A 1,153,433-nucleotide genomic window follows, 5' to 3' on the forward strand; every position below is an offset into this window, starting at 1 on the left:
GCTCTTACTTGGCTCTATGTCCTCTGGAAATCGAGAGCCGAAAAAGAGCAGAGCAGGGTATTTGGGGCTCTGCCTCTCTTTTCTCTTGGGCCCTTTCATGCCAAGCAGTGGAGCTCTCTGGCAGAGCATTTCCACTGCCCTGATTGGTTGCTTTAAAGTTGGTAGTAATCGCAGAGCAGAGGACTCGAGTATGCTCTGTCTGCCTGCAGGAATCTCCATTGTTTCCTTGTCTGCAGCGAGTACATGTGTACCACTGGGATGCTCATATGAGGAGGTAGGCATTTGACAAGGTGGGGCTCTGGGCTGGCTGTCCAGATAACTTCACTCTGCCTCCTCCTTGGGACTTCCAGGTATGAATCATGCTTTTAAAATGTCACTTCAGTTATTTACTGGATATCAGGCAGCCTAATTTAAACGCCTAATCTAAACTTAAATCTAAGATGGAAGCAAGCTACGACTATCAAATGATAATACAGTCCTAGTGGGTTCTTATTTGCCAGTTTACCAGTTCAATCAGTTTTCTTCCCAGGCTTTCTCTAAAGCCCCCAGTCAGGATTTCTCGAAGCGCATTCAACACACTGTTCTCACGACTTTCCCCTCGTCCTGGTGCAAACGCCAGTTTCACAATTTCCTGTTTTTCAAATGTTTTCAACTGTGCGAAGATTTTACTTCTACATTTTACCCCTGTATGATCACTTTCACTTGTAATGCCAGTTACACCAGCCTTTTTTCAGGGCCTCCTGGTAATCTTAGTTCACAGCACTTTCATTTGTTTCTTCTTACTATGGCCCCTCTCTAGGCCCCTTTGTTTCACACAGGTTACAGAGGCTTTAGACAAGGTAATTTCCCATTACCAAACCACTCCACTACCGTTCACTACATCACCATATTGAAATATCCTGAGGGATAGGTTGCTTAAAATCTCCATACATAATACAAACGATTTTATCATGTGGAACATCAAATTAATGTCATTAACGTCCAGTAAACAATGCCACTTAACTATTATATTTTCTTCCCAAAACACAATATGCTAATTTCTGAGGTTATTTGCACTGAGTCATAATGTGTTCAGTTTTTATTTCCATCTCGCTGCATAATCTGTACAGGCAATCAACACGAGATATGCATGCCGAGCTTAGCACCCTTGATAGCTAATACTTCAGAGGCATTGAACTTAAGAATAAGGTATGCTCTGATTGTGGCACATTGTGGAGAGGTACTAATGTACCTAGGAATCTTGGTTTGTGCACAGACTGTTGGAATGACAGTTGCATGATCATACATTCAATACAATGGCTATTAATCTTTGTTTTTAGCCATCTTTTTTGTGACATGGCAGATGAAGGAGAATTTGAGGTTGCATATACCTGCAGCCACCTTTTGGTGGATGGTCTGTAAATTTATTCTGCCAAACGTTACACTGTAAATGTTTTTATAGGCAGTCATCACCTCTTCCATTATGGTCTGGTTATCTAAATGTATTAAGGTCTCAAAATTTGAAGCTAATTTATACTGCTGTGATCCTCATGATGTTAAAGTCTAATAGCAGATAATCAATTGGCATAGTTTTGGGCATTCGAAATGAAATGCGCAATATCTTGGCCTCAAACCTTGCTAGCTCAGAGATGAGTCTGGCTCCCCATACTTCAATCCTGTAAGACAATCACGGAACAATCTTAGCAGAATATAGGAATAGTATAGTCTTAATAGAACATCCTCCTTGTATGGTAATGAAGAGGCTTGGAGCATGGCACATCTGCATGCATTTGATTTTAATTTCATATAATTGGGTCTGCCAATTTAATTTATTGTCCAGGTAAATTAAACCTTTTGGTCAAGGCTGAAGGTACAGCTGCACCTGGCTCTTTCCAACTCCTTTGTTCACCCGAAAGAGGCGCCTGTTAACCTTGTGCCTGGCAAAGGAGTGTCTTGTCTCTGGAGTCAAGGACGGAACAACAGTGGTAAGCGCTTATCCCCGTGTTCACTGTCAGTGCGGGCGGGCCCCATGTGCTGTTGACACCTGTCACACCACACGCCAGCTGGACGTCCCGGTCTTATGCTTTCCCATTCAGGGGCTTTGCGGATCTGAGTTGTAAAGGGCAAAGGCAATTCCCTCTTGATCGTCCCTCCAGGTCTCTTTGCCTTTTTCCTCTGCTTGAACTGCTGGTCTGGAATAACTGCTTCCTTGTGCGTTCGGCCTTGCTCGAAGTGTGCTTTCGTGCTCCGACTTTTATCCGTGTGTGGAAGGGAAAGGGCCGTCAGGTGTGCGTAGTTGTTAATTGCCTGACTTTGCCTGACCCTTGTATTGGGACATGTCAGGTAAATGGCACTGGTGTTGGTCTGTCATAGTGTAGGAAAGTGTTTGTTGGAAAAGGGGTGGTGGGTAGAACTTCTGAGTATCCAACGAGGTAGGATGTGGAAAAGGTGTTGTAAGAAAGGGGGTACTGCATCTCACCCATTGGTGTCCCACTTCCACTCCCCGAGGACCCCTCATCCAGGTGATTCTCCCGCACTGATCCACCCTCTCCCCCTCCCCCCCCGCCAGAAACTCGATGGCCTTGTCCTGGCCACCTGGAAGAGAAGACAGATCCCTGGGGACTAGCAAGTGAGGCACTGTCAGGTTTCTCTCACCTAATATACAGGCGCAGTTTTCACATCCAGTCTCTAACAGGATTATGAAGCTGCAAAGATGCACCAAAAGCAGAAATTCAATAATTCAACAGGTGCATGCTTAGGAACTTTAGGTACTCCAGAGAAAATTGCATCTGTTCTTGTGAACCAGAGATTTTCCCAAAATCCTTGAGGCCGTCTGTTCCAGAGCCATGGGTGAGTTTTGTGATGGTTATTGTTATGCTACTTTTGCTGTATGATCACATTTAAACACTCCACCATAAGTGCACATGCCACACCATGTATTGAGCAGAGTTCATCAAGAAAGTGTCTGGTAGGCTTGAAGCCTTTTTTTAATATAAGTGGTTCATGGTAATGATGTGAGATAACTAGCAGGTCCCCCAAGACTGGTAAAGTTTTGCTTGTAGATAAGGAAATGTAACTTTTATTTCTGGAGTTGTGAATCTGCTTAAGTTCACAGGCTTTGTATAGTCTGCCATCTAGTGGTTGACTCGGAGTATAAAATTTTTTCGAAGTCTGGAAAAAATGGGCGTGGCCATGGGGTGTTCGTGTCATACTACCCCTATCCTACATGTACAGGTGCCCATGATCCCTCGCACGTTGGCGTCCTCCGGTTGTTTTTTATTCTGCCATCAGTTGGCAACAAAGCCAGTTGCAGAAAAAAACATTTTTAGACAGCATTACACGCGAATTGTCCACTTCTACACCGAAGTGGAGGTGGACCAAGAACATTCGAGCCGACTGCACCATCATGAGGTGTACAGCTGGGAGGGTGAGGGGAATTAAACTAGCTGTACATTATCTATTTTCACCAGAAGCTTAGAGAATGTTTTGGACACCCCTACATTTCTCAAACAAATTGGTGTTGATTCCCTTATGCACATATGGAGAATACACCCTTTAAATTCTGCCCAAGTTGCAATCTAAATTTACTTACAGAGAGATGGGTAAGAACGGTCTCCCAACAGGCAACACCAAAGACTGCTGCCAGGCAGCCGAAGACCCTTTGAGAATTGCGTTGAAAGTGCTGGGCATACCACACCATGAACGTGGAATCTGACATTGCCGAGTCCGGTGTCCAGGCTACAGAACTCTAGCTCGGGGTTTCAGAACCAGGGTTCGAAGCTGACCCCAACAGCTGAGCAAGGAGGTGCCTTTGAAAAAAGCCCTGTGGCCCGATCTCCCAGCTCTGACAGCTCGACTTCACGGCGAGTTATGGAGAAGTCCCCTTGCAAATTAAAACCCGCAAAATCTCACAAAAATGAGGGTAGTAAAACAGTCGATTGTCATTGAAATGAAAATCAAGGCAAACTGTACCCTCGATGTCAGGCGGTACCACAGCTGACAAGCAGACACATATAGCTAGGGGAACTGTTAAAAAAAACACCACCCTTATCAACACTTTCAAGTGTCAACTTGAAGCCGGATGAGAAAACACTTTGGGAAACAAATGAAGCGCAAAATGCTCCTTGATATTTCGGACTCTGAAGAGGAGGAGGAGGAGGAGGAGCAGCAGCAGGAGGAAGACAATCTGGCTGATGACCAGGGTGTTGACACTAACATTTTAGCCTTAACACTGAGAAATAGTTCTACTGCTTCGGAACAAACACAGAAGCACCAACAGGAGTAGTCTAAGTGGGAATTCAAAGAGACAATTTCCAAAGTTGGTGTCTTTTAAGGAAAGACATAACTCACTCGAAAAGAAAGTTAAACACTGCAGAGGGAGATTCCCCCCACCCACTAGTCCTGCGTCAAAGAGATCAAGAACACATGTCCATATAGAAACTCGGACCCTTTGACAAATCGGGAAGATTTTGGGAACACTGGTGACAATGATTTTGCATCAAGAGTACCAAGGCATAGACCCAGAGGACTTCATGGCATCCCCAGACAAGGTTACCCCTCCAGTTTCCTCTTCCCCAACAGAGGATAATTGTAAATGTTCAGACCTTTACAGAGAGCAGCTGAATGATTTGGTATCTTCACAGAAGAAACAGATGAGAATAATTACTTTATAAAGTACATCTTGGTAGAGATGCTTCACATTGTATCCTTCGATTGTCAGCAATTAAAGTATTACTCCATTTTTAGCTAAAACCACCTCCACAAAGCCTGTAAATCCTAGGGTGGAGAAAAGTCACAAACTCTTATTCTGACCCAGTATACATCCAAGGGAACTCCTCCCAGATAGTTGTACCAGCTAGTGGTGACAACAACCAAAACGAGGGCAAAAGCACCCGTGACCAATTCTGCATACGAACTTAGTATTGTAAACGCAACTGCTTTGATGTCTAGGCACAATAGAGCACAGTGGGACAACATGGAGGAATTACTTAAACATTTCCCAGCGGACGTGCAGGCAAAATTCTGGAAGACTATAATCTGAGGGGAAAAAGATGGCGAACGCTATCCTCACAAACACTCTTGATACAGCAGATACTGCAGGAATCCAGCTAGAAGGGGACAGTCATAAAGCATGAAGCATGAGACACCCAGGCCTCCTTACTAGACAGGCCTACAGAGGAGGCATGTCTTTTTTCCAAAGGGGTAGATGAGACTAGAAAGAGCTGAGGACCATGACACAATAAAAACACTTGGTCAAATGTCAGGCAGCTCTTTGCATTCTAGAGGGTTCAGGGAGACTGTGTTCCTTTTGGCCAAACACTTTCTCTCAACCAGCAACACAGTTCATGCAAAATCAGGGTAGTATCTGGCTTACATGGGGACTTACAGTGCACCTACTCATCTCCCTCTAGGCAGCAGTGTAGAGGAAAACCCAGGGGAAGAGGATAAAAGGCACGTCCTCTGCCCCCAAGCAATGACTGCAGCATTCACATGTGACCCCCCCTCCTCCTGTCGGGTGCGGGGGGAGTGCATAACATAATTCGCCCTCACATGGTAGAGGATTACATCAGACTAGTGGGTGCTAGACACAGTCGCGAAAGGTTATTGCATAGAACTAATGGGGACTCCCAAGAAACCTGCCATCATGCAACAGAAAGCTGCCACATAACATCAGAAGCTCCTAGAAAAAGAAATTGAGGGTCTTCTACAGAAAGATGCCATTGAGAAAGTCAATCCAAACCATGCAAACAGGTGATTTTACTCACTTTATTTCTTGGTACCCAAAATGGACAAAGTCAGCAAGGACAGAATTGGATCCGAGGTCAGCAAACAAATGCATAAATCCCCAGAAATTCAGAATGACATTACAGCAAGTCATACCACGTCTAAAAAAAGGAATTTGTATGATCCCACTGAAATATGAAAGTATGCGTCTTTAATGATTAATGCCCGCTCACAGAAAATACAAATTCAAGGTGGGAAAGGACCACTGCAAGTTCAAGGTATTACCTTATGGAACAGTATTGGCACCTCACGTATTAACAAAAGTGCTTGCGGTGGTAGTGGTTAACCGATGCAGGGAAAATGTCCCCGTCTACCCTTATCTGGACGCGGGAGTTACAGGCAGAATGCCTGAAAAGCACACAAAGAACAGTGCAGCTACTTAACAAATTGGGTTTCACCATAAGCGAGACAGTCGAGCTTTGTTCCAACCCAAAAGAAATAATTCCTGGGAGCAATGATGGATTCGGAACCAGCAATTGCATACCCATCCACCCAAAATGGTGCAAGCCTTCCTGCACTTGATCCCTTGCTTCCAAACAGGTGCCCAGGTAACGGTACGATTGCTCATAAAGTGCTGGGTTTGATGGTATTGTGCATCTACATAGTACCAAATGCAAGGCTAAACATGAGGAAAATACAACAATGGTTGTCGGGACAATGGTCCCAGGTGTCAGGGCAATAGGATTATCTAGTGATGGTTTCAAAAGAGATAGTAAATGCGAAGCACTGGTTGACAAATGAACCCTATTTAAAAGGAAGCCCCCTCAATCTCAGCAATTCAGGCAACAATTACAACAGCCTCCTCAACGCATATTTGTGGGGTGGGGGCATTGGAAACATAGCAGTGCCATTTTCAGAAGTTCTGTGCATGTGACAAATGGGGTTGCTCAGCAAGAGTGTTGCTCAACACAGACAACACCACGACTATGGCATAGATAAGCAAACAAGGAGGAATTCATTCTCAAACATTGTAGACTCCAGCAGAGGAAACATGGCAGTGGTGCTGGTGCATCAAGATGGGAATTCATATACAGGCCCAGCATGTCCCAGCGAAATACAATCGTCTGCCAGATTTTTTAAGGAGGGGTTTCCAAGAACACCATGCATTTGAAGTAATCGTATCCACACACACATGTTCAGGATGTGGGCATCGCCAACAGTGGATCTGTTTACAAAAGCACAAAACAATAATGCCAAATCTACTCATCCAGGTACCCACACGAGGGGTCACTGGGAAATACTCTATGGATGAACTGGTCAGAGATATTTAATTTCGCTCTTCCCAGATTCCCTTGCTCTGCAGGGTGATCCACAAACAGTAATACTAAATGCACCAATGTGCGCCAGACACACACGTAACCCTTACTTTCTAAAGGTTGTTAGTCAATCACAGGTCAAACTTGGCCCGGTACACAATCTTACGTTTACGCAGCAACACGGCAAACTGACGCATCCCTCCCACATATATTGAACTTGGCAGCATGGCTCTTGACGTCCTAGAGTTCGACCATTTGCAGTTGCCTCCAATATGTATGGAGTATCTTAAGGAGGCACGAAAAACAGATAGAAGACCTTGTTATTACAACAAGTGGAAATGTTTTGTAATCTAGTAGAAACAGAATAACATAAATCCCATTCAATGTGCAGCCAAACCCAGTGTAACTTACCTGCCTTACCTACTAGACATGGGCTTATATACAACTTACGCAAGGTACACCTAGCTGCCCTAAGAGCGCATACTACATCTGGACTGAAGGTGTCCTGGAGGAGAGAAACAGTGGTTAAAGCCTTCGTGGAAGGAGTCCAGAGGATACATCCTCCTATTGCACACCCACCCAAGGGTGGGATTTAAACATTGTGCTACAAGGACTCATGTGTTTGAGCCTATGCACAAGGCCACATTAAGGGACCTTTCTTACAAGATGGCTTTTCTTCTAGCAGTTACATGTATAAGGAGAGTTGGTGAACTATGGGCATTATCAGTGTCAAAGCATTTTGTATCCATTCACAAACACAAGGTAGTAACCCAAGTTTCTCCACAAAATTCAGCTAAAAATGTCATGTTAACCACTCAATAGAACACCAATCTTTTTTCTGAATACCACATAATAGAAGGGAATATGCACTACAAACATTAGATGTTCTTTCTACACAAGACAAATTGTATAAAACAAGACAATTCTTTGTGCATTTTGGTACTTGTAGGGATGGTGACCTTGTTACCAAGGCCACAATCTCTAGATATATTTGAAAGTGTATGCACATTTGCTACTCATTTGCAAATAAAACATAACCTTTCAAACCTAGAGCACATTCCACATTCCAAATGCACGGAAGACACCCTTGCTTTTATAGCCAATGTGCTACTAGAGGAGATTTGCAAATCAGCAACTTGGAGTTCAGTACACACCTTCACACAACACTACTGTGTTGATGCACAGTCCAGATCAGACTTGCAGGTGGGACAGTATTTTTCTTCAACTGTCCTAAGCTGCCCACCACCTTTTTCTGGTACTGCTTGCTAATGTATGCAAGGCATGTGAATCTGTCAGGATTAGTCAGGCGAGTACAAAGGCAGCGAATATGGCAAGGGAAATGTGCACTAAATAACAGTGATTAGCTTCGAATTAAACTACGTGCACACAGGAACAACGACTCATGTATGCTAGAACCCAGGAGTGCAAATAAAGTGTGACAACAAAACCAATATATGAAAAGGGATGTGGGGTAAGCACCTGACCGCGAGGAAAGTCGGCAAGCGCCTTACCCCCAATTGCTGTTACAGGTACTGACAGCGCTAAACCCACGTGGAGGGCAAGCAATGACAGGATCTGTGGACTAACACTCTTGATGGTATTAAATAAGGGAACTAAAGAACAGTACTCACGAGGACGAGATAAACCTCTTGAATGTCAGCTAGCCCACGAATCCTGTTGATGAAACTGGGACCCAGAAAGGCTATAACAGCAATGGGAGGAAAACTAAATACCTAAGTTGGAATAGTGATTACAAATTAGTGAGGAAAACATAAGCATTCACACAGGAGCTAGCTACAACCGCACACCACACCTAATAATCAAATGGGAAATAAATGCAGAAGTGCAATGGAAAAACATGGAATGGATCCCAATAGAAAGTAAGGATCAGGAGCAGGGAAAAACGAAATAACCAATGAAAACTTCTCCCTACCCTTCCAAGGAAAAGACAGGAAACTAATCTAAGAGGAAGGCTAAGGCATACGGGTTTACAGCAGCAAAGGGCAGAGTCAAAGAAATATAGAACACAGACAAACTGGGCTGCATCTAAAAAGGGAAAGCACTGAGAAATGCTGCCTGCAAGCAGAGGAAGACAAAAAGGGAATCAAGGGAGCAGAAATCAATTAGCGCATGAATCCGAGATTCAGGGCGGAGGAACAAGAAAACAGGAACTAGGTACAAAGGCAAGGAACAAGTGACTAGTCACAACAGGAACACTGCAAACGATGACCAGCGCTGGACTGAAGTAAGACTGAGGCTTTTAAAGCTGCTTAACGAGCACACGCCTCAGGTGTGCTGACTGCTGCACCTGCAGCCACAGGTGTTGCCTATCCTCCACCCAACCTTGTCCTGCAAGGGTGGAGGTGAAGCAGTGGGCCAGGCATTCTGGGAAGCATAGTCATTTGGTTAAAGAAGCATGCTGGCTGCCAAAAACCTGGAATGGATCCGGAAGGGAAGTAGTTTGGAAAATAGGGATTTAGCGCTCCCAATTCATTACAGCACTGTAGCATAAGGTTCGGAGGAAAAGTCCAGTAGGGAATAAACCCCAAATCATGCCCCCAAGTGGTGGGAACGGGAGCGAAGGGAGCGAGTCGTGACAGTATACTCCCTCCCACGGCCGTCTTCGGGTGCCCGCCACCCGCACGAGACATCTTCTTTCCATGATGGGAGTGCTTTTTCTTTGGAGATGGCACTGATGGAAATGGTGGCCTGTGGGCAAAGGCAGATGGACTTCCATGATAGGAGCGCTTTGTCTTTGGAGGTGGTACTGATGGAAACAGTGGCTTCAGGTGAGGAAGAGACTCATGGTTCGAAGAAAGCCATGACGGACTTGCAGGACCTGAAGCAGAGTTGGAAGGTCCAGGAAGCTCAGTAACTGGGAGTGGACCCTTATAAGTTTTTGAGGAGGGAGGCAGGCTGGTGCAACATGCCTTACACAATGGTAGAAGCTCTGCTAGCCTTTCTGCCGAGAGTGGACATGCGGGAGGTGAGGAAATTGCTGGCTTCAGGAAAGATTTATGTTCAGCCATTAGAGAAGGTGGCGGCTGAGGTAGAGGTTCAGATTTTCTTCTGTCATTCATCTGGGAAAAGGCTTGTGGTTGAAAGTGACTAAGGTTTGACTACACATGTTCTACGCCTTGGAGACCTGAAAGTCCAATGGGTTGTACAAGGCTGGTACTCCTGGTGACAGTCGTGTAACCACCTTGTTGCACGTGGGATACAACAGCAGGGACGTTTGGCATACTGATAGGAGTGATAGACGCAGTACTTGGTATTTCAGGCACACTCGCAGAAGGAGCAATAACAGACACATCTTGAACTGCAGCAGTCATTCCCTTCCTTTGGCTACTAGCACCCAACTGGTGCTTCTTGGCGGAATTCTGTTGCACAAGTCCTGTAGATAATACGCCGGTCTGCACCACCCCCTGTGCACACCCAGGTGAGTGGTTCTGACTCACCACTTGGTCCAGCTTGATGACTCTGAAGCGGGAGCTGGCAAAAGTCTCAAACTCTGATGCTGCATTTTTAGGAGGCTCTGATGCTAAAGTGAAGCAGTTGGGAGAATCGTCTTGTGGAAAAGGCAGGCATTCTGGTGCTCCTCCTGAAGCAACAGAAAGGCAAGCTAGACGTTCATCGACAGTAAATGGTTGGGATTCAGAAGGAATCGCTGGAGCAGAAGAAAATACAGCAGGATCTGATGGTGTAGACAGGTATACCTCTGATATTGGCAGCGAGGCTAAGCAGGATACAGGCGTCTCGTGAACTGAAGGCAAATACTCAGTATACTCCGGGACTGAAGACATGCACTTTTGATGGACTACCGGAGGCTCTAAAGCTGAAGGATGATCTGCAGGATGAGTCACTGTAGCTGAAGACAGGCAGGCCAGGGGAAACCTTGAAGCTGAAGGCATGCAAGCTGAAGCAATCTCGGTTGCTGGATCCAAACATGTCCAGGTCTTTGGGACTGGCTCTTGAGTAAATGGCAGACATGGCAGCCGTTCATTGGTTGAAGACACGTGTGCCAAAGATGACTGCAGGGCTGTGGATTGGATCATAGAAGAGTCAATGGTTGTAGGAGGACAGACAGAAGTCTCAGAAGTTGACGGACACATTGGTGGCTCAGGAATGGAGGGCACCTTTAGGGCAGTAGACTCCTTGGCACCAGTAACCAAAGACTGAGCTGTACCCTTGCAGTCCCTTTCTTTAATGGGTGACACAGAGTCTCTTTCTTTGTAGAAGTCAAAATCAACCAGTGGAATCACCATAGTAAAGTCTCTGTTAATCAGGATTTCGTCAATTGTCCATTCCTCTGTTTTAACTTCTGAAAGAGGCAGATTAACAATCAACAGTTCAGGAATCGCCTGCCGGTGTTTTGATTCTGTATACTGTGGAATGAGTACATCAGAACATGAAATCTGTACTGTCTCTGACTGTTCGTATTGATCAGAATTGGCAGAAGGAAGAGTGAACCCAGAGGTAACATTGTTTTCCACATCAGCTTTAACATCTACTTCAGTCTCAGCAGCTGTATCAAGAGCAGGGCCTAAGCCTACTGTAGTGACTGAATCTGTGTATGCCACCATTGTGGATTGTGTTTGGAAATCAGAAGCTTGCATGTGTGCTAGCTCAGAATTATGACAAACTGCTACACAGGAAATTTTAGGTAAAGGAGTGGCTTGTAAATCTTCAGCTAACTGAAATCCCTGACAAACAGCAGAACAATTGTTAGAAACTGTGCCCAGATTAAGCGCTGTGCTAGACGAAAGACCTTCACTCCCAATAGATCTAACATATTGACAAATATCATGGTTTACCAAAGTTTCTGTACTCAGGGGCTGAACAGTGTTCACTTCCTCAACATTAACAGATAAAGTCTGAGGTGTATTCAGTAAAGAGTGCAAGGTTTTATTCTCCTCTTGTAAAGAAATGAATTCTTGTCTTAACTCCTCAAGCTTAGCTCTTAGCATGCCCTGCATTAACTGTACATCACTATCAGTAGGCACAGGGGGAGGCATAGTGGCATCAGGGCTGGATCCTGCACTAGCAATCTGGATGTGCACCGATTGTACATTGTCCTCTACTGCTTGCAGGTTCTGTGATTTATAGTTTCTCTTACCAACTTGGTCTGTGTTTCCCTTAAGCAAACTATTGACATTAGACCTCTTGGCATTAGGGACTACAGTATGTACCTGTGCAAAGGAGTATGCTTTAGACTGAGGGTAGAAAACAGAAGTTATGCAAGGAACGCCTCCATTCTTTGTTTGTACCATGAAACTGTTCTATCTGAGGTGAAGCGCAACTGGAATCATGGGGTTCAACAACAGAGGTACTCTTGTATAATAAGTCTAACAGTGTGTTGTTTTCTGCGGCTAAGGCTTGCGCTGACATAGAATCGGGATCAAAACAAAAGATCGAACTAGGATCAGGCAATGTAGGATGTGCCATCCTATGGGAAAAATACTTTGCACGTAAATGCCCATTCGTGACAAGGAGTTCATTTAAGTCAGGACTAGTGATTTGATTGTCACAGGTAAATGTAGGGGAAGCTTTCTGTACAAACTTGTTAGAGGCCTTGCTGCCTTTCTTTCTTAAACTTGCCATATTCAATGGGAATTTTGGGCTGGTCATTCTGTCAGGATTAGTCAGGCAAGTACAAAGGCAGCGAATATGGCAAGGGAAATGTGCACTAAATAACAGTGATTAGCTTCGAATTAAACTACGTGCACACAGGAACAACGACTCATGTATGCTAGAACCCAGGAGTGCAAATAGAGTGTGACAACAAAACCAATATATGAAAAGGGATGTGGGGTAAGCACCTGACCGCGAGGAAAGTCTGCAAGCGCCTTACCCCCAATTGCTGTTACAGGTACTGACAGCGCTAAACCCACGTGGAGGGCAAGCAATGACAGGATCTGTGGACTAACACTCTTGATGGTATTAAATAAGGGAACTAAAGAATAGTACTCACGAGGACGAGATAAACCTCTTGAATGTCAGCTAGCCCACGAATCCTGTTGATGAAACTGGGACCCAGAAAGGCTATAACAGCAATGGGAGGAAAACTAAATACCTAAGTTGGAATAGTGATTACAAATTAGTGAGGAAAACATAAGCATTCACACAGGAGCTAGCTACAACCGCACACCACACCTAATAATCAAATGGGAAATAAATGCAAAAGTGCAATGGAAAACATGGAATGGATCCCAATAGAAAGTAAGGATCAGGAGCAGGAAAAAAACGAAATAACCAATGAAAACTTCTCCCTACCCTTCCAAGGAAAAGACAGGAAGCTAATCTAAGAGGAAGGCTAAGGCATACGGGTTTACAGCAGCAAAGGGCAGAGTCAAAGAAATATAGAACACAGACAAACTGGGCTGCATCTAAAAAAGGGAAAGCACTGAGAAATGCTGCCTGCAAACAGAGGAAGACAAAAAGGGAATCAAGGGAGCAGAAATCAATTAGCGCATGAATCCGAGATTCAGGGCGGAGGAACAAGAAAACAGGAACTAGGTACAAAGGCAAGGAACAAGGGACTAGTCACAACAGGAACACTGCAAACGATGACCAGCGCTGGACTGAAGTAAGACTGAGGCTTTTAAAGCTGCTTAACGAGCACACGCCTCCGGTGTGCTGACTGCTGCACCTGCAGCCACAGGTGTTGCCTATCCTCCACCCAACCTTGTCCTGCAAGGGTGGAGGTGAAGCAGTGGGCCAGGCATTCTGGGAAGCATAGTCATTTGGTTAAAGAAGCATGCTGGCTGCCAAAAACCTGGAATGGATCCGGAAGGGAAGTAGTTTGGAAAATAGGGATTTAGCGCTCCCAATTCATTACAGCACTGTAGCATAAGGTTTGGAGGAAAAGTCCAGTAGGGAATAAACCCCAAATCATGCCCCCAAGTGGTGGGAACGGGAGCGAAGGGAGCGAGTCGTGACAGAATCTAAGCAGATTCACAAGCTTCAGATGACCGATCTTACTTACCAGTAATGGTCTTTCGAGGGGATTGTGTCCTCCGACGTAGTACACATCTATGACAGTAATCAACACAGGGTCGAAGTCACCGGATGGTATATCTAGGACGCATGGCGCCCGTAGCCTCAGTTCTGTTTTTTCCGCGAAAGTGTTCGCCTCGGAATCTCAGCGCGCTTGATTCTTCTACTCCATTTGTGAAAGTTTGAGAATATGTCTTCGTCGTCTTCTACCCCGAAGTCGGGCTTCAAAAAGTGTCGGACTGCAGTGCTAGAATGTCCATTACGGACCTGCACAACGTCTGCCTCTGGTGTCTTGGCGAGAGCCACGCCACCGACGACTGCGATGACTGCCAGTCCCTGACTTCGAAGGCCTTGCGGGAGCGGAAGAAGTTGTTAACGGTAGGTAGGGTTTCTAAACCCCATAAGTCGAAATCCGCTGGACTTTCGACTGACGACTCGAGGAGCGACTCTCCGCGTCGGCATAAGTCGAGGGGGTCTCGGTCACGGAGTAGGTCCCGCTATTCCTTTTCCTCTTCTAGGCACTCTAGGAAGCGCCGTCACCGGTCGCCTTCCCCGTCCTCGTCGGAGGACTCCGCCAGACGGCGGGTGGCTTGTCCCAACAAGCATTCATCACCGGCGGAATGGGACGCGTTCTGCAAGGAGATGATGGCGATTGTTGAATCGCAGGGCACCGTTCCGTCCGTGCCTTCGAGAGAAGCCGGCAAGGAACGAGCTAGGGCCACCGCTCGCACGCCTTCAGGCTCAGGCGGTCAGCGCGATCATCGGGAGCCGTCGAGGTCCCAATCGGACAATGTTGATCACAATAGCGGTGCCAGGTCCAGGTCCTGTTCCTCAACGCCCTCGAGACCGTCTGAGCCTGTGAGGCATTCTAAGAAGGTATCGATGCAGTCGGCGCCATGTCCGTCGAGGGACTCTCTCGAAGCTCCGGCTCTGAGGAAGTCATCGGCGCCGAGTCAGTCGAAGGACACGCTCGGGGCACTGGCCTCAAAGCCGTTGTCGAAGCCATCGGCGCCTCGCTCAACGTCGACGCCGATTCCATCGGTGCCCTCAACGCCTTTCAAGGAGAATTTGCCAGAAGTGCCCCGGAGAGCGGTGGAAACTCAGAGGAAGGCCCTCTGCAAGTCAGTGAGGGCTATATTTGAGCCTTTTTCTGTACCCTCAGCCAGAGATTTATTCCATCCTTTGAATTACATTCGAGAGGTGGAAGAAGGGTCAGATGAGGAGGGGTTTGTATCTCCTGAGGTTCCTGATGACCTGTTATCTGGTCACAGCCAGATGGAAGACCTGCGTCAGTTCTTACATGACGCCAGTGGTCTGGACACCTCTCCGGAGGTTGGTTTGACAGGCCTGAGCCTGGTAGACATGCAGAGTCCTCGTACAGGCGTCTGATGTCGAGGGTGACTGAGTACTTGGGGTGGTCTGCTCCACCTGTGGATTTTCTGCAGGATGACCTGACAGATATATTGGACCAAGGTCCACCCACTGACCTTTGTAAAGCCATATGAAATGGCAGCACCGGAAGGGTGGCAGCTTGGACTGCTCCGGAGAGTCTCCCGGCAGTGAATAAGTCGCTACCGAAAAAATACCGTCCAGCCAGTGGCGACCCCTGCTACTTGTCTACGCACTCCACTCCGGAGAGTTTGGTGGTGCAGGCGGTTATGGCCCCAGCGAAGCAGGCTGCGTACCCTACCATCCCTCCGGATAGAGACGATAAGCGCTTTGATGGTTGGGCGAAGAAAGTATTTTCATCTCGGGGTATGGCTTTAAAGGCAGCCAACTCCGTTTGTGCCTTGGCAAGATTCACTTACACTCTGTGGAATTGTCTCTTTGGCGGCTGAACATATCCCTGAAGGGGAGGAACGGAATGGCTTTCTTGCCATCGTTCAGGGTGGGCAAGGATGCCATGTGTGAATCCGTTCAGTCTGGTTTGGACGTGGCAGACTGTGTCAGCTGGTCCATGGCGGTGAGCACTGTGATGCGCAGGTTTGCGTGGTTGCGGAACTCGGGCTTTGCTCCTGATGTGCAGTTCCGGCTTCTCAACATGCCCTTTGATGGTGTCCATCTTTTTGGCAGCAAGGCTGACGAGAGCCTTGAGAGGTTGCAGACCTCCAAAGCTGCAGCAAAGTCGTTGAGCGCTGCAGGACCTCAACCTCCGCCTTTTCGTTCTAGGGGACAGCAATGGAGGGGAGGTTCCTTTCCATACTTCGATAGATCGAGGGGAGCTGCCAGTCAAAGTGGCCAACGTAGGAGTACCAGAGGTGGAAAACAAGGTACTCAAGGTGCCAAAGCCGCTTGGGCAGTTGCCTCTTTGCCCTCGGGCACTGCCGCAGCCGCTTCCGCTCAGTCATGAGGCCATGTCCCGTGGTTCGCCAGTTGGGGGAAGGCTGGCGCAGTATCTGGTAGAATGGCGTGCCATTACTTCAGATGTGTTGGTTCTGGAGATCATAGCCCACGGCTACTGTCTTCCTTTCTGGCAGAGGCCTCACAACAATCCACCGCGGAAGCTCTCTTTGAAGAGTCCGGATCCGCTCCTTGCGCAGGAAATCCTATCCCTGCTGGAGAAAGGCGCCATATAACTGGTGCCTGTAGCGAAGAGGAACAAGGGATGGTATTCCCCATATTTTTTGATCCCGAAAAAAGACGGGGGATTGAGACCCATCATGGACTTGCATGGTTTGAACAAGCTCCTCAGGAAGGACAGGTTCAAGATGTTACTCGTTCTCAAGTCCTCCAGGCCCTTCACCTTCAGTCCTGGTTGGTGTCTCTCGACCTCAAGGATGCGTACTTTCATGTGCCGATTCATCCCAAGTACAGGAAGTACATGAGGTTCGCGGTTGGCGACTCGCATTTTCAGTTTCGGGTCCTGCCGTTAGGATTGACCTCCGCCCGAAGGTCTTCACCAAGCTAATGGGGGTGGTGGCAGCGTATCTCAGGAAAGGGGGGATTCACGTCTACCCCTACCTGGACGATTGGTTGATCAGGGCACGCTCTCGCGAGCAAGTCCTGGATCATCTGTCCATCACCTGCCACTCCCTTCACAAGCTGGGCTTCTCCCTCAACTAGTCCCACTTGACACCTACCCAGCAGCTCCCATCGGAGCAGTGCTAGACACATCCGTGGGGCAGTGTTCGCATCCCCAGGTGAGGGCTCATCACATTCTGCAGATGGTGGACAAGTTTCAACATGCCTAGAGTCTCCCGGCGTTCAAGTTCTTGAGGTTGCTCGGCCTCATGGCATCCTGCATTCTATTTGTGCCAGAGGCCAGGCTGCAGGTGAGATCTCTTCAGTGGGCTCTCAAGATGCAGTGGTAGCAGTCCTCCGGTAGGATGTCTGATCCCGTTCAGGTCTCCCATCGGTTGCCCAGGATTTTCTGTGGTGGGCCGACAAAGGCAATCTGTTGAAGGGAGCGCCATTTTGGCTACCCTGGCCGGAGGTGATGATCGTGATGGACGCATCTCTCGCGGGATGGGGAGCTCATGCCAACGAGTTGACAGTCGGTGGTCGTTGGTCTCCGTCGGAGTCCAGACTCCACATCAATCAATTAGAGCTGCGGGCTGTCAGGCTAGCCCTGAAGGCTTTTCTGCTGTCTGTGCAGGGGAAAAATGTCCTGATCATGACGGACAATACAGTGGCAATGCACTACCTTAACAAAAAGGTGGGGGGCAGGGTCATTCCCACTGTGCGGAGAGGTGATGCAGCTCTGGTTCTGGGCCATCCAGCAGGAAATTTCAATCTCGCCAGTTCATCTGGCTGGCGCCGAAAACGCGGCGGCGGACGCTCTGAGCAGGCAGAACACGGTCTCTCACGAGTGGGAGCTGGCTCAGGAAGTTCTCTTGGAGATCTTCGCCCTTTGGGGGACCCCTCAAGTGGATCTCTTCGCCCCCAGTGTCAACCGGAAGTGCGAAAGGTTCTGCTTGCAGGAATTTCCTCTAAGAGGAGCTTTAGGGGAGGCATTCGTAGAGTGGTCCTTCCCACTGCTGTACGCGTTTTCTCCAGTCCCCGTCATTCCGCAAGTGTTGCAGAGGTTATGGAGGTTCGGTTCCCAAATTATCCTCATTGCTCCGGCATGGGCATATCATATCATATATATGGGCCAGGAGAGCGTGGTACCCAGATCTTCTTAACTTGTCCATCTGCTCTCCATGCCGTCTTCCAAATCGAGACGATCTGCTCTTACGGGAGGGGGGTCGGGTTCTCAATCCAGAGGTCAAGTCTCTCAACCGTCATGCTTGGTATCTGAAAGGTTGAGGTACAAGGATTGGGACCTCCCTGAAGACGTGATGGAGGTGTTGCTTTCAGCCAGAAGGCCAGCAACTAAATCCCTGTACCGTTTCATTGGAGAAAGTTCTGCGACTGGTGCAGGGTTCAGAATGTGGTTCCTTTTCAGTGTTCAATTCCGGTGGTTCTGTCTTTGTTGCTTTCATTAGCTCAAAAGGGCCTGCAAGTGGGTACCATTAAGGGTTACATGGCGGCACTGTCAATATTTAAGCGCTCGTCTGAGGAGTGTTCTTATTTTAAGATTCCTTTGATTTCTCAGTTTCTAAAAGGGCTAACTGTTTTTCCACCGTCGCCTTTCCAGGTGCCGGGATGGGATTTGAACTTGGTTCTAAAATTCCTAATGAGAGCTCCGTTTGAGCCCTTAAATTCTTGTCCTTTGAGACTGTTGACCTTTAAAACTGTATTTTTAGTTAGGGTTACTTCCGCTCGCAGAGTGAGTGAGTTGCAGCGACTTTCCGCCAAGCCACCTTTCACGGTGTTCCATAAGGACAGGGTTGTCCTTAGGGTTCGTCGTCCTTTTCTTCGGAAGGTTGTGTCGGAATTTCATTTGAGCCAGAAGGTAATTCTTCTGGCATTCTATCCTCCTCCGCATCCTGGTAAGGAAGAGGAGAGGCTACATAGGTTGGATCCGAGGAGAGCTTTGAGCTTCTATCTCTCATGGATGTCCCGGGTCAGAGTGGACGATCAGCTATTTGTAGGATATGCTGGAAGGCGTTTAGGTCAAGCTGTTTCCAAGCAGACGATCTGAATGTTACCGTTTGTTTGTTTTATTCGTATTCATATAGCGCACAACAGCCCGAGGACATTGTGGCACTTGTTGGAGTACAAAGCTTAGTTACATGGTCATTAGCAATATATATACAGGTTACAATATAGTTATATTACATTTGTGTTCTATTACAATATACATGGCAGAGGTGGAGGAGGCAGTCCTCCACTTGCTAGTTGAGGAGAGTGGCCTTGAGGTTGTTGCGGAAGACAGAGATGGAAGTTTCAGCTCTAAGGGTGGCAGGGAGTGAGTTCGAGTTTCGGTGCAATATAGGAGAAGCCTAAACCTTCCGCTGTGGCTCTTTATGCGTGGTATGTGTAGCTCGTTGGTGTACTGAGCTCTGGTGGGGCGAGTGGATGTGGTCCTGGATATTGCTTCAGATAGGTATGCTGGAGCAGTTTTGTTGATGCATCTGTGAGTGATGGTGAGGATTTTCAGAGTAATGCGGTCCTTGACCTGGAGCCACCAGGCTTCTTGTCTGGCGTGGGATATATGGTCTCTTCTAGGGATGCTCATGGCAGCTCTGAGGGCATTGTTTTTTGTGGTTTGCAGTCTGTGAATGTTTTTGGCGGAGGTACCAGTTTCAATAATAGAGTTTGGCTCCTATAGTTACTCTAGCTATGGCCAAGCGGTTGGGGGTGGATAAGTAGGGTTTAATGGAATTGACGAGTTTGGTGCTGAATGCTGATGCAGAGGCTATGGTGCTGGCTTGTTTGGTCATCGATAGATTTGCATCAATGTGAACCCCTAGTCTTGACAGAGGATGATACGGAGATGGTTGAGTTGTCTATATTGAAGTTGTTGTATTGGGGGCTTAGTTTCGATAATGTGTTTGTCTGGCCCAGGATGAGAATTTCAGTTTCTCCCCGTTCAGACAGAGGCCATTGATTGCCATCCAAGCTTGGACAGTGGCATAGATGTTGTGAAGGGCCGTGGCGTCTTGGTGATAGAGTCCAGATAGGGGTAAAAGTACTTGAGTGTCGTCTGCTTAGTTTGTATATGCAACACCCATGGACTCAAGTAGGTCGAAGAAGGGTTTTGTGAAGAGGTTATAGAGGGTGGGGGATCCTTGGGGCACACCGCAGTTTATAGTGGTAGGAACTGCGTTAGCTCTGTCGGAGTAGACCTTCATGGCTCTTCCTTCAAGGAAGGAAGTGATCCAGGATGCTACTTGATTAGAGAAATGGGCTGCATGGGTGAGGTGGGTGGTGAGTGTTTGGTGATCTACCAGGTCGTAAGCAGCTGATAGATCGAGAAGGAGGAGCATGGCAGGTTTGCCTTTGTCAATGATCTGTGAGATTTGATTTCTTAGGTCTAATAAAGTGGATTCTGTTCCATGCCCGACACGGAAGCCAGATTGTCTTTTGCCTAGTATGGTGTTAGCTTCTATGTATGATGGATCTGGCTGTGAGCTGCTTTGTCCAGGATTTTTAGAAGGAACGGGACTGTCGTTATCGGTCTGTAGTTGTTGGGTTGTGCTGGGTCCAGTGTGGGCTTTTTTAGAAGTGGCCGCAACCAGGCTTTGAGATTGTTTGAGACAGTTCCTGTTTGGAAAGATGCATTAATGAAGGCAGTAATCGGGGGTGCTAGGTCATTGGCGCATTCCCTGATGATTTTGGGTGGGCAAATGTCTGCTTGGCAGAGGGATGGTTTGAGGTTTTTGATGAGATTAAGGACCTCCGGTTCCGCGACGTCTCTGAAGGAGAATTGAGCGTGATTGAGATTACTATGCTTGTCTTGTGTAGGGCGGTTGTTTTTTTGGTTTGGCAGGGCTTTGCAGTGGTTTTTGATTTTGTTCTGTAGGAGTTTTATTTTGTTGAGCATGGCAGACTGAATGCTGGCACACCGGGCTTTGTCTTCAGTTATCTCGTCAGGGGTAGCCGGAGGAGTGACTCATTCATTAAAGATTGCGAATAGTTCTTTAGCTTGGGAGTTGGCCTTTGAGATCCTATCAATGAAGGAGTTGGATTTTGCTGCTAAAATGGCTTTTTTATATTGGAGGGCTATTTGTTTGAAGAGGCTCTTATTTAGATCACTCGGATCCATTTGCCAGTTTTTAAGCGACTGATGCTTTTGAGCTCAGAGGGTTTGGAGTTCTTCTGAGAACCAAGAGTTGCAGTGAAATGATTTTTTTTCCTTCTTGCTTTCAAGTGGGGCTATAGAGTTTATGGCATTGGTGAGAGTATCATTGAAGATAGCTGATGGTATATTTGGGTCCTGAGAGAAAGGTGGTGCTAGGCAGGGGCTTTTAAGGTGGGGACGCAAGTTGTCTGTGTTGAGTTTTTTAGAACTTCTTATTGTGGCAGGTGGTGCGTGGGTGAGAGTCTTAGGTTTAGGGTTGGTGGGGACGAGGAATTCGATGCATGTGTGGTCTGTCCATGGAAGGGCGGTGTTTGAGATAATGTTGGATGCACAGTTGTGATCCATGATCCAGTCAAGGGTGCAGCCTTTGGAGTGAGTGGGGGTGAGGACTCCTTGGAAGAAACCTAAGTCTACAAGTTCTTTAGCTAGTGTTGCGGCAGATTTATCCTTAGGATCATTATATTCTAAATGTAAGTCTCCTAATAGAAGGATTTTTGAGGACTTTTTAATGTTGTTGCTGAGTCGATGGGAGAGGTGCTCTGTGAAGTCAGCTGGGAGTCCGGGAGGTCTGTATAGGATGTGGATGTTGATTAGATTATTGGGGGAGAGCGTGAGCTTGGCTGATAGATATCAGCATTACCACCCCATTTCCTATGGTCTGCTAATCTAATGGATAGTGAGTCTTTGTGTATAAGGGCGACTTCCCCTCCAATCTCATCACATCTATCTTGCCTAAGGATGGTGTAGCCTGTGGGTAGGGCTAGTGCAATGGCTGGGCAGGTGGCATCATTGAGCCAGGATTCGGTGATGCAAAGTAAGTGTGGATAGTAGATCATTTATCTCGAGGGCATGTGCAGGTAGGGAGCGTACGTTCAGTAGTGCACGTTTAAGGGGTAGGTGTTGTGTGCCTTTGATGTTTTTGTTTGTACTAGTATGGGGTGAAGTGTGCTTGGTGTGGTGTGTGGTAGTGAGGGGCTTAGTGCGAAGTAGTGTAGAGGCATGTTGGGGTGGTGAGGGGAGAGGGGCAGTGCCTATGCTCGTTTTAGTATAGCGTAGTGCGGGTGCCTAATCTGGTGTTTCTAGTCGTGATGGGTGTGGGTGAGCAGAGTAAATACCTAGGAAGTGATCGATTTCTGAGATTGCGGAGTCTGGAGGCTATGCTAGGTGGCTGAGACTGTGTGATGTTGTAGTCTGGTGCTGCGGCATGTGAATTTAGTGCCAGGCGCTGGGTGAGGTGTGCTGGGTATATGTGGGGATGCATAGAGGCCATTATAGTGAGGGCTATAAGGATGGCTGTTAGGCTGGCTGAGCGGAGTGTGGCAGGGAGAGTGTGGTAGAGTGAAACTATGCTATGATTAGGAGGTGCACTCTTGGGCATCATGATAGTGGAAAGTGGTTGTGTATGTGTGTGCAGCTAGTGTGTGCCGCTGGTATGTGACAGAAATGACAGGGGGATCGTGCGACTAGTGCTAGGTAGTTCAGAGGCAGGTCACAAGTGGGTCACAATTCAACAAAATACTTTGGTGGGTAAAGACCCTCCGGTAGGCTTACAGGCTCATTCTACTAGGGGTGTGGCTGCCTCTACTGCTCTGCAGAGGGGTGTTCCCATTCGTAATATTTGTGAAACAGCCACATGGGCCTCTGTCCATACTTTTGTAAAACAGTATTCCCTGGACTCTATCCATGGGCAAGATTTGGCCTTTGGTAAGGTGGTCCTCTATTCTGCAATTTGATTGGGCATTCTAAAATTCGAAATTCTTTTTCCCACCTCCAGACTTTGGTACTGCTTTGGGAGTCTGTCCTAGATGTGGAATACGTCGAAGGACACAAACTCCTCGAAGAACAAGTTACTTTCTTACCTGGTAACGTTCTTTCGATGGGATGTTCCTCCGACGTATTCCACATCGAACCCTCCCAGCTTGCCCTTCTACAGAATTTCTTATGCAATTGCAGCTCACGTTTCTGCAAGGCTTTCTGCAGTCATACTGGCAGGAGATTGGTGCCACACGTTCTGGGAAAAAAAACTACAACTGAGGCTACGGGCGCCGTGCGACCTAGAGATAACATCCGGTGACGTCGACCCTCGGCAGCACAGCTGTGGTGATTACTGTCATAGAGGTGGAATACATCGGAGGAACATTCCATCGAAAGAACGTTACCAGGTAAGAAAGTAACTTGTTCTTCTCTTCTGAAGCTTGTATCTTCCTAGAATCACATCCGCCTGCCTTACCTCCCTGCAAGAGAGCAATGGGACAGTACAAAAGATATCTATGAAAAATAGCATTTCAGACTCAACCCTCACAAATGACTGGCCAGAAAAAACCAGAAACAGTCTGAGGACCTCGACACTTGAGGGATCATGGGTTCCTGTACATGTCGAATAGGGATAGTGTGACAGGAACACCCTTGTCCATGACCCTTTTTTCAACTTCGAAAAAGCAAATGTTCTACTCTGTGGCAACCACCAGATGGCGGACTATGCCATGCATGTGATTTTAAGCAGATGAAGCTTAAGAGAGCCAATTACTGGTAAGTAATGTTTGTCTTTTAGTATATTATGCTGATGATAAATATAGCATGTTTTATTATGTCACTTGTTAGTTACTTAATGTTTTGGATGCCTAATATACACCCTTTTATTCAATGGGTCGGCTGGTGGTTTGACTCTTAGGGCCACGCCAGACCTCTGGCTTGGCTCTCCTTACACATTTCTCCCACCTCTATGAAAACCTAAACATCCTTTTAAGTTGTATGCAATTTCTTGTTGTCCCCACTTTAGGAAATGGGCCCGGACGATGATGTGAAGAAGCATTCCAGATTTGTATTTAAAACTGCACACTTTCAGCTTCAACCGCAGCCTTTTTCCCTGAAAAAACCATGCAGCAGTAACAGTTGAGCACCTGTTTTACTTTTCTTGGGGTCCACATTTTTTGGTAGGTCTTTTCCCTCCCTTTGGCTTCGTATTGGGGAGTGAGGTTTACATGCTATGCATCCTTTAACAAAGCTTCTACAGCATTGGATCTTTCATGGATTTTGAATCTTCCCTTTGTTATCTCTGTGAGAAACCTGAAGGTGTCTCACCTGCTAGTCGCTGGGATCTGTCATCCAGTTGGTCAGGACACGGCCATCGCTTTTGGATCCAGTTCTTGGGGATGGACCAGAGCGGGAGTATCACCTGGATGAGGGAGTCTTTGGGGAGTGAAAGTGGGACACTTGACGGCGAGACGTGGTAGCCTTTCCCCATCCTAGGAACTCAACACCCCCCACCCTCTTTCCCGACAGACCCTTTCTCACAAACAACTTACTGTGAGAGAAAATGGACTAACTCCTGAGCCGTATACCTGACACATCCCAATACAATGGTCAGACAGGGTTAAGCAATTACTGATCATTACGCACACCTGACCTCCATCACACTTAGCCACGGGAATAAATGGCGGAGCACGAAAGCACACTCTGAGCAAGGCAAAGCACACAAGGAAGCAGCGGTTCCAAGAGGGCAGTCTAATACAAGGAGAAAGATGGCAAGCCCGTTGAGTATTGCAATAATGGAAGTGCCCTTGACCTTTGACCTTTTCAGAGAAAGACCGTTCGTTCGTTTCATGAGCCTTCGAGAAAACAAACATTAATATCCTGAATCGAAGCTGAAGAAACCTGCATTGTATGTCGGAGGTACCCGGGGTTCTCTGCATTGATAGCCAAGGTGGGGAGGATCTTTTGCTGCTGTGGTATTGTCCTTGCCTCCTACAACAAATCAGCACCAGTAAGGTCAGCACAGCCGGTGAGTTGGGGAGACCGATACCAGACCGGTTTCTGTTAAAGCTAAGGTTGCAAGCAGCAACATTGCATAGAGAAAACTGAAGAGAACAGTGTGTTAAGCGTATGAGACAAGAGATGCAAATATAATTAAACAGCAGATGAGTGACTAAACTTTTGAAGCCAAGACAGATACCGTAAACAGAGTGGTCTGGCACCACGTGGGTGCTCATTCGAAGGTCTCTGTTGGGTATCCAACTGAAAAGTGGCAAAGGTAAAGAGGAATTGTGAAATTGAAGTGGTCCTGCAATGGGTCAAGCCAAACCCTATGCACATTCGAAATTCTTAGCTAGTTGATGCTAACTGAAATTGGTCTGAACTTGGCTGAGGTAGACTAATTGTATTAAGAAGCTGATCTGAGCCTGCCTGAGGAGGATCCGGGGTGAACCGTGAGTCACCAGAGGAAGAATATCCTATGAACATTGTGAAAGAGGATCTCAGCCCGGCTGAGGGTGGTCCACGGGGTATAGTCAATCACCTGAATAGAGTACTTGGAATAGGAAAAAAGTATTGTTTGTTTTTTCGTATCAGGCCCTCTGCATGTAGAGACTTTGATAGGCAAAGAGACTTGGGCACAGAGGGCCCTGATGCTAATGATTGAACTGTATCCTCACGCTAAAGAAGCCAGAGATTGTTCTACGCTCGAGTGCACTGCCTTGTCCAATGCTGAATACGTGGGGAAGGGAGACCAATGGACTGAACATCCTGACATATCACTTTGTAAACACTTCTTTCTTTTTCATAAACACTACCCCCACATCATTTGTGTTTAGAGGTAAAGATTGACAATAGGTTTTCTGGTATAGGCCATTTTATTTTGACAAGACAGCACTAGGACTGCGTTACTATTATTTGATGGTCATAGCTTGTTTCCATCTGTAGATTTAGGATTAGATAGGCGTTTATCATACCCTTGTTGAAGTTCTATAAACACCCTTGAACTGGTCACTTGTCTGTTTTACTGTTGATACCATGCCTTCCTTTAATCTCCTCCTCCTCCACTTGTGGTGGCCCCAGGGTTCTAGCCTCTCCACTTGGCTCTTTAACAGCTACCTTGCTCTGCTTGCACGCCTCATCTACTCCTTCTCCAACTTGCAGTATTTTGCATGACGACACACTGCTCTTTTTCAAACTTCCTGCTGACCCTCTTGCACCCTCCATCTTCCCTGAATACCTATCTGTCAGCCAATCCTGGTGCACCTCCAACGATCTCTGCCTCAATGCCTGTAAAACAGATCCGTCTCATCGGGACCCCTGCTCCCTCCTTCCCTTCACTCTGGCCTTCCTCCTTGGACGCTTTCCCCCTGCTCCTTCTTCTGAAGCCAGAAACCTTGGAGTCATCTTCGACTCCGCTCTCCTTCCTCCTCACACTCTTGACATTGCTAAGAAGTCCCACTTTCAGCTCTTCCTTCTCAAATGAATCCTCCCTTTTCACACTCCCCCCAGAGGCTCAATGTTACCCAAGCCCTGGTTCTCTCTAGGCTTGACTATTGCAATAGCCTCCTCCTGAACCTTCTTCCACTCTGCGACCCCGTCCAGCTAATCCAGAATAGGGCAGTGAGACTTATTCTTGGCCTTAAAGCCAGGGACCGAATATCTCCTGCCCTAAAAAGTCTTCATTGGCTTCCGGTTGCTGCACAGATTAAATTCAAATCTCTCTGCATCATCCACAAAGCTATCTGGCCCCAGGGACAAAACCATCTTTAACTTTATCTTACTAAATACTCTCCCTCTAGACCACTTAGTTCCTCTGGCACCAACTCTTTGTGTGTAAAGCATTTTGCTAAACAGAGGGTAGGTGGTAGATCGCTTTTCTCAGCTGGTTCCCTCCTGTGGAACAGCCTCCGTCTGCGCCTTGAGCAGGACTTTCTTAAATTCCGTAAGCTCCTCAAGACCTTACTCTTCACCACCTCCTTCCCTTCCCTTCTCGTCTCTGCTAATCCCACAGTTGCTGTGATTGGTGTCCGGGGCCCTTATGCATCCTCGGGGCCCCTGACCTCACACACCCAATCGGCCTAGCTCCTGTCTACCCTTAGCACTTGCCTTGGCACATCCTCCGCCATGGAGGTTCACACTTACTCTTAAAAAGGCCTTTGGCCATGTACCACTCAACAACCCAAGCACGTCATGTGTGGCTCACCCATGAGCCCGAACTCCCTAGCACTTAGTCCTCTGCCCTTTTCCTTGCTGTGTTTGCATGTTCTGAATACTCACAAGACATAGTCGGTTCGTCCTTCGTCCTTTTCCCCTCCACTGCTCTTATTAAATATTGTGTTTTGTAATGTATTTCACTCCCTTGTCCTGTGGGCGTTTTGAAACAGTATTTTACTTGCTATATAAGCGCGTAACAAGCAAACAAAAATAAAATTCGATGTGCTGCCCATTGTAAGGAAGGCATGGTATTAAACAGTGAAGACTGACACAAGTGATCACAGGTGTTTATTGAACTTCAATGGGTGGGTTGAACACTTATCTAATCCTAAATCTGAGGATGGGAGCAAGCTACGACCATCAAATAATAACACGGTCCTAGTGGAGTCTGTCAAAATGAAAGGACCTATACCAATAAACATATTGCCAATCCTTCCTTCTAAATACAAATGGTGTGGGACACCAATGTTTACAAAAAGAAAAGTGTTCAAGAAATTATATGTCAGGATAGTTGAGCTGTTGGCTTCCCTTCCCCATGTTTTCAGCATGGGACAAGTCGGCACTCTCAAGCTTTGCACACACTCTGGCTTCTCTGCCACAAGGATATAGTTCAAAACATAGGTATCGGGGCCTTCTGTGCCAAAATGGTTTTCCCAATTAAAGTCTTTTATTGCTGAAGGCTTGACATAACGAACAAGCACCAAAGTTTCTTTCTTATAAGGATTGTCACATTCGTACGTTTCCGGGTCCACTGTTCAGCTGGGTTGCCCTCTTCAGGCTCAGACTCCTTTTAATGCAATGTTCACAATTGGTCTCCCTCAGACCACGGATCTCCCTCGTTCGAGCTCAGACCCCTTACGCACAATGTGCACAATTGGTCTCCCTCGTTCGGGCTCGGGCCATGTAATCTCATTTTCAAAGCTTTCCTCTTTCTATCATAAATCGAAAACATTTGATGGTGCAATGGATTTTGCTTAAACCGTTGCAGTACCACTTCGATTCACTTCTTTTCTCATTCTCATTGTTTACTTTCACTTCTGCCACTACTTGGCTGGATACCTCACATAGACCTTCAATTGAGCTCACTCTCGGTGCCAGACCACTCTGTCACTGGTATTGTATCTTTCTCTGTTTCAGGTTCAAACATTCATCATCAATTAAGTTTTCCTTGCGTCTTTCATCACATGCGTTGCTAATCTTTGTTCTTGCGCACTTTATACAATGTTGCCGCTTGCAACCTTAACTTCAACATAGACCGGTCTTGCATCAGTCTCCCCAACTCACCGGCTGTGTTGATCTGTCTGGTGCTGCTTTGATCCTGGAACCAAAGACGGTACCGCAGCGGCTGCTGCTCCTCCCCGACGCAGTCACCATGCACGAGGGCTCTGGGTATCTCCGACACACAATGCAAGTTTCTTCAGTCTGGTTTCCTGGCCTTATGCTTTTCAATATGAAGGATTCTGGAAAGTAATGTTTTCTCGCCGGAAAGGGCAAGGTTATCTCCCTCCTTGTACACCCTTCTTGGCTTTCCGGCTTTCTTCCCTCGTTCAGCTGCCATCTCAAAAATGCTCTTCCTTCGCGTGCTTTGCCTCGCTCAGTGTGTGCTCTTGTGCACCACCTTTTATACGTTTGGGTAGCTTAATGGAAGTCAGGTGTGAGTGGTTACCAGTAATTGCCTGACCACAGTAGTGGGACATGCCAGATAGAATGCTCGGGCGTGAGTTTGTTTTCTCCCAGAGCTGGCTGTTCGTGTGAAAGTGTTGGTGAAGGGAAAGGGGCGAGGGGAAGAGTTCCCAAATATCGTACCGGGATGGATGGGGTAAAGGTGTTACAGGGAGGAGAATACTATGTCTCGCCATAAGGTCTCCCATTCTCTAAAGACCCCTCAAGCAGGTGATCCTCGCGCACTAGTCCACCCCTAGGCACTGGATCCAAAAGCAATGGCTGTGTCATCACCTGGATGACAGATCCCCGGGGACTAGCGGGTGAGACTCTTCTTGTGGAGCTTGTATCCTTTTTTCACTTCACATATTTTACACATCCTGCCATGTAGTGGTTTGGTGCAGAATTGTTGCTTATTTTCACTTACACTTTTAGAATGCGTTTCGACTATGGGCTGTCTGCAATGGGAGATTGTTACATATCCATTCACATGACTGGCCTTCCAAAGCAGGCCCATTAGCCTATTACATTGTTTTTGTAGCTTTCACGGCCCGGCTGGTGGGTGGACATTGAGTTTTACGGCCCGCAAGCCCCTCAGGGGCCTCCGCTCAGGCTGTTAAATGCCATGTCCGCCCCACAGCCGGGGTGTGAAAGCTATTTGCACCCTAGGATATCCCGGGGTGTGGATAGTTTGTATTTTTTTTCCCTTCCAACGGGAGATGCGCTCAGCGCAAACAGATCTCCCGTCGGAGAATAAAAATGGCAAAGAAATGTCTGTTGCCATTAAAATAGAAAAGGGACTGTGCCCCTTTTTGGATGATGGCGGCCATGTAAAACAGGTTCCAAAATGGGCGCTGTCATCGCAAAAGGGACCTAGTCTCTTTTCTATTTTATTGGTGGCAGCCATTTTCATTGATGATTTTTTTTTTTTTTTGCACAATCGTGCCCGGGAAAGGCGGATTTTGATTGGACAACTGTTAGGGGAGTTATCCTGAAGTCCCACTTGGAGGTAAAACTTTAGTAAGCTATCCCAGTGGCTTGTAGATCCCCAACTCTTCATATCAGTCTGTACTACTCAAGGACCTTGGTAGGGTGTCAGGCTAATCTTAAGAGGAAGATATGAGCTGTAGAAGTACACTGAGCCCAGTCAGTAATGCACAGCAAAGAAACACACATAAATGTATATTAAAATATAGATTTATTGTATATACACAAGTCACTGTTAAATACTTAGCACGATAAACCAACGCACAGGTATACTTTTCAATACTTTCAAAGGGTCACTGCTTAGTTGGTAGTTGCTGAACGTATACAATTGTTACAGGAGTTAGACAGTTCTATCGGTAATACCGCGCACCCACAAAGTAATACGGTCATTGTGTTTAGTCTGCATACACATACAAGATGATTTTTGGGAATGAAAACAATTAGTTAGTGTTATCCTAGTGGAGCTTTAGGTTCCAGAGGCAGTTTTCGCAGCACAGCAAGTCTTTCAAAGTCAAAAACGCAACCCTAGCTTAAAGGCAGTTCGTAGCGGCTTAAAGTCTTGCAAAGCAGTAAAAATCAAAAGTTCCTGTGGATACTTTCTAGTCTCTAGGAAGGAAGATACAAGAAACCTTAACCAACGTTGAAGACCCTGTTCAAGGACTCTAAAGGGACACAAGCAATGGCTTGGGTCGGAGGTAAGAGGGGGTTACCCTGGGCACCTCGGTGTGCACCCCAGTGCTCTGGAGCCTCTTTCTGGAATCAGGTAAGCAATACCCGCCCTCCCCCCACAGTCCCTTAGGTTAGAGGAAAATGTTCATGGTAGGTGCTCTGCAATGTTGCCGCTCTGGACCCGACCTCTGGATTCCTGGGTCTGATAAGGCAGGACAATGCACAGGATCTCTCGGCAGCAGTCTCGAAGGAGAATGTTTGGCACGACTTTCAGCAACTTCTCTGGTTTTGGTGCCTTTTCTTCAGTACCAACAAAGGACGTGGTTCTCCTGTCAATCTTCTTCACTTCTTACAGTCCTACACTGTGCTGAGGGGGTCTGTGTGAGTTGGATCACATCGCTGGAGTGCCCTTGAGGGCTCAGCAAAGAATTGGATGAATTCAGCCTTTCCACAACGATGTACTCAAAATGGGCAGCAGGTCTCCTGGTATTGGGGTTCTGCAGCTCTGTAAACTCACAGGACCTCGAAAGATGGATCCAAAACAACCTTTGTCTTGTACTGGTTGTTTCCACCAGCCAAAGGGAAGGAGTCTTCTTCGGAGCTCCTCTGTCGCACAGAAAACTGGGCCAGGACAGCAGTGGTCTCTTGATGGTGTTGCAAAGGGTCAGCTTCCAGTGGTCGACTTGCTTTTCACTCCAGGAGCCTTACCTTTTATACGCTTCCAGCACACACTCCTCTGCGATCTCTCTCTGCAATTTAGAGAAAGGGCCTTTTGGCTGTCCAATCAGGACAGTGAGACCCCCAGTGGGAGCTGGTTCTATTCAGGCACTCGGGCAGACAAAGGACAGGGGGGGGTGGAAAGCTCCTCCCCCACTTCCTGCCTGCCCAGACTTTACAGCCTAGGCAGGCACACTCAAGGATTCTGCCAAAGGTAAAACATACACACCAGCCTCCCCCTCCCATAATGGTAGAAGGGCTACCAAAGAACTACCACGCTAGTAATGGTGAAAAAAGAAGGTAGGTGCGAATTTGGTACTTGGGTGCCCCTATTGTGCATTGCCGAGTCTACGGACATAGCCTGTGGTACAGAAATTACGTTGGTAGAAAATGTCCACTGCCACCAGCCATAAATGGGAGATGTCAATGACTAAAAAGTCACAGTAGCAGAGAGCAGGGGGCTACTAGTTATCCCCTGGCACTCCACATAAGGTGGTGTTTGCCAATCTCTCAGACTATAAAGCTTTTGGAGAGATATTACGTATCTCCCTTTCCTTAAGAACTGTAGTTACTCTAGGATAAAGAAAATCTCAAAGGAGGGCGGTGTGCTGCAATAGTCAAATCCAGTTTCCTTGGAGCAAAATAGACTCCATAGTACAGGTAAAATACAAAGAATAGAGTGCCAAAAGACAAAACCCATAAGAATGAATGAGTGGAATGAGGCGCCACTCATTCAGGATTAAAGAAAAACGTCCAGAAGTCAAGAAAAAAGTGCTGTGGGTCTCGCTAGGAGAGGGGACGAATCATAGAAGCGATAAATCCCCATAACAATCTGCCTTTCCCGTGTATGAATCCATCATATGGTTCGGTCATTAGAATAGTTGTGGAAGCTGTTACTGAGTAACCATCTTTTTCATAAGGAAAAGCTAGTGGTTGCTTAGCAAAGATGACACAGGGATGAAAAAATGTTTTTGGTTGCCTACTTCCTGTACAGATCTCTTAAAAATGGATTTAAATATTTTAATACATTTTGGGGCATCGCATTTTTGTCTGTATTTTTCTAGTGATAGGGAAACTCCTTAAGTTTTGCCTGGGGTGTAATGAAAGGGTTTCCGGAATTTATAAACTGACTGTAATGAGTGTTAACCCAGAAACCCCCTTGATACCTTATGCTTGGCTTGTGGGAGGTTTTTAGGGTAAAAGCCCAAGACTGTACCTCTGGCGAGGCTCCTTAATTTGTACTTTTTCCTGACTGATTTACCAATCCCCCATCCCCTCAACGAATCCTATTCTGGGGTGCAACTATTTGATGTTTCCCTGAGGAGACCCATCGTCTCCCAGTGATAGGGTGTCCCTAAGCAAAGTGTATGAGAACAATGCCAAACTGAAGATGATCTTGAGGAAGCCTTGCTCATGGATTTTGCCAAGACCCTCTGACGGCAAAGAGCTTCTGGGTGTTTGTGGATGGCTTCTCAGGGGATAAGGAAATTGATGGATGAGTGCTTCCTTCCCCTAGTCCAGAAGGAATCTGCTGGACTTGAACACCTGAAAGGACCTCTGCTCCCTGTGCAGCTTTCCTGCTCATTCCTGGGTTAATTTAGGAAGAGGTGGGAGCATCAGAAAACTCTTAGTGCCAGTAATGGATGGCACCCAAAGCACTGGTGTAGTGGGGGCTTCAGTAGCCACCTACAGAGCGGGGGGGCTACAAAAAAAACACTATCCAGCCACTCTGACCCCCTAAGTGTCACTAGAGGCATTTCTTCTGGGCTGCAAGGGAAAAGAGAATTGTTCTTTTTCTCTGGTAGAGCAGCCCAAGCCCCACACCCGAAGGGAATCCTATCCACATATGTGTATGACTTGTAGTTTGCATTTTATTGTTGGGATGAGTATAGTGAGAAATCAAGTCATCCTGAAGCCCAGTGTGCACTGTGTGCTCAATAGCGGTGCATGTTTGTATCATTTTCACAGGCATATGTGTTAGAAATAAACATCTATGGCCATTTTCATATTCCTAAAAACAAGCTTTGATGTTATGCAAAGCAGCCAGGAACCTTTATACTTTATATCCCCATACTCTTTCTTGACAGAGATGTATTTACTTAGCGAGGGAGTTTTTCTCATGGATTGAATTGTTTATATACTGAGATATTCTATTTTATAAACTGTGATTTAATTACAAACTGTGCCAAACAAATGACTTTACAATATTCTGACTGAATGCATACAAGACCACCTGAGACCGTGTTGTGTTGGAGTTGTGGTCTACAAGGTGTTTTATGGCAGCGGGCTACATCATTAATTTTGATAGTGACAATGCTGGCTTATTGGGTTTGTGCAACATCATCCAATGTGCTATATTGGGAATTATGGTATGGTCTGTGGATGTAGCTTCATGAAAGTGATTTACAATAATCACATTGGCATAGATATGTGTCTGCAAAATCAGTGATTTACACTGGAAATGCCAGCATTTATTATAGACTCTGCTTCATGAAATTAATGCGGGCGTATATTGTGCATGCAGTGGCATACAATGACATATGGCAATGCTGGCAAATGTTGATGACGAAAGCATCATCAAAAGCTGTGAAATGCTCCTCTGTATTGTTGGTGACATGGCATGTACTGGACTTTATTTTTTTATTCATTGCACTAGAGAACCAGTTGTAAATTGTATGGCTTTTTGAGCAGAAATTGGGCTGTAAAATGCCCCATTTCAGCAGATTATTTTAAAAATGTTCTTGGGTAGAGAAACCAGATTCCTCGATACATTACTTAATGCTCACTTACAATGCTTGTTTGCTCATGCAAATTTGTGGGAGATGTAAATGCCCCTGCACTGAAGATATTCATTGGCCACTACAGTCTTTGAATAGTTTGATGCCAAAGCTCCCTCTGGAGCCATCCACCCCTTTGGCACCAAAAGCTGCTTTTGCTACTGGCATGCACTTTGATTTGAACCCTGGTGCAGCGGATTCGGATTCTCTGGCATGCTTGGACACTGGAATAGAGAATTTGATTCCCAAATAATCCATTGGACACAGTTGGTTGTGTTAGCAGGCAAGGTTATGACCTTGGAACTCTTAAAAGACTCCTCCCAGTCTTTTTGTGGATCAGCCGAACACCCTCCACCCCTGGACACAGGGTAGAGAGAAACAATTTTAACATCTGGTGGCAGCAGCAGGATGTTGGCGAAACATTGCAGGAAACCTTTATAGCTGCCGAGGAAGTGTTTAACAAGCCTGTAGGTGTCTGATAAGAAGCTAAGGAACATGAGTAGAAGAAGCCCTTCTTAAGCAAGAAAGCTGATGACCAATGTCTAGAACAAGGTGGAATTTCGGGCAGAAATTGATAATTTCCAAGGTGGTGAACTTCAGTAGATTCAGAGGATCAAGAAATTGACACCGGATGCGATGGCCATCACAACATCTTAAACTTTGGTATCTGCAAAAACCAGTGTGTGCACTAAACTGGAAGCCGCCAAGATGACCAATAAACGCACCACTCTGAAGGCAAGTGATGGAGTAGATCTCATTTCCCCTACCCATCTCTCGAAAGATTTGTTTGCAGTTTGTTTGTTATAACAATTTGTCTTGGGTAGTATCGTTTGACTTGGACTGCACTATGCCCAGAGTGAAAGAAGGACAAAACGGTTAGTGTATTTAGTGGTTTGCCTTGGGGGTAAAAGTGATGTGATTCTAAAACTGAACAAGCATTAGTAGAAATATATAACTGTAGTAAAGTGTTTCTTGTACAACGATTTGGGAGATCTCTGACTCCGTGTCTTAAGAAGTTGGGGAAACCTGGGTGAATGGTGTCATGAGAATCCTGAATAGATGTATAGATAGATGGATGGGTTGGAGTGAATAAAGTAGGTTCGTATGATGGTCTTTTTGATCCCATCCGGTTAGACATATTTTGGACACTTGTTCCACACAGTTGCTTGAGTAACTGCTGACCCAGTGTAGGTCTCTGCGCTGCAGATCAGTGGGAATAAGCAGATCTAGATAAGAAGGGTCTGGGCACTCCTCGGATGTCGGAGGAGCAATGCAAGCAGCATCCCATTCAGCCCCAGAAGAATAGGTAACCTTGCAGTGGGAGGTGGTGGGATCAATGTCTACCAGGGTTCTGAAGGGTTTTGGAACTGTGGGATACTATCCAATTAATAGGGGGTGGTGTTTGTAATTCTGAAGCCCCTTTTGGGTTTTAGCCAGTCTGATCTTCAATGCTGAATTGGCACCTGTAGGCATTAATTCAGAGATAGTTTGTGTCTGTGTGCCTGGAAACATCATCAGGAAGACTTAAAGTCCTGTGAATGCACTGTTATCTGAGAAATATGTTTATTAATGGCTAGAATACCTCTGCACTAAGTGACACTGGAGTTAGTTTCCTGATAGAAGACCAGACACTGCTCAACCCAGAGGACCTGCTAAAAGGGTCCCACAATGTTTTCTAGGCTACCCAGTGGTCCACTCCAAACATTTCTTTGCGCCCAAGTGATCATTCAAATTGAAGAGAGGATATCCACTATTCCAGTTCGTGTCCATGAAATCATGGCTGCAAAGAGTTTGCTTGGAAAAGAATTGGTAGACCTGTGCTTGGTCGTCAGAGACCCAAATCCGGCATGTGCTGTCTATGAGCACCTGGCTAATGTTCAGAAAGGGGCAGCTTGCTCATGATTGTGCTCCTGCAAAAGAGGTGAAGGTTGGTATCCTACACAGCACTCGAGGGTTGTCTGACACCCAGTAGCCTGAGTTTGGTGCTGCAAAAAGTCACTCTCTTATGGGAGAGCAAGCTGAGGAGCATGTACATTTTGGAATGCCGGAGATGGAGGCCAGCCTTAGATTCTAGCTTTGCTTGCTGAATGAGGCCCTGAAAAAGTGAAGACTTCTGTAAACGAGAGAGTGAGAGACTATCAAGGGTCTGCAAAAGAAGTCCTATTTGAAAGGTGAAACCCTTCAGGAGCATGGACTGTATTAATAGGTCAAGCCTCTTTCCGGTGAGCCCATGGAGCCCGGGTGTGGTGCCTTGCCGATGCTGGGGGTGCCCATAGCAAGTGCCCCTTCCTGTGCAGTTAGTTCTCAAGATGCCTTTAGCAGGGCTCCTTGGATTGCAGTAAACCACTGAGAGGTAGTCCCTTCATTACTACTGGAGCTGTTTGACAAGTCCACAGGCAGGCAAAAGGGCCTATAGGGCATCTTCCAGTGGAGGGAGAACCCTTTTAGGGGGTTAGAATTGATGTTGATCTTGTCTCTCCCTAGCGCCCCCCACATAACCAGATGTCTGGAGGCCCTGCTTCTAAGGACCATCACTGCCCCTGCTGTGCAAAGAGGCCACATAGGGATATCCCCAAGGAAGGTTATTTAGATGGGGGTTATAACTCGTTGATGACAATCTATGATCCAGTTTGGCAGCCTTGTTTCTGGAATGTTATGTGGGATATAGGGGACTGTATGCTATCACCACAACAGAAGGCTGTCCCATTCCTGGGGCTGTTGTCCTAGATAGGTTCCAAAATGTTTTAGAGCACTTTTGATTTGACCTATGGTTACTGACAGATTGCCTTAACCCTCCATGCAAGGGAGAAAACAGCATTTGCTTCCAAAGACGGTATGTGCCAATCCCAGACAATGCCTTTAGTTTGGCAAATGTGAATTCCACTGTTCAAAGGCCAGTGTACCAGGAATGTGAGAAGGGGGCACTAGATTAAGAATGAACTTCGCGCAGCACTGTTCTGATCAGGGTGGACGCAAACAATTTGCATCATTCTCAAAATGAACCTGCAGCAAGAGCACAGGCGGGGGAGGCGTTGCCCAATGCCTTATGCATGCAACTCTATGCTAATAATGCCTGGAAGCTCTTGCGATGGTTCTAAAAAATCTATTGACGACAATATTGGAGCTAAGTGTAATTGATTATCAATTTTTTTTTTTTTTATTTAAATTTCACTTTTATTGGTTTTTGAAAGCTTTACAATCACATAAATGCAGCTTACATCTCTTGTTTACAAAGAAAGCGAGCATGTAAGTAGAGTTACAATCTCTTATTTCGCATAACAAGAAAACCGAACCTTTGTTTCTAATTATATCCCACCCCTCAACTCCCACCCCGCGCACATGATATCAGACCTGGAACTAAAGAGAGCGTTAAACAAAACCATTAAACCGCCATTTTAGTCATGGCATTGGGCATAGAAGTCACGTATTGATTCAGCTGACACGCACTCGAGTCATTTCAGGCACTAAACCATAATAACCTTAGGTAAAGCGTAATTCAGGCACGTTTCACGAAGCATATGCGGAGCGAAACTCCAACCAGGTGTTCTCTACAGTGGCACGGTCCCCGTGCAATGCTGCAGTCAAGCATTCCATTCTGTATATGCTCAATGCGACTGCTCGCCATTCACTCTTGCTGGGGAGCGTGGGCCTTTTCCATGTCATGGTAAGGCATGCTCGAGCAGCCATCAGTAGGCCCTGCACCATTTTGCACGCCACCACCATCCTATCCCCAGTTTCAGTTAAGGAAAACAAAACGAGTAGTGGGTGCTTCTCTCTTTCCTCTCCGTCAAGGTCCCTGATCCAGCTAAGGACTTCTGACCAGTAGATCTGGACCTGTGCGCACCCCCACCACATATGCCAGTAATCGGCCCGCCTCCCACATCCCCTCCAACAATTCGGGCTTACTCCCTGGTACATTTTGGCCAGCCGGGCAGGGTCGTATTGCCACCTGTATAGTAGTTTGATAGCATGTAATTTGTATTGACACGATAGGGATGATTTCGCCGTTCGTCTGCACATTTGTAACCATAGCTTTGGGGAGATTTGCCTGCCCATATCTACTTCCCATTTGCCCTTGAGTGTCAAGGAGGGTTGAATATCAATTTCAATGAGTGCAAGGTACATAGCACTGATCAGACCTTTGGAGCTTGTGCATAAATCAAGGATCTTTTCAAACGGTGTGAGGTCTCTCTGTAACTGTTGTTTCCATATTGATCTAGTCATTACCCCCTTGAGTCTAAGATACAGGAAGACCGAGAGGTTACCTATGCCGAGGGCTTCCTGCAACTCCTGAATGGTAATGAAGGAGTCATTTCGGCGCAATTGGCCTGCCCTTTCTAGCCCCGTCTGGTACCATGCTTCAAAACCTCCTGGCTCGGGAATTGCGTCGCGGATCCCAGGTGACCAGAGATGCCCCAGTGGGGCGGGCCATGTTGTGACACCCACCATTTTCCTCCCTGGTTTCCATATTGACCATATCGTGCCTATGATGGGGTGAGATTTGACAGTATTACGTAGTTGTGGTCCGGGCACCCATAGCCATTCACACATGATGAAGGGGCGAAGGTGATAATTATCAAGTGCTATCCATTGGGGCTCAGACTGCTGCCTGAAATGTGGGACAAGGACTCTAAGCTGAGTGGCTCTATAATATGTCTCAATATCTGGAAGACCCATCCCAGCGTTATCTTTTCTGAGTTGAAGGAGGGATCTCGGGATTCTTGGCTTTTGGCCGTGCCATAGAAAGTTTAATATCAATTTCCTCGTATCTGTAAAGTATTCTGGGGGCATTTTAATAGGGAGCAGGACCATTTTTATAGCATTTAAACGCCCTAGCCATGAAATGGGAAGTTTGGACCACCTTTGGACATCTTTCTGAAGAGCAAGGGACATTGGGGGAAAGTTGGCCCCATATAAGGATCCAAGGTCACGGGTGACATTAATGCCCAGGTATCGGAGCGTAGTGAGGCTGACTTTTACTCCCAAAGGGGCGAAGCGCTTGGCATCCGAGTCTCTGCGTTTATCTATTGGAAGGAGGACAGATTTCCCTGTATTGATTTTCAGTCCCGCAAGCTCTCCATATTCCTCAATAATACTAAATGCTGCCGGGATCGAGTCTAAGGGGTCAGTCACATGTAGCAAAATATCATCAGCGTATAGGCCCAATTTATATTCCCGGTCGCCCACTGTGATACCCCTAACTCTGGTGTCATTTCTCAGCTTTTGTGCCAGTGGCTCCAGAGACATCACAAACAGGATTGCTGACAGTGGGCAACCTTGCCTTGTGCCTCTCTCAAGGGGAAACCAACGAGAGTATCCCCCGTTCACCGCCACTGACGTCATGGGGGAGCTATAGAGTGCTTTAATGGCACGGGAGAGCTGTGGTCCTAGCCCATATGAACTCCGTACCCTCTCCAGGAATTCCCATGAGACCCGATCAAAGGCCTTCTCGGCATCCAGAGACAGAAGGGACGGGTCTCCTTCCATCTCCTGCGCTTCATGGATTAAATGCAGCGTTTTCCTCATCGTATCCGCGCCTTGTCTGCCAAGGACGAATCCAACTTGGTCGGAATTTATCAATCTAGGGAGGAATGTTTCTAACCGGGCTGCAATCACTCTAGCGTATATCTTCGCATCGATGTTAAGTAAGGAGATGGGGCGGTATGAGCTACAGTGCCTGGGGTCACGGCCTTCTTTTGGAATGACAGCAAGGAGGGCTTGTGAGAAGGATGGAGGTGCTTGGCCTGGGACAAAGATGTGGTTAAACAATGATGTAAGGAAAGGGGCAATAAAGGGGGAAAACGTTTTGTAAAACCCAGGTGTGAATCCATCTTCCCCCGGGGCTTTCCCCATCTTCAACCTCTTGATGGCCTCTATGACTTCCTCTTCAAGGACAGGCATGTCTAAGGAATCTGCTTCAGTGGGTGTTAGTGTGGGGATCCGCAAATCCTTCAGATATGTGTCTATGTTCCCTACGGGGGGGGCCGGGTCGCACATATATAAGTCTTCATAGAAGTTGGCAAATGCTTCCTGTATATCTTCGGGGGCTGTGACTACCGTGTCCGTGAGAGTGCCATCCAGTCTCTCGATCGTTTCAACCCATCTCTCCGCTTTTTGTGCGCGAAGGCGGGCAGCCAAGAGAGCATCGGCCCTGTCGCCCTTCTCATAGTATTTTTGCTTGAGATATTGCAGGGTCTGGGCCGTTTTACCGGCAATGAGTATTTTCAACTCTTCCCTGAGACGGCGGACTTCAGCAATATATACAGACCTCTCGGATGGAGATGACTGTGCCATATCCTGGGCCTTCCCAATCCTTCCCCTCATATCTGCCTCTACCAGGGCACGTTCACGTTTTTTATCGGCTCCCTCCTTTATTAGTATTCCCCTCAGCGTTGCTTTGGCGGCCTCCCAAACGTATGTCTTCCCCACCTCCCCTGTATCATTGATAAGGAAAAACTGCTTGATTTCAGTCTCGAGGTTTTCCCTGAAGACCGAGTCAGCCCATAAGGAATCATTACATCTCCATTTGGAGTTTCGTGGGGCTAGATCGTGCCAGGGTATATCCACCATCACCATGTCGTGGTCCGTCCATGCGGAGATTTGTATACTAGCTGCCTGCAAGATGTGCTCTGAGAGGAAAATGTAATCAATGCGCGTAAGTGTGTCATGGGGGAGGGAATGGAAAGTGAAGCCTCTCTCCAACGGGTGTAAGTGGCGCCAGGAATCGGTGAGGCCAAAGAGGTCAAGGGACAGTTTGATGCTTGCCTCGTTTTTGGTACCGGGCGGGTCTACTGTATCTGCTTTAGATTGTCTGTCTAAGGAGCTGTCCATCCATGTGTTAAAATCCCCGCCGAGGACCGTGTGTCCTCTGGCCATTCCAAAGACCTTCTCACTGATTATATGCAGAAATCTGTTTTGCCCCTGGTTAGGTGCGTAAAGTGTAGCAAGGGTGACTATCGTGCCCCTTATGTTAGCAATGACTATGAGAGCCCTCCCCTCCTGATCTATCCATGTCTCCATGATTGTGCTCCGCAGGCTTTTGCGGATTATGATCCCCACTCCCGCTTTCTTCAAAGTGCCCGAGCTCCAAAAGGTGGGTCCAACTTCCCGGGATGGGATCGTTCTCTCCTCACCCTTTCGATATCGCGTTTCCTGAAGGAAAAGAATGTCAATTTTCGATCTCCTAAATTCCCTGGCCACCATGGATCTTTTGGTAGGGGAGTTCAGTCCCTTGACATTAAGTGTGCAGATACGTATCGTGTCCGTGCAGAGTGTGTGTGCCATTTTAAGTTATGTACGTGTATGTGCACCTCGAGTACGCCTGTCTCCATGCCATTTTCGTGTGTGGAGCCCTCACATTTACGCGTATTGTGCTGTTCCTCTCTTCAAGTCTGAGTTGTGCTCGATGAAATATTCCCCACCCGCCCCCCCCCCTCCCCACCCACCCTATCCTCTTTATGATCGGCGCCCGATCCGTCTGGGTTAACCTCACCCAGTCGAACTCGGACCATCAGTGGTGAACGCAAGAACAAGCGGTCCCATCTTACTACAAGCATATATAACAGTGAGCCCCCAACAGACAACTCATACAGAAACTTTAACAATCCGCAGATTCGGGATAGTACTATCAACTCCCCCCAGGGTGTCTTTACTGCGTGGATATTACTTCATATCCTTCACCAAGTTTCTCATGCATACAGAATCGAGTGCTCCATGCGCACGGGCAGGTTAACATATTGCAGTCGAGGAGCGCCTCGAGGGAGACCTGTGCAACAATGATCTTCAGTATGCGAGTACCATCCCAGTCGACACTGCGACCTGGTTACGCGCCACCCGGGCGGGGTCCTAAGTGGCATGATCGGGCAAAAGTGCCCATCAGAAGAAGCTATTATCCTCAGCAATTGTGCACACAAGTCCTCTGTCCAAGTTAATGTTCCATGTCTTGCGAGTTATTCATCCTCCGAAATTTCCTGGACCCTTGGATCCGCCTCCGACGGGGACCCTTGATATGCCATTCAGCTCCCTTTTTGTTTGGATCTCCCTGGGAGGAGTCCTCTGCTTGGTCGCCCAGGAGATCAGCTGTGCAGTCTGTAATTTCCTTTTCCGAAGCGAGCTTTATTGTCGAGCCTTGCCACTCAAAGGTGAGAGAGAACGGGTAACCCCAGCGATATCTGTTTCCCTTGTCCTTCAACATATTTGTAATTGGGATACATTTCCTCCTCAGGGCAAGCGTGAGTGATAAGTCCTGATAAAGAGAGACAGTTGTGTCACCCATGGTGAGTGGCGGGGCATTTCTAGCTTTTTCCAAGATGCGGGTCCTATCAGCGTAGTTATGGAATCTGACTAGGACCGAACGTGGGCCCCCTGCCCTGCCTCCTGCTCTGTGAATGCGATCAATTTTGGGTTTGTCTATCAGATCGTCTTTAAAGAGGAGTTTTAAGATGCTGTGAATGGTTTGTTTCAAATCAAGGTCAGTTTCTCCTTTTTCAGGAATACCGTGGACACGTATGTTGTTACGTCGTTCTCTGTTTTCAAGATCGTCCACTTTCAGCTTTATTTCTTCTTCCCTGTGCTCTAACTGTGCAATACGAAGGTCCATCTGGGCTTCCAGCGTGTTTAAGGAGGTCTGATTGTGTTCGAGCTGCTCCACTCTGTCATCCATTTTATCCATCCTTTGCGTAATCTTGTCAATCGGACCCCCTATGTCTGCCCTCATACTTCTTATTTCTTTGAGTAGGTCAGCTACGTCCCCTTTAGTTGCTGCGGCCTCAGACCCTTGGGAAGCCATTGTTTGCTCGTCGGGGCCCTGGGGGTCTTCCTGCGATGGGGCAAACTTATACTTTGCCAGTTTGTCCTTAGGGTCCATGAGTAGTGGGGTCACAACCATACAGTGGGGTGCTCTCAGGTCAACGTCTGCACAGAGTTCCAGTAGTGCAGTGCGTCTTGCGGTCCAGATAGATTCAGTTGAGACCTGTTGAGGTAGGTCAAATCTCTTATATGTCCAATAGATGGTGTATTGGAATGCTGTATGAGGGCGGGGGCCTCTGTAAAGGAGCCACCTCCAAGGGGTACCTGCAGCTGTGTCCGGAGATCCCTGCAGGAAAAGTCCTGGCCAGGCGGGGTGTTAGTTCAATGGGACCAGCAGGTGCTAATGTCGCGATGGGGGCCGAGGAGGGCACACGCCCTGGACACCAGGGGCCCAACCCTCAGCCCACGGAAGCCTGGGGAAAGTGGAAATATGAAGCGCCGTGCTGCGCAACGCGCGTAGTCCCAGTACCCCGGAATGGGGCTGTGTTTGCCCCACGTTGAGTGTGTCTTTCCTCAGTTGAGCCCACAGAAGAGCTGAAAGTTCGGGGGAGGGTTTGGTAGATCCACGTAGAAAGGGCCTTCCTCCGCCGCCGCCCTGGCGGGAACCCGCGCACCGGTCACCAGGGCTCGGCGCGCAAGACGCGGCCCGGAGTCCGGGGGAGGTCCACTATGGGCGCGTATGTGGTCTCCACCTGCGTGAGGCCACCGCGACGTGGGGGTTGCTGCGGTCTGGCCACTGATTCTGAGGTGGGTCGCGTGGCTCAGGAGGGGCCACAGCCTAGAGTCGGGGACCGAGTCTCCCGCGTTCTAGCCCGTGGCTGGCTCACTCCCTGTAAACCTCCTGCAGGTCCGTGCGTCTTTTTGATTGCACGTACCTTCTCGTGGGGTTCAGCCGAACCGGGAGTCCGCGTCGCAGCAGGCTCCGTGGAATCGTGTCGATGCGACGTGTGCTGGAAGCCTCCAGGCCTCATCTGTCCCCCTTCGATGTGACGCGGGAGAGTATTTCTCCTGAATGCAAGGTCCGATTTCGATCTGAGTTGGAACCTGACGGTGCCTGGGTGGTTCCGACACCAGGTTCCGACGCTATTTCAGCCGGCGGGGGGGGTCTCGTGGTGGGGGCTCAACCCACTTTCCGGGACCCTTGCGCAGAGCTCACACGGGGAACGTCTCCATCCGTGCGCCCCCTGGTGGCCGACCCTCATCAATTTTGTTTTAATGTCTTGGAATTAAATCAGCCAACACGCATTTTGTCCCCATTTTTTTCAAGGCTGTAAAGCAATTATGAACTTGTGAGCACCCCAAACAAGAACTGGAATCATTATATTAAATCCTAGGTCAACCCAATGTATGCAACAGAGTGAAATGTAAAATCCATGTGATAAATCATAAGAAAATAATTCAAACCATCATTGATGGAGATCTATATTGAAATTACATCAGAAACCATATATTGAAACGAAAAAGAAGAACCAAGGGAAAAGGGGTAGGTAAAGAGAAGAAAAAAGAGGTGAATTTAGTATTTGTGTAATGAGTCATTACGTTTTCACAAAATAAATTGGTTTAGAATCTAGGGCATGAAGGGCTTTATCAGAATATCAGTGTGTCCAAAATGGGACAGAATATATAAGTGAGTGCAGTGATAACAATCTATGTAAAAGAAATGCACAGTTAAATGTTTGCATGAAGGGCCGTGCAAATATCCTAAAATGGAAAGAAGGAAGGAGGGTGTTGCCTACTAGAAAGTAATGGATTCCACGTATGAGTTGAAAATACAGGTAAAATACTGATCTCTGCGTAACAACATATGATCCTCATGGGGCTTGTAGAAAATCATCTGGAGTGAATTAACAAGAGTAGAGAGTGGTCATATATCGGCAAGGAAATAAAAATATTCATGTAGAAGAAGGGAATTAGATCAAGTCTTACCAGGAGGGAATATAATCTGTCCCGCTCCTGCCTTACGGCATGTACAGAATATATGGTGCCTTTCGCCATATTGGCGTTCTCCGTTGCTTGCAGGCACCATGTTTAAAAGCAGTAATGGCACGTGTATGACTTTGCATGTGCAGGGTGCAATGTCGGAAAGTGGACAACAGGGATAGCATGGCGCGCCCTTATTGAGGGCTAATTAGAATGAAAATAGCATTGGTACACAAAGAAGTGGCACCTGCGATCAAGGTGCCTGCCGCGCTGGATTCTTGTTGGGATATGCCTATGGAATATTGCAAAGACCAATCATAGTGAACTTGTAGGAATACTAACAGGTTCCAGCAAGTAATTGTATATTGGGTTGATAATGCTCATTGGGGTGATAGTTAATCTGCCAAAAATGAAAATAATTGGACCAATGGAAGATGCATGAGGTGTCTCAGGCAAAATAAGCAGCTATGTCAAAAAGGTACAGTTGGGAATAGTAACTGTTAATGGATGACACCATTATTCTAGTAGAGTGAGACTATGCCGTGGCATTAACACCTTCCTGTACATAAATAGAAGCAAAATCTCTTGAACATAGTTGATAAAAAACATAAAGTTCATGTTCAGTATTCAGTCCTTTGGGAACCCTCCTGAAATGACAAGTTTGGCTTCTTGTTGCCTGAGCATACATTCTTGGTTTTCCCTTCTTAGTACCTGGTGAGAGTCAATGAGCTTGTAACAAGCAAGCTCATGGTTCTTCGCCTGGTCTTTACCAGCCCGACAAAGCCTTTGTCGGGCGGTCATGTCCACGTCCTGGCCACCATGGGAAGGTAGAAGGGACTCTGTGTAGTCTCTTTTCCCCCTTTCATGGTGGCCATCTTTTTTGTCTACTTTTTTTATTCATTTTTCAATGGCTGCCATGGAAAGGGATTAGGGACTATCTACAGCCCATTCTCCCCATTCCATGGTGGCAATTTTTTATTTTATGTTGCACAATGCCAAAGGGGCATCACACAACTTTAAGAAAGTAACTATTAGTACCCTGTCTAATGGGCAGGGGTAGTAATAGCAATAAGCCCCCTGCCAGGGTGGGGGGTTTTCCCCATCTGGTAATGTCCCAGGCCCTTCATTAACTAACTGGAACTATGCGCCCCTGGGGCATAACCTGGCACAGAAATGGAACCCCCCCCTGCCCCCAGCTTGGGGCTTATTGCTTAATTGTTACCTTTTTGACATGGCTGCTTATTTTGTTTGTGACACCTCCTGTGTCTTCCATTGGTCCCTCATTTATTTTTCATTTTCGGCAGATTAAGAATCACCCCAATGAGAATTATCAAGCTAATATACACCTGCTGGAACCTTTTAGTATTCCTGCAAGTTCACTAGGATTGGTCTTTATAATATTCCATGGGTATATCCCAACAAGAACTCTGGCACCTTGATCTCGGATGCCGCCACTTTGTGTACCAATCCTGCTTTCCTTCTAATTGAGCACTCAATATTGGTGCTCCATGCATACATCCCTGCTTTCCACATTCCGATGTTGCACGCTCCACGTGTGATGTCTTACGCACGTTATGGGATGTAGACCAAAAGTGACTACCCTACTTCCCCCCTCAGAGGATGGACAGATGGGCATGACACTTGGGGCTCTTGCCCTTCCCCCGGTCAAATACTGCAAATATGAGAAGTTATTATTCACTAAAACAACTGTATCATTCATACCCTAAGCAGAAACAGTGAGGATAAACAGTGTCAAACAAGGATGACAAAAGCAAGTGATATCATCTCACTTATGACACACATAGCAGCATAAGACACGAGGCAAATATGTATTTATCACAAAGTTACACAGACATTAGGTCAAACTGCGTTTAGACGTAAAGAATGTTATCCACACTGAATGGACACTAGAAAAACATAGCATAAATAATGTATCAGCAAATTGTAATGCTGAAATATATGCAGAATATAGCCCATGACATGGAAATGCTACAGCAAACAGTATCCATTCCTTCCAAAATGGGCACCCCAGCATGCATGGCAAAGTTAATTGTAAACCAAGTTCGGCAAAATGTCATGTATAAAACAGAATCAACTACGAGAGAAAAACATGATCCCAACAGTGTTTCGCAAGAGCCTTTTTTTAAAAAAAAAATTGGTAGTTAAGTAAGAACTAGAAAAGCTAGATCATTAGGGATGCAACGGCGGCTTTCTGTTCTTGGCAGAGTTTTGCTGCAGCCTGCGTCATTTAAAACTTTTTCTGACCAGCTTTAAGTTTGCAACTCAAGTTCCATGATTCATTTGAAAATGGGAAAAAAGGTTTTATGCTGATCAGCAGAAATATGAGGTCACTGGGAGTGGAAATAATGATGTATTTCAGGAAGCATATGTGTCCAAAAAGAAAGGGCAATGCATTTTACTCATAGAACCCTGACCAATTACATTGTAAGGTTCATGTTGGAACAGAGCTGGTGCGTTATATATTTTCTTTCTATAAATGTATGCTGGATGTAAAAAAGCAACTGTGACTTATGCCAGTTTGAATCATCCTGTTGTCATGTGAAATGCGCCCGGCTGGCTGTAACAAAATACATGTTTTTGTTCTTTACACAATTGTGTGCCTCTATTCATGAATGACTTTATTGGGTTAGGTCACAGAAATGACCTCCCCTACACACGCCATTACTGCTTTAAAACATGGTGCTCGCAAGCACCGCCACATATGCTGAAATGCTCCACAAAATATTATGTACGTGTCGCAAGGCAGGATCAGGAAATATTACAGTCCAACCTGGTAAGACATATTCTAGTTCTACATTAACATTTTGATTTCCTTTTGAGATATATGGTCACTCTCTAATCTCATTGATTCACTCCCCCGTCAGGCCCATACGTTGCTACGCTGGGATTGGTATTTTACCTGTATTTTCAACTTGTCTGTGGAATCCATAGCTTTCTTGTAGGTAACGCCCTCCTTCCTTCTTTCCATTTTAGGATATTTGCATGGCCCTTTGTGCAAACATTTAACTAATGGAAGGATAGCTCAGGGGCAACGCGTTTGTCTTTGAAGCAGCACAGGTTTGAATCCCGATCTAGTGCTTAGGAACCACTCTCTGGTATTAAGTGTGTTATGAAAGAACAATTATAGATTCTTATCACTACACTTACCTATATATATGGACCCCATTTTGGACACACTGACATTCTTGTAAGGCTCTTCATGACCTGGTTTCTCTAACAACTTATTTTGGGAAAACGTAATGACTCAATACACATAAATACAGTTTTCCCCTCTCTTCTCTTTCCCTACCCCTTTTCCCTGGATTTCTTCTTTTCCATTTCGATGTATGGCTTATGATGTAATTCCAATGTGCATCTCCATTGCATTTCACTCAGTTCCATACATTGGTTGACCTGTTATTATATATAATTCCAATTCTTGTTCGGGGTGCTCACAATTTCATAATGGTTTTACCTCCTTGAAAAAGACCCAGGAGGTGCTGAAACACGTGTTGGCTGTTTTAATTCCAAGACATTAAAACAAAATTGAGGTTCAATGCTGCCTATCTTCAGTATTGTCAATAATTTAGTTTTTAGAACTAGCACGAGATCTTCTGGGCATTATTGGCAGCTTGTGAACCATGCCCTCACTATTTTGGAAGGTGTTCGTCTCTCCTTTCTGCTAGGTTGACCAAGTGGTTGACTTTAATTCTGTCAGGGTACGATGTGAGGACATCTTTACCACCAAAATACCAGGCTCACTATCAAGGTTTTTAGTGCCCCATAGGTCAGAACTCTGTGCTCTACCTTTGGTTGAAGTAGGTGGGGGAATGGTACAGCCTCTCCAGAGGACATTGAGTGGTTGTTGGCACAAAACCTTCGACATGGGTTTCACTGGATACTGTCAAAACTTTGTGACTGGCTATGGGAACCTAACCGAGCCCTTAATGTCACCTCCAAAAAACGAACCAAAATTATTGTTTGGCAGGGACAGTGCCACATGATATGTAAAATGCCAAATAAACCCCTTTATATAATAAAGCCCAGTGTTGCACGAATGATAAAAGCTCTGCGGCCCGATAGGGACGGACCCAAAGGAAGTGCACCAGACTTGTCTCAAATGCGCAAAAAAGGCGTTCACTGCATTGAAGAGGAGTGCTCCTTAACAGTTTTGTCTGTAAGGTGCTTTAGACTCTATCTGACAATCTACCTTCACTATCCATACCACTGGAACCGTTTAAGGTGCCTTATGGTCACGAAGCTTAGACATGCCCCTGAGAGACCCGCAACCACTTGGGGTTAGTTTATCTCGAAGACTAGGGTGACCAGACGTTCTGGTTTTGCCGCAACTGTTCTGGAATTGGGTGCTCTGTCCCCCTTTCTCAAGATTATTTACCCATTAGAAAGTGCAGTGGTCCTGGTTTTTGGTAGTAGGTCTTCATAGTTGGCAGGCAGGAATGCACAATCTCACACAGAAGAAATATTGCATTTTACGAATTAAGATAGTGGTAGTTTGTGATTAATTATATGTGTTTATTCCACCAGTAACACTTAAACCTCTTTCTCCTCCAACCGCTATTGAAGTGTAGTGCCTTAACAGTCACTTTCAAGAGTTCGTCCTAAGTTTATGTTAGTTGTACTGTCTCGTTTTTTTTATTTACTTTTTAAATCTGGTCACCCTACCAAAGACACGCTTTCTCTGAGGAACGCTTCTCGTGTTGATTGGTGGCAGGTATTACCCTAAAAAGCGCTAGATGGCGCACGTGTGTTAAAAATCGTATTTCAATTTTATATGTGAAGCTAACCTTTTTGCGTGAATGGAAACTGATTAATCCTTCTAGTCATTGCCTTTGCCGGCCTCTGAGGACTAAGGCAGAGTAGCTACAGCCGGAGCGGGTTGGATACCGGTGTAGTGGAGTCCTGCACGGGATCCACATCGTCGATGGTTTCCTGTGAAATTGCCCTGGGAAAGTTTGAATGTAGCTATAAACAAGCGCTTGGGTAGCCTCCGAATGTTTGAATGGATGGACCCTCTTTAATGGAAACTGAGTTTGCACTCCGCTCCAAATATTCTCATTTAATCTGCGAGACTACTTCATTATGAAGTCTAGTCTTCGGATGCGTGCAGAAGCACAATAAGAATGCCAAACTGTAGCAAATTGCGAGGATTCCTTCCCGCTACAATTTACCCTGACTCTTCTGCTCCTCGAAGCCTCACTGCTTAGTCATGGACAGATTAGTCTTTAAGAGGCGGGAACAACGCAACGCCTTGTTCTCCCGTCGCAGATATTTCCCAAAGCCCAGTGCTGTCACTAGAAATCAGTATTTAAGGGGGGAACCAGGGAGCAGAAATACAAGGCGGGGCAAGATGGTGACACATTGAATAAGGCCGTTGGTTTAGCCAAGACTGTCCCCGAATTAGGCCCTCTGCCTAGTTTTCTTTTTGTTACTTTAAAAAAAACCGTCCCAGTTTTGGGGAAAAGGAAGGTGACAGTCCCGAGTTTTGGGTAAAGGGAGGTTGGCAACTTCACGGGTAACAATTATAAACTAATGTAACATAATACTATCAGAATTCTGCCATCGCTTGATAAGCTGCACCCCCACCCCCCCCTTTTCGTGTGCCAGCCACACGCATTTACTAATTGTGCCACAGAAACCGGCTTAGAAATAAATGAACAGCAAGGTCTGTAATTTATAGGCACAAGCTCCTTTTTGATTAACATGTTGACATGCATGCATAAACCGGACAAATGACATTCTATATTGTACTAGTTAGTTGCACCTCCTAGTCTTTGCATGGTAATTAATACAACAAAAAAATTAGACAAAGGTATATTTATATGTCATACTTTTTACATTGTCTACACTATGAAACCTACCCACAAGCCAAATTTCAGGGCATGTTGGCAAGTATGCTGAGCATCTCTCTCTCTCTTTCTCCCTCTTTCTTTCTCTCTCTCTCTCTCTCTCTCTCTCTTTCTCTTTCTCTCTCTCCCTCCTTCTTTCTTTCTCTCTTCTTTCTCCTCTCTCTCTCTCTTCCCTCTCTCTCTTTCTCTCGCCCCCCACCCCCGCCAGGGGACCACTCAAGTGGTCATAGAACATATAGAGGGACTGTACTGGAAATTCTGTGGGCTGGGAGTGTATTGGGGAGGGGCTGTCAAGGGTGAGTGAGGAGCGGGTGAAGTCCTTTTTGTATTGTTGCCCGTCTCGATTTTACGTCTTGAAAATCTGGTCACCTTAAATAAGGGCCAACGGGACAACTATATTTTTCCAAACTGATTAAATAAAATGACATTAAGCATATTCAGAGTATACAGTTAAGACAAAGTTGTGCTGCAAATTAATAAACATTTTAATTTTTGGGGTATTTATAATGCACCTAAAGAGCAAAAGGTTTTTCAATGCGCAAAAAAAATCCTAAAACACATTTTCAACAGTTGTAAACATGCCCTGTGCACTCAGCAAGAGACTGCATTCTTTTAACTCGTGCAGACCACGCTCCCAGCACAGCTTCAAATAATGTGTAGTTAGAGGTGATATTTAACAGAAGAGACCTTATCTAACCATGTAATAACACTTATCATGCTTGCTTTATCAAAGAGGGGCAATACAAAATGTTTGTCTGTAGAGGGGAATCACTTCTTCTCTCCCCTATTTGGATGGCCAGCCTGGGCAAGTGCGGCTTTGTCCATAACTTACTTAAATACATTTGTTTTGTTTTTCAGGTGAGCACAAGCATAGCTAGCCGCTCCATGCCTTGCAATGAGTTGGCAGAGATCGGTACCACCTGGCCGGGTGCCCAGACTCTTTCCTCCACACAATGTGCACCCACGACATACGCGATGGTATTCTGGCTGCGTGTCCCAAAATACCACCAAGTTGTTTTAGGCCCGGTGTGGCTTCGGACCAAACGCACACAACACACAGAGGGTGGTGTTGTAACTGCCCGCCTCTGTAAGAGGTGGGCCTGTGTATTCAGGGCTTCACGTCACGTCTGCCCTACTTTGCAGCTCGTATGGGTGTGTGATATTACATGCCTTAGAGTAGAAGGCTACCAGGGTAGATCAGCAGGTGAAGTGACTGTTGCTGAGATGTTACATATTTAAAACCGGCTGTAAATCTAATGACTTTTTGCAATGCCGGACGAAAATGTTTTAAGAAGCATTTTTCAGTTTGGAAATGTCTTTTTTTGTTTTTTCTATGCAAGTGTAAGCTGCACATTTATAAGCAATAGTTTGCCCAGCATGTAGGAAGCCTGCTTTTAGCAGCGATGCCTCCACCCCAGTGATATTCAAGGTCCATTAATTCCCATGGTATTCCTTTCAGACCAGAAGAAAGGACACATGCTAAGCAACTAGGGCTTGCAAACGTGCAAATTACGGCTGGCAAAGGAGCACCTTCAAGACTCCTGGAACGACTTAATTGCCAGAGGGGTTAGGCGACCAATTAGGGGTGGGGCGTGTAAAGCAGCAGATGGGGTGGGGGGGGGGGTTGAATTACCCCTGCCAGGGATTTCTACGCCAAAGCCCCTTATCCTCATCACACAACCTAAGAGCTACCTAGAAATTGATCATTTTCATTGGCACTCTGAGCATTCCACTGATTTCCTGAACTCTGACCACTGGAACATACATGCATCTGCATGCTACTGGAACCTGAACGCCCTGTGAACAGTACAGCTGCTTAATTCCAAAGCTTCAAGGGTTCATTTTTTCCTCTGGCTTGATATCTTGTGCAGTGGCCTGCTCCCCTGCCTGTCATCGCTACTTGCCCAAGGCATATCGTCGCTACTGAGACCATTGTGGACTATGTGGAAACCAGCGCTGCTGTTGGTGAACTTTGACATTGCAAACCAGCGAAATTTGAGCCCCATGCTTTATATTAGGTCTTTAACAATCAGACTGTACCACAAAATCAGGATCGCATTAAGTCGAACCATTCAAAAGTCTGACGGCATCCCCCATTGATTCATGAGTGCCTCTTCGCCCATGTGGGCGGATTCAGATTCCTGGGTATCCTTTAGGCCTGGACTAGTGATTTCATTCTTGAATAACCCTTCAGACATTGGACTTTGTGGGTGACTCCAAATGGCAGATTATGTCAGAACCCTAAATGACTCTTCATAGTAAAGTTTACTTACCTGTATCTTGTGAAGGTAAGTAGTATCGGTTAGCCCCAATTAGTTTGGCAATCATTTTTTAAAACCTATTTTAACTACTTCCAAACTCTAATACCACTACTGCGGCATGGACGGGCAGAATAAAAGCTGGATTAGAAGTGGTGGTAACGGCAGTGTGAATTCCCATACTGTCCTGTCCCCTTTTCTCCATACTTTTGGGATGTCCCACAGAATGGAGACGGGACCGGAGCCTGTTGCCAAGCAACAGAATGAAGAACTTTCCAGCACATCCCTAGCATGGTTGTGCATATGGGCTGGCCTACATACAGCCCCCCGTCCTTCCCCTTGTGTACATAGCCCAGCCACTAGTCCCATTCTGTGTGTCTGATGGGAACAGGTGGCTGCCTTGCAGCTGCACCGCGTTGTACCTACATTTTGATATTTGTTCCCATGTCTCATGCCCAACTGGTTCAAACATTGTGAGGGTTGTTCATGGGGCTACTTCTGTGTCAGCCTACACAGCCTTTGCTTTCCCCCCTCACCCCCTTGGGATCCTGACATGCATGGCTTTTTTGCCATAAGTGCAACTTGTTTTGATACCTTTCATTGAGGGCTTCAGGGCCATTCGGCGAGAGGACATCAAAGATGTTGAAGACTAAGGTATCTTTTTTCACCAGGTCACCTTGCACAGGGGTCTCCCTCTTGAACCTTCCCCCATGTCGAGAGGGGTCCTTCAGTTCTCCAACATTGGATCTTTCATAGATTCACATGCTATGACTATTCCCCAGCGTCAAGCGGGGAATCCTCGGTTACCTTTTGGATATTACTTTTTTTTTTTTTAAAGAACATGTAGGTGCATTTTGCCTGCTGTCACCCTTGTTATGGGTGATTTAGGCCCATCCAATGGGACATAGAGTAGTAAGCTCCTCCTCCCCAGCCCTTCCTCAGATTCTAACCGTGTGTCACGCTGGAAGGAGTCCTTGAGTTCTTTCTCCTCAAGAGAAATACGTTTTGTTCATGAAAAAAACTACTTTCCTGTCAAGAAACCAACTTTCAACAGTCTTTTCTCCAGTACTAGGAGACATCTCAGGATTGGAAAGGAAAGGATAAGGACAAGGCAAAACGGTAGTTGTACAAGGCCTGCAGATCCTGCAGCCTAAAGAATGTCTTTGAAGGTGACAGGCAGTGTGAGTGCATGTATTGCCTTCACCCCAACCACTCAGCTGAGGATTGTGAGCTCTGTAGAGGATTTAGCACCCAAACCCTCAAAGATTGGCACTGATGACTAGTGTGTTGGCACTAGGAGGGCCGTTGCCCACCTTCAGAGTCAGAATCCACTAAAAGTATGGCTGTGCCTAGGGGGAAGAGGTCCCCATCCAAAGAAGGGGCCAAATCTGAAGAAAGGCCTCCAAAAAGGCATAAATGCTGTCATGGACATGAACCGTCGATGACAAGTGCAGGAAATACGAGGGCCTCGTCGCTGACAATCAGGGGATGAGAGGGTCTAGGAAAGAGCCCGTCAAGGCCTTCATCATCAGGGAAATGCACCCTTCCCCCGTTGACCACGAAAACAGCGCCCATGTGCACGGCCCAATCTTTGTCAACACGAGCCCGTTGACCGCACACTCGTGGTCCAGGAACATCTCATCCACGAGCCGGTTAATGGCATGCTCGATGATCACCACACACTCATCGACCAGGAACGCCTTGTCCACGGCGCAGTCATCAGCCACAAGCTCAACCAAGCCAAGGGAAAACATCAGACCAACAACCTTATGCAAGAGAAAGGCCCCACAGGCGGGTTCCAATGTGAATGTCTGAACCAACACAGTTCCGAACCCTACCTGCACTGTCACACCTAGGGCCTCATTACAAGTGTGCTGGTCCAGTAACAATGGTGCTGGTAAGCCTACCGGCACTGTTATTACCGGACAGACACACTACGAGTCTGCGGGCAGGTGCCATCCCGCCTGTCAGGGTCAGATCTGGCAGGCAGAACGGCACCCGCCCGCCGACTTTCACAGAAGAGTGCTTCTGTTATCCCCATTACCATTTGAGTCCTGTCGGACTCAAATGGGAATGGGGATTAGCAATTTACTGGCGCCTGACTTCCCGGATCGCTTGGGTCGTAAACCCCAGTGATTCAGGCAAGCCAGGTGCCGGTAAATAGTGCAAGTCCGCCAGACTTGTAATGAGGCCCCTAGTGTGAATCCAAGATGCTACTAGTTTCAGTTCAATTTCAAATTGTGTATAACCAAAAAAAGTTTCAGGTCAATAGTTAATCAAAACATGCCCTTACACAACTAAATTTTTACTTATTTGCATTGCACGCATTTACAGGGGAAAAAAAGGTTTACAAATATTTTTTGGGAAAAAATTCTATTTTTTCCAAAATGAAATGACAATTAACCTTAGTAACAAGCCATCCGGTTCCAATTGAAACACTTCCTATTGTTATGCCCTCCAGGAGAGAAGGGAATATATAGTGCTTCACAAAAGAAAATAACTGATCACTCTTCTGTCTCCCAATCCACTTTAGAAGTATATTCACATGTAGTACAAATTCAAAAAAAAAGGGATACTGTTGAAATAAATCCTAAACGTTTCGGACCACAAGTCCCATAGGGAAAATGCCGTCATCTGCCTCGTTAGTGTAAGATGCAGGAATGTTGCTCAGCCAGACCCAGGGAGATGAATCTTGGGGCGCCAACACAAGACTGTGATGCATCTCTTGAACCCATTACAGTCCTACAATATACCAGTTCTGACTGGTAGTAGCCGCAAGGCGTGCTCACACCGCCGCTTCAATATTGTGGAAGTTGTCACGTAAATTCACTGCCCACAGTCTGTCGTCTATGTATCAGACTACTCGCGTCATGTCCTCGCTGCCTAACTGTGCCAAGTCAGCCATTGACTAAGGCAAAACCCAAGCAGGTAGACTCGTTGACGGGTGTAAAAACCTCACGCATGTCATCGTCCAGTGCAAGGGAGGAGTCCTCGGCGGCGCCAGCATCGTCGGTGGACACATCAGCTAGGCAGTTGGAGGTGGGGGGGGGGAAGGGAGAACACGACAACAGGGGAACAATAACCAGATGCCCGAGATGACCCCACAGATGCACAGAACACAGCCAAGCAGGCAGAAGGCCACCCCAAACATCAGCAGGCGGCTAATCTGGTGCAGGGTACACAAGTACAGGTATTTACCTCACCAATCGTCTACGCTGGCGTAATGCCAGAAGACATTCTGCAGCGTGGGATTGATTCGGATTTTAAGGCCCAGCAGGTAGCTCCACTACAATTTTCATACTCAGAAGAGTCAGTGGGCAGCCACCCACACTCTGCTCAACTTCCCCCTAGGCCAGAACAGGGTCAATGATATGATATGATAGGTTATTTATAACGCGCTTAATACCAAGAGGCTTCTAAGCGCAAACCCAGGGATCAAACCGGTGTTGGTCCGTGTCGTTTTTCTTCCAAGGCGAGCACGTTGCCACTGAGCTATCCTCCGGTATAACGCCTCTAAACCCGACCACATCAGTGGTGCTCAGTCGCCCTTGGGGTGCTGCACAAATGTCAGGCCATGGGCCAAGTTGTACACTCACGGGCCAACTAACCCAGCTGTTCATAAACCCACAAGCTTTACTGTCGCTTCAAATTCTCTCATCCTTACAAGCAGTGCTGTCACAGTTGCAGACTAGACTACCACCTGCTCAGTCAGGGCAGCAGTATGCACAGCAACCAACTGAAGAATGTCGACCAGTCTCACCAGTTAGGTCGCTAGCCATGTCATCTACATGGTTAATACCACAGTCCACACGTACATCACTGTCGGGGTCCAGGCAGATGTTGCCAACCGGGTCCAGATCCCCCATCCGTGCAACGTCACCTATAGAGTAACAGTCATGGCACAGATTGGGGGGGCCCTGCCAACACCAGAAGGCTAAGTTTAAGCGGGGAGCAACCGTGCAGAATAGGCCTCCCCGCTCCATACTTAAAGGTGAGTGATTGTGCATTTACCCTTGCCCGGTATCTGGGACAAGGAAGAGGAACTCTCTGGTACGGAAACAAACAACCCACAAGATGCCAACTCTACCACAACGGCGTCCCCCGTGAACACAGATTGGGCTACTGACACCCCAGTGGATGATCCGCTGGAGGAAACTCCCAACCCTTTGCCGCTGGTCAACATAGGAGCATTTCATGTCACCATCTCTAAAACCTGCCAGAAATGTATCCTGATCCCAACAGAGGACCAAAAAAAAAGAATGCTTCTTATTCGACCATACGGGTAAGAAGAGAAAGTCTGTGGAGTCCATCCCAATATTGGACCACGTGTAGAAAATAGGGTTACGTGCCCAGAAGCTTCAGTTTAAGGAACCTGCCGTTAAAGGAAGCTTAATGCAGCAAACTCCACACCTAAATGCCTTACTTCCCAACCCACTCCGCAATCTGTGGTCTCAACGGCAGCAAGTAGGAAAGCCCATTCGCAAGCACAAAAATGCACTGTGCCGCCAGAGAACGAAGGCTGCGAATTGGATGCCTTTGGGAAGAAAGTCATAACAATTGGGGCAACAACTGTGAAAGCAGCTAACTGTTTGGTGATAATGTAACTCTACGACTGTGAAATATGGCACAGAATTTCCCCTGTGCTGGAGCACCTACCAGAAGAAAAAAAGAAAGAGGCAATGGCAATATTACGGGAGGGGGAGAAGTGACCAACCAAAACATTGATATAGTGGTAAAACTGACCAAAACCAGTTTTAAACAAATCAGAAATGGAGTTGCGATGAGTAGACAGGGCTGGTTGCAGTGTACAGATTTCAGGCCTGATGTGCAGCACAAGGTAATAGACATTCCCTTTGAGGGGGATGCTCTGTTTGGCCCAAAGATAGATGACACACTAAAGGCAATAAAAACTGACACCAGTACTGCCTGATTACTCACCAGCCTGCAAAGTAGGGGCACGTTTCGTCCCTTTAAAGGGGCCTCAGGAAAACACCACTCCACCTTCTCATAAAGGGGTAGTTGTCCTTACTCTAGGGGGACATAATACTCCGAAGGATACAAAAAGTCAAAGGAATTTCTCCAAGCACAACAGTGCAAACAAACAACAAACCCTCAAAAGGGAAGACCGAGGAAACGGTTGCCTTGACTATGCCCTAAAAACAGGGCAAGTGCAGGGAAATGTGTCCAATTATGTTCGTCAATGGCACTGCATAACTACAGACAGTGGGTCCTGCAAACAGTCACCTACCGGCACCTTCGAGAAGTCACAGAACAACCCCCCAACATACTGCCCATTCCACACACACAAGGACACCTAACGCTCCTACTCCAAGAAGTCAGACAAATGGTACAGAAAAAGGCAATCGAAAAGGTGCCAAAATAACACATAGGGTGGGGAGAGTACTCGCAGTACTTTGTAGTAAGAAACCGGGTGGCAAGTGACGTCCGATACTGGACCTGGCAGTCTCAACAATTCATAAGGCAAAAGTTCCAAATGGTAACGCTACAGCAAGTAACCAAGGCCATTCAACAACACAACTTCTTAGGGGCACCTAGACCTATTAGATGCGTACGTCTACATCCAAATTCACCTTAAACAAAGGAAGTATCTAAGATTCTTAGTTCACAACGTCCATTACCAGTTCTGGGTGCTGCCGTTCGGCCTTCAGTCAGCCCTGCAAACCTTTACCAAATGTCTAGCACCCATCATGGCAAGCCTTTGCAGAAAAGGTCACCACGTCTATCCGTAATAAAATGACTGGCTTGTGAGAGCATCAACACTCTCCAAGGCCCAACACACCATGTCGGAAACAGTACGGAAACTCCAAAACTTAGGATTCTCAATAAACTACAAAAAATCTTCTCAGCAGCCGTCCAAGAACTTAGTGTTTATGGGTGAGCACTTTCCCACGGAGGAAGAGAGCGTGTGTCCCCCCAATACAGCGGATAAACACGTTAACCTCACTAATTCCAACATTCAAACCAACGGAAGAACAGGATCAATCCTACAAAGGTAAACCTGTTCCAGGAACCAAGTCGCCACAAAAAGCTGGTCACCGATGCCTCAATGACAGGCTGGGGATGCACACCTATCACTTGCACGTAGGGGGACTGTGGACAGCTCATGTCAATGTGCTACAGCTGAAAGCCGTGCAGTGAGCCCTCGGATCCTTTTTGCTAGTGCTACAGGGACGCGCAGTAAAAATACTCAGACAACACAATAACCTTATTTCATATCGGGAAGCAAGGGGGAACAACGTCACCAACTTTGTCTCAGTAGCCAGATGCTCCTACAGGCGTTCCACCTGCAACGGGGCCAGAACAACATAGCGCACAGTCTTAGCTGGCAATCGCATGAGTGGGAAATCAACTAACAGCAACTAGAGAAAGTGTTCAGGCGGTGGGGTCAACCGTCCATAGACCGGTTTGCCTCAGCCAGCAACAAAAAGTGCCCCGGCTTTGCAAGCAGAAGTCAGCAGCCGGGGTCCAAATGGAATGCATTCTTGTTCCCATGAACAAACCTGTTTGCCTACGCCTTTCCCCCCACGCCGGTTTTACATCAAATGACCATGAAACACCCTTGCAAAATCATTCTCATTGCCCAAACTGGTCACAACAAACTTGGTACTCGCACCTACTCCAGCGGCTACCCAGGCAACCAGACATCATTTTGCAGGACCACGGAAGGGTCCTACATCATGACCCACAATCCCTGCAGTTAACAGGGTGGCACCTAATTTCATAGAATTTAGCCAGCTAGCAATCCCACCGACTGTAAGGACGTCCGAGATGCGTCTAGGGCACCAGCCACAAATCGATCGTATTGCTTTAAGTGGGAAAAGTTCTGTTACTGGTGTCAAGGGCATCAAACGCTAGAATCACTCAAGGTGACCCTGGAGCAACTTCTCCCTTACCTGCTCTTGTTGGCAATACAAGATCTCAGTTACTCATCCATCAAGGTACACTTGCCAGCCATCTCCAGGTATACAAGGAAAAGGAGTTGCACGTCCTTGTTCAGCAACAGGCTGGTGAAGCATTTCCTTAAAGGGCTTTTTAGAGTCTTTCCGCCAATGAAGGTGACTCTGCCAGACTGAAGCCTCAATACAGTCCTCACAGAACTGAGGAAAAAGCCATTCGAACCAATGGCAATGGCCAACATAAAGCACATGTCCTGGAAGGTGGGCTTCCTAATGGCAATCACGTCAGCCTGAAGGCATTGGCGTTCAACTAACCCTACCTGTGATTCCGCAGAGATATTATGACCAATCCAAAATTCATTCCAAAGGTTCCCATGGAAGTTTTACAAAAATGTAAAAAAAGATAGTGCTACATGTATTTTTCCCCAAAGCCTCTACGCCCGCGGAAGTGGCGTTACACTCTTTGGACGTTAAAAGAGTCATCAAGTACCACTTAGACAGAACAAAGTCATTCAGGGCGTCCACACAACTCTTCATAGCTTTCGGCCATGTGAATAAGGGTAAAGCTTTATCCAAACAGGGCTTGTCCAGATGGATCATGTCTGCTATTTCATTCTGCCACACAAAAGCAGGCATAGCATTCAAATGTATGCCACGGGCACATTCCACAAGAAACACAGCAGCATCTGCGGCCCTATGGGCAAGGGTACAACTCATTTTACCACAAATAAAAGATCATATCATATTGACATTTGCCAGCTGGCAACCTGGAGAGTACTCGACACATTTACCAAGCACTACTGCTTGGAGAAACAGCATGCAGCAGGTGTTCAGACAGGGAGAGCAGTTCTGTAGCGTCTGTTCCAATAAAGTATGAGTTCCTTTTACCTGACTAAACCCACCTAATACAATACTGCTGTGTGATCTATTCACAGCATGTGAATCTATTAAAGAACCAATGCTGGAGAAGGAGTAAGTTGCTGACCTGTAAATCCTGTTCTCTGGCATTGGTGTCTTTCATAGATTCACATATGCTCTCCATCCGTCCCGGGCAGGTCAAGGCCCTCAGATACCAAAACAAGGTCCAGCATGACTGGTCAGAATCTGTGGAAGGGCTGGGGAGGAGGAGCTTGTTACTCCGTGTCCCATTGGATGGGCCTAAAACACCCATAATGAGGGTGACAGCATGCAAAATGCAGCTAACATTTCTTTATAACATAATATCCAAAGGGTAACCGAGGATTCCCAGCTTGACACCAGGGAATATTCACAGCATGTGAATCTTTGAAAGATACCAATGCTGGAAAACAGGAGCTACAGGTAAGCAACTCACTCCATCCTAGCCCTCCCTGGCCAGTGGAATCCACTGGTCCAGTAGCCTGCTCTTGTACCACCAAGAGTCACCAGCCTCGGAAGGAAGAGTTTCCTAACCCTGCAAGCCCTGCTGAACCCATCTCTGGTGCATGGTGCGGAACTGGGAGGTGTGCAAGCCCTTTTGTGTAAAGTAAAATAAACTTAGCCTATGCATGCATGGGTGGGTGACAACACCCACCCTACGAAGTGTCGGACATACCGGAGACCTTTCAGGCTCAGAGCCCAGTTGCCAGGCTAAGCACACAAGCCACTTTACCCAGATCCTACCACAGGCCACAAAGGAGAGAACAGATCATGGGACAGACACTGCACTGGTCACGGGACATCTGACGAGGCCATCTTCTCCAGAGCACGGCACAAGACAACATACAGTGAAGGGTCAGGCTGAATAGCTTGACATCTTTACTCCGGCCCCGAGTTTACACGTGCAAATTGCATGTAAGGCTGAACCTCGGAAAAACAACTGCACCAGACACATTTCTGCTGCACAGGCACAACCTCTTCACAGGATCGGTGGAAAAGTGATCCGCCGATCCTGCCTGTTTGCAAACAGGCACCTCACGTCCCGCCTTTACGGACTAGCTCCGATCATGCACACATTTGTATTGCACTTTCAATGGACGACGCCCATGCAGGAACCTTTGAGTTTGCCTGGCCCACTACTCTCAGACCGCAGAAGGACTGGTTTCTGCCTGGGACTTCAGACCTACGCACACAGGCACCACCCCAGCAGCCAATCTGCTCTACTGGGTTAGCTCAAGGACTCTATGCCTAAGGAGATGAGTCACTCGTTTGCACCATTTTTAAAATGGAGCGGGAAACAAGATCCTTTAAAAAAAATATTATCATCAAAGTTCCACCCCATCTTGTAATAACCAAAGCGACAGTAACAGTGACATGTCCTGCTCAGGCAGTTGGCCCTGCATGTATGCCGGCTCCGCAAGTGGCATATGAACCCGCCCATTGCATGGAGACAATGGTGGAGAGCAACGATACATGCCCTTCAAGTTCCTTTTTAGACAAGGAAGATAATGAGGTGAGATCTGTAAATCGATTCATTCATTATTCGATTAAAACTTCCACGAAAGCATCACTGATGTGATGGAGATCCTGGAACTTCCCTCACTGAATACACCTGTGGTGAAAACAGGAAGCTGGCTGACCTCTTGTGGTGAAAGCCAAACGAAAGTGGGATCACGCTTCAGGCTGCAATAATTATAAAGAGGCAAAGAAATCTGGGATAAGCCACATAATGTGCGACCATCTAACAAATAGCTGGATGCTTGCTGTGGTCTGCTGACCTCGTATAACTGTGTGGGTACCAATCCCTCTGTACAACCAGTAGGTGTTTGGCACAGGCAAAACAACCCTCATTGTCTACTTCAGATTCTGGTGTAAATAGCCTCAGCCGCTCCAGCAGAGAGAAGGCTCTAGACTCCATCGGTAAAAAGATTTCTAGAAATAATGCTCTGCATTGGTGCCAAGCTAACTCGGACGCCATCCTCGCTGCATGCAATAACAAATTCTTGCGAGAAATTGACGTCTTTGCATCAGATATGACTGAAAGGAGCAATTTCTCGCTGACCTACGAGAGGCATCGGTCATTGCATTCGACATCCTGGTCTCAGGGGTGGGCTTGTGGACACGGCAACTAGGGCGAGATGTACCTCAGCCAGTACCCTAGACGGGTTGCTCTCCAAGAAACACCAAACTCTTCCAAGAATCACAGGACTAAGCAAGGGCGCTCTCTTTTCATGGAATTGCCCTTTTCCATCCCACTATGGGCGAGCAACAAGAAGACTCATCCATCAACCTCAAAATGCCTCTCTGCCATAACCAGACCAGGTTTGAAATCCACTGCCTCCTCTCAAAAGAAGAGTCAGCGTATAGGCACCAGTGACTGTTGCCGTGGCCTTTCCCGCGGAAGGAAAAGACTGTGTACAACAAATGTTTTCTCTGGCACTGCGACTACCCCAGCTGGGGGTGGGTATCTCTATAATTACCATCTTGGAAGGAGCTATCCTTGGAGGCTTCCTGCTGCGACGAACAGCTAGAGGCTGTGAGGAGAAAAGGAAAGGGCACTACCCTAAATATTCCTGGATGCACACCAGTGAACCATATATGCAGAATATGGAGTCACCCAAACAGAAAAGCACCAAGGAAAACTTTCCTTGGTACTAAGCAGTATAAATGACCACATTATGTTCATAAATATTGGCAAGCGCGTCTTGATATAGAATCCGCAATGTTCAAGTAGGTGTCCAGCGCTATCTTTTTACAAAAGCAGCAGCCTTACTAAACGGGGAATGCCTAGGAGATGCGGCCAAAGCATTTTCATAGAGAAATCTGTGAAGGACTTCAACAGAAATTGTCTTAGTGAACTCTCTGATACATTGTGCACAAGAAATTCTGTGGTAACCGTTACATACCTGTCTTCAGGATGTGTTAAATAAGAAATCAAAAATAAGTATGGTAATCTCTTCCAACTCCTATAGAACAATCTACCCAGACACCACATTACACCAAATTACAGAACGAAATGCCTGTACATCCAGGTACCAGAGTCCACTCAATGGCGCTATGTTAGAATATTGTAAAAAGGGGAAAGGAAAAAAAAAGACGGGATATTTAATCAGTACACATCTCTCAGTCTGAGTCTAACTAAATACAAAGTTTGAAATGTCAAAGATAACAAGAATTCTAGACACACCATGTCGCCAAGTTTTGTCACAAAAGTTCCAAATGTAACCTTTAACTCGCATCAGAGTCCTGAAAAACATACGAACTCGGCGCAAAAGTAAGGGCGCCTCTGTACCGGAAAGACAGATTGATTTTCGAAGTAACTTTGGCGCGTACGTAGCAATGTAATGACGACATGGCATGAATAGATTAGGTGACACAGTGGCTACGAGGCAATTGCAAAAAATAATCGTGAAATAAGTGAACTGTACAAAACCATGGAAGGTCAAAAGTACGCAAGACTATCCTCAACCTTTCCAACGTCAAAGACTTTCAAGATGGCCGCCCAAGGCCAAATTCGGTGGGCCATTATGGCAGGGGATTGGCTGTATGAACATACTGATCTGGGAGCCACACAAAATTCATAGGCTTCTCAATGTTGAAGGCTCATTACCAATGGAAGGTACTGCCCTTTGGGCTGAAGGCGGCCCAAGTGTCTACACCAAGGTGATGGCATCCTCAAGGTTTTCTATGTTTACCTGTACCTCAACAGCTGGCATCAAAGGCTCCACACTCCTGCATCAGGGAATGGATCGACTAAGTCCTCCATCTGGCTAATGCACTGGGCCTTATGATAAACCAGGACACATAAACCCTCACAACTAACCATAGATTTCAATACATTGCCTCGATTTGGGACTGTGTGGAGAGGGTGCGCCTGTGTCGGAAGCATACAGGATTTTCATTCAGTTTGCAAAATGTTACTGAAGAGTGTGTGGCTTCCTGTGGTCAAGTTCGAATGGCTGCTTTGCCTGATGGCTTCTTGTATCGTACTGGTTCTCCATGCCAGGCTGCACTTGGGGTGGATTCGAGTCCAGCGTGCTCTTGTTGGTGACAATGCTGTTAGCCTCAAACCGAACGCATTTTGATATCCTTGACTGTGCACCCCAACCTCTTGCGGATGGATGACTCCAACCTCGCTGGCAGTGTCGCTTCTCTTCACCTCACCATAATGAGCAAATCTTCTTATTACTCTAAAGCGCATCTCGAGTCCATCACACAACTGTGCACTGACTAAATCTACTACTACGAGTCACTGTACTAGAAAACGCCTTCACAAAAATCAGCTCAACATCACAGGCAAGTTTATTCCTCTTCTTTACAATCAGCATTCCTTTGATCTACTATTAAGGATTTGACACACACTCCTTATGCCACAAGCACATGCTTGGCATTCACCCACCCAACTTTCCACCTGTAGATTCATTTAATTCCTATTCCCCGCTTGCTGCTGTTATCCTGTCGCCCATGTTTCCGCTCCCCCCCCAGTCTGGCTCTCCTTGGGTGGGTGCACAATAGGTCACTATGTGGGCAAGCCTCTGTGCCGTAAAACTGCCAGGGTGGTGATGGGCTCAGAATAAAACCTTTAAAACCGTGTTAAATGCCATGCTAAAACCAATCAAGCATATGTTTTGCATAGTCCTTGTTACTTTTAACACTTGCTCGATGGTATAGAGTAAAATTGGGGACAGTGCTGAGCCTTGTGGGCACCTGTTTCGCAGGTTGGAACAAAATTATGCTATTGTAACCACACCCGCATTCATCCACCTAATTTACTGCCCCCGAACACACTATTAGGACTTCACCACTGACTGGTCTGACTTCACTTCCAACAACCGCAGCTTCCCAGTTAATAGTCATAGGTTCGAAGGAATTGGGATAATATTGTGGTTGTCAATTCAACTGAAGAGCATATAACATACAAAATGCATACCTAGAGTTACAGGTGATCAGAACATTGATTGCATCACTCTTGGAATGGGGTGCCCATTTGGTACCATGACTGCTCAGGCCATCTCGATGCTAGAACAGAAGATCTGTCGCCATATTGGAATTACTAATGATGGAAGGAGCACTGAAGATATTTCAAACAGATTTCAAGCAAACGTGTTGATCATAATGTACAACACACAAACAAGTCTTTTACATAAAGGGACTCAAAAAAGCTCAATTTCAACCATGGCAATTTCAGCTCAGGGAGTTCCCAGCCAGACAACCCCATTCTGAACAGTATCCTTACTCCACTATCCCTCTACCACCTAGATCAGCGCATCATCTACCACACACATGTAGCTGGCAACACTCTTGGCCTGATTTCTTGCAAAAATGCTGTTTCTGCAGAAAATTGAATTTGAGGATCGTGGTCAGACCACTTTGCCATCTCTTTCACACTCACCACCCTACAAAATCTCCTCACACCAGCCACACATTCCTTTCACCCCCTGTCAGATAAATCAAACACAGCTCTCGCACCACTCATACCATCCCCCTCGCCTCACACCCACCCCACCTTTTCAACAATTACAACACAAAAGTCATGCAGACTCAACCAAATACCCCTCCCTACCCCTGAAACACAGAAATCCCACGACCACCATTAACCATGGTTCAACAATTCACTCCTCGACTTGGTCATTGGTTCTTTTGCCAGGATGTTTTCAGGCATCCAAATTGGATGCCTGCAAAGAGCGTGTCAAAAGAACCAACTCCCCCTGTCCAGGACACCACTCAGACTACTGCTCAAATACAAGATGACTATATACAACTCCAAAGCTACCCACTATCTCTAAGAGATTCAATCCACCCGAAATCACATGTAGAAACTTTGTTAAGTTATCAAGCCCCTCTCCAACCCACTATCAACTCCTAGCACAACCCCAGCTACTTCAGTATGCAGCTCCCTTGTGGACTGCTTCGACTCCAAAATGCACATCATCTGATAAGCCCTCCCCTACATCCTCCAACAGATAGGAGATATTCCACCCCATCAAACAAGACACCCTCATCACTCTCCAAGCCAAAACAAAACCAGCACACTTCCTGCACAGTGCATTCCCGGCTTAGGCCGCTTCAATCTGCATCACCACCCTGGCATCAAAATGGGTGAACATCAACAACTCCTGTCTCTCACACAGTACAATCCCCTCCGATATCAAAACAGGATTAATTTCACCCTTCCTCAAGAAGTCCTCCCTCAACCCTGCACTCCCTAAAAAATAACAAGCCATCACAATGCTGTCCATCCTCCTGGAATATTTTGTTGCAAGTCAACTCCAACTGTATATCACCACGAACAACATCCTCAACCCCCTTCAATCATGCTTCAGCCCTGCCCACAGCACACAGACTGCAACACTTCAAAAGCTAAATGACCCCCACAACATCACTGACAACTGACAGACAGCCCTTCTAGTCCTCCCAAACCTCCCTCCAGCGTTCAACACCATCAATTGCACTGCCCTCCTAAACATCCTGTCCCACAGGATGAAAATCTTAGCGACTGTTCTTGACTGGGTCACCTCCTTCCTCACCACATGACATTTTCATGCCCCCCCCTTATCAAATTCCAACACAGTCAAGTAGCCATGGATCTTCCCTCCTGGTCAGTCATTATATTGAATCCCTCTGACAGACTCTTTCACATCCAACTTCACCAATACGTAGATAACACACCAACCTCCAAATATTCTCCCCCTCAGGGCCTCACACCCTCAGGAACTGTTTCTACACATCACCACCTGGATAGTGACCCACTTTCTAAAACTCAACCCATCCTAAAAGGAGTACCTCCTCATCTGCCCCCTGTGTCATAAACTTGAGTCTTAAACTTAACCTTTTCCCCCTAGATCAAATAACTCAACATCGACAATTCGCACATATCCCTATTCGCACCAGTCAAGTCCCTAGGCTGAACGATCTACCCCTTCCCTGCACCTATCCTTCACATACTACATAGATGCCATCACCAGAACATGCAACCTAAGCAAGTTCAGATACATTTGTATATTTTCTATTTGTATTTATTTGAAGAACAGGAATGTTCATTTCGATCAGACACAACTTACAATAACAGATTTACAGAAGGTGGAAGTATTCCCATGAAGGGTGCCTGTACAATAGCATAAAGATGAGAACAAGTAGTGAGCAAGTTTAAGATGATGTAAACAATTAGGACATTTGCCAGGAACAAAACGAAGTAAACGGAAACAAAATGTATGTAAGAAAATGGCTGTCTTGCACGTCCACTCCTTTGACAACTTCCGTACTGCAGTCCAGGCACTAGTTCTGTACAAGTTGTACTACAGAAATGCAATCCTTACTGGGCTCCCCAGCAACACTCTAACCCCCTGCACACCATACAGAATGCTGCAACAAGTCTCCTTTTACATCAACTCAAGCACTCCGACATCACTCAAGCTCCACAATTGCTTTCAAAGTACTCTGCATCATAAACTTGGCCATCCACCTCAAAACCCCATCCTAGCGTCCCATCAAACTGAAACCCATCCGCCACTTAAACACTAGACAAGCCAACCAAGATATCCTACGCATTCCCCTCTTCAGGCTAACCTGACACAAAAAGTCGGAATCCAAAGGGCACCCACTGCCTGGAACACCCTCCATCCGACGTCCGTACCATACTGTCCAACATCACCATCTGCAAAAGCCTAAAGGCGCAGCTAATTCCCCACACGTAATCCAGACAGACCAACTCCCCTGCTAACCATGCTCTATCAGTATCTTCTGTTCTTGTTCGGCAAACATAACTTTAGACCCTATGTTTAAATAACATATCAGTCCAGCCTTGCAACTACTGTGAAATAATCTTGGCTAATAGCTCCTGCCCCTTACCACCCCCATGTCTAGTCATGTAATTAGACAATTTTATGGAGGTCTGCTTTCTTTTCCTTTTTTATATCCAAGAACCAGACTGGATAACTACGTAATAACCAAATATTTTAATATTGTTGGTGGTGCTGCTGCACCATCGCCAGGATAATGTTGTAAGACTATGGCTGGCAAGCCATTTGATCCTGGGGCATGTGAGGGGTATGATATGATAGGTTATTTATAACGCACTTAATACCCAGAGGTTTCTAAGCGCAGACCCAGGATTCGAACCTGTGTTGCTCCCTGTCGTCTTGCTTTCAAGACGAGGATGTTGCCGCTGAGCTATCCTCCCGGGTGCAGGTCTTTAATCACTACTACTACTACTGTAGTTTGTGTACCTTTTGTCTCCCCGCCCCCCCACCTCCAACTGGTTGAATATTAAACTGCACTGGATTATGTCCATTTGAGGAATCTATAAAATATCCATAATGAATTCCTTGCACTCCTGAGTTGATGCGTGCAGTAGTGTTGATGGATGCAGTAGTGTTGATGCGTGCAGACTAGAAGTACTGCAAACTGTGGGTGCATGTCTGTTACTGGGTGTTCTGTTTTGTGAGCACTAGAGAGACCCGTGTCCAGAGAGAGAAGCCTTGTGTGTCCGCAGTGTGAAGGTTGGTTGGTCGAAACTGTGATATGTAATTTAGAGAGCTGTATTATTTTGATGTTTGATGTCTATTGGGAGGGTCCCCCATTTGTCATTGCGAGAAGAACTATCTTAAGGTAAGGTGTGCCGCAACAACACTTCAAGATAAGAGATCTGATCAATTTCTATGGCGTGTAACTGCATATCATTTGCTGCATGTGTGCGCTGTATGTAGCTCTCCATCCTCTCTTGTCAGTCCAGAAAAACCAGACACCCCTTGAGGGTCCGGAAATTAATGATAATTGGTTGGCCGAAGACCAACCGCCACATTTACAGTGTTAAGAATATATATTCATTAGTTATTACGTAGCTATTAGTTCAACTAGAGTGAGGCCATTTTAAGATGACCAGAATCGCCATTTTGTTCACTCTCTCTAACGTTGCCACTTTGCCTCATGTAAAACTGCTTTGCTGTTGATATTATTTCGCTTCAATGGTCCAAGGCTAAGAAACATGTTGAAACATTACACTGGAGAGCCAGACAGAAATGCCGATTCTCTCCCTCACATATCCTTGAAGACAGGGAGCAAGGCATTTAATCAGTACACGAATGCCAGCGAGTCTCCTGAAAGAATAGCAATGTACAAAACTAGCATTTAAAGAGTTGAATTATGCTCTTCTTTATGGCCCCCCTTTCTGGGCCCAGTGAGGCCCCGGAGAGCGGGCTGACCTCTAGAGCGAGAATCGAAACTAGGAGATAGTGAGGTCTGGTATGTGCCAGTCTCCTACGCAGAGCTTGCCCATGAAAAACAGAAACGCTGTGTTCTCGCAAATAAAGAATGGTGTCTGTAAAATTGAAGATTGCAGACCGTTACTAAATATGGTGGTCTAAGGTGTCATATTTGTCACACTGGTCAATCATCACCTCTAATTCAAAGGGAAATGAATTGGGGGCGGCATCAAATGTGTCATACTTTGTCAGTGCTGATTGTAAGGTGCTCGGTTTGTATATATGTAACTGATGTACGTTGCACTTCTCTTGCGTCCTCCGAGGTGTGTTAGACACACGTTGCAGGGCTTGGGACCATTTGGCCAACTGGGACTTCTTTGTATTGCAATAAACCCTAGATTTTGGGAGCGGAACCTCATGTCTGGCGTATCTATTCTAGTGTGGTGACTGTGCCTTGTCTCCACATCCGAGGGTCCCTCAGGGGCCCCTTCAAGATGGCACCCGAATAGGGACCCTCCCCCACTTGTTTCATCGTGTATGTTGCAAAATAAGGAAGGCGGTAAGAACGGCGAGGACGGGAGCAATCGAGCCGGGATCAAGAGGTGTACGGGGCGCCCCTGCGAAAAGCGATGAGAGACTCCTTTGCAGATCTGCACACCGCTGATCCCTGATCGACGTCCCTGGCCAGCGAACAAGGAGGCGAGGGTCCCGAAACGATGCAGAGCAGAGATACGCAGACACGACGTCATTGGTTTAGTCAGTATACGGACGAATTGTGTCTTGAAAAGACAAATTGACTAATCAGGTGAGTCGTGCCCCGATTCGTAAGTGATCCTGATATTGGTTGAGAGTTGATTTTGCAAAATCAAACACCCAGAGTAAGTTTGATTAGCCAAGGGAAAGGTTAAAACATGCCTGGCGAACAATCTTTAGAAACTGGCCAGGAAGCACCACCGGGAGGAACGCCGGCTTATGATATGTACCTAAAGTATGGTATGGGAGCGATAATGTTTTGTGAAACTTGGCATAAGCAAACCAGAAAACAGGAACATCTTCAGTGGCTGAGGGATGGGAGTTTTGAGATGGAACGTATAGATAACATGGAAAAGGTGTTGATAAGTAAGAGAGCACGCCTTGGGGCACTTGATATCCTTAGGGACTGGAGGAGGGAAGCAATGCTCGATTTAGAAGTAGAGAGAAACATGCGCGCGGGCATAAGTCAAAGGCGGAGAAAGCTGAGGAGGAGAAGGAGGAGGAGGAGTGGAGTAATAGCTTGAGAAAGACAAGACGGCGCGATGAATTAAACATAGAAAAAATATATCCACAAAGAGAGCTACACTCATCGGACGAATTAATAAACAAAATCTTAACTGAAACAAAACAGGGCCCGCGGAGTGAAACTAAAAAGACTACGTCAATAGCTGCCGCTCAACCCCCTCCCGTTGCTCAGCCCCTCCCAATGCCAGCACAGCCTGCATCAGACACTGCACTGCCCACTAGCCAGCCAGCCCCGAGTGTTTCGCAATTACCAGAGCCCCAGCAGACGTATCCCACTCTCACTGCCCCCTCCGCACCTCTCGATCAAGAGGGTGCCACTGTTCCGACCGCCCCTCCCATGAGTGCAATTGAGCAGAATGAATGTACGAGAGTAACTCGCAGCGTGATCAGTAAGGAGAGACAGCGTGAGCTGCAAGAACAGGCGGAAATGTATATAGACGAGAATGATGAGGCATCCACGCTAGCGTCCCTATATGACTTCAGAAGGAACAACGAAAGACGGGTATTGTTGGAATGCATGGGGGAATATTTGTCAGGAAAATGGAAAAAGTTAATTGGGAAGTTACCACCGCAATGATTGTTGGATTTGAATGCATTAGCACGTTGTAGAGGGAGAGATGAAGAAATAGAAGAGCATGTGAAGCGACTGTTTGAAATAAAGAATGAATTGGATGAAGAGTATTCTGAAGTACTCGCTACACCGAGGAATAGGAGAAAGAATATTGAGAGAGGCAGGAAGAAAGCGTCAGGACTGTATATGCAGAAATCTTTGCCACCACGGGACAGATAAGTCGTAGACAAAGATTGCAGGTGTGTGTGCGGGAAACAATGATATGGATGTCAAGCGCTAGGACTTCGGTGGGGTAGATAAATGAGATATGTAATGAGTACCCTTTGCAAATAATAATAGAAGCTCTGCGGACGATATTAGGGGTGTTACTCCAGCAGGTAGCAGGACACAACAGGGGAAGGGGAAATGCACAGAGTAGGGGAAATTCGAATATGCATGGAGGGCCTTTTGGATTAAACCAATGTGCATACTGCAGAGAGGAAGGACACTGGCGGGCACAATGTCCGCATTTGCAAAATAGAGGCGGATATAGTCAGAGAAGGCCTCACAGAGGGCACATGGGAACAAATGGTCACAACAGAAATCATATGCAGCAGTACCAAAATAATTATGGGAATGGTGCACAGAATCAAGGCCAGGCTCGGAATCAAACTACTCAAAGTCAAAATCAGCAGGGTGTACAAACGGGAAGTAGAGGGAGAGGGGGGAACATTTTTGATAATCAGACAGGTGCATACTATAATAACAGTGGAGACTACACATCGGATGATGTGTTGTTATCCCAATAGGACAGCCCTGGACATGGGTCGGAACCAGTGTCAATTCCCGTGAATCAGACAGGACCCTACATAGAGATGAAAATCGGAATGAAGAGCATAGATTCCTCGTAGACATGGGGGCACAAAAGTGCTCGATAGATCATCACTTGGTTCCAGACATACCTCTGTCAGGGCGACAGAATATTTCAGTAGGGTTCGCAGGTACCCCAGTAATAAACCCTGAGTCCAAATCAGTAACAGTGACAATAGGGCCTTTTACTGAACATTGTCCATTTCTTTTAACAGAGCATTGTGGGGAAAATCTTTTAGGATTGAATCTATTGAAAAAACTAAGCGCAGTACATTGTACACCAGATGGGGTATTTTTGACTATTTCTCCCCAGACTATGCCGACTTCTGAATTTGTGACAGAACCTTTATCAGGGGGATGGAGTAAGGTACGAACTTGCATTTGGGCCATGAATGACAATGATGTGGGATGCTTGAAAATAGAGCCAGTAAAAATGACATTAAAAGAAGGAATAACGCTACCACGTATTCCGCAGTATACAATTACAGCAGAAGGAGAAAAAGGATTGAAAAGCATTGTTTCTGATTTGGTGAAATTTGGAGTGATTGAAAAGATTACAGGTAGTGTATGTAACAGTCCCATTCTTCCCGTGTACAAGAAAGGGGGTAATGAGGTACCGTACCGTTTCATAATTGATCTCCGTGCATTGAACAAAGTGGTAGACCCCCAATTCCCGTTAGTGCCAGATGTCACCGCGATTTTGACAATGATCCCTGCGTCAGCAGAATATTTTAGTGTTATCAATTTAAAAAACGCTTTCTTCAGCATTCCAGTACACAAAGAAAGCAGGTATTTATTCGCTTTCACTCTAGGAGGACGATCCTTTGCATTTACACGCATTCCACAAGGCTATACTGAAAGTCCGAGTATATACAGTAGAGGATTGAAAGAACAGCTAGACGTGTTAGAATTACCAGCAGACTGTGTGTTGCTACAATACATTGACGATTTATTAATTGCTGCTGACACAGAGGAGATATGTAAAGAAGGTACTGTTCTATTATTGACTCATCTAGCTACGCATGGCCATAAAGCGAGCTTAAAGAAATTCCATTACTATCAGAAAGAAGTAGCTTATTTGGGTTACCTACTTTCAAAGGAAGGGAGAAGATTAACGCCAGAGAGGATAAAGAGTATTTCTGGTATGCCTAGTCCAACAACACAGAAAGGTGTGAGAGCGATAATAGGGATGGCTTCTTATTGCCATCAATGGATTATAAACTTCGCTTTAATTGTGAAACCAATGGTGGAATTGACAAAAAAGGATGCTGTGATGCCTTTGCAGTGGAATGAAGAATGTCAGAAAGCATTTGATTCGCTAAAAACCATTTTGAGTTCTGCTCCAGTTTTGGGCACACCGAATTATGAAAAGGTTTTTAGGCTATTTGTGCAAGAGAACGAAAGATGCGCGTTGTCTGTCTTAACACAGGAACAAGGTGGAAGAAATAGGCTGTGCGGCTATTTTTCTTCTGCGCTGGACCCTGTAGCGCGCGCACTACCACGATGTTTGCGAGCTGTTGCAGCGGCTGCTGCGTCAGTGAAACAAACAGAAGGGATGGTTTTGGGGCACACCTTAATTTTGATGGTGCCACATGCCATAGATGTTCTACTCGATAGAACGCAGACACAACACCTCACCTCTGCTAGATTGACTAGATATGAAATTGTATTGTTCGCGCCCCACATCCAAATTATGAGGTGTAGCACTTTGAATCCAGCAGAATTAATGCCAATGCCCGGGGAAAACAGTGGTGGGACTGAATTGCCTCCCCATGATTGCCTAATGGTTACTGAGGAAGAAACAAAAGGGAGAATTGATCTGAGTGACACACCACTAAAAGAACCAGAAGGGGAACTGTTTTTTGACGGCTCCTGTTTTAAACTACCTGACGGCACATCAACTGCCGCATACGCTGTTACGACATTAAAAAGCGTTGTGGAGAGTAAAATAATTCCTTATAACTCTGCCCAGGCAGCAGAGATAATTGCCTTAACAAGAGCTTGTGAAATTTCAGAGAACTTGAGCGTAAATATCTATACTGATAGCCAGTACGCCTTTGGCGTAGTCCATAACTTTGGCCGATTATGGGCCGAGAGAGGTTTTTTAACATCCCATGGGGCTAGAATTCAACATGGTCCTCTGATTGTATGATTACTGTCTGCACTTACGTGTCCAAAGCACCTGGCAATAGTGAAATGCGAGGCGCATAAAAAGGTGACATGTAAAGTGGGAGAAGGAAACGCATTTGCAGACAAGATTGCGAAACAGACTGCCACTGATTTGAATACAAAAATGTTGACAGTACAATCGGAGGAAGTGCCCTGCATGATAGAAAATGGAATTGTGACTGTTAAAGAAATGCAGACGGAAGCTACCGCCGACGAAATACAGGGATGGGCCAAGGGCTCTGCAGAATTGGATTTGGAGGGTTGCTGGGTGGACAAGAAAAGCAGGAATTGGATGTTGCCGAATGCTTATGTAAACGCAATGCGAAGAAGATAGTCCAAAATTTAGCCACAGTCTGGGAAAATCCCCTCATAAAAAAGAATGCCGAAAGGCTGGTACAAAACTGAATTACATGTCTACAGCACAATGTGGGAAAGGGAACGGTGACTCCAACAGGAAGTTTTGGACCTCCCTCTATGCCATTCGAAGTGATTCACTTTGACTTCATAGAAATGGAGACATGCCAAAATCTGAAGTATGTTTTGGTGATCATATGTGCATTCAGCAAATGGGTGGAAGCATATCCATTGAAAGACTGCACAGCCATGAGCACGGCGAAAGTAATGCTAAAAGAGTATTTCTCTTGCTTTGATCTGCCCCGTTTCGTATGGTCGGACAATGGTCCGCACTTTGTAGGTGCAGTGATACTGCAGATTTGTGCAGGATTGCAGATCGATAAAAGATTCCATTGTTCGAGACATGCGAGTTCGGCCGGTCTTATTGAACGGCATAACGGAGTCTTGAAGTATGCGAACATCAGTCCAGGCCAGAACTGGGCTCTCCCCCTATAAAATCATAAGGGGGAGACCGGCGAATGTTTGGTGCGCACCCCAGCCTAGGAGAATGAGAGAGGTTGAATACCCTGTAGTCAGCATTTACTGTAATCTGTTAGTAAAAAAACTACGTTTGATTCATCAGCAGGTGCAGGAGGAATTATTGGTGCGGTATACTGGCCCAGGACATGCATTGGAGCCAGGAACCTGGGTACTAGTCAGAAACTACGAACGGAAAACATCACTGGCACCCAGGTGGCGTGGGCCCTATCAGGTACTTTTAACCACGCAGACAGCGACACGCGTGGATGGACGCAAGGCGTGGATTCATGCCACGCACGCCAAGAAAGTCCCATCGCCATTCGACACGTCAACTGATCGGGACAAAGACCAGAAGGAGACAGCAGCGGTTCCAGAAACGAAAAAGGTCGTTGCCAGTCCTTTGCCACAGAAGTTGCCTGATCGTGAAACAGAGCCTGATGAGATTGCCATAAAAACGGAAGAGCAAAGAGTGCCTCAACGTTGTCCAGCAGATTCTGCATCTCTGCTGACCGACATCAAGCGCATACCTCTGTGGCGCCCACTATCTTCTGTTACGCCACAGCCTGCATTGTCGCCTGGGCACCCATCATCATCTGCCATTGTGCCCCAGGCTGACTCCAAGCCCGAGACCGGAAGTGCACCCACACTATTTGTTGATCACACGGTACCAGGAGCAAATCGGTACAACCTGCGGAGCAGAAAGAAGGAGTGATCACATTTTCATCTCTTGGTGAATTTCTTGCCTCTGTCTCCTATTTTCGACTGAAGTGGGAACCGGAGGCCTAGAGGAGGGTGGCTTAAGAGTTGTGAAAATTAGACAGCTCCCGAAACGCAACTCCTCGGTGCTAAATCCATGTGTCAGGAACCCGAGTGAACAAGCGGAGCGCACGTGGTACAAAGGCAGCTGCTCTGAAACTATAGGGCAATGTGAAAATGCACGGAGGCCTTGCCAAATGAATGAGCAATCCAGGCGGATAGCAAACTGGCATAAAAAGATTGTAGACATTGATTGAACTCTGTCAACATCCTGGGAAGCACATGAACAAGAGATATTCACGACGAGCACAGCAGAAGAAGAAGGAAGAGAAGAATGATGGAACTACCAAATGCCCCCTCCTGCACCACTTCTGATAGAGAATTAAATGTAGTACATAGAAAGGTGGAAAAAGGACATGGTAAAAAGAATTGTATGCTGGGGCTAACCATAGTAATGTGCATAATGAGTATATTAGCCTCAATGCTGACCATATCAGTATTATGGTACCTAGAGGAAATGCACCCTCTTGAAGTACTCTTGCCCATTATGAACATTTCCACAACAGAAAGCCCAGTCCATGTGATTTCCTATACCTTGTCCCCAATGGAAGAAAGACATAGGGAAGGATATGGGAACAACACATTGCTATTACTAATGAATATGACACACTCAATCCTAAGAAAAAACAATTGCTGGGTTTGTGCCCATTTGCCTCAACATGGTGGCAAAGGAATAGGATGGTATGTACAGCCCCTGCCATTGACTTCCGCATGTTATGCCTCTCTGAGTGCCCTATATTATGGGAAATGGAACGAAAGTGAAACTGGTCAACTAGATAAAACAAATATGAATGAATTCGAGGAAGTGATTATGAAACCGGTGGGTTGCTCCATGTTCCATAAAAGACGATTAATTACACCAGCAATAATGCCGCAGGATAGATTGTCTGTACCTTATAAAACGTCTGTGATCACGTTCCACATGAACCCTCAGGGGAATAAGGATGCGGAAACCCCTTCATATACATTGAATTATAGCCCTCATTCTGTCCCATTCTGTATGAAGAAAAAGGGTTCTTTCCAGGTAGGAACATTTACCAGATGCAGGAACATAGGATTCCTTGATAAAGAAGTGGAACCAATATATGTGGGAGATCCTGTGTACTTTGTATGTGGAGAAAAGCATATCCTTGGTTACCTAGGAACTGGGGAGGCACATTTGGGATTTCTGTTTCCTGGGGTGTTCCTTTCAAATACAACGGATATAGCCAAGCTGACCAGGTCACGACCTCGCCGGAATAGTGGGGACGGGTTGATTGCAGAAGACATAGCGAAATCATTTGTACCATTTTGGGGCCAGGCGATAAACTTTTATAACATACGACTGTCTAGGATATTAGAAGAAACAATAAATGGGACAACTGACATATTATATAATATGACTCTCGAGGAAAAAGGAATTAGATTAATGTCACTGCAAAATAGAATGGCCCTTGATATAATCTTAGTTGATCGCGGCGGTGTTTGCAAAATCGTGGGATCAGCGTGTTGCGTGTTTGTAAGTGACTCCTCCCCCACGATTTTTGAGGCGATAAGTAAATTGCATGTGTTAAGCTCTGATCTCCACCCCCTGAAGGTGGCTGGGAATTGAACATAAGCTCCTGCTTCTGGGAAGTGTTGCGGTACTGGGGATGGAAGATATTTGCAATTCTAGTAGCAATCCTAGGAATATTCATGACATGTTGCTGTTGCATACATTGTCTCCCCATAGTATGTACTGAAATTAGCGAAGAGTGTGTACAAATGATGAAACGAAAAAACATTACTAAATCAAGCACTCGCCATAGTAACGAATCTGAAACCATTAAAGAATTCATGGCAATTGATATTGATAATAATGAGGAGACAACAAGTGTACATGAGTCAGAATTTGAATCAGATTCCGAATCTAATCCAAATACTTGGTCGGAGGAGGATGCAATGTATGGATAAGACGTTTGGCATACGGCCAAGAGGAGGGTTTGTCAGTCCAGAAAAACCAGACACCCCTTGAAGGTCCGGAAATGAATGATAATTGGTTGGCCGAAGACCAACCGCCTCATTTACAGTGTTAAGAATATATATTCATTAGTTATTACGTAGCTATTAGTTCAACTAGAGTCAGGCCATTTTACGATGACCAGAATCACCATTTTGTTTTCTCTCTCTGTTCTCTCTAACGTTGCCACTTTGCCTCATGTAAAACTGCTTTGCTGTAGATATTATTTCGCTTCAATGGTCCAAGGCTAAGAAACATGTTGAAACATTACACTGGAGAGCCAGACAGAAATGCCCGATTCCCTCCCTCATATATCCTTGAAGACAGGGAGCAAGGCATTTAATCAGTACACGAATGCCAGCGAGTCTCCTGAAAGAATAGCAATGTACGAAACTAGCATTTAAAGAGTTGAATTATGCTCTTCTTTATGGCCCACCTTTCTGAGCCGCGTGAGGCCCCGGAGAGCGGGCTGACCTCTAGAGCAAGAATCGAAACTAAGAGATAGTAAGGTCTGGTATGTGCCAGTCTCCTACGTGCAGCTTGCCCATGAAAAACAGAAACACTGTGTTCTCGCAAATAAAGAATGGTGTCTGTAAAATTGAAGATTGCAAACAGTTACTACATATGGTGGTTTAAAGTGTCATATTTGTCACACTGGTCAATCATCGCCTCTAATTCAAAGGGAAATTAATTGGGGGTGGTATCAAATGTGTCATACTGTGTCATTGCTGATAGTAAGGTGCTCGGTATGTATATATGTAACTGATGTATGTTGCACTTCTCTTGCGTCCCCCGAGGTCTGTTAGAAACTCGTCGCAGGGCTTGGGACCATTTGGCCAACTGGGACTTCTTTGTTTTGCAATAAACCCTAGATTTTGGGAACAGAACCTTGTGTCTGGCGTATCTATTCGAGTGTGGTGATTGTGCCTTGTTTCCACATCCGAGGGTCCCTCAGGGGCCCCTTCAGGATTATAGATTCTTACTAGTCTTCTATGCTTTCTGTAGAGTGCCCCTCTTGCTCCCCTCTCCCGTCTTCCCTCCTCCTGTATAATGTAACTCTCTGAAGGTTTTTGGGGTGGTAAGTGACTGCTGAGAGATCCACGACCTCCAGGGGTTGTAAGAATTATGGCAACACACCAATGACTTGGAACTGAAAGCCATCTTATTATGGGGGAAACCCTCTCATTCACTCGTGCATGCTTCACCAAGAATGCCAGGAGCCATGTCTTGCATCAACCTTCTTTATTCACTTACATATTTCGACTGACTTTTCCTTCCCTTGTCCCCCCCCTTCCACCCTCCTCCCGCCCGGTGTGTGTGCCTTCCCTCAAAGAGGCTGCGTCCCTTTCTTCAAGTACAACACCTCCCCTGTGCTTAGCATGAAAGCCGGGGTCACATCTGTTCAATGAGTCTCACAGTCTCCTCGCTGTCCTGTGGGGTCTGCCTGGAGCCTCTCGGCATTCGCCAATCACTTCAACTGGGGGGTCCACGTCGTCTTCATCCCCTGGGTTCTCAGCAGCTGCTTCTGGTGCATCGTGATCATCGAGCTATAGTCTTTTGAAGAACAACGCATTCCTGGTGATCTCTCCTGGTTCTCCGGTTGCAGTTATCATGGGTCCTTTTATGCCCGTGATGATTCGAGGTTCTGGATTGTAACGGGTGTCCGTTTTCCTCCTCTGGTTTTGTCGTACTAGGACAGATTGTCCTACTTCTAGCTGGGGGTCTTTTGCATTCCTATTTTTGTCGGCCCATTCTTTGGCTTTCCTCTTCTTTTCAGCATCCCGTTCCCCTATGGCCGCGTCTTCTTCTGGTGTGTAGTCTTCCCACTGGGTGTGGGGACGGTACCTCACCATTAGTTCAGCTGGTGTTTTCCCCATCGCATCGTGCTGGGTGTTCCTGTAGCTTCTGAGCATGCTGCAGATGGCTTGCGCTTGTGGCACTTGCTCAGCTAGGGCTTTCTGTCTGGTTAGTTGTATAGTGGCCATGAACCGTTCCACCATCCCGTTGGCTTGGGGCCAGAGTGGTGTAACCTTCTGGTGATGGAAGCCGAGGTGGTCTGCGAATTTGGCAAATTTGCGTCCTTGGAACGGGGATCCATTGTCTGTCTTGACGATGTTAGGGATGCCCCATTCAGTGAATAGTTCATCTATGATGGGCGCCGTTTTAAAGAATGATGTCGACGGTTTTTGCTTGATGAAAAGAAATCTGGAGTATTCGTCAATGACTACAAGTAGGTATCCGCCTTCTTCCAGGGGTCCATAGAGCTCCATTGCGACTTTTTGCCAGGGCCTCACTGGAAGTGTCGTTGGTTGTAGGGGGGTTGGGGGTGATTTCTTTGCTGCTAATTGGCAGGGTCTGCAATGTGCCAGCATATCTTCCACTACTGTGTCCATGTAGGGGAACCAGTTGTGATTTCTTAGGATCTTTTTTGTATTGTCAATCCCTCTGTGGCCCTCATGGGCTAGCGTTACTAGCGTCTTCCGTAGGTCTTTTGGGGCCACTAGCCTGTTTCCACGTAGCAATACGTCTTGGTCCGTGGCCACCAGTTCCCTGTGTATTTTGGCTAGGCGGTCTAGGTCCTTCTTGTCCGCCCCCTCCCCTCCGTTACTTCTTTCTTGGCACCCTCTCTATTTGTATTCTTCGGCCTCATGTGCTAGGGTGTCATCACCTCTCATCGATGGGTGTCTTGACAGGTAGTCTGCCGGGTTGGCCTCTCCTCCAGGCTTGTGGATGATCACATAGTCATATTCTTGTAGCCTTATCCCCCAGCGCTCTATTCGGGGAGGCATTTTTGTCTTGGGGTTCCCAAATATAGAGAGGAGCGCTTGGTGATCCGTTACGAGGGTGAACTTTCGGCCAATTACGAAGTGGTGGAATTTTTCGCAGGCCCATACCACTGCAAGGCTTTCTCGTTCAGCTTGGGAGTAAGCCCTCTCAGTGTGAGATAGGGCACGGCTGGCGTAGGCTACAACTGCGTGTCGTGCGTTGTCCTTGGTGTCTGTTTGAGCTAGGATGGCTCGAGGCCAACTTGGCTGGCATCCACCGTGATTATGGTGTGCCACTCCGAGTGAAAGTATGCCAGCTGGCGGTGGGTTGGCAAGGTTCTCTTTGATGGTTGAGAATGCAGTCTGGCAGTGTAGGTCCCAGAGGAATGGTTGGTCCTTTTTCAGGAGAGTACGAAGTTGGTCGGTGATTGTGGCATAATTTGGGAGGTAGCGCGCGCAGTATCCTGCTATCCCCAGGAAGGATCGTAGTTCTGCAGTTGTCGTGGGGGCTTGGAGATCAGTGATTGCTTTTATCTTGTCCGGGTCAGCTTTTAATATGTGTCCAAAAAATATGAGGCTGGTTTTGTTGATGTCACATTTGGGTCCATTCAGCGTCAAACCTGCCTCTTGGAGGATCTTGCAGACAGCTGTGAGGTTCCTGTAATTTTGTTCTTGGTCCCTCCTGAAGATCAGGATATCATCGCTGTAGTTAAGGGCGTTCACCTCGAATGATATTAGGCGTCTGATTGTCTCTTGAAAGATTTCTGTGGTGGAAGATATGCCGTAATTGAGCCGTTTATATCTAAAAAGCCCTTTGTGTGTCGCAAAGGTGGTGATTGCTCTTGAAACAGGGTCTATAACGAGCTGGTGTGTTACTCACCACTCCGAATAGGCTGAAAATGCAGAGATAATGACCTTGGAGATGTTGGTGGTATAGGATTCCGAATTCAGCCTTCCATCCCAGCTCCCCGGAGTACAAGACTCAGGCTTCCTCAAAGAGGGGCTCTTTTCCACAATGTACCTCTCTGCTGTTTCAGTTAGAACAGACAGAGATGTCAATTGAATAAAAGAGCGGGGAGAACACACACCGCCAATACCAATGCTGCAAAAAGAATACCAAGATATTAGACAGGGTTGATATTATACAGGTGATTAGAACAGTTGAAATGATTGGACAACTACCTATATAGATATTGGAGTGGAGTTGCGTTTCCCCGGGATAATCTACAAAGAATAACACAAATGAGTGGAATTGAACTAAATCAGTATCGGTTCCCACTATAGTTATAGAACTGATAACAACTGACCTGAGTAAAGATAAATGGAGTAAGAGGAGACCAGGATTCTGAAGACAACGACAGGAGAAAATAACAAACAGGGAAGTTAGTATAGGTAAGTAACCCCGAACGGCACGAGGGACGCACTAGTGCCGGGTTGGTGCAGATCAGGAGAGCGTTCATGCACTAAAGAGCAATCTCACAGGAAAGTCACTCAATGTCCCAGAATCCAACAGAAGACAAAATCCATGGAAGACAATAGGTATGTACCTGAGTACACAAGTATAGTTGAGTAGCTGTAGAGATGATCCGGATGTAGACAGCAAAATGATGTGCAGAGCGGCAACCAGGAAAGAACCGCAAGACACAGAAGAGAGCCGTATCCCGTAGCGTTCCGAGTCCAATAACCAGACGATCACGACAAGAATAAGGGAGGAGACGAGGCAATCCAAAAGTCAGGCAAAAGGTCAAAACCAGGAGTTCAGATAAGGATTCGTGTAGGGAGACACGAAGAGGAAACGGATGAAACCGCGTGTAGCTGGTAACGCTAATTAGCAGCAACGAGCCCCTTGGAAGACGGTGGTTTTATAGTCGTAAGAGGGGCGTGGCTTGCTGTACGTCTTCCACGTACAAGACGTGTCAGGTGACCTGGAGTGCGTCGACGTTTGTACAGACGCCATGGTAGCTTGTACCTGGACCATAGAGGAGCCTGTAAAGAAGTTGTATTTTGCAAGGATGCCCGCGGGGAAGTCTGAAGTGTAACAGCATCCTCCCCCAAAGACACCGGCAACCCCCTGGCAGAATGGAAGCTCCTCAGAAGAACTGGACAATGCAAATTGGAGAGTGGCTCCCAAGTACGATCTCAGGCCCATACCCCTTCCAATCCACGAGGTAGAACAACGTACCCCTAGACACCCTGCAATCCAGGATACGCGAGACCTCATATTCCTCCTCACCATCCACCAAGACCGGCGAAGGACGAGTAGGCAGACGGGTCCCAGGGATGAAAGGCTTGATCAAGGAGACGTGAAAGACTGGATGTATGCGCCAAGATCGCGGCAGAGAAAGCTTAACTGCCACAGGATTGATGACATCAGTAATGACATAGGGTCCCACAAATTTGGGCAGAAGCAAGCGTTTGCCTCCAATTCGCAAATTGCGGGACGATGACCACACCTTCATGCCACTGCGATAGACTGGAGCAGGTGATCGATGCACATCAGCATACTTCTTGGGACGATCTTGAGCTTGGAGTAAATGGCAACGTACGTCCCGATGAATCTTATCGAGATCTCTGATGCAATCTTTTGCTGCAGGATTAATGGCCGGTAATACCGGATCAAGTGGAAGTGCCCTAGGATGACCACCATACAGTGCAAAAAAGGGAGAAACTCCAGTTGATGTATGCATAGAGTTGTTATATGCAAATTCTGCATAAGGTAAAGAAGTAAACCAAGACTGTTGGTACTGAAGGCATAAACAGCGTAGATACTGTTCGATGGTAGCATTAGTTCTCTCAGTCTGCCCATCCGTTTGAGGATGGTAAGCCGAGGAATACCTGTCCTCAATACCCAAAGAAGCTGTAAGAGCCTTCCAGAATCGTGACGTAAATTGCGTGCCACGATCAGAAACAATAACCGAGGGTAAACCAAAGAAACGAAACACATTCGTCAAGAACAGTTTTGCCAATTCTGGAGCTGCAGGCAAACCAGAACAAGGTATGAACAATGCATATTTAGTGAAGTAATCAACGATTACCCAAATAGTGTCATAACCCTGAACGTCAGGAAGTTCCACAATGAAATCCATTGACCGCATCTGCCAAGGTTTGTACGGCACAGGAAGAGGTTGCAACAATCCAACTGGTTTGGCTCTAGAAGTTTTACACTGAGTGCATATGGAACAAGTCAAAATGTAATCCTTTACATCACGAACCATGGAAGGCCACCAAGCCCAACGCCCTAAGGCTTCAAGAGTTTTTTGACTTCCTGGATGTGCAGCAATCAAGGAATCGTGAGACCACTGAAGAGCTAAATCTCTAGCTTGACCTGAGGGTATATAGACGCGCCCTTGAATGAATGGCATACCCTGAATGATTTCCAGATTGAGGTCAATGATCTCTTTTGGATGTTTTGAAACCCAATCAAGGATGATTGAACGCAAAGAGGGCTGAACCGAACAACCACAAACAACCTTGTTTGGTAGAAGAGGAAGAGCTTCGATCTGTTGAGACTGACCATCCGCATGTAAGCGCGAGAGAGTATCAGCCAGAACTTGAGCTTTATCAGGACGGTAGGTGATAATGAATTGGTATTGTGAAAAGAATAAATGCCACCGCGCCTGTCTAGCCGTAAGACATTTCATAGATTTGAAGGCTAACAGACTGCAGTGATCAGAGTATACAGTTACAAGGTGTTTGGCCCCCAAATGATGATGCCTCCATTCCAAGAATGCGTCTCTGGTGGCTAAAAGTTCGCGTTCTGTGATGGAATAATTCTTTTCGTAAGCTGTCAATTTACGAGAGAAATGAAGCTCGGGATCAGGATGTTTGAGGACAGGAGCGGAAGTGAAGGCTGATTTTAATTGATCTAAGGCTCCCTGAGCTTCTGAAGAGCACACAAATGGTACTTTGGCACTTGTCAGAGAGGTAAGTGGTGCAGATATTTCAGAAAACCCATTGATGAAGCGTCTATAAAAGTTTGCAAATCCCAGGAATGATTGTAATGATTTGACTGAATTGGGCACAGGCCATTCCAGGATCGCACTAATTTTGGATTGACTCATGCGCACACCATTGTTAGTAAGGTCATATCCCAGAAATTCCACCTCTGAGGCATGAAATATGCACTTTCCGGCTTTAACAAACAATCTATGTTCCCTCAGACGTTGGAGTACTGTCTTGACATGTTTTTCGTGGTCTTCCTGGTTTTGAGAGTAAATCAAAATGTCATCCAGGTAGACAACAACAAATTGATCAAGAATGTCGTAAAACAGATCGTTCATGAAAGCTTGAAAGGTGGCCGGGGCATTACATAACCCAAAAGGCATGACAAGATATTCAAATAGACCGTAACGTGTTTTAAATGCGGTCTTCCATTCGTCCCCCTCTCTCATGCGGACAAGATTGTAAGCTCCTCTGAGATCAAGCTTAGTGAATATTGTGGACCCAATTGATCAAGAAGGACAGAAATCAGAGGAAGAGGATACTGGTTTTTTATGGTTGCTGCATTCAAAGCACGATAATCTATACAAGGACGTAGATCCCCTTCCTTCTTAGGGACAAAAAAAAGTGGTGATGAAATAGGTGATTTGGAAGAACGAATAAATCCCATGGTCAAAGCCTTGTCTATGTAATCTTTAAGAACTTCGTCTTCTTTGAGAGTGAGGGAGTACACTCTGCCGGATGGTATTTTTACTCCCGGAATCAGGTCTATTGGACAATCATAAGCTCTATGTGGGGGTAGAGTCTCCGCCATCCCTTTGTCAAAAACATCTGTATAATCTGCATATTGAGAAGGTATCACAGAGGTTACGTTTTTAGAGACAGCTCCGATATGCATCATAGGTGAAACTAGCGCCCTGACTGGACTATCATGGGTAATACCGAGTAATGTAGTACATCGAGTATTGCACATATTGGAAGGGAACTGAATCTGAGATGTCGACCAGTCGATGGCAGGATTATGAAGTTTCAACCATGGAATGCCCAGAATGACTTTGTAAGCTGGTGCTTTAATGATATCAAATGATATGTCTTCAGTATGGCCTTCATCAGTACTCATATGGAGTGGAACTGTTTGGTGAGTTACCATTCCTGAGACAAGAAGTGAACCATCCACTGCATTCACTGTTTCAGGTATAGTTTTGCGAACCAGTGGTATTCTTGACATGGTGGCAAAACATTGATCAACATAATTACCTGTTGCACCTGAATCAATCACAGCTGTTGTCTGCAATGAAACACCATGATCTAAAGAAAATGTAACAGGTAGGTGGACTAAATGACTCGGATTCTGTAATGTAGAGTCCAAGGGTGAGTTTCCCGACATAGGGACTCTGTCTACTATCGGGATTTGGCGTTTCCCGCCTTTCTTTTAGGTTTTTTGGTACACTCAGGTAACAAGTGATCAGAGGCCCCACAATACATGCAGAGATTGTGTGATCGACAATATTCTCATTGAGCAGAGGTAAGTGGTCCCCTAACCACCCCAATCTGCATAGGTTCAGGCGCAGGAGATGACGAAGATGAGGCCTCTGCTGAAACCGTGCTGAACAATGCTGTTTTCTTTTCGCCGCGTCTTTCGGACTTACGAGCATTAATCTGAAGGACTAAATCTAGCAGTTCCCCGAATGCCGCGGGAACTACAGGAACAGTGGAGAGGATGTCCTTTAGTTCATCTGAGAGACCTTGATAGAAGACAGCTGTCTTCTTTTCTTCAGGCCAGTCAGTTTCTGCTGCCAACTGATTGAATTGTGCCAAATAAACCAATAAAGAATTGTTTCCTTGTCGATGTTTTAAGAGTTCCAGATCAGTAGCTTGATTAGTATAACGTGTATCAAATACTTTACTCATCATAGCAAGAAGAGCATCACAATTGTAAAGAACATTACTATAAGATTCCAACAATGGATTAGCCCATGCGGCTGCAGTGCCTCCCAAATGAGACAAAACAAAAGCCGCTTTGGTTGTAGATGTGGGAAATGAGGCGGGGCGACACAGAAAATGCAATTTGCATTGATTGATGAAGGTTCGGTATTGTTTAGGGTCGCCTAGGAAGCGTTCAGGAGGAGCTAGCGGGAACTGGGTTGTAAGCATGATCGGGTTTGGTTCCTGCTGTGGAGGTGGAAACCCTGAACCGGATTCTGTAGCTCCGGCACCAGCCATCTGTGATGCTGGTGTGGTAACCAAAGACTGAATGGCGTCCATGCGTTGGCGCAGTGCTTCTTGTGCATTGGTCAAGTCGGTACGTAGATCCGTGACCATTTGCACGATTTGATTCAAAGCATCACTGGCCTCTGTGGACATTTTTTAAGGCTGCTAATTCTGTTACTCACCACTCCGAATAGGCCAAAAATGCAGCCATAATGACCTTGGAGATGTTGGTGGTATAGGATTCCGAATTCAGCCTTCCATCCCAGCTCCCCTGAGTACAAGACTCAGGCTTCCTCATAGAGGGGCTCTATTCCACAATGTACCTCTCTGCTGTTTCAGTTAGAACAGACAGAGATGTCAATTGAATAAAAGAGCGGGGAGAACACACACCGCCAATACCAATGCTGCAAAAAGAATACCAAGATATTAGACAGGGTTGATATTATACAGGTGATTAGAGCAGTTGAAATGATTGGACAACTACCTATATAGATATTGGAGTGGAGTTGTGTTTCCCCGGGATAATCTACAAAGAATAACACAAATGAGTGGAATTGAACTAAATCAGTATCGGTTCCCACTATAGTTATAGAACTGATAACAACTGACCTGAGTAAAGATAAATGGAGTAAGAGGAGTCCAGGATTCTGAAGACAACGACAGGAGAAAATAACAAACAGGGAAGTTGGTATAGGTAAGTAACCCCGAACGGCACGAGGGACGCACTAGTGCCGGGTTGGTGCAGATCAGGAGAGCGTTCATGCACTAAAGAGCAATCTCACAGGAAAATCACTCAATGTCCCAGAATCCAACAGAAGACAAAATCCATGGAAGACAATAGGTATGTACCTGAGTACACGAGTATAGTTGAGTAGCTGTAGAGATGATCCGGATGTAGACAGCAAAATGATGTGCAGAGCGGCAACCAGGAAAGAAACGCAAGACACAGAAGAGAGCCGTATCCAGTAGCGTTCCGAGTCCAATAACCAGACGATCACGACAAGAATAAGGGAGGAGACGAGGCAATCCAAAAGTCAGGCAAAAGGTCAAAACCAGGAGTTCAAATAAGGATTTGTGTAGGGAGACACGAAGAGGAAACGGATGAAACCGCGTGTAGCTGGTAACGCTAATTAGCAGCAACAAGCCCCTTGGAAGACAGTGGTTTTATAGTCGTAAGAGGGGCATGGCTTGCTGTACGTCTTCCACGTACAAGACATGTCAGGTGACCTGGAGTGCGTCGACGTTTGTACAGATGCCATGGTAGCTTGTACCTGGACCATAGAGGAGCCTGTAAAGAAGTTGTATTCTGCAAGGATGCCCGTGGGGAAGTCTGAAGTGTAACATAGTGATAGCCCTGATTAAGCTCTAGTTTTGAAAAATGCGTCGCTTGATTCAGCCTGATAAGCATGTCCTCTAGGATTGGGCCTGGGTGCCGCTCCCTTTGGATGGCGATGTTGGGGATGCGAATATCGACGCATATGCGTAGGCGTCCATTGTCCTTAGGCACTATTACTATGGGTGATACCCAGGTTGTTGGTCCTTCTGCTTTTTCAATGATGTCGTTGAGGAGGAGGAGTTGGATTTCTTTTGATACTTGGGCCTGGAGATGGAAGCCTACCTTGCGGGGGTGTTGTGGTACTGGCTTGATCTCGGGGTCAATGTGCAGTTTGACAACAGAGTCTTTGAGCATGCCTACTCCTTCAAACAATTTGGGGAATTGGCGATGAGATCCTCTTTGGTGAGGGGCCGGCATGTTATTGACATGATGGCATCGCCTTGTGATGGTGTCCCTTTATTACTTCAGATTGGTCGTATTGTAGGTCGACGAGTGCTAGGGCCCTGGCCGTTCGGTAGCTGAGAAGGCAGCGTCCTACAGAGGGACTCTTTATGACGTGAATTGTGGAGGTTACTGTGAGGCCACGATGTGTCAGGTCACATTGAAATTGTCCTTTGGACGTCATGGGCAGGGCCGCTCCCCACTGGAAGATGTGTGTTTTGGACTTCCGGAGAGGGTAGAGGTTAGCGATGTCATGGTATAGTACTTCGTTCATGACATTTATTGTTGCTCCAGTGTCAACGACAAATTGGTTCCTCGTGTCTCCAATTTGTATCATGACTCTGGGGGCTGGCATGTGCACGATGTCGTTGCTTAGGAGTCGGACGTATTCCCGGTCATATCCATCCTGTAGGTATTGGAATTGTTCCATTTCCTCCTGATGATATCTTGGTGGGGAGTTGGCATATGGGTCTATGGCCAGGGGGAAGGGTAGAACATGACTGTCCTGTTCGTGAGCTGGCGGGAGGTCTCTCGTATACGTTCTCTCTTGTGCAGGCACTTGCACTGGGTCATGGTGACAGAGATCGTAGAGCTCATGATCTTTCCTGTCGGGTTCAATTTGTAATCCTTCTAGCACTCTCACTGTGTTCAGGCGTTGGTAGATGTTAGTGGGGTAGGTCACCCCTCTTTCAACGGGGTGCTGGTCCTGTTGTTCTCTGTGAGTCTCCAGTGTGCGACCGGCAGTCTGTTGGCGGATTGGGTTCGCCTCAGGGAGCTGTTCCTTGCACATATCTTGAAAGTGGTTTTCTTGTTCACATCGCATGCATCGCTGGCCGATTGCGGGGCATGGTCCTCTGTGTAGGTACTCAAACCCGCAGCGGTAGCATTGTTGATCACTTTGTGCGCGTTGTGAGGAGTACCTGGGAGTTGGTCTGCTCTGAGCATTCGGGTATCGGGTGTAGGGGGTTATGTGTTACGCTCACCTGGTATCCACAGGGAGGCCACCCAGCCGGGTTACTCGCTTGTATGCTTCTCAGCTTTGCCCTGATGTGGTCTGCGGGGAAGGTTCTGCCTGAAAATACAGGAGGACTGTGTTCAAGACTGACCGACTGGGGTAAGTATCCTCCCTCCACCCCCGTATGATTTCAGTCCCTCTGGCACCCTCTCCTCACCTTGTGGTAGAATTAGGCGTGTTCTCCGTCCTGCCTTCTTTGCAGGCGCGCGTTGTCTTTCATGGGCGAGTGCGGTCCAGTTACTTCACTGACGCCAGCCCGTTTGATATTGTTCAGGTAGGTCTTATTGCTGTTCTTTAGTTTTGTTGCTATCCTGCATGCCTTTCTTCATTTAAAATGTCTCTTTTTTCTCCCTTAGGTATGCCGAGCTTCAGCGCAGCGAACTGGCTTGGTTGAGCGCCGCTGGTAAATGATGGTGCATTAAGAGCACTATGATGCGGTAAGTAAGCGCTATGCGCAGCGTTGCGAAGTCTTGCCTTTGCTAACCTGTGTTTTCCTTCCTTGTAGGTCACGGTGTTCTTCGGCGCAAGTGGAATGTCTGGAGTGGTGCCAGCCGAGAGGCGACCAGCCAGGTAAGCCTTTTGAGCAGTTCGTAATTTGTAAATGTCTCTACTGCTTTCTTTAATGTTTCCTCTATCTTCCTCTTTCAGGTCGTTCTGTCCGGGAGGCGTGCTGATTCGAGGAAGCTGTTCTCACTAGCTGCGAGTGTTTAAAGATGAAGACTGCAGGTAAGATGCTGCTGCTAATGATGTTCCTTTTGTCTCCTTGCAGGTTCTGCTTCTCCGAGGTTCGAGGGAATAGCTGGACACAGTGAGTGTCACGTTGCAAGCTGCAAAGTAACACGAAGCGTGTTGTCTTGCTCGGGTGTGGTTTAAATAGCCCCAACAAAATAGTCCAGGTAAAGTAGTCCCTAGGCTGCCACACCCAAAACACTAGACCGCATAGCTTGGTTCTTAGGAACCAAGCTATGTGGATGCCTCCATGTTGGCCGACAATACAATAAAGTAGTTCCCAAGCACATTGTTTTTCATGGTTTATGAGGACTGGCCCCATGAGGGCTTTTGAAGAGGATGCCAGGCTCTAGAGGCCCGAGTCCTGACTCCACCTGGCCAATGGGTTTGCCAGAGGGGGTTTTGGGCGAGGGTCATGACAGCACTCCCCCCTAAGGCCCCTCCCATGGTGTTCCTTCTGTCTGGCCCAGGTTTGGTTGGGAAGTTCCGATGGAATTTCCTGATTAGACGTGGTGCATGGATATTCTCACTGGGCTCCCAGGATCTATCTTGTGCTCCAAATCCTTTCCAATCGACGAGATAATATAGCTTGGTCCTAGAGTATTTAGAATCCAAGATATCTTTGACTTCGAAATCTGGTTCTCCGTCAACAAGTATGGGCTTAGGTGATGTCCCAATCCGTGTGCCGGGTTGCATTGGTTTCAGGAGGGACACATGGAATACCGGGTGGATGTGTAGATTAGGTGGTAAATCCATTTTCACGGCTGCTGGGTTGATAATTAATGGTATAGGGTCCTAAGAATCTGGGATGAAAGGTCCGGGTTTCCTTGATGGGTACGAATTTAGCGGCTAACCAAACTTTGGCCCTCATTACAACCTTGGCGGAGGACCAGCGTGCTATTAGCACCATGGTCCATGCCGCTAAGGTTACGATTCCGCCATGGTGGATGGCGGAATTACCGCCCCATTCCAAGGTGAGTGGGGCGGTAATTCCCCATTCACCATTTGCCCTTCCCCATTCCCATTTTTGCCCCCATAGGGCATAATGGGAATGGGGAAGGCGCTAATTATGGCACCGTAAATTACGGTGCCGTAATTAGCTCCAAAGTCCCTTTGCGGGTTGGATTTTTAACGCCTGCTAAAAGCAGGCGTTAAACACCAACCTGCAAAGGGACACTTGTAATCCCTTAACGCCTGACTTGTAATGAGGGCCTTTGTCTCCTACTTGATAATCAGGGGCCTTTTTCCGGTGTTGGTCGGCGAATCTCTTTTGTTTTTCTTTGGCATGAATAAGGTGTTCCTTGTGTGTAGAGTCTTTACCGCTTGAATTTCCAAGCTGGCTGGAAGGTCTAGTTCAGAGGTACGTGGATGTCTGCCATAAAGGGTATAGAAGGGCGTTTGTCCCGTGCTTGAATGCAAAGAATTGTTATATGCATATTCGGCTATCCATAGTGGGTCTTTCCAATTCCTTTGTTCGTGGTGCAGCATGCACCGTAAATATTGCTCGAGTGTGTGATTGGTTCTCTCAGTTTGGCCGTCCGTTTGGGGATGGTGACTGGTAGATAGCCGAACGTCGATCTGCGCCATTGCACAACATTTCTTCCAGAAGTTTGAAACAAACTGGCTGCCTCGATCAGAGACCAGAACCGAAGGGAAGCCATGTAGCTTAACCACGCCCTCCAGGAACGTTTTTGCTAAAGTGGCTGCGTCTGGGAGGCCTTTGAGAGGAATAAAATGGGCCATCTTCGAGAATACGTCCACAACTATAAGGATGGTGTTGAACCCTTGGCTTGGATGGAGATCAGTGATGAAGTCAAGGGAAAGAGTGTGCCATGGAACTGGAGGAATGTCCAATGGCTGTAGGAGACCAGATGGTTTTTGTTTCTGTGATTTATTTTGTGCGCAGACACCGCAGGACTGAATATACTGAATGATGTCCTTATGCCAGGTAGGCCACCAAAAGTTCTCTTTCACCTTAGCTAGGGTTTTGGCGATCCCAGGATGCCCTTCGATCAGTGAATTGTGATCGTTTGAAATAATATGCTGTTGTAATTCCTTCTTGGGTACATATAGGCGATCCCTAAAAAAGGGTAGATGGTCCTTGATGGTATATTGTTCTCCTTGAGTTTGCCATGCGAGGTAGGCATCAGGATTCATTGTCCGTTGGATTTCTTTTCATAGTTCTGCTTGTGTTAAGGCTGTCGTGATAGCTAAGAGTTTGACTTCAGGTATAATAGGTACTGGGTCTGGCGCTGTACATACTATTTCATCTATGCCAATGCGACATAAGGCATCCGCCTTTCCGTTTCTGACTCCTGGTCGAAATGTGATTACATAATCATATTCGGCAAAGAAAAGGGCCCACCGTAATTGGCGCGAGGACTGGGCCTTGGGTGTTTTGAGATATTACAGGTTTCGGTGTTCTGTGATGACTGTAATGGTGTGTCTGGCGCCCAGAAGGTAGTGCCTCCAGGTTTTAAAGGCAGACTTGATAGCCAGGAGTTCCTTGTCCATGATGGCATAATTAATCTCTGGAGGTGAGAACTTTTTTGACCATTAGGCCACAGGATGTAGCTGGCTGGTTTCCGGGTCTCTCTGTGAAAGGACAGCCCCCATTGCGAGACTGGATGCATCAGTTTCAACGACACAAGGGTGGTCTGGACAAGGATGTTGCAGGATTGGAGCGGAGGTAAACCATTGTTTAAGTTCCTGAAAGGCTTCTTCTGCTTCTTCGGTCCAAGCAAACTTTTTATTTTTTTTTCGTAATAGTACTGTGATTGGGTGCACAACCTGAGAGAAGTCTGGGATGAACCGGCGGTAGAAGTTCGCAAAGCCCAGCATGCTTTGTACCCCTTTCAGAGACGTTGGTGAAGGCCATTTCAGAATGGCATCTACCTTGTGCACGTCCATTCTGATGTCTCCTGTAGTAAGTATAAAACCAAGAAATTCTACTTCGGTGACATGAAAAAAGCATTTTTCAAGCTTTGCAAACAAGCGATGTTGACGGAGCTTGGTGAGGACTGAACGAACGTGCCTTACATGATCTTGTTCCGAGGCTGAGTATACTAAGATGTTGTCTATGTACACTAAGGCGCACACATCAATGAACTCCCTTAAGACGTCATTCATGAAATACTGGAATGCCGCAGGAGTGTTGCTTAACCCGAAGGGCATGACTTGATATTCAAACAAGCCGTACTTAGTACGGAAGGCGGTTTTCCATTCATCTCCTTTTCTGACTCGGACCAGGGGGTACGCTCCTCGAAGGTCCAATTTGGTATAAATCTGGGCATCTTTAACTTGGTCTAGCATCTCAGGGATAAGTGGCAAGGGGTAGCGGTTCTTTACAGTGATCTGGTTCAATGCGCGGTAGTCAATACAAGTTCTCAAGTCTCCTTCCTTTTTTGGTACGAAGAACAAAGGACTGGCTACGGGGGACTTTGAAGGATGATAAATCCGTTTGCAAGGTACTGGTCTAAATAGGATTTCAAATGAAGGTGTTCTGGTTCTGTGAGAGCGTAGATCCTGCCGCAAGGGATTTGTGCACCAGGAACAAGGTCGATCTGACATTCATAGGGCCTGTGAAGCGGCAATGTATTGGCTTGGTCCTTTCGGAAAACATCCTGGAAATCATGGTATTCACTTGGCAAGGTATTAGTTCCTCCCAGGGTTGATACTGTCGCTCTGGGAGTCATGGGGATACAGACATCGGGTTTCTCCTCTTGGTAATAGCAGGCAGGGGAGCAGTCACCGGGGAAGGTTCATTTTCGTGCCCGCCAGTCTATCAAAGGGTTGTGAGCAACCAACCATGGCATCCCTAGTATTAGCCTGAACTGAGGTGCCTTGATGAGATCGAATGAAATAGACTCCCGATGTCCGTCCTGGCACAGCAAGGTTACCCTGGTTGTGCACTGTGTTACTGGTCCAGAAGCGATTTCTGTCCCATCCATGGTGGTTACCTTGTCCATAGTTGGCATAGAACACAAAGGAAGCCCCATCTCTGCTGCCAGTTCTTGATCAATATAATTTCCAACTGCTCCGCTATCGATGTATGCTTCAACGGCATGCATTATTGACGACTGTTGGTGGTTAATTAAGATCACTGGTATTGCAAGGTGCAAGGTCAGCAACTCTTTCTTCTCATTCGACAAACTGATCTCTATGTTTGTTGAGCTTGGTAGTTTTCCGATTCCTTAGCTTCATCCTTCTCTGTGGCCCCGACTGTTCTTCTTGGGAGTTTTACTGGACAGTCCTTCAGGAAATGTCCTGGTTTCCCACGATACAAACAGAGCTGTTGTTGTCTTCTTTTGTCCCGCTCTTGTTTTGTTAACGATGTCCGTATCCCTCCAATCTGCATGGGTTCTATAGCATTTTCAGGTACACAGGGTGTGTTTTCCCTTGGTCGAACATACATGGTCCGAGGGTCCGTCTTAGACCAGTCTGCCTCTCGGTCCTGCAACCAGTGGTCTAGCTGCACAACCAGATTTATGAATTCTGCACAGTCTCTGGGTGGATTAACCACCTGGGCTAAAACGTCCTTTAATTCGCCTCGTAAGCCTCGATGGAATAACGTGGTTCTTTTGTTTTCTGGCCACCTAGCTTCGGCAACCAGTCTGTTGAAGGTAGCAATGTACGTTAACAAGTCCTGATTCCCCTGTCGGAGGGACAAGAGTTCATTGTCTACTGCTTGTTCCTGGGTATGGCGAGCAAAAGTTTTTCCATTTCTCTTTGGAATCCCCCCAAAGTCATGTAATAGAGGATCACCATGGTTTACCAATGGCACCGACCAATCTGCTGCACTACCACTGATGAGACAAAAGCTACCCGAGCTTGGTCGTTTGGAAATGCTCCAGGGCTACAAAGAAAATGAAGGCGGCACTGATTGATGAATGCCACATACTTCCGTGGGTTGCCTGAGAACCTTTCTGGTGGTGCCAGGGCCACAGTTCCAGGTAACGTGATCTGTACCGGAGTGGGTGGTATGGCGGGGTTTTGCATCGTTGGATTGCTTCCAGGTAGAGGCGTCTGTCCTGCCTGTGATTGCAAGTATTGCCTGCTAATCTCTTCAATGCGTTCTTTGGTTACTATTCGGTCTCTCGGGAGGGCATTAGTCTCATGTCGGACAGAATGAACCTCAGCACGAAGCTCTCCTAGTAATTGGGCCAATTGGTCCATTTCTGATGTCTCCATGGCGCCCAGGTGGATTTGTTATGGTAGGCTTCGCGTTCTGTTACGCTCACCTGGTATCCACAGGGATGCCACCCAGCTGGGTTACTCGCTGGTATGCTTCTCAGCTTTGCCCTGATGTGGTCTGCGGGGAAGGTTCTGCCTGAAAATACAGGAGGACTGTGTTCGACTGGGGTAAGTATCCTCCCTCCACCGCCATATGATTTTTGTCCCTCTGGCACCCTCTCCTCACCTTGTGGTAGAATTAGGCGTGCTCTCCGTCCTACCTTCTTTGCAGGGGCGCGTTGTCTTTCATGGCGAGTGCGGTCCAGTTACTTCACTGACGCCGGCCCATTTGATATTGTTCAGGTAGGTTTTATTGCTGTTCTTTAGTTTTGTTGCTATTCTGCATGCCTTTCTTTGTTTAAAATGTCTCTTTTTTCTCCCTTAGGTATGCGGAGTTTCAGTGCGGCGAACTGGCTTGGTTGAGCCCCGCTGGTAAATGATGGTGCATTAAGAGCGCTATGATGTAGTAAGTAAGCGCTATGCGCAGCGCTGCAAAGTCTTGCCTTTGCTAACCTGTGTTTTCCTTCCTTGTAGGTCGCAGTGTTCTTCAGCGCGAGTGGAATGTCCAGAGTGGTGCCAGCCGAGTAGCGACCAGCCAGGTAAGCCTTTTGAGCAGTTCGTAATTTGTAAATGTCTCTACTGCTTTCTATATTGTTGCCTCTATCTTCCTCTTTCGGGTCGTTCTGTCCGGGAGGCGCGCAGATTCAAGGAAGCTGTTCTCAGTAGCTGTTCTCAGTAACTGAGAGTGTTTAAAGATGAAGACTGCAGGTAAGATGCTGCTGCTAATGATGTTCCTTTTGTGGATGCCTCCATGTTGGCTGACAATACAATAAAGTAGTTCCCAAGCACATTGTTTTTCATGGTGTATGAGCCTGGCGCCATAGGCGCCAGGACTGGCCCCATGAGGGCTTTTGAAGAGGATGCTAGGCTCTAGAGGCCTGAGTCCTGACTCCACCTGGCCAATGGGTTTGCCAGAGGGGGTTTTGGGTGAGGGTCATGACATTATGGCGGCGATGATGTCACCCTTTATAGGGTTTTATATGGCAGCGGCTTGAATGTTGATCCTTTCGTACACCCTGGCCGAGTCCAGTACTTCTTTGAGGGACAAGGGTTTTTTTAGAAGATGTTTCCTGAACATAGAAGATATACATCCCTCTATTATGCGCAGCCTGATCGCTTAATCGTCATTGAAATTGGCGAAATCGCACTTTATGATCTTCCTTTGGAGGCGGATGACAAACTCCCCTCTCAATTTGTGGGGAAGTTGGGCACATTGATTGAAGGTATAGCGTTCATAGTCGCGATTGGGTGTTATGACAAGTTTTTCGTTAATGGCTTCCAGAAGGCGAGGATAGGTGGCGCGGTCTTGTGGGGGAATTGTGCGTGTAATATTTTTGATCTCTCTTCCCGCAACATTGGTGAAGATACTGATTTTGTAGGGTGGGGTCTTGTGTACCAATGGCACCTACAAAGTCCTCAAATTCCTCAACCCATTCTTCCCACCGCTGACCCTGGTCATGGTGTGCGTTGAGCGTGAATGGGCTTGGTCTCCTCATGAGGCTGGCATGCAAGGTAAGGTTGGCATTGGAAGTGCGGGGGGTTCCCGCATCTGCAGCTGCCTGGGCTGGATCAGTCATGGTTGCACTTTGTGGTGTGTTGGCTTTGGTGGGTTAGGGCAGTGCGTGGTGCTCAAACAGAGCTTTTGACTCTGTGTCGCACGTAGGGGCACTTGTGGTACCACAGGATGTGGTGGCGATGAAGTGGGTCCCGGCCTCGTAATGGGGGAGGTTCGTGTGCTCCTCCGGTTTCCTTTTGTGGGTTTGGACCATTTGTTTTTATTATTTTTTGGTGTTTGGTGTTTAACACTCTCTGGTGTGAATGTTGTCTTCTTCCCTGGTGCCTTGGCGTGGTGGGGGTTTCCGCTGTGGCTTATTTATTATTTTTGTGTGCTGTTGTTTCACTACATGTGGCTGAAGAACGTAGTGATACAGGGCTGGGAGCGTGGTGATGTGCTCTGGGGTTTCCCCCCCGCTTTCCTCCCCCACGTCGCGCTCCTTACTTGTGGCTGGTCCCGTGAGCTAGTGCAGTTCTGTGCATTTGCTGGGCTCCGCGCTGTTCCAGTCCTCCGATCCCCCTGCAGGTCGCTGGGTCACGGTCCAGAAGCAGCTCCACTTCTTGTTGCTGGCGTCGGTTCTCCACGGTTGCTGGGATGCGCAACGTTCTGGTCCTCCAGTTCTCCTGCAGGGTCGCTGGGTCACAGGAGCAGCTCTGCTTCTTGTTGTTGGCCATGGTCACGCAGCGTTGCTCTATTGCTGCTGGGCACGTCGCTGTGGGCGGCAGTTCTTCTCTGCTGGGCTTCTCCTTTGTTGGGCGCACAGGCCTTCGCTCTTTGTTGGGCTCACGGGCCCTTCTCCTGGATTGCTCCTCTGTTGGGCACACAGACCCTCGTTTCTGTTGGGCTCTCTGCTGAGCTCACGGGCCCTCCTCCTGGGCTTCTCCTTCGTTGGGCGCACAGGCCCTCGCTCTCTGCTGGGCTCACGGGCCCTCTTCCTGGGCTCCTCCTCTGCCTGGCACATGGGCCCTATGTCACTGCTGCGGAGCGTGGGCTCTTCCTTCGTCGCCAGTTGTTATGGGAGACACCCTCTCAATCATTTGTGCATGCTTCACCAAGAATGCCAGGAGCCATGTCTTGCATCAACCTTCTTTATTCACTTACATATTTCGACTGACTTTTCCTTCCCTTGTCCCTCCCCTTCCGCCCTCCTCCCGCCCTGGTGTGTGTGCCTTTCCTTAATGGGGCTGTGTCCCTTTCTTCAAGTGCAACTCATCTAGCTGGAAATTGAAGCTTTTCGTACTTTGCTAGAGGGTCATCAGGTGTTTATCCAGCTATTGACTTTAAGCTCTCCAGATGTTTTGGCCTACTACTCTGCTCAGCCTGAGCCATCATAGTCTATGGTGAGGGATTATAGGAGCCGTAGTCCAACACGTGTGGAAAGCCACAGGTTGCAGACCCCTGATCTATACGGATAACACTACTGCAATGTTTTATGTGAAACAGCATTGTGGAGGCCATTCTTACTCCCCTTACCTGCTGGCTGGCTCTAGATTACAGGAATCTGCATGTTCAGCACTCCACCTTGCCCATTAGCTCCCATTTAGCATGATGGTGGACACCTTGAGTTATGGTCTCACACTCCACGTGAATGGGACGCCCCAAGACTGCATTGACCCCAATCTTCGAAGCTTGAAGGACTCCAGTTCTAGACAGGTTTGTGCAAAACCACAAGAAAAAGTAGTTTGTGTGACGTCTTGGAAGTAAGAGGGACAAGCTTGCAAGGGGAATGCCTTTCTCCTGCCCTGCTTTCCGACCTCTTCCCCTACTAACAAAGGTTCTGCACAAGCTGAGGCAGAGGGCAGGCTGTAACCTCATTAAAACGGTGCTGAACTGGCTGAAAAGAATGCAGTTCTCAGACCTCTGGAACTTGAAGTGCCGGTCGCCCAGGCTACTCCCAAATCACCCAGACCCACATCAAGTGGTGGATGGTCCTTCACTCTCCTCCTCTCGATCACTCTTTAGCAGTATGGCCCCTGAGGACCTGCTCTATGGTGACTTGGGTCTCTCTCTCAAAGTTCCATGGAGATCATCAGCGCTGAACCAGATCCCAGCATACTACTAAATAGTCTCGATTTTGTTACCGGTGCTTTCGGAATAATGCCAATCTCTTACACTCATCGCTCATTTGGCCGAACCAATGGTATCTGCAGACTCCTGCAGAACCTACTTTGCAATCTCCCATTTAAATAGGTACAGATGCCCACCGACAGTATTGCTTGTGAGCCTGGTCATTAAAAGCCGCTTTAATTGGCTTTTATAACTGTTTCTGCCCAAAAGACATAGCGTTCTTGGGAACTCACCATGGTTTAGCACTAATACAAACACCTTTTGAGCCTATGAACACCACGGATCTACAGTGGGTGACCTCCAAAAGAGACTTTCCGGTCGGGTTTTACTTCATTCTGCAGAGTTAGTGAATTCCTGTCCCTTTGCTGTGCGGCGCCTTTTATTCTCTTTCATAGAGAAAAAAGTTCTCAAGACTCATCTCTCCTCCCTGCCTAAAATGTTGTCAAATTTGTATCTCATTCTCGAATTCTCTCTGCCTGTGTTATTTCTGAACCCCACCTTTGGGCCAAACTGGACCCTGCCTTGGCTGTAATTGGTGACTCCCCTGGTATTCTACTTTGAGAGAACGGAAGGAATAAAAAGGACCACTCTGCTTTTCATGGCATTTGGCAGGGCCCACTCCAGGGTCAGTGGCCTCTAAAGTTACTCTAGCCCGCCGGGCAGGTTCCACGATCTCAGAAGCCCACAAGGTTAGAGGCAGAACCCCTCCTTGGAGACTTCATGCACATCTATTACTAGGAAAATCTGCTTTGGTTTCCGACCACAGTCCTATCCCTTTAGAAGATTTCTGAAAGGCGTTCACCTGGGCGAACCCTCGTGCTTTCTGCAAACATGCTTCTTTGGACTCTGGATGTAGATGCGATTCTGCCTTTTGACAGTACGTATTAAGAAATATCTTTGCAGCAGATCAATAACCTTCCATCCACCATCATTCTTTCATTAAGAGATGCTTAGGAATCTCCCAAAAGTATGGAAGAAAGGGGATGGCAGTGAGTGTATGAAAATCGCACTCTTAGTCAATAATCCTATTTCTTACTTGCGCCCTCTCGCTTACCTAGCTTAAGAAGTTACCAGGTCTGACTGAATAAAGGGACTGGAGTTTGGTAGGATATGCAGGGTAGGAAGCCTACGAGGACGTCATCATGCGCGCATGCTCTGTAAAGTTCTTTCGTCTGCTTGGCAACAGCCTATGACCTCATTTCGTGGGTAGTCCAAAATGTATGGAGGAACAGCGAATATGGATTAAGAGTACTGTTGTCAGTAACATTTGGGCTCGATGGACTTACTGTGCAACTAGCAACTTTGGACTGTGTGTGGAGTTTGGCAGATTTACTGTGATTTTCCATTAAAGATAAATCTCCTTCTTCAGAGGCGTTGCTAGAGAGGTTTGGGGGGAGGTTTATAACCCCAGATCTTTTGGTTTTAGGCCTAGATAGAAGCTCAGGGGCTTCAACCAAAAGGCTAGCTAGCCCCAAGTCCCAACAGTCCCGACATTAGTGTAGCCCCAGATCTTTTCCAGACCTAGCAACACTCCTGCCCTGCTCACCTCCGAACCAAGCCTTAGGTGCTGCAGTAAACATGGTGGTAGTTCAGTTATCACCCAGAAAAGTCAGTAATGGAAATGCAGCACTTTTTCTATTTACCACAGTACTGTCCTTCGAACGAGGTGGTTTCTTTCTAAAAATGTTTGTGTGGCCAATCTCTCATTCAACATTATATTTGTGTAACAACTCTTTCATGAATGTTTAACCTTTCCACTCCTTTACCTGCCTTTGATGTCCTTTTCTGTTTTCTTGTGGGCCAGTGTCTAGGTACCCCTGGCAGGGGCACAAAGTGCCACAGTCCAGGCTAGCCTCAGCGCTGTTAGACCACTAGAGTGGTAACGGGCACAGTATAAACATCTTCGCGTAATACTGTGTCACAATCGCCCCATTGTTCAGCCAGGTCTAGATCTAGGTGTGCTGAGGAAAGCTCCCATGAATCCTTGCTGCTGGGATGACGGAAATGATACTAATGGAGGCTCAGACTGTAAACATGGGCATTGTGCTAGGAAAACGACTGAGCAGCATTCTCCCTGCAGTCGAGTTTGGAGCATTCCATGCCATTAGAGGTGGCTCGGAGACAGTAATTGTAAGAGGACAGTAAACAATAACTCATTGTATTTTCCTGACGATAACCACTCTAATGAGCACGATGTTGATCAGTAAGGCTTGGTCTTCCACTAAAACTCTTGAGTGCACGCTACCCTCTAAACTTAACACACATCATTTTAAGGTTTGCAAGGAGACCCCTTATTAAAAATACACTTGACTGTGTAGAGTCTGTGTCCCAAAGGCATTTGACTTCTGCCTCAATGTCAAATGCCTTTGGGACACAGAACCTTTAATGACCAATAATAACCAGACATCGAGTTATCTAGTATGTTTGTTTTCAACGCTGACCTGTGAGCATTAGAATTTATGACATTAAAGATTTCAGCACTTAAACCTTGACCCATGTGTAAAGAAGGTTCTTGCTTCAGCGAATGAGTTAAGAGGTCAGGCTAGAATAGAATGCAATGTCAACTATCTTGTCTAGCTTTTAAAGGTTTCAATTACTTGACCCTGTAATCTTAAACATCAATGGTTTATCACTGTATCCAATGTTTGGCCTCTGAGAAGCTCTCCTCTGTTGCCCTTAGATGTTCCCTTGTTCAAACTTCCCTCTAAAGGGGGTCGTTGGTTGCGGTTCAGGCTGCAAAATCCTGGAACGGGCAGCTCCTTCACTAGTATTCCAGCAAGACACTCGCCTCCTTCCAGCCCCAACTTAAATCTGTCCTGTTTCACAAGGAGTTGGGATGACCAGCGCCGAGAGACCTTCGTGGTATTGAAGTACAATAAAAGTGTTGCTATTCAGGAAACATTGGAGGAAGTTTTTGGAATGAACATGGCTTGACGGCAGGAGAGGCCAGAAAGAGAAGAGCGAAGGAGGCAGTAAAGAATATAGTGCATTAAGTGCCGGGCCAAGTGGCAATGAAAGTGCCTCACTTCTTGAGAACAGAGTAGAAATCTCCATCGAGAGGGTCTGCAATAGATTGACATGCAAGCATACTATCAGGAGAAGCATCCTGACAGCAAAGACTAGAAAAACGTGTTGGGACACTCAAAACCCAAGAAAAGTGAGTGACTCGTTTTCATACTACCTGAAAGGCGGAAATACAGAAGCCCAGGGGACTGGCTTAAGCTAAAGTCCTTCCAGAAGAATTCATCCTGCATCGTTGGTTGTGTGCTTGCAATTTTCTACCCATTCGTCCTCAGTTATTTCTAAACTGATGAAGAGGCCATTTTAACCTTTTGTAATGACTTGTCTGTTGACCTTCCTCGTCTCCTTGACGGTGCCCACCCAGGGGGGGATTTGTGTTATGGCTGTTGGTTATTTGAAAAGCCAGGTCAATAATGTCTACAGCAACGTTAAGTGACCCTGGGTTGTGTGAATTCCCCTTATGATATGATATGATGTGGCATTTATAGTTCGCCTCTACACAAGTGTTTCTAGGCGTGACAAGGGAGGACAAAATAACAATCTTACTAGGCCCCGTGTCATTCAGATCGCGCAAGTGCGTGGAAGAGGGAAGTGGAGAAGTGCCAGGGGGCAGGGGAAGAGGGAAGTGCAGTTAATTCACAAGTGCAGCCAGTGGGTGGCTCATAAGTGCAGAGAGAAGGGACTGTAGGGTTGCAGATATAGACCCTTAAGTGCTGGGGAGCCCAGAGGCAGTACGAGGGCAACTGGACATGCAGGAGCCTGGCCCAAGTTCAGAGGGTGAGCAGGTGGCCAGTGCACAGAACAGTCGGTGCATTAGCAAGGAAGAGGAAGAGAGAACACGGAAGCAAAGAGGAAGGTCTTGAGTAGCTTCCAGAACCAGAAGTGGTTCTGCTCAAGTTTGAGAGAGGCAGGGAGGCTGTTCCAGAGGGAGGCCTCAGACGAGGAGATAGATCTGCCCACAACTCTCTGCTTGGAGAAGCGTCTGACCCTCAGAGAGTTGGAGGTGAATGAGCGGAGAGCTTGAGAAGGAAGATGTTTTGGAAGAGAAAGTTGGAGGTATTGATATTGATATTGACAAGGCAAGGGAAGGGGAACAGAGGAGAAACAAAAACAATGATCTTACTAGGCCCAGTGACATTGAGAACGCGCAAGTGCATGGGAGAGGGGGAAAGGGAGAAGTAAATGGAAGGGGGAACAAAAGGAGAGTGCGGAGCAAGGAGGAAGAAAAAAAAGAAAAACATAAATAATAATAAAATTCATAAATAAAAAGGCAACAAACAGAGGGAGTGCAGCCAGCAAGTGGCAAGTGCTGGGTTTAAGGCTGCAGGCTGGGTAGGTCTGATAAGTGCAGGAAGAACAAAAAGGGGGTGGGGGCTGTATGGGTACAGGTAGTGCGGTCCCAGGCCCCAGAAAGCATTGCGGGCAATGCAACGGGTCTTGAACTTGATCCTTATAGCCACAGGGAGCCAGTGCAGAGATTTCAGAGCTGGAGAGATCCGATCCCTGGACTTCAGGCCAAGGACAAGTCTTGCAGTCCTGTTCTGGATAAGTTGTAAAGGTCAAAGAGTAGAGGCAGGAAGATTTAGAAAGAGGCTGTTGCAATAGTCCATCGTAGAGAGGACCAGAGTTCTGGAGACAGTGAGCTTCTGGGGGAAAGTGAGAAAAGGAAGACTACCTCTGAGGAGGTGCAGCTGATAGTTTGACTTCTTAGAGATGTCAGATATCTGAGGAGAGAAGGAGAGGCTGGAGTTGAAGATGACACCAATGTTCTTGGCCTCACAGGAAGGAGCAGGAAGAGGGCCCAGAGTGGGTGGCCAGAAAGAGAGAGGAAAGGAGCAAGCAGGTGTCACAATGAGGAGGATCAGGCAGAGATAATTGGTAGCGCACCATTCCTGAATTGCAGCAAGACAGTCTAGTATGAGAGAAGAAGCAGAGGTGGTTGAGGGGAGCCTGAAAGAGAGCTGAGTGTCATAACATTGAAAATTGGAGCAGAAAGTAGCGATGTGGTGGGCAAGAGGTGCCAGGTAGTGGTTGAAGAGCCAAGGAGAGAGGTTAGACCCCTGGGGAAGACCACAAGTAGAGAGATAGAGATAGATAGACAAGAGGAAAGACCCCAGTTGGACCTGAGAGGGAGGGTCGGTGAGAAAGGTGGTCAACCAGGCCAGGGCCTGATCAGTAATACCAAGGTTGTCTCGGGGACGATTGAGCAGGATGACATGGTTGACGATGTTAAAAGCAGAGGATAGATCAAGGAGAATGAAGATAGAAGGGAGATTAAAAAAAAGATTAAACAAATACATGGGTGATGCTGTATTGCGCCGAGATCCAATCTTTACAAAAGACACTGTGAATACAGGATTGTCACAAAAATGAATGTCCACAAATTGTGTTCAAGTCCATTGGTAGATTCAATTTAATTAGTGCAGCCGACACGTGTTTCGACCCATGGTTCGTCCTCAAGGCCAAACTGTTCTGTTTAAAATTATAGACAATGTAGAGTTGATCATCCAAATTGATTCAGGTAATATGTTATTGTTGTCAAATCGATAACAGATACATTGCCTTCCCCAACCTTATTCAAACACAAAGCCAAGCTTTGGCTATCTGCCACATCTGACCCACAGCTGTCTCTCACCATCTGACCCTGTCCCGCCGTGTACTCTACCGCCTTTGTTATGAATGCTGTCTCCTAATAACAAATTGATTGTCTGATTGTAACTCTACTTTACCATTCATGTATGTACCTGCCATAAGATATGCACCCGGTTGCCCTCGGGCCAGGTGCGCTCTACAAATAAATAAAATACAAAATACAAATCCATTCCGTGGGTCCAAATATCCTATTAAGTGAATAAATGGGACAAATCCCCTGCATCAATTTGGATGATTAACTCTACATTGTCTATAATTTTAAACAGAACAGTTTGGCCTTGAGGACGACCCATAGGTCGAAAAACATGTCAGCTGCACTAATTAAATTGAATCTACCAATGGACTTGAACACCATTTGTGGACATTAATTTTTGTGACAATCCTGTATTCACAGTGTCTTTTGTAAAGATTGGGTCTCGGGGCAATACATCATCACACATGTATTTTTGTATCTCAACGGTGTGTGTTTAAGGGGACCACACATGCTGTCATTTGCAGCACGGAGACCACGCAACTATTAATATTAGGACTAGCGCACCTCACAGTGTTATTCCCATTCCTTTGTATTACTATTAGAAGGGAGATTAGAGTTAAGATTGGAGAGCAAGTCTTCACAGGTGTTCAGGAGAGCAGTTTCCATGCTTCTGGCAGCTCTGAAGCCAGACTGGTGGTCATGGAGGCAACCAACAGATTCAGTATGTAGATGAAGCTGTGAGATGGCCAGCTTATCCAAGAGTTTGCCCAGGAAAGGAGTGATGGAGATCGGGCGATAGTTAGCCAGAGAGGAAGGCTTGGCCGATGGCTTCTTTAGAAGGGGGTGCACAAGAGAGTGCTTAAGGGAGGAGGGGAAAGTTACAGTGGCAAAGGAGGGATTGCAGAAATCGGCCAAGGCTGGAGTAAGGGTGTCGATGTGGTCCTTGATTTTTCTGGATGAGCAGGGGAGAACCTGCTTTGATGAGACTTTTATGGATCAGACTTGTCTAGAAACAAGTCTTAGCAATGACTTTCGAAGTTCGGCTGTGATATTAGAAAAGGCTCAGCCACTCTGCCTCTTTCTGGCATCAGCAGTATGTTGCTCTTAGATCGTAAACGCCTTCTTGGGTGATATGGGACGATTTTTCTTCAGGTGACTTCGTGTCATTGGCTCTGTAGGGTGTGCCGGTGATGCAGAGCGCAAAGTGAATTATTTTATTGGCAGGTAGCCAGTGGCGCGAATTTGGTGCTAGTTTGATATCTCACTTGTTATATGATATGATATTTTATTTCATAGCGTACCTATACACAAGTGTTTCAAGGCACGACAAGGCAAGGGGGAGGAACATGGGAGGAAAAGACAGCAATCTTACTAGGCCAAGTGACATTGAGATTGCACAAGTGCAGGGCAGAGGGAAGGGGGAAAAGTGCAATGGGAGGGGTGGAGTAGAAGTGTGAGACATAGGAGAAACAAGCAAGTAGTGCGGCTGGCAAGTGGCAGTGCAAGGGGGGGTTAAGTGCGGGCAGCAACGGTTGGGTAAGTGCAAGTAGGACCTCTGTAGGATTGCAGATTCAGCTCCAGTGCAGAGGTGCCAGAGGCAGTGCTGTGTGCAACTGGGAGGGCAGGGACATGGGCCAGTGATTCAGACGGTTTCCAGGTAGACCAGTGCAATATCAGGCAGGAGATCAGCGGGGAAGTTGAAGATGGAAGGCAGAAGCAAAGAGGAAAGTCTTGAGCTGCTTCTGGCACCGGAGATGGTTCTGCTCAGGTTTAAGAGAGGCAGGGAGGCTGCTCCAGAGGGGGGCACCACCAGAAGAGGGAAATCTGCCATCAGCTCACTTCTTAGAATAGCACCGGACTCTCAGGGTGTTAGAGGTGGAGAAAAGAAGAACTCGCGATGGAAGATACTTCTGAAGAGAAAGCTGGAAATATATTGGTCCCAGGCGGCCTTGTGGACAATGCAAAGGGTCTTAAATGTGATCCTTGCAGCAACGGAGAGCCAATGGAGAGATTTCAGTGCTGGAGAGATATGATCCTTGGGTTTAGGGCCAAGGACAAGTCTCGCAAGTCCTGTTCTGGATGAGTTTCAGAGGGCGGAGAGTAAAGGAGAGTAGATTTAAAAAGAGGCTGTTGCAGTAGTCAACCCTAGAGAGAACCAGGGGCTCTGGCGACAGTGAGCTTCTGGGGGAAGGAGAGGAGAGGAAAGGAAGAATACCTCTGAGGAGGTGCAGTTGGGAGGTTGACTTCTTAGAGACGTTGGAAATGTGAGGAGAGAAGGAGAGTGTGAAGTCAAAGATAACTCCAAAGTTCTTGGCCTCACATGTGGGAGGGGGAAGAGTGCCAAGGGAGGCCGGACAGAGAGTGCAGGGAAAGAGGGGTGCAGGTGTGCCGTTGAGGAGGATCTCTGTCTTAATGGCATTCAGGCAGAGATCATTGGTGGCACACCACTCCTGGATTGCAGACAGTCTGGGATGAGAGAAGGAGAAAAGGCGGCAGAAGGGAGCCTGGAGGTGAGCTCGGTATCATCCACATAGCACTGGAAGGTGGGGCAGAGAGCAGCAATGCGTTGGGCGAGACGTGCCAGGTATTGGTTGAACAACCATGGAGAAAGGTTAGACCCCTGGGGAACACCACAGGTGGGGAGAGAGATAGAGGAGAGGAAGGACCCAAGTTGGACCTGGGATGATCGGTCAGAGAGGAAGGAGGTCAGCCAGGCCAGAGCCTGATCAGTGATACCCAGGTTATCACAGAGTCTGTTGAGCAGGATGGCGTGGTTGACCAAGTCAACGGCAGAGGAGAGGTCAAGTAGGATGAGGACAGAGGGGAGATTAGAATCATGGTTGGAGAGCAGGTCTTCACGGATGATCAGGAGACCAGTTTCCGTGCTTCTGGCTGCTCTGAAGCCAGTCTGATGATCATGGAGACAACCAACAGCTTCAGTGTGACGATTTAGCTGGAAGAAGGAGTGATGGAGATTAGGTGATAATTAGCCAGAAGTGAGGGGTCGGCTGAGGGTTTCTTGAGAAAAGGGTGCACAGGAGAGTACTTCAGGAGGGAACTGAAGTTTCCAGAGGCAAAAGAGTGGTTGCAGAAGTCAGTCAAGGCTGGAGCAAGTGTGTCAATATGGTCCTTGATGATTTTAGAAGAACAGGGAGGAACCTGTTTAGATGAGGTTTTTATAGATCAGACTTGTCTAGAAACCTTGTATGGGAAGAAAAGAGGAAAGGCAGAGAAGGGCGGGGTGTGGCTGTAGTGGGGCCGGAGGAGGAGAGATTGGAGGGAGACGCAGGAGAAGCTGAGAGGGTAGACAGGATATCATGGGTTTTAGAGATGAAGTGAGAGGACAGGGCCGTTCATAGGGCTTGGGAAGGGACAGGAGAGGTAGAGACTGTGGAAGGATTTGCAAGCTCCTTGCTGAATTATTGAGTCTTGGTAGCAGTCTTGTGGCTGTTTTCTAAATTTGTTGTGATTTTTTCAGTGGCCTGGAATGCCATGATATATATTGCTTACATAACCGAGCCTTGATGGATCTAGTGATATGACCGCATAGGTTCTATGTAGGAAGGTGAGGAGTGCATCTTCTGTCTTCCTACCCAAAGGGTTGACGTATGCTTCCAGGGTTTGTCGCTGTCCATCAGAATCACTACGTCGTTCACTACTTTTGGTCCCTATGGGCAAATGCGCATCTGTAGGCCATAGGAGAGTTGCGTGAGGTGCAGGGAGATCTTGATTTCGAGTGATTGGGTCCTCCGACGTATTCCATATCTTTGACAGAAATCACCACAGCTGTACTGCTTCAGAAAATTTTCGCCGTCTGCATCCTACGTCGATGACGTCGATGCGCCTTCCCCGAGGACCTCCTCCGACGGCCGACGTCACCCGATGTGATAAGTAGGACACACGACACCCGTAGCCTCAGTTCCGTTTTTTCCGCGAACGTGTTCGCTTCGTGAATCTCGGTACGACTCGACTCTTTGGAGTTTCTGTTGTAATCTTCTCAGTTCTTTGAACCTGTTTGGTTTTGAGAAAAAGCCTGTTCGTGACAATCTCTACCTAGTCTTCAACCCCACGTCCGGTCTTCAAAAAATGCGGGGACTGTGGGTCCAAGATGTCGGTAACGGACTCGCACGACGCCTGCCTCTGATGCCTCGGGGAGTCCCACGACACGGACGACTGTGTCGACTGTCGACTCCCCCAGCTCACAGCCAAGGCTTTGCAGGAGTGCAAGAAGAAGTTAGGTAGGGTGTCTAAGCCTCGGAAGTCGAGGTCTGCGGGGCTTTCGACGAATGATTCGAGAGGCGACTCTCCGCGTCATTGTCAGAGGTCCAGTGGGTCTCCTTACAGGAGTCGGTCTCGCCACTCCTCTGCCTCTTCGAGGCATTCCCGGAAGCGTCGGCATCGGTCGCCTTCCCCGTCCTCTTCCGAGGACTCCGCCCGTCGGCGGGTCGCTTATCCCACCATGCAAGCGACACCAGAGGAATGGGCTTCCTTCAGGAAGAAGATGTTAGCGATTCTCGAATCGCAGGGCACCGGTCCGTCCGCGCCTCCGAGTGGGGTCGGTCGTGATCGGTCGAGAGACACCGCTCGCACGCCTTCGGCTCGGGTGGTCAGCACAGTTCGCGGGAGATGTCCCGCTCGGACAAGGGTAACTGTTCTCGCCATGCCCGTTCCAGGTCCCGGTCCTCGACGTGCTCAAGACCGCGTGATCCTGTGCAGTCTTCGAGTAAGACATCGACGCCCTCTCTCGAGGCTCCGCCTCCGAGGGGGTCATCGACACTGTCGGCGCGTAGGTCGAAGGACACGCTCGGAGCTCTGGCTTCGAGGCCTGTGTTGACGCCGTCGATGCTGGCGGCGCTGCGGCTGACGTCGATGCCGATTCACTCGACGTCGACGCCGATTCTCTCGACGCCGACGCCGATTCTCTCGACGCCGGCGCCGATTCGTTCGGCACCCTTGACGCCTTTCGAGGCGGTGGTGTCGGAGGGGCCCCGTGGCACGGGGGGAGCCCCTAGAAAGGCTCTGGCTAAGGTCAGGCACAGCTTTGGTCCCCAGCTGCCTTCCTCTCACCGTCTGGAGTACATTTCAGAGGTTGATGAGGGCTCTGATGAGGGCTTGGTTCCGGGTACGGTGCCAGATGAGCTTCTCTTGGGCCACAGCCAATTTGAAGACCTGAGACAGTCACTGCATGATGCCAGTGGACTGGACACCTCTCCGGAGGTGGAGTTTTGTAAGCCTCAGCCTGGCACTCATGCCGATTCTTCGTACCGGCCCCTTACGTCTCGGGTCACCGAGTACTTGGGATGGTCGACTCCCCCAGGGGAGTTTTTCAGGATGATCTTACGGACATCCTCGATCTTGGTCCCCCCACTGACCCGGTACTGCCGGTTCATATGTAGGAGTACCAGAGGTGGAAAACAGGGTACTCGAGGTGCCAAAGCCGCTCGGGCAGTTGCCTCGTTGCCCTCAGGCAACGCCGCAGCCGCTACCACTCAGTCATGAGGCCATGTCCCATGGTTCGCCAGTTGGGGGAAGGCTGGCGCAGCATCTTGTAGAGTGGCGTGCCATTACTTCAGATGTGTGGGTTCTGGAGATCATGACCCACGGCTACTGTCTTCCCTTTTGGCAGAGGCCTCACGACAATCCACCTGGGAACCTCTCTTTGAAGAGTCCGGATCCGCTCCTTGCGCAGGAAATTCAATCCCTGCTGGAGAAAGGCGCCATAGAACTGGTGCCTGTAGTGGAGAGGAACAAGGGATGGTATTCCCCTTATTTTTTGATTTCGATGAAAGACGGGGGATTGAGACCCATCATGGACTTGCGCGGTTTGAACAAACTCCTCCGGAAGGACAAGTTCAAGATGGTTACTCTCTCTCAAGTCCTCCAGGCCCTTCAACTTCAGGACTGGTTGGTGTCTCCCGACCTCAAGGATGCTTACTTCCATGGGTATTACCCAAATTGTTCGTTTACAATTGTTCGAATGAACAATTGACCGAATTTAAAGGGTCACAATTGACCTTTTCACCCACCATTGACCGCACACATATATATATATATATATATATATATATGGGGTTTTGGGCGGGTTTGGGTTGGGTGCAGGGTTGCGGGGGGTTTTCCCCCGCATATATGTTACAATTGACCTTCACAATTCGGTCAATTGTGAAAAGGTCAATTGTCATTCGAACAGTTGTAATACGAACAACTCGTATACAACCCTTCCATGTGCTGATCCATCCCAAGCACAAGAAGTACCTGAGGTTCGCGGTTGGCGACTCGCACTTTCAGTTTCGGGTCCTGCCGTTCGGATTGACCTCCGCCCCGAGGGTTTTCACCAAGCTCATGGTGGTGGTGGCAGCGCATCTCAGGAAAGGGGGGATTCACGTCTCCCCCTACCTGGACGATTGGTTGATCAGGGGGAGCTCTCCCGAGCAAGTCCTGGATCATCTGTCCGTCACTCCCTTCACAAGCTGGGCTTCTCCCTCAATTTAAAGAAGTCCCATTTGACGCCAACAGAGCGGCTCCAGTACATCGGATCAGTGCTCGACACATCCCTGGGGCTGCGTTTTCTTCCCCAGGTGAGGGCTCTTCACATTCAGCAGATGGTGCACAAGTTTCGACTTGCCCAGACGCTCCCGGCGTTCGAGTTCTTGAGGTTGCTCGGCCTCATGGCATCCTGCATTCTTCTGGTGCCAGAGGCTCGTCTGTGGATGAGATCTTTGCAGTGGGCCCTCAAGATGCAGTGGTCGCAATCTTCCGGCAGGATGTCAGACCCTGTTCAGGTGCCGCCCTCGGTCGCCCAGGACCTTCTGTGGTGGGCCGTCGAAGGCAATCTGATGAAGGGGGCTCTGTTTTGGCTTCACTGGCCAGAGGTGACGAACGTGACGGATGCATCCCTCACGGGATGGGGAGCTCATGCCAACGAGTTGACAGTCAGCGGTCATTGGTCTCCGTCGGACTCCAGACTCCATATCAATCTGTTGGAGCTGAGGGCCATCAGGCTAGCCCTGAAGGCTTTTCTGCCGACTGTGCGAGGAAAGAGTGTCCTGATCCTGACAGACAACACGGTGGCCATGCACTACCTCAACAAAAAGGGGGGCAGGATCACTTCCTCTGTGCAGGGAGGCGATGCAGCTCGAGTTCTGGGCCATCCAGCAGGAAGTTTCGATCTCGGCTGTTCATCTGGCCGGAGACGACAATGAGACGGCGGACACTCTGAGCAGGCAGAGCACGATCTCTCACGAGTGGGAGCTGGCTCAGGAGATTCTCCTGGAGATCTTTGCCCAACCCCTCAAGTGGATCTCTTCGCCTCCAGTGTCAACCGGAAGTGTGAAAGGTTCTGCTTGCAGGAATTTCCTCCAAAAGGAGTCTTAGGAGACGCGTTTGTGATGGAGTGGTCATTCCCACTGCTGTACGCGTTTCCTCTAGTCCCCGTCATCCCGCAAGTACTGCAGAGGTTACGGAGGTTCGGTTCCCGGATGATCCTCATTGCTCTGGCGTGGGCCCGGAGGACATGGTACCCGGACCTTCTCGACTTGTCCATCTGCCCTCCACATCGTCTTCCCTACCGAGACGATCTGCTCTCATGGGAGGGGGGGTCAGGCTCTCCATCCAGAGGTCAGATCCCTCAACCTTCACGCTTGGCTTCTGAAAGGTTGAGGTATAAGGATTGGGACCTCCCTGAAGACGTGTTGGAGGTGTTGCTCTCGGCCAGATTACCGGCAACAAAGTCTCTGTACCGTTGCCGTTGGTGTAAATTCTGCGACTGGTGCAGAGTTAAGAATGTGGATCCTTTTGAATGTGACATTCCCATGGTTCTGTCTTTTTTGCTTTCTTTGGCCCACATGGGCTTGCAAGAGTGTACCATTAAAGGTTACCTGGCAGCGCTGTCCATATTTAAGCTCTCGTCTGAAGAATGTTCCTATTTTAAGATTCCTTTAATTTCTCAGTTTTTAAAAGGGCTCACTAATGTGTTCCCTCCGTCACCTTTTCTGGTGCCCGGTTGGGATTTGAACCTTGTTCTTAATTTTCATATGTGTGCTCTGTTTGAGCCTTTGCATTCTTGCCCTTTGAGACTGTTGACTCTTAAAACTGTGTTTTTGGTTGCGCTCGCAGAGTGAGTGAGTTCCAGGCACTTTCAGTTAAGCCACCCTTCACTGTGTTTCATAAGGACAGGGTTGTCCTTCGAGTTCGTCCTTCCTTTCTTCCAAAGGTGGTTTCGGAATTTCATTTGGGCCAGAAGGTTGTTCTTCCGGCACTCTATCCTCCTCCGCATCCTGGTAAGGAAGAGGAGAGGCTCCATAGGATTGATCCTAGGAGAGCGTTGAGCTTTTATATTTCACGCATGTCCCGGGTCAGAGTGGATGATCAACTCTTCATTGGTTACGCTGGAAAGCGTTTGGGACAAGCTGTGACGAAACAGACTTTGTCTCGTTGGAGTATTTTGGCTATCTCCGAGTGTTACCGCTTGGTGGGTAAGGATCCACCGGCTGGCTTGCGGGCCCATTCTACCAGGGGTATGGCTGCATCTACTGCCCTACAGAGGGGTGTTCCTATTCGTAACATCTGTGATGCAGCCACCTGGGCTTCTGTACACACTTTTGTACGTCACTACTCCCTCGATTCCATCCGAGGACAGGATCTGGCCTTTGGCAAGGCAGTCCTTTATTCCGCAATTTGATTGGGCATGCTAAATTTGTGTTCTAAATTCTTTTCCCACCTCCTGCTTTGGGAGTCTGTCAAAGATATGGAATACGTCGGAGGACCCAAAGCCCTCGAAGAACAAGTTACTCTCTTAATTGGTAACGTTCTTTTGATGGGATGGTCCGACGACGTATTCCATATCGCTCCCTCCCTACCTTCCCGCTGCAGAATTTCTTATGCGATTGCAGTTTACGTTTCCGCAAGGCCATGTGTGTCTGACTGGCAGAAGACTGGTGTCACATGTTCTGGGGAAAAAACTGAGGCTGCGGGCGTTGTGCGTCCTACTTATCACATCGGGTGAGGTCGGCCGTCGGAGGAGGTCCTCGGGGACAGCGCATCGACGTCATCGACGTAGGACGCAGACGCCGAAAGTTTTCCGAAGCAGCACAACTGTGGTGATTACTGTCAAAGATATGGAATACGTCGTCGGACCATACCATCGAAAGAACGTTACCAGGTAAGGGAGTAACTTGTTCTTCTATCTGGTCAGGGTTGCGTTGCAGGTTCCTCCAATGGTTTGGTTGAGCGAGGCAACTTGTGAGGTTAGCTTCTGTGTCTTTGTTGGCTGTGAGTTTGAAGAAACTTTCAGCGGCGTAGCTGTAGTATGCAAGGCAGTGTCTCGTCTTGATGAATCCCATGAGTTGACACATGTATCAGTGGAAGACCAGGGCTGATGGGCTTGATCTTTGCAGTAGTCCATGGGTTATTTTGTCTGTGTTAAATCTGTGTGCAGGTAGCTGGCTCGCTTCAGATCTATTACCTGGCGTAGTACTGTCTAGTCATGTGCCCTGGAGTCGTTGAGGAGCAACAAATACTTTACTGCTTTAGTTATGTTGGAGTTTGAGGGTTGAGGTGATTCTAGTGTCTGTGTCAGTCTGCTTGGCATGTGAGCATTGCATGATGTGTCTTTGTGATATTCCAAGTAAGTCACACTACACAGGTCTTGGTAACATGGAGAGCAAGTTTATTCGCAAGGAGAGACAACCTTGAGCCGCTGCCTCTGCGGCTCGGTTCCACTGTCCTGCCACGTTTCTGCCCCACCATGGGTAATGGCAGACGCACGAGAGCCATATTATACAACATTCTTCTTTATATATGATATGATATAGCATTTATAACGAGCCTATACACAAGTGTTTTAAGGTGCGAGATGTTTGTTCATGATGCATCTATTGCTTATTGGATGGCCTTTACTTTTTTCCGGAAGTGGATAGTGATCTTGTTGCGTGCATCTTAAAATGGAGTCCGGGTTTCGTTGCACGAGGTTGAATTTCTCATTCTGTTCAAATTTCAGACCATCCCTTTTTGTGCATCCCTTTTTGACATTGTAATGCGTTCGGCGTAGTCGCTTCTGCGAGTTTGTATTGTTGTATCTGTGTTTTTTCTGCCTTTTTTGTCCTGCTTCTGAATGCTTTACCCCCCATATGTGTTCCAGTTTCCAGTTTTTGTTTGTTTAGGGTGCGCAGTTCTGGCACACACACGTTTTGCCAGATGTGTTTTTTGTCTGATGGGGTGAATTATTGCAAGGGCGCTATTTTGCCCATTGCGTCTGTATTCCATTTGTAAATCTCTGTGCTTCTTCCTTAGTACGTATGTGGTGTTGTGCTGCATCGCGCTCTGACGTCATTGGTTGTTTTGCCGAGAACCTAAAGTGGAGCGGTTTCTACGCTCTACATGTGCTTGGTGCGGCTCTGAAGTGTGTAGTGCGAGTGCCAGTGGGCTTATCCATCCTGAAAGTTGCTGTCAGGTGGTTACTTCACAGTGGGGATGTACTAGCTGGGTTGCCCTTGCAGAAATGTGTGTCCGGGTTGTGTCTGGCCGAGTGTCTCTCCTTTTACTATTCGTTTGAGGCATAGGTTACCCATTTAAGAGCTCATCAACCTTGTGCAGGTTTTCTTCTTTGAACCAACTGTTGAAATCTCTTAGCCCATTTAGGTATTTTTGGTTAACCATCTGGTTGGCGATGGCGTCTGAATTGCTCCACAAAAGTGGAGTTGTGGATCGTGGTCGGTATATTATCAAGAAAGATGGATCTGCTTGCGGGTTGATATTGAGATGGACAAGGAGCCATAGGCAGTCAGAGATGTTGGTTGGTTTCAATGTTCTTAAGCTGAGGTGGTGTTTGTGCAAGACAGTAATAAAAAGAGACCCCTGTGCGGCAAGAAAAACAGACACAGCTATAGTGTGCATCAGGCACGGACGAGGGATGCTGTTTGGTGTTTCCCAAAAGTGGCGATGAGCGGGGCCCTGCCGGGGCCCGGTCCCACCAAAACATTGGCGGGATGCATTATCCCTTCGCAGAGCCACAGTGATGCTGTCACTGGCTGGCACTCTGTCAGTCACTGTAACTTCCTATGGTGACCTCTTGCGCAAGGGGTCACCAGAGGAAGTTACTGGGCCTTTGTTTCCCCAGGTCGCAGAGGCGTCTTTAACCCTCGGCGAACCTGGGGACTTCTCGACATATTTTGATGTTTATAAAAGATGGCTTGAAAAGTGCACAATTCAAGCCATCTTTTATAAAGCTTTGCAGAGGGACAAAGACGCCTCGGGCTTTGTCCGTCGGCAAAGCTTTATAAAAGATGGATTGAATTGTGCACTTTTCAAGCAATCTTTTATAAACATAGAAATGTTTAACAAAGATGGCTTGGAAAGCACACAAACCATAAGGTACGCACCTTACTATGTGTGCGTACCTTACTATTGATTATTTTGCTGAGAACCTAAAGTGGAGCGTACCTTCCTATGGGTTGTGTTCTTTGCAAGCCATCTTTTATAAACATAGAAATATGTTGCATATTTCTATGTTTATAAAAGATGCTTTGCATATTACACAAACCATAGTAAGGTATGCATACAAATATATAAAATCTTTGTGTACCTTACTATGGTTTGTGTATGTTTTTAAGGCCACGCCCATCCCACAAGCCATGCCCCCAAATGAGGGCCTCCCCTCGATTTCTTACCCCACTTAAAGCCCTGCCCTTGATGTTTATTAAATGCACAAAAGAACAAACTAAAGATGGCGCTGGCTTAGAAGTGTATTATGCACAGCCATGCTATTGGGTGATGGGGGTGGCAGAGAGAGTGGTGGTATTATCAGTGGTAGAAGTGTACCAAAAAAAGTAGTGGAACTGTGGTCTCGCCGGGGCAGAGGGTAGGCGGAAGAATAGCGCAACATGTGACCAGGTGTTGGGCCAGGGCATTGCAATAGTCTTAAGTGACTAGTAACTGAGGCTCCTATTACAACTTGCACAGGGACATGTATGGACAAATCCGCTCTATAGAATGGTGAATATGGTTGTAAAAAAATAAAAGTAGTGGAACACTGCACCATTCCACTGGACCGTAGCATAGACTACCCCCACTAGATGGCAGAACACGCAAAGGACATTAATCGTCAGCAGCAGAGTTACAGTTACTGCTAAGGAACAGTTGGTGGACAACAGTTCCAGAGGGTAAAGCAATAGCTAAATCTATATTAAAGCCCCATTTGATGTTGCACCCGTTTTCAGTAGATGGGTCACCAGTGAATTAGTGGTGGAAAGACCCAAGTAACCTGATTTTGTTTCAGGATTTAGACCGGATGCAATATCAGACTATTAGCATGTTATGTTATTTGGCATTTATATAGTGCCCTATATATCAATGGTATGATTTCAAGGTGCTTGTGGGTTGAACGCCTTTAGGGACCGTGCTTTAGGTCAGTCGAGAGAGTAGGGTACAATACAGTGCTTGGGTGCACTCAATATGTGTGCAGCCAGTGTGATTCTCCTGATGGATGCTACATCCTACCGCTAGGTGTGGTGGTAGTGAGAGATCAGTCGAATGTGTGCAGTCAGGTGGTTGGTCTCCGAGACTGAATTCTGGTGGCATTAGGCCTGTATAGGACGTTTATGTGTGCAGCTAGGCCGATTGTTTTCATGGGATATAGGTGCATTCTAACAGGTTGTTTAGGTGTTCACAGATAATTTTTCATATGTGTGCAGCTAGGCCGAAATTGATCAAGGGGAATAGCTGTGCTCTATTGTTTGTTGGTGTAAAGTGGAGAGTGAGCATAGAGGTAGGTGAGGTTTCTGGAGTGGATGATTTACTCTTACCAGCAACGTAGTCATACTGAGGCAGTGGTGCTAAAGGACAGGCTGGACAGAGGTATTGTAGAGCCGATAGTTTTAATGCCTTGGGTGGGTTTGTATCTTAGGTATGTAGTCAGGCAAGGTAGGAAGTGAATGTATATGACCAACTTGATGGCAACTTGATGGCAACTTGATGGCACGAGAGGCTGCTAGACCTGTGTAGTAGTATCGGGAAGCGTAAAGTCAGCAGATGCATATCCTAGTGCCTGCAGGACACCAAGGCTGCCAACTGTGGCCTCACAGTTCCTAATTCTGCCTTGATGTCTTATTGGTCGGTTTCTGTGATCACTTCCCTCAGTATGCCTAGGAATACTTGTTGGCCGGCTGTAATTACTTTCCAATTTAATGTAATTGAACTCATGATCCTAGAATTTTGTTGAGTTCTGGAGGACTAAGATGGTCCTAATCATAGTTTACAGAAAAAGCCAGGTTTTTAGAGCTTTACGGAGGGCCATGTAGTCTTGGGTGTGTCGAATGTGAGGAGGGAGCGACTTTCAGAGTTGGAGCAAAGTTTGAGTAGGTGGACCCTCCAATCCTGGTTGAATTGGAGGCTGGAATCACTAGTAAGAGGGTAGTGCTTGACCTTAGGTTGTGTGATGGGTTGCAGGGTGTAATCTTCTCTTGTAGGTATGCAGGGCCGGTCTTGTGCACTGCTTGATGGGTAATGCATAGGATTTTGAAAGTGGCCCTTAATGGAACAGGGAGCCAGTAAAGGGTGCGGAGGGCGGGGGAGATGTGATCCCTGTATCCCAGTGCAAAAAGGAGTCTGACGGCAGCGTGTTGGGCTTTTTGGAGTTTGTTATGTTGGTATGCCGGTGTACCCAGATTAAAGGAGTGGGAGTGGGCATAGTCCAGTCTCGACATAACATTGGACATAATAGCGGTGAGTCTGTTGGGGTTGGTGAGGTAAGGGAAAATGCGTTTTAGGAGCTTGAGGTGGTAGTGACAGGATTATTGATCTGATGGGAGAGGGTGAAGGCCGAGTCCATACTGCAGCCAAGGTTTTTGACTATTTCAGAAGTGGTGGGTGGGGGGGTGCCAAGGGATGTTGGCCATGGTAGTGGTTGCGGGAGAAGGGTAGTGTTGCCGCACACCATGATCTCAGTTTTAGCAGGGTTCAGAAAAAGGTGGTTTCTTGTCATCCATCGGTCAATATCTCTGAGGCAGGCTTCAAGGTATGGTTGTGGGTTGGAGCTTGTTTTTGGAATTTTCAGGATAATTTGGGTATCGTCAGCATAGTTGTAACAGGTGAGGCTGGGCATGCGCATGATCCCTGGTAGAGTGGTCAGATAGAGGTTGAAAAGGAGAGCAGAGAGGCAGGTGCCTTGTGGTACTCCAGTGTTCAAGATGCGGGCGGTTGAAAGAAAAGGGGGGAGAAAGTAATGAGTTTCCTGTTGTTGTGGAATGAAGCAATCCATTTGAGTGACAAATCTCGGATTCATAGTGAGTGGAGTCTACAAGGAGGATAGCATGGTTAACAGTGTCAAAGGCGGCTGACAAGTCAAGGAGAACCAGCGCTGCACAGCCCTCCGAGTCTGCCGAGATTATGAGATCATCCCAGATCGAGATCAGAGTGGTTTCTGTTCTATGGTGTGGCCTGAAGCCTGATTGAGCGAGGTTGAGTAGGTTCTTGGATTCTACGAAACGGTTGAGCTGAGAGTATGCAGCACGGTCAATGAGTTCCGCCAAGAATCGGGTGTTGGAAATCTGCCTGTAATTCTTAGGCTCAAGGGGGTCAAGGGATGCCTTTTTCAGAAGAAGTTTGACATGCGCTATTTTAAAGCCCTTGGTAAAGATGCCAGAGGTGAGGGGGTCATTTTGTATGGACTTTGCTTGTTCTCCTGCGTATGTGGAGGAAAATATTTCTTTAAGAAGGGAGGCTGGACAGAAGTCAAGGGGGGATCCAGAGGGTCTGCTGCCGGATAGTAGGTTAAGGAACACGTCTCTGGAGATGGGGTTGAAAGAGTCAAAGATGGCATTGCAGCGGTCAGAGCAGTAGGGTTAGGAGAGGCAGGTGTGGGGCAGCGGATGTGTGTAGAAAGTTTGGTATTAAGGGTTGCCATCCTGTCTAGTGATGTGTTGTAGAAATGCAGAGAGAGGGAGTCGCAGAGTGTTCACGTGAGTGTGGTCAGGGCAGAGGTGCAGGAGGGTTTCACGAATTCGGAGATGATCCTGTGGAACTCTTTGCTGCTGTTGCAACAGTTCAGGATTTGTTTATTGTAATATGTCTTTTTGGCCTTTTGGATCTCGGATTTGTAATTACAGTGGTGATGGGCGCACATAGGTCTGCTGAGAGGGGTTTAAGATGTTTGCCATTTGCGCTCAAGGGAGTTATTTTGGCTTTTGAAGGTCTTCAGGTGGAGTGTGAACCATTTGGGGGATGGTCCTTTGTGAGAGGCTGCCGGGCGTGATGGGGTGAGAGGAAGTAGTGATTCTTTAAGCCAGTAGTCAAAGGATTCAATGGTCAATGGTCTATCTGAAGTCGGTGGTGCTGGAAGACTGTGTAGCAGGGCTTCAGCTAGATCAGGGAGTACCTTGACTTTGTTCCAGCATTTGTTATCATGTGTATGGTTAGGGTGAGCCATGGGTGGAGGGGGTGCAGTGTGGACACAGAAAGGGATGGCAGAGTGGTCTGTCCAGATGAGCGGTCTGGCACTAGATATAGAGACAAGGTCATAGGAGCTGAAGATCGCATCCAGGGTGTGACCACCAGAGGGGGTTGGATCTGTGTTATGTCGGGAAAGGTTGAGTGCCTCTAGACTGTCGACCAGGGGTTGGGTCATGGAGTTGTTCGGCGCATCAAACCAGATATTGAAGTCCCCCACTAGTGCGAGTGTTGGGTGGTTTACTTGAATGGTAGTTATCAAGTCACTGAGATTGTTGGCAAAATGTCTGTCCTATCCGGGGGGTCTGTATATGAGTAGGAAGCTGCGAGTGAGTGCTGACAGTAGAGAGAGTTTCACTAGAAGGGATTCAGTTAGCATTGCACGGCTAGCCATCTGTGAGTGAGATGGAGAAATGTGGTTTATAGAGGATCGCTGCTCCGCCACCTCTGGAGGGTCTGTTGTGGGAGATAAGCGAGTATCATGAGGGGAAAGCCTTGTGTGCCACTGGTGCTAAATCGTCAGAGAACCAAGATTCAGTGATGAAAATGAGGTCAGGATTGTCACAGGATAGGAGGTCAAAGATGCTGTGTCTGTTACTCGCCACAGAGCGGGCATTGAAAAGTGGCATGTTACTTCATGAGGCATGGCGTTTTTCCTGACGCTCGTGGCTGGGAGGACTCAGTTGGATTGAGAGGCGGTGGATAAGGTGTCAGTCATTGTGATGCAAGGTGTGGTTGGAACAGTCTGGGTGTCTGAGGCAGACCGAGGGGTGGTAGTGGGGGTTTGGGGCACAAGTCCTCTTTGGGGTGGGGGGTGAGTGGGTGAGGTCGTTGGGGAGTGGAAGAGTATGAGGTGGTGGTAGGTATTCATGAGATGTGGTGGGGTGAATCAGGGGAGGGAAGGTGGGGGGTGAGTGGTGCACGTTGGGGTCAGGCGAGTTGTTGAGTGTGGTTCGTGTCTGGAGGGAGCTAGGGGTTTAGGTGTACTGGGTGAGAGGTCGTGTTGAAAGAGGTGGAGACAGGGAGTGGCCGGTGGGGTGGGCCTGGCGGCAGGGCGGGGAAAGGATGGGAGGTTGGACTGATGAAGAAATGGCGAGGTTTGGAGACTCGCTGGACAGGCCCGGTGACCCATTCCGTGGTTTGTGTATTTGTCTGCAAGAGGAGTGTGAGAGAGTGTCAGGGGGTCAGAGGAGAAAGGGGAATGAAGCAACAGTTTTAGAAAGGGTAAGATGTGCTACTTTGAGAGAAGTGAAAGGGGTTGAAGTGGGAGGTCTGTGGGTGGGGGTGGAGGAGGAGCTGAGGGTGGGGGCAGAGGGTGAGGGTATAGGGTGAGAGGGATTCAGAGGTGAAGCCGGGGAGTTGCCGAGCTGTGCAAAGTTTGGGGGGTGTGGAGGTCCTAGTGGGTCTGTACTGTTAAGAAGACACTGGGATTTTGAAGGAGTAGTGTTGGAGGTGAGGAGGTGTGGGATTGAGGTGGGAAGGTGGATGGAAGGCGTGCTGGTGGAGGGTTGACGATGATGGTGCGACGTGGAGCTCTGGACGAGTGGGTGACTGCTTTTGCAGGAGTGAAGGGGGTTTGGCAGAGGCGGGGAGGACTGAGGTGGGGGCAGGTCTGGGGGGGAGTTAATGCATGACCACACCAATGCCGTGGTAGGGTGGGGGGGATTTGTCTTGTTAGGAGCACCAGAGAGCTACTCTGGCTTGTGAGTTGGAAATTGCATGGGGTGTAGGAATAGGGGGTTGTTCTCAATGGATGTCCAGGGGGTGAGTGAGGGTTGGAGGGGGGGTGGGCTGAGGTATGTGGGAAGTGGGTGGGCGCAGGTGATATTTGGTGTGCCAGAGCGCTCCTCTGATCTTAGATTTATAGGGGGTATGGTGATTGGGGGAAGGACGAGAGGGTCAGAGTGTATGGGTGTTTGAGTGCAGAGGTCAGAGATGGCAGGGTGAAATGCCATGCAGTGGGGTTTGTGAATGAAGGCGCTATTACAGAAGGCATGAGCTGGGTGGGTGCATTGTTTGGCAGGGGGTGGCAGCGGTGTGGAGGGGGCAGGGTTGTGGGGGTGGAGAGGTGGTCCTTGTTCTCGTGGTATCTCCGTCAGGTTGGGCAAGTTAGTCATGTTTGTGGGGTGGAGTAGTGCAGCAGATGAGGGATCTGGGGGTCAGAGAGTAGCTGCAGATACAGAGAGTTAGGACAGAAGCTATCCGGGTCTATGCACCTAAGACTAAGATGGCAGCAGATGTAGTGAGAGTTAATGCAATAGCAGCAGCTAGATTTGGGACACCTGTATAGAGGGAGAAAGGACCTAACACGGGGGCGCAATAGTAAATGCAGTAACAGTGAATTCAATGGCAATAAATGCAAAAGCAGCACCTGGATAGGGGGAGAAGGGCCTAACACGGGGGCACTACAGAGCATGCAATAGCAGCACCTAGATTTGGGACACCAGGGCGGAGGGAGAAGGGCCTAACATGGGGGCACAGCAGTAAATGCAATAACAGTGAATGCACAATTGTAAATACCAATACAGGGGTGTAAGAAGGCCTCACCTCAGCACCTTGGGATCCAAAGTCTATAATCCCAATCTGCACAGTCTTAGATGTGACACAAGCTAGTATGCAACAATTCTAACTAGATGTGATGCAGGCTTATATTCACAGTTCTTTCTAGATATGATGCAAGGTGGAATGCACAATTCTACCTAGCTGTGACACAAGCTAACATTCAGAACTCTAACTAAATGTGACGCAAGCTAGTATGCGACAATTCTACCTGGCTGTGACGTATTTTAGTATTCACTATTCTGTCTGAGTGTGGCACAGGCTAAGTATTCACAGTTCTTGCTAGATGCGAGGCAAGCTAATATTCACAATTCTGTCTGGGTGTGAGACAAGCTAAATATTCACAGTGCGACCTAGATGCTACGCAAACCAACAATTCTGTCATGCAACAATTATGTCAGGGTGTGGCACAGGAAAAATATTCACAGTTCGAGCCAGATGCGACGCAAGCCACTATTCACAACTATGTCTGGGTGTGACACAAGAGATTTAGAAAAAATGGCTCCTGGTTAGGACCCTATTCTGCCCAGGAAGGCTCTTAAGAAAACAAGGATACACTTGAATAGGTTGGGGGTGGGGGGTGGGTTGCTCAGGCACTCTCCTTTTCCCAGTCACCATAGGAGTTTGTGAACAAAAACTCTCAATCAGTTGTACCCAGGTATGCAAAATTCTTGATTTTATATAAAGTTGCATGGATCAACATAAAAATGGGGTACAATGTTACAACATCACTGGGTGTTTTATACCGGACACACATGAAAAAACACAAGGGCATACAAACTCAGAGATACAATTGCTTGTGTATTAGAAAAGGTGTGAGTCCTTTACTGTCATTGTCTGGAAGACAGTATTGTATGGGGAACAAGTGAACATTTGTGAGTGACAAACAAATCTTCTTTCGGAGAACAGCAATGATACACTCTAGGTAAAAGGTGCGTCTACACCGAGGTGTTTCAGCCCTCTATGTGGGCTTGATGTGCCTCATATCTGACGTGGCCTTCTTCAGGATGGGGTACTGTATGGATAGGATGTTCGTTGAGTGCTATGGGGGTAAATGGCCATTGGCACTCTTATGGGGACCCAATCTCATCTGTGGGGGTCCCACTGGGCTCCTCTTAATTGGGGCTTCGGTCTCTGGAGTATGAAAGTATGCTCACCTCGCCAGGCGATGGTGTCCTCTGTGGCTCAGACACTTGCGGGTGGCGTGCGGCAAGGAGAAATGCTCCGTATGGAATGCTGAGTCACTCTGTGGGCGCGAATACCTGAAAGCACAGTGTTCTAAAGGTTAGATGCACCTTTTAACTACAGTGTATCATCGCTGTTCCCCGAATGAAGATTCTTTGTCACTCATTGTGTTGTTCTTTGTCACAAATGTTCACTTGCTCCCCATACAATACTGTCTTTCAGACAATTACAGTAAAGGACTCACACCTTTTCTAATACACAAGCAACTGTATCTCTGAGTTTGTATGCCCTTGTGTTTTTTCCTGTATGTCCGGTATAAAACACCCAATGATGTTGTAATATTGTACCCTATTTTTATGTTGATCCATGCAACTTTATATAAAATCAAGAATTTTTCATACCTGAGTACAACTGATTGAGAGTTTTTTTTCACAAACTCCTATGGTGACTGGGAAAAGGAGAGTGCCTGAGCAACCCCTCCCCCCCGACCTATTCAAGTGTATCCTTGTTTTCTTATAGGTGTGAAACAAGCCAAATATTCACAGTTCTAGCTATATGTGGCACAGTCCGATATGAACAAATCTCATCTAGGGTTGACATAGGTTGACAGAGGCGTTGCTGGGGGGGGGGTGCTAAATGGGCAATAGCTTTTGGTTGTGTCGGTCTTTTGGTTGTAGCCCTGGATAGAAGCTCAGGAGCTACAACCAAAAGGCTAGCTAGCCCCGAGTCACACCAGTCCTGATAATAGCTTAGCCCCTGATGTTTTCCAGTCCTAGCAACACCCCTGCAGGTTGATATCTACAGTCCTAACGGGGTGGTTAGCACAGATAGGGTACAGTTCACCCGGGTGTGCGAGAAGGCTAGACAGTGCAGTTGACAGCTCAGTGGCTAGGTATGTGATTATTGATTGCAAATAGGGATTGGTGTAGTATGCAGGCTTACCGTTAATGTGTGGTGGGGAGCACATGTGCTGGGTGGAGTGACGAAATACTCCTTTCTGAGAAAGAAAAATGAAATTGGCAGGGTCTGCTCAATGGTATCAATGGACATATTTCCATCCCCTCCCCCCTCCCCCATCCTCCTAACATCTTCAAAGGAACAGGCAAACCCCTGGACTTGCCCCTATGTTCCAAATGATCTAAGTCATCAATAAAACAAGAAGTCATCCTGTGGGCCTTGAGCATTGCTTGTGTTAATTGAAGCCTCTATTTAAGAAAGCCACAGCTGATCCGGTGAGTTACCGCCCCATCTACAACACCCGCAGACTCTTCGTGGACAGCGCCCACACACTTAAACCCCACTCCCAGGATGTCAGCTGTTTAAAGGTTCCTTACAAACGAAGGGAAGGGCCACATAATACACCTGTGAACAATGTATTCTTTAAGATTACGTTGTGCATAGGAAATAACTACAACACATTTAAAGGTAAGTAAATCGTTCACGGCTTTTAAAAATACAGTAAAATCACAGAGCAGTGATCTCACAGCATCATGAAATGTTCACACAATCCCACAAAGTTCAACTGGGGTTTTAGTGAGGCTGACAGCCCTCCGAGCTAATAAATACTCCCAATGCCCAGGGTTGGGTCTATGGGCCCATCTGAACCAATGGGCCAGGGTTGGGTCGAGTTCTGCATGTCACTTTTAGCGAATGCCCTTTCATGCAGCATGGTGTGTGCGCTGTGCCTGCCTCATTTGCCACTCGCCCTGCATTGCTGTGGGAATGCTGCTCCTGACTCCCTAAGCCCTTTCATCATGGCATGTCGATAGCACCACCCCCACCCCCCTGCTTCCTCGCACAGTGCTTCGGGACCCCAAGCCCTTCACTCTGTGTGGTAGCTGAAGGAGACCCCTGTAACGCCAGCATCTCTCAAATGTGGCGAAGGACCCCTGCCCCCGCTAAACGTATTTCACTGCAAGGCCCTGGCACCACTCATGATACAAAGGGGGGTGTGCCCTGACGTCTGTAGTTCTGGGGTCTACTTTTCGAATGCAGTAGGCCTACATTTATTCTGTCATGTCACATACATGCAAATACATTCTGAATGTAGTAGTACTCATGAAATTTGAGAGTGCAGACAAAAATAGATACAGAGGGTACAGCTTTTATTTTATTTCGCTGTTGAAGCATTTCTTAGTTATGCATTTTTTAAATTTTTTGTAAAAGTCCAATACATTAAGGATAGTTTGTCACCACTCACCCAGCCCCTTCCCTGTCTTGCCGCCTCACAGCCTTGCACACTTGGGAGAGGCCGTGCACCCCGCTCTTCACACCGACTGCACCTAATGGAGACTCGGGATTCTTGAAAAAGCGCAGGTAGAATTTGAATTTCGTTGAAGTGGGGCAGTTACTTCACCAATAGTTGTAAGTAGGTCTTCTGCACATGGGGCACTAGAACAAACAAGGACCCAAAGAAAACCTCCAGAGTGATAAGTGGAGCTACCAGAGGAAGCTCTTTCAAAGAGTTTCACCGTCCACTCTCAAGGGCATAAGATTGTGGAAGTGAGCCGCCATGCCATTTGCAGGGGCTGTTTTGGTTTGCTTCTGGGTGGGCAGCTCATCCTTCCTTTATGGGACGTGTCTCAGCGCTGTTAGTCCGACTTGATTTGTTTCCATTTTAAAGCTGCCTGAGTAGTGTGTGTGTGCCATTTTATGGAAAGCATTTGAAATTACTATTGTTAATAGAAACGCCAGCTTTCTTTTATTTCATCCCATTTTTTAGTCATTTAATGTTAAAGGTATTTGTACCGCGCACCGTCACCACTTCTGTGGTCCCCAGGCGCACCCGCGGATCTGAAAAGGAGGCTATGAAGAGGGTGGCAAGGGAGGTAGTAGGGTGTAGTGGGAATAGGAAAGTGAGAGTTGTGATGTCCTGTTGGCCGCTTCAGTTCGGTTTGCACCGTTCGCTGAGCTTAAGTGCGGTTTTCATTCGGTTCCAGAATTCCCATGTGCTGTTGTGTTAGGTTATGTGTTGTTAGTCTGTTCCTGCTATGTGGTGAAGTGCATGCAGATTTCTGGGCAGAGAGGTGGTTGTGTGAGTTTCTGTATGTTGGGTATGCGGAAAATTGAAATTTCAAGGTACGGTTATAACTGTTTTCAAGTATTTGTTGATTTCTTACCACTTTCTCTTCGCGTTTCTACGCTCAACCTCTATGGTTCTCCTGTGTGTTTGGTGCTCTAGTTTGACTGCCTATTTGGCAGGCATGTTGCAGAGTGGTCCCAGTGGCTTCTGTATCTGGCTCATTTCCGCTACTTCACCTGCCCTGCGGCAGGTGTAGTTTTGGTCACAAGACTTGTTCCTCATTGTCCATCCTGTTGGTTGTCCCTACCTATCCATGTACCCTTTAGGATTGGCGGTGTGTGGGCCTGGGTGGGCAGTGCATACCCACCCAAGCTTTTAAAATGGAGGGTGCAGGTTAGAGATTGTTTTTTCCGGGGTGTTCACGGTTTCCTTATGGTCCTTTCTTCTTAGTTGATTCCTCCTAAAACCGGAGCAAAGAGCCAAGTTTTGAGTAGTTTTCTGAACTCCAAATGACCCCTTGCATTGCATATGTTTTTTAGTAGGTATTTCCAGGTTAAGGTTGCCAGGTGAGTGAAGGATGATCCTCCGAGTTTACTTTTGTTGCAAGGTTTAGGTACTAGGTGAATGTTGTTGCTTGATCTGAGCGATCACGTTGGATGGTAGACGGTTATTGATTTCTTTAGGAACTCTGCTCCTTGGCCATGGACTGCTCTGTGTATTATGCACATCATTTTCAACTTTATTCTCTCTTTTATTGGCAGCCAGTGTAGCATTTGCAGCTCTAGGGTAATGTGTTCTCTTCTTGGTACTCTGAGCAGGAGTCTTGCTGCAGTGTTTTGAATGCGTTGACGTTTTCTTAACAGTCGTTCTGGTATTCAATGGTAGGATCCTTTTTACTGCGTGTAGCAGGAAGAAACATTTCTTCATTATGGTGTTTACTTGTGGTTCAAGAGTTAGTTTGTTGTCCATCAAGACTCCCATTGTTTTTTTTCCTATCGTTGATGGAGTCGTGCTGTACCCAGTTCCGTTGGCCATGGGATGTAGTGGTGGTTTTCCTCGCTTTTAGCTATGATCATTATTTCAGTTTTGCCCGAGTTGAGTTTGAGGCTATTTGAGTTCATCCAGCTGTAGAGCTCTTGTATGCAGTTGTTCAGCGTTTTATTTTCTTCCTGTGTTTCTTGTATTTTGTAGACGGTCTGTGTGTCATCTGCGTAGTTGTAGCATGTGAGGCCATGTTTTTTGAGGAGTTTAATTAGTGGCATCAGGTATATATTGAAGAGCAATGGGGAGAAGGATGGTCCTTGTGGTACTCTGCAGTTGGATTCCCTTGTAGTTGATTTTAAAGGTTTGATCCAAAGGGTTTCTGTCCTGTTTGTTAGGAAGGATTTAATCCATAGTAGGGCTGTGTCAGTGATTCTTCTAGTCTCCCAATGAGGATTTCATGGTTGACTGTGTCAAATGCTGCAGAGTGGTCCAGAAGGATTAGAGCTGTGCTGTGTCTGAGTCTGCATTAGTGTTTAGATCATCCCAGATTGGGAGCAATACCGTTTCCATTCCTCTCATCGGTCCGAAGCCTATTTGTGCTTGGTCCAACAGTTGGTGCTCTTCTATGAATTCTTGTGTTATTCTATAGACTCATGTCTCGAGTAGTTTAGCTGGGAAGGGGAAGTTGGATATGGGTCTGTAGTTGGAGAGGTCATCCACGTTTCCTGCTGTGTCCTTAAGGAGCGGCTTCATGTATGCCGCTTTGAATGATTGCAGTACTTTCCCTGTTGAAAGTGATTGGTTGAAAAGGTTTCGGTAGTATTCCATGGGGGCGTTCCTTGTGTAAGGATTGATTTGTGTATGTCTGGGGGGCACAGATCCATGAGGGAGCCTGCTTTGTTGCTTTCCAGCTTGACAAATCTTTCCGCTGATAATTAGGGGAAGCTTCAGAGTTTGTCCTGGTGATCCTCGTATGGCTGGGTAGATTGCATGTTGTAGTTGATTGGTCTGCTTTGTATGATCTGTTGGATGGTGGTGATGTTGTCTTTGAAGTAGTCTGCAAGCTCATTGCATAGCTACAGTGAAGGAATCGGAGCATTGTTACAGTCAGTAGGGTTTCTTATTTTGTTTATGATTTTAGAAAATTACCTTTGGGTGTTGGTGGCTTTGGTGATTCTGTTGTTGTAGTATTTCTTTTCGGCCTTATGGGTTTCCTTCTTGTATGAGTGGATTTGTCGCTGGAGTTGTAATTTCTTCACCTGACCGTTTTATTTTCTCCATTCTAATTCAAGTTTCCTGTTTTTCCTTTTCATGGCGCTGAGTAGCGGGGTAAACCGTTTTGCTGTCGCTCTTTTGCATGATGGGGTGAAAGGTTTTTCCTATGAGCTCCCGTTGATCATTCCAGCAATCCATTTGTGAAGTATACTTTTTTTTTTCGATGTCTGGAACATCCAGGGTGGTTGTTGGTGGTTTGCTGATTTCTAATTGTTCCACTAGGTTGCTTGCTCTGCTGGCTCTCCAATTTCTGTTCATGATAGTCTGCCATTTGTCTGGTTGTTCGGCTGTTGTCGTGGGGAGTGTGATCACAAATGGAATGACGAAGTGGCCACTCCAGAGGATCTGTAGTGGTGGAAACGTGTTGATGAGACTTTTGCTGGTAAAGATTGCTTCTAGCGTATGTCCCGCAGTGTGGGTGCTTCTTTGACTAGCGGATGTAGTTTCATTGTCTTCTGTTGTTTGGGTAGTGATTTCTTTGATTTAGCAGATTCTTCATCAAACCAGATGTTAAAGTCTCAGAGGATTACCAGGTGTTCCTGCTCAATAGCTGGGTTGGTGATGTCTTCAGCGAATACGTTGGTGAAGGTTGCATCGTATGTTGGTGGCCCGTATACCAGTACGTATTTGAGGTTTGTTTTGGGATTTGCTGTTAGGTGAAGGATCATGGATTCACAGTTTTTGATGTTTAGTGGTTCATCCATTTCAATTTTGAGGTGATCCTTGTATGCTATTGTCAGTCCTCCTCCTCTTTTGTTTTTCCTGTTTACTTGTGAACACTTGAAGTTTTCAGGGGTGCAGTTATGCAATGTGGTTTCGTAGTTGTCATCTAGCCATGTTTGGGTTATGAATAGGATGTCGATACTACCTTTGCATAGGAGGTCGTAAATCTCGGTGGCATGTTTGGACATTGATCTGGCGTGGATGAGGTTGCAGTGGATCTTTTTGACGCGGTTAGGATTTTTTTCCAATTTTTGATTAGTCTTGTGATTGTTCTGTTGGGCTTCTTCTCTGTTTACGTCACAATTTGGTTGGTGCTCCATGTATTCTGCTTCCTTGCATAAGAGATCTGGTAGGTTGATTGTCAGTTGATGATAAAAACTTCTGCTTCTTCATCTTCTATGTTTTGCTATGGTTGCTCGTGGTGCCCTTGTGTTTTTGTGATGTAAGGGGTGAGGGTGTTAGTTTCATTCCTTCCCCTTCTTGGGTCATGTCTTCTTTCCATGTGGGGTTCCGGTCAGTTCTCAGCATGCCTGGATGTATTAGCGCTGTTGCGTTGTCGAGGCGGTGAGGTGGTTGCAAGATAGAGTGTTAGATATATGGATTTATCTCTTCTCCTGATGTTTGTTTCATTGGCTGTGGTGTTTTTCGGCACGTGTTCTGTATTTGTGGCAGTTTCTGCTGGAGTCGGGCGCGTATCCGGTTGGTTTGTTCTTTTTTCTGTTTCTCTTTGGCAGCGTCCTGCTCTTTGACAGGGCATCGTAGGGTCTTTGGTGGTGCGATAGCTCAGACTTTAGGTTACAGTGACTGTAGCCTACCTGTAGGACCTTGTGTGGTTTGAATGTTGTCAAGTTTTGTCCTCTTCCGCTGTGATAATGGGGTGTACCCTGTTGGCTTGTGTCTTTGTAGGTTGTTTATGATCCAGTGGTGAAGGTTCTCTTAAGCGCTACTCTTGTAGGTTGGCTGGAGTTCCTCCGTAAGGTTGAGTTGTAGATGTTGTGGGGCTCCTGGTTTGGTTGTTCTATGGTGTGGGATGTATAGCTCAAGGTTTTCAACAGTGGTTGGCCGGGTAGTGATTTATGGTTCCGTACTTCTATCTTCCGATTGCCGATTGTCTAAGCAGGGCAAGGTCCGGTTACGAAGGCTTTTCAACGGGGGGGGGGTCACAGCGTTCGACTAACTAGTTCCGGAAATTAGACTGCGGGATTTTGTTTAACTGGGGCAATGATCTGGCTCTAAGCAATTGCCTTATGTGGCTAGCTCGGTGTTCCCGGGAAGTGGTGAGGTCCTGGGGTTAGGCAAATGGCATGCAATGGGGAAATACCAAGGTTCGATGTTCCTGTCTACTGGGACGGTTGCTAGGTCTCACAATACAATAGACAGATATCAGAGGTAGACCTAGCTTGGTATACATGTCTAGTGGGAGAAGGCATAGGTTTCACAATAAATAGGCAGATAGAAGAACACACCTAGATTTGGTATTCCTGTATATTGGTATAAAGGCCTAAGTTTCATGATACTATAGGCAGAAATGGGTGAGTCATACGCAGATGTGAGATTCCTGAATAATGGGAGAGAGGCCTAGGTTTCACACTACAATTAGCGGTACGGGAGAACACACCTAGATTTGGGAATCCTGTGCAGTGGGAGAGAGGCCTAAGTTTCACGATACAATTAGCGGTATGGGAGAACACACCTAGATTTGGGAATCCTGTATAGTGGGAGAGAGGCCTAGGTTTCAAAATACAATTAGTGGTACGGCAGAACACACCTAGATTTGGTAATCCTGTATAGTGAGCGAGAAGCCTGGGTTTCACAATACAATGGGGGTCATTACAACCTGGGCGCAAAGGGATACCGGGCACCGGTAATGACACCGGTGCCGGTAATCCCTTTGTGCCCTATTCCGAGGTCCCTTTGCGGGTCCCTCCCTTAATGCCTGGTTTTACCAGGCGTTATGGACGGGACCCGCAAAGGGATACCGGGGTCAATAACGGTACAGCAATTTGCGGTACCGTTATTGACGCCTTCCCCCTTCCCATTGAGCCCTATGGGGGCTCAAATGGGAATGGGGAATGGCTTTTCAAATGGGGATTTACCGGTCCCGAAATGGTCTGAATAGATCAGTAAGTCCCCATACCACCAAGTCGGTGGCGGTAACGGTATTGGTGCTAGACATGGCGCTAATAACGCCATGACTAGCACCAACCTCGGAATGAGAGCCAATGGGTTTTACAATACAATAGGCAGAAATGGGAGAATCTCACCTAGATTTGAGATTCCTGTACAGTGGGGGAGAGGCCTAGGTTTCACACTACAATTATCAGGTACAGGACAACACACCTAGATGTGTGATTCCTGTATAGTGGGAGAGAGGCCTAGGTTTCAAAATACAATTAGCGGTACGGGAGAACACACCTAGATTTGAGATTTCTGTATAGTGGGAGAGAAGCCTAGGTTTCACAATACAACTAGCGGTACGGAAGAACACACAGAGATTTGGTAATCCTGTATAGTGGGAGAGAGGCCTAGGTTTTGCAATACAATTAGCGGTACGGGAGAACACACCTAGATTTGGGAATCCTGTATAGTGTGAGAGAGGCCTAGGTTTCACAATACAATAGGTTTCACAATACAGTAGGCAGATACGGGGGAATCACACCTAGATTTGAGATTCCTGTACAGTGGGGGAGAGGCCTAGGTTTCACAATAAGATAGATTTTAAAAACAGTTTGTGTTCACAATGGATTTTCCAGTTAGTGTGACGGATGTGCGTGGTTGGTCCACTTCTTTCCAGTGGTGGTGTTGTATGGTGTGGTGAATGCTAATGTGGTTATTGGTACCAGTGAAATTGTGCCTACCTTATGTGTTGACGCTGGTTGATGGCAGTCTGTTCCTCGTTTGGCACGCCTGAGCACTGCAGCCAGCTGCTACTGCTGGTTTGTGGGTGTAATTATGTTTTGCAACCACCTTGTAGAGTGTGGTTGCAGCAGGGATGTGTTGGCTGTTGTCAGAGGGGGTAGTCTCTGCTTGACACTGCACCTGGGGACTCAGGTTGAAGCACTGCTGTTCCTTTTCATTGAGCTCAGTGCAGTGAATGAGGTAGTTGATGGGGCTCAGCGGGACTGATATGTTATATATGTCACTGAGGGATTGAGGGGTTACTTGGCAGTTTAGGCTTGGTTTTATGTTAGTGGGTGCCTACTTCCCCTGCTGACACCTGCACAGTCTGGAGCCGCTACTCTGGGAGCTGCCCTTTGCCTTGGGGCCCTTAGCCGGCGGCTGCCCTAGAGTGCTGACTAATATGTGTCAAAGGACCAACCAGGAAGCAGAGGCGGGCTTGGGAGGCAGGATCTGAATGAAGCAGGGAACAGGCAGCGGGCTGGGGACTACAGTGCATGTCATGCTACTCGGGACGCTTAAAAATGAGGTTGAGCCAATGTCTCTTGGCTCTAGCAGCCGGGGTTGCAGTGCTTACCTGATGCCTGGAAGCTAAATGGTGAAGCTAAATGGCACAGGTAAGCAGAATGCAGAGGGTTAGACCCTCATTGTTGTGGAGGTTATGGATGGGCCAATCAGAGCCCGGGGCCGGCGCGGGAGGCGGGAAAAAGGTCAGGAAGCGGAAAAGAGTCAGGGGGGGGCACGAGGGTTGTGCTGGCCTGCAAGTGGGCTTAAGGCCCAAAAAGGCTCCGAGGGCACCGGGGCTGCAACGCTTACCTGATGCCTAGAAGCTAACTGGCACTGGTAAGCGACATGCAGAGGGTTAGGCCCTCGTTGTTGTGGAGGTTATGGATGGGCAAATCAGAGTCCGGAGCCGGCACAGGATGCGAGACAAAGGCCGGGTAGCAGAAAGGAGTCGGGACAGGGGGAGTGCAAGGGTCATGCTGGCCTGCAAGTGGGTTTACGGCCCAAAGAGGCTCTGGGAGCACCGGGGCTGCAGCGCTTACCTGATGCCTGGAAGCTAAATGGCACAGGTAAGCGGCATGCAGAGGGTTAGCCTCTCGTTGTTGTGGAGGTTATGGATGGGCCAAACAGAGCATGGGGGCTGGCACGGGAGGTGGGACAAATGAAATGAAATGAAATTATATTTTATTTATATCGCGCTCATACACAAGTGTTTCAGAGCGTGGGCAGGCAAAGGGAGGGGGAACAGGGGAGAACAAAACAACAATCTTACTAAGCCCAGTGACATTAAGAGAACGCAAGTGCATGGGAAAGGGAAAAGGGGGAAAGTGCATGGAAGGGGAGAGAAGTGGAAAGTGCGGAACAGAGGAGAGAAATAGAATAAATATTAATAAGTAAAATAAATAAATAAATAAAAGGCAATAAACAGTGGAAGTGCAGCCAGCAAAGTGCTAAATTAGTCAGATACAGTGTATCTGATAAGTTCAGAAGAAGAGTGGGTCGGGGACTGTATGGGTACAGATATAGACCCCAGTGCAAGGGGTGGCCTACAGGCAGTGCAGGGGGGAGGCAGGGTGAGCAGGTACCTGCGCCCGAAGAACAGAGGGAGGCCCGGTGCATGGTGCCGAGGAGCAAGCAGGTCAGCAGGGGAGAAGAGGGGCAAAGGCAGAAGCGAAAAGGAAGGTCTTGAGATGCTTCCGGAACCGGAGATGGTTCTCCTCAAGTTTCAAGGTGGCAGGGAATCTGTTCCAAAGGAAGGCCCCAACCGAAGACAGAGATCTAGGAAGCGGAAGACAAAGGCCAGGAAGCTGAAAGGAGTCGGGGGTGAGCGGAAGCGCGAGGGTCGCGCTTGCCAGCAGCTAAGTGGCACAGGTAAGCGGCATGCAGAGGGTTAGGCCCTTGTTGTTCTGGAGGTTATGGATGGGCCAATCGGATTCCGGTGGCGGCATGGGAGGCGGGACAAAGACCGGGAAGCAGAAAGGAGTCAGGGGGGGGCAGGGTCGCGCTGTCCTGCAAGTGGGTTTAAGGCCCAAAAAGGCTCTGCTTTTAAATTACTTTCTTGTTGAGTGATCCGCGCTCTGCACAATTAGGAGGATGCTGATGCCGCTGCTTTGGAAACTCACGGGCACTTTTCACCCGTTCTGAGTCTGGAGTTTTTGTTTTTCCCTCATGATACTGCCACGTAGGGCTGGAGCCATAGTATGTTTTTCATTTCGATGCCATAGACATCCAGGGATTGAACTAGAGCAAAAATGCAGCATTAAATCATGTGCAGTTCCCACCGAATGCACAGTGGGCGTGTGCAAAAGTTGCACCTAAATTAAGCCCGTCTTTGCCCGTTGGTGCCTCGGCTGGCCTTTGGTCGTTTGGGTAAACCTTTCTGCATCTCTTATATAAATCTGCTCTCTGTGCATTAGCACCCTGCACCACAATATGGCCCGCGTCCCGGGCCTTCCCTTCCATCGCTCAACTGGTCCCACACTCTAACGCATTATTTACTATATGGCCTTCTCTGCAATACACATTCTTTAGTCAAACATCAGTATGATGTGTTTGATTTATTATCTATACACGAATCTGATTGTATGGCAATTTCAGAAACTTGGATTACTGACGCCTCTATCCTGGATCTGACCCAGACTCTCCCATCTTCTTGTGCGATCCTACATGCTGATCGCAAAGCACCTCGCCCTGGTGGTTGGTTGCGTGCATTTATAATCATCAGCTGCAATGCTCAGAGATTATCCCTTCACATAGCACAAATATGGAGCATCTTTTAGTATGTATGTCCTTATCGCCAACTTCCACATTTTATTTTCTCATTAGATACCGCCCCCCTGGATATGATTTCTCTTTTGCAGAAGAATTTACAGATCTTAAACTGAAGTATCCCTCTTTAGCGATCTTGGGCGATATTAATATCTGGTCTGATTATACCTTCAGATGCTCAGACCACTAAATGTCTATCTCTACTTGCTGATCTTCACTTAGTTCAGTAGGTCAACTGCTCTACACATACAAAAGGCAATACATGGGGCCTCATTACGACCCTGGCGGTCCCGGTACGGGACCGCTCATTACGGGATGCCCTATTACGAAGGTCCCTTGCGGGACCCGCTCAGAACGTCTGGTCAGACCACACATCCTTTGCGGGACCCGCTAAGGGAACTCGGAATTGAGCGGTAAAGGTTTACCGGCACCGGGTTCCTTACCGGTGACTGTTAACCCTTATCGCCCAACTCGGAATGAGGCCCTAAGTCCCTTAAAGGATTCTGGACTGTTTGAGAGAAAGGGGCTAGAAAATGGTCTGGCAAAGGGAGAGCCGGAAAGACTTTAATTAGGCCAACATCCGCAAAAATAAGATCTAATGGGCCTCATTCCGTGTTGGCCGGTAAGGGTTAACGGTCGCCGGTAAGGCATTCCCATTGAGCCCTATGGGGACTGAATGGGAATGGGGAATGGTTGGTTGAATGGGGACTTACCGAGTCTGCACAGGTCGGAATGTCCCGGTAAATCACCATTCACCCAGACCGGACACGGACCCGGGTTTGGAGGCAGCCATGGCGCAAATAGCACCATGGCTACCTCCAAACTCAGAATGAATGTCTGTCCTCTTGCCAGTTGGGTTCATACTCATGGCTGCCGGTTCTATTCATACGCCGATGATACCCAACTCATCCTGAGAGTAGACCAACATCCTCAGGAGACATCTGAGCACTTGAAAATCCATCTGACAGAAATTGGCAAGTGGACGAATGCTAATGGTTTTAAGTTAAATGGCGATAGGACCAAGGTTTTAGTTGTCAGTATACCATCTGTATATCATCTGTGGACCCTGGACCTTTGGCCTTCTAACCTAGGGACTTTTCCCTCACAAGTGGACTGAGTGTCAAAATCCCAGCTTCTTTATCTCCTGAGAAAGAAGCCAGTTCTAGTTGTAAGACAGGCTTCTTTAAGCTGAAAATCTTCTAGAAAATATTACCACTCTGTCGCCTCAACAATCTCAGGTATGTTGGATTACTGCAATGCTGTCCTTTTGGCCCAACCGAAATATCTTATAAAAATATGACAAGTTCTTCAAAACATTGCTGCTCGCCTGGCTGTCTCACCCATGTGCAACTTGCCAAAATGTGCCCATATTTCACCTGTCCTGACCCAGCTCCATTGTCCTCTGGTAGATTGTAGAATTAAGTTTAAGGCCCTCTGTCTTACCCATTGAGCTTGACATAAGCTGGGTGCCTTATTTTTGCAGGAGAATTTTGTTTTGTACTAGTCCTCAAGAAATCTTGGTATGCTAATCTTGGTGTCCTGATGGTACCAAGGTTTCAGAAGAAATCAATTTGTGGGAAAGCTTTTTCTGCGGCGGCCCCTTTGCACTGGCATACTCTTCCTGTAGTATTAAGGCTGATAGAAGATCATGGATAGTTTAGGAAACACCTTAAGACGATTCTCTTCCCCTGCTGATTTGTTCTCCTGTCTGTAGGCTCGTCCTTAAAGGTCTCTTTGTGTGCCAGGATACCTTAGGGTGGCAGTGCACTATATAAGTGACATAACATCAACATTATTAGAATCCAACAGCAACTGGAAAATGGAACCCCTGCCCTGAGGTGAGAAAGTGGACCACCAACGACAGGTCCCAGGCAAGAAATGCAATTGGACTTGTACTGTTGATGAACTTGCAGAGTAGGGTCCTTTGATCAGCATCAGGGATGGATTGCAGCTTTCAGCTACAATGCGAATCATCAGTAAGACCCTGGCCCTGGAGGAACAGACCAGTGAGCCCAGCTCAGGTCAAAGGGACTCCTTTCAAGATGTGCAGAAGAAGAAATGTAGGCTCAGCAACATTATAAAAAAGATCAAGCAAAAGAGGCCCTAGTCAGGGGCATGGTTGAATTAAAGAATAGCAGGACCCACCACTCAAGGTCTTTGTGTTGGGTAACAGAGGCCGCTACAGTCAATGTGTTTAGCAGAGGCAATAGCTCCACTGGAAAGCCAGAAGAATGTGGGTGCTTCTTTCAATGGGTCAAGCCACATGGGTGAACACTAGGTTTTGGAGAGACACAAAGCTGTATCAAGGAGAAGAAGCACCAAACATTGTTCCTTCTCGTAGTCCGAGAGGCAAAACTTCATTGTCCGATGCCATGATGTCCAAAAGATGCTGGTGCAGAGCAATTGTCTCCCTTGAGTCATTCATCTCTCCAGATGCTTCAGGATTACATCCCAGCAGATGACAACGTTCTTGGTCTAAACTGTCCATTTTTATGGCAACCAATAGACCGGCGGATGATATTAACCTCTAATTGAATATTCATTCACAATTCAAAGATTTGGCAGCTAGCCAATCGGTGGTGGCCAGCACACATCAGCTTTTGAGGGCATGCTACCGAGCAAAGTCAGGGGATGTGGATTTTAGAGGAATCCCAACCAGCCATCCTCTTCAGGCACTGTCCTTTGTGAGCTCCTAACTGGACCTTCTTTCAGAAGATGACCTTACGTGATCATTCCCAGTCTCCACCCAATATCAAAAAAGGTACAGTGGCCTGGCTACTTCATGTCACAAAACAAAGTCTCAATTTTTAGAGCTGGCAGAAAAAGGTTTCATGTAAGTGAAAATGTCTACATCTACAATTTGTGCAGCCGCTATATTAATGCGCTGCTACAACAAAGGCTGATAAAACTGTCTGGGTCCACCTTTGGAGCAAAACAGATCCCCAAAGGCCACAAACCTGAGTTGTATCTGCCGTGAAATCGTCAGAGCTTTACCTTCTGGATTCCTGATATCCAAAAGATACTGGTGCAGAACCCCTGTCTTCTTCCTGGGGCCAATCAACTCCCTGGATGCTTCAGGGGCAGATCCCAGCTGTTGTCAAAGTTCCTGGTGCAAATGGTCTACTCTTACAGAAATCAGAGCAGAGGCATACCAGAACCTCCAGTTATGCACCATTCAAACATGTGACTGCTGTCCAATCACTGCTAGCCACCACACACGCACCAACATTTGCTGCCATTCTCCAGGGCAAACTCAGGATATATGGATTCCAAAGGAATGCAAGAGATCAACCACCCCTCAGACAGACACACAGTCTCTTGTGATCGTCTGGACAGAACTCATGTTTGTATGTGACCCAACATAGTCATTTCCAGTCACCAACCATTCTGACAGAAAGTCAATAAAGACAGTTGCTTGGCTGCTGGATTTCACAAGACTAGAGATTCCATAATAGCATTCTTCCGGGACCAGCAGAGTACATGTTTGCTGGTGAGGTTTACCTGATATCTGATATACCTCCACCCAAGAGCTGAAGATAAATTGGGCCCCCACCGGCAAAAAACAGCCAGTATTTCAGGTGACGGAAATTCCAGCAGTTCCCCCCATGGAATTCTATGGGACTTCAGGGCACAGGGCATTGCTGGGGAGTTCTATGGGACTCCATGGAATGGGGAATTACCAGTATTACCGCTGCCTGTAATATCCCGGGATATCGGGTGGCAGAAATGGTAATACCGTTTGGTGGTATCCTACCAGAATTACTGACGGGATACCACCAAACTTCTGATGACCCCCTATGTGTTCTGACTTCCTTTTTCCCTTTCGGGCCATGCCCTGCCATAGCTGTGCTGGAACAAATAAAATCGTACATTAGCATAGACCTTCTGCAGTGCCTGCCACCAGCACTTACAGGTGTGAAGGGTTTGCTGGGCACATGTTCTCTATAGCTACACGGCTCATGCTCACTGGCAGCATAGGTGGCTTGCTGTGCTGGGTGCTTGCTGCCGCGTTAGGTGCTTGCCCGGGGGCTAGCATAGCATGTTCGGCTCCCTTAGCGGCCAAATCGGTTTTTCTTGCAGAAGTTGATAAGATGTTTACTAATGCAATATATGAAATTAACACCAATTCTGACCAGGTAAATGCTGACAGAGCAATTTTGGCAATGAGTCCTGCGGTCTTACCTTTTGTGGCAATGCTTCTGAGCACGGAGGCGCTCATGGTGGCGTGTGTGGAGTGGAATGTTCTGAACATTTTTTACCTAGACTGGAGATCCAGGCTACTGGCGGCCTTCCAGTCCCCCCAAGGATGGAACAATAGCCAAGCTGAATCCTCTGCAAATGCTGCCAAGTTAGCTTCAGGAGCGGGGTAATGCCCTCCATTTCAAGTTCCATACAATGGATGAAACCAGACCAAGACAGCATAGCTGGGAGCACAGTCTGCCTGGTAGGCAATGGATAAATCTGGACCAAGACACCAGGGCAATTTCTAGTCAACTTGGTGCCTAGGGTAAAACACTAGAAGGCCCCCACTTGATTGGCACCCGTTACTCCCAAACTACACTTATGTGTCGCGCGACAACACCTCAGTATCAATAAATCATTGCCCTACAAGTGAAGCTGGTTTCATTTAATTGTAATTCAAGTATTTTACAGAAGAAATCTAATATGAAAACACAGCTGTTGCTGCCCAAGTAAGTGGCTCTTCTGTCCCCTGCTCTTAGGGAAGGCCTTGCCTGAATGCAGTTTCAAACTGTCTGTATTGGCACACTGTAGTATGGCCAGTCGTTTGGGGTCTGAGGGCCCACTGACCACAGGCACTGTGTTGCAGGTGGTCTGTTCATACCACCTCACTTGTATTTCGCACGGGGCAACACTAGACTAACCATGTGAATCATTTTCTGATAGTAGGTTGTCATTCCAAAATGAACAGTCTGGTACACTCCTATTGTACTTTTTCAAAATACCCTATGAGAGTGGGAAAGGGGACAAATAGCAGTAAATGAGTGTCCCTGTCTGCTTTGCAATAAATCACACAGCATTTCAGGAATATAACAATGATCCGCGATCTCTATATTTGAAAACACATGGGTCGATCCATACATACTCTTTTGGACATCTTAGGTTTTTGGATGAGAGGATAATATAGCTGAAACATCATCCACTCAAATGGGGTACAAGGGCTCTTTTGCTTCTTGTTTCTATAGACATGAAATGATACCCCACAAGAGGCACCCAATAAACAAGGCACAGAAAGGATTGTCCCTCTTACAAACTTTAGCCTGACCAGTAATAAGCTGATGAAGTGTTTTAAACAAAACTGGCTCTTCTGATACGTGGTAAAGGGTCCACAGTTTCTCAGTCACTACCTCCTCACCATTACGCAGGCCTTCAGGGTTATTTCTGCAAAAATGAGCAGGCCCATGTTTTATCTAACAGCTGGCATTAGCACCTCTAATGGGCTCAGCAGCCGCCAGCGCGCAAAGGCAGAAGTATGCATAACAACCATTTTTGGAAATTTTTTACGCCCACATTTTTATTCCTTACACAGCAGAAAAATAAAACCCTCAAATGTGACTCGTCAATATTACACAAACACAAGTTGTAAAACAACACTGTCACCTTAATTTCATTCTATCATTCTGACAGGTGGTCCACTCCATCCTCCTGGGCGGTGCATGGCATAAGACCCCCCCTGCCATGCCCTCTTTGAACGTGGTACCAGGTGTCCCCATCCTTGGTACTTATTTGCCCGCCTCCTGACCCCACACCCTTCCCCCCGCCAGACCACTGCCAGCCCGAAACCTTCCAGCCGAGAGTCAGTCTGCCCACACTGCTGACCTATCCTGGGCACTGGGGCCCCCGTAAGGGGAATATCATTGTCCATATGGTCCTCCACTACCTGCCTCTCAGCTCCCCACCCCTGATCTTGTTGTGTGGGTGGGATGGAAACAGTGCTGTGGGAGCGGTGGGCATGGAGCAGAACCAGGGGCGAGACACTGAGGAGGAGGAGGAAGCCAATGCTCTTCCCCTTCTTGGGCCGCCCTTAAATGGCAGTTTTCCCATCGTTGACCAAGCACCCTGCCCTGCCAAACCCGCAAAAGCTGTCTGGCCCACTCCCTCCACCAGCCATGACCCACTCCACCCCCTTCCCGGCACGACCCACCACTTCCTGCCTCCGTCTGTGCCACAGAGGTGCATTGGGAGTTGGGTGGCTGGAAGGGCCACAGGATCTGGACTTGGGGTGTGCCTGCTCCTTCAGGCCACCCCTCACTTTCTGCCGTTGCTGCTCCCTCAAGCCAGCTGCCCCTCCAGTCGGAGGGTTCTTGCCTCTGTTAGTGTTGGCCTGCAGCTAGTGAAAACCATTGTGTGGCAGTGGAGAAAGGGAGTTTGACCTAGTGGATGTGCAATCTTAGGCAACTTCTTTGATGGCTTTATGTGTTTAAGTGTGGGCACAGTATGGCACACTCGTCAGAGCCACATACACAGCATGTTCCAGTGTGCTATTGTGTGGACATGGGACACATCAGACAAAAACAGTCATATGTGTTGTTACAGAGAGGAGCACCATATAGATGCCATTAACCAACAGGGTAGTGACTTGGGCAGCGCACAAATCATCACGGCGCACATATCACTGCACTGATTTGCCATGGACTACTGTCTTCATGCTGACACAAAATGAACCCTGCTTTCCAAATCAAGGTGCCAAGTCACATTGAGGAGCCATCTGGTGTGTGTTAGGCAGTGGTTGGCTTGTTAAGAAAATCAAAAGATGTTTGATGCTGAGCTGATGCATCTAGTGCATGTCCCAAAGCAGCCACTAGAATACTCAGGCAAGTAAATGTCAGTCAACCTTCCCAGCCATGCGCCATATATAACTAAAAAGTAATATGAAAATAAAAACGATTTGATGCGTCAAATAAAAAGACATGAAGATAAAGAACATAGTTTAAAACTTTTTCTGTGTTGCACGCTAATTCTCTTGGAAGAATGCATAGATTTAGTCAGCTAACCGAGGCTTTGTGCTGGCCTTTATAATCAAAATGCCCCATGTTCAGTTCCTAACATTAAAACGTTAAGGATTTACATTTTAAAAATAATGGCTTAGAGCCATCACTTACAAATGGCATCCGCTTTAAAGGCTCTGTCACCGCAAATGGCATAAGCCGGAGAGGGGGGCAAAGGGTGTGTGTTGCCAGAGCATCGCAGAACCTCTGCATGAAATATGCATTCCTTTGTATGGAACAAAGGAATGCTTAACTGTTTCTCCCGTGGCAAACTCAGAGGCAGCTGTCTGGGTGGGCCTCTTCCTGCACCCCCCACTGAGCACCTTAGCTCTGCTCCCCTGGCAGCCGCCCGCTTCAACAACAGGGCTGAAAGACACCATGGCTGGGAGCACAGTCTACCTGGTAGGCAACAGATGAATTTGGACCAAGACACCATGGCTAGGTGCACAGGCTGCCCTGTTAGCAGTTGTGTATCTACCGTAGTGGCAGGGGGGCAGCTTGCCCTCCCCACAGGGCACCACAGAGAAGAAAATCAGAACTTCTTAGAGCGGTCTGGGGATTTTTCCTCAGCTGCTGCCATGACAGGAGGGCCCAGCAGCTGGAAGAAAGTCTTGCATCCGTGCACTCTCTGCCGTCCTGGTTTTTCCCACATCTTTGTTTTTAGCAGCGCCCAGCTAATGGGCAACAGTTTACTTAATGACTGCAGCCGCCCATCCCATATTGGGCCTGCTCATCTTAATGGTCACCATTAGCTGGACCAAATACAGATGACAAAAGTCACCTTACCTTAAGAACAGCATTTCAATTACTAATTTAAAACGTTTGTTTAGTTAGCAGGGTCTTTCTTAGGCATGAGTGTTTAGTCAATTAGCAAAGTGATGGTATATTTCCAAAGTTAAGAGACCCACTCCCCCTCCAGTCGCCTACGAGATCTCTGTCTGCTACCAACATAATTAAAGTGAGGTTACAATAGAACTCCTTTTAAAGATTAATGATGGTGTCTACTAGCTTGACATGCAGAAAAGGGTTTGCTTTCATGTGGATAGTCCAATGTTCCTAACATCATATATAACAGCAAGTTGGCAATTTGCATGTCTGTGCCAAAGGTTCAGTTCGTGAGCACTGCGACTGACATGATGGAGGACTATGGTCTGCATGGGTGTATATTACGAACAGCTGCTTGATTTGGGCACTAGCAGACTGAAAGTTGTGTGGTGCAAGCATATATTGTTCACACAGGCCATTTTGTTGGGCACTAGCAGCATAAACTTAGTTTTACAGGTGCAATGCTGGCCTGTATGGTGGAGACCAGTCTCCTTGCTTTATTCAGATGCAAAAGGCACGAAAGGGGGACAGACCTGGTTTGGGCTAACCTGGATGAAAGTGGGGAAATGCTGGCATTTATTGGGGAGAGAGACCCCCTGATTTTACTTTTGGGGACCAACAGCATCTTCAGCATCTCAGAAAACAATATGTGGTGTCCCACAGGGCTCATCGCTATCTCTGTTACTCTTTAACATCTATAGATTTATATTTGCTAGATTTGCCATACACAATTGAACAAGTTGCTTTACCCTCCTCTTGAGGTTACTGAATTTGAAATCTTAAGGATAACATACCTTTGTATATGTATGACCCGATCTATATTCCTGGCTATTCCATTTTTATAGGGTTCGCAGGACTATAGACCCACGTAACACAGCTTTGGCATCTAGGTTCCCTAGGAGTGCATATGGGGCTATCGTGTGACGACACACAATTCCGTTTCTCACTCTTTAACATCTACATGAACCATGACCTCGCTGGCTGCTAGGCAGAACACACTCAAATCGTCTATACAATCAACACCAGCAAAGAACAAAACCCAACACTAGCAGACTGCCTCACTGGGCTAAACCAGTGCATGTGCCCCAACAGCCTTAAACTCAACCTGCTTTACTATTTGTACTAGCACTATCAAGGGTTTCCCTACATCTTACTGGGCAAGCTCAGAGGAAGTCAAGAAGACTTTATCCATTGGTACCATCAGGAGATTGTCAGAAATTGGGATGGAACCATTTGGTGCAGATGCGGGGTAGACCTCTGAGAAAAAGGCAATGCTAATTGTTTGTGAATTTCCATTAGATGCCCTCCTCAGTCGACTACAATTTGTATCTTGATTTTCTTGAAGAACCTTAGGTTTGCCAATTTGTGGGTACACCTTCACATCCGTATGGTGCAGTCATAGGTGAAAGTATTGGTGATCTACATGTTTGCATTGCCTTTGGTGCTCAGTTTCCTTTCTCTGACCAGGGTGACACAATGGCCCACGTAGGTCATGAGGTTTGCGCTGTTCTGCTGAAACACAGAGAACAACACTTCTCATGCTCTCAATAAGGCCATGACGAAAGCGTTGTGGAGACACATGATGCCCCCTTGAGGCTGCAAAACAGTTTCCATATCCAGTCTACAACGAGGGCTAGTTCTAAACATGATTAATCTTTGGGAGAACTATTATAACCAACAGAAAGAACATTCCTGAAGAGAAGCCATTTTTTCATCAGTGTCTGTCTTGTGGCCTGTCCGCATCTCTGCATTATGCAAGGCAGCCGCATGGGCAGCACATTTCTTGTTTGTAAACCCTACTCCTCAGATGCTTCCCACAGAAGAGACTCATCTTTTGGCAATAGGTTCGACTCAATATTTTTGCTTGAACCCTACGGGCATATGCTGTAAGCCATTACTGGCTGCTAACCAGTTTCCTCAGGTTACTCACCTGGATGGGAAGGAAGGAGAGCAGGAGTGGGAATAAATAAATACCTTTGTGCTGGGTCGTGTTCTCTTGGTTCATGCTCTCCTTCCTTCAGCGCATCCATCCTTCAATATCCACAAGAATCTGCTGTGCTCCAACCCTGCCAGTATGGGTTAAAACACTGAAGGGAGGATGGACTGTTAATAGGAGTCGGATTTAGGACCATGGAGGACAGCACGCTGGGCCCGTTGTTAAAGCGAGAGAGCAATCTTTTGAAGATTCTTTCCGGGCCTGGCAGGCGCGTGTGTGTTTCTCAACCAAGATTTCAAGCAGGGAGAGCAAGGACTACCAGCTCTCCTCAACCAAGGTGTCAAGCAGGGAGCGTAAGGACAACCAGCGCTCCTCAACCAAGGTGTCAAGCAGTGACAGCAAGGACTGCCAGCGCTCCTCAACCAAGGTGTCAAGCAGGGAGGGTAAGGACTACCAGAGCTCCTCAACCAATATGTCAAGCAGGGAGAGCAAGGACTGCCAGCTCTTCTCAACCAAGGTGTCAAGCAGGGAGTGTAAGGTCTACCAGCGCTCCTCAACCAAGGTGTCAAGCAGGGAGATAAGGACTACCAGCGCTCCTCAACCAAGGTGTCAAGCAGGGAGAGCAAGGACTACAAGCGCTCCTCAACCAAGGTGTCAAGCAGGGAGAGCAAGGACTACCAGATCTCCTCAACCAAGGTGTCAAGCAGTGACAGCAAGGACTACCAGCGCTCCTCAACCAAGGTGTCAAGCAGGGAGGGTAAGGACTACCCGCGCTCCCCCACCAAGGTGTCAAGCAGGGAGAGCAAGGACTAGCAGCTCTTCTCAACCAAGGAGTCAAGCAGGGAGTGTAAGGGCTACCAGCGCTCCTCAACCAAGGTGTCAAGCAGGGAGAGCAAGGACTACCAGCACTCCTCAACCAAGGTGTCAAGCAGGGAGAGTAAGGACTAAGATAACCGAAACAGCAATAATAGATAAACATTCATTATGTTAATCTAACGGATTCAAGATGCAAAGGGAAAGCATTGCGCACCTACACCAGTTGTTTCATATCTGGATTACATTCACATGTCGCCCACCCGCCTCTCTGTGAGTTTACATCTAATCAACTCAAAATACCGGCCTGTAAATTGATGCAGGTGAAGAAATGTGCTTTCTCTCTAGCTGCCCCCAGAGCCTGGAATGCCTTCCCTCTAGATCTTAGGGAAATAAGTTCTACTTCAATATTTAGGAAGAAGCTGAAGACCCGGCTGTTTAGATGATGCTGATTTGGCTGATTCTTTAAGCGCAGGTTCCTGTCATTTCCCTGTTTCTACTGGAAGTGGTTATTGTATGCAGTGTTTGTTATATGCTGTCTGCGCCAGTAAGCCTCCTAGTCATTTGGTGCGCTATACAAATACATTAAAGTAAAGTAAATAGTGATTACATGGATTGCACATGAGCAAACAATGTAATACAGTCTGAAAAAAGAACAATGTGGCCATGGTATTTATTTGTGTGGAAGTTGGGGCTTTGGGCAGATATCGTAGAGCAGGAATCTGTAACCTGCGGCTCTCCTGATGTTTTGGACTAGGAATCCCATGATCCCTCACCATTGAATATGCTGGCTAGGACTGGTGAGTTTGTAGTCCAAAACATGTAGAGAGCCTCAGGTCGCAGAGAATAATCCCAGATGCTAGCGACCTGATCATTTATAACTTTAAGGAAAATGGGATACAATTTGAAAACCCAACCACAACATGGCAGGAGCGCACACAGGATGCCGATCCACGCTGGATTTAAGTTGCACAACTTTAGTTACAAATACCCGGGCTTTTAGGCGACGATTTAATTGAAGGTGTTGTGGGCTGTACTTAAGTGCATACTGTATTCAGCCACGTCTCGTCTAAATAACTGGATTGCGTCCTCAGAATAAGAACAGACTGCAGTCTCTTTGTTGGGTTCTGAAACCAGGCGATTCAGCACAGGGGACAGACATTTCCTTCGAAGCAGGGAGGGCAGGCTGTAGAACGAGCTTCCGAGTCACCCCTCAAAGAAGCACCCACCCCTTCCTTCTCCAGAAACGCCCTTATGGGTCACAAGCCACCTTTTCGATGCCATTTGCTATGGGTCCAAGGTACGGCAATTAGAATACATTAAATCACTTTGATTGCATGATTGATTGCAATGTCATGTGGGTGTTTATTTGAATAATGATGCGGATTTCTTATTGCCGTTTGCATTTCAATCCCTGCCCCTCGGCCCCCAAAACATGCTCACGGGGGTGAAATGAATACACTATTTTTCACCGAGGACAGATTTAGTAATGTGTGCACTCATACTAAAAATGAGCCCAATGCAGTTAGCACAAGTTTTGCTCTCGAGAAGAGGTGTTCCTTTCCTCGTGCGATAAAGACACTGGGCCTCATTACGACCCTGCCGGTCTGGAAACAAGGGCGCCGGTAAGCTTACCGGCGCTCTTGTTTCCAGATCGGCAAATTACAAGTTCAGCTGCGGGGCCGCTGCGCCCGACAGGTCTGACCGTGCCGGGCACAGCGGTCACAGTAAGCAGACTGATCACGGAAACACTGGTACCATTAGCAATGAACCCATTCCCGTGGAGTCCAATGGGAATCCACGGGAATGGGGAAAAATATTTACTGGCACCTAGTTTGCCGGTCCGACGGGACTTGTAATGTCCCGGTGGCATCAGCAAGCTAGGTGCCGGGAAAATGTCCCGAGTCCGGCGGCAACCCGCCGGTAGCACCGGCAGGGTTACTGCCAGACTCGAAATGAGGCCCAGTGTGTCTGTGTATACAAGCATCTTAGTTATTAAACATGACAGCGTAGGGCCTGAGCGGGCAAGGCCCACCCAAAATCTTTAAATTCCCACTCTGCAGCCCTGTATGGGCATTTCCAGATGTTAATTTCCATGCAGTGGGCCCATCTACATTAGCCTCAGGCCCCACTTGTCAGAGAATCCTGGCTACGCCTCTTCTCGCTACTATCCAAAACCCCGATGTCAAATGCCTACCTCAAACTGAACCCTACTATGACCGAATTCATCTTCATCGGTGCCCCCACCAAACCACAACTCGTGCAACAATGGCTAGGTGACATGCACCTGGAAGTATTCACCCCTCAGCTGTCAAACTCAGCCAAATCCCTGGAATTCATTGTTGACAGTGGCTTTCCTTCCAAAAGTACATAGCCAAAAATGTGCAAACTAAATGCCTACAGATATCCACACTCCACAAAATCAAACCCTTCATCACCTGCGCGACTTACACACGGTGCTCCAAACCCTCATGATCTCACACTTTGAGGGGGGAAACGCCCTTTTTATCAGCCTTACAGCTGTGCACTTAGTCACCTCAAGGTAGCCCGCTATGCTGCAACCCACCTCATTAAGGCACCCAAAAATTCGACTGTATTTCACCAACATTGCGTGAGCTTCACTGCTCCCCCTCCCTGACAGGATCATATTCAAATCTGCATGTATCATCTACAAAGCTGTGGTGGCAGTTGCATACTTGGCGGCTAAACTGAACACCTCTGGAGGCACTCGAAACCTCACATAACTTAACTATCAAAAGGTTGCAGTCTAATCTAGCCAGCAAAGAGAAGATTCTGAAGCAGTTCTTATTCTGCCATGTCCCTAACTCTTTTTCGGCAGAAGCTCGAAACGCCACGATTCTCCAGTTCCGCAAAACACTAAAAACGAGGCTCTTTCAACAATACCTGGCGGACAAATAAAAATCCTTCACTTCCTCCTCCAACAGTACTGGCCTACTATATAAAATGCCAAGCCCAATGCTGGCACCCTCCTGTTGTAAAACACTCTGCTGCTCTCGAGCAAGGTGGGTGCTATACGCAATACAAATAAAAAAGTGTGTTATAACTTTGATTTTTTTTTAGGTCTGGTGGGAGAAAGCTTTAGCTCTCTGACAGAGCTCTTGAAGATACATAATAAGGTGTCCCTAGTGTCATGCAGCTTGTTTGTTTGTTTATTCACCTGATTACGCGCACCAGACCCGGAGGTAATAGGGCACAACAACAATAGGCAAATGCGAGGCTTACATAGTAATACAATATATAACAATATTTACAAATAGAGACGTTACAGAACTACAGATCACAATTCAAAGTTCAGAGATAGGCAACTACGTATTTACAATAATATACATGGATAGGTATACATTTGGAGAAACTAAGAGAAACTCACAAACTCGACATGTAGCAAAGAGGCAGATCATGCCTGTGAGTTTCAGCAGTGGATAGTTGTCAGGATGTGGGCCATTCCACTCATAGGCTACCGACAGATACTATGGGTCGGTCTGGATGATGTGTTTGGTAACATTCCTCTTAGCTGCTTTTGTAGTGGTAGCAATTTTGTAGAAGTGCATGGAACTATTTATATTTAGAAAGGGTGCTGTGAAATGTTCTTTTATGACCAGTTTTGTGTCCTTGCTACTTGGTGCATTGATGCGTTTCCCACTATTTTGCTGCCTTACATTGTATTCACTTTATTAGAATTTTTTTTAAAGTTGTGATCATTATTATTGCTACCATCTTTGGCTACCACCACTCTATCAATAGTTAAATAATGTTGCCTTCTATATAAGCCTCTATGAGGATCCCTATCCATCATGGCCATATCGGGGCCAGCTTGTCCTGAGTTGCCGTCGTGTTAGGAGGGCTACTTTCCTGTTTGATCCCTGGTTTTGCTGCTTACGTGATAGAGCAAATAGCTTTTGCTCCAATCCAATTACATACATATATTTTCACTGGTTAAAAAATTAAGCAATCTGATTTTTGCACACTGTTTTCAGCGTGGCATAAAAAGAAGCCACTTGTGCTACAAACAAAGACCCATGTGGAGCAAAGTTTTCTCCTGTGTTCCTTAATGCATAAAATGAAAAGTCAGTTTGCTGGTTCAGTCTTCTCACCTCTGTTCAAAATGACATGCAACGGTCATCGCTGAATTTGGAACCAGCCACATTTTTCTTTTCGCTCTCGAACTGGCAGAAGAAAATTGGCAAAACGAGTCCATTCCATATTATCAAAGCAGCCATTCTGGTGCAATGCGCATTTGTGGTGGTTGTTGGGTGCCCTCACACCGAGTACACAATGCAACCTGCTGGCCTCGGCCCTCGCTTTATCTTGTGATTGTTATTTGTTGCAGAAACCATTTGTTTCTTTTAAATAAGTGCAATCGTAAAAAAAAAACAACACAACGCTTTAATGTTTTCAAACCTGAATGGCAACTATTTGCAATCGGAGTTAGCTAATGAGTGCTGCGGTGCGAGTGGCATTCGACATTAGCTGGTGTAAGTGACGTGAGGGGAAGGAGTTCTGGTGAGACTAGGGTGACCAGATTTCCTAAACGAAAAACAAAAACCGGGACGACCAACAACATAAAAGAGGGACTACCACATTGCAGCCCACCAATTACCACCCCTCCACCAACACGCCCCCACAACCACCACCCAATCATATTTGCAGCACTTCACCTTTCTATAAACTGTATATGATCTCATTTGTGCAGTTTTGTTTCTGAATCTTGGCATGTTAATTGAAAACAGGCGTTTTCTCTAATTGATATAACATGGCTTGCTGTACACTTATTTCATAGCCAGTCTCTGTGGCACAGTCAGTAAGTGTTGTGACTTGTACCTGAAAGGTGGGGGGGGGGTTCGAGCCAATACTTAAACATTCTGAAAGTGTTGTGTAAAAAACATAACAATTTTAATTACTGTAGCCACCCAACCATGCAAACCCTGGACGGAAAAGCATGGGGAGCCCACACAGGGATTTGACGCCTGGGGCGAGGTCAGCAGGTCAATGTGAAAGAAAGTAGAAACTGAGGACTAAACAGCTCCAGTGTTTGTATTGTTAATTAGAACACTGACTGTCGTGATTGGTCAATCTGTGGGCTATACGAACTGGTACAGCCCGCAGATTGATTACAACGCAGAAATATTTAAGCAAAGGTTACCTACCAGGCGGCAGTTGATTTCAACACGGCACACAGCTGCCACATCAACGAAGCAAACTTCCTTTCGCCCCTCCGAGCGCTTTATCCCAGTGTTCCCCGACCAGCATTGTATGGCTGCACTGAAACAGCCACATTGGAAGGAAAGACTTGTTGGGCTGCAGAAGATTGCTAGGATAGCACTGGAGAAATGTAAGTACCTCACAGTTAGTAATAAAAGCTACATAGTAAATATGTGTAAAATAGATGTATTACACAGTTTAGATTTTTAAATGACATGTGAGTGATTTGTAAGTAGTTCAACCCTATATATGCATAGATTACAAGATATGTATCATTTTGCATTTTTTTCTACTTTAAACGTTTCTCATTTCTTGTAAACACTGAGGGTGTTCTAATAGCTTTATAGAACTGCAGCTTGGGCCGTACCGGGCGTTATGGTCCCTCAGACCTCGTTAAAGGCCCTCGCTTCGTTCGAGCCATTAACTCGGTCTTCAGGGCCCATAACGCTGGTACGGCCCTCGCTGCAGGTATATAAAGCTATGTGAAAACATTGCGGGGAAGATTGAATGCCAGCCTGCAGACAAGGAAGCATTCAATGCATGCATCATGACAGAGGGACCATTCATGCAGACAGCAGCAGTAGCATGGGTCCAGTGGATGCACACCTTTGAGCCATCATGGAGGCAATAGCAGATGGTCAAGTGTCAGTCGGCAGAAAAGCATCCCCATTGATGGATGCATTGAGGACCGATGCGCTCCAACCTAAAAGGAGCACCAATATTTCCAGACCGATCGCTATGATAGCATGTGATAGCTACGAGAAAGCCTTCAATATGACAGCAAAGGAAAACATCCTGAAGTATAGACGTAGGTTTAACAACATGAAAAAGCGGCAAATTGAAATCAGCGATGAATATCTGCCTGATCTGGCTGATATGGCCATAGCATCACATTTTGGGACAAATATAGATGAAATCCTCTGCGACATGATGTTGACTGGAAGCAGGCTCACGTGTACGAAAAATGTGTGCAGTGTAAGGACCCCATGCTGGCAAACGCAATAGCAAACAAGCATGGAGGAGGCCCGAGCGCACATTAAACAGTCGAACAGCTCAAGGTCTATGACGTGTACAGGAGCAGGAGGGACGACAGGAACAATCAGTGAAAACCTATGGCATAAATTGGGTAAAGAAATCATTGTGTGACACCCAGGTTGTCCAGAAAAGGAGGAAAGGCACACTGAATGTTGCAAGATTTAACACTATGCCATGGTCTGCAGGGCTCGTGATATTAGAGTGGTCATGGACCAAGATTCTGACTTGAGCATATCCTTGCCCCTGGATGCGAGCGCCAGGGAAATGGGGCTGCATTGACTGGAGAATCCCGGCGGAAGAAGTTTTAACACTTGCAAAGTAAAGTGGAGGGACAAGAAGATGCTAATGTTGGCAGATTCAGGTGCTCATTTCAAAATTATCTCAGACGTAAATTATGCAGACCTGAGGAAGGAAGGACCCCTATGACTTACCCACAACTAACAAATGTTAGATCAACTTCAAAAAGGGCTAAATCATGCTCATGCTTTTCGGCTATGTAATGTGTGGCGTTCAATTTGGCGGTCAAAGATTCTGATTTTAGGTATCATTTACACGTTTGGCTCTTTGAGCTTCTCGCGACAGCATAATAAAATACAAACAGTAAAAACGCATGATATAAACAATTCAGTACAATAAGAATACCAGGGAACCTCGTAATAGGGCAGAATGGGTATACCGGCACCAGCTCCATTACCGGTGCCTGTAAACCCATTCCACCAGCCTCGTAATGAGGCCCTGTATCTCAAATACTCTAAACACAGGGGCAAATAAACTTCTTTGCCCCGAGTCTCCAAGCTCCACAGCTAAAACTTGCAGATACTTTGGTGAAAAGACAAGACAGCATTGGGATTATCCAGGAGTCCTTAGCTTCTTTGAAAGGGGGGGATTTCATTGTGCCCTAAATGAATCATAAGCAGGACATACTTATGAAAGCGCTACCAAAAAGGCCCATAGGCATACGAGTGCCTGGGACTAGAGTTCCTACAGAGATGGTTGTAGACAATACAAACAAGAAGTCTAAAAGGAAGGATAGCTCGGGGGCAACACGTTTGTCTTGGAAGCAAGACAACGCAGCGGAACACCGGTTCGAATCCTGATTCCGCGCTTAGAAACCTCTCCCTAGTATTAAGCGCGTTATAAATGAACAATAAAAAAAAGCTGTCTATGCTACTGGAAGGAACTTATCAAAACAGACAGTTTTTCTGTTTTTTCTTTAAATTCTGCAATGACTCACATCTTTTAAGATCAAGGGGCATTGCATTCCAGTTCATCGGTGCTGCCACCGAGAATGCACTTCTTTTCATACAAGCAGATCTTCTTTCTCTGCTGTACACATAGTAGAATTTGTGTTCGACTCACCCCTCCATTTATTGGTGATGGAAGCTAGAGGTAGAATATCTGCTCGAGCAAGAGCGCAGAGGCGTCTGATCTGCGGGTTGAGAAATGTTAACAGATACGGTTGATGTATCACAAATATGTCAGCCCAGCATATGTTGGCTAAGCCTGCCAACTGCTCCATCATCCTCCTTAGTCTTATCTGTTGGGCTTCTTATGGTATGAGGGGTTTGCGAGGCTGGTCAGTGTGGCACCGCTGGCATCACTTATCCTCTGTTCGTTCGTTTACCCCCAAGATGGCGTCCTACTCTCCAGTGCTGCGGTGAGGAACGTGTGGAACTACTCCCCCATACCCGGAAACAGTACATCAGATGCTACTGATATTGGTGGTCACGCTTCGTAAATTACCGATTAATCTGTGCTTACTATGCTGTTGGGATTCATGCCTCTGATTCCCTTTCTACAGACCTTTTTCCTTCGTTACCTCTTGTTTCCAGGGGATCTCCATACTCTCGCCGCAGTACCTTCGGCGCGAACATTGAAGCGTTTCATTGACAGTTGACTGCAACCCGCGGCGTATGTTTCCCGTTCCCTCGTTTAATTTCTAATCTTTCCCGAAACTTCTTTGTTTATGATACTTGTTCACAGTATTTCTACTTCTCTTTGTAGAAAGTAGTTTCCACTACCGAGACTACATTACCCAGCATTCCATTTCCTCTCATCGCGGACTCCTCCGCTAGTTTTCCTGGTAGGTGGGGCTTAGGGTTAGACTACCTTACTTTACCAATCTCCCTCCTCATACAACCCTAACACATACGTCTTTATTTTTAAGGACCTCATCGGTTATCTTACCTACAAGGGTCCGACTCTCATTTCCTTACCTCCGGCTACGTCCGCTAACAGGAAAGGTATACTTGCTATCCTACAGTTAGATACACCCAAAGATAATTTTGTCAAAACTAATCCTCCTTTCTGTTATAGAACCTATTCAGTGATTTAGACGAACACCTAGCGCTCCACTTCTCAGCCCCGGAGGGATTCAGACTACGCTCTCAAGCTACGATCCCGATTCATCCAGACCTTCGCTCACAAACAACACAGGGTTTTATTGCCCACAAAGGTTTCCCTGACGCATTCTCTTGTTGCCACTGGAGTAGGCGTAGAGAGAGTGTTTCAGGTGAATACCTCACATCTTCAAGCTGTGTCTGAAGACAAGGTAGGCGACTATTCTAATTCCATTGCCTATTGGTTAAACACTGGGGTGGAAGTCTTTAGCTTCGTTCCAAATAATCAGGTATAACATCTTAACGTTTATGCAATAACGGCATATATTGTTCTATTACATGGTAATCTTGGTCCAGAATATGACTGAAACCCAATTCAGTGAGGTCCTTTGACAATTTCTTCCTGTACAGGGAAATGGAGGATTAAGAAAAATGTTCGTGCCATGCTGAATCAACTCGCTCTCTTGCATGGGAGGCTGCTTTCTTCTGGTCGGACTATCCATGACCCTTCTCTCCTGCCTCTTAAAATCAACATCTAAATGCAAAGCAGCCGATGGAAAACATTTGGGTAAATACAGAAGGTTCTTCCAAAAAAGTCGTTTGCAGGTACCTGCTTGGTTTTCAGACTTCTCAAAACCCCATAGCTCAGAGCCATAAGCAATGGTGCCTCCGAACTTTGCACAGTATGCCTTCTCTATTTCAGGGGCAAAACTATCCCTCTGTTTGCGTACCAACTTTGTGATGCTTGCCTGCAATAGAAGCTTTTCTAGAGGCTATCTCTATTTGAGCTTTCCAGGAGAGATTTGGAGTAAATAATATACCCAAATAAAAGAAACTGTCCACCACATCAATTGTTTCCCTATCTAACCTGAACCTGGGCTCTGATCTGCCCCTTTTCGCATTGTTGACGATCATTACTTTTAACTTAGCTTTGTTCAAGATTAGATGATTATGGGAACAATAAGAGGAAACTGCATGTAATTGGGCTCTGGGGGCATTAGATGTCCTAGTAAAACGAACCTGAGTCATCTGCATATAAGAACATAGGTACAGGCCTACCCTGTACAGACAGAAAAGAACTGGTGCAAGTAGGCAGCCTTGTTTAATGTCTCTCATGGTTGGAATCTTCGGTGTCAGTTGGCCATAAGAGGCAAATGTTATATGTACTGTGGTGTTGTTATATAGGGCCCTGATAATGTTGAGCAGTGTTTTGATCCATTCCCATGGTTGCCACCTTCATTCAACACCTTCCTCCAGCCACCAGGTCGAAAGCAGAGGAGAAATCTAAAAATGCTACACAGAGGGACATTTTCTTGACCATGTCATCTTTGTATGACAGATGCCAAAGGACAAAGGCCTGATCTACAGCTGATAGGCCTGATCTAAAACCACCTTGGGCCCAGTCCAGGATTTAATCCTCGTCAATTCACCTGCTCAATTCCTGGACGATTCTATCAGAAAAGATTTTACAATCTATATCAATCTAACTGATTGGACGATAGGCCTTGACCTCGTTTATGGGACCTTTCTTATACAGTGGGATAATAGTTGATTTTGGCCAAGATGATGGATATATGCCACCGCTGACAAAAAGGGGGACGACAACACTAAAAACTGAGCCCACCGGTCCTGTAAGAATGTGAAGGCTTCAGCAGGAATCTCATTAGGAACTGGATTTGTGCCACATGCCACGTGGTCAATGGATTTGTGAATCATCGCTTCTTTAAAGAGTGATCTTTCAAATGGACCAATTTGCTCTGCTCGGGGGCTTCCCATCCCAATGGATAAGGAAGAGGATCCCCTGCTCAAAACAACAAAGATATCAGATCAAACGCAGCCCAAATGATCAGTTTGGCCATAGGAGTTCAGACATTCCAGCAGACTCCCATTTTCAATGGTCTGTTCAAACCACTCTGACAAGTACTCCTCCAGTCTGGGGCCCCACCCAAGTCTTCTTTTGTCTGGAACGCCCGCCTCTACCTCTACCTCCATAGGTTCGTCCCTATCACTTTGGTCTGCAAGGTGACAGACAGACAAAGAGCATTATGATCACTTTCCACCCTAAGGCACATTTCAAAATCACCATAGGATGCCCAATATGAAGACGAAAATAACAGATTAGAGAGCTTGCCCCCTTTGCTTCATAGGTGGGCTCGAGGGTCGAGACTGAAGCAGCCATAATTTGGGCAGAGACTAGATCCAGGTCCATACACAAGTTTCCAAGCAACCTTCCTTTAGCATCAGTCTTGGGTTGACTATGGCTCAGGATTGGGATTCCTTGTGCAACAAGTCTTTCACTGTGGACTTCATCAATCCCTCTCACGGTCCCATTTTGGCATTCACGTCCCCACATATGATATAACTTCATGTTGATCCGATAAGGAAACACTAACCTCCTCCTCAACTATGGATACAAATTCCACAACATTTTTACAATGTGTGTAAACATTAATAACTCTGAACTTTTTCCTGTATACAGGACCATATCGACCGACATTACAGATTTAGAAGTCAGTTGGCATTCCAACGTGTAACTACAGCGTAACTTCATGATATCTGAAGACCCCCCATATGTCTTGATGCAGATCCTCTTTGCTCCCCAATGCCCATTGTTCCAAGGACCAGGTTTCTTGCAGTATGATGAGATCAAAGATTTTGACAAATGGCCTCATCACAAGTAGGGTGGAGTGGTAGAAATGAGATGGTAACCCTATTACCGCTGTATTACTGCTCCACCCAACTATGAGTTGCTTTGAGCTGGATGTAAATCTGGCCACTTTCCACCCATTTCAGGCACTATTAGCACTGCAGTAATAGCGACGAAAATGCCCCATTGGGTCTAATGGACCCAATGTGAATGGGGATTTACCACCCCACCGCAACTCAGTTTCTGGCGCTAATAGCACCAACCTGAGTTGCAATAATGCTATTTGCATTGGGCGATATCCCAGCGGATTTACCGCCGGGATATCACCCCCTTGTGATGAGGCCCAAAGGCCATAAAGTCTGGATTACCCAGTTTCTGTGGCCAACCGGCCATGTTCCAGCTTACTAGTTTGACAGAGAGCCTTGGGGCAAAGTCCTTCTCCCTGTTGGTGTTGCCTTGTACACGGCAGAAATCCCTCGTTGATAGTTACCTGGAGTCAGATGTAGAAGAAAAGTATACTTTGTGGGCTCCGTGACTGTCTTCCTCGAGCGTCAAACAACCCGAAGCAGGTTTCTAACCATGGGATACAGAAGTTCAGCAAAGTACATTGGTCACGGTTTGGATTGGGGCAATTGCATTGAAGCTTGAAGGGTTAAAGCAATTCCTTTGGTCAAAGTTACTTCTGTTATCCCACTAGAAATGCTGCTGGAGACACGTGTGGGGGATAGAAAATATTTGAAATACGTCTCATCTCATTTCTTGGCTGTTCCAAAGACGCTATTAATGGAGCATTCGTAGAGTACCTTTGGGTAGTGCTGGTGTGCATTGCATGTAACATCAGCTGTATTTTGGAGAAGGGGAATTAACGAGAGGATCTGCTTTTCTTATAAAGTAATCAGGCTGGAGTTTCCACAACCAATGAGGACTGCGTTACTTGAAAAGCCATTTGTGGAAGTATTTAGACTCAGCCTCTTTACCAGTTTCAAGTCTGATCACATGATTGTGCCCGCTCCGAATTTCCTACTTAGCCACCTATACATCTTATTGTGTAGACCAGTCCAATTTTCCAGTTCAGTAGGGTCAGGGACATCGGTCATTATAATATTCCTTTTACCGGCTAGGTGCTTACAAAAGAGAGATTCCTTGGAAAGATACCCTGAATCTTCCAAATGCCTACATAGTTTTGTTTCTTATAACACATCCAGAACAGGCATAGGTTGCCATTCCGTAGAGCCCTCTGAATCCATGAATAAATTAGACCCACAGCCATGCCCTGTGTTTTTCCTGGCCTCTGTCAAACCACCTACTCCGCGGGGAATGGGAGGAGAAAACGGACCAGTTAGGGCAATCCCAGCAGAGGGGCCAGTGACATAGGGCTGCCACCTCTCGACTGGAGGGCAATATTCAGGCATGTGAGAACAGCTGGGTATGGAACAGCTTCTAAGGCTAGGCCTAATAGAATTATTGTGGCTTCACTCAAAACGTCCCTTAGATTTCTCACCATTTCGGCTCCTCGCCCGAGTCCCATATAAAGAGAGACTTGTGATGCAGATCGATCCTTCGATCGATTGAAGATTTCAGCACTAGTATGGATTTATTCAGAGTGTCGAACTGTAAGGAGCGTAAGTGCGCCTCAGGAGTTACAGTCGGACATTGGGACAATGTAGATTTAGCAGAATTACTTGCCCCAAGGAAAGGGAACCGAGTGGCACCATTGCTCCGGACACTAAAAGGGATTGTTAGAGGTTTGGTGCTGGTCAAGTGTCCATCGGATATCCCTGCCGACATCTGCCCAGGCTGCCCCATTTCACGAGAACAAACTGCTCTATAGAGCTGGCACTTTTGCGTACTCATACAGATTGCTCATCTTCATTACTAATTGTGCACAAGGGGATGTTTTTTGTGCAAGACTGTAAAGCCTTAGCGGGTCCCGCGAGCAGACCAGGGTGCTAACAACGGGCCTGTTGTTAGCACCCTCCCCATTCCCATTGAGCCCTATGGGGGCTCGAATGGGGATGGGTTCCCTGAATGAGGAATTACCGGGCCCTCCAAGGTCGGAATGGCCCGGTAATTCCTCATTCAAGGAACCCGGACCCGGTAAGGGGGAGCCATGCCGCTAATAGCGGCATGGTTACCCCCTAACTTCTAATGACCTTCTTAGGGTTTAAACACCTAAGGCCAGTTATTGCTAGTAATGAATTATGTTTCAATACCAATATTTAACCATGTCCTGCATCATGACCTACTACGGATGAATCCTTAGAAGAGGTGGGTTATGAATATGATCTGAAGATGACTATTAAGATAAAACTGGTCAATGAAAATGTAGGAATTGGGAAAAGAGAGGATTTCTTTGAAGAGGGTTTTGTCCATTTATGTTTGGGGGTGGATTGCAATAAAGTATTTGGGGGTGTATTAACTGTAGCAAAACTGTATAAAAGATGTAAACTCATGTGGTTTGTTGGTTTGTTGAGACTTGGGTTAGTTTAGTCCTGCAACACCATCTAACTGCTCCCTGAGAATTGTACAATAAACTTGCTTAAGTGGTGGGACTGTTTGGGTAAGGTGATTAAAGGCCCACCTGACCTGCAACCCGCACACTGCAGATAACTTTACTTCTTGTGTGGAAACCTTGTTTTCAATGCCGCAGGCACGCCTTGACTTTAACGTTCCATTAAACATAGTGTCCACTCCATGCCCACTCGAGTTTTCTGGATCATAGGAGCGCCTGGAGTTACTCCAGCTTTAGCATGGTTTATGAATTTGTGCATGTTTCTTATTCTGGCTTAACATTTGGCTATTGCTTCATTGAAGGGGTCAACACGTGTCAAGGTTAAAGGGCAATTGGTTGGGAGGTCCATTTTAACATTCACTGGTGCAACATGATGCTCTTGGAACCTCCCAAGCCCCGGGTCCTGCTCTAAATCATCTGGGGAAATAATAGAGTGTGAGACACAATGAGTGATTGGCTAAAACTCAATTTTCTTGCCGGACCAAAAATACAGATTAGATTGAGGGGTGAGGACAGCTCATGGTCTCTTCCATGGGCACTTGGAATCCCAAAACTGAGCCATCCTTCAGATATGTAAAACCTAGAGAGATGTCAGGGGAGTTTGTGAGATCTGGATCCAATACATTTTTAATCTTTCATCTATCAGTGCTAGAACGCAGTCAGAGAACTTTATTTGGATAAAATATCCATCAAAGTAAACGATATTGCATAACATCTCAATGTATTATGCAGCGTGGCATTCAATTTAAAGATTGAACCTCGAGTGAATTAACATTTTGAAGCAAAGTGGCTGCTCACTCCTAGGGTGGCCATAAAGTGCATGGTTGAATAGCAAGCTACACCCTAGAGCAAAAGAACAAGTCATGAAACTATTCTGCTTGGACATTGGAACTTTAGAAAGCCAGGTGGAGTAAGTGCACCCAAAACACTCTGGCCATCCCATTAAAACACAAGGTTCGAACAATAACAATGATGGTATGGTCTGAGCACAGCACCAACAATAACTTCTCAAAGAGGAGTCATTGAACCAGTGGAGTCCACAGAGTGGCTCAGCCCTATCCTATTGTGGTCTTAAGAAATGTCAGCTTGAATAGACATAGTTGGTGGTTGGATCTCCCAAGAGTAATCATCTGCACCAACTTCCCTCTGCCTGACGTTTCTGAGATAGCGTTTTGCTTGGTGGCATCATCGTTTCTTCCAAAATGGTCATGAAAAGTGCCTCCCCCAGATTAAACTTCACAGTGGCTCAAAGCATTCATCGCCCATTTCATGGATTTCCAGCCTACAAGGTAACCTTGTGAACTCTATTTCTCAACATCTGTTCTCTCCTCCCCTCTCTCTTTTCCTTTCTCCTCCCCTCCTCCCCTTACTTTCCTCTATGCACTTACTCTATCAGGATTATCCCTGGACCTAGTATGATAGCAACCTCGTCTGTCGCTCCCCCATCCCCTTAGTGCCCCCCTCCCTCCAGCACTATCTGCAACGTTGTCAGGCCTAGTACGATAGTCGCTTGTTTTGTTCCTCCCCTCCCTTTCTGCACCCCTCTCCCTCACCTTTTGCTTTCCTCTGGCTCTACCAGAAATGTCGTCAGGCCTAGTACGGTAGTCACCTGTCTGTTTCCATTTCCTTCCCACTCTCCCCCTCCCTTCCTTATCTATGTATTAGCACTTGCACTGTCTGAAATGTCATCAGGCCGAGTATGATAGTTATTTTCACATCCTTACTGTTCATGGCCTGTAAGAATGTCGTTGTATTTTCCCTTGATCCCTCCCTTGCCTTGAAGCACTTTGAAACACATTGTGTACAGGCGCTATATACATAAACTATCATATCATATCATACATATCATATTGAAAGTCTTCCGACTGTTGCACTGAAGGTGTTTGATGGTTTTAGCTACTTTCAAAGTGACAACTAGTCCATGGATGCACAGATGTCGACCACAATGCTATTCTAGACCAGGCCTTGACCAGGGTGCAGAGGGTAGGCAATGGCTTCATGGGAACACGTTTTCATTACTACAGACCCAACTTGACTACCCGTGTTACTTAGTCACGAGTGCATCCAAAGGACAGTTTGGTCAAGAGCATATCCAAAGCCCTGTGACGGGTCATTCGTCATCAACTAAAGAAATTCATGGGAATGACAGGATAAAATTTGAAATTCATATGATATTTCTGAATCACTACTGGATGCTGGAGGCCGCTCTTATGGAACGGGTTAGGCTACACATGGTTGGATAACTATTTATTTATTTTTATATTTATTGCAGCGCACAAAACCATGAGGCATCTAGGTGCTAGTTACAGTAAGTGTGATATGACAGTCTACAAGGTGCAAGACCACGCATAAGGGTTACAACATACGGGTAGGTCTTGAGGAGGCTTTCAACACAATCAAAGTTGCTTTCGTCATTGGGCCATACTTATGCCCTCTTGGTTAAAATTGGGAAATTATAGTGCGTCTATGCAAGTGTATATGAATTATGGGCTCTCTCGTGTAGAGGCAGATACAGGCCAAGAACAATCGTATTCCCTGTTAAATGAAACTGAGAGGCACTACTCGGTGATGGAGCATGACGTGCTGGCCTGCATGTTTCCTGCAACCTATTTCTGCAGGTAAATCTTGGAACTGCCACCATACAGACCACAAACCACCGGCCAACATATTGGGACCAGGAAACTCTGGAAACCCCACACTCATTAGCCAGATTGGCTTTGAAAATGCAGCAAATACATTTCACTGTAGAGTATATATTATATCCAGATGCCAGGAAACACAGGCAGACTGCGTGTCCCGATTGCCCATCGCAGGCAGCTGTAAAACAAAACCCTATACCTTCAGGTGGAGAGTGTCTTTGGAGCGTGTGTGATGTGAGCAAACAAACTGGAGGAGCCATTACAAGAAGTGCCTGGAAGGTACACATGAAGGAGGTCCATACCTTGGCAGCAGTGCTGGGATTTGTAAGCAAAGAAGGGCCCAGCAAGAGGAACGTTGCCCAGGGCCTGCAAGTATAGTCTAAGGTACAATTGAATTGCATTCATCCGAGTGTTTTCTTTTGAAAACAAACCAGGTGATAGACCAGTGGTAGTACATAGAATCCTGAGACAATTAGTGCAAGTAGGACGCCTTCCTTAAGAAGAAACTCGGGAGTACTACCTGTGAGCAAGCATGGATTAAGAGGTGGACACCACCATGGAGCGCTGTCATGCATGGCATCAAGCAGACAAGTGCATGAGCACAAGACCTGTACCACTCCATAATGTTGAATGGGATGGTGAAGCGTGCAAAAACGTGACAGTTAACCTCATTGGCCCAATGAATTGCATGAATCGCTGCTGGGGTTTGCCATGGTGCCGAATGACTCTTTACAAATGGACTGAAATGTTTGGAGGTACTCACAGCTGCCGAGCCATAAGGGTTTTTCAGAGTTATTTCACAGAGACTGGACAGATCATGACAGATATGGATTCAGCCTTTAGAGGCGGTAACACAAGGACCCTACCGAGTTTCTCTAGTCCCCCCTCAGCACACAGTCAAGCGCAGGCCTGCTAAAGATATCTAGAGAGGGCAAATGGCCGCCAGTTCAGGGGAGGAACCAGGATAGTTGGGAGAGTTGGGGGGCAAAAGAAACCTCAGAGAAACAAACACATTGACATGTACAGACAGCTGGTGAGATAACAAAACACTTGCTGAATATTTGGGCTATGTTTGCGGGTCTAGGCACGAAATGGGGTTCCCAGCTTAGAGAGGGACAGCTGAGCAATACCCAGCATTAATTCCAACATGGCAGAAAGAGAAAATCATTGGAGAGTGAGGACGGGATCAGAGAGCTCTTGCTCGGTCTGAGAATGCAGACATCTTCTTACAGTTGCCTGCGCAAGCCAACATGCAGGACAGCTGATTCCCATCAAACTTTGCAAGTGGAATGCAGGCTCAATGCACTGCCATGATAACCCTGCCTGACCTTGACCTGGAGGACCCAAACAGTGACTGGACAAAAACACAACACAACTCCCTACACCTGTAGGTAAAAGGTAGGCCATGCACACACGAGGAGCTGGTGGGTCAATGGGGCCAAGGCCAATTGCAGCCTAAGTGGCCAAGGAAGGAACAGGCTAGTGAGTAAAAGAACACATTGACACAATTGCACAATGATCCACAATATTTAAAAGGATACACAAATCTCCCGACTTTTGGGGAGGGTGGAGAGGACAGAATTCCATGGCAGTGAAATTGTGAGAGGAGCAGGAAGAAGAGGGAAGAATGCAGGGGGTTGTCTTGAAAAACCGGGCTCTCTATGCACTCCACCATGGCTGCTCTTCGCACTAATCTCATATCCCGTCATGTATGTGCATAGCTACATTAATGTCTCCCACCAATGCCCTAAACTATTCTCATGCCATTTAGCTTTGCCATGGTCCATACTTCCTTCACTGCTATTTCTTTTAAGAAGTGCACACAAGGGAATATGGTCCTTCTTACCATTGTTGGTACGCTCTAGCACTTCCACACTGCCTGGGCTTCTTGACCAATTCATTTGCAACAGGTTAAAAAACAATATTTCACTGCAATTTTCTACTGTTCTGTTTTTACCATGGTTTCTTGTGTACCTCCTCTCTTTTTGTATACCTTTTTTGTTTTCTAGCCTCCATTCCACCAATTTTACAGGGAATGACAAACATTTTTGAATCCCACAATCAACTTTCAATTCATTATTCACTATTGATTTTGATTGCAGTCTCTAGACCCCGCCCCATAGATACCAACGTACATAAGGCTGCATAAAGAAGGCTGCATCCCGCACATCTGTCTTTAGGGGTTGCAGCTTCGACAGAAGCTGGAAGTCTTCAATGGAGCCGGGTGAGTCAATGTAGCCGGGTGAGGTAATTGAGGGGTGGGGGAATGTTTGTGAGTTTCAGACCCCGACCATTGACATAAGTGTTCATTGCCTTAGGATATATTTTGGGATGCTAGTCGTCCTGCATATATCCAGGTCCTGTGTCCAACCCCAGCAGACAATTGAGAGATGCACCTGTATATCCATGGTATCTCCAACTCCTCGGGTCAGGCTGTATCCACTATGTGTTCACTCTGTCAAATGTACAATAATGTGGGCACGCTTTACAAGATGTCTCCTTATATCGGTCCTTTCCACACTTCTCACATTTCGCCCACCCCTTTAGACATCCACATGGCCACCAAATCAGCCCCTGTAATTGAATATATATATATATATACACAACACATGGTCTGAAACATATCAGGGTCAAATCATGCACGATACATGATAATCAATTTCCATTACTATGATGGATCTGTTCACTCGAGCTTTGTTACAGAATGTGTTAACTGTGTGCAACTGAAACATTTTCACATGGGTGATTTATATAATCAGTTAAACCGTTTTGGATTTTTTTTCTGTCTTCCTTTTGCACCCTGATGTTAGTTTTCTTTTCTTTGTTTTGTTTTTGTTTTTTACTTTTCACAATACACTGATGGCCTCGGATGTCTTTTCCCGCCTTATGAAGAAGAGACATTTAAAAATGATATCTAAGGACATTTTATCTGACCAACTTTTTTAAAGTCACCATATGAAGGCTTCATTGCATGGCCATATGTTCCTGTTTTCAACCTTTATTGACCGCTCTGGCAAAGGCCCTTTGTGTTTAAATTCTGCCCAATTCTGGTATGCCCTTGTCTGTTGCTTTTTCTCACCAAGCTTCCCTGCATGTGTTTTGAGTTCCGCTGATTGTTCCCCATCCATACAACATATGCACTCCTTGAAGAACTCCACGTATTCCTTCACATGGTACGTCTGCTTGCCCAATTCTAATGTCGACTCAGTCGAGTCCTCAGGCTATGAACAGATTGTTGGTGATGGTAGTAAGTGTTGTGATAGTAGGACAAGATTTATATAGGTTCCCTGCAATTAACCGCAATGAGCACTTGATTGCCCCTGGGTAGTGTTTTGCCACTTCTCATGATCCAGCATTAAAAGGACGATTTCGAGTAAAATAGTTCTGCTTCGTTGGTTATTTTTGTGGTGTTTTTTGGAGGATTGTCACTCCTTCTCTTCCTCTATTTGGCATATATTTCTGTGCTTATGTTGCTGATTTAACTGGAGCTTTATTAGCTTTACAGCTTTGTGTGATGAATCCTGTGGAGTCATCACTGACTCCCTGACAAAGATCACCTTTCATGTGGCCAGGGGATGGCAGCTGCTACCAGATCCTGACCTTGGGGGTGGTATTATGAGGGAGGATCCCATGGGAGGAGAAGGCTTTCAGGGAAAGGTGGTGACCCCATCAGGAGAGATGCAGTATTCTTCCCTTTCTAGAGAAGAAGACCATATCATTCCTAAGTAATTGATGGCCTGTTGTCACCGTAAAACCCACTCATTTTTTTTATTTTTTATTTTTTATTGGTGTATAATGGTTTTTCAGAAGAAAAGACAAAAAACCTTTCACCAAAAAAAGAAACTTTTCATACACATCATTTAAAAAGAAATAGAAAAAGAAAAAAGAAACAGTTGAACTCATATTTTAAATATTGTGATATCAAGATAATGCAAAAGAGAAGAAAGAAGTTTGATCAAGCTCTATGACATTCAATCAACTCTTTTTTTTTGTCCCTACTATTTTCCTGCAATCTTGCTTGAATCAGTGTCACGAGTTTTGCTACTGCCAATGTTGAGCGATTATATTCGCCGTCAATCATCGTAGTCCACCAATCATCAACTGATCTAACTTGATATTGGCTGAGAAGCTTTCCCAACTCCTGTTCTCTTTCAACCATTAGTTCAGGGCACCTCAGTAGCAGATGTTGAAATGTTTATATTTAATTCTTTTGATGGCATAGTCTACAGTTTGTAATGATCTTTGTGTTCTTTCTTTCGCTCAACAACAGGTTGGAAGGAAGTAGGTTCAGTCATAGCCGTGAAAATTGCAGCCTGAAGAATGGATTAGGGAACATGGCTATGTACCGTGGCAGTTGATTTAATGTACGTGGCCTCGCCCAGAATTCTTCATAGTTTTTGTAATTGTACAGTGATTCTTGAGTGTCTATCCAGTCCATTCTGTACAATTTCAATTTAATTCGGTCTGGGTTTAAGACAAGGGAGTCAACCGTTTCGTTCAGTGTTGCTAATGAATCAAGGCAGATTTTTTTCCAATCTTGTAGTAGATTTTCATTTGGGTCTTCCAAGGCACCTTGAAGAATAGAGAATCCCCCCTTGGCAGGAGATTCTACACATTTACGGAAGAAGGAAAGTGATTTCCACATGAATGTAGCTTTGAGTGAAGTTGTCGCCAATTCTCTTCTGATAATTGCTACCGGTAAACCTTTTGGTAGTCTCAAAACATTTCTCCAAAACAGCCCCTCCAACTGGGGCCAAATGCTTTCAGGTAGGAGAAAGGATGTGTCGGCCCCGTAGGTCAAAATTGGGCCACCTTCATCCTAAAGAATTGCACCATTGGTATCAAGGAGTAACAACAGTACTTTTTCATTAAAATTGTGCCTTGAGCCGCCAGATTTTTTGCTTTCTTCTTCAGGACTTCAACTCGTGGTATTTCACCAAGTGTTGTATTAATATTTACTCCTAGGTAGGTGAATTCTTTAACCTGTTCGACTCTCTTGCCCGTAAGGAACCAAAAGTACTTTTGATTTTTTCTTCCTGTTGTTCCAGTGCCAAAGTTCATAATTCTCGATTTCCCTGGGTTTACTTTCAGATCATTTTCCTCCAGATATTTTTGGAATGCGTCAAATTGCCGTTGAAGTCCAATTGGTGTTTGGTCCATGACTACTATATGATCGGCATAAAGAAGTCTATTGACCTCATTTTCACCAATCCTCGGGGGAAATATACGGATCCAGCTGAAGGCTTCATGTATATCGGACAGAAAAAAATAAAAAAGTTCTGGAGCCAATGAGCAGCCTTAATTTAATCCTGTCGTCTCTATAGCAATTGAATCGGTTAGATTTCCCAGTACTGTATTAACTCCTTCTTCCTCTTCCTCGTCTCAGTACTCAGTACTCAGAACCAGGGGTGGACTGACCTATGGGAACTCAGGAGATTTCCCGGTAGGCCTCTGCATCCTGGTCCTCTTTTGTGTGGTATTTCCAAATTTCACCATCGGAAAATTGTTGGTCTTGCTGAAAATATGTACTATAGGGCCACTTTGAAAATTATTTCCAGGGCCTCTTTTGGTTCCCAGTCCACCCCTATGAAGAACAGGGCACATCAACTCTTCCTCCCTTACTCACAGACACCACATTCACAATCCACACTCTGTCAGTGCTCAGTCACCGACCCAACAATCCTCTCATGCACACACGCAACACACATCGCTCATGGAACCACACAACACAGACCTCTCCTAGCAACCATGAATCCCAAGTGGGAATCACAGGACAGCTCTAACATCACACAACACCAGAACCGGGGGGGGGTGCAGGCACAGAACGCCAAAACACAGTGCAGAGGGACCTCCATGCACATATCATACAACATGCAAAGATGATGGATACACAAATAAAAATTGCATTCAATGCCGAATACCATGACAACACTAAGATATGTGCATCTAACCAGTCACGTTCACACATTTATACCTGTTCAACTAAGGGCTACGATCCCCTCAGAGATCAGCCCCATAAGAGGCAAGGACATCACACCACGCTCAGAAGGAAGAAACGTGCCCACCTTTTGACGCAACGCATTTGCCAACCTAACATGCTCACAAGCAGGAGCCACAAACTGCCTCGAAGGAAAAACATGGCTAAACAACAGGTGCCAGACCTGACACACCTGGGAACCAACCATGACCTATCACCTAGGTCTGTCATGAACCATCGGATACGTCCCTTTTGGACTTCCTGGTCCTTGACACATCAGGGCTTACACTCTGCAGTACTGCCAACATGGCCATTAAAAACAGAACGCTGTTTACCAGCTTTCACGTCAGACGTAGCACATTCTACAAAGAAGCCATGCCCCCGCGGGCCCATGCGTCTCAACGCTACTGATCGCTGTGGCTAGACGTGTGCTCCGTAGTTCACCTTCGCTGTACTCTGTAGTTTCCTGGTTCCCGGACCCTCGCTTCCTCCTTCTGTCTTCCCTTCCTCCTTATCCTGTCTTACATCACGGATTCTGTGTACCCGCCTCCAAGTACACCTCCTTCGTTTCCTGGACTTCCTGGAGATTCCTAGCGATCCTGGACGTAGAACGCTGAACGCACGCTGGAATCCGAAGACGCCCGTACAGGGTTGTACAAAACCCGAACCGTACGCAAGAAGACCCCATTCCAGAATCCCAACAAACATCGAACGCAGGTCAGAAAGGGGGAAACCTGTGACAGATTGAGACGCCACCTAACTGAAGTCAATACAGACATGGAGGCGGCCATTCAAGATCTTAAGCGCGGCATGCAAGAACTAACGACCGAAGTACAAAACCTAAAAGCGGAGAATGCCGCATTAAAACAATTAGTCTTGTCCCGTGACTCCGCTATGAAAGAAAGCGTACTATTGGGCGGCATTGTTGACAAATACGATGGGTCTGCAAAAGACCTTCGTGGATTCCTTGACTCCTGTTTAGTCCACTTTACTTTTAAGCCCTATTATTTCTCTACTCCCAGGGCTAAGGTGGGCTTTATTATTTCGCACCTTTCCGGGAATGCATTAACCTGGGCCACACCTTTAGTTAATGCCAGAGATGCCCTCCTGGATGACTATGACGGATTCATTCAGGCTCTTAAGACCATGTTTGACCACCCAGAACAGGTCTATAGTGCTCAGGAACGCCTACTCAATTTCCAACAAGGCTCCCAGGACATGCTCACGTATGTAACATGCTTTAAACAATTGGATCAAGATGCGGATTGGTCCTCGGAAGCTTGTTTCACTCTTTTTCAAAGAGGGCTAAATGGAGACATCAAGGATGAACTAGCCAGAGTGGCTCGCCCAAGTTCATTCCAAGCCCTTATGAATCTCGCTCTGCTGATAGACTTCTGCTCCTAGTAATGAACCTGAACCCATGCAACTAGGGGCTTTCCATGGACCCATATCCCCCCAAGAAAGGATGCGGAGGATCCACACGGGGTTATGTATGTATTGTGCCTCGGACAAACATCTAGTGAGAGAGTGTCCTTTAGCCCCTCCACGGCATTCAGGAAACGCCAGCTCCCGATCCTAGATGGAGCACAGTTTCGGGAGAGAGATGTTTGCTTCACATCTATTCCATCCTTGAACTCTCCTGGACAAAACATCCTGGTAATATTACAGGCCTTTCTATCGCCATCCAAGAAGGAAATCTACCCCATTTTGGCTCTGGTGGATTGTGGAGCCATGGGGATATTCATAGATCAAGATTGGGTCTTCAAACACCATATTCCATATGAAACCCGTGTTATCATGCAACCTGTAGAAGCAATCGATGGAAGACCCCTTTCTTCAGGACCCATAACCCTTCAAACCAAGGAAATTGAGCTCTCAACAAACCACCATCGAGAGAAGATAAAGTTTGACATCATAAAGTCTGCCCATTTCCCAATGGTTTTGAGTATGCCCTGGCTTACAAAAACACAACCCATACATCAATTGGGCAGCAGGTTCCTTGTTCCTGGGTTCCGAACATTGCATGTCTCATTGCTTACTCCTGGATTCCGCGCCGACACCTTCGGAAGGAACTTCGGCAGACCAGCAAGGCCCGCTCACAGTCTCAAATATCATCCAGGTTCCTAAAGTCTATCAGGAATACGCTGATGTATTCTCTTCTGCCATAGTTCAAGCCTTACCTCCTCATAGACCTGAAGACTGTGCTATTGATACTGAACCTTCAGCTGTGATTCCCTTTGGGAGGATGTTCATCTTATCCAAACCAGAGAAAAGGACCCTCCGTGAATACTTAGATACTAACCTTGAAAATGGCACCATACGACCATCCAAATCTCCAGCCGGAGCCTCACTGTTTTTTGTTCCAAAAAAGGATACCAATGAGCTTAGACCTTGTCTTGATTATCGTGGTCTAAGTGCACCCTGAAAGATCGCTATCCATTGCCCTTGATCTCAGATATCCTGGAAGCAGTAAGAGGAGCTGTAATCTTCACTAAATTGGATCTCAGAGGTGCCTACCATCTGATCCGTATAAGAGAAGGAGACGAATGGAAAACCGCCTTTAGAACACCCTTTGGTCACTTTGAGTACTTGGTCATGCCCTTCGGACTTGCAAATGCCCCAGCGGTCTTCAAACACTTCATGGATCGGGTGTTTTCAGATATGTTGTTCCTCTTCGTCATAGTGTATCTGGACGATATCTTAATATTTTCTAAGGACCATCTTAAGCATGAGGAGCATGTTAAGGCAGTGTTACAATGGCTACATTAACACAAACTCCTGGCTAAACCCGAGCAGTGCCTTTTCCATGTCTCTACTGTTCACTATCTAGGATTTGTCCTTAGCCCAGAAGGTATTGGAATGGATCACTCCAAGGTAAAAGCCATACTATCCTGGCCTGCTCCGACTACAGTGAAACAAATCCAATCCTTCCTGGGGCTTGCTAACTTTTACCGGAAATTCCTACCTTCCTTTTCCGAGATAGTGCAACCGATCATTGCCTTGTTGAAAAAAGATATTCCCTTTCTTTGGACAACAGCCCAAAAAGAGGCATTCCAACGGTTAAAGACAGAGTTTACACAAGCTCCCATCTTGGCTCAACCTGACATCAATCGACCTTTCCTAGTGGAAACAGACGCTTCTAACTACGCCATTGGAGCAGTTCTAAAACAGGAATTCGAGGATAACCTGGAACATCCCATTGCTTATCTTTCACGGACACTAACTCCCAGTGAAACCCATTATTCTGTTTTGGAAAAGGAACTACTAGCCATCCGTCAAGCCTTCACAGAGTGGCGTCATCTACTTCTAGGAGCAAAACATCCTGTCCAGGTCCGCACGGACCATCGGAATCTGCAAGTTTTACAGGCTCTGGAATGTAGAAATAGCCGTCAAGCCCGTTGGGCCTTCTTTTTTGCCCAGTACCAGTTCCAGATCCATCATGTCCCTGGAACACAGAATATAATTGCTGACGCCTTATCTCGACGTCCCGACTATGAAACTCTTGAAGGTCGGTCCTTCCCCAAGATGTTTCCCAACACAATTTTTGTAGCCCAAGCAATCAGCCTCCTGGAAGATGTTCAGATACAAACCCAGTCCTCTGACGTCTGGAAAGAATTTACATGGAAGAATCACTGGAGTCTAAAAACTAAGGACGGGTATCTGTTTAAGGATAACAGCCTGGTCATCCCCACACAGAAACTACAACAAAGGATCATAAATCTCTGCCAAAATACCCTTCACTCAGGACATCGTGGCATCACCAATACCCTCCGTCTGATACAGAGACAATTCTGGTGGCCAAGAATGAAGACTGATGTTCAGCTGTATATCCAGGCCTGTGCAGTCTGCAATCAAAATAAACATGATAATAAGAAGCCAGCGGGTCTCCTGCTTCAACCTTCGTCACCAACAAGACCTTGGGAAGTCATTGCTACAGATTTCATAGTAGAATTACCTCCTTCCAGGGGATACACGACCATCATAGTCACCATTGATATGTTCACTCACGTGGCCCATTTTACTCCACTGTATAAACTACCATCTTCATCAGAACTTGCTGGAATCTTCCTGGAACACATATTCCGACTTCATGGACTCCCCTCCAAGATTATTTCAGACAGAGGGCCCAATACATTTCTCAGTTTTGGAAACACCTATGCCGAATATTAGGGATCCAACGTGCCCTCTCCTCTGGTTATCATCCACAAACCAACGGAGCTACGGAATGGGTGAACCAAACTCTAGAACAATATCTCTGTTGCTTCCCTACTAAGGTACAGGACGATTGGTCACTCCTAATACCCCTGGCTGAATTCGCCTATAGTAATTCGGACCACTCAGCTGTCAAGACCAGCCCTTTTTTCTGCAGCCAAGGATTCCATCCTTCAGTCCTACCTTCCGTTCTTCCACATTCTATACCAGTACCCACACTCGACACCTGGATCGAAACTCTCATCAATGTACACAGGGAAGCCAAGGAACACCTAGAAAGGGCCCGAAATCACACCAAGCAGTATGCGGATTCCAGAAGAAGACCAGGACCATCTTACGCAGTGGGTGATAAGGTTTGGCTATCCTCAAAACAACTGCCTCGCCATTTACGACCTAATGAGCTGGCTCCCCGGTACTATGCCCTTTTCCCATAAAGGAAATCATTAATCCAGTGGCCTTCTGGCTCACACTACCAGACTCTTGGAAGAAGATCCATCCAGTGTTCCTTACGTCTTTAATGAAGCCATGCATCCAATCCTCCCGGACTGCCCCCAGACCTAATCCTGTAATCATCAATGACCAGCTGGAATACAAAGTGTCCAGGATATGTGACTCCAGGTACAAACGTGGTCAGCTGCAATACCTGGTTGAGTGGAAAGGGTACCCTCCTAGTGAACGCACCTGGGAACCAGTCTCAAATTTAAATGCTCCCAGATTGCTCAGAAGGTATCATCTCATACACCCGGGCAAGCCCGGGGGGACGGGTCTCGGAGGAGGCATGCTGTCATGAACCGTCGGATACGTCCCTTTTGGACTTCCTGTTCCTTGACACATCGGGGCTTACACTCTACAGTACTTCCAACATGGCCATTAAACACAGAATGCTGTTTACCAGCTTTCACGTCAGATGTAGCACGTTCTATAAAGAAGCCAGGCCCCCGCGGGCCCGCACGTCTCAACGCTACTGATCGCTGTGGCTAGATGTGTGCTCCGTAGTTCGCCTTCGCTGTACTCTGTAGTTCCTGGTTCCCGGACCCTCGCTTCCTCCTTCTGTCTCCCCTTCCTCCTTATCCTGTCTTACATCCTGGACTCCGTGTACCCGCCTCCGAGTACACATCCTTCGTTTCCTGGACTTCCTGGAGATTCCTAGCGATCCTGGATGTAGAACGCTGAACGCACGCTGGAATCCAAAGATGCCCGTGCGGGGTTGTACAAAACCCGAACAGTACGCAAGAAGACTCCCTTCCAGAATCCCAACAAACATCGAACGCAGGTGAGAAAGGGGGAAACCTTGACAAGGTCAGCCACACCACGGCATGCACTGAACCTCAACAGCACAGGTCAGCTACATCCAGACAATCAAACACACCTGCAGCAGAGTATGCCACACCTGAGACCATCTAGAGCCCACATAAATAGGACCACCCCAAACAAATCGACCTGCTGTAAGTAGGCTAGGCTACATAGCTACAATATCAAGCAAGTTACACTTCCACAAGATCACACATGCACAGGCTCCGACTGGCCTGTAGGGCAATAGGGCAATGCCGGAACCAAAAACGCAAAATGCTAGTTTGAGCCAGTTTTTGTGGTCAAAGTGGCCCACTTTTTTGGCCAGTGTGGGTCAGTTTGATGAGCTTCTTCAACATGTGGCTAGTATTTTTAACCAGTGTTGCTGAATACATATTTTTTAAAATGCACCATTTGCATCACATTTTATCAAAAAAACTCCCCCTTGGGTGCTATTCAAACAGTCTGTCACAAAAAGAATGAATTGCCATTTGCAACTGTGGTGCCCCAGTCCAACCGTGCACATGCACACACTTGCGTGCAAACCAGGCATCACAAGCCATGCTGACATACATGTGTATACCCTTTCAAACTTGAAAAGGAAAAGTCTACACCCACCAAATGCACAACCTCACCTCGCAAATTCAGAAAAGGCGAAAGCTGTTCCTACAGAGTCCGGACCTTCAACCCTACACCGCGTTTGACGTAGAATCGGGGAAAAGGTATCCACGCACATTTTTCAGAAGAATGGTGTCTTGCCCTACATAATATTATCTTAAAATGTCAATTCTCTGCCCCTGGTAACTTTTACTGAAAGCGTCATATTCTCAAGCCACCATGCAGAGCACTTGTAGTGGGAGTATAATTTATACAGACTGACATTTCATTTCAGCAGTAGAGGCAGCCCAACAGAGCTGAAGAAGTTTATCGTTCCCCCGATGAGAGCTTAAACTTCTAGACCAGTACGACTATCGCCTTGACACCTTCCATGTTCTCTCTACATTTGCCCTGGCATCCACGCTCAGCCAGTGTATCACCCGTACTGACAAGTATTTCACACAGTTATGTCGTATGTCTCTGATATTTCTGTGACTTGATCTGTAACGCAAGTCATTTGCACTTATCCTACCACCATTTTGTCTTCATCTGTCCTGATAATCTTGAATTATCAGTCGCTTGTAACAATTGTTGTACATTCATGTAAAAGTGCCCAGATACCTCTGGGTTTGGCGCGCAATATAAGCAAATAAACTAAACTAAAAAACACTTTATAATAAAGGAGAGCGACAACACTTACGAGACACACGACTTAATAGCCCGTTCATAGTTCATTGCTGTTGTTTCATCATACGTAGTCATAGAAACGATTAATACATGACAACTACAATAGCTACATATTACAAATTGCACTCGTAAGACCTCTAGGACTGATACCTAGACCTGAATTCACTGAACTGCAGATCACATTTACTTAGCCTAAAACCTGGCTGGAAAAGCATATGGTTCAAACTTGATACAGTGGAGGGAAATGTATTAATGCAAGGAATACACAATGAACTCAATGGGGTGGGGGGGGGGACTAAAGTAACTGAAAGAACTTTGCACAGTTCGAAGGGCCCCTTAGCTGTCTTGCCAAGACAACAACAGAAGAAATCATGCATCAATAAGAGATGAACTATGGGTGCCACTGCAGGGGCATCACAGTGCAGAAACACAAGTTAACCAAGTTCCTCAGTCCTACATCTCAGATCCAGCCCCAGCGAAGTGCAGGACGTAGACCCTCAATAATGTGGGGCGACCATACCTTGTGAAGTGAAGGACAGGACCCTCAATAATGTGGAGCGATCATACCTTGTGAAGTAAAGGACTGGACCCTCAATGTGGGACCACAGTACCTTGAGAATAATCAAGCCAAAACAGACGAACGCCCCATATAGACCTTAAAGAGAAACCTCAGCCCACACTGGCTTGCACTTACAGTGTGAGAAATGTTTCACTTGTAGAGGTTCAGGTTCTTGGCTTCCTCATCACCAGGGAACGAATTATGCAATCACACCAAAGCGCCTGATGGTGCCTTATGACAGCCATTGCTCCAGAAAGATGGAAATTCCATAACGCCATCAGCACCTTTCGGAAGTGGAGGGAAGCAGAGCAACATATGGTGGTGTGCAAACTGGTTGCTGGTTGTATTGCTGCTGAGTGTATTCCATACTCTCTGAGGCATAATGAGTCAAATCCCCTCATTAGTGCCCGTGCCATGTGAGGCGAATTTTAATCTTCAAGCATGCATGTTTGTCAACCTGCCTATTTCTAAACACTGCGGTGCTCCCCACAGAAGGTCAGCAAAGACACTCGCCATGATTGGCTTGATCAGGGAACTGTTTATACGGGAGCACTATTGTCATTCTGGCAGAGAACCCTTACCTTTTAAGAACAGAGCCCTTGCTATGACACTGAACAGCAGTCATGGCTGTCCAATGGTTATGCGCTTACTGTAAGGGAGGCATGGTTATCGGAAGTAAGACAGGCACAAGGAGTACAATCCAAGGGTGTTTATTGAACAGTATCCGGGTGAGAAAAATGGCTAATCTAAACCTAAATCTAAGATGGGAGCAAGCTACGACCATCAAAGTAAGGAAAACGCTGTCCTAGTGGTGTTGTGTCAAAACAAAAATGGCCTATACTAATAAACCTATTGCCAAATCCTTACTCTATATAACAAAAGGGTGTGGGACAATGATATGTATAACAAAAGAGTGCAGTGCAAACTGAAATGTCCAAAAGGGTTTCAGTAGTTCGGGACCGCTGAACTAGTGCAGTCCCTTCCACACATTACATCCCGGGACAAGGCAGAACAGTAGCATGACTGTGAGCACGCCTTCATTCTATAGGCATCAGGAAGCAGTTTCTTCAGAAAAGGCAGGATCCCTCGAATCAATGTCTTTTACTTGGCCTCCCTGCAGCCTTCAAATCCCAGTTCAGTTAACTTTCCCAATTCTACTAGCTTATAACACTCAGGAGCTCTTATTGTCCTTTTAAACAAATATTTGGTTCACTTTCACTGATTCACTCAGGTCCCCGTCCTCCGGGCTCAGACCTTCCTCTGTAGGCAGTTCTGTCTTCCCTCGATCGGGCGCAAGCCTTCAAACTGCTAGCATCACACGTTTTTTAAAAAAATGTGTTTATTTATAAATCAACGCACAGGTGAACATATACATCAACATTTAATTGCAACCTCAAGCGCGTCATGTGAAAATTACATTTTCCTCATCCCTCCCCTATTACCACCTAGGTTGAGCTTTTTCTTTCAGTCTCACTGGGCTGGGTCGAGCGATGGATGCTTGCTGTTTGAGTGCAGGGCTCTCACAATTAAGCACTGCTTATAAGTCAGCGCCTGGTAGCTCTGGTCATAGTCTAACAGCGGTGCCCAAATGTTCGATGTTCGCAAAGTGGTGAAGGAGGCCCGCCTTGGCTGCTGTAACCTTCTCGGCTATCAAGATGTCCCAGAGCTTAATCCACCAGAGGGTCATCAAGGCGCCTTCAGTGGATTTCCATGTGCGTGCCACCACAATTTTTGCCGCTAGCAAAAGTTGGGTTATAAGGGCTGCCCTCCTTCCTGTTCTCGGGTAGGAGCCTGGGACCGAGATCCCTAGGAGGACATTTTAGGGGGCCAGAGAAATTGCCACTTGGGTAATGTCTTCTATCGTGGCAAGGCATTGGGACCAAAATTCTCTCACCTTAGGGAAAGTCCACCACATGTGGTGATAGGACCCTGGGAGTCCGCAAAGACGCCAGCAGTGCGGGTCCAGCGCCTGCTGAAAGTGATGGAGGCGGAGAGGGGGAAAGTACCAGCGTAGGAGCAGCTTGTGGGCACACTCCCGATTGGTGATGCAAGTGGTGGATGTGCATGTTCTCGTCCAGATGTCCACCCAAGTTTGGTCCTCTTTGGCATGCCCCAGGTCTGCTTCCCATTGAGACATGTAGGAAGGCTTAGCGAGAAAGGGGTCATCCTGCAGTAGTTTATAAAGGGCGGTGATCTTCCCCCGGGCTGGCAGGTCATTTGTGGTGAGTTCTAGTGGAGCAGGGGCTCGGGCTGCTGCTGTTTGGGTCCGGGTTGGTAGCAGCAGTGCTGCAGTTGGGCGTCAGTGAACCTTTCCGTTTCCGCTAACGGCAAGATTGTCTTGCATTGTTCAAAGGTGCGTGGGCCGCCCTCCTCGAAGAGCTGCGCCGGAGATTTGAGGCCTCCCACCACCCAATTCTGAAAGCTCAATGGGCAGAAGCCCGGGGAGAAGGCCGGGTTGTGGAAGATTGGGGAGAATGAGCTCAGGCCCCCCTTGATGTCCTTGTGTCTGCGGGCCCAGTCCCAGGCTCTCACTGAATGTTTAGTGGAGGCCAGAATGTTCGGCCAAGTTCGGCGTAGCGAGGAGGGGATAAATGGGAGGAAGCGAAAGGGGAGAGAAAGACGGGATTATTCGATCTCCACCCCGAAACGGTTCCCCATGCTTGAATGTGGGTTAGTTGTGCTGCTATTTGGTATCTACGGAGGTCCGGGACCCCCAATCATCCCAATTCAGCACTGGCCATCATAGTTCTCAGGGGAATTCGCGGTTTCTTGCCCCTCCAAATAAAGTTGATAACTTTCCTTTGAAGACGCTGCAGGGAGGGGGGAAATTGAGATGGGCAGGGAGGAGCAGGCATAGAGGAAACGTGGGAGGAGGTTCATTTTGAAAGCCGTAATGTGGCTCAGAAGGGAGATCTCTTGCGATATCCAGTGGTTAAGATCTTTTTCCAGCTCCTTGAAGAGGGGGGGAAGTTGGTCTGATAAACTTTTGCCGGGTGGGCCGGGATCTGGACCCCTAGGTATGGGATTGACTTGACGCTCCACTGAATCGGGCATTGCTTCTCTAGAGCTTCTCTTTCTCCTGGGCCTAGCCCCACCCCCAGGGCCACTGATTTCTAGAACTTGATGGCAAAGCCTGCTACTCTCCCGAATCTCTGGATTTTGGCCACGATATCAGTGATTGTCAGTAACACGTCGTCGGTGTAAAGATCAATCTTGTGTTGGGAAGGGCCTACTTGTGGGCCTTTGATCTGAGGGTTCAAGCGGATGTGTTGGGCCAAGGGCTCCATGGCCAGGGCAAAGAGCAAGGGGGACAGAGGGCATCCTTGTCTTGTTCCACATGTAAGCGGGATCAGGTCCGATAGAAGACTATTGACTCTCAAAAGGGTATTGGGTGACTGGTAGTTGGCTACGACAATTTTTGGAATGTCGGGCCAAAGGGTAAGGCCTCAAGGACGAGGCGCAGAAAGGCCCAGTCTACTTTATTAAAAGCTTTAGTCACATCCAGGGCCAGTAGGGCAAGTTGTTGCGATTCTTAGTTAGCGACATCTATTAGGTTTAAGGCTCTGCGGATGTTGTCTCTCGTTGACCTGTGGGTTATGAACCCAGCCTGGTCCAGGTCTATGATGTCAGGGAGGATGAGCGCTAAACGGTTAGCCAGGATCTTAGAGTATATGTTGGCGTCCAGGTTTAGCAATGAGATGGGTCAATATGAGCTGTAGTTCCCTGGGGTCTTTTCCTGGCTTCAGAATGAGGATCGTAATGGACTCTTGTATGGAGGGGTGAGAAAAGGGTTAAAGGGGCCACCAGCTGTGGGCGGAAGATTTTGTAAAAGCTGGTGGAGTACCCATCCGGGCCTAGAGCTCTGGGTTTCAGGCTTTTTATGGCCGCCTCAACTTCCTCGCCTTTGATGGGGGCCTCAAGCCCTTCCCTCGCCGTGGGCGTGAGGTGTAGGAGGGCTGCATCTCGCAGGTATTTCTGTTGTTCAGCTTGGTCCCTTGGAGCTGCTGTCATTATCTCTGAAAGATGGGCCACCGCCAGTCGTAGCTTCTTCCGTTCTGTGAATTGGACCGTGCCCTGTGGGTCGCTAAGGCCCAGGATAGTGTTTCTGTTCTTAGTTTTTGCCAGTTTGTCTACAAACCGCGTATTTTCTTTATTGCTTTTGACGTAATACCACTGTTTAGTTCTAGTTAGCAGGTGCACCGTGGCTTCAGCGTAATGTGCCTCCAGTCTCTTTCGTGCCGCCTCTAGAGCCCTATAGGATTTCGGGGCCCAACCCCTCCGCTTGTGAGCAGCTTTGGCCTCCTGGACTTCGGACTCCAGGACGATGCGGGCCGCATGTTTTCGTTTGTGGAAGGCTGCGCCTTGAGCGATCAGTTCCACTCTGAGCACCGCCTTCATGGTGTCCAAGGTATTGGCTGGGGACGTGTCCTTGTTGCGATTTTCTGTAAAGAAGTTTTTAATTGATCTAGCGATGGAGTCCCTTACTGCCACGTCATTTAAGATAGGCTCATAAAGGTTCCATCGGCGGCGGGGGGAGGATCAGGATCGTGTGCTCCTAGGGTCAGCGAGACTGGGGCATGATCAGAGAGGACCCTGGGGCCAATGGTAATGTCGCCCGTGAAGGCCAGGATCTGACGGGAGGCCAGTAGTAGGCCAATTCGGGAGAAGGTACGATGCATGTATGAGTAGAAAGTAAAGTTTTTCACATCTGGATAGATTACCATCCAGGTGTCCACGACATCTAGGGTCCGAAAGAAGTGAAGCAGGCTCTTTGCCCGTATTAGGTCTCTAGGGGATGGGAGGTGTGATCTGTCCTTAAGTGGGTCCGATCTCCCCCTATGATGACTCGTCGCTCGATGAATGGCAGGAGGGCCTCTTCTAAGTCTCGATAGAACCACTCCTGGTTATCGTTCGGAGCATAGGCTGAGATGATGGAGTAGAGTTGGCCGAAAATAATGCATTTGATTGCGATAAAGCGGCACTCCGGGCATCGTAATGAGTCCAGGATTTGCAGTCTAAGATCTTTTGCAAAGAGGATAGCAGTGCTCACCCCTTCTTGGTGCAATTAGAAGCAAGCAGTTGCTGGGGGAAAGGTCTACTGCAAAGGCGGGAAAAGTCAGCCGGCATCAAATTAGTCTCTTGCAAAAAGGCCACAGAGGTTCCCTCGTCCTGTAGCCGTTGCAGGGTGGATTTCCTTTTTCGAAGGGGAATTTAGGCCTCTGACATTTAAGGTGACAAATTTCAGCTTTTGATGTGGAGGCTGGACACCTGGGGTCGTAGGTCCTAGGAGAAGGGTTTGGGGGAGTCCAAGTCAGCCATAGTCGAGAGGTGCGGGTTGGTTTGGGTTCTCCGGTGGCTGAGGTTTTCTAAGTAGCCTCCAACGGGAGGAAAGAACCTCTAACATTGGCCTCCAATGGGAAGCCAAAACCGTAACTTGGGAGACCGATTTTGACTCATTGGTGCGTACCCTCGCCAACCGGGCTGTTGCGAACCAAAGGCTTTGGGTTGCACTCCAAGGGAAAGACGGTGACATGCACCTTGGAGTTGGGCACGGGCCGCACGGGGCCTTTAGCAAGGTTAGCAGATTATGTTCCAATGTTGTGCATTCCTTCGGGATGCGGCTGATCCTTATTTAGCTACGCGGTTTTCTCTGCACTCTTGTCCAGGGTGCTTGCCTCGGCTTGGCGGAAGCTGTGCCCTGTTCGGTTTCCGCCCGGCCGAGGGAGGAAGACCATGTACCCTCTGAGGAGCAGGGGCGTAAGATTGTTGCTGCGTCGTCAAGATGGCTGATCGTTCGGGGGTGCCATTGTGAGAGAATTGCAATGCCGTTGGGAACAGCCACCTGTCAGGAATCTGATTTGGGGTTAAGGACGGCGCTTCTTGTTTCCCAAGAGGCGATAAACTACATTTCCTATCAGGCGTTGGGATGCGTGTAGTTCCTCTTTCGTGTGGTACGCCAGCTGCTCATTAGCAGTAACTGTTGAAAACTCGCCGCCGCCCGTGCCTCGGTGCAGGTAATTACAGAGTGTCTGCACGGGCAGCGGCAGCTGAAGAAGCAAGCGCATGCGGGAACGTTTTGGACGCCGAACGACTTTTGGAGCTTTCACCGGGCCGCGACGGTGATTAGCAGCCTAAACAGGAGAAAAAGCAGTCGCGGGCCACGGCGGTGAATCAGACTCCTTTCCAAGTGTTGGGCATCGAACTTCAGGGTCCGGATGTCCTCGTGAGGCATCCGGACCATCAGTTAAGTTTTCTACAACAGTGTTCATGTTTTGGTGTTAAAGCATGCTTATTTTTGCTTGTTGATTTATGATCCAAACACAGCAGGGAGTGTGTGATGAAACAACGCCATGTGTAGGATACACGCCATGTGTGAGACACGCCATGTGTGAGGAAACACGCTATGAATCTCAGAACTGACAAAACAGTGTCCTGGGAAAATAGGAGAGTATCCTTTAAAGGGCACTTGTTTTGGAATCATTCTTTAGGGTCCACACAGCACAAGGGCATGTGTTTTGCGTATTTGTTCTAAACCCTTGTTTGTTGCTTCATTGGGCCTAGCGGGCCATGAGTCTTGTATCTTCGGGACAACCCCTTTGTTTGTGCCATTTTGCTTGTATGCAACCCTATGTGTTTTCAGGAAGTATACAAGGCGCATGTTATGTTATGTTCAGGTTCTATGTTCAAGTTTATAATCCTATATTTTGTGGTGTGCAACGTGGAGTCGTATAGGGCCACTAATGAGGTACACTACTGTGGGTATGTAGCAGGTGCATTACATTTATAGAAGGTCAGGCTAGATGTTCAGGAAGTGGAGGTACAGGTATAGGAGTATTGCGTATATCGTGTGCACTTGCTTGTTTATGTTCCCTTCCTTTCCTTTGTCACTCCATCCCCTTTCCCTAACTCCATCTTACCCCCATTGGCTGCCACGTGGCTACCTGTGATATCATTTTCAGGCGCCCGTGCCAACCACAGTGGGAGGGGTCAATCTATTTGGCTTCTGTGGTTCGGAAGAGGGTATCGAGACCCCTATTCCCTTCTAAGTTTGACACCACCGGTAGCGGATCTATTGGTCTCGGAGGAAGAGCGTAAGCGGGCACAGAGCCCTACGCTTCTGCAGCATCAGGAGACAGAGGCAATGGAATATTTGGAGCGGGGAGCCCTTGAATGATAGTTCATCGCGTGAGCGGCCTATTGCCGAGATGGCTTCCTTGGTGGTATAAAAGTGGACTCTCGTGATCACATCTAGGGGGGAGTCCGAATCTGTCCCTTGTTGTGGGCGCAGTCTGTGGGTGCGATCAAGCTGGGATTTCTCCAGGTACAGCAACAGAGACTGGAAGAAGTCATCCACGTACTCGGGTAGCTACTCGTCGGGGACTGAGGAGGGGACACCTCGAATCCGCAGGTTATTACGACGAGCACGGTTTTCAAGGTCCTCTTGCTTGAATTCGAGGTTCTCGGTTCTGTCCATTAGGACCTGGATAGTGCGTTGCACCTCCACAAGGGTAGTGGAGTGCTCTTGGGCTAGATCTTCTGTCTCCCCCAACCTGTGCTCGACGTCCGCGACCCTCTATTCCGTCTGTTCCAGTTTTGAGGTAAGCTCCAACATTCAGGTTCTAAATTCTGACTTAATATCAGACATGAAGACTTGGAGGTCTAACTTGGTTGCGAGGGTCCCTTTGTCCTCCAGCGCTTTTTGAGCCATGAGTTTTGGGGGGTCCGATTTCTTCCCTTTATCTGCTGCAAGGAGCATGGTGGAAATGTCAGCGGATTTGGAAGGTTTGAGGAGTTTAGCCATTGTCCCAGAGCTCAGGGAGGGAGACGGCTCCCAGTGAGGCTTAAGAGTTATTACTGCCGCTGGTGAGCTGTTCACTGGCCAGTGGAGGTCCCCAAGACGCAAGCCAGGGAACCAAGCCTCCCTACTCTGGTGGCGGCAGAGCTGTGAGGTGGCCCGGGGCACCCCAGGAAGCAGCAGGTTGATTTGGTGCCAGCAAACTCCTCTGCAGGGGTTATATGGTCATCAGAGTACGGGCGGGGGGGACGAAGGGGGCTCCAAAGCTGCAATAACAATTGCCGGTCTGCTCGCGGGATCCCCCAGGATGGAAGCAGGGGGACTAGGCCTCTTCATTCTGGCAGTGGTGGGCAGAGGCGCCCCAGGAAGCTGGAGGTGATGCTGATGTGGGTAAGAACCTCTGCGGAGGTTATGTGGAAGTCCAGGAGGGGAGCGTAGACCGGGCTCCAGAGGGGGGGCGGGTCTTTGGGCCCAGTCCGCAGCACCACAGCGGCAGAGACTTCCAGGAGTGCCCAATCTGCAGCTAGATGGCTGCTAGTAGTTTGGAAAGAGGTCAGGGCCAGAGGCAGCCGTCTCTCCAGGACCGCGTCAGGCCCCCCTTGATCACACCTCAGCTCCCCAAGCTGAGGAAGGGAGACCCCCTCTGAGAGTTGTGGAGGAGCAGGAAGCACCTGAAAATGTGTGGGGGGGCGGAGATGTTGGCGGCCGCTCTAAAGTTGTGGCACGGGCCGGAGGGGAGCACCAGACGGGGGCTTCTCTTCAGGAGTGGCGTTGGGGAGCCGAGCCCTCCCTCCTCCAGCATCCAGAAAGGAGTCACAGGAGACTTTGCAACCAGCCGATGAGAGGCTGCTCAGAGCGGGGAGAGGTGGGAGGCGGCTCTGAGGCTCCGATCCTGTGTTGCAAGGTGAACTGACGTCAGCTCTGCACGTGGGCTGCGGGCAAGTCACAGAGGTCGCGCAGCTTCGGCCCGTCCGCCATCTTGGTCCTCCAAGTGTCGAGCGGCGGCGCAGGCTTTGCAGGATCAGAATCAGGGCTATAGAGAAGGAGAAGCGAGAATTTCACGGTCCGGCAATAGCCCAGATCTTCTGCTGGCCATAGGGGCTATTGTCCACAGTTTCTCGACAACCCAACAAACATTAATGTCCTTTTCATTTATCAATACAAGCCGGTCTCCCATTTCACTCACCGGCAGCGGCTGATACAGTTTATCAAGACCTTCCGTCTAGTCAAGGCTTTTGGCACAGTGCGGCTCGCCTCCTTTCAAGTCCTAACACCGCACATGACAGAGGTATCGCTGTGACTTTCTGTAGTATCTGGGTGTTGCCTCTTTGGAATTCTGCAGTGCCTTTCACCCCATAGCCGGTAGGACCACAGCCTTTCATTGACCTCCTGGTCCCATCTGCTCTGCTTCCATGGTCACGTTGACCATCCTGGGTTTTCCTGCCCTTCCGTTCTGCTGGTCCTGTTCGCTTCGGTTGCCCTTCTTGCCTTGCTCTCCGGGTGCTGTCATGCTCCGCCTTTTATCCCAGTGGGAAAAGGTAACATGATTCAGGTGTGAGTCGTCAGGATCAAGTGCCTGATTCTGCCTGGCCCTGATACTGAGAGATGTCAACCAGATTGGCTGTGTGTGAGTCTGTCTTCCCTTCCAGGGTTTGATCCATGTAGCAGAGTGTGTGTAGGAAAGGGGGTTGGGGGGGTAAAGGTCTTAGATAGAACATGGAATGAGAGGGTTCTACAGGAAAATGGGAACAGGAATATCGCATCACTCCTCCAGGTGCCCCACTCCCCAGGGACCCCTCATCTAGGTGATCCTCCCGCACTGGTACACCCCTGGAGTATGGATCCAATAGCGATGGCCGTGCCCCAGCCACCTGGATGACAGATCCGAAGGGATTGGTCGGTGAGACACCCGTGGTTTCTCACATTACTCCCTGAAAAATGTGTGAAAATGTCATACCAGGGGCCCCAGTTGTTCTCAGCAATGCTTCTTTCTTTCGGGCAGGTATGCCATTAATGTTCACACAATAGGTAGGCAACACACATCTGTGTAATAAGCTGATAGCAACCAATGAGACCCCGGGGAGGTCCAGTTGGTAAAACCAACACCTGTGGTTGGGACCACAATTTCAGCTAATATCTAGCCGAAAATAGAGAAATAAGGCTGTGATAGAAGACAGAAGGATAGAACAAAGAATATACTATTCCTACCTGAAGTGCACTCTCAACTAGGTTGCTGTGTTACAACACCTGTCTAATAGTGACACAATAAGAGTCAAATTACCAACTTCTATAGTGTGTAATACATTCAGCCTTGTAAGTCCTATACCACTCTCTTCCAGATGTATTTGAATTGGAAGAGACAATAAGTAAAAGAAGAAGCGCACCAGGGAAATTAAAGAGGATATGTATTCCTTTCTAAACACTCGTGTGGCATCTAATGGGATAAACGATCCTTTAATAACCCATCAATTGTCACACTGACCCTGGATTGGTAGGGTTAAAATGACACAAACACAATGGAAAAAGAAAAAGAAAAATTCCTTTTCCTAAAACACAAAGACAATACAGTCACCACTTCCCTTACAGAGCTCGTTTTGACTAAAGGGGAGTCGGACAATGTAAAAAGGTTTGCTCAAGCTATCAAAAATAGGCTAATTGGCGCCTTTTTAGTTGTAGCAAACACCATCGACCGGTTTCAGTGGCATAAGTTCAATAAAGCCACATTTATCAGGACAGTCTTAGCTTCCTCAAAGCTGGTGTATTTCGTAATTCAGAGACCTGTTTATGAGAAACAAAAAATATGGTAGATGGAATAGTACTTTACCACCTTGCCGTAGGTGTCATAGGGCTGGAACAGTCTGCTAACTTCCATGCATTGGATTATGAATCGACACAGCGATACGTGTCATTCATCTATACAAACAGAGACTGTTAGAACACCACTTCATCATTCAGTCATAGGGTATAACTCTCAATCTCCTCGGTATGTAACATTCATGGCATCTGTACCCAAAGTGTAGGCTACAGCATCCTATATACTAGATATTAATTCAACTGGTCTTTGGTAAATGGAAATCGTTCATTTACAAGTATTAATTCGAAAGGTCTTTGGTCAAATGGGGATAATTCATTTTGTAGGTATCAAAAAGAAATGCACTCACCCTGTATTTGCTTCCCTTATGGTCGAAAAAAGGATATGCCTCAATTGGAGACACAGCTTGACTGACCAGTCCACATGAAGCTGATCTCTGGGTAAATACAGAGTTATAACAGTGTTTAGGGCACTAGATTTTGATTGTGCCACTATCCACAGCAGAACTGATTTTAGTACCTGTGGTGGATTGGTACTTCTAATGAATTTGGGCAGGTATGAAAGAGAACAACAGGGGAAGCAAAAAGTAGCTAGACCCTGCAAAGGGCGAGTTCTCTGTATTCAATGGGACACATTCCCATTAAGCAGGTAAAAACATGGTTATTCCAAGACCAGAAAGGTCCCCAACACTTACTAGCATACACCTTCCTAGGTGTGTAGTTCAGCTAGTGCATCCAATGCGAGCGCGACCACTGCTGTGTTGCGTTCGCTGTTTATGAAAGAAGGAGAATGGCGGAGAACGGCGAAATTTCCTTTCCTTTCCATAACACGTGACATGTGTAGATGGGTCACGTGCGCGCGCGCCTCATTGTACGCATGCTCATCCTGGGAGTCAGGCTGACTACGCAAGACCAGGTCAGGCTGGGGAGGTTGAGTCCCCATGGCATGTCACGTTTTCACACCTATGTTAACACACCGTAGGCCCGGAAGTCAGGCAAAACTACCCGGACCCAGTCAGGCACTACATACTGTGAGAAATCAGCGAGAATGTCGGCCGGGCACACTCGAATTCGAGGTGCACTTGTAGATGGAAATCAATCGATCAACAATAGGCAACCAATATATGTTACTGTCTATTTGGTAGCCATATTAGTTTAATCACACAACAGCTCGAGAAACAGAGACAGCTCATTACGACCTAATCGGACATAAAATTATTTTTTCATGTGTGATGTGCTTCTTGGTGGCCCATCCTTTAATGGTAACCGAAAAAGAAAAGCAAGATAGGGGAAGAAAGGATGGTTTTTGAACGTTAGTAAAGCTTATCTGTCTATATCATGTAAATTATCTAGCATCCGTCTATGATCAGACGGTGCCTGCAACCAACCTTCAACACACAACAGTCCCTGTAGATACTTATTTTTTAGGGCTAGGTGATGGCTTAGGTGATCATGGCCAAAGAATGCCAGGGTATGTTTTCAATCAAACCAACCGTATCAGTTTTTAAACGGAACACCCATTTTTGTTCACGTTTTAATAGGAGGGGGCTCATGTCCTCTCCTCTTCTTGGGCATTTTACTTTTTCTATGATTGTCCACTCGATTTCGGTGGCATGGTGATTCAGCCTAGTAAAGTGATCAACCATTGGTGCATTTTCCCGATGGGTCCTGATGCATGATAAGTGCTTTTGGATACATTTCTTAATTGGCCTTGTAGTCATGCCAATGTATCTTTTATCACAGGGGCATTTTATCATATAAATTACATTGGGTGTGTTACAGTTGGTCAGGGCGATCTGTTTCCACGGTGTCTTCAGGCCTAGGTCTAGAGTCTTGGTGCGTTTGGTGAATGTGCACACATTACACTGACCACATGGTGTATGTCCCTGTGGGGCTATATTGTTCCACAAGGTTGTCTGCCCGGTGGCCTCTGGAGCTGGTGTATATGAATGTATCAAAGTGTCCCTCAAATCGATTCTTTTTTTCATGACAAACAGTGGTAGTGGCAAATTAACTGGCCCTACATTAGGTATTGGCCACAATTTGATGATTTCCCTTTTGATGAGGTTCATTTTCTTTGTTCTTTCCTTCTATCTTCTGCCACAGCCTTGTTTCTCTATTTTTGGCTGGATATTAGCTGAAATTGTTGTCCCCACCACAGTTTTTGGTTTTACCAACTGGACCTCCCCTGGGTCTCATTAGGGTGCTGTGCAGCAGAAGAAGACAAAGTGAGATACGAGGACACACAGCCGCTCTCACTGGAACCCAATCCAGGTTTATAAGTGGACAAAAATAATTTCAAGTTCAATTAGTTAGTAAAAATATATGCTGTTGATTGAAGAATGACAACGTTCTGGTTCAGTTGTGCTTCAACATCATTTTATCAAAGAAAGGAATCTCATATGCGAGAAGTCACTAATACACTCTTAGTGAGGAAGAAATTGCCACATCAAGTTTTTCAATCAGACCAAAAAATTGCCAATGCATTTCGGAATAACATTTCCTTCATCAGGGCAGGTCTATAAATAATGTATACCAAATCATCAAATAAAGTTAACCATCATCATGTGACAAAACACATTAACACATGTCAGTGTCATATATATATATATATGAGAATGTAAAGAACATACCATTTGGTTGAAGTAACAGTAGTGGATGGTAAAGATGAGGAAGCAAATTTGAGAAAAAGAAAATAGAAAATAATGAGACTCTATACGATATGAGTTGTCAGTGAGGTAAAAAAAGAAAAGAAAATGTTTTACCTGAAATAGCAAAATGCGTGTGCTGTGTGTGGCGTTGTCAGCTATTTAGAATTCAAAACTGCCTGATGTAAAATCAGCGCAGAAGAACATCCTTCAGCAGCATGGCTGTAATCAGAAAGCATATTTGTTGGTAAGCGGGTGAAATCCGTGTGTGGGAAACAGAATGTAAGCGTTAAGACAAGCTTACCGTGCTGGACACGGGGAACTGTGGCGCTCCCGTTGCCTGCTCGTGAAACACTGCAGCTGTAGCATCGAGGCGTCGCTAGGGCAACGCTTCCTTTAAAAGACACGTGACCGCAAGACAGCCCAAATTGGCGCGCGGTCGAAAATGGGAGGCTGCATTCAAACCTATGGGTTTGATTAGGACAAATATGAATATTTGTCTGGCCTCATGGTTATTAATGAGGAATTGTGGAGTGTTGAAAAATTGAAAACCAAAATTGAAATGATAGAAATAAAAGAAATACTATGCTAAAGTCATAAATACAATTAGTATAAATGTTAGCCTGGCCGTGCCATGGGCTGATGACCCCTGGTAAGTGGTGTGCAATAAAAACATTAATGACATGTAGAGGGCAACACTTGAGTTCACACATAAGCATATATATACTGTGTTATAGGTGGGGACGTCCAAGGGGGACCCCTTTAGGTCCAAAGGACATGATGCAGTGGCATTTGTCGTACATAGAAGAAAACCTAACCACATGGTTATATATTGTAACGCTTTCAATTTACGTATCTAGACCCCTGCTACGGTTGGTGTCGTCAAAGGCGGCACCTTGGGTCCCAGACAAAATGTCCAGGAAATGCAGCAGGGTAACTTATAGGTCCACATTCATAGGGTACGAAGAACATATATAAAATTACGGATCATAAGAAGCAGTGGTAATTGATTTCTTCATTAATTCCATTTGGGGCCAGACTACCAAATTTGTCGATCCAAAACGTCTCTCTGTGGTTCAACCGCTGGTTCAAGTCCTCGTGTGGATTGTTTCTCGCGATTACTTCCAAAATCACGAATCTTATTTGAGTCAGATTGTGTCCATTTTTAATCCAATGGCGTGCTACAGCTGAGTTCATGTTTGCATTCCGGATGCAAGACCGGTGTTTGTTCCATCTCGTTTTAGCCATTCTTGTGGATTGGCCCACATGGAACTTTCCACATGGGCATTTGATGCCATAAATAATGTTTGTGCTGTCACAGGTTCCGTAGGGCTTTAGGAGATCTTTCTTCCTGTTCTTGGGTGGTTGATAACATTCCCCTTGATTATTGAGTTACAGTTGCTACAATGAAGACAAGGGAATGTACCGGTTCTCTGAGTTATGGGTTCTTTGAGAGGCGGTCTGGTGTGTACCAGTTCGTCCCTGAGATTCTTGCTGCGCTGGTATGCAAACACCGGTAATTCACTAAATAAATTCTGTACCCTGGTGTCATTTTTCAAGATCCCCCAGCGTTTGCTGATGGTTTTCTTAATCTTATTGCTTTGGATTGAGAATTTGGAAACATTCACAGGTGACTTAAGTTCTCTTTTGGTTTTAGGATTTTGGGTTGATATCAGAGTTTCGCGTGCCATGGCACTCACCCTGGCAGACGCCAAGTCGAGTTCCTTCTGTTTATAACCACGTGCCAAAAACTTTTCTTTCATCACAAGCTGTTGAGCCGTGCAGTCCTCTGGGTCGCTCCCATAGATGTTCCCCCATATTGGCCCCCATAGATGTTCCTGAAGTCTGTAGATAGAACTGGTTACCGTATTGAAAGTAAGAATTTTCTGAAATGAACTGTAACAGTGCCAGTATAAACTCCTTCTGTGCACGGATTTCTGATGCGTGCAGTCCTCTGGGTCCCTTACAATTTTCTTTACCCATAACAGTTGGCTATATGGAAGATTTCTGAGCAAACTAGGCTGATGAAAACCAAACGATGTAGAAGATTATTGCGGTCAGTTGGTTTGCGGAACAGAGAGGTGCTGTAGCCGGTGGTTTGCTTTTTGATGAGGACATCCAGAAAAGTAATAGTGTCATGTGAGATTTCCCTCGTGAACTGAATACGTTGATCGATGTTATTAAGGTATTCAAAAAAAGAGTCAAAATCGGCCCTCGTGCCTCTCCACACGCCAAAAATGTCATCTATGTAACGTGTCCATAAGCGGATTTCTTTATTCCACATCTGTTTGTTGAGTACATTGTCCGTTTCAAATTTAAACATAAAGCAGTTAGCATATGTGGCTGCATATGTATTTTGGATTTGGGTGTCTACGAATTCATCAGAGCCATTTGAACTAATTGACCATTTGGTTTACAATTTTTGAAAATTGATACTCGCCGATCTATTATCAAGTGGTGCCCACTCATTTCTCTTCTTGCTCTTTTTCTCCCCCATTTTTGGTGAGACACACTGCAGTGGAGGCACACATTTTTTGGAAGCATCTCAACAATATAGCATCATACGAACTATTATGTCGTTTGAGGATATCGAAGGATTATGAAATAAATGTGCGGAAACCCTAGGGTTTTCAACTGAGGAAGCAACAGCCATTCTAGAACTTATTAGCGACACATTAATTGGCATACATGGAACGATGTTTTTGGCACGTGGTTATAAACAGAAGGAACTCGACTTGGCGTCTGCCAGGGTGAGTGCCATGGCACGCGAAACTCTGATATCAACCCAAAATCCTAAAACCAAAAGAGAACTTAAGTCACCTGTGAATGTTTCCAAATTCTCAATCCAAAGCAATAAGATTAAGAAAACCATCAGCAAACTCTGGGGGATCTTGAAAAATGACACCAGGGTACAGAATTTATTTAGTGAATTACCGGTGTTTGCATACCAGCGCAGCAAGAATCTCAGGGACGAACTGGTACACACCAGACCGCCTCTCAAAGAACCCATAACTCAGAGAACCGGTACATTCCCTTGTCTTCATTGTAGCAACTGTAACTCAATAATCAAGGGGAATGTTATCAACCACCCAAGAACAGGAAGAAAGATTCTCCTAAAAACCTACGGAACCTGTGACAGCACAAACATTATTTACGGCATCAAATGCCCATGTGGAAAGTTCTATGTGGGCCAATCCACAAGAATGGCTAAAACGAGATGGAACGAACACTGGTCTTGCATCCGGAATGCAAACATGAACTCAGCTGTAGCACGCCATTGGATTGAAAATGGACACAATCTGACTCAAATAAGATTCGTGATTTTGGAATTAATCGCGAGAAACAATCCACACGAGGACTTGAACCAGCGGTTGAACCGCAGAGAGATGTTTTGGATCGACAAACTTGGTCGTCTGGCCCCAAATGGAATTAATGAAGAAATCAATTACCACTGCTTCTTATGATCCGTAATTTTATATATGTTCTTCATACCCTATGAATGTGGACCTATAAGTTACCCTGCTGCATTTCCTGGACATTTTGTCTGGGACCCAAGGTGCCGCCTTTGACGACACCAACCGTAGCAGGGCTCTAGATACGTAAATTGAAAGCGTGACAAAATATAACCATGTGGTTAGGTTTTCTTCTATGTACGACAAATGCCACTGCATCATGTCTGGAACCCTTTGGACCTAAAGGGGTCCCCCTTGGACGTCCCCACCTATAACACAGTATATATATGCTTATGTGTGAACTCAAGTGTTGTCCTCTACATGTCACTAATGTTTTTATTGCACACCACTTACCAGGGGTCATCAGCCCTTGGCACGGCCAGGCTAACATTTACACTAATTGTATTTATGACTTTAGCATAGTATTTCTTTTATTTCTATCATTTCGATTTTGGTTTTCCATTTTTCAACACTCCACAATTCCTCATTAATAGCCATGAGGCCAGACAAATATTCATATTTGTCCTAATCAAACCCATAGGTTGAATGTAGCCTCCCATTTTCGACTGCGTGCCAATTTGGGCTGTCTTGCGGTCACTTGTCTTTTAAAGGAAGCGTTGCCCTAGCGACGCCTCGATGCTACAGCCGCAGTGTTTCACGAGCAGGCAACGGGAGCACCACAGTTCCCCGTGTCCAGCACGGTAAGCTTGTCTTAACGCTTACATTCTGTTTCCCACACACGGATTTCACCCGCTTACCAACAAATATGCTTTCTGATTACAGCCATGCTGCTGAAGGATGTTCTTCTGCACTGATTTTACATCAGGCAGTTTTGAATTCTAAATAGCTGACAACGCCACACACAGCACACGCATTTTGCTATTTCAGGTAAAACATTTTCTTTTCTTTTTTTACCTCACTGTCCTTAACTCATATCGTATAGAGTCTCATTATTTTCTATTTTCTTTTTCTCAAATTTGCTTCCTCATCTTTACCATCCACTACTGTTACTTCAACCAAATGGTATGTTCTTTACATTCTCATATATATATATATGACACTGACATGTGTTAATGTGTTTTGTCACATGATGATGGTTAACTTTATTTGATGATTTGGTATACATTATTTATAGACCTGCCCTGATGAAGAAAATGTTATTCCGAAATGCATTGGCAATTTTTTGGTCTGATTGATGTGGCAATTTCTTCCTCACTAAGAGTGTATTAGTGACTTCTCGCATATGAGATTCCTTTCTTTGATAAAATGATGTTGAAACACAACTGAACCAGAACGTTGTCATTCTTCAATCAACAGCATATATTTTTACTAACTAATTGAACTTGAAATTATTTTTATCCACTTATAAACCCGGATTGGGTTCCAGTGATAGCGGCTGTGTGACCTTGTATCTCACTTGGTCTTCTTCTGCTGCACATGTATTTTGGATTTGTGTGTCTGCGAATTCATCACAGCCAGCTCCTTTTTGAAAAATAGGATAAGAAATATTTGAACTAATCGACCATTTGGTTTACAATTTTTGAAAATTGATACTCGCCGATCTATTATCAAGTGGTGCCCACTCATTTCTCTTCTTTCTCATTAGGCTGCCATCAGCTTATAACACAGATGTGTGTTGCCTACCAATTGTATGAACATAATCTACTAAGGGCAATATCCTGTTAACCTTGTAGAATTTGCCCTCTTGTCTAGTAACAGGTATGCCATTAATCCCAGATTCGCCATAGTTCATATGTAAAGCATTGGGAACAGGTACTAGTATGTGATAGTCTCTTCATCACCAGCACCTTTGCTGTTTTGCACACAGTCCAGCTCACCTTTGGGAGACACTGGTGGGGTGGTGGATGTGTCCTCCTCTGCTTCAAGTACTCACTTCAGGGTCGTCCCAGACTCTGCTCTGCTCCCTTAACATCCACTTTAGGTTTAATTTCCAGGGTTCTAGTGTAAGTTCAGGACTCAGCAGATGACACATCAGGCAGGTATAAAAAGGATGACGAATGTACGAATGAGTTACAGTAACAGTTATTTAAGTGGCCTTCAATCTACGTAGCGAACAGGAGCCAATCACCCAATACCTCACTGAAGCTATTTCAACTGCCTAATACAAACATGGAACATTCATTTCAATCAGGGTCATTATAAGTTTGCCGGTATCCCGCCGGTAATTCTGGCGGATACTGGCAAATAGTATTACTGTTCCTGCCACCTGGTATGCTGAAATTACTGGTATATTACAGGTGGTGGGAATAGTGGTAAAAGCCCAGTCCATGTCCATGGGGGGTTGCCGGCATTAAAGGCACCGGTAATATTGGCTGTTTTCTCCCGGTACAGGGCATGATTTACCCCCAGCTCTTGGCTGGAGGTAAATCAGGCTACCCCACTGACAAGCTTGTAGTTTGCCAGCCCACATATGTGCAGGTAAACCGAATTACTGGCACGTTAATTCCGGACAGGCACACTTATAATGAGGCCCAATTACTTAACAAACATTCTCTGAGCATACAGAATTCACCATCAGTCTATATCTCTAATGCAATGGCCAGCAGAACAGGACACAGCACAGTTCATTATTTGGAAGACTGGATGAGGTTTTGCTGAAAATATGACGGTAGCTTTTATAGCTGGGCCAGCTGAGGGCATTTGTTTGCAAATAGCTGCCGCTCAGCTAGATACTATTTCAAAGAAGAGGTTTAGTTTATGTTGGTATTTGAAGTCATATAGGTAATGTTTTTACTTGTCAAATTGCATTATTGCGGTGGTTAGAAGTGTGTGCTTAAGGATCACATGTAACAATTGTTTCTTTTTGTGCATTTGTTTAGGCCCTTGAGAGCAAACTGGATGGATGTTACTGCTTTTCTTGCCTAATGTTTTATCAAACTCTGTGCATGCTTAATCGTTGATAGTTCGCATGACTACAAAAGCTAAATGTTTCCAAGCTGATGGACCCCAACATCGTGCAACCCAGATGGAGCAGGCTATGAGGCCCTTGGCCTAAGGTCTGCTTTAATGGATGTGGTGAAATCACTGCGCATTTTTACAATAAAGTTGTTGTCCTGACATGAGGAAATCATTTTTACAAAAAATAATTTCAACCCGAAGGATATTTCTTAGATCTATAAATAGAGCAGAGAATTTTGCTTTTAAAGCCACCCTGTGAAATGAAAGCCAATAACATAGGGCCTCATTACGAGGTTGGCGGTAACCCACGGGTGCTTCCGACATGTTGCTGCCAACTACTTAACACCATTAATGCGGCCTGATATCCCGGTGCCACCGGGATATCACAAGTGAAGGCGCTAATGGTTACTCCCCATTTCCATGACAACCATGCCAGTAGGTCAGACCTGCCAGGGGGGGATCTGTGGCCCATAGCAGCATCGTTGTAGTATGGCTGTCTAGAAAGGGTGCTGGTACGTTGTTCCGGACCGCCATACTTGTAATGAGGCCCATAATCATGAAATATCAATATTTTCTTCTTGAGAAACTCTTAGTCTACGCCCTCATAGTGTTTCCCTGATGTTCAGTGGAAACTATATAAGGCATAACTCACTTTACGTAATGCTTCTATTATGGTATCAGGGCCACTGGAAACCAGTTGGATGTAAATTTGTACAGTAACATGATGCACCACTAGAGGAAACATAGAGCCTAGAATTGGTCCTGGTTCGTAAGGAACTCCTAGCCAAGTTACCAATCACGCAGAACCATGGCAGAATTGTGTTAAAAAAAATCAAAACGAATACATTTGGGTTGTTGTCATTTGTCATTATTTTCTTCATACCCAACTTGGCAGAGCTGCAACACCACCTCATAGCCAGTCAGAATGCTCTACTCGGGCTGTGGCAGGTTTTGCAGCAGAGAAAAGTGTTACACTTGATGCAAGGCCCCAGAGAGAGTTGGATCCCTGTGCTGTGTGCAAGAAATGTGCCCTCCCCTGCGCACCTGACAGGTTTACCATTAGTCAAAAATATTGTTGTGGTCCTTCACCCAGCACATTTAGGGCCTGGTTCATGGACGTTTTTTATAATGGTGCAGTCCCATAGGAAAACTTTCCATGAATCAGGCCCTTAGGCACCAATTCTTATTACCCTGGTGTAAATGGTCAACATTAAATGTTGTCAAACTCTCCTGCACAGTTTTATCACTATATCAACAAGCATTGACACTTGGCACATAGTGTCTCTTTATACTCATACATATAGTCATCATTCACACCTTTATTTAGCATTCATGTATATTTAATCTCTTATAGATATAATATATGAGCATTGAAATAGTACAGTCAAAACGCAATTCCCCAAAAAAGCTATTAGGTACTTGAATATAGTCCTAGCATCCTGCTCTTCTCCTATTTACGTGTGGGAATCTAAAGCCTGCAGCTAATCAACAATGCTTATAGCGACCTTAAATATAGCACAGTAAAACTAAGGCCATACTCAGAATAGTGCTGTCAGAATAGGCAAGCCTACTGCTACGTGAAAATGTTTCAGCCACTGTAAACCAATTAAATATAAGGAATGAAAGCCCTATCGAAATCCTATAGTGTCTAAGGCCATGCAGAAATCTACAGATAAAGCAATAGCAATCTGCCTGTTGGTTTTCTCTCTTCATCTGACAATGTATGTATGCATTAATGTATCCCAGCTAATAGAAGTGCCAGGGGTAGCAAAGAATGTGAAATGTACTTAGCCAAAACCAGCACCATAAAATGATGCAGTGCTTCCCCAAACATCAGTGAACTGTCAAGAGCTAAACTTGGCCACTCTTCACACCAAAGACAATGGAAACGAAAAACATGAACATAAAGAAAGAAATCTAATTCAGGCTACTCTTAATTTTAAAGGCCATGCAAAGGGAAAATATGAACAATAAGGATTGAAATCTAATTCAGGCTCACACAAAAAAATCGAAATGTGAACATTATTAGAAATTGTGAAGACATGGCAAAATGCCAATAATTTAGAACCAGGTTGCATATTTTCATTTCCCTGGAACTTCCATCAGAAAGTCTGCAGATTCTAGCTCACCAAACCCATTTTACCACATCAATGGATGTAGATTCTGTTCATCCAGTGTCCAGGAGGCTCTGTGGATCAATGCCCTATTTGGGTTGCTTTATATAGGATTTATTCGGGCCTTATTAAAATCACATTGCAACTAGCTCAAACCTTTCCTGTAACATCATAGTGCAGCTCATGGTCCATAGTTTCGTGTGGCATTAGTCATAATTCAGAGTGTCTTTAGTCACAGTTGATAGTTCTAGTTCAGACAGCCTCCTATGTTAATGAACTATAACCCTTTACCAGGTTGAATTAGGTCATGTTGTATACATGACAATGGAGGATGTTTCTCTATGAGAATTTGTCATTCTGATCTTCTGCTGATGTTTATCCTATCTCAGGGATATATACTATTTTAATGATGAGCGGTATATTGCATAATGATCTAATGCAATGTTAAAACATTGTGGATTCAGAATTGTGTTTGTAAATGTTTCTGGAGTGTAAACATTACTCATTGGTGTCAGGGGTAAGACTGGCCCAAGGCCCGGTACTATTGGGACTGTGGGGCCAGGGACCATGAAGAAACCCGGACCCAAAGGGTTTCCATACTTTAAAGGGCTGTTGTGCCCTTTCTGCAGACTGATCCAGTATTCAGCCCGCCGGAACTACAATTCCCAGCAGGCTTCGCGGGCCCGCGAGCCAATAGGAAGCCGCGCTGGGTGTGGCGCGCGGCGAATGCGCATGCGCAAGCTCCAAGGCACGGGGCTTGTGCTCGAGACGCCGAGGAGAGAGGACGTGAGCCCAGCAGCTCCCCGGAATCCATACGCGAGGGGCCAACGCCCACAGGAACCACGATCCGGCCCCTCGCAGACACAAGATAAGTGCCGCTTATCCCAGGGAGAGTTTGGAATCTTGGGGAAAGCGCAGGGGGCATATCCCGACCCCTTTCTGAGCCCCTGCGCACCACGCAAAAGCTAAGTGGGCGGATTTCACGGGAAAGTTGTGTTGCTAAACTGAGCATGTTTTGGGTGCATTAATCTTTGGGAAAAGCGCCGGAAGGGCGCGTGAGATAAAGAAGCACTAGCTTGGGGAACCCGGTCTGAGGAAAGGCCGCGTTCCGACACCCGGTCTGAGGGAAGACCGTGTTTGGGGCAGAAAGTTCCATTGGAGCTTGATAAAGCCACGTGCGGCAGCGCACTCCTAGATTCCTGGATTGTTTATTTTACGAACGCTGAATGCGTGTTGAGAGTGATTGAGAGAGAGTGTGTGTTCAGCAGAACGAAAGACAACACGCTAATGCTTGTCCTCTGTTTTCTTTTAGTTTGAATCCGACTCGAACCTGAATCTCGGACTGCAAGGACGTGGCACAGGACTTGACAGCCTTGCAGGACAGGACTTTAAAGACCAAAGCAAAGCTAAGTGTGCTAGTGCATGTGACTGTGTTCATGAAAATGTAAAAGGACTAATGTCAACAATTGTTTGTTGCTAATTAGAGTATGTTGCTGTAAGGCTCAGGGAGCACCTTCATCTCTGTTCAGGGATCTGGTGAGGGTGGCAGCACCTTTACATGTAGAGGTGCTACGGCAGTTCCATCAGCCAGTTTGAGGAAAGTGTGCAGACATCGTTTACCCTAAAATCCCCAGTCCTATCCATAACTCCTTCCCAACCCTCTATCCGGTATTCCTATAACTCCCTCTACCTATCCAATCATCGAGACCCTAACCCTCCTTCCCCGCTCTGGTTAAAGAGGCCTGTGTAAGCTCTGTCTTGCAGGCACTAAAACCATTGAGGGGGTGGTTGGTACAGCGTCGCTCTTGCGCCTAGGACCTGAGCATCTCTGACAGAAGCACAAGCCCACGTATATTCAGGCGCCTGAGTGGTGTAGCCACCCCCCCATTCTCAAAATGGAAGAGATTGCCAAGGTGTTGCAGGACCTGCAAAGCGAGCTAGCGGCGTCCAGACAGGACTATGCCACGTTGTCAGCGCAGGTACGAAGTTTGGCCGCACAAACAGCACCTTTGCCGAGTCACGCACCAGTACAGGTTCAAGTCACCCCAGAGCCCCTGATTCCTTTGGCTCCACCTGAGCGTTATGCAGGAGATCCGCAAAAATTCACCACCTTTATTACGCAATGCCGCCTCCATTTCCTTACGAAACCAACAGCATTCCGATCCAATCAGTCTAGGACTGCTTTTGTTATCTCCTATCTCACAGAAGATGCAGCAGCATGGGCGAATCCTTTAGTCCAAAAGGACAATACTATCCTTTATGATTGGGACGAGTTTCTCTGTGAATTTGAGAAAATATTCAATCGTAGGGCTGCTACCCTGTGTAAGGATCGGGAGTTGCTGACATTGAGGCAGGGAAATAAGGAACTAGTGACCTATGTCACTCAGTTCAATCGATTGATAGCCGAAGCCGAATGGCCACGCGACAAATGCATGTCCCTATTTTATCAGGGATTGAGGGATGATTTGAAAGATCTTATAGCTCAGGTTGACCCCCAACCCCGGGAATGCTCGGATATGATTGATTTGGCGATGCGATTGGATCATCGTCAAGCGGAGCGACGGGGGGATAGGAAAAAAGGAGAGACCCGTCCAGTAGCCAGGTTTGACCAATTTAAAGGGGCACGAGGGTCAATGGACAAGTCAGATGGAGACGAGCCGATGCAAATTGGGTCGGTTCGCGGTCCCCTATCAAAAGAAGAAAAAGAACGGAGGAGAAAGGATGGTGTATGCATGTACTGTGGGAAGTCCGGACACTTTGTTCGTGAATGCCCCACAAAGCCCAAGACTCAGGGAAATGCCTCGGCTCGTCGGTAGTGGGGGTCATCCGGTCGAGCCTGACTCATTGCAGGGCCCCAATAGAAGGTAGTCCCAACTTTGCCCCACACATTTCGGTAAGGGGGTGTCTTGGTTTTCAGGGTATATCAAAAGAGGTCACCATGTTGATTGACTCGGGGGCAACGGGTAATTTTATAGATATCCAGTTTGCGGCCAGGTTGGGTATTCCTATCCAACAAAAGGCAAAACCTGAGCCCGTACGCGCGGTAGATGGTACACCTCTATGCTCGGGACCCATCACACATAACACTCATTTAGTGACCCTGAGTTGTGGTATTGGGCATTGGGAATACATTGCCTTTGACTTAATTGCTGCCCCGCAGTTCGGCCTTATCTTAGGGTTACCCTGGTTGAGAAAACACGATCCTCAGATTTGCTGGACCTCCGGTTTGATAAACCTTTCTTCTCCTTATTGTCGGGAGCATTGTAAACAACCGGTGGCTGCGGCTATTCAACTCGCAGGCATTACTAATGTCCAGCCGGAAGTGCGTTTAGAAGAACTACCCACAGAGTACTCAGACTTTATAGATGTTTTCAATAAGAAAGCCGCTGAAACTCTGCCCCCACATCGGCCATTTGATTGCCGGATCGATCTTGAGCCTGGGGCAACGTTACCGTGCAGCCGTATATATGCCTTGACCGAGGCTGAAAACGAACACCTTCGAGAATATATTACAGCCAACTTGCAAAATGGCTTTATTAGACACTCTAACTCTCCAGTATCTTCTCCCTTGTTCTTCGTACCGAAGAAGTCCGGAGAACTCAGGACCTGCATAGATTACCGCGGGGTGAATCGGATAACCATCAAAAACCGTTACCCACTTCCACTCATTCCCGTCCTTCTAGATCAGGTTAGGGACGCGGTTATCTATACTAAGCTGGATCTTCGTGGGGCATACCATCTTGTGCGGGTGCGCGAAGGTGACGAGTGGAAAACCGCCTTCCGAACAAAATTCGGATTGTATGAATATCAGGTTATGCCATTTGGTCTCTGTAACGCACCTGCTGCCTTTCAGCATTTCCTAGATGAGGTTCTTCGGGAATATTTAGACGTCTGTGCCGTCGTGTACATCGATGACATCCTCATTTATTCCCATAGCCTAGAAGACCATGTTCAGCATGTACGCGCTGTTTTACAAAAGTTAAGGGAATACCATCTATATGCCAAACTCGAGAAATGTGAATTCCACCGTACTACCGTGGAATTCTTGGGGTACTACCTTACTCCGACAGGCGTACAAATGGATACAAAAAAGGTGAAGGCCATTCTTGATTGGCCCCCGCCAACCAATGTCAAAGACGTACAATCCTTTCTAGGGTTTGCAAACTTCTACAGACGGTTCGTCAAGAATTTCTCTGAGTTGGTAACACCAATCACAAGACTTCTTCGTAAGGGCTGCCCGTTTATTTGGGACGCCTTGGCTGAGCAGGGTTTTCAACGGCTCAAGAAGGCCTTTACCGATGCACCGGTATTGAGACATCCGGACTTGTCCCAACCATTTGTGGTGGAAACGGACGCTTCCAGCCATGCGCTGGGAGCTGTTCTGTCCCAACGTGATCCTCAGACGGGGCTTTTACACCCAGTGGCTTATTATTCAAGGAAACTGCTTCCAGCAGAAGTCAATTACATCATCGCAGACAGGGAACTATTGGCCATAAAGGCAGCCTTTGGCGAGTGGCGGCACTACTTAATGGGGGCACGTCACACAGTGACGGTTATTACAGACCATCGCAATCTTCAGTTTATTAGGACTGCCAAGACCTTGAGTCCACGTCAATTGCGTTGGGCCCAATATTTCGCAGAATTTGATTTTATAATCACATACAGACCAGGAACAAACAATCGGAAAGCTGACATTTTGTCCCGCTATCCTGATAAGGTCTCTGAGGAAATAAAAATCGCGTCTCGGCCAATAGTCTCTCCGAAGCACATACTGGGTTTAACTACCAGCATCTTTGAAAGCATTCAAAAAGAACTTTCTGTGCATGATCTTCACCAATGGTGCAAGCAAGACCCACAGCACACCATTCTGGACGGGCTCCCATATCATGGGCAATCATTGTACTTGCCTACGCCCCAGCTACAAGAACAGGCGATGTCTTGGTGTCACGATTCCTCCCTAGCGGGTCATCCCGGTAAGACAAAAACTCTAGAACTGGTGGGGAGACATTTTTGGTGGCCAAAGTGGCGGCTTGATGTCCAACAATATGTAGGACAGTGTGCAGTATGTGCTCGGAACAAAGCCGATCACCAGAAACCGGCAGGCCTCCTACGCCCCCTGCCAACACCAACTACTCCTTGGCATACAGTAACCATGGACCTAATAGTTGAATTTCCACAAGTGCAGGGGTTTACCTCCATACTGGTGGTAGTGGATGCCTTTTCAAAAATGGCCCATTTCATCCCCTGTAAAGGGGTTCCAACAGCTAAAGAAATCGCTGAATTATTCCTGCAAAACGTGGTTCGGCTACATGGGCTTCCCTGCCGTATAATCACAGATAGGGGCCCACAGTTCACCTCCAGGTTCTGGCGTGAATTTTGTAACATCATTGGTATGGAAGTTCGGTTATCCTCGGGATATCATCCCGAGACGGACGGCCAAACCGAACGTGTGAACCAGGGGCTTGAACAGTTCCTGCGTTGCTTAGCCGCAGGACGGGAGACAACATGGGTTCAACATACTTGGCTAGCAGAAATGGCATATAATAATGCTGTTCATTCTTCCACAAAACGATCCCCGTTCTTCTGCTTGTACGGAAGACATCCACGGATATTACCTTCATCCGTCCCTACAACAGAAGCGGCACTGCCTACATTAGCAGGACAACGGATCGGAATGGAGCAGGTTTGGAAGGAGGTGCAGGACAATCTCGTAAAAGCCAAAAAAATGTACAAAACTTACGCCGATAAACATCGACGTGCTAGCCCTGTATACCATAAAAACGATTTGGTATGGTTGTCCACTCGTAATTTACGATTAGAGGGACCCAAAAAGTTACAACCTCGCTATCTAGGCCCATTCAGCATTGAAAAAGTAATCAACCCAGTAGCGGTCCGACTGGCCCTGCCCCCTCAGATGAAAATCCACCCAACTTTCCATACGTCATTGTTGAAACCAGCCCCGCCTGGGGTACGCACTCAAAAAACACCCCCGGTACTTGTACAGGGGGAGCCAGAATATGAAGTCCGGGGAATTCTGAACTCTAAAAAAAAGAATGGCCAAGTCTATTACTTAATCGACTGGGTGGGGTACGGACCTGAAGACCGCTCCTGGGAACCCTCATACCATGTACATGCCCCACGATTGCTGCGCACCTTCCACAAAAACTACCCTGAAAAACCTGGGGGACCTGCCTTCCGTGGGAGGGGGAGTGCTGTCAGGGGTAAGACTGGCCCAAGGCCCGGTACTATTGGGACTGTGGGGCCAGGGACCATGAAGAAACCCGGACCCAAAGGGTTTCCATACTTTAAAGGGCTGTTGTGCCCTTTCTGCAGACTGATCCAGTATTCAGCCCGCCGGAACTACAATTCCCAGCAGGCTTCGCGGGCCCGCGAGCCAATAGGAAGCCGCGCTGGGTGTGGCGCGCGGCGAATGCGCATGCGCAAGCTCCAAGGCACGGGGCTTGTGCTCGAGACGCCGAGGAGAGAGGACGTGAGCCCAGCAGCTCCCCGGAATCCATACGCGAGGGGCCAACGCCCACAGGAACCACGATCCGGCCCCTCGCAGACACAAGATAAGTGCCGCTTATCCCAGGGAGAGTTTGGAATCTTGGGGAAAGCGCAGGGGGCATATCCCGACCCCTTTCTGAGCCCCTGCGCACCACGCAAAAGCTAAGTGGGCGGATTTCACGGGAAAGTTGTGTTGCTAAACTGAGCATGTTTTGGGTGCATTAATCTTTGGGAAAAGCGCCGGAAGGGCGCGTGAGATAAAGAAGCACTAGCTTGGGGAACCCGGTCTGAGGAAAGGCCGCGTTCCGACACCCGGTCTGAGGGAAGACCGTGTTTGGGGCAGAAAGTTCCATTGGAGCTTGATAAAGCCACGTGCGGCAGCGCACTCCTAGATTCCTGGATTGTTTATTTTACGAACGCTGAATGCGTGTTGAGAGTGATTGAGAGAGAGTGTGTGTTCAGCAGAACGAAAGACAACACGCTAATGCTTGTCCTCTGTTTTCTTTTAGTTTGAATCCGACTCGAACCTGAATCTCGGACTGCAAGGACGTGGCACAGGACTTGACAGCCTTGCAGGACAGGACTTTAAAGACCAAAGCAAAGCTAAGTGTGCTAGTGCATGTGACTGTGTTCATGAAAATGTAAAAGGACTAATGTCAACAATTGTTTGTTGCTAATTAGAGTATGTTGCTGTAAGGCTCAGGGAGCACCTTCATCTCTGTTCAGGGATCTGGTGAGGGTGGCAGCACCTTTACATGTAGAGGTGCTACGGCAGTTCCATCAGCCAGTTTGAGGAAAGTGTGCAGACATCGTTTACCCTAAAATCCCCAGTCCTATCCATAACTCCTTCCCAACCCTCTATCCGGTATTCCTATAACTCCCTCTACCTATCCAATCATCGAGACCCTAACCCTCCTTCCCCGCTCTGGTTAAAGAGGCCTGTGTAAGCTCTGTCTTGCAGGCACTAAAACCATTGAGGGGGTGGTTGGTACAGCGTCGCTCCTGCGCCTAGGACCTGAGCATCTCTGACAATTGGGACCTCATTCTATTGCATGAACATGGTTTCAGCTGTGAAAGAAAAATGTGCTTTTATAGTAAAATGCCATTAATGAATATCATGTTTGTTAATTGAATATTGCTGTCTGCTTTATGTACTAAGCTGCGTATGACACTGTGAATTACAATGGCACTGACAGAGCAAGGCCCTGTGTGTTCATGTGTAGGCTTAAATGTTACAATGTAAAACAGAGCACAGGAGGACATAGCAGCAATATTTTGTTTGCTACAGTAAACGTAATATAGAATACATAGAACTTTCAAAATATCTCACATATGTTTGCATCTACAAACACACCTGGAATATAAAACGTACTTAATTGTGAGCTGTTCAGTAACTGTACATGTATGAAATTTACAAAAATATGCGACACACTCCCTACCACCACTGTAAATGGTGAAACATGCTAGTTACAGGTACACTCTAGTTAAATCTATGCAATTTGAGAGAAGAAAAATAGGAAGAGAAGACAACAGCTGCAGTCTATAAAGCCAATTCAGAGGTTTCCACTAGCTACACTGGAAAATATGCAGGGGTGTTCAGAAGCTATGCTGCTGTGTCCTTAGATTGGATCATTCAGCAGAAAGATAAACTAGGTTTGTTGTTTCCAAGTTGGTGGTGAGTACAACTCACATTGAGGCCTCTACATATGTCCCTTGCCTGGATGATCCAGAAAATTGTCCCATTGCTTGCTCCTAGGACCGAATTAAATTACCAAGAGACACTGGGCCTCATTTTGCGTTTGACAGCAATTCCATTGGAATTACTGCCAAACTCATTTACTGCTACAATCACTTGGGCATGTGAATTTACTCTGAGATGATGTGTTAGTTAACTGTATTGTTAGTCCCCATTATGAGAAGCCATAGGATTCCATGGGGATTTGGAGGATTTGCCAGGCGTGGTAATTCCGTTTTTGGAAGTAAAGTGGAGTAGTTAGTTAATTTTAGTATTGTGCCTGTTTAATAATCCCGTTTGCTCTTTCAACATTCCCTGAACAGGCTTGATAACTGCAAGGTGCATCCCCATTGTGACAGGGCTTCTTGCGAGGCTTCACCTAAAAAGGCTACCCCATTGTCTGCTTGGAGTGTTTTGGTGCTGTCACAGCTACTAGAGATCATACATTATTCATGACACCCTTACAATGAGCTTTTCTCTGAGGAATGATCCAGTAGAATCGTGTTAATGAGCCCTCTATATTTCAAATAGATTTGTATTTTGTATTTGCTTTCAGGGGACCTGTGATCCGTGTACATTCATTAAAACCATACTATTGACGTTCGTTCAGCATTTTATTTGTACATACTTGTATGATCCACTATTATTTGCAAACATGTTAAGCAATTATCAATGTGCAGTTTTACATATTTTCCCAGTTCCGGTCACCAATATCAACCCAACAAAAGCTGAGTTGTTGCTAAAGTAAGAATTAATCATCCCTGTGCAGCCGATATTATTTTTAATCTGTTTTGCTTCGTTGGAAGTACTGTGAGGGGTCAGAAATGTGAGGCTGACAACTTGGTAGACATGTTTCATAAGATGCCATTTTACTAACTCAGAAGGGTTTGACTAATGCCTCATTATCCCTACCCTGACGGGAATTTGCCCTGCTTATCAAAATAAACTAAAGGAAACACTCTAACAAAAGGAATCTGTCCCTCACACTTATACATACAACAAACTTAACAAGTTAATATATGTCAATTCAAATATATAAAAGAAAAAACAGTTATGTTCAACATAAACCTGATAACTGTTTCTTGTTTCTCCTTGTAACCTGGGTGAGGTCCCTTCCCAGAGTCGAACAGGATCTTCAATCAACAGTTCAAAATAGGAAAGTTCCATCTTGCAATAAAGTTCTAATGATAAAGTTCTTGTTTCTCCAATAAGTCTTTCATTGGACTGTGATCAATTGTTTTTGATTGATTGATTGATATTTTATTTCTATCGCGCTCATACACAAGTGTTTCAGAACACGACAAGGCAAAGGAAGGGGAACAGGGGAGAACAAAAACAACGATCTTACTAGGCCCAGTGACATTGAGAATGCGCAGGTGCATGGTAGAGGGGGAGGAGAGACGTGCATGGAAGGGGGAACAAAAGGAGAGTGCGGAGCGGGGAGGAAAAAAACATAAATAATAATAAATGAATAAATAAAAAGGCAACAAACAGAGGGAGTGCAGCCAGCAAGTGGCAAGTGCTGGGTTTAAGGCAGCAGGCTGGGTAGGTCTGATAAGTGCAGGAAGAAAAAAAAAAAGAGGGGGCTGTATGCATACAGATACAGACCCCAGTGCAAGGGGTGGCCCGGAGGCAGTGCATGCGGGTGGCAAGAGGAGCAGGTACCTGGGCCCGGAGGAAAGAGGGTGGCCAGGTGCATGGTGCAGTGGGAGAGTAGAATCAGCAGGGGAGAGGAGGGGCAAAGACAGAAGCAAAGAGGAAGGTCTTGAGGTGCTTCCGGAACTGGAGATGGTTCTCCTCAAGTTTTAGAGTGGCAGGGAGGCTGTTCCAAAGGGAGGCCCCAGCCGAAGACAGAGATCTACGGCCAGCTCATTTCTTTGAGAAACGACTGACCCTGAGGGAGTTAGAAGTAGTGGAGCGGAGTGCTCGAGATGGGAGGTATTTGCGGAGGGATAGCTGAAGGTATGTTGGACAGAGGCCCCAGACAGCCTTGTGGACAATGCAGAGGGTTTTGAATTTAATCCTTGCATCCATTGGGAGCCAATGGAGAGATTTCAGAGCTGGAGAGATACGATCCCAGGGATTGAGGCCAAGGACAAGTCTCGCAGTCCTGTTCTGGAGAAGTTGCATAGGGTGGAGAGTAGAGCTAGGTAGATTAAGAAAGAGGCTGTTGCAATAGTCCAACTTAGAGAGAACCAGACCTTGGGAGACAGTGAGCTTCTGGGGGAATGAGAGGAAAGGAAGAGAACCTCTGAGGAGGTGCAGTAGGAGGTTTGACTTTTTTGATACATCAGCGATGTGGGCAGAGAAGGAGAGTGTGGAATCCAAGGTGACACCAAGGTTCTTGGCCTCGCAGGTGGGGATAGGAGGAGGGCCAAGGGAGGCCGGCCAGAGAGTGAGGGGAAAGGAAGGTGATGGTGTGCCGATGAGGAGGATCTAAGTCTTGCCGGAGTTCAGACAAAGATCGTTGGCGGCACACCAATCTTCAATGGCAGTTAGGCAATCAGTGATGAGAGAGGTGAGGAGAGAGGTGGAGGAGGTGGTTGAGGGTAGCCTGAAAAGTTCAAAATATTCAAGTCTTTATCCCTCAACTTGTGGCATAGTGTTCCACACAACTTCTTAGAAAATAAGAACAATTCCACAGTTCATCTGTATCAGCAATAATGCTTTTGTGAGGGTGGTTCCACAACAGTTCACAATATACTTTAGTGGCCTTTCCACTTCTTCACAGTCTCTAACCATGACTAACACTACAGAGTCCCTTGCTCTGGTATACCCGCCTGCCAGGACTCAATGAAACCCCCCTAACGCTACTACAAGTACGTCTGTGGTAAAGTTTACTTCAAACAACTTAGCAATATTTTTGACTTCGCAGTTTTGACTAATTCTTCTGGGAAAACATGAAACATATTGGTGCTGTTTGTTCCACAATTGTGATTGCCAAATGCAATGCAGGTCATGCTCCTCTCCTCCTGAGTATTTTCTATCAGGAGGGCAGCTCTTTTGCCAATCTTGTTTTCCAACTCTTACATTAACCAAGTGCTGATAATGTCTTTTTCTCACACTTGCTCTTCTTTGGCTTAGGCAATGCTTGTTCATGTCACTTCCAATGACTGCCTCTTTTTCATTCTGGCAGTGGGGTTTACAATCAGCCTGCTTCTTAATTACTCTCTTTTGGCTTTGGCAATGTTGGTTCTTATTAACTTTCTTGGATATTGCCCTTTCTTGATTTCAGCAATTACCATGACCTTTATAAGTGTAATGATCCCTTTTTTGTCCGTTCCCAAAGTTCCTATTCAGCCACTTTAGCTTCTTTGTATCAGTTTGGTATTCAAAGGTATTATTATTCTACCACTGCAGTTCCTTTACATCCGTTCGGTATTCAAAAGAATTAGATATGGGCAGCGGGCAATCAGAGTGTTCCGGGGTCAAACAATGCTATTGAACTCACTGGGTGCCACATACGTGTTCACTCGCTCTGCTGCCTCTGGGTTTCTCTCAGTCTCAAACCCCACATTACAAATATATACAAAGCTTTTTAATAAAAACCCTTGAACATCTATCAGATTTGTGAGTTTCTAAAAGCCATCTATGACAGGAGATGTCATAGTGGGATTGTTTAGGCCTCGATGTATAGACCACCCACTAGAGAAAAAGGGACGGAACATCAGAGGCGGGAGACTACTGGCTAATTACAGCCACTCAGACATTTAATGGACAGATATGGGAGTTGGAAGTGGAGCTTCCATTTCTGACAATAGATTCCTCAGTGAAAGGGTCAAATGGCTCCTGGAAGTCTGCAGGCTCAGAAGATACACAAACTGAATTAGAAGATTTGAAGGAATCAGGAGTCCTGCCCCAGGAACCAAAAGACCGTCTAAGGGAGAAGATCTGGGAGGCTTGGGAAACAAATGTCTAAGTTAGAAATGCCAACCCTAGTCGGAGCCGTCTAACAGCAGACACCAGCACTCCGACATTCCCATAGTAGGGAAAACCCAACCCAAGTAGTGGACAAGAGGGAGATGTTGAATCCCCCCACTCAATACTCAAGAAGAGTCAAACACCAGTACTTTTGAGCTCACCATCATGAAAGTTTTGTCGAGGACCTTGATTGAAGGACAAGTGGTGATAAGTAGATAACACCAAGAAGTTCTACTACACAATTGGAGCAACACAGAGGACCACGTTGCCTTCTTTGTGAATTTTGAGAAAAGTGACTGCGACGGTGGGGCAAGGACCAAGACCATTGGGCCCACTATGTAGTGCCCCCTTCTCACATATGAGACCCACCAAGATTTCCAATCCGTAAACCCAGATGGAACCACTACCTGTAGCGAAATAAAGAAATCTTGAAGCAGCTGGGATATGGCAAAGAACACTCTCGCTTGAGGCTCAGACATATTCACCCATGACGAGTAGAAACTCTGCGAAAGGGTACAACTCTGGTACAGGACCTTATGAACAAGTGGCTGGGGCAAAGAATTACTAGGAGGCTAAAGAATTATTAATCCTCGAACAATTCATCCCCCTACTGAAATTCTGTCATGCACAAACGCCCCGGTTCGGGAAGACAGTGCCAGATTGGCCAGGGAGAGTGAGCTAATCTTGACAGGGAGGATATGCATGGAACAGAAAGCAGGTCAGAGGTTGAGGACAACAAACAGACCAGCAGGAGGAAGGAACGAGTGGCAGAGTGTGGAGACGAGATGTGGAGCAGCTGAGGTATTGGCTAAGGAGTGAATGTTGTTCTGCAGTATGACTTTATGTGGTTCTGAGTGAGTAAGCAAGGTAGTGTAAGGAGTGAATGTGAAGCGAATGTGAAGTGAATGTTACTGGTTGAAAGGAGAATGTTTGAGTAGTGAAGGAGGGAGTAGTAGTTTGGAGGTTGGAGTAGTGATTTGGAGGAGGAGTATTCGTTTTGAAAGATGAATAGTGGTTTGGAGGGGTGAATAGTGATTTGAAGGTGGGAGAAGTGGTATGCAGTGAGCAGGAGTGGTTTGGATGGATGAGTAGTGGTTTGAATAAGGGGTAGTAGTGTAGAGCAGGGAGTACAACAGAGAAGTAGCTGGTAGTAGTAGTGCAAATAGGAATAGGGTGGAGGCAAGACCTAGTAGGAGTGAGAACCTATATAGGTAAGAGAACTAGGGGAACGAGTAGTTAAGGTGAGTGAGCGTGTTAGACAAAGCCTGACTCAAGCAGAGTATTTGTAAGGCACCATCACAAATCCCATTAGCTCTATATAGAGTAAGGACAGCTTGCATGTCATTGAGGGAGTTTTGATGGCCAGCATGTATAACATCATCTGTAGACAGTTTGTAGACAGCAGGGTTCAACATTCGGTAGCAGTAACTGTGTATTACGGATGTCTGGGTTAGGGAGGGGGGTCATAACAAGTTGAGTTAGACAGGGACGACTCTGGGCCCCACAGAGGAGAAAATGAAAACCCTTCAACTTTCCCTGTGACTTGGAGTGATTATTGTGCCATCTGTGACGTTGGCTCCGTAGTTACTGGAATGATCCTGTGGGTCTTGAACTGTTCCACTGTTTGTTTCACAGAATTGCAGTCTACACTTTCTATTTGCTTTCTAATCTCCCTTGCACGTTGAGACCTTTTTTTTTTTGTTGCCTTTCTGTGCGTGAGAAAATGTAAAGTCTTCATCAATGTACTTTTGTGGTTCTCAAAGCTGCGTGTAACACCCTGCAAATGGCTGGGGGAGAAAAACAGCAAAAGAACCAAAAGAAAAAACAAATGAAGGATCCACTGGCATGTGAAGCCTTGTGGGGGACCCTTAAAAGGAAACACAAAAGGAATGTTGATGAAGTCTCGAGTGGAGCGCTGTTGACCGTTGCATCTGAACCTCACGATGGAAGGTTGAGCACCTGTGCCAAGACAAGCTCATCGTAGCTGCCAGAGCTCCTTGCGGGTGCTCTACATGAGAGGCAGGGGCTGTTGCTCCCCAAGGGTTTCTTCACCACTGCATCCCGGGCTGCACTTGGCATATGCAGTGCTCACCCTGAAAGAGGCGACACTGCGTGAATAGTGAAGGGCCTGCTCCCAGCACAGGTGACCCTAAAGAACTCCCCAGGCCTCTGCTAGCAGACGCAGCCCGTGTTGAGGAAGGGGACTGGGGCCCACCTGCTGCAATTAATGCTGGGCTGTACATGACATAGGCGGCCCGACCATAAAGAACTAAATAGACTCTCCCTATGTTGCTGGTGAGTTGCTGGGCTGCCTCTAACATAGGCAGCCCAGTTTTCAAGGACGTTGCCCCCCCCCGCCCACGCTGCTGCAGCCCTGCCTGCTAGCTGACCATCTAGAAGCAGAAAACCCAAGAACAGCAGCGGAAAAAACCTTGAGACAGCCCTTGGCAGGCTGTCTCCCAAAAAGGGTTTTGTAAAATAGCTACATTGCACTGTATAAAGACTATTTTTATATATTTTAGAGTCTGTTTTATAATTTTAAACAACTTTTTATATTGTTAAAAAGACGTGTTTTGGTGTTAGACACTTTTTTCAGTTAGGCAGCTCTTAGGGAGAATTTTCATTTCTGTGCTAATTCCCTTCACCCTTAGAGACCCCCAGCTTTTTTGCTGGACGTGGGCTTGTGACTTTCTCCACCTGAGTGAGGGAGACCTTTTTCTTACTCTCTCATATGTTTTTCCTGACTGGGACTTTTGTGTTTTTACTGTTTTATGGAGTCTGACAAACTCCATAGGCATCTGCTTTTTGTATAGTGACACACGGGCACCTTAGGTGCAGTGCCACTGATATGTCCCTTGGATTTTTCTGAATGTTTAAATACATTTTCTTGGGTGAACTATCATTCCCAAGAATAGTAAGATGATCCCTACCTTATTTTTCTCTTTGTGGGATGAACACACACCACACTATATGGAGTGCTGGGGGGTTGCCTAGTAATTCCTAGCCCACTTCTCATGTAAAAAATGTTGCTACACTAACTTATTTTAAATGGCTGGTGTCAGTGGTTACATTTTACTACCAGTGTGCATCTTGACTGCAGGCTGAACCCTCAGCTGCAGTACAGCACCCATGGGTGTCCATTTTCCCAAAATGGCCCCTGTCTTCTTTTTTTGCAATTTTCTATTTGTTCATTTCTTCTGGGCTTTTACTCTATTAGTTGATGCAGGTTTGAGTCCTTTGTGTCATTTGCTTTTGGCGCGCTTCAGCTCTGAAGCCCACCCAGGCTTCACTGTGTCTGGAAAGGCAGGAAGTGAGGGAGGGTCCCGAAACCTCCTTGTCCTTTGTCTCTAGGTGTGCCTGAATGAAACCAATCCTGATTGGCCATCTGGCTGTCCTCAAAAAGACAGCCGCCCTGCCTTGTGATTGAAAGCGTAGGCTAAGCCTTTGGATAGTTTATTCATCCCGAGGACTATACAGAGACCGGAAATCACCAAAGTCCAGGACCGGGGGAGCAAACTTCTTCCAACTGGAGACATTCGTTCTTCATTGACGCTGAGGAAAAGGCGCCAAAACACTTAAGTTCCGCTCAAACAAAGGAAATCCATAGCTGAGCAGTCCCTCTCCCGAGTAATACTGCAGGAGCCCGCCAGATGTCCTACCTTTCAATCCAATGTCCAAAGTCCAGGAACAAGGGTCTGCCAAGCTGTAGCAAGGAGGAATCCACCTGAGACATTTTTCTTCAAGTCACAGGTACTGTGGGGCTTGGGGTGTTCAGCTTTTAGCCATAGGTTGTGCTTCCTATCCTGCAAAGTGGCAAAGTGCTTTTGTTCCACTTTAGAGTTTATTCCAACTCTCCTGCACTGGCCTGAACAGCTGTCCTCTATACAAAGTAGCTCACTTGAGTTATTATGATTTCTGCTGAACTTACTAACTTTGTAAAGACTTTAAGAAGAAGTGCATCAGAACTATTGAGTTTGTCCATTAACCTTGACTGTCCTGGCTCCCTAGAGGCTCCCTTCGAACCCCACTGGCTTCGGCAGTACTTGTTCCCTCATTCCCTTTGGGCGATTGTAATTGTTTTACATGGTGGAAAGTATATTCTAAATCTGATTCTAACCTGTCTTTCCTTTACAAACTCAGTAACTGAATTGGTAACTGAAAATAAATGCAATACTGACCTTAACTGAAGTCACATCCATGTGCTGGAAAATGTGTTAGCATAAAGTAATTACCAACGTTTATTGTCCTTCACAAACTGAATCAAAACTTTGATTGAATGTTACTAGTAGATACAACTTTTTAAAGAATGCTTTTTTAAACCTTGTGTATATTAACAATACATATTTATATATACCTTTAAGTGTTTAAGTGCTACTTGGCTACTTCTACTTACTTATTTCAATTGTACAGCTCTACAGGTCACATTACCCCTCTTAAAATAAGCATGGCTGCTCAGTCACACTACCAACTTGTGTAGTACAGGCCTATATTTAAAGGTGTAAAAGTCTTGTGTAGTCCTCACCAGTTGGACTGCACAAATACCTATCTAACAGCAGCTGTTTAGGGATATTGATTGTGCATATAGTGTCTTGCGGTTCTCCTTTTTATAACAAAATGTTTAAAAACTGCTGGTCTACTGGGAGAAAGGCAATGGGGCTCATTACGTGTCCGGCAGTAATCTGCTGATGCGACCGGCAGGTTATCGCCGGACTCATAACGCTTTTCCGGCACCTGATGTCCGGTGCCACCGGGACAAGTCCCGGCAGCCCGGGATGTGAGGCACCAGAAAATGTTGTTCTCCATTCCTGTGGAGCCCCATAGGACTCCATGGGGGTGGGGAGACAGAAGCACGGGCACACTTGCTAACCGTGCCAGTACTTCAATGAAAACTCTGCGGGTGGGTACCTTTGCGACAGGCTGGTCAGACCTGTTGGGGCTCAGTGGACCCCGCCCGCAGAGTTGTAGTGTGGTGGTCTAGAAAGGGTGCCGGTGCAGTGTGTCTGGAAATAAGGGTGCCGGTCACACTGCACCGGCACCCTTATTTCCGGACTGCCACACTTGTAATGAGGCATTTTGTTTTCACTCTTTCCTTGTGTGTTTTAAGTTATTATAAGCTTGTGTATTGGGGAATCCTAACCTTTGCCTTCTTGTCCCACATACGTTTGTCAAGGAAGTGCAAAAAGTTGATCCAAACTCAGGTAATCAGGGATTGCTGGAGACAGGTCACAGGTAGTTTAAGTGTTTAAAAGTAAGATAAGTTGTCTCCCATTCAGTGTGTTAGGGCCATCCTCCCACTACATTTTTCAGAGGCTCTGCTGAGATAATATTTAGTGTGCCTACACCTATCCCACCTACATACCTAGTCACTAGTACCCCCTTTTCTTTCACAGGGTTAGTGTACAGATTGCTAGTGTAACCTTCATTTTTTTGTAAATAAGTTATTTTGTGCAAATTTGTGGATGGGGGATTTGCGTATGCAGTTATAATCATCGTTTTTTAGATTTTTGCCTGATTTGCCTTCAGACCTGACAGACATGGTCTACCCAAAACCAATGCATTTCAAATGGATCGGTTTGAGGTAGTCAGCTGGGCTGTTGCAGATGGAATTAAGCCTGACCCTTGCTCTCAGAATATCTGACCAGGACCGAGTCGATTCTGCAGCTGACTATCAGCAGAAGGGGGTTGAGCCAGACAGCATAAACCTGGTCAGGCAGGAACATGTGATGCACAGAGCAATATCACTGCAACTGATGCATCTGTGACTCTGAGAACAGATTCAGAGACAATCTTCCTTTGATGAGCTGGTTCGGGAGGTGCGTACGCTGGAAGGAGAGATTGAGGACACAGTTTATAGTCTACCTAGTCAAGAGATCAAGTGGAGGAGTTACACCAGACCCTCAAGACAATACATCTGAAGGGGGTGCCGGCCAAGGCACTGTCTTTTTTGATACTCTGCATCACCATCCCAGGAGAGGGAACACCAGCTCTTCTGGCATGCTCAAAAGCCACCTCCACCCTGAGAGTACCAATGTGCACTACACTGCTCCAGCCCTGGCAGTTGTACTACAGTTTTGGATAGAAGGGACACACATTTCCTAAGTGCACAAACCCACGGGATTACATCAGAGGTGCATAGAGGAGCCAGGCATTGAACACTCAAGCCCGCACAATGGTTTGTAACATCACCAACGATCAGGAAACGGAGCACCTGAATACTCATGTTTACTATATTCCGACTGAGTAAAGACAGTGAACATGTCTCCACCACCAGACAGCCCCAAGCGGTGGGCAAGTCAACTGTGAACCCACATTCACCCAGACTGGCTAGTCTACACCAGAGCAAGATCACCTGCAGTATTACTACCAGCAAGTGCAGCTCCAGACCACCTTGGGGTGTACCTGAAGGGCTTGTATGATGAGCAGTCACTGTGACAGTTCCCATCACTGTACAGCCGGCATAAGTGCTACTGTCTAGCAGCTCACAGGTGACCTTCGTATATAAGCCATTCTCCAGAAAACACATTGTGCATATCCCATTGGAACCCTTGGCTGGACTGAACCTTCTCGGCATGGGAGACAACCACTGCAAATATTTAGGATACATCTGGGTCAGATTGCAGTTTCCACATGTTGTAGCAGGAGTCAGCATCCCAATCGATACCCTGGCTCTGGTCTGCAGCAGTCGGAGTGAATCACCCGAAACTGTTACGCTCACATGGTCTCTGCGGGAACGTTGGGGCACAGTTGCAGCCCTCCCTGGAACTGGCTCCCCTGGGTCAGGCTCCTTCCCCGGCTCCTGTGTGGTGGACTGCGCTGGTTGTTCATACTGCCCCTGTTTATTCATGAGGGTGAGCTCTCCGTCCTGCTTCATAACAGCAGGGGCGCCTTAGATAGACCTAGTTTCTTCACTGGTCCATGTGCGTGGCAGCCCAGACCGGCTGTGGATGATCCACTTCAAAGGTAAGTGTTCTTCAACAATGATTATTGTTCGTATTCTTTGTAACGTCTTTTTTCCGTCATTATTATCCGTATCTCTTGTAATGCCTTTCCTTCTCCCCAGTAGGTGAGGAGAGGCCCAGCGGATTCACGGTGTTGGAAGCAAGCCCCAATGGAGATCTGAGGACTTTACGATGTCCCAAATAGATGGTAAGTTTGGTTCTAAGGTCAAGTGCGAGGATTGTGTTGCGCGTGACCTTAGCGTAATGTCTATGTTGTTTCTAATCTTATTTGTCCTTTTCTCCTGCAGGGATGGCCTGGTGAAGTTAGACGGGTAGCAGCTTTCCGAAGATCTGCCAGCGGGTGATGGATGGCTGGATCCGCGAGGATGCTGGCCGAGATGAGCTCCAGAGTAAGTGTTGGAAGCCCGGAACAGGTAAGAATGCGCTCCGACTGCAGTGACTGCTGGAATCAGGAAAGATACGTTGCAGGCGTTGATTATTGCTGGAGTCAGGTAAGATGCGCTTCAGGCGATGGTATTGCTGGAATCAGGTAAGATGCACTTCAGGCGATGGTATTGCTGAAGTCAGGTAAGATGCGCGTCCGACAATGGTATTGCTGGAATCAGGTAAGATGCACTGCAGGCGATGGTATTACTGGAATCAGGTAAGAAGCACTTCAGGCGGCGATGAGCGTTACGCTGCTATAAGCAGACTAATGCGAAGCGCTTGCATGCGGGCGGGGAAGGCTTAAATAGCCTGGCCCAAGCCACACCCCTTTGCTCTGCCTTGTGGCCCCTCACTGCCACTCCCAGAAGATGCTGCACGTGCAGCCCAATGTATTCCTATGGCCACGTCCGACCTGGATGCACGTGGAGGCCCTGCAGGGGAGGAAATAACACGTGCAGCAGAATAAATAAGAGTGCACAGGTTTTTCGCAGGGCAACTTAACATAACGTCCCCTCAACAAAGTTTTTTTTGTAGTGAATATATAGATATAGATATAGATATATGTGCATAGAATCTGGATGTTACATGTCGAGTTTAACAAACTAGGATCCCATGAACAGAGGGATGAAAGTGTGGCGCAGTAAAAGAAAACAGGTGACGATGAGGGAAGATTCGAGAAAGGTTGTCTTGCCCAGTGTCAAGGGTTGGGGCAACCAAAAAAACTGGTTATCTATTCGAGAAGATACAATGAATGTGAGAAGCGAGGCAAGCTCCTGTTCAGGAGTAGTAGAAAAACACTAGAGGCGCCAGGTTTTATTAATTTAATAGCGTTAAATATGAAAGAAAGAGCTCAAACACAGTCTCCTGTCACATGGCCGAGATGAAAATAGACTTTGGGCAAGCTATACCGAGACTTGAAGATAACACCATGCTCACACTCCCTTCTTTTTTCAGGCGCAGTGATACTTGCAAGGCCGAACTCAAAGACAATTTGAATGGCAGACAGCAGGAGTGATGATGACTGATGGGCTAATTGGGTGGGAAGGCATGGTCAAGTCCAACCCACAGGCACCTGGGCTACCAGCGTGCGTGCTGTTAGTGAGTGGAATATTCCAGAAGGTTACAAGCGGGCCAACCAATCATAGCGGGCCACATAGCGATGAGCCCTATAGTTTGAGACCCAATGAAACGTGTATTTTATGATGGCGAAGATGACTTGCACTAGTGGTGGGCATAGCTGTCCACCTGACCTTAGAGAGCCAATCACAATCCTATCCCCCATAGAAAGTATACTTAGATGTTCCCCTTAAACCTATCACAACCCCACGTAGGTTTTCTTATTTTACGACGTAGTATGACATCACGTATGATGAGTTTATGCTATAAAAGTAATGTTTTTTATGAAATGCATTGAGACCATGCTTGAGACATCAGTTGATGTCTGTTCTACTCCCTGTTTTAGACAATTGCAATTAAAACAGTTATGGTTTTGCCAACTTCCTGAGTCGGTCTTATTATTGGTGTCAGAGTAAAATCTGCATCCCCATCCATCTCATATAGTGCTACCTCGTTTAATGGGTCTATGGGTTCACGGGGCACACCAACTAGCTTTTATTTGTGTCTGTTTGGGTTGCACAGGTTTGTGGTGTTATCTCATACCCCTGTATGTGCTTGAACAAAACTATTGAGCGTGTGTTTAGCTTAAACATTTTGCGGCTGGCCACCCAGGGGTGCATTGTGTGCAGATTGCCGGTTCCGTCTTGTGGCGGGGAGAGTCATGTGACCGATCATTGTCAGTGGCCAGGCACTGTGTGGCAGTAGACAGTTTTTAGAAAGGTAGTTGCTGGGCATGTTTTTGTTTTGATTTGGTATGCGTTTGGAGAACGTGAGGACACACATGCCCTGGCCAAGCCGGAACTGACTCAGAGCTACAACGTGGAACGAGAGTGTGGGGGGTGTATCTGTGCCCTACACCCTGTGTCCGTGGCAGAGGATAAGGACACCACACTGACCGCAGCACTGGGCTATATGTCACTATGGTGCTTGTGGAACAATTGCCCTATGATCTCCATCACCAGGGTCTAGTGGGGTCGGAAAGTGTACTGCCTGGACCCTGCACCTTTGCACGAGCAACACATCTAGCCGGTCACTAGACCCCGGCAATACACGCCAGTCCCATTACTGTTGTAAGGTACTTTTCCCGTGAAGTATGAATGGCAGTGGCCACTACCGGGGTTGTCCATTTAATACTGGGCCAGTACGGTATAATGTTGATGTTGTTAGGAATGAGAGCAATGGGGCCCCCTGTGCTTACTCTTAAAGGCAATTCCGAAATATTACTCTTAAGGCTCGGTGCCTTGCTGGAAAGAGGGGACACTGGGGTCAAGTATGAAAGTTACGGTTAAGGAGGGTGGAAATATTAAACATATTATCAATTTGATAGTCCTAGTAAATAGTAAAGATAGTAAAGTCTGGCCCACTGTTAAGAGGGTGTATCACTATTTTCTTCTTATGGGCGTGTCAGATGGGGTACTCTCTGGATGATGGGGAATGGTGTGGCTAATGGTGTGGCCCCAACATTTTCTCTCGGCAGCATGTGTTTTCCTTCTTCCTCACTCATCCAAGTTATGCGGGGGAAGGTACTATTGGGCACTTGGGTGACCTTCTCATTTTGGAGGATGCATCATGCGAGGAGGTCACTTGCAATGGAAGAGGTGGTGGGGTCATGTTGTTTTAGGTCAGTAATAAACGGTTGGGTTGAATGTCCTGAAAATAGTGAGATGCACATAGGCCCTGGCAGAGCACTCACCTGCTGGCATGGTTAGTACATATATTGTTTAGGCAAGCATCTACTAGTTGTTTTTCCTATTGGGGCAGGTGGTAGAGGTACTGAAGAAATACCCTAATGGGTTTCACTGTAAAGGCATAGGCCTCGTGCTGTGCATTGATTTAACATTACTTGAATATGGGGTTTCACTTTGAGACAAATGGATTGTAAGATTTCGGAATTCGTAATTAACATTTATTCACAGAATCTTGTGAACACAAAGACCTCTACCGTAGTTGTCAGTTGCCCATCAAACCCTAGATAGATTCAAATTACCTGTGACATATCGGCCTCATTATGAATTTGTTGGTATTATGGCAGTAAATCCACCAAAATACAGCCAAACTCGATTAATGTTAACGCCATTTGGTCCCGCGGATTTACAGCGGGATTACAAGTATCGGTAAGGCGGTGTAAATTCCCATTTTTGTAGTCCATGCAGATTTTTGCAGGATTATCAATTCAACCTGAAGCAGGAGGTAAAAACACCACTTTTCCTCCTACTCGGAATTCGGCGGTGCGTTAACAACAGCATTCATTCTGTTACTCTCAAAAAAGTGGCGGTAATGAAATAACCACCACTTTCTTACCGCAGCGCTGAGCTCGTAATGAGGCCAATAGTCACTTTTGTTTGCAAGATACTGCCTTGGAGGGTTGGTTGTTCCAGTCAGCACCTCTCTGGAATGTATTTGAGAGCCTTTTATTTATTTTTATATCTTGTACATAAAGATTTTCTGTGAGCCCTGCACAAGTTATTTTTGCTTGCCTGGTACATGGCAGTTGGTTGGGTTTAAGTGTTCTGTATGTTGTGTAGGATCCTGTTTTTCTTCACTTTTGTTTCCTTTTTACCCTTTCTTCAGGATTGGCTTGGTCTTCATCAGTGTCCTTGTGTCCTGTATATGTCGCATGGACTTGTGTATGCTTGATGTGTATTTATTATTTTTATTTTATTTTGATATTTATATAGCGCACTGAACCCAGAGGCATATAGGTGCTTTGTACCTAATGTAACCACCTTCTTAAGTTTAAAGTGCATTACTGTTCAGGTACACAGCTTCGCAAGCCCGACCTCATCTTCCAAGGTGGCTACATCAAAGCATGCAGATACAAAGTGAAAAGTCTGGGTGCGCAAAATGGAAAGCCTGACTTCATGTTGCAAGGCGGCTACATCAAAGCATGCAGATACAAAGTGAAAAGTCTGGGTGCGCAAAAGGGAAAGCCTGACTTCATGTTGCAAGGCGGCTACCTCAAAGCATGCAGATACAAAGTGAAAAGTCTGGGTGCGCAAAATGGAAAGCCTGACTTCATGTTGCAAGGCGGCTACATCAAAGCATGCAGATACAAAGTGAAAAGTCTGGGTGCGCAAAAGGGAAAGCCTGACTTCATGTTGCAAGGCGGCTACCTCAAAGCATGCAGATACAAAGTGAAAAGTCTGGGTGCGCAAAAGGGAAAGCCTGACTTCATGTTGCAAGGCGGCTACATCAAAGCATGCAGATACAAAGTGAAAAGTCTGGGTGCGCAAAATGGAAAGCCTGACTTCATGTTGCAAGGCGGCTACATCAAAGCATGCAGATACAAAGTGAAAAGTCTGGGTGCGCAAAAGGGAAAGCCTGACTTCATGTTGCAAGGCGGCTACATCAAAGCATGCAGATACAAAGTGAAAAGTCTGGGTGCGCAAAAGGGAAAGCCTGACTTCATGTTGCAAGGCGGCTACATCAAAGCATGCAGTTACAATGATACACAACCTAATGGACTAAGCAGGGTAGATCAGGAGGTGTAGTTAGAGGTGTGATAAATAGGGTGTTGCATTGGGTGGTTACAGGTAGGTAGGCATCCAGTATCGCGAGGAGGAGAAAGAGATGCGTAAAGGTAGCTGCCTTACCAGGTGAGCTTGTTTATTCCTTTGGTGACAGGAGCAGGTAGTAGGGACATCACAGGAATGCGGGTAGGGAGCAAGATAATAGAACATAGGCAGTCCAGGCAGAGGCATGGGCATACTTATAGGGGGATACAGGGGGCTTTGTCCCCCCAACTATTGTGGCATGGCTTTTTGTCCCCCCCCCGACCCCCCCATCTTTTGGCAGGGTACTGGGGGCGTTGCAATCATCAATAATGTAATTTGACAGCGCAAGCCTGGCTGGGTTGCCCAGCCAGGCTCGCGCTGTCTCGTTACATAATTGTTGATTGCAGGTGGCCACAGTGAAGCATGTTTGGGGCCGGATGACCTGCACGACTCAGTTATTCACCCTGGCTGGCCCAGGGTGCTGGACTGGGTGGTGCAGGGCGCTGCGCCAGCGCTGTTATCATGCTGTCAGCACCGCAGCACTTCTGCATGGTAGAGCCTCTGAGCGTCACTTTCTGGCTTTGCGCTTGTGCGACTCAGACAGGCCATTGAGCTTCATGGTTTCTGTCTGTTGGTGTGTGTGTGTGCGAGGCTAGCTAGCTAAGTAGTAACTTGAGATGCAGCCCATCATTCAAAAGCAGAGCAAAGGCAAGTTTTCTTTTTCTTTTTTAAATTGTGTTTGTATGTATGTTGGGGAGCTGCGGGACCCAGATAACCCAAGTGAGGTGTCACATTTAGACAATGTGTGAACAGAGTTCAAACTTGGGGTCATTTGAACACAGGTCAGGAGGCAGTGCACATTGGATAGCAGGTTTGTCAAGAGCCAACACTTGTAGTGATTAGCACACTGCACCCATCTGGATAAACAGTGTACACTAGCCAACACCTGTTTTTAAAAATACCGCTAGAACATGGCAGTTTGTACTGAGCTCATAGATGGAATCATCTGTGCATAGTTCACACTTGGGGTAGATTGCACATAGTTCCCGCTTGGAATAGTGTACAGAGTGTGTAAAACACTTGCACCTATGATAGTCTGTACAGAGCTTGCAAGCGGGATAGTATCAAGACTTTTCACAGCCGGGACCATATCCTTTTGCAAAGTATGGACACCCCACTCCAGTGCTTTGAATGAGGGGAAAAGAAGAATGCAGGCAGGGGTGGGGCTAGCCGCAAACTTTTGAGGGTGCTGGATGGCAGTTTTAAAAGCTGGTAATGAGTGAACCTATTGTGCTGTTGATCCCCACCCTGAGCCCAGGAGGCTGAATAGATATTACACCTTCCGTTGACCAATTAAATGCTTCTTTCACCCGCACTCACCAGGGGCATAGCCAGGATTGTGTAACAAGTGGGGCCTCGAGCTAATGTCGTAGGGCTCACGCTAAGGTGAGCCCGAAGAGGGAACTGGGCCCCCAGCCGAATCCGTAGGAGCTACTGAGCATAGCGAGCAAGAGCGAACCAACTAAGGTGGGTCCAGCGGGGTTCTCCCCTGAGAATGTTCTTTCAATAGGGGATTTTACAGTACACTTTCTGTGATAGATTATGTAAAAAGTCAGACAGTTTACAATCGGTTTTGTAGGGTGATACATACAAAAAGTCGATTAGAGGCCAAGTCATCATAAATGCACAGTAGCATTTTCAAACACATTTTCATAATGCCTTTGCCCACTGTATGCCAGTACTATGCATGTGTAAAAAAACATTTTCAAACTGATTGTGCCCAAACATGACCCTTCTGCTGCACCTATATATGTCAGTATGCCCACATTAGAAAATACTCATGTTTGCTTTGCCCATGGTGCCAGTAATAATATTATAACGAAACATTGGGCCTCATTACGAGGAAGGCGGTAGAGGGTTAAAGGCGCCGGTAGAGCTGCCTGCCCCGTTAACCCTCTAACGCCTCATTATGAGGTCTGCTCGTGGGAACCGTTAAGGACGCCTGGTAAAACCAGCCGTCCTTAGCGGCACCCGCGAGCAGACCAGGATGCTAACAACGGACCCGTCATTAACGGGCCCGTTGTTAGAATCCTCCCCATTCCTATTGAGCCCTATGAGGGCACAAATGGGAATGGGGATGTACCGGGTCTGGGTTCCTTGAATGGGGAAATACCAGGCCCTCCAAGTTCGGAATGGCCCAGTATTTCCCCATTCAAGGAACTCGGACCCGGTACCCGGTACGGGGGTAGCCATGCCGCTAAAAGCGGCATGGCTACCTCCATACTTGTAATGAGGCCCATTGTCATGCTGACCTGGCTCTGCCAATATATGGCGCATCCCCACGTAAGAACATGCTCCTGTTGGCTTTGCCTTAATGCTGGTTAAAAAGAACCATGTCACTTTAAGAAAACATGTCGCTGCTGGCTAGCTGGTACAAGAGCTCAGCGGGTTGAGCACTCACTGCTATAATCTGAGTACAATCTGCAGTTCACAAATTCAAATCCTAAATCCAATTTAGCCCTTTATCCTTCTGAGGTTGATAAATGAGTACCAACTTTGATTGGGTGATACTTTTATATAAATATATTTTCTGTTCAGTGCTTCGGCGAAAGCGATATCAAAATAACAAATCATTATTATTAGTTGCATTTGCCCCCTGATGTCTGTAAAAAACTTCATGCGACTTTTAGAGACTGCCGGAGTCGCCAGGAGTGGGGCGAACTTTGTGGGTGCATGCATCTAACTGTTAACATATTCTAATGACACTATTCTAGTCAGATTAAATTAAATGTTAAAAGCTGTTGACTTTCTGTGTCAAAACACACTCTTAATAACTACTGTGAGAATGAGCTGTCTTCTCTCTCTCATTCCCTGCTCACTCTATTGATGTGCAAGTACCAAGTCACCCATCATGATTTCAATTGCCTTTATATGGATGCATACAAATTCAGGTGCTAGCAATGACATGTGGTAAATTATTATTAATTGCCAGCCCTTTGTTAAAAGTGCAACCACTCCAAGCACGGTTTATTGTGAGGTCCTGTACTGCCATGGCTTTGTAGTTCAACCAGGTCCTGTCAACATAGCCCAGAATTTCAGGGATGGGGGAATAAAGCCTGGTATGCTCAATGGCTGTTGCGACACTGTTTGCATGTGTTATTGTGTATGTACATATTGTGTGCGCACCCAGTGCATGCCAATGGAGGAGCTGGGTGCATGTATGTGTGAGTGACTCTGTGCAAGCATATGTGTGTTGGCTTTTGTGTCTGAATGATAAATAATGCATTGTTTTTATGTTCTGAGTGGAATGAAGTTTGTGGATGTGTGTCACTGGGTGAATGGCATGTCCGGCTGAAGATGTGTGGAGGCCCATTTTCAACATGATGGTTGGGGGCCCCCCGATTAGACTGAAAAGAGTCTGATGCACTTGTGGGGTGCATACATTACAATGGCGAAAAAGATAAGGTTAATAACCGACAGTTATCACGAGGCGGTCAGCCAGCAGGGAGCTTAAACTCTAAATACCCACTTAAGATCTCTAAAACCTTCTTTGTCAGCAAGTGGTTGATGTGGAGGAACCAGTGTTAGAAGGCAGTAAGGTTATAACACTTCTGTGTATGCCGTGGTAAGAGAAAACGCAGATTGTAATGCAAGCGCTACAAAGTGTACATTTTAAGCCCCAGAATGGGCGGCACCCCTGAGGCCCGATGCCGCTTTCATTTGAAAGGTTGAAAGGCCCTGATGCCATCCATGGTGTATGCATTTTGTGTGCGTATGGGGCTATAGCCCCGGATCATTTGCTTGTAGCCCCGGATGAAGATCACAGGGCTACAAGCAAAGGCTAGACCCGGGCCCGAACTGTGATTCCGAAAAAAAACTCTGCCGCTGCCTGCAGTGTTGGAAAGGCAGGTGGGCGGCAGTGGCACTGTGTACATAGCAAGGTAGACGCAGCAAATGAATCGTGCAGGCAGGCCAGGAGGCATTGCAGCAACATTTGTTTGTGATTTTTAGAATAAAGGAAAAGTGACACACGGTTCGAACATAGCTGGCGCTGCCTCCTGACCCTGGGCTGCTACTCGTGCTGGTGCTGACAGTCTGCGCAAACCAGGCCCCGAGGCAACCGGGCGCATAATCTTACAAGCAGGTACAGTAGACAGAGCATACACAGTGAATTACACACAAGGATATATACAATAAAAATGAACAGCAGGAAATACAAAGGCAAATTAAGTTACACATGGAGGGTATGTAAGCCCCTAGCTCATATTGCAGGTGGCAGGTGCAGGTCTGTGGCGAGGAGTCTTATAACTCATGGGATAATAGCCACTTTTTGGCGTTGTTCTTGAAGGTTTGGAATCACGGTTCAGCTCGGATTGTAGTAGGCAGTGTGTTCCAGAGTTTGGGAGCTAAGACTGGGAAACTCACGCCACCCACTTTTTGGAGTTTGAATCTAGGTAGGGTGAGGCTGTGGGTTTGTGCTGCTCTCGTGGGTCGAGCGGAGGTGTAGGGTGTAAGGCAGGAGGAGAGATAGGGTGGGGCCATGTTGTTCAGGCATTTGTGGGTCAGGGCTAAGGTTTTCAAGGCAATTATTTGTTTTACCAGGAGCCAGCCAAGGTCAGCTCTGACAGAGGAAATGTGGGAGCGTCTCGGGATATTTAGGGCTGCCCTTGTGGCATTATTTTGTACAGTTTGCAATTTATTGAGGTTGGACTGACTGGTTCCAAGGTAGAGAGCGCTACAGTAGTCAATTTTGGCCATAATGAGCGTTCTAGAGAGGGTGATGCAGTTGAAGGTGTTTAGGAAGGGTCTGCAGGCGGTGATAAGTTTGCAGGTGTAGACAGATGCCGACCTTACTGCATTTATTTGTCTGTTCCTTGGGAGTGTGGAGTCAAGGTAGACACCTAATGTTTTAGTGTCATTAGAGACCTTGATATCATTGCCGTCAATAGTGAAGGACTTGTAGGTTTGATCTAGTTTCTTAAGACGATAGCTTGATCCAAGTATTAAGAGCTCGGTCTTATCGTCATTTAGGCAAAGTTCGTGCTGTGCCATCCAGGCCTGGATGACCAGCTAGACATCATTCACGGCTTTGGTGTTGTAGTGTAATCGCCCGTGATGGGGATGAGTATCTGGGTGTTGTCCGCATAGTTTGTGTAGGAGACACTCAGATAGTCAAGGACATCTAAGAGGGGCTTCGTGAATACGTTGTACAACGTAGGGGACACGCAGGAGCCTTGGGGAACGCCACAGTGAATAGGGGACGGGTCTGCTGAAGCTGTGGGTGAGAAGACCCTCATAAATCTGTTGCTCAGGAAAGAGTGGATCCAGGCATTGGCGGAATCAGAGAAGTGGGCCGCGGTTTTGAGATGTTGGCACAGTATTTGGTGGTTGACCAAATCAAAAGCCGCGGAGAGGTCCAGGAGAAGGAGGAGTGCTAGCTTCCCATTGTCCTTTAGTATCTCCATCTGAGTTTTCAGATCAATCAGAGCTGATTCAGTGCCGTGTTTGGGACGGAAGTCTGATTGTCTTGATCCCAGGAGATTATTAGATTCGAGGTAGTCTTGAATCTGCAGGTAGGCTGCGCGGTCCAGGATTTTAAGCAAGAACGGGACTGTAGTGATGGGTCTAAAGTTAGTTGGGATGTTGGGTTCAATGGAGGGTTTTTTGAGGAGTGGGATGACCCACGCATCCTTTAGGTTATCTGGGACTATACCTAACTTGAAGGAGGCATTTATAAATGCTGTGATGAACGGGGCTAAGTCGTGGGATGCTTCCTTGAAGATAGGAGCTGGGCAAGGATCGCCTTCGCAGTTGGACGGTTTGAGGTTATTTATGATTTGTTCTACTTCCGAGGCAGTGAGCAGGGAGAAGGAGAAAGGTTTGTGAGTGGGATTGGCTAGAGGCTTATTCAGTAAAGGTGTGGTCAGAGGTTGGTCAGTCTGTAGTGATTTTTGTTTGTCTTTGATTTTAATTTGGAGAGTAGCAATTTTGTGCACCGCTTTTTAAACCGTCCGATACTGTCGCTCCAATGCTCTGTGCCTGCTTTCCATTAAACCCCTGAGTTCTTGTTTCAGCTCTGCTGTGTGAATCATATACGCACCACCTTGCCATGAATCGCTTCATGCCATAAGGCAGCCCTCATTCTCCAAGTCAATTAGCCAAGTCACTTGTTCTGAACGATGTGCTGAACCTTCAAAGCCCTCAGGTTACCGGCATATGCCACTTATTTTATCTACCGCTCAAATGTGAGAAGCCCAGGTGACGGAGGCAAGATGTTCGAAAAATGTACCGTTTGCACAGCGATTGCGCAGTGGAGTTATCCCACTGCTCGGTTCCCTGTTGATGCCTGTGTGGGCTTTGTACATTCACGTGTCCATGTTTTCTCCTGGGGGGCTGTTACGGCTCTTTTAAACACGCCAACCCCGTCTCCCCCACTATAATGCATTTTTACGTTAAAGACTAAGTGCCAACAATTCTATCATTCGACATTGTCCACGGCCCCTTGCCCACCCCCTGCACCTGAGGTGCAGAGGCCAGGTTGGGGCTTGGAGAGTGGGGGAGTACGCATTAATGTTTTATGTTATGTTGGTATATGTTACCATGTGAATTGAGATATTAAGTAAGATGTGGTGTGGGCAGCGCTTGGCTATCGTCGGAATGGCCTCGAAGCACCCATGTTTTGGGAAGCCTGGAAACATGTTGCGATTCGGTTCGTGTTTGTTTTCTGTTTGTGTAACACTCAAAACCCCCCAAAAATGTTGGTGGTGGGTGTTAAGGTTTGTGTTCCGTTTATTTAAGCCTCACTGGTCAATACTACCTACATTCCAAAACACATATAAGCACAGGAAAAGGTAAGTATACTTCTGACTGAGGGTTAAACCCATTTGTACCCACATATACACTTTTGTAGCGCCCAACTCCTACTGGTATACAATGGGCTTCCCGGTGCTCAGCCTTCAACGATAAGAGTGGCCCTTTCCCGCATTGCAACATGACCTCACATTTCATGAATTCGCTCAACTATTAGTATATATCATCATGCATCTTTCTAAAAAATATACTTTGTAATTTTACCATCTGTTTTTAATTGTCATGAAGCCCCCCTCGAAGACATAGGGGAGGTGCCAGTGCAGTAGAATGAATGCATCTTCCGACTCGGGTGCGGCTTTGGGAAATTAAATGTAGCTTTTCAAGAGCACGTCCCCAAACATGTATTTTTGAGTGACATTCACGAAAAAGCAGACTCTCTGGGCGGGGTTCACTTTGAAGTTACAAGTGGTTTGCACTGGTTTCAGGTGAGCAGCGTAACTTTTGCGGCATTTCAAATGTGCGGCAGAAACAGAAGCGGCCTTATTTCGTTTATATAAAAACACCACAGCGGCTGCCTTTGCCACAGGTCAAAGGTGAAACTGGGGTGATGTCCGCGCCATTTCAATATAGCTGCAAAAAGAGCCCTGGCCTGCACTACTGGTTCCCTTAGAAAATGTGTGATGTAGACCCTTATAGGGCAGGCAGGGCACTCATCCCACTGAACATGCCTTCAAAGCACAGATGCAGAAGGAACAGGAAGGGGGAGGTGAAGAGAGGCCACGCTCACTGCTCGCTCAACATGCCACATCTGTAAAGCTGTGCTCAGAGGTTCTGCCCAGCCATAGATATGCACTCATCCTACCCTCATTGAGTATTCACTCATACACCGGCGCTGGTTTGCCCTGCATTTCCTTCCGACTTGCACTGACTCACCATCATTCATTACACTGCACTAACTCACCATAACTTACTCCTGCGCTTCCCTCATACACTCACCCAAACCTAGCTCACCAGGCGTGGCCCCTGTGGCAGGAATCACTCTTCCTCACTCAGTCCTGCCGTTCACCCCAAATCTGCCCTCACTCGCAATTGACCAGTACTTATTCTCCCTGCCCATCCCTTGGTCCCTTACTTACATACCCATACACCCCGCTTTTTCCTACAGCTGAGACACACTCATCCCCCGAACTCACCCATCCTAGCCAGCCAGCACTTCACCCACACTGCCATGCGTACTGTCCATTCCGGTGACCTACCCTCCCTCACACCAGTGCACACTTTATGGTGGTGTTTGCCTGGGCTTAGCCACGGCCTTTATGGGCCCTTATTTCTGAGCACTGTCACTTATTATTCTGAGCACTGCACTTATTTCTGAGCACTGTCACTTATTATTCTGAGCACTGCACTTATTTCTGAGCACCGGCACTTAATGTGCCAGACTGAATTCAATTATGATGTCGTTTCGGCAACTTTATTATTTTTTTTAAGTATGTCAGTGTTAATCACACAACAACCACAGCAGTGTGAGCCACGTTGACGCTGCCGTGCCATGCATCCAGTTTCAAGGTGGCAGTGCTTTGCACTCATGCTGGTTTATGCCCGCAAACTGCCCTAGACAGCCTCGCTTACTGGCAGCACTTCCGCAATAGGGTGAGTGCGGGTGAGGTCTATGGTGCGGGCAGTAGCCCGTTAGCCACGCGCTGCCCTGGTTCAGCTGGAGGGTACACGTGCATATGGGTCAGTGTCAGAATTAAGCCGTCGTGGATTCACCTGTGCAATTGGGGGCATTCAACAGGCCCTCACAGTCCCTAGAACATGTATAAGGGGGGCGCAGGCACTTATGTATTTACAAATTAAGCATTGCACACCTCAGACCCTATCCTGGACCAGGTGTTACTCGCCTTCACCAGCAGATACTCTGATAGACACACACACACTACACACACTCCTGCATGCCCACCAGACCTCCACCCCACTCTCCTGCTCAATGCCCCTTCCCCAGACTAGTACACAGTCACCCGCAATGATTTCCCCTTCCCCCAATCATTGCTCCCTTCCCCATTCCACACTGCTCTGCCTTCAGTAACTCGCCCCTCTGCTTATATAGAAGAGGAGAATATTTCTTTCTTTATTTTACATTCTTGTCTAATACGATTATTTGTTTTTTGTAAAGGTACTTTTGAATACGCATTTAAAAATGGGAGGTTGTGTTCTTTTAAAGAGCTCGCAGCTTTGGCCCTTCACTGCATTATAAGGGTGCCACGGTATTGATTCTCAAGCTGGGTTATGAGGATGGTGTGGGCCAGGGATCTCAGTGACAGGCCAGCTGGCATCTCGCAGATGCAGGGCAAATGCTCTAAACGGTTATGGAAGACACCGTCGCCTGTTGCCTGACCTGATTTCAGGTGTCTGGAGTGGCACACAAGGGCACTGATGAAAAGGGCCAACCTGAACAAATGTAAATTTCACTGGGCTGAACGCGATTCACATGCACGCCTGGGCACATGTAGAAGAACACTGTAACACTTCGAAGCCTCAGGGATGTGATAGTCGTCAAGCACACCGTCAATCACGCACATCATGTCTGGATGGTTCAAATTGCAGTGTGCGGCAGGACCATCAAGGTGCATTAGCCACACTTTCAAATTGAATTCAATTAACACATCAACATGTCCCGGCACTACCGAACATGCCAGAGTCACGCCCATCCCTGCCATCACACAGGGAGTGTACATGCTGCTGGGGAGCTGCTGTCATTCCATTGTTTCTAGCCAATGAGCTCATTGTGAAACGGGGCACTCCTTTACCCGCTATGCCAACCCCTTACAGCTTCCCAGTCTTTTACCCACTATGCCAGCCCTTCACAACTATTCCCAGTCCTGCCAGCCCTTCACAATTATTCCCAGTCCTTTACCCTCTATGCCACCCCCTTACAACTGTTCCCAGTGCTAGCCACTATGCCAGCCCCTGTGGATCCGTAATAACAATCATTGTTTTTCCTTCTTTGTGAAATCTCTGTAACTAGGGACATTTTTGATTTTGATGTTTTTCTTTCTTTCGCTTTAGTTTTATGTTTGTTTGATGTCTTAATGATTTTATGTTGGATTTTAATCTCACAAGTTTTGTAAAGGTTTGTGAATAAACCAAACACAAATAAAAAAGAATGTTTGTTTTGTATTATGTATCTTTGAATTTTAATTAACAACCTTTGGAATTGGAAATGTGTCTTTCACTGCATTGCTACTAAATGCAACTTCATGCAAATGCAAATAGAATGAAACCACAAATTTACTGGTTTAAAAAGGTATGTTGGAAAAGAAAATGCTTTTCATTTGTTAGTTATGTTATACTGGGTATTTGTATCCCATCTGCTTGCTGTAGCTTATTAGTGGTACAGTATTCAGCAGCCATTTAGATCACTAAGAAACATATGTACTATGCTGGTTATTTTGGAAAAATCATGCTGAAATGTGTGTAATTTTGGCTGCATTTTTCCCAAAAAGTTCTGGTGGCGGCGGGGGGGCGGGACGTACCCCTGCACCACCCTGTTCAAGTTGAGGCTTGCTCGCTGCGCTTGCTCACTACATAATTACATTTGTTATATCCCACCACTTCGTAAGCCCACTAGCTACCCCCTGTCAGTCCAACAACAGCAGTAAGTGACTGTATGGTTAATGTAGCAAACGGGTATCTCTCAGTTGCTGCATAAATACAATTTCTCAATCCATGGCAGGTCTTTGGCTGTCCTGTCCAAAGGCTTTTCTTTGTCTTATATAACCTCATAAAGTATGTATTACATAGCACTCCTGGATGAATGTTCAGGTTTTAGAGTGGCAAATCTTCCAAATGACCATGACTCGCACTTTGAGCAGTATATTTTGCAATATTAACGCTTTAAATCGCATCGTGGCGCGGCGCGTACGTTCAGATCATGTAGTTATGTGAAATCCAAACTTGCAATGGGCTCTAGCCCCGGATCTTTTACAAACCTAGCAACACCCCTGACTGTCATCATTATCAGTCAGCAACTCTTGCAGTTCTCGGCCTTGAAGGTCTGGGTTGGAGGTACATCAATACAGTGAATTCGAAAAACCCACTCTGGCGTTATAAGTTTCAGAAGACTGGTGTGTCTTTAGAATTTAATTGTAAAGATACGCCACCGGTCTTATAAAAGTTATAACAGAGCATCGGCAAGGGACTCTTGTGGTGTAGTAGTTTAGTGTTATCTCTCGGAGACACCATCCGCCGATCCTCCACCCCGCCCATTTCCTTCAGTTGTCATGTCCCCCCCAACATTTTGAGCAAAGTTACTCCACTGGGCAGAGGACATGCAGCAGACAGGGACCTTAGGAGTGGGCCTTGGGAGGAGGGCCGGTAAGCCTGCCGGCTTCCGATAGGCAGCAGAAGTATGGGGCATCAACCAATCAGGGCCGCAGCGTGTCAGGCACAAGGTACTCCGGTGCTAGGTTTGCAGGCTCCCATCTTGGAGTGGTTGGCTCGCAGGGCAAAGAGATGTAGCGACCCAGTAACCATTGATAGGGGTGCTCAAGCAAAAGATTATTTTCTTTTTTTTTGTTCAAATGCTGCCCATGTTGATCTGGGCAAAAAATGAGCTTTCCAAAGAAATCAAAGCGCGAACGTGCGCATACATGCAAAGGCCCAGGGGGGCTTACCTCCGATCCTATATGTTGTAAGGGGCACCGGAGATCTCTCGATGTGAGTGGAGAGGCGCTGTATCCGCCCGCAGCTGCTGCATTGCAGAGGGGGCAATGATGAAAAGAAAGAAGAAAGGTTGCCGGGGCCAGGAGTGGGGCTTGGGAGGCGGACCGGCAAGCCTGCCGGCTTTCCGATAGGCTCAGTGCTTAAAGTGGGCCGGGGCCTGCCGGGGCCAGGCCCCGGCAGTCTCCAAAAAGTGGGACTGAGCCGGGGCCCTACCGGGGCCCCCGTCCTAGGCCGCGACGGGATGATGCGCCTGCAATGAAGTCAGGCAAGCTGACAGAAGTGGCAGCCAGCCACAGCGACGCTGTGACTGGCTGCCACTTCCGTCAGTCATAGTAACTGCATCTGGTGACCCCTCGCGCGAGAGGTCACCAGAGGCAATTACTGTCCCTTTGTTTCCCCAGGTTGCTGAGGCGTCTTTAACCCTCGGCGAACCTGGGGATTGCTCGACATATTTCGAGGTTTATAAAAGATGGCTTTGAAAGTACACATTTTAAGCCATCTTTTATAAAGCTTTGCCAACGGACAATTTTGTCCGTAGCCAAAGCTTTATAAAGGATGGCTTGAATTGTGTACTTTCAAAGCCATCTTTTATAAACCTGAAATGTTTAAAAAAGATAGCCTGAAAACTATGCAAACCGTAGGGTATGCACACAAATATATATAAATGTTATATATTTGTGTGCGTACCTTACTATGGTTTGTGTACTTTGCAAGCCATCTTTTATAAACGTAGAAATGTTACATATTTCTATGTTTAGAAAAGAGGGCTTGCATAGTACACAAACCATAGTAAGATACGCACACAAATATATAACATTTATATATATTTGTGTGTATACCATACGATTTGCGTACTTTTTAGGCCATGCCCCTCCCACAAGCCACGCCCCCAAATAAGGGCCCCCCCTCGATTTCTTACCCCACTTAAAGCCCTGGATAGGCTGCAGAAGTAGGGGGCCTCAACCAATCAGGACCGGAGCATGTCAGGCACCAGGCACTCCGGTGCTAGGTTTGTGGGCCGCCATCTTGGAGTGGCTGGCTCGCAAGGGCAAAGAGATGTAGAGATCCAGTAGCCATCGATACGGGTGCTCAAGCAGAAGACATGTGAGTATTGAAGTGTGAGGTGAAGGTCCAAAAAATTTAAATGGGATTTTAAATGGAAAAGCACCCATGAGTTGCAGTTTCGTTCCTGTCTGACTTGGGCACATGGTTGTCATTATGAAGTACACTTATATCAAACATCCCATTTCGAAAATGGGTATAAAGGTTTGTTTCTTATCTTGTAATATGTTTTTTTGGCGGTGGGGGCCTGATTTACCTCCAGCTCTTGGCTGGGGTAAATCAGTCCACCCCCACCAGCAAACTTGTAATTTAGTGGTCCAGAAAAGAGCCGGTAAACGGAAATACCAGTACTTTAATTCCAGACCAGCAAACTTATAATGAGGCCCAAAGAGTATATTCTGAACAAGAAAACTACCTATGAAATCTCAAGTCATTTCCATTCCGCATCCAGGGATTGAGAGCCATCCCGTTCCATAAAATCCTACATTTCTCTACTAGGGCAAGTCATTGCAGATGAAGGACGCGCCGTAATTGCAAAGGTGTGCATTGAGATTGAATAACGAATAGTGGGTGGTACATATGCGGAGACATTGGTGGGGTGATTTCCTAGATGTGTAAATTGAGTGATTTAAAGTAAACAGATGTACGGATGTTATAATGGAGGCAATTCATGGCACAAGGTACTACCTTTGATAAAACTGGTGATACATCAATATCTTATCGGAGACGGATTATAAACATGATATGTTTCAATGGTTGACTGAATGTTTAGCAGCCATGGCTTGCTCACAATCCTTCGAATAGAGAGTATCATTTCTTCTCAAATCTTCATGACGCTCTTTCTCACATAGATTTTTCTGAATGTCGCACCATTTTACGGACATGGGAGGGTCATTACAAGTGTGCAGGTCCAGAAATAAAGTGCTGGTAATTCCGTTTACCAGCACTTTTTCCAAACTGCTCTACTACAAGACATAATGCTGGGAACACTGTCGCCGGGATCACTGCACACTGTGCCACCGTTGCCAGTAGCACAGTCAATGGAAATATCGGAACCAACCATACCATGTGCCGGAAACACCGGCACAATGGAAATAAGGTGGCATTATGACAGTGGCAAATCCGTGCTGGAAACACAGGCACCGCAGAGCAGATGGAAAACGGGCCCAGGCGGGGAAGAACAGGCCACAGGTGCACCCAATGCACCCAGGTGCATACAATAAGAACTGAAACTGCTGAAATGGACTGCACCCACACCACAAGCAATTACCAACACAACCATGCTGCCATTCACAGTTGTAGCAATGGACCTGGAGGTGCTGCATGGTGGAGTGCAGCTGTATGAGAAGGAGCTGCATTGGTGGCAACAGGAGGACAGGCAGTGGAGGAGGATTAGGAGGAGGAGAAGGATGATGAGGAACAATGCCATGCAAGTGGCGATGCAGAGGCGTGCAGCAATACCCTGCACAAGGGCAACACCCTGGGCCGTGACTGATGGGCAGATCCATACCCTGTACCGTCTAAACAGGGAAACCATCCTGGAACTGGTGGATCTCAAGCAGGATGGCACTGAGAGCAGCACATACATCCCGACAGCCATACCTCCCCTGTTGAAGCTGGTGTCAGTGCTGCACTTCCTTGCCACAGTCACGTTCCAGCACTCAATCAGCCAGCTGCATGGCATATCACAGCCATCATTTTCAAAAGTGCTGGGGGAGGTCCTGGATGCCCTCCTGCGCATTGTGTCCCAGCACATTGCCCTCCGGTCCACCCAGGCACAGGTCAATGCCACCAAGGCCTGCTTCCAATCACTTGCGGGAATGTCCAAAGTTTTGGGAGCACTGGACTGCACACATATCGAGCTGGTGGTCCCCCATGACACAGATAAGGTGTACAGGAACCGTATACTGTACCACTCACTCAAAGTCCAGGTGACCTGTGATGCTGACCTCACCAACTCTCACTGCTGTGCCCGCTTTCCAGGATCAACCCACGACTTCATGATCCTGCGGAACAGCACCCTGTCGGCATAAATGGTGTGCTATGGGGGACAGCGGACCTGGCTATTGGGTGAGTGAAAGCATAAACACAAACATTGCTATATGGGTTGGCTGGCACCAATGCATGTCCCACAGCTACCATGCCAATGCACGCCCATAAATGGCATGCACAATTGAGTGGCCACGACTTACATCAACCACACAAAACAACATTGGGGCATGCCATCCCATTCTGAGCGCATATGGACAGGCACACGTAATGCACTACAGGCACCAGAATGCAACACAGCCATATAACAAATCCCAGTGTACCTCTACACAGTCCCAGCTATGCCCATGTGACACATGCCCTGATGAGACAAGGTGCCTGCATGGGCACACCACAACTGCGTGTAATCCACAGTCACATTCAATACCACTGCCGTGCACCATTACCCACACACATCAGATGTGAATGTGAACACCAATGCACTCCATGCACTGCACAGTGTACACTGCTGCAGACACAGTGTGCTGTGGTAGCACTGCAATTTGGGTAGCATAGAGTTGGGATCCCAGTGGGAACTGAATGAAGTGGAGCAAGCTGTCCATGCCATTCCATGAATGGTCACAGTGGCATCAAAGTGGGGATTGGCCTCCCATGCATTCTGTGCATGCGAGTCTACACTTAATGTGCATACAAGGCAATCGTAGTGAAACCTGCATTGCAGTGCCATGCACTGTGTGCAGTTACATCCGTGGCAGGGGCAGGTCAACGTCCCAACCTGACAATGTTGACACGCAGGCATATGGGCGACCCAGAGTGTGGCCAGTCAGTGGCCAGTCCGGTCCTACCCCCCCCATCAACCCACTAAAAGTTGCCATACCATGCACACACAGCATGTCCAGCAGTGGCTGCCACAATGTGCAGCAGGGCGCATGAGGGCCCGCTAGATCATTGTCCCGGATGCATGTGTCAGACTCACAGACATTCATTGATCAAAGCTTTGTCCAGCCACATGCATGTAATGGCTCACCTTGTGTCCCATCCCTTGCAGTTGATTCAGGTTATCCGCTACTGCCATGGTTGATGACCCCTGTGAGAGACCCCCAGACTCAGCAGGAATTGACCTACATTTGTGCACATGTACAAACCTAGGCAACTATTGAGCAGACCTTCGGTTTATAGAAGGCACAGTTTTGATGCATGCACCGCTCATGGGGGCGAGGGGAGAGGGCACTCATGTACTGGCCAGAGAAGGTGGGGAAGATAGTCCTGGCCTGTGCAATGTTGCACAATATATGCGTCAGATGCAACATACCTCTGCCCCCGGTTATGGACATGCCACCAGCAGACGGTGAAGATGATGGAGATGGGGATACAGCTCAAGCCATGCAACGACACATACACATGGTTGTCAGGGATGGGCGTGTACTCCGTCAAGAAGAAATAATCGAAAACTTCTTTTGACTACCCATCCACTGCACACACCCCATGCCCCTCACTGCCTGTGACACGCAGCACCAATAAAGCAGACCACACAAATAAATCTCCAGGCATGAGGTTGGACCTGGCTCCAAGATGTGTGTGGTGCATATCACTGTCAACTCAGGTTTAGTGTTTTGATGTGGCTCATAGTACTCACCACTCTCTGCTTGCATCCCTGCTCCGGCCTCTGCCACTCCTACTCTCTTGATGCCTTCAATGTGCAGCACTGTGCTTCATGTCTCCTCTGAGAACATGAGTTTGACTGGGGAGGCTGTCCAGCCTCCGGTTGTTAGGCATTCCCTCCCATGGGCTGAGAGCATGTTGTGCACTCTGAGGAAGAGGTTGTCCCACCTTTTATGGCAATCTTTAGGGGTGCAGGAGACAGGGTCCACAGCCAGCACCTTCTGGGCCACCTCCTCCCATATTGCCAACTTTTTCAGTTGACTTGTTCGCCTGTGGTCAGTGGCAAAAAGTACTTCAGCATTTGCCACAATTGTGTCTGTTAGAACAGTTAATTCTGGCTCTGAGAAACGCGGCTTCCTCTGACGGCCCTCTGGGACACGTGCCTTGGATGATCCTGGCATGGTGCTGGTGTTTCAGTGATTGGATGGCTACAGGAAGTGGGCACTTTTATATGGATTGTGTTTTTAAAAATGGCCACCAGCAAGCTTCCAGTTCCTGCGATGACGCTGTTTCTGGTCCCGGTGTTTCTGTTGCTGGTGTTACAGTCAATGTTCGCTCCATTGATGGTGTTTGTGTTGCTTGCCTGCCGCACTCCGTGTTTACGGCAGGTTTTTTTACGGTAACACTGGCATTTCTCACTTATGCCCGTGTTTCTGTCATGCCAGTGGCACCGATTCCGGCAAGCTGGTTTGCACGCTCCTGCAGGGTTGTAATGTGCCGGTGATTCATTCGTTGTGGTTGCTGGAAACGGTACTGCTGAAATGACAGAATCAATGACACTTTAGCCCTGGACTCTTGATGTGGCCTATGGTCTCAGATACTGGTGTAGGAGACATTGCTATCTCTGACCATGTTCTGGTTTTCCTCGATTTTGATTTTTCGATTGGTGGGAGTGGGATGGGACCATGGAGGCTTGACACTGGTCTTTTACTTAATGAAATATAAAAGAAAATATGGGGCCAGCACTTAAATTATTTATGAAGGAAAATAAAAACTAAGTAGATGACCATTTTACATTCTGCATGTCCCAGAATGTAAAATGGTCATCTACTTAGTTCGGGTGTCATCCAAGTCATGACTTTGATGACACCCAAAATGATTGATGAAATTTGATATATGCAACAAAATGTATAAGGATAAATGATAAACTTAATACATATGTCAAGTCCCATACTTTTGTAAGGCATACCATTAAGAGCGATTTCAAAATGCACAAGTTGTTAAAATGAACCAGGAGATTGTCATACGTTCAGACAATATCCGAATAGTTTGTTAATACTGCCAAGAAATGGCTGCAGTGCACATTGAGGCTAATGCTGCCAAGGCGACGCATGCAGAATGATGTAATAGTTTATATAGACATTGGGCGCCATCTGTTGAACGCCAAAATCCATGCAGAATAGCTCAAAGGTTTTCCCTGGACTATCAGATCCAGTCAACACAATAAGAACACAGTTAAAGCTGTTTTAAGGTAAGAACTGTAATGATGTCATAGCAAGATTAAGTTATTTTGCATCTCCTGAAATCTATAACTTTCAGGTGAAAACATGGCCTCGTTGATTTGAAGATACTCCCCCCTTATCTTATTGTTCTTAGAATCTGATGGAATGAAAATGAAATTATGCATATTGAAGAGCTCAAGCTTATCAAGGTCAGGGTGAGTGTTAATTTTGAGATTTACATAGCAAATTGATGTCTTTCTTCTAAGAATAAGGAACACACATTTATTTGAGTGAACTTTTATATATTCTTTCTTTTTGTCGCCAACAATCACAACAGTTATAATGATTGAGACATTACAGATTGATTATGAGAATGTTATGGGAATGGGAAATAACTGTTCCTCCGCCTATTATAGCTTGGTAGCACCAGAAACAGTGTTACGGGGTTGGCAGTAACCCGCCGGTTACCGGCGGGTTGTACCGCCAACCTCGTAATGAGGCCACTTGTCTTAGTTAGGACTGAAACATATTAGAAACCAAATGTAGCACCACAGGAAGAACAACATATGTATTACGGTTGTGGTTGCAGAGGTCATAGATAGGGCAGTGTTATAGGCCCAGTATTTAGTTGATGTATTGTAGTGACGTACGATAGAGTGATGTGCAGGAAGGATTGAAATAAGCGGAAGATGCAGTCAGCAAGGCAGTGTGGTAGAGGTGAGATTGGTGTGTTAACTTGGCAGAAGTGTAATCATTTTTATATTAAGACCTTGTATATAATGAACAGAAAAGAACACAGGCCTTTGGTGTGGAGCTGTGACTCCCTTTTCTTGTTGCCCAGGAGAGGAGCCGAGGTCAGAGGCACTCACGGTGTGCAGATAAGCACTAATTGTATCCAGCTGCAGGGCCTGAATGTGACGGGAATGGGTTGTTAGTTGATAGAAGAGCAGGAAGGGATGCACCCTTTGAAGGACACATTCATGAGAGTAGGGAATAAGGCTCTGTGATGCTATTTAGCCAGGCAAAGATTTAGAACTCTACTGCCCTCACCACGGGGCAGTCACCCGATATGAATTACACCTAGACACATAACTTAAGCAAACAAATCCTTGAAATGCAGAGCGCTACCCTGGTCACGTCATCTCTGGGCACCTGGGGTTGAGAGAAGATAAGGGGGAGCTGTGTCTGGAATGTCTTGTGATTTGGGACCAAAGGAGCGGAGGCGATGCCAATAAATTCAGTACAAGATCGGGTGCATCTCGTGTGTGCCATGGCGCCTGGGTTAATGAGGAAGCATATTGTCTCATCAAAAGCAGGGTTGGCCTCACCAAGCTACTTTGTTTGCGTCTGGAACAGGGCGGTGAACATTACATGATGGACAAAAATATATGAACCTATTGATGAGAATCCACCAATCATATACCTGGGGTTGACAGTGTCAATGTAGGGGACCACTTGCCTAGGGGAATTGGGGTAAGCGCAGATGTGGCCAAGAGGTCAAGGTGTTATGGGGGATTAGCATGTTCTATAGGTGGAAGCCAGTGTAGGTAGTGGGATTATGCTGTACTCGTTATTATGTATAGTATTGTTCATTTGCAGTTTTGACGCTATAAATCTTTTTTTCCCTTGCAAAGAGGTGCAGTGATTCTTTTGTCATTTTGGATTGTTTTTATTCCACAGTTTTTGGGATGCCAACCTTTCAATTTGGTGACCCTGACGTGATCCCAGACTCTCTGTGAGGTTGAGATTGTCCCAGACGTGCATCCTGGGGTGCAGCGCCCATCTGCAGCGACCAGATCCCCATGCACGACTTGAAGAGAGGTTCACAGGCGCCATGTTGCCAGAGGGCCTGACTGCTCTTTGGAGTGAGGCGCTGCTCCCAGATTGTGCAGGCCATTCACGGGACCCCCATATCGGAGGAACTTTGTGGAATGCATAGATGTAAACGCACCTTTGCAGGAGAAAACAATACGGGAAAAGTGTGTGTGTGAGGTGAGTTGACGGAGAGTGAGTGAAGTGTGACAAGACTCTGTGGCAGTACAGTTTAATCTTGTATTAGGTGATGTCACTGTATATATTATGAGATAGAAGATGACAAGAGAGTAACAGGAATTCTCCAATTGTGGAGGAAAGGCAGCACTTCAGGAAAACAAAAAAGAGTGAGGTCTATAATATGGAAGACCTAGGAACCCTCAACTCGGCACAAGGGAGTGTGAGGAGGTAAATACCCTCATCCTGAGGCAAGGGGATAGAGGAAGGATCTACATCATGTGTAAATAAGGGTGATTTTGTTGTGCGGGTCCATTACATTGCGAACCTTGGATCCCTTGGCCTGGCAAAAGGGGGCTTAAGGAGGTAAATGCACTCCTCTTAAAGTGGAGATTGAGGAAAGCTCTAAAGCATTGTGTATATATTTGTGCGAGGGGGAATGTATAAGCCCTGGCCCGAAGAAGGAACAAATAATAGAGATGTTTTGAGTCACATGCATACGTATTTGGCAGCGAAATATAAGGGGGAGAAGTTGCAGAATAGAAGGACATTCCTGAGCTTTGAAGAATGGTAAAGGATTTGGAAGATGTCCCAGAGGATCCCAAAAGAGGATGATAGTCACAATGATGAAGGATATAGGAGCATGCGACCATGAGCAGATAGTTTAGATTACAAATCCATCTGATTAGATGCTGAAGCAGGAATAGCGGAGGAGGAAGAGTGGGGGACAGATGAGGAGCAGGGAGAAGAGGTGTTGCCTAGAGTTACACTGAGTAGAGAGTTTGTGGGGCCCAAGATTAACATCACAACCAATTTGCATGGCAGTGGTAAAAGGGAAGTGAGGGGGAGGAAAGTTACCAGCAAAGCAGGCAGGAACACAGTTTTCATTGCTACATAAAGCCCCTGGCAGAGCACAGTATGTGCCATGGCCACAAATGGATAGAAACTATTTGATTAAGGTGTTGCCCTCTCTTGCCGCAGGAGCTGGCAAATGGATATTCACACTTGAAAAACAGGCTGCATTTAATACATTGGTAGTAGAGATATGAAAAACTTGTTCGCTGCAGTATTGGGGAACCAATCAGATGACATTTGGAAAAATGCAGGATATCCAGGGGTACAGTTGGGTGATGACAGTCATGATGGGTCACATCTTTGCAATTGTTGGGCTGGACCGTGGGCTTCATTAAGACCAACACATCCTGACACACGGACATACATTTAATAATGGTGTGCACTATGAAGGAAGATGAATATCCAGCACAGTACATATTACAGATTCACTCCGTTTACACCATGGTGGATGGTGGATTTACCGCCCCATTCCAAGGTGAGTGGGGCGGCAAATCCCCATTCCCCATTTACCCTTCCCCATTCCCATTTTTGCCCAATAGGGCATAATGGGAGTGGGGAAGGCGCTAATTACAGCACCGTAAATTACGGTGCCGTAATTAGCACCAAGGCGGGTTAGCGCCTTGCATTTTAACGCCTGCTAAAAGCAGGCGTTAAAATGGTAATCAGGCGTTAAGGGTTAACGGCACCGACGGCGCCGTTAAACCCTTAACGCCTGGGTTGTAATGAGGCCCTTGTATTTAGGAAAAATAATATCATCAGCAGGGAAAGGAGTAGCTCCAAAAAGAGCTGCTGCAGTGCAGAATACACCACAGCCCACTACAATTAAAGAGATGCAACAATTCCTGGGTTTGTGTAACTACTGTAGAGCTAGGATTTTTGACTATTCTAGTTACACGAATCCTCTACTACATGGGCTCAAAGAAGCACAGAACATAGACAGGCGAAATGGTGACATGTTTTGCAGAATTGAATAATGCTATAAGTAATCGTCCCGTACTAGCAACCTCCTGATTACACGAAATAATTGTATTTTTCTTACATTCAAATGGACAATTATTGACTGCCGTATTGGCTCAGCAAACATCCCTGGGACACAAGCCCTTAGCATATTATAGAGGTATTTTAGATTCAGTAATGCAGGGCCAATTTCTCTGTGAACAGGCTTTGGCCGCTGCAGCCTTTGCTATTGAGAAATGTTTGATCATCACTATAGGGTGCTCAGTTGCATTATATGTAGAGCATGCTGTGTTTGCTATACTGGAATGATCAAAATCCACATTGACTACACAAAGGGCCTCAGTGTATGAAGTAATTTTGTCCAGCCCTTCCATTCACATTGTAAGATGTTGCACAGTAAACCCTGCACATTTTATTGCAATACGTGTTGAGGAAGGAGAGGAAGTGCATGATTGCATCACATATGAAGCCCTCGAAGATGATTTGGTGCTGACAAGGGGGGAAACACTGGAGGAGGGGGGGGGTCTTCTTGGTTGATGGGTCACCGAAGATCAATCAGGAGATGGGCCAAATGAATACGGGTGCAGCAGTAATGATAATGATATGTTATTTATATAGCGACTTAATCCAAAGCGCTTTACAGAGCACATATTTACATACAATATCACCCAACTGAAATTGGTACTCATTTATCGACCTCAGAAGGATGAAAGGCTGAGTTGGCCTTGCCGGGATTCGAACTTGCGACCTGCAGATCACGCTCAGATCGCAGCAGCATGAACTCAACCCGCTGAGCTATTTTACCAGCTTATTACCGGCCAGTAGAGCACCTCATAGATGGGGAATGTGAGGTTGTTGTTCAGAAAAGATTACAACACATTATTCTGCTCAGGCAGCAGAACGTGTTGCCTTAATTGAAGCGTTGGAAGCATTTGAGGGATGCTTGGTGAACATTTTCTCCGATTCAGCGTACGTCACCACCACTGTTCATTCATGGTTGTCTAGATGGAAAATTAGGCGGTTTTGCAGATCGGAAGACACGCCTGTACAGCATGCAGCCTTATTGGAAAGATTGATTTATGCATTGTCCCGCCACTCTCTAGTAGCGGAGGTTAAATGCTCCTGCAACACTCAAAATACAGACCCTTTTTAACTCAGCAATGATGCAGCAGATGGGGCTGCCAAAGAAGCAGCATATCTCAGGGACCCAGATGCCACTGCATACCCTGAGGTGGCAAATCATCAGCTACAGTTAACTATTCCACACACTGCAGTACCGATTATACAATAAATTGAGTTTCAGGGACAGGCACGCAAAGAGGAGAAGGATTTATGGATGAAGAGGGGCAGTCCCCGACAGATCTGATTTGGACACAAAATATTACAGGTAAAGTGGTAATGGCACAGGAGTTGCTAATGGTTGCTTTTGAGCAGCTGCACTACCCGGCACATGTTTCAAAACAGTACATTACTGCAGATATTTCAGAAGACTGGTTTGTCCCCAATTTGCAAGAATTTCTCAACACATTTGTGACAAACTGTACAACATGCCATCTCTACAAGACTGGCCAGACAATGAAGACATTGCGTGGCACATTGCCCAGCCCCATATGCTGTTCCGTTCCGAGAACTTCACTTGACACTATGTGGATATATCTAACAGGTGTAGTACTTACCATAACCTTATTGTTGTAGTATGTCCATTCTCCCGTTGAGTTGGGGCTGAACTCTGTGCACACCAAGATGCAAAACTTCTAGTATGCAAGATATTTCTTTGTTGGGAGTGTGTGAGGTCCTAAAATCTGATAAATGGAACTTTACTTATTTATTTAAGGAGATTGCATCTATATTGGAATTTCACCATACGTTGTTCTCAGATTAACAGACTTTTGAAGTGCAAACTAAGTGATGTGTACTATTATGGAGGAACTGGATGCAATGTCTACCTCTGCCATTGTTTAGCCTGAGAACACAACCAAGCAAACACCACCACTTGTCCCTGCACGAGATAGTGATGAGGAGAAGGATGCAAACACCTTTTACTCCCAAACGCACAGCATCCGATGCTCACAGGATAGCACGAGTTTTGGGGGAGGAGTTTCAAGGGTACTTGTGTGAATTAACCAAATGCATTAAAGTGCTATCCTGACAGATTGTTCCTCGAAGGGAAGATGCAGCAGTAACATCAGCGACTGACGAACTGAGGTTGCTGCTGTTACAGTTATTTATACATTCATAACTGTGTCCACTGCTGGAACCAGCAAAGGTTTCAGGGACCATTCACTGTGGTGTTTGTGACACCATTTGCTGTTAAGATGAAGGAGTTTCAGTATTGGGTTCACCTATCCGATGTTCAGAAGGCACCCTACGCTGCTTCACCCTCTAATGAGGCAGACCTCAGTATTGACCCAGAATAAGCTGCATATTGCATTACATTCTCGATTGCCCTATTAAAGTTTGACCTGACCTAAGTATTGATCCACTATGAGTTGCATTGTGCAGTACGTTCCCTATTGACCTGTTACTGTACACAACATTTCTTTTCTGACCCAGTTGCTTATTGAGATTAAAAATGGATAGGCTATCACAGTATCTATTTGATATTATAGGTGATTATGGTACTTTTCTATTTTTTATTTTATTATGATGATGGATTTGCGATTGTTTGCATGGATGTCTATTTTTTCTCTCCCTTTGTAGGTGCAAATCCACAGACATTGTGTAATATATATGTATGTTGTATATGTTGTTTTTTCCTTGTAGGTAGTATATTGTTTTTGTGTGATTATGTTATATGGTGGGGACATATAAAAGGGAAGTTAGGGGGGTTATGGAATGTCTTTGATAACAAAACACACTTGGTGATTACATTAATTAGGAGGGAAACTGAGGAGGAGGTAGAGTACAATCAGAATAAGGGCATTATAGTTGACATTGTGGCAGATTTTCACAATCCTGAATTGGATAACATGTGGTATATTGACATGCATGATGTGGGGAGGGAGAGGTCAATGAGAGCTGCTATGTTTGCTCTTTTATATCTCATGCAACGGGCACACCCAAGTTGTTTATACGCCAAGAAATGCTGCCTCCTGTAGTCCAGTGTCTGGTACATTTAGCACTGTGCAGAGTATGGAGTCTTTTGCAAAGGCACACTGCCTAAGCAGTAATTATGGAGAGGGATGATGAAGAATGTGCCAAGAAGAAAGAACAAGGTGCGACCATTGTTGAAGATGGAAGTAGCGCTGTTTTCCAACAACAGATGAGTGGCAGGAGTAGTGATCTGTGCAGCGGGGGGCTTACTGGGGTTTCCTGAAGACATGGTGGCACGTTTCAAACAGAGCTTTGTTGGTGCCTCATGTGGCGCTAGTGCATTGGGTTGTATATATTCATTTCATTCTCTTCCTTGTGCATAGTAGGTATGGTCTACACATTTTTATTTTGCGTTTTGTTTGTGATTTATTGAAGTTGTATTATTTTTCAGAGAGTGCCAACTCATGTGAACACACGGACGGAAGATTTCGGCATTGAGCAAGCGATCAGTAACGCAACAGATGTGCTTAACCTGAAAGGACAGCCTAATACAAGGCCACAAGCCCTGTGAATATAATGGATCACAGTTTAAGGCTACATGCCTTCATCTAATCTTCTTATCAAGATACCCCAACCCCAGCCTTGATAAAGACCTGTTTATGGTCGAAACATGTGTCAGCACTCTCTGAAAAATACAACTTCAATAAATCACAAACAAAACACAAAATAGAAATGTGTGGTCTCTACCTACTATGCACAACTAAGTGAATGAAATGAATATATACAACTCAATGCACTAGCGCCACATGAGTAGAAACACCAACAAAGCTACATTTACCTACACTTCGGGATCCAAGAGCATGTGCCCTATAAATCCTACCAACCGGCAGCAAGTGCAACAAGACCTGACTGAATATACTGAGTAAAGGCGCAGCCACCACTAGTTCCTAGTGCTCATTTCTCTCTCTGAACCCGTTTCAAACAGAACTGCAGCAAAATATGGGTTAACTACATTCCGAAATTAACATGGATTGAACTAAACCAAACACCAGCCGAAGTACAAAGGTCAGCAGAGTACTCCTTTTGTTTATGAGGAAATAGCAATGTACCCATAGGAATGAACAGCTGTTGCAATAAAACATTATTTATCCCTGCTCTAACTGAGGGCACAGCAGCAGTAATGGATGTGTACTGGGTGTGTGGACAATATGCATATGTACACCTCCCACCATTATGGAGGGGCGCATGCTTGCTGCCCACCATACACTCTGCAGTTCTAGTAGTTCCTGACTCTCATCTATGAGTTATAAATGTGCCGGCCCCAGAAAAAACTGAGCTGCCAAGAGTTAAGCGTGTTTGTTGCTCACTAAGAGGATGTTGTCAGAAGAGTTGTAATTACCTGTCCAAAGACTCCTCTGAGAAACTAAAGGAGATTCTGGATCAATATTGGTTATTTGCCATGACAGAAACCTTTTTGCCTCCCTTCTGGTGCCAGGTATCCAGACTGCAGCCAATGCAAAATGGCTGCAGATAGCTAGATAGGAGATGATTCAATAAAAGAGTGAGGCATGTGACCTTCAGAACCAATATATTCTCGACTTTCTCACAGTTATGGAATGGGTGTCTGTAAGAAAATTGGACTGTCTTACTGCACATACTTTCCCCCAAATGATGCAGACAACAGATTCTTGTCCAATGCGATAGGGGCCCTTCACAGTTTGAGGACTGCCATGGAGAAAAAAGCTGGAGTGAATGTGGATGCCTAGTTTGATGCCATGTTTTCATGGGCCCCATCGTGGTAAGAGATAGCTATAAAAAAGCTGGTTCCCATCGTAGTATTTTCGTTACTGATTTTTGTGCTCCTGTCAAATGATTCTGAGCTGCTGTGCTAAGACTTCGCCGAAGGGCACCACGATGATGATTTCGATAAGGGCGGGTAAAGCTCCTAATCTCACAAAACACAAATACACCCAGACTAATGGGTGGGATGGGGTTGTCAGGCCAAGAATGGTAAATATAGAGCAGCCTTTGGAACCCCAGTGGACAGGGACAACCCCCCCCCCCAACAGACACAGAGAATTATATTGAGAGTTGGGTCAATTTGGCAGGAGATGGAGGATGCTGTTTTATGACTGGCACCACAGAAGAATATGCCAGAGGACGGGGGAGTTTACATCATGTGTGTAGGGCATGGGTAACCAGAGACCATTCAGAAGGGTTAGTTAATGTAGTATTAGCTAAAAGGGGGAATTTTGGGATGCACATACAGTGTCTCAGACAGACAAAAAGGTTCAGGTTGAAGAAAACCTTTTAGAATGCAGCATTAGAGGAGCAGAGTGAAGTTTGCTCCCTAGACAGCGCAAATATTAAGACCTAGTACACGATAAACAGAAGGGAACACAGGCCTTGCTGTGGAGCTGCGGCTCTGATAGCTCAGTTCCAAAAACAAATCCTCTTTCCCATTCCCCGGGAGAGAAGCTGAGTTCAGAGGCACCCACGGTGCACAGATAAGCACGAATAGTATCCAGCTGCAGGGCCTGAACATGATAGGAACAGAATGTTAGTTGATAGAAGAGCAAGAAGGGATGCGCCCTTTGAAGGCCAAATTCATGGGAAAAGGGCACGAGGCTCTGTGATGCCACTGAGCCAGGCGAAGATTTAGAACTCTACTGCCCTCACCATGGGGCAGTCACCCTATATGAATTACACCTATACACACAACTTAAGCAACCCAATCCTTGAAAGTTCAGACTCAAGAGCGGTACCCTTGTCACATCATCCATGGGCACATTGGGTTGGGAGAAGATAAGGGGAAGCTGTGTCTGGAACATCTTGTGATTTGGGACAGAAGGAAAGTAAGTGATGCCAATAAATGCAGTACAAGGTCAGGGTTGAATCTCATGTGCGCCATGGCATCTGCGTTAATGAGGAAGCCTATTGTCGCAGCAAAAGCAGGGTAGGCCTCGCCAAGTTGCTTTGTTCCCATTTGGATCAGGAGGGTGCCCATCACATGATGGTCCCACATTTATTAACCTATTGATAAGAATCCACCAATCATATACCTGGGTTCGACAGACATAATGTAGGGCACCACGGGGGTAGCTCCGATGTGGCCAATCGGTCAAAGGACTATAGGGGGCATTAGCATGTTCTATAGGTGGTACCTGATGAGGGTGGTGGGATTATGCTGTACTCATTATTATTCATGGTATTGTTAATTTGCAGTTTTCCCGCTATAAAAAATGTAACGTCTTGAGATAAGAAAAGCTATGTGTCCGTTTGGTTCTACGGGACCATGTGAGACCCTTTTACATGTAAAAAAAATTTGTTTTCCCTTGCAAAGAAGTGCAGTGAATATTTTGTCATTTTGGATTATTATTTATTCACTGGTTTTTGGGCTGCCAACCTTTCATAAGGAAGGGGTTTTAACAGTAGAGCCTCAATGAAATACATGGGATTAGTAAGTCAGTCCTGTGTGGATAGGTGAGGCTGGCTACCCCACTTCAGGTGTGTATTGCCTACTCTGGGCCTCATCACGAGTTGTGCGGTAGCCCTTAAATGTGGTGGTAACGCTATTACCGCTGCATTTAAGGGCTGGCCCTATTATGAGTTGGGCGGAACGTTTGGAGTTTTACCTCCAGCTTTTTGCTGCAGGTAAAAATCATGCTTTCTGGAGGTTTTCAGACGTTTTTGGTGCTATTACCGCAAGCGCAATTACCGCCGGCAGCAATAGCGCCCCCCAACCCCATTCGGTCCAGTGGACACAATGGGGAATGGGCAATAACCGCCCAACCGCTACTCGTGATCCGGCACTAATCGCACCAGACCAAGCAGCAGTAGCGCAATTTGCGCTGGCTGTGTCCCTGCAGTATTACCGCTAGGATACCGCCAGACTCGTTATGATGCCCTCTGTCTTTTGATGCATAGTGACAGGTATGTATCCTTTCCTCTACCTCTATTCCTACCACAGACCGTACTGCAGGTGAGGGGTCTAGAACGCTCCCCTTCGGGCGGAGGAAAGGCTCTGTGGGGCACAGGTGATAAGAATCACACCAGTGGAATGGACCAGACGGGCAAAAGCATCGCTGTGCACAGGGAAGCCTCTCTGTCAGGAAATCAAACTTTACAGATCAAGAATAAAAGTAAATTGGCCACTATGGCTCTGCAGAAAGTAGGAGAAGTTGGTTTGGATAACCTCAACTTCTCTGGGTCATTTCACTCATAGAAGTGTATATTTTAACTGCCCTTGGTGGAGACACACAGGTTCCACGAATTGTCTGTTCTTTTTCACAGGCTAGTTACTCGGAAGCAGGTGACCCACCCCCCCCTGTTTACACCATGTGGGAAACCTGAGGGTTTTCTCACTTCTACTCCCTGTGGATCCTCTATGCAGGTGGCCAGGGAAAGGCCATTGCTTTTGGATCCTGCCCCTGTGGGTGGACAAGCGGAGGAGGATCACCTGGATGGAGAGTCTTTGGGGATTGGAGGTGAGAGACCCCTAGGTGAGACACAGTATTGTAGATCCTCCTATTTAAAAGAACCCCCTGTCCCACAAGTGGTAATAGGATATTATTCATCTAGTCCCATGACTTCATAGCAGGGTAGGAATTAGCATTATACCAACCAGACTAAACAAAGGAAGAAAAAGGGTAAAGGTAGCATATTTAATAATAAATCATGGTATCCCCTTTATCCTCATGATGATCCACCTAAGCTTTCACCGACCTTCATGGGTCATTGCAAAAGTGTTCAACGTTCCTCTTCCCTTGAAATGCTTAGGAATACTGGGACGAGGAAGAGGCCACTAGGAGCTATGAAGATTCCCTCCCTTTACCATTCAAGTACTGACACTAAGAAGAGGCCCAAATGTCAGGCATGTCCCAGGGGTTGTATACAAATTGTTCGAGTCACAATTGCTTGAATGACAATTGACCTTTTCACAATTGACTGAATTTTGAAGGTAACTGTTACATATATGTGGGGGGAAACCCCTGCAGGCCCCCACCCAACGCAAAAAACCCCACCCGAACCCTATACATATTATATATATATATATATATATACGGTCAATTGCGAAAAAGTCAATTCGGACCCTTGTAATTCGGTCAATTGTGTATTCGAACAATTGTGTTTGAACAATTTGGGTAATACGTCCCAGGGACTTAATTATGGTCAGGCAGACAGGCAGGGCAAACCCTTAATTTACACCTGCAAACTATTAAGCACTCACAGGTGTACAAAAACAGGGGTTGGAAGGAGAGTTGGAAGGAGAACAAGCAAGGAAGCCTGTCTGACCCGAGTCACCCAGGAACAGCTGGAAGAGGATGACGTGCCGAACCGCTGAGCGGCTGCAAGCTGAAGCAGCCAGAGGAAGAGTAGCAAGGGAGCCGGGTCTCCCAGAATCCAGAGGAGTCCGTAGAAGGGAGCCGGGAGGCGTGTCATTCCCTTCCACAGCGGGGCTTAAAAAATGCTTGTTCCCCTGGACTAACAAGGAAGCCCATGAATGTCTGAGGGGCAGGAAGTGAGATCCTGACCCGAGGAGAATAAACCGATCACATGGGGAGCCAAGAGCACAGAAACGGTGAGTGAAAAGCAAGCAGCACTCTTTGTGTGTTTTCAAGCGAGCGAATACAGAGTATCCAAGTACGCGTGTAGGATGTGGAACCACTCAGTCGCCAAGTGATCGTGTGAATGAAAACCTGTTCTGAAATGCTTCTGTGTGGAACCATAAGCCTCATCAAAAAAGGGGGAGCTGTGCACGCACACGAAGTGGGAGCAAAGTGAGAAATGCGTAATTCCTTGACAAAAGGTTATTGACAGTGGAATTAAATGAATGAAACTAAATGAATAAGATGGACCTGGTTGTTCCCTTAACCTGAAGGAAATAAGACTGTCTAAGTAATACGGAATACTGAACTAAAAGAAGAAAGCAAGAGGAATTCTCTGCAAGAATGCAAGCAGAGCAGGTGGATTGTACATATTCTGCAAATGCCATCCTTGTTGAACTCTGCATTGAATGACCAACAGGATATGCACGAAGTAAGAACCAATGTAGTGAAAGTGTGAAGCTGCATTATATGAGTTATGGATTATTTATGTGACACTTGAACTTTGAAGGAAGCCTGAAAGCTCCTGGTTGCGTGACCTGTAATGGATGTATTGGTGGTCTGAAACTACACGTTGACCAGAGAACTTCTTAATACTTACTAGGAAGCTCTCTGTGGTGAAAGCAGAAAACTAAGTGTCACCAGACTTGGGGAAAGTATGCCCAGTTGTGAAAGTTCAGTTAAAAGATCAAAACTTCATACTGTTTAAGAATTAACAATAAGCTTGGGGAAGGGAACCCTAAGCTTTTGGCATCCTGAAACTGTGTTTTCCCAGAGTTGTGTTTAAGGTACTTTATTTACATGGTTAGACTAAACATGGTTTTTATATTGATTGGAAAAAACCCAGAGGTCCTGTGACACAGGCCACAGAACTCTTCTTCTCTACTGTCTGAGTGACCTCATATTAAATGTACACAAAAGAGAAAAAGAACATCTCTGAATGGCGATGCCTGTCCCACCCTCAAATACAAACAACCAAAATGCACATTCAAAACCACAAAACTGTTACTTTATTATTTTTAAAAAATGTACTAAACTAAAGTGCTGAATCAAGCACATAAAATGGGAATCACCATGCAGCATCCACTAAAGGATTATTACATATTACAAACGAACAACCCATATCCTAGTTGTCTCCAAAATGCCCGACATGTTTCAGTTCCTATACTTTATTGGAGGAACCTTCTTCAGGGGCTCACCGACCCTCGAGTTGCATATTGACAGATGCACACTGTGCTCTCCACTGACTTGGCGACCACTCCCAAAACACTGCTTCCAATGCTCTTTAATTCACTTCTTGTGCCAAAATGCACACTTGCTCCTCATCAGTAGGGCAACTACGAATTTCAAAAGGTCTCTCAAGATGACCCACACCAGCAAACACTTCTAGGTGAATACAGCAAGCCTACAGTTTTTTCTATCTTCTATTTGCTGAATCCATACACGGCCATGTCATCCAGAATGATTCTTGTCACGTTGAACAAAGAAGCAGCGCCACTCCAGCGCACGAGTTTCGGCCCCTGGCCTTTATCAAAACCGGACATTCATTATGCCATTCTTAAAGAAACGATGGGTATATGTGTACTGAACACAGAAAAGAGGGGTATTGGGGAAGGGTAGGGTTCAAAGGTGGAAAAGCAAAGAGGTGTCCACCTTTGGAGCAAAGCATTAAACGTAACAAATACTACAAGCTCTGCAATCTAGAATAAATGTATACGACAATCATTCAAAACTAATTATGTAACTGACTAATTAATTATTTGTTTTTGCTTTTCCACCTTTGAACCCCACCCTTCACCAATCCCCCTTTTTCTCTGTGTTCATTACACATATACACATTATCTCTTCAAAAATGACATAATGAATGTCCGGTTTTGATAAGGACAGGGGTTGAAACTCATGTAAACCTAAGGACAGGCCAATTGTTAACCAAAATATATTTGTTTGTAAAAAAGGTTTTGTCTTTATTGATTACTACATCTGTTGACAAATATATATGCAGATAATAAATAAGTATGACTATTGCCTGGCGCAATTTTTGAAGTACCAAACATCTCTTATCAAACATTTGAAGCATTCACACATTTGTCGTTGAAATATCTGAGCGGATGGGTGTCTGGTAACAAAGTGAACACATTTCAAGGGATGTGCAATTTGATTGTATGTGAGCATGTATTGAAGAATTGTGAGGTTGACCTACACCAGTATCTTGTGGACAAGACTATCACAGACCCTGGGGAGCTTGCAAAGTTTGCCGACGGTTTTGTGAGCACTCAAGTCTGGAAAAAGACCCAGGCCAGCACACCCAAACTGGAAGAGAAATCTTCAGACAAAAAAGTTAACAAGGATAGGAAGGAAAAAGGTCCAGCCCAATCCTCTTTGAAGTTAGGTCCCCAATAAGAATGAAGGGAAATCCCAAAACTTTAGTTCAGCTGTACACCCCAAAAGAAGAGCGCAGGTACCCATAACACTGGGACACCTGCGTTCTCACCACCCAAAGGCTGTTTTGTCTGTAAGGAGCTGGGCCATAGGAAAGGGGGTTCTGCTTGCAAAGACTTACCTATGCAAGCCATAGTGAATGTTGGACTCATGGAGGAGGCCATCATTAGTGTGGGCCTTCTAGAGGATGACTTCCCACTAGGCCAAGGAGTGGCGAAATGTGGATTGTTACACTGAGTGGGAACAGTACCAGGTCTCCAGAAGAGATCCCAGTTCCCAATAATACTCAACTCTATTTAGAACATGTATATAACAATGGACACAAAACTCCTGCAGTCAGAGACACCATGGCTAGCATCACTGCTGTCACCCGGTAGTGGGTATAGCCAGGGCAATATATTGATGGGCCTGATTGTAGCATCAGTGGGTTGGACGGAAAGGGTAAGTGCCTCTTGGTAATAGTAGAGTTGAGCTGGTGAGGTGAAATGACCCAACGCCGTCTAGCGGTGAAAGACTCCATCCCTGTCCCATGTCTATTGGGTAATGCTCTTCCTGGTCCCGAGATAGTCGAAGTGGCTACCAGATTGAGGCCAAAGAGGTCGCCAGATCGAACACTCTCAGAGACTTAGGGCCTGGAGTTCTTTCAGAGGGCTTGTTTGAGGGACCAGCGTGGCCGGTAGCCCCTGGTCCTGTTCAACAGACTGCTAATTTGCCTACTCCTGTGGAAGTGGGGCCAGTAGCCTGTTGAGGACCCTACTTGGGTAGCAGGGGACTCAGTGACATTAGAGTTGCCTGGCGCAGTGCAGGAACGTGGGGTGGAGGAACAGGTGAGCTCAGATCTGAAGGGTCTGCCCAAGCTGGAAGAGTTTGCATCAGCTGGGGGCCCAGATCAGACTGACTTCTTTAAAGCACAGAAAGAGTGTCCCACTCTTGCAGGCTAAGGGTGAGGGCCCTGGACTGTTCAAAGTGGGAGGATAGACTCCTGTACAGTGACCAAAAGACTCTGAGGGGGAACACACCAGAAGGTTGGTGATTCCCCAATGCCACAGAAAGTTCCTTTGGATTTGGCTCACCAAATTCCTTTAGCGGGTGCCTTGGGAGGGACTAAGGCATTGGCCCATTTGTCTGTGCACTTTTACTGGCCGCAGTTCAGCACAAAAGTGAAGGAATGTGTCCGGTCTTTATCAACTTGTCAGACTTCAGGCAAGTCAGGTGGTGCCACAAAGGCCCCCTTATTTCCTATACCCATGGTTGGACGGCCTTTCAAGAGAATAGGCATGGACAGTGTGGGTCCTTTGGACCCTCAAAGCAGCTCAGGGAACAGATACGTCTTGGTGGTGTTAGACCACGCCGCAAGGTACCCTGAGTCTGTCCCTCTGAGGAGCATCAAAGCCGCTGTGGTTACGAAGGCTCTGATTGGGGTATTCTCCCATGGTGGATTCCCCAAGGAAGTTGTTTCTGACAGAGGAGCAAACTTCATATCCACGTATATGAAGGCTATGTGGGAAGAGTGTGGAGTCACTTACCGTTCACTACATCCTTTCATCCACAAACAAATGGGCTTCTTGAGCGGTTCATCCTCTACATGAGATGCAGTGGACTATGTACTTGGCCTTCGGTCTAGAATGGCAAAGTACATGGAACAGTCGATGAAAAACCTAAAGGCCAGTCAGGAGCTAATGAAGCACTAGCATGCCCAGAAGGCCACAGTGACACTTTATTCTACAGGCCAGTGGGCGTGTATTGTGGAGCCTGTCAAGCACAGTGCCCTTCAGGACAAGTGACCTGGGCCTTGCTGTGTGCTGGAAAAAGTCATTGAGGTGAATTATGTCAATGGAGTGAAAGGACCTAAACAGATTGGCAGGGTCTTTCATGACAACTGGCAAAACACCCATTATAGCCGGGATGACTTGGTCATGGCGTTAGTGACAGATGGAGAGTCTGAGGAGGAGACCGAGCCCCTCCTAGACCTTCTGCACACTGAAGCCACAGATGGGGTCAGTTGAAGGTGTCAACCTTGCTACAAACCTGTCAGAACAGCAACTGACAGATTGTCGCTGTTCACTGGGACAGTTTGCTGGGCTGTTTTCGCTGACTCCGGGTAGCACAGATTGGTGCACTCATGATGTGGACACTGGAGACAGTAGCTGGTGAAGAGCAGGATTCGCCAGATGTCCGAAAAGGTCAAGGACACCATCAAGGAGGACGTTTCTAAGATGTTTTCCCTAGGGGTGATAGAGCCATCCCACAGACCCTGGGCTAGCCCAGTGGGACTGGTCCCTAAAATGACCAGTGGTGGGAAAACTGAAGTCCACTTTTGTGTGAACTACGGGGGGCTCAATTCTGTCACAAAGACAGATGCTCACCCCATTCCTTGGGTAGATGAGCTTATTGACAAGCTGGGCTCTGCCAAGTACATGAGTACCTTCGATCTCATGGCGGCGTACGGGAAGGTCGACTTGACAGATGAAGCGAGAGAGAGGTCAGCATTCTCAACCCCAGCGAAACATTACCAGCTCACTGTGATGCCCTTAGGAATTAAGAATGCCCTGCCACGTTTCAGCAGATGGTTAACCTGGCACTGTCTGGGCTGGAAAACTTAAGTGTCGCCTATTTAGACGACATTGCTGTTTTCAGCCCCACCTGGGAGGTCCCTTATTCCACCTGAAACAAGTGCTTCAGGCACCGCAGAATGCAGGTCTGACTATCAAGGCCCGGGAAGATAGCTCAGCGGCAACGTGTTCGGCTTGGAAGCAAGACAACACAAAGCAACACAGGGTCGTTCCCCGGGTCTGCGCTTAGAAACCTCTGGGTATTTAAGCACGTTATAAATACGCAACTAAGACAACAAAAAAAATTATGCAACTAAAAAACAAACAATTCCTTTAACAGCGCCTCGATGCTCGCGGGCTGTGTGAGCGCTTTAAAAATGCAAATAAAAATAAATAAATAAATAAATGAACGCCACAAAGTGGCAGATAGTGCAGGGCACAGTGACTTAACTAGGCCACCTGGTCGGTGGAGGTAAGAAACAAACTCTTGAAGCGACGGTACAGGATGTGAAGGATTGGGACATCCCCACCACACAGACACAGGTGAGAGGCTTTTGTAGGTCTCACCGGGTACTGACGGCCATTCATCAAGGGGTATTATGGGACCATTGCCATGCCACTGAATGATGTAACTTCTAAGAAAATGCAAAAGAATTTAACCTAGACCCCTGCCTTTCAAACCTCTTTTCAGGATTTAAAGGAGGAATTGTGCAGGACCCCAGTTCTGAAAGTGCCAGACTATGGTCAGGAGTTCATTATCCAAACAGACACTTGTGTTGTGGGGATTAGAGCAGTGTTAGCGCAGCTGAACTCTCAAGGGTTAGAGCAACCTATCGCCAATATTAGCAGACGATTGACAAAAAGGGAAAGGTACTGGGCCATCATTGAAAAAGAGCCTTACGCGGTCTTGTGGGCAGTAAAGAAGTTGAAACCCTACATCTTTGGGTCACAATTTACTATCCAAACGGACTACTGGCCTTTTGATGGTTAATGGCTATGTAAGGGGAGAACCCTAAGCTTTTATGTTGGGCCATATTCCTGCAGGGATTAGATATGGACATCCACCACAAGCCAGGCTCCCAGCATGGAAATGCAGTTGGCCTCAGCCGGTACTTTCTCCTTGATGATGAACCAGACCCTCAGTAGTCTGGTGGATCACATGCTGAGGCTGGGCGGCATGTGAGGAATTTGACCATCTGCACGGTGGATGTGCGCCCGCCTGGGCTTTTTTGAAATTTTAAAGGAATTTGAATGATGGTAGATCATCCTCTGAAAAATGTGTGGGGCTAATGCGCACACATTTTCCTATACTCACTGCATGACAAATGCATAGACCCATGTAGTCTGGGTGGGCACAGCCTACAGGCGCAGTCCCGTCATATTTAGTTGGGATATGGCAGCCAGGAGTACACCATGTCATCTCAGAAGGGGGAGGGTCAAACCTTTCCGCTGACATGGCCAGCCTAATTAACTAACAAAGGCTCCATGGATCTGCCATGTTCTTTTGTTGAACCCTGTAGCTAGTGGCAGCATTTGCATACTAACCCGAGTTTAATTTAAAAAGGCCCACATGGAGCATGGCTGCAGAGGCTATCAAAGGAGACAGGAAACCCAAACACCCTTTCATATGCACTGTGTCAACCTGAAGCCTGCACACACACTCATTATCGGTTGACAGTGAAATGTCATGTCTGGGACTGCGTGTGTACAGTAGTCATGCTCGCAGGGGGATCCCATTCAGAAGACATGAGAATGTGGTTTGGCAGAGCCAGAAAGTCTGGTCTCGCCGCTGCTTTAAGGGAAATCTGCCACTTTAATCAGGAATCATAGAGTGCTCCATTAAACAGAGAGAACCTTCGATCCACAATAGACAGGAAGATGGGTGGGATTTAGTTGTACATGTTTTCACCCCTTTGCCTTTTCTGTTGCAAAGCACTCTGGTTATGACCTCAGGCAAACAGGAGATTGTTGGTGGGGATCCAGGATTGGTTCATTATGGTAGGCTTCTCCTACACCAATCCCTGTGGCCCATTTGGCTTCAAAAGAGGGCTGAGCCCCTCTTTTGTCAGATCATCTGAAGGCTTCACCAGAAGCAGAAAGAAGAGTTCATCATTTCGACGCTGGCTGGAGGTACAGTCTGTCGCGGTTTTTTTACACGGCACACGCCAGCTAGGGAACTCCTTCCCCTACAATGAATGTGGCGCACAATAATATGCTTTTTATTTTTAATAGACTAAGTACTCTTTTGAGTAGGCCTCCAACCCGTCCCACACCCAACCTCCACAAACACCCTGTGTGACAATGGACTAGGAACCAGGCCGGTGTTTATTAAGATATTCTATACATTTTTTATTCAATGTTAATGAGGATAATCAAAATACAGCAGCCACCAAAATTGTGGCAACACAAATGCAATATCCTATCTAGAGCGACCAAGTGGAAATGGGCTTTTACACTCGCTTTTGCTTTAATGACTCAGGAAAATAACAATTCCACACAAAGTGATAGCGTCAACCATTAAGCACTTCCCTGCGGCAGTGAAGGAAGGCCAGGACCTCCTAGAGGGAAGTAAGATGCCTCTGCTAAACATCTCCCAGGGAACAGGGGGAGACACCGAATCCAGAGGACCCCCCAGCGGCTCCAGAACTGGTAACCAGTCCACACACTGCATACCCCGCTAGGTCCTGCAGCAAGATTCCTAGGTGGGAAGTGCCAGAGAGTCTCTGAACCCTAAACCAAGGACAGGGCAGCTGCCTGCAACACTCATCGGCTTTGGCCGGTCTGCCTTGAAGGATGACCCAAGCCCAGTGAAGAAACTAGGAGGAGTGCATCACCAAGCATCCATATCCAAGCCTGCATCCCTGTGGCCTCTAACAACACAGCCTAAATATTTAAAATCTGCAAGGAGCTGGCCAATCCTTCTGCAGTCTCCACCTTTCCTGTTCCCCCCCAGCGACTATGTATGGCTCTGGCTTCTCACTTCACCACTAAAACTCAGGACACCCTGTCCTCTCTCTCCTCTCCCTCTCCCAGCCCTTCTCTGGCCTCCTCTCCCTTTCTTCCTCCTTTCTCCTATTTCTCTCCACCCACTCCTGATGAGGTTTCTAGACAAGTCCAATCTATCAAAGTGTCATCCAAGCAGGTGCTCCCCTGCTCCTCTAGAACCATCAAGGACCACATTGACACCCTCGCTCCAGCCTTGGCCGATTTCTGGAATTACTCTTTGCCATTGGAACTTTCCCCTCTCCCCGCAAGCACCCCCTTGTGCACCCCCTCCAGCAAAAACCTTCTGCCGAGCCTTCCTGTCCGGCAAACTACCGCACGATCTCTATCACACCTTTCCTGGAAAAGATGGCCATCTCCCAGCTTACTCTCCACACTGAATCTGTTGGTTACCTCCATGACCATCAGTCTGGCTTCAGAGCAACCAGAGGCATGGAAACTGCTCTCCTGAACACCAGTGAAGATCTGCTCACTAATCTCAATTCTAGCCTTCCTTCTGTCCTCATCCTCCTTGATATTTCCTCTGCTTTTGACACAGTCAATCATGCCATCCTGATCAATCGTCTCATTGAGAACCTGGGCATCATGGTTCATGTTCTGGCTTGGTTGACCTCCTTCCTCCTGGACTGACCCTCCAAGGCCCAACTTGGGTCCTTTCTCTCCACCACCTTTGTCCCCACATCTGGTGTTCCCAGGGCTCTAACTATTCACACTGGCTCTTCAATGTCTACTTGATCCCTTTGGCCCACCTTTGTTCTACCTTCTCCTCTGTCAGTGTTATGCAGATGACACTAAGCTCTCCTTCAGGCTACCCTCAGCCTCCTCTCCTCTCTCGCTCATTCCTGACTGTCCATCCACGATTTAGGAGTGGTGCGCCTCTAGCGATCTCTGCTTTAATGCCAATAAGACTGAGATCCTTCTCATTGAGACTCCTGCTCCCGCTTTCTCTCTCTCACTCTGGCCGCCCTCCTGGGCCCTCTTCCTTTGCCTTCCTATGAGGCTAAAAACCTTGGTGTCATCTTCAACTCCACTCTCTCCTTCTCGCCTCACATCACAGACCTTGCAAAGAAGGCCCACTACCAGCTGCGCCTCCTCAGATGTATTCTTCCTTTCTTCACTTTCACCCAGATGCTCACTGTCTCCAGAGCCCTGGTTCTCTCTAAGCTGGACTACTAGAGCAGCCTCTTTCTCATTCTGCCCTCCTCTACTCTCTGCCCTCTACAATAAATCCAGAACAGGATTTCAAGACTTGTCCTGGGCCTCAAGCCCAGGGACTGTATCTCTCCAGCCCTGAAATCTCTCCACTGGCTGCCGGTGGCTGTAAGGATCAAGTTCAAGACCCTCTGCATCGTCCATAAGGCTTTCTGGGGCCCGGGGCCAGTACTACGTCCATCTCTCTGTTCCTAAACACCTTCCTTTTCTAGCCCTTCGCTCAGCCACCTCCAACTCTCTGAGGGTCAGACGCTTCTCCAGGCAGAGAGTGGGGGGTAGATCTCTCTCCTCTGCAGGTGCCTCTCTCAGGAATAGCTTCCCTGCCCCTCTCAATCTTGAGCTCGACCACCTGGAGTTCCGGAAGCAGCTCAAGACCTTCCTTTTCGCTTCTGCTTTCTCTCTCTCTCCCCTGCTGACCAACCTATATGCCAGGCTGACTGGTTGCTGGCTACCCTCATATTCTCACTGTTACCAGGCTCATCCTTGACCAGTAGCCCCTGCACTGCCTCCAGGCCTACCGTACACTTAGGGGCTGTATCTGGAACCCTAAAGTCCCCTGCCTCCTTGCACTTACGCCGATGCCGGCTGCCCTGGCTGCACTACTCAGAACATTGCTGCCCTGATTGCACTTCCCCTCTCCCTCCCACTGGCACTACCCCTATCCCTCCCACCTGCACTTTTGTGTATCACACTTGCACGATCTGAATGACACAAGGCCTAGTAAGATAATTTGTTTTGTCCTCCCTCTGTCTTCCATCCCTTGTCTTGTCGCGTCTGGAAACACTTGTGTACAGGCACGTTATAAATGACTTATCATATCATATCTACCGACGTCCTCTTTAAAGGACATTTTCGAGGCAGTCGAGCCCCTCGAGCAGCAACTGACTGTACTGCTAACTGTTGTTATGCCACAGTCGCTAAAACTGTCCAAGATGCCTCGACCAGTGCTTCAGACACGCTGACCAGCACTGAGACAACTATTCCTGCCCCCGAGCCGCTGTGTAGGCCAGCCTGCAGCTGTCCGTCCAGCTTTGCTCGCCGAACTGGTTGCTGCATGATACCCACAGCTGTCTCCCATCTGGAACTCTGTCGCAGAATCTGCAAAGCACCCTGAAAACGACTTGACCCTGTCGAGTACAAAGAACTTCTACAGCACAAGGTACATTGTGGTTCTGTCCCTCTGGTCCTTCTCCGAAGGCCCCTTGTGAAATGTTATGACCCTTTGCTCCCTTTCTGTTGAAACCAAGTATCCTTCAGCTATTGCGATTAATTTCTATACTGACTACCCTCCTGTCAGTTTCCAGAGAGCATCCCTGTTGCTTCTTTGAAACTGTCTGTCCTCTGCATTCCTTTACCGGGTGGGTTGTATTTTGTAGTGTTCTAGAACTGTCTGTTGTGATAATAAAAAAGTTGATATTTGCATACAACCTTGACTGGACAGTCCCTTTTATCATTGGGTAATAATTGTATTTTCGCTGTGTTGCAACTAACCAACGAACCATGATCTTTCGGAGATAAGCCTGCTGTTCCGTCTACGTTACCAAAATTGGACAAGGAGATTTATAATTTGCTTGTGTTTGCAATCTGTTCAGATCCCTTCTGGATTACTAGAGGTGTGGGGCTGATTGATGGTTTGGAAACAGATGCCCTGGACCACAGGTGCCCCGGAAGTTGATTCGCCTCACTGTGATTTGTAGTGGATCCAGGCCATACTGTAGCTTTATGGTGGTAATAGGGAACCGTGCACTTGGGATGGTAAATGGCAGCATGGTGGATTTGCCCCTGGCGGCATCCGGTGCATTTAAGGTGAAGCGGGGCTGGATGCACCTTCGTGGTGGTGCAGAGGTAGCTCTGCCTTTGGGGATGCAGGGCCACTTGCCATTTTATCCTTCAAGGCAATGCAGTGCTGCCCCCATAGCATGGTAACTGTTCATTGGGGGGCGCACCGCGGCCCCTGGATGCAATACACGGATGGCCTGCACCGTGTACGAGGGGTTGTTCTAGATGGGGGAGGCACTGTCTTCGCTATTGGGTTTGGCAGTAATCAAATGTGTTATTTACAGCGCTACAAAACGATAATGTCTGATGTTGCAAGCGATACATTAAAAACCCGTTTTAAAATGGTACAGTTCGCCCTGTGGCTGTAAGAAGATACGGGGATGCGGGGGCCGGCTTGGTCGTCTCGCTTTAAGAGCATAGAGGCTACGCGTGTCTTTAAGAGGATGCGGGCCGGCTGCTGCTTATCTCTTTAAGAAGACGCAGGGTCGCCAATGCCTTTAAGATACGGGGCTGGCTGTGCCCGTGTTGTGCTCATCCTCCTGTCTCCAGGCCTGCACACCAAGGCGTGCCTGTCCCTGAGGAGACACCCAGGGGGAGGGAAGAGGCGGGAGTAGGGCTGTCAGCCAATCGCTGTTCAGCCCTGAAAGGAGATGGGCCAACACCAAGCATAGCATTAATACATTACTAACTGCGAGCAACTTCAGGACCAGCCGAGCCTGCCTCTCATTTAAAGGACACCCCTGCCCAGAAGATGGGCAAAGGGAGAGAGGGCTAGGGTGTGCGTTATACAAGTTTAACACAAGGACTATTCCCCGCACAAGTTTAAAGGGCCTGACATGCGCACTCAGCTTCATCCTCCTCCTCCCTCTTGTCAATTTCGCATCTCCTGCAATTAACCAGCTGGGGACAGAGGAGGAAGGACAGACGGGCCGTCTTACCACCGGGAGCCCCCAGCAGAGCGAGAGGCCTGCTCCGGAGCCAGCCCCATTGTGCCCGCGGCGGATGGAGCGCTGAGAGCCGGCGCGCGGGGGAGGTGAGTGCTGCGCTCTGATTGCTGCGCGCCTCGGCTGTGGGTGGGGGCTGTCACAGACCGTGCCGTTTCCGGAGACCCTCGGGTGGGGACCGCGGGTTGGACCGCGGGTTTTCGTGGGTTAGGGAGAGCTGATGCTGTGGCCCCTGCCTGCCATGGCTGTTGCTGTTAGATGTGGTTTGGGACGTGCGGGTGGGCGTGTTTGCCTCTGGTACCTGCCTGTCATGGCTGCAGATGCTGCTCGTTTGGGGCACAGGAGGCTAGTTAGATGTTGCTCCCCAGTCTATTCCTGTCAAGGTTAAGAGTGTCTGGGGGGTGTTTGCCTGTGATGCATCATGCCATCCTTGCAGCCTGCCACCGCGAAGGATGCGCGGAGAGGCGGGGGAAGAGGCCACAGCGCCCGGGCATATAATGCCCACTGTGCTGCTCCCTGCAGTGTTGCCACAGCCTGGCATAAAGAAGTCCGGGACACGTCCTCGCAACGTTCTCATCGTGTAACGCAGGGACATCGTCCAGGGGGCTCGTGGATGGGGGGTGGGGAGGGGGCAAAGATGGGCAGTGTATGGTGCTGGGAGATGCAGGCCATGGCATGTGCCACCTCTGCAACCACAAGTTGTCCATTGAAGATGATGTGTGCCGTGCATGTCGGGGGTGGTGCGATCCATGCATTCTTTGTTCTTATTTGGCTAGTGTCTGTGTGTGGCGACTGTCCTGCACCGTCCTGGGACTCAGAAAGGGGCGTTCTTGTTTACTTCAGGGGCGACTGCCCACCAACTCCCGGGTCTGGCAAGTGTGAAAAGTGAAAGCAGAGGCGGGGACAGCAGGCGTCCCTCATCCCCCCCCCCCCCTCTCTCTCTCTCACGCGCCCCTCCCCCACGAGGCTTGTATCACACCATGAGATGGGATCAGGGGCTGCGGCGGCTCAGCGCTGACGAGTGAGTCAGTGGCAGGCCGGCCCGGATTAGGTGGGGGTCCGGTAGCGAAGAGATCAGCTACCCTCCCCAGAGTGCTGTAGGGCTCGGGGAGAGGGGAGGGGGGGGGGGACCAGATGCGCCAGGGTGATCGATAACCTTGAAGGATGGAGAGCAGGCCGCTCCTCCCCCTCCTCTCCGGCTCCTCCCCCCTCCGCGGCACGTGGGTCTTCTTGAGCTTGGAGATGGGATCTTGCCCGCCCCTCACTGCCACCTGAGCCCAGATGCCTCCCGGGGCCAGCAAAGGCAGGCCCCGCACCCCTGTTCGCAATGCAAATGAACACGCGTGATGTTTGCTTTTTTTGTGAGTGAATTGACGAATCTATTCCGTTAGCTCGATTGAGAGAAATTGCAATAATCCCAGATATGATTTGTGTCATTTCGGTGTCGGGGTTCCAGTTGCAGGCCACCACGATGTAGTTATGGCAACAGTATTGCCCAGCGCAGACTGCACGGCTTCCAGGCCCATCTCATGATAGGTGTTCCTATCGCAACTTAATGGTACTCGGGCCGTGACCTCTGGGGGTAAAAGGCTGGATCACCCCCCGGGAAGTCTTCGTGCCAGGTACACGTAACGATCTGCACGCAGCAGGTGCTTAAACGGCTGAGCCTCATGCCAGCGCCCGGAAAAGGATCACGGCTCGTGGTCCTGTACAGGAGCCCCAGGTCACTAAAGCCACAGATATCTGGGCCTGGAATTCACTGCCTATTTGCGTGCCACTGTCCTGCAGGCACGGACTGGCCTATAGGGCGAGATGGCAATACCAGAATTGCAGGCTGAACATTAAAGTGGGGTCGTGTTTATTTATTTTTTAGGAGGATCAGCTTTTTTACCAAAGTGTGCAAGTGTGATGACTTTCTTCTTTGAATACTTTTGACCAGTGCTACTGAACAAACGTTCTGTAAAATGCACTATTTTCAACAACAAAAAAACGCCCACTCCCACCCCTCTGCAATGCTCAAATAGTCTGTCACACAAGGCGCGAATTGCTGCCCAGGCCTCCCCCTGCAGCGAGGGACGTTGGCCTGCAGTGCTGCCCGTCATCACACAAAGCCACGCTGCAATACACTAAACACATGGCTGTCCGTGGCCTGGCCCTGGGCATCCAAAATACTTTCTCCGGAAGGCCTGGCACTGGTACTGAATGTGCCCTGGAACAGGGGTCTTCAAACCGTGCGTCTCGCCCTGTGGTGGTGGTGGTAGGAGCCTGGGCACCAGGGGGGGCAAATGCTCTATTCGAATGGGAGAGCAGTGTCTGCTTTTAATGGAAACTGTAAGCAGTTTTAATAGTTGTGGGCTTGCACTTCGAGTCTCGCTGCTGTTTTGTGCCGCTGCCCTGTGTCTGTCCCTCATTCTCTATCTCGCTATTGCCTGATGCCACCTTTTCCCACCCTGCTGTAGGCTTGCTGCTGTAGGCTTGCATTTCGAAGCGTGCAGGGTCTCTCTGGTAGGTATAGCACCCCCGGGGCACGTTACCTCACGCGCGTACATCTGCAGCAATTCACTACGAAACTTCATAACGCGCATCACCTCTGCCATTAGAATACAGCTGAGTCCCACGACAAGCATTCACTCCAGCTGGGCTCCTAATCCGTCTCCTTGACTCGCCTACTCTCCTGACAGTCTATCGCAGCAGCCATCCACTGGCCAGATCCCCATGGGTTGCTAGCAGGCACTTAGCCACCCCTACCGACCTTCATGCTGGCTAAAGTGCACATATGCGTTCCAAAAATCCTCCTTTCAATACTCATCCTTCGGGTGTTCCTCCCACAGCACTTTGTTGGCATACCAATGACATTGGGCACTATACAAATGCCATACAACATAACATTTGGCGTGCCCTGCCAACATAATTTTTTGTCAACAGAGGGGTTTAGCATAAACTTTGGAAACTCCTAACCCGTAGGGACACGCAGCCCTGGTTGGACTCTGTGATAGTTTATGTATCACTAAATGCTGGTGCCAGGTCTGTTGTTTAGCGCTACCAGTACAGGAAGTGAGCACTGAAGTACTCATTTGCCCAGGGTTACACAATGCTTGGTCACAGTAGGAAGCCGAGACTCGAACAAGTCTTTGGGTTCCAAAGTCAGAAAACCCCACTTGCATTATGGAGGACGACGTGCTGCCCTGATCGACAGTAGCAGTAGCAACGATATATCTCGAAAAGTCTGCAGGAAATCCCAGAAATTCAAGGCACCTGCCAACAACCCTTTACCGCTGAGACATGGATCGGAACGAGCATCATTGCTGGCTCAAGGTGTCCTTCACACGCAGCAATATGGTGCAACTTGACAGCTTTACAGACTGGGCAGACAATAGGACCTTTGAACTGAAGCAGGCGTTAATAGTCACATAATGCACAGTATAGCCGCAGGCTACTCATTCCTTGCAATGCACGTCTCTCTAATGTTGATCGTTGTTGTCCAGAGGGAGCTGCCTGCCATTTCGGTGATGGACTGTCCTTGTGGGTGCGATCAGAATGATATGCAAATGCATAGATCTTTTCTGAGACGGCACAGTGCCCTTATGCGCCGCGCTTCATTGCTGCCCAGTTGGGCCGCACTTTATAACTACCATGCACACATTGACTGTAGAACCTCCTGGGGTGAGTACTACCCAATGCAAGCTATTTGCCTTTGTCTATTCTCAGTACAGGGGCTTTCACATCCTTTAAATGGCTATTTCATGGACATAAGCCCCTTTACTGGGGGCATTAATTGGACAGTAGTACACTGATTGCAAAGTGTGCCATTCACACCACAAGTCCTTTTCTAGGATGGCCCCTTGGCTTAATAACATAGATTTTAGGAGACCATTATTACACTGTTGGACATTCTGGCTTGGCCAACCAACATAATCAGGGACTTTGGTCCAACCAGTGATTTTGAAGTGCACAAAAACTACAGATCCCAAAATGCACTGGGTTGTAAAATGAAAGCCCAGGACTGCAAACACTAGGCTTAGTGGCATGAAATCAGTGTGTAACCCTGCCTGAATCTGCATCTTTATCGGCCACCCAAAGCCTGCTCTCTGGTGACTATTTCTTCTCTGTGCGACGCAAGCATGCACAGAATCGGCCCTAGTGAGAGTTCTGCGCATGTCTCTATGCTGTGCAGAAGAGGGCCGCTCCATCCTGATCATGGCAGTCGGTGACAGTCCTACCTATTCATAGCCCTCCTCCATTGGGCTTAACTATGTGCCCTTCATTTCTGATGACATAAAAAGGGCACTAGAGAGGTACCAGAGTGGATTGGGCAGGTATTTGGAGAACTCCAGGGCTGAATATTGTCGCATGTGATGAGCCAGAGCTAGGCGACAGCCAAAACAATGACTTTCAACCATTTGTGGGCAGCACAGCCTATTGCATGGGCGAAGGAGCAAGGTGAGAATAGGCGGAGGCAAATCTGCCTAAAATTGATCGGCCTTTGGTGGATGTTGGTTGGACTATGATAGACCAGTGATGCCACTCTAAAGAACCTGCGTATGACCTACAACTGGCCTTCATTGGCTCTCTATTCACCTGGGTTGGAGCTTTGACCGGGCAAGGTCGGGCCTCGGAAAGGACTTGATTCGAACTGCGATGGGCCTAGTTTGGGGCCCTGCATCTCTAATGCGCCTGGCTTAGACATTGTTTTGGCTGGTATTAATCCACTTCTAGTCATGGAGAGGGTACCAGTTAAGCCTGGATTAGATTCACTAACCCAGTAGAACACTGGCTTGCATTTCTGATGGGAAAGCATTGGACTGCTAATTTGCTTGAATGGGACTCCTGGGCTACGTGAGTTGAACTTCTGAGGACATTGAATAAGGCCTATTAGCGGGTTGGATTGGTTTGGGCCTCTATCTTTAGTGGACCTGGTTTGGAGCTCCAATAGGCCTGCGCACACCTATTGGTCCCGGGTGCATTTTAAATCAGCCTCTGTTGGTGCTTTTATGAGGCTAGTTTGCAATTCTGATGAGTTGGACATTAGGCCTTTGGATGGGCCCGGGTTGGATGTGTTTTCTGATGGGCTTTGCTTGGGTGTATAATAGGCTTTGCTCTGACTGTGGTCTTTGATCAGCCTGGGTTTCATGCTGACAGATCTGGCTGTACCCTTACACGCGTGTCTATCCTGTGACAGGTGCTAATGGGTGTGCCTCATACATTGCATGGGCCTGGGTGAGACGTCTATGGCCCGCGGCTGGAATCCTGATGTGCCTTGGCTGGAATCTAGCAGGTGTCTGCGATTCATCTCTAATGAGCCTGGGCTGGTCTTCTTGGGAAATGTAGGTTTCATCTGTAATGCTTATGAGCTGGTACTTTGAGGGACCTGCTGTGGTCCTCTAATGAGACTGGGTTGCTTTCCTGGCAGACTTTAGATGGCAATGTGGTTGCCTTCAGTTGGACCACGGATAGGTTTTTGGTGACCTACTGATGGTCAAGTTTTCGATCTCTGACAGAATACAGCACCTGAAAGGGCGAAACATCTATGAAAACAGTGTGTTAAGTATAATTACATAGGAATGAAACCCAACCCTAAAATGAAAATATTCAAACAAAATTCAATAGAAATCGCTCAGTGGAGGTTCCCATCAGTGTGAGTTAGCTCAGTTATATGTGTGAACGCTGCAAGCGATACCTGTAAGACAACTGAAGAGGTTAATGCGCCTGGTGCTGTGATCACTGTGTGACATGCAAGGCACAGCTGTGACCGCCAAAACAACACGAGGTCTGTGGTGCCACTCCCACTATTCCAGCCCACGCCCCAAAACTGAACAACATACCCTCAAGGGTGCTGCTCATTAAAAAAGGAATGCATACCAACACGTCTTCTCTTACTAAGGTGGTCGGCCCGTTTCCGGAAGGCAAATGGCTCCCTTCTTGCAGGCCTTCCCATCAGTCTTCAGGGGACAAATGTATCTAATTGGCCTCTTTTGGTTTTCAGCGCCTCTTCAAGTTTGCAGAAAGCACTTCCGGAGAAAAGGGGTCATCTACCAGTGCTATGGGGTCCCTCTCAACTCTTCAGGGGCCCAGCCCTGGAATCCCCGGGTACACAGAACTTACGGTATTGCCGCACACGTTTTGGGATCCGTGTAGCCTAAGCGAATGCAGGGCGAACTCCCACAATATCAGCCACGCCTTTAATTCTTTCTAGGCAGATAACCCGAGGAGCGGGTCTGCTTGGCTATAATGAGATTAAAGGTCAGAAGCTGCTCCGCCTTTATGCCATCAGAGGGTGGAATGTAATTACGGGCATAATACATAGCACCTGACTTGGAACTAACCAACTACAAGAAAAGTGTGGAAACATGGCGGGTGCATTTGTCTTTCCTCAGCTTCATTGTCTGTCGTCTGTGTTTACGGCACTTCGGGATGTATATGCCCCCCTCCCCACCTGGGGTCGGTTTCTTTCCGTGTGTGTGGCCTTCCTCTGTGTATGTGTTAGGTCGCCTTTGTTATGCTATGTTGTTGTACAGTTAGTTATCTTATGCGATGTTTGCTATGCTGCTTTGTGTTATGGCCTGCTACGTTGTTGAGTTATTTTCTGGTGTTTTGTTGTGCTTCGTTGTTGTGGCATGTTGTGTTATTTCCAGGCGCCAGGCCCCAAATATCTGAGAACATCCTGCTTGCCCAAAAGCAGCCCTACAAACGTTGGCTAAGCCGTGTACCTTTCTCCCCAACAGAAACATTCACACAGATTTGGCAAACAGTAACTTGGCGTTTCAGGGATTGGATCCTTACTGAAACACGTCATTATTTCTAGGTGTGTCTCCCTACCCGGGACCCTCTGCCGCCAGCAGACAGGGAGCCTCTGGAATCAGGAAGCTTGTCATGCAAAAGCAGGGGTTCAGCAATTCTGGCTTACTCCCCGAAGTACACATTTGCTCTTCACCCTGCTGTGGGTAACCACAGCACATGCCGGGACTTTGGGGAGGCCTGGTTTATGCAGATGATTTCTACAAGAGCCAGGGACGTCATTTGGGGGTAGCCAAAGGACCCCTGAGGTTTCCTTTGCCACTCCTGTGGTCTCCCTTGATATGTCTAAAAATAAATAAATAAATAATACATTTACATTTTGTTTTACATTGAAGCTCCTGGGCTGTGGCCAGTGCCATGTGGTTCTTTGTTTGTGGAGTGGCTGGAATTAATGTTGAGGCCTCTTAAAAAAAAAACAATTAAAAAAAAAACGGGGTTGCACTAGTGGAACACTTTGAGCAGTGACCCTAAATAAGAAAGAATAGGAATAACAAATAATGTGTCTTTCTGGACTTGTATACACTAATTGCTACACTCATTAAAGGGGTGCGAGGTCATGTTCTACCGCTTCCCATGAAGGCACTTTGGGGTGGGGTGTCATCAGAGGTCAAGGGTCATGGGATGCCACCTCCGCTGGCATTTTGGTGAAATGACGTCCCTGAGAAGAGCCTAGCATTGGGTGTAAGAGGGGCCCTGACTTTCTAACAGCCATGGAACATGAGAGTGAAAGAGGCTGGGCAAACGAGCTGCTGGGAGTGGCTGCACAAGGCATTGCTCCGAGTTGGCAACCACCCAGGCAGGACAGTGCCTTCTGGGCCGCCCATGTATCAGTCTATAGAATGGGGGTACGCGTTGACCCACACAGAAGGACTGATGCTCAGCAGAGGTGCTGCTGGTTGTTTGCTCTGGTCGTCAGAACCCTGAAACTATCTGGCCATGCAGCACGCGCGGCGGCGTCCAAGCGCTCTCAGAAGTGGTCAAAGGCCGCATGTTAACGGTAGCTCTATATAAAATTGCATGACAAGCACGCCCTCTGTGCCGAATGCTCATACATAAGCCCATGGCATGCTGTGGTGTGTAGTAAACATGTTCTTACTGAGACCATTGGGCTGGTTGGGCTATAACTACCCCACGCCCCACCCACCCTGACATCCTTGACCATCGCTCACAGGCCCGTTCATGAGGAACTCAGTGCTACTGATGAAGGGTCTGGCAAGGACTTGCCTAACATAGCAAAGAAATGTGTTAAGCAAGTAATTAGCAGGCCCTTCGTCAGTTGATGGGCAAGCCAAACACGTTGGCTTTTCTTATGCGTGTGACTGTGCTGGGACTTTGCCAACTTAAAACTCACACAGACCTTCACTTACCTACCAGATCTGGGCCTTCTTCCGAGACAAATTGAGTCACAAAGTGAGACTCCTTTTTTAAGACTTGGTTTATATGCTTGATGTCTGCCAGTTTAACACACACAAAAAGAGTTTATTTTTATGGGGACAGTAGCATGTCTTTTACATCATGCATAACAATAAGTTGGAAGTTTGTGACAAATACTACAAGCACGTGTCCTTATTCCACAAGTGTTCGTTTAGTGCTGTACGTGTAATAGTGTAAAACGGAGGAGAACGGCCAGGCTCGCATTACTTTGGCATCTGTTACTTGTAAACTTCATTTCTAGAAGTGAATAATAAAGCTACAATGATACTTTTTTGACTGAACTTGTTTCTCGAAGGATGTATATACTCTTCATTTGCTTTACAATGTGATTTGTGCGATTTGCAAGTAAACTCTGCATTACTATCGTAGCTTGTGAAAGTCAAAACCTAAACATATGTACCAACTGAAGATTGTCAGATATTTGGCCAAGTGACTAAATTGCAGGCTGGGTTCAAACCCCATCTTTACTGCTTAGCCAATTTGTGCGATCCTGGGCAAATAATTTAAACTCTCACTGCCTTCTCGTCAAACATTGGGAATCCCTAGAAGTTATTGAGTCCCTGCTACTTGGGAAGACAGGCCTCCCCTTCAATGGGACTCCTCTGCTGGTGACCACTGAGGCTATTCCCTAGGATTGTGTTACTGCAGTCCAGGCCCTACCTCAGTCACATATCATTTGATTTAAAAAGATGATATATATATATATATATATATACATATATATATATATATATATATATATATCCTCACCAGCTTGTTAGGGCAACATCAATTGGAGTATAGCAGATTGACTGCAGCTGGACCAACATTCATTTTCTCGCCTTCTGCTGCTGCCAGTCACTGGATTTGCTTGGGCCTGTGCAGAGGAAGGAGTGCAACTCTTTGCTGTGTGCCGTTATGCTATGTGTTTTGCTCTTGTATACCACAACTTCTGCCATGTTCATTGTCTCTTTGCACTTCAGGATCTTTAAGGGCAAGTTGTGGGGTCAGGGTTTAACATGGTAATAGCTGGAGCAGGGGTTGCTTTGTTGCAATGTTGATATGTACAAATCTGAAAAGGTGGGGCTCTGTGTAGTGTGGTTAATGTGTGCTACAATTCGGCAATGCAAGTTGTGTCTTTATCTGTGGGGTCTGATACAGCGGTGTTTAAAGGGACAGCGGTGTTTAAAGGGAGTGCAGATAGTTGTGATGGTATAGCTGTGGTGGGTTATTTAGTGTTTAGGGAAATGTAGTGTAGACACGTGTCTTGGGGGTGTTGTAGGTCCATTGTGTTAACCTGTGTTTTTTTCAGTGCTGGATGTGTTGTTGGTAAGTGTGGCTGGTATGATGATCTAGAGATGGCTATTGTTGTCATACCATGACTAGCAGACCACCCATTAAAAACTGCGGGCTACTTTTTTGACTTTGGAAACATTAAGGAGGTTACATTTCCTTGTTTATATCCATACCAATCATTCTTTCTACAGCGTTCCTGCCTTGTAATGCTTAATTATGTGAATTTGGTCCTGCCCAGAGTGTGTGGGGTTCGTTTTTCCAGGGCACACATTCAGGGCTCACAATTTGTTGTAATTTTCCACCAGAGGGCCTCTCAGGCTGCCATGGGATTATGGTGCAATGTATCTGGACCTGCACCATGAACTAGCAACGTTACCATGTTGACGGGCACTAATAACAAGCATTGGCAATGCCAACAGTTTGGGCTTTTGTGCAGGCATGGCAAAGGCACCTGCCATGCACAGCTGTACTAGTATTAACTGCCCATTGATTGTAGCAGGTGCAAAACGGTGCAACTATCTGGGCCTGGCAAATGCCTAATACTTGTGCACAAGCAAAATATGTTGGTTTTGCCAGTGCTTGTTTTCAACTGTACTGCAGTGAAGGACACACAGTGTGCTTATAAATCGAAGGAGACTGAAAATAAAAAACATTTTCAGTGTGTTTCCATCAGGTTTTTGGTTTTGAAAATGCGGTCAGCCTATGTGTAACATGTTGCGCATGATAGCAGCAGAGGAGACATGTTATCAAAGGATTGCAACGATTTTGAAGACACACAAATCCTAAGTCATTTAAATACATTAAGATTCCAGTACTGGAGCAAATTAAACAACTCGACCTCGTCCGAGGAAGCATCTTCAAAAGCCGCTTCATTCTACAGCCCAGCTTCTCTGGCCTTGCAAGGCCGTTTCCCCGCATGCGATTCTTTATGCTCGTCATGAAAAAAATAAAAATACGGAAGAACTCTCAAAATCTCGGAAACTTTAACTGGAGCTGATCAATCAACGCAACTCTATAAAACCCGACCTCGTCCTCCCCCAATTCGAACAAAGCAACAAAAAAAAACCTGCCAGCCTGCATCATAAGTAAGCACGCTGTAAGCACGCTGTAAGCAAGCTTGCAAGCTCAACGAGTTCCCATGTGGAGGAGTTTTGGGCAGGGAGAGGTAGTGAGTGGTGGGAATGGCAATAGGGATTAGCCTGGCTATAGGCAGGCAATGGGTGGGCTTATAACCAAACCACACCTATGCATTACTCTATGTCGCTCTCATATGCCGTTACTCTCTCTCTCTACTTGAATCTGGTTTATGGTCTTTTCATCGTAAATAATGCATCGAAAAGACAATCCATCGACTGAAATCCAACGAAAATAAATGCATCGAAAGTCTATCTTTCACATTAAAAGTACATAGCCATCGAAACTTATCCATCAATTATAGGCATGGGCAATTTTCAATGGATCTGTACTTTTAAATGTAAAATAAGCATTTTGATGCATTTATTTTTGATATTAAAGCGTTACATGGTGCTGCCCAGTGCTGAAATTTCAGCACTGACCAGCTCCTTGTAACGTTTTAGTGTTTATTGTATATTGGGGGGGGGGTGGGGGGTTCCCCCTTAACACCCACACACACCCCCCTTAACCCTAAACCAACCCTAAATCTAACCCTAACTCTAACCCATCCCTAACCCTTAATCTAACCCTAGCCACGACCCTAACCTAACCCTAATTATCCATTGACATTCATTCAATGAATATGCTTTTCGATGGAAAAGCAATTCAATGGAAATACCAGATACCCTTGAATCAGTGCTCAAATGCAATAGTTTGGGCTTTATATGTGTCGGAAGCGTCACCAAATAGCCCAAACTAAACATGGGCATTTTTGTCTTCATATTCGATCATGTTTGGGGCTGTGTCACTGGCACCTTATGCTTGAAAGTGCACCTGTTGCTGCGAATTTGACACTAGTCCCTTGAACATTCCTTGGGGGAGAACAGGAAGGGGGGGTCCATGCATGGAGCCTATGAAGGTAGCCCCTCCTCTCCATTTGAAACGTTACCTCCAGACGGAGAGATTTGCGCGCGCGCTCTCTCTCTCGCTCACACTCTTCCCCCACCCCTCAGTTACGGCCTGCTGGGAACAACATTTGTGCGTGTCTGCGTGTGTTTGGAATTGCGGCCCATGTCGTTAAGCAGCGCCCTCCACCCCTCCGGGATGTATGTGCTCTGCTTGCACGAGTACATGCAATGTGTGCTGTAATACCGTCGAGTTCTTTTGGTCAGCAGGTGGCGCCGCGGGCCAAGCTTTCTGTCTTGGGTGCTTGTCTCGGTCGCCTCCGTGACGTAGGCCACAGCTGTGACCCAGAACAGAGCCCCAGAGCTTCTAGTGGGGCAGGGTTTGGTAATGGGAGAGCTTTGGAAATGAATACATTAGGACTGAAAAAGAAACGACCGCTGGACTGTATATATTTGAATTGTGTTCGCATTCGTGCAGTCTTCCAGTTGTGGGTTCCCGGGCAAGGTGTCATGGCGCAGACTGCCGTGAGAGGCTTCACTGCCCTGTGTTCGCGGGGCTTTCTGTAAACGTTCCCACACACTAACATTCCAACATGTCCTGTGTTTGTTATTTTCATACTCCTTCAATTCCTGGCCGCCCAGCTGGGACAGCTAACCGGAGAGGGTCAGGGACTTTGACGCGCCCTCCCGCCCCCTCCCCTCTTGCAGCTGGAATGCCAACACCAAACTTGAAATGGATTTCGAACATTAGATTCGAGTGGTGTTTTGGTCTGTGATCCTATCCCAGCCCAACTAGCCGAACAGCAACCCAGGGTGGAAACCCGAAATATGCCCCGGGTAAGATGCAGGCCGGGAAATGGCAGATCGCACTCCTATGTTTTATGTGTGTAGTGGCGGTTTCAAGGCACAACGAGGACAATCCTTTTAGAATAGGAGTGGGGATAGGGGGACGATCTAGCAGTGCCTGAAATGGGCAACGTGTGACTCTGGGTGCTCCCCCAAATCCTTCGTGGGTGGAGAGGGGCTATGTGGCCAGGGGTGAGGGCTGGATTCCCCGAGCCCAGTTCGAGCAGCACCCCATCTGTTCAGGGAACCCGATTCCGACAATTTCCATAAAAGCAAAGAGCATTCTGGGAACATAAGAATGCTCACAATTGTACATTTGAAGACTGTCTGATAGTGATGCATCAAGAAACCCTTTTCGAGTGAGTAATGGAAGTTGGACCCTCTTACCCCTGACCACTCTGTTATACCAGCAGCTTCGTTTTATGCGGTTCTACCCTCTTCTCTCATGGTGCCCACCCTCTCAGAGGTTACTGGGTTCTCTGTAATTCCGCCTGGACTCTCTTACCATCTTTTTCTGGCCTTCCAACCGTTCATTCTTTTGAATATTATTTTAATTCCTTCTCGGGCCTCTTTCCGGCCTCTCTTCTTGTTGTTTATCATCCCTCGGGACCAGCCAGTGATTTTTTGGGCCATCTTGATCCCCTTTTATTCTTTGTTCTTCCTATTTCTTCACCTATTTTCCTTTTGGGTGACTTTAATCTCCCATCTTCTAATCCTTCGCGCTCTCAGTTGATCTCACATACTGACTCCTATTATCTCCAGTTGTTCCCATCAGTCTGGCTCTTCTCTTGACCTAATCTTTTTCTCACTGCCTTCAGCAGAGTATATGTATGCTTGTCCCTTCTTTGCCTCTGATCACATTTTACTTTCCCTTTCTCCCTCTCCCCTTACCCTTTCTACTCCTCCTCCTCCATCACCTACTTTTACTTTTTGTAATCTTCATTCCTTTGACTCTTTCTTTTCTCTCTTCTCTACACTCTTTTGTTGCATCTATTCCTACTTTCTCTTCCTTTTCTCCCGATGCGGCTGCTAGTACCCTCGATTCTACCTTGCTGTCTGTACTTGATTCTGCCTCTCCTCTTCGTTCTTTCACTGCTACTCGTAAAGCTCCTCTGCCGTGGCTTACTTCTGATCTTATTTCTCTACGCTGCCGTCTGAGTAAAGCTGAGCATCACCGGAAAAAATCTAGATCACCGTCTGAGCTTGCTGCACTTTCATCTTTACGCTCGTCTTTAGAGTCTGCCTTATTTGTGGCAAAAAAAGCATACTTTTCAGGTCTTACTGTGTCTCTTTCTCACACCCTTGTCGTCTTTCCTTTGACTTTGCTACTTCCTTCACATCTAAAGTTGCTAATCTTCGCCCTCCTTCCTCTTCTTCCAGTTTATCTTCATACTCGTAATCCTCATTCTCTCCTCTGACTGATTCTGATACTTCTGCCCTTCTTTCCCTGCTCATCCAACATTCTCCTTCTGATCCTTTTTCCTCATTCCACATGTCTATCCACATATGCTTCCTTATCTTATTTCTCTCATTCATTTCTCTCCTTCGAACTCATGTTTCCCTGCTACCTTTTAAGTATGCTCTTATACTCGCGATTCTAAAAAACGACTCTTGGCCCTTCCACTCCTGCTAATTTTTACCCAATTTCCCTTCTTCCCTTTCTCTCTAAAATTCTCAAGTTGGCTGCATATGCCCAAGTTGTTAGTTTCTTAATTCTCTTCTAACACCTCTCCAATCCAGATTTCATCCTTCTCATTCTACTGAGACTGCTCTTTTGCATGTCTCTAATTCTCTTCTCTCTGCTCGTCATTCTAAGCTCTCCTCTATATTTAGTCTTCTTGAACTAGCTTTGGTATTCAGTACTGTCGATCACACTCTTCTTATTTCCTCCCTGAATGGTTCTGCTCCTATCTTTTTCAGCGGTCCTATTCTGTAACTTGGGCTGGACACTCCTCTTCCTCACTTCCTCTCCTCTACGGTGTGCCTCAAGGTTCTGTCCTTGGTCCTCTCCTTTCCTCTCTCTACACTACCCACTCTCTGCTCTTATTCCTTCATTTAATCTTTCCTTTAATCTATATGCAGTTGATATACACATCTTTCTCTTTTTCTTCCTTTGACTCTATTCTGCACTCCACTGTATCAACTTGCCTTTCTGCTGTCCAAAACTGGCCGTCTCCTCATTTTCTACACCTCAATCCTTCCAAGACTGAGTTTCTGTAATTTCCGACTTTAACTATTCGGTCTACTCTTCCTCCTCTATTTCTCCTTTTACCTCCTCTCTCTCTTCCCTTTTCCTCTTCTGCATGCAATTTGGGGGTTATCGCTGATCCCCCGCTTTCCTTTAAATTGTATATCTCTTCTATTGCTTGCTCCTGTCGCTATGCCCTTTTTAACATATGTAGGGCACGCCCCTCTATCATTTCATGCTACTAAACTTTTTCTGTTCCGCCTGGTCTTTTCTCGTATCGACTGCTGCTCTTCTCTTCTTCTTGGCCTTCCTGCCTCCCATCTTCTTCCTTTCCGATCTGTTTATAATTCTTCGTTCGTCATCTCTTCTCTTTACCTTTTTGCACCTCTATCACATTTTCTTTACTGTCTATTTTCTTTCTGTTGTTTTTAAATGCACTCACGGATTGGCTCCTTACCCTTCGTTGCTAGTCTCGATCTACTCTCCCTCGCGGACTCTCCAAAAGCAGAATCTGCTTTTTTGTCCCCAAACCTCCCTGTGCTTCTTCACGTTTCAGATTGGCCCTCGTAGCCCCTAAACACAGAAATTCTCTCCCTCTCTCTATTCGCTCTTCTTCATCTCTTTGTATATTTCTATCTAACCTGGAAGCTCATCTCCTCTCCCTTCTTTCTACTTAGTGACTTTGTTTCACTCCCCCCCTTTCTGTTTTCAGTTGTTTTGTGCATTATCATGTAAATTGTACCATTTTCTAATATTTTGTAAAAACGCTTTTGGCGAAAGGCACTTTATAAATGCAATAAATGAAGTGACAAATGAAATGGACTCTGCTCTTTTAATTGACCACAATACTCACCCTAACAAAAGAAGTTGTAAATTGCAAGTCATATGCTGACAGTTTGTGCACAGGATGTGAGGTGTGGGCTGTTTCTGTGCAGGGGGGGCTACTTAGCGGGCATTCTGACGTGCTGCTTGTGGCTGTGAGTACTTCAGCTGTTCATAATATGGCCAAAGAGCTTGACTCCCATAGAGATTTCTTGGCTAAGCTCAAAATGGGACGGATAATACAATGAACATGCAATTAAATAATAAAGAAACTAAGGCCCAGAAAAAAGTGATTTTTAAATAGTTGACATGTGTTATTACTTGCAATGTGATGATTGTAAAGCGCTCTGTTGCTTCTCGAAGCTAGGTCCGTGCTCAATAAATAACCTAATAATAATACCACTAAAAATGTCAGATATTAGCTCCGGATAACTATACAATTATGTGTCTGCTAACACCTCCACTAGCCTGCCGGTGTTGCATTGGAAAGTGTAACAATTACACTTAAAAGAAAATAAAGGGAAAACGAAATTCCCTTGTGGTACTCTCCATAAAAGAGGCCAAACTATACACATTACATATTTCAGCAAGGGACTGAACACTGCCCACAAAATAATTGAGTAAAGTAAGGGAGAGTGGTTGAAAAAGTGCTCACACCCATAAATCAGCCCAAGATCACACAAACTATGTGCATATATACATGGGGGCATTGTAGAGGATTGGAAAGCTGCAGACTTGTCTATTTCACCAAAGCTGCTTCAGTAAAAAAATAAAAGGTAAACATCTTAAACAAATACATTGTACCAGGCTTACATGTCCATCAGAGAACTGCCATGAGCCGGGCTGCTCACACAGGCTAGAAGGGCGGTGCAGAGGTCAGTAAGCAATAGGCAGGCTGCTAGCGAAGACTGGTCAGGGGATGTCATTCGTGTCCTGCTTAGTGACGATCTCACTTTCCGATTTTGCAAAAATGAAAAACAAAACTAACTTCCAGTCTTAAACCTCAACTCTTGCTAAATTCTTTTTTCTATAAGTCAGGGTTGTGTACTTTGCATTTTACAGTTTTCTTTATATTGAATGTGTGATGAAGATGGGTGCCAACATCTGTTTTTTTCCCTCCGAACTTAATTACTAGATGACAAGGCCCGGTGGTTAGCATTTGCCAAATACCACATCAAATGTGCTGATGCTCCGTTCACACTGCATTCTGGGTAAAGTGTCTGGAGACCACGGCTCTGGGCTTCAGGGCACTATCCTGCTGGTCTCCCCCTTGGACCGCTGGAGTGGTTTGAATCCTCATGCCCACAGAGGGGCGCAACAAAAACCTAAACGTCAGGTGGGGTGGGGCTAACTGGCGATGGGAGGGGATACTCTGGAAACTGAGCAGTGCAAACTTGGAGGCTCCGCCCCCTCTGTTCTACCCCGAGGTTTGTCTGGCTTGAGTCCCAAGTATCAAATGGTGCATTTTAAAGCGCAATATGCTTGTGAGAACTTCAAAGTGGATTTAAAGATAACATACACGTTGAGTTACTTATATAATTGTTATATATAGCCCAGTTATCATGAGATACAAACCATACATTTCTGTTCATTATACCATTCTATGCCAGTATAAAAACATTTCCACACTGGCTGTGCCCATACATTTCCATTCTGGCTGCACCAAACTATGTCAATATTCCCATTTATGAACATACCCATGTTTGCTTTGCTTTGCTCATAATGGCAGTAATGGGAACATAAGAAGCAATGTCCATGTTGGCTCTGTCAATATATGGAAGCATCCCTACGCAAGGACATACCTCTCGTGGCTTTTCTATTAGAAATGCCATATCACAATAAGAAAACATGTCCAACGTGGCTGCACAATGTGGGCTAGTCTAGGCACATGCTAACACTTACCATGCTTAATTTACAAGAGATGCCCAGTAAGTGTCAAGCCACAGCAAGAAATGTCTAGACTGGCTGCACCAAAATGCCATTCTAGCTACATAAACCAGATCATGCTTACTCCATCATGGATGCACAGTAAACTGGCATGTTTTGCGAAATCCCCCCTTCCCCACCTGTTCCTCTCCCACCCACCACCACACCCCCTACCCTCTATCCGTGAAAATCAACTCCAGGGCCCAGGATTACACATAAGCACACACACACAATTACACAACATTCACTCACTAATTTAAACATACCATCCATTTGCACCTCCATTCACAGTACACTTGCTCATTCACACGTGCACTCGGCCACACATACTTCATACACACTAACTCATTCACACACACATTAGATAATGCATATACACACTCCTTGCACACATGCATACATACATAATTAGCTTAAATGCAACACCCTTTAACAGTGTCAGTTTCAGGAATGGCTTTTCTCACCTCTCTGCCTAACAAAAGCAAGTGCGCACATCAGCCCCCGGATGTGAAAGAGCACATAACGTTGTTGTAGGTTGGCTTGCATGCATGTGGAGGGGGTGATGTATGTATTTGATTTTGCTGAGCCAGAGATGTGATGGAAGCCTTTCTTGATTTTCTGCATCTTTGTAAATAGTTTTCTGCACGAACACACCAAAACTTTAACGCTGCCAGTTCTAGGAAATGTTTCCTCCCCTCAAAAAGCAAGTGTGGAAGTTCTGCCCCTTAACACACATTTTGGGGGATTAAAATCTGGTTAGCGCAATGCGCATCGGTGGTGCCTCCTCAGGGCTTTTCCGTGGGCCAGGGCAATCCCCGGCAGTCTCAGAGATGGGCTCCCAGGCCGGGGCTCACCCCGACTAGCCCCGCCCACGCGCCCTCTGAGGCAGCCATTTAGCCGAGCGCTGAACGGTTACACGGCTGCCTGCAGGTGTCCGCATTTCAGATTAGAAGACAGAAAAGGCATAGTCAGCCGTGTAACTGAGCAGCGCTCAGCTAAACCTGGTGTGTGATGTCTCTTTATTCAGAAACAGGAAGAGGGCTGGGTTGGCCAGCCTCTCCTTTTGTTTTGAGTAAAGCGCTCAAATGCAGCAGGAAACCCATTAACCGTGCTTGGTTAAAAGGCTTCCACTGCGTGTTAGCTCTTTATTCGGAAACAATAGGAGAGGCTGCCCAACACAGCCCTCCTCCTGTTTCGGAATAAAGAGACATCACGCAGTAGGCAGCCCACTGCATTCAAGGAGCTGTGTGGTTAAAGGGTTGCCTGGGAGGGTCAGTGACCTACCGCAGGCAATTCCTTCACCACGGCTAGTTGTATGCAAGGCCTGGGGGCCTCTTATTGGTGGACGTAGTCTAAGCACTGGTACTTAGGCCATGCCCCTAACGGGAGCCCCCCCCTTAATTTACCACCCCACTTAAAGCACTGCCCCTCCTTCACGGTGAACTTGGCATAGCATTGCCAGGCTCTGTTTCACAGGGCTTTCGGGCTCTTACACTCCAAGAAAGAAGCATACTCCGGTCGCCAGGTGTGCAGGATGTCCAGGTATCCCTAAAGACCATCAGTGAGGTTGGCTCTGCCCGCCTCTAAACCAACTACCCCCAGCAGACGAGCTGCCTGCTGTCCATAAACTGCCGCTGAGAATGTTGGCAGCCGTGATGGGGCAAGGGATAGAAGGCTCGAGTCTGTAGGATAGCAGAATCAGCAGGGTATTAAAACCTGCTCTCTCATTCTGGAGTGAGGGGCCATGGGGCAAAATTAGCCTGATCCCACATACAGGGGGTTGTTACCCCTTTATCTCTCCTGAATGAACGAATAAACTCTCTCAGACACAAGTTATCACCCCTGTACATAATGAATGAATATGGTATGGGTCTGTAGATCGAGAAAACTGGAGTGAGAATTCAGAGTGTTTTACGAGAAATATAATTGTCTTCCCTTGATTTTGCTGAGCCAGAGATGTGATGGAAGCCTTTCTTGATTTTCTGCATCTTTGTAAATAGTTTTCTGCACGAACACACCAAAACTTTAACGCTGCCAGTTCTAGGAAATGTTTCCTCCCCTCAAAAAGCAAGTGTGGAAGTTCTGCCCCTTAACACACATTTTGGGGGATTAAAATCTGGTTAGCGCAATGCGCATCGGTGGTGCCTCCTCAGGGCTTTTCCGTGGGCCAGGGCAATCCCCGGCAGTCTCAGAGATGGGCTCCCAGGCCGGGGCTCACCCCGACTAGCCCCGCCCACGCGCCCTCTGAGGCAGCCATTTAGCCGAGCGCTGAACGGTTACACGGCTGCCTGCAGGTGTCCGCATTTCAGATTAGAAGACAGAAAAGGCATAGTCAGCCGTGTAACTGAGCAGCGCTCAGCTAAACCTGGTGTGTGATGTCTCTTTATTCAGAAACAGGAAGAGGGCTGGGTTGGCCAGCCTCTCCTTTTGTTTTGAGTAAAGCGCTCAAATGCAGCAGGAAACCCATTAACCGTGCTTGGTTAAAAGGCTTCCACTGCATGTTAGCTCTTTATTCGGAAACAATAGGAGAGGCTGCCCAACACAGCCCTCCTCCTGTTTCGGAATAAAGAGACATCACGCAGTAGGCAGCCCACTGCATTCAAGGAGCTGTGTGGTTAAAGGGTTGCCTGGGAGGGTCAGTGACCTACCGCAGGCAATTCCTTCACCACGGCTAGTTGTATGCAAGGCCTGGGGGCCTCTTATTGGGGGACGTAGTCTAAGCACTGGTACTTAGGCCATGCCCCTAACGGGAGCCCCCCCCTTAATTTACCACCCCACTTAAAGCACTGCCCCTCCTTCACGGTGAACTTGGCATAGCATTGCCAGGCTCTGTTTCACAGGGCTTTCGGGCTCTTACACTCCAAGAAAGAAGCATACTCCGGTCGCCAGGTGTGCAGGATGTCCAGGTATCCCTAAAGACCATCAGTGAGGTTGGCTCTGCCCGCCTCTAAACCAACTACCCCCAGCAGACGTGCACGTTCTTTAAGTGTACTGGGACGGAGGAGCCTGTAGGCCTCATTGCCTGCTCGCATGCTGTTGCCCACACAGGGGCAGACTCCAGTGGACATACCATGGATACTGTAGCCCTTACCTGTCAGGTAGGGTTGCGTGTATCAGTGCAGTGCAGATTACATGCTGCATGGATCTTGCTTGTGTTCCACCGCAGCAGTACAAAGTGCTGGGTTGAGTGAACGCGTCTCTGGAATATAACCCGAACCATGCCACTTTTACAGTGCAGCCTGCGTGTGGCGGGGAAGAGCGGGGCTGCACTGAAATCAAGGGCCCATTCTCAAAGGATCAGTGTCCTGTTACCAGGGGAGCCGACTTATGAATTTCCCGGGGGGTGCCCAAATATAGGAAGTGACATCACCAGCAGTTATATGACCGCATTTGCACATAGTCGCCAACGGGGGTGGGGGAGGCGCAGAACAGTGGAAACATTGGCTAGCATGTACTGCATATACTTAAGTCAAGTAAGAAGGAGGTTTAAGCCTCCCATTTGCATTCCAGTAGGCCAACACTGCCCCTACTCCATCCCTCTATAATTATCCAGGTTGTAGTGGCCCTCAAAAGGCAGAGCAACACAGCTAGGATGCGAGAAGGAAATGCCATCCCATCCTGTGAGTGTGTCAAACCTCAGAGCAAAGACTGTGCATGTGCCTCCTACCTTGGAGCACAATCTCACTAATTTGGTGCAAATCTTGCAAGTGGGAGCATGGGAATCCCCTGCGTGTTCTGGGCTGCAGACCCCGGATCACATGCTCACTTCTTCAGTGTGAAACTCTGGCCAAGGCTCTTTGGACAAGCATTCAGGATGGGTCTCACACTTTTAAACAGTGTGATATATTGAGTGGGCACCTCACTCCTTGGAGCATAGTATACCCGTTGCTGGTAATCTCACAACTGAACGTACAGTTTCACTCTTGGTCATCTCAGTGACCCCGTGTATATTAATAGAGACAGTCCCCCATCTGGGAAGACAATTATATTTCTCGTAAAACACTCTGAATTTTCACTCCAGTTTTCTCGATCTACAGACCCATACCATATTCATTCATTATGTACAGGGGTGATAACTTGTGTCTGAGAGAGTTTATTCGTTCATTCAGGAGAGATAAAGGGGTAACAACCCCCTGTATGTGGGATCAGGCTAATTTTGCCCCATGGCCCCTCACTCCAGAATGAGAGAGCAGGTTTTAATACCCTGCTGATTCTGCTATCCTACAGGCTCGAGCCTTCTATCCCTTGCCCCATCACGGCTGCCAACATTCTCAGCGGCAGTTTATGGACAGCAGGCAGCTCGGGACATGCCCGTTGCCAATTGAATGTAGCCAGATATACTATTTACACACTGGGAGAGTGCCATGAGCCGACATGGGTGGTGAAGAAGCACTCAACATACAGAACACAATGGTATAGTGTTGCAGTCCTGCTGAGAAATGACAATTCGGTCTGTTTAAATGTAAAGCAGAGTGGCTGAGAAGAACACGCACTGTGTCATTTAAAATAAAGCAGCTGTGGTGGTTGGAAGTGCTGCTTCTGTGGCATCAAGAGTATGCAATTCTCTGCGGGGTAGTGTTGGTCATTTCCTATTGAAATATAGCAGTCTTATTGAGAAATGCCATTAAAAGTGAAGCTGTCCAGTAGGCTGTCAGTGCTGACCCATAAAAGGTGTAGAAGCCTCTGTGAGAAGTGGCAGTACTGTCCCAACGGTGAGAAGTGTAGTATTTTCACATTAACTATTCTTAAGCACTTTGGGTTATTGAATAGTGCTGCTTCATTCTGAGTAATTCCATCCCTTTAAATATATTAGCTCTTGTATAACCACAACAGTGTTGAGTTATTCTGATGATGATGAAGATGATGTTAGACTTGCTCAATAGTTCTGGTTCTGTATCATTAAATGTACTTCTGATCTTCAGAGTCTCAGGAGGATAGCTCAGGGGCAACGTGCTCACCTTGGAATCAAGACGACATGGAGCAACACAGGTTCGATCCCTTGGTTCGCGCAACACAGGTTCGATCCCTCGGTCCGCGCTTAGAAACCTGTGGTTTGGGGTTTGTATTGTGCATGCGCGGAGGCGTGGCGCTTTGCATCTGTGCCTCCATTTCTAAAAATCGTTTTGGGTTGGGTGTACTTCTACATCTGTGCACCCCTCTTACGAAGAGAGGTGCACAAATGTACAAATGCAACCAACCCAAAACGATTTTTAGAAGAGGGGTGCACAGATGTACAAATACACCCAACCCAAAACGATTTTTAGAAATTGAGGGACAGACTTGCTTTGCATCTGTGCCTCCATTTCTAAAAATTGTTTTGGGTTGTGTGTACCTCTACATCCGTGCACCCGGGTGCACAGATGTAGAGGTACACCCAAACCAAAACGATTTTTAGAAATTGAGGGAGAGATGCAAAATAAGAGCCTCTTGCTTTGCATCCGTCCCTCAATTTTTAAACATTGTTTTTCCCCGGCTTTTACCCGGGCCGCCAGAGAGAGACACAGTATGGATGGAACAAAGGGCCATCCATACTGTGTCTCTTCTCTACGGCCCAGGGAGGGCTCAGCACCGACTTCATTCGGCCAGCAGGTGCCCGGGCCCCGGAGCACCCGCGTACTCGGCGCCCCTGCCTGTTACTGAACAAAGGAAGCCTTGGGCATGAAAACTCAGGAGCCAAAGCCCGTAATTAAGGTGGCAAAAGGGGGCACAAGGGTTACATAAATGAAATGTGTGATCAGCAAAACACAGATGGACGCCGAGCTTTGGTATTCGCAGCGTGTGGTTGAACCCTTATTGCCACTTGACCACTGACGCCCAGTGTGCTCTTTGGCAGACGAGATATCTCCTTTGTATTTTTCCACACGGTTTACACGTCCATACCATGGCATTTTAAAAGTGTTTTTGAAAAGTACAATAAACCATGATAACTAAAATTTCTCCAACCGTATGCTATTGACGATGGTTTGCAAGTGTGACTTGGAGTTCTGCCTGTCGATCGGTTGCTTGCCCCCAAAAGTTGTACAACTATTCTATGGAAATCCACACACTGAAATACCGGCAACAGGCGCACAGCATTGCCATTACCCACTTGTCTGTCTTCCTCGTCACAGTACCCTAGGGTGTGAAGGAATGTGACGAGGAAGATATGGACTTGGAGTAATGAAGATTACCAATAAGTAATCGGGACATTCTACTATGGTAAGGCTATGAGGAAAAAGTGCCTTTGGCCTCCTTCCCATGCCACCTCATCTACAGCACTCCTGTGCCCCAACATGTACGTGTGGCGGCGAGGTCCAGGTAGTGGACTGTTCTTGCAGTTTACCCTGCTGTGGGTGAACCGGCTTTTGTGGCGTCTCTATAGCAGTGGTATTCAAACTTTTTCATACCGAGCCTCCCCCTTGAGTAAAAACATATAGCTTCTGGGGCCCCCACCAAGGGGTCCCCTCCAGGAGGTCCAAAGGATGTCTAAGGGGTCCTCAGAAAAATATAATCAGATTGCCTACTGCTTCTATGTTCTATTGAAGCAGACACCTTAATCATTTTTTTATATTAAAAACAGTCATCTTAATCCCTTTTTTTAAAGAGTCTGGGTCCCCCTGGACATCCTTCAGGCCCCCAGTTTGAAGACTATTGCTCTATAGCAAGACACTTGCCATTGATTCGTTTGTTGGATTCCTCAAGTGTTTCAGCTTCTCCCCATATCGTCTCAAAGCAGCTTTTTTGAAAATTGGAGTTGATGCGGCACGCCGGTCTAATCTCCGCTGCCAAGTGAGCTCTGACTGCCTCTATGCGGCTTGAAGTCGTGGCAAGCTCATGCAATGACATCAGCAGGCTGGCCGGCAGCCATGTTTAGTGCGCACTGGGTATGGAGGGCTGGACTAAACCTGGGATTCTAACGCCAACAAAGAAACGAACATGGTCTGATTGCCTCGTTTATGGCAGCCAATTCCTATGTGAAAGCCTGATGGGCAGTTTCTTGAACTTCTTGATTTAGTTATTTGAATGTGTAAAGAGCGCTACAGCCCAAAGGCATCGAGGCCTTCCTAATTGTCTTGCTGTGCAGGGCTACGTGAGGCAGGCTGGAGCATAAGAGGGGTAAGTCACAGGTCGGGAACGGAGGGGCACTAGAGGTTGGAGCTTGAGAGTTCCATGATCATAGGCCACACTCCCTAATAACCAAGGGACAGGACCTCAGCCGGGTGCCTCTGGATAAGAGTCATAGGGGAACGCTCAGCCTGGGGTAATCATGTCCAAGAGCAGAGGAAGGAAACCCCTTCCTCTTTTGCAGGGGACATTAAGCCATGGATCTGCAGATATTTTGGACATTGTCCCCCATGAGCCCCCACCATGCTGGCTTCAAAGCTGATGGGCGTTACAGTCCAATACATATGGCAGGCCACAGGTTGCTATCTCCAAGTCTATTAGCTGGAGTGCTATACTCTGCATTCTGGGAGTTGGTGCACCAGTGTGACTTTTTCTGCTGTTGCCATCTTCGTGTACACATTATCTCGTGTACTGAATGAAAAACAGTACATCCACTATATCCCCTCAAAACAAGAGCCTTTTCTATTGGTCAATTAGCACCAGCGGAAGAGCAGATTTGTTTTAGCACCCACGGCCAAGGCTATGTGTCCTAGTCTTTTTCAGAAGCACGCTCTACGAATGCCTAAATCATGATACCTGATCAATGCCTAAGCCCTGTGCCACGCGTGCCTTGTGGCAGACCACACCACACCAACGCTCTGGCAAGTCAGGTAGCAATTACTCTTCAGTCAGAACCGTGGTGTAACCACAGTGGTTATGTTCCTGCCTCACATCCCACCCCTTTGGCCAGAACCTCCTCTGTGCCACATAGGATCACCAGTGCTCTTAGGCCAGCAGCTAGTTAAGGTCAGCCGATAGACTCTCATTGAGAGGACTGGAATGGCAGGCGGCCACATCATCATAGGGGATAAAGGGTCTGTGCGGTGGCCGTCTAGTCTAGTCAAGGCTGCAGGCCTTTCAGACATGCCAATCATAGCTTTATTTGCACATTGCTTGAAGTGAAGCATCGGACGCCATTCCCAGATATTACAATCTACATTGACAGTAGCAGTGTTGGGCCAAAGGAATCACAGAGTTTACAGCTCTCGCTTCAGATCGCTCCCCGTGTGGCCCTCAGGTACGGCTGGTGTCACTATACCCCATGAATAGGCAGCAGCTTTGCAACCTGGGGCCCCGTGACTCACTTCCATAGGGGTAACCTACAGGAGTTTACGCCAATTGACCCATCCTACTTTTATGACCTTTAGTAACCAAATGATGGGTACTGTGTGGGATGGTTCGCCCCACCCCACTGTCTCCAGAGGCCCGCAATGCATGAGGCTAACAAATGCCAAGACCTCCGAGAGGATTCCGCATGTAAAATGTCTTCCTCAGAGGCGCATTCATAATGTAAACAGTGGCTTCTCAGGCTGTCAGAAGGTGAACAAAATGGCGGACACAATGAGAGAGTGCGAACTACAGAATGCAGACCGCTCCAACTAACACTTCATTAGGGTCCAAAAGAACAACAGAAATGCCAGCTCGTCCCGCACGTAAGACATTAACATTTGACCAAAAAAAAACGCCAGCCAAGTCGCGGCCATCAACAGGCGCGTCCTTGGGGCACGGGGTTAGGGAGAGAGGGTAAAAGGAACGAACGAAATGCGATAAAGAAAGACGGTAGAAAAATCCACCACGTGCCACGATGCAACACTCTGGCACACTTCCTGCCGGGCAGTACACATTACGAGATGTCTGTTCGTTTGAATCATTAAATCACTTCTCTGTGTTCCTTGTGGTACTAGGAGTTTGTGGGGGGCGGCCCTTTAGGGGTAAATGACGATGATCTTAGTTGTGAAACCACCCCGAAATTCTCAGGTAGGTTTTCGACAAATAAGGTGTGACAATGTCGGGTCACAAAGCAAAACATTTTGAGGGCAAAACTAGGCCAGAAGTGCGGCTTACGGATAGGATCGGCTACTGGGGGAGAAGACGGTGCGTACGGATTGGGGGCAGGGCTCGCCGGGAGAGACGGCCTCATTACGAGTTCGGCAGTAGCCATGCCGCTATTGGCGGCATGGCTGCCGCCGAAATCACGTCCGGGTCCTCAGAATGAGGAATTACCGGGCCATTCCGAGTTCGGAAGGCCCGGTAATTCCTCCCTCCAAGGACCCGGTCCTTCCCCATTCCCATTTCAGCCCCCATAGGGCTGAATGGGAATGGGAGAGGGAGCAAACAACGGGCCATTACGAGTTGGCCCGTTGTTTGCTCCCTCTTCCCCTCGCGGGACCCGATAAGCACACCTGGTTTTTCCAGGCGTGCTTACTGTGTCCCGCGAGGGGACCTCGTAATGTGGCGGAACGGTGTTGACGGCGCCGGCACCTTTTACGGCGCCGTTAACCCTGTTCCGCCAGAGTCGTAATGAGGCCCATCTGTCATTCAGTGGATAAGGCTTGACTCTGTCCAAGAAGAACACTAAGGGCCTCATTACACGGTAGGTGGTAAGGGTTTACCGGTACCGGTAGGGGCACCGATACCGGTAAACCCTTACCACCTTACTACGAGGTCCCTTTGCGGGACCCGACCTTAACGGCTGGTGTAGACCAGCCGTTAAAGTTGGGACCCGCAAAGGGACCTTGCTGCTAATTACGGTACCGCAATTTGCAGTACCGTAATTAGCTCCTTCCCCATTCCCATTGAGCCCTATGGGGCAAAAATGGGAATGGGGAAGGGCCATGGAGAAAGGGGGAATTACCGCCCCGCCAACCTTGGAATGGGGTGGTAATTCCCCTTTCCTCCATGGTGGTACCGGTATGGTACCGGCGGCAACCATGGTGCTAATAGCACTATGGTTTACCGCATTCCGTGTAATGAGGCCCTAAGCATTTTGGTGGGAATTCTATGAGCTAAAAACGTACTCTGGGGCGAAGGGAGTCCCATGTGAAGAAAATGAGATATGGAACACTAAGTGAGTAGTGGGGTACTGTCATGAGGGGCTGGTGGGGCGTCAGACACCTGCCTGACAATGGCCGCACCCCTATGGTTTCTTTGTGTGACACGAATAGGGACCATGCATACACGTATTCATTTATCAGACGTTCTCAACTGCTCCTTGGCTTCCAGGCTGTCAGGGGAGAGAGATGTCGTAAATATGGGGAGGGGGCACATGCGCCCCCATCCCCACGCAAACCCCCGCGAACCTCTACCTGCCAGGAACAGCCCTGGTCACAGTCATTATCTCATCAGTAATGCCCTGTGGAGCTCGATCTCGAAGCCTCGCCAGCCTTTCCCTGGCCCATTTGTGCGGCATCGGAGAGCTCGGGCCGGACTAATGCAGGCGAGAACCCATTAACATCCATTAGGAAGAGCTGGGGCTGCTCCCCCGAGAGGCTGCGATGTCTGTGTGGGCACGGGGAGGTGAGCGGGGGTGAGAGTGGAAGCCGGCGGTGGAGGGGCGGGCATCGTCTGTAAGGGGTTGCATGCATTGTGTGAGAGAGCAGGGAGGAGTGGGGCAAGAGAGCGAGAGCGAGGGGAGGGATGCAACGGACTAAGGGAAGGCAGGATGGATACATGGTGAGGGAGAAGGAGGAAAGGCGGGCGACAGAACTAAGGGATGGGGTGGAAGTAAGGTGACCAGATTTCAAAAGTAAAAAAACGGGACAGGGCAAGTAACATAAAAGTAGGACTAACTCTTGAAAGTGGCTGTCAAGGCACTACACTTCACTAGTGTTTGGAGGAGAAAGGAGTTTAAGTGTTGCTGTTCACAGGAACACATATTATAATTAATTTACCACAAACTAACGCTGTCTTAAGTTGTAAAATGCAGCATTTCTTCTGTGCGAGATTGTGCATTCCTACCTGCCATCTTGAAGACCTACTACCAAAAACCAGGACCGCTGCATTTTCCAATGGGAACATAATCTCGAGAAAGGGGGACAGAACACCGAAAACCGGGACAGTCCCAGCAAAACCGGGACGTCTGGTCACCCTAGGTGGAAGGGAACGCAGGTGCAGTGCGAGTAAAAGACGGGACCCTGCGGTTGACAGAGAAGTGGGGTTAGGGGGATGATGAGACGGATATGACGTGACGAGTCCAGGAAGAATGTGCCCAAGAGGCAACGAGCTGACATCGCGCGAACACCCAGCAGGGGGAGCTCGCGCGAAGCTTCCCTCTCACATAAACAGCAGGTTTTCGCTCAGAGATGAAGTGAGCCATCGGCAGCAGCGCTACAAGGCCCCTAACCCAATGACAGAACAGGTAGAGCACGCTCAGCATTAGGGACACGTGTCCCCCATGCACAGAATAAAGTACAACACGAGCTCGGACTGGCCTGTAGGGCAACAGGGCAACGCCGAACTAAGAACGCAAAATGCTAGGATGGGCCCGTTTTTTTGGGTCAAAGTGTCGTATCCCCGGCCTAGGGATAAGCGCGCATGCAGGTCGCGGCAATAACAAGGCCGACACAGAGAGACGCTATTAAACTTCCTTCTTTATTCGTGCCTCAACTGTAACTAACTTGCCCCGCCCCTCCCACGTCACTTCCCCTCTTTTCCCGCCCCGGGTCCCTCCCGCCCCCGTCGTCCAGGATACGTCAACATGACATCTCCCCCCTTTTTAAACCATTACCACACTCATCGCAACAGGCGATGATCTGGCAAGTCACTATTCCATTTCCTCGATCCACCGGCGAGGTCTGGTCCGAGCTCGCTGTGGTCGGGTCAGCTCGGCCCGGGGTGACGATCTACTCACGGTCGTCTCGGTATCTGGATCTTGATCCGATTCGTCGGCATCCCACGGATCCTCTCCTTGTTGATCACTGTATTCTTCCTCCGGTGGAGCCTGTACCCTTCCACTCAGGCGTCTTGTTGCGGGCGGTGGGAGTTCCTTGAAATGGAACGAGTTCCGGGTTATAGCTCCCGTGGAGCCTTGTGCAGTGATCATCGACCCCTTCTTCTGCGTAACGAGAAGGGGCTCTTCCCGAAAGGCAGGCGTGTGCTTGTGGGTCGAGGGTTGTCGAACGGCCACCACATCTCCTATGTTTATTTGGGATGTCTGGGCTCTTCGGCGGGCGTCGGCATATTCTTTCATTCTGTCCTTTGCCGCTTCATCCCGCTCTCGGACTTCCGCATCCATCGCTGGACGTGGTGCACTTGTCTCTGCTTGGGGAAGTCGGGTTTGAGGGTTGCGCCCAAACATGAGTTCGGCAGGGGTCTTCCCTGTGGTGCTATGGGGCGTTCCCCGGTAGTCCCGCAGCAGTTGGTTAAGCACCTGTTCATATGGTTGTTCCGTGATGCAGGCAATTTGCAAGGCCCGCTTGAGATTTGCCATGAATCGTTCGATCATTCCGTTTGCTTGTGGCCACAGCGGGGTCACCTTCCGATGTCGGAACCCCAAGTATTCCGCAAACCTGGCAAACTGATGTCCACAGAACGGGGCCCCGTTGTCGGTCTTGAGTACCTTGGGCACTCCGTAGGCAGAGAATATGTGGTCCAGTGCTGGGACGACATGATGTGCGGCCGTGGACGAGATCATCTGGACTTCTGGATATCGGGAGTATTCATCCATCACTGCAAGGACATACTTCCCCCCTTCGATGGGTCCAAAGAAGTCGGCGGCCACCGCTTCCCATATGTTCTGCGGAAGTTCGGACATTTGCAATGGCTCCGGATTTCGGTTTGGGGTAATGATGCAGCAGGTGGGGCAAGTTCTCAGGGCGGCCTCCACTCGGGCATCCATTCGTGGGAACCACACCTTTTGGCGCAGCATGCGCTGTGTGGAGACGATGCCTCGATGGGTCTCGTGAGCCAGGTTGATGACCTTCTCACGCAGGGTTGTTGGGATCACCAGCTTGCAGTCTTTGAGTAGTAGTTGGTCTTCTGATACTGCCAACTCTTCTTTCACAAGGAGAAGCCGTTCCACGTCTTCCCATGTCTGGCCCCCTGCCGCTTTACCTCTCTCTTTAGCCCTTCTCCATTGTCCGGACGTGAGGCCTTCACATATGATGCGGCATGCAGGGTCGTTTTCAGTTTCTCTTGCCAGTTCTTCTATGTTAACCCCCTCCGGCGTGGTTTGGTGAATCAGGTATCTGAGGTAGCGGTCCGCCACCGACGGCTCAGGTCTGCTCTCGTCTCTCGGTCTCCTCGACAGGAAGTCAGCCGGGTTTTCACCCTTCCCTGGTCTGTGAATAATGTCGAAGGCGTAATCCTGCAGGCGCAGCCCCCACCGGGCGATCCTCGGGGGCATTTTGGCTTGGGGATTTCCATAGAGAAACAGGAGCGCCTGGTGATCGGTGACCACCTGAAATGGCTTTCCATACAGGAATAAGTGGAAATGTTCACATGCCCACACCACCGCTAGTCCTTCTTTCTCAGCCTGGGAGTAGGCTCGTTCAGTGGCGGATAAACTGCGGCTGGCATAGGCAACCACGTGTCTCTGTTGTGGGTCTTTGGGATCAACTTGAGCCAGGATGGCCCCTAATCCCACTGGACTCGCGTCCACTGTTAGTTCTGTTCTCCGGTTGGGGTCGTAGTAGGCCATGTTTTCTGCTTTAGCAACCCTCTCCCTGATGGTTTCGAAAGCTACTTGACATGCACTGGTCCACTCGAATTTCTCGTTCTGGTGCGTAAGTTTCCGCAACGGTTCACTGACCGAGGCAAAATCCTTGATGTACCTGCTGCAGTAGCTGGCTAGGCCTAAGAACGAACAAAGTTCTGACACGTTGAGTGGTGCAGCTGTGTCATTCAGGGCAGAGACTTTGTCCGGATCTGGGGTCATCCCCACCTCCGAGAACACGTGGCCAAAGAATTTTAGTGTGCTCTTCCGGAACTCGCACTTGTCCTTGTTGAGTGTGAGGTTTGCATCATGCAGGGCTTTACACACCTTCATGAGGGTTTCATCATGGTTCTTCACGTCGGTCCCAAACACCAGAATGTCGTCCGAGTAGTTGAGGCAGTTGGGGATGTGCTTTATGATGTTATGCACCTCAGCTTGGAAAATCTCGGCGGCCGACGACACCCCAAAGCTTAGCCTTTTGTATCTGAATAACCCAACGTGGGTGACAAATGTGGTTATGTTGCGACTCTCGGAGTGTAAGACCAGCTGATGGTATCCCTTCTGGAGGTCTAGTTTCGAGAAGACCTTGGCTCCGTTTAGTAGATGTATCATGTCCGTTATGCGTGGCGCAGGGTATCTTTCCCTGCGGATTGCTTGGTTGGGACGTCTCATGTCGACGCACAACCTGATGGTTTCAGATCCCTTCTTCGGGACAGGGACGATCGGAGAAACCCAGGTGGTTGCTCCCGAGGCCTTCTCAATAATGTCCTGTTCCAGCAATTTCTGTAGCTCATCCTCCACCTTTTGTTGGATGTTGACAGGGATCCCTCGGTAGGGCTGGGCTACTGGGCGTATGGAGTCGTCTATGTGTAACTTTATTTGTCGGTTCTTGAGTCTTCCAACCCCTCTGAATATTTTTGGGTACAGGTTATTGATCATGTCACTCGGGTCGATGTACTTATGAACCATGATGTTGTATAGGACGTGTATCAGGCCCATATCTGCAGCGGCCTTGAAACTCAGGACACATCCACTGTCCGTTTCGGTGGCCAGGACGTGGATTGGGACCTTCATCTCTTGGCCCTTGTATCGGCATAGCCCGCTGAACCTTCCTACGCACTTGAGAGGAGTTTTCGCGCCATAGGCGTAGATGTCAACGGCGGCTGGCTGGAGCTTTGGTTTCGGGTTTAGTTCGGCATATACCTGTTCACTCACCACGTTGACGGTGGCGCCAGTATCGATGAGGAATTCCGTTGGTCTTTCCTGCAGCTTGATGATGAGGGTGGGGCTATGAGCGGTGGCTGTGGGATTTCCTAGCGCGTAGACGTACGCCTTCTTTTTGTGATCACTCCCGGAAGAGCTAGGGTCTGATTCTGTGAGGGATTGTTCGACTAGATAGCGAACATGGCGTCTTGACCTTCTTTCGGGTTTGGCCCGTGTCACAAATCTTCTTCTTTCTCTCCGCTTTTGGCGGTCGTCGCCGGAGTCCTTCTCTCTCTGGTCACTTCCGAGTTGACTTGGAGGGTTGGAGGTGTTACTTTGGGTCGGGCGAGTGCTCTGTGTTCCCCCATATCGACTCCTCGAGCGAGTGGTACTATCTCGTGGCCTCCCTCTCCCTCGATCCCTGAACAGTCTGCACACCGCTTTGAAATGGCCTTCTTCACCGCATGTGGTGCAGCGTTGTCCTATAGCCGGGCATGTCCCTTCGTGTGGATATTCGAATCCACACTTGTAGCAGAACAGTTCCTCTGTCCTTTTCTCTAGATGTAGTTTGTTCAAGCTTTCGCCCAACGGCGTGCTCCCGAAACTTTCCACTTGACAGTCAATGGCTCTTTCGACCCTGGCCAGTGCCAGTATTTCCTCGAGCGTGCGGGACTTTTGGAGCAATTTCCTGCGGAATGTTTGGGACTCACACCCTGATATTATTTGCGATCTGAGGGCTTCAGTGTTCGAATAGTTTGCGAAGTCGCAATGTTTGAGTTTTGTGCGGAGTCGCATTACATATGCGTCCATGGTCTCCCCCTTTGCCTGCTTTGTGATGTGGAACAGGTGCCTTTCATAGTCAACATTGGTGTGAGGTGCGAAGTATACTGCTAGAGCGTCCTTTAATTTTTGTATGGAGTCTATGGAGTCCTGGGGCATCTCGTCTATGATATCTCGGGTGGCGGAGCCAACCGCTAGCTTTAGGAGGCACACTTGCCTTGCATCCGCTACTGGCCCCGTGGCCCCCATGTACAGGTCAAAGTCTCGAATCCATTTGGTCCACCTGGGGCCCATGTTGCTCGTGTCCGTCACGTCGAAGGCTCCAGGCATCTGGGCGGCCAGTGTGTCCGGCAGTTGGTAGGGCACGTGACCTGGCATTTGGTCTACGGGTGCTGGGGGCCCATTTCCGGCCGCTCCCGCGCCCTGGTTTGCATCCTGATTAGACATGGCGCTGGGAGCGTGGCTTCCTTATGCAGGCTTCCGCTGTCGTGGTGCGATGGCCGCCTTGGAAGGCACGAGCACCATCGATGAGCACCACGCCTGTTGAAGACGCTCCGGCGTGAGCCTGGCCCTTCGCTTGAGCCGGCACCGTCGCTGCCGCGTATTACCACGCGCACGTGCGCTCGCCTGCTCCTCCGTGCTCACCGTCGCGGCCCAGATCTTCTCTCCGTCCTGTCTGCCAGGTTCCTGTCCGGTTCCGCGACGCCCCCACGCTGCGGCGACACCCTTCGCTTCTGGGTTGCTGTGGGCGTCGGTCAGCGGGCGTTCTCGTCGCTGTTGCGTGTCAATGCACGGCGCTCGTCTCCGGGGACCTGCCTCTCAGAATCCCATCCTCGTCGCCATTGTCGTATCCCCGGCCTAGGGATAAGCGCGCATGCAGGTCGCGGCAATAACAAGGCCGACACGGAGAGACGCTATTAAACTTCCTTCTTTATTCGTGCCTCAACTGTAACTAACTTGCCCCGCCCCTCCCACGTCACTTCCCCTCTTTTCCCGCCCCGGGTCCCTCCCGCCCCCGTCGTCCAGGATACGTCAACATGACACAAAGTGGGCCACTTTGGGCCCGTTTGATGAGTTACTTCACAATGTGGCTAGTAGTTTTGACCAGTGTTGCTGAATAAATATTCTTTATTTGCACAATTTTACATCACATATTATACAAGAACCCTCCCTTGGGTGCTGTTGAAACAGTCTGGCGCAAAAGGAATGAATTGCTATTTGAAGGACCCTTTTTCATTGGTGCCCGAGACCATGTTGTGTCCCAGTCCGACCCTAATATACATCAGGTACAGGAAAGGCAGCAGTGTACACCTTACACCCCCTTGCGCATAGAACAGGGACCACCCGCGCAGCAGCCATGCAAGCTCCCATAAATCAGAAACCTGCTAGTGCATTTGCAGTAGCGGAAGCTGAACCACCATTTGTGCAAGCGTGGCACACACCACCCTTACTCATAGGGCAGGAACAGCAAGGGTAGAAGCAGGGCCATCTTTCTCACATACACAGAACAGTTTCAGCACAATGAGCACCGGGGCATGCTCCCCCAACACAGCGAATCACTACAGTGCAAGCTTCCCCTCTTACCCCGACTGCACCCCCCAGCCCCCACACACGCGCGGAAAACGGGTACAGCAAGGGTAGAAGCAGGGCCATCTTTCTCACATACACAGAACAGTTTCAGCACAATGAGCACCGGGGCATGCTCCCCTAACACAGCGAATCACTACAGTGCAAGCTTCCCCTCTTACCCCGACTGCACACCCCAGCCCCCACACACGCGCGGAAAAGGGGTACAGCAAGGGCAGAAGCAGAGCCCTCCGTCTCACGTTCCCAGAAGACGTCATCCCAAAATACAAAAGTGCAAGCGTCCCAAGCACGCAGGCAGTGGATTCAGTGGGATGCGAAATTGAAGGGGTGCTCTCATTAGGGGACGTGGCCCAAGTATGTGTGTAACGAGACCCCCCCCCCCCTTACCAATAGGGGAAATGGGGGCTGGTGAAAGCAGGGGAGTTGGGGTGCACTGGCATTAGGTGTGACACCAGTTTGCCCCAGCTCTCACAAGCAGCTCTTTCATTCAAGGTGCTGCATGGTTAAAAACCACAGGCTCCTTGAATGAAAGGGTGGCCTGCTGTGTGATTACTGTGTACTCAGAAACAGGAGGCGGCTGGGGCCCAGTCTCTCCTTTTGTTTCAGAGTAAAGAGTCCTCACGCATCATGAAACCTCATTTAAAAGGCTTTGTGCTAAATAATGACTCTACTCAGAAACAAAAGGAGAGCCTGGGCCCTCCAGTACCCTCCCTTTTCAGAGTTCAGAGTCATCTGGCAGCCGTGTAGCCAAAGCCACAGTTACACTGGCTGTCTGCAGATGTCAGTACTCCTGAAGTACTGATACCTGCTGGCAGTCCACGTAACTGTGCAGCGCTTTGGCTACATGGCTCCCCGAGGTGTCGGTATGGCTGGGGCTAGTTGGGGTGGGCCATTGCATAATCCCGGCTTGGGAGCCCTTTCTGGAGACCGCTGGGGCTTGGCCCTGGCTGGCCATGGCCCACTTAAAGCCCTGCCCAGCACAGAGATGCTGTGCAAGCTTAATTCACGCCCAGAGGACGGGTACATGCGAGATGGTAGTAAGACTAGCTTAATTTATTAAGTACAGCCCAAGCCCCAGAGGCAAGCTTCTCACAGACAGAGAACAGAAACAGCACAGGCAGCAGCTGTGCAAGCGTCTGTCACACCACGCACAGCAGGAACACTGCAGGCAGCAGGAGACTACACCTTTCTATCTCACATCGAATAGGTTAACCGCAGCCCTATTTGCAGATTTCCCTCTGACACAGAACAGGTACATCACGGCCCGCATCAATAAATGCATATTTCACATGCACACGAGGTACAGCAACAGCGCAAGGTTACCATGGAAACAGCAGACGCATGAAGGCAGCAACAGAGCAAGCTGCCTCATGGGCATCAGTCACAGCATGAAAACAGGAGTGCAAAGATCTTCACGTATACAGGACAGGCATAGCATGCATCTGTGAAAGTCTCTCGGTGTAAAGCTCTCTCCCACACACCCGAAAAGTAGAGCACATGCACCAGTGTCTGCTTTCTTCAGGCGCAGAACAGAGAGCAGCACTGCATGCTTTATTCTCATCCACAGAACAAGCAGTGCACAAGAAGAAATAGTGCAAGCTTCCACGATGCACATAACAAGTACAGCCTGGGCACCAGTGCCAGCTTCCTGCAGGGTTCCATTACACATGAACCGGTACCTGCTTTCTTCAGGTGTACAACAGAGCGCAGCAATGCATGCTCTATTCACACCCACAGAACAATCACTGCACATGAAGCAGAAGTACACACTTCCATGATACACAGAACAAGTACAGCCTGAACACCAATGTCAGCTTCCTGCAGAGCTCCATTACACATGCACCAGTACCTGCTTTCTTCAGGTGCAGAACAGAGAGCAGCAATGCATGCTTTATTCTCATCCACAGAACAAGCAGTGCACAAGAAGAAATAGTGCAAGCTTCCACGATGCACATAACAAGTACAGCCTGGGCACCAGTGCCAGCTTCCTGCAGGGTTCCATTACACATGAACCGGTATCTGCTTTCTTCAGGTGTACAACAGAGCGCAGCAATGCATGCTCTATTCACACCCACAGAACAATCACTGCACATGAAGCAGAAGTACACACTTCCATGATACACAGAACAAGTACAGCCTGAACACCAATGTCAGCTTCCTGCAGAGCTCCATTACACATGCACCAGTACCTGCTTTCTTCAGGTGCAGAACAGAGAGCAGCAATGCATGCTTTTTTCTCACCCACAGAACAAGCAGTGTACAAGAAGCAATAGTGCAAGCTTCCACGATGCACATAACAAGTACAGCCTGGACACCAGTGTCAGCTTTACTGCAGGGTTCCATTACACATGCACCAGTACCTGCTTTCTTCAGGTGTACAACAGAGCGCAGCAATGCATGCTTTATTCACACCCACAGAACAATCACTGCACATGAAGCAATAGTGCAAGCTTCCACGATTCACATAACAAGTACAGCCTGGACACCAATGTCAGCTTCCTCCAGGGTTCCATTACACATGCACCAGTACCTGCTTTCTTCAGGTGCAGAACAGAGAGCAGCAATGCATGCTTTAGTCTCACCCACAGAGCAAGCAGTGCACAAGAAGCAATTGTGCAAGCTTCCACGTACCTACTTTGGTAATTTGCTCAGTATGTGTTTATTGTGATTAATCCTATGGATCCCTCACTGAAACCTTACCTAAAGTCTCCTCCCAGATGGCCAGGGAAAGGCACTCTTCCTTATACTGACCTTGGGGGTGGTGCTCTGCGGGAGGATCACCTGGGAGGGGAAAAGGCTCAGGGAGGTGAGAGGAATCCCTGGGAGGAGACACAGTGTTTGCCTTACTTTGAAGGAGAAATGTATCCACTCCCACAATATATAATGTCTTGTTGCCACAATAACTCATCTGCTTCATGGGTTAACCATCTTAGTGTGGGTGAAATTAGTCAGAAGTCTTGTAGGGATAAAATAGATTGGCATCTTTCTTAAACGTATGGGACTCAGACTGTTGTCCATTCCCAAAGGTGTAATGGAAGTAAAATTATAAACACTAGCAGCATTCCACCTAAAAACATATATTCCTCTTTGTCAAAAGGTCTAAAAATGACCATTGTGATATTCCTTTAGAAAAAGTTGGAAAAGCAAACTTTTTTCGCTGGGGACTTCCAAGTCTCATAATTCCCTCAGTACTGAGACGAGGTAGAGGGACAAACTTTAAGAGTGGTCAGCTAGTTAACTCAGATGACCCACACCTGAAGGAGACTTGAGGGCTTAAATGGCTCCCTCGGGTGCAGGTCGTAGAGAAGAGGCAGGAGAAGAAGCAGCAGTGCGGACCGTATTTGCAGTTGGAGTCAGGACTAGAGAAGCGAGAAGAGGCCGGGACCACTGTGGGTCCTGATATAGTCTGTGCCTCTAATCATCCCCATTACAGAGGTCGTGCAGTGGGAAGTGTGGTAAAGAAACACTTGCCCATTCCCAAAGCGTTGCACAGTGATTTCACAGCTGGAAGCAGAAGAGTGGAAGGAAGCCGGGAGATCTCTGGTGGCAGGGTTGCACCAGAGTCTCTTAGGAGCATTGAAGGCTCAGAACTAACATGGCAACAACGGAGGCAGACCAAGAGGGTGTGTTCACCGTGCTGAGGAGAGCCACAGTCACTGAAGTCCTGCGAGGATCAAGCGGAATGAAGGAAAGTGGCTTACCCAGTGAGTTCACTGATTGCGAGTGACCCCTGAGTGATCCTGCCAGCATATTCATTTGCGTATGCGCAAATGAAGTATTGTTGAATACCAAACTGTTAGAAAGCAACACAAGTGGCGTGTAAGGAAACAAAGTAACTGTAAAAGCCAATTTGTGAGTTTATGGCAAGCACAACAGCCCGATGGGGGAGCCCTGACTGAATTGCGCAACCAATACCCAAGCTAAGACAGAGTGAAACCTAAGCAACAAAAATCCAACAAGTATTGCCAAAAGCCAGCAGGGATTGGTAAAAAGCACATTGATTGTCAGATTGGCTATTTGTGTTTTGAGAAATCTAAAACTCTGTCTAAATTAGGCTCACAATGTCAAAGACAAGGCAGAAGCAAAAGAAGACTTTGTCCTTACCATTTTTGGCTATCGTTACAAAGAGGGGAGGGGGACAGTGACAAATAGACTGCCTTTCTGAGAGGGTTATCCAGAGGGAGAGGAGCAGACTTACCCAGGAATCCTAAAGAGCATTAATGTGGTTCCTTGTTTTCCCATAACCCGTTTAAAATTTGAAGCTGGAGAAGACTATTGAAGTTGTTGTTATTCTAAGCTGGGAGTTACCATTGAAGCACTTTACTGTTGTTGTTGATGAAGTAGAAGGGCAGGCGAGTATACCCGTGGGGCAAGAAGCTATTGCCCTGAACTTGGTGAAGGAAGAAGCCAGATAGTAGAAGGTGCAAGTGCTGAAGAGTGGTACTCATAGAGAACAACATATGAAGAGTTGTGGCTTTTTTGGGAAAAGTTGCAATTCTTTCTGCAGCTAAAGTTGTGTTAAACCACCCTGACCAAAATATTTGTTATTACTAGAACTGTAAAATAGTTCTTATTCCAGGAGGAGTGAGAGCTTATGACTTTCTTGAGACGCTTTTATTGAAGCAACAGAACTTTGTGGATTTGAGTACAAGAATTTAAGAACTGTATTGGAACTTTGTGTTCAACCGGATTTCCTTGCTTTGCTTTGAACTGTGGAGAAAATACTTATTTGGGTCAGGGGAAGGGACGTTCACTCAGGCCATGACAAGAGACATTGTTCACATTGCGACTCAGGTCATATGTTATGTATTGTTGTTGAAATGACTGGCCATGCATTTTCTTTTTGCTTTGCTTGTTGTATAAGTGTGAGGGGTAGATTTCCCTTTGTTAGAGTGTTTCCTTTAGTTTACTTTAGGCGGGGATAGCCTCATCAGGGTAGGGACAGTGAGGCGTTTATCCAACCTGCTTATTTAATAAAATGGCTAAAGTTGAAATTTCTTTACAAAGTGGTCCGCCTCACATTTCTGATCCCTCACAATATGCAACATGCTGTTTCATGAAATATTTCTTGGTTTACTCACTCACTTGAGAGTTGTTTGACCAATGTGTGCATGTGTGCGGTGCACTCTCCAGTACTGGCAGCTTTTCAGATGTGCTTTTGTGGTGGCCCATGCTTACACAGTGCACATTTGGAAGAGTCACATTCATATGCTGCACCTGGTGTCTCAGCTCAATACTCCCAGCCTTCCAAAGTCTTGCTTTAAAAAAAGAAGGTAGTGCCCACCAGGGTGTCCCAGCACTGTAATGCCCACCAGGGGGTCCCAGAACTGTAATGCTCACCAGGGTGGGGGGTCCGAGAACTGTAATGCCCACCACAGGGTCCCAGAAATGTCCACCATGGGGGTCCCAGAAATGTAATGCCCACCAGGGCTTGCCCCAGAACTGTAATGCCTGCCAAGTGGGTCCCAGCACTGTAATGCCCACCACAGGGTCTCGGATGGACCCAGAGGTACTGCCCAGAGCTGATCAGATCTCTGTGCAGAGCATCTTTGGAGCAAGTGTTGTGGGACTCAAGCAGCCACCGCCCACCTGCCAGAGGAAAACAGGTCGACACAGGGGTCCCTGAGGGTCGAACACTTGAGTCAGTAAAGCGCACTCTAGCAGAACGGGGCCCCTAGAAGAGCCTTCAATACAAGCCAGTACCAGAAGAGGAGCACCCCTACTCTCAACTGCAGCTTCGGTCACATTTTAGATCTGGCTGATGTCTGCTGAGATATTGTATTTGAAGGAAAAATAAAATCAGAACATGTTCTTGCATGCCATAAAGCAATCGCACGATGCCAGCCGAAGGTGCGCCAGTTTTCATTGGTTGCTTAGTGTGTCTCGTTCAATAACAGAGTCCATGTAAACAGGTATAAAGAGGAAGGCAGCCATTTGATTCTCTGACCAAATTTGCTTTCTTTTTTTAAAAACTTTTATTTTTGTCGGCAGAGGTTCACAAGGCACATACGTCAAGGCAACAAACAATTAAATCAAGCATAGCATAAAACATCGTAATGGTTACAGAATATAGCTCCAACAGTGGTTATAGAGCATCAACAATACAGAACTACACAGAATAAATCATGGTGCATGGATGGAAACCGGAGACAAGCCAGAACCGGGCGTGTTCTCACTTTGATTGTTGAGATATGTATTAAATTCGCACCAGATGTTCCTGGGGCGCGATTGGGCGGGCAGCATTGTCAGGTATTCCTCCTCACAGTTCCGCGACCATGTGAGCATACCCAGCCATTTCTGAGAGGCCGGTGGGGAGGAGCGCTTCCAGTTCTGAAGTATACATTTTTTGGCAATCATGCAGCTTATATTCAAAAACGTTTTCAAGCGTTTAGTTTCGTCAGACCTCCAGACCCCAAACAGAACTGCCAAAGGATCGGGATCAATTACAGTTTCAGTTACTGCACTTAGTGTATGAAGGACACTGTCCCAGAAACCGGACAATTTGTTACAGGTCCAGAACATATGCCAGTGATCAGCATCCACCGCCCTACAGCGCGGGCAGAGGTGCACCTCAGTGCGAGCAAACCCCGATGTCCTGCGTGGTGTATAGTAAAGCCTATTGAGGAGCTTGTATTGCATGGCACGAAAACAGAAATTGAGGGAAACATTTTGTGTGTGGCAGCACATGTCCTCCCACAATTAATCAGGTATTTCTAGACCCAGTTCAGCCGACCATCTGTCACGCGCCCCTTAGAGCCGGAGTGGGGATGATGTCTTGTAGGATTTGATACAGTGAAGAGACGACGCCACGTGGACCGCCCGAGTTGGCGATGTAGGCTATCACCAGGTTATCTGGGGGCTCATCCGGAAAGGAGGGCCACATGGTGCGGAACGCGGCGCGAAGCCTGTAGTATTGAAGAGTCTCTAGGGGGGATCTGGTGTGCCCCGGTCTCCAGGTTTGGGGGCCTACGAATTTGCCATTGGGATAGAAGTCGGACAGCGCCCGATACCCCAGTGCACCCCAGTGTCGGGCCAAAGCGGTATCAAGCGTGGGCTCCAGGCCCGGAAAAGCCCACACGGGAAGCCATTTGTAATATGGGGAGGGCCCACTTGTCGAGTGTAGCAGACGTGACCAGGCATACAGAGTCGCAGCAATGGGGTCGACGGGGGAATCAGATGTGTAGCGTCGATGTAGTATCAGGGACATCAAGTTAATACCAGCGGAGGCAAGCTGTTCCAGTTTGACATGTGGGCGCACTGGGGAACCCGGGTATCAATGAGTAGCATGCTGGACCTGGGCCGCGATCCAATATAGTTCTAGGTCCGGAGCGGCAATACCACCCCGTTTGTATGAAAGTGCCATGTCAGTCCACTTCTTGCGCACCGCACTGGAGTGCCAGAGAAATTGTGCACAGAGCGTATGCAATTTAGTGAAGTAAGCTCTCCCAGGCCATATAGGAATGTGGCAAAAGGTGTATAAGAGCTTGGGGAGCAAGATCATTTTAATAAGGGATAGACGGCCAGTGACGGACAACGGGAGAGTGCGCCATCGTGAAATTTTGGTCTCAACTGTTCGTGCTACAGCTGAGTAGTTATCGGCAAGCAAGGTGGGCTTAGTGAGGGACATCTGCACCCCAAGGTATCTCACACCCTCAGGGGCCCAGTGCAGGGGGTACTCGGTGGTGGGCTGCAGGGTAGCCTTAGTGAGCGGGAAAATCTCCGATTTGGAATAGTTAATAGTAAATCCGGAGTGGGTGCCGATCTAGTGATGTCTCTCAGTATGGGAGCTAGATGGGTTGTGGAAACTCTGACGTATAGTAGGACATCCTCAGCATATAGAGATATTATTTCAGGATCGTCAACCAGTCGTACTCCTTTACGCAAGTGTCATGCTCGGATAAAGTCCGCCATCGGTTCTATCACCAATGCGAAAAGGATCGGGGAGAAGGGGCAGCCCTGTCTGGTGCCTCTGAGTAAAGTGAACATCTCGGATGTTAGTGAGTTGACTCGTACCCGCGCAACGGGGGAAGTGTATAAAAGTTTAATGAACCCTATCATGTTAGGGCCATTGTTTCGAGGATCAGCCACATATATTTCCAAGAGACCATGTCGAAGGCCTTCTGAGCATCCAGCATAACCGCTACGGCCTGGACGTCTTGATCTATATGGGACATGACATTGAATAATCTCCTGATGTTATGGGAGGTGGACCTGCCGGGGACAAAGCCTGCTTGGTCCTCCTGTACCAAGTGCGTCATAATGGGCAGAAAGCGGGTAGCAATGATCTTAGCAAAGATCTTTGTGTCTAGGTTCATGAGGGAGAGAGGTCTATAGGACCTGCACTCGTCCTCAGGTTTACCTGGTTTGAGCAGTACCGTGATGGCCGCTTCCCGCATGGAAGGGGGAAGGATAGCGGCTCGGAGTGCCTCATTCCATACCTCCAACAGCCGGGGGGCCAGTATAGCCACGTTCTCTCGATAGAAGTCCGCCGTGAGGCGGTCAGGTCCCGGCGCCTTGCCTACAGGTAAGTCTGAGATAGCCGATACTATCTCGTCTAGCGTAAACGGGGCATCCAACTGGTCCCGGGTCTGTGGGGAAATTTCCGTGGTGGGGATCTGGTCAAGGAGTTCTCGCATATGTTGTTCAGTATGCTCTACGGGCTGGGAGTAAAGGGATCTATAGAACTCGGTAAATATATCCAGTATTCGATGGTCTGCCCATTGAGCGTCACCATCCTGATCTTTTATGGAAGTGATCTGCGTACGGCCCAGTTCCCCCCTCACAAGTGTCGCAAGTGTCTTACCAGGCCTGTACCACTCCCCATATTTCCTAGCGGCCTGCGGGCGGCTGAAATAATGAACTTCGCTGGTTGCTAGAGTGTTAAACACCTGGAGCTCGTCAGAGATTTGGGCCAGAGTGGTCGGGTCAGTCCCGGAGGAGCAGCATTGCTCCAACCTTTTCAGTTTGGCCTCAGATCGCCCAAGAGCGTTTCAACACCACCGCCTCCCGGGAAATAGACATACCCCTAATGTAAGCCTTAAAGGCCTCCCATCTGTCCGCGGCGGTCGTGTCTTGAAGAGAGTTAAGCTCAAAGAAGTCAGCAAGTATCTCAGATTTAAACACAATGTCTTTTAGAGCTTCGGACCTAAAGCGCCAGGTGCAGAGTGTTGGGATGGGAATTCCCAGCCCTAAGGACAGTGTGATTGGAACGTGATCCGAGAATGTGCGGGGCAAAATGCTTGTATCCTCCACCCTACCCATGACCTCTCTAGAGACCAAAAAAAGATCTATCATGGACGAACTATCGTGTACAGAAGAGTAATAGGTGTAATCCCGCTGCTGGGGGTGAAGTGTTCTCCAGGCGTCACAAATGTTGAGCGACTGCATGTGGCCATGCAGCCTGCGCGCCGCACCAGACAGAGCTCTGGGTGCCGTGGCAGTTCGGTCCAGGGCAGTGTCCAGTATACGGTTCAGGTCCCCCCCATATGATCTGCACCCCCACGAAGCCCAGCAGTATGGTAGTTACAGTGTCAAAGAATTCCGGAGAATCTACGTTGGGACAGTAAGTGTTAACCAGCAAGTATTCTTTAATGACCAGTGTGCAGTGTATTATAACATAACGACCCTCAGGATCACAATAGCTTTTATGCAGCACAAACTTGATTGATTTGTGGATCATTGTGAGAACGCCCCTAGATTGTGTGGAATAAGAGGTAAAGAACCTGGCAGAACCCCATGATGGGGCAACAGCCCTCGGAATGAGGCCATTGGAGTGTGTCACTTGTAGAAGCAATATCTTGCAATTGTGTCTGTTAGCATATGCAACGATCTTGCGGGCCTTAGTGTGGTTGCTCAACCCCCGAATGTTCCAGGACATTATGACAGTAGCCATTTCAGAGGTAGGTATCTACAGACACAGTACCCACAAATCAGTGAACATCCCAGCTCCCGTGATGGTATGAGCTCCCAGAGTTGGAACAGCAAGTGGGCATGTGGCCCTTCAGCATGCGCGCCGTGAAACCTTGTGTGCCTTTTTGTAAAACAACCCCTTTCCCACCCCCCACCCTCACCACTAAGCATGGATCAGCAGTGTGAACATCACCCACCCTTAACAGCGTGCAGTCGGGCCGTCCCCAACCTGGCCCAATCTGCCCCGAGGCCCAACTGGGGCCAACACACACCAAAGAATTGAGAAAAAACAGCGCAATCGCAATGGGGTGCGCCGTTGCCGTGCGCCAGCACGTTTGGAGCCAAATGGCTCAGTTGCAAAAATGAACAGTGGTGGCGGACTCGCGGCGCAGGCCCCGCCCGCAAAGCGGGTAATCGGGGAGAGCACACGAGCCCCTACGGTTCCAAAATAAACCAAAACAGTTTCGACAGTCAAATATCGTACATCCCTGCATCTCATATGCAGGGAGCGGGGTATATAACTGAGAGATTAAGGACCTGAACAATAGGAAGACAGAAATTGAGGTAGGACAACAGAACAATGTGAGACCAGCTCTGTGGAGTGCGTAGAAAGGATGTGTACACAAACGCTGCAGCTCGTAAGGACTGCAGGGGCAGAACGTTACAATAAACAGAGCAGCCTTACCAGTACCACAGTGCAGATTAAGTAAAGAAGTTCAATAAGTGTCCACAGTCCGTGCCATTCACAGTTGATTAGCGTCCACTCAGCCTTCTCCAGAGCCCTGAAGCGGTATTTGCATCTCGATGAATTTCACCGCCTCGTCTGGAACTGTGAAAAAGTACAGTTTGCCCTTATGAGTGAGTTTGAGACGAGCCGGGAATAAGATGGCATATGGTACATTGCGTTCCCTGAGCATTTTCTTGATGCCAAGGAATTGGCGTCTCTCCTGCTGCACCGCCACCGAAAAGTCTGGAAAGATCCTGATGATGTGAGATTCCAGTCGCAGCTCCCCTTTCTCCCGTGACAGGCGAAGGATGAGGTCCCTGTCACGATAATTAAGAATCTTGGCTATAATGGGTCTGGGGCTGTCGCCAGGTCGGGGTCGCGGGGCAAGGGCCTGGTGAGCCCGCTCCACCGTGAAATAAGGGGAGAGGTCTAGGTCCCCCAGCAAGTCCTTGATTAGTTGTTCGACTGCATCTTCCATGCGCCCCTTCAGGGCAGTTTCAGGGACCCCAATGATGCAAAGGTTGTTTCTGCGGGAGCGGGACTCCAAGTCACTGCATTTTGCTTTAACACTCTTCATGTTGCGCAATAAGGTGGCCACAGTGTCCTTAAGTACGTGTATCGCATCTTCATTAGTGGAGATCCGGTTTTCGGCCTCAGTGATTCTAGATCCAGCCTGATCTACACGGGTCTTGAGCGAGGCGACATTCGCATTGATATCGTCAAGCTTCTCATGAAAGGAGGCAAAGTTTTTAGCCATTGATTCCATCATGGCAGTGAGGTCCGGTGCCGCCACCCCCGGATTAGGGTCGTTGTCAAGTTCTTCCTGCGGAGGCGACGTGTGGCCCACCTCCGGTCGAGGGACCGTCTTAGTGAATTTGTCCATGGAACCACCTTTAGCAGATCCTTTGGAGCGACTCGACATGGCCGGAACCGGAGGGGGAGGTAGCAAGATGAAGGGAGCGTGCTCCGGCGGATTACCGGGCTGCCGCGGGAACGATAAAGCTCGGTCGGTTCAGCCATTGAGTCGGGTATTGTAGAGATCCCGTGAGGGCACGACAGTCGTCCCCGTGGGCTAACGCCAGACAGCCCAGCCCAGGCCCCCCGCGGCTGCAGATGGGCCGCCGGCACGCCTCGGTCGTCAGCGGCCGAGGCCCCCAGCGAAAAGGATTGTCCGGTCCGGCCGGGGCAGGAGCGAGCCGGCCCACGAGTGTAGTGTGTGCCCCAGGGTGCCAAGGGCAGAACAGCCAGCAGCGAGTCAGACGGGAGGCACCCGGTCACGTCACGATGAGAACAGGGCCCAGCGAAGGCCCAATGGCGGCGAGGCACGGCAGGACAAGAATCTCCAGTTCCGAGAGTCCGATTTCTCCCAGAACTCGACGTGCGGATAGAGCTCGTTGGCCGCAGTGCAGGGATCGTAGCAGGGACACAGGATCCAAAGCAGAACCGCAGATGTCAACGGATAAGAGGCGGCTAGGCACAGAGCTCTTACACTAGGCAGCCATCTTGCAGGCTGCTCAACAGCACCCCCCCAACAAATTTGCTTTCTACAGGCATCTCATCCATGCCCCTACATCCACTTCCTTGTCCTCAACCAATGAGAATATGGGCGGGCGTGGCTCAGGAGAAGTTATGGGAGTACTGAAGTGTTCCCAGTTTCATCTGTGGTTCACCACCGCCCCCTCTGAGTAATGTCCATTGTGGTAAATGCAGTCATGTCTGCTGAGAGGCCTAGTGAATTCTCCACTACGCGGGCATGTGCTTTAGGAGCTGTGGTCTGCAGATGGTAGAAGAGTTTATGATTTCTGGATTGGAAATTCAACGTACTGTCTCAGAAAAGGATGCATCAATCTGTTGCATTTGGAATCCCAAAAATTAAGGACTGCGTCTACCGCAATGCCTCATACTGCTTTGCTGCTAAACCTAGAAACAGACTCTACTTTTGAGTACTCCATCTCCCACAGTCCCCTGTGCTGGTCTATTGGAAGAAGCAGAACTAACATCGACACTTTGCCATTTATTGTCAACTGCCTTGATTTTATCACTGTTATTCCCGAGCTGAAGGGAGTCCTAGCCACATTTTCAAATCTCAAGCCACTGGTCGTCTGCGCAATGCACCTTTCATCAGGTTCCCACATTATATATGCCTGCTTTTCTTATATGCATTCCTTTGTGTTCAATATTTTTCGGGATACCGGCTTGAGAGTTGTTTGAGCAGTGTGCATGAATGGTCCACTTCCAAGCAATGAAATGTCTCGTGATCTACTTTTCTGTAATTCTTGATGGTCTGGTGTGCTTTGAAACTCATCTACTGCTCAGGTTCCATGCAGCAAAGCACTTCTAATGGCAGGGGTGTTGCTAGGTCTGGAAAAGATCTGGGGCTATGCTAATGTCGGGACTTTTGGGACTTGGGGCTAGTTAGCCTTTTGGTTGTAGCCCCTGATATTCTATCTGGGGCTACAGCCAAAAGACCTGGGGCTATAGCCCCCTTGCCCCTCCCAGCAACGCCTCTGTCTAATGGTAAGGCTGCTTTCAAAGACCCATCTGTGGGTCACATTTATTTTCTTGTCCACCGTCGCACATTTAGGCAATAATCCCAGAGACTGCGGGCCACTACCGCATAAGGTAATGCCCCCGGGGCCCATAGTTACTGGCCCAAGCGTAGCGAGGGCCTTAACGAAGGCCCCGGGGGCATTACCGTATGCTGTAATGGCACGCAGTTGAGGACCTCCTCACCTTAAAGGCATTACGCAGTACTCACCGGGCCCTCGTCACTCAAGCTACAGCTGCATAATATTCCACGACTATTGCGTCAGTCTCTAACACATGAAAGGCCCATTTTGTGGCAGCCAAACATTGCTCCAACGAATTACTCGACCCAGTAATCCCAGAGTCCTATTAATAACTTCTTCAAAACGAAGATGTATAAAATCCGACACCATATCTATGCATCAAAATTGGTGCCCCCTCCCCCACATGTTCCCAGCTCTTGCAACACAACACTGGACAACCTTCACACCCCTCACCCTCAAGCACCCGACTGAGACTCTTGTGACACTCAAACCTACCTCATACAAGGTTGACATCCTTCCCTCTGCCATCATAAAAAAGTTCTCAGGATCTGCACTTTACCTGCTCTGCCAAACACTCAATGCCTCGCTCAATCACTGCGTTTTCCCAAGCACCTTTTAAAACAGGATTGATCTATCCACTCCTCAAAAAACGTACTCTAGACCCAGCAGAATTTGCTACCAGCTAATCACTAGTTTTATGCTCAGTGGTAAAATCATTGAGAAGGCTGTTGCCAACCAGCCAACCAACTCCATGATCGAATTTTCCCAAGATGGCCTGCTCCATGGCCAACAATGTGGATTCCGACCCCCATGCAGCATAGAAACAGCCACCAACCAGGTCATAGATGATACCCTCCAAATCATGAATTAAGGCGACGCCTGCCTCTTGGTCCCCCTTGACCTCCCTTCTGCATTTGACATGGTCGACCAAGTTACACAAACAAGCCTACACACAGAATGGAGCCCACAGGCACAGTCATCCACTGCTTCACCTTCTATCCCTCTGACAGATACCAAGCAGTCCAGATGGGTAACTTCAGACCCAACTGTCACCTTCAGAGTCACACAGGGATACACACTTTCCCCAGTGTTCTTCAATTTCTATAAGATACAAATCGCTAATGGCTCACTTCACTCATACGCTGACAATGTTCAGTTATACCCCAAAGTGAATTGTACTCAAGACACGCCTTTTAGGAATCTTACCAGGATTGTTTCTCCCGAAGGTTAGATTGTCTCCTTACTCTATGGGCATCAAGGTATGGGTATGTACACAAGACTTTGGGCCTCATTACACGGAAGGCGGTGAGCCATGGCGCTATTAGCGCCATGGCTAATGCCGGTAAAATACCGGCACCGCCTTGGCGGAAAGGGGATTTACCGCCCCATTCCAAGGTTGGTGGGGCGGTAAATCCCCCTTCCGCCATTGCCCTTCCCCATTCCCATTTCTGCCCCATAGGGCTCTATGGGAATGGGGAAGGCGCTAATTACGGCACCGCAGTTTTGCGGTGCCGTAATTAGCTCCGAGGTCCCTTAGCGGGTTGGTTTTTAACAACTGCAAAAAGCAGGCGTTAAAGCACCAACCCGCTAAGGGACCTCGTAGTAAGGCGGTAATGGTTAACGGTCACCGTTACCATTAACGGTGGCCGTTAACCATTACCGCCTTCCGTGTAATGAGGCCCTCTGTCACTTATGGGTAAACACTTTTTGACTTTCGTACCCTCAACATAGTACACAGGACCAGGCTTTGCATCTCTGATTTGTTTTAGGCAATTTATGTTTTTTATTTGTTATAACTAGTAATGTACTCACCTGTGAATGGTCACCACATGTCACCCATTACTCTGCCTTGCTAGCAATCTCTCTCCCCTACCTTACCTTCCCCCACCCGTAACCCCACTTTTGGCACCTTGAAGCGAAATCCCTCTATATCGCAAAACCTCACAAATAAAATTAGATAAACTACCAGTACCAGAATGCCAAGTAAAAACAAGTCAGGGTGGCTACTCGTGCCTTATATTGGGCCGCCTGAAATCTCTACTCCTCAAATTTATTTACCTCAGAGTTATATCATCTGAAATAAGACCTGGCAAATCCAACAATTTTGACTTTTGTGTAGGCATGGGCTGGACATTTTCTAAACGCTGCCATAATGGTACTACCTGGTTATAAGATGATAGCAGGTGGCAAATGATGTTAGTACCATGGCTCTTTTATTAAAACCGGTAGCGAGTGTTCCCGGTTCGACAGGGCTATTAGCATATTGTCTATCGTTTATGTGATTCTTCCGTCATTTCTATTACTGTCAGCTGATCCAATTCTCACATCCTAACCAATAGAGGTTCTAAGTATATGGCATAGAGCAGCGGGGATAGTGGCCAATCTTGTTTGGTTCCCCGTCCTAATGATACTTTGCCTGATACCATACCATTTAGAGTTATGCAAATTGATGGTGTCACATAGTCAGCCTGTACCATGTTGAGATACTTTGTGCCAAACCCCATATCTTTCAGTGTATTCAACAACATAGACCACTCGACCCTGTCTAAAGCTTTTTCTGCATCTAGCGACCACAGAATTGCTGGGTGTTGGGTAACTCACTTTTTTTCAATTAGATGGCAGATTCTACGGGTCTTGTTGAATGTTTGTCTTGAAGGTATGAAGCCTGATTGGACTGGTCCTGTCCTGTTAATTCCGGCAGGAGATGAATTAATCTATTGGCGAGTATTTTGGTATATAGTTTTGCATCTAGATTTACTAATGCTATTGGTCGGTAGGATCCTGGTGATGTTGGATCTTTACCTTGTTTATGGAACACTACTAGCTTTCCTTCGTTTATTGAAGGCATGATATTTCCCTTTGTTTTGAATGTATTCAATAATTTCGTGAGGATTGGGGTCAAAATGTCACAGTATTTTTTTATAGCAACTAGTCGGGTATCTGTCCGGGCCCGGGGCTTTATTTTTTGGTAGATCCATTGTGGCTTTTTTTTTACCTCTTCTTCCCTTATTTCTTCATCTAAGTCTGCCCGTTCCTCTTCCGTTAACCGCGGAATGGGGTGTCTCACTAGGTATTCTTCTTCTTGTTCTTCCGAGGGGTTATCGGATGCATACAGGCTCTGGTAGATCTCCCTAAAAATGTCCTCATTTGTTGTTTTGTCCTGACCCTGGCTATTTCAGAGTTTTATGATTGATTGGGTCCCCTTTTTTTCCTTTACTTGTCTTGCTAGGTGTCTATCGGCTTTATTGGCTTTCACATAGTGCTTCAGGTATAGTAATGTTTTCTCGGCCCTCTTTGTTCTAAGAGTCTCTAGCTGTCGCTGACTATGTCTCAAAGCCTTTCTTAGCTTATTGTTTGGGTTTTTGCCATTTCCTCTTGAATGTCTCTTAATTACTCTTCCAGATCTTTTTCCCACTGCCGGCTCGGTTTATCTTTCCCCGCCATAAGTGCTATGAGGTGCCCCCTCGTTACTGCCTTGAAGGCATCCCATATTATTTCCTGTAGTACCTCCGCTGAGTCATTTTCTCTGAAATATTGCTCGATCTTTTCTCTTATTGTTTCGCGCTGTACCGGGTCATATAGGAGGTCCAGTTCCATAGTCCACCTTTCATATTTCCCAACCTCTTGCTCATCCCCAGTGGGGTGTGGTCTGATAGAGAGATCCTACTTCTATTTCTCTTACTTGCCCAGTAGCCCTGTAGATGTCCAGATGTAGTCTATCAGTGACATGGAGGAGTGTACATGCGAGTAGTGGATAAATCCCTGTTCCTGCCATCTGACTACCCTCCAAACATCGTGGAGGGCCAATGTGGCCATCTTCCATCATAGTCTTTGGATGGGGCTTGTGCCCCCTGTGATGTATTCCCACTCCTATCCTGTCCCAGGACCCACGCTATGTTGATATCTTCCGCTAATATGATGTCCGCTTTAGCAAAGGTCTTTAGTTTTGACAGGACTTCCCTTACATAGCCATCCTGTCCCATATTTGGAGCATATGTCAACACCAGTGTAATCATTTGGCCTCCTATGACTGTGTTCAGAAATATGTATCTTCCCTCCTTGTCCGCCATGGAGTCCTTGACTTGTGCTCCCAGCCTATTTTGTAGTGCGATCAACACCCCTACCTTTTTTTTCCCCCGCATTAGCTTGGTATATTTGAGTGTATCCCCTAATTTTATATCTCCATATGTCTTGTTTTCTTATATGTGTTTCTTGGTACATAAGTATATCAAGTTTTTCTCCCCGTAGGTGGTGTTCCACTTTTCTCCCTTTGACTGGGGTGTTCAGTCCCCTCACATTGTACGTTAGTGCTTTAAGGTCCTTCATCTGGGTTTCCTTCGTCTCCTCCCCCCTACCTTATGTTCCATGACTTTTGTTGTCTCCACCTGTGGCTCCCACCCTTCCCCTTTCTCGGCCCTCCAACTTGTCAACAACAACTCCCAACTTGAACTTCCACCCTCCCTTGCCCTGAGGAGGGTCCAGGGTCCTATGAGTGCTCAGACGATGTGTCCGCCGCGCCTGGCCTTTGTGCCTTCCCAGAGAAATCATCATGGGGATTACTAAACCCCACTAAAGGTTCCAAGGTGCACCCCCACTTCTCTACCCTTGGGCAGCAAACTTATGTTTCGTGTTGCTGTCTTACCCCCTCTTCCTGTGTATTTCTTATGTCCTCATCTCCTCCTGTTTTTAGTCTATCTCACGTCCGGTGTTCTCATTCTCCAACTCTTCTCTTCCTTGTTATTGTTTTCCATTCCTATGGTTTCCTGTGGTTTCCCTCTCCATTTCGTTGCTCCTCAGTGCTCTCTCCGTCTTCTCTTTGTAGGTTTAAGATCTGTTCTCCTTCCTCACACTTGGTAATCCTGTGGTTTCATCCCTCCCATGTGAAGAGTAAGCCAAAAGGAAACATCCACTTATATCTTATCTGCTTCATTGCTAAGAATTTCACTACTGGACCCATCCGTTTTCTTTTTTTGGAGTGTGATCTGTGCAAGGTCTTGGTCTCTCCGTTCATTCACACCTGCCCTACTAGCCTCGCTTTAAGATGTGTTCCTCCTTGTCCGTTGCCATTATTTCTGCAAAAAGATGTTGAGCTATGCCTTTTAAATATTTGTCCTCCACTGCATCAGACATGTTTTTTATCCGAATGTTCGATCGCCTTGAGCAATTTTCCAAGTACTCATATTGGATTTAAAGATTATGTGATATGCGTGCTAGGTGTTCCATAGTTGTTTTGTATATACTCTTCTATATTCTGTACTGCTTTTTCCAGGGTGTCTGCCCTTTTTTCCAGCTTGGCCACATCAATTCTCAGTTCTTGGAGTGACTGTTTTATTTCGACTTTCAATGTCTGAAATTGTGTTTGGAAGGGGGACATACATTGGTTTTGAAATTCTTAAATTCTTTAAACCAGCCCTGCATATCTTCTTTGCTTGCAATCATGCCTTCTTCTCTGGTTGTTGGCATGGGTTGACTTTGTTTGGTTTCCCCTCTCCTGGGGTTTGCTATATTCCCTGGGCCCCACAATAGTTTGATACTTGACTCTTGTCTTACTTAGGGGCTTTGTTATGTTGTTGACACTACCTTTGCCCTTGTCTTGGACATGTGGGTGCTGTAAGGGCCTCTTCCGATGTGCCCCTTCTATGTAGACCGTGGTTCTCCTCTTTTGCTCACGTTGATTGGGTGGTTGTTCTGTGGTGTCCCCTGATTGTGTTTCCCTTCTCAGCCTTCTTTCTAATTCTGGGGGTATTAGTTATGATCTGCTTCTGCTGCCTCTTCTTGGCCTTTGCCCCACGGATGCTCTGCTCCTGTTTCCCCCAGTTTTATATTTGATCCGTTGGAGGGAGTGGGATGGGGTTCACACCCAAGCTTTTGCCCTTGCTTGGGTACCCCCACCTGGAGTATCATGGTTCTTTTCCTCTCTGTTGCATCTCCCGCTCCGCTTGGCTGTTTAGTCCTGGTGCCACCATAGGGTCTTGTTCCTTCGGTGGGGTTTTATATTGGTTCGCCCCGTTCTCTGCGTTTCATGGTGTCTGGGGCTATATCGTTGTTACTTCGCTCCACCTCCTCCTTTCCTTTTGCCTCTCAGTGCTTGGGTCCCCGGGCTCTTTTTCCCCTCGCTTTTTCCACCTATGTATCGATGCTCGTCTCATTTTTCCCCCTCCAGGTCTGGGCCGTTTCCGTTGTTGCTTCCCCCACTCACCGGTGGCTATGCTCGCTTCCCACATGGGGGAGTGGGAAGGTGGTATCTCTGCTTCCCCTCCAGCCGAGTATGCTTCCTGAATGCGAGGTTGCCTGCCGGGTGATTCGGCCGTGTGTCGGGCCAGATGGGTTGTTTTCTCACTTATTTCTGGGCAGACAAGTGTCTCCACCTCGCCTCCGGAAGGCTACTGCTCCCCCTCTGGGTAAGCCTTTGCTGGCTGGATCATGCGGCTGCGTGTCACTATGTGTCGCTTAGTAGGAGTTGGGCCCTTCGCGCGACTGTCGTGTATTTCCTTGTCACTCTGTAAGGTTCCTTATCCGTTTCCCGCTTTTGGCATGGAAGAGTTGTAATGATATTTGTGCCACGTATCTTCTTTGTCAGCTTTTGTTGCAGCCGGGTGGGGAGAGACGCTCATGCACGTCCTCCTCCTGCCGGCCGCCATCTTGAAATCTCGGTGGCCATTTTTTGTTTATTTTCCTCAATGGCCGCCAACGAAAGGGAAAACAGACTTCGTTTTCCCTTCCCCGGCAGACATTTTTTTGACTTTTTATTTCTGTTGCGAAATGCCTGCATGTTTATGAACGGAAAAAACATGCTTTTAGTACCCTGGTCTTACTTGTCGGGGTACTAATAGCAATAAGCCCCTTGCAGGAGGGGTATTACCACTTCAGGTAATGCCCCATGGCCTTCTGTTACTTTGGCCCCCGGGGAATTCCCTGAAGTGGTAATGCCCTCCCCCCCATTGCTTGCGGCTTATTGCTTAATTAAGCCATCACCTTTAAGAATGCTGTTCTGAAACCACAGGGCTTGTTCAAAGAAATCCCGGGGGGCAGGGCGTTTGGTGGCATGGGGCAGGTAGTTGGTGCGAAAGGCTATATTGATTATCATAGCTATTGGTGGTAAAGGGTTGGAAAAAATCGATAAACACCAACAGGTTGTTTGCGTCTCCTCACCCATCTCTCTCCTAGCTTTACTGCCAAGGCAGTAGTGTTGGCTTAAAGGCAGCGCTTAAAGTGGCAACTAATAGCCACAATTAAAATGAGCAGGCGCGTGACACAGCACTTTGGAGTGCCCAATGGCCATTATGGGAAGCCAGGTGGTTCGGCACACAATGTCAGTGGTGGTTTGGTAAATGCATTATACCATGAATGCCTCTACATGACATGGGTGGAAAAGCAGGAACAGGCAGCCAGACTTTGGCCTTCTCCTCCTTTGTTGCCGGAGCGATGTTGCTCCTTTGTAAGCACCCCTGCTCAACCCCTAAACTACCAAGTCACCTGCAAAGCCTCAAGCAATGCGAGTCTGGGCTGGTGGGCTTAAGACCAGGGCTAAGCGGCCAAAGAGCTGAAAACCTTTCAAGAGGTTCTGTACTCTCCTTTGAGACAAGTCCATTAAAAGAAAGGTAGTCCTATGACATGCACTCTACTGAGTGTGGTACAGTGAACACTTCTATATATGGTCTTGTTGGTCTCCGGCACTCAATGAGGCAGAAGGCAGTCTTAGGGGTCTTCTTTCCCAGTTGAAGCACAGTGCCTTATGCAACTTGTACTCCCTTGGGGACACTGGACTGAGTTATGCAGAATGAAATGTGTACTTGTGTTCTCATGACGGCACCTCTATTAAGTGAGGAAGAGCGCATTCTGGAAACTGTAGTCATTTGGGGGATTCTGTAGGGAGTGCGGCAGTGCGTTTTCCCCTCACGGGCCCAATTTATTTCTAGTTCAAATGTACAATCTGTCTCCTCCTTTTCCTTACCCCACCTCCTCTTCCCTCTACTCCACGGGCTATCCCCCCAGCCTATGTGTACAGAGTTTACATCGCCATACACATGTAACTCCATGTTCTCAGGTCCTGATCCTTAAAGGAGAGTTCCGGGACTTTTTTTTTATTGTCCCTACGGGTCGGCCATGTGTTTGTAAGCATAAATCGGTAGATCGTAGGAAACTTTCCTATGGACCTTACCCGACTTTTCGCCCCTTATCGCACTCGAAATCAGCCTCCATTTTGTGATAATCCTATCATTCCGCCGCATCGACCTGGCTCACCTGCCTTTGCGGCACTAAATCAAATCCCCCGCCCCTGAAACAGACTTTATCAAAACATTCATATTCCCCGCCTCTATCCGTGACGTGACTGAGCTGCGTAGGCAAACGCGCCCAGGCGTCTTCTACGCGACTCCACACAGACCCCGGAAATCAACACAGATCAGCTCACAATACTGCGCGCCACAATTCGGAATATGAAACTGTACTTTGAAATCAAACCGCAAGATTGTACATTTGGCAAAGTACGTTTATTGGACATCAAATGTTTAGAGAATATTCAGCGATTTGCATTTTTATTTGCTCACGTTCCAAAAAGTTCGTATTGAGGAACGCGATGGTCCTTTGCTGTACACAGGGTCTTAGAGCATCTCACAATACAGCGCCACAATTCGGAATGTGAAACCGTGGTTTAAAAGCAAACGGCAAGATTGTACATTTGGCAAAGTACGTTTATTGGACATCAAATGTTTAGAGAATATTCAGCGATTTGCATTTTTCTTTGCTCTCGATCCAAATTAGTTCGTCTTGAGGGAAGCGATGTTCGTGTGCAGTACACAGGGTGTTGGTTTACGATAAAAATAAGCTCTTCGGTCGCACTGATAATCGCATGGCTGTTCCAACAACGAGGCACTAGGCCACCACAACGGTAGGTATGTTGCATCTAACCGTTAGTACCGCATAAGGGCATACTTGTACTTGGCGATCGTCCCATAAAATGGTCAGGGTGGTAACGTTGTTCACGCGGAGAAGCAACTGGCGGCTGTAGAAGCCGTCCGCCGGTGTCTGGTACTCGTGACACAGACAGTAGTGAATGATGTACCTAAAAACATAAAAAATGAAATTAGTCTCACCATCAGATCCTTATTAAAATTATTCATTTCATAGCGAGGACAGCGCTACTGGGTGTACACAAGTGTTTAAAGGCGTGGCGAGGCATGGAGGGGGGGGGGAGTGGAGTACAAGGTAAGTAGCATAAAATAATAAATAAATAGGGCCAGCTGGTGGCAAGTGCAAGGTAAGTGCAGAACAAGTGCTGGGAAGGGGGGGCTGTAGGATACTGAGACAGTCCCCCAGTGCAGGGGTTGACAGGGAGGCAGTGCAGGTGGAGAGTGGAAGGGCCCAGGACTGAGGTCGCAGACAGTGGACCAGTTGTAGCAGGGGAGAGGGAGAGAGAAAGCAGAAGCAAAGAGGAAGGTTTTGAGGTGCTTCAGTAAAAGCAGATGTTTCTCCTCAAGATAGTGCGCGGTAGAAAACAATATGCCACATAGAACGAACAAGTACAACTGAACCCGTCTTTAAAGCCACTGTATAGTAATGAAATTGCGGTATAAACTCATCAAAAGTTACTTACATTATATTTGCATTTTCCATTGTGTCTCTGTGTAGGGCAGACCCGAAACACCACTCCTTCTTTGCCGACGTTACTTCTTCTAATGAACGTGGCTCATCGTTTCGTTTCTGAAATTTTATTCATTATCTTTTCTTAGTCTTTCAGGATGGTCCCGGCCTGTCAAGGTCAAATCACAATAGAACCTTATATTGGGTCGTGGGCCGTTCCGCCACCCGAGCAAAACATCAAAGCAGCTGACCTTCACTTTGAGCGAGCACACATTTCTAGTTAGCTGCAGTTAGTTTTAGGGACATCTTGTCTGCGTGCCTTTTTTTTTATTGTCCCTATGGGTCGGCCATGTTTTTGCAATACGGAAACATTCTATAATTTTTGTAAAAATGATTTATATTACTGTTTGGTTTAATTGCAATGGGCCTGCAACATGAGGAGACTCGAGAGAACAGACAATCAAATTACAATCATTTAAACCGTGATGTGTATTTCTCAATGAGCTCTGCTTTAGGTGGACATGGAACAGAGGCAATGTTGGGTGGCAATGCAGTTGTCCCCTGCATAGGTTCGTTCACCACTCCATGTATGTGCCTATCGAGGACATCTACGATAAGTCTCTCAATAAACTCATATTGCATATCCTCAAACACTGGTTTGATCACCCATTGTTTACTTCTTTTAGTGAAGGCCTTATTGTAGCGAAGCGTCCCTAAAGTTCCGGTCGTCCTACTTTGTTGACGGCCAACATTATGGTTATGTGCCAAGACCGCTAGAAGAGTCCGATTTTTCATGCCTTCCATGCCAAAATGCAATCTTTTGGGCCTGTACTTTAGGCACATATTGTGGAACACCTCCAAATCTCCTGTGTGGCAGAATTCCGTGAGTCCCCTCAAATCTCTTGTTATAGTTTTATCAAATACAATCTTTTCAATGGCCTTGTGAGTGGGTGATGAAGGAATCAACCACTTCTTCTTCCGTGCCTCCTCTGTGGACAAATGGCCATGTTCACATTTGTGGAAATGCTCATTTGTCGACCATCGATGTACGTTGCTACAGTGCAACATTACTGACCGCCATTTTTCCAGTAGAATTTCCAACGACCCTTCACATGTTTTTGAGCTCCACCAAAGATGGTTGCTGATTGACTTGGACCACTGTGAAATACCTTGCATATCTTTTTTTTTTCCTGCAGCCGACAATTTTTTATTGATTGTTTTTGCAAGATGCCATACGTCAAATTGGTGATTTATATTTTTGTACTCTTCTCTCATTGTCTTGGCAATTGAAACGTGTCTGTCCGTGGCTATCAGGTCGATCACCATTCCCCGCGATTGTAGTTCTTGCAATGATGCTACAAAGCCAACTTTCTCCATGGCCACTGAGGATGTACTTTGTGACACCTGCACGACCACCGAACTCACAATTTTCTTACTTTCCATGTCCTGAAAGTGGTAGGTGCAGTACTTGGCTGAAAATCCTGGGCTGTCGCACTGTCCATCACCGGCTAGCCTGAAGCGTTTGCCCGCGAATGTACTTTCCATTGACATTTTTTCCATTCTCCAAGCTTCGCTGATGGCTGGAAATAGATAATCGGTTTGGTATTTGTAGAACTGACTTTTCGCAATGAAATGGATTCCCACAAACTGAAAGAAATACTGTAACTTTTTAAAACTTGAACCACTAAAAAGTGCGGCCGCTGCACAAAGTAGATTGCCTGCTGGCAGTTGCCCCAGCATGGGTTGTGCAGACCATGCGAACGGATGATATTGTGTACAGGTGGCATGTATTTTAAGGTTAGTGCCTCGAATTGCACGAGTCACATTAATCAATGGCTCCCCACATACTTCCCCACCAACCGAATGCCCACATTTCATCATCATAATAATATCCATCAAACAGCTATCGAATACAATGAATTTGGCCTCTTTCCTTATACTGTCACTCTGCATCCCAGCTGGTTCGGCCTGTAACGTTGAGGACATGTCACTCGCATGAAAGGTACAATCTCTGATATCGTCTTCCGCTATGCTGAGTGATATTGATGGTGTTTCATTGTCGTCCACGTCATTCTCTTCCATTGCAACATCTGTTCCTTGTCCGGAGATGGGAGAAAAAAACAATGTCTTCAACTTTCGCGCGCTCTTATTTTTTGCGGGTGTGGATTCTGTGAATTGATCTCCGACTGCATCCAAACTACCAGGAGGACATTCACTATCAATGGCTGGTGGTGGTATAGCTCCGTTGTCAATCACTTCATAATCTTCCCATTGGCACGATGCATCTCCAGTCTCAAGTCCCTGCCAAAAGGTTTGACAAGCAACATCTCTCGTTCGCTTCACTGTCTGTGTAGATCTAGTTCTTACACCCACTCGCAACTAGAGGACAGATTAGAAAAGGGATGTTCAGTTTAAACACAACTTACAGTATTGAACTATTGACAGTGAAAGACAACATAATATAGTGAACAGGACACTAACCTTCTTTTGCTTTCTTTTCTTTGAAACTTTCTTGCCTCGAACTTCAACATCTGGACGCTGTTGCTCCGACTCGTGTGTGCATGTCTCCACTTCCTCTCGCGCTGCAACGACTATATTTTCATGATAAGCACATCCATCACTCACTGAGGCTCCATCGACTCCCTGAAACATAGAACTTTCATTAGTATGTATAATAATATTGAAAACACAAAATGTACTTGGGGACCAATACCCATACGTACATCTCAATAGCAAAACACGAATGAACGCATTGTGTAGAACATTCAAACGACAATAGTTCACGCATTGTTGATCTAGTTAGATTGAACTGTCAAGATCCATACCTCGGGCTCCGCATAGACTTCCATTGATGATATTATTGAAGATGACGCTTCAGCAACTCCCTGAAACACAGTAATTGCATTAGTATGCTTTTCTATTTTGTTAAAAAGAACATAAACTTTGAGCAGGCGTCAACGGCTCATCTAAATAGACCTGCACAAATGATCAGTTGTCTAAAATAAATAATGGATATGTAAATATGATTCGATTTGCTCGATCGTTGGAAGTGTCACCACCCAGAGATCTGCATCAACTACTAGGGGTGATGTTCTTGTAGAAGAAGCTCCGTCATCTCCCTGAAACATAGTACTTGCGTTAATAAAGAAGGAAGTATAGCGGATGTAATCACGTCATATGATTTCGCTTGATCGAGCTGTCAGTATCCATACCTCGAAATGCATAAGAACATCAAGGGACGATGTAACTGCGGTGCACACTTCTGCAAGCTGTTGCGCCGACCCGTAACTGCATGCTCCCCCTTCTACTTGGACTAATGCTCCATCGACTCCCTGAAACATAGGACTTTCATTAGTAATGAACACAATATTGAAAAAAGAAGACAAATAGGAGGGCGACGACAGAAGGACATATCAATGGCTAAAAACGAAAGAAACATTGTGTGTAACAATCACGCTACAAGAATGCAAGATCTGATGATCTCCATCGATGGAACTGTCCGGAAACGTACCTCGAGCATCTGAGTGACATCTACGGTTGTCGTCAATGCGTTGGACTCCTCAGCATCTCCCTGAAAGACAGTACTTGCATTATTTTGGATAACAATAATTATAACTGAAAACAAAGACTAGAGGACGAGTACAAGGGTGTACCATTAGGTAAAATAATTACACGATCAATTAAAACTATTGATTTACATGCCTAAAACAAGTCAGTGTCAGAATAGCTAAGTAAGATTACCCGATAGGCGCTTGAAGTGGCTGATGACTGCAATAACGACACGGATGGAGAATCTTCCGCCTTCATATTGAGTGGATACATAAATGGGGAAATTATTGTTAGCTAATGCTACACACTACCGCAAGGCCGAGAGATAAATACGTAAACTTGACTCACCAGTGGAGGGATGTGGACGAATAGAGTGGGAATAGCGGTTGAGAGCAATTTTCGCCTCGCTCGCGGTGTTTTCTTCTTTATTAGCAATGATGTGGAGTACATGTCTGGGCTAAAGTGCCTGCTGCAGATGCGGTATCGATCACCCCTCTTGTCCGCAAAGACTTCTAGGACTCTACTTTCTAGCTCAGAGGCTGGATATCCGCAATATCGGACCCATTCTCTTATCTGATCTATTGTCTTAGGGAAAACATGCATTATAGTACCTTCAGATTTGTTATGGGTCTTCGAAGGGCAACCGCCAATGGAACAGGCAGGCATTATGGAAAGTTCTGAAAAGTAAAGATCAACAATTCTCTATGAATACCAATGTGTTAAAACAGTAAATGACACATAAAAGGTTCAATGCAAGGTCCGTTTTGGTTCTTGGAACTATACACGTTATTCACATGCGGATAAGTATTTCAATAACTTTCAAAAAATAGAAAAAGTAATTTGACTAAACTCAGAACATGTGACTAGTTCCTTGCATGTACTGTCGTGAACGAAAAGAAAACATGGATGCAATTTGATGACTACTAGCAAATAGATATAAATTAAAAAATTGGACGCAAAATGATTATGGTACATGGACTTACCTTGACGAACAAACAGTTAGATGCAGGGATCAGAGTAGTTTCTTGTCGTAGAACAGGGAGCAGTTCACAGGTTGCAAACTGACGAGTTTGCTCAAAGTGGTCACGGAAGTTCACAGAGACGAAGAGCAGATAACCAGCACCTTCACGGGTTGACTAGCAAAGCGCAAAGAAGTTCTCATTAGAAATATGAAGTGGGTTATAAAGAATTCGAACCAGGGGTGTGTTTGTGAATGAATGACGTGTATATGTCGTGGCATTATGTGGATTGCAGGGGGCCGTCCAGCGTGAGGGGGATGCTTGGCAGGAGACACGGGGTCTGGAGGTAGACATGGGAACAACAAACCCATGCTCTATAGACCACTTTGAAGTGTACATGGTCTTTGGTACCTCTTGGCCTTTATCGCTCCCTGACAGCTCCACTTGCCAGCAGCTCAAGTACCCCGGTGCGAACTGCCTTTGATAGGGCGGGGGGTGGATCGGGGCGGTGGTCGTGCAGACAAGACACAGGAAGACTCGTGAATGGAGACACACTTATGTGGATTGCAGGGGGCCGTCCAGCGTGAGGGGGATGCTTGGCAGGAGACACGGGGTCTGGAGGTAGACATGGGAACAACAAACCCATGCTCTATAGACCACTTTGAAGTGTACATGGTCTTTGGTACCTCTTGGCCTTTATCGCTCCCTGACAGCTCCACTTGCCAGCAGCTCAAGTACCCCGGTGCGAACTGCCTTTGATAGGGCGGGGGGTGGATCGGGGCGGTGGTCGTGCAGACAAGACACAGGAAGACTCGTGAATGGAGACACACTTATGTGGATTGCAGGGGGCCGTCCAGCGTGAGGGGGATGCTTGGCAGGAGACACGGGGTCTGGAGGTAGACATGGGAACAACAAACCCATGCTCTATAGACCACTTTGAAGTGTACATGGTCTTTGGCACCTCTTGGCCTTTATCGCTCCCTGACAGCTCCACTTGCCAGCAGCTCAAGTACCCCGGTGCGAACTGCCTTTGATAGGGCGGGGGGTGGATCGGGGCGGTGGTCGTGCAGACAAGACACAGGAAGACTCGTGAATGGAGACACACTTATGTGGATTGCAGGGGGCCGTCCAGCGTGAGGGGGATGCTTGGCAGGAGACACGGGGTCTGGAGGTAGACATGGGAACAACAAACCCATGCTCTATAGACCACTTTGAAGTGTACATGGTCTTTGGCACCTCTTGGCCTTTATCGCTCCCTGACAGCTCCACTTGCCAGCAGCTCAAGTACCCCGGTGCGAACTGCCTTTGATAAGGCGGGGGGTGGATCGGGGCGGTGGTCGTGCAGACAAGACCCGTTTGCCGCAGGGCCTCACCAAGGAGAGGCCATCTAACTGAATGTAAGAGGATGGCTGCAGGATCTACTACATGGAAGGCAGGGGGGTGAGTTTATAAATACCTCACCCTCCCAGGAGAATATACACTAGATTCATTTAAAAAATCAAAACAACCATTGTTAAAATATATGTTGGGCTTTATTTTAGATTTTAATTAAACATAAATAATAAACATTACACATTGTAAAGTTGAGGTTGCAGCACATCGAGGGAAAATCCGCGGTATTGTCCACTGTCACTGGGGAAATGTTGTCTAATGGCAAGTACCGCACAGGCAGGTATTACTCTCCGAACGCGGTGTCCGAGCCTCCCGTGAAGCCACCAAGTGAAGCAACGATAGGCCACCAGCCTGTACCACCTGTGAAAAAAAAAGATGCAAACTGTATTAAACTGACCAAACTTTCTTATCAATGTCGATTCAGGTAACACATGTCATTTTCCTTAGAAAAAAATTATATCTAGAAAATGCACTATATGGAACCAATTTACATGCGTTCCAATGATATGTAAATGTAATTTTATATGTGGGAGACGACCATGAAATAGTGGTGGCATCACTGACATCACAAACAGAGTATACTTACTCGTTACTCGGATTACGCGGACGAACAGTGCCACGAAGTTCGTGCATAAGCACCATCATCATCCTCAACACTGTCCGTGAGAGGCAGGCTTCCCTGAACTCTGGCAGCTCGGTGATGCATTGCGGACTTTGCTCGCCTTCCTGCTGACTTTGCTCGCTTTCCGAAATGTAGGCCAAGCACCCGGAATTTTCACGGCAGCAGCAGTTCTCCTCCTCAGTTGGCATTAGCTCGCACCGATTGCACGTGCACCAGGTGGAGACGCCGTCCATGCGACATGGTCCAGGCTCTTCATCCGTTGACTGGTCCTCCCAACTGCCGTCCGAATCCCCATCGTTTTCCCGTGCTTGCCTTTCCAGTAGTTCTTCCTCGGTGTACTCGGGCTCGTACATATACGGCATTATTGTGGCCATTGTGCGGTAAAGATAGTAAAATAATTTATAGCGGTGGTACTGGTATCTGTTCACACGGGCTACAAGCGGCGAAGGTAGCTGACCAGAGCACTGAAACGAGTCACAGAATACTCAAAGTAACACAGAGAGAGGAATGGAATCGAAAATCTGCTGCTGTATGTTGTGAAACGGTCTGTTTATACTTATTGGGGAAAGAGGCGTCCTGCCATTTCCATGGCAACACGTCAATAGCTGAGGCGCAGCGATTGTTGACACGAGACGTGCTTGAAATGGGCAGTACGCGTCTGCTGATGTCAGGCTCAGGGGCGGGGGATTTGATTTAGTGCCGCAAAGGCAGGTGAGCCAGCTCGATGCGGCGGAATGATAGGATTATCACAAAATGGAGGCTGATTTCGAGTGCGATAAGGGGCGAAAAGTCGGGTAAGGTCCATAGGAAAGTTTCCTACGATCTACCGATTTATGCTTACAAACACATGGCCGACCCGTAGGGACAATAAAAAAAAAGTCCCGGAACTCTCCTTTAAAGTCACTAGGCCTCATTACGGGTTTGGCAGTAGCCATGCCACTATTGGTGGCATGGCTGCCGCCAAAACCGGGTCCGGGTTCCCTGGATGGGGAATTACCGGGTCATTCCGAGTTCGGAGGGCCCGGTAATTTCACCCTCAGGGAACCCGGGCCCGGCCTTCCCCATTTGAGCCCCTATAGGGCTCAATGGGAATGGGAGCGGGTGCTAACAACGGGCCGATTACGACCGGCCCGTTGTTAGCTCCCTGGTCCCCTCGCGGGACCCGGTAACGATGCCTCGTAATCCGGCGGAATGGGAATAACGGGTCTGCATCCATTAGCTGACCCTGTTAACCCATTCCGCCTGACTCATAATGAGGCCCACTGCATCAGCATTTTACATGATAGCAATGTGTTTCTTAGTTTAGCCCTTGACCCGGGTCTACGTTGGCTGCAGATGGACCTATATGGCTTTACCTAGCATATAACGGCAGCATGTGGGGAATTGACGCTGCACGCGGCTTATGATAGCTGCGCCTGGATATTCAAGGCCGCCCATAGGCATGTGATGGATGTAGCTGGACAAATAAGGGTGCAAGTGGCATTTAATCAAGCTAGATCTATTGTCTGTGTCGGTGTTTGTGAGGCATTGGGAGGTGGCCAGCCCAGCGGTGTACTGAGCTGTGTGTGTGACACGCATGGAAGGACAGGATACTCTGTCCGGCTCCTGCTGTATGGCCCAGTCCTCAGGAGACGTCTACTGCTGTGTGATCTTGGGCCGCCATGTGTTATACTGAGGCCTTATCTCTATGCAGTGTTGTAAAGCTTTTGCTGCTCAGTAGTCGTGGACTTCTGCTCTAGGGCCATGCACTCGGGTGATGTATACTACTGCTCCCATAGGGCATGGGCCTCATTGATGTGTTCTACTGCTGTTGTAGGACCATGAACTCCCATGATGGGCACTATGATTTTGGTCTTGTGATGTGTAGAACTGCTCTCATATGACCATCGACTGTCATAATGCGCTCTACTGCGGCTGTACGACTATGAACCCCCGTAGTGTGTACTACTGCTGGTAAGATAGCTCAGTGGGTTAAGCGCTCACTGCTGTGATCTGCAGGTCGCAAGTTCGAAACACTGCACAGTCGATGCAGCCTTACATCCTTCCAAGGTCGATAAAGTGAGTATCAATTTCGATTGGGTAATAATAATTGGATATAAAATGTTTCTATGCAAAGCACTTTGGATACAAGCACTATATACATAACAAGTTATTATTGTTACTGCTGCCATATGGCCTTACCACGTGAACTTGCATGATGTGTACTAATTCAGCAGTATGACTTTGGGTTTGTGTGATGTGTGCTACTGTGCCATATGACATGGGCCCCCATGATGTGTACTACTGTTGTTGTTTGACCAGGAACTCTATGATGTGTACTGCATGAGTGAGGCGTGCCACCGCTGTCATGTGGCCTTGGACTCCCATAATAGGCACACCTGCTGCATGACGACATTTGCCTCGTGCTGTGCGCCCGTGCTTCTGTATGGCCTTTGGCAATTTAGACGTGTAGCACAGCTGACACAATCTATACCTCATGCACCTCTGGTTCTATAGGACCACTCGTTCCCATGATGTGTGTTCCTTTGGCCACATGACCCTTGATACATGCGATGTGTACAGGCACCTAATATTGCTGTGTGTGTCTTAGTGATCATTGGATGTGTACTCATGCTGCATGACCTTGGACTTCTGATGTGTGCTTTTGCTGCCACATAGTCATGGATGTCTTCATCTGATTTATGTTCTTGAAAACCATTTTCAATATGTTAGGGGTGAGAGCCCTCTTTTTTGATAAGGGGGGGACTTTTGTCATGAGGGAATAAAACAGTTTAGAAACACAGGGACATAGGCTACCACACCTGTCTAACACTTGCCGGTAGTGTATACAACACACATTAACGGATCAAAGCATTTGATCTGTACATCAGAGAGCACCCAATTTGCATGTTGTACATTTAACAAATTTAATTTTTCAGTATCATTTAAAAATGGCCTAGCAGGGCCGTTATCTCCTTTTCCCTACCCATAATTGACGGGAATGTACTCAACTTAAAGCATATTCAAAAACTCAAAAACTCATACAATGACAATTTGCAATTTGTTTTTTCACAGTGTGGGTTAGTATATGGCGTGACTTAGAATGTGGTTGTCATAACCAAACATCTGTCTAGTCGACACTTGTGGTGTTTCTGGCACGTAGTAGGTGGTTGGTATTCTAGTGCCGTCTTCAGGACTGTGGAAGTAGACTGAGTGGTGTCACTCGTGTACACCAAAAGTGGAACATCTGAACCAATAATTGTCGGTGCCACAGGTGTTGAGAAGATGTATAGAGTTCTTCTCAAAAGGTGCCTTCTGTGCGCCTTAAGTGATTTGATCCTGGTTAACTAGGGTCTGGTCTCCAGCCGGTTCAGCTGCGTCCGCTAGCTGCACCGAGTGGCCGTGTCTGCGATAGTGGTTATAACCAGTGACATCACTCAGTCCACTTTCACAGTCCTGAAGACGGCACTAGAATACCAACCACCTACTACGTGCCAGAAACACCACAAGTGTTGACTAGACAGATGTTTGGTTATGACAACCACATTCTAAGTCACGCCATGTACTAACCCACACTGTGAAAAAACAAATTTCAAATTGTCATTGTATGAGTTTTTGAATATGCTTTAAGTTGAGGACATTCCCGTCAATTATGGGTATGGAAAAGGAGATGATGACGGCCCTGCTAGGCCATTTTTAAATGATACTGAAAAATAAAATGTGTTAAATGTACGACATGCAAATTGGGTGCTCTCTGATGTACAGATCAAATGCTTTGATCTGTTAATGTGTGCTGTATACACTACCGGCAAGTGTTAGACAGGTGGTGTTCTTGAAAACCAGGCATGTGTTCCATTGCTGCCGCGTGACAATGCCTCTTGTGTTGTGTACTGCTGCTGCTGGTGTATGACCATGAACTCATCATGCTTACTATTGCAGTTGCATAACCATGTATTGACATTCTGTGCGCTACTGATGTCCTATGACCTTGCTCTCCCATAATGTCTACTAGTGCTGCCACGTGGCTGCTGCCGTATGACATGACCTTGGACTTGCGATGCGTGCTGCTGCTGCCGTATGACATGACCTTGGACTTGCGATGCGTGCTGCTGCTGCTGTATGACATTACCTTGGGCTTGCGATGCATGCTGCTGCTGCCGTATGACTGACCTTGGAGTTGCGATGCGTGCTGCTGCTGCTTTATCACATGAGCTTGGACTTGCAATGTGTGCTGCTGCTGCTGTATGACATGACCCTGGACTTGCGATGCGTGCTGCTGCATTACATGACCTTGAACGTGTAATATGTCCTCTTGCTGCTGCTGTATGACATGACCTTGGACTTGCAATGCGTGCTGCTGTATGACATGTCCTTGGACTTGCGAAACGTCCTGCTGCTGCTGTATGACATGTCCTTGGGCTTGCAATGCGTGCTGCTGTATGACATGACCTTGGAATTGCGATCGTGCTGCTGTATGACATGACCTTGGACTTGCGAGCGTCCTGCTGCTGCTGTATGACATGTCCTTGGACTTGTGATGCATCCTCCTGCTGCTGCTGTGTGACATGACCTTGGACTTGCGATGTGTGCTGCTGTGTGACATGACCTTGGACTTGCGATGTGTGCTGCTGTAAGACATGACCTTGGACTTGCGATGCGTGCTGCTGTAAGACATGTCTTTGGACTTGCGATGCGTGCTGCTGTATGACATGATCTTGGACTTGCGATGTGTCCTGCTGCTGCTGCTGTATGACAGGACCTTGGACTTGCGATGCATGCTGCTGTAAAACATGACCTTGGATTTGCGATGCGTGCGGCTGTACGACATGTCCTTAGATTTGCAATGCGTCCTGCTGCTGCTGCTGCTGTGTGACATGACCATGGACTTGCGATGTGTGCTGCTGCTGCTGTGTGACATGACCTTGGACTTGCGATGCGTCCTGCTGCTGGTGTGTGACATAACCATGGACTTGCGATGTGTGCTGCTGCTGCTGCTGTATGACAGGACCTTGGACTTGCGATGCGTCCTACTGCTGCTGTTGTGTGACATGAACATGGACTTCGATGCTTCCTGCTGCTGCTGTATGACATGACCTTGGACTTGCGATGCGTCCTGCTGCTGTGTGACATGACCGTGGACTTGCGATGCATGCTGCTGTTGTTTGACATGACCTTGGACTTGCGATGCATGCGGCTGTGTGACATGACCATGGACTTGCGATGTGTGCTGATTTATGACATGACCTTGGCTTTATTTTTTATTTTTATTTTTTACATTTGTATAGCGCACAACAGCCCAAAAGGCATTGAGGCGCTTTTACATGAAAGTGTACATAGTCAAGATTACGGTTACAAAATGTGGTTACTTGGTTACAATGGGGAAGTGTACAGGAGGTGCTAGGTCACAAAAATACAGTTGGGTATATTTCAGTGTGGATATATTTCAGTGTGTACAGGTTGAGAACTAGGAGTGAACGGGTCAGACAAATAGCCTGGTTTTGATGGCTTTGCGGAAGGCTAGGTGAGAGTCGATTCCCCTGAGGTGCGTGGGTAAGGCATTCCAGTGTGTGGCAGCCATGGCTGGGAAGCTGGAACCACCTGCATGCACACTACTGGTTTTGTGCATGGAGATAAGGTTAGTATAGGGCAGTCTGGACGGCCTAGAGGAAGTTGGCATGGTTATGCGCTGGGCCAAGTAGGGCGGTGCAAGATCATGGAGGCATTTGTGCGTGAGGGAGAGGATTTTGAAGATGATTCTCTCCTTAACGGGAAGCCAGTGGACCTGTCTTCTCAGGTCGGAAATGTGATCCTTTTTGGAGAATCCTGTGGCGGCCCTGAGGGCGTTGTTCTGGACCAGTTGGAGTTTAGCAATGTTTTTGCTAGAAGTACCACCAAGGAGAGCACTGCAATAATCCAATCTTGAACCTATCGTAGCCCTAGCAATGGTAAGGCAGTTCTGTGAGGTTAAGAAGGGTCTTGCTGCATTGAGCAGTTTGGAGTAGTAGGCCGAGGAGGAGGCAATGGCAAAGGACTTGCGATTCGTCCTGCTGCTTCTGTATGACATGTCCTTGGGCTTGTGATGCGTCCTGCTGCTACTGTATGACATGACCATGGACTTGCGATGCATGCTGCTGTATGACATGACATTGGACGTATGATGCGTGCTGCTGTATGAAACACCATGGACTTGCGATGCGTTATTGACCAAATGTTCATGCAAATTCACTGTTTGCCACATTTATTAGCCACAATGTGTCCCCAAGTTTTACTTCGACTGTTCACAGCAAGAAGAAGCAATTAGTGATTCACTATTGTGTGCCACTTTTATTCCTGGTGCCCAGAGCTTTGTCACCGTCCAACCCACCTCAATACCCTGGCCCAGGGGAAGCAAGAAATCTGCCCTTCCCCTCGAGCACGGGCATCCTGTTTGTAAAAAAGGGACTCAGACCTAAATGTCAAATCTATAAACCTGCAGCTTCAAACATAGCTCTTTCACATATTATCCTCTAGAGGCTTCTCTCTCTCTCTCTCTCTCTCTCTCTCTCTCTCTCTCTCTCTCTCTCTCTCTCTCGCTCTCTATCTCTCTCTCTCTCTCTCTCTCTCTCTGTCAATGTTGCAAATACTTGATTTCCACATGGAATTCAACGTCACACGCAGGAAACACCATCATTAGGAACTCTCCCACTGCCTGTTTAGTTTTGATTAATTAGATGGCACGAAAACACCAACCATAAGCTGAAACTATTGAACTATAGAGAGACAGAGTTTAAAGGTGTTGCTTGGCTATTCATCCACACATTGACTGCTCATGGCTATACTAATCCCTGTGGCCATTCCCACTCACTACATGCCCCTCCCTACCCAAACACATCCTTGAGTTAGCTCTATCAAGCAGTAACTTCAACCCTTGTGCTGTGTAGGGCCTGCCAGTGTTGTTTCTAAGCAGTCTTCTGAAAGTGAATGGCTTAAGTGCAGTTGTAAATGTGCTGCTGGTGTAATAAAAAGGTCTTAACCAAGAGCGTCTTCGGTCCCTTCATTTTTTAAGCAATGTGTGTTATCGCATATGTTTCTAGCATGGAAGCATGTTAAAAAAAAAGATTGGCAAACCCAACAGTTTTGACTTGTGCATAGGTATTACCTAGGCAATTGCCAAACACTCGTATTATATGCCCAGGCACTCATACCATTTTCCAGCTGTTGCCATTTTATGACCAGGTGGTATAATTGTGGCAGCGCCTGGCAAATGTCCAGCCCATGCCTACACTAAAGCCAAATCTACTGGATTTGCCAATGCTTGTTTTTGCTTGCCACTTCCTCTTCATTCCTCAAACGTCCGTCCAGGAAATGGCCCCAGTTCTCAACCCTTGCAGGCGCCTTGCCTCCCTAAAAATAAAGAGTTCTTACATGCAGGAGCCTACCTGATCACCGGTCATAAAACCATGCAACTTGCACCCTGAAAGAAGCGCGTTGGCTCCTCCTCATCCCCTAGATCCAGAGCGTACATGGTGGCAATTCTAGGCAGCCATCTAAGATGGCGCCACAGTGACTCAAAACATAACTTTATTCACCATTGCGAGGTGACCTGACTCTGCTCCCAGCATGCATCGTACCAAAGGTCTATTGCATCATCTACAATGCGCCTCTCTTAAGAAACCCGACTACCTGGCCAAAAAAAAAATCACCATGGAAGCCCAGGCTAGACAAATAAGGAAATAAGGAGCCAGGCCTTTGCTCATCTGGAAATTCAGAAAATGCTGAGCAGGGAAGCCACAGCAAGGAGCTTTTCCAGCTCCCATCCATGTCTTTGGATGAGCTTCCACTTTCTCCCTGGCGCCTATTCTCCAGTATTTTAGGAAGGAGCTGAAAGCCCACCTTTCAGACTATGTATCCCCCGGAGCATTGCAATAGTATGTACCCCGGGATCAGCCACTCTGTGAAGCTCAAACGGCACTCCCTGAGAAGGTGCGATGGGGCTGGGCGCTACGTAGCTCCCTCTTAAAGCCTAGAAGATGCCAGCAGCTCCCAAAAGCCCCCTTGGCTCTCCAGCATGGGCGGCTGCCATACAAACATATCGGTCCAACATAAACTTTTTGGCAAACATGTACAGCAGAACTACTCACATGTAGTGGCAACATGTTACAGTTTGCATCTGATGTGGAAGGGCGATCAGTGCTACGCTAGGGGCTATCCCCTCGTTGCCCCGAGGTAGCTCCTGCTTACTATGGAATGCCCGCGACCCAGGAGCAGCTGCGGTACGGGATGCTTATTTATGTGAAAGAGCACTTTTTCACCGAAAATAGGGATCATGGCTCTAAAAGGAATCTGTACAATATTTTTAGCATCTAGAATAAATGAATAAAACGCCATCAAGAAACAAGTTTTGAAGAGAGTATCCAAAAACATGGCATGAAACCTTGATGAAATGACACAGAAATCATTGATGGGGCCCACGGGAGCGGACCAACGAGGGCAGCGGGCCTCCATAGACCCGGGTCCACAGTGGTGACACCTCAGGTCACTTGTGCCCCCTTCAGAAGGAAACCCCTGGAGAAGAATCCCCTACAAGGAGGCTGTCCCAGGATGCACTGTGCTGGACGCCCACTCAAGCAATCCCCCGGAGTCGCACCATAACCGGCACAGTGTCTGAATGATGTATTCTAGTAACATATGCTGCTGTTCTTGCCGTAAGATCCCTGGCATCCTCAGAGTTAATGGCCACTGGGAGGATGGGGGCAGCGATGGTAACTTGTGCCTACACTCTCCTAAAGGCCTCAATCTTGCCAGTGAAAGATCCCTTCCCACGCCCTCTGAAGTTTCCAACAGGTGCCACCCTCATGCAGAGTCCAAGCATGAGAACCTCTGTCCGGCCACCAGCATAGAGAAGGACACCCGTGGGAGACACATGCGTTTATCATGACTCCAGCCATACATCTATCACCATCGCTCTAGCTCCGTCAAACGCCATTCAAAACCTATTCTACCTGCAGGAAATTCAATGGCACCAAATAACAGTCTCCAGTCCACTCTCGGGGGACTATTAATCACATAAATGAGTGATGGGGTTCGTAAAAGTGACTCATAAAAGCTCAAAACAGAGATGGTACTCTCCTGACTAACAGTACTTCTAACAATGAATTCACTTTTCTAATTACACAGATGTCGGTCTGGACTTGTCGCCTAAATGCATCTCCTCAGCCCATGTACATTACTCAGACTCTACATTGTTTTCTTCTGGCCAAAATACATCGGCAACCACATAGAAGTCTATACCAACTCCCAGATGTCATGCTTTCCGTCTCAGACCTGCATATATTTCCTTTAATGCACTGTGTATTATACAAACAAAACAGTGTCGACAGACATGTGTTTCGGCCTCTTATTGGGTGGGGCGGGAGAGTTCACGCACATCAGTAGACAGTGCTGGAGCCTGCGTGAGCTGCCATACAGGTAAAATCATCAAAGGCCAGTGGTCAATGTGAGTGGGAGCGGTTGGGAGCGGTGTTTTTTTATTTTTATTAAATGTTACTGTTCCTATACTTTTATTGTAAAAAGAAACCGTTCTGGAATGGTTTCGTTTTAAAATAAAAGTGTAGGAAGAAGTTGAATCTAGCACTTCAGTGCACTGCACTGAATGTTCCCTTAAACAGCAGGCGCATTTGTTTACAGGTTTGTATGGCACGTGGGAGTGGGCGTGGCGATGGGGTTTATGGGCAGCGGTACAGGTCAGCAGGGAACATAGTTCTACTCTTCTTTTGGTACGCTTCGACCAAGGCTGCAGGCCCATTGAACACTGGCCATTGAGGGATAGTTGCCCACCGGCCATTTTATAGTGTGTTTTTGTGACAATGGCCTCATTTCTCAAAATGAGGGTCAATGCCTAGCACCCAACCTTGGGGCTGGATGTTAACAGCCTTATTTCCCGTTCTTGCAAGGCCCTTATGTTGGGTACATATATGTAATGCAGATATGTAAACGGTGTATAAATTAGTGTTCAGTACTGCCCAAATGAATCTTCCCACCCCTCCCCCATCACAGCCTGGGGCCTGCGCTCAGCTTATAGTTGGACCCCTACACATTCTGCTGTTTTGCGGCTCCTTAGACCCAGACGGCGCTCACATCTTTCGAGTACTGGTAAAAGTCACGTGACAACTGGCCCCAACGTTTAACCCATGAAAAGCTCTGGACAATGGGAAATGTCTATTATTATTTTTTTGTTACACTTCTCTATTCACATCTTGTGAGAGAAGCAGGGATGCTGACGAGCACACTCAGATTTACACCAGGAGCCATTGTGGTGCTGCCCCGGAAGTGGTTTAAAGACTCATATCAGGGCGGGTGCATGCTTGTGTGGCCTTCCTCTGTGTGGGTATTTATGTCTGAATGGACTTGGGTGTGTTGTGTGTAACCATTTTTTAATGAAGGTTTGTGTGCTATGCTCCCTTTGCGTTATTTATCCATATCCATACACTTAGTCCAGACATCACACTGAGTGGGGATGATGTGGGCTGGGGATGTGTGTCTGTCATTCAGCAGATGCCTCTATCTGGCTCGGCTCGAGGTAGTTGGGGATGGAGTGCCAGTCAGCAGGGCCAAGGGTTTATGGTTCACCAAGCAAAGTGCCGTTTTGGTGCTGCCCCCCTACATGGACCAGATCTGATGTTTTTGGGATCAAGATGGCAGACCCTGGTGACAAGCCTAAAGGGTCCTGCTTTCCTCCCCTGCCTTCTCACAGATCTTTCAGGCAGACCCCGGTACCGAACGCTGTCAACAAATAATTAAACATTTGTGTTGTAATTTGGCATCGTTTGGTGGCTGCGCGTTTCTTCATAACTCTCAACTATGCAAACGTGAACTGACGGCCTCTCACCATTGTCCACAAATTCTCATTTGGCTGGTTTGATTAGCATTGAAAATTAGTTTTCCGTTAATAAATCTTCATATTTCTACAAACATCCTGAAAAATATTTGCCAACGGTACAAAATGGCTGTTCTGATTTGCCGTGCCTTAAGATTGGGCCCACGGAGGACGCAGTCTGACGGAGGAAAGGCATTTTAACACTCCCAAGTAGTGGCTGCCTGTACCTTAATATGTACACCTGTGGTGTCACACATTTTTTTTAAATATTTTTTTTTTTAAAACATACCTTATACACAATATTTAAACACAAACAATAGCTTGAAAAGGAAAGCACAACACGCTAAAATGTGTTGTCACTAATACACCTGAGGCTGTGGGTCCAGCCCTCAGTCTCTGGACACACCATCATCTTTTAGTCCGAATTTCAATATTGACAGGAATTTCATTAGGAGGGGAGTCTCAGTCAGACTTGCCAGGGTTCTGTGATATGTCTGACGCTGAAAGACAGGACCAACTGGGACGCATAATTGTAATGCACTTGATTGAATATATTGTGGGTGCTCAGGGGTGAGTGGGTTCCCTGCAACCTAACAACTACAGCAACCAGAAGTCCTTGCAGCAGAGCTGACACTGATTTTAAAACGGTATTGCACGAAAATATCGTACGAAAATATCGTAAACAGAAAGCCGAATGGTTTAAATGATCAGATTTCGGCTGTACCAAAATGAGAACATTTTAGCCATTCGGTTTTCATTATAGCAAACAAGGCAAGCGGGTGTGTTCCGGGGGATGCCCACCGCACCCTTGTTCATTATAATGGAATCGGGGGTGGCGGAGGTGTCCCCCCCATCCAAAACAATGTTTTTCAACAAAAAAGAAAAAAGAAAAGGACCCTGCAGCGCCAGTTCCCATCCACGGAAGTGAAGGGAACTGGCGCTGCAATTAGCTGTGGGGTTTATTATTTCGAATACAAAATTTAGAATTCGACATTTTCGTCTTCGAAATGTTCGTATTTGAAATAATAACATACATCCATTTAAAACACCTGTACTGACCGCTAGCTGCAAGCTGAGACTGCCACCCCGATGACGAGCACAAACAGCTTTGGACGAGAAGACCGGTGGCTGAGAGATTTTATGAGCAGTGTTACCAGAGTGTGGCCGCTCCTGTGCTGTTATAATGGCCTGATTCACACCATGTCTTGCAATGAATAGATTGCTCTGTGTCTCCGGTCAGCCAAAGCAGTTCTCTGGTTAGTCAAGTCTATCTAACTTAACACAGCACGGCTGAACTCCTCTCCAGAGGACTTCTGTGCGTCAACAGGAAAACAAATAGGCAACATGTGGTAAAGGGGTCACTGAACACAGTACCTTGGTTTCTTGGACAAGGATAAGCTCGAGTAATAGGGTGGCTCGGAGTGAGCGTTTTATAAGGACTGCTGACCCAGATCGTTATTAGTGGCTGAGAAAACACCCTCGAAGTTTTCTTATCCTTCTTCATCAATGCAATAGGAAACAGACCTTGTGTTGCCCTAGAAAAAATAGATCTTTTTCGTTTTGTTAAGTGGACTGGGGTGGCCATGAAAAATACCCAGCTTTATTTTTTCGTTTTTTCATGGCCAGGTGAACTATTTTAGAGTATATGGTGTTCAGTAGAAAACATACATTACCCATGACCACCTGCGCACCACAATGGTTGCAGCGCACAATGTCACTGGGTGCTTTTTGCCTCCATTGGCCAGACAAAGCTCAGAATGGAGTCCGAATCTAAACTCCATTGCAGTGTCACTCAAGACAGACATCTCTTAAGGATGCTGAGCTGGGAATGCACCCTCCGCCCTGTTTGGGGTGGGCATCAGTGTGATGTAGCTCGCATACCTCTTAAGACTCATGACTCCGGAGGGAGGGCTTATGGGGAAAGTCAGCTCAGTGAGCGAAGAACAGCTATTGGTGCGGGCCTGGGCGACCTGTGGGCTGCAGTCTGAGGAGGAGGGAAGGAGTTTGTGAGTTGAGAAGTGAATCGTGGCATCTTCTGCATGGCCGAACAGAACTTGATGAACAAGTGCAGGCATGATTTCAGTGTCTGCTGTGACACTGCAACGAATCCAAACAGCGTAACCTTCCATTGCTCCGCTGGCAGTGTGTTCTAAAAATCGTTATGGAGTAAGTTTTGTGCGTTGTGGTCATGGCTTCCATCACTGCTGTGATTTCTGAGATATGCTGTGTGATGTACATAATGCATATTGTTTAGATTGCTTGCCTCGCTCTTTGGCCTGGCCTTTCCCCTGGTGTATTGCTCGCTTAGACCCTCCCCCGCCCCCATGACTCTTGTTGCTTGCCCACTTCCATTGAGCCGTTCACATGTCTTTATTCCGAAAACCTTTTTGGGGGCCCCCCACCAAACCCCCATTTCCAACCCCTAAAAACCCATCCCGACCGATTCCCAAAAATATTTAACCCTTTACCCCACCCCTAAATGTATTCACTATAAAAGTTTTTGTTATAAAATATTGGATGTATGGGCAGTCTATATAAAGGCTTCGCTGTAAACACTGCATTCCATTGAGCCAAGTTTAACCTTGGCAGAGAGCTTGCGCGCCTGTGTTTTTGGAGCCTTAAGTCTTCATGTTTTTGGCAACACCCGGCGCATCGCGACTGTTGTGCACAGTGACTTGTAGCTGTCCCCAGCCATAGACAGGCCACACTGTAAAAGATGGTTCAAGTTGCTTTTTATTCCAGCCCGGCTATAGCAGGGGACCGCCAGTCAAATCCTTTGCGAGGAACCGAACATGTAACAGGCAGATGCATGAAATGTGACCCAAGTACCCGAAAAGGGATGACTATACATAATTCCCCCCAGAAATGTACTTGCGCAGGCTTCTTTTACAGCAGACGCTTTGGATTAAAACTCCAGTCTGCCCTGCCTAGCAAGACAAATGCCTGGGATCCAGGGAGGCGCAGCCCAAAACACCTGGAGAACCGCAGATTGCAGACTTATCCTTTAGAGTATTGTTTTCTAAAACTTTATATGATGTCAACATGCCCACCGTAGCAAATATGCAACAAAGATGGCGATCGCGTGGCATGAAGAGGGGCAATAGGCCACGGAGCACCGTCATTAATGAGTAGTTGCGGGCCCATCAGCGATTCAGTAGACTAAAGGACCATCTGTGGTCCAAGGGCTGGAGTTACCCATCAAACCCCCGTAGCCTCTGGGCTTCTGGTGCCCCTTCCTCTCCTGATCACCCACGTGCTCCATCATCCGGCACTGCAGCGCAATTGGTGCCCACATTCCCTCCAGATGTTCACCCGGGGCCAGGACTGCACTGCCCAGACCTTCATCCGGGCTGCCAAGAGGATGCGGCTTAGGACTTTCCCTTTTTGCCAGCCCGCCTGCCTGACTCGGCGCACCCGACTGGCCCTGGGCCATGCCAACAAGGGATCTGGCCGCACCACATGGTCCTGGGCCACGCACTCATGCAGTCCTGCTCTTCCCCCATGCCCCACTGCACATGCGGCCCAGGGCCTTTCCTCTTCTGGCCCCTCCAAGCCTGGCCGGCCCTGCAGCGGGCGTTGTGGCTGCCCAGGCCAGGCTGAATGGGGCGCGGAGCCGTGGGCTCATGGGTAAGGACGGGCTGCTCCTGCCATACTCAGCCTGGCTCTTGAAGCCGGGGAAGCTGCTCAGGGAACCTCGCCACTCTCCCCTGCGCTCCGTCCTGCCTTCTCCTCATTCACAATCCGTATTTTCGAGTGGTTTCTTTTTCTGCATTCCACATTCTCTCCCCTGCTCAATCCACTCCTGTGTAGGGTAGTGTGGCAAGGTGTCCCGGTTTCACCGGGACGGCCCCGGTATTTGGTGCTCTTTCCCCCTTTGTCAAGATTATGTTTCCATTGGAAACTCCAGTGGTCCTGTTTTTTTGTAGGTCTTCATAGTGGGCAGGCAGGAATGCACAGGAGAAATGCTGCATTTTACAAACATAGTGTTAGTTTGTGATAAATTGTATGTATTTCTTTGAACAGTAGCACTTAAACCCCCTTCTGCTCCAAACGCTACTGAAGTGTAGTGCCTTGACAGCCACTTTCAACAGTTAGTCCTACTTTTATGTTAGTTGCCCTGTCCCAGTTTTTTACTTTTTAAATCTGGTCACCCTATTGTAGGGGAGACCTGTCTATTAGTCTTTTCTATGAATCCTATCCAACTTTCGGGCGGGTCTGGATGGCCAATTCCAATAAAGAACAAGTAAGTTAGCAAACACAAACATAATTCCATGAAAAATATTTCAACATCCTGGTGGCTGTGCCTGGTTATTCATTACCTATCTTTCCCTCCGGGGATGAGTACAGCAGCCCTCCTACCTGGGCCCTGATTGAGAGAGGGGTGTGTCTTTGTGGTGTGTGTGTCTGGGAGTGTAAGTGTGTAATAAATATATATATATTTCTGAGGCTTGTGGAATCTGCTTAGATCACATGCTGTGCATAGGCCGACCTCTAGTGGAAGCTGCGGAGTATTACAGTTTGTTTTTCGAAAGTCGAAAAATGGGCGTCGACACAGGGCGTGCCAGTAATACTATCCCTAGTGTGACGTCCACTGTACCCATGATCCCTCACGCGTCTAGGATCCCCAGATTGTTTTTTTCCGCCATTCTGGTCGGAAGCACTTCATCGGAGTTCCCTGGCTTTGCCATATTTGCACTCAAAACTAATTCTAATTTGCCCCGTTTTGTCACCCTTACGTCGATCAGCATCTCGACGCCGAACCGGGGAGGAGATCTACGTCGAAACCCGACGGATTGGGCCTTGAGGCTTCCGCCTCGGCTCGGGCCTGGGCCGCTGGCCTCGGCCCTACAAGTAGGGAGAGTGGGGGGTGGTACACTTCCACACTCGGTTATAGACACCTTCTTACCTACACACACTTGCCCGCTGCCCACAGGCGCGTATGGAGGGTACGCCCTTTCAGTTTTGCCCCAAGTGTAATAAGAAATACCCTTGGGTAGATAAGCACGCTACGTGCAACCTTTGCCTGCCCAGAGACCACCCCGAGGCGGGTTGCAGGGCCTGTAGTAGGTTTAAGACTAAAACTCTTAAGGACCGCTCCACCAAGCGTTGGGCCCACCACGCCAAGCTAGCAGCTATGGAGGCGGAGGGTACCTTCAGCGACGGCAGCGACGCCGGACTTTCGGACGGCGAGGGCACCAAGGCGTCGAAAGACAGCCTAACGCACGTCCCCGGCCTCGGAAGGTTGTCCGTCCCGGCGACTATGGGGAAGTCCCCCGGCGACAAAAGCGTTACACATACACACGCTAAACACAAAAAATCCACCCGAGATTCGACGTCGTCGAAACCTCGGAAAGAGGCACAGAAGGAGCGGTCCGAAAGGACGTCCTCTGGGCGGTCCCGGTCGAGGTCGCCGCACGACGTCAGGCAAGCCTCCACACTTGCACATAGTGCCTCGCCCATTAACATCACGGAAGATCACTCGTCCGGAGACGAACACGACTTCCATCCCCAGCCTGCACCCCAGGGAAAGGGTACATCACTTGGTAGTAAGGAGGGCCCAGTTTCGAAGCCTAGTTCGAAACACAGGGATTCCACCTCCGATCCTCGACGCCAGGCGTCGAAAGATAAGGGAAATGGTAAACACACTTCCACCCACGGGGAAGGGGGTAAGCAGCAAAGGAAACAACCCTTGCAATCCCCCACAACAAGAGAACTGACTTCCCAGTCCACGTCTTCTCAGGGACAGTCCATAGAAAGTTCCAGCAAGGTCACCCCAAGCTCCAAACTCTGGTCATGCGAGGACATTGACAGAGTAATGTCAAGAATGTCTTCCTTAGCAAATTTCTTCGAAAGACACCCTGACCAACTCCTAGCTTTAAACCCTCAGGAATCTTCTCCCTCAGGTTCAAGGGACCCTATCCCTTCAAATAAAAGGCCCCGGGTCGAGACACCATTAAAGGCTTCAGACCCCTTCGAGGTCCAACCCTATTCTTGCCTTTTCCCTACAGGCCAAGGAGACTCTTCCCTTATAGAGGGTCAGGATTTTGAGACACCAGAAGATCTCGCAGTGTCAGATTATTACGGGGAGGACGAAGACGAGGATGAGCCAGAAAATAGCCCAGATTTTTTCAGAATGGACTCACCAGTCGAAAGGGAAGCCCCAGTGTCTGATTCCCCAATAGATAATCAGTCCCTCCTGAATGAACTGCTCTCTCGGGCAGCTAACCACTTCCACATAGACACACAAGGTGTCCAAGAAGAGAGGGACTTCGCGGAGGAACTAATAGGGGAAAGGAAGACAGTAGCCCAGACCATTCCCATCCTGAAATCTATTCAACGCAGAATAGCACCATCCCTTATCAACCCAAACCTGACAAGACCTGTAAACCCGAGAGTAGAGAAGCTATTTAAAGCAGCCCAGTCGGACCCTCTATATATTAGAGGCCAACTTAAGCCAGACTCTCTAGTCGTAACTAACACCCGCAAGAGAGCTGGAACCCCATTATCTTCCTCGGAGGCTCCCCCCGACAAGGAAAGTAAGAAACTCTATGGTTTTGGTAGAAAAGTAGCTTCCACGGCAGCCTACCAAACCAGAATCGCGAATTCCACCACACTGTTGGCCAGCTACAACTGCCATCAGTGGGAAGAAGTGGCAGCACTAATAGATTCCGCTCCCGAACCCCTTAAGAGCCAGCTATCTCGCATTTGTGCAGAGGGAAGAAACGTCTCAGGCTGCATTTTAAAAGCAACTTTGGACGCCGCAGACAATGCGGGTAGGATTATAGCAGAGGGGACTGTCATCAAAAGACATGCTTGGTTGAGGCAGTCGGGATTCAGAGCAGAAACACAAGCTGCACTCTTAGACAAACCAGTGGAAAGTGATCTCCTGTTTGGAAAGGCAGTCGAGGACGCTCTAAAAAACGCTAAGGAGGAATTCGACACCCTCAAATCCCTTGGCCAGTTAACTACAAAACCACCTAACCAAAGAGGGAACGGCAATTTTCGTCGCCCCCGCGGCCAAAATTCCAATAGAGGAAATAGCTATTCCCACACCCAGGGTACACAGTGGAACACCAACTCACAACAGTCTACCCAGGGGTATGGTAGGGCTAGTAGAAGAGGACGTGGTAGAGGCAGCCCCAGTAAAGGAGGCGGCACGCCTCCACCAAAGCAGTGACGCTCATTTCAGGGTCCCTTCCCATGCAACCCCAGTAGGGGGACGAATATCCAGCTTCACCCAGGCATGGGAAGGGATAACATCCGACAGATGGGTGCTGTCAACGGTATCCAAGGGGTACTGTATAGAACTACTGCAACGTCCCCGAAACCATCCTCCAAGACAAAAAGTCCACTCTTTAGAACATCAAAAGATCCTCCTCGAGGAGATCTACAATCTGCTCCTAAAGGACGCGATAGAACTCATCCCAGGACACCAGGTAAACAAGGGTATCTATTCAACTTACTTCCTTGTGCCAAAGAAAGATTTAACAATGCGCCCAGTATTGAACTTACGGCCTGCCAACAAGTATGTCAAGCCCCAAAGATTCCGTATGACCACGCTACAAGAGGTAATCCCACTCCTAAAAAAGGGGGATTACATGGCAACCTTGGATATGAAAGATGCCTATTTTCATATTTCCATGCTCCCGGCGCACAGAAAATACTTGCGCTTCAAGGTGGACAGTCGCCACTACCAATTCAAGGTACTGCCCTTCGGGATAGCTTCAGCACCAAGGGTATTCACCAAGGTACTGGCGGTGGCAGCTGCACACCTGCGCAGGGAGGCAATCCCAGTGTACCCTTATCTGGACGACTGGCTCATAACGGGGGAAACCCCAGGAATCTGCAGGTCAAACATTCAGAGGACTATCGACCTCCTCCAGGAATTAGGCTTCTCTATCAACGAGAAAAAGTCAAGTCTGGTGCCAAGCACCTCAAAACAGTTTCTAGGAGCTATCCTAGATACTCAGAAAGAATTGACCTTCCCTTCGGAAGAAAGAATTCGGAATATACTTCTGCAAATTCCGCATTATCAGTCAGGTCAACAGATAACAGTACGCAAAGCTATGCGGTTACTGGGCATGATGGCGTCATGCATTTACCTGGTCCCCCACGCGCGTCTGCGCATGCGTCCCATGCAGGAATGGTTGGCGAAACAGTGGTCTCAGGCAAGTGGTCAGTGGGACGATCTAGTGGTCGTTTCGCCAACACTCGTACAGAGCCTACACTGGTGGACAAGAGAGAATCTCGCAAAGGGGAAACCCTTTTACGATCCCGAAGTACAGGCAGTGGTGACTACAGATGCATGCCTGACTGGGTGGGGAGCTCACCATCTCCACCACACAGCTCAGGGTCTCTGGTCTCACTCAGTAGCCAAGAACCACATCAATCTGCTAGAGCTTCTGGCAGTATTCCGAGCGCTGCAGGCGTTCGAGCCCCATCTACTGAACTTGTCGGTGCAGATCAGGACGGACAGCACGACAGCCATGTTCTATCTGAACAAGCAAGGAGGGACTCGTTCGCCAAATCTGTCCAAGCTTGCCCAGAAAATATGGATATGGGCACTCAGACGGAACATCTTCCTGTCATCGCAACATGTTCCAGGGGAGCTCAATTCCCTAGCGGATGCTCTAAGCAGAGACTCCCTCCCAGAAGAACACGAATGGGTCCTTCACAGAGACGTAGTAGAAGATCTCTTCTCTCAGTGGGGTTTCCCCACTATAGACCTATTCGCCACAAGCGAAAACAAACAATGCCCAGGATTTGCATCCAGGTTCCCCCAAATGGACTCCCAGGGGAATGCCCTGTGGATGAACTGGTCAGGGATGTTTGCGTACGCTTTTCCACCAACTCCTCTCATCAGGAAGGTGGTGTACAAGATGAACAAGGAATCAATGACGCTCATCCTAGTTGCTCCCATGTGGGCGAGACAACCATGGTTTCCACACCTACGCAGGATGGCGGTGTGCGAGCCCATCAGACTCCCAGCCTGGTACAACCTTCTGTCCCAGCAACAAGGTCAAACAGTGCATCAGGAACCCAACTCTATGAACCTAGCAGCATGGCTCCTGAAGTCATAGAGTTTGGACATCTCAAATTACCACAGAGGTGTATGGACATTCTAAAAGAGTCCAGGAAACCAAATACAAGGCACTGTTACTTTGACAAGTGGAAAAGATTCGTTATCTGGTGCCAGAATAAACAAATCAACCCAGTTGATTGCACTCCTTCCAACGTTGTAACATACATGCTCCACCTGCTGGATGCAGGGTTGGTTTTTAACTCTCTGAAAGTACACCTGGCAGCCCTCTCGGCTTACACCACATCCCATAACAGGGTCTCGTGGTGGAAAGTACCAGTGGTTAAAGCCTTCATGGAAGGAGTAAAGAGACTTCACCCTCCTATTTCGAACCCACCGCCAGGATGGGACCTCAACGTGGTGCTAGCTAAGCTCATGGGCCCCCCCTTCGAACCCATGCATAAAAGTAGTCTCAAACACCTGACTTATAAAACGGCCTTCTTAGTAGCCATTACCTCCATAAGAAGGGTCAGTGAAATTCAGGCTCTGTCAGTGCAAGATCCTTTCTTTACTATCCACAAGGACAAACTGGTTTTACGCACACACCCTAGGTTCTCACCAAAATTCATATCCAAGTTCCATGTAAACCAGTCCATCGAGCTTCCGGCTTTCTTCCAAAACCCACAAAGCTCGGCTGAGGTGAAACTACACACCCTAGATGTGCGTAGGGCGGTCTTATACTATATAAATAAAACCAGACCGCTAAGGAAAACAGATCAACTGTTTGTCTCCGTAGCTACAGGCAGAGAGGGGGATCGCGTCTCTAAGGGCGCTATCTCTAAGTGGATTATCAACTGTATACAGCTGTGTTACTCTCTTTCTGGAAAGACTCTGCCTTTTACGCCAAGGGCCCACTCTACTAGAGGCATTGGGGCCACTCTGGCTTTCATTGCAAATGTTCCCCTCGACACCATTTGCAAAGCAGCTACTTGGAGCTCTATTCACACTTTTACTCAGCATTACTGCATTGACACTCATTCCAAGACAGATACACAAGTGGGACAAGCGGTTCTAAGACACCTGTTTGCTCATGACCCTTCTCACATCCCACCTCCTTCTTCTGGTACTGCTCGCTAATCTATGCACAGCATGTGATCTAAGCAGATTCCACAAGCCTCAGAAGGGATACATTACTCACCGTAATCGTATTTCTGATGCTTGTATCTGCTTAGATTCACATGCGACCCACCCTTCCTCCCCTCCGAGAGAAGGCGCATGGTTGCTTGTAGTCCTACCTTTCCGTCTATCTGCTTGGACTATCGGTACTCACGCTACTCCTCATGCTACCTCATGTCAGGAAAAACACAATCTGGGGATCCTAGACGCGTGAGGGATCATGGGTACAGTGGACGTCACACTAGGGATAGTATTACTGGCACGCCCTGTGTCGACGCCCATTTTTCGACTTTCGAAAAACAAACTGTAATACTCCGCAGCTTCCACTAGATGTCGGCCTATGCACAGCATGTGAATCTAAGCATATACAAGCATCAGAAATACGATTACGGTGAGTAATGTATCCCATATATTCAGTGAAAAAACTTGAATTAAGACAGACGCAAGATGCACCTTCTGTTGTGTCAAGTATGGGCGGAGCAACGGGTTTGGGGACTGTGAGTTAAGAGGTCAACGAAGAGTGAACAACGGGCAATGCAGATTCTGTAAAATACAGGGAACTCTAGAAACCGTAAGACACCTGTTATTCGACTGCACAGCAGTAACAGCAGAAAGGGCACTGCTTCTAAACAGATATCTAGAACAATTCAAGGCCGAGACGCATGACGATTGGTGGAGGGAATTTCTACAAAGAAGAAACACACGCTTTGTATGTGCAGGAGTAAAGCTGCTAGACAAACGAATGAAAGACAAAGAAACAATAATGGGAAAGAACACTCAGTCGGAACTACACCCTAAGGAAATAAAGGAAACAAAAAGACTGAAATAGTAGGACCGGCCTGATATCATTCTGGAAAGAGAATGTTTCAACAGGGAATTGATGATGTGACATTAGATGAGTGATGAATATGAAGTGATGTAAATCGAAAATGTGTAAACTTTCTTTTGTATTTAACTAAATTGCAATAACAAATAAAATAATAAATAAAAAATATATATATTCAGTGAAAAAAACTTAAATTAAGACAGATGTACGATGCACCCATTTCCCCCCCCCCAAAAAAAACATGAAATTCAGCAGATGTGTGAAGTAATGAGAATCTTAACTGATTGTTACTCCTTTCTGTTATCTCAAGTAGGTGCTCCTGGGCTGAGCAACGGGTTTGGGGACTGTGAGTTAAGATTGACGTCATTTCCCCATCCGCCGAATTCAATGTTTTTTTGGGCTCAGGGGCCACCTCCTTCTCCACCAAATTTTAAAACAACTACTGCACAGTTTTACCCCAAACCAGAAAAGGCACATCTACAGCAACATGTGGCCAAGTTGTTTCTTAATTGGTGCAGACCCCACTAGCGGTTTTTGTACTATGGGTGCTCAATGGAAGCACCTTTTCTCTACGGGGGAAAATGACTGGCAGAAGGCCCAAACAGTATTTTTTGGTTTTCTTAATAACGTTTTGAACAGTTACACACATTTTCCCCAACATTTCCAGTTTGAAGAGGCCCGTGCCCAGCAATGGGAATTAGTGCAATTTGGTTTGCAAAGTGGAGGGACATTTTAAAAAACTGAAAAGAGGTGATGTCATTTTAGCAATGACATTTCTGTTTAAATATGTATGAAACGTCTCGAGATTTCTAAATATTTCATTAGTATATTCATGGTCACAAAACATGACATTATTTTTCCGCATTGTCCCTTAAGAGGCTTGCCGCTTTTTCAGAATGTGGTTCTAATTACATCACCCATTTTCATGGTAAGCACCACGATGGGCAACAATTTCTACTTTCTGTAACTTAATCGAGCATCATTGCTATTTCAATGTTGCTCCATAGCATTTACAATTGCTAAACATTCACATTGGTTCTTTAAAAAAAAAAAAGAGAAAACCAATTAATTATTGAGTTGTCCACCCACCATGAGCAACACAGCAGCAATTTGTCACTGCGCCCCTGCCATGGTGGCCTATCTTGCGGTTGACGGGAAGTAGCAGAGGTGAACCGCATAGATTGGCCGGTCTCTTGTCCAATAGCACCAGCCCCAAGTCTGGGAGCTGCGCACCCTGGAGGACAGGGACTGATGTCAGGCGGGTGAAGATGAAGTTGAAGAAGTGGTGCTGTAGGGAATTGCTGCTCGACTTCCTCGATAAAAGAGAGGCCAACTAAGGTGGACGTGGGCACACCTAGGGCATGCACAACAGCCGGGGTCTCTACCCACCCCTCAATGGCCGCAGGCCTTAATATGTATTGCTATGGTGCGCTGGAGTCAATGGAGGAATCGGTAACTTGTGCATTACATCACTCCTTTAGCGGGAGGATAGCTCAGGGGCAACGTGCTCGCCTTGGAAGCAAGACGACATGGAGCAACACAGGTTCGATCACCGGGTCCACGCTTAGAAACCTTTGGGTATTAAGCGCGTTATAAATAACCTATCGTATCATATCATATCATTAGGCTCATGCTGCTACAAATGTTCCAGGGCCGAGCTGCTACAGTGGAATGCTCAAAGGTGTTTGGGTGTGGTAGGCGAGTGCAGGGCAGCCAAGATGGGGAATCACACAACTCTCACTGTAGGTTCACTAAAGGCATTGTTTTTCTTTTTTAATGACCCTCTGGGCACCGGCCCCTGATGCAGATGTACTGGACTCTCTCCTTCAAGGGCTCATCTCCTCTGGCCTGGTTAGTGGATGGTGAAAGTCGATGGTGCCAGGTCATGACTCTTGTCAGCGGGTTTCTCGTTTTGGTGCAAGGTGGCTTCTTGGGTCAATATTGAAGCAATTGTCCGAGCGTCTTGTCCGAGGTTGTTAATCGATGTAAGGCAAGGGTCCCTTTGGAAATGCCCCAATCTGGAAAGATGCTGTTCCCAGGTCCCTATGGATCTCTGGTGAAGCTCAAAGTACTTGTGAAATGGGCCCAGTATGTATGAGGAGTTGGGAATCTGGTCTTCTGAGGACCGGTGCAGCATCCCATTCACACTTCACAGACCGGCACGAGCAAGGGTGCGTAATGTGCTGCGTAAGCCAGAAAGGGGGAGTTGGTTCCTCTTTTGCTGCAATCGGCCGTGTGCTAGAAGACCAGCCATGTCGGTATCTTCTCAATCATGTTCATGGGAACCATGGTTTGCCTTTTGGGGCTAACTAGAGTGTTGGAGAGGCTGTGCCTCAAACACTAGTAAAACTGTCACCAACCAGACAGCAAGCACACCTCTAGATCTGGGTGTGATCTGAATGTGTGATAGTCAATGTGTAAATTTTGGGCCAATGATGTCACACTCCATGCCCTCATGCTCACAATCCCACATCTTTTAGTTGTGTTTTTTTTAAACCTGCATTTCCACAAACGGATGGAAGATATTCACCCTGGAATGTGTGCTAGACATGGTTGAAGAGGTGGAGGGGAAACCAACATTTCTCAAGACAGAGTATTGTAAGAAAGGGGATCCGTGTGTTGCAGTGTGGAGCCAGATGAATAGCAGGATACTCGTGACATCAGAGATAGATAGGGGGCGCTGTGGGGCAAGTGAAAATCTGCAGCAGGACGCGTTGGAGACTCTAAAGAGGTGTTTACAGCCAGATTGTAAACAGACAGGTGAGGATATCAAGAAGTTTAGGTCAGGGGGAGATGCCATCTTTGTCCAGGGAGGAATCTAAAACACTTGAGAAGGAAGTGTCCATTTCAGAACCAAAGATGCCAATTACATCCGCTTTCAGGAAAACCCTGGGAAAAGAGTGTATACTGTAGAAATGTTCAAAGTGTTTAGGTCTGACTCCCTACCGTCACAGTGACTGGCTACTTGTTGCATCTCACCACGATGGGGGCATTGTCCTCTTCAAGCAGAGTACAGAGTCACTGCTCTACCCTCTATATAGGTTAATATTGACATGAACAATGTGGCTACGCTCCTTGCTTCTAGATCGGATAAACATCAGTACTTATCAATAGCTGATGTCCAGATCATCTTCATCAGGGCACAAGAGGAAGAGACGATATGTGCAAAACGACCAACCTCAGATTTCTGTCACATAAGCAGCAACAGCTTGTATCCAGAAGACGCTGGGTACTGCAGAGGATGTCGCATTGACGACGCTGGAAGACTCAGTGGTGTCCAGTGCGGAGAAGCAGAGGCTGGCCTCCATTGGGGACCGGATCGGCTGGATAAACCCAGCATCTGAGTACTACAGTGGCATTGGTTTGGAGTCTGACGCTGGTGACCAGGTGGACGTGTTGAGTTGGGGATGCTAGCCTACTCAGCTGTCCTCAGAAACAGAGACAGAAGATCTCCGGCGTCGGCCCTGAGTGAATCCCAGAGGTGAGGAGGCGCCTGGGCATAGAGGTTGGAGAGAACTCTAGCTGTACCTGTGTGGCAGCGTGGACAGCATCAAGCGTACCCAGGCCACTTTCAATGCAGTTCAGAGAAGCAGGGAGGGCCAGGGATCACTTCCCTCATTCTGTAGTTGGTGGGAGTCACAAATCAAAGGCTCCAGGACAAGGGCAGTCCTTCTGCACTACCACTCTAGGGAGCTTGGCCTGCACCCACAGGGGATCCTTCACCTCCAGGGAACAGTCACCTGGTTCCAGTGTAGCCAGTATAGAAGCCTTGGTTCAACAGCAGTCGCCCACATTGTTCCCTAGTGATTGGTTAGGGAGCAGAGCTCTCCCCTGCCCTGGATGCCTTATGTCTTCACCTCCATGGCAGCAGACCTTGGGATTGACTGTATATCCAACAGAGGAACACATGAATTCTTCTTGTCTTTGGGGAAGGCCAGAGATGAATCAAAGAATGAGGCGGGGGAGGGGTGGAGGGAAGGCCCTACCTTTAAAGGCAAAATGGGGTTTTGTCCAAAGCAAGCCCTCTTTAAGGGGTCCAATCCAAGTTATAATTATAATTGTTCTTTTATAACATGCTTAATAGCAGCGAGTAGTTTCTAAGTGCAAGCTTGGGATTTGAACCTGTTGCGCTGCTTTGTCTTGCTTCTAAGACAAGCACATTACCCCTGAGCTACCCTTCCTCACCAAACAACCAGGTGGTTGTAAAAGGTGTCCTTTGCCTTATGACATAACAGCCAGTGTAACCTGCCTGCAGGTAATGGAGGGGACAGGAAAAGGAAGGGAGCCCCAACAGAAATCGTGACGGTGGGACCCATCTCCCAGCCTCCTTCTCTCCCTTCTGGCTACCCTACCTCTGACCCTTTCCATTCCTAATGAATTCAAAGGGACTCCAGTGGTCAGCAGCCTGGTGTGAGAGTGGCTTTGTTATGTTAGTTTTGCCTCCAAAACACCTATGCCCTGGGGAAGGAAATGAAAACAGAAAGGCGACTACAGTACTAGGCCTGACGACATTTCTGGTAGAGCTGGAGAAAAACAAAAGGTGAGGGAGAGGGGTGCAGAAAGGGAGGGGAGGTACAAAACAGGTGACTATTGTACTAGGCCTGATGACATTTCACATAGTGCTGGGGGGGGGGGGGGGAGTAAGGGGAGGAGGGGAGCAGACAGATGAGGTTGCTGTCATACTAGGTCCAGGGACAATTCTGATAATCTGATAGAGTAAGTGCATAGAAGAAAGTAAGGGGAAGAGGGGAGGAGATAGGAAAAGGGAGAGGAGGAAAGAACAGAGAGTAAGCAGTCAAAAAGAGTGGAGAAGCAAGAGGGGAGAGCGGATACAATTGCAGAAGTCAGTAGTAACACATAATGTTGCAAGCCAGGATACAAGATGAAGATGGGGACAGCATGATTCAGGGCCACCATGAGTACAAGATGCAAAGGAAGTCCAGCATTAGAGTTGAGAAAGGGTGACACACAGTGAATCAACAAACTCCAAAAAAGTCAAATCCAGCATTGGCCACAAGACAGTGATGGTGAAACCAGAATGTATCAGGACAGACTCCTGCAGAAGTAGGCTGTTGGAGGTGAGGGGGAGAAGAATCAAGCAAAACAGGCAACACCTGTTTGCGAGAAGGGTGGGGGGCACAAGGGAACATCAAGCAGGGACCAGAGGGGTGGGGATGGCCTGAGGGGTCGGAGGGAGTAAACACATGTTGGTGCATGCTTACCTGCTGTCTGAGCAGGGGGTCGGGCCTGGGTTCTCCTGCCCCGAACATGCCCAAACAGGAATTGCCCTTTTCTTCATCAGCCCTTTGCTTCGGACGCCCGGGCAAGAGTCACCCTTGATCTAAGAGTTAAGAGCAGGAAGGAAGAGGCAGGGCTGAGAAGGTGGGTGGTGCTTAGGCCAGGTGACCTAGATCCACTTGCACCCGCTCCCCATCTGCAAAGGAAAAGAGGCTGGAGCGCTCCTTAAGTAGGGAAAAAAGAGTGGCAACCAGGAAGGCACCAGGTGGGTGGGGGCTTAGGCTAGGTGACCTAGATCCACTTGCACCTGCTCCCCATCTGCAGGAGAATCAAAGGGACAGCATCCTGACTATTGTTCCATGTATCTTAATGGACCCAGACAAGACACCAATTTGCACTAGTCCTGTCACAGGCGGCGTGGGTCACAGAGCTGACACTATGTGATATTGCATTGCTGTCATTGTATAATTGTGTACTCTTAGCAGTGACCATGACACAACTAGGTATGGTTTGCATTTAAAGATTGACGTGCCACCAGACTAATAAAGGCATAGAATTATAACCATTTTAGATCAGCATTGCAGAAGATTAAAAAGCCACCTCTGCCTGCAGGAACTTTGTGTGCTAGCAGCTGTTAGGGATGCACATGTGGCCTCTGAACCCACCCTGTGCCACTATAGAGCGCACACTGAGGGCACCTGTAGTTTATCACAGCAAAGGCACATTAGTGCACTATCATTTTGGCATGGAGCATTTATTTATTTATGTTTTACTCCCCCTGGCATGGAGCATTAGTGAAAGGGATGACAGAATAGCGTATCCCCCTGTCAGCAACAGAATTACCTGCATCATTTTATGTGATTAAAAATAAAAAAAGGCCTTGGCTATCCCGCACTTGAAATATGGCAATCCATCACAGTGGTGTTGTCTTTTTTTTCTGGTATTGCCAAATGCTTCCATAACCCGATAAAGTCCATGCAGCAACCTGACTGATTTCTGACACCAGTGAATACGATTACATCAGCTCTGCTCTCATCTCACTGCATAATGTATTGGCTCACATAAAAAGTCACACACCTCAACATGTGAATATCGCACACTGCTACTGCTAGCTCTCCATAGTATTACAGTGAATCCATACTGACCTCCATAGTGGAATATTGAGGGCCATGTAGCCTCTATAATCCAACAATGAGAGCGGTCTGGTCTCCATAATAGAAAGATAAACTGGGCACTTTGGTGTAAGATAGACAGGAAAGAGAGGCCTCCAAATGCATTATGCTTCTATTCCTTTGCTTGTTCTTGTTATTAGTGCAGGTGCCCTACCTGTGCATACCACCCCCAAGGGTCCGATGTGCACTATATACAACCACACGCGGGGGAAAAAGAAACCAGACCACTCTGACGCTTCCAAACTGGTTATCTTCAAGCTCCTAAATGGAACACTGGCGTGTAAGTGAAGAAATCTGTTAGGACAGCCAAGGCTGCCTGCTGAAGGACGTGATGTGGGAGGGAGGCAGGTGACAGGCGCCCACTTGCCGCAGGAAAAAGCAGGCAATTTGTACAACGAATACATGCAGGGAAATGCGACCGCTCGCTTGAGCTGTGCGATTCTGAGAGATTTATGATAATGTTAATGTTAAAGGTATTTGTACCGTGCACCGTCACCAACAGAATTGGTCCCCAGCGCTCAGACGGATTTACAAACAAGAAGGCGGGGTGGGGTTAGTCGGGTGAAGAGGGAGTAGGAAAGTGAGGGAGGTGGTGTCCTGTTGGCAACTTCAGTTCAGTTTTCACCCTGCGCTGAGCTTGGGTGTGAATATCAGACCGATGTGAGTCCTCGTGTGCTGTTGGTGCAACTTATTTGTTGTCTGTTGTTGCGGTGTGGTGAAGTGCGTGCGGTTTGCTGTGCAAGAAGCTGGTTGTGTGAATTTTTGTGTGAGTCAAGTATGCAGAAATCAGAGCTTTTGGGTTAGTGGGTTATATGTCTTAGTCCTTATAATTCTTGTTCTATGTATCCCGTGTCCTATAGGTAGGCATATTCCTTCTCTTTTAGTTATAGGAGTGATGGCGTGGTATGTTCCCAGCTGTGTTATTTTTGACCTTTGTGTACCAGGTTGAAGCGTGCATTGTCCCCCATTCTGGTATTGGTGCTGTATTTTTACAATCATCTGCTCCCTTCCTATCTATTTCCTGTTGGTGATCCATTGCTGCCATGTGCTGCCGCTGATCCATCCATTGCTGCCATGTGCTGCCGCTGATCCATCCATTGCTGCCATTGCTAATAAGTAGGTGTTTTCCCTGGACCCCCTTCTCCGGGATACGCATTTCCATTTTTCTTTATTTTTATAGTGTTTTATCTGGCGATAACATGGTGCTTCTGAGCTCTTTAAAACACTGGTAAACTGCATATGCCAGAAAAAGGCAAGAATCAGGCATCCGCAGCAAAAGAGTGAGCGTCATTGCCCCAAAGGGCTTGTACTAGGGCCCCGGGCTTGTGCTGGGACCACTGGCCTATAAGCATCCGGCTCAAGCATGAAGCCGACGAGTCAGAATAGAGCTGGTTTTCCAAATCAGGTGCAGCTTTTAGTAAAGACACCCGAGCAGTAGTTCTGGTCCAGGAACCGGCCACAGATGAACGCGGGCACCCAGCACACTACCACACACTTTTCGCTGTTCTGGGTAATAGGTAAGAAGGGGCCGGGTCTGCCAGGTGTGGGCCTCTATAATGTGCATGGTGTGTGTGGTTACGTACCTCTCACCCTATGATGGCAGATACTTGGCCCTTTGGATTGCTTTGCTGATGGCGGCAATGCCACAGGATATTTTTGAAGCAGCAGCCGCAGGCAGGCAGGCACTAGCTGAGTCTACCAGTGCCATGCTGCTTGTTGCAAGTTCTACCTTGCTGTCTGGACTTGCAGACCCTCAGCATGGCATGAGGGCAGAGCGTGTGCTTCCACAAAGGCCAATATGGGGTGTAGCACATCCTTCCATCCAAGAATCACTGCTTTCAGGAAGTTCTGCCATTTTTTTGCAAAGGTGTATAATAATGCTCGTGACTCTGGGCCTCGTGACTAGAAAAGAAATGGGAGCTCATGTTCATGAGCGGTGTATTGTGATTGAAAGGCGTAAAAGCCTTGAGTATGGCTTTACCGCCATTTAATCACGCCACATTTTCAATCATTTGTATGGCGAAGTCGAGGGGCAGAATGCAACTTACGTTTCCACCGCCTCCCTTCCTGTCCGCTATACAAATGCAGCAGCATTTACCCCCGCATGGATTTTCATGTGGCGTAAATGCTGGAGATCCCGATGGAGTGCGCCAGCTTTAATTAGGCTGTGAAATCCCTTCAAGATTACTTTTCCTCATGACCTCTGAGCATCATGATGGCACACAGGGCATCTGCATGATAGCTGTGGTCTGGCATCACTTCACCCTGGAGGCACCTAGTCACTGTCCTCACCCAAAGTCAACCTGTCAAAGAGGTACTCGCCATGCCCACCTCTGCAGCCTTCACGCGCCTCAGGTTGGTCAGATGGTGGCCAAGCTTCTTGATGAGCTTCACCTCTTCCTCCAGGAAGTGGTTCTCCAGGAAGTCGCACATATGGGGGCCAGTGAAGACCTTGTGCAGGTCCAACAGAGTCTGGTTGAGTGTCTTCTCCAGTTTCAGTGCATACTCCATTGCCTGGGTACCATTTCCCCACTCGTCTGCTTCCGGCTTATTTACGTCCTGTAGGACCACAGGACCTCCATGCTTGTTCTGGAACTTCAGCAGTTTCTTCGAATGTTCATGCATCTCTTCAGACTGTTTGCAGAAGAACTTTGAGAACTCGGACTGTGCCACGTCATCTTGGTTTAAATAATATCCCAAGGACAGTTAGACGTAGGAGGTCTGCGGCTGCAGGTTGACGGTGCAGTTGTCGCTGGCCTCGCTCTCCTAGTGGTAGTTGTGTTGGATCTAGAAGGTCATGATGGTTTCGCAGAGGGGTGTCGGCTCTAGGGTTCAGTCTCAGGCAGGTTCCGGAATGCATCTGGTTCCAAACACTGTTGAAGCAGGAACCGGTACGCTCTGCTGATATCGGTAGCCTGGGTGTCGCACCATAAAGCAGGTGGACCCCATAGGGATCCATTGTGTACGTGGCCTGCGATGCGAGCATGGCAGGGAGCGTGTACAATTACAATTAAATCCACCCTGACATGCAATCATGCTCACAATGAAAAGTAAATGCTGTATGCCGCCTTTTGCCCTTTACATTTGCACCCCGCAGTGCAAAGTGAGTAAACGCTGCGTGGTCCCTCACTGACAAGGCCCAACGAGGCTGAAGCATGTCTGGGGTTGCCCGTGGTCTTAAGCAGAAGTGATGTGACCAAGCAGTCCAGGCTGCACTGCCCCTTTAAGAGTAGCGCCAAACCTAATTTGCATATGGTATGTCTCCTTCTGTAATGCCATTGTGGACATTAGTTAAAGCAATACGCCACCTTTGCAGACTGTGTGCTGAACACGTGAAATGTGTGCATTACTGTGGCGTTTTGGTACTGAGTTAATGTGTGCATTATTGTCGCATTGTGGACACCGGGAGAATGTGTTTTTTTTTTTAATACTTCGTGCAGTGTTCAATGACTGCAACACTGCAGCCCACAGAGCAGTGTGTGTATTACTGTGACTTTGAGAAGACTGGCAATATGCGTTTACTCGGGCATTGTGGAACCTGCCCATATATGCCGATGGGTATTATGCAGACGCTGCAGTCATTTGCTGGCTGGTAAGGGGCATTCTATTTTGGCATTGGGTGTACCATGTGCAATGATTTGTGCGCCCTGTGGTTATTGTATGTACTGGCAGCATGGGGAGATGGTGTCCTGGTCATTCGTGTTCTATTCTTGGTCTGCTACATGCATCAGAGGAATATGAAGACTGGGGCTACTGCGCACTAGTAGTCAGCAAGGACTGGGTCTACTGCGCACTAGTAGTCAGCAAGGACTGGGGCTACTGCGCACTAGCAGTCAGCAAGGGCTACTGTGCACTAGCAGTCAGCAAGGGGCAAAGGCACTCATTTGTGGCATAATTGGAGGACTGCCACTGATTGGACAGTGTGGGGGTTCTCCGCGTGCGTTGGCTGTCACTAGCACTCATTTTGGGGTTCACTGTGGGAACAGGGCTTTGATGTGCAGAAATTACAAACCATGACAGTGGGTCTCGGGGTGGTGAACTTCTCCCCATAGTTGATTTTAAACACCATCCTGATTGCATCCATGTCCCCGCCCTGGTATCCTTTGTAGTGCACCACTTGCCACAGCTTTTCCTAAAACTCTCTCTGGTGGGAATCCCCCAACATTTTGCCCAATTGTTTTGAAATCATGTTCAATTGAAACTGATATTACTGCCCCACTGTAATTTAAAAATGCACCATATTCACAGCCTTTCCAAAATTCCTTGGGAGAGAACCAACTCAAAGGATTAACAAATTTGCCAATAGAGTTTTGAGGTATTGGCGGTAGTTCCTATTCTAAAAGAGTGGTCTCTATTTCGCATAATTTTCAGACCCCAGTAACTCCTTCCATATGGCACTTTTTATTTTATTAAACCATTTAATTTCCCTTTAGAATAATCTTGGCTCCAAACAACAACACTGGTATAATCTTTGTGTCATATCATTTAAAACAGGGCTGCCAAGTTCATGACCCAAATGACCTATTCAGCATCAGGAGACGTTGTGGAATGACTATTGCAAGCAGTGTGTATAGTCATAAGAGAAATGGTCAGAACTACAAAGTATTTATACTCTTTGGTGACCATTATGGTTGTGGAGTCTAGCTGGCCCTTAATATTCACTTTCTTTTGCAACCTTAAAACGCACGTATATTTTCTTTCCATTTACTTTAGAATATGCACTTTGTGAAAGGAATTCGTGGGGCCCAACATTTTTTTCAAGCCCTTGGAGACCTAGAAGTATCATATCATCTGCATAGATTACAATCTTCTTAATAATATAAAAGGCCAGATGTATGTTGGGGCGATGCAGTCATGCGCAGTAAAGGCTGTACAAATGCACAGAATGCTCTTCTAGAGGGAGCTGCTGGCTTAGGAAATACAGTGCTCCAATTTGCATAGCTTCGCCTGTTGTCACCGCTAGAGAGAGCTGTAGGCTTACTTAGTATTTATTGCGGTCCTATTGTATTAATGAAAACCGGAAAACCTGAACCTTGGTCCATGTACACAGACCTGTACACTATGTTCAATGAAATAAGATGCAGAACTTTGATAGAAGGCTCTTGCTGTCACTAAATGAGTCGCTCAATCAGCAATATGTAAATGGCAGTGTAAGCCCATTATTGGTGAATGATCTTATTGATTGAACATCATAGCAGTGGTTTGCACCCAAACCCCAAAATTTTAGTAGGAAGTAGAATTATGGGCCCTAGAAGCTTCTATGGGGAACACCTCACCCCCCAGGTCTATGGTTTCCATAAAGTGGGCTGTTTTACTGTAAAACATTTGACAAAGCTATGAATGCAGGGTTCAGTGGGGTTTGATTTAATGTAGCATATTTCATAATAAGTCATTTTAGAGTTAGTAAATTGACCAATGTATATCCTCTTTTGAGGAAATATTTTTTAGTACGATCTAAAATGCTTATTTTCCCTGCTTTTTTGTTCAACTGTGTTTACAATGCGTTGGCAAAAATGTTGGCAGCAGAATCCCGAAGGACGATCATTCGGTGATTCTGCGGTAGTGTTTTATCACCCGCGTTAAAAAGGGGGATGCCTACACTTCCGTGCCAGGATGCAGGTACAGTGTTGTTGCAAAGGCAGCAGTTGAGCATATGAGCCAAATGTGTTGCCCGCAGGTTCTTTATTTATAATCTCCACAGGTGTACCATCTGGCCCTGCTGTTCTGGTTGACTTTCCTCTCCCTTCCCCACCAATCAGATAGATGTGTAGAAAGTCACTATGAACAGACCCGTAGCTCTAAGAGCCCAACAAGTTGCTCGAAGATGTTTCACTTCTTCAGTATGTTATTCCATGGCGCAGCTAACAGGGGGGAAGAGGGGGACTCCCAATCTGAAAGATCTTGCCCAATAGCCAACTTCAATAATTGGCAATGCTTTCTAATTTATCATTTGTGCTCTGTATGTGAAAGCAGTGAAGTGCTGTACACTAAGGGGTTGCAGTACTAGGGAATAATAATATGGATACCATCAGAAGGCTAGACTATTGGAAGGGTAGATTTGGAAGGACATGGGAGGGATACATCGTGTCAATAAGGGTTTCCTTATTGCTGTTATCCGAATTAATGATTAGCTGAAAATAAATATTTGCTTGTGGCAATATATATGTTGCTGATTTGCTGAACTTAAGTAAGAACTTAAGTCATTTTTGGGTGTAAGTTTTACTTACGCTATTCTTTTTAGTAAATCAGCACAATGCATGGAACCTTGTCACACAAGATTGTGATATTTAGATGAGCCAGGCATGGTTGCGTTCTGGCACCCTGCCTGTTAAAACTCGATAAGTCCGATGTTGGCAATTTCTTACTACCAGCTACCTTCGTTCGCCACTCCAAAAATGGGCACTATGAAAGCGTTGTGGTTAGCCTACGCAGATGATTTCCTCTTATCTGGCTGCTCGCAGTCAGGTCCGCAGCTCCAGATTATTGCCTTCTCAGACTTCGCCCAGGCCCACACTCTTATGGTAAATCTCTCCCAAAGTAAGGTCATACATTGCACAGCCAGGATTAAAACTCCTAAAACTAAAAACTTGATCGCATGTTGGAACTGACCTAATAGATCAAGGCGATAGTTTTGTTAACCTAGGATTTGAATGGTTAAAACCACCACGGTTACACTTTCGAATCAGCTCTGCAGAACTGACGCTAAAGCATGGCAAATTCACAATAGTCCCAATATTGAGGTTTTATGAGGGGAAGATTGTCCCCAAGATTTGATATGGTATTGAAATGTTAGCACCTTGGATTTTACATTTTTTACTGATTTTCGAGGGATTCATTTGGAGGAATGCCCTTAGGATCCGAGCTGTGTAACGCTTGTAGCTATCAGATATTAACTCAGCGCATACTCCTTAAAATCTAGGGCTTGCTGGAAATGTTTATATTTTTATTATAAAATGTTATGCCCAAGAAAGGATGCGTTATATGTGGATCTAGGGAACATATCGCATATGGAAGGGGACCGATATGTTAATGAGTTTTCCAAATTTTGCATCAGTCTGCTTAGTAAACTTGGTTTTAATCGGATTGTGATCTGGTTTCTAATCCAGGGAAAGTGAAACAAACATTATAGGTTAGACTTTATTGCTACTATGAGGGGAATGCATGCCTCTGAATCGATGAACCATCTACCAGGGGAACATAAATAAGCAGGTATTCTTGCTCCATACATTGGCATATACCCTGATTGAAAAACTAGTCGCTGCGTCCTGCGATTTAGGTGGAATCTGATATTAACTATGGAAGTTCTGCTTAGATTTTGACTATTGCAGCCAGAATTTGCCACCTGCAGGTTTTGTAAAGGGAACAATCAAATTGAGACTGTGAAACATCTTGTACTGCTGTGCAGGTTAAAAGATCCATTTATTTCAAAAGATTCTTTAATTTATTTGAAATGGGTGACATAGAATGTCTGTCAGTGTTGTTTAGCTGGTTGGACAACCTCAACCGTGTTACAGCTGTTTGTTTGCAATCTTTGCAGCTGGAGACAGACGATAAAGACAAACACTTTAGCGAATGCACTATGTATATTTTTTTTTAGTATTTTGATCAATTTCTAATAATTCTCTGTTTTATTATAATGAATGGTGGTCATTGTATAGGTTTTATGCTCTTGTAATAGTATTTATTGTAACATGTCATTTTCTTCTTTAATGTTAAAGGACATTGTTTAACCATATAAACATGAACACATTTCCTTTTAAAAACAAATATACGTATTGCATCTAGGGCTGGTCTACTAAGCTAAAACATGGTGTGAGTAAAACATAGATGCAAAAATGGCTAAAGTTCTATTTCACTATTTTTTTAGCTTAGTAAATTTAGTCTTACTTAAGCTACTTATTTTACTTAGTAAATCTTCCCATAGGTATATATGGAAACAAATGTATAAAACCTATAAAGGAATTGCTATACAATCACTAGGAAGGCCAACATTAAAGTTTAACCTACCATTAAATGCTAAGCATAAAATAAGACCAACATTGTTGGAATCTAGAATCCTCCTCTTGTTTTGGACTATCATTAATTTGTTAATAGTGTTAACAGTGTCTAGTGCCCATACTCTTAATAGGGTTTGTCTTTTGTTTGTGTTTTTCTTTTGTAGTTATTAATTGGTGTGTAATGCAGTATAAAGATGGTAGCAAGAGTTTACATTTTTGTCAGGTCGTTTTATGTGTAAGCATGGGTATATGTTTTTTTAAAGTATTTAATGTATTATCTATATTAGGACTATTATTTACATTGTAATGTGCGTTTTTAGAATGTACTGTACCTTTGCTATACACCTTGTTAATAGTATTATTTTTGTGTTGTAAAGATTTTTGTGAGAGGGGAGTCAAGATTGTAACAAGGTTGGTTTTACTTTAGGTTTTTGTTTAATAATAGGTGAAATCTTAATTGGCATTCCCAATGTTTGCCGACTTAAAATGTGTATGGGCATTAATCATGCATTTTTCTCAATTATTTCTTTGTTTTTAAGGGAGTATTGTATGATTTGCATGTGAGTAATGTTGAAAGATTTGTGCTGGGTGTCGTGGGGCATTGTATAGGTTTTAATCTATGTTTCATTTTGCACTATGCTTTTCATTTTGTTTTGTCCTTTCAGAACTATTGTACATCCACGGTGGCTCTACTGCACATTGTGTGCAGATGATCATCGTATGTGTTTCACATATGTCACTGAACATTTTTCATTCCACTGTATGCTTTCATTTGGTTTTGTCCCTCTGACCCTAGTGCGCATGTACGGCACCCCCACAGTGTCTTCACTGTAGCTGATCTCGCTCTGCATTTAGCTGAATATATTTCAGTTCACGTGTTTTATTTTAGTTTTGTCTCTCCTGCCCTACTGAGCATGTATGGCAGCCCTACTGCATGTTGTGTGTGGTAGATCATCTTGTCCGTTTTGCCTACTGTTTTTAATTTTGTGCTATATTTTTCATTTCATGTTTTTGTCCTGATGTGGACGTTTTCGTATGTTTTTCGGTATATCTTTCATTACCTTTTGGTTTCTGTATCACCTACAATTCACTTTCATGAACAAGAACAGATGTTACAAACTACAAATGAAACCTTAAATCACACTACACCACTACACTTGCAGCACTTGCCCCAACTGTCACATGGAGGAGTGATGTACTGTGAGCTAAGGTTTAATTTGTAGCATGATGTACTTTGTATTAGGAAATGCGTTGTTTGGAAGGAGTTGTTGTAACGTAATGGTGGCATTCCCAACATGTGTCAACTTCACCTTTATATCAACAACCTTGACACTTCTTAAAAAGGTTTCTTTCCACTGATTTCCTCTTTTTAATTTAAACCTTTGAGCGTGTTGGGGTTGGTCGTGGTGTGCTTATGGTGTGGGCGTCAATGCAGTGGCTCTTGTGCTCCATTTTGCATTCCATTCATATTCTTGGGAGTGTATTATTTTGAGTGCCTTATTCCGAGTCTATTGCTTTTGAGTGTGTTATTCCGAGTGTATTAGTACAAATGTATTATCCTGAGGGTATTGTGGTTCCTCGTGATCTGCCTATGGTGTGGGCTTGACGGCAGTGCCTGTTGGTATGGCCATTGTGCTGGATTGTATTCCGTGCGTGTTATTTCCAGTTTTTTATTCTGAACATATTCTAATTTATGTTGTGCTCCCAGTGTAGGCTTGTTTGCAGTACCTGTTGTCTATCACGATTTTGATGAAAAATATTATGCAATTTTTATTTTTATTTATTTAATGTGATACAGTTTTATATAAACAAAACTTTACACATTCAATCAAACATAACATTTCCTGAAAAAGTAAATCATTCCTTACATCATTCATTAATAACCATTATTTCAATCAGTCCATCGCTCGTCTAATCAGCAGAAATTCATTACCTTACAATCAAATTCATAGATATTTAAAATAAAAATAAGAACATAACGTGTATCCAAACCATATCAAATGGCAACTTCTAAAGAATGGCAAATTCTAGGTATATAGCACCATAGGAAAAATTCAAATAGCCCCAACGTGGCTCATAGCAGGCCAGGATCTTACTCATAATCAATCTCTACATTTCCTAAAGAATACCCTCTCCCAGGGTCATTGTATTCTGTTACCTTAATCAGAAGTTAATCCAGTATCACTCCTTTTCCTCCATGTTATAGGGCACCTCCCCTTCCTCCTGGTCCCCCATTCTTTTTTGTGCAATGGACCAAATTCTGAAAAGTGCTATATGTAACATTGGGTTAAGTGTATTAATGCAATAATACCAGAATTCATCAGTTCCCATGAACTCTGAATTATGCACAACTTTCCCAGCGTAATTATTGTAGCAGTCAGAAAGCTGCGAGCATAAGGTTAATATGTGTCTTGCTGTTTCAGGTTTAGAGGGATCTCCGCATATTCTGCAATACCTTGCAGATCCCGGGGGTACGGATCCCCGTAGTTGGGCGACTAGCGTAGGAAGGTGGTTTATGCGCATTAGCAAGATAAAACGTCTCAATGGTGCAGAAGGACAGAGGTTTAGGTACAGTTGGCTCCTTTTGAAAGTATAGAGGACATAAGTCACAAACTTATAATTTGTTAAGGCTACCAAGTGTACGTAGTTATTCTGCCAATCCCACAGCGAGATGCTCCTCTGAAGATGGTAAAACATGCTTTCATTATCTTGTCCCCACTGCGGGGTCCATCCACTTGCTTCACTCAAAGCAACCATGTCCCTTTCAATTTTAGATTTCTTGATTGCTCCAGTACCCTCTTTCACACACTTCAACAGAGGCTTTAAGGGTTTATTCTGGATCTTGATATAGAGCTACGCTCTATTACGCAAGACAATAGACTTGAACAACATAATCCCTAACTCCAATCTCAGGATTGCCATAGGGATGCATTGTGGGAGCCCCAGAATTCGCCTCCAAAACTTCCCCTGAAGGATCTGTAACCATTCCAAGTTCATATTAATCAGGGATTCTAAGCCATAAACAACCATTGGTACAAAACATTGTAAGTACAGTTGCCGCGCACCCCAGATGGAGTAGCCACTCGTATGTGAACTTCTATATGAAAGCCGTTAGTTGGTCAGCTTTTAGTTTGCGGGCCTGGATGCATAACAGGTAATTCCCCCTGCCATCGAATTCCACTCCAAGATATTCATAGGAGTGAGTATACTTGATTTCAAGGATACATAATTGCATGCAGGCGCATGCTACCTTGCCAGAGGTGAACATGAGTACTTCAGTTCTACTGTGATTGATAACTAATTTGTTTGCCTCTGCGTATTGCCATAGCTTCTGTGCCGATCTGTGGAGCCCACTAAAGGTATTGTCAAGGATCACAATGTCATCAGCATACGCCAATACCACACAGCGAGTCCTGCCAAACTTCAGGGGACAGTTCACAATTCCCAGCAGATATTCCGGAACATTCAACACAAATAAGTTATAGAGCAGCGGGCCTGTAACACACCCCTGCTTTACACCTCTCCGCTGTATGATAGGACGAGTCATGTTACCTTCATTGTCCAGTCTGAGCTGTACTGTAGTGTTTGTGTGAAGAAGCTCTAGGTAGTAAATAAGAGCAGGAGGGCAAGACCACTTTTCGAGTTTACGCCATAGAAAGCTTCTGTTGACATAGTCGAAGGCTGCCCTAAAATTGATATAAAGGGCATAGAGAGGGGGGTTATTAGGTTGTAACGCTTTACTCCTTAATGAGTCCATAATAAACAGATTATGTGCTGTAGAATACCCAGCCCTAAAGCCACTCTGAAAACAGTCTAAGATCCCCACCTTTTCCACCCACGCTTGCAATTGTTATTCTGAGTCCCTTATTCCAAGTGGAGTGTTGTTTGTGGTGTGGGCCTGTTTGTATTTAACACCAGCTCAGTATGGCAATTGTACTGAATCGTATTCTATGTGGGTTATTCTGAGCGTATTGTTTTTGTTAATGGCATGTGCTGATATGCATTGCCTGCGTCCATGGTTATTGTGTTGAAATGTATTCCGCATGTGCTATCCTGACAATAGCATTCCAAGTGTATTATACCGGTAGGTGTGTGCACGCATGCAGTGCCTGTTGTGTACAGATATTGTGCTGAATTCTGTGCATGATATTCCATGTGTCATTTCACATATAATATTTTCAGCGTATTATTTTGCGTGCATTGTTCCAAATGCATTATTTCGATAATATTGTTTTGAGCGTATTGTTAGTGGCCATGGCGTGCTCATGGGGTAAGCTTGAATGCAGTGCCTGTCATCATTGGCTGGTTTACTGAATTGTATTCCAAGCTATTTATTCCGAGTGTAATAGACGGAGTGTAAAATACGTTCACGTGTGTGGTGTTTTAAACAATTCGCTCCTGACTTTGGTGTTTTCTTCCACTGTCTCGTTCGTTTTCACTTTAGACCTGTGGGGGTTTCCTTCCAGCCTTCAAATGGAACTGGTCAATGCCATATCTTCAAAATGTATCTATATATCAGGGGTCCTATAGCTCAATAAACAGAAACGCATATGGATGCGGATAACACCAGAGGCGTAGACAGGGTAGGGCCTGAGCGGGCAAGGTCGGCCCAAAATATGTAAATGCTCACTCAGCAGCACGGTGTGGGCATTTACAGATGTTAATGTCACTGCGGTGGGTCCAACTACATTAGCTTCAATCCCCACTTGTTAGACAATCCTGGCTACGCCTCTGGATAACACATGCACAAATATACACAAACGTACAATAACCGTCCAAGTTAATGTAAGCATGCTCATCAGCACAGATAATGGATGCAGCAATGCACACATATACCCACATAAACGACCACCAAACAGGTTACATTTGACATGCCCATGGACAGATATGGGTACGACATGCGCAAATGCACAGGTACGACCACCAACTGCCATTAAATTTGTAGTTGGATGGACTCTTTTAAGAGTCATGAAATAGTTATATTGGAGTGCTCGAAATAACCCTAATGCCGGAATTTCCATTATTTTTAGACTTTACTTTTTATAATCAATAATTTTAACTACTTGTAAAAACCATGTTTTTGAATATGTAAACTCACTCCTAATTATATCTTTGCAGCAAAAGGAAGTTACCCTGCAATCACTTAGCCCGATTCTCAAACAACCGGGAATCTAAATGTAGTGCAGAGTATGAACTTGTTCTGTAGATGCACGATATTTGGGAAATGTGCAGGTCACCTGATTCAGAAAAGTGACCTGTTCCTCTCTTGGGGGTCTGTGCAACAGCTCAAATGATGCACTGACCGACCCCCGACATTAGTCTGTGACTGGCATCCAGAACCTAAATTGCTGTCCCAGGTGAAGGGCAGATGAGGAAAATAAAAATTCCTGTTTGGTCCTCTTTGAGCCTGGAAAGGGCTGAAACGTGGTCCATGCCGCCTAGGTAAGCCAGCAGAATGTGGCTCACATATAACGTATCCCTTCCCATGCCGCCTTCACCCTTACACGAAAACGCTCAGTCCAAAGTCTGCTCTCTTCCACTTCCAACCCTTTAACAAGCAGACTACTACACAGCAACCATATTGGAAGCATCTAAGAAGAGCAGAGCACTCTTCCAAGCCGGAAAGCAGTGCATTAACCCACCACTAGACCCTGCAATACCACAATTCACTGACAAATGCATTTGCATCGACAGATTCTTCACTGGCCAGATAGACAAGATAAGGGAACACATTGGCATCTCCAAACGCACCATAAACAACCTACCCATTCCAGCCCCCAACATACCAATGTGAACCTAATTCAGGACAAGTATTCCAGGAGAGCCTTCCAACACTCTTGCAGCTAACAAACCCACCAACTAAAATACATGATATTCTCTTCTCCATTGTGAAGGTCGTCAAAGGCAAAGCACTCCCACCACTTCTCAATGTCATCAACACATCCCTCTCACAAGGCACTTTCCCAGATGCACTGAAAACTGGACAGATCCTGACCCTGTTGAAGAAACCTGCAGTGAACCCAGATGACATGGCTAAATATCACCACATCACACATTTACCTTTCCATCCAGGTTATCAATGATGCTCTTCACATCCTTGACAAAGAGAACTCTTGCTTACTCAACCACACTGCTGTCTTCGATACCATTGACCATGAAGCCCTTCTCAAAGTTCTTGCCACACGCATGTATTTCGATGGAACAGACCTGCAATTGTTCGCCTTATACCTCGCCAACAGAAACAAATTGGTCAGAGGGTTCCAAAGAGATCCCAGCTCACACAAAAACTTCAGAGTTTCACAAGGTGTTGTCACTAGTCCTCTTCAACCTCTACATGAAACCTGGGGAACTCCTCGCAAACACCAATATACAGATGACACACAGCTTTATTTAAAGATCAATTTCATCAAGGGCATGCATCGACTCGAGCACTGTGTCTCCCTCATCTAAGCTAGTAAAATGCCTACCTGAAGCTCTACCCTACACAGTCCACATTCATTCTCCTATGAAGCCCCAACAAGCATGTTCAAGTCATGAATTGGCTGTCTGACATGACGCACAATGTATTAATGCCTCATCTCTTGCCCAGCGCAAAATCATGTGGGTTTACTGTTGATTATGACCTCTCATTCAAAACACACATTGCCAAGAAAGCCCAAGCAGCATGGTATCACCTTACACTCCTCCACAAAGTCAGGCATTTTATCTCTGTTCTAAGTTTCAGAATAGTTTTCCAAGCCCTGGACATCTCTCATTTGAACAGTGACAACCCCCTACTCACAGGCCTCTCAGATGCCACATTGGCCCCTCTGAAAGCCGTCCAGCATGCCTCATCAAAGGAGGAAGAAAATGTGACCACATCATTCCCCCCAATCTCAAGGATCTGCACTGGCGACCCCTTCAAGAACGCATCATGTTCAAGAATGCCTGCATCACCTACAGATCAGTCATAACCAAAACACCACACTACCTTGCAGAGAAACACACCAGCTCCAGAGGCCAGCACACCACCAGATGCAAATACATTTCTATGTTGGAAATAAAGTATCACAAGAGGGAGCAGGGGATTGGGCTTTAGAACGTGCATGGAAATCAGGAAGGATAGTGGGTTTGGAGGTATCTTATTGGGTTTGACGTTCCACAGTCAGTAGGTGTAAACAGTGGACCCTTGCTTTCTGGTTCTTTTTTTGCATTTGTGCTGCTCTATTCTGCCTGGGTCCTGAGTTGCGATGATGCACTGACCACCTGAAATAGTGAATTTGGCTGCCACACTGCATGGTGACAGCTTTGTTTTATGCTGCTTCCGGGTTTGCAGGTGGTAGTGGAAGGTGGTGTGTTTTTAAAGGGGTAGCCAGCAAAGTTCGATGAGTGTGGGCATCAGGCGGTCATATTTATAGGGAGACATTTGATGAGGCAGGTAGGTGCACGGTGGATGTTTTTCATAGGTACACGGGTGGTAGTGGTAGGTAAGTCGATGCGCAGGGCTTTTCTTCCATCCAGGTGAAATAGAACTAAAGCCTGTACAATGGATCTGAAGCTGGTTCTGGGTAAAAATGGCTTGATTTCGGCAGGAGTGTTAGTTGGTAATATGTGGCCTGAGTTTTCTTCACAGTGTGTGTTTTAAAGAAGATGTGTCTGTCTATGTGGTGTCCCAAGGACTTTGCACAGAGTGTCAGCTGTGGGGTGAAGTCCTTGGGGTTTATGGCGAGCAATGTTAGTGAGTAGCAGGTATTCAGTCTCAGTGGGATTCGGTTTGAGTTTGTGGATGACTTTGATGGATTATATTTGCAGGTGCAGTTTTGTATCGCTGTGCTATGTGGAAGTTGTGGCTGGGGAGGAGTGGTCCCAGAAGCTCCATGTAGAGTTTGAAGATCATGGGTGAGAGGATGGGTCACTATGGCACTCCACAGGTGGTGGGTAGAGATGGTGATATGAAGAAACTGATGGCTGTCTTCTGAATAGGAGGTGAACCCATGCATTTCTGCACTATGCTAGGGCTTAATGTTCTGTCAATAGTCTGCTAGTTGGAGGCAAAGTTGTCTGCCATCGAGGATCCAGAGTGCATCATCTACCACTTGGATGGCGGCTCTCTCCATGCTGCATCTCGATCTGAAGCCTGCTTGATAGGTCCGTAGGAGTCCACGAATGTGTACTTAGTTTTGGGTGGCTATGACTCTTTAAAGGATCTTCCATGGGAATAGCTGTGTGATGGGCTGGTATGTGCTGTGGACATCAGAGCCCAGCATTGATTTTCTGAGGAAGGGAGGATTGCTGAGGTTTTGAGTGTGGCGTAGAAGGTGTTCTGAGTGTGGGATGTGGTGATGATTGCCAGAATGGTGCAGGGCTTTCAAAGGAAGAGTCTTGAGGATGGAGTCTGTCAATGTGACCTGTTTCTTTGAGAGATGCTATTGTCTTTGTCAGGTCTTTCAAGAAGAGGTTTAAGGTAGTACATTTCATTGTTTTAAATGATGTGATAAGCAGGGTGTTGCCTACGTTGAGTTAGCATACATCTTTTGATAGAGCTTGTTGATCTTACCTACTAAGAATGTGCTTATAGCGGCCCGTTTCTCAATGAAGGGTATTTGGGTGTCTGGGAGGATGTTGATGCACTGTTTTGACAGCCTTGAATAGTATTGTTGGCTTTGGCTGTGGTGTTCTGGCATTAGGAGGCTTTTGCTGTGGTGATCATATTTCTTCTGGGTCCTTTTTAAATTAAGTGAGATTAGGTGAACACATTGGACTTGTACCAGTTTTTCACTTGCTTTTGTTGATGTTGAATTATTGTGTGTACCAAGTAGCCGATGGTTTGGGTCTGATGGCTTGTTTTTTCTTTTTTTGGGGGGGGGGAATGTATGTTGATGTTTGACTTCGGGCTATTGTTGGGTATTTCAGGTAGGGTGGTGTTTTCCATGTTGAGGCATCCTGACAGGGTGGGGTCAAAGTTGATCAGATCTTTTGAGAATTAATCTAACGGGAAGTCTTTAAAGGATCACAATGCATGCTTGATAGTTTTTGGTTATGTGTGGTTGGCCAAGGTGACATGACATGGAGGATAGTGATGGGAAGGTGAGCAAACTAGTCGAGCGGTAGTGGTGTGTTGTAGTGGAGGGATGATAGAGCTGTGATGATGACTGCCAGGATGTTGTTGTTGTTGTGAGTTGGGTTAGTTGTATGCTGGTTAAAGTGAAGTTTGTCCAGTTCTTTTGAGTCATGACGCCTAGATGGTCTTGTTGGCCACATTGACTTTGAGGTTGAGGTCCTTGAGGAAGATGTTGCTGGTGTGTATGAGGGACATGGTGATGACAATGACAGTGTAGTTGTTGATGATAGGTGGTCTGTAGAAGGTGACAATAACTGTGTGCTAGAGTGGGGGTGACAGGTGAGTGCTTTTGCGCTCTAGTGGCCTCTTGCAGTCTGATGCAGGGCTGGGATGACTTGTGAACGATGACAAGTCCTCCACCAGTCTTGTGAGCCCTGTTGGATGCTGCAGCTTTGGGGATGAGGATGTACAGGATTTTGTTTGGGTATGTGGCAGCCAGATCCCAGGACGCAGGTCATGAGTGGTGGTATGTCTGTAATGTCGAGGGAATGAATGCTTGATGAGTGGGAATTGATGAGCGAGCACCAGCTTCTGGATTCTTGTAGGGGATGCTGTGTGGGTTGGCTCAAGGGTGATGTGGATGAGGTTGCAGATGTGTGGTGTCCATGTCACCAATAGTGGTGTGTCCCACTAAGGTGCCTCCTTTCACTCCGCTTAAGTTGCCCACAATGTCATGGATGCGGAAAGAAGAAGAGCATTCACTCAACAAATTTAAACTTCTTCATTGACCAATCAAAATAGCAGTGATAAATGTGTGTCAAAGGTAAGCAGAGATCACTAGCCACCTTCAGAAGGGTGTCCTCACTCAGGTTCGCCTCAACCAGATCTAAGAAGAAAACATGCATTTGTGTGTAATTTAGCAAATGCTAGACATGGCTGCTAAGCATTACGAAAGCATAGTTACCGGTGTATGGTTGTCAAGAAAATGGATACAATATTCAGGGTTCCTACGGAGGAGTGTCTGAATCTCATGTTGCTTGCCATTGTAAAGGAGAGGCACATGGGCCACACATGATGAGCGCTTGTTTTGCGGGTCCTCCTACTTAGTACCCGTGGCACACTGTTTGTCATTGCTAGAGGTTTTCCTGCCTTTTCCTTTCCTCCAGTGAGGTCACTTGCTTCTGGCCACTTGTTCAGCTTGCGATTAGTGTGGTGACTGCGGGGTTGGGTCATCCTATGCCATCTGGTAAACATTCATCCACACCAACTCATTGACACTATCTTCAAGGGGGCATCTCCTGCCACAGGAGGGGCTCTACATTCCCCCCCCCCAAAAAAAGAAAAAACAAGCCATCAGACCCAAACCATCGGCTACTTGGTACACACAATAATTCAACATCAACAAAAGCAAGTGAAAAACTGGTACAAGTCCAATGTGTTCACCTAATCTCACTTAATTTAAAAAGGACCCAGAAGAAATATGATCACCACAGCAAAAGCCTCCTAATGCCAGAACACCACAGTATTCAATCTACAAGCTCTGCTGTTGGTTCCTATGGATTTGGCATTCGGGCAGCTGCGTTTGTTGAAGGATACTTTAGGACATAGCCACCTCCTCCCTTTTGCAGTGGGCCACCCAACATGACTGACGCGCACACATGCTATCGCAAAACCTTCTTCCCCTGCTGCATCCCTCTTCCCCTCCCTGTGTTTGCAGCATCTATTTCCCACTTCCCTTGATTTCCACAGGTGCATTTTCTTTCCTCCAGCATACTATGGTCTAGGAATCCCTGGCCAGGTCACAGTACTACTGAGGTGGCAATTTGGCGTAGCATGAACGCATATTATTGGAAGATAACACAATCTCCACGTGATACCAATGGCTAGGAAATGGTCAATCTGAAGTCCCCAGGGCTGGCCAGTTGGTACAGAGATCCTATCAGGCAGTGAGTTCCACCTTAACAAGTTAGATAGAATGTTGCTCATTACAAAATAAAGCATTTAAAAGAAATCTTAAAGGGATCATTCACTTTTTCCCTCCAGTTTGGAGAGCCCATCCCTCTTGGGATTTTAATGCCACCCTATGTTTATGGCTCATGAGCTATTCAAACCTACGACGCACTGGGAGGTTAAAATTATGATAAAAAATTCATCCAAAAATAAGCAGCTGCAATACCTCTGCTGAAGAACCCTATACCATGGTTGGCTGGCGTTAAGGTCTTTTGAGACCCTTTTTTCTACTTTCACACGAATCAGGATATTTTCGTTCCTGCCTTTTTTGTAACCCCTTCTTGCATGTTTAAGAACCTTCCACAACTTTGTTCTGAAACGCTCAAAGATTTTACTTGCAAAGTACAATGTCTTAAAGTACAGCAGCCCTTGTGTTGCCTAGGCTAAGCCTATTGTATCGGGAGGATAGCTCAGGGGCCACGTGCTCGCCTTGGAAACAAGACGACACGGACTCGCACAGGTTCGATTCTCGGGTCCACGCTTCGAAACCTCTGGGTATTAAGCACGCTATAAATACCCTATCATATCATATCATTCCTAATGGAAGGGGCTCCCCAGCCTCTCCTGCCGATGGGCTGTCTCCTGTATTCTCCAGGCCAATGCATCGCCAGTGGCTTTCCAACAGCGCATGCCTTAGAAAAGCATCTACTAGACTGAAGCCACAAGCTTAGCTGTGTAGGGGATTCTCAATGAGGCCAAGGAATAGCTTCGGCTACCTCGACCCAGGCAATCCGTCAGAGCATCTAGAGAAAGGGCAGAAGGAGAGGCAGGAATAAGTTGGACTCCAGGTCCTCGGGCCCCATCTGCAAGATGAGCCACCCACTACTGTGCAGTTCAGCTGGTACACAATGCGCCCTTTGCCCTGACAGAGTAACCTGCATCTCAACAAACCTCCTCTGCGCACATGTAACTCTTTAGTTCCCATCATGGATATGCCTCACTCTACTCTGTCCACAGGCTCCCCAGACTGTGTGATATGTCAGGAAAAGAAAAAATGCTGCTATTTGTTGATACCTCAAAAACTGTTGTGGTGCAGTGCTTGCAAGATATCCACCTATGGGTTTGGACAACACCAAATCCTAATCTAGACAAGTATCCTGCACCAAAGAACCACCAAAGCGCAGCTTACAAAAATAGAAAATTATTATTGTTCTACATCAAAAATTAGTAAACGTAAAACAATGGAGCACAAAACGCAAAGTGGTCCATACAGAAGAGACAAACAGAAACTTGATCAATCGCAGTTTCAAAAAAAGGGAAAATAAAGGAACACACAGGACCATTTAACATATTTCTAAGTTATCAATCTTGATAGACAAACTAAGAAAACCACACTTGAACGGAAAGGAGTGTGGATTCGCCCAGACTGTGTGGACGACATTATGATAAACCGTAAATAAAGGGCTTGCAAAGGATCCGAGAGAGCAGGAAACGAGCATTGGTCGTGTGGCCCATGGGCCTCCTACGCTATTTTCCTTACTGCGCAAACTCCGTTTAATGGCGAAGAGGAGGCTAATACTAGCGGAGTCTCTAAACAACTCCTCGAGAAGTTGCTGAATTTCCAAAGATCAAGTGGCTGAGTCGTAGTTCCAGCTTGCGCCCCTTCATTGCTTTCTCATCTAGGACTGGAGCCCCCTCCATTTTATCCAAGCCCCCAGACATGTATTTGTCGAAGACCTGGTGTTTTAATCGGCAGCGCTTGGAGAGTGGTAGCACAGTGTAGGCTGGGCGACCCTGCCATCAAGTGCCTTAAGGTTTTTGCAGTGAACAGTTGGGGAAATGGTTAAACGAAACATTAACCAAGGACTAATTAAAGGTGACACATGCATATTACTTCTACTCGCAGGCTGATGACAGCAAGTGCTGAGGGGGAGGGCAGGGTGGCTGTGAGGAGTAATCTTGACGGAGAGTGTGGGCAGGGCCGGCTTTAGGCATGGGCGACCCGGGGGTTGCCCAGGGCTTCACATTAGCACCCCTGCCATTCCAGCTCAGAGGAGTCTTTCAAGGGCTCCCCCAAGCTGGCATGGTGATGGCGCCTTATTGAAATAAATGCTCTTGTGCTGGTGCTGGGAGCTCCAGTACGAGAGTGGGGTGCTTTTCATTTCAATAGGGCGCTGCTGCTAAACCAGCATTGGGCAGCCTTTCAAAGGCCGCTCCATGGTGGTTTGGCCGCGGTGGTCTATTTAGCAGAGCAACCCCAGGTTTGCCCCCGCCCCACCTTGATATGTGGGGAGTGCCACATTTTGCTTTGTCGCCCCGGGTGCTGCCAGAGCTAGGGCCGGCCTAGAGGGTCGGTGCTCCTTCAAGGTATAGGAGATGGAGTTTGGGGACTCATTTGAATGAGTGAATCTTCCAATTACCTAAATATTAAATAAATAATAAAACTTATTCTCTATAAATTGTTTCCTACCGCAGTTTTTGCTCGTCTGTAAATAATTTGTTTCTATCATCCAAGGTAACGTGCTAGTGAGCACAATTCCCAAAAAGCAAATGATTGGGTAGAAACCACATGCTTCGGTTTTTCCCAAACATAAAATTCTCTAATATTTCTGATCAGATTATTTGCTACATGGGTTGAGATTCCTCCCTCTACAGGCTGCATATTCCTAAAGTGTGCACTAGCAGAAGAGATCAGGGGGGCTTCTAAGAGCATGTAACTTTAAAGGGGGTCATGATGATCGGTGAGTGGATAGCTCAACGAGATAAGCGCTGGCTCTGACATTGAGCCAGCCTGCAACTCACAAAGGGGACTCTCGGCAGGCTGAATCAGCCCTTCACCCATCCGAGAACGATAAACTGAATACCACCACATTTCGGTAATACTATTATTGCAGCTCTTAGAAATAGGAGGAATCCGGCATGAAGCACTATATAAAATCCTGATATTACAACTATTCTTGTTATGAACTCATAGTTTGTTCAGAATGTTTCCATAGCACCCACTGCTGGTGTTCTCCCTTGTAGGCCCTTGTTCAGTCACCAGGCTGGTTAGTGGAATGTGTGCTGGAATAGGTAGTGTTAACCAGTTTTCTGGTGTGCGGGTAGTTACATACAAGGCATGAGGTGGACCTGCTGTGGCTTCCATAGCCTGCACAGCTAGACCGACTGTATGGCTGTTCCCACACGGGCATGAGCGGCATCAGCCTAAGGCTTGGGAGGGCTAATGCCCTCCCACTTTGAGGCAGTACGCATCAATCTGCTTTGCCACCGAGCACAGATCTCTAACGGCAGGAGCCTTTCAAATTCCTCACCTTGGATGGTGCTGTGTGTGCTTAGATTTAAACTGTTGCTAACGTGACTACAGCAGCAGCAAATGTTCAGTGGCAGAGGACAAAAGCCTGCCCAGGTGATATCAATAGACCTCCTCTCTGGGGTCTGCTTTTAGATGGCCCACGCTTCTAAGAATTAGGGTAAACATGTCAAGTTGCAAGCTACTAGCCAGTCATAAAATGTCACTTGCCACCTCAATTCTACACATACACCCCATTTCTTACTCGCCATGAGTCAATTATCACTAACCAATGGCTAGTGCGCATTTTGAGACCTCTTTAAATTAGCAGTGCTTTGTTGATCTAAATAGCCTGGGAGTCTGGCAGAGGCTGATTTAACGGTCGTCAGGCGGACAAACGGCGAGCGGGCCCCTGTGCCCTGCCCCACCCCTTTCCTTCCCAGTCTCTCTCTCAGACAGAAGACACAAGGCCCTTTCTACTGTCTCCAGCCAGTGGCGTCACTATGGGGGTGCAGCGGGTGCATTCGACGTCATTAGGGTTCCTTCCGACAATGGAAGTCGGGAGGGGCCGAGTGGATGAGTCCATGAGGTGCCGCACTGAGGTGCCACACACCGAGCTACCCCATCCCCCCCCCAACCCTCTTCATATCCTGAGGGCCACCCTCTTCTGTCCTGGGTGGCCAACATCACATCTCACGTTGTCACGTGCAGTCCACATTTTTATTATAAACGAAGGACTTCAAATCCCAGCATTCAACATGCTGTTGGTTAAAAAGCTGGGACTGGACAAATGAGACCCTCATGACATGGATCAATTTGGAAGCTATGTATTGTATTTAGTTATATATTTTAGAGTTGTAAAATTCTGAATGCCACAAGTGGCTCAAAAGCAGGCGAGCAAGAGGGGGGGGAAAAGGGAGGGTCCTGGGGAAGAGAGTAACCAAATGTTCACGTTTCCCATGAAACCGAGACGTGTGGGTGCATAGAGTGGTGTTTGGTTGTGACAGCTTTGTGATGCAGGCAGTTTAAGCCAATTAGTGCACATCCAGGTGTTGATGAAATGCAGGCAGGAAGCAGGAATTTTTTGCATGTACAATGTACCCAGTATAGTTGATGCAGAATGTTGATGTCTTCTATATACCATTTAAACCCACAGCAATGGCTACCAGGCCGCAGGCGGTGATAGAATGGTAAAAGAGTGGGCGTCAGTAGGATCACTGAGGCACCTCAAGGGGCTAACACAGAAGTGTCGCTTCACTTGGTCCACAGATTACTTGTTGGCAATCTTGACAGCTGACTTTCCTTGTAGTTTGGTCCCCCAAACAACAAATGCGCCGCACAAATGCTTAAAGTGTGCTTTGCAGTGGTTATCCAGGTGCTTTTGGCCTGGGGGGCATGACGTACGAGCGCGCACACACATAATGGTCATAGTTTAGGATAATGGAGTGGCACCTGGGGTGGCCAATCAGAAAAGTAGCAAACTGAATTGCTTTTATTTCCAGTTAGTCAGACCCCTAGACACAGGTAACTGTAATAAAGACAACTTCATCAAAAATAGCTTTTGTCCCTAAAGTTCGCCATAGTGCACTCGTGACCACAATCAACTACACCCACCCTAAACTCCACCTTCTTGACCTGCCCACCCAGGGCCCTGTGTCAGGAGCTGCCCACCGGGCCCTTTGCCTTAAATCTGCCAAGGGAGTCAGGAGAGATGCGTCTAATGGGCCAAAGGAAGGTGGACTATCTTATTTGGCCTGCAGGACTCAGAGGAAGGGCGGGGGAACAGCGCAAGTGGTTTAAAGGACTCACTGAATACCAGCTATCAAAATTACTATACGCCCCCCCCTCCTCAATCCCCTAAAAAATGCTGGCTCCGCCCCTGCTTCGGATGGATACGACTTCGGGTGTCTGGCCCACCTGACACTCGACATAGCGCGTGCTGGTAGATCGTGCTTTTTTGCAACCATTCCCCTAGTCTACTCATACATAGTTTTCAAAGTTGCTCAAGAGTTGGCAAGGCTCGGACCTGCTCTTCCTCGCACGCTCTCGTTGCAGCGCGCACTCCCCCCGCCCGCCCTCTGTCCGCACCTGGAGTTTTTTTGCTGACAAGTCGAAACACGGCGATCTCCTTTGTGCTTCTGCGTCACGTGCCACCTATCATAAAAAAGCAAGTTGGCACACACATTGGTGTGCTCCATTTAGCAACGTGCGTAGAAGTGTCTGTCAGGCAGCTCGTCCATTGGAAACCCCCCCTCCCCCTCTTTCTTCCGGAACCTCCACCGTATCTGATTGGTGGGCGTTCTCCTCCCATAATAGGGCGGCGGCCCGCTCCTTTTGCTGATTGGCACGCTGAGTTTGGGGGACGCGTGTTGCCGGGGCACCTCATGAGGGACAGTTCGAGGGGTGTACTGGCTCCCTTGTCTGGTGAATGCGCAGTCGGCCGCATAGAGACACACGACTTTTGGCATCATTTATTAATAATGTTTGGGTGGAGAGTCTAGCTGGCGCCAGGCATGCCCAGACAGATGCTCTGCAAATTTCCCCCTCTCCAGAAATCCTCCAATGGAGAGGTGTCCTGGCCCCATATAGATACTGACCACCAATCGGCGCAGGTTCCTTACTAAACCAGGAGACACAATGCCCGTCATTGGTAGGTGCTAAAGCATACGGCTTGCTGATTGGCCCAAGTGTTGTTTGGCGAAAGAGTTGCTAGGAGATGTAGTGAGGCAGAGATGGACCTCATGGTGTCACCCCCTCCTTTCTGCACGATGTAAAGAAAGTTTTTGTCTGTGCGGTCGGGTACATTTGAGGGTACGTATACGAAACACACTCTTAGCCGTTTCTGGAACACAGAATGGGAGACGTTATAGGTGGGGACTGTAGGTGTGTCTCCCATATACGACTGAACCAGCGACCTTACTAGCCCTGATCTGCCCGTGGTGTTATTTCCATGTGTGTTTGTGGAAGAGGGGAGCTTTTGCTGCTGCTGCTGTCGTCTGTGCTGGACATGTTCTGTGCACAGCTCTCAACCATTTGTGTCGCAAAGGCGGATGAAAACACCCGATTTTATTTTTGGCGGGTGAGAGGCCCATTGAAATGAATGGGCATGCAGGAGGCTTGGCAGGTGAGTCAGCTGTTTAGAAGGCGGGTGACACCCGCCAAAAGCGTGTGAGTTGAGAGCTATGTCTGTGAGAGGGGAGCTTGCCCTGTAGAGCAGCTGCTGTTTATGAACGGAACTCGAAATGCTGTTACCAGTGTTTTACAGGAAACTCACTGGGGCAGCAATCTGAGAACATGTGCCTTGCTGAAGCACCTTCCCAGGGAGAGGCAGTACATGCCAAGCGGACGCAGCAAAATGTACCCCACCCTGCCCCCCCCCCCCCCCGCCTCCCGAATCCCCCATGTCACTGACAGAGGATATAGATGCCAGCATTATCCATTCCATTCGTCCAATTATGGTTTTAACTTTGTATTCTAGTGCTGGTAGTCTTGGATTGTATTTTTTTAAACACAGTGCTGCAAGTCCCAGAATACAGAGTTAAAGTTAAGATTGGACTAATGTCTCCCACATGGAATGGATCATGTTGGCATGTATGTGAGGACGTGGTAGGCAGAGACTCAGGAGGGGAGAGCCGGGTGCCACTGCTTGCCAAACAATGAAATACATAGAAAAAGACGACTTTGCCTCATTCCCCCGCTCTTGGAGTCTCTGCCCACCTCGTCTTAACCGCCAGCAAGTAGGAAGTCAGGCAGAGGAAGAGCTGCCACGACTCCAGCCCCTACCTCACCCATTTCCAGCCTGACCCCAATGCTTACACTACACCCCCATGAGGGTAGGGTGTCCAGATTACAATTGTATCACTTCCTACATGTTTATTTATTTATATGGTATTTATAATGCACCTGTACAGCAAATGGTGTTTCAAGGCGCTACAAGACAAAAAGGGGGATGGGGAGACAGGGATGAAGACTAACAAAAACGGTCCTAATATGAAGACTAACAAAAACGGTCCTCATTTGTCATTCGGCTTGTGCAAATGCAGTAACAAGAAGTGCAGGGGAGTGGGGGAGGTATGGGTAAATTGCGGTCAGAGCAGAATGCGATAATGCTAAGGTGGGAAGGGAAGTGCAGGTCAGAGTGGAGAGCGTGCAACTGCAGGGGGTATATAGGGGGGAAGAATCCCCCTTGTCTAGGCAAGTGCTAAAGGGAGGCCAGGTGGACAAGTGCCAGGGGAATGCAGGGAATAACACTCCACATTCCAACTGCGAGGACAGGGATGAACTGGGCTCAGTAGGGGTGCAGGCCCCACCAGGATAGTACAGGTGGAGGGAGACTGTTAGGGCAAGTGCAGGATTGGGATGGGGGGGTCAGAGAAGATCGAGGTGTTGGGGTAGACTGGACAAGGAGGGCCTTCTGCCCTGTATGACTCAGAAGGAAGCAAGCAGCCAGTCAAAATGAGGCAAAGGGAGACCTTATCAGGGGAGGGGAGAGGGAAGGAAGAAGAGAAAAGGAGGGTCTTGAGAAGTTTCTGGAACTTGAGGAGATCCGGCTCAAGCCTGAGAAGATAGGGAGGCCATTCCAGAAGGAGGCTCCGCAGAAGAGATCTGCCCCCCACTCTGCTTGGAAACGTGTCTGATATGCAGGGAGTTGGAGCTAGAAGCCCAAAGGGCTCTAGCAGGGAGATATTTAGGAAGAGAGAGTTGGATGAAGCAGGGTCCCACGCCCCAGAAAGCCTTGTCGATGATTCAGATGGTCTTGAACTTGATCATTGCAACAACCGGGAGCAAGAGGAGAGATTTTAGGGCTGGAGAGATGCGGTCCCTGGGCTTGAAGCCAAGTATAAGTCTTGCAGTCCTATCATGGATTAGTTGAAGGGGGCGAAGAGAGGATTTAGGCAGATTGAGGAAGATGCTGTTGCAGTAGTCCAGCATAAAGAGGACCAGAGCTCTGGAGACATTTGGTTTCTGGGGAAAGGTGTGGAAAGGGAGAATGCCTTGTTTTGTGTAAGGTGTGGAGAACCGGCAAAACTAGTTCACACAAATGGTCATTATTTTGCTTTTCAAGGTGCTTATTCTACTTTTCAAGAGCAAACCTCTTTCTCTTGTATGGCGTGTCGGTTCACGAGTTCCTTATTATCTCTTTGGGAAATGTCTTTAATTTCAGAAATGCACATTCTAAGCATTCAAATCAGTCTCTTTCACAATAACTTTGGTACTTCATCTCCCAGAATGCAGTGCTTGACTTTCTTTGTTTTTTCACAGTCTTGATCAGGGACTTTGGTCCTTTCATTACAATTCCTGGAATTCTGTGTCCGAACTTCCCTTATCACACAGTATTGTGAGATACCTGATGGTGGACAGGGAAGGGCCATTGTTTTTAGATCCCGACCCTGGGGTTCGATGAGCGAGGGAGGATCACCTGGGTGGAGGGTCACTGTAGATTGGGAGGAGGATAGCCAAGGGGGAGACATGGTATTCCCCAGTCCCAAAAAGACCCTAAGCTACTATCACTCAACTTTTATGGGGTATCTCCAATCTCACCCCATTCTCCTCCTCCCCATTTCCAACAAATACTAAGCCGAGGAGGAGGTAACTAAGATCAGTAAAGATTACCAATAGGACACACATGGGGAAAATAAGGGCAATCTACACTCGAAAGACCTCCAGTTTCCCCACTAATAGAGTCAGGTAGGGTCAGGCATTTAATGGTAACCACTCACACCTGACTCCACTTGACTGGTTTGTTGACTACAAAAGGTGTGGTCCTGCACTGGTGAATGAACGATCTGGGGAAGCAAACTGGACCAGAGCAGCCACGAAGCTGTGAGCTGCAGGAATAATGTTCCGGAGGAGAGCGCTGTGCCGGGAGGCTAACCCGGTGTTGGAGAGGGGCGGTAGAATGACTGGGGAGCTGTCTCCTGAGAACCGGAGTGAGGCTGCTGGAACCTGCTGGAGGTGCCCGTGCAATTGCTCGTTCCCTTGGGCTGTGTGCCGGGCCCAAAGGTGTCTGGGGGCAGTTGGTGAGAACGTGACCTCGACCCAAAGCATCTTGAAGAGACTGCTCGCCAGCGCTACGCTACCCGGTGAGTTTCGCATGAGAAAGAGAGAAACTCAGGATCCTGCAGGTGGCTGGAGCAGGAAAGGGAGAAAAAGCAGGATTTATAAAAGCGGCACAGAGTGGAAAGCAAGAAGGACCGTTTTATGAAACAGAAAGTAAGAAAAGAAGGAGAACGCGCTTGTGGCACAGAAGGAAGGAAAAAGGTACATTAGCGGCACAGAAGTAAATGTAAAGTCCAGAGTAAAAGGAATGGGTGCGAGCGCCCCGGAAAGAAGGAGTGCATGGAAGAGTGAAAGAAATGTGCAAGAGGCACGAAAGGAATAAAAGACAGTGCAAGTGTGCACGACAGAAGGAGGGGAGCATGCAAGAGGCACAACAATGTGAAAGGAATAAAAGACAGTGCAAGTGTGCATGACAAAGAGTAAGGAATACATGAAAGGGGTGCAGGAAGCACCTGAAGAAAAAAAGGTACAAAAGAATGCAGGAGTAAGAAACAAAGAGCGAGGCAAAGGATCAGAGTGGTCACGTTCAGGGAAAACAAAGAGCCTGGCGTTTTTGAAAGCCTCTGATTCCACCCCATGAAAGGATGGTATGTAAGAAAAACTGTGTATAAGGAAAAGGTATATCCTGACCAGCTGAACTTATGTTTGGAATTAGAGTGGCCTAAGCCTGGGGAAGGGCACCCTGATAATCCAAAAATAAACTGCAATATATTTTGTTTTGTGTTTGAAAGCTGGAAGAGGCCTGAGGCCTGAGCTTGGGGAAGGGAACCCCGAGAGGCCTACCAAGGAAATCAAAGTGCATCCTGATGACATTGGTGTTGTGTTTGAAAGTTGGAAGGGGCCTGAGTTGGGGAAGGGAACCCTGAGAGGCCTACCAAGTTGGAGACATATTAGTGTTCTTTATAGTGCTGAAAGAAGGATCGAAACGTGGGGAAGAGAACCCAGAGAAGCTTAAAAAAGAACGGTGCTACATTTATTTTGTAGTGTTTGAAACTTGAATAAATTGAAGCTTGCGGAAGGGAACCCCAAGGAACTTAAGGTACTTACTTACTTGATGTCATTGCAAAGGCCCTGTGGAGAAGGTCCTACGAATAGCCCTGTTGATTGAACTCATTTTTGTGACATTAACCAAGCTGCACCTGGTGAGAAGACCACCTGAAACCAACTGTGGTTTCCCATTTTTTGTTGAACCACTATTTTCCTTTTCAAACGACTTCCTATCACATTGTACAGAATGAGGGCAAGCATAGGTTTAGACACAGGCAGACTCTTGTTTTGGACTATTGCACAATGACGGCCATTAGTAACATCAGTTATGGGGACTATCCCTTTAGAGTTAGTGCCAGTTAGGCATTCCACCAACCCAGTTAATAAAGGTTTTAAAACAAACCCTTTTGAGTATGTGGCTCTCTTGATACAATGCCTATCTCACAGTATATTGATTAAACACTTTGGTATTTGGACAGCAAGTCCTATAATTCAACATATGACCTTCACTTCTGTGATATGATGATATGATATGGCATTTATAACGTGCCTATACACAAGTGTTTCAAGGCGCGAAGAGGTAAGGGAGGGGGAACAGAGGGAAGACGGAGACAACGATCTTACTAGGCCAGTTGACATTGAGATTGTGCAAGTGCATGGGAGGGGGGAAAGGGAGAGTGCAGGAGGGGGAGGGGGCAGTGCAGTAGATAGAACCAACAGTAATAAATAAATAAAATAAATAAAAACAATAGGTAAAAAGTGCAGCCAGCTTGTGGCAAGTGCAGGGGTAAGTGCAGACATCAAGTGTCAAGAGCTGGTCACAATCTTTTTTACATTGGCACATTGATTGACTTATGTTTTTCCACGCAGGCCCAACGATTAACTTAGGTAGCCAAGCAGTAAGGACTGCTATAGTTTTTAGTTCTGCTACTTCTCCAGCATTGGATCTTTCATGGATTCACATGCTTAGAATATTCCCCGTCGTCAGGCTGGGAATCCCCGGTACATTATATAGACCCTTTCCCGTAGGAAAACTTTTTCGACGCTTATGCGTCCTATCCACCTCGTTTTGTATCATGCATGCCCGCACCGTCGGGACGTCATGATATAAATACAGGACCCGCCCCCGCGCTCCCTCAGATTTCAACCGTCTTTCAAAGTAGTGGGATCCTCGTGATTACTGCTAGTGGAAACTGGGTTGTTTCTTCTGTTTCGCTTCGGCGACGTTCAAATTCTGGAGAATTATGTCTGGAAAAGCGTTATTTCGCCCTTGTGCGACATGTGGCCTCAAAAAAGTTTATGAAGGAGATGCCCACATGGATTGTATCTACTGTCTACACCTGCACCACACGGCGGATACATGTGAGATATGCCAGGGTTTCTCCCAAAAAACCCTTAAGGACCGTAAAAGAAGGCTGGTCGACTGGCTTAATGACGGAGCGGGTGCCTACCCGGCTTCGGAAGTTGGCTCCACGGCATCCAGGAGCAAGTCGGAACCTCCATCAAAAAAGGTACGGCCAGCAGAAAACCGCGCTGAGGACAAGCATAAGGGGAAGCATGCTGGGTCTTCCTCATCACATAAAAAGCCCTCCTCCTCCTCATCATCTAAGACTGAGAGGCAAGCGCTGTCAAAATCCTCCTCAGGGGACCGTCCCAGGTCTTCCATGAGTCGAGATGCTTCAGCCAGGAAGTCGGCATCGAAATCGGCGACGAAGTCTAAGGGCTCGACGACGACTACTTGCTCGTCGACCTCGGTGTCATTGACGATGCCTATTACTGTTCAGGCAGCAGCGGTTGGGATTCCTTCGTCGACGGAGACTCAGTCTATGGCTTGGCTGCCAGAGGTCTATGACCCGATCCCCCCCTGAAGTCTTACTGCAGCCAGACACGGCCTGCTCGGCGGAAGGAGAAGGTGGCACGGTTCTGCAGCCATCGGATTTAGGCTTACGGCCTTCCACGTCGACGACGACGACGATGAGTGCGAGTGGGGGTATGGTGCCTATATCATCAACATTACTTACCCCCCAGACAGTTTTGTCTCTGGATGTGCTTAATACTCTTCAGAAGCTCCTGCAGCGACTGGATACGCAGATCCCTCAACCTGGGACTTCATCGTCACTTTTTTCTGTACCTTCCGTCGACGAGCAAACTTGTGCGGCTCGCTCGACGACTAAAAACACATCGGCTCCCCAGGCGGTAAAAGATCGTCCTCGAGCGCAGGAGGAGGGTGAGTTATCGGAGTCCGATTCTATACTGGGTGACTCAGGGTCAGACATCTCCCTTTCACCGTCGAGGGACCCAACATGGAATTCGGATGTAGAGGTAGAGTCTACGAGGAGCCAGACACAGCCATCTCCTCCGGATGATGTGGGAGCCTTCCATGCAATGATGGGAAAAGCTTGTTCCGAGTTCGGCTTGATTCCTGAGGAGCAGAAGAAAGACTGTTTCCTTTTTGACCATATGGGTCAAAGGAGGAAATCGGTATTTGCCATCCCAATTTTGGACCACGTGTGGCAAGAAGGTCTCAAGATGATGCGCCATCCGTTCTCGGAGCCAGCTATAAAGGGACGGATTGAGAAAAAGTTTAAAGCTCCGGAGTCCACTCCAAAATGTCTAACATCACAACCTCTGTCTGACTCGGTGGTGTCAGCGGCAGCGGCTAGGAAGGCCAGGGTACAGCAAAAATGTTCAACTCCACCAGAAAGCGAGGGTAGGAGGCAAGACGCCTTTGGAAAAAAGGTGCTCTCGGTCGGTGCGACGACGGTAAGAGCAGCCAATTCCTTAGCGATCGTGTCACGATATGATAGAGAAATGTGGCACAAACTAGCCCCTATCCTAGAACATCTGCCAGACGAACACCGGAAAGCAGCCATGTTACTGGTGCGGGATGGCGAAGAGGCCTCGAACCATGCAATTAATATTGCAGTTGACCTAGCAGAGTCTGGCTTCAAACAAATCAACCATGGAGTAGTACTTCGTCGACAAGCGTGGCTCAAATGTACTACTTTCCGTCCTGAAGTCCAGTACAAAGTCCTTGACATGCCATGTGAAGGGGAACACCTGTTTGGCGAAAAGGTTGATGAAGCGTTGAAGGGGATGAAAGAAGACACGGATACTGCTAGGTCCCTCGGCGCCCTCCAAACGGGTAGAAACTTTCGCTCTTTTCGCCCCTTTAGGGGTGCTTCTGGAAACTCCCGCTTTGGAGCCTCGAGGGACCGTGGATTTAACAGGCCCTCGTACTCTTCACAAGGGTTCAGACGAGCGTCCCAGTCGGCACGTAGAAGCAGAGACTATCAAGCTTCCAGGCGGCGAGGCTCGGGTCCATCGTCGACAAAGAACAAGCAAACCGGCAACCAATGACGGCCTTTGGAACGTCCTGGGGGGACGAGTCTCTCATCACTTCGACCAATGGAAATGCATCACCACAGATCGATGGGTTCTAGACACGATTCGCATGGGTCATGCGCTACAATTCAAAGACAAGCCTCCACGTCTTCCGCCTGTATTTTCGACCCAGCCCCACCTCCGAATCCTACGACAAGAGGCGGCGCTTATGTTGCAAAAAGGAGCGGTAGAGAGAGTTCCTGTGGCACAGGAAGGACACGGAGTTTATTCCCGGTTCTTTGTTGTCAAGAAGCCAAATGGAAAATGGAGGCCCATTCTCGACCTGAGGGTACTCAACAAATGGCTAAAGAGCCAAAAATTCAAAATGCTAAAGCTCCAGGAGGTTATCAGGTCGGTGCAACCCATGGATTATCTGTCGTCTCTAGACCTTCAAGACGCCTATTTTCACATCCCAATACGCCCACGACACAGGAGATATTTAAGGTTCGTCGTCGGGAGAAAGCATTTTCAGTTCAAGGTCCTCCCGTTCGGGCTCAAGTCCTCCCCCAGGACGTTTACCAAGTGCTTGGCCCCTATAGCGGCCCATTTAAGGAAGGATGGTCACCATATCTATCCATATCTGGACGACTGGCTGGTCAGAGGTTCGTCCAGGGAACAAACACGAAACAGTCTAAGGGCCACAATGTCCCTCTTACAGGAACTGGGCTTCGCAATAAACTTCAACAAGTCCTCCGTAGAGCCTTTGAGGACCTTGGTCTTTCTAGGAGCGGAGTTTCATACACACACAAGCCTGGTGAGGCCATCCAGCGAAAGAATTCAGAAACTGAAAAGCAAGGCGTCGGAATGGAGATGCGGTACCAGGGTGTCGGTGCGCAAATACATGTCCCTGCTAGGGACCATGTCGTCCTGCATTCCGTTGATAAACAACTGCCGTCTGTTTATGAGGCCTTGCCAGGAATTTCTAGCGGACCGTTGGGCGCAGAGCCGAGGTCGCTGGTCCGACAGACTGGTCGTCGACGAACAACTAGTACAAGCACTCTGCTGGTCTACTCATCTAACGAAAGGAATGCCTCTACTGGAACCGGAGTTCCAAAAGACGGTGGTGACGGATGCATCGCTGAGCGGATGGGGAGCTCATCTGGATACGTTACAGGTACAAGGCCAGTGGTCGTTGCAGGAGTCCTCCCTGCATATCAACCTGCTAGAACTGAAAGCAGTGCGATGGGCTCTGAAATCTTTTCTTCCTCAACTGAGGGACTCGGTGGTGCGTGTCATGACGGACAACACCACTACGATGTTCTACTTGAGGAAACAAGGAGGGACACGTTCCAGGTCCCTATCGATGGAGGCACAGAAAATCTGGCATTGGGCCCTACAACACAACATGCAAATCTTGGCGTTCCACCTGCCAGGCGTGAGAAATGTGGAAGCCGATGCCCTCAGCAGAGAAATGAACGAAGTTCACGAATGGGTGCTGAACGACCAACAACTACAGCAAGTATTCAAGAAATGGGGACATCCTTCCATAGATTTGTTCGCGACGAAGAACAACAGGAAATGTCATCAATACGCAAGCAGATGGCCTCAGCAGGGCTCACTGGGGGATGCGTTCTCCTTCCCATGGTCGAACAAATTCCTGTATGCATTCCCTCCATTTCCACTGGTCCGGAGGACGTTGCAATGGATCCTCAGGTACCCATGTCGGGTAATTTTGGTGGCCCCGTACTGGGCCAGACAGGTGTGGTTTTCAGACCTGCTACACTTAGCGGTGGCGGAACCGATGAGATTCCAGAAGACCCCCGACCTTCTGTCTCGACAGGAAGGTGCGGTTTGACATCACGACCCGGACAGCCTCCTGACTTCGCCGAATTCGGTCGGCTAACGATGCCGGAGGACTGTCGGCGTATCCTGCAAGCGGCAAGAGCGCCTTCCACAAACGCCTCATACACGTACAAATGGAGAAGTTTCTGTCAGTGGTGTGAGGATCAACCAGGTTTGGCCCCGCAATCGATTAAGCCGGAACAGCTCCTTCCATACTTGCTGTTCTTAGCTCAAAAGGGCCTATCGGTATCGTCAATAAAAGTACACCTGGCCGCCATTTCCAGGTTTACTCGTCGACGGCATTCGGCACCATTGTTCAGCGACCGCCTGATTAAGCACTTCCTTAAAGGCCTCTTTCGGAGTTTCCCTCCAGAGAAGAAATTTCCTCCGGAGTGGAGCCTCAATCTGGTCTTTACGTCTCTTATGAAGCCTCCTTTTGAGCCAATGTCATCATCGTCTCTAAAGTTTTTGTCATGGAAATTGGCCTTCCTGGTGGCCATCACTTCAGCCCGACATATTTCAGAAGTCCAGGCTCTAATGGTAGACCCACCATACTTACGATTTTTCAAGAACAAGGTAGCCCTTGCCACTAACCCACAGTTCATACCGAAAGCTCCTTCGGTGTTCCATAAACACTCCTCTATTGTGTTGCCTACGTTTTTTCCGGAGCCATGCTCGGGAGCGAAGCGCATGTTACACACATTGGATGTAAAAAGGGCTCTCAAGTTTTATCTTCATCGTACGCAACCATTCAGAGAAACGAGACAACTGTTCGTGGCCTATGGTTTGGGTGCTAGAGGAAAAGCCATTTCAAAGCAAGGACTGTCAAGATGGGTGTCATCTACCATTTCGTACTGCCATTCCAGGGCAGGGAAGCCTCTTCTACGACGGCCAAGGGCTCATTCAACTAGAGCAGCGGCATCGTCGACGGCACTGTGGGCCGGAGTCCCTCTGGGGGACATCTGCATGGCGGCTACCTGGGCGGCTACACACACCTTTACCCACCATTACTGCCTGTCGAAGCAACATGCCGAAGATACCCGGATGGGACAGGCGGTGCTCCGACACCTATTCCAATAAGGTAAGCCCCGACTGAGGGGTTGCATCCTGTGGAATTTCTGACTGTATGTGGTTCGTTTTCCCTATGTTAACGATTACTAATGTATACATGATCATAGGGAACGGGCTTTGCGAAGAAAGTATATGGGTTTGCATGCACGCCTCCTCTCTTGGGGGTGTACTGCTATGTAATCTATTCTAAGCATGTGAATCCATGAAAGATCCAATGCTGGAGAAGGGAATAGTTTCTTACCTGTAACTCCATTTCTCCAGCATTGGTATCTTTCATGGATTCACATGCGCCCACCTGCCTCCCCTGAACATGCAAACTGGTTCCCCCACTACTTTGGGGGCCGAAATCTGAGGGAGCGCGGGGGCGGGTCCTGTATTTATATCATGACGTCCTGACGGTGCGGGCACGCATGATACAAAACGAGGTGGATAGGACGCATAAGCGTCGAAAAAGTTTTCCTACGGGAAAGGGTCTATATAATGTACCGGGGATTCCCAGCCTGACGACGGGGAATATTCTAAGCATGTGAATCCATGAAAGATACCAATGCTGGAGAAATGGAGTTACAGGTAAGAAACTATTCCCTTCCTTTCAGAATCTTGCCTAGATTTGATTTTCCGCACGCCACGACTTTTCTACATTCTTGGGCACCCGCCGCGTCTGTTTCAGACAGCTATACAGTGTTGGCTTGCAGATTGAAACTGCACACATTGTTGTAGTTGCAGGAAACTAAAATTCCCGGCCACCCCAGCCTTCTACAACACGTCTGCGCTGGTTAGTGTCCAAGGGAGCTGTGGGGGCTCACGGGCCATATCTTCAGGTACCTTTTTTTTTTTTTTCTTCTTGTCTTCATCTTTCTTTTACTATGCCTATGTGAGGATCTGTGCCTAGGATTACATGCTTGGACACAGCTCACATAGCAAGGCCCCTGCTTCCCGCGCTCTAAACATGACTAGCAACACGGTAGGGAAGCCCCATAAGTCACAAGCCACCGCTCAACTTCCATCTACGGCGGACAAGCCAGGTCAGCCTCTTCATGATGGCCCACTCCGTTTTTTCCGTCTCAACACCAGATCCCTTCTGCTCCATGGAACCAGAATTGAGGACCTTCTGTCTCATAAGGCACCAGGCTTCTTATTGATCACCGAATCCTGGCTCAATGACACCATCCTATTGGATGGAGGCCGCTCTGGCATCCTCATCACAGTACAATCTATTTCGGAGTGACTGGCAGGGCAAAAAGGGTGGGGTGGGGTTGCAATCTTTTGAAATAGACTATTGGACTGTCACTCAATTTCCTGCGAGGCTCCTGATGACTGTGAATGTTTGGGTATAAAAGTTCAAATAAACCACAGGGTATCCCTGACCATACTTGCACTGTATCGGCCACCTAGAGCTATGCCCTCGTTTGAGGAACAATTCATCAGCCTTTTAAATAAACATACTAAAGTCAGTACCCCCGTTATGTCCTTGGCGATTTCAACCTCTGGGCAGAGGCCTGCTCTGACAAACCTGCCTCATCTCTGTGTGCAGCCCTGGGTACTCGCAGGCAGTGAGCAAACCTACTCACATCGCAGGCCACACTATTGACTGGATCCTTTCACATTGCTTGTCAGTGTTTGACATCTCTGTCCGAGCGTGCCTCTGGTCTGATCACTTCCTTGTGTGCTCCTCTGTTCATCTTCCTGCCCCTCCTTTGAGGACTAATGCTATCCCCAATTTAACCACGACCCCAAGAAATCTAAAAAAAAGTTGGTGCTGAGAATCTATTACCCATTCTTAACACCAAGCTTATCGGGCTTGAAAAGTTTGACCAGGCCTCTGATTTGGCTCTTTTTCGTGGACACCTTGAATGAAGCAGTACGTTTTCTTGCCCCTCTTCAAATCAGAGTAATCAAACCAGCCTCCATCAAGAACTCCTGGTTTAATCCCAGGATATTCTCGATTGGAAACATTCTAAAAGGGTAGCAGAAAGAAATTGGCATAAATCTCCTTTGCCACTCACTTTGGCCCTTTTTAAGCAAGCTGCACAACATCTTAAGGCAGACATTACAACCGCTAAAACTACCACTTTTAACAACATGATCTCTCAGGCCAAGTCTAGCTCTAAAGAGCTCTTTACAGTCCTGAAGGAATTTGAAGGCAATCCAGTCGTGGGATTAACTCCTACTAAGGATTCAAAGTGGTGTCAGGCTATCTACGATGAATTTACGCAAAAAATCCTTAACTATCAGAAAACTGTTTGTGCAGATGGGAAAGTCATTCCACCTACTGGGGTGGACACTTCCATCCCTTGGTCCACCCCAGCCCTTAAAACCAATAAGTTCACCTTCTCTCCCTGTTCTGAGAGTTAGGTCTCTCAAATTATAAGCACTCTGAAACCCACTGTCTGTCAGGGAGACATCTGCCCCTCAAGGGTGTTTACAAACTGGTTGGACACAGTTTATACTGATCGTTTCGAATCAAAATTTTCAAAAACAAAAGCTGTGACATGCTATATTTAACATGCAAAGTGCATCTCTTTCAAAACCAATCCTTCGACAATAGTCATGGACTGGTTTCCATTGAAATGCACTTTTACATGTTAAAAGTATCAGTTCAATGCTTTTTTTTGTTGCAACATTGAAACGTTAGATGGAGCTGTCCAGTGCTGTAATTTCAGCATTGGACAGCTCCATGTAACGTTTCAAAGTTTTTGTGTATATTGGCATTTAAATGCTTTTTTTTACTTTGAAACGTTACATGGAGATGTCCAGTGCTGTAATTTCAGCACTGGACAGCTCCATGTAGCGTTTCAAGGTTTTAGTGTATATTGGGGCGAGTTCTCATCCCAGCCCCCCCTAATCCCCACCCCACCCTCCCACCCCCAACCCCCAACCCTAACCCATGTCGACGGCACTTTCACATTTTTTTCAAAGAAATTGTCATTCGAAAGAATGGTATTTCGATTTTTTTTTGAAAGTTTGCCTTTCGAAACTTTTACATTCGATATAATGACAGGACACCATTGGACACGCTAGTCCTATGGGTCACTAAAATGGTGAATTTATCTTTTGCCTAAGGCCTATTACCTCCATTTTTGAAGGAGGCCTGGATCATGCCACTTCTAAAAAAATAAATAAAAAAAAGCAGTCTTGACCCTTTCAAAGTGGGAAACTATCGTTCCATCACAAACGTCCCCTTTTTGCTCAGTGTTGGACTGAGCAGTCGCTTTACATCTTCAGAGTCATATTGAGGAAAATAATGTTCCCGGTCCTCACCAGTCTGGCTTCAGAGCCAGACATGGCACAGAGACGGCCCTTCTTTATTTGAAATCCAACCTTTGCCTGATCGTGGATGATGGTCACCCCGCCCTGCTTATGTTGCTTGACCTCTCTACGGCCTTCGACCTCGTGGACCATTCCCTCCTGGTCGCAAGGGTGCAAGAGGTGGCAGGATGCTCTGAGGCCGCTGTTCGGTGGGTTGGATCTTTTTTGGGACAATGCAATGCTAGGGTCGCAGTGGGTGTTGCTGGGTCCTCCCCTGAGGCTATCTCCTGTGGGGTACCACAGGGGTCTTTCATCTCGCCGACTCTCTAACATTTGTATCCTGCCTTTTCTGACACTTCTCGATGACCTGGGTGTGCAGTATGCCAATTACGCCGACGATCGCGGGTTGTGCTGAAGCTGTCTCGTATCTATACATAGGATTCGTCAACCATCAATTTGGTTTATGATGCCATCCAGGCATGGATGGCAACCAATGCGTTGGTTTTGAACAAGGATAAAACTGAGCTCCTGATTGTGGCCTCGGGGCTTAGGTTGAAAAATTTTGCGGCAGATTTTCAAAGCTTCAACATAGCTGGTTCCATCATCCTAGTTGCGAAAAGTGTTATGTTAGGGGTTATGCTCGATGCCAAGCTTACCAGGGGGCTCTGCTTCGAGCATCGTGTGTCTATATTAATAACCTTCTTAGCCACATCTGTCCATTTCTGACTCCTGGGAACATGTCCCTCCTTGCATCAGCATTGGTTAACTCCCGCCTGGATTACCGTAATAGTCTGTTCCTGAGTACTTCCAAGGCAAGCATTGCAGTACTCCAGGTGATTCAAAATGGGGCCGTCTGGGCTGTTAAGTGTCTAGCCAGACAAGTTCACATTACTCATGTGAGTAGGGAGCTTCACTGGCTCCATGTGAAACATTGTGTTACTCACAAGGTCTTGACGCTGAGCCACAAATGCCTGAATCTCCAGCCCCCCCAACTATCTTTGTGAGCGCACCAAGGTCTACCAACCCTGCCGCTCGCTACGATCGGCGGATCAGGCTAGCCTCCAACAACTTAAATTCAAACTGAAAGGGTTTGGTGGTACCTCTTTTAACATCCAGGCACCACTGGCTTGGAATGCTCTCCCTCTAAATCCGAGAAAAATGACAACTTTGGCGTATTTCAAGAAAGAAAAAAAAGACCCACCTCTTTAATTTTGCATAACTGAATCGCTCTCTGTTCTTCTCCTGGCTCTAGTTGTTTGTCTGTGCTTTAATGTGTGCCCTGAGACCTATGTCTATGTCATTTCACCAGGGTGTAGCTGTGGCAAAACGGGTTATATGGCAAGAGAACACGAGAACTATGCAATTTCTGGAAATAAATTACCTGCTATGCCATTTTCGCCTGCAGATCGAAATGGGCCCTTTCGGATGTTTTTCCAGCCAAAAATATGTGCAAAAAACTGAAATTTCCTGAAAAACGAAATTGCTGGGGGAAAAAATGTGGGGAAAAAAGTACAATGGGTCTAAAAGTGGCAAATGGAGAAATATTCCACTGCACTGGTTTAATGAGCTAATAGGTAAGCCATAGATATTCTCTTTTCTCCATTTTACCAGGGGTGACTGCTTGTGTTTCTGCTTCCGGAAGGGTCCGTATGCATAATATGAGCCCCTTTATATTTGCAATCGTCATGATAGACGAGGCATTTTGCTGCACATGGAATCATTATACACAAATAAAATGCCACTCTAGACAATACTGCTCAGCATTAGGTTGAATGCATTTGTCTCAAATTTTAGTTTTCACAAGCACAGATTTTCTTTTGCTGCCATAAATATTGGTGGATAAGTATAGAACACCTGACTTTTTCTCACACTTCTGATGTCTCTAGTCTGTGATCAGATTGTAAGATAAACCTCCTGCTAGGACAATTTCTAGCCAATATATTTTCCAGGTCAAACAACGAAAATTCACCCCGTCCATCTTATCGCTAACCTCATTCTTTCTGTCTTCAATCCCCTCTTTCCCTCACTCACTTCCTCCTGTTCCCCAACCCCCAGCCTCCTCCTCCCATTCTCACTTTGCTTTCACTTAAGTCAAATGTGGCTTTTGTTACCAATATCTCTTGTAAAGGGTGGGGGGAGGGGGATGGAAATGTTCACACCTTGCTGAAGGACAGCAGGGCCCAATCCAAGTTGAGGTACATTTAGAGTGACAAAGAAGGGCTAATGTTTGGGATTGCAAATGAACAAAGGCATGGGGCGCACAACTTCCGCCGTTTTGCTGCATTTTTTTCACTGCATTTTAACTCTGCTATCTTAAAACGTAACTTAAAATATAGCCTTATCCTGCACCCCTCAAAAAATGCCATAAAACAGCCGTTCATCAAACGCGACGGAACGACCGCATGGAGATCATTGAAACAGACTGGAGGCCCGATTAGGAATTTGAATTTGATAAAAACATCAGTCCGGAGACCGGCCCTGCCTCCTGCGAGGAGACTTGCTTTTTCTGGCCTCTGCTGACTCTCATCTTTGAATAGGGCCCCACAGACTTTCAGAAACTCCAGCAGTGCAGAGAGTTGATTATCTGCCCTCACTGCTACGGAAGGGGGTGACAGAGGATGGAAAATCTGCCACCCGCCTTGAGGTATGGAATTTCTTACACACCCTCTTCTCTGATTGGGCCGTTTCCACCCAATCAGAAAAGCGGGAGGTCGGCCCTGCATGGGACCTATTTTGCCAATCAGGGGGCTGGAATTTTCTTGTGTACTGATTGGTTAATTTCAGTCAATTAGAACGAGTGGTACATTACAGCCCTCTGGTATCTCCAACAGAATTTGCGAACCTAAAGACGTCTATCTGTAAAGTTAACAGCGGGAATTTCAGTGGAAAAATATGCCCCCCAAACTTTTCATCATTCCTTATTCCTTATTCAGTATAGGTCAGTTTGCCTGTGCCCACTGATCTGACACTGAAAGAAATACTCCCTTAGAACAATGGTGCTTTTGCAAAAGACGGATCTCGAACAATGTCGAGTTTGGGAAAATATTGATTGCACAGGGAAACAATTGTACAGAGATTTCTTCCAGCAGCTTGATAAATCCACACCCAAGGCTTTGATTATATAAAAACAAATGGCCTTTATTTGCAGTCTACCTTAAATGAATTCAGGCAAGTGTGCCCCAAAAAGAAATTGCAAACATGATTCTAAATGAGTGACCGCTATAATTTGAGCGTCACCTTTCTGCTGCTCAATGGTGGTTTGTTGGTTCAAGGCATTATGAACTCCTGCGCAGAGCTCAGCAATGCTGGGAAAATACTGCACACCTTCACTGGGCCTGGGCGGTCTTTGGTGCCAGCTGCTCCACCGAAATCACAAACATGTGTATAGGACACTGCGATTCTCCCTGGGCCCAGCCCACACAGGGACGACAGGTCCAGCCCTACCTCCTCATATCCTCCCCATTAGTCTTAATGTGCTGTTAGTGGGAATGCCCTCAGGGGTCTGTGCTGCATTCTGATGTCAGTGGTGTTGAGGTGTAGTGTGGTGTGAGTAGGCAGAGAGTTATGTGAACAGCACAACCACATTTTGCCATAGTGCTTGCTGTATTCTGATGTGTGCGGGTAGCCAAGCCTGTGGCCAGTGTCCACCGGAGTGTTGCGTTATTCGTACCTGGTGGAATTTGGTGGTGATTTGTTGTGTGTGCGCCCGTGCAGGTAATTGGCTTCTTCTGTCGATTCTTGCAGCTGCGATAAAATGGTTAGCGACAGTCTATGCTCAGAGTATTTGCAACAAGAGGAGCCCGGGTTGTACTTCAGGTTCTTCTAGGTGGATAACGTGGTGAGTCTACCCAGCTATCGAGCGCTTACGGAACCTATTCAGTTGTTACCTTTACCATGGGCAGCCCATTCTATAATTCATACATATGCAGTACCTGCCCATCCACCCCTTCCTTCCAGAGTGATTCTATGCTGGTTCATGATTGCCCTCCTCTATAATTGCACTGAGCACCCCACCCCTCCTTGTGTGGGACATGGCCATGGCACATGTCCTCCCCTGACAACTCACAGCAGTGCTTCCCAAACTGTCCGATTGCGATGGCAGGGAGTCTATCACAACCACTAAGTGCAATTTGCCTGTTTTACCGTATATATGCCAGGTGCGGTGATTCATCAATCCTGTGACATTTCATATATGAAGGGCTGTGATTCAGCTAGTGATGCTTGAGGGAAGACCAGTAATGATTGGTGTAAGCTGGTGGGTGAAATCCGGGGCTGCCGTGAAAGGGGCAGGCGTTGCCCGGTGCTGAGAGGTTGAGGTCACCGCGAATGCAGCCAGTACCTCCTGGTGCTGAGTGTTTCTGAGTTAGGATTTGGAATTGAACGTTTTTAGGGAGGGGTTTTCAGAATAATGCAGCAAATAGCCAGGTTTTTAGGACTTTTTTGAAGGAAGGTTAGGTTTCAGTGCGGCGGATGTGTAGAGGAAGAGTGTTCCAGATGGTGGGAGCTAGGATAGAGAATGCTGAGCCACCAACTCTGGTAGAGTGGTTAAAGGGGAACAGCGAGGAGGAGAGCGGAGCCTGATCTGAGGTTTCTGGAGGTTGGCAGTGGATGAGTTTGTTCGGAAGGCACTCAGGTCCTGTATTATGGAGGGCTTGGTGTGTGATGCACTTGGCTTTGACGGTTGTTCTTAGGCTAACAGGGAGCCAGTGCAATATTACAAGTGCGGGGGCGATGCGTCCTCTGGGCGAGGGGGCAAGCAGCAGTCTGGCTGCTGCAGTTTGGATTAATGGAAGTTTCCTGAGCTGGCATGCCGGGACGCTGAGATAGAGGAAGTTGGCATTTTCTAGGCGGGAGATGATGATGGCCAGTATTGCTGAGCCTCTTTGGGGATAGAAAATGTAGGGAACGATTTGTTTAGGATGCGTAAGTGGAAGTGGCAGGTTCTGGATACAGAGTTGATGTGTTTGAAGAGAGATAGTTCTTCGTCCATGATGCATCCAAGATTATCAATGGAGGGGGAGGTGTTAGGTGGGGCTCCCTGGGTGGTTGGCCATGGTAAAGGTTGTGGGATCAGAGCAGTTTTGACACATAATAGGATTTCTCTTTGCCTGAGTTAAGGAATATGTGTTTGGTTGTCATCCATAGGTCGATATCCGAGAGGTAGTGGCGAGGTCGGGAAGTGGGGAGACTGGGTCTTGGGGATTTTGACAATGATCTGGGTGTTGTCTATGTAGTTGTAGCAGGTAAGGTTGTGTGAGCGGATGAGAGCTGGCAGTGGGCTTAGGTAGAGATTCAAGAGGAGGCTCCTTGTGGCAACCCTTTTGTGACGGGGTGAGGGGCACCGGAGAAAGGAGGGAGGAGAATGTTTTGCAAGCGTTTGGAAATAAAAGATGTGATCCATTTAAGGGCGGTGTCTTTGATGCCTGAGGTGAGGACCCTGTTCCCGAGTATTGAGTGGTGATGATATCAAAGGCTGATGATAGGTCCAAGAGGACAAGAGCAGCCCACTCTTCCGAGGTCATCCTATATAGAGACAAGTGAGGATTCCATTCCACAGAGGGGTTGGAACCCCCCATTGGACTGGGTCGAGGAGTCTGTTGGCTTCTGTGAAGAGGCCAAGTTACTTATATGCAGCGCGGACAGTTAGTTAAGCAACAAAGTGGATGTTGGAGATTGGGCGGTAGCTTGAGGGGGAGAGTGGGTCGAGGTTGTTTTTTCTTTTAGTAGCTGCTTGACATAGGCGGTTTTGACGGCCTCAGGGAAGGTGCCAGATGAGAGAGATTTGTTTATGATTAAGCGAGCTATGCTGCCAGCACAGGTGGCTGTAAGGATATTTTTTAGAAGCAGAGGTGGGCAAGTATCTCCAGGCGAGCCCAAGATAGTAGGTTGCAGAAATCAGCCTAGGAGATAGGTGCGAATGAGGAGAAAATAGGTCTGGAGTGCGAGGTAAGGTTCTGGTTCGAGAGGGGGGCAAGTGTGGAAGGCTGCATCCAAGCTTGTTTTGTGGTAATGGTACAATGTCTGTCTTTCAAGCGCAACTTTATGAAAGTGGTTGGAAAGTTCCTGAGTTAGGGAAGGGAAGGGGTATGCAACTATCCAAATTGAATTCCCCTAGGATTTTGTGGAGTACCCTGCATGGATCTTTGGAGTTGGAAATTCTGTTTTCATAGTGGGTTTTTTTTTTTGCTGCTTTTTTTTGTACACATATGCCCTGTTCAGTCTTGCGAAGGGCATTTTGTTTTGTGGGGTAAGGTTGGTCCTCCAGGTTCGCTCTAGATGATGCTTGAGGGTTTTGAGAGCTTTAAAGGAAGGGGTGTACCACTTTTGGTGAGGGTTTGATTGTTGGGAAGGGTAACAGGTTGGTGTGAGGGGTGTCATAGCTTTGGAGTGCCATTGATCAAAGAGGTCGATGGAGGGGTGTGCTTCCTTGCGGGAGGGATCTGGCACAGTAAGAAGAAGGGAATTGACCAGGTCTGGGTTGATGTTGATTGTATTCCAGAGAGGGAGAGTGGCCGGGGTGATTGAGGGGATGTTTGCAGGAAGAGGTGCGTGTGAGAGGTGATGAAGTGAGAAAGGTATAGCATGATGGTCAGTCCAGATGAAGGGACGAGGCAAGAGCGGGTTGACCTGACCTGTTGTGCAGAATAGTGAGTAAAGGTTGTGGCTTGCAATGTGGGTCGGGAGGGAGATCATTTGTGAAAGGCTGAGAGCTTCCAGATTGTCAGTGAGGGAGTGGGTCATGCGGTTGGCAGGAGAATCAAACCAGGTGTTGAAGTCTCCTAACACAGTGAGCGCGGGGTGCTGGATCAGCGAAGTTGAGAGGGAGTCGCAGACATTTCGGTTGTGGCTGAGTAGCCTGTATAGGAGAAGGAAGCTGTGGGAGGCGGAAGGGCTGAGGAGGAACAAAGTGAGAATATATTTGCATTTAGTGTTGCAAGGTAGATTCTCAGTGGATATTACTGAAAGGTGTAGTTTGTGGAGGTTAGATAGCCCCTCCACCCTCGGCTCTGCTGGGTCTACTATGTACGAGCAGGGAGTAGCCGGGAGGGAAGACCTTGTGTGCGATGGGGTTGAAGTTATCGCTGAACCAGGTGGAAGTCAGGATTTTTAGTGGCTACGAAGTCAAAGATGTTGTGTTTATTTTTAGCGACCGATCTGGCCTTGAGTAGTAGGATAGCGAGAATTCTGCTCTATAGGTGGTAGGGGGTTGGGCGTGGAGGGGAGCGGATCAGGGTGGTCTAGGTGCAAGGTGGGAAGTTCAGCAGGAGGGAGGTTTAGGAGTATATTGATCTGGTTAGGGTGTTGGAGGGGAGGTTAAAAGGGCTAGGGAAGGGTTGGTAGTGGGTGGGAAAGGCTGGGGAGAGTAGGCAGGGGGCTCACCTGGGAAGGAGAAGAGGAGATGAATGTGCCACTGACCGTCTGCAATGTGTACGGCCTGTGCGGATTGTAGGGTGCTTGAGGGGCACATGTGTGTGTGCAAGAGGGTAGGAGGGTTTGGTGACTTGACTGTTGGCCAGCGTGGCTCGTACTGCACTAAGGTAAGGGAAGTAAGAGTTAGTTGTCTGAGGGGGAGGGGTGGAGGGCATGAAGGCAGTAGCTGAGGGGCGGTACAACATTGCCATGGGTGGGGCAGAGGGTAGGTTCAGGTTTATAAGGCAAAATGCACACTGGGGTGACAAGACAAGGTTTAGGGCGTTTACACACCCGTGAACTTCCCTGAGCTGCCTTATTTCTGTGCGGGTGAGTGGAGTGGGTGGGAGTGGTCACGTGTTGAGGAGAGTTGGTGGGAGTGGTCGGGGGTATAATTGGATAGGCTGTATGAGTTGTGGGAGGTGGGACCTGGTGAGTACTGAAGGAGTTCTGGAGAGAGGTGCGCCAGTCAGCTGAATGGGAGGCCTTTAGTATGGTCAAGTGTCTGCCTCATGGAGGGGCTGCTTAGAGACGGGGGAAATGTGGGCTGAGGATTGAGGGAGGAGTGGGGAAGGGTGTGGTACACCCGGGCCGGCATGGCAGGGTGAGGAGTGAAAGCTTAGGTCAGCTAGAACAACTGTGGTACAGCACCCAGGAAACAATCAGGGTAAACTTTGGTACAGCAATGAAAAATTACCTAGTGTACACTTTGGTAGGGCAATGGGAAGCACTGTGTTTTGACTTTGGCACAGTAGTGGAAACCGTCTAGAATCAACATTGGCACTGCAGTGGAACTCATCTAGATTTAACTTAGGCACAGTGAGCGAGAACACTCGGATTCTACTAGGTCGTGGCAGATGAAAACCACCTAGATTCAACTTTAGCACTGCAATCGAAACACCTTGATTTAACTTTGTTAGAGCGGGGGTATAGGGCCTAGATCCAACTATGCAACAGCAAAGGAAAACATGCAGGTTTGACTTTGGCACACCAAAGGCCACACTCTGATTTACCTTTGGCACTGCTATATAAACACCTAGATTAAACTTTGGTAGAGTGAAGGAGAAATGGCCTAGATCTTGCTTTGGCTACAGCAAAGGAAAATACTCAGATTTGACTTTAGCATAGCAATAGACTCCCTGAGTTTTAACTTTGGTTCTGTAGTAAGAACTCCTATATGGCTAGCTAGTACAATTTAGGCTAAATGCAAGCGATGGCTACCTAGTATGATTTAGGCTAAATACAAGATATGGCTACGTACTACGACTTTTTTAAGTCTTTCTCCAAGCTCCTTTAGCCACAGGCCACAAAGCTGGTGACGCAAAATTCTAGAAGACATGGAAATCATGCTCACTTCCACGGTGTGCCAACTGGCCCGTCTAAAGGCAGGCCTGGCTGACGGTGTGTGGGGTGCCATTTCAACATAATGTTTGAGGGCCCCCTTTTCTTAGAGCAGAAAACAGTTGAAGATCTGGTGTTGAAGACATGGGGGTCATTTTCAGCATTGAATGGAGGTATAATAGTAAAGTGTAATGCTTTTATGCCTCTCTCTAATGCTATGCCCCATTTCCCAGTTGATCTAAGGCATAGGAGTACAGCAAGGCGGAGTTTGCATCTCTGCTTTCCTCCTCCATCTTGGAGGAGAACCCAGTTTTAGGCCTGCATGAGATTTTCATGAAGGCTTAAAACCATTGGATTCCATAGGAGTAGGACTTGCATTTACATCTGGTAAATAAATAGCAGGCAGATTCCATTGGAATCATCAAAAAAGGCCCCCTTCAGAGCATAATTCGCAGGCAGCGTTTGATTTCTCTCTCAGCGGAGAGTAAAAGTGAAGAGTAAAGGCGATTTCGCCATGCTTTACTCTTCGCATTTGCACTCGGCTTGGGGAGTGATGAAAATTGCATGCAAAATAGCATTTAAGTGCAAACGTTGGCAGTCCCCTTCATGCAATTACCATTGTTTTTAAAAGGACCCTCATAGATGTAATTGGGCATTTCTACAATGGCTACACAATACATCACCAGTCTACTTAGGCTACACTACCCATCACCAGTCTACATCGGTTACACTACTCATAACCAGTCTACATAAACTACACAACTCATCACCATTCTACAGAGGGTACACAATACAGCACCATTCTACATTGGCTACACTACTCATCACCAGTCTACACTACTCATCACCAACCTACATAGGCTGTTCAACTCATTACCAGTCTACACTACTCATCACCGAACTACAGAGGCTACACAACTCATCACTCACAAAGACTACACTACTCATCACCAGTCTACATAGGCTACATTACTCATCACCAGTCTACAGAGGCTACACAACCAACTCATCACCAATCTATATAGGCTGCACTACTCATCGCCCAATCTATATAGGCCACGCTACTCATCATCATTCTACATAGGCTACACAATCTGGCCATTTCAAAGCCCCTGTTTTCCGTAGTGGCATTTGGAGAGTGGGATACTCCTTGCCCGCAAGAAACCCTCATTTGGGGATCTCATGCTCCTTTTACTTGCATGTTAGTCCCAAATAGTTCCTGGAAGTGGTAGCCTCCTTCTTCTCTTCCCTCGGCCAGATGTCCACCTCCCCTCTCCTGCTCTCTCCAGCAGCGGCCTGTGAGCGCCATGTGGCCGCATCCGTCTGAACACCCTCTCAGTAGTGTCTATAGCACAGCCATGATACTGCTTCCACTTGTGACAAAGTCCTTTTTGCACTGAGTTTACTTGCGGTGAAGGCTCCTAACGCTAGAGTCCGTCTTCTCTTTCCGTGGGATTCTGCAGGAAGGGCGTGCAGCTACGGCCCTGTAGCCCTTGGCTGGGCACTGCTGGAGGACACCCGCCCTGCCGAGATCCTGCATGAATAGCAAGGCACTGCTGGTGTCATGTAGCACTGGTAATGCTGTGGTTCTGTGGCACTGGCAGGGCAGCGCTGGGGGAAGCTCACACTGCTGTGCCGTGCAGGTAGCTCACACTGCTGTAGTCTTTTCACATAGTTGTATGCGATCTTCACTTTTTAAAATTTGTGAAATGCCCCGGGATCCAACTGGGGGTGATCGAGGCAAGCCCTATATTTGTATACTTCTAACACTGCTAGAGAAAACGCAAACTATTTGAACCTTACATTACTGGCATGGTGCTGATCGCGCCTTCTAACAATGCCCGTGTTCTTTTAGAGGATGCCCACACTAGTGGATTCCTATAACACTGTCAGGATACTGGACACCCCTGGCAAAAGCTCACCATGCCAGGGCACTTCTGGTGGGGGCTCACACATCTGGGTCCTATACTGCATACATGGTGCCCAAGGACTTCTCATGTATCCGCAGTGTAGGCATGCTAGGGGTAATTCACACTGCGAGAGCCCTACAGTATGGACGGGCACTGCGGCAGTCTTATAGAAGCGCCAGGGCCTTGCTGGGCTTCTATGGTTCTGGTATGTATTTCTGTAGGGCTGCTTGTCTGGCTTGAGTCTTGAAGCATAGACAGTGTATATCTTCGATAAAGCTGGTTTGCAAATCACTCAGTAAAGCAACCTTACACTATGAAATAGATCTTTATAGAAACACATTAGGCATAAGCAGGACACACCCTAAAAAGGCAACACAGCACAATAGAGAATGCATTTCTGCAAAATGATTACAAGGAAATCCAGGTGAGTGGATTAGAAATGTGTCCACGCCGTTCTCTGCAGTGCGCGATCAAATGAAAGGAAGGGAAATCCTTGTCTGTCTGGTGAAATCAGTGCACTTTACAGATGTAACATGTGTAACCATTTCACTTGAGGGCTGAGAAACATGGTGATCGTTTAGCTACGGTGTGGCGCGCTCTAATAAATGCAGCAGCATATACCTTAACATCAACACTAGGATTGTGCGATAGTTTATTGGGTGTCAGTGGCATAATATGATATGATAGGTTATTTATAACACGCTTAATACCCAGAGGTTTCTAAGCGCGGACCCGGGGATCGAACCTGTGTTGCTCCATGTCGTCTTGCTTGGTTGCCAGTGAATTCGTCGAAAAAAATTGGTCGACCAGACAAATGGTCGAATCAAATTGGTCGAAAACCATTTCGTCGAATTTTTTTTTTTTTCTATTTTAACCTTTTTTTTTTTTTTTGGGGGGGGGGTCCCCCCCCCATCCCCCTTTTTTTCTCTAAAAACCCATTTTTTTAACAAAACGAAAACCCAAAAATAAATATATAAATAAAAAAAATTTTTCGACGAAATGGTTTTCGACCAAATTGCGTCGACCAAATTGCAGTCGACCAGTTTTTTTTCGACGAGTTGACTGGACACCGTCTTGCTTCCAAGGCGAGCACGTTGCCCATGAGCTATCCTCCCGAAGGCAAATGTCCAGACTCTTTTGCCTGGAGTGGCGCAGGTGGGGCACTGATTTATGCAGGGGTTGCATGAAGACGAGCACACACACACACACACATAATGATCATCGTTTAGGATAATGAGGTGGCCAATCAGATTCCAGGCGTAGCACGTGCCTCCCCAGGCCTCTCCCTGGACACTCCACTGATGGGTGTATGGCCTTCTTCTGACATGTTTGTGTGTCGGTGTGTGATATGCTGGTCACGTGTTTGAATCTTGGTATGGGCCACATGGTGTTTCATCCTCTGCGGTGAACGTTGATATTTTTGTTTATTACTAACATTAGCTACTAATTAAATGTAGACAAAACATACAGTTGGGTGGCTGTGAATAATGGTAACACATTCTGGCATTTTAAAAGCTCGGGAAGCCATGTTTGGGCACAGTGCTTTCGGGGACCGGCACCTTGGGCGTCCCTTTTAGGGACACCCTGTTGGCCAATGCCAGCAGGGCGCAGCGGACCTGCACACCTGGATAGTGCTGTTTGTTTAAATAAAATGTCATTCGAAGCACCGACAAAATGCAGTGCTTCGGGTGACCTGTTTAAGCAAACACTAGCAGCTCACTACACGGAGCTGTACTCTTAACTGCACGCTCCGTGCACACATCGGTGGCTGTGTCCCGCCTGTCCTGCTTGCGGGACACTGCGACCTATTTGTGCATGGAGCATGCCGCAGTGTGCGGCTCCGCAAAAGGCTACCTTTCCTGCGATCGAGCAGAGCCAATCTGCCCTACTAATGAGAAAGCAAAGACACGCAGCTCCTGCAATGGCTGGGCAGTTTGGCGGTGTCACTATGGTGGGAATTCTCAAACGGCAGTAGGGGGGAGCAGTCTCCCTTGCATTGCCCAACCACACAATTGTACTCTGTATTTCAAAGGCCAATGAAGCTGCTCTTGTTACAAACTATTGCCAAATCTTGTCATTTCACCCACACTAAGTTGCCGCACCTGTGCGGAAACGGAGCTCCTGTGTTATCCCATGCCAGGTGGGAGGTGTTCTGCTGCCCCAGTTTTCTCAGCTGATGCCATTTCATGCAATACTATGCTTTAATGTTCACATTGTACCTGCAGGGCAGGACGAAGAGGACTTGCAGGGCTATGGGGGCCTGAAGGGTGGACTGCTTGAGCATCTCACTCTTGCTCAGAGAGGCACAGCTCCACCTCACTGATGAGGCCAGGCAAGGCTGAAACACGTGTGTGGGGTTGCTGTTGCTACTCTTGTTCAAAGGAGGTTTGCCTGGCATTTTGGTGCTGGACTGCCCTTGTGGGTGGGACAAAGACCGATCTGCAAATGGTTATTCCTCCTTTGTGAAAAGTACAGTGAGCTAAAAGCGATGGCTGCGGACTCTCAAGGTGGGCAAAAACCACAGAACAGGTTATCATGCCATGTTCTTTCTAGAGAGGAGCGCCTGCTACCTTTCTTGTATCACTCTTGGCAAGGGACTTCAAGAACTGCAGAGAGGGGACTGCATTCTATGTATGGTGGTGAGGCCCTGTCCCCTCCCCACCATGCCCCACAAGGGAGGTGTCACTGGGGGACAGCCCCCCTTTCTTACCAGGTGCAGCTGCCCCTGGTCCTGCTGCCTCCCTGCCCCCTACAGGAGCATCCGGTCGCTGTGCCCCATTCCGGCTCTGAAGTCCCCCAGAAAGGCATCTCAGTGTCCCCATGGCCCTCCTCACTCACCACAGGGCGGTGGACCCACCGGTCCATCACCACCTTCCCCAACAACGAAATGTGTTGTTATCCAGTCCACAACATTCTGCCATAATAGTAGCGGCAACAGATGATCCCCGTCCAGATGCGATGTTCCCGGGCCCCTCAGCAGGCCATTCCTGATGATGTGCAGGCGCCCCAGGCGATCAGCTAACCAGGTTAGCTCACTGTTTCATTTCTGTACCAACATGGTAAGTGGGCGTGCCGGCCCTGACCACCCCCAGGCCAGTCTGGGAATGATCTGTGACCAAGGGATCAAGGCCCTGGGACAAGTCCCGCCAAACCAAGCGAACACGGATGTCAAGTGTTGGAGGAGCTCTTTTCTTCCCAACCTCAACAGGTCGTTACCCCCAATGTGCAAAATCACAAGCAAAGGACTTGGCAGCCCTATTCTCATCCATCCTTCCACTAATGCAGGCACTTCGCCCACTTGCAGGCCCCCACGATAAATCCTATGTATGTCCACGGTTGTCACCCCGGCCATCAATCCGGGTCTTTCTAGCACTCTCAGCACCATCCTTTGGACAAACGAGTTCCCCACGATCCATACCACGGGCTTCACCATCTCCTTGCTTAAGATGACAAAATACAGTGTATTTAGAATGTCTTTTTTTGTAAGCAAAATCAACAACACAGGCCTAAAACTACCCACATACCCCCATTAACACAAGAGTTGTGGTTGGATGTAGCCTTTATAAGCATGGGTCCTCCATCGCCCTAAAGCCTTGATGTGTCCTTCCCCGAAACAGTGCCCTGCAGCTGTAGTGGCCGCTCCTATTCTGAAGGAATGTGGAGCAAAACCCATCCCCTCCAGGCTTTCCGCCCTCAAGGCTCTCTTGAAGATCTTTCTGATACCTGGAGAGGCATGACCAGTCTCTGTGCATAAAAGGAGGACCTGCCAGATCCCCCCAATACCCCAGGTAAACCTGCAGCCCCCTTATCGGGCAAATGTCAGACCTAGCATGCGATGTTAGATCTACTCTTGCCTTTTTACCTTCTTGATCTGTTTTTGACCAAATGTGAGCCACAGCCCCACTCTCGAAGGACAGATCGTCCTTGGACAGGCCACCTAAAACATCAGCCTTGGATGATCCCACCAATTCCCATATCATGAAAGCCTCGAAAAATGCAGTCCCAAACACTGCCCTGAACACTGCCCTCTTCCAGTAATTTCTGCAGATCCTCTCCAGATCCTGCACCCATCCCGCCAGTTTCTCAAGATCCAGGTGTCTCCTGCTATACCTCCCTGATGTCACCGCCCTCCTCCAACCTGCCAATGCCTTTTTAATAGCAAAATCAGTGGATGGCGCGGACCTTCCATGTAGACCTGAAAAGAAACCTATGGCCGCCATCCTGGTCATGGCCACCCCCATCGGCACCCCCTTAGAGCATAGGTAACCCAGGAAACCTCTTGCAGCGTACCTGTGGAAGATATCCCCCAGACCTTGCCCCATGCAAAAATTCCTGAGTTCCAGCAATGCCCTCTCATATCCTCTAAATGCCCTCCGTGATACTGATACATTGACCAGGGTTGCTAGCCCCGGGCGAGAAGCTCCCAAAGTGTCTCTCGGAAAGATGTCATTACTAGGTCCGCCCCCGGCAAACATCGCTGGAACGCATGCATTTTACAACAGGACAAAGCACCAGCTGCGTTGTTTAGTACACCTGGACCATGCTTTGCCCTAAAACGATTATTGGCTTTTAGACACAGCAACCCCAATCTCTTTAACAATCTCCACACCATAGGACACATCGCCTTCTGGCTATTGATTGAGCACACCACAGAATACGACGTCCCTGCTCCCAGCTCCTGCTCCCAAATAGACTGTGCCACCACAATGGGAAAGAGTTAAAAAAACGTTATATTCCGGCAGAAATCCTCCTGCTACCAGCTGTCAGGCCAATGCTGTCTACGCCATTTTGTACCCAAAATAGCCCCAAACCCCACACTTCCAGCGGCATCCATGAACAACCCCAGCTGGCCGTTGTTCTCCAAGCTTTCTGGCCAGACCTGCACCCTGTTGAAATCCCTCAAAAAACGGTCCCAAATCCTTAAGTCCTTTCTAAGCTCTTTTGACAACCTGGTGTGGTGGTGTTTTGTCAGTCCAGGTTGATCGGTTCTATGGGGGATATTGTAGTCTAATATCTAATTCAGAGTTTGGGTTCGCCCTCTTGTGAGGTACTTGAGATTGCTTTAAAAACTGCTTCATAGATGAAAAAGTAATTTTTATTAGATTTCTCTATCCACAGGGTATAAAAAGAGGATACACATGTATGTATTTCTATTGGATACTTGTATTCATTTTTAAAATTTTCCTCAGAATTCAGGTCTCCATTAACAAGGGAGACCTGAATTCTGAGGAAATTTTGAAAAATGAATGCTGCTGTGCTTCCTGCCCCGGGGCCTACACAGCCGGTGACACCCAGGCTCTCTGCTGTGACCCTCCCTGCCACCCCCCACTATTTGTAGAAGGGCTCAATATTGTCCCACCTTGCGGTCCAGAAGATGGGAGGCCACATCCGAAACCCAACCCAAGCCCCTCATTCGTCCTCCAGGATCCTGTCACAACCAGACCCCCCTGTCACCAAGAGGTTCCTGACAGATCCATGTTCACATTGCCCCTCGCATCCCTGGTTCTGCTATGTACTCCTGCTTGTGTGCCTCCAAGAAGGAGACCCCCGAGGTACCTGCGAGCCCCATGCTCCCATTAGTGCCAGCCTGCAAAAGACCCCTCTGCCCTCCAGAGGTTCCAGCCAGACCCATGCTCGCAATGCCCTCCGTACCCATTGCAGCATTATTTGCCCCTGCGTGTGGGGTGCTGACAATCTGTGATACTTGGCCCCCATTTCCTGCTAGCTACCTGGATTTGCGTGGGTGGCACCACCGGAACACATACCGTGGGCGGTGCCGCAGCCTTGCCCTGCCCCTCCTCTTTTTTGCCAGGGATAAAGCCACCTTGGGGGGCACATTCTTCTGCCTTGGCCTCGAGGACGGGGGCTCCACTAAGTCGCCACACCTGAGGCCCCTCAGCCTGCCCCACCCCCCTGCTATCTGGAAGGGAGCCCAGCACAGACCCCAGTCGCTTCCCTTGTAATAAGGAAATGATGGCTGCTATAATTGCGAGATCCATTGTCCCCTTTTTTGCCTTTTATTACTGCTTGCTTAAACCAGATTCCCCCAGGCCTCCCATTGCCCACAAGCAACACCCCTGAGACCTAAACAAAAACAATTCCCTCTTTCTGTTTCACGAGCGATGAGAACCACTGTAACTTATTTCACACTTTCACCATCAAAGTACAAACAAATGCGTCTGTTCTCCCGGGAAACAAGGCTACCGTAAATCACAAGTCTCTACCTGCCTGCCAGCACCACACTAAACAAACAGTTTATCCGTTACAAAAAGGTATGCGCATGAGTTCAGAATATCTGGGAGCCATGCCTGTAACAAAACCGACGCGCTCACTAACCGAGAACGCACACCCCAACCAAGCACCTGGCCCAAAAATCCTCAACAATGTGCACACAAGTTTAACACAAAGGGAACGTGCCAGTAATATACACCGTTGCGCTCTCTAAATGCGACTAAAAACACACAAATACACGGGCCCAGCTCTGCACCACCAAGCCCAGACCCCAACACACAACCACCCAGGCATAACCCCCCGCCCCCTGCACACCACGCAACCCGCCTTACCTTTCACAGAAGCGCTGGCCCATGCCGAAGAGTGGGTATGGCTACCTCAGCATTGGCTCCTTTCTCTGTCCGGGGACAGCGCGCAACAGGCATAGACGGCAGCTGGGTCCTGGTCTGGGCAGCAGGAAAAGACTCGGAGGTGGCTTCAAGGGCTTCCCAGGCGGTGGTGCAGGCACGGCGCCACAGTCAGGCAAGGAGGAGGCAGAGACTACGCTCCCTCGTCCTCCAGGGCATCTATTTAAGCCCCCATGACTGATGCATGGATGACCTGCCATGAGCGACACCGGCAGAGTCTTCAGACAGTCCAGAACAAGCCCCTGCGGATATCGTCTGGAGCTCCAATCTTCACAAGGATAGCAGACCTTCACAGAGACCTGGACATCGAGATGTTGGACGAACATCTAGCCAAGTTGAGTAAGAACCTCTGCCAAGGACTGGATCAGAACCCAAACCCTCTGATCAGAAGACTCACTGTCACCACTGCAAACCCCTTGAAACCGTCCCTACTGTGACAAGACCACACAGACCAAGAAGAATACAAACCCACGACTACATACTCAACCCGAGAAGATGGAGTAATGAGGCTCAAGCCTCAGTATCCAAAAATCACTACTGATGGATAAAAATCTATCAGTAAGAAGAAGAAGCAGCGCTGTGCCTGCCTAACGCCGCCAGAGCCCGCAAAACCTACGACGTCGGCCCTGCTGTGGGTGGTTTAAACAGGCATCTGCCTGCTCCTTCTCTCCTGGCCGCCCCCCGCCCGACCTGTCGACCCCGCAATGGCGGGGTTTCACCTTTGTTTGGCCTGCAAATTCCCATGTGCTAGTGGCTAAAAAGCAAAGACTGCCTACGATTAAGGTCATTTTCTGGCCATTCCATTCTTTCTCAGTATGGGGGCTTTGAGGCAGAAATAGATCTCAGAAGTGAGTGATGCGCCCTGCCGTGACATTTTATTGGCATTCTTGTGTTTTATGCTTGTGCCAATATGAATATGCAACCACAGGAACCACAATGCAGCGACAAAATACAGGCAGGGGGAAGGAATGTTTCCTCACACAGGTTCATTTCCAGCATGCAGAGGCCAGGCCTGGAGGCATTGGGGTTGCTTTGAGCGTGCCATTTAGGTTTGAAAACTTTATGAAGAGGAATTCCCAAAAGAGGAAGAGTACGATGGTGTTACATCGCCAGACATTTGTCCGAGAGGGTTTTTCGCTGAACATTTTTGGCTGAAAAAACGAATCGAAGAATATGGTGGGGGGGGATATAAGAGGTAGGGGGGTTTGGCTAATAGGGACTAGATAATAGGGAAGGGAGGCCCCCAAATAAAAATAACAAATGTCAGTGAGTTTTATTCGCTGAAAATATTCAGCAAAAAACTATGCAAAAAAACCTGGAGATCTAAGAACATAGAACCAGAGGAAGGATACTTGCAGGGGGAGAGACCCAGCCTCTTCATTCTCCTCTTCCTACTCCGTACACAGATCGCGGAAAAGGACATGGGGGCATTCTAAAGACACCACGGTCCCTGAAGCTGGAAAAAGGGTGGTTGTGAAAGAGACTATTCGGGATTTGACTCTTGGCCCCAACGGCGTTAGAGCGAACCCCTCATAGCCTTCTGGTTCAGATAGGGACGCCGAAAAAAGGGACAGGGCCTCAACAAAGGCGAACTTCCTGACATGCACTCCAGGGTAAAAAAGTATCTCCTTGGCGCTGTAATCCCAGGGGCTTCTTCTGCACCCCCGCTCTCGCGACATCGGCACTCCACTAAAGACAGGCTTCCTCTGTATCCTGATGGAGAAGGATGGAGAGAGGTCGTTTGATGTGAATGGAGTAAACAGATCCTTCTTCTTTTACCAGGGTGCTGCCTACATTGTATCCTCTTCTAGCAGCAGAGGCGTCGCTAAGGAGGTTTGGTGGGGTGGCTATAGCCTTGGATCTTTTGGTTGTAGCCCTGGATAGAAGCTCAGGGACTACAACCAAAAGGCTAGCTAGCCCGAGTCCCGACAGTTCGACATTAGCTTAGCCACTGACCGTTTCCAGACCCCTGGTCAGAGGAGAGAATTTCAGACTCAATGCGCATTGATCAGGGTCTTTCCGGGCTCACACGCTTCTAGCGTGACAAGAGGCTACCATTGCGATCCCGTTGATAAAAGAAAAAGTGCACGCAGCAATTGGCAAGTCCTTTTGACAAATCATCTAGCTCTCTGGGGCATGCTGTATCTCTGGGGTATGCCGCATCTCTGGGGCATGCTGTATCTCTGGGCCATGCACTATAGGGGTTGCACGTCAGAGTTACTTGAGAGGATGCCAGGCTCTCTATATGGCCTTCGATAAGTCATGGAGCATTTGTCGATAGCGCCCACCAGGCAGAAACAGACCCACTTCCTATCGGAACATGTGTGTTTTGGGAAGCAAGCCTCTTTTCCTGCAGTTAGCACAAGGACCTGCATATTCAGGACCAGCACTGGCTCTGCCCAGAATGTGGCCGCATTGCATACCCCTTTCTAAGGTTCAATTGTGTTCGGGATCGGCTGGACACCAAGGTGACTCCTGTGTTCGAAGAAGGCACACCACACGTAGCCTTTGAGGTCACATGCCCCTTCCTTGCTGGCCTTGGGCTGCAAGAATATCAATTCTCATCCCTCATCACAGAGCTTTCAAGAACCACCTCTTCCCCTGGCATCAGGATCAAAAGAGGAAGTAGTGACTACTGACCCACAATCCAAAAAAGCTCCAGCGGGTGCACGGCTCCTATGGTTCAATCCAAACTAGGAACAGTCGATTGATGATGCCTGGGCCATGAGGTTCATGAAGGTAGGGGATTGGTTAGCACTTTCCTCATCAGTTTATTATCCCAATCCCGTTGCCAAGGATCCCCGGCAAGAGATTACCCAGGCACAATGACTTTCAGAGCCTTAAAGAAAAGAAAGTAATTATTCCAGAGCCCCCCAAACCATTTTTTCTTGAGCCACGAAAAAAGGCTACACGCCATTACATTTATGGTAAAAAGGCCTGAGGGGCTTTTGGCCAATTTTGGTATTTCAGGGCTTTCAAAATCCTAAAGTCTGGCGGCGATACTTCTGCGGATGATTCCACCCATTTCAAAACACGAGCATTTGGCATCATTAGATTTGCCAAATTCCGGTCCACTCCTTCCAGCCTATCACAAGTCCTCGAGGTTCCGCAGGTTTGCAAAGGAGCCGGTCTCTTCACACCCAGTTTGTGGCTCTTCCCTTCGGACTGAAGTATTCACGAAGATACTTCCTTGGTGGCCATCCTGAATGGGACGGGCACGGCCCTGGCCACGTACTTGAACGATTGGCTGGTTGCGGCTCCTTCCGCCCCCATTTTCCAATATCCCTTCCCTTCTGTGATGCATCTGCAGCAGCCGCCACCGCCTGGTTTTCTGATGATGCGGCAGGAGTCCCACCTTTCTCCAACACATGATCTGAAGTTGTCGAGGCTTGATTCAGTCAAGTTATGGGCTTCCAGAAAAGCAGGTTCCTGCCCTTTTGCAGGCCCTTCAGTTAGTGATGTCTCTAACATCTGCACCAGGGAGACGGCGGTTGAAAGTAGTACAGGGCATTGTGGCTCTGTGTTTATAGATACATGGGGAAAGATGCCCATTCTGGCCACACCTTCACTCTTACTGGAGCCCACACATTCTGTATTTCCACTTTCTAGGACTGGATGCTCTCGAGGTGAAAGAGTGACTACGCTGGTGGCTGATCCCCTCTGAACTCAGCAAGGGGAATCTCTTCACGCTTCCTTCTCCGGAAGTAGTTCCAACAAATGGAAACCCTGGGTTTGCTGTTGATACAGGGGAGTGGGGGACGGTGGGTTGTGAGAAGGGGATCGTTCCTCCAATAGGAAGGAACCGAGAGCGAAGTCTTTTTGTGTTCGTTTTTTGGTGCTCTTGGGAAGTTCCTGCTCGTCATACACGTGTAAGAAGTGTTAACAGTACTATCAGATGTTTGGACAATGCCAAGGCAGGCAAATTGAGTTGAATGCAGATATGTTGGATGTTCGGGCACCAAGCCATAGACCTTGTTGTCCTTGTCAGCAATTCACTTTTTAGATACTTTTCAACGGTATGGGCACAGATACTATGTCCTTACATGCCGCCAATACTCCAGTCCATGCAGCGGCCATGACGCGAGTGCACGAATAGCAAGCTTGTCTGTGCGCGTAAATGCAGCGGATATGCATGCCATGCCTCCTGGTTACAATAAGGTTTGCACTCCCTTTAGTTATGCCACTTCATATTCTTGCGGTCTCTTCTGGCTCCACGCTACAGTTCCAACGTGTTTCCACCTCCTTCTTTTCCTCTTCGTCCACTTATTTTGTTCCCTCACTTCGCTGTAGCTCTACTTCTTGATCTACTTTACTCCACCCTTTGTCACGCTCCGTGCTTTTCGTTCTCATAGGCGCCCTATCAGAGCAGCCCTTATTAAGGTCCGTTCTTTACCCAAACATGTTCCTCTCAGAAGATCTTCATGATGTTCTCTTGATCACGAGACATGGCTCCGAAACTCTTGCGGCCCGGAAATTCAGGCTGCTATCCCTCCTGGCTTTACAATTCCTCGTGCAGAGCAGGACATTTCTGTTGGAGGGGGAGTAGGTGCTGTTATATTCGAGCCATATCTACCTTTGTTTTAGGGTTGCCTAACTTTTACAATTTCCAATGACATAGTGATTCAAGAGTAGATGAGAATATCATTAAAGAAAGAATGAATCAAATGTTCATATTCACACCAAACACCTGTTTTCCTCAAATACATATTGAATTAATATGCAATCAGTTTATTGTAGACAATATCCATAGTACTTACTTCTCTCTGTTCTCTCTTTCAATACGTCTTATTTCTCTTAATACCCTTAGGGCAACACGTGTTTCGATCCTTCTTGAATCTTTTTCAAGGCTAAATAATTAGTAATTAAACTTAAATATACTAGTCTGAGGAATGTATAATAACAAAAGTAGTGCTCTACGTTTCTTTTTTTGCTCTTACACACATTTGCCATACATATTCTAGCTGCTGTATTCCACAAAACTCTGCAGTTACATTTAATATTTCTGCTTCTACTTTGTTAATTATCCCATTCCTGCTCCTAAATATGCTATTTCTTTTGCTACTCCTCACTTTTATCACTTGTTCCCACGTGTTCATATTTGGTGGTTTTCATTCAGAGACTTTAATATTTGGGCGGACTGTCCACACCTGCCCACTGTGGAGGCCACCATCTACCTTCTGGTCCTTCCAACCTCGAGGAATTGGTATCCAGAACTACTTGCTCTAATGATGTGATTAAATGACTGCTCTGCGGGAGTGCAGGGATGAGTAGTGGCTTATCCCAACACTGCTACTGAACCAGCAGTGATCACCATCATAGAGTTAGAACAGGCACCGCCCGATGGGTATACTTCCTTTGACTTTTGTGGTAAGGTGGGCAGAGGGCAGGCAATACACTCAAGAGGGGTGTGAAGTAATCACAGTAGCAACCTAACCAGCAATACTACAAGACTCTGAAATAAAAGAATGCCCCATCAAAGTTGTATGAAAATATATATACTTTAATTAGGCAATCAAAAATGAAAACACGGGCAAAAACACTCCCCTGTAATAGACCACCAAAAATGCAGACAGATATATTATGGCACTCTGGGTACTTGAGCAGGGGTATGCAGGCAAGAAAGTGCACCAATGTCAATGTTCAAAAGAATATGTCTTTGGAGAAAAAGGTATAGATGGGGTGGGGCTTAAAAGTCACTATGATCCCAGAAAGTGGTCCGTGAGTGGAACCTTTTCACAGTACCATATTTTTGTCTTTGGGGGTTGCTCGGCATTGAGCCAGGCATCTAGGAGCTTCCTAAGGCAGCGATTGGGCATTGGGTTAGTGAGCTGGTCGACTGGTTGAAACACGAGAGGCGGTCCAAGCAGCGGTGGGGTGGCTCAAATGGAGAGGCAGGTGATGTCCGGGTCGGAGTAGCTCACAAGCGGTTCAGTGCAGGAATCGGGTTCCTGAGCTGTTCCTTGGCTTCTGGTTTGCAGGGAGGCCCAATCAAGGGTCTACGGGGATAAGGTAAGTCCTTTGGTTGCACTCTCGCTGCAGTGAGCCCGGCCGACACCTACAGGTGGTCTTTCACTTGCAGTGAACAGGATCCTGGTTACAGTGCAGCCAACAATGAAGCCTTGGTCCAACAGCAGACACCCCACTGTTCCCTGGGGGTGGTTAAGGGACAGAGCTCTGCTTTGCCTTATATGCTGTCTGTCTACATGGCAGAGGGATTTGGAATGGACTGCACTCCCAACAGAGGTCAAAAAGTGTATCCTTCTTCTCCTGATTGTCCAAATACCATATATTGATAAAGGGTCACAGTGTATTGGGCATAAGCAAGCTTTCTGTAAGGGGCCCATTCCCTGTTGCTGTAGCAAGTGACCCGTGCCTTCTTGTATCATACCCGTAGTGCCTTGTTCTGCAGGAAACAGTGGGGACAGAAAAGAAAGGGAGCCTCCACAGAAAGGCAAGATGCTGGAACTCTTTCTCAGGTGCACTTCATTCTACCTGGCTACCCTAACTCCACCTGCTTCCCTTCACTGCAAATTCTAAAGGCCCTTTGGTGTGCAGTACCCTGGTCTGCGGCTGGCCTTTGTAATGTGTGTGCCCGTTTGAGGCAAGGTGCCCAGGAGGTCTCATGGTGGGGAGCTCGTATGCCTAAGACCATTCTTACTTGGAGCAGTAAAGACAGCCAGGCTGACATGAATACGCTTTTCCCTCCCATATCTGATCTGGACTCACAACGCAGACACTCGTATGATATTTTATTTATGTAGATGCAAATTTGTATTTATTTGAAGAACAGAGATGTTAGTTTGATTCAGAAAGGACATTCAATAATACATTTACAGATGGCAGAGGCACAATAGCACAAACATGGAAACAAGTAGTGAGCCAGTTTACTAGGGTGTAAGAAAGTGAGACCTATGCCAGGGACACAGTAAAGACAAATAGAATATATATATATATTTCTGAGGCTTGTGGAATCTGCTTAGATCACATGCTGTGCATAGGCCGACATCTAGTGGAAGCTGCGGAGTATTACAGTTTGTTTTTCGAAAGTCGAAAATGGGCGTCGACACAGGCGTGCCAGTAATACTATCCCTAGTGTGACGTCCACTGTACCCAAGATCCCTCACGCGTGTAGGATCCTCAGATTGTTTTTTTCCGCCATACTGGTCGGAAGCATCTTGCGGAGTTCCCTGGCCTTAGCCATACTTTTGCTGTTATTATAATTTTAATTCTTATTCATTCCCTTCCCCACCCCAACGTCGACCCTCAACCTCGACGACGGCTGGAGAAGTCATCGACCGTCGACTGCTGCACGACGGATCTGGGCCTCGGTAGGCCGCTGGCCTCGGCCCGGGCCTAGTAGGCCGCTGGCCTCGGCCCTTACAAGTAGGGAGAGTGGGGGGTGGTACATACTCTTCACTCTTGATATATAGTTACATTTATATATATTCCTACACTTAGCAGCCCGCTGCCTTAAGGTGCGTATGGAGGGTACCCCTTTTCAATTCTGCCCCAAGTGCAATCGCAAATACCCTTGGGTCGACAGGCACGCCACGTGCAATCTCTGCTTGCCGAGGGATCACCCCGAAGCGAACTGCAGAGCGTGTAGTAGGTTTAAACCTAAGACACTTAAGGACCGTTCGACAAAGCGTTGGGCCCACCACGCCAGGCAGGAGGCCATGGCAGCGGAGGGCGCCTTCAGCGATGGCAGCGACGCCGTACTTTCGGACGGCGAGGGCATTACGGCGTCGAAAGACAGCCGACGAGCGCAGGTCCCCGACCTCGGAAGGTCGTCCGGCAAGGCGGCTATGGGGAAGACCCCCGGCGACGCAAGCGCTACACACCTAACACACACTAAACACACTAAGACCAACCGGACCTCGACGACGTCGACTTCCCGGAAAGAGGCACAAAAAGAACGGTCCGACTCGGTGTCCTCTGGGCGCTCTCGATCGAGATCGCCTCACGACGCAAGGCAATCATCCACTCTTGCCAAGAGTGCCTCGCTACACACACTAACGGAAGTTCGATCGTCGGGAGACGAAGACGACTTCCACCCCCAGGCCGCGCTCCAAGATACCGAGACCGCGGTTAACACCAGTGAGGCCCCACGCCCGAAGCACACAGATACCTTTCCAGACCCTCGACGCCAGGCGTCGAAAGTCTCTGGGGCCCCCAAGGGACAGGGAAAACATTTTTCCACGCACGGAGAAGGGGGGAAACAGCGGAAAGCACAGCCTTACACCCCTGTAAAGCCTAAGCAGACAAGCAAACACAAGTCTACCCTTGAAAATAAATCACCTGCTAAAGTAATACCCTGTTCCAGGGAATGGTCCAGTGAAGACATAGACAGGGTTATGTCTAGGATGTCTTCCTTGGCTGATTTTTATGATAAGAACCCAAAACACTTTCTTTCATATAACCCTCAAGGGGCCACACCCTCAGGCTCCTCCGATCCTATCCCGCTAAGTAAAAAGCCCCGGGTCGAAAGACCTGAACCCTTCGAGGTTCAGCCTTACTCCACTCCATATTCTACTCCACTCCCCAGTTATCAGGGACAAGTTTTCCCTGAAGAGGACCAGGAGTTTGCAATTATGGAAGAACAAACCGGGACAGATTACTATGCAGAGGATGAGGACCTGGAGGAGGGAGAAGATGAGCAGGAAATTTACAGAGTAGATTCCCCAGTACAAAGCGAAGCCCCAGTTACTGACTCTCCAGTTGATAACCAGCCCCTCCTTAACGAGGTTCTCGCTCGAGCAGCGGAACACTTCCACATCGACACCCACGGTGTACAGGAGGAAAGGGACTTCGCGGAGGAGTTTGTAGGAGAGAGAAGACCGGTCGCTCAGACCATCCCTATCCTCAAATCCATCCAACGAAGAATAGATCCTTCCCTGGTGAATCCTAACCTCACCAGAGCTGTCAACCCCAGAATTGAAAAGATTTTCCGGGCAGCCCAGTCTGACCCTCTGTATATAAAGGGACATCTTAAACCAGATTCCCTAGTGGTGACCAACACTAGAAAGAGGGCTGGCACGCCCTTATCTTCATCAGAAGCTCCTCCCGACAAGGAGAGCAAAAAACTTTACGGGTTTGGCAGAAAGGTAGCCTCAACGTCCGCCTACCAAGCAAGGATTGCGAATTCCACCACCCTGTTGGCTAGTTACAATTGCCATCAATGGGAAGAAGTCGCGGCGCTCATTGCCTCTGCTCCAGAACCGTTAAAGGGCCAGCTGGCTCGGATCTCGGCAGAGGGGAGAGCCGTGTCTGGTTGCATTTTAAAAGCAACTTTCGACGCCGCTGACAACGCAGGGAGATTGATAGCAGAAGGTACTGTTATCAAGAGACATGCGTGGTTACGGCAGTCGGGATTCAAGACAGAAACCCAGGCTTCTTTAATAGACAAGCCAGTGGAACCCGACCTATTGTTTGGGAAAGCGGTCGAAGACGCACTTAAAAATGCCAAAGATGAATATGAGACTCTCAAATCCCTTGGCCAGCTTACCAACAAACCCCCTAACCAGAGGGGGAACAATAATTTTCGTCGCCCACGCGGCCAAAATTCACAAAGAGGCAACTATGCCCAGGGACAAGGTACACAATGGAATAACAACCAGCAGTCTACCCAGAGTTACGGCAGGGGTAACAAGAGAGGTCGTGGAAGAGGCAGAGGCAGCCCCAACAAGGGCGGTGGCACGCCTCCACCAAAACAGTGACGCTCAGTTCAGGGTCCCTTGCCACGCAACCCCAGTAGGGGGACGCATTTCCACCTTCACCCAGGCTTGGGAAGGGATCACCTCAGACAGATGGGTGCTGTCAACAGTATCCGCAGGATATTGTATAGAACTACTGCAGCGTCCCCGGAATCATCCTCCACGACAAAGAGTGCACTCCCTAGAGCATCAAAGGATCCTTCTCGAGGAGATCGCCATTCTGCTAGAAAAGGACGCGATAGAACTCGTCCCAGGACACCAGGTAAACAAGGGTATCTATTCAACTTACTTCCTTGTGCCAAAGAAAGATTTGACAATGCGCCCAGTATTGGACTTACGGCCTGCCAACAAATATGTCAAGCCCCAAAAATTCCGTATGACCACGCTACAAGAGGTAATCCCCCTCCTAAAAAAGGGGGATTACATGGCAACCTTGGATATGAAAGATGCTTATTTTCATATTTCCATGCTCCCAGCGCACAAAAAGTACTTGCGCTTCAAGGTGGACAGTCGCCACTACCAATTCAAGGTACTGCCCTTCGGGATAGCTTCAGCACCAAGGGTATTCACCAAGGTACTGGCGGTGGCGGCTGCACACCTACGCAGGGAAGCAATCCCGGTGTACCCTTATCTGGACGACTGGCTCATAACGGGGGAAACCCCAGGAATTTGCAGGTCAAACATTCAGAGGACTATCGACCTCCTCCACGAATTAGGCTTCTCCATCAACGAGAAAAAGTCAAGTCTGGTGCCAAGCACCTCAAAACAGTTTCTAGGAGCTATCCTAGATACTCAGAAAGGATTGACCTTCCCTTCGGAAGAGAGAATTCGGAATATACTTCTGCAAATTCCGCATTATCAGTCAGGTCAACAGATAACAGTACGCAAAGCTATGCGGTTACTGGGCATGATGGCGTCATGCATTTACCTGGTCCCCCACGCGCGTCTGCGCATGCGTCCCATGCAGGAATGGTTGGCGAAACAGTGGTCTCAGGCAAGTGGTCATTGGGACGATCTAGTGGTCGTTTCGCCAACACTCGTACAGAGCCTACACTGGTGGACAAGAGAGAATCTCGCAAAGGGGAAACCCTTTTACGATCCCGAAGTACAAGCCGTGGTGACTACAGATGCATGCCTGACTGGGTGGGGAGCTCACCATCTCCACCACACAGCTCAGGGTCTCTGGTCTCACTCAGTAGCCAAGAACCACATCAATCTGCTAGAGCTTCTGGCAGTATTCCGAGCGCTAAGGGCGTTCGAGCCCCATCTACTGAACTTGTCGGTGCAGATCAGGACGGACAGCACGACAGCCATGTTCTATCTGAACAAGCAAGGGGGGACTCGTTCGCCAAATCTGTCCAAGCTTGCCCAGAAAATATGGATATGGGCACTCAGACGGAACATCTTCCTGTCATCGCAACATGTTCCAGGGGAGCTCAATTCCCTAGCGGATGCTCTAAGCAGAGACTCCCTCCCAGAAGAACACGAATGGGTCCTTCACAGAGACGTAGTAAGAAATCTCTTCTCTCAGTGGGGTTTCCCCACTATAGACCTATTCGCCACAAGCGAAAACAAACAATGCCCAGGATTTGCATCCAGGTTCCCCCAGCCGGACTCCCAAGGGAATGCCCTGTGGATGAACTGGTCAGGGATGTTTGCGTACGCTTTTCCACCAACTCCTCTCATCAGGAAGGTGGTGTACAAGATGAACAAGGAATCTATGACGCTCATCCTAGTTGCTCCCATGTGGGCGAGACAACCATGGTTTCCACACCTACGCAGGATGGCGGTGTGCGAACCCATCAAACTCCCAGCCTGGTACAACCTACTGTCCCAGCAACAGGGTCAAACAGTGCATCAGGAACCCAACTCTATGAACCTAGCAGCATGGCTCCTGAAGTCATAGAGTTTGGACATCTCAAATTACCACAGAGGTGTATGGACATTCTAAAGGAGTCCAGGAAACCAAATACAAGGCACTGTTACTTTGATAAGTGGAAAAGATTCGTTATCTGGTGCCAGAATAAACAAATCAACCCGGTTGATTGCACTCCTTCCAACGTTGTGACATACATGCTCCACCTGCTGGATGCAGGGTTGGTTTTTAACTCGCTGAAAGTACACCTGGCAGCCCTCTCGGCTTACACCACATCCCATAACAAGGTCTCGTGGTGGAAAGTACCAGTGGTTAAAGCCTTCATGGAAGGAGTAAAGAGACTTCACCCTCCTATTTCGAACCCACCGCCAGGATGGGACCTCAACGTGGTGCTAGCTAAGCTCATGGGACCCCCATTCGAACCCATGCATAAAAGTAGTCTCAAACACCTGACTTATAAAACGGCCTTCTTAGTAGCCATTACCTCCATAAGAAGGGTCAGTGAAATTCAGGCTCTGTCAGTGCAGGATCCTTTCTTTACTATCCACAAGGACAAACTGGTTTTACGCACACACCCTAGGTTCTCACCTAAATTCATATCCAAGTTCCATGTAAACCAGTCCATCGAGCTTCCGGCTTTCTTCCAGAACCCGCAAAGCTCGGCTGAGGTGAAACTACACACCCTAGATGTGCGTAGGGCGGTCCTATACTATGTAAATAAAACCAGACCGCTAAGGAAAACAGATCAACTGTTTGTCTCCGTAGCTACAGGCAGAGAGGGGGATCGCGTCTCTAAGGGCGCTATCTCGAAGTGGATTATCAACTGTATACAGCTGTGTTACTCTCTTTCTGACAAGACTCTGCCTTTTACGCCAAGGGCCCACTCTACTAGAGGCATTGGTGCCACTCTGGCTTTCATTGCAAATGTTCCCCTCGACACCATTTGCAAAGCGGCTACTTGGAGCTCTATTCACACTTTTACTCAGCATTACTGCATTGACACTCATTCCAAGACAGATACACAAGTGGGACAAGCGGTTCTAAGACACCTGTTTGCTCATGACCCTTCTCACATCCCACCTCCTTCTTCTGGTACTGCTCGCTAATCTATGCACAGCATGTGATCTAAGCAGATTCCACAAGCCTCAGAAGGGATACATTACTCACCGTAATCGTATTTCTGATGCTTGTATCTGCTTAGATTCACATGCGACCCACCCTTCCTCCCCTCCGAGAGAAGGCGCATGATTGCTTGTAGTCTTACCTTTTCTGTCTATCTGCTTGGATTATCTGTACTCACGCTACTCCTCATGCTTCCTCATGTCAGAAAAAATACAATCTGAGGATCCTACACGCGTGAGGGATCTTGGGTACAGTGGACGTCACACTAGGGATAGTATTACTGGCACGCCTGTGTCGACGCCCATTTTCGACTTTCGAAAAACAAACTGTAATACTCCGCAGCTTCCACTAGATGTCGGCCTATGCACAGCATGTGAATCTAAGCAGATACAAGCATCAGAAATACGATTACGGTGAGTAATGTATCCCATATATATATATATATATATATATATATATATATATATATATATATATATATATATATATATATATATATATATATATATATATATAATTAAACAGGTGACTTGCAATATCAGATTGGTGTGGCTTTTAGTAAATTGTGTGTGCTTATTAGTCACCATAACTAGATGTGGCATATTCTATAGTTTAACCTGCCACGAGATGCATAAGGCAACAATGATTACATTTTGGATCCGAGGTGCAGTAGTTAAAATGTCACCTCTGGCTGCAGTGACTTTGGGTCACAGCAGGTGTCAGGAATGCACATACAAACTATGATCCTGCCCTTTGCCACAGAAGAGTAGGTGTTGCAGTTGTCAGGAGGCTGGTGCTGCAAGGGCACATGTATGCACTATGCTGTTTGCATTGTGCCTAATGAATGGGAGGTCTGATTAGCACATTTTGATTTCAGAAAGGGAACTACCCACACCAATGTATTATTTAATAAAAAGGCCAGGGCTTCCCAACTATCACCAGATGGTCAAATGCTCGATTTGATTTTTTGTTCTCCTGATCTCATCAAAGTTGCACCTTGGCTTCCTCTTGTTTGGTCTCTTTTTTTTTTTTTTAACTAACTCATTTTTAACTAACTCACGTATCTGCTGCTTGCAGGTGCTCTCCTTTGTCCGCTGCCTTCTTCACCATAACAACTCGCTCTTGGAAAAACGTAGTGCTCAGGTATTGAACGAAACTCTCTAATTTTAATAATTGTACCACTTCCACTTTGGACCCTTTTCTACTTGTCCCAACTGTTTTCAGTACTCCTAAACCCTGCCACCCAAAGTGAGTCACCCCGGGAAATGGCAGTGGTTAAACTATCACCACATTTCTGGAACTGGCCTGGCACTATTCTTACAATCCTGGTGCTAAAATGTATATCTTCCACACCTCTGCGTCTGTAAATGAACAACATAAGGCAAAATGCATATTTTAATTGTCTCATACTGAACATGTTAAACCTATCAAGAAGGAACTTTTACCATCCGAAAGAAGGTTCCATCCTCTCAGTAAGCTTGCAATGGATTAATCCTGCCCGTTCACTATGTGAAAAACTCCTTTTTGCTTTTTTTTGTCCTCCATTCGAGCGCCTATTGTTACCTCTCCCCATGTCTGTCTGTACTCCCTTTTATTTTTCAGTCTTTCTTCCTTTGTTCCTTCTCATACTTCTCGGTTTTCTGATTTCGTATTGAGTCTGACACATTTAAGGACAATTTCTCTAAAACGAACTCTGGTTCCCCTCTTGATCCCTGTTCTTTAAACATTCTTAAACTCTGGCCTGCGACTATCTGCAACACTCCTCCAGGATAGGAATGCATCCCTCTCCTCAGTCACAGTTCCTGCCTATTTTAAAAACGCAGTTGTTTCTGCCTTTTTGAAAAAGCCTACCCGTGATCAAGATCTTCTTTCTCGCTTTCATCCTATCTCTCTTTTTTCCTTTCCCCACTAATCTTTGGAGAGTGTAACTGCAACCCACATTCAACATTGTGTTGAGGGTCAGGACATTCAACATCCTTTTCAGGCTGGGTTTGGTCCTGGACATGGTAGGATACTGCTATGCTTGCCTGCCTCAGTGACATCTGGATAGAGGTGGCCTCGAGAGGAGTCACGCGGCTTGTGATGCTGGATCTCTCCACTGCTTTTGGTACTGTCGACCATGGCAGCTTCCTGAGCAGGCCCTGTTCTCAGGTCTTTGCTGGTACTGTCTTTTCCTGGCTCTCTTCCTTTTGTCCGACCATTCCCAATCTCTACCTCTGCCGTCCTTTTCCTCTCCTTTTTTTTGCCCTCTCTTTGGTGGTGGCCCTCAGGGTTCTTCTCTTTTGGCCCATTCTGTTTAATCTGTATATCCATCCTCTTGCCTCTCTGATTGCCTCATTTGAATGCTCCTTTACTTTTGGCTATTAGGTGGCACTGTAATTGCTGCCTTTAAGCTGAATCTATTGTCATGGGATGGGAGGGAGAGCCATGTGAGGAGGGCCACACAGCCCCTGTGTGTGGTTTTTGTTTAATTATGCACCCACTGCCCAGCCATGGCCAGGGTCTGCCCTATGGCTGTTGCCACCCATTACCTGTCCCACCCCACCCAAAACACGTCCTTTGGGATGCCTTGGAGTCTGTTTTTGAGCAGTCTTCTGAAACGGAATGGGTTAAATGCAGCTATAAACCAGCCACTGTTTTCATAAAATTGTCTTAGCCTAGTGTGCTTTCAGCCACTTGATTTCTAAGAAGTATGGGTGTCCTCTCATGGAATTCCTGTTAGAAACCAGCATTGTTATGACTCCTGTGGAGGCATTTGTCAGGCACTGCCATAATGTGCTCAGGTACTAACACAAGTTGACAGCTGGTGTCATCTGAAGACCAGGTAGTCCCATTATGATAATGCATAGACAGTTCAGAGCTGGTGCCTACACAAAAGCCAAAACTATTTGCGTTGCCAGCAGTTGTTTACTTATGAGGATGATACCCAGCTCCTTGTCCATTTGGATGGGGACCTGGGTACCACGACCACCTCAAGATGCCTGCACTATCTGCCTGCCACATCCTCGTGCAGGAAGTCTGCCTCTCTAAGGCTGAACTCCAACAAAACAAACGTCATAGCGTTTGACAACCATGGTAACATGCGGTGCTCTCAGCTTTGGCCTTCTTTCCTTCAGCCCCGCCCCACTCCAGTTCCTATTGCAAAAAATCTTGGATTTTAAAGTCAGTGCTTCTCTTTCCTTTCTCTCCCACCTTTAATCAGGTGTCCTTCGCCTGTGCTTCTCCTGGTTTCATCCCCGCCTTCTCTGTCAAATTCTGCTTAACCTTTCCATTCTGCTCGACACTCTGCTTCCTCCATCCTTATTCAGTTCTGTCTTTATTTATTCATACTCGCTCTATCGCGGCCTTTCTGCTGCTCCTATCAGCCACCTCTACATCTTGAATAATTCTGCGGCCTGCCTTGTGTTTGATCAGCGCTGTTTTTCTCGTGTTTCTCACTCACCAGATTGCACTAGTTGCCGACTAAGCAGTGGTTTCTTTTTAAAACGTTGTGTATGGTTTACTATTATCTTTAATGTTGTGCTCCTTCTTGTCTTTGCAAGAGAATGATTCTTATGCCCCTAGAAACCTCTGCTTCTCTAAGACTGGCGGCCCCTAGATGTTATGCTACTGGCAATGGTGGCCATGTTTTCTCTGTTCTGGCTTCTTCTCTCTGGAACTCATTCTCGTTGGACCTTCATGTTTGCTCCCCTTTCTCTCTATTCTGGCGTAAGCTTGAATCCTGGCTCTTTTCTCCAGCCTCTGCTTGGTACCCCTTGTTCTTCACGCTCATTCTTTCTTCCTCTCAACTGTTTCTTGATCACTGTGGGCTCTTTTCGCCTGTTGTTGATCCTTTGTGTTTCTCTGGGCTTAGTAGCATTCTGGCGACCATAGCGTCTATATATTGCACGAAATACAAAATGAAATGGAGTGAGAGTGGAAAAGTTGTGTTCTCCAAAGACCATGTTCCAGAGGTTGCGCGGCCTCGTTGCCCCACCACCCCCTGCCTGTGGTGTACCTTTTGTCAGTCTGTCCTTAGCTCAGGTTCACGCGTCTCGGTGGGAGATGTGGGCATACACATTAGGGGACTGTTCTTCTGAAAAACAGCCTGCCCCCTCCGTGTCCAATTGCACACATTGGGGGGGACACATCAGTCCTGGCTGGCAGCTCATCTGTGTCCCTCTTGCTCGGTGCTCAGTAGCACTCCTGAGTCAAGTGTGGTACCAGCAGCAGCAGGAGAAACTGTCCCAGCACTTGGACACCCTTGGTGGCTGGAGGGTGTAACTCTGTTGACCTTGCACCTGAGGAATCGTCCCGGTCACCCAAAGAAGAGTGGCCCGCCCCTCGCTTGACGACCCTTGACCTCTGATGACATCACCGGAAGTGATGTCATTTGACCCGACCCCAAAGTGACATCCCGGGAAGCGATGAAACGCGACCTCTCATTCCTTGACAAAACAGGAAGTGGCATCAAATAGCATTGTTGGTCCTAAGTACACTAAATTACTATGATTCCAAGCATATGTTATATGATATGTTATATGATGCCAAATGATATGTTATTGTATAGCACTTACGCTTAAGCTCTTTTTTATAGAACAAATATGCATACAATAGTACCCAACCTGTGTTGGTACTCATTTATCGACCTGAGAAGGAAAAAAAAAAAAAGAAGAAAAAAATAGAAAAAAATATTTTTTTTTCTTCCATTTTTTTCTTCAAAACCGGCCCAGGCATGGCCAGAAACCGGCCCCCACTCTCCAGGGATGATTTTGGCCCGGGCACGGGCCGAAAGGCCGAGGGGCCAATCCGACCCGAGGAGACGGGTAGGAACCCAAGAGAAGAGGATGATCTCAACAGCCACAGCCTGCGGATTGGCTATCAAATAGTTGGTGTCTGTTCATTAATAATGCCTCTCTATGTATAAATGTACATTAGAGCTGTGTGCATAGATCAAGAAGTGTGTGCCCCTCGCTTGGGACCAGCCTGCACTTCACAAGTTCGAATTCAATGGCCGGGACCATTCAACCTTTCATCCTTCCACGGTTAATACATTACCATTAAATGGGGTACTAATAACACTCAATATTACAGCACTTAGAAGCAGAAGGAATCTGGCATAAAGCAATATATAGGAACAGAAATTCTTACATTACATTTAATATTTGTAACACGCCAACACATCTGTAGGCCTCAGGGCACATTCATATTATTAGGTATACAGTCAATGGGCCTCATTACAAGTTTACCGGTCCGGTAAAAACGGTACTGGTAAGCTTGCTGGTACCGTTGTTACCAAACCGGCAAACTATGAGTTCTGCTCGCGGGTGCCTTCCCGCCCGCCAGGAGTGACCTGGCGGGCGGACCGGCCCCCGCGAGCAGACCATGTCAGATGCACCGGCACCGTTCATGAAGGGTGCCGGTGCATCCAGCCTCTCCATTCCCATTGAGCCCTAGGGGCTCAAATGCGAATGGGGATTATTACCGGCACCCGGCAATGGGGAAATACATGGTCCGCCAGGGCTGTAATGCCCCTGTATTTCCCCATTGCCAGGCGCCGGAATAATTTGCAAGTTCGGCGACAACCTGCCGGTTTTACCGGCAAGGCTACCGCCGAACTTGTAATGAGGCCCAATATATCTAAAACATTACAGAGTGGTACATTTCAGAGTCAACCACAATTGCGAAAAACACTGCAAACATTAATTAAATCAAGGATAGTGGGGTAAAGGGGTTTAAATGGGTCGGGATGGGGTTGGTGTGGTGCTATAACGGTAAAACACGGGGGGCTTGGTTGGGTGGGGTCAGCAACCAATTTTTTTTTTTACAATTCTGAGTTTTTTCAGTATTTTGTCCACGTTGAAATTTACCACTCTATTACTCTAGAACATGGCGCGGAGTGACCACCCTGATCTGGCCCGAAGCATGGCCAGTGACCGGGCTGCGCAACCATCCTCGCCGCCACCGCCGGGGTTCGCTTGACCAAGCATGGATAGAGCAGTGAAGGAATTAGATGTCGGGCGGCGCACGCAGGGGAGAGCCGCAGGCGGCCCTTGGTTGCGGGAATGGGGGCTATCGGCCAGCACCAGGTTGAATTGGATTTATTCCTTTAGAAAAAGGTTGTAAATTGTGTCTGGCAGGGCCAGCGAAGCAAAACCTCCCAGACAAATCCCTTCCTGGAAGTGATGCAGGCAGCAGGTGGGAAGGAGGGAGCAGGGAGAGTAATTGTCTGCGCCTGCACTAGGGGAAAGAAGGGGGGGTGGGCAGCAGAACCAGTTCAGTCGGCAGGATATTTACTGCCCCTCCATCAAAATCAAACGCGTCTCCATCACCAGTCTCAGCATTTAATATTTCAGAACAGAGGGGCGAGGGCGGCCAGCGCCGGCCATTGGCATGGGCAGTCTCTGCAGTCATCCCCGGAGCCCATGGAGGCCCCCAGGCACCTGCCAGCCCCGCGTATTACATTGGAGTCTGGAGGGGCGCTCACACCACAAGACTCTCTCCCTCTCCAGACACTGATGACTCGCCCCTCCGCACCCGCTGCGAGGCCCAAGAGGGCCATTTAAATGCACTTCGGAAAACAAAGCAACGTAACTCGTGGGGGCCACTCTGTGGGTGGGAGGGAATTCGATGATCTCTCAAGTAAGTGTGAATGCTGGGTGGTAACAGCAATGATAGAATGCACATCTGAAAGCCCAGACAGATATAGCTATGGTTGACCAATCCAACCCGTGCCTCCTCTTAAGACAATTAAACGGAGTCCTAAAGCACACCCTGCTTTTTAGACCAACTGTTTCATTTATGCCAGTGATCTATGCTTTTTGACATGTACGAAGGGGCTGCATATCTATACCAAATAATGACTACAAGCAGGCAACTATCACAGTGCTTGTTATGTGTGTGTACGTTTAAGTCTTCAAAGCACCTTTATAAATCACAGGAGATGTTTTATGACTGGGTTACTTTCCCCATCCTGCCTAGAAAAAGAAAAGTATAATCATATTTGTTGCTCATTTGTTTCTTTAATGTTTTGTATATTTGTCACTGGTTTAGTGTGCGGCTTGTGTACTTTTCAATTCATCGCTGTAGCACTGTACTGATTTTGATGTTATGTCTGCTTATGGATTGTATTGCAGGGTTGGACATTGAGGGGAGCTGGGAGCTATATAGCTTCTGCTTGTAGCCTAGAAGAGCCTGGTTAGCACTAACAGCCAACAAAGAAGCAGAGGATTCAGTCTAGGAACCCTCCCGTCCCCAGCACACTTTCAAATGTGTGGACTAAGTTCACTACTCAATTTAAAGAATAATATCAGAAAATAATGTAGACCAGATAATTCAATTCTGTACAACAGAATAAAGATTTATAAAGTATATAGTCAATGTTCATTCACAAAAAACACAAGAAAACAATATCAGGTAAAGAGGCAAACATTCTTTTGTTGCATCAACAGGTCACAATCAATTTTGAAACAGTGGTAGAATCCAATTCAAGTGGCGACGCATTTCGAGGAAATTTTCCCCTTCTTCAAAAGGCCAAAATCAAATTCTTAAAGCAAAAGGAAAAGAAGAAACATTTGTATATAATTGCAAATGATGTCTTAGCATTAAAATGTCGTCCATAAGATATATATTTCTGTGTCATTAGTTGAACAATCTATGTCATTTTTTAATGTATCTCATAATTTAAAGACAAGGAGGAAAGAAAATCCATTTAATGTGCCCTATGCCGAATGGGCATATTCAATCATTATTCACAAGGAAATGGTTCCAGTTTATTTTTATGCTGTTACATTATTTATATCTATGCAAGGGATTCACTCTGGACCGCGATTTGACAGTCAAATGACATAAACACCCCGTGACTGGGGAAGATTAAAGGTATAAATGTTGGTTCTAGAGACCTGTATAGCCCACAGTTGGGATGAAAATAGGCAAAAAATAACAGATTCAGTTCACCAATCGAAGCAGTGTCTTCCGAAATTCAAAGTACCAAAAAATGGAGATAGCGATTCCTGGGAAAAGATGGGCTTCCGTGGTAAAAATGCTTCAACTTGGAGAGAAATAGATTACTGTGGTAACAGAAAACAAACAAACAATAGATGGTGTAAAAATAGTCAACTAAAGAGCAATAAAAAGCAACTAAAACGTGTTCACCGATTATACCTGGAAAGTAAATGATGGCTGAGGATAGATCCTTAGTAACGGGAGTAATTAGAGACGAACAGTCATCGGTACAGGCAAACGTAAGGCAGCTGTGCTTCCAGTGGAAGATTGGATATGCGTAAATTGGTCTGCAGGTACATAAGGATAACAAAGGCATACCTTAAGTTCCTTATATATACAATTAGGTTAAAAAATAACTTCTAGCAGACGATATATAGATTACCTTGTAATTATGTCCTAAAGAAGAACTTAGTAGGTTAGATGAGCGGGGAGTCACGCTCCGCGCGCTGAGAGTCAGGGTGCTCATTCAGGTTGTCTGGAGGCTGTAAACACGCCGATCAGATTATATGCACTTTCGCGTGTTAAATAACCAAGTGAACAAACTCACAATCTGTCTGTATATATATCTGGATCCCTGCAAGGAGGAAACAATAGGTTAACCCGACTGACGGGTTGAATCTATAATCCATATGTTATCCCGGGGTGGGGATAATAAAATACCACTCGTTCTTACCTGCATGCAGGAGGACTGTTCTAAACAGCAACTGCTGTGAGGTAAGGCGTCTTTCCTATGCAGCTATGGAAACAGCGCGTGTTCACGGGTATCTAAAAATAGGTGTAACGGTAAAAGACGGACTTAATGAATAACGTCGGAGTGCAGCCATCTTAGGCTGATGTAATAACATTAGAAGGCGGCCATATTGGAGTGTAAGAGGTAGCTATTCTCAGAGGGACCAAAAAAATATTAAGTCCATTAAAAGCAAAAGCAAATATAATAAGGAAGAACAAGTAGAGAAGGTATAGAGTGTTAGGTACCATATTAAAGATACATAGATATATGAGGTACTCCAAAAGATGGAGCATGTGACCCTATCTAAAAATGGGATAAGCCCAAAATATGTCCATGCTGTCAAATCGTCGGGTCGAGGAACTACCCAATCTATATGAGGCTAATATAAATTTCTTCCAGAAAACTCAAATGGATATCTTTAACAAAATGCAGAGAATGTTCTAGATGGACTAATGTACAGTACATCCAATTTAAGACAAAATGTTCAAGTGTTCTTACACAATTTGACCATAAGTGAGACATATCATAAAATGATATCTGATGGAACAAAAATTACAGTACAAAGCTGCTTCTTGATACAGAATCCACAATCGGATAATATAAACATAGTTTAATCGTCTCCAAAAACCATAGGTCTAACACTGGTAGTCTAGTGTTTCCTATTTATAGGAAGCAATTTAAAGTAAAGTCTTCATTGAGACCCCATGGTTGTAAAGAGTCCATTCTGTCGATCCAATACGCCTCTCTTTGAAGTAGGAGGGATTGGTAATCTCCACCCCTTGTTGGTCGTTTTACAACTTCAAGTATCTGGAATTTAATTTGTGCAATTGAGTGTTTTTCAGCGTTGAAGTGGCGTGCTACGGGCGAGTATTGATTATTACATCGTATGTTTGATTTATGTTCAGTTAGTCTTGATTTTATAGGTCTTTTCGTCTGGCCAATGTAGACTTTCCCACATGGACATTTCAGCAAATATATCACTCCTGATGACAAACAGGTAGAGTAATCTCTAAGCTTAATTTTCTGGCCACTTCTTGGGTGAGTTACCACATCTCCTTTGATAACGTTGTTGCAATGTGTACATCCCAAGCAGGGGAACGTACCTAACTTCTTAGTGGTTAAGAAGAGTTGCCTCTTCTTTGGTATTTTTTCAGCCTTGACTAGTTTGTCTCTGATGTTTCTGCCCCTTTTGTAGCAGATCATCGGTGGGCTCAGAAATAATTTTTGTAAGGTCTGATCATTGTGAAGGATATTCCAATCTTTCTTTATACCCCTGGCAATCTGGAAACTCTGTCTTGAGAACTTCGTTATGAACAGTAGTGGAGTATCCTTTGTACTCGATTTTGTTTTTAACATGTGTGAACGTGTAATTTCTGATGCTCTGTTTTTGGCAACTTCTAGTACCTCCCTGGGGTAACCTCTATTCTGGAATTTTCCTTCAAGGATAGAACATTCGTTGACTAAATCTTCTGGATCTGAGATGATTCTTTTAAGTCTTAAGATCTGACTGTAAGGGAGGCTTTGAAGCATTGCCCTTGGGTGGAAGCTTGTGTAATGCAACAGATTATTTGCATCGGTAGGTTTATGGAATATAGATGTTACAATTGTGTTGTTGATGATTCTCAAATTAACATCCAAAAAATGGAAATAAGGGTTTCCGATTTCCATAGTGAACTTAATTCTAGGATGCACTGAATTAATGTATACAAAAAATTGATCTAGTTCTTCACATGTGCCACACCAGATACAGAAGATGTCGTCTATAAACCTTTTCCAAGTTAGGATATAGGGTGACCATGTGTGGTGTTCCAATACATGTTGGCTTTCAAACCGAAACATGAATGTGTTCGCATAGACAGGTGCCATCGATGAACCCATCGATGTACCTGAAGTCTGTAGATAATATTTGTCCTGATATCTGAAATAGCTATTAAATAGAATCAAGTTAAGCAATTCCAAGACAAACTGTGGGTTACCCTGAATGTCTGGATTGTTAAGCAGTAACCATTCAACTGATTCTAAGCCTTCGCCATGGGGGATAGAAGTATACAGGCTACAGACGTCAAGACTAAATAGAATACAGTCATCACTGACGACTGAAAAATCTTTAAGTCCATTCAAAAAATCTGTGGTATCCTTTAGATAAATTGATGTTGCTTGTATGATGGGTTGTAATAATTTGTCAATGTAGACAGCCAAGGGGTCGGAAATACTCTCCGTTCCGGCTACAATAGGTCTAAGTGGAGGGTTGTGTTTATCCTTATGAATCTTAGGAAGTCCATAGAAGACCGGAGTGACCGGGTAAGAGTTGGTTAGGTATTGGTATGTTTTATCACTAATCCACTCATTTTCCCTTGCAGTTGTCAAGGTTTTGTTTATCAATATTCTGATTTCTGGTAATGGATCTCTATTCAATGTTGCATAAGTGTCCGTATCACTGAGAAGTTCATGCATTTGTTATTGTAGAAGGATGTATCCATTATTACTATTACGCCGCCCTTGTCGGCCGGTTTGATAGTGATCTCTTCGCTTTTAGCTAAATCATCAATTAAGTCCAATTGTCGATTCTTGATATTGATGGGTGTTTTTCTCTTCTCTTCGGCATAGGGCACATTAAATGGATTTTCTTTTCTCCTTGTCTTTAAATTATGAGATACATTAAAAAATGACAGATTGTTCAACTAATGACACAGAAATATATATCTTATGGACGACATTTTAATGCTAAGACATCATTTGCAATTATATACAAATGTTTCTTCTTGTCCTTTTGCTTTAAGAATTCGATTTTGGCCTTTTGAAGAAGGGGAAAATTTCCTCGAAATGCGTCGCCACTTGAATTGGATTCTACCACTGTTTCAAAATTGATTGTGACCTGTTGATGCAACAAAAGAATGTTTGCCTCTTTACCTGATATTGTTTTCTTGTGTTTTTTGTGAATGAACATTGACTATATACTTTATAAATCTTTATTCTGTTGTACAGAATTGAATTATCTGGTCTACATTATTTTCAGATATTATTCTTTAAATTGAGTCGTGGACTTAGTCCACACATTTGAAAGTGTGCTGGGGACGGGAGGGTTCCTAGACTGAATCCTCTGCTTCTTTGTTTTCTAATGTTGGGGTTTTGTGCCATGGCCCCAGTTCCTCCCCCGCACCTAAAACTAATCTAAACAGTTTGTAAAGAATATTCTCATATTTATTGAATTTGAGGTGTGCACCCGTATTCAACCTTTCTAGCACTAACAGCTACCAGGAGCTACTTTTGGCTCCCCAAGCCAACTGGTGCCAAAGAAACACACCTATAGGGATATAACTCTGTACATTTGGGAAAATGTATAGATAAACCTTGACACATCTATTTGACATTTACAGCATACGGTGTCATAAATAATGTCTAAAATGGTGTGTTTTCATCTGTGGAAGTTAGATTTGCAGACCGCTATGTACTAGTGTCCCCCAGAGGTGACTTCTGGTCACTAGCTAATACTGGATACCAAGGAGCTGCTTTTAACTCCTGCTTATCCAATCTTAATTTCGATCTTTGGTATTTTCTACAAAAAACATTCATGAATGATGGGAAAAAAATGTGGTTTTCGCTATTGAACTGCAAACCTAAATAAATATTTGCAACAGCTAGATCTCAGAAGTACTATAGTTGCAGACAGGGTAGTAAAATGGTCAATAATGCGACTCCATATTCAACAATCAAATGACTATTCAAATCTTGCACATCACAAAATTACAGCACCAAATGATTTGTCCGTTTACCCATGGCAAAGTTTTGTGATATAACTTCCCATGAGGCCCCTGAGTATGACGGATCAATGACACTTTCGGTGATGTGAGTGCATGTGCAAGGCAGGGGGCTCTGTGTGCATCTTTTGCTGCGCGCTTCTCACGAACCAGCCCCTTAGATACATGTATCAGATCCCAATATTGCATCCAAACATCTCACAAATAGATTAACACACACCATGAACAACTCTCCTGAATTGGATAACTCGCTGAAATAAAGGCGTGGAAAAAAAGGGCTTTGTGCCATCATTATGGGGGAGGTTGCAAAGGTAAAACCAGGCGGGTATTTAATGTGCCTTTTACCACCAGCCAAGTTATAGTGTCTCATGCAGCATTGCGCTGTAATGCCACGCACAGTACATACCTCATGATTACAAGGTGAAATACCCCATAAAATGTCCGCCAACTTTTACCTTTGCAGAAAAGTTGGAGTTAAAGGTTGTACCTCTCACCCCTTCAGTAAAAAGGTTTTTGTTCTTTAAGAGAAGGAAGGCGATGGCGATGGCCATCTCAGAGGCCCGCCTTCTCACCACCTCTGCTTTATGGGGCACAGAAGGTCCCCTACTGTGCTTTATTTTGCATGGGGACAATGGCGGGATGTTCCGCTATTGTACCCAATCTATTCCCTCCCTCCAAACACCAATGGAAATGCTCATTTTAAACGAGGCAAACATTCTGTGGACGTTTTCGGAATATGCATGCATTAATCGACCGTTTACTTCCGGTAGGCCGGATTAGCGCTGATCGTGCATAGCCCATTCCATTTACGCACGCACACACACGCAGTCATTTCCACCTGCGGAAATCTGAACAAAAATGTGGAATACTCATAATGAAGGCATCCCATGGTTCTCATGAAGGGAACCAACATCACAAATCCTACAATGCAATCTTTGTAAAGTAAAAGGCGAGGAATGGGAATGGTGTCTGAGTGACCTGGAGCCGCACTAGAGCGCCCCTTTGCCTGTATGGGTGCATTCTGTGAACCCAGCTGATCAACGTGCTACGTAACGGCTTCCTCGCCAATGGCACTGAATAGCCAAATGGACTGGCTTGCTTTTCAAATGGAGAAAGAATCAAAGCCGGCGCTGAGAGTCTTTACCATGAAGACATAGGCCTCATTACAAATTTGGTGGTATCCCTCTGGCAGGATAACACCAAAAGGAATTATTGTTACCAGCGTTTGGTCTGCTGCTATTACCGGCAAATTCCAAGTGCCACTAAGGGGCGTTAAGCCCCATTCCATGGAGTCCTATAGGACTTCATGTGGGGGGTTGCCGGTATTACTGCCACCGGTAATACAGGCTGTTTTTGCTAGTGAAGTGTCTGACTTACCTCCAGCTCTTGGCAAATGTGTACTCGGCTGGTGCGGTAATGTGCAAGTAAACAAAATTCCTGGCACGTTTTTATTGCACTGGCAGAGTTGTAATGAGGCCCCATGGTCTTTACAGGCGTTGCAGCAAATTCCTCTCATATTGTGGGGGCCAGAGTCACTGCAAACGCTTCAGTGCAAATATTATGGTTGTGGGTGCCTACATGTGATGAGGCGTGTAAGTTCAGGGGACATGGCTCACATTGATGCTGAGGACAGGGTAACAGTACATGTTGAGGACAGGAATCCTGGAGATGCAGGCCTTTATAGCACCAAGCATACAGTGCCCGTCACTAGCCTGAGCCAAGTGGGATCTGGAGGCCAAGTGCCCCAGAGGTTGAGCTCCCTCCTGAGCGGACAGCAGCCCTGGGCTTTTAAGCTTCAATATGGCATTTCCTAGAGCCAGTTTTTGTCACCAATACTTTGTAACCTCATAGCTCAGCACTGACTAAACCGATTCCTTCATTTCTGCTCGGAATGTACACCTCTGCTGACAACATCCATGTTCTACCCATGCTAGATGGAGTCCCCATCCAAGAGTCTGAGGGAATGTCTTTCAGAGGTCAGCCTGTGGCAAGAAAAGAAGAATCTTAAATGAAATACTGTTAAAACAGAGGTGCTGGAGATTGTTGACAAGGATGACCTGTACATATTTATTTATTTATTATTTTTGTTGATGGCGCCTAATCCCTGAACTATCACAGCGCTAGTAAAACATAGGAATGATCATGCATAGGAAGCGGAACAGTTACAAAGAAAAACAAGCAGGGTGAGATGTAGTCAATACGTATGGCTATAACGGTATGTCAGGGATATGCAACCACTTCTCCCTAGATGTTTTGTACTAAGACTCCCATGATCCGATCTATGAAAGTCTTGTCAAAGCAGGTGCTCCCCTGCTCCTCCAGAACCATCAAGGACCACATTGATACCCTCGCTCCAGCCATGGCCTATTTTTGCAAGCACTCTTTTGCCACTGGAAGCTTCCCTTCCCCCTTAAGTACTCCCTTGTGCACCCCCTCCTCAGAAAGCCCTCGGCTGATCCTTCCTCTGCAGAAAACTACCGCCCAATCTCTATCACTCCTTACTGAATCTGTTATCTCCATGACCACCAGTCTGGCTTTAGATAAGGAAACTGCTCTCCTGAACACCCGTGAAGACCTGCTCTTAAATCTCGACTCTAACCTTCCTCATTCTCCTTGAGCTATCCTCTGCTTTCGATATGGTCAACCACGCCATCCTGATAAATCGTCTCTGTGACAACCTGGGTATCAATGGTCAAGTCTACCATGGTTGACAACACAAGTTGGACCCTCCTAGGTCCAACTTGGGTCCGTTCTCTCTCCCACGTTTCTCTCTACTTGTGGTGTTCCGGAGGGTCTAACCTCTCACCCTGGCTCTTCAGCCATAACTTGGCTCTTCTGGCCCACCTCATCTCTACTTTCTGTTTGAACATTCAGTGTTATGCGGATGACACTCAGCTCTGCTTCAGGCTCCCCTCAGCCTCCTTTGATCTCTTGCTCGCTCCTGACTGTCAATCCATGATTCAGGAATGGTATGCCTCCAACTATCTCTGCCTTAATGCCAGTAAGACTGAGATCCTTCTCATTGAGACCCTGCTCCTGCTTTCTCTCTTGCACTCTGGCTGCCCAGCCTGGTCCCTCCACCCACACCTTCCTGTGTGGCAAAGAACCATGGTGTCATCTTTGACTCTACCCTCTCCTTCTCTCCACACATCGCAGACATCTTTAAGAAGTCACACTACCAGCTGCACCTCTTCAGAGGTATTCTTCCTTTCCTCACTTTCCTCCAGAAGCTCACTATCTCCAGAACCCTGGTTCTCTCTAGACTGGACTACTGCAACAGCCTCTTCCTAAATCTGCCTTCCTCTACTCTCCACCCTCTGCAACTGATCCAGAACAGGACTGCAAGACTTGAACAAACTACATCCAACTCTCTCTTCCTAAGCATCTTCCTTCTCAAGCCCTCCGCTCACCCACCTCCAACTCTCTGAGGGTCAGACGCTTCTCCAGGCAGAGAGTGGGGGATAGATCTCTGACCTCAGCTAGGGCTTCCCTATGGAACAGCCTCCATGCCTCTCTCAAACTTGAGCAGGACCACCTAAGGTTCCGGAAGCAACTCAAGACCTTCCTTTTCACTTCTGCTTTCTCTCTCCCCTGCTGATGTTCCTGTCTGCTGCGCTAACTGGTTACCACCACCCTGGCAGCACTCACTGCATATGGCAGCACTTACCGTGTCTTGCCACGGCACTCGCCCCCACCCCCATGGCACTTGTCCTCTTCCCTCACCCTCGCATGATCTGAATGACAAGGCCTAGTAAGATTGTTTGTTTTGTCCTCCCTCTGTCTATCCTTCCTTGTCTTGTCACGCCTAGAAACACTTGTGGACATGTGTGTTATAGATTACTTATCATATATCCCTCAGCATTCACTATGCTGGCTATGGCTGATGGGAGATGTTGCACAAAACACCTGGAGAGTGAAATGTTGCAGACAACTGTGTTATGTTGATCGTTTTTCATACTGGGACAAATTACTGCCATGGTAGTCGGAGTACCTAGGTTTGTACGAGATTGGGAATGTTGTCCTCAGACCAGGGGTATCCAGACCTTAGTCTGTGGAAGGAAAAGAAGCAGCGTAGTTATAGGAGCACGGGAAAGAGGGAGTAGGGTTCACAAACAAACAGAGGGGAGAGATGAACCAATGGGATGTTGTTTGGGATAGCATTGGGTACATGCAACTCCTGTTAGGTAGATCATAGAATGTATGCTTAAGAAAAGATGGGTTTATTCTAATGTGTATGTGATTAGTTAATGTTTTATAACATGCTTAATACCGGAGACCAGTCTCTAAGCTTGGGACCATGTTTCAAACCTGTGTTGCTATGTGGTGTCTTGCTTCCAAGACAACGCATTGCCCCTGAGCTATCCTGCCGGCCCAACTGGAATATGTTGTAAGGCAGATTTGGAGAATAATGAAATGCATTTACTAAATAATGTTTGGATGCTTGAGGGGCTTGAGATGTGCTTGGGCTTCTTAAAAGATTTGGTGGCTTATTTACCCAGGCCTACCTCTCACTCACACCGCAGGTCAAACTCTAAAATATTAATGTTGTGACTGCCAAGCCTGAGGGCCGAGTGTGGCCTACTATAGCTTTATAGACCTGCAGCGAGGGCCGTACCGGGCGTTATGGGCCCTGAAGACCGAGTTAATGGCCGAGCGAAGTGAGGGCCTTTAATGAGGTATGAGGGACCATAACGCCTGGTACGGCCCAAGCTGCAGGTCTATAAAGCTATTATACACCCTCAGTGTTTAATTAAAGTACAATAAATGAGAAACATTTAAAGTAGACCAAAAATTCAAAATGATACCAACTTGTAATGTGTGCATATATAGGGTTGAACTACCTACAACTTACTCGCATGTCATTTAAAAATCTAAACTGTGTAATACAGCTATTTTACACATATTTACTATGCAGCTGTAGCTTTATTACTAACTGTGAGGTACTTACATTTCTCCAGTGCCTTCCTAGCAATCTTCTGCAACCCAATGTGTCTTTTCTTAGAACATGGCTGTTTCAGTGCAGCCATATAATGCTGGTCGGGGTGAAGCGTTCTGAGGGGCAGGCCATGTCAGGCATACTGTGAAGTCAACACGGCACACAGAACCGTGTGTGTGGTAAACTAAGCCTCCTTCCCAATCAGGAACACCAGGAGGTAAGTAGTTTACCTGTAGGTTTATTTCTCTTGTTCATAGGTAGAGAAAGCATTGGGACATCCATCCAGCCCAGCACAGTAGGTCCAGCTGACACCAGTAGAACACAGCACTCCAAACATCCATCAACACTCCACCTAGAGTCCCAGTGACATCACCACACCAACACTCCACCGAGAACGTCAGTGACATCACCAGACCATCATAACCCTCATAGCCATATTCAGGCCTCAGCACAGATTATGACACATCTCCCTCTCTTCCACTAACACAACACTACACCCATGGTAGAGACCCATCACAATTGAAATATTACTAGAAAAGTTACAAATACAAAACTCATAGCAGCTCAGAAGCCATTCTCAACTCCCACTGAGCCAAACCGCTATACCCCAACATCTAATCAAGATCTTAAATGGAAAACACCATCAACTAAACTCGAATCACAGGCCCTCCCCCAAAGGCTGAACCCCACTCAGCTATAAACCCGCTGAAGGACAACAACAATGGAAGAACAAACAGCAAAGCCTTCCCCGGAGGAGACCCCACACACCACAACCAAAACTAGCCCACTCACCTTCTAATCCCCACACAGACATGTGGCCACCATGTCTATGTCCAACTCCAAAAGACTACAACCAAAACTGCCAAACATCACATTACCACACTATCCCCAACAATACCAGACAGCACCTCACTGCCCCCTTAAAATGACCAGAGTGCACCTCACTGCCCCAGAAAACCAGACAGCACCTCACTGCCCCCTAAAATCACCAGACAGCACCTCACTGCCTTGACTGCCATAGACAGCACCTCACTGCCCCTTAAAATACCAGACAGCACATCACTGCCCCTTAACCCCCTAGACAGCACCTCACTGCCCCTTAAAATATCACACAGCACCTCGCTGCCCTTGACCACCAGACAGCACCTAACTGCCCCAAAAACTACCAGACAGTGCCTCATTGTCCCTAAAAATGACCAGACAGCACCTCACTGCCCCTTAACCCCCTAGACAGCACCTTGCTGCCAATAACCTCACCATAGACAGCACCTCACTGCCCCAAAAATCACCAGACAGCACCTCACTGCCCCTCAAAAATATCTGGCAGCGCTTTGCTGCCCTTGACCGCCAGACATCACCTCACTGCCCCTTAAAATATCAGACAGCACCTCACTGCCCTTGACCGCCATAGACAGCACCTCACTGCCCCTTAAAATACCAGACAGCACCTCACTAGCCCTTAACCCCCTAGACAGCACATCACTGCCATTAACCTCAACTTAGACAGCACCTCACTGCCATAAAGCACCTCACCGCCCCTTACAACCACTGACGGCACCCCAAAATAAGACCAGGTGACATGCCCCTACGAACAAACATAAAACATCACAGAACAACACATCAAACCCTACAAAAATTAAACCAGATAAAGTCTGTGGCGCCAAAGTCCCTGCGCAAACCCCAACCTGTCCGTAAAATGCACAGCACATAAATGCAAAAGAAGTGCAGGAAACATGGCGCTAAAGTCCTATAGCGCCAACATGTCCACAAAATGCAAGCCGAATAAATACAGGGCAAGAAAAAAAATTACATGGCGCCAAAGTCCTTGCGCCATCCCCACACCCACATGTCCAAGTCAACCCCTCCTGCAAATGAAAGAACATTGTGAATATTAAAAACTTTGCCCATGAACGCCACCCACGAGTCCATAATGCAAACCCAGAGGGGTGTCCTGACAGCAGGCCACCACATAAACACAACAGCAATACATACACAGGCCTTAAACACCTAACATTTACCCAGGACCCAACCCACCATGCATAACCAAAACCCTGAGGCCACAACATCAAACAATAACAATATTAACACAGGCCTCCCCCAACACTTACATGCTTAGTTCATTGATGGGTCCTTAAAAAAACCACAAATCCGGATCCAGCGCTCGGCGCCTCACCAACCTTCCTGTCAGATCACTGTGTCCTTGCAGCTTCCACATTATTCGAGCACACACATGGTAAATAACCTTAAATCCAGTGACAACCACCTCGCTCTCCACTTGTGCCGACAAATTGAGTTTTCCATGACTGCCAGGCTCAGTTCTGGACCGTGCAATACCAGTTACCATCCCAAAAAATGCTGAAAACCCCCCAGCGTCACGTTTTACAGTAGCATGAAACAACATCCTACACTTCAACTGCGTTCCTGGCGCAGCACCCGTAATCGGCGCCTGCGTGACAATCTTGTAGAACGTTGCGTTCCATGTGAGTGTTGCGTTCCAGCTGGGCCCGCTGGAACGTCTGTCCTCCGCCCACCGACGCTGGCCCACCTCCAGCCGACGTCATCATTTCTGCTGCCGCCACCACAGAGGAAACACCTCTGACCAGAACACCAACACCAAGATGACTGGTGTCTCCCATGTCGCCGCTCTGTCTTTCTGCACGGCCTTGCACCGCACGCCACCCGTCCTGCCCAGATCCTTGCAGAAACAGGCCCGCTCCATACCGCAGGCCTCCCAGCCCTATGCACCGACCGTGCGCAGGACCCGACAGAGACCAGGACTGCGGCTGGCACCTCACCAGCCGTCGCCCCCACTGGACCGCTCCTCCCGCAATGTGCGCTCCAACCAAGACGCACAGCACCACCGCAGAGTTTGGATTATGCCTCCTCCAATCTTCCACAGAGCCCTCCTTGTTGGGCCCCACCGCTGCTCCTGCAAACGCCTGACCTGGAGGGTAATAGCGGCCACTCCTCTGCTTCTCCTGCACCTGATCGGCATGCAGGACAAAACAACCGCAACCTCCGTTCCCTCCGGCCTGGGCCTCCTGCCACCGCTGCTACAACACCAGGCGCCTCAGGCTAATCCCCAATAGCCAACGCAAAGCAGAACACCGATGGACTTTGCAGACCCCTCCGGACATCTGGCATCCAGACTTCCAGAATCCACGTCCTGGACCTCTGCTGCACCGCCCAGCTTGCAGCTTCTTCCTGCAAGATGGATGTCTCCCTGGAAGGCAGCGCTTCTCACCAGCTGCCCCTTCCCAGCAGCACCGGAACCATCCTCGTCGCCAGTGTGGTAAACTAAGCCTCCTTCACAGAACAGGAACACCAGGAGGTAAGTAGTTTACCTGTAGGTTTATTTCTCTTGTTCATAAGTAGAGAAAGCATTGGGACATCCATCCAGCCCAGCACATTAGGTCCAACTGACACCAGTAAGAACCCAGCACTCCAAACATCCATCAACACTCCACCTAGAGTCCCAGTGACATCACCACACCAACACTCCACCTAGAATGTCAGTGACGTCACCAGACCATCATAACACTCATTGCCATAATCAGGCCACAGCACAGATTATGACAGTGTGCTGTGTTGAAATCAACTGCTGTCGCCTGGTAGGTAAACTTTGCTTACATTTTTCCGGGCTGTAATCAATCTGCGGGCTATTCCAGTTCGTATAGCCCGCAGATGGACCAATCACGGCCGTCAAACACCCTCTAGGGTGTTCTAATAAAGAATAGACTGTGTACGAAAGTAAATGCTGGCGGATACCCGAGGCGGTGTGGAGGAAAGTGCAGTCTGACTGAAAAAGGACAACGTAGATTGAAATCCTGGCACCCTCAAGACGTTCTTGAGATCAGGTTGAGCAGTACTGGACTATTCCCATGCAGCGTTGGCATCTGGCCCTGTTTCAATGCACTTAGCAAGCAACTCCGTTGGCATGTGTATTGGCAATCTTTTAAAGGTGAAAGATTGAGTCGTCGTCATTCGTGTTGTGCCACTGGGGTTGGATGAAAGAGCTTAAATGGAGCTGGACTCCGTGCCGGTGGGACATCTGGCAGTGGCATCTGGCATGGCACAGTGCGCCTTGCTGCCATTGTCTGGCCCGTCCCACCATAAGCTCCACGGCAGTTAAGACCCCTGTGTGGAATGAGTTCTGGGCAACTGTGAGGATGCAGAGGAGTCACGTTGACCCAACTGGTGACAATAAGGTGCTGATGATAGGTGTGGACTCTCGGGGTGCATCTACGAGCACCGTATCCACCTCAGTCTGGAAGCTCTCCTATCTTCTGGTTGCCTGTGCGTGCTGTGCGCCTGGGGCCGCTGCAACACCACTGCTACCCTTTCATCAAGTGTTTCCTACAGTCCATGCAGGCCTTTTGCGCTGCAATGGGCACGTTTCTGGACTTGGACACTAGCCCCAGTGCCACTTTGAATGATTTGTATTGGGAAGACAGCATCTGATGAGTCTGGCCAGCCTTACAGGCTGTGCAACCCTTCTGCCCGCCCCTGCTGCTGGATCTTACAATGGCCTTGGTCACCTGGAACACTGATCACTGCAGATGGAGTGTACGGTACTGGGTAAGGCGAGGACCCGAGGGGTGGGGGAGGGGGGGTAGATGATGCAAATGATGAGAAGGAGGACCACTGGCGAGGCTAAAAGCATGGGTCGTTTGAGGATGCTAACAGCATACATATCAGAGGCTGGAACCTTGGGTCACTGCAAGTCACTGGAAATGGGGGACATTGGGCCACTGCAAAGGATAACTGGTATGGTTAACTGCAGAGCTGCTAAGGATATGGGTCAGTACAAATGTGAGGGCATGAGTCACTCCAAGTATTGAGGGGCAAATGACACTCGAGGGCACAGCAGATCTTGTCCAGGCGCATGGCAGGTGATTACTGCAGTTGGTCCCGGACTTGGTCTCTGGTGATGTTTCCCCGTGGACCGCTGAAGACAGGGCGAAGGGGCCATCCAAGAGGCTGAGGGAAATGTCAAGATAGATTTTGAGGGACTACATTAATTGCAGGTGTGAAGAGACACGAGTCACTACCGATGGGACAGCCATTTCTTCCTGCATACTTTAAAAGCAAGAGGGGTCACTGCAGGTGTCAGGGGACGTGCACCCCATGAGGTGCTGTGACACATTTGATTAATGTCTCTCCTGTTTCACCTGCAGGAGTTGTATAGTAGATGTCCTTTTTTAGTTTTGGACATTGGGTCGAGCTTCAAGTGCTAAATACGAGCCAAAACCATTGGCTTGGCAAGTGGAAGTAGCCAAGAAGGAGAGGAGAGGAGAGAGAGATAGCTTTTGGGTATAGTTTGGCTTCTTACCCACCCTCTGATCATCCATATACTAGTCCATGTGACTATTCCCGCCTCTACCTGCTCCCCCCCCCACTAAAAACACCTCCTCCTGTTCCGCCGCCCCCCAGGCCTACCCCTTCCCCCCCCCCCGATCTCTTTGACCTGTCCCAGTGCATTATTTTTTCTAAGCAGAATTCTGGAATGCAATGGCTTCACTGTAGCTGTAAATGACATTCTGGTGTCATAAAATGCTTGCTTTCAGCCACTGGATTTAGAAACAATATACGTGTCCTTGCATCTGTTCCTTGCACCGAATTCCCGTTAAAAACAAGTGTTGGAAAAACCAACAATTTTAGCTCTTGTATAGGCATTAGATAGGAGTTTGCCCGGCTCTGCCAAACTATGCCCAGCTGATAACACCATTTGCCAGCTATTGCCATCAAATGGCCAGGTATTACCATTATAGCAGTACTGGAAAATACCTATCCCTTGCCTACACTGGCTTTACCCGTGCTTGCTTGTTTTTGGTCTGTAAGTGATTCAAGCCATCTGCTGGCGAAAATGTTGGTGTGAAGAGTGATAAAGGACATTGCTGGCGATAATAGGAAGCATAAGTGCACAGAACTCACAAATAAATAAAAGGGCTGTTGACATTGATGAAAGTGTGGTGATCTCTCTCACCTTCTATCGCTCTCTTGCCCTCCCTGTCTCTCTCTCTCTCTCTCTCTCTCTCTCTCTCTCTCTCACACACACACACACTCTCTCTTGTATATAGTTATACGAGTGGTAAAACCAGAACTCTCAAGTTTCCTGTGGCAATCCTGGAAGGCCATCCAGTAATGCGTTTGCTTGACATTGTAAATTGTAGATCTCCCACGTTTGGAATGGGGAATAAAAAACGAAAAGCCCCAGAATACAAAAGGGAAAAAAAACAGGAGTAGATGGCCTTTTTACAGGTGGCCAAGGAACACTTGAGAGCTGGGACGGCTTCGGCAACTCACTGCGACCCAACTACGGGAAACTCCTGCAGTTCTCTACGGGAGTATCTGCGTGTCCCCATCTAAAACACGTAATGCCTCCCACGTCTAAGTGCTGTGATAATAGGTGACATTCTTACCCAGTTTAAGGGCACTCAGTTTACCAATTCTGGAAGGATAAGATGTGAACCCGTGAGAGCAATTTAAATGCAGATGTCTGGGGCGAGCGCTTAACTAACCAAGCCATCTAATCTGCTGTAGTTGTGGCCATTGACCACCCTGGGAGTTGTTCCCTGAGGATATAAAGGGCGATTTTCGGAAAGGGGTGGGGGTTGAGGTTAGGGGGATGCGGTGAGAACAAAGGAGATGTATTTCAGGCAATTTGTTATTGGGGGAGCGCGGGTGAGAAGGGGGCGTCGGGTGGCGAGGTGTCAAGTCTTGGACGCCTGGAGAGGCAGGTTTTAGTGTTCTCTGAAAAGCTTCACGTCTAGGCACGGGGTGGACTTGTTTCGAGGCGGAGATCCAGAGTTTGGAGGCTTGGACGGAAATGTTTGCCGAAGCGTGTGTTTTTGAAAGTGTGGGACTGGGACAGTAACATGTAAGTTGGTATCTGATCCCGACCGGCAGCACTCTTCATAATGAGGCGCCATCTGTTAATAGCAACCGAGCTCCAGAAGTTCACAGCAATAGTGACCTGCACGAACCAGGTGGCAGCCCCTCCCTTTCAACGTGGGAAAATCAGGCTGCTCCCCATTCAACACAAAAAAACGTAAAGCCCCTTTCGTTGTGCACCCACCGAGCTCTCCAGTACTCACCCCAACCCTGGAGCTATCCTAGCGACTATGCATAATAATGGACCGGTCTGGCTGATATAGCATTGAGTAAGGCAAACTGCGTCCTTGGACTGGAAAGGCATGGGCGCGGCAGGTCACTGCGCGGGAAACATGCCAGAGTCTTCCGCGACTTTACCTGTTCTGCGCTAGACTCCATACCCTGACAACAGCTCCTCCTTCACACAAACACCCTCCACTGACCAATCGGATATAATGAATCGTGACCTAAAGTTTCTTCGACAAAGTGCGCCCGAGGCGGCTACTCAAACAAGGGAAGCCTGGCACGCTGGGTCCGCACTCTGCCTCTCGACATCTCCCAGCAACACTTTCCCAAAAAATGGCTAGCCAATGGGCGAGGAGTCCCGCTCCACACTCCGCTCTAATAGGGTAACATCGCTCCCTGTTTGCCAGGCAGCCAGTCCTGATTGGAAGGTAGTATCGGCAAGCAGCCCGGGCGCCTCTGATTGGCTGCCGGCTTTATAGGGGGGAAATTTGCAGAGCCTCTGCCTGCCCAGAGCCTAGCACCAGACAGACCCTCACTCGGGGAGACGTAAAATACTCCCCCACCCACCCAACATTATTTATAGAATATGCTAGGGAGCGGTTCTTCTCTGCAGCTCCATCTGCATTCCCACTAGACAAGGGAGACTACACACGCCCTCCAACTCTGCCCTGGCAACACTGCCCCCTCCCCACTGCCAAACAGAACGTGCCAATCAGCAACGCGAGGTAATGTCTGTCCGTCCGCGAATTGATGAGGCTCTGTCGCAGTGCCCTCACCCTGCAGCACCATCAGCACTTAATGCAGCATGGCATGCTATCTAGGCGTCTCCTGGCACGTACCCCTGCACCCCTGGACGAACTCTTATGTTGTCTTCGCAGGGCGGGCACCGTCTCTCCTCTTAACAGCTCAAGAGAGTGCCTATGCCCTGCCATCTAACACACAAAAGGATCACGCCATGTGCCATGTGTTTTAGAGACCCTGGCACAGTGGACTCAGCCCTTCATCCTTCCAAGGTTGATACATTGAGTAGCACTAGTGGATAACAGTGGTAACGCTGATTATTATAGTGCTTGGATACTGGAAGCATCTGCTATGAAGCACTATATAAGTAACCAAATTATTATTCTATTACTAGAGAAGGCCTTACAGGCCTCTGGGTCATTATACCCAGCACAGGAAAAGGGCCGAAACAAGACAGAGCGGCACTCCGGAAAGACATGTCTTGACAGATGGTGCAGGAGAGCTGCCCTGTCCCCAGAACCAGATGCTTGCCCAAGACACTCACAGATCTGCTTTGAAGCCTCGTAATCACACAGACGTGCAATCCACACTTCAAGGAGCAGGAGTTTGTCAGAAGACTGCAGTGCTGTTGAGTCTTCTGAAAGTGGTCTGCTCGATGAAGCACGGGTTGCTTGTGCGCGTGTCTTCGGCATGGAAACATGAATATCTAACCAAAGCCTCACACTTCTTGCAGCTGGCCAAACTGGTATATATGTCCTGCAATGTACCGATATTTTTTTCTTAGGGTGAGTAGGGTGACCAATCAAAACTACAGAGCCCAACTTCCATTGTTCGCTCAGAAGGGGTTCTTAGAATTGACCTTGTGCAGAGGGTGCCTGTTAACGCACATATTTCAGTTTAGAGCCCTTAAATCTACACACAATCTAATCCGACCATTAGGTTGCTGTGGGGACAATTGGTGACGACCACTCTCGATGGGTTCAATCACACCTTGCTCGCAGAGGCCACGTAACTCTTCTCTCACTTTCTCTTACTCTCAATGGTAGATTCTGTACGTTGTACACCCACATCACTACCTGCACACAATTTAAAATTGTGGACATTCTTATGTTTCCATAATGCTCTTTGCTTTTATGCAAATCGCCCGGGTTGCACTCTATGAAGAGATGCTGTATTGCGTGACCTAGCCTGGGGCTTGGCCCCTCCAAGGATGAGATGGTTCCCTCAGTACTTTTTTCCATTTCCAGCACTGATTATAGCATTGTCAATTAGGTGCTATTTCAACGCAATCACTCCAATGAACTATCCATCTGGACTGCTTGAACTCCACACTGGGACGGTTTCCCTTTGTAGCTTTCTAAAAATGTATGCCTGTGGATCCTGTTGCTCTACAAAGCTAGGTCTGTGCTCAATACATACCCAAATGATATAATAAATAATGAAATAAATTGGGTCCTGTTCTGCCACAAAGCGTAGAGCGGTACAACAGCAATAAGCAGGACGGGGAGAGAAGTAGAGGAGGCCCGGGAGAGCATGGAAGGACAGGACATTATGGGGGGGTCGGGCAGGGGTAGAGAAGCATAGCATGATTGGTGGGAAATGAAAAGCAGTGGGCAAGAAATGCACATGGGAGCATGAGATAATGGGGTAGAAGGAAGAGCACAGGGTCACAACATCTGAAGGTTGGATGGGTGTGTTTCCCCCGGCAAGGACATTTCTCCTATATAAACAAGCTTGTCCCTACAGGGGACCCGGACCCGTAGAAAGTACTTTGATGGGGGGACATAAAAGGAGGATGGGGCTAGGAGGAGGTCTCCTCTCTTCAGTGCACGGAGTAAAGGGTTAAGCCTGAAGCTCTTTTCTGTGGCAACGAGACACCAAATAACGTAATTTTGCTGCCAATTTAATCAGCCCCTTTTATTGCCTGTTCCAGTCTTGCATGCAACTGGTGACACTGTGGAAGCATTTTGCCAGCCCCAGCGGTAAACCAACTTGCATCATCAGTTTCCCCCCCTATCCTGCTGTTGTACTCCTTGGTGCCACTCTCCTGTGGGGCCTGGTGTGGGCTTTGCCACTGACGCTAGAAGCTGCCATTGGCCTACTTCCACCCTGCTGCTGACACAGTACTCTGCCCGGGCAAGTATATCTGTACTCTGAAGAAGTGCATTGTCCCCAGTGCTTTAAATGGGTAAGAAATTGAGGGTGGGGGGGCTCGTTTGGGGGCATGGCTTTCATTGCGGGCGTGGCCTAAAAGTGCATAAATCATAGTAAAGTGCACAAACAAATATATACATGTATGTGAGCATTTATATGTTTGTATGCGTACTACTATGGTTTGTGTACTTTTCAAGCAATCTTTTATAAACGTAGCAATGTTACATATTTCTATGTTTATAAAAGGTGGCTTGAAAAGTACACAAACCATAGAAAGTTACGCACACTTGTGCGCATACCTTACTATGGTTTGTGTACTTTTCAAGCCACCTTTTATAAACATAGACATTTGTAACATATTTCTATGTTTCTAAAAGATGGCTTGATACGTAAACAATTCAAGGCATCTTTTATAAAGCGTTGATGACGGACAAAACGCAAGGTGGCTTTGTCCGTCGACAAAGCTTTATAAAAGATGTCTTGAATTGTGTACGTTTTAAGCCGTCTTTTATAAACATAGAAATATTTCTACGTTTATAAAAGATGGCTTGTTACGTACACAAGTCAAGGCATCTTTTATAAAGCTTTGCCAACGGAGATAGTCGCCTCGGGCTCAGTGATCTCTGCTATCAGCCCGAGGCGCCTTTCACCCTCTGGGAACCTGCGGGCCCCGTGATCTAATCTGCATATTAGATCATGGAGCCAGCAGGTTCACGAGGGTCAGTGACCTGGGGAGGGCAAACAAAGGGACAGTAACTTCCTCTGATGACCCTGATGAGGGGACATCAGAGGAAGTTACACTGACTGACAGAAGTGCCGCCAGCCTCAGCATCACTGTGACTGGCGGGCACTTCTGTCAGCTTGCCTGACATAATGGCGGGCGCATCTCCCGTCGCAGCTGCAGCAGGATAATGCATCCCGCCAATGTTGTGTGGGACCGGGGTCCGGGGGCCCGGCAGGGCCCCGGCTCAGCCCCACTTTCTGGAGGCTCCGGCCCACTTAAAACACTGATTGTCCCACTGCTGCTTGCCGCTGCCTCCTGCCCTCCACCTTGCTACCTGGAATTCTCCTTGTGCTCCACGCTGGCGACAGGCCTTGTGGAGCCCTTTCTTGCGGTGCTCTGCTGTGCAGCCCGTTGTGCCATGTCTTCCTACTGTGCTTCACGAGACCTACCACCTGTGAAGGCCCTTCACTGCCACACAAACCCCACAGTTCCACCCAAGCCCATTTTCTGTTCAGGCGCCCATTGCTCGACCTCCAGGGGGAAATCTCATTGCATTGAAGGTGTCACATGTGAAACCTGATACCAGTACATGCGTGCACAATGAAGAATCCTCCATTAGGGGTGCAGATGGCGCAAATGATATAGGCAATGCCTAGTGCAGAACCTCACTCCTTCTCAAGCCCCTGCCATTTGAAAGGACCTCTTCCCAAAATAGGGGACCTTGGTGGGCTGAATGGCTTGATTACTTGGAGGATTAAAAAAATAAAAAAGCAGTGCAATTGGAAACCAAACAATCTAATTCTAAGGATGTGAAATGTAGAAGAGCGACCCCCAAGCTTAGACTCAGAAACATCAGAACACTATGAACATGGAAGGAGCCAAAGAGGCTAGGTGTGTTTAATGTCAGAATACCATACAAAAGAAACCAGCTCAGAAGTAGAATTTTATTCAGTGTTTTCCAGTTTACAAGAAATGTTTTACACTGAAAATACAAACAATACAAAACAGCACTTCAACAGCAACTTGCCCCTTAATACAGACCTCACAGGATCGTACGTCACTTTACAGAAATTCCTGATTACTAATCATCCCAAATACTCTGCCACTCTTCCTCACCTTTTGAATAATCAGTTTTACTTTTGCAAAAATGAATTCCAATAATTTACACAATGCTAGAATCAAGGATTGATTATTCATTGTCATTAGTCAGTCCCATAACGGGTCTGTAAAGACCGATTCCGTAGAATGCACAAAAGAGGCTAATAGTCTAGACCTCTCCACCAGAAAGGGCAGACATTTTAGCACCAAGTGAAATACAGATTCCATTTCCGTGTTGCCACAGGCTCTACAGCCGCACACGGACCTTGGAAGTTCTAGTTGGGCCCAATAACGTCTAAAGAGGGCAGTGCATTTAATCTAAACTTAAAATACCATGTCCTGTATTTCTGTGAAGGGAATTTAAGTATGTGTAAACTTAAAATAGATTTCGGTATATAATCCGTTTGTTTGCCTCTGAACAGCTTTAGTCTTTCCAAATCCATGACGACATTACTCTTGTCACATTGTCTCATTTTTTTCTTAATAACATAATCAGAGTCCGTGGCTATTAACGTTGGGTTTTGAAATGGAGTACACCTCCTTCCAACTATTTGTGAAACACTCACTCAGGTAAAACCCCAAATTAGAAGTTTAATTATGTGTCAGCAGACAGCCGGTCACATTCTTAATTGACACGGGTGCTACCATCAGTATCATTGGCAAAGACAATATAATTGATTGCAAAGAAAACCCTGAATACTATCATCAACAGCATGCATACCCCGGTGTGGAGCATCCACGCCCCTTAAATGTCATGCAGGCTAGGTCACTCTTGAATTTCTCAAAAGATGACATCCACATACTTGAAAGTGCAACAGATTTTATCTGTTTAGCTTTCCGGCAGCAATGAAACTATGTCCAGCGTTGTGACAAACTCTGTGTTTAACATACCCGCAAGACCCTGGAAACTATTCAAGGGCATAGGGAAGTTGAAAGGCACACAGTTTGTTACATATAAACAAAAAGATGAAGTTGGTTCCACAACACCCCAGGAAAGTAAACATCGCTGAGAGAGCCATTGCTGAACAGCATGGGTCTCTCTACTGGTAGTAGTTTCAAAAACAGAAGGCCCAGTCAGACTATGTGCTAATATGAGACTGCCCAATACTGAGAGATAACGCCACCTAGGACCATCCATAGAAGGCATGATCATACTCTTTAAAAAGTAAGGACATTCTCAAAGCTACATTTAAACAAAGAGTACCATCAGTTAGAACTACACCCTAAATACTGATATATCACTACATTCTCCACCCGTCACAATCTGTAGCGTTACAAAAAACATTTTTGCATATCAGCTGCTGCCTAGACATTCCAAGAAACAATGTTGGATTGTCCCCCCCTTTCATGGGTGCATTTAACTACATCCTAGTATTTGGATAATCAAAGGAAGCTCACGACTCAAAACTGCACAAAGTCTTTGAAGCACTGCTCAGGTCAGGGTTGACATGTAACACAAAAATTGCGACTTCCACGAGTCAAACCTGAAATTTTGTGGTCACAAATTTGGAGAAGATGGCAAACTAGATCCTGACAAGATAACTGCCCTGGCATAACTGGGTGCTTCTAAGGAGTGAGACAAGATCCATTTTATGCATTGCAGAATATTATGCTCAAAAGCTGCATGACTATGTAAAGTAGTGTAATATAATTGGTCTTGTATAGCACCCATATGCCACTATTGGCAGCCTTGCTGTGCATGGCTCTGTAAGAAAAAAGGGGGGTGGGGTTCATTACTGGAACCACGGGAGAGACAGATGCAAAACCTGGGGTGTTGATGGGTGCATGTTGGAAGTAGCCGGTACCTGAGTGCCAATCTGCTTTCTATGGATTTTGTGGAGATACCTGGGGAGGATGCTGGTCATAGGGAAGACTACACAATCTGATACACTACATCACTTTGCACGTAGTGAGCTACTTATCAGGAGAAAAGGTCTAAAAAGAAGACATTAGTCATGACTTGATTAGGGTTGATGTGCTAATGGCTAGGCCTGTAGTGACCGTCTATGGGGGAGGGGTGACCTGTGTGTAGAGTAAGGTGATATAAGAACTTAGAAGGGAGTCAATTAATCTGGCGCTGGGGGGAGTAGGCCTTACAAGGCAAAACAACTGGCAACCCTGCACTCCTAGCCCAGACCATTTGCAGAAATGTTCAATTTCTCTAGCTCCTGAGGCCATCTGTCTCTGTCTATCTCTCTCTCTGTCTGTCTCGTTCTCTTTGTCTCTCGATATCTGTCTCAAATAGATACATTACACCCCATGAGGAACAAATCAAGCATCTGCAAGTTGGCAGATGAGGGAAAGGGAGAGTGTGGAAACTCAGACATTACCTACCATGAGTTACCTAATAAGGGTTATTGGCGGCAAGAATCAGTGGAACGGCAGCTTGACATTTGAGTTTCGCAGTAACCCATTTCATCTTCCTTAGTATGCTGGTTAGCAGGCTGAGCGATGCATTAAACCTCATTCTAACATGCTCAGATGCTATCCTGAGTGGCCTGATGGAAATTCTGCCCATCAACGGTAGGGAAAGGCATATGCCAGGCATTCGTCAGGCATTGGTTGGGCAGGGGCCAGAATCCCTCTTTGTTTTACCCAAAGGTCTGCCGTGCTGTCTCTCACAAGCCACAAACCCTTCGTATATTGTTCAAAATGAAATCCAACTCTTCCCCATAACCAACAGGCACAACTCACCAGGTTTTGGTGCAGCACCAGGCCTTTGGTGTCAGAGCGATGCTGCAACCCTGCAGGGGGCTCTTGTCTATGAGGCGAGGAGCTGAAATGATGGAAGGTGGAATCTGGATTCCTCAAAAAATGTGCAGCACTTTGGCCTAAAAAGGGGGACAGGGTGGTGTGACGCCTGCAGGATGGTGAAGAGCAGTGTATTAGCAGTAACAGGCAGGGGTTTAGGGGTGTGGATACGACTACTGTTCCACTCCAAGAACAGACCTGAGGTGGCCAACCGCTGAGATGGTCAGCTGACTGCAAAAGGGCATTCTCTGATATCAAACTGCAACGTGCAAATGCAAGATACCTAACCTACTGATGCAAAGAAACCTAAATCTTGGTAATGAAAGCCGAGTCAGGCAGGCCGCTATTCTAGCACACCATTGCAGTGAAGATGATGCCCCCAGGCCATCATCTCATATGCCAGTTGGATGCTGTCAACGGTGCAATAGGCACACTCTCAGCTGGAAAAGGAGAGTCTTACTGACATAATGGCATGAAAATATGTCCACCATTTCCTGGACAGAAAGAGATTCACACTCATTACAGATCAAGCGCTCATAAGCATTTTCCGGCAACCCAAAATACATTTAGAGGGGCGGCTTCCCTTTCCTGGACAATGACATAAGAAAAATATTCACACTTGCTAAGGAGGGGAACCCAGCTGACTGCATGGCCAGGCATCCTGTTAGTCAAAGCAACCCTAGCAGTAGAGTGAAGCAGAAGAATACCTGCATGTTGGTATCCATCAAGCGACTCTTCATTCTCAATCATTGGAACAGATTGGCATCACGACTGGAGAGCATCCCGAATGAACAGAAAAGGCACCGACTAGGCAGAGTAAATGGAAGCACTTGCTTGAAACCAGATACCACACTCCACGAGTTTAGCTGACAGAGTTGGGAACATTAGCCACCACCCACCCGGATCTGGGCATGGCAAGACTAGGAATCATTACGGAAAGAGCCAGAATTGTGATCCCAAGCAACCACAAGCAAAGAGTCTATGAGTCACAGCAGCAGGACATGAAGGTCACCAGAGTATTGAGGCCACACAGCATCGACCTATGGACGAAAGGACTGAAAGAATGATGCAGTCATGCCACATGTGACTATACACATCAATAGTTGACACGCTGCCACCAGTAGTCATGCAGAGCTGCCTGCCAGAGCTTGGAAATGGATGGTGGCCAATTTCTAAGCCTACAGAAGAAAGGCAGGACAGGCATATAGTGAAAAAGGAATACTCCAGATTCCCTGCCATCTGAAACGTGCCATCAACAGCTCACCAACCATTCTCGGCAGCCTTTGAACACATGTCCAGTGAATGGGGCATCCCAGAGACAGTAAAGACAGACAATCGCTCAGCTCATCAACACCATGCATTCATATGATTTGCACACTATTTAGGACAAAAACGCCGGAAGGTGACCCACTATGGCGACCATCAAGTGGAATGCCAGAAAGAGTGAAAGCCACCACCAAAGAGGCTGTGACAAGTGAATGGTGAAACGACATCAGCTCACCAAGCTCGTGCCGATTTTTGATGTCGATATAGATGCCCTTCATTGCTCCGTACAGCTGCAGGGGTGGACTGGGAACCAATAGAGGCCCTGTAAATAATGTAAAGTGGCCTAGACATTTTCAGCAAGTTCCTATGAGAAAATGTGGAAAAAAATAAGTTACTAAACAAAAGAGGCCCAGGGCACAGAGGCCTACTGGAAATCTCCAGAGTTCCCTATAGGCCAGTCCACCCCTGCGTACAGGAAACCGCCCCACAGAGCTGATGACAGGCAGGCAGTTGAGGATGAGTCCAATGGATACCATTGAAAACATGAAAGGGGTACCTGAGCTTTTGAGACCAGGATCGCCTATACATAGAGATGAAAAGACGATTGGTGGAGACCAACATCCAAAAAGGATATGCCGTCCTCATTACAGAGAATTTTCAGGAAAACCAGCAACCGGTTTCATCAAGCCCAGATGTTTGTAATCCAAAAGAAAGGGTCTGCGATAACTGCCAACCACCAGAGCGACACTGCCACAAGGAACGTGGCCCACTTCAAGAGGGTCCCTAAGGTTGAAGAAGCAGCTGCCACACCAACACAGGGTCCAAGTACTGGCCCTGAGATCCTAATGTCCCACGAATGTGGGGGGGAGGAAGGGGCAAGACAGAGAAGAGGAATGCGCCAGACAAGAAGATTTTTCGAGGGAACTATACATACAAAGGAACCAGAAGGAGAAGCTGTCGTGTCCCATACAGGCCCCTGTAGTTGTAGGACAACCTTGTTCCTGCAAGGGATCCACAGAAAGCTCATGGGCGAGGCAGGGCTACTGGGGGAGGCCTCTTCCCTCCACAGCTCACAGAGTGAAGGGTTTAGCATAGATCATAAAGACCAAACACACATATGTTGCTGCGCAATCAGCCCCCGGTGTTGCTTGTTACATCCCTGCACGCAAGAGGCCAAAAGGGAGCACCAGCCCCAGGAGGTTGGAACTGTGGCGTGGTGGAGGTAGGACACGAAGGAGGGCAGTATATTAAACACTGAGAGGCAGGGCACAACGGGGGAGAGGGGGTGGGCAGAGCAGCACAGAGAAGTGGAAAAGCAGGAATAGAGGATTGAAAAGACACAGATGAACACGGTACAAAGGGAAGGAGACGGCCTGGCAGTGAAGGCCATGGAACAGGACACCAAGGGGTAATGGCAAGCAGGGCAGGAGGTTGCAAAAACATAATTCATGAGGCAGTGGAGACCTGCCTGCATAAATGACTGCCATCTCTGCTCAAAATGGATCTCAATTCCTAGTCCACCATCACTAGCCTTGGCGTATTACTATATTATCTAAGAAAGGCCAAGGGGGAGTGTATAAGGTGCTCCTTCCCCACAACCCATTGTCTGCACTAATGTCATCATCTTTTACAGTCCTGGGCATCCTCACCCCATGTTATGTTGAGTACTCATATTGTATTGGTTCATGTTACATCAAGGTGAACAGATTCGCCATCATAAATAGGGTTCTGTGATCGCCTCAACCTTCGCTGCGTTGGAATAAGAGGCGGACGCGGAGCTTCACCATAAACGTCTTCTTTATTCCTCATCTGCTTTTGACTAACTAACCCCGCCCTCCCGCGTCATTTCCCTCCCTGCCTGCCGCCTCCCAACTGCCCCGGATCAACAGTGTCAACATGATAGTTTCTAACATTCTTGGTCCATGTGAGTCATTCATTCTTCAAAGGTACCCATGTCTTGATGCTGATGTCGTAGATGCCCCTATGGGAATATATGCACCCCTGGGAGAGTTCTGAGCCACTACTGTCCTCTCTATATTGGCTGATAATCTCTTACAATGTTTCGAAAAATTGGTGTTCTTATGTGGCGCTTCATGTCTGATTTCTTCAGCTTCTAAGCACATTAATGGCGGATGTTATTACTACACCATGTAATCCTTGGGAAATAATGGACTTCAGAAAGATGAAAGGGTGAGTAAGGCCTATCAGAGGATTCAAACGTGTGCAATTCAGGCTGGCAACACGTGAGAGGTGATTACTTTCTAACATGGGAATAGCCCAAGTGGAGTGCAGGACACACAGGCAGGCCCATCTAAAAATCTGCAAAAAAACATGGGATCCAAACCACAAGGGAGAAGGGAGTTTCACTCCCCCTGTCATTTGGATTCAAAAGTCTTCTTGGGATTTCAAATGGAGGAGCAAAAGAGAAGAGGGCCATGATGGCACTCAAGATTGCAACACGAGCCGTGATTGGCCCACCCAGAAGAGGAGGAAGTGCTCACGTGCCAACCAAAGGAAGGCAAGCTCGTATTGGTGGAGCCAAAAGGCCTCCTCACAGTGACGCAGCGGGCATCCCGACAACAAGAAAGAGGGCGGCAGAAGACCTTATTTGCTGATTTACCAAAGAATGTGACAGATACTATTTGTGTAGTTTTAATACTTTATTCAGCAATCATGCTTTTAAAGATATGCTCTTGGGATTTACACCCTGCACTGCTGCCACTTGCATGGTCTCCAGGCGCTCTGGTGGATCTGGAAGAAAAGCGGGGTGGTTGAGTTTAGTGTGGAGAAATGTAAAAATGCAAGCTAGCTGTGAGAGTGTGTTGATGCGTGCAGCCTGGAAGCACCTGTGGCTCTGCGTGGCGGACAGTTGCTAAGTGTTCTGCGTCAAGATCATAGAGGCATTTGTGTCTGAAGGGGAGCCGCGTGAGCCTGTGGTGCTAGGCTGAATTGACTCCGGGTGCGGGGTGTAAGCCGGATGTAGTGTTCGGATGTTTCCTGTCTGTTGCAAGGGGCATTCAATTGCCATGTGTGGGTGACTTAGTTGGTATGTCTATTTTGTGTTGGAACATAGAATTTGAGCAGGTTAGTGCAGAGAGCAATCGGAGACGTCAATCGGCAGGCGAACCTGATACCAGATATAGCGGATAATACCATGGCACAGCAAGGCATGCGAAAAGGCATGAACGTCATCACAATGCATTAGTAGTCATAGGAACACATGGAAAAGGCCTTGCACCCTGATGTTCTCCCCATGTTCCTGCAACTAGCCTCTTGCAGACAGGCCGCATTTCCCTTTATTGCATTGCCACTGTCAGACCCAGTTGGTGTTCTCTCTCTCTTTCTTTCTTGTCTCTGTCTCTCCTCTCTCTATCTCTCTAGCTCTCTCTGTCTTTCTCTCTGTTCTCTCTCTGAAATAGATACTTTACCCATGTTGTGACAAGGATTTGCTAATTGACAGATGCAGGAAGGGGGACATCTGGCGATTCCACTCATTACCATAGGTGGTAATGGTTATGGGATGCAAGAAAGTTTGACTCAGAGAAACACCTGCTTGAGATATGAAGACCACCCCTTTCAACTTCCTTACTATGTAGGTTGGCAGGCTGATTGCCATCTCAAGCCCCTCTGTGATGAACAACGACTTCTCTGCAGTGGTACAGAGACAAGTAGTGATTACAGTGCCTACTCTGTACCACACTACTAAACCAGCAGTGATCCCAAGCATAAATGGGTAATGGGGACAGCCCAACTGGTATATATACCTTGCATCTTTTGGTAACGTGAGTCGAGGGATGGCTATACACTTCCGAAGGGGTGTGAGCTGGTACCAAAATAATAGAGTGTACAACCGAAATTCTACACAAATAGCATAATTAATTAAATTAACAAAAAATGCACACAAGTAATAAAAACACTACTCCCCCTGCAAGGGAAAACACGGAGAAAGCAGACTTTAAAATAAAGTGGACATCTGGGTTTGTAGACGGGGGTGCTCAGGCAAAAGATTTCAGCATCAAATGTCAGTGAATATGTCTTTCAAAAGATAGAGAAGGGGACTTAAAAGTCACTATGTCCTTTAAGGTGGACCAGGAGGACAGAGCCCCTTCAAACACCTTTCAGTTCGTGGCTGTCAGGTTTTTTGGTGTTGAGTTGGGAGTCTGGGTTCTTTCGGCACCATGCCAGGTTCTAGTCGGGAGTGGCATGGCATTGATGGGATCCAATGCATGATGTGGACTGACGGCAGCGACAACCTGCAGTTTGAAGACCCCAGTGGAGTCTGCAGGCAATGTCCGGTTGGCAGCACCGAAAGACACAGCTCTCTTGGGTATGGAGAAGTTGACCATTGCTTTCAGCGGTGAGTGGGCTCAACTGGCCCAACATGGCATTGTGGGACTTCATCATGGACGGCTTGGAGCTTGAAGAAGCTAGTAACCAAGCGGTAGTGTCGAGTTGGGGATGCTAGAATACTCAGTGGGTCTCAGATGCATATACAGCAGAGTTTCAGCATCTACATCGAGTGAGACTCAGTGATACAGAGGCGGTTGAGCGTTGAGGTTAAAGATAACCCCAGCAGTTTCCTTGCAGAAGTTTGTATGGAGTCAAAGGTGACCAAACCGGTGTTGAGGTGATTCTGCAATGTAGGGAAAGACTGTGTTCGATTCCAGGGTTTGGTGGTTGCTAGAAGACCCAATTCAGGTTCTCTGGGGCAAGGTTAGTCCTTTCTTCTACCCTTCCTAACCTGGAATAGGTGTAGAGGGCACTTGCAGGGGTTCTGTCACCTCAAATAGAAGGGTTCTGGATACCAGTGCCTCCATTTTCGTAGGCCTTGTCCATTCTGCTGTTTCACCTCAGATATACCCATGGGATGGTTTGGGACAAGACCCTGACTCTTGTAGAGGGGTTTTTTCGTATTCGCCTCTTTGGATGTAGACCTTGGAGCAGATTGTACTCCCACCAAGTTTTTTGATGAATCCTTCTTCAAAAGTGTTCTAAAGATGAATCAAATAAGGGGAGGGTCTCCTACTCCCCCCATATATAGGGCCAATGCTGCAGTGAATTTGTTCACAGCTAGTCTGTTAATGGTACAACCCTGGCTGCTGTAACATGTGTTCTTTGCCTGATGTCATACCAAGAGTGCTTTGTCTGCAGTAAATGAGGAGTGGTACAGCACATTAGGGAGCTGTAGCAAAATCAAAGAGGATGAGATCCCTTTGTGGACTGAAGCTCTCCTCTGGACTCTAATACCTCAGTACCGTCATCTTTCTGCTAACTTCGAAAGCACTCCAGTAATCGGCACCCTGGTGTGCGGTGGTCATTGTAATGACAGGACTGTCTCTGAAGCACTGGTTCCCCATGAACCTCCTAGGGAGTTTTCCTGTTCGCTGCAGCAAGATGACACCCACCTCAGAGGGATCAAAGAGAATAAGCATTCTTGGCTGGACCCAACATGGTTGGTGTGGGTACACCCAGTCCAACCGCCTAATACACATCGGGACCTGTCATTCCAAGCCGACAATAGTATGCCACCCAATGCCTGTGGCTCTATAATTGTCTCTTCTCAGTAACCACCATGTCATAAATGGACATGGCTTATCCATTACATTTTTAATAACTGCCACCAGACTGCAGAGGTACACAATTATGATGCTTTGAACTAAAGGTGCATTCTGTTAAATAAGCCACCTCTGCCTGCTGGAACTTGGGCTTCAGCAGCTGTATTTAGGAAAGCACATTTGACCTTTGAACCTGCCCTGCTTCCACTGCAGGACTGCCACTGGGGACGTCAGATGGTCACAGTAAGGCACATGCGTGCATTATGCTTTTTTTAGATGGAGTATTATGAAAGTGACATTTGATTAGCAGATCCCACTTTAAGAAACAGAGTTGCCCTGCATCATTTTATTCTTAAAAATGTAAAAAGCTTAGGCTGTAAAACCTTCCGAAGGCATTCTGTCAAGCTCCCTTTAACAGACTCAGGTGCTATACTCGGTGACCAGCGAAGACTTTTGCCCATTGGGGCATAGGACAGTGTTTGTTGGGTGTTCGTAGGGAGATTGGGGTAGGGTCCCGAATCCCTGGCCGTTTCTCCTGGAAGTCCACCCAACAAGCTCCTTGTGGAGGATGCTTACCCTGATGTGGATCATGCTGTAACACTGTGCGAGTGAAGCTTGTACTGCTGTGGTCCATGCTGTGCCTATTATGTATGAGTGAGGATTACCCTGCTGAGCTCAGGCCGTACTAGGTCTGTGTGATGGAAGCTTGTACTGCTGTGGCCTATGCTCTACCTGTTATGTTATTGGGGTTAATACCTCATTCCTCTGACATTTGCAAGCTTTCCAGGTGCTCTAGTGGATTTGAAAGAGAATGGGGTGGTGAGGTTAGTGGGGACAGAGGGGAACAATTAGGATAGCTTTGTTGTTGTTGTGGTGATGCAGTCCCCTGAGCTTTGCTTGGGGTCAGTTTCTAGGTGTTCTGTGTCAAGAGCATAGAAGCATGTGTGTCTGAAGGGAAGCCGTGTATGTCTGTGGTGCTTGGATGCATTGGCTTAGGATGCGGTATGTATCTCTCTCTCTCGCTCTCTCTCTCTCTCTCCCCCTCCTCTCTCTCTCTCTCTCTCTCTCTCTGATAATTTGTAGATGCAGGAACATAGCAGTGTTAGGGAGTTTTACTAAAGTCCACCTATGGTAGGACTGTAGAAGTCTCACTCTTATAATCATTAAGGCAACACACACATTATTAGAATTACAGGTAAGTAAACCTATTCACATATGTATACAATAAGACTTTAGTTAGGCTTTACTATTCTTGTAACCAACATTAAGTAACCCAACACAGATACTGGTAAGCACTTTAGGCAACCTACACTTTAAGATGTCCACCATTATCTGGGGATAAGAGTCTCAGTCAGAGAAGGCATTGGAGAAGCAGGGTTCCTGGACAGTAGAATAAAGGAAGGCAGATGCTGTCCAAGTTGTTAAGAATAGCAGGTTTCTTCTATGTTGCAAGTAAGTAAAATGTTTAGTTAAAAGGTGGTTCGGGAGTGTCAGGTAGGCCCTCTGAAGGATTGTAGACCACAGGACCAGTGTCCTTAGGCTTGGGAGAACACATTTGGGGTATCCACCCCAATGTAGAAAGCTCAAGAGGAGTCCAATTTAACACAGCAAGCACCAGGGTAAATACCTCGGAATGGGACTGTAGCTTTTCCTGAAGAAAGAAGACAGAGTCACAGGGGGGTCCCCAGGTGAGGCTACAGCAGCTACTGTTCGTATTCTTGGCCTGGAGGCTGAAGAAGGAACTTTTGTTGGGAGCAGATGGTCAGCTTCTTGCAGTGGGACGCCCAGCAGATGATCTTCATGATACTGGCACGTGGGGACTTGGCACAGGCTTTGGTACAGCAACGGTTGTCAGACAGGTTTTTCTCTGTTTCTCAGTCTCTGACTTAGGAGGGAAGACGGCTCAGAGCGAGAAAGAGTCACTGTAGACCCAGCAGGATGCCCACAAAGTTCCAGCTGAAACCGCACGTCAGGAGACGATGCACATCATATTGGTCTAGGTACCAGTGTATTGGGAAATTGCAATTCCGGTGATGGTCTCAGCTCTTTGAGGGACAGCTCAAAATGCAGGTTGTCTCACGATTGGTTGGTCCCAGTCCATGGGAGTAAGTCGTCCGATTGGGTTCTTCCCTGTCGCTCAAAAGCGGCAGTTGGAGCTGTAGCGGCTAATCAGAGCTTGCGGTCACTAGAAGTGGCTGCAGATGTCTTTCTGTTTTGTCTTCTTTGGATTCTTCATTCCAGAGGTCTACTCACTCGTGCTGCTCCAGGACCTTCGCCTTCACACAGGAAAAATGGCTGAAACATCCAATCACCCTTCAAGCCTTTCATGCAAATCAGGGGGCTGGCTTGTCCAAATAGGGCAGCTATCCTACCAGTCCATTATGGAACCAGGCAGCCAGACTGCAGGACAAAAACCAGGAGAGTTCCGGTCACCTCGCCCACTTCCTGTCCTTTCAGGCACTCTGAGATCCTTGGCGGGCTTTCTCAAGGAAGCCCACCAAAGACAAAGAACTATCAAGACCTCCTCCATCCAGCTAGATAAAAGAAGGCTCAAGAAAGGACAAGTCATCCAGAGTTGGTGAAAAAAGAAGACCGGCACCATTTTGGTGAAATGGTGAGCCATGTGTCCCTTACTGCAGCTGCGACACTAGCCTGCGTGTACGTTTCACAAAAATTGGTAGAAAACATCCACTGCCACCAGCCACTCAGATTAACTGTAACTAGAAAGTTACAGGAGAACTGGAAAAAAAGATACATTGGGTCTCCTCAATGCCATGGCCTCGGCCTCCGCATACACTTGCAAGCTCATCCGAGTAGGTAAACCCTTTCTTTCCAAAAATAGCTGCACCACTCTGGCCCGAGCCCTAATTTTGTCCAAGCTGGACTATTGCAGTTCATTGTACTTGGGTGCCAGCAAACAGATTTGTTAACAAAATTCAAATCCTCCAGAATAATGCTCTAAGAATGGCACAGGGCATTGCTAGAAGAGAGCATACCTCAGAGGCAAGGAGACAGAACAAATGGTTGTCCATCAGGGACAAAATCCTACTCAAAACTGTCTTGTTAACACACAAATGCCTTAACAATGCTGCTCCTCATGACCTCGTGGATAGAATCAACAGAAAATCCTCTAACCGACCTACCAGGATTGCCAACTCAGATTGCCTAATTGTACCTAGATTTCAATTAACTAAAGCCGGAGGGAGTAGCTTCCCAGTCAAAGCTGCGCAGTTATGGAACTCCCTCCTCCACCCCCTGAGGGTGGATCAAACCTTCCCAACTTCAGACATAACACTATCAAATGGCTCAGAGCAAATGACCACTAACCTACATTAGTGCCCGGTCCTCCTCGGCTAGTATCATAGCATTTCCCCAGATCTAACTGTACTTAGCCTCTACAAATCCTCTAAACTTGTTGTGCATTAACTTTGTAAATTATGTAATTATTTACTGCTTGATCTATATTGTGTGTGTGTCTGTGTATATATATATATATATATATATATATATATATATATATATATATATATATATATATATATATATATATATATATTGCAAAGAAGCCTTCCGTAGCCAGTAGGTGTAACCAGGTGGGCTGCACTCCCAGAGCAGCCAGAGAATGAAGTGTTCTTCGATGAATTCAAGAACGCAGCACAGCAGAATCCAGCTAGCACTTACATTTTTATTAGTAGTATGCTGAAAGGGAAAAACCATGGAACAGGATGACGCATTTCGCGGTACGCTGACCGCTTGATGACATGCTTCTAAAAAGACACAAATGATGGACATTAAATAAACATACAACTCTATGGTAAATGCAGAGTGTCTTCCATTTAGGTGAAACATTCCCACTGTATTTTTGCGTCGGCCATTTTGGAAGGTCTAGGTTAGATTGCTATACAAAAAGACGGCTATATATTGTATACAAATACCATATAATGACATAGACATACTAAGAGGTAAAATAATGAATCTCATAGTATATAACATATACTCATGTGTGGGGCACAATGCGCATAAGGTCATACATAAATGCACACAGGCAAGAAATTGCTTGAGATGCATCTCAACGTTGTGCCTATATTGGGGACCTTGTCATGCAATATATTGCCTAATTTACTAGCATCTCCTTGCTTAAGCCTCGAGTACAGTTTATACAACGGAGATGTGGTAATAGAATAAAACCCCTTGAGTAATGAAGCCGGTCAAGAAAAGTCCCTGTGCGAGCTGTCAATATCATAGATATGTGTTCAATTGACTCAACCTGTGGGAGGGAGGGCTGGAGTAGAGCTGAGTCCTTAAAATTACCTAGGACATATAGTATCTGTGCAAATACACATGTGCAAATAGGCCAATATGTAAACAACATAAAGTGCATAGTGCCTAGAATATAATGCTGATAAAGTGCATAGTGCATTCAAGTTATTACCAGTAAGGTGCCTAGTGCTTAATACATTCTTGATCTCACACAGCCCTGACTCTGATTCCACAATAGTTAAAAATAGCCACTTAGATAAAATCACAATGATAAAAAATATAAGTGATTACATGAGTCAGCATATCTATCCAAAAAGCCCAAATTCAATGTTTCGATGACCATATGCTGTAAAAGTCCATACAATCTTTGTGTCAGTAAAACCAATTCCTGTGTTCCAATGCTATAAAGCCATATTGTAAAATATTCACAATATAATTGAGTGTAAATGTTAAAAAATAAATGATTCACAAAGTGCATAAAACAATATAGAAAAGCAAATGCATTTGCATTCTAAAAAGACAAAGCAGTTGTAAAGACATAATGATAAACAATGATTGAAGACTCCAAAATTGATATAACCAAAGCATATCAGCGTTGTATAATAATGATGGCATCAAATGTTGTCAAGTACCTAAAAAAAAAGTATACAGTTCTTCATCGAGGTTATGGCCCTGTGGCTTTTTAGTCTCGAAGTCCAAGATAGTCTTGGTTTCTAACTGTCTTAATAGGAGTATGATGAGGTTGCAAACTGCTTTTAAGTACAGAAGGGCTTGATCTCTATGATTCCGCCCAACACATTTTGTCCTTCTTCTATTTCAACTCTTGAAATACCCCATAAGCATTCTATGTTGAATGCTGGCGGCCATTTTAAGATGTGTGAATTCCCATACATAGTGTATTAAAGCGAATACTTTTTTAGAGATATCACAATTATTCTATAAGGCCGTACATTGTGTAGTAACAGGTTTTCATTTTCATTTTCACAATGATTAAAATATATTATTGTAATAATGATTAAAAAATGAAACCTGCTCGTTGTGCAATTACATATTATTCCCAATCACGGCCGGGAGTTACAATCCAATGCTGGCATCGTGTAATTAAACAATTGATTAACTAATGGCATACTGCCCGAAATGGATTTTCTATTTGCAAACTGTATCCGTGTGAAGAGCTGTATTTTCCTAATCACTACGTATTTCGTAGGTTCAAGATTATAAAGTGCATAGTGCAGTAAACATAACTCTCAGTCCATTTGTCTTTAAAAACCTAAAGTGCATAGTGCAAAAGTGCTCTGTTAGTATCTAGAACATTACCCTTCACGCAATCAGTTGGCTTTTATAAATGATTTCTTAGGAATTCAAGTTGTTATTTGTGGCAGTTTGTTAAAGAAACATTATGCTAAAGTGCTCAATGCTAAACACATGCGGTAGTATTTATGGCCAGCATTGAATATGTAATATAAAAACCAGGACTGGGACAATATAAACAGGGGTATATCGAAGGACAAGATGAATAAAATCAAACCTAAAAAGCTAAAAAATTCTCACTGTTCCATAAAAAGTCAACACACATATAAAATGTAGAAAAAGGTTAAAGTTAAAGTTAAAACAAGCTTAAATATCAAAATCAACAAAAAGTGTTTTCTTATGTTACTGACTAAAGACATTATCAAGACTGAGGCATAGGAGAAGATTTATGTCCCAAGGAATGTATACAATTCTTCATCCAGGTTATGTCCTCATGGTTTCTTGGTTTGAAAGTCTAAGATAAATCGTGTCTCCATCTGGCGTAATTCCAGCTCACGATTCCCTCCACGTGGATTGAGTTTTATGTGGTGAACTCCAAAAAATCTGAAATTGTCCAATTTGCTCTGGTGTTGATCTCTGAAGTGTACTGCCATTGGGTAGGAAGCATCTACATTTTTGATGGCCCGCATATGCTGTAATATTCGCAATTTCAGCTTGCCAATAGTGCTTCCCACATACCAAATGTTGCATGAACAAAGCAGTACGTATACGACAAACTCTGTATTGCATGTTATTTTAGTTTTCACCTCAATATTATGTCCTAATATTGGATGTGTGTAGTTTGTTTTGTTCACCGCAAATTGGCACGCTTTGCACTTAGTGCATTTGGAGAACCCGATGTTCTTATTATTCAACCATGTGAAAACAGCGTAAATTTCTTTCTTCGGAGACATGAAGCTGTTGACCAGTGTGTCTTTAATGGAGGTAGATTTTCTGTAGGTTATGTTGACTCTTTCTTTCATGAATGGAAATAAAGTTTCATCGGTTCTTAAGACATGCCAGTGTTTGTGTAATATTTTCCTTATTGTTTTTGCATGTGAGCCATATGTGAGTATTAGTCTCACATCGTCAGGTTCTTGAGTCTTTTCAGATGTTCAATTGGTGGAGAGTTAATGCTGTTCGATCTAGATTTCTCGCTTTGACATAAGCTCTTTCAATAATTGCCTTCGGGTACCTTTGTTTGGCAAAGTTCCGAGCTGTGATCTTGCATTCTCTATCGAAACAATCTAATTTGCTGCAATTACGACGGATCCTAACAAACTCACCGTATGGTATGCTCCATTTTAATGGAGTCGGGTGGTTGCTACTTGCAAATAAAGGCATGTCAGAACTCGTTGGTTTTCGATGACGTTCAGTGCTGATCTCTTTACGATCAGTTTTCACTAGTACATCTAGAAAGATTAGGGATTCTCGACTGTGGGTTTCCGTAAATTGGAAATTCAAATTGTTGACATTTAATATAGTCACAGAGTCAAGCCAATCCTTTTCGTTTCCATCCATAAGATAAATAAGTCATCAATAAACCTTAGCCACAGGACTACTTGGTTAGTATACTTTGTATTGGCATCAGTCCAGACAACACATTTTTCCCACCATCTCATTGTCAAATGTGCGTAAGACGGTGCAAAGCTTGTTCCCATCGCAGTTCCACCAAGTTGGTTATAGTAAGTATTGTCGAAGAAAAAGACGTTATTCGTTAAGCATAGATCTATCATTTCCATGATCATTTGTCCATGGCTCAGATAATTTAGCAATCTACTGTCAAGGAAGTATTTACAGGCTTTTTTTCCATCATTATGTTGAATGGAGGTGTAGAGCGATACTACGAACAGTGTTGCAAACATAAAATCTCTTTCCCAACTGATCCCTTCAATATTACTAAGAAAATCTTTGGTGTCATGTAAATATGAAGGTAGCGTAAATACCAGGGGCAATAATGTTTGATCAACATACTTCGACATATTTTCCAATGATGTACCGTTTAAAGTGACAATGGGTCTTCCTGGGGGGCAGGTGGAGTTATTATGAATTTTCGGTAGGAAGTAGATTGTGGGTATGACAGGTGTCTTATTGAAAAGGTACTTCGAATCGTCTTCATCAATAATATTCAATTCCTCCCATTTCTGTAGGAAGCACTCAACTTTCCTTTTTAAGGGTTCCAATGGGTTTTCCTCAAGTTTTTCATAGCAATAGTTGTCACTTAGTTGTCGTTCTGCTTCCTTTACATAGTCTTCTCTGTTCAGGATTACTATGTTGCTTCCCTTATCTGAAGCTTTTATGATCACATGGTCAAGTTCTTGCAATTCTTTTAAGATTTTCCTTTCCTTGAAAGAAAAATTAGGCTTCATGGTATTTCTAAATGTTCTGGCTTTCTTGAGGTCCTGGATAACAAGATCCTGAAATGCTTCAATTTTGCCCCCTGGTTGGAACATCGGGTTAAATCTAGATTTGGCTTTTAGTGTACTCTTAATGGGCCAATCAGTTTCAATGTCCAACATTTCAGGAGTAATGTCCGATGTCATGTCTGTTGATTGATTTGTAGATTCCAACTAGGCCAGATCAATTAATGTTTCCAAGACCTCAATAGCTACTGCTGTTCGACCTAATGAAGCCAATTTGGGTTTATCCTTCGGTGGATTCAGGATAAAGAAGTTCTTCAGTCGGATTTTTCTCATGTATTTGAAGAAGTCTATTCTAGTTTCCATGTAATCATAACTTGCTGTGGGGCAGAAGTTAAATCCATATTGGAGAACTTTAGTTTGTTCCTCGTTGAGCGCGTAATTTGAGAGGTTGATGATGCTTTTATCAGGTTTATCTGGTTCTATTGTGCCTTCTTCTTCCCAGAGCGTGTTCTTGTTCCTTGATCTGACTCTGAGCTGCTTGTGCCCTTGTCCGCTCCTTGTTTTTTTCTTCCTCCTGGGCCTTGGTTCTTCCCCCGTCCTTTTCCTGTATTTTTTGCGGGATTTTTGTTTGCCATCTAGACCGAGCATCCTCATCTCCTCTAAAAAATTAGTTTTCTTGGGGGGATTTACATTACTGCTAGCGGAGGCTTCAGAGTCTGAAGTCGTGGCTGCTTCGCTTGAGGTCGGGGTTGTTTCCTTGTTTTCGGCATTTTGGCTCGCCATGTTTTTTCTCAGGTTATCAAATCGACGTGCAAAGGTATAAACTCTTCCTCTTTCATAGTCCTGCTTATCACGAAGGAACTTTCTCTGCTTGCGTGATTTAATGTCTTCTTCATAAGCAATTAGAGTTACTTCCATACTTTTTCTGAGTTTGTTCCCTTCTTTGCTAGGTGAGATAGCAGACAGCTGTTCATTAATTTCTTCTATTTTGGTTAATACCTTTTGTCTGTCGATTCTAGCATATTTAATCAAAATATTCAAAAATTGTCCTGAGCACAAGTTTGTGGAGTCGCCCCATTCTTTAAGCATTTCTAGATCTTGTTCCTCAAAGGAAGGTGATATTAGAATTCTAAGCCCACGAGGAATCCTTCCAACATCTACATAGTTTTGGGGTGAATGCTCCTCCCACCATTTCCTCACTTCTTTTTTCTGCAGTCTTTCCAATTCTTTAAGTAAGCTGATGATTTCATTCTTGTCTGTAATATTTTTTTCTGTTGCATTTTTGTTTGGGATTTTGATTTGTTGAGCTTCACTAAATAAATTCTGTGCCTCTTCACGGCGTGCATTTTCTTTATCAAGTTGTGATGCCATGTTCCTTAAAAGGATATTTACAATTCATGTACTGGAGGGAAATGGCGTTAGGTGAAGGGAATTCAAACACCGTCGGTGTGAATTCATTAAATGGGGAGAAACTGACGCTATATCCTGACGGCAATAATGTACACAAGAGAAATCTTTTGTGTAATCCGCTCAACGGACCGATGAGGACAGAAGTGTATTGTGTGTATATATATATTCGGTCAATTGTGAAAAGGTCATTTGTGACCCTTTAAATTCGGTCATTTGTTCATTCGAACAATTGTAAATGAACAATTTGGGTAATACCTCAGGCACTTATCAGGCAATCGGGGCGGGGTGGGGGGAAGAATCCCTGGTCCTTTTTCCTAGCGGTCTGTTTTCCCTCAAGCCTGAAACTCCTCTGACAGTCCCCCATCTGCCACCCCTCACCTGGTGTTGCGGCCATTGCATAGCTTCAATTTCATATGATTTTTTTGTGGTGAAATAATTAGCAGGAAAGTTACAAGGAGCAGTTCGGATTCGTCAAAGTGCCTGATTAGCTGGGTGCTCCAGCCATCAGGCCTGTAGGGTGCCATAGCTGCAGGAAGATTAAAGAGCAGCATGCGGACAGCGAAAGGGGGGGGGGTTGGCCAGAGGATAGGATGGCCGTGCCAGTAACACTGCAATTTGGAATTGGCAGTATCCGCTGCCCCTCACTCGGTACTGCTGTATGCCAGAGCTCCAAGGAAACCTTCTTACCAGAGAATGAGGGATGACCCATAGCACTTAGTTTACCATTTCAATTATATTGATAAACAATTTCTTCAAAACATGTTCACATTTTTATTGTATATAGTTCATTATAAGTAAATCAATTTGCAAACATCAATTTACACAACAAAATAAATACAAAATATTTCAAGAACTTCTCAGCTCACACACACGAATTTCCACCATCCATTCACTCTCATTCTATCTTCACACACTTCCCACACTTCATAAAAATGTGACCCTCTATTTTGGCCACCAATTTCATTTTCCAATATTTCGCAATGTCTGGTTCCCTTTGTCCATTATCAGGTGATACAATCTGTATGTCAATATTCCCACAGATTTTGTTGTGAACAAAATCTGTGGTAATATTGACTTCTATATAGTACTTTTAATGAACTATATAGGATAAAAATGTGAGCATGTTTTGAAGAAATTGTTTATCAATATAATTGAAATAGTAAACTAAGTGCTAAGGGTCATCCCTCATCCCCTGGTCCATATTGTTGTTTCTATATATGATGTATAGCCTGAGGGACCAGGGTTTATAATAAGGGATCCCTTTTTGTTTTGATTGAACCTTCTTACCAGGGCAGGAGGAGAAATGCAGTATTTATCTATTTATTTATTTATTTATTTATTTTGACACTTATATAGCACACAAAACCCAGAGAAATCTATGCGCTTTAACTTAAGAATACGGCTACAGGAAGTGCTTCAGGTTACAGAGAAGGAAGCGTAAAAGGTGAACTACATCGTGGATCATGCAAAGGTAACTCATCACGCTCCATCTTCAGGGTTAAGCAGATAAGAAGGATAAAAGGAAAAAAAGTAATTTACCAACTTCATATATGTAGACAACACATAGGTATCATAGACTAAAATGAGTGATAGAATAAATCAAATGAACAACTGAAGATGTTCTCCTGTTACTGGTGGTATCATTATAGCGTATTGCGATTAACTCCAACAAGCAGCCCTCTGGGCTAGTTAAGGAGTCCCATTCAGGCTGTTTCCTTACATGCCACGCTTTAACAATGAATGCACAGGTAGCCATAGTAACATCAACCGATTTGCATATTATTCATCCAATCCTGCTGCATCCATTGTTTCTTCAGACACTTGTAAAGTTGGATGCCATTTGGCGACAAGAGTGCACCTGGATGCAGAGAAGATTATGGCTTCAAGGTGGGGTGGCCAGATGCAGGCCCGGCTGTTTCAACATGATGGTTGCCCCCCGCTCCTGCTTGCTTAGAGCTAAAAGCAGTCTGAGGCCCCCGTGGGGGGATTCATTATAATGGAGATAAAGAGAAGGTGAATAGCTGCCAATTATCACCAGACTGCAAGCCATCAGGGAGCTGAAACACAGAATGCCAGCAGAATAGCCATACATCCTTCTTTGTAAGCAACTGGCTGACGTGGAGGAACCACTGTAGAAACGCAACGAGGTGCATGCTAATACTTGTGTTTTCCGTGATGGATGGGCTCCAGTAAACGCAGCTTGTAAGGGGAGTTTTTTTTATAATTTTTTTTATTAGCATTTAGCTTCACAAGAAGCTTTTTTCCATTTACAGTTTGAATTTAAAAATCCATGACAGTAAAAGGAAGGCGAGTTCTGCAAAGTGCGCACTGTAAGCCCCTGAACGTAAATAGGAGTATATATATTGCTGTGTTATTAGACTGCTGACTGGCAATATGGGGGCAGTTGTTCGGGGGTCCCCTGTGGCTCGAGGCCCCTTTCCTTTGAAAATGTTGAAAGGCCCAGACACTGTCCCTTGCCAGATGTTTCAGCATGAGGTGTTCAAAGCACATGTGGGGGCTGGTAAGCTTCTTCTCTAGGTTCTGGGGAGATGATGCAGGTCATACTGCCAGGGCACGGCAGCTTTCAGGGAGCAGGTACACTTTAAAATGTGCTAGATGCCACTCCACAGCTTTCTGTGGTAGCAGTGGTTACGTGCAAAGGCCTTAGGGGCGCTATGTGGGGTGGCATCAGATAAAAGATAACGCAAATATGATCACATGCGATAAAGAGCAATGTCCCGCAGAAATATTATTTGTTATAAGAAAATAGCTCTTTGCCCACGGAGGTATTGAAACCGAAGTTATTATGCACAATAAAAATGATGCCCAAATAAAATGAGACGCCCTGATGCAAAAATGTTACTAACACAATGGGGATCACTTTTGTACTTTACGAGGACTGGAGGTCAGTGTTCATGATATGGATGGGTTTGGAGGCACGGAAAGCTCCTGCTCTGTCCACAATGCAGCAGCGCCGAGACTGCGCAAGAGACATTTCGGGTCTATGGGCCGCGTTTCCTGGATCACCCACAAAAGAGAGCACACAGGAAACTTTGCCTACAAACGCCCCATTCCCCCTGCGAATGGAAGAGCAGGGGGGCGGAAAATTGAGCAGGCCCAGAAGATGTGGAGATGAGGGTGCTGGAGCAAGTACGTTTTACAGATTAGGCAGAGGCCGGGAAGTGGGTAATCGTAAAATGGTTGATTCGGGTAGGCACAAGGTGTGGGGGCCTTGTATGGGTGGCTCCTCGCTGATTTACAGTGTGTATGACTATTTGCGGCCTGTTTAAGGCCTCTCAAAGGTGGGCCATAAAATTACAGCTTTACAGCTTTTTTTCAGTGACCTGAAATGGGCGACTTTTTAGGTGCGCTTTTTCAGAGATCAGGAAGGAGATGGATGAATTGTGCAGGGATGAGACTGGCTGGAGGCAGAGAAACAGGGGCAGAGAGATTATGGGCAGAAGGTTTGAGGAAACAACAAGGATGCGATTAGGAAGAGTTGAGAGGAGGTTTGTGGAAAGAGCATTGGAGAGGAGGTGGCAGGGATATGTGAGGAGGATGGTGAATGTAGCACCTGGGAGAAGGTGGCAAGGAGATGTGAGGGGGATGGTGAATGCCAGGAGGAGGTGGCAAGGAGATGTGAGGAGGATGGTGAATGTAGGATCTGGAAGGAGGTGGCAAGAAGATGTGAGGAGGATGGTGAATGTAGCATCTGGAAGGAGGTGGCAAGGAGATGTGAGGAGGATGGTGAATGTAACATCTGGCAGAAAGGAGATTGAGGAGGATGCTGAATGTTGGGAGGAGGTGGCAAGGAGATTTGAGGAGGATGCTGAATGTTGGGAGGAGGTGGCAAGGAGATTTGAGGAGGATGGTGAATGTAGCATCTGGAAGGAGGTGGCAAGGAGATTGAGGAGGATGCTGAATGTTGGGAGGAGGTGGCAAGGAGATTTGAAGAGGATGGTGAATGTAGCATCTGGAAGGAGGTGGCAAGGAGATGTGAGGAGGATGGTGAATGTCGGGAGGAGGCGGCAAAGAGATGCAAGGAGGATGCTGAATGTAGCATCTGGGAGGAGGTGGCAACGAGATTGAGGAGGATGGTGAATGTAGCACCTGGGAAGAGGTGGCAAGAGGATGTGAGCAGGATTGTGAATGTCGGGAGGAGGTGGCAATGAGATGTGAGGAGGGTGAATGTTTGGAGGAGTTGGCAAGGAGATGTGAGGAGGATGGTGAATGTAGCACCTAGGAGGAGGTGGCAAGGAGGGTATCAGGTAATATTATCCCCACCAAAAATATCGCCGTACATATGGTTGTCGGGAACGGCCATAGGCGATATTTTTGGTGGGGATAATTTATGGGGTAAATGGATGGGGGGGTTGCAGGGGTATCCCCTGCTCCCTTTTAAAATATATGGGGGTTGTGGGGGTGTCCCCCGCAGGTTCCATGGGGTAATATCGCCACAAAAATATGGCATAAATTTTGTATGGCAATATTTTTACGGCGATATTATCACATGGAACCGCAAGGAGATGTGAGGAGGATGGTGAATGTCAGGAGGAGGTGGCAAGGAGATGTGAGGAGGATGGTGAATGTAGCATCTGGAAGGAGGTGGCAAGGAGATGTGAGGAGGGTGGACGTAATATTTGGGATGACGTTGGCAGGAGTGGTGAGAAGGTGGCAGGAGGAAGGAGGAGAGACCGCTAAGGTGGGGTCTGGGAGGAATATCAGGAGGGGGGTAGAAAGGTGTACAGCACAGGAGATGGTAGGAAACCTTTAGACTAAAGCTAATGAGAGAGATGAGAAGGCGGTCAGGGAGGCCAATGTACAAGAGGAGGAGCTTAGAGTCAAAGTAGTGGAGAAGCAACAGAGTGGAAAGGAAAGGGTAGAAGAGACCCCCTTTTTTAATTGTCAAGGAGGCAGACATGGTTGGGGTTTGGGGGAACAGAGCCAGGACCCTGGGGCAGAGAGATGCAGTACAAGATAAACCAGAAGCGACTACACTGTCAATTCCCTGGTGGATGCTCTGGGAACTCCAGTCGAATGGCTCCTTAGAGCATTGAAGGTCTAGAATTTAGGCACACAGACCAGGTGATCCTAGAGATGGATGTTCCACTACATATGGGACGTGAAGAAGATGACCGAGCCCCACCAATCAGGAGACAAGAAAGCAGTGTTGAAGACATTTGACCCGAGGTCTGTGAATGCCTGTGGACTTAACATCCTCTCCAGGAATGGACCCGGACTGAGCTCGTGGCAAGCCTAGTACTGAAACCAAGGAGAAGTTATCCTGTGGGAATTGTTGAACCTTATAGGGCTGTGAACTCAAAATGATCTAGTGTGTATAATTGAACTTTAAAAGGCTGGGTGCAAGGACAAGTTCTCCTGTGGCCGTCCCAGGCCCGTTTTGACTGTTCTTGTAGGAAGAGCCCGTTTTGTTGTTATTGGACCTTGGTTTACTTATTTGGTCGAACCCTGATAAAAAAACAACCTTGTGATGTCTCTATATATAAATCTGTGTGTGGCTGTTGTTGATTCTACTCGGCTTTCATATAAACGACAACTGCGATTACCCATGGTACCGCTACCACATAAACAGAAAGGCTTGTGACCCAGCCGTGTCACTATCACCTCTGCCAGGAGAGGCGTAACACCCGCTTCTTTAAAATCCCATTGAGGTTTATAAGTATATAACCATTTCTAATGTACTACTTTCTTTTGAGGGAACAGTGGATTTGATGCCAGGGGATGCCTTAACACAGAGGCAAGGATGAATGCACCCGCTGTAGGTTAGACTACCACTGACGGAGCAACGTGGGTCTAAACCTTCCACTGTGGGTTGCATGTGTCATTTTAGGCTTGAACATGATGGACGGCCACACTCGACGCTTCTCGTTTATGCTCAGTTTGGATTATACACAATTCTATGTGAGGCCCATTTAAAGCCTCTTTTATTTGGATTTGCTTTAACCGGATGAAGGATCTATCATATAAGCAAGTCTTGTGGCATCTGACACGGGATATAGAGGGGTCTAATTGGAAAATGTCTCAAATCAACTCTATGTAAGCTTGGATCTGGTCATGTGTGGAATGAGCATGCGTCTTTCGATTGTCCACTCAATGTAAGCTTGGATCTGGTCAAGTGGGTGATGAACAGGGTTCTGTCTATTGTCAGCTCCATGTAAGCTTGGATCTGGTCATGTGTGTAATGGTAGGCTCCTTTCCATGGTCAGCAACATGTAAGCTTGGATATGGTCATGTGTGGAACAGCAGGCTCCTTTCCATGGTCAACTCCATGTAAGCTTGGATCTGGTCATGCGTGGAATGAGCAGGCTTCAACTCCATGTAAGCTTGGATCTGGTCATGCGTGGAATGAGCAGGCTTCAACTCTATGTAAGCTTGGATCTGGTCATGTGTGGAATGAGCAGGCTTCTTTCCATTGTCCACTCTATGTAAGCTTGGATATGGTCAAGCTTGGATCTGGTCATGCTTGGAATGAGCAGGCTTCAACTCTATGTAAGCTTGGATCTGGTCATGTGTGGAATGGGCAGGCTTCTTTCCATTGTCAACTCTATGTAAGCTTGGATCTGGTCATGTGTGGAATGGGCAGGCTTCTTTCCATTGTCCACTCTATGTAAGCTTGGATCTGGTCATGTGTGGAATGGGCAGGCTTCTTTCCATTGTCCACTCTATGTAAGCTTGGATCTGGTCATGTGTGGAATGAGCAGACTTCTTTCCATTGTCAACTCCATGTAAGCTTGGATCTGGTCATGTGTGGAAAGGTAGGCTCCTTTCCATGGTCAACAGCATGTAAGCTTGGATCTGGTCATGTGGGTGATGAGCAGGATTCTTTCCATTGTCCACTTTATGAAAGCTTGGATCTGGCCATGTGTGGAATGGGCAGGCTTCTTTCCATTGTCAACTCTATGTAAGCTTGGATCTGGTCATGTGTGGAATGGGCAGGCTTCTTTCCATTGTCCACTCTATGTAAGCTTGGATCTGGTCATGTGTGGAATGGGCAGGCTTCTTTCCATTGTCCACTCTATGTAAGCTTGGATCTGGTCATGTGTGGAATGAGCAGACTTCTTTCCATTGTCAACTCCATGTAAGCTTGGATCTGGTCATGTGTGGAAAGGTAGGCTCCTTTCCATGGTCAACAGCATGTAAGCTTGGATCTGGTCATGTGTGGAATGGGCAGGCTTCTTTCTATTGTCCACTCTATGTAAGCTTGGATCTGGTCATGTGTGGAATGAGCATGCTTCTTTCCATTGTCCACTCAATGTAAGCATCTGGTCAAGTGGGTGATGAACAGGGTTCGGTCTATTGTCAACTCTATGTAAGCTTGGATCTAGTCACGTATGGAATGAGCAGACTTCTTTCCATTGTCAACTCCATGTAAGCTTGGATCTGGTCATATGTGGAATGGTAGGCTCCTTTCCATGGTCAACAACATGTAAGCTTGGGTATGGTCATGTGTCGAACGGCAGGCTCCTTTCCATGGTCAACTCCATGTAAGCTTGGATCTGATCATGCGTGGAATGAGCAGGCTTCAACTCTATGTAAGCTTAGATCTGGTCATGTGTGGAATGAGCAGGCTTCTTTCCGTTGTCCACTCTATGTAAGCTTGGATATGGTTAAGCTTGGATCTGGTCATGCGTGGAATGAGCAGGCTTCAACTCTATGTAAGCTTGGATCTGGTCATGTGTGGAATGAGCAGGATTCTTTCCATTGCCCAATCTATGTAAGCTTGGATCTGGTCATGTGTGGAATGGGCAGGCTTCTTTCCATTGTCCACTCTATGTAAGCTTGGATCTGGTCATGTGTGGAATGGGCAGGCTTCTTTCCATTGTCAACTCTATGAAAGCTTGGATCTGGTCATGTGTGGAAAATGGCAGGCTTATTTCCATTGTCCACTCTATGTAAGCTTGGATCTGGTCATGTGTGGAAAGAGCAGGCTTATTTCCATTGTCCACTCTATGTAAGCTTGGATCTGGTCATGTGTGGTATGATGAGGCTTATTTCTATTGTCCGCTCTATGTAAGCTTGGTTCTGGTCATGTGTGGAAAGAGCAGGCTTATTTCCATTGTCCGCTCTATGTAAGCTTGGATCTGGTCATGTGTGGAAAGAGCAGGCTTATTTCCATTGTCTGCTCTATGTAAGTTTGGGTCTGGTCATGTGTGGAATGAGCAGGCTTCTTTCCATTGTCACAGGCATCCTCTTCAAATACCCGCCTCTTCGAACAAGCCATCCCATGACCATATGCCAATCTTTGGGTGGATTTCCTTTTTACCATGCTCCCAATGATATTACCCAGAGGATAAGGTTAAATAGCCTAAAAAACATTAGATGCCCAGGTAAAGTGTGAATTTCACAGATTGACTTATCACCCAGGTTTCCACTAAACCCTCTTTCCAAATGGGTCTGTTTAATCAAAACCTCAATGGCAAATGCACGTCCAGCCACGTTTGGAATTCCCATGCAGGTTTTGGGTTATCTGATATCTGGCATGGCGTACACTCTCATGGGCCTCTGTTAGCTTTGCTCAGTTCCCTTCGTGAAAGTCATGCTAAACATGCCCAATACACTGTGGGGGACCATCATCGCATTTTCTGGCGGGGGTGGAGTTCATAGGGCAATGTAAATGGGTGGTATTGAAAGGGTACTGAGGGTGGGTACTCATTGCCTCTTTGGATTGTCCACAAACATCATCTGGTGTTTACATCAAGTACTCTCGTGTATCAAGGCCCCTTAGTCCAACATGCTACCTCACAAGCCTGGGGCATCTCCATGCCCAGCCTTTACTTGCCCTTTCAACACATAATACAAATGTATTATTTATTTGGCACTTTCACCAAATTGCTGAAGAAGCGGCCGTCGTAGGACCATATTGTCTTCTTGGACCTGAGAGTGCCATGCTCCAGGGGGTGGGTGATATTCTTCATATTACATATTGATGATGTGTGCCTATCTGCTCGTGTGGCTGGATCTCTCAGCAGCGTTCCACACTGTGATCCATTAGCCAATACTGTCCATACACTCCACATGTATGGGGGATGGGGATGATATAGCAGTTTCAAGGTTTCCTGTCCGATAGATCTTAGGCTGACCCGCTAGGTTTTTCTTTATCATGCCCTACCCTGGCTGCGGTGCACCTCAGGGGTTCACCCTCGCCCCAGTGGTTTTCAATCTATGCATGGTGCCGCACAGAGATCTCGTAGTGGGGATTCTGCTGCCCAGGGAATTGCCTCTGAGACTGAGGCATTGATGGCTTCAGCCCATCTCAGTTTGTGCTTTTTGACACTGAGAAGTTATCTAGCCAAGTTCATTCCTGGTTATCTCTCCTAGCAACTGATGGAATGGTATCTACCTCAGCTGTGCTAGCAAAAGTCATTGGGGTTTCTTCTAGATCGCAATCTATTGTTGTGGCAGGCGCAATTGGCCTAGCATCAAACACCACTTCAACCAGTCCAAACCAGTTACAGGTAGGGAAATATCCCCGTGCACACCAGGCCCAGCATGCCCTCTCCCACCGTGGCTCCTTCGACAGATACACAAGCTCTGAGCTTGAGCCTAGGCTTTCGAACACGTAAACCTTCCACTGCACCGCATCAGTCTCCCGCCCCAGGGAGCCCACTGCTCGGTAGGCTGCGAGAGCACACCTTTGCTGGCAGCGCAAGTTACTTTCTCGCCTGACACCCTTTCATCTTGCAAGTCCCCGTAAGATGTTTGGTCCCTAGAGGAAGGGCTTTCGGAGTACCATGGCTAGCCAATAGGTAGAGATTTGGACAATCAATGATTTCTCCAACTGAATCTACCGAAGAACGGCTCAGGTTGGACACCCCACCATTCCTTGTCTTCCGTCATCAGGGACCTTACTTGGGCCTTGTGGAGAGAAAGGGGGGAGGGGGGGGGGCGGCGGTGGAAAAAAGGAATGGATCATCCAAGTTCTACTGGAAACCCCAGTCCTGCAGGATCCAAAACCTGTTCACTACTTTGGTAACAAATTTCGACTTTGCTCTAAAGACCTACTATTAATTGCTGTTCATTCTGGGAAATACTCTTGTTGTTACTTTGCTATTACTCTGTAAACTTTGTTCTTTTTGCTTGAGAACCTGGTTGACAACGTTCTGCGTTAGGCACCCCGCTTTCTAGTTGCCCCCTGTTAGGCTTGATTAGCTCTTCTCAGAAGGACCTTTTTATCGACACATTCTGGGAACATTACATATATCACCAGGCAAAGAATACAACCAGGACTGGATAACATATTTCTGACATGGGACAACTTGAAAGTTCTTTGTACAATGATTATTCTACTCATTCGCAGAGCTCACGAGTTTCAAGTTGCTATGCGTGAGAATGCCACGTAGTCCTATTTTGCTTGGAAATCTGGGACTTGTACTTTTCCTAAATTTAAATGGGAAACAAAAAAACTATAAGTCCCAGAATGCTAAACCGAAAAAACTAGGACTGCATGGTTTTCTTGCGCACATTGCCATGGGAGAGCTCTACATTCCTTTCCTACAAAATAGTACGTTTTTCAGTACAACAAAAGGGCAAACGGAAACCGGCAGCAGTGGTGGTTATATTAAAATATGGACGCATTGTACATATAATAATTTCAAAGCAAGCCATTCATGTGTGTCTTAGAAGCGTACCCATAGTTCTCAACTCACACGCTTTTGGAGGGTGTCACCCGCCTTGTAAAGGGCTGTATCACCCGCCAAGCCTCTTGCACGCCCATTCATTCCAATGGGCGTTTCACCCGCCAAAAACAAAATCGGGTGATTTCACCTGCCTTTGCAGGACAAATGGTTGAGAGCTTTATGTACCCTCAAAGAGCATGGATAGAGCAGCGCGAGCACCAGTGGTGTGCCCCTCAGTATTCTGCGCTGCATGTAGTGACTGGTTGCCGACACACCTCCAGAAGCAGCCAGTGACGGTATATGGGACGGGCGAGAGCGGTCTGCGTTTCTCTGTTACTGCTTCGAGCACTCAAGTTTGTGAACAAGTCATATCATTGAACCCCCTAAAGCTCAGAGGCCTGGCGGTCATTTGCGACCAGGGTTGTAGTGTTCCCGAGGGAGTTGCCGTTCACCAGACCCGCCCCTGCACGCTTGTTGTTATTATTATTCCGTACACACGGCGCAGCACACACGTGACCAGGCCCGTCATGGAGTAAGGCCTCTAATATTAGGGCTGACTTCATGCTCGCGGCGGCTAGGCCCTGTTGCCGAGGCAACGCCGCAGCGCACGCTCCGGCTCCCACAATGCTCCCCGGCTCCCAGTGTTGGGCATTCATGTGATTTTCAGGAAGAGATAAAATGGAAATCATCGTCTCCTGGGACGCAGTGACGATCGACACGGCCCTCTCTCTCGCCACTTCGCATCATTGTCACTCTCTCGCCTGTGGCTTCCCTTCCCCTCTCCCTTTTCACACATTTTCCGTGCGTGTGTGTGTCCTTTTCACCGTGCCCCCAACCCTCCTTCCTACACATCCTTGCTAGATCGCGTTGGCTTTCTTCTCTACCTTCACGTATCTCGCATATGCTTTTCGCTTTTTTTTCTCAATCTGCATCAACGTAGCTTTAGTATCTCAGCTCTCTTTTTCAAGACACCATTCCCTTTCTTTCTTGGGACCCATATTTAAAAAGTCGGGACATTGCAACTAACATAAAAGTAGGACAAACTTTTGAATGGTGCTGTCAAGTCACTACACTTCTGTAGCGGTTGGAGAAGGGGTTTAAGTGTTACTGTTCAAATAAACACATATTATAACCAGTGGTGGAAATGGAAAACATGTGGTGGGGGATCCCACAAAACAAGGGGGGGAGAAGTCGGTGGGAGTGTTGGGGGAGATGAGGGGGCGTGGTCTAGAGGGGCGGGGCTCGTAGTGGACATCCCGCAATGCTGGAATACTTTAAAACATTTTTTTTTAAAAAGTGCCTGCGACGGCAGCATTGCCTTTTACTGCTAGCTCTGGCACTGGTGTGTAATGCACAATGCTTGCTACATGTACAACTGAAAGGAATCAGTTGTACATGTAGAGAGCATTGTGCGTTACAGACCAGTGCCAAAGCCGCAGTAAAAGTTAATGCTGCCGTCGCGGGCGCCATTTTTTTTTTTTATGTCTTCCAGCGCGGTTCATGGTCTTGGGCAGCTGACTTGGGCCGGATCCCGAGATCCGGCTACACATCTGGTGCAGGATCTTGGATCCGCTGAGAGCCGGCCCAATGACCGCAATGATTATAACGAATGTATCACAAACTAGCACTATCTTAAACTGTAAAATGCAGCATTTCTTCTGTGCGTGCATTCCTGCCAGCTATGCAGACCTACTACCAAAAACCAGGACCACTGCAGTTTCCAATGGAAACAATCTTGAGAAAGGGGGACAGAGCACCACATTTCGGGACAGTCATGGCAAAACCGGGACGTTTGGTTACCCTACCCGTCTCCCCTCCCCTCCTACTTCCTCTACCCTCCTCTTTTTCTCACTTCTGGAGCCCTCTAGCACCGACCGATTTTGGGGTGTGACTCACGATTTTTCAGTTCAGAACATTGCTATTTTCCCCTTTCTCCCGCCTAAAACAATTATAACCCCAACGTAAGCCTGAGGAAAGTTCATTTCTTCTGCTTCCCGTGACAAAATCTCCCTCAAAGGTGCTTCAGAATGTTGGCGTGTACGGACATGACACTGCGGATTGAAAGCTTATAGTGGTGTATTCATTTAGTTTGGGGAGAGGGAGGCACTGGCAGAATACTGGTGTGTGTGAGATACTCAAGTGATGGACTGCTGATGTGGCAGGCTACTGAGGTAGTAAATTAGAGAGCGGAGTATGCACTGTTGGTTATCAACCTGGTGGGACACTTGGGCATGGGATACTGACCTTGTAGGATGTTGATAAAGGAAAATATCGTAGTGCTGCAATTTCAAGGGTGCAGGATAGGGTGGCAAAGGAAGCTGAGGTGGCACCTTACCAAGGAGGTGGCTTCATGAGTTGGCAGCATACTGCAAGTTACTGAAGAGCCAGTGGGCTAAGAGGCATGGATATAAAGGTGAAAATATTTCTTTGCATCAGTATACCAAGGTGTCTTACCAAGGGGTTGAGTTAGTGAAATGCCGGTATTTTCTGATGTTGGGTGTGAATTTAGTAGGATATGTATGTGACAGGATAATTAAGTAGCAGCATATTACGTTGATGGGATTCTGAAGTAATGGGGCAGGTATGCGGTGGATTACTAAAGCAGAGTAGTAAACTGGACACATGGACCGTGTAATACTAGCCTGGTGAGATAATTAAGACCTGGCATACTCCCCTTTGGCTAGATTCCATGGTTTTGGGATATAAAATGGCAGAATACCATTGTCAGGAGCCTACTGGTGGTGGTTTAACTAGGCCTCTAGATACCAATGTTGTGCGGTATCTGCATGTCGTGGTACTGCATTGCTTGTATGTTTAGGTGTTTGGTTATGAATGCAGAATGACACTGGTGTAGCAACATTCCACGATGATGCGGTACAGAATTATTATGTACTTGTTCCACTCTATTAGAATAATGAGTTGGTGAGTTACTGCAAGGTTGAGCGGCTTTGAAATACGTTGTGGGATACCCGAGTGCCAGGATACTAATGTGGTACGATGCCTGAGTGCTATGATACCAGGGCAGCAGGATACCGAGGTGCAGTGTCGAAGAATCAGCCCTTCTTCCCTGCTTCCAATCTGTTTGTTATCTGAGGAACTCCCAGCTTCTGTGTTGATATTTTATGTACATTCCCCTTTGATGAGAGAAGCCTTCCCCCACCTTGTATGATGTCATTCATAGACTGAATGGCGCCAGGGCCCCAGGAAATCCCACACGGCGGCAGGAGTGGGGGATGAGAGGAAGAAAACTCTATGAATGGAGAGCTCAAGACTCCATCAAGTAAAGCTGCGTCAGTTGCGGGCGACAGTACGTCCCTGTGAGAATGGCGATGAGATCATTTTCCAATTAGGATGTCGGAAGTGACTTCTCTGGTCCCTTCACCACCTGGTATTGAGTTTCAACTATCCTTTTCCTCCATAAGCCACCTTTAACCTTTGCATTCTATATACCCTTACGTAAGCAAGAGCAAAAGTCCTCCATCTGGAATCCCTTCATGGAATATTCTTATCCAGGGACCTAAACCTGCTCCTGAGCACTATTGCATAGGTTATCTAAGTGAAGACTGCCATTCTCCCTTTCATCTCCCCCTCCTCCCCACTAGTGTCCTGAAATTTGAAAAAGGCTAATCCATACATTTGTTTTGATGACAAACCCCAATGAAATACATATTTAAGAATATACCGAGACATCAGGGACGTAAATTGATATGTGCCTTTCTCTACTATGGGCTCCTTGTTATAATTTCCAAAATATGTATTGTCTTCTGTGCTGGGCTTAAGTGCAGCAGTCGCAAAGTATTCATGTTGCTCCCAGATGTGCAAACCCTCAGTTATGACATCCGGACTCTACATTGTCCTCTTTTAACTCTGGCAAATAACCGATTTATCATGTGATGTTCAAGCTTCAGATCGTGAGACAAGGCCTCCTGGCTTTGTTCTTAAGTCCTAGTGCTAGGGTGACCAGATGTCCTGGTTTTGCAGGGACTGTCAGAGTATTTGCACCTCCGTCCCGGGGTCCCGAGACTTTTTTTAAGTTTAAAAACCGCATCCCGGGATTTGGGGATCGGGTGGATACCATGCCGGTTTTTGGCCAGATATCATGATTTTGCCAAAAACCAGGATGGTATCCACCGGATCCCCAAATCCTGGATGGGTTTTTTAAACTTAAAATAGCCTCGGGTCCCCGGGTGCCGCAACATGAAACGTCACAGGCCACCCACATAGAAGTAGGGCTACAGTTTCACCCCTGAAGCTGTAGTCCTACTTCTATGTCAGTGGCTGTCCCGGTTTTTTATTTTCGAAATCTGCATAGTGCCCAAGGGCAATGCCAAGATTAGGTGCCCGAAAATCCTGACTTGCAAAGTCAGAGTTGTTATGTAGGGTGGAGGGCACCTAATACCCAGTATTGCCTGAGGCCTGCGGGTGCTATGGATTTCAGTACCCACGCAACTTGGATTGGGTGGGGGATGAGTTTTGGGTTAAAATGCACCTTGTAGCAAAGCAGAAAGATTGCTCTATGCAGCATTACTATGGAGATTCAGTAATGCACAGAAAGAAGGGGACAGGCAGATGATGCCGGTGTCGGCACACTCTGGGAGCTGGCATCCAGACAGGTAAGGGAGCTGTGTGCAGAGGCGTAGCCGGGATTGTCAAACAAGTGGGGCCTGAAGCTAATTTAGTTGGGACCACCGCAGTGACATTAACATGTGTAAATTGCCACACAGCACTGCTGAGTGGCCATTTACAGATGTTGGTAAGGCCGTGCCCACTCAGGCCATGCCCTGTCTACGCTTCTGGCTGTGGGGCTGCTTAGTGGCAAGGAGCAGTGCAGGAGAGGAGACGTTCGCGGAAGGGGCAGACAAGCACATCCCTTTTCCATCCAGTGCCACACCAGGGAGTCTTCCGCTTGGTCCAGCGAGGCAAGAATGAAGATGTCATGCTAACACCTGATTATAGTGTCTGGACTTGGCTTGGAATTCTCCTTCCTGATTGGCTAGTCCAATCAGAGGATTCCCCAACGTGCTAATATGCTGTATGTCCCATAAAAGTTCATGCAGCAGATTCCCCACCCCCGCTCTAAGACGGACAACATTTTTGGACAGGTGGCACTCTGCATGCCCTCTTCCCCAGGGCTCAACTCGAGGGTACACGCGGGTGGACGGATTCCCCCACTTTTTTCAGAGGGTGTACTCAGTCCCACCCGAACCTCCAGCTAAAATGAGAAACATTGAAAGTCTTCCTTGAATTTAAGAATTAAAAGCCGACCTCGGGGATTGAAGCTACAGTCAGGTTGGCAGGGCGGACACTTCACCACTGCCCTATAGAACTGGATGAAAAATAACAAACAACTAAAGGTGAAATGTTTCATTTTGTAAGTGCATGTTCCAGGGAAAATTTTGTAATGGTTCTTGGCGGTTGGAAAAGGGGAAACAATTTTAGAACTTCTTTTTTTAAAATTTCTAGTGGATCGAAACAGATAACATCTTGCCCCTTTGCCCTTTTTCAGTTCTTATACCATGAGGGTGAGCCCATGTCCAGGATATTGGCCACCACAAGGCCCTTTAAAAATAAAAAATAAGGTTTAGCCCCTGGTCTTGACCACGATATTATACCCCACGGCCCCATCGCGCAGAACTACCTCCGTGTTGAGTAAGTGGTCACAGATCTCACTGAAGCTGGACATGAGCAAATGTTGTTCGATTAATTAGCTAGGCCGCATCTGGTTTTTCTTTTGATTTGAACACATTGTAACTAGTGTTGTTTGCCAAATAGAGCAACACTCTGGAAGAAACCCATTGCTTTAAGGGCCGACCTGCTGATTACTTGCTAGTTTAACTGGTCCTCCTCAAGTCTATGTGAAACCTGGCGATTCTTGGTTGATGACCACCGCAGCGGTTTCTTTCTGATCATCCCTGAATCCTTTTTTTGGTCTTTGATCTACCCTTTTAAAATGTGCTGTCTGCAGCAGAATGTCCTGGGCACAGGATCTTAGTTGCCCTCGCATGCTGTAGGGTATAGCACACCGGCCATTCTGTTGAAGACCTCTTGGCAATGCCTGCTATGATTGGTTTTCTTTAGGAGTTTGCCTCCTTTTGTCTTTGCACTAGCATATGGTCAGAGTATTGGGGACGCGGCTTGCCAGTCCACATCCTCACTTGCCATCTCGGGCGGCTGACCTATGTGCTTCTCGGATCCAGATCTGCACACCTTGCATCATGGACTCTGGTTAGATTACAGTCTTTTATGGGGAAATCTCTGGTATCTGTACTGTATTACTTCTCCTAAGTCTGCCCAGTTCAGTCTGGTGTCTTCTCATTGCGGTCATGGATTTCACCGCAGCTTGCAGTGATGCATCGATCCGGTAGATGTCGCTTCTGGGGCTACACTCAATATTTCTCACCTGGCTGGACATTTTGCTCTCCTGTAATTCACATCCACCTGGGGTGATCCACCCACACTGAAATTGTCAGCAAGAGGTCGTGCAGTGATCATGGACAGCTCATTTGCATTCCGCTTGCAGGTCGGCAGGTTTGCAACTCTTGTGTGCTCTTGGTAGATGCGACTGTTGCCTGTTGTCGTTGTTGCCTCTCATGCGCACGCTTTTTAGCCGCTGAAGTGGGGCGAGCTTTGGGGCAAAGAATCTGAACTCACCTTTTTTTTAAGATCACCCCAGCATCATTTTTGAGCTTTCGTCTCAATCAGATGCACGCCTCTTGGAATACAGTCGCCCCGAATTTCCAACGCATTGAGATAAGGAGAGATTTGTGTGCCACCCCAAGATTTCCTATGGCCTCACCAGGCCACCCCTATAAAAATATTCTGGGGGCGCCACTGATTGCAGTATTTTACTAGTTCAATACAAATACTGATTATTTGTCTGCTTATCTGAAACCATTTCTCCGACATTCAAAGGGATTGCTGTCTATTGTCTCTTAAGTTCCCCTAAAGGAATTTACCCGCCTAGCCTATTGTAAAGTGTATGTTGGGCTACAGCCCTTTTAGTCCTTCCTCTTGCACCTTAGCGGTCACCCCCGCCTAACCCAACCTGCACTCATTTTTAACAGTTTCATTTCTGCTACTCATTGATACTCATTGATTCTTCTGCTGGACCCTGCCTCATTCACTGCCATCCTCTTCCGTGCTGCCAGGAAGGCATGCCCCCCCCCCCACTCAGCCATTGCAGTACATGTAGAGGTTGCATTATGGGCTGTGGACAAGGCCATGGGGCCACATGCAGTTTACAAAGTGAACGTCTGCAAACGGTTTAGTCATTGTCATTGCCAAACTTTTTTTAAATGTGCATATAAAATCCCAGCCTGATTTGAACGTGGTTCCTTGATTTTCATTCGGCACAAAGGCTGCACGGCATCTCCTTACATCACTCATATCAAAAGAGGAGGGGCGGAGTGGGGTGTTCTCGCGTGCAATGCATTTCTTGTCTTTCTGGTGGGGCACATATCCACAACACAGGATTAGAGGGACGCTTTTAAAGTACAGGCTGCGGTCACGTAATTCTCCCACTTAGCTATATACACACAATGTAAGTGAGTATTGCACTGTGCAGGATTGCTTGCTATGTGGTCTGTAGTGGCCTTCTCTATGTATGGTGCCCTTGCTGGCTTCCAGTTGGTGCAAACATCCGGCCTATGCTTGCCTTTCAGGTGCAGGCTTAGCCTCGCTGTGGGTTGGGATTCCTCTATTCATGCCTAAAGTCTATAGACAGTGTAATAGTACAAGACGCCTGGCGGTCCCCGGCACAGGTTTATACAACAATCTTCCTGCTACTCTCCACTGTGCCTGTGCAAATATTTGTTCAAAGCGTTTTGAGCGGCTTCATGAATTTCCAAATGAGATGCGAGTTGGTTTGCAAATCTCCATGGCCATTCCTCGGAGCCTGAATCCGGCCAAATAGCCTTCCGAAAGCCCTGGATCTCTGGGGATTCTCAGGCAGGTCCAAGATGGTGCCGGATTCAGCACTGAAAAGGGGAGGGGGCTGAGAGTCAAAGAACTCTGAAGGGAGAGAAGTGAGGCGAAGGAGGTAGAGGGCGAGGCATGCACGAGGGAATGGTGTGCTGTGCCTCCCTCACTGTTCTCGAGGAAAGACCGCACTTCAGCTCTGCTGGAAGACACCTCAGTATCTTCTCCTGATTTGGAAATCTGCGTGCAGCCTGCAGATCACACGTTTAATCCTATGCATGGACGATGCCGTCTTCTTCCCTCTGAACTCAGTAACCGAAGACTAGTAGAGTGGGTACTCGAGAGATAACATGCCAGACCTGCCCTTCTGCGGGTCCTGGGCAGAGGCAGCCAGGTGCCAGGCATGCCTGTGTCTGTTCCTCCTGTGCAGGCCATTGCGGTGGTCATTATTACAATGTGGGGACTTCATCATAGAGAGGCATGTTTGAAAGGCCAGTGGGGCAGGGGCAGAGTCGTTCACAGGTTAAGCATGCATGAGACATGTTTGCATTTTTCTTAGGTTACTTATTAAAGATATATATGCAATCCTTAGTTTGCATCAGTCACTGATCATGTTTTTCCCATTCGGTTCTCTTTGCCTGCTCTTTGGGAACTTGCGCGGAGCTACCTTTGCGTAAATGGTTGTCATCAATTGATGAGCCGGACAATTCTACCCATGTGGTCGCTTTCGGCCCTTCAAGGGCTTCAATGGGCTGGAGGTTGGTGTTTAATGGCTTAGAGATCTTTCACTTTCCCAGATTCCAGGATGCTTCTTATCCAAACCTCTGCCCTGTTAATGCCCTGGCTATGGGGAATTGTGCTTGAAGCACCTGTGTGGCAGGTTAATGTAGTGCACGTTTGCATGAATGGAAATAAGGCGTCGGGGGTCCCTCATCCAGAAGACCATATTCACATTCATTTCCTGATCTCAGGGTTATGTTTGGGGGGGTTGCATACAATTCTACATAAACAGCCGCACAATCTGTACGCCACCATATCCCTGTGTGTCAGGTGAAAGAGAATGCCATACTGATGACGTCCCAAAGGCCCTCCTCAAGGGGATAGGCCAGTCCCCGCCGCGCACCTTATGTTCACCTCCCCGTGACCCGCAGTTGTGGGTTTGCCCTCATGGAGAGGCCAAGCATATGTGGCTCTTGGAGGGCCTCTTTCCCACTGTGGAGAAGCAGGGAAAACCAGTGCTTCCGTTCAAGACAGATTGAGGTGAAGGAAATAAGCATTCACTGAAGCCTGGATTACAAGAACAGAGTTAGAGAGGGTTGTGTGAATGACGTCAGAGAGGGAAGAGAAAGAAAGACAAATCTGTGAGTCATCTGCATAGAAGTGATGGGAGAGATTGAAAGCAGAAAGGGGAATGGTGTGAGGCCAAAACAGGAGGGGACCAAGAAGAAAACCTTGGCACACATCAAATTCAAGAGAGAAGGTGGGGATAGCTTCCCAGCCCACCTGCATGGCAGCACAAAGAAAGTCAGGGGGACCTGAAAACCTAAATGGCCATTTAAAACTTTGTCAGCAAGGTTCTAATGTAGTTAATGTGTGGGCTGCTGGATACTGCAAGGCTGCAGAGAATTGACGGTCTAATGGCTCCAGCAAATGCAGCCTATAACCTGTGTGCTGCAAAGTGCACATTTTCTTCTTAACAAGACTGTCAACATAGGTTTGGGTCCCCCATGAGACTCGAGGCCCATTTCAACTGTAAAGTTGGATTTACCGTGATTTTCAGAAATAACTTTCGGTTTTCTCTCCCCCAAACATTTCAGACTATCCCCTTGCCCCCCGTCCCCTTACTTACCTGTGGGCGGCACAACTCCTTGTGTGCCGCTGTCTCCAGCATCCCTCTGTGACGCAGGTTCCCTATACTTGAAACTTTATTGAGACGGGAGTGGGGCACACCCCCAAAGCCCCTGCTCACATTACAGTGAAGAATGGTGTGGGGGACACCCCTGCAGCCCATGCTGCCCTTCTTCACTGTAATGGTTTATATGGCATATTTGAATTTTTAGGCTATACGAGATTTTTGCACAGTCTAAATTCGGTCACATATGGCATACGTTTTTTTTCTTTCGGTCTTTTTCGGTGTTTCCTAAAGTTGAAAGGCTGTGCCGCCGTCCCTGGGGGCAGGGGAGGTTGTGTATTGTTCAATTTGTAGGGACGATGCTACTGAAATCAGTTAGGCAGAATTGTCAGCTAATACAACACACCCGAAACATAGCAGGCATTTGGTGAATGATTTTAGAGGCCAATGCCATGTCGGGAAAGACGTTCCTCCTAATTCATGTCACGCGATCACCCCCGAAAGCTTTTCTCAGTCTGAACGTTTTCATCTGATTCATAGAGGTTTGTGGTATTCCTGACTTTTGCTGGACTTTTTTGGATACCACTCAAAATCGGCATTTAATATTTCCTTCATTTCTTTTGCATATGGTTGCACGTGTGCGAAGCTGCTTCACGAGTCTCGTGGGCGAGACGGTATAAACAGATGCAAATGTACGCGCGCACCACACGGAGAGAACCCGGGGAGGTTACTCACCACGCGGCAGGGAACCCTTGGCCCCGCCCTCAATATGAGCAGGCTGCTTCACATGCACCAGCGCGGTCCAGCACCATGGACAGCAACTGCTGCCCTCTGCACTGCACACCTCACAGCCTGTGTTCTGTTCAATGGCGGGAAAGGGCAACCGTGCCCAGTGCTGAAGTTGTTTGAGCAGCTCCACCTGGAACGATTGAATTCATGGGGAGGGCGGAAGGGGGCGGGAGTGAGTCGAGGAGTATTGCCTTTAGACTTCCATTTCGCACGCTAGCTCATTGTTCAGCCTTCTGAGGTATAGGGGGGCCACAAAGCAGTGTGTGCATCTCTGCTTTGCTTCCTTCCCCCTTCCTGGAAAAGCATCAGATTTGATGTCCTGGATAGATTTTCTTGCGGGATTGCTGTAGAATCCGTGTTTCATTTTGTATCTGCTTATGAATAGGAGTGCATCAATAAAGGCTGCCTGCGAAGCGTAATTTGCAGGCAGTGCAAAAGAAGCATAAAAGCGAAGACTTAAGGCGATTTCAAATCGTTTTACTCTTCACATGAACAGAGACCCAACAGCACGCAAGCACTAATGTCCTTGGTCTCCTACATGCATTTCTCCCTTTCTTTAAAATGACCCCATGTGTCTTTGAGCGCAACGCTGCACAGTGTTACCTGCAAATCGGCATCACTAATTTCGTCCATCCGGGCTGACCCAAAGAACTGCCTGCTGTGACATTCGGGGGTAGGGGCGTGTCAACGGGCAAAGAGATGCTGATTGAGACCAGGACGAGTGCTTTTTCAACAGATGCCAGAACACAATAACAATCCACCTCAATCCTAATGCGAAGCCCCTCATGGGAGTCCAGCCCGGACATCCACACGCAACTTTGCCAAATACCTGAACCGTGCCCTGCAGTTTCATGTGCTGGGGCACGCGTGCAGCTCTGCCAATACACACTCCTTCTGGCATGCAAGACCGTCTGCTATTGCACTGGTGTTGCAATGCTGGGATCCATGCAAGCTCTGTCAGTGGTGGGCAATCCAGCCGCACATCAGCCAGTAGTCGGGCCTACCCGTGGCTCCTTCACCGCACTCGTCTCTTGCAGAACTTTCAAATGCCAGCTCGTTTACCCACGTGTTGCGACAGTGATCTAGACTTCCATTCTAATGACCTTATGGGAGCTTGGGCTGGCCATTTCCATTAGCTTCACTATTCTTGACATCACCTAGCAGGTAGCTGTGCTGAGACCCCCATCGCTGGGTGAGGAAGGAAACCCCACAGGCAGCCGGGTGGGGTTGTGAAGCGCTCTTTAATGGCCCTTCACAGAGCACTGGCTGGTACTGCAGCACTGCACCTTCTAGCAGCTCCCTTTGTTTCAGTTAGTGGTGCTTTGGTGATCATGCAACCCCCGGCTGACTAGAAAAGGTGGGGAGAGGGGTTGCATGCATGCCATGGTAACTGCCCGCAACCTGTGTATCCCCACAGGCTACATAAGAACACGTGTTTCTTCAGTGGTTCTTTGCCTTGCTTCAAACACTATAAGTGCAAGTTTAATGATACTCTGATTACCGACCTCAAACGGATAAAGGGCGGAGTTGGCTCACCTCTGGTTGGAATGAGTGACCTGCAGAGTATGCACAGATCTCTTCAACTCCCCCTCTAGGGTATTTATTGGGCGCGGACTTAGCTTCGGGAAGCAACAGAGCGCTTTACAATCATAGGGGGAAGAGCACGGTGAGGGAAGCACGGCAGCTGCCCACCACGCACATGCACTCAGGTAGCTGCCCTGTGTATTCTCTTGCAGCTGCTCATGGAGTGTACATCCCATGGCAGCTTCTCACGCATTGTTAGTTCTATGGGCTGCTGCCCACAGGCTGTATGTCCTACAGTAGATGATCTCAGGCTGCTGGATCTGCAGGCTGCTGTCCATAGGCATTGTGTTCTCTAGAAGCCTAGCAGCACTAGCCTGTGGATCTATCGACAGTTGCCCACTTTACATTCTGCGTTAGTTGCCCACAGCCTATTTATATATCAGGCCAGTTCCCCATAAAAGGGTTCCATGTGTTAATATCCCTGCAAAATATCGCCATACAAAAATATCGCCATATTTTTGCGGCGATATTAAGCCATGGACCCTGCGGGGGACACCCACGCAACCCCCATCATTTTTTAATGGTGCGGGCGCACCCTCGCAAACCCCGGTCCCAATAACCCATAAATTATCCCCACTAATAATATCACCTATGGCCTTACCCCACAACCATATATATGGCGACATTACTGGTGAGGATAATATTACCTGATCCCTATAAAACATGGCCTCCAATAGACTGCGTTCCATGGGAGCTGTGCTGAGCCTGTGCAGTCTCTCAGCCGATGCCCGCATCCTGTGTAATCTGTGTCCATAGGCTATATGGCAGCTGTCCCCAGCCTTGCTACACGATGGCAGCTGCTGATTGGAGGATGTGTATTCTACGGGAAATGCCACCGGCCTGTGTGTACAACCGGGCATGGAGCTGACAGCCAGGCGGATGAGTTTCTGAATGCGAGTGAAGATCTTAAGTACTTGCATTTGACTTGGAGCAAAACAGACCTTTCCCTCTTTCCAGATTTTTGGAAGCATGCTGACATTGTTAGAACCCTGACATGCAGGGCTGTGAAGGTAGTTTGTCAAGTGTAGGCTCAGGAAACTGGGGCCTTTACAGCAGGTCTACCACTTTATAGTGCTGCAAAACGAGGCCCCTTCTGAACCCTATGACCAATCAGCAGGGGTGTTGCTAGGTCTGGAAAAGACCCGGGGCTACGCTGATGTCGGAGCTGTCAGGACTGGGGGCTAGCCAGCCTTTTGGCTGTAGCTCCTGAGATTCTATCCGGGGCTACAACCAAAAGACCAGGGGCTATAGCCCCCTTAGCCCCCCCCTAGCAACGCCTCTGCCAATCAGGAAAATGGATGACAGTGCGTTCCGATCAGAAAAGGTGAAAGTGATTATATTCCGCGGCTCCTTCATGGGGATGCCCAGGTTTACCAGAGAACAGCAGTGCTTATCATGAGCTGAGCTGGACATCTACACACAGCAATGTCCGATCTGCTGCACAAGCCGCGCTCTGCACAGCCACAGTGCAGCGGATATCCGGTCCAGTGTGCATGTACAGCTTCGGAGCCCATCACACCCCAAGGCCTTTTCACTGTCCCTTAGTGGGATTTTGCCTTTGTTAACTCTACTCGGAAGTGCTCACACTCCCTGCAGCAAGCAGCCGCCAGAAAGGCGGGGAAGAGAAATCTTCTCCATGGGTTTGGCCAGTGCATAGTTTTACCTCTGGGCTCTGCGTTATCCCAGCGTTTTTTAATGCTTTAATGTTTTGGGGTCATGACGTGAACTTCTGTGGTTGCTAGATGCCCCCTTCAACAATTAACAGATGCAACCTGTTGTTTTGCTTTATCAAAGCGCACGGTACTCCTGATGGGCTCAGACTTCCTGTTCATGCGGCGGCTGGTGCGGGCTGAATGTGATTTATTGGGCTGAATTCTAAATGAACTGATTTTCCAAGGCATTTGGAATTTTAACACCCCCTCAACATTTTAAGTATGGTCCTGGTCGCCAACACCATTTAAGTGTCTACGGTAGTAAAAACCCAGGGTTTCTACCTGGACTCTGCCCTGACCCTAACCAAACATGTTAATGCCACAGCATCAGCTGGCGCTTACAGATCCAAGCTGATCAATGCCTGCAGACCATTCCTCTCACCGGACAGCTGCATCACACTAGCTAGAGCACTCATCCTGTCGAGATTGGATTAATGTGATTTATTATACGCCAGAACTAAGACCCAAAACATCAAAAAGCTACAGGTTATTCAAAATAATGCCCTTAGGGCAGCCCTAAATATACCAAGAAACTCCCACATCTTTTCGACTAGAAGGAATGTCCATTGGCTCCCTGTTCAAGAGCGTGTCCTCTTTAAAAACCCTTGCACTGACCCATGAATGCCTTCATAACACAGCCCCTATATACCTGGCTGACAACATTTCTAGATCCCAATCCGACAAACCTACACGTTCTGCTCACCACACCTAGATTCAAACTACAGACTGCCCGAGGCAGTAGTTTCCCACCTGTAGCTGTTAGACACTGGAATTCCCTGCCAGGTCAGAAGACTCGTTCTGGACCTTCCGAAAACAGTTGAAAACGTGGCTTTTCTCGCTGGGAACACAAAACGAAGCCTCCCTGAACTACCCGCCAGTTAGCAACACAAGTAACACCCTAAGCCGACATTATTGTTCACCCAGCGCATATTATTCACTCCTTAGTGGACATCACCATGTAACCACAGTTTTGCTATCTCGTATTGTTCTTGGATGACTGACACTTGAAAAACTCTGCAACTTTCTACTCTGTAACTGTAACTCTGCAACAATAACCATGAACAACTCTGTAATGACTTACCTATGCATATCCATTGCTGTAAGAACGGCGCCCAGATGCCTATGGGTTGTGTGCGCTATATAAATTGCAAAAATAAATAAATATATAAATGGTCCCAATTTCAGCCTGCTGAAAACATTCTGTAACCAGTGTTTGGGAAAGTCCTGCTCACAGCTTTCCCCACACAACGAGTATCACTTGCAATACAACTCTGCTGCCAGTTTCCTCTCGGTTGATAAGCAACAGTCAGCAACATGAACCCTTTGATGTCAGCTGGCAACTAAATATTAATTTTAAAACCAATTTACTCTAGCCATCTATTTATTAAGCATCATTTCAGAAGTAGAGGCCTGCCATGTGCTCTGCCCAGTCTAGCCCACTCCCAAAATGGTACTGTCTTGAGTGACAACATTTTTTTTCCTGTTAGTACATCAATTCATTCATCACAGTGGTCTTCAAACTGTGGGGCTGGCCCCCCTCGGGGGCCCGAAGGGTGTCCGTGGGAGGGGGGCACACTAGGCTCTTCCAAAAAGGAGTATGCTGACAGATTTTAACAGAAAATATAAGCAGAAATGACATCTGGGGGGCCCAGCAAGGTGCTGATTGTTCACTGCAACTGACACCCGTAATATGCCATACATTCCGCAACGCTGTGAAAGACTGTGGAGTCCTCAGCCGTCACAAGATCACGCATTCCTTGCACTGCGCTTGATAGGATTTCTTAAATACATGTTTTTTATTCAATGGGCCTCATTACAAATGTTGCGGTAAGGCAACAACAGCGCCGGTAGTGCTACCAGCGCCGTTGTTGCCATGCCGCAACATTACGAGTTTGCTCGCGGATGCCCCTCTGGACGCCTGGTCAGACCAGGCGTGCAGAGTGGCACCCGCGAGCAGACCAGGATGGTAGCAAGCAACGGTACCATTATGAACGGTACCGCTGCTAGCATCCTCCCCATTCCCATTGAGCCCTTTGGGGGCTCAAATGGGAATGGGGACGTACCGGTTCCGGGTCCCGCGAAAGGGAATTACTGGGCCCTCCAAGGTCAGAATGGCCCGGTAAGTCCACTTTTGCGGGACCCGGAGCCGAACCCGCGTTTGGGGGTAGCCATGCCCTTGTTAAGGGCATGGCTACCTCCAACTTTTGTAATGAGGACCAATGTGTTCCCCAGAGAACCTATCAAGTATTCCATCCATACAAAAGAACAACCAAGAAAAGAGATTTTTGGGAAAACAAATTCAACAAAACATGTACGTTTAAGAAAGGCTACTGGGCATCGGCTTGCCAACAAAGGCGCTTGTGACAGTTTGGCATTCTGTAAGCTGCAATTTGAAAAAGCGACTACATCATGTATGCTGGACATGTGGCTGACTCTTTCCCAGCCAAGCAGGCCTTCTGAGATACAGACATTTGTTGGACTGTCCCCATTAGTGATAGCCCCTACGCTAGTACTTGTTTAAATACCCCCAGAAATGCTGTGTATGCCTGTCATGTAATAGACTCTGACCCGATCCTACCAGTCATGTACAAGCCTGACGAGGTGCACCTGACATACGAACGGCCCTGGCATAGACCTGCAGAAGTGCAGGCCTGCCTTGGACTCTCACTGATATAACCTGCTCTTTTTTGCATAAACTCGAGAAAGACGAAGACAGTGCGCTGGATCTACACAGACACACATCTTTGAAATGCAAGTTGCTCAGATGCTACAGAAGCCACACTAAGCTGCTGGGGCATCCTAGTGTAGCGTTTAATGAGCGGTCTCCTCCTCAACACCTAGGCCATCATGCTGCCCCTCTCGCCACCTGAATCGCTAGATGCCTCCCGCCCCTCTCCTCCCCACCACCCAGTACAGCGGTACCCCTCCTCTGTGCCCCTCTGTATCCTACCCCCTCGCTCTATATCTGTTCTGTTATTACCTCTGAAAAGCGACCCGTTCTGTATCTGTACTGTTGTACACCTCTGAAAAGTGCTCCTTTCCGCATCTGTACTGTTGTACACCTCTGAAAAGCGCTCCGTTATGCATCTGTACTGTTGTACACCTCTGAAAAGCACTCCTTTACGCATCTGTACTGTTGTACACCTCTGAAAAGCGCTCCTTTATGCATCTGTTCTGTTGTACATCTCTGAAAAGCGCTCCGTTATGCATCTGTACTGTTGTACACCTCTGAAAAGCACTCCTTTACGCATCTGTACTGTTGTACACCTCTGAAAAGCTCTCCATTATGCATCAGTACTGTTGTACACCTCTGAAAAGTGCTCCTTTACGCATTTGTACTGTTGTACACCTCTGAAAAGTGCTCCGTTATGCATCTGTACTGTTGTACACCTCTGAAAAGCACTCCTTTATGCATCTGTACTGTTGTACACCTCTGAAAAGCGCTCCTTAATGCATCTGTTCTGTTGTACATCTCTGAAAAGCGCTCCGTTATGTATCTGTACTGTTGTACACCTCTGAAAAGCTCTCCATTATGCATATGTATTGTTGTACACCTCTGAAAAGCGCTCCTTTACGCATCTGTACCATTGTACACCTCTGAAAAGCGCTCCTTATGCATCTGTTCTGTTGTACATCTCTGAAAAGCGCTCCGTTATGCATCTGTATTGTTGTACACCTCTGAAAAGCGCTCCTTTACGCATCTGTACCGTTGTACATCTCTGAAAAGCGCTCCTTATGCATCTGTTCTGTTGTACGTCTCTGAAAAGCGCTCCGTTATGCATCTGTACTGTTGTACACCTCTGAAAAGCGCTCCTTTACGCATCTGTACTGTTGTACACCTCTGAAAAGCGCTCCGTTATCCATCTGTACTGTTGTACACCTCAGAAAAGCGCACCGTTATCCATCTGTACTGTTGTACACCCCTGAAAAGCGCTCCGTTATGCATCTGTACTGTTGTACACCTCTGAAAAGCGCTCCGTTATCCATCTGTACTGTTGTACACCTCAGAAAAGCGCTCCTTTATGCATCTGTACTGTTGTACACCTCTGAAAAGTGCTCCTTTACGCATCTGTACTGTTGTACACCTCTGAAAAGCGCTCAGTTATCCATCTGTACTGTTGTACACCTCTGAAAAGCGCTCCGTTATCCATCTGTACTGTTGTACACCTCTGAAAAGTGCTCCTTTACGCATCTGTACTGTTGTACACCTCTGAAAAGCGCTCTGTTATCCATCTGTACTGTTGTACACCTCTGAAAAGCGCTCCGTTATCCATCTGTACTGTTGTACACCTCTGAAAAGCGCTCCGTTATGCATCTGTACTGTTGTACACCTCTGAAAAGCGCTCCGTTATCCATCTGTACTGTTGTACACCTCAGAAAAAGCGCTCCTTTATGCATCTGTACTGTTGTACACCTCTGAAAAGTGCTCCTTTATGCATCTGTACTGTTGTACACCTCTGAAAAGCGCTCCGTTATCCATCTGTACTGTTGTACACCTCTGAAAAGTGCTCCTTTACGCATCTGTACTGTTGTACACCTCTGAAAAGCGCTCCGTTATCCATCTGTACTGTTGTACACCTCTGAAAAGCGCTCCTTTATGCATCTGTACTGTTGTACACCTATGAACAGCGGTCTGTTGCTTCTCGAAGCTAGGTCCGCGCTCAATAAATGCTGTAATAATAATAATAATTTGTATATGCACCATGTTCTTTCTGCTCTTGCTAACACCCTTCTATGCCCTTACCATGACCCCGCTTTTGCCCAGCCAATTGTTCCTCTCCCTGCAACCTTTCCCCTCTTTGAAGTTATCTTTTATCTGCTCAATTTTACATTGCCAAGAATCCATTCCTTGAATGAAACCAAACTCCACTGTATATCCCTCAGGCATGCATGCAGATTTGGTCTGCCAAAATGTTGCTAAGGCTCACAGAGTGAGAACACTCTCCCCCATCAATTCACAAATACACGCCACTTTATAAAAGGTTTGCCAGGGTTAATCTTGACTTACTCATAATACCCTTGCTTGCCTGTGAAGGAAGAAATGAGACTAACAGGCCACATATCGTATGTTTAAGGAAGCCTGCTGCCACTTTCATTTAAGATGGGGCTAGTGGATTGTCTCTGGAATGTCCGGAGTAGTTATATCAGTGTGGTACTCTAAGACGGTTACTTCACTGAAAGTATTTTCTTTTCAGTTTTGTTGCTGCCACCAAACACTGTTGTGCCTCCACCTCATTGGCTTTGGTCATGGCCACAGGATCTAGGCTACATCCTTCTCCTCCTTCAGTTTGGCTGCTGTCAGATCTTCCCCACCTCCCTATGGTTGCCCCCCCCACTTCCAGGGCACCTTAATTTCTCTCTTTGCTTTGGCTGCTGCCACCAGACCCAGCTTACCATAATTGCCATCTTCTTTGTGGTTGCTGCCGCCAGATCCTGGTTACCTTCATTTCCATCTTTGCTTTGTTTGCTTCCGCCAGATCCAGGTTACCTTAATGTCCATCTTCTGTTTGGTTGAAGCCGCCAGATCTGGGTTACCTTTATTTCCATCTTTGCTTTGGTTGTCACCGCCAGATCCAGGTTATCTTAATTCCCAGTTTCCCTTTGGTCACTGCAACCAGATCTGGATTACCTTAATTTCCATTTTCACTTTGGTTACTATCGCCAGATCCAGGTTACCTTAATTCCTGTCTTCCCTTTGGTTGCTGCGGCCAGATCCATGTTTCCTCGGTTCCCTCATTTTCAGCTGCTGCTGCACAAGGTTTAGGGGACATTCACCGCCCTCTGCAGGTTGGTTATCTCAAGTAGGTTGTTACCGACTCCTCCTACATTTTCTATTACCAGATAGCTGCCACTTTTGCCTCCTTCTAAGCTTCATTTGAGGCTACCTTTCCCTCATCTGTGATGACTGTCTACTTCTAGTTTCCCTTTATTTTAATTTTATTTTTTAAAGTTTACAAGCACAAACAGTTACACCAAACGATATTGTAAAAGCAGTTTAAAACACTATATCAATATGCAATGTAAACATAAATATACATTTTAACAGCAACAAAAGTTCCAGGAAACCAAAAATGAAATTCCAGTCAACCAAACAAATACACAATGTTAGTTATTTTAATATAAGAAATATTTATAATGCTGACTTTGATATGCTCCTGATTGCTTATTTTTGACTTCTGTCCTCCTGCTCAATGTAAGTCAGTGTGGGCTATTTGGGAATTGTCTGTAAGAAGCCAGCAGGTAGGTCTGTAAACTCCATGGAAACATGCTTCTGGCCATATTAGGCCTTCTTTTATCACCATGTTGCTACAGCATATACAACTCTTACTGCCTCATCACGAGTTTGGCGGTAACCCTTAAATGCGGTGTTAACGCTATTACCACTGCATTTAAGGGCCCGCCAAATCACAGGCGTGGCGGATTTACCCCCAGCTCTGGGCTGGGGGCAAATCCGCCATGATTTTGCCAATTTTTGGTGCTATTACCGCCAGTGGTAATAGCGCTGGCGATAATAGCGCTGACCATTCCCCATTGGGCCTAATGGGGAATGGGACTTACCATTCCGCCAAACCCGTGATCCGGCACTAATAGCGACAGGGGGGTTGGCGGTAGGGCTAATAGCCCCAGCAGTAATACCGACGGGTTTAGCGCCCAACTTGTGATCAGGCACTGGAGTTTTCGGGAACAACTGGTTCATTTTTCAGTAGCAATGCTAAATTTTAAGGCTGTACTTTTTAGAAAATACTTTGTTGGGCACAGATCCCTTTGCCAAACTCATCCATTCCCATGATTTACACTGTTACATCAATGCAGGTGACACTTAGATTGTGGTTCCACTCAATCTCGCTAATCTGAGGACGCTGAAGACCTGCCTGGCGGCTGTGGGGGACTGGATGTGCCAGAACTGGCTTAAACTCCATGGTGAGAAAGCCGAGGTTTTGGTGGTTGGCCCTCCTTCAGTTGTCTTTTTGGCCTTCCACTCTTGGCCCTTTTCCGTAGCTGCTCCCTGTAGTTAAAGACTTAGGCTTTAAAGTCTCAGCCTCCTTATCTATGGCAGATCATATCAGCTCAAGGTTCTTCCACTCCTTCCTTCTGACCTGCAAGCTCCGGGCTAGCCCCCTCTGTATTTGGCTTGTTGGACTACTGCAATGCTCTTTTTTTGGCTCAACCTGTATACCTTCTTACTCGCTTATAGGTACTGCAGAACTCCATAGCCAAAGCCGTATCTGGGCTTAATTTGATCATATTTCGCCCATTCTTTGTAACCTTCATTGGCTCCCTGTCGACCAACAGGTTAAATGTCACTATCCATTGTGCACCGTGCCTTTTAAATTGCGCAGCTGACTATTTACAAAGTACGTTTCATTGGTACATTCGTAACAGTTCCTTATGCTCGGCATCTAACCTGCTGATTGAAGTTCCTAGATTGCTCCTTCCAGAACGGGTGGCCGCGCCTTCTCTGTTGCGGCTGGCCAGCTCTGGAATAAGCTGCCTCTCAAACTTCGAGCCATGAATGGCCACCTGCTTTTTCAACGTCCCTTAAAGACTTTAGTGGTTTAGTTATGTTATAGGCTCGTCTCTCTTGTTGTAGGTCCTTTTCAAGCACCACGATGCCCTTCGGCGTACGCGGCGCTATATAGGTTCTATTAACATAACCGATCACAGAACTGCATATATCCATAATCGCCACACATAGGTGGATGCTATGCAGAGAATTATACGAATGTTACTTCTGCTCATAGAAAAGACTGGACGATTATACTTGAGCAAAAAATTCAGAGGATAAATAACTTGCCAGTTTTTCTTAAAATAATGGCAAATAAGGCTTTCAAATACAGATTCGTGCAGCATTTAACACGCGCACCCTGCTTGGACAATCATGTTTATTTAAGTTTCAACCTAGACACTACAAGTGAGAAGTGGCAGTGGTCGAAGTGAACAAACAGAAGTAGTGGAACTATGTTCCCTGTTGGCCTGTCCCCGCTCGCTACATACCCCATCGCCACGCAAGGGAATGTGCAGTGCACTGAAGTGCAAGTTTCAAATTCTTCCTACAGTTTTATTTTAATTCTAAACCATTCCGGAACGGTTCCTTTTTAAAATAAAAGTATAGGAACAGTAAAACTTAAAAAAATTAAAAGTAGAGGACTACCGGCCCCAACCGCTGCCGCCCACTTTGACCACTGATGGGGGAACAGTCATACGAACCAGAGACTGGACGTGCTTGCAGCAGTTCAGGTGTTATGGTGAATTCCCCCAGCGAGACAGCTTCGTATCTTTCCCAGGTAGAGGAATGTGTGGTTGATCCAGTTTAGGAGGCGCCCTCATTCAATTCTGAAAGCACCTCAATATCTTCCTCTTCAAAGAGCTCCTTCTTCATGCACAGGGCACCTCCGCAGCACCCCTCCGCCCCTGTCGGCCAACCCCACCTCTGCCATAAGTACTGGTCCTTGTGATTAACTGCAAGGTAGCGCAGCCCTGTTATAATTTAGGCCGCCTTATCTGTATTTCCTCTAACCTACCAACGACCGCATTCCGCTGCTTCCTGGATCAAGGTACGCTTAATAAATACCCAAAAGAAAAATAAGATAAAAAGGGAACCTCCAAATCCGAGGCTAACTGCCTGCATCTCCAGCACCGTCACTGGACTAGTCAGCAATTAAAAGAGCAATCCGAGGCTAACTGCCTGCATCTCCAGCACCGTCACTGGACTAGTCAGCAATCAAAAGAGCAATCCGAGGCTAACTGCCTGCATCTCCAGCACCGTCACTGGACTAGTCAGCAATTAAAAGAGCAATCCGAGGCTAACTGCCTGCATCTCCAGCACCGTCACTGGACTAGTCAGCAATCAAAAGAGCAATCCGAGGCTAACTGCCTGCATCTCCAGCACCGTCACTGGACTAGTCAGCAATTAAAAGAGCAAGCTCAGTCTTTTGTGGGATTTGACGGTGGTATGAGGAAATCTAAGTGAATGGAGTTCTTGGGCATATACCAATAGGGGACAATGCACGGGAGGTGATCAGGGTCACCTTAGATAATGGGCAGCCCTCAATGCTCTAGAACCTCATAGTTCTAGGCAGTGTATGGTGTTGCACCGCCCCAGGCATAGCCGTATTGTGATACACCAGAATGGCTTTTAAGCACTGTGGCAACATCAGTCACTGTGAAGCACATAAACATTGTGCATGCGCCATCACAGTTTGCACACGCTAAAATGCATTGTGTGCATATGGCATTAGCACAAATGCAAACACAGTGCATATGTATTTGCATTGGCGCTAATACTGTTTGCATATGTGCAGAATGTGACTGACCATGCAAAAGGTACGGTATCACCCTCCCAAATCTTCACAATCTGGACAGTGTTAAATCTGCAGGGATTTCCTGGCCAGAGGGGGAATGTACAAATGGCTGAGTCCCTCCAGACACAGGTTTTAGGCAGCAGCCAGGGTGAGCGAAGCACCACCAACATCTCCACACAGAGGATTTTGGTGCCAAACAATCTATAAGGATGAGTGTCCCAAAGGATAGGCCCTTGTATGGGGGTCTTGCAGGCTCATTTGAACTATTCTCTTCGGCACTTCAGGAAAGAACTGAAGAGCCTGCCCCAATAGCACCTTTTCCCCATACTGCCTTCCGTCTTCCCTGGCTCTTCTTGCCCATCTCTCTCTGTATTCCCCCCTTCATGTACAGCATTCTGTTGATTCCCTGCTCGTTTTGCATGGTATAAATCTCTCTCTCTCTCTCTCTCTCTCTCTCTCTGTCTCTCTATCTCTCTCTCTCTCTCTCTCTCTGACTGCCCCTCCCCCCCAGAGCGCTCTGTACCCACTCGCGTAGTATTCCTTTGTGAATTGAAGTGATTCCCCAAGTAAGTTGGTTATTAACATCAAACCAGGGTAAAGCAGCAAAACCATTGCAAATCACAGCCTAATTATTGTAATTCTCAAAGTGTGAGGCTGTGGAAAACCCAACCAACTGTGGGGGTGACTTTGTTAATAGTTGACAAGCATTGCCCAACCCAAGAAAAACTGAAACGAAGAAAACCACCATTTAAACAATATTCCCAAAAACAGAAGGGGGTTAATGCCAAGTATATAAGCTTTAAATCTTGTTTCCCATATTATATACAATATCTGGTACAAATTGGGATGCCCACACATTGCCAAAGTCAGGGGAGAGACAGGAAGAGACTCTATCATTATCATTCTTTGGTTGCTTGTGCAGTGGGAAACCAAGAGAGGATAAAGGGCTGCCCTTCTGGTAACAGTTAGCCAGAAGGAAAAGAGCATCAATGTGAATCTTGGTTTGCCTAAAAAGTTGGTGCACGTTTTGAAGCTGCAATTTGTTCAATGCTGTGAAGCCGTTATAAACTCTTATCAGTTGACATTGACCAGAAAAAGCACTTGTAGTAGTGAAAAGCTGTTCAGGCAGGGTAGTATACCCGGATGTTTAACATTTAAGCCTCGCAGGGAAGCAGGCCAAGGGAGAGAGTGCTACAAGATGGTCTTGACACTTTGTTTGTGGAGTCAAAGGAAGAGCCAAGCAAGGATGTTACAGAGATATTATATTTCTCGAGTTGTTAAAGTGGCAATTCATCCTGATAGACTATCATTGTTGCTATTTGGTAACTGAGAACATATACAAAGAAGAAGAAGAGACCAATATCTTCAGTGTTGGAAATGTATGTTAACAAGTGGAATCAACATTGAACTGTGATGGAACTTTTGTTGCAAAGCAGGATTTCCTTGTGTTCGTTCTTGAACTTTGAAGTTGAAGTATGTTTGAACTGGGGAGGGGAGTTATGAAAAGAGACTGTGTTCATATTTTGAATTCAATCATTATTGTTTTGAACTGCCACCTATGTTTGCTTGTTTATTTGTTATATTTTTGACTGTGAGGGACAGATATCCTTTGTTAGGTTAGGGATAGTGAGGCGTTTATCCAAGTTTATGCTAAAATAAAATGTCATTTGTTGAGAAAACCTCACAACGTGGTCCGCCTCACATTTTTGACACCTCACACTAGCTTTGTGATCCGCTTCTTTAAACGTTCCTTCTTTGTACAATCAAACACTGCCCTTTCTTGGGACTTCTCTGTAGGTTTGCAGTTGCCTGGTATACTCCCCTTGCAGGACGTTGCATGCACTTCCAATTGCCTGGTGTATTCTCCTTACAGGACTTCTTATATCTACTTGTAGCTACCCGGTTTAATCACCTCTCAGGTCTTCTTATTTCCATACGTGTTTCTCTTCGTATTCACAATTGTATTTCTCTCTCTCAATTCAGTATTTCTTGTTGTTTCAATGTTCACTGTCAGTTTCCCCCATAACGGCATTCCATGCACTCATGCATTGTTAGGGGTTGCTTTGGTATTCTGCCTTTATGACTCACAATCTTCTTCCCATTTCAGTTTCTGTGGTTTTACAAAATTCAAATTGTGTTTGGCACGGTCACCAAAACGCCCTGGGGTCCCCACTTAAATTGGGCTGACTCACCATCTCTGTACAGCATTTTTGGACTGTCGTGACGTCGACCCGATTTCTCCCGCGACTCTGCTCCTGCACGCCCGCTCGCCTCCAGGACTCGGTGATGGCCAGGATTCGTCTCAGGGTTCCTGGCATTTCTGCGGCCCAGCTTGCTCGCACAGCAACACCTTCCCTCTATGCTGGTGAGCTCCTTTGCTCCGCCACAACGACTCCTACCTCCAGCTGCCACACGCCTCCAAGGGAGATACAGGGTCTTCTTCTGAGCCTTCTGAACTCCCAAGATTGACTTGTTTCCATTTTTAAACATCCTGTGCACAGGTGTTTCCATAAAATAAACTAGCACGCTCACTGAGCTTGAGTCTTCTTTGGCTCTGCATAATTTCCTTCATCCTCCTTGCCTCAGTATGTAGGTGGTTGTGGGAATTCGAGTCCATGGATGTCAACGGATGCACAGTTCTTGGAGAATCTCTCTCAATGGTTCCATATGAAAGATCAGTTCTCAATGAAGGGGAAGTAGAACAAAACAAAGTTTTCTTGGAGCTTTTACTTTTTAGACCATGGATAGAAGTTTGCCCAAATGGGGTTTGGAAAAATACTTTACTACTTTCGCTAAAAGGGGGAACAGATGCATGGCAATAGGCCATTCGGGTAATGGATATCGTGAGGTCTTTATCATGGGCAAATGGGGCATACCATGTCTCATCCAATGAAGCCATGGCATCTCCCCAGTGGCTGTCTGCTCCCATGTGATCCTCCCTCATATAGACACCCCCGGGGACAGGATCAGATTGCGGCTGTCGTCCCTTGGCCACATGGGAGGAGGTACCGCTGGGGAATCCATGATGACTCCATTGGATTCATCACAGGGGGATGGCCATAGGACGTGCCACTGCCATGGGTCAGTTGGTGGGTACAAATCTAATCAACACCAACAGGCTGTGTCCCTCCTCCCATCCAATCTCCCTCCTATGTCAATAGTTTTGGCTTAATGGGTGGTGCTAATGTGCCACATAATTGTCAAAACTGAAATTCATCTATGTTCTTTATGATGACCATGACCAGCTCACCACGGGTGGCTTGACAGGAGAGTGGTTACCACCTGTGGACATGACATTCCCTTACATCTATGTGCTGTTACACTGAAAACATGCTCCTTTTACATGGAGCTGCATCACAGGAAATAAGGCACTGCACAGCAGTGTCAGTAATTGAACCTAAACCATAGGCATACATTTAGCAACACATTGTATCCAGAGAATCCTAAGCCGTATCACTCTGTGGGCGACTCTCACACTGTCGGGTATGTGTATAAAGTGTCACTCCAGCAGTTGCCGAAAGCAGCACAACTAGAAAGAAAACTCTCTTGTTATCTTGAAGCAGGAGTGCTGTGATTTCTATGGTGAAAAGAAGAATGAGGGAAATAGCGACAGAGACATCCTCTGCAGTGGGGACCAGCCTGGTATTTGGAGACATAAATTGTCATTGCATGTGTCACGAATGTCGCCATCGCACACATTGGGCCTCATTACAGGTCCGGCAGTAACCGTGCCGGTGCTGCCGGCAAGTTGCCGACAGACCCGTAATGATTTACCGGCATCTGACTTCCCAGTAATACTGGGGGATTATAACCCTGGCGGTCTGGGAAGTCAGGCGCCGGCAAATGTTAAGTCCCATTTCCCATGGGACTCTATGGGAATGGGGACCACGGAAGCACGGGCACCATCAATAACGGTGCCGGTGCTTCCGTAAAAACTCTGTGAGCCAGTGCCATTCCGTCTGGCAGGTCTGGGGCCATCTGTTGGGGACAAGAGGTGGGTGGTCCCTGCACCGCCCCCCCCCAGAACCCCAGCCCTCCTGCTGCGAAGAACAGTGCAGCGTAGGGATAGCGAACCCGGCTGCTGGGGCTGGAGTGGGGGTAACGGAACCCCTTATCAGGGCCGTGAGAAGGCTGACCTGCCTAGAAGGGCTGAGCCCCCGTGGCCGGCAAGAACAACAAGGAGACCTGGAAGTGAGAAGAACCTGCACAGATCACTATGCCCCGACCTGTGGTTGTGGTAGGAGACATTGGCATAGACCTGTGGTTGGACTCACAGACAATCCCCATAAATCCTCCTGTGCATGCTCTTTTGGGGGCGGCAGCAGCCCTTAGTGCCCCCCAGCATCCAACTGGTGGGGGTAATTATACCTCTTCCTTTTATGTGCCCAGGGGCCTCCAGTGAAGGGGGAAACTTAAATATTGCATCCTTGGAGACAATCCGGTGGTGGACAGGGTGGCACCAGTGACTAACACAGCGATGGCAAAGGACAAGTCCTAGAAAGAGACCACACAGAACAAAATGGACCGATGCACAACAAGTGTTCCGATGCCCTCTTCCTTGACACGGGAAAAGATGGCTGTATGTGGGGAGAGCACAGGAGAGGGTCAGCTATTGTCGCTCACGGACATCATGGCCACCATCGGTGATTCCAGGTTGTTGGTCGAAACTAAAATTGATGACTTGGCCTTGGAGGTCTCCCTCTTATGGCAGGACTTACGCAACTTGTCCTCGTGGGTGGGAGGGACAGAACAGCGCATATCGGACAGTGAGGATGCGCTAAGGAAGATGGAGGAGCGGTTGGCTTTGATGTCCCAGAAACTAACCACCGTAGAAAACTGGGTGGAGGACAGTGAAGGCAGATCCCGCCGTAATAATCTTCATATACTTGGACTCCCGGAAAAGGACACTGTATGGAACTGTTCCTAGAGTGTTGGCTATCAAATCTTATGGCCACCAAAAAGCTCTCAAACTTCTTTTCAATTGAGCGGGCGCACAGAGTCCCAGCAGGCCGCTATGTGCCTGGTGCTCCCCGTGCACGGTGATAGACCACCTCCTGAACTACAGGGACCGAGACACACTCCTACAGATGGCACGGGCAACGGGGCTGATTACCTACAACGGGTACCAAATCAGCTTCTTCCTGGACTACACAAGGGTTGACTCAGTGAAGAGGAAGCTCATGTCCATCGATATTAAATACACACTCTTCTTCCCGGCTATGCTCAGACTCCATAATGCCACCGTACACGTTTTCTACAACCCCAACGAAACCTGGCACTTGATAGAAACACACATTCTATCTGGCATGCACCCAGGGACACCAAAAACATCCTCCAGTCCGTGACAATGACACAGAGATGTCCCCAGTCCTGTTTGTTGCGCAGAAATTACACACTGATGAGGTGGATGCAGGAACACCAGGGAACGGAGAGGCGGGCTGAAGAGAGAGAAGCAGACTTTTTGGATCTGGGGGTTTGGTGGGAACATGATGTAGGCCCGGGAGGTTCCAGGAATGCTAATGTTCTGAATCCTGCATGTAGCGGCCCGCCGGCGGGCGACTACGAAAAGCTTGGCTGCCTCTCACAGGCAACCCCGAATATTTTTGTTTACATTGGTTCGGGCGACAGGTACTTCTAGTTGGGGGGAGTGGCGGGTGAGGGGGTTTCACAGTTGGTGTTGGGCGAGTGCGGGATTGGGAGGTATTGGTCCGCACCAAAGTTTGTTGGTTGGGTTGAATTGATTCAGCTAATTGCTGGGAGCACAGTATGGGGGCGGAATTGGGGAGGGGAGTTCATTATGGGTCCAGACCATGAATCGGATTCTCATGGTTTACATGATGGGCGGACTTTTACTATATGGCAGGGGGTCACGACTAGGGAACTTTTCCTATTAACATGGAATGTAAATGGTCTTGGATCTGGTATTAAGAAGCGGCTGGTGCTGCAACTCCTAAAGCGGCATTCCCCATGCATGGCCCTCTTAACCGAAACTCATCTGGCAGGGACGCAATGCAATTTTGTTAGACATACCAATTATCGCACCGCCCTACGTGCTGGGTTTTCTAGGGGGGCAAGGGGTGCTCTGATATTGGTGCACAAGAGGATCCCCTTTCAGCTCCAGGAGGTTGTACACAACCCACACAGGCAGTTTGTGCTGGTCACAGGGGAGTTATGGGGAGAAGTTTGGGGGTGGTTTGCATGTATGCCCCCCCACCACTGATGATTGCTTTGTTAAACTAACTACAAGCCGCTTTGCTACGAACTCAGGTGGACGTGTGTGTTCTAGGGGGGACTTCAACGACGTCATGGACCAGGCATGGGACCAGAAACATAGTAGGGACAAAGTGGGTAACATACCATCGAAACTAAACACATTCACTAATGCTATGGGGCTGGTAGATGCCTGGCGAGAGGTGCACCTGCTTGACGATGGCTTCTCGTTCTTATCTGGGGTACATGGCTCCCTTTCCAGATTAAACTACTTTTTTGTCTAGTCCAGGGAGGCCCATAGGATGAGAGCAGTGACCTTTTTGGCCAAGGGCCTCTCAGATCACTCTCCCCTCATCATGGTGCTTGACCTACGTAAGAAGGTGGAACGTGGCGATTGAATGACTACTATTTGGGGTTCCCTGATTTCCTGAAGGGGTCGTTTCTAAGACTAATGAATATTTAGAAATAAATGCAGAATCGGCAAGTACTCCACAGGTGCTTTGGGAAGGCTATAAGACTGTCCTGCAGAGTGAGATGATATCCCTTGTAGCGGCCCGCAGAAAGGCCCATGGGCGAGAAGTACAGGGGGCAGAGGAACAGGAGCAGGTGGCTGAGGAGCCATACTTGCAGCAGGTTACCCAAGATAGACAGGTGAAACTTCATAAAGCACAGCAAACACTGCAGAATGTTGTGCTGGATAATGCCAAGCAGGCGCAGAGGCTTAAGAAAAATCAGAAATATGAATCGGGGGGATTTGGCCGGTAAGATGCTACCCTGGTTGGAAAGGAGGGAGGAAAGCCATGGGTATGTAAAGGAGATAGCTGGTTCAGTTGGGGAGCGGGTGGTATGATATGATATGATATTTTATTCATATTTTGCTCATACACAAGTGTTTCAGAGCACTAAAGGGATGAAGGGATCGCAGTGTTAGAATATATTAATAATATGCATGTTTCTTAGCCCTAAGTGAATTCCTTTTTAGTGATCAAAATCCTGTTCTTTAAATAACATTCAAAATGGAGTCGCATTTGTCAGTCATTGAGTAGAAACAAAATAGATATGTGTTCATGGCTTCCTCTGTCAGTCATTATAAGAAAAGGGTAGGTCCGCAGAGAGGGCATGTATCAGTCACCTGGCCTCCAGTGATAAACCTCAGTTAAATAACATTTATTCTGCAAAGTTCAGCCGTTCCAATATCGCTCTATTCTGTTCTTTAAATTCTATGGAAACACTGACTGCACCAAGCAGAGGTTAGTTACACATTGGGTCATAGTGTTCAGCCTTTCCACTTTGTTAAACACACGAAAGGTATCTTTTTAAGATTGTGCAAATAGGGTGACCATTGAGGTACTGGGGTGCAAGTGGATTTTGTATTCAAGGTCTCAAACATAAGTCACCGTCCGTGAACTGGCTGAAAGTGTTTGTCATTAAAACCATAAGTAAAGTGGAAACTTGCAATAACAATAATAACTGTTCAAAATGTCATTTGTTCTGCCTTCTGGGGATTGGGGCATTATTATGTATTTAGTCTGAACATATTTGTGTTGTTATCTCTTGTAAATGATTCACAAATGTCCTATGCTGATGCAGGCTTCATTTTCTGTATAAAAGAAGAAGCTGTGTACTATTCAGGCACTCTCCATGAAATACTGGTCGTGGACGAACCTGAAGTCCGCTCGAGTGTATGATATGCGCAAAATAAATCTTACCTTGTAATTTTGAAACTCTGTGTCAGATACTCTACTTTGTTTGAATTATAGCACTTAGAAGTCTCAAAGCTGAGGAGTTTGGCAAATTCTATAAAAAACTCTACAGCTCCAGGCGGAAGGGGGAGCAGATTGGATACTTTCAGTTTTTAGATGTCATTACCCTCCCGCGACTATCTCCCGCTCAGACAGTAGCCCTAGAGGCTGACCTCACTGAGCAAGAGTAGGCAATGGCAGTGACACATCTGAATTCGGGGAAGACCCATGGGCCCAATGGATTCCCGGTCGAGGTCTGGAAAACGCTAAGCAATAGGACTCTACTGCACCTGCACAAGTTATTTACTTATGCAAACTCTATCGGTATACTCCCACCGGACCTCGGAAAGGCACGCATTGTGGTAATTCCCACAGTAGATGGGCCCCCAGACTCATGCGCATCCTACAGACTGATCTCTCTTATTAATGGGGAGGTAAATATCCTTGCGAGGGTGCGTGCTAATCGCCTAAGCAAAGTTATTGAATCCCTGGTCCACCCATACCAATGCAGCTTTATGCCCATGAAATCCACGAGGATGAACATCCGTAGGCTTTTTATGGTCATATGCCAGGCACACGTGGTGGGGGACTCATTGGCACTTCTCTCAGTGGACCTAGAAAAAGCCTTTGATTCGGTGGAGTGGAGTTTCTTGTGGGAGGTCGTCTCGCGCATGGGGTTTGGGGATGGATTTATGGGATGGGTACATCTCTTGTATGCATCGCTGATAGCGGACGTGAGGGTGAACGCCTAGGAGTGACCGGACCTGGTCGGGTTTCCTTTGGGAACATGGGGGGGGGCGAATAAAGTGACGATATGCGCTGACAATCTCTTGGTGTACCTTAGTAGGCCACAGGAATCATGTGCGAGGGCAAATCATACATCGGAGGAATTTCAAGGGACTAGTGGGCTTAGAGTAATTTGGGGAAAATCCATCTTCTCCAGCATGGGGTCTGGCATGGATTCACATGCTCATGAATATTCCCCGTCGTCAGGCTGGGAATCCTCGGTAAAGAAAAAACCAGTATCAGTTTCGTTTCTGATCTGTCTTTCGTAGTAATAACCAATCACTGGTCTCTGCGTCATACTGACCACAGCCAATGACTGCCCTCTACCTAAGCACCGCCTCTGGCAGCCATCTTCAGATTTTTACCGCACGTTCATGTGTTGGGATCCTCGTGCTATTGCTCTCGAGCGTTAGTGCTATTTTTCGCGCTTTTTCACAAAAAACTTCGATTCTTTCGGTCAAAAGAGCCTCAAGCTCCACCGATCCTACATCCGATCAACGGGGACCCGTGTCGGATTCATCTGTGCCCCTCAAGGGTGAAGATTTCGTCGAGCTACGCTTCGGAGGACTCCAGAAGCTTCTCAGGCCCGGTCTCGGAGATGGCCCAGGAGAAGGGAAGCTCGACGCCCGGAAAGCTGTTCAGGGTCTGCCCTGGATGCCAGCTGCAGAACGTCTTCAAGGAGGACGAACACTCTTTCTGCCTTTACTGCCTTCATGAGGACAAGACGCACGTGGAGAAGGACTGTGCGTTTTGCGGCAACATGTCGGAACGGACCATGAAGGACCGCCATCAACGTCTCGCCAACTGGCTGGAGGGTAAGAGCCCGTCTGGCGAGAAGAAGAAGAAATCCGAGCGGTCTTCTAAGACCTTTGAGGGCGCCCCGGCGACGGGGGCCCAACATAAGGCCAAGCACCGCGAGTCCGCTGGCACCGGGAGCGCCGAACGGTCGGGCTCTACGGGCGCCAGGCAGGGCGCACCCTCCCCGGCACCATCAACCACGAGCCAACGCTCTGGGTCGGGTAAGAGGAAGGCCGAGCACCCGGCGAAGCTCCTGGAGAGACCCCGGTCGAGCTCTAAGGCAGAGGAGGAGCGTGGCAGTGCCCCCTCCCTCAAGGATAAGGCGGTGAGCGCACCTAAGGTGGTGAAGGCCTTGATCCATCCGACCAAGCCCTCTATCGAAACGGTTGCGGCGGCCCTGGCTCAGCCTGTGGTGGCTACACCAGTGGTGACGACCTCAGGGCCCAGAATCTCCCTGCCTCCGCGGAGGGAGTCTTCCTTTGTGCCCATCGATAGGACCCCCATGAAACCCTCCGTGGGGAAGAAGAAGGGGGGGCAGGGCGTCGTCGTAGATTCGGCCTCAACCTCAGAAGAGGAGCTGATCGAGGTCTTAAGCCACGGCCTAGGCGTGGAAGAAGGCCAGCCCGTCGGAATGGACCCCGACGCAGGTGACGACGACGACATCGTCGAGGATACCGACGGGGCCCCTGCTCGCCCGTCGGATTCCCCTCTGCCAGCGCCGCAAGACAACTCGGCGGCCATTTTGTTGGCCATACAGTCCTTATGCTCCGAGATAAGGACGAGGCTACCGTTACCGACGGAGGAACCTCTCCCGTCGGGGGATCCAGAACCGGGACCTTCTGGTGTTCCCCCTACCAAGAAAAGAAGGATCCATCCACCACCTCCTTTTCAACCGTCGCGCCCCGTCCAGCCCTCCTCCCCGTCCACCCGAGGGGATGATACGGGGACTGACACGGCAGCGACGGGTACGGACGACGAGGCATACGACGAGGATTTTCCGTCGTCGCCTCCCACCAGGGCTTCTCCGCCCGACGAGATCGGATCTTTCCACTCCATGATCTCCAGGGCTTCCGAGCTTTTCCAACTCTGCCCTGAGGAGAAGAAAAAGGAAGGCTTCCTTTATCAGCGGCGCGAGGCCAAGAGGAAGACGGTCCTCGCAGTGCCTCTGTTGGACGACATTTGGGATGAGGGCCTTTCCCTCCTCAAGAACCCTTCCACGACGCCAGCTAGAAGAGACCGGTACGAGAAAAAGTACCGGGTCCCGGACACGGCCCCCCTATGCCTCCGGGCGCAGCCTACCCCGGACTCCGTCGTCTCCGCGGCAGCCAGGAAGAAAGCGGGGGGGGGGTGCGGCCTCCACATCGACTTCCCCGCCGGACGGCGAGGGAAAGAAATTGGATGCTATGGGACGTAGAGTCACGACGATTAAAGCGGCCAACGCCTTGGCTATCGTGGCCCGCTACGACAGGGAGCTCTGGTACAAGATAGCTCCCCTGCTGGATTTTCTGCCGGACGACAAGAGGGCGGAGGCCCTGGAGATCCTGCAGGAAGGTGAGGTGGCCTCGGACCACGCCATCACCGTGGCGACGGACATCGCCGACACTGGGTTCCGCCAGCTGGGCAACGGCGTTTGCCTTCGACGTCGTGGATGGCTCAAAGCTACGGACTTTCGGCAGGACGTCCAGACCAGAGTCCTGGACATGCCCTTCGACGGGAACAACCTGTTTGGGAAGACAGTGGACGATTCCCTTCAGGCCATCAAGGCGGATACTGAGACGGCCAGGGCCCTTGGAGTCCTGCAGCAACGACGAACGCCCTTTCGGAGCGGCGGAGGCAAGGGCGCCTCCAAAGGTTCCGGCGGCGGTTTCGCTTCCTACCGTCAAGCGGCCCGCTCGTCGTCGCAAGAGGCCTACAGAGGACGAGGCAAGTCTAGCGGACCCCGCCGTCGTCGCCAAGGAGGTCAAGGCGGCAAGGCCGCGTCCAAGCAGGATTGAACCGGCCGTGGGGTCGGGCCCCCACCGAAGCACCCCGGTGGGAGGCCGGCTGGCGGGCTTCGTCAGCGTGTGGGAGTCCATCTCCACCGACTGTTGGGTGCTGGACGCCCTGGCCCGGGGCCACGCGCTCGAGTTTCAAAGAAGGTGCCCGCGCGTCCCCCCCGCGGCCAGGAAAGAACTTCACGTCCCTCAACTTCTCCTGGAGGTAAAGGCGATGCTCAGAAAGGGCGCCATCGAACTCGTCCCAAAGAGGCTTCGGGGCTCCGGAGTCTACTCGCGATACTTCCTCGTGAAGAAGAAGACGGGAGGATGGCGCCCCATCCTAGACCTGCGACGTCTGAACAAGTTCATCAAGGCGCAGAAGTTCCGGATGGTCACCCTCCAGCACGTCCTGGGTCAGCTGGAGGAAGGAGACTTCCTATCGTCGTTGGATTTGGAGGATGCCTACTTCCACATTCCGAACCTAAAGGGGCACCGAAAATTCCTCAGATTCGTGGTCCAAGGGCGTCATTACCAGTTCAAAGCCCTTCCCTTCGGACTACGGTCGGCACCCAGGGTATTCACCAAGTGCCTCGCACCGGTGGCGGCGCAGCTGCGCCGCGAGGGGATTCACGTCTACCCCTACCTGGACGACTGGCTCATCCGCGCCAAGACGAGGGAGCTCGCCGTGGTCCACACGGCAAGGACCGTCCAACTCCTCACGGACCTGGGACTCTCCGTGAACTACGCCAAATCCCACCTGGTGCCCGCGCAAGTCGCACTGTTTCTGGGAGCGAGGCTCGACACAGTGTTGAAGGTACGCATACATATGTAATGTTGTGCTCACACTTGGAGTTTGTACTAATCACCATATGTGTTAAAAGAATGTACCCTTTGTTAAAAGAAGAGGCATTCTCTTTATACAGCGGCGTTTAAGACCTGCTGACCTGGCAAGAACTTGTTTTAACAGAAGAATTGTGTTTGGTCACTGTATGTCGAAGCATGTTGAGCCTGCTAAAACTATCTGCAGATTACGGGTGGGGAAGGAATGAGTAAGCACAGCCTCGTGCACAGAGATAAGGACACAGAAGGGCACGAGAGAGAGAGAATAACAGATAACAGGAAACCACAATAGCAGATGTTGAACTGTTGACCGTTGATGCAAAGTCATGACTGGGAGGAACCGCCTTGTGGTGGACATAATCTATGTGCAGCAATGTATGACAATGTAAAACAGATGGGTATAAAAGGACCACGATGTGCAGGGCAAAGGGCGGCACTTTGACGACTTGCTTTGCGAGACGGTTGAACTTGTGGCCCATTCGCGAATGCTTGTGTGTTAATAAAGCAATGTTTACTCAACTCTTTTCTGTTTGAGTTTTCATAGGGTCCCTTTTGTACTGGTTTTGGCGACGGCGAGAAATCGCACCCACAATTTTGGTGTCAGAAGTGGGACGCGAAGGAGCGACAGTCCGTCACTGGGTGAGGAACGCCGAGGCGGAACCAGAGAAGGAATTGATCACGGGGCCCCAACAACTGAATCCGCACCTTTGATTGCAACCAACGCGTCATCCTTGTTTTTCCGGCTCCGTTGGCGGTGGAACAGCAGGCTGTCGCCCTTCGGGTCCGGAACACTCTGGCGGGACCCTTAAGATAAGTGGTATGGACGGATGCATGATGGAATAAGGAAATAATGATTCAGGGTTTGTGAAGAGGACGGTGGTAAGTCCGTCTATGAAGAAGTAATGTTGAAATGATGATATGATATGTTAGATACGCCAGGAGGATGTATTATTATTGTTAGCCAATAGGTGCATATTTGGGAAAGGTGAGTGTTTTAGGCAATTGTGGTATACCAACAAAATGGGTCAAGCGGCTTCCAGCAAGAGTGGTATAGGCAAGAGACACTATGCCCCTCTTGAAGGAACCCCTGCATTTGATATGTTGATTAAACATGGATTGAATTCAACATTGTTCTTAAAAGAATGGTCCGAATACACAAAAGATTTGATTGAGCATAAATGGCCAGACACCGGGTCCTTTGATGTGGACCGCATATCCAAAGTAGAAATAGAATTAGTAAAAAGACGGGTTAGACCCGCACAGTTTGAGGCTATACGACTATGGAGGGTAGAAGCAATGCGCAGGCGCAATGCTCAGAATAAACAAAAAGCAAAGGAGCAGAAGAGAACGGTAAATCAAAAATTACATGATCTAGAGATAAAAGAGAAGGGTGAGAGGCTAGATCAGTTGGATAGACATATGATGATTAAGAACAGTGGGGGTATGTATCCTGCCGTGCCGGTGCCTCGATATGAAGATGTGATAGGGCTAGAAGCAGAACAAACAACGACTGAATTATTGTTTCCAGGAGCTACAGCTCCACCGGCAGACAGTGAGGGTGAAAGGGTGGAATTCCCAATGAAGTATGGAGACCCAGATAGGTTGATAGACCATAGGAGAACGACTACTGTAGAAAAGGATAGAGATGGAGACTTGCAAATCCTTATGACCGGGCTGTATGGCACACCCCTCAATGACAGCCTACGGGACCAATTGGGGCGTTTGACACCTTTGGAATTTAGGACAGTGGCCACTAAACTATATACCTTTTATGAGGGTAACTGTAAATTGAGAGGACAGAGTACTGCGGATCTGCCCTCAGCATATCAGGACGCTGTCGCGTTACTACCAGTGACTGCGTCCAGTGTTCAGTTATGGGGATGTATGTCCGACATAATAGCGGAAGTCATAAGGGGCGGTGTTGAATGGGAGAAGGAAAAGAGGGCATGGGAAAGAGAGGTGAGGGAAAGAGAGGCTAAACTCAAAGATGCAGACCAGGCGGGCCAAAACGTAGCTAATCGTATGATAGCATCCATACACTCACAGTCCATGTCCACCCTGGTGAGTCTGATGGAGGGCCTTGGCTGGCCTATACAAGTAAACGTAATTAAATATCTTCTTATTAGGGTGGATGATATAGAAGAGGAAAAGGAGCCTAGATATGTGTCCCAGTGGAATAGGATTAGGACGGAATTGGATAAGAAACTGCTATCTAATATAAGAGTGGATGATTCAGGGGCGGAAGAATGGAGGATGGCTAAGGTGGAGAAACTATTAAAAGATTATAAAAAAATAAAAGAGAAAGCTCTTAGTCATCAATCCTCTGTTTCGCCACCAGCGCAGGCCCTTGTAAGTGAACAAACAGACATGGAAAAGTTACTATTAATGCCAATGAGAGAGTGCCAACCCACCATAGAGGCAGCCACTGGTAACATGATGCGCACCTATGTGTATGTCCCTTTATCCCGAATTGAATTAATGCATATCACCAAGTCCATCCCCGACCCCCGTATAGACCCGGCAGGATTCTACAAGGAAGTAGGAAAGTTATTCAGACCAGGGTTATTTACCGTAGAGGATGTAGATAACATATTGTTAGCCATTGTCCCAGAAGAAATATGGACCCCCTTTCGTGCCAAAGACAATGAAACAATAAAATGGAAAGATGTAATGGATGCGAGCAAAAATAGAAAACTGCATGAGGAATATCCTGAACCCCTAAGGGGGCATGGCATGGCAGTCCTGAGGGCTCTAGAAAAGGTGTTACCCCCATTTGATGTGAATGTGGAGAAACTGTCCGCTGTGATACAGGGTGCAAGTGAGGAGGTAGCACAGTACTTTCTGCGTTATGAAGCAGCATTCAAAGCGCACAGTGGGCTAGAGATAGGGTCTGAAACGGGCCAACGGTACTTTGCCACAAACTTTGTAGAGGGGCTCCACGGGCCAATTCAGGAGAACATTAGGAGGGCAGAAAGTACATGGATGACTAGGAACCCCCGGGATCTCCTCGAAATGGCTAGGTATTACGAAAGAGGGGAAAGAGTGAAGGGACAACAAAAGGCACGACAAGAGAAGGATTTAAAAACCAAAGTGTTGATGCAACAGTTGCATCAAGGGCCCCAAGGCAGGTATAACTACAATTATAACGGCCCGTCACAGGGCTATAGTAGCAACATGATAGGGGGCCAAGGGACAGGAAGAGGTACAGTGCAAGAAGGTGCGCTATATGGGAGGAGGGATGGGCTACCCCAAGATGTATGTGCCTTCTGCAAGAGACCCGGACACTGGAAATCCCAGTGTCCCCAGAGTGGTGGGAGAGGAAGGGGCGTACGGCCCCCTTCACAGACAACATTTGCCCCAGGAAATAGGACTGGTGGGTACGGCAACCAAGACAATAGAATGTTTAAACCCCCTCAACCCAATGCCTTTGACGGACAAGCAAGAGGGGATGTTCCCTGGCCGGCCCCGCCTCCCCCCAATCTACTGTATCAGCCACAACAAACGACACAAGTACAAGGTGTATGCCAGGGTGAAGAATGTGGAGAAGGGGTATACTATAACGATGATTTTCAGGATAACACAAGCGATATGTCCTGAGGATGCCGGAATGAGATAGCGGGAGTGGTGCAGGTTCCTATAGACCAAAGGGGGCCTTATGCCTCTATTAGGATCGGCCCCCACCGAAACTTGAGATGTCTGGTAGACACGGGAGCTGGAAACAGGCACACCTGATTATACTAAGAGATTTTGCCTTTTTGTTGATGAACAGGAAGGTTGCGCTGTGTCAGTCTTGACACAGGAACAAGGGGGTAAACAGAGACCATGTGCATATTTTTCTAGCACTCTGGACTCAGTAGCTCGAGGCCTACCCCCATGCATGAGAGCAGTAGCTGCAGCAGCGACAGCCCTAAAACAAAGTGCAGGTATCATCCTAGGGAGTGAAGTAACAGTAAAGGTTCCACATACGGTAGATGTTCTTCTGAATAGAGTGCATACACAGCATTTGACTACAGCTAGACTCACACAGTATGAGATGATCCTGTTTGCCAGTAATGTAAAAATTGAACGGTGTAACACTTTGAATCCAGCGACACTGCTTCCTTTGCCCACCTCACCTGATGACATTAGGCATGATTGTGTGATTCAAATGGAAGAACACACTAAGGGTAGAGCAGACCTGCAAGACACCCCGCTGGTTGATAATGAGGGTATATTATTCTGTGATGGTTCCTGTTTCAAACTGCCAAATGGGGAGACAACAGCAGGGTATGCAGTAACTACAGGGGAACGGTTGATTGAGAGTGGGAAAGTGTGTGAAAAATCGGCCCAGGCAGCAGAATTAATTGCGCTAACGAGAGCATTAGTGTTAAGCAGCGGTATGAAAGTGACAATTTATACTGATTCAGCCTACGCTCATGGGGTGGTTTCCAGTTTTGGTAAACTCTGGGGAGAGCGTGGGTTTTTAACCTCCCAAGGTGATACTATTAAACATGCCCGATTGATTGCTGAATTATTGCAAGCCCTTACGCTGCCCAAAATGGTGGCCGTAGTGAAGTGCTCAGCACATAAAAAACACTGGATTATGTCACGCAGGGAAATTCTTTGGCTGACCAGATGGCTAAACTAGCTGCCACTAGGGACACCCGGTGGGAAGCCCGACAGCTCATAGTGGGGAGGGATGTGACTATGGAAGGGACGAAGGAGCGCGTAAAGGAAATCCAAGCAGATGCAACCATTGAAGAAAGACTATCTTGGCACAAGGATGATCAATATGAGGAGACGGTAGATGGGCTATGGGCACATACCAAAACGAACACCTGGGTACTACCTGACGCATACTTACCTGTGATAGTGAGCGTGGCTCATGGTCCAACCCACGTTAACGCAAGAACTATGGAAGAAGTTTTAAGTACTGTGTGGTACAACAAAAGATTGGGAATGTATTGTCGCCAATGGGCAAAACAATGTGAAATATGTGTTTTATATAATGTGGGGAAAGGTGTACCAGCCCCGGCAGGCCACAGTAAGTTACCCACCTGCCCTTTTGAGGTGGTGTATATGGACTTTATACAGCTGGAGCCTGTAAATAAACATTCCTACTGTTTGGTGATGACATGTGGGTTCTCAGGATGGGTGGAAGCATATCCCCTGCGGGACAATAGTGCCACCTCCACAGCACAATGCAGATTGAAACACTGGATGCCCTTGACTGAAATGGCCGGATGCATTGTCTATTGCATTATTGAGTATGCGTACTATGCCTAAGCGTACACATGGTTTATCTCCTTTCGAAATTGTTATGGGGCGCCCACCAAGTATTGGGACCCCCATATCACCTAAGAGATTGTCTGAGCAAGCATGGCCTGCATTACAACAGTACTGTATTGGGTTAACTAATAGACTGATTTCTATTAATGCACAGGTGAACGCAGTAGCTCCATCTCCTCTGATAGGAGAAGGTCACGACGTGCAGCCCGGTGACTGGGTTGTTATAAAAGCCTTCGATCGCACCAGCGGACTGCAACCCAGATGGAGAGGCCCGTTTCAGGTGCTCCTCGCAACACAAACTGCGGTAAAAGTTGATGGCAAATCGCACTGGTACCACGTGGATCCAGAAAAGGGAACCAACCAACCCCAGGTTGCAACAGTACTGCCAGATGCCACTAGTAGGTGTGCCCATCGCCTCCGATCCCGTGACGTGTATGTGCCAAGCAACGTGTAAGGACACTGTTTTGAACTTTGATCATTAGGGAGATGAACATTTGGACTCTCTTGTTGGTTTTAGCAGAATTGTGCCTTACTGAAGACGACGGGCTTGTAGCCTGAAGGGCCTTCGGCGTTCCCCTCCTGGGACAGGCACTACGAGACGTGGGACAGATCGGATGAAGGTTTTCAGTGAGACCTACCACTATTAGAGTAATAAGGACACTGGTGCTTTAAATAGGGGATATTGCTATATCGCTAGGTTGCAACTGATATACGCTGTATACTGAGCCATATACTGAACTATGTCTACACCCGTGTATGCTGGTTTAGTCCCTGAACGGATAAGTGTATGCTCCTCAAACACAGAAGGTAAGAGGAAAATACCAGTTTGTACCACAAGAGGCAAAATTTTGTTTTCTGTATGCACGATAGTAGTACTAATAGCATTTGCCATAATATTCTGGTATCTGGAACATCCATCTAGATATGAATTAAAGAACCTGTTGCCCGAGTCAAATGAAACAGGGAGAACAGATTGGGTCAAGAGCAGGAATCGAGATGCCTATGACCAACACGACCCGGAAGACTATGCTAAAAATGAATACGTGAAGATAATAAACACAACATATGGGGTAGTGAATAAAACTGATTGCTGGATCTGCACCCACATGCCCCGACATAGCAGTGAAGGCATCCCAGTGTACGCATCGCCAGTTACTGAGGATGCCGGGTGTACATTAATTTACATGAGAATAGTGTCAGCACAGCAATACATGATACCAAATACCGCTTGTTATGTTAGAGGAGAGAACAAAACCCTTCTAAAGGAAAAGATACGCTATAAAATCAAAACTGAGGGAATCGGGCTTGCACCTGCTATGGTACAGATAGTAAGAGAACCTCCTCCCCCTATCACCATCACACAAGAGTTTAGGCCAAAGAATATATGTTTTAAGAGGAGCGCAAGAGGTAATCAAAGAATGATCTCGGGGTGCAGTCAAATGGTGAATCTAAATAACTACACGAAGGGATTGTTACAGATTGAAGGACATGCCTACGTCTGTAACAAGAGGGCTTATTTGTGGTTAGCCAAAGATTTTGTTGGGGTATGTTACATAGCCAGAATAATGCCGGCTGTGATGGTATATGCCCCGTCTACTCTGCATAAAGAAATACACAGCAGAAATAAACGAGCAGTAAACCCAAAAATTCCTACGTATCAACCTACAGGATGGGAAACGTTTATAGATCTGATGGGGGTCCTGGTTCCTCCAGCGGGCATCTTTATGAACAGTCAAGAAATCCAAAAGCTAAACAGGGCCCTTGAGTTCGTAATCGAAGAATCTGCAGACCTAATGGAAAACATCACTTATGAAATGAAAGCAATTCGGCTAGTGGCTCTCCAAAATAGGTATGTCTTAGACATACTCACTGCAGAAAGGGGCGGAGTCTGTTTTTTGGTGGGATCCCAATGCTGTGTTTACATACCAGAAGGGAGTACAGGAATCCTGGATGGAGTAAACAAACTGCATAAAGTGGCGGATAGCATCCACCAGGAGGAAGGGTCAGGAGATAGCTGGTGGATGAAGCTCCTGAAAGAAATTGGATGGCAACTTCTTACGCCTATACTGGTTCTAGCGGCAATAGTTGTAGGAATTTGTCTCTGCATCCAATGTTTCCCGGTATGTGTGTCGTGCTGTGTTTCCATGTGTTCTTCCAGCATAACGCGCCTAAATCCAATGGATAAAAGCCATGTACAACAGGAATTTTTTGACATGGGAGGCCTGGAGAAGATTATGGTACATACAGTATGTGATGATGTTGCTTTCCTGCCATCTGCTTATGCTAGGACTGTTTAGATTGATGCTCAAGTGTGAGCAAAGGGTGGATTGAAGGTACGCATACATATGTAATGTTGTGCTCACACTTGGAGTTTGTACTAATCACCATATGTGTTAAAAGAATGTACCCTTTGTTAAAAGAAGAGGCATTCTCTTTATACAGCGGCGTTTAAGACCTGCTGACCTGGCAAGAACTTGTTTTAACAGAAGAATTGTGTTTGGTCACTGTATGTCGAAGCATGTTGAGCCTGCTAAAACTATCTGCAGATTACGGGTGGGGAAGGAATGAGTAAGCACAGCCTCGTGCACAGAGATAAGGACACAGAAGGGCACGAGAGAGAGAGAATAACAGATAACAGGAAACCACAATAGCAGATGTTGAACTGTTGACCGTTGATGCAAAGTCATGACTGGGAGGAACCGCCTTGTGGTGGACATAATCTATGTGCAGCAATGTATGACAATGTAAAACAGATGGGTATAAAAGGACCACGATGTGCAGGGCAAAGGGCGGCACTTTGACGACTTGCTTTGCGAGACGGTTGAACTTGTGGCCCATTCGCGAATGCTTGTGTGTTAATAAAGCAATGTTTACTCAACTCTTTTCTGTTTGAGTTTTCATAGGGTCCCTTTTGTACTGGTTTTGGCGACGGCGAGAAATCGCACCCACAGTGTCCCTTCTGGCCTCCCCGTCGGAGGAGAGGACCAGGACCATCTTGGGCAAGGTGCAACGGATGTTGGTGGCCGACGCGGCCAAGGTGAGGTCCATCAAGTCCCTCCTCGGGATGATGTCTTCCTGCATCTACCTCATTCCCATGTGCAGGCTCCGGATGCGCCCGTTGCAAGAATTCCTGGATGCGCGCTGGATCCAGACGACGGGCAGCTTCGAGGAAAGGATCAAGCTCGACGAGAGTTTCCGACGAGCGATACGGTGGTGGGGCACCCGCGCGCATCTGACGGCGGGCATGGACTTCCAGACCCCAGCCCACCAGGAGACTGTGACCACGGATGCCTCCCTGGAAGGGTGGGGAGCGCACACCGAAAATCTGCACGCAAGAGGACTCTGGCTCCCGACGGAGAAGTCCCTGCATATCAACGTCCTGGAGCTCCGTGCAGTGTTTTGGGCCCTCAGGTCCTTCCTTCCGTCCCTCAAGGGCAAGGTGGTGAGGATCTTCACCGACAACACCACCACCATGTTTTACATCAGGAAACAGGGCGGAACCAGGTCCCCAGCGCTGTCCAAGGAGGCGCAGGACCTGTGGCATTGGGCCGTCGCCCAAGGGATTTTTCTGGTGCCGTTTCATCTGGCAGGGATAAAAAACACCATCGCCGACTCACTCAGCAGGGAGCTGCGCTCGTGCCACGAGTGGGAACTACGGCAGGATCTGGTGGATCGCCTCTTCCGACGGTGGGGCACACCCCAGATCGACCTGTTCGCGACGGCGACGAACACCAAGTGCCGGAGGTTCGCCAGCAGGTTTCCCCAGACGAGGAGCATGGGCGATGCTTTCTCGTTCCCCTGGGAGGGCCTGTTCCTCTACGCGTTCCCTCCCTTGCCTCTGCTAATCCGGCTCGTCAACCAGCTCAAGAGGTCACGGTGCAGGATGATCCTCGTCGCACCTGCGTGGCCGAGGCAGATATGGTTCCCGGACCTTCTGGACTTGTCAGCGTCCCCGCCGATCAAGCTGCCGGCGGACGCGGATCTACTCTCCAGGGAAGGAGGCGCCATCCTCCACCACGACCCGAAGTCGCTGAACTTGCAGGCCTGGCTCCTGCAGCGCTAGAGTTTGGAGGATACGACATACCGGCCGATTGCAGAGAGGTTCTTGCAAAGGCCAGGGCGTCCTCGACTCTTAAATGCTACGGACACAAATGGAAGAGGTTCTCTGTCTGGTGCCACGCACAGAAGATTAACCCTCTACGGATTACGGCTCCCCAAGTACTGCCGTATCTGCTGACGCTGGCCAAAGCTGGTCTGGCACACGCGTCCATCAAGATTCATCTTGCTGCGATCTCCCGATACACCAGAACCACGGGGCGGACGTCCTTGTGGTCTCATCGTCTGGTGAAGGAGTTCATGAAGGGACTGTTCAGATCGTTCCCGCCGGTGAAGGCTCCGGCCCCGGCGTGGGAGCTCAACGTGGTGCTGACCAAGCTCATGGGACCTCCGTTCGAGCCTCTGCACTCGGCCCCGTTGAAGTTTCTATCGTGGAAAACAGCTTTTCTTGTGGCCATCACCTCCGCACGACGAGTGGGAGAGATCCAGGCCCTTTCCTGCAAGGCCCCGTACTTGACTTTCCACGACACGAGGGTAGTGCTCAGGACGCACCCCTCCTTCATGCCCAAGGTGCCGTCGGACTTCCATCTCAACGAACCCTTGGTGTTGCCTGTGTTCTTCCCGTCGCCTTCGTCGCCGGCTGAGAGGACTTTGCACTCGCTGGATGTGGCTAGAGCGCTGAAGTTCTACGTAGACCGCACGAAGTGTTTTCGGAAGACGTCACAACTCTTTGTGAACTTTGGACCTGTCAATCAGGGGAAGGCTCTCTCGAAGGCTTCCATTTCCAGATGGCTCTCCGGCTGTATCATGTACTGTCACCGGTTGGCAAACCGACCGCTGCCTGGCCGTCCGAGAGCCCATTCCACCAGAGCGATCGCAGCTACCACGGCGTTCCTATCTGGTGTGCCCCTGCTGGACATATGCAGGGCTGCTACGTGGAGGTCGACGCACACCTTCACGAAATTCTACTGCGTCGACCGGGATTCCAGGGAGGAGTCCAGGGTCGGCCAAGCAGTGCTGCGCAACCTGTTCGCCTGAGGTGAGCCTGGTGAGGAGGTAAGATGCTTAATGTTGAGTTGATGTGATGCTTAATGTTGAGCCTTTGCCACCTCCCGTGGTTGTGCATGTGTGTACTGCTATGTATTCTTTATTCATGAGCATGTGAATCCATGCCAGACCCCATGCTGGAGAAGGAACAAGTTACTTACCTGTAACTGTTGTTCTCCAGCATGGGTCTGGCATGGATTCACATGCGAACCCTCCCGCCTACCCCTCTGCGGCTCTTCACTTGGTCATACTGCCACTTCACGTGCTTCCAAATCTGAAGATGGCTGCCAGAGGCGGTGCTTAGGTAGAGGGCAGTCATTGGCTGTGGTCAGTATGACGCAGAGACCAGTGATTGGTTATTACTACGAAAGACAGATCAGAAACGAAACTGATACTGGTTTTTTCTTTACCGAGGATTCCCAGCCTGACGACGGGGAATATTCATGAGCATGTGAATCCATGCCAGACCCATGCTGGAGAACAACAGTTACAGGTAAGTAACTTGTTCCTTCTTTCCTCTTCAGGGATCGGGGGAGGCCCTTCCCCAGGGCTGTCCATATCAGGTCTCAGTGGTACACTTCAAATACCTGGGGGTGTGGGTGAGCCCGGATCCGGTGGAGTATGTGTGCCGGAACCTACATCATGTAACTGAGAGATTTTTGTGGGATGTCACGCACTGGAAATCCCTCCCACTGATGTTGCTGGGGAAGACGGCCCTGTTCAAGATGCTGGCCCTACCTTGATACACGTATATACTGCAGAACGCCCGCTACTGGTCCCCAGGGTTGAATTTGAAAGGGTGGAGGTGGCTCTTTGAATGCTATTGTGGGGGAGAGGGCAATCTCGCATTGCCCTGGTCACGCTACAATGCTTGGTGTGGGAAGGTGGGGTCGGACTCCCGAACTTGCGAAACTACTAATGGGCTGCCCAGTTAGCAGTGGTAAACGACTGACTCCATGGGGAGGCGTCGCCCCTGAATGTTGGGAATGAGCACGGGTGGATGGTGGGGTTGCTCCCCGCCCAGGTCCTATATAGGGGGTCAGGAGACTATGCCACTTCCACCCGTGATGCAACACATGAGACAGACATGGAGGGATGCTCACCACCATGTGGGATAGGGAAACAAGCCCACCATGGCACAGTCATTATGGAATAACGTCCAGCTCCCAGAGGTGGGGAAGTTGGACAGGTTTGGGGCTTGGGAGAGATGCTGGGTACTGAGAGTGGAGGATGTGGTAAAGGGTGGGGTGATGATTCCCTTCCAGACATTGTGTGAGAAGCGCGGGCTGCCACGGACCAAAGCGTACCACTATACGACTATGTCTCAGGAGGATAGCTCAGGGGCAATATGCTTGCCTTGGAAACAAGACGACATGGAGTAACACAGGTTCGATCTCCGGGTCCGTGCTTAGAAACCTTTAGGTATTAATCGCGTTATAAATAACCTATCATATCATATATGCAACTTTCCCATGGCCTAGCGGCTCAGTTCCAGTCACTAAGGGAAATCCCGCCCTGCTCCCCCATAGAGGTGAATCTTTTCCCAGAGCGCATACAAAGCAAAGTTATTTCTACCCTATATCAGGTCCTCTCTGCCTTAGCCACAAAGGACAGGTGAAGCTTAAATTGCACTGGGTGGGGGATCTGGACCCGATCCAACCCGGGGATTGGGTGGAGGCACTCCTCTTCCCCAGGGAGATTGGTATCTTGACTCCACTGAGACTGATCATACTCAAGGTCCTGCACAGGGTCTACTATTCATGCACTGCCTTAAATAAATGGGGGTGGGCACACCATCCTCTATGGTTGAGGTGTAATGTGAAGGAGGGGACCTTTTTCCACATCATGTGGGGATGTCCGATGGTTCGCTGCTTCTGGCGAAGGGGTCGCGGAAGGTCTGCTCAAACTGTCTTGCAAATCCCCTATGCCGGATACATCCCAATTTTTCTTCTCTGTGTATGGACACAGCAATATATCACACTGTACCTTGCCTTTACTGTTTGCTCCTGTGTTGCAATGTTTGTATGTCTGTTTATAACTCAAAAAACAATAAAATGTGTTTTAAAAGAAAATATAGCCCACCATGGCACAGACATTATGGAATAACGTCCATCTCCCAGAGGTGGGGAAGTTGGACAGGTTTGGGGCTTGGGAGAGATGCTGGGTACTGAGAGTGGAGGATGTGGTAAAGGGTGGGGTGATGATTCCCTTCCAGACATTGTGTGAGAAGCACGGCTGCCACGGACCAAAGTGTACCACTATACGACTATGTCTCAGGAGGATAGCGCAGGGGCAATATGCTTGCCTTGGGAACAAGACGATATGGAGTAAGACAGGTTCGATCCCCGGGTCGGTGCTTAGAAACCTCTAGGTATTAATCGCGTTATAAATAACCTATCATATCATATATGCAACTTTCCCATGGCCTAGCGGCTCAGTTCCAGTCACTAAGGGAAATACCGCCCTGCTCCCCCATAGAGGTGAATCATTTCCCAGAGCGCATACAAAGCAAAGTTATTTCTACCCTATATCAGGTCCTCTCTGCCTTAGCCACAAAGGACAGGTGAAGCTTAAATTGCACTGGGTGGGGGATCTGGACCCGATCCAACCCGGGAATTGGGTGGAGGCACTCCTCTTCCCCAGGGAGATTGGTATCTTGACTCCACTGAGACTGATCATACTCAAGGTCCTGCACAGGGTCTACTATTCATGCATTGCCTTAAATAAATGGGGGTGGGGACACCATCCTCTATGCTTGAGGTGTAATGGGAAGGAGGGGACCTTTTTCCACATTATGTGGGGATGTCCGATGGTTCGCTGCTTCTGGCGAAGGGGTCGTGGAAGGTCTGCTCAAACTCTCTTGCAAATCCCCTATGCCGGATACATCCCCATGTTTCTTCTCTGTGTATGGACACGGCGATATATCACACTGTACCTTGCCTTTACTGTTTGCTCATATGTTGCAATGTTTGTATGTCTGTTTGTAACTCAAAAAACAATAAAATGTGTTTTAAAAGAAAATATAGCCACAGTCTCTTGCTTTCTTTCCTAGATTCTTTTCCCACTTCCCTTCATGGTTTTAATATGGCTTTTCTCCTAAATTCCCTTTTGTTTGTGTGCTTAGGTTCTCTTCTGCATTCTCTCCTGGATACCCTTATCACTTCACCATTGGATTCCCTTGTTTCTTCTCTATTGGATTCCCTTCCTATTTTTTTCCTGGATTCACTTCTAGCTTCTTTCTCATAGTCCCGTGTTGCTTCTCTCCTGTTTTCTCCTGTTGCTTCTCTTTGAGTCTCACATGAATCCCCTCTTGTTTTTCCCTTGTATATGTTTGTTTCTGGATTTTCTCCTGGATTCCCTTATCTTTTCTTCCGTGTTTTCCCTTGTTGCTTCTCTCATTGATTCTCTCCTGAATTCCCACTTGTTTTTTTGCTGTGGTGTCTTCTAGATTTTCTCCTGAATTCACTTATCCAATGGATTTCCTTGTTGCTTCTCTCTGATTCCCTTCTTGTTTTTCTTTCTTGGTTCTCTTCTAGCTTCTCTCCTGTGTCCCTGTGTTGCTTCTCTCCTGTTATCCCTTGTTCCTTCTCTCTTGGATGCCCTTCTTGTTTTTCTTTCTTGATTCTCTTCTAGCTTCTCTCCTGTAGTCTCTTGCTGCTTCTCTCCTGTTTTCCTTTATTGCTTCTCTCTCAGATTCCCTTCTTGATTTTCTTTCTTGGTTCTCTTCTAGCTTCCCTCCTGTGTCCCCGTGTTGCTTCTCTCCTGTTTTCCCTTGTTGCTTCTCTCTTAGATTCCCTTATTGTTTTTCTTTCTTGGTTCTCTTCTAGCTTCTCTGCTGTAGTCCCTTTTTGCTTTTCTCCTGCATTCCTTTATCGATTCTCTCCTGAATTCTCTCTTGTTTTTCTCCTGGGTTTGCTTCTGGATTCCCTCCTGGATTCCTTTATCACTTCTCGCCTGGATTCATTCCTTATTTTCTTCCGGGATTATCGTCTAGCTTCTCTCCTGTATTCCTGTGTTGTTTCTCTCCCATTTTCCCTGGTTGCTTCTCTCTTGGATTATCTCCTGAATTCCCTCATGTTTTTTCTTGGGTTCACTTCTGGATTCTCTCCTGGATTCCCCTTACCACATATCCACTGGATTCTCTTGTTGCTTCTCTCTTGGATTCCCTACATGTTTTTCTTTTTGATTATGTTCTAGCTTCTCTCCAGTATTCACTAGTAGCTTCTCTCCCATATTCTGTGACAAATCTAGGGAATGTGTTCCTTCACCTTAAGGGGGAGCCCCCCCTGTGAGGGTAGGGGGTTAGCCCACTCTGCAACACCCTCTCTAAGGGTAGAGGCAAGCGAGACCTCACCGGGAGGGAGAGATTCCCCTTTAGGGGAAAATTACTCTTGTTTCTGTGAGGAACTCCCTTCACCAGCAAACATGCTGGCATATGTGGGTCTGTCAAACCCTGTCAACTATCAGGACTGGGCCAAAGAACAATACAGCCAATGCTATTATTCCAAAGAAAGAGAAACTGTCTCCTTAAGAAAATGTGACCAATCCACTGAGACGAGTGGATTGAAATAGGTAAACGAAAATAAATGGAGATGAGAAGCGAGAGAGGAAGATGTCTCCAAGCAGGGGAGGTACCCTGGTAATGTAAAGCTGGGAAGAGGTGGAGCCACAAGAGGACGCAGAGCCTGCAAAATCCAAATCTGCTGGGAAGCAGCTCAGAGAACACTGAGAAGCCAGTGTAACGGAGAGCCTGAGAAGGCACAAGCTGAATGGGGCTCAAGAGTTGGCAGTGGCGTGAGCGCAAGAGAATCTTGATGGGCAGCCAGCCCACGCAACCTTGCTGATACAGCCACAAGAAAGCTGCAAAAAGCAGAGCGGCTGCCAGTTGAGACCCCAAATAACCGAGAGGAGGAGTGACAAACGTATGCAAGAGACGCTGAACAAGTCGGCTCAATAGTGCGGTGGAGAAACAAAATGGTTGCCGCACCCGTAAGATCACTGAAGACGTTTCCTGGTGAGACCAAAGGTAACAGGGTACAGGGGAGGCCTGGGAAAATCACGGACGAGTATTCGTTATCAAATACTTTTATGTTGGCCTTGCCATATAAAGTGTAAAATAACAGCAGTCCGTATAAATACATAGATACAATAATACATACTAAATGTGCCGCAACAAAAAGGAGTTCCTTAAAGTAATCCTCATGTTTGGGTCACTGCCATATCAAACATTGTTAGACTTAAGTGGACCAATTCCAATCTTTCAGGGTAACAAATAGACCTGTCCTTCATATTATACCATCTATGTAGTTTTTAAGGAACTTGTTTCTGTGTAACCAGGCACAGTATATGTAGGTCACAAAAGCAAAGGTCACCAACTTATCGACTGTGCGGCTAGACAATAAAAGTACTTCTTGTAGACGTCTGACATTGTATTTCAGCAGAACGGGCTTCAATGGGTTGTTTCTGACACCCAAATAGTAAGTACATAAAAACAAGAAATGCACATTGTCTTCCCTGACGTGTAGGCATACTTTATAGAGATCGGAGCCTGTTTATTGGTAATGGTTTAACTATTTCCCCTGTATATTAAAGATTAAGTTACCCTACAAATGGACCATGGTCTTGCAGCACATCTGTAACTTAGGTGCATAGTTATCCTGCCTGCAGGAAACCCATCTATTGGAGAAGATTAAGTACTGGGTTCGTCCCCCAGCGATTCCTGTCACGGATATGGTCGAACAAAGCAGGGGTCATCATATTTCTGAGGCATACAGTTTAGATAGACTGGCCGCAAGAGTGACCCTAGGGGTAGGTGTGTCATGGTAAGAGGAAGGATGTGGGGATTCAAAAAAAGGGTTTCGCTATATGCACGCCATGTCGGTCAGCGGACGTCATCTGCACCGTTCATGGTAAAGTATCTGAATTTGACAGTGTGAGATGATTACAGGAGAGGATTTTAACATCCTGATGGACGGCAATGCAAAGGTTCACAATACCACCCCATGGTATTGGCAAAAGCCCATGTCAGTTAGATAATCACATGGTCTGGCGGAGGTGGGCTTGGGGGATGTGCAGGCCACCTTCATGAAGGAGAAAGGGACTGTCTATATTTTTCTACTGACATTGTTCATGAATAGAAATGTGGCTAAATAATGGAAAAAGTATACCCCTAGTTCAGAAAGTTGAGCGATGAGCGGTAGGTGTGTCTGACCTGCCCCTTAAGTTTGCAAGTGCCTCTTATCCCTGAAGAACAGATGCCAGAGTAGTTTGGAGACTATCCACGTATCCACGTATCACTTTCATGACCTGGTCCTCAACGAAGAAACTGAACAAAGTGTCATGGCTATTTGGGAAATAATGCCCCAGGGGAAGATTCCAGGGGTGCTCTATTGCATGGCCTGGAGGCAGGTATGCTGGGTAAGGTCATTTCACTTTCATTCAACTTTTGCGGGATGAGGGACTTGTAAGTTGAGAAGTTGAGGAGGGATCTGAGGTATCTTAAAAATAAGAACAAAGCCACTTGCACTCAGCTGATCTGAGAAAACATGCAGTCATTAGACGTCCGTTGAACCTTCCTATCAGAACAATGAATTCCCTCGACTGAAAACCTGTCATGGGTGCGCCGAATATTTTAACAAAATGCTTAGGATATTATCCCGACGATTGAAGGCTAGGCAGGAGAAATCCTGCGTACCTTCAGTCTGGAAGCTACTGCCCGTCTATGGTGAATCTATAAAGCTAGGCTTATTCCCTGATTTCTACCTGTGCTTTTGTAAGGTGACCCCACTGTTGAAAGGCTGCAATGTGACTATTTGGAAATGTATCCCCTACCTGTGTTGAATGTGGAGGCAGAAGCGAAGGCTGGAGGAACCTACTAAAATGGAAGAAATTCTAAAGGAAATATGACTTAAACCAAATAAGTCCCGGTCCAGGCAGCTGAAGAGACATTTTACATAAGCAACTTTCGGGGACTCTGATCTGCCCTATGGCATAATTGATTCCTACTTTTTTAGTGACTGGTGTAGTCTCTGATCCAGTGGTGGAGGTGACTCTGTGATCCCCAAATGGGTAAGGAACTGGAGCAATGCTGCTCCTTAGAACTATTGCTGTTCTAAACACTGATGTGAAATTCCATACAGGTTTCTTGACCTCAACACATCAGGCCATGATCCTAAGACTTATTGATCCTGAATGGGTAGGGTTTGTTGTCGAATATACATTTCGGTTGATGTTTTTACTCATATGGTGCTGGTGCATTTGATTGTATGTTTTCACTTCATTCACTCTGTTGAGTGTAGTAGATATGGTCCACACAATTTTGCTTTATGTCATATTTGTGATTTATTGAGGTTATGTTAATCTTCAGAAAGTGCTGACACGTGTTTCGACCATAAACAGGTCTTTATCAAGGCTGGGTTGGTGATGTCTTGGTTTGAGAGATTAGAATGAGGCTTATAGCCCTGTACTGTAGTCCATTTCGTTGGAGGGGATTTAAGGAGGCGTGTAGCATTGGGCTCAAGTGGTCCTCTCTGGTTAGGTGCATCTGTTCGCGTTTTGTGCTCGATAGCTTAATGCTGTCGTCCTTCGTCCGTGTAGTGTAGTGTGTTGTGGGATATGCTGCACTTGGTAGACATTAGTTGTCAGTAAAGGTGGATCTAAGTCCAAACGTTGTCATGTGTGTGATGGCCAATTATAGTGCCATAGGTTATGTGGCACTGTAAAATTGAGGGTGTTTTCGGTCTATTAGATAGATAGGGCTAGTAAGACAGGATTTCACCGTGTTTTCCTTAATTGGATTATTCCATTTTGTCACTAATCCATGTGCCTATTAATTCTATATTTTCACTTAGTTACCAGATTGGGATTTGTTCTCCTCTGTTGCTAGCCAATCCGTTTTCTAAGTGGTTCGTTTGGGGAACTCCCCTTAGTGTGTTACAATTATAGTGCCCCGACTTAAAACATGTGAGTATATGGTGGCCTTTCAGGGAGGCTTAACTCCAGAAGGGAATGTGGCAGCATTTTTCTCTTTCACTGATCCTGCTGACCTGAGTGATGGAACGCCTTGAGACTTCCATGCAAGGCCACATGGACATTAAGGGCGTTAGCTTTGGATATATAAACCCAAAATGTTTGCGGTCAACTCATTAGCCTCTTACCTCTCCATCCTGATCCATCACAACCCCACTTCACGAACCATTAAAAATATCACTAGGCATCAAGGTTTAAAACCAACCATGAATACACCCAGGTAGGGCATTTGACTCCCAGTTAGGACTTAACTTGGGCCCCTTATTCCAAGATAAGTCTAGACGTGAATGGATGGCGCTCCTTACCAAGGCCTCAATTGGCCAGAATGGCTGTGACCAAAATGAGCATCCTTCCTACGATTATATTTTCCAGTCACCCAAACATAAGCTTGTTTCTGGTATATCTGACAGGGGAGGATTAACTAGAGCAGACATCAGGAAATACTACAGTTCTGTTGCTAATACTGAAGGAGTGACAGGAGTCTTTGATCACAAACCAGAGGCGGCTTGTAGAGGCGCACATTGTATCCATTCCATCAGATTTGTTATTTGTCTCTCTGCATCTCATTGTCTCGCCTTGTTCTACACCACCCCGATCATGAAGACCCCCATGGCATTATGGGATGGACAGGAAAGGTGAATCTTTCATCTCTCTTAGAGCCACGCCCACCCGTATTCGCAAAAATGTTTGCCTGCAAATGGCTCAAGGTCCTTTCTCTAGCATGGTGCTAGGGAGTTTGTGATAGCATTTCGGTGCTGGACTGCCCTTGTGGGCGGGCAAAGACTGATATGCAAATGTATATTTCCCCTCTTTGAAAGGTACAGTGAGCAAAAAGCGTGTGCTGCAAACTCTCACCTCAGAACAGGTTATCATGCCATGTTCTTTCAAAAAAAGGTAGCAGGCGCTCCTCTCCAGAAATAGTTTGTGAAAGGGCTGTACAAAGTTTGTGAAATGACTGTTAAGATGTTTCTTGCATGCAGACATCCGTTTAATCTCAACGAGCAAGAACTTTTCAGATACACCCAATATGCCAAGATGGACCCAAAATGTACCGAATATCTGCAGTTTTTGAGAGGTGGATATTTTGATCTGAAATGACTAGTAGACTTGCTAGTGACTGGTACACACTACTTAGAGTGGCGATGAAATGGCCCCATATCAAGAGTTGGAAGCTGGAACTGGGTAGTGGACTGACTGATCATGGATGGGGCCTTATCTGGAGGAGGTTTGCTTCCTCCTCCAGGAATGCCTGCTTGAAGGAAAGCTGCTTCGGGTTCTATTCAGATGCTACCACACCCTGGTCCGGTTACATGAAATGGACCCTGGAAGTCTAAGCTTTGCTGGTGGAACTGTGGGTAGCAGTTCACACTGTCATATATTCTATTGAAATGGCAAAAGATGTGTTACTTCTGTGATTCCACATTTTAAGTAATTATGGAGGTATTTTGAGTCTCCATCAATGCATGTGTAACTCACACTATGAAAATTAAGGGTTTGGTCTTAACAAAGATTCTTTTGTCTACTTCATATCCCTGGATCTCCTCTATAGTCATTGTCTCCTCAAAACCTTGTGTCTCCCTCAACAACTGCATGACTCTCGCTGAGCTTCATGTCTCGCCCAGAGCCTCCTGTCGCCTCCAAAGACTCCTGTCTCTCACTTGATCCTCTTGGGTCTCGTGGGGTTTGTGTTTTCCACATAGCATCCTGCATCTCTCTGAACTTTGTCTCTCCAATGTCCGATAGCTCACCCAGAGCCTCCAGTGTCTATCCCACGGCTCCATGTTTCTTCCAGGATTGAATTTCTCTTCATGGCCCCGTGTCTCCCTGATCTTCATAGGTCTTTCTCCACTTGTGCCCTCCTCAGAGCAGCCAGTTAGTCCCAGAACCTTTTCGCTCTCCCAGTTTCTAAATGATGTTCATGTCTCTCTTGTGGCTTGTGTCTCTACCAGTGTTTTCTCTTCCTGTTAGTTCTCTGATGGCTTGTTTCTCTCACACTACACAGCATGCATTTCACAGGACGCCCCTTTTCAGCTGTGAGAAGCGAGATCTGCGATTGAGGGGTAGATGATTAGATGTGGAGGAAAATGACTCTGCAGAGACTGGGGTGTGGAACTTTTTTTTAAAAAACATCTTCCTGTCCCAAGTAGAAAAATCTGCTTGTCACTCAGACCTAAATGTATTCAATAATGGCACACAGACACAACATGCTATTTTACATTTGATAATTGTCAAATATCCCAAACATATAGATGAAATTAATACATCATGCCACGTTCAGCTGCAACTAAAACTTAGTCTATCGTACTGTATGGCTTTACACATGGAAGAAAAGCAGGGCCTTCCCAGGGCAAATAATGTATATATGACTTAGACAGCACAATTAAATACTTAATCTATACTTAAGTGTACTTAAGCTATGCTGAGTAAAAACAGAAAAAATTAAGGTTTTCCGAAAACTAGCTAAACAAAAAGCAATCACATTTCCAGACTACACTTTGCAGCACATTCATAAAATCGTCTACAGTTTGAGGATATTAGGCGGTTCCATTCTCGCTTCATTTTGGTGGGTGGGTGTTGGAGGGGCGAGGAAGAGATGCATTGAGTTTTAAGGTCAAGTCGGCAGGTTTGATCTGTAGTGCTAAAAGTGAGAACGTGGTACTCAGGTCTTGCAGCTGAAAAGAATAGAAGGACAGGGTCTGCACAAAGATGAAAGAACCATTACATTATTACCACGATTCCGTCACAGCATGTTAGCATGACCAATACTTCAGATCATGTGCAAATAATTGAAAAACTGAGGTGGTGAATGAACTCTCCAAGCAAAACAGCACATTTACAAGTGCAAAAATATAATGATGTAATTGCCTCCTGCTGCATTAAGCTGTGCACTTTTCTTCTCTGCTTTGCCCTTGGTCCAAACGTTCGTCGTCACCTTCTCAGTCTTTCTACTCTGCCTTCCACTTGTTCAGGGCCTTCAGCTTCACCTGCCCTGTCTATCCCTCAAGGACCTCCGACTTTTCCTCCTCTGCCCTTTTCCTGACTCAGGCTGTGGCCAGGTTTCTATTTCCCTGCCTTTTAGTCCCCACTTCACTCTCCTTCCTTTTCTTTATTTCTGTACTCCAGCTTTCAGTCTACTACTATGGTCTCCAGGTTTTACAAACAGTCTGTCCTATCCAGGTCATACAATCACCCTCTCTTCCCCTGCAGTTAAAATTCACCACTCCACTCCAGGCCTTACAGCCAGCCCAGCAGTCTTCCACTCGCCCCTGTGTCTTACATGGTGTGATTCCGCTCCATGTTTTACAGCCAGCAGTCTTCCACTGCCGCGGGGTCTTACAGGTTGGTATTCCACTCCAGGTTTTACAGCCAGCCTAGCAACCTTCCTCTCTGCTCCAGCCACCTTCTTCCTCTTGAAGTTTAAGGGATGAGGTTTTATACCTCACGAATTATTAATTTCGACAGAGGCATCCTCTCTGCTTCGGAGTAAATAAGCAAGTAAGCAGTGCAGTGTGGTTAGGTTAGTAATCAATAAGGCAAAGATTGCAATGTTTTGCAGAGAGCAAAGATTGAGAGTAAGGATAGGAAACTGGCAAACTAACAATTGCTAGCGGTCTTGGTACACATTGGCCTTTTTAAAGTATTCATAAGTAAGAATTGTAGACACACTCCGAGGAAACGAGTATGACCCGAGAGGTTGCTTTTCCTCCAAATGTATTCATTCAGATGTCTTCGCTCGCTCCAGGAGAATGGGTGGGTGCATGTTGCCATGGCGGTCCACTGGACCTCAGTAAATGTTGACACTGTCAGGTGTTTCATTCATTGGGATGGGAAGGTGACTGCCGTGTAGCACAGCCATTGCTGGCCCTGAGTGTGCAATCCTGCATTGAGACTGGATGCTCAGTTCACACTCTGCAGCCGTCTGAGGTGGTCTCGTCGGATTTACGATTGAGGGGGATGCCATGGTGTGTGAGTAGCGACATCTGGGGATGATGACAATGGGGTGAAGGCTCCCGGCTTCACTTTTCCAAGATCCTGTTATACGGGTGAACCCTCAGGGTCGGTTGTGTTCTTTTTTCGGTGGTTGTCAATCTCTACAGCAGTGTTGGCATCTGCCAACTTCTCCTTTTTGGTTTTTGACCTTGTGACCAGGTCACAAAGTATTTCATATTTGTGTTCAATTCTAGTCCGTACTGGGCCAACTGGGCATGAGTTTCAAGAGTGTAGGTTGGCACAATATATAATCTGTGGACGCCCTACTTTGATTTCCCCATTCTAGTATCTATGTAACTCAACCATGATTGAGGCTAGGTATGGTGAATTATGTAACTCAACCATGATTGAGGCTAGGTATGGTGAATTATGTAACTCGACCATGATTGAGGCTAGGTATGGTGAATTATGTAACTCAACCATGATTGAGGCTAGGTATGGTGAATTATGTAACTCGACCATGATTGAGGCTAGGTATGGTGAATTATGTAACTCGACCATGATTGAGGCTAGGTATGGTGAATTATGTAACTCAACCATGATTGAGGCTAGGTATGGTGAATTATGTAACTCGACCATGATTGAGGCTAGGTATGGTGAATTATGTAACTCGACCATGATTGAGGCTAGGTATGGTGAATTCCAGTATCCAGTACCGTATGCGCCCCTTCCACTGCGCTGATTAAATAAGTATCTTGTGGAGCAAGTAGTTCAATTTTTGTAATTAGAGAAAGGAGGGGCCCAAACCAGCCAAGCGTCAAAGTCAAAAAATCACAGGTGAATGATTAATACACAAACAGCCACATCGTGAAGAAATGTTTATGTGAGTAGAAATGAGAACACTTGGACAATCAGCCAACAGGTATTTCCACCAACTGTGGTCTTTTTCAAGGCTAAGCGACTACAACATTAAGCATGCAACTGGTTGGATCTGAATACTGTTGCATGAAGGACGCATGTACTTTATCGTCGTGCGGTGTGATCCTGAGAAATCCCAAAACCCAATACGGGACGGTATTGGTCACAGCAAGATTTTCAAAGCGTACCAAGAATTACAGTAAGCAGAGGGTGCGTTAACCCCCAACCGTGTTCGGCGTGTGTTGATCACGTACAAGGTGGATTAACACGGCCTATCCGCGAGCAGCCAGGAGTGTTTCCCTCATTTAATAGAATTGGCGCAGCTAGAGTTTTTTTGTTGTTTGCCCCCGGGTTGCGTTCTTGATATAGTTCAATTCTTGACCTCCTAGTGGGCCGGCAATTTGAACATTACGTTCCTGTCAGTTTTGTGCTTTAGAACTTAGAAGAGAACTTAGAAGAGACGCCGGCGGCTCACTACCTGTCACCCCAGGATTACATGGCAAGGGTGCATGTATGTTGATCTAGGGGAGTACCTGTCTGTATACCCCAATCCACCTCCCCCGTCCCCAGTGATGTAGGAGTCCTCTGCCTACCACTATTACGATTCCCGAAATGATCTACTTTCCGGCTCCTCTCACTGTCAGGAGGTGGGGGCGAGGGGGCTCAATTCACCTCAACTGCCGAATCCCGCCTTGATGACATCAGTATGCACGACTCGCGGGGGGTGCACTGGGACACCTGCAATACTACCCACCTCACCAGCAGTTGGCAGACCATTGGCTCGCCCCGGGCTGGGGGAGGGGAGAGATTGATTAATAAAAAAAAGGGGGAAAGATCCGGGACGAGCTGGAGCCGGAGTAACGGCGTTCAGAAAGAGAGCGAGAGAGACGGTGGGGTTCCCTGCGGCTGGGGAGGCGCAGCGAGACGGCAGAGCGTCAGTGAGAGCCCGCGGCGGTGGAGCGGCGGGATGCAGGCGCAGGAGATGGGGATGAAATAGGAGTCCAGGCGAGCGAGGGAGGGAGGGAAGGAAGGAGGTAGGCTTTTACTGGTTGGACGGCGAGCTTCCGCGGGGTGCACCGGGATGGGGAGGTCATGAGGCGGGACGAGTGATCCGGGGAGGGGAAAGGGGCGAGGATGGCGGAAGAAGGGGGTATTGGTACAAGAGGCAGCGCCGCGCGGAGGCTGCGAGGAGGCGGGGGTAGGGGGTACATCGAATGCGTGTGTCAGCGGGGGCCGGGATGCTCGGAGGGAGGGGGCGTGCAGCGACACCCAGGGCGCAGGTGGACGGCCGGCTGGCAGTCTGTGGGCGTGAATGCTCCTCGGAAGAGTGGCCCGGCGGGCTGAGCGTGTCCTTGCTGTGGTAAGGATGCTGCGCTGGGCTGGGATGGTGGCTAGGGATGACGGGGAGCGGAAGGCTTGCAGCAGCCTCGCGCCTGTGGAAGGGGATGGGGCGCGTATATTAAGGCAGGGAAGGAAAGGCCACCCCCCCTCCCCCCACTATTGGCAATAACCCTCTGGCAGATGATGCTGGGCATGCGAGTCGGATGAGATTGTCTTCTTATCGATGCCACGATGCATTCCTCCCTTGCTGCTGCTTTTACCGGGGCCACAGTGGGTGGCATTGCCCAAGATCACACTGCGTGTCGTTGGGAGGCTGAGTACAGACTGGAGAGCCTGGATCTGAATGGACGTCCTAACTCTTTAGGTTCTCCCAAGTGGAGCACTCTCTTGCGCCACTTCCTCGACTGGCCTGCTTCAAGGCGCTACTGGAATGGGCTGGAGGCTCTCTGTTTGACATGTGGAGAGCAGCGTAGCCTGTATTATGGAATCCTGGCGCGTGCTAGCGCACGGTTTCTCCGGTGCCCTCTAAACTAGGAGGACCGCACACGTTATTTATGCATCTAGTTCGGGGTGCGCTGACTTAGCTCACCTGGCATTTTCTTACCGCAGAGGCGATCTCCACCTCTTTGGCGCCGGTGCTTGACTCCTACCACTCGTGGCTGCTCCGGTGGGGGTAGCGTCATGTGTTTTAATTATACAGAAGTTTCTGCCAAGGCTTCGAATGTCTCCAGAGGTTCAGAGGAGAGTGAGTCGATGTTGAAGGCTTGGCCTCCTCTTTTATCTTTGGCAGAACCGGAGTGCAGAACGGCCAGAAATAGGCTAGTGTTTCATGCAATAGTGCAAGGGGTGTGTGTGTGTGTGCGCCGGTGTGTGTGTGCGCGTGAGTGCACGCGCCAGAGTGTGTGTGTGCCTGTGTGAGCACGGCAGTGTGTTTGATTATGCATGCCAGTGTGTGTATGTGTGTGTACGAGTGTGTGCACCAGTGTGTGTGTGTGTGTGTGTATGTGCGAGTGTGTGTGCGCACGTGAGTGCGCGCGCCAGTGTGTGTGTGCCTGTGCACGAGTGTGTGCGCCAGTGTGTGTGCGTGCTTGTGCGTGAGTGTGTGCGATTATGTATGCCAGTGTTTGTGTGTGTGTGGGTGCACGAGTGTATGTGTGCACACCAGTGTGTGTGCCAGTGACTGCTGCTCTTGTTCTTGAAGGTGCCTATCCTCTTACTTGTGTGTGTGTGTGTGTGTGCGCGCCAGTGTGTGTGTGTGTGTGTGTGCCAGTGACTGCTGCTTTTGCTCTTGAATGTGCGCCTATCCTCTTACTCTGTGTGCCAAGGTGGCTGTGCCAGTCCTTGGCGATTTGTAGATTGTGGTGGATAGTGATTTTGCGCCAACTCTCAAGCGCAGCAATATTATGATGTCCCTGCCCTGGTGGTAGTGCCATCACATGGTTAGTCTTCTTCTTTTTGTGCGGATGGGTGGATGGTGCTCGTGTTATTATGTACATCCGTGATTCGTGTCATTGTTTCCTTCATCTATGTGCATCAGTTATTCATGTGGCTGGGCATGTCCACCCACCTGTGGTTAGTGTTCTGCACCGTGTTGGCGGCGGTCTTTCCGCTGTGTGCATTTGTGTTTGGAGTGTTTGATGTTCTGTTGTTTTTGGCTCTTGTGGGCACCACTGGTTTGAGTTCTTCCATGAATCAGTGGCGGGCGTTCTTGCTCGTGTTTGTCTGGGTTTCTTTTCTATGTGCTTCTGTGCATTGCTGGTGTTATACTTCTGGGGGCCCTGGGTCATGTTTTACTTTTGTGTGCACCATGGACGTTTGTGCGTATCCTTGTGTGCGCCATGGGTTCGTGCACATACGTGTGCAGGCATCATTTAGTAGTGCTTGTGCTTAACCTAATGTGGCTATGGTTGCTCTATGTTCTCACCCATGTGGGCACTCCCATGGGCACCGTTGGACAGTGTCTTTATTGTTGCTGTACGCACTAGTGCTGAGTGCCCAACTCCTGTGGGCACCAGCTGACGTGGGCATCGTTGATCAGCCATTTTACTCTTGCCATTGGCTAATGCTAGTCTGCTTATTTGCAGTTACTTGTTCTTACGCTTATGGCTATTCTTCTCATTCCCGTGGATACGAGGTGTTTGCCTTTTCATCCGCTTGCTCCTCGCGACAGTGCGTTTGCTGCCATGGACATCGTTGGTCCATGCTCTTACTCTGGTGGGTGCCGGTGATTTCTGTACTTCTTCTCGTGAGCTCTGTTTCCCAGGTCTTTCCATGGGCGACTGTTGTGGTTGCCGCGCTTGCGGTGCTGTGCACGATTTGATTTTGATAGGTTATTTATAACACGCTTAATATCGCTGACCCTAGGATCGAACCTGTGTTGCTTCACGTCGTCTTGCTTCTAAGGCGAGCACTTTGCCCTTGAGCTATCCTCCCGAGACAACTATCGTCCCACGCTCTTTCTTATCTATGCTTTCCCACTTGTATGCACCAGTGACTAAGGGTGGCCTCCTCATATGCTGCCCATCCCCCGGCTGACAGGTTGGATGCACAGCTTGATGTCGTAGAATGTAGCTTTCAAGCCCACACATTTTCCCAATTAGTCACCCAATCACATTTCACGTTGCATCCGAGCAGGTTGCGTTCTAAAGCTAGCAGTGACTGGGCAAAAGGAGTGTACTGAGTCCGTTGCGCGATTCGTTCCATAGAAGACGGGAAGAGCGGGGGCTGGATTGACCCAGACACGTCCCGCAGCCTTCCTTTCTTCCGCCCACACGGCACTATCCCAGGATAGCCTCCTTTCTCCCGTTAGTGATGGCGCTGTCGGGTATTCGGCACCTGGCCCATTCTTCTCAGCTTTGATTTCTTATCAGTTTCTCACCGTTTATCACCGATTCGGCCATTAAGGTTTGCACGCAGTGCATTACTTTCAGTTACATGTCTGCTCAGACTACGGTCTTCCGAAGGGCGTTCGTCCACTGCGGCGCTTTGAGGCCATAGCAATGGCAGTAAGCACTATACAAATATCAAAACTAGTGGAACACCTTGATTTCAGGGTCGTTTGTTTGACTGTGCCCTAAACATGGGGCAATCCAAACCATTTGTGCGTTTCGGCGGCACTTAGACCTGCTTTCTGCGGCCATTTCTTTTAAAAATTATGCACTGGAGCGTTAAAATGGTTTTCAAAATCCGTTTGCTCCCCTTCTGCCTGAAGGAAAATCGCCTAGTAAACGTGTGCCGGGCTGGAATTCCTCTGAAGCAGGCAGTGCAAACCATAGGCAGCGCCAGAAGGACACGCAAAAGCGCTCTGAGAAGCGCGCAGTCCTGCAGGTAGACCATGATAAACCGGCGTTTCTGCAGTCTAACCCAAGCCCCAGATAGGCTTGTGAAGTGGGAGTATTTTACTCCTTCATTTTTGAAGTTGGGAGTAAAATTATATTTTTTCACGATGTAAAAATGTATACAAAATGTTCACAACAGGGTATTTTTTAGGCCAGTAAAATATGTTATCCATATAACTGATCTTTTTGCAATTCATACTTAGTTACACCTATCAATTCTTGCAAATGCAAAGGTGCATCTTTAAGGTCAAGTTGCTCTTTAGATCATCAGGCAGTTACAATCCCAAAGCTCCTGCCTGTGGCACTGCTCTAGTGGAACCGTTCTCGAAAGCTGTGTGGAGCTGCGTGGGTGGAAGTAGGGGTCAGCATCCTCAGTCAGTTCTTTATTATTCTTTGGCCTGCTTATTTTGACTCCCTATTTTTTGTGCGGTTTAATAAATGCTACATGAAAGTTTGAGGTGGCATCTAATGCAGGCTCGGTTTCTGTCCACTTTTGGTGGCGGAGTCTGTGGCTTAGTGGCCTTGTGCATCCCCAGCAGGGACCTGTGCTTGACCCCGTGGTCACAGGTTTGAATCCCAGCAAACCCTCTCAGCCCTTCCTACTTCTGAGGTGGATACAATGAGGATCATTGGGTTGCGTGACAGTAAACCTGTGCTATCTGTCTATTGTGCCAATAGGCGCGCCCCCGGTAACAGGGGGACATATGTACATGATAGGCTAACTACAGTTCAGGTATCGTCCGCCTCGCGCAATAGGGCACACATGTTAACAAGGAGTTGAACTTTAGCTCCATTGCAGTAGGCAAGGGGATGAAGAGCTGGTGTTATGGGGCAGAGGAAGGGTGGCGCGACTGTATCTAGAGCTAAATATAGAGGAAATCTAGGGGTCGTCAAGAATAGACAGTGCCGAAGTTGATACCACAAGTATAGTGAGATAATATGGCTTGCTGCAAAGAAACCTTTCCCCTGGCGCCCCCTAGTGAACACCAGTACAGGTAAACATAAAGTTGAACAAGGAAGGTAAGTTCAATGCGCAGATCCCAAAATTCTTATTGTAAGTCCAAAGAACAATGTGTTTGTATGGCTTCAAGTCCCAATTTATTGGTCATAGAACAGCCGACACGTGTTTCGACCTTTCAGGTCGTTATCAAGGCGTTATTCCAAAGTCGTGAAGTGCAGATTGGTATGTGGAGCAAGAAGTATGTTTCCCTTCAATTTTGGGATCTGCGCATTGAACTTACCTTCCTTGTTCAACTTTATGTATCTAGAGCTAGCCATGAAGGGGCTGATGCTGGTTTGATTGTGTGGGTGGGATTTAAACTTCACGGTGGCTTCCTCATTGGCTCTGCACCAGGATGGTGTATATATGTATATAAGTTATCAGAAGCACTGTCAAATGCCGTAGGTTTGTGTCCTTTCCTCGTTGACCTTCTAGTCCTAGTAAAACATTCTGGGGTTGATGATCACATCTGGTAAGAGTGTGTTGCTTAGTTTCTTTTTTATTGTTTCCATTTACTTTTTGGATGGAGTGAAGGGCATTTTGCTTTCCCTTTTGATAAAATGATGACCATTGACTGATTATTCTCGGTTTCACCACCTTCATGATAGCTCAGTCCTTGGAAGTCGCAGTTACATAGGGCCTCAATGTACATTACATGGCACTGGTTTCCATGTTACCAGCATATTGGCACATCACTTACATAATACCACCACATTAATAGCAGCATATTGCTGAAAAATACCAGAACTTGAACAGCAAGGCATCAGCACATTGGCTCCATAACATCAGTAAATTAGTCTGAGCATATCAGCAATCTGTGAATATAAAGTCCATACAGGTCTAGAAAATTGCCAGCAATAGCAAGTCATTAATATAGAATTATCAGTAGAAACTTAGCAGAATGGCAGCACATAAATGCTTTCAGAACACCAGCAATGCCTTCCCATTGTTCAAACAGCTGCCCCAGCACCCCTCGCAGGCCAGGGTCCGGTTGAAAATTGATGGCCTCTCTCCCCGGCATGTCTATTGCAAGGCACCAGTGAATATGGCCTACACACTCTGAATATCCATGAAATACCCCTTCCAAGGACCGCTTCCTAAGACCCCTTCCTAGGTCCCCTTCATAGGTCCCCTTCCTAGGACCCCTTCCCATGACCCCTTCCCATGGCTCCTTCCCATGACCCCCTCCCAGGACTTCTTCCTAAGACCCCTTCCCAGGACTCCTTCCTATGACTCCTTTCTATGACCCCTTCCTAAAATTCCTTCCAAGGGCCCTTTCCCAGGACCCCTTCCCAGGGCCACTTCCTAAGATCCCCCTCGTAGGACTCCTTCCTGGGTGTGCTGTTGCCTGTTGGAATCATATCCCCGTCCCTTTATACTAAATTCCTTTGTAGGAGTAAGCAGGAAGCCTGGCTGTGGAATAAAGCATTTTAGGGTTTTATTTTCTTTATTTTTCAGTGGTTTTTTTGTTCAAAACTTTTTCTTGATATTCTAGATAAATACAGACAGTAAAGACATCCGTGTCCTTAAATAAAAGGCGCATGACATTGCCACTATGAAGCTTGGAGAAAAATAATATTAAAATGAAACAAAAGAAAGCAGGCACAAAATATTACAACCTGAAGTGACTAGCTATGGAGCGCGATAGTGCAGAGCATGAAGAAAGTACTCTTCAAGTACTCTGTGAGTTATCCTGATACAAAATAATGAGCCTTGCCTCACTTTCTAAAGTCCTTCCTTCCTTCCTTCCTTCCTTCCTTCCTTCCTTCCTTCCTTCCTTCCTTCCTTCCTTCCTTCCTTCCTTCCTTCCTTCCTTCCTTCCTTCCTTCCTTCCTTCCTTCCTTCCTTCCTTCCTTCCTTCCTTCCTTCCTTCCTTCCTTCCTTCCTTCCTTCCTTTCCTTCCCTTCCCTTCCTCTTAATAAAAAATGAAAATAGCAGCCTTGTAACAGCAGAACACAAATACCACTACTTTGCTAGCAGAGTAGCTGTGCACTATTAGCAGAATAATAATAACCTGCAGAATATCCGCCTGTTCCTAGCAGAATACTAGCACGTTACTAGCAGCACTAGCCATAAGAATAGCAGAATAATCCTAGCATTATATTGCATAATTCCATCTAGCAGACAATCGGCACACTTCTTGCATAACACCATCATTTTACTACATAATCTCATGGCATTACTCCCAGGGCTCTAGAAGATGGCAGGCCAGGGCGTGAGCGATTGCAAATGGATGTTAGGGTGCAGGAGGATACTGTGCAAGTCATGTTCTGAAGTGCCGTCAACGTGGGAACTTAATAGTCGAACGACTCCTTCCTGGGGGTCCCCGAGGCCAAGCTCCCCTTAACCCTGGTATCTGGATAATGCCAGAGGTTAATATCAGGTAATGTCTGGCCCAATGTTCTCCCTTTTCCAAAGCAATGTAGTCTAGGAATGTGTAGCGTGACCAGATCTTCCAACCTTCGATCGCACTGTTGTCCGATTACGCCATTACCATCTCTTCGGGGAGGTACCTGCTCTGCTGTCTTGGGTTCTGGAACTACGAGTCCATGACTAAGAGTCCATGTGTTCACCTCAGCGCATTAGACTATGTTAGTGCCATAATATACTTATTTTTGGTGTTTTCTGTTAACTAGCCATCATGAAGGAACCAATTTCAGAGTGCTTGGCATAATGTGGTACTCCATTAATCCCGCGAGGAGGTTGGGAGATGCATGGTTCAGCCGTCCTGACCAGGTTAGGAAATTCTTGAAACACGGCCTTGTCCTGTTCCTAAGGTGACTACCATGTCCTAGAGTTATCCTGCTGACCATACACAAGGAAATGTCATTTGTGCTAGTGCCATCGTACAGGTAGTGTAAAATGCACCTGCTCACACGTGTCTTTCACTATAAAAATTAATTCCCGCCACCAGCACATGCTGCAGCTCTGTTAACTTCCGACCCACTTTCAGTTTGCCAGCATGGGCTTTACAGTTCTGCCTCAAACGGGAACCTGGATATTTGCAATGTTCTTCAACTTGGATCTGTAGGCCGCTGGCTGCTCGCCGCACCTAGACTGTCACCCGCGACAGACCATTGGCAGCCTCTCGAGTGCAGTGGCGATCACCGCCACAGGAGATTGCCTTTACCCAAAATGCTCCTCTGCAAGGCCCACTGCTTCACTTCGCCAATTATACGTTTGAAAATGATTACAATTTATTTTATTTCATGGGCCCAAGCCATCGCTATTTAGATCAAATAATGCGTAAAAACGCAATACAAAAGCCCGCCCTATTGGTTTTGTCACTGTTTGTTTACAGCAGTCAACGGTTGACGGGCGCAACTCAGTAACCGTCATTGTCCTCTTCATCCTCTGCACTTTCGGGCGCCTGCTAGCAGTGCAAGACTCTATAGTAACAACCGGCATAACATTACTCCTATCCTTCCATCGCAACTTCCGGTGTGCAGCCAATGTATTTCCCCCTCTGTACAGCGTCCTCAAAACTAACAGAACCCGCACGCGAAAGGCGCCCCTGCCTCTATCCGCCTTCCCCCAGCAGAACTATACCCATTATATAGTACCGTTGCCTTCACTTGCTATATTGGATTAGATTGCCTCCTCCTGGAGTGCCATAGCACACGTGCCCCGCTTGGCGGCGTTCAGGCCGGGAAACGGAAGGGAAAGGCCGTAGAAATGCTCTACCCGGGTAGAGCGAGCGATCAGCACCACGAACAGCTCCCGCCTGGGCTGGCGCCACCGTGACACGAAGCTCACGTGTGTCCGCAAGGAGCTGTCCAGGCTTTCAACCCATTCCCGGCAGCGCAACGGGGAGTGCTGAACACTGATGGGTGGGGCAGGGAGAACCTTTCCTCCCCAAGTTACCAGTGACCTAGATCTCACGTATTTGACACTGGATTTGATCAAGGTGAAATCACCCATTTCAACCTATTCTTATTTTAGTTTCTTGCATGTTGCGTATTGTTACTATGTTTGTATGTTTGTTTATTGTGTAATTCGCCTTGAATTTGTTTGCTGGTTTTTGTGTGCTTAATAAGTTTATTTAAATGAAATCACTTGAGGCACGGTCATATCGCACACCACAGTGTGGGTATCGCATCCTGTACAAACTTTAAAGCATCTTTTTAAATGCATGTTATCCTAAAATCTAAAACAATGTCAGTAACTAATTCTTCTTCGCTTTTAATACCTAATTCTGCTACACAAAAATCTAACTTCCACACAGTCCTGCATAACTAACTGGCCAAGGTTGGAACCTGGGAGACATTTGCAGCTAGCCCGGCATTCCACCTTCTGATAGAATGAGGAGAGTGTAGAAGGGGTGGGGTGTGGAGAGGACATTTGTAGCTATGCCCGCAGGCCGCACATGTTTCGTATTTAATGTATAGAACTAGACCTGGCAGAGTCAGGGAGAGACGAGCCAGGTGGTCTGGCCAAAATCTAGGGGCCAAATACAAGCCGAGCTAGCAAAATGGCTGTGTGAAGTGGTAGCAAGTGCTGGTGTTTTTATGCTTCGGTGCATGGGGGACCGGGACTTAGGGAACGAAAAGGGGATGGGGCTGCTGGCATGCAGGGGGGATCCGGCTGGCACTATTGGTTTTGGACGGCAAGGGGAAGAGAACTGGGGGAGGGGAATGGAGATATCCGTACTGGTGTGGGTTAGGGGGTAGATTGAGCTCTATTGTTGTTTGGCTGGTGCAGCGAGGAGGGCTGGCCAAAGAAAATAGAATTGCGGCACTGGGAGGGTGAGGAAGTAGAGACAGCACCTGTTTATTTTTATTTTTTATTTTGTCATTTATATAGCGCAGAAAACCCAGAGGCATCTAGGCTTAATAGATTGGTTACATTTCGTTACAATTGGAAGTTATTGCAAGCGGTTACAGTCATATGCAGTCCAGCGCAGTAGTACAGAGTTACAAGTTAGCTCATTATCATACCTTATTTACAGATCTGCTATCACCGTGATTCGTTACACAAGTTACGTGTGTTACTGACATCATTGTGGTGCCGGTGATTGGGTTGAAACAAGCAGGGTAAAGAGGCAGAAGTTGAGCAGTGATATTGCTATCTTACTATGTGAGCAGTTGAGGCCATGGGTGAAGATCCAGGTTTTAAGGCCTTTGCGGAAGGACCATAAGGATGGGTCTGTCCTTAATGCTAAAGCACGGAATTCCATAATTTGGCGGCAAACACTGGGAAGCTGGCGCTGCCCGCTTTCTGTCTCTTAAATCTAGGTATAACAAATAGACTGGCGTAGGTGGATCTAGTGGGTCTGTTGGATTGCGTTTTTGATACTAGGTTGACTAGGTATGCTGGGGCGTTGTTAGAGAGGCATTTGTGTGAGTGAGATGGGTTTGAATTTAATCCGATCTTGAACCAGGAGCCAGTGGATGTTGCATCTGGTTGACGAGATACATTCATGTTTGGGTATGTTGAGTGTAGCTCTGATGGCATTGTTTTGCACAACTTGTAATTTACTGATGTTTCAGGGAGTTTACTGATGCAAACAGGGGAGTTACAATAATCGATCTTGGATAGAATAAGTGCTCTTGCCAATGTGATGCAGGTCTCAGGCAATAAGAAGGCTCGACTGGCTCTGATTAGTTTGGAGGTGTGGGCTGCAGAGGAGACTATGGCGTTAACTTGTCTTGTTAGGGTAAGTGCAGAGTCGATGTAGACGCCTAGAGTTTTTATCTCCCTGGCTACATTTATGATGTTGCCGTCAATATTGATGGATTTGTAGAGTTTGGGTAGTTTGTTTCATTTGGGTTGGTTACCAATGATGAGTAATTCAGTTTTCTCATTATTGAGACATAACTCGTTTTGTGCCATCCAAACTTGTATGGAGAGGTACATTTTGTTTAGTATGTTGTAGTTGGTGTCATATACCCCTGTGATGGGTAGGAGTATTTGGGTGTCGTCCGCATTATTTGTATATGTGACACCAAATGTGTCTAGACTGTCATAAAAAGGCTTGGTGAATACATTGTATAATGTGGGTGAAACACAAGAGCCTTGGGACCCTCCACAGGAGACTGTGGCTGGGTCTGATGTTGAGGATGAGGAGAAGATATCATTGTACGGTTAGAGAGGAATGATTCGATCCACTCTATGGCTTTAGGTGAGAATTGCGCTGCTGATTCCAGATGTTGGCATAGGATTTTTTGGTTGACCAAATCAAAAGCCGGGGAATGAGTCGTGAAGAAAGAGAATCGCTAGCTCCCCATTGTCCTTGATTTGGTCCATTCGGATTTTGAGGTCCAAAAGGGCTGCTTCCGTCCCATGGACTGGGCGGAAGCCAGACTGTCTAAGGCCTAAGAGGTTATTAGATTCTAACATTTTTTGTATTTGATAGTAGGCTACTCTGTCTAGTATTTGCAATAGGAATGGTACCGTTGTGATGGGCCTATAGTTAGTAGTGGGATTTGAATCAGGAAAGTCTGACCTTCCTGGACACATGAATTACGGGAAAGAACTACATTTCCCAAGAACACTTGTAGTTCTTTGACATATTTCTCCATTAACCCGACGCAAATGAGGCAAGCCGGTCTGTGCCGGTCCGTGGCCGGACGTGGTTACGTGATACCCTTCTTAGCAAGATGGGGCTACAGGAGGCTCTGGAGGCAATTAGTGCAGTAAGAAACATTTTCAGTAATCTACCGGGAAGCATGTCCCCGCCTGCGATTGTAAGTACCTCCACCTTAACTAAGAATTTGGAGCCTAACCCCTTGTACACACTGGATGTTCCTTTCACACTATTAGTACAGCCTTTATCACAGTATACCCTCATTGAAAAAGCCACATCCAATCCAATAATGGTCAAAATTCTTTGGGACAATCATAAACAACAGCGTGTTAATAACGCCACCAAGGCAGCACATAATACAATAGAAAAAAAGTCTACCACTCATGAAAGAAGAGGGTTTAGCCACCAAAAGACATAGAAAAAAGGTTGGCGGACAGAGACACAGGGCCTCATTACACGGAAGGCGGTGAACCATGGCGCTTTAAGCGCCATGGTTCATGCCGGTAAAATACCGGCACCGCCTTGGTGGACAGGGGAATTACCGCCCCATTCCAAGGTTGGCGGGACGGTAATTCCCCCTTCCACCATTGTCCTCCCCATTCCCATTTTTGCCCCATAGGGCTCTATGGGAATGGGGAAGGCGCTAATTACGGTACCGCAAATTGCAGTACCGTAATTAGCTCCACTGGTCCCTTTGCGGGTTGGTTTTTAACGCCTGCAAAACGCAGGCATTAAATTCCCCAACCCGCAAAGGGACCTCGTAGTAAGGCGGTAAGGATTTACCGGTACAGGTAAAATACCAGTACCGGTAAACCCTTACCGCCTACCGTGTAATGAGGCCCACAGTCTTGTAAACCAGCATGCAAAATACCATCTATCTCGGAGCTTAGAATCTGTATACTCAACACTAGGTCATTGAATAAGCATGCCTTATGCATCCATGATAGGATCATTCAGGATGACATTGACATATTCTGTATCACAGAAACGTGGTTAAAAGAACCCATAGGCCCCACTTGTGACATTGCATTTCCAGAGGGATGCGCAATATATTTCACTAACAGAGAATCTGGCCAAGGAGGAGGAGTGGCAGTCATTGCAAGGAGTTCGATCTCCCTGTTTCCAGGTAAATCTATCTGTAAGGGCAGTGAAATTGTACACCTTAAATACTTCTCAACTGGAAATAGCTGTCTTAACCTGATAGATGTATATAGGCAACCCTCTAATACTCCTGACTTTAATGAAGAGTTCTCACACCTTCTCAACCTTCTTAAAAGTCCAAATTGTGCCACGTTGGTAGTGAGAGACCTCAACAGATGGTATGGTGATCCAGCAGATAAAGACGCCATCAATCTAGAGAGATTATTGAACAACCTTGACTTCCATGTTACCAACAACAAACCCACAATGAAAAATTGACATCAATTAGACTGGGTAGTGACAAACAACTTAAAAACACACGACTACAAGACAGAACCCTGTATTTGGTCAGATCATTTCAGCGTCACCTTTTAAATGATCCCTCCATCTTCTGGAAATAAAATTAAAAATCCACCATTTAAAACAGTCCAAAGGAACTTTAAAAACATCAATAGGGAACAGCTACAATCCTGCATAAAAGATATTAATGATAACATCAAAGAGGAAGACTCCTGCGAAGTCATGATGATCAACTTACTTGAACATCTTAAACAATTGGCTGACCAGAACGCCCTTCTACAGTCTAAAACATGCAGACCGATTGCTAAACCTCACACCTGGTTCTCTAAAGATCTGTCAGAGCTAAAGGGGGAAAAAAATAAAACTGGAAAATGTATAGAAAAAAAATCCCAAGGCCATTTCACCCCCCCCCCTTCATCCTGTCTCAACAGGACTGTGAGAACACACAACAAGCCTTTTTTTCTGAAAATCGAAACAGCTGGAGACTTCATTACCAAATCCCAATTAGACAAACCAAAAAACTTATAATTACCCATGGAAGAGGCTATATGCAATGTCAAAACTTTTAACTTTTCTAACATTATGCCAGTGGAGATGGAAAAAACAGTCGCCGCTATGAAGCCAACATCTTGCGCGGAAAATATCTTACCAGCAAAAATGATCCTAGACAATTCGGATCTCTTTTCACCCATATTATATAAAATCGTTAACTCCTCTTTTAGGGACCAAATAGTCCCTCTGGACATAAAAAGGGTTACTGTTACTCCATTGGTTAAAAAACCAGGCCTGGATCCCAGAAATCCCAGCAATCTCAGGCCCATTACTAACTGTAACTTCCTTCTGAAAATTATGGATAGGATAGCTACATCACAACTACAGGCGCATGTAGAAGCGTCTGAATTGTTTCATCTCCAAAAGTCGGGCTTTATATCGGCTCACAGTACTGAGACGCAATGTTAGACCTTCAGACAAAGATGCTTAGTATTATGGACAATGGGAAAGCAGGCCCTCTTGTCCTATTGGATCTTAGTGCTGCTTTCGAACTTCTTGACCACGACCTCCTCGAAGTCGCCCTGAGTAAAACAGCCAATTGCTCATCGGCAGCCAAGGGTTTGAGTGGATAATGTTATTCCTTAAAAACAGGACATCACGGGTTCATTGGGGTGACAAATAATTCTCGTCAGAAAGATAAATGCTCTGTGGGGTTCCTCAAGGAGACAGTATGTCCCCCTTGCTGATCAATTTGTATCTCAGATTCCTCTGTCACGTACTGGACCAGTTAAATGACTATTTTACGAACTACGCAGACGATACTCAGTTAGTGATTGAACTCTGTGGAGATCATAAGAAAGATAATGATAATCTACTTAACATCTATTCCAGTATTGAGCAGTGGATGGATTCGAATTGGATGTGCTTAAACGAAAAGAAAACAGAGTTGATGGTCTTCGGCTCTTGGTCAGAAACTCTATGTACCCAGGATACAACTCCTTCCAGATAGATAACACACCGATTAAGGTCCTTGATAAAGTTAAAACGCCGGGCATAATGATGGAAGCATCACAAGGAGCTGAAGCACAGTCGCAATACATTAAAAAAAAGTGCAGCTATTATCTTAGACTCCTTAAAATCATCAGACCTTACTTATCAGTAGACAATTGTGCCACAGTGGCCAGGGCAACTATTTTATCTCGGCTGGATTATGGTAATGCCTTGATGGTAGGGGCAAACAACAAATGCATTAAAGCCTACCAGATCATACAGAATAATGCAGTAAGGATTATTAAGCACATCCCCAAACGCGACCACATCAGCAACTCCAGAAAAGAGTTGCACTGGCTTAAAGTAGAGAATAGAATTCAATTCAAACCCTCAGCATTGCGCATCGTTGTATTTATGGAAAAGCTCCGGGGTACTTGAAATCAAAAATCCATACATATGTTCCCAGCCGCTCTCTAAGAGCAGCTGGCCAACACAAAATTGTGGTAGCAAAGCATAATCGTAAGCAAGGTCTAGGCAAAACCTTTCCGACAGTTACTGCTGGCTTATGGACTAACTCGTCCAATTATATAAGAAAAGAAGTGAACTACTTAAGCTTTCGGAAGCATGTGAAGACCCAAATCTTTAGTTAACGGATTCGTAATCATCCATCTCATCGCACAATTTACGCCTGTCCCGTGATTTATGTTAGTATCGTGTCTCCATGTATCTGCGCCCCGAGACTCATGAGTTACCGGCACAATATAAATGAAAGAGAAATAGAGAAATAGGGTCCAGGGTTGGTTTTTCAAGCAGTGGGAGAACCCAGGCTTCTTTTAAATTGTCAGGCACTTTACTGGAGGCGAATGACTTATTGATTAGTGTGGTAATTTATTTATTTTATTATTTTCTTTTTCTTTTTATAGTTGTTCTGATCAGTAAAACCTGATCTTTCAACAAATGTATACAACATTTAAAGTATCACATCAATAAAAGAAAGAATTACAAAATAAAATACTCTTTTGCATTTACATGAGCCTTCAAAGAGAACTTAAGAGCATTATTTCACAATTAAACATAGATTATTACATTACATTAACCACTGTTGGCATCATTCTGCTTTATATTCAAGGAATTTAAATATTTCACAACTGCATATCTCAATTGTTTAGAATGTCCGCTATGTAATACTAGCCATAGTTGGTCAGGCATGATGACAGTGGTTGCATTAAACAAATGTTTAAAGTAAAATATTCGCATTGGTAACAATTCAACACACTCGACTACCAGATGTTTCAATGTTTCCACCCCATGGTTACGAAAACGACATACCTGGTCAGATATCTTCTTCCATCTAAATATATTTCTGTTGTGGGCCATATATTTAGTGTGGTAATGAAGGGTGCAAATTCATTGACACAGTCCTTAATCAAGGTGGCTGGGCAGATGTCCCCTTAGAGTCTTGAAGGCTTCAGTCCATTAATTCATTTAATGGTTTCCATTGTGGACACCGCTGTGAATTCGAATGTGTGTGCAATCTGCTGTGAGGTGGTAGGAGGGTTTACTGTAGAGGTGTCTTAGGTGAGTTTGGTTTTCTTAGTTTCAATTTTGTTTTGAAGAAGGGTGATTTAGTTTGCTAAGGCGTTTTGGACATTGGAACACCATGGCGGATCCTTGATGCATTGATCAGGGGTTTGGGCCGGTGATTCCAACTGGTGAAGTATCGTGAAAAGTTCCCTAGAGGTTGATTGGGCATTCTCTCAATTCTCTGGTTGTATGTGTTCCTTATATTCACTAGATAAGGCAAAGAAATGTGCCTTATTTGCAGGCGAAGGAGTTTTTTTGAATTAAATTTGGCTGATCTTTTTGCTGAACACAGTGTTCGCCAAGAACCATGGGTTAGCGTGAGCTATGGGTTTTGATTTCTGGATTCTTAATGGAGCTACTTTATTGATGGCAGCTAGGACGGTTTGGTTATAGAAGGAAACCATAGAGGTGGGATCAGGATTGGAGTGTGGAAGGCTGGTTATTGGTAGTAGGAGGGGCAGCATATTATCACGGTTGATGTTCTGCTGATTTCTTGAGGGTGTTATCGAGGTGAGTAGGCTAGGTTTGGCATATTTGGTCATTATTGCAGTAGAAAAAAGAATGACGTTGTGGTCGGACCATGGGAAAGGGGTGTTTGCTAATATATTGGTGACGCAGTTTATGTTTGCAAGCCAATCCAGAGTTCGTCCTTTTTCATGTGTAGGGGTGGAGATTCAGTGAGTGAAGCCTTGAGCTTCCATCGTGTTAGCGAGGAGACGTGCTTGTGTGTCTGTAAGGTCGTTCAGACCTAGGTTAAAGTCGCCCAGAATGACGATTTTGGATAGTGTTGGATGCTAAAAGGCAGGTGATATCGTCTTCGAAAGAAGATAAAGGGCCTGGCGATCTGTAGACAATGTGGCGGGTGCAGGTGGCCATGAATGATATTTTGAGTGTGATTACTTTGCCAGATAGGAATATATAGTCGGCAGATGTTCTGAGATTGATATTATTTTTTGCGATGAGTGCAACTTCTCCCCCTTTAGCGGTAATTCTGTCTTTCCTGTAAATGGTAAACCACTCCAGTATGGCCAAGGAGAGGGAAGGGCCTGAGGCTGTGTGCATCCACGTTTCAGTGATTGCAAGGGTGTCAAGGATATTGTTCTTGATGAGGTCAGTGATGTCTAAGGAGTGGGCAGGTAGAGATCTAGCATTGATCAATGCTCCTTTCAAATGTTTTGTGGTGTTAATATAGTCATTGCCCTTAGTGTTGGTTTTTGATAAGTTCAGTTTTTTGGACTTTTCTCTGAGGCGTGTAGGTTGGATCGCATGGGTTTCAACCATCCCCAGGGCGCTGCTATGCTTGCATGTATTTTGCTGACAGGGGGAAGCGAGTGTCTGATTTCCACTGGAAGACCACCTGTGTTTTTTTTAATGCAGAGGAAGAAGGGCGATGGGGTGAGAAAAGTGGATGGCTGCACCGAGGGGGAAAAGAGGGGCCAGTACTGGTGTGACATGGGCGACACAGGGATATGGAAGATGGTGGCTCTCAGGGAGAAAAGGGAGGATAGCAATGAAGGAGTGAAAAGCAGTGGCACTTAACTTTTGAAGAAGCAAAATGATTCAAACTAGTCGCTAGGCCACTAGCTGCTCTGTGACAACTCCCCCGCCCCACACCCGCTCAACGCCCCTCACTCCCCCCGCCATATCAGGACGTGAAGGGCTTCTGTCCTCCCCCAGCCACTCAATGAGTGTCAAAGGGTTAGGACAGAAAGTCAGGTGGCAATGCTCCTGTATGTGCAGTCATCCTCATCCAGTCAAACGTGCATGTTTTTTTAGTGTTGTCTTTTTAAAGAAAATCATTCCAGGACAGGCAGGCTGCAAGTGGGGTACATGGTCTGCCTCTGCTTTGGGCAGGCACTGACCCAAAAGGAGGTTCAGGATAGAGCCCTGCTTTTGGCCCAGGCCAGCCCAGCTCTATTTAGTACTTGTGTGGGCCTTGCTTTTCTGAGCACTTATCATTTTTTGGCTGTTAAGGAACTACAGGAACTGTCACAAAGAGCGATCACGTGATAACGTGATTTACCCAATGTCACAAAGATTTGTTAGGTGGGAACATTGGGATTAGAATCAGGATCTCCAAGATCAAAGCAGCACTAATCCAGGCTCCTGGCCAGATTCCGACTGTCCGCACATGACATACACTTCTGTTCTTCTGTGCCCCAGTATGCATGATGCAGCACCGTTGTCTGTATAATCACCACACTGGCTTGGGAAGAAAGCAGAAGAAAACATGTTCTGAGGTGAAGAGGCTTAACCTCTTCAATGTGCCATACTTTCTAGTGCATGTCAAAGGAGAGGACCCTGTGAGGTCAAGCTAGGCCTCCCTAATGCTTTTGACACTCTGTCCATGAATCCATCTATGGATGTCTATGTGGCAGGTCCTATTCCATGGGCTGTACTATAAAGGCCATTGGGAATTCCGCCAGTGTTTGCATTTGCAAATAATCTGCATTATGTTCCATAGTGGACAATATTTGTTGTTGTTGTTGAGGACACCACCAGAATATTTTTAAGCACCCAAGAGAGTCACAAAAATCAAATGGACTCGCACCCTCCTTCCCCCTATTGAGGAGCCTCACTGGACAAATATACTTGAAGAGGAAGGAGTTGATGTTCACATGGGTTCTTAGCTGTTTCCGTTTAATGTGAACCACCAATAAATAGAGTACGTATTCCCTGATGCCTTCAGCTCATTTATTTGTGTGCATAATATTTTTGGTAATTGTCGATTCAGTTGTCGATGTTAATCCAGCCAGAAATTGGAACAAATGAACCTGCGAGATACAGCATCCCTGGTCATCGGCTGTGGTCTGATCAATATTACCTTGTAAAGGAATACTGTGTCTGATCAATATTTCTCAGTAACATGAACGTGCCCCCCTACTTCTTCTTCTATTGATGAATCCACCCTGCTCAAACGTGGACCACCAGATTGCAGGAAATTGCCCATTCCAATGTGTTTCATACTACAAATTACTTTTTGTGGTATTCCTCTGTTTCCTCCAGAGAGCCCATGTGGTATTCCTCTGTTTCCCCTAATGAGCCCTCTTATGGGCCTATAGATCTCTTATGTAAATCATGTTTAATCACTGTCTTTCCAGCACTGGTATATTTTCCTACGTGAGTTTGCAAGTCTGGTTATACCCGAGTAGTTATGTAATATTCCTACCTACACTAGGCTATTTCAGGAGCTTTTACTCTTTTCCAGTGTATAGAGACAGTAGCAGTCATTCTAGGTTATCTCAGTGGCCATTCGTTGTTCTCTAGCACCTGTTGGATGCATAAGCATTATTGCATAGACAAATTGATGGATTGTGCATGGTTTTATGTTGATGGTATTTGTTTCCATTGCAGGTGTTTTGGGTGCCTGCTGCCCTGTGACGAGGAAGAGTAGAGAAGCTACCATCTGCTACCAATGGTCATTGTACAACTATGGCTTGTCTCCACGATACCCGCACACCCTCACCATCCTTTGCCAGCTTCAGTGCTATCTTGTCGGAGAGCACCATCCGCCGGCTGGATCCTGAGACCCCGGACTGCACGCCGGAGAAGGATCTGACGCCTACGCAGTGTGTGCTGCGTGACATGGTCAACATGGAAGGTGGCCACAGCCCTACGCCCAGCGAGGACACACGCGAGGAGTTTGCCAATAGTGTGCTCCAGCTGCATGAGAATGAGGCAGGCAGTGGGGGAGGCGGCAGTGGGGCAGTAGCCGCCGTGCATCCTGAGGACAGACTGGGTCGCTGCCACGCTGATGATGTGAGGCTCCAGTGCCAGGCCGGCAGTGGCTTTCTGGATGGGCTGTTCGGGTGCCTGAAGCCAGTGTGGACCATGATCGGGAAGGCATACTCCACTGAGCACAAGCAGCAACAGGAAGGTAGGAGCCAACCACCCATCACACACAGTCTCATGGCCATGCCTCCACTCGCCTCCTATCCATCCTTCTCGTTTCTTGCATCTCCACCCCACCCACTGCTCTCTTTCCTCTCCTTCCATTATCCATATTTCCTTCTTATCAAGTTGCTCCCCGTTCCACCCATTAATCGGGAGCCCTCACGTACCCACACCACAAAGTGTCACCACTTTATTCACACACATCTCCCATCTCATCCAGTAGTTTTGTTCCCCTTACCCGACCAGTCAGCGCCTATATAATGTCCTCCTATTCTCCTCAGATCTCTCCTTGTTCTATGTACTTCCCTCGCCCACTCCTCCTTTGATCTCCATCTCTGGGCCCACTCTTTCTCATTTGACACTTATCTCTCCATTGGCCCTTCTCAGACAGCCAGTCCTTCTCCCCTGCAGGCGGGAGCAGAGGGCTGTCCTGGGGCGTCTTCCCTGCAGGCCAAAGCAGACAAAGCAGAGGGCAGCCTCTGTGCTCCTGCCCTATAGGTCGAATCGGAGGGCTGTATTTATGCATCTCACCTGCAGGTAGAAGGAGAAGTCAGTAACAGCACTCCTCCCCTGCAGGTAGAAACAGAGAGCAGTCTCTATGCACCCCCCCCCCTAACTCCCCAGCCCCTGCATTTAGAAGCAGTGGGAAGCAGGGGTGCCAACTGTTAAATGTACCAGGATGGGGATGAACATTATTAGACAACCTCTATCCAGATAATGTCAATAGAGATGGCATCACAAGGCATCACAAGGCGTGACATCACAGGAAATGACATCACAGTATTAGGCTTTCACCAAAACTAAAAAAAAGTGATTCATAGAATGTTTTAAATGAATCTTAACCGCGGGTATTACCCTAGGCCACCTTAAATACCACACAGTGGTGGCAAGGCTTGGCTGCAACTGTCGGGGCCCCTTTAATGGGGCAAATGAACTAATAAATGATGGCATGGAAATCTGCTCAGAGCAATGATAGTGGTCATAATGAATTCATAGCTTTGCATGTATCACTTTTGTAGGTAAAGAGTCCACCCAAATGGAAGAAGTCGTGTTATACAAAACCCAGATACTGTACATTGCTTTACCTTTTGATTTCACTCTGCTGTCCCTCCAGAATTGGATTTCTCAGATACATCAAACCTATAGGTAAATCCATATAATGTATCATTTGAATATAATTTGTACGGTACCTTAGTTGGCTGGTGCACCTGCTGCAGCAATATATGTACAAACTGTGTCAAAAGTGTGTATCCTGGATGTGGTGACAAATCGTGTAACCCTTCTGAGGCTGATACAATGAGTAACATTGCGTTGGCTCATGCCCTCCAGCCTTGCAGAGGACGGGCAAGCGGCAAACAAAGCTGCCCGTGGACTTACGCCCCAAGGGAGCTGGCAGAAACCGGAGCCGCAGGCGGAACCCAAGTGCCTGTATGGCGGGAGAGCGGGGCAGAACAAGTGAAGTCATTTGATGAAAGTAGCAAACCTCAGGAGTAGGCAAGCATACCCCATGCCCAAAATGAGCTTATTCTATCCTGGCACCTCACAAACTGTGTTAGAAGCTGCAGCAACCATGGCCACTGCTCATAGGCTGGCAGGGTGAGGGGCGATCAGAATCAAATCGAGCTGGCACACTCCACACAGACCAGGCCCCGTAAACCTCTGCACCTGCCAAACATTGGTGTGCTTAATGTGTTTAGCTTTCCTGTTAGAGGGGTACCATGGCTCACACACGACGGTGCCCTGAGCAGTGATCAAGCCAAGGATAAATTCAGCATGGATGTTGGATAATGTTATTATTACACCTTGGGCAAACACTGCATTCTATTAAAACCTGGAAGGTTGTTGTGCAGTTTGCACTTCGCAGAATCACTTCTAGCTGATCCTAATTTTGTCAAAGAAAATAAGGTAGAGTGAGTTACCCAGCATTACATCGATTGGGCCACTGAAAGCCCTGGTTGAGAGCTCCCATTGTGTGGTTGCACAGCGTTGCACTGTATATGTTTCTGTTTCATCTTCAACTGTCCTGCACAAATGATGGACATTTAGCAGGTTCTGGCTATTTAGCTCACATCAACCTGCATTCTTGGACAGTATTTGTATTTTCCTCTTGCCAGTATAAAACCCAAGACTACAATGCCACAATGCAATCCAATAAAAAGCAGGACTCACAAACCATCTCACACAGCCAACTTGAAATGTCATTAATATATATGGGTGATAACATACCCTGCTCGAAGTTAATATTTCAAACAGCACTGCATCTTGTTTATGTGAATGATTTGAATACAAGTACCAATCCCAAACAAATGTGAACACTTAGCAACTGGAAGTTTTCCGTTTTTGGAAATTGTTTTAACTTTGTGTTTTAGTCTGTTTCTTTAGAGAAGTTGGAAAACCGCGTGCAAAACAAAAAGGCAACACAGGTTCTTTAGAGATGACATTATACACTTGCTCCACTTGAGGTAACACTGTGTGACATATTACTTGCTCCCCATCACACTCCTGATGATGTGCATTGTGTACTCTTGGCCAAAAATATTCACTTCAGCCATAAGAAAAAAAAATATGAATCATTCCTGCTAGGACCCTGATATCCATGGTCTGCAGCTTGCTGTGTCGGTGGTGTGGGTTCTGAAAACCTCCAGCCTCCCAACCCTGGCCTCTGCACCACTGGAGGGCAGTCTCTCTGACCCTCCCCTGCAAGTAGAGTGTTGTCGGGGATTTCTCGGTTGGGGTTGGGAGGGGCAGCTACAGTGGAAGAAATATGTTCTGCTTCTCCACTGCGAGTCCTCCTACATGTAGCAGCTTGTAGTTGTATTTACGATTGCCCCCTGCTGGGTCTCTGGGTGCTTCGCCCCTGCAGGGTTTCTCTGACCTCCTCCCATGCAAGCTCTCTCTGTGGTGCTCCCCTGCAGTCTGTTACTCTCTGCTACCCCCCGCCCCCGACCCCCACTGAAGGGTCTCTCTGTGTTGCTCCCCTGCAGTCTCTCACTCTCTGCTCCCCATGCAGGGTCTCTCTCCTCCCTTGCTGGGTCACTGTGGGTGCTCCCCCGCTGCAGGGGTTCTCTCCGCGCCTCTCCTGAAGTATCGGTCTCTGTACTCCTCCCTTTCAGGGTGTGTGTGTTCCTCCTTTACATACTCCCACGGTGTTCCCCCTGCATGGCATCTCTGTGCTTCCCCTCCCTGCAGGCTCTCTCTGTGGTGCTCCCCTGCCGCCTTTCACTCTCTGCTCCCCCTGCATGGTCTCTCTCCTCCTCCCATGCAAGGTCTCTCTGTGGTGCTCCCCTGCGGTCTGTTACTATCTGCTACCCCCCCTAACCCCACTGAAAGGTCGTCTATGTTGCTCCCCTGCAGTCTCTCACTCTCGGCTCCCCCTGCAGGGTCTTTCTCCTCCCCTGCTAGGTCTCTGCGGGCGCTTCTCCCCTGCAGGGTTTCTCTGAGCTCCTCCCCTGCAGTCTCTCACTCTCTGTTCCCCCTGCAGGGTCTCTCTCCTCCCTTGCTGGGTCTCTGTGGGTGCTCCCCCCTGCAGGGGTTCTCTCCGCGCCTCTCCTGAAGCATCGGTCTCTGTACTCCTCCCTTTCAGGGTGTGTGTGGTCCTCCTCTACATTCTCCCACAGTGTTCCCCCTGCATGGCCACTCTGTGCTTCCCCTCCCTGCAGGCTCTCTCGGTGGTGCTCCTCTGAAGCCTCTCACTCTCTGGTCCCCCTGCATGGTCTCTCTCCTCCTCCCATGCAAGGTCTCTCTGTGGTGCTCCCCTGCAGTCTGTTACTATCTGCTACCCCCGGACCCCACTGAAGGGTCTCTCTGTGGTGCTCCCCTGCAGTCTCTCACTCTCTGCTCCCCCTGCAGGGTCTTTCTCCTCCCCTGCTGGGTCTCTGCGGGCGCTTCTCCCCTGCAGGGTTTATCTGGGCTCCTCCCCTGCAGTCTCTCACTCTCTGCTCCCCCTGCAGGGTCTCTCTCCTCCCTTGCTGGGTCTCTGTGGGTGCTCCCCCCTGCAGGGGTTCCCTCCGCGCCTCTCCTGAAGTATCGGTCTCTGTACTCCTCCCTTTCAGGGTGTGTGTGTTCCTCCTCTACATTCTCCCACAGTGTTCCCCCTGCATGGCCACTCTCGGTGGTGCTCCTCTGAAGCCTCCCACTCTCTGCTCCCCCTGCATGGTCTCTCTCCTCCTCCCATGCAAGGTCTCTCTGTGGTGTTCCCCTGCAGTCTGTTCCTATCTGCTACCCCCCGACCCCCACTGAAGGGTCTCTCTGTGGTGCTCCCCTGCAGTCTCTCACTCTCTGCTCCCCCTGCAGGGTCTTTCTCCTCCCCTGCTGGGTCTCTGTGGGTGCTTCTCCCCTGCAGGGTTTCTCTGGGCTCCTCCCCTGCAGTCTCTCACTGTCTGCTCCCCCTGCAGGGTCTCTCTCCTCCCATGCTGGGTCTCTGTGGGGGCTCCCCCCTTCAGGGGTTCTCTCCGCGCCTCTCCTGAAGTATCAGTCTCTGTACTCCTCCCTTTCAGGGTGTTTGTGTTCCTCCTCTACATTCTCCCACTGTGTTCCCCCTGCATGGCCACTCTGTGCTTACCCTCCCTGCAGGCTCTCTCGGTGGTGCTCCCCTGCAGCCTCTCACTCTCTGCTCCCCCTGCATGGTCTCTCTCCTCCTCCCATGCAAGGTCTCTCTGTGGTGCTCCCCTGCAGTCTGTTCCTATCTGCTACCCCACCCTCCAGCCCCCAACTGAAGGGGGTCTCTCTGTGGTGCCCCCATGCAGCCAGGGTTGGACTGGGAACTAAAAGAAGCCCTGGAAATAATTACTGGGGACCAAAAGAGGCCCTGGAAATAATTGTCAAAGTGGCCCCATATGACACATTGTCAGCAAGCCCAATGCTTTTCCTATGAGAACATTTGGAAATACCACACAAAAGAGGCCCAGAGTGCAGAGGCCCACCGGGAAATCTCGAGAGTTCCCTATAGGCCAGTCCACCCATGCGTGCAGCCTCTCATTCTGAGCTCCTCCACTGTAGGGTCGCCCTGTGTTCCTACCCTATAGTATCTATCTATGCCCCCCCCCCGGCAGGATTATCGGTGCTCCTTCCCTGCAGTCTCTAACTCTCTGCTCCTCCCCTGCTGGGTGTCTCTGTGCTCCTCCTCTACAGTCTCTCTCTGTGCTCTTCCCATCAGAGTGCCCGTTAAGGTCTCTCTCTGCTCTTCTCCTGCAGTCTCTATCTGTGCTCATCTCGTGCAGGCTCTCTCTGCTCCTCCCCTACAGTCTCTCTGTGTAGCCCTCCCCTAACTATTCCCCTTCTCGCTCTCTCTGTCTGTCTCTGTCTCTCTCCCTGTGCTCCTCCCCTGCAACCCCTTTCTCTCTCTTCCTCTCTATATGTGTGTATCTCCAGCCTCTCTCTTTACACTGCCCCCTGCACGTTATCTGTACTCCTCCACTGCATGCTCTCTCTCTCTGCTCCCCTGCAGCTGTCTCTCTCTCGGCTGCTCCACTGCAGGCTCCCTCTCTGCTCCTCCGCTGCAGGCTCCCTCTCTGCTCCTCTGCTCTCTCTCTGCTCCCCTGCAGCAGGCTCTCTCTCTGCTCCTCCACAGAAGGCTCTCTCTCTCTGCTCCCCTGCAGCAGGCTCTCTCTCTGCTCCTCCACTGCAGGCTCTCTCTCTGCTCCCCTGCAACTGGCTCTCTCTGCTCCCCTGCAGCAGGCTCTCTCTCTGCTCCTCCACTGCAGACTCTTTCTCTGCTCCTCCACTGCAGGCTCTCTCTCTTCTCCTTCACTGCAGGCTCCATCTCTGCTCCTCCACTGCAGGCTCTCTCTCTCTGCTCCCCTGCAGCAGGCTCTCTCTCTCTGCTCCCCTGCAGGCTCTCTCTCTCTTCTCCTTCACTACCGGCTCTCTCTCTGCTCCTCCACTGCAGGTTCTCTCTCTCTGCTCCTCCACTGTAGGCTCTCTCTCTGCTCCTCCACTGCAGACTCTCTCTCTCTTCTCCTTCACTGCAGGCTCTCTCTCTGCTCCTCTACTGCAGACTCTTTCGCTGCTCCTCCACTGCAGGCTCTCTCTCTCTTCTCCTTCACTGCAGGCTCCCTCTGTGCTCCTCCACTGCAGGCTCTCTCTCTCTGCTCCCCTGCAGCAGGCACTCTCTCTCTGCTCCCCTGCAGGCTCTCTCTCTCTTCTCCTTCACTACCGGCTCTCTCTCTGCTCCTCCACTGCAAGTTCTCTCTCTCTGCTCCTCCACTGCAGACTCTCTCTCTGCTCCTCCACTGCAGACTCTCTCTCTCTTCTCCTTCACTGCAGGCTCTCTCTCTGCTCCTCCACTGCAGACTCTCTCTCTGCTCCTCCACTGCAGACTCTTTCTCTACTCCTCCACTGCAGGTTCTCTCTCTCTGCTCCTCCGCAGCAGGCTCTCTCTCTCTCTCTGCTCCCCTGCAGCAGGCTCTCTCTCTCTGCTCCCCTGCAGGTTCTCTCTCTGTTCTCCTTCACTACCAGCTCCCTCTTTGCTCCTCCACTGCAGGCTCTTTCTCTCTCTGCTCCTCCACTGCAGTCTCTCATTCTCTGCTTCCCCCTACAAGGTCTCTGTGCTCCTCGCCTACAGTTGCTTTCGGTGCCCCTTCCCAGTAGGTCAGTGGAAGTGGGCTGCCTCTGGCCCCTTCCGCCCTCTTTACCGTGTCTGGGAGCTGAGCAGTGCTGATGCGTTTTTCACGCTGCTTACATGGGAATTAGAAACCCTAAAATCCCCCTTTTGTGTGGTTCTAATCCTCTGCATAATACGATTGGAGCATCCCCCCCCCCGAGTCGTGGTTTACGCCTGCCGATAGAGCTGGGGGGTAGAGGGGTACTCTGCCTCTCTGAGCCTGTTACCTATTGTACACACAGGCTTTGGGGATAGGAACTGCCCCTCTGACCTTTGCCTCCCCAAAGCCTGCAGTATGTGGGTAGGAGACCCAACATTTCGCTTGACGCCAGCCTTTCTGACCTGAGGGGTCAGGGTTTCTGTGATTTGAGAAGACTGTGACTAAATGACTACTGTTCTGCACTACTCAGGCCTACACTACCACTAATCCGGCAGTGATCCTAATCATAAATGTGAAACAGGCTCAGCCCGTCCGGTGTAGCTCCTTCCCCTCTTTTGGTAATATGGGCCGAGGACCGGCTATATTCCTCAAGAGGGGTGTGAACTGGTGCAGAAGCAACCCAATGAACAATAGTACTGTGGTACCAAAATAAAAGGATTTCCAACCAAGGTTCTGTACAAACAGGATATTTAATAAGCTAACAAAAATGCACACAACTAGTAAACACACAAGTGATCCACCCCTGAATGGGAAAACACAAAGAGAGTAGACTTTAATATAAGGGGTAATGAGTTGGTAGACAGGGGTGCTCAGTCAAAGTTTTCAGAAGCAAAATGTCAATGTTTATAAATATGTCTTTGAAAGGGTAGCGAGGGGAAGTACTTAAAAGTCACAGCGGGCAAGGCCTCTTCAAATACCATCAGTTTGTTGCCTTTGAAGCTCAACAGCATCGAACGTGGCTCCTCAGTACATTACTAATGTAAAGCCAATATCAAGGTGGTTGAGTCATGCTTTCCCAGTGCTGAGTTGGCACCTGGGAGGTTTGAGGTGAGGGCTCCCGATGGATTGAATTGACATTTGAGATGGGTCATGTGGATGTCTTCCAGCTGGTTGAGTTGGCAGCGAGATGATGCTTCTATTTGGTCAGGTTTGCATTTGAGATGGGCAAGTTGATGGCTTCCAGCAGGTCAGGTCAGTGTTCGAGTCAGGTTGAGACAATGCTTCCATTCGACTGAGTCGGTGATCGGAGTGTGGAGTCATGTCAGAGATCATGTCGAGGAAACAAAGCAGGCTGTCTGACCAGGAATGATTTGTGACATAATATGAATTACTTTCACTCTTTTTAACAACATTGATTCGATTGTGGTATTAGCTCTTAGCTATTACTCCAAGCTTACAGAAATGATATCTACTTAATCACCCTGATGTGTCTATCATCATGATAACGCGCACTATCATGACACACTGGGCCTCATTACGAGCTTGCAGGTCCGGATACTATGGTACCGGTAAGCTTGCCGGTACCGTTGTATCCGGACCGGCAAACTCTGAGTTGTGCTCGCAGTTGCCTTTCATTCCACCAGCTCTGACCTGATGGAATGAAAGGCACCCACGAGCACAGCATTTCGGATGCACAGGTACCATTGATAACAGTTGATCACATTCTATCACCTTAGAACATGAAAGCAAATGTCCTAAATGACCCAAATAGTTCTCATAGGCACTGGTAGAGAGTGAGACCTCAGCTCACCCAGAATCTCCGTTATGTGGATAGCTTGTTAGAGCGAGGAGTCCTAATTAATCAAAACATTGCGTAATGATTCCTCTAAACTGATCCATGGACCCCCATAGAATGAAATACATTTTAGTCCATGCCAACAAATTACCGGGACAGTGCAACTGAAAAAAGTGACATAAGCATTGCAGGTGGGGCAGGCGCTACCTTCCCCTGAGCAATGTCCCCTTCCGGGGGAGTCTCCACTCAAAGTTCCAATGCTGAGCAAAGCAGAGAACTGCATCAAGAAGAAACAACCATAAGAATGAATAAGTCTGGATCCCAAAACTCTGAAACTGTCATTCTCTTGCTGCACTCGGGTCTTATGGAATTCCATCCCAGTAGCAATCTGGACTGCTCTCCCCCAGTTCTGGAAAAAGCTGAAAAACTGTCTGTTTCAGTCACACCTTGACATTACCAAGACTCCAAGGCTACTCACCAGCCAAGGGGTGACTACCTGCAACTCAGCACAGTGCTACCATGTTAATTGCTTTGTGTACACTGCATTACTATGTGCCCCTCAACACGGTTGCCTGACAATGTTACTCTAATCCTGCCATACAGCACTCTTTGATGATTTAAACCTAGGTTTGTGATGCTTAATACTATTAATTCCAGCCCTCAGTGTGGGATGTTACTTGTTTTGTCAGAGGGGTGGGGGAGCTGGGGAGGATGGCTGTCATAGATGGCCAGTATTCTGAGAACACCAGAGTGTCCCCCAATATTCAATAATAAGTACCCCTAAATCCACTAACAGAAAAGGGGTTTAATGATGGGTCATCAGACAAGGGCTTCCCCCACCACAAGAAGTGGGGCTCTGGCATCACATCCCTTGCTCTTACCAACCGGCAGAGCCTCCCAGGCACCATGTTGGGTGAGACTTCGATCCTGCATGCCTCCTGAAATGTCCTGACTCTTGCTCGGTTCTTAAAGGTGGGCGTGCACATGTAAGGGGCATAGTTATACAGTGTTCTAGTGAGTCACATAGCTAAGATCCCCTACTTTAATTGGCCAAGTTGGAGGATCGTTGGCCAGAGAATATCATTGGCGTTTCCCTGCCCAGAGTAGCTGCCCTGCTAATCGCACCCTTGCGTAGCTAAGGATCTGTCTTCGAGGCTCGGTGGCTCTCAATCAGCCACCTGTTTGGAGACTGGGCCTGCCAGAGTGATAGTGCAAGGTGCCTGACCATTGCATGGATTGCTCGGCCCTTCTGTAGAGGGGACAGCCAGCTGCCATCCAGCTAGTCTCTCTCAGAGACCCCTAAAGTGATCTGGCTATTTCTTTGCCACCGAGAACAATAGCCTCCATGTGCTGTGGTAGGGTACATTGGAGACAGTTGCATTGCCACCCCCCGTATCCTGTGCTTATCTGACCACAGAGCTTGGGGAATCGTAAGGGAATGAGACGTGCCTGCGGAGGCTTCCTCTGACTGCAGACAAAAGACACTGCACACAATGTGCTGTGCGCCAAACAGGGGTCTGCGGTTGCACCCAGTGGAGGAAGTGGGGAAAAAGAACTAGTGGTACTCTGGCTGCATCCAAAAAGTTGGGAGTGGAATGGTGGGAGTGGTGGTGCAGGACGGGGCTTAACCTATGATTTGCCATCTTCTTTGGCTCCTGTTGCATTGTGGCTAAGGTAGGCATTGCCTGGAAAAACAAAATAATTACACGGGATTCGTCCCTGACAGAAATCTTTAAAAAATATATTAACAAATAGAAATCTTTGATCCAACAATGCATGCAAATTAAACAAGATTCTATTTGACCTAAATCTCTTTAGAATGTGTTTATAAGTGTTTTCTGTTAATCATCTTTTACACTAAAATACACAATTACAGACATATCATGATTGCCGTTAAATTAGAATTGCACAGGGCTCTGAGCAGAGTCTGTAGATAAAAATCGCATGTTCCTACATGAATAGCAATCCAAGTCAATCCAGCTATGACAGGTGATGCTTTAGAGTTCATTTTAAATCACTGTATCCCTTTGTCTTAATAATGTGTATGCATAAATGAAACGAATTGGGCAAAACAGAAATTCAATAATTTGGGCAAGCCCATGCCCTAAGCTCAATACACTTTGACGTGGGCAGTGACCATCTGGCTGAAGTCACTTCAATTTAATGCAAGCATTGGCAAAGACAACAGTTTTGGCTTTGGTGTAGGCATTTGCAAGGCACTGCCATAACGATGCTACTTGGCTATAAGATGGAAACTGGTATGTGTGTCTAGGCACGTGATAGCAATGCCTGGCATATGCCTGTATAGTGCCGCTACACAAGCTAAACATGTTGACTGTGAATGTTTAAACGGAGCCTCAGTGCAAGGAACAGATATAAATCAAGTGACTGAAGGTATATCTGGTTAAGACATTATTACATCAGTAGCTCATTCACAGATGCAATGAATCCATTAACTCTCAGCAGACACCTTAGAAATAATACTGTCAGTCCAGAGTTTTATGGCACTTCTTGATAGAGCCAGATGAAAGAGATTTGCTTTGAACAGAGAGATCTGGGAGGATGTGTTGTGGGCGAGGGGGTGAGGGTGCAGGTAGTGGGTGGGAATGACCATGGGCATTACCATTGCAGTGGCAGGTAAATAACAAATCAACACTCGAAGGGTGTGACATAGCATAACAGGGCATAGGAAAGAGTGTCACTGATTCTCCTGTGGAGCAGTACTCTGTATGGGCCAAGCCACTTTGGTGACTGGCAGTTGGTTCTGCCACAGTCCCCTTGCTATACACACATCTCTGGTGCACTGGATAACTGGTGAAACTATATATCTGCCTGTGAATTCAATTGATATGGGACTAAGGAAGGGCCAGTGCAACAATATTGCAATTCTAAGTGAGTGTTCGGGGCCACTAACCGAGGAGCGTGAGAGTACGCTATTTTGTCTCTACCATCAATCAATGCACCCAATTGTACAGATGTCCTTTTTCAAATATCGTGAATGTATTCATAAGGACTACATTTTTTCTTTTAAATCAGATTGAGATTACATTATTTGCCCAGGATCACACATTTTGGCTAAACAGTGAAGCAGGAATTTTAACCCACTCTGCAATTAAGCCATTTGCCCACATATCTTCCAAGCTTTACTTGGTACAAATATAAAAGTTTTGGATTTGAAGGCAAGTAATAATAAGACTGTCTGATATTTTTTGCTGGCAAAACACAGAAATCGTAAAAACACACGACAAAATGTAAATCTGTACAGCAGCAGTATTCAGACTGTGGGGCGCGACCCCGCAGGGGGCCGTGGCCGCAACCCTGGAGGGCCGAGAAAGCTCAGCATGAAATGTTAAAAAAAAATACATTTTTTTTTTTTTTTAGATTGGTAGAAATGGGCAGGGGTGGCTCACGTTATCAGGCTGAAGCATTAAACTGTCTCAGGCACCAATGAAAAAAGTTGGCCCATTTTGACTGGCCCACACTAGCATTTTGCATTTTTGGTACAAGCATTGCCCTGGTGCCCTATAGGCCAGTCCGAGCCTAGCGGCTCATCCATAACGGCGAGGGGGCGCCAACCCAGTGGCCCCCTCACCCATTATGGAGGAGCTAAGGAGCCAGCCCAGTGAAACACTATTTCCCTTTGACAGTTCAGTTCAGTTCCCCAGCCGCACATGCTCACTGAGCCATGCAAGGCTGGGGCATTTTTTGCTTCTCCAACATTGCATAGCTCATTGGAAATGCTGACCGGGGCACTGCATGTCTGTATGTGCGAGGGGCAGCTCCTGCGCCTCCTCGCACATACGGACAGAACAGCCTGGAGCAGGGCGTTTCAGAACCCACATGCAGGCCAATGCAGAAGGTGCGTTTATGTTCATTTTTTTTTTATTTAAACATGTGTATGGATGTGTGTAGGCTTGTGTTATGAGGGAGTGTATGGTGTGGATGCTCCTGTGAATGATAGTTATTGCTGTATGAATAAGTGTGTTTGTGTTAGTTTGTTTTGGTCCATTGTGCTAACTTTGGCAAGTGGTGGATAGAAGGAGGGTTGCACAACAAATGCATTTTAAAAATACCTAAATGCCTTTGTTGCACAATCCCCCTACCCACCTGCCAAAATCAGCTCTCCTTCTGAGGCACTGTGGAGCCCCGGGACATGGATGGTATTTTTTTTACCGAATTTCTATCATTGATGTCCAGTCAAAAATACCATGCTTTCCCCCTTGGCACCCCAGCGCCTTGCATACACACATAATCATGTTGATTGTGTTAGGCCCAGTGGGGCCCAGGGGACAGGGATGGTATCTTTTTACTGGACATCTATCATAGATGTCCAGTAAAAAATGTCATGCCTGCACCAATTGCAAATTGTTTGGCTAGTTACCCATTAAAAGTATGCTCTACAATGCAACATTTGAACCCATTATTTAAAAAAAGTTATGGGGGAAATCCCCCCAAACCCACATTGATTGGTTCAGGCTCCCTCATTGCATTCTCGATCGCTATGGCATTTTTGGGGAAATAGTTATGCCCCCTCCACTTAAAAATTCACCAGCCACCACTGGCCCTCGGACTGTTCTGGGAACGGGATGGGGGAGCCCAGGGACTGTGGTGGGAGCAGGATGGGTGGGAACCATGGGATAGTGATGGGGGCAGGGTGGGGAGAGCCCAGGGTGTGTGATGGGGTGGGGAGAGCCCAGGGACTGGGTAGAAGTGGGATGAGGGAGCCCAGAGACTGTGATGGGAGCAGGTGGGGGAGCCCAGGGACTAGACTGGGAGTAGGGTGCAGTGGCGGCGTTCAATACATACTGTCCACTTGGCAATTTTGGGGGGGCCTGGCCTGCCCACATTTTTCTCAGGGGGGACCCAGGCCAAAAAAGTTTGAAGACCACTGCTGTATAGAAACATGTTAAGCCAAAAGAATATCATCCAGAATGGAAAACTAAGCCCCAGAATGCAAAATAGTGACATCTGAAAAGTCTCCTATTTAACAGCAGTGCGTTTAAGACACTCAATAAAATAAGTTGCCTAATAACTTCAGATAATGAGATTCTAAGTGAGTCTTCGGGGCCACTAACCAAGGAGCACGAGCGTACGCTATGTTATCCCTACCATCAATCATCAATGTTTCCAACTTCCTCCTCGTTGTTCTGCATGATGAGAATAATTTGACTACCAAAATGAAAGCACATCTTTTTCTTTTTTTTTAATTATTATGTGCTCATGGTTTACAAAAGAAACCTTACACATTTAAAATGAAAAAGGTACAAACAACACATTACAGTGATTCATTAGTATCACTCATTTTCTTCGTGTGCATGCGAAGCTAGTAGACATGGATATAAACACATCTTTAAAAGGGAGATGTGTTGCGTCACTGCCTGAAACTGTCACAGGTGTGCTGGCTAATGACACTATGCGAGAAACTTTCAGTTGGCACTGTCACATCGCATGAGAAGGGCTCTGCTGCTGTGCTGATGACAAAAGAAAAGTGTCGGCAAGGTCATTCATGTGCTGCCCGCAGAGCCATGGACACTGTGTGTGGGCGTCTATGCCTGGCCGAGACGCGTAAATGGGCAGTGCGTGATCAGCCGGAGCACAGCTGACTCTATATGTGATCGGGCAAACGAAAAGGCACCCAAGATTTTTTCTGTGTGCCATTGAACTAACGGTACGATCTAAGTGCATGGCTATTATGCAAGTCTATGCAAAAATGACGAGCATACTCGTCCTTGGCACTTAAGGGGTTAAAAAAGCTAATAGACTAGCGGTACTCCGTACCAATGATTTATAATACACTTCTATCTCTGGTTGCAGCGTAATGCTGCCCTCCATAATCTGCCTCTTTCCAGCATGTTCTTGAGTCCTGTGATTTCCTCAAGGCCGCCTCCAGACACTGAGTCTCCCAATACTACTCCCAACACTAAGGGGCGACTATTGAAGGACACCTGTGATAGTACTGCTACAAGTCAGAGCAGGAAGACTGAGTTTAATAGGCTAGGTGGCAGTCATTAGAACTTGCACACCTTTTGCATGCGCTCGCCGTCTTCATTGCGGCACATTTTCATGCTCTCCGTTCTGTATAAACCAGCCCTGCTGACGCCAGCGCCCCTGAGATGGTGTGTGACCCTGGAGCCCTTTGACTGTTCCTCTGCTCCCTGAATATCCCTACATTCCTACCTGCGTCCCGGCAGTGCCGGATTATCGATTAGGGCAAGTAGGCACCGGCCAATGGGCCACACTTCTTTTTAGGGGCCCTGCGACAACAGATCAAAATAAAGCGGTGCAGAAAATGAAAAACATATTAGGTGATCATTTGCGAGGGGGGTGACATTTCGACTGCCCAGGGGCCTCCACACGGTTTAATCCGGCACTGTGGCATGGCCTACTTTGTGTTCCCGATCACACTCAGGGAACCCATAGTGCTATCCAGAAGGATTCATGGTGTCTAATGCCCCCTAGACTGGACTCCAGAACTGCTGAGGTTCCATACTACGTGAGCACCAGTGGCGTTGAATATTGTCCACTTGAAAATGTTAGTATTACTCTTTCACAGCAATATTTTAAAGTGGCTAACAGTAAAGTTCACGCCATTGTCATGACTATCATGTTTGGGACCTTAGCTTCTGTATTTCTATGACTGTATGCATTCGTGTTGAGAACATGCACCCTCCCACCAGTTCCGCTGCAAGAATAGAGCTGTGGGCTTGGTCTGTGGTACCAAACGGGGAGCCAGAGGCATTTCAAGGAGGCTTTTGATTGCACACCGTGTTCAAGGGGTTGAGGTAGCACAGGTAGGCTGTGCTTAATGCGTGTCCACTTGTCACCTTTATTCTTCCTTTACCTTGTTCACTATACCCCAGAGTACATAGCAATGCCACAAGTATGAACTCCCCATTGATTATGGTTTACAAGTAATGGACTAGTCTCATTAGTGCCCTACTACTACAAGGGTATTGTACCCCGAATCCAGCCCGCAGGCACGAGGTTAGACGTGTCTGCGGTGACCCCATGCACCCTAATAATTCACTGCTTTCACGAGGTTTTGCAGATTGCAGCTGAATCAACTCAATTAGCCTGGTATTGTTCCCGCCTGAGTTGATTGTCTGCGGTGCGTGCGTCCCGAGCCCCAGCGTGCCTCTGTGTGCCTTCTGTTCGCCCTCGCTGCATCTGTCCTTCTGCACTGCTCATTCGGGTGCCCGCCCGAGCTCTCAGCAGGGGTCTGCGGGTGAAATAAAGCGGTGGAGGAGAACAGAAGGACAGCAGGCAAGGGAGGGGTTTCCCATATCATATATCTACATTTTATCTGGGGTACTGATATGTCGTGCACTGTCTCTTTGTTAGACACTAGTTGGGCTTGCTGCTCGGCCCACAAGAGCTCATGAAAGACTACGTCGGCCCTGCTGTGATTCCAGCGCGTGGCCGCAGATGCTTAACCCACTGAGCAATGTATCTGGTTTCAAAAGCAGAGTAGAAGGAGGCCACAACGATAAGCGTGGGGCGAGGGAGAGAGAAGGGAACGAAGATAGATTACTAAGGGGCGATGGCAGAGAAGAGACGAGCAAAGAAAGAGAAGGCAAACCGAGGAAGTGAGTCACTGCTGATGGCGGGAGAGGAGGACTGCACAGGGTCAGATGACGAGCAGAGGGCAAAGGCAGAAACGTGCCTTGTGACTTAGAGGGGCCAGCAGAACAGAAGGGGCGGGGCTGCGCGGCGTGGGCGCATGCGCGGGAGGAGCGTTCGGGGAGGAGCAGGACGGGAATTAGCTGCGTGGCGTGTGTCACGTGCAGGAAGCGAGGACGGATCACAACATGGCGCGCCGTGGCTGCCGTGTGTGAGAGGGGACGAGAAGCCAGGGACCAGGACACTAACCCGCTTTGTTATGAGAAAGGGTGTGAATAATGGATGAGAAAAGGGGGTGTGGGGGACCCAGCTGCTGCCCTGACCTCTGTCCTTCCCCACCCTTGGCTTTCCCCAGGGGGCAGGCCGTGGCGCTGTCTGAACGGCTAGCAATAAACCAAGGCCTGCGATATGCCGAGCGGTAAACCTGCAAGCGGTTATGCCGAGTAATAAACCACGTCTTCTGATGTTGCAAGCAGTGAACAGGCAGACAATATACAATAACGCGGGCACTGTGATGGCAAGCACTAAACCAGGATCTCGCTGGCATCCTGGCAGTAAACAAGCACCGAGCGGGTACTTTCAGGGAGTGGATTGATGTGCATTACTAGTTATCGTATCACTGAAAGGCTCGCGCTTCAGCATGGCATTTAGAATAAATGTAAGTGCCGTTGTTTTTTCTTTTAAAACAAAAGCGTAGAAAAAACATGAGAAACAGTCGAAGTGGAACAAAAGATTGCCAAAGTGTTAAAGAGAATAGAGTAAAAAGCTAAATGGAGGGCACCTCATTTCTAATTCCCAATAACACGCCCCAGTGTCTCCGACAAGGCTTCAGTGAGCCACGTTTCTCACACAGGCCCTAAGGCCTGGGGAGGAGTCAGTTAGGAACACGCTGACTTTGTATTGTGGGGTTGCACCCAGGTTCAGGGTGATGAAGTTCTCCATTAGATATTCAAATGATTAACAAAATATATTTTTGGTACACAAATTAAGAAACTAAATGTGCCAGTCCCTTCACAATTATTTCACACAAACCAGGCTCAGGCCGATTTTCCATTCTGCTTCTTTGGCGATGCCATATGGTCTCAACACTTCCAGCTTTCTTCCAACTTTGGCACCAGATGAAACAGCACCATGCAACATATGTCTCGCACCAACACAGTGGTGTCCCAATGTGCCTTCATTCCAGAACTTTCAGCCGCCGGAAGCTTTTCTTGCGGGCCTCCCTCAAGACCTTTAGAGTGGTCAATGTGGACCCCCAGGCCATGTTCTGGAGCCACTGGTAACACAAGGGCTTGGCTCTGGGTAACAGGGCTTCTAGGCACTGTATATCAACCGTGAGGCAAACCATGTTTTCCAACCAGGTTTGCTGGATACCCCCGGTTCATGGAGCTGGTCAGCAGACTGACCCTCCCAGACCTGCAAACTGAAGTTATTCCTAGCTAGGACAGCGCAACCAAGATGGCTTTTCCCTGCTGGCGGGACAGGCAGCCTTCAAAGCTCTTCTCCGACGAGATATTCCCTCAAGCAATGGCAATAGAGCTTGGCTTTATATGGGAATATCTAGCTTCGTTATCGATGAGACTTTTGCGGTACCTCAGGCGCTTAAATTTAAAATGATTTCCATAGTGTAGAAGAGCAGTGTGGGGACAGCAGGGACGACTCCCTCCACTCTCCCATTGGATGCAATGAGCCAAGAAATGTTACATGGCAAGGAATACAGCAGAGTTTCATGTGTTGTGCGCTTTTGCATGTGTTCTGCAAGCAAGTCCAACCACAGAAAGATCTGCCTATGTAGCGAAAAAACTCAAAAGAATCCATTCCCTTCCACGTTATTTCCACCTCCCCTGTCCTTTTAACGGGAGGCTGCGTCGCCAAATCCTAGCACGTGGTGAATGAAGTAGATTCGCACGCAGGGCTCGAGGCCTAAAAAATAGGTGAGGGGACTGTGACACGCATTGAGAATTGACGTCACAGGAAGTGAACATATCCTTAAGTGAAATATGCAAATTTCATACAACTTTTATTTCACAGTTGTAGAAAGTGCACAGGACAAATTAGCATTTGCCTGGAGAACAGATTCTCCTGTGACATTGCTGGCTAATTATAAAAAGGTACACACCTTTTAGATCTAAGAATCGCTAACAAAACCTGTTCTGTGTTCCAGAATGTCAATATGCAACCAGTCGCGTGTCCAGCCTCTCTTGACTGGGGTGGCCCAATTGGGGCACTGCCTTATGCGGGGGTGGCATTAAGTACGAGCGCGCACACACACACACACATAGTGATCATAGTTTAGGATAATGGAGTAGCATCTGGGGTGGCCAATCAGGTTCCAGGATTGGCACATGCCACCGCAGGCAACTGGCTGGACACGCCTATGTATAATGCAACATTCTACTGTGTTATGATGTGCGGTTCTTGTGACTGTCTGGTCTCACACCCGCACCATCTTGGTTGGAAACCTGGTCGCGGCACTGCCCATTTAAGTGTGTGCTGCAAAATGTTATTTTGTAATTCTTTAAACACAGAGGAGCGACAGCCTTCTCAAAAAAGTGGCTGTTTGCATGTTTCTTTGGAGGTACACACCCACAGCTGTTATCTTGATCCGATTTGAGGGGGGGTTATAGGGGAGGGGGAGCGATCTCCAAACTCTGGATTAAAAATTCACGATGGCCCTGCGTTTTGTAGATTTATTTTCAGTTATACTTATTGACAGTGCCGGCCCCAGGTCTATTTGTGCCCTGTGCGAGATGCACACCACCCGATGGGATGCAGGCACGCAACAAAGGGCACCGTCATCTCACACAATGTAAAGTGTCAGTCAGTGACTTTCAATTAATGAGTGACAGAGGCCAGTGCCTATTTAAGAATCGCGTTGTGCCGGGCGTGGCCCTAACCGTAACTCACTAATAAAAAGTCACTGGTACTTTACACTGCGTGAGCTGGCGGCGCCCTTTATTTGCTGCACCCATGAGTGACCGCACCACTTGATCCCCCACTTGAGCCAGCTGTGCATGCTGACAAAGGCCCAGTGGCTCCATTAAAATTACCATGCTATTTGCCGCTCTTGTACAGTGACTTTTCTTTGCTTTTCGAACAGAACGTACAGCATTTCTTTCAAATGTTGGATTTCCATTTAGTGGAATTGCGTTTCTGTGTATTTGCCGTATAATGTGTAATAGTGAATATTCCGGATTTCTGCAGCGTTCCGCTTGTTTTCTTCCGCCCTAACCAGCTGTCATGTTAAGCCCACTACTTTTATTATTTTTAGTCTTACAAGCGTGCACCGTTCAACGCCCGATGAACAGCAACCCTCTCAGTCTAAAGTGGTACCTATGCACGCCCTAATTTTTTGAAGGCCCACCTTTCATTATTTGTGACATTAATTTGAACTCCCCCCTTATAGCCAGAATAAAGGAGTCAGTACATTCTTTACAAAACACGCATGCTTGAAAATGTAGATGGGCACCACTTTGTCTCCAATGTTCCTTCTTTCTTATGAACAGTTTGGTCATAAGAATAGGCCTCCATATTTCCTTTTTTGTGCTTTGTCATTGACAATTATGAAAGTACTTTATACATGAAAGACTACAAGTACTACCATGCCACACAACGTGAGCCTGAAAGCCAGCACTAGCTGATTATTTCATACACATGAGATGAATGGACCTCTTTATATGGTTCCCTAAAGTTTGCACTGCTTTTGATATGCACACACCACAAAGTCATGTATTCATTGCTCATCACAAGCATTCATCATGTTCTTATGCTTGACATGAACCCAATGTCCAAGCCCAAATACATTTAGAAAACATCGTTTTCATGTCAACAAAGTGGACGAATCAGAGACTAGTCAGCGTTGGTAAATTTAAAAAAGGGGTTTATGTGTAGCAGGCATTTACTCCAGATAGACACAGATTGGGGAGGGTGGGGTTGCGGAAATGCTTATTGCCCATCCCAGTGGGACGGAAGAGTGTAACAAGCTATTCCCACTCTCCATTTCACACTTCTGTCTGCTGCAGCATTGTAATAAAATTTATGCCAAATGTGGTACTTAAGAGCAACAAAAAAACTGGGTGAGAAATTGCCCATGGTCAATAAAGCCCTGGTTTGATCCAGCCTTAAAATTCTTTGAACGCCCTCTCCCAGCGCCTGCCTGGTGCAAACAAAAAAGCAACCCATAATTACGAAATTACCATTTAGATACATAGACAACAAACGGTATTACCCAAATTGACCTTTTACCATTGACCTTTTTCACAATTGACCTAATTATAGTGGTCCTAATTGACCTTCTGCACAATTGACTTTTTAATTATTTTAGTTATTTTATATATGTATTGGGTTGGTTTTGGATTATCAATAATATAAGGGGATTGGGTGGGGGGCTGCAGGGGTTTTTGGATTGGGTGGGGTGTTGCGGGGGGTTCCCCCGCATATATGTCCTAATTGACCTTCTAAATTAGGTCAATTCTCCCGAGGTCAATTAGTATACAACCCAGCAACTTGCAGCTCTCCAGACGTTTTGAACTAGGACTCCCATGGTTCCTGACCATTGACTGTGTTGGCTAGGGTTGTTGGGAGTTGTAAACATCGGTAGAGCCAAAGTTTGCAGACCCCAGGGTTTAGAATCACAAACATGTCTGTGTTTTCAAAGACACAGATCCATACCACACAGCGCCACCACAGTGTTTCAGAGTGGCAGCCATTTTCAGAGCACTTTCCCAGAATGCTAAGCAAGCCTCTGCACAGCCTCCATAGCGCCTGGAGATTGTGCGATATAACTCAACATAACAAAACACTCAGTCACCAGCTGGTGTGTGCTCAACATAGCGGACGTACAAACGTAGATGCAGGAAGGAGCCCGAAAGCAAGTGATTTGAAGGAAGGGATCTGCTAAGATAACTTTCTTAGAAACCTACCTCAGAAGGGAGAATGAATATCTTCTGTGTTGACAGGTGTGTGGGAGAGACACTGGTCAGCGTTTGCAGATCCAAAGCTCCGAGAGGGTGACAAGAAAGCCAATGCGGGGCAGTTTATCTGGGGGATGAGAATGGTAAGGGGAGATGGAAGGTCCTGCTACGTGCGTTAATATTGCATTTTGGGTTATATGATGCAATATATGTAACTAGAAGTAGGAAAAGTTCTCTCCAATAAATCCGGGATATGAAACCATGCAACAAGTGATAACGGGAACTGGATTTTTTAAAGAGATCTTAAAGTTTGTGGCTAGAAAGAAGGGAACCCCTCCTTCTATGAATGTGCAGATGACTTGGTGGTCTGGTAAGAAACCTTTGTCCATCCGCCCTAGTTCAAGCATTTCAGAAAGCAGCCTTCTTTGTCATAGCTTGCTTAGCATTCTGCTAACCCACTTTTAAAATGCACGCCACGACTAACCGCTCAAAGAAACAGGTGCTGCGACTGCAAAGTTAAAAGGGAGCTGGGTTTCCCTCAGGTAGGTCTAGCCTCGGAACAGTCCCATGGAGCAGTCCCGCCACGGAACCGGGACCCCCACAAAAAGGTTATTTGTTCTTGCTCGTTCTCAGTAGAGGGGCTCTCAAACCTTTGCCAAATGGAAATGGGAGAAGAAAGGTTACAACTCTCCACGCACTCAAAGTTCTACATTTCCCAGCCTCGTGCTGTGTGTCCTTTCACTTTGTAGAGTTCCTCGGCTTCTTGTGACTTCCACTGCTGTTCATCAGGAAACTTCTGGCAGCCGCTCCATCTGTAGAGGGTGAACCTCTCTGTCTCCCATCTGTCATTTTTTTATTTTCCTAAATGTGTGTCTCGTATTCTCTCTTTTCTAGGTTTCTTGTCTAACTTAACAGCCATAACCTGTTACTGTCTTCACTTGCTGTCCATGAAAACAATGAAAATGTCAATTATTTACAAAGTATGAAATGTCCCAACGCAATGAGCTGTTGTCCTTGTTGGTGGCTGCGGGCTGTGATGTGCCTTGTTGTCCATGTGTAGTTCTGGCAGGGAAGGCTGGACCTGGCCTCCGTTCTGTCTGCTTGCTCTGTGGGCCCTGCCACCAGGGCCTCTGGCCCTGAACCTCCTGACTGAGTTTCTCATTTTAGCTCTGTCTCTGTGGCTCGCAGACACATGGGAGGTCCCGTTCGAGGAGATCATGGACCTGCAGTGGGTCGGGAGCGGAGCACAGGGGGCCGTCTTCCTTGGAAGGTTCCACGGAGAGGAGGTGGCCGTGAAGAAGGTGCGCGACATCAAGGAGACCGAAATCAAGCACCTGAGGAAGCTGAAACACCCCAATATCATCACCTTCAAGTGAGTACAGCTCTGATGTCCTTAGATGGCTATCAGTTCATTTGCATCTTTCCTTGGTGATGACGTGACATTGCTGTCCAGCTCAAATAGAAGTAGCCATTGACTCATCTTTTCTCCTGTGCCCCCAGGTGAAAACCGTCGGGCCCCATTGCCCCAGTACCCTTATATATACCAACCTTCAATCTGACCTCCGAGTATGCCCACTGATTTAGTCTTTGCAGTAACACTAAATAACCAATGTCCCAGCACCCTAATGTATGGAGACTGCATGTCTGAGGAGCTACTATCCTGTCACCACAAGCCATTCAAACCCTATGCACCTCCACCCAGTCAATGTTACCTAACTCGCTAGCATCTTGCAGCCCTAACCCGTGGGTGATCGAAATGTGCAGTGTCTAGAAGTGCCAACATCGACCTCCACCCTGAATTCAAGCAGATAGACTTGCATTCTACTATTGATTTCATCCCATTTGATTGACACCCCGTCTCTGAAATCTATGCCATTTTTGATTGTTGCCTCACCCCCTCACCGTCTTCCTTTGCTCTCTTCCAGGGGCGTGTGCACCCAAGCACCGTGCTTCTGTATCCTCATGGAGTTCTGCGCCCAGGGCCAGTTATATGAAGTACTCCGTGCTGGCAGGAAGGTCACGCCCTCCATGCTGGTGGACTGGTCCATGGGCATTGCGGGGGGCATGAACTACCTCCATCTACACAAGATCATCCACCGAGACCTGAAGTCACCGAAGTAAGTGGCTCCTCCTAGCAATCTATGAAGTGCTGATAGGCATGCAATGCTTTCAGGCAGACATGTGGTTTGTCATCCACCAAATCGCTGCCTTGTCCTGCAGAGAGTCTCACCTCTGCTGGGTGAGAACTGTATCCAGCCTTATCCCTTGCATATAAGTTCCCACACTCCTGTTCTAATCAGTCATACTTTGGCCAAGCTGCTGGTATTCGGCAGGCTAAGGAGTGTAAGGCTCTACAGCCCGACCTCTCCCACTTAAAGCTGTTCGTTCCCATTGGGATGCTGTCGCCGTTCTCGTGGAGCATGGCGCACAAATGCCATCTGCGTATGCCTTGACTTTGCGATGAAAACCTCTAATGAGGGCGACCAGGCTGTGAGAAATACAAATGGTAACCGGAAGGTTTCTTATCTATTCCCAATTATTTATTCTTGTCTTAAAATTGATGCTGTTTGGTAGGGGGGGTGGGATGGACACCATAAGAAAGAGATAAGGGTAGGTACTAAGATACCCCATTTCTTTCTTTTCCTCGTGGCAGTTATAGCCTGAACTTGCTGGATATGTTAAGCATTGAGAACTTAAGTTGAACAAGTCTGTGATCCCAATAGCGGGACACATAAGAGAACGCAAGATGATGGTCCTGCTGTAGGAGCACTGCCCTTAGTGATTGCAGTGGCTTCCCTTGGATCCATAGAGACACATTAGACCAAAGGGTAATTGGAACATGGTGAACTGGCATGGAATTGGGGTCACAGGTTAGACTTCGCCTTTCAACCTTCCAAGGTACCTTTGGGTGGGATAAAAGCAAAGCCTGTTATGTACAGCATTTGGTTACCGCAGTTGGATTTAGTGCTAAATGTAAAAGCTTTGTTCTCCTTATGTATTATTACAGACGTCAAGGTCCCAGTGTAGTGATGGAGCCATCTACTCCTCCACTTTGGTTGAGCCATTCTAAAAACTGTGTAAGCAAATTGGTGGGCATCTTTGGAGCATTTGGGCCGTATGCTGCCAGCACTATAGTTCTATGATTAGACAGAAGGATTAACATGAAGCGCCTGTGTTATGGACCCAACTATTAGCTGGAGATCTGCCTTTCCATTCCATTGTATGAAGAACACCACGCACAATGATTTTCTTGTTTGTCCCCTTTCCACAGCATGCTGATCACTTATGATGACATGGTGAAGATATCAGACTTTGGCACGTCCAAGGAGCTGAGTGATAAAAGCACCAAGATGTCCTTTGCAGGGACCGTGGCCTGGATGGCACCTGAAGTTATCCGCAATGAGCCGGTGTCGGAGAAGGTTGATATCTGGTAAGAAACGGATTGCCCTTCTGGTGGAAGTCCAAAGTTAATTAATGTCTCTTCCCGTCGCCAAATGCCTTGTCCTGTCCCACCTTACCGCATCCCTCCCCTCCTCTGTCATGTTAACGCTGCATCAAACCCAACTTTACATTTCCTCACTACACCACACACACATTTACTGTCCTCATCCTTGCCTAAAATAACTTAGCCGCTGTTTTTCTGCAGCATCTACACTAGGGTGGAGACCATTGACTACGGACACCGAATCAGCGACGGGCAGGAGTCCTGCATTATATCCTGCCCCCTTGAACTATGACTACAGTAGTGTCGGTCTCCCACCCCATCATTCTTTACCATTGCCTCCCACTGGCAATCTCTGGAGCTGAAATTGCGTCCTTTACAGTCAGAAATTCTGAAACAGTCTAAGCTGTCCCGAATATATAAGAGCTGCAACCAGGACATATGTCCTTTACCCGTCACCACCCTATTACATTTGCTGCAGAACCCCTTCTTGGAAGAACTGTGGTTTCCAGGGGTGATGTGGTGTACCCCCTTTTGAATCTTTCCTAACCTGTGTGACTGGTTGGGCTCAATCTGGTAAGACTTACCATCAAGGACTCAGTCTCAGAGGTATTGGTGGGAAACGTTCACACGTTCCCAGTACAGTTTTCCTGATCCTGTACAGCATGCCAATCATCAGCCAGAGCCTCCCAAACACACACGAGATGGTCTAGGGCTACTATCACAACAATACGTGGCAAACGAGTGCTGATTCGCTGGTGGTGGATCATATTCTGCACAGATGAGCTAAAACGCACCGGACTGGGAACTACCCACAAACATTCCCAGTGGTTGAGAAGCATTTCTTGTGGTATTTCTATCCATCCGTTTTTAATGTTCTCAATGAGTGCGACTAGGCAAGAGGGCTGTGCCCAGACATAGACCCTGAGCTAGCTGAGCCTCGCCAAGGAGACCCCAAAAAACAAAGGATGTCTGGGATTGAGTATGCATCCTGCAAAAGGGATGTGTTCAGCTGATTGACCCTGGCTCCACTCTTTCGTAATGGCGCCAGGGTAGGGGGACCTAGACAAAGAAGAACATCAAGAGTTAAGCCCTAAATTGTGTATGATAGACTCAAAATGATAGCTACACAGAATGATGGGCATATCAGACTTTTTCAGTGATATATGGGGAATGTTTCTCCTCTTTCAGGGTCACTATTGAGCAACTGGAAACACATAGGAGCATTTTGCACAGTTCATACATTTTGAGGTAGATTCTCTTTTTCTGGAGAGTGCTGCAGCATGTTTATGAGAAGTCCTGAAGGAACACTACTGGCGCTACTTGTGTACAGCTATCTCTTCTGCACCTTCTTCTTCTTGAATCGATGTCTCCTTTTATTCACCGCCTCTCTCGATTATAGTTTCCTCCATTCTATTACATGCAGGGTCGGACTGGGACAAGAAATTGGCCCGGTCACCCAAAATAAGGTGGCCCACCCCTCGCCTCACGACCCTCGATCTCTGATGACATCACCGGAAGTGATGTCATTTGACCTCCACCCCAAATTGAAATCCCGGGAAGCGATGAAACACCTTTCACCCCTTGACAAAACAGGAAGTAGCATCAAATAGCATTGTCCCTAAGTACACTAAATTACTGTGAATCTAAGCAGACGTCCAAGGCCAAATGATAATGTCCTGTATAGCACTTGCGCTTAAGCTCTTTTGTATAGAACAATTATGCATACAATTTCACCCAACCTGTGTTGGTACTCATTGATCGACCTAAGAAGAATGAAAGTCTTTTTGGAAAAAAAAATATTTGTTTTCATTTTTATTTTACCCAAAACCAACCCAGGCATATCCAGGAACCGCCCCCACTCTCCAGGGACGATTTCGGCCCTGCCACGGGCCGAGGGGCCAATCCGACCCTGATTACATGCCATCACTTCTCCTCACTGTTTTTCATCTCCTCTTTCAATGTATTCTGTGTGCCTTTGTTGACCTGCTTGCTCCTGTTTACACCACCTCTGCTCCATACCAAGCTTTCCCTGCATGCACAGTGATCTGGTGAGAATTTCACTTTAACACTTTCTTGAAACTGGGACATTTTACTTTTTTTGAAATGTTTGTGGGGGCACAGGGCATGTTTTGAAAAACCGATAATGCCCCCCATGAAAGGAGTTCATCCTATATAGGTGAAAAGGATGGAATGCAATCTGACCCAGATAAATTCCAAGTAGTTTAAAAACGTTGGTTCGGATTACACTATTCCCATCCCTTTTAAGTCATAAATTGATGCCTGACCACATAGTGGTGTCAGCCCAAACTCAATGAAATCAACAACGATATAGACCTTGTAATAGACCCTGTAACCTTGTTAGGTATTACACTAAAGGAAGGGTCTTTTCCAGTTTATCCATTATACACTCATACATGCATTCCATCACATTGTGGATGTTTCCTGCTAAGATTAAGAGCTGTTGTGGGTGCGATTTCTCACCGTCACCATAACTAGTACAATGAGGGACCCTGCAATAACTCAGACAGAAAAGAGCCAAGTGAACATTACTTTATTAATGCACAAGCATTCGCGAATGGGCTGCAAGTTCAAACGTCTCGCAAAGCAAGTCGTCGAAGTGCCGCCCCTTCCTCTACACATCACGCTCTTTTATACTTTCCTGTTTACATTGCCTTGCACATAGAACACGTCCACCCCAGGGCGGATCTCCAGTTGGAGCTTATCTGAAGTATCCAGTTGGAGTTTAACGAACAACCATTGCACATTTGCTATCGTGGTCTATCGTGGTTTCCTGTTATCCTGGTCTTCACATTCTTTCGTGCCCCTTTGTGCCCGTATCTCTGTGCTCAAGGCTATGCTTACTCATTCCTTCCCCCACCCGTAATCTGCAGATAGTTTTAGCAGGCTCAGCATGCTTCGACATACAGTGACCAAACACAATTCTTCTGTTAAAAACAAGTTCTTGCCAGGTCAGCAGGTCTTAAACGCCGCTGTATAAAGAGAATGCCTCTTCTTTTAACAAAAGGGTACATTCTTTTAACGCATATGGTGATTAGTACAAACTCCAAGTGTGAGCACAACATTACATATGCATGCGTACCTTCAATCCACCCTTTGCTCACACTTGAGCATCAATCTAAACAGTCCTAGCATAAGCAGATGGCAGGAAAGCAACATCATTACATAGCATACAAAAAATAAGATTTTGTTCCTTGTGGTGCAAAGTGGTGTTTTTCTCTTACCTTCTGTGTTTGGGGAGCATACAAACCAGCATATACGGGTGCAGACATAATTCAGTATGTGGCTCAATTATAGGTACGTATGCGTATCAGATGCAACCTAGCGATATAGCTGTATCCCCTATTTAAAGCACCAGTGTCCTTATTACTCTAATAGTGGTAGGTCTCACTGAAAACCTTCATCCGATCTGTCCCACGTCTCGTAGTGCCTGTCCCATGAGGGGAACGCCGGAGGCCCTTCAGGCTACAAGCCCGTTGTCTTCAGTAAGGCACAATCCTGCTAAAACCAACAAGAGAGTCCAAATGTTCATCTCCCTAATGATCAAAGTTCAAAACAGTGTCCTTACACGTTGTTTGGCACATACACGTCACGGGATCGGAGGCGATGGGCACACCTACTAATGGCGTCTGGCAGTACTGTTGCAACCTGGGGTTGGTTGGTTCCCTTTTCTGGAGGAATCAGTAATGGAAGCGTCTTCTTGACGTGATTCACGTGGTACCAGTGCGATTTGCCATCAACTTTTACCGCAGTTTGTGTTGCGAGGAGCACCTGAAACGGGCCCCTCCATCTGGGTTGCAGTCCGCTGGTGCGATCGAAGGCTTTTATAACAACCCAGTTACCGGGCTGCACGTCGTGACCTTCTCCTATCAGAGGAGATGGAGCTACTGCGTTCACCTGTGCATTAATAGAAATCAGTCTATTAGTTAACCCAATACAGTACTGTTGTAATGCAGGCCATGCTTGCTCAGACAATCTCTTAGGTGATATGGGGGTCCCAATACTTGGTGGACGCCCCATAACAATTTCGAAAGGAGATAAACCATGTGTACGCTTAGGCATAGTACGCATACTCAATAATGCAATAGGCAATGCATCCGGCCATTTCAGTCCCGTTTCAGCACAAGCCTTTGCCAGTTTGTTCTTCAGTACCTTATTTGTGCCCTCTATAATCCCAGCTGATTGAGGATAAAAAACTGCGTGGAAGCGTTGATCAATACCAAGGGCCTTGCAAACTTTGCGTACTACTTCACCAGTAAAATGAGTCCCATTGTCAGACCATAGATATCTGGGGACCGTATACAAGGGCACCCAGTGTTTCAATATGCATTGTGCTGTGGAGGTGGCACTATTGTCCCGCAGGGGATATGCTTCCACCCATCCTGAGAACCCACATCTCATCACTAAACAGTAGGAATGTTTATTTACAGGCTCCAGCTGTATAAAGTCCATATACACCACCTCAAAAGGGCAGGTGGGTAACTTACTGTGGCCCGCCGGGGCTGGTACACCTTTCCCCACATTGTATAGAACACATATTTCACATTGTTTTGCCCATTGACGACAATACATTCCCAATCTTTTGTTGTACCACACAGCACTCAAAACTTCTTCCATAGTCCTTGCGTTAACGTGAGTTGGACCATGAGCCACACTCACTATCACAGGTAAGTATGCATCAGGTAGTACCCAAGTATTCGTATTGGTATGTGCCCATAGCCCATCTACCGTCTCCTCGTATTGATCATACTTGTGCCAAGATAGTCTTTCTTCAATGGTTGCATCTGCTTGGATTTCCTTTATGCGCTCCTTCGTCCCTTCCATAGTCACATCCCTCCCCACTATGAGTTGTCGGGCCTCCCACCGTGTATCCCTTGTGGCAGCTAGTTTAGCCATCTGGTCGGCTAAGGAGTTTCCTTGCGTGACATAATCTAGAGTCCTTTTATGCGCTGGGCATTTCACTATGGCCACCATCTTGGGCAACGTAAGGGCTTGTAATAATTCAGCAATCAATTGGGCATGTTTAATAGTATCACCTTGGGAGGTTAAAAACCCACGCTCTCCCCAGAGTTTACCAAAACTGGAAACCACCCCATGAGCGTAGGCTGAATCAGTATAAATTGTCACTTTCATACCGCTGCTTAACACTAATGCTCTCGTTAGTGCAATCAATTCGGCTGCCTGGGCCGATTTTTCACACACTTTCCCACTCTCAATCAACCGCTCCCCTGTGGTTACAGCATACCCTGCTGTTGTCTCCCCATTTGGCAGTTTGAAACAGGAACCATCACAGAATAATATACCCTCATTATCAACCAGCGGGGTGTCTTGCAGGTCTGCTCTACCCTTAGTGTGTTCTTCCATTTGGATCACACAATCATGCCTAATGTCATTAGGTGAGACGGGCAAAGGAAGCAGTGTCGCTGGATTCAAAGTGTTACATCGTTCGATTTTTACATTACTGGCAAACAGAATCATCTCATACTGTGTGAGTCTAGCTGTGGTCAAATGCTGTGTATGCACTCTATTCAGGAGAACGTCCACCGCATGTGGGACTTTTACTGTCACTTCGCTCCCTAGGATGATACCTGCACTTTGTTTTAGGGCTGTCGCTGCTGCGGCCACTGCTCTCATGCATGGGGGTAGGCCTCGAGCTACTGAGTCCAGAGCACTGGAGAAATATGCACATGGTCTCTGTTTACCCCCTTGTTCCTGCGTTAAGACTGACACAGCGCAACCTTCCTGTTCATCAACGAAAAGGCAAAATCTCTTGGTATAATCAGGTGTGCCTAACGCCGGTGCGTGGCATAAAACATCTTTCATAGCTGTCAGGGCTTTTTCCATCTCAGGTGTCCATTCTAATGGTCCGTTTTCTTGTACTTCTTTTAAGTCTTTTAGCATGGGCTGGATCAATACAGAGAATTCAGGAATCCAGTGCCTACAATAGGATAAAACACCAATTATCCTTCGGAGACCTTTTGCCGTGTCGGGGCCTTTTATGGACTGTATCAAAGCAATGCGATCAGTAGACAGAGTTCGCCCCTCTTCGGACAACTCAAAGCCTAAATAATGGACCTTTTGTTTTACATACTGCATTTTGGCTAGGGCTACCTTGTGCTTATTTTCTGCTAAGTGCATTAGCACCAATCTGGTCACATAATGGCATTCCTCTTCGGTGGCTGCACATAATAGCAAATCATCAACATATTGTATCAGAGCAGTGTTAGCGGGTAGGGCTAGGTTATCCATCTGTGTTTTTAGTGCTTGGCTGAATATAGCGGGACTTTCTGTATATCCCTGCGGGGCTCTAGTAAATTGGTACTGTCTATCTCGAAGAGTGAAACTGAACAGGTACCTGCTTTCTTCGGCAATAGGAATGCTGAAGAAGGCATTTTTCAAATCAATTACCGTAAACCATTTCGCTGTTTTGGGAATTAAAGTGAGTACACTTGTAATATTAGGGACAACTGGATATCTGGGTTCTACTATTTTGTTTATCTCCCTCAAATCAATAATGAAACGATAGGGTACCGCTTCATCACCTTTCTTGTGTACTGGAAGGATCGAAGAGTTACAAGGGCTATCATTTGTTGGCTCTACCACCCCTAACCGTATCATATCCTGTACTATTTGATATAGTGCCTGCTCTCCCTCGTGTGATATGCGATATTGTTTTATCCTGGGCAACCTGGCACCGGGCTTTAATTTGATTACTACTGGGGAAACATCCAACACCCCTACATCATTCCCATGAGTGGCCCATAGTTCATTCGGGATGTCTTGGAGTTCCGGGGGCAGGGTTTGCGTTACTCCTATCATACCCATAGGTTTGCTTATAGTCATTCTCACCCCCTGAGGGGAGCAATATATTGTGGCCCCTAGTGTCTTTAATGCATCAATACCTAACAAGTTTTCTGGGCAGTGATTGGTCAATAGCCACCCATTCTCCCATTTGACCCCATGAAGTTCCGCCTCTACTATTTCACTTACAGGAGTCTTTATTGGATTTCCCCCAAATCCAACTGATACCTTGCTTTTATCCGATAATGGGACAGCGGGGACGGCTCTGATATTCACGGAACTGTTTCCAGCTCCCGTGTCTACCAGACATCTCAAGTTTCGGTGGGGGCCGATCCTAATGGAGGCATAAGGCCCCCTCTGATCTATAGGTACTTGTACCACTCCCGCTGTCTCATTTCGGCCTCCTCAGGACATATCACTTGTTTTATCCTGGAAGTCGTCATTATAGTATACCCCTTCCCCACATCCTTCGCCCTGGCATACACCTTGTATTTGTGTTGTTTGTTGTGGCTGATACAGTAGATTGGGGGGAGGCGGGGCCGGCCAGGGAACATCCCCTCTTGCTTGTCCGTCAAAGGCATTGGGTTGAGGGGGTTTAAACATTCTATTGTCTTGATTGCCGTACCCACCAGTCCTATTTCCTGGGGCAAATGTTATCTGTAAAGGGGGCCGTACGCCCCTTCCTCTCCCACCACTCTGGGGACACTGGGATTTCCAGTGTCCGGGTCTCTTGCAGAAGGCACATACATCTTGGGGTAGCCCATCCCTCCTCCCATATAGCGCACCTCCTTGCACTGTACCTCTACCTGTCCCTTGGCCCCCTATCATGTTGCTACTATAGCCCTGTGACGGGCCATTATTATTGTAGTTATACCTGCCTTGGGGCCCTTGATGCAACTGTTGCATCAACACTTTGGTTTTTAGATCCTTCTCTTGTCGTGCCTTTTGTTGTCCCTTTACTCTTTCTCCTCTTTCATAATACCTGGCCATTTCGAGGAGATCCCGGGGGTTTCTAGTCATCCACGTACTTTCTGCCTTCCTAATGTTCTCCTGGATTGGCCCGTGGAGCCCTTCTATAAAGTTTGTGGCAAAGTACCGTTGGCCCGTCTCAGACCCTATCTCTAGCCCACTGTGTGCTTTAAATGCTGCTTCGTAACGCAGGAAGTACTGTGCTACTTCCTCACTTGCGCCCTGTATCACAGCAGACAGTTTCTCCACATTCACATCAAATGGGGGTAATACCTTTTCTAGAGCCCTCAGGACTGCCATGCCATGCCCCCTTAGGGGTTCGGGATATTCCTCATGCAGTTTCCTATTTTTACTCGCCTCCATTACATCTTTCCATTTTATTGTATCATTGTCTTTGGCACGAAAGGGGGTCCATATCTCCTCTGGGACAATAGCTAACAATATGTTATCTACATCCTCTACAGTAAATAACCCGGGTCTGAATAGCTTTCCCACTTCTTTGTAGAATCCTGCCGGGTCTATACGGGGGTCGGGGATGGACTTGGTGATATGCATCAATTCTATTCAAGATAAGGGGACATACACATAGGTGCGCATCATGTTACCAGTAACTGCATCTATGGTGGGTTGACACTCTCTCATTGGCATTGATAGTAACTTTTCCATGTTTGTTTGTTCACTTACAAGGGCCTGCACTGGTGATGAAGCAGAGGACTGATGACTAAGGTTTTTCTCTTTTAATTTTTTATAATCTTTTAACAGTTTCTCCACCTTAGCCATTCTCCATTCTTCCGCCCCAGAATCATCCACTCTTATATTAGATAGCAGTTTCTTATCCAATTCTGTCTTAATCCTATTCCACTGGGACACATATCTAGGCTCCTTTTCCTCTTCTATATCCTCCACCCTAATAAGAAGATATTTAATTACGTTTACTTGTATAGGCCAGCCAAGGCCCTCCATCAGACTCACCAGGGTGGACATGGACTGCGAGTGTATGGATGCTATCATACGATTAGCTACGTTTTGGCCCGCCTGGTCTGCATCTTTGAGTTTAGCCTCTCTCTCCCTCACCTCTCTTTCCCATGCCCTCTTTTCCTTCTCCCATTCAACACCTCCCCTTATTACTTCCGCTATTATGTCGGACATACATCCCCATAACTGAACACTGGACGCAGTCACTGGTAGTAACGCGACAGCGTCCTGATATGCTGAGGGCAGATCCACAGTACTCTGTCCTCTCAATTTACAGTTACCCTCATGAAAGGTATATAGTTTAGTGGCCACTGTCCTAAATTCCAAAGGTGTCAAACGCCCCAATTGGTCCCGTAGGCTGATATTGAGGGGTGTGCCATACAGCCCGGTCATAAGGATTTGCAAGTCTCCATCTCTATCCTTTTCTACAGTAGTCGTTCTCCTATGGTCTATCAACCTATCTGGGTCTCCATACTTCATTGGGAATTCCGCCCTCTCACCCTCACCTTCTCTCGGAGGAGCCGTAGCCCCTGGAAATAACAATTCAGTCGTTGTTTGTTCTGCTTCTAGTCCTATCACATCTTCATACCGAGGCGCCGGCAAGGCAGGATACATACCCCCGCTATTCTTAATCATAATACGTCTATCCAACTGGTCTAGTTTCTCATCCTTCTCTTTTATCTCTAGGTCACGTAATTTTTGATTTACTGTTCTCTTCTGCCCCTTTGCCTTTTGTTTGTTCTGAGCATTGCGCCTGCGCATTGCTTCTACCCTCCACAGTCGTATAGCCTCAAACTGTGCGGGTCTGACCCGTCTTTTTTACTAATTCTATTTCTACTTTGGATATGCGGTCCACATCAAAGGACCCAGTGTCTAGCCATTTATGCTCAATCGAATCTTTTGTATATTCAGACCATTCTCTTAAGAACAATGTTGAATTCAATCCATGTTTAATCAACATATCAAATGCACGGGTTCCTTCAAGAGGGGCATAGTGTCTCTTGCCTATACCACTCTTGCTGGAAGCCGCTTGACCCATTTTGTTGGTATACCACAATTGCCTAAAAACACTCACCTTTCCCAAATGTGCATTAATAGGCTAACATTAACAGTACATCCTCCTGACATATATCGCCATACCAATATCAATACATCACCGTTTCATCATTATTATTCCATAGACGGACATACCACTGTCCTCTTCATAAACCCTAAATCGTTATTTCCTTATTCCATCATGCATCCATCCATACCACTTACCTTAAGGGTCCCGCCAGAGTGTTCCGGACCCGAAGGGCGACAGCCTGCTGTTCCACCGCCGACGGAGCCGGAAAAACAAGGATGACGCGTTGGTTGCAATCAAAGGTGCGGATTCAGTTGTTGGGGCCCCGTGATCAATTCCTTCTCCGGTTCCGCCGCGGCGTTCCTCACCCAGTGACGGACTGTCGCTCCTTCGCATCCCACTTCTGACACCAAAATTGTGGGTGCGATTTCTCGCCGTCACCATAACCAGTACAATGAGGGACCCTGCAATAACTCAGACAGAAAAGAGCCAAGTAAACATTACTTTATTAATGCACAAGCATTCGCGAATGGGCTGCAAGTTCAAACGTCTCGCAAAGCAAGTCGTCGAAGTGCCGCCCCTTCCTCTACACATCATGCTCTTTTATACTTTCCTGTTTACATTGCCTTGCACATAGAACACGTCCACCCCAGGGCGGATCTCCAGTTGGAGCTTATCTGAAGTATCCAGTTGGAGTTTAACGAACAACCATTGCACATTTGCTATCGTGGTCTATCGTGGTTTCCTGTTATCCTGGTCTTCACATTCTTTCGTGCCCCTTTGTGCCCGTATCTCTGTGCTCAAGGCTATGCTTACTCATTCCTTCCCCCACCCGTAATCTGCAGATAGTTTTAGCAGGCTCAGCATGCTTCGACATACAGTGACCAAACACAATTCTTCTGTTAAAAACAAGTTCTTGCCAGGTCAGCAGGTCTTAAACGCCGCTGTATAAAGAGAATGCCTCTTCTTTTAACAAAAGGGTACATTCTTTTAACGCATATGGTGATTAGTACAAACTCCAAGTGTGAGCACAACATTACATATGCATGCGTACCTTCACTGTACACACCCCAGTCAAGAACTCTACTGTTAATATATGATGTAACAAGCAAGTCTTTTATCCCCAGGCTCTATCCCATTTTCTCCCACACCTACATTCCCATTCATCACCCTTGTAGGAGCTCTATACTATTCAAATATACCTGGACCTGGATGCCAGTGCATATTATCTGTTTTTGGAGCCCTTTGTTACTGCTTTGCCCTGGCATTCTGTTAGTAATCCATAGTCATCCTGAACAGTAAGCACCTGATAAGGAGTTTACATCCTGTTTCGGGTTCTTTTGGAGAGATTTACCTTTGTTTTTAGTGTGATTTCCAATCCATTTTTTGTTCTGGATTGCTTCTAGAGGGCACTGCCTTTATGGTATAGTCCTTTATTTGTTTCTGTCCTTTTCCCCCTCTCCTCCCATATTCAATGCAATTGGCTGAGGTTCCCTCGGTCTCCACCACCCCTCATTTCCTTTCACCTGCCCATCTCCTCGCCCACCCCATCCCGATAGGGAAATCCATCTCCAGGAAGCACTCTTAGGAGTGAGTCCCAGGGTAGCCTTGCCCAGGCAGCCGCCGAAGGGCCAAAGGCAAAAGGCACCTCCCTAGGGCACCTCCATCACCTGTTTGCCTGTTCACTGGGCGCCATACAAAGCCGTCAACTGCTACAAACCGGTAAGGTGGCAGGAATTGGGAGCATAGCCAGTGCTGCGCTTTCTAAATCCTGCAACTATCACTACTATCACTACCACAGGATTCTTACCACTGTTTTAAAATATCACTGCACTCCAAAGCTAGCCAATGTATTGCATTTAGATGCATTTTTGTGGGTAGCTACGTATTGCAGTTAGATACATTTTGAGGGTAGCCATTGTATTTGCATCTAGATGAATCTATGATGGTAGGCAATACTTTATTATTTATTTAGGCATTTATATGAGCATGCCAAGCCCGAGGGCCTCAGGCTGCTGATTATGGTAGGAAGGGAGAAAAAATGGAGGAAGAAGGAACTGACCCCACTTTACTGAGTTGTAGTTGAAGAGGTATGTTTTAAGCTTCTTGCTGAAGCTGCCGTAGGATGGTTCTTCATGGAGGTGGCCAGGGAGCTCATACCAGAGTGCAGGGGGGTGGGCTGGAAAGCTGCCCCCCCTTTTTGCGATTAAATCTGGGTGTGATGAGGCAGTGTTTGTAAGCCATGCATTGAGGTCTTGCTGTGGTGTGTCTTGAGATTTTTGTTGCCAGATAGGAGGGAGCATTGTTGGAGGGGCAACGTGTGTGATGGACAAGATCTTAAAGTTGATCCTATCCTTGTCTGGGAGCCAGTGGGCGAATTTACTGGCTGCGGAAATGTGTTCATGCTTTCTGATGTTGGGTGCTGCTCTCAATGCGTTGTTTTGGATTGACTGAAGTTTGCATAGGTTTTTGGAGGAGGTGCAGCTGAGCAGATCATTGCAATAGTCAAGTTTTGAGCAGATGAGTGCTCAAGCAACTTCTAGATGTTTTTTGGGGACAAAAAAGGTCTGCTGGCGGTGATGAGCTTAGTAGCGTACCCTGACTTTGAAGCAATGTGGTTGGTTTGGTGTGTCATGTTGAGTGTGGAGTCCAGATAGATGCGAAGGGTTTTTATGGCAGTGGCGACAGGGATGATGTGGCCATCGATAGTGATGGACTTGTAGTCCGGATGGAGCTTTGCCAGTCTTGCTGGGGAGCCCACGAGAAAGAGCTCATTTTTCTTGTTGTTTAGACAGAGGCAGTGTGTGGCCATACAGTTTGGATTGTTTCATAGTGGAGGTTGACCTTGAGTGAGTCCTCTGTGTGGTTGCCTGAGAGGGGGATGAAGATCTGGGTGTCATCCTAATAGTTGGTATAAGAGATACCTAGTGAGTCGATGTGGTCGAAGAGAGTTTTGGTATATATGTTATATAGTGTAAGGGAGACGCAGGAGCCTTGTGGGACACCGCAGCAGAGTCTTCTCCGGCAAATACTCTGGAGGTCCTGTCAGCGAGGAAGGAGGTGGCCCATTTGGCTGCGTGCAGTGAAAAGTGTGCTGAGGTTGTGAGGTGGTGGCAGAGTGTGTTGTGATTGACATGGTCAAATGCTGCAGAGAGGCCTAGGAGCTGGATTAGGGAGGGATGTACGTGATTATTTTGAATACAAACGTTTAGAAGACGGTAAGACTCCACAGCTAAATCCCCTTTGTATACCCCGCACCCCCTATCCCCTTATTACCTTTTGGTGGCACAATTTGCTGTTTGCCGCCGAGTCCCTGCAGCACCAGTTGCCTTCACTTCACTTTGCTCCAAAACTTTGTTTTGGATGCGGGCACTCCTCCCCGCCCCCTCCCACTCCTTCCGCCACACCTGATTCCATTATAGCGAAAAAGGGTGTGGGAGACACCCCTGCAACTCCCGCTTTCCTTGTTCGCTATAATGAAAACCAAATTATTAAAATGTTCCGCATTTTCGGCTGTACGTAATTTTGGTATAGCCCGATAATTTCAACCATTCGTTTTTTATATATGGTATTTTCATGTAATACCAACTGTCAGTGGGGCAGGGATGGAAGAGGTATTGCCCATTTAGCCACAATATTTTGCTGTAGGAGGGTGATTTTGTTGGTGAGGATATCATGGATGACATTGCACCAAGCGTTGTCTTTGTGGATGGTGCTAGGGGGGATCGAGGGGGTTTCAGCTCACAGAGGATGGCAAAGAGTTTGCGCGAGCTGGAAGTTGCTTTGTTGTACGTAGATGCTTTGGTCTTATGAATGGATTGCCTATAGAGGGGGGAGGTTTTAACGACGAGAGTTTTGTTGGTAGGGCTTTGCCAAGTGGTTTCTGCTGCTGTTTTCTTCGTTCGCAGGGTTTTGAGTTCTGGTGTTAACCAGGAATTGAATTGTTGGATGTTCTTTTGTTTTCTGGTTTTGAGGGGGGCTGGGAGGTCAAGGGTCTTGGTGAGCAGGTCGTTGTAGTGCTGCAGCAGGGTGGTGTTGTCATTAGAGTTGGGCAGGGGCTGTTCGAGAAGAGGGATGATGCGGTCACTTGTTGGTGCTGCGCGTAAGGATGGTGGTACGTTTTGAGGTGATTGGGGGGGTTGGGAGGCCGATGGGGAGAGGGATAGAGAAGAATATGGTGTTGCGGTCAGACCATGGGCGAGGACGGTTGGCAAGGATGGTGGCATTGCTTTTGTGGTACAGGATACTAAGTGCATTTCTATAGCCAATTGCTGGAATTTAGCCTAACTTTGAATTCACCACCTTCTAAATCCAGCTGCATCTACGCAACCAAGAACCAGCCAAGACACATGGGTACGTATCACACTCCATGCATATGGATACTAGCCAAAGGCACAGCCATCCACCTGCATGCTTTTGATATCATACACTTCTCTAAAACACAGTGCACAATACCTCTGCCAATAGAATGCAGCCTATTTACTGATACGTCAGGCGCTTTCAGCGCCGGCGCTTTCAGGGGCAAGCCGGTCCCGCCGGATTCCCTTATCAACCCTCTGCATACACTGCTTAGGAGAAAGGTATTTTGCATTGTGGTGGGAGGGCTAATACCACGTCCCTTGGTCCTTGAAGACTGTTTGCCTACTTCCTTTGATCACCTGGGGTAACGTTGTTTTATAACGCTCATCTTGATACAATTACAATAATTGTGAAATCATTTTGTGGGAATCTTCTTTGCAAATTGTGAGAATCTTTGTATGTTTGAAAAGTATTCCATTCTACTGCAACGAGCAAGCACTCGTATTTCTATTTACTAATCTGCAGTGTCATTAGGAACTACAGTTCCCAGGAGCACCTGCTGCCTATTTACTGATACGTCAGGCGCTTTCAGCGCCGGCGCTTTCAGGGGCAAGCCGGTCTGCGCCGGTCCACGGCGTCCGGCGCAGAAAACGCTGTCGGGATATACTAAGAAATACATCCTTTCTCTTAAAACCAAATCATAATGGGCCTCCTTCCTTTGAACACCCTGCTCTTCGAGCAACAAAAACTTATCCGCCTAAACAAAGTCTTGATTGCCACTCGGCTTATCCAGGACAAAACCCAAAACAGTAACAAAGAGGAACTTGCAATCAAAAGAAAACATAAAGAAAAGAAACCTTTAACCACTCAGATGTCAGCTACACCCTCTACAACAAAAAGTAGTACTGATCTAAACATCTGTCTACTTAATACAAGATCCTTAAATAAACACGCCCAATGTATCCATGATAGGATCATTGAGGAGAACATTGATATCTTCTGTATCACTGAAACATGGCTCGCTGACCCCATTGGCCCTACATGCGACGTTGCTGTCCCTGATGAGTATGTAATTTACTACACCAACAGGGAAACCAGAAAAGGAGGAGGAGTCGCAGTTATAGCTAGAAGCTCCATTGCACTCTTCCAAGGCAAATCCTCATGTGGTGGATGCGAAATGATTCACCTCAAGCACCTGCCCACTGAAAACAACTGCCTTAATTTACTAGTAGTCTATCGACCACCATCTCCCACCCCGGAATTTAATGACAACTTTACACATCTCCTAAACCTCCGGAAAGGCCCAAATAGTGCTACATTAGCGGTCGGAGATCTAAATAGATGGTACGGCAATCAGGCTGACAAAGAGGCCATCTATCTAGAAAGCTCACTACTAAACATAGACTACACCATCACAAATAAAGAACCAACCATGAAAAATGGTCACCAACTGGACTGGTTAATTATCAACAACCTTGACACACACGACTACCAAACCAAATCTTGTATATGGTCAGACCACTACAGTGTCTTGTTTCAGGTCTCTCTTCCCTCTCCTAAAGAAAAGAATCCCAATCCCCCCTAAAACGTTATGCAAAGGAACTTTAAACATATCAAGAAGGAACAACTCGAATCATGCATAAAAGACTTCACCTCCACTACTAAAGAAGAGGACTCTTGCGACATTATGATGTCAACCCTCTTAGACTTTCTTAAAATGTTAGTAGAGCAAAATGCACCCCTACAGACTAAAACTTTTAGAACCAAAAGCAAATTGCAAGAGTGGTTTTCTAAAGAACTACTCGAGCTTAAAGGAGCCAAAAGAAAACTGGAAAACACCTGGAAAAAAACCCTACACTTGAAAATAGGGAAAAATGGAAAAATACGGAAACTAAATACAAGAAAGAAATAATAGAGGCTAAGAAACAGTATTTCAACAAACAAATCATGGCAGCAGAAAATGCCTCAAGTAAACTTTTTAACATCTTGAAATCCTTAGACAACCCCCCTGCCATCTCGCCACCTTTCTTACCATCTCAACAGGAATGCGACAACACCCAAAAAGCTTTTTTTGAGAAATTAGAAAAGGCGAGAGATAAAATCACAAAAGCACAATTAAATAAATCTAACACAATTAAAATGCCAGCGGAAGAACCACTTGGTAACATAGAACCCTTCCATTTCTCGTATATCACCACAGAAGAGATGAAATTAACTCTCGCCTCCATGAAACCTACCTCATGCGCAGAGAACATCCTACCCGCCAAAATAATTTTAGAAAACCCAGACATCTTCGCCCCCACACTTGCTAAGATTGTCAACACTTCCTTTAGGGACCAACTAGTCCCCCAGGCCATAAAAAAAGTCAGTTACCCCACTAATAAAAAAACCTGGCTTGGATCCTAGAGACCCAAGCAACCTTAGGCCAATAACCAACTGTAACTTCCTGCTTAAGATCATGGATAAAGTAGCCACTGCACAACTTCAGGCACACATCGAGGCCTCTGACGCACTCCACCCACAACAATCTGGGTTCAGACCATCTCATAGCACAGAATCAGCTATGCTGGACTTACAAACAAAGATGATCAGCATCTTAGATAAGGGCAAAACAGGACTTCTCATCCTGTTAGACCTCAGTGCCGCCTTTGATCTACTGGACCATAATCTACTCGAAGTAGCCCTGGGCAAAACGGCCAACTTCTCACAAGAGGCAAAAACATGGATAATGTCTTTTTTAAAAGGCAGGACATCTCGAGTCCAGTGGGGAGACAAACTCTCCATGGAAAGGGAGATCCTCTGCGGGGTTCCCCAGGGAGCCAGCAAGTCCCCATTGTTGTTCAATCTCTACATCAGATACTTATGCTACATTTTAGATCATGCAGATATATTCTTTACCAACTATGCACATGATACGCAGCTGGTATTGGAACTCAGCGGGGACCATAAAACTGACAATGACCATCTAAACAGAATATATAACATCATAGAACTTTGGATGGATTCCAATTGGATGTGTTTGAACAGCAGCAAAACCGAGCTAATGGTTTTCGGATCCACCCAAGCCAGAAACACATTGCCACACGACTACACAAACTTCAAGATCAAAGACGTCAACATTAAAGTAATTGAGAAAGTAAAAACCCTGGGCATGATGATGGAAGCATCCTTAGGAGCAGAAGCCCAGACTCAATACATTAAAAAAACATGCAACTATTACTTGAGACTCCTCAGAGCTATTAGACCGTATTAGAGAACAACTGTGCCACAGTGGCTAGAGCAACCGTCCTCTCTCGGTTAGACTACGGGAATGCACTTATGCTAGGAGCCAACAAAAAAAGCATACATGCATTCCAGATTATCCAAAATAACGCAGTCAGGATAATCAAAGGCAAATCCAAATCAGACCACATCAGTACAGCCAGGAAGGAATTACACTGGCTCAAAATTGAGAGCAGAACTCACTTCAAGGCTCTTACAATAGCCCACAGATGCATCCACGGGAAGGCACCAGGCTATCTAAAATCGAAAATACGTCCTTATGCCCCAAGCCGCGCCTTAAGATCCTCGGATCAAAGTAGGATCGCAGTAATGCCTCATAAACGTAAATCTGGACTTGGAAAATCTTTCCCAGTTATCACAGCAGGTATCTGGAATAATCTGCCAGTCCATATAAGGAAAGAACCTAACTACTTACGCTTTCGTAAGTTAGTGAAAACGTATCTCTTTAACTGACCTCGCCACTCCTGACCCCCTAAACCTTTGATTTCTAGGAACTGTCTCGTCCCATTTCTGTTAGTCCTCGTGTCCATGTTTCTGCGCCCCGAAACCTCCGAGTTACCGGCGCATTATAAATAAATAAATAAATGCAGCTATATCTCACTATAAAAATAAGATCTAGCTGCACACATTTCTCCTGCTGTCGCATACTCTCCAGATTACCGCTCTACACCCTTCCACATGCCAGCACGACATGGGTGACTAGCAGGGACTTGGCCATCCCTACCTACCTTCGTATTAGCTAAAATACACATGCACATTCTTAGGAGCAACGCATTTGTCTTGGAAGCAAGACAACAGAGCGCAACACAGGTTTGAATCTGATGCCGTGCTTAGAAACCAATCTCTGGTATTAAGCGTGTTATAAAAGAACAATTATAATAATTATAATTCTGACGAATTTCCCATACCCGGACTTCTGTCCCACAAGAGTGTTAAACCTACAGCACATTGGGACCATAGCAATGGTGAAAGGCACTTTACAAATGACAATTACATTTCATTTTCATTACATAACATGAGGCCTCTCCACCTGGTTTTCTGCGTGAGAACTCCTATTACAATAAAGGACAGGGGGAAGCAATGCATCCCCCATTACAATGGGTATCCCCAATGCCGCGGACAATTGCCAGTTGTATAGTCAGAATTTCATCAAAGTTTGAGCCTGCACTGTATAAGTGTGGAATTAGGAAAGGCCTCCCCATAAACTGTGGGAGATATAGAGATATGTTGAATAAAATTGAGTATTTTCACTGCTGCAACCAAGCCATGGTTTTACTTTTTTTTAAATTTGCAATCTTCATCTCATTGAAAATAACAGATGTTACTATTACCCAACTAAACAATGCCCATTTTATCAACTGTGTAAGGATGAAAGGGAGAGAGGATCTTGACAGAATTTGAAAAAATGCATGCGAGTTCCACCAAGCACTCTGGAGATCTACATATATGTGAATCTGGGCCAATGGGATGCACCCTCTTAATTGGCTCCCCGCCCCCTAGTATTATTAAAATAACTGCTCAGAATGTTCACACTGTTATGTTAGCGGATTTTATAAAGCGCTCGTAGGCATCTTGGCGCTGAGCATCAGAACACCTACACAGCACACCATATTTAGAACATGAGTGTTTTCAGAGAGTACCTACATTTCAGGTGATTTGGATTGCTTCTCAGGGCAAAAGGGAGAGCATTCCATAGCTTTGCAGCTGCCACTGAGATGCCACGCCCTTCAATTCTGGAACAGTGGAATCAAGGAATAAAGATCAGGCAGCCTTTGGCTGGGCGAAGAGCCCGGGTTGGAAGGTATGGGGAAAATGTATCCCATAGATAGTCTGCACCTTGGCGATAGAATGCCCGATGGGATAGGCAGAGGGCCTTAAATTCTTTGTGCCTAGCAACAGGATGTCAGTGGAGGAACGGGGGTAATGTGGGCGCCATACGGATTGTTAGTGGCCACCCTGGCCCCCAAATTCTGCAGTAGCTGAAGCCGGTGGATCAGCCCTACTGGCTGAGACAGAAACAAATAATTGCAATAGTCGATATGGCTCAACACCAGAGAGGCCACCACCCGAGGTCCAAGATGACATGGCAGAAAAGGCTGAATGGTCACAGAGTGTAGATGATAAGGTGACCCCAAGATTTTTGACCACCAACACAGGGAGGGGAAAATCACCCAGTGCTGTCGGACAGAAAGAAGGAGCCCAGAGAGCAGGATTAGGGGGTGGGGCCCACCACCAAAACCTCATTATTGTCCGCATTCAGCTTCAGCCAATTTCTGCCCATCCAATCTCCCAGGCACTGGCTTGGGCACAAAGAGACCTCTGCCTGGTTCAGATCTAATCGAACCAGGATCTGGGTGTCGTCAGCGTAAGAGTAGCACCTGAAGCCCATGGATCGGAGGCTGGATGTAGATATTAACAGTGAAGGTGACAAGGAGGAGCCCTGAGGAACACCACGAGATAGTGAACACAGAGCAGGCATGAAAAAGACAAGGAAATAGATTCGCCCCCTACCAGTCATTAAAGAGGAAGACCAGAGAGAGTCCTGCCGATGCCAGACGCGCCAACAGGATCAGATGGTCAACAGTGTCAAAAGCCGCCCGCCGACAGATCTAACAATATGATTGCATCCAACCCACCTTCATCCACCAGTCGAGCCATGTTGTTGACTCAAACCAGGACACTCTCTGTGCCTCGTCCAGGACGAAACCCCGACTGAAAAGGGTCAAAGAACCCAGTGCTTCCCAAGAAGGAGGGCAGAGGAGGGTAAACCAAAGATTCCAGAAGTTTCTTGAACAGAGGCAGAAGAGAAATGGGACAGAAATTGGCAGGCACAGTGGGGTCCAAAGAGGGCCTCTTGAGGAGACGGATAACTATCGCCTGTTTCAGCTCCACTGAAATAACCCCCGACTGACAGGACAGATTAACTTCCTGCATGACCCAGGTAATTAAGCCAGGAGTAATATTCTTAAACACTGCCAGAGGCAAGGGGTCAGAGGGGGAACCTCATTTAACCTGAAGAACAGCTCTCTCAATTGATTCTTTGGAGAATACTGGGACCTCAGAACATTGGTGAGCCGTGTCGCTCACTTCAGTTTCCTGCAGACTATCATTCAGACTCCCACAACGGCCATAGATTGCAGCCCTAATGGCCTCAACCTTAGACAGAAATAACTAAGCTAAAGAGTCGCAGAGAGATTGCAAGGGGATCACAGCAGGTGAGAGCTTCTCGGTGGACGTCAGGGACTTCACAATAGAAAACAACTCCTTGGTTTGATGTAGAGCATTAATAACTTTTTCAGTAAAGAAGGTCTGCTTAGCAACAAATCTAGACTTTTGGTACGCTTTAGCCAAAAGCCTAGAAGTTGTCCTCTTCGCTGTACCAAAAGCCTATAAGTTGTCCTCTAGGCTGTACCATAGGAGCACCGCCATTTACATTCCGCCCGTCTAACCTCCAGGCGAGCAGCTCTGAGTCCATCCGTAAACCATGGCTTACCCAGATGATTCCGAAGCCGACTAGGCTTCAGCGGTGCAGCTAAATCCACTGCTTTCCTCAAGCAGTTCGTCAGAGTAGAGAGGTCAGTAGACAGCCAACTGTGGCATTCATGCACACATTGGTCAGAAGGGCCACTTGATCCACAGAGTGCCAGTTCCGTCGAAAAAATGGATGCTGGCAGAGCCTTAGGAAGAGGGGCCAGGATTTGCAAAGATAATGGCACTAAGAAGTGATCGGACCAGTCAAGGGGTTCCACTGAAAAAGTGGTAATGTGAGGGTCCGAGGAAAATACCAGATCAAGAGTATTTCCTCAGGAATGCTTAGGCTCCATAATGAGTTCACACAGGCCCATGTCCATTAAGGCATAAGAAAACTGGTCAAGAATGGGAGTACGCAGACGATTACATTTGATATTAAAGTCACCAAGGATAATGCGTTTAGGATATTTCACCTGGAGGTCTGCTACCAATACCAGAAAGGGATCCAAGAACCCTGTGTGGGAGCCAGGGGCCCATAAATCAGCAGAAAATGCACAGTGCAGACAGGGGAAAGAGTGACCCCGATAAGCAGGGACTCCATGTCCACATCATACGGACAAGGAATTTGTCGGTTTTGTAAATAAAAGCAACACCACCACTAGGGTGAGATGCATCCCTATCGAGGTGAATAATTTTATAATTGGATGAAAGTACTTGTAACAGGATGGGGCAGAAGCAGGTCCTAACCACTTCTCTGGTACACACATAAAATCAGGGGAGCGGGCATCAAGCAAATTCGTGCACAAAATCTGTGTGCGCCACCAGAGAGCATGCGTTAATCAGCATTACCTTGAACATTGCATCTGCCTCCCTCGCAGCGCTTCTCACAGGCCCTCGGGCAGTATCCCAGTTGTCAGGGAGGCACGTATGCGAGGGAGCTAGCTCCATGATCTCCATGCGGGAATAGCAGACCCTGTTACCCTCTATATGCTGCCTGACCTGCGCACGGGCGGGCACAGGCGGACTGGTTTTTGGCATGGAAGGCCCTCACCCGCTGCGCCCAACTGCTGCACGGGCGGGGAGTTGGTATTTTAAATAGGCACATGTCGCACTAGCCAAGCAACTCCCACTCACCGAAGAGTGGAAACAGGCAACAGACCACTAAGCGTGTCTTTAGGGAGGAAGCCAGGCAACACTGAAGCTAGTAATGCAGTACTAATGCAGACACATTGCTTACTTTCCTCCCCCAACTACTTTTCATTCAGACTCAAAGTAGAAATATGTTGCAACAGAGCTTTGAAATCAAGTCCTGTAGATCCTTGAATTGCCAGAGTTGTCATTTTGAATTTCTGCATATTTCATACATTACTGGCCTACAAATACCAAAATGCAATATGATGCGAGTCTAAAGCCAAGGCCAGTTGATTATGGGACAACATGAGATTCTGCTCAGTAGATTGTACTACTTTCAAGACTCTGACACACTCTAGAAGAAACAGTGTACATGCTTTTTTGAATACTTATTTTTGCATTTTAGCAATGTACAAACCAAAGCCAACAGAAACAAGGAGTCCAGTCCCACAATGACCCACCCTTCGGTTGATCCAGAAAAAGGTTGATGGCATACATTGCAAAGACGCTGTCTGCTTTGCCATACAAGAAAGTTATTCAGTCGCTGTAATCAAGTATTGAACATGCAGTGCACACACATCCGGTGGGCGGGCATGCAGTGGTAGAGTCTGAATAAATGCTGTCTCCATGCCATAAGCAACATCCCGCACCCACAATTGCACACCAGGGGGGCGGCCCCTCCCCCAGGACATCACCACTCTCTTACAAGCCACCACGAGGAGCAATCCAGCCAGGTGTCTAGCCCCACAGTGACAAGGACTTGGTGCATCCCATGAGCGCTGTCAGGGGATCAGGCTATATCCGTTCCCCAGTAGTCCTAGAGACCCTGGCAATGACATCTTCCCATAATCAAGACACCCCTTCACACTCCCAAGTGCAGGATCCCTGCCTGACCAGCCCCACATCTAGCACATGAGCCTGGTGTAGCTAGTGTCTATGTGGGGTGGGGGGGCAGGGGTATGATAAACCTGATATACAAAGTTAAAGTCGATCAGCTTAAACCTAGAGTTCAGGGATACTTTTTGGGTTTGACGCAGCACATGCAGCCAATCCTCATCTGCAATGGCCATACCCTCTCCCACCGCCACCTTGGTGCGTCCGCCTCCCGTGGAAGATTAGCCATGAGGCTGCTATAGAGCCGCAAGACCAGACGGCCATCTCCATGTGACTGGATTTTCCTGTGCAGAAGTGGGATTGGGGTTGGAAGCCCGTGGCTGAAATGTTTAAGGGAGAAAAGACCGGAAGTTATTTTTTCGATAATAACTTTCAGTCTTCTCTCCCCTGAACATTTCAGACTTTTCCCACACCCCCACACCCTACTTACCTTGCGGCGGCACACTTTGCTGTGTGCCGCTGACTCCTGTGTTCCTGCAACGCATGTTCCCTTTCACTTTCGTGATCAGGAACCAGCGTCACAGGGTCCTTTCCTTTTATTTATTTATTTATTAGCTTTTTATGGAATCGGTTGCGGGGGACACCCCCGCAACCGCCACTCACAGTATAGTGAACAAGGGTGCGGGGGACGCCCCCATAGCCCTTGCCACCAAATGGGGGATTTGGTTGTACTTTTCAGCCGTTTGGAATTTTCGAACGGCCGAAATTCAGCCAAATCTCCCATTCAGGATTTTAAATACAGTCTTTTTGGGTGATTCCGCAGAAGTGCCCCGGTAGAAGGCTGTCGGTGAAATGATGGAAACTCTGCCTTAAGGAATACATGAAAATATCCAAGGGGTACTCCTTCCCATATCCTTCGCCTGCTGCAGTGATAGGAACTCACCTCCAACAAATAAAATCTCAAAAGGTGAGACACCCAGTTTCTTCTCAATGGAGGTGTTCCCTCTCCTAGGTAATCTCCAGTCCAGCCACATGCCTAGCGGGTAGGAGAGGCGAAGACAGTGTGTCAATGCGCATTTTACACGCCACCTTCATCTAGACCATGCTGGTGACCCTCACAATGTTCAGGGGGCCCTGTGCCGTTTTCGGAGCCTTGAGAACCACTGAGCGTAGCAGATTGGGGTTGGCCAACGCCGGATGAAGTGTGCGGCATACCAATATGCCAGGTAGTGTGCCTGCGCAGCCCAGTAGTAACACTCTAGATCTGGCAAGACCCAGCCTCTTTTTTCGTAGAGCTGCAGCTGCAGTCCCAGATTTATGTGTCGCTCCTGCAGAATGGCAGCCAACGGCTCCATCGCCAGAGCAGAAAAGGAGCGGGGACAGAGGGAAGCCCTGCATCGTCCCCCGCCCCATGCCAAAGTTCTCGGACTGCCGCTGACCCACTACTATTCTAGCCATCGAACTGACATAGAGAAAGGAGTCCAGAGAGATAAACCAGGCACCTAGTCCGAACTTTCAGAGAACTACAAATAAGATGGGCCATTCCACATAGTCGAATGCCTTTTCGGCAGAAAATCACGGCCGCCTGTGCCTCAGGCTCCAGCGCCACTAAGACTCCAAAGAAGCCTCCCTCAAAGTTCTGTTTTTGTGCAACTTGCCGGCTTTCCCCATCATGAGTCTCACTATGCCAGAAGTGGACCAGGCTGGGAGTGGACTCCAGCTAGCAGGGACTACCCGTAATTTCAATTCATTATAGGACAGGCCCAGCTACCATGCCCCCCACCAACTTTCTGCCGCCATTAACATAGCACCCTTGCTCCCCACACTCCAGCCAGGCACATCTGGTCTTCGGGGGGGGAGAGGGCACAGCTGCCACCACCCCAGGCCAGACTCACCACAGCAGGGGACAGGCAGGCCTCCCCTGTACGTCACCAACAACACCAGCAACTCCCCTGCCAGTCTGGGCTACACCATCCAATGATCTGGGGCTGTCTGGCACACCATATCAGAAGTCCAGGCAGGGGACGACAGGCAAGCCTTCTACTGCCTCCAACCACCCCTAGCTGTCCAAGGGCCAGGCCAGCACACCCCACAACCTAAGGGAGGGACACTCTCCACCGGGCCCGTCAGAGCACAATCAGGGAGCAACCTCTAACCGCCAGGGCTGCACTGTCTCGTGGCTTGGGTGGGCAATGGGGGTGGGCCCACGCACCACGACAGGCTCCAGCCCAGACCACACAGCAGCAGGCGGGCTCTAAACTGACCTTAAAGGCCTGCAGGTTCAAGCAGTCTTCTGCGTCATGGCGACAACAACCGGGCTCCAAACTGCCTCTGCCCGCTGCCCACACTACCTCACTCCTCAGGCCTGGCTCCACAGAGGGGAGCTCACCCAGCAAGGGACACAACGCTGGCAGAAGGGCGGCAAGCGGGCTCCAAACTGCCTCTGGTCTGCCACCTCACTGACCTGGTGCTCCCTGCAGAGCTGCAGGCCCTCAGCTCGATCTCAAGGCACCCTGGTTGAAACATGGGTGCAGTAGGTGACGTTTGCGGGGCAGGCTACCAACTGCTGCCACCTCCCGCCATCAGTGCTTCACTGCATCCCACTCCGAGCCAGCACCTGCCAAGGGGTCTTGTCCACTGGGGAAGAGAAAGCACGTCAGCCCTGCTGCAGCCCCTCACCAACGTCCGGGGCCTGCTCCAAGCCAGGGCCTTCTTTGTTCTCGCCCTCCTCGGTGGGCGCCAGGTCTCCAACCCAACCCCTGGCAGACCAACGGGCCGAGACAGCCACCTATCCTCCTCACAGCTGCTGCAGCGACTGTATAGCACTAGCAGCCATGGCCTGCCTCCACAGCCACCTCGTATCAGAACACCTCAGTTTCCCGCTGTTCGCCTGCACCGGCCGCCTGCACTGCTGGCACCTCTTCCTTCACCGAGGTGCTCCATACTTCATTGACACACTGCGGGCACACTTGCAACCACTCAGGCAGCATGGCAATCTAGTTATGCAGGATTAATTGGAGCTGGTGAACAGAGCTCTAAAGGAGACCGCCACTCTTGGTCAGCTTGCGAGGGCCACCCACGTGATAAAGGCACATGCGTGTACACATTTCTTTGACGCACTCCTGCAGTTGTTATGCATAACTTGCATACAATTAAGATCCAAAGAAACGTCTATCGCCTTTTTTGTGCATCAAACATTGATGATGTACCACAAGCTCTCAGAGACAGGCCTGCACGCGGCTGCGCTGCTACCAGAATGGCAGGTTGGACCTAAGACAATGAGGGCGGGCCTTGTCCTTCATGCCATACCCCATCTAAGCGGAAATGCACCAAAATGTCGACCTCGTAACTGCGACTACGCAGTTATGGCGGCTTTGGTGCATTTCCTTTTACCGACTCCCATTAATGCGCCCAAGCAGAGCAGGGCTTGCCGGGGTGTCCCCCGCTTTCCTTGGGCACAGTAACAGGAGTCGAGGGTTGCGGGGTTGTCCCCTGCTTACCATTGTATTAAGAGAGGGACAAGAAAGTAAAAAAAATATATATATTTCAAAAACCACCCTGCAGTATCGGCTCCGACCCACATAAGTGGGAGGAACTGACGCCGCATGGATAGCAGCGCACACAGAAGGGTGCTGTCGTAAAGGTAAGTGGGGTCGAGAGGACCGAGTAGGGGAATGCGGGCCAGTGGTAAAGTGTTCTATTTGATCACTGCGCCGCGCAGGAATTGGCGTCAACATTTTCATCGGCGCAGTTATGGGCGGCGCAATGATCACATAGATTCGTTTTAAGCCACAGGTAATTGCACAGATGGAAGGAGCAATGTATGCGCTGTGCAATGTACAAATGCACATGCATGTAATGCTTGCAAAGTTTGAGTCCTATGTCAAGAATGAGTAGCTCACCCAGACCTGGTTCTATAATTGTATTCTGCGATTTGTTGTCTTGAATTTATATTGGAAAAAGGAAAGATAACAGAACCAGAGTGCAAAGAATAAACGAGGACCGGGTGTTATGCTCGCACAATTTGAGAGCACTGGGAGACAATTAAAAAAAGTAAGTGGTTATCAGCAGTTTGAGGGCAGATTCCGTTTACCTTGACTTGAAGTGATCGGACAAGCAAGTGGCATAATATGACAAGGAACCTGACACTAGTGCTTTGAAGTTGGATCGCTTAGCACTAGAGTTTTAGTGCCATCCCTCTGCCCACAGAACGTCAAGAAAAATTGAGTGCCATTAAATTGAGTGATGATAATCTTATTACAGCACTTAGAAGCGTGAGGGGTCTGGCATGAGGCGGCTAATAATAACTTGGCATTGTTATTATTTGTATTATTAGTGGTAATATTATTACTGTCCTACTCTACACTGCGTGGCGCCTTTAATCATTGCAAACTTTGGATCCGCCAGCTCTTTGCGCTCCTGCACTCGTGCGTCCATGCTTCTAGTTCTTTTATAAAAGCAACACTGGGTGATGGTGTCTTACGCGGCATGGGGCCTCTTGTCAGCTTTGCCCTGGAGGCCGGGGCCACAGAGTGTTTAAGCTGCTCTTCCTCTCAACACTGCCGACAGTGCCTAGTAAATTCCACCCATGTTGAGAGCAGTGAAGCCCCAGCATTCCTGCGCGTGCTGATCAGCACAGGTCTCCCCACCCAGCCCAGCAGTACACCCCCTCCGCTTCCTCTCTCGGTGGGCTGGTCTAGACCCACTCCTGCTAATTGGCTGTTTGGGCTGAGAGCGAGCATGGTAATTAACGCGGAGCAGCCCTTTCATTACCGCGACGCTTCTGCTCGGGAGCAGCCGGGATCCGGGCCCCGACGCCTCGCTCGTTGCCCCGGGAAACACCGGCCGGGCGGGCAGATGGCAGTTGGTCCAGCCCCAGTGTGGGATTCTTTCTGCCCCCGCATCTGCTGCTAGGGATAGGCCTGGCAGGTGCTCTGGCGCTTGCGACCCCTCTCCCTGCAGCTCGCTTCGTGCCCGGGGTTACTGCCCTCTTTCCAAATGTCGGTGCTATACTGTGCAAAGAAGATTTTGCAGACCAATCAAAGCCACTTGGGGTGACCAAGGGAAACGCAGAGCTCCCAGACGTCCCGGTTTTGCTGGGACTGTCCCGGAAATTGGAGCTCTGCCCCCCTTTGTCAAGATTTCCATTGGAAACTGCAGTGGTCCGGGTTTTTGGTAGTAGGTCTTCATAGCTGGCAGGCAGGAATGCACAGTCTCGCACAGAAGAAATGGTGCATTTTACAACTTAAGATAGTGTTAATTTGTGATAAATTAGTGATACATTATTTATAAAATGTGTTTATTTGAACAGTAACACTTAAGCCCCCTTTCTGCTCCAACCACTTCTGAAGTGTAGTGCCTTTACTGCCACTTTTAACCGTTAGTCCTACGTTTGTGTTAGTTGCCCTGTTATCGGTTTTTAACTTTTTAAATCTAGTCACCTTAACTCTGCCCAATTCCGTTCTTTGCGTTTTGGTAGGTGTATGCTCACCTTTACCATAATAAATGACAGACGACAAATCCCAAAATGCAATGTTAACACCAGGCCTGTGTGAGCTGCTCGGACATGTCCCCAGAGCAGTTTCTACGCCAACATGGGGCCCAGGGTGGAATACGAGAATGCACCCCCATCCCCACCCTGACTGGCACATATCACTCCCAGACTACACCTTGGTGTCGCGCAATAAACCCCCTCATGAATATCAATACATTATTGCTATACATATACACATAAAGCTGGCTTTAATACATTGCAATTCAAGTACTTTAGAGAAGAAATCTAATGTAAAAACACAGCTGTTGCTGCCCAAGTAAAACGTTTTTCTGTCACCTGCGCTTAGGGAAGTCTTGCCTGAATGCATTTCCAAACTGTCCGTAATGGCACACTGCAGTGTAAACAGCCTGCCACGGTCTGAGGGGCCACTGACCACTGGCCCTGTGTTGCAGGCATTCTGTTCGTACCACCTCACTTGTATTTCGCAAGGGGTAATACTAGACCAGCCATATTAATTATTTTCCAATGGAAGGTTATCATTCCAAGATGGACAGTCTGGTACATTATTTTTGTACTCTATCAAAATACCTCTGAGAGCGTGAAAGGGGACAAATAGCACCAACGAGTGTTCCTGTCTGATTTGCATTAAATCACAAGAGCATTTCAGGAATATAACAGTGGTGAGATATCTCTATATTTGATAAACAAGTCTCTGATAAAAGGGTTGTATGTGTGAATGTATTTGTATTTGTATTTTATTGAATTTATATAGCCCTTTAATCCAAAGTGCTTTACATGAGAACAAGCAAAAATACAACAAGCATGAGATGACAATTGAATCACAACTCGAAAACAGTATAAGGAACAATTTACAATATTGCTGAGGTGAGGAGGGAGTAGGGAGGGGCATAGGTGTGCGAGGGAATGGTAGGTATTAGTGGAGGTAAGAGCGGAAGTAAGAGGGAAGGCAAGAAGGAGTGAGGAAGAAGAGAGGAAAGAATAAGACTAGATGAGAGCAGGGGGTGGGGAAGAAGGAGGTAGAGAGGATGGAGAGGGGAAGGAAGAGCAGGAGTAACAGGTGAGGAATGAGTGGGTAGGAGAAGGAGAGGAAGCGAATGGTGTTGGGGAGGGGAGTGAAAAAGATAAGATTTTAGAGAAGAGCGAAAGGAAGGGAGCGAGGAGTTGGATAGAGCGGAAGCGGGAGGGGGCGCAGGGTGGTGGAGCAGAAGAGAGTAGGAAAAGATTAGCAGAGCGGAGAGAACAAGAAGGGGTATAGAAAGTAAGAAGGGAGGAGAGGTGGGGGGGCAAGACAATAGAGAGATTTGAAAACATGTCTAAATACATAACAGACACATGAATTGGTGTTCATAATACAGACCCTAATATTAAAATGTTTGTAACCATGAACCATACATACTCATTCGGACAGCTTACGTTTTTGGATGTGGGTATGAAATAGCTGCAACATCAGCCAGTCAAATGGGGTATAAGGGCTCTTTTGCTTCTTGTTTCTGGAGAAATTTAGATGAGGAGGGGCTGGGTTTCAGTGTGAGCATGTCCTGCCCGAATAAAGAAACATCTTTAGGAATTATATCTATAGACAGGAAAGGATAACCTACAAGAGACACTCAATAAACAATGCGCAGAAAGGATATACAGAAAGGATTGTATATCTTACAAACTTTAGCTTGACCAGTAATAAGCTGAAGTGTTTTGAACAAAACCAGATTCTAATGCATGGTAAAGGGTCCACAGTTCCTCAGCCACTACCTCCTCACAATTACGCAGGCCTCATTGGTTATATCTGCAAAAAGAGAAGGCCTGTGGTCTATCTAACAGAGCTGGCATTAGCAGCTAGTGAACATCATGGTATAGCGGTTAGAAAGAGCATTTGGCCTAGTGGATATACAACTTGAGGCAACTTCTTTCATTGCTTTGTGTTCCAATGTGCTATTTTATGGACATGGGACACATCATACAAAAACAGGTGTATGTGGTGTTACATAGAGGATCACCACATTGAAACCATTGACCAACAGGGTGGTGACTTCTGCAGCTTACAAATCATTGCTGCACACATATCAATGCATTTATTCGCCATGGACTATTGTCTGCATGGTGACACACAATGAACCCAGCTTTCCTAATCAAGGTGCCAGGCCACATTGAGGCGCCATCTGGTGTGTGCGCTAAGCAGTGGATGGCTTTGTTAAGAACCTTAAAAGAGCTTTGATGCTAAGCGGATGCATTTAGTCCATGTCCCAAAGCAAACACTAGAATAACTAAAAAGTAATATGCAAAAAAAAAGTGTTGGTGTGTCAGATAAAAAAGGCATGAAAATAAAGAACATATAGTTTGAAACGTGTTCTGTTTGGGGCGTTTATTCTTTTGGAAGCAATAATGTGTTGAGAAATGGCTCGTTAAATCACTTATACATTACCCCCACTTTAAAGGCTCGGTCAACACAAAGGGCAGGGGGCACAGGGTGTGTGTCTCCAGAGCATCTCGGAGGCAATATGCATTCCTTTGTTTGTAACCAAGAAATGCTTAACATTTTCTCTGGCGACTTAGGGGCAGCAGTCTGGGTGGGCCCCTTCCTGCACCCCGGCCCCTTCCCACCCCCTTGAGCGATTTAGATGCCCACCTCAGGAAACGGGGTTGCATGGCCCAGTACAACGAGAGCTCTAGAGAAATCAGAGCTGCCAAGTGACCAGGCACCAGGTTTTTACTCAATAGTACATTGCATTCTGGGACTTTTTGGCTCCTCTTGTATACATTTACGAGATATAGCATGCCAAGTCCTACGTCCTAAAAGAAACAGAGCTGACTAAAAGTATCATGTATGATATCACCTATTATTAAAGCCGCACTGGGTAGCTCGCTCTATACAAATGATGAATACTGTATAATAAGTTTGGGCTATATAAGCCGAAACTATTAAATTCGAGTATGGATAGGGAGAAATGACATAGGAAGAGGCGCAGACAGCTTGCAGGTGTTGGTTTCGTTATGTGCCCACTCATTGACTGCTCATGGCCATGCTAATCCATTGGCCATTGCCACCTAGTTCTTGCCCCTCCTCCCCACAAAACACCTCCTCATGGGAACTCTTTGAGCTCACTTCAATCAAGCCATACCATCAAACGTTGCACTTGAAGTGCCTGACAGTGTTTTAATTGGAGTTGTAAACCCAGTACTGGTGTAATACAAATGTCTTACCAGGTCTGTCTTCACACACTCTATTTATTGCACTTGGCGCAACTTTCACTGAAGTCCTGTTAAAGCAAGCATGTTTCCTGTGTTGTTGTGAAAGGTGTTTGCCTTTCACAACAACACATGAAAAATGGCCCAAGTGATGACATTCTTATAGCTTTGTTGGAAAAATACAAAAGGTGTGAATGCTTTAAACCCAAGAATCGTTGCCAAAATATTCCCAGTAGAGAAGAGTTCCAATGCTACTGTAGGTGTTGCTAACGTTTCATGTGGTCATGTGGACTAGTGCGTCGGTCTTCGCTCGGGGAACCAGGCAGCCCGGTTCGAATCCCCAGCCCTTGCACTCTTGTGAACACAAGTACATTTTTAAATTAAATTTAAATAGAGCAATCAAACTTGTTTTTACGCTCGGCCTCAAAAATACACAGGGCGGATGTCTCCCCCCCCCCAAACTCCCTCCGGTGGGAGGGGGATGATGTCCACCTGCATGTAACCTCGACTTGTGCCCCATCTGTAGGACTCTTTGTGACCTGCTAACCTTTAAGTGCAAAGTTAAAACATTACTGTTTTAATTCCCTAGTGCCCTATCCTTCCTACACAGCGCTTATTTGTCCATTGTGGATTTTTTAGTGCTACAAAAATGCGATAGAAATACTTTTCAAACCCGGCCAGTTATGTGAGCTGAAGAGTCCCTTGCAGAAGGTCTCTGGAGCTGCCATAACCCTCAGTGTATGCAGAGGAAATCCATAAGCATGTGGACCGGCAGGAATAGGAGATGCATTAGGGTGCAACTTTGATCTTGGGCAAACCTTTATTTTATGAACTCTTTAATCCCCTACTGGGCAGATTAAACATGACATGTAATACATTTAAGAAATATAGCATGCTGCATTGTCATGATTTAAAATGAACCATATTGAAATCATTTACTTACGCTGATGATTCAAAGGTCACTCTAATACAGCCTTTTTTCTAAAAGTGACCACTGATTTTGGGCACCACCAATAATTTTGCGATTCTTGCTCCCATGATTGGAACAAATCCATACGAGTGTAAACCATCATACTTCATATACTATATAATAAAAGGCAGATGTATGTTTGTCCGAAGCCGTCATGCACCTGCCTCGCCTGTTACCACCGCTAGACGGAGCTGTTGCCTTATGCATGCAATAGTAAAACTTAAGTTCATCTTTCAGGCGAACAAAATGTGTATTTCAACAATGATAACATACAATTAGCTGCAAAAAAGTCCCAAGACAGGGATATCACTTTGACAGCCTACTTCAAGTTACATACACTAAGAAAATATATACATAAAAAAACATATAAACACATTCATTTGATTAAGCTGCTGAACAGAAATGTAACAAAAACAATGATGGGAAACCTCCACCCAACACAACTTTGGCCCATGAACACAGGCTTTTGTACTAGTCAGAAGATAATTTGCTTTAATAAAGCACTGTTGACCACTATGTTTCTGAGAAGGTAGTTGTAGGAGATGCCCAAATTACCCTCTTGTAAATCCTGTTAAGTACTGACTAACGCTACTGGCCCAAGGGACTCGAAGATTGTTTTCTTCCCTTCATCTACAGCCAACAGGGATGGAAATAGAAGAACGCATTATTTGATGGGGCTAACACAGTCAGTAAAACTCAATGTTTAGAGGGGGGTGGGGGAAGGAAGGAGGAACGCTCGTGCTAGGTCTGCAAGCAGTGCATAGCTCATTTTTTTTCATTTGAAGTGTAGACAGCTCGGTCAGTGGCTTGCCTGGTTTTACTATTTAGTGGATCCACATGCACAACTGGGCAGTTAAGGCTTTAAACATTGTTTGCGCGCATGCAGGGTGCCTTTACCAGTACCAGCCACCTGGAGAACCCAGAGCAAGACCACACTGTGACGACAGGGCAGGGGCTGATGAAGGTCCTTGGTGGCTACTTGGGTGCAGTCACCTGCCCCAATTTGCTGGTACTATGTGTGGGGATCCCTGCACTCTTTCAGAGCGCCTGTACAGACCAGTCAAGGCCCCAGAAGGAAGGATAGCTCAGGGGCAACAGGTTTGTCTTAGAAGCAAAAGAACGCAGCACATCACAGATTCAAATCCCGATCCCGCGCTTAGGAACCATTCGTTGGTAAGTGCGTTATAAAAGAACAATTATAATAATGATAACACAGTCAATAGATGTCCACAATTTCTCAGCGATGAAAAGGGAACCATCCACCCCCTCGCCCCCCATTTTGTGTACACTGCCTTCTCCCCATCTGATATGAACATCTGCTGCCACTAGTCCAGTCTCGATCCAGGCTTGTGGGGCAGCTGTTGGCTTGCCCACCATTAGGTGGGTAAGGATGCAGGTGGTATGATTAATCCGCTGATGGATGCTTGGCTGCCCCTTTACGTCCTGGCGCCAGCAGTCTGTGGCGCGCTACACTTTTGGGACCTCCTTTGGCGCTCCCGGGAGGGCTGCCCTGGTTAACGAAACGGCAGGCGGGAAAATGACGCACAGTGCACATGGTACTGGATGTGGGGGAAGGAGTGAAAATTAACCACTGAGCTGCTGGAAGAATATTGAGGACATTTCCTAGAGGATTTTCTGAGTGCACTCACTAATTCAGGCAGAGGAGAACTTCTGTACGGACAACAGCACACAAACCAAAAACGTGGCTAATTGGAGTTTCCCCGTTTGCTTTAATGGTACGAAACTGGGGGGGGTTGCGTTCATTTGAGCAAAGACAAATTCAGCAAAACGAGGCAGATTGATTCCATCCTAGTGGCACGTTGGGACTGGCCCATAGGCAATGCCTGAAGTGCATGCCCAGCAGTCTAGCGTGGGCCCGTGTTCTTGTCAAAATGGGCACTTTTTTTGGCAATGTGGGCCATTTTCATTAGGTACTTCACTATGCAGCTCGTAGTTTTGAACAGTGTTACTGAAAGCCTATCCGTCCAAATGCAGAATTTTCAATACATTTGACCAACAAACTGTCCCATGGGTGCTGCTCAAACAGTCTGTCAGAAAAGGAATATATTGATTTTTGCAACTGTGGGCCACTTTTCTTTGTTGCCCGGGCCAGTTTTATGCCCCAGTCCGAGCCTGCCTAGTGGCATCGGTCCCAACCTGGCCTACAGAGCACTAGGGCTAAGCCTGAAGGGCTGGTCGAACAAGACCGGGTGCCCCGGTTCTGAGAGACCGTGTGGGCCAGCTTGATCATTCTGTACACTGCGCAGCTGGTCATTTTGCCAATGCCACTCACGTAATATGCTTTGAAATTCAATGTTTGCTACAGTTTCCTAAATAATTTCATGTGAAATGTGGTAACCTACAATTTGCAAATGTGGACCACTCTTATTTTGATGTCGAGCTTGGGTTTTGTCGACCTTGAGGGGCTTCTAAAGTCAATGTATGCATGTGTTCCTCCATCGCACTGGACTCCCGGCCCATTGCCTCTCCCACGCAAAATCACAGGCATCCCTTGCACCGCTCCTTTTTCACAAGGGTTCCCCCCTAAACTTAGCCAGCTGTTGGCGAAGTTTGGTGTAAATGTGGCGCACATTGATACACAAGGCTGATGAGGATGCAATTCCATTCTTCTGCTCTGCTCCCCACTTGCTTAGTGCGCTGCCCTCGGCCCCAGAAACATGATCTTTGCTGATGTTATCACTTGGAAAGTTACAATTTGCAGAATTTTCTAGTCACTACGAATCATGTGCAATAACCAGCTTTGCAGAATATGGCGTTACCTTAAATCCTAGATCACCGAATTTGGGGAAGGCACATGTTGCAAAAGATCTTTTTTGTCCAGGTGTGGAAATTAGCAATTTGCCAAACTGGCTGACATGTTTCCACCAAACCAAAAGTCGCTTGGGGATTTTGGTGACAATCACAATGCCATCTGCACCACTGGGAGTAGTTAACAATCAAGTAAAAATATGTTTTAACAATAAAAAATAACTGTTTGGTAATAGATATGTTTTGCCACTATTCATGCACATTACAAGATACATTTTTACCTTTTCAAATCAGGCAATAATATGGCGTTAACAACCTGTTTCAAGGGCTGGAACAGATGGTAACGGCCCAGCAGGCCGAGTTAAAGGCCCAAGCGAAGCAAGGGCGTTAAACGAGAGCACTGGGATGTTACTACCCATTCCAGCCCTTGGAACAGTTTGTTAATGCCATTAGCACCTGTCTAAGTGTTGGGACAGCGCTAATACCAAGTATTTGCTTTCTTTGTGGCATCCCGTTCAAGGAGAGAAAATACTGTTCAAAGATGGCCAACATGGAATGGCGAGGCAGAGCTCCGTACAGAGCCCCTCTTCCCTTTCCATTGCGGCCTGCCGGAGCAGAGATAAGGGAGCGGCCGCAATGAGACGATGGGGGGTGGGGGGAGTAAAGAAAAGAAAAAGGGAACAGAGGGTAGAGGGAAGATAGCGGGTGAACCGGCCATCAGACAGCTTAGAACAAGGGCTGAGATTGCCAGTTTCAGCTCTTGTTCCTTGCTTCCTGATTGGCCGGCTCCCCTGCAAAGGGTGCTATAATAGATTTTGTTTCTGTGGCACTACATGTACTACTGAACCCAACATCCCCATGAAGAAGTGGGATCAAAGATGGGGGACAGGCTCCCTATGTGCCTGTTTACTATTTTTGGTTGTCAGTATTTGTACTCCCTATTTTAATTTTTGGGGAGTATTTGCCTATTTTTAGGGAGTAAAAGTGACTGATGCACCCTAAATCTGTAGGGCTGGGTGAAGGTGTACTGCATCACAGGTTCTCGGCAACTTATTCAGCTCTTCGTTCAATTTCACCACATTTAGATGCAGTGCTCACAGGTAAGGGTGTGACTGGCAGCAGGTCCTTTCATCCTTGGCTTCATGTGCAATTCTGAACTGGCTACACACACAGGCAGAGTCGAATCAGGAAGTCACTTCCTGTGTACAGTGAGCCGCACCAGGACCTGGGATCCATGCCGGTTTCCATGTCTTTCCCAGCAAACATGCAGGAAAAGTCGCACATAGATCTGCAAAGGTGGCCACCATGCTGGAAAGGGTTGCTGTCACTGCCCATTGATTTGCGTCGATTGCTCACAGGCAAACCTTGTAAATAAAACCATGCCATGTCAATTTATTTGGCGATGAAATAGGGTGCTAATCAGTGTTTTAAGTGGGCCGAGCTGGGCCCCGGGCAGTCTCCAGAAAGGTTTTGCGAGCCAGGGCCGACCGGCAACTTGCCCCAACCAGCCGACACCTCAGGCAGCCCGTGTAGAGGCTACACGGTTACACGAGCGGCCTGCAGGTGTCAGCACTTCGGTTTAGAAAAAAGAAAAGGCATCGCCTTTTCTTTTTAGTACTGACTCCTGCAAGCAGTAACCGTGCAGTGCGGGCTGCCTGATGTCTATGTACTCGAGACAGGAGGACTGCCCAGCTCTCCTTTTGTTTCCGAGTAACTAGTCATCACCCAGCATGAATGCTTCATGCTGGGTGATGACTAGTTACTCTGAAACAAAAGGAGAGACTGGGCCCTCCAGCCCTCCTCCTGTTTCAAGTACAGACCTTTCATTTAAGGAGCCTGTGGTTAAAGCCGGCTCCTTGAATGAAAGGGCTGCCTGCTCGTGCGAGCTTGGGCACACTGGTGTCACACCTTTTGGTGTGCCCAGCTTCTTCTTTTGTTTAAAAGGAGGGGATGGGCGCAGCAAAGGTAATCATGGTAGTGTGCCCCAGCTCCACCTATTTTACCAGCTGCCCAGGCCCCCCCCTCCCTCGATTTCCCATCCCACTTAAAGCACTGGTGCTAATGGGCAAATGCACGAATAACAGAATGATGCAGAATCTTCGTCAAATTGTTGGTCTTGGGCCCGCCTATGCGCCTCGGGCCCAGTGGATGCCCTATGCTCTGTGCTGTTATGAGCAGTGCTCCTGAACTCTTTCCTTTAACTCATGCACGCTCTTCTCCTCCAGGTCCTTTGGAGTAGTCCTCTGGGAGCTGCTGACGGGCGAGATCCCATACAAGGATGTGGACTCTTCTGCTATCATCTGGGGAGTGGGAAGCAACAGCCTCCACCTGCCGGTCCCCTCGAGCTGCCCCGACGGCTTCAAGATCCTGCTGCGCCAGTGCTGGTGAGTGCCAGCCTGTCACTGCTGTCTGTCTTCATATGCAGCCATAGCTTATGGGCAAGCTGGGTACATGCTAGGAATCTTCACACCTGTGGCACATATGTGGACCCAGTCAAGCTTCATATTAGCATGGCAACGGGCTCCATGTTAACCGTTCTTGACCTTTCACTTTGTTGATTCTGGAGTTCTAGTCCTTCTGTTTCTTGTGGACATCGATAGGAAATATGTCTGTTCTTATGCTTTATGCCCAATCTAAACAGCACAATCTTTTGTGGCAATAATGGAGAGGGTGCAAATGTGGCTAACAGTTTATTCCATACCCCCCGATTCCCCCTCCCCCCTCTCCCCTTGATCCTCTGGCATTCAGTAGCATCTATCCCCCTTACTCTCTCGAAGGTTCGCACCGGCGTTTGTGCATCCTTCACAAATGGGGGAGCCTTTGTGGTGCAACCGATTAAGCAGCCAAGGCGTGAGGATCCAGGCTCTGGGCCTAGTCTGGTGCATCCTGGGCTAATCATGCGTTACAACCTATCCCTTACAGACCCTAACCATGATGTCCTTGCCATCTACCTAGGAAATGAAGTAGTGGGCACCTGGTAGTGCCCTACAACGGGGTGACAACAATTTCAAAAGTAAAAACTGGGATAATTTTTCAAAGAGGACACTGAATGGTGAACACATTTTGTAGACCGGAATGTATAAGGTCACAGATTTCCCTCTGCCATTCTTAATTGTATGCATCTTCTATTCCTTACCCTGCCAATTATACAATTCCCGTACAGTTCCCTCCTTTCTAAGAGACAAATTTGAGACATTTAGCGGTTTGGCAGAAGCTTGTCGGGACAGGGGGACATGTTGTGAAAAACCAAGATTGTCTCGTAAAAACAAGGACGCCTGGTCACCCCACCTCCAGCTCTGCCTCCCACAAGACACTTTAACTCTGGGCTCTCTGGGAAAATGTATCCATTGGGGTGTTCTTCATGGTACAGAAAGTGCCCGTCTGCAAACATGAATTGCTTGCTTGGGACGCTCTGTCCTAGTTCCGTTGCCTCTGCGCTCCCTAATTAAGTTCCAATTCACCTGCAGACCCTCCGAGGTTCTCCGATCCACCACATGTCTCTGTCACTCCTGCTCCTCTGATTCCACCACTCCTGCCACCCGGTCACTCTGGCCCATACATTCCTTATTATTGGCCCTGTGGACCCTATGCAATCCGACTGATCACTGTGGGATGTGGGTCTGCTTGAGGGTTATGTCTTACCCACGGTACTGTCCCTGGTCAAACCCTAAAGCCCCCCCCCCCCCGCCCGTCTTAGTGTTTACTGTGACCCCTTGCGCACCTTCTTGCTCTCGCTGCTCCCAGTGCTCTTCGTGCTCTGTCTGCACAGGAACTAGTGCCAACGGGCACATTTTAGCTGCTGACCATAGATCTGCCCAGTGCTTTAAGTGGGTTTAGAAATTGAGGTGGGGGCTCTCGTTAGGGTGTCTGGCCAAGTATGGGTGTGCTTAGGCCACGCCCCCTATCAAGAGCCTCCTCGCCTAAGGGGTGGGGGCTGCTAAAAGAAGCAGAGCTGGAGCGCACTGGCATTATTACCTTTGTTGTGCCCAGCCCCCCCTTTTAAACAAAAGAAGGGGCTGGGCTAGGGTGACCAGATTTTAAAAGTAAAAAACCGGAACAGGGCCACTAACATAAAAGTAGGACTAATGCTTGAAAGTGGTTCTCAAGGCACTACACTTCAGTAGAGTTTGGAGGAGATGGGGGTTTAAGTGTTACTGTTCAAAGAAACACATATTATAATTCATTTCTCACAAACTACCACTATCTTAATTCGTACAATGCAGTATTTCTTCTGTGCGAGATTGTGCATTCCTGCCTGTCAGCCATGAAGACCAACTGCAAAAAACCGGGACCACTGCAGTTTCCAATGGGAACATAATCTTGAAAAAGGGGGACAGAGCTCCAAAAACCGGGACGTCTGGTCACCCTAGGCTGGGCACACCAAAGGTGTGACACCAGGGCAGCTCACACCCAGCAGGCAGCCTTTTCGTTCAAGGAGTCACGTGGTGCAATGCTTTACCACAGGCTCCTTGAATGAAAGTGCTGCCTGCTGCTGATGGCTCTACTCTAAAACAGGAGGCGGGCTGGACTGCCCAGCTCTCCTTTTGTTTCCAAGTAAACAGCCATCAGCCAGCGTGAGGAGCCCAGCGACTTCATGCTGGGTGATGGCTATTTACTCAAACAAAAGGAGGGCTGTGAAGTCTAGCTCGCCTCCCGTTTCAGACTACAGAGCCATCAGGCAGCCTGCACTGCACGGTTGCACCTGCTTCTTACAGGTGTCCGCACTTCGGTTTAGAAACCTTTTCTTTTCTTCTAATCTGAAGTGTTTACACCTGCAGGCAGCTTGTGTAACCGTGCAGCTGCTACACAAGCTGCTTCTGGTGTCAGCATGGCTGGGGCTAGTCGGGGGTGGGCCCCGGCAGGACCCCGGCTCGGGAGCCTTTTCCGGAGACTGCCGGGGCTCGGCCCCGTCTAGCCCGGACCCACTTAAAGCACTACTTCTGCCTCTGAGCCACTTAAGCTTGGCAGATGTCACCACCCACGCCTCTAAGGGTGTACACACAAGTGTGCACTTACGGAAGAATTCACACCTTTAGTTTCTGAGACTCTACATCCCAGTGCGTCCGTGAAATGTATTTCCACAGGGATTCCAAGAGGTTACATCCATAGTGCACTCGAGCAGAGCCCGCCTTAGGGGGGGTGGGCCGCGCATCCGCCCCCGGGGCGGCATGCCCCCCACATCCCAGGGCGCCATTAGCCCCATGCCAGGTCGGGCCTGGAGTCTTTTAAGGGCTCCGCCCGAGCTGGCGTAGTGAGAAAAGGTGCGGCAGTCGTTGTTTTGTTATTAAAAGCACCCGCGGCGGTGGGGGGGCATTTAATAACAGTAGGGTGCTGATGCAGCATCAGCACCCTATTCACGTGATGATTACCTCCCTGCTCCAACACGGGAGCGAGGAGATTTCCATTGGAATAGGACGCTCATGCGTTATGACCGTCCTATTCCAGTGGTTAACCCCCTGCGAGGTGCCAGAGCAGGGAGGGACAAAACAAATGTGGCGCTCCTGCCCACTCGCCCCCCACCCCTGCCGCGCATCTCCCCCTGTCGACCAGGGGCATGCTGGGAGGTGCGGGGGCGCTGCTACCTGCAAGGCCGGCCCTGCACTCAAGCTGAGGTCTCCTTTCCGGGACGAAATTATGAATCCCTGGAGAATCGATCCATTTAAAAAATGAAAGTTTCCCTATCTTCTCCTTTGCCTCACCCCTTTTAACCTTTACCTCCCAACACCCATCTACCCTTTGGGGGGCTGTCGACATTTCTATTAAACACCGATTTTCTTAATATGGCCGTTTTTGGTCCTTGTACTAATTTTTTCCCGAACAAAAGGGGACACCCCCAAAATCTGAGGGCCCATCTCGAGTGCAGCATTAGTGGTGGCACGCACTGGTGGAGTTGTGCTAGACGTCAGACGCAATCATTCACCCTCTGGTTTACAGATGCTGGAATTCCCAGCACCGTGGTGTGCCCTTTCTAGATAAAGATGCACAGACACACGCTGGTGTACTCATGCTAGACCGCGGACCGCACAAACACACAGTCTCTGCACACTGCTGTCATCTTGGGATACCTCACCCACACAGCTTCCCTCACCGTGCACCAGTACTAGAACTTCACACGCCGGTCCATGCATGGTAGAATGTACACATTAAACAAGAGTGTGGGAGCAACTCTACTGAAAGCGACCATGGGTCAAATACCCTGGTCTATGCCTTTTCTTCCACTCCGGAGGGTATGCAACCACGTTCTAGCTCACTGCACCCTTCTGTCCCCCCCCCCAACTTGGGCATTCCAGCTAGGCAAGTCTGGTCTGACCAAGAGTACCAACCACCACCCCAGAACGTACAGCCTCATACTCTGGCGTAGCATGGAGTCGTCATGCAAGGCCTCGCCTCAAAGCTGCGCACACTGGTGCACTTGTGCACCACCTAAGAGTTGCACACAGTACCCGTTCTAGAATGCATGCCCATAATACACTCACTGGCACACACCTACTGAGACCTCACACACAGTAGTGTTAGAACTCCTCCGCAACGATGGAACTCTCGCACGCACATTGGTCCACTCCTGTTAGGCACACTGACTCCCAGGAGCCTCACACAAGCGCACTCGTAGAGTAACCTACACTCACTGCCAGCGCTCACACACGGGTCACACACCCGGGTGCACTCCAGCGGGGCCCACACGTAGAGTCTAGGCTAGGGGGACCCACACACCTCCCCCGGTCTCGGACCTGCGCCCCGGCCCTGCACACACTCCAGCACTTGCCTTCCTCCAGCCTCCGCTTCCCTGCCATCGATCCCTGGGCCGCAGCCTGACAGCTCTGCTGACTGAGGGGAACTGGAACGGGCATCGATTTTGTGCTTTCATATTTACTGTCTTTTCTCATCTCGTTAATGACGTTTTCTCATCAAGTCTATGCGATTCCCCGTTATAGACTCTGGCTGGGAACCTTAACGAGCTCTACCAATGCACCTTAATCCGATTCAGTGGCACCCAGGGAGAGCCCTGTAAGTACATATCGGCACTGGAAGCTCGCAGCAGCGCAGCCTGCGCACTTCAGTCCCTGAACTTGAACCACAGAACATTCACTTTTCATATGTAATGCACCTCGGTCTTCCAGAAAAACACTCGGTGCCATTTTACTATAGGAATCACACAGAGGACTCCAGCAATTCACCAAACTAGTCGATATCACACTCAATATGTGAGAAACAAAGTGGGATAGTTTAGTATGAGACTAACTAGATGCTCAACATCTTCTAGCCAGGTTACCACAACCCTTAAGCCAGCTGCTCGAAATAGAGGCTAGTCAAATGGGATCTTCGTTGAAAGTTGGTATTCCGAAAAGCCCGAGTTACATCACAGCAGAGCCGACATGCTCGCATTATGTAACTCGTACTTTTCGGAATTTCGGTGTCCCCTGCTATACATTTAATGTATGCAGGGGACACCCCTGCAACCCCGTTAGCCCATAAAGGTGACCGATGGGAGCGGGGGAACACCCCCGCTGCCCCGTTCGGCATTATGGGCTACGATTATTTTTACCAAGCTGATAAAAGCGCATTCGTCTTTTTATTCATGAGCATTTTGTCAAAACAGTCAAAATGCTTGCCTGATCTGCCTCTGGCTCACCTATAAGTAGCGTTGGCCAGGCTCCAGACTTAACTCCAGTAAAGACTATACAGACCTTGGTTTCTCCATTCAAAACTGTAATACAGGTAAAATATAAAAAAATGTGGTATCCAAAAACGTTTGTATAGAAAGAGCACTTGTATTACCCAGGCAGAACCAAATGGGTTGATGCCTTACACATTTTCAATTGAAATGTGAGCAGTGTAATATAAAAGACGTCAATAGCCCCCATATAGCCCCTGGGTCTTTTAGCCAGGACCTGTTCCACTTGGAGGTGTTTATCCAGTCCTGTTTTTTATGTGAACTTTGACACTTGTACTGGATTTATAATTGGAAACCCTGAACTACAAGTCCCAGAATGCAAAGATAAACTGGGATCTGAAGCAGAAGAGGTATGCTGGTATGTGTGATATTCTAGCATTGTCACACACACAGTGCGCTTCTAGTGCAGCCCCTTACACTACACCATTGCTCGCATCCCGCGTGATGTAGCTATGCATATTTTTAATGATTTTGGGGATTTTCTTTTAAAATCAGGAACAGCAAGCCTCGCAACCGCCCATCTTTCCGGCAAATCCTGCTCCACCTGGACATCGCCTCTGCAGATGTGCTCTCCACTCCGCAGGAGACCTACTTCAAGTCGCAGGTAAAGACTGAATTTAAGGCTCACCCTTTTTGTATGTCTGACCCCCTTCCCCTGCAGAATGTAAAATGGGCCCCCCGCTGCACACTGTATGATGTAGCACCTCCTAGCATTGTTTTTTCCAAAACCTCTGTCTTGTCCATCTATTCTATCCCAACATGTCTCCCTTCACCCTATGATTGTCCTAATCCCTCCTCCCCTAAGACATTTCCCCAGTGCGTTGTCCCAGTCTCTCCTCCTGTCTCCACACCCTCCCCCTTTTGGTACATATCCCAGCCCTTTGTCCTCCCTCCAGCACCTCCAAATGGTAAATCTCATCCTTTTTTCCTGCCTCTGACACGCCCACTGTGCTATATCCTTCCTTCTCTTCTGATATACAGTAGTGGAGCTTTAAGTGGACCGGGTCCCAGGCCCTGGGGAGCTGCCAAAAGACTCCCCAAAGGCATGCCCGTTTTGGCCCAAATACAAATTTCATCTCAATAATTCTCCACTAACTTCGGTGGAGAGCTTTGAGTATTTGCGGATAACTTTTGCAAAAAATGAAAAATGGGCCAAGCTAACAGAAAAAAAGTAATCTAATAGCGGCTAGACTAACCAATGCCGTGGCCAGAGTCTCAGCGCATTTTGGAGGGAGGTCTGTGTCCTCAGCAATGGTGGTGCATAGGACATTACCTTCGGTACAGAATTGTGGGGCCACGCGCCAACTGCTTCCCTACAGATGAGGGAAAACAAATTCATCAAGTGTCTCCTAGGGCTTCCAGCCAGTGCCCCGTCTGCCCCAGCGGCCTTAGAGCTTGGCCATGTAGAAAAAATAAGAGGCAATATCTACCGTGGTTGAAATATGTCAAGCAGCTTCTTATGACCATAGCTCTTGATTCCCTGTGGCATGATCATTTAAGTATACATTCACAATTGAAATAATTGTTAAAGATGAAAATATCATGATTGGGTACTAGGCAAAAGTCTGGGTATATGCTATATGGGCTGATTATCTGCCATCTATATGGTGGTTAAACCTGACATGGCCATGGAGTCTTATCTCAACTATACAGCAGGGAAAAAGAAGAAATGTTTGCTCACAAAATATTATCTAGGTATCCTCCCGCTTGTGAATTTTATAAGACACTGGTGAAAGGGACTTTCTCCATATTGGCCAGTATGTCCCACCATAGTCGAAGAAGCACATTTTCTCTTCTTTTGCCCATTGTACAAAAAACAGAGAGTCGGGTGGTTGACTAATCTTGCAGGTGACTAATCTTGCAGGTGACTAATTACACAAGAGAGGCTCTCATTGTTATGAAACTGTTAGAGATCAACTGGATGTATTTCATAGGTCTAGAAATTTTGATCTGTGACACTCTTCAACCCTAAACTGTGAAGAGAGAAAGTGTTCATGATGTACTGAGCAATTTAGAGCTCCCCTGATTACTTTATCTTTTTTTGCGCAAAATGTTATGAAATGTGATTTTATCATGTTTATTTATATGTGTGTTTGATCTGCTTTTACGGGGAACATTCGAAAGAAAGCTAATATTGAATTGAATCGAATTGTTAAAAACAGCAGACCTGGATCCATTCACCAAAACATGCTCCTTTGCCTGACCATATAATGCATGAAAGAATCGCATAAAAACAGGGCCAAAGTGAAGTTTTCCCAATATAAATTTTAAATAAGTCCAATTAACATGATCAAACGCTGCGTCTACACTCACAGCCATTAATGGTTCAGGTGAATTTTTATTTAGATGAATCACATCTATAACTTCTCGCATATTGTCATAGCTATACCAACCCAACATAAAACCAGACTGATTACCATGAATAATTCACGGCTATATTAAACTCAGTCTGGTCGCATAGCTTTTTTGCCAAAAGCTTAACATCCACATTAAGCAGTGACATGGCCTTATAACTAACATATTTCGTCTTATCTCTACCCGGATTTGGAATGAGTGTGATCAAGGGCAATTGCATGGACTCCAATTGCCAAGTAGACGTCTAAAAGAATGGGGCATGATAGATTACTAAATGTGCTGTAAAATTCAATCAGGAACCCGTCAGGACCAGGGCTTTTATTCCTTGGTGAATTCTTTATTGCCCCCAGCAGTTCCTCTTCAGTAGGCTTTGCATCTAAAGTCTTACTACTTCAATGTCACTTAAAACAGGTAAGTCAATCCTTTGCATACACTCCAATTTGTCAGCTTCGGTACCTGAGTCCCCAGCCTTATACAATTCTTCATAAAAACCTTTGAAAGCTTCCATAATAGACTCATTTATAATCAATACTACATAATTGTCGCTGATAATGGACATAATACTCTTACTTTCATCAATCCCTTTAAGCCTAAGTGAGCCTGCCTTCTCACCAAATTCCCAATATGATTGTCTAACATAAAGCAACGCTCTCTCTGCCTTTTCAGTCAGCCAACAGTCCAATTTCTGCATAGCTTTAAAATGCTTGTACCCTATGCTCCTCCGATGAATTCTCACAATATTCTTTTTCTACTTCTTTCTAGGAACACACTAACTTTTCCTCTTCGCATGCTCTAATCTTTTTGAGATGCAATGAAAGACTAATAATCTTCCCGTAGCTTTCAATACTTCCCAAAAAACAAAGATGTCCACTACTGAGTTTTTATTTTCATTTATGTAATAGGTAACTTTCTCTTTGATAGTTTCTCTAACTGCTGTGTATGTTAGCAAAGTGGTATTGAACCTCAAACCTGCGTCTCTCTTCACATAAACCAATGAACAGACCAAGGACAAACTGATATCTGCATGATCAGAAATGGCATGATCAGAAATGGCTATACTCCCAATTGAGGAGTCCAGTACATTAAGGAATCTCTTGGAAACCAAAATAAAGTCAATATTAGAGGAGGTATTATGGCAGTTGGAATAAAAGCTACCTTGACTAATACTAGGATTCTAGATTCACTATGGATCTATCAATTCCCAAGTCTGTAGCAAATCCTTTTTGGCTCTGGTTCGAACTGTGACTATTTAGGAGGAAGTTCACTAGTCCTAGGTTTATAAAATTGCAGAGAGGTTTTGTAATACTGCGGTTTCTATTCAGGTCATTCCAATCTTTACAAACTGTGATTAGTCAACCCCCGCCTCCCCCCATGTCTGAGAAACATTCATTAGTGGCGCTTTTTGAACTTGGCCCGGGCTCGCTCCGAGCCTCAGTCATTGGTTTTTCTAGGCAGGTGGCTTTGTTTTACTTCATACTTTTAGGGCTGCTGTGAATGCTATTACCAATTCAGCTTGTCTTTAATGGTGTGGCACAAAGTCCTCTTAGTCAGATCTAAGTGTATTTGTGTAGATCAGGGTTGCAGCCAGAGCTTTAAGTGGGCTGGGGCTAGCTAGATACTGAAATGATTAGTGAACCGGGCTGTTCTTCCCGCCATTCTTGATTAAAATGTGCAGCGTGGCTCATGCATAGGCAGGGCACCCCAATGCGAATTCCACTCTGCTAATTCAAAGGAGTTGGTGCCAGAGTAGTCCTGAAACAGCAGGGCGGGTGTCTGCCTCAATGACTGTCGGAGCGCTGGTAGGGTAGAGCAATTGATGCCGGCACCTAACATGTCTTAGCCCTTCACTCATGGACGGAGTGGGGTGCTGGATAGGCCCTATTATGTGTCCTCTGTATTTCTAGTACAAAAGAAACAGGGGAGTCTGCTTATTATCAGCAGTGCATTTAAAACCTGCATTCGTGCTTGAATAGAAGTATGAATGCTTTGCCAGTAGAATTTGAGGGCAGCAAGCTGCATGCTGTGTGAAGCATGTGACTTTATACATTTTCTTGCGCTGTGTCTTTAAGACTCTTCAAGATGGAAGAATGCAACTACAAATAACCATTTTCATCTTTTTTCTCAACACGTGTGTATTGTGATCTATTCATTGGAAGGTGGCTTTGTGGGATCATTGTACTTTTCCTGACCAGATATAAAGTAAAATACTGTAGCACTGGGAAGCCAAACATTAACACACAGCTTGAAAGACAAAAGGTCGAGTGCCTAGATTGTAGCCTGGGCTCAAATCCTGGCTTCATCAGTGTGTGACCCTGGGCAAGTCATGTAATCCCAATGTGCTATAGCTGCCAACATTGTGTGTCCCTAGAGGTTATCCAGTGAGCAGTAAATCCTATTATTATTATTTTTTAAAGCTTGTGTCATGCATTGCTAGGATGTAGTGTAGCATTGCCAAAGCCCACCGCGGCTTGCTGGACGGTGAAAATGTTTTCTCAGTTACAACATATTGCCTAGATAAACATTTACAGGCCGATTCATGGAATTAATGTGCGCTGAAAATATCGGCGCAAGCGTGCTTAAACGTGTGAAAATCGCAGTGCAAGTTGAATATCACAGGGAAACCAGCGCACATCTATTCATGGAAGTCCGTGCGCGAGTAAAATCTGGGATGTGCGCTGAAAAAGTGTGCGGCGCACGCCGCGCACAGGTCATCTAACGGCGTGCGCTAAGGCCACAGCGAAAGCGCACATAACAAAAGTAGGCGGAACACGGGGCGTGACACGTGGAATGGGGAACAACTCGTGAAAATGTGGGCGTCACGGGAGAAGTACAGGAGGCAAGTGCGCGGAACGCCCACACGCTCGCCTACAACACGTATTCATGGAATCGAATAGGGCAAAACAGCGCACAGGCAAAGACGCGCACAGGCCTAAACACGTCCGCCACACGAAGGCAGGCGGTCGCGTCCCTGCGCATGAAAAAAATGTGCGCCAACAAAAAGCAGGTATATACAGCTATGTAGAATGTCCCATACTGTGGGCCTCTAGGATAAATGACGTGCAAAGGGGTACGTGACAAACTCGGACACCCGCTGTGTGAAAAATAGCGTGTGCGTGTATTTTGGGGGTTCGCGTTCAGTTTCACATGCGATAGGCCTTGGTCGAGCGGGGTACGTGTAAATCTGGGGTTCGCGGGAAGTTTCACATGCGATTGGCCTGGGTACGTGTATTTCAGGGGTGCGCGTGCAGTTCCACACGCGATTGGCCGGGGTACATGTATTTCAGGGGTGCGCGTGAAGTTTCACATGCGATTGGCCTGGGTAAGTGTATTTCAGGGGTGCGCGTGAAGTTTCACACGCGATAGGCCTTGGTCGAGCGGGGTACGTGTAAATCTGGGGTTCGCGGGAAGTTTCACACGCGATTGGCCTGGGTACGTGTATTTCAGGGGTGCGCGTGAAGTTTCACACGCGATTGGCCTGGGAACGTGCATTTCAGGGGTGCACGTGAAGTTTCACACGCGATTGGCCTGGGTACGTGCATTTCAGGGGTGCGCGTGAAGTTTCATACGCGATAGGCCTTGGTCGAGCGGGGTACGTGTAAATATGGGGTGCGCGTGAAGTCTCACACGCAATTGGCCTGGGTACGTGTATTTCAGGGGTGCGTGTGAAGTCTCACCCTCGATTGGCCTGGGTATGTGTATTTCAGGGGTGCGCGTGAAGTTCCACACGCAATTGGCCTGGGTACGTGTATTTCAGGGGTGCGCGTGAAGTTTCACACGCGATTTGCCTGGGTACGTGTATTTCAGGGGTGCACGTGAAGTTTCACACGCGATAGGCCTTGGTCGAGCGGGGTACGTGTAAATCTGGGGTTCTCGGGAAGTTTCACACGTGATTGGCCTGGGTATTTGTATTTCAGGGGTGCACGTGAAGTCTCACACGCGATTGGCCTGGGTACGTGTATTTCAGGGGTGCGCGTGTTTCACACGCGATTGGCCTGTGTACGTGCATTTCAGGGGTGCGCGTGAAGTTTCACACGCGATTGGCCTGGGTACGTGTATTTCAGGGTTGCGTGTGAAGTTTCACACGCGATAGTCCTTGGTCGAGCGGGGTACGTGTAAATCTGGGGTTCGCGGGAAGTTTCACATGCGATTGGCCTGGGTACGTGTATTTCAGGGGTGCGCCTGAAGTTTCACACGCCATTGGCCTCGGTACGTGCATTTCAGGGGTGCGCGTGAAGTTTCACACGCGATTAGCCTGGGTATGTGTATTTCAGGGGTGCGCGTGAAGTTTCACACGCGATTGGCCTGGGTACGTGTATTTCAGGGGTGCGCGTGAAGTTTCACACGCGATTGGGTCTGGGCGAGCGGGGTACGACTCACCGTCTGCCTTGCGTGTAGAAGAGCGCGTAACCAACACCCACCCGCTGTGAAGTAATAGCGTGTGAACCCCAACGCCTGGAAAACACACGCACAGCACCCAACGAAAAGCATGTACAGGCCCGTGCGCGATACGTCACAGACGCGCTTACGCGCTGAGGGCCTTTGGTCCAATGAAATCGCGTATGCGTGCTGACGCGCTTACGCGCTAAGGGCCTTTCCTCGAATTACATGCTGACGTGCAAGAATTTCACGTGCCAAATCACTCCGTATCAAGCTGGCCACGCGAAAACACACAGAAGACCACGCTCCTGCCCAAAAGGCCGAATGACTGCCCCCCAGAGCCCCGAGCAGCCTCCCACGAGCCATCTGCTGCTGCCTGCCTGCTGCCATTGTGCCCTGCCATTTTGTGCCTGCACATCTGCCAGCTGCAGGGGTCCAGTTGTTGTGTCCACCCCTGCTGGAACAGAAGACTCCCGACTGGTATACCATCGCTCCACAGCCCAGCCCCAGGACCCAGTTGCCCACCCACGCCTGCCTCGGGGGTCGCCATGTAGGGGCAAACACCATCTGAGACCACTGGCGACCCCCAGCCAGAGGGGCAGAGAGCCACCATCTTCAGTCAGAAGGAAGTTGGTGTCCTGGTGGAGCTTGTCCTGGGGCATTATGATGCCCTCTTCGGATCATCACGCGCCAACAAGGAAGGACGGGACAAGATCTGGGATGACTTTGTGGTTGCCATCAACGCGGAGGGGGTGGCAACCCGCAACATCAAGCAAGTCAAGGAGCGCTGGGAGGACTTGAGGTCCAGGACCCTCTTAAAGGCCCGGCGCCTCGTGGAGGGGGGCCGGGGCCGCATGAGTACCATCCAGCTGAGGGTCCTGGAACGCGTACGCCCATCGCTCCACGCCCAGATCCTTGAGAGGCAGACCCATCCAGAGTTGAGCGGTAAGTGGCCAGGCATTGCTGTGTGAGACAGGGCATCTTGCAGTTTGCTGGTTGTCTGATACTTGCCTGTATGTGTGACATAGGCCATGTACGTATGTGTGTGTGCAGGGACATCATGGTCATGCATGTGAGACCAGTAATGTGTGAACCACATGCTTGGTGCATGTGTTTAAACGCAACATGGGGAGCTCTATGCGGAATGGACACATGAGAGCATGCCAGTCTCCGTTCCTGGACATGGGTGGGGGTGAGGGATGGGTGCTGATGCCATGTACATGTATGGTGTCCATGTCTGTGTGTCTGACCTGCGTGTCTGTGACTTGTGAATGCCATGGATGCATGATACATGTCTGTGACAATGTTCAGATTCACTGATGCAGCCTAATCATCCTTGTATCCACTGTGTCTGGGGTGTACGAGGCCTGATGGATGAAACTACGATGAAGTGTGTGCATGTGATAGGCATGACCCATGATGCATGTGAGTCTCAAACCAACATTGTATGTTTCATGAGTCCCTTGGACATGTATGCTAATGTCCATAGCATGTGCCATGCCTGTTACTGCATGTGTTTTGCCTGCACTGACCCATGTGTTGTGGAGGGACATGATGGAAGTGATGTTTGACAGTGCCACTCATCTGCTATTGCTTCCTGTCTAGGGGACCATTGTACAGTACCCTGATGCTTGTGTTCTATGTCTCCCTCTACACAGCGGCAAGTGAAGAAGAGGGCGGAGACGGCGCTGTGGAGCAAAGCGGCGGGGATGCCCCCACAGCTGCAGCGGAAGGGGTGGGTGAGCCCCCACAGGGGCTTGCAACGGTGGGAGACGGTGTGGAGCCATCCAGGTTGGTGGTTTCCACAGAGCAGGAGGAGGCCGCTACTGAGCTGCACATGGGGCCTGGTGGGGGTGGTACCACTGGTGCAAGTGGTGCAGTCCATGGGCAGGGGCAGGAGGCAGCACAGGTCGCTGTGGAGGGGCCTGTGCATGTCACTGTCCCTGACACTGTGACTGCACCACCATGCACCAGCAGGGATGCCCCATCCCAGCCCCGTTCGCAGGTAGGGGGGATGTCCATGTCATCTGACACTCCTCTAACTGCGGACGAGGGGACCTCTGGCCGCATGAAGAAGGTCCTGATTGGTGTCGCGTTGCGCACGGGTGTCATTCGTGATGACGTGCGTGCTTTCCGGGGGGAGCACGCACGTCATCACGAAGAGCAGCGTGCCAGCGTGGCCCAGTTGGGAGCGACCATGGTCGGGGGTTTCGTACATGTGTCGGCCACTCTGGCGACCCTCTCCTCCTCTGTGGAGGCTATGCGCCAGTCGTTCTCCATGCCGTCTTCCGGCCCAGATGCCACCAGGGTCCCCTGTGGACCTGCCCCGACCAACGCAGCCAGCTCGGTGGGGATCCCATCCCTGCCACAGTCGGGAGTCGGAGGTCCAGCAGGGGTGGACACACCAGCAACTGGACCCCAGCAGATGGAGGATGTGCCAGCATCATCGGGCAGGACACGTGCACGACGGCGTCGGTGGATTCCATCAGCTTGGATGCCGTCGTGCTGGCAGAGGCAGTTGCGTCGGAGGCAGCGGCAGGCTAGACGTGGGAGGCATCATGGCTCTGGGCCATCTACATCAGAGGGGCAGGCATCGGCCGGAGGGCAGGAGAACCCTGGAATGGGAGTGTCTTCTGTGTGGCAGCGGTTGGGCCAGCAGATAGGTGCGGAGCGGCGGCCGGTGGAGGAGGTACGGCTCACAATGGTCAGGGCAGAGAACTCCATGCGCAGGGCGCTGAGGCGGGCTGAGTGCCTCGAGGGTATTCGCAGGGAGTTGGAGCTGGACACCGCATTATCCCTGCAAGACCTCGGGGCCAGTGAACATGCCCGCCTCCAAGCCATTGATCAGGAGTCCGATGATGCCCTGGCCCATGACATCAACCAGTGAGCCGTTGGACTTGCCCGCCGCCATTGTATATAATTCATTAGTGTTAAGTTTCCGTTCTTTTTTTCTTTCCTTTGGGGCGCATGGACTATGCCCCACATTTTTATACATAGTTGTTTCTTCTGTAGGATTTTTTGTAGGTTTTCTTTGGACAGTTGGGCTCATGGACCCAGGATTTCATCCTTGTAAATAGTTGGAGTGTGCATTTGTCGTCTTTTTCTTTTTTGACTTTTCCATGGAGCAATGAATTTTACTTTTTATTTTCCCTTGGATTTGATTTTTTAAACTGTGACTTTGGACAACATTTCTTTTTGGATTTCTTTTGCTTATGTTTTCTTGATTTTCATACTTTATCGGACATGGACCATTTCATGTCATGATATGTGTTTTGACATTCACTTGCACCCATTGTGTGTGTGTGACGGACATGTGTTCATTTACATACTTGCCATTGGGGTTGCATCATGTAATTTGCATTTCTATGTGGGTGGATGCAAAACTTGGGTGGGTCTTTGGCATGTGGAGGCTGGCCATAAGGGCCAGGGATCTAGATTGTGATGACGTGTTGGCTGGGGGACATGTGTCGGGGCCTGCTGGCAGGTGCCCGCACTGCTGGGGGGTGGGGGTGCAAGGGGACATGAGTGGGTGCCTGCTGGCAGGTGCCCTGCACTGCTGGGGGTGCAAGGGGACATGAGTGAGGGCCTGCTGGCAGGTGCCCTGCGCTGCTGGGGGGTGGGGGTGCAAGGGGACATGAGTGGGGGCCTGCTGGCAGGTTCCCCTCAGTGCTGGGGGGTGGGGGTGCAAGGGGACATGAGTGGGGGCCTGCTGGCAGGTGCCCCGCACTGCTGGGGGGTGGGGGTGCAAGGGGACATGAGTGGGGGCCTGCTGGCAGGTGGCCCTGCACTGCTGTGGGGTGGGGGTGCAAGGGGACATGAGTGGGGGCCTGCTGGCAGGTGCCCTGCACTGCTGTGGGGTGGGGTTGCAAGGGGGTAATGCGTTGGTGATCACTAGTGCAAGGTGACATGTGGCTTGGCTGGGGGGGCATGCCCATGGTGGATGGGCTGCCTGCGGGACATGACCAGGGGTGCAGGGTAGTCCCCTGTGGTGTGGTCTGCCTGCAGGGGCCGTGGAGGGTGTAGAGGGAACACCTGGGAGGACCCACACTGCCAATTGACGTGTAGGACTCCCCACTTCCCCGCACCCCAGAAATACACGTACCCTGCTGAAATTGCGTGTTAAACTTGCCCGCACCCCAGAAATACACGTACCCTGCTGAAATCGCGTGTTAAACTTCCCCGCACCACAGGAATACACGTACCCTGATAAAATCGCGTGTGGAACTTCCCGCACACCCCTGTAATACACGTACCCTGCTGGAATCGCGTGTTAAACTTCCCCGCACCCCAGAAATACACGTACCCTTATGAAATCGTGTGTGGAACTTCCCGCGCACCCCTGTAATACACATACCATGCTGAAATCGCGTGTTAAACTTCCCCGCACCACAGGAATACACGTACCCTGATGAAATTGTGTGTGGAACTTCCCGTGCACCCTTGTAATACACGTACCCTGCTGTATTCGCGTGTTAAACTTCCCCGCACCCCAGGAATACACGTACCCTGATGATATTGCGTGTAGAACTTCCCGCGCACCCCTGTAATACAGGTACCCTGCTGGAATCGCGTGTTAAACTTCTCCGCACCCCAGAAATACACGTACCCTGATGAAATCACGTGTGGAACTTCTCCGCACCCCAGAAATACACGTACCCTGATGAAATCACGTGTGGAACTTCCCGCGCACCCCTGTAATACACGTACCCTGCTGAAATCACGTGTGGAACTTCCCGCGCACCCCAGTAATACACGTACCTAGATGAAATCGCATGTGGAACTTCCCGCGCACCCCTCTAATACATGTACCCTGCTGAAATCGCGTGTTAAACTTCCCCGCACCACAGGAATACACGTACCCTGATAAAATCGCATGTGGAACTTCCCGCGCACCCCTGTAATACACGTACCCTGCTGGAATCGCGTGTTAAACTTCCTCGCACCCCAGAAATACACGTACCCTGCTGAAATTGCGTGTTAAACTTCCCTGCACCCCAGAAATACACGTACCCTTATGAAATCGTGTGTGGAACTTCTCGCGCACCCCTGTAATACACGTACCATGCTGAAATTGCGTGTCAAACTTCCCCGCACCACAGGAATACACGTACCCTGATGAAATTACGTGTGGAACTTCCCGTGCACCCTTGTAATACACGTACCCTGCTGTATTCGCGTGTTAAACTTCCCCGCACCCCAGGAATACACGTACCCTGATGTAATCACGTGTGGAACTTCCCGCGCGCCCCTGTAATACACGTACCCTGCTGTAATCGCGTGTGGAACTTCCCGCGCACCCCAGTAATACACGTACCCTGCTGAAATCGCGTGTTAATCTTCCCCTCACCCCAGAAATACACGTACCCTGATGAAATCGCATGTGGAACTTCCCGCGCACCCCTCTAATACACGTACCCTGCTGAAATCGCGTGTTAAACTTCCCCGCACCACAGGAATACAGGTACCCCGATGAAATTGCGTGTGGAACTTCCCAAGCACCGCTGTAATACACGGACCCTGCTAGAATCGCGTGTTAAACTTCCCCGCTACCCCAGAAATACACGTACCCTGCTGAAATCGTGTGTTAAACTTCCCCGCACCCCAGAAATACACGTACCCTGATGAAATCGCGTGTGGATCTTCCCGCGCACCCCTGTAATACACGTACCATGCTGAAATTGCGTGTTAAACTTCCCCGCACCAAAGGAATACACGTACCCTGACCCTGCTGTATTTGCGTGTTAAACTTCCCCGCACTCCAGGAATACACGTACCCTGCTGGAATCGCATGTGGAACTTCCCTGCACCCCAGAAATACATGTACCCTGATGAAATCGCGTGTGGAACTTCCCGCACACCCCTGTAATACACGTACCCTGCTGAAATCGCATGTGGAACTTCCCGCGCACCCCAGTAATACACGTACCCTGCTGAAATCGCGTGTTAAACTTCCTCGCACCCCAGAAATACACATACCCTGATGAAATCGCGTGTGGAACTTCCCGCGCACCTCTGTAATACACGTACCCTGCTGAAATCGCATGTGGAACTTCCCTGCACCCCAGAAATACATGTACCCTGATGAAATCGCGTGTGGAACTTCCCGCACACCCCTGTAATACACGTACCCTGCTGAAATCGCATGTGGAACTTCCCGCGCACCACAGTAATACACGTACCCTGCTGAAATCGCGTGTTAAACTTCCCCGCACCCCAGAAATACACATACCCTGATGAAATCGCGTGTGGAACTTCCCGCGCACCCCTGTAATACACGTACCCTGCTGAAATCGCGTGTGGAACTTCCCGCGCACCCCCGTATACACGTACCCTGCTGAAATCGCGTGTTAAACTTCCCCGCACCCCAGAAATACACGTACCCTGCTGAAATCGCGTGTGGAACTTCCCACGCACCCCAGTAATACACGTTCCCCGCTCGGCGTTTGCTGTTTGCCAGCCCTGTATACTGGTCCAGGGTTAGCACAGCCCTTTGCCCTGAATTGGGGATTTTGATGGCTTTTCCTTGCGCAAGGGCGTTCTTGGGGGCGTAACTGGCGCTGCTGCAGGGTCGCTGTGCCACGGCTGGTTTTGGAGGCTAAAATCCATGAATACGCTGTGCGCGGATATCGATTTTAGCTCACGTGGCTGGCGCAGACATTCGCACGTGCACACTGTGTGCCAGCCACGTGCGACACTTTTGTGCGAAATTCTATGAATTACCCTGTTATTGTTTTAAATATGTGTGTTGCCTCACTCGACGCCCCTCTCCCCGAAAAACCATGTATTGTTTGGGGTAGGCGGTCTTTGCCTAAACTGCCTGATTCCCACTTTAGGTCATATCCCTGTTATGCCACGCCCCCTATCAGACATCCCCTCCCCTTGATTTCTCATCCCACTTAACACACTGGTTGAAACTGGTTAGGGAGCCCTGTCTTTGGTTATATTTTGTGTTTGATGATTGCTTCTTGATCTTTTTAATAGCATGCTACTCCAGGTCAAATTAACTATGTTCAGGGGCATATTAAAAAAAATATTTGTATTGCGCTGGTCATTCTATTATTCCTCCAATGATTCTCATGAATACTCTTGAATCAGTTGTAGATGTAGCCATTATTTTTTCAAAAAATCCTACACGCGTGTTTCACTGTAGTATCATAGCTTCTTCGGGAGATATATGCATTATTCTTGTGTCTTCTTGTCCGTGTTCTCTCCGGATTGTTTTTTTTTTTTTGGCTTCAATTTGGGTACATTTGCGGTATACATTGGAAGACATCCACGTGAAACAACGTCTCAAGGGATGAAGTTACTGCTTCCGAATGGAGTGGCTCGTTCCTATTAGAGGAACTAACACAGCATATACCTCCTAAAGAAGGTGTGATGCTAAGAGCGAAACATGTGTTGATTATTTGAAATAACTGTTCCAAGTTGAGATTTTAGGTAGGGTTATACAAAGACACCACGTTATATAGGCGCTGGGAAGTAGCTGTTGAGATTTCTGGTTGGACAGATCTAAATTCTGCATTATCCTTGCCTTAGGCACTTTCCAACAATGTTCCAGATCAGGTAACGTATACTGCAGCGTTGAGCCTTATTGCTTAAGCAATGAAAGCATTTATCGCATAGGTGTCTAATTATGTGACGGTCTGATCAATGCGCTGCTACCCAGAGTTGATTCATGGCTAAAGGAGTGGTCTGTCCTACGGGGATCAGCCAAGCTTCTACTACTTCTGGGATTTAGTCATCCCGCCCTGATGTCGCTATCAGTCCTAAAATGCGTATTCCTCTGTTGTTTGAATCTAAACATGTATTTTCAAGAAATGTTCACCAAGCTTAAGAACAGGTCTCTGTGTTATTCTTCCCCATTGTCCTACAACACTCATTAGTGTGTTTTAATAATACAGCCTGTTGTATAATATTGCACGATGCCCGATAATTACTCTCGAGGATGCAAACAATACATTCCCATGTCTCATAACTTCCTCGTGCAATTGCAATGCTCAGTGTCATGTGATATTGAAGAAAGTAGATGACAAACAATGCTAGAAAAGCAAATGTTTTGAAAGTATTAGCTGGAAAAAAGACAGAATGGTTTTAAAGTATTAGTTTGAAATTATTTGAATATGTATTACTTTAGATGAAAAGTGAAAAACAACTTTAAAAAGTTGCATTTTTTCCAATCAGTCCAGTTTAAAGTTTACAGACATAGCGTTAAGCAGCTGCAGGTGAATCTTATAAAAACTAGCATGGACTGTATACCACCCATTTCCGTATTTAACCCACCCCCAAGCATGATCAAGTTTATCGCAAATACAAGACCACCATTGGCCAAATTCTTCCTGGTAAAAAGCATTTCGGTCTATTTCATTCAAGCACATTATCTCATACAGGTGGGCCAGCCTTGTAAAATTCCCCATGCCTTACAGTATCCTTCTGCATATCAGACAAGCCTCCTGTGTCTTTGTATAGCCACTTAGCTCTTATATAATTCTGCAATGCCCTGTACATTTCACAGTATGTTTTGTAGTACTCAGATTACCTAATAACGGTGCTTTTGAGCCTCACAAAATAGACTTCAGGTTTTGTGGCTTTCAACATCCCCAATTACTTTTGTTATTTTCATGTCTCATGATGCGTTTCGTGCATTTCAGTATCACACCTATCTTATTGTATGAGATGTATAATATTAATCTGCTGTGTCCTATAATGTTCTCACTTATTTTTAAAATAGTCCAATAATGTTCCTGTGGGTTGGATATTCCTCTGTTTTTATCATGTTTGCCTGTGTCCTGTGATACCCCAGTTTTCAGTCAAATTCCCAGTGTCTTTTAAAATGTTTTCGAACATCCTCCCTCTTGACTTGTAATAGACTTTTATCAGATGACTTTTCCCTTCTTGTGATGTAGGTACTTTTCCGGTAATGTAGTGTTTTCCAAGATGTTACACTTTCAAGATCAACATGATCCGCCAACACAGACACCTATGTCACAAGTGACGGCACACTGCACATCCCATCTCGAAAACCACAACTAGCTGGACAACTTTCAAGACACTAACTCACTGATGAGGTAGGCCGACTAGGCCGAAACCAGTGTCTGAAGTTGCTGTTGGTACTCCTGTAGCATTTCGATGCTGGACTACCCAAGTGGGTGGGACCAGGCTGATATGCAAATGGGTATTTCTCCTCTGTGAAAAGTACAAAATGTGGTGGTAGACCCCTCCTCCCCCCGAGTGGGCACCTTCCCAGTGAACACGTTATTTGGACATGTTCATTCTCGGCTGAGGGGCTCCTTGACCTTTTTTTTTGTTAATGTCTTTTACAATATTTCTGTTTTGCTTCCCTCTTATTATTTTGTTAATGTACTTTTGTTTTGGTTTCTGAAAATATTTTATAATTCCAAATGTCATAAAAAAAAATTCTCAGTCATAGACTGACACACGTCATCAGGATCCTCTTTATCCAATCCTAGTTTTGACAGCCATTAATACTTTTCATGCTGACAGTTATAGGGCCATGATGGAAAAAGCCAGTCTAAAAGGCCTAGCATGCACAGCTTTGTTGGCTAAAAATCCAGCACCAGATAAAGAGGTAAACACAAAAAACAGATCATTTGAAAAGCTTTGAATCAGTCATAAACACTGAATTCCTCTTGGTAGTTTTCCATTGCAGTGCCATTGGCTAGTGATATTGCTCTCTTGGCGAGTAAGAAATGGTGTAATGGGGGTGTGTGTATAGAGGTGAAAAGTGGCTTTGTGATGGCTGGCTAATCTTTCCTGCTGTGGACCATTACAGAAGGGCAACAGCCATATGCAAGTCATCCTTTACCATGTCCCAGGCATTAGTCAGAGACTGCCAACATATGCCTGGGTTATACTGTGAGCAACTTCTGAGGATATAGTCTTTGGGATACTTGCTGTGAGATTCTGATATTTGAAACTGAGGGCTAGGATAGGGTGACCAGACGTCCCAGTTTTCCTGGGGAAATCACCCTCCCTCCTGGGAGTTTTGTCATTTTAGAAACCCTGTCCGGGGTTTACAGGGATGAGTGGCTATGGTCAGTGAAATTGTAAGTGGTCACTGACATTTTTTTTTTCACAACACTTTCAGAATGTTGATGTTGGAGGATTGGCTCGAACCCCCAACCTTTCAGGCCCAAGTCACAACCCTTACTGACTGCCACAGAGACTGGCTTGGAAACGAGTGTACAGCAAGCCATGTTATATCAATTAGAGCAAACACTTGTTTTAAATTAACATGCCAAGATTCACATACAAAACTGCACAAATGAGATCATATACAGTGTATAGAAAGGAGAAGTGCTGGAAATATGATTGGGTGGTGGTTGTGGGGGCGTGTTGGGGGAGCGGCAGTAATTGGTGGGCTGCGATGGACTAGGCCCTCTTTTATGTTGTTGGTCATCCCGGTTTTTCGTTTTGGAAATCTGGTCACCCTAGTCTAGGAGACCCTGAGGGGCAAATGATAGACGTATTTCGATGAGCTGGACATTAGACTGTGTTGGACGTCTGGGGTGGGGAGTGGGCGTTTATCCGAGAAGCTCTCAGAAATGCACGTTGATCTGACTAAATGGGCAGAGGGGGGGAGCGCTATGTATGTCTACCTATTCTGAGGACTGAGGGACAGAGGATGGGTGCCTTGAGAAACTGAACTTGCAGGAACCTGTGAGGGCCTGGGAGTTCAGCAGACGGAAGATGTGAAGTTAAACGTCTACGCAATTAGCTGACAGTACTTGTTCCCTTGTGAGAAAGCTGCTAAAGTAGGCAACTTGAAGCGGAGTGGGTCGGTGAGGCGGCCATGCTATTTCTCAACAGCCAGAGGGGCGCGGCAGAAAAAAACCCCGACAGAACTCACGCCCACTGACCCCCCTAGAATCGGGAAATTCAGGGAGACTTGTAAAACAAGATTCCCGTCACCACGGGCATCGGCAGGGGACACCCTGAGCCTGGAGGAGCGTTGAAGTATGACGGGAATCTTCAGCCAATCCTGTGCAGTCAAGTAGAAAGTAAACAGAGCATCGGTGGGTGTAGGAGGCCCGCGATCCCCGTCACTGTGACGACAGTGGCAAGACAGCCGGGAAACCGCATGGTGTGATTCCAGCCCCGTGATGCCTGGCGATGAGCCCCCCACCCACCCCCACTTCCAGCAGCTCCTGCTGCCATCTACTGGTAGAAGTCCGACGCAGCAGTTGGCAGCTACAGGCCGTCTGCAGGCCTAGGACCTGGAAATCAGCTGAAGGCCGTGGGCTGGAAGCACCGTTCTGCCCAATCTATCTTTCCGCACACTTAAATCGATTTCTGGGAGATTTCTAGCCAATCTCTTGACTGTCTGCAGCTGATAAATGGCTTTATATAGAGCGCGCCCGGCTTTTAATTGCTAGTTTCAGCTTATTTTTCATTATAGACTTTAAATCACATGCAACTGTTTCGTCAAACCAATCGACACTGAATCTGTGGAAATGTCCTATTTGTTTCCCTTGAGCCGGTTGACATTCGTTGGCAGTTGATCATATCATGTGTATTTTTTCCTGCATTGTGTGAATTGGGCGTTTGGCTTTTTCGTGATGTCCTCAATGCGGACTTAACAGAAAGCCCAACTTAAAGCACGTTCCACCTCGTATGGAAAATATGTCCATTGGACGAAGTGCCCCAAACGATGCCGTCACCCACTCCATATTGTTTTTGAATATGATCTCATTCATTTGTAAATCCCCACACGAAGCTGTCAGTTTCTGAATCTTTCTCCACTTCTGCATGCCAAGATGACGCACTGGGAGCTCTTTTCCAACCCCGATTTTTTATCTAGCAAACACATGCATTGTGGGAGTTGTAGTTTTGGGGGCCAATCGGAATGAAGCACATGAAAACAAATATTTGTAAAAAATCAAAGTCCTCATGGACAGTACCCAAATAAACCCCACCTGTTACTTTACCCTGCCGCCCATGTCCCCTTGCTGCATGGCCAGACCCGGCTGAAGATACGTGCAGCCCATTTCAACATGATGGTTGGGGCCCCCCACTTGCTTAGAGGGGAAAGCAGTTTGAGGCACCAGTTGGGGACATACATTACAATGGAGATAAATATAAGGTTAATAGCCGCCAATTATCACGAGAAGGTGAACTAGCAGGGAGCTGAAAGACTGAATGCCTGCTTAAAAACAATGAATCCTTCAGCTTTATTAGCAAGTGGCTGACGTGGAGGACAAAGTGTTGAAAGGCAACTCTCTGAAAGTGATGGCTGGAGGGCTCCAGCAAACACAGCTTGAAATTTCTGCGCTACAAAGCGCACACTGTAAGCCCCAAAACGTGAGTAATATATAAAGGAGTACATTGCTGTGGTGTAAGACTGCTGGCTAGTAATATGCGGGCAGTTGCTGGAGGGCCCGCTGAGGCTCAAGGCCCCTTTCATTTGAAATGGTTGAAAGGCCCTGATGCAGTCCCTTTGAGCCTTCCTGTCCCACCTCCTATGGAGTGCCTACTCCGTCCACTGCCAACTCCAGTTTGATTGGGTTGATCTCCTGCAATCCTGCAGGGAATGCCGAAGTCCCATTTCGGATTAGCGACGCGTTTGGGACCATTCCCCTACTTGCCAGCTGCCTCATGACAATAAACACTGGGTAACCTATAACCATCTGAAGCTCAACCTATAAATATCTGACTTAACAATATACAAACACATCTCGTTTGACAACCAAGGCCTTTCTCCCTCCCAACGCCCAATCCCTGCCCTCCCAGAATGCATACAAACCTACGAGTAGACATTGGTTCATGGTACCTAAACCAGTTTGGTGGTCATATTCAGCTTCTTGGGCACTTCCTCAACTGCCTACCTAGCCTTCCCCTAAAAAGTGGTATCCCTACCAGCTGTGATCATCTAGTGCACAGTCTATGCAAATTGGCCATACCAATTCCCCCCACCAATCTTTTATGCTGTCACCAATAAGCGTGTAAAGCACCTGCTCCATCCCCATAGCTACATCTCTACTGCTCTATGCTCCCTGAATTGGAGCAAAGTGGACATCACAGTGCTCTGCAGCATCATCATGCTCAATGCAGAATCTTTCATGAGCAAATTCGGTTTTATACCTTCTAAGGCACCTCTGCGTTCATTGCCTCTCTCCTAGATGCCCTCCCGCTACTGCTACAAGACACACGTGGGGAGTGGGGTCCACCGTCCCATCACTACTGAACTCCTCTGCACTGGGATCCCCATGAAAATTTGCTCCATCTTAGGCCGCCACCTGGTTTTCAGAAAAATAGTAAAAACTGATGGTTCTCCCTATGTCCCCAATCCGTTCATTACCCTCTGCTTATGCTGCGAGAGCAACAATCAGGCCCACACACACTCAACCCACAACACGGACTGACTGAGACTTGGCCTGATGTGCACCCCTTCAGACAAATCTCCCCTCTACCGCATCTTGTGCTCCTGGTGCAGCCTTCCACATCGCTCTGCCTAAACGTGCTGCTTGCACACATCACCCAATGATCAATCTACCATAATTAACCACTCTTTTCGCAGCCACACCCATCCCAAAGGACGGCATCCACCCCACCTAGTGCTAGGCCTGATGATTGCTGTTCAATTAACAGAACCAGGAGGTCATTAAACTGTGAAATCACTTACCTATTTTAAGGAAAATAACATATGTGGGTAAGAAGGACCCTTTGGTTGAATGCACACAAAATCAACCACTGCTACCAGGGCCGGCCCTAGCTCTAAAAGCGCTAGTGACGAGACAACAAAATGTGAAGGTCTAAGGAATCGAAAGGCACCTTGAGGGTGAGCCACAGATGTCCAACCTGGTGTCAGCAAGTGGTCTTCGAGCTCCCTGTCTGTGCGGCTTGTGGCTTAACCAATCGGCTGCAATGATTCTGGAATGCAATGGCCAGAAGTCTGAAAAGGTTTTTAATGTTCAAATGGGATTCGCCCGTATCCCCGGTTGGAATCTACACAGGTGCAACAGCTGATGTGAAGACTGTGAAGAATTAAAGCTAGGTCCTTTTTCTGACAGAACAGGCAAATGGAGGGATTTTGTTAAGACTTTTGTGGTGTATTGGCATAAGGCCTTATTCTACTCACCTTGCACATAGACCTGGTTGAAGCCCTTGGTGAAGGATGTAGACCCCAGGAAGCTTGGACTGTCTTTCCGCAGCCTTAACGGGTGGTGGTGTGGGCCCTCTCAGGCGCCTGATGTGAGTGTCCGCTACCCTCGTGTGCATCATTGTGTGAGGCTGGGATACATCCCATGGCCCTGCTCCTTCCTTGGCTTAGTGTTCGGTTCTTGCGTTACAAGAAGGGCAGAATATACCGAAAAGCGGTAGAACTAGTGCGGGAGGCAAGTGTAGAGAGTGAGTGAGGTTGGAAGAGGAAGAGTGCATAGTGATGCGGGACAAGGACGAGAAATAAAAGGAATGTGTTCTCAAAATCCTTGGGAGACCCTGTTACTTGTGCATTGCCAAAACTAGGATCTGGACCTGCAATGTACGTAGCGGGCACTGTGGGTGGTAGAAAATACTTCTTATCTTCATGATATTGTCCTACGGTGACGGAAGTGCACTGGGTCTCGGGAAGAAAATTCCATTGCCTCAGGGCAAGGTAGAAAATCAGGGAAAAGCTTGCCTTCAGTAAGAAAAGGATCATGCTCTGCCCTGCTTGACCTTCCGCAGGAGAGCTGGGTGTGGGCAAATGTGTACTGGCTAAATGGCACTGCGTATGTATTCATTGGAAACATTCATCAATCATTACATATCTAATGCCAGAGGGCATTGGGGGTCGCTGCTCGAATACAAAATACAATATCATATGTGCAAAATACTGTAACTTACATAACAGAGGAAAGCTGGTGTCCCTTTTGAACATACTTTCTGGTTTTTATATATGTACTTAGGAAGGCTTTTTTTATGTAGACTCTTACTTTCAATGCATGTGTTTCAGTACATAGCGCCTAGACAATCATTTGCTTTGTTTCGTTGTGTGTGGGTGCGATATGCACCTCACACTAGCCCCTTCCGCGCCTAACAGTAAAGCCTTACTGCTCAGTGCCGTTTGCCTTTGAAAGTTTGGGTTTACTCGAAGAAAATCCCTGCTCCTTCCGCCACTACTAGCAGTTGGTCTCTCCGAACTCCGCGCCAGTAAGCTTAGAAAGCGCTTTCGACAACTGATGAGCAGCAGCAGGAAATGTTTGACGAGAACCTTTTCCATGTTGAAATCTGAGGATGTCGTGCAATTGCTGTTTTCTGCAGGTTGCCCTTGGGCACCCGGAGTTTGGGACCAGGCCCACAAAAAGCTATGTTGCACAGCATAGAGTAAATGCAGAAATGAAAGGGCGATTGTGTCACCAATATAAAATGGAGGTGAGGAATTTACGTTTTCAAGTACCGACTTCAGAACCCTAGTTGAACGTACAAGGGGGAATTGAGCTTCTGCAGTCCAATGTAGAGCACCTCAATGACTGGCACGGGTACAGAATTCCGAAATTGGCTGTTTTTGTGAGTGAAGAACTGAAATACAGGACTGGGTTCTCAAATTATACAGAGTCTATCGTGGAACATTATTGAAGGGGCAAGAGTGGAGGCGGGTCCAAGTGCAGCCAGTAAGGAAAGACTGTGTTGGATGGCACCACACTGTCACAGGCCTATTGATGGTCCTGAAAGAGGAACGTTTTCCTGCCTGCTGTGTGCTTTTCAAGAGCTCTGATGTGGAGGTACGTTTTTACTTCCTCTGCATTCACTGCGCCATGCGTTCGCTTAGTCACATTTATCATTCCTTTACTTCCGTCTTTCACTGCTTCTAACATTCACTTGATCATTACAGGGCGAGACCCCTGTAACCTTCCTTCTTTTCTCACCCATCTTCTTCCCCCTAACTGTCTTCACCACAACCCTAACCTTACAGCATCAACTGCCACCATAACAATGCGAAGATGAAGACGAACTAAACGTAAGACGAAGGAAATGTCTGATGAAGTGAACGTAGAAGAGGTTTTTTGGGCAAAGTAAAGAGCGGATGAGTCGGTATCGCCTTCCAGGGTTCTGTTGCTAGCAGAGAGTACATCCTACCACTGTTTATCTTTTTAACAATGGTCGAAGCAGTTGGGAGCGGTGCTCCACTACTTTTTTAATAAAGTTCCAACGTTCCTATACATTTTATTTTAAAACGAAACCGTTCCGTAATTGTTTCGTTTAAAAAAAAATAGTGTGGAAAGAAGTTGAAACTTGCACTTGAGTGCACTGCACTGAACGTTCCCTTAAGCAGCAGGTGTTTGTATTGTGCGTCAGAGGGGGTGTGGTGAAAGGGATTGTGGGGAGCAGAAACAGGCCACTGCTTTTGAATGTGTGGACACAAAGACGAGCTGGTAAGGAGTGTAACAGGTGCCCCAGTGCACAAGAAGTGAGTTTTTATTCCGAACAGTCGGGCCTATATTGTAAATAGAGTGATTAAAAACAAAAGCTCTTTGCTGAATCGTCAAGCAATGGAGGGACCTTAGTGGCGTGATATATAGCCCGACCTTGACAGGCAGCTTAGCAACCTATAATGTTCTGTTGTTAGTGCACTGGTGAGAGCCCAGTGACTCCATGTTGACGTTTACTGGCAGGGGACAGAGGATCGGCCAGTGTGAGCCTCGCAAGACATAGATAGGAGATAAAGCCTAACGACATTTGGACCACCTGAATCCACCCATGCTGTAAATCGCCAAACCAGTGCAGGACTTGGGCCTACACCACCATACGCATACACAGTGTCGATACCAGGGCCTCATGAGCGAACTTGTTAAAACCCACCAAGAGGCTTAGGAGGAGGAGCCAGCGTGCTTTCCCTCATACAGCGAACATGTGGTGTCATCCAGGCTCGGACTGGCTTATTGGGCAATAGGGCAATGCCGGAATCAAAAAGGCAAAATGCTGGTGTGGGGCAGTTCTTTTGGTCATAGTGGGCCCCTTCTTTGGCCAATGTGAGCCAGTTTGATGGGTCACTTCACTATGCGGCTAGTAGTTTTGACCATTGTTGCTGAATAAATATTCCTTAAATTGCAAATGTTATCAAAAACCTCCCCCTTGGGCACTATTCAAACAGTCTGCCACAAAATGAATGAATTGCCATTTGTAACTGTGGGCCACTTTTTCATTGGTGGCCAAGACAATTGCATGCCTCAGTCCGACCCTGCTGTCACCATTCACCACCTAAAGGGCTGCACTCTTGCCAGCAAATTGACCTTACTTAAGCTTCCATTGATGGTGGCTCAGCGATGATTAGGGAATGTATGTGATCCGCCCATTTCACCTCATACATTCCAACGGAAGCTATTTCAATACAACACATTTCACTGACAAACCAATATAATGTAAAATTGGAATGGTTCTTACTGAAATGGCCGCCCTGAGTTCATCTCGCAGTGGCTTCATTTTCATTAAAATGCCACACATTCGGCCCAAGTAGTTGGTAGTCCTTTTGACGCGAATGATAGAATAATGTTCTGGGAACATTGTGCACGTGTATGGGCTTCTCTAGTGTGTGACATTGTAATGCTCACAGTGGGGTGCTTTGGGAAGTGGCCATCCAGCGACAGCAGCAGCTCTTTGGCAAAACAGTGGCTTCCTGTGTTAGCCATGAAAAATGCAATGAGAACAACTCGGCATCATATTTGTCTTTGTTTATTTTGGGAATTATAGCCCTGGTCTGAACTGGGGGAAATGAAGACTGCTGCCGTCGCTCCAGTTTGTTTGCACATGTTCCTCTCCTGTGATTTCACTGACATTGATTTCAACGATTTGAGGATTTCTGCAGTGCTGACCAAAAAGTGTTTTGTGGGAAAGCAGTAGATGTGCACTCAATGCAGTAGCTACAACTCCTCCTTGATTGGATGGAGGGAGTCTGCAAGGTTCTTAAAGTGTATGAATCTTTGCAATATTTCTAGTTATTTCTTGCAACTGGCAATATTATGTGCGCCTTGTGAGTAGCCGTGCTTTTAAAAAGTAACAGACAGTAAGATATCTTAAAATAAAGCTATATGGGGTAAAGTACCGCCTCTAGCATAAAGTCTTGAATTAATGTATTTTGATATAGTTTAATGATTGCTTTCATGTATTTTGTGAATGGGTTGATTGACATTATTTGAATTGTATTGTACATAGAATAGTTAATTTAGAAGAACACATCTGGTAATGCACCTATTAATGAAATTATGCGTTTTTTGATAGAATTTTGAAAGATGTGCTGACTTTTCTTTTAAAAAATAATGCCACCCTTGTTGTTATAAAGTACCCCTTTCCATGTGGTATACGGATATTGCAAGTCACTGAGGTCGTCTGTGGTCAAATAGAGCATGGAACTGTAACCTTTGGCTCTCCGGATGTTTTGGACTACTACTCCCATCAGCCCTAGCTAGCATACTCAATGATGAAGAATCATGGGAGTCCTGCTCCAAAACATCTGAAGAGCTACAGGATTGTGACCCCTGGATCAGAGGATCGAAGCAGAAGGCTGAGTTCCTTCATATGGTCATGGTAATTTGAGGTGACTTTCATATCTTTTTTACGCACATAATACCTGGCCACGCCATCATCCCATTTCATTGCATTTGGTTGAAAATGAAAATCACTACTATGCGGTATTCAAAATGTTGCAAACATATTTTATCCAGTAACATACAAAAGCATGCAGAAGTCATTTTGTGGTTTACTATAAGTGATAACATGTAGATCGATTCTTGCTCTCCTGCTCTGAACTCAAGAAGTGATCAAAATAAGCAATGTACCATGCACAATTCCTTATCAATTAAATAATACAATACTCTGGAAACAGTACACACAGCTTCAATTCAGTGCACTCGGGCAGCAGGAATAGTGCTTTGTGTTGGCGTAAGCCGCATGCACTGTGAAATCACAACCCAACTGTAATAAGTTATTACATGTGACTTGTGAAAACATATTTGTGTTGCAGGCAAGTAGCGATGTCACGACTAGACTGTAAGAAGAAAAGTAATTCCTGATTTGTATATAGGCATTGCTGGCTGCTACACATTATACCTGTAATAGGGTAATGCTTTCAGGACGACTTTGGGTCCTTTCCTCAAAGAGGTCTCATACAGCTGGCACATTCTGTTCCTTTAAAAGAAAAAGAAAGTCAACATATCTAATATGAAAGCAAGTTTGATTAACACGTTTTAAGTGCAGGAAAGATGGGGAAGGGTCTTCACCAAGTGCCTGGCGATGGCGGCTGCACCTGCAGGGGTTCCAGGTCTACCCCTATCTGGACAATTGGCTCATCTGAGCAAAGTCAAGGGAACTCGCCATCGACCACACAACAAGGACTGCCCGCCTGCTCACGGAACTGGGGTTCTTGATCAACTTTGCAAAGTCCTGCTTGGTGCCATCGCAGGACGCCCTATTCCTAGGGGCCAGGCTCAACACAGTGGCGCAGCTAGCTTCACCATTGGAGGAGAGGATAAAGGCCATCCTGAGCAAGGTACAATGGCTGTTGAACATGGAAGTAGCCAGGGTGAGGTCCATCAAGTCCCTGCTAGGCATGATGTTGTCATGCATCTACCTCGTGCTTCTGTGCAGGTTGCGGATGCGGCCACTGCAGGAGTTCCTCGACGCCTGTTGGATACAAGTGGCAGGAAGCTTCGAAGACAAGATCTCCCTCAAAGAGACTTTCCGTCAAGCGATCCGGTGGTGGTGCTCTCGCGTGCATCTCGCAGCGGACATGGACTTCCAGACCCCAGCACATCAGGAAACGGTGATGACGGATACCTCCCTGGAGGGATGGGGCGCGCACACCAGAGATCTCCATGCAAGAGGCCTTTGCCTCCCGGAGGAGAGGTAACTGCACATTAACGTCCTGGAGCTCCGGGCCGTGTCCTGGGCACCCAGGTCCTTCCTTCCGTCCCTCAAGGGCAAGGTGGTACAGGTCTTCACCGACAACACCACCACGATGTTCTACATCCGGAAGCAGGGGGGCACCAGATCTCCAGCTCTGTCAAAGGAAGCTCAGGATCTGTAGCGCTGGGCTATCAACCACGAGATGTTCCTGGTACCCTTTCACCTGGCAGGAGTGAAGAACACCGTCGCTGACTCACTCAGAAGGGAGCTGTGCTCTTGCCACGAGTGGGAGCTTCGGTAGGATCAAGTAGATCTTCTATTCCGACGATGGGGCCGTCCCCAGATCGATCTGTCATGACGGTGACGAACACCAAGTGCTGGAGGTTCGCCAGTAGGTTTCCCCAGCCGGGGAGCATGAGAGGTGCATTCTCCTTCCCCTGGGACGGACTGTTCCTCTATGCATTCCCACCATTGCTGCTACTACTGCGACTGATCAGTCAACTCAGACGGTCCCGGTGCAGGATGATCCTCGTCGCACGGGCGTGCCCGAGCAGATATGGTTCCTGCACCTTCTGGACATGTCAGCGTCCCCTCCACTCAAACTTCCGGCGGACGTGGATCTTCTCGCCAGGGAGGGAGGCGCAATCCTGCATCACGGCCAGGATCGCTGAACCTGGAGGCCTGGCTCCTGCAGCACTAGAGTTTGGAGGCTACGATATCCTGGCGGACTGCAAGGAGGTACTTGCCAAGGCCAGAGCATCATCGACTCTTATGTGCTTTGGACATAAGTGGAAGAATTCTCTGTCTGGTGCCGTGCAAAAAAGATCAACCCTCTATGGATTACGGCCCCTCAAGTGCTGCCGTACTTGCTGTCGCTGGCCAAGGCAGGGCTGGCACATGCCTTCATCAAAATTCATCTGGCGGCTATCTCCCGCTACACCAGAGCTCAGGGGCGGTCATCGCTGTGGTCCCACTGCCTGGTGAAGGAGTTTGTGAAAGGACTGTTCCGCTCGTTCCCGCCGGTGTAGGCTCCGGCCCCGGCGTGGGAGCTCAACCTGGTGCTGACCAGGCTCATGGGTCTGGAAAAAATGGAGGAGAGGTGGGCACCACTGCCTCTTTTAGTTTATCTCAGAATATACTCCTATTTCTTATTGTTCAATCCGTTCTTGATAGTATGTAGAGCTACCGGGTTAAGATACAGCCCAATGACACTCAGGCTCTATAACATGTACAACAGCAAGAAAAACAGAGTGAAAAACCACCCTGTAACACCCAGTGCTCCTCCTTGCTCCTCTTAGGAAGCTAAATTAATTCCTCTATATTTTGTAAGCTTATGTTAATATTGTAATTCCATATTGTGAAGTTCCTATCATTCAAAGTAAAGGGTTTTATAAATGCGATTTCAAACACTTTCTTCATATGCTTTCTAATGGATTTGTGTTTTAATCACACAGTATTTTAGGCGAATGTGCAATTCCTCAGCTTAAAGTATCAGCTTTTGCCAATGCATTTCGATGTCCAGCACCATCGTCAGGACTACATTTTAACATAATCAATATCATTACATTATAAACAAAATTATATAAATTACAAATGTACATACCATCACGTAAATCAACATTGTCACAGGCCAAATCCCATCATGCATGTAAAGATAGGAAAAAAGTAACAGTGAATTCATTGCTATCCTCAAAATGTTTGTAATGTTATCTTAGAAATCACCATGTCTGTATAAGATCCCTAATACACGTTTTTACCTTAGCTTGCTTTAGAGGTAGGTGTTGCCTCGCCTGTAAGCACGTACGTCAATAGAGTTTCCCTGTGTAAAAAAACAGTCATCAGCTTCTCCGTAATCCTCTTTTGAAAAGAACTTCTAATCCACCCCCCCTTCTCAGGCGGCGTTCCTTACCTCTATAGTGCTCTGATTGAAGCCTCTCGTGTAACGAGTCACGTGTGCGCGTACCCGTGCAAGGCTTAGTTTAGGTGTCGCCATGGTGATCGTGGCGACAGCCGCCGCCCAGGATTGGACGGGACTGGAGATCACCACGGCAACAGCTTGTCTACCTGTTGTGTATTTTCAATCACTTGAGGCATTTACAGACTCCATTCTGAGTGTGTCCACAGGTACGATCCATCCAGTATCCTTACGGCTGCCTTTATCACAAGGAACCGTCTTGTAATGCTCCACATAACAGAACGTAAGGTCTTGTGTGTTGCAGACGGTCATAAATATTTAAATGTGTAGTGCAGAGAAATTTTTAAAGGCGTAGCGCCCGGAAAACAATGTCAACCTGCAACCTCTTGCTATTAATGCAGAAGTGTACTCACGGGTGCGTGAGTGTATACTTTAACCTGCATTTCATCACTCTGAGAGTCAATCCTCATCTAAACTCATGACTGGTGAATCCAATTAAGACATAGTGTATGTGTCTCTATCTAACTCGTCCAATGCCTACGTGCTGTTACGCTAATGTGTTGACAAAACTCCTCACCCCTTCTCAACGATATCCACAATTATCAAATGAGACAAGTAAAATCCATCTTGCATTGTAAATGCATTATAAACGTAAACAAAAAACATGAACTCCTCAATCTTGTTATTACACTCATGTGTTGGCAAACCTTATCCCTTTCCGTCAATATCCACAATTATCAAACGAAACATGTAAAACCCATTAAACATTCAATGTTCATACATTATTAAAGAAAGCAAGAAAAATGTATCTCCTCGTTCCATCCTCTTGGTGTTAAAGTACCAAGCTTATCAATCCAGAAGGATTCCCTCTGGTCAAGTCTCTGCTGCAGGTTCATGTGTGGCTCTCTTTTTCTCACCACCTCCAAAATTTGGAATCTTATCTGGGATCGATTGTGTTTTTTAGAGTCCCAGTGCCATGTCACCGCTCAGTTCTTGTTATGAGTCCGTATACATGAGCAGTGCTCATTCCATCTGATTTTTGCAGTAGGTGTCGATTGTCCCACGTAATATAATCCACATGGGCATTTTATGGAGTAGATGTTATTTGAATTGCATGACCCAAAATGTCTTAAGTTTTATTTTTTTGCCAGTATGTGGGTGATTCACTATGTTCCCCTTGAGTATGTATCCGCAATTTGAGCAATTGAGGCATGGAAATGTTCCAGTTTTAGCGGTATCCTTTTTCATCTTGAAGCTCCTTGTTTTCACCAATTTGTCTTTTAAATTTTGACTCCTCTTGTAAGCAAATGTGGGGCGTTTCTTGAACAGAGACATCCAGGGCCAATATGTTCCAATTCTTTCTGATTATATTCTTAATTCGTTTGCTCTGTTTAGAATATTTGGAAACAAACACAATAGAGGACATTTCATCTGTCTTTTGTTTTGGTTTAAGGAGTTCCTTCCTATCTTTGTTCTCAAGTCACCCTTCTGCTTCTTCGATTTCAGATCCACTGTACCCTCGGTTCAAGAATTTGGTTCCCATTTTGTTTATGGCTTCTTCATAGTCCTCGGGGTCGCTAACAATTCTTTTAACTTTTAGCATTTGGCTGTAGGGTAGATTTTGTATGAGGCTGGGCTGGTGAAAACTCAACTTGTGCAGAATGTTGTTCCTATCCGTAGGTTTTTTATATATGTTGGTCTTGTAGCCTGCACTTTCCTTACTGACCTTGACATCCAGAAAGTGAATAGACTCTGTGGAAAATTCTGACGTGAACTGTATTCGTTGATCTATACTGTTTAGATATTTTAAAAACTTCTCTAATTCACTCTTAGTGTCATGCCAGATCCCAAAGATGTCGTCTATGTAACGGATCCATAGTCCAATCTTGTTTCTCCACCCTTCGTGCTTTAAGACATGATCTACTTCAAACTTATGCATAAATGCATTAGCGTAGGATGGTGCCATTGTGGCACCCATAGAGGTCCCTGCTACCTGTAGGAAAACATTCTCTTTGTATTGAAAGTACGTGTTTTCGCTAATAAATTCTAGAAGGGTCATGATAAATTCTTTTTGAGCCGGAATATCGCCTTCCTGGAGTAGTAGCCACTCTAATGCAGCTCTCCCTTGATCGTGTGGGATCGAAGTATAAAGACTTTATACATCTGTGGTAAACAGAATGTCAGTTTCAGCAAATTCAGACTCACCCAAATATTTCTAAAAGTGTGTGGTATCCTTTACATACGTGCTGGGTTTTTGTATTAATGGTTGTAGGAAATAATCAATGTAGATTCCTAGCGGTTGTAGGATGCTGTTCGTGCCCGTGACGATGGGTCTGCCAGGTGGGTTTGTGAGGCCTTTGTGAACCTTAGGTAGCGTGTAAAAGTGCAGAATTTTTGGAAAGCTGTTCGTTAGCAATTTATTTGTATGATGATTAATCCAGCTGAGTTCCTCTGCTTTGGAGAGTAACTCCTCCAAGTTTTGCTTATCTCAACTGTAGGGTCTTTGTCCAATCTTGCATATGTGTTAGGGTTATTTAACTGTCTCATGCATTCAGCATCATAGTCTACTGTATCCAGAAGGACTAGTGCTCCCCTTTGTCTGCACTTCTTATAGTTAATTCTTCATCACTGTACAGTTTCCCGATGAGCTCCCATTCGTGTGGTTTCATATTTACCCCTCCTCTTGATTTGAAATTGATTTTCTCCAGATCTTTAATTGTCTGCTTTTGAAAAATATCGATGGACGGTACACTGATTGGCGGAATGAACCCACTCTTCCCTCTAAATTCTTTCAATTTCTCTTCTTCAACCTCGCTCCACTCTGGCACTTCCAATTCATTGAAGAACACTTTTACCTTCATTTTCCTGACCAGTTTGAAAAGTTCTACACGTGTGTCGAACAAAGAACTGTTATATGTGGGTACGAAGCTGAGCCCCTTGTGCAAAGTCGTAATTTCTTGTTCTGTTAGTATTCTTGAGGACAAATTCAATACTAAACTTTTCTCTGTTTCTGTCTTGTTTCTGGGCCTTCTCTTGGCTTTCCTCTTCCCCCGCCTTGTTCTTTTAGTTCTTTCCGTCTTTCTAAAAAAGAGGCAGATTCACTCGTAGAGGTGCTTGGTCTCTGTATGGGGCTTGTACTTCCAGTTGTGTTTTACTCCTCCTTCTGCCTGTGCTGGGTTGTTCTCTGATCCAGAGCTTGATGTTTCACTGGTGTTGCCAGATCTAGGTTTAGGTCTCGGTTTACCTACTGGTGGCCCATATTTTTCCATCTAGGTGTATACCTCTCCATTCAGATAGTCATACGTGTCCCTGCAGAACTTCCTTACTTTCTTTGGGACTGGAAGCACATCCGCCACGTCCAATCCTGGGTGGCGGGTGGCGCCGTGATCGCCATGGCAACACCTAAACGAAGCCTCGCACGGGTACGCGCACACACGACTCGTTACACGAGAGGCTTCAATCAGAGCACTATAGAGGTAAGGAATGCCGCCTGAGAACGGGGGATGGATTAGAAGTTCTTTTCAAAAGAGGATTACGGAGAAGCTGATGACTGTCCGTTTTTTGAAACAGGGAAACTCTATTGACATACGTGCTTACAGGCGAGGCAACACCTACCTCTAAAGCAAGCTAAGGTAAAAACGTGTATTAGGGATCTTATACAGACATGGTGATTTCTAAGATAACATTACAAACATTTTGAGGATACCAATGAATTCACTGTTACTTTTTTTCCTATCTTTACATGCATGATGGGATTTGGCCTGTGACAATGTTGATTTACGTGATGGTATGTACATTTGTAATTTATATAATTTTGTTTATAATGTAATGATATTGATTATGTTAAAATGTAGCCCTGACGATGGTGCTGGACACCGAAATGCATTGGCAAAAGCTGATACTTTAAGCTGAGGAATTGCGCATTCGCCTAAAATACTGTGTGATCAAAACACAAATCTATTAGAAAGCATATGAAGAAAGTGTTTGAAATCTCATTTATAAAACCCTTTACTTTGAATGATAGGAACTTCACAATATGGAATTACAATACTAACATAAGCAAGAAGGAGCACTGGGTGTTACAGGGTGTTTTTTCACTCTCTTTTTCTTGCTGTTGTACAGGCTCATGGATCTGCCATTTGAGCCTTTGCATTTGGCACCCCTGAAATTCCTATGTGGAAGACAGTGTTTCTTGTGGCCATCACCTCCGCATGACAAGTGGGAGAGATCCAGGCCCTCTCCTGTAAACCGCTGTACCTGACATTCCAACAGACGAGGGTGGTGCTCAGGACGCACCCTTCCTTCATGCCCAAGGTGCCATCGAACTTCCACCTCAACGAGCCCTTGGTGTTGCATTTTTTCTCACCTTGGTCGCCGGCTGAGAGGACTTTGAACTCGCTGGATGTGGCTAGAGCGCTGAAGTTCTACGTGGACCGCCCAAAGAGTTTTCGGAAAACATCACAGCAGTTTGTGAACTTTGGCCCTGTGAACCAAGGGAAGGCCCTCTCCAAGGCTTCCATTTCCAGATGGCTCTCCGGCTGCATCATGCACTGTCACTGGTTGGCAAACCGACCGTTGCCCAGCCATCCGAGGGCCCACTCGACCAGAGCGACCGCTGCTAGTATGGCGTTCCTGTCTGGTGTGCCCCTGCTAGACATCTGCAGGGCAGCTACGTGGAGGTCGACGCACACCTTCACAAAATTCTGCTGCGTTGACCGGGATTCCAGGGAGGAGTCCAGAGTCGGCCAAGCAGTGCTGCTCAACCTGTTCGCTTGAAGGTGAGCCTGGTGAGGAGGTTAGAGATGCTTAATGTTAAGTTGTTGAAATGCTTAATGTTGAGCCTTGCCACCCTCTGTGGTTGTGCATGTGTGTACTGCTATGTATTCTTGTATTCATGAGCATGTGAATCCATGCCAGACCCCATGCTGGAGAAGGAACAAGTTACTTAACTGTAACTGTTGTTCAACAGCATGGGTCTGGCATGGATTCACATGCAAGCCCTCCCTCCAGCCCCTCTGCGGCTCCTATCTTGGTCCTACTGCCATTTTACATGCTACCAAATCTGAAGATGGCTGCCAGAGGAGGGGCTTAGGTAGAGGGCAGTCATGAGCATGTGAATCCATGCCAGACCCTGGCAAGAGAACAACAGTTACAGGTAAGTAAATCGTTCCTTATTACCCAATGATAAAGGGACTGACCAGTCAAGGTTGTATAAACATATCTACTTTATTATTACTACAACAGACAGTTCTAGCACACTACAATTACATCCTACACTGTAAAGGAACACAGAGGACAGAAAAAGGAAAGGGATGCACTCTGGATACTGACAGGAGGGTAGTTCATAAAGCAATCAGTCTTACTGTTCAAGGTTATTTGGTTTCAACACCAAATGGGCAATGTAGGGGCCTTTAGAGAGGGACCAGGGGGGCAGACCACAATGTACCTGGTGCTGAAGTTCTTGGTGCTTGACAGCGTTGAGGCGTTTCCAGGGCGCTTCGCAGCCCATGAGACTGAGCTGTTGGTGGGAGACAGGTGCAGGCATGGGAGTTGCTAGGTCTGGAAAAGACCCGGGGCTAAGCTGATGTCGGAACTGTTGGGACTGGGGGCTAGCTAGTCTTTTGGCTGTAGCTCCTGAGATTCTATCCGGGGCTACAACCAAAAGATCGTCCTGGGTGCAGGTACCAGGCAGTAGGCAGTTTGGCAAGCGAGGCTGGACGAACGTCTGCGGGCTGACCGGCGCAGTGGCTCTGGGCCAAGAATTGCTGTCTCGGTGCTGGTTGGAGGATCTGGAATGCTGGTTGAGGCATCTCAGGCGGCTCTGGTGACAGCAGCGTGACAGGTCATTGGTGCTGCCAGATGCGGTTTGCAGTCTCAACTGTCTCGAAAATGTCCTTGAAAAGATGGACGCTGGATTATGCTTGTGTGGCACTCCTAGCTTCTTCGCAGGGCTCATGTCCTTTCAAGGAGGATGGCCCAAAGGTCAGGAGGGTAATAGCAGGCAAAGGCCTTGTCCTTTGTCCAGAGACTCTCTGGCACTTCCCACCTAGGAAACTTGCTGTCAGATGCTTGCAGGGCACGCTGTGTGCTGGCTGGGTACCAGTTTGGAGCTGCTGGACGGTCCTCTGAGTCAGGTATCTCCCTCTGTTCCCTGGGAGATGTTTAGGGGAGGGATCTTGCTTCCCCCTTACAACTCCTCTGTACCTTCAGCTTGTGTCCAAATGAGTCCTTCTTCTTACTCCTTACGGAGTCTTCAGATGATCTGATCAGTAAAGGGCTCAACCCTCTTTTAAAGCCAAACGGGGCCCAGGGATTGGTTTATGCCAAGCCTAACTTAAGTGAGCCAATCCTGGGCCTCCACCAACAATCTTCAGTGATGCTTCAGGTCAGAACCAGGGTGCTTGGCAACAGACAGGGGAAGGATGACAAAATATACTTTTAAGTCCCACCCATCTTCCTGTCTTCTGTACATCAAAGTGTCTGCCTAATTAACTGAGCCCTATGCAGCGCTTGATCACAACATGGGCCTCCTTTGAAGTAGGGGGTTGCAGGCAGACCTTTGTCTCCTACAATTCACATACTTCCCTGCTCTGAAAGAAGTGGTTCCAGACAGGACATTAACTGCCCTTTTCTACCAAGGAGGGGTGTTAGTTCCAGGTTGACACATTGCATTACAAAGAGGTGTTGGTGTTTGGTCTCCATTGTCACTTCTGGCACCCAGGCCTTCTCTGGGGCCTGCTAATTAGCATTCTTCAGTATTCACCGTCACCAGCAAGGTTTGACAATGGAAATGCAAATCCATCAGGCCTTGCAATTCTAATCAGGCTGCCCACGGCCAAAGGCTTTTAATGTACCCACGACTGTCAGGTGTAAGCTACACATGATAGGGGAGGGAGGCGCTGGTAAACTGTGTCCTCCCAGAGTACAAGACTATTTTTCTGCTGTGCTGTGAGCATGGAAAATATGTGCGGGAATGGCGTCACATATTTTCAAAGGTTGTTCTCCCATTATTCATTCTTTTAAATAAACCACAAAAATCCCAGGCGAGCGCACTCTTCCCATGCGGATGGACGAATTCCTAACACCTGGACTAGCCACTCCTATCTGGATGCACCTGTCCAGAATAGTGCCCTCTTCACAACTCATCTAGAAACATGCGTACACACAGAGCTTGCTTCATCTGATCTGCACACATCCACAAAGCATCAATGTAATCTCTCTATTTTAGGGTGACCAGACGTCCCGGTTTTCCCGGGACGGACGTCCCTGGAGTTTTTTCATTTTAGAAACCCCATACTGGCTTGGAAATTGTTGTACAGCAACTCATGTAATATTAATGAGAGCAAACACTTGTTTTGAATTAACATGCCAAGATTCACAGATAAAATTGCACAAACGAGATCATATACACTTTATAGAAAGGAGAAGTGCTGGAAAAATGATTAGGTGGTGGTGGTTGTGGGGGCGTGTTGGGGGATGAGCGGTAATTGGTGGGCTGCAAGGGGTAGTCCCTCTTTTATGTTGTTGATCGTCCCGGTTTTTCGTTTTGGAAATCTGGTCGCCCTACTCTATCTGCTCCTACTAGCCTGGCCCATTTTCTTACAGGCTGCAACATGCGAAGAGAAGATGAAAATGGCAGCATATGGCTATATAAATCCCAATAGCATGCCATGTGATCCAGTGCAGCCTGAAAGCTACTTTTCACATGTTTCAAAGTCACTGCACATTACACTTAAGGTTGCCTTGTCATTCAAAACAATGTGTTTCAGCTGGTCTCTCAGTGTATGAAGAAATAGTTGCCCCATATTATACCCTGCACATATAATGTTTTTTGACGAATGACATTTTGCAAAATTTATTTGTGCTAATTTTACTGCTTTTTTAACCACAGAAAGCATGGGGCGAATCCCTGCACCTTCCCCTTAACCCCTTTGCCCCTCTTTCTATATACAGCAAAAAACAAATTGGGTGAAAATGCCATTCGTCAAAAATGGGTAATATAGGAAAATGGTTATGCTTATTACAAAAATATGTACATTAAAACAATATTCTTATTTTGAGGAAGACACATCATTTATTGGATGCCTTATGTTCTGGTTTGGGTTGAATGAAAGGACTTGTCTTTGCTCCATGAGAACAATGCCTGCCCTAAATCAATGTGAAACGTTTCTTACCCCCTCTAGTGGTGCGGAAAGGCACTGCTGTTTATGGCAGAGGCAGTGCTTGGCGGGATTTCTGCCAATACATATGCAGCTGCATGAATAATTATTGGGTTCAGTTTATGGCACATTTCCTAACACAGTGGGTCTGTATAGGAGGAACAGTCCCTCATTTGGGATCTGTGACCATGAATGATTTTTGAAAATTGGTAGGGGGTCATTTTCTTCATGGAGTAGCATAAAAAGCATGCGTAAAAATGCATGTGTTGGGGTGGGACCAAGCCTGATTTGCAAATGGTCTTTCCCCTTCTCTTATGGCTTGGCAGGTTGAAAAACGATTGTCTGGAGGGTTGCCCAAAGCTATCCCTGTGGTTAGGGTTATTTCAGAACCTTCCAGCCATCAACTTCTGGATTTGCTGTAGTCACCCTGAGTGAGATGGGTATTCCCAGATGTGGGTCCTGTGCCTGCTGGGCCTAGGGACCCAAGCTTCTCCTCACTGTTGATGCCCACCAAGGCAAAAACATGTCTCGGGATGATTGTGGTCTCATGCACAAGGGATGTGACCTAGCAGTTCGGCCTGGACTGCCCATTTTGGGATGCGACCAAGCTTGATTTGCATATGGTCTTTCCCCTTCTCTAATGGCTTGACAGGCTAAAAAAAACAATGGTCTGGAGGGTGGCCAGAGCTGTGCCCGTGGTTATGATTATTTCAAAAGCTTCAAGCCATCAACTTTTGGTTTTGCATGTGTAGAACGTTGACACATGCTTCTTGCCCTGTTCATTGACTTGTACGGCGGCCAAGAAGGGGCACGAAGTGTAATGATGACCTTTTTTTCCCTTTTACAACTGCTAAAAACAGGCGGATTCTTTAGGAATCCGTTGTAAATGACAGGAGGCATTTACACAATGTGCAAAAAGAAGGCATAAAGGTGATTCCCCCTGCCTTTTACTCCTTCCTGTTGCACTTCAGTGTGACAAATGTCACCATGAGGGACAGTTTGCACATGACGGCAAACGTGGCAGGTCCCCTCCGTGCTATACAAGGGCCTGGAAAATGACCTCCATAATAGGCTCCTTGCCAACAGTGGCAGACAGGCGCTATACAAGACCACTTACATTACATTATATTACATTACATGTCCAACATGTCCTGAAGCGTGACACTTGCATGCTCGTCATTGCTTCAGCCATTCCTTACCCTGGATTTTCCCGCCAAACTCTAGTTTCAATAGGGTCTCATGGGAGAGACGGGGGTGTTTAGGAGGCAGGCGAGTAAAGGATATGGCTTGTATTTTCGGATTTATCCTTTTCTAAATTGCTGGTTGCGCAGGAAAGCAAATGCGTGCAAAATGAGTGCTGTTTTTAAAAATCATTTTATTTCATTGACATCGCCTAGATATTTTTGACCTCTTTAAAAGATGGGCATGAAAAAATGGATGATGGGGAGAAAAAGGAGAGCAAACCAAGGGTAAAACTAGCATTAACACAACCGGTAGATGTGGCTTTTGTATAGGCATGTCCAGCTACGTTCCCCTGGCGCTAAAGGTTTTAAGCCTGCAAGTTAACTCCTGGATTTGTATGGGCATCTCTTCAGAGCCGAACCGGCAATGCCTTGCATGTCTACTGTGTTCCGCACGTGATGCACATGGCATTCATCTCTTTCCCTAGGCCCACAGCATTGCAGTGGCTGTGCGTCTATATACAGGCGTGTGCATTGCACTGCTTTTCGTGCAGAGGGATGCACATGGCATGGATTTTAGGAAGTGCATCTCCCTACATGGCAACAGGTGGCAAAATGGTGGCTTTGCACAAACATGCCAAATCCAAAAAAGAGCGGAGTGGCACCAGGAAGTGTGCTATGGCGTGACAGCACATTGGGAGATGCTGATGTAAAACGATGGATACACATGAAAGGTGGATTAACCCGTTCAGGCGGACCCATCTAGTCTACATGGCCTCTAGCGCTGCACATGTATCTCGGCACGTCTGTGCGGTAGGCCCTGGGAGAAGCATAGTGCAGGATTATCAGTGTAAACGTACACGTAAAGCCGGAGACCAGGGATGGGTGAGAGGGCGAGGTTATGTGAGGAGAGTTAGCAAGAAGAGCGGGGATTGGGCGAGGGGGAGAAGACAGGGATGAAGGCGAGTACGAACTGGTCTGGCAGACAGCAGCAACCCGAGAGACGGGTGGGAAGGAGGGGTGCGCGGAGAGATAGATGGCAGGAGGGAGGGGATTGACAGCCGAGAGGGAAAAGTGATGTCCGTGGCCTCGTGCCGGCGCAGGAGGCTCCATTAGATTAATTAAGTTTTTCTTCCGCAGCCTCCATTAGCCAAGATCGGGTTCTGCTGCAGCTCTTCGAGTCTGGAGTGAAGGTCAACGGGACTGGGCGTGCTGACGCAAAGAGGCACGAGGCATTAGGGGCAGCAAGGAAGGGACGACGAGGCAAAGGCAGAGGGGCAGCAAGGAAGGGAAGGCGAGGCAAAGGCAGAGAAGAGGACCAAGAGAGCGGGAGATCCAGAGGGAAGGAGGAGGGCCAAAGCAGAGGGGTTGCAGTGGGGTCTGCAAGAGCCGTATTGCATTCGGCTGATAAACGGTCACGGCTGTTGCATACTCTCTACCATCTCATCCTCGGGACAGATCTGGAGTGCTCGGTGTATCTCACAGCATTAGCGCCCCTTTTATTTCAGAGAGGGTCCCTTTGGAAATGAATCCTGCTACCTTTTAAAGACCGTGCTCTGTACTGGGACATTTCATCGACCACCATCCATTTCTAGTCCGTGGGTGTTATGAGAACAACACGAGAAAAGCAAGGAGGCGTGGCATAAGCCTGCACTATGTGATTGCACCTTTAATGTGGCGGACGGGGGTGCGGGGAGGGGGGTGGTGCAATGAAGACTAGGTGTGATGATGTCCTGCTTGTCCCAGGAGGCTCAGAAAGACAGAATGTACAGTGGGCCCCCTGAGCGAGTGGGCCTACGGAGGGTTGGTGTCTGTGTTCCAGGACTCTGTTCTGTGTATGCCAGTTGAGGCAGCAAGTGCAGACCACCCAGAGTGTGGAGGCCGGATGCTTTGTGTTCCTATACCCTTTCTGGAATAAGCACACCGGATCCAGAAGCAACTCCCCCGTTACCTTTGCTGACCCCAGACATCATTAGAACACACCGGACGTGATCACACCCTCCGCCCAGGATAACCGGCTTCTCTGCGGTCTTTGGCGGCTATGTTATTTTAGGGACATTTTCACTCCGTTGGGGGTCAGTCTAGTCTATGCAGTCCATATTATTTATATATTTATAACGCGCCGAAGCTCGCAAGCATCAGGGCGCGACAAGCACACGAGAGAACAGATCACAGGACAACATAAAAAGAGAGGACGGGGACTCAAGGGAGTCCATGCTGAATATGTAACGAATTATCGAAAAAGTAACGTTTTCAGCTGCTTCCTAAATAGCGAGTAGCTACTTTCCAATCTGAGATTATCAGGAAGCTCGTTCCAGAGCGCAATAGCTTTGGTGGGGAAAGCTCTCCCGAGTCCAGTAGCTTTGACTCTAGTGTGGCTAACTTTGAGTAGCCCTTTTTTTGCTGATCTAAGACAGCGGCTTGGTTCATACCAAAGAAATTCCTTTTCTAGGTATGTAGGAGCCGTGCCAAAAAGACAGCGGTGGACAAGTGTCAGGGATTTGAATTTAATACGTTCCTCAATGGCGAGCCAGTGAAGGCCTATTCGGTCATGGGTGATGTGCTCACGCTTGGACTTCCCGGTAATAGTTCTAACAGCGGTGTTCTGGATTATCTGGCATTGTTTAATGCAAGAGTTACTTGAACCGAGCATCAGCGCATTCCCATAATCCAGTCGGGACAAAATCGTGGCTCTAGCAATGGTGGCGCAATTTGTGACGTTGAGATATGGCCTAATGCGGCGTAGTAATCTCTGGTAGTATTGGCAGTTTTTTTTTAAGAAAAGTGACCTGAGCATCTGCTCCTAATGAGGATTGCAGGTATATGCCAAGTGTTTTCACCTTACTTGAGACCGTGATGCTAGAATCCTTGATAAGAAATGATGAGTAGGCTGGGCCTAGATTGGATAAGGCTTTTGAAGATCCGAATGTCATAAGTTCTGTTTTTGAACTATTCAGACACATCCAGTGGTCTTTTATCCAGCTTTCTATAGTATTATAGATTGCTGAGAGTCTGTTGTTGTCTGTGGTGTGGTCTCCGCTGAGTTCTATAATCAGTTGAGTATCATCTGCGAAATTGGTAAAGTAAATATCCAACTGTGAAAGGAGGGCGCAGAGACAACGGATATATAGATTGAATAGGAGAGGGGAGAAACTAGCACCTTGTGGGACGCCACAATCCACTGGATTTGTGCCAGAGGAATGTCCACCCCAGGTGATTTTGGATTTTCTGTCATCCAAAAAAGAGGATGTCCAATCGATGGCTTCCTCGGCACAGTTACCTGCTTTTCCCAGGGCCTCACGGAGCTTCCCGTGGTCTAATATGTCGAATGCCGCCGAGAGGTCCAATAGAATGTGCAGGCCTGCCTTGCCTTTATCAAGGATTTCTAGCATTTTAGATTGGAGGTCGAGTAATGCTGATTCCGTGCTATGTGCACTTCTGAATCCTGATTGCTGGGGATGTAACAGGTCGTGCTTGTCCACGTACTCTTGAAGTTGATGAGTGGCCACCTTATCAAGAATTTTCAACAAGAAGTTGCAATTCGTGATAGGGCAGAGATTGGCTGGATTTTGCTGGTCGAGGCTGGGTTTTTTAACCAATGGTGTAACTGTAACTTTTTAGACTGATAGGAACGGTCTGGTCTCTAAAAGACGAGTTTGTCATGCGGCAAAGAAAGGGTGAAAAAGTATCTGCATTATCTAGGATGAACTTGGGGGGCAGTATGTTTTCAGGGCATGAAGTGCAATTCATGTTAGAGAGAGTCTCCGCCATGATTTCTGGTGTTATTGGTGTGAATTGGAATTTGGGTACTTTAATCTCGGGATCAGCCTTGTTGTAGGTCATTGGGGGTGTCAATAGTATTGCAATTTAAGATGGTGTCTCTAGCTTTTAGAATCTTTTGAGAAAAAGCAGTTTGGACCTTTTCGCAGTCCAGCAAAGATGGCTGGAAGGGAGGGGTGAGAGTAGGTGGCTTTTCAAAGGTTTTTAAGATTTGAAACAGCTTTCCCGTGGAATTGGATGCACCTGAAATTTGCTCGTTATAATAGTTTTTTTTTTGTTTCAATAATTTTATTTCTGTTCAGGATGTCCGATTTCTTCCATGTGTCTTTATTGAGTACTGTGGGGTTTTTGAGCCACTGTCTTTCAAGTTTCCTTTTGGCAGTCTTTAGGGTGCCTAATTCCGTAGAGTACCAACTTTGGTGGTTGAGGTTGGGACGCACTAGTTTGTTTTTCAGTGGGGCATTCTTATCTAGAAGATCTTGGAAGTAGTTGTTATAAGTGGTGATAATAGTGTCACAGGGGTCATCGTCTGTGGTGTTATCCATGATGTGTGAGATCCCCCTCGAGAGCATATCTGGCGTGATTTTCTTGAGGTTTCTGCTCTGGGTAGTTTTGGGTAAATTGTCGGGATAGGTTTTTTTGAAAGGCAAGGATAGTGTGGCTTCGATTTTGTAATGATCGATCCAGATACAGGGCTGTATGTTTGTTACAGTAAGTCAACATTATTGGAAACAATCCAATCAAGTTGGTTGTTGGAACCGATGGTGGGACCAAAAGTTAGTGGAAATGAAAATGGAGTGGGCAGACTGGTTGGACATGTTTAGGGAATGGAGGTTTTCCAATTTCGACCCCACGTCTCTGGAACACGCTTCCGCTTGACTGAGGTTGTGGCCCGTCTGTCTAGTTTAAACGCAACTTGAAAACCTTCCTTTCGAAGGGATTGTGTCCTCCGACGTATTCCTTATCTTTGATAATTCGTCTCCAGCTTGCTGGCCTCGGAAATGTTTTCTCTGTAGAGGGCGCTGCACGTCGACCTCCGCCGAGTCGATGTCCCTCGACAGCCACCGTATCGGTGCCGACGTCACCATGCCCATAAATAGCCACGCGCGGCATCCGTTGCTCAGTTCCGTTTTTCCGCGCTTCGTGGGGCCTCGGAATATCGTTGCTCAGTTCAGTCAGATAAACGTCTTATATTTACTCGATAAAACCAACTCGTTCTCGATGGCTTCTTCATCTGAACTGATGACTCCGCGGTCCGGCTTCAAAAAATGTCGAGACTGCGGAAAGAAAATGTCGATAACGGATCCTCACAGGATCTGCTTGTCGTGCTTGGGAGTCGAGCACCATTTTTCAGGGTGTGAGCACTGCATGTCCATGACGGCAAAAGCCTTGAAGGAGCGCAAGGGGAAGCTCGAGAGAGGTAAGTCAGTCAAAACCTCCTCAAAAGTTTCTTCGGCCGAGTCGAGGCATTTGTCTCCTCGCCGTTGAAAGCATTCCCATTCTAGGTCTCGAAGTAGCTCCCACCACTCGTCGAGATCTAGACACTCAAAGGAGAGACGTTGAAGATCCCCTACCTCGTCATCTTCTGTTTCCCCAGAAAGGGTCTCCTGCCCCACAAAACACAGCTCTCAGGCTGAGTGGGAGGAATTCAGGAAGAAAATGCTAAGCGTCTTTGAGAAAGCGGCCTCGACCCCCTCGAAGACAGCTGAGGGTGATACCCTGGGTGAAAAACCCAAAAAATCGAAACGCTGCGAGTCGTTGCACCTGGCGAAAGAGTCCACCCGAGAGCGACACGGGCCATCGGGTAAGAAGGCACCATCTTCGACGCCGTCGTCGAAGATCCCTTCGACGCATGGATCGGCGCCATCAACGCCGTTGTCGAAGGGTTCTTCGACGCATCGGTCGACCGAATCGACACCGACATGGACGCCGATAAAAGAGAAAACCACGGCTACTTCACAGCCAACGGTTATACCAAGAGCCTCCGGCACGATGCCAAGAACGTCGTCGACATCCTTGAGTAAGATCCCGATCCTCAAGTTCTTCGAGGCCTCTTCCAGTTTTCTCGACGCCTTTCTCGGCGCCTTCGAAGCCTTTCACATCGGCGTCGACGACATCAACGTTTTCTCGCCCAATAATGACGAGTTTGGCTTCTTCTGCCTTAGAAATGGGTTTTACACCATTTCCGAGGTCAGAGTACCCCAGATTATCTTAAATCTATGAAGAAGGGGAGGATTCTGACCAGGAAAGACCCTTCGGGCTGCAGAGGACCACACCACCTGTTTCAGAGGATTTTACCTCTGAGGAAAGAAGGTTGAAAGACCTACAGAAATCATTACATGAGGCAAGTGGGCTGGACGCTTCCCCAGAAGTGGAATTTGTCAAACCAGACCCAGGGGAACATGCGGAAACCCCCTATGGAATCCTGATGGCAAGGATTATTGAATTCATGGGTTGGTCTGCGCCTTCACCTGTTTTTCAACAGGATGACCTTACAGACATACTAGACAAAGGTCCACAGGAGGATCCTGTGGTCCCCTTCCATGCAGCCTTACAAAGGAAGATTTCATAAAATTGGGAAACTCCTGAGGTTATCCCTGCAGTCAATAAAAGATTGTCAGCCAAGTATAGGGTAGCTGCGGCTGACCCTGAATATTTATCAAAACACCCGACTTCAGAGAGCCTGGTGGTTTAAGCGGCAACTTCATACTGTCCCACAGGATACAGATGACAAAAGGTACGATTCTATGGCAATAAAAGTCTTTTCTGCTTGTAGTATGGCGTTGAAGTCCATCAACGCCACTTGTACGCTCGCCAGGTTCTGTCACACACTGTGGGAGTGTGCTTCATCAGCGGCTGACTGCATACCGGAAGGAGAGGAAAGGGAAGCCTTCCTTTACATCATTAAAGATGGCAAAGATGCCATGTGCGAATCTCTTCAAACTGGCATCGATTCCGCTGACAGTATCAGCAGGGCCATGGCGGCAAGTACTACAATCCACAGGCATGCGTGGTTGCGGAAGTCTGGCTTTGCTCCAGATGTACAGGCCAGACTTTTGAATATGCCCTTTGACGGCTCTTCTTTATTCGGTAAAAAGGCTGATGACAGTCTGGAAAAGTTGCAAACATCTAAAGCAGCAGCAAAATCTTTAGGAGCTGCAATCCGCCAAACTCCTTTTCGCCCTCAGGAACCTCTGGGAGAGGAAAGTCCTTTCGCTATTATTCCGCATTCGGGAAAGGCAGAGGACAGCCGGCTCAAAGAGGCCAAAGGAGATACACCCGAGGTGGATGGGTCAAAAGTACTAAGGCCGCATCAGCAGCAGGTGCCTCTTTACCCTCGGCATCTGCATCAGCCGCCCCCAAAACCACTCTGAGGTCTTTCCACACAAAACACCTGTAGGGGGCAGGTTAACTCACCATCTTTCGGAATGGCAGGCTATTACGTCAGATGCTTGGGCATTGGAGACAGTTGCCCAGGGTTACTGCCTACCCTTTCTACACATCCCTCAGAGTCATCCACCGGGGCACAGCTCTCTAAAAGTTCCAGATCCGCTCCTCTTGCAGGAAATTGTAGGCCTGCTAGAGAAAGGTGCCATAGAACCGGTGCCTGTAGCGGAGAGGAACAAGGGCTGGTACTCCCCCCTACTTTCTCATACCAAAGAAGGACTGAGGGCTGAGACCCATCTTGGACTTACGAGAATTGAACATGTTCCTCAGGAAGGACAAGTTCAAGATGGTAACTCTCTCTCAGATCCTTCAGGCCCTCCAGATCCAGGACTGGCTGGTTTCTCTGGACCTCCAGGATGTTTATTTCCATGTGCCAATCCATCTCAAACACAGGAGATACCTGAGGTTCGCAATTGGCGGCTCCCATTATCAATTTCGAGTTCTGCCATTTGGGCTGACCTCCGCCCCGGAGGTCTTCACCAAGCTAATGTCGGTAGTGGCTGCAAGTCTAAGGAGGGAAGGGATCCACGTCTACCCCTACCTGGACGATTGGCTGATCAGAGCTGTATCTTTGGAACAAGCTCAGATCCAGCTAGATTATGGGGGTCATTACGACCCTGGCGTTAAGGGGTTAATCGGCACCGTTAAACCCTTAACGCCTGATTACGAGGTCCCTTTGCGGGACCCGACCTTAACGGCTGGTTTTACCAGCCGTTAAAGTAGGTTGCTGCAAAGGGACCTCGGTGCTAATTACGGTACCGCAATTTGCCGTACCGTACTTAGCGCCTTCCCCAGTCCCATTGAACCCTATGGGGCGGAAATGGGAATGGGGAAGGGCCATGGTGAAATGGGGAAATATCGCCCCGCTAACCTTGGAATGGGGCGGTATTTCCCCATTCCACCATGGCGGACTCGTTACAACACCGGCACCAACCATGGTGCTAATAGCGCCATGGTTTAGCGCCGGGGTTGTAATGAGGGCCAATGTCTGCCACTTCCTTCACAAACTGGGCTTCTCCCTCAATTTAAAGAAGTCACAGATGATACCATCACAGAGACTCCAGTTCATAGGAGCGGTCCTGGACACTTCCCTGAGAAAAGCCTCGCCACCAGAGGTGAGTGCTCAATTTATTCTGCAGATGGTCAACAAGTTTCAAAATGCCCAACATCTCCCAGCCTTCAAATTTTTGAGGTTGCTAGGCCTTATGGCATCCTGCATCTTCCTTGTGCCAGAGGCTCGCCTGAGAATGAGATCTCTCCAGTGGGCACTAAGGACCCAGTGGTCACAATACTCAGGAAGAATGACAGTTCTCCTCCAGATTCCGGACAAGGTAGCCCACGACCTTTAATGGTGGGCCTATCCAGAGAACATCTTGAAAGGAGAACTGTTTTGGCAACCATGGCCATAGATAACTGTAGTCACAGACGCCTCACTCACGGGGTGGGGAGCCCATGCCAACGACTTAACCATCAGCGGTAGTTGGTCTCCATCGGAGTCCAGACTACACATCCACCTATTGGAGCTGAGAGCGATCAGACTAGCGCTGAAAGCTTTCCTGCCATCAGTACAGGGGAGAAATGTCCTGATAATGACGGACAACACGGTGGCCATGCACTACCTCAACAAAAGAGGAGGCGTAGGGTCACTGCCACTGTGCAGAGAGGCAATGCAGCTCTGGGTTTGGGCAATTCAGGAAAGAATCTCTCTATCGGCAGTCCACCTAGCCGGAGAGAAGAACTTGACAGCGGATGCTCTGAGCAGGCAGAGCACAGTCTCCCACGAGTGGGAGCTAGCTCAGGAAGTCCTTCAAGAGATCTTCGCCCTTTGGGGAACCCCTCAGGTGGATCTGTTCGCCACCAGCACCAACAGGAAGTGCGATCTGTTCTGTTCAAGGGAATTTCCCCCGAGAGAAGCTCTAGGGGACACGTTCTTAGTAGACTGGGAGTTCCCACTCCTTTACGCGTTTCCACCAGTCCCTGTTATTCCTCAAATGATCAGGAGGTTGAGAAGATTCCGGAAAACCATGATCCTAATTGCCCCGGACTAGGCCAGGAGAACGTGGTACCCAGACCTGCTAGATATGTCCATCTGTCCTCCAATCCATCTTCCACTCAAATAGAATCTTCTCTCACAGAAGGGAGGTCAGGTTCTCCATCCAGACATCAGAACCCTCAACCTTCATGCTTGGCTTCTGAAAGGGTGAGGTACAAGGATTGGGACCTCCCTGATGACGTCATGGAGGTGTTGCTTTCGGCCAGAAGGCCAGCAACAAAGTCTTTATACCGCTGCCGTTGGAACACATTTTTCAGCTGGTGTAGAGAAGAGAATATCGACCCTTTTTTATGTGGTACACCAATGGTGTTGTCGTTTCTACTCTACTTGGCAAACTCAGGCCTTCAAGTTGGCACTGTAAAAGGCTATCTCGCAGCGCTGTCAATCTTCAAGCGCACTGCAGAGGAACCATCGTATTTCAAACTACCCCTATTAATATAATGTTTATCCTCCAAGACCATTCCAAGTTCCCTATTGGACTTAAATTTAGTCTTAAATTTCCCTAATGGGTACTCCCTTCAAACCACTCTATTCTTGTTCGCTGAGATTTCTCACGCTTAAAACTGTCCTATTGGTAGCACTAATATCTGCTAGGAGGGTGAGCGAATTACAAGCTCTTTCTTGTAAACCCCCCCCATACAATTTTCCACAAGGACAAAGTTGTCCTACAGGTGAAGCCTAATTTCCTCCCAAAGGTGGTTTCTGAATTTCACATCACTCAGAAAATTACCTTACCTTCGTTCTACCCTCCTCCCCATCCGGGGAAAGAGGAAGAAAGGCTACATAGGCTGACCCAAGGCAAGCTCTAAGCTTTTACATCAGCAGACTGGCTAGGATTAGGCAAGCAGACCAACTGTTTGTAGGATACTCGGGTCACAAGTTGGGACTACCCACAACAAAACAGACCATTTCCAGGTGAATTATTTTGGCCATTCTGGAATGTTATAAACTGGCAGGGAAAGAGCCACCCCAAAATCTTAGGGCTCATTCAACCAGGGGTATCGCAGCCTCTTTGGCCCTCCACGGAGGGGTACCGGTCCGAGACATGTGCGGCTGCCGCATGGTCGTCTGCACATACATTCACAAGATTTTACAATCTGGATTCCTCCACTAGTCAAGAGACCAGATTTGGCAAAGCCGTATTACATTCGGGTCATTCCTAAAAGGGATACATGACATTATTACTCCCACCTCCAATTACATGCCACTGCTATGGGAGTCTATCAAAGATAAGGAATACGTCGGAGGACACAATCCCTTCGAAGAACAAGTTACTTCTTACCTTGTAACGTTCTTTCGATGGGATGTTCCTCCGACGTATTCCTTATCGCCCCTCCCATCCATCCCCGCAGTAACACTTCCCTTGTGGTTGCAGCTTATACTCCTTCAAGGTCAATAACCAATTCAGGCATGACTTATCTTATGCTACAAAACAGAACTGCGCAACGGACGCCGCGTGTGGCTATTTATGGGCATGGTGACGTCAGTGCCAATACGGTGGCTGTCGAGGGACATCGACTCGGTGGACGTCGACGCGCAGCGCCCTCTACAGAGAAAAAACTTCTGAGGCCAGCAAGCTGGAGACGAATTATCAAAGATAAGGAATACGTCGGAGGAACATCCCATCAAAAGAACGTTACGAGGTAAGAAGTAACTTGTTCTTTTGAATATAGAGTGACCACTACCTTGCTTTACTTTTCCGCTGGTTCTGCCTTTGATTTGATGCTTTGGATGTATTGTGTTGTGTGTCGGTACCAGCTCTCTTATGCCTCCGGGCTCCTGTTCCAGCGCTTTAGAAATAAAATAAATAACTAAATAAATAGGGATTTGTTATGCTGTACATTCTGCAAGTTGAAGGGGGAGCGGGGAATGGGGTTTCGTGGGATTAGTTTGGGTGCCGGGTCATTGGCTGCGTCTGGGGATCCCAGCTGGGCCTCTAGCGTGGGGGCACACACTTATGGGGCTTTTTTTTCAGCAAGCAAGGGACAGGCTGCTTTGCAGGCCTACAACATGTCTGTCTGTTGAGAGCTCTGGTTGTATCAATGTAACCGGCCTATGAAATCTCGCTATTCTGAGCGGCAGCTCTCCTGGCTGAGCCTGTAAACTCTGTCTGATGTGAGGGGAATAGCCCTGCGGACTCATTCCCAGGGCACGAGAAGGGTGTGACCTGTCCATTTCCAAGCAGGCCTCCTGAATGCAGATTCTCTGGCCCATGAAATGACTAGGAACCTACTCTGAAAGGGGCAGATTGCAAAATGAAAGAAAGCACGCGGGAGGTTGAAATGAGAGAAAGGCTTCATACATTTTGAGAAATAATACACTGTGTCAAATGGGATTATGCGTGCTCGCTGACATGCAGCATCACACATACCCACAGGTCGGAGGGGTAGGGTCTGCAGGGTGTGGGGTAAGCAGGGGTATGAACAGGACTCCTCCATTTAAAATTGCAAAAGATGCAACATTCAGACCATGGGGATTGTGTGGCTCTTGATGAATGTGCCTGGATGCCTGTGCAACTGCACACCCAGGTTCTCCAGCATGGGGTCTGGCATGGATTCACACGCTCATGAATATTCCCCGTCGTCAGGCCGGGAATCCTCGGTATAGAAAAAAATCAGTATCAGTTTCGTTTCTGATCTGTCTTTCTTAGTAGCAACCAATCACTGGTCTCTGGGTCATACTGCCCCTAGCCAATGACTGCCCTCTCCCTAAGCCCCGTCTCTGGCAGCCATCCTCAGATTTTTACCGCACGTTCAAGTGTTGGGAGTCCTCGTGCTGTAGCTCTCGAGCTTTTGCTGTGTTTTCGCGCTTTTTCAGGAGATTTTTCTCATTTTTCAGTTAAATAGAGCCTCAAGCTCCACCGTTTCTAAATCCGATCAACGGGGATCTGTTTTGGAGTTTTCTACGCCCCTCAAGGGTGAAGATTTCGTCGAGTTACGCTTTTGGAGGATTCCAGAAGTTCCGAGGCCTACCCTGGATATGGCCCAGGAGAAAGGAAGCTTGACACCCATGAAGCTGTTCAGGTCCTGCCCTGGATGCCAGCTTCAGAATGTTTTCAAGGAGGACGAGCATTCGTTATGCCTCTACTGTCTCCATGAGGACAAGACGCACACGGAGAAGGTCTGTGCGTTTTGTGGGAACATGTCGGAGCGGACCATGAAGGATTGCCACCTCCGTCTCGCCAACTGGCTGGAAGGGAAGAGCCCGTCAGGCGAGAAGAAGAAAAAGAAGTCCGAGCGGTCTTCTAAGTCCTGTGAGGGCGCCCCGGCGACGGGGGCCCAACAAAAGGACAAGCACCGCGAGTCCGCGGGCACCGGGAGCGCCGAACGGTCGGGCTCCTTGGCTGCCAGGCAGGGCGCATCCTCCCCGGCACCATCAACCACGAGCCAATGCTCTGGCTCGGGTAAGAGGAAGTCCGAGAACCCGCCAAAGCTTCTGGAGAGGCCCCGGTCGATCTCGAAGATTCCGGCAGAGGGGGAGCGAGGCTCGGACCCTCCCCCAAGGTGAAGGCCCCAGGCGTACCGAAGTTGACGATGGCCTTAATTCACCCTGGTAAGACCTCGATTGAGGATGTCCGAGCGGCCCTAGCTCAGCCTGTGGAGGCTACGCCAGTGGAGGCGACCCCAGGACCCGAGTCTCCCTGACACCGCGGAGGGAGTCGTCTTTCAGGCCCATTGAGAAGACCCCCACGAAGTCCTCGTTGGAAAAGGTGGGGCAGGGGCAGGTGGTCATCGTGGATACGGGCACAACCTCTGAAGAAGAGCTCATCGAAGTCGTGGAAGAGGCCCAGCCCATCGGGAGGGTTCCCGACGAGGGCGACGACGAGAGCGACAGTGTCACCGACGAGGTTCCTCAAGAGCCCTCGCGCCCATCGTTTCTGGCGCCGCAGTACACTTCGGCGGCCATTTTGTCAGCGATTCAGTCCTTATGCTCGGAGATAAGGACAAGGTTGCCCCTCCCCCCGACAGAGGTACCTGAGCCAGACCCGAAGGGGGAACCGGAGCCGGGACCTTCGGAAAGTCCACCGCATAAGAGGAGGACGACGCATCCTACGCCACCTCTTCCACCTCTGCGGCCTGCTCTGCCCTCCCCCCGGTCTACAACCCACGGGGATGATACAGGCAAGGACACTGCTATGACAGGTACAGATGACGACAGAGGCGACAACGGGACGTGTCCCCCGTCGCCCCCTGCTCGGGCGTCCCCGCCCGACAAGATTGCATTCTTTCATGCCATGATTTCCAGGGCATCCGAGCTCTTCCAGCTCTGCCCAGAAGAGAAGAAGAAGGAAGGGTTCCTTTACCAACAGCGCGAGGCTAAAAGGAAGACGGTCCTCGCCATACCACTTTGTGATGACATCTGGGATGAGGGGCTCGCCCTCCTCAAGAACCCTGCCACAACGCCGGCAAAGAGGGACCTGTACGAGAAGAAGTACCGGGTCCCCGACGCTGCCCCCTTGTGCCTTCGGGCGCAACCTACCCCGGATTCGGTCGTCTCGGCGGCGGCAAAGAAGAAAGCTGGGGGGGCATCGGCCTCAACATCAACTTCCCCGCTGGACGGCGAGGGCAGGAAGCTGGACACGATGGGATGACGGATCATCTCATCCGCAGCAACGACTATCAAGGCGGCCAACGCCCTGGCTATCGTAGCCCGCTACGACAGGAAGTTGGGGTTCAAAATCACCCCTCTGTTGGACTTCCTTCCGGACGCCAAAAGGGCTGAGGCCCTTGAAATCCTACAGGAAGGTGAGATTGCTTCGGAACACGCCATCACGGTGGCAATGGACATCGCTGACACCGGTTTCCGTCAGTTTGGCAACAGCGTTTGCCTGAGACGACGAGGATGGCTCAAAGCGACGGATTTCCGCCAGGACGTACAAACCAAGGTTTTGGACATGCCCTTCGATGGGAACAACCTGTTTGGGAAGGCGGTTGATGAGTCCCTTCAGGCCATCAAGACAGACACGGAGACTGCCCGGGTACTGGGAGTGCTCCAACAACGACGGCCGTCCTTTCGGAGCTCCGGAGGCAGACAAGGTGCCTCCAAGGGATCCGGCAGTGGCTCCTCCACGTACCGCCAAGCGGCAAGATCTTCGTCCCAGGAAGCCCACTGGGGACGCGGCAAGTCAGGTGGTGCCCGTCGTCGTCGACAGGGAGGTCAAGGAGGCAAGGCGGCCTCCAAACAAGATTGAACCGACCGTGGGGTCGGGCCCCGCTGAAGCACCCCGGTGGGAGGCCGGCTGGCGAGGTTCGTCAGCGTGTGGGAGTCCATCTCGACTGACCGTTGGGTGCTGGACGCCCTGGCCCAAGGGCATGCCCTCGAGTTTCAGAAGAAGTGCCCTTGCGTTCCACCCGTGGACAGGAAGGAAAATCACGTCCCTCAACTACTGTTAGAAGTAAGGGCGATGCTCAAGAAGGGTGCCATCGAGCTCGTCCCAAAGAGGCTTCGGGGCTCCGGAGTTTACTCAAGGTACTTCCTCGTAAAAAAGAAGACAGGAGGATGGCGCCCCATCCTGGACCTGCCACGACTGAACAAGTACATCAAGGCACAGAAGTTCCAGATGGTCACCCTCCAGCACGTGCTGGGACAGCTGGAGGAGGGCGATTTCCTGTCGTCGTTGGACTTGGAGGATGCGTTCTTCCACATCCCCATTCTAAAAAGACACCGAAAGTTCCTCAGGTTCGTGGTCCAAGGGCGGCACTACCAGTTGAAGGCCCTCCCGTTCGGATTGAAGTCGGCACCCAGGGTGTTCACCAAGTGCCTCGCACCGGTGGCGGCGCGTCTGCGCCTAGAGGGGATCCACGTCTACCCCTACCTGGACGACTGGCTCATCCGGGCAAGGACAAGGGAGCTCGCAGTGGAGCACACTGCGAAGACTGTCCAGCTGCTCACGGACCTGGGATTCTCCATTAAATTTCCAAAATCCTACCTGGTTCCGTCACAAGTCGCCCTGTTTCTGGGAGCCAAGCTCGACATAGTGGCGCGGCTGGCCTCGCCATCGGAGGAAAGGACCAGGACCATTCTGGGCAAGGTGCAGGGTCTGCTGGTCACGGACATGGCCAGGGTAAGATCTAACAAGTCCCTCCTCAGGATGATGTCCTCCTGCATTTATCTGGTGCGCCTTTGCAGGCTTCAGATGCGCCCCTTACAAGAGTTCCTCGATGCCCGCTGGGTCCCGTCGACGGGCAGCTTCGAGGACAGGATCCCTCTCAACAAGACGTTCCGTCAGGCGATCCGGTGGTGTGGTACCCGCTCTCATCTGTCGGCGGGCACGGACCTTCAGACCCCAGCTCACCAGGTGACGGTGACGACGGAAGGTTGGGGAGCGCACTCCGGAGATCTTCACGCGAGAGGCTTTTGGCTCCCGGAGGAGAAGTCACTCCACATCAACATCTTGGAGCTCCGCACAGTGTTCTGGGCCCTCAGGTCTTTTCTTCCGTCCCTCAAGATCAAGGTGGTGAGGATCTTCACTGACAACACCACCACGATGTTCTACATCCGGAAGCAGGGCAGAACCAGATGCCCTGCCCTATCCAAGGAAGCCCAGGATCTGTGGCATTGGGCCGTCGCCCAAGGGATGTTTCTAGTGCCTCTTCATCTGGCAGGAATAACAAACACGATTGCCGACTCACTCAGCAGAGATCTGCGCTCGTGCCACGAGTGGGAACTATTCCAGGATAGACTCTTCCGACGAAGGGGCGAACCCCAAATGGATCTCTTCGCGACTGCGACGAATTCCAAGTGCCGGAGCTTCCCCAGCTGGTTCCCCCAGCCGAGGAGCATGGGCGATGCTTTCTCGTTCCCCTGGGACAGCCTATTTCTTTATGCGTTCCCTCCGTTGCCGTTGCTGCTCCGGCTCATCAACCAGCTCAAGAGGTCCCGGTGCAGGATGATCCTCGTCGCACTGGCGTGGCCGAGACAGATCTTGTTCCCGGACCTTCTGGACTTGTCAACATCCACACCAGTCAAGCTGCCGACGGACGCAGATCTTCTCTCCAGAGAAGGAGGCGCCATTCTTCACCACAACCCGGATTCGCTGAACTTGCAGGCCTGGCTCCTGCAGCACTAGAGTTTGGAGGGTACGACATCCCGGCCGACTGCACAGAGGTTCTTGCAAAGGCCAGGGCGTCCTCAACTCTCAAGTGCTAAGGACATAAATGGAAGAGGTTCTCTGTGTGGTGCCATGCACAGAAGATTAACCCTCTGCGGATTACGGCCCCTCAAGTATTGCCGTACCTACTGTCATTGGCCAAGGCTGGACTAGCTCACGCTTCCATCAAGATACATCTGGCGGCCATCTCACGATACACCAGAACTACGGGACGGGCGTCCTTGTGGTCTCATCGACTGGTGAAGGAATTTATGAAAGGATTGTTCCGATCATTCCCGCCGGTGAAGGCCCCTGCCCCGGCGTGGGAGCTCAACGTGGTGCTGACCAGGCACATGGGGGTTCTATTTGAGCCTATGCATTCGGCACCGTTGAAGTTTCTGTCGTGGAAGACAGCGTTTCTCGTGGCCATCACCTCCGCACGACGAGTGGGAGAGATCCAGGCCCTATCTTGCAAGCCGCCATACTTGACGTTTCACGACACGAGGGTGGTGCTGAGGACGCACCCCTCCTTCATGCCCAAGGTGCCGTCGGACTTCCACCTCAACGAACCCTTGTTGTTGCCAGTTTTCTTCCCGTCTCCTTCGTCGCCGGCTGAAAGGACTCTGCACTCGCTGGACGTAGCTAGAGCGCTGAAGTTCTACGTGGACCGCACGAAGAGTTTTCGGAAGACATCACAGCTGTTTGTGAACTTTGGGACTGTGAATCAAGGGAAGGCTCTCTCGAAGACTTCCATTTCCAGATGGCTCTCCGGCTGCATCATGCACTGTCACCGGTTGGCAAACCGACCGCTGCCCGGCCGTCCGAGAGCCCATTCGACCAGAGCGATCGCTGCTACCACGGCGTTCCTGTCTGGTGTGCCCCTGCTGGACATCTGCAGGGCTGCGACGAGGAAGTCGACGCACACCTTCACAAGATTCAACTGCATCGATCGGGACTCCAGGGAGGAGTCCATGGTCGGCCAAGCAGTGCTGCGCAACCTGTTCGCTTAAGGTGAGCCTGGTGAGGAGGTAAGAGATGCTTAAAGTTGAGTTGTTGTATTGCTTAAGGTTGAGCCTGTTGCCACCTCCCGTGGTTGTGCATGTGTGTACTGCTATGTATTCTCTTATTCATGAGCATGTGAATCCATGCCAGACCCCATGCTGGAGAAGGAACAAGTTACTTACCTGTAACTGTTGTTCTCCAGCATGGGTCTGGCATGGATTCACATGCGAACCCTCCCGCCTACCCCTCTGCGGCTCTTCACTTGGTCATACTGCCACTTTACGTGCTACCAAATCTGAGGATGGCTGCCAGAGGCGGGGCTTAGGGAGAGGACAGTCATTGGCTGGGGGCAGTATGACCCAGAGACCAGTGATTGGTTACTACTAAGAAAGACAGATCAGAAACTAAACTGATTTTTTTCTATACCGAGGATTCCCGGCCTGACGACGGGGAATATTCATGAGCATGTGAATAGTAATCCATGCCAGACCAATGCTGGAGAAAAACAGTTACAGGTAAGTAACTTGTTCCTTACTTGAACAGCGTGTGTAATACTGAGCAAACATTGGCAATGCCAGCAGTTTGGGCCTTTGTGTGGTCACAGGATAGCCATTTACCAGGCACTGCCGTAATAGTACCAACTGGCCATTAATGGTAGCAGCAAAATGGTGTGAGCAACTGGGCATATAATAGCAGTGCCTAGCAAATGCCTATTCAAAAGCAAACACTAAGAGATAGATCCCAGGAGGATGTGTTGTGGGCGGGGAAGGGAGTGGGTGGGAATGGCCATAGGAAATAGCATGGCCATGGCAGTCAATGGATGGGTGTATACCCAAGCAACACCTACAAGCTGTGTCCCGCCTCAAATACCATCTCCCTTACAGCTCAATACTTTTAGCTTAAAGCTGGTGCCACCACCTATCTGCCAAAATGTCAAAATGTGCCTCTTGGCTCCTTTTGCCCCCAAATGATCCAGGGGAGTGCCTGGTCTCTCCAACCCCCCAGAACTGCAGGTGGAGAGCATGGCAGGCCTGCTAAGTGATTTTTCGGGGGGACATATTTATGCCCCACGAGTTGGAAAGTTCACCAATATCCACCGTGGCAGCCGCACAGGACATCCTGTCTAGCAAGAGCTTAGAAGCTGAATAATGAAAGTAAAGCAGAAAATATCTCTAAACCCAATAATTCCACCCGAAGTGTGTTCATAATGTGGCTTGCAAACCGTGTGTACCAAACCTGGGGCACAGACTCCACCTGACTCCACCTCGTGATTCGTGTTGGCACAGATTGCATCCCTGACCCGTACATACCCAGCACTCGTTTGTTTGGAGGAGATCACCCTTCGTTTTGATGTACGTAACCCATGGCTCTTCCTGAGCAACATGTCACACCAGGAATGAGCACACTGGGCACACTACACATTGCAGCTCTGGCCAATGAAAAGATTCCACATTGCTCGACACATCTACTCCATAGCGGCCTCTGTGTGAAATATTATACAAGTTTAAGTTCTGTTTCTAACACATACGGCAGGCCGTTCTCCCTCAGAGATGCATTTGTCCTATGGTCAATATCCTGCTGCCTGGAGCAGAATCCAATCAGGGCATCAGAAACGGTTGATCTGTATTTTCAATAATTCGGGACTACATGAAACGGGAAGTGTGTGCAATCACCTTTTTCCAGTTGTGCTTTTCATAAATGAACATTATTTGGACCTCATTACGGGTCGGGCGGTCCGGAATTAACAGTGGCGGAAAACCTGCCGCCACTGTTAATTCCGGACCACCCGATCCCGACCCCTGCAGGCGGAAGGTGATCTTCCCGCCCTGGCGGGTTGAACACCTCCCGCCTGCAGGCGGACGTGGAAACACCAGCACCATCACGGCTGTAATGCCCTGGTAATTCCGGGAGTCACGGAGGCGGAATGGTAATACGAGTCCGGCGGTAACCCGGTGGTTTTACCGCCGCGGTTACCGCCGGAATCGTAATGAGGCCCTATGACTTTCTAAAAAGGTAGCAGGATCTGCTAATGAACACAACACTGACCTGTTTTTGCGAGTGAAAACCTCAGGAGTACTTAAATGAGAAATGGTAGTTGGATGTACATGTGTGCCGCGCGGCTGAGTAATGCAATGCGCGCCTTTGCACAATGCATGTGTGGAGTCCTACAGTGAACTCTTTGTTTGCTGCATGAAGTGGTCTTGAATATGATTTCAGCTCACCGCATATTCCAGCGTGGATGTGCCCTACGACCCCCATACATTCTGAGTGCTGCACATAGCTGCCAGCTCATGCATGGAGGTCAAGCCGGGCGGGCACACCCTCCTCTAAAGGATCATGGTGTGCTAGTCTCTTAACAGGTCCTCCTCTTCCCTTCCAGGCCGAGTGGCGAGAGGAAGTGAAACTCCACTTTGAGAAGATCAAGTCAGAAGGGACGTGCCTGCACCGCTTGGAAGAGGAGCTGATAAATCGGCGGCGGGAGGAGCTCAGGTGAGAGACTCAATATTCCTCTAGAAAAAATTCAGCAGGCCGGTGCTCTGATGGGCTAATACTGCCCTGGGCAAGGGTATGGAGGGAGGAGGCCCCTTCCAAATCCAGCGGACGATGGGTCCATACTTGCTTTCCAAATCCAATGGCACCCTGGCATTGAGCAGGAGATTCCCTTGTGAAATCAGGCATATCATAACCCTTGTAAACCATGCATGCAGATATGGTGGATTGTCAATCCCTTCTCTGTAAGAGTGATTGTCTCAGCCACATCTTATCCACTCCCGCATTCTACCCTGGCATGGGAAGAGGGCCATGACCCTTCTGAAAAGAAATCGGTGTTGAAGGACATAACATGCCCTTCCCAGATTCAAGAGACACTGGTGCATTCCACCGGCCCAGCCCCCAATGTGCACAGAGTGTTTGTTTTTGGTTATGTTGTATATTCCATATGCGCCACATGTCGCACAATGGCCATTCGATGCGCCATAGTGTGAAAGGAGGCGTACAAAAGGAAGGAAACATCCACCGATTTTAGGGAATCATTACACACAAGGGTTATCACTGATCTACTTTGCAGAGGATGCCTTCTGGGTAAGGACTTTTAAGATTGTAATGGCTGACACACACTGAAGTATTACCCATTATGGCGAAGTATGCCACTGAAGTATGAGTTTTTACTGAACCTGTGGTTGCCCATTTTTTGGGTTTAGATTGTTCCATATCTCCAGATGAATTCTGGCCCTTGTGGATATTCTGGGAAAGCATGATCTAGCCTCCAGCTTTGTACCTTAGCTTCGGGGATAGTCCTTTTAGGTACATGGGTCTGTGGGAGCAGGAAACCTACTATCGAGTAACACAGACCTTCTGCTGTATCCGCTCACTCAATGCTGTCATAGTTTCTCTTTGTTGAGTGTCCTTCACGCTACCCTATAAAGGTTACCGGCTTCTTTCCTTTTGAGAGCAGGTGTGATACTGTGGAAAAGGCACGATGTAGGTAGCTGGCAAGGCAGAAGGCACTGAGTTTGTAGACGCAGTGGCTTGAACCAAGCCACAGGGAGTGCCCCCTTAGATTCACAGGTAGCTGTTTGAATTGAAATCTCTCTGCTATGATCACTTTGAAGGCAACTCGTAGCCGCAACACCCCTCACCGGCCTCCCGCTGTGCCCTGAATTTGGTTTACCTGGTTTCCAATTCCACTTTGTTTACTCTGCGGCCCACCAAGTGGGGAGTGTAAGGGTGTGCAGCTCAGAGCAGTATAACCTGATGCCTCTCCTAGATATAATTATGACTGGTAGCATATCACTCACGTAGGCGCATTGTGAATGATAGCATGTCCCACTCTTAGTTGCAATTTTGAATGTCAGCTTGTGCCGCACTCAGACGGAATTGCGAAGGATAGCATGTACCACATTTAGACACAATTGTGATAAATAGCATGTGCCCTAATAGCGTCACTGCTAATATTCAATCTAGACGGTATTCCCAACATCATTGAGTGTGCCCTAATAGCGTAAACGTGTTAAAGTGGAACTTAGAAAGCGGGCCCTAATAGCGTCACTGTGCTAATATTGAATCTAGACGGTATTCCCAACATAGTTGAGTGTGCCCTAATAGTGTTCACTTTGTTAAAGTTGAATTTAGAAAGCGTGCCTAACAGCGTCAATGTGTTAAAGTTGAATTTAGAAAGCGTGCCTAACAGCGTCAATGTGTTAAAGTTGAATTTAGAAAGTGTGCCATAATAGCATCACTGTGATAACGTTGAACTTGGAAAGTGTGCCCTAATAGCGTCACTGTGCTAATGTTGAATCTAGACGGTATTCCCAACATCATTGAGTGTGCCCAATAGCGTCACTGTGTTTCAGTTAAATTAAGAAAGTGTGCCTGAAGCATCACTGTGTTAACGTTGAACTTAGAAAGCGTGCCTAATAGCATCACTGTGCTAATGTTAATTCTCCAGCATGGGGTCTGGCATGGATTCACATGCTCATGAATATTCCCCGTCGTCAGGCCGGGAATCCTCAGTAAAGAAAAAATCAGTATCAGTTTCGTTTCTGATCGGTCTTTCTCAGTAGTAACCAATCACTGGTCTCTGGGTCATACTGCCCCCAGCCAATGACTGCTCTCTCCATAAGCCCCGCCTCTGGCAGCCATCCTTGGATTTTTATCGCACGCTCAAGTGTTGGGAGTCCTCTTGTTTAGCTCTTGAACTTTTGCTTCGTTTTCGTGCTTTTTCAAGGAGAATTTCTCATTTTTCGGTCAAATAGAGCCTCAACTCCACCGTCTCTACATCCAAGCAACAGGGAACTATGTCGGATTTTTCTACGCCCCTCAAGGGTGAAGATTTCGTCGAGTTACGCTTCTTGGAGGAGTCCAGAAGTTTCTGCGGCCTACCCGAACATGGCCCAGGAGAAAGGAAGCTCGACGCCCGGAAAGCTGTTCAGGGTTTGCCCTGGATGCCAGCTGCAGAATGTGTTCAAGGAGGACGAGCACTCGAAACGTCTCTACTGCCTTCATGAGGACAAAACGCACGTGGAGAAGGACTGTGCGTTTTGCAGGAACATGTCGGAACAGACCATCAGGGACCGACACCTTCGTCTCTCCAACTGGCTGGAAGGAAAGAGCCCGTCAGGTGAGAGGAAGAAGAAGTCCGAGCGGTCTTCTAAGTCCTGTGAGGGCGCCCCGGCGACGGAGGCCCAACAGAAGGCAAAGCACCGCGAGTATGCGGGCACCGGGAGCGCCGAACGGTCGAGCTCCTCAGCTGCCAGGCAGGGCGCACCCTCTCCAGCGCCATCAACCACGAGCCAACGCTCTGGCTCAGGAAAGAGGAAGGCCAAGAACCCAGCAAAGCTTCTGGAGAGGCCCCGGTCGAGCTCGAAGGATCCGGCCGTGGGGGAGCGAGGCGGTGACTCTCTCCTCAAGGTGAAGGCCACAGGCCCACACAAGGTGGTAAAGGCCTTGATTCACCCGGCCAAGGCCTCTATCGAGGAAGTCGCGGCGGCCCTGTCGCAGCCTGTGGAGGCGACCTCGGGGCCCATAGTCTCCCAGCCTCCGTGGAGGGAAGCCTCTTTCAGACCCATCGAAAAGACCCCCGTGAAGAGCCCGGCAGAAAAAGAGGGGGGGCGTGGCCATTGTAGACACGGACACAGCATCCGACGAGGAGCTGGTAGAAGTCTTAGAGGGCCTCGACGAGGGCGTCGAAGAGGCCCGTTCCCACGGGAGGGATCCCGACGAAGGTGACGACGAGAGCGATGGGGCAGCGGCGAGGGTCCTAGTCACCCGTCACTCCCGTCGCTTCCGGAGCCGCAGGATAACTCGGCGGCCATTTTGTTGGCGATACAATCCTTGTGTTCGGAGATAAGGACGAGATTGCCCTTACTACCGACGGAGGATCTGGAAATAGGCTCGACGGAGGAGCCAGAGCCAGGCCCGGCAGGAAGCCCCCCGAACAAGAGAAGACGGATCCATCCAGCCCGCCTTTACAGCCTTCGCGGCCTACTCAACCTTTGCCCACGTCCCCCGTCCCTGGGGATGGCACGGGAACGGACATGGCCACGACGAGTACCGACGACGGCGGCGGTGACGACGGGACGGAGCTCCTATCGCCCCCAGCCCGGGCCTCCCCACCCGACGAGATTGGATCTTTCCATGCAATGATCGCCAGGGCATCCGAGCTTTTTCAGATCTGCCCCGAAGAGAAGAAGGAAGGTTTCCTTTACCAACGGCGCGAGGCCAAGAGGAAAACAGTCCTCGCCGTGCCTCTGATGGATGACATCTGGGACAAGGGTCTCACCCTTCTCAAGAACCCATCTACGACGCCTGCCAAGAGGGATCGGTACGAGAAGAAGTACCGGGTCCCCGACGCGGCCCCTTTGTGCCTTAGGGCGCAACCGACCCCTGACTCGGTCGTCTCAGCGGCGGCCAAGAAGAAAGCGGGGGAGGAGGGGGCATCGGCCTCAACGTCAACTTCCCCGCCGGACGGCGAAGGAAAGAAGCTGGACGCAATGGGACGACGAGTTATCTCGTCGGCGGCAACAACGATTAAGGCAGCCAACGCCCTCGCGATCGTGGCCCGCTACGACAGGGAGTTATGGTACAAGATCGCCCCCCCTGTTGGATTTCCTACCGGACGACAAGAGGGCCGAGGCCCTGGGGATCTTGCAAGAAGGCGAAGTGGCGTCGGACCACGCCATTACGGTGGCAACGGACATTGCTGACACCGGTTTCCGCCAGCTAGGCAACTGCGTTTGCCTTAGACGACGAGGGTGGCTCAAGGCGACAGATTTCCACCAGGACGTACAAGCCAAGGTTTTGGACATGCCGTTCGACGGGAACAATGTGTTTGGGAAACCAGTGGATGAGTCCCTCCAAACCAAGGCGGACACGGAGACAGCTAAGGCCCTAGGCATTCTCCGGCAACAAAGGGCGTCCTTTCGGAGCACCGGAGGCAAGCTGGATGCCTCCAAGGGTTTCGGGGGTGGCTCCTCTATGTACTGCCAAGCGGCCCGCTCCTCGTCGCAGGAAGCCTATAGAGGACAAGGCAAGTCGGGTGGACCCCGCCATCGTCGCCAGGGAAGCCAAGGCGGCAAGGCGTCCTCCAAGCAAGATTGAACCGACAGCGGTGTCGGGCCCCCACCGGAGCACCCCGGTGGGAGGCCGGCTGGCGAAGTTCGTCAGCGTGTGGGAGTCCATCTCTACCGACCGTTGGGTGCTGGACGCCCTGGCCCAGGGGCACGCCCTCGAATTTCTAAAAAAGTGCCCCCGCATTCCACCCGTGGCCAGGAAGGAAAATCACGTCCCTCAACTGCTATTGGAGGTAAGGGCGATGCTCAAAAAAGGTGACATCAAGCTGGAGTATACTCAAGGTACTTCCTTGTGAAAAAGAAGACAGGAGGATGGCACCCCATCCTGGACCTGCGACGACTGAACAAGTACATCAAGGCACAGAAGTTCCGGATGGTCACCCTCCAGCACGTGCTGGGACAGCTGGAGGAGGGCGATTTCCTGTCGTCGTTGGTTTTGGAGGATGCGTACTTCCACATCCCCATTCTAAAAGGACACCAAAAGTTCCTCAGGTTCATGGTCCAAAGACGGCACTACCAGTTCAAGGCCCTCCCGTTCGGATTGAAGTCGGCACCCAGGGTGTTCACCAAGTGCCTCGAACCGGTGGCAGCGCAGCTGCGCCTGCAGGGGATCCACGTCTACCCCTACCTGGACGACTGGCTCATCCGAGCAAGGACAAGGGAGCTTGCCGTAGATCACACAGCGAAGACCGTCCAGCTGCTCACGGGCCTCGGATTCTCCATCAACTTTCCCAAATCCCACCTGGTCCCGTCGCAAGTCGCACTGTTTCTGGGAGCCAAGCCCGACACAGTGGCACGTCGGCCTCGCCGTCGGAGGAAAGGACGAAGGCCATCCTGGGCAAGGTGCAGTATCTGCTGGCCTACAGACATGGCCAGGGTGAGGTCCATCAAGTCCCTCCTCGGGATGATGTCCTCCTGCATATATCTTGTGCGTCTGTGCAGGCTTCGGATGCGCCCTCTGCAAGAGTTCCTCTACGCCCGCTGGATCCAAGCGACGGGCAGCTTCGCGGACAGGATCCCGCTCAACGAGACCTTCCGATGAGCGATCCGGTGGTGGGGCACCCGCGCTCATCTGACGGCAGGCACAGACTTTCAGACCCCATCTCACCAGATAACGGTGACGACAGATGCCTCCCTGGAAGGGTGGGGAGCGCACACCGGAGAACTTCACGCGAGAGGCCTTTGGCTCCCGGAGGAGAAGCCGCTCCACATCAACATCCTGGAGCTCCGTGCAGTGTTCTGGGCCCTCAGGTCCTTTCTCCCGTCCCTCAAGGGCAAGGTGGTAAGAATCTTCACCGACAACACCACCGCGATGTTCTACATCCGGAAGCAGGCAGGAACCAGATCTCCAGCCCTCTCCAAGGAAGCCCAGGATCTGTGGCATTGGGCCGTCGCCCAAGAGATGTTTCTGGTGCCCTTTCATCTGGCAGGGATAAAGAACACCATCGCCGACTCACTCAGCAGGGAGCTGCGCTCGTGCCACGAGTGGGAACTACGTCAGGATCAAGTGGATCGACTCTTCCGACGATGGGAAAAACAGCAGATCGACCTGTTCGCTAAGGCGACGAACTCCAAGTGCCAGAGGTTCGCCAGCAGATTTCCCCAGCCGAGGAGCATGGCCGATGCTTTCTCGTTCCCCTGGGACGGCCTGTTCCTATATGCATTCCCTCCGTTGCTGCTCCGACTCGTCAACCAGCTCAAGAGGTCCCCGGTGCAGGATGATCCTCATCGCACCGGCGTGGCCGAGGCAGATGTGGTTCCCGGACCTTCTGGACTTGTCAGCGTCCCCACCAGTCAAGCTGCCGACGGACGCGGATCTTCTCTCCAGAGAAGGAGGCGCCATACTTCATCACGACCCGGAGTCACTGAACTTGCAGGCCTGGCTCCTGCAGCACTAGAGTTTGGAGGGTATGATATTCCGGCTTACTGCAGAGAGGTTCTTGCAAAGGCCAGGGTGTCCTCAACTCTTAAGTGCTACGGACATAAGTGGAAGAGGTTCTCTGTCTGGTGCCGTGCACAGAAGATTAACCCTCTACGGATTACGGCCCCTCAAGTGCTGCCGTACCTACTGTCGCTGGCCAAGGCTGGACTGGCTCACGCCTCCATCAAGATACATCTGGCTGCGATCTCCCGATACACCAGAACCACAGGACGGGCGTCCTTGTGGTCCCATCGCCTGGTGAAGGAATTTATGAAGGGACTGTTCCGATCTTTCCCGCCGGTGAAGGCCCCTGCCCCGGCGTGGGAGCTCAACGTGGTGCTGACCAGGCTCATGGGGGCGCCATTCGAGCCCCTGCATTCGGCACCATTGAAGTTCCTGTCGTGGAAGACTGCGTTTCTTGTGGCCATCACCTCCGCACGACGAGTGGGAGAGATCCAGGCCCTATCCTGCAAGCCTCCATACTTGACTTTTCACGACACGAGGGTGGTGCTGAGGACGCACCCCTCCAGGTGCCGTCGGACTTCCACCTCAACGAGCCCTTGGTGTTACCTGTTTTCTTCTCGTCGCCGGCCGAGAGGACTTTGCACTCGCTGGATGTGGCTAGAGCACTGAAGTTCTACGTGGACCGCACAAAGAGTTTTTGGAAGACATCACAGCTATTTGTGAACTTTGGACCTGTGAACGAAGGGAAGCCTCTCTCGAAGGCTTCCATTTCCAGATGGCTCTCCGGCTGCATCATGCACTGTCATCGGTTGGCAAACCGGCCGTTGCCTGGCCGTCTGAGAGCCCATTCGACCAGAGCTATTGCTGCTACCACAGCATTCTTGTCTGGTGTGCCCCTGCTGGACATCTGCAGGGCTGCTACATGGAGGTCGACGCACACCTTCACGAGATTCTACTGCGTCAACTGGGATTCCAGGGAGGAGTCCAGGGTCGGCCAAGCAGTGCTGCGCAACCTGTTCGCCTAAGGTGAGCCTGGTGAGGAGGTAAGAATTGCTTAATGTTGAGTTGTTGATGTAATGCTTAATGTTGAGCCGTTGCCACCTCCCGTTGGTTGTGCATGTGTGTACTGCTATGTATTATTATTTCTGATGTTTGTTAATCTGCTTAGAATCACATGCTGTGCATAGTCCGACATCCAGTGGTCACTGCGGAGTATTGCATTTTGTTTTTCGTAGTCGAAAAGGGGACGTCGACAAGGCGTGTCTGTAACACTATCCATATAGTGACGTGCAGTGTACCCACAACCCCTCACGCGTCGAGGTCCCTCAGATTGTTTTTTTCCGCCCAGTTATTGGTTGCCTTTATGCAGAGCTCCTCAAGAGACATTGCAAAATCATTTCCTCGACCCTTGGTCGTTTATTATTATTAACTATAACACATAGATCCCTCCCTCGACGTAGCTGCCAAGCTGTTCTCTGCCGAGCAAGATCTTCGACGGAGGGACGAGCGGAGGAGATCCTTCGGCGCTGCCGAACACGTGGCCGGGCCTCGCCGGCCTAACACAATAGGGAGAGTGGGGTTGTTGGTCATTTCTTTGTTAACACTCTGAGAATGCCTTTCTCTTTCCCCTCCCTCTCTTTCGAGGTCATAATCACATTTCATGCCCTCAGCTATGGAGAGGACGCCCTTTAGGTTTTTCCCGCGTTGCAAGGGCAAGTTTACCTGGAAGGACAAGCACAAACGGTGTAACCGTTGCTTGCCCCTCGATCACAAAGAGGACGGCTGTGCGGCCGGTAAATTACTTAAACCCAAAACTTTAAAGGACCGCAGGGTCAAAAGGTGGGCAGCCTATGCGATGTCTAGGTCTGACTCCTCGCCAACTGCCACCGCTGCCGAATGTGACGAGGACAGTGATTACACGGCCTCCGCAACAGAGGTTGTAGACCTCTCGAAGGAGCGCTCCCGCTCCTCGTCGTCCGTCCCCTGCCCCGACAAGCCCGGCTCACGCCCCGCTTATGGGGATGAACACCCCGACGACAAGGACGAACACAGGAAAACACATAAGCACATACCCCACGGCACGCATTCGTCAAAGACGAAGGCAGCCATAGCGTCAACGGAGGCGTTGGGCCCACCGGCGTCTTCCGCCGACCGTAAGGGTCGCAAGCCCTCCCCGCCACCGCTTCCGCGACCGGTGACTGGGCTTTCTGTAAATAAGGGCGCTAACCCCAAATCCTCAGTCGACGCGCCTCGCAAGAGTGCGTACGTTGCCAGTAAAGACTCTGCACTGCCTAGCGATCCCTCGACGGAGAAGCTGATTGCCGAAAGCCTCGCGCGTATAGCTTCTAAAGACGGCCAGAGACGGACGACGGGTGACACGTCGAAAACCGCTCACAAGGCCAAAGAAACACAGAGGACGCCGGAGGGTAGGCTGGGACAGCTCCCACCGTCGACAGAAGACCCTAGCCAGCGAGAGGGTTTCTCAGAAGGCGAAGGGACTCTATCTTCGACGCTATGGGACAGAACTAAGCAACTACAGGGAGAGGGAACTCCCTTTTCACTCCCAGACCGCTCTGGCCTACCTTATTGGACTGCAGAGAGGTTCTAGTCATGTACGGACAAGCTAGACAGGTTCATGGCCATCCCAGAAAATAGGACACCCAAGAGGCCAAGGGAGGTACTCCAGGAGGGGCCATGGGCTAAATACCCAAAGCTCTTTAACCCCCTACAGGAAGACATGAACTCTTACGACCTCACTGAAGAGGACTCTCACTTCCAGGAAGAGAATGAGTTTGTGAATAATGAAGACCAACAAGAGGGAGAAGGTTTTCATGATGACACTAACATAGGTGAGGAGGGCTACGAAGAGGACCCAGGTGAAGGTGGCTTACAGCCCTGGCAGTCGCCATCAGGGTCTACAGACCCCGACATTATAGACATTTCTTCTCCTCAGACCACACCGGTCAGGAACCCATCTCCAGTAGACTATCAGCCCACCTCCAATGCGCTACTGAGGAAGGCAGCAGCACATTTTGAAGTTGAAACTGGGGAGGTCACCCCAGATACTGATTTCATCGAAAGGATTATTAAAGAAAAACCTCCCACTAGTCAAACTATTCCTATCCTCGCCTCGGTTAAGAGACGACTCACCCCATCGCTGTCCACCCCCGCGCTGGTAAGAGGGGTCAATCCAAGAATCGAGAAATTGTTCTCACCCTCTCAGTCAGACCCATTATATATCAGGGGTCACTCAGTCCCGGACTCCTTAGTGGTGACTAACACAAGGAAGAGGGCTGGGGTTCCACTGTCAACCAGCGAGGCACCCCCAGATAAAGAAGGGAAAAAGCTTTATGCTTTGGGCAAAAGAATTTCCGCCTCTGCAGCGTTTTCAATTAGGATTGCCAATAATACATTGTTGGCAAGCTATGCTGATGCTCAATGAGGAAAGCTTAAGCAGGACATCGAAGAAGCCCCTGAACCTCTAAGAACTCGCTTATTAGCTACAGTTACAGAAGGAGCTCTGGTCAACCAGAGCATCATTAAGAACACTCTTGATGCGGCAGAAACTGCTGGCCGTTCGTTGGTGCAGGGAATTCTGCTGAAGCGTCACGTCTGGCTTCGCAATTCCGGTTTCAAGGCAGAAACGCAGGCGTCACTCATTAATAAGCCAATAGAAGAGTCAAATCTCTTTGGAAGGGCAGTGGACGATGCACTGGAAAATGCGAAGAAAGAATTTGACACCATAAAGACCTTAGACCAAATCTCAAAGCCTCCAAACAGGCGGGGATTTGGGAACAAGTGCTTTTTTCGTGGCCAACTCCAACAGCAGCAGCAGCAACAGCATTACACTGCGGGCAACTGGCCCCCTAATCAGGGTACCAGTAACCAGTATAACCAAAGAGAACAACCCCGTGGCAAGGGCAGAGGCCGGGGCTCCAGCCCCAGAGGCACCCCGGCAAGTAACACCAAATGACCCGAAGGTTCGGGTCCTCTCCCATGCGTCTCCGGTTGGGGGCCGGATAGCATCGTTCCTTTCAGCATGGGAGGGAATAACATCAGACCGGTGGGTATTGTCAACCGTAGCCCACGGGTACTGTATAGAGTTCAATCGGTCCCCCACCTACAGACCTCCCAGGGGACGACGCCTGTCACCAGAACACCTCGTCATCCTCCTGAAAGGAGCAATAGAGGTAGTGCCCCTATCTCAGGTAATGGAAGGTATTTATTCAGTGTACTTCCTTGTACCCAAAAAGGACCTAACCATGCGCCCTGTACTAGATCTGCGCCCAGCGAACAAATTTGTAAAACCACAAAAGTTTTGTATGGTAACATTACAGGAGGTAATTCCCCTGCTATCTCAGGGGGACTACATGACAACACTAGACATGAAAGATGCATACTTTCATATTTTGATGTTGCCAGCGCACAGAAAATACCTCAGGTTCATGATAGAGGGCAAACACTACGAGTTCAGAGTGCTACCCTTCGGCATAGCGTCTGCACCGAGGGTATTCACAAAGGTACTGGCAGTGGCAGCGGCCCACCTGCGCAGGTTGTCCATACCGGTATACCCTTACCTCGACGATTGGCTCATAACAGGGGAGTCCTACGAGACATGCTTCTCAAACACCCAGAAGACAGTAGACCTTTTGTTCCAACTGGGCTTCTCCATCAACGAGAAGAAGTCCAGCTTAGACCCCAGCCAAATCAAACAATTCCTAGGGGCTCTAATTCGAACAAAGGACGGCCTCGTCTTCCCCTCCAACTAGAGGGTCCAAAATATGCTGTTTCAGATTCCTCAATATGTGGCCGGTCGAGAGGTGACGGTACGCAAAGCAATGCGCTTGCTAGGAATGATGCCGTCATGTATTTATTTGGTACCTCACGCGCGCCTGCGCATGCGCCCAATGCAATAGTGGCTCAACAGCCAGTGGTGTCAGGCCAGCGGACAATGGGACGATCTAGTGGTGGTCTTGCAGGCCTTGGTTCTCTCGCTACGGTGGTGGTCGAAGGAAAACCTGGTAATGGGGAAACCATTCGCCACCCCCGCAGTGGAAGCCACTCTAACCACAGACGCATTCCCTCACAGGATGGGGGGCTCACCTATCCCATCAGACTGCTCACGGAGTCTGGACTCCGAGCGTAGCTTCCAAGCACATAAACGTATTAGAGCTACTTGCGGTGTTCAAGGCACTAAAAGCCTTCCAGACACACCTACAAGGGAAGACAGTGATGGTCCTCACAGACAGCACCACAGCCATGTACTACCTCAACAAGCAAGGAGGCACTCACTCTCCAGGACTGTCCAAGCTGTCCCAGAACATCTGGAAGTGGGCTCTCAGACACAACATGTTCCTATTGTCACAACATGTACCAGGGGAACTCAATCTGCTAGCAGACAAACTCAGCAGAGACTTCCCTCTGCCCTCAGAGTACGAATGGCGGTTACATGAAGACACCAATGGGGCTTCCAAGAAATAGACCTGTTCGCAGCTCTGGAGAACTCACAATGCCTAGATTACGCCTCCAGATACCCACAGAACCGCTCCAAGGGGAACGGTTTCTGGATACCATGGTCAGGGAAATTTGTTTACGCTTTTCCCCCCCGACTCCTCTGCTGAACAAGATAGTGCACAAGATGCACCAGGAACCAGTCACCATGATACTGATAGCCCCGATGTGGGCCCGCCAACCATGGTTTGCACACCTGATGGAGATGTCCCTGTCCCCACCAGTGAAACTGCCCTGCCCGTACAACTTGCTGTCACAGGACAAGGACAAGACACTACACCCATGCCCACAGAACATGAACTTAGCAGCTTGGCTCCTGAGGTCATAGAATTTGGCCATTTACAACTCCCTTAGAGATGCATGGACATTCTCAAAGAAGCTAGAAAACCCAACACTCGCCGCTGCTATTCTAGCAAGTGGAAGAGATTTGTCATCTGGTGTAGAGGTAAGAGCATCAACCCAGTCCACTGCTCTCCCACACAAATTGTCCTTTACCTGACCCATTTACTGGACTCAGGTCTAGTGTTCAATTCTATTAAAGTCCATCTAGCGGCACTTTCTGCATACACCACCTCTCATCTTAAGGTGTCATAGTGGAAAGTCCCAGTTATCAAAGCCTTCATGGAGGGGGTAAAGAGGATACACCCTCCGATAGCAAACCCAGCTCCCGGCTGGGACCTTAATGTGGTACTTACCAGGCTCATGGGTTAACCCTTTGAACCCATGCACAAGGCAACTCTTAAGGACCTCACCCTTAAGACTGCTTTCCTAATAGCTATCACCTCCATTAGGAGAGTGAGTGAACTACAGGCTCTTTCTATTCTAGTCCCCTCGTAACAGTTCACAAAGATAAGGTCGTTCTACGCACACACCCAAGGTTTGCACCGAAATTCATATCGAAATTCCATGTCAACCAGTCAACAGAACTACCAATGTTCTTTCAAAACCCTTCCAATTTGGGAGAAAAGAGCCTGCATACACTAGATGTGCGCAGAGCTGTCATGTTTTATATGGAAAGAACTAGGCCACTGAGAAAGACTAATCAGTTCTTTGTCTCGGTAGCAGCAGGAAGAGAAGGGGATGCAGTCTCAAAGTCCACTATATCTAGATGGATTGTTCAATGCATCACTCTCTGTTACACTCTTGCTAAGAGAGAACTACCCTTCAAGCCAAAAGCAGACTCTACTCGAGGCACTGGGGCATCCATAGCATTCATTGCAAACGTTCCCCTTGAGTCCATTTGCAAAGCGGCAACCTTGAGTTCTGTACACACCTTTACAAAACACTACTGTCTAGATGCTCACTCTAGATCTGATTCCCAGGTGGGACAAGCAGTATTAAGACATCTTTTCTCTACTGCTCCTTCTCACAACCCACCTCCAACTCCGGGTACTGCTCGCTAGTCTATGCACAGCATGTGATTCTAAGCAGATTAACAAACATCAGAAGACAATGCATTACTTATCGTAAAAGCATTTATGATGGTTGTATCTGCTTAGATTCACATGCGCCCACCCTTCCTCCCCGCTCGGATGGAAGGAACATAGACATATTTCTACATCTCTCTCTTTTCTGTACTCACGTATAGAAGGCTCCCTCAGGGCAGAAAAAATACAAACAGAGGGACCTCGACGCGTGAGGGGTTGTGGGTACACTGCACGTCACTATAGGGATAGTGTTACAGACACGCCTTGTCGACGTCCCCTTTTCGACTACGAAAAACAAAATGCAATACTCCGCAGTGACCACTGGATGTCGGACTATGCACAGCATGTGAATCTAAGCAGATACAACCATCAGAAATGCTTTTACGGTAAGTAATGCATTGTCATTCATGAGCATGTGAATCCATGCCAGACCCCATGCTGGAGAAGGAACAAGTTACTTACCTGTAACTGTTGTTCTCCAGCATGGGTCTGGCATGGATTCACATGCGAACCCTCCCTCCTACCCCTGTGCGGCTCTTCACTTGGTCATACTGCCACTTTGCGTGCTTCCAAATCTGAGGATGGCTGCCAGAAGCAGGGCTTAGGGAGAGGGCAGTCATTGGCTGGGGGCAGTATGACCCAGAGACCATTGATTGGTTACTACTGAGAAAGTCAGATCAGAAACGAAACTGATACTGATTTTTTCTTTACCGAGGATTCCCAGCCTGACGACGGGGAATATTCATGAGCATGTGAATCCATGCCAGACCCATGCTGGAGAACAACAGTTACAGGTATGTAACTTGTTCCATCTACAAAGTGTGCCTCATTAGCATCGCTGGGTTAAAGTTGAACCTAAAAAATGCGCCCTTATAGCGTCACTGTTTAAAGTTGAACTTAGAAAGTGTGCCTTAATGGCATCACTGTGTTAAAGTTGAACTTAGAAAGTGCGCCCTAATAGCGTCACCGTTTAAAGTTGAACTTAGAAAATGTGTTCTAATAGCCCCACTGTGTTAAAACTGAACTTAGAATGCGTGCCCTGATAGCATCACTATGCTAATGTTGAATTTAGACGGTATTCCCAACATCATTGAGTGTGCCCCAATAGCGTCACTGGATTAGAGTTGAATTAAGATGGTATTCCCAACATCATTGAATATGCCCTAATAGCATCACTGTATTAGAGTTGAATTTTGAAGGTATTCCCAACATCATTGAGTGTGCCTGGTCGCATACACTTGACTGATTACCACAATATCACACTACTACTCTTACTCTCTCCTATACACCAGCATTCAATTAGAGCACAGCAGTACTATGACACATTTGGTAAAGCTGTTCTCATACTAACATGACTCATCAAACTACGCATCTTCCTAATAAAACACAGCTAGCGAGCACATACCGGCTAGCTTAGGCGACTCCTCAGGCCTAACGCAGCCAGAACTCAGTCTGGATGGCCACCCTCCAGACTGAACACATTCAACTGATCCCTTCAGCACCACACCCACCGGTAAGAAGCAGCTATCACACAACCACACCAGCTGCACACATACCTGGTGCGCCCACGCACTTTACAACTCTCTCTCTCTCTCTCAACTGACTTGAACTGCGGTTCCCGAGGGTGTTCAACCTACCAGCGCTTTGAGATCATACCAATGATACATAAGGCGCTATACAAATGCAAAATAACATAACATTTCCCCTTTGCCATGACCTCCACCAACATCCCCCCCCCCCCAGAAATAAGACACTGACTCGGGTTGTGGATGTACAAACCGCAGTTGCTTTATTAAGCAGGAGGTAGCTTACAGGTGCTCCGTTAATTGTTACTTGGCAATACAGCATCAGGTTATACTGCTCTGAGCTGCACACCCTGACACTCCCCACTTGGTGGTGAGCAGCATCCGTTGAGCAGAACTGATGCCATTACTTTTCCACTTTAACTTCGTCTTAACTCAAACTTGATGGCGAGCAGCATCCGTTGTGCGGAGCTGCCACCATCAACTTTTTCACTTTATTAACTTGTTAACTTGTTTTTTGAACACTCCCCCTATCGGCACCGGCTTTATTTTGCAGCCGGTTCCACTTCTCCTACTTTCCCAGGTGCTGGATCGTTAAACCTTTTCACCCCCTGTAGCCCGCCCCTGCCTTGCACCCCGTTGGCCAGGTGTACATGCTCTAAATTTTCCCTTCCCCCAACTCCTTCGTAACCCTGGCCTCCAGCTTCCAGGTCCCTATCTTATTCCTCGCCTCGGGGTCCTACCGCTCCCTCGCTTCCTTACCCCTCACACCTCGGTACCTGACCTCTGCCCCTTCCACCCGGTCTCCAGGCCTACTACTCGCTCCCCGTTGCTTGTGTGACTCACCCATTGTTGTCCCCCCATCAGGTTTCTGTTCTCTTTCATTCCCTGTTGCACTTGCCCCCTTCCCTTACCCCCGTTGCCTGCTTGTCATTCCCCTGGGGGTTGTACCCCCCCACTCTCCTCCCCCTTTGCTCTCCCCTGGTACCGACCACTAGTCCTCTACCAACTCCCCAAGTAGCTGCGCTGCTTTCCATACATTTGTCCCCTTCCCCCTTTCCTGACTAACTGTATTCCCCTGTGCCCTTTTTACCATCCCCTATTGTTGGGTTTATAAGCACGGTCAGCACTCTTACACCTGTCTACCATCTGTTTCCCCTTTGTGACATCCTTATAATACTCTGCTCTTGTGCACAACAATAGGGGATGGTCTAGCTCGCCCCCATATGCCCCTTTTCGCACCTTGTTCTGTCCCTCCTTTCTTTTTGCTTCCTGGCCTGGTGCCAGCTAGTCTGAGGAGGGCCCCTCCGCCCGACCCCCAGCAAGATCCTATTGTTGGAGGAGGAGGGGGTACATAGGCCTCAAGGGTGGCCTGCTGGGCGAAGCGGCTACGGCAGCATACGCAGCAGGCCGGTGCATCCCCTGGCTGTTTCTGGTATCGTAAACACAGCATTGGCTCCTTCACGCAAATTTTGCAAAATGCATTTTCTTCACCAACTGTCCACAGCTTGTCAATGTGGTAGCTCTGCTGACACTCTCCACTTGCCGTTTCTCTTTCCTGTCTCTCAACAGGCACGCGCTTGATATCCGGGAGCACTACGAGCGGAAGTTGGAGCGCGCCAACAATCTCTACATGGAGCTGAACTCTCTGATGCTGCAGCTGGAGTTGAAGGAGAGGGAACTACTCAGGTGAGTCCTACACTATCACACCGCTATCAGTTTCGCTGACTGCCTTACTACACCCGTCGTATCCTCCCACACGTGCTGTGTGATCATAGACAACGAAAGAGGGCTGGGCAGTAACAGGCAATCTATTATTCTAGATCTCTTGAGGTAGGCAAGAAGTGAAACGATTCTCCCACTTCTTAAACTGCCACCCTCCACCATCTGCCGCCTGTACTCAACATGCCCGCCAGCTCTCCGCTCTGAGTGCCTCACACTACAGCTACACTAGTACTAGAACCAGTGGTCGAAGTGTACAAAAAGAAGTAGTGGAACTATCTTCCCTGCAGGCCTGTACCCACTCCCCACAAACCCCATCACCACGCCCCCTCCCACACACAATACAAACCCCTAAACACTTGCACCTGCTGTTTAAGGGAACGTTCAGTGCAGTGCACTGAAAGTGCAAGCTGCAACGTCTTCCTACACTTTTATTTTAAAACGAAACCATTCCGGAACGGTTTCTTTTTAAAATAAAAGTATAGGAGCTGTAAAACGTAATTTAAAAAAGTAGAGGAGCACCGCTCCCGCTCACTTCGACCACTGACTAGAACCAATATTCGACTTTTACACTTGCCCTGCCCACTGCAACATCACAGGCAAAGAACTGTCGGAGTGCATCCTTACTGCCCAACTGTTACTGCTCATTTCTGTCTGTCCTGGGACCACGCCCACTTGCCACTCTTTCAGTGAACACTCATTGCCTTATTACTCCTGTCCATTTCCAAATACCAATCCCTTGCTGTAGCTCTTCTTCATGAGATATTCTGCCTGTTCCCGTCCCTTTTCTTCAGGTCTTCGCATGTCCCAACCCTTCCCCTGCGTACCTCCCACCCGTCCCTGTTTCCATCTTTGGCTCTCTTGGTAGCACCTGACCAGTTTGTTTACTTTCCTAGCACTCTTTTCATATTTAACTTTCTGTAGTCGCTGAAGACCCAACCCCTCCGTGGGGCTTCTCTTTGTTCGGCCCACCTGTGTCTCGCCAGGCTCCTTGGACTTCCCCCTGCATCCCCCGCTTGGTAGTCGTTCCAGAGTTTCATCATCCCCGCCGCATCATAGCATGTCCTCCAAAGCACTAATTAGCAGGGCCAAAGCACAAGGGGTTCAATCTGAGGTGGGAATGTCTTGCTCACTTGGGGCGCTGTGGGCAGTGTTGGGGGGGACTACGCTGCTTTTCTTTGTATTGCATTCCAAGCATGGGGGATTCCCAGCAGCTCTGAAAGGTTTCTCTTACTAGAACACGGTCCTTTCTGAAACTGGGAGCATCTGTTAAGAGATAACAAGACTGCGGTTCAGCCGCACAGATCAGCTGCTGAGGTATGGAAGTAATATCGGGACACCCTGGTCATTGGCCTGGAGTAGGGTCAGCGGCTTAGGGTGTATGCGAACTTGAACACTTTTGCGGCCTTACGCATTATGAAACCATTAATAATATTCATAAATAAAACATGCACCCTCTGCGCTGTACTTTTTACTTGCCATGGAAATAATGTCAACTTCGGTATCTTTAGGGTTGCTAATAGAGTGGGTAGTCCGAATGTGTGCCTGCCGTCGTAGTCTCTGTGACCACTAAGGTGCGTGACAGCGTTTCTCGGTGCAAGAGTATAACTGTGGGAAATCTGTGATTGTGCCTGAACGATTGTGTTTGGAAGATTGGCAAGACACTGTGGAGCTCATTTTCGAGTCTCCTGTATTTTGACGGCGAGTACCCATTCCCTTTGCACTGCTCCGTAAACGGGTCTCCGCTGCAAAATTTTCATCATTTGCACGATGGAGTGCAAAAGTGCAAGGCAAAGGGTGCTGTACAACCGTGTACGCCGCCTTTTGCCCTGTGCTTTTGCACTCCGCCATGCAAATTGAGTAAACGCTGCCTGCAATGTGAACACGGCATGCTGCATTTGCAATGGATTCCTATGGATTCCCCCTCGGTTTTTGCTGTCACAAAAGCCTGGCGGACTGCACAGGAGACCCCAGCATTTGCGTATGCATGAAAAGGCATCCCAGTGCAAACGCTGTTGGATTTGTATAGCAGAGATGAAGGGAGGCAGTGGAAAAATGAGTCACGTTCCGCCCCTTCTCTCCGCCATACAAATCCATGAAAATGTGGTGTGACGTGAATGAAAGGCATAAAAGCTTTAAGGCCTTACGGCTTTTAAGCCTTTCATTCACGTTACGCCCAGCTCAAAATGAGCCCCTGTGTGCAGAGCCGGCCTTAGGGCAGGGCGGACCAGGCGACCGCCTGGGGCGCCATAGTCCCTCACGGCGCCATTATCCCCCCAGGGCGCCAGCTCGGGAGCCTTTCAAGGGCTACCCTGAGCTGGCGTGGTTGGAGAAGTGTCATTTTGAAATTAAATGCACTCGCGTGAGCGGGCGCATTTAACAACAATAGGGTGCTGGCACCCTATTGAGATAATTGCCACCCTACTCCGGTGCAGGAGTGGGGAGATAATCATCTTAATAGGGTGCCGCAGCACCCTATTGTTGTTATATGTGCCGGCTCCCGCAACCGCATTTAATTTTAAAATGTAATTTCTCCCACCACAAAAAGATATTTGGCACCTCCACCCCCTAACCCCCAATTGACCAGGGGTGCGGCGGGAGGGGGGTTGTCTGTGTGTTTATCAGCCTGCACATGGCTAGTCAATTTTGTTATATACATTTGCGTGTTGCAGATGTATACTTTTTCTACTTTTCATGCTTAGTTCATAACAGTGGCGTGTCCAGACTGTTTTGTCTGGGGTGGCCCATGTAGGGCTGGCATGAAGCACGATCGCACACACCCGTAATGATCATACTTTAGGATAATAGGGTGGCACCTGGGGTGGCCAGTCAGATTCCAGGGGTAGCACGTGGGACCCCAGGCCACTCCTTGAACACGTCCCCAGACATGGGACTCTGATATCACTTCCTGCTCAGTTACTTCCTGGGTCAGGAAAGACCCAACAGGGAGGAGACAATGTGCACCATAAAAAGCAAGATGGCTGTTGAATCACACCCGCAGTAAGAACGCTGCATAAGAAGGGAGATTAGCACACTTATTTTACTGTTTTTAATGTCTTATTGCACTGATCCTTGATTTTAGCATAAGGGAGTCCATACGAGTATATTTTCAAAAACTGCAATACTCAATCTTTATTGACTATTAAAGAATGGCCTGAGAGGCATTGACTCGGGGCTCAAGATGTAGTAGTCATCTTAAACAGAATGAGGATTTTGATGGATTTCCAAGGTGGATAGGAAAAGTGGAGCAGATGTTGCCGATCCACCAGCATGAGATGTATATGTTGGTGGTAATGCAATGGATTGCTATGGAATCCGCCTGCATTTACCAACTAGTAAAAGCAGGCGGATCCCTTAGTAATCCATTGTAAATTCCCTGCAATCGTTAGTTGCGGCAGGCATTTACGATTTTCCTCAATCATAGTGGAAGAGAAATGTGTTAAACCTGTTAATGCCAGGTTTAACGCTTTCCGTTTACACTGTGAATCCGGAAAGATGAGAATTGCACCCAGGGGGCCCTTTTTGCACTTTTGTGCAAACAAAAACTTCCTTCAATGCAATTTAACACTTTATAGAAAATGACCCACACAGAATGATTCCAATATTTTCGGACCAAATGGGTTTGGTGGGGCATAAACTCTGTTAATGCTCCTTAACAATCGCAAGGCAGCAATGCTTAGCTTAGCAAGAGAGGATAGAGAATGAGGTCATTGTGGGGGAGTTGTATTTGTGTTCTGCAGTCATATTCCTGGCTGTTGATTGGTTTCCCACCTCATGAACCTGTCATTGAATAGCAGGACACAGAACCATCACTCAAAAGAAGGAAAGAGAGAAGTGTCCTTGCTTTTTCTTAGAGACCATATACAGTCTCTTTCTCACTGGGGATGGACTTGAAAATAGTTGTCTCTGGAAAATACTTGTGGAAAACATGGTGTTGCCACAGTACCCATGGTTCCCAGGCTCCCAGGCTCCCTCTCAAACAAACACAGCATTCTCCTGCCTCAAGCGCAACGTGGGTCCCCGAGGGGGCGGTAATCCCTGTTACCTTAACAACGCTTTCTCCGTATATGAACATATTATTGGACCCTGTGGGACGGTTGTTCGCTCCAATCTGGAAAGAGAAGCCACAACGGTGCTGCCCAGGTCACGTCAGGACAGCGGTTTATGCAACTGTCTACACTGACCTTTGCTTGCTGTCGGGTACTTGCTCCAAGGGTGCCACAGGGAGATTGAGTAGGTGTTTGTGCACCCCCGATCTCGGTTTGGGAGGCGGAAAGGGATGTGCAATCTGTATTTGGGCAGACAGGGAGCAGCACAACACTAACCCATTCCCTGTTCCACTAGGCGCGAGCAAACGCTGGACAAGAAATACCCTGGAATATTTAAGCATCACTCGTCCCGCACAGCTCCTGGTGCCGTCCTGCACGGAAACACTGTGGAGAAACTCATCAAGAAGAGGAACGTCCCACAGAAACTTTCCCCGCACAGCAAGCGGTAAGGAAGGGCAGATCACGCCTCCTCTAACGGACCCTACACAAGGAAGCCTTGTAAGACAGGTTGTAAGGCTCTGCCTGTCAGAGTGGATAACTCCAAAGAGATGGCCCTAATTAAACTGTTGTGTGCATATCTTTTTGTACTGCTTTTCCATGTGTTGGTCGCACGGTATTAGCATAATTGACCTAAAAGCATTTGACCTAAAACATTTGATAGACTTTTTTTGACCTTTTTTCGGTAAAATGTAATGAAATATATATATATGGAGGTGGGTAAGGGTATAGATTTGGTTGTGGGGAAGTGGCTTGTTGCGGGGGATCTCCCCCCGCATTTTAGACCAAAAAAAAGGATAAATAAATTCAATCCAATGTTATTAGGTCAAACTTTTTTAGGTCAAATAGACCCAAACCGGGCACACTCATATTGTATAGAATGGGATTTGTATGCCATGTGATTACCCGCATCAGTGACATTTTACACAGTGATGAGGAGTCTTTATTGCAAAATCTCTGATTGCAGATTAAGGTTGCCTCATAAAATTCCTTCCACGCTGCCTTCATGTTCATGCACATCAGTGGACTTTGAAGCACTCTTCAGGTGTGTGACCATCACACGTCAATGGCTCGTCGTTAGTTCTTTAATCAGTTCATCACTGGAGCCTAGCTTGTTGCCCACATCAGTAGCCTCGCACCAGCAATGTCCAGCTCTAGCACACTATTGCCTAATGCAACCTCGCTCATTGCCACATCAATTGCTTACACCCTCCAATAGAGTCTTGGCCATTGCCCTTCAAGCAGGCCATTGCTATCAGTCATTGCATACATTACTGAATGCAGTGTTCCCACTCCAAATATCGCTCCTCCTTTGGCATCGCGGCATGTATGCTATTCAATGAAGTCTTGTTCGTTTCCCACACCATGGTACTCATGCACCCAAATTGGGAGATGGGGAAACCCAAATGCGTGCCTCCTTCCACTGCATGTTGGGGGAGGGGATTCTTGCTAATTGTGCTGTATTAAAATCCCACCTTACACTACCAGGCGCCCTTACCTGCAAAGCCTAAAAGATAAAATTCCAGACTGATCTTTTCATCAGCAAATCTGCACCTGTTCAAAGGCTGACTTTTGGAGATGACCAAACAAAAAAAAATCTCCCATTGTGGCGAGTGGGAAGGGAGGGTCTGGGCCCATGCTGTGAGCAGACATAAATTTATAATGCACTTTTTTTTTTTACAGACCAGATATTCTTAAGACAGAGGTTATTCTACCAAAACTGGACTCCAACATAACCCAAGTGACCATCCCTGTGTGCCAGAAAGGTTCCACATCGCCGGGTCGCACACGTCGAGGGAAGCCACGCTACCGCAAGGCCAACACTAAGGGCAGCTATGGAGACCTTGTGGGAGTGAAGGCCACTGTGACCCAAGAAAACTCAGTGGTGGTCAACAGCCAGTCAGGCAAGGAGGTGCCCTGTGCTGTTGCTCCGGGACTGAAACACTTTGAGCCTTCCATGGCCCTAAGGGAACTCCATCATGACCTCCTATTGCGCAAAATGTCCTCCTCCAGCCCCGACCTCATATCCACCACCCTCGAGGTAGACGCCAAGAAGAGCAGCCAAAGCCCCGAATCCTCCCCTGTCAACGATGAGAACTCTAATGAAACGGAGCAGCCTCGCAGTGAGACTCCCAGTGAGGACACCATCTCTGTCCCCTTCTCAAGCAGTCCAGACTCTCCGTCAGGCCGGGCGGGAGCAGAAGGGGCCACGGCAGCCCCTATGGGGAAGGGGCCAGGGTTGCCAACCCTCGCTCAGAGACTGCAACCCAGCGAGGACAGTGAGCGCGAGCCATGTTCAAGTGGCATTGTGACCAAATCCGGGAGGACTGGCAGTCAGTACCTGACACCGGCAGAACTTCTTTACCGTGCGGCAGTGTCTAGGAGTCAGGTAAAGCCTGACTTCATGGGCTCCGTGCCTGGTGATGGAACCCGCACGTATGAGTATCATTGAGGGATAATTTAATAGATGGCTGCTTTGCTAATGCCCAGTCTGTGTCTTTTTCTCTTTAGAAACGTGGTGTATCCTCTGAGGAAGAGGGGGAGGTGGACAGTGAACTGGAGCTTCCGGATAGACCCAGGTAAGTGTTTATATGTGAATCCCTCTCTTTTGGACAGCTGCACACTGTCTGTACGGTAGAAGCAAAAGCCAGGTATGTCAAAGTTGCCGTTCTTCTAATTGCCAAAACCTGGGCAATTTCTTAGTGGTGAGCCAAAGGAATGAACATTCTCTCTGCATGCTAAAGACTTTTTACAAACGACATGCACATCACTTCTTTCTGTAAATCCTAAAACTGTATTCTTATTGACAAAACGGCCAGAAGGATCTTCTTGGCGTGTTCGTTTATCTGTTGTGGTTCTTTTTAAATGAAAGGGATCAGTTGTATGCCTGGCTCCATGCGCTGCTATAGAAGTTCCGAGCCCGGGTACTGGGAGAAAGTGTGGACGACTCCGCGTTATACCCTCCTTCTCGCTTCCAAACAACCATTGACATCATGTCCCTTCTGCCTTGAAAGCAGTTACTTCACCTCCCACTCGTTCATGCATAATATATATTGCACCGGGGTAAAAGGCTTCCTAAATGAAAGCGCTCCGAGTTCAGCGATGGATAAATGTCTTTCCCTGTGGTTATATCTAGTCCTTTACTATGATGCTTCTAATCCTCCTGAAGCCTAATTGCAAGCTTTTTAGTGTATTATGTATGTACTTGCTGTGCATTATGTGTCCGTAGCCCTTATACTCTATACCACATCTTGAAATGTGATGGGTCCACACCCCCAGGGCCCAATGGCATGCACTTCCTTCTTACAAATGTTATTCCGCATACCCAATGTTTTCCATATGTTGGCACATTTTTCATCTGTTCGCTCAGTTGATTGGCCAACACTACCCAACACACACAACAGGCTGCCAGTAGCCTGTTTTGCACTTTTATAAAGCTTCAGAGGTAAATTTCAGTGTTTAATCAGGTGCCCTGGATAACTGGTGATTGTATGTGCCAATGCGATGGCACCGCCTAATGGTGTTCAATTCTAAATCCCCTGGCTCTCCGCCCTTCTTCACATGTCCACACCCCTAAGGAGCTCACAGTAAGGTGAAGTGCCTTGGAACTCAGTAAAATTAAGAGTATGGACTGAGTGTTCATAACCGATGCAAGGGAAGAGAGGTGTGTACACTGGAAACTGGCACCCTCCTAAGCAGTTACCTTCTTCACGGTGCTCATCAACCCCTCCAACTGGGGCTTGCATGCAAGAGGTGTAAGCAGAGACGTAGACAGGGTGGGGCCTGAGGGGCAAAGCCCACCCAAAACCTGTAAATGCCCACTCAGAGCACTGTGTGGGCCTTTACCGATGTTAATGTCACTGCGGTTGGCCCAACTGCATTAGCTTCAGGCCTCACTTGTTAGACAATCCTGGCTACGCCTCTGGATGTAAGTTACACTCCATGATCATGCATACAGTGGCTTCTATGCAGAGACAGCCAACAAGGTTGCCAATTTCATTGTATTTGTATTAGTGTTTTTATGGCAGCAAATAATGGAAAATGGTGAAGAACTTTAATTAAAGCAGTAGTTGAGCGTGAAATTGATTGAACAGCTGCAGCAGGGATGGGAGAGAAATAGAAGACGGCAGATACCCACATCTCCTGGGTAATTGCAGCATGGGAGACCGTGGCAACCCATGCCTAGTGCCCTACTGGACCTCTGTGAGTAAGTGCGTTTGTGGCTGTGGTCCATCTGACACTGGGGGTTTCGCTTAGTACCTCAGAAGACTCAGACTCGGAAACAAACATACCCAGGTGAGCTCTTTAAGCACAACGTGCTGGGCTTTATCGAATTCCCAACATTATTCTACGAATGGTCAGACACAGCTGGGAGGCATTTTGGACCCCTCCCCCACATCCCCACCATTCAGATAATAATCTAAAGTCAACTTGATTTTTCAACTAGGCAAATATCAAACTGTACTAAATGGTTATATCAATTTTCCAATGGTCTCTAACAATATGCGAATAGCAAAAGTTCCTAGGTTACACTGATGAGATGAGGGTTGATGTAGACGGAAGTCAACGCTTTGGGCATTTCAGTCTGGCTTGTGAGAAACCAGGCGAAAGGTTACTTTGTGAGGAAAGGCTGGCAAATTGTCGAACTTGAATTGATCTTGTTTTTTATACTGGCACCCCTAACCTGCAACTAATGCCCTTTGGGTTGACTCCTTCCCCAAACGGTGGCTGTATGTGTAGTCCTCGTCCTCTCTAACAGTGGACCCCACCGGGTCTTGAAAGCAGCAAGGAAGGGTTGGACTCTGCCGCATGTACTGGAAGGCGCGTTCCCTTTCCTTGGGAGAGGCGCTGGTTACACTTCGAGTGTACAAGGGAAATACTGCTTCTCTGCGAGTGGCACAGATCAGGTGCTCCAGCCAGCTCTGCACTGGAACAACACATTAGGTTTGTGATTGCAACGCTGCAGATGTTCTGAAGCTAAACTGCAGCTGGCCAATCAAATGGCACGACTCCCTTTTTACAGCAAAATACTGGCCATTTTGATGTATTTTGCAAGGCCGCGTGCTTGTACTCAATGGGCTTTTGCATTGTTTTCACTCGAGTTTCCCATTTTATTTGACTTTTGCTGCATTTTTTTTATCCGTGCCCTTCCCCTAATAAACAGCTATGCTGGTGAAAACCCAGCCGGTAATGACTAATCCCCCTCACTAGCGTGAGAAGGGGGTTTAGATTCTATTAAAGACAAGGAGGCGAGTATTATGCATTACAATCTTTACTCTGAAACCACAGCAGCAAAGAAAAAACTTTTACAAACAAAAAAAGTTCAAAAAACAGAACTAAATAGAATGTCAATGCAGGGGGTGACTGCCCAAACCATCATGGAGGACAGGTCATGCCCTGCAGGAGACCAATGAGAAGGGACCCTTCTCTATATAAGTCCTTTACTCCAATCCCAACTCCTCTTTCTGAAGCTGTCTTGAACCAGATGTCCACTGCACAGACCAGATACCAGATGATAAAATATGAAGACAAAATCCAGCAAAGCTCCCGGATCACGCACTTTCCACATCTTGAAACTGTGACCAACGTTTCTGAAAAGAACCTCTCAGCCCGGAGCTGTAAGAACAACCAACAAAGAAGGGTGGGTGGATGGGAAGAACAACAAACCAAAGAATGTTCTCTCTTGAAACACCTGTGTATAGGCTCGCTACAAATGCCATATCATATCAAGGGTGGGTGAGTGGGATAATACTCGCCACCTTGTAGTTAATAGATTCTAAACCCCCTTCTCACGCTAGTGATGGGGATTAGTCATTCTATGGCAAGACAGGAGGCTCATATTATGTACGTTTGAAGCCCTTGCATCACATTAATTACAACCTAATCAATACAATAGCGACAATACAATAATAATAGGAGAATAAGTGGTTTAAATGTTTCTAGTTTGATCAATCAACTGATTGCAAAATGTATTCCCCCAGGCTAAACTGCCCCAATAACTGTCCTATAAGGCACAGCAGTCTTAACTGCAAAGAACTAGGAAGATGAGCCAACTCCAGCGTTCCTCGCAGTCCACCAAAACCAACTGGTCAAAAAAGAGAGGGGGTGAGACACCGGACAGAAGTCTTCCTATAGTAAGAGGCAGGAAAAAAGCATAAGAGTAATAAGCTCCTCTGTCTTCAACATTAAACATTTAAAACACTTAAAACCATACCATCTTATGGTAACCTAGATAGAAACATAAGAAATTAAACACTTAGTTCTCATGGAGATAAAGGAAATAATTACCCATTCCCCCCTCACCCCCAAGGGGTGAAAGCTTTGTTGGTCTCATCCCATGTGTTGATGAAAGAAATCATATTAGAAACAAGACATATCATATGACTACCTTGGGAAACAGCTGAAAAGGCAAATAGAAAGCCCAAGCGGGAGTCAAAGGCAACTTTATTACCATGTTATAGGACAACCTAGCTTAGGTAGACCTTAAATGCAATAGGCTTGAGGCCTTGTGCACCCAGAGTGTGAACCCCAAGTCCTATCCTTAATTACACCATAGTCTCCAGTCATATGAAACACTTGTATACCGCTAAACCTTTCTAAACCCAGAAAGTATTACAGCTTCTGGAGGCAGAAGCGGGATGGGAGAGTGGGGTCACACCTGAACCCCATCAGATAGGTGCTAAATAACATCCTTACCAAGAAGAGCCCAACCAGGGGACACTGATGACAAAGATATTTCTGAAAATCCTTGAAAACACCAGGAAGAGTTAAATTTGTCAAGCCGTAAGACGGAGACCCTCAGACCTCCAGAGCCCTTGATGAAGGACTCTGCTATCATGACAACAGGGAGATATTTACATAACCCTGACCCTTAAGAGACAGAACTTGGCAAGGAGAAATTGCTCCATCATAGTGATACCTGTACTCCACCTGCTGGATGCTCCAGGAGCCTGAACCTTATCCCCTCTCTCCTGGTTGATAAATCCCATAGAGGAACATAACTAAACGAAGGAGGACAGACTAAATTCCATAGTCTTGAGAAAAACTCTAGGCTGCTACGAAACTGATCACTGCCCAGTTAATATGAAGTTGCTTACCGGAGGAGGACTGACCTCATCTTAGTAAATCTGACCTATCTTAACACCCCCAGCACACTGTGCTGGCACTTTATTATAGCCCAACCTCCAGAGGGAACCAAGAGATCTACCTGCCATGCAGGCAGCTAAGTGAACCCAGTCACTAACGAAGTGTCTCCCTGCCCTCGAGCAATTGCACTGACCGACACTTGCGTGGATGGCTAATGCTGAGTGGTTGAAACACCCTGTGATAGAGAGGCCGTAATAACTTAGATGGAAGATGAGCACCACCCCCAGATCCCTCCATCCCACTGAGGGGTATTGTCCCTTCTTAGAGGAGGAGATAAATCTCTGCTTATCTAAGGAAAAAACTCCACTGCACTGGAACTGAAAAACTTAACCAAAACAAGAAACAAGTATATCATCCTGACCTTAATGACTGAGGTGACCCCGCAGTGGCTCCGCTTAACTTAGTGAGATACTAGGAAATTGGCGAAGAAGAAAGCAAACAGACGCGAGGCAAACGTCCAGTGCGAGCTCTGCACTGGTCAAGAGCGAGAATTCCTGCTAAAAGGGAAAAATAGAAACCCTTAAGTGCTCCTCTTAGAGGTGTAGCTTTATGATGCAACCCTCCCCGAAAAGGATAGGGAGGGGGGCAGGACAGGGGTACGGGAGGGAGAAGGGCAATGACCTTGGGATAATTATCATGCCCAGTAATTGAAAGGCTGTGAAGGAATACTGGGACACCGTCCCTTCAACATTGAGGCCAAGGCTGACTGGCCTCCGGAGATCAGGGGAAAGGAAAATGAAGAACATTACACATAATAAAATAGCACATATATAGTGCTACGAACCCTCAGGTATCTGAATGCTGCTTACTAATAGTACCCACGGTGTATGGTGTGTGTGGTGTTCATTTATCGACCTCGGAAGGATGAAAGGCTGACTTTGGCCCTTCCAGGATTCGAAAACATGCGTCAACAGGCTCTGCACAGATGTCAAAGCAAGCACTCATGTTGCTGCGCTGAAGGGAAAAAAAGAATGAAAATAAACATCCACCTACCGACTGCAAAGAGAAACAACCCCTTTGAGGGTAAAAACGGAGCTTGTACTCCTTGAGCAGTTGTATACACCGCTAGACGTATTGGCGGGAACAGGCAAAGCCCTGGGAGAAAAAACTATAGGACGAACTACAGAATGTTATTATATGGTAATCTTTCCCTCTGATACCAACAAGTGTTTCCTAAACACTGTATCAGGGTCAGAACCTGGGCTGCACAATGTTGTCTTGGTAACAAGACTAAACAGTTACTTTGAGGTGACCTTGTCCCCGCCAATAGATAAAATTGCATTGATTAATGCCATATAGGGTAAACAATAAGGGAAATCATGCCACCCTTTTAGGAGTGGAATTGGTGTTTACCGAGCAGGTAAAACCCCATCTGCACCTCAAGCCCCGCGCCCTTGTACCTCAATAGGGACATTAGGGGTTATTTCCCTCTTCTACCTGTCGAGAGAAAAAACTTGGTAATGTACTGAACACACAGTTACCATCCTTCAAGTCCTCATCTACCCCTACTATGGGGTCTTTCCCTTTCCTGGGCAAACAAGGATACCAGGACTGCTTGATCAAGAGGAAAAAAGGGGTCTAACATTTTTAACGCCTTATGAAGGCGTGTAGAGTAGATCCCCAATTATTAGTATATGAAAAAGGGGACTGAACTGCCTAAGGAAGCGAAAGGACTTAGTTGTCCTGTAACTAACTAACGTATGGGGCCAACATAATTTACTGAAAGGACTAAAGTTTAGCGACTGAGTGATGGCCAGAAAAGAAGGCAGGGCCCCCCTTAGGTCTGATAACGACCTCCTCCAAACCCTCCCTCCAAATACTCTTTTCTTTAAAGTATTAAATAATAAATAATTAATGAATAGAAAGTAATCCTTTCCTAGGAATTGGGGTTACGCCCAAAAAGGGGCCCGAACCATGGGCCCTTATATAAAAGCTGATGCTTAGTGAGCCATCCGGGCTACTGCCAACAAAAAAAACATGAATGTGTTTCACATATAGCTTAACATTATATTGTTTAGTAAAGGAGTACACTGAGCAAGTGTACCTCAAACTGCTCACCCTAGCAGGGTGTGGAAACCAGCAGTACACAAGGGCAACCTTGCACCAGGACACAGGCAAAGCCTGCAACTGAGCAGGTTATGGCACACTACAGTGAAGGCAATTGCCTATGCCAAATGCAGCGCTTAACAAAGCTGCAGAGTGGCAGTGCATCAGGCTCTTGAGCGGGCGGTATGGGCAAATATATTTTGTAAAATATCATTATGTAAATAACAAACTAAAAATATAAATTTAAAAATATATATAAATAAAAATGTACTGGATTAGGCTGGAAACTAACCCGGGTCCCCCTGCATGGTGAACATGCAGCTCTATCATTGAGCTATCTCGCTTCTGAACTGAAGCAGAAGCTTTTGCCAAATTACACATCAGTATATATAAATAACAGTTACTGAAAAGGGACATAGGGGAAACATTGAACTAACGCTCTCCTGGACTCATGTCCATATCCCTAAACAGTAAGCCACCATGTTCTTCTCGCATGCACCAGGTCTGAAGCAGAAGCTTCTATTAGAGCAGTAGAGATAAGATGAGCAGCCATGCTTGGCAAACAGCTCAGTTAGAGGACAAAGTGGCACGCTGCTGTTAATCAACAAAATCGCAATGCAATCAATTAAACCAACAGCGCCCTGCACAGGCACGCTGTAAATCACTGTCAGACACCAGTCTGTGGCAGCCAGCTGAGGTGGGGGGGGGGATCAAGACCCCAGGTCACTAAGATGACGAACCTGAGAAAACACAGCCCTCCATTAAAAAATTAACCTTGTCCATGATGCCCTGCAGGCACTTTCACTGAACGGAGTTCACTCTCTCAAAGCTAACCACGCGCGCCGGCTCTGAAGCAAAAGCTTCAGTTAGACCGGCACGCACAGGTTGAAATGATTTCCAAGCTTACCAGCATGAGCCCTAACATTCTAGCACTAAAACCACACATAAATAAGAGCAGCTGCAGCACATGGCCTCCCAGACACAGTGCTACCAAAGCAGAAAAAAACTATTTATACCATAAAGGTATCCTAATATTATTTACAAATACATTTATATTCATACAATTTAAGGCCATACAGTGTTATAGCCTACCACTGACTAACATGCAAGATACAACTACAAGGAGGGACTTAGCTGTGGTGTCAGCAGCAAAGAAAGAGGTGTTAGGATTGGAGTAAAGGACTTATATAGAGAAGGGTCCCTGCTCATTGGTCTCCTGCAGGGCATGACCTGTGCTCCATGATGGTTTGGGGAATCACCCCCTGCATTGACATTGAACTCTGTTTAGTTCTGTTTTTTGAACTTTTTTGTTTGTAAAAGTTTTTTCTTTGCTGCTGTGGTTTCAGAGTAAAGATTGTAATGCATAATATGAGCCTCCCGTCTTGCCATAGAATCCCATTCCCAGCCCACAGTTAGTCTGATCCAAAGTAGGGGACTGGAGAAGACAGGGTCTCACCCTGGACATTAATTAGTAAGGCAAAGCTAAAGCCCAACACGGCCCCTTGCTGCACTGGGCTGCGCCTGTATGTTCAAATCGCACTTGAGTGCCCGAAGTAAAATGTTTGCTTCTAAAAGTCCATGATTTTCGCTACACTCTCCCTTTCTTTAACCCTTTTCTGGCAAGAAGCTTCCGGCTCAACCAGAACATGGGATTTAGCACAGCCAAACAATGGCTGCATCCAACCTGTCTGCATAATGGGCAGCTTTCAGATACCTTTGCTTGGTGTGGCAGTAAGGGCATCCTTCAGTCCTCTAAACGCCTTAATTGCATGTGGAGGGGGGGGTCAAATGATTGCAGCAGGCTACTATTTGTTGTCAGCTCTGATGAGGCGTGCTATGGTGCTGTAGTTGATTTCTCCTCCATAGCAGCCTGCAGGGTGCCGGGCAGTCCATACCTGTCTCGGGGGCTGTCTGAAAGGTGGCTTGTTAATCACCTCCATCTTGGCCTGCACTCTCTCGCTCCCTGGCTGAGTTAAGTTAATTCGCCACTTTTCAGCATCAGTAGTTCTTCATTCTTTAGATGGACCAGCACCTTTGTGAGATGCTGCTCGTGGGACACCCAGCCCTGGCAAACCCTGCTAGAAATGTCCCTGACATTCAGGCAAGCAAATGAACTGTTCTCTCTGCCTATGACCCGGGTCACCATCCTAAACATTTCTATGGAGCATTTGTAAAGCCGAAAAATCGAAAAGCATACTTCTGTACGTCCTAGTCATTCTGCGGTAATGGACGCTTGTATACTGTTTTTATGTCTGTCTTAGAGCGGGTTCAGTCAGGTGGACAAGGTCTTGGCAGTCGTCACATGCCCAAGAGATTATCAGAATGGGGTATGCAACACTGGCAGGCAGCTTGTTTGACCATCGGTAATTCATCCAAAATCAGATTTCTTTCTGCGTCCCTTTGGTACTAGTACCCCCAGACTCTCCCTTGGAACAGTACGAATCCCAAGTTCCAGCATGTCCCAGCACTCACTCTAAAGCTTTGTAGGGCTGTAGCGACAAGGAATGACGAGCCTGACCAAGTGGTGCCTTGATTGTCGCTATAGACGTTTATTTAACATTAAAAAAAAACCTATCCGTCCTTAACTCTGATGGGGTTTCCCTGCCTGAACTAAAGAAACTCGGGTGCTCATAAGGATGTCTGTCGGTCCAAATCAAAAGGTACCTTCCCAGTCAAAAAGGCTATCCCTGTCTCTATAATTAATCTTATAAAGTTCAGCTCATGCTGTAATCCAGAAGGACACCCTTTTCCTGGAGGTAGCGTCCCAAAGATTCTCAGGTTGGTCAAAACAAAAGTTCCATAAAAGCTCCAGCTTCTGAAAAACAAACAAAACCATCCTACAGGATCCTTGTGTGGCTAGGAGAATGACTCCCTTCTCCTAGCTGGAGCCCTAATGTATTTCACAGTTCTCAGCAATGCTTGGAATTCCTTTATAGCATGTTTCATTGACTTAACTTTCTTTATGTTCTTCATTCTGTCCCCACTGGGACAACTAAGATGCTCCCTGAGTCCCTCTCGACTCTCCAGCACCACACTCATGTGGAAATGCCCAGGGAATTGTTACAATTGGTTTAATACTCTGTTGCTTTCTTTACTGTTTACAATCTTGCATCTTCCTGGCCCCCTCCCAGACTTATACCTGTTCCTGTTACCTTCTCCCGGGGAACTCTTCAATGGTTTCGCCCGAGGTTGCGGTCCACTTTCTCTACTTCCACTTCTTTCTCCATGCATTTTCTACAGCCTACTTCTCTCCACGGCCATTTAATACTGAGGGTCTCGGCATAGTTGTTGGACCTCTCGGTCCACTCACGGCAGGTCATGCCAACACCACAGTCTCTTGCACTCTCCATATATTCACCTACATAGCTCTGACTTATGTTTACGGTAGGCCGTCTCGGCACCGTTGTCAGACCTGACAGTCCACCCACTACAGGTTGCGCCACCACCTCTCCATGTTCACTAAACCGGTTCCCAACCAACTCGCAAGCCGCTGCTTGGGTGTCTCGCTGCTTCTGTTGACAACTTTGGAGGCATGCCTCGCTACAGTCTCCCGAAAACCCAAGTCCAGTCTTACGGGCTTCACTACAGCCCCTTCAGTCGGCAAGGTTCTCCAGCTAGATGTATCACAGCTTTCAGCGTGCCAGGACCATACCGCCCATTTCTAGACAGGTCAGAGGATGACAAAGAACACAGTCCTTCTTTGCAGTTCAGTTTAAATAGCAGGGACGGCCCCAGCGTAACGTCAATCCAATTGACAGAAGCTGATCAAGCCTTCGCCCCGCTCATTTGGAGCGTTCTCAAGCTCTTCTTCGCCCCTGTACCTATAACATCGGGATGGTTTGCTATTTCACAATATCACAGTTTTGGACATGAGTTTATGTGTAGAAGATTTGGGCATTAACATCAGCCATTGGGGTTGGGTGGGGGGGGGGGTTGCCGGTCTGTGCGAAATACAAAGTGCTAGGGTGGGAAGGGAAGTGCAGGGTAAAGATGAGAGAGTGCAAGCCAAACGGAGGGCCACGGGGGCTACGCGAGTGCTATGGGGAGGTCAGGAGGTCAAGTGCCAGGGATTGCAGGCGGTGCAGGGGGTGAGGGTCCACATGGTAATAAGTGCAAGGAGAGGGGTAGACTGGGCGGGGGGCCTGTAGAACTCAGAGGGAACCAGACAGCCAGTCACTGCAGCAGACAGGGGTGTTAGCAGGAGAGGGGAGAGGGAAGGAAGAAGAGAAAAAGGAGGGTCTTGAGGAGCTTCCGGCTAATGCCTGAGAAGGGCAGGGAGACCATTTCAGAGAGAGGCTCCTGCGGAGGAGATGTATCTACCCCCCCACTCTCTGCTTAGCAAAGTGTCTGATCTGCAGAGAGAGGGGTATTTAGGGAGAGAGTTGGATGTAGTGGGGTCCCTGTTAGGAAGAATTCTCAAAATTGCCAATTCCTCCCACCTTGGAGCCCTCCAGCTCTTTTGCTGAACTTTGAACTTTTTAATTCTATGTGTTTTTTGTGTTTGTTTTGTTTGGTTATGGAGTTTTAGGCAACTCCATAGGCATCATCTTTTCATGTGTGTCACACAGCACCCTCAGTGCAGTGACACAGGGAAGCCTTTTAGACTGTCCCAAGGTATAAATACCTTCTCTGGGATAAACTACTGTTTCCTAGAGAAATTAAAGTGAAATTGACTATACTTCAGCAATATGACCCGAGCGGCAGGGGCATTACTGACTCCGGTAATGCCCCGAGCCCAAAGGTAAAGTTAAAAAAAAAAGCGTACCTGCGTCCCCGGCGAGGGACGAGGGAAGCCTACAGCCGTGTGGAGGCACGGAGCAGGGATGGCCCCGCTCTGAGTCTCCACACGGCTGAAGGCTTCCCTCGTCCCTCACCGTGGAAGCAGGAACAAGAAGGTAAGTGGGGGGAGGAGGGAGGAACGGGAATTTCTTTTTTTTTAAAACCAAAACCTTACCCGAGTCCCCGGTGGGGGAAGGGGGGGGGGCAAAGGCAGCCTCTCAGCCGCGGGGAGGCTCAGAGCGGGGATGGCCCCGCTTCCAGCCTCCTCATTGGCTGAGAGGCTGCCACGCCCCCCGCCGAGGACAAGGCGGCTGGAATCCCAGCAGAGAATCAAAGGATTCTCAGCCGGGTAAGGACCCGGCGAGAGCCAATCAGAATGCGTGTTGCAAATGCGTGTTGCATTCTGCTTGACTCTCGCCAGGTACTGTCTTTTCAAATTCCTAGACCCAGCACACCCTATCTTACAATAGAGTGGTGGAGGGGTTACCTAGTATCCACGATGTCTAGAAACTCATGTAGCAGTCACAGTCTACCCTTTCCTCTTGAAATGGCTTGTGGCAGTGGTTTTACATCAAATTACCATGATTTTTCCCGACCGTGAACCCCGGTAGCGTTAAATCACGGGCGCCATGTTTTTCAAGATGTGTCTGAGCCCCCTTTGTTTAAACAGGTCCCGGTGATCTTTTTTCACCATTTCTTCTTGGAAAGGCCCCTCTAGAGTTTGTCTCTGCGTGCCAAACCAGGTTTGGTCCCTTTGTTCCTACGCCTTTGGCAGGCTTCAGGACTGAAGACTGGCACTGGCGCCCGAGTGTCTGGGGTGGGTAGGAAGTGAGGGAGGTGCCCAAAACTCCCTGTGCTTAGTCTCCTAGGAGACCCAAATGCACTCTGGAGTGATTGGCTGGCTGACTGTCCGGCAACGACAGCCACCCTGCTGGGTGAGTGGCAGCTAGGCTGGAATGAATGGGAGAGAACTGTGTAAAAGACGAGTCTCTTGGCTTGGAAGGCAGAGTCGACCACTGGAACGAAAGAACCGAAGACAAGCTTGAAGAGGACAGCTGCTGCAACTCCTGGATCGTTGCTTTGCCCAGTGAAGCCCTGCTGCAGGTCCGAATCGCCAAGTTCATCTCGACAGAGAAGCCCTGCAAGGACGACTTCTCCCTTTGAGTTGGTGGGACCAATCAACTCTACCCGTAAGCCACCTGGATACCATTCTCGGAGCTGGTTGTATTTTCCTCAGAGTGCTGCAGGAAACCGAATAACCAGGGAGAGGGACACCAGTTTGTGTGCTTTACTACAGCTACCGGAATCGAAGATTTGCCAGTTGCCAGCTTTGCGACCAGTCCCAGTGTAGTGCTGGAGTCCCCCCGACGTCCTCCCTCTTGTCCCCACGACTGAGGCTCAGGAACAGTGAGATCTGCAGGAACTGCCAGGAACAGAAGTCTTCAGCTGCATATTTTTCTTCATTGTAAGGTACTGTGAAAACCCGACCGAGAGAATTTACCTCTCACTGCGAAAGTGCTTGGAACTTTGGCAACTTGCAGGCCTAGTCAGCTTGTGACCCAACATATGAATCTTTCTTTTACAAACTACTTCTGAGAACTTTGGCAAAGACCTTTCCATTTAACTACCAGAACTGCTTTATCCTATACAAGACTTTAGCCCATTGACTTTGGCCTACCCTATTACATTGAATTGGCTACTTTGGTGAACTCAAACTATTTGCACTATGTAAGAGTAACTGTAATATTATTTTTTATTAACCCATGCCTTTTTACTCCTACTTCAAAGTATTCTGAATGCCATTTTGCTCCTCCTTCAAAGTACTTGAAGTGCCTCAGACCCGTACCGTGTAAAGTACTGAAGTATACTTTTGGGTGATATAGATTACCTTCTTCTAGTGAATGTTTTATAACTGACTGTGAAATAAATTAATAAGTGTTTTACCAGGAAACCTTGAGTGTAAGAGCCTATTTGAATACTTGTGATTGTGGACCTCTGTGTAACATCATTACAGCTCACATTCCCCTCCTGAGATAAGCCTGGCTGCTTAGTAACGCTACCAAAACTGTGTAGTACAGACTTATACCAAAAGTTAGTTTTGCATACACCTGCAGTCCTAGTTGTGTGTAGTGGTCCCAAAGGGTACTGCATACAAACTTTGTCTAACAGTCCCAAGCCCCAGAACGCCTTTTGGATGATGCAGAGGGTCTTGAACTTGATCCTAGCATCAACCGGGAGCCAGTGGAGAGATTTTAGGGCTGGAGAGATGCAGTCCCTGGGCTTCAGACCAAGGATGAGTCTTGCAGTCCTATTCTGGATTAGTTGAAAGGGGCGAAGGGAGGATAAAGGAAGATTGAGGAAGAGGCTGTTGCAGTAGTCCAGCCTAGAGAGGACCACAGCTCTGGAGACATTGAGTTTCTGGGGGAAGGTGAGGAAAGGGAGAATGACTCTGAGGAGGTGCAGGTGATAGTGGGCCTTATTGTCAAGGTCCGCAATGTGAGGAGAGAAGGAGAGCGAGAGGTGTCAAAGATGGCACCATGGTTTTCTGCCTCACAAGAGGGTGGGCGGAGGGGAACCATAGAGGGCGGCCAGAGGGTAAGAGGAAAAGAGGGAGCTGGGATCTCATTCTTACTGGCATTAAGGCAGAGATCATTGGCAGTACATTATGCCTGAATAGCAGTCGGGGATGAGGGAGGAGGAAGAGGAGGCAGTAGAAGGAAGCTTGAAGGAGAGCTGCGTGGCGTCTGCATTACACTGTAAGTGAGGAGAGAAGGAGGAAATAGGGTGGGCCAGAGGAGCAAGGTATATGTTGAAGAGCCACAGCGAAAGGATAGAGATTTAAGGTATGCCGCTGGTGGAGATTGTGATAGGGAAGAGGAAAGGGTCCAGTTGAACCTGGGAAGGTCGGTCGGAGAGGAATGAGGTCAACCAGTGAAGTGCCAGGCCCGTGATTCCAAGGATGCCACAGAGCCGATTTGTTATGGTGGCATGATCGACCGTGTCGAAGGCAGAGGTAATATCCAGAAGGATAAGAACAGATGGAGTGTTGGAATCTGGATTTGAGAACAAGTCTTCACAGGTGTTCAGTAGAGCAGTGTCTGTGCCTCTGGCTGCTTTGAAGCCAGACTGGTGGTCGTGGAGACAACCAACAGATTCAGTTAGTTGGATCAGTTAGGAGATGACCAGCTTCTCAAGAAGTTTGTCTAGGAAGGTGGTAATGGAGATAGGGCGGTAGTTAGCCAGACAGGAAGGGTCGGCAGAGGTCGTTTTGACGAGAGGATGCACAAGGGAGTGCTTGAGGGGTAGCGGGAAGGAGCCAGTGGCAAAGGAGTGTTTACAGAAATCATACAAGGCTGCCGCAAGGGAGGCAATTGTGTCCTTGATCATTCTGGAGGAGCAGAGGAGCACCGGTTTGGAGGAGACTTTCATAGAGAAGACTTGTCTAGAGAACTCACCCAGTGCTGTGGGCGAGAAAGAGGAGAGTAGGAGGGAAGGTGAGAGGGGGGCCAAGGGAGGCCTGAGAGCTGAGGAGGGAGGTGAGTAGAGGAGAGTGAGGACAATATGTCCTGAGGTTTGGTTAAGTGGGAGGCCAGTGAAGTACAGAGAGCCAGGGATGGCAGTGCAGAAGTGGAAACTGCAATATGATTGGAGAGTTCCTAGCAGATTTTAACAGTTTGCGCCGTATTGTTAGTGGCCCCAGAGGTGCAGGCTTAGATGTGGGCCCTCTTCTGTGAGCGAATGGAGAGTCTGTGTTGCCTTTGGAGCAGGCGGCAGGCCAATCTGTTAGAGAATGTGCCTGATGCCAGCCACTTCCGCTCAGCAACTCTACACTTGCATTTCAGAGAGGTTAGGACAGAGTCATGCCAGGTGTTGCACTTGGAGGCAGGCTTCAAGCGGATCCTCATGACAGGGGCAAGGATGTCCACGATGTAGGTGATAGAGAGGTGAAGATTAGCAAGGGCAGAGTCAGTGTGGGAGTCTGTGGCATGAGTGGAGGGGGAATGAAAGTGGAGGCAAAAGCAGCAACGGACACTCGCTTAATCGGTTGAATGACTGAGAAGGAGACTGGCAGTGCAGGCAGAGACTTAGCCGTGGGACTGAAGAAATCCAGGTGTGAGGACAGGAGAGCATGGTCAGACCGGAAGAGAGGTGTAGTGAGAGGGTGGAGATGGGGATGTCGGCTGAGATTAGAGCATCCAAGGTATGTCCGGCTGAGTGCGTCGGACCGGAGGGAGGAATGGTGAGGGAACAAAGTCAGACGCTGCGGAAGAGTCCAGTGGCTGAATCAAGAGAGTCCAGGTGAATATTCAAGTATCTGAGGAGGAGTAGCTTGGAGGTGGAGCAAAGAAGAGAAGAGAGGTGAGGTCAGACCACTCCGAGAGGAAGAGAGAGACCGGACCAGCGGTCCTGAAGATGGTGGCAAGAGTCAATGAGAGGGTTGGAGAGACACCAAGTCTGCAGACGAGGCATTCGAGGGAAGAGAAGGTCTGAGTGGAACTTAGCAGAGACCCATTCGGGGAAGATCAATGCCACTCCGGCACCATACCGGTTAGGCCTGGGCTTAGAGAGGATCTTGTAGCCCTCCACGGAAGAGTGTGTCAAAAGCAGTGACAGAGCTGGCAGTGAACCACGTCTCAGTGAGTGCGAGAACATCAAGGTGAAAGTGTTCAAGAAGGAGGCAGATATCAGAGAAGTGTTTAACAGCAGAGAGAGAGTTGAGGGTAGCTAGGTGAAGCTGGTTGCCACCCTTTTGAATGTCTTCTGAGGAGGGATACAGGGATGTGGTACACCTGTCAATGGTGGAGAAGGGGCAAGAAGGGTGGCAGATGGAGGAGTGGCAGGAGAAGGGAGGAAGTTGATGAGGGACAGAAGACCCCTAGCAAGAAGGAGGAGGTTGGACTGAGAGCCCTGGGCCATGACAGTGCCATTCTGAAAGACATTAATGAGGCACCTAGAGGATGAGAAGCAAGCCAAGAGTACTTTCCATCTGGTGCCATCATTAATAGGCAACAAAGAGAAAAGGGAGAGGACAGAGACTATGTGGGGAGTCCATAGATCCAGAGAGGGATTGACAAAGAGGATGTCTGTGACAGTCTGCCGGGAAGAAGTGTTGACGTAGGTGTCGGCGATGGGCAGACCTGGGTAGGAGACCAGGAGATCTTTCTTGAACTTTTTCCAGACCACGAAAGAGGTAGGATAGGTGATAGAGTAGCAGTTAGAGTAAAAGGGGGAAATGGAGAGCACCATGGAGGAATAAGCAGAGAGATGGAAGGGGGGGGAGAGAGCGAGAGAGACTGAGAAACTGCGCAAAGCACAATGAATTTACCACGCGGCATAGCAGCAAGACAGGCGCAGATGAATCGGGTGCATGACGTCACACAGGTCGCTGAAAGGGGTGTTGTGCTGCTCCAGTAGAAGAGGAAAGAGACATCTCAGGTGGGCCGAAAACCTTCTTCAGAATACGAGGAAATGTACCTTAAATCACCAGTCACAGGGCACATCTGGTTATTGCATTGTTATGGCACTTCTTGTGATTGCATTGTTATGGCAACATTGAAGCTGGTGCTGCCAAATCTGGCCAACTTAAACCTTGGTTGTACCAGTTCAAAGTTGTCCTTTGACTGCAGGTTGCGCCTTAGCTGGCTCACTGGCAGGCGGTCTGTGAGGTATTTGGGAGCTGTGGTGGTCCAGCATTTGTAGGACAATATCAGGAGCTTGTGTGTGATCGTCTGCATTATCGGAAGCCAGTCTAAAGCCCTTCTGGCGGTTGCAATATGATCTTGTCTCGAGAGACCGTGGATTTCATGTACAGTGCCAATTTGGGCGATTTGAAGAGATTGGATGTTAGCTTGAGAAGTGCCAGTCAGCAGGCTCTTGCAGAAGTCTAGCCTGGTGTTGACTAAAGCAGTGGCTAGAAGATATCTGCTGCGGGTAGAAATGGAAGGGCGTATGTGGTTAAGAAGCTTGGTAACATAGCCGCAGGTGATCTAATATGGGAGAACAGGGGTCTCATGTTAAGTTCTGTGTCTAGATAGATTCCTAGTGTCTAAACACTATTTACTAACTCGATTCTACTGCCAGCAATAGTGAAACTTTTGTAACCTGGATTTAGTTTCTTTCAGCATGGTCCTGAGGCCACGATAAGGAGCTCGGTCATCTCCCGATTAAGGACTAAGGAGTTTGAGGGCATCCAAATTTGGATGCCGCCATAGACTACATGAAGGGTGTGAGAGTCCTGTATGCAGTCGCCTGACCGTTCGAGAACGACCTGGTTGTCGTCGGCATAGTTGGTATTTTGCACATCCAGGTGGTCCAGGAGACTGAGCATGGGCCTGATATAGATGTTAAACAAGGTGGGGTTTATACAGGAACCTTGTGGGACTCCACACTTCATGACTGTTGGTATGGATTTAGCGCCTTCTGTTGCAACTGTGGCGGTACAGGGTCCCTAAAACAACGTGATCCATCCATGGTCATCCAGATCAAAGGCAGCTGAGAGATCCATCAGCATGGCTGTATGACCTCTGTCTACTCTGCTTGTCAGTTTGGACTTAAGATCTAGCATAGCAGTTTTGGTTCCATGCCTGGTTTTAAAGCCCAATTGGCGTGAGCGCAGGGTAACGTTGTTCTCGATTAATTCCTGGCATTGTAAATGTGCCACTCTTGTCCATGATTTTAAGCAGGAATGGCACATTTGTTATCGACCAAAGGTTTTTTCCTACAGCTGGATCGAGGTTACCCTTTTTCAAGAGTGGCATAATCCATCAATGAGAGTGGTACATGGCCTTCCCTGAAGGAAAGGTTGACTAGTCTGGTGATCCAAGGAACAAGGACATCCAGAGATCCTTTAAGGATATTAGCGGGACAACTATCTCCCAGGCAGGTCGTAGGTTTCATGTCTAGAATTATCTTGTGATTTTCAGGTTCAGTACTCTGCTTAAAATCAAATTTAGATGACACATTATTATCTGAGAGGTTGTTAGAGCTATGGGACAGATGTGAAGCCTCTCCAGAGTCTGAGTCTCAATTGTTGGTCCAGAATGGTTCGTTGATGCATTGTGATTTTAGATGAAAATTCGTTGTGAATTTCCTGGCACCAGGCCGAGTCTCTGCTTTGGGTTTGATTCACTGTGGACTTTCCGTCAAATTCTTTAAGAATTTTTAAAGGTTTGCTTGAGCTTGATCTAGCATTAGATATTCTTGCTTCAAAGTTTGTAGATTTAGCTTCAATAATATCTGCCTTGAACATTTTCACTGATTGTTTGCAGAGACTAAGGGTTTGATGGCAAGGGTTTTGCGCCATTCCCTTTCCAGAGATCTTTTTATGCATCCTAGCTGGATGAAAGTGTCATTATGCCAAGAGTTCTTGCTGTTTTCAGACTTTATTATCTTGACTCTTTCTGGCATGAGGGTCGCTATTGAGGAGTTAATAGTGCCCGTCAAGTGGGACACGAGTTCAGTGAAGTCTTTAAAGGAGTCTAGTGGGAGTAGTTTTACAAAGGTAGCGGGCGCCCCTCTCTCGCAAGAACAGACATGATAACCTGTTCAGTGGTTATTAACCACTTGAGAGTTCGCAGCCACTGCTTTTACTCACTGTGCCTTTCACAGATGGGAAATATCCATTTGCATATCAGTCTTTGTCCTGCCCAGGGGCAGTCCAGCACCGAAATACAATGGCAATTCCAATCTGAACGAGAGTACCACCAGCAACCCCATACACGTGTTTCACCCTTGTTGGGGATCATCAGTGAGGTGAAGCTGATGCCTCTCTAAGCACAGTGAGAGGGAGACCACGTCTGGTTGCCCCCAGGAGACCTAGGGTTACCAATCCCAGGTTCCTTAACAAATAGTTTTACAAAGGTAGCGGGCGCCCCTCTCTCGCAAGAACAGACATGATAACCTGTTCAGTGGTTATTAACCACTTGAGAGTTCGCAGCCACTGCTTTTACTCACTGTGCCTTTCACAGATGGGAAATATCCATTTGCATATCAGTCTTTGTCCTGCCCAGGGGCAGTCCAGCACCGAAATACAATGGCAATTCCAATCTGAACGAGAGTACCACCAGCAACCCCATACACGTGTTTCACCCTTGTTGGGGATCATCAGTGAGGTGAAGCTGATGCCTCTCTAAGCACAGTGAGAGGGAGACCACGTCTGGTTGCCCCCAGGAGACCTAGGGTTACCAATCCCAGGTTCCTTAACAAATAGTTTTACAAAGGTAGCGGGCGCCCCTCTCTCGCAGGAACAGACATGATAACCTGTTCAGTGGTTATTAACCACTTGAGAGTTCGCAGCCACTGCTTTTACTCACTGTGCCTTTCACAGATGGTAAATATCCATTTGCATATCAGTCTTTGTCCTGCCCAGGGGCAGTCCAGCACCAAAATACAATGGCAATTCCAATCTGAACGAGAGTACCACCAGCAACCCCATACACGTGTTTCACCCTTGTTGGGGATCATCAGTGAGGTGAAGCTGATGCCTCTCTAAGCACAGTGAGAGGGAGACCACGTCTGGTTGCCCCCAGGAGACCTAGGGTTACCAATCCCAGGTTCCTTAACAAATAGTTTTACAAAGGTAGCGGGCGCCCCTCTCTCGCAAGAACAGACATGATAACCTGTTCAGTGGTTATTAACCACTTGAGAGTTCGCAGCCACTGCTTTTACTCACTGTGCCTTTCACAGATGGGAAATATCCATTTGCATATCAGTCTTTGTCCTGCCCAGGGGCAGTCCAGCACCGAAATACAATGGCAATTCCAATCTGAACGAGAGTACCACCAGCAACCCCATACACGTGTTTCACCCTTGTTGGGGATCATCAGTGAGGTGAAGCTGATGCCTCTCTAAGCACAGTGAGAGGGAGACCACGTCTGGTTGCCCCCAGGAGACCTAGGGTTACCAATCCCAGGTTCCTTAACAAATAGTTTTACAAAGGTAGCGGGCGCCCTTCTCTCGCAAGAACAGACATGATAACCTGTTCAGTGGTTATTAACCACTTGAGAGTTCGCAGCCACTGCTTTTACTCACTGTGCCTTTCACAGATGGGAAATATCCATTTGCATATCAGTCTTTGTCCTGCCCAGGGGCAGTCCAGCACCGAAATACAATGGCAATTCCAATCTGAACGAGAGTACCACCAGCAACCCCATACACGTGTTTCACCCTTGTTGGGGATCATCAGTGAGGTGAAGCTGATGCCTCTCTAAGCACAGTGAGAGGGAGACCACGTCTGGTTGCCCCCAGGAGACCTAGGGTTACCAATCCCAGGTTCCTTAACAAATAGTTTTACAAAGGTAGCGGGCGCCCCTCTCTCGCAAGAACAGACATGATAACCTGTTCAGTGGTTATTAACCACTTGAGAGTTCGCAGCCACTGCTTTTACTCACTGTGCCTTTCACAGATGGGAAATATCCATTTGCATATCAGTCTTTGTCTAGTGGGAGTAGCCTGGCTGCCAGTAAGGGGGACAGTTTCATGGGAGTTAACATTTGTACAGTTCCTGCTTTTTTTGTAGTTTCTTTGCTGTTTATCCAGTCTCATTGGTGGTGCTGGTGGGTGGACGAAGGAGTTCACCATAAAATGATCGGACCAAGGACAGGGGAGTGCTGAAACATCTATAATATGCAGGCGGTGCGTCAAGACCCAGTCCTGGGTGTGCCCCCAGCCATGAGTGGGTGTTTTGGACCATAGCGTGTATCCAATACCATCTAGTGCAGCACTTAAGTATGTGGCCTGCTTGTCTTGATCGTCTTCAGCCCATAGGTTGAAATCACCCAGTGTGATCATAGGTGTTTTAGATTTAGTGACACTGTTAAAAAGATAGAGACATTGTTCCTCGAACAATGGCATGTCCCTGGGTGGCCTGTAGATTGTCAAGACGCTCAGGGTTATGTTAGCATTTATTAAGACTTTCACAGCCCCCTGGGTTTGATTGATTGATAATGTGGCAGTCTAGATGTTTTTTAGTCATTAGAGCTCCCCCTCACCGTCTCTGGCCTAGATGATTGGCTCTGAAAATGTGATAGTCTGGTGGAATGGCCAGGGGGGTGACTGTGGGCGTCGACTCTCTGACCCAGGTCTCAGTAACTCCAAGCATGTCTGGGGTTGTAGTTGTCAGATCTATTTCCACTCCATGCTGCATAAGTGAGCGGGTATTTAGGAGAGAAATGCTTAGCAGGGAACCCAGTGGGGCTATACTATTGGTGATGTTAATGCCTGAGGGTAAAGGGTCAAATATAATAAGGGTACTGAACGGAGAGTAATTAGCAGGTAAGCCCTGTGTATGGCACAGGCCTATCGAGCAGGGCTGGTTTTCGCTGATCTGAGTTGTTCAATTCCTTCATTTCAATATCAATGGTCAGGGTGTTATCCTGAGGGGCTTTACATGTATTAATGTCAGTGTCAGCTGTTTGAATAGCATCGTTTCCAAGAGCATGGATTTCCAGGTCAGTACACAGTGGCTTTTCAAAGTGTGGACCATCGTCCTGAGGTGAAGATGAGATTTCAGGAGTTTGAATATGGATGGGACCACTGGGCGATGGACGCAGCAAGTTAGATGAGGGATCTCCACATTGCTGAACCGCGTAACAATATCAGCGTGCAGGGATGTCGCTAGGTTTGAAAAAGATCAGAGGCTACCCTAATGTCGGGGTTGTCAGGACTCGGGGCTAACTAGCCTTTTGGCTGGTTGTAGCCCCAGGGCATTTATACAGGGCTACAACCAAAAGACCCATTGGCTATAGCCCTCTTGCCCCTCCCCCCCCAAGCAACGCCTCTGTTAGTGTGCGCTACCCGCTAAGGCACTGGATTGTGTGCTGGGGTGGCCCTGACATGATGAGGAACGCTAGACAGTGGGGCACAGTACCAGAATTGTAGGGACAGTACGATCGAGTGAATGCAGCACAGCAGTGCTCACCGGACGTAAACCGGTGCCGCCGATGTCGTATTAAGGCCCGGTTTCAGCTGGCTAATGTAGTTTTTAGGAACTACTGTAGAAGACAGGTGCCTGACATTTGGGCAACAAGGCAGCTCTGGTGCTGTAAGGTGCGATGTACAGCGTGCGCAGCACAGTGTGTGGCCGCGCAATGCTTAACAAGTCTAAGTGTTGGCAAAACGATTTTTACAAAGTCACTTTGTTACAAATTTAGATGGAGTAGATTTTGCAATATTAGTCCAATAATAATTATCAATGCAGTACACAAATATGCCTGGTAATCCTTTCCTGAACTATGTTAAAGTTGGTTTCATTAATCTTGCTACAAATCATGTAGTCAAACAAAGAGTCTCACAGCACCTTGCTCTCATTAACTAGCATACAAGTCAGCAGAAGACAGTGGAGATCCTTAAATAACCTGACAATGACTTTCATAGACTAAGCCAGGTCAGGGGGGGAGTGATCTGTCACCATTTTAAACGTGCGACCGGTATGGTAATATTGCAGATGTCCCCCAGCCCACTTAATAGCAAGGGCCTCCAATTCTCTGGTGGCCTAATCTTTTTCACTGGGAAACAATTTTTGACTCGTATAGAGGACTGAATGTTCTATCCCATCATGGATTTGTGATACGACTGCCCCAAGACCAACCTTTGAAGCATCTGTCTGCAGAATAAACTCTTTATTGAAATTGGGTAGTTTAAGTGCCGGTTCATAGCAGAGGATGTGTTTAAGAGTATTGAAACTAGCCTAGTCTTGTTTGTCCCACCGGATTTTCTGCGGTTCAGCGTTCTTTAGTTTATCGGTCAAGCAAGATGTGATGCTCGCATAATTCAGGATGAACCACCGATAGTAGCCTTTAAGGCCTGCTCTTAACTCCTTTTTGTTCTTAGGGGGAGGAGTTTTGCTAACTGCTTTAACTTTCTCAATCTGAGTTCTTACCAAACCATTCCCCACAAAGAAACCCAGATAACTTATGGCTGGCTGGGCCGAATAGCATTTCTTTGGGTTAGCTGTCAAACTTGCCTCTCTCTGGGCTCTTAGAATTTTGTAGAAGTGGCGTAGGTGTTCCTCCCAGGTCCGACTATGGATTAGGATATCATCAAGATCCATAGGTCAGTGGAAAATCGCTGGGGCGCCATGGAGTCCAAAAGGTAGGACTCAGAATTGAAGTAATCCCCTAGGAGTGGAGAAGGGAATATTTTCTTTGTTGGAGGGGTTAAATGGCACCTGCCAATAGTCCTTAGATCAATTGTGGAAATGAAAACCACGGATTCCAGTCTGTCAATATAAGCGTCGATCCGGGACATTGGATAATTGTGAAACTGGAAAATTGCACTGAGTTTTCAGAAATCTATACAAAATCTCCACGATTTACCTGGTTTCGGGACCATGACTTTTGGCAAAGACCATAGTCTTTCAGAATGTTCTATGATTTCTGCCTTCAGCATCATCTCCACCTCCTTGAGGATTATTTCCTTTCTAGACTCTGGGGTTCAATAAGGACGAAGGTTAACTACCTTCCCAGGAGGAGTACTTATATAATGTTGAAAATTCGTAACTCTTCCTGGTTCCTCCCTGAATACATATTTATACATAGCATTGATCAAGACTAATTGTACCTGACAGAACTAGATATACTTAAATTAATGTCTTTACACCTTTTGATTTTTCCAAAAATGATTCGATCATCTAATTTTATTCTTTTAATTTTTTCATAAAGCAGACACAATTCATATAAACAATTTATAGATGCACAATACTACACCAAATGTCACCTGACACCTCAATTGATTCTCCTGAATACATGTATATCCACCTGATCATGCACATCCATTCCTTTTTCCACACACAACCTCCAGGTTATAATAGTTTAGTTTAGTTTATTTATATAGCACGGCCAAACCCTCCGGTAACTGGGTGGATTGAGCTTGAGGAGCAACATAGGTTACAGAAAGGTTGCAAATGCGAGATGCATAACAGGAAAATACAATAGGTAGCATGAGGACCGGGTTACAATGTGGTCCGTGTCACGGTTACAGGCTGGCTAGGTTTCAGATTGCAGTACAAGCATGCAGGTATCATATTCTTACTGAGTTGTGAGCCACGTTTTCACCTTAGCTCTGAATGACCAGAATGACTTTTCGGACCTGATTATCATGGGATGTGCATTCCAACATTTTGCTGCTAGCAATGGGAAACTAGATCCCCCCTGCTGTTTTCAGATTTAATTTGTGAATGTTCATTTGGTGCATGTAAGGTGTTCTGGTGGGTCTGAAAGTGCTATGTCTGGAGAATGTGTCTGATAAGTACCATGGGGCAGTCATTGAAAGGCATTTGTGTGTAATGACGAGCAATCTTAGTTTAATTCTGTCCCGAATAGGGAGCCAGTGGACTTCCTTACTGATGGTAGAGATGTGGGCCTTACGAGGAAGGTTAAGAGCACATCTAAGGGCATTGTTCTGTAAGACCTTGAGTCTGCTCGGATTGTGATAGGTGGAGCCTAGGAAGAGTGTATTATAGTAGTCTAGTCTGGATAGAATCAAAGCTCTAGACCAAGGTTGTCCAACATATGGCCCGCGGGCCACAATGCGGCCCTCCAAGCCATTTCATGTGGCCTGTGAGGCTGAACAGAAAACATTGAACAAAAATGAATACATTTTGGGTCCGACCAGAATTGGAGAAATAAATAAATTAATCGGTCCATGGACCCGACAAACATTGAACAAGTAAATAAACCGGGCCGTGGCCTGTAACTGCCTCTGGTGCCCTTGAAACCAGAGGCAGTTACAGGCCACGGCCCGGTTTCAGGGGCGCCGAGTACACGGGTGCTCCGGGGCCCGGGCACCTGCCGGCAGAATGAAGTCGGTGCTGAGCCCCCCCGCACCTCCAGCTGCATAGAAGAGACGCAGTATGGATGGCCCTTTGTTCTCTGGCGGCCCTTGTGAAAGCCGGGTAAAAAACGATGTTTAAAAATTGAGGGACGGATGCAAAGCAAGATACACAGATGTAGAAGTACACCCAACCCAAAACAATTTTTAGAAACGGAGGCACAGATGCAAAGCAAGTCTGTCCCTCAATTTCTAAAAATCTTTTTGGGTTGGATGGTACATCTGTGCACCCCTCTTGGCAAGAGGGGTCCACAGATGTAGAAGTACACCCAACCCAAAAGATTTTAGAAATAGAGCCACAGATGCAAAGCAAGCCTGTCCCTCAATTTCTAAAAATCGTTTTGGGTTGGGTGTATTTGTACATCTGTGCACCCCTCTTGCAACAGGGGTGCTCAGATGTAGAGGTACACCCAACCCAAAACGATTTTTGGAAATCGAGGCACAGATGCAAAGCAAGTCTGTCCCTCAATGTCTAAAAATCATTTTGGGTTGGATGTATTTGTACATCTGTGCACCCCTCTAGGATTGCATCTGCGGAGGGAGGTGGCAGGGAGAGGGCAAATGAGACTGTTTGCATGTCTATGAGTGTGTACCTGGTGAGGGTGAATGCTATGCTATGGGCGTGGAACGGAGGCGTTGAGGTAGGTAACTCCCCTGTATTCTAAGGAAGGTAACAGCGTGGGAGAGGGTAGGAGTGTGGGGTGAGGTGGGATCAACTTCTTGAGGGGATTAGCGGGGACAGGTGGGCAGTAGAATGTGATAATTTGGCCTTTTGACCACACAAATCGGCCACAATAAATCGGTCTTTTTTTTATTTGTTCTTCAAAATGCAGAATTGTCACATAGAACCCAGTATGGACCTTGCCATACTGTTGACATTGTTCAGTGTAATAGCTTTCAATGGGACAGTACTTGCGGGGCCTAATGGTGCAGAGATAATGGGCTTCTATATTTTTAAAGAGACATTAACAGCACTTCTCAGCAGGCCTGTGTAATCTATTTTCTACTAGAGCTGCCATATTTGAAATGGGCCAATGGTGGTTCACCTCAGTTAGCTCGCTAAACAGGCCTTCTATAATTGTAATACTATGCTTTTGTTGAGGCAATGTTAGTTCATCTGAGTGGGGCTACTATACTTTTGACGGGACAACATCAGCACTTCTCAGTTGAGCTGCTATACACTTATTGACAAAGCCCTAGCACTTCTCAGCAGATTTATTAATTTTTATTGGTTATTTATAATGCGCATAATATACCCAGAGGGTTCGAACCTGTGTTGCTCCATGTCGTCTTGCTTCCAAGGCGAGCACGTTGTCCCTGGGCTATCCTCCTGAAGATCTGAAGTACATTTAATGATACAGAACCAGAACTATTGAGCAAGTCTAACATCATCTTCATCATCACACTGTTGTGGTTATACAAGAGCTAATATATTTAAAGGGATGGAATTACTCAGAATGTAGCAGCACTATTCAATAACCCAAATTGCTTAAGCATAGTTAATGTGAAAATACGATACTTCTCACCGTTGGGACAGTACTGCCTTGGCCAGAGTTTCACACTGAAGAAGTGAGCAAGTGATCCGGGTCTGCAGCTCACACACACGCATGGGATTCCCATGCATCCACTTGCGAGATTTGCACCAAATTAGTGAGATTGTGCTCCAAGGTAGGAGGCACACGCACTGTCTTTGCTCTGAGGTTTGACACACTCACAGGATGGGATGGCATTTCGTTCTCCCATCCTAGTTGTGGTGTTCTGCCTTTTGAGGGCGACTACAACCTGGATGATTATAGAGGGGTGGAGTAGGGGCAGTGTTGGCCTACTGGAATGCAACTGGAAGGCTTAAACCCCCTTCTTACTTGACTTTAGTATATGCAGTACATGCTAGCCAATGTTTCCACTCTGCATACCCCCCACACTCCCGCTCCATCCCCGCACCAAGATGGCGACCACGTGCAAATGCGGTACTATAACTGCTGGTGATGTCACTTCATATATTTGGGCACCCCCCGGGAAATTCATAAGTTGGCTCCCCTGCCCGGTTTATTTATTTGTTCAATGTTTGTCGGGTGCGTGGACACGATTAATTTATTTATTTCTGCAATGTTGGGTCCGACCAATAAACCGGGCCGTGGCGGAGGACTTTTACTGCCTCAGGTGCCCCCTGGAATTGGATTATGCTTCTTTCATTATCACAGAAATAATGAATGTGTATTACAGAGATAAACTGGCATATGTATTGGGCACACTGCACATGCTCAGGCAGCATCAATCATTCTTAGTAGAGGACAATGCTGGCCCAAATTGGGAACGGCCAGCATATACATGTTGCTACAGAGGCATATTTTGGGCACAACCAGCATGCCAATATGTTACATCAGTGACAGTGCTGTCTTACACTGTGGACACATTGATCATTAAAATGTGTTGTGTTCGACAATGTTCTTGTCTGCTGTTGGTGACGTGGAATGTACATGTTCCCTTTTAGAACCGATTGTAAACTTATGGCTTTTTCGTCACTTTTCCTGCTGTAAAATGCACAATTTCAGCCCCATATTTGGAAAAACAAATCTTGGGGTGGAGGGACTCTCCCCAAACCCTCCCTAGATCGTTATAGCTCCCTCTCTACACTCGGTCGTCCCCACTATTTCAGAGAAACATAAACACATACACACTGGAAGAAATCACAAGAACTAACCTTTGATCACTGCCCGACACCAAAAGCTATCTTTGGGACTGCATGGCTATGCATGTGATGCTATTGTGTCAAAGGTCACACACCATCGCTTTTGAATATACTGCTTTGGGTGAGGGTGTTGACGTTTGGCTCGCCGGCCCACCGGGTGACAAAAAGTTAATGCTTCGGCCCCACATTCAAAAAGGTTGGACAAGCCTGCTCTAGACAATGTGAGGCAGCTGGTGGTGGAGAGAAATGGCCTACAGGCATTAATGAGTTTATTAGTATAGGCCGTAGATGAGATAGTGGCGTTTATTTGTTTTTTGAGCGATAGTTTGGAGTCGAGATACACCACCAACGTTTTGACTTTTGAGACTTTTATGATATTGCCATCAATGGTAAATGAATGGTACCTAGTGTCCAATGTGTTAAGGCGGGCCATCCAAGCTTGAATTTCAAGGTAGATTTCATTAAGCTTTGCAAAATCTTTCTCATAGCTCCCAGTGAGTGTGATGACGACCTGGGTGTCGTCCCTGTAATTGGTATATGTAACACCCAGTTTGTCAAGTCGGTCAAAGAGGAGCTTGGTAAAAAATGTTGTAAAGCGTAGGTGAAATACAAGAACTTTGGGGTACTCCACATTGGATTGGGACAGGGTCAGCTGCAGCCCAAGGTGCGAAGACCCTAGTCGACCTATCAGATAAGAAGGACCGAATATAATTGGTGGCATTCTGTGAGAATGTGGCAGCCGAGGAAAGGTTGTGGGTGAGAATTTGGTGTTTGGTGTTCAACTAAGTTGAAATCTGCGGATAGATCCAACAGGAGCAAGATGGCCAAATTGCCCCCATCTTTGGCTTCATCCATTTGGATTTTTAGATCCATGAGGGCAGTTTTGGTCCTGTGTCTGGGTCTAAAGCCTGATTGTCGCAAGCCTAGGAGATTATTGTCTTCCAAATGTCGTTGTATTTGGAGGTATGCCCCTATGTCTAGGAGTAAGGGGACGGTCGTGATAGGCCTATAATTAGTGGGTATGTTAGGGTCTAAGTTGGGCTTTTTGAGGAGAGGAAGGACCCATGCTTCTTTAAGGTTGTTAGGTACAGGTGAGTTTTTAAAGGAGGAGTTGATCAGCGAGGTGACGAAGGGGGCTAGGTCTTTAACTCTGTCCTTAATTACTGCGGCAGGGCACAAGTCACCTTGGCATTTTGAGGGGTTAAGGCTGGCAATTATGTTTACTACTTCGTCCTCGGTGACTGGGGAGAAATAGAACGGAGGGCAGTCGGGAATGGTGGAGCTCTTTGTATTACTAGAATGGTCTTTGGAGGCAAGGCTAGCTTTTTTTGACTCTTAGCTTGTAGGAGGTCTATTTTGTTCTAGAGTGCTAGTTGGATATTGGATGATCCCCCGTTTTTCTATCAGCACGAATGATATTGTAGTTCTCTGGAATGACAGTAGAGAGTGCGGGACCAGCTGCTCGGTGGACCCATGTTTCTGTGACTGCAAGGAAGTCTAAGTGATTTGCGATGATGAAGTCTGCAATGTCTGGAGAGTGAGCTACCAAGGAGCTAGCGTAGCGTTAATGAGGGCGCCCTTAATTGTAGTAGTGGTAGGTGTTGTGTTGTGATTATTAGACCACATCTGGTTTAATAATCGGAAGCAGACCTGTGATAAGAAGGGTATTCAGTGTTTTAGTATTTGGTAAGAGGTGTTTCTCTTCATCAGAAACGCTTCCAGGTAACGGGTTGCGTAGTCAACAATGACCTATACTTAAAACAGGATGGTTCTAATGGACCAACAATATCCATCTATATTCTTGAGAATGGGATTTCTATTACCGGAAGGGGCTGTAATGGGGCGCTGCAGGAACATTGGCCTGAGCTGTTTTCTGGCATAGTGTGCATGCGGCAACAAAGCTTTTAACATATGCATGTACACCTTGCCAGTAGAACCTGGGTATTATTTGATTCTAAATCTTGGTGATGCATAAGTGTCCCGATGTTAGGTGAGTATGTGCCATTTCTAAAACAATGCTGTGATGACTCCTAGCAACTATCCAGGGTTACAACCAAAAGACCTACGGCTATAGCCCCCTCAATGCCCCTAGCAACGCCTCTGGTAATATGTTCCCAGTAAAAGAGAACTTAGTTTATTTTAAAAAAATGAAGGGGCCTCCCTTTTCTCTGCCTTCTTCCTCGGATATGACCTGATGAAAAGCCTCAGTCAAAATGGGATCATTCCATTGTGCGAATGCTAGATCAGGGAATACTTCCATGTCTTCATCAATCAGATTCAGCTCTTCAGCACTAACAGAAGCATCTTTGTTTATCATTGAGATAACCTCTTTAGGGAGAGGCTAGGGGGCTTCCCCAAAACCTTTGGAAGCACGTTCTGTAATTTGTTGTTCTGGGACTTCCACAGGTTTGGGAAAAAGGGCCACCTCTAATATACCCTGGGCTATTTTGTCCCCAATTTTTATGTGGTAGGGTTTATTCCTGTGATTATGGAGCAAGATGTTTACATCTCCCCGCAATCTGGGTCAATCACTCATCTAGTCCATGCCTCCATGCCAATCCGGACTTTGACAAAAGTCTGATGTACGTGCCTTACGATGGGGAGAAGGTTGAGCCTGTGGGTATCAATTCGCATTTGCCTTCCTCCACCATCATGTCCTGACTACTACTGAGATCGAATCCGATGGACTGGGGGTGGCTATTGTATGGTCGGAGGCTCTAGTGGTTAACTTAGTAAATCTAAGGGTCCCCAATTTTTGGCAGTTGAGCAGGATCCCACTTCTGACACCAGGCGACAATGATTAACCAGCCTGAACAAGTGGTGCCATGATGGTTGACATAGGTTTTTTTTTATGTTCAATAAAAGTCTATCTGTCCTTAACTCTAATGGGGTTTCCGTGCCTAAGATAAAGAAACTCAGGTGCTCGTCAGGAAGTCTGTAAGTCCAAATCAAAAGGCATCGTCCCAGTCAAAGAAGCTCCTACTCTATCCCTGTCACTACAATAAATCTTATAAAGTGCAGCTCCTGCTATAATCCAGGAGAATTACTCCCTTCTCCTGGATGTAAAGTGTCCCAAAGATTCTCAGGTTGTTCAAAACAAAAGTTCCATAAATGTTCCAGTTTCTGAAAAGCAAACAAAACTGTTCTACAGGATGCTCATTGGGCTAGGAGAATGACTCTATTATTTTAGCTCAATCCCTAATGTCATTCACAGTCCTCAGCAATACTTGCAATTCCTTTACAGCGGCTTTCACTGATTTAACTTTCTTTGTTCTTTATTCTGTCTCCACTGGGGCGAAGAAGATACTCCCTGTATCCCTCTCAACTCTCCAGCACCACACTCCTGTGGAACTGCCCAGGGGATTGTTTGCAAATTGGTTTACTACTCAGTTAACTTCTTTACTGTTTATAATCTCGCATCTACCTGGCCTCCTCCCAGACGTATACCGTTTCCTGTTACCATCTTCCAGGGAACTCTTTATCGGTTTCACCAGGGGCCGCAGGTCCACTTTCTCTACTTCCACTTATTTCTACCTGCTTTATCTATGGCCTTCTTCGCTCCACATCCAGTTGCTGCTGGCAGTCTCAGCGTAGTTGTCGGACCTCTAGGTCCAACCAAGACAGGACATGCCACCACCACAGTCACAGAGGAATCGGGGGATGACAAAGAGCACAGTTCTTCTTTGCTGTTCGGTTTAAACATCAGGGACGGCCCAATTGACAGCAGCTGATCGAGCCTTCGTCCCGCTCGATTGCAGCTTTCTCAAGCTCTTCTTCATCCCTATACCTTTGACAGTGGGATGGTGTGCTATTTCACAATAACACATAGTTTCGGATGTGAGCTCATGTGTAGAAGATTTGAGCATTATCATCAGCCTGCGGGGTTGGGGTTTAAAGGAGCCGTGCCTCCCAATCGCGTCCTTATCACTAGGAGATGAGTCCCTATCCATGAGATCCTCCCACCAGTTTCCTCCCCTAGGGGGATTCCTGGTTAGCAACCTCACTTCCCTAGCCTCAAGGAAAGGGGTTCTGCCCTGGCGAGAAGTGACTATCTGAAGGACCTTCACAGGGCCCACTCGCCAAAAAACAATAATGACTGTATAAGATAATGAAGTGTGCAACATAAAGGGGGGAGAGATGGGTCCATGCTGAATAGGGCAGGGAAGAAATAGTCTTTCAGGTAGCTATCTCCTGAGAGACGGCGGTTAGGGGCAAAGAAACTCATAGTGGAAACTGAATGAATTTGCCACTTTGCAAAAGCAATTTCGGAGGGCAATTCAGAGTATTTAATTGTGTGAGGACAGTAGAGTGCCAATGAGCTCTACTGCATCAAATGCGAAAATACAGAGCAGTGATAACATTTTGCGTGCACATTGGACTATCCACCGAAAGTCAGGCCTTGTGACAATTCTTGGGACAGTAGGTGCGACCCCCAATTCAGCACAGCTCCATTAGAACCAGAATAAGTCGCGATGTTGGCCACAATGAGCAGGTGTGTGGGACAAAGACCTCCCCTTGATCAAAGAAGCTTTGGAACATTACTCACACGGGGCCCAATTTCGCACTATCAACCGCAACTTCCTCTATTTCCGGGGTCCTCTTACAACTGTTGATTTACATTTAAGGAAGAACCCAGACTAGAGAGATGGCCGAATCCCTATTCTATCCCGTCTACTGTACAACTCGGCTTTCTCGGCTGCCCCATTGCTGACTTCCTGAAAAGTTATTGTTCATCTCCCAGCACTTGATGCTTCTGGCCTGTGGATTAAAAGCATGGGGAAGGTATTCCACCAACGGCCCTGGAAGCAGCAGTCCTCCACAGCAGTGCAAGTGCACAGACATTGTGAAACAGCGTGGGACCTGGACTCACCTATGACAGGTCATCGTATTGCTAAATGCTGTTGTGTACTGTATTGGTGCCTCTGGGGGAATCGAGTTTCTGTCCAACCACCTGGAAACAGTCTTTGCCATTGAAACACCCGGGGGTCGCTGTACCTCTCTCCGGAAGCCCTAGAGTATACAGCGGCAGCAGTGCTTGCAGATGGATGGACTTGACCTGGACTGACCCGTCCCTCTGGGATCTATGGATAAACACAGAGCGGCATCTCACCTCTATCCGGTCCAATCAGTGAATTCCCACACCAGCAGTTATTAAAGCCCTGCACATGTAACAGCTGTGGAAAAAAACAGTTACGTATGCAGGAGCAACAGGGGGATTCGTACTTAGCATATTGTCCCCCCAACTGCGCATTACAGGGATATTAGAAGTCCTTGAGGAGTTTGCTGCCACATAATGAACGAGCCACTAGGCTGAGTGCTTTTTACAGGCACGCAACAGCAAGGTGACCTTTAATATACATCCAGTTTATGATTTCGAGTGGTGTAGCTATTTTTGATATCAAAATGAAGAATCTTCTTTAGCAAGCCTCTCATTAATTTTTTTGTAGAGCTGAATGTTTGAAGCGTGTGGTACAGAACTACTGCCTGCTGCTTGTCAGCGGAATGTGGCTCCACCCTTGGGCTTAATAGCGCCCCCCTGTGGCGTGGTTATTCTAATATCACCTAACATCAGTGTAGTCCGGGTTCTTCGCTTGACTGTCCTGATGATGCACCACCACCACGAAGTGGTCGCAGAGTCTATTTCCAGAGCCCTACTATGCTGACTGTACCTGTTCCATTATGATACAATAATATAGTGACTAGTATTTATATAGCGCTACGAACCCACAAGTATCTAAGTGCTGAAATAACAGTTGATATTATTATATCACAGTTTGGTACTCAATTTACCAACCTCTGAAGATTAAAGGCCAAGTTGGCTCTGCCGGGATTCGAACCTGCATCAGCAGGCTGCGCACCGATGTCAAAATGAGCGCTCAGCTCCCTGTGCTTTCTGATCGGATAGCCCATTGTGGGTCATCATGCAAGGGCCCCGGTCCCACCTCAGTCTCCCTCTGCGGGTCACTAATGAGTCATGTCTGCCCATGCAGAGGCACACAGGTTGTTAGTGGGTGCCACTTATCTGTGATTAGTAGGGGCAGCGGAGTATGGGCGAGCAAGGGTGCTTGAGAGGGGGTGGAGGGAGCGTGAATTGATGACCAGAACGTCAGCGAACTTGGCCGTTCTGTGAGTACTTGCACGGGAGGTGCTCCTCCTTGCTGATGCCAGGCAAAGCAAATTCACTCTTTCAGGGTCACTAGAGCCTAGCAAGAAGTGGAGTTAAGGGGTGACTGCCTGATGTCCGCACACAGGGGTGATCCTCTGTAGAAACTGCTGGATACTGGTATTGAGGTTACTTCATCACCAGCAGGCATCTGAATAGCCAGAAAGGGGGGACGCCACATCATAGACCCAGCTATAACATAATTGGGGTGTTATGACATTATGGTAATGGCCCTTGTCACAGGGGCGTCTGCTGCTCGTGTCGCTTGGTAGTCGTGTTGGCTTGTCTGGAAGTATTGGGTCATTGATCAAATGTATCTGGTCAGAGTGTGCCCTAAGTGTGTGGTGTGTAAGTACCAAACCTGTGGTCCGATCAAGCGGCTGCATTCTTTTAGCTGCATCAAAGGCATGTCAGTGTGGCTGTGGAAGGTGTCGGGTGCCTACTGAATATACTTACAATTTTTATGTGAGTACTAGCTGGGGTATCGGGCGTTGCCTGTGTCCTGATCGAGCAGTGTTCCATGTGCCCTGGAGGATTGTGCTCTTGTCCTTTTGTCGGCAAGTCTTGCTTCAGTTTGCTCTGGTGTCTCATGTGTCCTGCAGGATGCTGCTCTTGTCCTCATGTCAGCAAGTCTTGCTTCAGTTTGCTTTGGCATCTCATTTGCCCTGGAGAAAGTTGCTCTTGTCCTCTGGTTGGCAAGCCATGGTGCTGTTTGTTGTTGTTTCAGAAGCTCTTGATATTGATTTTCGCTTTGCATCAGATGGAACTTTTTCAAGTGATGTTAGTTTTTTCTGCGGCATGTTTCAATCACTCAATGGCTTGAGCACATTTGAAAATGTCCAAGAAAGATTGACTGATTGTGCTCTCTTCTTGTGAATGAACTTAAGTAAACTGTAACCTTGCCATTTCCCATATTCGTAGTGGGATGATAAAAACATATATATCATTTTTTAATTCGCTTTAAAAATGCTTTAACAAACACTTTCGAACTGCGTACAGTAGTAATACATTTCAGAGGAATAACCAACACATCGAAAATTTTGCTTCAGACACTTTTGCCTCCTTATAGTACCTACTGTAGTGAATCAGGGTGAGCATCAGTAAACGAGGGTGTCTACGGAGTGAGATTTTTGCAATCAAATGTTAAGCTGGATTTCTGAACTCTGACGTGGTGGGCAGAGGTTCAGAAGGCCAGCCTAGTTTCCTGGAACAGGGTAACCTTCTGGACAAGCCAGAACAATCAAGGTAGCATTGGCGGTGGTCAAGACTAGGTATCAGGAGTGGTGAGGGTGATTGAAAGGCCACAATGAGCATACACAGTAAACGACACCACAAATTAGTCTCAGTAGGGTGTATATATCAACAATACATATACATTTATTAAAGGCCTTTTAAATCAAACACAAGATGAAACCACAGCAATATTATCAATACTAGCACAACACTATACTACGAAACATATATACAGTACCTATTGGCCTAAAGGAATATTAAAACAAGGGCAGATCCACAACCTGTAACAGAAGAGGGTCAGGCAGTGCAAAAATACTTTATGCAATTCTTCAAGAGTCTCAACCCTAATTAATAGGCAGTCCAATCCCTACGAAGTATGGATCCTGGTGCTCAAAAGTATGTTCAGAGCGGCAGCACTCAATCGTGCGTTAAAGTACACAAGGGGTCTCTTCAAGGGGCTGTAGTATCACAGGAAGGGGGCTAAGCAGATGAAGAATAGAGTTCCACTATTCAAGGAATTCCACTATTCCACAAGGGGGCAGAGCTATTTCCAGAAATCGGGAATGGGATGGTAGCACAGGCTACCCTAAAAAAGGAGAAGTATAAGGAAAACACAAACAGCCATTGGCCTCTTTGACGTATGCCAATATGGCCGTTATCTTGGAATTGGGGGAGGGAGTATAGTCCCGAAATCAATAGGCCCCATGAAAACAGAGGGCCTCATTCCGCCATGACTAGCACCATTACCGGTACTGTGTCTGCCCTGGTTCAATGGGGACTTACCGGTCTAGTCCGACCTTTGCGGGACAGGTAAATCCCCATTGAAAATGTCAATCCCCATTCCCATTTGAGCCCCCATAGGGCTCAATAAGAATGGGGAGGGTGCTAATAACGGTACCGTAAATTACGGTACCGTTATTAGCTCTGAATTCCCTTTGCGGGTCCCGTCCTTAACACCTGCTAAAACCAGGCGTTAAGGAAGGACCCGCAAAGGGACCTCAGAATAGGGTGCAAAGGGATTACCGGCACCTGTGTCATTACCGGTGCCCGGTATCCCTTTGCGGATCCCTTTGCATTGTCAAAACAATCAACATTGATCAGGTACCTATTTATTATTAGTTCTCAAATAATACAAAGATGTTTTCTATTCAAGTTTATGTTAAGACTCGGACGGTCAACATTTCCATGTAAACATGTTTAAAAGTTTGTGATTGTCAATGAACTATTTAAACTGATGTGTAACTGGGACTGATGATGAACGATTAAAACTGATGCCTCTTTTCTGATCAGCGAAATTCTAAATGAACGGTTTCTGTTTACTTTGACTGAACCAAGCTTCCACGGCACCCAGTCTTACCAAAATGTCTGCCATGTTTGCTTGCAATTAGGGCAGGGTGCTTCTAGTGGAACTTGCCATTTTAGACTTTCTTTTATCGCTTTTTATGGACTGTTGAGCCCATGTTGGCTGTTGCTGAATTTCCAAACGCTTCATGCTCACAAGTAGAACCAATTACGAATGTCCTCGACGTTAAAGCCAGTTATTTTGCTGTTTGAAATTCTAAAGGGAACTTGGGGCTACTGAGTAAGATTTGGCGATGGCACCTGTATGGGTCACATGCACATTCATTGGATGTGTTTTATGCAGGGTCACATATGGTGTCTATTTCCTTTTCTATGCAGCTGGGCACAGGGCATGAGCCAGCACCAGTCCCTCTCCACCTTCAGCTCAGAGAACTTCTCAGACGGCGAGGAGGGGAACACAAGTGACCACTCGCACTGTGGCACCCCCGACGTTGTTAGCACCAACACAGACGAGCGTCTAGACGACCGTTCCGAGGACCTTCTCTCCCAGGGTTCAGAGATTCCACTGGACATTCTGACACAGTCGGATGGGCTCTCAGAAAAAGAAGCCGTGGTCCAGCAGGTCAAGACCCAGCTCATCACGGAGCAGAAAGAGGTGAGTTTGAAAATCCGAGTGCCATTGTTTGATGATTGAGATCAAAAGGAATGACGGCATGATGAGGGGGCTCCTGGGACACTTCTGTAAGGATTATTTGAATGGTAAAGGTGACTGGTGTATTATGGGTGGCCATGTACTGCCCATCTCCTTTTTTACTCACTCGGGCCCGCAAGAGTCCCATTTGTGTTATGGAGCGAGTGTGTTTTACTCGGTCCATAGTACAGGGAATTCAAAGGGAGTTTAAGCAGCCCCAGATCCCTGTTGCCCTGCACAGTGCTGTGCATGTGTCATGACCAGGGATTTTGAAAAACAGCCCCTATCCTGACGAATAGAAGCACACTGCAGAGCATAAGATTGGCCCAAGAACTGGGGTGAGGTAGGATTCTGGCCCCATCCTGGCTTGGTTTACAAGCCAGAAGGGGGGTGGTGAGAAAAGCACCCTCCTGAGCCCTGACCCCTTCCGCTATCTGCCTCCATGAAGAGAGGGTACAGAGGGTTGAGAGAAGATATAGTACAAGCAAAAGTTAATGACAAAAATAGTGCGCGTGTGGTTAGCTGAGGGGACAGTGCTGATAGCATTAAAATGTGTTTTGACAAGCATTGCTGACATATATTTTTAGTTACTGGAGCATTGATGGCATACATCGGCACAGAAAGCAAAAAAAATGTCTTACAAGGCAATGATGGCATGTATTTTCTCGAGGAAAAGAACAAATCGAAACAGAACCAGGTCGGAACCTGACAAAAAGTCCCAGATCATATATTCAAGTGAGCCTCTTGCGTGTCCACACCCCCAGCAAGCATCTGTTGAGTTCAAACCTTGATTGTGCATACGCTCTGGTGTCCAGAATACTCTGTTTAGTCATTGCACTTGTCGCGCTCTCTCACCGATGTTCATAGACATCCTTGGAATGTTTTTACACAATGCCTCCCAACGTGGCTCTGTCATTTCATCTTGTAGGTGAAGTGACCATGAATTTAAGAGTTTTATCATTCCCACCTGTACTCTTACGTCCCTTCCTCTTTCCTCCATACTGCATGGGCTTCCCTTCCTAGAGGAGTGAGACAGAACCTTTTTCACCAGAAAAAAACAGTCTTCCCCTTTAAATTTAGAGGCGCGCGGGGGTGTAGCTCTGGCAGCACGCGCTACCCTGACTCCGCCCCCCAGCACCACACCTCAGTCCCCTTTTCCACGTCATTGGGAAAGGGCCGATTTTCACCAGCGTGCCTCGGTTTGGCTTCGGCCATGTAATATCACACGCTCTTCCCCGGATTCTTCTTCTATTTTTTTGTTTTCTTTTTGTCATTCAGGCACTTGGTCCTTCGGCGTCACACTCCTCCCCGGCGCATGTCGATTTCAGCGGGCTTCAGCAGGTGTCCAGCCTGCAAGGGGCCCTTCCATACGTCCGACCCCCCCATGCTCCTTGCCTCCGTTGCCTTGGCCCTGACCACGGCTGGGAAGGTTGTACCGCATGCAACCCACTGACTCCACGAGCACTGAAGAACAGGCTAGCTAGGTAGATGGAGCTCTTCGAAAGGTCGCCTCCAGAGGACTTGAAGAAATTCATCAAATGGAGATGGGGGCCCAAGGGAGAGCCGCTATTTTCCTTCGCACTCCGTAAGGGGGACCCCTGAGCAGGAGGAACCTCTCGGGTTCTTGTACCAGCACACGCACCGAGGCTAGTCCAGCTAACCGAGGGGTTATCAGATCCTTCCGAAATCAGTGCTGAGGGACCCCAAGGTTCTTTTACCGGGTGTACACCCGAGGGGCAGCGCCCTAGTACCGGCTCAATGTCCGAGGGGGCGCCTGCACGGAGCACTACCGGCAGCACAGCCAAGGGCAATACGCCTTCCAGGCCTAGGCCTGAGGTTCAGGGTAGGCCTCATGCTCCACCACCAAGAGTCTTGGAGGAGGCCGGGCCCAGGAAGCCATGCACCACGACTTTGTCACGCAGCTCGACAAAATGGCCGCCGTGCCAGACAACATGGCCGCTTGTCCGATGCCGCTCCTAGGAACAAAGCAGGCAGGTGAACAAGTTTCAAGGTGGGACTGGTGTCAACCAGGTACGTGGCCTACAGTTTATCCATCAGGAGTGCAGGGCAGGTTTCCCCTGCAACCTAGACAGAGTGTGATCCAGCCCCAGCCACTTCGTCAATATCAACTGCCACCACTTCTGCCTCCAAAGACAGGTTCTTCGAAAGGTTCCTGACGCTGATGCGAACCCCCCTGATGGGGGCCATTCTGCAGGATGCAGTCAGGGACTTGCTCCCTCCGGTCACTCCACCAGCGCCCATAGTCATTCCTCCCATGGCTCTGGCGCCACAGGCCCCAGCGCAACCCCCGCTGCCCCTGCCGGCTCCTTCGATTCTGGCTCCCCTGCCTTCCACAGTACAGGCGGTTCCACACCAGCCTCAGGGTCTGGTCTCCACACCACAGCCCACGGCACCCAACACCCTCCACCCGCTCCGGACCAGCTGGATACTCTGGTGGACACAGACGAGGAGGAGGACCCTGACATGCCGTCGTCAGCAAAGGCCTTCCACGACCAGCTTGCAAGTTTGGCTGAATATCTGGGCCTTCCTCAAACTAAGGTCGAGCAGCCAGAGGAGGGGGTCATAGCAGAAGTCTTCACCCCAATACCCCCTACCAAAACAGGTATCACGATGCAGAAGGACGTTGTTGCTTTGGCCAAGAAGGGTTGGCTCAAGCCACCCTTGGCCCAACCTGTCAATCTGCGCCTCAGTGCCAAGTATAGACAGATGGAGGGGGATCCACTCTTGCTGTCAGCACACCCTCAACCACACTGTTCGGTGATTGCTGAGGCGTCGTTTTACTATAAGCCTCAGTCGTCCTCAGCCCCCTCGTCCTCGGCACTGCTAGGCAAGGAGAAGATCTTGGAGGCGTATGGGAAGAAGCTGTACTCTAACGCCTCATTGCACCTGCGTCAATCCAACGTGGATGCCATGCTGGCAGCCACTAATCCGAGGTTTTGGCGGGAAATAGCAGACTTCCTTCCAGAGCTTCTGGCGCAGAGCCAGGCACGCTTCAAAGCGGGTCTAGGAGAAGCCAAGCTGGTAGCGCAGGACATCATGGAGTCCACTGTGGCCCACATTGATACCTCTGGCTGGGTCTTCTGCATTGCCGCAGACATGAGAAGGGCGGCCTGGCTTCGGGCTACTATTCAGGCTACTAAAATTAACCCCGATGTCCAGGAACGCATATTGGACCTTCAACCTCTTTCACTCTACCACCGACGAGGAATTAGATAAAAAGAACAGCTTGCAAACTCCATCATCTTTATCCTAACGAAGGCCACGCCCAAGGTGTACACCCAGTCGCATCAACGCTCCGACGGGGGCGGTCGTTTTTGACGGGTTCCGGGGCTTCCAGGAACGGAGGTCTAGACAACCTGACCGCTCGCCTATTCAGCACCGGCGCAAACAACAAAAGGGGGGGACAAGGGATTCTTCCAGGCCCCCTCCTCCGCAGCAGCCTCAGAAAGAAAGCATGATGCATCCCTTCGGGTCCACGTGTCTCCAGTGTGGGGCAGGCTTGCCTTTCACGTGTAATTTTGGCGCCGGAACTTTACGGACCCCTGAACCCTCTCTGTAGTGTCCTCGGGGTACCGCCAACTGGTCTAGTCTCCTCCTCCTCCATCCTCCCTTCCACTCCCACAGATTGGGACGGCACCTCTGTTGGTGGAGATCCAGTCACTCATCGAGAGCCAGGCAGTGGAAGAAGTTCCAGCCTCCCAGAGAGGATTGGGCTTTTATTCCAGGATTTTTGCCATACAAAAGAAGAACCAGGCTGGCCTGAGAATTGTGTTGGACCTATCCACCCTCAACCTCGCCCTCCCTCTTCAGAAATTCAAGAGGGTTACACCAGCACTCACTGCGGAGACACTAGGCAAGAGAGACTGGATGTGCTTCCTTGATCTGAAGGACGCCTATCTACACGTCCCGATTTGGCAACCACATCGCTCCTTCCTGCACTTCAGGATCATGGGCTGCCATTTCCAGAACAACGTGCTACCCTTTGTCCTCAACTCAGCCGCCAGGGTATTTACCAGACTCATGAATGCAGTGGCAGCCCTCCTCAGGGCCCGAGGCCTCCATGTCTCCCAGTACCTGGACGACTGGCTCGTCAGGGCGAGCTCTCTGGAGGGGGGGTACCCACTCCTCCTCCGCACCTATGAGCACTCTCCACAACCTGGAGTTTACTATCAACCTCAGGAAGTCTCAGCTGCAGCCCACCCAGATCCTCACCTTCCTGGGCCTCATCTGGGATACGAGCTTCAAGAAGGTCTTTCCCTCGGAGGACAAGATTACTAGTGCCACTATGCACTTCCTTACCAGAGCAGTGGCCTCTGCCTGGTGTTTCGAGGGGATTGGGTCCTCCGACGTATTCCATATCTATGACAGGTAATTTCCACAGCTGTGCTGCTTCGGAAAATCTTTGGCGTCTGCGTCCTGCGTCGATGACGCTGATGCGCCGTCCCCGAGGACCTCCACTGACGGCCGACGTCACCTGATGTGATAAGTAGGACGCACAACGCCCATAGCCGCAGTTCAGTTTTTTCCGCGAACGTGTTCGCTTTGTGAATCTCGGTACGCCTCGACTCGTTGGAGTTTGCTGTTTTCAATTCTCGGTTCGTTGAACCTGTTCGGTTTGTTGTGAAGACCTGTTTGTGGCGATGTCTTTCTCATCTTCAACCCCACGTCCGGGCTTCAAGAACTGTGGGGAGTGTGGGTCCAAGATGTCGGTCACGGACTCGCACGACACCTGCCTCTGGTGCCTCGGGGAGGCCCACGATACGGACGACTGTGTCGACTGCCAGTCGCTCACGGCAAAGGTCTTGCGGGAACGCAAGAAGAAGCTGTCGGTAGGCTGGGTGTCTAAGCCCCGGAAGTCGAGGCCTGCGGGGCTTTCGACGGATGACTCGAGGGGTGACTCTCCGCGTCATCGTCAGAAGTCCAGTGGGTCTCCTTCCAGGAGTCGGTCTCGCCACTCCTCCGCCTCTTCGAGGCATTCTCGGAAGCGCCGGCATAGGTCGCCTTCCCCGTCCTCTTCCGAGGACTCCGCCCGTTGGCGGGTCGCTTATCCCTCCATGCAAGCGACACCGGAGGAATGGGCTTCCTTCGGGAAGCAGATGCTAGCGATTCTTGAATCGCAGGGCACTGGTCCGTCCGCGCCTCCGAGTGGGGTCAGTCGGCACCGTTCGAGAGACACCGCCCGTATGCCTTCGGGCTCGGGTGGTCGGCACGGCTCACGGGAGAGGTCCCGCTCGGACAAGGGTAGCCGTTCTCGCCATGCCCGTTCCAGGTCCCGGTCCTCGACGCGCTCGAGACCGCGTGATCCTGTGCCGTCTTTGAAGAAGACGTCGATGCCTGTGGCACCGAGGTCGTCGACGATTTCTCTCGAGGCTCTGCCTCCGAGGTGGTCGTCGGCGCCTAGGTCGTCGAGAGACACGCTCGGAGCTCCGGCTTCGAGGCCTGTGTCGACGCCGCCGATGCTGGCGGCGCTGCAGCTGACGTCGACGCCGATTCGCTCGTCGTCAACGCCTTTTCTGTCGACGCTGGCGCAGACTCGTTCGGCGCCCTCAACGCCTTTCGAGGCGGTGGTGTCGGAGGGGCCCCGTGGCACGGGGTTTGCCCCTAGAAAGGCTATGGCTAAGGTCAGGCACTGCTTTGGTCCACAGAGGTCTTCCTCTCCCCGTCTGGAGTACATTTCAGAGGGTGATGAAGGCTCTGTTGGGGGCTTGGTTCTGGTTACGGTTCCAGATGACCTTATCTAGGGCCATAGCCAGTTTGATGATCTGCGGCAGTCGCTGCATGATACCAGTGGACTGGACACCTCTCCGGAGGTGGAGTTTTGTAGGCCGGAGCCTGGCACTCATGCCGATTCTTCATATCGGCGCCTTATGTCTCGGGTCACTGAGTACTTGGGTTGGTCAGCTCCCCCAGGGGAGTCGTTCAGGATGATCTTACGGACATCCTTGATCTCGGTCACCCCACTGACCCGGTTTTGCCTTTCCATATGGCTCTGCAGAGAAGGGTGGCGGCGGCTTGGACTGCTCCGGAGAGTCTCCCGGCAGTGGGCAAGTCTTTGTCGCGAAAATATCATCCAGCCAGTAGCGACCCCTGCTACTTGTCTAGGCACCCCACTCCGGAGAGTTTGGTGGTGCAGGCGGCTACGGCCCCGGCAAAGCAGGCGTTGTATCCTACCATCCCTCCGGATAGGGACGACAAACGTTTTGACGGCTGGGCGAAGAACGTGTTTTCTTCTGGGGGTATGGCGCTTCAGGCGGCCAACTCCATATGTGCCTTGTCTCATTTCACACACACTCTGTGGAACTGTGTTGCATTGGAGGCTGAACATATTCCCGAAGGGGACGAACGGGATGGTTTCCTTGCTATGGTTCAGGATGGCAAGGATGCTATGTGTGAGGCCGTTCAGTCGGGTTTGGACTTGGCGGATTGTGTCAGCCGGTCCATGGCGGCGAGCACCGTAATGCGCAGGTTTGCGTGGTTGCGGAAGTCTGGGTTCGCTCCTGATGTGCAGTCCCGGCTCCTCAACATGCCCTTTGACGGTGAACACCTTTTTGGCAGCAAGGCTGACGAGAGCCTTGAGAGGTTGCAGACCTCCAAAGCTGCAGCAAAGTCGTTGGGCGCTGCAGTTCGCCAACCTCTGCCTTTTCGTCCTAGGGGACAGCAATGGAGGGGAGGTTCTTTTCGCTATTACTCGTCCTTCAGTAAAGCGAGGGGAGCTAGCAGTCAAAGAGGCCATCGTAAGAGTGCCAGAGGTGGAAATAAAGGTACTCAAGGTGCCAAGGCTGCTCGGGCAGTTGCCCTCAGGCAACGCCTCAGCCGCTACCACTCAGTCATGAGGACATGTCCCATGGTTCACCGGTTGGGGGAAGGCTGGCGCAGCATCTTGTAGAGTGGCAAGCCATTACTTCGGATGTGTGGGTTCTGGAGATCATAACCCACGGCTACTGTCTTCCTTTTCGGCAGAGGCCTCACGACAATCCACCAGGGAACCTCTCTTTGAAGTGTCCGGATCCGCTCCTTGCGCAGGAAATTCAAGCCCTGCTGGAGAAAGGCGCTATAGAACTGGTGCCTGTAGCGGAGAGGAACAAGGGATGGTATTCCCCTTATTTTTTGATTTCAAAGAAAGACGGGGGATTGAGACCCATCATGGACTTGCGCGGTTTGAACAAACTCCTCAGGAAGGAGAAGTTGAAGATGGTGACTCTTTCTCAAGTCCTCCAGGCCCTTCAACCTCAGGACTTGTTGGTGTCTCTCGACCTCAAAGATGCTTACTTCCATGTGCCGATCCATCCCAAGCACAAGAAGTACCTGAGGTTCGCGGTTGGCGACTCGCACTTTCAGTTTCGGGTCCTGCCGTTCGGATTGACCTCCGCCCGAGGGTTTTCACCAAGCTCATGGTGGTAGTGGCAGCGCATCTCAGGAAAGGGGGGATTCACGTCTACCCCTACCTGGACGATTGGTTGATCAGGGGGAGCTCTCCCGAGCAAGTCCTGGATCATCTGTCCGTCACCTGCCACTCCCTTCACAGGCTGGGCTTCTCCCTCAATTTAAAGAAGTCCCATTTGACACCAACGCAGCGGCTCCAGTACATCGGAGCAGTGCTCGACACGTCCCTGGGGCAGTGTTTTCCTCCTCAGGTGAGGGCTCTTCACATTCAGCAGATGGTGCACAAGTTTCAGTTTGCCCAGAATCTCCCAGCGTCCGGGATCTTGAGACTGCTCGGCCTCATGGCATCCTGCATTCTTCTGGTGCCAGAGGCTCGTCTGCGGATGAGATCTTTGCAGTGGGCACTCAAGCTCCAGTGGTCTCAGTCCTCCGGCAGGCTGTCGGACCCTGTTCAGGTGCCGTCCTCGGTAGCCCGGGACCTTCTGTGGTGGGCCGTCGAGGGCAATCTGATGAAGGGGGCCCCATTTTGGCTGCCCTGGCCGGAGGTGACGATCGTGACGGACGCATCCCTCACCGGATGGGGAGCTCATGCCAACGAGTTGACAGCGGTCGTTGGTCTCCGTCGGAGTCCAGACTCCATATCAATCTGTTGGAGCTGAGGGCCGTCAGGCTAGCCCTGAAGGCTTTTCTGCCGACTGTGCGCAGAAAGAGTGTCCTGATTCTAACGGACAACACGGTGGCCATGCACTACCTCAACAAAAAGGGGGGGGCAGGGTCACTTCCGCTGTGCAGGGAGGCGATGCAGCTCGAGTTCTGGGCCATCCAGCAGGAAGTTTCGATCTCTGCGGTTCATCTGGCCGGAGACAACAACGAGACGGCGGACGCTCTGAGCAGGCAGAGCACGATCTCTCACGAGTGGGAGCTGGCTCAGGAGATTCTCCTGGAGATCTTCGCCCTTTGGGGGACCCTTCAAGTGGATCTCTTCGCCTCCAGTGTCAACCGGAAGTGCGAAAGGTTTTGCTCGCGGGAATTTCCTCCAAAAGGAGCCTTAGGAGACGCATTCGTGGTGGAGTGGTCGTTCCCACTGCTGTACGCGTTTCCTCCAGTCCCCGTCATCCCGCAAGTCCTGCGGAGGTTACGGAGATTCGGTTCCCGGATGATCCTCATTGCTCCGGCGTGGGCACGGAGGACGTGGTACCCGGACCTTCTAGACTTGTCCATCTGCCCTCCACGCCGTCTTCCCTACCGAGACGATCTGCTCTCACGGGAGGGGGGTCAGGTTCTCCATCCAGAGGTCAGATCCCTCAATCTTCACGCTTGGCTTCTGAAAGGTTGAGGTATAAGGATTGGGACCTCCCTGAAGACGTGATGGAGGTGTTGCTCTCGGCCAGGCGGCCGGCAACAAAGTCTCTGTACCGTTGCCGTTGGAGAAAGTTCTGCGACTGGTGCAGAGTTCAGAATGTGGATCCTTTTGAATGTGACATTCCCATGGTTTTGTCTTTTTTGCTTTCTTTGGCCCACAGGGGCTTGCAAGTGGGGACCATTAAAGGTTACCTGGCGGCGCTGTCCATATTTAAGCGCTCGTCTGAAGAGTGTTCCTATTTTAAGATTCCTTTAATTTCGCAGTTTTTGAAAGGGCTCACTAATGCGTTCCCTCCGTCACCTTTTTTGGTGTCAGGTTGGGATTTGAATCTTGTTCTTAAGTTTCTTTTGGGTGCTCCGTTTGAGCCTTTACATTCTTGCCCTTTGAGGCTGTTGACTCTGAAAACTGTGTTTTTGGTTGCGGTTACTTCCACTCGCAGAGTGAGTGAGTTACAGGCACTTTCAGTTAAGCCACCCTTCACTGTGTTTCATAAGGACAGGGTTTCCCTTAGAGTTCGTCCTTCTTTTCTTCCGAAGGTGGTTTCGGAATTTCATTTGAGCCAGAAGGTTGTTCTTCCGGCTTTCTATCCTCCTCCACATCCTGATAAGGAAGAGGAGAGGCTCCATAGGCTTGATCCTCGGAGAGCGTTGAGCTTTTATATTTCGCGCATGTCCCGGGTCAGAGTGGACAATCAACTTTTCATTGGTTACGCTGGAAAGCGTTTGGGACAAGCTGTGACGAAACAGACTTTGTCTCGTTGGATTATTTTAGCTATCTCCGAGCGTTACCGCTTGGCGGGTAATGACCCTCCGGCTGGCTTGCGGGCCCATTCTACCAGAGGAGTGGCTGCGTCTACTGCTCTGCAGAGGGGAGTTCCTATTCGTCACATCTGTGATGCAGCCACCTGGGCTTCAGTACATACTTTTGTACGTCACTATTCCCTCAATTCCATCAGAGGGCAAGATCTGGCCTTTAGCAAAGCAGTTCTCTATTCCGCAATTTGATTGGGCATGCTAAATTTGTATTCTAAATTCTTTCCCACCTCCTTGCTTGGTACTGCTTTGGGAGTCTGTCATAGATATGGAATACGTCGGAGGACCCAATCCCCTCGAAGAACAAGTTACTTTCTTACCTGGTAACGTTCTTTCGATGGGATGGTCCGACGACGTATTCCATATCGCTCCCTCCCTGCCTTCCCCTCTGCAGAATTTCTTTTGCGATTGCAGCTTGCGTTCCGCAAGGCCTTGTGTGTCTGACTGGCAGAAAACTGGTGGCACACGTTCTGGGAAAAAACTATAACTGAGGCTATGGGCGTCGTGCGTCCTACTTATCACATCGGGTGACGTCGGCCGTCGGAGGAGGTCCTCGGGGATGGCGCATCGACGTCATCGACGCAGGACGCAGACGCCAAAGATTTTCCGAAGCAGCACAGCTGTGGACATTACCTGTCATAGATGTGGAATACGTCGTCGGACCATCCCATCGAAAGAACGTTACCAGGTAACAAAAGTAACTTGTTCTACCAACTCTTACTGGGTATCATGGCAGCGGTCCTCCTGGCCATGCCACACACGAGATTCATGATGAGGAGGTTACAGATGCACTTCGCAGCCTCATGGAATGAGGAGAAGGGCTCCTAAGCGGAGCTGATCAGCATACCTCCTTCTCTCCACTCAAACCTCACATGGTGGTCCAGGGACTGCAACCTGCAGACGGGCCAGCCCTTCCAGCAGCTGTCTGCGCAGGTCACCATCACGACGGACTCCTCCATAGATGGCTGGGGAGCCACTGTGGACAGCCACAGCGTCCTTGGAGTCTGAACCCGGCAGGAGCAGGAGTCACACATCAACTGACTAGAACTCAGGGCCATCTGGCTTGCTCTCCGAGCTTTCCTTCCCCTCATTGGGGGCAAGACCGTCCTTATCCAGACCGACAACTCCACCAGCATGTACTATGTCAACAAGTAGGGAGGTACCAGGTCCCCTCCACTGTGCACCCCAGCGGTCAGCATGTGGGAATGGGCCCTGGAGAACAACATCTATATCACGGCCGTCCACCTGCTGAGTGAGGCCAACTTGGAAGCAGACTGGCTCAGCAGACAGGGAGCGGACAATTACGAATGGCAATTGAACGACCAGGTGCTGCTGGAGGTCTTCAGCAGATGGGGCACCCTCAGGTGGATCTGTTTGCCTCCTGGAAGAACAGCAAGTGCCATCAGTTTGCGTCTTGGCAGGAGCAGGGCCCCCGCTCCCTGGGCGACGCATTACAGATACGGTGGGACGGCATGACGGCCTATGCCTTTTCTCCCACATCCCTAGTTCACAGGGCAGACCACAAGATAAAGGAAGCTTGTAACCTCAGCATCATTCTGATAGCTCCATGGTGGCCGGCGAGACCGTGGTTCTCCAAACTGCGCAGCCTCTCGGACAGACCTCCCATTCACCTTCCGCTGGGTCCAGCCCATCTCCTGTCCCAGCAGGGGGCAGGGTCATACACCCTTCCTCACAGAAGTTAGCCCTCACAGTGTGGTTCCTGAGCAGGTCTCCCTCCAGGCACCTGAGCCTTTCACAGGCTCTTCTGGAGATCATTCAGGGTGCCAGGAGGAAGGCTACCAGGAGCCAATACAAGAGTAAATGGACTAGGTTCTGTCATTGGGTGGACTATAAGGAGATACACCCCGTGAGGTTCAAGCTGGATGATGAAGTCTCCTTCTCGGCACACATTGCGCACTCAGGCGTGCAGGTGAACACATGTCGCACCTATCTGGTAGCCATAGGGGCCTACAGATATTCAGAGGAGGAGGTCTTCTCCTCATCCAACCCGATAGTCAAACATCTGGCGGGCTTGCCCAGGCTCTACCCGCCCATCAAGAAGTCACACCATGTGTGGGACCTCAGTGTGGTGTTGGGCGCCTTGGCGCACAAACCTTTTCAGCCAATGGCATCCGCTAACTTCAGGCTGGTCACCATTAAGACAGCTCTGTTAGTGGGACTCACCTCTGCTCGCAGAGTCAGCGACATCCAGGCTCTGGTGGGCTCAGAACCCTATACCACTTTCCACAGGGATAAAATGGCCCTGGAGACTCACCCTGCGTTCCTACCTAAGGTACCCTCCGCTTTCCATCTAAACGAGGAAATGGTCTTATCTATGTCCTTCACTGACCCCAAGGACGGGGCTAAGAGAGTCTTGCACTGTCTGGATGTCAAGCACGCTCTGACATTCTATCTGGACCGGACCAAGGGCTTCGGCAAGTCGGATGCACTTTTTGTCACCTTTAGGGGTTCCAGACCCGGGTATCGAGCATCCAAGGCTTCTATTGTACGGTGGATGGTTGCGGCCATGAAAGAGGCCTATGAGGGGCAGCACAAGACGCTGCCAGCTAACATGCACACTCACATGGTCAGAGCAAGGCCACGGACGCCAAGCCAGACGGGGCATTCGGACAGGCGGTTTTAAGGAACTTATTTGCTAAAGGAGGGTCTCCTCTCCACCCTGAGGCTACTTTCAGTTGTAATCGCCCATGCACTATGGAGGAAAGAGGACGGGACGCAAGAGTAATTAAGTTACTCGCTGTAGTCCCCTTTCCTCCATACATCCCACCATCCTCCCCCCTAATAATACTGGTGTCATTCAGCAATGTAAAATATTGTTGACGCGTCAATGGGGACTGCGGTGTGGCGCTGGGGGGTGGAGTCAGGGTAGCACATGCTCCGAGGGCCGCACGCCTCTAAATTTAAAGGGGAAGAAGATTTTTTCGGGTAAAAAGGGTTCCGTCTCCGGTCCCTAGGAAGGGACGCCCATGCAGTATGGAAGAAAGAGGACTATTCCGGTGAGTAACATATAATATTCCCTACTCAGGAGTTGATATATCTTTGAAGCCATATGATCTTGGTCTCCTATGAATTTTCCCAAAAACCATTAGATCTGAGGCCCCAAGTGTCGTCAAATTACTAGCTCCTCACAGACTTCGATAATTCCCACACATGCAATCCGCCAGAACAAATTTTGCTCTCAATTCCTGAAATGGTAGCCATGATCCACCTTCAAATAAGTTGCTAATCTTCCTCACTCCAGCCAGAAACCAATCTGGCCAGAATATTGTTTTGTTCTTAATTTTAACAGTGGGAATCAGCCACAATGAAGAAGAACCCATTAGGCCAAGGTTGATCTCAGAAACTCAGTCAATGTGGACCTCTCACGCCAACCTTTGCTTGTGGTTGACAAAACTGCTAAATGATTCAAAGGCCCCACCATACTTGCCTCAGCAACAGCCCAGTCATCTAACCACTGTGTTATGAATGGTAAGAAATGCCTCGATGTGATTGCCTAGTTTATATCTAGCAAAATTTGGGACACCTAATCCTCCCCTATCACTTTGTAGTTGTAGTTTCCTCAAATTCAATCTTGGCTTTTTCTCCAGCATGGGGTCTGGCATGGATTCACATGCTCATGAATATTCCCCGTCGTCAGGCTGGGAATCCTCGGTAAAGAAAAAATCAGTTTCAGTTTCGTTTCTGATCTGTCTTTCGTAATAGCAACCAATCACTGATCTCTGCGTCATACTGACCACAGACAATGACTGCCCTCTACCTAAGCCCCGCCTCTGGCAGCCATCTTCAGATTTTTACCGCACGTTCAAGTGTTGGGATCCTCGTGCTATTGCTCTCGAGCGTTAGTGCTATTTTTTCACGTTTTTTTCTCAAAACCTTCAGTCAAAAGAGCCTCAAGCTCCACCGTTTCTTCATCCGATCAACGGGGACCCGTGTCAGATTCGTCTACGCCCCTCAAGGGTGAAGATTTCGTCGAGCCACGCTTTTGGAGGACTCCAGAAGTTTCTCAGGCCCATCTCGGACATGCCCAGGAGAGGGGAAGCTCGACGCCCGGGAAGCTGTTCAGGGTCTGCCCTGGATGCCAGCTTCAGAATGTCTTTAAGGAGGACGAACACTCCCTTTGTCTTTACTGCCTACATGAGGACAAGACGCACGTGGAGAAGGACTGTGCGTTTTGCGGCAATATGTCAGAGCGGACCATGAAGGACCGCCATCAACGTCTCGCCAACTGGCTGGAAGGGAAGAGCCCGTCAGGCGAGAAGAAGTCCGAGCGGTCTTCTAAGACCTTTGAGGACGCCCCGTCGACGGGGGTCCAACACAAGGCCAAGCACCGCGAGTCTGCTGGCACCGGGAGCGCCGAACGGTCGGGCTCTACGGGCGCCATGCAAGGCGCATCCTCCCAGGCGCCATCAACCACGAGCCAACGCTCTGGTTCGGGTAAGAGGAAGGCCGAGCACCCGGCGAAGCTCCTGGAGAGACCCCGGTCGAGCTCGAAGGCCCCATCGGATGGGGAGCGAGGCAGTGACCCTCCCCCCAAGGAGAAGGCGGTGAGCGCACCTAAGGTGGTGAAAGCCTTAATCCATCCGGCCAAGGCCTCTATCGAGACAGTCGCGGCGGCCCTGGCTCAGCCTGTGGAGGCTACACCAGTGGTGGCGACCTCGGGGCTCAGAGTCTCCCTGCCACCGCAGAGGGAGTCCTCTTTTATGCCCATCGACAGGACCCCCGTGAAACCTCCGACGGAGAAGAAAAAGGGGGGGCAGGAGGTCGTCGTGGTTTCGGCCTCAACCTCTGAGGAAGAGCTGATCAAAGTCTTAAGCCACGGCGTTGGTGTGGAAGAAGACCAGCCCGTCGGGAGGGACCCCGACGTAGGAGACGACGATAACGGCGAGGCTAAGAGGAAGACGGTCCTCTCTGTACCTCTACTGGACGATATTTGGGATGAGGGCCTCGCCCTCCTCAAGAACCCATCCACGACGCCGGCTAGAAGGGATCGGTACGAGAAGAGGTACCGGGTCCCGGACGCGTCCCCCTTGTGCCTTCGGGCACAGCCGACCCCCGACTCGGTCGTCTCCGCGGCGGCCAGGAAGAAAGCGGGGGGGGCGCGGCCTCTACGTCGACCTCCCCGCCGGACGGCGAGGGAAAGAAGTTAGATACGATGGGACGCAGAGTCATCTCGTCTGCAGCGACGACGATTAAGGCGGCCTACGCCTTGGCTATCGTAGCCCGCTACGGCAGGGAGTTGTGGTACAAACTGCTGGACTTCAAGTGGGCGGAAGCCCTAGAGATCTTGCAGGAAGGAGAGGTGGCGTCGGACCATGTCATTACGATTGCGACGGACATCGCTGACACTGGTTTTCGCCAGTTGGTCAACGGCGTGTGCCTTAGGCGGCGTGGATGACTCAAAGCTACTGATTTCCAACAGGACGTGCAGACCAGAGTCTTGGACATGCCGTTCAACAGAAACAGCCTGTTTGGTAAAACAGTGGACGATTCCCTTCAAGCCATCAAGGCAGACACGGAGACGGCCCGGGCTCTTGGGGTTCATCAGCAACGGCGGCCGCCCGTTCGTCGTTGCAGGAAGCTTACAGGGGACGAGGGAAGTCAGGCGGACCCCGCCGTCGTCGTCAAGGAGGACAAGGCGGCAAAGCCTCGTCGAAGCAGAACTGAACCGGCCGTGGGGTCGGGCCCCCACCGAAGCACCCCGGTGGGAGGCCGGCTGGCGAGCTTCGTCAGCGTGTGGGAGTCCATCTCCACTGACCGTTGGGTGCTGGACGCCCTAGCCCAGGGTCACGCGCTCGAGTTTCTAAAGAGGTGCCCGCGCGTCCCCCCTGTGGCCAGGAAAGAACATCACGTCCCTCAACTTCTCTTGGAGGTAAAGGCGATGCTCAAGAAGGGCGCCATCGAGCTCGTCCCAAAGAGGCTTCGGGGCTCCGGAGTTTACTCAAGATACTTCCTCGTGAAGAAGAAGACGGGAGGATGGCGTCCCATCCTGGACCTATGACGATTGAACAAATTCAACAAGGCACAGAAGTTCCGGATGGTCACACTCCAACACGTCCTGGGTCAGCTGGAGGAGGGCGATTTCCTGTCGTCGTTGGATTTGGAGGATGCCTATTTCCATATTCCCATCCTAAAGGGACACCGAAAGTTTCTCAGGTTCGTGGTCCAAGGGCGTCACTATCAGTTCAGAGCCCTTCCCTTCGGATTGAGGTCGGCACCCAGGGTGTTCACCAAGTGCCTCGCACCGGTGGCGGCGCAGCTGCGCCGAGAGGGGATCCACGTCTACCCCTACCTGGACGACTGGCTCATCCGAGCGAAGACGAAGGAGCTCGCCGTGGAGCACACGGCAAGGACCGTCCAACTTCTCACGGACCTGGGATTCTCCATAAACTACGCCAAGTCCCACCTGGTGCCCGCGCAAGACGCACTGTTTCTAGGAGCGAAGCTCGACACAGTGTCGCTTCTGGCCTCTCCGTCGGAGGAAAGGACGAGGGCCATCTTGGGCAAGATGCAGCGGATGCTGGTTGCGGACGCGGCCAGAGTGAGGTCCATCAAGTCCCTCCTCGGAATGATGTCTTCTTGCATTTACCTCATCCGCCTGTGCAGGCTCCGGATGCGCCCGTTGCAGGAGTTCCTGGACGCGCGCTGGATCCAGACGACGGGCAGCTTCGAGGAGAGGATCACACTCGACGAGAGTTTCCGACGAGCGATCCGGTGGTGGGGCACCCGCGCGCATCTGACGGCGGGCATGGACTTCCAGACCCCCGGCCACCAGGAGACAGTGACCACGGATGCCTCCCTGGAAGGGTGGGGAGCGCACACCGAAAATCTGCACGCGAGAGGCCTTTGGCTCCCGACGGAGAAGTCCCTCCATATCAACTTCCTGGAGCTCCGTGCAGTGTTTTGGGCCCTCAGGTCCTTTCTTCCGTCCCTCAAGGGCAAGGTGGTGAGGATCTTCACCGACAACACCACCACCATGTTCTACATCAGGAAACAGGGCGGAACCAGGTCCCCAGCCCTGTCCAGGGAGGCGCAGGATCTGTGGCTTTGGGCCGTCGCCCAAGGGATGTTTCTGGTGCCGTTTCATCTGGCAGGGATAAAAAACACCATTGCCGACTCACTCAGCAGGGAGCTGCGCTCGTGCCACGAGTGGGAACTACGACAGGATCTAGTGGACCGCCTATTCCGACGGTGGGGCACACCCCAGATCGATATGTTCGCGACAGCGACGAACTCCAAGTGCCGGAGGTTCGCCAGCAGGTTTCCCCAGCCGAGGAGCATGGGCGATGCTTTCTCATTCCCCTGGGAGGGCCTGTTTCTATACGCGTTCCCTCCATTACCATTGCTGATCCGGCTCATCAACCAGCTCAAGAGGTCACGGTGCAGGATGATCCTCGTCGCACCTGCGTGGCCGAGGCAGATATGGTTCCCGGACCTTCTGGACTTGTCAGCGCCCCGTCAATCAAGCTGCCAGTGGACGCGGATCTTCTCTCCAGGGAAGGAGGCGCCATCCTCCATCACGACCCGAAGTCGCTGAACTTGCAGGCCTGCTCCTGCAGCGTTAGAGTTTGGAGGATACGACATACCGGCCGACTGCAGAGAGGTTCTTGCAAAGGCCAGGGCGTCCTCAACTCTTAAATGCTACAGACACAAATGGAAGAGGTTCTCTGTCTGGTGCCACGCACAGAAGATTAACCCTCTACGGATTACGGCTCCCCAAGTACTGCCGTACCTACTGACGCTGGCCAAAGCTGGACTGGCGCACGCGTCCATCAAGATTCATCTTGCTGCGATCTCCCGATACATTAGAACCACAGGGCGGACGTCTTTGTGGTCTCATCGTCTGCTGAAAGAGTTCATGAAGGGACTGTTCAGATCGTTCCCGCCGGTGAAGGCTCCGGCCCCGGCGTGGGAACTCAACCAAGCTCATGGGACCTCCGTTCGAGCCTCTGCACTCGGCTCCGTTGAAGTTCTTGTCGTGGAAAACAGCGTTTCTTGTGGCCATCACCTCCGCACGACGGGTGGGAGAGATCCAGGCCCTTTCCTGCAAGGCCCCGTACTTGACATTTCACGACACAAGGGTAGTGCTCAGGACGCACCCCTCCTTCATGCCAAGGTGCCGTCGGACTTCCACCTCAACGAACCCTTGGTGTTGCCTGTTTTCTTCCCGTCGCCTTCGTCGCCGGCTGAAAGGACTTTGCACTCGCTGGATGTGGCTAGAGCGCTTAGGTTCTACGTGGACCGCACGAACTGTTTTCGGAAGACATCACAACTCTTTGTGAACTTTGGGCCTGTCAATCAGGGGAAGGCTCTCTCGAAGGCTTCCATTTCCAGATGGCTCTCCGGCTGTATCATGTACTGTCATCGGTTGGCAAACCGACCGCTGCCTGGCCGTCCGAGAGCCCATTCCACCAGAGCGATCGCAGCTACCACGGCGTTCCTATCTGGTGTGCCCTTGCTGGACATCTGCAGGGCTGCTACGTGGAGGTCGACGCACACCTTCACGAAATTCTACTGCGTCGATCGGGATTCCAGGGAGGAGTCCAGGGTCGGCCAAGCAGTGCTGCGCAACCTGTTCGCCTAAGGTGAGCCTGGTGAGGAGGTAAGAATTGCTTAATGTTGAGTTTGATGTAATGCTTAATGTTGAGCCTTTGCCACCTCCTGTGGTTGTGCATGTGTGTACTGCTATGTATTCTTTATTCATGAGCATGTGAATCCATGCCAGACCCCATGCTGGAGAAGGAACAAGTTACTTACCTGTAACTGTTGTTCTCCAGCATGGTCTGGCATGGATTCACATGCGAACCCTCCCGCCTTCCCCTCTGCGGCTCTTCACTTGGTCATACTGCCACTTCACGTGCTACCAAATCTGAAGATGGCTGCCAGAGGCGGGGCTTAGGTAGAGGGCAGTCATTGGCTGTGGTCAGTATGACTCAGAGATCAGTGATTGGTTGCTACTACGAAAGACAGATCAGAAACGAAACTGATACTGATTTTTTCTTTACCGAGGATTCCCAGCCTGACGACGGGGAATATTCATGAGCATGTGAATCCATGCCAGACCCATGCTGGAGAACAACAGTTACAGGTAAGTAACTTGTTCCTTATTCATCCATAGGAAAGATTGGATCATACTGTCAAGCTGCTTTAGCAAAGATTTCTTTGGAGGAAGTGGAATCATGCTCATAGCTTAAGTTATTTTAGGTGTTGCTGTCATCCTTATGTCGTTTACCTTTCGACCTAACAACTTAATTGAGTCCCAGCGTTCAAAGTCTGCCGATAATTTGTCGAATGTCATTTTCAAGTTCACATCATCATGTCTTTTATATCTCGAGTAAGCCATATATCCAGATATTTCATCCTCTGAGGGCACCATTTGAAGCTTAGCCCCTGCAACAACAATCCATTACATAAATGTGAGCAAGGCATCCGACTTAAACCAGTTGATTGTATAGTTTGAGAGTGATCTGAACTCCACAATTTGTTCCATTAGAACTGGAATAGACATTGTTAAATCTTGCAAAACAAGAAGATCATCCGCATAGAGCCTTAGCTTCTGTGGAACTCCATAAAGGTTAGTCCCAGCAATTCTACTCTCTGATCTGATAGACGCTGCCAAAGGCTCCAGTGATAGTACAAAAAGCATGGGTGACACCGGACATCCCAGGCGTGTCCTTTGGTGAAATTCAAACTTTGATGAAGTCTTGCCATTCGTCGACAACTCTGCAGTATAAAGCAATTTCACCCAGCTCAACAATTTCAGACCAATATTCATTCTCTTCATAAGAAATCCCAGCAAACCCTGTCAAAGGCCTTTTCTGCATCCAATGACAGGACAACTGATCCTGCCTTCAGCTGACTTGCTTCTGACATTGTTAGCAAACGTTTTCACACATTCGTTGCTGAAACTCTCCCTTTTATGAAGCCGGCCTGATTTGGATGAACCAGGTTCTGTAACATCTTCTCCAACCTACTCGCCAGAACTTTAGAATGGATTTTACAGTCAGCGATAATCAAACAGATTGGTCTATAGCAGCCTGGATCCAGAGGAGGCCTCCCCTGTTTAAGAGTAGTGATGTTGTTTCATGCATAAGTGATGCAGGTAGCCTACCCTTGTCCCTGCAATAAGTAAATGTATTCCTGAGTAAGTTTGAAACCTCCTTAGGCATAGCCCTATGAAATTCAGCAGGTAATCTATCTGGATCCAGACACTTCCCCACATTCAAGTCACATACTACCTTCCTAATCTCTTCTACAGTTATACCCTGTTCCAAAACCGTTTTTTCTTCTTCAGATAAACATTCCAAGGTCTGGCTAACTAAGAAGTCATCAATTTGAGCTGAATAAAATGTCTGACTCTCACTGTAACGTTTTTCATAAAAGCCTCTGAATTCATTGTTAATCTCTTCTGAGTCATAAATCACACAACCTCCATATCTTTCTATTGCACATATCGCTCCGCTCCCAGCTGCCACACGCAAACATTCTGCCAACAGTCGACTGCACTTCTCCCCACCTTCATAATAATTACATCTTGCTTTAAAAAGAGCTTGTTCTGCTTTTTCACTCAGGTTTTTGCTTAATTCATATTTTAACTTCAGAAGCTTTCATTTTTCCCCTCATCAGACAAACCCATCACATCCTTTTCCAAACATTTTACAGACAAACTCAAAGCAAGCAGTTCGTCTTTTTCCTTTCTTTTAATTCCTGAAAGCCTCAGAAGTACTCCTCTCATCACACATTTGAAGATTTCCCACAATGTGTCAATTCCTACTTTACCATTTAAATTAAATGCAATGTATTCTTCTGCTTCCTTCGCTAAAGACTCTCAATGCCTCATCCTTTAGTACTGCAGTGTTCATTTTCCATGTATGTAATCTATTTGACTTGTAATCCAGTGCTAAGCACATCCTAATTGGAGCATTATCGGAGATAACAATACTTTCAATCTCGCATCTTTTGAAATTCTGTGCCACTAATCCAGAAAGGGATGGGGCAGAACAAAACAGAATTGCATAAAATACATCAGCACCTCATTTGCACAAAATGTAAATCGAGGCAGTCAAAAACGAAATGACTGCTGTTATGCAGCTTAATACATTTTATTAAACAAAAATACTATCCCTCAGTCTTTAATGAAACACCAAAAAAGCAAATCAATCTCTTTACATGGTGCAGGCCACATGTCTATCAATTCATATTCATGAGCAAAGGCTGCAGTAACCGCTTTTGAACAATGACCCTAAAGCTCTGTTCATGATGCCCCCATGGTCCAAACACAATTCCTTGCAAAGCGTAAAGCATCAATACCAGTTTCAATCAACAGGGCACCTGCAAATGCTAGATATCCAAATTTAAACTAAATAAAAGCATATGGCACACCCTTTCAATGCAAAGGTGAAATGCAACGATAATCAATAGTTTATAGATTCATCCATTTCAGAAATGTAATAACTAGCAATAGCACCAAATCAATTCACGCTATTCCCCACCAATATAACTTATCGAATGCCTGCTTCCTAAATCAAGCAAGACATTCCCTGTGATTTTAGCCTGTCTGGGTATTGCAGGATCTTCCGACAGCAATCTCTGCTTTGTCCCATCCTAATAGCCAGCCTTTTCCTTTTTATTGGGAAAACCTCTGATCAATATACTCACATGTCACTTGGTGGACAGTCTGTCTGGATCTAAAGAACCTAACGCAGCTCTATGGCACAGGGACTCTGAGGCCCTGCCCCTTCTGTGTGATCCGTATCAATTATTCCATTGTTAGACCCCCACCAGCTTCAGGTATGGTACCAACTTCAGGTTTGACACTGCATGTTTGTTAAACATTTTTCAAGTGGACGCATCTGTCACACGCAAAAAGATTGCTTTGACTTTCTGCAGCTGAGCTAAGGCCACATTTCAACTGTGCCCAGAAAAATGTTCCTGCGATTAGAGCCGTCATCTCAATATCGTAGGGCAACCTAAATCTTCTATACACAAAGTGCAAGGTTCTTTTGTATAGTATCCCTTGCTGCTGAAACCCCCTTTTAAGAGGAATAAAACCAAAATGGCGTTTTGCTGTTTGCTGGTTCCTTCACATGTTATAAAATTCCATGCAAAACTACATTCATAAATGAAAATGTATCCTAAAGGCAAACATCCCACTGAGAGGTTGTTTTCGCAAGGTAAAAGCATACTCGGTCAGGTTAACTTCTAGGGTCCTGTTTCTTCACAGCACTATAATGCACACTGTTCCAAGCACTTTGCAACAATAACCATGTTATATCATCAAGGCACTATATACTACCAGCAGTACCTGCTCAGGCCTAAATTAGGGGAATTTTAGCAGGACGTGGTGTCTCATATGTTGCTTCCCTCACTAGAGGGTGAATTGGTGCCGACACATGTCAGCGGGAACACAGAATGGACTAACTGTGTATGTCATGCATCCCGGTTGTGCCTAAAACACCAAACATTAGTTCAATGGCAGCACACATTTTCACGCTAGAGTTAAACTAATGGAAAAGCAGGCGGATTCCATAAAAATCCATTGAAAAAGCCTCCCACAATCGTTACTTGCATGAGGCATTTACACTTCTTTGCTGCACGAAGAAGTGTAAAAGAAATGTGTTAATCTAGATCTGTCACGTTTAACAATTTTCTAACACACTTCATGCTGCACAGGACCAAAGTTGCATGAAGGGGAGATTTTGCACAGAAGTGCACGCATAAATGGTCCTCTTAGTGCAATTTGCTCCTCAAATTAAAATGCCCCGCCCGTGTCAACTGATTTAAAAGCCACATCTTGTTGTTACCTGCCAACACTATGTAGGGATTGCACTTAGCAGCTAGATGATTCACTTGCAGTCCAAAGGAAGAGGGCCCACAATAAAGGTGTCAGGTGACTGTTCTTAGCAGAAGCATTTCAAGTGGAGGTAACATGGAATCAGTACATAACTGAGCTTTGAATTACTGGTGTAATGCACCTCGGAGTTCCGCAGACATCATGGACACTCGAGCTTCACCCTTGTGGTGGATCAGATGTTACTCTCCTCTCTTCACTTCCCATCCTCTCTTCCCTTCCCATGACAATAGTATTGACTTATAGGCAGTGCTTACAAAACCACTTAAAGGCTAAAAACCTTAAAAAAGCAAACTACAATAAAGATACCAGATCCTCGACAGTCTTGTCTCTTGACCGCGCGCCCTGACTTCTAATCACAGGTTGTTTTCAAATTGATAATGGCATTTCCCCTTAGTCACAATTGCTCTCCCATACCTATTAGTTCTCCCTCTCCTCTCTGGTGCTTGTAACTGATTTTTATGACTTGGTAACGCAAATGCTCTTATATAGCGCCCTTGTGCCAATAATATCGGCCTCGTTGCGCATGGCTTTGTAAGACAACCAGTAAGAGGTGTTAGTCGGATAGCAGGAAAAGCGGATGCAGACTACATGTAGTGTTGATGGGTGTAGGTCATAAGTATCCGTTACATGTGTTCCGATATTAAAACTCTGTGTTCTTTGTGATGGGTGTGGACAAGTTGTAAGGGCAACCCCCCCAGGCTGTGAAGCGTCGATTGAGAGGATGGTTCTTGAGAGAAAGGGTTAGGCTAGGCGTCTGTTAAGTACACTAGACCTTGTAGGGTGTCTGAAGGGAGTGAATGTAGCATGTTATAAAAACACAAATATTTAAACTTTCTAGATCGGTCTAAGTGGAATGGATTCGTGTAATATCCAGATTATAAAAAAGGGCATTGCTGCACCTATTACATTTGACCAATAAAACATTTATTTTAAAAGTTCTTTCCTCCTTTGAAAAGGCATTTTGAAAAAAGTTGAGACAAATCCACTTGTTAACATAGGGTTAAGAAACAACCTTTGTAGAAAAGCTATCTTTTCTACACAGGTGGTTTCTGAACCCTTAAATGAAGGATAAAGTCGTTTTCAGATCACACCTATGATCTCAAAACGTTTTTATCCTAAAATAGTATACAACCATTCAGCCAATGAAGCCTGCTGTATTCAACTCAGCGAGATGAATTGATTGCAGCGAAAAACGTGGTAATTTTTGTGAGGGGCAGATGTCTTGGAAGACTACTGTATGAGCCAGGAAGCCTTTTGTTGTCAAACTTGGAAAAGTGATTTGTCTTAACCTTTGCCACAAAAACAAGCAGCCTGTGCACACAAGAGGGGGAAGCCCCTGCTAAATGAGCATCTGTAATGCATTTCACCAACGTTCGTACCAAAAGTGACAACCAGAATGTCTGCCTCATCATGATCACAACCTTTCGCAACACCTTGAATGAACTTGGAAAGCATCATAACAGCACTGGCTGGCTGTGCAGAATGCAAGTGTCTTCTCCTCTGGTACTGGGTAATGTAGCACAGCTGTAGGAGAGCTTCTGGTACTGCATCCTGTAGCACAGCTGTAGGAGAGCTTCTGGTACTGCATCATGTAGCACAGCTGTAGGAGAGCTTCTGGTACTGGATCCTTTAGCACAGCTGCAGGAGAACATCCAGTACTGGATCCGGTAACAGAGCTTTGGGAGAGCGTCTGGTATTGGATCATGTAGCACTGCTCTAGGAGAGCCTCTGGTACTGGATCATGTGGCACAGCTGTAGCAGAGCTTCTGGTACTGGCTTCTGGTACTGGATCCTGTAGCACAGTTGTAGGAGAACATCTAGTACTGGATACTGTAGCACAGCTTTTAGGAGAGCTTCTAGTAATGGATCCTGTAGCACAGCTTTGGGAGAGTTTCTGGTACTGGATCCTGCAGAACAGCTGTAGGAGAACTTCTTGTACTGGATCCTGTAGTACAGCTGCAGCAGAGCTTCTGGTACTGGATCCTGTAGCACAGCTGTAGGAGTACTTCTAGTACTTTATCCTGTAGCACAGCTTTGGGAGGGCTTCTGGTACTGGATGATGCAGCACAGCTTTGGAATAGCTTGTGGTACAGAATCATGTAGCACAACCGTAGGAGAGCTTCTGGTACTGGATCCTGTAGCACAGTTGTAGGAGAACTTCTAGTACTGGTTCCCATAGCACACCTTTGGGATAGCTTCTGGTACTGGATCATGTAGCACTGCTTAGGAGAACGTCTGGTCATGGATCCTGTAGCACAACTTCGGGAGAGTTTTGGGTACTGGATCATGTAGCACAGATGTAGGAGAGCTTCTGGTACTGGATCCTGTAGCACTACTTTGGGAGAGCTGCTGGTACTGGATCATGTAGCACAGCTTAGGAGAACGTCTGGTAATGGATCTAGTAGCACAGCTTCGGGAGAGTTTTGGGTACTGGATCATGTAGCACAGCTGTAGGAGAGCTTCTGGTACTGGATCCTGTAGCACTGCTTTGGGAGAGCTTCTGGTACTGGATCGTGTAGCACAGCTTCGGGAGAGTTTTGGGTACTGGGTCATGTAGCACAGCTGTAGGAGAGCTTCTGATCCTGGATCCTTTAGGTCTGCTTTGGGAGAGCTTCTGGTACTGGATCATGTAGCACAGTCTAGGAGAACTTCTGGTAATGGATCGTGTAGCACAGCTTCGGGAGAGTTTTGGGTACTGGATCATGTAGCACAGCTGTAGGAGAGCTTCTGGTCCTGGATCCTTTAGGTCTGCTTTGGGAGAGCTTCTGGTACTGGATCATGTAGCACAGCTTTCTTGTGATGCCACCACAGTGGATCTTGTGAAAGTAAAGGGCTCAAGTACTGCATACACAAGGAAATGTTCACCTCTTGTGGACCCACCGCAGAAGATTTCTAATCAGGTGCTTCCAAACAGTGTAGAGAAGAGCGCCCGCTCTTGCCACTGAATGAGAAGTAAGGCTGATTTGGCAGTCAGACCTGGATCTCTTGAATCTGATGTGAGGTGGAAAACACTTGTCAATGTTGCTTTGAGGTCCATCCTCCTATATTATTCTGTTATTTTAATTAGCATGTATACTGCACACATCCCCACTGTAGTGGTCGTACAACACCAAGGCTTATACACATAAAGACGTTTTGTGCTCCCACCCTAGCTAAACCAGTCTGTAGGGAGAGGATACCAGAGGCCAGCTGATGGTTTAAAAACTCAAGAATAATACTCAAACTAGTTTTGGGAAAGGTCCTGCATTTCCAAGGCTTTTAACAACACAGTCTTGAAAAAAGCGAGTCCCAGGCACATAAGAATATTCACCTTTAAATCAGTTTGCCTTCCTTTCACCTGTCCTATTTTGACGTCCTCTGTGCAGGTGTGTCTCACAAACCTCAAGGAGACCTCCTGCATACCTTTGGTACTTAAAGAGATGGAAATGAGTCACGTGTCTACTTAATGAAATGCACCAGAACTCACAAGCCATATCAAAAGGTAGTTTGCAATTGGAAGGATTTATAATACCTGCAATCAAATTCATAAGGTGACCAAATGAAGAGGAGACAAAGTAAGTGTGAAAATTAACAGGATTTCCACTTAGAATACTCTAAATACCATCTTACAAAGAAATCTCTGTGATCGGAGACACATCTATAGTACAAAAACAAGACTCTCTTTAGAATTGAAAGGGGACGAAGGGACAGAGACGCAGCATTAAAGGCCTCATAGAAGAGATGTTAAGCTCTCAGAGTAGTAGGGTACCTGTGTTGGGGTACATCTGGACAGCTTTAAGGAAACAACTAGACATGCAACTATTTCGGTCTTTCTAAAGAAAAACAGAGATGAAACACTGGCGTCCAATTACAGACCGATTAGTTTGATCAATGCGGGCAATAAGATCCTGGCCAAGATTCTAGCATTAAGGATGGAAAATCTTTTGCCGAAGCTGATAGATCAGAATCAATCTGGTTTTGTTAAAGGTAGAATGACGTCCAGTAACATGCGGAAACTACTATGCACCATCTCAAAGGCATCAGAGCTGTCAGAAGATTTGGCTGTCCTATCACTGGATGCCGAAAAGGCTTTCAAAAGAGTTAACTGGCAATTTATGTTTAAAATATTGGAAAAAATGGGTTTCGGGAATCAGTTTTGTTCTTGGATTAAACTGCTATGTACCAGGCCCACGGCTGATGTTAAAACTAATGGTCAGAGGTCAAAACCTTTTGAATTAGAGCGTGGCACGAGACAAGGTTGCCCGTTGTCTCCTTTATTATTTGTACTTGGTATTGAACCGTTGGCCATAACATTGAGAAATGAGGATGGCTTACAAGGCATTAATTGTTGGGGATTACAACAAAAAATGTGGTTATACGCTGATGACTTGTTATTAGTCTTCAAGAACCTTGGTGAGTTAGTGTCCGTACTTATGAACATTCTAGAAGTCTTTCACCAGTGCTCTGCATACAAGATCAATTGGGCAAAATCAGAAGTTCTGCCTTTGGTACCGTTGTGGAACAAACAATTCATTACACGTTTAGGCTTTAAGTGGTGCGCTGAAAAACAATTATACTTGGGGGTATGGATTTTACCTAATGTTGCTGATTTTGTGAGAGAGAATATGAATATGGTGTGCACTACTTTCAAATCGAATTTGGAAAGATGGTACTTGTTACACCTTTCCCTTTGGGGGAAGGTGAATGCTTTAAAAATGGTGTTGACTAGAGTAAACTTCGTACTGAGTTGGATAGACTCATGCAAGACTTCTTGTGGGATCATAAACCACCACGTTTTAAGATTAGCAAATTGCAGTTGCCTTTGTCTAAAGGTGGGCTGGGAGTCCCTAATTTCAAAGCATACCATTTGGCTTTTATGGCACGGAATGTATTTGCTTTTCTCAAATCAGAACATGAGGATTGGATATGTGCAGAGTCTAGCCACGTAGGCCCATTATCGCCTCGGGCTCTGTTAACCAGTAAGCCATATCGAACAAAGATGGAGGATCCATTGACTAGGAGTTTACGGAATTCATGGATGGCCACGAATGAATGTTTGGGTTTCAATGCATTAACAGATCCAAGTGCTTCAATCTGGCTGAATCCAAGTGTTACACATGAAGGGAAAATTTTGTTCTGGCATGAATGGTTCCTAGCTGGGGTGCAATGGTTTGATTTGGATGATGGCTAGGGAGATATGGTCGAAGTTTGATATTCCTACTTTTTGTCTGGCAGACTATCGGAAGATCAGGAGGGCGGTGGGTGATGTGAATATGGAAAAGAGAATCAATATGGACATGCTTGGTTGGGAGCCAGGGGTGAGGGGTTGGGGCCTAGTTAGCTATGTTTATAGACTGATTGTGTCAAACTATAGGGCTAATGATGCTTTCAGATTGGATTGGAATCGGAGGCTTGGTGAAGATATTACGGAGGATCATTGGACGCGTATTTGTGAGAATGTGAAATTGTGTTCTTTGGGTCTTGCTGAAAGATCGCGTCAAATTAAGATTTTGAATAGAACATACTGAACACCTGAGAGAATGATGAAAAGGGGAATGAGTGACAGCTCTGAATGTTGGGCATGTTTACATGAGGTGGGCACCTTTGAGCATATGTTGTGGAAATGCTCAAGGGTGAGAGGTTTATGGTTCGCATTTGATCAGATCTGTGAAAAGGTTCTTGGTGTAAAGGTTCATATAGATTTTAAGACCTTAGTGCTAGGTAGTGGTGATATGCTGGATGAATTGAGTACATCTCAGAGGAAATGGATTTTTCGGGGTGCAATGGTGGGGAAGAAACTGATTTTGAGACATTGGAAACCGTCTACCTCTGTTACAATTGAGATGTGGATTGAAGAGGTGCATGTTCTAGCGGACATGGAAAGAGTGTTGTATCAGAGGGAGAGGAAAAATGTGTTATTTAATAAGATCTGGAGTAAATTTCTTTTATTGTATAAGACTTGTTTTTTGATTGTATTGTGACTCCTTGGGGGGAGAAGGGGGGGTTTCTAATGTATATAGTTTGATGATTTTTGGTGTGATTAATGCATGTTGTTTTATTATTGTGTATATGTTCCTGTATTGGAATTTTTTGAAAATAAATATTAAAAAAAAGAATATAAACCCCTTCTGCAGAGAACCTGTTCCTTCTTTAATGCTGTAGATAATCATGTGGGTACAACTTTCCTTTTGCATGCATGCATGCATGCATAGATGTGGTCATAAGATTGATTCTTGGATAAAAGGCTTCATTAATGTCTGCACAGTCAGTGTGTTGTGTTGGCAAAAGATATGATTGCCCTAAAAATGATTCAGGTGTTCTTAGTCCTTCCTCAGACTCCTTCAGAAACGTAGGCAGGCCAGGAAAGCATCTCTAAAAGATTGTGGTTGCTTTAAACCTTTTGGAATGGTACTCTGTGCACTGGCTCCACTCGTTATCAAGCCCCACCTCACCAAACGCCTCATTGTGTTTAATAGATTTTTGCACCCTATGCCAGTATGATTGGAGCATGGTATGTGCTTGAAGTAATGGGAGGTTGGGTGTTGTGAAATTGGAAGAATGACGTCTAGTTCAGATTGATTTGTGGGTAAAACATGCACACAAAGTAACTCAAAAGGCTTCAATAAGAGAAAGAGTGGGGTCGGGCAAGGCTCAGTCGGTGAGTTAGCAAGAGGAAATGGAGTCCTGTGCACTTGTGAATGTTATCAAACTAGGAAACTGCATTCAACTCTGCAGGAAGATATTGCAGTAGATAAAAGCATCTACTGTCGAGATCTATGTGTAACCTGCAGGTGCCAGTTTTGAATGTGAGTAAGAAAAACTGTCTTTCATCATTTTGAAGTTGATCAAATTAGTAAAGGTGAAGTGGCGAATTGTACGATTCCATGTCAGACCACCAGATTTAAAGTTCAGGCATGCCTGAGCTGGGTCTGCTTTTCATCATTCAGAGTTTGACATATTGCGTATTATTGAGGTTTATCATATTCCATTACAGGGAATTCATAATGGCCATGGACCCTCTGAAAAGCCCACAGAGCTGGTGAAGAGCCTGTGATGCATAACGGGTGCATGAAGTTTCATCCTACTGAGTGTGCTTCCATGCAGACTACTGAGCTTATTTATTTAATAATAGGGAGAGCCCATGGCTGCAGGTAAATGACATCAGAAATTCCAGTAGGACAGAGGCAAAGTCAGTCACATGTCAAACATTCATGATGTTGACACTGATGTTCCTTAAAGGAATACCATTTATTCAGGTAGGATTGCAATCCTATGGGCTCTGTACGTGGCATTAAACATCTAACATATCTACAAGAGGCCTATGGGTGCAGTGGGCAACATTCATATACCCAATACTAATGTATGCAAGGGGGCTGCCTAGTGCATTAATCGTGCTGCAGCACTGCTCCCTGGAAATGTGCAGGCCAACTTTGTGAATAAAGTGACTGCCATGTTTCTCAAAGTAATTTAAATACAATAATGCATTCTCTGCTCCTTTTGTATTTGCATTACTTAGTGTGCATTTTACATTGTTTTTTTTAAAGATTACACTTTTTTTGTCATCTCCAACCAAAGAGTTAATTTTGGCTTCTAAATTAAAGTAACTGCCAGGTGCAAGCAATCAATTATTTAGACACGTTGCTTTCATTGAGCACCTCTGGCAGGAAAAGTTCTGAACTTCTGACCTATTCCCTTAACTGTATACTTTGTTGGCTTTGAACATGTGCTGGCAGGAAAAGGTCTGACATCTTGAGGACAATGTTTAAAGCAAAAGTTCCGCAACAAGAATTGTCAGAAGCTTCACTCGAAACTGTCACCCACATTTCTTAAAGGTTTGGCTGAAACCCAATCACCCTAAATACAGTGAAATTTAGTTGATTCAGGGCTCAGACCATTGCATTCACCCAGGCTTAATCCACATTTGTGTAGGATACCTTTCCACCTTCTATTGGTGGTTTTGGTTTAATAACCCATGAGCGAATGCTGTACGTAAGCTTCGAGTTCTTAATGTGCATTGTGACTTTTGACTCCATGTTCCAGCATGCAACCTATTCCTTTAATTTCCCTTTCTCAAGGTGCGTCAGGAATTCTGAAACTAATTTCCAGCATGCCATGTTTTTTCTTTTGCTATCCATTTTATTTAATGCACTGTAGGCACTCCTACTCCAAATTCCATCAGGAAGTGTATGTCTTCAGTTACTCATTGGTAGGGTTCTCCAGGGACTCAACTCCAGCATCCAGCATACAGCCTTTCTTTCCAGTGCCAACGTATCAGAGGGATGCTCTCTCTGGGTTGAACCCGAGTTATTTATTTTCTGTCCCACATTGTTCACCTCCTTGGGACTCCACTCCTGTCCTGGATGTCAGTGTCACCGTCTCACCATCTCACCATCTCTTGGTAGGCTCCCTTGTTTGCATCCAGATGTCGGGGGACTCCCTCTCATTGGTTTGTTCATCCCTAGGGGCTGGCATCTCTCTTCCCCTTCACCCCTCTCACCTGGACTCTGCACTGCCCTGGTATCAGGTCTGGAACAGGATCCCATCTCCCCCTTGCTGCTGAGCAGTTCTGTGTCAAGAATTCACCAACTCTTTGGAGCTCGGGCTCCCTACTTGGATCCTTCATACACCTCTCACCGACTGTACTCTTGATGAATATTCGTGCTCTATTTATATGGACCTTGTCTTATGATTGCTGTGCGTGGGTCAGGGCACCTGCCTGTACCTAGAGCACACAGAATCCCGATATGGTATTTTGCCGGACGTTCTAGGGTAACATCGTCACCTGGAGGTAACCAAACATCTCGAGGACAAAAAGGGCAAGTGACTGTAAAGAAAGGCTTCCTTAACTTGTCTATATGTGGGGTAAACAGGAACAATCTGCAGAGGCTGGTGATGCTGTATTTGTACGCGAAGGGCTTACATTCGATGATTTCATTATTCATTTATTTGGAGAATTTCACCAGCCTGGACCCAGACCATTAGGAGCGGAACACTTCACACGTGGCATGAAAACCCCTGCTTCCCCTCTCACCTTTGCTCTCCTTCGCCCTGGTCTCGGGTCTCTCCACAGGAACCCATCTCATCTTTGCTTCAGATTAGCTCTCTGTCAAGCATCCTCCAACTCTCTGTAGCTCATCCTCCCTACTTGAATCCTTCAGCTCACACCTGCATGAGAGCTTTCATCAAACCCCTGCACCTCTCAACGACCTTACTCTTGATGAGTCCTTCCTCCTTTTTATAATGGACCTTTTTTTTCCGGCTGCTATGATGCAGTTTGGGTCACCTATCTGACTATGGAATGAAGACTCCCAATATGGTATTTTGTTGCTCATTATGGAGGTGTATTTATTGCATACAGGTAACCAAACATCTCAAGGACAAAAAGGGCAAGCAAAAGCAAGGATAAGATTCCTTGTCATACTCATGGGGCTCGTTATAAGTTTGGTGGTTTCCCGCTGGTAAATCTGGCGGAATTCCACCAAACGGTATTACTGTTACCGGCGCCTCATATGTTGGAATTTCCGACATATTGCAGGTGTCGGCAACAGTAAGTAATTCCCCATTCAATGGAGTCCAAAATAATGTATAGTGTGAGATAGTTTTTTTGGCCAAAGTGGGCCACCTCTTTTTGGAAATAAACAGAATTTGAATACAAAAGCGGTTGGTTATTATATAGAGGCGGCACGAACGGATAGGGAAGGGAGGGCAGGGGCAATTTCGCACCAGGCTGTGTGCAATGTTGCAGCCAGGGCAACACGTGCAATGAGCAATAAAAACAAAAAAAAGTTTACAACACTAAAATTCCAGCATGCCTCGAATCAGTGCAGTTTTGAAAAGCTTACTGGCTTCAGTGTATATCTATTCCTGCAATCATATTTATTCCTGCATTGATGCATGCGCGCCTGGTTGTCCTCCACATGTGGGCCTCCACAGTAAGATGTAAATGTGCAAAGACCACAGGCGCATGTTCATAGTGCACATTGGCAAGACATTCCTCCGTTCGTCATTTCAATGTTGGCTAACACTGGCGCATAAACCTTTGGTCTATTGCTATCTGCAGCCACTTAACATGATTCCTACTTTCCACCGAGGTTAGACTTCATTTATTTTATTTATTTATTGGTTATTTGTAAAGCACCTATTTAAAAAATGGTGTTTCAAGGCGCCACAAGACAAGGGGGGTGGGGTGGCAAGGAAGAAAAAAACAATAACGGTCCTACTAGGCCTTGTGTCATTCGGATCATGCAAGAGCAGTAACAAGAAGTACAGGGGGGGGGGATTTAGCGAGGGGGGTGTAGGTCGGATCAGAAGGGAAAATGCTAGGATAGGAGGGAGGTGCAGGGCAAAAGGAGGTATACAAGTGCTGGGGGAGGCAGAGGGGAAAACGAGGGCCAATGGGGCTAGGCAAGTGCCAAGGGGAAGCCAGGTGGGCAAGTGCCAGGGGAAGCAGGAAGTGAGGACCACATGCAAAGTGTGAGGACAGGGTGGACCAGGCTCGATAGGGATGCACACCCCGCCAGGCTTGTCTGGGGAAAGGGGCCCGGAAGGGCAAGTGCAATTTTGGGGGGTAGGAAGACAGGGTGCAGGGTATACTGGGCAAGGAGGGCCTGGGTCCCTGTGGAGCTCAGAAGGGACCAGGCAGCCAGTCAGTGGGACAGAGGGGGCATTAGCAGGGGGGGGGGGGGTGAAGAAGAGAAATGTTGGGTCTTGAAAATCTTCCGGAACTTAAGGAGATCAGGCAGAATCCTGCAAGGGGCAGGGAGGCCATTACAGAGGGATGTTCCTGCTGAGGAAAGAGATCTACCCCACACTCTGCTTGGAATAGCATCTGATCTGCAGAGAAGTGCAGCTAGATGACCGAAGGTCTCTAAGAGGGAGGTATTTCGAGAAAGAGTAGGATGTAGTGGGGTTCCTGGCCCCGGAAAGCCTTGAACTTGATCCTCACAGCAGCCGGGAGCCAGTGGAGAAATATTTGGGCTTGAGAGATGCAGTCCCTGGGCTTGAAGACAAGGATAAGTCTCACAGTCCTAGTCTGGATTAGTTGAAGTGGGCGAAGGGAGGATTTAGGCAGATTGAGGAAGAGGCTGTTGCAGTAGTCCAGCCTGGAGAGGACCCGGGCTCTGGAGACATTTCGTTTCTGTATGCTGCTCCAATTTTCTGCTTAGATTCTTCAACTATAGTGAGTTCATTACAAACAGGGCTCACATTTAGGATTGGATAAGCAGGAATTACAAGCAGTGCCTGGGTATCCAGCAGTAACCAGTCACCAGTATCTACCACTGTGGAACAAGGAGCTAGTTTATAGTGTTACATTAGTTGGTCTGGGGGAGCCAAAAGTAGCTCCTCGTAACTGTTGGTTTTAAGCTCATCAGTCTCTTCTATATTTGATTTGATTGGAGTCACATACTTGAAATAATAAGGCTGACATGTATTATTCTAATATAATTCAATTATATTGATGGTAATAAATACAAAAATCAAAGAAAAATAGAAATGGTAAGTTCTATCTAGTGACATTACTTCACAAACAGTAATGAATTAAAAATAGATTATTTAACAATTACATCTCAACTGACATATTATTCAATTTATTGTACAATGAAAACAGTTTCCAAACACTGTGCAAAAGCTTGAAACTGCGTTTGTTAAACATTGTGAAGAGAGCCACACATGATTTGAATCTTGAAGTCAACCTTTCAACAAGTTCAAGTTTGCGAGGGAAAACCTCTTTTGCAATGTTCCGTGGCATAGACTGGGCCCTGGAAACAAAATCTGGACCAATTCCATGCATTTACATGGCCAGCATATTCAATGTCAGATATTTCACAAATAAAAAATCCATCTGCTGGAAGATTGGCTTTGCCACCCACTGTTTGCTTCTTTTGATAAACTCCTTGTAACAAGGCATCCTGAATATTTCTGCCCTTTTTGCTTGTTCCCTTCCAACGTTCTCATTATGGGCAAGTACAGCCAGTTTTGTTCTGGCCGCCACGCCGTCTATGCCAAAATGCAACCTTTTAGGCCTTTACTTTAGGCACATTTAATGGAACATCTCCAAATCTCTAGTGTGGCATAACTCGGAGAGCCCCCTCATGTCTCTTGAAAGGGGTTTGTCATACACAATCTTCTCAAGTGCTGTGTGAGAAGGGGAGCCTGGAACCAACCACCTTTTTTTTTTACGCTCCGGCTCCTTGCTCAATGGTCCATGTGCACATTCATGGAAATGTTTGTTTTCTTTCCAAGAGTATATGTTAGAACAATATTGCATCAATGAATGCCATTTTTCAAGCAGAATATCTACAGATCCATTACAAGTTTTTGAGCTCCACCAAAACAATTTTCTGTAGCTTTTTTATCAGCAGTTGTATTTTTTTTCGAAATTGATTTTGCGACATGCCCTACATCATATTCATGCTTTATGTCTGGGAACTGCTCTTGCATGGCCTTGGCTATAGAAACGTGTCTGTCAGTAGCTATCAGGTCTATTTGCATTCCTCTGGATTGCAGAAGTTGAATGGATTTAATAAAACCATATTTTTCCATGGCAACAGAAGATGTACATTCAGATACTTGCAGGACGACTGAACTCACTATTTTTTTGGTTTCAATGTCTTGGAAGTGGTAAGTGCAGTATTTAGCAGAAAAACTTGCACTGTCACACTGTCCATCACCAGCAGGCCAGAGCATGTTGCCTGTGAGAGCATTGTCCATTGACATCTGTTCAAGTGTCCATGCCTGGCTAATAGTGGGGAACAAGAAATCCTTCTGATTTTTGTAGTACTGTTTTTTTTAAAGGAAATCAAGTTCCGCAAAGTTAGAAAAACTTGAAATTGTACTGTACGTTGATCTGATGAACGAAGTACATTTCAGCAGGCACTTTTGCAAGTATAGACTGAGCAGACCATGAAAATACGGAATGTTGGTGTACACAGCTACCCTTGATTTTCAGGTTGGTGCCTTTGACTACACAAATAAACTTCACCAATGGCTCCCAAAAAATCCTACTACACAATTTATGATCACATTTAATCATTTTCATAATCTCGATCAGGCAGCTGTCGAATACAATGTATTTTTGTTGCTTTAATAGCCATTTATCCTGAAGTATACTGGTTTGCGATTCCATGCTGGTGGATAAGTCCTCAACACTAGGAAAAGTGAAGTCCACATCACAAGCACAATCGTCAATCAGTAGCGACGGTGCTTCGGTTATTTCTGTGCACATGTATTGGGGAAACCGGGAACATTGTCTGTTTCTTAGATAGCCTTTTGTTAGAGGGTGTGGATTGTGTGAGCGGTTCTGCAAGCAATTCTGAAACATCTTCTGTGTTGTCTGTTTCTTCTGGGTGATGTGTGCTGTAACAATGATCCAGTGTTACTTTCCGTGAGTCACTGCTGAGATTCAATTCAAATTCCGGCCACTAGACATATACATCACAACACTGAATCTTGCGAGGACCATGCTGAGCCTCAAAATGTAGCTGCTTCCAAGTAACAATGTTTTGGCAAGTCTCTAACCGAAGAGAACAAAAAATGCTTAATTTATAGCACACATACAGAATATATGAATCACAGCATGAAATGTAATATCAAAGAAATAACTGATACACAACTTTAAAAAAAAACTATGTACCCTTTTTTCTGAATTTTCCCTGAAGCAGTCAAATTGGATTTACCCACCACCAGATCAAGCTGAAAAACAGCATTTTGAAATTGTATAAACCTTGAAATGTGCTCTGCCACTTAAAGAATTATATATAAATAAACACCTATATAACAAAATGTCACTATGGAAACCATTAGAATATATTAAATATTACATCACAGTTAAAATGGATAACTTATATTTTTCAATATCTTATGTATACCTCTTCTCCATGTGGTTCTTCAATTTCGACCGCTTCAGTAGTACATTCCTTGTGCATAACAAATTCAAAGAACATTGACTAAATTGTTAAACAATTTAATGTGAAAATCTTTGATCTCACAAAGTACATCTTGAGAAAGTTGATTTAATGATTGCCGACCTTACAATATAAGTTAAACTATGTAAAAAGATGTGGTTAATCATCTGATTAAAAATGCTAAATTAGTATTGACATAAAGTCAAGCACTGTGTACATATAACATTTTAAAAAGACATATTTGAAAACTGTACATGATAACGTTCAGTTATCGTGTAGCCCCTTTAATGTTATTTTGTTTAAATGATTCAATTTTTCGCTAAGCAGCTAAAGTTTATAAACAAAAACATACACCAATCATATAGTGAAAGGATGTTATTCAGTGGCAAAGTGCATTTTTCTGAAGATTTATTTTCATTAGGCCTCATCACGAGTTGGGCGGTATCCCGGCAGTAAATGCGCCGGTATACCGCCCAATGCTATTAGCGTTACCACAACTTGGTCTGGCGCAATTTGTGCCAGATCCCGAGTTGTGGCGGCGCTGTTAATCCCCATTTATTCTGAGTCCATAGGACTCTATGGTGCTTTTTGGCTCTATTACTGCCGGCGGTAAAAGCGCCAGCAGTAATAGCACCAAAAATGGGCAGAAGGGAAAGGTTTTAACTCCAGCAAAAAGCTGGTGGTAAACCTCCCACTTTCCACCCAAATTCGGGATTGGGCGGAGCGCTAATGCGGCTGTACTTGCATTACTGCCGCATTTTTACCGCTCCGACCAACCCCTGATGAAGACCATTTTTACATGTGTTTCAGCGATAAATACATCAAGGTTGTTGATGGAATGCTTTACAATTCGTGACAGTATTGCAAATTATCAAAATTAATCTTAAATGTAAAAAAATATATTTTTAATCAATAACTATTAGTATAAATCAATAAATGATCACTTCTCATACCTCATCTTCCAGACCGGTTGCAGTAGAAGAATAGTGCGTTGTTGAAGTTCCAGGCTCCACCGATATAACAGTAATTGTAATACTAAAGACATAAATTCAAAATAAAATTGGCTGTAAAAGATGGTAGTTATTGGCAAAAAATCCTACAAGCTAGTTTGTATACGTAACAATAAGCAATATGTTTTAAGTTGAGCAATTACTTGAAAGTTGATTGAGGTTGTTGTTGACTCCGGAATAGTGGTCGATGTAGCATCGCGGTCCTTTAATCAGTCTATATATTCATACCATTGTTCAAAAGAAAATGGACATTAGTATTATAATTTGGACCATATTAAAAATCATTTTAAAAGTTTGTGTGCAAGTTTCTTGGCCTCACCATATGGATGTTGGACGTGTCTGTGGTTTCCACTATGGTAACGGTCTGTAATTCCATCAGTGCTATCTAGGTAAAGACAGACATGGTAAAAGACTTATTTTTAAAGGATGCAATGGTGTAGGTTTGCAAAGGCTCCCATTCCACTCAACTATTCGAGTACCTCTAAAGTAGGGATACACAAAATAATCTAAAGTTCAAAATGTACAAACCACAGTACATCTGTCAAGAAGGAAACTTGTATAGTAAAATATGATTGGACATATTCCCCAAAAACTGAAAACCGTTCATTATGTTACCTGTTTACAGACTATTTCAATATATTGAGTGGTCATTTGTAAGACGTATTATACAGGCAAATTTAGAAAATGGTCAAATACATTTAAAAATTCAGCGTCCACTACTCATCTACCCACGCTTTTTAGTGTACTGTGATTGTTCGTACATAACTTCTGAGAAGTGCATGTTACAGATGCGGAATCGATTGCCCCTCACGTCATCCAAGAAATCCTTGGCTCTGCTTTCAATTTCAGACACTGGAAATCCATAGCTCAAGAGCCATATACCTATTAAATTGAAATCCTTTGGAAATACATGCAGGACTGTACTCTGACTTTTAGCATGGCTGTTATTAGTGCAACCCAAACCAATACAAGAAGGCATTGTTGTATTGTCCCTATCATCTGTTAAAGAAATATAAATAAATATTACTGTTAAAAAAGTATCAGTGAGTAAATCAAACATTCCTGTGATAATAAAAAATGACTTCATAAAAAATGGCACCTAAAGCAAACATGCATTGAAAACATGCACTACGAAAGATTACACAAACAATATGTGCTAATTACAGAGATAAAAATGCGTAGGACAGTTCATAAAGGTGTAGACGTTTTTAATAAAATGAGAATAGGGTTTTACATTGAGCATAAAGCAATAGAAAGTGGCTTAGCAGAGAATGTTGACACTTCAGAAAACAATACTAAAAACTATGACTAACCATTACTTAGAAGAACAGAGGAGCTGATTCAACAAGCATGGTAAAATGTGGAGAGCTGACAATATCCGTTGTCCATCTCACAGATGTTTTCTTGTTAACTCCCACAGTGTTTATAAAGGATTACAGAAGTGGGTGTGTATGTGAATGTCTGACGTGTTCGGTCACACCCACCATGCCGTATGACAATGTTTGACCTCCTCAGTCCTGCCAGTGCAGCCCCCTTGTGAGCGCACACCCACAGATGCGAACTGTAATTGATAGCGGATGGGGATAGATGTGGATGAGGCAGGCGCGATAGGCCCAGAACACAGTCAAAGGACACAGACATATGTTGATTGCAGGGATGGGGTCTTCAAAGAGGAGTCTGGAGACACTGGGTCTGAGGTGGTCATTTGGATAAGGGTCCCCATGAGAAAGAACCCTTTGTGGTGTACATGCTATTCGCCACAATGAGCATTCCCGTCCTCCCAGCCCACAGGTGCGAACGGTTATATGTGATATTACCAAAGCAAATTTCAGAGTAGTACATTTCAACGCAACCAAAATCCCGAAAAAATACTGAACTTTCTTTTTTTTTATTTGGGGGCTCCTCCCACAACACTCTTGTTTTTCTATCCTTATAACCCCATCCTGACCCATTTTAACCCCTTGCCCCACGATCCAATATGTATTTATTTAATATTTCCGGTATTTTTCGGTATTATGGTTGCAGTGAAATGTACCACTCTGAACTTGCTTCGGTAAATTGACTGGATACCGGTGCAAACTGTCAATTATATCGGAGGGGGTGGATGCGGATGAGGCTAGCGCGACAGGCCTGGGACTCAGACACATGTTGATTGCCGAGACGGGGTCTTCAAAGGGAAGTCTGGAGACACTGGGTCTAGAGTGGCCATGTGGATAAGGGTCCCCATGTGAAATAACCCTTTGTGGTGTACATGGTATTGGGCACTTTGAGCGTTCCCATCCTCCCAGCCCCCTTGCGAGCGCGCGCCCACAGGTGCGAGCAGCCATTGATAGCAGAGGGTGGATGGGTGTGGATGAGGGGAGTACGGTAGGCCAGTAAACTTGTTAAAGCACACCAATGTTTTACAATAATCTTAGATGTTTGGACGTGTTGTGGACTTACAAAAAATTTCTAACAACTGTCCAGATTAACTCGTCTTTTAATTTTTGTATTTAGTTTGGTAAAGTGGATGGCAATGACACTACAAATTATATTGATGCTGTTGAGGTACTGTCTGTATAAATCCACAGTATTGTCTGTGGTCAATGTGGAATTCATCACGAATGGCTCGAACCACACAGGCAGGTATTACTCATTGAACGCAAAATCCCAGTCTTGTCAGTCATGAATCCACCATGTAACGGCACGATATGCCACAACTCTGTACCACCTGTGTAAGAGATACAGAGTTTGCTTGAATGAACCCAATAATTGCATTTTTTTTTGTTTGCGCTACCTTGTACAATGTAAGGCATTGTTATGATTTAGAAAGTAACTTTCTGTGCGAAGTACTGACACTACTTGTGATTCAGGGTAGGGATTAATTAGAAATGTGAACGGACATTTCAGCAAAACCAGTGTGGGAGTTACTTCCAAGTGAAAGAAACGTAATTGTTCAGACGATAAATCTAAAATGAATAGATTAGATTAGAATGAGCTATTATTCAATTTACAGAAATAATTATTTCGTCAGTGATCCATTGAAGTTATATTGATGTAGGGGAACAACATATTATGTTAGCCGCCTCGGTTGTCAAACACACAACATGTATATAGTGAACTTACTCATTAATTGGATTACGAGGGCCTACTGTAGCTCGAAGTTTGTGCATAAGGACCATCATCATTCGCAACATGGATCTTGTAAGGCAGGCGGCCCTGAAGTCCTTCAGCCCAGTAACACATAGCAGTGATGTGTCTTCTTCAGCAATGTAGGCCAAGCAGCCAGAGTTTTCTCTGCAACAGCAGTTCCCCACCAGAGTAGGTAAAAGCTCACAACAATGGCAGATACACCAGGTGGAAACGTGTTCCATGCGACTGGGTTCAGGCTCCAGGGATTGAGCCTCATGATTCCACATTGTCTCGAGTTTTTTCTCTTTCAAGGATTTCCTCTTCAGAATATTCAGGCTTGTACATGTAGGGCCTAATTCCCTAGAGGCTGGCAAACAAGACGGCAGAGGACCCGTGTCGAGCAATACACATTGCCCACAGTCGAGAACACGCAAATACCCTGCAGCTCACACCTGGGCAAGCACATACTTTAGCCCTCACAATTCCTTATAGTACCATTAGTTGAAACTGAGGTCACGAGATGGCTGCCCGGTCTGAGATACGGATCATAGGGAACAACATCCATGCTCAACTAAATTGGTCCTGAAGATGATGACCCTAACTGCTACAGTCATCGAAACCGGCCGACCTTTCTTTCATAATAAAGTGAATGGGATATTTGTTTTGACAGAATCAACACTTGTCTGGTGACATGTGTTCTGAGCATTACAAACTCTGCTTGTGCCAACAGCAAGGAATTTTAGATATCCACTGGTAGCCAGCACACATCCTTTGTAACATATTGCTCTGTGGGTGAATAAATAAGATTTTTCTAGCCATATAGGAAATTCCCTGTTGAAATGTTCAAACTTTGAGAAAGATGAGACATGGTCTGTTCCTTTTGTGGGATACTACTAGTGTGGGTTTTTATAAAAGGAAAGGTTTAGACGCAATAATCTTAGGCGTATTGTTAAGTAGGAATAGATTTCTCCCCCTTTCCTTTAAGGTAGGCGGCGCATCACTGTCATCCTAGGGAAAGCACCCCCTGATAGGAACAGGGTGTGCTTCTACCTAGGGATAGTATTATTGCATTCAAGATTGACTCTTGTCTGAAATGTTCTGTAATCAGAAACGCTCCACAACCTGTTTTTGTGTGAAAAAAGGGCTGAATTATTGCCATAGTTCCTGAATAGTGAAGAAGCACAGAATCAACAATAAGGTAAATAAAAACTTTTGTTTGTATACATGAACAGAAAAGAGGTTTCCATTAACAATAAATGTTAAAGAAAGTCAAGCGAAGAAACAGCCATGTTACAAAACCACATCCTGAAAAGACGGATTAATAGGCTCAAACTTTAAAAGTTTGCAGGGACACATGTTTAAATATGGTTTGGTAAAGACATTTGTCCATAATATAAGAAACCAAAACTATGGTATTTGGTATTAGAAACAAGTAGGGGCAGCCTGGTCACTAATGGTTTTTGGAAAAAAACTCCTCTAACGGAAACTCAATCCCTGGTATATCTGGGGGCCCATGTCAACAACAGGAGGGATGATGCCACGAGGCTTTTGGCTCTAAAAAAAAAAAAACAACCATGCTAACCTCTCAAACCATCTTGCTCCATAGGAGATTTGGAAAAATGTCATTAGAGCCAGTTAACTCTTTTTTTTAAGCTAAAGTGTCTCCGGTTTTGATCCGGAGGGCTTTCTTTTCACACCTTATAAGATGGAGCATGGCATCCTAGGACAATGGGAGAGTCGCTGTAGAAATGTCAGGGGGCCGGAAATGTTTGGTCTCTCCTCATGGGTGGTGAAGATTTTCAAGTGATTTTTGTTTTGATACACTTTTTGAAGGACGTTTTCAATGTTTAAAAGGGGAAGGGCGTAGGATTGAAGAGTGTGTTCCACTTTTATTAACCTATTTTTTTTTCGGGAGGGAGGGCGTTGTGGGATCAAGAGTCCTGGTAGGAAGGAATTTTGTTGAACACACACTGTCAAAGCCATTTTGTTTTTACGAGGAATTGATAAAAGTTTGTAGTAAAATATGAAATAAATACAAGAAATCTAAGAAATGAAAAGTAACTACAGAGTTAATTCATTTTAGGCAGTACAAGAACCGGTTCTCAGTGTGTCGTACTTGCCAGATAGCTGAACATAGCAGAAACAAGTCAGGGAAGCTCGAAATGAAATACACTGACACGAAGGAAAAAAAACTCCAACGTTGTGTGATCAGAAAGGGTTTGTTTACACTTGTCGAGGAACGAGGCGGCGTCTTGCCATTTCCATGCAGACACGTCAATAGATTGCGCACAGAGGACGTTGTAATGAGATGTGCATTGGGGTTGTGAAATGGGCCGTGAGCGTCTAGTGATGCCAGCATTGGTTGGGGCGCAGGGGGATGATCTGAATTAGTGCCGCGAGGGCACTTGAACTTAGGGCGATGGATTAATGGATAAGAGTAGCACAAGTTGGCAGTACCCGTCCCGTCGTTTTCGCACGTGTTAAAATGAGAAAACCTTGGGTAAGTTGCATTGGAATTTTTTTTTAGAATGATCGATCTATACTCTAAAATAAATGCCCAATCAATTGGGGCAATAACATTTCTGATCAAATTACCTCTTTATGGGCCAGAGTGAAGCAAGTCTGCTTTATGTGAGCTTGGCGGCTCGATTACCGGCGGGATGTCCCACCCACCAGATATTAGTTTTAATTGCACCCATGAGTGTCCTAATGCAATTTTTTTGAACAAATGTTTACAAGGAAAGACATGTTTACTTTCACTTAATGTTCCTGAATAATGAAAGTCTTTTTTCAGTGTTCTTTGTGAAGCCAAAACGTGTATGTGAGTTTCCTAAACCCCAAAAATTTAAACATTTTACTTTAAATTTGTGTAAATGTCCATACGTTTCAAGATGAGTCCATTAAATTAATCTCTCATATCACCATTTTCATATTATTATATCCTCCGTTTAATGGTTCTCCACAAAATAATGTAAATCTTGCCAGCACGTTTTTCATGCCTTCTTGTGAACTTTTTCTAGACTCACAAATTGCAAGCAATCTCACTCCTTGCTGTTCAGCAGCCTTGTTTCATCTTAGGTAGTAGGGCAGCTGGGGAACACAGCCGTTTCTTTCTCCCCCGTTGGGAAACATACTGGCAACATTTTATTTATTTTCTAGACATCAAATCGAAAAAATAATCGGAACAAAAAAAGATGTGATAGTCATTTAATTGGGTTCACTAAACAAACATTTCCACTCTTTTTAGTAATTTTTTGACAGTGTGGCAAGGGGTGGAGGTGATTTGTGAATGCTGGAAAGCCAGCTAAGTGAGGTTTCATAAATCATTGACACCATGTTCCGGAGCGTGACTACTGCCAATATGGTTTACTTGTTGCTCGTTGGAGCTGTAAGGAACACTGAAAATGACCTGCAACTTCCTGACTGCAGCAACAGAGAAGAAAACAGTTTTTTAAAAAAAAAATTATTGTCTAAGCATCTGCCTTTTTCACTTGTTGGTGCTATTTTTGTATCGTGATGGGGACCGCGCAGGGGTGCAAGGCCAGCGGTCAAGGTACACACATGAGGATTCTCGTGTGAATAATACCTGTATTCCAAGCAGTCTGACTGGCGGCCTCGCCCCCAGCCCGTCTATAAGCTGCAAACACAGTAGTCAAACTGTCCATGCACGGCCTTATCCAAAACACCATTCTCACTCTGTTCAGAAAACATGCTTGTCTTCAGATGGTATTAACGGAGTGAACCTTAGCGACAGCGTTTCTGAACTCAGATCAATTCTCGTGCAAGTTTGCTTGTGTCTCTTGTTGCAAGGAAAACTGCGTCAGTGTTTGTCTTTCATCAGCAGTTACCCTGTCTCATTGTAATGTAGTGGTTTTCTTTTTCTCTGCAGATTGTGGGGGTGTATGAGGACTCTGACTGCGACAGCACAGAACTGGACCACTCCACCTGCGCAGACCTCTACAGAGCACCAGCCGCACCCAATTTGTGATATTACTGGCAGGAATACCGGACACTGTACATAAATTAAATATTTATATGAATATATCTATAAATAATATGTGCATAGACCTATGCCATGCCTCCAGCTTATGCAGTGACTTGAGCCATTCTTCACCCTCGAGGCAAAGCCGGGCGATCACCTCTCTGGGATTGGTCAGGCCAGAGCAGGGGCACCAGTGCGGCTGCCGATGGACAGGGGATCTAAACTTAAGATCTGGGACAGGTGCTTCCTCTGTACTGTCGCCGCATGCTCCCACTCTGAGATTCAGTTCTCTTTTCCGTTCTTCTTCTCGGAGGCCTGGGAACCTAAGATTTTTGATGGTGGTTGACCTCCCTCTTCCATTTGCTCCTGTCTCGGCCGGCCTTGGGATGGAGGCCAGGCGTCCAGCACTCCAGGCAACTCAAGAAGGAAATCAACAGTCCAGGGCCTTGGCGGCTGTAACTTGTAACATAACATTAACGGCTCTGTTGCTTATTATCACGAGTAGACTACGCATGCGCAGTAAGGTCGGTAAGGGGCAGGGCTGCTGGATTCCTGAACTGCACAGCATTTGCAGATTCAAAGTGTACACACAAGGTGCTTAGGGTGTGTGTACAAAGTGCTCAGGGTGCGTGCCAGTCTCCCGCCTTATTTTGCATGCACGCTAGGTGCTGTTATTGGGTGAAAAGTGCACTTGAGTCGAATGTGCTTGCGTGTCCTAGTGCTGCAGGAGGGAGCCCATCAGACGCTTCTCCGAAAAGCTGTATTTGGCAGCAGATGGGTGGACCTTGGATTTGGGGTTTTCACTGATTAATTAAAGGAAACTAGACTGGGGAAAGGGGCAACATCCTGTAAAGACCAAAGCAAAAGCACTCACGTAGGAGAAACACACGAAGAATCGTCTGTTTAAACCAAAGCTTGGGGTTATCCTGAGAAAAGATGCGTCCATGACGTCACGCCTTTCTGTTTCCATTATATATGTTATGTTGTTCACAGTAGAAGCTGTTTGCCATGAGGACCTACTACACTCTAGTTTGCGTCAATTGGTGCAGAAATCATGGGAATAGAAGAATGGGGTGGCCTTTCCCCCCAGTGAGAAACAAAGGATAGAACCGCAGCAATCTGCGATGGAAGAATGACGGCACCCTACTGCAGTCCTGGGCTTTTATTTTAGTTTGACTTAATTTCTTGTTATTCAATTGAAAAGAGCCAAGACTACTACCCCCATAATGCAACTGATGGAGAATTGAAAGCCCAGGAATGGGATATGGTGCCATCTGCCAAACTGAGATAGAAGGGATAGACCTACAGCAATGGTCATGCAATGAGAAACAGTCTGCCAAATTGTTTGCATTTTGGTAAGGTGATTTAAAGCATATGGAATAGCCCTGGAAGGGTCTTTAACCCACAAGGTGGCTGACATTTGATTTGATGAAGGTTTCTTATAGACGCACACATAAGTAGTGATATTGAGTCTGGTATGGTCCTCTGTTTAAATATCACGTGGTGAGCAGGTTCCACTATGCTACATTATTCCATGTTCACGCTGTTGTTTTTTTGGGAATGTAGATCCTTGCCCTTTGGGGCCCATTAAGGGTCCTCTTTGGGAGCAGAATGTGTTTAATTCCCAGGATTCATCGTATTTATGAGGGCAGGAAAAAGCACTATCTGGGGAAAGATGCTGGTTTTCGTCATCTCATTGTGACTCAATAGTTAATGCACTCCCATGTATAGTAGATGGCCCTACAGAATGGCTCGGACACTACTCTTTTGAGGGAAGCTGGACGATTTTCCCCATCGCATTGTTTTTCAGGTGCCGTCTGCACCCCCACGAAACTGCTTAGGAGAGAATCCTTTGATTTTCTGTGTGTGGATATGCACATCCATGTGCGTATTGTTGAGCCATGCTCTGTTTGCCAGCTCACAAAGGACTGGTCTCTTTGCTTAAGATGGAGGTAGAACTTGTTGGTTTGGGGACATGATATGTTGCGGCCTTGTTTAGTGAGTGCCACTACATAGACGCTTATTAGGGTGTGTGTGTGATAACCCATTCAAAACGTAGAAGCTGTCCACGCACCGATGGGGGTGAAGCCTCGAACAAAATGGCCCAACCAGCAACACCAAACCAGTCTGCCCCTGAGAGCCGGTGTAATTATCGCTGGGCATATTGTAGGCCCTTCTGGTCTGTTCAAAATGTTTCCATTTAAAACGCTTTACAGGTTTTTTGGGGGTGAAATGGGGCACCGAAGTTGGATGTGGGCAATTTCTGCTGCTCTGTGGCTAACTTCTCTCCTGATTGGAGAAAGTGTCAAAGAAGATCTTGGGCTTATTCCTGCCTCCCTAACCGTGGCACCTCCCTGTGTCTTCCGCTAGCACTGAGCACTCCTGTTTCCATTTACGGGGTACAGTGGTAGAGCTGCATGCTGTGTCCTTCCCTGCCACACCCTCTGCAAGGGCTTTTTCGTAACATGTCCCAACCCGTCCCCACACTGAGCCACGTTCCTTCCAAGATGCATGGTCCCCTTTCAACTGTCCTTCTACCTAGGGGGCTGGAGTGGACCGTACAGCTCAAGCATGAACCCTGGGGGACCGGAAGGGGGCGCGCACCTGACGCATGCATTCCTATCTAGGTGCTGTCCCTTGGGGGAAAGGGCTGGGATATTAATCTCAGTGGTGCCTCCAATTTAGCCTTCATACAGTGGCCCCAGTGACCAGTACCAGTACTTTTTACTCGGTGTGCAGGCACCTAACTACCTGCGATGGCCAGGGTAGTCATAGGCTTAGCGTGTGAGTGTGCCAGTAGGGCTCCAACTGTACAGACTTACGGAGCCCTGATCAATGCACGGTGTTAAAACCCTCACCATAGGGCAGGGGTCTGCAGCCCTCCAGATGTTTTGGACTACAACTCCCATGATCTATGCTGATAAGGGCTAATGGGAGTTGTAGTGCAAAACATCTGCAGCACCAGTGGTTGCAGACCCCTGCCATAGGGTATAAGAGAGCACTACAGTCATGAGGCCAGCATGGCTTCTCCTCATTTCAATCAAAGGTGCTATATACCACGCGCAGCATCAAAAGGCAGAGCCAGAATTTTGTAAACATGAACGATTCGGCCTCCAGCAGCTGTAAGAAGTTGGAGTAGACCGCATGGAGGTGCATCACCAGGGCTGAAGCTTTGTCCTGGCATGGAAACGGGTACATTCATGGTTTTCTTGACTCCCAAGAACATAGGCGGACATGCCTGACAATTAATTTTGCCCCATTCTTCTGTCCATTTATTTTTATGAATCACAATTTTCATACCTTTCCCAATGTTAATGAAGTATCTGTTTAGAAGAAGGATTTTTTTGTCTAATGAGCAGTTTGTGACACTGTACGACCAAGAGCAAGCCACTGCTCCAAGGTCCGTATATGTACTCAAACTATGTTGGAATTATTCCGACAGATAAATGCCATGCTCTTACCAGCCGAAAAAACGACTGGACCACCTGCACTATTCGGATTTCTCTTAAAAAGGACATTGTTTGTTTTTAATGGTCTGCATTCCATGTGCAATTGTTGTATGGCTTACTTCAGAAAGATAACTCTACTTTTGGGTGGAAATCAAAATCATACGAATATGGATATAGTCATGACATGTAGAGCTGGAAAACGTAGCCTGATTGGTTTCTTTTGTAAGATCAACATCTTAAGTTTGGTTGTCCACCTCTGGTGACTATTCAAATCATGTGTAGAGCAATCAGGGGGGGCCATGGGCGATCTACGAGCTATGACATGCCTTTTTAAAGTTGTTTCTTTGCACTTTTTTGTTGGCAGCTATGCTATATTTATTAATGTATGTTTGTTTATTTATTTATTTAATGGGAATTTCTAATCAAGAGACTCTGGGGATAGTTAGTGAAAAAAGAAACGCATCCATGGGTCGTGCACTGGATCTTACGGAGAGCAGTGTACTAGAATAGACTATTATTTATTTTATTTATTTATTTACGAAATAAATGTGCTCGGCACTAGCTCACCAAAACCTCAAAGCACCCGAGAAGCAATTTCTAATGTTTCTGTTCAGTGGAGTAGAAATGACTCGTGAGAATGATTTACAGAACAAATAGTTGGGCTATTAATTTCCCTGGGGTGCCCATTCCTTCGAGGACAGCAGACTCTTCAATGGTCATCCAAAGCCAGACGTTCAGGTTTGGTAACATGGTATTGGGGCGGGGGAGGGGGTATATTGCAAAGACCGCCCCACCAGGACAAAGGTCCACCTCTGCGGTCTGCCTGATATGAGGGGGGGTACCTCTGTTGCCTGCATCTTCTAAAGGCAGGGCTTCTGTCTCACCTGCGGGGACAGACCTTGGCTCCTGGTATCCAGGGCAAGATTTGTCAGAGGGCAGCCGTGGGAGATGAACAATGTAATTTGTCTTTAACTGCTAGCTGAGAAAATAACAGAACAAAACACTGATCATTTAAATAAAACTATTTTGTACTTAAATGTGTTGTTGTGGCTTTCTTTTGTATGTGGAACACGTGTGTAGCAAATGCTTATGACATTAGAGCGGGATCCAGGCATTTTCCTCGGGGACTGGAGGGGTCATCAATTGACCTGGTTCCTCATGCATAGGTTATTCTATTTCTATAAAATTGAGAACCATTCATCAATTACTTAAATACATGCGTTTCCTATTTATTTGTGTAGCATCCCTTCTTTGTGCCATCACGGATGGATGCAACATTCATAGTTTCAAGATCTTTGGAAATACACGACATTAGTAGACAAAAAAGTCCCAAATCCTGCTTCCAATTTATACTATTTCCTCTGCAGATTAGTTTTTCTTTTAAATAGCCCAGCCGCCAGCTTGGGACCTCAGGACTCTTTTTTCAGATTCTCATGTCGTTATCCGGATGGCAGGATTCCACACAGGAAATGCATACACACCTGCTGGAAGTGGCAGCACATACAAATGCATTTATTTTTCGGGACTCATTTTTAAAATGTTTATGATCAAAAACACTTTGAGAAGCATGTTGCACCACAATATAAAGACCAGCACCCCAGGCGCCTTCAAATGAATCTAGCCGCAAGTAGGGCTTATAGGGAACCTGGAAGGGATGATAAAGCGTGTCCCTTACATTCAGATGAAAAAAAGAGAGGCACTTCGGAAGGGAGTCTAGATCTTCCAAACAAATCATTCCAGTAAACAAACAGAAATGCAGGTCTCTTTTTAGTAGGCAGACTCAAGAACTGGCATCGGAGTTGTGACAAATCAACTTCTGAGGCACCAGTGGTCCAGGGATCAATATCGGTTTCTAAACCATCGATCAACCCCACACCTCTAGTACACCAGAAGGGATCTGAAAATATTGGAATACTGTGTGACTTATAAGACCCGCTTGTCCAATTTTGGTAACATAGACTGAGCGGCAGGCTTATCTCTGCAAGGTCGTGGGATCATTGGTTAGTTACAACACAGCGAAAATACAATTCTTTTCCCAATGATAAAAGGGATTGTGCAGTCAGGGTTGTATAAAAATATCTACTTTACTATTACTACAACAGACAGTTCTAGGACACTACAAATACGAGCCACCCTGTAAAGGAACACAGAGGACAGAGAGTTTCACAAAGTAAAAGGATGCAGTGGGATACTGACAGGAGGGTAGTTGTAAAAGTAATCCGTCTTACTATTCAACGTTATTTGGTTCCAGCACCAAAGGAGCAAAGGGGTCGTAACTGTCTCTATGGGCCTTCGGAGAAGGACCAGGTGGGCAGAACCACAATGTACTTGGTGCCGAAGAAGTTCTTGGTGCTCAACAGCATTGAGATGGTTCCATGGCACATCGCAGCCCTTGAGACACAGTTAGTGACGGAAGACAGCTGCGGCTAGCAGGCGGCAGGCAGTTCGGCAAGCGAGGCTGGTCGAACGACTGCAGACTGTCCGGTGCAGCGGGTTGGGACCAAGAATCGTTGTCTCTGTGCTGGTTGGCGGATCTGGAATGTGGGGTCAAGGTGGCTCGGACGGCCCTGGTGACTGTGGCGTGACAACAGTCAGCGGGGGAACAGGCGGATGCGGTTCGAAGACTCGACTGTCAAAAATGTCCTTAGACGCTGGATGATACTTGAGTGGCACTCCTAGATTCTTCGCAGGGCTTGTGTCCTTTCAAGGCAGACGGCCCAAAGTTCAGGAATGTTTGCAGGCAACAGCCTTGTCCATTGTCCAGAAAATCTCTGGCACTTCCCACCTAGGAAGCTTGCTGGCAGAACCAAACAGGGCACGCTGTGTGCTGCATGGGTACCGGTTCTGGAGCTGCTGGATGGGTCTTCTGAGCCTGGTATCTCCCTCTGTTCCCTGGGAGATGTTTAGGGGCCTGATCCTGCTTCCCTCTTGGAGCTCCTTGCCTTCCTTCACTGGCGGAAGGTGTAAGGTAGACTGTACCTTCAGCTCATAACCAAATGAGTCCTTCTTACTCCTTTCAAAGTCTTCAGATGATCTGTCAAGTGAGGGGTTCAGCCTTCTTTTAACGCCAAATGGGCCGCAGTGATTAATGCAGGCTAAGCCTACCTTAATGAACAAATCTGGGTCCCCACCAACAATCTTCTGTTATGCATGAGGTCAGGACTAGGGTGCTCTGCAACAGGACAGACAAGGGCTGACAACATATACCTAGGTCCCACCTATTTTCCTGTCTGTCATAGATCAAAGTGTCACTCTGGTTAACTGAGCCCTCTGTGACTCTTGATTAAAGTGCAGGCTTCCCTTGAAGTATGTCCTGGGAGCGGACTTTCTCTCTCTCCCAACTCACACCCTTCGTCCCTCTGAAAGGGGTCTGCTCTGCCAGGACACCTGCAGTAACTGCTGGACCCAGACAGGCCATTCAATGCCTTTCATACAGAGAGGTGGGAACTAGCTTCAAGTTGACACATTTCATACCAAAGGGGTGTTAGTCCCGCCTTCCTGTTGTGTCTTCCAGCAACCAAGTGTCTCTTCTAGGCTTGCTTCAATTATCTCATTAGTATGCACTGCCACCAGCCGGAGTAGCCAAAAGGAATGCAGATCCATGGATCCTTTGATATTTAAATTAGGCTGCTCATGGCTATAGGAAGATGTGCCTTCCCTCTTCTGGAGATGCTTTGGTGTAACTGGGGCTGTCACATTCCAGCTGAATATGACGGGAAGGCGGCGCCTGTAGGCTGTGTCTTCCTGGAGTACATGTGACTATGAATTTTGTACAGGAAGCAGATGGACTTTGTGCAGAATGGCCTCATACAGTCCTCGGAGGTTGAGCGCCCATCATTCATTCTCATTATTAAAAATTCAAAAAGCCCAGGTGAGCGTACTCTCCCCGTGCGGATGGTCGAATTTCTCACAGGAGTGCTTTGCAAGAAAGACTTCAACCATTACAGTTCTGCCGGTGGAGCATGAGTTCGCCCTTCTCGCAATGGCTCAACTTTGGAGATGGTCGTTTTAAGGAGGTAAATGCTCTCCATTTTTCAGGAGTAACACTTGGTGCATAACTGCACCACGCCTACTATTCAGACAAGATGGGATTTGCTGTATCAAAGTAGCTTGATGAGGGCTCCGCCTGATGTCCCAACCATAGAAAGGTACGCCACGGGAAACGTATGCAGTGACCTTGCATGGCTACGGATTTGGCACAGGCCGCATCTCAGGAAAGTCTCACAGACGCCATGTGGATATGATGTGGAATATACTACTTACAGTCGAGAGAAAGTGAGACAGTTGTTGAAACATTCATAGGGCCTCATTACGACCTCGGCATTAGCCATGCCGCTGTTGGCGGCATGGCTGCCGCCGAAATCGCCGGGTCCGAGTTCCCAGAATGGGGAATTACTGAGCCATTCTGAGTTTGGAGGGCCCAGTAATTCCTCCCTCCAGGAACCCAGTCCGGGACCTTCCCTATTCCCATTTCAGCCCCCATAGGGCTGAATTGGAATGGGAGAGGAAGAAAACAATGCGCTAATTACGAGTGGCCCATTGTTTGCTCCCTCTTCCCCTCGCGGGAGGCGGTAAGGCGTCCTTACCGGGTTCCGCGAGGGGACCTCGTAATGTGGCGGAACGGGTTTAACGGGTCCGCCTCCTTTTGAAGAGCCCGTTAACCCGTTCCGCCAGGGTTGTAATGAGGCCCATAAGTATTAACGCCTTCTTCAGGTTCGAACAATGAGAAATATGAAGTAGGTCATTGGAGGGTATTATTATATCCAGTTGTGTCAGATATGTAGAGGATCCTCTGCAAATGCAGATATCAGTGTTGAATTACTTTGGTGTTTACAGGATGCTGGTGGCCCAGACGCATCTACAGGGCATCAAAGAAATGCCCCTCTTGCATTACTCTGATGAAGAGGTCAGTCAGCATATGGAAACCGAAGTACTCAATACAACTGGTGATAAACAGAATGGCAAAGCAAAAACAAGAAAGACTAACATTCAACTTGGAACACACGTGGGAAAAATCTGAACTCAATAAACACAAACTCCTTCAAAATTGAACCAACAGTCTCTTGTACTCACACCTTCTCCTGAACCCTCCCAGCACCCATTCACATGCCTGAACTTGTGGGTTGCTTTTTACCAGAGCCTGGCCAGCCCTGCTAAGCCTTATCATGGCCAAATGCGCATACGTATTCTAATCCCACTCTGTGATGTCTCGATTATTTAGGCGGTCACTCTCAACTCAGGGGCCTCATTACGACTTTGGAGGCAGCCATGGTGCTATTAACACCATGGCTGCCTCCAAAATCGTGTCCGGGTTCCCTGAATGGGGAAATACCAGGCCATTCCGACATCGGAGGGCCTGGTATTTCCTCCTTCAGGGAACCCGGGCCCGGTCCTCCCCATTCCCATTCGAGCCCCCATAGGGCTCAATGGGAATGGGGAGGGAGGTAACAACGGGCCTGTTAATTACGGGCCCATTGTTAGCTTCCTGGTCACCTCGTGGGACCTGCTATGGACGTCTGGAAAAACCAGACGTCGAGAGCGGGTTCCGCGAGCGGACCCCGTAATAGTGCAGAGCCGTTAAACCCATTCCGCACTAGTCGTAATGAGGCACAGGGAGTTCCTTTCCCCCCAAGCAAGGTGGCGCGCACCCAAAGCACTTATTGAGATTCAACTTTAGTGAGGCCTCCACACCGTCTCGCACCACCCCACCAAATACCCTCTATGCCTCCAAGGAGCTAGGAACCGGGTGGATGTATAGTAAGAACATATATTTATTTAAGGTTTGACAAAATGGAATAGCCACCAGAAATCAACCACCAATGCCGTGGCACTACACAAGATCACAAATTCAAAGTTCTTGAACCATTTTGACTGACTTATATTTCTAATGAACTGACAAATACTACAACACACTGGTACAATTTGGAATTTGGCAGTCACAATTTACATCAGATTTTTAATTGCAAATTAACCTATAGAAAACATTGACAATATAATGGAAACATCGTTTTGGCTTTATTTAGAGAAAGGCAAGGTTGAGAAAAAGTAACTCAAGTTGGGAAATCGTTTTTTAGGCTTTCATTTGAAAGGCAAAGTCAGGAAAGGAACTTAATGGGGGAAAGGATTTTTGGCTCTTTATTTGCATGAAAGGCAGGCTCTTTGGCAAAACCGTTTGGAGATGCAAGTTAATGAATGGGAAATTTCGTTTTTCACCCTTTACATTCACCTGAAAAGCAGCATTTTAGGGTTACTTATTTTGGAATTATCAACACCCCCCTACTGTACAGAAGACAGGGGTTTCAGAAAGGTAGTCACGCAAGTACTTTATTGTCTATACCGACTGATAACACACTGGGCATGAACTTTGTTAGTTTCGAATTCTAACAACACTCATCCTGTGATTTTCTATATGGGAATTAATTGATTTAACTTCAATTCAATGCGCTAAGGATCTACACAGCTTCCCCCTCCCCAAAATGTAATGGAAAGAATTGAGGTGGGAAGTCCCCCACCAAGTTCACTTTAACAAGATAGGGTGATTTTCTGTAGTGGAATTCATTTTAATTGGATTTAATAAATGTGCCATGGGTCATCCCAGTACCACCCCGCCCTACCCGCAATGCAAGATGGAGATTAAGGCGGGCAGGCCCACTGCCCGCACTTTTGATGGCTTTGGGATATATCTACTTGCATGGAAGGCCTTGGTTATGTGGCATCCACAGAAACAGCAGGGCTCATCTGAGGACAGCACAGATCTGGTCAAGGTCTTCAGTTAAGGATTTTCTCCTGCACCCACACTTCCTCTGCCCCTCTGATGGGGGTCCCAGCTAGCTTCTAGATTTCACTGTCTCCAATGCAAGGATTGAGGCCTCTCTGCTAGTTGTTCTTCGCAAGAATCCGGCAGTCGACTATCTCCAGGAATACAGTGAAAAAGCCCTCTTCTGATGCAAAATTGGCCTCTTATAGGACTGATAACACTCATACATTATCATAATTCCCACATAATTGGCTAGCAATCTCCCTTCACCTCCCAACAAGATGCCCATTGGCTGCTGATAGGACCAGAAGGTAGGGCAATGATGTAGGCTGAGGGAGGAGAAAGATTTGTCATCCCAAAATGACATGTGGGTTTTACCTTTTTGAGTTCTGAAAATCTAACATGCCAGCTATGCTAATTTTTCAGATAACTACATAAATCTATATATTTTCTAATTCTACATTTTATGACAAGTAAGAAAATACTAATTTTATTTTGTCACGCCCTTCATAGGCAGAGCCACCATTTCTCACGCTTGGTGGCTGCACTCTAATAGTCGCAACTCTGGCACTACATACTTCCAACATTAATTCCACTATCTACCACTTCACCAACTTTCCAGTTCCTCAGATGTATGAAAATTCCAGAATCATAATTTTGATCATAACGTAAGTTATGTACATCACAAATCTATTTGTTTTTACATGGTCCCAACAATTTTTTTTATACTCTTTAAAATTAACCCGGGATGAGCTTGATAGGACACACTGTGCACTTTTTATTTGGGAAAATGTTTACAATGTTAATCAATGGCAATGCATCACATGGGTCCCTCAGTTTCAGATGGCCCCCACCAACCCTTAGCCATCTGCTAGCCCATGTTTATTCTACCCTCCAAGCCTGTTTCCTTATTAAACCCAAACCCAGAGGTCTTGGGGTCAAAGTTTCAACTCGGAGAGAAAAACAAGTAGCAGTTCACAATTCTGAAAGACTAGCATATTACATTTACCCACCGTGTGCAAGAACCTTTCAATGCTGCACCAGGGCCTGTTGTTCACAATATTATCTTTCTTTATATACTGTATAAACAGAAATAAGTTCACTCTTGGTATTCTTCACATAAATAGGCCATCGTTACATAAGAAACCAGTGTTCATTTATGCAAAAACAAAATAGGCCTTTCCCTATAAATGTTGTCATTTTAAGTTTTGAAATTAAGGGCCTCATTATGTAATGGTGCCAGTAAACCCATTCCGCCCTATTACGAGGATCCCTTGCGGGACCCGCACAGAATGTCTGGTCATACCAGATGTCCTTTGCCAGTCCCGCAAGGGGACAAAGGAGCTAATAACGGGCCTGTTATTAGCTCCATCCCCATGCCCATTGAGCCCTAAGGGGGCTCAAATGGTAATGGGGATGGGTTTTGTGAATGAGGAATTACCGGGTCCTCCAAGGTTGGAATGACCCGGTAATTCCTCATTCACAGAACCCAGACACGATTTTGGAGGCAGCCATGGCGCTAATAGCACCATGGCTACCTCCAAACTCGTAATGAGGCCCTAAGTCTCTTTATTCCTGATTAATGCAATTTGTCATTCAACTTTATTTCTTAAATGTAAGGCATCATTCCTCCTTTTTAGCTTCCAAATGCCCAGTGTTTAAAATGTATCTTTTCTTTCCATTTGCACTATTGCAGTTTTGAATCTGTCAAAGTGGGCATTTGCATGAAGTCAGCATCTGCAATGCCACATGTCTTTTTGGAATCCATTGGACAATGTTAGTAATAGTGCATCTCTGAGTTGCATTTTTCTTCAGCTGAGTGCCTGTACATTCTAACTAAATGGAGGGAGGCTCATTCACTAGGCCTCACGTTTGTTTTGTACTGGCTTTAAAATTTCAATGGAACTCCACATTTAGCTAGCTTCACTCTCACAATGGGGCCTATTTATTTATTGTATTTGTTTGTAGCACCCAGATCCAGAGGTATCATGGCGCTAGAGTACCAGGTTAGCAAAATATAAAGTTACAGGTATGGTAGCAAGATAGTGGTTACATTGTATCAGAGATCAAATGACAGGTACATGGTAGTTAAGGCTTTGCAATTACAGATATTGGAATGTTCAGGGCAGAAGTGGTGGAGGAACAGAGATTGTGCAGGCTGTGTTTCTTTGTGATATGGTTTGTGAGATAGTAGGGGGCAGTGTTATGTGAACAGCAATGGGTGATGGCTAGGAGTCTGTACTCAATTCAGGCTTTGATGGCAAGCTAATGGGCATCCCGTCTAATGTGGGAGATGTGGTTGGAGCATCTCAAGCCCCAGACTGCTCTGAGGGCATTGTTTTGCAGCAGTTGGAGTTTGTGAAGATATTTGGTTGAAGTCCCATCTAAGATGGCATTGCAATAATCTAGTTTACTTCCTATGATGGCTATGGCTAGGGTAAGGCAGTTTTCAGAAGTGTGGAATTTCCTGAAAAGGTTAATGAGTTTGGTAAACTAAGTTGTGGAGGAGGCAGTAGCTTTGAAGTGTTTTTGCATGTTCAGTACTGCATCCAAGTAAACGCCTAGTGTTTTTACATGGTTGAGAACGGGGATAGTGTTAACTTCTATGCAGAAGGAGCCGAAGGCAGGGATGAGATGCTTGAGGTGATCTGGGGATCCTACGATAAGGAGTTCTGTTTTCTCATCATTGAAGCAAAGATGGTGAGTGGCTATCCATGCTTGTATGATGCTGAAGACATGGGTGATGAGTGTACTGTCAGTGTCATGGTTGCCGGAGAGTTTGAGGAGGACCCGAGTGTCGTCTGCAAAGTTGGTATAAGGTATGTTGAGGCTGTTGAGATGGTCAAAGAGCGGTTTGGTATACATGTTGTAGAGGGTGGGAGAGAGGCAGGAACCCTATGGGACACGGTAAAACACAGGTATTGGGTCAGCTGACTCACAACCTGCGAAAACCCTGGTGGTATGGCCAGAAAGGAAGGATTGGATCCAAAGGATGGCTTCTAGGGCGAGGTGGAAAATGGTGCTGAGGTGTTTACAGAGGATCTTGTGATCGACTAGGTTGAAAGATACAGAGAGGTCTAATAGAAGAAGGATAGCAGGCTCACTGTTGTCCCTGATGTGGTTAAGCTGGATCTTGAGGTCAAGGAGGGCAGTTTCAGTACTGTGTCTAGATCTAAAGCCAGATTGACGGGTGCCTAGTAGGGTGTGGCTTTCTAGGTGTAGTTGCAATTGTGAATAAGCTGTGCAGTTGAGGGTTTTGAGGAGGTATGGGACTGTGGTGATGGGTCAATAATTAGTGGGGATGGTGGGGTCAAGAGTGGGTTTTTTCAGGAGCGGGGTGACCCAGGCTTCTTTGATGGCAGAAGGAATCGAGTTGGTCTTGAATGTTGCATTGATGAAGGTAGCTATAATAGAGGCCAGGGGTTCAGCGCACATTTTGACAATGTGGGCTGGGCAAGTATCACCAGAACAGGTTGAGGCTTTCAGGTGCTGGATGGTGGTACACGCTTCTGATGGGGAGACAGTGGAGAACTGGAATTGGGGGGTGGAGTAGCAGTGGAGAGGGTGCTGGCCAGGGGGAAGGGTAGTGGCAGTGATAGGAGTGTTTTTTTTTGCATAGCTTTGTCCCTTAATGTCTGTGTTTTGGTGTCAATGGCGGATTGTATGAGTGTGCACCAGGCTTTGTCTTTTGGGAGGTTGTCGGGGAGGGTTCGGGGGATACAAGTCCTCTAAGGATTCTGAATGGTTCTTTGGCATTGGAGCTAGCATTGGAGATCCTGGCATTGAAGATTTTAGCTTTAGTGTGAATGATAGCTGATTTGTAGGAGTTTGCAGTGCATTGGAAGGCTGCTTTGTTTGTAGTAGAGGGGCTTTTCCTCCAGAGGTGTTCAAGGGCTCGTTTCTTTTTCCAGAGGGAGGCTAGATCATCAGAGAACCAATTTTGGGTATTATGTTTTTTGCTGGAGGTGGGTTTGAGGGGAGGATGTTTGGCTAATGTTATGAGCAGTGCTGAGTTTTAAGATGAGAGAATGGCTTCTGGTGAGGCGTTGTCAGGGGGAGGAATGAGGGAAGCTTGGATGGAGGACGCTAAAAGCTCAACAGTGAGCTTGTGGTTGTGTCTGGCGGTGATAGGAAGGTGTTCACCGATACATGGGGTGTTTTTAGTGATGGTGGAGAAGGTGAAAGGAATCAATGAGTGATCTTACCACGCAAGGGGGAGAGGAGGAGAGACTTCGAGTGGAATGTTGCATGGGAGTATCCAGTCAAAAGTTCTTCCTTTTTCATGGTGGGAGAGAGGATTTATTGGGAGAAGTTAATCTCATCCACGGTAGCTGTGAGGGTGGATGCCTTAAAGTCGGAGGGGCCGTTAAAACCTAGGTGGAAATCCCCTAGGAGTGATGAGGAGGGGGATGTCAGATTCAGGTGTGCCAGAGTGGGAGAGTTGGCGGTAGAGGAGGAGTTGGTTGATGGTAGTTTTGGGGGAGGATTTGAATTTGGCCAGAAGAATTTCATAGCCTGGGGAGTGTTGTAGAGGTGAGGCCCTAAGGGAGAGAGTTAATTTATGTATGATGGCAACACCACCTCCTAAGCTGTCTTGCCGCTCAGCCTTGAGGATGGAATAACCAGTAGGTACTGTAAGGGAGAGGAAGGGCAGGAAGCATTGTGAAGCCAAGTTTCAGTTACAGCTAAGAGATCATGATTTTGGTCGATTAGGAGGTTGTGGATGTCGGGGCATGGGCGAAGATGGAATGGGCATTAACGAGAGTGCAGGCAAGGTTTTTGGTGGGGGGGGGGCAGAGGGGCTGTGGAAGAGGTATACTGGGTGCGGGGCCAGAAAGGGTGTGAGGGAGTAAAGTGGGAGGGGGGGTTTAGAGGCAGTCGGCAAATAAGAAAAGTGTTTTTTGTGTGAGGGGGAGGAGTGGGTTCTGGAGCGGTGCTGGTAAACATGGGCATGGCCAATGCGGGTGTGGTAGAGTCAAGTGATGTGGAGGGGTGGCTGAGAGTGTGCTTTCAAAGTGGTAGTGTGTAACCAACTTTGGGCTGGTATTTCCTGCTGGAGCGCATGAGTGATTGGCAGGCAGGAAGGATGTAAAAGCATGGCCTCTCCATCTCTGTCACTCTGGGGCTCTCTTCCTACCCCACAAACCCATCCTCCCCCGGTTGACCTGTAGAAAAGAGCAAGGGAGAGTGGGGTTTTTGTTTTCATTTTGCTTTGGCTCATTCCATGAATGTCCTCATTGGAGCATGTCCACTCTTTTCTTGTCCTGAGGGAGTGGCGCTCTGGTCTGCACTCCATTCTTGTCAGATTTTGGTGTTTGGTCCTGAAACTTATCCCTTTCTAGGCTCTCCTACCTCCAAGCTGTGAATGTAAGGAGTTATTGAATCTGCTGAGAGTAAAAGAGAGATTTAAGTATTGTATACAGTACTTCTTTCCCAGTAAATAGGCATACAAATTGACAACAGTTTATACATTGCAATCAAATGTTTACATTGATTTCACTTGACATACACAATTCGAAAACATTATCTTTCTCTAATTTTAGTACAAGTATGAATTGTTTTACTCCCTGTAAATGCGTGATATTCTCCATCCGGGTTTCCCTTCTTTCCTTTCATTCTTCAGATGGTTCCTGGTCTCTACCCTCACTGGGTTCTTCAATGCCTGTCTGGGCTGACAGCTCTTCAACTGATCGATATGGACCCATTTCTCTTCCGTATGTTCTCCTTTAAGTATGCAGATCTTATAGGCGACAGGTGAGATTTTATCAACAATTTCAAAGGCACTGTGCCAAGAGGGGAGGAACTTCCGCTCCTTGGTCTGGTTCCTTTGGAAATTGTACGGGTAGACCCTGTCTCCTACTTCGTACTCCTTCTTGATAGTTTTTAAGTCATAGTAGGCTTTCATTCCCTCTGCTGGCTTTTCTAAATTGCGCTGAGCATAAGCAAAAGTGTGTTGAAGGTGTTTCCGTAAATTCTCAATTTACTCATGGGTAGTGGATGCGTTGATCAGAGTCTGCTCATGAGTTCTGTAGAGCAGATGCTGAAGTAGCACCATTTTCTGTCCACTCATGAACTGAAATGGAGACATTTTAGTCGCAAAAGATGGCGTGGACCTAATGGCCCTTAGGACAGGCGGTAATCGGATGTCCCAACTAGGTACATAGTCCTCCACAAACTTCCTCAAGATGCCCACAAATGTTTATTGTACCTCTCAACTGCCCCCGCTCGAGGCTAGGTGGTAGGCAATGTAGAGTTTTCTCTACCCTTAGTATCTCCCACATCTTATTCATCACCTCACTGGTAAAATGACTTCCTCGCTCCGACTATTCCTTTGGGGAAGGCCAAAACTACAGAAGATGTGATTGATCATTAGTGCGGCAGCTGTCTCCACCTTACAGTTCGGGGCTGGAAGACATTCTACCAACTTGGTAAACAAGCATGTCACAGTCAACATGTACTTGTTTCCTCTAGAGGAGCGAATCACTGGCCCGACGAAATTGACTTGCAAATCAGACCAAGGCAGTGTCATTCCCCCTTTTTTTATAGGGGAGTTGTATGTAAGAGAGAACTTGGCTGAAACTGAGAACACACAAGACACCACTTTAAGTAGATGCCGAGATTGTATCACATGTATGGCCAATATGCAACCTCGCGCAAGATTTCTAATGTTGTATGAAACCCCCTATCATCGGCAGTGGGCGTGACTTAACATCAGGCTTCGGAATGAGGTAGGTACCACCCACTTGTCACATCCTGATATGGATCTCCATACCAACAAACTGTCTTGGATTCTGAACCTCCTTCCAGATATAATCAGATTTTGTCTGCGGAAAATTCATGGGGTATTCAATATGTTGATAAACATTTCCCAATAATTGGGTCTTATTTTTGTGCAGTAATCAAATTTGCATCTGGGGGTTCTTTACTCCACTGGGCAGTTGAGAGTTCATTATTTGCATGGATTTGAGATGTGGTGACAGCAGTGACCTGGATTTCCTCCAACAGGGATTCAGTTTCTATGAGAAACTAGTCAATGGCTCTGGGTTTGGCCAACTGGTCAGCCAAGTCATTTCCAGTTTTGTCTGGTCCCTCTATTTTGGAGTGACCACTGATCTTTTTCCAACAGATGGTCATCTCATTACAGGTCACTAGATCATCAATTGATTTGATTAATTTTCCGTGCTTGAGCAGTTTTATAAGCATGCCTCAATTTTTCCAATTAATCAGGTGTTCCACAAACCCATTCCTGACATAATCTGAATCAGTGATTATGACAAGTTCTTTGAGTTGGGGTTGCATGGCAGTGTGGATGGCTTGATGTACCACCATCAACTCTGCCACCTGACTACTTCGGGGTCCTATTTTTACCCAGCAAAGAGTTCCAGGACATCATTCACCCAGGCATTCCCAATGCCAGCCACTAGTTTTTTCCCTGTCATTTTCAAAATGGTAGGAGCACCCATCCCCATAAACTGTAGGTATCCCCTGACACATGTTTTCCTCATAGACTTTAAGTGGGAAGTAAGGTACACAGACATATTGTCATTTGCGCTTAGACTTTCGTCCTCGAGACAGTTTTCTTGAGCACAGTCATGCAATTCAGCCAATTCTTGCACTCAAGGACTCTTCTTGTTTTCGCCATATCTGACCTCCACAGGAAAGCCTTGCATGGACATAATCCAGGAAGTAAGTCTGGAATCACTCACATTCCCTGTTTAGATTTGGTCACTTTGGAGATATTGCGAGGGTTGATGAGGAGTTTCCACATTGATGTGCTCACCCTGGATGAATGGGCGGTAATTCTTCAACCCCCACACCATTTCCAGAAGTGCCTTTTCACAATCATGTATTTTTCCTCCACAGAGGACAAAGACCTGCTCGCATCTGATATTACTTTGTTGACTTTGTCGTGCTTTTGGTATAATACTGCTGCTAAGCAAGTATCTGAGAACCCTATCTCCAAGAAGAACGCCTTGTTCTTTATGGGGTAGGTCAAACAAGGGGCTTGGAAAAGGCTCCTCTTTGTTTTACTACCTCAGATTGTTCCAGATCCCACTCTTGCTTCACTGCGGCCTTTAATAAATGGACCAAGGGTTGTGTGACCTCTGCGTAGACTTCAATGAACTGACTACTATAATTAGTGAGTCTTAGAAGGCTTCTTAATTCTCGCAGAGTAGTAGGGTCTTTCAATTTCAATAATGCTTCCACATTTTTCGTCTGAAGACTGAGACACTCAGGGGTAATTTCATGCCCTAAGAAGTTCACGTGGGTTTTCACCACTGTGTCTTCTGAAAGGGCAGTTTTGCTCTGGCTTTCTACAACTGGGTCAGAACATAGCGTATTTCAGGTATATGTTCCTTCACAGTTGAGCTCTTGATTAGGACATCATCTACATAGGCCAGGTGTCCCCTTTCACCCAAATCGGGCATGGCCTTATGCAGGAAGATGTTAAATTCATTACCAGAGTTTATGTATCCAAAGGGGGTTCGGGTCCCCATGTATTGCTGCCCCGCAAAGGTAAAGGCAAGCCTGTACTGGTCTTCCCTACTCACGAGTACTGTCCAGTAACCGTTGGTCAGGTCAATGGTGGTATACACCTTTGACCCTTAGATCTGGGCCAGTCCCTGATCGATGTAGAGAAGGGGCCATCTTGACATGTGGACCCGTTTATTTAACTCCCTAAGGTCTGTGCAAAGTCTCCATTGGCCATTGGGTTTGAGTATCCCCAGCACTGGGTTGTTAAAGGTACTGTGGATTGGATAAATTATCCCACGGGATTCTAGGTTTTAAATAATATCCGTGATTGATTACATAGACGTGAGAGGTAACCAGTATTGCTTCACAAATGCATCGCTGTGCGCCACAATCATATAAATCCACTGCAAAGATATCCTGAAAATCCAGAAACACCTGTTTCAGCTCCTGTTTTTGCTCCGCGGTCTCACAGGCATCCGCGAGATTAATTCATTCTTCAACCATCTGCTTTAAGGCTGGAAAGACCTTGGTCTTGGAAATCTTGGCAGTATCCTCCAGTTGGGTGGAGAGATCTCTTGTTATGGTATTGGCCTAGACGTGGTGTTCAAGGATGGGAGGTAGTCAGTGTTGACTTGGAATGCCTCCTCATCCTTCCTGATGTCACAGGTCACGTCTTCCACACCATAAGGACAGGAAGATACACCAAGAAAATCTTCCCTTGCCTGGTGAAAATCTTTTCTGGAGGGATAGATACCATCGTCTATACGTACGCAGTGATTTGGAATTGGTCCAATGATCTCATTACCTACTTCAATAGAATAATGTTGGGCATCAACCGCATTCAAATAAAGGTGTCTGCTCCCAAAGTGATACTTTGAGGATCTCTGTTATCCACAAAAATTCAACTGATGTCGTGTTCTAGGTCAACACTAGGGGTGTCGGATGTAAATACAAACCCTGTTGTTGGAGATTATAATTCAAATTTATATAGGCATCCTGGTTTTTAAGGTTCTGTCCTTGCTCAATTTTTAGGGGAATTGTAAATTGTTGCACCAGTCCTGGGATGGTAACCTCTTCTCTCACTCGAACCTCAACCACATACAGCAGCAATTGAGCTGACCGGAATGCTTTCTTAGTGTTGCCAAAGCCCAGGGGGTTACCTCCAAGTCGAGACCAGGCTATGTTATTAATTAGGTCCAAATGAATTGCAAATTGATTGAGAATGTCACTGCCTAAGTAAAAGGTAGAGGGGACATCTCTCACAACCCAGCAATTATATTCTAAGCTTTTGTCACCACTGGACATTTTTAGCATACACCTGCTAGGCAGGATATGTTTGGGAGTTGGAGTTTCCAGGCCCATATCCCACTTATCAATCAATTTAAATGTGAGAATGGTCTGATCTTTTGGGAATTTCCTGAATAATGCTTCGCTGATGAAGCTTCTTCAGTTATTCTGGCATACTCTGGCGAGAACAGGTTCCTCCCCCTCATTTATCTGAATGGTGAAAACCAACTATTCACCCTTTATCTGGATGTCGGTCAAACCTTGAGCTGGTTTTTCATCATCTTTTGTCATGGGATTTAGGTTTTCCTCTGATTGTGGATTGGTATACTTCATATTGCCCTCCAGTGTGGAATGCCACTTAAAATTGTGAGGCGGTTGGATTTTCAAAAATGAAGAACAGTTCCCATCACCAGTTTGATCTCCTACAGAGATGACAGTGATGTCTGGGACTTGACTGTTCCTAAAATGGAATTCTAATTTGTCGCACTGCTGTTCAATCATGTGGCATGTGCCATTCAAACTTACATACTTTGTACTTTGTTTTAATTTGATTGGCTGGTTAGTCTGAGTCCAGAGGACCTTGTTCAGGCAGTCAATCAGGGGTGATAACCTCTGAAGGAGGTCATTCCCCAAAAGACAAGGTGTGCCCTCTGGAGTGATGACTATCCCTGGGTTTTTCACCCTATGTTGCCCAATTTCTATCTCCAGATCCGCAGTCCTTTTGACGGAAATATCATTCCCATCGAAGTTTTGGAGTTATCCGGGAAGGGTTTGAGGGGAATTTGGTGACTCACCCCTTCCTGAATTAAGTTTGTTGAAGGTCTTTTTGGACAAGAGTGTGGCTTGAGATCCAGCGTCCACCAGTGCTGATAATGTACATTGACCCTGTACCTTGACAGAAGCATAAAATCTTCCTTCTCTCTCCGCAAGGGGGAAAAGAAAATGTGCATTTTGTGCAAGCTTGGCAGTAAATAATTTTATATTGAACTCTGACAAAGTGTTAGCTTGGACAGTTTTCCGTGTCGGAGTCCGGGAATCTGCAAAAAAAAGATTTTGTACCCAGAAACAAGTGGGATTGGCAAGTCGTCTTTTTCCCCTAATTATTTGCTGTCCCCTTTTCCTGGAGACAGTTACCCAAACCTGTTTGTGGGAAGTATACCTCAGTGCTTTTAGGGTCATCTGGGTGACTTTGTTAGGGTTTAAGAATGTGTTGTTCTGGGTCGGTCTCCATACTTACCCAGTCTAAATCAGGGTCTTTTGGGGCCCATTTTTCCTTTGGGAGGGATCCCTCCATCCCTGAAAGAGAAGATTTTCTTCCCTGAATCCCCCAGGGATTCTTCTCCTTCAAAATGGATGATGCGGATGCCCTCCACAAAGTGGATTGTCTATGGCTTTCGATTTCTCCTACTTGCCCTCTGTTCTCTAAGTTCCATCTTTTCGGGGCTAGAAGATTTATGTTCAGGCTCAGAGGTTTCCAGGGGTTTTGTTCTGCTGGGAAAGGAAGCTTCCTCTAGGACTTAGCAGCGCCCTTTGATCGGGGCCCCCTCCTCTGGAACCTATTGGTTGTTGGGGGTTTCTTCCTGTCATTGCTATGGGGCACCTGACCCAGGTCTTGAGTTATTCTGGGCAGTAGTTTCCAGTTGAGTGTTCTGCTGAGCCCTCAACATTCGACCCAGGTCTTGAGCTAGTTGTTGGACTTGTCGCTTCAGTTGTGACATTTTTTCTGGTTGGTAGGGAGGTCTGGGTTCATACCTTTGCTGCTCCTGGAAAGGGTAGATGTCCCTTCTCCCAGAGTAGCTGGGGCATTGGGAGTTTCTCTGGTAACCTTCCATCCTAGGTCTCCCTTCTCTCAGATTTGGGAATCTATTGTCCTGAAAGCCAGAGCAAGAGGATTGTTCTGGAAATTGGGGTTTGAAGGGTATCTGGGAAAGAAACTTAAGTTGGGGGGTGGAGTATTTTTTCCATCCTGAGGGAAGTTCTGAAGGAGGTTTTGAGGGAGGTTTCCTGGGGCAGTACTTACCTGATTGGACCTCCTCTTGTACCAGGGTTGTCCATACATACCCCATGATATGTCTGTTACCCTTGTATCTTGGACTGATATGGGTGGCAGGGTCAGATGGACCATTGGTCTGTTACCCTGCCTGGCTACCACCTGATTGGGTTGGATCCAAGGGTCTCCTCTGCCTGTCATTCTGCTTGTTAATGGGGGTAGGAGAGTATTTTTAGGCCCCCTGTCTCCAAGTTCAATGTGGGAGAATTTTTCACCTCTGCTACCTTCGCCGCGGCGGGTGTGTTTGATGGTTTGTGGTTTTTAGGGTTCTTTTTGTATTCATAGGGCTTTTGGACATCATAAATCTGGGGTGGCCTGTTCTAGCACCCAATCCAGGGTCCTACGCTCATGGAAATCCCTTACTAGTTGGGTCATAATGTATTTCGGGAGCGCATGGAAGTATGAGTCGAGGAACTCCCGACTATTGGTGTTCACCCACCTAGAGGTCTGTGCAAATGCTTGCTTCAGCACAAACTCTCTAGGCACTTGCCCCACACTGCAGGTTGTATGCCACCTTGCAGGCCCCTTGAGGGTTTCTGTGAATGGAGAAGTGTTTCAGAATGGCTGCCTTGTAGGTGGACCATTTTTGGTGATCTTGGTCCTCCAGCCCTGGAAAGAAGCAGAAGTATTCAGAGGAGAATGTCCATTTGACAAATTCCATGTAATTTGTATTGTTTTTAATGACAAATGATGTCACTGTTTGGTCATAAAGCTCTAGGTGCTCCCATACTGAATATTTTACATTCTTATGGTAAGGAGTCATAAAGCTCTTTATGGCTTTTATCTGCTGAATGGGGTCTTTCACAAGCCCTCTCTTCTGTTTTGGCAGACTTTCTTTTTTGCTGCACCTGAGTCCACTAGCCCTCTGATTTAGAGCTCATGCTGTTGGTGGTTCATTCCCTGTCTCTAGGCACTCCCTACAAATGAGACTGGCAATACTCCCAGAATTCCAGGTTCTGGACTCTTCTCTCCTGTGGTGCTGTGGGCTCTCAGGTCCATTTCCCTTGTACTCTCCTTTTTGCACCGTAGAGTAATCATCCTCCTCATCCCTCCTTTGAGGGACGGTGGAAGATTTCCCCCACCTCCCTGAGTGTGTGGAGGTTTTTTGAGGCCTGAATGCTGATCCTTCTCTTTCTGCAAAGCGGACCAGGTGGTTCCTTCATTTTTTGCCAGTCCAACTCCCTTATCCTTTAATCATAGGAGCTCTCCTGATCAGAAGTACATGCCAGGGTATTTTTAGATTCCCAGAGCCCACTGGTCCTGCCACCTTCCCTTCTACTTGGTAAGCCTGTATGTTCATCAATATCTGATAAGGACTGGCCTTCTGCATCAGTTGCATTAGGCCTGGTTGGCTCCATCATGTTTCCCTGCTCTTGAAAACTGGCAGGTATATAGTAGGCTGCACTCTCTACATATGAGGTGGTGGGTTGGCTGGAGGTCTCTGGCAAGGAGGTCATCACTCCGTAATCGGAGTGCACCTTTCATACCCTGACTGGTCGGAGTGCCACAAAGTCTGGTTATATTTGGCTATTTCACTTTCCAACCTCTCACATTTGTTTTTCTCATTCCCTATTTCTTGGTGGTATGCAGAGATCTGAGTGTTTAATTCTAACACCAGTGCTTGATGCGCTTCTAGCACTTTACTTTGCGCCATTAATCGGTCTCTTGTCCCTTGTTCTCTTCACAATTGGACTCATTTTCCTTCTGTGAGACTTGCACCATCTGCGCATATTCAGATTGTTTCTTTTTCAGGAGACTAATCTCCCCCACTGATGCAATTTTGGCCTGTGCTGCCTGCTCTATGACAACCTCTGCTTGCCTAACATGTTCCATTCATTTTGCATTTTCTAGCCTCATGTCAGTCAGTTCCTGAGAACATAACTCACTTTTCTCCATGTCCACCCTTAACTGACGCACTTCCTGAAACATGGCACTATTCTCATGATTTAATGTGTTATTTTCTTCCCACAACTGCTCTCTCTGATGTTTCAAGGTATTCAGATCTTGGTGCATCTGATAAAATTCACCCTGAGAATTAACCTCCTTAATAATAAACTGGCTGTTTTCAGCTTTCAGTTGTTTAACCTGTGCTTGAAATGTGAAAATGTAGTCTAAGCAGGCTCTATTGTGAATAACCTGCTCATTTAATTTGTGTTGACGTGTGCTCAGATTTTCAACACATTCTTTATATTCCCCTTGCAGTGCAGAAAATTGAGACTCACGCTCTGCATTCACTTGCTGTTGTGTTGCCAGCTCATCTTTTAACTGTTGAACAATATTTTTTTGACGCTGCATTTTGGCTCTGTTGCGCTTTTGCTTCTTACTCTCTCTGGGCTTGATTCAAAGACTCAGCTTGGTGATTATTGGTTTTGTCTCATTAGGATTCTGTTGGAAGACGTTTTCTCCCTGTGCCTAGTGCCAAGGTTGGTGTCGGGTGGGGTTGGATCAAGGTGCTGTGAATGTTTTGTTTTGATTAGTGCCCTAATGGGGTTATGTCTGTACCCCCATAGGTGGTCCTCCCCGAGTGGATTTGACCTGTGGAACATTTAGGCTTTCCATGCCCTGAAGATGGATTGTTTTCCAATCCGAAACGCGTTGGCTGTATAAGAACATTTAGTGAAGTCTATTTGGACGTATTGTTGAAAGGAAGTTATTTGAGGCTGGATGTATTCTTGAAAGGAAATCATTCAAGACCACTGCTGTTAATTTTTGGCTCTAAAAATTGTAACTGTAACATGTGGAATTGAAGCAAGAAGTCAGAGTCATCATATGGACTTTTAAATTATGAATCATTTAAAGCACAGTACTGCTTGAAATCACCTTGTTGTGTATGAATACGAGCCCTATGAGATAATAGGGGTTCACTGAGAAGTGTGCTTTCCTTTTTTGAATGAACTGAAATCCCTTTGAAAGTGTTATTGTTTGAAGTTTACTATATTACATTTGTTTTTGAATTAAAATCGCTGTTTCAACTATGTCCTTTTGAATATTATTGTACAAATCTTGAAAATATTTCTCATAAATATGTAAAGTGGGGGCTTTAACATGGTGCGAAGTTCCCGATTTATATATTGTGATACTTACTGTGGGTTCGGAGGGATCCTTTTGGAGTGCATCCTGGGGGTTACTATACAGTGACTAATGGTTTTGTTTTGGTTTTGCACAGAGGCCACACTATCCTGGTGTCTTTCTTCCATGATCAGCATATGAAAATACATATATGCTGTGAGCTGGGCCATTTTAATTTACTCATCTTTGCTGGTCTTTGTCATGTAAACGTTTGTCAGGGCCTGATGGCACAGGCCATTATCCTGCCACATGTCAACATTTGCAGAGGTAACCTCCTGCATCATTTTAGCTTGCTACATTTCATGTTCTTGCTCTACCCATTCACCTTGAATAAACTATTTGAATAGGAGGTGCTTCCTGGCTATATTGATTTCTGCGGTGGTCATTCTGAATGTGTTCTGCACCTGTTATACTCTCTATGCAAGGGCAAACATCTCAACCCTGTCCCTGCCTAGTTTCCACTCACAATGACAACTCAAAATCAACACTTCTTTATCTATACACTGCCCTGTTGTTCAGGGTACAGGTCTGAATGGCACCTTCACAATGCAACATAACTTTCCATTCACTGTAATGCAATTACACCTAAATGAATAATCTGCTGCTACTGCACTGTCACAAATGAAGACTCTTAACGAAACTCCGGCCATGAGCCCACAGATTTGTCCCACTTAACCATGCCGTCACTCTCAGCTCAGGGAGTTCCTTTCCCCCACAAGAAAGGTGGTGCTCACCAAAAGCACTTTGTAGAGGAAGGGCCAAAAGCCCCTACCAGAAGCTCCGCCCCCATATTGTCTTTATTTTTGGAACTGGAAATTGTGACATGTGCAGTACCAGTGAGAATGCCTGTACCACAAAGAGTTTTGGAAACAAGGTATCCATTGAGAAAACCCTATGTGCATTATCGAAGAAATGATGGTCCTCTCAACAGAGTATTGGAAGAAGTGTGAAAATGAACGAGAATGAAGACTTGTGATGTCATGCGAAGCAGAACTGACGCACCCTGAAAAGATACACAAGACGAAAGAACACAGGCATTCTATAACATCTAAAGAAGAGGTGTAGAAGATAAGCAACATTTTGGGATTGAAATGATGATGCTTATGCGAAGAAACGATGGAGAAAATGCAATGTAATTTTATGCTTTTACAGATCCTGTAACGCAAGTAAACTAAATAATTATGAGGCTGGCTACGTAGTGAATAGATTACAGTGATGTACCAATGTATATACATAGGAATGTGTAGAACTTGAATGATATGGCATTTATAACGCACCTATAGACAAGTGTTTCAAGGGGCGACAAGGCAAGGGAGGGGGAACAGAGGGAAGACAGACAACAATCCTACTAGGTCAGGTGTCATTCAGATCGTCAGATCGCGCAAGTGCATGGGAAGGGGGAAGGGGGAAAGTGCGGGGGGAAGGGGAGGGAACAGTGCAGTACATGGGATAATAGAATAAATAAACAATAAGTAAAAGTACGGCCAGCAGGTGGTAAGTGCAAGGGTAAGTGCAGATATCAGGTGTCAAGTGCTAGTAGTGGGACTGTAGGGATATAGAAACAGTCCTCAAGTGCCGGGGTTGCCAGGAAGACAGTGCAGGTGTGTGACTGGCAGGGGAGGGGACCTGGGCCGAGATCAGAGCGTGGTCACGTAACCAGTGCAGTTTCAGTTTCAGCCAGGAAATCAGCAAGGGAGAGGAGGAGAAAAAGCAGAAGCAAAGAGAAAGTTTTTGAGGTGCTTCCGGAACCGGAGATGATTCTCCTCAAGTTTCAGGGAGGCAGGGAGGCTGTTCCAGAGGGAGGCAGGGAGGCTGTTCCAGAGGGAGGCCGAAGAAAGAGATCTACCACCAACTCGTTGCTTGCAGAAGCGACTGACCCTGAGGGACTTGGAGGCGGATGAGCGAAGAATTTGAGAAGGAAGATATTTATTTAGGAAGAGAGAGTTGCAGGTATTGAGGCCCCAGGCCCCAGAAGGCATTGTGGACAATGCAGAGGGTTTTGAACTTAATCCTCACAGCCACTGGGAGCCAGTGCAGGGATTTCAGTCCTGGAGAGATACGATCCCTGGACTTGAGGCCAAGGACAAGTCTCGCAGTCCTGTTCTGGATGAGTTGCAGAGGGCATAGAGTAGAAGCAGGCAGATTTAGAAAGAGGCTGTTGCAATAGTCCAGCCTAGAGAGAACCAGAGCTCTGGAGACAGTAAGCTTCTGGGGAAAGGAGAGGAAGGGAAGAATACCTCTGAGGAGGTGCAGCTGGTAGTGTGACTTCTTAGAGACGTCAGAGATGTGAGGAGAGAAGGAGAGTATGGAGTTGAAGATGACCCAGAGGTTTTGAGCCTCACAAGTGGGTGCAGGAAGAGAGCCAAGCGAGGCCGGCCAGAGAGTGACAGGAAAGGAGGGTACAGGTGTCCCGATGAGGAGAATCTCAGTCTTACTGGCATTAAGGCAGAGATCATTGGTGGCGCACATCTCCTGGATGGTGGACAGACAGACAAAGATGAGAGAGGGAGAAGAGGTGGCTGAGGGTAGCCTGAAAATTAGCTGAGTGTCATCCCCATAGCAATGGAAGTTGGGACAGAGCACGCAATGCGGTGGGCAAGAAGTGCCAGGTATTGGTTGAACAGCCAGGGAGAGAGGTTGGACTCCTGGGCAACACCACAGGTAGAGATCGAGATAGAGAGGAGTGGATGGACCCAAGTTGAACCTGGGAGGGTTGATCAGAGAGGAAAGAAGTCAGCCACGCCAGGGCCTGACCAGTGATCTCCAGGTTATCACGGAGACGGTTGAGCAGGTTGACCGTGTCAAAGGCAGAAGCGAGATCAAGTAAAATGAGGGCACAGGGGTGTTGGTATCAAGGTTGCAGAGCAGGCCTTCACGGATGTTCATGAGAGCAGTTTCCATGCTTCTGGCAGCTCTGAAGCCAGACTGATGATCATGGAGATAGCCAACAGATTAATTGTGAAAATTGACCTGAAAGATGGCCAGCTTTTCCAGGGGTTTGCCCAGGAAAGGAGTGATGGAGATTGGGCAATAGTTAGCCGGTCAGCAGAGGGTTTTGTAAGAAGAGGGTGCACAAGGGAGTGCTTCAGGGGGGGGGGGAAGTCTCCAGTGGCGAAGGAGTGGTTGCAGAAGTCGGCTAGGGCAGGTCCCAGGGAGTCAATGTGGTCCTTGATGGTTTTGGAGGAACAGGGATGAACCTGTTTTGACAAGACTTTCATAGATCAGACTTGTCTAGAAACCTCGTCTGGGGAGAACAGGGGAAAGGCAGAGAAGGAGGAAGGAGAGGTGGCCGAAGATGGGCCAGAGGAGGAGCAGGTAGTAGAGGGAAGAAGGGGCGAGGAGGAGAGAGAGGACAGGATGTCCTGAGTCTTAGAGATTAAATGAGAAGCAGGTGCTGTGCACAGTGCCTGGGAACGGACAGGAGAGGTAGAAACTCTGGCAGGATTGGCCAGTTCCTTGCAGATTTTAAAGAGTTCAGCCTAGTTGTTAGATGCTGCGGAGACGCGGGCTTGCATGTGAGCTCTCTTCTTGGTGAGGACAGACAGCCGGTATTGCCTTTGGAACAGGCGGCAGGCCAGTTTCTCAGAGGATGTACATGAAGGAAGCAGCCATTTCCTCTCCGCCATCCTGCACTTGCATTTAAGGGTGACTAGGTCTGAGTCGTACCAGGTGTTGCACTTGGCTTTGGGCTTCAGGCAGATCCTCATGACAGGGGCAAGAACATCGAGAGTATCAGATATAGCAGAGTGGAGCATGGAAAGGGCAGTGTCCGGGTGTGAGTCAGCCAAAGGGGGAGGGATGGTGAGAAAGTGGTGGCGAAAGCCTCAACTGACACGTGCTTCATGGGTCGGATGACAGAGAAGGTGGGTGGCAGTGATGGAGTTGGTTTGGCCTGAGGGGTGGAGAGGATGAGCTGGGAGGAAAGGAGAAAGTGATCACTCCAGGAGAGAGGAATGGTGAGAGGGATAGAAAGGGGAAGGCCTGCGGAGATCAGAACATCCAGAGTGTGCCCTGCAGAGTGAGTTAGGCCAGAGGGGAGAATAGAGAGTGAAAGAGAGTCACAAATGTTGCAAAAGAGTCCAGAGGAACAGCCAGGTGAATGTTGAAGTCTCCAAGAAGGAGGAGTTGAGTGGTCGAGACCAGGAGCGAAGAGGAGAGGTCCGCCCACTCAGAGAGGAAGAAGGAGATCTGAGCAGGTGGCCGATAGGTAGTAGCCACAGTAAGGGAATGGCTAGGAGAGAGAGAGCCTGCAGGCGAGGCATTCGAAAGAGGAGTTGGCCTGCATAGGAATGAGAGAGGCAGGAATCCACTCAGGGAAGATCAGGGCTACACCCCATCCAGAACGGTTGGACCTGGGCATGGAGAGGATCTTGTAGTCATCAGGGAGGAGAGTGTCAAAGCTTGTGACAGAACTTGCAATGAGCCATGTCTCGGTGAGACCGAGGACATTGAGGTCAAGTTCCTCCAGAAGGCAGCAGATGTCAGAGGAGTGTTTGACAGCTGAGCGAGAGTTAAGAGTGCCATATGGAGAAGGTTGCTGTCCTTGGAAGACTTCCGGGAGAGGTAAAAATCAGAGGTACGCCCTGCAGAGGTGTAGAGGAAGCCTGAGGGGGGCGCCAAAAGGGAAGGAGGAGAGGGCGTGGTGGGGGGAGAGGGGACAGCAGGAGAAGAAAGGAAATTGAAAAGGCACGGAAAGCGTCTTATCGAAGAGGAGAAGGTTGGCCTGGGGGCCTTGGACCAAGACGGTACCATTCACATAAACATTAATGATGAGTTTATAGGAGTGGAAGGAGGCCAGGAGGGCCTCCCAAAGGGTTGCACCATTAATGGGAGAGGAGGAGAAGGGAGAGAGCACAGAGACGATATGTAGGGTCCATAGGTCTGGTGAGGGAACGACAAAAAGGATGTCAGGAAAGTTTGCCTGGAGGTGGCACTGCTATATGTGTCAGCAATAGGGAGGCCTGGGTTGGAGACCAGGATCTCATTTTTAAACTTCTTCCTACCAGATTTAGTGCGGAGAGCAGGATAGTCGATAGAGAAGCAGTCAGAGAATATAGGAGACACAGAGAGCACCATAGAGTAGGTAGGGAGAGGAGAGAAGAGGAAGGGAGGGAGAGGAGAGAAGAGGAAGGGGGTGGGAAGGGGAGAACACTAGAGAAGGACACAGGGCAGGTTGCAAGCAGACAAGAAAGAGAGGTGAGACAAGTTGAACAATTGGACAAGACGACAGACACTCAGATTTAAAAGACTAGCACAATGCAATTTTAAAACAGGAGAAAAACACACCTAAGTTTGAGAGTCCTGAATAGAGAGGAAAAGGCCTAGGTTTCACAATGCACTTTAACAAGACTTATACCCCGCGAATGGAAAGGGCTTGAGTGTGGCGCAGTTGGAAAATAGCTGATGGCGAAGGAGAATTCAAGAAAGGCCTGACTGGCCCAGCCACAAAGAATCCAGGCTGCCGTGAGCCTTGTTGTCTTTCAAGTAGCTACATGAACGTGAGAAAGAAACAAACTTCTGTTTGAAGCAGGATGAAAAAATACTGACGGCGTCAAGAGTTCATCGTTTAATAGTATTTTATGCAGCGAAGAGCTAAAAAACGTGGTCTCCAGTCACATGGTCAGATGAAAATAGGCTTTGGGTCAAGCTACACCGAAACCAGAAGATAAGACCATGCCACACTCCCTTTTATTCTCAGGCACAGAGAGCTTCTGCAAGGCCAAGTTCAAAGCCTTAATTGAATGGCAGTGATGATAGATGTTGGGCTAATTGGGTGGGGAGGCATGACCAGGCCGACCCTCCCAGCACTTGGGATACCAGCCTCCGTGCTGCTAGCATGTGGAATATTTTAGAAGGGTACAAGAGTGCCAACCAATTGTAGAGGGCCACGTAACAGAGAGCCCTATAGTTTGTATAACCAATGAATCGTGTATTTTGTGATGATGAAGATGACTTGCGCTAGAGGAGGGCTTAGTTGTCCATCTGATGTTGGAGGTCCAATCACAACCCCTGTTATATTGGAACGTATACTTAGATGTTCCCTGTAAGCCTATCACAACCCCAAGTAGATTTTTGTAGTTTGCCACATAGTGTGATGTCAATGATGATGGATTTCGACTATAAAAGTTATGTTTTTTATGAAATGCATTGAGATCTTGCTTTGCGGCATCCGTTGATGTCCATTGTAGCTCTCTGTTTTAGACAATTGCAAATAAAACAGCACTGAGTTTTGCCAACTTCCTGAGTCGGTTTGGTTATTGATGTTTGAGTACATTCCGCATCCCCATCCATCTCTAAGTATTGCTACCTCGTCTTAAAGGACCCAGGTCTATAGGTTCACGTGGTAGCAGAGGTAGGATGGTTAAAGGTCTGTTGACCCAGTAGGCTTTTAAGGGTCTTGAAAATATTGGATATCCTCCGCCATTTAGATGGAGGATTGCGAGGCTCCCTGTGGATAGCGACTGAAAATAAATTCTTGCAAGACATAACGAGATAGGTGGGACGAGTCCCTCTTTCACGGAATTGCTCTCCCAATTTCTACAGGCAGCTGAGTGGACCGAAGGCTTAGGTGGCCGGTTGAGGAGAAGACGATCCCGAGGGTCAGGAGTTGAAAAGCAAATGGTGAGTAGATTGAGAAAGGTGGAAAAAGAATGTATGCATATTAAGTGGGGAAAGTGACAATGGGAAGAAAGTAACAGAGGGTTGGTGGAGTATTTAGTTAACGATGAAGAGCATCACTTAGAGGTAAATGTGAGACGAGGAGTGTCATAGATTAAGCCCATAATCCTACGTCCAAGCAATGTCTAGAAGGAATGATCTCAAAATCCAATTGGATATATAGGCGACAAGCAAACAAGGTTCTGCTAAAGGAGATAACTCACACCCCCATCAGGGTATTTTTAGGGGTAAGAATAAGCAACGAGGAATGATGAGACGAGATATATGTTGGGGATGGGCAATTTGTTTATATATTGCATGTATTTATGTTTTAAGGAAATAATGAAATGTCGATGAGTGACAAAGAATAGATTGTGGTAAAAAGCTGAGAGTAGATTATTTATTTATTTAGTCGTCAATGGTATTGACTAAATAGGTAGACTCAAATAAAGTGAGAGATAGAGGTTTGGAGCGGCTACGATTGGTGTACCCTCATATTATATTGTTTTTCTGAGAAGTATTTTTTGTGTAAAATAACGGTAAGTATTGACAGTCGATTGTGACTTGTCATGATGGAGGATGTTACTCCGCTAATGCACCAGTGCAAACAGCTGCCAAAACACGCACCCAAGCTTAAGCAATGTAGTGCAGAATGGATAAAAGGGCACGGCAGATAAGATGTTCATGCCATGGCCACGAGGTGGATCATTGTCAAAAGCAGTTTTGCAACACATGACCACATACTTGCACGCTGCGTACACAGGAATGAAATTGGAAAAAAGGTTAGCTAGTCTAGAGCTGTGGAAAATGTACCAGGAGGAACGGGAAGACCCGCCTCCTGAATGAAGACTGGATGCTTAACCAGTGTAATGGGGGGGTAGTGAGCCTTCTGCTCCCCCTACCGTGCCTGAAGTAAATGGCGATAGTATGAAAGATGAAGGATTGTATCCATTAAGGGAGCTTAAATCAGCGACAGGATACAGTAATCTGATATATGAGCAGCCTGCGTATAGCAGTGACGAGAGCCCAGAGAGGACTCCAGAAAAAGATGTGATCTCTAAAGTCCCATGGGACAAAGAAAAGTGAACGGCCGAGTGGGACCCTAGATATAGGACAAGAAATTAAGAGATGGAAAGGAGAAAAAGACAAAGCTGACGAGATAGCACTCATACAGAATGAATGGATGGGTGGTCAGATATTGCTCAAACTTGATGGGAAGAGCATCGAGGAAGAACGGCAAGGGGAAGATCAAGTCGAACAAGATAAAAAAGATAGGCAATGAGAGAAACGATTGGGAGAAGAGTATAAAAGAAAGTAGACAAAGGCGGGAACAAATGTATCACGAAGAACAGTTAAGAAAGAAAGAGAGAGAGTAGAAGAGCAAAGAAAATATGACAATTGGCAGAAAGAAATGGAAAAACGAGATAGGCCAGAAACGAAAAGAGAAGAAGAGGAAGAACAGATTATGGGCCTCATTACACGGAAGGCGGTCTATCCCCTTACTGCCGTCGGAGGCCGAGTTACCGTAATAGGGACTTACCGGCCTACTCCGACCTTTGCGGGACCGGTAAGTCCCCATTCCGGGAACCATTCCCCATTCCCATTTGAGCCCCCATAGGGCTCAATGGGAATGGGGAAGAAGCAAATAACGGTACCGCAATTTGCGGTACCGTTATTTGCACTGAAGTCCCTCAGCGGGTCCCGTCCTTAACGTGTGGTCTAAGCATCAGAGACAGAATTGAGAAGGCTTATCAGGAGATGGGGACAACAAGTGAATCAAGAAATAAAGGGTAAGACGATTGATCTGAAATTGCCCAATTAGGAGGCAAGGAGGGAAGCTTGTTTAGCCTGGAGCATAGAGCGTTGTCTTTAGACAGGCTGACGCTAAACAGAGACGAGAAGGATGACAGCCATGTCTAAATAAATATGTCAGACGAAGACAGGGAAACCTTCCATGGGGAAGAGGGTGCTGATGCATGCAGTCCTGAGGGGTGTTTTCAGACTGATCAAGAAGTGAGATGGTCAGATTTGGATCTTCCTAAAGAAAGGACACCAGAGTCCAGGGTGACCTAAAAGACGACCTCTTAGTGAGAGGGTGGAATGGCCACCATATGTGAACAGACTGAGGTCATTATCAGGAAGAAGACGATCAGGAACCATTGTCCCTGCTATGAACAGGCAGATGATGGGAGACGATTGCAATTTTGAGATTTCGCAATTTCCCTTGTTAGAAAAAGGAGGGGCCAGACCACAGTATATCCCTTGGCTCCAGATGGATAAGGATAATTTAAGGTGTAAGCTCCCGAGTTTTACTAAGAGCAGGATATGCAAGCGTCACAGCACAGAACACAGCGCATGATGGAGCACCGTTTAATAATTGTAGAGTGGCAGTCTAGAAAGCGCTTAGAGTACAGTATACTAATACGTCCGATATGGATGCAATTATGGCATGAAAGATGCAAGAAGGTGAAGATCTGCTTGCTTACATTCAGAATTTCCAGGAACAGTGGTCTTTGGCACCTCGAAAGCCTTGCGGGAAATCAATAGCTATATTTTATCATATTTTGTGTCAGGGGTTGCCAGGCCAGGTACAGAAACAGCTCAAGAAGCTGGTGGGCATGGAGGCAAAGCCATGGCCAGAAATACAGCTGACCATTGTGCACCATTGCCGATTTTTGCAAGAGAAAAATCGGAAGAGAGAAGATGCTAGGAAGCTCAAGGAAGCTAAACTAGTGCAGAAGAAACTGTCGAAATATGCTATAGAAGGGGCAATGTTGACCAGAGGAGAAGGGCTTGGATCTCAGCAGACAGCAGGTATGCCAGAGGTGAATAACCAATGGAAGTCGGATGAAGGAGGGAACGGATTTATGCTGAGAGGCAGAGGAGGTTTCCGTGGAAGAGGAGGCTTTCAGAGTAATCAGGGAAACTTTCAGAATAACCAAGGCAGCTTTCAGAACAACCCAGGTGGTAATCCAGGAATGTAGGAAGGGCAGGTTAGGAGATTCCCTCCTGTGTGTTGGACATGTGGAATGACAGGACATTTTGCGTGAACATGTGGGGGGACAGCTTATCCCCAAGCGTATAGCCCACAGAGTAGGGATGGGTTCGCCCAAGATCAGACAGTGTATCAAGCACAAGCACCGCAAATGCAACTGGCTTTACAACCACAGCAAGCACCATTGAATCTGCCACAAGGGCTGTCACAGCACGCACCCATGCAGATACAGCAGAGCGCAAATACAGGACAGCTATTGACTCCTATAGTTGGGGGTGTCACTGTCGCAGGAGGGAATCCTTTTACAGGTACGGGAATAAGTATGTACCCACAATAGGGCTGCTGACAGGGTGTTCAGTACTATTGGTGATGCCCAATACTCAAGAGAAACCAAGCATTGATGTTACCATAGAAGACAAATCCTTTTCTTTTTTAGTAGATACAGGGGCACCTCGCTCATGTATACAAGAGGGAAAGTTTACATCATCGGGAAGTGCCATGAATGCTCAGGGGTTCTCTGGAGCTACAAGTAGAGTTCCTTTTACTGAGAAATTGCCAGTCTCTATAGGAGAATGCGATATGTCTGTCCCATTGTTGTATTCAAGGCAGACACCAGTTAATATAATGGGCCGAGATTTAATGACAAAATTAAATATGACGATTTCTTTCACTGATGAAGGCATAGTGTTTTCAATGCCAGGAATACATTATTTAAATGTGGGAAAATTAATTATGGCATTTGCAGGGCAAATAGCTCTGCGGGGAACACCATTAGAGCCCAAGGGTTTTCACTATGGGATATGCATTTTGTTAACATGGCTACCCGGTTTAGTGGGCAAGATTATGAGAATGCCTGATGAATTTCTGTTCAGGCCACACATACCCATGGACGAAGAGGGGGGATGGGTTTTTCCCTTGGAGTTACAGGAATTGTCTATGCTAGAAGGTTGGGATACGGGCAGGCCATGGAGAACAGTAACTGCTATTGGGGAAGGATGTAAATTGACTGGTGTCACTGATGAGGATATGTTTAGAGACGACCCGTCAGATGACGAGGTAGTGTTCGAAATGAGCATTACATATTGGATCAGGACAGAAAGATGAGCGATCCCACAGAAAATGATGATAGTACGGCAGCGTCCCACATTTTTTAATGAAGATATGGAGAAAGTACCAATATCTTTATGGACTACGGGCCCTTATGACGTAGGCTTGTTAAAGGGAGTGGGAGAAGTTAAAATGAAATTGAAGCCAGGAGCAATTTTACCTGGAGCAAGACAGTATCCCATGTCTCGAGAGGCAGACAAAGGTATTTTAAAAAGTATATCAGCCATGATGGATCAAGGCATCTTAGTGATGACAGAGTCACCATGTAATACCGCAGTGCACCCTATCAAGAAATCAAAGGGTGGGTTGTAGCATTTAATTCAAGATATGAGGCCAATTAAGCAAATTGTACAGGCAGAGTTGCCTATAGTTCCAAATTCGGCGATGATACTATGTAGTATACCCATTGAGGCACGATATTTCATGGTGATTGATTTGAAAAAGGCATTTTTCTCAATCCCCTTGCATAAAGATTTCCAAGATCTTACGTCATTTACATTCCATCAGACTAAGCTGAAAAGTACACGTTTGGCCCAAGGGTACTGTGAATCTCCATCAATTTTCAATAGGGTCCTGCAGATGGACCTAAGCAAGCAATATTGATTTGCCCAGTGTTGTGCTGCAATACGTAGATAATATTTTGATCTGAAGCACATCAGAAGAAGAGTGCATACGAGACTCGATTCAGCTAATGATTATTTTAGCAGGCAAAGGGTATAAAGTGGACAAAGAGAAATTGCAGTATTGCCAGGAAGGGGTGTTGTAAATCGGACAGTTAATCTTGCATGAAGGAAAGAAGTTTACACCTGAAAGAGCTGAGGTGAACTTGAAAACATTAAAAGCACACACGATAAAGCAGATGGAACAGTTTTTAGGATTATGAAATGATGTTAGAGCATGGGTATTTCATTATAGTTCACACGCAAGACCCTTGTTGCAGGCACAGATGAATCAGGAAAAAATTGAATGGACTGATGAAATGGAGAAGGGGTTTGATGAACTAAAAAAGGCAATTTGCACAGCTCCAGTTTTAGGAATTCCCAATTATTCTGAGGATTTCTTTTTGTTTTTGTACACAAATGGGACAGTTTGACACAGAGAACCACATGGGGGTACAATCTCTTAGCATATTACAGTGGGATTTCAGACCCAGTAATGAGGGGTCACTTTGTCATGAGGCTGTGTGGTGGCAGATTTCCGTGGAGCCAACTGGCTCAAGGACCAGGAAAAGGACAGCTGACTGCGAGAGAGAACATGGCTGTCATGATGCCTACCCCCGGGCATCCAAATCGAGTCCATCAGCCCCGGGAGCAGGCATCCAGATACTCATTAAAACCCCAACAGCCCCGGCTGGGGGCTGTTTGGATTCAGTCCTGGCGTTTTAGGCGCCAGGCTCATCATAGAAATCAGTCCTGGCACCATAGGCGCCAGGCTCATAGACTTTACTTACCTTATGCAGACCGTGCTGCAAATGAGTCCAAGCCAACGTGAGGCCAGGATGGGACTATTTTATTACAGGGACTATTTTTTACTCGGGTGTGGTTCTGGGGAACTTCTCACCTGGGACTACTTTGCAGGCTATTTAAACCACGCCCGACCAGCAGCCCATGCTTCGCATTATTCTGCATCCAGCATCGTGACGCTCACCGTGTCTGCAATTCAGCATCCAGCCTTCTACCACGCCCGCCTTGAATCCGGAGCTCCTAGACAAAAGGAAAAGAAAGGAGAAGAGGTTAGATCACGGACATTATTTGATTCCTTACCTGATTCCGGAACCAGCACATCTCCGATCCTGGAAAGGACATTATTTCAGCACGCGTCGCTTCGCCAGTAGCAGCGCAGCGTTATACTCACCAGTCCACCGCATCTTTCGACTCGGCGCTGCCTCCATCATTTTCTTCATCGAAACCCAGCACCTGGGAGGAAAACAAAAGGAATAACAAGGTGAGCCGAGAAAACCGACAAAGACAATCTCTTGCCACCATAGGCTTATCTGCTTTACCACCGTAGGTATTATTCTTTAATTCGCAGCATCTTCCTATGCCGCACCTATAAAGGGAGAGAAAACAGCAAGTTAAATTCATGCAACTTTTACCGGACAGTGTTTGGTAATACAGACTCTTACCTGAACGCCATCAGCTGCCTCCAGGCAATAGTCTTTTGGACCCAGCTGCAACCTAACGAGGGAATGGAACAAGAGTGAACATCGGACATATTGAACTCTTTGAACTTTATAGACACTGGAGTCAATATTCCTCTGGAACTCCTCCAGAACCTTCAACCCAGTGAAGTAACTGGTATCTACGCGCCCCCTGCATGCCATGCAGGATGGAGAACTCATCATTTAAAAACATAAGGTGAGGTTAACAAAAGGGGATATCGGAGGTGATTAGTGGGGAGAACGAGAACTGTTGGGGGGCCATCACTAAAGTCCACGGGTGGCTAAATCCCTTTCTCCACGCAGGAGAATACTTCTACGAGTTCAGCAGACAAGATTAGGCGGGCCAGTACAGACTGTCATCTCTTCACTACGCATCACATTGGTGGAGACCGCAGCTGTCCGGGTCCGACCGATGCCCCTGTGGGAACCAGGTGAGCGTAACAGAACGCGAAGCCGATCTACAAATCCCCACCCGGGCGTAATGGAGACCTCAGAAACCGACCAACTAGCCCAATTGTTAGGAGAACCTATGGCAGAAGTGCACTCCGCGCGCCAAGAAACTAATGCCCTCAGGAGAGAACTGATTGTGTCAAAGGAGCGCACTGATGATCTTGCCAGACAACTGCTGCAAAACCAAGCCGGGCAAACACCACTACCTGGACTTGGGGGGAATTCAACCTCCATTTCATCAAGCAGCCCAGTGCAAGTGGTTCTACCAGGGAGCATTCCTTTAGCTCCACCCGAACGCTTTGCTGGGGACCCCAAAAGGTTCGCCGTGTTCATGAACCAATGCCGCTTGCACTTTTTATGCAAACCAGGAGCTTTTCCAAACGACCAAGCCAAAGTAGCCTTTGTACATACCTTAGTGGCAGCGCAGCGGATTGGTCAATTCCGTTAGTCAACCATGATGACCCTCTTCTTTGGGATTTTCAGGGTTTTCAATTGGGCATGGAAAGATTATTCGCCAGACATTCAAAGGGACAGGCCCTGGAAAACGAACTTCTATCCCTACGACAAGGAAACCAGGACCTGCTAACTTATATCGCACCCTTCAATAGGTTGGTGGTGGAAACCGGATGGCCAGAGGTAAAGCGAATTACATTATTTCATTGTGGACTTTGGGGTGAACTCAAAGATGTTTTGGCCCAAGTTGTGAACCCACCTCAGGATGTTGCAGAATATATAGACTTAGTGGTCCAGCTAGATCACCGACTTCAGAATAGAAAAGCTGATCGAGCTAAGTTCGAGAATCAGGAATTGCTTAAATTTAACTCAAAAAGAAAGAGAAAGGAGACGACAGATGCAGTTGTGTCTGTACTGTGGGGCCTCAGGACATTTTCTACGGGATTGCCCTATAAAACCATCCAAGATGTAGCCGGAGTTGCTGATAGAAATCAAACAGAGCCTGATTCGGGAAACAACCACGCCCGACAAGCGTAGAGGTCCGCTTGCCGAGCTTAAAGAAGGACACTCACATCTCGCACCTAATCATACCAATGGTCCTTATTGATCCAAGGCAGCCATCACATATGCATGCAGTTAGGGCATACATTGATAGCGGGGCCGTAGGAAACTATGTGGACCACAAATTGGCTTCTAGGATGAATCTACCTCTCTGCAAAAAGACCACTTCGGATGTTATCACCACAGTCGATGGAACTGAAATTGCCTCTGGGCCTGTAACTCATTCCACCACAGAGATGACACTGTTGAGTCAAGATGGGCATCGAGAGACTATTGTGTTTGACTTAATCAAAGCCCCGCAGTTCCAAATAATACTGGGGATACCTTGGTTGGAAACACATAATCCTTGTATTGATTGGCGAGAGAAGAGAGTAACCTTCCCGGAGTGTGCACACACCTGTTACCCGAAAAAAACCTTGAACAAAAGCCTGGCCACAGTCGCTAATCCAGTCATGCAGTTACCTCAGGAATATCAAGAATTCCAGGATGTTTTCCAAAAAGAACAGGCAAACACCTTACCACCTCATAGATCATACGATTGTCAAATCAACCTCATACCCAGTGCACAACCTCCATGCAGTAGGATCTACGCCCTTACGGAACTCGAAAACTGTCACCTACGACAATACTTGGACCAATACCTTGCTAATGGCTTCATTCGTCCATCTAAGTCCCCCGCATCTTCAGCTTTATTCTTCGTGCCCAAAAAGGAAGGTGACCTCAGAACGTGCATAGACTACTGCACATTAAACCAGATCACGGTGAAGAACCAATATCCATTGCCTCTGATCCCCGAACTACTAGACCAAGTAAAGGATGCTTGCATCTACACTAAATTAGATCTCCGAGGGGCATATCATCTGGTACGTGTAAAGAAGGGCGACAAATGGAAGACCGCTTTTCGCACCAAGTACGGACTATTCGAATATCAGGTGATGCCCTTCGGGTTGTGCAATGCACCAGCAGCCTTCTAGTATTTTATGAACGATGTCCTTCGTGAACTCATTGACGTCTGTGTTGTGGTATACATAGACGATATTCTAGTGTGCTCCTCCTCAGAATCAGACCATGTTAAGCACGTTCGTGCAGTCCTTGAGAAACTACGCCAGTGCAAGTTATATGCAAAATTGGAAAAATGTGTTTTTCATGCTACAGAAGTTGAATTCCTTGGATTTATCCTGACTCCAAAAGGAGTCCGAATGGACTCTCGAAAGGTGGACGCAATTCTCAAGTGGCCATCACCCAGTTCAGTTAAAGGGGTGCAAAGCATGCTTGGATTTGCTAATTCCTACCGCAGATTTATTCCTGACTTCTCATATGTTGTACACCCCATCACAGCACTTTTGCGAAAAAACAAACGCTTTTTGTGGACCGAAGAGGCTGAAAAAGCCTTCCAAGAACTGAAATTGAAATTCACATCGTCACCTGTCTTAAAGCATCCACGCCCCGAGCTCCCATACATAGTTGAAACCGATGCATCCAGTTTAGCCATGGGGGCTGTCCTGCCCCAGAAGGATCCAGAAACCAGTCCACTTCATCCAGTAGCATTTTGGTCCAGATAATTCTCGGCCCCCGAATTAAACTATGCGGTTACCGATAAAGAGTTGTTAGCCATCAAATCCGCCTTCAAGGCTTGGCGGCATTATCTTCTTGGTGCCAGGCATACCATTACTGTAATCACCGATCACAGGAACTTGCAGTATTTAAAAACAGCCAAGGCACAATCATCGCGTCAACTTCGATGGGCCTTATTCCTTGCCGAATTCAATTTCGTGATCACTTATCGACCAGGTTGTAAGAATGGTAAGGCAGACGCTTCATCCCGAATCGGGATGGGAGAAGCATATTCAAACCCTGAACCGGTGCCTATAATTCCTGAACAAAGAAATCTTGGGATAACTACTCTACAGACCTTAGAAGATATTCATTTAAAGATCCAACAACTTTTCAATTCAGCAGCCCTGCAGGACTGGGTTAAAAAGGGCCAAGATTATTCAGTTGTCAACAACCTACCTTACCATCAAGGGCGTCTATTTCTACCACACAAGGAAGTACAAGAACAAGTCATCTCCAATTACCATGAAGCTCTGATGGAAGGGCACCCAGGTATTGCAAAAACTGAAGCTAAAATTAAAAGACAGTTCTGGTGGCCCACCTGGCGAAAAGATGTAAAGTCATTTGTACTGCCTTGTGGCATCTGCGCCCAGAACAAAAGTCAAAAGAAGAAACGAGCTGGTCTTTTACAACCTTTAGATATTCCACCCACACCATGGCACACTTTGTCTTTAGACTTTATTACAGATCTACCCCCATGTAATGAATTCAACACCATTCTAGTTATTGTGGATCTTTTTTCCAAGATGGCCCACTTTATTCCTTTAAAAAGATTACCTTCTGCTTCAATCTTGGCCAACGAATTTCTTGAAAATATTGTTCGAATACATGGATTTCCTTCCATATTGATCTCTGACCGAGGTAGTCAGTTCATTTCGCAATTTTGGCAGAAGTGTTGTCAATTGGCACAAATCGACGTAAGGTTATCAACCAGTCACCATCCCCAAACCGATGGTCAGGCAGAGAGAACCAACCAGACTCTTGAACAATACCTACGTTGTATGCTCCACCAAACCGAAAGTAATTGGAAGGACATTTTATGGATTTCTGAATACGCATACAATAACTCGGTACATTCAGGAACAGGACAAAGCCCCTTTTATACCATATATGGACATCATCCTCGAACCTCAGAACTCGATTCGCCCCAGCATTTAGAAATGCGGGCAGTAACTCATCTGCATTCTACTATTACACAAGCCTTTAAAGAGGCAACAAAACATTTGAAACAAGCAAAAGAGAAATACAAGAAAAATGCTGATCAACATAGAAGTGAGACCCCACGATATCGAATCGGAGACCAAGTTTGGCTGGCTACAAGACATATACCTCTGAAAGGAACATTTAATCATAGATATTTGGGACCTTACACCATTAAGGCCATTATCTACCCGGTGGCCGTCAAATTAGAATTACCCTCTAATATGCGGATTCATCCTGTCTTTCATGTTTCACTTCTAAAACTAGTTCAACCCAGGACAAGATTAACCAAACCACCTGACCCCATCCTAATAGATGGAGAACCTGAATTTGAGGTAAAAAACAACCTGGACTCTAAAATGGTTAAATCAAGACTTTAATCGACTGGAAGGGTTACGGACCACAAGAAAGGTCATGGGAACCTAGTGACCACGTTCATGCTCCTCAATTGGTGAAAAAACTCCATCGGGACTTCCCAGACAAGCCAGGACCAAGGGGAAGAACAACTTTAGGAGGGGCCTTGGGGGAGAGTGCTGTCATGATGCCTACCCTCGGGCATCCGGATCGAGTCCATCAGCTCTGGGAGCAGGCATCCAGATACTCATTAAAACCCCAACAGCCCCGGCTGGGGGCTGTTTGGATTCAGTCCTGGCGCCTTAGGTGCCAGGCTCATCATAGAAATCAGTCCTGGCGCCATAGGCGCCAGGCTCATAGATTTTACTTACCTTATGCAGACCATGCTGCAAATGAGTCCAAGCCAACGTGAGGCCTGGATGGGACTATTTTATTACAGGGACTATTTTTTACTCGGGTGTGGTTCTGGGGAACTTCTTGCCTGGGACTACTTTTCAGGCTATTTAAACCACGCCCGACCAGCAGCCCATGCTTCGCGTTATTCTGCATCCAGCAGCATGACGCTCACCGTGTCTGCAAGTCAGCATCCAGCCTTCTGCCACACCCGCCTCGAATCCAGAGCTCCTAGACAAAAGGAAAAGAAAGGAGAAGAGGTTAGATCACGGACATTATTTGATTCCTTACCTGATTCTGGACCCAGCACATCTCCGAGCCTGGAAAGGACATTATTTCAGCATGCGTCGCTTCGCCAGTAGCAGCGCCGCGTTATACTCACCAGTCCACCGCATCTTTCGACTCGGCGCTGCCTCCATCATTTTCTTCGTCGAAACCCAGCACCTGGGAGGAAAACAAAAGGAATAACAAGGTGAGCCGAGAAAACCGACAAAGACAATCTCTTGCCACCATAGGCTTACCTGCTTTACCACCGGAGGTATTATTCTTTAATTCGCCGCATCTTCCTATGCCGCACCTATAAAGGGAGAGAAAACAGCAATTTAACTCATGCAACTTTTACCGGACAGTGTTTGGTAATACAGACTCTTACCTGAACGCCATCAGCCGCCTCCAGGCAATATTCTTTTGGACCCAGCTGCAACCTAACGAGGGAATCGAACAAGAGTGAACATCGGACATATTGAACTCTTTGAACTTTATAGACACTGGAGTCAATATTCCTCCGGAACTCCTCCAGTACCTTCAACCCAGTGAAGTAACTGGTATCTACGCGCCCCTGCATGCCATGCAGGATGGAGAGCTCATCATTTAAAAACTTAAGGTGAGGTTACCAAAAGGGGATATCGGAGGTGATTAGTGGGGAGAACGAGAACTGTTGGGGGGCCATCACTAAAGTCCACGGGTGGCTAAATCCCTTTCTCCACTTGCAGGAGTATACTTCTACGAGTTCAGCAGACAAGATTAGGTGGGCCAGTCCAGACTCATCTCTTCACTACGCATCACGTTGGTGGAGACCGCAGCTGTCCGGGTAGCGGTCGCGTTCGCTATCGAGAAATCTGCAAGCAAAGTGATGGGGTGCTCCATGACTTTATTTGTTGAGCATTCTCTCTTTGCTGTTTTGGAGAAACCTAAGGGTACACCAACGTCTCAAAGAACTTCCGCTTATGAGGTGGTCATATCGAATCCAGAGATCAAGATAGTCCAGTGTAAAATGGTGAATCCTGCCACGTTTGTAGCCGAACCACTGGCAGAGGATGTCCCCGTGTATGATTGCTCAAACTATGAAGAATTCTATGACGAGATCCCGAAAGTAAAGGAAAATGCTGTAGCAGCGGGGGAGGTCCTCTTTATTGACGGTTTTTCAAAGATCAATCAAACTGATGGAGAAAGGCATTCAGGCTCTGCTGTGGTAAAACACAGAGTAAATAGGGAATTTGAAGTGGTAGCAAGTGCAAGACTACCGTCTCATTTCTCAGCAAAGGCTGCAGAATTGCTAGCTCTTATCGTCACGCTCAAGAAACACTTAGACCAGGAAGTAACAGTGTACAGTAACTCTGCATATGTGAAATCAACCGTGCACACCGGATTAGCACTCCAGTGCAACACGCAGCATTATTGAACAGGCTAAATAAAGCACTACAACTCACAGTAGCCATCGCCATAGTTAAATATGCAGCACATGCTAAGATAACTGACTTTATTTCACGCGGAAACCAAGCCGCAGATGAAGAGGCAAAAAGGGTTGCATATTCCCCTGATATGAGTTTTGATGTTCCTGGTGTGACAGAGAAAATTGTTGTGATGATGGTTGTGAATGAAAGCTTTAATCACTTATCACAAACACAGCTAATGGAAATTCAAGGTGGAGCTCCACAGGAAGAAAACAAACTGTGGATGTGGATGGGGTGTTCTTTAGCAGATGTATACAAATTAACCTTTTCACAGTTGATCATGAAATGAAGGTCAATTAGGATGTATATGCAGGTGGAAACCCCCTGCAGCCCCTCACTCAATCCCATTATATTATTTATTACCCCAAACCCACCGCAGACATATATATAAAAGTAAAGTAAAGGTCAATTGTGCAGAATATCAATTAGGACCACTATTATTAGGTCAATTATGACAAAAGGGCAATTGTAAAAGGCCAATTTGGGTAATACCTTCTTTATCCCCTTCCGAAGCATTGTGGTGACAAGACAGCACTGGTTAACTGGTGATGCCTATAGCCTTATTAAGGGTGGCGTTAGTACAGCTACACTACCCTGCGCGTGTCACTAGGGAGAGCCTCGCAGCAACCATTGCAGAGGACTGGTTCATACCAAACCTATTAGAAATCGTTGCTTTTTATGTAATAAATTGCATCGTATGTCAACAGTTTACTGCTGGGCACACTCTGCAAACAGTTAGAGGAGTAATTCCTCGACCAATTGGTCCTTTCCAGCATTTACATATTGATTATGTTGATAAGCTGCAGGTCTGTCATGGATAAAGGTATATGATATTGTGCCCCTTCTCAAGGTGAATTGAAGCTGTTACATGCACACACCCTGATGCCACTTGCATTGCGAATGTTCAGTCCGAGAAGTATTTCCTAGATGGGGAGTATGTGAGGTGTTGGGATCATATAATGGCCGCCATTTTGTGAATGAGGTATTTCAACAGATTAGCTTATGGTTTGACAGTAAACACAAGTTTTCTTCTGCTTATCACCTACAAGCAAACGGAATATGTGAGAGACTCAACGGTCCGCTCAAAGAGAGAATAGCTAAGATGTAACTGACATTGAAAAAGGGGTGCCGGCATTTCCTGCCCCTGCATTATATGCATTAAGAAATTAGCCTGGCTCTGACCACCACCTCACACCCCACAAATTAGTTACAGGGAGGCGAATGAGAACGCCTCTGACTCCTCCATCGAGGACTAGAAGTGATGCCCAGAGAACTGCAGAATTGTTAGGAGATGAGCTGCATGTGTACTTAACATGTATGACGGCTAGTATCTCTGTCATTTCAGATCAAGTCAAGCGGACGGGGTGTCGGTCTCAGAACACAGATAAAGACCATACAGAAACCAGAGTTAAAGAACTATGTTTACCAAAATTATTTGCTGGAGATAGGGTTTTAATAAGGAATTTCACAATAAAGTGGTACAAGCCCCGTTTCAGCTGCCCTTTCATTGTGGAGGATCTTACGCCATCAGCAGTCAAAGTCCTAGGGAGACGAGCTTGGAAATACCAAGGGGATGTGAAAGTCTACATTGGTGAGGCCGACATACCTCCAACCCATTCGGAAGCAAGCCAAGGAGAAGAAGTTCAGCACGTGCAGACTAGATCCATGACGAGGAAGAAGGATGCAGAGACTGTCCAGTAGACAGATTCTATATGTTAAAGGTTTTATCCTGTTTTTCATTTTCATCGGGTTCCTTGTCTATATGTTGGGGCCCAGATGCCTGTGGGCTTAAGGCGCAGTATAAGCAAATAAATAAATAAGTAAATAAATAAATAAAAGTGTACATTTGGACTGTGGCTCCCTTGAAACACTCTTTGTAGCTACTAAGCAAGGAGTGAGCAAGGTACTGTTCTTGAGCCACAGGAGCATTTTGACATTGAACTGTCAAGTGTGGAGGTAAACAAAACATGCCATATTTCGACTTTCTGTTTGACGACTGGAAGTGGGCGCAGTTCCCCGACTCGTTTATCACTGAATTTCTCTTTGGAGGTGCCTATGGTGTTATCCAATGTTGATGTACACAGACTACTTCTTGCTGTCTTCATATTTATACTCAGAGGTTACCCTGCTCTTGTTGGGAGGAGCACTGACATACGTACTTTTCCAGACTCCTATGTAGAGAGGGGTAATCAATTCTTCATTCTCTGGTTCAGATATGTACTTTTATCCAGGATCCTAAGAATGGCCCAATGATTAGACGTTTATTTGCAGAAATTATAGAGCAGATCAGTCTATTACCTGAACATCTTTCCGGACATACGGATGGTTCTATCTAACAAAAATGCCCACAAACCACTTGCTATGATCTTTTATTATTTACTTCAAGTTCATCCTTATCGTGTTTGGCGAGATACCTACACATTTGTGTTCATGCTAGATCCTATAAATCGTCCAGCAATCAGCCGAATACTAGTGGAGATCGTAGAATAAATTCAACAGCTACCACAGCATGTAATGAGATTGCCTGAATAAAATGAGTTTTTCCTTCCTTAAAAGTAATTACAGGCAATCACGTGGTCCAATGAGCACATAGCAGTTCCAGAAAGTGAGCAAGGTCGACGACTTATGGAGAGACATCAATGGTGGAGCATAATGTATTGGTGCATAATCTATGCCTGTTCCACATTCATTATTGTTTTTCTGATTTTATTGGTTCACACTATGTATTTTATTGCTCCTAAGACGGAAGGTATTCCATTGATCATTCCCACTCCAGTCACTGTAGCAAAATTAGACATTGTGAGAAAGCCAAGGCCTTATGTGAGTGTCCCTTCTCCAGTAGCTCACGTAGAGGTACCTACGTCTGTGACAAGTGACCCAAGGCTTCCCTTTGGAGGGAGGTCTGTTTTTGATTTACACTATGGTCATTATAGGCAGAATCAGTTGGCAAAAAAGAGACCTAAGAGAAGTGCAAAAGAGGATGAATAGGAACTAAATAATTATTTAGACAGTACAGCACAGTTGGGGAACAACACGTGGTATCAGCACATGAAAGAGGTGGGAAAAAGAACCTCTGAGGAGGATTGCTATGTATGTGTACTCCTGCCTTATGCTACGGGGAAGTCTAAAATATTCATAGCTATTGCAATAGATGTTCAAACTGCTCATTACCTTACTCACCTTGCACTCTGCCATACAAGAGGTCCCTTCCAGGGCCGAATGGCATCCTTGGTGTGTGTGACAGAATGGACATCGCCAGATGAAGATTATTATGTCGAAGATTTGAAGGCAAGAGCACACACCAAAAATCATGTGATAAGATATGAACAGCCTGGTGTGAAGGGAGCAGGAATTAGATGGGAAGTAAACAGAAGACTCAATTGTCAGGTGAAGACTGAAGAAGAAATTGGAAGTTGTAAGGAACGAGGCCACGTGCGGATCTGGGGAACAGTGATTTCTCCAGATGGAAAGGATGAAGGTATAGTTATTTGCAGATCTGTGGCAGTAACTGGTCATCACAAGGCAGTTATTGAAAAAGTAGAAAAAGGATGCAAACCTGTATGGGCAAGGCTTGCAAAGCTTCTGTCGTGGGTCGAAGACAAAGGAGGCCCTTTGCAGATAGTGCCTTTAGCTAGTGAGGAACTATGCTTCAGAAGAAATGGCACAAGAAAAGTTGGAGAGAATCAACAGTATGGACAAATCTTTGATGTACCGGGAATGAACGGTGGGACAGTGGTGATAATGGATCATTTCTGGGCCTGTGGATCCAGATCTTACATGAAGCTGCTCATAGATTGGGAAGGACTATGTTCACTAGTAATTGTTCATGTTCCAGCATTGGTGATTCCAAAGAGTGACCTGAACATTGGCGAGTTTCCAAAAGCAGATACTCACCTGAGGAAGAAGAGATCTGCTGAACTCTATACCATTCCATATGAGCACTGATTGTTCAGTCAGACGTCAGCAATATTCACAACAATCTTTATGTCTAGGATCCAGGTGATGATGAATGCTGAATGGTTACAGATAACCAGATTGGAGCTTCTGCAGACAATCAACACCACCATAAAGGGATTCAATGCTATCAAGGAGGAGCTGACAGCCGTATGACTGATGACTCTCCAGGATCGAAATGTCCTGGATATGATTACAGCTATGGATGGAGGTGTTTGTGCCAAAATCTGAGAATCATGTTGCACATTCATACCTTCTCATGACGACGAGAATGGCACCTTGACAGAGGCCATAACGATGTTGACAAACCTCCACGTCAAAATGGAAGACAAAGTGGAAGATATTGCTGATGACCAGTTGGTTTGGGTCAGTCTTCTTGTGGGTTCCACACTGGATGGCGAACATTTTCAAACTTCTTGGAGCCCTGTTGGTGATGATCATGTTTGAATTTTGTGTGATCAAGATAATAATCACACAATGCAAAAAGACGGCTAAGAAAGCGGTGGGAGTGAAGATTGTGATTGATGCTGAATCTGGACTCAAAACCAAAGAGCTGACAGATGAAGGAATCCGAGATTACGTGAAGGCCAGTATTCATGCACCTGAGGGGACAAAGTTCCTGTATCCGAGAAACCACAAGAAGTATGTGGGACGATGTATCTAATGCAGTCCCAATGGACAGTGTATGCTTATGACCTTGATGAACATGTAAAATCAGCAGGATGCCTGAAAGGCATCATAAAGATATGGGTTTCCGAAGAAGCACTTCTTCAGACGAGGATGTCTAGATGTGAAGACTAATGAGAGAGTGGTTGATGAATCACCCAGAGTGGGGAGTGTAGAGGAGTCATCAAATACCCCTACCAGAAGCTCCGCCCCCATGTTGCCCATATGTTGGGAACCGGAAATAGCAACACGTGCAGTTCCAGTGAGAATGCCTGTACCACAAAGAATCCTTGAAACAAGGTATCCATTGAGAAAGCCCTATATGCGTGCACGAAGAAATAACATTCTTCTGGAAGAAGTTCCGGAAGAAGTATGGAAATGAGTGAGAAAGAAGACTGGCGACATCACACGACACAGAACTGACGCACCATGAAAAGATATGTAAAATAAAAGAACACAAACATTCTATAAGATCTGAAGAGGAGGTGTCGAAGATGAGCAACATTTCGGGCTCGAGATGAAGATGCTCATGCAAACAAACGCTGAAGAAAATGCAAAATCAGTTTACACTTGTACAGATGCAGTAACACAAGTAGGCAAAGTGATCTTAAGGCTGGCTGTGTAGTGAATTGGAATGTATAGAACTTTCCACAATGCACTTTAGCAAGGCTTGAAACCCCGTGATTGGAAAGGGTTTTTAGTGTGGCGCAGTTGGAAAACAGCTAATGGCGAAAGGAGAAATTCAGGAAAGGCTTGGCTGGCCCAGCACCAAGAGTCGAGGCCACCGTGAGCCTGGTTGTCTATTAAGTAGTTATAATGAACGGGAGAAAGAAACAAACTTCTGTTTGAGGTGAAAGGGAATTCACTGAAGGTGCCAAGAGTTCATCATGTAATAGTATAATGTGCAGCAAAGAGCTCGGAAACGTGGTCTCCAGTCACATGGTCTGATGAAAATAGACATTGAGTCAAGCTACAATGAAACCAGGAGATAAGACCATGCCATACTCCCTTTAATTCCTCTGCACAGAGATCCTCTGCAAGGCCAAGTTCAAAGCCTTAATTTAATGGCAAACGGCAAGAGTGATGACAGATGTTGGGCTAATTGGGTGGGAAGTCATGACCATGATGACCCTCCATGCACCTGGAGTGGTAGCCTGCATGCTGCTAGCGTGTGGATTAAAGATGCAGCGGCAGTATAGAGACTCAAAACAGAGATTGATGCAGTAAGAGACACGGATGTGGTGAGCAAGTTATGGATGTGGCGTCAAAGAGGAGTAGTGACAATATGAGCAGCAGCAGCAAGTCAAAAAGAGGAATCAATAGAAGCCGTCTGCAACAGAGCAAAAGACATAGCAATATAAAGAGTGGGTTATGGCTTTTTTTATTTTTGGGTGCATGCCACAGTGTGAAGAAATGCAAGTTTCACCATCTCTCAGGTTCTTCTTAGTGGCTTTAGGGGCATGTACATCTCCCAATTATAAAATGCTTAATGTACACCATCCTGAGAACTCATTTCTGAAACATCAATAGCTCCTGGTTCATGAGGAGTAACTCTGGCAAAAGAAAATTCCAGACACCCATGATCTACTTCCAGCTTCTTGAATTTCAATTTCGACCAGTGCAATCACATCCATTAGGATGTTCCTCTGAAAGGTCACTGCTGGGGCCTTTTCACAAACTGTTTGAGCGTGAAGACCCTTTGGAGGCTTGAGTTATACACGCTGTGATTCAGCGTGCAATGGCCACTTTTGGCAGAAGTGAGCCCGGTTGGGTTCCACCATACGTGATAAGCAGGTTGTCTGACTTCCTGAAGGAGCTAAATCTGTCCAAATAGAACTTTAGTGTTCTTCTAACTTTGAGACCGTGCAGGACATGCTCTGCCTCAGACTGCTCGTTTGGGAAGAATACCAGAAGATTTATCTTGTGGGAAATGAGTAAAGATAATAGCATAGCACTTTCGCTAAGATTTTAGGATGAATGCGCAAAACCACCTTATCTTTGTGGAATGTAGCCTACGGCTTCGAAGCAGACAGAGCTTGTATCACAATCACACTAATGCTGCTGTTAAGGTGGATTTCTGAACTCTGACCTTGTGTGCATAGGTTCAGAAGGCCAGCCTAGTTTCCTGGAACAGGGTAACCTTCTGGACAAGCCAGACCAATCGAGGCAGCATTGGTGGCAGTTAAGACTATGGGCCTCATTACACGGACGGCGGTAAGGGTTAACGGTCACCGTTAATGGCAACGGTGACCGTTAACCCTTACCGCCGTACTACGAGGTCCCTTTGCGGGTTGGAGGAATTAACGCCTGCTTCTTGCAGGCGTTAAGTACCAACCCGCTAAGGGACCTCGGAGCTAATTACGGCACCGCAAAATTGCGGTGCCGTAATTAGCGCCTTCCCCATTCCCATAGAGCCCTATGGGGCAGAAATGGGAATGGGGAAGGGCAATGGCGGAAGGGGGATTTACCGCCCCTCCAACCTTGGAATGGGGCGGTAAATCCCCTTTCCGCCAAGGCGGTGCCGGTAATTTACCGGCATGGTCCAGGGTGCTAATAGCACCCTGGATTACCGCCTTCCGTGTAATGAGGCCCTATGTCTCAGGAGGGGTGAGGGTGACTGAAAGACCTCAATGAGCACACAGAGTAAAGGACACTACAAATCACTCCCAGTCAGGTGTATATATATATATATATATATATATATAAAAAATACATGTACATTTATTCAAGGCCTTTGAACTCAAAGCAATTATCAACAGTAATACATCAAGCCAACACAACACTACTATAACACATATATACAAACCGAAGAGGCCTAAATGGGTTAAAAGCACAGAATGGGTCCACAACCTAAAAGGGGAGGAAGCAAGCAGTGCAAATAGTCTTTAGGCAGTTTTTCAGCAAACAAACCCTAACTGAAAGGTAGTCCAGTCCCTAAGAAGAGAGGAGCATAGCGCTCAATGTACTTTCAAATGCTGGTGCACGCGATAGTGCAGAAGGGCGAAAACAGGGTCTCTTGTAGGGTTTGTAGCAGCTCAGGAAAGTGGGTGAGACAATGAAGAATAAATTCCCACTATTGGTGGAGGGTCTCCCCAAGAGGGCAGAACAGGTTCCAGGAGTTGGGGAAGGGATGGTAGCCCAGGCTACCTGTGTAAAGGTGAGTGGTCCTCAGGGGACACTTGTCCGTAAAACTGGTTGGATGCGCTAGGGGCCACCGGTAAGGGTTGCAAGTACTCACCGATCCCTGGCACACTCCAGACCAAACTTCATCAGTCAAGTCCACTTCGGGTGCAGGTTCAAATGCCGCAGTTGTGCGGCTCTGCAGCTTTCAGCAGGGAAGATACAGCGTTGATTCCCTGGCAGGACAGTGGCGATTTCTCCGCTCCACACGAAGGGATTGAGCCCGTTTCACTGCAGCAGGCTTCAGGGCACAGAGGAGCACTGTGGCAAGGCACCTACGAAGTTCGTCACCACAGCTGGCTGACACAGTAACCACGTCTACTCCAGTTTGGGCGCTCTCTCTTTACTCCAGACATGGGAATGCGAAGTGTAAGAAATTCGGTGTGAAAGTGCCGTGAATACAGAGCTTGCGATGTACCAAGTTTCAAGGGTCTCCTCAAAACGGCAGTGGTTTCAGAGCACAGGTCCTTCGCAGGCTGGTCAGTCCACTGGTTGGCCCAGGGACACTTCCGGAGAGGCTTACTTGCAGGTTTAGTTGAAGGTGGCGTGTGTAGTTGGTCCCACTATTCAAATGGGTCAAAGCGCCTTTGCAGACCTTCTGGTATGATAAGATGCAGAGGTGTCTAGCGGGACAACAGCGGGCTCAGGGTGCATCTTCTTAGTTTCGGGATACTTGGATCCTATCCTAGTTTCAGTGAGAACTCAATAAATCGACCTGGTGTGGGTGTTTGGGGCCTTCTCTTATCCAGAATTTCCTTCATGCGAAAATGAAGAGGACCCTATGGGAGATCTGCTCACATACAGGCACACCAGATGAGGACCAATCACAGACCACGGTGGTCCCAGTCATTCACAGCACACCAGACTCTCTGGCACCCAGGATGTGTATTGGAACTAGACAGTCCAGCCCACATCCTGGAGCCACATACACAAGGCATGCAGAAACCTGCAAAAGCTTGGCGTTTCATGGGAGAACGCATGCTCAAATAAGGACTAAATCGGGTCAGCTTGACCTGGGGAAGGCAAAGGGGAAAGATGGCCAAAGGATAGGAAAAAGAACCTCGTGGTATGGCCATTTTGGAGCCACGCCAGCTTCCTGTGCCAACTGCGGTAAACACAGTTTGCATGGCAAGAAAGGGTTAAAACTACACAAAAAGATACGCTGCCACCGGCCCTGTGCAAAGCACATCTGAACTTCTCCTAAAAAATCCTTTGAGGGAGTCTAGGGCCTTTGGAAACGAAAGGAAGACCCAAGTGCACTGTACTGTAAGGTACATTGTGCACTTGTAACACGTTGCAGAAAAGTTGCAACCTTGGAAAGAACTAAGAGAAACAAAGTCTCCCAGTACTGACTGTCTTTAAGGGCATGTCAGTTTCCCCATAATAAAGTGAGCGAAAGCCCAGTGGAGTGCAGCTCAAGGCTGTGCTTCACTGACAAAGTCAGACTATGGTGTTTAAACAGCAGCAAAAAAGTTGGGGGTACAAAACTGGAGGGAAAATTACACATACATCGGAAACTTTCCTAACAACTGTCAAAAAGAATGCTGTTTTCCATTTAATGAATTTTATATCTGTCAGTGCTATAGATATGAACCGTTTGGGAGAGATAGAATAAGTTACTTACCTATAACTCCTGTTCCCCAGCATTGGTATCTTTCATAGATTCATGTGCTGTTTGAATACGATTATAAAGCAGTACATACATAAAAACCCACAACGGCAGAGGTATAGCTCAACTGAAGGAAACCACAGACCTCAAAAAACACTCCCCTCACCCAAACAGGTTGAGTAGCACTGCTTGCTGACCCGGGACTCCTCCTTGGAATCCCTATTGACGCAATAGATCCTCTTGAAGGTATGGACAGATCTCCAAGTAGCTGCCCTGCAAATATCCATCAGGGGAACACCGGATAGAAAAGCTGTAGTAGCAGCCACAGCTCTCGTCGAGTGTGACCTAGGCCTGCTGATGGCAGTGTGAAATACATGCCGACAACCATCTGCGATAAAAGATTTTGAAAGGGCTTTGCCCTTGCCGGAAGGACCAAAAGCCACAAACATTTGGGATGACTTGCAGAAGACATTTGTGCGAAACACAAAGGGCCTCATTACGACCCTGGCGGAAAGTGACTGACCGGACCGCAACAGCGTAAATAGCGTTTCCGCCATTGCACGAAGGAGCAAAGTGCGGCTAATTACGACCCATCGGGCACGAGCATTACGCCATGGCGGAATCCGAAAGGCTGCGATGGCGGAAATGACCCCAAAACGGCCCTTACCGCCGCCGTACGCTGCACCAGGTGCAATACCGCCACCCATCTCAGCGGTCACCGTAATGAGCGGACACCGTAATGAGCGGGCACCGTAATGAGCGGGCACCGTAAATATACGGAAACGGAAGTAAAAGCATGTGGCCGGAACGGGAAACAGCACGCCGCACAACTATAAAACCGAATCCCAACACAACCATTAAAAATCCGACCCTGACACACATCCCAACCCCTTAGCAACCCCAGTTAAAAAAATAAATATGGGAAAGGTAGCCAAGAAAGCGTGTGATCGCAAGCGGCAGGTCCACTTCTCCCGAGAGGAACTGACCGTGCTGACCGAGACCCTGCAGGAAAATGCCGCCGTCGTCTTCTCCAGTCAAATGACCAGGACGGCCCTTGCCAACAAGAAGGCCATATGGGCCCTGGTGGCACAGCGCGTAAGTGCGGTGGGGACAACACCCCGCACGCCACAGCAATGTCGCAAGCGGTGGGACGACCTGCGGATCCGCGTACGCAGCATACTTTCTGCGAACAGGAACATCGCCACAGCTACCGGGGGGGGATCAGAGTCGCCCATCAAGTTGACCCCCTGGGAGGATATCTGCGCCTCCACCATAGGAATGGAGAGCATAGAGGGAGTCGGAGGGATGGAGAAAGGAGTGCCGACATCCGGAGAATCAGGTAGGTTGGTCAAGAGAAACAATGCGAAATCCACAAAGCACGAACATGTGCAGTACCATGTGACCCCATAGTGCAATACATACTTTGCCCTGACAGCGCCCTCTAAAAGTCAGAAAGAATAAACAAATTAATCAAGATGCCATAAACAACCCCTACATGTGCAGCATGCACCCCCTAACTGCAGGCAGCCAAATGAATGCATCCTCAATCCACACGAAAATGAGACCACCTCCAAGGCCCAGTCCCAAATCACCCTCATGTACCACCCCAATGCATATGATACGTTGCCATTCCAAATCCCACAGACCCATAACTAACGCTCGCCCCTCTTTACTCCACCACAGGGTCCGATACCAACGACGAGCTGCAGGACACCCCGACCAGCACGCCTGCAAAGAGGGCCAGGACCAACGTCCCAAGAGCCTCCACCTCAGGTGCAAGGATCAAGACACGGCAGCAGCAGGAATCAAGTGGCAGCACACTGGAGGGGACTGCAACAGGCACCCCAGTAGCCAGCAAGTCCACAACCCCAGCACCACAGGTCCCCCCAAAGAACGTATCTGATGGCACTGCCTCTGGTGGTAGCAGCACCATAGGTGACACAGCTGTCATGCCAGCATGCTCCGACACGGAAAACAGTGCTGGCGACGTAGGTACCATCCATGACCTTTCCCAATCCCCCTGCATGTCCCATCCCCTACACCATGACGAAACCACGCAGGGGCACCCTGAAGACGACGACTGGCCAACCCCCACAAGTCCTGTGCCAAGGCAACATGTGTTGAGCAGCCCCCCTGTCACACCACCGCAAATGTCCATGGCCCAGCAGAGGCAACAGTCCCTCGACCTGCTGATCGAGCAACAGCAGGAAGTGTCCACGCTACTCAAGGACCATGCAAATGAATGCGGGGGTTCCAGGGCAGCCATGGAAACATCCACCGAGACACTCAGGGCACAAATAGAGAAAAGTAGTGAGAGCCTCAGGGGAGAAATGGAGAGAAGCACCGAGAGCCTGAGAGCACAAATGGAGAAAAGCACCGAGAGCCTGAGGGGGGAACTGCATGCGACGTCCAAAGACGTCTGTGCTGAACTTGCTGCTGTGCGCCGTGTGCTCTCGGAGCTCTCACAAACCCTCAGAGACATGCATGGACGCGAGCAGGCAGAGTCATCATCCGTGGAAAGTTCCGTCCAGGGCAGCCCCCAACGCAGATCTGGCAGGAACCTGCGCTCCACGGGCAGGGGTGCCCCTGATACCCGTAGAGGGGGCTTGCAATAGCGTCTACCCACGGACAGCATGCATATTTGGACACTGGTGTTGGGGGGGGAGGTAGTAGGGTGGAGGGGGTGTGTTGGGCTTCACTGGGTGGCGGGTCCATAGGGTGTATAAATCAAATCACATTAACAATACAGTACTTCATTATCATCCAATGACATGTGTGGACATTGATATTTGCGTACGAGGCCCTCATAGGCGTACAGTCCACAATGTGCCCGTACTACACACACACAGTGCCACAGGTCCCCTTTCCATGTAATAGGCACCATGCGTGGTTGCTAGAAGCATGCATCTATGATGCTCTGTCGGATTGCACGTGCATCCTGTGCCTCATGGACTCCTTGAGGTGCCTCCACATCCCCACCCTCATCATTATCATCTTCAGGTGCATGCAGTACAGCGTCAGGGGGCATGGGCACATTCCTACGTATGCACATGTTGTGCAGCATGACACATACCATGACCATCTTAGATACCTTCTCATGGCTGTACATGAGTGCCCCGCCAGACCTGCTGAGGCTGCGGAAACGAGCCTTCAGTAGGCCGAATGCCTGTTCAATGACCACACGGGTACGTGAGTGGGCATGGTTGTAGTCCTCCTCATGCTGGTTCTGTGGGTTCCGGATTGGTGTAAGGAGCCATCTCTTCAGTGGATACCCGGCATCACCTGTATGAGACGAATAAAGGGTGTCAGTGGAATGATAGTGCTAAGTAGCCCCCCCCCTTCCTGCAAGGTCATTGACGCATCAAATGGGCCACGATGTCATGCATGGAATGAGACTCACCGAGTAGCCAGGATCTGTGCCCTGCGTGTCGCTCCATGTAGCGTGGTATTCTTGTGTTCCTCAGGACCATAGAATCATGGGTAGATCCTGGAAATCTGGCACTACAATGCATAAAGATCTTGTTGGAGTCACACACCATTTGCACATTGATTGAATGATATTGTTTGCGGTTGCGGTACTGGACCTCCATGGCATGTGGGACAACCAATTCAACATGGGTGCAGTCGATGGCACCAATGCAACCCGGGATGCCGCCAAGTGCATGGAATCCCACTTTTGCGTTGGTAATCTCCTGGTACGTGCGTGGTAGTGTGATGTGGTCGTCGGCGTGCTTCAGGAGGGCATCGTGCACTTGGAAGAGTGTCCGTGAGAACAGTGGCTGTGAGATGCCATGCAACTGTCCGACTGTGTGCTGGTAGGTGCCTGTGGCCAGGAAGTGGAGTACAGACACCACCTTCAGTAGGGGTGGGATGGCGGTTGGGCTATCTATCATGCTCACGAGGTCAGCATGTGTCATGTCCACAATGGCGATTATGGTGTCCCGGTCCAAACGGTAGAGGGTGTGGATCTGCTCAGCAGTGAGGTTGAACGGATGAGCTCGGAGGCGTGGGATTGCGGGCCGCCTGCGTGGTGGTAGTGGCAGTGCTTGTGGGCCTTGCTGACCCTGCCTTGCCCTCCTCCTCCTCCTTCTCCTCCGTCTCCCCTGTGCGCCCGGTTGTTGTACCTGTTGTTGTTCGTCGTCTTCTTGTAGTTGTAGCACTTGCAGTGCTATCTGGTCCCCCAGGGCCAACATCGCTAGTCCTGCCGGTAGCATTTTGGAGTGCGAGTGGTTGTGGGAGGGGTTTGTGTCTGCTATATATGTGCTGTCGGCCTGTATGGCCTCCACCTGTGCTGATTGAATGAATCTGTGGCAGATGCAATCCCTTCTGGCCGAGCACGTCCCGCACGTAAGGCTGCATTTGGCCGCATGGCATCTTGGGATAGGAATCATGTATCAAATCCCGATGGCAGTGTGATGTACTTTGACTGATTTTCATGCTATGCTCCCATTGTTACACATGCTATGATTGCAGCCGCTTACATACCTGTGAAGAGTCAGTGGTATGTAGGGCTCGATCGATGGCCGACCCTCATGCAGCACAGTAACGAACTTCACCGACGGGCGTGGCGTCCCATTTGTGATTGCAGCCAGTTAGCATTATGACACACAGCCGCACTACATTGATGTAATTGTGAATGCAAGCGTTCACAGAAGCCTTTTCGACGTAATGTTGCAAGTGTGGAATTCGAAGGCCAGCATTTTTGGTTTCGAAGTAGCGGTGAGGAGACGCCCACAGGTCTGCCTGGAAATGTAACGTTCTATTGTTGAATGTCCTTGGGACAGGGCCCATAACGAGCAAGCAATGAATGACATGAATTGAATGGGATGCGCAATAGCGTAGTGGACGATAAGGCAGGACGTTCCCAAATCCATCTTGCTTCACAACACTACAGATCCGGCCAGGAGCACAGTGGTTTTTGCAGACTGCATTACGCACAGACGCGATGGAAGTTTCAAATATTATGTGAGTGAATATTCATGCGTTTTCATTGCGGGATGAGGGAATGATGAATGGATGCATGGACAGATGATTCCATTTAGGGTCTGCCATGTACATGGGTTTTTTGAATCAATCCCCTTCCCCTGCGCTATGTGATGCAAGGCTGCCATAGTGGGACTTACGTCTATCTGCCCTTGTCGGATCCTCCCTGTCTCGACGCGCCTTCATACACTTGTGTCTAGGCACGTTACTAATCCCATGTCATGGGTTCTGTCTTGACGGACGCATGCACAGTAACCGACGTTGCCAATGGTGTATTTACCTCGATTGATTTCGTTATGAATCGATACTGATTTAGGGGTGTGTATATTCCTTTGGAGTGGGCTAGCATGCATATGGGTCTGGATTTGGTGTGTTGAATGAAGATTGTAATGCATCATGAGTCCCGTAATGCAATCGGTTAATTTGTGTTTCATTTGGGTGACAGGTATCTGCTGCCCTATTGCAGATGCCATCTGTACGCCACTCCTCCAGATGGTTTTTACTCTCGACACCTGCAGCTTCGGGTGAATCAGTGGAGCAGCATTACGATCTTATGGGACGATCGCCAATGGGCCACATGCCCTTACGCTGTACTGGTGGCTAGGTGCAACATTTCGGCCTTTCAGCTGGACTAGTGCCTGCCTCATGGGACGGACCTGCGGTTCTTGCCGCTTCCATGTTGCCTTTTGGAACGTTGATGTAGGCCCTGTGTGCCATGATGGTACAGGGCGTCACACAAGTGGAAGCTGGTCAATTATTGCAGATGCAGCCCTCGGTGATGATGGATGTTTTGGTGTTATTTTGCAAATTGCTGTGAGGCCTTTGTCATTTGGATGTGCATTTAAATTGTATTCCGATATTTGGCGTGTTGCGTTATTCTTTGCAGGTGATGTAGCGATTTTCGATTTGTGGCGGTATGTATTGCGAGATGATCTGCATTGTGTTCCGCCTTCTGAGTTGAGTTGTGTGGTACTGTACTGGCCGCGTTTGCCTACGTAGCACAGTATGGTCACGGATAGGGGCTGCCATTGTGACTGTTTACATGATGTGCTGTTCAGGGGCGGGGGATTGGCTTTTGGCCGACTGGTGCCTGTCAGCCAGGTCGATTGGTGGAATGATGGGATGTTCAGAATGTGGCTGGTCACAGGTGCCTGTGTTTGCGTGCGTTTGTTGGAGGGGGACTGGGGTCATGTCCATTGGAATCGCTTCTGTATTCATGCCATCTGTGCCCTGCAGCTCCCATCGGCCCCTCTTGGGATGAGCCTGGCTGCTCAGTCACTCTGCCAACTTGTGTGGTACATGCTTCTGCTGATGGTTGGTTTGTTTACTGGCAAGAGTACAGGGCTGGTGCAGTCCCCCTCAGGATGCTGTTTTGGATGTTGCCTTGCGCTGGTGGCAAGCGATGGGGGACTACTGTTGTTTTGTGTCATGTGTTCTTGATTTTCATTTTGATGTATTGTACCTTCACATGCCTGTGCTGCATCAGTACGGCTATGGTGGCATGCCGTACATGGATGCCCACTCACGGGGCGCTTTGAGCCCCTGCATGCATTTCTACGTTGGCATGCATGGGTGAATTGTGGATTTCACTGGTTGCATAGTGTGAGTACATTGCGCCTGCCAGGGGTTGTGCAATGTGGCCAGGGAGTGGAGTACAGGCACTCAGTGGGCCATTTACGGTTGATTCACGATGCCGTATTTCTCGCCATGGCGGAATGGTACTTTCCGACGTGCTTGATGGCGTTCATTACATGTCCGCTAGGGTCAGAATTCGCGTACCGTTGCGCCATGGCGGTGATTCCGGTTTTGCAAGGCGCGCGTGCGCGTACTTGGTGCAGTTGGCGTTGCCGTTCACTGCGGTGTCGCTAATGGCATCGTACTTTACGGTGACGGGTCATAATCGCAACGAGCGGTGTTCGATGGCGGTATTGCATTTCCGCCATCATTTTTCCATTTCCGCCAGGGTCGTAATGAGGCCCAAAGAAATTTAGGGCCCGGACCACATCCAGGGAATACAAGGAGCATTCGGCAGGAGACAAAGGGGATCCCAAGAACACAGGCAAAACCTGTTACTCTCACCTGGTTCCCACAGGGGTGTCGGGCGGAACTGGACAGCCACGGTCTCCACCAACGTGATGCGTACTGCAGAGATGACTGACTGGACTGGCCCACCTAGCTTCGTCTGCTTGACCCGTAGAAGTAGTCTCCTAAAGGCGGAGAAAGGGAATTAGCCACCCGTGGAGTTGAGTAATAGCCCCTCACTGCGTCCTCATTTATCACCTCTGATATTCCCGTTCACAAAGCTCACCTTATAGTTTTGAATGATGAGCTCTTCATCCTGCTAGGAACGCAGGGGCGCGTTGATGGCCAGTTACTTCACTGACTTGAGGATATTGGAAGAGTTCTAGACAAATCTTGGCTCCAAAACACCTGGCGAAGGGCCGTAAGTATATAGTTCTAAAGAGTTAAAAAATGTCTGAATAATCACTCTTGTCCAATTCCTTTGTTTATCTTGCAGCTTAGACCCAAAAAAAGATAGTTCTGTGGCAGCTGAAAGCGTTCAGGTAAGAGTCTGTGCTATCCCACACTGTCCGTTAAATGATGCCAAAGTTTAACTCGCTGCTGCCTCTTTTCTTACAGGTGCGGCTTAAGAAGATTTGGCGTGCTGGTGAATAATACCTCCGGCGGTAAAATCAGGTAAATATATGGTGGCAAGAGATTGTCCTTATTTGTTTCCCCTTGGCTCACCTTGTTGTTTTCTTGTCTCCCTTAGGTGCTGGAATGCGGCAAATTAATGATGGAGACAGCGCCGGATCGTAGAGGTGCTGCGCGAACGGTGAGTATGGCGCAGCGCTGCTGCTGGCGATGCGCCATGTTTAAAATAAAGTATTTTTCTCGTTCAAAGGTGTGATGAATCCGGAATCAGGTAAGAAACCCAATAATGTTCTTGTTCTAACCTTCCTTCTTCTTTCCCTTCTTTCTAGGTGCTCTGGACTCGAGGCGGGCATGGCACGAGGCTGGATGCTGACTGCAGGCACGGTGAGCGTTACGCTGCAGGATGCAGAATAACGCGAAGCATGTGCTGCCCTTTCGGTATGGTTTAAATAGCCTCCAAAGTAGTCTCAGGTAAGTATTCCTCCACAACCACCACCGAGTAACAAAATAGTCCCTAGTTAAAGTAGTCCCTTCCAAGCCACACATGGGCTTGGATCTCTTTCAGCATGGTCTGCATCAGGTAAGTTTTAACATATGAGCCTGGCACCTATTGAGCCAGGACTGTTCCCCCATATGAGCCTGGTGCCATAGATGCCAGGACTGTACCCATATAGCCCCTAACAAGGGTTGCTGGGCTTTCTCTGGGTAACGTGATGCCTGCTTCCGGGGTTGCTGGACTTGGTCTGGATGCCCGGGGGGAGGCATCATGACAAAACCAGCGGCTCATTAAGCTGAAATGAAGACATAATCTTTGGCATGAAAGAAGGGTTCATGTGAAGGACCACCTTGGATTGATGAAACATCAAGTAAGGAGGCTTAAAGGAAAGAGCCTGGATTTCTCCCACCTATATAGCAGAAGTAACGGCAACAAAAAGGCTGGGCCTCATTCCAAATATGGCGGTAAGGGATAGCGGCCACCGGTAACGAGACCGGTGGCGGTAATCCCTTACCGCCATACTCCGAGTTCCCTCTGCGCCCTCGCCCTTAACGCCTGCTTTGAGCAGGTGTTAAAGTCGAGGGCGCAAAGGGGCCTCCAAGCCAATAACGGTGACCGTAATGAACGGTCACCGTTATTTGCATCTTCCCCATTCCCATTGAGCCCTATGGGGGCTCATTTGGGAATGGGGAAGAGCCTTGGTGAATGGGGAATTACCGCCCCGGCAACCTTGGAATGGGGCGGTGATTCCGCCATCCACCAAGGCGCTGCCGTTCCGGGTACGGCGTCCACCAAGGCGTTAATAGCGCCATTGGTTAGCGCCGTACTCGGAATGAGGCCCGCTGTCTTCCAGGACAGAAACCTTAAAGAGGGCTTGTGAAGAGGCTCAAAGGTAGGATCCATAAGTTTGGAGAGGACCACGTTCAACTCCCAGGCTGGAGCAGGAGCCCGGACAGGAGGAAAGGAGCAAAACAGTCCTTTGAGGAATTCTTTGACCATTCCGTGAGACCACAGGCAAGGCATACCTGGGAAACCTGTATAATGTGAAATGGCTGTCAGATGCACCTTGATGGAAGAATGTGCCAACCCGGATTTGACCAAAGACAGGAGGTATGACATGACTAGGAATGGAGGAGCCAGGCTGTCAAGTTGGGAAAGGCTGGATCATGGTGTAGGATGCACCCGCTGTCTCTGGAGAGAATGTTGAAGAGCAGAAGCAACCTGATGCAAGGGGCCGCCAAGAGTTCTAGGAGATCTGAGTACTAGATCCTGCACTGATGCTGTTTTAGCACACTGAGTACTCGAGGGACGAGAGGGATCAGAGGAAAGGCATAGAGGAAAGCACCTCTCCCAGGCTCCCTTTCTGATTAAATCTTCTCTTCTTGTTCGTTGCAGTCGCAAAGAGATCGACAACTGGAAACCACAACCCGGAGAAGATGCAGAGAACCTCGTCTTGCAGAATTCCCACTCATAACAAGATCCATGCTGAGGGAATCTGCAACTTTGTTGTGGATCCCCGGTAGGTGAAAGGGGATAAAGAGCATGTTGTGTCTCAGAGTCAGAGCCCACGACCACAGCGCCTGGGTCTCTGTTGACAGAACAGATGAGCGGGTTTTGCCCTGTTTGAAAATGTAAAACATGGTGGTGATGTTGTCAGTGAACACTCAAACCACCAAGCTCTGCAGCTGAGGCCTGAAGGACTTCAGGGCCCAGACCACAGCCTGTAGCTCAAGGACTTTGATGTGAAGCAGTTTCTCATCTGGCAACCAGAGACCTCTGGAATGAAAATGACACATGTGAGCTACCCATCCCTCCAGTGAGGCATCAGTCGTGACTGTGATTTGATGGTCTGGGTGGCACAAGTTCGCTCCTTGAGGTAGATGGAGATGAAGGCTCCATCAATGTAGAGAATTGCAAAAGGGATGCGTCAAATGAATCTTGGCTTTCCAAAATCCTGCTATTTGCATCCAACGGCTATCCAAAAATTCTTGAAGGAGTCTGCAGTGTGGTATGAACGGGATGCAAGAGGACATCATTACCAGCACGAATTTCAGATTGATTACAGAAGCAACTGACCTCCATGACAATAGGAGGACCTTTGCTAGAATGGATTGCACCTTGTCCTCGAATGGTGTGGTGACACAAGACTTTGTGTTTAGTCAGTACCCTAAGAATAGATTGTTCTGAGATGGGGTCAAGCAAGACTTTGCATACTTCAGCAGGAATCATACAGATGTCAAGCAGAGGATCATTGTCTCTGTATGTTGAACTGCCAGCGGAAATGATGCAGCCCTAAAGAACCAGTATAGGTAATGAACTGGGGTGTCCGACCAAGTCCTTTAAGACGAGATAACAATACTTTGAGATGGATGGGGATGCAGAATATACTCAAACATCAATTATCGAACTAACTCAGGAAGTTGGCAAAGTGTAACTGTTTTAATATCAATTATCTAAAACAGGGAGTTACAACGAACATCAACGAATTTGCTCAATCTTCACATTCAATGCATTCCATAAAAATAGCAACTTTTATACTAAAAACTCATCATCATTGACATCAACCTACATTGCAAACTACAAAAACCTACTTGAGAAAGTGACAGGATTACAGGGAACATCTAGGTATATGTTCCATACTTGTTAGGGAAGGTGATTGGGTCTCTAACATCAGGTGGGGCAAATAAGCCCTCCCTTAGTACAGATCACTACGAATGTCATCAAATACACAATGTCACATTGGTTATACAAACTATAGGGCTCTCTATTGCATGGCCCTCTATAATTGGGTGGCACCCTTGTACCACTTCCACCTACGCAAGCAGCACACAGGCTAACATCCAGGTGCTGGTGGGCTGGTCATAACCATGGCTTCCCAACAATTAGCCTGTCATCCGTCATCTTCCTTGCAGTCTGCCAGTTAATTAAGCTTTGAACTTAGCCTTGAAAATGTTCTCTGAGCTCGAGAATATGAGGGAGTATACTCTGTCTTCTCGGTATAGATACAGCTCATCCTAGTGTCTATTTTCATCTGATCACGTGACTGCAGACCATGTTTTTGAGTATTTCTGCATTTAAAATACTATTAAATGATAAAACTCTAACGTCTTCAATGTTCTCACTCCTCACCTAAGACAGGAGTTTTGATCTTTCACACGTTCTGTAACCATTGCTTCGAACATTCAGGCCCAAGGTGGCCTTGACTTTTTGGTGTTGAAGCAGCCAAGCCCTTCCTAGGTTCACCTCCATGGTTACGTTTCAATTTCCAACTGCGACACACTGAAAAACCTTCCTTTTCACTGAATCTAGCTCTGCTAAAGTGCGTTGTGGAATCATCCATAGTTCATAAGTTTCCTATGCTTATATGTTGGTGCATCGCCACAATATATTCACCACATAGCCAGCGTTAAGAATACTTTGTCTAATTGCATTACTGCATCTGTACAATTGTAAAATGACTTGATATCTTCTTCATTATTTCTGTAGCATAAACATCATCATCTCGAGCCTGAAATGTTATTCATCTTTGGCACCTCCTCCTTAGAGTGCCTATAGAGTGTTTATACTCTCTCGTCTCTGCATCTATTCTAGGTGCGTCAGCTCTGTTCTTCATGATGTCACCAATCTTCTCTTTTACTCAGTTTTCACGCTTCTTCTGGGATTTCATTCAAATGGCCATCATATTGTCGTGTATGCATGTATGGCTTTCTCAATGGGAATCTTACTTCCAGGATTCTCTTTGGTATTGGTACTCTCACTGTTATTGCACGTGTCTCACACTCCGACTCCCAACATATAGGCAACATGGGGGAGGAGCTTTGGGTGTGGGTACTTGGCTCCACCTCTACACTCCCCCCCTCTAGGCGATTCATCGACCACTCTTTCATCAGTCTTCACATCTAGGCATCCTTGCTTCAAGAAATGCTTCTTTGGGACCCATATCTTTATGACTCTTTTCAGACATCCAACTGATTTCACATGCTCATCAGTACTCCAAGACATAGGCATGCATTGTCCACTTGGACTGCACTCTGCAATAGATCCATTTCCCCACATACATCTTATGGTTCCTTGGGTACGGGAACTTTGTTCCTTTAGGTGCGTGAATGCTGGCCTTCACGTAGTCTCTGATTTCCCAATCTGTCAGCTCCTTATTTTTCCATCCTGATTCAACATCAATCATGATCTTCATTCCTACTGCCTTCTTTGCAGTCTTCTTGCATTGTGAGATTATTATCCTGATCACACAAAATCCAAGCAATATCATCACTATCAGGGCTCTAAGGAACTTGAACATATCTGCCATCCATTGTGGGACCCACGAGAATGTTGATCCAAACCAAATTTCATCAGCAATGTCTTCCACTTTGTCTATCATCTGGACGTGTAACTTAGTCAGCATTCATATGGCCTCTGTCAAGGTGCCATTCTCGTCATCATGAGAAGGTATGAACGTGCAACATGATTCTCCAATTTTGGCACAAACATCTCCATGCATAGCTGTAATCATGTCCAGGACATATCTATTCTGAAGTGTCATCAGTCGTATGGCACTCAGCTCTTCCTTGATAACATTGAATCCCTTTATGGTAGTGTTGATCGTCTGCAACAATTCCATCTGGTTATTTGTAACCATTTAGTATTTGCATCTGTCTGGATCCTGGGCATGAAGATTATTGTGAACATCGATGAAGTCTTACTAAACAGTCTATGTTCATATGGGATGGAATCAAAGGCTTCTATTGACTTAGCTGAGAAATAATTCTCTCTCTTCATTCAATTCAGGAGTTCAGCAGATCTCTTTTTCCTCAGGTGACCTTCTGCTTTAGGAAACTCACCAATATCCAGATCACCTTTTGGAATCACCAATGCTGAAACATGAACATTCACTATAGAACATAGTCCTCCCCAATCATTGGGCGGCTTTATATAAGCTCTGGATCCACAATCCCAGTAGTGATCCATTATAACTGCTGTTCCAATGCTCATATCTCGCACGTTAAAGATTCAACCACAATTCTTGTTTTCTCCAAGTTTTCTTGTGGCATTATTTATGAAACATAGCTTTGCACTGTCCAGATGCACTATTTGTAAGGGCCCTCCTTTGTCTTCAACCCATGTCAGTAGTTTAGCAAGTCTCGGCCATAGAGGATTGCATCCATTCTCTACAATGTCAATAGTCGGTTTGTAGCGTCCCATTAGTACCCACGCTCTGCAGATAACCACTCCTTCTTCCGATCCATCTGGAGAATGAACCGATCCCTAAATCTGCATTTGGCCTCTGTTCTTCCATCTTCAAATCTCTTCTGCTGATTTTCATGGACTTTCAAGTCTTCTGTTCACTTCCCATCTGATTCCAGCCCCTTTCACTCCAGGCTGTTTGTATCTTATCACATGGTTTTTAGTGTGGGCTCTTGCTCTCGTCTTTGTGTCTTGCACATAATCATCTTCATCAGGATCTGTCCATTCTGTTGCCCATCCTAAATAGGCTGTTCGGCCCATGAAATGACCTCTCGTTCAGCAGAGTGCAATGTGGGATAGACAGTCTGCTGTCTGAACATCTATTTCAATGTCTATAAATATCCGAGACTTCCCCGTACTATAAGGCAGGGGTGCACATACATAGCATCCCTCCTCTGAGGTTCTCCTTCCTACCGCTTTCATGTGCTGATACCATATGTTATTTTCCCAAATGTGCTGCGCTGTCTAGATAATCATTTTAGTTATGATCATCTTCCCTTGTACTTCTCTTATAATCATGTCATGAAGTATGTCTGCATAATTCCTTTTCACTGGGAGAGTCAGTGTAATCGAAGGTAACCAAGAATCTTGAAAAACTTGCAATACTGACCTCCCCCCAAAAGGAAGCTTTGATGTATCTGTCACAGGATTAGGCGCTTTCATGTGCACCCCTGGAGTCGGAATAGTCACATAAGGCCTCAGTTGTCTTACAATTGCCACATCTCTACCCTCCTGCTGCATAGGAAGATACACAGGAACTACCGCCTTGTTTAGATCTACATAATTGTAACGCTCACCTGGCTCCCACGGAGGCGCGGGCGTGGCTGGGACTGCTGTGACCTCTTCTGCAGAGATGCGTAAGACCCGGAAGATGGACTGGACTGGATTCCCCAACCTGGCTTTTCTGGCTCGGAGGAATATCCCACTGTGTGTGAAAAGGAAGGGTTAATAGTCTGCGGGTGATGTTCGGACCTCCCACTTTCCTTCTCTCCCTCCGTGAAACCCTTTTGGGATTCCCTGCGAAGACTCACCTTAGGGACCAAAATGACGAGCTCTCCATCCTGCTTCTGATGCAGGGGCGCGTTGTGATTCCAGTTACTTCACTGGATTGATGAGTTTAAACTAGTTTGTCCATTCCCGTCGTACCGCAAATGTTTATGGCAAGTTTGGGTTTATAATCACTCATCTGTTCTTTTCTTTCGCAGGTGCTGGAGAAGATTCCGGGCTGCAGGCGATTTGGATGAAGCCAAATTCTGGTAAGAATTCCGATGAGAGATTCCTTTGCAGTTTTAAGTATCTCATTTAATGTCCAATGTCTTTTTCCCCATAGGGGCCGGGGTACGGCAATGCCGGAGGTAAGGCGCCGACCTGAAAAGAGCTGCTGTGTCTCTCTTGCAAATGGGTAAGTCTTGAGTGAGCGTATTGCTAATGTTCTCACATGCTCTCACTAATACAATGTCTGTTTCTTTTCCCCTTAGGGGCCGGGGTGCTGAGATGCCGAAGGTTTGGCACAAACCCGAAGGCGGAGAGGGAATTGAACCACAGGTAAGTTCTACTTAGATTTGTGTTTCCCTTCTCACCTCTCTTTCTCCTTCCTTCCAATAGGTGCTGGATGGCGGTGGAAGCTCCGCATGGACGTCGCATGACTCGAAAACGCCACGTGCATGTGAGTGAAATGCAGCGTGCTGCGCGCGAAGCAATGGGCGTTTAAAATGTTTGCCTTCTTTGCAGGATCGTCGGCGTGCAGAATCCGGAGTGCAGATGTATCAGGTAAGGTTCTTGTTTTCACCTGTTCTCTTCCCTTTTCTTCTTTAGGTGTTTCCAGGATGCTGGCAGGCGTGATGGAGGACCAAGGCAGGAGCAGGCACGGTGAGCGTCCAGCTGCTAAGTGCAGAACAACGTGAAGCGTGGTCTGCTGCTTGGGTGTGGCTTAAATAGCCTTTCAAGTAGTTCCAGGTATGTATTCTTCCCCCAGAAATATGTATTCCTCCACCGGTCACACCCTAGAGATCAAGTAGTCCCTAGAAAAATAGTTCCTTCCAGTCTTGGAAGTTGCAGCATGGTCTGCACAGGTAAGTTTACACCAAGCACTACTCCCAACCTACTTCTGTATGAGCCTGGCGCCGATGGCGCCAGGACTGATGTCCCCTATGAGCCTGACGCCAACGGCGCCAGGACTGAGACCAAAGGGCCCCCATCTGGGGCTGCTGGGACTTCCCTTGAATGCATGGTGTCTGTCTCTGAAGGTGCCCGGCCTGGTTTGGCTCCTTGGAGGCAGGCATCATGACAGTACCTCCCCCCAAGGCCCCTTCCAAGGGTGTCCAACCTGGAGGTCTCGGTTTATTTGGGAACTTCCGGTGAAAATTCCGTATTAGTCGAGGTGCATGTACATTCTCACTTGATTCCCAAGATCTTTCCTGAGGTCCATATCCTTTCCAGTCAATCAGATAAAAGAGTTTTGACTTGGACATCTTAGAATCCAATATGTCCTTAACTTCGAATTCCAATTCCCCATCTATTGGAATTGGTTCTGGTGGTTTGCATAACCTGGTTCCGGGTGGTACTGGTTTCAACAGTGATACGTGAAAAACGGGATGGATTTGCATATTAGGTGGCAGATCGAGTTTGAAGGCTACCGGATTAATGATAGCTTTGATTGGATAAGGCCCTATATATCTTGGGTTAAAGGTTTGTGGACCTTTAAGCGGTAAATGTCTAGTTGCAAGCCACACTTGGTCTCCTACTTTGTAAGGCGGTACTTTACTTCGATGTAAATCAGCATTTTCCTTGTACCTTTCTTTGGCTTGTTGTAAATGAGTCTTTGCTTCCTTGAAGGCTTGGGTTATTGTGGCATGTAAATGATCCATGGCGGGAATTTCAAGGCTTTGAGGGGATTCAAGGTCCGAAGTCCTGGGATGATGGCCGAATAGGGTATAGAAAGGAGTCTGACCCGTTCCAGAATGCACAGAATTGTTGTACGCGTACTCGGCAATCCATAGAATGTCCTTCCAATTACCCTCAGATTGAGGTAACATACACCGCAGATACTGTTCCAGGGTCTGGTTTGTTCTTTTGGTTTGACCATCGGTTTGAAGATGGTGGCTGGTGGATAATTGCACATCAACTTGGGCCATTTGGCAACACCTTTTCCAGAAATGAGAAATAAATTGACTTCCCCGATCAGAAACCAATATGGATGGGAAGCCATGTAAACAAACAAAATTTTCAAGAAATTCCTTTGCTAAGGTGGGGGCTGAAGGCAACCCCTTCAATGGGATAAAATGAGCCATCTTGGAGAAGAGGTCTACAATCACCAGGATAGTATTATACCCATGACTAGGAGGCAGGTCAGTTATGAAGTCCATCGATAAGGTGTGCCACGGTGCCGGAGAGTTGTCCAGGGGCCGTAAAGGACCGGCTGGTTTTTGCTTCTGACTTTTATTTTGGGCGCACACTCCGCAGGTCATCACAAAGGATTTAATATCCTTTCGCCAGGATGGCCACCAGAAATGCTGTTTGATCTTTTCCTCTGTTTTAGCGATGCCCGGGTTTCCTTCCATTAGTGTATCATGATAATGTGCTATAACGAGTTCTTGCAATTCCTTGTGAGGCAGAAATAACCGCCCTTGGAAATAGGGTAAATCATTATTATTGGAATAGTTTGAGCCTTTCTGGCTCCATTCTTGTAAAGCTGTAGCATCGAAAAGCAATTTAACTCTACCTTGAACATCCTCAATAGTTTGAGAAGAGATTACACCCAAAATCCTCTGTTCGGGAATAATCGGAACTGGCTCTAGACTTGAGGCAATGTCACCCATTCCAATTCGAGATAGAGCGTCTGCCTTGCCATTCTTGCAACCCGGGCGATATGTGATTATAAAGTCAAATTCTGCAAAGAACAGAGCCCAACGGAGTTGACGAGAAGATTGAGCTTTGGCCGTTTTGCAAGTTCCTGTGATCTGTAATCACTGTAACGGTGTCTTGCGCCAAGCAGGTAGTGATGCCAAGCTTTGAAAGCTGACTTAATAGCCAACAGTTCCTTGTCTGTGATTCCGTAGTTCATTTCAGGAGCTGAGAATTTCCTGGACCAAAAGGCTACGGGATGTAGTTGATTTGAAACTGGATCCCTTTGAGAAAGGACAGCCCCCATGGCTAAACTAGAAGCATTGGTTTCCACAACGTAAGGGAAGTCCGGACGAGGATGTTTTAACACAGGTTCGGAGGTGAATTTGGTTTTTAGTTCCTGAAAGGAATGTTCTGCCTCCTTAGACCACTCGAAGCATCTGTTTTTTCGTAGGAGCGCCATGATGGGTTGAACCACTCGAGAAAATTCCAGGATAAACCTTCTGTAAAAATTGGCAAAACCTAGCATACTTTGAACTCCTTTCACAGAACTAGGAGACGGCCATTTGAGGATCGCATCCACATTCCGTGAGTCCATTCGGACTCCTTTAGGTGTTAGGACGAATCCGAGAAACTCAACTTACGTAACATGAAAAAGGCATTTTTCAAGTTTTGCAAACAGTTTGTGCTAGCGGAGTTTCTCCAAGACAGTTCTAACATGTTTTCGGTGATCGGATTCCGAGGAGGAGTACACCAAGATGTCGTCAATATATACAATGACACAAACATTGATGAGTTCTCGAAAAACGTCATTCATAAAATATTGAAAGGCAGCAGGTGCGTTGCACAACCCGAAAGGCATTACCTGGTACTCAAAGAGTCCATATTTGGTGCGGAAGGCAGTTTTCCATTCGTCACCTTCTCTGACGCGCACCAGGTGATAAGCTCCCCTTAAATCTAACTTAGTATAGATACAAGCATCTTTTACCTGGCCAAGGAGCTCAGGGATCAGGGGCGGAGGATAACGATTCTTGACCGTTATCTGATTTAAGGCGCGGTAGTCAATGCAAGTTCTAAGGTCGCCTTCTTTTTTCGGTACGAAGAATAGAGCTGAGGAAGCAGGTGACTTTGACTGGCGAATAAAACCATTGGCAAGGTACTGATCCAAATACTGTCGCAAATGAAGGTTCTCCGGTTCAGTAAGGGCATAGATTCTACTACAAGGCGGTTGAGCATTGGGTACCAGGTCGATCTGACAATCATATGGCCGGTGAGGAGGTAAGGTGTTGGCCTGTTCCTTTTGGAAGACGTCTTGAAAATCTTGATACTCAAAAGGTAATGGTACTGTTGTGGAGGTTACTGAGGCTAGACCCATCTGTGGATTTCCTGGATAACACTTTTGTGCACAATCAGGGAAGGTTATGCTCTTTGCTCGCCAGTCAATTCGAGGATTATGTGTTTCTAACGAAGGGATCCCTAAGATTACCTGAAATTGTGGAGCCTTGATTACGTCAAACACTATGGTTTCCTGATGCCATCTTGGCCAACCAGTGTCATTTCCGTGGTAGAGTGTGTTACCGGCCCGGAGGCAATTTCGGTTCAATCAACCGTGGTAATGACATCCTTGGTGGTTTTTGGACAGAGAGGGAGACCAATCCTGGAAGCCAATTCAAGGTCAACATAATTTCCAATAGCCCCACTGTCGAGGTAGGCTTTTATTCCGTGCAACCGTTGAGGCTGTTTTGGATCTATGAGGACCATAGGCATGATGAAATGCGAGGTCAAAGAGTCTGTCTTCACGCTCGGCAAGCGGACCTCTACGCTTGTCGGGCTTGGTCGTTTCCCGAATCAGGTTCTGGAAGATTACTGTCTGTGGCTCCAACCACCTTCTTAGGTGGTTTTACCGGGCAATCCCGCAGGAAGTGTCCAGAAGCTCCACAGTAAAGACATAATTGTTTTTGTCTTCTTCTTTCTCGTTCTTTCTGAGTTAGTGGTCCTTTAACTCCCCCAATTTGCATTGGCTCTGAAGCGTTGGTACCCTTGGGGCTTGTGTGGGTTTTGATCAGAACTCAGGTTTCAAATCTGGACCAATCCGCTTTTCTATTCTGGAGTCTATGATCAAGTTGGACCACTAAGTCAATGTATTCTGTGCAGAGTTGAGGCGGGTTCACTATTTGAGCAAGAACGTCTTTTAGTTCTCCACGCAGACCTCGGTGGAATAATGTAATTCTTTTATTCTCAGGCCACCCAGTCTCTACGACCAATCTGTTAAACGTGTTTATATAAGATAAGAGATCTTGGTTTCCTTGCCGCAAGGGCAGAAGTTCGTTATCCAAGGCCTCACCCTGAGCGTGTCGAGCGAATAATCTTTCCATGCTTGCCTGGAAGCCTTGAAAGTCCTGAAGGATTGGGTCGTCTTGATTTACCAACGGAATCGACCAATCGGCAGCACTGCCGCTGAGATAAGATAGCACAAAAGCCACCTTGGTTTGGTCATTAGGGAAGGCCCCAGGTCTGCATATGAAATGTAAACGACATTGATTCATGAAAACGGCGTATTTCTTGGGATCCCCAGTAAAACGCTCAGGAGGGGCCAGAGGCATATTTCCTGGCAGGTTAATTTGCACCGGGTTGGTTGAAACCATCGGAGTGGAATTCATCCCGGAGCCGGGTAAAGGCGTTTGTCCTGCCTGACTCTGCAAAACCTGTTTAGCCAAATCATCAGTTCGTTCTTTGGATAAGATTAGTTCCCTTCTAAGGGCGTTAGTTTCCTGGCAGGCGGCATGCACTTCTGCCCGTAATTCCCCCAATAATTGGGCCAGTGGGTCTGTCTCGGAAGTCTCCATGGCGCCTGGGTGGGAAATTATGGGTAGGCTTCGCGTTCTGTAACGCTCACCTGGCTCCCACGGAGGCGCGGGCGTGGCTGGGACTGCTGTGACCTCTTCTGCAGAGATGCGTAAGACTCGGAAGATGGACTGGACTGGATTCCCCAACCTGGCTTTTCTGGCTCGGAGGAATATCCCACTGTGTGTGAAAAGGAAGGGTTAATAGTCTGCGGGTGATGTTCTGACCTCCCACTTTCCTTCTCTCCCTCCGTGAAACCCTTTTGGGATTCCCTGCGAAGACTCACCTTAGGGACCAAAATGACGAGCTCTCCATCCTGCTTCTGATGCAGGGGCGCGTTGTGATTCCAGTTACTTCACTGGATTGATGAGTTTAAACTAGTGTGTCCATTCCCGTCGTACCGCAAATGTTTATGGCAAGTTTGGGTTTATATTCACTCATCTATTCTTTTCTTTCGCAGGTGCTGGAGAAGATTCTGGGCTGCAGGCGATTTGGATGAAGCCAAATTCTGGTAAGAATTCCGATGAGAGATTCCTTTGCAGTTTTAAGTATCTCCTTTAATGTCCAATGTCTTTTTCCCCATAGGGGCCGGGGTACAGCAATGCCGGAGGTAAGACGCCAACCCGAAAAGAGCTGCTGTGTCTCTCTTGCAAATGGGTAAGTCTTGAGTGACCGTATTGCTAATGTTCTCACATGCTCTCACTATTTCTTTTCCCCTTAGGGGTTGGGGTGCTGAGATGCCGAAGGTATGGCACAAACCCGAAGGCGGAGAGGGAATTGAACCACAGGTAAATTCTACTTAGATTCGTGTTTCCCTTCTCACCTCTCTTTCTCCTTCCTTCCAATAGGTGCTGGATGGCGGTGGACGCTCCGGATGGACGTCGCAGGACTCGAAAACGCCACGTGCAGGTGAGTGAAATGCAGTGTGCTGCGCGCGACGCGATGCACGTTTAAAATGTTTGCCTTCTTTGCAGGATCGTCGGCATGCAGAATCCGGAGTGCAGATGTATCAGGTAAGGTTCTTGTTTTCACCTGTTCTCTTCCCTTTTCTTCTTTAGGTGTTTCCAGGATGCTGGCAGGCGTGATGGAGGACCAAAGCAGGAGCAGGCACGGTGAGCGTCCAGCTGCTAAATGCAGAACAACGCGAAGCGTGGTCTGCTGCTTGGGTGTGGCTTAAATAGCCTTTCAAGTAGTTCCAGGTATGTATTCTTCCCCCAGAAATATGTATTCCTCCACCGGTCACACCCTAGAGATCAAGTAGTCCCTAGAAAAATAGTTCCTTCCAGTCTTGGAAGTTGCAGCATGGTCTGCACAGGTAAGTTTACACCAAGCACTACTCCCAACCTACTTCTGTATGAGCCTGGCGCCGATGGCGCCAGGACTGATGTCCCCTATGAGCCTGACGCCAACGGCGCCAGGACTGAGTCCAAAGGGCCCCCATCTGGGGCTGCTGGGACTTCCCTTGAATGCATGGTGTCTGTCTCTGAGGGTGCCGGCCTGGTTTGGCTCCTTGGAGGCAGGCATCATGACAATAATAGTGTGTACTATGAGTGAAAGTAGAATAATAATTAACATGATGCATGTATAGATTATGTACCAGTATGTCCATCGTAGACAACAATAGCCTCTTGCACATCGTGGTACTCTCTTGTTGTTTGCCACATTGTTATTGCTATCAATGTTGCCCATAGCTGCTTACCTTTAAGGAAGGAAAGAGCAAACCTTAATCGGGCAATCTCATAAAATGTTCTGGCAATAGCTGGTTATGTTCCACAAGCTCCATGAACTGCTGGCCGTATGCAGGACGATTGTTAGAATTCCGTATAGATACAAAAGAGTTGTGTTTTCGCCCAACCAAATGATGATGTATTTCCAGTAAATAGTAAAAGACCAGCACCAGTAGGTCATGAATGTCGTCACTTGACAATCACATTCATGTATTCAAGGTGTGCCAGGCAATAAACAGATCTGTCTGCGAATTTCATTTATCAGCCAATCTATCATAGGTCGATTTCTAGTATCTCTCAGGAATACACAAGTATTGGTTTGTCGTCCAACAAGATGAGGACAGTCTTCAATCAGGAAAAAAAAAACATTCCAAGCAGTTTGTGGGTGTCTTCATCAGACAGGACCATCTGAGCTTGCTTTATTGTACTCAGGCAGCTGGAGGATTTGCTCAATTATGGCTGTGAGTAGTCTCCTCACGATTGGACCATTTTAGGATCTAGCAAGAATACACGAACATCAGTAGTTCTCCCAACCAATGATGGATACGCACAAAGAATGAAGAGAAAAACAGCAAGAATTATCCGATGAACATTGCCATTAGGCACCACCATGGGCATCTCCAAAGAGAGACTCAGTGAGAAAGGAATCAGGAAATTGTTCCCTCTTCCAATCGTCAAAGAGGAACACTAGGTCTGGCATTACTTTTCCTTTCAAGACTTCAATATGTCTCAGTCCAATGTTTAAACAGCTTTTTCACTCCTTGCTTAGCAGCTACAAAGAGTGTCTCCAACAAACCCCAGGCCAATCAACTCTTTATCTGTCTTTACTGGACAGTCTCTGCGTCCTTCCTCATCATCGATCTAGTCTGCACGTGCTGAACTTCTTCCCCGTGGCTTGCTTCTGAATGGGGTGGGGGTGGAGCAGTCTGGCCAGCATAGACTTTCACGTCGATGAGGAATATCCAAGCGCATCTTCCTACCACCTACACTGCCGATGGCGTGACGTCCTCTACGATGAAAGGACCGTTAAATCTAGGCTGATGCCTTTTACGAACAAAGTTTCTGATCAGAACCTGATCTCTGTGGAATATCTTTGGTAATAAAAGTTCACTTGAGCCAGTTGCTGTATGGTCTCCAACTGTGTTCTGAGGCTGACACCCCGTCTGCTTGAGTTGGTCTGAAATGACAGAGAAAATTGTAGTCATACATGTTAAGTAGGCATGTAGCTCATCTCCTAACAATTCTGCTGTTTGGGCATCACTTCTCGTCCTCGATGGAGGAGTGAGAGGCATTCTCATTCGCCTCCCCATTACTAATTCATGGGGCATGAGCAGTGGCGACCGATATCATAGGGCGCCACCCCGCCACCAGGTGTTCCACTCCAAACAGATTCAGAAGAAGTTCCGAACAGAAGTTCTTCTGAATCTGTTTGTATTTGCCAGCAGTGCAGGGGCATTGTTGCAATGATTCCATCCATCCTATTCATGCTGCCGGCTGCAACAGCAGGCCACGTCCCGTTTCACACTGCTTTTTGCCATAGTAAAGTGCGTGGAGCTCTTAGCTACACGCACTTTACGTAACCCTTTCAAGTAGGAGGTTGGCCGGCGCCTGAGGGGTGGCCCTGCCAGTATTAATGTGTGCACAAACAGCGCACCGAAGAATCTATAATCTCCCTCCCTGCATAGAAACAGTATTGTCATTGGCTGTTTGCCAATGGCTGGCAAACAGCCAAGGACATTACTGTATCTATGCCGGAGGCAGCCAATGACTTGAGATTGGGGATGTGGTCGGTGATGGAGCAGATTGCATGAGCCACCCACTTCTCTCTCTTTGTGGTGCCTGCAGAGCAGGCCAAAGAAGTTTGTCCTCTGGTCCGCCGATAAGTACGTCACTGTTGTTGCTGCCCACAGCAACTTTTACTTGGCCTGCCCTTGATATGCAGTGCGCAACCCAGTCCGGCACCTCTTCTCTCTCTCTCCTCATGTGAGAGAGGTGTCTGATGCGGCTAACTGTCCGTGTGGACAGTGCTGGAGACACCTTGGGGCCTGTGGGGCAGGCCCTGAGCCCTGATAGTGTTCCTCCAGCCTGTCCGGACCGTCCTGGTCGTGTTCTGATGCCGTACTGTGGAGACAGTCACAGGCTGGCTGAGGCCGGGTGTCATGGCTACTGGTCAAGGGCCACTACCTTTACCATCCAAAAGGTCCAAATGGACCCAGTCCTGGCGCCCTTGGCGCAAGGCTCATAAGAAAGTGTGCTCTGAACACTTGGTGTCTAGGGCACGTGCATCCAGGCCGGGCGTGGCCATTAAGAATCATTGGAGGGCACGTGCAGAAGTCTCGGGGAGGAGCTAGGTGGAGCCACAGGGCGGGGCTAATGGGAGTGGCTGGGGCCAGGCTATTCAAGCCAGCCCCATCCGCATGCAAGCGCTTCGCGTTAGTCTGCTTTTTGCAGCATAACTCTTACCGCCGCCTGAATCGCTCTTACCTGTTTCCAGCTCATCATCTCTGCATGCATCTCATCAGGTTCCAGAACATTTTCAGCGTGCACCTACCTGACTCCAGCCACACCATCGCTTCAAGCGTCGCTTACCTGATTCCAACACTGCATCTTCAGCGTGCATCTTACCTGCTTTCAGCAACATCATCGCTCGACGCAAGCTTACCTGACGCCGGCAACTCCATCGCCGGACGCACATCTTACCTTGCTCTGTAATCCCATCGCCTGCAGCGCACCGCATCCTCACCTGTTCCGGACGTCTAGCTACAAAGGAGTCTTCTTCTCGCCCAGCATCCTCCCGGATCCATCCATCCATCCAGCAATCGCCGGCAGGTCTGCGGATAAGCCGCTCTCCATCTGACGCCGCCAGGCCATCCCTGCAAGAGAAAAGGAACACACAAGGTTAGAAACTGCATTAAATATCTTACGCTTGGTCGCACAACACATAAGCCTTGTGTACAACCTTGAAAGTCCACTTACCTGCTAAGTGGGAACCTCGCAATCCCCCTTGGCTCCATTAGAACCCGCCTTCAACACTGCGACTCCGCGTGGCCATCTTCACCTCTATAGGGGAGAGAAAAGACATTACAAGGGTTACGGACAATAATCATTGGAAAAAGACATTGCGAAAGGATACAGACAATAATCATTGTTACGAACACTTACCTTCAAAGTGGTTGGTCACAGCCGGTCTGGGCTGCCACGCACACGGACCACTGAAGCAACTAGGTCCATCAACGGCATCCCTGCTGATGAGAAGCAGGATGGAGAGCTCATCCTTACAAGAAAACAGGTGAGACTATATGGGTAAACGCATGCTCACCTCGTTCTGGAACGAAGGGTTCGAGGGGAATCATGATCCAACCACGCCATTCTCACTGCCTCTCGTATTCTCTCAGGGGCAGCGCCAGCAACCAGAGCAGTCCACACTACAGCAGCTGGGGAAAAGGCTAATTCAGGGAGCCAAGTCCAGGGAGGGCTCCAACCATGCCCCAACACCCCCGCAGAGACCAGATGAGCGTAACACCGGGTAGGCCCCGGGCCCTTGCCTGGGCCTGCCCTGCTGCATCGGCGCTCAGTGCCTATCTTCAGATAGATTATTTTTCATTCAGTTAAGTAACTTAATTTAAAGGCCCTTTAAATTACTTAACTGAACAAGAATCATCTATTTCATCAACACTAAATAATAAAATGAATCGCTGTGGTGAGTCTGAAGCTGGGATCGGTCCGGCCTAGGCCAATAAGTAGAAAGATACAGTCAGAGCAGAACATATATCCTTCATAGTTCGGCGCCTGATATAACCTACCCAGCTTCACACAATAAGAGATGTATTATGAGTCAAGGGGTGTGGGGGGAGAAGTAGTAGAGCTGCAGGGCGAGGAAATAGAAAAACTGAATATTATTTAATTTTATGTATGGAAATTGTTTTATTCAATTCCGTTATTAGTATTAAGGGAGTTCTAAAGACGCAGAGCCAAATAGTATTCTCATTCTTTAAGAAGCAAGCACAATTCAATAAAAAACAGATTTTCCCAGCAGAATGTGGATCTCACAAGTAGATTTCGTCGAATTTCAAACACAAACTAATTCCTTGCACTATCTGTGACCTCATGTCCTTCCCGATTGCTTCTCTTTCTTTGTTACTCTTTCGGGAGATAAGTACATTTTTACTTAGCCCTGCATTTTAAGACGTGTTTTTTTTAGGGGTTTTTGTTTTTGGCAAATCAAGTGCCTGCACGAAGACATGCCTTTCTATTACCCGAGGAACTCATTTAGAGCTGCATTTATGCCACTAACTCTCAGACGTCTGCTGAGACATAACACTGACAGACACCATGCAGCAGAAATGATGTCAAGGAGACCACGGGAGGGTTTTGAATGGGGAGGGGCAGGTAGTGGATGAGAAGGGTCTCAGGAATTGGCATGGCCATGGGCGGGCAACTGGTGTGAAAAGCCAAACACCCACAAGCTGTGTTCTTCTTTACATCTCACCTCCCTCCTACCTTTACTTCCATGCATCGTTTTGGCTGGTAAAACTAAAAAGTGATGTTATTATATTGGTGTTAAACTAACATCCAGTCTAATGCATTTCAACAGGAAGTTGAAATTGGAGAAGCAAGTGCACGCGATCACTCACTACCCCCATTAAAGGCTGAGAGCTCTGATGCTTTGTCGCTCTCCCGTCAAGCAGTCAAGGCTGCAGATATTAGCAGCACCCATACTTTTACAACTATATTTTGCATTTAGCGAATGCCAGAGTTGTTCTGTGTAAATGTGGAACCTTTGGGGCATCAAGGAGGATAGCTCCCAGGAGGACAGCTCAGGGGCAACGTGCTCGCCTTGGAAGCAAGACAACAGGCTCGATCCCCGGGTCACGCTTAGAAACCTCTGGGTATTACGCCCGTTATAAATAACCTATCATATCATAGCCCAATCATCATACTCCTTGGTAGGAGGATGATACAGTGGCCTTCCATCCTAAGGTCCCTACCTTGAGCACTAATATGAGCGGGTAACAACAGTGACATGAATTATTACAGCACTTCAAAGCTGGATGAATCGTACATGAAATGCTATATAGTATAACAACAAGCTATTATTAACTAATAATACATTCAAATGTGATGCCATTTCTTGTCCCTTCAATGCCAACGAGATTTCGAGAGAAGCCAGAACTGGATTGGCAGAGGAACCTGCTCATTTAATTGTTCTTTGGAACTCATCCCTTTTATATTCCTCCATTTATCAATGGCGGGTTCCACCCCACTGCACAATATACTGTTTTTGCTTTATTTAAGCGTCAAAGTAAAAAGAAGACCTGTAGGCAAAGCATATCCATGGGAGCAGAGTGAGTTCGCAGGAATGCTCTGGACTGACAAGTGCTGCATTCCCCGGTACTCTGTTTGAGCAGTGGTCGTAGTGGTTGGGAGTGGTGCTCCTCTATTTAAAAAAAAAAAAAAAAAAAGTTTTACTGTTCCTATACTTTTATTTAAAAAAGAAATTGTTCTGGAGTGGTTTCGTTTTAGAGTAAAAGAATAGGAAGAAGTTGAAACTTGCACTTCAGTGCACTGCACTGAACATTCCCTTAAATAGCAGGTGTGCTTGTATGGGGATTGGGATTGTGAATGGGAGGGGGCCTGGTGATGGGGTCTGTGTTGGGAAGGGGGGACAGGCCAGCAGGGAAACTAGTTTCACTACTTCTTTTTGTACACTGGCCCCCACCACTGTGTTTAAGTAGCTGATAATCACCTGTGTTGGCGTCATTCCACTGCCCGGACCTGCAGATCAGAGATCTGGGGCTGGGATGGCTTGCTTGTGCGGCTTATCTAAAAGACGCCTCCACTACATCAACTGAGAGTCCAATGGCAGCAGCATCTATGACTTGACTTCTACTCTAAAGAGCTTGGCTAGTGCTACCTTTGAGATTTATTTAAACTTGCCCGAGGGTTCACTGGTCAAGGAGAGCAGCCCGCCCAAGTGAATCCATGGCTTCTGTGGCAGCGTTCGGTCCACTCTCTGTGCAAAGAACGTTCAGTTACAGGAGCCCACCAGGACCCCACCACAGAGCTGTGAGCTTCTCAGTTACGGGAGCTCTCACCGGGCACTGAGATGCATTTATTAGTGACACGAGGGTGAAGGCCCATGTGCACCAGCACACAATCTCTTGGCCTCACCCTCCGTTTCGTTGCTGAACCGGCTTGCAAAGAGGGACCTCAAGGCACACTGTCCTTCAAGCATTTTTCTCTGAAATGAATGCATATTCATACAACTATCTGGTTTAATCCGACTACCAGACCGTTTTTCCAGTACCCGTTGTAGATCGCTGAGAATTCACAGATTGTTAACATAATGCAAATAATTACTACATCTAATCATCCCCTCTCAGAGCCCCACAAACCTTACTGTAAGGTACAACTAAGGGCCAATCAGAACTGGGACTCGGTCCTATGTAGATGAGGGAGAGCTATACAAGGATGAATGTTATTAGCAGATTCCACTCATCCAGACGACCTTGATTATTATGTGAGCTGTCATGTGATGAGCACTGACAACTCTATAGCCCTGAGTTTTAAAAGGGTCTTGGGCAAATCTGTGGACAGAGTGCTACATTCTGCAGTTTTGGGGAGCATCAAACCAGTCCCGCGCAGTCTGCACTCTAAGGCATAGAATCTCGCTTCAACTCATATTTTGCCCCCTATACCTCCCTGGCCAATCACCAATATGCAGGGACCATGAGCAGTGATTGGCGCTGCCAGAACACCCGCAAGTAAGGTGAAGAATAATTCTCGCCTCCAGGTTTTGCCATTGAATTAGATGCTTTCGATAAAAGTCGGAGACAACTGTTCACAAACCACTATCAATTTTGACCTCATAGCCCACAGCCCCAGTATCACTCTATGCTAGACATGCAAGTACAGCACTTCAGCAGATCACACTACACACTTCATATTTGATAACTATGTACAGATATTTCCAAACGTGCTTTTAAAATCGTATTTGGGATCCCAGCCATTGCTTGTTCTACTAACATGCAGGAAAAAGGATGGTGGGTAGGGAGCAAGTTTCTTTCATTAGATCAAAAAGAAAAACTCTACCCTAAAAAAAAATGGGATTAGAGAGCAAGTGAAACTCCTCGGGCATGCCTTTCCTTAAGCGCTTAAAAAAGTCTCATTTACATAAGGACTATTTTGACATCAGTATTTTGTAACATGCAAAACAATCCATCTACCTATGAACAGGTCACTGGGCTGGGTTCCTACCAGTAGAGGATTTCCCAGACCTCTTTATGCAAATGTGTGGGTACTTTGGATTCTCACCCTAAGTTACCAGGACAATCCAGATGTGGACCCCTTGCTCACTGTGCTTAGAGAGGCACAGTTACACCTCAATGATGAGGCCCGACTAGGCTGAAACATATGTCTGGGGTTGCTGTTGGTACTCCTGTTGAGAGGAGAATTGCCTACCATTTCGGTGCTGGACTACCTTTAGGTGGGACAAAGACTGATATGTGTATGGACATTTCTCCTCTGTGGAAAGCATAGTGAGCTAAAGGGTGGATGAGACTCTCCTGGGGGCCATCCATCCAAGAACAGGTCAATGGGCCGTGTTCGTACCAGTAGAGGGTTTCCCAGACCTCTTTATGCATATTATGTAACATGGCACGCTGTTATGGGACTTTAAAATGTGTGTACCAGAATGTTAACACTTAATGCAGGATAATCATGGCCCACAATTATGTGGTAAAGCAAGGATACCTTTTTGAATATTTTTATCAACCACTAGCTAATATACCCAGGCGTTGCCCGGGCTTTCATTCCCTCATAGGTACAAGTAACTGTGCAAAATGTGGTGCAGATTGGTGAAACGGTGTGGAATTGTATAAGGAACAATGCTTTGCCAAGTCACAAACCCACAAACAAATTTTGACTTTTCCTGAAATGCAGGGAAACGGGTGGGATGTCCAAATGTCATGTAGCCAGTAATGTCTGCAGTGTCCAAACAGGTGACTGTACAAAATATGGTGCAGATTGGTGTAACGGTGTGGAATTGGTAGGGAACATACGCGAAGCCACAAACCCACACATTTTCAATTGTATATATATATGTAGATTTTCTTCTCTCAACTCCATATTTAAAGTAAAACACCCACGTACTCTCAGGGTAAGGGCATATATGTGGCTGTCATTGGTCATTAGATCATTAAAGGCATCTGTTGACTAAACTAAAAGAAGGAGGTGAAATCAACCTTTCATTTATATAAACATTCAAGAGAAAGCATTTCCAAAAATGGATTTCATACTATGCTTGGATTTTATTTTTGGGTTTGAGGTATAAAAGGTAATCGCTCAACTTCCTTCCAGTCCTCTTTATTTTGCATTATTAGTCTTTAAGAATAATTTGCATAAGATATGTTTTAAGTGTATTACTGCATTTATTCTATTCGAGTCCCAGATTAGCATTTGAGTCTGTGACAAGGCCAGAGCCCCAGTCTGGGAGACTTGCCACAGAACAATCTAGAGCAGAGGGGAGACACAGCTGGGGAAGACTCAATCCTTACCCATTCCCCCCTTGTGCGTGCATGTTTATTAGCAGTACGCCCCTGTTACAAGCAGTTAACTCTCTCCTTCACGTCTGAAAACACCCTGCATGAACAAATCCAACCAGTCGAGGGTAATTGTGAAAGTAAAAACATCGGACTGAAAGTAAAAACATCGGACTTCAACCTCCATAGTGCACCTTCAAGGATTTGGTTTTTGCATAGCCCGAGAAGGAGTTTATTGCAGTGACCATTCTCCAGAACGACAAAGCAGGTGAGCTAGCACGAGTCTTTTGTAGGGTTCAGTGCTCAGGTCACTCCAACTCTATTTGGGTTCTTTAGTAAAGAAGGCACACGGCTAACATTGGTTAACATTTTTTGAAAAGAAGCCCATGTCTGTGGCGATCAAAAGGTGGGGAAAATCAGATGAACAGTACAGACTAAAGAATGGTATCAATGGCTAGCTGAGAGGGTGGCATCCGAAAATGGAAAGTCATGAGACATATAATGCTAAAAAGCCTGCATATGGGTCGAAGGAAGCAAACTTATCGTCCATTTGGAAACTGTTTTTGGAAGGATTGGATTGGGTGGTGGTTCCCACTTACCTCATGATATCCTGGTATCTTCCAGTTGAATGGTATACAGTGAGTTCAGTTTTACAGCTGAGAAATCCCACGACCTTTGAAACATCAGAATGCCTTCTTTCTTTACCATTGCTCCCACAGTGCTTGGGAGGGGTAGGGGTTGTGATGCAGTCAGAAAAATCAACGTGCATTCTCCCCACATTGTAAACAATATTTTTTAGAACAGTATTAACAGAACAAACTTGCCTCATATCTTCCATGACCACTCATTTGCCAAACAAGCTGCAATACGTACTCTGTGGCTGGTGTCACAGTTGCTAATGGGCATGTATGTTAAGTCATGCATAGATAACATCAGCATTATACCCAACTCAACTGTACTGGTCAATGACAAGTACAGCTGAGTTGGGTATAATTGTAGATGTTATCTGCGCCTAGTACAGACAAATTATACTTCTGTGTTATTAAAGAGCATAGCTTTGAATAATTTCTACATGATCCCATATACATATTTAAATATTTTTTCTTATTAACAGGTGTCACTCTTACGGAAAATGAATTCAGTGGATCAATTGCTCTCAAAACCATTTCCAGACTCGCACAGAGTGGAAAACTGGAGGTGAAAAGACTAAGTCCTGATCGGCCGGATTTAAAAATTGAACAGTCTGCAAAAGATAGGGGAAAGGCCTACACATGCACATTTTCCATGGTCTGGTATGAAAGGAAGACATGGCTCACTGGTATCGTTGCTAAGCGGTCTTTGTTCTGCTTCCCCTGCCTGCTGTTTGGCAGTGAAATGGCCTGGACGAAACAGTAGTCACTGACTTAAAGCAGTTGTCAGAAAAAAGCGAGAGACATAAATCATGCAAATCTCATATTGAGAATATATTACAGCTGCGCATGTTGGGAAGTGTAAATATTGCAACACAGTTGGACGATGCCTATCACCGGAGTGTGATGAAGCATAATGAGGATGTGGATAAAAACAGATACATCTTGTCAAAGTTAATCGACCATGTGCGTTTTTGCAGTACATTTGAATTGGCTTTACGTGGCCATGATGAAACTGAAGATTCTTTGAATCCTGGTCTATTTAGAGGCCTGGTGGATTTTGTATTCAGCATAGACAGTGCAATGGAACTGTATTTAAAGAATGCAACAGTATTCAAGGGCACTTTAAAAACAATTCAGAATGAGTTACTGGACTGCATGCTCACGGTCACTAGAGAGCTCATTGTAGAGCAGTCAAAACACACAGATTATGTGGCTATTCAGGCAGACGATACAACCAATGTTTCAACTAAGAATAAGTGTGTGCTAGTCTATCGCTACATTGAGGAATGATAGAGAATTGTTGAACGGTTTTATGGATTTACTGATCTGAAAGACTCTAGTGTGCAGACCATTGCTACTGCCATAATCGAAGATTGCCACAAAAAAGTCATTGCGCAAACATATGATGGTTAAAGGGTAATAAGGGGGGGTGTCTGGTGGAGTACAAAAGAAAGTAGCTCAAGTGTATCCAAATGGCCATTATGTACATTGTAATGCATACCAGCTTAACCTCATCATGGAACAAGCTGTTTCTAAAATATCAGAAGCTCAAAATTTTCTTTACGGATATTTCTTGCTTCTGTAAACAATGTTCTTGTTCTCCAAAAAGAAACTGAAGTTCTAGATGCGGTATCAGATAAAAGACTTCCAAGACCATCTTGCACTCAGCGGAGCTACCATATTTGGGTAGTAGAAGCCATATATCAGCATAGGGACGCACTCCGTAGATGCTTTGAGAACATTGAAAAACAGGATGATTTTGAGGGAGTTACTGTGCATGAGGACCAGGGATTCATCCAAACTCTGAAAGAGAAGGAGCTCCTTTTCTTCCTTTTTTTTGTTCAATGACATAATGCCCCATGATGACATTTTATATAACTAGCTTGAGAAGCGAGATATTGATTCTGTGTATTTGCAGAAAGAGACTGCAACTTTTATCAAGTGCATTGGCAGAGCATGTGAAAGCAAAGACAATTTGGAAGCTAAACTTCCACCAAAGTGTAGAGAAGGAGCCAAGTACCCCCACCTCAACCACTTCGCCTACATGCGGTACCAGTGAAAATACCGATACCGAGGAGAATCCTGGAAGCAAGTTTCCCATTGGGAAAGCCATACCTGCATACAAGACAGTATGATGGCCATTTGAATGAACTCCCAGAAGAAGCAGGACCAAAGAATGAAAGAGTAGAATGGTGATGTCACTACCACCACCGTCACACGAAGCAAGCTGATGTACCTGGAAGAGATGCAGAGACAAGAGGATGAAGATATTCTATAAGGCATCAAGATAGTATCAAAGATAAGTGACATCTTGGGATCAAGATGAAGAAACTTATGCTGCAGAAACGATGAAGATATGAAGTTATTTTACATGTGTACAGATGCAATGAAACGCAAGCAGACAAAGTATTCTTGAGGCTAGCTTTATAGTGAATAGATTGCGGCATGCGTCAATATATATGAAATTCAGTAAAACAACTTTGTTAAAGGGACGTTATGGTTAAGTTGCACTACTAAAAACCTATGAAATTCAGTAAAATAACTTTGGTAAAGGGACGTTATGGTTCCAAGCTGTCCGCAGAGCGCACCCCTGCAACCCTATAAAAGGCCACACCCCAGGGCTCATCCTCATTGTGCTTCTGGCTACCAGACAGCATTGTCTATATTATCTTTTGCTAATTTTCCTGCTTTTGCTGCTCTTGCTGCTTCCCATCAGACCTGATGGCATCTATGCTTGCTGCTGCACCAGCTGGTGCTACTAGTGCCTCAGCACCAGCCCCACCACATCCAACACCTCCCCAAGGGCCTGCAGAGGGGAACAGGCGTGAGGATGTAGAGGAGGAGGATGAAGAGGATGAAGAGGATGAAGAGGATGAGGTAGTGGAAGTCCCTACTACCAGTACTCGCCGGGAGTCTTGGGTGTGGCAGTTGTTTACCATTCATGGTGACGTACCAAAAGCACGTGCGAACAAGCTCACCTGCAACCAGTGCAAAATGGTGCTGAGTCGTGGGAGGCCTGGTTCGTACAGCATTGGTACGACATCCATGAAGCAACACCTAAGGTCATTCCACGGTGGGGCCGTTCGCAAGGTTGTACCTTGTGATAAACGTAGTAGGTTGAGTACCTCTACAACATCCTTCGTTTCCACTTCTGTCACCACAAGAGACACTCCTGTGGGACAGCGCATCCCTCCAGCTGCCTCACAGGCCCTCCATGATGCTGTTGACCCTTAGCTTTCGAGGGTCACAATATTGTGAATGTACTGTGACGCAGTAATCTGCAGGGGGGAGAGTCTTCTGAGTGCTTTCGAGGATGCGGTCACAGAGCATGAGAAGGTCTGCTACCTACCTAAATAAGGCCCACCCTAAATCTTCCTCTCTCCACCCGCCCATTCTAATCCCCATGGTTGGTGTCCCTTCCTTACCCTCCTTTCCTCTCCTCTCCTTGTATGTCGTGTGTAAAAAAACAAAATAAATATAAAACAACAAACACCCCCCGCCCAAAAAAAAGGCTCTTTTCAGAGCCGCCTATCACAGTCTAAAAATAGAAATGGCAAATAAATGGAGCAGGGCCCTGTGCATTTTTTAGATGCCTGCAGACAGTTTGCGGACATCTTAAATTTTAGGGTGCTGCCCTATCAAAACCATTGCACTTTTCTCTGGAGGAAGGGGTGGCTCTGGAAAGAGCCTTTTGGTGGTGTTTATTTATGTGTGAAAAACTTCAAATGATCAACACCTACTGCAAAATGGATGGCTGTAATTCCAAAAAAGGCTGCAATGCATTTTGTACATTTCTCAGAAAAATCTGATTGTCAGCATTAGTAAGATGGTCTCCATCTCTGCGAAAAATGTATGTGCTACGAAACATAATATTTTCATTGTGAAAAGAGGACATGCCAACATCTCTTAAAAAGGCACAAACAGCCTTATTGACATTGCGCCTCGCTTTCTCCATTTGTGGACCAAATGAAGAAGAACGCAGCCACATTTGTCTCTGCGCAATGCGAGAAGAAATTACTTGAGAATTTGGAAACATGTCCATGACTTTCCCAGGTCCTTCTTTCATTGCAAATTGCAAAGAAATTCCAGACACATGTCCTAAACTGTTCCCTCCACAATGAATTATAATTATGTCTGGATGATGCTTTGTCTCCAAACTAGCACAGAGAAGTACCAAGTCCAGCCACTTCATTTCACGCACTCCATGTCAGTGCACTTCCACATGAGGGAATCGTAGATCTGCAGCTACTCCACAGCGTTCTGCATGCACCTCCAACCAATGTATCCATGAGTCTCCCAAAATCCAGATAATCTGTTTTCTAAAACACACAGAGCCATAGCTATCTGTTCTTCTCTCAGGAAAAAGACTTTCTGACAAACTCTCTCCTTACACAACACACCCAGTAAACTTTATTCACCAATCCCTTGCTCTACTCTTTCTCCTTTGCATGCCTCTCCACCCCAAAATCCCCGTATGTAATACGCTGTGTCTGCGGACTACCGCCATGTCCGCGGACATATCGAAAATCTGAGCGTGGTGAATGTAAATTTAAATAGTGTGCCCCAGTTCCCCTTTGAGGTTGGCTCTGAAAAGAGACTTTTTTCTGTTTTTTTTGCAGATGCTTGACAGACACCTGTTATTTTGTATTTCTTTTTCTTTTTTTTCTTCCTTTACACCTAAAATCTTCACATAATCTTCTCCAAAGCAACCCTTACATTCCAGAACAGCATGGCATTTCCAATAAAAGATAAAGAAATGCCATCTTCTTTAAAATAAACAGCATTACTGGAATCAATATTCTCATTACTACAGAAGAACATACCAGCTCTAAGCATGAAAGCACACATGCCTCGGTTGATTGCCCACCTAGCAATGTTTTGCTGAGGACAAACAACAGAACTCTTCTCCCATATTGCCCTAGGTTCTAATCCACAAAAAATAAGTTTGGCATTTGGAAGGATATTCATTACTGCTTGAACCAAGTGTTCCAAATCTGCCAACAAAGTAGGGGCACTGACATAGCCCAAATAGAAAGCACCACAGTGCAAATCTTCCACATGGGGACTGTTCATCCTGTCCATAGCTTCACAAACTTGTTTAATTCCCTGTATATTGCAATCAGGCACAGTGCTCCACACCACCTCCATTCCTTTAATATCAAAATTGTTTACCACATGCCTGCATTGAGTATACTGCTGTAAACCATGCACAAACATATCTCCACGCACCAACACCCTGACCTTCTCCACATCTGCCATCTTCACTACACACAGCCTCTTCCAACACAAATCCACAACCCCAACACCTGATCGGCTAATCCCTACAGTCCCTTTTCCATGCTGGATTTGCTGGAAAACCCCAGATGTGGCACGCCCTGTCCGCGGACAGCCGCGTTGTCCGCGGACCACGTAACTCTTGGACAGCCCTTCTACCCTTTCCACTTCACTCTCTGTGCCATTCCCTCATTGGATACAGCTAAGCAGTCACACAACCATCCAACAATCACATCCAAGACCTATACATCTAACTCCATCATCAGAGTTCAGCACTTCAAATGTACTGTTGATCACTCCGAGTACAAGTCTCATATCATTGGAAAGCACCTTCTACAAAATCTACTGTACAAGTCTCCAAGATTTCTACTTGCAGCTGCATGCATAGCCACATGCATGAATACAAACCACAGGTATGCATATTTTATGCAGCGTACATGTACAACTCTTATAAATGCATATAAACAGAGTAACTGCCACTTAACCTGTATACCTATAAAATTAACTTAGTATTATTTTTCCCATCTGCTATAATCAACTGTCACTTCCAAACCTGTCTGCTATCTAAATTATTTTTTTACACACACAACTATCTAAAAAAGTACAATATTAAAAGATGGGAGAAATAACAGTATAATTGTAGAAAAACATTTAGTAGTGTATTATAAAATTACACACAGCCAGGATAAGTTCATGCATCTTTATACACTCCCACAGATAGACACTATCATTGAAAAGCTCACAGCTGAAATAACACCACTCCCTGTACATAACATCCTTCTGCTTTATTACCCACACCTTCACAAACACATACATTCTATGCTTTTCTATACAGTTTCTGCCATTTACCTTACAAACATTGCAAAACAAGTACATCGTTATTTCTTCTATCTCCTAACATGCAATAACACAGCCCTAAGAAACCAAGTGCGTTTCATATACTTAGTATTCTACTCATTTGCAAAGCATGTTGAACTAACATATTGTAAGTAAGATATAAAGGCTGCACATAGTCAAAGGAAACTGCATGCACACACTATGTTCAGTTATCAAACAAGAATACTACTACAAAAACATAAAAATCAATGTCTAAATTAACATCAGTGCTATAAACACACAAAATTACTAACTTCTTTCTTTTACAATTGCAGTGAAGACCACTCTCCTGAAAAGCAGCAGCATCTGAAGCACAAACAACAACTCAGAAGAAACCTGCTCATTCCAAACAAAAGAAGTAAGTACACTACTACCATAATATTCTTACTGTTACTCAAACACACTTTGGGGTTCATTCATCGAATTTGTGTGCCAAAAAACAGAGATTTGTGCACCATTCTGCCCACAAATCCCCATTTGTTAAACAGGGATTTGCAGGCAGAATGGTGCACAAATCCCCAATATTTTGGCACACAAATGACATAACTCAGCCCCTAGAATGTTAGTATTGCAGAACAAAGAGCTGTTTTAATGCTATACCATTAGATTCACTATTAGTGCTTCTCCTCACCACGTGCTTACTTTCTACTGTCATCTGAACCCCAGTATACTAACACACAAATACAAAAATAGCCTTCCCAACTAGTTGTAGCTGTCCAATGCACAATGACACACCACCACATACATCCTTAACATCATACTCAAACACTCATGCCACAGCACACATACATTGCAGAACAGCCCAACCCATACCTTCTTTTTTTTCAACAGACCCCAAAGCATGACTACCAAAAAGCAAATCCGTAGAAAGCAATGAAGAAGTAGAGCAAATGAAAATAAGTGTCCAAAATAAGCATCCATCTCTAAGAGAATGTGTACAAAAAGTTCAAACAAAAGATCTAATATAGTCATTAAGCGAAACAAAACAAGCTTCCAGTACAAAAACGTTCCCTCTTTTTTCAAAATGTAAAATGAAACAGAAAGTGATTAACAAGAATTCAGCTACTGCTAACACTGCTCTTGATGTAGTGGCAAGTAACCATACCAAAAAGACTATTTTAGCAAAAAATGTTCTGCTACAGAGTCCTTCATAATCTTATAAAAACAGGAGAGAAATCAGGCATAACCCTTAAAACGTACCATAGAAAGTTAATCCTAGAAGCTCTCATAGACAGTGCAATCCTTCTCAAAAGGAAGTTATTTATTTTAGTGTTAAACAGAATGAAACCACTAACAAAACTAACTACTAAATTACAAAAAAGACTTCTCAATAAACGGAATGGCAACAAAAATAACTTCTTAAATATCTGTGGAGGTGAATGGAGTCACACCACGAGCACAGGACCATACTTCAATGAAGAAGCATACAAACAAAAGCAAACAAACACAATTGCCATACATAGCAGTGGACGAGGGTATGAAAAACGTAATAATACCATAATGGAACAAGAATACTGCTTACAAAAATATCCCCAGAAAACTCAGTATCACCTCTCTATTCGACTGAACCAGAACGTCCAGTATACAAATGGCCATGCACGTCAATGTGTAACATTGCCAAAAAACTTTCAAATCTTTACGCCAGTTCCTCAATCAGTATGTGAAAAGAAAAGACAAAATCAAAAAGAAACTACTACAAAATATAGATACCTGTCCAGTGCGCAAATACACAGGACTACAAGGACATTCATTAGCCTGCATTTCACTACCTATTTGCAAAAGCACCTTCCATCATATCAAAATGATATCAAAACATCATTCAACTATAAGAAATCTATTCTATAAACTGTAATATGCTAAAAGTCCTGCTTTAGCACTAGCCAATTTAAATAACTATCTTCTTCATGGTACAGCCAAAGACCTACTCCAAGAAATAGAGCATATCCAGAGAAAATATTTTGGAAGTGAAAGCCACTTACAAAATGCAATAGCTTTACAACAGACTAGCAACAATTGTACAGATGGAAACCTTCTGCTACACACATACAAAAATGAAATACTAAAATTTTAAAAGTACATCCGCTGAAGTACCAAACCATGTGTGTGTTGCCGCAGAACTTTTTATTAAAGTAACACAAAAACTGTAGAAGTAATATACAAAATAGAAGACAATGAAGATTCCAAATGGTTTGAATTAGCTCTCTACCTTATAGCAGAAAACTAATACGAACTAACTGACCCCTTAATACTTTGCACTTACTGCACTACAAAACGTGACAACAACCAAACTCCTTCACGTGCTATCACAAATAATTTGGGATTATTCCCAATACCAAAACCCCTGCAACAACTCAATTCATATGAGAGCATCATAATTCAAACAGTGCACCCATTTCAAGCAATAATACGCCTTCAACCAAAAACAGCAAAATTACCTCCCTCTGAAATAGTGAAAGGCATTCATGGCAAAGTAGTTTATTTACCATTAGATCTGAAAGAAAATGTGCACACTCTGGGAGTGCAACGTCCAGTAGAGGAATCTTTAATTGTCTTAGTAAATGGTGTAGCTACAAAAGACAAAAAAAATGGCAACAACTCGTAGACTTACATGAAGTTAGACAAGCCTTGCAATATCTAAAAGACAATAATGAATACTACAAAGAAATTAATATTGAAGAAAACTTGAGGGAAACCACTGAAATAATTCAAGAGTCACCAGAAACTGGTCAATTTGAACTTCTAGATCCTGCTACAGTATCCAATATTTTAGACCATTATACAATTCATCCATTACACTCTAAAGGCACCATAGATGATGCACTAGAAACGTACCAAATGAGACAAACCAAAGGATCACCAATCAGCATATGGAAAAAAGTATAGAAGCACGTGCTTTTCCTCTACTCTTTCCTACTGGGAAAGGAGGAAGGTATGATGATAGACCCATTCAGATAACAGCGTTAGAATACTGCTGGTTACGAATGTATTCTGAAGATCCCAGATTTAGACAAAATGTGGAATATATATTCCACCTACTCTTTCAAAGTGAACTAGCAACTATGTGCTACAGAGTTGCACACACATTGAAGTCAGGTACCCACTTTCAAAATATGTCAGCTACACAATTACTACAAAAAGTGCAAGAAAAAGATGAGCTTTTACAATCAAGCATTACAAATCTGTTAACAAACATGCGTGGTACTAAAGAGCACTGTTTCCGACATTACAGAGATGTACGTTGTATGATAAGAAACCTTGGCCCGCCCACTTGGTTTGTTACATTAAGTTGTGCAGAATATGCATGGGAAGATTTACATGATTTCCAACGCATTTCAAACAAAAACAAAACAAACATAGACATACTAACACCTGGAGAACTTTGCTCTCTAGATCCTGTTAATGTTTCAAGATATTTCCATCATCGCTTCATTGCTATGCTACACTTAATTTGTAATAAAACTGTTCCTCCCCTCGGAGAAGTGCAACACTTCTTTTGGAGAAAGGAATACCAAGCCAGAGGAGCACCACATATCCACATGCTTTTATGGATTAAAGATGCTCCTAAATTTGGTCAAGACAGTGATGCCACTGTTTTACAGTTTATCAAAAAATATGTCACTTGTGAAATTCCATCAGAAGCAACAAATAGTGATCTTCATGCACAAATTGTACAATTTCAAAGACACAAATGTGGGAAATATTGTCGTCGCAAATACAAAAACAAACGGAAATACACAACCAAATGCCGCTTTGGTTCCCCTAGACCAGTTACAGAAACAGGTGAAGTGAACAACTTCATGTTTCAGTTAGACATAGTGTTAAAGGTAAATCACCTAAAAACACATATTACATAAAAAGAACAGAAGAAGCAAAATATATCAATGATTGCAGTGCAATCATTGCTCTCTTATGGAATGCAAACATAGATGTGCAGTACATTGCAGACAATTCCACTGCAGTTGCACGATATGTTACAGCCTACTTAACCAAAGCAGAAAAAACAGAGCTTCAAGACCTCTGGGATGACCTATCATCGGACAAAACATTGTCTCAGAAATTGTACAGCTTAGGCATAAAAATGCTCTCTCATAGAGAATGTGGCTGCTATGAAGCTGCAGATCATTTAACAGTACTGTTTATATGGAAAATCTGAAAATATAGTATGGCTAAGTCTTGGTCTTGCTAAATCTAGAATAAGAGTTCTCAAATTGTACAACGACATAGAAACAATAGCCACAAATGATCCTAACAGCCAAGACATTTTGAAAAACAATTTACTAGACACATACTACCTAAAGAGGAGTACTACTTTGGAAACCATGTGTCTATATCACATAGCCCAAAACCTCACATACAAAAATAACATAAAACCTGATGAAAATAAAGGTAGATACAGAGTGACAAATCGTGAATGCAGCTTAGTGAAACTTACCAAACAAAGCTTAATTAATCATATCAAATTGTCATTAAAAGAACTATATTACATTTCCCTGCTACAACTTTTTAAACCATGGAGAAAAGAAGAAGAGTTACTGGTGTCAGGGTCCCGTTCAGTTCTTCCTCATCATGTCTTGCACCAGGTACACACAAGAGGAAACACTCCCCTATCTCCAGCAAATCTGCCTGTATTCCTAAGAATTTGGGACTCAAACTAAGCCCTCAGAAAACTCGTTCATCCAGAAGCATGCATTCCTTCAGAGAACGCTATGGGCTGCCATGGAAACGTTGGTTTCCATTGCATATGCGTATGCCTTCAAGATTACAGCGGCGCGTTTTGCATGCAGTCAGCTGTTCGTAATATAAACCCTGCCCACTCTGCACAGCGCTGCTTTTGAATTTGTTCTGAAAAAACTATGTTGTTACCTTGTTTTCCTGGTTTTGGGTCCTCTGGTCTGTATTTCGACTTCCTTGTTTCGTCTCCTTATTACACATAGCCTACCTGTTGCCAACTCGGAACGCTTACCGGACTGCACCCGCTTAAACCCGCTACACGTTGCCTGCCTGCTGCCGACTCGGAACGCTTACCGGACTGCACCTGCTTAAGCCCGCTGCACGTAGCCTGGCTGTTGCCGACTCAGAACGCTTACTGGACTGCCCTCGCTTAAGCCAGAATGCTTCTCCTACCTGTTGCCAACCCAGAACGTTTACTGAACTGCACACGCTTAAAGCCCTCTACAACTCGCCTACCTGCTGCCAACTCGGAACGCTTATTGGACTGCATACGTTTACTGGATCGTCAGAAATCTGGAACATTCAACGGTTCATCACATCTTCGCTTCTTCTCCTGTTTGAAGACTTTAAAGAACTCAGGGGTCATTAGCGCAATGGCGCAAGGATCAAAATGCTTTGTTTAGGCGTCCTTGTGCCGGCGGGAATAGTCAACAAGACTTTTGTGCTCCCAGGATTACACCTCTTTTGCTGAAATCCTCTTTTCAGAAACACTCCACGACACCTAACATCCTTCTATCGGTAAGCTAACTACTGTTTGAGTCTTTTTGCTCTTCCTTACATTGTTTACCCTCAGTAATTGCTACCTCTATTTTTCCCCGGGTACTCATCATCCTAGCTTGGAAAACCTTAGTCATATCTCTCATTCTTCACTGGTGAGTAACGGCTACTAATCTCGCCTATTTCCGCCATTGCCTTGAACTTTGCATTAATCCTTGGTTTTTTCTTTTGCAGCCAGCTGTGTGGGTACCAGGGTGTACCAAATATTTGCGGGCAGTACTCACCTCAATCTGTCCTTTTGTACTCTTGAGGGGTACATTGTCAGAAAGACTCAATTGCTTCACGATGTGTCAAGCCACCACTTCTGAGTTTAGCCCTTGGGCCTAATATATTCAGAAGCCTTATAAATGGAAGAAGCCGCTGATCATTTGGCGGCTTTATCCCAAGTGGTGGCTGACCTCAGGGCCGACATGACAGCAGCACATGATGCTACTTACCGTCGTATCAATGAGTTACATGCTGGCTTGCAGTCAGGGGTTGGGACATCAAACTCCAGTCAGATATTCCTGCAGGAAGGACTCAATCTAGAAGTGAGTCAGGCCCTGTCTACATGGTAGCACAATTTCCGTTGGCCCCTCCAGAAAGGTTCTTAGGGGATCCTAAGACCTTTCGAACTTTCATCAATCAGTGTCGCTTACATTTCTTGTGTAGGCCCACGTCTTTTCCAGATACTACCACAAAGGCAGCTTTTGTTTTGTCCAACCTAGGTGGCACTGCTGCAGTATGGGCCAATCCTCTACTGGAACAAAGCAGTCCGCTACTTTATGACAGTGAAGCATTGATTACGGCCATGACAAGTGTCTTTGATACTCGATATAAGTCACAGGCTACGGATCTGGAACAGCTTTCCTTGCAACAAAGAGAATCTTCATTTTTGGATTATCTGGCAAGGTTCAATCAGCTAGTCGCAGAAACTGACTAGCCAGATGAAAAGAAAGCGGCCTTGTTCTATAAAGGCCTTTCTGAAAACGTTGAAGGACGTTCTAGCAACTGTACTGGTTGTGCCTACTGGCTTCCCAGAACTGGTTGACCTTGTACTGCAAATGGACACCCGTAAGGCAGAACGAAAAGGCAAAAAGAGAACATCCCTAGAGGTTCCTCCTGTTTTAACCCCTGTCTCGACACCAGAACCAATTCAAATCGGTGCTATTAGAGGCCCGCTTACCCCCACAGAAAGAGAGCTTCTAAGGACCAATCATTTATGCTTCTACTGTGGGTCATCAGAACACTTTCTGAAACTTTGTCCCAAGAAACCTAAGATGGCGGGAAACGCCAAAGCTCGACAATAGATGGGGTCCCTTTGTCGAGTCAGGTTGTCATGGACTCCAGAGCCTCGGTTCCTTTATCTGTTTTGGCTACCTTGTCCTATCCATCAGAGGATCCCTGGTCTGTTGAACTCATTCTTGATTCAGGTGCCACAGGTAACTATTTGGATGCCCAATTAGTTCTTGATCATTCCATTCCACTGCTTTCAAAGAAAACGCCAGAATTAGTTAATGCAGTGGACAATACTTCGCAAAGCACTACGTCTTGTTGTTACCTTGTTTTCCTGTTTTTCGATCCTCTGGTCCGTATTTCGACTTCCTTGCTTCGTCTCCTGATTTTGCTTTAGCTCGTTTGCCTGCTGCTGTAAAGCTCACCTGATTCCTGTAGAGGCGCCGGTCTTGACTGGGCGTATAACGTATCTTCAAAGGTGATGTGTAACACACGGCTGGCTCTTTGGGCTGGACCTCTGTGCACTGTATGTCTGACTCGAAGGGTAAGATGTCTGCAGATAGGAAATATGGGATTAATGAACTGGGTTATTGAATGTCTCTCTCTTCTTCCCTTTCCCTTCTCCTGTAGAACCCCAAAGGTTAACGCTCTCACCTTAGGTAAGTGAACGCCGTGCTCTCCATCTGCCTCGGGGCAGGGTGCTGTAACCAGTTTCTTCACTGGATAAGGGAAGCAGGCCTCTTGACTTCAGAGGACTGCTGTCCGTCGTTTACTGCACGAACGGTAAGTTTCGAGTAATTCTAATGTCTTTAAAAGTCTTTAGTAATGATGTCTCTTGTTTTGCAGGGTTCTGGCGATGGCGGATGACGGGCTGAAGTGAGTTGAAGATGGAGCCCGTGTGATGAATAGAAGCGCTTGGAAGCACGTAAGTAAGCGCTTGTTGCCTGCTTCACGATGCGCTCTAACTGTCTTTTTATTTTGCAGGTACAAGTTCGGAGCGGCTGCAGGGTGCCGGAATACCCACTGGGTTAGATATGGAAAGGAGTAATGGCACGTGAGTATTAAAGTTCCCCAATGTCTTTAAACGCACCTTGTTTTGTCTTTCAGATGCGGGATGCAGCGCCGAAGGCCTCCGGAGCGTGCGAAGAGTTGGTAAGCTTTTGTCTTTCAGATGCCGGAATGCAGTGCGAAGACCTCCGGAGCGCACGAAGAGTAGGTAAGCCTTTGTCTTTCAGATGCCGGAATGCAGCGCGAGGCGTTGGTGACAGCCGATGGACCAGGTAAGTGAAGCGCTGTCACTGAAGACCGTAATGCTAACCTGTTCTTTCTTGTCTTTATAGGTGTTGCTGAAGACTGGATTCAGGATGGTAAGCCTTTTTCCTTAGGCCCAGGATCAGATGCAGAAGACACGATGAGCGTTCTGCTGCAGAGGATGCAGAATAACGCAAAGCAAGATTCATCCATCGGGTGTGGTTTAAATAGCCGCCTGTAGTGCTTAGGTGTCTCCTTCCACAGCCACGCCTAGGTAAGAAAAGAGTTCCTGCTTTCCAGAAGAGTTCCAGTGTTCTGAGCCTAGGGAGTGGCTCCTGCCCCACCCAACAGGAAAAGTAGTTCCAAACAGAAGAGGATCAGAGGCTCAACTGGCAGGCAAGTAAGCAGCATGGTCTGCTGCAGGTAAGTCCACCCAAGCATTATGAGCCCGGCGCTTCCAGCGCTGGGACTGGGCATATTTATGAGCCTGGTGCCACTGGCGCCAGGACTGGGTCCAAAAGGTCCCAATTGGGACTGGTTGGCACTCGGAACCTGGGTTATGGATCTGCTTCCAAGGGAGTTTGGAAAACCCTGACCTTTTGGAAGCAGAGATCATGACAGTACCCCCCCTCAAGGCCCCTCCCAAACCGGGCTTCTCCGGGGGTTTTGGCTTGTCAGGAAATGTTCGGTGAAATCTTTTGATTAGGCGAGGAGCGTGGACATATTCAGCAGGTTCCCAGGATCTCTCTTGGGGGCCGTAGCCTTTCCAGTCAATTAGGTAAAATAGTTTAGATTTGGAGATCTTGGAGTCCAGAATGCTTTTGACTTCAAACTCGAGTTCTCCATCAACTAGGATGGGTTTTGGAGATTTAGTTAGTCGGGTTTGAGGTTGCTCAGGTTTTAATAGAGAGACGTGGAAGACCGGATGTATCTTCATGTGCGGGGGCAAGTCCAACTTGACCGCTACTGGGTTTACTATGGTAGTGATGGAATAGGGACCAAGGTATCTTGGGCTGAATGTGCGTGGCCCTTTTAGAGGTAGATATTTGGTGGATAACCAGACTTGATCCCCTACTTGATATTGAGGGGCTTCCTTCCGATATTGATCTGCTCCTTTCTTGTATTGTTCTTTAGCCCTTTGAAGGTGAGAAACAGCTTCCTTAAAGGCTTGGGTGATTGTAGAATGCAGGTAGTCTACTGCTGGTGTTTCAAGATCTTGGAGGGGATCCAACTCCGAGGTTCGAGGGTGACTGCCGTATAAAAGAAAAAACGGGGTTTTCCCAGTTCCCGAATGGACAGAGTTATTGTAGGCATATTCGGCTATCCAAAGGATGTCTCTTCAAGTTTTTTCAGTTTGTTGCAGCATGCAGCGTAAATACTGTTCCAGAGTTTGATTGGTCCTCTCGGTTTGTCCGTCGGTCTGAGGGTGGTGGCTGGTCGATAGTCTCACATCAATTTGAGCCAACCGACAGCAACTTCGCCAAAAATGAGAAATAAATTGACTACCTCGATCCGAAATTAGAACCGAAGGAAAACCGTGCAGTCGGACGATGTTTTCGAGAAATTCTCGGGCCAGAGTTGCTGCTGTTGGCAAGCCTTTGAGCGGAATGAAATGCGCCATCTTGGAGAATAAGTCCACGATTACTAGAATCGTATTGTATCCGGAGCATGGAGGTAGATCGGTGATGAAGTCCATAGAAAGCGTATGCCAAGGGCGAGGTGGGATGTCAATAGGGCGTAAGAGGCCTGCTGGTCTTTCCTTTTGACTCTTGTTTTGGGCGCATACTCCACAGGACATTATAAAGTCTCTGATATCTTTTTTCCAAGACGGCCACCAGAAGTAGCGCTTGATCTTTTCTGAGGTTTTGGCCATACCGGGATGTCCTTCCATTAAAGAATCGTGATAACAAGAGATTACTTTTTTCTGTAAATCTGTGCTGGGCAGGTATAATCGTTCTTGGAAATACAATAAGTTGTCCTTTACTGCAAAGTCCTTTCCCTGCAGATGCCAATTCTATATGTCTGCTGGAGTTACAAGTTGCCTGGCTTTATCCTTAACTTCCTCTATGGATTGTGTGGCGATTACACCCAGAATTCTTTGTTCGGGAATGATTGGTACAGGTTTAGGGTTGATCAAGTGTTCTTCCACTCCCATCCGAGAAAGAGCATCAGCTTTACCGTTTTTTGTACCAGGTCGATAGGTAATTATGAAGTCAAACTCAGCAAAGAATAATGCCCAACGGAGTTGTCTAGAGGATTGGGCTTTTGCGGTTTTCAAATATTGCAGGTTTCGGTGATCCGTAATCACAGTAACGGTGTGTCGGGCCCCCAGCAGATAATGCCGCCAAGCCTTAAAGGCAGACTTGATAGCCAGAAGTTCCTTGTCAGTAATCGTGTAATTGATTTCAGGAGGCGAGAATTTGCGGGACCAAAATGCCACGGGATGCAACTGATTGGTTACCGGGTCCTTTTGTGATAGAACTGCCCCCATGGCAAGGCTTGAAGCATCAGTTTCCACGATGTAGTGGAGTTCGGGGCGAGGGTGTTTCAAGATTGGTGCAGAGATAAATTTAGTCTTCAAATCCTGGAAAGCTTGTTCCGCCTCGGTAGACCATTCAAAACGTTTGTTTTTCTTTAACAAGGCAGTGGTGGGCTGGACTATTCGAGAAAATTCGGGGATAAACCTGCGGTAAAAGTTGGCGAAGCCTAACATGCTTTGCACACCTTTTACGGAGGATGGTGATGGCCATTTGAGAACTGCATCGACCTTCTTTGAATCCATACGCACTCCGCTAGGTGATAATATGAATCCCAAGAATTCAACTTCAGTCACGTTGAAAACACATTTTTCCAACTTAACGAAAAGTTTGTGTTGACGCAATCTTTCGAGGACCATTTTCACGTGTTTCCGATGTTCAGATTCTGATGAAGAATAAACGAGGATGTCGTCAATGTAAACAACAACACACACATCTATGAGCTCTCTGAGGACATCGTTCATAAAATATTGAAAGGCGGCCGGGGCATTGCAAAGTCCGAAGGGCATGACCTGATATTCAAATAGCCCATATTTGGTGCGGAAGGCCGTCTTCCATTCATCGCCCTCTTTTACTCGTACCAAGTGGTAGGCTCCTCTAAGATCCAGCTTTGTATATATGCATGCTTTTCTGACTTGGTCCAGGAGTTCAGGGATCAAAGGTAACGGATATCTATTCTTGACGGTGATCTGGTTCAGGGAGCGATAATCTATACAAGTTCTAAGGTCTCCTTCCTTTTTTGGAACGAAGAACAAAGCTGAAGAAGCAGGGGACTTGGAAGGACGAATAAACCCATTTGCCAGGTATTGATCCAGGTATTGTCGAAGGTGAAGGTTCTCAGGCTCGGTGAGGGCATAAATTCTACTACAAGGAGGAGTAGATCCAGGTATCAGGTCTATCTGGCAGTCATAAGACCTATGAGGAGGTAGAGAGTTAGCCTGATCCTTCCGGAAAACATCTTGGTATTCTAGGTATTCGGGAGGTAACTGGGGAGTCTCTGAAGAAATTGCTGCCAGTGCAACACCAGGTGGAGGGTGACAAGTAGAGACACATTCTGGAAACTGGACCGTTCTTGCTCGCCAATCGATCAGAGGATTGTGTTTCTCTAACCAAGGTATTCCTAGAATAATCTGAAACTGAGGAGCCTTGATCACATCGAACACGATCTTCTCATGGTGTCCATCTTGACTTACTAGCGTCACTTCTTGAGTGGTATGCGTTACTGGTCCGGAGGCTATCTCCGTTCCATCCACCGTAGTAATGACGTCCTTTACAGCCTTGGGACAAAGAGTTAGATTCATCCTCAAAACCATTTCATGATCTACATAATTGCCGATGGCACAGCTGTCGACATAAGCTTCAATTGCATGTAATCGATCCGGATTATCAGGGCTAATGAGGACCATAGGTATCACGAAATGCGAGGTCACGGAACTGGTTTTCACGCTCGGCAAGAGGACCTCTATTCTTGTCGGGCGAGGTCGTTTCCCTGCTCAGAGTTTGTAACTTTGGTAACTGCAGCTCCTACTGCCTTCTTGGCAGGTTTCACTGGACAGTCTCGAAGAAAGTGCCCTGAGTTTCCGCAATAGAGGCATAATTGCAACTGTTTTCTCCTTTCCCGCTCCTTTTGTGTTAGAGGACCTTACAGGCCCCCTATTTGCATGGGTTCCCCGGAGTCTACTCCTTTGGAAGGAGTTGGCGGTTTGGAAAATACTCGAGCATCAAACTTGGAACGATCGGCCTTCCTGTTCTGCAGTCTGTGATCTATTTGAACGACTAAGTCTATATAGTCCGAACAATCTTGTGGGGGATTCACTACTTGGGCTAACACATCTTTGAGCTCTCCACGTAGACCTCTATAAAACAGCGTAATCCTTTTGTCCTCAGGCCATTGAGTTTCCACTATCAGTCTGTTGAAAGACGCAATATAAGCCAAAAGGTCTTGATTACCTTGTCGCAACTAAAGAAGCTCATTGTCCAAGGCCTGCCCCTGTGAATGTCTTGCGAACAGTTTTTCCATACTGAGCTGAAAAGCTTGAAAATCATGGAGGACCGGATCATCTTGATTTACTAGAGGGATCGACCAGTCTGCCGCATTGCCACTAAGGTACGAAAGCACGAAAGCTACTTTAGCTTGATCAGTTGGAAAGGCTGCTGGCCGGCATAAGAAATGCAACCGGCACTGATTGATAAATACTGCAAACCTCTTTGGGTCACCAGAAAATCGTTCGGGCGGAGCCAGAGGTACATTCCCAGGTAGGTTGATCTGCACTGGATTCATAGAGGATGTAGAAGGAAGATTTCCCCCAGATGCGGGTAACGGGGTCTGTCCGGCTTGTGACTGTAGCAATTGTCTAGCGAGATCATCTGTTCGCTCCTTGGAAATAATCAGTTCCCTTCTTAGAGCGTTCGTTTCCTGACGGGCTGCATGCACTTCTGCCCTTAGTTCCCCAAGTAACTGGGCTAGCTGGTCGGTATCTGAGGTTTCCATAGCGCCTGGACGGGAGTTTTGCGGTAGGCTTTGCGTTCTGTAACGCTCACCTGATTCCCGTAGAGGCGCCGGTCTTGACTGGGCGTATACCGTGTCTTCAAAGGTGATGTGTAACACACGGCTGGCTCTTTGGGCTGGACCTCTGTGCACTGTATGTCTGACTCGAAGGGTAAGATGTCTGCAGATAGGAAATATGGGATTAATGAACTGGGTTATTGAATGTCTCTCTCTTCTTCCCTTTCCCTTCTCCTGTAGAACCCCAAAGGTTAACGCTCTCACCTTAGGTAAGTGAACGCCGTGCTCTCCATCTGCCTCGGGGCAGGGTGCTGTAACCAGTTTCTTCACTGGATAAGGGAAGCAGGCCTCTTGACTTCAGAGGACTGCTGTCCGTCGTTTACTGCACGAACGGTAAGTTTCGAGTAATTCTAATGTCTTTAAAAGTCTTTAGTAATGATGTCTCTTGTTTTGCAGGGTTCCGGCGATGGCGGATGACGGGCTGAAGTGAGTTGAAGATGGAGCCCGTGTGATGAATAGAAGCGCCTGGAAGCACGTAAGTAAGCGCTTGTTGCCTGCTTCACGATGCGCTCTAACTGTCTTTTTATTTTGCAGGTACAAGTTCGGAGCGGCTGCAGGGTGCCGGAATACCCACTGGGTTAGATGTGGAAAGGAGTAATGGCACGTGAGTATTAAAGTTCCCCAATGTCTTTAAACGCACCTTGTTTTGTCTTTCAGATGCGGGATGCAGCGCCGAAGGCCTCCGGAGCGTGCGAAGAGTTGGTAAGCTTTTGTCTTTCAGATGCCGGAATGCAGTGTGAAGACCTCCGGAGCGCACGAAGAGTAGGTAAGCCTTTGTCTTTCAGATGCCGGAATGCAGCGCGAGGCGTTGGTGACAGCCGATGGACCAGGTAAGTGAAGCGCTGTCACTGAAGACCGTAATGCTAACCTGTTCTTTCTTGTCTTTATAGGTGTTGCTGAAGACTGGATTCAGGATGGTAAGCCTTTTTCCTTAGGCCCAGGATCAGATGCAGAAGACACGATGAGCGTTCTGCTGCAGAGGATGCAGAATAACGCAAAGCAAGATTCATCCATCGGGTGTGGTTTAAATAGCCTCCTGTAGTGCTTAGGTGTCTCCTTCCACAGCCACGCCTAGGTAAGAAACGAGTTCCTGCTTTCCAGAAAAGTTCCGGTGTTCTGAGCCTAGGGAGTGGCTCCTGCCCCACCCAACAGGAAAAGTAGTTCCAAACAGAAGAGGATCAGAGGCTCAACTGGCAGGCAAGTAAGCAGCATGGTCTGCTGCAGGTAAGTCCACCCAAGCATTATGAGCCCGGCGCTTCCAGCGCTGGGACTGGGCATATTTATGAGCCTGGTGCCACTGGCGCCAGGACTGGGTCCAAAAGGTCCCAATTGGGACTGGTTGGCACTCGGAACCTGGGTTATGGATCTGCTTCCAAGGGAGTTGGGAAAACCCTGACCTTTTGGAAGCAGAGATCATGACAGCTGCCAACTTGGAACGCTTACCGGTCTGCACCCTCTTAAGCCCGCTACACGTAGCCTGCCTGCTGCCGACTCGGAAGGCTTACCGGACTGCACCTGCTTAAGCCCGCTACACTTAGCCTGCCTGTTGCCGACTCGGAAAGCTTACTGGACTGCACTCGCTTTAGCCCGCTACGCTTCTCCTACCTGTTGCCATCCCGGAACGTTTACTGGACTGCACACGCTTAAGGCCCTCTACAACTCGCCTGCCTGCTGCCAACTCGGAACGCTTATTGGACTGCATACATTTACTGGATCATCAGAAATCTGGAACATTCAACGGTTCATCACATCTTCCCTTCTTCTCCTGTCTGAAGACTTTAAAGAACTCAGGGGTCATAAGCGCAATGGCGCAAGGATCAAAATACTTTGTTTAGGCGTCCTCATGCCGGTGGGAATAGTCAACAAGACTTTTGTGCTCCCGGGATGACACCTCTATTGCTGCAATCCTCTCTTCAGAAACACTCCACAACACCTAACATCCCTCTATCGGTAAGCTAACTACTGTTTGAGTCTTTTTGCTCTTTGCTACCTTGTTTACCCTCATTAATTGCTACCTCTATTTTTCCCCGGGTACTCATCATCCTAGCTTGGAAAACCTTAGTCATATCTCTCATTCTTCACTTGTGAGTAACAGCTACTAATCTCGCCTAGTTCCGCCATTGCCTTGAACTTTGCATTAATCCTTGTTTTTTTTTTTGCAGCCAGCTGTGTGGGTACCAGGGTGTACCAAATATTTACAGGCAATACTCAACTCAATCTGTCCTTTTGTACTCTTGAGAAGTATATTGTCAGAAAGACTCAATTGCTTCACAACGTGTCAAGCCACCACTTCTGAGTTTAGCCCTTGGGCTTAACAACTAGATATCTATGACTCCTATGAAGACACTTTCAAAGCAAATGAAAGCAATATAACCGATACAAACTTTACACAGTACAAAACAATGTTGCACAATGAACAGCAACACGAAGAAGAACTCCAGGCCCAACTAGATAAGGACACTCCCGACAGTAGTCAACCTTCTGTAACAGGAAGCCAAGAACCACTGGGACAGCCACTAATAGCAAATGAGGCAGAATTAGCTATGACCGAAGTAGAAAACACCATGTCTCACTATGAAGAAGATACAGAAGACTTAACTGTACTGCAATCAAAACTGAACAATGAGCAGCGTAGCATTTTTCAAGAAGTAACAAAAGAAATTGCACATGGTGTACAACATGAAAATAAAGAATGTACCTGCCAAAATTACAAACCTATACTACTATACGTCAGTGGTCAAGCTGGGTCAGGCAAAACATTCTTAATAAAAATCATCAGCAAGTTCCTTCAACAATTGACAAACAACAAACTGTCAGCTGTTGTAACTGCCCCCACAGGTTTAGCTGCCTACAACATAGGCAGTGTCACTTTACACCGATTACTACTCCTTCGAGTAGAACACCAAAACAAATTAGAATACTACAAACTTTCTACAGAAGCTGCAATGGAACTACACAGAGTGTTCAAACAAATGAAAATGCTACTAATAGATGAAGTGAGCATGGTCTCCAACCTAATGTTGGCTTTTATTCACCTCAGATTACAAGAAGTACTCAAAACAAACTATGAAGCGCTCTTTGGAGGAAAACACATTATTGTTTTCGGAGATCTTCAATTGACACCAGTGAAAGGTGAACCTATTTTTAAAACCTTAGGACAGAACCTCTGCCGTAAAACTGTTGGCAGCATAGGAAATGTTAAGCTTTGTCAACATTTTCAATACAGAGAATTAACAGAAAACATGTGCCAGTCTGCAGACCTCACCTACGCCAACATTCTAAAAAGTATTAGAGTTGGTGTACTATCTCAAGAAGCACAAGCAATATTAAAAACCCGGCACATCCATGCACTCTATTGCCATAACTCATGTTCTACTGATGTCATGGAACAATTAGCACATACAAATGTCAATTGTATGTCCTTGATGCCAACTCTTGCAAGCTGTTCCAGATTCAATGAAACAATGTTGAAATGCAACCAATAATTGAAATTTGCTCCACAGACAAACTGGGCGTACATGGTATGACACGACCCATGTGTCAACGAGCCACAACAAGACTAAATACCTTAGAAAACTCTATCTCCAACACAGCTGGTTTGGAGAAAATATTAAAATTATCTTTAAACTGTAGAGTAATGCTTAAACGTAACCTTGACATGGAGCAAGGAATAGTTAATGGAGCACTTGGTACAGTTGTTGGCTTTCAAACATACCCACGTGACAACAACATTCAGTTTGTCAATATTCTCTTTGACAAACTATCAGAAGTAAAAAGGATAGGACGCTCAACAGCTCGATGCCTTCTTTTCAAAGACATGTATGTACACAGAGAATAATTTTCTCTAACTCTAGCATACCCAGTCACCATTCACACATCACAAGGTCTTACCCTAGATAAAGCATTGATAGATATTGGGAACACAGTCTTTAAAGAAGGCATGAGCTACGTAGCTATCACGCTTACGTATACTTGACGGTCTATTTCTAATCAACTTTGATGCAAGTAAAGTAAATGCTGATATTCCTTGCATTTTAGAATACAATAGACTACGTTCACTATACGCCCCCATCTGAAAACCTATCCTGTTCCACAAAAAGCAAAACGTTGTAAAAGAAAACTACTTCAAACAGAAATGCAACAGGATCTCACTGCAAATCCTCCAAAGAGAGTAAAAGAAGCCAATACTTCATCAATTACTACAACCAAAGAAGAATCTACTACTCAAAGTAACTCAGGTACTTTTTCAAAGAAGCAACACACACTCCGAAGAAATGACTTGGACACAGAACTATCTGGTCCATTCAAATTTTGAAATATAACTGGTGTAAATTGCTACGCAAAAGTAGCAATAAATATTCTATTTCAATTGCCACCAATTGCTGACAACATTTACTTACACAATACAGACCAATTGTGTTTGCAAATGTTAGTCCTTCATAGAAATGCAAGCAACAATCCTGACAACACATACAGTGTTCATGGAATAAGACAAGAATTGGACTACTGTGCTGGAATGGTGAAATTCACTATAAACTCACAAGAAGATACACAAGAATTTCTAATGTACTTACTACAAGTACTGGAAAACAAAAACATACCTATAAATGAAATCTTCCAGATTTCATACATGTGGAAACATACATGCACTCTCTGCAACAATATGGCACAGGAACAAATCCCTAATGAACGCTTCGGGTATGTATCCATACCTAACTGTGAATCTGTTCCATTTCAGACACTTGTATACAATGCAAACCATGGCAGATTATGTACTACCTGCAATTCGAAAATCGCTCCACCTTACAAATACAAAAACATAGTAAATACGTAATATTAAGGATCCTACGTTACAATGCAGATGGTACCAAAAACAACTGCACACTGACTGAATTCACACATGGTCAAGTATCACTTGGTAAGAAAACCTTCACAACAATAGATATAATCTACCACGCGGGAGCCACAACCAATGCAGGTCACTACACTGCATATATAAAAAAGAATTGTGGATGGTTTGAATGTAAGGATAGTACCATTACTCTAAAGCAGAGATTACCAGCAAATCGTATAAACGCTTATCTAATCTTCTTAAAACCAAAATTTAATACTTAATCTATACATAAACATTAACAAAACTTCAATTAGAAAACTATAAACAGTTAGAATACTCAAACAGGTATCTAACTGCCCCAAGATTCTGCAACAACCAAACAAATAAATCAATACCACTAAATTATAAGAGGAAATAAACAGTTAGAATACGGCAACAGGTATCTAACTGCCCCAAGATTTTGCAACAACCAAACAAATAGATCAATACCACTAATAACTAATCTGTGCATAAACATTAATAAAACTTCAATTAGCAAACTATAAACAGTTAGAATACGCCAACAGGTATCTAACTGCCCCAAGATTCTGCACCAACCAAACAGATAAATCAATACCACTAAATTATAAGAAGAAATAAACAGTTAGGATACGCCAACAGGTATCTAACTGCCCCTAGATATTGCAACAACCAAACAAATAAATCAATAACACTAAAATATAACACAAAATAAACAGAATACGCCAACATGTATCTAACAGCCCCAAGAACCTGCAACAGCCAAACAGATAGATTAGCAACTTCAGAATATAAATAAAAAACCATAACCAGTTACAATTCGACAACAGGTATCTAACAATCTGCAACAAGACAACAGATAGAACATTAGCCAGAAACAACAAGTAAACATTGAAAACAAAGAAATAAATGTACTGTACCATAACAATAAAAGTTTTTCTTTAATCCAATATGAATTTCTTTTCCCACAGACCCAATGATTTAAGAAACAAACACAGAAAATGAGCAAATTGCACAGTACACTGGTTTGTAAACTACTAAATATGAGGATCGAAATAAAGCAGAAATGTCTATTATGCAATGTAATAAGTCTTTCTAAACTACCTACACTAACATGATCTTTTCTTTTATCACATAAATTGAAAAAGAATATCTGCTCCAGTTACCCAAGTCATGAGCAAAATATATCCAATCACAAAAAATCAAACAGTAAGTATATTATAATACATCTCATAAATACTGTTCCATAACACAACCATTGAAGCAAACATCTAACCATACACCACAATACAAAATGTTTACTTCCATGGATATGTTACAATGCCGTGCTTGTTACCAAACAACCTTAATGACATGACGTAGCCAAAACTTCACATACCAACTATATACATCAAACAGTACACAAACTGTAGATTTGCAAATATTTGATAGATGTTTGATTCTATGGGTGTGATCTATGGGTGTGATATGCTGCGGTGGTTGTGGCCAGGGCCTAGAGTCTTGGGTGCATGACCCATAGAATCAAACATTTTAACTGGCTATATGGGCTACTGCATTGCATTATGACTGGACGGATTTTCTCCAAATTTACAAAAGCACGCTTTCAGGACCAAGCCGCTGCTCCTGCCGCAAATTTGGTGAAAATCCGTCCAGCGGTTTGGGCTGTAGGCATGAGCAAAGTTTTTCCCCCATTCAATCTATGGGAAAAAAATACATTTTGGGACCCCCCCCCTATAACTTTGCCCACCCTGGACCAATCCTCACCAAACTTTGCAAAGAATTCAGAGTGGGCCATATACTTTTTTTGCAAAGTTTGGTGAGGATTCGTCCAGGGAGAGCTAAGTTATAAGCCACCCAAAAAGTGCTCTTCCTATGGGATTAGCAATTTAACCATAACTACACAGCCACTACCGCAGCTGTGTAATATATTTCTTCCTTTAATGAATTAGAACCAATACATTTCACATGAATTCTTTCTCGTATGCCATTGTAGCAAATTGGGAATATTATTTCAACCAGCCTCCCTATACAGCTTTCATATTGTATTTGTATTTTATTTATTTGTAGAGCGCGTCTAGCCCTGAGGCAACTGAGCGCTAATCTTACAATTTAATACAGAATGAATACATGACAATATATATATATACAATTTATGTACAAACAATAGTACTAATGGCACTTAATAAGGCACGGTACCACAGCCAAGAAAGCATAGTAAAGGCAGCCTATGCAAACTAGTGACTGGAAGAAAATACAAATAAGAACAGTTTTATATACAAAGGACTCTAGCACAAGAGTTAAGGTGTGGGTGAGTTGCAGTCCTGGTCCCGAAGCCAGGCTTTGACCTTATTGCGGAAGAGCAAAAAGGAGGGTTCTGATCTTAAGGAGCTAGGAAGTGACTTCAATTTTTTTGCTGCTAAAACTGGGAAACTAGCTCCACCTGCCCTAAATCTGTTAAATCGGGGTATAACAATACAATGTGATTGAGCTGTTCTAATGGGTCGTGAAGATGAGTGACGTGTAAAGGAATTACATAAGTATGTTGGAGCCTGGTTATAGAGGCACTTGTGTGTTAGTGAGAGTGATTTGAGTTCTATCCTTTGCTTAATATTCAACCAATTTAAATTCTGTCTGACTGTAGTGATATGATGTTTCCTCCGAATGTTACATGCTGATCTAACTGCATTGTTTTGCATAACTTGCATTTTATTGATATTGTGTTGGGAAGTTCCTAAGTAGAGAGCATTACAGTAGTCTAATTTGTATAGTACTAATGCTCTTACTACTGTTGTACAGTTAGATGGTGAAAGATATGGACGGCATGCTGTAATAAGCTTGCATGTGTGGGATGTGGCTGATGCTAAGGCATTAGTTTGTCTTGTGAATGATAGAGTAGAATCCATGTGGATACCTAGAGTTTGCACTTCATTAGTTACTTTGATAATATTACCATAGATGTTAAAGGCTTTGAATGAGGTACCAAGCTTGACTAGTTTGGTTGGGGAACAAAGAACAAGTAGTTCCGTTTTATTGTTGTTTAGACATAAACCGTTCATGGCTGGCCAATTTAAAATTAACATTAGCATGTTGTGTCTTGTTGTCCAATACATGTTGCAAGTGTCCCTGCACTTCAAGAGGTGCTGCTGTGCTCACAGCGCTTTCTGATCTCCTGAGGAGTCGGCTGAATTTGCTCTCTTTTAGGAAACTAGCTCTTATCAGGTTGTGGGAGTACAACTCACATCAGCCCTATGCAGCATAGTCGGTGGCGAGGGATCATGGGAATCGTAGTCCAAAACATCTGGAGAGCTGCAGGTTGCAGGCCTCTTAGCCTGCTGATTGGAGCAGACCTCACGGGAACAGAAATTCAAAATGCCACATGTTTGTTCTATGACTGCCAGTGTAAGGTCGCAATACAGAATGTTGCACTGTCAGGGGTGCATGGCATGTGGAAAAGGTGTCAGATGCCATGAGCGGAGCAGGGTATGCAGTGAGCGCGGATTCATCTGTCTGCAAGTAATGTATGCATGTTGCAACAGCTGCATAGATTTGATTTACAAAGCACCTGAACCTCTCCCAGGTCACCATTTTACTGGCTCTCATGAATGCCACAGAGTTAGAGGAAGTGTGATATATTGATAGCCACTGCTTGGGGAAGTTGCCACTGTGTCAAGTAAGGTACAGCAGCCTGTGGCATCTGGTTTAACCGGTAGGCCCTTACATCCCACCCCCTATGCATGCTGTGTATCAGCTAGTTGAGAAAGTGGTACATGTATCCAATCTATGGCACCTGTAATGTTGGGGAACTTCGCATTTATGGAGAGGTCCACCTTTCTTTTAATCGCGGCTTGGCAGAGCTGTGCTGGAGGACTTTGTGAAACACAGGCCAATTTTGCCACACGGGGTATATCACACCCATAGATCACACCCATAGAATCAAACATTTTAACTGGCTATATGGGATACTGCATTGCATTTCTTATGTCCACAGACAGCCGAGGTGACGGCAGACATGACAAACACATCAGGGGTGCCTGCCACCTAAACGAATACAGCATTTGACCCATCTCATACTCCCCGTCCCTCCCCAAGCACTCTTACACACCAACACACTTGCCAAAGTTGTATTTCTCCCCTATTTGTGGCCACGCTGTCCGCGGATCCAAGATGGCGTGCGCATCAAAACAATACGACGCACCTCATGCTTCATTCCAGCCAATCAGCGGACACGTTGCATGTCCGCGGACATGACGCAAGCCGATTAGCCAATAGGTGTCCTGTCCGTGGCACGAACAGGGGAGTGTGTCCGCGGAGTGGACATGGATATCACACATTTTTTGTGACCTACTTTTTTGTCATTTTTAATAAAACTACTGGACGGATTTTCACAAAATTTACAAAAGCACGCTTTCGGGACCAAGCCGTTGCTCCTGCCGCAAATTTGGTGAAAATCCATCCAGCGGTTTGGGCTGTAGGCGTGAGCAAAGTTTTTTCCCCATTCAGTCAGGAAAAAAAGACATTTTGGGACCCCCCTATAACTCCCCCCCACCCGGACCAAACCTCACGAAACTTTGAAAAAAAACTTCAGTGTCGGCCATATAATCATTTTGCAAAGTTTGGTGAGGATTCGTCCAAGGAGAGCGAAGTTATAAGCCGCCCAAAAAGTGCTCTTCCTATGGGATTAGCAACTTAACCATAACTACACAGCCACTACCATATATTGAAGTGAGTAAAGAATGGATGTTTCCACTACGTATTATAGCAGAGCTGGACCAGAGAAGGAAGGCCTCTTTTCCAGTGTGCCGCAGTTAAAAACAATTGAACGAATTAACAGGAGTGAAACTCAGAAAGGCAAGGCTTGACGAGCCCCAAAAAGCCAAGGCTGTATCAGGCTGGGGTGTGTCCTGTTCACAAAACATGGACAAAAACAAGGAAGACGTAAGAGGTCTATTAGAAAATAGTATATTAAATGCACTAGAGCTCGATTTTGTGGTCTTCAGTTACTTGGAAGGATGAAGTTGGACAAACATGACGACCATACTTACGCATGAGGGCAGAGCGTGCCTTCGCTCCCCTGAATTCTTCAGAGCAAAAGAAAACTCCCAAGGACAAGTTGAAAGCCTTAATTGACAGCAGACGACTGAGGTGATGATAGATGAATATGCTAATTGGTGGGCAGCTATGGTTAAGACTAGCTCACCAGCACCTGGAAGACCAGCCTGCGTGCTGCTAACGTAGGTGTAAAAGTACTGACAGAGGTGGGAGTGCCAACTTATGGTAGGGGGCCGCGTGATTAAGTGTACTATATTTTGTTTAACCAATGGGACATTGTGTATTTAGTGCCGTTCATAGTGACCTGTTTAAGGGGAGTGCTTAGTTGCCCCACCTGATGTTAAGAAACCTATCACTTCTCTTCACTCTCTCAGACTAGTATGGATCGTATGCTTAGATGTTCCCGTAGAACCAATCACTTTCTTCACTAGGTTTTTGTAGTTTTCCACGTAGGATGATGTTAGTAAATACGTAGGTTGACGTCATCAATGACGATTTGTTGCTATAAAAGAATGCTTTTTATAAGATGCATTGAGAGACCTTATGCTGGGACGTCCGTTGATGCCCGTTGTACTCCCTGTTTTAGACACTTAATATTAAAACAGCTATCCTTTTGCCAACTACCTGAGTTGTTTTGATTATTGATGTTTGAGTAACTTCTGCATCCCCATCCATCTCAAGGGTATTGCTACCTCGTTTTAAATGGCTGGGGTCAACCAGTTCAAGTGGTAGCACAGAGGATGGTTCAAAATCCATCGAGATAGTAGGCTTTGGGGTCCCGGAAATATTGCACTACCTCTGCCATTCCGCTGAAAGGACGTGAAGCTCCCTGTAGATAGCAGATATTAGTTTAAGATAAGTCTTGCAAAGTAGGTGAGGCGGGTCCCTTGTTTTCAGGCAGAAACCCCTCCCAGCGTCTACAGGAAGCTGAAGGAATGGAAAGTTGAAGCGGCTCGTAAAGAGGCGGATGATCCTGAGAGTCGGAAGTCAAAAAAGCAAATGGTGAGTACAAACAGAGTGAGGTGGCAAAATTGAGAATGGGTGGTGGGTAAAGAAAGTGATAAGGGAAAAACGAGTAACAGAGGGAGGTTGGGGTAAAGTAACTTGAGAACGATGAGCGTTGAATATTAAGTAATTGACTTGAGGAGAAGCCATGCAATTGAGTTATTGAGTAATTGGGCCAGATTACAAGTTTGGCGGTAGCCTTGCCGGTAAAACCAGCAGGCTATCATAAACTTGCCAATTTTTCCAGCCCCTGGCAATGGAGAAATACAGGGCCATTACAACCCTGGTGGACCCTGTATTTCCCCATTGCCAGGGGCCGGAAACTTTTACTCCCCATGTTACCTGGTGGGCGGGTACGCCCCCGTGAGCAGAACTCGTAGTTTGCCAGTCCAGTATCAACAGTACCGACAAGCTTACCGGTACCGTTGTTACCGGACCGGCAAACTTGTAATGATGCCCTTTGACTTGAGGAGAGGCCAAGCAATTAAGAGGTATCATGAGGGAATGTGCCACGATAAAGAGTACACCCAGTTTCCTACGTCTTAAAGACGTAACAGAAGGAATTGTTTCTAGAGTCCTATTTATGGGTGATGTAGTTGATGAACTTGGTTAAAGACAAGTTTAAAGAGAATGATTCATATCCCAATCAGGGTATTTTTTTAGGGGTAGGATAAGTCTTAAAGAGAAGACTGAGATATATGTGGCCGATCGAGTATGTCCGTTTGTCTGTTTGTTTTATGTGACTAAATATTGTGAAAAAACAATAGAGGAATTGATAGATGTGAAAAGAAAACACGAGATTTGAGAATTAATTATTTATTTAGTGGATATTGAATTGATGGTGTTTAGTGAAAAAGTAGATTAAAGTAAAAAACGTTATATAGTGGGTTTGGAGCCTGCACCAATTTGGTGCACGCTCATATTGTTTTGTTTTCTGAAATGTCAGAATGGAGGATATTACTCCACTTATACACCTCTCAAACAGTTGCCGAAACATGCACCAAAAATTAAGCACTACAGTGCAGAATGGGTTAAAGGAACGGCAGATAAAATGTTCATACAATGGTCACAACAGGGATCCTTATTGAAGGCAGTTTTGCAGCATATGACAACATATTTGCATGCAGCATATACAGGGAAAAAGTTAGATAAACGATTAGCGAGCTTAGAGCTCTGGAAAATATACCAGGAGGAAAGAGAAGAGCCACCTCCTGAAGACTGGATATTGAATATATGCAAAGAGGGGGGTGAGGAGCCTTCTGCTCCCCCCACCACACCTGAAGCAGACGGCGATAATAAGAAAGATGATGGATTATGCCCATTAAGAGAGCTTAAGGCAGCAACAGGATACAGTAACCACCTGGCAAAGCAGCGACGAGGGCCCATAGAAAATGTCTGAGAGAGATGTAATCTCTAAGGTCCTGAGGGACAAGGAGGGATGCAACAAGGAGAGAAGTGATCGACCAAGTACATCCTTAGATATAGGATGGGAAATAAAGAGATGGAAAGGAGAAAAAGATAAGACTGATGAGTTAGCACTTATGCAGAACGAATGGATGGGTGGTCCGATTTTGCTCAAGGGAGGAAAGATTGAAAGAAGATGGAGCGAAAATGAAGGTGTCATGTCGCGAGGCGGGTGGAGCCTGTGGAGCCGCTGGCGGCGCAGATACTAGCCCGTCGCACGTTCCGCTCACCCGTCACGTCCTCCTTCAGCACCGTTCTAGTGTTTGCGCGCTGACGCGACTCGGAAGCTCAAAGCCTGCTGCTTCCGGATCGCGGACGCGTTGCAACACTTCTGGTTTCGTTTTCCGAGAGTGCTGTCCGCTCTGTGCTTTTCGCAGCCTTCACGCTCGTATATTTTCCCTGTCAGTCCCCGATCCCTATCGGGTCCCGTTCCTCCTCTCTTGCTTGCCTGCTCCCCTTTGCTCTGAGTTTTTTCTCCCCTGTATTTCCGTACCTCTTATCCCCCTTGCTCTCCTTCCAGTCTTCTAGCCTACCCCCTCCCATCTTTCCTTCACTCTGTGCTCCTTACCTTTTCTCTGTTCTGTCTTCTTGTCCCCGTCTCCTCCTCTGCTTCCTGCGGTCTTCCTGCTGGATTCCCTGTGTACCGGACCCCGGCCTGTTATTTTCGGATTGTTTACTCTACCGCTTGGACACCTTCTTCTGTTGCTTCCCTGTGTACCGGATCCTGGCCTGCTATTGGACTGCCGACTTCTCCTGGTGCCCTTTCCTTGAACTGGGTTTCACCCAGTGATAACCCTTTACCGCATGGACTGCCTTCCACCGGAGCTCCTCCAGAATACCACCGCTGACCATCTCTTCTGCCCGGCCCCGTCTCAAGACTACCCATTACTCATATCCTGAGTATCTCAGGGGTCGCTCAGGGTTTTTTGTGCCTTTGGGCTTTTTCCCCTTTTTGGCGTTCCCAGAGGGGGGCCCCGGGTACCCTTTTCGGGTGGCACGGTGGCTTCCTTTCGTGGCTGTCCTATCTACACAAAGAAAAGGAGCGACCAAGAAGAAAAGGAGAGAAGGGGGGTACGGATAGGAAAGAAGAAGGTGAGGAGCTAGGGGAGGGTGGAGAATCGGAATCAACGTTCTCTGACAAGGATATCTCCGATCCCGGTGACAGAAGGATAGACAAAGACAGGAACAGTTGTATCAAGATGAGCAACTGAAAAAGCAGCAACGAGCAGATGAGCAAAGAAAATATGACAATAGACAGAGGGCAATCGAAGAACGAGAAAACAGAAAGAGAGAGGAAGAGGAGGAACAGAAATTAAGGTATAAAAGAATACAAAGATGAAGAGATACGATTGGCAAATGAGAGGAGAGATATGAAAAGAAAAGAGGAAGTAAGAGTAAGAGAAGAAGCAAGGAAATGAAGAGAGCTTGATGATGAACTAGAAAGAAAGAGGAGGCAGAGAAGGTGTAGAAGATGAATTAACAGATCCTAATCAAATAGTGACATGGGAAGACATAGAAGAGTTCTTCCCAGCAGATGAGCCAATAGCAGGTTCATCTAGAGCAAATCTAGCAAATCTAGAGGATGAGTTTGACTCTAGAAGCATTGGGGACGCTACCAATAAAGTCTATCATGATATGAGGACTAAGAAAGTGTTGCAGGGGAAGGGTAAAAATGATCGACTCGAGAATACGCAGTTGTACGACAAAGAAGGAGCCTCATGCAGTTTTGAGCCAAAGGAGCTGTCTTTAGATAGACTGACTCTGAATAGAGATGAAGAGGAGAGAAGTCACATGAGTTGGACATAGGATATGTCAGATAAGGACAGGGAAACCTTCCGTGGGGAGGAGGAAGGCAATGCATGTGGCCCTGAAGGGTGTTTTTCATTGGATAAGGAAGTAAGATGGTCGGATCTAGACCTACCCAAATCTCGGGCGTCAGAATCACTGATGCGGGTAGATCCACCTAGAGGGCAATCCCATGGTGAGAGGGGGGACTCGCCACCTTATGTGAGCAGGTTAAGGTGACTGCCAGGTAGATGGCGGTGCAGATCCATTGTCCCTGCTATGGATGGACAGATGATGGGAGACGAATGTGAGTTTGGGATCTCACAGTTTCCTTTGTTAGAAGACAGAGGAGCCAGGCCACAGAATATACCTTGGCCACAGATGGATAAGGATAATTTAAGGTGTAAACTCCCAAGTTTAACTTCTGCCGCTGGGAAATGGATACATGAGTTAGAGAAAATGACAGGAGGAAACACGTTAGCTATAGGGGACAATAAAGGTCTCCTGATTGCCATCCTTGGGGAAAGGGCTGATGACGTTTTGTCAAGAGCAGAGTATTCTAGTGTTACCACGGTAAACACTGCTCATGATGGAGCACCGTTCAATAACTGCAGGGCAGTGGTCTGGAAAGTACTGTATCCGGACACGTCCGACATGGGAGCTATAATGGCAAAGAAGATGCAGGAAGGGGATGATCCTCTTGTTTATATTCAGAATTTCCATGAGCAGTGGGATTTGGAGACACGCATGGCTTTGGGAAAATCCATACCTGTATTTTATCATATATTGTGCCAAGGGCTGCGAGAAGCAGTACAAAAGCTGCTTAAGAAATTAGTGGGCATGGAAGGAAAGCCATGGTCAGAGATTCAGCTGGCCATCGCACATTATTGCAGGCTGTTGCAAGAGAAGAATCAAAAGAAAGACAATGTCAGGAAAGGCGAAGTGACAAAGTTAGTGCAGAAAAAACAATCAAAGTATGCGATGTTGACTAGTGGAGACGGCTGAGGTTTGCAGCAAGCATGCCACAGGTGAATAACCAAAGACAGTTCGATCAAGGTAATAATGGATTTGCATCATGGGGAAGGGGAGGTTTTTGAAGTAGAGGCTTTCAGAATAATCAGGGAAACTTCCAGAACAATCAAAGTGGGTTTCAAAACATGCAGAACGATAGTCAGGGCATGCAGGAGGGGCAAGTTAGGAGAGCTCCTCCTATATGTTGGACATATGGTATGTCAGGGCACTTTGCTCGCACATGTAGAAGTCAAGGATTTGTGCAGAATGAGCAATTTTCAAGAGAGAGGACTACAAATCCACATGCATATTCACAGCAGAATGGAGATGGGTTTGCTCAGAATCAGACATTGCAGCAAACACAAGTGCCGAGAATGCAACAAGATTTACAAACACAGCAGGTAACAATGCACCCGCCACAAGGGCAGTCACCCTTGCAGATACAGCAAAGCACACGCACGGGTCAGTTAATGACTCCTAGAATAGGGGGTGTCACTGTTGAAGGAGGGAATCTTTTCACAGGTACAGGGATGAGAATGTGTCCACAATAGGACAGCTCACTGGGAGACTTGATGTGTTTTCGTTACTATCAGTGACGCCCAATCCTAAAGAGGAACTGAGGGTTGACGTCAATACACGGGTGCAACACGTTCATGTATACGAGAGGGAACATTTTCGATGGCTGGAAATACCATGAATACTCAAGGTTTCACAGGAGCTACAAGTAGAATTCCTTTTACTGAAGAATTTCCAGTTTCTATAGGAGAGTGTGACATGTCTGTGCCATTGTTATATTCAAGGCAGACACCCGTCAATATATTAGGTTGAGATTTAATGACCAAATTGAACATGACGATTTTGTTCACTGATAAAGGCATTGTATGTTCAACACCAGGAATATATTATTTGAATGTAATTGAATTTATTATGGCATTTGCAGGACAAATGGCCATACGAGGAGTACCGTTACAACCAGAAGTTTTTCACTATGGGGTACATATTCTGTTAACATGGCTGCCAGGTGTAGTGGGCAGAACTATGCGAATACCTGATGAATTTATATTCAGGCCAAAGATACCTATGGATGAAGCGGGAGGGTGAGTCTTCCCTTTACAATTAAAAGTCCACCATCACAGCCTAGGGGAGCAGGAGCTCCACTCCACTGCAGGAGCAGTGGCACCCATCCCACAGCAGCCTCAGGCCGTGAGGTAAGCAGCTGGGCTTTTTAAATGCTTCCTCGACCTTCCGCGCCTATATTTGCTGCACGAAGCATTTCGCGCCAGTATTTACAACTGGCCATGTTGCATTATTTCTGGCATGCCCCGCCACCCTTTTCGCCTGAATCCAGCTGCCTGCATGCCTTCCTCCACAGGCATCCATTACTGGCCACGAGACTCTGGCCTTGCTAAGATGGCCGACAGCCTTCGCTCTTCGGTCCCCCGTCGGTAGCCTTCCTCTATTTTGGCTACATCCAGCTGATTGGCTGATGACCCTTTGTTTTGGCCAATCCAACGCCGGCAATGCGTAAGCCGGCCCACCGCCTGAAGGACCACGACCAAAGGACTGCATCCTGTCCCGTGCCTGTCCGCTGCCGTACGGTCCATGGGACAGTACCCCTGGTCCAATGCAGTGAGTACCCCATGCTGAACCTAACCTTTGACTACACATACTGCACCACGGTCCAATTGAAGTACCATCCCTTTTAACGACTCGCCGTAACTGCTTTGGATTATGCTTTGAACTTTGGTATCACCCCACACCACTAATGCTAGTCAATTTGATATTACCTCCCGCTCTGCACGTCACATGCTTTCGCGCTCTGTTCACCGCTGAACTCTGAGCCTTCGTGTCGCTTAACATCGGCCTGCCTAAATTGCCTCCATCATTACCACAGTATTTGTTTGCACTGCTTAACCTGCATATACGCACATTCTTTGGACTCTACATATTCTGTAGTAGAGCAGCAGTCTTTGTGCCTCTAGTACCACCTTGCCTCCCACTATTGTTCTTGCTACTGTTGCCTCCACTCACTTTGAACTTACCACCTATAGTGTTTGCTCTCTAATGCACACGCACCAACCCTGCAGAAATGGTCAGACCTCTCTGTGCGTATCTGTGGCGGCCCACCGGCACCTTGCCCTCCTGAGGCTCATTACAATGGAAGTACTGTGTAAAATACGAGGATGTTGCTGACCCCAGTATTCAGATCTCGTGAACAACCTGTTGAAGTCTACTTGCACCCCTCTGTTCTCATACTGCTATCTATCATACATATGTGATTCTCGAGTCGCGATGCTCCAGTGCCCCTCTGCATCTGTAGAAATTTGCTTCTCCTGTACCCATTGTGGTTTTCGAATTTAGTTGTCCTAGTGACCCACCGCATGTTACTTTGCATCTCCCTGCTAATGTGTGTCGTGCAATACTTAGACTGCCATGCTCAGTTGCATGTAGCATGGTAGCTAACAGACCACTCTGACTGTGTTGTGCCTATGGTCGCTAACAGACCACTGTGACTGTGTTGTGCCTTATGGTCGCTAACAGACCACTTTGATTGTGTTGTGCCTTATGGTTGCTAACAGACTACCTTGATTGTGTTGTGTTTTAGGGTCGCTAACAGACCACTTTGACTGTGTTGTACCCCATGGTCGCTAACAGACCACTTTGATTGTGTTGTGCCTTATGGTCGCTAACAGACCACCTTGATTGTGTTGTGCCTTATGGTCGCTAACAGACCACCTTGATTGTGTTGTGCCTTATGGTCGCTAACAGACCACTTTGATTGTGTTGTGCCTTATGGTCGCTAACAGACCACTTTGATTGTGTTGTGCCTTATGGTCGCTAACAGACCACCTTGATTGTGTTGTGCCTTATGGTCGCTATCAGACTACTGTGATTGTGTTGTGCCTTATGGTCGCTATCAGACTACTGTGATTGTGTTGTGCCTTATGGTCGCCAACAGACTACTTGATTGTGCCACGAACAAGCCCCAAACTTTGCAAGTGCCCTAATTCCGAATCTAGTGTTACCGCTTATAAACCCCAGGGCTTACAAGCATTAGCGCAGCCAATAGACTCTACCATCCCCATAGTAGCCTGTACGTAGCCTTATCCGAACTATGTCAGCCTGGCTAGTACTCATCATGCTACCCTTCTCCATTTTGCCCGATTGCACGCCTTGCAGCAGAAATAGCTATATCTCTCTCAGTAATGGACTTGCCAAGCTTGGCTGTCCTAGACACTACCCCATTCCCTGCCCTACACCCTTCCTGCCCTCCCAGCCTCCTTTCCCCTATAGGGCACCTACAATCCACAGTAATAAAATCAGCATTACGCTATGTAATCCTCCACCTAACCTCATCACAGATGACTACTCTGACAATATCCAGAACCTACCAAATATGCTAGATGAGCGCCCGACAGCCTACCCTAACCTCATGACTCGTAACAATAGACTAGGCTATAGACTCCCTACACTTCTTAACAAAATGACCAACAACCCTATAACCAAAGTCACTAAGAAAAATATCTCTGCAAATACTATGCCTCTCAAAGGAGTCCTACTCAATGTTAGATCCCTTGTGGCCCACCCTACAGAAATTGCTGACATTATCCGTTCAGCAAACTTGGATTTCCTCGCAATTACTGAAACCTGGCTTCATGCTGCAGCAGGTCCCTCTCTAACCCTTGCGGTTCCAGACAACTACTCCATCCTTAGGGCTGACAGACCTAATGCCCGCGGAGGAGGTGTGGCACTTATATTCAAATCCACGCTTGACATTAGATCTGTAACCTCCCTTCCTCTAAACTCTTGTGAACACCTATCCATTAAAATTCAAACCACTCCTAAAAATACCATTTCCCTGGAACTAATATACAGACCCCCTGATCCCATAGGTTCCTTCGAGGAAGATATAACCTCCCTCATAGAGGAAAAATCTAAACCTTTATCACAAAATATTATTCTAGGTGACTTTAACTTAGGTTACAACGATCCTCATGACTCTCCAGCATCCTCCCTTGCCAATGCCCTTTGCAAACAGAACTACATTCAACTTAAGTCCCTACCCACACATCAGAAAGGTAGAACCTTAGACTGGCTTGCTTCCCACAACTGCAACATTATCTGCAAGGACCCCCCCAACCACTCATTTGGACCGATCACTTCCTGCTTTCATTTGACATTAGCACTAATAACCCTCTCCATATACAGTGCCCACCTGCACCAGCATGTCTGACGAGAAATAAGCGGAACATCACCGCTGAAGCCCTCATCCCACTGGTTCTACCCACCCTAAATATGATCCCCAATTCATCAGAGCCTAGTTTACTAGTAGACATCTACAATAACACCATGACCAAAGCTATCGACCTTGTTGCCCCTCTAAAATTACGCAAAGGTGAACCTAAACTCACCTTAATGCCTGGTACACACCAGAACTTAAAATACTAAGAAATAAAAAGTCCATATTGGAAGCCCTTTGGAAAATGAACCCTACAGAGGAACACAAAATTAATCTTACCAATGCATCCTCCCATTACAAAAAGGAAATAATTTGCACAAAAAAGGAAGCCTACAATATAAGAATAAGTAATGCTAGTTCCAGTACCAAAGAATTATTCACCATCCTGAAAGAGTTAGAAAATCCCAATCCACCTAAGGACATGTCCGTGAAGGACCAACGCTGGTGCACTAGCATACAAGATGCCCTTGCGAATAAAATTACTGGCCTCCAAACAAAAATTGAAAACAAAAGACTACAACTGTCCAACAGTAGCCCCACACCTAGCCCCCCTAACCTTAGCCTACCCATTACCCCCAACACTAACCATGGCTTCACCTTCAAAAAAGTAACCGTATTAGAAGTGCAAAAAATCATAACCTCCCTCAAACCTTCAAATTGCAAAGGGGACAGTTGCCCCACACAGATTATAAAAGATGCAGCTAGAGACCTCGCCCCTTTCATTTCTAAGCTCATAAACGTGTCATTCTCTACTAATTCGGTACCTAATAATCTGAAACAGTCATGGGTCCTCCCGTTGCTAAAAAAGCAAACCCTGGACCCAGCCATCCCTACAAATTACAGGCCTATCACAACCGTTCCCTTCCTGTTAAAATTCCTTGACAGAGTGGCTTACTTGCAAATTCAGCATTACTTAGAGACCAACCAATTACTCGGATTGCGTCAGTCTGGCTTCCGGCCTCAACATGGAACAGAAACTGCCCTTGTTGATCTCAAAAATCAGATTGACAAAATCAAAGATAAGGGCAAGGCTGCCATCTTACTCCTTTTAGATCTCTCATCAGCCTTCGACCTGGTTGCCCATAAGATACTCTGCAACCACCTCTCTTCTGCCGCCCACTTCTCTCCCCCTGCTGTCGTGAGGATACAGTCCTTCCTGGCCAACAGAACCATGAGAGTCTTCTCTTCAGTGGCAGCAGCAGACCCTATCCCTATCACCTGCCGTGTCCCACAAGGCTCATGTGTTTCACCAACCTTATACAACATCTTTACAAAGCCCCTCTTTGATAAACTGGACCGTCTGGGTGTCACCTACACAAACTACGCGGATGACACCCAGATACTCCTCACCATCTCGGGCAACTACAATACTGATGTAGCCAGGATCAGCAAAATCTTCTCTTTCATTCAGGCATGGATGGCCACACACGGCCTCTGCCTGAATGACGAGAAGACTAAACTGCTCATTGTTGGTGCACCGAACAACCTACAAAAACTAAATCCTAACCATTCCAATAACATAATTGATGGCAATACTATCCCGATCGCCAAAAGCGTGAAAACACTTGGCTTCTACCTCAATGCCAATACAAACCTCACCAAACAAGTCAACTCGATCGCCTCAGCCACTGCCTATACAGGAAAACTAATCAGAGCTTGTAGACCATTTCTTTCCCCTAAAAGTTGTCTCACGCTAGCCAGAGCTCTTATACAATCTAAGTTAGACTACTGCAATAGCCTCTACTTAGGTGCCAACCAAGCGATAATCAGCAAACTCCAAGTCCTTCAAAATAATGCGCTACGAGCAGCGCTAAACATTCCCAGGCGCGAGCACATCTCTGCCACCAGGACCACATGCAAATGGCTCACCATCCAACATAAAATCGATCTAAAATCACTCTGCCTCACCTACAAAGCTCTCAACCATTTAGCCCCCCCACCTTACTAACAAATTCACCATGAGAACTTCCATCAGAACCACGAGATCGTCCATTACCCTATGTCTTACAGTACCCAGATTTACCTCCAAAAGAGCCGCTGGCTCAAGCTTCATTATCCTCGCCTCCCAACTCTGGAATACCTTGCCTCTGAATATTAAGGCATCCAAATCCTTCCAGTCGTTCAGGAATCAGGCCATTGGGTGGCTCCTGTCAAAAAGTCAACCTTAAATCAGACCCAGTTATTAACTGTGCATACTGCATATGTCCCTTTTGTCACTTTTGTTTGCTATTACTTCTATTGTCTGTATATTCTGTATATACTTGCTGCCTTACGATTATTGTTTTCTATGCACTGTGCCTGTAACTTGTACTAAGCGCCCTCATACTCCCGGGTCCGGAGCGCTATAGAAATAAATAAACATAAACATAAACATAAACAAGCAGCCGTAGTGCAAGGAGGAATGGCTTTGCCTGATGGAAATTATTATGAAGGCAGACGATGGTGCACAGTGATTGCCTTTGGGGAAGATTACAGATTGACTGATGTCACTGTTGAGGATATGTTTAGAAATCATCTGTCAGATGACGAAGTAGTATTTGAAATGAGCATTACTTATTGGGCAGAGCAATTAAACATGTGGTTCCTCAGAAAATGATGTTAGCACAGAAACGCCCCAGGTATTTCGATGAAGACATGGGGAGAGTGCCAGTTTTATTATGGACAACAGGCCCCTATGATGGAGGCCTATTGAAGGGGGTTGGAGAAGTGAAGATTAAATTGAAACCAGGAGCAATTTTACCTCCAGAATGACAGTATCCTATGTCTCGAGAGGCAGATGAAGGTATTTTTAAGACGATATCTGCTATGATGGAAGAGGGCATCCTAGTGATGTCAGAATTACCGTGTAATACCGCAATTTATCCTGTGAAGAAAGGAAAAGGGTGGTCGTGGTATCTAAGATTTACGCCCGATTAACCAGATTGTAGAGGCCGATTCCATCTAGTTCCTAATCCTGCAACAATCTTATGTATATATTCCGGTTGAAGCACAATATTTTACTGTGATTAACTTGAAAAATGCATTTTTCTCAATCCCTTTGCATAAAGACTCACAAGATCTGACGTCATTTACATTCAGACAAACTCGTCTGAAAAGTACTCGCCTACCCCAGGTGTACTGTGAGTCTCCATCGATTTTCAATAGAGTCCTGCAGATGGACTCAAGCAATATTGATTTGGAAAGTGTTGTGTTGCAGTATGTGGATGACATATTGGTCTGTAGCACCTCAGAGGAAGAGTGCAGACGCGATTCAGTTCAACTGATGATTATTCTTGCAGACAAAGGATATAAGGTAGACAAGGAGAAATTGCAGTACTGTCAAAAGGAAGTACTGTATATAGGCCAGTTAATTTTGCATGAGGAAAAGAAAGTTACTCCTGAGAGGGCTGAGGCTATTTGAAAACAGTAAAGCCACTCACGATGAAGCACATGCAGAGATTTTTGGGACTGTGTAACCATGTAAGAGCATGTGTCTTTGATTACAGTTCATAATAAGGCACTTATTGCAAGCTCTGAAGAAGGCCCAGGCAAATGGGAAAATAATTGTCTGGACTGAGGAGATGGAAGAAGGCTTTGATGAGTTGAAAAAGGCAATTTGCACAGCTCCAGTTTTAGGGATTCCCAATTATGCTGATGAATTCTTTTTGTTTTTGCACACAAATGGTACTGTTATGATAGCTGTACTTAGGCAGAAAACCACTTTGGGGTACAAGCCCCTCGCACATTACAGTGGAATTCTATATCCAGTAATGAGGGTCAATTTCCGTGCGAACAATCTTTGGCAGCCGCCGTGTTCATCATTGAGAAGGCTGCTAGCATAGTGATGGGGTGTTCCATGATGTTATTTGTTTAACATGCATTGTTTGCTATTTTAGAATAACCTAAAGACACGTTGACCTCTCAAAGAGCTTCTGCCTATGAGGTAGTCATATCGAATCCCGCGATTAAGATAGTCCAATGCAAAATAGTGAATCCTGCCATGTTTGTAGCAGAACCACTGCCACAGGACGAGCATGTACATGATTGCTCGAATTATGAGGCATTCTATGATGAACTCCCGAGGGTGAAGGAAAACGCATTGGCAGCTGGGGAGATTCTTTTTATTGACAGTTCTTCTAGAATCGATCAGAATGATGGACAAAGATATACAGGTGCCGCTGTGATGAAGCAAATGGCCAATGGAGAGTTTGAAGTATTGATAAGTGCACGACCACTGTCTCACTTTTCGGCACAGGCTGCAAAATTAGTGGCACTGATTATTGAGCGCGAGAGACACGCAGACCAGGAAGTAACAGTGTACAGCGACTCTGCCTATGTAACGTCAACAGTGCATGCAGGATTAGCACATTGGAAAAGGAGGGGTTACCTCCAAGCTGACGGCCCTCCATTGCAGCACGCAGCCTTACTGAACAGGCTTATTAAATCACTACAAATCCCAGTAGCCATCGCAGTAGTTGAATGCGCAGCACACACTAAAACAGCAGACTTTATCTCACATGGAAATCAAAAGGCAGATGAAGAAGCAAAACGAGTTGCATGTTCAGATGTTATTATGTTGTTTGGTATGCCTGAAGTGAATGAAAGCATGGTGGTGATGATGAGTGTGTCTGAGTGTTATAATAATTTGTCTAGGACTCAGTTGGTAGAGATTCAAGGGGAAGCGCCTCAAGATAAGAAAGACTTGTGGACGCGGAGAGAGTGTTCTTTAAACCACTCTGAAGCATTGTGGTGACAAGACAGCACTGGTAAACCAGTGGTGCCTGTAACCTTACTAAGGGCGGCGTTGGAACAGCTACACTACCCTGTGCACGTTACCAGAGAAAGCCTTGCTGCAACTATTGCAGAGGATTGCTTTGTTGCAAATATAGTAGAACACGTAGCATTTCATGTAGTAAATTGTATCCTATGATAAATGTTTACTGCTGGGCACACACTGCGCACAATTAGAGGAGTTATTCCAATACCTAATGGTCCCTTAAAGCATTTGCATATCAACTATGTCGACATGCTGCAAGTATGTAATGGATACAGATATATGATTGTAGTGGTATGTCCCTTTTTGAGGTGGATTGAAACTGGGCCGTGTACACACCCAACTCCACCTGTGCAGCACCATTTTTAGTATGAGAGGTATTTCCTAGATGGGGAATATGTGAATTATTAAGATCAGACAATGGCCTTCATTTTGTTAATGAAGTCTTTGAACAAATAAGCTTGTTGCTTAGCATAAAGCACAGGTTTTCATCGGCCTATCACCCGCAAGCGAACAGGATCTGTGAGAGACTCAACAGCTTGCTTAAAGTGAGAATAGCCAAATTGAAGCTTAGCTTGAAGAAAGGATGGTTGCATTGTCTACCACTGGCATTGTATGCGTTGAGAAATCAACCAGGTTCAGACCACCATCTTACCCCCCATGAAATAGTGACAGGGAGGTGAATGAAGACATCTCTCACACCTCCGTCTAGAACTAGAAGTGATGCCCTGACAACAGCAGAATTGTTAGGAAAGGAGTTATGTGATTACTTAACATGCATAACCTCAAGCGGAAGGGTTGCGAGGCAGCTCAGAACACAGAAGGAGATGCTACAACAACAGAAGTTGAAAAACAATATCTTCCCAAACTTTTCCACAGTGATCAGGTCTTGATCAGGAATTTCACAAGGAAGTGGCATGAGCCACGTTTCAACAGTCCCTTCGTAGTGGAAGACATGACACCATCTGCAGTCAAGGTGCAAGGCAGAAGCACCTGGATATTTCTCGGAGACGTGAAAATCTATGCTGGAGAACCCCCTTCTCCCCGACCCCTGTCGGAAGCAAGCATCGGGGAAGAACCACAGCATGTGCAGACTAGGTCTATGATGAGGGAGGAGGACGCAGAAGCTTTTGAATAAACAGACAAAGAATATATTGGACTGTGGCTTATTGTCGGGACACTCTTTTCAGTCACTAAACAGGAGATAAGGGAAGCTATTTGTTCTTGAGCCACAGGAGTTTGTTGACATTGAACTGAGACATGTTTAAGTCTTGATCATAAAGGAGAGCATGCCAGATTTGGAGTTCCCTATCTACGACTGGAAGAGAGAACAGTTCCCTGATTCCTTTCTCACAGAATGTCTTTTCGGAGGTGCCCATGGTGGTGCCCAATGACAACATTTCATGGATCGTTCTTGCAGTTTTCCTGTTTATTCTGCTCACATACCCTGCACTTGTGGGGAGAACTTCTACCGTTCATCTGTTCCTGCAAGATCCTAAAAATTGTCCAATCATGAGAAGATTGCTTGCAGCTATTATTGAGCTCATTCTTCAGCTTCCTAAGTACAGTGGGGAAAACACAAATACCCCTATCAGCAGATAATGCACATAGACTGGTTGGCTTGGTTTTCTATTATCTGATTGAGGAGTGCCCACATCTTATTGGGAGACAATCTGATGTCTGCATGTTCCTGAGTAAGTGCTGCATTATTCCTCAGATCAATTAAATATTAAGAGACATAATCACAAAGGTGAACCTTTACTCTGAGGGAACACTGAGAACTGAATGAGACTTTCGAGGGAAGAGATCCTAGAGTCTGTGGATTAGAGTACTTTGTTTCATGCTGAAGGAGAATCTTCATGTCTTCTGGTAAAATGCCAATTCGTGGTCTTCACTGGGAACTTTTGTTCATCATTGTATAAACAGCCAGCTGAAGTTGATCGAGGGAACCTGTGGAGCATACTCAGCAGCTTCCAGTGTTTTATATAATGTTGCCCGATTAAAGATTATTTTTTCCTTCCTTAAAAAAGAGTAGAAATGGGCAGCATGAATAATAATATCATTATGGCAGATCATGAGAGACGTCCACCATGTGCAAGAAGCTATTGTTATAAATGGACTTACTTATTTGTAATCTGCACTTGCATTTTGTTCATAGTGCTACTGCTCTCACTAGCAGTACACACTACTTACTACATAGACGCAAATGGAGCAGAGAGTTCTGTGAATCTTACTATACAGAAAGAGGGCACAGACGTGGCAACTACAAGGCAGCCGAGACCTTAGGTAATTGTTCCTACTCTAGAGATACAAACAAGGGCACCTGGCCCTGTGTTGGATAAGCCTGGGTTACCTTTTGGAGGGAGGTCACGTATGGAGATTATACAAGACATCTTTGTGCCCGCATATTATGTGAATAGGATGAAGCTTCTGGAACTCTCTCCCACACAGGTATTACATGTAAAAACACCCAGTCCACTGACAAATGTTTCTATGATTGGTCCAGTAAGGAAGAACTATGCTGACATATTGCATGAGATGGTTAGAGAAGCTCGTAAGAAATTGTCAATGCTGGATGGTTGGCTTGCAGTACTACTGTCTTCAAGGTTGGAATAGAATAGTTCCCCCGACCCTTTTTCCACCTCCACCTCCTCACCTGGTGACGTGGGTAGCTCCAACTTCCTTCTCTGGGGCCTTTGGGAAGTAGGCTTTTTCTTCTCGTGCAGATATGGCCTGCCTCGGAAAGAAGCCACCGTGACCCCGAGACTGGGGCTCACCGTGACCCCTCTCCGTGACAGCCAACAGGGGAAAAAGCCGTAGCAGAAAGAACCCCTGACAGGTATGCTGGATGTTGCTGAAGAGCAGCCCCAGAAGTGTCCAAGGAGGTGAATTAGACTGGTACGAGGGTCCAGATGAAAGGCACTGAAGGGGTCAAATACAGCCCAATTGCGGAGAAAACCAGGAATAAAAAATAACGGAGGAAAAATATATGTAAGCCAAAGCTAATAAGGGGGAGCTCTGGAGGAGGAGAGGATAAATGGAAGGGCGAAGTAAGCCCCCTGTTTAAGAATATATTAGTAGCAAAAGAAAAACATAAAAGGAGGCAAAAGAAGAAAGAGTAAGCAGAGGGGGCCAGGAGGGAAAAACAATGGAGAATACCAAGCGAAAAAATGGAGGAGAATACAGGGAAGAATACGAGCGCACGCAACGGAGAAAATACTAACGTTGCAACGCGCCGAGCCGCACCGCCGCTGAAAGTAAATAGGAAGCGGCGGGCGGTCATCTTGAAAGAACACTAGACCGCTAACCGCACATAAGAGAAAACGTGGCGGAGCGGTCTAATGGCGGCCCGACCTCCATTCCTTCCACAACCGCCAACGGCCTACGGCCGTGACAGTATGCCCCCTCCGATAGGCATGTCCCCCGGGTTTGCCTGGATGCAATCGATGAAACCTACGCAGTAGGCGGGGAGAATGAACATGAGAAAAGGGTTCCCAGGTATCCTCAGATGAAGGGTATCCCTTCCAATGGACCAGATATTCAAGACGACCCCTATAAAGCCAAGAGTCGTGAATCTGGGAGACCTCGTACTCATCCGAGGCTGGGTCAGGTAAGGTCCATAGACTTGGACGTTCCTGTTTCCTGGAGTCAGGGAAATAAGGGCGAAGCAGAGAAGAATGAAATACTTGGTGGATCCTACCCAGTGCCTTAGGAAGCTTGAGCCTGTATGCCACGGGATTTATCCTAGAATGTATCTCAAAGGGACCTATGAATCGAGGGGAGAGTTTAGAAGGGCGTACCCAGCGGGGCAAAAACCTGGTGGATAACATGACTTTAGAACCCTTACACCACTCTGGGGCTGGCCTTCGATGTTTATCTGCTTGCTCTTTATAGTGTCGACTAGCTTCGAGGAGGCTGTCTCTGGCGGATCTTTGAGCCTCTTTGAGCTGCTCCAGCGTGGATTCGAGGGCTGGGATCTTGGTGTCATTCCAGCAGGTAGGCACAAAGGCTTGTGGATGATACCCATAGTTGCAAAAAAAAGGACTGATACCTAAAGCCGTATGAACTGAATTATTATAGGCAAACTCGGCAGTCGGGAGTAAGTCTATGCAATTGTCCTGTTGCCGGTTGATGAAACACCTTAGGTACTGTTCCAGTGTCCCATTTAATCTTTCGGTTTGACCATTAGATTGGGGATGGAAACCAGAGGACAGTGCTCTCTCAATACCCAGCAAGCTACACATAGCAGCCCAAAATTTTGAAGTGTATTGACTCCCTCGATCCGACACAATCTTATGCGTGAGGCCGTGTAACCTAAAGATATCCCTAAGAAATATTTCGGCCATCTCTGAAGCGGAAGGTAGCTTTACTAAAGGGGAAAAGTGAGCAAGTTTCGAGAAAGAGTCTACAGTGACCATTATACAGGTACAACCCCGAGAGACTGGCAGATCTACAATAAAGTCTGTAGATATTTGTTTCCAAGGACCAGAAGGGGCTTGATCTTGCTGCAACAACCCCAGAGGTTTTTGAGTAGGACATTTACTCTGGAGACACTTTATACAGGACTGTACATACATCTGAGTATCAGCTCTCATAGTGGGCCACGTAAACGATCTCCGTAGCAATTCGAGAGTTCCCCGAACACCTCGATGGCCTGCTATCTTGGAATCATGACACCACTGAAAGACCCGCTCCCTAAGTGGTTTAGTGGGGATGAAAAGTCTTCCGTCTATAAAATACAACCCATCCTTTTCCTCAAAGGGCTGGTCTTTTAAATCTTGAATAGGTAATGTTGTGGTGGCTTCACGAACCTCTTGCAGGAAGGACGTCGTCATCGCTAGGACCCGAGTTTGGGGGAACATAAGCTCCCTCTTGAAGGAGGTGTCAACCTCATCTCGACGAGATAGGGCATCTGCGATCTGGTTTTGTGAACCGGGAATAAACGTGATAGAAAAATCAAACTGGGCAAAAAAATGGGCCCATCTAGCCTGCTGAGTATTATAGCATTCCTGCTGCTTGAGAATCTGCAGATTCTTATGATCGGTCCGTATTAGAAAAGGATGAGTGCTTCCTTGCAGTAAATGCCTCCACTCTAAGCAAGCTAACTTCATCGCAAGGAGCTCTTTCTCTATGACCGAGTAATTTCGTTGGCTGGGACTCAGTGTCTTTGAAAAGTAGGCAATCGGGTACTCCTGGTCTGGGTTACCTTGGAGGAGAACAGCACCCACTGCAGCTGACGAGGCGTCCGTCTCCACAATGAAAGGCTGCAATTGATCGGGTTGACGTAAGATCGGGGCTGAGCAAAATCTATGCTTTAAATCGAGGAAACTGTCATTGGCTTCTTTGGACCAAACAAAGGGTCCTGAAGACTTCTTTAGAAGTGTAGTTATAGGAAGTACGAGTTTGGAAAATTCTGGGATGAACCTTCGATAAACATTTGCTAACCCCAAAAAACGCTGGCTGTCTTTCACAGAAGTGGGGGCCGGTCAAGAGACAATGGCATCTACCTTCTTGGGGTCCATAATGACACCCTCCTTGGACAGAATGAATCCCAGGTAGGACAGAGAAGATTGGGAGAAAGCGCATTTTTCGGGCTTGATCAACAGATGGTTCTGTTGTAAACGGCGTAAGACTTCCTTTACATGGTATTGGTGTTCCTCCTGGCGGCGTGAAAAAACCGAAATGTCTTCTAGATAGACCAAAGCCGTTTGGCCCAACAAATCAGAAAATAGCCTGTCCATAAACCGCTGGAAAATCGAGGGAGCATTTACCAGGCCAAATGGCATGACCTGGTACTCGAAAAGGCCGAAAGGTGTGCGGAAAGCGGTCTTCCACTCATCCCCAGCTCTTATGCGAAGCAGGTGGTAAGCATTACGTAGGTCCAATTTTGTGAAGACTACCGAGCCCTGTACCGCTTCCAGGATCTTGGTAATGATAGGCATTGGTAACCGGTCTGTTATAGTCACTCTGTTTAGACCCCTGTAGTCGATGCAAGGCCTTAGCTCTTTCGTCTCTCTTTTGAGAATAAAAAACAGGGAGGCTCCGGCTGGTGACTTAGACGGACGTATAAGACCGTTGGTCAAGTTGTCGTCCAGATATTTTCATAGAACAGCCTTTTCGGAAACAGACAAAGGAAACATTCTCCCAAAAGGAACCAAAGCTTGGGGAACTAGGTCTATGGCACAGTCTTCTGTTCTATGTGGTGGAAGCTGATGAGGAACCTGTTCCTGGAAAACCTCAGTAAATTCCGAATAACAACCTGGAATGCAATGGATAGCACTTCCTTCTGTAATAGCCACTGTTCTAACCTTTTCAAAAGAGGTTTCTGGAAGACACACTCTTTTACAATAACTGGAGTGAAAACTCAACATATTGTTAGTCCAATCCACGGTGGGGTTATGTTTACGGAGCCATCCTATCCCCAGAATAACCGGAAAATGGGCAGCTCGGATAATGTCAAAGGAGACCTTTTCGGTATGTTGTTGGATAGTTACGGCGACTTCTTCAGTGGTGTGAGTAATAAGGCCAGAGCTTAGGGGGGTACCATCAACTCCTTCCACCTTTTGATCTTCTTTTTTAGCTACACGGAGAAGGCCCACCTTATCAGCCCATACCGTATCTAGAAAATTTCCGGCTGCTCCACAATCAAGTAGTGCTTGAGTGTCCACTTCCTTTTTACGGAAGTGAATCTTAATGGCTATAACCATAAGACAAACATCATCCGTCACATGAGAAGAGGTTACTGAGAGGTTGGCATAGGAACAAGCATAAGCCCCTCGATAGTCCGTCCTACCAACTATCGAGGGCGTTCGTTTCCCGACCTCCTAGGGGGCACGTCTGGACAATCTCGCAGGAGGTGGGTTGCAGATCCACAGTATAAACATAGGTTCCCATCTCGTCTCCTCTTTTTTTCTTCAGCAGTTAAAGGTGCTCTAGTGGTTCCTATCTGCAAAGGTTCTTCCCCGGTGGCTCTTGTTGCGGATGAGGAGGTGGAAGGACGTGATTCGGGGTATGGTGTCGTACTTCTGGTCTTCTTCTTTTCATTCTTTCGTTCCAGGAGTCTAAAATCAATTCTCTGGACAGCATTAAGAAGATCTGTAAAAGTATCGGGCCGAGTGGTTCTGGCAAGTTCATCCTTTAATTCCTCTCGAAGTCCCCTTCGGAATATGGTATATTGTACCATTTCGGGCCAGCCGGCCTCGGCTGACAACTTCTTGAAAGTAGATATGTATGTGAGTAAATCCGAATTTCCCTGTCGTACATCCAGAAGGTCTTCACTGGCCACATGTGCGCTCTCAGTTCGGAGAAAAGTCTGACGTACCAGCTCCTTGAAAGTGGCGTAATCCTGTAGGACTGGATCGTCACGGGACACCAATGGGGTTGCCCAAGACAGGGCATTCCCCGTCATGTGGGTGATCATAAACCCCACTTTAGTCTGGTCGGTTGAAAATGTATTCGATCTGAACTTGAAGTGGATGTTGCAGACGTCCAGGAATTCCTTCACCTTGTATCCCGAGCCATCGAACTTGCCTGATACCAAGGGCAAAGGGGGTAAATCCAGAGCCTGTTGTTCCCTGACAGCTACTCTTTGTTGGAGTGCTGCATTGTCAGTCTTTAAAGCTTGGACCTCAGCATTAAGGTTTTGAACGGCAGCTATCAGCTCTTGCAGCTGCTGTGGGGTGGCCATGACTACTTCTTGGCGTTGCAAACTGTCAATGCTGGATGGTTGGCTTGCAGTACTACTGTCTTCAAGGTTGGAATAGAATAGTTTCCCCGACCCTTCCTCCACCTCCACCTCCTCACCTCGTGACGTGGGTAGCTCCAACTTCCTTCTCTGGGGCCTTTGGGAAGTAGGCTTTTTCTTCTCGTGCAGATATGGCCTGCCTCGGAAAGAAACCACCGTGACCCCGAGACTGGGGCTCACCGGGACCCCTCTCCGTGACAGCCAACAGGGGAAAAAGCCGTAGCAGAAAGAACCCCTGACAGGTATGCTGGATGTTGCTGAAGGGCAGCCCCAGAAGTGACCAAGGAGGTGAATCAGACTGGTACGAGGGTCCGGATGAAAGGCACTGAAGGGGTCAAAAACAGCCCAGGTGCGGAGAAAACCAGGAATAAAAAATAACGGAGGAAAAATATATGTAAGCCAAAGCTAATAAGGGGGAGCTCTGGAGGAGGAGAGGATAAATGGAAGGGCGAAGTAAGCCCCCTTTTTAAGAATATATTAGTAGCAAAAGAAAAACATAAAAGGAGGCAAAAGGAGAAAGAGTAAGCAGAGGGGATGAGGAGGGAAAAACAATGGGGAATACCAAGTGAAAAAATGGAGGAGAATACAGGGAAGAATACGAGCGCACGCAACAGACAAAATACTAACGTTGCAACGTGCCGAGCCGCACCGCCGCTGAAAGTAAATAGGAAGCGGCGGGCAGCCATCTTGAAAGAACACTAGACCACTAACCGCACGTAAGAGAAAACGTGGCGGAGCGGTCTAATGGCGGCCCGACCTCCATCCCTTCCACAACCGCCAACGGCCTACGGCCGTGACAGAAATGAATGAAACCTAAGAGAAGTGCTAAGGAGGATGATCATGAGTTGAATGATTACCTGGACAGTACGTGTAATGCTCACCTGACTCCCACAGAGGCGCTGGTCTAGTCTGGGTTGCTGTGGCCTCTTCGAGCGTGATGCGCATAACTCGGAACACTGACTGAACAGGACCCTCAAATCTTGCTTGTCTGGCCTGTAGGAATATCCTTCTGCAGATGAGAAAGGGGATTAACAGTCTGCAGAATAGTGTGCTTGCTCTCCCCTTCCCCCCTTCGTTCTTCTCTAACTTCCTCCGAAATCCCCGGTTGAAGCTCACCTTATGGTTTGAAAGGATAAACTCTCCATCCTGCTTCTGGTGCAGGGGCGCGTGTTTGTCCAGTTACTTCACTGGTTTTCATAATGGCGCTGGCAAAATCCACTTGACTTTTCCGAGTGGAACGCCGTAAGTATGAAGATTTCAAAAGTTCAAGTGTAGAGCCTCCTTTTCTGTTGCCTTCCTAACCTGTGATCTGTCCTTTATTTCAGGTGCAGAATGAAGGCGATGCGTTGAGGGATTGAATTGCCGATGGTAAAATCAGGTGAGTTAGCGATGGGGCGATCCCTCTTAATGTCTTTATATTCCTCCAGTAATGTCTTTTGTCCTTTCCCCATAGGGGCCGGGGTGCGGTACCTGTCAATGAAGCGGCGCCGACCCGAAATGAGGAATGGTCCACCAACAGAAGACCGGTAAGTGTTATGGCGGGAAATTACGCTTTACTCATATGTTCCTTCTGCTCACCTTTTGTCTCTTCTTCTCTCCCCTAGGCGCAGAGATGTGGCGCCCGGTGCAGACAGTCGCGGTGGAGCCAGAAGAACTCCCGAGGACAGGTGAGTGAAGTGCGGCGCTGCAGCGAGCAACGCAGTGCTTTTAAATGAAAGTCTTTTCTCAGGAATGCTGGCGTGAAGGTTCCGGATGCAGGTAAGAAGTTTGATAAAATTCTTGGTTTTCACCTTTCTCTTCTCTTCTTTCCTTACAGGTGTTCCAGGATCGAGGCGGGCGTGGCTGGAGACCAGATGCAGGAGCAGACACGGTGAGCGTTCAGCTGCTTGGATGCAGAACAACGCGAAGCGTGAGCTACTGTCTGGGCGTGGCTTAAATAGCCCCCAAAGTAGTTCCAGGTAAGTATCCTCCCCTGGCCACGCCCGAGTGGCAAAATAGTCCCAATGAAAAAATAGTCCCTTTCAGGTCTCAGGGAGGCCTGAATCTTGCAGCATGGTCTGCATCAGGTAAGTGCACAAAACACCTTCCTTTATGAGCCTGGCGCCTATGGCGCCAGGACTGATGTCCAACATGAGCCTGGCGCCAACGGCGCCAAGACAGAGTCCAAAGAGCCCCTATAAGGGGCCGCTGGGCTTTTACCCGGGGGCATGATGCCTGCTCCCAGGGGTGCTGGGCCTGGCCTGGAGCTCCGGGGGCAGGCATCATGACAGCACTCCCCCCCAAGGCCCCTCCCAAGGTCGTTCCCTCTGGAGGTTTCCGTTTGTTTGGGAAATTCCGATGGAACCTTTTTACCAGCCGAGGTGCATGTACGTGGTCGCTGGGTTCCCAAGACCTTTCCTGAGGCCCGTACCCTTTCCAATCAATTAGATAGAAAAGTTTTGATTTTGAGATCTTAGAATCCAAAATGTTCTTCACCTCGAATTCAGGCTCCCCATCTATCTGGATTGGTTCTGGTGGCTTTATTAATCTGGTTCCTGGTTGCACTGGTTTCAAAAGTGACACATGAAAAACGGGGTGAATCTGCATGTTAGCTGGTAGATCGAGCTTGACTGCCGCTGGGTTAATTATAGCTTTGATCGAGTAAGGGCCCAAATACCTTGGATTAAAAGTTCGAGGTCCCTTGAGCAATAAGTGTTTGGTAGCCAACCATACTTGATCCCCTATTTGGTATGGAGGCGCCTCACTCCGATGCAGATCCGCATTCTTTTTGTATTTCCCTTTCGCTTGTTGCAAATGTGCAGTTGCATCCTTGAAGGCTTGAGTTATCGTGGAATGCAAATGGTCCACTGCGGGCATTTCAAGGCTCAGAGGTGAGTCCAGGTCTGAAGTACGAGGGTGATGTCCATATAGGGTATAAAAGGGGCTTTGTCCAGTTCCAGAGTGTACCGAGTTATTGTATGCATATTCGGCCACCCATAAAATATCCTTCCAATTACCCTCCGATTTGTGCAACATACATCGTAGGTATTGTTCAAGGGTCTGGTTCGTTCTCTCCGTCTGACCATCGGTCTGTGGGTGGTGCCTGGTTGAGAGTCTTACGTCGATTTGTGCCAGTTGACAACACTTTCTCCAAAAATGAGAAATAAACTGGCTTCCCCGGTTGGAGACTAGTATGGACGGGAATCCATGCAAACGGATGATATTTTCGAGGAATTCCTTGGCTAGGACAGAAGCTGAAGGTAATCCTTTCAACTGAATAAAATGGGCCATCTTGGAAAATAAATCCACCACAACCAGAATAGTATTGTATCCATTACAAGGGGGCAGGTCCGTGATAAAATCTAGTGACAAGGTGTGCCAAGGTGCTGGTGGAATGTCTAAAGGCTGAAGAAGACCGGCGGGTTTTGTCTTTTGGCCTTTGTTTTGGGCGCAAACACCACAGGACATCACGAAAGATTTAATATCCTTTCGCCAGGAAGGCCACCAGAATTGTCGTTTAATTTTTTCCTCAGTTTTGGCAATGCCAGGATGTCCTTCCATCAGGGTATCATGATGACGGAAAATAACTAGTTCTTGCAATTCCTTTTCTGGCAGAAATAAGCATCCTTGGAAGTAAGGTAGGCCATCGTTGACCGAAAAGTAAGACCCCCTTTAGATCCAATCCTGCAAGGCTGTAGAGTCCAGGAGTTGTTTTACCCGTGCTTGAATGTCTTCAAGGGTTTGTAAAGAGGTTATCCCCAAAATTCTTTGTTCGGGAATTATCGGCACAGGTTCTGAGTTTGTGCCTATTTCTCCCATTCCTATTCGAGATAGCGCGTCCGCTTTGCCATTCTTACAGCCGGGGCGGTAAGTGATTACAAATTCAAACTCAGCAAAGAACAAAGCCCATCGGAGCTGACGTGACGATTGAGCCTTGGCAGTTTTTAAATATTGTAAGTTTCGGTGGTCAGTGATCACGGTGATGGTATACCTGGCGCCAAGAAGATAATGCCACCAAGCCTTAAAGGCGGACTTAATGGCTAATAATTCCTTGTCGGTGATTGCATAATTTACCTCAGGCGGCGAGAACTTTCTGGACCAAAATGCTACCGGGTGCAGTTGGTTGGTTTCAGGGTCTCTCTGAGACAGGACAGCTCCCATGGCTAAGCTGGACGCGTCAGTTTCGAGTATGTATGGGAGATCGGGACGTGGGTGCTTCAAAATAGGTGCAGACGTGAATTTAGCTTTCAATTCCTGAAAGGCCTGTTCGGCTTCCTCGGTCCATTCGAAGCGTTTATTTTTTCGCAAGAGTGCAGTGATGGGTTGTACCACACGTGAAAATTCTGCGATAAATCTGTGATAAAAATTAGCAAAACCAAGCATGCTTTGGACACCTTTCACCGAACTAGGTGATGGCCATTTGAGGATGGCATCCACTTTTCATGAGTCCATTCGGACCCCTTTAGGTGTCAGCATGAATCCAAGAAACTCAACCTCGGTGGTATGGAAAATGCACTTTTCCAGCTTTGCAAACAGTTTGTGCTGGCGCAATTTCTCAAGGACGGCCCTGACATGCTTTCTGTGATCAGATTACGAAGAGGAGTACACAAGAATGTCATCGATATATACGACAACACAAACATCGATGAGTTCCCGAAGGACATCGTTCATGAAGAATTGGAAGGCAGCAGGCGCGTTGCACAACCCGAAAGGCATCACCTGGTATTCGAATAATCCATATTTTGTACGGAAGGCCGTTTTCCATTCGTCGCCTTCTTTTACTCGCACCAGATGATAAGCCCCCCGGAGATCTAACTTGGTGTATACGCAAGCGTCCTTCACCTGGTCAAGGAGTTCGGGGATCAGAGGCAGAGGGTAACGGTTTTTAACAGTTATCTGGTTCAATGCGCGGTAGTCGATACAAGTTCTAAGGTCGCCTTCTTTTTTGGGCACGAAGAACAAAGCCGAGGATGCCGGAGACTTTGACGGGCGAATGAAACCATTGGCTAGGTATTGATCTAAATATTGTCTCAAATGCATATTCTCAGGTTCAGTAAAGGCATAAATCCTGCTACAAGGGGGTTGTGCACCAGGCACCAGATCGATTTGGCAATCGTACGATCTGTGGGGAGGTAACGTGTTGGCCTGTTCCTTTTGGAAGACGTCCTGAAAGTCTTGGTATTCCGGAGGTAGTTGCATGGAGACAGATGTTACAGACGCTAGACTACTCTTCAGATTTTCTGGGTAGCAGGTTTGTGCACAATCCGGGAAGGTTATTCTCTTCGCTCGCCAATCAATTCGAGGATTATATGTCTCTAACCAAGGGATTCCGAGAATAACCTGAAACTGTGGAGCCTTGATTACATCAAACACAACTGCCTCCCGATGGCCGTCCGGACCTATAAGTGTCACCTCAGCAGTGGAATGTGTTACCGGTCCAGAGACAATTTCGGTTCCATCAACTGTGGTGATGACATCTTTGCTGGTTTTAGGACGCAGAGGGAGGTTAATCCTAGAGACCAATTCACGATCCACATAATTTCCTATAGCCCCACTATCGATGTATGCCTTTATTGCATGCAACCGCTTAGGCTGTTCCGGATCTAGAAGGACCATTGGCACAATGAAATGCGAGGTCTGAGAGTTAGTTTTCAAGCTCGGCAAGCGGACCCCTACGCTTATCGGGCTTGGTCGTTTCCCGAAACAGAGTCTTCATGGTTTTTATCAGTGGCTCCTACCACCTTCTTGGGCGGTTTTGCCGGGCAATCTCGTAGAAAGTGTCCAGAGGACCCACAATAAAGACATAATTGCATCTGCCGTCTTCTTTCACATTCTTTTTGAGTTAAAGGTCCTTTAACCCCTCCGATTTGCATAGGCTCAGAGACATCAGCACCCTTGGGGTTAGCGTGGGTCTTGACCAACACCCGGGTCTCAAACTTAGACCGATCTGCTTTTCTGTTTTGAAGTCTGTGATCCAATTGGACCACTAAGTCTATATATTCTGTGCATTCTTGGGGCGGATTTACAACTTGGGCCAGGACATCTTTAAGTTCTCCGCGTAGACCTCGATAAAATAACGTGATTCTTTTATCCTCTGGCCACCCAGTTTCCACAATTAGTCTATTAAAGGTTGCAATGTAGGATAGGAGTTCCTGATTGCCCTGTCGCAGGGATAGGAGTTCGTCATCCAGAGCCTGCCCCTGAGAGTGTCGAGCAAATAACCTTTCTATGCTTGCTTGAAATCCTTGAAAATCACGGAGAATCGGGTCATCTTGAGTAACCAGTGGAACTGACCAATCAGCAGCACAGCCGCTGAGATATGACAATACAAAGGCTTCCTTGGTCTGGTCATTAGGGAAGGCCCCAGGTCTGCATAGGAAGTGCAAACGACACTGATTCATGAATACGGCGAATCGTTTGGGGTCCCCAGCAAAGCGTTCGGGTGGGGCCAGCGGAATGTTTCCAGGTAGATTAATCTGCACAGGGTTACTGGGAACCACAGGAGCGGGGTTCCCCCCGGAACCGGGTAGAGGAGTGTGTCCAGCTTGACCTTGCAAAAACTGTCTAGCCAGGTCATCAGTTCTTTCCTTTGATACAATCACTTCCCTCCTGAGAGCATTTGTCTCTTGACGAGCGGCGTGTGCTTCGGCCCGTAATTCCCCCAGTAGTTGGGCCAACTGATCAGTCTCAGAAGTTTCCATAGCGCCTGGGTGGGAATTTGTAGGAAGGCTTCGCGTTCTGTAACGCTCACCTGACTCCCACGGAGGCGCTGGTCTAGTCTGGGTTGCTGTGGCCTCTTCGAGCGTGATGCGCAGAACACTGACTGAACAGGACCCTCAAATCTTGCTTGTCTTGCCTGTAGGAATATCCTTCTGCAGATGAGAAAGGGGATTAACAGTCTGCAGAATAGTGTGCTTGCTCCCCCCTTGCCCCCTTCGTTCTTCTCTAACTTCCTCCGAAATCCCCGGTTGAAGCTCACCTTATAGTTTGAAAGGATGAACTCTCCATCCTGCTTCTGGTGCAGGGGCGCGTGTTTGTCCAGTTACTTCACTGGTTTTCAGAATGGCGCTGGCAAAATCCACTTGACTTTTCCGAGTGGAACGCCGTAAGTATTAAGATTACAAAAGTTCAAGTGTAGAGCCTCCTTTTCTGTTGCCTTCCTAACCTGTGATCTGTCCTTTATTTCAGGTGCAGAATGAAGGCGATGCATTGAGGGATTGAATTGCCGATGGTAAACTCAGGTGAGTTAGCGATGGGGGCGATCCCTCTTAATGTCTTTATATTCCTCCAGTAATGTCTTTTGTCCTTTCCCCATAGGGGCCGGGGTGCGGTACCTGCCAACGAAGCGGCGCCGACCCGGAATGAGGAATGGTCCACCAACAGAAGACCGGTAAGTGTTGTGGCGGAAAATTAGGCTTTCCTCATATGTTCCTTCTGCTCACCTTTTGTCTCTTCTTCTCTCCCCTAGGCGCAGAGATGTGGCGACCGGTGCAGACAGTCGCGGTGGAGACAGAAGAACTCCCGAGGACAGGTGAGTGAAGCGGCGCTGCAGCGAGCAACGCGGTGCTTTTAAATGAAAGTCTTTTCTCAGGAACCCTGGCGTGAAGGTTCCGGATGCAGGTAAGAAGATTGATAAAATTCTTGGTTTTCACCTTTCTCTTCTCTTCTTTCCTTACAGGTGTTCCAGGATCGAGGCGGGCGTGGCTGGAGACCAGATGCAGGAGCAGACACGGTGAGCGTTCAGCTGCTTGGATGCAGAACAACGCGAAGCGTGAGCTACTGTCTGGGCGTGGCTTGAATAGCCCCCAAAGTAGTTCCAAGTAAGTATCCTTCCCTAGCCACGCCCGAGTGGCAAAATAGTCCCAATGAAAAAATAGTCCCTTTCAGGTCTCAGGGAGGCCTGAATCTTGCAGCATGGTCTGCATCAGGTAAGTGCACAAAACACCTTCCTTTATGAGCCTGGTGCCTATGGCGCCAGGACTGATGTCCAACATGAGCCTGGCGCCAACGGCGCCAGGACAGAGTCCAAAGAGCCCCTATAAGGGACCGCTGGGCTTTTACCCGGGGGCATGATGCCTGCTCCCGGGGGTGCTGGGCCTGGCCTGGTGCTCCGGGGGTAGGCATCATGACAGTACGGCACACTTGGGGAATAACATATGGTATCAGCATATGAAAAAGTGGGAAGAAGGACCTCAAATGAGGAATGCTTTGTGTGTGCACTCTTGCCTTATAGCATGGGGACATCTAAGATCTTCATAGCTATTGAAATAGACATCCAGACAGCACATTGTCTTTCACACACAGCACTCTGTCGTACAAGAGGTCAGTTCATGGGCCGAGATGCCTATCTCAAATGGACAACTGAATGGACAGATCCAGAGGAATACAACTATATCCAAGATACAAAGACAAGGCCAAGAGCTCATACTAAGAATCATGTGATCAGATACGAAAAACCTGGAGTGAAAGTAGCTAGAATCAGATGGGAAGTAAACTAAAGACTGGAAAGTCGAGGAAATTCTGCAGAACAAATTTGTAGATGGAACAACAGAGGCCAAATGCAGATTTGGGGGTCAGTGCTATCACCATATGGATGGGAAGAAGGAGTGGTGATCTGCAGAGCCTGGGTAGTAATCGGTTGTTATCAACCAGCCGTTGACATAGTGCAGAATGACTGCAAACCTCTATGGTCAAGACTTGCTAAACTACTGACATGGGTCGAAGATACAGGAGGACCCTTGCAGATAGTGCCTTTGGATAGTGCAAAGCTGTGCTTCAGAAACAATGGCACAAGAAAAGTTGGAGAGAACCAGAACTGTGGTCGAATCTTTGATGTACCAGGAATGACACTTGGCACAGCAGTGATCATGGATCACTATTGGGCTTGTGGATCCAGAGCATATATGAAGCTACCCAAGGATTGGGGAGGACAATGCTCACTAGTGAATGTCCATGTGCCAGCGTTGATGATTTCTAAAAGTGACTTGACAGTTTCCCGAAAGCAGATGCTCACCTAAGGAAGAGGAGATCTGTGGAGCTGATTAATCAAATGAAGAGGGAGAACTATTTCTCTGCCAAGTCAATTGAAGCTTTTGACTCCATTCCGTATGAGCACAGATTGTTCAGCCAGACTTCGCCGTTATTCACATTGATCTTCATGCCAAGAATCCAGGTTGGAGAAAATCCCAAATGGCTGCAGATTACCGGATGGGAATTTCTGCAGACAATCAACAGTACCATAAAGGGATTCAATGCTATCAGAGAAGAGATGAGAGCCATACGACTGATGACTCTTCAGAATAGATATGTCCTGGACAGGATTACAGCTATGGATGGAGGGGTTTGTGCAAAAATCAGAGAATCATGTTGCATGTTCATACCTTTTCATGACAACGAGAATGGTACCTTGACAGAGGCCATAGAAATGCTGACGAAACTACACGTCCAGATGATAGACGAAGTAGAAGACATTGCTGATGACAGCTGGTTTGCATCACTCTTTTCTTTGGTTCCACAATGGATGGCAGACATGTTCAAGTTCTTTGGAGCCCTGATCGTGTTGGTATTGCTTGGATTTTGTGTGTTCAAGATAATAATCACACAATGCAAGAAGACAGCAAAGAAAGCCATAGGGATGAAAATCATGATCGATGTTGAATCAGAATGGAAGGCCAGACTTGACAGATGAAGAAATCATAGACTTTGTGAAGGCCAGTATTGATGCACCTGAGGGAACAAAGTTACTGTATCCAAAGAACCATAAGAAGTATGTGGGAAAGTGGATCTATTGCAGCCCAAGTGGACAGTGCATGCCTATGACTTGGAACAAGGATGATCATGTGAAACCAGCTGGATGCCTGAAGGGAGTCATACAGATATAGATCCCAAAGAAGCATTTCTTCAGACAAGGATGTCTAGACATGAAATATGATGGGAGAGTGGTTGATGAATCGCCCAGAGGGGGGGGGGGGGTGTAGAGCAGGAGTCAAGTACCCCCACCTCAACCACTTTGCTTATATTGCCTACATGTGTGAGACACGTGCGGTACCAGTGAAAATACCAATACTGAGGAGAATCCTGGAAGCAAGGTTCCCATTTAGAAAGCCATACCTGCATACGAGACAGTATGATTGCCATTTGAATGAAATCCCAGAAGAAGCAGGTCCAATGAATGAAAGAGTAGAATGGTGACGTCACTACCACCACCGTCACATGAAGCAAGCTGATGTACATGGAAGAGATGCAGAGTCAAGAGAATGAAGATATTCTATAAGGCATCAAGATAGTATCAAAGATAAATGACATCTTGGTGTCAAGATGAAGAAACTTATGCTGCAGAAACTATGAAGATATCAAGTTATTTTACATGTGTACAGATGCAAAGAAACGCTAGCAGACTAAGTATTATAGAGGCTAGCTTTATAGAGAATCGGTGCCGACTTGTCCCAACATATATATATGAGTAAAGAATGGATGTTTCCACTGCGTATTATAGCAGAGCAGAACCAAAGAACGAAGGCCTCTTTTCCATTGTGTTTCAGTTAAAAACAATTGAATGAATTAACAGGAGTGAAACTCAGAAATGCAAGGCTGGACGAGCCCCAAGAAGCCAAGGCCATATCAGGCTGGGGTGAGCAGACATTGGATACAAATCGTGTGAAAGAACGAAACTCATGTTCAGAAGACATGGACAAAGACAAGGAAGACGTCAGAGGTCTATTCAAAAATAGTATTTTAAATGCACTAGAGCTTGATTTTGTGGTCTTCAGTCACGTGGAAGGATGAAGTTGGACAAACATGATTACCACACCTGCGCATGAGGGCAGAGCGTGCCTTCACTCCCCTGAATTCTCCAGAGCAAAAGAACACTCCAAGGACAAGTTCAAAGCCTTAATTGACGCAGATCACTGAGGTGATGATAGATGAATATGATAATTGGTGGGAGGCTATGGTTAAGACTAGCTGACCAGCACCTGGAAGACCAGCCTGTGTGCTGCTAACTTTTTTTTTAAATATATTTTTATTTTGTTTTAAGTGCAAACAGTATAAACAAACTTGTGACATTATATACAGTAAGACAATAAACACTTAACAAAACACAACACTACACTCCCCGCCTCCCCCCCCAAGAGCTCATCCACAGGGTAGTCCTGTATCGACCTGGTGTGGCCGGGTGACTTCCTCCTCCGAGGCAGTAGGTTCTCCTCGTACCCCAAACAGACCAGTGACTAATGACCTCCAGGCTACTAGGTTGCCCACATCCTCCTCCCCGCATTTACTGCATGCCTCTTGCCAGACCATGGTTTCGGCTTCCGCCCATTTCTGGAGATCCCTCCACCACATCTCTATCCTAGGTTTGTAGCATTGCTTCCAGTTCATAGCTATCCTCCTCTTAGCAAGTATATACGCTAGGTCTCTCAGTTTCCCCAGGTGTCTGGTATTCTTCGGTCTGGGGAACCCCCCTAGAAGGCAAGCCCAGGTCGTGTCAATGCTTATCGGGACCCCTTTGTCAGCCAACTTCTGTGACACTTCTCTCCAGAAGACTTCGATTACTGGGCAGGACCAGAACATATGCGTCATGTCCGCGTCCTCCTCGTTACATTTCGGGCATGCCTGCCTGCCCGAGTTCGCAAACTTAGCTATTCTCTTGGGGGTCATATACGCTCTGTGTGTGATGTATAGTTGGATTTGCTGTAATCTAGCATTTCTGGACACTTTTTTATGATATCCCAGAGCCCGTTCCCACATCCCATCAGTCATCTGAACCCCCACCTCCATTTCCCATTCTAGTCTCAAGTCTGTCAAGTCCTTCCCCACTCGGGACATCACCACCTCATACAATCTGGAGATCTCGTGTCCACCTTCTGATATGTCATATATTGTATCAATCAGGGCGTCCGGATCCTCCGCTAACACTGTCTCAGGCCAAGATTTTTGGATAATCCGTACCAACCTGAGGTATGTAACGTATTGGCCCCCATGTAACCCAGACTCTTCTTCTAGGTCTGCAAAATCCTTGATGGCCCCATCTTGCCATATATCTCCTAACGTTGCCAACCCAACCGATTCCCAGTACATTCTAATCGTTTTTCTAAGTTGACCGTCCCCCGCCGTCAAGGCAACCAGTGGCACCTGCGGCGAACACGGATCCGGGCTTTCCAGTAGCTGGCATGCTCTACGCCACATTTTCCACCCAAGTAAAAGCATACCAGGGCGAAGATTTAAGTCTTGTCTAGGGACCCAGATGATCTCCTTCAAATAAAACGGGGTGCAATCTGTCCCAACCAACCTGGACTCGGGAGATTCCTCATCAGAGAGCCACTGTGTAACATATTGCAATTGGCTCGCTACATAGTAGGCCTCAAAATGTGGTAATTTAATCCCTCCTTTATCGTAGAAGTTTTGTAGCTTCCACAGCGCCACTCGGTTGCGAGTGCCGTGCCATAAGAAGTCCCTGCACATACTGTCGAGTTTGGTAAAGAACTTCCTAGCTATTAAGTATGGTATGTTGTTGAAGAAATGCAGCAGTCTAGGCAAGACAACCATTTTAAGCAACGCCCCTCGCCCTATCATCGCTAGCGGCAGCTTTTCCCAAAATCGCATAGACGCACAGATTTTATCCACAGCAACCTGGGTGTTATGCAGATGTTCGTTTCCCACAGTGTGATATATGTCTATTCCGAGGTATCGGAAGGACTCGGCTGCCCAAGGCACGGGCAATACCGGTAAGCGTTCCGTGGGGACCCTCGAATAATACCCTAGGGGGAACATGCTCGACTTGCCGGGATTAACCGCTATGCCGGACAATTCGGCATACTTCTGCATGACCTCCAAAATATACTGGAGGTTCTCTTCCGGATACTTTAGGTATAGCAGCAAGTCATCGGCATATAAGGATATCAAATGGCTCTTTCCTCCCACCTCGATGCCCACCAGGTCATATTGCTGTCTAAGATATACCGCTAAGGGTTCCAAGGCCAATATGTATAACATCGGGGACAAAGGACATCCCTGCCTAGTACCCCTACTTAGGTGCCACTTATCGGATATCACTGATCCCGTACGCACTCTAGCCGTTGGCTGGCTATACAGTAGTCTCGCCCATCTGATATAGCCTGGCCCAAACCCATATTCCCTCAGGACCGCAAACAGCCACGGCCACCTCACCGAATCAAACGCCTTAACTGCGTCTAGGGAGATCACTGCCATTTCCTCATCTCTTCTGTTCCCTTCTTCTATCACTCGGTGGAGCCGCCTGTGATTATGAGTTATATTCCTACCAGGGACATAACCTGTCTGATCCGAGTGTATCAGTCTGCCGATGACCTTGCGCAGCCTGTCCGCCAAGACCGCTGTCAGGATCTTACTGTCTTGGTTCAACATCGACAGCGGTCTATACGATCCACAGTGTTGTCTCGGCTTGTTAGGCTTGGGTAGTGGTACGATCAGCGCTTCCCTGAGCGTGTCTGGCAATCGGCCTCCCTCGAATGATTCGTTATACATCTCCAGCATAGGGGGGAGTATCTCTGCGCTATACGTTTTGTAGAACTCACTCGGGAGTCCATCAGTGCCCGGGGTCTTGCAAGTAGGCAGCTGTTTCACCACCTCTTCCAGTTCATCTAGCGTAATGGGGCCATCTAACTCCTCCCTTTCCTCTGCACTAATCCTGGGCAGTTCTATATCTTCCAGTGTGTCCCTGATTTTATCCAGATTGTCTTCCCCTTTGTCCTCATACAGCGCTTTATAATAATCTAAGAAAGCAGCATTAACCTCTTCCTGAGTGTGAGCCTCCTCTCCGTCTTCCCTTTCTATCATCATGACCGGGGCCCTGGGGGTCTCCCTCTTATAAAGCCATGCCAGTAGGCGACCAGTTTTGTCACCTCCTGCATGTTGCCTCTCCACGTATTTCCTGTAATTGAGGTCACAAAGCCGCTCCCAAAGCTCTGAGCAACGTTGTTGTAATTCGAGTACTAGGTCTATGTCCCCTCCCCCTCTGGTACATTCACGCTCCAATTCTTTCTCCACTTTCTCCAACTCAGCTAAAACCCCCCCCTGAAGGCCCTTTGATTTAGAAATAGCGTCGCCCCTCACTACCACCTTGAAGGCCTCCCAAAGTGTACCAGCCGAATCCACACTGCCCGTGTTCTCCTCAAAATACCTTGTAATCGTCTCTCTAATATCTTCTCTAAAGACCGGGTCTCTGAGCGCCTCCGCCCGAAGGCGCCATGTTGGAATCCGCCCTCTGGGGCGGCCATATTGCCAGGCCATCACCAAGGGCGAATGGTCCGACAGGACCCTCGCTCTGTATTCAACCTGTGTAGTTGTTGTCACCACTTCTGGCGTAGCAAAGAAGTAATCTAGTCTCGTGTGCAACTGTTGAGGGGCCGAATAATGAGAGTACTGCAAGGCCGTGAGGTGTTTCAATCTCCAGACATCTTCTAGTCCATAGTCGTCTAATGGTACCCGTAGAGCCCTGGCCGCTGGGGTGGGCCTGTCTACTTTACTGTCGGACCTATCTATCTTGGGGTCAAGAACACAGTTAAAGTCCCCCCCCCAGATAATCGGTTCCCCTGCGCACGGGCCCAGGCGTGTACATAGAGTCCTCAAGTATACAGCAGTATTCTGATTGGGGGCATATGTATTAATAATACTCAGTCCTCTGTTCTCAATCAGTACCCTCAGTATTACCAGCCTACCCTCCGTGTCTACCTCCTCTCGTACAATTCTGAGTGGGACATGCGGGGCCACCCAGATCAGCACACCTCTGGCATAGGCCGAGTACGGGGAGCCCACCACTGTACCACCCCATTTTTTCTTTACAAGGTCTAGTTTATGTTGGGCCAGGTGCGTTTCTTGTAGTAGGGCAATCTGTGTGCTGCTAACTTAGGTGGAAAAGTACTGACTGATGTTATAGTGCTGAGCTTTGATTAAGGGTACTATAGTCTGTGTAACCAATGGGACGTTGTGTATTTAGTGACCTTTATAGTGACCTGTTTAAGGGGAGGGCTTAGTTGCCCCACTTGATGTTAAGAAACCTATCAATTTTCTTCACTCTCTCAGACTAGTATGGATCGTATGCTTAGATGTTCCCTTAGAACCAATCACTTTCTTCACTAGGTTTTTGTAGTTTTCCACCTAGGATGACGTTAGTAAATACGTAAGTTGACATCATCAATGACGATTTGCTGCTATAAAAGAATGCTTTTTTAAGATGCATTGAGAGACCTTACACTGAGACATCAGTTGATGTCCGTTGTACTCCCTGTTTTAGATAATTGATATTAAAACAGTTATCCTTTTGCCAACTAACTGAGTTGTTTTGATTATTGATGTTTGAGTAACTTCTGTATCCCCGTCCATCTCAAAGGTATTGCTACCTCGTCTTAAAGGGCTGGAGTCAACCAGTTCAAGAGGCAAATTTTGCAAGTCACAATATAAATATGACCACTTTAAATCGTTTGGAAAAAGAAGTATGTGATATCATAGTTACACAAGCCCAAGAATGCTTTGCATTTACTAAACACTTGGAGGGGGCCAAATTGTTGCAGAGTGACCTATTTCAAACACATGGACTGTTTTTTGCCAATGATGCACTGACTGCAACTGTTGAAGCGTACCCCATGTTGAACAAGGAAAGACTGCGCACTGAGCTTTCAATTGTTCATGAGAGACCCGAATTCTGTAATGCAAGTGGGGCAATTTCTTTATTAAAATTGTTAATTGAAAACAATCTCGAAGAAGCATTTTGCGAGACAATGCAGTTATTAGAAATTCTGATTACTGCACCCATGACAACAGCTGAGTCTGAGAGCTGTTTCTCCATCCTGAAGCGAGTTAAAACATTCCTTGAGAAACACAATGACTGAGGATCGTCTGAATGCTTTGGCCATGCTGTCTGTGGAAAATACCTAATTCAATAGATCCCTGACTTCAATACACAGACTATTGATAAATTTGCCTCTCTGAAAAATTGACATGCACAATTTGTGTACAAACTTTCAAAATGATTGACAGGTGACTGTTGTTCTGTTACTAGCTATTTGCAGTTATTTTTTAGGTTATACCTTAATTGAATTATTTAATTGTTTCAATGTCCTTACATGTTAGGATTTTGTGTAAGGTTGCAGTGATCTATTTGAAAGAACAGTGAGAAATGTGAAGTTTGTTTAATTGTTGATCAGATTACAATGTTATAGTTGTAGGTTGTGATAATAAAACAATGAAAATAATAAACTTAGTAAACTATTTCTGTTGCATTTTTCTCCATGCAATGTGTTTGTGCTATTTCTGTGACCTGTGCATTCCACGTGTTTCAACTTTAAGCAACTGAAGCAATGGCGACTCAGTGAGTCAGACCGCCATTAGAGGTAGGACAAATGTTGCATTAATTTAGTGGTTAAAAAGTAATATTTTAGCTTAGATTCTCCCCTTTCAGAAAATGCATAAAATCCCACTTTAGTAAGAGGATAAACGCATATGAATGGCAGTAACAGCATGACAAAATATTTTTCCATCAGTACTGACTACATGATGATTAATCTCTTTATGCATACAACATAATACCAGTTAGTCACAATACAAACTGCTGTATAATTCAACATCACACTTGCACACGTGAGAATCATGTAACACCATTAGTATGTAAAACCTAATGCTTTTTATGTCCTATTTCGGTGGGTTTTGGACAGTAAATAGCACATTTTGCAGGCCATTTTTCAAATATTTTCCCGGGGGGAGAAACCCACCTCTGCACACCTTCTGGGTGGTGTGGGCCCGCACGCTACACACGCTCGCTCGAAAATTCCCCCTGGGAACTTAACGCCCCACCAGCTTTCAAACTCACCAGCCGCCACTGGGCGTGAGGTGATGGTCAGAGCCTGGTTGATTCCTCAATGCTTATAATGCAATAGTCAGGCAATGCAGCCATCCTTTTTTCAATTTAACTTAAGCTTGGCTATTCTCTCTGAGCAGACCATTGAGTCTCTCACGTATTACTGTTAGCTTGCAGGTGATAAGCTGAGGAAAACATATGCTTTATACTAAACAATAAGCTAATTTGTTTGCATACTTCATTCACAAAATGTGGGCCATTATCTGATCTTAATACCTCACATATTCCCCATCTAGGAAATACTTCTCGGACTAAGAACTTCACAGCGCAAGTGACGTCTGAATGTGTGCATGGACCAGCCTCGATCCACCTAGTAAAGGGGCACACCACCACTATTATATATCTATATCTATATCCATTACAGACCTGCAGCATATCAGCATAGTCAACATGTAAATGCTGAAAAGGACCATTTGGTTGAGATATAACCTCACTCATGTGTTGATACCACATGTTATATTTTAAATGGGCTGAAGTATCAAGTTATGTGTTTATACCCTGATAGTATTTGCCAGCATCTCTTTTGAGCCGATTAATTATTTTGTAAATATCAGGGAAAATATCACTTGTGCTTTTGTTAGGAATATAAATAGATGTGTCACTGTTGGGCACTACATCTATATTGTAAAACATCTTTTGATGAAATGCTATAAGAATAAGGAAGTAAAGACTACACATTGTACAAAACGCAGTTACAAGAAATATTGAAAAATAATAACTAACAAGGTATATCTTAAAAAAATGGAAGATTCCCATTCTCTTTTATCATGTTTAGTTCCTGTTACTTTTTAGAATAACCACACTTTTTTATAACAGAAATTGTAATATTACAATGATAATCCTGAGAATAATAGGGCCTGTTTTAGGATTTCCAAAAAAGGTGAACATATCAATGTGACGTTGCACTAGAGCTGGATAGGATCGAAGTATATATGTATACAAGAATGTGTGCAATGTTATAGGCAACATACAGTGTTGTGTGCTCCCTTTTTTTTCTTCTTGAAAACATGGTCTCTTTTAGTCTTTTACCTAACAGGAATACATTCTGTGAACAATGAAAAGTTATTTGTTTCCCTTTCAATTTGGGAATGTTCAAAGGTTTGAATTGTTTTTATTTTGATGACTCCTTTTGGCTCTTACTAGCCGTTCGGGTCTGCATGTGCGGAACGTCTTCTCTTGCTTTACTGTCACTGGGTACCGGAGAGGTAGGGATCTCTCCTTTGTAGAACTTTACTTCATTGAGATGCGGGCAGGCGCATGTTCCATGAATCTTTACAGCGGTGGGGGTGACCTCCCCTACTAGGTACGGTCCTTCAAAACAGGGCTTATTCCAATTGCAGACAAATCCTTGATAAGCACTTGGTCACCAGGATACAAAGTGGCTTTAAAAGTTCGATACTGTTCATTGTTTGGCTGTCTTCTTCAATCTTCTTTAACTCTTCCCTCCGATTTTGTTATCTGTTGTGAAATAAAAGAAACACTAGCAGTCATATTTTTCAAATAATCATGCATTTCATCCCCTAATGTTTTTGCTACACTATGAGCATCAGTTTGTATTCGAGTGGGAGGAGCAAGGGGTACTCTCAAGCAGCTTCAAGTCAACAACACTCGAGGAGTCAGGTGGTGATCTGAGCCAGTCTAGATTCTCAATGCAAATAGGCCAAAGGGTAGGCAATATAGCCATCCCTTCTTCAAAGACATGTTTATCTTGTCTATCTACTCTTTGAGGAGTGTGTTTAAATGCTCACAAATACAATTCGTTTTGTTAGCAGGCATACAAACTTACAATGCGTATTGCACCCTGGATGCGTTCTTTTCCGTGACAACTCAATACTCGCTGCTCTGGCATAAAATTGTAAATCTGAAGAAAAAAAATCTATATAACTTTAACCCCCTTACTTACATACTACACACACACACATTTAGACCCTAAAACTCTTTAATACCCTTACTTACATACTACACACACACATTTTGCCCCTAAAACTCTTATGTACCCTTACTTACATTCCCTCACTTACATACTACACACACACACATTTAGCCCCTAAAACTCTTATATACCCTTACTTACATACCCTTACTTACATACTGCACACACATGTTTAGCCCCTAAAACTCTAACGGCTGTGAAATAACAAGGCTCATTGCCTTTCACACAATCAGATGTGTCTTTCACAGCCGTATAATGCACAGCATTTACATGTCTTGTCTTCTTCTAAGCATTCTTAGCATAGGTATGGTCTGCTGTAATTTATATGTAAAAATAAAAAGCATACATTTTATTAATGAGAGCTTACACGCTAGGTCCTGCAGAGTCCTAACCAAAGTGACTTTTTAAAATGTTTGTAATAAAAATAAAAAGCTTTCTGTACCATAAAGATGAATGCCGTTTTCAAGAGGATATTATCAATTAACGTTTGAAAGTCTCCAACATGCACTGTTAACACAAAAATAAATATGTATTTTAATATAATTTTAAAAGCAGATAAAGTCATGTTGCGCCACACTGGATCAAACCCCCTAAGCTATCTGCAGCTTTATAAAGCAAACGCTGAATCTCGCTCTCCCGTGCTCCTGAAAGAACAAACACTCCTAAATAAATATTGTTTACATTATAGGGCTGTCTGAATACACAAACCGCAGCCTGTGTTTACATGGTGTAAGATTCATAGTCAAAATGGCATTAAAAGACTGCAACATACACTGTTAAAACAAAAACATGTTTAATAGTTTTGCGTTTTAAAAAAAACAACTATAGGTATTACCGTCTAAAGCTTCGAGGCCATGCTGTTCCTCATCATCTGTTCCTAAATTAAAAAATAAATATTAATTTTAATCTAATTCTAAAAGCAGCTAAAGTCATGTTCCGCAACACTGGATCAAACCTCCTAAGCTATCTGCACTGGATGAAACCCCCTAAACTATCTACAGCTTTCTAAAGCAAACGCTGAATCTCGCACTATCGTGCTTCTGAAAGAACAAACACTTGTAACTAAATATTGTTTACATTATAGGGCTGCCTGAATACACAAACTGCAGCCTGTGTTTACAGGGTGTACGATTCAAAGATCATCAAAGTACACAGTTGAAATGGCATTAAAAGGCAGCAATATGCACGGTTAAAACAAAAACGTGTTAAATAGCTTTGCGTTTTAAAAAACAACTAGAGGTATTACCGTCTAAAGCTTCAAGGCCATGCTGTTCCTCATGATCTGTTCCTAAATTAATTAAAAAATAAATATGTATTTTAATATAATTCTAAAAGCAGCTAAAGTCATGTTCCGCAACACTGGATCAAACCTCCTAAGCTATCTACAGCTTCCTAAAGTAAAAGCTAGCTTTCCACCTCCTGTGCACCTGAAAAAGTAAGCCTGTGCCTCTAAGTATCATTTACATTACATGCCTGTCTGAATACACAAACCGCAGCCAGTGTTTAGGGTGTAAGATTCAGACAACATGAAAGTACAAAGTCCAAATAGCTCTCCAGATCTGTACGAAACTAATCAATAGTATAGATAGCTTGTGCAAACACATCTTGTTTCACACCAGTCACTGCAAAATGCAAATCGATTACGATACGCGAAATGCTGAAATTATACAGCTGTGAAAAAGCTGCATAAAGTCAGACGTACAGCCTGAAAATAACCATATCTTTAACAAGATGCAAAACAGGGTTTTACATATGAGTTCTTTTTTATTCTTCTATAGGTCAAGATGCAACATTAAACACACACTTATAAACAAAGTACACATTTCACCTGTGTCTGTTTGTTGTAAAGTCTATAGAATCTTAGAATGATGGGGCTTTATAAGTCTATATTAAAATAAATAAACTAATTAATCAATAATTATACATTAAAAACATTTTAAAATTGCCCGTTACATGTACTTCTTTTTCTGAAACCTGCAAAATGTTTTCCTTCTTCACTGACCTTTTCTTAACTGACAGCCTCAGACGTGTTAAAACGGCGCTCTACAGGACCGTTATATATATTTATTTTCTGGGACGGTTTAAGCTTTACCTCAGTCACGCCATAGCATCACCATGTGTACATAACACGTCTATCACAAGCGACAGACACACGCTGTTACATTTACATAACGTGGAATTCTGCAAAGTTACACAAACACGTATACCTTGAGCGACAAATGTATACCCAGGACACAGCTTAAAATCAGCAGTTTGTTTTTTAATGGCTACTGAATTGAAATTGGAGAAAAAAAGAAATTGCAAATACAAATTCTTTACATTCCAAAAACAGCTTTAATGCATTACATCCCACGCTTGTTTCACAATCACGAGTCATATCTTATAAATCACTACGTGATCTAGATATTTCAGACGTCACCTGACGCAGCTTATGCTTGTATAAACACCAGTTGTAAGTCCTTCACGCACAGGCTGTTTCCGCGTACTTTGCATGAAACACTGTGCGCCAGTTCTCTGCAACGAAAACCTGTGACAACAAAGCTTGACCTTTAAAAATAACACATGAATAGGATTCACAAGCCAGGTACACAAAAGCCATCCCTTCTGTCATATATCATGTTTTCAATTTTATTATTTTTTTTATTTTTTTGTGCGAGTTTCTTCTAAAAACCAATTATAGATCTCGATCTTTCTTTTACACGGTTTATTACTAAATAAACACACAGCACATAGCCATACCAATCATAATCTTTTAGCACACTGCCTGCAACATCTGCTACACGTTTTAAAAAAATCTATTTAAGCTAGCACATGACTGTTGACATCATCTTGGCCTGTGCAAGAAAGATTATTGTACACTGTTATTACTTAATAAACAGTCAACACATAGCCATACCGAACAGAATCTTTTAACACACTACATGCACCAAAACGTACACATTTTTAAAGATATCTTTAAGCTAGCACATGACCGTTTGTTTACACCTAAGCCATAAACTTAGAAGGCATAGGAGTGGTTTAGATGGATTTTCAGAACCAGCCCTTTGTTAGGATTCAGAGAGACCACAATAGTTGATGACCAGTGTAATTTACACCGAGGTCTAATCAAACTTTAAAAAGGTACCAAAGATTGAGCATTAAGGCAGACTTCAGGTATTATGGAAGGTGGAGTGCACTAGTATAGTTAACCCAACAGAGCACTGAAGACCAGCAAAACAGTACAACAATATGCCAAACATTACTTAACTTGTAGCTTGTGTCTGCTTAGAATCATATGCTTGACATAGACCACCTAGAGGTTGGCTGAGAGTATTACATATCTTTTAAAATCCGAAATATAGGGCGTTAGGCACCAACTCCAAGCAGGTAAAGTAAATGTCAAGCAATTGTTACCAGCACACACGACCTACATGTATGTGAACACAGTTGGTGAGTGCACAGTGAAGTCCTCCACACTTTAAAGTCAAACAGTAAAGGCAGTTCAAATCAATGAAACAAGATACACTTTAAACAGAAAAGTGAGAAAATGTGCTTTAAAAAAGTAACCATATACTTTGCCATGAGGCCTAGAGCTAATCATTCCTTTCCTACCAGGTAGGGCTAGTGCCTCAGAGTACAAGTCTCAGGTGAGTATCTGTGTAGGGTGCACATGTCTCCACAGAACAAGATTTGGCAAAGCCAACAGGGTGGCCACAGCTCAAGAATAAAGCATTTGGCATTTAAAGAGCAAGTAGACTGTTGTTAAGGGGTTGTTAAGGGTATTCTCTGATTCCTCAACCGGGCATGGAAGAGATAGGGCATGGTGTTTACACCATATAATCGCTATGGTGGATTAGAGAGTGAATGTGGGTGAAATCAGGTTATTACACCCACACCCCGATTCAGAGTGATTAGCTCTGGGGCCACTTTTGTCATAGTTCTGGTTGCAGGGGATCCAAAACGGCGGTGTGCAATGGCTGAAGTTTGCTTGTGGATTGGTTCTGGGGAGACATTTGCATGCTCCGATGGGACGTTTCTGAAGAACTTGCACCAGGATGGCCCAGTCACTTTAGGACAGCAGCCACAGCAGGCCCGACAACTTGAAGAGAACCTAAACCCCACCCCCACAACTCCCTCAAAGGACACAGCAGAGACAGGCAGAAGTGTAGCTCAGCTGGATTGGGGGGCAGCAGGTGAGACACTGCAGAAAACACTCAGCTCGAGGAAGGCCCCTGTTCGCACAGGAGAGCAGCTACAGCAGTTTGGATAGTCTTAGGTCACAAGCAGACAACCTGCAGTCCAAGCTGCAACTCGGGGCAGCAACTGATGCACTGGCTAGGACTATTGAAAAGCTGGGCAGCCCAGCGGATGGGGCGGGATGCACCCGACAGCTTCACCCGGCAGTAATCTCTTGCAGGGGTCTGGACTGGTTCTTCCTACGAGTCCAGGGGTCGAAGCACAGATGATGATTTTCTTGAATCAATGCAATGGAGGCATAGCTTCACCAGGAATTGGGTCTGGCAAAGCTGGTCTTCCAGGTCTTCCACATGGTGCTCCTCTTCTTCAGGGTCTTGGCTCCAATCGACAATCTGATCAACAGCTGCAGGAACCCCTCTCTTACCCCAGATTCCAGCTGGGGACTTCCCCAGACCATTAATGGCAAGGAAGAATTTGCACCATTCAAAATGACCAGGGCTGTCTAATCATGGACAGTGTATGGCCCCACATCTACCCAGAAACAGAAACCAAGGCTCTGGAAGAACAACCTCCCTGTCAACATCAGACTCGCCCCATCGCTTCTACCATGCAGGAAAGAGCTCAAGACCTTCTTCGTCAAAGAATGGCTCCTCCCTAACACCTGGATTCACAAACCCTCCCCTCCCCATCCTACATGAGACTCAGTGATCTGCTCCCCACTCTTTCCTACCCTGGTTGCTTGTAGATCCCTTGCTGCCAATTGCCCGCCCTCCCGTTAGGCTCCACTGCCTTTTTCGCTGCTTCTCTCACTGTGCTTTTCCCCTTATGATTATAAAGCACTCTGTGCTTAACAAATGTCATAAAAATGGTAATAATATTCACTTTCCCCAGGAGTACAAGCTGGATTTACCAGGAATTGCGGGCCAGAAACGACAGGAATAAGGCCAAGAAACAAGATGGCCAACGGACAGGGCAAAAAAACACAATGCATGGCAACTTTGAGTGTATGGCATTATCCTGTAAAAAATAAAACATACACGCAAGTACAACGAAAAAAAAAAATCAAACTTAATCCACTGCCACCGGCCCATCCTGGACATGTAGAAAATGTAACAAACATGTTACTACTGACAAAAAGGATACATAGTACCCCTTAAGCACCCATTGTACAGTGATGTTCGAAACATAAAAACAATACAGGAATGTAACACAGGGGACAGAGTACCCTGCATTGGTAACCATAAGGGCTGACCAGTGCCCCCAAAATAGGATAGGTGAGTTGAGCAAGGGGAGTAAAACAAAAAGTCTTTACCTCCAAATGTCAGTATTCGGTTCAAACATAACACATAGCTGGGGGATTCATTGAAGTCAATGGAAAGAAAGTTGCAAAAAAATATTTCCTAAAATGAGCAAGGCTGCCAAGACCATGTGCCTCATCACGAGTTGGGCGCTAGCTCTTAAACCTGGCAGTAACAGTGTTAGTACCGCCAATACCACTCTGCCAGATCACGAGTCGGCGCAAATACCGCCAAACCCAAAAAGGCACCAGCGATATTGCAGCCAGCGCTATTACAGCCGGTACTATTACTGCTGGTGCTAATAGCGCCGACAAAACAAAGAGCAAATACAGCTGTATCACAAGTGCATTCTCAGCGGTATTAGAGCCGAAAAACGGCGCTAATACAGCTGAGAAATACCTCCACCTAGGTGCCAGGAATCAAGCCACAGGTGCACACGATGCACACCAGAGGGCTACACAAGACCCACCCAGGCACCCTGTGTAGGGTGCAGAAGTCACCACATAACAAGATTTGGCAAAGCCAACAGGTTGGACACAGCTCAGGAATAAAGCATTTGGCATTTAAAGAGCAACACCATGCTGCTATTATTTGATGCAAGGTGGGACAGGCAGCTGCTCAGGCTGCGCCTGACCCTTCTGATGCAGGACAACCAGCCAGGGCACAGGGAGTACAGGAGGGGTGAGAAGGAGGAGAGCAGCCCCAGCAAGGCGAGCGCCCTTCCCCAGGCCATCACCCTGGGCCCTCAGTGACACCCACCGCCTTGACAGGGAGCCCATCACTGAGCTGCTGCCACAATACATGACAAAATTGAGAGCAAAATCAACATCTGCACAGCCGTGCCCCCCCCCCACACCCCTTCCCTCCGGTGAAGCTGGTGGCAGTCCTGCAGTTCCTTGGGACAGGCACTTTCCAGCAGACAGTGGCCATGATGCATGGCATGGAACGTTCAACAATCAGCGCAGTCCTTGGCCACGTGCTGGATGCCCTTCTACTTCATGTCAACCAACACATTGAACTACCCATCACCTAGGCCTAGGTGAATAATATGAAGGCATGCTTTTATGCCACTGCACAACTGCCCAATGTGATACTAGCCATCGGCTGCACCCATGTTGCGTTGGTAGCTCCCCCGGCCCATGAGGTCATCTACGGGAACTGCAAGCACTACACCTCCATGAACGTTCAGGTGACCTGTGGCCATGACCTCATAACCCACTTCTGTGCCCGCTAACCAGGATCCACCCACCACTCCATGGTTCTATGCAACAGCACCCTGCCGGGATACATGGAGAGGCACAGAGGACAATGGACCTGGATAGTGAGTGAGTACAGACCCCGCCACATGTGCATGTTGAAGCACAATTAAAAATATGGCGGGGGGGGGCTGTAGCCACATGAAGGCTTGAATGTAAAGAGGTGGCACTGGCATCACCCGTGCAGCCCCTGCAAAATCGATGGTGGGCATCCAAGGGTGCATGCACACGTTTGACACACCTGGACACACATGGTGATGGACACACACTGCTGCCATCATAATGACACATCATACCATATGTATCATAATGCATCTTGAATGTGCCACTGTGCAGATCCAAACAGCAGCACCCAACAGCATATCCACCCATGCAACAGCTGTCTGCCCATGTGCAGTAAAGCCGAACACGCCACAAAACACCCGCTACAAAGTCACTGTGTGCGTGTACAGGAGAAGTGATCAATGGCATAATCTACAAATGATGCACACGCATCACCCATACACATTGCATGTCCCGGATGCACACAAGAATGCCCACAGCTTACAATTGCCAGCTACATTGCGACTGCAGACCCATGCATGAGACAAATTACTGATGTCCGCATTACACCCCATGCAGGTGACTCCGGATATCTGCAGCTGGCATGGCTGATGACCCCTGTGTGCGACCCACGTACCCCACATGAGGCCGCCTACAACCATGCCCACAGCCGGACCAGCATTTGCATAGAACACACATTTGGACTCCTGAAGGCACGATTCAGGTGCCTGGAGGGGCCCTGATGTATGCCCCTGACAAAGCAGGGAAAACTGTCTTGGTGCGTACTATGCTCCATAATATTTGCCTAAGAAGGAATGTGCCTCTACCCCCCCGATGCTGACAGGCCACACCAAGAGGAAGATGGAGATGATGACCATGTGGCAGGCGCCAGATCAGACACCTGCAGGGTTGAAGTGAGGGAAGGGAGATTGGCCCGACAGGCGCTAATAGACAATTACAGGCGCTAATAGACAATTAAAAAACACAATCATGAATGTCCTTGCATGTCATTTGTTTAACACATTTTGTATGTAACTTTTTTAAACTACATTCCACCTCCCCCATCCACCACCAACCCCCAGAACCCTATCCCCCCCAATCACCCCACCCACCACCAAAACCCACACCCACCACCGTGTCCATATCAAGGTCACTCAGGCCAACAATTGTCATGCCATTCATGATGGCCGTGCCCTCTTCTCCTGACCTTTAGCATCCGGGAACCTTGACCGCAGCTCACGTAGGGACCTCCGCCTAGGGGTGCTCTGCTAGGATTCCTCCTTCGGAGTGGCAGAGGTGGATGGTATAGAAGCTGCCACCTGCAGCTGCTGGCGTTGAAGGGCATTTCTCTCCCTCAACTGCTCGGCTAGGGCAGAGATACCCTCGCACAGCTTGCACACCCTCTGACCAAACCCAGTCAGTGAGGCTGTGCATGCTTCCACGGCTCTCCTGGTCCGCGTATTGTCATGGGCCATCCTCCTTGTGGCCGCTTGGATGGCCTCACTGATCACCTGCATGTGCTGGCTGTGCACAGTGGCAATATTCCCCATCTGCCACAGCAGTTCCTCCAGCTGACTTAGGCGCTCCATGAATGGGGCCAGATCAACCGTCGGCTGGGGTGGTGCGGTGGAACATCGCCTGGCAGGGCTGGCAATTGGGGAGCCATAGGAGCTGGTATCAGTGTCTGGTTGTGGGGTCTGTGCGTGCTGCCGGCGTGCTTGGTCCAGTGGCCTGGGGGGCACTCAATTGCCCAAACTGGGGTGTCAGGGGTGTTGGGTGGAAGAGTGCAGCGACTGTAGCCAGGTGTTGGGGCCTGCTGCCACATGCTGGCTGTCACTGCTTCTGCTGCTTGCCCCTTGTCCCTGTTGGGTGGTGGCTGTCAGGGCTGTATCCTCCCTGGCAGCCTGGAATGCCACGCTGTCGTCCTCACTGTGAACAGGTGTGTGCCTGGCGGGCTGGGATTCTGGTGTGGGCAAGAACATGCTGCGGTGAGATGTGGCGGGGGGGTGTCTTGCACCTAAGGGTGGATTTTTGTCCCCTTTGCAGGGTGGTGGTGGCGTGGAGGTCAGACATGCAGACGGCCCGCTGCATCCTCATTCCCTTATGGCTCTGGTGTAGCTTGTGTGCCTGTATGGAGCATAGGTGATAGCGTTAGGAGACATTCCCTCACGTGTTTTGGCATACATGACATGGTGAGGGGTGTGGCATGGGGCTATTGCACTGATGCACAGACCTGGCCTGCTTGCATTTGGTAGTGGATTGGCTGCAATGGGGACACATGCTGGGGCAGTTTGGGGGAATGCAACTGGCCATGGTAGCATGGCAGGGCTACATTGGTGACCTAGCCGTAACTTTGCGTGCATGCATCAGGTTCCCATTTAAAACTTGACTGTTACGCATGCTGATTGAGGGGGGTTCTGGTACTTGTCACTGCCAGGTCCCGATGGGGCACTGCTGTGCCCCAGCCATGGCGGTGTGGTGCCTGGGGCTTGGACGCAGCAGAAAGAAAGAGACTAAAAGACCTGCGCTTGTGCATGTATTGCGGTTCTGAGAAGCACCTTCTAAGAGACTGTCCGGAAGTACCTCCCCGAAGATCGGGAAACGACAGACCCCGACCCTGAGCAGGGACACGGAAGGGGCTTCTCTTGCTAATCCCTGTGTTACAAATCCACCTATACCATGTACCCCCTCAAACCAACTTATGGACCTAAAGATCGTCCTGGAATGGACCTCTACCCAAGCAGTTAGGTGTCTGGCAATGCTTGACTGTGGTGCAGCTGGGAACTTAATGGACGACCAATGGGCCAGTAGATAGGCCATTCCTAGGAGGGAAAAGCCTCAACCCATACCTGTAGAAGGAGTGGATGGTACCCCCTTGTCTTCCGGTCTTATCTGACAAGAAACCACAGAAGTCATGGTTAAGATGAAGACTCACCATGAAACCGTGATATTCGATCTGATTAAGGCTGCCCACTTTCCAGTGATACTCGGGATACCCTGGTTAAGAAAACACAATCCGGGAATCGACTGGGTAACTAACATTATAGAGTTCAGGTCAGACCTTTGTATGCAGTCCTGTTTGAAGGAGGAAGGGCAACATTCACATCAGGGTGACACAGTGCCAGCGAGGAGTATTAACTCCATTCCTGTTGCCTATAAAGAATTTACCGACATCTTTGCAGACACTCCTCCCAGACCTCTTCCTCCACATCGAGCCGAGGATTGTAAGATTGACCTTATACCTAATGCGGTGGTTCCATTTGGGAGAATGTATCCCTTATCCCTCCCGGAGAAGGAAGCATTAAGAGACTACCTAGCCAGCAATTTACAGAATGGCTTGATACAAGAATCTACTTCCTCGGCTGGAGCTTCTCTGTTCTTTATACCAAAGAGGGGAACCAAGGAACTCAGACCTTGTATTGACTTCAGGGGCCTAAATAGTCAGACCATTCGAGATCGATACCCGATGCCTCTGATAAAGGAGATCATGGAAGCAGTACAAGGGGCAAAATGGTTTACCAAACTAGACCTCAGAGGGGCTTATCATCTCCTACGAATCAAACAAGGGGACGAATGGAAGACCGCCTTTCGTACTCCATTAGGTCATTTCGAGTACAAGGTAATGCCCTTTGGGTTGGTTAACGCGCCAGCCCAGTTCCAAAGATTTATGGACAAGGTCTTCAGTGATCTTCTGTTTAAGTCCACTGTAGTTTACTTGGATGACATCTTGGTTTACTCTCACACTTTCAAACAACATTGTCTACACGTAAGAGAAGTGCTCAAGAGACTTCGAGACCACCACCTATTAGTCAAGCCAGAGAAATGTCTTTTTGAGGTTTCTACAGTTTCATATCTGGGCTTTATTCTGTCAGAAAACCGCATTGAGGTGGACCCTAACAAGACTACATCTATTAACAATTGGCCTGTTCCCAGCTCAGTCAAGGACATACAGAGGTTCTTGGGGCTGACAAATTTCTATCGAAAATTCATCACAGGCTTCTCCAACATAGTCCTACCTATCACAGCTTTGCTAAAGAAAGGGGTGAAGTTCCGTTGGACGCCAGAAGCAGATTTCGCTTTTCATCAGCTCAAACAAGCATTTACCTCCGCACCTATCCTCAGGCAGCCTGATCAGTCTCAACCCTTTATCGTAGAAGCTGACGCCTCACAAGGGGCTATTGGAGCAGCTCTACTACAAAGGAAGGAGGATCAACTCGAACATCCCATTGCCTATTATTCCAGAACACTCACCTCCAGTGAAAGAAACTATTGAAAAGGAACTGTTAGCAATTAAACAGGCTTGTGAGGAATGGCGCCATTTGTTGCAAGGAGCGAAATACCCGTTTCAGGTACGAACAGACCACAGGAACCTAAGTATTCTCCAACAGATGGAATGCAGGAACTCTCGTCATGCTCGTTGGGCTTATTACTTCTCCCAATTTGATTTCATACTCACATACCTACCGGGTAAAGACAATCACTTGGCTGATGCACTCTCCCGCAGCCATCAAGAAGGATCAGGGAATCAACCCGAACAGGAAGGGCTGCTCAATGGGAAGAGATTCAAAGGAACAGTAAATAAATATTTACAACAGGTTCTGCAAGCCCAAAAAACCACCTCTCTTCCAAGAGACCCCTCTCTAACCTACAAAGGAGAATACCTGTTTAAAGATGACTTGCTTTACCTACCCACCCAAGATCTCCAGAACCAAGCTCTTTCGTGGTGCCATGATCTGCCCATGGCTGGTCACAAGGGCCGTACTGCTACACTGGAACTACTGAAGAGGCATTTCTGGTGGCCAAAGATGAATAAGGATGTTGTGGAGTACGTCTCTTCCTGTCCAGTCTGTGCTCAAAGCAAACACAGTTCGGCTAAACCATTGGGGCTGCTACAACAAGATGAACCGCCTGCCGGACCTTGGCAACATATATCTATGGATTTTATCGTTGAGTTACCCAGATTGGGAGGATATTCTGCTATCATGGTAGTGGTCGACTCCTTCAGTAAACTGGCTCATTTCATTCCTCTTAAAGGCACTCCTTCTGCCACTACCACAGCAGATGTGTTCTTAAAGGAGATAGTCCGTCTCCATGGTCTACCTTCCTCAATTGTGTCTGATAGAGGAGCCCAGTTCACCTCCAAGTTTTGGACAACCTTGTGTAAACAGTTGCAGATTCAGAGAGCGTTGTCTTCTGGCTTTCACCCAGAAACAAACGGACAGACCGAACGCCTCAACGCTACACTTGAACAGTTTCTAACATGTTACTGCAACCAGACTCAGGATAACTGGTATCATCTCTTATCTGTTGCAGAATTCTCGTATAACAACACCAAACATACTGCAATAGGAATGAGTCCTTTCAAATGTACATATGGGTACGAACCCAAACACATCCCATTTCCTACTGTTCAACCCACTAATGTCCCTACCATAGACCTACTACTGGACACTCTGAAACAAACTCATAAGTCTGCTCAAGAAACCCTGTTAGCCAGTCGCCAGACTTACAAGAGATGGGCTGACAAAAACAGAAGACCTAATCCTGATTGGAAGAAAGGAAGCAAGGTATGGTTATCCACTAAATACCTTCCCCGGAGAGTCCACCCAGGTAAATTCACTCCGAGATATATTGGACCGTTTTCCATAAAACAACGGATCAATCCTGTGGCCTTTCGGCTAAACCTCCCGCACTCTCTTCGAAGAATACATCCAGTGTTCCATACCTCGCTTCTTAAGGAGTATAAACCTGATCCTTTTTATTGAGAACCTCCAGAAGAAAGATACCCAGTGTGGATGATGACGCCAAAGAGTATGAGGTTTCACGCATCTTAGACTCACGTTACAAACACGGAGTCCTACAATACCTCGTACTGTGGAAAGGATACCCTTGGACGGAAAGATCTTGGGAACCAGCCAAAAATCTACATGCCACCAGACTCCTACGCATATTCCACAGACCCCATCCAGGCAAGCCTGGAGGACGGCCTTGGCGAAGGGGTTATACTGTCATGACGCGTGCTCCATGGAAGCTATGGAGCCGATGGAAGGGCTGATTCCGTTCCTCCACCAGCGGTCTAGTCTCCCACGCACTGCACGTTACCGTCATGACGCACATATATAGGCGTCACACGTGGTAATCGATGCGTTGCATCCTTGCTTTCCTCGCCAGGTTCGTACGCTAGTGCTCCTCTCTGACTCCCCTTGTTAATTCCCGCTTGTTTTCTCTTCTCATGTCCTCAGTGATTGCCCGCTCAGCTCCTAGCCTTTGATCTCTCATGGTGCTTCCTCCACTCCTCTGTTCCTCCCGCTTTGTAGTCCTTGTTCCTTCTTCCGCTCTAGTGCTTTTCCCTAACTTGTTGTACATACATCTACGATTGTATGCTCCTTCCCACCGCAGCCTTCTGCAGACCTCTTCCTCATTCCTCGGCTACGGTCTCCATCCAAACAGCGCTACGTACGCTAGCTCGACTCCAGCAGTGTCTTCTGGGAATTGAAGTCCTCTCATCTACTTCAACGGAAAGCCTTCAGCCTTGATATTCGTAGTGCTACTACATCCAAGCACACCAGGGTTTTTCAGCCACGCTTTTCCCTGGAATTGGGGGCGGACTCCCTGAGGGTCCCTTCTGCCTTGCTGTTTGACAGCGGGCAGGGTGGCTTCCAGTGGAGCTCGTCCCAAACTCAACAGGAAAGGACTGGACCTCTGGAGAGAAAGGAGAGCCATAGACACAGACAGTTCCTCAGAAGAACCCAGTACAGATGAGGAGGAAGAGGAGGGAACCAAGGAGGGTATTTGTCAAGCAACTAATACTTCATCGCATGACACTGGGACTCTAGAGGGAATGTTGATGTATGTTTGATGTGCAGGGTTCTACTGATGTCAGTTGGACCTAAGGTACTGGACTAGATGGATGTCCCAGTGTTTTCTCTACTTTACAACTAAGAGAAATAAACCTACATGTAAACTACTTACCTTCTGGTGTCCATGATTGGGAAGGAGGCGTAGTTTGTATCACTGGCGACGAGGATGGTTCCAATGCTGCTGGGAAGGGGCAGCTGGTGAGAAGCACTGCCTTCCAGGAAGACATCCATCGAGCAGGAAGAGGCTGCAGGCCGGGAAGTGCAGTGGAAGTCCAGGTTGGGGCCTAGGTCCAGCGGAGGCATTCAGCTGAACGGGCGGTGCAGAGGTCTGGTCAGGGTCCAGGTTGGAGATCCTGAGGGTCCGATTGCCTTGTGGCCAGGTGTTGTGGCTGTGAGTATCACGTTTGGCAGTGCAGTAAAGTGACTAGGGGTAGCTGCACACTAGTCGGTGCAGGATTGGAAGTGGACCAGTGTATCAGTTGCTGTGGGCCCTCTGTGTTGGGGCTGGTGATATTGTGTGGCACAGTCGCTGTCCCGGATGTTACGGATGGGCACGGTGGATTTGTGGGGGGTCTCACTTGCGGTGGCAGGCGACGCCGTACTAATGTGAGCAGTTCCGTTGTGGAGAGGAGCAGTGAGGTCATCTGATGGAGAGCTCTGCGGGCTGATTCTGGGGATGGAGGAGCTATGGAGCGCCGAACCGCGGGCACGGTGGTTGCTGGTGCAGCGGAGCCAGGGAGCGATGTTTCTCCCATGGCTTTGGGAACATCTGTGATGACGTCGGCTGGGGCAGGTCTGACGGCGATTGGAGGAGCATTTGTGCTTGGTATGGTGCTCCAGCTACGCAGGTGGAACGCAGCGCTGAAGGCCTCTCTGACGTGGGTGTCGAACGCAACGTTCCTCAAGAGGATTACGCCGTCGCTGAATGCGGAAGCTGCGGTGTTACGGAAACGAGCGATGTTTCTCTCATGGCGTTGGGAAGAGCTGTGATGACGTCGGCTGGGGCAGGTCTGACGGCGATTGGAGGAGCATTTGTGCTTGATATGGTGCTCCAGCTACGCCAGCTGGAACGCAGCGCTGAAGGCCTCTCTGGCGTGGGCGTGGAACACAATGTTCCTCAAGAGGATTATGCCGTCGCTGAATGTGGAAGCTGTGATGTTACGGAAATGCTCGACGGTTGGATGGGGGTACAGGCTAGAGTTTCGTGCTTCACTGATGGTCCGGGCAGCATTGAAATAAGAGACTTTTTGGCACAAGTGGAGGCCGTGGATAGCATGGATGCTAGAAGAGATTTCCTACGGGAGATTGAGGGAAGCACGGACATTGTGTCTGGAACTATGGGCATATACAATGTGTGTGCTAAGTGGCGGTGGAAGCCACTTGCAGGTGATTTGGAAGTAAAGTGGCGAGTGCTGGATCCGGACCAGTGGGGCATATGTAACGTGGAGAAGGACCTGTCTAAAGACTAAACAGAGGTATGTGTTTGGGGGAGGCCGGTTTTCATTTTTAATGCTGTTTGTGTTTTGTTGTGGCCTCTGGGTTTAGTATAGATATGGTTCGGGTCATGGGTTAATGTTAGCAGTTTAAGGCCTGTCGTTTATGTGTACTGCTATTGTGTATATGTGGTGGCCTAATGTTTAGGACTTTCATGGGGTTTACAGTATGGACTCGTGGGTAGACTTCATGGGCAAAGTTGTAATGTTTGTTTTTCTTTACACAATGTTTTTCTTTGCAGGTTGGTTGATTTGGACATGTGGGTGTGGGGATGGCGCAGGGACTTAAGCGCCAGGTCAAATCTTTTTTCATGCATTAGCTTTCGCTTCATGCACATGTGGGGTTTGGCGCAGGGATCTTAGCGCCATGAACTGGATCTGGTTATCGCTTACTGTAGGATTTACATGTTGTCCTGCAGTGTTTTGTTTGTCGTGTTTGTAGGGGCATTTCCCCTGGTTATGTGTGGATGTTGCCAGTACTTCTAGGGACAGTGGGGTGCTGTCTGGATTATTCGTTTCACTTCATGCACATGCTGGGATTGGCGCAGGGATGGTGGCGCAGAGAATTTGCATGTATGTTCTGCATTTCATGGATATTTTGGGGGTGGCGTAAGAACTTTGGCGCCACAATGTTATTTAAAATGATTTTCATGGGATTCATATGTTGTCCTGTGTGTGTGTTATGTTGGTTGTTGTTTGTAGGGGCATGTCCCCTGGTTATGTGGGGATGATGCTGGTTTTTTTGTGGTAGTGAGGTGCTGCCTGGAATGTTTTAAAGTGGTAGTGAGGTGTCATTTAGGGCTTTAACGGGGTAGTGAGGTGCTGCCTGGGAATTGAAAGTGGTAGTGAGGTGCTGCTTGGTTAATTTAAAAGGGTGGTTAGGTGCTGGTTATTTTAAGGGCAGCGTGGTGCTGCCTGTCATTTTTCAGGGACTGTGAGGTGCTGTCCATCAGTTAGTTAGTGAGGTGCTGCCTGGTTGTGTTCTGTTGTTTCTGGTGTTTTTAGGGACAGTGAGGTGCTGTCTGGTCGTTTTAGGGGCAGTGTGGTGCTGTCCGGTTATTTTCTGGTGTTTTTAGGGACAGTCAGGTGCTGTTTGGTGTTTTAGGGACAGTCAGGTGCTGTCTGGTTATTTTCTGGTGTTTTTAGGGACAGTCAGGTGCTGTTTGGTGTTTTTTTAGGGACAGTGAGGTGCTGTCTGGTCGTTGTAGGGGCAGTGAGGTGCTGTCTGGTCTTTGTAGGGATAGTGTGGTGTTGTTTGGTTGTTTTAGGGGCAGTGAGGTGCTGTCTGGTAGTTTTAGGGGCAGTGAGGTGCTGCCTGGTGTGGTAGGGATAGTGTGGTGTTGTTTGGTGGTTTTAGGGGCAGTGAGGTGCTGTCTGGTTGTTTTAGGGGCAGTGAGGTGCTGCCTGGTGTGGTAGGGATAGTGTGGTGTTGTTTGGTGGTTTTAGGGGCAGTGAGGTGCTGTCTGGTTGTTTTAGGGGCAGTGAGGTGCTGCCTGGTGTGGTAGGGATAGTGAGGTGTTGTTGGTTGTTTTAAGGGCGGTGAGGTGCTGTCTGGTGTAGAAGGGGCAGTGAGGTGCTGTCTGGTGTTTGTAGGGATAGTGAGGTGTTGTTGGTTGTTTTAAAGGCAGTGAGGTGCTGTCTGGTTGTTTTAGGGGCTGCAAGGTGTGTCTGGGGTTGTAGGGGCAGTGAGATGCTGTCCACATGCTGTTAGGTGGGGTAGCAAGGTGTGTTGATTTTAGCACAGTCAGGTGTAGTTGTTGGCTGGGCAGCGAGGTGCTGTTGTTGATTTAAGGTTTATTTAGGTGCTGTCTGGTCATTCAAGGGGCAGTGAAGAGATGTTTGGTGATTTTAAGGGGCAGGGTGGGCTGCCTGTGTCTAGGTTAAGGGGCAGCCAGAGGATGCTTGGTCATAAGATTTTTTTTTGGTTTCCTTTCTCCTTTGTTGTTATTCAGCTGGTTGTTAGCGGAGTGCTTTCAGACTTTGGGGAGGGTCTGTGGTTGGGTTTCCAGCTGTGTGTTTTCAATTTTACAGATTATGGGTTAGAATTGCAGTGTAGCACAAGGGCTTGGTTGGGAGCTGCTTGGAGATGGTTGGGCCATTTAGTTCGGAGCATTGATTGGCGGTGTTCATCCATCCTCATGGTGGGTGATGTGATTTGTCAGTTGAAAGGGAGGGAGATATCTGTCATAATCTGTGTGGGATTGATTATGGCTATGAGTGTTGTCTTGTGAAGGACGGTGATGTCACTAACATTCTAGGTGAAGGAGGCGTAGTTTGTATCACCGGTCAAAAGGGATACAGTTGGCATTGTTGCCATTGGTGCCTAGACACAGCCACTTTTCTACCGTACTGGGTCGCCCTGGGTCGACACCCATCTGGCTGCCTGAATGAGGTCAATAATATCCATACAGAGACACAAGTGTCAGGACCCATTCTGCCATGATCAAGGGGAGGGCCAACGCACCAGTCATCTGAGTCGGCATATATTCCCTTCGCGCATCAGGAATAACTTCAGAGGGACAGGCGAGAGGTGGTCGATGAGACCCAAGTCCCAAATTCCTGCTGGCCTGTAAGGTTTTCATGGAATGAGAAATCAGTTACTGGGCATGCTTAACTTCTAGTGCTTTCCCATAGGAGGCAAACTGGAATTCAGACGAGACACAGCTAGATCCACTTGGAGAAAAATCCACTTATGAAAGAGCCTGTACTCCATATCTACTTGCAGTTCACACTCAAATATTATGAAGCACTCTAAGGGAAGCCACATCTAAAGTTGGTGCACTTGCTAAATTAGAAACCCATAGAGAAATTCCCAGGCATATAACTCATTCCCAGATCTCTATGGCCAGATGACATAAGGGTGGAAACGTGCTTCCTCCCTTGTTTGTTTGACATTTTTCACAAAAGTACCAGTGCCAAAATTAGTGAGGAAGCTTTCAGTTTGAGAACCCCGATATGTTGCTCACTGTTCCTGAAGGACCACAGATTGTGAACCCGATTGCTCCAAAGCCAAACATGGAAGAACTGGTTGAGATTATCTGAGATTGGAAGAGGGACACTTTTCCAGAGTCCCAACTGCAAAAACGTTTGTCTCTGATGACCACAGAATCTGCTGTTTATGTATTTGTATACAGGATGAACAAAGCTCTTTTGATCACAACAGAACGTTCAATAGATAAATCAGATTTGATGGGAAGCAGTCAGCATCTTACAATGGGGTGAGTTTGAGGGACATTCTGACCAGGCTGTGGAGGGGAGTAAATGGAACAGTTACCAGGGACAATACATAAGTAGAGACTGGTCAGCATTGGAACAGATATGTCCATCAGATGATATTCTGCTGATTTCAGCTGTTTGCCGAATATAGCTCAAGCCTTTGTATCCTCGCCAGGGGGATGGTTTTGCTCAGTCTAAAGAAGATAAGACATCTCCCATACGTGGCACAACTGAGTCCGAATGGGAATGAATTTCTATTGGTACGGCCTGAGAGCAAAACGTGCATGTACTGTAAGTGGTTATGCATAGTGCCCGACTGGTACTATTGGTAGCCTTGCTGCACTTAACTCTGTAAGAAATAAAAGGTGTGCGATTAATTAGTCGGACAGTGGAAAAGGCAGATGCAAAGCCTTTGGTGTTGATGAGTGCACTTCGGAAGTACCCGGTTCCTGAGTGCCTATGTGCTTTTAATGGATTTGACAGAGAACAATGGGAATATATGTTATCCTATCAATAGCAAGGAGCCCAAGATTTGATTACAAATCAGTCTAAAGTGCTTTGGGTACTGTTATCTGCTGATGTGCGAGAGTACGGCGGGGTTAAAAAGGAGAGCATAGTCGTTACTCGGTTAGTCTTTATTGTGCTAACGGCTAGGCCTGTAGTGGTCATCTGGGGGGGGGGGGGGGTTGTGTGTGTAGTGTAAGGTGGTAGGATATCTTAGCGGGTAGTCGGTTAGTCAGATGAAGGCGGGAGCTGACCTTAAATGGCAAAACAACGTACAACCATGCATTCCCATCTGTGGCAATTTACAGAACGGTCCCATTTTTCTTGCTCCTAATGCCAACCGCTGTCTCTTCTCTCTCTCTGTCAAAGAGATACATCAGGGCTAATTACAAGTACGCTGGTAAAACGGCGGTAATACCAGGGTGAAGGGGATTGCCGAAATTACCAGCGTATTACCAGAATACGAGCATGTGCACACCTCCCACTGGAAATGGTAATACAGGCATGCCGGTATTACCAGCAACAAAAGCAATTTGCCGGTATTACTGGAAGATCAGTGTCGGTAATACTGATACCACCAGCCAGACTGCAAGTAATACCGGCACCGGTATTACCCATGCCGAAAATAGCATCACCACCAGTAGCCATTTTAAAAACACAATCCATACTAGATCCCCCACTGCCATCCAGTCCCAGAAGTGCTGCCAAAACATTTCCCAGCAAAAGAAGTCCCAGGCACCAGATCTCCTGACCCTGGCCTCTATAAGCTCAGTGCGTGCATGTGTGACACCTGCAGCCACTGCATCATCCTCCTGGCATGTCTGCAATTGGGGTCAGGGCAATGTTGTGCCGGATGATTAGGTTGTGCAATGTAGCACATGCCAGCACTATCTGGCCCACCTTGTCCATGTACATGAGCGCATCCCAGTCCAAGGTAGACATCGGAAGCGGGCCTTCCACGAGACAAGGGTGCGCTCAATTGACACTCTAGTGCAGATATGGGCCCGGTAGTTTGTCCCCTCCTGTGCCGTACGGGGAGGCCTCAGGGGAGTGACTAGCCACGAAGCTGTGGATATCCAGAGTCACCCGTAAGGGGGATAGACATAGGTGTGCATCATGGTGATCGGTGGAAGCATTTCCTGTAACAGCAATTGGCAGTCCATGCACTTAGTGGGATGTGTGATGTTGAATTCTGGTACCTCCCTTCCACCTCTCCTCCCTCCTTCTCTGCCTTTCCCCTTGTTCTCCCCTCTCTTCCTCTGGCCCTTCTGTGGCCACCTCTCCTCCCTCCTTCTCTGCCTTTCCCCTGTTCTCCCCAGACAAGGTTTCTAGACAAGTCTGATCTTTGAAAGTCTCGTCAAAACAGGTTCTCCCCTGTTCCTCTAAAACCATCAATGACCACATTGACACCCTGGCTCCTGCTTTGACCGACTTCTGCAACCACTCCTTCACGACTGGAGTCTTCCCTCCCCACCCCTGAAGCACTCCCTTGTGCACCCTCTTCTTAAGAAACCCCCTGCCGACACTTCCTGCCCTGTTAACTACCGTCCAATCTCCATCACTCCTTTCCTGGGCAAACTCCTGGAAAAGCTGGCCATCTCCCAGCTTAATCTTCACACTGAATTGGCTGGTTGTCTCCATGACCATCAGGCTGGCTTCAGAGCTGCCAGAAGCACGGAAACTGCTCACCTGAACTTCAGTGAAGACCTTCTATCCAACCTCGATTCCAACACCCCCTGAGTCCTCATCTTATTTGATCTCTCTTCTGCCTTTGACATGGTCAACCATGCCACCCTGCTCAACCGTCTCCATGATAACCGATCAGGCCCTGGCTTGGCTGACCTCTTTTCACTCTGATTGACCCTCCCAGGTCCAACTTGGGTCCTTCCTCATCTCTATATCTACCTGTGGTGTTCCCCAGGGGTCTAACCTCTCTCACGGGCTGTTCAACAAATACCTGGCACTTCTTGCCCACTGGATTTCTGCTCTCTGTCCCAACTTTCAGTGCTATGCGGATGACACTCAGCTCATTTTCAGGCTCACTTCTGCCACCTCTTCTCCTTCTCTCATCTCTGACTGTCTTTCCGCTATCCAGGAATGGTGGGCCGCCAACGATCTCTACCTTAATGCCAGTAAGACTGAGATTCTCCTAATCAGCACACCTGCTCCCTTCTTTCCTGTCGCTCTCTGGCCGGCCTCTCTTCTCTGGCCGGCCTCTCTTGGCCCTCTTCCTTCTTCCACCTGTGAGGCTAAAAACCTCGGTGACATCTTCAACTCCACTCTCTCCTTCTCTCCTCCCATCTCTAACGTCTCTAAGAAGTCACACTACCAGCTGCACCTCCTCAGAGGTATTCTTCGTCTCCTCTCCTTCCCCCAGAAGCTCACTGTCTTCGGAGCTCTGGTTCTCTCTAGGCTGGACTACTGCAACAGCCTCGGTCTAAATCTACCTGCTTCTACTCTCTGCCCTCTGCAACTCATCCAGAACAGGACTGCAAACTTGTCCTTGGCCTCAAGCCCGGGGACCATATCTCTACAGGACTGAAATCTCTGCACTGGCTCCCAGTGGCTGCGAGGATTAAGTTCAAAACCCTCTGCATTGTCAACAAGACCTTCTGGGGCCTCAATACCTTGAACTCTCTCTTCCTAAATATCTTCCTTCTCGAGCTCTTCGCTCACCCGCCTCCAACTCCCTCAGGGTCAGTCGCTTCTCCAAGCAACAAGTCAGTGGTAGATCTCTCTCTTCGGCGTAATGAGGCCCAATCATAACCTGCTAAGACTTATGTGAGGTGTAACGAATCCATAGATGTCATCACTGCTCCCGAGGAGAGCCCCTTCCCATGATGGCAGAGAGATGAGGCCGCTACCTGATAGTCCCCCTGGGGGTGGTAGACGTAGGAGGATCTCATGGGGAGAGTCTCCCCCTCTGGGGGAAGCAGGGGCAGAAATCTAGGGAGAACACATTGTGATCCCCTCTCAATTACCCCTTTTCTTCCTACACCTGGGGTACACCACAATGCCATGCCCAGTCCTCCCCCCCCATGTACTTGGGTAGGAAAAGCAAAATAAGATTCACAGAGACGAGGAACATTAGGGACTTCCTAGGCATGACTCCCTTAAATACTACTGAGACAAAGAAGAGTAGAGACTACCCCAGTAGGATGCCTATGCCAAATACTGAGATGAGGAAGAGGTGCAGAGCAATGAAGAGCCATGGTGAGAACTGGAATGGACATTCTAGTTGTTTCTGGCCACTCGTCATAAAAAGGAAGAAGGACTGGCAAATATGTTAAGCCCTCCCTCAAGGAGTATCGCGCAGGGAAGCTGTGCCATGCAAGAAGCAACTGTAGAATGGTACGCCTACCCTGAGAGCCAGTGAAGTTCGGAGAGCCATGGAAGCCCGAGAAACCTGAGAGGACCATAGAAGCATAGGGATCTGGGGAACCACAGAAAGGTAGAGAGGTCAGAGAATCGGGGGGCCTCACGGTGTAGCACACACAGCATTATTCTCTCCCATGGGGACGGGCAACCAGTGTTGGAGTTCTCGAGCCAAGGGAACTCTGGTGCAGAACAGCAGAAGGGTGGAGTCCAGCGAGAAGATGCCAAATGAGTGTTCCACTTGACCAGGGAGGAACCAGGCACTCCATATCCGCCACAACATACAGGAGAGTGGCAAAGACACCACGAAACCCAAAGCCAATGCAGGAAGCACCCGAGACCGACCAGAGAGCCCTGACAGTGGCCCAACAAGGTACATGGGCTGCTGGGCGGTTGGTGGTGGCAACAGAGATAGAGACATGGCAAAGGTGACATGGTTCTGGGACCAACACCCACAGAAGAAGATACCTACATGTAATCTTCTACGTGGCAGTACCTGGCAAGGACATGAAACAGGTTTGCCACACCTAACCGACAGAGAAACAAGGGTCTGGGACCCATATCCATTGGGGAAGAACTTTTGGCAAGTCATCTTCTTTGTGGCAGAACCTGGCACGAGAGTGAACCAGATCTGCCAAAACCAAAGCCTAAGAAAGGTCAGGGGAAGGGAGTCATTCCCCCTACAGGGAAGAAATAATGAACCTTTGATGAAAGCCAGCAATCTTTTATTTTGAAGTATTGAAGCCAGGGGAAGGGAGTCATTCCCCCAAGTGAGAGAGACTTGTCAACAGAACTGTACTGTCCAGTCCAGGAGGAGGGAACCATTATCCTGGGCCAAGAACATTGGCACAACTTTAGTTTAGTTATAAGTGTGAGGGTCAGAAGTAGGCTTTGTGATATAACACAGGACGGTGGACTATTGATTTATACATACAACCTGACCGAAACCTTAGTATTTTCAATCTTCGCCTTATGTACCCTTACAGAGGCAAGCCGCTAAGGTTCATTGAAATGGCACATTGGAATTTGAGGACCAGAGTCACCCATTTCACCTTCACTAGTATGTTGCCTCCCTCCAGCATGCTCAGGTGCTTCCATTAGTTACCTACTTGGACTTTTGCCTATCTGGGCAGGGCAAGCGTTGTTCAGGTGTTGGGTGGGCATTGGTCAGGGCAGGTGTCAGAATCCCTTCTTGTTTCACCCAGAGGTCTATCCTTCCATCTCTCACAAGCCTGAAATTCTTCTCACAGTCCAAAATGAAACCCCCGCTCCACAACCAATACTCACCAGGTTTTGACACAACACCAGGTCTTTGGAATCAGAGTGATGCTGCAACCCTGCAATTCATTCTTCACAATGAAACGAGGAGCAGAAAAGCCATAAGGTGGAGTGTGAATTCCTCAAAATGTGCAGCACCTTGGCCTAAGAAAGAAGACTGGGAAGTGCAATGGCTGCAGGATGTTGAAGATGAAGAGCAGTAACATGCATGAGTTTTGGGGCTGTTGATATGATGGACCTTCCGGTTATGACTGCAATCTCGAGTTTGCAGTCTCTCTGGCCCCTTTCTAACCAATGATCTCAGGGGGATTTCCTTACTAGTAACACAGCTAAACGATGTATATGCAATCAAAATGTAAAATAATTTATAACGCACACGTAACCACCAAAGTGTTCTCCCACCATCAGGGCTTCGAAACATGTTGGGTTCACACCTGTGATAACAAGCTTGGAGTATGTGTAATTAATGTAATGTACTATGGCATTTGTATAGAACCTATTCCCATTGGTATGGCCTCAAAGTGCTGTAGGTGAATGCCCTTGGAGGACTGAAGTCCGTAGTATGGGAGGTTTGTTAGACGTGTTTAGAATGTATGTGTGCATTTAGCCAATACAAGGGTAGGTAGGGGTGGCCAATTGCCTGCTAGCAACCCATGCCGAGCTGGCTTTTGGATGGCTGCTGTAAGGTTGTCGGGAGAGTATGAAAGTCCAGCAGACTGATTATGTGCCCAGAAAGAGCTAATTTTTTTAAAATTTGATTTATAGTGCAAATTGGTTAATTAAAACCTTATGCACTTTACTCACATATTTACATAAATCATTCTACAATTTAACAATTTCAAAATTTCCATAATTTCATAATAGTACCAAATATATATTATATATCATTTCATTATCAATAGCACAATAATGCAGCAATTATAAAAAACGATTGTAAAAACGACATAAAATCATCAACATTCCTAAAAGAATTTGCAATACCACTTAATTGTATCACATCCATAAAATATAATAAAATTGGGGTTGGCACCTCACAAAAGAAACAAACTAATATACACAAACTAAATGGGTTGAGCTAACAGAATTATTGATCTCACCAGTGCTTTCTCAGAGTGGCATGACCACAGTTCCCTTCCAAATATAAAATGCTGCTCCTATGTATATCAAAGCTTTTGCCATATATATTGACGACCAAAACGGATCAGTTACAATCATTCTTAAATCACTAACAAGATCCATATAGCACTTGTAGTAGCACTCTTGTAAATTTTGATAGTTGGTTAACACATGTCTAATAGACTCAACCTCCCTGCGGCAGTGCCTGCACAGTCTTTCCTCTTTAGGCAATCCAGTCCAAGCCCCTAACTATTCATTACAAGGCAAGATATCGAAACAGAGTAGTGTGATAAATCTCATAAATTCCCTATTCCTAACCTTCAGCAAATAACTTCTAGGGTTAGAAGGTTTTAACCCTTGTAGCGAGTACCTAGCATAGCGTTTCTTTTTATATAGGCTAGTCAGATTGATACCAATATCCCATTCTAAGGCTTTCATTTTCAATTGTTTATGCATAGTCCTAATTTCCCCCACATTAGTAGGAAATCTCACATTGATTTCTTTTTTAAAAGGATAATACTGTGTTCTTCAAATTCCACACATAAGTATTCAGCTTTTCTCTTGATTAAACTTTTCCCAATTACGCTCATCAAACTCTTCCACACTGTCCCGCATCACAATTTTCACATAAAGTTTGCAGCACCTTTTTTCACAGCGTTTCAAATGCAGTGAGCGCCAATTCACATTCTATTGCCACAATCGGTGTCGCTCTGGGTAGTCCCAACACCGATTTCCACAACATCCCCTCAATTTTACCTAGGTTTTCAATATACCTTTACTCCACCCATCCCAATGCATATAATACTCCGGGAATGATACAGCTCTTATATATTTCTAGGAAGCCCTCTATAGAGTGGCCCCCTTTTCCCGACATGTAGCCTCATAGAATATACCATTTTTTAGTCACTTTCGATTCAACCATATCATGGTAAAAATCTTGTGGGGGTTATTCGTAGTTGGCATACCCAGATAGAGGTACATTTCTACCACCTCTATATTTTCTGTACCAATTTTCCACTTGAAGGAAATCTCATCTTTCTTCCTTTAAATTGTTATCTGTGGAATACTGTTGTACTGCATTTAACATCCGCTACAGCCCCACTGGTGTTTTGCCTAATAGCACAGTGTCATCCACGTACATCAGCCAATTAATGGCCGTCCCCGCTACTTTGGGAGGGAAATTATTTAGATTATTGAACCTTTCCCACATAGAGGTTATAAAGCACTGGGCACGTAACACAGCCCTGCTTCAAGCCTGTATTGGTTTTGATCAAAGGGGAGGATTTAGCACCTTTGACTAGGCAAATTATAACTGTGGCTTCCCTGTACATTTCTCTCAGGAAGTGCAAAATCACCGGACAGATCTTCCAGTTAGCCAATTTGTTATCGACCCTTTCAAAGGCTTTTGTGTAACCAATATAGCACACATACAATACAATGCCTTTATTATCCATAATATCTGAAATGATATGGTTAAGCATGACCACATTATCAAGGGTGCTATATTCTTGCATGAAACCAGTTTGTTGTACAGAGAGTTGCTTATTCTCCTTACTCCACTTATTAATGGTTCCCAGGAATAATGAGCAGAAGATGTTACTGCTGCTATCAGCCATTGCCAATAGATGATAGTTATCAGGGGACTTTATTTCCCCTTTTTTGAAAATAGGCACAAATATGGCTTTCCGCCAACTAGCTGGTATTTTTCCCCCTTTTCCAAATAGAGGAGAAAAGTTGAAGCAATAATCAAGCCCACTTTTTCGGATTACGTTTCATGACTATGTTCGCTAACCGATCTGGCCCAGGAGCTCTAGATGATTTCATTTTGTTTATTATTTTATGTATATCTTGTAGGCCGTATTTGAATATAACTCCATTACTATCCCAGCACATTTCATATATAATACTTTTCTTTTTCTCTATATAAAAGAGCCGGGAGATGTATACTATCCATTTATCCTGTCCAACTGCATTAGTATCTCTATTGCCATCCTTCAAGAGGTATTGTCGATAAAGATACCAAACCTTCTTTGAGACATGTGTTTTACACAGTACATAGATGATTCTCCGATTCGTGTTATTAACACTCCGTTTGTGGGCTTTTAGCCAACTCTTAGATCTTGTCCTTACGGGCATTATTTTCTGTAGTTTCACCCCCTCTTCCATATGCTCTTCCTTTTTTAAGTTCCTTATACCTTACTTAACACCATTTTTTCTATCATTGATCTGACTATAATATATATTATCATGCATCTTCCCTGCACTTTGAGTTACCCTCGATCTAGAGGTAGTTTTTCAATCATGCCCAACAGGTTGCTTACCACATCAAGAACACTAAGGGCAATTTCTTGGCAATTTAGTGGCAATATGTTAAAAATGTAATCAAACTTTTCTAAATTACGTTCCGTCCACATTAACCTGTTTCCCCCTTGAGTACTTTGGATGTTCATGACATCTCCTCCCTGCCATTTATGCTGGGACCTTCTAATTAGAATGCATTTAAGTGCTTTATGGTCACTCAGGGGAGTATCTATATGCTCAAATCGGTCTATTTGTTTCATTAACCCTTTGCTTACAAACATATAGTAAAGGTGATAGCTTACCTTACAATTGGTCCAGGTGGTTTCACTTATCCGACCAGCCCCTGGCTCCAAATACTCCATCCCAAAATTCTGGAATAGCTTCATCCAAGTAATTTCATCCACTACCTGGTTTTGGAATTTATGGTTATTACACAATTAATTACCCTTCTCCGAGGGCAATATAGTATCAAAATCCCCAACAAGATTGTTACGTTTATCCATCTCTATTTTAGCTAGGTCAGAATAAGCATTAAAATCTCCAACTATCAACACCTCTACCTTAGGGGATTCCAGCCTTCGATGGGGCTAGTTATAATTTCTACTGTAATAGCCACATTAGCCCCCCCCAGACGAGAGTAGACATTAATAAGTAGTATCTCTCCTATAGAGCCCAAATTCCCACTCATAACAAACGGTTAGCTCCAAAATATGTCATACTCTCTTAGCGGGATATGGCCTTTAGCCCCAATACGTAACCCACCTACTGGCGTCCTTTATCACCACGGATTGCTGGTTTGGTCAGTATGCTATATCCCTCAATGGATAGTTCTTCACTCATCACTGTCTCCTGCAAGGCAAACACATCACACTTCTCAAGAGTGTTAATATTCAAGATATTAATTCTGTCTTTATGTAATATAGAATGATAGCCTCTGCTGTTCCAAGATAGAATTATTGGTTCTTCACCAACCTCCTTATCTCAATTTCCTTCTGGGTAATCCTTATCCAGGACCCACTTCGCGAGATTGTTACCCCCTTTTGGTCCAGAGTCCTTGTGGGCTTTAGGTTATGAGAAATACTTCCTTTTGAGTCTAAATTTCCAATATTACTACATATAAAGATTTCAAACCCTTCACCCCATAGGGCCTTGGAGTGCTCCCTTATAATGTCCACAATAACTGCCGTCCCAAATCGCACAATTGCCCAGTTTTCCCAACTTCCAGATTCAGGCAGAATAGCTGCAAATATCTGATGATTTGATACTTTGCAGTTGTGGAATCCTATGCAGTTTATCTAACAACCATGTCCTCTTTAAAAAAGGGCTTTCCTCCAAATTAATTCTCTCGATGATCTTAATGCTCTTACCCAAACTCCTGTTCGTAGCCTCATTAACCTTTTGTCCACACCTCATATTTTTGCTAAAACCAGATTTATTTGTATACATTGCTAATCTTTCCATTTCAGCTATATATGCATCTTTCTAGTATTCAGGGATTCAACTACTTTGTGAACAGGAATATTCAAGAACCTCACACCAGTATCCTCATTTTCCTCCTCTTATTCAATCCCCCTCATGGATTCATTTTCCCCCAATTGCGACTCAGATTCAACACATTCAATATTACTGGTGGCCGTCTCCGCTAGGGCAATACTATTCCTTTTAATTTCCTTGATCTTTCTGACTTTGCCTACACCACCCTTGCTTCTAATCCCTTTCTTGTTATTACGCTTTCTTCTTGTCCGTTTTTTGAGCCATGTGGATTGGGCTGATCTCCTTCAGAACTAATTTCAATATCCACAATTATTTCTATCTCAAGTGCTGTATCATAAGGCTCAGGTATCTCAGTTTCCAGAAAATCCGCCTTATCCCTTTCTTCATCTACTATCAGAAACAACTCCCTCAGATAACCCATATTCTCATACGGTAACTCAGCTAAAGCTGCTTTATCTTTCTTAGGTGTTTTGTTCCTTAAAACATTACCAATATTATCAACTAAAGTTTTTGTGTTCTCCATCACCAGGACTACCAATCTCCTAATCCCTTCCGGATCATTCGGAAGTTTAGTACAAATGCCCACTATTATATCTATTGTTGTCAAGGCATCCAATTTTCCCTCCAGTTTTAATGATGTATTAATAGCATTTTCAGGATCTTCCCATGAGCAATCTCCCACATCTGAGCCATTATCCTCTTGGGCAAATTTCTCCAAATCAAGAGTAGCCGAAAAGCCTATTCCAATCACATTATCCATGTTAATCATGTATTCACTGCTTTTTTCAACTTGAGAAATACCCAGCCCCGCCGGAAGTCCCATTGACTGTCGTCTGAAGTCTTGGCATAAATTCAACAGCGAATTATTGTCTATCGTTGAGCTGTTATCCCGAGGCAGAGACATTTCCTCATTCAGATGATCATTAACAATGCCCTTTTTCGTTAAGAAAACTCAGGATTTTAGGCTGTTCCCTACTAAGTCTATTATTTGCCAGATTACTTTTTTTTACCTGTACTAGCACCTTTTTTTCCCTTCCGAACCAGGCTCGTGTCTATAGACGGATGGTTTTGTAGCGCGGCATTTTTTCCCTTTTGCCTTTTCATTTTTTGTGAGTGCAAATTCGGTCCCTTCGCCACCTAAGTTAACCAGATGATGGTGTTCAGTATTCTTTTACTTCGTATGAATAGTGAAGGTAAGAACCTAAAAGGAGACCCCCTACTGTTTCCAACAGCTTCCACCAACAGCCGTAACAGCTAGCAGTGAATTGGGTCGTTTAAATCGTGACCTATACAGAACTCATACACTGACCAAATAAGAATAAACAAACCTGTATTATATAGGGAAAAAGAATACTACCTTTTACTGCCACAATTCCCTGAGCAGTGGCTCTTAGGACCTAAGCACAGAGGTCAGCTTCTCGTTCCATATCGTAAAACCAATGGGGTTGCATATAAATATACAAGCCAGTACTTTCCCTTATTAGATTTCAGGCCGCACCTCCACCCTCCAGAAGTATTACCTTACCCAAGATACACTTAATATTTCTCAGCAAAGATTGCAGCCTGTTGATTTGCTGGTTATCCTACCTCGTTACCAGATGCACCGAGCCAGCGAACAACACCTCTTAGGAAGCCACTTCAGAAGACCTAATTTATACTGTGGGACGTAGCTGCATTCTAATGGCATAGTTGTTGTGTGATGTATCTTAAAGTAGCCTATGACTGCAGACGCTTGCGGGTGGGTGGCCGTGCCTGAGGCTATTATCCATCGACATGGAGTCTGAAATGTACCGTGCATCCTGGTTGGTTTCTTGTTTCATGGACGTGGTGTGGATCTTGCCCTGTGATCTGCTGGAGTCTTTTCTCTGCATCGCTCAAGTACATTCAATGAGGGACTTAATGATGCCTCAAACTATCTGGCAGGGGGTTAAATAACCTTAGGGGTGGAATGTGCTTGTCAGGACGCAGGAGGAGAAAGCTAGGTCTTAAGGCCTTCCAGAAGGCAATGTGATCCTCTAAGCAGCAGATGTTAACGGGAATCATATTCCATATTGTGGATGCTTGGATAGAAAAGGAGGATCCCCATATTCTGGTCGATTTGATGGGAGGGATGACAAGGAGGATTGTGGTGCCTTATCTCCGGTTTCTAAAGGGTGAGCTTGTGTTGTAGGTATTCTGGGCATGTCTTGTGTAGAGCATGATGGGTGATGCACATGGCTTTGAAAGTGGACCGTTGCCCATTGGAGTTTTCGGAGTTGGGTTGCAGGGAAGCTAAGGAATAGGATGTTAGCGTAGTGTAGGCAAGAGAGGATGATAGTCGTGACTGCAATGACTCTGTGAGGGTAGGAGAGGTAGAGGAAGATGCGTCGGAGAATGCAAAGGTGAGGATAGCATGATTCAGAAACAGATGTGATGTGAAAGTGTCAGGTCTGCGTCCATGGTACATCCCAGGTTCTTTACTAAGTTGGATATAGCGGCAGGAGGGCCTAGAGAGGATGGCCACAGGGTACGTTGGGGAAATATGGCAGTCTTCCCACAGATAATGATTTTGGTTTTTCTGGGATTGAGGAGGAGGTTGTTGGCCATCATCCTGTGGTCGATTTCTGCGAGGCATGAGGTGGGGTCGGGGGGGGTTTCGAAGATGTCTTAGGAATCTTGAAAATGATCTGGGTGTCTGCGTAGTTTTAACAGGTTAGGCCATGTGAGCAAATGAGAGCAGGGAGAGACGTTAAAGAGCAGAGGGGCTAGAGAGGCACCCTGTGGTACTCCGTTGGTGATATGGTGTGGAGTTGAGGAGAAAGGAGGAACATGGGTAATTTGCGATCGGTTGGTGAGGAAGGAGGATTTCCACATCAACGCTGTATCCCTGAGGCTGAGCGAGGGGAGTCTGTCCATGAGGGTGCAGTGGTCAATAGTGTCAAAGGCCACTGAGAGGCTGAGGAGATAAGTATGGCACAGCCTTCAGAGTCTGCGGTTATTTTGAGGTCATCCCAGATGGAGACTAGGGATGAATCAGTTCCTCATAGGGGGTGTGAACCCAGACAGGGCGAGGTCGAGGATGAGGTTGGTTTCGGTGAAAAGGCAAAGCTGGGAGTAGGCTGTTTGGTCAATTAGTTTGGCTATAAAACGGTTGTTAGAGATAGGTCTGCAGTTGGCCGGTAGGAGGGGTTAAGGGAGGGTTTTCTGAGCAGGGGTTTGATGTGGGATGTCTTGCAAGCTGCTGGGAATGTGCCTGATGTAAGGGAAGAGTTAATGATAGATCATGTGAGGATGCCTGCACAAGTTGAGGAAAGGATATCTTTTAGGAGAGCGGGAGCGCATGATTCTCCCAGGTCTCCCGACGGACGGCTGCAGGCAAGTAGCTTCAGAAATTCAGGTGGCAAGATGGAAGAGAAGGAGGAGAAGATAAGGCGGGCTGTTGGAGGGTCTGTGAGGTCAGATGAGGGTGCAAGTGATCAGGTGGGAGCACTTCTACTTTAGCATCGATTGTGCGGTTTCTTTCCACTGCTCTGTTGTGGTAGTGATCTGAGAGGACGTCACAGAGTGCCGGGGAGGAGGTGCAGGGAGGGGCCTTGAATTCTGAGATGGATGATCTTGTGGAGTTCCCTGCTGGTGTTGTGGGTGTTAGTGATTCTGCTCCAGTAGAATGATCTTTTTTCCTTCTGGATTCCTTCTGCATTCCTCCCTTGTAGGCTTTGTAGGCTTTGATCTGACAGGCAAAACCAGCTCTGTTCTGGGGTGAAGAGTCATCCCACCATCTGCATTCGAGGGTGTGAATTTGTGTTTTGAGCGATTTGAGAGATGGGGTGAACCATCTGGGGAAGGACCTTGTCTATGGGAGGATGATCTGAAGGGGGTGAGAGGGCACTGGAGAGCCATTGGTCAAAATGGCTGATAGTGGGCGGACCTTTCTTGAGAGGGAGATTGGCCAAGGAGGTAAGCAGGGAGTTACTATGACCTTATTCCACATTGGGAAGCGGGTGGACATTCCAGGGATAGTCAAGCGGGGAGGGGGATTTGCTGTAAATAGTGTGAAGAAGATGGCTGCATGGTCCATCCAGATTAGTGGACAGAGGGGTGGGTGGAGTATGGGGATCGGATTAGAGGATATAAAGATTGCATCTAGGGTATATCTGCAGAGTGTGTGGCACCTGATACTAGTTGAGTCATGTGGAGAAATTCCAGGTTGTCCAGGAGTGATCGTGTCATGGGTTATTCTGAACATCGAACCATATGTTGAGATCTCCTAGCATGGCGAGGGAGGGGTGTGTGGCCATGATGGCCACTAGGGAGTCACATAAGCAAAGTTTCTGTTATAGCCAGGGATCTGTTTATCAGTTAGAAGCAGCGAGTAAGAGAGGGGGTGATGAGAAATTTCACTAGGAGAGATTGGCCGTCTGCATTGCAAGTGTGTTCCTTGGAGTGTGAGATGGTGAGGTGTGATTTGTGGAGGATGGCGATCCCGCCTGCCCTGCTGGTTCTGTTCTGCAGGATGAGAGTGTAGCCTGTGGGAAAGGGCTTGTGCGCAATGGTTCGTAAGTAATAAGAGAACTAAGTTTCTGTGATGAAAAGGATGTCGGGCCCTTCAGTGGATATTAAGTCATATATGTTGTGGTGATTTGTGATGACAGAGCTGGTGTTAATTTGGATGCATAAAAGTCTGATGCTAAGAAGGCCATTTGCAGCGGGGGAGGGAGAACAGAGGGCAGGAGCAGTTGGACGGTGGTAGCTGCCACAAGGAGAGGGGAGCGGAGGGGGGCAGCCTAGTTGGCGAGTGAGGGCAGGGGCAGAGATCCACTGGGGGCCCCACCAGAAGGGTCAGTGTGAATTGGAGGATTGTCAAGGGGGCGGTGTGGGGAGGAATGAGGAGGTGTATTAATGGAAGGTGAGGTGTCACTGTTGGGGGATGGTGCTCAGAGTATTCTTGGTGCATGTGAGAAGAGCCCTTGCGAGGTACAGATCCTTAGAGAGTGGTCTGGTGTAGTGGTGGTGGGCGGAGGGGGTGTGCGAGAGGAAATTGCAGAGGTCAGTCATCTGAGGTGAAGAATCAGTAATGGGAAGGGGGAACCTAATAGGTGCGGGCGGCAAATTATGGCCGTCAAGAGGGGCTGATGTTGAAAGGAGGTGGACAGGAAGGGGGGTGTAAGGTCAGAGATGGGAAGGGGTTGATGATTTATACAGGGGTACAGGGAGGGGTGAATGTAGTCAGTGCCTGGAGTGTTGTAAGACAGATTAAAAAGTGATTTCACATGGTTGGGTGAATTGGGGGGGATCTAGGGGTGCAGGTGAGAGGTACAGTCACGGATCAGGGTGGGGAGATAGGGTGAAGTTTGCAAAGATGAAAAGGTCCGGGTGGTGCAAGTGTTTTAAAGGTTTCTGCGGTGCCAGTGGTGTGTGTGTGAGTGAAGGCAGGGCAGCTGAAAGAGGGGTATTGGCAAGGGTAGCCCGATCAGCATTTAATATTACGATGACATTGATGTTTCAGAGGATGTGCGGGGGGGAAGAGGGGTGGGAGGCTAAAGGAGGGCATTAGGATGAGTGTGGGCGGACTGGGATTTTATTTATTTATTGGACATTTCTATGGTGCCTATACACAAGTGTTTCCAGGCGCCACAAGACAAGATGCGGGTTGGGGGGGCCATGGGAATCACAAAACTAGAACAACAAAAATGGTTATATTGGCCTTGTGACAATCCTACCGTGCAAGTGCTTGACAAGGTGGTAAATGCAAGGGGCAGGAGGAGAAGTGCAGTGGGGTGTGGCCAAGTTGGACTAGTCCGGGAAAGGGAGTCCAAGGGAAAGTGCTTTTAGGATGGAGGTCTATGTCGGAGATATGGCAGTGAAAGTCTGAAGAGGCAGTTGGGGAGTGTTTCCCCACAAGGGGGCAATCATGTGGGTGGGTGGTGCAGGGGTGGAAGGTAGCTGGGTGAGGAGTTGGCCATGTTTCTGGTGCAACATACTACCCTTCTAACCTTGGAGCTACTGGGCATGATGGATGATCCGCTGCCTTGGTTCTGAGGATAGATTTGGGGTTATGGGCCTACAGGAACGATTCCAGTGGGAAAGTTAAAGGGTGAAGGCAATAAATACTGCTGGAATCAAAGTTCAGAGGTCTATTTTTGGTCCCAGGTCTACAGCGCTATCCCAGTGGAGGGTAGGGATGAAAGATGCAAGACAGTAGCTGGAATGACATTTCAGGACATTTTTAGATCCCTGGCCCACTGTACTATCCTAGTGGGAAGGGTTCAGGGTAGAGGCACTAGGTACAGGTAGATAAGAAATTCAGGAGACTTTAAAATTCCAGACCTGATGGCCCAAAACAGTGGCTAGGTTCAGAACTTACCCGGATTAAAAAAAAGGTTGGTTTCGCCCAGTGGCTAGAATCAAACCAGTAGCTCTATTCATAATGCTTCTAGATTCAAAACAGTGGCTAGATTCTAAATGCAGCCGGATTCAAAACAGTGACAATATTCTAAATGCAGCTAGATTCTAAACAGTGGCAAGATTCTAAATGCAGCTAGATTCAAAACCGTGGCAAAATTTTAAATGCAGCCAGATTGAAAGCAGTGTCGGGATTCGAAATACAGCTAGATTGAAAACAGTGGCTAGAGTCAAAGGCACAGCTAGATTCTAAATGCATCTAGATTCAACACAGGGGCTAGATTCCAAATGCAGCTAGATCCAAAACACGGGCTGGATTCTAAATGCAGCCAGATTCAAAACATGGCATGATTATATGTATAGAGTACTGGCTGAGCACACAGAAATGTCATCCCATACCTAATTGTTGCAGTCGACAGGAGATGGGTATTGGCTTGGCTGGTGTGCCCATGGCAAACAGGCAAACAGGAGGTGGAGGTTCCTCAGGGGGGGTGCCCTTTGCCTAGGCCATTTGCTGGCTGCCCGGGCAAGGCTGCCTGGGGACGCCCGCTAAAAGGGCTTCCTGGAAGCAGCAGCCAATTAGGCTGCCCCTTCAGTGCTATGTGAGCACTCAGCTTCCTGGAAGCAGCAGCCAATCAGGGTGGGCGGGCCTGTGAGGAGAGAAGATGGAGCTAGGGGAGGAACAGAAAAGAGAAGGTGGCCTAGAGGATCATGGGCAGCATATTGGAATGCAAAAAAGATGCCAGACAAAAGAAATGGCTACTCACTGGTTGCAGGGCTTACATATTTTTTGAATTTAGTTTTTTAAAGTTGTTTTTAGTTTGTACAAATAAATAAATAGTCAACTTTTACAACAAAACACATTAATACAACATCAAAAAAAACATGTTCACATAAACAACATAATAAATTCATGATCCTTTTTGTTATAAAATTAAAGCAACACACTGGCAAGATACAATTAAACGTTTGCAACATGTGATTTTGTAAAAACGTTTACCTATGAGATATCAGTTCAATTAAGCTTGAATACAACTTCATTACTAAGTAATGTTAATCGATGGATTGTCTTTCATGTAATTTTACACTCTAGGTGAAGAGACATTGGAGCACCGTTCACAATGGCACTTTAATTACGGCTAAATCAACACTTCAACTGCAAATAAGCCATGTAGACGGAAACAGGTAGTTATATGACACTCTATGCTTAGGGTTACTACACATGTCTTTTAGGCTACATGGGAATTTTTTCTGTAAGAGTTTGTTCAATCCTAAATAGAAGTTTAGATAGGGTGACTATAAAGGAGATGCTATTACCAACTAAACATCTTATCCAAAAGAAGAATCTAGCAATTTCAGATGCCTGTGGATAATAAATACCTAGTAATTTGGACTTTTTTCTTCGAAGCGAGAACAATAAACCACAAGATGTTTTAGGGTTTCTTGTTGACCAGTATTTGCACAAAAACGTCATTTCATGTTGTCCAGATGTACAGGACTCTTGTGCCAGTTAGAAGTATGTTCCAATGTTTTAAACTGGTTCAACTTAAAACGCATGTAAATGGTTCTTATTTTATTACATGGACATTGGGTCAAGTAAGATGCGCGCAACTTCCTCTTTCTTGTAATTGATGCATATTCAGCATATACTTTGTAGGTTCAATTAATATGTAGAGTATTTGACCAATCCAAATTGTATAAGTTACGCTTAACTTTGGGTAAGCCCAGCTGTAGCTCTTCGATCGAGGAGTTAATGCCTTTTAGAATTTTGTCCATCTGGTCTTTAAATTTCTCCATGGATGGTAAGGAACCATCCCTCAGAATGATATTTAAATCAGAATAGAGTGTGTTGCGCGGTGGTAACAACATGTAGGCATATCTTGTTCATTTTCGCCATATCCGCCTCACAGACAATGAAGGTATGCCCATTTCTTGGCGTACTATTGAGTTAGGAACGGACATAGATAGGCCCAAGGTCTTCTTCCTAAGGACACCCTGAATCATGTTTAGTATAGAGTCCACATCCAACAAACAGATATCCAACCCATACAATAATATCGGTTCCACCTTGAGAGTATAAAATTCTAGAAGAGGAAGCATTGAGAATTTACAATATTTCCTGAGAATTATCTTCATCATTGGTGACAAAGATCTTACTTTTGTTTTTAACCACATTTCCCAGGATTTCAGAGTATCTACCTCTCCTAGATGATATCCAAGATAGCAAATGCTGCTGGCACGCTCTATTTTATCACCCGCAATATTCCAGATATAGGATTTTATGCGTTTGTTTTTGTGAAATATAATTCGGGATTTCATAGAATTGGCCAGCAAGTTGTGTTCTCTCGCATATTCGAAGAATGCATTTAGTTTACTTTGTAACCCATACAGAGTTCTATCAAAGAGGACAATATTGTCCGCAAAACAGAACCAATGTATCTTTAAGCCAGCTAATTTGGCAGGGTACATCTTGGACCCATCCCATATTCGATCCATATCACAAAGATATAGATTGAATAGGGTTGCTGCAAGATTGCATCCCTGTTTGACCCGTATCATGGTGTAGTGATACACAAAATTGCAAATTTGCCAATCAGGGCTTTAGATGACAGCATTAGCCGCTGAAAGCCAATAGTTTATTCAAAGTATGTGCCAAAAATGCTGACACTAGTCTGGTGTAGCACTTCCATTACGCAGTAGTGAGCTACAAGGAATATGCAGGCCTAGTAGGAGTGGTAGGTCACATTATGCATTGTAGATAGACAGGCAGGGCGAAGGCCCCAGTTCTGTAGCTAATAGAAATTATTGGAGTGTTTGGAACATTATGGCACCTATATAGCGCTTAGATAGCCAATCTTAAGCGCTATGAACACTAAGCTATGAGTGCATGCCTTTTAGAGCTTGCTCACATAGGCTTAATTCATCTCGACTTCTCTTAGAATATTCTGCCTTTCTAATTGTAGCCCTGCATGGTTTCGTAAACAAATCCTCTTTTCTCTGGGAAGGCACTGATATGACATTCCTGAGTTTTTGCGCAGATGGGCTCCAAGCAGGGAGGGGCACAGGAAAGGAGCACAGTGTAAATTCACAGAGTTGGGTTTTTCCATGAGCAAGCCTATATTTTGCACAGGGAATTTTCTAGAACTGTGCGTCATGGACTGACAGCACAAGATTATAAAAATGTATGCCCACATGACTCAGGTGGGGAGATCGATCTGTGGACTTGGTTCGAGCAAAATCGAGTGTCCGGAACCTGTTGCTCGGTCGGCACCCTGCAGCGCTGTCCTCTGAGCAGGGCTTGCAACAACTAGCTTATAAGGGCCAGGGTCTCCCAGTGCTGATTGAAGGGGCGTAAGACTGTGTTTCTCTATGTTTCTCTAAGTTCTATGTTTCTCTATATTTTGTATTTCTTTAAGTTTGTGTTTTGTAATCTTCTCTAACTTGAATCCCAAAATGTTGCTGAAATTCACTGTTTAGAATAAATGCTAAAACTTTTTGAAGGTGTCATTTGTCACTAGCATGAGTTCACTGCTCGGCACAATAGAACCTGTATTTTGGGCTGAATTGGGTGATTTTTGCTCTCAAGGGCTGGTCCCGAGGAAGATTTTCCCAATATCAAGACACATGGATTCTCACCTGAAAGGTAGTATCGGAGTGCAGCAGCGCAAGCAACTGCACCACTTTTGCAGGGAAACCAAGGTTTAACATTTTGATCCATAGCACCGCTCTAATTATTGAATCAAAAGCACTAGTTAAGTCTAGAGCTGCAACATAGATCAGGCTGATGTTGGTCATTCTATATTTGGCAGAAATATGCGCTATTATAATAGCGTTCAATGAAGTCCCCATCTCTTTTCGAAAACCTATTTGATATTTTGAAAAGATATCCTATTCTTGAATATATTCTTGAATGTACTTTAGTAATATGATTTCATTGAAGAGTCCATTATGGCTATCGGCTGAAAGTTGGCTGGGTTAGTAGCATCCCCTTTTCTAAATATGGGTATAATTATCGCATTGAGCCATGATTTCGGTATCATATTTGTTGATAAAATATTTGCAAATTTTGTATATAGGATTGCAGCCCAAAATTTAGGGTCTTCCTTTAGAATACAGGCCGGTAGACCATCCGGTCCAGCAGCTCTTGAAGGTTTAAGCACCTGAATCGCCTGTATAATATCATCCAATGAAAAGGACATCTTATCAACACATCTCAATCCAAGGATTCCTGAATTGAATTCCTGGAAAATAACCGGTAATTTAAACTTATTAACAATGAAGGTTTCCCAAACCTCCGCAGAAATTGACGTTCCCATCATCTGTGCTTATCATTTAATAGTGACCATATATTGCGGGTGTCTCTCTTAATTAATAATCCTAGCATCCGTTGATTTTCCATCAAATTATAACTGTACGGAATAGATTTTGTCATGTTTCTGAATTGTATACAGATCTTGGATTTCATATTTTTATACTCATTAGCGGAAAGATTTAATCACGAAAGAGCTCTCAGAGCGCGATTTCTTTCCCGTTTAATATTAGCAATTTTTTAATTAAACGTAGATATTTTTGTATTGTCTCGGGGCACGGAACACTTTAGAATTGTGAGAATATGTTTCCTTATTATCATAGCGTTCCACGCCTCGCTCTGTTTTGCCTCTAGTCCAATTGTGCATACGCCATTTATTCGCCATACATCTCTCTGCACCAAATATGTCAACTCTCTACATGTCCTCGGATGCCATCTAATTGAGATGTACAAATGATCCACTTCTATACGCGTTAAAATGGGGTCAATACAAAGAGGATCAATCTTGGTCAGCAGGATAGGGGCATGGCCACTAAAGGCAGTATCCAAAATGACCACCTTATCCATTTTTCCCAATAGCATCGTTGAGACAAAAAAGTAGTCAATATAAGAGGTTGCATTTCCTCTGGCCCATGTCCCAGAGTGCCTGCCATCTGTGTATTATACTCGTTGAATATTCCAGTGGTTAAGGTACTCATTCCAATTACATCCCCGCAGTTGCATTTTACATTGTCTATCTTTTCCGATAGCCGCACCTATTTGGTCTATACATACTGAATTAAAATCTCCCCCTATGATAAATACATTTTCAGGGTTGTTTAGCAAGGTTTCTTCAAGGATCTCGTCCAACAGGTCAAAAAACATATCAAGAGTGGACTCTGCAGGAGTGAAATATAGATTTACCAATATGTAAGAATAAGACATTTTGGTATCAGGATTATATTCAACTATCAGTAGACCACTTGTAGCTCAAATTATGTGTGCCTTGTGGTTGTGGGCATTACTAATTAGAGTGGCAAGCCCAACAGCTGTGCGGCCAGCTGAGCCCTGCACCGTAGGCACACAATAGCTTGAGTAAACTTCCACCACCATTTCTCATACACATGGTTTCCTGCAGAAAATATATTTCAGTATTTCTTGCAATTCCGGGCTCTGTGAACCAACTTTTAAAATGTTTAATCCCACAACAGTTCCATGATTCCAGAGTGCAATCCTTTTGCTTTTCGCTTTATCCATTGTACATTAGCAGCAATTATTAGTCAATCATTAGTTAGCACAAGGTGGGATCTGTCGAGAGCTCACATTAGACCTTCAGGGCTCATGGTGTCTTGCGGCGGGAGGGGGTCATCCTCACTTGATAACTTTATACATTGTATCCCTTTCCAACACCCATTTTAGCATTTGCAAACAACCCTGTGAACCGTTGGGGTTTGGTATGTGTAGTTAGCACTTCATCTGCGGGATCTGGGCAGGGGTTCATGGAGGGAGGTCATGGACACCATATATTTTAAATGTTGGGGGTTACATGCAGGGTCGGGGCTTGTTTGATTGGGATGGTTCTTGTTATTTTCCAGACTCCGGCTACAAGTCAGGTCACTTCTAGGGCAGTGATGTACTGCGGAAGGTAAACAATACAGTGTTTGTTCTTATACTTGTTCATGTCTGGTTGCTCGTGAGAACGGGCCTTCAGCAGATCTGCCATGGGGTGGAGGCGCGGGGGGAGTGCATGGTTCTCTGTGCGCGGTTAGCGGGGGCCAAGCTACAGCTTTCGCATGCAGGCTATTTCGCTTGGGCTTTGGTCAGTACATCTAAAATGGAGTCTTAGCGTTTTCAAAATGGCGTCTATGATGCGTTACACTACAGGGCGCGTGGCCATATGTGTCGATCAGCAGCCACCCTGCCTCCCAGGCCTAGGTGCATGGGGGCCGCTGACGAGCCACAAGCTTCACTGAGGTGGGCAATGTGGGGGAGAGACACTATCCCCCATACATTTCCCCCTTTCGTTACTTAAGTAACAAATACTGTAACTCGCCCAACCTCTGGCGTTCCTTCTCATTGGCAACCGCTTCATCCCATGCCGGTGTTCCCTTTATTGGCATCCAGGCTCTACACACCCCTCGAAGACTCTCCCCCCTATTCATCCGGTGTGCAAGTCCTATATATACATCCCCCAGCCCCTTCAAGATCTACCCATACCTCTGTGTACCATTCTCGTTCTCGGGGCTCCTTTATTGTCCACTATGTCCCCATCATAGTATAATGGCACCATTCTATACTTGGGTTCAGGGTCCTCACCCGTCTGTACTTGTGCTTCTTGCATGATCTTTGCTGCTCTTCTAGTGTTGCATATTGTCACCATCATCATTGCACCATTAGGTACTGCATTTGCGCAGCATCAAAGACCTAACTGGCACACACAAAAAATCAGGAGTAAAAATACCACGATGGGCATCAACATTTTGATGGTCAGCCCCAGCCAGGATGGTACCCAGGAAAAAATGTTGTCAAACCAAGGGCTTGCGTCCGCTCCACCTTCGTTCCCCCAGATTGTGCACCGCCGCAATAACGTGTGATAGTGTCCCATTATCCGCGTCTTCAGAGGGTACGAATGTGCAGCACGCGCTCCCAATTTTTCGGCAAACACCTCCATCCATCGCCGTTAACAGGTCTAGGACATACCTGTTCTGCATGGTCATCAACCTTAGGGCCCTTAGCTCCACCTTGATCACATTGAACTCTTCTTAAGTGTCGTTGGCCAGTTGGATCAACTCCCAGCATGTGATCTGGAGCCATTTTGCGTTGGCTCGCGTCTGGATATTCAGGATGAGGGAGGCAAAGAATGTTTCTGCGGAATTAAACTTGTCAGGAATCTGTGCCAACAGGTCTGAGGAGGCTTTGGATATGTAGTTGGACGATCTCCGCTGCCTTGATATCACGTCTTGCGCTCTGCCCGAGGACAGGGAATAGAGTGGCAGTTCTTCTGTTGGTTGCGTACTCTGTGGACGATGGGCGGCTGGCACTCCTTTTCCTCCTTCAATGTGACCCTCCGGAATCACCATCAAGGCCAAATGCAGTGTTGCCAGAGACCATGTGCCCCTCCAAGATTGTAGGAGGTGCAAGTATGCCTGTTTACCGCAGACCCAGTAAGTGTCCATGAGTGCTGCTGTCCCTTTCTTCATAACTGGCATAATGAGTGTTCTATTACAGTTCTTAATCACACCCTCACCATGGAAGCATAGTTCGTATGATATTTCTTTCTGCAGCTTGAATGGTTTTTCTATTGCTGTAACCCAGGTTAGCTTTGTGGTATGCTCCTTCCAGACTGGTGTACAGGTTTTCTCGATCCATTGCAGTTTTTCTTCCTGCAGTCCTTGTAGCGCTTCAGCTTTGCATGTTATTACTTCATCTTTCCACTTATTGTCCAAAAACAATGTCCCTTTAATCACGAAAAAAGGTTCTTTAAACATATCTTTTTTCTCAAATAGCAGGTTTTCTCGTTTTGCAGCATTTCAAAAGATACTGCGTGTGCCTGGAAGGTGTTCTTAATTCTGCATAGGGTGAGATGAAGCAGACACTGGGCATCTGTAAGAGGCAGTTCTTTAGGCAGCAAGACCTTAGGTGTGCCTGAGGCGTGGGGAATCAGGGAACAGACATAACAACTCTCATTAGTTGTCTGTTTTGCAGTGGAGCTCATATCCGCATACCATTTATTTGACTGATGTGGATGTCTAGGGTCTTCTATTGTGTCTAGGCCCAGGCCAGAATACCCGTCATATTTTTTCCTCCTAGCTTCCCTCCTTCTTCTGCTGCTTTTAAGATAGCTCTTCGCATCTTTCGCTGCTTGTGGTATCACGCCCCCTTTTCCCGCGCCCCCCTTTTCCCATTCATCATATAGGGCCAGAAACCTTTCTGTGATCTCTGCATTTTCTTCCTTTCTATTTGCGGGGGGTCCTGTTTCTGCGAATGGGTTAACTTCTGGTGTGGGCATTGTGGCAGTAGTGTCATATAACCATGATATAACAGAAGGGTTACAATCATTTAAACCATAGACATTGTATTCTGAGGCATTATCGGGGGGAGCTGGACTTGTGGTTGGACTTGTGGTTGGCCTGTTGTTGGTATCATTTTGGGGCCGTACATGTTTAGGATCCGTATTATTACCCCATATAAACTGAAATCCATCCCAAATTAAATAGGCCCCCTCCTTAACCATTCTGGTTCCATTCCCCATGTTGGTTCCATTCCTTCCCCCCTCACTCATCTCGGTAGAGATGAATGCAATAACCCAGTAAACGACAAGTCCGAAAATCATTGTAAAAAATAGAACAGCACACACAAACAATCCACATTCATACGAGTATCTGCGCAAATCAAAGTTCTCATTTATATTTCGAACTGCACTAACATTATTCGTTGGGGGCTGCCCGCTCGTTGCCATGGTTACCCCTATATGTTAAAACATAAAAGTGCATTAAGCATACTGAAACAATTGTATGTATCATTTTCATCATAGGATGAAAGAAAGGGAGAGAGGGAAAGAGACAAAGTTTTCAATATTTATAGTTCAACATTATTTACAGTTTTCATGCCCCAGAAATCCATTTATTTCAGTGCACTTTCTCTTTATCATGCATTATCATGTACACACGTAGGATATAGTTATCCTCGCTTCTCTTCTTCTATTGTAACCCTTCTGCTGTGCTTTGTTCTTCTTCGTCTTGTTCTTGTGTGACACTATCATAGGCTTTTCATACGTCTGTTAAATGTATCCAATATCTCAGGCCCTTTACTTTTACAGCCGTCGGCGTGCAATAGACCACCTCATATGGGCCATGAAATCTTGGGGCATTCCACCTACGCAAGGAACTCCAGACATAGACCATTTCCCCTGGTATTAGCTGACCTGTTGGGTTGTCTTCTGTTAGTTTTATTGCCTCATTTCCCTCCTCCCGTGTAAAAGGGGGTGCAAGTTGTCTTGCTATCATGCGGACTGCTCTGGTGAGTTTTGTTAGGTATTCATTGAATTCCTCATCTAATACAGAGGCGCTTCTAAGGGCGTCTGAATGTCTACGGAGCGGGGAGTGTGCTGTGTGCATGCGCCTCCCTGTCACTATTTCGTGCGGTGACAGGTGGTGGTCCTTGCTCGGCTGATTTCTCAACTCAAACAAGGCCAGGAGCAGACAGTGTACCCAATTCTTTTTTAATGAGAAGCACAATTTTGACAACCTCCCTTTCGGAAGGCTGTTGATTTTCTGAACCACACCGTTGCTTTGCAGATGATAAATCGAGCACAGTTTGTATTTTGTATTTATTCATTTGTAATGCGCATCAGACCCGAGGGTATGAGGGTGCAGGAGCAACAGGGTTATTCACAGCTTAGTTACAGGTTACAATGCATTACAATAATTACAATGGGGTAAGAGAAAGTTACAGCAGTCATGATAAAGGCGAGAGTTTGCAGATTTACAAGTATACATATTTGCATAGAGGGTGGCGGAGGTGTGTTGGATGGTATTAGCGGTCATTGTTCTTTATCCAGTGTATGTAGTTGCGTGTAAAGTGTGTGTAGGTTTGGGGTGTCCTTAGAGAAGGTGGTATGGAGTTCCAATGTTGGGCTGCTTTCACCTGGAAGCTGTTGCCACCCATTTGGGTGCGTTTGAACCTGGGAACTGTGAGAAGATTGGCGTTGGAGGTTCTAGTAGATCTATTGGGGGGGTGTTTATTTATTCTATCGACTGAGTAGCGAGGGGCAGAATTGTTAAGGCATTTGTGTGTTAGTGAGGCTACTTTGAGCAGGATTTTATCTGTAGTTTTCAGCCAGTTATGGGCTCTCCTAGTGTTAGAGATGGGTTCTCTCTTGGGGATGCTAAGTGCTGCTCTGAGGGCGTTGTTTTGTATCATCTGTATTTTGTTAGTAACCTTTTTGCTAGCTCCTACGTAGAGGGCGTTGCAATAGTCCAGTTTTGATAATACGAGGGCTCTGGCTAATGTAATGCAGCTCTGGGTGGATAAGAAGGGTTTAGCTGCTCTTATAAGCTTACATGTGTAGGCCGTGGAGGATGCCATGGAGCTAACCTGTTTGTGGAAGGAGAGGGAGGAGTCAATATAAATTCCTAAGGTTTTCACTTCCCTCACTACTTTGATCTGGTTCCCGTCTATAATGAAACTGGTGTAGTTTGTGGTCCAATTTGGTTAGTTTTGTGGTGGAACCAAGTATGATGAGTTCAGTCTTGTCATCATTCAGGCATAAACTGTGAGATGCCATCCATGCCTGGATGATGAGGTACACCTTGTTCACCAAGGCCAAATCATGGTTGTAATCTCCCGTCAACGGGATGAGGATCTGGGTATCATCGGCATAATTAGTGTAGGTGATACCCAGACCATCTAGATCATCAAACAAGGGCTTTGTAAACACGTTGTACAGTGTGGGGGAGACGCATGAGCCCTGGGGGACTCCACATGTAATGGGGATGGGGTCGTCGGCGGCTGTGGTGGAGAAGACACGCAATGATCTGTTGCTGAGAAAAGACTCGATCCAGCCGATGGCTTCTTGGGAGAAATGGGCAGCTGAGTCCAGGTGATTGCATAAGATTTTGTGATCAACTAGATCAAATGCCGCGGAGAGGTCAAGGAGATAGGAGCAATAGGGCAGTTTTCCCATTGTCTCTAAGGGTGTCAATTTGAGCCTTCAGTTCGATAAGGACTATTTCTGTCCCGTGTTGGGGTCTGAAGCCTGATTGCCGAATACCGAGGAGATGGTTTATTTCAAGGAATTTTTGGATCTGTTGGTAGGCTGTCTTGTCTAGTATCTTGAGCAGGAAGGGGACGGTGGTAATGGGTCTGTAGTTGGTGGGAATGGAGGGGTCAAGAGAGGGCTTTTTGAGAAGGGGAGGACCTAGGACTCTTTAAGGTTGCTGGGGACGGTGCCTGAGGAGAAGGAGGTGTTGATGAGTCTTGTGATGAATGGCGAGAGGTCTCTTGCCGCATCTTTAATAATTTGTGGGGGGCAAAGGTCGCCCTGACAGTTCGATGGTTTTAGGCTGAGAATTATTTTTTACACTTCAAACGTGGAGACGATGGAGAAGCTAAAGCGAGAGGGTTTGGGCAGAGGGTTTTGGGGCGTGGGGCGCGGGGTCGTGTTAGTGGGGTTGGTTGGTTTAGCTATGGAGTCTTTCTTATTATAAATTTTAGTTTGAAGGCCTGTGACTTTGCTGTTGGGCATTTTGGACACTGGTGCACCATTGTTTGTCCTTCACACAGGTGTCTGGAGTTAGCACAGGTGTTTCTAATGTTTTAGTGATCGTAAACAGCTCTTTGGTGCTGGAGTTGGATTGTGCAATTCTCAGGTTGTAGGACTTGTTTGGCAGCTATGATTTCTTTTTTGTAGTTGGACGTTATTTTATTGAGCAATATTTTGTTATGGTCTGTGGGAGATTGTCTCCAGGCTTGTTCCTTTTTACGTTTTTCTATTCTGAGGGTTTTAAGGTGATTAGAGAACCAGTGGTTGAGATGCTTTTTCGATTTGGGTTTTCTTAGTTTTAGTGGTGCAATGGAGTCTAAGGCTGAGCGCATGGTTTTTTATAGCCTTCTACAAGGTCGTAGGGGTTAGACGTGGCAGGGAGTTGGTTAAGTGTGGGGAGGATGAGAGGGATCAGTTTTTCCACTGTGATATTTGTCTTACTTCTCGTGGGGATGGCTGGGGCTAGCAAATTGTTGGTGATGGGGCTCGAGGCCTCGAGTGTAAAGGAGAGGAGGTGATGGTCGGACCAAGGTTGAGGGGAGTTATCAGTGATGGAAGCCGCGCAGTTGTAGTCTGCTACCCAGTCGAGGGTTCTCCCTTTGTTATGGGTGGGGCCAGATACTTTTTGGGTAAAGCCTAATTCAGAGAGAGTATTGTTGATGAGGGTAGCCTGGTGATCTTTGGGGTCTTTAAAGCCTAGGTTGAAGTCCCCTAGGAGGAGGCTCTGGGAAGAATTTTTTAGGTTATTGGTGAGGATGGTGCTGAGGTCTTCCTCGAAGGATCCTAAGGGACCGGGAGGTCTGTAGAGTAAATGGATGGATATCATTTGGGAGTTAGTAGTAGGCAGCTTGGCTGTGAGTGATTCACATGATGGGAGGTGGGTAGAGGAGTCAAGTCTAATGTTGAGGTGTGTTTTGGCAATTACGGCCAGGCCACCGCCTCTAGATTCTGTTCTATACGCTCGGAGGATGGTGTAGTCATCAGGAATGGCTAACGAGAGGGCTGGTCCTGCAGCTGCGTGAAGCCAGGACTCGGTTATGGCTAAGAAGTCTAGATCTTCTGCTAGAATGAGGTCCGCTATATCTGTTGCATGGGCTATTATAGAGCGTGCGTTAATGCGGGTGCCTTTTATAGGTGCGAAAGTAGTCTTAGTGGGGGTGGGGATGGTGGCTGTGTTGTAAGTTTTGTGTTTGGGCGTAGTATTAGGTGGGCTGGACTTAGGTCTTTTCAACGTAAGGTTGGTGCAGGTGCTAATGGTAGTGGAACGGTTATTCAGTTTTGACTAGATCGAGTCCCTGGCTCGAGGCTCGTACAGTTTAGGTAGTCTGGACCGTAATCTGATATTTCTTTCGGAGAAGCTACATGGTAGGGAGAATTGGGTCAGCATGGTTGTGGCGTAGGGCTCAATGGGGGGTGGTATAGTGGTGGCAATGGGGGCCAAGCTCGGGGTGGAACTAGGCAGGCATGCGGAATTGATAAGGTGGAGAATAGTTCTCAACAATAATGAGTAGATGCCTGGTAGGAACATTTTGTTGGTGGTGGGTGGCCTAGTTGGTGGTTGGCAATCAGCGGATGCTGGATATTTGGTTAGGATGTACACGAGAACTTTCAAAGTAAACTGACACCAAGTGGGCGCGGTGTAGATGCACAGGCAGGAGCACTAGGCTAGCAACAGGGTATCAGTGTCAATTAAAGGCACACCGAAATTAGGCACTGCAGATGTTATTGTTATTGTTAACTTGCATTTATATAGCGCCTTATATACCATTGGTATGGTCTGAAGGCGATGGTAGGTTGAACGCCCTTGGGAACCGAAGTTCATATCAGTAGAGAGAGAAGAGAGAGTCAAAAGGGTGCGTGTGGGCACCGGGTATGTGTGCAGCTCATGCGGTATCCGTGTAATAGCTGCATTCTAGCGGTAGGTGTGCTGGTTGTGAGGTCAGGAGTATGTGTTCGTTCTGGCAGGAATTATCCAGAACGGATGTGGCTGCGTTAGTTAGTTAGTTATGTGTTAGCAGCAGGTGTAGGCAGATAGTCTCAAAACCAGTTTAACTAAAATGCAGTGTGGTAGCACCTAGATTCGAAGGACACAGTTTGAATTAAAATGCAATATGGGTGTCACCTAGATACAAGGACACAGTTTGAATTAAAATGCAATATGGGTGTCACCTAGATACAATGACGCAGTTTGAATTAAAATGCAATATGGGTGTCACCTAGAAACAAGGACACAGTTTGGATTAAAATGCAATACGGGTGTCACCTAGATACAAAGGACACATTTTGAATTAAAATGCAACACGGGTGTCACCTAGATTCAAGGACACAGTTTGAATTAAAATGCAATATGGGTGTCACCTAGATTCAAGGACACAGTTTGAATTACAATGCAATACGGGTGTCACCTAGATTCAAGGACACAGTTTGAATTACAATGCAATAATGGTAGCACCTAGTTCAAAGGACACAGTTTGATTAGAATGCAATGAGGGTAACGCCTCAATTCAAGAGACACAGTTTGACTAAGGTGTAAATGAGAATAGTGCAAGGAATACAGTGGGATGCTACCGTGATGTTGCATATCACATTTAGGCTATGAGGACAGTGGCGCAGTACCTGAGGATACAGTAGGGTATGCTAATGCTATACCTAGTATTGTGATGCTCTAGTACAGTGGACATAGGCAAGACCCAGTAGGACAGTGGGTAAAAAGTACATGGCGCCAATGGTCAGATATGCATGGTTAGGCAGGGCATGTGAGAAGGGTCCTGGATCCAGTCGCAGTGGGGTTCAGAACTAAAACAAAATAGTATAAACACCGGGCAGAACAATAGAGGCAGCTAAGTATCTGAGTCGTTAATGCATTCGGGAGAGAGCATCACATAAGTATATGGGTACGGAGTGGGGGTGTGCAGAGCCTAAGACCGGGATGGAAGAGATCATTGACAAAATGTGTGCCATTATCAGAGCGAATCACGTCGCAAATTCCCCACGTGGAAACACTTCCCGCACCAGGAACTCTACAGCGCATTGGGCATCCGGGTGTGCACATGGCCCTGCCTCGACCCACCTTGAAAATGGACACACTACCACTATCATATACCGTGCTCCATTGCACCTCTCCCCCATATCTGCGTGATCAATATGCAGTTCTCGGAAAGGGCCTGTTGGTTTTGGTATTGTCCCCCGCAGTGTTCTCAATGTCATTCCTGAATTGTATATCTGGCATGTTGTACACTCCATCGCCAACTTTGATAGCTGCTCCTGTAACCCTGGAACAAACCAATCTTCTTGTATCTCTGCGGCGATATGTTGCTTCGCATTGTGTGCTGGAAAGTGTAATTGTTGGAAGGCTATTTCCAGTAGTTTGACTGGCATCACCACCTTTCCAGTGTTGCTTTGGCGCCATAAGAGATCTGTTGCTGACTGGCTACATCCCCTCTTCTCCCACAGTTCCTCTTCTTCTTTCATTGCTTATTCTTGTAACTCTAGTATTTGTGACACGGGCATGGCATTATAGCCATCCGGGAGATCGTCGTCTATCGGTTTGTGTATTAAGTACTCACCTGTCCTTTCTTTCACCAGATAAGAGGCTTCCTTGGCCGCAGCGTCCGCTGCCGCGTTTCCCAAAGAGATAACATTGGTGTTGGCTGTGTGGGCCTGGCACTTCACTATGGCTACCATGGTGGGGTCCTTTAGGGCCTCAATAAGTTCCTTCAGGAGCTCTGCATGTTGTACAGGCGATCCATCGGCCCTGTGGAACCCCCTCTGTCCCCACCTTGCCAACCCACCATGTACAGTAGGGGTCATATAAGCTGAATCCGTGTAGATTGTGACTTTTGCTGCGTGCAGTGCTTCAATGAGTGTTATCGGTTCTGCTGCTTGAGCTGAGTAATGGGCGGGCAGGCGCTACTGTATTATCACTTTGTACTCACCTTCTTCTAATCTTACAACAGCGATTACTATGTGCTTTTCACCTGTCTCTGGGTTTATGGTTGCTGACCCGTCTATAAAGAATACCTCTCCTTCATTTAATGCATTTTCACTCACCACGGTGCTTTCTCCCTCCTCACCCTTGTATGTTGCACAATCGTGTGCCTGCATGTCTTCCAATGTGCATGGTTCTGTGATGAATCTTGCAGGGTTCACTGTTTTGCATCTCACTATGTGTATGTTTGCACTGGATAATATTATTTCATATGCAGTGGCTCTTTGTGTTGTGAGTGTGCTTTTTGATCTTTCCAGGATTGCGAATAGGGAGTGTTCCACGAACAGGGTCACAGGGTACCCCATCACTATCGTTGCACTTTTTTCAATGGCGAAAGCTGCGGTTGCGAGAGATTGCTCGCAAGTGAAGTGCCCTTGCATGACTGCATCCAGCGTGCCACTGTAATATGCTAGGGGCTTGTGTCCCATGGATGTCTTTTGTGTCAATACTGCTGTCATGAGGGATCCTTTACAATGAGAAAACAGGTAGAATTTGTGCTCGTAATCAGGGTTGCGAGTACTGGCGCGCATGAGATTAGCTCCTTTAGTGATGTGAAAACATTCCTCAATGTCTACGGACCATTCGATTTCTGTATTTTCTCGTTGTGCTTCCTTGAGTCCCTGCAATAAGGGTCTTGTATATGCTGCGTAATCCAATATCCATGCTCGGCAGTAATTACACATGCCGAGAAATGTTTGCGTCTCCTTCACTGTTTTTGGTCTTCCCACTGCTCTGATGGCAGCTACTCTGTCTGGTATTATTTTCTTGCCGTCTTTTTATATCAATTGTCCCAGGCACAACACCTCTTGTTGGCAGTATTGCAATTTCCCTCTGTCAACTTTGTAGCCTTTGTGGGCCAACAATGTCAAGAGAGCAATGGAGTCTTTCCTACATTCCTCCTCATTTTTTGCGCAAATGAGTAAATCATCTAAGTATTGAATGATCGTACTATCTGCTGTCCTGTTCCCTAGATCTTCATGTAGTATTCGGTTGAATATGCTGGGACTTTGGCAGTACCCCTGGGGTAGTCTGCAGTGCTCGTATCTTTTTCCTCATAGGCTAAATGCCGTTAAGTATCTGCACTCTTCTGCCAGTGGTGTTGAAAAGAAGGCATTTTTCAAATCCACTTCTGTGAAGTGTGATGCATTGTTTGGGATGCTGCACAGGATGGATGCTGGATTAGGACCAAAGGGAATTCCTTTTGGATGACGTCATTGAGGGGGCGTAGATCTTGGATCATCCTCCACGCCCCTCCTTTCACTTTTTTAATCGGGTAAATGCAAGTATTACATGGTGAGTTTGAGGGCACTATTATTCCCTGTGCTATTAATTCGCTAATTGTCTCTTTTATCCCTTCTTCTGCTTCTTGGGACAGGGGGTACTGTTTCACCCTGGGTAGTATGGCTCCTGGTTTGAGTTTTATTTTAACTGGTGTGACCCCGTGTAGCAGTCCCACATCATGGGGGCCTGTGGTCCACAGGTTGTTGGGCACTGATCTCATGTCATCATCAAAAAAGGAAGGAGGCGCTCCTACCACCGCCATTAATTGTACTGGCACTTGTCTTTCCTGTATCATAATATCACATGGTATAGCTATTTCCATTATTATTTCCCCCTCACTTTCTGAATCTGTGAAGAGGTCTTCGTCTGATAAATCTTGCAACGCAATGTCGGCATTGATGCACAATACCGTGTGCCATTCGCAGCCGTGTAGGCCCATCGCAATGACTGCTATTCTTTTGGCTGTGATCTGAACTGCATGCAAATCTAATGACATCACTGTCCCGGGCACAATCTCTGGGCGGGCTATGGGTCGGAAGATAAACTCTGCAGGCACTCTCCATTTTCGATTTTTCAATTCTAGGAGCACACGTGCCAATGTTTTTAGCCCTTCAATGAACATGTCAGGGTCCACCGGTATGCCGCGTACTTCTGGTGCTGTTGCTCACGCGTGCAACACCAGCTTTACGCGCATAGGGCAGATCCCTGGAGTTGAACAAACTATTCCTCTTTCCGTGAAGGAGATGGTCATATTAAGCTAACTGAGAAGGTCCCTTCCCAATAAGTTTATTGGGGACTGTTCGTAGTACAATAGGGGTGCTCTTACTGTTTTTCCTCCTATGGGGACATCTAAATCTTCTGTATAAGGACTTTCGACAACAGCCCCAGAGAACCCCTGCGTCTCCAATTTACGATTAGATAGCGGAAACAGGCCTTCACGCAAACATGATTTCTCGGCTCCCGAATCCACCATAAAAATGAACTATTTATTCCTTATCTGCGCCCCTATCAATGGTTCCTCTGCCGCATCAAAGGTTGTAGATAGTACTGGACATGCAAGTGCTCTCTGTGGGCTGTCCTATGCTGGGTGTCTCATGGTCCCCCCTTGGTTAAAGACATTACCCGATGCCACTGCCACTCCTCCATACGGTGTAGGTGCACCGTTTGCTGTTGTGGCAAAAGGGTTGCCCTGTGTATGGCATATGTTCACGGCTTTGTGGGTGCTGTTGTACATTATGTGGTTGTTCCCTTTATTGGTCTGGGTACCTTTGCTCTTGTTGCCCTTGTCCCCCTCCCATGGGCAACCCATACGGACTCCCAGGGTGTGGGTGACCGTAAGGTTGACCATCATGTTAATTGCCGCTCGGCCTGCTTCTGCATTCTCGTGAGAAGTGTCCCCACCTTCCACAGTTCCAACAGTTCCCTTGTCCCCCCCTAGGTCCTTGCCCCCCATATCCGCCATTTCCCCCGTACCCTTGACCACCCCCTCTGCGTCCTCTGTACCCACCTCGTCCTCCTCGTGGAGCCCACGCTTGCCACTGCGATCCTCCATACTGCTCCTGTCCATTACACTGCGTCTGCCCATTGCCTGTCCAATTTGCTGGCATCCTCCCTTGTATCACTACCATTCCCTCCTCCTCCTCTCCATCCCTATCTAGGGGGAGTGCTGCTACAGCTGCGGCGACCTTCACCAGTTTCATTTGTACTAGCTTCGCCTCGTCTTCCAACCTTTTTTGTGCAATTTCCCTCTCTCTTTCCTTTATTCTTTTGCAGTGGTGAACTATTATGCTTTGAATTTCTGGCCAACCCTTTGCTTCATTCCCTGCTATTTTGTCGAGTGCTTTCTGCACTTCTTTTTATTATAAAGTAGAATAGGGACGTTGATTGGTCCCAGGCCATACCCGTCTCGGCTCTCCACATCTCCTGCACTCGAAAAATGAAATCCATAGCATCTTCCCCATCATTCATGGCACATTGCATCACTGACTGTAAATCTGGTGTGTCTGGGAACGTTTCTCTTAATGCATCCCATACTCTCGCACGTACTGTATTAAAAGAAGCTCCATCATCTGAAACACTTGTGTACGAGCGCGATAGAAATAAAATATCAATCAATCAAATCAATCAATGACGGTCACAATCCAATGTTACTCCAGGGAACCCGGCCTTTGCCCAAACCCTATCCGCTTGGTCACCCACTGCCGATACTAATAAAATGTTGACGTCACCCACTGCTAGTGGCAGCCCTTCAGTATGCTTCTCGAACGCATATATCAACTTACTAGCTCCTCCCAATAGCGGGGGCAGTGATTTTAGTAAGTTTGCCTTGTCCATCTGGGCCCAGGGTATGTAGTTTGGCCTCCCACCTCCTCTATGTATTAAGGGGAGCTGTAGTGTACCCTTACTTCCCTTACTTCCTTTTCCACTACTCACCTTTGACCCTTTCCTCCCCAATGTGGCCATTCTTCCCATCCTGTTCCTTAATCTCCCTGTCCACTTCTCTTCCATGGTTCTCCCTAGTGGGGTGTTATCCAACCTGTCTAATATTCCTCCTACCGCTGCCCTTAGTCTTCCATTTTCTTGCTCATTGTCCTCTATATCACACCACAGCTCTTCCATTCCCCCAGTGGCCATTCCTTCCTCTCCTGTGTTTTCTCCAAGAGATCTGGGGCACTCATAGGGTGGTGGTGCAGTTGGTCATGGGGCAGCTATAGGGGCTGTGGTGGGCACATACGTGGGATTACTATATCATTCAGCAGGCACTGGTTTGTTTAGGAGGGGTTATATCTGAGTTACCTCTACTGACCCTTCTGTCCCCCCCACCTCACCTTCACTTTCGCTCGCCATCACTGGGGTGGCGGTAGTGGTGGGCTGGTCGAGCACTATATCTTTCCTCTTGAGTGGGGGCACCTCTTCAAACAGTCTCCACAGATCCAATATTTCTCTTCTATTATGAAACTGTTTTCCCTTGTATTTTATGAATATACATGTTGCTACCGTGTCCAAGACACTTTTAGCAAATGACCCTCCTTGTGGCCATACCTGGGGCAGCCCCTCTCATTTTAGTTCCATGACCCACTGGTCATGGTACTTGGTTATATGTTCTGCATAACCGGGTAGATTTTTACAGATATGAGTCAGGGGTGTTTCCGCCCCCATGTTATGTGTACTTACAATATTAATACCTTAAATCTTACCGGGTCACACTTACAATGACCATACCACAAAACCCCCTAGTACCATTAATTCAACACCATTTCTTTACAATGTAATTTTGGAACACAAATAGCATAGCATATGCGACACAAGACAAATATTCAACAACTTTTAACATACAACACATAAGAATGACCCTCCCTTTTCGTGCCCTGCAGTATTTTTTTAACAGGCTTTTTGACCCTCCCCCAATTCTCCCCTTTGTCCCTTAGAGGTTGTATTGTTTTCCCCTAGCATTTATTCACCCCGAGTAAAGAAGAGAAAAAGCAGTTTCTAATGTATACACCGTGTCTCCCTTTTTGCAGACACCCTCACTTTTATTTTCCAGTATTCAACTTATTCCCAGTAGTAGTCAAGATAGCACTATGTTGCGCCGCCTTCTACCCCTTTGCAGAGCTAAGTTCCCGTCATTGTCTTCCCTTTTTCACCTTATTATCCTAATGGCCATATGTAGAGAAAGAGAATAGTATTGATAGTTAAAGGTACCCGTTAGTTTACCTCTACCTGACCTCGTATAATCTGGCTCCCTCCCCCCTTCTCCTTTTATTGTCACTCGCACTTAATACTCACGTGCCCGCCTTAATCCAAGAGTCTCCGGACTGGGTCCGTCCAGGCGGCACTGCCTCACACTCAATGGCCGCCCCCCGGCTCCGGCAAGCGGTACTAAAGGGTTTTTTGGAGCAGGACCCATACCCTTTCAGCCTACTGCATGCGCACGTCTAAGCGTACCAGTTGCCGTAGGCGGGCAGCTCTTTGAGCGGGCACACCGTGCGTCTCCACTGCGGCCCGGAACGTCTCGTGGCAAAAGGGGACAATAAAAAAAACAAATCACGCCTTCGGGGGCACCACTGAAAGTGAGCATCCCCCACAAGGCAGTAACCCCCCCTCAGTGAGAGGCAATAAAGGACACACCCCAGGAGGGAATGAGACCAGGACCAAGTGCGGGTGAAGTAAAAGGGTTTTTATATAAATTGGTATAGGGCAGGGAAAGGACTCTGCAAGCTCCGAGAGCGCTCTGTCTGACAATAGCAAAGACAGTCATACTTATTACAAAAATACGTCATGCATCCTGTAAGCTATAGGGGGCACAGAGTCTCTGGGATTGGGTGGCGTTGACTAAACTGTAGGCGATGTATCGAAGAGCTGCTCCAGGATTGGTGGACATCTGCGTGGTGCCAATGTGGGGTGGACGGGTCAGCTGGCTCGTCGGGGTGGAGCTGCCAGGCCGGACGCGGTCTGTGTCGATGATTGGTGGCGGCTCTAACACTTTTCTCTTGTGGCCACACACACACACTCATCACTTTATACAATTCCAATTGTCCTGCAAATCCCACAATAGGTTAATCTAGGTCAAGTGGGAGACAAGAAAGACAGCATGCAATGTGAAGCTTCACCAATACAGCAGTATACAATTACTCTTGGCCTAATGACCCGGTCTCTTAAATCCAGGTGTTTTGTCAGAGGGCACGGGGTAAGCTGCCTTGTCATTCTATTCTGTTAGATGTGGTGAGGGATTGTTTTACAACATGTTAGTACAGGGGTGAATAACTGTCTCTATGGCCCGTTAACTTGGGGTGAACTGGAGTACTATTGGATCAGAAAGGGCACATATCTGGCCCCTCAAAGGCGGTGGGATTTAGGACCAGGTAGCACATAATTCACTTGGCCAAGCCATGGCGGCCTCTGATATGGGGAGGTAAATACTTGAAGCGGGTCCAGCTGAAATGTGGGGAGGCGAGGCTGTGCTGTTCGAACACCAGCAAGCCCTGGCGGGCCTTGGCGGGAGGAGGGGGAGATGGCCTTGTAACTCCAAGCGATTCTCTATTCACTGGGCTGCACAATATACCATAAGAGGGGATAGATAATACATTAATAGCATTAGGGTGATTACATGTTTCTATCGTTTATAAATTCATATATTTCTTCATTCATAACAATGGAGGCTGGCAGTAGCACACGCAATACATAACGTTAGTTGAACTCATACTGATAATTCATAGGACAGACAGATGAATAACAAACGTGAGGTAGCGTCAGGTTGGATTCTGTACTCAGGAGCATGGAAGCAATATGTTTCTTTACATTTTTGTTTATAGCAAAAACTAGCTCAACATCCTTGAGGACCATCATCCACTTTTAAAACGTATTTCACTACATTATACACACGCATTCCATGTATTGCTTTTCGCTTTATCCTTTGTACATTAGCAGCATTCATTAGTTAGCACAAGGTGGGATCTATCGAGAGCTCACATTAGACCTTCAGGGCTCATGGTGTCTTGCGGCGGGCGGGGGTCATCCTCACTTTGATAACTTTATACGTTTTATCCCTTTCCAACATCCATTTTAGCATTTACAAACAATCCTGTGAACGAACCGTTGGGGTTTGGTATGTGTAGTTAGCACTTCATCTGGGGATCTGGGCAGGGGTTCATGGAGGGAGGTCATGGACACCATATATTTTAAATGTTGGGGGTTAGATGCAGGGTCGGGGCTTGTTTGATTGGGATGGCCCTTGTTATTTTCCAGACTCCGGCTACAAGTCACGTCACTTCTAGGGCAGTGATGTACTGCGGAAGGTAAACGATACAGTGTTTGTTCTGATACTTGTTCGTGTCTGGTTGTTCGTGAGAACGGGCCTTCAGCGGATCTGCCATGGGGTGGAGGCGCGGGGGGAGTGCATGGTTCTCTGTGCGCGGTTAGCGGGGGCCAAGCTACAGCTTTCGCATGCAGGCTATTTCGCTTGGGTTTTGGTCAGTACATCTAAAATGGGGTCTTTGCGTTTTCAAAATGGCGTCTATGATGCGTTACACTACGGGGCGCGTGGCCTATGTGTTGATCAGCAGCCACCCTGCCTCCCGGGCCCAGGTGCATGGGGGGCCGCTGACGAGCCACAAGCCTCACAGAGGTGGGTAATGTGGGGGAGGGGGTCCTACAGACCTATCCTCCAATACAGGGCACAGAGTCGAATCAGGTTTTGGACACAATGTACAATGTGTCAGAGGGAGGCCATGTGGTCTCCAGTGTGCAAACTAGCCCTGAGGAAATTGAGTGAGCATGAATTGTAAGTACAAACACAATGGAAGTCGGACCTGGGCAGGTCCTTCACTGATACGTAGTGGGGACAGGGCCTTGCTTTGCATTCAGAAGATTTCCAGGAATGCCCTGTTCAAGTTATCCCAGTTGTATGTCATACACACGGTGTATATGACCCCCCTATACAATATCCCAATTCCATGGAGCGGCGCCACAGGTCTGCCCCCGGTGTGCTGATGAGAAGGCAGACATGTTGCATATGTTCTGAAATTGTCCGGTACTGCAGAGATACTGAATGGAGATTGCTGACAGGGTTGCTCAGGGCGGCATTGAGGTGCATGCATGGCCCCTGGAGGCATGCCTCCTGGAAATGTATTAGAGACGTGGGAAACATACTGTGAACCTCATTAGGATATAAGATTTGGTTTGTGTGCTTGATAAATGCAGGATTGCGATGGCTTGGAAGGCAAAAGAAGGGCCCGATGTGAACGCATGGAGGAGTGACCTGAAGAGGTGGGCAGTCGCGGAGACCTCAGTCTCCAGTAGGGCCGTGCATAGAGGATTGAAGGAAGTGAGTGACGATGTTGTGGCATGGCAGGCCTTGGTTCAGGAAATGTTTGTTTCCCCAGATGACATGCCCCCCATAGGTGATCCACAACGTTTAGCTATGGTCACAAAAATAGACTATATGACTGAGAGCTCCTCTAAGATATGGGTTTGGACCTCTACTCGACTTGCACAAGCAGATATGATTGTAAGTTTCCTTTGTATTGATTTTGGCAGTGGGTGGGGGATTTGCTTGTTTGAAATTAACTAGGCCAGATGCAATCCTAGCACGGTTTACTCCGTTTATATTGATCTGTCATATGCTAAGTTGAAGGAGACATGTTTCAGTCATTAGTCATACAGGTTGCACGCATTTGTTTGTCTGTTTGTTTCTTTGTTTCTTTTTGAAATAAAGAAAAGGTTTTAAAAAAACTTGTTCTGGCGCTCATCCTGTGCTCTGCATCAGCTGCAGAATTTCTTCAAATGGCAGCGGTATAGAGATTTAGGTGCGGGTGTTCTGGCCGAAAGCAACACCTCCATCATGTCTTCTGGAAAGGTCCCAATCCCTGTACCTTAGCCTTTCAGGCTAAGGTGTCACGCGTGCAGTTTGATCATGTGTACGCTTGGGTGAAGGAGCAGCCCCCTCTCCTAAGTGAGAAAGTCCAGCCTCCGGCGAACACGATGTAGAGAACAGATGGCCATGTTCAGAAGGTCCAGGTACCACGTCCTCCTGGCTGAGTCTGGGGCAATCAGGATCATGGTTGATCCATACCTCTTCAACCTCCTGATCACTTGAGGGATGATGGTCATTGGTGGAAACGCATACAGGAGCTGGAATTTCCAGTCCACCACCAATGCATCCCCCAGTGTACCTCTTGGGGGAAATTGCCTGGAGCAGAACATTTCACACTTCCTGTTCACACTGGAGGTGAACAGATTCACTTGGGGGCGTTCCCCAAAGGGTGAAGATCTCTAGGAGAATTTCAAGCCTGAGCATGGCTTGTGGGAGACCAAGCCATGCTCAGGGCATCCACCGTCATATTCTCCTTCTCGGGAAGATGAACTGCCAACAGTGAGATCCTGTTTTGTAATGGCCAGAACTCGAGCTGCATTGCCTCTCTGCACAGGGGAAGTGACCCTACACCACCTCTCTTGTTGATGTAGTGCATGGCCACTGTGTTATCCGTCATGATCAGGACAGTTTTCCCCTGTATGGAAGAAAAAAAGGCCATCAGCGCCAGTCTGATCACTCTCAGCGCTAATAGGTTTATGTGAAGGTTTGTCTCCGCCAAGGACCGCAACCCGCTCACTATCAACTCGTTCAGGTGAGCACCCTAGGTTTTCAGAGATGCGTCCGTCACTATGGTCGCCTGTGGCCATGGTTGCCAAAATGGTTCTCCTGCCATCAAGTTTTCTGTGCAAGTCCACCACAGGAGATCCTGAGCGATTCTGCTCAGGACTTGAATCAAGTCTGTCATACTGTCAGAGGGTTCCATGTCATTTCATCGTCATGCATCTCAAAGCCTGCAATTTAAATGTTTTGACGGCACCGGCACCCCCACCGGCACCCCCACCGGCAGCTATTTTTAACCATACCCAACCCCCCCAACCACTTATCTGCCCCCTCCCCCGAAAATTCGATGAACTGTCAAACACGTTTAAACTGCAGGCTTTGAAATGCCTGACGATGAAAGAATGTCCTACCCTGTCAGAGAACTGCAACCACTGAGATATGAGGGCCTATTGGAGCAATCTCATTCTTAGCCGAGCCTCTGGCACCATAAAATGCAGGATGCCACAAGGCCGAGCAACAGTAGAATGTCCAGAACCCTAATCACCAGTTGGGAGGTAGCCCTAAAATGCAGCAGCAACACTATTACCACCTCATTTAAGGGTTGGCCCAATCATGAGTTGGGTGAAAAGATTAGAGTTTTACCTCCAGCTTTTTGCTGGAGGTAAATCTCCAGCTTTCCACCTGTTTTCAGCTGTTTTTGGTGCTTTTACTGATGGCGCTATTACCGCTGGCGGTAATAGTGCCAGAAATCCCCATAGAGTCCTTTGGACTCTCAAAGAAATGTGGAATTACAACATAACCACTACTCGTGATCTGGCCCAAATTGCGCTGGACCGAGTAGCAGTAACACTATTTGTGTTGGCGGAATCCCAAGGGTATTACTGCCGGGACACCCCCAAGGCCGTGATGAGGACCAAGGACTGGTAAATATTGGGTATTATGGCTTATTGTGACCATCTGCAGGATGTGTAAAGCCCACTTCTCAAGAGGGAAAGCCTTGCCTGAGGAGAATCCCAGACCGCTCTGATGAAGTGGAGCGTTTGAGAAGGTGTCAACTGAGACTTCTTTACATTGATGGAGAAGCCCAGCTTGTGGAGAAGGTGGCAGGTGCAATTGAGATGAGCCAGGGCTTGATCCGGGGACCATGCCCTGATTAACCAATTGTGCAGGTAAGGAAAGATGTGGATCCCACTTTCCTGAGACTGGCTGCCCCTACTGCCAACAGGTTGGTGAAGACACTTGGGGCGGAGGTAAGCCTGAAAGGCAAAACTCTAAACTGGTAGTGAGTGTTGCCTATAACGAACTTCAGGTACCTCCTGTGCTTTTGATGACTCGGCACATGGAAGTATAGCGCGAGTGACACCAACCAATCCGGAATTTCTAGGGCCTGGAGGATCTGTGAGTGTTACGATCTTGAATGTGTCTTTCATGAGGAATGTGTTTAAGTGCCTGAGGTTTAGGTGGGCGCAGACCTCCGTCTTTCTTTGGGACCAAAAAATAGTAGGAGTACCACCCCCTGTTCCTTACCTGTATAGGTTCCAACTCTATGGCGCCCTTCTCCAGAAGAGAAGGTGCCAGAGGTGAGGTGCTAGCTTCTCCTTCGTTGCCTCCAGGCAATGGAACTCTCTCCCACGTGCCCTCAGAGCTGAACCTTCTCATCTCACCTCCCGCAAAGCAATCAAAACCAGACAATTTATTTAAAACCTCACCCACGCCACCACTAAGGCCCCTACCCAGCCACCTCTGTGTGTCCGAAGTCAAACAACTGTACCCTATTGACATTAAATCATGATATGCAGCTCAACATGTAACCCTGTGCTGCACTATCACATGTGTAACAAATCCTGCATATCTAAACTCATGTATGGGCTAATGTAACCTAGCCACTTGTCTATGTAAAGTAACTAAGCTATTTTCTTGTAACAGCGCCGCCATGCCTCCGGACTGTATGAATGCTCTATAAATGCAAATAAATAAATAAATAAATAAATAAATAAATAAATAAATAAGAGAGGAAACCTCTAGCAGGAGTAGTGGGTCTAGAATAGGAGTTGCCATGGGGACAATCCGTTGGGCACTTTTAAATTGGGAGGCAGTAACCTTGGGAGACTACCTGAAGCGCCCCTGCATTTGAATTAATGATGCACCATTCCTGCAAATGGTGTGGCAGATGCCCCCTTACCGGTGTAGTGTGGCAGAAGCCCTTAAATCGGTTTTGCATCAGGGGCCGCACTGAAGGGGACAGACGTGTAAGCGGTCTGTGTCTTACCTCCTCTGGAAGGTCGAGAGAAACGTCTTTGATCCTGGAATTGACAGGCTGCGTGCTGTTTACCTTTTTGTCTCTAACTGTAATGAAAAAAAAGTTTGCCCTCCCATTGAGTGGAAGGTTGGGCAGGCTGCCTTATCACTGCCCCTAAGGACTTTGCCACAGCCCTGGATGCCTGCAAATGTTCAAGGCTGTCATCTGCATTTTGTCCAAAGAGATGTTAGCCATCAAAGGGCATGCAAAGCAGCTTTGCTTGGATGTCCTGGGCAAACCCTGAATTTCTGAGCCAGGTGAATCTTCGCATGGCAGAACTTGCCGCCATAGATCTCCCGACACAATCAGCCGTGTTGAGTCCTGACTGCAGGGATTGGCACATTGCTTCCTTTGCATCCTCCAAGATGTTAAGGAAACCTTTCTTCATTTCACCCTCAGGGATTGTTAGGGAGAATTCTCTTATAAGGCTAATTTCCCAAACCTAGTGAGTCCCCCAGCAGCTTTGCTGGATTTATGGGGTTTGTATTTTTCTCCTGCTAAGAGTGAGACTCTTTTCCTCCCACTCTTAGGCATGATTTGAGGTATGTCCTTGACTTATTTTGTGCGTATGGGCTATGGGGTCTTTTACTCCATAGGGTATCATCTGTTTTAGTGTATGTGTTACACAGCACCCTCAGTGCAGTAACACAGGGGTGTCATAGTGACCCCCAAACATAGACTCCATACCCTGGAACTGACTACTGTCTCCCAGGGCATGTTAAGTCACCATTGGCTTTATTAGTCCAAAATTGTGAACAGAATCAGTACAAACCATTATATTGTGTAAGTACTGGAAGGGGTTAATTAGATTGCCCCTGTGTCTGTTTCCAAGGGGGCACTGTCCAGTCCCCCCTTGTCGAGTTTCTGGCTGGTGGCAGTGGTTACCACACAAAATATTCCACTGGAATATTTCCTATGGGATTTTCCCATTGATTTTAAACGCACCACTTTTTTGGTGCAAAGTTAAAGATACCGCCGGTTTATTTATTTAATATAAAATCACTGGTTGGGTCTTTTCGCCAGAACTCTTTTCCAAAATGGGATTTGTGTCTGTCTCTGTAACTCCAACCAAGGTCGGGCCCTTTGTTCCACTTTTTGGCGGGCTTCTCCACAGAAGCCCTCCAACTGGTGCCACTCTGTCTGGGTTCCACAGGATGTGTGGGTAGGAGAATTGGCACCCTGGACTGCGTTGCCTTAGCAACCCAAGTCACACTCTGTTCTGATTGGCCCAGTGGTGAGCCGCCCGGCTCACCACTTAGCATGTATGAGTGACAGCTAGGCTGTTGAATGGGGGTTTTTCTGCATAAAAGCAGGGCTTTTGGAACTGGAACTTGAGAAGTCGCCACAGGACCTAAGAAATCCAAAGAGGGGAGAAGCTGAGCCATCTGCAATGACGACACCACCGGTGGAGCCCTGCTGCAACGACCTCACCACTTTCCCGACAACAAGAGAAGATCTTCTGCTGTAAGAGTCTTCTCCCTTTGAGCTGGTGGGAACAACCAGTTCGCCATTCATCTTCCAGGACATCCTTTGGTCGAATCGCCAGTGCCAAGCACCACGGCGGCCGGATAGCCAAGCTTCACCACTGTGATTGCGAATAAAAGGAACGCACCTTTTAACCGAACGAACTCCGCAGCTGGTCTCTTCCCTGGGCAGTGCAACGACTCCACGTTTCCTCCTCAACGAGATCTTCTCTTCCCCTGGTCGAAACCATGAACGGCACCCGCTGCCAGGAACAACTGCCACCGCTGGAGCTTCCTCACTTTTAAAGGTACTGTGTTCCACCTGGCCTCCCAATCCACGGTTTGCTAAAGGTGACCCTTAAATCCTTGGCTTTCCAACTGGGTTGGCCCCCAGACCTTCTGACTTTACCTTTTGCATCAAACCAACCTCTCTTGAACATTTTTGCAAAGACTTTAGTGCATTTTAAACTGTGTGATCTTGGGCATATTCTGCCTTGCTCCATTTAAAATGGGCCTGGCCTATAAACTTTGGCTGTGCAGTAGACTCTGCCTTCACTAACTTGCTGTGGTCTTAGAAAAGTGTTGGGAACTGTTTTATTTTCTTGACCTGCCTTTTTCTCTCCCTTTAACTTAATTATTGGAGGGCCATCTAAGTTACGCGCTCACATCTGTTTTTACAAATGGTGGTGTTTTGACCTAGACTTGTCTAATAATTATTTAGGGAGGTGTGTATACTTTTCTGATTGTGTTTGAACTTGCTTTGATCTATAGTGCTTAGTGTATTTCCTAAAGTGTGTTTTAAATAAATAATTATATACTTTTGATACCAAGCTCTGGTCATTGTTTGCTTGCCCTACTGTGTTTTTAGCCCTATGGTTTATCCTCTGTATACTGCCCTACTCATCTTGAGAGAAGTCTGACTGCTCAGCCACAGCTACCAGGTAAATCTGGGTGGTGCAGACTGCTACTAATTCGGTTTACTGCTTACTCCTGTAGTCTTTTTGTTTATTATTATTATTTTTATTTTATTGTTAAACCAATGTATTAAATATTAACAGAAGAAATAAGTGTAATAAAGAGATACAATAGACAATTATCCATACAATAATAATGAAAAATATATTGAGAAAAAAAAAATAATAATAAAATTCATAAAAAAATAAAAATAAAAATAAAAAAATATACTCCTGTAGTCTTAATCTTCTTGCAGTGTTCCCCAAGGAACTGCACAGGATTCTGCCTAACAGGGATGTGCTCAGCTGCCTCAGCTATCACGGACCGAAGAGAATGTGTGTATGTCGACAGCGCACATGAAGCATTAACCACTTTAAGTGCCATATTGCCACAGGCAAAACACTTTTTTACCAAAGCGTCGTAACGCATGTCATCCTGGTCAGGGGTTAAAGCTGGATAGACAATAGCCTTATTATCCACAGTGGCAGCCTGTACTACCAGACTATCATGTGCTGGATGCCTGGTTAGGAAGTTCGGGTCAGATAAGGGTGGCCTGTACTTCTTGCCAAAATCCTTGTGGACTGCTGGCCCCGAGCAAGTAGCCTTCCATAGCCCCATGAGAGGATTTTTTATGGCATTATGTAAATGGAAGGATGGGTTCAACGGTTGTGCCCTTGTCTAAAATGTCAGTCAAATCACATGCCCCAACCTAAGGCATCCATCACTTTAGCCATTATTCTCCTATATGCCACATTTGTATAGGCTCTAGGGTCTCCCAGTGGAAATTTCACATCAGGGAAGGTGTCCAAGCCACTTGAATCATGCAAGGCTAAGCCTCAGTCAGACAGCCTCTTTTCCTCATCCTGAAACTCTTCAGGGTGTCGACGAAGGCCCATGGGTTCGAACCTGAAGGGAATCGGGTCATCATCCTCATTAAAAATGCCCTGAAAAGAGGACTTTAAATCCCTAGTAGATTTAGGAATGAATCTACTTGAGGGTTCCTCAACAGTCTTCGATGGGTTTTTCTGTGATGTCGAAGACGCTGATGGAACTTCCAAAAACGCATCAGCCGCTGATGGCATTGATGCCGCCGACAGTCGGATCGAGCATTTCACTGGTCTTGGGCTGTTAGGGGCACAAGGTGGTTGGTGAGCCGATTCCCTGCTGGCCTTGTTGGATGCAGTAGGCTGGATGGTCTTCTTCCAGGAGAAAGAGAGAATGGGTTGACCCGTTTTCTTGAAGACCTGCACCATTTTGATGCAAAAGTCTTCCCATACACTATCAGCCCACCAGAAACCTCCGATCCGGCTCTGCTCTTCTCCTCTTTACAACTCCACCAGATTGGGAGGATACTCCTTCTCCATCCAATCCGCTGTCTGGAACTCGCTTCCTCTCCACATCTGCGGTATTGATAACCACCTCTCTTTCAGAAGGGTCCTCAAAGCTTGGCTTTTTGTTGTGATTAACTTTGCATTCATCTGGTGCAAGTGACTAGAATCTTGAGATGGAATGCAGGGCTTAGAATGTTTATCTATGAGTGAGTTCCAGGTTTGTTAGTTGCAAGGATGTAAGCCCTGAGAGAGGATGCTGGTGGGTGTCCTATGTCCCCTTTTACTTACCTGACTCTAAGGACTGTATTTGATGTCCCTGAACTTAAGTAAATAAGTTAACAGTTCACTGGAGTGTCAGAGTCATTCATGGCCGGACCCTGAATACAACACTGGCGACGAGGATGGGATTGGCTGTGCTGGGGGGACAGCACCAAAGGGAGACACCCACCGCCCCCCCTCTGAGAAGTGATCCTCTCTCAGGTAAGAGCGCTGGATGGCTGTGAGGCACTGCAAGTGCAGTGAGGGCAATAGAGGCCCAGACAGAGGTGCTACAGAGGCAGAGGGGGCACGAAAGGCCCAGACAGAGGCGCTACGAAGGCACTGGAATAACAGAGCAGCTATGGATTTAAAGGTGCTGCATGAGGCAGTGGAGAGGTTCTGCCAGGGCAGTGAGGCGCTACAATGGGCAATGAGATGTTGCAGAGGCAGTGAGGTGCTGCATGAAGAGGTGCTGCGAGGGCAGTTAGGCGCTGCAACAGGCAGTGAAGAGGCGCTGCAGAGACAGTGAAGCGCTGCTAGGGGCAGTGAGATGCTACAGAGGCAGTGAGGCGCTGCATGAAGAAGTGCTGCAAGGGCAGTGAGGTGCTGCAACAGGCAGTGAAGACGCGCTGCAGGGGCAGTGAGGTGCTGCGTTAGGCAGTGAAGAGGTGCTGCGTGAGGCAGTGAAGAGGTGCTGCATGAGGCAGTGAAGAGATTCTGCAAGGGCAGTGAGGCACTGCAAGATGCAGTTAAGAGGTGCTGCAAGAGGCTGTCAAGAGGCGCTGCAAGAGGCAGTGAGTGGTCGCTGCAGAGGCTGTGAAGTGCTGCATGGTGCAGTGAAGAGGTGAGGCGCTGCGAGGGCAGTGAAGTGCTGCACGGGGCAGTGAAGAGGCACTGCATAGGGAGTGAAGAGGCACTTCAGTGACAAGGGTGTGCTGCAAAGGGCAGTGGGGACAAGAAGTTCTAGTGTTGAAAGGTACAACGGTCTGCTGTAAAGTGCAGTGGGCTCTGTGAGACTTATGGTTATTAGAAGGAGCTGTGAAGTTCATTGGAGCAGCAAGGTTCATTCATTCATTGGCATGGTGAAGTTCAAGGTGGCAGTCTCTCATAAAGCATTTAAGAGAATTGAGACTGTACAGACATTCAGAAGAGTTGGAAGTTGTTAATGGATCTAGGAGGGGCCTGGGGCCCATGGACTGTGCAAACATCTGTTGCGCCAAGGCTACAAGCTATTGGTCATAGTGAAGGCATCTGAGATCACTGACAAAGTTATCCGATGTCAGCGCTTACCTTTGACTGGAACCGAAGGTTGCTGCGGTTGGCTTGAGTGGAGTCCTGGAGTTCGGCATGAGTGCTGCAGCGGGAGGCCTGACTCAGTTATGAAGTTTGATGGGGATGGGAGCTCTGTGTTCCTCCGTTACTCTCTATGCAATGGTGAAGTAGGAGAGAATGCAGAGGTGCTGGCGATTAGAGTTGAGATACTAGAGCTGATATATATTAGTTTATTAGAGTGATGTTGTAGGTACATGTCTCTCTCTTTAATTGAGTTGTGTAGTTTAACATATTTCTCTCCACAGGCGGACTACTGTCCATTACATGTGTTGTATGTGTAAAAAGGTGCAATGGTTGAGGTGAACCGTTGAGCGGACTACTGTCCATTACATGTGTTGCATGTGTAAAAAGGTGCAATGGTTGAGGTGAACCGTTGAGCGGACTACTGTCCATTACATGTGTTGCATGTGTAAAAAGGTGCAATGGTTGAGGTGAACCGTTGAGCGGACTACTGTCCATTACATGTGTTGCATGTGTAAAAAGGTGCAATGGTTGAGGTGAACCGTTGAGCGAACTACTATCCATTACATGTGTTGCATGTGTAAAAAGGTGCAATGGTTGAGGTGAACCGTTGAGCGGACTACTGTCCATTACATGTGTTGCATGTGTGAAAAGGTGCAATGGTTGAGGTGAACCGTTGAGCGGACTACTGTCCATTACATGTGTTGCATGTGTGAAAAGGTGCAATGGTTGTGGTGAACCGTTGAGCGGACTACTGTCCATTACATGTGTTGCATGTGTGAAAAGGTGCAATGGTTGTGGTGAACCATTGAGCGGACTACTGTCCATTACACTGTCTGTATAAAAAGGGAAATGTTGTTCCTAGACTTTGGTGCCATTGTTTTGGCATATGTTGGTAGACATGTATGCGGTGATGTGTGAGTGAAATAAGATATTAAGGTTTTGAGTGTTTATTAAACCTTCATTAGAGTTATTAAGTTGATAACAGTGTTCATCATTAGCTGTTCTATGTAGGCATATTAATATGTTCTCTCCACAGGTGGACTTTTAATTTTAATCCACAGATGGACATTGATGTTAATGTTAATAGATTTTGAAGTGGTGACAGGGTCTAAACCTTTTGGAGTTGGTTGTGGTTATATATGAAATGCTTTGAATAATCTTTTGTTTTTCAGGTGGGACTTTACTGGACAAATCTTTTGATGAAATATTGATCTTGCCACCGATACTTTACTGTTCTTGTTGTTGTCCCTATAGGGGAAAGATGTGTTGTGATTAACTTTGCATTCATCTGGTGCAAGTGACTAGAATCTTGAGATGGAATGCAGGGCTTAGAATGTTTATCTATGAGTGAGTTCCAGGTTTGTTAGTTGCAAGGATGTAAGCCCTGAGAGAGGATGCTGGTGGGTGTCCTATGTCCCCTTTTACTTACCTGACTCTAAGGACTGTATTTGATGTCCCTGAACTTAAGTAAATAAGTTAACAGTTCACTGGAGTGTCAGAGTCATTCATGGCCGGACCCTGAATACAACACTTTTCTCTACTATAACCTGAAATCCTCTTCCCCACCTCATTGCAATCACCATAGGCTTTTTCACAAGCACCAGCCTCACTGTCTCCAAAACACCATCAAGCAATGCCAGCTGTTGTTGTGGTGGCCCGACTTGCACACAGCAATCACTGAAAACCTCTCATATACAAACCCACCGGCGGATGCCAGCCGGCCAGCCGGCCCGCCTTATACACATCGCCTTACACACACCACCATACACACATCAATCACTAAAAACCTCTCATATACAAGCACAGTTTGCCGGCGAATGCCAGCTTTTATGGTGGTGGCCCACCCTTCTAACTCAACCCCAGTCCACGCTTTGCACACCATCAAACATCGGCTTTAGAGCATTTACGGTTCATAATGTTTAGCCCATCCATGACGCTCAAAGATTAAGGTTGGTTACCCACCAATGCACTTATAAATACTTAGGTTCGCTTTTGTAATGCACAGCAGTTATAGACAGTGTTGGGAAGGAGAGAGGGTCTTTACATACCCCCCTAGGTGATACCAAATGAGCAACGCTGCGAGAGCACATCCAGGGAGCAGGGGGAGTAGGGCGCACATACAGGAGGGTGCGCAATAACCTTAGTGCATGCATTGCAAGGTATATGGTAGATGCAAGTGTGAACACCATCTTGGCATGTGGCAGCCATCTTAGAAGTTAGGTCCAAGCATGGCTAGCAGAATTTTGTGTGTTAGTATTATGCCCCATGCATTTACGCAAACACCACCCCCACCCAGGCCAGATTTCAGAGACCCACAAACATCCTCCATTGTTCAGAAAGTTACAGGCCACCTAGCCACGGGAAGAATGTCCCCTGCAAGGTCATGAGAAGGGAGCAGAGCGCCTCTTGGTAGTGCCATCCCACCAAGCAGATAGCAAGGCGCCCCTGCCCCCAACAATCCACACATGGGAAATACAGCTTTTCCATGCTTTCATCCCATGACCCCCCATGTGCCACAGCATCATCCAAATCCACACCCAGACCATTGACCATAAAACCGTTACACCCCTCGATCGATCACTAAAATCCGAAGGCAAGGCTATCGCACCTTCAGAAATGGGTCATGTGATTTGTGCAGTTAGGTGCAGGGTAGCACCAGAATTATAGCCTAAAACTAAGGTGGAGGACCTTGGGAGTTGCTGATCTGTCTGGGAGCGAGTGAAGCATGTGAGTTAGTGTGATCTCAGCTCTCCCCCCGAACCCATCCCTGTGTCTACCAGGTGCATTGTTACAAAGATAGAATAACATTGTTTGTCAGAGTAGCTAATTAATTATTAGGTCAGCTCACCGGGGATGGTGAGCTCAGCAGCAACCACGTGAATGGAGATGGACAGATGAAGACCAATGGCCTGGAATGTATAGGGCTCCTCCAATACATATTGTAGAATTGTACAATATATGATTACATCGTTAGTGACGAATGTTTACAATGTATCGCAAATGCCTATGGAACTCAGAAGGTTTGGCGGCAGCAGAGTTCTTTGCTGATCCATTTCTTATTTTGTAGAAATAAATACTTGTCACCTTGCAAGCGTGTCTTGGGCCTTTCTCCCTAGCGGGCTGTATTTTTTCTGGTATGAGCGAGCAGGGGCATGCCTTCATTTAGTGACCCCAATGTGATCCCAGAGACCCCTGCACTGACAGAGGCTTTCAGGCCACTTCTCCCAAGGGGCCGCGCCCACCTGTAGCGACCAGTGCCAGACGCGTCAATACCAGAGGTTTGCATGAGCCATTTTTGCAGAATTCCTATCTGCTCTTTGAAGCGGTGCACTGTTCTGGAGAGAGTGCAGGCCATTGTTGCAACCCTGTGACAGAGGAGTTCGGGTGAACAGCTATATGTGAGTATACCCTTGCAAGTGATGACAAGAAGGGCAAGGGCATATGGGAAAGAGTGTGGGTTGTGAGCAAGTGGAGAGCAAGGTTATTTGTGTGGTGGTGTGGTGTTGGTGTGATTTTTCTGTTTTTATTATTATTGGATTTTTAAGGAGTATATATCGGAAAGGAAAACAGGAATGGAGGGAGCCTCCCCGAGTGAGGGGAGAAGGTGGCACCACTTATATTGTGTAACAGAGGCAACGGAAATACATAGGAGCCACATAATTAGTGGGCTTGTGTACAGTAGTGGTTGCTATTTTAGCTTCCTGTTTTCGTGTTATTGTTGTGTAGGGTGAAAGCCCAAGGAGGGGCGTTGTGTAAATAGTGGCATGTTATGAGTACATGGAGTGCGAGAGTGGGTGCGTTTGGAGGGGAAAAGGTGGGAAAGTAACATGGGTTGAAGTGCAGGAGAGAACGACAAAGTGATCTGTTGGTTGTGGCATCTGCAGCATGCTCATCGCGCGATTATAAGCATAGGGACGCTTTACAGCGCATACATCGGTGCAATGGGAGGGGAGACCCGTTAGAGTACATGTACAAATCCTTGCCCTTGTACTGGCAGAAGATCGTGATGCACCACAAGCAGTGGGTGACTGAAACACGAGGGGGATGCCTTGCTCATGGCCAGAGCAGGGCAGGGCGCCCATAATAAGGGTATTCTGGAGCATATGACAACATTCCTAGCAGCGAAGTACAATAGTAAACAGTAACAGTTACAGAACAGAAAGGAGATTTTAGACTTATGGAAAATGATTGAGGACATAGAAGACTCCAATGAGGGAGGGGCATCAAGCCCCTATGAAGGGGGCAAGCAAGCAGAAGCAGATGGGACACGAACAGAATACAAGGTGGTATATTAATTGGCTGTGCTCCCAGCAACAGGGTACACTAACCCAACCTGTGTGCCCATCCGGGGCAAAGTCCCACCGCCCCGGTATATACCCACTCCGGCAACCACTCCACCTCAGGAGTGCGCCGGACAAAGGGAATTAGAAGGGGAACTAGAGTCGGCGCGAGCACAGCTAGAGCAGCTGCGAACAGCACAAAGTGAAGCAAAGGGGAGCAGACTAGATGAGTGGAGGGCGGGGGACCTTTTGTCCCGATTGGACAGTACGGCAATAAAGGATGTGCATATAGAGAAAAAGGAAGACGGAAGAGCATGCAGCACAATGTACGGAAATGTATGGTCCGACACAGGCTTAGGTGGAGATCCGGGAGAGGATGGGTGGCGTACAGTGGATGAGTTTGAGGATGACGGTGAGGAGGAAGAGCAACAGGCACCAGAAATAACACCTCCAGTGGAAAGTTTGTGGGATGAGAGGGTAAGGAAGTTTGGACGGATGGCAGTAGTGAGTAAAAAGGGAAGTGACGGAAGAAAGGAAGGGAAGAGAGTGGGCTTACAGATGCCTTTGATTCTGGGACGTGGGTAGGGCACAGTATGTATCCTGGGTGCAGATGGACAAGAATAATTTGATCAAAGCACTCCCGCCATTAACAGCGGGTGTGAGGAAACGGATATATGCATTTGAAAAACAGACTGCCGGTGTACCCCTTGCCGTAGGTGATATGAAATGTTTATTGTGGTGATAGTGGGAGAACAGGCTGGGGACGTGTGGATTAAAGCAGGATACCCCAGAATATGGTTGGACAGCGATGCACATGACAGCACACCATTCAACAACATTAGAGCACAGGTGTGGGGCATGCACAGGTGTGGGGCATGCTCAGCCGCACATACCCTGACACCCCAGACTTACAACCGATCGTGCAAAACACTATGGGTGAAGACGAAGACCCGAGCAGTACATTATTAAGGTTCAGGAGATGTGGAGGGTGGAGACTGGGCACCAGTGGGACCGATAAGTTCCTTTTTTCTATTTTGTTATCAAAAGTGGCTTAACAAAGAGGTGCAGAAGGCCCTAGACAAAATTGTGGGAATTGAAGCGAAAGGGTGCATGGAAATTCAGAGTATAATAATATACCACTGCAAACAAATAAAGGAACGTGAGAGAGAAACAGTAGAGCAGTTACAGGCAAATTAGGGAAAATAGATACAGAGGAAGCTAGCTAAAATAGCTGTAGAGGGGACGGTGTCCACACCTCCAAAGACGGGAGGAACAGAGAGCGCGCTGGTGTCCGCCAATGTCCGAATAGCAGCATTTTGGTCAGAAGGAGAACAAGGGCATTGCAGAGGCTGACAGCATTACCCCACCCAGGAGTGCCAGCAAGAAGGCTAGCAGCGTGGGAGAGGTGGATTTGGAAGAGGCTTTGGAGGAATGGGAATGAGAGGGGCGGGTATGGGTTCCTCGCAGTGATGGGACTGTGGGAAGTGGGGAAATGTTTTGAGAGAATGTAGAAGCAGGCTAGGTCTTGGATACCATATCCTGTACACATTTTCAGCCAGAGCAAGATAGATGTTCAAATGTCCATTGTTTTAGCTCATAGGTTGTTGTGACCATGCAAGCCAGAGAATTGTTATCTCCTAAACTTAATTAGTGACCCATCCAATTAGTACAGATGGGCTGTTGACCTATTGACAAGTCGACGTCAGACATATGGATAATTATACCGTTGTCTGTTCTATTGCAGGTGATGCCTCCCACCACTGGTATATAAGAGAAGATTGACGGGTCCTGTGTAGTAATTCCTTTATAGTATACTCGTTGCCCACCCGTATTGACACAGTGATTGTAGAGTTCACTTGAAGTTCTCTCATGTGTTTTATTTGAAATCCTTTTATTTTTAAATTTGACAACAGTGCATTCAACTGTTTTCAGACAGCCGCTGAAGAATTTCCTAAGAATCTGCTTACATTTGAATGGAAAGAAACATGTTGGGATGAGTTTGATGAAGAAAGAATGAGTATGAGTGAGAGATGAATAGTACAAATGGAGTGCTTAATGTGGTTTATTGTTTGAATTTGCACAGCATGAGACACTTTTTTCTATGAACTATTACAGGGCTGAAAACCATAAGCCCATAATATGTTAAACTGTCTGTTACATTTTTCCACTCCAGAAATCACCAACTATTGAGCAATGGCCACATAATAACCTGTGTATTTTAATATTTTGATTTTTTTAATATTTTGATTGTATTTTTAAGATTGTTTAGATATTAATAAAATTGCCAAAATGTTTACATTTGCCACGCGAGTTTGGTTGAGATACCTGGTTCTTTTAACCTTTGTTTTGGTTGGCATTCACCTCTATGCAATAGAGTGGCTCGCCCCCTAGCGCTGCTTTGTTTGTCGTTAAAGGCTTTCTAGCCTACTTGAGGGATTGCTAGGTATGGGCTTAATCTCACTTGTACCTCCCCTTGTTTTATTAGGGCTCGTAAACAACATGTACAATAATTATCACCCACCACCCCGGAATACATAACAAATGCTGACACCAAGAATGACCTCCATACCCTATGAAATATACCAAGCATACACACAGCTCCCATCCCAGCCCCCCAGGGGTGCGCCCACAGCAACAGCACACACAACAGCAATATCCACAATAGCAGCACCCACAACAGCAGTCCCCAAAGCAAACAATGCCCCAGCACCGAAAAGGCAATATGCACACACACAACGAAGTACCGAATGGCACCATAGTTCCATACAGAGGGGTGAGCGGGATGGGAAACAACCCTTTCACGTGACAGCCCACAGAAAGCGCTTGTGTGCCCAGTCCTATCTATGACAGTCTGCCCTGATGAGGAACCCTTGGTGGGCGCAGAGATAGGAAACCATCATTTCATTTTTATGGTTGATACAGGTGCCATTAAATCATGCATCAGTGTGGGTGGCTTCCCACTATCTGGCCACACTTTTGGCAAGCTGGGCTTCTCTGGGACTGCAACCACGGTTCCATACACTAAAGAGGTTGACATCAAAATAGGGGGAAGGTGATACGGGCCCCCCTTCTGTACTCTGAAAGTTCCCCAGTAAACTTGTTGGGCAGGGATATGCTCAGCAAGCTCAATTTGACAATATCGTTCACATACAGTGGCATAGTTTGCGCCACTCCAGGGATGTGTGCCATCAGAGCTATGTTGATAATTCATGCAATGGGAGGAGAGGTGGTGGTTTGTGGTATTCCTATAGATCCGGACATGTTTGTGTATGGAATCACTGTGCTTGTGGAGGCAGTGCCTCAGATTGGCAAAGGGTGTTGGCGAGTGCCCACAGATTTCATTTTTCACCCTGTTGTGTCACCTGAATCGGCGGCAGGTACAATACTGTCCCTAAATTTACAAGGATTGATGGTCTGGCCAAAAAGGATTGTTGTGATAGGGACTGACCAGGACAGGTGTGATTGGTGCACAGTACTTTGCATTGGCGCCACAATACCTCTTAAGGAGGTGACTGACGCAGAATTGTTTGAGGACAGGCCAGAGGACAGAGAAATTGTGCTAGAAATTTGTATCCCCTGTGAAATAATGGTGCAGTACCGGAAGGTCCAGTGTCCCATAATGGCCCTTGCGGCCCCAACCCAGTTCATTGAGGCAGATTTGGAGAACGTGCCAGAGAGACTGTGGGCAACGAACCTCCATGACGTAGGGTTCCTATAAGGAGTGACCCCAATACACATAGCACTGAAACCAGGAGCAGTACTACCCCGAGTGAATTAATACCCACTTTCCAGGGAGGCAGAGGAGGGAATTAAGGACACCATCAGTGCACTACTCAACCAAGGGATAATTGTACCATCTACCTATCCGTGCAACACAGCTATCTACCCTGTAAAAAAGGCAACAGGGGCAATTGGAGAATGATTCAGGATCTATGCCCCCTAAATGATGTTGTGTAGCAAATATTTCCTGTGGTTCCTAACCCTGCGACAATCTTCTGTAGCATCACCAAAGAGGCAACACATTTCATGTTGGTTGACCTCAAAAATGCTTTTTGTCCGTGCCATTGCACCCAGACTCAAAGTACATCACCGCCTTACACATGGGGGAATGAAGTTCGAACACACAAGTTTACCTTAAAGGTACTATGAAAGCCCCAGCATTTTCAACAGATTTAGGTAACATCCAAGTGTCCAGCACGAACCTCCAGTATGTGGACGACCTGCTGGTGTGCAGCGATACTGAGCAACACTGCAGACAAGACTCAATTACACTCTTACAGCTTCTGGCTCACAAGGGGTACAAGGTTGACATGGCAAAACTGCAATACTGTCTACAAGAGGTTTTATATCTAGGGCAGTTAATAACAACACATGGCAAAATAATAATACCTGAATGTGCTGCCTCTGTGTGACACCCCACAGCCCACGACAGTAAAATAAATGCAAAGGTTCCTAGGGTTGCGCAATTACTGAAGGGCATGGATACTTGATTGCACAGCATACACAAGGCCACTCTTACAGGGCCTCTAGGAAGCAGAAAAAACGAACAACAAAATAGTATGGACTGAAGAACCATTACAGAATTTTAATGAACTGAAACAGGTGATTTCAACTGCCCATATTAGCAACCCCATATTATACACAGGAATTCTACTTATTCTCATAATATAACGGCCAGCTCATGATTGTTGTGCTGACACAGAAAAGCACAATGGGTAGCACGCTATTGCCCTGTTAGTGGCACATTAGATTCAGTGATGCAAGCGCAGTGGAACATGACGTCTTTGCCATTTTAGAAAGATCAAAATCTACCCTGACTACTCAAAGAGCATCGGTATACACGCTCATTCTCTACAGCTCAAATATTCACATTATATGCTGTAAAACATTGAACCCCGCAATATTCCTAAAAGAAATGTGCACTGATGAGGATATGGCCAGACACGACTGTGTGACATACAAAGGGGAGGAGGACATTCATAATGCAAAGGACATGCCACTTGAGGGGGGGTTCCTCTTCGTTGATGGGTCAGCGACAATTGACGAGGACATGGGTCTCAAAGATACTGGCGCAGCAGTGGTACGCCGAGTGGACGGTGAATACGAGACACTGATTTTCAAGGGACTTCCAATGTATTATTCAGCACAGACAGCAGAGCTCATTGTGCCCATCGAAGCGCTGCAATCATCACAAAGATATCATATGACCATTCATTTGCAAATTTGTAGCGCAAATTATTGAATTACAAGGGAGGGCCCCAGAAGAGGAAAAGCAGTTGTGGGTAAAAAGGGGATGCATACAATCCCCTAATGATTTATTGTGAGGCAGGGATGTACATGAAAGGCACTGATGCCACCCAACACACAACCTGTCAATAATAGTGTTTTATCAGCTCCACCACCCCTCTCACAGCTCCAAACACAACATTGCTGCTGATATACTAGAGGATTGGTTCATTCCAAACATCAAGGAATACTTGACAAGTATGGTTATTAGATGCACCATGTGAGTTTCGGCACAGGCATGACATTAAGAACACTGAGAGGCACACTGTCCCACACTACTGGGTCATTCAGCGGGTTGCATATCGACAATGCAGACATGGGCGAGAGGTATAGCGGGTCCCGGTATCTGATCGTTGTTGTCTGCCCCTTCTCACGTTGGGTGGGGGCTGGTCCTTGTGCACATCCAGATGCCAAATGCGCAGCCAAATTTCTGGTCAGCAAAGTGTTCCCTCAATGGAGCTTGTGTGGTGTATTAAGGCCAGATAATGGCACACTCTTTTTCAATTAGTTGTTTAAGGAGATTACTGCACTACCTGACATTAAACACCGGATGTGTATGATTTATCACCCCCATGCCAACAGAGCTGTGGAGAGGATCAATTGATTCCTCAAAAGTAACCTTTTTAAGCTTTGCACCACATTGAAGATAAATTGGGTGCATTGCTTACCCTTGGCACTGTTTAGTTTGCGAACACAGCCCAGCAAGGACCACCATTTGTCACCCCATGAGGTGTTAACTGGTTGTCATATTCACACACCAATATGCCCCATTAGAGACTGTCAGATACACATAGGGCAGCAGCTGTTTTAGGTGACGAGTTGAAAGACTATTTAACAACTCTAACAGAAGCACTCAAATGTATCTCCCGACAGATTGCACTGCCCCAATAAGAAGAAGTGCCAGGCACCGCAGCTGACTCCACAACTGATTCCCCACTACTCAACCGCTGCTGCCAGGAGAACTTGTTTACGTGAGGTCCTTTGTCCGCAGGTGAAACAGCCTCAGATTCCATGGACCTTTGAGGTAGTATATTCTATTCCTCTTGCGGTGAAAGTTAAAGGTCTCTGTTATTGGATCCACCTATCCGACGTTCGGAAGGCAACCTCGGACGTTGCACCAGCACTTTAAAAAACTGGTAGTGTGCATCTACCTCATTTCCCTTTCCCCTGCCAGCATCCAAATTTGAACTGCCCCCACACCAAATCTGTGCACATACACCACTGCTAAGAAATTTACATTTGCACAGGGGAGTGCTCTCTTGCGCTCTCTCACTCTCCAGCTCTCATTCCTCACTCTCTCTATCTCTTTGACTCTCCTTCTCTCTCTTTCCCTATCGCTCTTGCATTCCATCTGTCTCTACCTCTCTCCATCTCTCTATCTCTCTCTCTATTTGTGTGCATAGGTTTTGCCTTTCAGGTTGTAAAGAATATGGAACCACCGCTCTCACATCACTCATATGTTAGAAAACATTGTAACTATAGTATTATGCCTAGGTTTTCATATGTGTGCAATGCATTTTATAGCAGGTATATTTTTGCAATTTCAATGCTTGTTTTAGGGATTTATTTAGAGGCGTCTTTTATACTACAGGGACATATTGTCATGCGGCGGCCATGGCAGACCTGGCATCAGTGGAAGCTGCTGTAACAGTGATCCTATTCTGAGCTCCTTGAGTCGTCTAGCCTTCTCCCAACATGGCCGCCGCACGTATATCAGTGGGTGGAGCCCTCCACTCACTGCTTTCTATCTGTATATAAAAATGCATTCCAACTGTACTCTCAATGCGCCGCCGGCATTGCACTATACTTCTTCAGTGGCAACTCTTGTCCTTTTTCCTGTCTTCCTGTCATTTATATCCAGCTTGGTTTTTTCTTTCCTCATACTAGCCTTTCAGTTAGCGAGATTCTTCCTACCTCGATCATCTCATTCTAGGAATATATTTAGGCAGCAGTTTCTTGCTTTCTTCAGACACCAGTCATTGCATCCCTTCGACTGGTATCCGGTATTACTTCTGGGTACCACCAGTCTATAGTTCTAACCCGGAATAAACGACAAAGAAGAGAGAGAGCAGTAGTTATCAAACTATATCATTCAATTACAGACTTCCAATCTTTTCAAGATCCAGGGTTTTTTTGTGCCAAAGGAGGCTTTTTCCCTGAGTTTTGGGGGCTTGCTCCTCCGAGTTCCCCATGGACCTGGGGTGACTACCCGGACAAGGTGGCCTCTGAGGGAGCTCGCCCCTATCTTCATCAAAAAAAGGAGAAGAAGACAAAGGAACCCAGGAAACCAAGTAAGAAGAAGGAATCCGAAGCTCAAGAAAGCTCAGTGGAGGAACCAGGTGAGGAGGAGACATGGGAGGGATTATCAGAGTTTGACACATATAAAAGAGGGGGCATGGGGGGAGGAAGAAATTACACTCTCACTGTAAATAATAGATCAAACACACACTCAAATGGAACTGAACATTTATTTTCCCCGAGGCCCAACTTTACGATCAACATGTCAACAATTCTGTACATGAAAAAAATGTACCCCCTTGCAATGTATTGTTAGAATATATTGCTAGGTCCCTACCTTTCTCAAGATTTCCTAATGCCTTTTATAACACAAACTTTACTCATGTAAATAATATTAGTAGTGTTATTAATGGATATGTAGGTGCACCCAAACGGACGATGAGACAAGCATGAAGGGTGGAGTGCGACGCCTACCATGGGCTTGGTCTTGACGCCAAAGAAGATGTGCGTTATCCAGAGATGTCTAATAGTTGGTATACAGACATGAGCTCAGCGGGGAGGAACAAAGTGAATGGCAGTTGTTATGTGTGTTCATTGATACTGCATGCATCAGGGGCACCCAATGTCCTAGTGCCACAGGAAGTACCAATTCTCGAGGCGCAATGCCTGGTACATTTTGTGCAATGTAGGCTCAGAGGCACTTTCCAGGCACACAAAATAAGGCTCAAACTTGTTGATCCAGATAGCCTGCAATGTGACAAAAATCCAAAAGGTAGCAAACGCCTGAAGAGACCCTACCTGGTGATACAAGGACTAAAATACACACATAACAAATGGCAAGAAACAACAGTAAGCTGCATGGCAGAGGGTCTGATGAGATACAAAGAAGGCGTTCTGCCCGGGTGGAAGCAGTATGTGCACCGTTCTGGACTGCACATATCGATTGAAGCAATGGAGAAACCGGTGAAAGTGCACAGAGAAGAAACCTTTGAACTTTGTTTTTACAGTGCTGGAACAGTATCTGTAGTGGCCAACGAACAGTGCAATAAAACTCTGCTCATTCCTGATCTCAAGAAAGGCACGTCGGCAGTGATGGATTACTATTTGGTGTGCTGCCAACTATTGTACTTGCACCTCCCACCATCATGAAGGGGCTATTGTTTGCTGGCCACTCTGCACTGAGCCCTGCTTGTAATCCCAAAGTACATCTGCAAGTTTGGGCAAACAGAGACTTTTTCCCCTACCACCTTTCCAACAACTGAAGAAGAAACAAGTAACCCATTGCCAGCATCAGAGTTTCACACCTTCCCTGTGAAAGAAACGGGCGTAACACTGTGAAGGAAGAAAAGAGTGAACTATCTGTCTAAGGACTCATCAAACCTGCTCGAGGAAATACCAGACAAATACAGGCTCTTCACCAAAGCACAGACTTTCTTTGCATCCTTGTTACTGCCCGGTGTGCAAGCTGCGGCAAATGCTAAATGGCTGCAGATTGCCTGCTTGGAACTAATACAGCTGGCTAAGGACACCAAGCAATGGTTCAATGTCATAAAACTGGAACTCTGCGCCCTGAGGCTAATAACGATGCAGAATCGCTACGTCCTAGATATGCTTACTGCAATGGAGGGAGGCGTGTGCAAAAACATAGGGGACTCCTGCTGCACATTCGTGCCTCCCAAAGATGCTGAGAATGGTTCCCTGTCACAAAACATAAAATCTGTGCACAACCTGGGAGTGCACATGAAGAAAGAAGCTGTAATACAAAATGAAGACTGGTTCAATCTGACGTTCTCTTGGGGTCCATCCTGGCTGGAGGTTATTGTGAAAATGCTAGTGCCCATCATCGTCTTCTGGTCATCTTTTGCACGTGCCAAATGGGACTCCGATGTTGTGCCAAAGCAGTGACGCAATGATGATGGTCTCAATTGGGGGAGCAGCCAAAGAACCTTGCGGTACCACAGAGAACAGTACCCAGACAGAAGACCCAAACAAACCCTGCATGATAGAGATTTACCATAACCCACACCCCCATCCATCAGACCCCGAATATGATACAGAGCATCTGATAGATTTAGCAGGGGATGGGGGTTGTATTTACATGGCATATACCACGGAAGAATATGCCCAGTCTGGAGCAATATTACGAGATGTTTGCAGAGCATTGGTTTCAAAGGATGGGTCACCACCATACTTGGAAGCTGCAAGGTTAGAGAGGGTGCAGAGGGGGGAGGACATATATTGGAATTTAGCTGCCAATAACACTGCAGGGGCATTCGTTAATTTAGGATTAATGAAAGGGGGGAATGTTTGAAAGGAGAGAGAGTCTTCCCACCCCCCTAGGAGACATTGAATGAGAAATAAATGCTAAGAGAGCACATCCAGGGAGCAGGGGGCACACATAGAGGAGGATACACGATCACCTTAGTGCATGCATTGCAAGCTATATGGTAGATGCAGGTGTGAAAGCCATCTTGGAAAGTGGCAGCCATCTTAGAAGTTAGTCCCAAGCGCTGCATTTCGTGTGTTAGTTCTAGGCCCCTTGCATGAACGCGAACACCACCTCCACCCTGGCCAGGTTTCAGAGACACACAAACATCCTCCATTGTTCAGAAAGTTACAGGCCCTCACGCCCTGGGGAGAATGCACCTGGCAAGGTCATGAAAAGGGAGCAGAGCACCTCTTGGCAGTGCCATCCCATGAAGCAGATAGCAAGGCCCTCCTGCCCCCAACCATCCCCACATGAGAAATACAGCTTTGCCATGCTTTCATCCCATGACCCCCGCATGCCACAGCATCATCCAAACCCAGACCACCGACCAGAAAACTTTTACACCCCTCGATCAATCACTAATGTCAGAAGGTGAGGCTATCGTGCCTTCAGAGATGGATCATGTGATTTGTGCAGCGAGGTGCAGGGTTGCATCAGAATTATAGCCTAAAACTAAGGTGGAGGACCTTAGGAGTTGCTGATCTGTCTGGGAGAGAGTGAAGCATGTGAGTTAGTGTGATCTAGGCTCTCCTCCTGTATTGTGGAATTGTACTATATATGATTACATCATTCGTGACAAGTGTTGGTGCTTACAATGTACCACACATGCCTTCGGAACTCAGAACATTCGGCGGCAGCAGATTTCTTTGCTGATGCATTTCTATTTTGTAGAAATAAATACTTGTTATCCTTGCAAGCATGTCTTGGGCCTTTTTCCCTAGCGGGCTTTGTTCTGGTGTGAGCGTGCAGGGACATGCCTTCAACAGGTATTCTTGATATTGCACTTAGAATACACCTTTGGTTAGCATATGGAGAACTTGGAAGACGTGTAGTAAGACTATAAAGGTAACCAGCCTCAAGCGCTTTCAGAATCCCATTATCCTAGTTTCTGGTAGTCTGTCTGAAGATGATGTTCTAGGACAACCAGTCGATTGTACTTGATTTGACCTGAGGGTAGCTCATGCATAATACCTGGAATAATCTACAACGGTAGTTGGCTTTGCTTCCCCACAGAAGATCGGATACAGCAACATCAAAGATAAGGTCCGTCTGAGCTCAAGATATGTATAAATGCACCACTTCGGTGGAAATCTGGCACAGGTATGGTTATTCATCCACATACTTTAGAATACAGCTACGACTATGACAAATTTGGTCTAGCTGATCACATAACCGTTTTTGCTAAAACTCCAGACTTGCCTCAACAACACTGCCTTTAGAATACAGTGAGTGGCTACGACACATTTTGGTCTAGGTGGGTCAAATCGAGTCTCCTGCATTAACGGTCTGTCGTGGCTTCCCTCATCACCCATCCACGTGCCTGGCCTCTTGGCTTGCTTAATGGAGCCTAGCCTGTCCCCCTAAGTCCTAATCTTGACCAAATGCACACACCCATTTTATGTCTCCACTGAGAACTTTCCCCATAACTGGACTTCGGTCCCCGAAGGCGTTCCCACCACAAAAGTGCTTTGAGGCCACACAAAAGGAAAAAGTTGTTATATAAATTACTACTACAATAAAATACAATACTTCTGAATATCCTGAGCTTTTTTAACTTTTATTATAAAAATGTTGCTGCCATCCATGAGAATCAGATCCCACTTCCATAATGCTCCAGGAAGAAATACAGTGCAAACATAACTGCTGAGTCTGTCACCTATCAGCAGCTGCCTTTTAGTTTGGCAACATGGCAGTTACAAAGAGATATGTGAATTCCCATTCCTGCCAACTGCCTGATGCAACTCCACGTCCCAGCAACCAGGGCCTACCTTTTAATCGTGGGCAATCGTGATCCTAAAGTCCCAGAGGCTGGTGGCAGAAGAAAGGAGTAAGTGTTTTACCTGTAACTCTAGTTCTCCAGCATTGGCATCTTTCATAGATTCACATGCTTTGAATACTCCTGTCGCCAGGCTGGAGGTTCCAACATCGAGTGCTAAACCCCTCTCTTGGAGGCCATCTTCAGATTCTAACAGGCGAGTGATAATACCTTGTCTCTACCTGAAGTTAGGCCTTTAAACACTGGGGCGGAACAGGGCATGTGTGAATCTATGAATGATGACAATGCTGGAGAACTGGAGTGACAGGTAAGAAACTTAATCCTTCTCCAGCATTGGATCTTTCATAGATTCACATGCTTTGAATAGAATACATAGCAGTACTCATTAAAGACACTTTGGTGGTGATAAGAATAAAGGTCTACCTCATTGGAATGCCAGACAGCTCCCCACACTCTTGCTTCTGCAGTGTGCTACCCTTCCAGGCAGCAGTGTTTGGTGAAGGTGTGGGGCACTGCCCAGCTGGCTTCCAGATCTATGTGTGGCATTGGGACTCCTGCCCACAGTGCCGCTGATGGTGCTGTGGCCCTGGTTGAATGGGCCTGCACCTTGCCCATCAATGGCTTATTTGAGTTATAATGACAGAGGGATATAGCAGAAGTGAGCCACCTGGCCAACCCTTGCTTAAAGAGGGCCTTTCCTTTATTGGATGGGCCCAATACTATGAACAGTTGAGTAGAGGCGTTTGTTCTGTCCAGATAGTACTTTGTCACCCTCCTAACATCCAGGGAGTGCAGGACGATCTCTGCAGTTGAAGCAGCTTTTTGAAAGAAAGTTGGTAGTATGGTGGTAGAGTTCATGTGAAAGTGTTAAAGATGGCGTCTCTTGGGCGCTGAGTACCTGGGCTTCCGGTAGTTGTTCTTGGTGAGGTCGCCAAGCTGTCTGACAGGTGATTGAAGAATATGAAACGCGAGAAACCAGCACACCCCTTCCCCTAGAGTCAACAGGGTTAGAGGTGGGCCAGCTCCCAACGCCACAAAAGTGCACCTTCCTGGTTCTTGCAGTGTTGGAGCAGTGTAGTAAGATAGAATTGCGGACGGAATGCTGTGGTGTTTCCAGAGGATGCAAAAAGACTGGAGGAGGCAGGCAGGTCTTGGAAGGCAAGGTAGAAGAGCAAGACCGTAGCGGGCACAACAGTAGAACAAGGCTGGAGAAGGCTGGAGCAGGCAAGGACTGAAGGGCAGGCTGGAGCAGGTGAGGACTGAAGGGCAGGCTGGAGCAGGCAAGGACTGAAGGGCAGGCTGGAGCTGGTGAGGACTGAAGGGCAGGCTGGAGCAGGCAAGGACTGAAGGGCAGGCTGGAGCAGGTGAGGACCGAAGGGCAGGCTGGAGCAGGCGAGGACAGGAGAGCAAGCTGGAGCTGGCAAGGACTGGAGCTGAAGCAGCGAGGCTTCAGGAGCGAAGACACGATCCGTGAAACAAACCGCATTGAGACGCGGTGAGTTTCAGGATCATGCGCCTTAAATAAGACCGGCAGCACTCGGGAGGCTTGGAACGCAAGCCGTGTTATCCCCGAGTGCTGCCGCGTCCGAAACGAGGCTTGGGAAGCAAGCTTGTGGCTTCCCAAGCGCCTCGAGGACTGCGCATGCGTGAAGACCAAGACGCGGTCTTCCGCGCATGCGCAGGCCCCGGGACACAGAAACCCCGGAAGCGCCGGGTGTCACGGACAACCGCGGACCCCCCAACCGGTATCGGGGATAACAGCGCCAGGATGGGGCGCGTCAGAACCCATAACCGCGCCCCCTCCGACAGGTAAGTGAGGTGGAGGTGGTGACACTATGCCCCCTCCCAGAAAGCCCAGGAGCCCCAGGTTTCCACGGAAAGCGGCGATAGAAATCACGGATCAGGAGGGGGGCATGCACATAACTGCGTGGTTCCCAAGTTCTATCACAGGCTGGGTAGCCCTTCCAGTCCACCAAATTCTGGAGTACCCCTCGCCTGATGCGAGAATCGCAAATTTCCTGTACCTCGAATTCGGGAGACCCCTGGACAACAACAGGTGCGGGACGAGGGGCAGAACGGCCAAACGTGTCCACCACATATGGCTTCAACAGGGAGACGTGAAAAACCGGATGCACCCGCCAAGTTTGAGGCAATTGCAAACGGAAAGCCACGGAAGACAGGCGTTTAGTGATCCTGAAAGGGCCAAAGTATCGGGGAGCCAATTTGGTGGGTAAATTACGAATGGGGAGATGTTTGGAGGACAACCAAACTAGATCCCCAACCTGGAAAGCAGGTTCAGGTGTCCTTCCCTTATCAGCCTGTAGCTTCATCCGTGCCTGCACCTCCGCCAAAGTACTGTGAACCAAGGAGTGTTGATCCTGAATGGAAGTGATGAGCCAATCAGCGGAGGGAACCGTACTAGAAGGTACAGGACAAAAGGGCACCAATTTAGGATGTAAACCAGACAAACAGAAAAACGGACTCAGGCCCGTAGCTGAATGAACAGTGTTGTTATAGGAGACCTCAGCAAAAACCAGATGGGACTTCCAGTTAGATTGAGTGGCATTGGCAAAACAGCGAAGATATTGTTCCAGAGTCTGGTTAGTCCTCTCAGTCTGGCCGTTGGTATGAGGATGATAACCAGAACTGAGTGCACGATGGATGCCGAGATGACTGCACAATTGACGCCAGAAAGATGACAGGAATTGAGACCCTCGGTCGGATATGATCTTTTGCGGCAGTCCGTGTAACCTGTATATCTCCAGAAGAAATGCCGATGCCATCTGAGTAGCGGTTGGTATTTTAAGGAACGGAACAAAATGTGCTGCTTTGGAAAAGCAGTCCACAACAACCATAATGCAGGTATATTCTTCAGACGGAGGGAGTTCTACGATGAAATCAACTGCCATGGTGTGCCAAGGGTAAGGAGGAATCTCGGTGGGATGAAGCAACCCTAGGGGCCTCTTCCTAGGAATCTTCACCTGGGCACACACAGGACAACTCTTTACGTAACGTTCAACATCATGGGCCCAACCTGGCCACCAGAACTGTCTGGATATTATTTCTCGAGTTGCTCCGATACCACGATGGCCACCAACTCGGGAGTCGTGAAACTCCTGAAGCACAAGAGCTCGAAGAGAAGTTGTGGGAACATATAGCCTGTTCCGGAAGAAAAGTAGTCCATTCTCTTCAGTAACCTGAGGATTCCTCATGAGGCCTTCCCGATCAGGATCGGTAATAGTGTCTTGTAGAATCTTCTGGAGATAGGGTGATAAGGTGTATATGAAATGCTTTGGGGATATAATTGGCTCCTCCCTGTACTGCTTTCTTGCTTCTACCTCCAAGGATCGGGACAAGGCGTCGGCCTTTAAATTGCGAGCACTGGGGATGTACGTGATATGGAAGTCATAGTGGGAGAAAAAAAAGGCCCATCGGGCTTGGCGAGAGGTACGGCACTGAAGAGACTTTAAGTACTGCAAATTTCGGTGGGCTGTACGTACTTCCACAGAATGCCGGCCTCCTAGGAGATGATGTCTCCACTCTTCGAATGCAGTTTTTATTGCCAAGAGTTCTTTCTCGATTACTGCATAATTTTGTTCGCTAGGCGTGAGCTTGCGGGAAAAGTATGCCACAGGGAGTTCCACACCGGTTTCTGGTTCCATTTGTAAAAGGACTGCACCCACGGCAAGATCGGAAGCGTCGGCTTCTACTATGTATGGCACTTCGTCATTAGGATGACGCAAAATGGGAGCAGTACTAAAGGCTTGTTTCAAGACGTTGAAAGCCTCGGTTGCTTGTGTATTCCAGAAAAAGGGCGTTTTACTGCTAGTTAGTTGAGTTAAGGGAGCCGTGAGTTGAGAAAAATGGGGTATAAATTGCCGATATAAATTAGCAAACCCCAAAAATCGTTGTAGGGACTTTATATCAGAAGGTTGAGTCCAAACTTGAATGGCTTGTACCTTGGCCGGATCCATGAATATTCCAGTGCCACTGATCACATAGCCCAGGAATTCCATCTTTTTCTGGTGAAAAGAACACTTCTCAAACTTAACGTACAGGTGGTTCTGGGACAAACGTCGAAGTACCTCTCGAACGTGTTCTACATGTTGCTCCAGGGAGACAGAAAAAATGAGGATATCATCGAGGTACACCCAAACTGATATCCCGATTAGATCACAAAAAACGCTATCCATAAAACGCTGAAAGACAGCCGGGGCATTGCCCAAACCGAATGGCATTACCCGGTATTCGTAATGCCCGAAAGGAGTCTTAAAGGCCGTCTTCCATTCGTCTCCCTCTTTGATTCGTATTAAATGATAAGCGCCTCGTAGATCCAACTTAGTAAACACCTGGGCAGTTCGAAGGGACTCCATGATGCTTCGAATCAATGGCAATGGATACCTATCTTTTCTTGTAATGTCATTTAATTGACGGTAGTCAATACAGGGTCGTAAGGTTCCTTCCTTCTTCTTCACAAAGAATAGCGGGAATCCAGCTGGTGATTTCGAGGGAGTGATATAACCCTTCCTAATACAGTCTGACAAGTATTCTTGAAGAACTGCCTTCTCAGTAAGGGACAAGGCGTCTCAATCTGTTAAAGATGGCGTCTCTTGGGCGCTGAGTACCTGGGCTTCCGGTAGTTGTTCTTGGTGAGGTCGCCAGGCTGTCCGACAGGTGATTGAAGAATATGAAACGCGAGAAACCAGCACACCCCTTCCCCTAGAGTCAACAGGGTTAGAGGTGGGCCAGCTCCCAACGCCACAAAAGTGCACCTTCCTGGTTCTTGCAGTGTTGGAGCAGTGTAGTAAGATAGAATTGCGGACGGAATGCTGTGGTGTTTCCAGAGGATGCAAAAAGACTGGAGGAGGCAGGCAGGTCTTGGAAGGCAAGGTAGAAGAGCAAGACCGTAGCGGGCACAACAGTAGAACAAGGCTGGAGAAGGCTGGAGCAGGCAAGGACTGAAGGGCAAGCTGGAGCAGGTGAGGACTGAAGGGCAGGCTGGAGCAGGCAAGGACTGAAGGGCAGGCTGGAGCAGGTGAGGACTGAAGGGCAGGCTGGAGCAGGCAAAGGACTGAAGGGCAGGCTGGAGCAGGTGAGGACCGAAGGGCAGGCTGGAGCAGGCGAGGACAGGAGAGCAAGCTGGAGCTGGCAAGGACTGGAGCTGAAGCAGCGAGGCTTCAGGAGCGAAGACACGATCCGTGAAACAAACCGCATTGAGACGCGGTGAGTTTCAGGATCATGCGCCTTAAATAAGACCGGCAGCACTCGGGAGGCTTGGAACGCAAGCCGTGTTATCCCCGAGTGCTGCCGCGTCCGAAACGAGGCTTGGGAAGCAAGCTTGTGGCTTCCCAAGCGCCTCGAGGACTGCGCATGCGTGAAGACCAAGACGCGGTCTTCCGCGCATGCGCAGGCCCCGGGACACAGAAACCCCGGAAGCGCCGGGTGTCGCGGACAACCGCGGACCCCCCAACCGGTATCGGGGATAACAGCGCCAAGATGGGGCGCGTCGGAACCCATAACCGCGCCCCCTCCGACAGGTAAGTGAGGTGGAGGTGGTGACAGAAAGTACATTGCAACTTTAGTGATGAAGTTTTGGGGTTTGTTTTCAACACCACTATATCCTTACTGGAGTGCAAATGTGGTTCATTGATTGCTAGCGCTTGTATTTTTGCCACTCTACTTGATGAAGTAATTGCAACCAAGAACGCTAATTTCCAATGCACATATTTGATATGTGCGGTAGCCATAGGTTCGAAGGGTACCCTCATCAGACCTGCAAGTATTGTGTTGAAGCTCATTGTGGCACTGGGCCTCATTACGAGTTTGGAGGTAGCCACGCCCTTGCTACCTCCAAACTCGGGTCCGGGTCCTGCAAAAGGGGATTTACCGGGCCATTCCGACCTTGGAGGGCCCGGTAATTCCCATTTGCGGGACCCGGGCATGGTACGTACCCATTCGCATTCGAGCCCCCATAGGGATAAATGGGAATGGGGAGGATGGTAGCAGTGGTACCGCTGCTACCATTCTGGTCTGCTCGCGAGTGCCGCTCTGCACGCCTGGTCTGACCAGGCGCCCAGAGCAGCACCGGCGAGCAAACTAGGAATGTTGCGGCGAGGTAACAACAGCGTTGGTAGCACTACCGGCGCCGTTGTTGCCTTACCGCAAAACTCCTAATGAGGCTCACTAACTTTTGGTGGAAACAGGTGAAATAGGCCTCTCATAAAGTGTTTAAATATTCTGTCACTGAACAGTGGGGGTGGGGTGGGGTGGTCCATTCTTCTTTTGTATCTGGATATAGTTGCCAGGTGTGCTCTGACAGATGAACGGGACAGCCCTCCTTGAGATAAGCTTCACAGGTATGGAAGTATCTGGTCCGAGTGTATTTGTAGTGGTTGTAAGTTCATGCGCAAAACCTTTTCCTTTTGTGCTTGTACGAGGTATTGGTTGAGATCGCTCTCGCTGCCTGCAAAACCCTTCTATACTCTTCTAAAAAGTACCAAACTCTGAGAAGTCAGGAGCCACGCGGATAGTTTCAGTGACTGTGGGTCCTGATGCAGTATTCTCCCCCCGTTATACAACAGCAAGTCAGGGGTTACCCATAGCAGAATTGGGCAATCCTCTGACATATGTATGAGGTCTGAGCACAGAACCATGATTGGTGATGTCATGCTGGGGCTACAAGGATGAGGCCAGATGTATACCCTTGGGTCGTTTGTATGACCCTGCGAATCACTGGGTTCAGGGGAAATGTGTAGGCATATAGGTCTTTCCATGTTATGGAGAAAGCGTCCCCCATCAAACCCTGTTGGGGGAGTCTGCTTGCGAACCTTGTGCACTTTTTATTGTGCCTGGTTGCGAATAAATCCAGGTCCACTGTGTGAACACTTTTGAGAGTTGTTTGTGGTTGAGCTCCCACGTGTGACATTGCATGGTCGCCCTTTTGGGGTCATCTGCCACCAAGTTCTGGACACTTAGGAGGTGGCAAGCCTGCAGAGATATGCAGGTGTTGATCGCCCAGTGCCACAATTGTTGAGTCTCCTGTGACAGAGTCTTGGATCTGGTTCCCCCTTGTTTCCATATGTAATACATTTTTGTTGTGTTCTCTTTGAGTATTCTCGCTGCTGAACCCTGCAGCACTGGCAGGAATGACCGGAGGGCTGATCTGACTGCCCTCAACACCGGGACATTGATGTGCATTTTTGCATCCGCCTGCCTCCACAGCCCTTTTACGCAGAGTTGATCTACATGTGCTCCCCACACCGACAGGGAGGCGTCCGTGACCAAGATTCTGTGGTGTGGTTGTTCTTGTAATGGCATGCCCTTGGATATGTTGCAAGAGGATGACCACCATTTCATTCTTCTAGGTTAATATTCATGTGACTTTGACCCTGTTGTCCCAGATACCATTACTTGAGACCATCTGTCGGTTATGAATTACTGCAGTGGCCTCGTTTGTAGTCTGTATTTTCGGGATCAATGGTATGCAAGAGGACATTGTCCCTAGTAGATGGATGCACTTCTGGATGGATCCCCACGTTCCTACCATCATTAATGCGTTCACCCTGTCCTGAGATGGGCAAACTGACACCTCTGTTGTGGAGAAAGTCGCTCCAAGGAAAATCAGCCATTTGGAGGGCTGTACTCAAGACTTCTTGTAATTGATGGTCAATCCGAGATGGTGCAGTGTCTCCTCTATATATGAAATGGACTTCGTGGCTAGCACCAGTGTGGGACCCCTCCCACTAACCAGTCATCCATGTACAGGTGTAAGTGGTGACAGTGTTTTCTGAGGTGCGCTGCTTCAGTGGCGAGGTACTTTGTGAAGGTACTGGGGGCTGACTTGAACCCAAAAGGTAATAGACTGAACTAATAGTGGTCGCTGCCCGTCACAAACCTCAAATACTATCTGTGCACCAGGAATGAGGAAGTATGCCTCTTGTAGATCGAGAGACGCTAAGAAGTCTTGCTTTTGCACCGCTCTTATCACGTCTTACAAGGTAATCATTTGATATTTTTACTTTTTTATACATTAATGGAGCGTCCTGAGGTCGAGGATTGGCTGCCGTTCTCCATCCGTTTTATTTACGACGAAGTACCTTGAGTAGTCCCCGTGTCCTGTAGGTGTGTTGTAGCCTTTTGCACAGGCCGTTTTTCCAGCATCTCTTGAACCTCGTGCTTTAGCACTTTTAGATGGGGGTTTATGTACTTTTTGGCGGTATATCAGGGGGAATCTGGTCAAACTCCAGGCGTGGCCCTGCTGGATTAAGTCCAGGAATCATCTCTCTGTTGTGATCTTGGTCCATTCCCTTATGTAGTTTTTGACGTTGCCCCCTACTTGTGTCTCCTGCTTTGGTTGTGGTGAGTCATGCTTGTGGTTTGTTCTGACTCCCTCTCTGCTAAGAAGATGGGGCTCTGCGCCTCTGTGTTGGTCTGTAGTCAATTGACCTCTGGTAGCCCTGGAATCTCCTCTTATGACCTTGCGAGTGATGGTAGCTGTGATTGTACGATCTTCCTCCGAATTGCGGAGGAGGAAGATCTGCCCGATGCACCGCGGAAGGGGAGAAAACGTTTTTCTGCCTTGTAGGGCTGTAAGCAACCTTACAGTATCAGCCTTCATTGCCTTCAGCCTCATCAATTTGTGTGCTGAACAAGGTTCCCCTTCAAACGGCATATCGAGGACCTTACTTTGTACCTCCTGGTGAAATTCAGTTCAGCGAAGCCAGCCCTTCCATCAGAGCACCGCCCCATTACCGATTTGCTTAAAGCCTGTTTCAGCGATATATACCGCTATGTTGTTATTGTGGTTAGAGGCTTGTTCTCATTCTTTTAGTATTGCGAAGGTCTCCTTTCTTTTTTCCTCTGGCAAGTGCTCCAGGATAGGGGCCATGCTGTGCCACATTTCTCTGTCATATCTTGACATGATGGCGAGCACGTTTGCCACCTTAACTGTAGTGCCCCAATGGCAAGCACTTCTTTGCCAAATGCATCCACTTTTCTTCATTTGCTGGTGGGATGGAGCACTGGGGCACCTTGCAAATTAGCCTTTCTTCCTGCTGCCGCCGGGAATACTGAGTTCGGGGTGGGTTGTGTGGCAAGGCATTTCGCTGTCGAGTCTGGGTCCTTGAATGTCGTCTCGAGCCTTCCTTTTAAGGCTGGCTATGTGAAAGGGTGTTTCATGGTGCAGAGGTCTTCCTCCCACACCTGGTCCAGGATGGGGATGGAGACTATTGCTCTTCTGAGTTTTTTCATGTGATCGAATAAGAAGTAGTCTTTCGTCAACTCTGTCGGGGTTAGGCCGAGCTCCTGAGATGATTATTGCATGTAAAACCCCTACTTCATCCAGTGGAAATTACTTTGGAGGTTCCTCCGGCGTGCCCTCACTGGGGGAATCATCTGTATCCCAATCATCGCCCTTAAAGGATGACGAAGTTGAGGATGCCGTGTCCCTTGGGTCCTCGTCCGTATCCTTATGTGGCAACTCCCCGTTTTCCGGATCCTCCCTTATGCGCAGGGAATGCAATGGTTGGTGTTCCAGTGATTTTGCTGGATTGGCCATTGACCAATGAGGCCTTGGTGATGTATGCCTGAGTACCACCTTCTGCCTGTGCCGTTGAGGAGATCTTGACCCCTATGCTGGAGAACCAGACCTTGGCAGTGGCAAACGAGATCTGTGTCTCAGTCAGTGGCTAAGCTTCCTGTACTGGCCTTGCCTCCAGCTGTGTCATTGTCTAAACTCCTGGAATCTCTGGTCACTCCTCTCTTGTCTTACTTTCTGGAATCCTCTAAAATCTTTAATCATGCTCAGGCTGGTTTTAGACCAGGGAGAGGTACGGAAAGTGTCCTTGTCTCTGTACAGGATGACATGTCCAGACTTATCGATGCAGGCGGAGTTGGGGCTCTGATCCTATTAGATCTCTCCGCCTCATTCGACACGGTGGACCACTCCATCCTCCTCTCCCGCCTCTCACAGATTGGGATATCTGGCTCTGTTCTTGCCTGGTTTACCTCCTTTCTTTCTGATCGCACACAGACTCTCGCTATACCACCCTTTCTCTCTGTTTCCTGCCCGCTCACCTGTGGGGTCCCTCAGGGATCTTCTCTATCGCCGATTCTGTTCAACATATACATATGGGCCCTGATTTGCCTCATCAGTTCTTATGGGCTTAACTGTTACTCATACGCGGATGACACACAAATCCTGATCCGTTTGGACCAGGATCAAACTGAGGTCTCAGCCTGTCTCCATGATTGTCTAAAGGCAGTCGGGATATGGATGGACCAGAATTGACTAAAGTTAAATGGTGAAAAGACGGAGGTACTGTTGGTAGGATGCCCCCCAACCCTCTACTGTGGACTCCTGCTTTTTGGTCTCTTTCCCTTGGCCCTCTACCTGGTCCAGTCAGTAAAGTAAAGAATTTAGGGGTTATCCTCTCCGCCTCTTTGTCTATGGCTAACCAGGTTACGGCTGTGTGTCAGTCCACTCATCATAAGATCCGGGTTCTCAAAAGGGTCATGCCTATGATATCCGAAGCCCTTCGCCTTCCTGTGGTGGCTGCACTAGTCCTCTCACGGTTGGACTATTGTAATTCACTGTACCTGGCACAACCGATAGGTCTTATCCACCGTCTTCAGCGTATGCAGAATCTTGCAGCCAGGTTAGCCACTGTCTCTCCCTATGGGGCCTACATCACGCAAGTGTTACGCCAACTTCATTGGCTTCCGGTGAAGCAGCAAATTCATTTCAAGTCTTTGTGCATTGTCCACCGGGCAATTCACGCTAAGGGAGCCGAATTCTTACAGTCTAAATTCGTTCGATATGTTCCGGATCGGGATCTCCGTTCCGCTACTTCTAACCGTCTTATTGTTCCTAGAGCTAACCGGGAAAGGCTTGGCGGCAGAGCGTTTTCCATTGCCGCGCCCAAACTTTGGAACAACCTCCCCCCGCTACTTAAAGCCACCGCGGACCACCTTAGTTTTAGAAGAGCTCTGAAAACTAACCTATTCTAATCTCTGGCTCCTCCTTTGGTCTCTCTTCGACCGAGCAGTTCTCCTTCTTAGCGCCAAGATGCCTTTGGGCGACCGTGCGCTCTATAAGTTGTAATAACATAACATTGTAGGTGCCACCAGGAGTGGCAGTCTCCTATTGAGCCGAGACATTAAAACTTGCAGTGAAGTCAGCACCTGCATCAAAAGCAGCATCTCTGGGTGCATTTGGGGCTGCAATGATGTAGCAGCTATAAGTGGGGCTGTAGCTGTCATCCGTGGAATTAGTGGCTGCTGAGGTGTTGGAGCTGGCTTCTGTGGTGCTTGAGGTTGCAGTGTTTGTTGTTTGCCTTTGTCTCTTCTTGTGGGTGGGTCTCCCTCAAGAATCACTGACTCCTCTGAATCCCACACAATTGGAGAACGGCCTTGGTGCCTCAAAATTGGAGTCGATATGGTGCTGCAATATTTCACCAGGCATTGTGATGAATCAACTTCTGGGGTACCAGTGGCCCCGGGTTGAACATCAGTTTCTAAACCATCAATCAGCCCCACACCTCTAATACACCAGAATGTATCCGAACAGATTGGCATAAACAAGCATACAATTAAAATTATAAACCTCCTTGCCCAGTTTTGGTAACGTGGACGGAACAGCAGGTTTATCTCCTCTGAAGGTTGTGGATCATTGGTCAGTTGCAACACAGTCAAAATACAATGATAAATGGAGTGTCCAGTCAAGGTTGAATAAAAATATCTACTTTATTATTTATTTATGTATTTATTTATTAGATTTATAGAGCGCACTAAGCTTGTGGGCATCAAGACGCCGGTTACAGGATTAGAACATCAGAGCAGAACTAGTCGCAGGTCAGCATCTCATGCCATGAAAGGTGCTTGAGAAAATAGCAGTGCCTTGAGGTGCTTTCTGAAGGTCCAGTATGATTGTTCTGATCTTGGTGCTAACAGTAACAAATTCCAGTATTTAGAAGTGAAGACCGGGAAACTTGACCATCCCGCTCTCGTTAGTTTGTATCTTGGGGTGACAGCATTGAGCATGGAAGGAACGGGTGGATCTTGACCGTTGTGCTTTATTGAGTTTTTGAGACGGGTAGGCAGTGTGGAATTAGAAAGGCATTAGTGGGTCATAGCTAACGTTTTGAAAATAATGCACTCACTTATGGTGAGCTAATGAACCTTTTGTCTGACATCAGATATATGCTCTCGCCTTGGGATGTTTACGGCAGCTCGTAGTGCATTGTTCTGTATGTCTTGGAGTTTGCTGATGTTACGGGTGAACGTGCCTGCAAATTGGGCATTACAGTAATCAAGTCTAGAACCAATGAGCGCACAGGGGATGTAAAGGCAACTGCTGGAGGAAAGACACAGTCTGTTAGCATTGATTAGCTTAGCGGCGTGTGTGGTTGAAGAAGCAATGGCATTGACCTGCTGTGTTAGAGAAAGGGTAGTATATAGGTGGACGCCCAGATTCTTCACAACGTTCGACATTGGAATAGGGATGCCACTGATAGTGAAGGAGCTGTATGCCTTGTTTAATTTGTTGAGTAGGGCTTGGAAGCCAACCAGACGAAGTCCAGTGTTGTCATCATTCAGGCATAGGAGGTTAGAGGCCATCCATGCCTGGATTGTTTGGTACACTGTCTGCAGAGTGTCAGAGTCAGAGGGATGGTTGCCGGTGAGGGGGACGAGGATCTGAGTGTCGTCCGCATAACTGATATAGGAGATGCCCAGATCTTCGGGGAGGTCAAATAGAGGTTTTGTGAAAATGTTGTAGAGGGTTGGAGAGAGGCAAGAGCCTTGGGGCACACTGCAAATGGTTGGGGCTGATGTGGCCACAGCATTGTCTGTAAAAACTCTCATGGATCTGTCAGCAAAGAAAGCGGAAATCCAGGTGACAGCTTCAGGCAAGACGTTGGCTGGCGATGCCAGGTACTGACACACAAATTGGTGGTCAACAAGGTCAAAGGCTGCAGAAAAGTCTAATAGAAGCAGGAGGGCAGTTTTGCCTGCATCCATGATCCCATCCAGTTGTTTTGTTTAGGTCAAGAAAAGCAGATTTGGCACCATGGCCACGACGGAAGCCAGATTGACGCAGACCAAGGATGCTGTTAGCTTCAAGGTAACACTGAATCTGGAGACAGGCTGCCCAATCCCAGATCTTTTGGATGAAGTGGACAGTGATATTTGGGTGGTAGTTGGTAGGGATGGAGGGGTCTAAGGTAGGTTTCTTGAGCAATGGGAGATCCCAGGCTTCCTTCAGTACTAGTCAGTACTCAAAAGGCCGAGAGGGAGGCGTTGATGAGGGACGTGATGAACAGGGAGAGGGCTTCGGCTGAGTCCTTGATGACTGTGGGAGGGCAAATATCTGCCTGACATTGGGAAGATTATTATCACAACAGACAGTCTAAAAACACTACTAAATACAACCCACCTGGTAAAGGAATGCAGAGGACAGACAGTTTCTATTAAGGAAAAGGGATGCACTCTGGATACTGACAGCAGGGTAGTTGGTATGGTTTATTTATTAATAGTGCCTTTGTAAGGCCTTATACATCAAGTAAATTGTGTTTCAAAGTGCCCACAGGGCAACAGGGAGGGACCATGGGAATGAAAGGCAAATATAATAAAAACATAGAAATAGAGAGGCGGTACTACTAGGCCTTGTGAGCATTCAGAGCATGCAAGTGCAAAGAGAGAGAGAAGGGATGAGGGGTGGGGTATGTACTGGGAGAACCATGGTGGGAAGCGATAGGGCATAAATTGCAAGCAGCTGTTAAGTGCCTGGCAGATATCCCTTGGTAAGTGTGATCCACTGCCAATACAATAAGTGCAGGCCTGTGAGTTTGCACAGGCCAGTGGGTGTGCAAAGGCAAGTGCTGTGAGCGGGGGAGGCTGAAGGCTATTGGGGGTAGGTCAGGACCCACAAGGACACATAAGGGCCCTATTAACCAATCTGTGGGGCTTAGTAAGGGAGGGAGAGGGGGAAGGAAGAGGTGAAAAGGAATGTCTTGTGGAGCTTCCATAATATGAGGAGATCCGGCTCAAGATGGAGAGGAAGGGGGAGGCTGTTCCAGAAGAAGAAGCTAGCCGAGGAAAAAGATCAGCCACCCACCAGCTCGCTGTTTAGAGAAGCACTTGACACGCATAGAGTTGGCGCCGGCAGAGCGTAAAGATCTGCAGGGAGAGTATTTGGTGAGAGCCAGTTGTAGATAGCGTGGTCCCTGGCCCCAGACAGCCTTATGGATGATGCAGAGAAATTTGAATTTGATCCTTCCAGCAACCAGGAACCAGTGTAGAGATTTTAGGGCTGGAGATATGCAGTCCCTGGGATTGAGGCCAAGGTTAATAACCACAATAGTTTTTAAAGGTTTCTTGTCTTCAGCAAAAGGGAGAAAGGGTCTTACAATGTCTCTAGGGCCTTATGGAAAGGGCCAGGGGGACAGAACCCCAATGTACCTTTTGCTATAGGTATTCTTGGTGCTAAACAGGGACGAGTCCGCTCCAGGGCACCTTGCAGGCTTCTGTGACAGAGTTCGAGAAGGGAGACAGCTGCAGGTATCAGGCGGCAAGACATTTTGGCGAGCAAAGCTTGACGAATGGCTGATGCTGGCCTACAGAGTGACTTAGGGTCAGGAATTATTGTCTCAGTGCTTCTGGTCATGCCAGTGCTTCATCAGCTCTTGACTGGCCTTTAGATTCTTTGTCAACGGTTCCATATACTTTGCCATTCTAGACCGAAGGCCAAGTACATAGTCCACCATATCTTGCTTGGGGCATTAGGGGTTGCCCGCCCATCTCTCTCTCACTAGTCTCAGGGTACCTCGTACATGGTGTCCAAACAGAAGCTCAAAGGGGATAAACCCTACTTCATTCTGTGGCACCTCTCTGTGGACGAACAGTAGGCATGTCAGCAGAATATCAAATGTTTTCATCAGGTGCTCTTCCAAGCCACCTACCATGCCCTTCAGGGTCTTGTTGGATTGCTCAACAAGCCTGTTGGATTGTGGTTAAAAGGCAATGGAGAACCGGCAGGTGACTCCACACTCTTCCCACATAGCCTTCATATACGCTGAAATAAAGTTTGTTCCCCTGTCAGAAACGACTTCCTTGAGGAACTCAACACAGGAGAATATCCCAATCAGAGCCTTCACAACCACAGGCGGTTTGATGCTCCTCAGAGGGACAGCCTCAGGGTACCTAGTGGTGTGGTCTACCACCACCAAAATGCATCTGTTCCCTGAGCTGGCTTGGGAATCCAAATGACCCACAATGTCCATGCCTATTCTCTTGAAAGGCCACCCAAGAAAGGGTAGTGGAATTAAGGGGGCCTATGTGGCATCACCTGACTTGCCAGAAGCTTAAAAAGTCAGGCAGGGCTAGACAAGTTCCTTAACTTTTATGCCAAACTGGGGCCAGAAAAGGTTTGCAGACAACTGATCTGATGTCTTATTCACTCCCAAGTGACCCGCTAAAGGAATCTGTGAGCCAAATCCAAAAGGAACTTTCTGTGGCATTGAGGAATCACCAACCTTCTAGTGCCCTTACTCATAGACTCTTTTGGATCACTGTACAGGAGTCCATCCTCCCAGTAACTATTCCAACTAATTATGACATGGGCAGACTGTGTCTGTAGGCTGTGTCCCAGAATACACGGATGAAAGCTTTTGTTGTGGTGTGAGCATAGAAATATTTGTTTGGATTCACCCCACACATTTTCCTCCAGTTGGTCTACCATCATTCCATTTATTTAAACATTTAAAAAAAAAACAGGTCGGGTTCAGGAAGATCATTACCCAACAGACATGGAACAGGGAGTGAGTCTTTCACCGTTACACAGTGCTGGGTAGTTTCACCCCGCCAACTGAACTCTGCTATCACCAAGGGACACTTACTCTGTCCGTCAAATCCATTGACTTTACAATCAGGCCCAGCAACATACTGTCCTGGTTGTACCTACTTCCGGGTGGCAACAGTGATGCTAGCTGTGGGTCGGTATTGTTGGGAGCTGGGACCTCTACTGGAGATCCGGTACCATTCCCACTCAGTGCAACCTGTCCGCATTCAGCCACTCCTTAGCTTAGTGGGAAGTCATCCTCCATGAGGCCCACACTAATGATGGCCTCCTTCCTGAGTCCAACATTCACTATGGCTTGCTTGGGAAACCCTTGCAAGCAGGACCCCCTTCCCTATGGCCCAGTTCCCTACAAACAAAACAAACTTCGGTTTGTGAGAATGCAGGTGCCCTACTTTTTTTCCGGGTGTATGGCTGAAATAAAGTTGTGGCATTTCCCATCATGCTTTTGGGGACTTGACTTAGAAGAGGGGTGGGTTGGAACTTTGTCCTTCCAATCCTTGTTAACTTTCTTGTCTGAGGATTTCTCGTCTGGTTTGGGTGTGCTTGCCTGAGCCTTTTTCTAAACTCAAGTACTGACAAACCTGTCGGCAGCTTTGGCAATCTCCCTAGGGTCTGTAATAGTCTTGTCCATAAGATACTGGTGTAGGTCAACTTCCCAATTCTTCAAAACATCCTCACACGCAATCAAATTTTACATCCCTTTAAATGGGTAAACTTTGATATCAGACACCCACCCACTCAGATATTTCAACGAGAAGTGTGCAAACACTTCAAATGCCTGACCACCTTTCTTTGCAAGCTCTCTGAAGCTCTTGAGATATTTTTCTGGGGTTTACAGAACTTCCTGAGAAGGGCCGCCTTCATGCTCCCATAAACTGGCATTTCCTCAGGAGTTAACTGAAGACATGCATCAGTCCCCTGTGTCAAGCGCTCGTGTCCTCTCCTCCAACAGGATCTTTCTAGCCACTACATTGTTTACAGCCAGAACAACTACTGGGCCACTTAGAGGATGTGCCAAGGCCTGGGACCTGCCGGATGCCACACTAGACCCTGCCCTCCCTGACACTCTAGAGTGTTGAGAAACCAAACTCACCTTGGTGAGGGGTAGTTGGTGACAAACACTACTCATGCTGTCTTCCTTGCCATCTTCAACCACCCCTTCTGCAAGGTCTTCTTTATTCAGGGACACAGGGCCTAGCCCGTCCCCTGGGGTCTCTTACCCAGCCACACTAGCTTCTACCAAAGCTTGGAGGATGATCAGCAGCTCAGGTTCTTTGATCCTGATGCTATGGGGAAGTCCCCCCTCTTGACAAAGGATGCACATGACATCCTTGCTCATGCCTTTCATCGTCTCTATGTCAAGATCTGTGATTATTAAAAATACCTGGCAGTGTTCTAAACATTGCCTGCAAGCATACTTTTATTGTTGGGTGACTAAACTGTGTGCAAGACTCCAACTAGATCTGACAGGCTGCCACCAATGTGATGAATCTAATTCTGGGGTACCAGTGGTCCGGGGGTGAATATCGGTTTCTAAACCATTAATCAGCCCCACACCTCTAATACACCTGGAATAAAAAAGCATAATAACAATTATAGACCTCCTTGTCCAATTTTATTAACGTGGACAAAACAGCAGGCTTATCTTCTCTCTAAAAGGCATGGATCATTGGTTAGCTGCAACACAGCAGAAATACAAATATTACTCATTCATAAAAGGCGTGTCCAGTCATGGTTGTATACAAATATCTACTGTATTATTATCACAACAGTCTAACAACACTACTAAATACAACACACCCTGTATAGGAATGCTGAAGACAGACAGTTTCTCTGAAGGAAACGGTGTGCACTCTGGATACTGACAGGAGGGTAGTTGGAATGGTTAATAACCACAATATTTTTTAAAGGTTTCTTAGCTTTATCAAAAGGGAGAAAGGGTCTTACAATGTCTCTGCGGGCATTCTGGGAAGGACCAGGGGGACAGAAACACAATGTACCTTTTGCTGTAGGTGTTCTTGGTGCTTGACAGGGTAGAATCAGCTCGAGGCACTTTGCAGGCTTCTGTGTCAGAGTTCAAAACAGGAGTCAGCTGCGGGTATCAGGTGGCAAGACGGTTCGGTGAGCGAAGCTTCACGAACGGTTGCAGGCTGACCTACACAGCGACTCTGGGTCAAGAACTGTTGTCTCATTGCTGTTTGGTGGTTCTGAAGCACTGATTGAGACGTCTCTGATTTATTTAAGTGACTGCGGCTTGGCAACGGTCAGCGTTGCATTTGGTTCCGGATCGAGGAACTGGACTGGCTAAAAATGTCCTGTTCTTTTCTCCCTATGTTCCTTGGCCTTTTTGAAGGTGTCATTTGTCACTAGCATGAGTTCACTGCTCGGCACAATAGAACCTGTATTTTGGGCTGAATTGGGTAATTTTTGCTCTCAGGGGCTGGTCCCAAGGAAGATTTTCCCAATATCAAGACACCATGGCAGGGTGAAGTTGGGTCTCCTCCCTCCTGAGATGACATCATGCCCTCCTCGGCTGTCACATTCCAACTAAATATGACAGTGGCAGACTGTGCCCATAGGCAGCGTCCAGCCCAGAGTACACAGGTCTGTGCTTTTGTGTGGTGTGATCATAGGAAACTGTGAGTGGATTCGCCCCACACATTTTCCTGAGGTTGTTCTACTATCATTCCATTCATTTAAAATTTCCAAAAAGCTCAGGCAAGCCCACGGCCACCATATGGATGGTCAAATTCCTCACAGGCATTATATCCAAGTATGGTATTAGTGACATGGATGGAGAGGTACTTTGCATTTCCTTATCTATTATGGTAAGTGGTCCCATTGGAGCAGGTAGGACTGTGGTAGACTTCCCTTGTGTGGGTGGCACCGCATCCTTCGTGCTCACAGCCACCATGGAGGATGAAGGCACTTGTTTCGCTGGTGTAGCAGACTTTTCTTGTAATTTTTCTTGAGACTCAGTTGACAGGCCTTCTTCCTGTGAAACCATCACCGATGACGACCGGTGTACCGACGCTTTCGTTGATGACTATTGTTCAGATTACTTCGTCAATGACTGGTGAGATTCCTTCATCGATGATTGGCCCATTGACAACGACACCGTAGTCAATATTTTTAGCACTATCATTGACGGAATCTTCAATGATGAGGACTTCGTCGACGGTGAAGCCCGATCCGGGTTCAAGACCTTTTTGTGGGTACTCATAGACAAACATTTCGTCGTCTAGGTCAAGGGCCTTTGGGTGGTTGTTGATGACCTGGCAGTTGTCGAGCTGTTTATCGACAGGATTTGTGATGCTGCAGCGGACCTCTCAGTTTCCCCATGGTGGGTTTTCTGCATGGCTTTCCTCTGACCATGCCCTTCTCTGAGACGGGGGAGCCTTCTCTGATAATTTGGCTATTACAACACTTTTGGAAGATTCTGCCTCTGAGGGAGGATATTTTCCCTCATTTAGCCGGCACACTAACCTCCTGTGCCTGTCTCTCATAGTTTTTGCACGGAAACCTTGGCAGATGTTGTATTCCTCGATGTTATGGTTAGGATATAAGCAGTAGATGCAATCTTCATGCTTATCACCTTCAAACACATTTTTCAACCCACAAGTAGAGCAGGTTCTAAGAAGGGACTTCTTTGATCTGCTCTCCATTCGGAATGTATTGGAAATGAAAGGACTTATCTGAATCCAGATTTGCTTGATAGAAAGAAAACTTTTCTCCTCGGAGAAAGATGTAAAGACTCCTCTCAGTACGTGCAATTAGAGTCTGAACATAGCCTACAGGGAAGGGGTTTAGCACTCGACGCCCCATTGGGTGGGACTAAAAGCACCCCAAAATGAGTAGGATAGACTACAAAACACACCTGTTTTTTTCTTGCAGTAAAAGTAGGGAGTGTGTAAGTGAGGATTCCCAGCCTGACGATGGGGAATATTCAAAGCATGTGAATCTATGAAAGATCCAATGCTGAAGAACTCTAAATATATAAGTCACCTCTGGTTTTGACATGGTGGCATCTGTGAATCTACAATTATACTGGCCAAAACGTATTGGAATCATTGTCTGATTAGTTGTTATTGACATTTACAGACAGGGCCTTTTTGTGTTTTTTTTTAATCAGATGAAATCCAATTCGGGAGAATTTTCCACTCACCCCAAACCATGTGTGCACAATTTGTATTTATTGAATAAAGTTATTTTTATGAACCTGGCACCCCCAATTTAACAGTATTGATTTCCTACAGCCTCCCTCCCCTTTCGGGATAAGAAATAAACAGGTTTGTACATAAGGTCTATTCATTAATAAAATAGAAATAAATTAATCAATTTAAATATCAACCAATTATTCAGCTATGAATTTCGAGTTTCAAATGGTAACTACAATGACGAATAATCAATACAGTGATCACATCACCTTTCTATGCTACATGTTTTTGAATGTAGATTTTTTCTTAAAAACACATCACCATATTCACATTTGACAAATGTATCTCTGAGTCCTCAGACACTTTTCAGTGCATGGTGGATGTGTGCTTGGGATAAATAATTTTATAGAAAACCAAATTAAATCAGAACATCCCTGCATATGTAAATCTTTCTACTTCTTAATCATTGTAAATAAACATTCCCCCAATCAATGGACATGTCAGAATTCCAAACAGTTGTCTAGAAAACTCAATTGCAAGACAAGACAAAGAGAAAATATGTTTTCTGGATTTCCTTCAGTGGTGTTTCTATTGCATAACTGTGTAAACATATACATTTGTAATTTTCAATCTGCAATTTAAAGATGTCAAATGGTTAGCAGTTAATAAACCTTTCCCCCCTTTTGTTTGAGCAGTTCAGCACCAGTAACAGGACTCTGCTCGTTCATGTACCTATTAAATGACTTCAATTACCTTACTGTTCTAGGAATGTGCAAAGTGAGATATTAGTGAGCTCCTATTCTGCACTTGGCTGCTCTTGGCCATTGCACAAAGAAGGAGTCAGACCTCCAACCACACACACCATTTGGGTCTAATTCTGTCAATTATGAATGAATGAATGAATGAATGAATGAATGAATACGTTTCTTCGAAAATGTGTATCTCCACCAAATTATACTATGTTAAACAGACATTTCCTTTATTAGTTGACAGATCAAATTATAACATACAAAGAGAAAAACCTATAAAATCTTAGAATTCATTATAGTTAGCATATGTCTCATATTTAATTCAGTATCCTACAGTTGGATACAATCTTAGAATTGATGATATGTAACAACTGTCTAATAATGAACTCTGCATCCTATGATTGAAACACACATGCTTATATAAACCTATAGGATCGTTATTAGACATTGGCCACACCATTTTCCGTTAACATCTGTTCTCTGAGTGTCAGTGCAATTATCTCGCACCTTGAAACACTTGTGTATAGGCGCGTTATAAATGCCATATCATATCATATGATATGATTTAAAAAGTAAATAAACTCCAGGCTACCATTGGGGTCTCTGCCCATAATATATAATAAAGTGCTGGTTTATATTGCCTAAAATTCAAAGTTCTTAGCATCACAGTTGGGGATTCGCATAGGCAGGGGAAAAACAATATGTGCGATAGGACATCTTTTATTGCTCTACAGAGCTACATGCTTCATTGTGCTGCACACCACCCGTCCATTTCAGTAACTCTGTTTAAATTAATCTTAAAACGTGCTTGTGTGATCAATACTCTGTCATACAGCTGTTTTGGGCACGAAAAGTAACCAGGAAGGTGACTATCAAGCAGGATTACATGCAATCTTTGTGTAGGTTTCATTAGTTCACGTTCCTCTCTGTCAATAATGCGCCTAGCTAATTAATCAGAATTAACTTTACTGGCCAACAGTCTCAAAATGCTTGTCAAATTATTAAAGTAACAAGCAAAGTTGGCCGCCTTTAAGGCCTGTTTAATTGAGACTAGCCATGGAACGTTCAAGGTGGTTCTTTCTACATTCAAAATGCAAGTGAGAATCAGTCTACTCCGAAATGCCTTATCAATGTTCCACACTCTAAGCTAGAGGCAAATTGGTTCTGTCCTTAAAATATCCTCTAAATGTGGTACGTTCTATTCATTATGAACTGCAAAGTTTGATACAGATAAAGGAAATCATAAAATAGATTTCAAAAAAACATTTTCACTAATAAATATGATGAAAGGTTACTATATCCCCAGATATTTGCTACAGCCTCATTACACGGACGGCGGTAAGGGTTAACGGTCACCGTTAATGGCAACGGTGACCGTTAACCCTTACCGCCGTACTACGAGGTCCCTTTGCGGGTTGGAGGATTTAACGCCTGCTTCTTGCAGGCGTTAAAATCCAACCCGCTAAGGGACCTCGGAGCTAATTACGGCAACCGTAATTTACGGTGCCGTAATTAGCGCCTTCCCCATCCCCATTATGCCCTATGGGGCAAAAATGGGAATGGGGAAGGGCAATGGCGGAAAGGGGATTTACCGCCCCTCCAACCTTGGAATGGGGCGGTAAATCCCCTTTCCGCCAAGGCGGTGCCAGTATTTTACCGGCATGAGCCATGGCGCTAATAGCGCCATGGCTCACCGCCTACCGTGTAATGAGGCCCTATAGAGTGGGACGGCCTTAGGCTTGGTTTTGTACAACCGAAGCATAATATTAATGGCTTGTGCTTTATATACTTTAGCAAACCTCTTAATCCCTCCTATCCCCTGCCACATCCAAAGTGCTTGTTTTTCATTATGTACGTTCATATTATACCCAGTAGAGAAAGTTTCCAGGTACTCATAAGCATCTACTATCTCCAGCTATCTAAACATATGGTAATTTTGTTTCTTGGATTTATCACCTGGGTTAGAAATCTGAATGGCAGATTTGGAGACATTTGTCTGTAAATCTAGTTCACCAATGAATTTTGTGTAGGTGTCTAAAAGTCTATGGAGTGAGTGTGGGATTCTTGCCAGCAGAACAGTAACATCTGCGTAAGCCAATACAGTGATGTGAGTGGAGTTAAAATGTGGAACATCCACAGTACAGTGATTTAAATAGTCTGTAAACCTTTCTATCAAATATATAATTCTAGAAGCACATAAACTTCTCAAATATTCCCTAACTTCTCAGAATGTACAGTTAACTTAGATAACCCACCCTTCAGTACTTAAAAACGAAAGGGGCCCGGGTTTAATGTATTCCCCTTTAAACTATTGCTCCCCTCAGGATTAGTTTCCCTTAATAATATACTTACATATGAATTTCTTTTGGCTGTCTCAAAGACAGGTGGGCAACCTCTTAAGGACTGGTTCAATTCTACCTCTGGAAAAGATCGGCATCAGTCAGCATGATGGTGTCGGCTTCCCCCAACAGTCTGGTTCCCCTTTTCTGTATTTGGGCCTTTCTTGCTATATTTTCCACTGAGGAAGTCTTGGGACTTTTACTCCAGGTTGGACGCTCTTGCTGTGATCAGTTGGTAATCCCCAAATGGGTGCAAAAGAAAGCAATCTATTTCATTCTCCTTTCTGTTGTTATCAATTCGCCTTTCTCTCCTTCCTCCCCTCCATCAGCCAGCCAGTGAGCGAAAGTCTGTGTCCTGAATCTATGGGTTTGAACTTGTATAGAGCAGAAACCAATCCCTTTAGAGGTGTGTATCAATTATTTGATCTAATTGGTGAATTAATGTGATTTGACAGGGTTCCAAAAGTGGCATCACATTAAACCACCCTCTTCATAGTCATTGGGCATTTTAATGATCAGAGCGGTCTAAAGGGAGTGGCTTCTACACCCAGTTTCCCCTCCCATTTAATGGGAGGTCATCTTGGATAATTCTACATGTTGTTTTCTTGAACAGCATGTTCCTCACATGTGATCAAATTACTAATCCGATCATCAGATTAGTCTCACTTAGGTGAACCAAATAATGCAATTTTCATCTCAGCACGAAATATGATGGATAAGTTACAGACCTTTACATTTTTTCTTCTGACATTTTTATACAAAAAATAATATTTCTATCTCATGATAACAGGCTTGCTGGCACAGGAGCTAGGATATATGTATCACTGGCATGCAGTATTTTTGCATGAAGATATCCACATTCACCTACATTACATAATGAACATAATTGGGCCTCATTACAACTCAGGCGTTAAGGGTTAACGCCACCGTTAACCCTTAACGCCTGATTCTGATTTTAACGCCTGCTTTTAGCAAGCGTTAAAATCCATGGCGCTAACCTGCCATGGTGCTAATTACGGCGCCGTAATTTACGGCGGCGTAATTAGCGCCTTCCCCACTCCCATTATGCCCTATGGGGCAAAAATGGGAATGGGGAAGGGAAAATGGGAAATGGGGATTTACCACCCCACTCACCTTGGAATGGGGCGGTAAATCCGCCATCCACCATGGTGTAAACGGAGTTTACACCATGGTGGTAAAGTTGGTGCACTTAGCACCAAGGTTGTAATGAGGCCCAATATCACCAAATTATAATTTTAAACTTCGCTGATAAAGTTTTTCACCCTGAGTGGTTTTGTTTTTAATTAAGTCTTTAGGACCTTCCATCAGTTACAAAGCAAAAATATGATTCCATATGTACATTTCACACAGTTCATTATTTTATATAATGGGATGAATCACAATCTGAAATAGCATTCCAGTTCCTGGCTACTTCAGGCAAATGGTATCAGCTCCTTTGAGCTCCGAGCTAGATGCCTTTATGGCTGCTGGGAATGCTGATTGCCATAGTGCAATGTGGAGCTAACCCCCCTGTTTCAAGGGCCGGAACAGGGGGGTAACTGCCCGGCAGCCCAGGATAACAGTCTAAGCGAAGTGAGGGTGGTTAATGAGGGCTCTGGGCCGTTACCTGCGTTGCAGCCCTTGGAACAGGGGTTAAGACCAATAAACCCCGGGATACTAAAGCGGTAACTCAGGGGGCTAAAAAACAAAAAGTATTTCATTCATTGACCAGGATGCCGTGCGCATCCCGTTCAATTAATGAAAATACTTAACCCAAATGGCCGCCATGGTTATACAAGGCGGGGCTCCATACGGTGACCCTCTTCTATGACCACAGTGGCTGGAAAACGGAAGCTGCTACGGCGGTGGTGGCAGACGGCCACTGCCACAATCAGGTAAGTGGGGATGTGGAGTGGCATTGGGATCTTATAAAAAAAAGATGTGGGCCAGGGAGAGAGATGGTGGCCCACGGCAGTAGAGCAGCCTGCAGGTTCTGTGGAACGTGGGCTGAGATTATATGTTGCAGCCCACGATCCACAGAACCTGATTGGCTGTGTCCACTGCCGGAGTGCTAATGTCCCTTGAAGTACAGAACTGGCAGTGCCATTTACAACTTCAGTCCCACCCCAAAGAATTGTTCAAACCTCAGCCTATCCCTTATGTCAGACATCCAGTCTCCATAGGTGCAATGTTTCCTTCTCCCTGGAGGATTGGGGATTTGATTACTTGAGAGGAGACCACTGCTCAGAATGAAGTCAATGTATTCATAATTCATTTGTTCAGACCATGTGCCAGCTGGATGATGTAGATGGGAAGCATTTTATTACCCACAGCACTTTCTTGAGAACCAACTCCAGGCAAAGTCACAACCTTTTATAGTTGAGCGTCAAAAGCCAGTATTCACATTTTTCTTCTGGGAAAGCAGGCCATTCCTTTTTCCTGTTGCTGGGGAAGGGAATGCCAAGTGTGCACCTTTAGCTTCCAGGACAAAGTGGTTTAATGCAGCCTTTAAGAGTCATTTGTTTTCCCCCACATTTCCTATATATTTCCACAGGGCAACATTATAGATTTTTGCAATCAAACTCCTATCAAATTCATATCTTCACTATCTATGTGTTTCTTTAGTCATAACCGATTTTCAGTCCTGTAAAAGTAAACAGACAAGGCAAAGCCCAATTCGGATTTTCATTTTCCTTTCCACTGTTGTGCTTTTCCATTTAACAAAAGATTGCTGGCTACTTTCGATCAATTGGGAAGATTTCATTGAGTGCCCTACTGTTGGACTTTTACTCTTGTTATAGATGGGCTGCTAATATCGTGTCATTTTTTAGATGCTGCTCACAGGCTGTAGCTTATATGTTTTTAAATTGCCGCTTTTCTTTCTTTGCATCCTTTTCTTTGGCATAGATTTCCATACATTCCCCCTCCTCCACTTGCGGCAGCAAAAGGAGGAGGACAAGGGAATATTTTTCTTTTTCTTCTCGGCTCACCTTGATTGACTTTGGATGAGTCTTTTGTCCACCATCATCTACAGTTTGGGGAATCATGGAGTTTTCCTGTTTTAGATCTTCTGCTCTCTCTGTTTTACTTCTTTGGAGGGATCCATCCGTGCTTCAATTGGAAAACTAGAGACGAGTAGAAAGGCCGGTTTAGTAACACATAGAGACAAAGTTTGCTTGTCAGATTATTAAAGTAACAAGCAAAGTTGGCCATCTTTATGGCCTGTTTAATTGAGACTAGCCATGGAATGTTCAAGGTGGTTCTTTCTACATTCAAAATGTAAGTGAGAATTAGTGTAATCCGAAATGCCTTATCAATGTTCCACACTTTAAACCAGAGGAGAATTGGTTCTGGCCGTAAAATCTCCTCTAATTGTGGGGCTATCAATTCATTATGAACTGCATAGTTTGATGCAGATAAAGGAAATCCTAAAATAGATTTCAAAAAAGCATTTTCACTAATATGATGAAATTTTACTATATACCCAGATATCTGCATTATAGATTGTGACGGCCTTCGGCTTGGTTTTGTACAACCGAAGCATCATATTAATGGCTTGTGCGTTATAAACCTTAGCAAACCTTTTAATCCCTCCTATGCCCTGCCACATCCAAAGTGCTTGTTTTTCATTATGTACATTCACATTATACCCAGTAGAGAAAATTCCCAGGTACTCATAAGCATCTACTATCTCCAGCTACCTAAAAATACGGTAATTTTGTTTCTTGTATTTATCACCCGGGTTATACATTTGAATGGCAGATTTGGAGACATTTGTCTGTAAATCTAGTTCACCCATGAATTTTGTGTAGGTATCTAAAAGTCTATGGAGTGAGCGCAGGATTCTTGGCAGCAGAACAGTAAAATCTGTGTAAGCCAAGACAGCAATGTGAGTGGAGTAAAAATGTGGAACATCCATAATACAGTCATTTAAATAGTCTGTAAACCCTTTTATCAAATATATAATTTGAGAAGCACATAAACTTCTAAAATAATCCCTAACTTCCCTGAATGTACAGTCAACATATATACCCCACCCCTCAGTACTTAAAAAATACTGGGGCTGGTGTTTAATGTATTTCCCTTTAGACTATTGCTCCCCTCAGGATTAGTTTCCCTTAATAATATACTTTCATATGAATTTCTTTTGACTGTCTCACAGACAGGTGGGCAACCTCTTAAGGACTGGTACAATTCAACCTCCTGAACAGATGGGCATCAGTCAGCATGATGGTGTCAGCTTCCCTCAACAGTCTGTTTGCCCTTTTCTGTATTTAGGCCTTTCTTGCTGTCTTTTCTACTGAGAAAGTCCTGCAACTTCTACTCTAGGTAGGACGCTCTTGCAGTGCTCTGCTAGTAATCCCCAAATGAGTTCAAAAGAAAGCAATCTATTGAATTCTCCCTCTGCTGTTATCAATTATCTTTCTCTCCTTCTTCCCCTCCATCAGCCAGGCAGTGAGTGAAAGTCTGTGTCCTGAATCTATGGGTTTGAACTTGTATAGAGCATAAACCAATCATTTTTGAGGTTTGTATCGTTTCTCTGATCTAATTGGCTAATTAATGTGATTGGACAGAGATCCAAAAGTGGAATCACATTAAACCACCCCCTTTCATAGTCATTGGGCATCTTAATGATGAGAGCAGTCTAAAGGAAGTTGCTTCTACACCCAGTTTCCCTCCCATTTAATGGGAGGTAATATTGAATAATTCTACATAAAACAACTGTTTTCTGAAACAGCATGTTCGTCACATGTGATCAAGTTACTAATCCGATCATCAAATTAGTCCCACTTAGGTGAACCAAATAATGCATTTTTCATCTCAGCATGAAATATGGTTGATGAGTTTCAGATTTTTACATTGTTCCTTCTGAAATTTTTATACAAAAAAATTATATTTCTATCTCATGCTAACAGGCTTGACGGCACGGATGCTAGGATATATGTATCACTGGCATGCACAATTTGTGCGTGAAGATATCCACATTCACCTAATTTACATAATGAACATAATATCACCAAAATATAATTTTAAACTTAGCTGATACATTTTTTCACCCTGAGTGTTTTTGTTTTTAATTAAGTCTATAGGACCTTCCATCAATAGTAACAAAGTGAAAAAAGTATTCTATATGTAAATTTCACACAGTGCATTATTTTATATAATGATATCAGTCACAATCTGAAATAGCATTCCAGTTCCTGGCTAGTTCAGCCAAATGGTATCAGCTCCTTTGAGCTCCGAGCTGCAGGCCTTTATGACTGCTGGGAATTCTGATTGCCATAGTGCAATGTGGAGTTAGCCCTCCAAGGGCTGGAATAGGGGATAAGGGCCTGGCAGCCGAAGTTAACAGTCCGAGCGAAGCGAGGGTGGTTAACGAGGGTTCCCGGTCATTAACCCCGGTTCCAAACCTTGGAATGGGGCGTTAAGGCCATTAAACCCTGGGATACCAAAGCCGTAACCTGGGGTGCTAAAACAACAAAAAGTATTTTCATTCATTGACCAGGACATCGTGCGCATCCCGTTCAATGAATGAAAATAATAAACCAACATGGCCACCATAGTTATAGAAGGCTGGGCTCCATATGGACACCCTCTTCTATGACCATGGAGGCTGGAAAATGGAAGCTGCTGCAGCGGCGGCAGACGGCTGCTGCCACAATCAGGTAAGTGGGGATGGGAAGGGGTTGGGATCTTTATTCTTAAAAAAGAATGAAAAACAGATGTGGGTCAGGTAGAGAGAATGTGGCCCACAGCGGAAGAGGGGCAGCCTGTGGGTTCCGTGGAACGTGGGCTGAGAATATAGGTTTCGGTCACGACCCGCAGGCAATGTACATCATCCACGATCACTGTACAAGACAGGACCAAAATATCTACAACACAAGCTCACACCCACAGGCCCAACAGAAACCTGAGATGAGGCATCTGGGGGCACTCAAGATCTGGCTTTTCCCTTCTGCATCTTGACTGACCTAGTTCACCTCCTGGATGAACAATCGCCCCAGACAGGTAGGTGGGGGGCACCATTGAGTCACTTGAGGGTACTACAAGACAGTGGCCCTCATTACAATTCAGGCGTTAAGGGTTTAACGGCGCCGTCGGCGCCGTTAACCCTTAACGCCTGATTACAAGTGTCCCTTTGCAGGTTGGTGTTTAACGCCTGCTTTTAGCAGGCGTTAAAAATCCAACCCGCAAAGGGACTTTGGAGCTAATTACGGCACCGTAATTTACGGTGCCGTAATTAGCGCCTTCCCCATTCCCATTATGCCCTATGGGGGCAAAAATGGGAATGGGGAAGGCCAAATGGTGAATGGGGAATTACCGTCCCACTCACCTTGGAATGGGGCGGTAATTCCACCATCCACCATGGCGGAATCATAACCTTAGCGGCATGGACCATGGTGCTTATAGCACCATGGTCCTCGCTAAGGTTGTAATGAGGGCCAGTATCTAGCCTGCTCTGAAAGGATTCCAGTTGATTTGTATGACATGATCTGCATACCCTCGTCGCAACTAGATATCAGCCTTGATTCTCTGGTACGTATATTACTCCATCTCAATGGTACATAGCGATATCCCTCCCTGGGCACAGCCACCCACCTGCATAGATCTGCAACATCTGACTACTTGACTTCATATCGCACATCCCCTCAGCCATTAGAATGCACCAGAGCCCCTTGGAAAGAAATGTTATCCAGCTGGGCACATAACCAGTCTCCTTGACTCGCCTACTCCCGTGACAGTCTAGCACCCATCCGCTGTCTAGATTTCCATGGGTTGCTAGCAGGCACTTAGCCATCCCTCTCTACCGTCGTTCTGGCTAAAAAGCACACACGCATTCTTAAAATCCTCCTTTCAATTCTCATACCTCAGACCTCCAAGGCCGTTCACCCCACAGTGCTTTGAGGCCCTACCAATGGCATTTGGCGCTATACAGATGCCATATAACATATGTTTTTTTTAGCACAAAAACAAATCCTAAACATGTGAATTGGAATAGGTGCGAGAGCGCGTAGCTCTTATGGGTCTTAATGTCTCTGTGTAATAAGGCATAAAATAAGCAGTGTCACATAGAAATTCGCTCTGCAATTCTGTAGGTTTGCTAATCAAATGGACACTTGTGTAGCAAAGTTAGCTATTTAAGTTGCCCTCTTCAATGAAGGCAGAGCTCGCCCTACATTCCTCTTACCCTCCGTGCTCACTTCATCCTCTTTTCTCTGTTCACTTCAAGTGCTAATGGAGAGAAAGTGCATCAGTAATAGTCTCCTCCACTCTTGAGTGCCAAAGGCATGTGTGGGAGTGCTAGGCAGGAATTTCTTTTTCTTTTTCAAATAATTGCAGCCCAGAAGTATGTGTCAATTTATATTTTTTTAAAAGACAGTCTTGCAATTCCATTCATAAAATGTAAGTTGTTACATAATGCATAATTACAGTATTGATACTGTAAAACACTGCATCATCTCCATGCTTTACAGTAATGTTTAGATTAGTGTATCTAAATATCATAGTATCAACTATATTTCATTTTGTTGGGAAAGATGTATCATATTGACGAGGGAACACTTTTGAAAATGTTCATGATCAAATGCTTTTGATGACAAACCTTATTCTGTAACCCGCAGGTTGCATACATCTTGCAACTGGTGCTCAACCCATGAGCAAACCCATACTCCTTGACATTCTATATTATCACCCTGTTGCTTTATACCAGGTACCCTGAAAGTGAGATGACCACAAGCTACACTATTCTGCCTAGTTTGCCCAGTTCTTTGCCTGCTATGCAATCCACTCTGCTTAGTCTCTTTCTTGCATAATGAATACACAAAGTGAAATAGATGCTTATGCAAAGTAGTGATCAGTAGTTCCATCAAGTCTGTACATCTACAGATCTACTGCAATACCAAACACTGTAGTTAGCCTCCAGAGCTCTCGCGTTGCTTTATGCTTATGCAACGCTCACCTGATATCCACAGGGGTGCCACTCAGTCTGATTGGACCACTTCTGACCTCAGACCCTCTTCCTTGGACTCTTGTTCGGCTGAGGACCGGTTCTGAAAACACAGGAATTTGGGTTTATCTTATTATCTCGTCCTGCCTGGGGCCCACCTCCCTTGTGGACCCAACTTCCCCCCTAGTGCTCTCCTCACCTTGCTTTATTGTATGGTGTGCCTCTGTCCTGCTTCTCTTTGCAGCCTCACTGGTGCAGGCCCTCTGAGTCCAGACCTGCTGCGACTTCAGTTTGTCCAGGTAAGACTGCTGGTTTGGCAGTTTTGTCCTTTACTTTGCAATTTCCCCAATTAATGTCTCTCCTTCTTCCTTAGGTGCAAGAAGAGTTCTATGGTGCCGTGCTCCTTGGGTCTGCGCATGAGATGGTGAGTGAAAAGCGCGATGGCCAGTGCTATGTGCCTTTTCTTATGCTGACCTGTTTGTTCTCTCTTCCTTGCAGGCCGCTGCTATGACCCAGAAAGGATGCTGCTGAGACAATGGAGTAAAGTGTAGCCTGAGCCGCCTTCTTGATCTTTTGTGTGCTAATCAGTGTTTCTTCTCTCTTGCAGGTCGTTCTTATGGCCCGAAGTGGACGTGGGCCGAGGCCGATTTAAACCCAGGTAAGCATGCAATATTTTGGATATTTCCAATATTGGAGAATAAACGCTTACTAATGCCGTTTTTTCGTTCATCTTTCTGCCCAGGTTGCGGCTTCTTCAAGATCGAGGGAACGTCGCCGAGATGGAAGATTCTCAGGATCCAGGAGTGGAGGACAGGAGCAGGATTCACTCACAGGTAAGTGTAGACTAACAGTGTTCTTGTTCTTGCAGGTAACCGGCTCCGGAATACTGGTGAAGATCCGAGCTGAACGTGGTGAGCGTCACGCTGCAAGTGCAGAGTAACGCGAAACGTGTTTCTAAAGCTGGGCGTGGCTTATATAGCCCCCAGGTATCTCAGGTACCCCTAGGTCTGAACACACCTAAAAGACTAGACCGCATAGCTCAGTACTAGAACTGAGCTACGCGGGGGCATCCATGTTGTGCCAAAGGCTATTGCCAAGCCCAGTTCTCAAGTTCTTTTGCTTCACACATGAGCCTGGCACCAAAGGCGCCAGGACTGGCTCCACGAGAGCCTTGGGCGAGATGGTGAGGTCTTTAATGCCATAATGGAAGTTTGTGGCACAGCTCAAATGGCTTGCCTATTAGGGCCAGGGGTCATGACAGCTTAAGATTGTATTATATATTGCCACCTGTGGGAGACAACTGGCCAAACTGTTTTCAGAGCATTTTTTTATCATAGCTATTTGTGTCCATTCATTCAGATAACCTTTTACATTTTACAGACTCCTTTCTGGCTCACAAAGTCTTTTCGCCCACTCACATAGTTGAGTTGATTTTATGAAGGGCGAATAGCATTTAAAAGAGAAGTTTGAAACTTTTATTTACCATTTACTTTGTTTGCAGTAAATATCAAATAAATGTTTCACTGTGCATGGCATGCCTCTGGGGGACAGCAGAATGCCAAACATAAAGTGGGTTTGTAGTAACATGCACCATTTTACAGAAATCCCATTTTAAATTTGTTGTCCTCTGTTCTTATGGGTCGAGTGCATTGAATAGGTAAACTAATTTACCCGACCTGTAGGTCTAGCTGAAATTGAAAGAATTGGCAAGGCCTGACTCCTCTCACTAATGTCTTATTTCAGCGGTACTCATAACTGCTGTATTGTTGCTCATTTCATATCTTAGGTACAAATAACGTCTTGTGACATTAACAATATTAGTAGAAAATTGCTAATCAAATGGGTCTGTTTGCTAATCAAAAAATATTTAATTAGAAAACTCTGCTAATCAATTTTTGAAAACTAATGTATGCCTTGGTGTAATATTGCACAGGTTATATTCTCAACATATTTCAGTTCATTTACACATTAATGTCGAACATTCTTCTGGAGTCTGGTCACTCAAAGGTTGTCAAACAATAGTTCGCTGATAAGTTTGGATTTATTCACAAAACTGTGTATCTTGGCCTGCATTGGCTCCATGGGGGCATTCAATACTTATATCAGTTATTGTCAGGACCTAGTTGTGTTCTTAATCATGCCTACTCGAGTGGCACAGCGGGTCCACTATGGTCGGGCAGATGGCCCCTGTTGTGATTTCTAATGTGCAGTATGTGTCTTTGTCTGGTACTATTTGAGGCTGGAGGATTTTCTTTAAATCTTCATTCCTGCCGAGGTCTGGAGTGTGTTCTCTTGTTTTTGAGGCATGTGGTATTAATTCCCTTCCGCGTCCCAAGTGTCGTGTAGCTGGTCTCCGTTCCAGCGGTTCTTGTAGCGGACTGTACTTGGTCCCCTAAGGGGATAGATGCAAGCTTCTTCTTCACTGGTATCCCTCCCAGCTAGCAGTTGTGGGCCCGAGCACGGCTTCGCCTCTACTTCTTTGCAATGTCTGATGTAAGCAGGCGAAACGCTATGGGCCCAGCAACACCGAATTTGTCGTAGGTCGTCGCTGCATTCTGCTGCATAAGAAGCCATGCCTGCGGCTAATGTCCATCGAAGTGGTGCATTTATGCATACCTTGAGCCTCAGATGGAGCTTTGTTGTTGGGGCTGGGATCTGTGTGAGGGAGTTCTGTAGGCCCACTAGCCAGATTGCCGTAATAGGTCTTTTAAGCGTACTGGACAAGCTATCGTATTGCATCTTCTAGGCGTGCTGGATTGGTTGTCTTATTATCTTCTAGAAGTGATATCAAAGTTCCATGCTTATCTGTATTTGTCATTTGCTGGCAATGCTCATTAAAAAAGGCGCATTAGACATGCTAAATCCAAGGTCTTCTAGGTGTAATGAGAGAGGTGAGTCTGGAGGATAAGGTATCCTATTACCGGGTTTGTGTAATGGAAGGGGCCCTTAATGCTTGGAGTGTGTGTGGTAGTTTATAGACTGGACTGTTGATGTGCACTCTGTATTTAGAGGGATGCAGGTGTCCTCAGGCAGGTGCAGCCACAATTACAGCCGGGCTCCGCGTAGTGGAGCGTGACCATGTTCCTAATTGGGGCACTACATTAGCAGTATTAGCAACAGCCTGGCATGTCTGTAGTCAGCGGCCGACTGAGTTGTGTGGATAGTGGTCTGTGGTTGCCAGTTTGTGAGGCAGGCCACTGTGATAACGGCCGGCACCATCTACGGTGTCAAATCATGTCCTTGGGTTGCGCTTTACACTGTCAGTGCTACGGGGATGGAGATGACCTGGCTGATCCGTGTTTGCTCACCTTGCAGAGCGACTGGCTTGGATAGGAACGTGGCTGTGACTGGAAGAAGGATGATGTCATGATGGAGAGGGGGGAGGTGCTCCATTCCGCTGCACGTTTCAGGACGTCACTGGAAATTGCCATATTTTTTGGTCCTTTCTGAAGGGAAGGTAGTGTTTGTTTGCAGCAGATGTGTAGTGGGAGTTTCAGATGGCTTCCAGAAGTCAGATCCTCTCATTGTGGGGGATTGTGGAGTGGGAGGATTCAAGAAGGAGTGCAGAGCCTGATCATAGAGATCTGGTAGGATTGTAGTGAGTGATCTTGTCTGGAGGAACTCTGGTCCACTGTTATGGAGGGTGCGGTGTGTGATGCACATGGCTTCAAAGGTGGCCCAATGGTTGATAGGGAGCCAGTGTAATACTCTGAGAGTGGGATTAAATGTTCTCTGGGTGAGAGGGCGAGGAGGAGGCTGGCCACAGAGGTTTGGATTAGTTGGACTTTCCTGAGCTGATGTGCTGGGATGCCTAGATAGAGGGAGTTGGCATAGTCTAAACAGGAGAGAATAATGACAAGTGTTGCAGAGAGTCTATGAGCATGTATAGGTAAGGGAAGATTCACCTTAGGATGCCTAAGTAAAAGTTGCACGTTTTGGAAATGTAGTTGATGTGTTGGGAGAGGGATAGCTCTTAGTCCATTGTGCATCCCAGATTTTTTACAGAGGTGGAAGCTGCAGGTTGGGCTCCTAGGGCGTGTGACCAAATCCATCTCCAGCCAAAACCCACAACACCAATCAGGAAGGAATCGCCTCATCCCAGCAACAGCAGGGACAATATCAGGGAGACCAACCACTGATGGATTAGGCGATCAGGTGACAAGAGTGTGTGCCTTTCCTTCTGGTTTTTCTTTCAGGAACTTGACTGCCAGCAGCCATCTTAGATTGGTCACTGACATCACTTCCAGTGGCCATCTTAGATCTGTGATATCACTTCCTGTGGCCACATTGGATCCTTGACATCACTTCCTGCAGTCATATTGGACCTAACCCATCTCCAGCCAAAAGCCACAAGAGGGTCCTGTGGCAACACAAATTGTCACCGGCCTTCACAATTGGAGTGTGTGGAGGAGATGGAAGTTCCTCCATTGAACGTGCCAGTACGTTTGTGCTCCTGGTGAATGCCCGTTTCAGTCTTTCTCATCACGCCGGCTTCAAAGGCAGGCTCCTTCTCGGCGCACTGAAATCTTTGTGCCTTTTTCCTCTATGTTTGCAGGCAGTTAATGTGCATTCTATCCCGCTTGCTATCTCAGTGCTTTTCTTTCATTTGGGATACTTCCTGCCTTCTGCCTTTGGCGCTTGGCTCCTTCCCCAGGTTTTTCTCGGCATTCCCATGCTTTGCTCTCTGTTTGCTTTGCGGCTCCTATGCGTTGCAAGTTGCCGTATTCCCCCCCCCAGCTACTGCTCATACCGGCTGGGGTTGTTTCTTCCACGGCTCTTCCACGTGGTGTACGGCTTCCTTCCCTCTAGATACCTAGACACAGCTGAGCCTGAGTACTGTTGTTTTTGTTTTGCAGCTCCTCCACTTGCAACATTCCTGTAGCCGCTTCCACCTCCGCTACTGAGCCTCTGGCATTGTTACCACACGGCTCCTCCACTTATAACATTCCCACAGCCGCCTCCACCTACGCGGTTGAACTACTGGCTGTGTTCTCCTGCGGCTCCTCTGCTTTGAGAACATAGCTACCTTCATTCCTGGAACCAATGTTTTTTTAGGAGTTCTTGTTCCTTATACACTACAGCTCTTCCCCTTAGTTCATGCTCTCTCTTGGTTCAATTGCAAAATCTTCCGGACCCATCCTTCTCTTCTCTCATGATGAGATCCTCCTCTTAGAGCTCCTTCTACTTCTCACTTACTTCCCTCCGCATTGGATAATCTTGGACTCAAGTTTACTACCACCTGCTGGATCCAAGTAATCTGAAGAACGCCGGGTTCCATCAAGAAGGTTTTTTTGTGCCTCTGGCTTTTTCCCTTCACCTTTGGTGACTCCTGGAAGGTTGGACTCTTGCCTAGGCTGTTTCTTCACCGTGGATAGTGGCTACCTCCTGAGGTCGGCCATATCTCTACAAGGAGAGGAAGACACTGAAGAAGAAGGGGTCCACGATTCCATCAGATGAAGAGGAGATGTCCACGGAGGAGAATCAGGGGAGGAGGGGGTATTAGCCAATCAGGAAGGAATCGCCTCATCCCAGCAACAGCAGGGTCAATGTCAGAGAGCCCAACCACTGATGGACCTGGCGATCAGGTGACAAGTGCGTGTGTCATTGTTAGGGAGAATTCTCATTCTATGGCTAATTTCCCTTACCTATAGAGTCCCCCAGCAGCTTTGCTGGATTTGAAGGGTTTGTTTTCGTATCCTGCTAAGAGTGTGACTCTTTTTCCCACTCTTAGGCATATTTGCTATGTGTGTTCTAGGTTATTGTTTTTATTTTTTTTTATTTGTTTTAACCTATTGGTTTTTACAAAAGTGTAAAAAAGTCTGCTTCTGTTTCTCTCTTTACTGCGTTGCTTAAATTTCAATTAGAAAAGAGAGACATTATCACACCATTTAGGGGGTCAAGAGACGAGTAATCAGGTCTAGCGGGCATAAATGGGGTCTGCCGAACAGTCCCACCTGAAAGTCTCAAGCCTCCTAGACGTAGCTGACTAGGGACCACTAGCAACTATGTTGGCTTTGGACAGGGCCAGCGACAGAAATTTAGCTGCAGTTCTTGACCATCTGGCTGAATCACCTGCCATCAGACGGGACCAACAGGTTTCTTTGTCGATGGCTAGTGGGTCACTGATAAGTGGTGTCATAAATGCTTGTCTCTCATTCGATAGCGCAGGACAGTTAATGAGAAGGTGGCGGACCGTTTCCACTTGATTTGGGACGCCGCGTAAGCGGCATTCCGAATTCAGCGTTGAAGATCTTGCTGCTAGAATTTCCCTAGTGTGTAGTAAGTTTAGGCGCGCGGAGATAGATCATTCTTAAATTTTTCTCCGGGAATTTCTCGCAATATTTCAGGGGTTCTTTTAGTTTGTTATGGGTCGGTGGAAGATGCTTTAGAGACTTATATTGCTGTACTAGCTCCAGCGTGTTGATCCAGTCTTGTTGCTGTAGTTTTTTTTTGACACGGCCTGGATTTGAGATAAGAAGGTCTTCAGTGCATGAAATTTCTTCAAGACTAGTTTTAATCTTATCGACCCAGGTAGTGAGCGGTTTGCAGTACCCTTTTCGAATTTCAGAGAGGATAATTCCGTAGATAGGCATGGTGTTTGGTGCCTGGATTTTTCCATATAATTGGGACGCGCTTTGAGTCACCACGGAGGCAAGGGACTGTAGCCCTAGGTCACGCCGGATTGCTGGTGTTGGAGCCGACTTAGGCAGACCTAGAACTGATTTCCAGATGAAACCTTCTAACTGAGTCCAAAGCTCAGTGGGTAGGTTTAAGTTAGCCGCCGTCCCATAAGTTAGTGCAGGCACAACTTTTTCTTTATAGAATTGCAGAGCTGCATTCCAGGAAAATTTGCCAAACTTTTTATCGATCACACGTAGCTGAGCTGCTAAATTTCTTGCCTTGCTCCAAAGGGCATTTTGTAGTGATCTGTCTCTCAGGGTGTTGTCTAGCATTAAGCCCAAGTACTTAAATTCTGTCACTTCTTCAATCTTTGCTTTCTCCAGAAACCAGGAGTTGTGTGAGTTTTTTTTCCTTCCCACTGTTTTGGATATTGTTAGGATTTTGGTTTTGGCGATGTTGATTTGAAGGTTATTTTTTTCCATATATTCAGCCAGATTGGAAAGCTGTCTTTGAAGACCTATTGCAGTCTGGTCCATAAGGACTAAGTCGTCCGCATACCACAACCTTGATACTTGATTCGCTCCTACTTTTGGGGGGAAGCTTCTCACTGTTTTCTCAGACACCTGGAAATCTCTGATGAAAGCTATGAATAAAGCAGGAGCAAGGGGGCATCCCTGTTTCACTCCCCGTCCAGTAAAGATTTGGTCTGATAAGGTGCCTTGACGACTGAGCCGTACCCAGAATGATGTAGCTTTATGTAGGGCCTTTATAGGTTCCAAGAGACGGTTTGGGCAATTCAATGCTGTTATTTTGGCCCATAGCTTGGCTCTGTCAACCATGTCAAATGCTTGGGAGAGGTCTATCATAGCCATGAAGACTTTCGGAGCTCTGTTCTTAACCTTTGCCTTGATGATGTTCAAAATTAGGAGATTGATTGACGTGCCTGCACCCTTTAAGAAGCCCGTCTGGAAGGTGTCTGCTGCTGGAGAGATCCTAGCCCATTCCTTGAAGTGGGACAGCAGGAGAGAGGCGAAGATTTTGCCAATTATGTCCAGGAGGACTATCGGTCTGTAGTTTGCTGGTAGACTTGAGTCTCCCTTTTTAAAAATTGGGACCAAGACGCCTTCGGTCCAGGTTGTAGGGATCTGTTTCCGGCGCTGGCAGATGGAAAAGAGGTTGCTGATTGTCTTGGACCAAATGTCCGGGTGTTCTTTGATATCCAAGTTCGTCAGCCCATCTGGGCCTGGGGCCCTGGAGACTTTCAGGTTGTTGATAACTCTGGAGATTTCTTGTGGATTTGAAAGATCCATCCATGCCTCAGGGGGATGCCCTGTCGACTCAGGGACTGTAGCTGACAGTGGTCGGTATAACTCTGAGAAATGCGCAATCCATTTTTGCTCTGACACCGAGTTGGAAATTGGAGGCGGTTTCAGGCCATTTGCGCTCTTCAGCAGGGCCCAGAAGTCTTTAGAGCTTCTTGATAACAGCGTAGTTTGCATTACTTCTGCGTCCTTCTGGTATAAGGTGGCACGATATTGTTTTATCCACCCTTTGTAGAGCTTCTGTCCCATTTTGAACGATGTCCAGGATTCAGTAGACCCCTCCTTAATAGCCAGTCTTTTAAGTTTCCGTACTACTTGTCGCCTTTCCGTGATCATTTGATTGAAAGAGTGGATGTGTTTCACTGAGACTTGAGATTTACTGGAGAAATTTACTATGTGCGGGGCTAGAACCGAAGTGTATTCAGGCCTTTCGCACGCTGAGACTTTGCTTGCGACATCGTATTTCGATCTTAGATTGTTCGCGAAACTTCTTATGTTGTCCGAGGACAATCTCAAACGGTTTTGTTGGTTATTTGCTTCAATGTTGTGGTGGTAGTGAGATTTTTTTTGTGTAGCTCCACCCTATGACAACTTAAGAAGATTATGATCGCTGTTTGTGGTTTTTACCACGTTAAAGTCAATAAAGAATGGGATTAGACTTTCACTGATGTAGATGTGGTCGATGGTTGCTGATGCCCCTGGTCTTTCCCATGTAGGAATTTGGCTTTTGTTTTTTTGAAGAGCTGCTGTGTTATGCAGATTTCGAGACTTCATTAGTTTAGACCACGCGTGGCCTCGGTCTTCCTGCAACGGGCGTGGGAGGGTGTTTTTGGTGGTCACAATGCCGGATCCACATTTGGTATTTAGATCTCCGCATATGATCAGATTTACTACCCCTCGGTCGACTCTGAACTCGTCAATGATTGAAGTTATGGAGTTACAGAAGTCTTTGCAGCTGGTACGCTCAGGATTCCAGTAAAGATTTATTATGGCTATTTCGGCCTTTGCCCAGCAGTTGTGATATTGGTCGTAGTGGTGCCAAGATGCCAGTGTTGCAAGGATGCCGTAGCCTTCAGCAATCTTTCCCAACGGGGTCAGACCCGAACCCATGTGGATGGCAGTCAATATGCCCGCTGAGGGTCGGCCTGCAATAGACTTTGTTGCCGGAGATACTTCAATCTCATATCCATCAAATATGGGTTTGTTTAGAAGCCAGGTTTCCTGGAGACATACAAGATCAAAGGAACTCAGGTTGGCGTCATTCGGGGTGGTTAAATGGCGGAAGCCCCGCGCGTTCCATGATGCCATTTGAAGAGTGCTGAGTTTAGGTTGCTGTACATCAATCTCTTGGCAAAACATGTTTCTCATGGCACACGGCGATCGTTGCTATCTCTTGTGTTGGCGAGAGAAAGTCTCTGAAAACCACTTCCATGGGTTAGTTGCTGAGTGGACGTCGTTCTCTCTCTTCCGAGGGGACACGTCAGGCTTCCTTTGGTAGCATTTTTCGTCGTCTGTCTCTTTTGTGTTTGTCACGCCGTTTTCTGTATCGGTGTATTGCACCCCTTTCTTTTTGAGCGGTCGTCGGCTTTCTGTCTGCTCCTCAGTGCGCTGGTTCCTCATGTTTTTCCTTCCGGTATCCTCGCCTGGCCGAGCCGCATTAATGTTTTTTTTAGATGGAGTATTCACCATGTACCCCTGCGGTCTGTCGCTAGATGATTTGAGTGTTGGATGCTTCGGTATCTGTTGACATTTCAGGCCTACGCGGCGCAAGTCCCTTTCCGTTTCAGCCACGAGTTCTTTTGCTGCCTTGTTTTTAACATGGAGAAATGCTTTTGCTTTGTGTTCTCTATGGTAGGGTTCAACAAGAATTATATCGTCGGAAGTTAGTTGTCGCAGTTTTTCAATTTTGGTCAAGATTTTTAGAACTGTCCTGCGGTTGAGAACTAGGTAGCTGTCTTTGGCTGTTATTTGCTCTAACTTGTAGATTGTTGAATTTTCCAGATTAATTCGGTCCTTATGGTCAGCCCTATGCCATCTGTTCCTTTCCTTGTGCGAAGGGATTCGGGGCCTGCCCTGTCTTTGTCCTTCTCTGCGTCTTGAGCTGGAGTCTCTAGCTGATTTCCGGGCCAAAGCCTTTTCTTTTGTCTCAAGATCCTTAAGAGCTTCGAGGGCTATAGTTGGCGAGTTCGATCGTGGACTACGCCACCGGTTGCCGCTTTTACTTTGGCCTTCCACACTACCACTTTGCCATTTTTTCTGAGAGTGATTTGGGCAAGGTGTAACGCCGGTCAAATCTTCTTGACTAGATGTGGATCCAGGGCGCAGCGTTTCAGCCTCTACGTGCTGGGAAATTTCTAGGAGATCTTGAGACAGATAAGCCGCCGCAGTTGCATCTGGATTGATGGGTTTAATGGCTTTCTCGTCGCGTGGTGGAATTGTGGCACTCAGCTTCGGTGGATGGCTCACAGGGGTTTCTACTGCCTTGGTACAACCCTGTACCGGGCTAGTATCTTTCGGATCTTTTGGGACTGTCCATATGCTTACAGTGTCTGATTCTTTGGAGTGTTCCACACACCCATTTGTTTGCGCTAAAGGGCTGGAATTTGAAGACGGTGTAATCGGCTTTGACGGCTGTTTCTCAAAAATGTCATGGTGCTTTCCATTAGGCAAAGTCTGCGTGTATCTAGAATCCGTTCCTTTGGGGGGGGGTCACTTGCTGCTCTTAGGTGCGTGCATAAGATGCTCTCCATTTTTTTTTCCATTTTTTTCAGTTTTTCTTCCAAGAGTGCTTCTGACCTGTTCGAGTTTAGCTCCACAGCAGATATGAACCCCTCCATAAAGGTGAGTTTGTCCTTCATGCTGCTTATCATAGTGGTATTGTCTTTAAGTGCTTCATGCATGGATTCATAAAGTTTTGCAAATGGGTTCAATGCAATCGTAAGTGCTGACATAATGGAAAGTAAATCTGTTTTTTTCTGTGCCGGAGATCCTTTGACTGACGAGCTGGGAATTTCGCTCAGCCTCCTGTTTTTAGGGGAGGTGTTTTGGGTTCTCTCGGAAGGATTAGGAATCCATCTATCAGAGGTCCTTCTCTCAGGTGAATTGGTTGAATCTTGATGAGACTGGTCGGTGTCGCCTAGAAGTCTAATAGACTGGCCTTGGATGTGAGGGCGAGTCCACGCATAATATTCTGGAGGCTGAGATTTTCTATGACCTGCCACGGTGCTATTTCCTTTAGGTGCCATAATGCTTGCGTCCTCTGATGAAGAGATGTTGTTAATGGACTCATTTCGGAGCCCTATCAGAGGCGGAGGGGGAGTTCTCCCCAGCTTGTCCAATGGTCCAGGAGTGGCCGAACTGGACAAATCTTGATTTGAATCTTCTTTTGACCCCTGCAGTGACATCTGTTTGGTCGGCGGCTGTTGAGGTAGAAGAGACTCTAGGGCAGAAGTACTTTGCTTTGGTAGATTCGTTCTGGGCGAAGATTCATTAATCGCTTCCAGAATTTCGGCGTCTGATAGTTCGGGGTCCTGGTCCAGTTTTCTCTTATGTTGTCTAATGAAATACTCCTTTAGAGACGAAGAGAGCAGCGGCGCCGACAGGCCTTTTGTGGGTCTCTGAAATTTCTGCTGCAATTTACGAGGTTTCCCTGCCCCCGTTTTCTTTTGCTTGAGTTTACTTTTAGCGTTTTCTTTCGGTAATAGTGTTTCCGCCTGATGCGGGACCAATGGTGCTATGGCAAGGGGTTGGCACGGAGCTTCTGCAGCGCTTGTTGGTGAACTGATGAGGGGCTCAGCTTGAGTCAATAGCACCGGTGACTGCTTTTCCTTTGCTGATGTTTCAAAGACTGAGTCATCTGGGGAGCGTCTGTTTTGAGGAGACCGTTCACCGCCGCAGTTCGTGGACCCGGACTCGTTCCTAATGTTTGAACTGGGTGGAGCCCTCTGTTTTGTGAACTTTGTGCGCTTAGATGGATTCTGTCACAGTGAATCTGGACTAGATGTTCTGATTCTTTAGGGGCCAGAGTCATTTGCGGCGACATTTTTTCTCCAACACGGGGGTCACGGATTGTTGCGTGGAAACGTACTCCTGGGGAGAAAAGATGTTTTGATGAGCCTGCGTCGGAAGTTTCCGACGGTCTGGCTGTGCCCCACCCTTGAGACGCCTGCCGAGTCCGCCCTACGGCAGATTCGAGCTGGGTGTCACTCGCACTCGCGGTGGAACGGCTAGGCACAGCGCCCGATTGGTGGTGAAGCGGGCTCAGAGCTACTGTTGCAGACTCACTCTTCCGGTCTATTAATTCTGCTTCCTTGTCCCAGGCCACTGTGAGGTCGCGACCGGAAACGACCAAGAAGCCGTCGGCGTCGGATGCCAGGAGGAGTCTTTCGCTGTGAGGCGGCTCTTCGGATGAAGCTCTTGTTGGAATTAGAGAAGACAGACTTCGGTGAGGCTGGGAAGATGGCAGGTCCAGGTTGTTACCGCCAGTCGCTGATTCAGGAGGAGGGGGCGCAGGGACTTTCCCTGCTTTTTGTTTTATCACCTCCTTAGGGTCATGGTGGTCTTGTTTTTCTCCCAGCTCTTGTGATACTTTGCTGCTCCTGAGCCGGCGACTGATGTCGTCTTCCGTGGGCGACATAGGTGCCATATTTGCACGCTGCGGAAGTGAATGAGCTGGAGTGATGTTGAAGGTTTTCAACGCGCTGTGGGTCTCACAGTGGAATCAGTGACCGTCCCCCTGGCCCCGAGCACCAGACTCACACCACACAGTGCGGAGGTTTAGTAGTGAGTTGACTGTCGAATTGCCTCTTGATACGCCCCCAGTGCGCCAAACAGTCGCACAACAGTCACTGGCCTTTACCCCTGACGGGCTTAATGCCGCAAGTGTGGGTGAGGCTGGTCTTCAGCGCTGGTTCCGTCACGTGACAGCTCACGTGACTCCCGCAAGGCTCCGCCTCCTCCAGGAAGCGAGCACGGGATGCGAAGAGTCTCACGATATCGATGGGGTAGGCTGTTGGGAAGTGAGCATTTCACTTCCTTGCTGCTACAGAATGCCTATTCTAGGCTATTTGTTTGTGGTTCATGTCTATGGGGTTTATCTCACCCCCATAGGAACCATCTTTATCCACGTGTGTTACACAGCACCCTCTGATAGATTGTCACACTGACCCTGGGTTGCTAGGGTTTAAAAAGACCAAAAACAAGGGAAAAGGAACTAAAAAGATTTGCTACATCTAAAAAGGCCCCATTTAGCCTATTTTTGAAAGGTTGAGTAAACCTTTTTACATTGTCCCACTCCCCTTTAGTCAAAACGAATTCTGGACGGTGACTGTATTGTCTTTGTGTTTTAGGAAAAGGAATTTAGTTCCTTTTCCCTTGTTTTTGTGTCTTTTTAAACCCTAGCAATCCAGGGTCAGTGTGACAATCTATGGGCTATTAAAGGATTGTTTTCCCCATCAGATGCCATACGAGTGTCTAAAAAGGAAGAATATATCCTCTTTACCTTCCCTGGTGCGCTTTTTCTTTTTTCTTTTACTTGTAGTCTCTTCCAATTTAAATACATCTGGAAGAGAGTGGTACAGGACTTACAAAGCTGAATGCGTTACAAACTATAGAAGTTGGTAATTTTACTCTTATTCTGTCACTATTAGACGGGCGTTGTAACACCGCAACCTAGTTGAGAGTGCACAGTAGGCAGAGATAGTATCTTTTTCACTCTATTCTTCTGTCTTCTGCCACAGCCTTGTCTCTATTCTAAACTACTGTCCCCTACCACAGGTTTGGTTTTACCAACTGGACCTCTCCTGGGTCATATCTGGCTGCTAATAGCTTCAAAACACAGATGTGTGTTGCCTACCTATTGTGTGAACATAATCTACTAATGGCAATACCCTGTCAATTCTGTAGAATTTGCCCTTTTGTCTAATAATAACTTGTCTCTGGGTGTGCCTTTGCTCCGGCAGCTGCAACCGGCTTGCTGCTCTTGGAGATTGCATTGACTGACCCTTGCGTTGCAGTTTCGACCGCTTCTTTTCAAAATTGGCTTGAGGCGCAATGACCACAGCAGGTATCGATATAATTGGTACAAACACCACCAAATGAACAGTATGAGTTTGGTACCAATTGAAGGCTACTTACATGTCTATTTGCCCTTTCTCCGGGAGCAGCAATCGGCTTGCTGTCCTCGGAGATTGATTTGGTTGGGCCACTTGTTACGGATTGTGACCGCACTTTTGGGATTGGCATAACATGCAATCTTCGCAGCGTGTCTAGATTAGCTCACTAATTCATTAGTGAACTGACAGCACAATGTTTGGGCATGAACTGTGGCTATATAGAGGTTTACTTGACATTGTGTCAACAATTCAAACGCCTGTGGCTTACCACCACTATTGAGTAAACAGCATGATGAGGACGCCTACGGAGTTGGAATTCATTTCTTCAAAAAAGATAATTTTTTAAGTACATTCAAACTTTTTGTTAACTTTTCAACAGATTTCATTTGGGTGATTTTTGGCTAATCTGCCAATAGCCAAAGAGCCAAGAGCCCTGCGGTCAGTTGCTGCTACATTGTTCAATATGGCACTGTCATGTGACCCATGGCTCAGATCTCCATTAAAAGGTAATTAAATTAGTGGTATTCCTCTGCAAAACTGAACGGCTAATTGAATAGCACTTTTTAGCAAGTCAATTCATGTGTTTCATATATAACAGAGATACACATTTGAGCAAGTAAGCATGCAGAGAAGCAGCACGTACATTACAGTACAGTGCCGGGTCCCATTGCTGCAGCGAAACAGTGACAGTCCACGTCTCGCGTGACGAATATTTTTCAATTGAACATGGACGTGTCAAATGTATAGGTAGGGTTGTTTTCCCCTTCTTTTGAAATTTAATGTTATACCTATTCAGCAATAACAGCATGTTGTAGTTAGACACACCTGAGCAAGTTCTCATTATGGTCCTTAGGTCTCTGTCCACAGAGTAAAACATCCTTCTTCATGTGAATGTTCTTCATTTAAGGTTTTCTCTTGACCTTCTCCCTCCCCCTGACTGTAGTGTTGTCTCCTGTGGGGGTGGGGGCTTCTCCAGTGAAGGTGGTTAGTTCTATAACCCTCTAGAACGATAAAGGTTGTTTTATTTGATTTTTGAGTCACACACGAAAGAGCAATAATATAGACAGACCGATTCATCGTCAGGTGTACTTCAATTCAAGGATAGTCTATGAGGATTGCCTTGTAATTCTTGAAATTAATTAGAGTTAATGATGTTTAAATAACCTTGTTGTTCTAGAGACTGATTTAGATATATGTTTTTTCTTTCTTTATGGTCTCTCTTCAGACAATTCTTTGGCTCAATCAAATTGAATACACACATATATGATCGAAAACAAAGACTGTTCTTGTGTCCTGATGAGGGTATTGGTTGGAATACTTCACTATCAACCAGCCCCGAAACTCAAGTCGACACAAAAGTAATTCTAGCTCCTTCTTAGGATTTCAACTGTTTTTTGGTCTACATAAATGTATATGGTGAATTGTCCATATTAGAACAATTTGATAATATGTGCCAATGTGGTATTAAACTATTGATGCATTGTTAGATGACAAATATGAATCTGCATCAAAGGTCTAATAGATAGTCCTTATGTGTTCTGAAATAAAGGTTTACAATCGTGTTTTTTGCACAGTATGATTGTTTATTTTAATGAGGATGAATGTGATTGAGGTGGATGAATAGGTATGTGTGATTACAGTATGGTGTGTTGTGATGATATAATGGAACCGCATTAGTTGATTTTTTGTTGTATTTTGAATCAATGTTTTTAAAAGATTGTTTACCAATTATTGTCACCTTTTGTACACTGTTTATATATATATGAAGATGATGATGTTTATAAGAGAAAAAGAAAATATGAATAAAATAAGAATAAATTGAATCAAAAAAACTTTTTAATGAGTTTTGAAATTAGTCTCTCTAGAAGGGATTAATGTTGAATAATTGAGAAACAATATGAATTCAAAGAAAGTCTGTATGTGTCCTTTGACACTTGTACCTTTTGTGATACATACTCTCTTCCCACCTCAATGCCTCATGAATCTCCAATGCCACGTCCTCTCCTACCTCTTTTGAATTCACCATCTCTACTATTGCTTTGCCTCACCTGGTTCACATCATCTCCATCTATTGCCCTACTGGTCCCACTGGACCATTCTTTGACGACCTTGGCCAACTCCTTGTTTCTCTTTACACTAAATATCACCTTATTCTCTTAGGTGACTTTAACGTTCCCTCTCCAACCACTTCTCAGAAATCTGAACTTCAGTCTTTTCTTAGTGACCACGCTCTCTGCTCTGTCCATAACCTACATACCCACACAGGGGGTAAATGTTTTAATCTCTTATTCATCTCCACCTCTTTCTCAGCCACTAATACTACTGTCACACTATCCATATCTGATCACTCGATTGTTTCCACCACCATCTCGTTTCTACCCTCTGACCATTCCTCGCCACTTGCATCAACCATTACTAAAAGGAAATTTAAACCTTCTGTTATTTCCCCCTTTCACTCCAACCTACAGTTTTCACTCTCTTCCTTCACACCCAGTACCTCTTCCACCAACACTGCCTTCTCCAGCATCCAATCCCTATTATATGACTCATTCTCCTCTCACGTCCAAATCTGATTTCTTATCTGTTGCTGTTCTCAAAACAGCATTGTTTCTCCTGCATATAAATGAATATCAGTGGGGGTAAGAGAGAGGTTTTGACCCATAGTAGTATTTCAGTTTTGCCATGGTTGAGGAGAAGGTGGTTGGCTGCCATCCAGTGATCAATTGCAGAGAGGCAGGAGAGGTTGTGGGGATGTTGGTGTTTCGGGGATCTTGAAAATGAGCTGGGTGTCATCTGCATAGTTATAGCATGAAGGGTTGTGAGAGCAGATAAGTGCTGGCAGTGAACAGAGGTGTTAAGCGGAAACCTGTGCAGTTCCCTCTGGGACCACTGCAAAAGATTTAGGCCTACAGGTGTTTGGCAGTAAACCCACTTGGTAGCCGTCTGTACCATAGAGATTCACTTGGTAGCTGTGGCTGAGCAGTCAGACTTCTCTCAAGAAAAGTTAGGCAGTATGTGGAGTATACAACATAGGGCAATTTACACAGTAGAACAAGCAGACACGGAGCAGAGCTTTGGTGTAAAAATATATAATTATTTATTTTAAAGACACATCTATGAAAACACACTGGCACTAATACGGCAAACAACTTCAATCACAATTACTAAAAGTATCTCAGTCCTCTAACAATATTTCGACAAGTCTAGGTTCAACGGCACCACTTATTTGCAGACAGAGGTGGATGCTTTAACCCAGATGATACTCTAATATTCGTTAGAACGGGAGAGAAAAGGCAGGGTATGAAACCAACTCGGTACCAACACTAAGGCAGGGTCTACTGTCGATCACAAAGTTCAGAGGCCAGGCCCACTCGGAGAGAGGCAAGGCGATATGTCCCAAAAAGTATCACAGTGGAAATGCACTTCGAGTCTTTGTAGCAAATTGTCACAGAAAGGTGGGACCAGTTTAGAACAGAAAGTTAAGAAGGTCTGGAGGCGACCCAAGGGAAAGGTAAGGATTAAGACACCTCACGCTAACCGTCACAAGGGCAGCCAGGCGGACACAGTACCTTGTAAGTGCAGAGACAGCTCCGACAGGGGCAGTTGTTCCTGGTGGTGGATGCAAGTCGAGGCTTTGCCAAGAGATGAGATGCTCTCGTCGTCGAAGGAAAGTTGAAGATCGTTGCACCACCAAGGAAGAGACCAGCCGCGAGTGCTCCGTCACAAGGCACCACCTTTTGGTCGCGGTACAGTGGTTAGTGGCTATCCGGTTGCCGGGGTGCTCAGCACGAGAAATTCAACCACTACATCCTGGAAACGAAGAAAAAGCAAAGGGACTGGTTGTTCCCACCAGTCAGGGGAAGAAGACTCTCCGGCCGGGAGATCTCCTCTGTCGTGGGGAAGTGGTGAGTCGGTTCAGCAGGGCTCCACCGGAGGTGTCGTCTTTGCAGGTCGGCTCAGCTTTACCCTCGTCGGATTCTTAGGTCCTGTGGCGACTTCTGAAGATCCAGTCCCAAAAGCCCTGCTTTTATGCAGAAAACCCCCATTCATTCAGCCTAGCTGTCAATCAAACCATGCTAAATGGTGAGCGGGGTGGCTCACCACTTGGGCCAATCACACCAGAGTGCGACTTGAGTTGGCAAGGCAACTCAGTCCAGGGTGCCAAAACCCCCTCCCACACCCCCTGTGGTACCCAGACAGAATGGCACCACGGAGGGCTTCTGTGTAGAAGCCCGCCAAAAGTGGAACAAAGGGCTCAACCTTTGGTTCGGAGTTACAGAGGCGAACACAGATGCCATTTTAAAAACCTCGAGTTCTGGCAGAAAATATCAACCGGTAGATTTATTTAAGACAAATAAACCGGCGGTATGTTAGGGACTAACGGGAAAAAGTATTAGCCCCCAACAATGGGAAGAATCCCATAGAATTATATTCGGGGTCGAATATAACAAGTAGTTTCCACTGCCACCAGCCAAAACTCGACGAGGGGGGATGGGACAGTGCCCCCTCGAATAACAGACCCAGGGGTAATCGAATTACCCCTACCAGTACGTCCACAATAGTATGGTTTGTACTAGTTCTGTTAGTAAATTTAGTTCTAGTAAAGCCAATGGTGACTTTACATGCCCAGACAGTAGTCAGCCCCAGGGTATGGAGTCTATGGTGGGGATCCTCTAGGACACCCCAGTGTTAAGGCACAGAGGGTGCGGTGTAACACACATAGCAAAACACATGAGACTCTATGGAGTAAAAGACCCCATAGCCCATAGAACACATTGGCCCTCATTACGACCCTGGCGGAAAGTGACTGACCGGACCGCAACAGCGTAAATTGCGTTTCCGCCATTGCACGAAGGAGCAAAGAGCGGTCCATTCCGACCCATCGGGCACGAGCACCACGCCATGGCGGAAGTGCAAAGTCCGCGATGGCGCAAATGGCCCCAAAACGGCCCACACCGCCGCCGTACGTCGCCCTAGGTGCAATACCGCCACCCATCACAGCGGACACCGCAGAGTGCGCCTACCGGAAAGTACGGTGACCGGAAATATACGGAAACGGAAGTAAAAACATGGGCCCGGAACGGGAAACAACCCGCCGTACACCTATAAAACCACTAAAACCACACTACCACTAAAAACACAACCCTGAGACACACCCCAACCCGTCATCCACCCTAGCGAAACCAAGAAAAATGGGAAAAGTAGCGAAGAAAGCGTGCGACCGCAAGCGGCAGGTCCACTTCTCCCGCGAGGAACTCACCGTGCTAACAGAGACCCTCCAGGAGAATGCTGCCGTCGTCTTCTCCACGCAAATGACCAGGACGGCACTTGCGAACAAGAAGGCCATATGGGCTCTGGTAGCACAGCGGGTAAGCGCGGTGGGGACCGCACCCCGCACACCACAACAATGCCGAAAGCGGTGGGACGACCTGCGGATACGCGTCCGCAGCATACTCTCTGCCAACCGCAACATTGCCACAGCCACCGGGGGAGGTCCTGAATCACCCATCAAGTTGACCCCCTGGGAAGAAATCTGTGCCTCCACCATCGGAATGGAGAGCATTGAGGGAGTCGGAGGGATGGAGAAAGGAGTGCAGACATCAGAAGAATCAGGTAGGTGGGCCAGATAAAATAATGCTAAAACCACAATGTCCAATCATGTGAAGTACCATGTGTCCACATAGTGCAACAGGAACACATGTCCAGGAGAACGTCCACACACATCGCCCTCATAGCGCACCTTAAAACCACAATAAATACATAAATAATTAAAAACCCCTAAAACACCCACCACACGTCCAGCAGGCACACCCTAACTGCAGGCTGCCAAACAACTGCACCCTCACCCCACACACAAATGAAAGCACCTCTAAGGCCGCGACCCAAATCACCCTCATGTACCACCCCAATGCATGTGATACAATGCCATTCCAACACCCACAGACCCATTAATAACCCTCGCCCTCCTTTACTCCACCACAGGGTCCGATCCAAACGACGAGCATCAGGACACCCCTACCAGCACACCTGCAAAGAGGGCCAAGACCAACGGCCAAAGACCCTCCACCTCAGCTGCACGCATCAAGACACGGCAGCAGCACAAATCAGGTGGCAGCACAGAGGAGGGAACATCAACAGGCACCCCAGCAGCCAGCATGCCCACTACACCACCACCACAGGTCCCCCCAACGGATGCCACAGAAGGCACTGGCTCTGGTGGCAGCAGCACCATAGGTGACACCCCAATGATGGCAGCATGCTCCGACACAGAAGACGGAGATGTCGAAGTCAGATCCATCCATGACCTGTCCCAATCCCCCTGTCTGTCCCATCCCGTACAACATGAGAATACCACGCAGGGGCACCCACAAGACGACGACTGGCCATCCCCCCCAAGCCCTGTGGCAAGGCAACATGAGGTCAACAGCCCCTCTGTGACCCCCCCGCAAATGGCCATGGCCCAGCAGAGGCAACAGTCCCTCGACAAGTTAATCGGGCAACAGCAGCAACTGGCCACGCTCCTCAAGGACCATGCCGATGAATGTGGGGGCACTAAGGCAGACATAGAAACATCAACTGAGACACTCAGGGCAGAAATGGAGAGAGGTACAGAGACACTAAGGGCACAAATGGAGAGTAGCACCGAGAGCCTGAGAGTCCAAATGGAGAGAAGCACCGAGAGCCTGAGAGTCCAAATGGAGAGAAGCACCGAGAGCCTGAGGGGGGAACTGCATGCGACGTCCAAAGACGTATGTGCCGAACTTGCTGCAGTGCGCCGTGTGCTCACGGAGCTCTCACAAACCCTTAGGGACATGCATGGACGTGAGCAGGCAGAGACATCTTCCGTTGCTAGTTCCGTCCAGGGCAGCCCCCAACGTAGATCTGGGAGGAACCTGCGCTCCACAGGCAGGGGTGCCCCAGACACCCGCAGAGGGGGCTTGCAATAGCGACAGTCCACTGACAATGAGCATCTTTGGACACTGGTGTTCGGGGGGGAGGTAGGAGGGTGGAGGGGGTGTGTTGGGCTCACTTGGGTGGCGGGTCGATAGGGTGTTCAACATGATATCACATATGCCATAAACAAGTGCACGATCAACCAATGAGATGTGTCGACAATGATCATTATGTACTAGGCCATCCTAGGCGTATAGTCCATATTGTGCATGTACCAGACACACACAGTGCCACGAGTCCCGTGTCCATGTATCAGCCACCAGGCGTGAGTGCTAGAAGCATGCATCAATGACATGCTGACGAATGTCACGGCCCTCCGGTGCCTCGCAGACTCCTTGAGGTGCTGCCACATCCCCACCCTCATCATGACCATCATCAGGTGCTTGCAGTTCTGCGTCTGGGGGCATGGGCACATTTCTACGTACGCACATGTTGTGGAGCATGACACATGCCATCACCATCTTTGCAACCTTCTCATGGCGGTACAGGAGTGCCCCGCCAGACCTGCTGAGGCAGCGGAAACGAGTCTTCAGTAGGCCGAATGCCTGTTCAATGACTACACGGGTACGTGAGTGGGCATGGTTGTAGTCCTCCTCATGCTGGTCCCGTGGGTTCCGGACTGGTGTGAGGAGCCATCTCTTCAGTGGATACCCAGCATCACCTGTATGTGGACGATAAACGTATGATGTGGAATGCCATTGCTACGTACGCACACCCCCCCCCTTCCTGCCAGGTCATTGCCGCATCACATACCCCACATCATCATGCATGAAAAGAGACTCACCGAGTAGCCAGGATCTGTTCCCTGCGTGTCGCTCCATGTAGCGTGGTATAGTAGAGTTCCTCAAGACCATAGAATCATGGGTTGATCCAGGGAATCTGGCACAACAATGTGTAATGATCCTGTTGGAGTCACACACCATCTGTACATTCAGGGAATGATATTGTTTTCGGTTGCGGTACTGGGCCTCCATGGCATGTGGGACGACCAATTCCACATGGGTGCAGTCGATGGCACCAATGCAACCCGGTATGCCGGCAAGTGCATGGAATCCCACTTTAGTGTTGGTAATGTCCTGCTCCGAGCGTGGTAGAGAGATGTAGTCGTCTGCGTGCTTCAGGAGGGCATCGAGCACTTGCAATAGTGTCCGTGAGAACAGTGGCTGAGAAATGCCATGCAACTGTCCGACTGTGTGCTGGTAGGTGCCCGTGGCCAGGAAGTGGAGTACAGACACCACCTTCAGTAGGGGTGGGATGGCGGTTGGGCTGTCTATCATGCTGACAAGGTCAGCCTGTGTCATGTCCACTATTGCGGCTATGGTGTTCCGGTCCAAACGGTAGAGGGTGTGGATCTGCTCATCAGTGAGGTTGAACGGATGTGCTCGGAGGCGTGGGATTGCGGGCTGCCTGCGTGGTGGTAGTGGCTGTGCTGGCGGCCCTTGCGGGCCCTGCCTTGGCCTCCTCCTCCTCCTGCGTCTCCTCCGTGCGGCCGGTTGTAGTTGGTGTTCGTCTTCTTCTTGGAGTTGGAGTACTTGCAGTGCTATCAGGTCCCCCAGGGCCAACATCGCGAGTCCTGCCGGTAGCATTTCGGAGTGGGTGTGGTTGTGGGAGGAGACTGGGTGTGCACTTTATGTGTTTTCAGGCTGTATGGCCTCCACCTGTGGTGATTCATTCCACCTGTGCAAGCTGCTCTCCCCTTTGGGCGAGCACGTCCCGCACACAACGCTGCTAATCGAGGAACGGCATCTTGCTATTGCAATCATGTATTTGTACCCGATGGCCGTGTAACATTTGTTGATATGTACATTCGGCTATGGTCCCATTGTTTCACATACAATCTTTGCAGTCGCGAACAGACTTGTGATGGGTCAGTGGAACGTAGTACTCGAGTAACGGTGGGCCCTCATGCATCACTGTACAGGGTTGCAACGACGGGCGGGGCGTCCCATTAGTGGGTGATGGCAGTTGACATTTTCACACACAGCTGCACTAGCTGGATTAATTTGTGATTTCAAACGGCCACAGATGCCTTTTCGACGTGATGTTGCAAATGAGGAATTCGAAGGCCGGCGCTTTCGGTCTTCGGCTAGCTGAGAGGAGATGCCCACAGGTCTGACTGCAAGTATAATGTTCTATTGTTCGATGTCCTTGAGACAGAGGCCATGGCGAGGAAGCAATGATTGATATGAATAGTTTGGGATGCGCTATATTGACGTGGGCGATGAGGCCGGACGTTCCCAAGATCATGTAACTTCACAACACAGAAATTACGGGCTGGGACACTGTGGATTTTGCAGGCTGCATAACGCACAGACTCAATGGAAATCCCGAATGTCTTGTGAGTAAATATTCCGGTGTATTTATAACAGGATGAGGGAATGATGAATGGATGCATGGCCAGCTGATTTGATACAGGGTTTGCCATGTACAGGGCTTGTTGGAATCTATCCGCCTCCCCTGCGCTATGTGATGCAGGGCTGCCATAGTGGCACCATCGTCTATCTGGCCTTGTTGAGCCCTCCCTGTCTCGACGCGCCTTCAGACACTTGTGTCCATGCACGTTGACATTCCCATCTGATGGAATCTGTTTTGACAGACGCATGCACAGGTACACTCGTTTGGGATGGTGTTTACACCTCGATATAGATAGTTATGAGTGGCAAGTGGTTTTGGGGTGGTGATGATCCTTTGGAGTGGGCTAGCATGCATATGGCTGTGGATTTAGTGTGGTCATTGGAGTGAGTTGTTCGAATGTACTTCTGATGGCCATTCTGTTCTTTTTCTTTTCTTTTTGTTGACAGGTATCTCCTACCCTTTTGCCACTGCCATCTGTATGCCACTCCTGCAGATGGCGTTTACTCACGACACCTGCTGCTTCGTGTTAATCAGTGGAGCAGCATTACGATCTTATGGGACGATCGCCAATGGGCCACATGCCCTTACGCAGTACTAGTGGCTCGGAGCAACATTTCGGCCTTTCAGTTGGACTAGTGCCTCCCCATTGGGACGGGCCTGCGGTTCTGTGCACTTCCATGTTGCCTTTTCGTACGTGAATGTGGCTCTGTGTACCATGATGGGACAGGGCGTCACACAAGTAGTAGCTGGTCATTCCTTGCGGATGCAGCCCACAATGGTGATATGTGTTTTGGAGTTCATGGACTGATGGCTGTATGAGCTTGGTGATTTAGTTGTGCATTAAATTTCTATTCTGATATGGCCCGTGTAGCGTTCTTCTTTGCGAGTGATGTGGCATATTCCTATTTGGGGAGCGATGTTTTGTGAGGAGATCTGCATTGGGTTCCGGTTTCGGAGTATAGTCGCGTGGTACTGTGCTGGGCGCGTTTGCCTACGGAGCCCAGTGAGGTCAGGGATGGGGGATGCCAATATGACTGTTTGGATGTTGTCATGCTCAGGGGCGGGGGATTGGGTTTTGTGTAACAGACGACGGTCAGCCAGGTGGACTGGTGGAATGTTGTGATTTTCGGAATATTGCTGGTCACAGGTGCCTGTGTTTGCGTGCGTTTCGGGGGGGGAATGTGGTCATGTCCATTGGAATGGCTTCTGTATTCGTGCCATCTGTGCCCTGCAGCTCCCATTGGCCCCTCTTGTGGATCTTTTGTTCGTTGGCATGCATGGGTGACTTGTACATTTCACTGGTAGCATTGTGACTTCATTGCACCTACGAGGAGTTGTGCTTTGTGGGCAGGGAGCGGTGTACAGACACTCAGTGGGGCCGTTTACGGTTGATTCGCGATGCCGTACTTCTCACCATGGCGGAATGGTGCTTTCCGCCATGCTTGATGGCGTTAGGTACATGTCCGCTAGGGTCGGAATTCGCGTACCCTTGCGCCATGGTGGTATTTACGGTTTGGCATGGCGCGCGCGCGCGTACTTGGTGCAGTTAGCGTTGGCGTTCACTACGGTGTCGCTAATGACTTCGTACTTTGCGGTGGCGGGTCATAGTCGCACCGAGCGCTATTCGATGGCGGTATTGCATCTCCGCCATCGTTTTCCGATTTCCGCCAGGGTCGTAATGAGGGCCATTGACATTCAAAGAAATTAACCACATTCATGTCCAAGAGTGGGAGAAAAAGAGTCTCACTCTTGGCAGGATGGAAAAAAACAAACTCCAGAAATCCAGCAAAGCTGCTGGGGGACTCACTAGGTTAGGAAAGTCAGCCTAAACAGAGAATTCTCCCTAACAAGAGGTACAGATTGAAGAGAAGGGGTGGTAGGTAGGCTCCCTAAGTGACCCTATTCAGGGCAGGGCGAGGGTGGAGGTGAAAGGCTGAAGGAGCATGATTTGCGATCATTTAGAAAGGAATGATGAGATCCATTTTAGAGCAGTCTCTGATGCCTATTGTGTGAAACCTATCCATGCGAATTGTGTGGTTAACAGTGTCAAAAGCAGCAGATAGATTGAGCAGGATGAGTGCAGTGACCCCTTCAGAGTCAGCTGTTCTTTTTAGATCGTCCCAGATCGACACAAGAGCAGATTCGGTTCCTCAAAGGGGTCTGAAATCAAATTGGGCTGTGTCGTGGAGCATGTTGGCTTATGTGATTAGGCAGAGTTGCTTGTAAGCAGTGCGGTCTAGGAGTTTAGCAATGAAGCAGGTGTTGGAAATAAGGTCTGTTGTTTGAAAGCAGAAGGAGGCAGAGAGAGGGTTTTTTGAGAAGGGGCTTGACATATGAGATTTTGAAGGCTTCCCAGATGATACCAGACAAGAGAGAATTGCCATCACATGATGTAGTTATGATTTTTTTAAGAAGTGTAGCGGGAGTCTGAGGAAATCAGAGGGGGAAATAGGTGTGAACAAGGAAAGGACTGGCCAAATGGACCAGGGAGGGATAGGACAGGAGTAATGGGGGTGGCCAAAGCTAGTTTGGACAGGATGAGGTGGTATCTCTCCATAGCCATGTTGTAAACGTGATCCAAGAGTGTGTTGCAGAAAGCTTGGGAATGTGGTGAGGGAGGAGTTGAGCAGCTCGGGTCTTGAATCCAGCAATGATTTTGTGGAGTTCCCTGCTTGGGTTATTGGAGTTACAAATATGGTTTCCAAAGAAGATTTTTTTGGCTTTTCTTATTGCGGTCAGATAGGCCCTATTCAATCTGTGACATTTGAGGTGTGGGGTCTGTCCTTCAAGTTCACTCCAGGCAATGCTTGATGGTTTTAAGGGATTTGAGGGAGGGTGTGAACCACTTCGGGATGGGACCTGATCTCTGTGAGGCGCATCTAGTCGGTAGGGGGATCAGGGCGCTGGTGAGCCAAGGATCAAAAAGGTCGATGGTGGGTATCCTCCCTGCAGTGGGAGGCCTGGAAGGGTGTTTAGAAGGAAACTGGTGAGATCATTATTGTGATTACTTTATTCCAGAGGTACTGTGGGGTTTGGGGGGTTAGAGGTGGGGGGACGAGAGAAGGATGCACGAGGGAGAAGAATATAGCATAGTGATCCGTCCCGATTAGTGGACAAGGCGGGAAGATGGAGAGTAGGTCTGATGTGCTGAAAAGGGCGCTGAGGGTGTGAGTTCGAAGGGCGATCAGCTGAATCCAGCAGAGAGTTTCCAAGTTATCAGTTAGAGAACAGGTCATTGGATTGTGAGAACGTCAAATCAGATGTTGACATCTCTTAATATAGTGAGGGATGGATGGAGGAATAGAATGGCTGATAGGTAGTCACCAAGTGAGTCAGCAAAGTTCCTGTTATAGTGTGGAGGAATATATATGAGTAGGAAACTGTGAGAGAGGGAAGGAGGTGGATTTTTACAAGTATTGATTTGCATTCACTGTTTGTGGATGATGGCTAGTCCTCCTGATCTGCTGGACCTATTTTGTACGATCAGAGAGTGGTCCGGGGGAAAGCCTCATGTGCGAAGGGTCCGTAGTAGTCGGTGAACCTCATTTCAGTGATTAATAGGATGCCAGGCATTTCATTGGAAACAAGGTTGAAAATGCTGTATTTGTATTTTGAGACAGATCTGCCGTTAATGAATATGCAGGAAAGCTGGTGTGGTTTCTGGTGTACGGTCGGATAGAGGATGGCTGGGGTGGTTGGTGTGGGGGTAGTAGAGAAGTGTGAAGAGGAGAGAAGATGGTCTAAGGGAGATCAGAGTGGTGGGCAGTTGTGGTGCTGGAGGCTGGGAAGGGAGGAAGTGGTGGAAGGCATGTCACTGAGGAGTGGACTGAGAGTGTGAAATACTCTGGTGCATTTAGGGGGTTGTTTGGGGGGCATAGGGGTGTGTGTGTGGGAGGGAATGTTGAGCAAGGTGCACTAGCTAGGGCGGCCCATGCTGCACTTAGGGAGGTGGAGCAGGAGGAGGGGGTACTGGGAGTTGGTGTAAGGGGGAAGAGTGTGGTATATTAAAAGGGGAGGATGGGGGGCAGGGGCAGAGTGTCTGATAATCAGAATCAGTGATAATCACTAGTTCTGTGAGTTGGTGTTTTATGACAGTGAGGACAGCTTGATGAATTGCCATCAGCTCTGCTACCTGACTACTTTGTAGATCTATTTTGTAACCAGCATGTTTGGGAAGATAAATCATACACGAGTTCCCAATGCCAGCAACCAATTCTTAATCCTCGTCTTTAGTAATAGGCTATGAACACACATCCACAAACTGTGGGTATCCCTGACAAGTGTTTTCTTCATATACCTTGTGCAGGGACGCCATGCATGCCACATTATCAGAGGTTATTAGATGTTCTCTTTGAGACAATGCTCTTTAGCACAATCATGCAAGTCTGCCAACCTTGAGCTACAGAGGTCTTCTTACTTCGGCCATACCTGACCTCCATAGGAAAACCCTGCTTTGCCAGAATCCAAGAAGTAATTTGTTTGCAGCCAGTATTGTAGATATTGTAACAACTAGTGTGAGGTCTCAGCTATGATGTGCTCCCCCTGGATAAACAGGTGGTAATTTTTCAACACCCAAACTGTTTCCAGGAGGGCATTCTTACAGTCATTGAATTTTTATTCTACGGAGGATAATGTTTTGCTTGTGTATGAGATTACTTTGCTGACTTTGTAATGTTTTTGGTATAACACTACCGTCAAGCAGGTGTCTGAGAAACCAGTCTCCAAGGAAAAATGTATTCTTGCTGAGGTAAACCAAACAAGCAGATTGAGACAGGCTTCTCGTCTGTTGTTTTATTGCCTCGAATTGTGCATCACCCCACTCACAATTCACCCCGGCCTGCAATAAGTGGACCTAAGGTTGAGTGATCTCTGTATAATCCCCAATGAATGTAACTATAGTTAGTGCAAGGAGGCTTCACAACTTACAGAGTTATGGGGTTCTTTCATACGAGTAGTGCCTGAAAACTTCCTTTTCTGGGAATTGAGACCCTCTGGCCTGTGATTTCATGTCCCAAACATTTCACATTGGTTTTACACCATTGTACTTTGTGGAAAGATACTTTTGCACAGCTTTTTGCAACTGGGCAAGAATTTATCAGATTTCTGCCAGATGTTCTTTCACAGCTGAGCTTTTTGATCAACAGATCATCTGCATAGGCCAACTTTCCTCATTCGCTCAAATGAGGCATGCCCGTGTGAAGGAAAATGTTTAACTTTTTTCAAGATTTGATGTATCCAAAAGGCATACGGCCCAAGAATATTGTTGCTCCCTGAATGTAAAAGCAAATTTATACAAAACAGGTTACTTACCTGTAACTATTGTTTTTCTGCATGCTCATCAATATTCCACGTCAGAAGGCTGGGAATCCTCTGTAAAAGAAAAACAGTTTCACTTATAAACTGTATTTCTCCTTACAACCAAACACTATCCTCTGGATCATGTTGCCCCCATCCAATGACAGGCCTCTCCCTAAAACCATCCTCTGGCAGCCATCTTCATGCCAGGCCCATGCTGGAGAACAATAGTTACAGGACAGTAACTTCTTAATCCTCCAGCATCAGGTATGGCATGGATTCACATGCTCATGAATAACGGAAACATAGCAGTACAACATTACACAACCACGGGAGGTGGCAAGGCTCAACAGAAACAATTAACTCTTACCTCTGGAACAGACTCACCTCAAGCGAACAGGTTGCGCAGCACAGCTTGGCTGTCTCTGGACTCCTCCCTGGAATCCCTGTCGACGCAGTAGAACTTCGTTAAGGTGTGCATGGACTTGCACCTAACAGCCCTGCAGATGTCCAGCAGGGGCACACCAGGCAAGAATGCCGTCATAGCAGTGATTGCTTTGGTGGAGTGGGTTCTTGGTCAGCCGGGAAGCGGCCGGTTAGGCAACTGATGACAGTGCATGATGCAGCCAGAGAGCCACCTTGAGATGGAAGCCTTGGACAAGGCCTTCCCATGGATCACAGGACCAAATTTCATGAACAGTTGTGAAGTCTTCTGAAAACTCTTCGTGAGTGCCACATACAACTTCAGGGCCCCAGCAACGTCCAGTGAGTGCAAAGTCCTTTCAGCCGGTGATGAGGACTTTGGGAAAAAAAGGTAACAGCAAAGGTTCATTGAGGTGGAATTTCGACTGAACCTTTGGCATAAAAGAGGGGTGTGTCCACAGCACCACCCTCGAATCGTGGAAAGCCAGGTATGGTTGCTTGCAGGATAGGGCCTGAATCTCACCCACTCTTCTGGTAGTGGTGATGGCCACTAGGAAAGCTGTCTTCCACAAGAGGAACTTGAGAAGGGGCTGATACATAATCTTGAAGGGTGGCCCGATAAGCCTCATCGAAACCACATTGAGGTCCCACACCGTCGCAGGAGTCTTCACTGGTGGGAAAGATCAAAAAGTCCTTTGAAGAGCTCCTGGACGAGATGGTGAGACCAAAGAGAAGATCTTCCTGGAGACCTGGTGTAGCGGGAGATAGCCACCAGATGCACCTTGATCAAGGAGTGTGTCAGTCCGGCCCTTAGCCAAGGATAGCAAGTGTGGAAGAACTTGCGGGGCCGTGATCCTCATAGGGGTAATCTTCTGCAACCAGTACCACATAGCAAAATGCTTCCACTTGTGCCCGTAGCACCTCAAAGGCGACAACGCCCTGCCCTTGGCGAGGACCTCCCTGCTGTTTCCTGATGTAGAACATGGTGGTGGTTTTGTCCATGAAGATCCTCACCACCTTGCCCTTCAGAGACGGAAGGAATAACTTGAGGGCCCAGAACACTGCCCCTAGCAACAGGACGTTTATATGGAGATCCTTCTCCTCCGGCAGCCACTTGCCTCTGGCATGCAGACGTCCGGTGTTGGCTCCCTAACCTTCCAGGGAAGTGTCTGTGGTGACCGTCTCCTCGTATGGAAGGTTTTGTAACCCTGTGCCCCGGGCAATGTTGGAGCAGATGCCCCACCATCTTATCACCCGACAGAACTCGTCGTCGAGCGGGATCTTGTCTGTGAAGCTTCCGGACACCTGTATCCAGTGAGCGTCCAGGAACTCCTGAAGAGGTTGCATATGCATCCTGCAGAGCCAGATGAGGTTGATGCAGGACAACATCATGCCGAGCAACACCTTGATGGTTCGCACAATGGCCGTCTTCATTGACAACAGCCGCTGCACGTTCCCTTGAATGGTCGCTACCCTTGAGTCCGAGGGTGATGCCAGGCAGGACACCGTATTGAGTCAGGCTCCTAGGAACAGCTGTTCTGCAATGGTGTCAAGCAGGACTTCGGATAGTTGATGGAGAATCCCAGATCTGTCAGTAGCTGGACGGTCATCTCGGTGTGTCTGACGGCCAACCTCCACGAGAGGGTCCGGATGAGCCAGTCATCGAGGTACGGGTACACTTGTATACCCCGCAGATGTAGATGGGACACCACCAGTGCCAGGCATTTCGAGAACACTCTGGGGGGCAACTTCAAATCGAAAGGTAGGGCCTTCAACTGTTAGTGCTGGCCCTGCACTACAAAATTCAGAAACTTTTGATGTGAATGGGCACATGGAAATAGGTGTCCTCCAAGTCCAATGACGTCAAAAAGTCTCTTTCCTCCAGTTGGCTGAGCACGTGCTGCAACGTGACCATCCTGAACTTTTGGGACTTTAAATATTTGTTGAGACGTTGCTGGTCTAGGATGGGCCTCCAGGCCCCTGTCTTCTTCCTGACCAGAAAGTATCTGGAATAGACCCCAGAGCCCCAGAGGCATTGGGGAAGTAGCTCTATCGCCCCTTTTCTCAGCATGGCCCGCACCTCCTCCAGGAGCTGAGGAATGTGGTGCTCCTGACAGGACCACGGAGGGATTCGTGTACACCTGCGTTGAAACTCCAGAATGTGTCCTTGGGCGAAGGCGTCCAGCACCCATCTGTCGGTGGTGATCTTCTTCCACTCGCTGACGTAACTTGTCAGCCGGCCAGCCACAGGGGTGCACGTGTAGGAGCCCGATGTTCCGGTTGGTTCAGGCCTGCTTTGGAGCCAGCGCCCTGCCCTGCAGGCAACACTGTCCTCTGCTACCGTAGGCCTGGGAACGGCCTCTGTAGGCTTCCTGGGTCGTGGATCTTGAAGGTTGGTGGTAAGAAGAGGAGAAACCTTTGGAAGACTTACCCGGCTTTCCCCTGGAGAAGCAAAAAGAAGAGCACTGCTGTTGTAGAGTGCCCAAGGAACGGGCCGTCTCCGTATCTGCCTTGATGGCCTGGAGGGACTCGTCGACGACCTTCCCAAACAAGTTCTCTCCATTGAAGGGCATGTCCAACACCTTCGCCTGGACTTCCTGCCAGAAATGTGTGGCTTTCTTCCAGGCTTGTTGATGAAAGCAGACACCGTTCCCCATCTGCCGAAACCCAGTGTCAGTGAAGTCCAATGCCACAATAATGGTGTGATCAGAGGCAACTTCCCCCTCCTGGAAAAGAGCTATTGCCTCCATCCTCTTATCGTCTGGGAGGAACTCCAGAATAGGGCCTAGCTTGTACCACAGCTTCATGTCGTACCTAGCCAGGATCGCAAGTGTGTTGGCTGCCTTGATAGTGGACACTGCAGTGTAAATCACCTTCCTTCCCACAGCGTCCAACTTCTTCCCCTCGCTGTCCGGCGGGACTGAAGATGACGAGGACAGGTTAGTGGACCGCTTCCTCACGCCTGCCGATACCACTCCGGCAATGGTTGCGACCTCAGGCACTTGGGTGCGGAGTCCAGTGCCCGATACATCTTCTCCAGCCTATCCTGTTTAGCTGGAGCCATGCAAAGGTTTTCATGGGGGCTAGGCCATCTTCCTACACGTCGTCTAGAAGGAGAACCACCAAGATTGTCTTCCTCCTGGTGTCGCGTATCTGGTACAAGAAATCCTCTTTCCTGGTTTCGTCAGGCACAAGCTGAAAAAACTCAGAGGCTCTTGTGATCATGCAGTTAAACAACCCCACCTCATCCGGCAGGGACGCTCTAGGCAAATGTGGCGATCCGCTGCGATGATATCCTCGTCCGTGGCCTTGGCCGTATCCGTCCCCCTGTCTACTGGGGGAGATGGTGACGAGGCGGGTGTGGAAGCTGAAATGGGGGCGTCCTTTTCTTAGCTGGAGGCTGAACAGGGGCCTGGGGACCACTGGAACCAGGCCCAGTGGCATCCTTCTCTGGATCTCTGACACCAAGGTATGACGGTATGAAGGTATGAAGGGTCAACAGAATGTCCAGAGACCCATCCCTCAGCCGAACTGGTGGGATCGGAAAATGAGGTCCTGCACCACCATCTCCTTCGTCCTCTTCTTCCACATCCTCCTGCACTGTGTGCAAGGACTCCTGGTCCTCGTCGTCCATAGATGAGACCTCCATGGCTTGAGCCATGGCCTGGGAGGGCTGTTTCAGGGCCTCCTCGCCCCCCCTTTTTTCCTCCCTCTGGGGCTGGAACCGGGGTCTGAGCTGGTTTCCCCTGCTCCGGGGGTGCCTGCAGACTTTGCAAAAGTCACTGCGGCAGTCTGGCGCCTAGGGTGCAAGGATACTTTCTGTGCTGCTGGGCTACCTTCACAGGGTCGGCTCCATTAGCAGTCGAGAGAGCAGCTGCCACCAACTCTAACATCGAAGTCTTAGCCTGTGCCAACTGTGCCTGCTTAGGCAGTTCTGCCTACTTCTTCTCCTCCATCCGTGGCTTCTCAGACTTCGCCTGCTATTTAGCCGGGGTGGATGATTTCCTTTTTGAGGAGGAACTCGATTGCCGGCTGGAAATGCAAGCGGAGGGTGACGTCGATCTCACCCTATCCACCTTGGGACCCGCTTCCGCGGTTACCCTGGTGGACTCAGACTTGCGGTTCTTGGCCTTGGCTTGGACCCCTGTGGATGAGGCGCCCACAAAAGACATAGAAGACCGCTCCTCGGGCCGGCCGGTCCTGGGTGAGGCATTATCCTGCTCGGAGCACCGGGCAGAGGCCTTAGTGTCAAGCCATCCAGTCAGTCTACTGTGCCTGTCCTTCATCGCCTTCTTGGAGAACCCCAGGCATATCTCGCACTACACCTCCTTATAGCCCGGGTGCTGACAGTAGAGGCACTGTCGGTAATTGTCTTCAAAAAGCATGTTCCGTAGTCCGCATTTGGTGCAAGCTTGAAGAGGGACCTTCCCACCTTCTTCTCCTCCGTCATGATCGGATGGCGCGAAGTAGGCCCGATGGCCTTCTGGAAACTTCAATGATCTTGAAGGGGTGCTGAAATTCAGCGACAATTTATCCCTGCAATCTGCAGATGGAGAAAAGAGACACAGGCTCTTTTGAATCAAAAATACAATCTTTTTCAGTCGAAAACACAAAAAAATGTAGAAGTAGCTTGCAGCGCAAAACCCAAGGACTCCCAACACTGAAGTGTGCAGTAAAAATCTTAACCTGGCTGCCAGATGAGGGGCTTAGGTAGAGGACGGTCATTGGATGGGGCAGCATGACCCAGAGGACAGTGATTGGTTTAAAGAGAAATACAGTTTACAAGTGAAAGTGAAACTGTTTTTCTTTTACCGAGGATTCCCAGCCTGAAGACTGGGAATATTCATGAGCATGTGAATCCATGCCAGACCCCATGCTGGAGAATAATCATCCCTATTCACAGGTTCTATCAGGTCAAGGGCTAAGTACACTTTTGAACCTTGGATCTGTGCCAGCCCTTGGTTAATAAAGGAAAGAGGCCACGTTGTCGTATGGTCCCATTTATTTAATTCCCTCAGGTCAGCACAAAGCCTACATTGGCCATTTGGTTTTAGGATCCCCAGAACTGGGTTGTTAAAAGTACTGTGGCATAATTCATCCCATCAAGATTTCTGATAATCTCTGAGTAATTCCATGGACGTGAGAGGCAAACTGTATTTTCTTACAAATATGGGATCCATTTCAGGGTCTGTAGGCACTGTTGTTGAATGAATAGTTGTATGCCCACGATCATAAGAGTCAACTGAGGAAAATACTCTGGAAATCAAGGAATATGTGTCTCACTTATCGCTCTTGATCGCTTGCATTGATTCGTTTTTCGACCATCTGCCGGAAATACCTCTGGTTTAGATATTTTAGAAGTATCTTCCAGTTTGGAGGACAAATCTCTTTTGATGGTGTTTATCTGAATAGGGGTTTCATGGATTCAAGATGGTTATTAAATGCAAATACCCCTCATTTTCCAAGATGTCACAGGTAAAATGTTCTACCCTGTAAGGTCATGAAGAACAACACCAAGAATTCATCCCCTATTGGGTATGAATCTTTTTTTGTCGGATACTGTCATAGCACTCCTTCAGGAGTTGAACCTATAATTTCATTTTCTACATCAATAGAATAGTATTGGAAATCGACCTCCATTTCAACCGAAGTGTCTGCACCCAAAGTCACACTTTGAGGATCACTGTTATCCACCAATATACAAATGGCATTGTCATTTAAGTTGACTAATGCTATTGGATGTAGGGATAAAACTCGTGGTTGAAGGATACGATTCAAATTCATTAACATATTGTCCTCTCTTTATTTTGATTGGTACCATAGCTTGTCACACCTGTCCTGGGATAGTAAATTGGACTTCAACAGCATACGGCAACAATTGAACTGACTGAAATGCTTTCTCAACATTGTCAAAGCACATTGGGTTACCCCGTCCCCATCTTGACCAAACTTTATTATTAATAAAATCCAAATTAATAACAAATCAATGGAGAAGATCACTAAACAGATAAAATTCAGAGATTACATCTTTAACAATCCAACCAATTTAAAATGTTAACATACACCTGCTAGGTAGTACATGTTTTCAATCTTGGTTTTCCAGACCAACTTTTTATGTAGTTGTCAAATTAAAAGAGGGAATGGTCTGATCTTTTTGGAGTCGCTGAAACAGTGCTTCGCTCATGAAAATGTGTTCATTTTTTGGACGAGCAAAGATTATTTCCCTCCATTTATCTAAATGGGGAAGAGTGTGTGTTTGCCCTTTTGCCGAAGGTTGGTCAAATTATGAATATATCTTTATGGACACTGTAGGAGAACCTTGGATTTCTTGGGGGTCCTCCTGAGTGTAGAACTTCAAAAAGTATCTCCTTCCAACATTGAAGACCATTTGTTGTTGGGAGGGAGAATTATTTTTTCATGAGCTGGGAGGAGGTCCCCTCACCACTCTGTTCCCCACTGAGATAATGGTGCCCTCTGTAACCAGACTGTTCTGAAAATGAAATTCAGTTTGGTTGGGGTATTGTAAAGGGGACCCTCTACTTCATCAGTTTTGACACCTGCAGACTCAGGCACTGGAGACAGGATAAAGTAGGGAGACGACACCCAGATGCATTTTCACAGCCATTTTTTTAATACAGATTAAAAAGACATTCTGGAAAGTACACAGCACTGTTTCATTCAGCTTGCTTTTATATACTTTTATTTACCAATGACATAATGCTTTGATATAAGCCCTCCTTCTCTTTGATTGGTTGGCTTACTTGTCACTCACAAAGCCCACATGAGTTCATTTTAGCAAGCATTAGTTGACTGACACATAACCTGATAAGCTTGCCTGAGACCCAGCCGGACGTAATATTTATACTTCAACTTCTGCCAAGAACCAGTCCTTATCTGATTCTCAAGGCCTGCCAAATCTACTTGGCAGCTGAGCTCATTTTATTTTTCGCTACGTAAGCAGCTGTCCTGTCTAATTGGTAGCCTTCCCATTCTCTCATCTGATTTACTATCAATAATGTCTACTTTCTCTGCCAAACATTGTAAATATACTAACTCAAACGTACTTTATCTCACAGTGAACTGCTGCCAAAGAATATTCAGTATGATTCAGCTCTTTTAACACCTGACTCCGAAGCCATTTTGTTTTCTGGCATCCATTTTATAATCTGTTTAAGCCTGTTCAGCCTAGATGTTCAGCTACCAATGGTGAGTTGTTATTTACTTTTGAGCATAACCCTTTTTCTATCCAGTTTTCAGATTATATTTTTAGATATTCATGATGTAGGTGTAATACCTGAGACACCCTCCATCTCCCGGGTCATTCTGACCCCAAAAATATATGTCACCCTATATGCGCTCTTTATTCACAAAAAGCACTATAATTCTGATTGTTGCAATACTGGAACCACTGATGAGCCCACCATGACATCCACACCCAGTTTGGGGGATGGGGAGGGGTCTAGCACCTCCTCTACAGTATTGTCTGATCAAGTGACATTCAAGTTAACTTAATTGGCACTCCCCTTCAGTAAGATGGGATGGTTTATTTGGGTCCAGAGAACCTGGTTCACGCAAGCAATCAATCAAGAGAGGACAGCTTCTGAAGGAATGCATTCCCCAGTAAACAGGGTATTCCCTCTGGAGCCCCAGCGATCACCTGATGTTTCAGACGAAGTCATCCAATTTTGATTTCCATATCTGCTATCACATTAACTGAATGATCCTTTCTGTTGAAATTCTGTAATTCTCCTAGAGGAGGTTTGAAAGGGATTTTATGACTTTCCCCCTTCCTAGGTTTAGGTGGCCCAATATTTGTTTTGAAATCAAGGTTGCGTGTGTCTATGAGAGGTGATAAATCACACTGAACTTGTACCTGTAAACTAGAGTCTAAAGAAGGTAGTTTCTGTGCTTCTGTTCAAAGAAAGTAGGAGTTATTGGACAGCTGGGCATGAATTGTTTTGATGCCATTTATTTCTTGGACTTGCCCTTGGGTCGCCTCCATGTATGCACTTAAATCTTTGAGATCACACAAGTTAAATTGGGACCCTGTCAGAATAAGCACGCATTTGGAGATAAGACTTAGAGTAGGTGTATCCCCCCTTCCACAGACTCTTTGCAGTCTTCCCTTTTCAGAGGATTATATTCAAAATCCTTTAGGAGAGAGGTACCTCTGCTGTTTCTGGACTTTTTGGTTTATGTTATGTTAAAGGATATTTATACCGCGAACTGTCACCACCGACCTGGCGCTCTGGTGGATCTGAAAAGCAAGAGGGTAGGGTAAATTGATAGGACTGAGTGGGACAAAAGAGCAAGAAGAGCTGTGACATGCTGTTGGCAGCTCCAGTTTGGTTTACACTGTTCGCTAGGCTTAAGTGTGTTTTTCGGTTGGTAGCTGTCATGTGCTGTTGTGCGAGGCTATGTGTGGTTTTTTTGTTGTTGCGGCGTAGTGCAGTGTATGCTGTCTGTTTGTTGTGCTTTAGAGGTATGGTTGTGTTTAGTTCAGAGTTTGAGAGGTGTACGCAGAGGGGTGATTATTTTATTTTTTTATTAGTAGGGTTGGTTAGTGGCATCTAGTTGGGGCACATACTGATATCCACAAATCCATTTATATGTGATGCATGCTAATCTTCACAATTCTGTACAGATGTGACTCAAGGCTACTCTTCACAATTCTGTCTGGATGTGACGCAAGCTAATATTCACAATTCTGCCTAGATTTGACGCAAGCTCATTTTCACAATTCAGTCTAGATGTGACACAGGCTGAAATTCACTATTCTGTCAAGATGTGATGCAAGCTAATGTTCACAATTCTGTCTGGATGTGACGCAAGCTAATATTCTAATTTCTGTCTGAATGTGACACAAGCTAATCTTCACAATTGTCTACATGTGGCACAGCCTAATCTTCACAATTGTGTCTAGATGTGACACACGCTAATCTTCACAGTTCTGTCTAGATGTGACGCAAGCTAACATTCAAAACTCTGTCTGGATGTGACAAGCTAATATTCACAATTCTGTCTGGATGTGATAAAGACTAATAATCCAAATTCTGTCTAGATATAACACAAGCTAATATTCAAAATTCTGTCTAGATGTGACAAAGGCTATTCTGCCTAGGTGTGACGCAAGCTAATATTCACAATTCTGTCTGGATATGACACAGGCTAATATCCACAATTGTCTATTTATTTCATTGATGTATTTATATAGCGCTGCAGCCCGCGGGCATCAGAGCGCATTACATATAGACAGACATGGTTATTCAGATAACAGGACAATGGCATGTGCCACACACAATATATCAGTTTGCTGGTGATGCATTAGGGTTACTGGTATGTCTAGAAGTTGGTATCTTATTTGAACAGGAGTGTCTTAAGTTTTTTTCTGAAACATATGTGGTTAGTTTCCAGTCTCAGTGCAGGGGACAGTTCATTCCATTTTAGGACTGCTTTTGTCGTAAAAGCCCTGCCTAATCCCTTAGCTTCTTTAGCTGGTATTACTTGGAGTAGGCCTATGTTGTTTGATCTTAGGTTACGACTTGATTCATGCCAGTTGAATTGGTTTTTTAGGTATATCGGCGCTTTAACAAATAAACATCAATGTACCAGAGTAATAGTTTTAAATGTGATGCGTTCCTCGATAGCTACCCAGTGTAGATCCTTTCTGTCATTTGTGACATGCTCTCTTTTGGGTTTGCCGGTGATTGTTCTTATGGCGTCTGGATCACTTGGCATTGTTTGAGGCATTTGCTGCTGGCGCCCAGTAGTAGGGAATTACCATAGTCTAACCAGGAGAGGATTATGGCTCTAGCTATGGTTGTACTATGTTGTTGATTTAGCAGGGGTCTGATTTTTTTCAGTAATTTCTGGTGGTATTGGCTGTTCCTTTTAAGGTAGGCTCTGTGAGCTTCTGCTCCCAAGGATGCCTGTAGATATATGCCTAGTGTTTTGACTTTTTCTGATATTTTGATCTGTATCTCTTTGATATTGAATGTGGTGTATAATGGGCTTTGTTTTTTTCTGGCATAGGGTGATCCGAAGATCAAAAGCTATGTTTTGGTGGCAATAAGGGACATCCAATTTGTCTTCATCCAACTTTCGATGGTGTTGTATATCATCAAGAGTTTTCCGCTATCCTGTTCATAGTCCCCACTTAGTTCAAACACCAATTGGGTGTTGTCGTCAAAGGTGGTAAAAAATATGCTGAGTTGGGTCAACAGTGTGCATAGGCAACGCATGTATAAGTTGAACAGTAGGGGGGAGAAACTAGCGCCTTGTGGTACTCCACAATCCACTGGTTTTGGTTGTGAGGAGTGTTTACCCCAGATGATCTTAGATTATCTGTCCTGTAAGAAGGAAGACACTCAATCTATAGACTCTTGTGAGCAGTTCCCAGATCGATCTAGGGCTTCTCGGAGTCTCTGATGATCTAGCAGATCAAAGGCTGCCGAGAGGTCCAATAGAATTAACAATCCCGTCTTGCCTTTGTCAAGGATGCTCAGCATTTCTGTCTGCAGATCTAATAACGCAGATTCTGTCATGTCAGCTGTCCTGAATCCCGAATGTTGTGGGTGGAGCAAATTGTTATTGTCCACAAATTCCTGGAGTTGTTCAGTGGCGATCTTGTCTAGTATTTATAAAGGAAATTACAATTAGTAATTGGCCTTAAATTCGCGGGATCTTGTTGACTGAGTTCAGATTTCTTTGGCAAAGGTGTTACTGTTACTGTTTTGATTATGGCAGGGACAATACTGTCCCTAAAAGAAGCATTTACCATTCTTATACGGAACGGAGCAAAGATGTCAGCATTATCAAGTATTAGTTTCAGTGACAGCAAATTTTCAGTGCAAGAAGTAGATTTAATGCTTGAGAGTTTTTTTTCATATCTTCCAATGTTATAGGTTTGAATTGAAATTTGGGACTTTGTGATTCGATCTTACTTTCACATATTTGGTCCAGGATGGAAATGTTGATTGCCTTACAGTTTGTGATTGTTTCTCTTGCCTTGATAATTTTGTTGTGAAATGCAGTTTGGACTGCTTCACAATCTTTTTCTGTTGGCTGAAATGGGAGCTATCGGATTTCCTATGGCTTTGAGAATCTGGAAGAGTTTTCCTGTGGAGTTAGAAGCAGTAACGATTTGTTCGTTATAGTGATTTTTCTTTAATTCAGTTATTTTAATCCTGTAGGTAGTGTCCACGTTTTTCCAGTTCTTTTTATTGCTTTATGTGGGGTCTTTTGACCATATCCTTTCTAGTTTTCGTTTTTCCTTTTTTAGTTTTGTAGCTTCTAAGTTAAACCATTTTTGATGGTTTATGTTGGGTCAGACTTGTTTATTTTTCAGAGGAGCATGTAGGTTTAGTAGTTCTTTCATGTGTTTGTTGTATATAGATACAATTTCTTCACATGAATCAGCATCTTTGGTTTTAAGCATGGTTTGATTCATACCTTCCGATGGGATGGTTGGTGTGATTTTTTTTTAGGTTTCTGTCTAAAACCATTTTTGGGGAGTTGTTTGGTTTCTCCATTTTTTGTTTTAGTATTAGCTTGGTTTCAATTTTGTAATGATCTGACCATATGCATGGGTATGTTCCTAGCACTGTCATGTCAGCATTATTTTTGACTATCCAGTTTAGCTGCTTGCCAGTGACAGCTGTTCGGTCTTTATTTATTACAGTAAAGGAGCAGTTTAATAAATCTTCTTTTAGATGTATGGCTTCAGGGTGTTTGGTATTGCCCCCATCTGTTTATATCTCAGAGGAGTATTGTTCCTGTGTTTGGTGCTTTTAGATTATTCTGCATATTGGTCAGTTCTTCATTAAAGTCAGATGTCAATGACGGGGGTCTATAAATGACTAATGTAGTCATTATGTGTATGGGTCATTTTGAGATGTAAAATCTCGCATCCTGTGCATTTTGTAGGAGCAGAGAATAGTTTGAGATCTTGTTTGGCGATTATTGCTACACCTCCGCCTTTCCCTGTCTCTCTATTATTAGAGTAGATGGTATAATTACTTGGCACAGCAATATCGATAGTAGGACCCATTGGGTCCTGTAGCCAGGTCTCAGTGAGGCATAGGATAGCAAGGTTGTTGTCTATGATGTAATCGTGAATTTCTTGCACATGTTTATTTAAGGATCTCGTATTGAGAAGAGCAATTTTGATTGTGCTATTTTAGTTTCATTTATGGTATAGCCCTCATTGGAGTTTTTTGTGCTTGGAGCTGAAATGTGTGTAGCGCAGTCATTTTCTGGTGCAGGAGATCTCAGGGAGTCCAGCCCGGAGTTAATGTGCACTTGCACTAACTCTTGGTCTAGATGTGACACAGCTCTAATATTCACAATTCTGTCTAGATGTGATATAGGATAATCCTTACCGTTATGTCTAGATGTGACCCAAGCTAATATTCACAAATTGACCCCATCCATATCTGCCCAAAATGTAAACTGTGGCTGACTAACCCAATTGGCTTGATCCAAAGTATGGTAATCTTACACATTGAGGCTAGAATCATAAGGCTACCTTATACAAGTGGGGTAAATGCTGACTGTAATTTCTATTTTATCAGATTGCTTTCATGTTTAAGGTTTTTTTTTTCTACACTATCGGATTCAGGGTCTTCTATTTTGACCCACTTTTCTTTAGGAAGTATCACTCCATCTCTGAAAGAGAAGACTTTGTTTTGGGGAATTTCTGTGTTCTCCTCTCTTTTTCTGGGTTGGAAATGAAGTTTCTGCAAAGGTTGGCATATCTTTTCCTCCATCTCCTATTTTTCCTCTTCCACAGGACAGAGTTATTGGGATGGTTTGCCTCTTGTCATTGTCTGCCTGGGGCACCCGACACAGAGGTTAAGGTTTTTGGGTAACGCTGGCAGTCTGAGGATTCTGTTTGGCCCTCAATATATGTCCAATGTTCTCTGTCAATTGCTTAGCCCGTCACTCAAGTTGAGAGATTTCTTCTCCCCCCCTAAAAGCTGCAGGGAGGTCTCTGGTCATACCTCTATTGCTCTCTGGGAGGGTAGCTATCCATTCTGGCAAGGTAACTCGGACCATTGATTCTGGACTCAATTGTCCTGAAATCTACAAGGAGGCAGAAAGTTGTTTTGGAACTTTTGATTAGGATACGCATTTTGGAAACTTTGATTGGAAGGGGGTGTTTCATTTCTTTCGCGTGAGAAATTCTGATTAGGATTTCACTGCGGCAGCTGTCCCTTGATTTTGATTCTGCCCCTTTTGCACGGGAGTGTTTCTGTAGCCCAAAATGGGTCTATAACCCATGTACCGTGGACTTATATAGTACTTGTGTTGGATGGTGTTTTGCTTTTCGAGGCGCATGTAGAGGCCTCAGATTTCTGCACCCTCTTACCCCGACCAAAAGCAAACATTTTGACTCAGGGAGGCAATAAAGCACACATAGACTGCTAGTTAAAAATACAGAATAAATGGCTTGTTATAGGCCTTTTATTCACACCCAATGAGCATACATATAACTAACACACAGAACATATACAGAATTAGATGTAAACAGGAATAAAGAACATCACTGTAGCAGTGGTTGCAGAAGACACCTTCATCTCAGCCTCCTCAACACTGCTTAGTCCCAAAAGCAGGTAAGCAGTGAGATCAGTCGTACTAATGGGGTCTGGAGCGGAGCGTCCGCCCTCTCAGCAAAACTTCATCACCCTGGGCCAGTTCTATCCCTCCCCTCTTGAGCAATATCTCAGCACTTTATTGGGATAAATCGCCACCGCTTCATGCTTGCATCTGCCCTCAGCCAAAGAGCAGACAACAAGAATTGGGAGCACAGAGTCGAAAAATCCAGAGAGAAGTGGAAAAACCCAGCTTCTCTCTCTCGTCTCTGTTCCCAACACCCCTTATCGCTGCACCTGCGGAGCCCCACTCCCTCCTCGGCTCCTTCAGTGGACGAGACAAGCATTCCTTCCCACTAGCTCATCTGAGATGATCCTGACCTTGCAACCATTTGCAGAATTCACGTTTACTTACTGAGCCCATGAAAATGTAGGCTTTCATTGCTGTTGTTAAGACGGATTTCTGAACTCTGACCTGGTGGGCAGAGGTTCAAAAGGCCAGCCTAGTTTCTTGGAACAGGGTAACCTTCTGGCCAAGCCAGACCAATCAAGGTAGCTTGGCAGCGTTCAAGACTAGGTCTCAGGGAAGTGAGGGTGACTGAAAGACCTCAATGAGCACACAGAGTAAAGGACACTTACAAATAACTCCCAGTCAGGTGTGTGTGTGTGTGTGTGTATATATATATATATATATATATATATATATATATATATATATACCCGACTAAGCCCGCAAGGGTGAAACGCGTTGTCATTTGCTTTACATTTTCTGCTGCCCTCCTGTCCATGGATATATGAAAAATAAATTACTTTTTTGCAGCGGATTTTCCTTGGTGTCATCTTTCATTGCCTGAGTGCTGCTGCTATTTTTTGACTGTCAGTGTGTCAGTCAGCCTGCCGTGCTTATCTATATATCTATATATATATATATATATATATATATATATATATATATATATATACAAATACATTTATTCCAAGGCCTTTGCAATTCAACACACAGTAACAAAATCACAGCAATACTATTAAACTAATACAATCCTGTCTATATACATATATACAAGACCAATGGGGTTTGGGGTCTAAAGGATGAATGCATCAAATGGGTCCACAACCTAAACAGGGAACGAAGCAGGCAGTGCAAATAGTCTTTAGGCCCTTCTGCATCGAACACAGTCCTAACTGAAAGGCAGTCCAATCTCTAAGATGAGGGGAGCCTAATGCTGAAATGTACTTGCGAAGCTGGCGCACACAGTAGTTCAAATGGGCAAAGCAGGGTCTTTTGTAGGAGCAGCTCAGGAAGGTAGGTGAGTTGATGGAGAATAGGTTCCCACTATTCGAGGATGGCCTCCACTTGAGGGCATTTGATTCCAAGAGTTGGGATGTAAATGAGAGGGGCCCACAGGAGCCACTCTTGCGTAAAAATGGATGGATGCGCTAGGGGCCACCAGTTAGGGTTGCAATTACTCACCGACCCCCAGCGCACTCTGGACCAAACTTCGGCAGTTGAGTGCACTTCGGTTGCCGGTTCAAATGCGGCAATCTCGCAGCTCTGCGGCTTTCAACAACAAAGATTCAGCGTTGATTCCCCTATGGGACAGTGGCGATTTCTCCGCTCCTGGTGGATGGATCAGACCAGCTGCGCTGTAGCAGGCTTCAGGACAGAGAGGACCACAGCTGCAATGAATTTGCAAAGTTTGTCACCACGGCTGAGCGACACAGTAACCGTGTGTACTCCGGTTCGGGCATACTCACTTTACTCCAGACCTGAGAAAACCAAGTTTACAAAATTCAGTGTGTGTGCCGTGAACACGGAGCTTGCGATGTACCAAGTTTCAAGGGCCTCCTTAAAACGGCGCTGGTATCAGGGCAAAACTCCTGCGCAAGCTGGTTAGTCCAGGGACACTTCCGAAAAGGCTTACTTGCAGGATTTGATGAAGGTGCCGAGAATAGTTGGTCCCACTATTCCAATGGATTGAAGCGTCTTCACAGACCTTCTAGGACAACCAGATGCAGAGGGGTCCCACAGGACGACAGTGGGCTCAGGGTACCAAACCTTCCAGCGGGACACCAGCGGTTCCTCGACTCAGCTTCTTAGTTTCAGGACACTTGGAACCTATCCTTTGTTCAGTGTGAACTCCAGAGATCGACATAGTATGGGTGTTTGGAGCCTTCTCTTATCTAAAGTCTCCTTCACGCCAAAATGAAGAGGACCCAATGGGAGATCTGCTCAGATACAGGCATACCATACGTGGACCAATCAGGGACCACAGTGGTCCCAGCCATTCACAGCACACCAGACTCTCTGGCACCCAGGATGTATATTGGAACGAGACTTTCCAGCCTACATCATGGGGGCGCGCACACAAGGCATGTAGAAGCCCGCGAAAGCTTGGTGCTTCGCGGGAAAATGAATGCCCAAATAAGGACTACCCGGGTCGGCTCGACCTGGAGAAGTTGAAGGGGTAAAATGGCCAAAGGATGGGACAAAAAACCTTGTGGCGTGGCCATTTTGGAGCCAGGCCAACTAACCGTGCCAAACGTGGTAATCACGGTTTAACTGGCAAGAAAGGGTTAAAAATCTGCTAAATGATAAGCTGCCACCAGCCCTGTCCAAGGCACATCTGCACTTCTCCTAAAAAATCCTTCGAGAGTATCTATGGCCTTTGGAAATTACTACTAGACCCAAGTGTACTGTACTGTAAGGTACATTGTACACTTGTTACATGTTGCAGAAAAGTTGCAACTTGGACAAGGACTAAGGGAAACAAAGTCTCCCAGTACTGACTGTCTTTAAGGGCATGTCAGTTTCCCCATAAGAAATGAGCGAAAAGCCCAGAGGAGTGCAGCAGAAGGCTGTGCTCCTCTGGTAAAATCAGACTATGTTGTTTAAACAAAGCAAAAGGTTGGGGGGTACACAACTGGAGGGAAAATTACACATTAAATGGAAATCTTTCCTAACAGCGGTGATGGAAGCAAATGTCCTAAATGGGTGCGCGCAATCAGCGCCATGTTGTTTGGCTCAATTGTCACATACGCACTACACTCCACCACTTCGGCAATCAACTACCATAACCCAATGGACAAAAAGAAGGTTCCCTAAACCTACGAAACATACCCCATAAAAGTGGAATACATGAAATACAACAACAACAAATCAAAAAACCCAAAACAACAAAAACCCAAATAAAAATACAACACAGAGCGTCTGGAATCCATGAAAACATCTGACCCCACCATCCCCAGTCCTGGTCTTGAGTGACTTGAGAAATCAGATCTCTCAACCCACCAATATGCTTTTCAATGGACTGGGAATGGTCTTCCAAGTTGAAACAACACATCCCTTTCACAACATTGCATCCCAAATTATGCTTCAAAAACAGATAATCAATTGCAGCAAAATAGCTTTTCTAAAATGAGTACTATCTAATAGCAGCTCAGTCAAAGCTTGAGAAGTTTCATGTAACCCTTTAACTACTAAACAAGCTAATTTAATCATGGTTTTATATCCCCGAGCTGATAAACCCCAAATCCCTATTATGGAAACGGCCAGAGCCAATAATTTGACTTCAGATAACAAATGTAAATTAGAGTCACAATCAGGCGACAAGGCAGTATAGCGACTAGACCGCGTAGACCATTGAATAGTAGGCTGCAAAGGAAACATCATTAGACTGGGGTGTGTTAAAGCACAGGGGCCACCTGAAATACTAGCAGCAATATATGATCAATATGGTCAAGTTCCCACAGGAGAATAACCAACCCGTAGAAAGTTTCACATGATTCAGGTGGCTGGCAGTTAAAACAATATAATTGCAAAGCATATGATACGATACATAAGTGCACGCACTTGCTGGTATAGTGATCAGGCGTTTTTCAAAATCAGTTCCTTCTCGATCATTGTTCAAATCCAATTGCTGACATTTACCGATATAGTTCGGATCACAAGTCATTTGATTACAAGAAGGAGCAACATTATAAGTGACAATACGTGTCATGTTCCTGCATTTGTGGTCCGTATGTGCACAAAATGTGCAATACTCATACACAGAGAAAGAACCTCGTACATCGGATTCCTCCACTAATGAATCCTCATGCAACACCCCAAATAGATGTCGCAGCACAGGGGCGGGTGTTGGCACAGCCACTAAACATGGGGAAATCAAATTTGCAGAATCATGAACATCCGTTAAGTGGAATTGTGAGATGCTCAGAACCCACTGAGCCAGAAAAATCCAAATATTCAAATATGTTCGGGTTGCTCGACTGTGGCCGAATAGCCATGCTGCACGAAGGACAAAGAAACTGCAGAAGGGGTTAAGGCATCCGCTTACACCACGTCGATTCTGTGAAACAGTGTGTTCCATCGCAATGGAAGCATCATTTGGTGCAGCGGTTTAGTAAACTTGTTGGTCATCATCCAGATCTCCAGTTCCATCTGTATACTGGAGACATTTGCCACTTCTGCTGGCATGTCCCCGGACCCTCCCGAACGGACTCCATACATCATCACACATGCAATCATTATACTCAGGATCTAAAAGAGTCAAAATTTGAAACAAAATATCATTGAAGTAAATTGCTCACGCAAAGAACATTTGTCAACGGGAACATGGGTCTATTTTCTTTTCCCAGGTTCCATTACTAGAACCACCTGAGCCTCTCCTGCCGCAATCACATGTGCTAGTACAGGTGGACCACTAGGCTTTTCCACCCACACCTTTGCACCCGGGACCATTGTATCTGAAGATACAAAGCCCTTATCCCCAAGGGTTGTCACTACAGTGGTCGGTTCTCCCTTCTTCACTATAGACAATTTCACAGGTACCAAAATTCGTTGTTCTACCCTACCCCCTACATGAATGGGCAACATATGTTCTCCACTGTTCAGCAAAATTACCTTTATTTCTCCTTTATAATCTGCATCCACAATCCCACCCAACACCTGAATACCCTTTAAGGCTAATATAGATCTGGGGGCAATGAATCACACATGGTCAGAGGGAATCTGTACTCCAATCCCTGTATCAATCACCATAATTCCCCTGTGTTCCAATTGGATTTCTTCCTTTGTGTGTAGAACCACCCCAGCAGACTCAGGAGTGGCTCCATGATTTCCAAGTCCATTAGCGGCACTCCTGCCACTTGTTTGTATAATTTTGTAACTCCACCCTTTCCTGTTTTGGCACGGTCTTGAATGTACCTCTTCCATTTAATAATGCTAGCCTCTTTGCATGCCCTATCCGATTATTCTTAGGGGAGCTTAATACCCACTGCATGATTGGGATTTACGATCTGATTAAAACATCATGTCCCACCGCCATCTGCTCGGTATCCACGAGTGCCCAATAGCAAGCTAACAGCTGTTTTTCAAAGGGAGTATATCGGTCACCAGCTTCAGGCTATTTACGACTCCAAAATCCTCTAAAAGCACCCGCTTCCTGTCCTGCTATTGCCACAAGCTCCAGCTGGCATAATTGTCTTGCACGGGCACATTCAACTCTACCGCCCCTTCCCTCAAGGGCCATACTTCAGCACTTTCTGTATGGTATATTTTGCTAGCTGAAATGCTTTCTCTTGCTCCTCACCCCATTCGAAATGGAATTTCTTGGGCGTCACTCGCTAGAGGGGCGTCAATATCTGCCCCACACGTGGTATATGCTGTCTCAAAAATCCAAACAACCCAATGAACTGCTGCGCTTGTTTCTTGTTTGTCGGGGTGGCGAACTCACAAATCTTTTGCTTGGCTTTTGGCACCATTTTGCAGTGTCCGTTATGCTATTGTATTCCCAAAAAGATCAAAGTCTCTGCTGGACCCTGTTTTAGCTTCATTAATTTCCCATCCTTCCTTACGTAATCCTTCCCTGATAAGTTCCAAGTGTGTTTGCACGCTATGCTCATCTTTTCCCTGTATACATATATGATCAATGTAATGCACAATTTGCACATCTGGCTTACACAGAATTTTGTAAATGTTCTGCCACCAGCCAGTGACAGATGGTCGTACTGTGCATGTATCCCATTGGCAAACGTTGGAACGTATATTGCATCCCATTCCAGGAAAATGCAAATTGCTCCTGGCATTCTTCAGCAATCGGCACGGTGAAGAAAGCATTAGCCAAATCTAACATTGCATACCAACTTCCCTCTTACTTCCTCACATTCTCAATCAAGGTAACCGCATCTGGGACTGCAGGTATTAACGAAGGGGTGTTTTTATTCAACTCATGATGATCTATAGTCCTACAGTAACTTCCGTCCGCTTTTTTAACAGGCCAGACAAGGTTGTTCCTAGCTTTGGTTACAGGACGCAACACACCGGCTTACACATATCCTTTAATGGTGTCTGAAATCTCTTTCTGTCCCCCCGGAAATCGATACTGTTTCATGGAGATCCACTTTGTAGCCAACGGATCCTGCACCAGGGGCATCTTCAACTTTCCTACCACAACCGGGGTACAAGTCAAAGCACTCACTCCAAACTGATATAGTTTACCTTCCAACCCGAGAGTCAAACCCTCCAAAATATCAAATCCAATAATGTATTCAGGTATCGGAACTACTTAAACTTGATAAGTGTACCTTTTTGAACTGCCACTTTTCATATCAATTTTAGTCTGCACGGCAGGGGTCTCTTTCCCCCCCCAAACCGGTAATTGTGAAATGCCGTCCGTTAAATCTTGGAGAATTCCCATGTATCAATGAGGCCTCCGCCCCGGTATCAACTAAGGCACGGACCTCCTGAATATTACCTGATTGCCAAAATGATTTCACTTTCACATGAGGATGTCTGTCTACCTTAATTCGGGCAGTTGTCACCGGAGTTTGGCCCTAATCATATTCATACTTGGAATGGGCAGATTTTGACTCCATTTCCACCATTACACTCACCATTTTCCTCAAATCTGCATAGGTTGGCTGAAATTGTGGGGACGTACCTGAACATTCATCGTCCACATCTTGTTTGTTTGTTTGTTTGTTTGTTTGTTTATTTGATAATGCGCGCAAAAACCCATGGGTAGCGGGGTGCAACAGTTTACATGAAAACAGTAATTGGCATGAGTATATGCAGTACAATGACACGAAGAGCACATATATGAGCGACTATATAGAAACAAATGTCTATAAAACACAAAAGGTAAAGAGCAAGTATATACAAGAATATATACAAACATATGCCCAGGAGCAGGGCATGTCTTGGGGTGTCTAGGCAAAGGTAGGTCATAGCTGAGGTGGGGGTAAGATAGGTGTAAATCGGGTTATGTGTCGATAGCGATTATTTTGTGCCTGAATTGCAGGTACGGTTGTTCCATTCTAATGTCAAGTGGTAATTTGTTCCAGCAGTGGGCAGCTTTGACAGGAAAGCTAGTTCCTCCCGCAGTGGACGTTTAAACCTTGGAATCTCTAGTTTGGAGGTGCTAGCGGATCTCGTGGGTCGCGTGGAAATTTTCCTGTTGATTTTTTCCACTAGATATGGGGCCGGGGTTGTTTCGACATTTGGATGTGAGGGATGCTGTTTTAAGTAAGATTCTGTCCGTTACTTTTAACCAGTTAGCCTCTTTTCTGAAATTAGTGATGAGCTCTCTGTAGGGAATATTTAGTGCAGCTCTTAAGGCATTATTCTGTAGTCTTTGAAGTTTATCAGTGATATATTTGTTGGATCCAGCATACAGGGCATTGCAATAGTCTAGCCTAAACATAATAAGGGCGTTAGCTAATGTAATGCAGTTGTCACTGGAAAGGTAAGGTCTAGATGCACGGATGAGTTTGCAAGTGTAGGTTGTGGATGAAGCTAGGGAGTTGGCCTGCTTCTTGAGAGTGAGGGAGGAGTCCAGATAGAATCCAAGGGTTTTAACCACAGACATCACCTTGATAGGGTTGTTATCAATGTTAAAGGACGTGTAGTTTGGGCATAGTTTTTGGATGTTGGCATCTGAGCCTAGAATTAGTAGTTCTGTTTTATCGTCATTCAGGCAGAGGCCGTGTGCGGCCATCCATGCCTGAATGAGGGTGTATATCTTATTCACCAGGTCTGAGTCTGTCTCGTAGTTGCCCGAAAGGGGTATGAGGATCTGGGTGTCATCTGCATAGTTCGTGTAGATGACACCCAGTCTGTCCAACTTGTCAAACAAAGGCTTAGTGAAGATGTTATACATGGTGGGGGAGACACAGGATCCCTGTGGGACACTGCAGGTTATTTTGATAGGGTCAGCTGAGTTGGTGGTGGAGAAGACTCGCATGGTGCGATTTGCTAAGAAGGATTGGACCCAAGTGTCACGACTCGCTCCCTTCGCTCCCGTTCCCGCCACTTGGGGGCATGCTTTGGGGTTTCTTCCCTACTGGACATTTCCTCCGAACTTTATGCTACAGTGTCCTGATGAATTGGGAGCGCTAAAACCTTATTTCCCAAATTACTTCCCTTCCAGATCCATTCCAGGTTTTTGGCAGCCAGCATGCTACTGCTGCTTTAATCAAATGACTATGCTTCCCAGAATGCCTGGCTCACTGCCTCACCTCCTCCCTTGCAGGACAAGGCTGGGGGGAGGATAGGCAACACCTGTGGCTGCAGGTGCAGCAGGCGACACGCCTGAGGGGTGTGCTCGTTAAGCAGCTTTAAAAGCCTCAGTCTGCTTCAGTCCAGCGCTGGTCATTGTTGCAGCGTTCCTGTCTTGACTGGTCCCTTGTTCCTGGTTCCTAGTTTTTGTGCCCAGTTTCTAGTTAGTGTTTCTTTTTCCTTGTCCTGGAATTCGTATTTGTATGCCAAATTGATTTCTGCCTTTTGGAAATCCCTTTCTCCCTTTCTCTGTCTGCAGGCAGCCTTTCTCTGAGCTTTCCTTTTGCTGTAGCCCAATTGCCTGTGTTCACTGTTTCCTAGAAATTGTCCTTTGCTACTGAAAGACTTGTTGCATTAATCTTTCCTTTACAGGTTTAGTTTCCTACCTTTTCACCTTGGATGGGTGGGACAGTTTCCCTTTTGATATCGTTTTCACTGCTCCTGATCCTTGCCTTCTATTGGGATCCATGCAATGTTTTCCTTTACACTTTTACATTTATTTCCTATTTTATTATTAGGTGTGGGAAGCTGTTGTAACTAGCTCCTGTGTGATTTCTTTTGTTTTCCACACTGTACTATTCCTTCTTGCCTCTTGACTTGGGCTTAGGTATTTAGTCATCCTCACTCTTTGCCTTTACTGCCTTCTGGGTTCTTGTTTGATTTACAGGGTTGTGGGTTAGTACTGACTTTTGAGTGGTCTTCCCGGTCCTCGTGAATACGGACATCCAAGTGGTCTTTCCGGTCTTCGTGAGTACTGGCATTCATGTGGTCATTCCGGTCCTTGTGAGGACTGTTTCCAAATTCTTTATTTAGTACCGTCTAGAGTGTCATCTTACAGATTCTGTCCCTGCTTGCCCTCTACGTGGGCTTAGCGCTGTCAGTATCTGTAATAGCATAGTGGGTAAGGAGTTTGCCGACTTTCCTTTCAGTCATAAGGAGGTTCTAAGTGCTTACCCTACATTCCTTTTCATATAGTGGTATACATGAGTCTTGGGTATTGAATGCACGTTGTTATATTCAAGGTTGTTTACTGTGTATTTTGTGCACATTTCCCCTGCCATATCCATCGCCTTCTTCCTTTCCTGACACCAAGCTATAGCGGCTCCGGTGAAGTTGGCGGCAGATTCGAGGTGCTTGCATAAGACTGCTTGGTCCACCAGATCAAACGCAGCCGACAAGTCCAATAAGAGGAGCAGGGCTGTTTTCCCATTGTCCTTAAGTTCCTCAATTTGTGTTTTGAGGTCTAACAGAGCTGTTTCCGTGCCATGGAGTGGGCGGAAACCAGATTGCCGTGAGCCAAGCAGGTGGTTGGCCTCCGGGTAATCCTGGATTTGTGTGTAGGCAGCTCTGTCTAAGATTTTTAGTAGGAAAGGCACTGTAGTGATTGGTCTGTAGTTGGTTGGGATGGTAGGGTCCAGGTTTTTTTTTTTTTTTCAATAATGGGAGGACCCATGATTCTTTGAGGTTGGTGGGTACCATATTAGATTTAAAGAAAGAGTTTATGAGCTTGGAAATGAAGGGAGCTAGATCCCTTGCTGCGTCCTTTATTAATTGTGCTGGGCAGGAGTCGCCCTTGCAATTTGAAGGTTTGAGGGAGAGTATTATTTTTTCTGTGTCAATTATGGTTATAGGCTTGAATCTAAATGAGGCAGTAGTCTTATTCTCCTGAGAGTGGGGTGTTTGTTGGTCCAGAAGTGGCAGTGTGGCCTTTTTTTTGCAATTTTACATTGAAGCAAGGAGATTGTATTAGCAAGGGCGTCTTGTATGTTAGTGCACCAAGCTTTGTTTTTGGGGGCATTGTTTATAGGTTGAATAGGGTATTCCATTTCACGGAGGATGGTAAAGATTTCTTTAGTATTGGAGTTGGCTTTTGCTATCCTGTCATTAAAGATGTTCTTCTTAGTTTTGATAATTTCTTTTTTGTATGATTTGGCAAATTCAGTTAGGTTATTTTTGTTGTGTTCAGTGAGAGAGTGGCGCCAAATGGATTGGAGCTTTCTTTTTTGTAGTCTTAGCGATTTGAGGTGGGGTGTGAACCAGGCGTTTAGGTGGGCTTCCTGTTTAGCTTTGCGTAATTTGGCTGGAGCAACTGCGTCTAGTACTTTGGTCATAGCATCATTGAAAGTATTTACCAGGGTATCCGGGTTGTTGCTTTCCAACCCTGATATGGCTGGAAGGAGGAGAGGGATAATGTTTTCAACAGTCATGTCCTTCTTACTTCTGGGCAGGAGCGGGGGAACCATGTTGTTAGTTTTGGGGCTAAGGAGATCCAGAGTGGCAGAGAATGTTATTAGATAATAGTCCGTCCATGTTTGTGGAACAATATCGGTGATACTGATGTTACAGTTCAGTTCTGATACCCAATCGAGGGTCCTACCTTTGATGTGGGTAGGGTAGAGGACTTTTTGATCAAGGCCGTGGTCCTTGAGCAGGGCTGCAACTGACTCTGCATGTTTATTGTCAGTTTCATTGAAGCAGAGGTTAAAGTCTCCCAATAGTAAGTGTCATGATCTCTGCTTCCAAAAGATCAGGACTTACCCGAATCCCTTGGAAGCAGACCCATAACCCCGGTTCCGAGTGCCAGCCAGTCCCAATTGGGACCTTTTGGACCCTGTCCTGGTGCCAGTGGCACCAGGCTCATAAAGATGCCCAGTCCCAGCGCTGGAAGCGCCGGGCTCATAATGCTTGGGTGGACTTACCTGCAGCAGACCATGCTGCTTACTTACCTGCCAGTTGAGCCCCTGATCCTCTTCTGTTTGGGACTACTTTTCCTGTTGGGTGGGGCAGGAGCCACTCCCTAGGTTCAGAACACTGGAACTCTTCTGGAAAGCAGGAACTCTTTTCTCACCTAGGCGAGGCTGTGGAAGGAGACACCTAAGCACTACAGGAGGCTATTTAAACCACACCCGATGGATGAATCTTGCTTTGCGTTATTCTGCATTCTCTGCAGCAGAACGCTCATTGTGTCTTCTGCTTCTGATCCTGGGCCTAAGGGAACAAAGGCTTACCATCCTGGAATCCAGTCTTCAGCAGCACCTGTAAAGACAAAGAAAGAACAGGTTAGCACTACGGTCTTCAGTGGCAGCGCATCTCTTACCTGGTCCATCGGCTGTCACCAACGCCTCGCGCTGCATTCCGGCATCTGAAAGACAAAGGCTTACCTACTCTTCGCATGCTACGGAGGTCTTCGCACTGCATTCCGGCATCTGAAAGACAAAAGCTTACCAGCTCTTCGCACGCTCCGGAGGCCTTCGGCGCTGCATCCCGCATCTGAAAGACAAAAGAAGGTGCGTTTAAAGACATTGGGCAACTTTATTACTCACGTGCCATTACTCCTTCCCACGCCGAATCCAGTGGGTATTCCAGCACCCTTCAGCTTCTCTAAAGCTCTGAACTTGTACCTGCAAGATAAAAGGGACAGTTAGTGCGCATCGTGAAGCAGACTACAAGCGCTTACTTACGTGCTTCCAGGCGCTTCTATTCCTAACGCGGGTTCGATCATCAACTCTCATCAGCCCGCCATCCGCCATCGCCGGAACCCTGCAAAACAAGAGATATCATTACAAAAGACTTTTAAGACATTTGAAGTGCCCAGAACTTAGCGTTCGTGCAGTTAACGACGGACAGCAGTCCTCTGAGGTCAAGAGGCCTGCACCCTTATCCAGTGAAGAAACTGGTTACGGCACCCTGCCCCGAGGCAGATGGAGAGCTCGGCGTTCACTTACCTAAGGTGAGGGCGTTAACCTTTGGGGTTCTACAGGAGAAGAGAAAGGGAGGAGGAGAGAGGCACCCAATAACCCCAGTTCATTAATCCCATATTTTCTATCTGCAGACATCTTACTCTTTGAGTCAGACATACAGTGCACAGAGGTCCAGCCCAAAGAGCCAACCGTGTGTTACACATCACCTTTGAAGATACGGCATTCACCCAGTCAAGACCGGCGCCTCTGCGGGAATCAGGTGAGCGTTACAGAACGCAAAGCCGACCGCAAAACTCCCACCCAGGCGCTATGGAAACCTCGGATACCGACCAGCTAGCCCAGTTACTTGGGGAACTAAGAGCAGAAGTGCATGCAGCCTGTCAGGAAACGAATGCTCTAAGAAGGGAACTGATTATTTCCAAAGAGCGAACAGACGATCTCGCTAGACAATTGCTACAGTCACAAGCCGGACAAACTCCGTTATCCGCATCAGGGGCAAATCTTCCTTCAACATCTTCTACGAACCCAGTGCTGATCAACCTACCTGGGAATGTACCTCTGGCTCCGCCCGAACGATTTTCTGGTGACCCAAAGAGGTTTGCAGTATTTATTAATCAGTGCCGGTTGCACTTCTTATGCCGGCCAGCAGCCTTTCCAACTGATCAAGCTAAGGTAGCTTTCGTGCTTTCGTACCTTAGTGGCAATGCGGCAGACTGGTCGATCCCTCTAGTTAATCAAGATGATCCGGTTCTCCATGATTTTCAAGCTTTTCAGCTCAGTATGGAAAAACTGTTTGCAAGACATTCACAGGGGCAGGCCTTGGACAATGAGCTCCTTTCATTGCGACAGGGTAATCAAGACCTTTTGGCTTATATTGCGTCTTTCAACAGACTGATAGTGGAAACTCGATGGCCTGAGGACAAAAGGATTACGCTGTTTTATAGAGGCCTACGTTGAGAGCTCAAAGATGTGTTAGCCCAAGTAGTGAATCCCCCGCAAGAATGTTCGGACTATATTGACTTAGTCGTTCAAATTGACCACAGACTGCAGAACAGGAAGGCCGATCGTTCCAAGTTTGATGCTCGAGTATTTTCCAAACCACCAACTCCTACCAAAGGAGTAGACTCCGAGGAACCCATGCAAATAGGGGGCCTGAAAGGACCACTAACACAAAAGGAGCGGGAAAGGAGAAAACAGCTGCAATTATGCCTCTATTGCGGAAACTCAGGGCACTTTCTTCGAGACTGTCCGGTGAAACCAGCCAAGAAGGCAGTAGGAGCTGCAGTTACTAGGGTCACAAACTCTGAGCAGGGAAACGACCTCGCCCGACAAGAATAGAGGTCCTCTTGCCGAGCGTTAAAACCAGTTCCGTGACCTCGCATTTCGTGATACCTATGGTCCTCATTAGCCCTGAACATCTGGATCGATTACATGCGATTGAAGCTTACGTCGACAGCGGTGCCATCGGCAATTATGTGGATCATGAAATGGTTTTGAGGATGAATCTGACTCTTTGTCCAAAGGCTGTAAAGGTCGTCATTACTACGGTGGATGGTACGGAGATAGCCTCCGGACCAGTAACGCATACCACCCAAGAAGTGACGCTAGTAAGTCAAGATGGACACCATGAGAAGATCGTGTTCGATGTGATCAAGGCCCCTCAGTTCCAGATTATTCTAGGAATTCCTTGGTTAGAGAAGCACAATCCTCAGATCGATTGGCGAGCAAGAACGGTTCAGTTTCCAGAATGTGTCTCTACGTGTCACCCTCGACCTGGTGTTGCACTGGCAGCAATTTCCTCGGAGGCTCCCCAGTTACCTCCTGAATACCTAGAATTCCAAGATGTTTTCCGGAAGGATCGGGCTAACTCTCTACCTCCTCATAGGTCTTATGACTGCCAGATAGACCTGATACCTGGATCTACTCCTCCTTGTAGTAGAATTTATGCCCTCACTGAGCCTGAGAATCTTCACCTCCGACAATACCTGGATCAATACCTAGCGAATGGGTTTATTCGTCCTTCCAAGTCCCCTGCTTCCTCAGCTTTGTTCTTCGTTCCAAAAAAAGAAGGGGACCTTAGAACTTGTATAGATTATCGCGCCCTGAACCAGATCACCGTTAAGAATAGATATCCGTTACCTTTGATCCCTGAACTCCTGGACCAAGTCAGAAAAGCATGCATATATACAAAGCTGGATCTTAGAGGAGCCTACCAGTTGGTACGAGTAAAAGAGGGCGATGAATGGAAGACGGCCTTCCGCACCAAGTATGGGCTATTTGAATATCAGGTCATGCCCTTCGGACTTTGCAATGCCCCGGCCGCCTTTCAATATTTTATGAACGATGTCCTCAGAGAGCTCATAGATGTGTGTGTTGTTGTTTACATTGACGACATCCTCGTTTATTCTTCATCGGAAACTGAACATCGGAAACATGTGAAAATGGTCCTCCAGAGATTGCGTCAACACAAACTTTTCGCTAAATTGGAAAAATGTGTTTTCAACGTGACTGAAGTTGAATTCTTGGGATTCATATTATCACCTAGCGGAGTGCATATGGATTCAAAGAAGGTCGATGCAATTCTCAAATGGCCATCGCCATCCTCCGTAAAAGGTGTTCAAAGCATGTTAGGCTTCGCTAACTTTTACCGCAGGTTTATCCCCGAATTCTCTCGAATAGTCCAGCCCATCACCGCCTTGTTAAAGAAAAACAAACGTTTTGAATGGTCTACCGAGGCGGAACAAGCTTTCCAGAATTTGAAGACTAGATTTATCTCTGCACCGATCTTAAAACATCCTCGCCCAGAACTCCCCTACATCGTTGAAACTGATGCTTCGAGCCTTGCCATGGGGGCAGTTCTATCACAAAAGGACCCAGTAACCAATCAGTTGCATCCCGTGGCATTTTGGTCCCGCAAATTCTCGCCTCCTGAAATCAATTACACTATTACTGATAAGGAACTTCTAGCTATCAAGTCCGCCTTTAAGGCTTGGCGGCATTATCTTCTGGGGGCCCGACACACTGTTACTGTGATTACAGATCACCGAAACCTGCAATATTTGAAAACCGCAAAAGCTCAATCCTCTAGGCAACTCCGTTGGGCACTATTCTTTGCCGAGTTTGACTTCATAATTACCTATCGACCTGGTACAAAAAACGGTAAAGCTGATGCCCTTTCTCGGATGGGAGTGGAAGAACATTTGATCAATCCTAAACCTGTACCTATCATTCCCGAACAAAGAATTCTAGGTGTAATCGCCACACAATCCATAGAGGAAGTTAAGGATAAAGCCAGGCTACTGGTAACTCCAGCAGACATACAGAATTGGCATCTGCAGGGAAAGGACTTTACGGTGAAGGACAACCTATTATATTTCCAAGAACGGTTATATCTACCCAGCACAGATTTACAGAAAGAGGTAATCTCTTGTTATCACGATTCTTTAATGGAAGGACATCCCGGTATGACCAGGACCTCGGAAAAGATCAAGCGCTACTTCTGGTGGCCGTCTTGGAAAAAAGATATCAGAGACTTTATAATGTCCTGTGGAGTATGCGCCCAAAACAAGAGTCAAAGGGAAAACCCAGCCGGCCTCTTACGCCCTATTGACATCCCACCTCGCCCTTGGCATACGCTTTCTATGGACTTCATCACCGATCTACCTCCATGCTCCGGATACAATACGATCCTAGTAATCGTGGACCTATTCTCCAAGATGGCGCATTTCATTCCACTCAAAGGCTTACCAACAGCAGCAACTCTGGCCCGAGAATTTCTCGAAAACATCGTCCGACTGCACGGTTTTCCTTCAGTTCTCATTTCGGATCGAGGTAGTCAATTTATTTCTCATTTTTGGCGAAGTTGCTGTCGGTCGGCTCAAATTGATGTGAGACTTTCGACCAGCCACTACCCTCAAACCGACGGACAAACCGAGAGGACCAATCAAACTCTGGAACAGTATTTACGCTGCATGCTACAACAAACTGAAATAACTAGGAAAGATATCCTTTGGATAGCCGAATATGCCTACAATAACTCTGTCCACTCGGGAACAGGGAAGACCCCGTTTTTTCTTTTATAGGGTAGTCACCCTCGAACCTCGGAGTTGGATCCACTCCAAGATCTTGGAACACCAGCAGTAGACCACCTGCATTCTACAATCACTCAAGCCTTTAAGGAAGCCGTTTCTCACCTTGAAAGGGCTAAAGAACAATACAAGAGAGGAGCAGACCAACATCGGAAGGAAGCCCCCCAATATCAAGTAGGAGATCAAGTCTGGTTATCCACCAAATATCTACCTCTAAAAGGACCACGCACATTCAACCCAAGATACCTTGGTCCCTATTCCATCACTACCATAGTAAATCCAGTAGCGGTCAAGTTGGACTTGCCCCTCACATGAAGATACATCCGGTCTTCCACGTCTCTCTATTAAAACCCGTGCAACCTCAAACCCGACTAACTAAATCTCCAAAACCTATTCTAGTTGATGGAAAACTCGAGTTTGAAGTCAAAAGCATCCTGGATTCCAAGATCTCCAAATCTAAACTATTTTACCTGATTGACTGGAAAGGCTACGGTCCCCAAGAAAGATCCTGGGAACCTGCAGAATATGTCCATGCCCCTCGTCTAATCAAAAGATTTCATCGAACATTTCCTAACAAGCCCAAACCCCTGGAGAAGCCCGGTTTGGGAGGGGCCTTGAGGGGGGGTACTGTCATGATCTCTGCTTCCAAAAGATCAGGACTTACCCGAATCCCTTGGAAGCAGACCCATAACCCCGGTTCCGAGTGCCAGCCAGTCCCAATTGGGACCTTTTGGACCCTGTCCTGGCGCCAGTGGCACCAGGCTCATAAAGATGCCCAGTCCCAGCGCTGGAAGCGCCGGGCTCATAATGCTTGGGTGGACTTACCTGCAGCAGACCATGCTGCTTACTTACCTGCCAGTTGAGCCCCTGATCCTCTTCTGTTTGGGACTACTTTTCCTGTTGGGTGGGGCAGGAGCCACTCCCTAGGTTCAGAACACTGGAACTCTTCTGGAAAGCAGGAACTCTTTTCTCACCTAGGCGAGGCTTTGGAAGGAGACACCTAAGCACTACAGGAGGCTATTTAAACCACACACGATGGATGAATCTTGCTTTGCGTTATTCTGCATTCTCTGCAGCAGAACGCTCATCGTGTCTTCTGCTTCTGATCCTGGGCCTAAGGGAACAAAGGCTTACCATCCTGGAATCCAGTCTTCAGCAGCACCTGTAAAGACAAAGAAAGAACAGGTTAGCACTACGGTCTTCAGTGGCAGCGCATCTCTTACCTGGTCCATCGGCTGTCACCAACGCCTCGCGCTGCATTCCGGCATCTGAAAGACAAAGGCTTACCTACTCTTCGCATGCTACGGAGGTCTTCGCACTGCATTCCGGCATCTGAAAGACAAAAGCTTACCAGCTCTTCGCACGCTCCGGAGGCCTTCGGCGCTGCATCCCGCATCTGAAAGACAAAAGAAGGTGCATTTAAAGACATTGGGCAACTTTATTACTCACGTGCCATTACTCCTTCCCACACCAAATCCAGTGGGTATTCCAGCACCCTTCAGCTTCTCTAAAGCTCCGAACTTGTACCTGCAAGATAAAAGGGGCAGTTAGTGCGCATCGTGAAGCAGACTACAAGCGCTTACTTACGTGCTTCCAGGCGCTTCTATTCCTCACGCGGGTTCGATCCTCAACTCTCATCAGCCCGCCATCCGCCATCGCCGGAACCCTGCAAAACAAGAGATATCATTACAAAAGACTTTTAAGACATTTGAAGTGCCCAGAACTTACCGTTCGTGCAGTTAACGACGGACAGCAGTCCTCTGAGGTCAAGAGGCCTGCACCCTTATCCAGTGAAGAAACTGGTTACGGCACCCTGCCCCGAGGCAGATGGAGAGCTCGGCGTTCACTTACCTAAGGTGAGGGCGTTAACCTTTGGGGTTCTACAGGAGAAGAGAAAGGGAGGAGGAGAGAGGCACCCAATAACCCCAGTTCATTAATCCCATATTTTCTATCTGCAGAAATCTTACTCTTCGAGTCAGACATACAGTGCACAGAGGTCCAGCCCAAAGAGCCAACCGTGTGTTACACATCACCTTTGAAGATACGGCATTCACCCAGTCAAGACCGGCGCCTCTGCGGGAATCAGGTGAGCGTTATTAAGTGGATTCAGAGCATACGGTTGTTAGACAGGGGCAATTTGGCTGTGAGTACTTCACATGATGAGTAGGAGACTGAAGTGGCAGATCTGATGGGATGTGTGGATTTGCAGATAATGGCTAGACCACCGCCTCTGGCATTGGGCCTGTCAGCTCTAAGAATTTGGTAATTATCGGGCACTGCTAGCATTAGTGTTGGACCTGCGGCCTCGTGGAGCCAGGTCTCAGTTATGGCCAATATATCCAGGTTGTCATTATTTAGAATGTCCCCAATTTCTGTGGCATGGGCCACCATTGATCTCGCATTGATGGGAGACCCTAGAAGTGTTAGAGAACTATTAGGTTTGCTAGTTTGACAAGTTTTAGGTGATAAGGTATCCATGGTTGTGCAGGTTAGACTGGGAGTTTGAGCACCGGTGTGATATGATTGTTTGAGTGGGCGGTGTAAGTTTTTTGGTTGGGTACTAGTACTAGTGCTAGTGCATCTGTTGGCATTATTCTGGTGATTTCCTACTGGTTCATAGATACTGGGTAGTCTAGACCTAAGTCTCAGGTTTCTGTCCTTGGATGGGCAGGTGTTGAAAGTGAAGGCCATAGTAATGGATAAGGCGGTGAGTACTATTAAGGTCAAGGAGACTTTCATAAGGCAAGTGGGGGACATTTTCTAACTATGCCAGGAGCATGCTGCGGGCTGACATGTAGATTCGAGATTTTAACACAGAGACCTAAAAACACTATTGACTAAAAGGTACAAGAATGCAATAAGGATATTCAGGTAAGCTGGCATCTAGATTGGAATTTTAACACAGAGGCCTAGAAGCACTATTGACTAAAAGGTACAAGAATGCAATAAGAATATTCAGGTAAGCTGGCATCTAGATTGGAATTTTAGCACAGAGGCCTAAAAACGCTGTTGACTAAAAGGTGCAAGAATGCAATAAGAATATTCAGGTAAGCTGGAACTGGCATCTAGATTCGAGTTTTAACACAGAAGCCTAAAAACACTATTGACTGGAAGGTACAGGAATGCACTAGGATATTCAGGTAGGTTGGCATCTAGATTCGAATTTTACCACAGAGGCGTAAAAACACTATTGACTAAAAGGTACAGGAATGCAGTAAGGATATTCAGGTGAGCTGGCATCTAGGTTCGAATTTTAACACAGAAGCTTAAAAACACTATTGACTGAAGGTACAAGAATGCAGTACGGATATTCAGGTAAGCTGGCAACTAGATTCGACTTTTAGCACAGAGACCTGGAAGCTGTGACATGCAGGGACTGAAGAGTGTGGTCAAATGCTATATTCGCAGGCAGTGGGTCAACTAGAATCAATTTTAAGCTGCCGAGGCATCTCGGTGAACAATACACAACTGAAAGGCATACACAATTGAAAGGTAGTGGGCAGGTAAAATACAATGATCCGGGTGCAATAGTTAGATGGCTAATCGGTTGACAAGCGGGTGACAACCCGAATTAAGTGCAGTTCCAAGGGTGCCAAGCGGGTGGGGTTGTAGCTAATCGGGTGTAGATTGCTGATGTGCACGTAAGGTCGGATCGTTTCAGACAATCAACCTGCAATTTGTATGGAGAGGCATCAGTAGGCAGGGTTAAGGCGCACTATCTGGCGTTACCTATGTGCCCCGAGCAAGGCATAGGCGTAGTGGACAGGGGGACAGGAGACAAGCGCCTCAGTGACGGTAATTAGAAGGCTTAGGGATTACCTGCTGTGGCGTGTGGCAGGCAGGGGGTCTGGCAGACAGGCATGAAACAGGCACCAGCTTTGTCTCAGTGGGCCTTGTGCGATGTGGGCCGGCTCCGCCTATCGGCGACCAATCCGGTCGAATGTAGTGTCTTGATATTGGGGAAAATCTTCCTCGGGACCAGCCTTTGAGAGCAAAATTACACAATTCAGCCCAAAATACAGGTTCTATTGTGCCGAGCAGTGAACTCATGCTAGTGACAAATGACACCTTCAAAAAGTTTTAGCATTTATTCTAAACAATGAATTTCAGCAACATCTTCGGATTCAAGTTAGAGAAGATTACAAAACACAAACTTAGAGAAATACAAAATGTAGAGAAACATAGAACTTAGAGACACATAGAGAGACACAGTCTTACGCCCCTTCAATCAGCACTGGGAGACCCTGGCCCTCATAAGCTAGCTGTTGCAAGCCCCGCTCAGAGGACAGTGCTGCAGGGTGCCGATAGAGCAGCAGGTTCCGGACACTCGATTTTGCTCGAACCAAGTCCACAGATCGATCTCCCACCTGAGTCATGTGGGCATGAATTTTTATAATCTCATGCTGTCAGTCCATGACGCACAGTTCCAGAACTTTCCCTGTGCAAAATATAGGCTTGCTCATGGAAAAACCCAACTCTGTGAATTTCCACTGTGCTCCTTTTCTGTGCCCCTCCCTGCTTGGAGCCCATCTGCGCGAAAGCTCAGGAATGTCTTATCAGTGCCTTCCCAGAGAAAGAGGATTTGTTTACCAAGCCATGCAGAGCTACAGTTAGAAAGGCAGAATATTCTAAGAGAAGTCGTGATGAATTAACCCTATGTGAGCAAGCTCTAAAAGGCATGCACTCATAGCTTAGTGTTCATAGCGCTTAAGATTGGCTATCTAAGCTCTATATAGGTGCCATAATGTTCCAAACACTCTAATAATGTCTATTAGCTACAGAACTGGGGCCTCCGCCCTGCCTGTCTATCTACAATGCATAATGTGACCTACCACCCCTACTAGGTCTGCATATGCCTTGTAGTTCACTACTGCGTAATGGAAGTGCTACAACAGACTACTGTCAGCATTTTTGGCACATACTTTGAATAAACTATTGGCTTTCAGCGGCTAATGCTGTCATCTAAAGCCCTGATTGGCAAATTTGCAATTTTGTGTATCACTACACTCCACCCATATTCAAAGTGTGTGCGACAATGCTGGCTAATACCCATCAACATAGTATGTAGTGCAGTGATAAAGACCTCGGGCCTTTGCAAAAGGTTTAAGCAAACTATCTTCTAGCGGTAAGTCAGCGTGGCCTGCTAGGTTAGTAAAAACACTACCTAAACAAAAATGAACATAAAGTGAACAGTAACATATACCCTTGCCAAAACCTGGCCTATACAAAAATATCTACACAAAGTGAACATGGATATTTACTCTAGCCAAAACCTGGCCTACACAAAAATACCTAAATAATGATCGTATATCTGATTGTCAGTTAAAAAGCAGCATGCAGTTAGAATGTCAAGGCAATCCGGTGTAGTCTAATCTACAATGCACTATTGCATTTATGTATGGTTACCAATTCTAAACCTGGCAGCCTTTCACTCTAAGGGCCTACCCTCCCCCTGATCCCAGGGCATTCAAACGGGACTATGGGCTGTGCGATTAGACACTTCCCCCATGTATGTGGAACCCAACCAGAAACCATCTAATTTCATGAGCAAGGTGAACCCCTGGGCACCAGGTTATCTAAATAAAAAACAATTCTACTAATTTGCATTAAAGCATGGCATGTGTTATTCATGCAATCAAAAGTAAGCGATTTGATCCATATGTTTGCTGGTAACTGTAGCTCTGTGTGCCAGTGGGTTGAGGATGGTCGCCTCCACTCGGAGAGAAAAGCCAACACCTGCTGATTTAACAATGTTTGCCATACAATACATTGTGTGTATTTAGCAGTCTTGCTGACCTGCCCTATGGCAGAAAAAATGTCTTCATAACTAAAGTTTTGCCATCTGCAGTGGTGGCCAATACTTGTAGCAGTGTTGGGCGTATCAATGGACCCCACTAGGCCAGAGGTTTTATAGCAGAGCTGGCATCAGAACCCATAGTGGCTAGTTTATTGCGCACAGTTTCTATGTCAAAAGCGTATAAAGCTCCTGTTACTCCTCGCTGCTCCCGCAATTAATGAATCTAGCTCCCTAGCTACGCGCACTTTGGTGATGGGCCAAAGAAAAGGCCTCCATTTGTAGCAGCTTGGTAGTACTAAGGAAACATTGCCTCGTGATAAATCTATGTCTAAGTGTATCACTGTAATAATAGAGGTGTGCATTACCAGCCTACAATTTAAATGTTGCCTTACTACTGGAAAATCTAACATGTTCACAGTTTCTACCTTGTGTGACTTGGAGAATACCCTTCTTCAAGTGGGATGCCTACCATATACAATATTAGTTTTAGATACAAACACCATACTACCATCCGGCAGTGGCTGTTTCATCGTACGATTGTGTGAAATGCATTTAGTCAAGTTATAGGGCCACATTACAACCCAGGCGTTAAGGGTTTAATGGCGCCGTCGGCGCCGTTAACCCTTAACGCCTGATTACCATTTTAACGCCTGCTTTTAGCAGGCGTTAAAATGCAAGGCGCTATGCCGCCTTAGTGCTAATTACGGCACCGTAATTTACGGTGCCGTAATTAGCGCCTTCCCCACTCCCATTATGCCCTATGGGGCAAAAATGGGAATGGGGAAGGGTAAATGGGGAATGGGGATTTACCGCCCCACTCACCTTGGAATGGGGCGGTAAATCCGCCATCCACCATGGTGTAAGGTAAAGTAGGGAACTTACCGCCTGGGTTGTAATGAGGCCCATAGTCCATAAAATCCTGGCGAGAACACTCGCTGCAGTTCTTGGTCAAAAAAACATAAAACATTAAACAAATCGTTGGATCCATTCACTGAAACATTTGGGCCTAGGATTTCATAAGCACCAGTCATGAGTCAGTGACAAAAGATGCCCGACAATGTGCCAGGCCAGTACGCTAGCAATTCCATGTGGATACTCATTTGTAGCGCTTTTCCAAGGAATTATACTACATGTCTACAATCAAAAGGTGACTCTTTGCATTAGTCTGCTGGAGACAGCTATCCCCACAAAAACATGAAACTGGTTGGTTTAACAAAAACCGTGTCACACACTGTGTCATAAAATCAAATATCAAGTCAGTTTTGGTATCATTTACCCGCCTTAAGGCTGGCTGTAAAAGTATCCAGTGTTTCAAAGGTTACCATCTCAAATTAGAGCTCACACACTTGGCAGCATTACTTCAAATTAAGGACATAACCTACGCACAGCTAACTGTGGTGTGCGCACTCATTTTATCTCAAAATATATTACGCTCCTGCTTGCATAATCCTGCTGTCCCAACAATTCATAAATCATTTACCTGCCTACGTGCAACATAGAAGTTTTTCTTTTTTCAAAAAAGCAAAGCATCTCTGGGTAAAGCAATTCAGTTGGAAGAGCAAAACATTTCGTTTTTTCAGATTCATCTCAAAAATGCATTTTAAAACCATTTTTTCAATGTGTTAGCATTCAAGTGCTGTGTCACACAGCTCTTTGTGGTGCATGATGTCACAGTCCACAACCCATTGTCCACAGTCCTTTAAACAAGAAAGGCAAAACATATCAACAAGGTTATTTCCAGCAACTGAATCATTTGAATGTGCAGCAACAAATGTTTGATAACTAGCCAAGTCTGCACCGTGCCACTTCAGCAAAAGTTATTACTCTGTTGGACACCTCTCGCAGGTTGCAGAACAAGTGTCCTCATACGTCATGCATGTTAGCAGCATTGAGTGTGGTGCAGGACAGGTTCAAAGTTCACATATCATCTCGCAGTGACTCGCTTTCTCTGAGAATGCGTCTGCTTGACTGATCAGTGTCACCCGCAAATTGCACACATCTACCCCAATCATAGCACGCAACTGTCTTGGTTTTTTGCCTAGGCAAAATACAAACAGAAATGTTAGGATTTCTTCAAAAGTACAATGTCATTGTTAGTCACGTTAGGATGTCATCAAAACTACAATATCAGCGTTATCCACCCCTTCCCTTAACACCACCCCCACCTTCAGAAGTCTCATCAGGTAACTACACACTTTATCATTGCTACCACAATTATTTGTCACCTTTCTGCATGTTACTGGGGGCTTATTTGCACTCAACCATACAGGGTGTAATTGCCTAATCACAAACTCATTTGTGCAATGCGATCATAGTTGGTCAATGGTACTTCAGACTGATCTGTGATTTTACAAAAGCCATATAATAAGTACCCAGGTCGCACTTCTCAATAGATCAATGCTTTTCTTTGTCACCAAAGCGATCACGAATGCCAGGCGCCAACTTGCTTCCAGTGTTTCATGATCTTGATTTAGGTTGCCCTGCTGGCATCACTCCATTTTTTCAAAGGTAAAGTCCTTCAGTTCAATACCGCCTGCAGTTGCACAAGCAGCTTTGTTTATTTTTCTCCATACAGCTAGTGCCTTTCAAGCCTCTGGTTTTCCATTTGTCATTTTCCCAAACGGTTTTCTGCTGATTTCTTGGGCCACCCCTTTGAGCGCGATAGTCTGAATCAGTTCCTTTTGTTGCTTCAACAAAACATTCATTCTTGCACTAAGCCGTGAGGCTTCTGGATCATGGCTAATGTGCAGTGTTCATGTTATACTCCAAAGCCCCGCTCTGCATGTTGTTTCTTGCAAAACGGCTACCTTTGTCAGTTTTGCTTCCATCTGGAACACCATAATGTCTTTGTCAGTTACTCCAGCCCTGGTAATGTAGCTTGCATTTTTGCCAGCTGTGTATTTTCACTTCTCAAAGCGCCTAGGGGTTTCTTCTCCAGTGCACAGCGCTTTACTTCAGTTCACATCACATGGAGTACTGGGATGCAGCTTGCACAGCAATGTCGCTTCACTTCCCATCACATGGAGCATGGGGATGCAGCTTGCACGGCAATGTCTCTTAAAATGGGCAGCTGACTTTTCTTAGCCCATTCACAGATGCACAGGTTCCCCAAATGTTCAGATGCGTGATGCGCCCATTCTGCATGCAGCATTTATTTTCCTTCCAGTGTTGATACTGGGCAAATTCTTTACTTCTGATCAGCTCTGCTATTGCATGCCAGTGTCAGAAAGCATGCTTACATCAGCATGTGTAAGGTAGATTGCGCTCTTTTTCATTTTCTCACTCACTGCAATTATTGTCTTCAGTCCAGTTTCAGCATTCTGTCTTTGCACCCCCCGCCTCAGTCTTTGCTCACACTGACGGTGTCTCTCACAGGGGATGGAATGCAGGAATGTCATTGTTTATCTTTCCTGTGCACATGGCAGCGCCATACACACGCAGCAAGCTCATCTCTTTGCCTATAACTCTTAAGCTGGGGCGGCTTCAATGGACGGCACTCGTTTCAGACAGTTCATTCAGATTTACTGAACAGGAGCGCAGCATTCTGCTTTCCTGCCTTCCTCCAACAGTTTTTTTTTCTTTCGCGCACCTCGCCCAAGACAGTGCAAGTTATCTTCAAGGCACAAGCTCTGCACAGCAAGACTCTTATTTTCAAAAGAGACACTTTTTCTTGTCATCAGATTCAACTCCATGTAATTTTGCAAATCGGCAAAGCGTCTTTTAGCCTGTTTTAAACTGATCAATGTCCCATGTAAAGGCATACATTTTTCTTTTTCCTCGTAACCTTGTAGTTTGGCTTCACAAACTCACTCCAATGCAATGTGCGATCTTTCAAAAGAACCCGCAACCCACTAAATCTTTGTGCTGTCTTATCACACACAGATTTTTCATTCTGTTGTACCATTGCCAAATTAAAACCAATTATTTCAGTGCATTTAAAACATGTCATGTGTAGTGCAGCTCCCTGAATGTTTTTCTCTGCAAGAGCAACCCACACTCTATATTGCTTGTGGGCTGTTAATGTGTCAACAACATTTTTCACCATGTACCGCAGTCAACAGGTCACTATTTCCAAAACATACATCACTTATAATGCAACAGTACTTTGTCTTTTAGCAGCAAATCCATGGCATAGCGTGGGAACAGTCACATACTCTAGGGGCAATTTAGAGGCAATTTAGAAAAATATAAATTGTCTTTTCCCCCCAACCCATTGCAAACTGATTCTGCAATTCCAAATCAATACACAAAAATCGAAAATTCAAATGTCATTCACTCACTTTCTTTTTATCAAGTGAGTCTCACTCCTTGCAAACATGGCACAGCTAAAATGCAATGCAGGCAATTTTAGTGTGTTTCCTTAAACAGAATGCACCACCAGCACATGGAATTCACAGTTGGCATAAAACAAACCCTTTAGGTTCTCAACACAGATGTTACTCTTTCTCTGAAACTTCGCTCATTCCCACGTTATCTTCAGGAATGTCAACACTTCAAAAGCATACATTTAAAAAAAGAACCTTCGCCTCCTTACATTACAGCCCCCCACTCGCTAGCACACTGGGGCTGGATCTCAATGTTTAGATCTATTCACAATTTGCATGTCAAATCCTCGCAACTATTGTTCTGCCCTCATGCCAAAATAGAGCAAGCTTTCGTCTCACTTTGCATTTCAAATTACAACTTTAAACTGGGAAAACCGCATGATAAAATTCTTTCCTAATTGAACATAAATCTTTCTTGACCATTCATTGGAGCGCTTTAAACATAGCCATTTCCCGCTTGTTTATCGCCTTGTGCTCCCTGGCATCGTTCCCAAGCAGTAAGTCAGCCACGACTGATTTACTGAAGGGGAAGGTCTTAACCACACAAGCTATTGGCCGCGGCAAGCCGACACCAACGTGCTGTCTTTTTTGTGTCTCAGAGCTGCAGTGAGACCACCAAGGAAATGCAACAGCCTGATCATCACTCTGAACTGTGTTCTCTCACACAATTTGTCATTTCACAGCAAGGCACTGCTTGTTACACATCGCCGCAAGTGGTCCCTATGGGCTCGGACCCGCTTGTGCGGTGCTTTGACTACACATCCCGCTGTGCGGGAAGTTTCCTGTTCTCCTCATCCGGCTAGTAGCTGTCTAGTTGTTGCACGCTCCCTTGCCGTGCGAACAGGCGATCACGTGCGGCATGGAGATCATGTGACCCTTTATACGGAAACCAAGCGACCGGCACTTTGCGTCGCTTCTGCCTTTGGCGCTCCGTGAGTTTGCTTCTGGATTTCTCTCTCTCTCTCCTAAAACTCATTTTTCTCTCAAAACTAACAGTTCTGACTTACCTGTATTTACGATCCTCTGCAGAGCCGTCTCTCCGGTTTCGCTATTCCCGCTAATCCCACTCGCAGCCGGTTCCACGGATCTCTCTCCATTGATTTCCGGCCCTGCCTTCCCTCCAGCTGAGTAAGTTTCCCAATCTTTAGGGGTTCTTGTGCCTCCACCCTAGTTTCTTATTCCCGTCTATCCCTATCTAGATTCTCCCGAAGCTCTTCTACTCCACGAAGCTCCGGATAATCACTCCCGATCCATCTTCGGATGGTGAGAAGCTTACCATTACCTCCTTATTTCTCTTCTTACCTGGCTCTTTCCTCTAAACCTTCTCCCCTGTTTTTTCCCCTTGTTCAACTCTGCAGACCAGATTCCCGGGGTTATTCTTGAGGGTTCCTGCCGGAGCCATCCAATCCACTGCCTTCTACCGGACCATCTCGAGTGGAAGTCGTCCAGGGTTTTCTTCCCATTTGAGGGTTTCCCTGGGAGTCCTGTCTCCTCACCCGGGTTACTTTACCTCGGACGGAGGTGTCAGGATTTATTCCGGGAAATCTTCCTATCTGCTTTGGGTCTTCCAATTGGAGTCTTCTATCGCCAAGGTAAGCGGGTATGGTTTAGTACCTCTGTGTGCCCAATCTACAACTTACACTCATTGTGAAGTGACAGTAAGGACAGTAAGCGACGCCTTAAAAATATTACCAGTATCACTCTTGGCAATCGTTATTCCAAATGGAACAACAAATGCAGCAGTTAATGGCGGCCATGCAGGCCATGTCATTAGAAGTCCAATCTCTGAAACAAGATAATGCTCAACTACGTCATCAAGTAGACAGAGTGTTTTCCGATACCCCCGTCATCCGTGCATTCCCTTATGTACGATGGTGACCCTTACAGATTAAAAGAATTTCTTGACAGTTGTACCGTCCAATTTACATTCAAACCCCGCTTTTTTCCGACCGACAAAGATAAGGTTGGCTATCTGATTTCACGTCTTTCTGGGCCAGCCTTAGCTTGGGCAACCCCTCTAGTTACGTCCAACAATGTGATTCTCGATTCTTACGCTGCTTTTACTAACAGCCTCAAAACCATGTTTGGAAGAAAGGAGATAGCAGTTGCCACACAAGAACGCCTTCTAGATCTCAAAGAAGGGAACAAAGAATTACTCTGGTACATCACTCAGTTCAAACAACTCTCCTCTGAACTAGGATGGCCGGATGAAGGACTACTTACATTATTTCGGAGAGGTCTTACAGACGAACTCAAAGATGAGGTCTCTAAAGTTCCTCGTCCTGCTAATCTGGCTGACATGATCACCCTAACCATGCAAATTGATTACCGTATGCATGAAAGGACATATGAAAAGAAGAAAGGGAAAGGAACAACACGTCTTCAGTTGGATCATTCCCATTCTCTTCAAAAAATTCTGTCGTCAACTGAAGAACCCATGCAAATTGGGACCATCCGTGGACCCATTACGGCTGCCGAAAGGGAGAGGAGAAAGTTATTGAAACTATGTATGTATTGTGGATCTTCGGCTCATGTGTTGAAAACTGTCATCTGGTTCCCCCTCGCCGCCCTTCTTTCCCTAAGTCGGGAAACTCCAAAGCCTTACCGTTAGGGGAAGACAGGTAAGTGCCCAACAACATTCTTCCCCGTATGTGACCAGTATGTCTCTTGACGATTCTCTCACCAACCAGTCCATGGTGGTCGTCTCTCTTTCCATCCAGTTGTCAGAAAGAACTATCCCAGGTATTTCGACGCTAATTGACTGTGGAGCAGCCGGTAATTACGTCGATGTGGAGTGGGCAAAAGTGCACAGTATCTCTCAGGTACCAAAGACGTTGATAACTCCTATACAGGGAGTTGATGGTACACCTTTGAGTTCCGGACCTGTTAAAGATCAAACTATTCCACTTATCTGTTCTATCTCGGGTCATAAGGAAATGTTGGTTTTTGATGTCATAAGGACTGCCCACTACCCAATCATCCTTGGACTCCCTTGGCTACGATTACATAATCTGTTCATAAATTGGACTGCTGGTACTTTGTTTTTAGGATCGGACTATTGCGTCCATCACTGCCTTTCTCATGATTCAGTAGGAATCCGAATACCTTCGGATCAGACACTCAAACCCGCTGTATCCTCCATCAATCAACTTGAGATTCCTGACTGTCATCTACCCGACCGATCCGTGTTTGATAATCCGGAATTTCCTACTCTACCTCCTCATCGAAGAGATGACTGCCATATTGATCTGCTTCCCGATCAACCCATACCTTTTGGCCGTATGGACGTTCTTTCTCAAAGAGAAAAGGCCGTATTGAAGGACTACCTGCAAACCCATTTGCGGAATGGTCTTATTTCTGAGTCAGTGTCTCCTGCAGGGGCATCACTCTTCTTCATTCCCAAAAAAGATTCAGAAGAGCTCCATCCCTGTATAGATTATCGTGGTCTCAACAAGATTACTACCGCTGACAAGTATCCAATGCCACTCATCACTGACATTGTGGAAGCCGTTAGAGGGGCTTCATGGTATACCAAGTTAGATCTTCGTGGTGCATATCATCTCATCCGTATCGCACCCGGAGACGACTGGAAGACCGCTTTCCGCAATCCTTTCGGACATTATGAATACCACGTAATGCCATTCGGGTTAGTGAATGCTCCATGCAGAATTCCAGAGATTTATGGATCACTTATTCGCAGACGTATTATTCCGGTATGTGTTCTCGATGATATTCTCGTATACTCCAACAACCAGAACGAACACATCCATCATGTTAATACTGTACTCGAACGCCTTCAATCCAATCATCTCTACTGCAAGGCATCTAAGTGTGAATTCCACCAAAGACAGGTCACCTATTTAGGCTTTGTTCTATCGTCCCAGGGAACCGCCATGGACCCAAGAAAGATCTCTGCAGTAGTGGAATGGCCCAGTCCAACAGGAATAAAAGACATACAGAGGTTTCTGGGATTCACCAATTTTTATCGTAAGTTCATTCCATCCTTCTCTGAAATCATCCTTCCCTTGACTCGCCTTCTCAAGAAAGGTGTCTCATTTGTCTGGGATGAAGCAGCCCAGAAAGCATTTGATATTCTGAAGAAGCTGTTTACATCCGAGACCGTTTTGATCAATCCGGATCAATCTAAACAATTCATAGTTGAAACAGATGCTTCCCAAAATGCATTAGGGGCTGTGCTCCTACAGTCCTCTGCGCATGGCGAGGAGAGACCAGTGGCATACCTATCCAAAACGTTTAGTTCTGCTGAAACAAATTATTCGGTACTTGAGAAGGAACTGTTGGCCATCAAACGCGCCTTTGAGGAATGGAGACATTTGCTTTTGGGTTCCCCCTTTCCAGTCTTGGTGCGTACGGACCACCAAAACCTCAAGGTTCTTCAAAACGCTTACACCACTAACAGCAGGCAAGCGCGTTGGGCATATTTTTTTTTACCCTATCAGATAGAGTTTGTTTACTGGCCTGGCAGACATAATCTCAGAGCTGATGCGTTATCCCGCAAGGATTCCCCGGCTTCTTCCTTTTGTCCGGAAAGGATGTTTCCCAACGTTAGTTTTATCGCAGTACTTACCGATTTCCTTCAAGAGATACGATCAGCCTCCAGACTTAATAAAATGCTCTGTGAAGACCTGGCATCCCTTCATCACCTATCCAAGGAAGTGGAGTATTACTTTCATGGTACTCAGGTTTTGATTCCTATTCCTTCATTACAACTGGAGGTGTTAAAATTTTGTCATGATTCACGCGCTGCTGGACATAGAGGAGTCCTTCCTACTTTGGAGCTCATCCAGCGGCATTTCTGGTGGCCGAATTTGAGATCTGATGTCCGGGACTATGTTGCTGCCTGCAGGATTTGTGCTCATGCTAAGGCTCCTCGTTCACCCCCATTAGGGCTGCTAGCGAGAATGCCTATTCCGGAACGTCCTTGGCAGATAATCTCGACTGATTTTGTTTCTGATCTGCCACCATCGGCGAAGATGACTACTATCATGGTCACGATCGATTACTTCACAAAGTTGGCGCACTTTACCCCTTTGCGAAAGCTACCCAGTGCTCCATTCATGCCCAGGATATTTCTCTCTGAAATCTTTTCTCGTCATGGCCTACCAGAGACGATTGTGTCAGATAGAGGTCCTCAGTATACCTCTCTCTATTGGCAACGGATCTGTCACATTTTGGGGGTAAAACGGGCCCTTTCGTCTGGATTCCATCCCCAGACAAATGGTCAAACAGAACGATTGAACCAGACTCTCGAGGGATACTTACGGTGCTTCATTTCTGCAGCTCAAGACAACTGGGTGGAACTACTTCCGTTTGCAGAATTCGCATACAACAATTCTCTACATTCTGCTCTCCAATCCACTCCCTTCTTTTGTACCTATGGGTATCACCCTTCTTTTGCTCCATCTGTGTCTCCCTCTGGATCTGGCTGCCCAGGTATAGACTCCCTGGTTGCGGATATCCACGAAGGGCAGAAGATTGCCAGACAGTCGTTACAGAAGGCTCAGGATCGAGCTAAGAAATATGCTGATCGTCATCGTCATGATATTAAGGACTTAACCGTTAGGGATTCCGTCTGGTTGTCTTCCAGATTTCTTCCCCGTCGTTTGGTCCTATCCAAATTGTCTCCCAAATACTTTGGTCCTTTTCAAGTCCTCTCCAAGATCGGATCTGCTGCTGTTTGACTTGCCTTACCTGCTTCCTGGTCTCGAATTCATCCAGTCTTTCACCTGTCCCAGATCAAGCCAGTAGTGCAGGACCGTTTTCATCGTGATGGGGAATCCCTACCACCTCCAGTTCTCACTGACGATGGTCCAGAATATGAGGTTGCGGCTATCTGTGACTCACGAATTCATCGGGGTCGCTTACAGTTTCTTATTGACTGGAAGGGTTATTCTCCTGCCGAGAGAACTTGGGAGCTTGCCTCTGGGGTTCATGCTTCTCGTCTTGTACAGCGTTTTTTCCTACTTCATCTGGGTAAACCCGGGGCGCCCTCCCGGAGGAGGGGGCATACTGTTACACATCGCCGCAAGTGGTCCCTATGGGCTCGGACCCGCTTGTGCGGTGCCTTGACTACACATCCCGCTGTGCGGGAAGTTTCCTGTTCTCCTCATCCGGCTAGTAGCTGTCTAGTTGTTGCACGCTCCCTTGCCGTGCGAACAGGCGATCACGTGCGGCATGGAGATCATGTGACCCTTGCGTCGCTTCTGCCTTTGGCGCTCCGTGAGTTTGCTTCTGGATTTCTCTCTCTCTCTCCTAAAACTCATTTTTCTCTCAAAACTAACAGTTCTGACTTACCTGTATTTACGATCCTCTGCAGAGCCGTCTCTCCGGTTTCGCTATTCCCGCTAATCCCGCTCGCAGCCGGTTCCACGGATCTCTCTCCATTGATTTCCGGCCCTGCCTTCCCTCCAGCTGAGTAAGTTTCCCAATCTTTAGGGGTTCTCGTGCCTCTACCCTAGTTTCTTATTCCCGTCTATCCCTATCTAGATTCTCCAGAAGCTCTTCTACTCCACGAAGCTCCGGATAATCACTCCCGATCCATCTTCGGATGGTGAGAAGCTTACCATTACCTCCTTATTTCTCTTCTTACCTGGCTCTTTCCTCTAAACCTTCTCCCCTGTTTTTCCCCTTGTTCAACTCTGCAGACCAGATTCCCGGGGTTATTCTTGAGGGTTCCTGCCAGAGCCATCCAATCCACTGCCTTCTACCGGACCATCTCGAGTGGGAGTCGTCCAGGGTTTTCTTCCCATTTGAGGGTTTCCCTGGGAGTCCTGTCTCCTCACCCGGGTTACTTTACCTCGGGCGGTGGTGTCAGGATTTATTCCGGGAAATCTTCCTATCTGCTTTGGGTCTTCCAATTGGAGTCTTCTATCGCCAAGGTGAGCGGGTATGGTTTAGTACCTCTGTGTGCCCAATCTACAATTTACACTCATTGTGAAGTGACACTGCTCTGCACAAATCCCCAAGCTGCCACCAAATGTCTTGATATTGGGGAAAATCTTCCTCGGGACCTGCCCTTGAGAGCAAAAATTACCCAATTCAGCCCAAAATACAGGTTCTATTGTGCCGAGCAGTGAACTCATGCTAGTGACAAATGACACCTTCAAAAAGTTTTAGCATTTATTCTAAACAGTGAATTTCAGCAACATCTTGGGATTCAAGTTAGAGAAGATTACAAAGCACAAAACTTAGAGAAATACAAAATATAGAGAAACATAGAACTTAGAGAAACATAGAGAAACACAGTCTTACGCCCCTTCAATCAGCACTGGGAGACCCTGGCCCACATAAGCTAGCTGTTGCAAGCCCCGCTCAGAGGACAGTGCTGCAGGGTGCCGACAGAGCAGCAGGTTCCGGACACTCGATTTTGCTCGAACCAAGTCCACAGATCGATCTCCCACCTGAGTCATGTGGGTATGCATTTTTATAATCTCGTGCTGTCAGTCCATGACGCACAGTTCCAGAATTTTCCCTGTGCAAAATATAGGCTTGCACATGGAAAAACCCAACTCTGTGAATTTCCACTGTGCTCCTTTTCTGTGCCCCTCCCTGCTTGGAGCCCATCTGCGCGAAAACCCAGGAATGTCTTATCAGTGCCTTCCCAGAGAAAGAGGATTTGTTTACGAAGCCATGCAGGGCTACAGTTAGAAAGGCAGAATATTCTAAGAGAAGTCGAGATGAATTAATCCTATGTGAGCAAGCTCTAAAAGACATGCACTCATAGCTTAGTGTTCATAGCGCTTAAGATTGGCTATCTAAGCGCTATATAGGTGCCTTAATGTTTCAAACACTCCAATAATGTCTGTTAGCTACAGAACTGGGGCCTCCGCCCTGCCTGTCTATCTACAATGCATAATGTGACCTACCACCCCTACTAGGCCTGCATATTCCTTGTAGTTCACTACTGCGTAATGGAAGTGCTACAACAGACTACTGTCAGCATTTTTGGCACATACTTTGAATAAACTATTGGCTTTCAGCGGCTAATGCTATCATCTAAAGCCCTGATTGGCAAATTTGCAATTTTGTGTATCACTACATGTAGGCAGGGTGGCCTATCAGGATCTGGTGCAAGGGTCAGGTTAGGTACTGCGACTTAGGCTGTAGACAGCCAAAGGCAGGTGGGCGGCCTCTTTGAACCCTTCCTTAGTATTCGAAGAAGGATGTTTTGAAAGATGGTGTATTCTCAGCAAACAAACCTTCAATAGTCTATGATCAACTGTGAGGCAGCGTTGCTGAGATACGGTAAAGGGCCAAGATTCCACCTGTGAGGAATGGGGGTGAAACACAAAACCGTCAGGGTTTCTGGCGTGGGCGTCTGGCAGTTCTGGGCAGGCTCAGGGCAGGTGGAGCCTTGTTCGTCGTGCCTTTGTAGGCGTGCCGGCTCCTCGCCAGCCGGCGAATCGGCAGGCAGTGAAGTAGGCTACCTGGGCCCATCGGGAGTGGCCTTGCAGGGGTAGGCTTCAGGCACAGGAGAAGGGCACTTCACCACGGCAGCGCGGCCATTTTGGAGTGGAGGCCCTCGTGGTTATGTGGGTGCAAATCGACCAGAAAATGGGCAGAGGGTGTTAAAGAAGCCTGATTTCCTTTGTTGGGTGCAAGGAATATAAAGCAGATACAGAAGCTGGAAATAGGGTGGATGGAAATAAGATTCTTTGAATTTCCGCGCTAGTTTGTAAAGAGGTGTCGGAAGCCCACGGGCTTACCGTAATGCAGGGCGACCCATCTGGAGTTGGTGCACTGCTTCTGCAGTGTGTTGGGAGCTCCTGCTCCTTCGGCTGCTGCTGGTTGCTGGAAGGCAGGCTCAGGGCAGGTGGAGCCTTATTCGTCGTGCCTTTGTAGGCGTGCCGGCTCCTCGCCAGCCGGCGAATCGGCAGGCAGGGAAGTAGGCTGCCTGGGCCAATCGGGAGTGGCCTTGCAGGGGTAGGCTTCAGGCACAGGAGAAGGGCACTTCACCACGGCAGCGGAGCCATTTTGGAGTGGAGGCCCTCGTGGTTATGTGGGTGCAAATCGACCAGAAAATGGGCAGAGGGCGTTAAAGAAGCCCGATTTCCTTCGTTGGGTGCAAGGAATATAAAGCAGATGCAGAAGCTGGAAATAGGGTGGTACGGAAGGTACCAAATCCCTACTGTGTTTCTGCACCTCCTGCCGTTTTACTTGCTTGTACCTTTCTTTACCTTCCAGTCCTCGTTTTTTGTATAACTTGTACATGTCCCGTGTCTCAATCCCATCAATGTCCTCTCGGGGCACCCCATCTTTTAGAAGTGCTAAAAATATATTCTTTCTGGACACCCGTGAATCTTTGCTGGCAAACCTCTTTCCAGGGGTTCGTCCTTTCACTCTGCCCCTCTCGTTCACATTCAGCCTTTTCCCATTCCTCAAGTTTCTTTCATGGAAGGCTGCGTTCCTAGTAGCAATCACTCCGGCCAGGTGAATCAGGGAAATTCAGACTCTTTCCTGCAAATTCCCCTACTTATCGTTGCAACCTACTAGGATGGTGCTCTGCACTCTCCCCTCCTTCATGCCGAAAGTTCTGTCTGAGTTCCACCTCAACAAACCTTAGTACTTACAGTCTTCTTCCTGAATCCTGTTTCGGCTGCTGAACGGCCATTGCATACGTTCTATCCGGCCCGCTGGAAGGATTTCCGGAAGACTTCTCAGCTCTTTGTGAACTTTGTTCCTATGAATCAGGGGAAGGCCCTGTCCAAGGCCTCCCTATCCAGGTGGCTCTCTGGCTGCATCATGCACTGTCATTTTCTGGCCGACAGACCCCTTCCAGGCCGTCCGAGAGCCCACTCCACCAGAGCCATCGCTGCTACGATGGCGTTTCCCTCTGGCGTTCCCCTGCAGGACATTTGGTCTTCAGTGATTGGATATCAGGCAAAAGACAGTATTCAGCTTTTAAAGCAATACTACTTTTCTTTTCTTGCTGAGGATTCCCAGCATGACGACGGGGAGTATGGTATCCTGTGTGTGTATTGCACTACCAGGCTCCGAGAACGTGACAGTCGTCTAGGTACGGGTAGACATATGTGGCTTCGAGACGTAGATCCGCTGGCACCAGGGCCAAACACTTTGTGAACACCCTTGGTGCTGACTTCAGTCTGAAGGGCAGTGCCTTGAACTGGTAGTGATTACCCAGAACTACGAAGCAAAGCAATTTCCAATGTTTTGGATGAATGGGGATGTGAAAGTAGGCATCTTGCAGTTCTAGAGTTGTCATGAAGTTCCCTTCCTTCAATTGGCCGAGCCCTTGGGTATTGTTGGGCCACTCCCTCCCCCCCAGACTAGAAGGTATCTGGAGTATGCCACGGAGTCTCAGCAGGACTGGTTCTACTGTGCCCTTTTCTAGCATGGAATGCGCTTCCCAGAGCAGCTGGGCAGTGTGTTGTTCCTTCCTCGTTACTGGTGGAATACGAGGGCACTTGCATTCGAATTCCAGCATATGCCCTTTCAGCACCCAATCGTCTGTGGTGATGTTTTTCCAGATGTCGACGAAATTTGACAGAAGGCCTCCCACTGGGGTGCGGAAGTGGGGGCCCAGGCCCTGTGCCAAATCAGGCTGCTTGGTTGTTTGTGGCTTTCCCTGCGGGCACTAACAGCACTGCCAGCCTCCACCGAAGGCCTGGAACCGACCTGTGTATGATTCCTGTACTGTGGAGCGGGAAGGCTGGCGGTAGGAAGTGGATGCGTATCCCTTTGAAGATCTTCCAAACGTACTCCTGGAGGACCGAAAGGAAGAAGAGCGGCTCTGTTGTAGGGTCCTTGCTGCCGTCTCAGTGTCCGTTTTGATGGCTTGCAGTGTTTCATCCACCACCTTTCTGAATAGATTATCGCTGTCGAAAGGCATATCCACTACCTTGGCCTGAATGTCAGGCCTAAAATTGGTAACCTTTAACCAACCTTGACACCTTAGCACCCTGCCATTCCCTATTTGGTGGAAGCCAGAATCCACGACATCCATAGCCACAGTGAGGCATAACCGTCTCAGTGTCCGCTTTAATGGCTTGCAGTGTTTCATCCACCACCTTTCTGAATAGATTATCGCTGTCGAAAGGCATATCCACTACCTTGGCCTGAATGTCAGGCCTAAAATTGGTAACCTTTAACCAACCGTGACACCTTAGTACCCTGCCATTCCCTATTTGGTGGAAGCCAGAATCCACGACATCCATAGCCACAGTGAGGCATAATCGGAGGCCACCTCCCCCTCCTGAAATAGTGCCTGAGCCTCCGTCCTCTTGTCGTCCGGCAACAATTCCAAGAGCGGGCCTAGTTTTAACCACAACTCCCTATCATACCAGGCCAGGATGGCTAGAGCGTCAGCGACCTTGATGGTCGACGCTGCAGTGTATATGATGTGCTTCCCTGACACATCTAGCTTCCTCCCTTCTTGGTCCGGCGGGACCATAGACTTGGAGGATGGATTTGCCCACTGCTTGCTCGCTGTGGCTGAAACCACTGAATCTAGGAATGGCTCAGAGCATAGATATTTGGGGGCTGAGTCCAGCACCCTGTATTTTTTTCTCTAGCCAGTCTTGCTTCGCTGGTGTGGAGCTTGGGAATTTCATTAAGGCCAGGCCCTTTTCCCATACCTCATCAAGCAACGCGACAGATAACATTGTCATCCTGGTTGACACCCATCTCTGGTAGAAGAAAGCTTCCTTCCACTTCCCCTCTGGTACCAAATTAAACAGGGCAGATGCCCTCGCCATCATGAAATGGAATGACCAACTTCATCTGGAGGTGAAGCTCTGGGGGTATCATCCGCACCTGCTGGCTCCCCATCGGCTGGGACAAAGTCATCAAAGTCATCCGTGTTCGTTGTGCCAGCGTCCGTGTTTCTCGCTGTATCAGTGTGCGGTGCATCTCCTGGCAGTGTCTGTGTGGAGGCCTTGGATGGCTGTAACTAAAGTCGCTCCCTGACAGGGCTGCTATGGGCGGTAGCCACAGCTGTATCTTTGAGACCAGAGAACCGAGCACTGTGAAGATGTCCTGGGACATATCTCTTGGAATATGCAAAGGGGCCACTGGGCCTGCCAGAGGAATACTGGTGTGCCAAAACGGGCTTGTGTGTCTTGGCGAATCCATGCCTATATGGTTGTGGCCACCTGCATCCAAGCGCCCATGTCATGTGTCATTGTCGGAGCTAGTATAAACAGCCAAAGCACCAACTGAGTTCTCTATGTGCTGGTCTCCTTGTCTAGCCACTTACCGCGGGGGCCACAGACATGACCGGTGCCATTACTGACTGGGTAGTGGCGGTCAATGAAGTAATAGTCATGGGCCTTGGAGTCAGCGAAACCCTTGCCGCAGGTTTTGACAGAGGCTGTTCCTTGGTCCTCGATGAGGCAGTCGTCAACGAAGATGTGCCCACTGCAGCCGATGACGAATCAACCGTCGACTGTGCTCTGGTTGACGTAATCGCGACCGTAGATGACGGCCTTGTAGTCGTTAACAAAGCCATTGGCGTGTGCTTCACTGAGTGCTTCAAAGAGGGTTCTTTTGGAATTGCTTCTTCGGGTTCTCCCGTGATGAAACACTATGCTTCTGGGACTTTACACCGGCCACTGGCAAGCTCACCATGGAAGGGAAAGGCGACCGAGAACATGTGCGCTATGTACTAGGACCCGCACCATCAGCGTCTCTAGCTGGACCAACTGCCTGCTGCTTGGCCTTGCTGGTGCCCTCCAGGGGTACCTCCTTGGCCGATCTGGACCTCTTACCAGGTGGAGAGCGCTATGCTTTGCCTGAGCTTGCCCAGAGGCCACGCCAGTGACCCTGTCCTCCTTCAACCACACCACCAACCATCGGTGGTTGGGAGGTCAGATTTTACTTAAACTCGAAGGTAAAAGCATCGAGGATGTAAGACAAAGGGGAGACCAAGACGAACAAGATAGAAAAGACAAAGAAAGAGAGGAACGATTGAGAGTTGAAGGAGCGAAAAGAAAGGATAGGCAAAGACGAGAACAGATATATCAAGATGAGAAAGCTAAAAAACAAGAGAGAGCAGAAGAGCAAAGAAAGTGTGATAATAAAAGAAGAACAGCCGATGAAAAGGAAAGGCTGACAGAGAAAAGAATAGAAGCTGATGAATAGGAAAGGATAAGAGAGAAAAGAATACAGAGGCGAAGAGATGAGGAAATACAAAGGGCATATGAATGAAGGGATATGAAAAAGAAAGAGGAAGATAGAATAAGAGAAGAGGCGAGAAAGCGCAGAGAAGTCGATGATGACATGGAACGCAAAAGGAGACAGAGAGCACGCAATCTTGAGTATTTGGAAAGGAAAGTAAGAGATCCCAATCCATGGGTAGACTGGGAAGACATAGAGGAATTCTTTCCCGAGTACGAGCCATTACCAGGCACATCTAGAATAAATCCAGAAGACGAGTTTGACTCGCAAAGCATTAGGGAAACGATCAAGAAGTATACCACGAAATGCAAGCCCAGAAAGAAGCACAAAGGAAGGGAAAAAATGATCGACTTGAGAGTACTCAGTTGTATGAAACGTAGGAAACCTCCTGTAGTATGAGGCGGAAGGAGCTGTCTTTAGACAGATTAACATTAAATACAGATGATGATGATGAAAGGAGTTGCACAAGTTGGGCACAAGAAGTATCAGACGAAGAAAGGGAAACCTATTTGAGGGAGGTTAAGAGTGATATATGTGAACTAGAAAAATATCCGCCTTTGGATAAGGAAGTAAGATGGACAGATTTAAAGATACGTATGTCCAAGGCATCAGAGCCTCTGACACAGTCAGACCGACAGAAGGGGCAATCCCATGGTCAGAGGGGGGAGTCCCCACCCTATGTTAGCAGGCTAAGGTCATTGCCAGGTAGACGACGATGTGGGAATATTACTCCAGCAGTAGATAGACAAATGATAAGAGATGAGAATGAGTTTGGAGCATCACAGTTCCCCTTGTGAGAAAAGGGAGGAGCCAGGCCACAGTATATACCATGGCCACAGATGGACAGGGAAAACTTAAAATGTGAACTCCCGAATTTAACTTCCGGCGCTGGAAAACTGATACATGAGTTAGAAAAAATGGTGGGAGGGAATACATTAGCTATGGGGGATAGTAAAGGTCTTCTAATCGCCATACTTGGTGAAAGAGCTGATGACGTGTGGCCGAGTGCAGGTTACCCTGGTGTGACTACAGTCAACACCGTGCATGATGGAGCGCTGATTAATAACTGTAGAGCAGCGATTTGGAAAGCTCTTCCAGTACTATATCCGGACACGTCCGATATGAGAGCTGTAATGACAAGAAAAATGAAGGAAGGAGAGGATCTGTTGCTTTACATTCATTTTCAAGACGCATGGGCGCTTGAAACACGTGAGGCTTGGGGGAAATCTATACCTGTATTTTATCATATATTTTGCCAAGGGTTGCTAGAGCAGGTGCAGAAACAGCTCAAGAAATTAGTGGGGATAGAAGCAAAACCATGGTCGGAAATTCAGTTAACCATTGCACATTATTGCAGACTACTGCAGGGAAAGAATCACAAAAAAGACGATGCATGAAAAGGTGAAGAAGCAAAGCTAGTTCAGAAAAAAGTTATCCAAGTATGCCATTGAAGGGGCAATGTTAACTAATGTGGGTGGATCAAACTTGCAGCAGGCAGTAAACATGCCACAAGTAAATGACCAAAGACTGTTTGATCAGACAAATAATGGATATGCTCCAAGAGGAAGGGGATATTGAGGAAGAGGTTGGCAAGGTAAACAAGGGTATTGGCAGAATAATCAGCAAGGGTTTCAGAATATGCAAAATGGTAATCAAAACATGCAAAATGGGCAGATGGGAAGACAACCTCTTGTATGTTGGACATGCGGAATGACAGGGCACATAGGTCGTATCTGTAGAAGCAAAGGGATGGTACAGAATGCTCAGTTTTCAAGAGAAGGAATGCCAAATCCACCTGCATATTCGCAGCAGAGCGGAAATGGAGTTGCGCAAGATGATACAGTGCAGCACTAAGCACCGAGAGTGCAACAAGGCTTGCAACCACAGCAGGTGACAGGTAATCAACCGCAAGGACAATCGCAGCAATCTCCTATACAACTTCAGCAGAACACAAACACAGAGCAACCTATGACGCGTAGAATAGGAGGAGTCACTGTTGATGGAGGAAATCCATTCACGAGTGATGGAGTGAGGCTGTACCCGCAATAGGACAGCTCTCTGGTAGACCTGAAATGTTCAGTCCTATCTATTACACCAAACCCTCGTGAGAAGCGAAGGGTAGATGTAATTGTATGTGGCAAAGCTTTTTCCTTCTTAGTGGACACGGGTGCAACATGCACGTGTATACGTGAGGGCAAATTTTCAATGTCTGGCGATGCAATGAATATTCGGGGCTTTACAGGAGCAACGAGTCGTGTTCCTTTTACAGAAGAATTACCAGTCTGCATAGGAGAGTGTGATATGAAGGGGCCATTGCTTTATTCGAGGCAAACACCTGTCAACATATTAGGACGACATTTAATGACAAAAATGAATATGACCATTTTGTTTACAGATGATGGCATAGTAAATTCAACACCGCAATGCACTATTTAAATGTGTGCCAAATGATCAGGTCATACGCAGGACAAATAGCACCTAGAGCAATACCATTGGAACCCAAGGTGTTCCATTATGGGATATGCATCCTATTAACATGGCTGCCAGGTTTAGTAGGCAGAACCATGAGAATACCAGATGAGTTTCTATTTAGACCACAGATACCTATGGATGAAGAAGAGGCGTGAATTTTCCCCTTAGCCTTAGAAGCAGCTATAGTTCGAGGAAATATGGCTCTGCTTGTTGCAACTGATGATAAAGGTAGACGATGGAGCACAATAATTGCCATTGAGGAAGGCTGCAGAGTGACTGACGTCACTGGTGAAGATTTGTTTGGAGATGACAGATCTGACGATTTTGTGATATTTTGAATGTGCATTACTTATTGGGTCAAAGTGATTAAGAGAGAGGTCCCGCAGAGAATGATGTTAGCAAAGAAACGTCCTGAATATTCCGATAAAGATATGGCGAAAGTGCCAATTTCATTATGGACCACTGGCCCCTATGACGTAGGATTACTGAAAGGAGTTGGGGAAGTGAAGATTAAATTGAAACCAGGAGCAATTCTGACTCGAGCACGGGAATGTATCCCATGTCTCGAGAGGCAGATGAAGGAATTTTCAAGACAATTTCCGCCATGATGGACCAAGGTATCTTAGTGACGTCAGAGTCACCATGTAATACGTCAGTTTATCCTATCAAGAAATCTAAGGGGGGTCTTGGAGACTTATACAAGATTTGAGGCCAATAAACAAGATTGTAGAGGCCGAGTTCCCTCTAGTCCCGAACCCGTCTAGGATTCTACGTAATATACCTGTTGATGCACGATATTTCACAGTGATTGACTTGAAAAATGCGCTTTTCTCAATCCCATTGCACAAAGACTCACTTGTCTAAAAGTGAATGATGTCAAATCTTGTGAGATTAAAAAGCAAGAGGCTGCCCCATCTTGTGAGTCCCCATCAATATTTAGGACTTGAGCAATATTTCTTTAGAAAGTGTTGTGTTGCAATACGTAGATGACATTTTAGTTTGTAGCACCACAGAGGAAGGGTGCAGATCCGATTTTGTCCAGCTAATGATTATACTTGCTGACAAAGGATATAACCATGACAAAGAAAAGTTACAATATTGTCAACAAGAAGTGTTGTAAATAGGCCAATTGATTTCACATGAGGGAAAGAAAGTTACTCCTGGAAGAGCTGAGGCCATTTTAAAAACAGCAAAACCACACACGATAAAACAGATGCAGAGTTTTCTAGTGACTAGTAATTATGTCAGAGCATGGGTTTTTGACTACAGCTCATATACTAGGCTGCTCTTACAGGCCTTAAAGAAAGCAAAGAGCAATGCAAGAGAAAATCGTGTGGACTGAGGGAATGGATGAAGGGTTTGATGAATTGAAAAAAGCCATTTGCACAGCTCCAGTTTTAGGGATTCCCAATTATGCAGAGGAATTCTTTTTATTCTCGCACACAGATGGTACTTTTATGACAGCAGTGCTCACACATAGAACTACATTGAGGTACAAACTCCTTGCATATTACAGTGGAATTTTAGACTCAGTAATGAGAGGTCAGTTCCCATGCGAACAAAGTTTAGCAGCCGCCACGTTCGTTATAGAAAAAGCTACAAACATAGTGATGGGATGCTCCATGACGTTATTTGTTGAACATACCTTATTTGCGATTTTAGAAAAATCAAAAGGCACGTTGACTACTGCTCTGCCTCTGAGGTAATCATATCGACTCCAGCGATGAAAATAGTCTGATGTAAAATAGTGAATCCAGCTATGTTTATAGCTGAGCCTATTACCGAAGGAGAACCTATACACGATTGTGCAAACTATGAAGAGTTCTGTGATGAGCTCCCTAGGGTAAAGGAGAATGCACATGCAGGGGGAGAGTGTTACGCTCACCTGGTCTCTGCGGAGGCATTGGGGCATGGTTGCAGCCCTCCTCGGGGTGAGGTCGCCCGGGTCTGACTTCGCCCTCTGTGCTTATGTGGTGACTGGTAGTAATAGGTGATGCTGCTTGGGACTGCTCCTGCATGGAGAATAGGGGGCATGAGTATGCCAGCTTGTGCACCTGATCCCCTTCTCCCAATCCGTGGTACCCTTGGGATGCACTGTCCCTGGAAAGCTCACCCGTTGACTAGTTTTGGCGAGCACTCCGTCCTGCTGCTTCTAGCAGGGGCGCTTGTATGATCTGGACCGAGTTCCTTCACTGGTCCCTTGCACGTGCTAGTCTAGTCCTGCTGCAAATAAGCCACTATACTTCAGTTAAGTGTTCCTGTTTGCCTTTGTCTTTCCTTGTCTGTTTTTGTTGTATTGTAAAGTGCATTGTCTTGTATTGCTGTCTGTTCCACTTTTGATGTTTGCTCTTTTGCTTTCGTCCCTTGCAGGTGATGTTGCCGGCCCGGCAGAAGCTGGGTAGCTCGAGGCGACAGCCGGAGGGAATGAGGAACGAAGCTGCAGTGGTACAGTAGCTGGTAAATTGTTAATTGGGGGCGTGCTGGGTTCAAATGCGGCTCGGCCCTAGGACGGATGTTCTAACCTTGTCTTTCTTCTTCTTCACAGGGTCCGAGTTCGTCGATGCAGATTGCGGTGCTGCAGCGTTGGGATCAAGATCACTGGATGTTAGGAGATGAGTATGCAGATGAAGCGATGAAGCACCGGTTTCCTGGAGATGAGTATGCAGGAGAACGCCTGGTTTCAAAGGTAAGTAAACTAGTCCAAGCGGCGGTGAGCGTCAAGTTGCATGCGAGTGCACAGTAATCAGAAGCACCGGCCTTAAGGATGGAGCAGCTTATATAGCTGAGCTTCTGAAGCCATGCCCACCAGGTTCAGCCTGCCTGTCACACCCTGCCACACCCGAAGAGTCAGCACATGAAGACCAGGCCTAGGGAGCCACACCCGATGAGTCAGCACATGAAGATGTTCTCTGGAATAAAGGCTTTCAGCTCCTGGAAAGTTCTGGTAAAATAAAAGCACTCCTGCACTGAAATAAAGTGTTCCTGCTCACATCTCTATTTGAGCCTGGCGCCAAAGTCGCCAGGACTGAGTCCAGCCAAGGCCCCTGTGTTTAACATTAACCGTCAACATTTAACATTAACCGTCTTCATTACTTCAGTTTTGCTTTCAGTTTGTCCATCATGTGTGGGGGTGTAGGTCCAGATCCACCGCTTGCACCGTAGGGGTGGGACCGTGAACAGTTTACTGTCCTATGCGTTCCTGTGATATGTTAAGCATGTTACATGTTCCTCTTACATTTTCAGGGGGGCATGTCATCCGATGGGAGAAACATGTCTCTTATTAGCGCTTTCCATGCCTCGTATGTGATACTGTTCCCTCCCTCCACTCTCGTGAGGCCTGCACCCCAAGTCTCTGTTTCCGCTGCAGCCCAGCGCTCCAATTCCTTGCTCCACCTATTAAATTGCAAGCCCGCTTTCGATTTCCGTGCCATTGCGATTGCCCTTTTTGCCAGCACACACACCATGTCCATAAACTTCACTATGTGTTTAAATTTACTTAGCTTAGGGTATGTGCCCAGGAGGCACTCCTTCGGAGACCAGTCATACCTATTAACTCATGCCTTTTTGCATGCTCGCTCTATTTTGTGCCAAAAAATCTCTACTTTCCCGGATCCCCCATACATATGCATCAGGCCCGCACCTTCTAGTCCACATCACAGGCATACGGGCCTAGTCTGCTTATTGAAGCTTGCCACCTGGAGTGGGGTCAAATATGTTCTGTATAGGACGTTCATCTGCACCATTCGAAACCTGCCATTCCTGGACACTTCTTTGGGGTGCATGGGCTCTGTGTAGTTCAGTTTGGTATCTCCTATGCCAAACTCTCTGTTCGAACAATTGCTTCCTCCTATTGTTGGTCTGCAGTACAGTTGTGTCTATTGGCAGGGCTCCTTTAAGTTTCACTTGTTTTTGCCTGTCCTGCCCAGTGCCAGGTGATTTGCCGTCTGCTTATCAGCACTTTGCTCTCGTTGTTGTAGTGATGCAAGCTCCACCACCTTGCATTTATTTACTGTGCGGTCTCGATTCTCACATCACCTTCCTGCGTTACTGCACAACGCTGTTCTGGTTGCAGCGGCTTTGTTTGCTGATGCTTACATTACTTTCCTCTCCTTCACACACAAAACACTCACTATCGTCACCCTCATGTCAAGAATCGACTATGCAAACAGCCTCTACCTCGGAATACCGGAATACCAGAATACCTCCTGAAGAAACTACAACAGATCCAAAATGCTGCAGCCAGACTACTCCTCAAGCTATCCAGAAGAGACCACATCACTCCTGCCCTGAAAACACTACACTGTCTCCCAGTAAAACATTGCATCACCTTCAAAACCATGTGCACAATGCACAGGGCAATCAGTGGACAAGGAGCAAAATTCCTACAAAAGAAAATACCAATCTACAAACCAAAGAGGCCCCTCCGATCAAGCAACGAAATCCCCCTGGAACAAAACCATACCTTAAGAAACAAATTGGGGCACCTCCTTCTACCACTTAGCCGCAAAAACCTGGAACAACAACCCAAAAGAGATCAGAAACACTGAATATCACCACAAATTCAGGAAATTACTAAAAACCTGGCTCTTCAAGACCACAGACTCAACCTGAAAATAGAAACAACAGGGAAAAAGGATGACAGAACTGGAAAGGACACTGACATCCCTAGAAACGACAGGAAAGCTCCCGCAATGCTGGACAGGTGACACAGGATAGACAGAAAAACAGGTGACACCCATTGAGACAGTCAATTATCCCAGCTAATCCCCTCCACCTCAGTTGCTACCATGTACCAAAAGACTCAACCTGAAAATCGAAACAACAGGGAAAAAGGATGACGGAACTGGAAAGGACACTAACATCCCTAGAAACGACAGGGAAGCTCCTGCAATGCCGGACAGGTGACACAGGATAGACAGAAACACAGTTGACACCCATTGAGACAGTCAATTATCCCAGCTAATCCCCTCTTCACTCCACCTGAGTTGCTACCATGTCCCAAAATATAAATTGGATTGCAGAGACACTGGCAATCTCCACACTAGATGATTGGTGGACATTGGCAGGTGCACTGGCCACAAGTGCAGGTAAAAAGGACAGGAGAGGTTATGATGGAGGCTGATTGAGGTGGGGGCTTATGTGAAAGGGAGCTTAGTGCAAGATGGGCCCAGATCAGGACAGAGGAGCCTCAGGAGAGACTTCTAAAGATGCCAATTAACCAGTTCTACTAACAATTTCCACCTCTGCACACACCTCTCAAACTCCAAAACAAACACAACCACAAACCTACAGCACAACAAACCTCACAAACTTCACTACACTGCAACAACAAAACAAAAACACACATAGACCTCGACAACAGTACACGACGACTACCGGCTACAAACACCTCAGACCCAGCCAACGGACCCTCGGGGCTCTGGCCATCAACAGCACATCGCTGCCGTCTTGCACCTTTCCGACTTCCTCCCACTAACTTACCCTCCCTTCCTCTTCCAGAGCTGCCAGTGTGCCAGGGGGCCACTCCGGTGGTTATAGTGCGCGGTACAAATGTCCTTTAACATTAACATTAACATGCTTGTTCGTCAGTGTTCACCCGATGTTGCCGGCCAGACTACCCTGTTGAGCCAACCACCAGTCCGGTCCTAGCCTTTTTACATCCGCAGCCTCTTATCTGGCTCTCTTGCCTGCGGGTTGTGCCTTTTTGCGCTGTGCCTTTGGACTATACGGTCCACGCCTGCTGAGTGTCTGGCTCTTTGCCGACAGTTTGTTGCATGCGTCAGTGCTTGTGGGGGGGGGGGGTTTATTTTCCTCCGTGCCTGCGTGCAGGTGTTGTTGGAGATGGCACCCTCGTCCGGATCCATTCACAGCTTA

General features: G+C 47.0%; 1 protein-coding gene and 1 pseudogene across 6 annotated transcripts; one reads left to right on the plus strand and one right to left on the minus strand.

Moving 5' to 3' along the window:
- Positions 1–264,156: 264,156 nt before the first annotated feature.
- On the plus strand, positions 264,157–797,788 carry MAP3K12 (mitogen-activated protein kinase kinase kinase 12). 6 transcript variants are annotated; one of them, XM_069653287.1, is made up of 14 exons: positions 264,157–264,514; positions 562,865–563,387; positions 585,382–585,586; positions 586,140–586,331; positions 587,486–587,644; positions 625,165–625,323; positions 631,107–631,215; positions 688,187–688,296; positions 704,795–704,911; positions 709,289–709,438; positions 710,674–711,379; positions 711,502–711,569; positions 748,554–748,830; positions 793,210–797,788. In XM_069653287.1, exons 2-14 carry the CDS (start codon positions 562,943–562,945, stop codon positions 793,306–793,308), a joined length of 2,796 nt encoding a protein of 931 aa, XP_069509388.1. In that variant the 5' UTR covers positions 264,157–264,514; positions 562,865–562,942; the 3' UTR covers positions 793,309–797,788. The 6 variants fall into 6 exon arrangements, with proteins under 6 accessions (XP_069509388.1, XP_069509392.1, XP_069509391.1 ...); XM_069653291.1 differs by having other exon boundaries at positions 585,403–585,586; XM_069653290.1 differs by lacking the exon at positions 264,157–264,514 and adding an exon at positions 543,627–543,689.
- On the minus strand, positions 358,726–359,249 carry LOC138581808 (ferritin light chain, oocyte isoform-like; annotated as a pseudogene).
- Positions 797,789–1,153,433: the final 355,645 nt, after the last annotated feature.

This window comes from Ambystoma mexicanum, chromosome 3q (genome assembly GCF_040938575.1).
Source record: "Ambystoma mexicanum isolate Mex_15411 chromosome 3q, UKY_AmexF1_1, whole genome shotgun sequence".
Lineage (NCBI taxonomy): Eukaryota > Metazoa > Chordata > Amphibia > Caudata > Ambystomatidae > Ambystoma > Ambystoma mexicanum.

Bases quoted from the DNA above. Each gene is read 5' to 3' on its own strand.
- MAP3K12 (XM_069653287.1), top strand. From the start codon at position 562,943: ATGGCTTGTCTCCACGATACCCGCACACCCTCACCATCCTTTGCCAGC. The intron at 625,324-631,106 runs GTGAGTGCCAGC...TTTTAAAATCAG, and splicing joins ATCCTGCTGCGCCAGTGCTG to GAACAGCAAGCCTCGCAACC. The intron at 704,912-709,288 runs GTGAGTCCTACA...CTGTTCCACTAG, and splicing joins AAGGAGAGGGAACTACTCAG to GCGCGAGCAAACGCTGGACA.